General features: G+C 38.0%; 6 protein-coding genes, 6 long non-coding RNA genes and 1 pseudogene across 27 annotated transcripts; 7 read left to right on the forward strand and 6 right to left on the reverse strand.

Annotated features, from left to right (window-relative positions):
• The first annotated feature begins 1,658 nt into the window (after nucleotides 1-1,658).
• TMEM184C (transmembrane protein 184C) lies at nucleotides 1,659-26,137 on the forward strand. Its single transcript, XM_038558957.1, has 10 exons — nucleotides 1,659-2,414; nucleotides 10,198-10,328; nucleotides 10,427-10,463; nucleotides 11,186-11,391; nucleotides 19,740-19,814; nucleotides 20,931-21,024; nucleotides 22,500-22,612; nucleotides 24,372-24,471; nucleotides 24,970-25,141; nucleotides 25,362-26,137. Exons 1-10 carry the CDS (start codon nucleotides 2,196-2,198, stop codon nucleotides 25,625-25,627), a joined length of 1,413 nt encoding a protein of 470 aa, XP_038414885.1. The 5' UTR covers nucleotides 1,659-2,195; the 3' UTR covers nucleotides 25,628-26,137.
• A 1,577-nt stretch (nucleotides 26,138-27,714) lies between these two features.
• PRMT9 (protein arginine methyltransferase 9) lies at nucleotides 27,715-69,081 on the reverse strand. Of its 2 annotated transcripts, XM_038558958.1 has the most exons (12): nucleotides 68,760-69,081; nucleotides 66,343-66,491; nucleotides 62,191-62,427; nucleotides 61,464-61,631; nucleotides 59,052-59,154; nucleotides 56,871-56,977; nucleotides 50,720-50,912; nucleotides 48,625-48,808; nucleotides 44,769-45,486; nucleotides 33,261-33,414; nucleotides 28,595-28,717; nucleotides 27,715-28,306 (listed from the first exon to the last, which is right to left on the reverse strand). In XM_038558958.1, the coding sequence occupies exons 1-12, from the start codon at nucleotides 68,946-68,948 to the stop codon at nucleotides 28,091-28,093; spliced, it is 2,541 nt and encodes an 846-aa protein (XP_038414886.1). In that variant the 5' UTR covers nucleotides 68,949-69,081; the 3' UTR covers nucleotides 27,715-28,090. The 2 variants fall into 2 exon arrangements, with proteins under 2 accessions (XP_038414886.1, XP_038414887.1); XM_038558959.1 differs by lacking the exons at nucleotides 59,052-59,154; nucleotides 62,191-62,427; nucleotides 66,343-66,491; nucleotides 68,760-69,081 and having other exon boundaries at nucleotides 61,464-61,590.
• LOC102156154 lies at nucleotides 33,422-35,985 on the reverse strand (annotated as a pseudogene).
• Nucleotides 69,082-69,274: 193 nt separating the features above from the next.
• On the forward strand, nucleotides 69,275-106,994 carry LOC119869382. The gene is made up of 4 exons (XR_005370857.1): nucleotides 69,275-70,212; nucleotides 99,836-99,959; nucleotides 103,015-103,077; nucleotides 105,819-106,994. It is a non-coding gene; the product is annotated as an uncharacterized LOC119869382 (long non-coding RNA).
• A 2,811-nt stretch (nucleotides 106,995-109,805) lies between these two features.
• On the forward strand, nucleotides 109,806-428,134 carry ARHGAP10 (Rho GTPase activating protein 10). 6 transcript variants are annotated; one of them, XM_038558962.1, is made up of 24 exons: nucleotides 109,806-109,860; nucleotides 203,462-203,557; nucleotides 203,631-203,692; nucleotides 226,181-226,252; nucleotides 234,713-234,814; nucleotides 240,910-241,020; nucleotides 243,115-243,219; nucleotides 253,302-253,431; nucleotides 256,472-256,578; nucleotides 258,686-258,780; nucleotides 280,653-280,734; nucleotides 282,669-282,714; nucleotides 284,997-285,062; nucleotides 306,013-306,087; nucleotides 312,812-312,899; nucleotides 321,156-321,214; nucleotides 330,164-330,269; nucleotides 331,711-331,870; nucleotides 377,033-377,183; nucleotides 401,732-401,891; nucleotides 418,403-418,555; nucleotides 419,839-419,930; nucleotides 426,011-426,061; nucleotides 427,435-428,134. In XM_038558962.1, the coding sequence occupies exons 1-24, from the start codon at nucleotides 109,821-109,823 to the stop codon at nucleotides 427,521-427,523; spliced, it is 2,298 nt and encodes a 765-aa protein (XP_038414890.1). In that variant the 5' UTR covers nucleotides 109,806-109,820; the 3' UTR covers nucleotides 427,524-428,134. The 6 variants fall into 6 exon arrangements, with proteins under 6 accessions (XP_038414890.1, XP_038414888.1, XP_038414889.1 ...); XM_038558960.1 differs by lacking the exon at nucleotides 109,806-109,860 and adding an exon at nucleotides 115,590-115,900; XM_038558961.1 differs by lacking the exons at nucleotides 109,806-109,860; nucleotides 426,011-426,061 and adding an exon at nucleotides 115,590-115,900.
• LOC111090086 lies at nucleotides 426,333-435,945 on the reverse strand. Its single transcript, XM_038558966.1, has 3 exons — nucleotides 435,888-435,945; nucleotides 429,574-430,155; nucleotides 426,333-428,100 (listed from the first exon to the last, which is right to left on the reverse strand). The coding sequence occupies exons 1-3, from the start codon at nucleotides 435,889-435,891 to the stop codon at nucleotides 428,054-428,056; spliced, it is 633 nt and encodes a 210-aa protein (XP_038414894.1). The 5' UTR covers nucleotides 435,892-435,945; the 3' UTR covers nucleotides 426,333-428,053.
• A 161-nt stretch (nucleotides 435,946-436,106) lies between these two features.
• NR3C2 (nuclear receptor subfamily 3 group C member 2) lies at nucleotides 436,107-770,983 on the reverse strand. 6 transcript variants are annotated; one of them, XM_038558972.1, is made up of 9 exons: nucleotides 770,908-770,983; nucleotides 761,324-763,073; nucleotides 605,100-605,251; nucleotides 539,323-539,439; nucleotides 509,448-509,774; nucleotides 507,867-508,011; nucleotides 480,111-480,241; nucleotides 475,005-475,162; nucleotides 436,107-436,719 (listed from the first exon to the last, which is right to left on the reverse strand). In XM_038558972.1, exons 2-9 carry the CDS (start codon nucleotides 763,069-763,071, stop codon nucleotides 436,564-436,566), a joined length of 2,934 nt encoding a protein of 977 aa, XP_038414900.1. In that variant the 5' UTR covers nucleotides 763,072-763,073; nucleotides 770,908-770,983; the 3' UTR covers nucleotides 436,107-436,563. The 6 variants fall into 6 exon arrangements, with proteins under 6 accessions (XP_038414900.1, XP_038414898.1, XP_038414896.1 ...); XM_038558970.1 differs by lacking the exon at nucleotides 770,908-770,983 and adding an exon at nucleotides 769,495-769,516; XM_038558968.1 differs by lacking the exon at nucleotides 770,908-770,983 and adding an exon at nucleotides 769,243-769,376 and having other exon boundaries at nucleotides 605,112-605,251.
• Nucleotides 437,533-439,326, forward strand: LOC111090089. Its single transcript, XR_005370860.1, has 4 exons — nucleotides 437,533-437,852; nucleotides 438,065-438,548; nucleotides 438,642-438,752; nucleotides 438,994-439,326. It is a non-coding gene; the product is annotated as an uncharacterized LOC111090089 (long non-coding RNA).
• LOC119877044 (60S ribosomal protein L7a) lies at nucleotides 485,666-486,548 on the reverse strand. Its single transcript, XM_038558973.1, has one exon. The coding sequence runs from the start codon at nucleotides 486,526-486,528 to the stop codon at nucleotides 485,728-485,730; it is 801 nt and encodes a 266-aa protein (XP_038414901.1). The 5' UTR covers nucleotides 486,529-486,548; the 3' UTR covers nucleotides 485,666-485,727.
• LOC119867943 lies at nucleotides 621,828-626,996 on the forward strand. The gene is made up of 3 exons (XR_005370862.1): nucleotides 621,828-621,894; nucleotides 622,755-622,847; nucleotides 626,407-626,996. It is a non-coding gene; the product is annotated as an uncharacterized LOC119867943 (long non-coding RNA).
• On the forward strand, nucleotides 770,956-861,926 carry LOC111090088. Of its 2 annotated transcripts, XR_005370859.1 has the most exons (6): nucleotides 770,956-771,072; nucleotides 817,405-817,511; nucleotides 821,367-821,464; nucleotides 824,918-825,056; nucleotides 842,924-843,149; nucleotides 861,866-861,926. It is a non-coding gene; the product is annotated as an uncharacterized LOC111090088 (long non-coding RNA). The 2 variants fall into 2 exon arrangements; XR_005370858.1 differs by lacking the exon at nucleotides 861,866-861,926 and having other exon boundaries at nucleotides 842,924-843,632.
• Nucleotides 809,340-965,316, reverse strand: LOC119867941. The gene is made up of 4 exons (XR_005370861.1): nucleotides 965,101-965,316; nucleotides 833,300-833,450; nucleotides 811,068-811,161; nucleotides 809,340-810,198 (listed from the first exon to the last, which is right to left on the reverse strand). It is a non-coding gene; the product is annotated as an uncharacterized LOC119867941 (long non-coding RNA).
• A 28,688-nt stretch (nucleotides 965,317-994,004) lies between these two features.
• LOC102156590 lies at nucleotides 994,005-1,082,758 on the forward strand. Of its 4 annotated transcripts, XR_005370866.1 has the most exons (4): nucleotides 994,005-994,144; nucleotides 997,511-997,703; nucleotides 1,081,549-1,081,638; nucleotides 1,082,597-1,082,758. It is a non-coding gene; the product is annotated as an uncharacterized LOC102156590 (long non-coding RNA). The 4 variants fall into 4 exon arrangements; XR_005370864.1 differs by lacking the exons at nucleotides 1,081,549-1,081,638; nucleotides 1,082,597-1,082,758 and adding an exon at nucleotides 1,026,980-1,027,285; XR_005370865.1 differs by lacking the exons at nucleotides 1,081,549-1,081,638; nucleotides 1,082,597-1,082,758 and adding an exon at nucleotides 1,026,993-1,027,285.
• Nucleotides 1,082,759-1,153,433: the final 70,675 nt, after the last annotated feature.

The following is a 1,153,433-nucleotide window of genomic DNA, read 5'->3' on the forward strand; positions in this document are numbered from 1 at the left end:
CCACTTGTGCATCTGACATTCTGGTCTCTTCCATCTCTTGATTTATTCTAATAGTTCTAGAACTTTAGCTTGCTCCTAGGAACATGGGTCTAAAAGACATACAAATAAGTAATTATAATACAGCATGAATGCTGTAAGGATACAGGGGGAAATGTCACAGAAGGTTTCATCCACTGAGTGAAAAAAGTTTGCTCATGTGCAAGAATGAGGAAGACTATTAAAGGTGGCAACGACTATGGCTGAAAGCACAGAGGCCATCTGTGTGTGCGGTATATCCAAGGAAGATATATATACTGTGTCCCAAAAAAGTAAGTAGTGGTTATACTTGGTTGTAGAATAAGGGTTACTTTTCTTCATTCTTCTATTTTCTGAAATTTAACAATGGAATATGCATTAATTTAATGGCCAGGAAATAAACAACTATCGTAATTTTGTAGACTACCCTAGGAAGAAAAAACAAAAGGCCTATTTCCCTTTAAGAAAGCAGTTCATATTAAAAGAAGCCAGGTTGGAAAACGGAGATGTTAAGGACTTGGAAGATGGGTGCAGAAATCCAGCTCCAGGATCTGGCTAGGACAGATGACAAGGGGAAGATAACACTCCCTCAGTGCCTCTGTGAGAATTCTAAGCTGGCTGCACTCAATACTCAGGTCTTCTTGTCCACGGAGTCATTAGTCAGAAATTCTCAGGTGGCAGGTGCTGACAGGTCACTGCTTAGCAGTGCTTCTGGAGTCAAGGCACCAAGGTTAGAATTCCGGCTCTAGCACTAAGTAGCTCAAAGAGCAAAAGCAAATGACCAAACCACTTGAACCTGTTTCCTCATCTGTAACGTGGAAAACTGCCTGCCTTTCTGGATTTTGGTACAGATCAACTGATATAATGTAGGTAAAGAATTTAGTACAATGCCTGCCCCTAAGAAAATGAGAATTACAATGTAGGACACTTTTGTATATATATATATATATATATATATAATCGATCAGTTAGATATTTGTTTGCTTTAGTGGTTTTGAAAGGCTTTAAGATCCTACTTGCCATGTGTTCTATAGGTTTAGCTAACAGCTGTAAGTACACAAAAAGTCTGTCAGTTGGAATGTCAAAACCTTTTGAAACTTAGACACATGAGAGTGTTTAACACAAGTTCTGAATGCAGAAGGGATATTCATTATCTGCTGTTGCTTCTAAAATTAAGCTACCTTTAGAATGTTCTGCAGGATCCAGAAGTAACAGCCCTCCCCTAGATTCTAACAACTGATAGAAAACGAGGAGGACGCTTCGGATTCTTCACGGACTTCTTCCAGCGGGCTGCCCCATCCACCGCCAGAGAGAATCGGAGATGCGCGCAGATAAAAGGCTCAGTTCTAGGTCTTACCCAGGCTCTCTTAATGCTGGAATACAGTCAACAGAAGAATGTAGGAGGTCTTCCTCAAGTCTTTTCAAACAATCCCTACAGCTTCCAGAATTCTGTTCACGGGCCACTGGGCCCCCAGGTACCAACTCCAACAACTTCCGTCCCCCTCCTCTCTTTCCATCCTACTAACCTTGCTACGCCTCTCTGCAGCCCCGCCCCCTGCAAATGACCAATCAGAGAGGGCACAGTGAGCCGGATGGGGTGGGCCCAGTTTGGCGCTGTCGACGAATCAGCACCCTCAAACAGCGGGGGCGGAAGCGGAAGCCCTGGGTTGGCCTTGGGTTCCGCTGTGGGGGATGTCCCGTGGGAGCGAGTGAGGCGGTCCTGGGGCCGGCCGGTGTGAGTCCTCGCCTCCTTATCTGCCAGCCGACTCGGGCCAAGAGACGCCTGCAGGCGCGGGAGGGAGGAAGCTCGACCGCCCAAGAAAAGAGCAAGCGGGCGGGCAGCTGCGGGGCAGAACCAAACTGTATGCAGGGTCTTTAGAAGTCGGTCCCGGTCGGCGCCGCTGTCCTCGAGGCCATGGTGCAGGCGGAACTCTGGGCGATCCCCAGGTGAGGGCAGCGGCTCCGCCCGGGGATTCCACCGCCCAGGAGCGGGTAGATGAGGGGCGGGGAAGAAAGAATGCTGCCCGCGCTGCTCCCTGGTAGCACCCTGAGCGGCCGCGGTTGCGGCGGCGGCAGCAGCAGCAGCAGCAGCAGCAGCCTCAGCAGAAAGCACAGCGCGGGCCGAGGAGGCGGCTCGAGCTGCTGGTAGAGTCGCCCAAGAACAGCTGTTTCTCTGTAGTATGCGAGTTGACAAAACAGCCAAAGAACGGGGATCCCCAGTACAGTCTCCTTCGAGCTCTTTTTCCTTGCTACTTCGAGCTGATTTATGCGGAAACATGCCTTGCACTTGTACGTGGAGGAACTGGAGGCAGTGGATTCGACCTTTAGCGGTGGTCATCTACCTGGTGTCCATAGTGGTTGCGGTTCCTCTGTGCGTGTGGGAATTACAGAAGCTGGAGGTAAGAGGGTCCTTCACCGTCGGCCTCTACCCTTTCTTCCACCGTCCTGCCCATCTAAGGTTGCCCATTTTTACCCCAGATGCCCCAGACTTGATATCCTGAAAATCATGTCACGTAAATGAGCCCTTAGTTCATAAACCCGTCTGGTTTCTTGTTCACGGTTTTTCAAAGCATGCTGCAGGTGGAAGGAGGACTAGGTCGAGAAAATAGAATATATTAAGATTGCTGCTTAGAAGAGCAGTCGTTTGCAAGTATTCATCAATTCCCAGAAAGTAGGTAATTTTATTCCTGGAATCTGACCTGTTCAGATTTGAACTTAAATAAACTACTTTGAAAACCATGTATTGAATTTTATTAGCATTTAACTAGCTTCCTGAATTGGACTCTAGTTGGTTTAACTCTGTTGTTTGTTTGTACTTAGAAATTAGCTCTTAACCCACAAAGATTTTGCAAAAAGTCACATGTATATTTTTTTGATGTCATATTCTTATTGTGACATCAGTAAAGTACTACAGCTGGAAGATCCTAAGGTAAATACTCAACTAGAATGGGTACTTTATAAAACCTGTGTAATGAATTTTAAATTCTAAGTTAATAAAAACCAAAAAGTACTTTTATTTTGCAACACCTATTTTATAAGAGCTGTGGCAAGACTTTGGATCTTTTAGGCTCTTTATTATGGAAATGATTTTTACATAATTAATGCATTTTAATATACATTTGTTTTCTGTATGTTCACTAAATTGTATTTTGTTGACTTGCCCATATTGGCATAGCCTATGTAGTTATTTTTAATGTTAATGTAATATTCCACTACATTAAATATTCCCCATTTGTCACATATTTAGGTTATTTTCATAAGTTGTCTACCAGAATTCAAGTATAGACATTTTTTAAAATTTATTTATTATTCATGAGAGACACAGAGAGAGAGGGAGGCACAGACACAGGCAGAGGGAGAAGCAGGCTCCACGCAGGGAGCCTGACACAGGACTCGATCCCAGGTCTCCAGGATCACATCCTGGGCTGAAGGCGGCTCTAAACCACTGAGCCACCGGGGCTGCCCCAAGTATAGACATCTTAATACAAATAGATATCTCTTACTTGGAAATATTTTTGGGAGGTGTGGTATAGGAACTCCTTTTAGGCTAATATGTATAATATCAACTTAGTTTAAGGTTTATCTTAGTTGTTAGTTAACTATAGTTTTTAGTGCCGGCTTTTAAGGAAAATTTTAATCTGCAGTCTCTCCTGCAAAAACCCTGAACCAAATTCTCTTCATGTCTTGTCTTAGGACTTCTCAGTTCACCAGCCAAAGTGTCTAAATAAAACATAAGTCACATTACATGTGGCCTCTTTAAGTTTTGTCACTGAGAGTCCCAGATTAAAAGCCAGTATCCCTAACTGTGGCTATTATGGCCCAACATAATCTGACACCACCCCCTACTTCTTACCATCTGATTTTCCTCAATTCTGGGCTTCTACCACAGTGACTTTGCTCAAACATGTAGGGTGCATACATGTTTGAGGGTCTTTGCATTAAATGTTCCCCCTTTATGGTATGTTCTTACCCCAGATGGTATTCTTATTCCTTTATAATCCTTCAGGTCTTTACTCAAATGTCACCCAGCTACCCCGTTTAAAAATTGCAAGCTTTCCTTCATCCCAGGATAAATTAGGCTTGTGTTCTGTATGGTGAGAAATAAAAACCTGGCACCCTCCTGCATGGAACTTAGAAATATAACTAAAAAAAACAAAATCAATAAAATAAAATTGTACAAAATGCTATGTAAGAAACTAAAAAAAGATCCAAGAAAGGAACAAGCAAGCATCTTCAAAGAACCACTAACTACCAGCTATGGAAAATTAAGTGGAAGTAAAGGGAAGTTAGAAAGCACATTATGGGGCAGCCCCGGTGGCGTAGCGGTTTAGCGCCGCCTGCAGCCCAGGGCATAATCTGGAGACCCTGGATCGAGTCCCACGTCAGGCTCTCTGCATGGAGCCTGCTCCTCCCTCTGCCTGTGTCTCTGCCTCTCTCTCTCTTTCTCTGCATCTCTATGAATAAATAAATAAAAAAAAAATCTTTAAAAAAAAAAAAAAGAAAGCACATTATGGTAGTTAAGAGATCATTGGTGCCTGAGTTACAATGACTTATGGCCCAAATCAGCAGAAATAGAGATGGAAAATTGAATTTTAAGTATCTTTGGCAGTGAAGAAACAAGACTTGACATGGACTGGGTTGGGGAAGAGAGTCAATAAGAATGAATCAAGGACAACTGTGAGGTTTTTATCTTGAACAACAGGGTAAATGGTGTTGCCAGTTACTGAGATGGAAAATAGGGATGGGTTTGAGGGAAACTGACTTCTACTTTGAACATTTAGTTTGAGGTATAGGAGAGACCATCAGATGGGCATGTCAAATACGCAGTTGTACATGCAAATCTAGAGCTCAGAAAGGTTTGAGCTGCAGATATTAATATGGAAGTTGTCAAAATGGACAGTGTTTCAAGTCCTAAGGATATGAGATTATAAAGGTGAAGAAGAAGAAAAAGGCTGAGGACCTGGCACCGATATTTAGGAATCAGGCAAAGGAACAGGAACTTAAAAAGAAGCATCAGCCAGTGGAGAAATGGAATGCCAAAGAGTGTTATCATGGAAGCCAGAACAGGGCAGTGTTTCAGAACTAAATAGTGAACAATGTCCAGTGCTACTGAGATGTTTGTTGGTTTTCATAAAATAGAGTCATTGGTGGTCCCAGTAATGGTTTCAGTGGAATTGTAAGGGCTAAAACTAGAGGGAGTTGTTTGAAGAATATTCATTCTTCATGTGAGACAAAGAAGTGGTATCAGGATACAAAGATAAGTTTTTTGTTCATTTTTGGTTTTGTTTTGAGTATTTTGACTCTGAAAGGGACCTGAGAAATGAGTGGCATTATAGAAGGAAGAGTGTGGGATTAAGGAAGGGTTTGTTTTTTCTTGTTATGTTTTGTTTCTGAGGTTACATATAATAACTAGAACATGTCCCCAAGATTTTATTTATTCTTCTTAAAACCCCTAAAGCATAGGATTCTTTCTTATTCTGTAGACGTGAAAACTGAAACAGAGATAGTGGTTAACATGCCATTGTGCTAAGTGCTTTATATACAGTATATCCTTATTCTCTTCATCATTATTCACTAAATGAATTTATCTATGTAAAATACAGGGCCTGCCATGTAATGTAGTAGGTCCTCAATAAGCCCCAATTATCACTGTCATTTTTAAAATACCACTATTGCTTTGGAGCAGCCATTCTCTTTCTTGTGGAATAGCATTTTAGTTGGGATCACGTTCTCAAACACCTAAGGCAGGGTTACATACATCTCCTTGAGCACTACATGTTTAGAGACAGTTTTGCATGAAAAACATTTGTCTTTTTAAACACGAGAATCCCGGGCACCTGGGTGTCTCAGTGGTTGAGCATTGGCCTTCAGCTCAGGTCATGATCCCAGGATCGTGTTCGAGTTACCCATCAGGCTCCCCACAGGGAGCTTGCTTCTCCCTCTGCCTTTGTCTCTGCCTCTCTCCCTGTGTCTCTCATAAATAAATAAATAAAATCTTTAAGAAAAAGAAACACTAGAATCCCAGTGCTTACACTATGAGAAGTCATTGGGAACCGAAATTATAGAAAACAAGAGGTTCATATAGTCCATCCCAGGGATGCCTATCTGCACCACTTAAACTATTTCTCTTACTTGGCTGAGCGTGTATAATGGAAGTCAAGTAAGTTAAATGGACAGATAATGTCACACTATTCTGCAGTCATTTTACCCTACTCTGCCTGTACTTATGGCCCAAGTAGCTACTCTTTATGTAAGTGCTCCTCCCTTTCCCTGAGGAGGACTGGACCCAGAAAGCGTTCTCTTATTGCACTTTTCTCTCTGCTCTGAAAGCATTTGGCTTAGGTTCACTTAATTCACTCCTGGATGTTTGTCCTTAATGGTTTTATATTTCCTCAACTTTTCAAGTTACCTTGGGGAAAAAAAAATCTATGCTACTTGTGTTCTTGTTTTATAAACCAAAACAACCCTCCTTATGACTGATAAGTCTAATAATGTTAATAATATCCTCCTATCAGTGTCTCAAGTATGAATAATTTTAGAAATAAGTATGAATTAAAATAAAGGTAATAATTTCTACAGATATCTGACATTATATTAAATACGTATGCACACAAAATTTAAATTTTTTATGCATATAGCTTTTTTAGGTAGCTCAAAAATCAAAACAACTATAAAACCAATGATTCAAATTAATAGCATTAATGTGGACAGATGATGTGCTTCTGAAACTACCACTTGCAATGTAAAAATGGTACTGACTCTGTGATGCAAGATTTTTTTTAATTTGGCATCACTCTACGAAATGACTCAGTTCTTTAGTCACTTGTTTTATGATCATTTGAAAAGAACTTTCTTTTTTATAGCGCACTGAGGATGCTTGGCTTTCATTAGTCACAACCACATCATTTTTCTCTTAAGTCTACCAGCAAGTTGGTACTAGGGCAATTATAAAAACAAATGTGGGCATTAAAATTACTTGACGATACTGTTCTAATTATCACCTTATAACAGGGAAGATCTAGAATATGCTATTATTATTATTTTAGGTCATCATTAAAATGAACACAGGTCTTCTGTGACTTACAATGGGGTTATATTCTGATAACCCTATTGTAAGTGGAAAATATTGTCCATAAAATATTGTCCATATTTTAACATGCTCAGAACATTTACATTAGCTTACAGTTGGACAAAATCATCTAACACAGCCTATTTTATAAGAAAGTGTTGAGTATCTCATGGAATTCATTGGATACTGTACTAAAAGTGAAAAACAGAATGGCTGTATGGGTACAGAAGGTCCTCAAGTATGATGATTTGACTTATGATTTTTTTGACTTTACAATGGTGTGAAAGCAGTGTACATTCAGTAGAGACCATACTTATAATTCTGAATTTTGATCTTTTCCTGGGTTAGCGCTGTGTAGTACAATGTTCTTCTCATGATGCTGGGCATGGGCAGCAAGCTGTAGTAGCATTCAGTCAGCCAGGTAATCCTGAGGATAAACAACTAATACATTTAAAGTCATTCTGAAAATAAATAAATAGATAAATAAATAAATGAATGAATGAATAAATAAATAAATAAAGTCATTCTGTACCCATATAGCCGTTCTGTTTCAGTATTCATTAAATTAAAGGAGATACAAGATATTCAGCACTTTATTATAAAGTAGGCTCTGTGTTAGATGATTTTGCCCAACTTAGGCAAAACTGTAGGCCAACTGTAGAACACTCTTAAGTGTTCTGAGCATGTTTAAGGTAGGCTAGGCTAAGCTATGTTGTTTGGCAGATTAAGTGCATTAAATGCAGTTTCAACTTAGGGTACTTCAACCATGATGGGTTTATGGGTTTATGAGGATATAACCCCATCACAAGTAGAGGAAGTTTTAAGTGTATAGTTTGTTTACCTTAATGATCCCATGGCTGACTGGGAACTACAGCTCCCTGCCCAACATCAGAAGAATATCATCATATCACACAGTGAAAAACTTTGCATATCCTTTCATACCACTGTAAGGTCAAGAAATTGAAAGTTGAACCATGTTAAATCTGGGACCACCTGTACTCAATTTTAAATGAAACTGAGCCAAGCAGAAATCCTTGGAAAATAATTGCTCAGACATTCCCTTTAGAATCTTCACATCCATATACTTGGTTATCGCGTACTATTTTGATTAATCTCTAGCATTCAGCAAAACTTTTTGTATAGTTGACCATTGAACAGCATGGGTGTGAACTACTTTAGGTCCACATACACACAGATTTTTGTCTAGAAATAGAATAGTACTGTAAATATTTTCTCTTTCTTACAATTTTAAATAACATCTTTTCTCTAGCTTACCTTATTGTAAGAATACAGTATGTAATACATGTAACATACAAAATATGTTTTAAAAAACTATGTTATTGGTAAGGCTTCTGGTCAGCAGTAGGCTATTAGTTTTGGGGGAATCAAAAATTATATATATATACGGATTTTGGACTATGCAGACGCGGGGTGCAAAATCCCATATTGTTCAGGGGCTAAATGTATTTGCTTTTCAAGTTTTCCATACTGTTTAATGTAGAAGTTCATTATTATAAAAATACATTTGTTCCCTATACTTTTGTTTTTTTATACTCGTGTTGAAAAAAATATATATCTTGTTCAAATAGTAAAACTAGAAGTTGTAGACCTGAGCTCTTTTAATTAACTTTTCAAACCCCAGAGATATCAAAATTAAATGCCTATACCTTTTTTCCTTTAAAAAGTTAGCATTAACTTGTACTCCTGCCTTGAAGAGTAAATTCACAAATTAATATAAAATTCATTCCCTAGGGCCCCACAGATAGAACAAAGGTTCAGAGGTTTCTTTTTGTTTTTGTTTTGCCAGAAAGTGAGTGAAATACTTCAACTTTGCCTTAAGATGAGATAGTTCAGGGATGCCTGGGTGGTTCAGTTGGTTAAGTGTCTGCCTTCAGCTCAGGTCATGATCCCAGGTCCTGGGATCCAGCCTCAGATCAGCCTCCCTGCTCAGCGTGGAGTCTGCTCCTCCGCCTCCTGCTGCCCCTCCTCCCATTCATGCTCTCTTGCTCTCTCAAGTAAATAAAATCGTTATTTAAAAAAAAAAAAAAAGATAGTTCAAAGTATATTTTTAGAAATTGAGCTTGTAAAGGGTAAAATGTTGACCAGATACTGACCTAAAAAAAGAAATTAGAGCTTCTTAAAATGTCCTGAGTTGATATTGTTGTATTTAAGAGGAGTAGCATGTATTAACACAGTTCGCTTGGACAGTAGTTGTGGCAGTACTTATCAAGTGGGAGGATTAAAAGATATAACATGTAAAAAACTTAGCAAACTATTAGGCAATACTCATTTACTAACATGTTGGGTAAATGATAAAATTCACAGAAAATGTAGGTAGGATTTTAACTTTCCAAACAAAAATGAAGGAGTAGACCATAAAAGATTTTTAGGGGCACTTGGGTGGCTCACTCGGTTAACTGTCTGACTCTTGGTTTCAACTCAGGTCATAATCTCAGGTCATGAGATGAAGCTCCATGCTGGGCTCTGCATTGAACATGGAGCCTGCTTGAGATTCTGTCTCTCCCTTTCCCTTTGACCCTCCTCTCTCTCTCTCAAAATAAAAATAAAAAAAGATTTTTAGACTAGACTTGCTGAAAATTTAAAAACTTCTATACATCCCCAAACATAATAATCAAGTACAAAAGAAAACAAGCTGAAGGAGAAATGATATGATGTTAATATTCTTTTTTTTTTTTTTTTTAAGATTCTGTTTTATTCATGAGAGACACAGAGAGAGAGACAGAGACACAGGCAGAGACAGAAGCAGGCTCCATGCAGGAAGCCAAGCCCTACGTGGAACTCCATCCCAGGTCTCCGGGATCATGCCCTGGACTGAAGGTGGCGCTAAACCGCTGAGCCACCCACCCGGGCTGCCCCAATGTTAATATTCTTAATGTATATAGTGCTGTTACAAAAGGCCTCACAAGGAAAAATGCTCCCTCTCCCTCTGCAAAAGTACAAGTAGGCTGATTTTTGAAGAAGAAAAAATAAAGCCACTAGTCATTTGGAAATTGTTGGGCCTCGTTAATAATCAAATAAATATAAATTTAAGATATAAAAATATTTTATTTAGCTCTTTTTAGATTTATTTTAATATATTCTCTTTTTTTAAGGTTGGAATACACACCAAGGCTTGGTTTATTGCTGGAATCTTTTTGCTGTTGACTATACCTATATCTCTCTGGGTGATATTACAACATTTAGTACATTATACACAACCAGAACTACAGAAACCAATAATAAGGTAAATCTTAATATATTTTAATTCTTCCAGTGTTATGTTCACTTATTTCATAAATATGATTTAAAATGTTTTTAATTTATGCTTTGCTTTCTAAATAGGATTCTTTGGATGGTACCCATATACAGTTTAGATAGTGTAAGTATGTTTCATTTTATCTCATTAACTAAGAACTTGCTTGGTGATACAACTATATTTACAGAGTGCTTAAAGTAATGAAAGTTTATTATTTGGCAATAAGGAGTCAGATTAATACAAAAAGTGAAAAGATTCACTTGTTTTTAATGTTAATAAAAAAGACAACGTATGACAATAGAAAAGACAGGTGTTTTAAATTTTAAAAAACCTATAGCTATTTTCTTTGCTTAATCTTTTAAAATTTCTGATTACTAGTTCTTAGTTCTTTAAAGAATGTAATATTTAAAATTACATTATCATCCTTTTTATTTATTAAATATTTGGGGGGAATAAAGCCTTCCCCGGTGGATTCTAACATGCACTTATCACAAATGGCTGCTTTAATTTGATTAAATATAATGGAAATGTCTTTAATTGCATTTCCTATGATCCTCTCAAGAAAAATTCCAGATTATATTTAAAAACACAATAACAAAATAATTTAGCTTCTTTCTTCATATTCAGTATTTACCCCTAACACAAATTTTTGTTTATCAGTGTGCAAATCATTTATTGATTTTAAAAATTCATTTCACAGATTGTCTGGTAGCTCTCATAAATTTTAGAAAGTTTGATATAAATGTGACATCTCGTTTAAAAATTAGCATTGTGATTTCCATGATTTGGAATGGCAATTCATTTTATCTTAGCTGCAACTATTTTTAACATCTGTTTTTTCATAGTGGATAGCTTTGAAATATCCCAGCATTGCAATATATGTGGATACCTGCAGAGAATGTTATGAAGCTTATGTCATTTACAACTTCATGGGATTCCTTACCAATTATCTAACTAACCGGTATCCAAATCTGGTATTAATCCTTGAAGCCAAAGATCAGCAGAAACATTTCCCTCCTTTGTGTTGCTGTCCACCATGGACTATGGGAGAGTAAGTATGTTTGGTTTTAATCTTATGTACTTCAACAGAATTTTTAAGCATTAGTTCTCTGCAAAGTAGTGTATTAAGTACTATGAGCAGGACAAAGTTTAAGAAGAGTTCCTACCCTCAAATAGTTCCTAGTCAAGTTTGAAGAGTAAGAAAACACATTTTTATAATCCACACATACAGATTACTCTCTTAGACATTATTCATCCTAAATAGAAAACAAACATTGCAAGAAAAAAAACTTTAGAAATCATTTAATCAACATACTTTTACTATTTAGACCCAGGATCTACAGAGATTAACTTACTCAAGATTATATAGCTAGTTAATGACAAAATCAGGTGTAAGGCCCAGGGAGAAGACAGTCTAGGTGGAGAAGTAGCATATGATATAAAGTAGGAGAAACAAACAGTGTTTATTCTATATATAATGGGTTGTTGGCCTTATTATACATCCATAGAGGACAGTAAAGGAAAATAAAGCCTGAAAAGTTCAGTTGAAGCTAAGATTGCATTTTTTAAAAAAGATTTTTATTAGAGAGCAGAGCATGTGTGAACATGAACAGGAGGGAGGGGTTAGAGGGAGAAGGAGAAGCAGGGAGAGCAGGGAGCCTGATGCAGGGCTCTATCCCAGGACCCTGGGATCATGACCTGAGCCAAAGACAGACACTAAGCTGATTGAACCATCCGTAAGATTGCATTTTTTTATATGAATGAACCACTGGATATTTTTCAGCAAGGAAACATTTGAAGATACCTTTTTAGAAAGATTAATTTTGTAATACTATACAGAAAGCATTAGAGCAAGAATCCAGAGATGGGGAGATAAATTAGGTTATTATACTAGTCCATTTGTGAAATAAGCTGAAAAGGAGGGATTAAATTGGGACAGAAAGGAAAGAGACTGCAACTGAAGAACTGGTAGGACTTAATCACTGATAACGGGAAATAAGATGAAAGTTGCAAGTCAAGGTAACTGGAATGGTTTAATCAGTGTAGATCTATAACCTAGGGATACCTATATTGCCTGCCATGCAATATGGAAACATTTGTAGAACATTGGGACTAATTATGTCTCGAGTTTACACACTTGGCAATGACAAGGAACTACATAGCTATTTTAAATAAGCTCTTAATGTGTTTATTAACACACTTGATAGGTATTGAGCACCTAGTGTGTGCCAGTATATGGATATATCCTAGTGCATGTAACAGAATTCCAGAAACCTACATTTTGGTTCGGAGATTTAGAATTAAATGAACACACAAATGTAGAGTTACTTGGATCAGGAAATGCTATGAGGGAAAAGGAACAGGAAGCTATGAAAGAGGATAGTAAGGAAAACTATTTTAAGTTGGAGGTAGTGGAGAGATACTGTGCTCAGCAATGAGTAAATACAACATGGATAGAGATTTGTAGCTAATGAGCAGACTGCGGTGGTCACGGAATGAAAAATTACTCAGAAGAGAGATATCAAGTGTAGGGAGATTCTCTAAACTGGCATAATAGAATTCTTGCTAAGGGCAGGCCAGGCACCTTCACATCAAGAGTGGGGGATGAGAAGCTTATCAAATATCAGGGGTAGGAGGATGACTTTGCAGTATTCCTTTCTCAGTCTGACTTAGGCCAAGGACAAGGCCTAAGAATGATGCCTAGTTGAAAAGACAGCTCAGAGGAGTCCTGTTTAAAGTTTGGTCAGGGGGAGAGAGTTGTCAAATGAGAAGCCATTATAGAATGTTGAATAGAGGACCAGTGCCCAATTTCATTTTCAGATATTACTGTGCTTTTTGTAGACTGAATTGCAAATGGGCAAGGATAGAAGAGATTGCAGTGGTCCAGTAAATATGATGATGATGATGATGGCTTGGCATTGATCAGGATTCTTCTCCTAAAATTACAGAACCTAAAATGAGCCTCTAGTCCTATCTTCAGAATGGCTCATCACAATGAGCTAGTGGTCCACTAAAACCCCAAACCTTTTTCAAACAATACCACTGATAAAATCCTCATATTCTATGCTTGTGCAATTTTTTTGTTCATAACTACACAATTACATTTATTCTTGTTAAATCTCTTTGTGTTGGTTTTATTTTTTCCTGGGACTTGAATTCTGACAGCTGCTGCCTAAATAATGTCAACAGTGCATCCATAGCTATAGAGATATTGTTACCGAAGTCATGCAGTTTGGAACTGTGATTTTAGTAATAATAAAATGTCTCCTGTGTATTAATACATTGTAGATTACCAGTCTCTCTAGTAGGTAACTGGTGTTTACAAATCTGATAATTAATCAGGCTTCTGCTGTTTAGGATAATCCAGTACAGTGCTTTGGTTATAAAATGTAAATACCATGGCAAGTTTGTAGCTGTTAATTGATAAAAACTGGTTTTTATCCTTTGATTGCTGTAACATAAACAGTTTTCTTTTAATGAACCTTAAATTTTTGTATGTTGACGAGAGGAAGGGAAACTCTTTACCTACTGATTTAGTACACCGGTGAAACAATGGTTTCCATGAAATGGTACTCATCCGTTTTACATATTCCTTCCCTTCCTCTTGTTTCTAAATTTCAGGTTACCACCTACCAAGTTGAATTTGACAGTTTGAAAAAAATTGTTCTAGGGTCTATACCTTTATGTAGTAGCATGTAGTAGCATCTTTAGGTTTTGTTCAGCTTTTTTAGTGGTAAATTGTTTTCTGAAGTGGCAATACCATATTTCTCTCCTACCAACAGTATAAAACACTTCTAATTGCAGGGGATCCCTGGGTAGCTCAGTGGTTTGGCGCCTGCCTTTGGCCCAGGGCGCAATCCCGGAGTCCCAGGATCGAGTCCTGCGTCGGGCTGCCGGCATGGAGCCTGCTTCTCCCTCTGCCTGTGTCTCTGCCTCTCTCTCTCTCTCTCTCTCTCTCTCTCTCCCCCCGTCTCTATCATGAATAAATAAATAAAATCTTTATAAAAAAAAAAAACACTTCTAATTGAACCACATCCTCACTTACATTTGGAATTACCCAGACTTCTTTATATTTGCCTGTCAAGAGGGTGTAAAGTCGTGTTTCACTGTGGTCTTAATTTGGATTTCCCTGATTAATAGTGAGGTTGAGTAACTGTATATGTTTATTAACTATTTGTGTTTACTTTACCTAGAAATGCTTGTTTCTGTTTATTTTTTAATGGGTTGTCTGTCCTAGCTTTATCAGGAATCTTTATATATTTAGGTACTAATTCTTTATTTAGTGTGTATTGAAAGTATCTTTTTCAGGTTTTGGCATGCTTTGCCAGCTTTATTTAATATTTCCATTATTTTGAAAATGGAAGTTTTGAGTTTTAATTTTAAATATAGTTGAATTTATCTTATTTTAGTCAGTACTTACTGTGTCTTGTTCAAAAATTATTCCAGTTAGAGGATTATAGAAACATTGTCTTGTGCTTTTCTTCTGAACATTTCAAAAATTTTCCCATTAAGACTTATAAACACTTGATGTTTTGTGTATTTATTGTGTGAGGTAGGAAAGCAGTTTCATTTTATTCCATTAATTGTCCTCACTGATATTGCCATCTCTGTCATATCTCAAGTTTCAACACATATGGTCTCTTTGTGGCTTTTTGTTTTGGGTTTTTGTTTTGTTTTGTTTTATTGGTTAACTTTTCTATTCCTGGACCAATTCCATACATTAACCACTACAAGTTATTAATAAGCCTTAAAATGAGGGGCATGTACCCTGACCTTATTCTCTTGGCTATTTTTGGGTCTTGGCTCTTACATATAAACTTTAGAAACAGTTTGTCAAGTTGCTTGAAAACCTGTTGGTGTTTTTTCACTGTAATTGAATTCAATCTTTAGTTTATTGACATCTTTATGATTTTTTGAGTCTTACCCATGAATGTGATCTGGCTTTCTACTCACTTAGCTCTTCATTTACCTTTCAGTAAAGTACATTTTTCTTACACTTTGTACATCTTTTTGACTTTGTAAATGTGTTTTATTGCTATTATAAGTGGCATCTATCTTAAAAATCATTTTAATTGCTTCCAGTATGTAGAAAGGCCATTGGTTTTGGCATATTGATCCCATATCCAAAAATCCTGTTACATTTTCTTAGTCTGTAGATCTTTTAAGTTGTTGGTGAAGATAGTCCTCTTTAAGTAAAGGACTACTTTGCTCTCCAGTCTATACGATATATTTCTCTTTCTTCTCACTGTGCTGGTTAGTATCTCTAGATATTCTTCCATTATTCTTGATTTTAAAGGGAATTCTTATAAAATTAATTGAATTTTGTATCTAAAGATGTTTTGTAGGCATCCTTTGTCAGGTTAAATGAGCTCTCTCTTACTCCTAGCTTGTTTGAATTTTTAAGAATCATGAATAAATGATTAAATTTCTTCAAATGCTTTTTCTGTATCTCTTGAGATGGTTGAGTTTTGCCTTTAACCTGTTAATTAGTGAATTAAATTAATAGCTTTTCTAATGTTAAAGCCCTCTTGCATTTTGAGGATAAATTCAAAATGATTAAGATATATTATCTGCTTTTCTACATCACAGGTTTTGGTTTGCTAATATTTTGTTTAGAATTTTTACATCTATGTTCTTGAGTTAGATTAGACTATAATTTTCCTTTTTTATATCATTCTTGTCTGATTTTCATATCCAGGTTATACTGCCTGAATAGGCATTATTGCTTTTTATAATATGTATCACAGGAAGAGACTGTAGCTTGAAAGATTAGACCTAGACTTTGTGGGAGGACAGGTATAGAACTAGTTAGGTTTCCTGTTGTTTCCAAAATCTTTTTTTAAATATATTTTTTAGGTATTAGAATAAAGTTTTAAAATGTTTAGGCAGGGGCACCTGGATGGCTCAAGTCATTTAAGCATCCTACTCTTGATTTCAGCTCAGGTCATGATCTCAGGGTCATGAGATGGATGGATCCATGAGATGGATCCCGAGTTGGATTCCACTCTCAGGAGGGAATTCTCTCTCCCTCTCCCTCTGGCCAACCCCCTTTTTCTCTTCCCCCACACATTCTCTCTCTCAAATAAATGTTTATGGGCATGCATTTCTATTTTCTCAGCTCTTTTTTTTTTAAAAGATTTTATTTATTTATTCATGAGAGAGAGAGAGGCAGAGACACAGGCAGAGGGAGAAGCAGGCTCCATGCAGGGAACCCAACGTCTCGATCCTGGGTCTCCAGGATCAGGCTCTGGGCCAAACAAAGGCGACGCTAAACCACTGAGCCACTCGGGCTGCCCTTCTCAGCTCTTTTGAATCTGTTATGAATCCTTTTCCATTTCTAGTGCTATTAGCATCTTTATTTTTCCCTTGAACAATCTTGCCAAAAGTTTGCCTATTCTTACTAGACTTTTCAAGGACTGTTTGTGCTTTGTTGATTCTGTCTGTAATATATTGGTTTTTCTCTATCATTGATTTCTGCTGTTTTTACTTCCTTTCTCTCATTTCTTTTGGTTTACTATCTTTTCCTAACATGTTAGAGTCTTATTAGCTCATTAATTTACACAACCTTTTTTTTTTTTCTGAAGATTTTATTTTTAAGTAATCTTTACACCCAACATGGAGCTCAAACTTACAACCCCAAGATCACTTGAGTCACATGCTCTTCTCCAAGTGAGCTGCCTTCTTTTTACATCTACTGGGGTAGATTTTCATTTTATTTTCATTGCAGTCAGAGAATATACTCCCTCTGAGACAGTCTTTGGAATTGGTTAAGATTTGTTTCATGCCCTTTTTTAGCTGATCAGTTTTTATAAAGGTTTCCTGTGCACTACAAGACATTGTATATTCTGTATCAGTGAGTGTGCTCATTTAATATCCATGTGGCTATTTATGTTATTCAACTTTTCTGTATTTCTAATGATTTTGGCTAGTTGTACTGTCAGTTACTGAGAATCTGCCACTGATTATTTGTCACTTTCTTCCTGTACTTTTGTCAGTTTTTGTTTTATATATTTTGATGCTGCTTCTATTCCAAATAATCTTGTCTTAGGCGCCTGAGTGGCTCAGTCAGTTAAGTGTCCAACTCTCGATTTCAGCTGGGGTTATGATCTTAGGGTCATGAGATTAAGCCCTGAGTCAGGCTCTGCACTGGGCATGGAGTCTGCTTAAGATTCTCTCCCTCTTCCTCTGCCCCTCCTCTTGCCTTCCCCCATTTGTACACATGTTCTCTAATAAAAAAGTTATTTTTTTTTCTTAAAGTTATTTTGTCTGGTATTAACAGGTATCCCATCTTTCCTTTGTTTAGTATTTTCCTAGCATATCTTTCTCCACCTTTGACCTTCATCCTTTCCATTTCCTTATGTTTTAGATGTATCACTTTTTTTACTTTTAATGTTCTTTGCTTTCTAATCCAACAATCCATCCCTTAAATTAGGCAATTTATACTTAGTGATTATTTATATATTCATTTAAAATCTCACCATCTGTTTTCTTTTTGTCTCACTGTCTTCTATGCTTTTATCATTGATTCCATTTTTTAAGTAAGCCTTTGTTTTAGAATAATTTTAAATTTACAGAAAAGAAGTCTTTTGTAGATTTAGCTGCAAGTACTAACAGTTTACTTGCTCTGCACTCCTTGCATCTCTGAAATGATCCTGTGAGATCATTTCCTTTCTAAAGTATGGCCCTTAAAAGTTCCCTTTAGTGTGAATATATCAGTGGCAAATTTTCTCAGATATACTTATCCAAAGGTATCTTTATTTTGCTCTCATTCTTGAAAGATAGTTAACTGGATATAATTCTGTGTTGACAGGAATTTTCTCCAAGTATTTGGAAGATTTTATTCTACCTAATTCTGGCTCTATTACTGTTAAGCCTCTCCTGTCAGTCTAATTGTTATTCCAGAATAGATGATCTAACTGCATTGAAGACCCTATCTTTGATGTTTTGCCTATTCACCATGAAGTATTTAGGTTGTTTTGTTTCAGTTTTAGTCCTGCTTAATCTACAGGGTGCCTCAATCTGTAGATTCATACCTTTCATCAGTTCTGAAAACTCTGTAGGCATAACCTCTTCTGATTTTGCCTTTCTTCCACTCTGTCTTCTGTAACTATGAACATATGTTTGACCGTCTGATTCTATTCAGTTCTTTGCAACTCTCTTTTCACATTTGTCTTATCGTCCAGTTCACTAATTCCCCATAGCTTTCAAGGGTATCTATGGACTATTTAATCCATTTGTAAAGAGTATGGGGCAGGAAGCACAGCAGGTATGGCCAAGGCATTCTCTCAAGAGGTCTTGCAACAATCCCAAGTGCACCCTTTAGGTCTTCATAGGGAGTACACTTAGCTATAAGTGGGAGTGAACCACCTCACCACAGAGAAAGCTCTCACCACATAAAACCCCAACAGTTTCTTTATTCAGTCCTATTAACATAACACTTCAAGACTTTTATGCCAGATTCTCAATCTTCTCAATCTAGATGTAATTTTTTAAATTTACATATTCATTTGAGAGAGAGCATATGCTTTCAAAAAGGAGAAGGAGAAAAGGATGAGGGAGCAAGAGAATCTTAAGCAGGATCCCCACTGAGCACAGAGCCCAACTTGGGGCTCTATCCCAGGGACCCAGAGATCATGACCTGAGCCAAAATCAAGAGTCAGCTGCTTAACCGACTAAGCCACTGATATGCCCTAGATGTATTTTTTAAATTAGGGGGCTCAAAATACGTAACATTGATAATCAGTTCTCCTGATAGTAGTGCTAAATAAAGCATCTGCCATCAGAGCAACTTGGTCTTTTAAGGAGGCTTCGACGTGGCTGTCATGTAGAGAGCCTTTCTTGTTTGGGGACTTTTTGTTTTGTTTTTGTTACTCCTTATGAATTTTCCCCTATCTTGAATAAGCCCAGCAATAAAATAAAAATTGTTTATCTTTGTCCTTTCATAATATCTAATCAGTGATACTCTCTGGAATGGTATTTACATTCTAAACTTGAAACTGAACCTTAAATGTAAATCACACTTTCTGAATATGCTTTCACATAGACATGCACACAGTTCATTTGTTACTGGGTCTTTCTTCCAGAAACACAAGGACACACTTATTCTTTCTGTGCTGCAGTATTCGGGAATTTGAGACTGAACACAGAAAGGGAGATCTTTCAGAAGATGTAATTGTTAAATAATTAAAGAAACCGCATTTAAACAGTGTTTGCTACCATCCACATTCTTCCTCAACTGCCATTTAGAATGACTAAATTAAAAGAATAAAATATAAACGTGCCATCATTTGTCAGAGTGACTTTAATTTGGGGCGGCATTGGAGAAAATCTAAAATCTGATCCTATTTAAATAAGTAATTGAAATGCTAAGTTGCTTTTTTTTTTTTTTTCCTTTGGCAGAGTATTGCTGTTTAGGTGCAAACTGGGTGTACTGCAGTATACAGTGGTCAGACCATTCACCACCATTGTTGCTTTGTAAGTACAAAGAATTTATATTATCACTTTTTAAAAATACTCATGCTCTTCAGTGAGAACTGAATAGACATATGAAGAGTATTAATTTACTTTATGATATATATCTAGTCTGTTATAAAAAACATGGTATATAAAACCCTACTACATTAAAATAAATAAGGTGACCATTTATAAGCAAACAGCACCACAGAATTCTTCTAAATATTCTCTACAGCATTCTGGAAAACATTTTAAAAATTATGTTTGCAAATAATAATGTAAACATAGCTTTACAAAAACATCTATTACATGAAGTTAAAGTGTGCTACCTTCATTTCATTATGTGGTTTTATTTTCTATACGGTTAATTTAGAATATGAGTATTATATTCTAAGGATAAGATCCTATTTTTCTTTTGTAAGAATTCAGTCAAGGTTTAGGAGATGAAGTAAAATGGCATACCATTAAGCTATCTGGTAAAACTATGCCCTAAAAATTTAAGAATATCAGATAAAGTGAGTAGATTGCACGTTTTATCTGCTAATAATATTGTGCGTGTTCAGGGGAAGAATAGGAAGAAAGGTGAAAGAAGCATTTAGTTCTTTATTCTACCTTTAAGCTAGCAGTTCTTTAGCAGCATTTACCCCTGAGTTAAAATTAGTTTATTTATGAAGGCATGCTTTATTTGTCTGCAGTTTAGCAACTGGAGAATCATATAAGTTAATTTTAGATCTGGGTGTTCATAATAAAATTTACCTCCCAAGACAGTTTAGGGGAAAAATTAGAGTTGTATTTATAGACTTGTACTATATGCCTATAGCAATCAAACTTTGAAAATTAGCATAATTTTTTTTAAACATAACTTTTTTTAATCTGGTAACTGCCCTTTCTAGTTAAATGTGTATGTGTCTTATTTTGGATTTAAGATGGAGGAATAAGCATATGGTAGCATTACTAGAAAAATGTTTTAATTTTAAACCACCTCTGTGACCAAAATTCTCAAGTGATTATCTATAGGGTCTTTTAAATAAACTGACTTCTAAATTTAAGTAGTGATGTCAATGCAATGTTTTAAATATTGTTTTAAAATATATTTTGATTTAGTTAATCATAAATCTCATTTTTACCATTTTTTAGAATTTGTGAACTACTTGGTATATATGATGAAGGGAACTTTAGTTTTTCAAATGCTTGGACTTACTTAGTTATAATAAACAACATGTCACAACTGGTAAGTAAATGTTAATTTTAATTGTATTTAATTAGTACCTATGACTAAATTTTCTCAGAAGTTTCTTTGGGAATAAAGTTTGGGGTTTTTTTAAGTTATTTTTTAATTTTGAAATTTGATTTCTAGTAAAGAACTTATTAAACTTTTCCATTTTTTAAAAAGATTTTTACCTATTTATTTGAGAAAGAGAGAGGGTGAGCACAAGCAGGTGGAGTGGCAGGCAGAGGGAGAGGGAGAAGCACACTCCTCACTGAGCAGAAAGCCCAACTCAGGGCTTGATCCCAGGACCCCAGGATCATGACCTGAGCCGAAGGCAGACTCTTAACTGACTGAGCCACCCAGGCACCCCTTAAATTTTAGCATGTCTTTGGATAAAATAGATAGATAAATACATAAAATATCTTTGTTAATTATTTGGTGACTTTTACCGTGACCTGTTGATCATGTTTGTTCATTTGGTCCTAGTAGTCATTGCATAGTTGTGTAGATTGTGTAGATGTCGTAAATAAAAGCACAGTCCTCTCCCAAAGAAAACATAACCTAGGCATACTCAGTAAGAGAAAATGTCTTTTAAAAAAATGTCTTGTTGGAAAAAAGAAAAAAAAATGTCTTATTGGTATATGGTAGTCCCAGTTTTGAGTAAAAATGGGAAAATAAAATTCTCATGTATTTGGAATAAAGGAAAATTGCAAATGCCAAGTTAAAAGAAATGATGTTCTAAAAATTGAAATGCTCTAAAAAAAAAAACTGATCCTTTCAGCTTAGGAATATGCACTGTATTTAAAATCTTCAGTTTTAATACTTTCAACAAGGTAAGGTGCGGTAGCGTGTGTGGTATTAGATGTTTATAATAAAAATTATATGCCTTTGTATTCAAAGCTGTTCTATATGTTCATATTCTTTGGAACCAGTAATTCCATTTCTGAAATGTATCAAGAAATGGTTGTATTTTTTATTTTAATATCTTTGTGTATACAGGCTGTTATTTGTAATATCAAAGGCTAGAAACCATACAAAGCCCAGTGATAAGGACTGGTTAAATGTACCAAAATTTTAGGCAGTTAATTTAAAATAATCCTATGGGGCCACCTGTGTGGCACAGCTGGTTAAGCATCTGACTTTTGGTTTCGGCTCAGGGGTCATGAGATCCTCAGTGGGATGTCTGCTTAAGATTCTCCCTTTCCCCCTGCCCCTCCCCCTGTGCACACGTGTGCTCTCTCAAATAAATAAAATCTTTAAAAAAAATCCTCATGAAACAGGAAAAAGTAACGCACTTTAAGTGGGGGAAAAGTCAAGCAACAAAATTTATATTTAGTTGATAACTGTTAAAAAGCACCTTATGTGCTTTGGAATGGACCTAGAAAAATTTGTCTGAAACATTACTCTATGCCAAGTCTCTGCTTTATAATTGTATTATTTATTACTGTATTTACTTATTCTTATTAAAGAAGTTTAACTATTAATCTTATTTCTAGTTTGCCATGTATTGTCTACTCCTATTTTATAAAGTACTGAAGGAAGAACTGAGTCCAATCCAACCTGTTGGCAAATTTCTTTGTGTAAAACTGGTGGTTTTTGTTTCTTTTTGGTAAGTATTGCTTTCTCTTAAATATAAATTTTCTCATTTTCTACAGAGCAATAAAAACAGTAGATTAGGAAGGATTTTCAAAGAAGTCTTAATATAGAAGATAGCTTAAAATGTCTCTACTTAAAGTTCATCTTCTTAGCCCTTTTTGGTTTTTCATAATGAAATAATCAGATGGTCGCCATAACATATGTAAGAAGAAAATAATTTGAGACAACCTAACGGTCTCAACATTAGAGGAATCATTAAAATATATGATGGTCCTTTCATATAAGAGGATAGTCTGTAGTTTGGAAGATAAATATAATGTAGAATATTTAATGTGATGTAATGTTCATTTACTTGGTACAATATATTTTTTAAAGCAGAAGGCAAAACTTTACATGGTCCCAATTTAGTAAAAGGGTGGGTGATAGGGCACTAGAAAAAAATATATCACAGGACTCCTGGGTGGCTCAGAGGTTTAGCGCTGCCTTCGGCCCGGGGCTTGATCCTGGAGACCCAGGATCGGGTCCGGCGTGGGGCTCCCTGCATGGAGCCTGCTTCTCCCTCTGCCTGTGTCTCTGCCTCTCTCTCTCTCTCTCCTGTCTCTCATGAATAAATAAAATCTTTAAAATATATATGTATATATATACCATTTAACAGTATACAAATACAAAAAGGGGAAAAAGAATAATCCTTGAATTCTTACCACCCAAAAAGAATGATTAACATTGTGGTGCAGATAATGCAACGTATAAAATGCCACAGAAAGAGTTTCATACCATAAAAACTTGGTGGAACTCAATAGTGCATTCATTATGTTGTGGATATAGTTCTTTGTTAGTAAAGTGAGGATATAGTTTCCTTGTCATTTAAGGGTTTTTTTTTTGTTTTTACTAAGTATTCTGTTCAGTGGATCTAACTCTTTAACTACTCTATTGACATTTAGGTCATTCCTAATTTTTTCACCATTCCAAGCAATACGGAAATTAAATTCTTGTAAACAGAACTATGAACATTTGTCTCATTATTAGCTATTTCAGTTTAACCTAGGATCATATCCATAGATGTGGTTGAAATGTTCAGTATGACTCCATCTTGCAAATTCATTGCCTTCTGAGTTTGTCTCTAGTCCCAGCACTTCAAACAAGACTGGTTTCAAAATATTTTTAAAAATAATCTGAATAGGGAAACCAGGTGACTTGGCGATTGAGCATCTGCCTTGGGTTCAGGGCATGATCCCTGGATCTGGGGATCAAGTCCCACATCAGGCTCCCCATGAGGAGCCTGCTTCTCCCTCTGCCTGTGTCTCTTCCTCTTTCTCTGTCTCTCTCATGAATAAATAAAATCTTTTTTAAAAATCTGAATAGTTACATGTATAAATAACATTTAAGTGTCCTTTATTTTAAATACTTATCACTCAAGGTTGTAGGCATTGTCTATGTATAGGAAGAATTTAAAATTTAATTACTTGTGTATATACTTCCAAAACAAAGACAAATAAACCAAGTATTGAAATTCCATGTGCTTACAAGTATGCATAATCAAAATTCCTATGATGAAACTGTATACTAGAAGAATAAATTTGTAAAGCATATATATATTTAATATAAATATATAATATCTTCAGGAACATGTTATGAAGACAGGGTGGTGGTGGTGGTGGTGGTGTTCCACAAGTTGTGCTGGGATTTTAACTTTTTTAAATGGCATACTGTTAAAACAACTGCTCATTTTATGCTTGATATAGATATGGCGTTTACCTTTTCCTAACATATAGGCAAGCAGTAGTTATTGCTTTGTTGGTAAAAGTTGGCGTTATTTCTGAAAAGCATACATGGGAATGGCAAACTGTAGAAGCTGTGGCTACAGGACTCCAGGTTAGTGCTATCCATGAATTTAATAAAACTTTACTGTTTTGCCCATTTTTACATACTGTCTCCTAAACCTGACAACATGAGGCTGTGGGGGTATTACCCTTACTTTACAGATGAAGCAATGGAGGAACCCTAGAGAGACTAGCATCATCACTAATTTGTGGTAGAGCCAGGAATAGAACCTAGATTTTGTTTTTCCTAGTCAATTTCTCTGCATTTTTCCTTAGTCCTTGGGCAGTGGATTGAGGATGCATTGTACTTTGCTAAAACATACTTGGTTGAGGGTAGCATAAGATAGATTTAAATTTTTGCCATTTTGTCCTTTTAAGAAGTCAAAAATAGCTTGGAAAAATGAAAAAATGAGTGCAATCTTCTGGGGGGAATACAGCTGATTTCAGTATTTCAGTTGATATGGAAATACTTTTTGAAAAGAGAAAGCGCTTTCCTTTATCTACAAAACTAGATTTAAGCTAAAAGATGGCTGCTATTTTTTTTTCGTAGGACTTTATCATCTGTATTGAGATGTTCCTTGCTGCTATTGCTCATCACTACACTTTCTCATATAAACCATATGTCCAAGAAGCAGAAGAGGGTTCATGCTTTGATTCCTTTCTTGCCATGTGGGATGTTTCAGATATTAGGGATGATATTTCTGAACAAGTAAGGCATGTTGGTAAGTACCAGCCATTCCATTCATCCAAATAGATTATTGTACTTTTCCTACTAGGGCAATTTAGTAGCTATTTGAGAGATGAAAAAGCTTTGTTTAAAGCAGTACCAGTAAGGCTCTTCAAATCAGGAGACAGGAGGGGAACTTATTTTAGCATGGTAAGTTTATAGTGGTAAAAATAACTTTTGGCTAACCTGGAAACCTTTCTATTACTTTTGAAAAGGAAGGACAGTCATGGGACATCCTAGGAAAAAGTTTTTTCCTGAAGATCAAGATCAAAATGAACATACAAGCTTGTTATCCTCATCATCACAAGATGCAGTTTCTGTTGCCTCTTCTGTACCACCTTCACCCATGGGTCACTACCAAGGGTTTGGACACACTGTGACTCCCCAGACTACACCTACTACAGCTAATATAGCTGATGAAATATGTAATGACACTACAGAAGAGAAAAAAGAACTTATAGACAAATCTGTGGCCTCCTGAACAGTGTGCAAAAGCAAACTGCTCCTCCTACCATGTTATTTCATTACCTGGTATCCCATTGCTCAGGATTTTGTGCTTGGGACAAACCATAAATGATGGAAAATTTCAACACAGAAGGTGAAAGCCAGGTACAACTACTGGATTTATATAACTGGGTTTTGTAAATCACAAATAATCAGTCTAAATATCCTAGACTTAGACTTGATTTCTTAACATTAGAGTATCACATACTCAAATGGTAGAAAATGACTCTACTAAATTGTTCCTGACGTTACATTGCTTTATCAAGAGGATGGACATTAAAAAAAAAAAAAAAAAAAAAAAAAAAAATCCATGCTTCCTACCACTGATGCATGAATATAATGCTCTGGATTTAGCAGAAAGTGTAATTTGGAAATATGAATTAGTGGAACTTAATCATGTGCCATATATGCCTACCTAACAATTATTTCTCTATTTCTCAACTGGATGTCTTTCAATAAATAAGAATTTATCATTTATTTTCTGCAATTTTTTGTTTCTCATTCTTTAAACATAAACTCTTAATGTTTTTTATGAAAAATTCTTGATTAAAAACACAGCAAAAAAGAAGTCCAAAAAGATTAAAAGTTAAAAATTACATACCTACCATGAAAGATACCTATCTTATATTCCTTTTAGGAGAATTAGCTAGGACCTAATATTAATCTGAAAACAACTCTCTAAAGATCCTATTTGCAATACTGCTAATAGATTAAGAGATTATCCATGACTTTCAGATGAAAAGAATAAACTGGATAGAAGACTGGGAGAATAAGAAACTTGTGATGAGGGGCGCCTGGGTAGCTCAGTGGTTATGTCTGCATTTGGTTCAGGTCATGTTCCGGGGGTCCTAGGATTGAGTCCCACATCAGGCTCCCTACAGGAAGCCTGCTTCTCTCTCTACCTGTGTCTCTGCCTCTTTCTCTGTGTCTTTCATGAATGAATAAATAAAATTAAAAAAAAAAAAAAAACGTGATGAAAATGGAGTCTACTTTTCTTCAGTGATAATGAATGTCAGCAAACATAAAGGTAGGCTGAGTAGTCTTAATTATTCACTAAACCACAGTCAAAAGATGTGTAGGTGCTATGTGGGAAAAATTTATTACTTAAGATGGAGTTTCTCTAATTGCTAATCACAACCCACTGGGTTATATTTAACATATATTAAAAATCTAAAAAGTAAAAAAATTAGAAAGTGCCAGAGTAGTATGCTACAAATAGCAAAAATAAGTATTTTCTCAAAATTTTTGCTTCATATTTTTATGCACATACACATTCACATTTATATACTGGTTCACAATATTAGATGCAAAGTCTTTATTTCTGTCCACTATTACAAATATTTCTATTAGGGATCCCTGGGTGGCTCGGCGGTTTGGCGCCTGCCTTTGGCCCAGGGCGCGATCCTGGAGTCCCGGGATTGAGTCCCACATCAGGCTCCTGGCATGGAGCCTGCTTCTCCCTCTGCCTGTGTCTCTGCCTCTCTCTCTATCATAAATAAATAAAATCTTAAAAAAAAGATTAAAAAAATAAATATTTCTATTAAAAGGTAAGCTGGGTAGTATAATACTAGAGGCAGAGAATAGGCAATGTAGAGAGAAGGTACCTCTTATTTTGTGGCTTACTTCCAAAGAGCACAGAGTATATACAAGACATGACAATCGTCCTTATTAATCTCCCTGTTGCAAGTCTTTAAAAAACTGGACCAACTACTGTATAGTTCTTACTGGGCATCCAGATTGAATCTTTAAAAAATACTGGTTTAGGTGTAGCTCTTTCTTGAATTTACCAGCTTTTTAATATTCTTTGCCAAAGTAGATCAGGAAAAATGCTGCCTCCTACAGATTTAACTTCATCCCTTTTATTCTATTTAGCTTATACCTTAAATTCTTAATTCAAGTTTGCATTCTCAAAACACAAAACCCAACGAGTTTCAGAAGTATAGTGATTATTTAAAAGAAGCAAGCTTGGAATTTACAGGTAACCATAACCCTTAGTCTTCAGTGGAAGCCAAGTTTCTGATGTATCCCAGTAAGTTTGGACTTAAAAAAAAGTCAAGATGCCTAAAAAATTAAATGTTTTGCTTTACTTACACAGGACAATGAAGATGGGACTCAAATCCCTTACCTTTAAAGCTTTATAAAGTATTCAGCAAAACTGAAACCATTCTAAGTACAACCAAGTAATAAAAACAAACTACTAATTTGAAAAATTAGTGACAGCCTTTTTGAAAAAGGAAGTCTGCAGCAATATTTTTGTAATAATGCTCCTCTTAAGGTCTTTTTAAATATACTTTATTAATCAATTTTAAAAAATATTTGACCATTACAAGGAATTAAATCTTTATACCCCTATCTTATGATTACAAGTCCACTACTAATTCAGACCAGAATTGTGTACTTGCTGCTCTACTTGGACAGTTTTTCATTAGAAAAATACTTTTCATTGCTTTACTGTGATGCTGACATTGCTTTTGTGGTGCTGGACATTGAGTACTAATTCCTCTCCCATTTCCACCTGGATGGGATTATCTAAAACAACTGCAGCTTGTTTCCAGTGGGAGGCTTCACTTGAAGTATCCAACCTAATCTCGTCATCAAGGTACATATGATACCAAAAGGGAATGGCAGTCACTTGTCCAGATTTACAAATGTGCACCTATGAAAATTAAGAAATCATGAAAATTTCATCAGAGTAAATAGCCTTGGATAAGTAAGTCTGTCTTTTTTGTCAATTTAAGCTGCAAATTTTATAAAGATTTAATCACCCAATTCAAATTAATACCAATCTTTGTATTCATTAGTATTTGCCCAAGCTCATTTTTGGATATTGTTTAGAAAAAAACATAACATTTAAATCGTCAAAGAAAGTGGCCAATACAATTTTGTGTAAAGTACTTAGCTTAAGATAATTCTGCATATGATAACAATAATCATTTTGCATTACCTTTACTTCTCTGTTAGAGGTGTTCAAATACGGAGTCATTAAATCTAGTCTTAAGAGTTCCACTGGCTTGCTTAAAGGTACACAGGACAATGAGGATAGATCCAAAAATACACGTATAGGTACCTAGAGAAAGTACAAATTTTTCGCTTTTACTCCATTCTTTTTATGGCCCACTGCCATCAAGTGCTTACTTCCGTACTTGCATCAGTATGATACAATACTTTTTATATCTAATACCTCAACTTAATTCCCATGTCAACCTTAAGACATAAGGACTTTCATGATTCCAGTTTTATAAGAAGGATGAACAAACTAAGGTTTAGGTAGGTTAAATAATTTGCTATGATTTCAATTATCTACAAATTCTTTTCTTGGATGAACGCAGATTAAATTTTTACTTAAGCCTAAAAGCTTCAAAAAGTTTAAATTCAGGATATGCTTACGGGTGGGTGAAAGATGAACTAATAAGCAAATAGTACAATATTAATTATTGTTCTGTTTTGAGAAAATATGCCAAATTCAACCAAATAATACTGAATTTCATCTGGAAACTGAAGTTCATTTCTAGAGAGCAATGGTTCTCAATTTTGGCTGCAAGTTAAAATCACCTGGAGAGCTTTTTGAAAACCCCAACGGCTCAGGCCCCACCTCAGATCAATCTGGAGTTGGGAGCCTAGTATCAGTAGTTCTGAAAGTCTGGTCAAGTTTGAGAACCACCACTATAATGTGTTCCATCAATTTTAGTAGCAATGGAACCCACCTACTAGTTAACTTTTAGCCTTTTAATGTGACATAAAAAGGAAACTTGTTTTTTTTTTTTTTTTTTTTTTTTTATTTATGATAGTCACACACACAGAGAGAGAGAGGCAGAGACACAGGCAGAGGGAGAAGCAGGCTCCATGCACCGGGAGCCCGACGTGGGACTCGATCCCGGGTCTCCAGGATCGTGCCCTGGGCCAAAGGCAGGCACTAAACCGCTGCGCCACCCAGGGATCCCAGGAAACTTGTTTTTAAAGTGCCCTCTTTCCTTTGAGTAAAATATTAGAGCAAATATGGTGAGAGTGGACACAGACCTATCAACCTCTCCCTAGGCATCCTTAAAGACATCCAACCTTCCTTGCCATAAAAACAGCAGTTCCAGGGCACCTGGATGGCTCAGTGGTTGAGCATCTGCCTTTGGCTCAAGTCGTGATCTTAGGGTTTTGGGATCAAGTCACATGTCAGGCTCTTCGCAGAAGCCTACTTCTCTCTCTGCCTGTGTCTCTGCCTCTCTCTGTGTCTCTCATGAATAAATAAATAAAAATCTTAAAAGCAAAAAAAAAAAAAACCCAGCAGTTCCATGACATCTCCAGGACTCATTATGCCCTTTATCCTCATTTATATCAGTTACCAGAAGCCCTAGCTTCCGGTCACCTCTCACTACATGCCCTCTAATCCCTCATAGACTGTCTTCACTCCTGTTTTTCAACCCAGCCTTCTGGCTACTCCTGACATCTGTGCTAATTCTTCTTACATTTCCCATCTAGAGCTCATTATTTCATGAGTTCTCTAGAGTTCAATTCTTTCTCTATACCTTCAAGGTGATTTCACACAAAGCTTTAAATATCATCCACCAAATCTGAGTTCCAAATTTTATCTCTAGCCTCAATCTTTCTCTGGATTCTTATCCAACTGTTCAATGATCCCCCAAACACAAAGACAACCTGATCCTCCTGCTATTTTCCCCCATTTCAGTAGATAACTTTCCTTCCAGGTGCTCTAGTACCCCACATCCAATCTATCACAGCCTACCTGCAAATGTTATCTACAATCAGAGCACTCTGCACCACCTCCACACTGCTACCATTCACTCAGAGTCTAAGATGCTACCCTCCTCACCTGAGTTACTGCAATACACCTTTGCCTGCTCTCACAAGTGGTTTACTAACACAGCAACATTGTAACCCTTTCAAAACAAGATACACCAAGTCATTTCTCTGTTCAACATCTTCCAGGTGTTTTCTACTCCTTTCATAGTAAAAGTCTTCATATAACCAAAAGGCTCTACAAGATCCGGCTCCTAATACTTTCCAGACTGCATCTTTCATCTCTCATGGTTTCTTCCTCCTGTTTCTAAACACTCCAATCATGCTCTTGCCTCAGGCCACTGTACTTTATGATCCTTTCACTTGTTTATGGTTTGCTTCCTTATTTCTTCAGTTCCCTGCTTAAAGATCACTTACCCATGAGTCCTTTCCTTATTAGTCATCACCTATATGAAATAGTATATCACATACCCCCAGTTCCCTATATCTTAACCTGCTTTATGTCCACAGACTTCTAACCATCATCATTCTAATCTTTTTACTTATTATCTATCTCGTTTGTCAATTTGAATGTAGCTCCATGAGCGCAGGAACTTATCTCTTAGTTTCACAGCTATATTCCCAAAACCTAAAGTAGCATATATATATGTGGTAGACATTTGTTGAATGAATAAATTTCTGTTGTTTTCTGTACAGTAGTCCTGTGATTTCACTTTCCATGGTTTCAGTTACCAGCAGTCAACCAAAGTCAGGAAGCAGAAGATCCTCCTCCTGATAAACTGTCAGATCAACAGTAACCTAATGCCTATAGCATTCCATCCACATAATCCCATTATGTAGGCATTTTATCATCTCATGTATTCACAAGATGGGTGAATATGGTACAATAAGTTATTTTGAAAGAGAGACCATATCCACATAAATTTTATTATAGTACATTATAATTATTCTTAGTTCTCTTACTCTACCTTATTTATAAATTAAGCTTTATCATAGGTATATTTAGATAAAAACAGTACATAGAGATTAGAGATTCAGTACTATTGGTGTTTTTCGCTGCAAGTCTTAGAAAGTATCCCCCATAGATATGGGAGGATTCTTGTATAGTTTTGCTTTTTTTACAACCTCTCATTTTGATTCATTGGTTCATTCAGTTGTCTAACAGATAATTATCATATTAGAAGAGGGGAGACAATATCATCCTAAGAAAATGGCTAAGTGGACCAGGAAATGTAAAAGCTACCAGGCAAGTTGCCTCTTAAGATGAATAGTCACAAGCTGAAGTGAGACCAAAGTCTGCATATGCAGCTGTAGGAGTACTGGTGTAGAGAAGGAAGAGAGCTGGATTTAACCATGCTGGGATTTTCCAGGACCAGTAGAAAGACTGAAGAGAAGGGATATATGAAAAGTATACAGAGGCACCTGGGTGGCTCAGTCAGTTAAACATCTGCCTTGGGCTCAGGTCATGGTCCTGGGATGGAGCCCCCACTGGACTCCCTGCTCACTGGAGAGTCTGCTCTTCCCTCTGCCCTGTGCTCCACTACCCCAGCTCATGGTTGCTCTGTTCAATAAATAAATAAAATCTTTTTTAAAAAGAAAAGTATATGGACCATGGAATACAAACTATTTTAAGATTTTATTTATTCATTCATGAGAGACACAGAGAGAGAGGCAGAGACACAGACAGAGGGAGAAGCAGGACTCGATCCCAGGACTCCAGGATCACACCCTGAGCCAAAGGCAGATGCTCAACCGCTGAGTCACCCAGGCATACCTGGAATACAAACTATTAAGGAGGGGAGGATAGAAAATGGGAAATACAGTGAAAAGATGGCAGGATCAAAATATCATAAATTCTGATGGAATCAAAGAATTGCTGATGCCAAGATCAAGAGGGAAAAAACTAAAAAGAAGATGGTGGTATTTTTGAACCAAACAACTGAAACTTGTTCTTTTTTTTTAAGTTTATTTATTTTTTGGTAATCTCTACACCCAACATGCAGACTCTGAGATTAAGAGTCACACACTCCTCTGACTGACACAGCCAGGTGCCCTTAAAATTCTTTCTTCTGATGTGTATTCTCCTTATTAAACTCTCCAAAAATCTGAGATTAAACAGACCACAATCTCAGCCAGCCCCAAATTTATATTTGTTGAGCAAGTACTGTTCACAGATCTAACTGGATATTCAAGAGCTTACTATGCATGGCCTTTAGATAAAAGTTTTAGCTATCACTTCTTTAATTCTGTACCCAAATCCTACTTCCCAAAATTCTGCTTTGGCTTACACATCAGTACCCCACCTACTTCCTACCTCTGTCTTCAACCCCAAACCTCTTCCTTTAGACATTCCATCCACTCACAGAATTTTAAACTCACAAATTTGTATTATGCTGCTAATGCCTTTGCCAACAGTAAATCTTGAGTCCTTGTTTCCCAAATAGCAACATTATAACCTCTTTGCCTTGATCTCCAGTTTCCTAGGCTCCTGCATTCCTGCTCACAGCAATCTGTCTAGACATTAACTGCTATCACCTGCCAGTCTGAGGTTTCAATGTAATTTAAGGGTTCAAGTTTAGAACATAGGTCTTTTTCTGGATGCTTTTGTTTTAGACAAAACACTAAAGCTAGGACCCTATTTTTCACTTGTAACAATAGTTCAGAGGAATATCTATAGACTTTTGTCAGCAGGAACAGAATTCCTTGGCTATTCTAATCCCTAGATTGATTTTCATGCATAATTCCTTTGCTCTAGGAAACTGATTACCATCCTAATCAAGCTAAACACAGTGATAAAACTACAGAGAAAGATAAGGTAGATGGTGGGTAACAGCCACCTAGCTGAACTTGTAAACACTTACCTGAAACTGATTAATAAAAGGTGCTATATTTAATCCAAGAGTGCGCTCTGTTCCTTGAACAGCACTCTCTTCTACCAGTGTCTGTGATTCCACAAGCAACCCAAACATCAGCACATACTGAGGAAAGATCTTGCCTCCAGATTGTAGCAAACACCTAGAGAAGGAAAAATGTTTCATTTTTTTTTTAGTATTTTTTATTTTTTGGAGATTATGCTGTGCTCTTTATTGCCAAAAATAAAAAATTTTAAAAAGACAACTCCTGTTAATAAATATCCCTTCCTTTCTGTACCCGATCTCTGGTTTGCTCCTGGCTTCCTCCAACAGACTAATTAACTGCTTTAGGCTAAGGAGTCAAGGCCAGACCTTCAGTAAGGGCCTTGTTCCTCAGCCCTCAAACTTAAATCATTAGGCCACTGGCAGTGAAGTTCCTAACTGATGGGTAGAGAATGAAATACAGGGTTTATCTGGGGTGGGGGGCAGCCAGAGTCTAACGCTATTCTTTAAGGGTAAACGAGGGATACTCAGGGGTCTGAACGATGTATCAGTATGCTGGCTCTGGGCAAAGACTGGAAGGATTTGTAGGGAACCACTAGGTTCTATGACTCAATCCTAACACCAGAAGCCCAACACACAAATGTGAAAACTCCCAACATTTGGACAGAAAGGGTTTAAAGACCCCAAATGACCAAAAGAGGAGTCTAGCTCTGTGGTTCTCAGCAGAAGACCGCCCCATTAGGGCACATTAGGAAATGTGCTGGAAGGAATGTCTGGAGTGCTACTGGCAATTAGTGGGCAGAACCAGGGAAGCTAGATGTCTAGTAAAACCTATACTGCCTCAGATACCAGTGGCACCCCTGGCCATCTGTGCAAAGGCTGGGAGAGGACTCCTTTTCCCCTTGGCTACCTTTCTAGTGGGTACTGATGGCTTGCCAAGCAGCCTGAGCAACAGCTGTCCAGACTCCAGAAGCTAGGAGAATCTCTGGAGAGACCAGAGAACCAGCTACTGGCTTAGATCCCCCCTTTTTGCAGAAACAGGTGAGCTGCTGCTAGTTTATGGTTAGTACATCACTCTGGATCTCGTGGTTTAACTCGGCCTGTAGATCATCACTTAGTTTTTTCTTTAATCCAAAGAGGGCTGAGAAGACAACTGTTTTAGGACGCAGAGAGCCACAGGACTCCAGGTTGTAATAAAACCTTTCTGGCTTGCGGTTGGGGTCGTAGGGAGCCTGTGACTCATCTTCATCCAGCTCCGAGTATTCATTCTTGGGCCATTCCTCAGGCTTGGGGGTACAAGGCATTGTCAGGATCATATTCAAAAGCTACCCCTGCAGGAGGGTTCCACTTGGCATGCTCCTTGCCAAAGCTCTTTTTGGCATAGGCTCGAAGTCTTAGCTCTTGACCTTCCTCATCTTGACAATGAGGATGTCGTCCTGCTCCACATAGTCACTGGGGTCATTATCTCAGTTCCGGACGTCACCGGAATGACCCGCGGGCTGTTGGAGATGAGGTCTCAAGATGTGACACGCCAAGTCTGGTCTTCATTGCACCACACGTCAAGGGTGAACTCCACCGAGTACTTGGGGCAGAACTCCTCACACGTACAGTCCTGGGAATACTGCAGTTTATCCACAATGTCATCACTAGTGAGGGGGATTTAGTCCAAGTCTGTGAGCAATGAACTCATCATGAAGGACTGAGGAACTGGCATCAATTTGGACCCAGTCAATGGCTATTATGGGCACCTCAGTGATGAAGATCCTCTGTATAGAGTTGGCCACTGCCAGGTCTGTGTTCTCAATGATGAACCTGACATTCTCATCGGTAACTTCCGTGATCCACACAGTGGGCTGGTTGGCATACAGCATTGCACCCCACAGCCCACCATCTCCTGGGATTCAGCTCCGTGGTGCCACCGCCACCACCCAGGAAAAATGTTTTAAAAAGCATCTTGATTCCTTATGTTTTATAAATACCAATAACTAAATCATTATGCATTGGTGAGCTACAGATTGTACATAATCTAATAGACTTTATGTTATTGGCTGGTAGTTGAGAGTGGTAAACCCTGGAAATAATTTCCCAACAAATTAAAGTGGCCGCTGATCCATGAAAGAGAAAAATAAACAGTTGGCTTGGATGGATATGAGTCTTTAGATTTAGGAAGAATCATCAATGGATATTAAAACTAGTGGGTGAAAGTTCTATTAAGAAAAAGATATTTACACAGTCTCAAAATATTGATCCCACAAATGACTAACTCATTACAAAGGGAAACATAGCAATTTATTGTGGAAAAACCTGGTGGATACAATTTAAGCCAAATGATCTAAATTAACATCAACAAGAATGGGATACAGCAAAACTATGTGCTTCCTAATGTGACAAAACTTCGGTGAAGATTCCTCTCGAAAATGGGCGATCCAAATCTAATAAAAAAAAAAAAATAAGGAACATTCTACAAAATAAATGGCCTATACTCACCAAAACTATTAATGTCATGAAAGACTTAGGAACTATTCCAGAATAAAGGAGACTAAAAAGAAGGGATAATTAAATGCAATGTGTGACCCTCAATTGGATTCCAAACCAGGAATAAAAAAGCTATAAAGGATATTATTGCAGGGCAGCCTGGGTGGCTCAGCAGTTTAGCCCAGCCTTCAGCCCAGGGCGTGATCCTGGAGACCCAGGATCAAATCCCACATCAGGCTCCCTGCATGGAGCCTGCTTCTCCCTCTGCCTGTGTCTCTGCCTCTCTCTCTCTCACTCTCTCTGTGTGTTCTCATGAACAAATAAATAAAATCTTTTAAAAAAAAAAAAAAGGATATTATTTCAACAAATGGTGAGATCTGAGTAAGGCTGTACACTACATATAGGTATTGTAACCATCCTTCCTGATTTTGACAGCTCTATGACGGTTATATAAATGAATATCCTTGTTCTTAAATATATGAAAGTATTTAAGGGTAAAAGAACAAAGTAACTGGAACTTACTCTAAATGGTACAGAGATAATAATAAAGCAAATGTAGCAAAATATTAACAATTTGTGTATCTGGGTATAAGGTATATGTTAAAAGTTCTTTTTTTGTTGTTGTTAAAAGTTCTTTGTACTAGGGGCACCCGGATGGCTCAGTGGTTGAGCATCTCTGCCTTTGGCTCAGGTCCTGATCCCGGGGTCCTGGAATCAAGTCCCACATCAGGCTCCCCTCAAGCAGCCTGCTTCTTCTTCTGCCTATGTCTCTGCCTCTCTTTGTGTGTGTCTCATGAATAAATAAAATCCAAAAAAAAAAAAAAGTCTTTGTACTATTTAACTTCTATTTAAGACTGAAATTATTTCAAAATAAAAGTTACAGACACCTGGGTGGCTCAGTGGTTGAGCATCTGCCTTGGGCTCAGGGCATGTTCCCTGAGTCTATGAGGAGCCTGCTTCTCTCTCTGCCTATGTCTCTGCCTCTCTCTCTGTGTCTCTCATGAATGAATGAATGAATGAATGAATGAATGAATGAATAAATAAATAAATAAATAAAGACTTAAACACTGAAAGAAAAAATGTAATTAAAAATCCAATGTTCTAGTAAAGAATGTGAGGAAGAGTATATAAAGGGAACAAAACCTATTCTCCTCTTAAAACTGATCTTGGGGGAATGTCTGGGTGGCTCAGTGGTTGAGTATCTGTCTTTGGCTCAGGGCATAATCCTGGAGTCCCAGGATGGAGTCTCGACATCCAGCTCCCTGCAGGGAGCCTGCTTCTCCCGCTGCCTGTGTCTCTGCCTCTCTCTGTGTGTCTCTCATGAATAAATAAAATCTTAAGAAAAAAAAATGATCTTGGGTTCACCTTTTGTTTTTCTGGAAATCCCATAAAGGTGGAATGTCAGCTATCTTAGTGTGATCAGCAACACTGTTTAGGATGAACATTTTTTTTAAACTGCTTCTTAATAGGAAAAGTGCATCCAGACTGATGGAATTAGGAACAAACTATAAGCACTGGGAAATTATATCATCTTGGGCTTCCCTGAGTGTGGTGTCTCGTAACCAAGTGTTCCTGTTGCTACACCAATGGGAGATATTAGTTCCTATGTGAAATTTAGATCTTAAGCCAAGGCAACTCCCATGCCCACCACTACAGTCTTATTTCCTCACACCTCAGCTATGAGAATCATGAGGGGGTGAGTGGGTCATCTATTGCCATCACATGAAGCAGAATTGGAGAATATTTTAAGATACTTTAAACCAAGTCATTATTTTCATTTGCCGCATTTACAATCACACATTAAATCCCTTAATTTTACTTGAATATTCTAGGCTGGTTTCCATCTGAACTAGGACAGGCTATTTATAGACAATGGAGTTCATATTGTATCTTTCTTTTTTTTTTTTAAAGATTTTATTTATTTATTCATGAGAGACAGGGAGAGAGAGAGAGAGAGAGAGAGAGAGAGAGAGAGGCAGAGACACAGGCAGAGGGAGAAGCAGGCTCCATGCAGGGATCCTGATGTGGGACTCAATCCCGGTCTCCAGGATCACACCCTGGGCTGAAGGCGGCGCTAAACCGCTGAGCCACCAGGGCTGCTCAAATTACACAACTCTTAACAAAACTCCTATGTCTTTACCAAACCAGATAATTTATCTTCTAAAAAAAAACTGAAGAAATCTACCTTTTTCCTCAAATGGATCAGGTTTAATTCTGAAAATTTATGTTATTAAATTTTTCTGAACAAATGAATTTATCTGTTAATTGTGATCCATTTAAGTGGAATCAGATCTAATTTTCCTTAAGATCTCAAGCGACAGATTAGCCACAGAGCTTTATGCTACTTGACTAATTCCCTCCACCTCAATAACCACAAGAGGGTACTGTTCTATGAAATTTACAAGCTGAAAAAGCACATAAGTTAAAAGTCTTCCTTCTAACCATAAAAATCTATGGGAAAGAGGAAGAGAAGGCAATATATCCAATCATTTCAGAAAGTCAGACTAAACAAAATATCAAAATTTTATCTGCTGAACCTTAAGTCAGAAAAGGCTGAATCAAATACAAACAACCATGCCAGAGATAAATACTACACAAAGGCAGTATATGAAAATTGTTTTAAAAGGCCATGGTCATACTATTTTAATCTAAAATCTTTACAAATCCTTAATTCAATATTATTGTCACTAACAGGAATGCTTCTTAGTCATGTTTAGATAAAACAGTGATTGCCTTGAAACTTTGCTTAGCTTTACTGACATTGTTTTGTTGTCACTTATACCACTGGAGCTGCCAGACGACTCAATGGAATCCTCTGCAAAGCCAAATAATACTTCTGAACCATCTGTGCCTTCAGCAGTGAAAAAATACATTCCAACTCAAAAGTCTAACCATAAATGGCAAAAATTCTGATGAGAAGAAATTCTTCAGTTTCCTTGTGACCCAACACAAGATGTTTTTAAATGGGTTTAAATTTTTCAAAAAGTAACAAGCTTTTAAACTTTCTCCTTTATTTCAATTTAGTATAACTGAATAAAAGCCTAAGAATGAACATTTTAAAACAACTACAAAAGTAACTAGAAACGAAATATTTAAGTCTGTGAAATGACTCATTTTCCCACATTTGGGGGGGGGGGGTTCTGGGAGGAGTTCCACTGAGATAGAAGCCTTTATCCCAGATATAATCTATTCTCCCAATCACTAATTTCACCCTCTTTCACCAATCATGAGACCTCCCTTCTTTAGAGGCTAAAGATAGTAACAGGAGGCCTATGTGAGAGTATTTACATACCTCTGTCCCCAGAATCATGAGATACCTACCCATCCAGGCAAACAGATTGTACAATAGCTTGGGCTAAACGAAAGAACCACTGGTTCCCCATAGTAACTCAGGAGGTATTTGGAGAAGAAAGAATACTGGTTAAACAATAGTTACAGGCACTATTAGCATTTAGTGCCTAGAGATACCAAACATCCTGCAATCCATAGGACAATCCTATGTAAGAACTGTAAACAAACAAAAACAAAAAACAACAACAAAAAACTATCCCACTCAAACTGCCAATAGGACTCCTCCCCCTAAGAAACACAGGGAAGAAGAGTTGTAGCTTTACACAAGTTGTTTCTCACCAACTAACCCTTCATACAGAACACGTTTTCTGCTAAATTGTTTTTATAACCAAAAATGCTTTTAAAAAAATCCTTTATAGGTTCTATTTAAATAAAATGTGACTAAAAACTTCTCTACTAAAATTAGGAACAAGACAAGGACACCCATTTTCACTACCTCCATTAGACAGTCAGTGGAAATCCTACGTGAAGCAATCAGGAAAGAAAAATAAAGGGCATCGAAACTGGGAATGAAGTAAAAGTGCCTCTGTCCACAGAATAACATCATTATATATGTAGAAGCCCCTAAAGATTCCACATAAAAATGTTACAACTAATAAATTCAGCAAAGTTGCAGGATATAGAATCAATACACACAAATTAGCTGTATTTAAATAACATGAACAATCCAAAAAGAAAATAAGAAAACAATTCCACTTAACAATAGTATCAAAAATAATAAAATACTTAGGAATAAACTTAGCAGATGAAAAACTTGTAAACTGAAAACTACAAACATTGCTGAAAGAAATTTAAAAAGACACAAACTAAAAGACATCTGACATGCATGGACTAAAAGAAAAGGCTACTAAAATGTAAATGCTACCCAAAGTAAGCTATACACATTTAATGCAATCCCTATCAAATCCCAACAGCATTTTTTACCAAAATAGAAAAATCCATCCTAAAACTCATATGGAATTTCAAGGGATCCAGAATAGCCAAGACAATCTTTAAAAAAAAACAAAGCTGGAAGTCACACTTCTCAATTTCAAAACTTATTACAAAGTACGGGGAAAATGACCATCCAAGCAAAACGGTGGATGAGGAAGCCTCAAACTCACCTCTCCCCACAGAGACACATACTAAACTGTTTCTGTGAGATACTCGGAAACCAGGTAAGAAGTTCCTATACCCCAGGCCAATGCATGGCCAGAAAGAACTGCATGGAAAATGGTAGGCACAGGCACAACACAGCACAGATCAAAAAAGAACTTCCAATTCCCAGCTTCTTGTTGGAGATAAAAAGAGAAGAATGGTACATTTAACTTTCTGGCTTTTGAGGGTGCTGCCCAAAGGACTGGTTTCTGCCTTGCATGAGCCTAAGCAGTGACAGACCTCTCTGATAAAGGATGTGGTTGGTTAAGGACCAGAGTGTGCAGTACCACAGACAGACATTAGAGAGAGCTCTAGTACCATGACTTACCATAGCACCAAGGAAGCTGCAGCACTTGAGACAGAATTACCACAGGGCTCAGTAACTGCACCTCTGGATATATATCAAAAGAACTGAAAGCAGAATCTCAGAGTGACATATGCATACTCATGTTCACTGCAGCATTACTCACAGTAGCTAAAAGGCAGAATAACTAAAATGTCCATCAACAGATGAATAGCAAATGAAACCAGCATATTTACACAGCGGAATATTATGCAATTGAAAAAAGAAGGAAATCCTGCTACATGCTACAACATGGATGAACTTCAAGGACATTATGGCAAGTGAAATTTATCAGTCACATAAGACAAATACCACATGATTCCATGTATAAAGTAGCTAAAGTACTCAAAATAATAGAAACAAATTGGAAAGGTGGTTGCCAAGGGCTCCGGGCAATGGGAATTATTTTGTGGCTATAGTTTCAGTTCTGCAAGATGAAAGTTCTAGAGATCTATTGTGCAACAATGTGAATACACCTTAATATTACTAAACCGTATACTTAAAAATGGTTAAGATGAGGGGCACCTGGGTGACTCAGGTCATGATCTCAGGGTCCTGAGATGGAGCCCCACGTCTGGATCCCTGCTCGGCCAGATAGCCTACTTCTCCCTTTCCCTCCCCTTACTCCCCCACAACCTCCCCCCACTTCTGTTCTCTCTCTGTTGAATAAAATCTTTATTTAAAAAATGGTTAAGGTGGTAAATTTAATATTGTTTACCATAACAAAAAAAAAAGTAGTTGTTTAAAAATACTTAGGAAACTAGTAATCAAAATAGGATGGCAATGGCATAAAGACAGACATGTAGGTTAACAAAATAGAACTAAAGAGCTCAGAAATAAACTTTGACATATATGGTGAAATGATTTTTGCCAAGGGTGTCAAGACCATTCAATGTGGAATGGACAATCTTTTCTACTAACAGTTGGGAAAACTGGATATCCACATTCAGAAGACTGAAGCTGGGCCCTACCTGTATGCCATATACAAAAATTAAATCAAAATGGATCAAAGACCTAAATATATGATCTAAAATTATAAACACTCTTAAAAGAAAACATAAGAAAATAGCGTTAGGCCATAGAATCTGATAATGAGGAACGCCTGGGTGGCTCAGTGGTTGAGCATCTGCCTTTGGCTCAGGGCGTGATCCTGCAGTCCTGGGATCAAGTTCCACATTGGGCTTCCTGCATGGAGCCTGCTTCTCCCTCTGCCTGTGTCTCTGCCTCTTTCTCTGTGTCTCTCATGAATAAATAAATAAAATCTTAAAAAAAAAAATAAACTGACAATGATTTATTGGATAGGACACCAAAAGCACAGACAACAAAAGTAAAAACAAATAAAGTGGACTGTATCAAAAATTTAAATTTCTGCACATCAAAAGATACTATCAATAAAGTAAAAAGGTAACCAATGCACAGAATGAAAGAATATATTTATCAATTATCTAATAAAGAATTAATATCCAGATACATAGAGAATTCCTAAAACTCATTTAAAAAAACAATCTAACTCAAAAATTGGCAAAGAACTTGAAAAGACATTTTTCCAAAGAGGATATACAAATGGCCAGCAGGCACTTATTTTAAAAAGCTCAACAACACTAATTAATAGGGAAATGCAAATCAAAACCTTGAGATACGATCTCACACCAAGTAGGATAGCTATTACCAAAAAAAAAAAACCACAGAAAAACCATCCCAGGGGCGCCCAAGTGGCTAAGGCAGTTAAGGAGCCCACTCTTGATTTTTGATTCAGGTCAAGATCTCAGGTTCACAGCATCAGGCTCCACACTCAGGATGGAATCTATTTCTCTCCTTCTCCCTCTGCCTCTTCCTCTCCCCATCGTGCTCTCTCTCTAAAAAAAATAAATAAATCCTAAACAAAAACACAAAAACCAGAAAATAACAAGTGTTGGTGAGGATTTAGAGACCCTAGGATTCTTGTGTACTGCTAATGGGAATATAAAATGGTACAGCAACTGTGGAAAACAGGATGGTGGTTTCTCAAAAAATTAAAACTAAATTGCCATATGATCTAGCAATTCTACTTCTGGGCATATACTTAAAAGAACTGCAAGCAGGGTCTGAAAGAGATATTTGCATTCCCATGTTCATTATTAGTAGTATTCACAATAGCTAAAAGGTGGAAAGAACCCAAGTATCCATCAAGAAATGAATAATAAGATATGTAATATACATACAATGGAATATTATTCAACCTTAAAAAGAAGAGAAATTCTGAAATATGCCAAAATATGGAGGAACCTAGAGAACATTATGCCAAGCAAAATAGAGACAGTAACATATAACAAATACTGTATGATTCTGGTCATATGAGATACTTAGAGTAGTCAAATTCATATAAGCAGAGACCAGAACAGTGGTTGTTAGCAGCTAGGGACAGGATGGAGTGGGGACTTATTGTTTAATGGGTATAAGGTTTCAGTTTTACAAGATAAAAAGAATTATAGGGATAGTTAAAGGTGTTGGTTGTGTAACATCATGAAATATTTAATACCACCAAACTGTACATTTAAAGATGGTTAAAGATGGTAAATTTTGTAATGTGCATTTTACCACAATAAAAAAAAAAATAAATAAATAAATAAATAAAAAAATAAAAAAAATGAAAAAATCATTAAAACTAAAACTAAAACAAATCAATAGGTAAAAGTGTCTTTCCAAAGTGATTCTACCAAGTAAGTCAAACTTCATTTGTGTTAAAATTCATAGAGCTGAAATGCCTTCAAAGGCATTTAATGCAGTATCCCTCATTCACCGATAAGGAAAACGGAGGATGACAGATATTATGTGACTTACAGAAAATTTCACTACCTCAGGAATTCACTGACAAATCTAAGACTAGCTCTGAACCATTTACACTCCACTTCTACACTCTATCAAGTACATCTGCTTAAAATTTTATGTGTATGTATGTTTCTACTTACGTCACATCTCTGTGTCTCCATAATTTATGATATGTAAAGATTGTTTAAAAGAAAAAAAAAAACTAGTGGTGATTTCTATTTGTTACCCCTTAAGAAGAGTTCAGTTAACAAAGGAAAATGTATATAAAACCTAAAATGAGGATGCCTGGGTGGCTCATGGGACGCCTGGGTGGCTCAGTGGTTGAGCACCTGTCTTTGGCCCAAGGCATGATCCTGGAGTCCTGGGATCAAGTCCCACATCGGGCTCCCTGCATGGAGCCTGCTTCTCCCTCTGCCTGTGTCTCTACCTCTCTCTGTGTGTGTGTCTCTCATGAATAAATAAAATCTTTAAAAAAATAAAGTTGATTATAAAGAAGGAAAGGAAGGAAAGGAAAGGAAAGGAAAGGAAAGGAAAGGAAAGGAAAGGAAAGGAAAGGAAAGGAAAGGAAAGGAAAGGAAAGGAAGAAAAAGAAAGAAAGAAAGAAACTAAAATGTCATCAACCATATAATCCAACACTTTTCTTCCTGGTTTTGTAAAACTTTTTTCCTTCAATAGATAAAGTGCCTTTGCTGTTGCAATCTGGTCTGCATTCCCACCACTGTTCCTATGCTACAAAACAACCTGTTTGTATACCACAATATTCAAAATCTGTAACATTCACTTTACCCAAATATAGGTCCCCAAATGTTAAACACTGCCATCTTTTCAGATCTAAGCAGCACAACTCAAGGACTTTGAAGCTTAATCAAACTTACTTTCAATATTAAATACTAGGGTCAAGTTTGCCTCCAGCAACTAACACTGAGGAGAAAATACCTCAGGGAGAGAACTATGTTATAAAATAAAGATTTTAAGACCTAAAGGACTGGGACTTGTTTATAAGAAGTACTCTGCTCTCTCAATATACCATCAAATATGTACTATATGTTTCTTAAAGATATTTCTTATATCATAAAAATGAGATTTGATTTTTTCCTTATTTACCCTGAATATCTTATCTGTTCTTACAGACCTCTACTTAAGTCTCTCTATTATATATAGGCAGTCCAATTCCAAAGCAGGCTTTCTTCTTCACACCTTACAGAGCAGGGGTTCTTTTAGATGAAAAAAAATGAGTAATGACATGCACACCAAGAGAAAGAGATAAAGTCACATGTCCTGAAAAGCAATGTTTAAGGAACATACATGATCATGATTCATTTATACAGTTTTATCATTAAAGAATTAAGAGTTTACATTAATTTAAGCTTAAAAATCAAGAGTTGTATTTTGCATTTTACCTGGATATTGCTGCTTTTTCCATTATTTCCTGCTGAATGAGTCCAGATGGCTCAATGACATCCAATATAATTATACTCCACAACTTGTCTGATTTTGGCCTTTGCAACACAGCAGATTCATCTTCCACATGTCTCAACCAAAATTCAAGTGTTTCTTTAGGAAAGTGATTGGCTTCAGATATGAGGTCCAGAGTGATACGATGCTGGTCTTTCTCCACAGAACTATAAGGTTTAACCTGCCCAAGTGTGCCAGCAATTATGGGCAGAATAGAGAAGCCTTCAGACACATCTAACACATAGAAAGGTTCAGGGATGCTCTCTTCAGAAACATTCTCTCTACTTCCACAGCTCATCTCATTATTCTGACAGTGAGTATCCATGGCCTGACACAGTTTCTCTGGTGCCAATGAAGACAACACTTTTCTCATTGCCATTTTAAAGCCTTCATGATAGAGGTTGTTATTAAGCAAAGCAATTTCTGTGGATTCCAATATACATGTCTGCTCCACAGCATCTGGCTTACTGGTCTGAAGGTTAGCCAGGGCACTACAGAGTTCAGCCTCACTTCCTAAAGAGAGCAAGTCTTTATCCTTGGTAAAATTTTTTCCAGCATCAACTTCACACTCTGAACCAAAAACACTGATATTTTGGATTCTTAAGTAACAATCTTGACAAGACACTTCCATCATCACATGGTCCCCAGGTTTTATCCAGTAGTCTCCATAAAACAGTAAGAAAGAAAAACATTGTAATTGGTGAATGTGTCTGAGGATCATACAAACACCTTGACCATTTTGAAATCATTACAGAAAAGATTACACCTATTAATTGAATTAAGTAAATTAATTTATTCATTTCCATAAAAAACTGGGAAAGATTCAATTAACTCATGGCATAATAGAGTGACTGAAGAGCTCCATTACTGGACCCCAACTGTTCATATTATAGTGCTTCTAGTGTACTCACTAGGTATCAACCTCACTTAGGGAGTGAGGGAAGGGCTACAGGGGAATTTCAATCTTCTTCAGTAATGAAGCCAACAATAACAAAGATAAATGAAAGTTAGGAATCAATACCAAAGTTCACCTTAACTTAAAGGGACATTTTTTTTTTCTCTAAGAGAAATTTCCAAAAGAATAAGGCAGCATTCAATAGAATTTTACCAGTAATATTTCTAACTGTAAGTATTTAGACACTCTTGCATGTTTAGGAATTTGACAATGTAAGGAAAGATTAAGACCTACAATAAAGATTATATCATGCTCTTATCCATGAGCTTTCAAACTCCAAAAAACTTTAAAATGTAATGTATAATTACAATTCCTTATTAGCTTTAGAAGCAGTTAAAAAAAACAGGTTATTCTTGTGTTTACATATTTAAAATGTCCTTTCTCTAAGAAGGATTAAAAAAAAACCCATCTAACTATAAGAAAGTTAGAATAAACAAAATAACACATGAAAAGATATTCAACATCACTAATCATCAGGGAAAAGCAAATCAAACTACAGTGAGATATAATCACACATCTGTCAAAATGGCTAAAATCAAAAACACAAGAAACAACAAGTGTTGGCTACAATGTGGAAAAAAACGAACCCCTGTGCACTATTGGTAGTAATACTGTGGAAAATAGTATGGAGATCTTCAATAAATTAAAAATAGAACTACCACATGATCCAGTAATTCCACGATTGGGTATTTACCCAAAGAATATGAAAACACGAATTCAAAAGAATACATGTACCCCTATGCTTATAGCGTCATTATTTACAATAGGCAAGGTAAAGAAGCAGCCCAAATGTCCATTGATAGATGAATGAATAAAGATGTAGTACAGAAGGGAGGGATGAGTTAAACAGGTGATGGGGATTGAAGAGCACACTTGTGATAAACAACAGGTGATGTACAGAAGTGCTGAATCACTATACTGTACACCTGAAACTAATATTATACTATATGTTAACTAACTAGAACTTAAATAAAAAAAATTAAAGGGACGCCTGGGTGGTTCAGGCAGTTAAGTATCTGCCTTTGGCTCAGGTCATGATCCCAGGGTCCTGGGATGAAGCCTCATGTCAGGCTCCTGGCTCAGTGGGAAGCCTGCTTCTCCCTCTCCCTCTCTCTGCCCCTTCCTCTGCTTGTGTTCATGCTCTCTCAAATAAATATATAAAATCTTTTAAAAAGTCTTTTTAAAGATGCAGCATATAGATACAACAATAAAATACTACTTAATCATAAAAAAGAATGAAATCTTGGCAAGTACAACAGTATGGATGGATCTAGAGAGAGTACAATGCTAAGTGAAATAAGTCAGAGACTGACAAATAGCATATGATTTCATTCATATTTGGAATTTACAAACAAAATGAAAAGAGACTTAACTACAGACAACTGGTGGTTACTAGAGGGGAAGGGAGTAGACAGATGGGTAAAACAGGAGAAGGGGATTAAAAGTATATTTATGAGGAGCATTGAGTAATATAGAGAATTACTACAAGAATTATCTGAAACACTATGTTACCTATACTGTAATTAAAATATTAAAAATAAAATAAATAAACTGAATTAAAAATGCCACTTACTGAGTGCAAGTTGCTAGGATAGGCATTTTACATCCATTATCTCTTAAAATCCCTACAATCCTGCAAGGTAGGCAGCATCATCCCATTTTTGTACATCACATAATAAAAGCTCTGAGACAGCAAGACCAGCCAGGGAGTCAGTAAGTAGCAGTGCCAAGACCTGAACCCAAATCTACCTGACTGACTCTAAAAACATCACACTAGCCACAACACTACACTCTTAATGACTGTAGTCATTAAGTCAAGGTCATGACTTAATGACCTTGCCAAATTAGATCCTTGTCTAGGAAACTACACAGAGATAGAAAACTTAAGTCCCTGTTTAAAAAGGTAGAATTTTTCTGTGTAATACAACTTATGTGAACTATACTGAAACCCATCAAATTGCTGGTAAAAAAAAAATTCTATATAAAAAAAAATCTTTAATATAGAACTTACCTAGGGAAGTCCATGAATTTATAAGCCCTCTAAAACTGCAAACTTTTGTTTTATATGTGTGTGTGCATTTCTATGACCTAGGGCTCCACAGATACCATCAGACTCTGTAAGAAGTAAGAACTCTTGTACTAGTGCTTTTCCATTATGTTCTATAAAAAAAAAAATGGACTAGCATGTCTCTTATTACTGATAATTAATCAGAGCTGAAAAAATTATATTTTTCAAACGTATTTATTTTAAAGAAAGAAAGAGAGCAAGCAAGCACAAACAGGGAAAGAGGAGAGAATCCCAAGCAGACTCCTCAATGAATACAGAGCCCAACTCAGGGCTCAATCTCATGACCTCAAGACCATGACCCAAGCAGAAATTAAGAATAGGACACTCAACCAACTGAGCCACCCAGGCACCCCAATGATAGGTATTTTTGAGTGGATGTAGCAATTATGTTTTACTTTCTTAACTACATATATTAATTATTTAAGACTACTTTTTTTTTCTAAAGGTTTTATTTATTTACTCATGAGAGACACTCATGAGAGAGAGAGGCAGAGACACAGGCAGAGGGATAAGCAAGGTCTTTACAGGGAGCCCCATGTGGGACTTGATCCTAGGACCCTGGGATCACGACCTGAGCCAAAGGCAGACGCTCAACCACTGAGCCACCCAGGCGCCCCTTAAAACGACTTTTTAAACAACAAAGTTCTGAAAAATTTAACCAATTTTCCTTGACTAGAAACTTCATATTCAAAGTAAATTTTTTACACTAATTCAAATGTTTAAAGAACTAAAGCAACAAGAATAAAAAAACAAATAACAAAAATTAGACAAGATATACCTGCAAGGTCATGTACCGGGTAGATGGCCTGTTCCCAGCATGTTTCCTCACTAGGACTTGTGGATAAACTGTGTTCATCATCAAGCTGGAGTACAAACCAAACCACAACAGCATCTAGTATGCCTTCTTTAACAACAGGAATACCAATTTTATCGGGTTTTTTCTTTGCAAGACTTTTTAATTCCTGACAAAATGTAAAAGAAAGCATATTATGTATTTAATATATACACGCCCTAATATCACATCACTTTCCATTTTTTCCATTTCTGTAAGTTCTCAGATCTGCCCAGCATCTTGGGAAAATCAGTAACTTGACACACCTATAGCCATTTAAGGCATACTGGATGAGAAGCTTCCATTTATCTTAGTGAATCCCTGGGTGGCGCAGCGGTTTGGCGCCTGCCTTTGGCCCAGGGCGCGATCCTGGAGACCCGGGATCGAATCCCACATCAGGCTCCCGGTGCATGGAGCCTGCTTCTCCCTCGGCCTATGTCTCTGCCTCTCTCTCTCTCTCTCTCTCTCTCTCTCTCTGTGACTATCATAAATAAATAAAAATTAAAAAAAAAAACATAAAAACAAACAAAAACACATAAAACTATTGAAAACATTAAAAAAAAAAAACAACAACGAGACAGATACATAATAGTGATGTAGAAAGAAGTCCATGATATATTGTTGGATGAAGGCTGCGAGTGGCTAACAAATAGGGATTTTATTTTTTAAAAAGTGTGTGTGTGTGTACAGAACAGAAAAGCAAGTCTGAAAAGATATACTTCAAACTGATGATCTGGGGAAAGTAGGACCTAGGTTTTAAAAAGGAAGATATAGGGCAGCCCGGGTGGCTCAGCGGTTTAGTGCTGCCTTCGGCCGTGATCCTGGAAACCCAGGATGGAGTCCCACTTTGGGCTCCCTGCATGAAGCCTGCTTCTCCCTCTGCCTGTGCCCCCCCCCCCCGCCCTGTCTCTCTCATGAATAAATAAGTAGAATCTTTAAAAAATAATAAATAAATAAATAAATAAAGGAATATAATTTTTCTTTTCCATTATTACTTGAAAGTGTTAAGCAAGCAGATACTACTTCCAAATTAAAGCCTTATGATGGTGGGTTTTATTTTTAACTGTGGCAAAGATAAATTTACATAAGAAAAGCTCAAAATAAGAAAAGGACAGCTTTGGGGTTTTTAGCAACTATAACTGTGTTGTTCCTATGGCACTGTAATATCAGAAATGAATGTTCTTGAAACTCAGCCCTGGCAAGTAATGTCAAATGTAGTTCTAAACCACCTCAAAAAAATCCTAGTAACAATTAATAGGGGATTAAATTAAATTTATTACACTATAAAGAACTTAGGCTAAAATGACTCTCACAAAGTCTTCTGTCCGCAGGCACATCTCATCTAACCTTAAAGATCTTCAGAGCAGGACTCTATATAACCTTTCTCAATTTCCTTGGGCACTTTCTTTGTGCAGTACATTCCCCCACCACCCACCAATACACATACAGTTAGATACATAGGGTCATCAACTTGTCCTGGTTTGTTCAAGACTGTCCTAATTTAATATGAAAGTCCCATGTCCTGGGAGTCTCTCATTTCTGGGCAGACTCTAATACAGATACAATCTAGAGATCTGGATTACTGTTCATTTCAAAGAATACTGTTAACTTGAAATGGCAGCATGACATTGAGAAAGTCAGAAAGCTCTAGGTTATAACTCTCGCATTCATGTCTGCATAATTTGGGAAAAATTAAAGCAACAGTTCCCTCATCTATATAGCACAAAGATAATTATAATTGCAACACTGTTGTAAAAGCAATCTAAGAATACATGTGAGAGTACCTGGCACATTATACATTCCCAACAAAACTGAGGGTTTTTTTTTTTCTTATGTATTTAAAGTAAGTATATAATTTAAGAAAATACTGGTTACTATTTTTTTTTTTTTTTTACCATCTGGTTACTATTTAATCATTTTCCTTACATATAGTGAGTACTGTCCTATGCAAATCCATAAGATAAGACTATGTATTACTTTAAACAATGCTTGAAATTTAATGCTCAAAAATTGTAATTGAATTTTTTTTTTTCTTTTTTACCTGAAGATTGTTGAAATCCACTGTCATAATTTCAAAGCACTCTGTCAAAGCCAAATATCCCCCAGGAACTCGACTCATCTTTTCAGTTGTATATGGTTCAACTGTCTCTTCAGTATCTACAGAAGAACAAGCTGGACTCTGAAATTTCACATTTGCTGGTAAACAGATGCCAGCAACATCCTTAGTACCCACCCTGGTAGGAGGGAAAATGAGAAGGGAGAAAGACGCAGTTATTTTTTTTTTATCTTTATTGTTTTAAAGAATCAAGTAACACCATCTAATATTGAGTCCAGAAAAAATAAACATAAAAATGAAATAAAACTTCACTGACAAAGGTTTAAACACAATTACATACACAATCACTAACTATAAAGGAGAACAAATGACAAATAGGTCTACATTAAAATTAAAAACTCTTGGGTGTCTGGGTAGCTCAGTTAAGCATCTGCCTTCCACTCAGGTCATGATCTTGGGGTCCTGGGATCAAGCCCTGCATCCGGCTCCCTGCTCAGCAGGAATCTGCTTCTTCCTCTGCCTCTCTCCCCAGGTTATGCTCTCTCTCAAATAAATAAAATCTTAAAAAAAAATTTTAAAACTCTCTTCATCAAAAGATACTCAGGTTTAAGAAAGTAACAGAGCACAATGAGAATTTATAATACAACTATTCAAAAAAGGGCTCATATCCAATATGTATTTTTAAATTTCTATGAAGAAAAAAATGGGCAAAAGACATAAACAGACATTTCACAAAAGAGCATATCCAGATGGTCAATAAGCATACAAAAAGTTGCTCAGCTTCATTAGCCACCAGAGAAATGAAGTTAACATCTACACAACCACCAGAACTGGGAAAATGAAACAGTCAATAGAAGTGTTAGTGAAGACACAGTCTCATAGACCATTAGCAGGAATATAAAATAAGACTACTTTAGAAGACTTTTCGTAGTACCTACTCAAAAGCTGAACATACCCATTCTAGATTCACTCTTAATATGGGAACCTCAAAGTATTTGGCTTTTCTACTTCTGGGAATATACCCAACAGAAATTCATATACACAATCACCAAAAGAATGCTCAAGAATCTTTATAGTTGTACTATTTCCCATAAACAAAGAGCTGGATATAACAAATATCCATCATCAATAACATTGGTGAATGTATTGGTATATCTGTACACTGGCATACTATATATCAATCAGAATGAATAAACTACACACCAGTGAATGTGGATGTTGAAAAAAAGAAGCCAGGCACAAAAAAACTTTCAGTAATACCATTTTATGAAAAAGAAATACTCCAATCTTAATCATCTCAGAGGTATTCACTTATTAGTCTATCTGTCCTTATAGTGTTTTAGAAGTTGGAAGGGTCTACTTCTAGAAATTATTTTATTATACTCTCAAAAAATGAATCAACAAATGATCTTCATAACTGAAAAGTGGCAAGTTACAGAAACAAAGAGGATATGACAAGTTCCTTTTAATTTCTTATAAAATATACAAATATAAACTTATCAAAACTCCAAACTAGTAAAAAGTAAAAGTCCCTTTCACAGTGTACCTTATCTCCATTTCTCCACTGTTAAGTCTGATCCTTTCATATCTTTTTCTTTATGTAATAATATGTATGTACACTGTTCGGATATATTATACATATTTTCCTCTGCTCTTTTTATTTTGAAAATGATTACAAATTTGTAGAAAAATTTCTGGACAGTCTCAAGAACTCCACACATCCTTTATCCAGATTCATCAAACTTTTAAATACTATGCCACATTTGCTTTATCATATTCTACCTCTCTCCACATCTATCATTTAAGAGTAGGTTGCATTTATCATGCCTATTTAACCCTTAATAGATACTTTAGTGCATATTACAAATGAGGATAATTTCTTAACCACCATACAGTGACCAATTTCACTATTAACTAATTTTCAGTTCATATTCTGTATTTGTCAACTGAATCAATAAATCAAAGATGTCCTGTAGTCTTTCTCCCTGATACAACATCATGACTCAATTGACCTTTTTTTAATCTCCTTTAATCTACAACAGTTCCTCACCCTTTTTGCTTTGTCTCTCATGACACTGACACTTTTGAAGAAGGCAGGCTAGTTATTTCATAGAGTGGCTCCCAATGCATTTGTCTGACGCTTTTTCATAATAACATACACATTGTATACATTTTGGGTGTAATTTATGTAAGTGAGAGATTCCCCAAAGTATCATATTTGGAGGGATCTTACAATGCCATGTGGTTTCTTCCCTATACAATTAACATTTTTCCTTTTGTAATAAGTAATTTGTGAGAAGATACTTTTAAACTTACAAATACCTTGACCTTCATTAAATTTTTATTTAATCTATTCATTTGATTTGATCTATTCATAATTTTTGCTTCCATCTTTATATGGGGATTGCAAACAATAATTCTGCAACATTTGTTTTATGTTATTAGTCAACATTCTAGTGCTGGAAAGAACTGTCTTTTTATCCCCATTTATGAACTTATTTATTATAAGTAGGAACTCATGGATTCTTATTTTATTCAATGGATTTTAATCTATAACTCCCTTTAGTTATGTATTTGGTGCTTAAATGATCTCAAATTTGGCCAGTGGGAGACCCTTCCATGCATGCTTCTATGTTCTTTTAACAGTCTGTATTTTTTGAGCACTTCCTTAATTTCTGATGCAAAAGGTTTCAGAGATGGGGGATGGGGGTGACTGGGTGACAGGCACTGAGGGGGGCACTTGATGGGATGAACACTGGGTGTTATTCTATATGTTGGCAAATTGAACACTAATAAAAACTAAATTTATATTTAAAAAATGTTTTATGTACTTTAAAAAAAAAAATGTTTCAGAATTATCTTGAATCTGTCTATCCCAGTCCTGTTCTCCAAGTAGCTATAGTTCCTTTTGTTGAGGAATAGAATTTAGAAACCCAGACCTGAGTGCTAGATATGCTCATTGCTACTAAGATTATACTTTGTCTTTTTCACCTAATAGCGTATCATGAAATTCTTTCCATGTCAGGACACTTGCACATTACTGCACAGAGACGTTCTATCAAAAATTATTTTCTTATTAATAAACCGTCACGCAGTTTGTTTTTCCAATTATAGTATTATAGCAAACACCCCTGTACATAGATCACTGCACACGTTTGTGTACATTTATCAGAAAACATTACGAAAAGTGGAAATACCAGGTCAAGAACTATATACATCTTTAGTTTTATTAGATAATGCCAAATTGAGCTATAAAATGTTGTACCAACATAACAGTGTATAAATTTCCCCTACACCTATGAGAAGACAGAATATTATCAGTCATTTTTAATGCTTGCTAATATAAATATTCAAAAAATGTTATCCCATGGACTTAATTTCTATTTCTCTGATTAATAAACAATTGCAAGTATGTTAATGCTTTGCTGTAAAGGTTGCTAATTTTTATCTCAGTCTGCCAACTGTCCTTTAACTTTTTTATACCATCTCTCACGAGATATATTAAAATTTTTTCAATGTGGTCAAATTTGTCATTTTTTTTTTAAGATTTTATTTAAATAAATAATAAATAATTCATAAGAGACACAGAGAGAGAGAGAGGCAGAGACACAGGCAAACGGAGAAGCAGGCTCCACGCAAGGAGCCCAACGTGGGACTCAATCCCAGGTCTCCAGGATCACGCTCTGGGCTAAAGGTGGCGCTAAACCACTGAGCCACTGGGGCTGCCCAAATTTGTCTTTTTATAGCTTCTACACTCTACCCTGTGTTTTCCTTTGGCAAAATGGATCTTCTACACTTAGATATTTAATTCATCTTGAATTAAAATTAAATTAAAGTAAGAATCTAATGTTTTTCCCCAAATGAAAAATATCATCTCCATCACCATTCATCCTTTCTCTGATATGAAATACCATACTTGTATCATATGTTAAATCCAAAGTCTGTATCTAGATTCTTTATTGTGTTCCACTGATCTACTTTCCTATTTATGCATCAATGTTTATTTCTAGAGTTTTATATCTATTATTAGATAGAATATTATTTAATAGAATATACCTATTATTAGAAAAGTTTCTCACTTTTTTTTAGCTATTCTTAAAACATCTGCTTGGTCATATAAACATAAGATTCAACTAATTAGGCTCCAAACAGTAATTTTTATAATAATAGTTAAAATTGTTTCTACCAGGGTGCCTAGGCAGCTTAATCAATTGAACATCCAACTCTTGGTTTCAGCTCAGGTCATGGTCTCAGGATTGTGGGATCGAGCCCCACTCTGGGCTCCATACTCAGAGTAAAGTCATCTTGAGATTCTCTCTCCCTCTTCTTCTATCCCTACCACCAGGCTCACGATTGTCTAGTTCTCTCTCTCAAATGAATAAATAAAATCTTTTAAAAAAATTGTTTGTCCCAGATAAAACAGTAGCACTCATCTCTATATTTTTCAGCACCTTTCTTCATGGTTCTCAACCCACAACTGCAGCTTCATAAAAAATAAATACCAGGCCTCCCTCATTCAGATCTACTCAAACAAAACATGTCATTTTTAATTTTATAAAAGCTGCCCCGATGTTTCTATTGTATAGTTAGACCTTTATTTGCTATATAAATCAATGATGAAGGAATCCTTTCGATATGGTAGATACTGGGCCACCTGGATGGTTCAGTCAACTAAGCGTCCATCTTCAGCTCATGACATGATCCCAGGGTCCTGGGATTGAGTCTCCCCCAAGTCAGGCTCCCTGCTCAGCGGGGAGCCTCCTTCTCCCTCTTCCCCTACCCTCTGCTCGTGATCTCTCTCTCTCATTTTCTCTCTCTCAAATAAATAGAAGCTTAAAAAAAAAAAAAAAAGAAAATCAATGTTCTATTCTGAGTAGTGACTGATGACACAGAAGTTTGAAAAAAACAAGAACAAAAACAAAAATGGTTAAGATACCAATTTCTATTTTGTTTAGGCAAACAATTTAGTGATTTTCCTATAAAATATAAGAGAAACTACTAATGGCAAAGAATCTAGAATCGTGTTAGAGCAAGAAATCTCAGCAAGACACAACCCAGCTTTTCTGGTTGGCAATTCAGCAATATGTCTCCATAAACTGAAAAATGTACATACCTTTTAACTCAATTCTTTTTTAAAAGAATTCTATTTAATGCAATTCTTTATTAAGAAATTTATCCCAAGAAATAATAAAGACAAGTCCACACAGACCTAAGTACAAAGATATTTATCCTTGTTCCTAAAAGCAAAACAGTAGAAGCAAACTAAAAATTTTAAACACTGAGAACTATAAGAAATTGGTTTTAAAAAATCATGAAGCATATCTATTAACATGAAAAAGCTCACAAAGAAAAAGCAAATATATTTACCAATACTTTTGAAATACAATTCAATTTATACACACATTTACTTATATAGAGCTGACACTCAACCAGCATACTAATTCAGACAATCTATTAATTAAGGCCACTGTTTGGTTGGTGTCCTATGCCCTACCAATTACTAAATATTTTACTTATCACCCTGTAACATACATAGAATATACAACAAAGATCAACAGTAGCTACCTAATGGTGAGGAGTTTAGGATAATTTTTATATTCTTCTTTTACTCTTCACTACTTCTTAAAATATTTATATGTTACATTTACTACTATTAAGTTATTGAAGGGGGTCTCTTTATCACACACCAAAAAAATGCTAGGCTGTATCAAAATTAATTTTCCACTAAAAAACTTGAAGCTGGTTTTAATTCTAGAGTCCCACTTTATTAATTATTAAAAATTTTTTTATTTATTTATTTGAGAGAGAGTACAAGCAGGGGAGGGGCAGAGAGAGAGAGAGAGAAGCAGGCTCCTGGCTGAGTAGGGAGCTGGGCACAGGGCTTGATCCCAGGACCCTGGGATCATGACATACACTTAACCACCTGAGCCACCCAGGTGCCCCTAGAGTTTCACTTTAAAAGAAAGTAAAAAAAAGGTGAAAAGGGAATTAAGACTGAAATAAGCATCACGAACTTAAAAAGTCACAAAAACTACAAATTCTCATCCAAATAAATATTCATTAAATAACCTTTCAAGAACAGTCTAATCTTTAAAATTATTGTTTTCCAATATTTACTATTTAAATAATCACTTACCTATGATGTCTTCTTATCTCTGCACATTCTACTGCCATCCCAAATATAACAGCACTTGCTGGTATAACTTTCCCATACTTTTCACAATTACCATTTTCACCTCTGGTCTAAAATATAACAATAAAAATTATATTTAGTTTCATGTATGCAAAAATATGTGTGCATGATTACAAGAAAAAAAAAGTTTAATGGCAATAGGTAAGGACAAACAAATTAAGGTTTTTTTTTTTAAGTTTTTTTTTTTGGGGGGGGGAGGGCGGCACCTGGGTGGTTCAGTGAGTTAAGCATCTGACTCTTGGATCTCAGCTCAGGTCGTGATCTCAGGGTCATCAGATCAAGCCCGGTATCTGGCTCCAAATGATTACCTCCTTCTCCTTCTGCCTCTCCCTCCTACACACACATGCTATCTCTCTGACTCTCAAATAAGTAAACAAAATATTTAAAAAGTTTCTTTGGGGGCACACTTCCGTAGCTCAGTTAAGTGTCCGACTCTTGGTTTTGGTTTAGGTCATGATCTCAGGGTCATGAGATCGAGCCTTCCATTGGGCTCCATGCTGAGCATTAAGTCTGCTTAAAATTCTCTCTCCTCAAAAAAAAAAAAAAATTCTCTCTCCTCCCTCTGCCACTCCCCCCACACTTACTTCCCCCCTCCTCTCTAAAATAAAATAAATAAGATCTTGTTAAAAAAAATTTAAATAAAAAGTTTCTTTGTAGGGGCCTGACTGGCTCAGTTTAGTAAAGCATTCAACTCTTGATCTCAGGGTTGCTAAGTTCAAGCCCCATATTGGATGTAGAGATTGCTTAAAAATGAAATCTTTAAAAATATGCGATTGCTTAAAAATGAAATCTTTAAAAATATGCAATTGAGAAGTTTCTTTTGTTAACTAGACTTATTGTGGTTATCATTTCACAATATATACAAATTTTGAATCATTACATGCTTTGCCTGAAACTAACATAATGTTATATGGCAATCATACCTCAATAAAAAAATCTGAATATTACTCTGCCATAAAAGAGAATGAAATCTTGCCATTAACAACACCATGGATGGATCTAGGGTATCGTGCTAAGTGAAATAAGTCTGAAAAGATAAATACCATATGATTTCACTCATATGTGGAATTTAAGAAACAAATGAACAACAATAAAAAAGAGATAAACAAAAGACACTCTTAAATACAGAGAACAAACTGGTGATTGTGGGGGGATGGGTGTAATAGGTGATGGAGATTAAGAGTACACTTATCATGATGAACAGTGAGTAATGTACATTTATGTTATACACATGAAACTAATATACACTGTATGTTCATTATACTTGAATAAAAACATAATAAAAAATGAAAAAACAATGAATGTGATGCCATGTTAATACTAATTTTATTTTTTTAAAAGTTTATTTCACTTTCATTGCTCTATATGCATGTGTGTATATACATATTTTTTTTCAACAGTACAAACAGGAAGAGGAGGGTAGCTATAAGTCTGTATGCAACAAAAAACTGTTGGGTAAGACTCAACTGAGAAGCCAAAATCACTATTACCTACTTGAAAAACAAACTGCTCTTCTTTTCAGCCTTTAATTATGTATTTTAAGTTCAAGTATTTTCTGTAAATAGTAAGTTCTTATGACATATTAAAAGACTTTCAAAAAAAATCAAAAAAATTAAAAAAGGCTTTCATTCACATCACATATTAAAAAAAACTAAACCCATAGTTCATGAGCCATATTAGAGGACTTCATTACAAAACACAATCTGGCAATTTTAAGAGTTAGTTCTGTCCAATCAATCAGTACCTTAAAACCATACCAAGCCAGTTATCACTACACTCCTTTTTTGATAGTTTACCAAAAATCCAAGCAGTAAGGGCTACTGAGGCTCAAATTCCTTTCTCAACCCTACTCAAGAATTCCACAATATCCATCCCACAATGTAACCTCACTTACTATAAATTCCTTCCTGGAGTTATTTGGTCTCTATACCCCATAGATGAACACAAGTATACATATTACATGATTAAATGGTGTTTTGCATGTATTTCTTTCCAACTACACAGTATGTATACCCTGTCAGGAGGATGTATTTCATACTGCTTTGCAAATACACGAGGGGATCAATAAATACCTGCTGAAATAATGAATTCTTAATCAAATTTAAGTGTTTTCATGCTGCTTACCTTTGGCTGCAAAAGTAAATGCTCCCATGCATGAATTAAACTCTCCACAATTCCTTCTCCAAATAAACCTGCATCGACAGTTTCTGTTACAACTAGGGATACTCTATAGAATGATTTTTTAAAGATATATGTGAGTACGATATCATGCTATTTAATAAAGATGTTAAAGCTGAGAGAATAAAGGAAGAGTATATTATAGAAACATATAAAATTTTCTAAAACATTTCATTTTTTAAATATCTACCCTCAAATCTTAAGGAATTTGACTCTACTGTTCCACAGGCTCCTCTGTTCTCCACTGGCACCCTGTGGGGTAGGGAGACACAAAAACTTCACTTGACCCTGCTGCTTCTTCAGGCCATTCTTTCATTACCTAAATCCTTAAGAGTGCTTCATTCATAGCCATTACCTTTACCAGTCCCCTCCTTAATGCTGAGTAAATGAATTTCTGTCCCCAATGCTCTATAAAAATATTCTCTATCATAAATAACTCCCCTACTTATCAAGATCAATAATTGTTCTTAGTTCTCATTTTCTTTAACCTACAAATAACATATAATGGACTGGAGAAGGCCTCCCTCTCAAAATCCTTTCTTCTCCTTTCATTATCCAGGTTTACCTCTTACACATTCATCGTAGTTCTCTTGTTGCTCCTTACTTTACCTACTACCTGTGAGTTTTCACAAAAGCTTTGTCCACAGAGCTGTGATCTGCTGACCATTCTTTCTAGAAAATTTCATTCAAAGACCTACCAAAACAATTTCTCCCTTCTCTGAACTTCTTCAGCACTTATTACCAGTATCATTAATTTATGTAGTTAGAAGATAAAGTTTCAAAAAAAAAAAAAAAAGATAAAGTTCAATGAATACTCCTTATCTTCCTCTCTAGATTGCAGGTGCCTTGAAGACAGAAACAACTTTGATATGCTCCACAAGCAACCCAACACTATATAAATACACAAAATTTTCAGTATTTACGATTGTATACATTTAGAATGTATCATCTAGTCCAACATCTTGTAGTCTCTAGATTTGCTTAAGGTCAAAATAAATTAAAACAGTTAGTATGGAATCCTTATCTACTAATTCAAAATCCATAGGTCCTTCCTACAATACTATCTGTGAAAGAAATGAAGGTTAAGTTAAGGTAACTGATTCATGCCATGGACTGAATTTTGTACCACCAAAATTCATAAGTTGAAGCCCTAACTCCCAAAGTGACATTTGGAAGTAGGGTCTTTAGGAAGTAATTAAAGTTAAACGAGGTCACAAGGGAAGGGCAAGGCCTTAATCTGACCGGGCTGGTATCCTTATAAAAGTGGAAGAGACACAGGTGATCTCTCTTTCTCTTCACATGCACAAAAGAAAGGGAAGGAATTCAGCTATCTGTAAGTTAGGAAAAGAGCTCTCATCAGAAACCAAATTTGCCAGCACCCTCAGATCATGCACTTACAGCCTCCAGAACTGTGAGAAAATAAATGTCTGTTTTTTAAGCCACCTAGTCTGCGCTATTTTGTCATGACAGCCTGAGCAGATTAAGATAATTCAGGACACTGTTTATTTCTATAAAATGTGTCTATCTGCCTCAACAATCTAATAAGACTTCTTTCACAAAAATCAATGTAGAGCCTACTGAAAAGCGTAAGTATTATGTAAACATATATATCATTATACATATGGAAGAAAACTAAAAAATCACAGTCCAAATGACAAGAATATAAAAGTCCTCTTTCAATATAAACTGAATTTAAATAAGATGAGAAAAAAAACAGCCAAGTAGTGAAATAAGTGTGCTACATAAAGAAAGCTGTCTATAAAATGACCGTGTTGGACCAGATGATTCGTAAACCCATTCTAGCTCTAAAATGCCATCACCTTTGTGATACAGATTAAAGCCAGATGATATACTGAAAAGCCAACATTTATGAGATAATATTCAAAACATCTGAAGAACTCGGCCCAAAATACTTTGACAGCTGACATTTCCAAAGCTTTCATGCTAAGGATAACACAAAATATGACAAGTCCATTAAGCCTAATCTACTAATGTATTATTTCTTACTACAATTTTTAAATAGTTAGTGACCACACAGGAGGTAGTATTTATTTTCAATCCAGAATACTGAAAATAACAAAAGTAAAGTAACTTGCTAAAGGTCAAATTTATTTATTGAATCTCTTAGCACGAGTTTTTCTCAAGATCCTTAAATATTTATCAAGAATATGACCTTATTATGAAAATCCATCTTATGCTAAATGATCCTATATTCCTATCTTTACAGTATAAGGGTTGTGGCATTTTTATTTGGGCTAGAAGCTCTAAACATGAGTATCTTAATTTTAAAAAACTAGTGGATTATTAAAAACTAAAATTATAATTTATATATACATGTATATATACATTATATAGTACCTTTCAGGAATGTGTTTTGGAATTTCTATGTCAAATGACTTCATGTGTAAGAGTTTGATTCCTGCTTCCATCTTGTTTGCTGCCACTACATCACAGGCAAGTTCATACATGGTCTTGGATAACTCACAAGCATATACTGAGTGTGCTCCAGCTTTCTTAGCAAACATGCTGCAAGGTGAAAAAGCGATCCATCAAGAAAAAATAATCCACTGTAGTTATTCAAATTTTAGTGGAATTATGATGCTTAAACATGGGGTTTTTCCTTTTATTCTTTAACACAAACATTATTCATTCCACATAAAAAAGTGAACCAATATTCTTATTAAGAAACAAATCATACAATAAATCATGACATTCATGTCTTTAAGAAGACACAACTGGAATGAAAAATGTTGATAAGCTTTCACTTGGACAACTAGATTCAACCAGAATGTTAATATAAAAAGTACTCTTAAAAGGCATTATTCAAAATTTCAAGAGTAACCCCAAATTCTTAGTAATGTCCAGTTCTTGATAATGCTACAGTAAAAAATACAATAATAGTGGTTATATGAATAATCATAAGACTATGAGAAATAAACTTTATTTTTGAATCCCACTTAAATTTTCTATATTTGGTAAAAGCTTTAATTTACCTTAGTGTGTGTGTGTGTGTGTGTATATATATATATATATATACACACACACACACACACATATATATAATTAAAGCACAATTACAACAAACCTTAGTATTCCAGTTCCTGCTCCAATGTCCAAAACGCTCTTGGATCCCAAACAAACTGCATTTTGGATTGCTGCATTGTAAATCGTATTCCTTTTAGTATCATTAAGCATGATAAAGTGCCAGCGTTCCACCAACCAGTTTGCAACACGATAAAAATTCTCCTTTGCATCATTGAAATCAGGGTTTAGTTTCACTGCTTTATGAAAATATCCAGCTGCTTCATCTCTAAAGCCCATTCTATAGTAAAAAATGACAGACAAAATATTCAATTATTACATTATCAATTACTATGCCTTTGTTCATGCCACTCATCAGGCCTGAGAATCCCTCTCCAGCACCCAAATTCTCAACCCAAGCACCATCACCTTTGAAAAGCCTTTTGTGAGGATTACAATCTTTTATCATTTTTTCCCTTTCTGAACCCTTACTGTATTTATGCATTCTAGGAAACTGACTATAAATTACTATTGTACGAAAGTATAGTAGAAGCTCTCAGAGTCATCCTCCATTTAACCAACCCACTAGAACACCAGTGCTTTCTAAAAACCATTCCCTGTATATAACATACTAATGTCTAAGACTACTAGGCTTCTCTGTAGTATGCCTGTATACCTTTTCTTTCAGCCTTTGAGTGAATTATCCAGAGTCAATTGTGTTTGCTGCCAGACCAGCTTATAAAAGTTATACTTGTCATTATAATTACATATTTTAATTAATGTTATAGAAATTAAATAGGAGCACTTGGGTGGCTCACTCAGTTAAGTGTCTGCCTTTGGCTCAGGTCATGATCCACAATCCTGGGATCAAGTACCACATCAGGCTCCCTGCTCAGTGGGGAGCCTGCTTCTCCCTCTCCTCCTGTCCCTCCCTGCCCCCACCCCACTCACGCACATGTGCACACGCTCTCTCTCGCAAATAAATATTTTTGAAAAGAAAAAAATAAACTAAATAAATATAACTGCAAAAAGAGAGTCATTATTTCTGAGGACACTAAGCTAAATGCTTTGGAAAAAATCAAAGGCAAGTCACCCAAAAAATTGCTACTGAATAAGATGTGAGCAAATCAACAATAAAAGGGGGAAACTATCAAACTATCTAGAACAGTGCTTCTTGAAATTTCTGTGATGAAGAACTCATCTCCCCTTGTTAAAATATTTGTAGACCAATACAATTGTCACTAACTGATAATAAGTGGACTTGTACCAGGGTATGCTCCACAAATTAAAAAGAAGTAAGCTAGTAAAACCCTTTTACACTCCTACTTCTTCACAAGGACCTTTAAGCATTCTGTCAATTAAAAAAAAAAAAAAAATCAGACTATTCATTCTAGGTATGGTTAAAAAAAAAAAAAAAAAAAAAAAGACATTTTGGAATGCCAAACAGGGAACTACACTCGTTAACAAAAGGTGTTGGCCCTATCTCAAATGATAGGCACTCATGTTTAAGATTTGTATCCATTATTTTTAAATATCTTGAAGACAGGGTTATCTTTTCTTACTCTGCAACTGACACTGCACACAATACAAAATACATTTTATGTAATCATTACTTGATGAAACAAACCTAGCAACAGCTATTTTAAAATTTTTAACTATCAACAGTCTGCTGAATCAAAACCAAGCCTGTCCCTAATAATTTCCTGCAGTTTGTGCTTCCCTTAAGTTTGAATCTTATTATTCAGTTTTCTTAAACCGTAACTGAAAGATGTATGGTCCACTCAATTAAAGTACAATTCATATTGATAGACTCAACATGTGTGTCAGTATCAATAAACTATAAAACCACCTTTTTTCTTTTAAGTAGAAAAAAAAATTACCTTCCCAATTAGTAACTTAAAAAATATGTTTTGTTTAAGTCTGATACTATTGGACAAGATTGAGAAGTTAAGGCTTTCCAGACACAAATTATATTTCATAAATAAAAGGAAGGAAGAAGCTGAGTGAAGTCAATCGGAGAAGGACAAACATTATATGTTCTCATTCATTTGGGGAATATAAATAATAGTGAAAGGGAATATAAGGGAAGGGAGAAGAAATGTGTGGGAAATATCAGAAAGGGAGACAACGTAAAGACTACTAACTCTGGGAAACGAACTAGGGGTGGTAGAAGGGGAGGAGGGCGGGGGGTGGGAGTGAATGGGTGACGGGCACTGGGGTTTATTCTGTATGTTAGTAAATTGAACACCAATAAAAAATAAATTAAAAAAAAATCTTTACCTAAAAAAATAAAATTAAATAAAAATTAAAAAAAAAAAAAAGGAAGGAAGAAGGGGAAGCTATGGTTTACTCCGGAAACCTTTTTCTCCTGGAGCAGTGATTCTTTTAGTGGGAACTGAGTGACCCACTCTCTTTGATGAGGAAAGTAGAGGACAATAACTAAGAAACACTGTTGTAGAGAACAAAGACAAACTGTATAGCAAAAGTTACATTCACCCTATCACAAGTTCTGAATTCTCTTTGTCTAAAATAGAAATTTTGCATAATTAGAGCAGCCTGGGTGGCTCAGCAGTTAAGCGCCGCCTTTAGCCCAGGGCACGATCCTAGGAGCCCCGGATGGAGTCCCATGTCGGGCTCCCCGCATGGAGCCTGCTTTTCCCTCTACTTGTGTTCTGCCTCTCTCTTCTACGTCTCTCATGAATAAATAAATAAAATCTTAAAAAAAAAAAAAATTTTTTTTGCATAATTATATCTCCTTAAGCAAACAAGCATTTTTTTGTCTCAATAAATGGTAACTGCTCAAACTAATATCCTACAATAGGTCACCAAGTTACTATCCATCAAAAGTATGTAGAGCTCCAATTTTCTGTTAAATTGAGTATATCCTTAAACGTAAGTTTCAGAATGATATGATCGTTACATGCATATTATTTGGAAATATAATTGAATGCTATAGACTAAGTCCCCTTATGTGGACTGAAGAACTAAAGAAAACTTTGAAATTTAAATGTAGATTTTTAACTAATGTGACAAGTTATTTAAAAATCTTTTAAATTTAAATTTCCCTTTAAGGGAAAGTGGTTGCTGATTAGTAGGGATGGAATCTGTGTATCAGGATCAGGTTAGCTGCCAGGGTGAACAAGCAAGCCTTGGTTGACAATCTGCCTCATTTTCCTGTTTATTATCATACTCTACAATTAGAAATTATCAAATATTTGTCTCAAGGGAGTACTCACTGCACTCCCCAGGCCATGCTGATTAAGACTATTAAACTATATAGTGGGATCCCTGGGTGGCTCAGCGGTTTAGCCCCTGCCTTTGGCCCAGGGCATGATCCTGGAGACCCGGGATCAAGTCCCACATCGTGCTCCCTGCATGGAGCCTGCTTCTCCCTCTGCCTGTGTCTCTGCCTCTCTCCCTGTGTCTCTCATGAATAAATAAATAAAAATCTTTAAAAAAAAAAAAAAAAAAAGACTATTAAACCGTATAGTAGCTCCATCACTGAAACTAATACATTTTGATAAAGGTATTTCTTATATAGAATTTTTCATTGAATAAAACTTAGTATGACTGGATGAACAAAGCAATAATACTCAAGGGCAACTGCTGGAACAGGTAAAAGGATCTCACTATATAGAACAGGACATTATCACAGTGTTTCCTAAACAAGAAGGCTCCTTCTCCTTTGTACAAAGAAGTGAAACCAGATATAGTAAAACAAGTTTAAAACAAAAATTTGGGGTTTTCATGTTTTCCTAATTATATAGTTTCTGTGGAGAATAGACAGAAATTAATTTCCAATGGCAGGTTTCCAGCCAGATCCAGAGAAGAGATTTACAAATCCCTGGCAAGAACCACAGTGACTTACTTCACTGCCATCCTGCAATCCCACACCTATGTCCTCTCCAACAAGGTCTGGATCTTAGCCCAGTGAAGGGAACCCTTCCTTAGATGCTCTATCTCAGCTCTCGGGGCAGTGGCTATTACATAGTATACAATATAATACTAAAATTGATCTGTTATTACATATTATATCTCCTATTTTTATATTCTTTGGGTTCTTTTTTACTTCTTACTAGCCAATCCTTCACAGTTCCCCTTCACAGTTAATAATTCTTTATATTAAACTTGTCCTTTCAAATTACTGTGTGATTGATCCCTGATCAAGACTGATACAGAATAATTCTTAACAAGTAATACTGAAATCACTACAAACCTGAAGAGATGCTCCCCCATACTATTGCAAATTACTTCATCATCAGGAAACAGTTCCAAAGCTTGCTCATAACAACCAAGTAAGTCTTGTGTTCGACTGAGAGCATCAAGCTCTTCAGCCCATCTGAACAGTGTATACTGAAAAGTTTCCTGTGTGAAAGAGAAAACAGTAATTTAGTCAATAACATAAATGAAGAACATACAACAATGGTCGATGAATCCACAAAGAACAGAAGCTATTATTAACTGATCACCTTAGTAATTAGTGTGCAAAGAACTGGAGCTAAAACACAGCAATGAACAACATAAATCCTGTTCCTATCCTCACAGAAGACTTGTTGGGAGAAATTTAACATACAATTTTGAAAAATTTCAAAATGATCTAAAGTGAACCTATTACATTTCTCTCACACAGGATATAAGGTTAAGGTACCACTCAACCTCAAACCACTAAAGTCATTTTACTTTTTTTTAATTTTATTTATTTATTCAAGATAAACACAGAGAGAAAGAGAGAGACAGGCAGAGGGAGAAGCAGGCTCCATGTTGGGAGCCCCACGTGGGACTTGATCCCAGGACTCCAGGATCATGCCCTGGGCCAAAGGCAGGCGCCAAACTGTTGAGCCACCTGGGGATCCCCACTAAGTCATTTTATAATGCTACCTTAACTCCAATACAATTAGTTTATAACCCAGCCAATTCTGTGTCAGTATCTTTAAATCTGTCACTTCTTCATCCCCACTGTTACAACATAGTCTGGCCCTTGTAATACTTGCTGGACCATAATAACAGCATTCCCACTGTCACCCTAGCTCCAATCTCACTTCCCTGTAGCCAATCTCCAGACCACAGCACCATAGGAAGAGGGAAGGCTTTAGTCATTCCAGTCTCATCCTGAACACATTTTACATCATCTTCACAGATTTATACAGAGGAATTGATACTTGTAACTGAATCTTGATGGAGTTTACTACAGAGAAAAGAATACAGGGCAGCCCAGGGGGGCTCAGCGGTTTAGCACCGCCTTCAGCCCAGGGCCTGATCCTGGGGACCCGGGATCGAGTCCCACGTCGGGCTTCCTGCATGGAGCCTGCTTTTCCCTCTGCCTGTGTCTCTGCCTCGCTCTTTCTCTATCTTTCTGTGTGTCTCTCATGAATAAATAAAATCTTAAAAAATAAAAAGAATACAGAAGAAGATTCTACAATATTGGGGGGTAGGGGGAGGAAACACATATGATATGAAATAGGCCAGGAAATCTATAGGTAACCAGCTTGGTGTGGCTGAAGTGTGGGCATGGGGAACAGAGTAGCAGGAAATAAGACTAAAGAGATCGTTTGCTAAGGTCCACACAAAGATATATGGGCTTTGGATCCGCAGGAACCCTATTGAACAAGAGGAACAAAGAATTAAAGAAACCACACTTGGGTTGAACCATTATTCTGCGGCTGACTCCCTTTAAGAGCTAACTGTATCTCAACATAGCACCATCTCTTCCTTGAGGCCAGCTGCTCCCGAAATTTACACTGAATTTATATTAACTACAAACATCTATATGTTACACCTAGCAGGTAGAGACCGACAATGCTGCTAAACATTCCACAATGAGAAGAATCATCCCATCCAAAAAGTCAACAGCGCTAATGTTGAGAAATGCTGGGTGAAATAAAGCAAGTTGCTTAAGGATGAAAACTGAATGCAAAAAAAAAAAGAAAAGAAAAGAAAAGAAAAAAAAACTGAATGCAAAATTAAGTGAAATCATTTTTTTTAAATTTGGATTCTAAAATAACTTGAAAAAATTTAGAGCACTTAAATAGAATAACCATCACAGTCCAGTCACTGAAGCTTAAAGAACGCATCATTAAATGATTACTTTAGGCTAAATCCAAACTTTATTCAAATGCAGACACCCATAACATTCCTTCTGCATGTAAGTGGGACAAGTGCAAAGGTCCTGAGGCAGGGATATGCTAGAATTAGATATGGTGAAGAGAGAGAGAATCACCTGTGGCCTCATTTGCAATACAGCCTTTATAGGAAGATGTAAGTTTTGGAAAAAGAGAAGTGACATCGTTTCCCTTGTTATGAAACGCTCACGCAGGCGGCGGCGAGACAGGCTACAGGAGAAAGCCTAGTTAGGAGCCTACTGCAACAGCTAACAGATGCCTGAGGCTTTAACCAGGGTCGTAAAGGGCAAGGTGGCGAGGAGTGGTAAAATTGTGGATGTATTTCAAAGATGGAGCCGAAAGGATTTTCTGACGGGCTGACTGTGGGTGCGGACAAAAGCGAAGTCAAGAACGCGCGGTCAATATCAACAGCAACCGCCAGCCACTCCTCTTGACCCCCGTCTGCCCCAGGTATTCCTTCGACGCGAAGAACACAGGATCTGCCGGCAAGTGAACGAAGGGACGTCCTCCTCACCTTCACGTCGTCCTTCAGCTCCGGTGCCAGGCTGAGGACGAGGAGGTAGTGCGCGTAGGCGGTGCCGAAGTCCTGGGCGCTCAGGCAGTGCTCGGCGCTCCGCAGGGACCGCGACACCAGCTCGTCCCGCCCGGCGGCCCCCGCGCCGCTCCGGGCGCCCCGACGGGGCCTGGGCCGCGAGTTCGGCATGACAGAGCCACCGCCCTGACACCCCGTCCGTGGGACCAGAGGGAAGATGTCTGACTCAGAGGAACGACAAGACCGTCGCGCTGGCCACACTTCGGAGAGCCGGTACACGGAAGTCAGCCCTCCGCGGCGCGTGTGCGCGCGCACCCCCGCCAGGCGGAAGCCCCGCCCCTCCCTGCGAGCGGGCTCCGCGCGGCGCGACCCCCAGCCCCGCGGCTACCGACTCTGGCCGGCGGCGCACGCCGAGCGAGCGAGCGAGCGAGCGTCAGGGCGCCCGACGTGGGCACGTCGCGGCCCGCCCCGTCGCGTGGGGAGGGAGGTGCAGGGCGTCCCGTGCGCGTGCGCGTGCGCGTGCGCGGTGGGCGGCTTTGCCGCTGGTCTCTCCTAGTGTCGCCTGCGTCTCGGCGGTGCTCTCCGCCCTGAAACAGCTTTTCTGTCCGCCTGTCCTGGCCGTCAGGAGTGTGTGACTTCCACTGCGGCCCGCACGGTGCAGACCCCCTCAGCGCGAAGCTCCACCCGGCCGTGAGGGGCTGAGTGGCTGTGAGGAGAGGGCGGGTGCCTGTGGTGATGCTGAAGACTTGGATCGTGATTCACTAGAGCTCAAAATGGCGACACGGGAAAGAAGTCGGAGGTGACGAACGTACCTCAGATGTGGTAGAGCAGATGCTTTCACAGGCGTTGTTTCAAGTCACCCTCGCAAAACCCCGGGAGGCGGGCCTTTAAATCCCCATCCTAAAGACGGAAAAGACACCCTGACAAGAGGCTTGCCCAATATCACACAGCCGGTTGATGGAAGAGGCGTGACTCGAACCCAAGTTCCCTGTTCTTTTTTTAAAACGAGTTTAGGGTTTAGGGTTTATTTCTCTGATGGGTCACTACTATAGAGGAACCATGTTAATACGTAGGAAAAGCTTTTCTGCCTTCAAGAGTGGCCCCTGAAAAGATGGATTCAAAACTTTAAAAGTGGAGAGGGAAAGCAGTCATTTTTGTCCTCATTTTCAAACATGTCCATGGTGAATATTTAACTTAACAAATAAGAGCATTTGTATATCAAGCTAACAAACATTGAGGCCTCCTCCACTTCTCTGCCTACTCTGTTGACCCGATCATCTGGACCACCCTTACTCTTGAGCATCTACCAATGTAAGTCCTTCGGAGGCCGAATCACTAGATTGCTGACCTGCTTCCCTAGTCAGAAAGTTCTTCAAAGGCAGTGACTCTTCGTAACCATTTTTGTGACTTTGCCTCTAGCAGAGTCTAGCTCAAAGTAAGGACTCAAATTTTTAACGGAACGTACATTCCCCACTAGCAGGCTCTGCTTGTAGATTTTCCCAACCAATGAGGTCCTTCTGTCTCTCCCCTTCTGCATTGCTACTTTTTGTAGTAGACAATTTGAGATAGGACTATATGGTATTTCCCTACCAAGACTGCATTGCTAGGCCTAGTAGGATGTAGTAAAACATGAAAAGGCCACTGAACTTTAAAAAAAAAAAAAAAAAAATGCATTCTGGCCCAAACTCGACCTTTTCTGCATGTCCAATTACCTATCTTTAAGAAGCATTATTTATAAAAAGGCTTAACAAAGCTACATTTCCTACTTTGGACAGAAGATTGATATAACCATCAAGTGAGACAATGAGATGTATAAAAGCATTTTATATGTAAAATAAATTTAATGGTAGGCATGTATGTTACTATTATCTAGAGTTATTTAAAACTAATCTGGATGATTAAAAATTAGGTCCCTAACACCTTCAAGCACTTGATCAGAAACAATGCAACTCACATCATAGAAGAGCCTAAAGTAATTGGCTGGAATCTCCCTTCAGAAAGCAAAGGGAGACCTCCCAAGCTTTCTCTGCAGAGATTCAGGTTAATGGAGAATCGTTCTAGTCACTTCTGTGAGTCCCTGCTTCAGCTGAATTAACTTCACAGATTACGTAATAGTCCAGGACATCCTTTCCTATTCCACATGGGCAAGATTTCTTTTTTTTTTTTTTTTTTAAGATTTTGTTTATTTATTCATGAGAGACACAGAGAGACAGAGGGAGAAGCAGTCTCCCTGCAGGGATCCTGATGTGGGACTTGATCCCGGAACTGGGATCACTGGGATCACGCCCTGAGCCTAAGGCAGGCCCTCGACCACTGAGCTACCCAGGCATCCCACACAGGCAAGATTTCTTTTGTCTTGTTTTATTTTATTTTGTTATTTTTATCTGTTGGTTTATTGACGTAACCTACATCCTTCAACCCAAACACCTAGACCATACAAAGCTTAATTTGGGTGTATATTACCAGTATAGGCTAAGTGATAAAGGAGGGACTTGGCAGATAGTGGAGGGTAGGCAGAGAAGAAAGGAAAGGAGCCAACTTGCCTTGTTTCACCATCTACAGTCTCATCCTGTAGGCAGTGACTACTGCTAAAAAAGTGCAAGGGATGCCTCCTGCCATTTGTGAAATACATCAGGTACCATTGTGAGCTACCAAGTGTCACTGAATTAAAATGTGATTAGTCTTCATAGAGAAAGGGTAAGTTACCTGCATTTCTTTATAGCTTAGACACTACATAGAGTAAGCCATTTGGAAAAAAAAAAAAAAAAAAAACTGATACAAATAACATGGAACATCTGGTTACCTTAACAAAATGGAATAAAAATATATTTTGACTATTTTCCTTTATTACCTCATTCCAAATTAAGACTTAGAATTACTCAGATTGTTCATATTTATTGAAGGCTAACTGCATTTATTATAGTTCTCTTTCAGAACTTTTGAAAGAGTATTCCATTGCAAAGAACCCAAAAGCATGTTGCAAAACAAATGCAGAATGTAGGTTTTACTTCTTGATCCTTAATCAAAGTTTTCTTTAAAAACATCGAAAGCATCACTGCTTTATTCAGTCACCCTCCCACTCTACAACCAAAACTATAATTTTTAATTTCTTTGAGATGCTATTTGATTCCTTCACTTATGTGTTCTAGTTCACCGTCTTTTAGGGTTCCAAGAAAAACCACACTGATTAGAAAACCACTGCTGACTCAGAGGCAGGTTTAACTGTGGCTGTATTTTACCAGGTTCTGGGCAGCTTGTCAACAAACCACACATGTCAAACAAGGAAGCAAAACCAACTGAAAGGCTCTGAATCAATCAACTTTCCAATGTGCAAAAGTTGAGGGTTAACAGTAAAGAAAAAAAAAAAAGCTTAACATGAAGTTAGCAAGGGATAAATAGCTTGCTGGGCACAAGTATCTTGTGTTTATATTTCTGTGGAGATTCATACCTTTTTGTGTGATCTCTTTTGTTTTCTTTTGTGGTTTGGAGCCTTGTTCTGAACTCTGCATTTTAGGGTCATCTGGGAAGTTTTTAAGCGATATCAATGTCAGTCCTTATAGCTGGAGATACTGATTTAATTGGCTTGGATCAGGGGAAGGTCTAGACATGAATACTTTTAAAAAGCTCTTTGAGTTTAAAATGTGTGGAGGGGTGGGAAATATGATGCAGGCTTCTATTATATCTGATATATTTGAAGTATTTAGGGTATTGTAGTATAAAGTGTAAGGGCAATGTAGGGAGTAGAAACATAATTTGCTTATGGCTTAACAAAAATTGTGAAGATTGTCTGAACTAAATTCTTTAGAAGTGATTCGTATATGATAAAGAGTAGAATGTTCATCATATTATTTGTTGGAGAAAAAAATGATAACTGAATCAACAAAACCACCACCACCATGGACCAACTGCTTGGGCACTGAAATTTGCATTGATACATTCCCAATGCAAAGCATTTAATTTTCCCAGTTTCTTCAATATTTTTTATTTTACTACAGTTAGGATTATTTTTGTTGTTTTTTAATAGCCCTTTCTGATGTTCTGTGTGCATTTCAAAATCTGGAACTCAACGTTAAATACAAAATAATAGACCAGTGCTAAGTTCAGGATCTGTGTGTATAAAGGGCCTGTAATAATGTGACAATAGTTTCTGAGTTTCAGAGACCATATAAGAGGAGATTCATTTGTTGAGTACTACTGTGCACTAAGCACCATACTTGGTTCTGGAGAACCTGCCTGAATCCCCTGCTAGAGATGCATACCAAGGTGCTGGTGCTGGGACAGACTCCAAGTAGTCTGAACAGAGCATGTCCTAACAAAGCATTCAGGAAAATGCTAAAATCCATTAGGAAGCAAAAGAATCTAAACCCAGGAGTCACTTAAATTCTCTGACTAGTCAGGTCTCTGCAAGAAAAAGATTCAAAGGGCTTAACTGAAGAGAGTTTAACCAAAAGACATTTTATAGAGGTGAAGGAAGTTAAGGGATTAAATGTGGTTTGTGAGGTACCCAGAGAACAGCAATAGCTGGAAGGTATTACCATCACCTGTCCCTAGGAAGCAAAATAAGAGCCCCGTATTACTAGAACCCAGAAGGAACTGTAGCTATGGAAGAGGGGCCACTGAAATGAAGATGTACTGTAAGCAGAGGAGAGAATTCCTTGACCTTTTTATCCCACTGCTCTCCAGCCCTCAGTAAGATACCATCCATTAAGGGAGCTTGGATGATACGGCCCATAGAATCACGCCCTCCAGAGCACAGAACAAAGAAAAGAAAGGTCAAAAATGATTCAGTAGATCAAAGGGAAAGTAAGCATCATAATTCACCAAGTTTTACCTCTTTTACTCAGTAAAGTTTTTCCTAATCTGCCCTCTCCTCTCAATGCTTATTACCGTTCTCTGTGTCCATGTTATTTTCATCTTTCACCTCCTCTGTTATAAAGGCCTTTTCATCATCCAGCCTTCAGTTATACACTCCTTAAATTCATCTTTTGTGCTGTAACTAGAATGATCTAAAATGCAAATTTCCCATTCAGTGGCTCCCCAAAACCTATAGCTATGTTTTACAAACTGTTTTCTTAGTTTTTATCAAAAAATCCCTAAATCCGAATTAAAAATATAACAGTCTTTCCTTAGGAAAGGGCCATTGTTGAATTGTAGGTTTACACCCTGAGATGATTTGGCTTAGAATGTATTACTTGAGTAAATCAATTAAAGATCATCTGGTGTTCCTTAAAGACTAAAAGCCATAAGAATGTTTAGTTATATTGTCCTCCCGGGGCAAAATAAAATAGTTGAGCCACTTAGAATTGAGCCTTAGAGGTAAATGAACTCATAAGGACACAGCCAACTTCTTTTGTAGCAATCTTGGAGGAACTGGACCATCAAGGTGCAAGGCTTTCCTATCAAAGGTAGAAATAAAACAAATTGACTTTAAAAAAATCTAAGCCCTGGTATAGGCTACGCTTTTTGGGATTAGCCTTTTACATCCTCTGCCTTAAAAGAAGGACTCTCCTTAAGACCCACCTAAAAATACACTATAGCTCAGTGATTGTGAGATCAAATACTGAAGCCAGACTGTCTGGTTTTAAATTCTAGCCCTGCCACATACCATCTAGGTATTGTGAATAAGTTAAATTCCTTAATTTCTGTACCTCAACTTCCTCATACATAAAATGAGGATCACACAGTACCTGTATCTTAGCTTTATTGTAAGGATCAAGTAAGTTAACACATTTAAAGTGCCTGAAACATAGGAAGCCCTCAGTTAAGTATTATTAATTGTTGCTGTTATTACTCCAGCTTTCACTGGAGAACTCTAGTTGTTCTCAGAGGAGCCAGGTTTCCACTCAAGAGGAGCCAGTAACTATCTCTGGCCAGTCATGTAAGTCTTTACACAATGCTGGGATTTTGAGAACTTTAATGAGGGTAAGAAGACAAGTTCTTCCTCTTCTTCCTACTGCCTCTCAAATAAACTGATACATGTCTCAGAACTGAACAATAAGTACTTAATTTGATTTTTTTTCTCACAGTTAAGGAAAGGGAGCAAAAAGAGTGCTTTTCATGGTAAAATAGACCTTAAAGGATAGATCGTAAGCTGTGATCACAAGTCCTTTGAAGGTTCTTTGAACTTGATGGAAAGCAAGTGTTCACAGTAGATTCCTATGACCTATTTTTTTGTGCACAGTACCAATCAGATGTGAACCATGAAAAGGCCATAAAAAACAATACAGAAATAATAACAATGTCTTATCTTGTGCTTTCTCTTCAGAGCAAGTTCTTAAACTGTTCAGTCCTCATGCTTTCCAAAGCCAAAGATATCTTCTCTAACCTCTATTTGTGTGGTTTTGATAAGCAAACAATACCCATAGGTAAGGGAAGTATTTGCAAATGATGGTGTGAAAGTTAGCTGAGCTGCTCTAATTAAAAGTAGGTATCAGAATCAAAGCCATGAGGGGAAGCTGGCCTGCTCCTCCCTCCCCCAACCATTCACTGAATTCCGAGGGGCTTTGTTTATCCCAGTTTGAAACTGCTATCTTCTAAGATTGAGTCTAAGTTCCTTAATTAAGTCCAGCAAAATGATTCGGTTTCCACTTAACCTTTCTAGCTTCAATCTTTAACATTTCCTACATTACTACCACCATTCACACCTTTGCTAAGGCAGTTTTTTCTCCCTAAATGTTTTCCACCTTAGTTTTCTCTGTTACTCTATATCACCCTTACTCAGTTCAAGATTCTCCCTTCTAGAAATTGCTAGTTTAAGGAGCATTCTTTCTTTGATTTCTCATGGTCCTCTATATATAGCTCTATCTCAGCATTTATCCAATTATGTAAGTGAAATGATGTTTATCTTCCTGACTAGAAAGTGAGTTCTAAGCCTTAGGAGGTATACCTTTATTCATTTCTTATCTCCAGCATCCAGACTAGTGACTGGAACTTAAAAAGTAATGAAATGTGTGGTGACCTATGCTAAAGGCTGTAGCAGGAAGATCAGATAAAGGAAGATTTGGAAGATGCATAGAGAACAGAATCTACAAGACTTGAAAGAATTACATTATAGGAGTACCAGGGACATAAGCAAAGGGGAAAAAGTTAAGGTGATGACAAAACTTAGCTCTAGCAACTAGGTACATGGTAGTGCTGCTAACCAAGAGAGACAATTCAGGCAACAACAAAGATTTGAAAAGAAAGACAATGAGTTAAACAACGATGTTTGAGATATCAATGGGATTTCAAGTAAAGATGTCCAGTGAGAAGGTAAGAAAGTGTGCCTAGAGCTAACAAGCAAGATTTGGTCAAGAAATATATTTGGAAGTTTTCATTGTGTTGGTAGGTTGAGGTTGTGTAAATTGTTATTATCCTCCAGGGAAAGTATGCAGAGAGTGGAAATGCTCAAACAAAATGTAGAATGAGGGGGATCCCTGGGTGGCTCGGCGGGTTAAGGGCCTGCCTTCTGCCCGGGGCGTGATGCTGGAGACCTGGGATCAAGTCCCACGTCGGGCACACGGCTTGGAGCCTGCTTCTCTCTCTGCCTCTCTCTCTCTCTCTCTGTGTCTCTCGTGAATAAACAAATAAAACCTTAAAAGAAAATGTAGAATGAGGAGAGAACAACAAAGCCTCTGACTGGGAGAATCCTCTGAAATTAATAGTGGAGGAAAGTAAAATCCTGAATTAGATGGATCATTTTGTAGAAATGCACTATTCTAAGGAATGAATTGCCAGTTGGACCAGGGTCTTTCCCAAATCCAAACAGGGTAGAATAGAATAGATAGACTAGAATAGATAACTATAAGGAATATAAATGTTATCTTTTTCTCAATATACAAGTATAAATGCCTCTTCAAATTTCTTTTGGTGGGACGCCTGGGTGGCTCAGCAATTGAGCACCTGCCTTCGACCCAGAGTGTGATCCTGGAGACCTGGGACTGAGTACCGCATCAGGCTCCCCTCTGGGAGCCTGCTTCTCTCTCTGCCTGTGTCTCTGTCTCTCTCTCTCTCTCTCTGTCTCTCATGAATAAGTAAATAAAGTCTTTTTTAAAAAATTTCTTTTCGTTAGTGAAAACAGGTATTAATGTAGGGCTTTTGTAAAAGCAAAGTAATGGAAAATGGAGGATACTCTTCAGTTTATGCCATTTCAGCTTACAAAGGTTTCATAGGAACATTCTACTTTCAGAGAGGAGGAGGAAGCTATCTTATAACTCATCTTTATGAGGATTTTTTTTTGTGGCTTACTAAAAGTGACAGTTGGAAAGTTGGAGTTTATTGATATTTCTCCAGGGAAGTCTGTATTTTTTTAAAGATTATTTATTTATTTATTTATGATAGAGAGAGAGAGAGAGAGAGCGAGAGAGAGGCAGAGGCAGAGACACAGGCAGAGGAAGAGCAGGCTCCGTGCCGGGAGCCTGACGTGGGACTCAATCCCGGGACTCCAGGATTGCGCCCTGGGCCAAAGGCAGGCGATAAACCGCTGAGCCACCCAGGGATCCCCCAGGGAAGTCTATATTGAATGCATTAAGTATCTTAATGTTTAAGTAATTTAATATTTCACCAGCCAGCATCTCCCCTCTCTTTCTGAGAACTGCTTACACTTGTCAACTTTCACTGGGCTATGCTACATAACGAACAACTCTGAGAGTTCAGTGGCTTACAAAACAAAGTACTTTCTTGCTTATGTTACATATATACTTCACGTAGCCTACAATGGTGCTTCAGGCTTTGAGAAGGCTCTGCTGTGCACCGTGTCTTGTCTCATCCTGGATTCCAGATTTGAGAGGCAGGTCCTAATGTGAGACATGCCTTTCTCATGGTGGGGATGGGGTAAAACTGTTAGAAAAAAAATCATGATGTCCTTTTTATTTTTTTCTAAGCTAGCTAGCTTGCTTGCTTGCTTTTTTTCATCTCTACATCCAAGGTAGGACTCAACTTACAACCCCAAGGTCAAGAGTCATATATCCTTCTGACTGAGCCAGCCAAGTACCCCAAAAATCATGACATGTCTTAAAGCTTCTACAAAAGGGTATTGTATGTCATGGCCTTTCACTCCATTGGCTAAAACATGTCATATAACTAAGCTCAACCTTGATGGGCAGAGGATATATACTCTTCACAAGGAAAGGGACACTTCAAATCACATATACATGGAAAGGATGGAATAAGTTAATAATACAACTTAACACAGTATTCCTCTGTCAGCTCCATCGCTCTTGTGGGACAATTCCCATGTTCTTAAGTGTTCCCAATTTTTTGGCCACAATTGATTTCTTCAGGGTTGAGCACATAACTCAAACAGGCCTCTTGTATTTTCTAACAGGAATTGAAAGAGAGAGAAAAAAAAAAAAAAAGGACTCTCCAGTAGCCAAATTGAAAAATGTAGTGCCTGGGAGTTATCAGTGACCACATTCCTCAACATATAGAGGAACCAGGCTGTAGTGGTAGAGAACAGAACTGACACACAGAGTAAAGTCAAACAAGGACAGGAAGTTATGGCATTTCTGGTTTTTTATGGTTTGGTATTCAGCCATTCCTTGGATTCTGTGAATAATGAAGCTTTAATTTTTGTCTAAGCCAAAGTTGTATTGGTTTTTGTCTTTTGTGATGATATCAAGGTAATAGACGTGTAATTTCATTTAATCATAACACAAATACTTTTAGGCAGTCACTGTAATTGACGTTTCACAAATGAGGATTAGAACTAGAGATAGAAGTTCTCTCTGATATTCTGGCTAGAAGAAATATTTTACGAGAACACCCAGCTACATTATCTTCACTATACTCACCAGTGATTCTTTGTACTGATCCTTCCCAGGGCACTAACAAACTGGGAAACAGTGACCCCAAAAAATGGACTGATGTTGGTTTTCTTGCCAGAAATAGTTTGCATTATGAAATAACTAATTGATATTATGATTTATAAATTAGTTTTTTAGGGAGTTGGGTTAGTGTGAATCATTTCTGAGAATTTGAGTTAATTTAGAATATAAGAACCTGTAACTTGAGGATCATATTAGACGTAAAACCTATCCAGGGCTAACCTTGCATCAAGCACATGCACTACCTAATTTTGGGCATCTGCTTAGCTGAACAACTGTCATATACTTGGATTTTTCAAGATATAAAGATTTTATTATTCATGAGGGACAGAGAGAGGCAGAGAGAGAAGCAGGCTCCCTGTAGGGAGCCCTATGCAGGACTTGATCCCTGACCAGGGATCATGACCTGATCTAAAGGCAGACGCTCAACCACTGAGCCCCCCAGGCATCCCGGAAGATAGAATTTCTATAAAGAGCTGACTTCTGGGATCCCTGGGTGGCGCAGCGGTTTAGTGCCTGCCTTTGGCCCGGGCGCGATCCTGGAGACCCGGGATCGAATCCCACGTCAGGGCTCCCGGTGCATGGAGCCTGCTTCTCCCTCTGCCTGTGTCTCTGCCTCTCTCTCTCTGTGTGTGTGTGTGTGTGACTATCATAAATAAATAAAAATTAAAAAAAAAAAAAAAAGGAACTGACTTCTGCAGTCAAATGCTCTACCACTGAGCTATACCCCCAAGAACTGACTTCTGGACACAAAATTCAACATCCTGATCATTTATATCTCACAAAGATCTAAAAGATATATTAGTTACCTAGTGTTTTTAGCTCTAGACTAGCCAATATCAATGTTAAAAACAACCTAAGGTGATATCAGTGAAAATAGCAGAATAAAGTACTCCAAATTTCATCCCCCCTATAAAAGCAAATGAAAAATGGGTAAATGAAAAATTATCAGAATCAACTTTTTGTGACTTTGGAAACTAGTCAAAGGCCTGTAGCAAACCATCAAATACTTATTCAGGGGAAAGGGGCTGATTTTTAAAACAAACAGTAAAATGTGTGGTGTTTTAACCTACGCCAGCCCCATCCTCTGCTCCTCAGATCAATGGTGGTTGTAAAAATAACCTGCATTCCTTGTACCAAAGGGAGCAAAACATACTTCATAAGCAAAGAATTGTAATTAGTTGCAGTTGACCCTTAAATAGTATGGGTTGGAACTGCATGGGTCCACTTACAGATTTTTTTCAATAAATACAGTACTATAAATGTATTTTTGTTATGATTGTCTTGGTATTTTCTTTTCATTGTAAGAATACAGTATATAATACATATACAAAGTATGGGTTAATTGATTATGTTATTTGTAAGGCTTCTGATCAACAGTAGGTTATTAGTGTTTAAGTTTCTGGGAAACCAAAAGTTATAACTGGATTTTCAGCTGTATCAGGGGATAATGAGGGAGCTCACTACTCAAATCCCCTTGTTGGTCAAGGGTCAACTATATTTGTTCTAACTATGTCTAGTGGCTCCCTGGAATCTTGGGTCAAAGGTTTGTCTTTATTTTGCCTAACCCCAAACTAGCCTAGTGCTAAAGCTTCTTCCCACAGGGCATTTGTTGAAAACACTTAAAATATAACGTCTTGGGTTGCTGCTGCCTGCTATGATAGATAACAGCTGGAATAAACAATAGGCTAATTAGAAAGGCTGGGCTATAAGTGTCTTGTAAGGGTTTACAAAGCTCCTAACAATCTAGGCCAGATGCATGCTCAGGAAAGACCCAGGCAAGCCCTAAATTCTCACCCCCTGCTGACTTTGAGGCTCTAAAAAAAAAAAGGAAGTGAAGGAATATGGCAGAGTTGTAAAGTACCTGGTGAATGTGGAAAGGATGCCATAACGAACACCTAGGCTCTTTGCAAACACTGGAACATTTTTTTGGTTCCAAGTATTTAAGGAAATCTCTGACCAATCATTAGCTAATCACTATGCCACTGTAGCAGATACTTCAAGAGCTACATACAACAGAGAATAGACTGCAGAATTAGTTCAAGGAAGGTCATGAAACGGGCGCCTGGCTGGCTTAGTCAGTAAAGCATGCAACTCTTGATCTCAGGGTTGTGGATTTGAGCTCCCTGTTGGGTGTAGAGATTACTTAAAAATAAAATCTTTTCAAAAAGTCACTAAACAGGGCAGCCCAGGTGGCTCAGCGGTTTAGTGCTGCCTTCATCCCAGGGCGTGATCCTGGAGACCTGGGATCGAGTCCCACATCGGGCTCCCTGCATGGAGCCTGCTTCTCCCTCTGCCTGTGTCTCTGCCTCTCTCTCTTTCTCTCTGTGTCTCTCATGAATGGATGAATAAAGTCTTTAAAAAAAAAAGTCACTAAACAGTAAAAACTACAGTAAGCAGTTAACATCAATAATTCCTAGGGAATGGAGAGTTAATATAATCTTATCACCCAAAGTCTATATTTACATTAAGGTCCACTCCTAGTGTACATTCTATGACTTTTGACAAAAGTATAATGACATGTAGCTTCTATTATCATACAGAATAGCTCCACTGCCCTAAAAATTTTCCGTGCTCAAAAAAAAAAAAAAATTTTCTGTGCTCTGTCTATTCATCTCTTCTTCCCCCTCTAACCTATGATAACCACTCTTCTTTTTAATGTATCTGTAGTTTTGCCTTTTCCAGAATGTCATGTATGTGGAATCATATAGTATGTAGCCATTTCAGATTAACTTCTTCCACTTACAAATATGTATCAAAAGTTCCCCTATATCTTTTCATGGATTAATAACTCATTTCTTTTTAGCACTAAATAATATTCCATTTTCTGGATGTACCACAGTTTATTTATTCACCTCCTAAAGGAAATCTTGGTTGCTTCCAATTTTTGGCAATTATGAATAAAGCTGATATAAACATTTCTATGCAAATTCTTGTGTGAACATAGCTTTCCTTTTTCCTTTTTTAAAAGATTTATTTATTTTAGAGAGAGAGAAAATTGGGGAGGAGGGGCAGAGAGAGAGGGAAAAAGAGAATCCCAAGCAGATTCCCCACTGTGGAGGGAGCCCAATGCAAGGCTTGATTCCATGAACCTGAGATCATGACCTGAGCTAAAATCAAGAGTCCAACACTTAAATGACTGAGACAGCCAGGTGCCCCAACACAGGCTTTCGACTCATTTGGATAAAACCAAAGAGCATAATTGCTAGATTGTATGTTAAGACTGCATTGTGGGGGCAGCTGGGTGGCTCAGTTGGTTAAGCAGCTGACTCTTGGTTTCAGCTCAGGTCATGATCTCAGGGTCCTGGGATTGAGCCCCACATTGGAGTCTTTGGAGCTCTCTAAACTGTTCCATTGATCTATTTGTTATTTTGCCAATACCACCCTGTGTTGATTACTACAGTTTTATAGCAAGTCTTTATGTCAGACAATGTCAGTCTTTTGACTTTTTCTCCTCAATATTGTATTGGCTATTCTGAGTCACTTAACTTTCCATATGAACTTTACAATCAGTTCATTGATACTTACTCTCAAAATACCTCAGTAGGATTTTTATTGGGATTGCATTGCATCGATGCATCAAATTGTGAAGAACTGACATCTTGATGATATTGAGCCTTTCTATCCATAAATATGTAATATCTGTCCATTTATTTCATTTTTAAATTTCTTTCACCTGAGATTAGTTTTCTTCAAATAGGTCTTGTACATATTATGTTGGATTTATGCCTAATTATTTCATTTGGGGGGATGCTGATGTAAATGGTAATGCATTTAATTTCAAATTGTACTTGTACATTATTGTTATATAAGAAGGTGATTTACTTTTGTATATTAATGTTGTATTCCATAGCTTTGCTATAATTGCTTTTTCATTCCAGAAGGTGTTTTTGTCTGTTCTTTCTAATTTTCTACATAAGTAATCACATAGTCTGTGAACAAAGACAGTTTTATTTCTTTAATCTGTATACCTTTTACTTCCTTTTCTTGTCTTAATGCATTAGGTAGGCCTTTCATTATGGGGTTGAAAAGGAGTAGTGAGAAACAATATCTTTACCTTGTTCATGATCTTAGCAGGAAAGCTTCTAGTTTTTCACCATTAAATATGACATTAGCTTAGGTGTTCTGTAGATTTCTTAACCAAGTTGAAGGTGTTCCCCTTTATTCCTAGTTTGCTGAGAGTTTTTGTCATGAATGGATGTTGTATTTTGTCAAATGCTGTATCTATGATATGATCGTATGATTTTTCCTCTTAGCCTATTGACATGATAGATTACATTAATTGGTTTTCAAAGGTGAGTCAATCAGCCTTGCATATCTGGAGTAGATTTCACTTTAGTTGTGGCATATCATTTTTTGATACATTGTTGAATTTGATTTGCTAATATCTTATTGAAAATTTTTATATCTATGCTCATGAGATATTTTAGCCTGTAATTTTCTTTTCTTGTGATATCTTTGTCTGGTTTTGGTATTAGAGTAGTTCTGACCTCATAGAAGGATATAAGTATTCTCTCTGATTCTGTACTTTGAAAGAGATTGTAGAGAATTGGTATAACTTTTTTTCTTAGGTGTTAGGATTCACTACAAAGTCCATCTGGGCATGGGCAGGTAATGGTTTTTCAAAGATTATACCAAAAGCAAAATAATGAAAAAATAGACAAATTGGACTATTTTGTGTCAAAGGACACTATCAAGAATGAGATAAAATATTTATAAATCATATATTGGATAAGTATCTAATATGCAGAATATATAAAGGACTCTTATAACTCAGCTAAGAAAGATAAATAACCCAATTTTTTAAAAAGGCAAAAGATCTAAGTAGACATCTATCCAAAGAAGATATAAACAAATGACCAACAAGCAGGGAACCTGGGTGGCTCAGTGGTTGAGCATCTGCCTTTGGCTCAGGTCATGATCCTGGGGTCCTGGGATCGAGTCCCACATCAGGCTCCCCACAAGGAGTCTGCTTCTCCCTCTGCCTATGTCTCTGCCTCTCTCTGAGTGTCTCTCATGAATAAATAAATAAAATCTTTAAAAACATGACCAACAAGCATAAGAAAATTTGCTCAGCATCATTATTCATCAGGGAAATGCAAATCAAAACTATAATGAGATACTACTTTGTACCCACTAGGACAGCTATAAAAAAAAGTAACAAACTCAAAATTAAGAATGAAACTACCCTATGATCCAGAAAATGCACTCCTGAGTATTTACCTAAAGAATACCAGAACAGTCATTCAAAGGGATATATACACCCCTATATTTATTCCATATTATTTATAATAACCAGACTATGGAAGCAGCCCAAATATCCATCGACAGATAAATGGATAAAGAAGATGTGGTGTGTATATATGCAATGGAATATTATTCAGCTATAAAAAGAACAAATTCTTGCCATTTGTAACAACATGGCAGGATCTAGAGAGCAGAATTTTTTTTAAGATTGATTGATTGATTGATTTATGATAGAGAGAGGCAGAGACACAGGAGGAGGGAGAGGCAGGTTCTATGCCGGGAGCCCGACTCAGGACTCCAGGATCCCGCTCTGGGCCAAAGGCAGGCGCTAAACTGCTTGCTGAGCCACCCAGGGATCCCCTAGAGAGCTGAATGTTAAGCAAATTAAGGCAGAGAAAGACAATTACCCTATGATTTCACTCATGTGGAATTTAAGAAACAAAACAAATGAACAAAGGAAAAAAACAAATCAAAAAACAGATCCTTAAATATAGTGAACAGATGATTTTCAGAAGGGTAGGGGTGGGGGGGATGGGTAAAATTGGAGGGGATTGACTACACTTACCGTAATGAACACTGATAACTATATGGAACTGTTCTGTCAATGTTTGGAACCTGAAACTAATATAACACTGTATGTTAACTACACTAGAATTAAAATTAAAAATTAAAAAGACACTTTAACAAGTGTTGGTGAGGATATGGAGAAATTGGATATGTCATACATAGTTGGAATGCAAAATTGTGGTGCCTCTTTGAAAAACCATTTAGCAGTTCTTCAAAATGTTAAACAGAGACAATTACCATATGACCCAACAATTCCACACCTAGTATGTATCTGAGGGAACTGAAATGTTCACAGTAAAATTTGTACATGAATTTTCACAATGGCACTATTAATAATAGCCAAAAAATGGAAACAAACCATATGTACTTTAGCTGATGAATCAATAAGATGCAGTATAGCCATACAATGGAATATTATTCAGCCAAAAAAGGAATGAAGTACTACATACATGCTACTACTTGAATGAGCTTTGAAAACATATACTGAGTGAAGGAAGCCAGTAATGAAATTCCTCATATCGTATGATTCTATTTACATGAAATGTCCAGAATAGACAATAGAGAAAAAAGGAGATGAGTAGTTTCCTAATAATGGGGTAACTGTTAATGGGAATAGGATTTCTTTTTGGGATGATGAAAATGTTCAGAAATGAGATTGTGATGATGGTCCCACAACATAGTGAAAATACTAAAAACCATGAAAATGTATACTTTAAAAAGGTAAATTTGGGATGCCTGGGTAGCTTAGTCAGTTAAGCATCTGACTCTTGCTTTTTGGCTCAGGTCATGATCTCATGAGTTGTGGGATCAAGCCATGAATCAGGCTCCATGCTCAGTGGGGAGTCTGCTTAAAGATTCACTCCCTCTGTCTCTCCCCACCACTTTTTCTCTAAACTAAATAAATTTTAGGGCACTTGGATGGCAGAGTTGGTTAAGCATCGAACTCTTTGTTTTAGTTCTGCTCATGATCTCAGGGTCATGAGATTGAGCCCTGCATCAGGCTCTGCACTTGGAAGAGTCTGCTTAAGAGTTTCTCCCTCTCCCTCTGCCCCTCCTGATTGTGCTCTCTCTCTCTAAAAATAAATAAATCTTTAAAAATAAAATAAATAAATCTTTGAAAAAATCAAATAAAATGATGAATTTTATGTCACATGAAGTATATCTCAATTTTTTAAGTGTTGTAAGGGAGAAAAATAGCCTGGCAGGGGTTACAATTTCTGGAGAAGAAGCTAACATATGAAAAATTAGAAAGTATAAGCCTCTATTCAATTCTTGTTGTTTTCTTTAATATTTTGAAAACTTTGTAGTTGTTTCAGATATACAACATAGTGATTTGACATTTATATACATTACAGTGTCTTCACATGATTAGTTGTATTATCTGTCACCATAAAAAGTTATTACAATTTTATTGACTTTATTCCCTATGCTGTACTTCTTATTTCCATGATTTACTTATTTTATAATTGGAATTTTATAGATTTCATAACTGTAAATTTTGAAATTTTATAACTGGAATCCTCATCACCTATTTCACCCATCCTCCTCTATTATCTTCCCCTTTGGCAACCACCAGTTTGTTCTCTATGTTTATGAGTCTGCTTCTGTTTTTTTTTGTTGTTGTTGTTTCTTTATTCATTTGTTTGTTTTGTTTTTAGATTCCCTACATAATTGAAATCACACAGTATTGGTCTTTCTCTGACTTACTTCACTTAGCAGAATACTCTCTATGTCTTTCCATGTTGTTGTGAATGGCAACATTTCACTGTTTTTCATGGCTGAGTAATTCCACTGCATGTGTTTTGTGTGTGTGTGTGTGTGTGTGTGTGTGCATGCTCTAGGCTTTCTATTGTTTCTGTTGATCTCTCTGTCCGTTTTTGTGCCAGTACCATAGTGCTTTATTATAGTTTTGTAGTGTATCTTGAAATCTGGGATTATGATAACCCCAGCTTTGTTCTCTCTCAAGATTGCTTTGGCTTTTCAGGGTCTTTTGTGGTTCCATACAAATTGTAGGATTCTTTGCCTTGTTCTATGAAAAATGCTATTGGTATTTAATTAAGGACTCCACTGAATCTGTAGATTGCTTGTGGTAGTATGGACATTTTAACAATATTAGTTATTGCAATCCATGGCATGTATATCTTTCTATTTGTTTTTATTGCCTTCAATTTTTTTATCATTGTCTTCTAGTTTTCAGAGTACAGATCTTTTACCTCTTTGTTTAAATTTATTGCTAGGTATTTAATTCTTTTTGATGTAATTGCAAGTGTAAATAGTTTTTAATTTCTTTTTCTGCTGCTTTGTTAGTGTATACAGAAACATAACTAATTTCTGTATATTAATTTTGTGTCCTACAATTTTATTGAATTCATTTATTACTTCTAATAGTTTTTTGGTGGGGTGTTTAGGATTTTCTACACCAATAACACAAATCTTATTGTGCATGATGTTGCCCCAAAGGTCCCTTAACCCACCCTACTTTAAAATATATATGACATATGTAAATATAAATATAAATATATATTTAAGAAAGAGAGAGAGAGAGAGAACATCAGCACAAGCAGGGGGAGGCAGAGGGAGAAGCAGACTCCCCACTGAGTAGGAAGCCCAATGTGGGGTTCTATCCGAGGATCCTGGAATCATGACCTGAACTGAAGGCAGATGCCTAACTGACTAAGCCACCCAGGTGCCCCAACCTACCCTACATTTTAAATTCTTTTAAAATTATTTTTACTCCTTAGCTTGAGTGTTTCCACTTCTGTGTTTTCCAGATCGTATTCTTTTGCATCCTCTAATCTGCTATTGATTTTCTGTAGTGTATTTTTCATTTCAGTTATTGTATTATTCATCTCTGAATGTTTCTTTTTAATGTTTTCTATCTCTGTTGAACTTCTCACTGAGCTCATCTACTCTCAAATCCAGTGAGCATTTTTATGACCATTACTTTGAACTCTTTATCAAATAAATTGCTTATCTCCATTTTATTTAGTTGTTTTTCAGAGTCTTTTCTTGTTCTTTCATTTGGAACATATTCCTTCAATTCCTCATTTTCTCTGACTCTCTGTGATTTTTCTGTGTATTAAGTTGGTCAGCAATGTTTACTGGTTTTGAAAGTGGTGGCCTTCTGTAGAAGGCATTCTGTTGTGCCCAGTAGCTCAATCCCCCAGGTCACCAGAACCCAGGATTCCATGGGTATCCCCTCTGTGGGCTATGTGCACCCTCCTGTTGTGACTGGGCCATGAATACTGTGAGCACAGTGGTGGGCAGGGCTGCCCCAGCCCAGTTGACTGCAATGACCACTTGTGACTACTGTGGGTGCACTGGTGAGCAGGGCTGGCTCCTGGCATGGCTGGCTGAGAAGCCTGGCTGTAGCTGTTGCATTTGTGCTGGTGGGTAGGTCTGCTTCTCCAGCCCAGGGCGAGTAGTGCTTTGGAGGACCATTGGTCCTGGCCGGGGCTGTTTGCTAGGTATGGCAGGGGGGTAATTGCTTTTGGTGGACACCAGTTCTGACCAAAGCTGTCTGCCATGTGTAGTATGGTAGGAGCTGCTTTGGAGGGGAGGCTGCCAGGTTTGGATGTGACTAGTTCACAGGGAAACACCCAGGACAGGGTGAGTGGTGTTCTCAAGGTAAATGGAGAATGTCAGAACTGACCAGCTAGCTGAAGAAGAGTAGTAAAAATGGTGCCTACCAGCACTTCTTTCCTGGAAAGTTTGCACAGATTTCTGCCCCTTCACCACAAGCCTTAAAATTAGTCCATAAATCTCCTTCACATAAAACCCCAGTATTTTTAAAAGGATTTTATTTATTTATTTGAGAAAGAGAATGAGAGAAAGCACAAGTGTGGGAAAGGATAAAGGGAGAGAGAACCAGACTGCCTGCTGAGCAGGGAGTCCAATGTGGGGCTCAACCCCAGGACCCTGGGATCATGAAACCCAGGCAGTTTTCAAACTGCTGCCTTTGTGCTAGATCTCAGACCAAGCAATATAGTGTATTGGCCCTTTAATAAGAATAGAGTCTCAGCTTTCTGTAGCTCCCCAGGTCTCCTGGACATATGCCCTACTGATTTTCAAAGCCAGATACTGTGGGACCTTGTCTTCCCAGTGCAGATTCCCCAGGGTGGGGAGGTGCCCAATTTGGGGTTTGATCCCCTGGCTCCTCTTGGAGGACCTCTGTATCTATGATATCCCTCTCATTTGGGGGTCACTGGACTTCCAGGAGGTGTGGGTCCTGACCCCATCTCCACCCCTGCTACCTTTCTTGATGTGGCTTTTTCTTTATTTTTAGCTGTAAAAGAGCTGTTCTACCAATCTTAAGGTTGTTTTCAGAGTGAATTGCATTTTATGTAGTTGTAGCATCAATGTTTCTGTGGGAGGATATAAGCTCAGGATCCTCGTACTCTGCCATCTTCCTCATCCTCTGATTTCTATTCTTAATTGTGGTTTCCTCTAAAAATTGCATTTTAAGTTCATTTAAATGGCTACAATGAATGGGTAGATATTCAGAAGGTGATAAGACTTGAGCCAGGTCTTGAAGAATGGGTAGTATTTGGGATGTGCTGAGATAAGGGGAATGGTATTTTTCCAGGAAAAGACACTAGCAAAGCAGATGAAGCAAGTTGAGAATGGATGCTGGAGACAGTGAAGAAAGCTGTCTCTACAGAAAACTACTAATTGTTTGAGTAGCAGTGACAAAATCAAGAGTATAGAATGGGTCTAAATCATGGGAAACTGGAGAATAAGAGGGAAACTCTCTTGAGTCTGAAAGTAATAGAAAGTGTGTGTATTTATTTTCTAAAGAAAAAGACAGGTGTACCTGAGTAGAACAATTAATTAAGCCTCTGACTCTTAGTTTTGGCTCAGGTCCTGGTCTTGGGGTCTTGAGATCAGTGCAGAGTCTACTTGAGATTCTCTCTCCCTCTCCTGCCCCTCCCATTCTCTCTTTCGTAAGTAAATAAATCTTTTAAAAAAACAAAAAAACAATTCATATTTCTGGAACACTGGAAAATTAGTCTGACATCAGTTACAAGATAAATTTAAAAAGAATTCAGGCATGAGATAATTCAAGCCTGAACTAGAAAAACAGTCATAGGAATAGGAATAGGGAGATGTAAAAGCTTTTTGTTTCCAAGATAGAAAGAAAGAATATTTGGAAATAAATTGTTAGTGATGAAGAAAAGAACCAAGTGAAAATGAATCATCAGACAATTAGGTACATTGAGAGAAAAATGGAAATTGAAAAAAATGGCAACTTACAGACATAGGATGATATTGAGATAACCACAGTTAGTAAATAAAATTCCAGTTGGATAGTAGAGCTAGAGAAGCATAATCAGGAGATCTTCAGTTTAAAATTCTTCAGTACTGGGTGCCTGGGTGTCTCCTTAGGTTAAGTATCTGCCTTCAGATCAGATCATGATCCCACAGTCCTGGGATAGAGCCACGCCCACATAGAGCCTGAGCTGAACCCCCCCCATGTGGCTCACTGCCCGGTAGGGAGCCTGCTTCTCCCTCTCCCTCTGCCACTCCCCCTGCTTGTGCTCTCTCACTTTCTCTCTCATAAGTAAATAAATAAACAAACAAATATATATATATTTTTAAAGTCTTCAGTATTATTGGAGCAATGATTTTTTTTTTTCCCCAAAATGAACATATAATGCTATCAAAGGACTTTCATTAACCTGGGGACATTCTCCAATGTAAGAAAAGGAGGAATAGGGCAGCCCCGGTGCCTCAGCAGTTTAGCGCCACCTTCAGCCCAGGGCGTGATCCTGGAGACCCGGAATGGAGTCCCACGTCGGGCTCCCTGCATGGAGTCTGCTTCTCCCTCTGCCTGTGTCTCTGCCTCTCTCTCTCTCTCTCTCTCTCTCTCTCTTTCTAATAAATAAAAATATTTTTTAAAAAAGAAAGAAAGAAAAGGAGGAATAAATATGGTCTTTGGGAAAATTTGTCAATCTCTTCATGCTTCACTTTCTCATTTTATAAAATGGGGATAATAAAAGGGCTGATATAATAACAGCGCAATAGCTATTGATTTGGGGTGGGGAGGTTAAAGAACAAGTTTATTTTCTCACAGTTGTGGAGGCTAGCAGTCCAAAATCAAGGCATCATCTCATTTAATTTCTGGTGAAGGGTCTCTTTCTGGCTTGCAGGTGGCTACCTTGTGGCTATGTTTTCATATGTGCACATAGAGAGTTCTTTGTCACCTCATTCTGTCTCTCTTTTTTCCAAATATTTTTATTGTGTTAAAATACACACAACATAGGGTTGCCTGGGTGGCTCAGCAGTTGAGTAGATGTCTGCCTTTGGCTCAGGTCGTGATCCTGGAGTCCCAGCACGGAGTCCTGCACCAGGCTCCCTGAATGAATCCTGCTTCTCCCTCTGCTTATGTCTCTGCCTCTCTCTGTGTGTCTTTCATGAATAAATAAATAAAATCTTTAAAAATAATACACATAACATTAAATTTACCATCTTAACCATCTTTTAAGTTTACAGCTCAGCAATATTAAATACTTTTATAGTGTCACACAACCATCACTTCCATCTAACCCCATGATTCTTTTCATCTTATAAAACTGAAACTCTATGCACATTGTCTAGTAACTCCTCATTCCATCTTCTCCCCCTAGCTGCTGGCAACCACCATTCTACTTTGTTCTACTCTGCTGTTCTACTGTTTGTGTGTGCGTGTGTGTGTGTGTGACTGTCTTATTTTACTTAGTGTAATACCCTCCATGCTCATCCATGTGGTAGCATATGCCAGAATTTCCTTCCTGTTTAAGACTGAATAATATTCCACTGTATATATGTATCACATTTTGTTTATCCATTCATCTGTCATTAAACACAAGTTGCTTCCACATTTTGGCTGTTTTGAGTAATGCTACTATGAACATGGGTATGCAAATATCTGCTTGAGAACCTGTTTGCAATTATTTTGGGTATACACCTAGAAATGGAATTACTGGATCATATGATAATTCTAGTTTAATTTTTTGAGAAACCATCATACTGTTTTGCACAGTAGCTGTACTATTTTACATTTTTGCCAACAATACCCACGGGTCCCAGTTTCTCTAAATCTTTACCAGCACTTGTTTTCTCTCTTTCTCTTTTTTTATAGTAGCTGTCTTACTAGGTAGGAGGTGATATCTCATTGTCGTTTTGATTTGCATTTCCCTAAGGATTAGTGATGTTGAGCATCTTTTGATATGCTTATGACCATTGGTATATCTTCTTTGAAGAAATGTCTGTTCAAGTTCTTTGCTAATTTTTTTAATTTTTATTTATTCATGAGAGACACAGAGAGTCAGAGACACAGGCAGAGGGAGAAGCAGGCTCCCCACGGGAAGCCTGAGGCAGGACTTGATCCCAGGATCCTGGATCATGACCTGAGCTGAAAGCAGATGATCAACCACTGAGCCACCCAGGCGTCCCTCTGCCAATTTTTGAGCCAAGTACTTTTGGGTTTTTGTTATTGAGTTTTAGGAGTTTTCTACATACTCTGGATATTAATTCCTTATCAAATATATAACTTGCAAATATTTCCTCCCATTCTGCGAGGTGCCTTTTTTGTTGAAAGTGTCTTTTGATGTGGAGTTTTTAATTTTGAATATAGTCCAATTTCTATTTTTTCACATTTGTTGCCTTTGCTTTTGGTGTCATATCCAAGAAATCATGTGAAATCCTATGTCATAAAGCTTTTCTCCTGTGTTTGTTATATCATTATAACAAACTCTCTTTACAACCTTCTTTAGTGAACTATGATAATCAAGCATTCATTCAATATTTGCACAAGTCACAAAATATTTCACTAATTATTAGTAGTTACCCTTAGTAGTGGCTTTATCACAGATGTTATGTCAATGATCATACAAAGGCACATTAGGCTTAAGAGCTTTTCCTAGAACAGTAATTCTCAACTTTTTGGCCTCTGGATCCCTTTACACTCCCCCAAATTATTGAGGGCACCAAAGGGCTTTTGTTATGTGGATCATAGCTATCTTATTTACCTTATTAGAAGTTAAAACGTGTTTTTAAAATGCTTGTTTGGGGGCAGCTCAGGTGGCTCAGTGGTTTAGTGCCACCTTCAGCCCAGGGCCTGATCCTGGGGACCTGGGATCGATTGCCACATTGGGCTCCCTGCATGGAGCTTGCTTCTCCCTCTGCCTGTGTCTTTGCCCCCCCACCCCTCTCTCTCTCTCTCTCTCTCTCTCTCTCTCTCTCTCTCGTTTGTTTGGGATGCCTGGGTGACTCAGCGGTTGGGCATCTGCCTTCAGCTCAGGGAGTGATCCTGGGGTCCTGGGATCAAGTCCCACATCAGGCTCTCTCTGTGGAGCCTACTTATCCCTCTGCCTATGTCTCTGCCATTCTCTCTCTGTGTCTTTCATGAATAAATAAATAAAATCTCTTAAAAAATAAAATAAAATGTTTATTTAAAACAACAGTGATACATTCATTACATATTACCATACATAACATTTTATTAAAAATATTATATTTTCCAAAACACAAAAATGTAGTGAGAAGAGGGGCATTGTTTTATATTTTCAAGTCTCTTTAATATCTAACTTAATAAAAGATAGCTGGATCCCCATATCTGTTTCCCATTCTATCAGTGCAATATGTTGTTTAAGCTGAAGTTTATAAAGAAAATCCAGCCTGACATAGATATGTTGTTGTAAAAGTGAAGAGCATTTTAATAACATTTTGGGATAATTGAGGATATTTTTCTTTGTTACAATACTCAACAGTAATAGTTTTTTTTAAGGATTTTATTTATTTATTTATTTACTTATTTGAGAGAGAGAGAGAGAGAGAGAGAGAGAGAGAGAGTGTGTCTAGGGGCAGGGGAGGAGCACAGGAAGAGGGAAAAGCAGACTCCATGCCAAGTGTGCTCCATGTGGAGCTTAATTCCAAGATCCTGAGATCATAACCTGAGCTGAAATCAAGAGTCAGATGCTTAACTGACTGAGCCACCCAGGTGCCCAATAAGTGATAGTTTCTTAAAAGCTAGTTACAATATGGTATATATTTAGTGGTTTATCTTACCCTTTAATAGATCTTTAACCCAGGCATGATTTTGTAACATTATGCTTTAGGCATTTGGAAAGTAGTTCATTGAGTTATGTAGATCTTCCTAATGTTGGCACATTTCATCACACTTTATTTAAAATATCATATTTGTTAACATACCACCAATCTCATCAGAAATTCTCTATGTTTTGGGAAGCTTGCAGTCTGACAATGGTGGCTACAAATTTCCCAAAATTCTAATTTTTGTCTGAAAGTTGAATTTTATCATTGGTAACAAATACTGTAAATTATTTTCTTAGAAGTTGCAGGCTTACTTTACATTTTCAGAAAAATGTCTGCCAAATTTTCAAGTCTAAAAAACCATAGTTTGTTTTTAACTTGTTCTTTCAATGCAAGATGAGGTTTCATTTTTAAAAGTGGCTAGTTCACGGGCACCTGAGTGGCTCATTCATTTAGGCGTCTTTCTTAGGCTCAGGTCATGATACCAGGGTCCTGGGATCAAGCCCTGCATCAGGCTCCCTGCTTGCTGAGGAACCTGCTTCTCCCTTTCCCTCTGCCACTCCCACTGCTTGTACACGCGCATGCTCTCTCTCTCAAACAAAAATTTTTTTAAAAAGTGGCTTCTTCAGCATACAATTCTTTTTTTTAAGATTTTATTTACTTATTCATGAGATACACACACACACACACAGAGAGAGAGAGAGGGAGAGAGAGAGAGAGGGAGAGACACAGGCAGAGGGAGAAGCAGGCTCCATGCAGGGAACCCAATGCAGGACTTGATCCTAAGGTCTTCAGGATCGTGCTCTGGGCTGAAAGCGGCGCTAAACTGCTGAGCCACCCAGGCTGACCTCAGCATACAATTCAAACAATCACATATGCTTTTCCTCAATACAACCATTATAGTTCTGTATGCAGAAGTGCTTTATGTATATTTCCTATTTTTGTCACACAAAACATTAAAAATATGTGTATTCAAGGGATGAAATTTAATATAAAAGTTAATTTTTACTGTTTCATTAAAGACTTTTTAAAAAAGATTTTATTTATTTATTCATGAGAGACACAGAGAGAGAGAGAGAGAGAGGCAGAGACACAGGCAGAGGGAGAAGCAGGCTCCATGCAGGGAGCTGGATGTGGGACTCATCCCAGGTCTCCAGGATCACACCCTGGGCTGAAGGTGGCGCTAAACCACTGAGCCATCTGGGCTGCCCTCATCAAAGACTTCTTAAATAAAACTTTTTTTTTTTCCTGCAAATGTGTGGTGGTGGAGGATATAGTAACTACTAGCAATTTGGTACAACGGCCTTGATTCATGCTAAAGCACTTACAATTTAGCCCATCATTGATTTTGTATGATCAGTGCAAATGTGAACATACTGGGAAAGTCAGATAAGGCTATAATATTATTAAGAGAATGTTTTTGACTTCCTGGACCCTCTGAGGTATTTTGGGTGGATCTGAGGACCACACTTTGAGAACTGATGATCTAGAATGTGAGCAGTATAAAAGCAGTGTTTCTTTTGTTTACTCTTATATTTTCAACACTGTTCTATCTAGAACAGTGCCTAGCACACAGTAGGTAATTAACAAATATTTCCTAAATGGATTAATAAAACAAAAATAAATGGGAAATGCTTTATAGAAAGCAGAATAATAATTTAGGATGTATTGCTAACATGTGCCACAAAATAGTATAAAAATCTAGTTTCATTATTACCATTTTCTTTCATAAAGAGCCCATTGACTACTAAATTATGAGCAAAAAGACTAAAGGATGTATGTGAAGGAAGAGGTGTGAAATGTACCAGAATCAGAATAAATGCAAATTTTTTCCCTCAGAAACCCAGAGCCTTCCGAGATCTTCTAGCCTAATTCCTTCATTTTTGCAATGAGAAAACATAGCAGCCTGGGAGGCTCAATGACTAGCCCAAAGTCTTAGAGTTAGCGACAGGACTAAAATACAGGACTTTTACTTTTTTTCTTATGTATAGAAATGCTGGCCAAAATAATAGCTTCTGGTGGAGTACCTTGCTCCTCCTCCAAACAGCTCAGGCTGGAGACAGGCAAAGACTGCCTGGGGAGTCAGGCTAACCCCAGGTAACTGTGAAGAGGAAAAGATTCAGGCTCTGAGAAGTAAGCCAGGGGAGCCTGATCCCTAAACGGAGGGCCTTGGAGCCATACTGGATAGTAACATGGGTTGGGCCAGAGACTGAAAAGGCCCCAACAGAGAAGAATGGCTTTGGTATTTTCCAGCAGGGAGCTATTGGCGTTTTCTATGAACTGTCCTGCACTTTTCAAGCTGTTTACCATCCCTGCCCTCCACCCACCAAATGCCAGTGAATTCCAACTCACTGTGACAACTGAAAATGCCCTGCTCATTTTCAAATGCCCACTAGAGGGCTTGTATCACCCCTGATTACCCTGACTATCATTTATCACATATGTACTAATAAACACTTCCAGATGGATATGATGGGACACAGTTTAGAGATGTTTCTCTTCCTCACAGGCTTTTTGGTTCTCCTCCCCCACCACCAGTCCTCCCCCCTACACCCACTGAATCAATAGCATTCATGCCTCCAGGACGAAGGTAAACAGCTAAGAACAAACAAGACAACTAAATTTCTGAATGGGGATTTTTGTTGTTGTTTAGTTTTCAAAGTGAGTGACTTTTATTTTTCTCTGACATTATACAATCAGTTTCTACAAAATTTTAAGATCTCCAGAGAAAATTGGAATGGAATTTTAAAATCAAAGCTGAAACAGTAGGCTTTTTATTATAACAGAGGTTTCTTAAAGGAGGAAACATAGGATTTTTTTTTTTTTTTTTAAGTTTTAAATCAGTTTGAGGTTGGAGAACTCAGGGGAGATTGTTTACACCATAAGCCGATGAGTTAGGAGGTATGACGTTGTCCATGAGAAGAAAACAAAAGTTCAATCTGCTGGACGGAGCAGAGAATGTGAAGGTATGAGGCAGACGGTGCCTCAGAAAGGATCGTACCTCCCATTTGTTCTGAGTCAGCTGAGAGGACAGGAAATTTCCTAGAGGGAGACAGGAAGGACTTCAAAGCAGAGAGGATCTTCACCTTGCTTCCAGCAGGCCTCACCGAGAGGGCCCCTGCTCACCATCCAGCTGAGGCAGAGTGACCGAGGCACTCTATCCACCCTCCAGGATGCTGAGCATCCAACAGTTGTCTCCTGTTGGAGATACAGCACATGAGCAGCACATAAGTGGCAGGATGGGAGGGGCCTTGAGGCCAGGAAGGGGATGCAGACATGGGGTAGGGGAGAAAGGAGCTGACAACCAAAGACTAGAGGCCACTGCTTATCCTGGCAGATCCTGGTCCAGGTGACTCTGAGGTCAGTACAACAAACAAATTTCCAGAAAAGGAGAAAAGGAAGAGAGAGGGGCAAATTCCTGGACTGACCAAGTTTAAAAGTAAAAATTGCAAAGTTTATGGAAAAAGGTCAAGTTCTGGGCTCCTAAGTGAAAGAGGGCTTAGGAACTAAGTACAGTAATAAAGACTTCAAGATTGCAGGAAATTCATCCTTAATGCAATAGTGAATACTTACACCTTCTTTGCTTAAGCCCTTTAAATTTGCAGAAGGCACTTAGATGCCAAATATCAGCTATTTGTTTAGGGTTTGTTGTTTGTGTGGCTTTGATGACTTGGCAAACAAGTGCTCATTTTATTCTCTGTGATTGGAAATACCACTGAGGTAGCTCCTAACTATATAAAAGAGGCTGAAGATTGGTTAATTTTGTTGTTATCAATGGATGAGATATTTCAGCTGGAATCTGTCCTTTTTAAAAATCAGTGGAATATTTGCCCTCTTATACAAACTAGTTTTAAAATCAGCTGTCACTCAAAATAGACTTTAAAACAAAGACTAACAAGAGACAGAAAGGCATTACATAATGATAAAGGGATCAATTCAACACAAGTACAAGATACAGGGGCGCCTGGGTGTATCAGTGGGTTAAGCCTCTACCTAAATGTGTGATCTGAAGACATACAGCATCTAGAAGAAAACATATGTAGTAATCTCTTTGACATTAGCCTTAGCAACATTCTTCTAAAGATGTCTCTTTAGGCAAGGGAAACAAAAGCAAAAACAACAATAATAACAACAACAAACTATGGGGACTACACCAAAATAAAAAGCTTTAGCAGAGTAAGGAAACCATCAGAAAAATGAAAAGGTAACCTACTAAATGACAGAAGATACTCACAAATGAAATCTTTGATAAGGGGTTTATATACAAAGTATTTAAAGAACTTATATAGCTCAACACCAAAACAAAATAACCCCAAAATCAATCTAAAAAAATGGGCAAACGAGGGCACCTGAGCGGCTCAGTCTATTAAGTGACTGCCTTCAGCTCAGGTCATGATCTCAGAGTCCAGGGATCCAGCCTCGTGTTCAGCTCCCTGCTCAACAGAGTTTGTTTTCCTTTCTTCCTCCCCACCCCACCTTCCTCCCCTGCTTGTGCATACTCTCTCTCTCTCAAATAAATAAAATATTTTTTTAAATGGCAGAGGACCTGAATAGACTTTTCCCAAAGAAGACATATAGATGGTTACCAGGTACATAAAAAGATGCTCAATATCAGTAATCGTTAGGTAAATGCAGGGGAAAAAATGTGAGATATCACCTTACACCTGTCAGAATGGCTAGTATCAAAAAGAGAAAAAATAACAGTTTTGATGAGGATGTGGAAAAAAGAGAACTCTCATGCATTGTTGATGGGAATGTAAATACAGTGGTTTCACTGTAGAAAACAGTATGGAGGTTGCTTCATATAAAAAATAGAAATACCGGGCAGCCCCGGTGGCACAGCAGTTTAGCGCCGCCTGCAGCCCAGGGCGTCATCCTGGAGACCCTGGATCGAGTCCCACGTCAGGCTCTCTGCCTGGAGCCTGCTTCTCCCTCTGCCTGTGTCTCTGCCTCTCTCTCTCTCTCTCTCTCTCTCTCTCTGTGTCTCTATGAATAAATAAATAAAATCTTTAAAAAAATAGAAATACCATATGATCCAGTAATTCCACTACTGGCCACCTATCCAAAGAAACAAACACTAATTTGAGAAGATATATACATCCTTATGTTTATTGCAGCATTATTTACAATGGCCAAGATATGGAAGCAACCCAAGTGTCCAACAGTAGTTGAATGGATAAAGAAGAGGTGGTATATACACGCAATGGAATATTACTCAGTCATTAAAAAAAAAGAGTGAAATCTTGGGGCACCTGGGTGGTGTAGTTAGTTGAGCATCTGACTCTTGGTTTCAGGTCAGATCGTGATCTCAGGGTTATGAGATCAAGCCCTAAATCAGGCTCTGACTCAGCGTGGAGTCCCCTTGAGTTTCTCTGCCTCTCTCCCTCACAAGTGCATGTGCTCTCTCTCAAATAAATCTAAAAAAAGAGTGAAATCTTCCCATTCACAACAACATGAATGGGTCTAGAGGGTATGATGTTAAGTAAAGTAAATCAGTTAGAGAAAGACAAATACCACAAGATTTCATTATATGTGGAATCTAAAACACAAAACAAATGAATAAGCAAAGCAGAAAAGACCCATAAATGCAGAGATAAATTGGTTATTGCCAGAGGCGAGAAGGGTAGGAGGATAGGCAAAATCCTAGGTGAGGGGGATTTGGCAAAATCCTAGGTGAAGGGGATTTGGAAGTACAGGTTTCCAGTTATGGAGTAAATAAGTCACGGGAATGAAAAGTACAGCATAGAGAATATAGTCTCAATGGTATTGTAATAGTACTGTATGGTGACAGAGGGTAGTTGCCCTCGTAAGCATAGCAAATAGGGTTGTAGAATCAATATGTTGTACACCTGAAACTTATGTAATACTATATGTCAACAATACTTCAATAAAAAATAGAATTTAAAAATAAGAAAAATAAATATTAACTATCACTAAGAAAACAAGGTTTCACACCTTGTAGAGGTTTTTACATTTAGATGTCATTAACATTCAGATGTTAAATTTGGTATACATATCCAGTGTACAGACTCAGCTTGCCTGTGGAGATGACCAAAATGGGCATTTTTTAAAAAATTATTTATTTATTTATTTATTTATTTATTTATTTATTTATTTATGATAGTCACAGAGAGAGAGAGAGAAGCAGAGACATAGGCAGAGGGAGAAGCAGGCTCCATGCACCAGGAGCCCGATGTGGGATTCGATCCCGGGTCTCCAGGATCGCGCCCTAGGCCAAAGGTAGGCGCCAAACCAGTGCACCACCCAGGGATCCCCAAAATGGGCATTTTTATCTTACTGCATGCACTCATTCCAAGTAAACCTCAAGTTGATTTCCTTGTTTTGATACTGGTAAGAAGCTTATGTTTTACATTAGTAAATTTTGCCTTTCTCTCTTTCTCTCTCCAGAAAAGAAGAGAATTTCAGCTTGTTCTCAAAGAATACCAAAATAGTCTAAGAAAGAAAAAAAAAGTCTTAAGCTCTCATAAGCACATAATCAGATCTTACCATCTTTCATGGGGCCTATTGTTTGGTAAGTTGTATTTTATGTTCCAAAAGAGCAAAGTGGCAGTATTCTAATACACTTCAAGTTTTGCAACAAAGTCCTGTAAAATTTCATGTTCTCATCATTAAATACGTGTTTTTTTTAAGTGCAGCCTTATGTCTAAGTGATAAAACAAAGAAATGTGCTGAAGTTAGTCTATTTTATTACATACCTGACACCTTTTGTGGTTGAATTTGATTACTTGATTCATGAAAAAAATTTGCAAGCTTGGCTTTCTGGTCATTTTTGATAGCCTGTGGTTCATTCTGTTGCTTAGGAGCTTTGCATTCTGCTTTTTATTTGTTGATTTGTTTTACTTTTCAATGAAAAGAAGTTGGTATCTCTAATGCTATCTATGCTTTAGTTAAGCAAAGAATCAAGAGAACATTTCTTAGTCTTCTTAATCATATTAATGTTCTCTCTGGTGAAGATGACTGAGGCCTGAATGGAGAGAGAGTTGTGAATTTAGAATTTCTTTTCCTCTTTTGATCACTCCGTTCTGTAAGTAACATATGAAACATAAAAACAAAATTCTGAGAACTAACTTCTAAAGCTCAACCTTTAGAAACCAAGAAAAAACATGACTTAAAAACTGAATATTAGTCACTGAGCATGCCAAGCAACGTATTTCTTACTCTTGTAACTACTTTTTCAAACAGGTTAAAAACTGATAAGGAGCTCTTGGGAAACTCTCATCAGTCATTGCAAAAAATAGGTTAACCCATACTAATCTGGCAAAGACTTAAAAGGCCTAAATTCCTAAAAGCATTAGGGGATATATATATATTTTTCTATTTGCTAGTATTCTGAGTAAGAGTCTTTTTTGTTACAACAAATTCAGAGTTAAAATATCTTTTTATTCATGTGATATGTTCTGTGAGCATATTTGCAGCCTATAAAAGAGAAGGTTACTTAAGCTGACACTGCAGAACATTGCAGGAAGTGTTGATTAGAATTTGCACATTTGTTCTGAGTTTGTGAATTCCAAACAGGTTTGCTAAGAGAGAAGCAGTGGCTTTTTCACAACTGCTCAGCTCTAGATTATGGCTACCTTTGTGTGTTTCCTATGTAGTGAGAGCTGAAATATTTCACATAAGCTTTTTCTGCATAGGCTTTATCCATCATGTCTCAAAAATCTTAGTAGTTATACATTCCAGTTATACTTTAATGAATCAGCATGACTAATCTGTTCAAAGGTGCTTTTCTTTTCAGCTGACAACACATTCTAGAAAAAAATATTGAGGGGGTGCCTGGATGGCTCAGTCAGTTGTGCACGGGCTCTTGGTTCCGGCTCAGGTCATGATCTCAGGGTCATGATTTCAGGAGTGAGATCAAGTCCCAGGCCTGGGTCCACACTCAGTGGGGATTCCGAAGATTCTCTTCTTTTTGCCCCTGCTCACACATGCTTTCTCTCCTTCTCTCTCTCCAAATAAACAAATCTTTTTAAAAAAAAAAAAAAAAAGAAAAAGAATATTGAGGAGAGACTGAAAGAGGAAGACAGTTTATTTTAAAAAAGGAGATGGGGGGAGAAAAAAAGGAGATAGGGGATCCCTGGGTGGCTCAGTGGTTTAGCGCCTGCCTTCGGCCCAGGGCCTGATCCTGGAGTCCCAGGATTGAGTCCCACATCAGGCTCCCTGCTTCTCCCTCTGCCTGTGTTTCTGCTTCTGTCTCTGTGTCTCTTATTAATAAATAAATAAAATCTTTTTAAAAAATAAAATAAAATAATTAAAAAGGAGATAAAGAGCGCCATTTATAGGGTTCAGTGTTTCTTAAAGACCTTGAGTTTATTTGCTTTCATGAGTCTCTTCCTTAAGAACTGTGTATTCTTGGGCAGCCCCGGTGGCTTAGTGATTTAGTGTCGCCTTCAGCCCAGAGCATGATCCTGGAGACCCAGGATCGAGTCCCACATCAGGCTCCCTGCATGGGGCCTGCTTCTCCCTCTGTGTGTGTGTGTGTGTGTGTGTGTGTGTGTGTGTGTCTAATTTAAAAAAAAAAGAACTGTGTATTCTTTAGTTATATTTAAGGATGGGAGAGGCAAGTTAATAAAGGGAAATTGTCATCACTCCTACCAACTCACTCTATACCATATTCAGAATATCTCAGTGGGATGGTTTCTAAGGCTATACCTCACCTTTAACAGAAATATGCATAAGACAGGGAAAGACAAAAATCACTATGGTGGCTTAATCATTACAGAAGGCTTCCAGAAATAATATTTCAAATTGTCCCCTTGGTACCCTTGAGATTTTACATCTTGGGACAAGGTTGCAGATGACCCTTCCTTGAGAGAAGGGTCACTGTGAAAGGGGAGGTGGGTAGGAGAACTTGCAAAATGTTTTTTTGGATAGACCAGTTTTAGGAAAAAGGACAAATGAAAGTTGAGGATCTGGAAATAAAATTTCCCGTGACAACAGTGCTCTTTGGAAAGTATTCACATACTTGTGAGTGTTTCTATAACTCAGATTAAAGACTATTATCTTTTTTTTTTTTTTTTTTTTAGATTTTATTTATTTGAGAGTGAGAGAGAGCACGAGCAGGGGAGGGGCAGAGAGAGAAGGAGAAGCAGGCACCTCTCTGAGCAGGGAGCCTGATGTGGGACTCTATCCCAGGACCCTAGGATCATGACCTGAGCCGATGGCTGATGCTTAACCAATTGAAACCACCCAGGCACCTAAAGACTACTGTCCTAAATAATCCCAGTAGGGAAGAAAAAGGTATTTTAAAACACCAAGAGTGACTGCAGAGGCACTCCCTTACAGAGCCCAAAATATGAAATGATGGATAGATGTGTACATTTACATAAATACTAGAGAGCAGCATGACCCTTGAATAATAAAACTGGGAAAAGCAGAATCCATGATGAACTTAGAGATGTGAAAAATACTTTTAAAAAGAGGAGGGTGGGTGATGATGGAGGGCCCTTGTAAGGTCATGTTCATAGCAAGAACAAAACCATAAAGACTGAGGAAAGATGATGTAATGTTAAAAGATAATAGAGAAAGCAGAACTAACCAATGTCTCTTTTTCTCCATTCTTCTCTCAGTAATTATCTTCATATGAAAAGGGTAAAAAAGTAATGGTAGGAGGGACCATAAATGCAACAAAGGTAAGAAACAGTTAAGTTAATTGAATTATTTTAATGAGTTTGTTTTTATGCCCAGATAAATTGTGTCCTGAGATATTTAGAGAACTTGTAGTTGTAATCATGTAACCACATTTAACAATATTAGAAAATAATTTTAGAAATAGAAAGTCAGCATAGATTCACTAAGAATCAATGCTGTCAGGGACGCCTGGGTGGCTTAGTGGTTGTGCATCTGCCTTTGGCTGAGGACGTGATTCCAGAGTCCCAGGATTCAGTCTCACTTTGGGCTTCTCCTTCTGCCTGTGTCTCTGCCTCTCTCTCTCTCTGTGTCTCTCACGAATAAATAAATTGTAAAAAAAAATCAATACTGTCAAACTAATCTTACATCTAAGAACTTATTACTCAACTTAAGACCTAGTCTTTGTATCTTTTTCATTTAACATTATATTAGAGCATTTCTTTAAAATTTCTTATTAAATATTCTTCTATACTATAATTTTAGATAGCTACATACGTAGCTCAATTGTTTGAATATATCCTAAATTGCTTAACCAGCCCACCATGGTCAAGTTTTGACTATTTCACATTTTTGGCTTTTAAAACCCATGCTAGAATTAAGATCATTTAACATAAAGCTTTATAAATTACTATTTTTAAATTTTTAGGTAAAATTCCCAGAAGGGAAATAAATGAATCAATGGTATCATATTTCTTTTTTTTATATAAAATGGCATTATATTTCAAAGGCCATTTAATAAGTATCACCAAAATTGCTTCCAGAAAGAAGTACCTATTTATATTATCAACAACAATATATGAATAACTATTTTTCCAACCCTTATAATTACTGGGAGATTTTGGTAGAAAAACTTCATATTGGTGATTTTTTTTTATTGTGGTAAAATATACACACCATATAATTTACTATCTTAATCACTTTTTAAAAAAGATTTTATTTATTTATTCATGATAGACATAGAGAGAAAGAGAGAGAAAGAGGCAGAGACACAGGCACAGGGAGAAGCAGGCTCCATCCCTGGAGCCTGACGTGGGACTTAATCCAGGGACTCCAGGATCACGTCCTGGGCCAAAGGCAGGTGCTAAACCTCTGAGCCACCCAGGGATCCCCCCTTAATCACTTTTAAGTATATAATTCAGTAGCATTGAGTATATTCATAATATACAACCGATACCACTACTTCCGGAACTCTTTCATCATCCCAGACAGAAACTCAGTATCCATTAAACAAAGAAAAATTTAAAAGTAATATTAAAAAATATTGCCATTATCTTGCTCTGTTATTCAATCCCATCAGCAATACTCTTCCCCCTTCCTAATATCTTAGAATTCTTCTGTATTAGAATAGGACAGGCTGTACCATGGTAGCAAATCCAAAATCCTGTGGCTTACACAACAAGAATTTATTCTTCACTCAAGTTACATATTTGATGCCAGTCAGCAAGTATACCTGCTTCTCAGTCTTTCAGAGGTTCAGGCTAATGGAGACCCAATCATGTAATTGCTTAATAGTTTGCATGATTGCTGAGGCAGGGCAAGAAAGTGTGAGCTTTGAGGCAGCAGTCAAATGCTTAATGGCACATGCCACTTAATAAGAACTTGGTTACGACTAATAACACAGTGGAGGGTGACAATACATTCCTCCCATGCTACCTAAAAGAAAATTAGGTATGGGTGACCACTAGAAGTTCTACATCTTTCTTTGTACCCTTATTGATATATTTAAATTTTTGCACTTATTATCCCATAAGTGAAGCCCACACATTGATGTTTCATCTTATGTAATGCCATAAGAAATCCTAGAATAAGTAGGGACTCCTGGGTACCTCAGCGGTTGAGCATCTGCCTTTGGCTCAGGGTGTGATCCCAGAGTCCTGGGACTGAGTTCCACACATGGCTTCCTGCAGGGAGCCTGCTTCTCCCTCTGCCTGTGTCTCTGCCTCTCTCTCTGTGTCTCTCATGAATAAATAAATAAAATCTTTTAAAAATATCCTAGAATAAGTGAAACAATTAATTTAGAAGAATAGTAATTTGGTCTAAGGGAAAAGTCCATGTCATGGAGTAATATTTAAATGCTCTGCTATGGCTAACATATTAAATTACCATCTTTGGGCCCAGGTTTCTTCATAAATTCTAACTTTTGAAGTAGATGCTAAACTTTTTAGTGGCATTGGGCCCTCTGGTTTTCATGTGGTTAGGCATGTCACTGTGCATACCCCTTGGAAGATAAGAAATACTGACAAACATTTGACAAGTTCATTAGCAACGTTTTTGAGAAATGGGAAATCAGAATTTAATGTTTCACTAGACATGCACTCTTTTAGCTCATTTCTGCCAATTTTTTTTTATACAAAAAAATAGTTAGCAAACAGTAGAGTATTAGGTTATGTAACTATAGCCATAGAGTTCAGACCACTGTCTATATGCTCTAGGGCAGCTCTAGTAAATCCTCATTTCCTTATTTATTTATTTATTTAAAGATTTTATTTGTTCATTCATGAGAGACACAGAGAGAGGCAGAGACACAAGCAGAGGGAGAAGCAGGCTCCACAAAGGGAGCCCAGTGTGGGATCTGCAGGGCTTGATCCTGGGACTCTAGAATAATGCCCAGGCCGAAGGCAGATGCCAAACCACTGAACCATCCAGGAATCTCCCCTCATTTCCTTTTATATATTATATTTAACCTGAAGTTTTCATGCATCATGTTGACCCTGATGACCTGGCAACTTCATTTATCTTGTAGGTTCCCGCATTGGTCATTCTAAAATTGGCTGATACATCAAACAGCAAGAGTAGCAGTGTAAACTACTCTGATGGCCACTGGAAAGAGTAACTGTCCCTACCTGATCATATCCCAGGGAGCTTCATTGTCCTGATAAGTGCCCTTCTTGAAAGTGTGTTGGTTACATTGCTTCTGCAAAGGTCAAAGAGAGATAGGTTATCCTTGGTCACCTTTCAGATTTTCTACTTGTCAAAGTAAGAACTCTGTTCACTGTACGTGTGTCTCATGCACTTCTAGGTGAGACTATGGCAGGAGATCACATGCAGGGTAGATCCAGGAACTCATGTTGGCTTAATTTGAAAAAAATCTTTTCAGTTGTTAGGGTGCCTGAGTGGCTCATTTGGTTGAGCATCTGACTCTTGACTTCAGTTCAGGTCTTGATCTAGGGTTGTGTGAGTTCAAGCCCTCCACTGGGTTCTGCGCTGGGTGTGGAGCCTACAAAAACAAACAAACAAAAACTTTTGAATGCAATTATTTATCGTAAAATTCTATTTAAGAAGTGACACATCCAGGAGAAAATTGTGAAAGGACAACAGCTTGCATGCCAGCCTTGGAACAAGAAGCTGGATAGCCTGCCAGGCAGCAGGTCTCTTTTGACACTCTTGGCTGGAACAGATGAACTCTGTTTCTTCTGTCAGTGCTTTGCTATCCTTTAGAGTCAAAGTCCTGGGAAAAAGAGTCTGGTTAGCTGAGCTTAGGGCATGTGCCCTGCCCTTGGCAGTGGCAGATCTGAGAGGAAGGATTAGCAGAAGGAATCTCCAGGGATCTCTTTGGATTCCCTAGTGTGAGGCAGGCACATGAATTTTACCAAGACTTTGTGCTATGTGGGAAAATAATTACCCAGGTGAAAATCAGGGTGCTTTTGGGAAGTGGGAATGAAGGCCAAGCATCCAAAAATGCCATTATCTACCACTAAGAGCAAAAAAAGTGATCATGGGATGCCTGAGTGGCTCAGTGGTTGAGCATCTGACTTTGGCTCAGGGCGTGATCCCAGGGTCCAGGATCGAGTCCCACATCAGGCTCCCTGGAAGGAGCCCACTTCTCCCTCTGCTGTGTCTCTGCCTCCCTCTCTGTGTCTCTCATGAATAAATAAATAAATAAAGTATTTTAAAAAGTGATCATTTTAATGGCATTAAAACCCATGTACTCATGAATCTGTTGAGTTGATATGTACTGATTTATTTTACGATTTTCCAGTTGTTAGATTGCTTCCTTTTGTTTTCTATCCTTCAATAAATAGTCCTAAGCACATACATTAAAAACAAATATTTTCTTAGGACAAATTACCAGGTCTGGAATTATTGGGTCAAAAGATAACACATGAGTATTTAAATTTTTTCATTTTCTATTTTACTGAAGTGCTGATGGACTCAGAAAGTGTAGCTCTGATCATTGTAGATTGGCTTTCCAGTGACTGGATAATTGCCCAGTTGAGGTTCACCCTGTGAAACTTCTCTCTGGGTAGTAGCAGGGGCATTTGCAGTCCTGGGAAAAATACATTCTTTAGAGATCTCCTTTTTCCTTCTACTAACACTTTTAAAAAAATATTCATTGCTATCTGGATCAAATGAAGTACAAGGTCTCTACTTTGGTCAATTGATTCACATGTTATAGAAAGGAGGGCAGTGTTTGTCTGAGAGATCTGTGGGCAGTGGGGAGTGCCTACTGATATACGTCAGCATATAAAACATAATTATATATATTATAATTATAATGTTATTATATAATATATAATATACCTAGCTCCCTCTTCTCCATGCCAAGTCTCTCCGAATCTAGGGGCAGGAAAAGCAGTGGATTTCGCTGACAGGGCATTCTACCCAAGGAAGGTACTGGTTTTGTGTCTTGACCCACATCTTTTTGAGCCAGGTTCTTCTAACTCCAAAGCTAGAAGAGTCCTAGATTTCTTCAGAAGATTTTAACTTATATGTAAGGGAATTGGAAAAATCCCTCCTATAGCCCCCCTGCCATATTCATTTCCCATTTCTCCACCCTGACTTTCCTGGGGATGTCCACTTTTTAGCCAGGCTCCCAGGGTGCCTGGACCAGGCAGCAATGTGTTTTGTTTATAATTCTCCCTATGCCACTTATTCTCCATGGCTAGTGTACACCAGATTGTAGAGGCCTGGAGACTAGGAATGGTCTCACCTTGGTATTTCTTGCAGCACTTTCCACAGTGTCTTGCTCATTCCAGGTACTTAATATTTGCTCTTTTTTTTTTTTTTAGATTTTATTTATTTATATGAGAGAGAGAGAGAGAGCAAGTCAGCATGGGAGGGGCAGAGCGAGAGTAAGAGTGAGAGGGAGAGAGAGAGCGAGAGGGAGAGGGAGAGGGAGAAACAGATTCCCCGCTGAGGAGGGAGCCCAACACAAGGCAGGATCCCAGGACCCTGAGATCATGACCTGAGCCTAAGTCAGATGCTTTAAGTGAATGAGCCACCCAGGCATCCCAATATTTGTTGTCTTAAGTGGAATAGTTCTGGTACTTTCTTGAGGTCTAAATTCTTCCAAGTTGTGTCTCAAGGTGCTAGAAAACGTGAACATCCCCTAAAAACAATCAGGAAATCCTAGAGGGTTTCTGAACCCCATGCTGAGTGTTCTGGAAGAAAAGAGCTAAGCCTGGTGCAGTTGCAGATGGATGGGTACTTATTCCCTTTTCAGGGGTCAGCCCATGATGCTTGAGCCAGACAGCCTTTTTCAGTTTCTTTCTCTTTCTTCTCTTTCTTCTCTTTCTTTTCTTTTCTTTTCTTTCTTTCTTTCTTTCTTTCTTTCTTTCTTTCTTTCTTTCTTTCTTTCTTTCTTTCTTTCTTTTCTTCTTCTTCTTCTTCTTCTTCTTCTTCTTCTTCTTCTTCTTCTTCTTCTTTCTTTCTTTCTTTCTCTCTCTCTCTCTTTCTCTCTCTCTCTTTCTTTCTTTCTTTCTCTTTCTTTCTTTAAAGATTTTATTTATTGGGGCACCTGGATGGCTCAGTGGATGGGTGTCTGCCTTTGGCTTGGGTTGTGATCCCAGGATCCTGGGATTGAGTTCTGCATGGAGCTCCCCGCAGGGAGCCTGCTTCTCCCCCTGCCTATGTCTCTGCCTCTCTCATGAATAAAATAAAATATTTTTAAAAAGATTTTATTTATTTGCTCATAAGAAACACAGAGACATCCCAGCCTTTTTCAGTTTCTTGTACTGGGTCTCTGACCAAAGTTTCACTGGGCATGTTTCTCCCTTCTCTAGATCATATCCTCTTCACCTGTACCCATTAACTCCTCATCCATCAGCTGTCACTCAGCTCTATGGTTAATTCCTCACTTACATCTCAGAAAAGGCCAAATTCATTTTGTATATAGTATCATGTACAGCTCTTTCCTAACACTTATCAGTGATTTTGTTTAATATTTATATTTGTAATTATTTGATATGTTCTCTCTCTCTGACTGGAGAATATTAATCCATGAGGGCATGAATTATTTCCTTCACAAAAGTGCTTGTTTTGTTTACTGTTGTCTTCTTAGTTCTAGGGTCCTCCCTGGCATATAGTGGGTACTCTCAATATTAGAGGCATGAGTAATAGTTTCCCCACAGCACACACATGTATCCACAGCACCCCTGGAAAATACAGAGTATATTCAGGGTTGTCCAGAAAAACAGAACCAACCAATGGAATACATAAATATATATGTTTTTATTGTGGTATAAATATATGTATTATTTCTGTTGTAGTATATCACACATAATGTAAAGTCTACCATTTTAGCCATTCTAAGTGTACAGGTAAGTGGGATTAAGTATATTTACATTGTTGTACAACTTTTACCATTATATTTTATAGATCATTAGTTTGCATACTTATTGTATAGCATCTTCATATCTTGGATATGAAGCTTGAAGGATATATATACACAATACTGAGAAGTCCCACAGTCTTCTTCTTCTTGCAAGCTGAAGAACCAGGAAAGCTGGTGGTATAATCCCAGGCCATGTCTGAAGCAGGAGAACCAGGAGCACCAATATCTGAGGGTAGGAGAGGATGGACATGTCAACTCAAAAAGAAAGAAGGCATTTGCTCTTTCTCTGCCTTTTTCTTTATTTTGGCCCTCAATGGATTGTAAGATGCCTACCTGCATTGGTCACCCCCACTCAAAGGGTGGCCCACAACCTGGGCTACTTGGCATTTCCCCCACCTCTGCCTTAGTTGATCATTTGAGGGAGAAGCCTCTAGGTTTAACCGGGATAGAGCATGGCAGTCTCTTAAACTGGTTTGATGCCCAGATTGAAGTAGATGTGATAGGGGAGCATCTTTTAGTGCAGGAAGTGACATTGTTTATAGATAAATCTGGAAATGGTGAAGCCATTCAATTCTCACAAAGGAAGCTTCCAAGAAGCTAAAGTCAATACTTGGCTGATGCAGAGCTGAGAAAAATCACAGAAAAATGAAGTCGTAATAAGTCTACAGAAGACTGTCCTCTCTCTTCAGGGAGGATTTTAGTGATATGACCAATAATTTCTTGTTTACATTATTTTGGCATTTCCCCCCTTAATACTTGTGAGGAAAAGCAGCCTGATACAGTCTGAAAGACACCCAAAGATTTATCTTTGCTTTTCTTCTCTCTCTCTTTTTTTTTTTTTTTGCTTTTCTTCTCTTTATATCATTTACATTTTGCCATAGCTGTAACTTATATACCTCACTCATAAGGTGTCATCCTGCAGCAGAGATTGCTAAGTTCCTGCTCAAAATCTATATTGTCCTTTTTCTCTTTGTAAGAAAATTCAAGTTTCATTTAGGTGGCAGTGTCCTTGGATAAAATACCACATTTTCCATTTTCCCTTGCAGTGAAGTATGGCCATGTGACTAAGTTCTGGCTAATGAGATGAAAAGCAGAAATGTCTAAGACCTGCAGGAAGGCGAACAAAATGCTGACTCAGCTGGTGGGGGGCGGGGGAACAATGCACACTTTTATCCTTTCCGGTCCTCCTTCACAGAGGAAGCTCTGGGAGCCACCATGTATTATGAGGTGAAACTGAGGATGGAGCCCAGTGCTTCCCTGGCAACTGTAGAATCATATCAGACTATTTACTTCTGGACTTTTACATGAGAGAGTAATTTAAACTATGTTATTTTGGATTTTCTGTTACAGTGTGTCTGAACCTAATTCTAACTGACTCAGCCTGAAACATATCCAAAGATTGAGTAGAACCCACATTTGACTTTATAGGTGGCAACATTGTTACTCATCAGGGAAGACAACATTGTACATAGCAGAACCAACATAAAGAGGTTCATCTGTATTAACCTCTACTTTACCTAGACTGGAACCTGACCAATTTGCATTGTTTCAAATACTTAACTAATCCAAGCACTCAGCAAAGCATGACAATGCTTACCTGACATACATACTTGAATGTCTCCCAGGCACCTAAAACTTAATGAGTCTGAAACTGCAACTCATCTTGTCCATCCCAGTCAACATCAATTAGCACCACCACATCGACTTCTTATCCCATGTTTTCCTTTCCATTCCTTTGCTGAATGTTTAGTAAAGTTCATATCCACCCACATTACTTATCATGATAATAGCCTGGGGGGCCATCTTTGACACCTTCATCATTTCTAATATCCAGGCCATTGTCAACTCCCAGAATCTCCCTCTACAATATATTTTGATCTGTTTCTGTCTCCATTGCTGCTTAGAGGGTAAAGCTATACCATTTCTTGCCCAGATGACTCCAAAAGTTGTCCCTCTAGACTCCCATTCTCCACACACCAGCTAGAGAGAAAACACAAACCAGATCACATCACCATCATGCTGAATATTCTTCAAAGGCTCCCAATAGCATTACAATACAATCCAAAATCCTAAATATGGTCTATGAGGCTCTGTGCCATCTGGCCCCTGCCTGCCCTCTTACCACCCTGTGCTGCCTTGAGCCAGTTTCTCTCACCTAGGTATGCTTCAGTCACCTGACCTCTCTCTCTAACCCCCCCTTTTTTTAAAAAAAATATTTATTTATTTGTGAGACATGCAGAGAGGCAGAGATATAGGCAGAGGGAGAAGCAGGCTCCCTGTGCAGAGCCTGATGTGGGACTCAATTCTAGGACCCCAGGATGGCGACCTAAGCCAAAGGCAGATGCTCAACCCCTGAGCCACCCAGGTGCCCCACCCACCTGACCTCTTTTGTCTCTCGAATATACCAGACTCTCTCCCATTCCAGAGGCTTGCACAGGCTGCTTCTCTGCCTGGACTACTCTGCTCTCAAAGCCCCCTATGTAATGATTAATTCTTACTGATTCTTCTGGTCACTGATTAAATGACACTTCTCATTAAATCTTCCTGACTCTGCTCTAGATTTACATCAGGTCCTCAATTATAATTTCTCATGCACTCTTTAACTGTATGGCAATTTCACTTTAAATTAGATATATATTTGTGTGTATGTGTTTTTTTCCTTTTTGTTATTGTTGTTGTTTGCTTGTTTTTTTGGGGGGGAGGGGGGAGGGGTACTGTGTCAATTTCCCTCCAGAGAACAAAAGCACAGTAAGGATAGATACTGTTTGTTTAGTGTCTTGCTGTATCACCAACCTAGCATAGTACATAGTTCATATAGAAACTTTACAAATATTTGTGGGAAGAATGAATGAACAAAAATGAGACCTAGGAACTCAGTAGTATCTGCTTTTGTAATCATTTTCCTTGAATTCTGTCTTATGTGATTTTAGTAGAGTAGACCCCCCCTGCCTCCCCATCCCCCACTTTTCCAGTACTGATGGAATGTAATCTTCATCTCCTCTTCCTCCTCTCTCTTTTCAGCCTACCCTCCCAACCCCCTCCTTCTCCTGATCATCAGTATTACAACTTTCAGCAGTGACTTTACAAAAACAATTTTATTAAATCTTCTCAACCAACTTGCAGTTGCAAAGTCATCATCTATCTCCATGCTATGGATGGCAAGCCTGAGATTTAGAGAAAATTTACCTTTGCTAAGCTGGTACAACTACTAAGTAGTGAAGGTGACTAGGAGTCCCTAAATTTCTAACTTTCCATTTTACCATAAGGTTTCCCTTCACTTGGCCATACTTCTAATGCATTTCACAGTTACTGATAATCTCTACCAAGCATAGTACAAGATGTAATTGAATAAACTAAACTAGGCCCTTCCACGTTTGGTGATCACAGTAGACCTTTGAGTATTGAATTAAGCCTACTTCTCCCTCTGCGTGTGTCTCTGCCTCTCTCTCTCTGTGTCTCTATGAATAAATAAACAAAATCTTTAAAAAAAATTAAAATTCATATTCACTGGCTCTTTAACACCGTGTGTATAAGACAGAAATAACAATGTTTTTGTGATGTTGTAAAATTATTTTAAACAACTCATTTTGCTCCAAATATCTAAATATCTTCAGAACTGGCCACAGTGAATGAACCAGAGGTTTTTTTTTTTAAATTTTTTAAGACTTTATTTATTTATTCATGAGAGATAGAGAGAGAGAGAGGCAAAGACACAGGCAGAGGGAGAAGCAGGCTCCACACAGGGAGCCCGATGTGGGACTCCATCCCAGGTCTCCAGGATCACACCCTGGGCTGAAGACGGTGCTAAACCACTGAGCCACCTGGGCTGCCCTGAACCAGAGTTTTTGTGGCTGGGTGTAGAAAGTGGAAAGAGAGGCACTTCTGGAGCAGCCCCGCCCCCTTTTAAAATCTTTGTCATTGAGACGTTTCACATATCAAAAGAAAATCACCCATTTAAAGTGAACAGCTTCATAATTTTCAGTATAGAGTTGTGCAATCATTACCAAAATCTAAGTTTAAATTACTTTCACCATCCCCAAAGGAAACCCTTACTCTATCTCCCACACCAACCATCCAGCCTCTGGCAACAACTAATTACTTTCTGTCTCTATAGAGACAGATTTCTGGCCATCTGACATGAATTGAATAATATATGTGGTCTTTTGTGACTGTCTTCTTTCACTCAGCACAGTGTTTTCAAGGTTCCTTGTGTTGTAGGATGCATCAGTATTCAATTTTTTTCTATTAATATTCCATTAGTAGATTAATATTCTGCTGTATGGATACAGACATTGTCTTTAGCCACTCCTCACCACTTGATTGACATTAGGGTTGATTCCACTTTTTGGCTATTATGAACATTTGTGCATACCTATGATTTCCTTTGTCTTGGGGTACACCTAGGGAGTGGAGTTGCTGGCTCACATGTTAACTTTATGATTAACACATTTAGGTGTGTCAGCAGCCCCTCTTTAGGAGGATAACTTCAGGGTTTTGTCCAGAGGATTGCCTGTCGGTCTGTTTGTTTTGACAGGTCCTTACTGTTTGTTAACATCCCTTCTATTCTTGTGTCTTTCCGTCTTTATTTGCCTCTTCTGTTCTCTTCTCTGTAGAATCCAGCCCCCTGCTGATTTTAGCAGGAACACAAAGCCTCAAACTTTAGCCTCAAAGTTATCTGTAAAACATTTTGAACTGTCTGGCAGATGGACATTAAAGCAATAATGTTTATCTGTTTTTCTGTGGGTCCCCTGCACGCGGTGCTATTTTGTAACAAAAGAAGTCATTGAGTAGGAGGCTTATTTAACTTGTTCCTGAGGGTTACACTCCTACAACATGCTGTCCAAACAGACCTGTAATTACCCAGAGCTGAGTCTGAACGTTTTAAAGAGTCTGTTTGAAGTTTCTTGGTGTATATTAACATCTTTAGTAAACCTGTATATATAAACATACGTTGTGGGCTTGTAAAAAAAAATGCATGTAGAGTTCCTGGTGTGTGCCTGCCACATAAGAATTGCTTACTAAATTGTTAGTTGCCATTATAAAAAGTTACTGCAGTGAACTGATTTCTTTTAGGTATAAATTCAGTTACTTAAAAAGTCTTAACTTTTCTGGAGACCTATCTGAGTTCTGTTTCAGAACACACAGAATGCTTTTCCATGTGTGCTGACATAAATTCTCCTCTGATCGTCACCCCCACCTCGTGAAACCTGGCATTTGTTTTCCAGGGGTTATTTTGAGAACAGTAAGGATCCTCTCCACCTACCCAAGCAAATTTAATCTGAATACAACAGAGACAACTTTTTCAGTAGTTTATCCACCGTGTCCCTCCGTCCAAATTGATCGATGTGGATGCGCAGAAGTGTAATAAGAGCTCTCGGCCCCCAAACTCTTCCTGCCCGTGCAAAGCTTTCGATGAAAGCAGAGATTTAGCCCGCATTTTCCTTGACACGGGGAACCGGAATGGGGAAAAGCGAGCCCGGCGTGCGGAACGTTCGCAGCTCCCAGGATAAAGGAGATCAAGGAGTCAGTCGTTTCCCCGGGCAAGTCAGACCGGTGAGTTGCCGTCTCCCGGGGGCTACAGGGCGGCCCTTCCCGGTCCGGGTCGAGCTCCCGGCCTCGCGGAGCCGACCCCGAGTCACCCCAGGAGGGGAGCAGGGGGGCGCGCACCCCGGGGGTGGGGAGAGCCGCGGGACGGAGTTCTAGCCCGAGTCTGGCGCGAAAGGAAGAGGAGGGGCATCTGCGCCCGGGGGAGAGAAGGGAGGGAGGGAGGGAGGGAGGGAGGGAGGGAGAAGGAAGGCGGGGTGCGGGGGGGCGAGCGGGGGCCGCGGCGCGGGCGGGGCGGGGCGGGGCGGGGCGGCTCGCGCCTCGGGGAGGGTCTGCGGCGCGGGGGCGGGGCGGGGCGGGGCCGCGGGCGCCGGGGAGCGGCGGGGAGCGGCGGGGAGCGGCGGGGGCTGCCGGGATCGGGGCGCCGCCGTGCACGCTCGCTCGGGCTCCCTCGGACACGTCCGCGCCGCGCGCCTCCCCGGGTCTCCCTGCGCGCGCCCCGCACCTGCCCGCGGCCGCGGAGCCCGGCTCCGGCTGTGGCGCGCGGCGGGGGCGGCGGCGGAGCGCGGCCGTCATGGGGCTGCAGCCTCTGGAGTTCAGCGACTGCTACCTCGACAGCCCGTGGTTCAGGGAGAGGATCCGCGCCCACGAAGCGGAGCTGGAGAGGACCAACAAGTTCATAAAAGAGCTCATCAAGGACGGGAAGAACCTCATCGCCGCGACCAAAAGTAAGCGGGGACCCGGCGCGGGCAGCCTGCGGCGCGGCGAGGCCGCGAGGGACACGGGCGGGCGCGTGGCCGGGTCAGCCGCCCGCGGAGCCGGGGAGGCAGGACCGGAGCCCGGCCCCCCCCCAGCCCCGGCGGGGCCCCCTGCGCGACCCGCCCGCTCACGGCGGATTGCGCCCTAGAGCTGTTTCCCGGGTTCCCCGCCCCCCGCCCCCTTGGGAGCTCTCCCGAGGACTTTCCTGGGCATTCTTTGAAAACCTGCTGGGTGCTGAGTTAGTCAGAAGTCCCTTCGGCTGCACCCTTACCGTGTCACTTGCTGGTGATTTCGGATACCGCCGTCCCGGGCCCTTCCCGGTACCAGAGCCGAGGGTCCCCCGGCGCTGTGCTGCTTTCCCGCCCGGCTGCGGAGGGTTCAGAGACTGGGGCTTGGCAGCCCGGGCAGCCGCCTGCCTTCTGGCCGGAGCCGGCGTGGCCTGCACCTGGGGAATGCCACCCGGGCAGGCTCGGCGCCTTCCTCCCCGTTGGAAGTGGCCGCCGCAGAAAGAGGTCTGTCTAGACCTTTCTGCGTCCGAGGAGGGTCTCCGGGAGGCAAGGGCTAAAATACGGGCCGAACCACCGAGTCGGGGATGCTGTTGGGTACGGGAGGCCTTAGCTCCCGCGAGGGGCCGCGCTGCCCAGCGCACCTGTGGCCCCACCGCCCCTCAGAGGGCCCCTGTGAGTGTCCTGTTTTCTTCTCAAGAACACAGCAGGCAGGGGACAGGGCAGTCTCCAGCCTCTCGAGTCTGTGTTGTTAGCGTTTTTATCTTTTCTTGACTTTCTCAATTCAGTAATTCCCAGCTTTGGGAGTTAGTCCCTTGTACACTTGTCTGTAGACACCACCTCTGGGAAAAAATACCCCCGTCACTCTCCCCCACTACCACCATTTTGCATTGAGAGAGAGTAAAACATACTGAACAAACCGTCTCAGGAACCCAGCACAGTGCCTGGAACAATAAATATTCATTTAATGAATGAGTTGAAATAAGTTTTAGAGGGGAGAATTTCGTGAGCCATCCCCTGCAATTTTGGAAGCAAGTCACTCAACTTCTCTGGGGGATGTCCGAGGTTCCTTTTGGTTCTGTGATCTTGTTGGTGTTGCAAGATGAGGATTGGGAATCACTTTGGGATCTGGGACTAATGGGCTCATTTGGTTGACGGCTGTCCAGTGCCTTGGCATTAGGTATGTGTGTTGCGTGGGAATTAGGGAGGGATTATCCACATATGTAGGCAGAAGTGAGGAGAAGGCGGGAGAGAGAATGTGTGTGTGTGTGTGTGTGTGTGTGTGTGTGTGTGTAAGAGAGAGAGAACTTGAGGGAGAGGACTCCTTCCTTCTGCAGCTTGGTATTAACCAGTGTCACTGGCTGAGGGAGTGTACCTCCTCTCTCACTGATTGTAGCAGCTCCCTCTGGAGCTAGGATGATGAGGAGGGAGGCTTTGGTATGGGGAGAGGCAGATGGCAAAGCTAGTTTGGCCACTGGTAGAAAGCTATTTATGTGACTGCATGTTAGCTCTTCTGCCAACAGGACACATGCCTGGTGTCCCAGCAGCAGCTGGTACATCTGGGGGGCCAGCTGTCAGCTTTCCTCTCCAGAATGCAGACTTTCTTGAATTTGTGAACTGTTGTCTTATTCCTTTTGATTCTTGTCCTTTACCATAAGAAACATAATTTATGATCATGATTAAGAGACCAAGCAGAAAGTATCTTTTTACTTACTATGTTTGATGAACTTAACGTCTTTCCCACAAGGCAGCAAAAACACTTTAGCTTACATGCTTTAGGAAAGTTAAGGAGACCCTGTGTTTGCCCAGCTTGCCCCTTGAAGTTTTTAGCTCTAGTTCCTATCAAAAGACTATGAGCACCTAACTTAAGTCAGGGCGCCTGCATTTAATTTGCCCTTCCTGTTAGGGCCCATCCACACTACAGTTGGGTAGGTCACTTAATTCTTTTGTGTTAAATTTCTCTTGTCCTACTTCTTAGAGGCACTGGAACGATCCTGCCGTGTTTGGAAATTGCAGTGTAGGTCAGTTGTTCGCCCAACCAGTTGAGCCTTTCTATATGACATCTGCGAGTTAAGAAGTCAGAGAAGGACGTGAGGTGGGGGGAGGAGCTGCAGAAAGACTAGCAATCAACTAGGTCAGACTGCTTATATTTTCAGATGTTTGACACTTCATTGTGCAAAAATGGCACTTGGTGCACTTTCAGAATTGTGAGTTTAAGTGAGTTCTGTTTTTAATTGCCCTGTAAGATGCCCTCTTGCATGTACTACATACTTGTTGGACTTACGTAGTTTTGATGTCTTATGCTTTGAATATTCATAAATATTTAAAGAAGTTGGAGGCAGCTCTGTGGGACTTAAAGGCTTATTGCTAAGTTCAGTGATGCAGCAATCAGAAATGTTTAGCATCTATGACTCATTAAATATTGGGATTGAGATACAAAGAGGTAATAAGGCAGGGGTCCTTCTCCTGATTTTATTGTCCTGTAGTTGAATGTGGTCCAATCTAGGGAATGTGTTTGAAGAAACACATTGTGCTAAATTCTTGAAGAAACGAAGGAGACACAGACACATGCATATTAAAAGGTTAAGGGGCCCCTGGGTGGCTCAGTCAGTTAAGTGACTGACTCTTGGTTTTGACTCAGGTCATGGTCTCAGGATCCTGGGATCTAGCCCAGAGTTGGGCTCTGCTCTCAGTGCAGAGTTTCCTGGGGATTCTCTCCCTCTCCTCCCCAATCCCTGCATGTGTGTGCATTCACTCACTCTCTCTCTCTTTCAAATACATAAATTTAAAAAAAAATAAGTAAAAGTTAAAAAATTTAGTGATTCCCTCTCTGTGTCTCTCATGAATAAATAAATAAAATCTTAAAAAAAATAAAATAGAAAAAAAATTAGTGACAAGCAAGTATTTTAACTTTACCAGAAATGAGTTTGTCGTAGGTTAGAATGAGAACATGTGACTGGAAGTTCTGGAAATTGTTGTTTTAAGTAAGGAATAGAACCTTGTAGAACTTGTCAGATTGAAAACAGCTGAGAAGAAACCAGAACACCACAGTGTCTGAGAACCATGAGGAGACTAGTTAGGAATGGGATGAAGGGAGAGGTCAGTTTCAGATTATGGAGGGTCATAAAAGCGAGGTTAGGAATGTGGACTTTATCCTGTGGAGAATCAGTGAGGGTTTGTCAGCAGAAGGCTGACATAATGGGAAAGAGTTAGTTTTGAGACAGGATTTGACATCTGTGTGTAGGGTGGATTTGGACAGAGCAGTGGGGGTAGGCGGGAGCTCCAGAGAGAAGCCTGGGATCATTGACTTATGTGGTACATTTGGAGATCATTCACTCAATTCAATGGAGTCTTTGTTTAAATGGATTTTTTCGTCCTTTTTCTTTTTCATGTCTTTCTTTTCCTAGAATAACCAGTGTCCTCTTTTAATACAGTCTCTCCTTTTGTGAGCCTTTCATGTGCTGTCTGTATAGTTTCAGAAGCTTATGATTCATAGAAATGTTTAGCATATTTGCCAGAAACAGAAATAAGCCATATATGCTTTTCTCACAAATTTTACATTAGGCAATCTTGAGAGAATTTGTTCTGTTTTAGAAGAAAAAAAATTTTTTTAAACAAATTATTCTTAAAGTTACTAAGCACTTACACAGTTACATAATGCTCTTTAGTAAGCTTAGATTGTCTAGCTTTCTTGGTGTGTGTTAAGCTGGATAGCCCCTCATAAGAGAGCCTGCTCTTATCACGGACCTGAAGAAGGATGTTAGTGGCAGCCAGGACTAGAATTGGAGTCTTCCAAGTCTTGGAATTAGTACTTTTTTTTTTTTTAGGTCTTGCTATTTTAATATTTGCTTTGCTTTTTCCTTTAATATTTCCTTGATTTTTGCTTTGTTTTCTTCAGGACAACATAAATGTTCCTTTTTGCTTTCTTTATTTAATGTTTCAGAGAAATGGTTCATGTGAGAATTCCTTTTGGGGAAATTCCCCAAATTCCAATTGCATTGAAATATATGGAAGTCTGGAAGACTTAAAAGAATTTCACATTGTAAACTTGAGCCTCAGTTTCCTCATTTGTAAAATGGGCTGTTGCCAAAAGCCCAGTCTGGGGATTGAATAAAATGGGGTGAAAGTGTTTTTGCAAACATACAGGTACAGTGTATGGACTCTACTGTTTGCTGAGCTAACTTTATTTTTCTCTGACTCTCCAAATTTTGTTCAAGTGTCTATACTTTTTCCCAGGAGATTCGGGACAGGTGATTAGGGAGTAATTCTGATTAGTTTATTTTTATTTATTTATTTATTCATGATAGACAGAGAGAGAGAGAGAGGCGCAGAGACACAGGCAGAGGGAGAAGCAGGCTCCATGTCGGGAGCCCGACGCGGGACTCGATCCCGGGTCTCCAGGATCACGCCCTGGGCCGAAGGCAGGCGCTGAACTGCTGAGCCACCCAGGGATTCCCTATTTCTGATTAGTTTAACTTGGTTTTTCAAGCCTGGCTGACCTTTAGAATTACTTGGACAGTTAGAAAAAACATGAAGTCAGGGTCAAGAGTCCCAGAACTTGAACTCAGTTCTGGTGAACTTGTTTTCTGAGAACTGGTTCAAAAATGAGGATGTATCTCAGTTCTGGCCTGTGAGACATGATAGGAACACTGCTGGAGACTTTGGAAAAGATTTCCTTTTGTTTGAGGAGACTCAAAAAGGGTGTAGTCAGTTGAGTGTCCGACTCTTGGTTTCAGCTCAGGTCATTATCTTTGGGTTGTGGAATCGAGCCTCAAGTTGGACTCCGTGCTTAGCCCAGAGCCTGCTTTGGATTCCCTCTCCCTCTCCCATGGTCCCTCCCACTCGTGCTCTTTCAAATGAATGAATGAATGAATGAATGAATGAATGTTTTACTCTTCTGTGATATTTGATTATACTGCCTGGAGCTGCAGCCACCATCTTGAGACCGTTGAGTGGATAAGGACTGTGGAGCAGAGAGGGGACTGTATCTGGGTTTCTAGTATCGTTGTGGGAGCCACAGATTGTTCTATGCCAAAAGCCCAGCTCTGGGTAAATTGGTAAATAACCTAAGCCAGTTTGGGTTGTGTTTTCTGCCATTTCACACCCCTGTGTTGATGGAATAGTGTAATTGTAAATTTCATACTGATGCTATTATTTTATTTATTTATTTATTTATTTATTTATTTATTTATTTATTATAGTCACAGAGAGAGAGAGAGAGAGAGAGAGAGAGAGATATGCAGAGACATAGACAGAGGGAGAAGCAGGCTCCATGCACCGGGAGCCTGACGTGGGATTTGATCCCGGGTCTCCAGGATCGCGCCCTGGGCCAAAGGCAGGCGCTAAACCGCTGCGCCACCCAAGGATCCCTGATGCTGTTATTGAGTAGAATTTAGGGAGGTATAGAAATAAAATGTTACTTAAAAAGTTGATAAATTAAAAAAATATAATTTTTTCCCTGAATGGAAGGAACACTCATATGTATTTTTTTGTCCCAAAGGAATCACCATGGACCACCAACAATTCAGGGCATTGCCTGGGATAAGTCTTTTTTTTTTTTTTTTTTTTTTTTTTGCCTGGGATAAGTCTTAAACTCTCACTTTGGGGTTTTACTGCAGTGGGCTGGTCTCCAGTGTGAATGTAGACTTGCTGTAAAAATAACTACTATCAGACTGGAGCGAGGGTATAGACCCAGACAGGTTTTAAAACCTTGAAGTGCTTTACTAACTGCAGGTGGTCCTTGACTCCATATAGAATAGTTTCTGTTTAGAGCTCTCCACTGGCCAACCATGTTCATTTAGAATGTTTTATGAGTCAGTCATCTGGTATTCTCCGTTTCTTGCTGACACATTGCCTTTTCCCTGTCCTCCATCAGTTGGGGCCCTTTGACCACTTCCTTTCTACTTAATTTATTTGGTGGGGTCTAGGGAGCTTTTGTTGACTTTTGGAAGAGAAGACGACAGGAGGATATTTTTGTGTTTTAATTTTTTTTAAGATTTTATTTCTTTAGTCATGAGAGAGACAGAGAGAGAGAGAGAGAGAGAGAGAGAGAAGAGAGGCAGAGACACAGGCAGAGGTAGAAGTAGGCTCCATGCAGGGAGCCCGACGTGGGACTCGATCCCGGGACTCCAGGATCACGCCCCAGGCCAAAGGCAGGCGCCAAACCGCTGAGCCATCCAGGCATCCCATTTGTGTTAATTTTTAAAGTAGTTGATGATACAGTACAGTGTAGAAGATTAAGAGCACAGGTTGAGGGTACTGGTCTGTCTGGGTCCATATCCTAGCTCAACCACTCATTGGACCCCTGGTCAAGTTGCTTAGCTTTTCTCTGTGTTGTCATCTATACAATGGAGATTATAATACTATCCATGGGTAGGGTTGCTAGTTGGATTAAATGAGTTAATACTTGTAAAACGTTTAGAATAAGCATTCAGTTGTGAAGTATTAACACTTATGATGTATTACCTAAATTGCAGGTACATGTTTTAATATCAGGGTCCTTTTCTTGTCTGAAAAATGGCTGCTCTGGCTCAGTGACTAATACGTAATCTTTTGGTGCTTATTACCCTTAAGAATAGCAGTGACCAAGAAGAGAGACAAATTTGACAATCTGGGAAGGCTTCCAAAGTTTGAATGTAGTACAGGATGCTGAAAAATCTTGAAAATCTTGAAAGTAAGTTGATGAATCAAAGCTATATGGCGTCTTGGGAAAATATTCTCCAGAATTTATTGCTGGTTCACAAAGACTTGAAAATGAAGTAGAAGGTGTCAATAAGGCTGCTGTAAATCTAGCAAGCTCCCTGCAGCTGGGGCTCAAGCAGTCCACAGCAGGCCTCTGTCTAGAGGACCAATAAGGAGGGGTTGCAGGTGAGAGAGCTGTGTTCAGGGTACTGAGATAACATCAGTGACTGGAGCCTTCAGATACTTAAAAATTATAGTGATACTTTTATTTATTTATTTTATTTTTTAAAGATTTTGTATTCCTGAGAGACACGCACAGAGAGGCAGAGACACAGGCAGTGGGAGAAGCAGGCTCCTCATGGGGAACCCCATGCAAGACTCAATCCCAGGACTCCGGGATCACGCCCTGAGCCAAAGGCAGATGCTCAACCGCTGAGCCACCCAGACATCCCTATAGTGATATTTTTAGAGGATACTAATATTAGTGTATAATCTGCAGGAAACCCTAACTAAATGGGTGATGCTTGTGTCTGCTCTGGGAAATTCACAATGAGAAAAGGCAGCCAGAGACATCTCTAAGAGGGCTGTATCTAAGAGCTGGTAGGTAATCCTCCTCTCTATGAAAGAGTCCTCAAGAGTTCCCTTGACAAATTCCCAAAGAAGCTATTTTGAGTCTGTGACTCCAGTAGCTGTTTATCACCTTATTTTGTTTTTGGGGTCATAAGAGAAGCAAGATGAAGGATGTAAAAATGGTGGGTAGTCTGCTAGGTTACAATAAATCATGCTCTAAGTGATTGCTGACTGCATGGGGCATTGAATAGGTACAGTGTGAAAGCTTGCCCAAATCACACAATTTGTCAGTGGAGGAGCTGGAATGTGAACCCACTTTAGTCTGACTCTGAAATCCTTAACCGCAATCATTAGCTGTCTCCATACAGGGGTGTAACTGCGGTCTTGTGTTAAGGGAAATTATTCTGATAAATCTTGGTTATTTGGGATGTGTGTACACTTCATGATCTAGTTGGGAGACTGTTTTTATTAGCTCAGCACAATGACCAAGATTTAAAATGTAAGGTCCTCCAGGATGATTATTGTAAATACAACTGGCTGCTAGTTTGTATAAGTATAGACATTCAGAGATTGGTTGACTTGAAATCAATTAGATTCAGATCTCTACTTAAAACATTATCATTTCCTTCCCCTTAGTGTCTGTCTTTTAATCTCCATCTCCCCATCCTTCCTTTGCTTCCTATTCCTTGTCCCACCCATTAGTAGAATAATTTTTCATTTTGTTCTCCTATTTTGGCATTAGGCTTTTTGCTTACCAAAATTATGAGATAGTTTAGAAATATAAAAAGATACAGAGAATCTCATAATAACTACAGGTGTATATTGTGTCCTTCAGCTAACATCTTGTTTCATTAAGATGCAAGTTTTGGTAAACATATGTGTAGAAGCATATAGGAATAACTGTGTCCTTAACTCACTGAAAGCACATTGCATATAAATCGTCTTTCAAGTAACATCTTCTTTCATTAAGATATAAGTGGTTGTAAATGTTAGTGGAGAAGCATATGGCAATAACCCTGTTAACTCATTAAAACTATACTGTGTGTGTGTGTGTATGTCTATTTATAAAGAATCTCATAATAAACATTTCTGTATTTGCATCTCACTTTAGAAAAAAGCTTGCTGTCTGCCTCTCCCCGGTAGCAACTTCTTCTTCTCCCCAAGCAGTAGCAACTACCTCAAGTCTGGTGTTTATTATTTCTAGACATTTTAATATATCTGTACACATTCCTAGATAATAGCATGTTTTTAGACCTTATATAATGGTTCTCATACTATATGTGCAACTTCTTTTTTTCCCTCAATTTCCAATTCATGAAATTTATCCATATGGATACATGTAGTGGCTCTATTTCATTTAGTTCAACCTCTTTTTTCCCACAAGTGGTGTTTAAAAAGACTTTAATTGATGTTTTGTAGATGTTCTATAAAAACATAAGATGTTCTATGATGTATCATACATTCATTTATTCTTTTGATTGCCAAACAATTCCCTAGAGAATTTTTGCAGCATGAAAGCCTTATTGTAATTAATTTTATAAACTTTAGAACAGTAGCTTTGACAATAATCTGTAAATAATGTACCCATGAGTTTTGAAGTTCTTTAGTAAAAAAAAATTTTTTTTTTAAAGAGTTTATTTAGTCATGAGAGACAGAGAGGCAGACACATTCGCAAAGGGAGAAGCAGGCTCCTCCAGGTTGCCTTCAAGGAGCCTGATGTGGGACACGATCCCAGGACCCCAGGATCATGACCTGGTCCAAAGACAGATTCTCAACCACTGAGCCACTCAAGTGCCCCAGTAAAATTTCTTTTTGATAAATTATCAGCTCATTGTGGATAATCAGAGCAAACTAGTTTAAGTTTCAGTCACTGGTCTGAATCACAGGATTTAAAGCCTTATCACTTCATTGAATTTAGACTTCCGATGCTAGTATCTAGAGAAAAAAATGATACTTTTATTCATAAACACAGCATGCATTAAGAACTCTGGTAGCTGTCAATCTAGTTAGGTCAGATGAACATGATTTTTAGGCAGGGACTGGTTGGTATTTTGTGATAGGCCCCAAAGCAAACAGGAACCACAGCCTGCTTTATTTGATTATCCTAATATAGGAACATAATTTATAGACTTGCCAAGGGGATGCCTTTGTAATTAGGAAGCCTTGACATCCTTCTCTTTTAAACAAACACACACACACACTGAAAAACCCCTGACACTTTACATTCTAAGGGTAGGTATCTTTAGACCCAAGCTCCACAAATATCACACCCTTGTGGCTGCTGCTGGAGGCCTGCCTCCCTGGTTGAACTAGAATTTCCTCCCTGTGCTTCCTGAGGAAGATGTTAATCCTGTGCCACTTAATATTTCAATGGTGAGTGTGATTTCTCCTTCCTTGTTGACTTGCTCCCCCGTGGGCACTGTCTGCCATTGGATGTCAAGGTATGCGTTGTTCTATCACTATCTGGTAGCGAGCCATGGGGTGAGGTGTGTGGCTGGAGGAAATAAATTTGGCCAGAGTAATGTCACTTCAGGTCTGAGTACAGGATGTTTAATACTCTCTAAAAAGGTGAATTTTTTTTTTTTTTTAAATCTCTGACTATAAAGTTGGGTCTCCTACTTATTAGCAGTGTAGACTGCTAAGCTTTGGGCAAATGAGATTTTGGGCAAATTACTTAAACCTTCCGTGTCTCACTTTCTGTTTATTAGTGAAATGGAGATAATAAGAACTGTATCTAATGGGATGGTTTTGTTTAATCGTAATCTTATATAGTAAAGGATCTCAGAACTATGCCTGGCCCCTGGTAGGTATGTTCATCATTACTATCATCAAAAGAGCACCATTCTGACTTCCTTTGGTTGAAGTTGGACACAGTTGTGGCTTTACCAGTAGAGAGAGTAGAAATATTCTATGAATACATGTTGTTTTCTCTTTCAGGCTAACAGTATTTGGAAGCATAGGGCTGAATATAGGCCTTGCATTTATTAGAGAGAAGAAACCAGCTGTAATAGCATGTTGAAGTCCAGTGTATTACTGAAGGTCTTTGCTTGAAAGTTTCGGGGACAAAGCCAAAGAAGTACAAGGGAGTTGAGTGTCATTGACATGAACTTGCTTTTATTGCAGAATCTTGCAGATAGTACTTCTGTCACTGTGGCAGGTAGTTTTGTTTTTGTTTTGTGAAATGCAGGTCAAAGGCAGCACAGCAAAAATATTGAAGAGCATGGTCTTTGATGTCAGATTTACTTTTTTAAAAAATATTTTATTTATTTATTCAGGAGAGACACACAGAGAGAGAAAGAGGCAGAGACGCAGGCAGAGGGAGAAGCAGGCTCCATGCAGGGAGCCCGACGTGGGACTTGATCCGGGGTCTCCAGGATCAGGCCCTGGGCTGAAGGTGGTGCTAAGCCGCTGAGCCACCCAGGTTGCCCTCATGTCAGATTCACTATGTGAACTTGGGCAACTTGTTTAATTCCTCTGTTCCGTGATTTTGTCTCCTGTAGAATGTGGATAGTGGTTTTGTCTCCTTAAATGTTGCTGGAATTAAACGAGTGAATCATTTCCAAAGCACTTAGAAAACTGACTCATAGTGACCCTTGAATGTCACTTTTTTTTGCTAAGCATAGAAAAAAATTAAAAATCTGTTTACAGTCATCACTATCATAACCCCATATATGACAGTGAAGACAAAGTGTTATCCCAAGTCATGAAACTCTACCTATTGTGGGCAAGTTGCTAGAGGTTTAACAGTGAACAGAGACTCTGTTTCTGTGCAGAAGTCAGAGTTCTAGTGAGGGAGATGGAAGATTAATGAAATGTTGTCATTCACTTTGTTGAGTAAGATTGGGATGCTATGGCCCTAGGTAGCAGGATTAACCAGGGAGTCAATGAAGAATTCAAGAAATAGTGACTTCTAAGCTGAGGCCACAGGGAAGGCTGGGAGGAGCTTCCACGCTGAGGGTGGGGAAGAAGGATTCTCCAAGCATGGGCAATTGCACACAAGAGGAATGGAGGTCAGAGAAAGTGTATGCTACATGGCTGGAGGAACAGCTCTGGTGGGCTGGGAGTGAGGCAGGAGCTCTCGCAGAGTGAGAACAGTGGGGTTGAAGAGTGAACAGGTGTGGGGTGGGGAAGGGCCTGGTGAAGCAGGGTCAGGACTTCAGACTTCATCTGAAGCACAGTAGGAAGTGATGGAAACATTTCTAGCAGGGGACTGGTATCATCGGAATTACATTTTTAGGGCAGTTTCTCGGGCAGTTGTTGTGCGAATAAATTTGTGCAAGGGGGACCTGGAGGCTGGGAGGTCACTCATCTGGCCAGAGACTTTGGCAGCAGAAGAGGAGGATGCTTGAGGAGGAGTCTGGAGACAGAGACTGTGGTGGATGATGGGGTTTGGGGGTTGAGGAAAGAGGTATCCGGGATGATTCCTCAGTTCTTGCCCTGGGCAGTTGGGTGCTTTTCACCGAGGTATCCCAGCTAGAGGCACAGGTTTTGTGGGAGAGAGGACATGTTTTGGGAGTAGGTATGTTGAGGCTGAGGTGCTTCTGAGCTACCTAGGGGACACATTCAGTAGTTTGCTTCTTTTATAAGTCTGTATGTCAGGAACACAGAATAATGCTAGAGGTAAAGATTCTGGAGACACAGCATATATATAGGGAATGACACCATGTAACTGAGTAGCAAATCTGCCAGGAGGAGGAATGTAAAGGGAGAAGGCAGGGAGGCTGAGCAAATCCTGAGGAAGACAACTTTTAAAGGGTGGGTAGAAGAAGAGTTTGAGAAGGAGATTTGAAGTAACCATGGGAATTGGAGGTGGGGGCAAAGGGAGGGAGGAGATGGAAGATCTGGTGAGGGTTACACATGTCAAGGAGAAAATAAGAGGGAGGAGACAAGTTCATGTTACAAAGAGCACCAGTACCAGCAGTACAGGTGACATTGCATTAAGGCAGTCATTGGTCAAACAAAAGGACTCTTAATTATAGGGAACAAATTGATGGTCACTAGAGGGGAGGTTGATGGTGGGGGGGAAGGAGGAAATAGGTGATGGGGATGGAGAGTACATTTGTCCTTGAAAGGCAGTAATGTGTGGAAGTGGTGAGTCACTATATTGTACACCTGAACTAGTATGACACTGTATGTTATACTGGAGGTGTGGGGGAGAAAGAAGACAGAGAAAAACTGGTAAAAGCTGGGAAATTAGTTTATGGTACAACAGGGATGAGGCCCTGACTGCAGAGGGTTGCAAGGGAGGGTATAAGGGAAATAAATGAGCCTGTGATATAGATAGCTCTCCGGTACTATTGGTTAATGGGTGAGATTTGAACATGTTGATGATGATCTCTAACAGAGAGAAGGAGACTGAAGATTCCGGGAATATTCCAGAGTACAAAGTACTTCTGAGTATAGGAGATGGGATTCAGAGTCCAGGTGAAGGGGGGTGACACCTTCATCTACTTCAATACTAGAAGGGATGCAACAGATGGGTGCACACTCAGATCAATTTGTTGGTTTGAGTCAGAACTTTGAGGAAATTACCAGTAGATTTATTTTCTCTGTGAGGTAGATGGCAAGATAGTTTTTAGTAATTAATTGTGTTTTAATTTCTCCCCCACCACATTCTTTTTCTGGTTAATAAATAATACAGGACTTGTAAGACTTCCATTTCAGAGCTTGTTTGAAATGGGGGTGGTGGTGGATGGAATCTGGATGTTAAACTGGGAATAGGTAATAGGAAGTGGGTGGGGAGAAAAGGTAGGAATAAAATATCTGGATAACCAGTCATTAAGACATTGACACAATTCCAGAGTTTATTCTGCTGGCACTTAAAGTTGAATATTTATTCAAAGAGTCTTTAAACTTTTTTTTTTTTTTTAAAGTGTTAAATGAAAGAACCTTTTTCTTTTTCACAAGTGATGTTGCTGGTTTTTCTGTTTTATCTCTGTGGAATTATGCTGGTTCTCTTTGGATGCCTACAGAGCAGAAAATACCTCTGGTAACGTCTGGGAAGAGACTCTAGGACAGTAGATTTTTGCCTTTTTGTCCAAGAGAGGAGGAGGAATAGAACCTGTAAGAGTTTAAAATGTAGTAGTTATCAGCGATCTAAAAAGATATTTTCTTTATCTTTTTTGCTAATTACTTAGGTTCTAATAAATTTAAGTACTGATTTCTAGAAGAAAGAAATCTTTATGATGACTGTAACTCTCCAGATAGAGTGAAGGCGGCAACCCTCTTTCCTTTAGCCCTGGGTGCACTGACTGTAGACGTACCAAGCACTTAGATGGTGGGTACGGAAGCTTTCAGGCTCTTCAAAAGGAAGGACTCTAGGACTTCAGTGGAGAAATTCATTGCTTGTGTCCCTAGAACTAGAGTGCGTGGACTCTTTTTGTGGAAAGCTTAGGATAGAGTTCAGAATTAATCTGAATCCTTTTTCTTTTTTCTTTTTTAACATTTTATTTATTTGAGAGAGAGAGTGTGTGTGTGCACATGAGCTGAGGGGAGAGGGAGAGGGACAACCAGACTCCCCACTGAGTACAGAGCCCAACTTGGGACTCTATCAGAGGACCCTGAGATCATGACCTGAGCTGAAGTCAGATGCTTAACTGACTGAGCCACCCATGTGCCCCACGAACCCTTTTTCTCTCTTGACAGCTCAAATTTTTGACATAAAACATGCTGGATATCCTCATTTGTTTTCTTCAGTTGCAAGCAAGAGATACCCAACTGAAACTAGTGGAAGCAAAAAAAAGGTTTCTTGGCTCACATGAGTGGAGTCCGAGGAGTTGGGCTTGCTTTAGGTACACCTGAATCCAAGGGTTCCAACAATGTCGTCAGGTTACTGTATCTTGGGTCCTTTCCCCTCAGCTTGACCCTGATTGGCACTCTTGCATGGTAGTGACAGCTTAAAGCTTGCATCTTCCTTATTGCTCTGGGAATTCCAGAGAACAGTGACTCCTTTGCCTTAGAGGACTCATTCTCAAATGGATTAATTTGACCCCCTTGGAGACATGTTTGATTGTCATAATTGGGAGGTGCTACTGACATCTAGTGGGTGGGGGCCGATGATGTTGTGGTGCTGAATGTCCTGCAGTGCTCAAGGTAGCCCTCCTGCAAAGAATGATCCAGCTTAAATAAGTTAATTGTTCTGGGGCAGAGATATCCTGCCTGAGAGGTAAGGAGACCATATGGTCTATATCAAGATACTTCTGAGAGTAAAATTATGCCAAAAAAATAAAAATAAAAATAAAATAAAGTAAAATAAAATTATGCCAGACAACAGATAAACTGGGATCGTCCTGGGTAAACCTGGACATGTGGTTGCCTTCCCTAAAGGCCGTATCAGTTCTGTGTCACTTGCCTAGCCTGGACCAGTCGCTGTGTATGGCAGATGGTATACTTGGGCCAACTGAATCGTGTGCCCCTCACTTCAGTGAAGAAGTGGCAGTGAGTAATTGTGTGCTTTACCAGAGTGCTAAGGTTCACAGCAAAGGAATTTTGTAGAGTGTAGAAAAAGGAGTAGACAGCTAATATGTAAGAGAACTTACATTTTTGGAAGTGCCGTTTAGGCCTGTTTTGATCTGGGCCTAGGGGCTTCATGTGGCAAATGAAGACTGTGTGAAGATGGTAAGTCAGAATGAGGGCATCCTCAGGGCCCACTAAGGGTGGCTTAGTTGGTTAGGCATTCGACTCTTGGTTTCTTTCTTTCTTTCTTTCTTTCTTTCCTTTCTTTCCTTTCTTTCCTTTCTTTTTCCTTAAAGCTTTTATTTATTTACTCATGAGAGATACAGGCAGAGGGAGAACCAAGCTCCCTGTGGGGAACCTGATGCAGGACTCCATCCCAGGATCCCAGGATCACAGCCTGAGCTGAAGGCAGATGATCAATCACTGAGCCACCCAGGCATGGCATGATTTCTGTTTTCCATTTAGGTCATGATCTCAGGGTCCTGGGATCGAGTCCTACCTCAGGCTCTGCATTCAGGAATGGGATTGTCTCCATCTTCCTCTTGCCCCAACCCCTGCTCTCTCTCTCTCTCTGTCTCAAAAAAAAAAAAAAACTTTGCCCTTGATTTTCCCCATTGCTTGGTTGATTCCTTTTAACCAAAATTGAGAAGGGCTGGAGAGATGAGATGGTAGAAAGGAAATGTAACTTGCCTAGATACAAGATTAAGGTTGTTGATACAGTGAAGTAATAAGTGTCTGTGCCTTCCTAACCTCTAAAGTACTGAGTCACTGTGACACTTTTTCTGTTCATAGTGGAAAAAGCTTAGATTAACATAGCTAACTTTTCTAATATTTTAGCTTGTGATAGTCCAAGAGAGTATTTTAAAAATTAAATAGTGATTTGCTGGCTTAATTTAAATGTCTGATACTGATATAGCGCTTCTGTTTAGTTTTGGAGAAATAAGGTATCGTTAAGAAAAACTGATGTTTGTGAGTATAATTCATCTCAATGAGTGGATTGAGTGATTTTGCATTTATTTTTCCTTTTAAGGAAAGACATTTTTTCTTTGAACAGAAATTAGAGCAGGTCATTTTTCTTTCTGTTTTTATGTGTTCCTGCCTTAATTTTAAATTTTAAATCGATTGAGATGATCCTGTAGGCATCTGGAAAATTTGCCCAAATAAGTTTATCTTCTTCTGAATTGTATGATAGTCTCTGGAAGTATTTCCCTTGTCTCCATTTTATTGTGAATGCTGGATAGTATTTAAAACAAAGATTTGAAAGTAGGTAAGTGATCTATTTGGACAATTTTCTTTTCATTGCTAGTCTAGGAGAATTGTGATGGTTAAATTAAACATTTATGGTGTGAACTCTGAAATCTTTGAGAAATGACTGCTATGTCTTAATTGATATTGTCTAAAAGGCTTATATGGCTATGCAAAATTGTTGATGAACAGTCCTACATCCAGAAACCGGATGTATCACTTAACCACAGTTAACAGTTTTTTGTTTGCTGTAAGATGGTTCACTGCCTTTTGGCAGCGTCTACCAGAGTGTCTGCAGTACTGATTTATCTTGACAATCATGGAACAAAAGGGTTTAAAAAGTGCTTCTTTGTCCAGAGAACAAAGAGACAACTTTGTAGAGACCTTTAAGTTTTGGGACTTTGAGGTTTTCATTTTAAAAGCTTTAAAGCTGAATGTGTAGTTTTGAGTAAAGATACTTCCTCAGTTTAACATATGCAGCAAGAACAAAATAGAAAGGAACAGAGAAGGAGTAGGTCCATGGCGGAAGCCAGTGCACCAGTGAGCATCTAACCTCTGGAAGGTGTTGGAGGGCACCTTAGAATGGTGTGTGACAGATTGTGATGTGTTTAATGAATGTGTACCAAAACTCAGAATTTACATTAGGAGGAAATTTGGAAAGGAATGGAATTAATACGTAATCAGTTCTGTGGGCTTCCATTATGTGTGTGTATATAATCTAATCATAGTTTAGATGTCACTAAACCATGTTTATTATTTAGGAAGGATCGATGATGATTCCTTTAAAATGAATAGTCACCTCCCAACCTATTTTTGGTATGTGTATGTGAATATCCATTTTTATCTGTTGGGTTTGTTTAAATGAAGGTGCATATAAAATATCTTCAATTTAATACAGCAGTGAGTAGATTACTGTTGTTTTAAGTTGGAGAAACTAGATTTTGTTTTAATTTGCCTCATATTTTAAGTTGAGCTGTTAGAAAAACAATATCTGAAAAAAATAAAAAAACAATATCTGAGATGTACTAAAACATATAAGTTTACTAAGAGTAATTATAATGATGGTGGTTGTGGTAGTAGCAGATAATAGGTATGTATTTTTAGTACTTACTGTGTAAGTATGTAAGCCTTTCACATGAATTATTATATACTTTTCATTATTATTTGGTGCCCATTCTTATAGTGAATACCATTTTGCAACTTAGGAACCTGGGTTTAGATGGGTTGAGTTACTCACCCAAGGGCATTTACCCAGAAAGCTGTGAGGCCCCTGCCAATTACACAGTGTTTCTGAAGCCCTTAGTTTTCAGAACATGCATTATTGCCACTGATACAGGATTTCGCAAGTCTGATTTATAGTATCTTGTATATAGGCATGGCGGGGGAGGGGGGCGGCAGGGGCAGTTATGTCTGCAAAGCACACTTTAGGAAATTTAAAAGATTTCCATGAAAGTGATAGAAACTTCCTTTAAGCTATTAAAAGACAGGAAAGGAGATCATTTTCAGATGCTCTGGAATAGTGGCTGTACTATTCTACTTGTATTACAAAAAATGAAAGAGCTTGCTGTTGTTTGCTTTTTAACCAAAGCAGAATTGAAAAAGTAATGTTATGCTTAATGATCCAAAGGGTGTGTGGGTTTGATGTATACTGACAGCGTGATGCTGTTGACATTTTTATGTTCCCTGTCTTATCATGATAGGCCTGTAGGATTTCTTCCCTTAGAGGGAAAGAACTACTTTGTTTTGTGAAATGGATGCTTTACTGTTAATACTAGTCTAGACCCATGCTTAAAGTTTTTGCTATTTCATGCCCCAAATTGTATTGGCATCTTATTTTTTTCACAAGTAATGGCCATTTCTTTTCTTTCTGGATGTAGTTTCATTCTTTTTGGTGATGTACTTTGAATGTATTTACCCTGAAATAGGTTTCTCCTGGTTCATCTGTGAGGAACTTGCTACCTAAATGTTTAAGAATTTTGTCCAGAGTCATAGACAGTAATAAGAAGAAATTGTAGTTAATTTAAAAATATTTTGGAACTTTTTAATAAATCTTGAGTTTAGTATATTTCAATTTCCATATAGAAAACTAGAATTAAAGTCTTGGTCTTCTAGTACCTGCCACAGAGCTGGAAGGAATGCTTAACCCTTGTACTCTATAGAGGTGAAAACATGTTCTGAGTGGCCCCTTAGATATCTGCTTTGTCCATCTATTGGTTCCTTGAAGTTCACTTATAGTGTTGAGCTTTCATGGTAGTCATTTTTTATTTGCAGTATTAATGAATAAGTAAATGTGGAAATTATATTTAAAGGGTAATTTTTTCCCTTTTGAAACTATTTTCATGATGCTTACATCATATTCATGGATGTTGAAAATTTAGCTGTGGATGAGAGTGAGCAAATTCTGAGGCTTAACAATTTAATTTACATGAGTGAAAGCCCTTCCTCCTGATGCTTCATTTAAAATTGAAGTGGAGAAATTAATGAATTGAATAAAGATGATGTGACATTGTTTTGTGGCTGGGGTTTCCACTTATCTGCTACCGTTGGTCCTTATAAAGGCTGAACATTCCTAAAAACTTTGCCCCTCACCTTGCTCACATTCTAGATTCTAGTAGACTCTCAGCCTCTTGTGGGTGGTATCTCCTTTTGGTCCTTGACTAGTGCCTAGAACAGTGCCTGGTTCTTAGGTTTTGGATAAATACTTGCTTGAGTAAATATCTGTCTGGCTCCTGCCATGTTGGAAGTCTTGGAAGTCTGGAAAGGTTTGGTGGCACCAGTGAAGACACAGATAAGGATGTGAGAATCCAGGGCCTCTCATTCCTGTCTTGTTCCTGAACCACTGATGTGAGGCAGAAGTACATTTTTTAGCTGTGTTCTATATTGCTATCCCAGCTCCTTTACAAATTCCCATTGAGTACTTTGCATCTTAGGAGAACAGTAAAATCATAATGCTCAGGAGTGAAAGCTGTTACATTCTGGTTAGAAAATTGTTTTGGCTTTCAGTTGATAAATGTTTGAAGCATAAAGATGGACCTAGGAGGAGTTAGGGCACAGTTGGGATAGCATTCAAATCCTTCTGAGGGCCCAAACTGCTTCCAGATGCTGAGAAAGCTCAGGGTGGTTATTGCCAGAAGTGTATTTCTTTTGGTTGACTTTTCTCTTGTCACTTCTTAGCAATTGCTTCTATTTAATATGTTGAAAGTTGTCTACAATTTTTTTGTTGCTATTTTAGTCTGTTTCTATATATAGATATATAGTATGGGTGAATTTTCATTGTTATATGTGAGGGTATTAGTGTTTCATATAATGAAAAGTTACAGGAAAGAAACAATAGCAATTTTGCTGCACTGTAAAGTTTTCATCCTTTTATTAGATTTATAATAGACCCAGATTCCTGAAGAAATATTAAAATCCTTTCAAAATGATAGCTTTATGAAATTGCCAGGAAGTCCCACAATTATGTAGTCAATCAGTCTTTGACCAAGCAGAAAAGAATATCCAATGGGAGGGATGTCTGGGTGGTTCAGTTGGTTGAGCATCTGACTCTTGATTTCAGCTCAGGTCATGATATTAGGGTTGTGAGATCAAGTCCCCCCATCAGGCTCTGTGCTCATTGTGGAGTCTGCTTGTCCCTTTCTTCTTGGCTCCTCTCCCTACTCATGCTCTCTCTCAAATAAATCTTAAAAAAAAAAAAAAAGAAAGAAAGAATATCCAATGGGAAAAGACAATCTCTTCAGCAAATGGTGTTGGGAAAACTGACTGGACAGCCACATGCAGAAGAGTGAAATTGGACCAATTTCTTACCGTACACAAAAGTAAAATCAAAATGGATTAAAGACCTAAATGTGAGACCTGAAACCATAAAAACTCTAGAAGAGAGCACAGACAGTAATATCTCTGATATCAGTTGTAGCAACTTTTTTTTTTCCTAGCTATGTCCCCTGATGCAAGGGAAATAAAACCAAAAATAAACTACTGGGACTATATCAAAATAAAACGTTTCTGCACTGCAAAGGAAGCAATCCACAATCCACAAAAGTAAAAGGCAACCTGCTGAGTGAGAGAAGATATTTGCAAATAACATATCTGACAAAAGTATCCAAAATATATAAAGAACTTCTAAAACTCAACACCCCAGGGATCCCTGGGTGGCTCAGCGGTTTAGTGCCTGCCTGATCCTGGTGTCCTGGGATCGAGTCCCACATCAGGCTCCCTGCATGGAGCCTGCTTCTCCCTCTGCCTGTGTCTCTGCCTCTCTCTCTCTCTCTCTCTCTCTCTGTCTCTCATGAATAAATAAATAAAATCTTAAAAAAATAAAAATAAAACTCAACACCCCAAGCCAATCCAATTTAAAGAATTTGCAGAAGAAATGAAGAGATTTCTCCAAAGAAGATACCCAGATGGCCAACAGACACACAAAAAGATGTTCAGCATCACTGCTCATTAGGGAAATGCAAATCAAAACCACAATGAGATATCACCTCATACCTGTCAGAATGGCTAAAATAAAAAACACAAGAAACAACAAGTGTTGCAAGGCTGTGGAGAAAAAGGCACCTTAGTGCACCGTTGGTGGGAATGCAAACTGGTTGCAACAGGCCTGGAAAACTGTGGAGTTTCCTCAAAAAGTTAAAAATAGAGCTACCATACCACCGAGCAATCACACCACTTGGTATTTACCCAAAGAATACGAAAACACTCATTCAGTGGGATGCATGTTCCCTGATGTTCATAGCAGCATTATTTACAGTGGCCAAATTACGGAAGCAGCCCACGTGTCCATGATAGATGGGTAAAGAAGGTGTGTGTGTGTGTGTGTGTGTGTGTGTGTATATATATACAGACACACAATGTATATATTGTATATATCTATATTGTATAGATGTGGTGTATGTATATACATTGTATATACATTGTGTATGTATGTGTATGTGTGTATATATATATATACACACACACACACACAATGGAATATTAATCAGCCACAAAAAAGAATGAAATCTTGCCATTTGCAACGACATGGCTGGAGTGAGAAAGTATTATGCTAAGTGAAGTAAGTCAGAAAGACAAATACCATATGATTTGACTCACATGTGGAATTTAAGAAACAAAACAAATAAAGGGAAAAGAAAGAGGCAAACCAAAAAACAGACTCTTAATTATAGAGAACACACTGATGGGTACCAGAGGGGGAGGTGAAGAAGGGGGATGGGTGAAGTAGGTGATGGAGATTAAGGAGTGCACTTGTGATGAGTACTAAGCGATTAAAAGAAAATCTTAAAAAATTCCCAAACAGTAATAATAAAATGCAAGCAAACATATTAAGCAAAACCCAAACTGTGATATTAGAAGTACTTGTTATTTTAAGAAGAACAGACTGTCACATTTTTCCTAGTTAAAATATTTTCTTACATAACCAGTTCTTGTGAAACTTAGTCTGGACATTCTGTGTTCACAGTTATCACTTCTCATATAATTTCTTCTAGCGAATTGTAAGGCATTCTATACCATTTGACTGTAAACAAGAAGGGGCCCTGGCTCTAGGGAGATCACTGCCATGTTATCAAGAAAGAAGGAGATGGCTCTTTTTGAAGACATTAACAACATTGACCTTTTCTTTGGCAAGCTGCTGATAAGATACTTGAAGGAGTAGCTTTACTTTTGGTCTTATAAATACAGTAAATAGAAACTGTCCTCTTGGCCTTCTCTTGCCCTTATATAGTGTGGGTGATACTTTTCTGTTTGTTTCTTTTAGAAGCTAGACTATCACTAAAGAAGGTAGGGATGTGTGTGTAGTGCATTGTGAGTCAGCCTCTGTGGCTGTTTGCTGTGGATTTCTGTCTTTGGCTTATTTGACTGTATTTATTCTGCTTGTGTCTTGAGGAGCAATACATTAGTAACAACTGGTTGCATGTAACAGTAGGCAGACCTTGACCAAATTGGTGATTATTTTCCTCACATAGTAAGTCAATAGTAGGTGGTTGCTGGCTGATTGTCAAGGCTGAGGGCTCTATAGATTTCTTGACCTTTCCCTCATGGTTTTAATAGGGCGCAGCCATTACTCTTTCCTTCCTTCCTTCCTTCCTTCCTTCCTTCCTTCCTTCCTTCCTTCCTTCCTTCCTCCTCCTTCTCCTTCCCTCCCTCCCTCCCTCCCTCCCTTCCCTCCTTCCCTTTCCTCCCTCCCTTCCCTCCCTCTCTTCTTCCCTCCCTCCCTCCCAGACTGAGAGAGAGGCAGAGACACAGGCAGAGGGAGAAGTGCGGGGACTCCATCCCGGATCCTGGGATCACGACCTGAGCTGAAGGTAGGCGCCCAACTGCTGAGCCACCCAGGCGTCCCCATTACACTACACCCTCCTTCTAGGCGAACAGGAAGAGGAAAGAGTAGTAAGGAGGAAGTCTGTATCAAAGGCTTTTCCAGGAGTCTTCCATCAGCTTCTGCTTGTATCCCATTTGCCACAGTTTTCATGTGGCTTCCCCTCGCCGCAGGAGGTCTGGGAAAGAGTTGCTTATGGCCCAGCCATAAGAGGGACCTTCGTGGGTATGTGGTATGATTAAAAATGCTCCACAGAGAAGGTAGATTTGGCTGTGGATGGGTTGATGGGAGGGATAGGAATTTCTGGAAGGGTGAAAAGCTTGAGTACCCAAGGTTATTTAGGATATAGAGGAAAATATTAGGGCCTATAGGAAGGATGAGTGTGGAAATAAGTTCTGCCTTAAAATAGAACTGGGAAGTCGCTGTGGTTTGGGAATAGGAAATAGGAGATATGCTGTTTCAAGGGAAAATAATCAGGTACTCTTGTGGAGCAGGGTCAGCCTGAGGCCAGAGAAGCCTGTGGAGGGCTGTCCTGCTTACTTTGAGGACAGGGGCTGTGGTCCAGGTTGGTGGCAGAGCAATTGGAGGGAGAGAGAGAGCCAAAGGGAAATGAGTGATGCCTGAGGAAAGTTAGCAGGACTCCGTGGCTTCTTAGATATGCTGACAAAGCTAAATCAAAGATCAGGTTTTCAGCTTGGAACACGAGGAGAAAATCAGAGACCAGAACCATAAAGTCTGCTGGGAGCACAGGGCAGTCCAGTTTGAGCTAAAGGCTCTGTGACCCCACTGGTCTCTGCAGTCGAGGCTGCTCTGCCTCCCTTTACCAGCCTTCATGAGTGGAGCACCCACAGCTTTTGTGTCCTCATAGTTCCTGCTTCCTTCCAATTTTGGCCTACCCGTGGGCTGCTTCTCTGTGTTCAGCAGCCTTGCCGTCCTCGGCTATGCCTCTGGCTAATTTCCATATTCTTAAGTCAGCTTCCTAAGAGAAGCTGGTTGGCCCAGTTAATTACCACTGCCCTCATTTGGGGGGAGGTTGTCTGGCTCAGCTCTTGGGAGGTCACTGACCCACCTGTCGGTTGTCTGCTCTTGGATCTGGTGCCATCCCTGTCCAGGCAGCTGTAACCTGTGGCACAGGACAGGTTTGCCCAAGATTGCCGACCTCACCAGGGCCTGGAAGAGAAGGGGTGATTGAGGGGTAGCTGAGATTATTTAGTTACCTGTATGACTAGTACACGTGCTGCAGCTTGCTTTGTGTTTTATAATCATTTCTTTATGGACAGGAGCTATTTTCTGTTTCACTCTATAAAGGATGTGGTTGGAGTTACATATTCATAAACCTTTGGCTAATACTTTTTATTTAGTATTTTGTAGCCACTTTATTGAGATCTAATCTATATACCATGTGAGTCACGTATTTAAAGTGCACAATTCAGTGGCTTTTAAAATGTTCACATATAGGTGTAACCAACCTATCAGTTTTAGAACATTTCATCACCCCCAGAAAGAAGCCCTGGACCCCACAGGCTATGGTATTTTGTGGCTGATAATGTGTAACATGCCGGCACTTTAGAAGGTGAGACCTTTCTGACCATCTTTCATCCAGTACCACTTCCTCCTCCTTTCTCCTCCTTACCTATTACCTACCACTGCCCTTATCACCTGATGTTTTATATTTTTGTATCTCTGTCTTAAAGTCTGCTTTTTGCAGAATGTAAGTTTTGCAGCCCTGTCTTTTGTCTGACTTAAAATATCTAGGATGTAGTAGGTATTTAGATATTGGCTGAATGAATTTGTTAGGCTTCCAGATACCAGTGTGGTAGTATCAGCTCCTTAGTTTCACAAGAACCCGAGGAGGTGGGCAGCCCCGATGGTCCAGCGGTTTGGCACTGCCTTCAGTCCGGGGTATGATACTGGAGTCCCAGGATCGAGTCCCACGTCAGGCTCCCTGCATGGAGTGTGTGTCTGCCTCTCTCTCGCTCTGTGTGTCTGTCTTGAAAAAATAAATAAAATCTTAAAAAAAAAAGAACCTGAGGAGGTAATTATATATAATTCCTTGTATCTGTCCAGTTGGCACACAGAAGGTTTACAGACGATGGTATGGAGAGCTGGAGAGCCTGATAAACGTGTCCAAATTCACAGGCTTTCTACTTGGTAGGCTCAGGGGTAGAATCCAGCTCACTTGAGGGTCAGGCTAGTCCTTGAGCATAAAGGGTTTGTTTGTTTAGCTTCCTGGTCCATCTTTGGCCTTCTGAGGGACTCAGTGTGTCAGAGAAACCCAGAGGTTCTTTGTTGCTGATCTCAGTCTTGGCTCATTTTGACTCCTCCCACGATCCTCTTGTTTTGCGTGACTGGCCCTCCTTCCCTACCCTAATTCATTTGTATTCTCTCTCTCACTCTTTTTTTTTTCCCCCAGGCTGGGTTCTTTTTGAGACTTTCTTATTTTCCCTAAGTTCTCCCCTGGAAGTTCCTTGTTCTGTCCCTTTCATGAAAAAGGCCTTCAGAAGGCAAACAAATAATGTAAGAAAAAGATCTATTAATTTGCTGACTTGGTTAGATGGGGGCCAGTTAATTAATTGGTGGCACAGAACTAGGTGAAGAAAGATATTCTCATTCATGACTGGTTTCCCGAGGTCCCAGTTGAAGGGGGGCTGTGTTAGTCTCTTCCTAGGGTGATAGGAGCGCCCGCCCCACTGCTGTGCAAGTGGTGGGTAGGACTCAGGGCTGGGAGTTGGGACCCTTGGATACAAACCGTGGATAGAAACAAAAGCGTGGGCATAAAGTTGAGGACCTTCTCTGAGAACCGGAAAGGAGCTGTTAGTGGGCAATGATTTTTGAGAGGCAGTTTATTTGGTAAGGTTACCCTCTTTACAGGGGCCTGGGGTTAAAATTGTTTGAAACTGGCGAAGCCTTCTCTAGGGCTTCCACCTTGCCATAGTAATTTTTTCCCCCTGGCCACAAGTACGTCTCTTGTGTGTTTTGCATTTGTGGGTAGCTTCTTTGGAACTTTTTAGTTGGGTGTGGCAACAGCATTCAATTCAAACCACATGAGTCTGTCGCAATACCTAGTGGTTCCTCACTGATTAAAAACTTGGTGTTGGGATTTGTTCCCTCTCTTCCCAGAGGAATAGCAGCACATCTTTCATGAATGGATGGGAGGCTTTTATTGGGGACCTAGCCATTACATGAGGCCTTTACATTTATCTGCTGTAAAATGTCATGGATTCTGCCACCAAATAAGAGCAAACAGTATGAACTGGAAGATCCATCCATTCATAATATTTGGGCTAGTTAATCTTGCATGGTACTGGACTCTTTAAGGTTTTGTGCTGACTGGTACCAAGCAACTTTCAAGGTGATTTTTAAGAAAGCTTTGCTAGGACAAAAGAAAAAAAGGCTAAATGGATTGAATTATGAGTGACCCTTGGCTTTAGCTGTTTTGAGCAGCAGCAGTATGTTGTGCTCTTTCTCTTGACCCTGGTTTCATGCTCACACCTAGATCAGAAACAGATTCTCCACCATCAGAAACATTTCTTTTGAAATATGGATATGATACTAATCAATATGTTGTTATCTCCTAACAGATTACAGTCTTTAACATTGGTATTTTTTCTTTCGGCATAATTGACAAAATTGTAAGATACTTTATATATATATAAAGATTTTATTATTTATTCATGAGAAACAGAGAGAGAGAGAGAGAGAGAGAGAGAGGTAGAGACACAGGCAGAGGGAGAAGCAGGCTCCATGCAGGGACCCTGACGCGGGACTCGATCTCAGGTCTCCAGGATCATGCCCTGGGCCAAAGGCGGTGCTAAACTGCTGAGCCACCCAGACTGCCCCAATTGTAAGATATTTAAAGTGTACAGTGTGATTGGATATATGTGTACATTATTCCCCCCAGCGCTGATGTTCTTTATAAGGACTAGTTGAAGCAGATACAGGATGGTAGTCTGGTAGGGACATGGGAAAGGGAAATGAGTATTGATGGGGTTAGTGAGATAGCCAAACAAATGATTTATTTTTTCATGACCAAGTGGACTGGGGTAGGGCAGATTGTTACTAATCAAAGATTAGTTGTTGCTACTTACTCTCTGCCCTGTTTGCTGGGAATTATGAATATTAACAACAAATTTTAACAATTGAGACAAGACATAAACTGTGACTGTTCATTGGGAGTAATTAAAAAATATATTTTCAGTGACGGAAACCTTTGAATATCTAGTACAAGCAAGAGTTGTCTTTCCACAAAAATGTACAGATACATATAATCTTGCTTATAATTTAGGGCTTTTAAATGCTGTGAAGTCAGTTTATAACCCCTGGAGGTATTTACAGACTCCAAGTTAACATTTAGAATAGATTGGAATAACTTTGTCAAGTACATTTAGAGGGAGTGGGGAAATACAGGTGTTCATGAGGTTTTCTGTTCAAGGTTTCAAGTGTTTGCCATTAACACTTCATGATGTGTGAGTAATTCAGCATCTGTCTAGTAAATAGTTTTTTTTTTTTAATTTTTTTTTTAAATTTTTATTTGTTTATGATAGTCACAGAGAGAGAGAGAGAGGCAGAGACACAGGCAGAGGGAGAAGCAGGCTCCATGCACCGGGAGCCCGACGTGGGATTCGATCCCGGGTCTCCAGGATCGTGCCCCGGGCCAAAGGCAGGCGCCAAACTGCTGCGCCACCCAGGGATCCCTAGTAAATAGTTTTTGAATGAAATTTACCTGAATTATTACAGGTACAACCAAAGTATTCCCATATCTTAATACTATAAGTACACTTTGGTACGGGGGTTTGTGTATATGTGTGCGTGCATTTCAGTGTGCCACTTGCATTTGCACTTCTGACAGGCTGCAGAGTACTGGATATGTGTATTGTTGTTAGGTCTTCTGAAATAAAACACAAGATAGGATTTAATCCAGCAGTCCCCAGTGTGTTTTTTTGGGGAATGCTATTTCTGATAGAAAGAAGCTCCATGAAAACGGTCTCAAAAGACAAAGTCCTTCTGTAACGCATGACATGTTCTAGCCTGTCTTGGAGATATACTATACATGTGATTATATTAAAGGAAGTCTGGCATTAAAGGAACCTGTTTAGCTTTGCTTAAACCCATTGATTCTTAGGTTTATTTAGCCAGGAATTTTCTTCTCAAAACACTCTTTAACTTCTCAAAGAGAAGTATTGTGAAATTTTTTTTTTTTTAGTATTGTGAAATATTAATTTGATTTAACTATCATCAGAGTTGGCTGTGTGAAATATAAGCAAAGCCTTAATGTGTGGGAACTGCAGAATTTGCTTTTTTAGAAAACCCACGTGGAAAGAATTATGTCAGCACTCTGAGAATTCAGTCTTCCTGGAGATTTGGGGTCAGAATTTTTTTTGTAAGCTTTAATTTATTTACTCATGAGAGACACAGAGGGAGAGACAGAGACACAGGCAGAGGGAGAAGCAGGCTCCATGCAGGGAGCCCGACGTGGGACTTGATCCCAGGACTCCAGGATCAGGACCTTAAACCAAAGGGAGATGCTCAATTGCTGAGCCACCCAAGGATCCTGGGGTCAGAATTTTGAAAGGCATTCTGCCTAGACAGTACCTTTTAAAAATGGCCGTGTTTGCTTGGGTGATTTAGCTGGTTAGGTGTTTGCCTCTTGATTTCGGCTCAGGTCATGATGTCAGGGTTGTAAGATCAAGCTCTGTGTCAGGCTCCACACTCAGTGGGGAGTCTGCTTGAGATTCTTTCTCCCTCTCCCACTTCTCCTGCTTGTGTACACATGGTCTCTCTCTCAATAAATAAGATCTTTAAACAAAAAGAATGGTCATATTTATTCTTGTAAAAAGACAGAATTTATGAAGAGATAATTGAGAATCATGCTGAAAAGAAAACAGAAAACTTTTACAGTTTTCCTCCTAACCCATGCCTTTTGCTCAACTGAAGTCCTTTCCACAGTATAAATTGCAAATTTGAAAATAATAACTGATAGGGGTAGAGAATCAGGGAATACTGTATTTGAATGATCAGGGGAACAGTTATTAAATAACAGGGCAGGTAAATTAGAGTGTTTTATGTATGAAGGAGCAAAGATAAAAGATAATAGAATCCTGAAGGATATTATGTATGAGTATACTGGGGAGTAACCACCCCCACAAGCCCCTGGCTTAAGTCTTAAGGCATGAAAATTATAGTGTATTTAATGGATTGCTCCTTCTTCATGGTTTATTGATGAACTATTTTAGGATGATTTTCAAATATTTAATTGATTTAGATCATGTATCAAACACTAAATAAACAGCTGTAATTGACTAGCCAGTATCCTAGCTGTCAAATATTCAGGAATGATAAGGATATGGCTCCTGCCCTTAAGAAGCTCATAATTTTGGTGGGTATTGCTTACTCACCAATGTATTTTTCCTCTGGGTACCATCTTTTTTTTCTCTGGGCTTTCTCTCCTTTCCTCCCCCATTATTGCTACCTACTATTGCTAGTCTAATCTCAGGCTGAATGAATCACAGAACTGAGCATGGTAGTGCTTATGTTGCTTTATCATATTGTGAAACACTTCCTGATAAGAACATATAAGTGGTTTTGAGTGCCTGAAAACATTGTAAATCTACTGCCAAATAATCCTAAAGAATCCACTATTAATGTCAGTGCAAAGATTTGTTAGTGACTTATTTGCCAATTCCTTATTCCTATCGCAGCTGTCTCCTTAGTTAAGAAAAAGTCATCGAAGTTTTGGATTTAGTGAATTTTATTTAATTTTCTCAGGAATAAGAGACTGTAGCATATTCTTATAATATTACTCATTCTAAGACTCTTCTCTGCCAAAATTTTTCTCTTCTTTTCAAAACACATATTTGCCAACTACTAAGTAGAAACAAATGATAGAAACGTAGAAATTGTGAGAGTTTGATACCACCTTTGCTATTTTTGAAAGTTTTGATTTAAATACTTAGCTACCTAAAAATTGGGGAGGAGATGAATTACAAAGTGGTGATAGCCATATCTGTTTCTTCAGGTAGCACCAATCTGTTTCACTCATGAGGTGTTTTACCATGTATAGTAGAGTAGTTCTGGTCTTTAGGGAATATTTACTCAGTAAATATTCTTGAGGAAGGAGGGAAAAATGAAAGTTATCCATTCTGGCCATAATTTTAAACTTAAGATAAACCTCTAATTAGAAATAAGTGTAAATTTCATAGGCATTTAGGTTATACGTCCCTGTTCTGTATTATTTTCTTCATAATATGGACATTAAAAATAATGCATCAAAACTTTATTTCAAATAGGCGTCACAGTGCTTTTCTTTATGTACATCGCAAATTGTTTATCAGCCAACATTCTGCTACCTTGGAATTTCCATATATTAAGAGGTTCTTTCTATAGTGATGATTAGTACTTGTAATGATTACCCTGAGGATCCACAAAATTCTCTTGAGTCATCAAAAATTATATTCAGTATAACTTTAATATCATATACTTATTGTCTTCTAATTGTTTGAAAATTGAGAATCTATTTGTGATTCCCCCCCCTGCCCTGGTTGAATGTCCCATTTTATGATCATTTCACATAAGAAACTGTAGTATACTATCATGGAACCTGTTTTCTTTGCTACCCTTGTTTGAAAACCAGTGGCTGGAATTAAGAAATGTGTTGTGGAATTTTAGAGAAGAGCTTGAAGTGACTTCTACTTTCCCAAACTATGGAATATGGAATATAGCTTTGGGGTAAGAATAAATAAAAAGAGGGGTATTGAAGAGTCATCCTACCATTTATGCACGTTTTCCAGATAACAACAAAAGGGCCCAGGAAAGCAGGGGCAAAAGAGTGTTATGAACCCATACCCTTTGATCACAGAGAGGTAGGGTGCATTCATAGACCAGCTAGCTGCTCCTTCTTATCCTTGTTACCACTTCCTTGGTCCAGTCATTAGCAGGTATCACCTGTGTTACTTCATCAGTCATATAATTGGGGCATTTACCTCAATTCTGAACGTAACTCCTATCCACTGAATCGCTGATGTAGTAGTGTTTGTCTGTTATGGCACTTAGGAATTAACAGTCCTCATCATATTATATTACGGCTGTATCTGTGGATCCTGTATTCCAGTTAATAGTCACTTGGTGTAACTAAAGAGTAGTCAGTATGTATTGAGCACTTACTTTGTGCCAGTCTACGTATTCAACTTGTAGAAGGTAGTTTGTTTTGGCCTAGATTCAACATCTAACTATGCTACATGCTAACTGTGTGCCCTCAATCAAGTTAGCCTCTCTAGGCTTCAGTGTCTTTTTCTGCTATAGCAGTTATATTGATTTGCTAGGGTTGCTGCAGCAAAATATCATGGATTGGGTGGCTGAGACAACATAAGTTTATTTTCTCACCAGTCTGGAGGTAAGAAGTCTGAGATCAAGGTATCTGCATGTTTTCCTCTGATGCTGCCTTCTCCCTGTGTCTTCATGTGGTCCTCTTTTGTGAATGTCTGTCTGTCCTAATCTTCTAAGGACACCAGTCAAATTGGATTAGGGCCCACCCTAGGGACCTCATTTTAACCCAGTTACTTTTTAAAAGACCTTATCTCCAACCAAATACACATTCTGAAATACTGGGAAATAAGACATCAATGTACGAATTTTGGGGGACACGATTCAGCCTGTAATAGCAGTGAACATAATATGTGCTCAAATATTGTCATATTTCATATTGAAATGAAATAATATATACAAAGGCCTGGCATGAGCACGAGCTTAGTGCATGCTCAGTGTTAATTAACCTACTCTGTGCTAGAGGTGGGATAGAATCTTGTTTTATGTTCCTGCCAAGTGTGAAAGTAAACATTGGCGGAACTGTGCTTTGAACATCTGGGTGTCTCTTTTTGTAGGCTTCTTATCTTCTTTACCCCCCATTCATGCAACCAAGTGAGTGATTTGTGTTCTCCTCTGGGAAGTTCTCTCTGCTTCTACTCCCTGTCCATCAGGGCATCATCTCTGCTTTTAAAGTCAGTAGGACTTTTCCTTCCAGTTGGCAGGAATGTCAGGCTACTCTTGAGAACAGCAGTGCACTTTTGGCTTCCTTTCTCCCTTGATTCTTTCAGTGTTTCCACCCAGCAATACTGTGTTTCTGCCATTTGACACTAAAAATGTCATGGTTTATGTTAATTTAGACCTGCTCTTCCTCATCCTATCCCCTTCCCTTAGCAGTACCCCCTCCCCGCCGCAACCACATTTCAACACACAGACCAGAGGTTTAAGGTGGGGTGGGATAGGTAAATGAGGAAGCAGTGTGGAAGGAAGATGAGCACAGGCTTGGAATGACTTACTGTTTTTGTTCAGATTGGTACCATGTGGCCTGTGCCTCATGGTCAATGAGCGGTAATTCCTCTGAGAACGTTCTCTTGAAGGATCATGTTTGACAAGCATTAGCCAGCGTTTATCATCCAGAGAATTCCAAATAAACAGGAGTTTAAAATCCTAGGGTGTAATTGATCACAAAATCATTTCGCTTGTTAATTTGCAGGAGAAACTCACTTGTTAGGTGTTATTTAAAAATCTTTTACAGGCCTTGTCATTATGAACTATGGAGAAGTTTCCTCACAGCATTCTCTCAAGTTGAGAAGGTTTACTCAGTGTCATTTTCCAACTGGAGCTTGGTTTCCTGAAAGCTATTCTTGGTGTGGTGGATGAGTGCAGCTGTTCATATCTTAATATTTCAGTTTGAGTCACTGGGTGGGCGGAACTGATTAGAATTCCAAATGCAGTCCATACAGGCGGTTAGGTGCAACTCTTTTGGAATTTACTAGGAGAGGTTTTGACAGAAGTCCTACATTCTGGAGTTAAGTGGTAAAAAGAACACTTTAAGTACAAAGTATCTGAATAAATGTCTTCTACATTTCGTTTTAGTTTTCTTTTTTTGGTTGGTGGAAGGGACATTTTTCTTCATATTAAGAAACAGTTAAAATACGTTGTCAACACAAGATTGTTGAAATATTAAAAATATTAATTTTTTAATTAATAACTTTGAAATATTAAAAATAATGTGCTTCCCTTCCGAAGAGATGCTTATTTACTGTGGGTTAGCATGACCTTATTTTCATGGGTGTTCATTTATGTGTTCAAGACATCATTTTTTTCATTTAAACACTTTATGAATCTTTATCATAATTCCACTCAGTTTACCATAAGTTTGAATTTTGCTGTATCCCATACACCACTTGGGAAGAGAAATTACATTTATTGAATGGAAAGTGACTTTTGGGCTGGCTAATATAAACATCCCTTGGAATGTAACAAAGAGAGGCAGTGGAAAGCTTCATATTTTAGGATTCCAGCTGCCCAGTGACAGCTTGGGAAGTAGTGTTGATGGTTTAGAGTTTGTGTTAGGAATCAGCCCCAGTCCATATGTAGGCTTGAATGTTACATTCTGAGTTATGACATAAACTGACATTGTAATGTTTTCTAGGATATGATTTTCAGTGTTGTCATGATGTCATAAGTAAGGCTTGAAAAACAATGATTCATGGGTGAAGCTTAAAAGAGTGTATTAAAAATCATGTGCTCTATGTAAAACAAGCCATAAATCAAAGTGGAACGACAGGGAATCCCTACGGGGTAGAGAGGGAAAGAGGGTTCTTGGTTCTCCACCTCAGGTCTTCAGAATGTGAATCAACACAAGTAAGAAAGTGGACAGCTTTGAAGCGTAGGCACCTTTAAAGGGCCCTGGAGCCCATTTAAAGGGTTATTTCCTTTTTTTTAGCCATTGAGTCCTTGATCTATTCCAGAGTATAGCCTGAAATGTTTATTGAAGCTGCCTGTGAAGCAGAATATCAGGTGAGGTGCAGAGACATGAGAACCTGACTGCCTGGGTGGTGTACACCTCCTCCTGCCATTCAGGTTGTGTGATCTCGGGCGAGTTACATACCTCTCTGAGCCCGTTTCCTCGACTGTAGTATTCATAGGGTTGTTGTGAGAATGAAATGCATTACCATGTGTAAGGCCTTTAGGCTAGTGCCTGGCACCGAGCCAGCCATGTCTAAGCGTTGACTGCTGTGGTTAGCTTAGCGCATATTTAAAGCCTGTACATGACCCTGAGCACACCAGGTTGATACCTAGCGGCATTATTGTCACTTCCTGACCTAATTTGTCCTAAGTTCTCCAGCTAACCTCTACAATACCCAAGCTAGATAAGTACCAACTCTCATTCTTAGTGGAGTGTTCATGAAAGAATTTGTTTCTGCAGGTATTTGATGTTGCTTGACAGGTTTGGTTTGTGTGTAGGAGTGTAGGTGGTGCACATGATCTGGACTTGTGTCTGTAGGGTTTAAAGAATATCTTTAGGTGAGAGTTAGAAGGGCAGTTTTGAGATCAGAGTTTTCCTTATCTTTTTCTCTCGTTAGTGTTCTCCATTCTGTGACATATTTCATTTTTTTAAAGCCTTAAATCCTCTTTATTTCACGTGACTTTATTTTGTGGAACGGTGACCGCCCAGGAGTTCAAGAGTGTGTTGCTCGTATGTGTTGTGGGAGATTGTATAACATTGACATAATGCTTTTACTCAGGCGCCTGTGTGTGTTTTATTTTTTTTTCCTTGGGCTTGAAGAGGCAGAGATAAGATAAACATTTTGGTGTTTACTGAGTGCTGTGGGACTCAGAGTTGATGTAAGCAGCATTTGCTCTTTGTCTTCTCCATGCTAATACTTTGCTGGAGCTCTTTCCCTCTTGATGGTCCTTACCTGCTCTCCACATCCTCACCTGTGGAGTCTAGGTGTAAAGCTTGCATCCCACCTGCTGGCCAGTCTGGAGCCCTATAGAAATAAAGGGGGCTTTAGGTGGGCTCATGCTGTTTGCTGCTTCACCTTTGTCTCAGGTGGATGGAGGAGGCCTCTCTGCAAGGGCTGAGCTGTGGAGATAGGAGGCTGCTGGAGGAAGGCAGTGCCTGTTGTCCCAGGGGCTGGCCAGAAGGCCAAGTGATGGTGAAGGGTTTTTCTCCGAGTTGCATCAGGGTCCTGGTCTAAACCTCGTTCTCACATGCAGTTGTGGCCAACTGGTATATTGTAATAAGGCCTGGTCAGACAGAAATTGGTGATTATTGCTAGTACCCTTGGCTTTTGTCTTTTTTGGGTTTACTCAGAAGGCAGTGGGGATATGGAAAGAGCACAGACTTTGCAGTCAGGCTGGCCTGGGTTTGAGTTCTGCTCTATTGCTCACTGTGTTATTACAAATAAATAGCTCACACTGAACTTCAGTTTCCTCCTCTGGAGCATGGAGGTTCTCCTTCTTGCTTAGGGATATGGAGTAAAAAAAAAAAAAACAAAGTGCAGCCCACCAGGATAATGGCAGACAATGATGGTATTTGTTAACGTTGGTTGAGTGCTTGCTGTGCACCAGGTATTGTCCTAAGATGTGACAAATAATAAGTCCCTCAATCCTCACCATGGCAGGGTCTCCATTTTGTGTGCTAGGAAACTGAGGCACAGAAAGGCTAAGTATGTTGAACATGTGGTATTGAAATTTAGATTTGAATCTGGGAACTCAAAAGTTTGTTTCCACAGTTAATCCCGATGTATGACTTCCTGATAATTTCTAAGATTTGATATTACAAAATATAGTTCCTCCTAAATTTGTAGTCTCTGCATAGCAGTTTGTTGGCTGGTACTTATACTTTCTGTAGACCTACCAGTGGGCAACAGATACAACCTACTAAATGAGAAAATTATCGTTTTGCAGATGTTATGAAGTTAGAGTGGTTGTTCTGGTTCAGTGTGAAGCATATTTCTCCCCTCAGACACCACCTGTGGTACCAGCACAGACAGCAAGCAGGCTAGGTGGGTGTTATTGTTCTAGAACTTTTGATACATTTGTGAAAAGGAAGTCTCCCATCCCTAATTGCTTCCTTGTGCGTTGTTGCTTATGCCAGGTTGATGGGGAGTTATGCTGCTATTGAGGTAAGGTTTGATAGGGAGCAGCTGCCCTGGTCATTGGGTAGCAACAAAAGCTCATGCATTGGGACTTGGAGTGGAGCATAGACTGTCCCCTTAGCTGCTGTGAGGCTCAGATGACATAATGTGGCTCATTCTGATCCTGTTAGAGTTTTGGGGACTTTTGCCAGGGTATGATGAAAGCTTTAGGATAGGTCCTCTGCTATGGGAGAGCACGTCTGCTGTCTTCCCTAGTGGCCTGCAGTCACATGGAGGCTTTGGGGGTAGATGTTTGGCTATATTCGTCACTGACTAGTCCAGAAAAACTCTGGCTGGGCTTGACCTGGCAGTGGAAAGTATTGTGATGTGCTGGTAGCTGTCACGATCAGTTTTCTTCATTTGCACTTGAGTATATATTAATGTTAAGCTGTTTTAAGATGGATGTGCCAGATTGGAGTTTCCACTGCATATCTGTGGTCTGTTTACCATTAAGAGATTTGGTCTTCTTGCTTTGCCAACTGAATGATGGTCTGTGTGGCCGGATAGAATTGTCTGCTTAGGGTGTGTTTTTCGAACTTGGCCTCCTGTTGAACCTAAGTCTTGAAGATATAACCATTCTGTTAGGCAGATCTGTGAATCACACTGGGCTTCAAGGGTGATTCACGTGTGTGTCATTTCTGACTGTGTCTTTAGTATACCTCTGGTGGGGACACAATGTGTCTCTAAATAGTAACATGCAACACCGGAGTTTACCTTGCTTTTTATTACCTTGGGTAACACCCTTGAGATTATACATCTGGGCTCTGATTGTACTGTAAATGTTGTGTTTTTAATGATTTAAGTTTCTAAAAACTAGATTCTGTGTCCTATACATGGGGAGACATCTTGAGCAATTGGAGCCTTAAAACTAGAAAGGAGTTTGTAGGTCCCACCAGTGTGTGGTCACCTTTCATTATAACCTATGTGTGGCACTAAACTACATAGAGTAGGAATCAAAATAAGCCCTGCTTCCTGTTCTTAAGTTGCTTGCTGCTTAGGTGGAGATATAAGCGAGATTTAACGCTACATAGGTTTGCAAAAGGGAAGATCCTGTTAGAAATGTCTGTTCAGGGACACCTGGGTGGCTCAGTGGTTGAGCGGCTGCCTTTGGCTCAGGTCGTGACCCTGGGGTCCTGGGATCAAGTCCCACATAGGGTTCCCTGCATGGAGCCTGCTTCCTCCTCTGCCTGTGTCTGCCTCTCTCTGTGTCCCTCGTGAATAAATTAATAAAATCTTAAAAAAAAAAAAGAAAAAGAAATGTCTGTTCATATTGGCACCGAGGAGAACAAAATGATTTGAAATTGATGGATCCCTATTCTCTGGGTCTGGTTTAGATGTGATTTTTTTTTTTTTTTTTTTTTTTTGGTGAATTTCTTAATTAGAGATAGAGAAAAGTTGGTGTTGTCTGTCATATGGCAGATATTACCATTCTTTTTTTTTTTTAAGCTTTTATTTATTCATGAGAGATATACAGAGAGAGGCAGAGACACAGGCAGAGGAAGAAGAGGCGCCATGCAGGGAGCCCCGATGTGGGACTTGATCCCAGGACCCCAGGATCATGCTCTGAGCCAAAGGCAGATGCTCAACTGCTGAGCCACCCAGGCATCCCAGATATTACCATTATTTTTTTTAAGATTTTATTTATTTATTTATACATGAGGGAGAGAGAGAGAGGCAGAGACAGAGGCAGAGGGAGAAGCAGGCTCCATGCAGGGAGCCTGACTGGGACTAAATCCCAGGTCTCCAGGACCACGCCCTGGGCAGAAGATGGCGCTAAACCACTGAGCCACTGGGGCTGCCCAGATATTACCATTCTTGACAGGAGGTGGGTCCTTTTGTCTCTCGTGTCATCCACTATAGTGTAACTGTGGAATTCTGGAAAAACGTGAGATACACATTGTGTTTTAACCTGGGGCGTAGCACACTGCGGCCTGCCCTGCCCTGAGCAGCTCTCTCAGACATGTTGGAGACCTGCCTGCAGGTAAGATGGTGCTCAGAAAGTCATGCTTCCTGGGGTTTGTTTTGTCTATGGGACTTTGAGAGCCTTTTCCTTCTATTTCCTTTTGGGTTAAAACCCTAGAGCAGGAAAGAGACATTTATGGCAAGTGTGCTATGGCACTGTCCCCACTCTCCCAAGGAAACTGCTCAGAAGGGATATTGCTAATTGAAGTGCCCTTTTTTGGAACACCTGGTTGGCTCAGTTGGTTAAGCATCTTCCTTCAGCTCCCGTCATGATCCTGGGGTCCTGGGATCCTGGGATCAAGCCCTGAGTCGGGCTCCCTGCTCAGTGGGGGGTTGGTTTCTTCCTCTCCCTTTGCCCCATCTCAAGCTTGTGCTCCCACTCTTGCACTCTATCTCAAACAAACAAATAAATAAATAAAATCTTTTTAAAACATGAGATTTTCTTTTCCTACCTGGGTAAAGCTGTAGAATCTTTCTTCACCACATGGTTCCTGGCTGTCACTACTGTTTGCTCAAAGTTGGCACAGTTTATAAAGCTTGTAATTCCTGCCCAAAAACCCTGAGGTATTGTCATCATTCTCTGTTGCATTTTAATAGGAATTCAGTGAGTGGTAGAGACAGTAAGTTCTGTTGGCCTTCAAAAGGCAAGAACGCACTAGAGTAGTGATCTGTAAAGATTTTAGGGTAGAAGAAGGACTGGATCTGTGCTTTGAAGGGTGGCCAGGATTTAGATGGATGGAAGCTATCCTGTGAATAAGGGGCAGGAGGGGAGAGTACAAACATACCCTGGGGCTGGTGGCTTTGGAGGTTTCAGCGGGGCAATGGTTCTCAATTTTACTTTATCAGTCACCTGTTGGGCCCCATCCCTGAGTTCCTGGTTTAGTTGGTCTGCCATAGGTCCCTATAATTTGCATTTCTAACAAGTTCCCTGGGGATGTTGATGCTCCTGGGCTGCCCTTGAGAACACTGGCTGTAGGGGAATGGGTACAGTGCTGCTGATGGAGGTCTAGGAAAGTGGAGGTGATAGCTAGGGCACCCCTGTGTGCTCTTTTCTGAGGTGGTGCAGATCAACAGTCCTGCTAGGCCTGTAGCGCCAGCCTGAGGAGCTGGCGCTTTATCGTGTCTGCCGAGAAGCCATGGGGGAATTTTATCAGGATAGTATTATTGGCATCTTCCTTCACAGTTGATTGGGTAGCAGAGAGAGAAGTGGCCAGAGATGCTGAGACAAGTGTGAGGGTAGTGCAGTGTCCAGGGGATGGATTATTTTAGGAGTGGATTTTAGAGAAAGATCTGGAAGGAAAGAGGAAGAATACAAAAGTGACCCAACATTTCCTTCAGCTTGGGAGCCTGGGGAGTAGTGGTCACATTGTCATAAAGGGGAAATCAGAGCGGTGGCTGCTTTGGGGAAACTTCTCAGTTATTCTTAAACAGAGTTTAAATTGTTTATCTCTTCTTCCAAGAATATTATTGTCTGTCCTGTTTTCACTTTTTTTTTTTTTTACAGATTTTATTTATTTTTTAATGAGAGACACACAGAGAGAGAGGCAGGCAGAGACACAGGCAGAGGGAGAAGCAGGCTCCATGCAGGGAGCCTGATGTGGGACTCGATCCCGGGACTCCAGGATCACACCCTGGGCTGAAGGCAGGTGCTAAACCACTGAGCCACCCAGGGATCCCCTCTATCCTGTTTTCAAAGTGAAGAGTCTATGTAATTTTCCATGCCTCCCCATTGTAATTTTTTCTTTAATGTCTAAGCTTTTTGTGAGTCTAAACACGTGGTCACCCGTCTCTCAAAATTTCTTCTTATCCTCAAGTTTAAATGAAAAAATCTTATTTGAAATTCTCTTAGCCATCTCACTGTAATTTTCTCTAGACTCTTCCATCCTTATGGTCCTAAGTGAAATGGCATCGTTATCAGTCACTTGTGTTTTTTAGCAATATAACATTAATAATATTGGGTTGTGGTATATCTCTAATTTTTCTGTTACTTTTTTTTTTTTAATTTTTTACTTATTTATGATAGTCACAGAGAGAGAGAGAGAGGCAGAGACATAGGCAGAGGGAGAAGCAGGCTCCATGCAACGGAGCCTGATGTGGGATTCAGTCCCGGGTCTCCAGGATCGCGCCCTGGGCCAAAGGCAGGCGCCAAACCGCTGCGCCACCCAGGGATCCCTCTGTTACTTTTTATAGTCATTTGGTCATTATGAATACCCACAAATTGGTTTCTATTTCATTTCCCTCCCCCTCAATTTTTAAAGAAATACATTCTCATTATAGGAAATTTGGAAAAGGACCACCTGGCTAGCTCATTTGGTAGAACACATGACTCTTGATTTTGGGGTTGTGAGTTTGAGCCCCACATTGGGTGTAGAGATTACTTAAAAGTAAAAAATGAAGAATATAAGAAGTAGGACTCAGCTGTGAACTACTCACAAATTAGGTCCTTAACATTGCCATTTATTTTTTTTATTTTTACTTAGTTTTTCTTTTTTTTTTTAAGATTTTATTTGTTTATTCATGAGAGACACAGAGAGATAGGCAGAGACATAGGCAGAGGGAGAAGCAGGTTCCCTGTGGGGAGCCTGATGTGTGACTCCATCCCAGGACCCTGGGATCACACCCTGAGCCGAAGGCAGATGCACAACCACTGAGCAGTTGCCCCAACACTGTCATTTATTTCACTCCGTCTTTGCATGACTGCATGTGTATTAAGCAGTAGAGTTGGGCCTATCTGGGTCAGAGCTGAGGCTCAGTATGCCACTGTGTGGAGCTGAATGACAGATTTTCTCCTATCTCCCCTCTGCTTTAGTATTTGGTACCCCCCCCCCCAACCCCCGCCCCGGCCCGCCACATATTTTGGAAGTCAGATTACTGGGAGTGACAGCAGCTCCCCTGAGAATGAAACAAAATGCCAACATCGATGAAGGAGTCCGGCAAGCAGAGTCTGAGGTGAAGAGGGCAATGCTTGTATCTCTGATGAGATGATATTGTGCTCATCTCAGTTTCTTTTGGATCTGTTCTCCTGAGGCTTTGGGGGCCTTGGGAAGGAGACTGGGAACAACAGACTGAATTAACTATGTCACAGCAGGGACCACACAGCTCTGTTGTGGGATTTCCCTCGCCTCATCCTCAGAGAGGGACTGGAGAAGGGGAGTTCCTTGCTTATCATGCAGAGAGAGAAGGAAACGTTTGAGGTCAGTGATGGGTCAGCCTCATCCTGTGGGTGACCCAAGCAGGACAGTGACCACAGAGTGGGGGCAGTGCAGGTGACAACGAATGCAGGTAGTGACAGAATGTAAGGAACAGCCGGGCGAGGAGATGCCTCAGGGTGTGTGGCTAGAGTGTAATCCTCTGAGCTGGTGTCGGTCCAGTGACCATGGAATGGGCTAAGGGAAAAAGTACCTGGAGCCTAGAAAGGCAGAGGCACAGAGAGCCACCCGACTTTTGTGTGGGGGTTCGGCCCTTTCTCCTCCACCTCTCACCTTTGGGAACTCCAGAGAGAGGAAGAACGAAGAGAATGGGCTCAAGTCTGGACCTTGGCAGCTGGAGCCACTGATCCTGCAGACTTAGGAAGTGACTGTTAGTGACCTTACCTGGGACCTGGAAACCATGGGGGTGTAGGTGTGGTGCCATTTGGCTTGTTTACCAAACTGGATACTTGTTAATATTTGCATTGGGCCCGGACCTGGCAAACCTGGAGGTAGGGTCACCCTAGATAATGGAGATATGCAAGTTATATATATACATATTAAAAAATAAAATCTGGGAACTGCTTTTTATATCTTAAGTAGCTCCAGCCAAGGCTCTAAACTTTAGCATATTTTGACATTTTTATTCCTTAAAAAAAAAAAAAAGATAACAGTCCCTTTAGTATTAGGAATATGTTGGTATACTAAATATTGTACTGAAAATATTGCTAATGCATAGTTGTGTTTCATCTCATAAATGCACCACAATTTCATTAATTGCATAATGTTCCTAACGTAGGTTCCTTTCCAGCTATTTACTGACACAAATGATAGCAAAATAAACAAATCTCTGTGTATGTCTCAGTACTTTCATGAAAGTCAAATTCTTAGAAATAGCTGGACCAGACTGTATAGTTCCTAATATGTATTACCAAATTGTAGGCATTTGTTTTATTTAAAAAAAATTTTTTTTAAAGATTTCATTTATTTATTCATGAGTAAGAGACAGAGAGAGGCAGAGACACAGGCAGAGGGAGAAGCAGGCTCCATGCAGGGAGCCCAACGTGGGACTCCATCCCCGGTCTCCAGGATCACGCCCTGGGCTGCAGGCAGCGCTAAACTACTGCGCCACTGGGGCTGCCCTAGGCATTTGTTTTAAATCTGAATTTCTACATTGAAAAACTCTGATAATCGAGTTGGTCTGTTTTGGAAGCACTGTGAAATAAATGATTTTTTTTAAAGGCATTAAGTAGTTTTTACCACTATTTCTCTTCTGGCCTTGGACGACAAAATGCAATACAGTGAAGTAACACTTGAATAGAGAAACTACGTTTACTGCTAATGCAGTATGTTTCATGTTGCTGTAGAGGGAATGTCTTGTAGAGACTGGGTTTACTGAATTTAACTGTGGTGGGTGTGTGGGGTGTGGGCATAGAAATATTTGACCATGGGGATCCCTGGGTGGCGCAGCGGTTTGGCGCCTGCCTTTGGCCCAGGGCGCGATCCTGGAGACCCGGGATCGAGTCCCGCATCGGGCTCCCGGTGCATGGAGCCTGCTTCTCTCTCTGCCTGTGTCTCTGCCTCTCTCTCTCTCTCTCTCTGTGTGACTATCATAAATAAATAAAAAAAAACATTAAAAAAATATTTGACCATGAAAATCCTTAATGTATGTATGTATTTATTTATTTATTTATTTATTTATTTTTAAAAAGATTTTATTTGTTTATTCATGAGAGACACAGAGAGAGAGGCAGAGACACAGGCAGAGGGAGAAGCGGGCTCCCCTCGGGGAGTCCTGTCCCAGGACCCCAGGATCATGCCCTGAGCCAAAGGCAGATGCTCAACCACTGAGCCACCTATATGTCCCCTTAATGTTTTTATTGATAGTTCACATTGTATGGTTGAAAGATCAAATATTGGACATGTTTAGCTATTTGTAGTTTTCATGAGGAGCATGATTATGTTTGCGATGACAGTTGTGGGACATAATGCAGTGCCCATGGCATTTTTCACGTGGCTCATGCATTTTATCACCAGCATGAAACTAGCACATTTTCAGGAGTGGGTTCTTCTAGTGTGAGTCAGCTCTGCAGCTGACCAGTCAGCTACTAGTTATAGAATGCTACTTTGTTGAATGGTCGTCAGCAAAAAAGAAAAAGAAAATAGTCTTCCTTACCTCAGCAAGAATTAGAGCTGAGAAATCAGCTTTGAGAGAACTGCATGTGTACATCAGTGGGTCAAATGAAGTGAAGGTGTTTTGTTGTAAAGCCCGGGTGGTAATTGGCTCAGTCACTGCCAGTGTCTGAGATGCTGATTACTGGTTATGTTACAACTTGCTCAGAGGGGCCAGACCAGTTTGCAAACAGGAAAGAAGAAACTTCTGGAAAGTTAACATATAAGGACTTCCTGGTCAGAGAGCATTTCTCAATTGTTTCCAGTTCAACTTGTCTTTAAAGATTCAGAAGGCCTGGGAAGGATTTCCTGATATTTTAAATATGAGACTACAGTCAATGCTGAAGTATATGAGTGATTGATTATGTTCTAACAGGAGAATAAAAATGTTATTATGACTGCTCAGATAATAACACCTAAACTAAAAGGCAAGAGTAATTTTGGATATTGACTTGTTTGTTTATGCTTCAGACTTAACGATTGAGGCATGAGAGTTTATGCATTTGGGAGTATCATGAAACCTCACAATAAAATCACAGTGCTGGAGTTCTGCTTTCTGAGATTTCCCAGTTTTCTAATGATGGCTTGTGGTGTTTCGTATCTTTTCCTGTGTCTGTAATGCAGTGCCCTATTTTGCTTTTCTGCATTTTCTGGCCCCAGGTTTAATATTCATTGAGTCAGGTTCTCAGTTGTTTTTGAAAGATGACTTGACAGTGCTAGGCATAAGTGGAAACGGTTACGACCTTCACACTAATAACCTGTAAGTTTTAGAATGTGGGTATTGCAGAGATAGGGCTTTTGATATCTTAAGCACCTCCTTGAATTCCTTGGACGTCCCTGAAATCGATGTATGTGCGTGATATCCAGGACACACATAACATGCCGTTTATGCTTTAGAAAAAGTCACCCAGGAAGTCTCCCTTCCTCCTGCCACATTGTCGTATCGAAGCTCTTTATTGTTAAAATGCAATACTGAATCTGTTGAAGATAGTTACTAGGAGTGTTTTCCCTCTGTCATCGTTAGCCATGACTCTGGCCAGTTCTTGTGGATTTTCAGCATTTCATTTAAGGAAGGTTATCCTCTATGAGATTTTATTATTATAGTGGGTTTAAAAATAACTATAAAGGCTTGGCTCATAGATGACTCTTAAATGACACTCATTTTCTTAATCCTTTAGGTATGCAGACCACTCCCTCTTTTCATAATTTATCACTGAGTACATGTTACTTATATCCCAAGTTAGTAATGAAAGACTGAACCCATGAATGCCTTTTACAGGATAAACTTGTTTCTGTTTTTAGGAAAATTCAGATTGGTGTGTTCCTGTTTATGGACAAGAATTTTTCTGAGGTGGATCATTTATAAGCTCTTGGTTTCTTAGCTTTCCATGGGCAAGGTTGCTTTTTTGGCTAAAGATAGATGGAGATCCTAGGCTAAGGAGCTGTGAATGTTTTAAATGGAACCTGCAAGTCGGTTGCTCAGTGGAGCTGCTCTGCGACAAGGCAGCTGAAGAGCCTGCAAGCCTCTCTTAAGCAGCTGCATCATATCAAATAACTGATTTGCATTAACATTACAAGTCGTGTCACTGAATGTATTTGTTTTGTGGATCTGGCAATACCAGCATTCTAGTTGTGTGACCCCCTGAGTAATTCCCTGGGAATGGGGAGTGTATGACCATATAGAGGGATCTATTGTAATGAAGCCCAGTTCCTACCAATGTCAGGGAAAAGTAGTGACTTAAAATGTGTAGGAAGTACTTTCTTCTTCTTTCCCATTCATTCATTCCCTTAACCTAGATACTTTCCTATCTGTAGGAGCAAAAGAGGCAAAAAAAAAAAAAAAAAAAATCCATACAACATTTGATTTGCAGTGTGCAAGGAGAAAAGTTGTCATATGTCAAAGGATAACTGAGGATAAAATGGCAACTTAAAGTAATTATCGGTAGATAGAATGCAGGTCATGTATACTGAATGGCACAACTTGGTTTTTGTGTTTGATTTAATTTATTCGACAATAACAATTGCTATCTTGGACACATAAGACCTGTTAGTTATTTGGGGATATGGATGGAGGAAGAGTGGGTACAAACAGGAATCTGTGTTCAGTCTCCATTTCCTTATTTTCCACTCTTTCATGACTCAAATCATTGTCTTTTCTGTCTAGTGACAGCTGTTCTCACCAGGTTCACACTTCTATTCCCTTTCTATTCATTGTAGTGGATGCATTTTTTTTTTTTAATGTCCTAACTCCTTGGCAGCGTGTGACCATTGTAAGTCACTCCTTTGTTCTTGAAGCACTACCTTCCCCATCCTGAAGGGGCCTGCAATGCTCAGTTCTTAGGCTGAAGAAAGTTGGTCTCTTCTTCACTACTTTTATCTCCTCAGCAAATAACTAAGATGGAGGCTAGAAGATCTGGGTTGTAACACATGTAAGGTGCTGTGGGCCTCTAGAAGACAGGAGGGACACTGGGCGGTTGGGTGTGATTTCCTGGTAGACAGTGGTACCGAATTTTTTCTTTTGTTAAGTGGCATTTGAGATGCACTTGGCACAGTGGGGGCTCAGCGTTCGAATGAGTAAAGGCAGGTTTTAAGCAGAATTGAGGGGGGATGAATAGGTTTATTTATTTATTTTTATTATTATTACTATTTTTTTGGATGAATAGGTTTAATTTAGAAATCAGTACAGGCAAAACGTCAGCAGAGGGGGAAGGTGGAGCTCATGAAGGTAAAAATGAATCACTCTCTTGGCTGCAGTGGATTGATGGCAGGAGGTGGGGCAGGAGGACACCAAGCGTGTGTTCTTGCCAGACTCTGGAAGTCTGCGAATATCAGCCAAGGAATTTGGGGTTGTGTTTGTTAGGCAGTGAGTGGACTGAAAGGATTCTGAGCAGAAGCTTTTGGCATTGGGAAGACTGATTTCAGCAGCAGTTTGTCAGATGGGATTAGACTGAGAAACATTTCATTCTGGTCTCACTTCTGGACTCCTTGCAGCCATTTCACCCCCCCCCCCCCCGCTGGAGGGGCCAGTTACTAGCCTTCATGCTGCAATGGCTCATTCCTTGTGACCATTGCCCTAAAGTCCTTTGGTCACTTTACTTGAGCCACTTGGTCCCATGACCAGTGACCACTGAATTCCTATCAATTTGTGTGCACAGTGTATCAAGTAACAGCCGTAACTTTGGTCTCCTGATACGGTAACCTTAGCAGAAGTCATGGTACACGTGGACGCACAGCAGCAGTGTGGTCGGAGTTCATGTGAAGCACCAGGTCTGTAGGGGTGAGAAGGCTTGAAATTTAGAACATGAGTGAGGAGGGCATGGAGGGTGTGAAGTGAGTGCCTTGGATAAGTTCAGGAGTAAGGGCTTAGGGCAAAATCAGGGCTTAACTATTTGTCATAAAATCTAAATAGTTTCCAGATTAAAAAAATATCATGAGAATTAATTTCAAAGTTAATTTTAAAGTTAATCAAACTCTTCTTGTCTAGGCTTCCTTTTTCCCCCATATCCACAAACCAAACACTCCCAGGGCCCCATATTGACACGATAATAGCTTTCTTCCCCCCCCCCCCCTTTTTTTTTCTTTAAGAGTAAGTACTTCTGAAGTCAAGTGAAAGTATGAGGGAAAAATTCTGAAAGGGCTTCTCTTTGTATCTCTGTAAGCTTGGGGGTGAGGCCCAGGGTGGAGGGGCATTAGCACACTGGGCAGGGAAGGGTAGCACCCTCCATGTCACCTCTGCCAACCTACATACTTGGGAATGTTCTAAGAGTATGATTTGAGCAGTAGTAGTAGTCTGCATTATCACTAAGTGATTTCTTTTTTTTTTTTTTAATTTTTATTTATTTATGATAGTCACAGAGAGAGAGAGAGAGAGAGGCAGAGACACAGGCAGAGGGAGAAGCAGGCTCCATGCACTGGGAGCCCGACGTGGGATTCGATCCCAGGTCTCCAGGATCGCGCCCTGGGCCAAAGGCAGGCGCCAAACCGCTGCGCCACCCAGGGATCCCCACTAAGTGATTTCTATGCTAGGTCTTTCTTGTTGGTAAAAATGGGGAAAATAGTATTATGAAATATTTGTAGAGAATTCTAATTCTAAGGGCTTTGGTAGACTCCTGTGAAAGCTAGATAGTTTTGTATGCTTGAGAGCATATTCATGCTTCACTATTTATAAGCTGAAAACATCTATAAAGTCACTGAAATGGAATAAAAGGTCTAAGTTAGAATGTCAGTGATATTTATTAAATAATCATAAATGTGATGCTGGTGCCGTAAATCCATTCGGTTTTTGCCACAGCAAAATAAAAAGTGGCAGCTTCCTCAGCCAGTGCTATTTTCTCTGGACCGAGGATGTCACTGAAAACTGATGGCAAGGTGGTGGCTGCTTATTTGGAAAGTGGCCTCCCTTCTTAGCTGTTGCAACCACCTTTGGGAGGGAGAGCGGGAAAGAGGCTCTTACAAGCATTATTTGCTTTCCTTTCAATCTTGTGGAAGTCAGGTTTCAATCTTGTGGAAGTCAGTTTAACTATAATCTTAAATTCAGCTGGGCATGATCTGAGCAATATTTTGTCAAGGTATAATTCTGTGGAAGTGGGCTGAATCCATTGGGACTCAGTGTCCAGGGACTTTAAGTGAGAGGTGCAGAAATGGCCTAAGTAGTGTGATACTGAATTCTTTTTTTTAAAGATTTTATTTTTTTTATGACAGACACACACACACAGAGGCAGAGACACAGGCAGAGGGAGAAGCAGGCTCCATGCAGGGATGCCTAACATGGGACTTGATCCTGGGACTCCAGGATCACACCCCGGGCTGAAGGCAGCACTAAACCGCTGAGCCACCGGGGCTGCCCCTGATACCGAATTCTGAAGCTTAAGGGCCTTTGGTCCCCTGGAGCAGTCTCATGTTTTAGATAAGATTGTCCACTGACTAGAGATTAACTGGCCTGCCAGTGTCACACAGGTGTGTCAGACCTCAGACATTTTTAGTTAGGGCTTTCCTCAATAAACTACAAACAATGATGGAAGTCATTTAAAATCAGGGGAGTCTGCTTCTCCCTCTGCCTGTCACTCTGCCTACTTCAGCTTGTGCTCTCTCTCTGTCAAATGAATGAATGAATGAATGCTCTTAATTAGCAGAAATATTTTTTGTTTTGTTTTTAATTCTAGTGTCTTAGCTTGGGTTGCTGACAAAATACCACAGACTGAGTGCCTTAAACAACAGACACTTATTTCCCACAGTTCTGGAGGCTGAGAACTCAGTCCACGATCAAGGTGCCATCAGGTTCATTCCTGGTATGAGCCCTCTTCCTGGTGTGCACACCTTCTCGCTGTGTCCTGACATAGGGTAGGGAGGGGAGCTCTGGTCTTCCCCATCTTATAAGGGCACTGATCCCATAATGGGTCCTACCCTCACAAACATATCTGCCTCCCAAACACCATTACACTGGGGGGGGGGCGTAGAGCTTCAGCATATGAATTTTAGGGGGACGTAAATATTCAGTCCATAACACATAGTGATGCTGGGGTTTTTTTGTTGTTGTTGTTTCTTTTTTTAATAGGCTATTTGGTAGAAAGTATGTTTTCAATTTAAGAGATATTCCAGTGTATCAGTAGTTATTATTCATGTCACAAATACTCAGAGATGTGGTTAAATGTTTTTGAAAATATCCAGAGTTGGCTAGATTAATAATTTGACTTTTTTCCACCTACTTGTCCAGTTTATTCTGCAAATGCTTATTTGAGCACCTCTTATGAGTTGGGTGGGCCCTGTGCTGGGTTCTAGGCCAAAGGAATAATAAGATAAAGCTATTTATCTTTTTTTTTTTTAAGATTTTATTTATTTATTCATGAGACACACACAGAGAGAGGCAGAAACATAGGCAGAGGGAGAAGACAGCCTCCCTGCAGGGAGCCTGAAGTGGGACTCTATCCCAGGACGTGCTCGGGATCACACCCTGAGCCAAAGGCAGAGGCTCAACCACTGAGCCATCCAGGCGCCCCAAGGTTATTTATCTTATTTGAGCTATTTGGTAGCCAGTATTAAGGTATACAGTTATTTTCCTCCAGTCTTCTTTCAAATACATTTTATCAAGTTTTAGTCTTGTGCTGTTTACCTTTTACGTGAAATACTGTAAAAATACTTAATATATAAATAATATGAATTTTTTTTAATAATATGAATATTTAAGTACTCCTACCTGGCTTTATCAAATCTTAGTATTTGAAGGAAACACATCAAAATATTTTTTAGTATAAGAAGTAAACATCACATGGGAATGAAAGGTTCCTATATGCCCCTCCCTGTCCTGTGTCTCTCTCTCCGTTTCTAGAAGTAAATATTGTCTTGAATTTGAGGCAGATCATTGGCCATTGCATGTTTTTATATTTTATTATGTGTGTATGAGTTTATGAGCAATAGAGTAGATACCATTTTTAAAACTCTATGAAAAAAATAGCAAACTTTATGTTCTCCTGTATCTTGAGAGAAAAAAACAGCCATGTTATTTGAGATTTATTCCCCTTGATACATAGCTCTAGTTCTTTTTAAAAATCTGATGTATATAGTATTCTATTGCATGATTATTCTACATTATTAGTCTATTCTCTTGTCAGATAGTTTTGGAATGTTTCCAGATTTTCATTATTGTAAATAGCACTGCTGTGGACATTCCTGTACCTGTCTCTTGCATGTATGTGAATTTCTTTGGGGACATAGGTAAGTGTGTAATTGCTGGGTCATAGGATTTGAGTGTCTTCAAGCCCAGGCTTATCTCCAGCTTTATTAGATAGTGCCCTGTTATTCTGCACAGTAGACATTTTGCATTCCCCCTACAATATATCCGTGATCTCATTGATCTACATCTTTTACACTTGGTATATCAAACGTTTGAGGTTTTGTCCATCTGTTGGGTGTAAACTGATATGTTATTGTTTCTAGCTTTAATGCTGCATTTCCCTGATTACAGTGAGGTTGAATATCTTCTCACACAATCTCTTGGCCTTTTGGGCTGTTTCTTCTGTGAATTGCCTGTTTGTCATGTAGTCCCACTTCTTTACTGGTGGTGGCAGTGGGACTCCTGTGCAGAGAAGTAGATCAGTCATAATCCTTAATGCATTTAATGCATGACACACTATCATCATTTGGTTGTGTATGACCCTTTTCTTTTTTTTTTTAATTTTTTTTTAAAATTTTTATTTATTTATGATAGTCACAGAGAGAGAGAGAGGCGCAGAGACACAGGCAGAGGGAGAAGCAGGCTCCATGCACCGGGAGCCCGACGTGGGACTCGATCCCGGGTCTCCAGGATCGCGCCCTGGGCCAAAGGCAGGCGCCAAACCGCTGCGCCACCCAGGGATCCCGACCCTTTTCCTTTTTTTTTTTTTTTTTTTTTAATTTATTTTTTTATTGGTGTTCAATTTACTAACATACAGAATAACACCCAGTGCCCGTCACCCATTCACTCCCACCCCCCGCCCTCCTCCCCTTCTACCACCCCTAGTTCGTTTCCCAGAGTTAGCAGTCTTTATGTTCTGTCTCCCTTTCTGATATTTCCCACACATTTCTTCTCCCTTCCCTTATTTTCCCTTTCACTATTATTTATATTCCCCAAATGAATGAGAACATATAATGTTTGTCCTTCTCCGACTGACTTACTTCACTCAGCATAATACCCTCCAGTTCCATCCACGTTGAAGCAAATGGTGGGTATTTGTCATTTCTAATAGCTGAGTAATATTCCATTGTATACATAAACCACATCTTCTTTATCCATTCATCTTTCCTTGGACACCGAGGCTCCTTCCACAGTTTGGCTATCGTGGCCATTGCTGCTAGAAACATCGGGGTGCAGGTGTCCCGGCGTTTCATTGCATTTGTATATTTGGGGTAAATCCCCAACAGTGCAATTGCTGGGTCGTAGGGCAGGTATATTTTTAACTGTTTGAGGAACCTCCACACAGTTTTCCAGAGTGGCTGCACCAGTTCACATTCCCACCAACAGTGTAAGAGGGTTCCCTTTTCTCCGCATCCTCTCCAACATTTGTTGTTTCCTGCCTTGTTAATTTTCCCCATTCTCACTGGTGTGAGGTGGTATCTCATTGTAGTTTTCATTTGTATTTCCCTGATGGTAAGTGATGCAGAGCATTTTCTCATATGCATGTTGGCCATGTCTATGTCTTCCTCTGTGAGATTTCTGTTCATGTCTTTTGCCCATTTCATGATTGGATTGTTTGTTTCTTTGGTGTTGAGTTTAATAAGTTCTTTATAGATCTTGGAAACTAGCCCTTTATCTGATATGTCATTTGCAAATATCTTCTCCCATTCTGTAGGTTGTCTTTGAGTTTTGTTGACTGTATCCTTTGCTGTGCAAAAGCTTCTTATCTTGATGAAGTCCCAATAGTTCATTTTTGCTTTTGTTTCTTTTGCCTTCGTGGATGTATCTTGCAAGAAGTTACTATGGCCGAGTTCAAAAAGGGTGTTGCCTGTGTTCTTCTCTAGGATTTTGATGGAATCTTGTCTCACATTTAGATCTTTCATCCATTTTGAGTTTATCTTTGTGTATGGTGAAAGAGAGTGGTCTAGTTTCATTCTTCTGCATGTGGATGTCCAATTTTCCCAGCACCATTTATTGAAGAGACTGTCTTTCTTCCAATGGATAGTCTTTCCTCCTTTATCGAATATTAGTTGCCCATAAAGTTCAGGGTCCACTTCTGGATTCTCTATTCTGTTCCACTGATCTATGTCCGACCCTTTTCTTTATTCATATTTTTAATGTAATGTATACTGAGAACTCATAAGGGTCTGAAACACTGCCAACAGCTCACATCTGCCCATGCTTCTCTTTCTTCCATCCCTCTGCCTCTTGCCCCCATAATACTATCCTGAACTTCAACATTCCTTGTCATCTGGTTCTACATGTAGTCTTCCTTCTGGGCCTCGCTTTTCTCAGTTCCCCATTACTAGCCTGATTTTTATCCCAGTTGTTGCATTGGCTTTAGTCTGTTAATTTTCATTGATGTGTGACATTCTCCCATGTTATTATTTTTCTACTATTTCACCTTTGAATAGGCATTTGGATTGTTTTCAGTTTTTTGTAATTATGAATCATTCTTTTAGAAGCATTCGTATACATGAATCTTGCTGGCCATGGTCAAGATGGTCTCTTGAGTTTTACATGGGATTGAAAATGCTCAATTAGGTATTCTGATGTTTAAGTTCATTAGCTAATGCCATTTATATTCCCACACACAGTGAGTCTGGTTGCTCTAGAGCTTCTGCACAATTTGTGGTTCTTTTTGTGTCTGTGATTCTCATCAGTAAGCAGTTGTTGGTTTGGTGGAATTGGGTAGGAAAGTCTGATTTCCTTGTAATATGCCTGTTGGTTTGAAAGGAGTGCAAGAGGAACACATAAGCCTGCGCTGCCAGCTGTTGGAGGCTCTCAGCGCTTATGAGAACCCGACATTTGCTGGATCACTAAGTGGGTCAGTTTGCAACATTTCTCTTTTATGCCTATAATAATTTTAAATTTATAGTGTATCTCATAGGTCTGTTATTTAAAATTCATAGTGGATTTAATCCCTGCTCTTCTGTAGTGTCTACTCTGTTTTGTCCATAGTTTCCCCCTCACACCCCATGTGCTTTTTAGTTTTGGATTGTGTGCTCCTTTTCAATTGAGTATTATTTGTGGGAGTCCTGGTATATTAAAAAATACAGAGTAGGAGCTTCAGTTTACCAAATACTTAGCAGTGTTGGGTAAAATACAACAAATATCCTTTAAATGGAAAACTGTGATTATAAAAAGAAAGTATAGAAACTCCCCAGAGTTGGACAATGAAGAGTAGATGTAATTCCTGAGCAGTGCACTAGGAGTTGAGCGTTCTGCAGGGTCAGAAATGAGGGTCTTAACACCAAGGTAGGGAGAGAGAATGAAGCCTTGAACAAAAAGTTGGACCCAGGATTTTCCCTCATATCTAGTTAGCTAGAACCCTCCAAAGGCTGTACTCTTGGTGAAGGAGGAGATCAGAAAAAGTCTGCCCACCAGCACAGAAATACAAAGCTGGGCTCTGGGTAGAGGATAAAAGTTTTCTGATCACATCTTAAAATTAGAAAGCACAGGTGTTCTCTTAGTTCTTAGGGTTTAAATATATACTACCCAAATTTTCCAGGAGTCACCAAGTCAAGAAATGAGCTTAAAAACCAGTATAGAGTTAATGATACTTTTCTGCTGAGGATGTATGCTTTATAGAAACAAATCTGTGCTATTTGTCTTCTGTATTAGTAGTGAGCTTCTTGGAACATAGCAGTGTAGGTGATCTTATGCACCTTTGCATGTCAATGTATTTTTGGAATGAATGAACAAATAACAAGTAGAAACACCTGGGCATTTTTAATGGAATATAAAGTTCATCTACAAGATAGGTTTTCAACATGTTAAAAAATAAAGCTTAGAAGAGATATTATTTTGCAATTAATTTTTACCACAATTTTCTTTTTTTTTAAAATTTTTTTTAATTTTTATTTATTTATGATAGTCAGAGAGAGAGAGAGAGAGAGAGGCAGAGACATAGGCAGAGGGAGAAGCAGGCTCCATGCATCGGGAGCCCGACGTGGGATTCGATCCTGGGTCTCCAGGATTGCGCCCTGGGCCAAAGGCAGGCGCTAAACCGCTGCGCCATCCAGGGATCCCTCCACAATTTTCAAATTGTTCTTCTGTTAGCACTTTCTGCAAATTACAGAATGAGCAGATATTTACTGAGCATCTTTGCTGTTCCATATGTTGTGAAGGATACAAAGACTACCATGTGCTTTGTTCTTAGGGAATTGTAAGTGTAGGGGAGTGCCTGGCTTAAACACAAATAGTTATGGGTGAAAAGTGCACAGTAAGTGCTTTAGTAAATTTTCAAGGTAGTTTCGGGATTGTAGAGGTTGGCACTGATTCATTTTACCTGAGGAATTTATTCATTCAGTGAACTTTTAATAGAGCTTCTCATGTGGTCAGTATTGGGAAGATTACAAGAGAACCTAATATTTATTGTATGATCGCCCATGTATTAAGTGGCAAACATTTTATGTGCGGTTAATCTCTACAACATAATTTTAATTCTCGCATCATCCCTATGAAGAGGATCCTATAATTATCCTCATTCTTTAAACTATTTATTGGAATTTAGTATATATATAGAGAAGTATACTTTAGTATGTGTACAACTGGATGGACTTTCATGAATTGTACACACCTTTGTAACCAGCACCCAGAGCAAGGACAGACTGAACATTACAGGCATTCTGAAAGTCCCTCTTTTGCCCCCTTGACTTCCAGAAACAATGTTTCTTTTCCTGTTTCTATATTTTCTAGAAACAGAATCACATAATATGTGTATAGTTGTGGATTGCTTATTCTGGTTCTTGTCTAGTATTCCATTATCCCCATTTTACAGGATGAAGCAGCTGAGACTGACTGTTCAGAGTAACCCAACATCATGCAACTAGTAATGAACATAATACAATGCCACTAAGTGTTTTTGAAAAACATTATTTTTAATATTCTTTTTTTTTTTTTTTTAAATTTTTTTTAATTTTATTTATTTATGATAGTCACATAGAGAGAGAGAGAGAGGCAGAGACATAGGCAGAGGGAGAAGCAGGCTCCATGCACCGGGAGCCTGACGTGGGATTCGATCCGGGGTCTCCAGGATCGCACCCTGGGCCAAAGGCAGGCGCCAAACCGCTGCGCCACCCAGGGATCCCTATTTTTAATATTCTTATGTCATGTTCTGTCATGTACATATAGCACAGTTAATTTAACCAATCCTCTTCTTTTTATTTTATTTTTTATTTTTTAAAAATATTTTATTTATTTATTCATGAGAGACACAGAGAGAGAGAGGCAGACACACAGGCAGAGGGAGAAGTAGGCTCCATGCAGGGAGCCTGATGTGGGATTCAATCCCAGGACCCCAGGATCACGGCCCAAGCTGAAGGCAGATGCTCAACCGCTGAGCCACCCAGGTGCTCCTAACTAATCCCCTTCTGATGGATATTTGAGTTGTTTACAACAAGTAATAATTTATACTTTACCATAAAATAAAAACGTCACTTTTCAATATTTAAAGTGTGTTTCTAAGTTTCCAGCTACTTTGCCATTGACTATAATCAGTTCCATATAAGTATAGCAGCTCATGAACGTTAATTTCTCCTGTGGCAAAGATAGTGGCTGCTGGTCAAGGGTGACTTTTGTAGTTTCTATGTAGTCTACTTGCCTTTTGAAAGTACCTTGGAAGAGTGCAGTGTCCTTGCTGTTTTCCTCTTCCCGTGTGTATCCCTTCTTCCTCCTCCTTTTTTCCCCTTGAAAACTCTTTGTTGGATTATCCTTTGTTCTGCTGTAGTCTGGAATTGCATCCCTTTACCTGAGGGACAGCTCTCCCTCTGGCCTGCTCTTGAATTCTGCAGCAAGTTTTGTGTGATCAGTCCTTCAGAGGACTTCATGAAACGTTCTTCTCTAGTGCAGCGATTCACAAAGGGAACTTCCGGAGTGTGAACCTCTGGAAGGTAGGAGCTGTGTGTCCTTCACCATGTTACCTGACAGGTAGTTGGTACTCACTAAATGTGAGGTGGCCAAGTGAAGATCTGCTAAAGCCTCAGATTGTCTTCTTTTTTTTTTTTTTTAATTTTTATTTATTTATGATAGAGAGAGAGGCAGAGACACAGGCAGAGGGAGAAGCAGGCTCCATGCACCGGGAGCCCGATGTGGGACTCGATCCCGGGTCTCCAGGATCGCGCCCTGGGCCAAAGGCAGGCGCCAAACAGCTGCGCCACCCAGGGATCCCAGATTGTCTTCTTTTGATTGACCTATTATAATGTTATGATTTATGCTTTTGGGGATTATGGATTAATTTTCTTAGGCTCTTTAAACAGAACTAGGATACTTAGAGTTGTTTGTTTAAACTTTTTTCCCCTTGTTCTGATAGTAGAAGAAGAGTGATTTAGGAATGCAATAGAAAATAAGTTTGTGATGATTTTGTTACAGCATAAAGTTTCTTATATTTTCTCCATTTATTGAACATTTGTTAAAACCCTACTGAGTGTCATGCAGTAGAGATACAAGGATGAATATAATAATCCTTACCCTTGAGGAATCTAGTGGGAGAGATACATACATTTTGCCACAATGCATTATACTTAGACATGTATCTACATGGCTATGAGCTATTTTTTGTTTGTTGGTTTGTTTTGAACACAATGGAGAGGCTGCCAGGAGGGTCCTCTGGGAAGATCTGACACCAGCACTGAATCTTAAGGTGGGTGCATAAATCTCTACTCAATCTTCCATCCAAATACTGCTTCACTTCTCTTTCTCCTTATTTCTAGAATGGGAGTGCTGCCTATAGTTACACCATTTTACCCTAATCTAAAAACCCCACTCTTGTCTTTTTCAGAACACGACACAGCTGTTTTCTCAGAGTCCTATTGATTCTAGCTCTGAAATTTCTCTGTTTCCTCTTCATTTCCATCCTCATGTTGATAACCTCCTTGATTTGAGAGAACAGGCATAGAAATCATTCATCTTTCTGTTTTAAACATCTGACCCATGACACATAATAGGTTCAGATTTTTGTTGAATCAAAGTGAACTGAGTGATCTGTAACTGGCCTTCCTTCCTCTAATCCCTTTTAGTTTCCTTTGATTCTATATAGGGTTTTACTCCTCTGGTTAAAATTCTTCCATAATTGATTATTACTTTCAAGATGGAAATACAGCTTCTTAGCTCAGGTCCTTATCATTGACTTCAGTCTGCCTCAAGTGCTTCTCATCCATCCACTGCCCCCATGCTACTGTGTGTCAGAGTACATCTGGAGTTCTTTATGTCATTCTCACGGCCTTGTGTACCTTCCCCTTTGTTGATGTGCCACCTCTGTCTCATGTGTTAAGATCCACCGGCAGCTGTCACCAACCCTGTGAAACCTTCCCTACCTTTCCCAAGAAGAATTAGTGGTACCCTTCACGGGTTCCCTGAAGTCTGTCCATTTCATTCTCTGGTTGCATTTCTACATTCAGTTACAATCCTCTTTTCTTTTGCATTTCTCCCATTAAACTGAGGGCTAGAATTGTGTCTGATTCTCTTTGTCCCCTGGTCAGATGCTTGTTACCTGTCAGATGAATAGGTCCTATTTGCATGGTCCCTTAAATACACCTTCTGTTTTCACATCTTTTCAGTTTTGCTTGCATGATTTTCATAATGGACATGCCCTTTCAGCAGCTCTGTTTAAATGAGTGCATTCATTATTCAAGGGCCAATGCATGTCATGCCTTATTTATGACATTGTCTTTGATCATGGCAGCCCAAAATATTGGTACCTATCTCTAAACCATTTTTGTTAGCCCTTGGCTGTGGCACTTGCACAATATTTGCTATTATTATTTGTATTTTTGTTGTGTATGTATCATCTCTCCCTAGTTAGATTATAAACTCTGAAGTTAGAGGTTTCTCATAGACAATTGTGAATCTTCTCTGTTGAAATATATAATTCCTTACTTAATAGTCATCTGTGATTTAAAGGTAGGTCTGTTAGTGACATATTCTTTCAGATCCCTTTGTTTGAGGATGCCTATTTGCCATTCATTCCTGAAGGGTACTTTTGCTGGGTATAGAATTTGCAGTTGACAGTTCTTTCAGCACCTGAAGAATCTATTTCCTTTAGTCTCCATGGTTTCAGATGAGGAATACACTATCATTTTTCTCTTACTGATATCAAGTTGTTGTTGTTTTTTTTTTTGGTTTTCAAATGTTTAGTTATGTTTTGTTCCTTTACCATTGACCCCAGCCTTGGCATGCTTTTCTTTGAATTTATTCTGAGACCGGAATTTGCTCAGCTTCTTAAATCTGTTCGTGACCAAATTTGGGAAGTTTTCAGCCATTGTTCCTTTGAATACACTTCTAGCCTTACTCTATTTCTTCCCTCCCTCTCGGATTCTGAGGGTACAAATGTTGGATCTTTTGTTCTTAGGTCCTTGAAGCTCTGTTCACTTTTTCAGCCTGTTTTCTCTCTGTTGTTCTGATTGAGTGAATTCTCTTGTTCTTTCCCCAAGTTCACTGATTCTGTTCTCTGGCCTCTCCAGTCTATTATTGAGCCCATCAAGTGAGTTTCACTTTCTATTACTATACTTTTCAGTTGTAGAATTTTTGTGTGGTTCTTTTTTGTAACTTCTATTAATCTGCTAAGAATTTCTGTTTTTTTTCCTTTGTTCAGAATTTATACTTGATTATTGAAGTACTTCTCTTTTATGCTTTAAAGTCTTTTCTAAAAAATTTTATTTATTTATTTATTTATTTATTTATTTATTTATTTATTTATTTATGATAGTCACAGAGAGAGAGAGAGAGAGAGAGGCAGAGACACAGGCAGAGGGAGAAGCAGGCTCCATGCGCTGGGAGCCCGACGTGGGATTTGATCCCGGGTCTCCAGGATCGCGCCCTGGGCCAAAGGCAGGCGCCAAACCGCTGCGCCACCCAGGGATCCCTGCTTTAAAGTCTTTATCAGGGGGTGCCTGGGTGGCTCAGTGGTTAAGCCTTTGGCTCAGGGTGTGATCCTGGAGTCCCGGGATCTAGTGCCACTTCGGGCTCCCAGCATGGAGCCTACCTTCTCCCTCTACCTATGTCTCTGCCTCTCTCTCATGAATAAATAAATAAAATATATATTTTTTTTAAAAAGTCTTTATCCAGTAATTCCAGTATTTATGTCAGGGTTAGCATCAATTGATTGACTTTTCTTGTTCAAGCTGTAGTTTTCCTGGTTCTTGGTATGATGGATGCTTTTTTTTTTTTAGATTTCTTTTAGAATTAGAGTGTGAGCAAAGGGAGGGGCAAAGGGAGAGGGAAAGAATCTCAAACAGACTCCCCACTGAGCACAGAGCTGTTTTGAGGGTTGACCTCATAACCCTGAAATCATGACCTAAGCCAAAATCAAGAGTTGGACACTTAACTGAATGAGCCACCCCAGTGCCCCTGATGGATGATTTTTGATTATATCTGTTTTGCCTAGTCCTGTTAGGATATTCAGGGTCCCATTTAAATATTTTATTTTAGCAGTCAGCCGGTTTTAGTTTTAGCATTCAAGACCTGGCCTACATTTTTGGGGTCAGATTCTGATGGCATTTAATTTTTAGAGCCTCTGTGGTGGTATTTTATTTTTTTTTAAAGATTTTATTTATTTATTCATGAGAGACACAGAGAGAGAGAGAGTGGCAGAAACAGAGAGAGAAGCAGAGAAAGAAGCAGGCTCCATGCAGGGAGCCTGATGTGGGATTCAATCCTGGGTCTTCAGGATCACGTCCTGAGCCAAAGGCAGACGCTCAACCACTGAGCCACCCAGGTCACCCTGTGGTAGTGTTTTAATTTGCTTGATTGACCAGATGTTGTTAGAGTTACCATAGCCCCCTGCTCACACTGGCTATGGGGGCACAGGTTTTCCTGGGCTGGGGCACTATGTGTCCTGGGAGGGGGGTAGGTAGATGCAGTCTCCTGGGGACTTGGAGCTTCCCTGACTGTGGTAGAATTCCTGCTGCCTGTATGGGACAGAGGGTCACCTTGATCCTGTCACTTGTTGAAGTGAGATCTTTTTACTGGTGTCCCATGGCTTTCCCAAGGTTTTCTGGACAAGGGAAAGGAAGAAGTCTCAGGCTTGTGGGACCAAAGAGATTTCTTGGACCATGAGTAACTGGGTTCTGTTGGGTTGGCTTATCTTTGGGCTTATGTCTTGGTTCCCTTAGTTGCTTATTGTTGATTGGGCTTAAGATAGGTCTTTCTTTTGGGTGGTGTAGGGCTTGCCTTGTTTCCAGAGGGACTCTCCTTCCATTTGGGTAAGAATAGTCCACATGGTCTACCTGCTGTTGTTAGGACAGGGGCTGGAAATGGTGGGTCTTAGTGGCTGCCTTTTTTTGTGTGGCAGGAATGTGTGCTTTCTCAAGGTCTTCTGGACAAGGGAAAGGAGGGATTCCTTTCCTGTGCTGTGCTGCTTCTCTAGGCTTGTAGTCACAGACTAGTTTGTTTCTTTCTTACCAGCTTTCAGAGGTTTTTGGTTGTCTCATTATTATAGCAATGAGTGGAAAGGGTTTATAGTGCTTAGTCGAAAGGAGCAGGGAGAAACAAGTCTATGCTATCTTGTCTCTTGTCATTCATTCTTAAATGTTGGATTTTTAAAAACAATTGAAAATGTTAAGAATTTCAGCATTTATTTTCTACCTTTAGCAAATCATGTCATTGACCTCTCTTACTTTATAGGTAAGGAAACTTGAAACTCAGTCAGGTTCAGTGACTGGTCTAGGGCTCCCACTAGTAGTTAACTGCAGAATTCAAACTAGAACTAGGCTCCTGGTGAGGAATCCAGTATTTGTATTATTGTAGAAAACTAAGTCAGTTAACTAGAAGAGAAAACAAGAGAACCTTGCATTTCAGTAGTGTTTTGGGTTTTATAACATTAGCATACTGAAGAATTAATACCCCAAATGGAAAACTTACCAGAATATGAGAGTAAAACAATCCAGTTTTAAATTATATTGACTGAAATTGAATGACATGCTATTTGTCCCCATTTTAATACTAAACATTTTTTATAAAGTCTAAAATAACGTACCTTCTGTTCTTGCTATAAAATATCGAAGTGATCTTATAAAATGGTCCTCCTTAAAAAAAATAAAAAAATAAAATGGTCCTCCTTAGAAAAAAATTCTATCACTGATCATCATCACCATTCATGTTCTACTTCAAAGAGTGTAAAAAAAGTAATTAAGATTGGTGGTACTACCCAAACAAATTAATGTCATAGCTTAGCATTCCCTGTGGCTTTTTATCAGATACTCCATAGACTGTAGATGTTTCTCACAGTATTTCCCCATGAAGCTTTTTCCTGTATCTCAGAATTAGAGAAATGGAGAAACCCAGATGTTAACTATTTGGTTGTTTATAATTTTTTTGAAGTCTCCAGGGTTTTACAGAAAATAAAGTCAGAACTGAACTATTGCCAAAACTCTTTGGAGATCTGAGTTGGGAAGCATTTACTTCTTCCCCTGGGACCTTCCCTCAGGCACAGCAAGAACTAGGTACAATGAGGAGGACTAAACACTGTCTCTTTTCAATGTCATTTGAGTACTGATGACTGACCAAAGGGGCCTGGGGAGGTGTCACTGCCTCCCTTCCCCCTTTGTGTACTAGTTCCTCTCTTTCTGCTTTGTTTTTTTCTCCTCTTTCCTACTTATGTAGTCTTTCTGGAAAGTAGAGTCTCTGTACTGAAGAGATGGATTTACCATTAGGCTTTGGATTACTTTTCCTGTCATCTGTGATAAAACTCTAGCATAGGGAATTCCTATGCTAAAATCAGCTCTTTAGAATATGGTGTCAAGTTTCATAAAAATCCTGTCCAGTATGGTGGTTAAATTTTCAAACCTGTCTTATATAATCCATTATTTCTGTACTTGCACCAAGTGCTATAAAGGTAAGAAAGTATTAGTGCCAGTAATTCACCAGCTATTGGTGGGCAGGACCTTTGTGGACTATTGCTCTGAGGTCCCACCCTCAGCAGGGTGTCCCTAGCATACAAGTAGGGGGGATGTCTCATGATTGCCTGTCCAGTGAGACTGCCCATTGTATTACAGTTAGCAAGTTATGCTTTACTTTAAACCGAATTTGTTCCCTTTAGCGTCTACCTATATTGGCTTTTGGATGAGTCTGTTAAGACCATATGGGGTGAATCTAAGAACTGGTCTAATTAATGTCCCTCAAAATTCAGAAACCTTCCCAAAATTCTGTCTTCCTTGGTAGGGTTTTGGGAATCCTCACTATCCTGATGACTTTTCTTAGATGTTTGGTTTTGTCAGTATCCCTTTATAACATAGTCCAAACTAAACACCGTGCCCCCAAGCTTTCTTATTCATGCTGGAAATGTCATTTTTTATTTCTTAAAAGATTTTATCTATTTATTCTTGGCACACAGAGAGAGACAGAGACATAGAAGGGAGAAGCAGGCTCCTTGCAGGGAGCCCAATGTGGGGCTTGACCTGGGGATCACACCCTGAGCCAAAGGCAGATGCTAACCACTGAGCTACCCAGGAGTCCCTGGAAATTGTATTTCTTAAAAAAAAAAAAAAAAAAAGCCTAAAAAATAAAAACATAAAAGAAAGCTTGTAAAAAAAATAACTATTTCGTATGCTCCATATAATATCATACATGGAAAGGGGACATTTCTGAACTTGAATCTTCACTTACCCTTGCTGTGTCTGTTCCCTCACTTGTAGAGTAGAAAGCGCAACAACTGTCTTATGGAGCCGTTACTGTGGTAGAGCCCATGTGTGTCAGCGATCCAAAGTTGGATGCCTGGAGGAGCATGGAAGGTCAATCTATGGCCAGCTTGCTATAGGAAATGGAAGCTCCTAAATCACTGTACTATGTATCCATTTCCCTATTAACTCTGGGTATCTGTTTTTCCTTCTCAGGGATGTCTCTGATTGCCTAGATTCTATAGTTTGGGGCTTCTCCTTTGCTGTATGGAGACATGAATGTGATGAAGTTGGGTATCTCTAAACTCCATTTATCAACTTCTCTTCATTTTTATGAAAACCTAGTTCTTAGGGAATGCTTGGGTGGCTCATTTGGTTGGGCATCTGACTCTTGATTTTGGCTTGAGTCATGATCTTGAGGTTGTGGGATCAGGCTCTGCACTGGGCATGGAGCCTACTTGACACTTTCTCTCCCTCTCCTTGCTGCCCCTCCCTCTGCTCATCTGTCTCTCGCTCTTAAAAAAAAAAAGGCTAGTTCTTAAGAAACCAAAGAAAAGAGTAATCTGGAAGCTAGAATTAATGATCTTACTTATATGGTATTGCTTATAGAGTGGATAATAAGGCTGGTAAATCTTATGCTAATACAAAGTACCTATCTAAGAGTTATCCCAGTCCAGCTCAGTATGCTTAAAAATATGTACTTTTGTACATATACAATATTTTCCACTCAATGAGCTCTTATTATAATAAAATGTATATTTGCTTATTTTTTAAAGATTTTATTTATTCATGCGAGACAGAGACAGAGAGAGAGAGAGAGAGACAGAGACACGGGCAGAGGGAGAAGCAGGCTTTTCCCTCCTCTGTCCATGCAGGGAGCCCGACGTGGGAATCGATCCTGGGTCTCCAGATCATGCCCTGAGCTGAAGGCGGCACTGAACCACTGAGCCACCCGGGCTGCCCTGTATATTCACTTATAAAGTTGTACTTCCACCCAGTGAGCTTTTTATTTATATTTATCTCACAAGAGTTACCGTTTTGTTTAAAACAAAGATTCAGATTACAGTACCTGGTACAAATGCCTGTCTTCAACTCTTATACCAGAGGACTCTCTTTTCTTTTTCTATTATTAAAAAAAAATGCTGGTGTAGCTCAATGTACTGATTATATCACCCACTAAATCACAGATGGCTCACTGAAGAATGCTGCTCTGAGGACTTTGTAAAAGGTTGCTGTAGGTCAGTGCTACTCAAAGTGAAGGCTGTGGACCTGTGTCAGACTCTGCAGACTGCTGGTTACGATAAGTTGACTTCCTTTATCAAGAAGTCTTGCTGTAAAATAGTGTCAGCCAAACTAAACGGGTACTCAGTTAATTTACATCTTGTACAAATTCCTTGTCTTTCAGGGACCCTGTTACCAATCGTTCAGGGGCTGGCATCCTAAGTAGCATTGCCTGCGGGCACCACATACCTTCCTTTGCCACCTAGTTCTTAGCCGAGTGGCTCTCAGGTTTCCAAGCTTCTGGTAGATTTGAAAGGTGAGGCAATGCTACACTAATTTGGTATGTCAGTTAAACCCCCATTACCCAGTACTACTTAGTGTGTGAGCAAGTCATTCTACCAGAGTTGAGAAATGAACAGACCACAAGTTGGGAATCACAGTGACCTGGGCTTACTTCTGGTGTTACTCTGTAATCCATTTTACTTGTCTGTTTCCCCACCCGCCTCTGTCTATAAAATGACGACAAATATATTTACCTTTATAATATGATTCTAAGGATTAGGGGTAAAGTTTATATAACACACCGCACACAATAACAGATGCTTATTGCTTTTGGAGCTAATTCTGAAATGATAGATAAAGTTCTGAAAAAGAAGAATAATAGGGATGATTGATTGTATTAAGTAAAAAGTGTGGCATGAAGACCATTGTTTGATATGTGGTACAAAAAGAGAGACAAAGGAGCAGAGAACTCAGAATTAAGTTTTTTAAAAAAGAAGTTTAGGGCAGTTGGGAATATTCAGTTTAATTTTCTTCTAAAATGTTCAGGGTTGTAAAATGGTGGGTGCTTTTTAAGCATGCAAATGATGGAAGGGGAAAAATTTGACTACCTAAGAGGATACAAAATTCAAAATCATAATCCAAAAAAAAAAAAGGTCACACAAGTAAAAGGGGAAGAATATTTAAAACAAAATTATGTGTCAAATTCATTGGAGTAAAGAAAATACAGTTCATTAATGGCAATTTACACCATAGAAATACTTGCAGTCAAGGAAGTAAAGATTAAAATTAGAAAGTACAAAAAAATTAACTTTGAAAAAAGTTGGGCAAATGGAATGATGAACCCATGTACCTGCAACCTTCTTCCAGAAATTATGAAGTCATGGTCCAGTGCTGAGGTACAATTTAGGCTTGATTGGAAGATATCTATCAGTCAGTTTATAACTTAGAGATTTGATTCTTGGGTTTCTAGGTTGTTTGAATTTTTTTAGTTATATTATGTCTTTGCTTTATCAGTTTGTGGAAAATAAAATCCAATATTTCCTTTTAGAAGCTTTCCATTTCTTTTTTTTAATTATTATTATTTTTAAAATTTTTATTTATTTTATGATAGTCACACAGAGAGAGAGAGAGAGAGAGAGAGAGAGAGAGGCAGAGACATAGGCAGAGGGAGAAGCAGGCTCCACGCACCGGGAGCCCGACGTGGGATTCGATCCGGGGTCTGCAGGATTGCACCCTGGGCCAAAGGCAGGCGCTAAACCACTGCGCCACCCAGGGATCCCGAAGCTTTCCATTTCTAATTCCAACTTTTTCTTTGTGCTAACTATCCCTGTGACAAATTTACATTCTGTGATATAGCTTGGGAATAAAGGATGTTAGCTGATCTTCTGCTAAGAGTCCTTTGAACTGGAGCCTGGATGCCTGGATGTTATTAATGGACCAGAAGGGTTCATGAAGGTCTTTAGCCCTCTTTTGCTTGTATGTGTGTGTAGTTTTGATTGGGGAAGGGTGAATCAATAATGTAACTAAATTTAGAGTGATAACAATAAAAAACTTACCTGGAAGATATGCTTTAAGGGCCTGTGGATCTTTGATCAATAGGTAGCTGATTATTTCCCATACATTTTATTTTTTTAAATTTCTTACACATTTTAGTGTTTCCTTTTCAGTTATCTCCTGATAAAAACCATTTGAAATCAGAAGCTGTGGGTTACATATACTACAACTACATGCATCTAGTGTATATAGTTTGTCTGATAGCTGTGGAGCCTGGTTAGAAGATCAGGCAAATGTGGGCCCACTGGAGCTTTGGAGGAGTCCTGGGGGGGCGTGCGGGTGGCTTTGAATGTAGGTTGTACTTGAGTTTTGGAGGAAGTGGGAGAAGAGCATTCCAGATAGAAAGAAGGCAAGGCATGTTCAAAGACCCCCAGGAAGGAGAGAGCTGAGCAGAGACCAAATCACTCAGGGTATTTCATTTCATTTCATTTCATTTCATTTCATTTCATTTCATTTCATTTCATTTCATTTCATTTCATTTCATTATTTCATTTCTTTATTGGTTGGTTGATTGATTGTATATTCTTTTACTGGAGTTCAATTTGCCAACATATAGCATAGCACCCAGTGCTCATCCCGTCAAGTGGCCCCTTAGTGCCCATCACCCAGTCACCCCAACCCCCTCCTACCTCCCCTTCCACTACCCCTTGTTCTTTTCCCAGAGTTAGGAGTTTCTCATGTTCTGTCACCCTCACTGGTATTTCCCACTCTTTTTCTCTCCTTTCCCCTTTATTCCCTTTCACTATTTTTTGTATTCCCCAAATGAATGAGACCATATAATGTTTGTCCTTCTCCAATTGACTTACTTCACTCAGCATAATACCCTCCAGTTCCATCTACATAGAAGCAAATGGTGGGTATTTGTTGTTTCTAATCGTTGAGTAATATTCCATTGTATACATAGACCACAGCTTCTTTATCCATTCACCTTTCAATGGATGCCGAGGCTCCTTCCACAGTTTGGCTATTGTGGACATTGCTGCTAGAAACATCGGGGTGCAGGTGTCTCGGTGTTTCACTGTATGTTTCTTTGGGGCAAATCCCCAGCAGTGCAATTGCTGGGTCGTAGGGTAGCTCTATTTTTAACTCTTTGAGGAACCTCCACACAGTTTTCCAGAGTGGCTGCACCAGTTCACATTCCCACCAACAGTGCAAGAGGGTTCCCCTTTCTCCACATTCTCTCCAACATTTGTTGCTTCCTGTCTTGTTAATTTTCCCCATTCTCACTGGTGTGAGGTGGTATCTCATTGTAGTTTGATTTGTATTTCCTTGATGGCAAGGGATGCGGAACATTTTCTCATGTGCTTGTTGGCCATGTCTATGTCTTCCTCTGTGAAATTTCTGTTCATGTCTTTGCCCATTTCATGATTGGATTGTTTGTTTCTTGGGTGTTGAGTTTGAGAAGTTCTTTATAGATCTTAGAAACTAGCCCTTTATATGATAGGTCATTTGCAAATATCTTCTCCCATTCTGTAGGTTGTCTTTTAGTTTTGCTGACTGTTTCTTTTACTGTGCAGAAGCTTTGTATCTTGATAAAGTCTCAATAATTCATTTTTGCTTTTGTTTCCCTTGCCTTCATAGATGTATCTTGCAAGAAGTTGCTGTGGCCAGGTTCACAAAGGGTGTTGCCTGTGTTCTCCTCTAGGATTTTGATGGATTCTTGTCTCACATTTAGATCTTTCATCCATTTTGAGTTTATGTTTGTGTCTGGTATAAGAGAATGGTCTAGTTTCATTCTTCTGCACGTGGCTGTCCAATTTTCCCAGCACCATTTATTGAAGAGACTGTTCTTTTTCCAATGGATAGTCTTTCTTGCTTTGTCAAATATTAGTTGACCATAGAGTTGAGGGCCCATTTCTGGGTTCTCTATTCTGTTCCATTGATCTATGTGTTTGTTTTTGTGTCAGTACCACACTGTCTTGATGACCACAGCTTTGTAGTACAACCTAAAATCTGGCATTGTGATGCCCCCAGCTTTGGTTTTCTTTTTCAATATTCCCCTGGCTATTCAGGGTCTTTTCTGATTCCACACAAATCTTAAGATGATTTGTTCCAACTCTCTGAAGAAAGTCCATGGTATTTTGATAGGGATTGCATTAAATGTGTAAATTGCCCTGGGTAACATTGACATTTTCACAGTATTAATTCTTCCAATCCATGAGCATGGAGTATTTTTCCATCTCTTTATGTCTTCCTCAATTTGTTTCAGAAGTGTTCTCTAGTTTTTAGGGTATAGATTCTTACCTCTTTGGTTAGGTTTATTCATAGTTATCTTATGCTTTTGGGTGCAATTGTAAATGGGATTGACTCCTTAATTTCTCTTTCTTCAGTTTCATTGTTAGAGTATAGAAATGCCACTGATATCTGTGCTTTGATTTTGTGTCCTGCCACATCGCTGAATTGCTGTATGAGTTCTAGCAATCTTGGGGTGGAGTTTTTTCGGTTTTCTATGTACAGTATCATGTCATCTGCGAAGAAGGAGAGTTTGACTTCTTCTTTGCCAATTTGAATGCCTTTTATTTCTTTTGTTGCCTGATTGCTGAGGCTAAGACTTCTAGTACTATGTTGAATAGCAGTGGTGAGAGTGGACATCCCTGTCATGTTCCTGATCTTAGGGGAAAGGCTCCCAGTGTTTTGCCATTGAGAATGATATTTGCTGTGGGCTTTTGGTAGATGGCTTTTAAGATGCTGAGGAATGTTCCTTCTATCCCTACACTCTGAATGAGTTTTGATCGAGAATGGATGCTGTATTTTGTCAAATGCTTTCTCTGCATCTATTGAGAGGATCATATGGTTCTTGTTTTTTCTCTTGTTGGTATGATCTATCACATCGATTGCTTTACAAGTGCTGAACTAGCCTTGCATCCTGGCTAGGATGACCCACTTGGTCATGGTGAATAATCTTCTTAATGTACTGTTGGATCCTATTGGCTAGTATCTTGTTGAGAATTTTTGCATCTGTGTTCATCAGGGATATTGGTCTGTAATTCTCCTTTTTAGTGGGGTCTTTGTCTGGTTTTGGAATTAAGGTGATGCTGGCCTCATAGAACAAGTTTGGAAGTATTCCATCCCTTTCTATCTTTTGGAACAGCTTTAGTAGAATAGGTATTGTTTCTTCTTTAAACGTTTGATAGAATTCCCCTGGAAAGCCATCTGACCCTGGACTTTTGTGTTTTGGGAGGTTTTTGATGACTGCTTCAATGTCCTCCCTGGTTATTGGCCTGTTCAGGTTTTGTATTTCTTCCTGTTCCAGTTTTGGTAGTTTGTGTTTTTCCAGAAATGCGTCCATTTCTTCTAGATTGCTTAATTTATTGACGTATAACTGCTCATAATGTTTATTTTTCGTAATATGTCTTTTTTTCTTTTTCATAATATGTTTTTAAAATCGTTTGTATTTCCTTGGTATTGGTTGTGATCTCTCCTTTTTCATTTGTGATTTTATTAATTAGAGTCTTTTTTGTTTTTAATCAGGCTAACAAATGGTTTATCTGATTAATTCTTTCAAAGAACCAACTCCTGGTTTTGTTATGTGTTCTACAGTTTTCTGGTCTGTATTTCATTGAGTTCTTGAATCTTTATTAACTCTCTTCTTCTGCTTGGTGTAGATTTTATTTGCTGTTCTTTCTCCAGTTCCTTTATGTGCAAGGTTAGCTTGTGTATTTGAGTTTTTTCCAAATTTTGAGGGATGCTTGTATTGCGATGTATTTCCCTCTTAGGACTGCTTTTGCTATATCCCAAATATTTTGAACAGTTGTATCTTCATTCTCATTAGTTTCCATGACTCTTTTTAATTCTTCTCTAATTTCCTGGTTGACCCTTTCATCTTTTAGCAGGATGTTCTTTAACCTCCACGTGTTTGAGTTTCTTCCAAATTTCTTCTTGTGATTGAGTTCAAGTTTCAAAGTATTATGGTCTGAAAATATGCAAGGGACAATCCCAGTCTTTTGGTATCGCTTAAGACCTGATTTGTGACCCAGTATGTGGTCTGTTTTGGAGAAAGTTCCATGTGCACTTGAGAAGAATGTGTATTCAGTTGTGTTTGGATGTAAAGTTTTGTAAATATATGTGAAATCCATCTGGTCCAGTGTAACATTTAAAGCTCTTGTTTCTTTGGAGATGTTGTGCTTAGAAGATCTGTCATTTTGCAGAAAGTGCCGTGTTGAAGTCTCCCAGTATTAGTGTATTATTATCTAAGTATGTCTTAACTTTGGTTATTAATTGATTGATATACTTGGCAGCTCCCACATTAGGGGCATAAATATTCATGATTGTTAGATCCTCTTGTTGGATACTTCCTTTAAGTATAATATAGTGTCCCTCTTCATCTCTTAGTACAGTTTTTGGGATAAACTTTAATTTATCTGATATGAGGATTGCTACCCCTGCTTTCTTTTGAAGACCATTTGAATGGTAAATGGTTCTCCAGCCTTTCATTTTCAGGCTGTAGGTGTCCTTAGGTCTAAAATGAGTGTCCTGTAGACAGCAAATAGATGGGTCTTGCTTTTTTATCTAGTCTGAAACCCTGCATCTTTTGATGGGATCATTAAGCCTGTTCATGTTCAGAGTTACTATTGAAAGATAGTGGATTTAGTGTCATCATAATACCTATTCAGTCCCTGTTTTTGTGGCTTATTTCTTTGGGTGTCCTCTTTCTTTTACAGAGTCCCCCTTAGTATTTCTTGTAGAGCTGGTTTGGTGGTCACATATTCTTTCAGTTTCTGCCTATCTTGGAAGATCTTTATTTCTCTTTCTATTCTGAATGAGAGCCTTGCTGGATAGAGTAATCTTGGCTGCATGTTCTTCTCATTTAGGACCCACTCAAGGTATTTTAGACCTTTGGTGAGGAGTTTGGGTTTTATCCTAAATACAACAGAATGCTACTGAAGATTTAAGCTGGGGAGTAAAGAAATCCACTCATATTTTCACGTGGCTTTTGCTGCTGTGTAGGGATTGAGCTGAAGGAGAGTGAGTGGCAGCAGAGTGACCAGTGAGCATTTTGTTAACAGGATTAAATGTGTTAACATTGGAGACACAGACATGAGCAGATCCCGGGATATTTTGAATGTGAGTTGGATATGTAGTAGGTTAAGGGAAAGGGAGAAATCAGGATGATTTGTCAAAGAACTGCTTCTGGCCAAATCCCCAGCCTTGCAAAACATTTGGCACTTTCTGAGCATCCTCAGTTTTGTGTCTTCTCTGATTCTGCACACCCCTCGTACCTCATTTTGGCTCTATCTTTACTCTGTCTTGTCTTTTTCTGCCTCCCCCTGCTCCATTGTGAGTATCCTTCATGTTTTGCCTCTGTATTTTCAGCTCTACATTTTCTCTACTTTTTCCTTCTAACAAGGAAAATTCACTTCAATTACTTTTCTGCACGTAATTGACAGTTGGGATCTCTGGGCTTGACCTTTGTCTTCAGCTGCTTGCAGAATTTCTATGTAGTTCATCTGCTACTTCATGAAATATCTGAAATGCAGTTGTTTCCTTACCTTACTTGGCTTCCTCTCTTGACTTCCCCTGAAAAAACAACAACAACAACAACAACAAAACAAAACCGGTGCCACCATTCTGTCACCCAGACAGGACAACTTAGTAATCTTTTGATTCATTATTTTCCTTTACAACAATTTGTTATATAAAACCCTGTATTATTCCCAAGTTGTTGGAGCTTGGAAGGGCTGCCACCTGCTCAGGGCCACCCAGCTGGTCACCAGAGACGCTAGTGTGTGAGCCCCAGTGTGTCTGACGTGGTCAATCACTATGCTCTGTTACAGGCCAGGGAGCTTTGTGATGAGGCTTTTCTGAGGGACAACGAACCTTACTTTGTAAAGTAAGTCAAATATTCAGAGATTGGGACCTCAGTTATTAACAGTAGTTGTGCTCGCTATCTGAGTGTTTTCTCTGGAAATCTTGCACCTATATTGTCCATTTTTAGAGATAAAAAGGAAATTGGTTGGCTGCCATGGCAGGTTGTTTGCATTCTTCCCTCTTTTGAGGGTGAGGAGGAGTAACAATGAGCAGTGGTTGCAGATTCTTTATTTTTTTCTCCCTTACTGATACATGAAAGGGCTTATTTACCCATATGCTTGCAAATACTGAATTTCCTTAAAATAGTATTGCCCATCAGGTGAAAAACTACTTAAATTTTCTATAATTATTAGTGAATTTGAATTCTTTTTCAAGATTTTATTTATTTATTCGTGAGGGACATGCAGGGAGGCAGAGACATAGGCAGAGGGAGAAGCAGACTCCCTGTAAGGAGCCTGATGCGGGAACTCGATCCCAGGTTCACACCCTGAGCTAAAGGGAGATGCTCAACCACTGAGTCACTCAGGCATCCTGAGTTTGAATTTTTTATGTTTTTTAGTGGTTGGATGATGTCAGTTAACATTGGGAGAGCCATCTGCTTTGCTCAGTCTCCCAATTGAAATGCTAGTGTCTTCTGGAAACACCTCCCAGACACAGTTAGAAGTCATATTTGATATGACATCCAGGCATCCTGTGGCTCAGTCAAGTTCATACACAAAATTTACCGTTACAGCCACATTGTCCTATACCCTGCCAGTCTATCCTGATGATCACGTATCATCCATTCTTCTGTTTTGTTTTGGCTTTATTTTTCCCCCTGATTCTAAAAGTAATTTATGCTAAATGGGGAACATTTTGAAAATACAGAAAAATGAAACATAAAAACATTGGTTAAGATTGGGAGGGGAGTGCTTAGCTTTCAAACTGTTTTATGTGCACTTCTATGCTTTTCTCATGCTTTTAGTGAATTTATAAGTTGACCATGTGTCTTATTTATTTAAATAACACCTCTTTCCTCTTTGAACATGGCTAGTTTTCAGGAGGCCCATATTTGTGTCTGGCTGGCCGAAGAGGCTTGGATTGTGTTGATCTGCTGTCTGGGACCCTGGTGTTTGTTGACCTTGCCCTTAAGGAAGCATGAAACCAAGAAGCAGACCTCACAGTTCTCATCGCCCAGCTGGCGCTTGTTTTCTAGGAGCGGCTTTTCCAATTGCTCTTTCCTTCTTCCTGTTGGCTGTGAGTTCCCCTGCATAGCTTTCTTATCCTGCCCTCCTTCTTGGGCTACTTTCCTTTCCTAGGGGCTGTTCACAAAACTTTTGTTTTCCCCAGAACTAAAAAAAAGACAGAACTTTGGGAAATCCTAAAAATGATGTCATCACGATGGCAAAATTTCACAGTAATCATTGCACAGAGTGTGGGGACCAAATCCCGGGTCCCAACAAGCTCTGAAGGCTGCCTATCTGGGGAGAGGCATGAGGGGGTGGTGTTCTGGGTGGGCCAGGCACAGGTAGTGGCTATGCCCCTGTGATAAGCCCTGCTGGGTGCCCTGGTCCCAGGGCAGCCTCCAGCTACCACCACAGGACTGCAGTGGTGGACTCCCAGGGACTGGGAAGGATCGCCTTATCTTCAGGGTCCCTCCGTGCGGGAGCCTCTCCAGCTGCCTGTGCCCCACATTGCCAGCTTGCAGTGGTGTGGGTAGAAATTCTATAGTCAGAGCAGCTCCATTTCTAGCCCTGCTTGCAGGACAATGTCCAGGAGCTCCCAATTCTTGCCTCCCCACTCGTCACAGAGCTCCTCAGCGTTCAGGCCTCTGATGTGGTCAGAGTCTGACCTGTCAATCCCAGAGAGGTCAAAGTGGTTCACCTGCATGTAACCCTGCAGGTCCCCTGGGAGCTCCCGCAGTCTAGACTCCTGACTGCAGGCGCAAAGGCCAGCTCGGCCGTCACACAGTGCTTGCGGATGCCCACAAACCGTTTTAAAAAAAATTCGTGACCCCTCCTCCAACACTCCAGCAAAATCAAGACATTTGGATGATTTACATATGTCTCATAAGGGCATTGTAAGGAAAGGATCTTGTAGTTTTCCCTATGGGGAGGCAGCATATTGTGACTGTTTAGATGGAAAGCTGTCTCCAGTGTTCAAATTCTTGCTCTACCATCTAAGTCAGCGTGACCCCTTTGTGTCTGCTGGTGCTGGTCTCTAAAATACAGTGCAAGAAAAGCTTACCTAACTGGGCGTAGTGAGGATGAAATGAACTCTAATGTATGCAAAGTACTTCCCTGGAGCGACCAGCACGTAGGAGGTGCTACATAACTGTTAGAAGGTTGTTGCACACATTTAAGCTGTTTGGAAGCACTGGATTTGAACCCATTTTCTAGTCCATTAGGAGTGTTAAAACTGCTTTATATCGAACATAATTCCTTATGTTAAAATGGCCTATCTCAGGCTCCCACCCTGCTACTGCAGTTTTTCAGATGGACTGGTTTCTGCCTCTAGGGGCATTTTGTGGAATTTTATGGTTAACATAGTAAAGTCTTCAGAAGTAAGTTTGGCCTTTAAAGGATGTATTTTGTCCTCTTTGGCTTTGTATCCACATTGTCACTCTTGGCATTTGCTAACTACTTCACAGCTCCTATAGGGAAAAAATAGCTTTGCTCACAGCCGCTGGTGAGGACAAAGGTCCCTGAGGACTGTGTGACCTCCCTCCTTGTCCGTAAGCTGCTGACTTGGTTGGTGTGGGACACTACTTCTGTCATGGCCTTCTGTGGGGGAAAAATGAGCCAGACCTGTTTGATTCTCTTGAGAATTTTAGTTTGGGAAATAAGGGAAAAGCAGTTAAGAGTTCTAGTTCAAAGAATGCCATCTGCTAACGCAAAGGCAGTGAAGGCCCCCCCACCCCCACCCCTCCCCAGTCAGGGACATGGCAGCAGCAAACCTGAGGACGCAGCAGTTTCGACAGCAAGAATTTATATGAAATAAAAGAAAACAGAGCCATTGAAAGTGAGAGAGAGAACAGGTAAAACACTCAGAAGCCACATGGTGTTGATGGCAGCAGCCCCGAGAGGAGATCCCACGGCAGGCTGTGCTGCAAGTGCCGTCGGGATGTGTTGTTTACTTTTTTCCCTAGGTTCTTTTCTATTGTATTCTCATTATTTGAGTGTATTTCTTGTATTCAGAAGGCCCTAATGTACATAGGTTGTGCAGTCTAGATCCCCTTTCTCGTCCCCTTCTGAAGGAGTCCCCTCATTTTTTCCTACTCAAACGTCTCCTTTGTGGTTCACAGCGATATAATTTTTTTTTTTTTTACAGTGATATAAATTTAACCCACTTTCTTGGACCCTGTTCAAGCTGCCCATTCCATGCTGTGTTTTCCTGATGACTTTCACATTTTTTCAAGTGTGTTTTCCATTGAACTCTTGTAGGGTGTGTGACCTGGACTCCTCAGTGTCAGTGTGGTATGTGATGTCATGGCAGTCTCTCCCTGATGGAGGTCATGGACTCCCTAGGGCAACTATCACATCTTCTCGAAGTTTGTATGACATCTTGGGCTGTGCCAAGTGACTGCTGCAAGTCATGGGGCATTTCTTGTGGCATTCCTTTTAGATTTTGTGATCCTGGTTCATCCTGGGACACAATGGAAGAGATTTTAGCTGTCCCCCCTTATATTGAGTCTTATTTTACGTAAATATTATTTTAAAGCAAATAACTGGCTAAAGCATTTGAGAGAAATGAGAGTTACGTAGTAACACTGGGCTTTGGTTGGCAACTGAGTTTCTCTTTCGTGCTGTGACATGGTGATGCTCCAATGGCAGAAGGGCGGGAAAGCTCACGTTCATCAACCAGATCAACACCCAACACGTCGGTCCCTGCTAGTATTTACTTTGGGCCTTACTGTGGTTAACACGGTAGCGTGTCTTGACATTATCCCCATATGTGGTTTTGTTTTTCTTTTTGTCTCCCCTTTCTTAGGACATTTTGGAAGTCACTTTGTTTGCTGAGTTACTGTATTCAGTACCAGAATGTTTGAGTAATATTGTCTGTCACAGAGCTTAAGTCCCTGGTCTATAAAACAATACTTGCCAGTGATGTTCTTATGTCTATATTACTTTTAACCTCCAGGTTACCTTATTTTTCTAAAAAGAGAAAAAAATAATCTTGATGTATTAGTTTGCTAGGGCTGCCATAGCAAAGTACCCCCGACTGGGTGGCTGACATAACCAAAATTTCTTGTCTCACTGCCCTGAAGTCTGGAAGTCCCCAGCTGAGGTGTCAGCAGAGCTGGTTCTTTCTGAGGCCTGTGAGGGAAGCTTCTGATCCAGGCCACTCTCTTTAGCTTATAGATGGCCATCTTCCTTTGTCTCTCCACCTTGTCTTCCCTCTATGTGTGTTTCTGTGACCACATTTCCCCTTTTTATAAGGACACTAGTCCTTTTGGATGAGAGCCTACCCCAATGATCCCACTTCAACTTGATTATACCTAAGAACCTCTCCCCAAATAAGGTCACATTCGGAGATGCTGAGGGTTAGGACTCTATTACGGGAATGGGTGCAAGGGGCACAATTGAACCCATTATACAGGGGAACAAGAACATTTTACTAATTTTAAGCATTTAGAAAGCAGGCTATCTTGGCTTTGAAGCCAAGAGGTTTCAAAGATGATTGCTATCCTTGGGGAAGTTTTTGCTTGTAAACCCCTCAACTCATTAGGTTGAGATTCCAGAATCTTACCAGTTGTTGGCAGTTTCCAGAAATTCTTTAAAGAGGTACTGTCCTCTCTGGCCTGGATCAGGGCAGTAGCCTCCTAACTTGTTTTCCTGCTGTGCGCCTCTTGTTCTCAGCACAGCAACCAGAGTGATGCTGCTAATTGTTCGATCCTACCCCTCTTCCCTAACTCAGAACCTTCCAGAAGCTCCCCATCTTATAATAGAAGTTCAAGTCCTTTCTGAACTGGCTTCAATTGTCTTTCTCCTTCTTGCCTGTTGCATTCTTTGTCCCTCCCTCCATCGGCTTCAGCCACACCAGCCTTTTGCTGTCCTACAGCAGATCTCTGTGTGGAAAGTGATCTGTGTGGCTTGCTCCTTGCATCATTCAAGTCTTTGCTTTGGTACTATCTTTTCTATACCATCCACTGAGATCTGCCCAGCCTCCCTCCCCAAGCATTCCCATTTCCTTAACCATTCTTCAGTTTTCTCCATGGCACTTATCTGCTCCCAGTAATTTATGTTTTATTATCTGTCTTCTCTACTCCCTTTCTACTCCCCCATCTCACCTTGGCCTGTACCCACTCTCACCCAGGTTGGTGTGATTAATTTGTTGCAGTAACCTCTGTGTCTAGAATACTGCCTGGCAAATATTTGGATAAATAAACAACACGAGTAGAATGTGGATGCGTAGAATAAGGAATGAGATGCTGAGAAAAGAACACTGGAATTCTGGCTGCTTGGGTTCCTGCAAGTATAGGAATAAGATGAGGGCAGATGGGACAAAGGAGAACAAAATGGTTCATTGATTCAGGGATGTGTGTGGGTGTACTTGTTTCTTTCATTTTAATACATTATGATCATTGTATTCTTTTCTGCTAATTGTTTTATGAATATGTATTACAAAAGTTGCAAGGATAGACTAATGAGCATCCTACGTGTCCTTTCATCTTTCGTAGACCGACCAATTGTTTAACACTTTGTGGCTTTTACTTCATTTCTTTCTTTCTGTATATACACATTCCATGTGTCTGTGTCTCTGGCTGACCTATGGGGGTTGCTCTTGGGTCACCTCTCTGTCCCTATTAATTTAGCCCTGAAAAAGTTTGGGTTGGGTCACGTGCTACAACACCTGCCAGTGTAGGAAGCGAAGGCTCTGGCTCAAGCATATTGCTCTAGAAGGGAAAGTGAGAGGTCACGTGTTAGTTAGATGTGACATTCTGGGTATTTACAGTTTATAGACAGGAAGTCTGTTACATACTACGTGTCTTGCCCAGAGCCACACCGGGGGTACGGCAGAGCTAATATTTCAAGCCAGGCCTGCTTGTCTCCTTTTCATAAACCACACGGCCTCTAGCGTATTGTGCCTTTAGTTCCTCATCTGTAAAATAGGATCATTAGTCTAGATTGTCTCTAAAATTATGTTCCCTGCTGATGTTCTTTAATTTAGGCCAGGACTTGAAATCCCAATGGCTCCAGGGGCCAGGAAGATATTTTTTTATGTATGTGAGGCAAATGTAGGCAGTCGTGGGACCAATTATAACTGCAGGATTTGAGAGATTCGAATTAAAATTGTAACGAAAGGGGTGGCCAAATAAATAAGTTCATGGGGCCATTGGTTTCTGATGCTCAGATTTATGTACTTACCTGGAAATGTTAAGCTATCCAAACAGTAGCATGCAGCCCTGTCATTATGATGTTTGTCAGCCCATCAGCCGTTCTTATTTTCTATGAATTGTAATTAGAGAAGGTGGAGCTTGGGAGTGTGTTGGTCTTAGTATTCTTTTTCATACTTAAAAAGTATGAAAGTATCAAGGGGATCACCTTGATCCCCTTCCCCATGTATGCATGCATGCACTCCGCTTTGCAGCCTTTCTCAGTGGGCATACTGTCCAACTGCTGGACCATGTATTCCTCCCTAACAGGTGTGCCTACAGGTTATGCTAAAACTAGATTCTGTACTAACAGGTGTGCCTACAGGTTATGCTAAAACTAGATTCTGTACTAAAACTTGGATTCTAGTTAGTGTTCTCCTTGAACTAGGTGTGTGACATTGAGCTAGTTGTTTAGAGTCATGCTTTCATTTCCTGACAGTATAGTGAAGGTGAGAGACTCTGTCAGTGATTTTCACATTGGGTTTTCTGCAGGGTGCACTCTCACTGGACAGCATGCTGTGGGAGAGGGGGACCAGCTGAAAGGGATCTTCATCCTACCTTTACCTGAGCAGCTTTGATTATCTCTTGGTTCAACTACTTACCAGTTGTATAATCTTGGGCAAGTTGCTTAACCTCTCTGTGACTTAGTTTTCTCCTCTGCAAAGTGGCATGATAATAGTACCTGTCTCTCAGAGTGGTTGGGATACTTAAAGGAATCAATAAATGTAAAGTGGTTAGGAAAGTACCTGATATTATAAGGTATGGTAGGTAGAGTAATGGCCCTTTCTATTCCTGGAATCTGCGACTATGTTATTTAACTTGGCAAAGGGGCTTTGCAGATGGGATTAAGTTAAAGGGCTAGAGGTAGGGGGATTATTTTGGGTTTGGATTGTGAGCCCACTGTAATCACAGTAGTCATTAAAAGAGTCAGAGATGTATGACAGAGGTAGAGGTGATGTGACAGGGGGCTGAGGGCTCTGAGCCAAGGAATTTGGACATCCTCCAGAACCTGGAGAAGGCAAAGAAATGGATTTTCCCCTAGAGCCTCCAGAAGGAATGCATTCCAGTAACACCAGTCTTGGCCTTCTGACCTACAGGATTAGAAGAATCAATCTGTGTTGCTGTAAGCCACTAAATTTGTGGTGATTCGTTACAGCAGCAGTAGAAAACTAATACGTGAAGTGTCGGCTAATTTTTCTTTTCTCTCTGTAAATAAGATTTTCTTTGAATAGCTCAATCTGTGGCCAAAGACAGTTTGAAAGCTGGTAGGCTAGGTGATTGCCAGCATGTCCTGCTCATCTTATAGCCTGTAGTGACAGGTATTTTCTCTGTACACAGAACCTAGCCTGCGTAGACTCCTTGCATTGAGTGAATGTGTGCGGAACAGTTGAAGCTTGGAATAAGGCATAGCAAAAGTAAGGTAATGGTTTCCAGTGTGGACCTGCCTATGGGATTCTCTGTAGTGTTCAGATCACTCCCTTCTTAAGCGTTGTTCCTAATTATTTTGGTTAACAGAATCTGGTTGTCTGTTATGTGCCCTATTACATCTTGGGACTTGTACTCCAGGTTTATGCATTTGTTCTGAGGCATTGCATCTTTGTGGACTCGTCTTATTTTCTTCTACCCCGTTGATTTGTCAATTCAGGGCTAGAATACTCTAGGGCCTTTAGAAGCTGCTTTCTTCTATGATGAAGATGACCTTACTATAACAGACACTCCAGTTGGGGTGGAATTGGAGAGCTAGGGCCAGGAATGCCTTTAATGCAAGAGTTCCAGAGATGGGGCTGGCCCTAGAGCTATTCCTAGAACTGCCTGTGATTTGGCTTTCAGGCCTCAATTAGTCCAGTAATGCATTTTGGGCTCATAAGATGTTTGCATCGTTTAAACAATCTATAAAGTGAGTTATTTACTTTCTTCTTTAACTCGTACAGAGAGGCCATACTGCTGTTCTTGTATATAGTGCTGCTGCCAGTTTTGTGAATCTGGAAAACATGAAGGAAAATCTGAAGCCAGTTTATAGGCTGAGAGGAATTTTGTTTCATTTCCAAGTTAAGTTGGATTAACTTCAGCATTATTTCCTTGGCATGAATCTGGCATGAAAGATATTAAGTTCTTAGAATCTGTACCCTGTTCCCCTCTAAATAAAACACTGAAGAATTTTGCTACATGTTTTGATGTGCAGAATGGGTGGCAGAGCTTCCCTTGGCAGAACTTTTGCATACTTGATGAACTAGTTACTTGGGTCTCTACATGCAAAGGAATGTGAACACCTAGGTGCAATTTGCCTCTTTGAAAAAAGGTTTTAGAAGTCCATATGGTTTGTGCAGAGTCTTGTATTTCAAATTTAACAAGTAAGAAAGACACATTTATTTGTGATTTCATTTTTCTTCTCAAGCCCAGAATTATAGAACATGCCACATTTCCTCAAGCAGCCCCATTCGCGCTTTGATTGATGGTGCGAGGAGTTGCTGCAGACAGTAGTTGAACCTTGTTACCAGAGCCAGGCTTGAAACTTGAGCAGCTCCACTGCATGCAGAGGGCTGCCTTGAGGCACAGTCAGACTACAGCCACCCTAGCAGAGAGGCTTCCCATTCACTCCTTCCGAGTGCCTATATGTGACTCAGAGTTCATGGTCGGAACTGAAAACTCTTAATAGGTGGATATTCTGCAAACAATAATTTCCTCATCTGTGAAATCAGCAAGCGTGAGTTTGTCAATTTGGGCCCGTGTCTGGAGGCTCTCTGAACCTGGATTTAAACTGTGGTTACATCTCTCCACATGCTGCCCTACATCTTGAACTCACCAGGTCTCAAATAGAACTACTCTCTCACACTGCTCTTAACCCTGGGAAGGGTTATGTTGCCTGTGCTTTCTCCCATTTGTCTGCGGATTGAAGACCTGCAAATTCTAGTCTGGGTGACTCTGGAAGTGGCAAGTTCATTTGAAAGGATGCAAATCACATTAATTCTTTTAGGTTAGTTGTGCTTTCTTTGTGTACCTTGAAGGTACTTCATTCACGGTGGTCAGGAATTAGTCAGGAGGAGAAGGTGGGGGCATGGAGCCACATATATGTGATTTTTCTGTTTAGTTAGAAATCTTCATTAGAGGGAATCCCTGGGTGGCTCACCGGTTTTACGCCTGCCTTCGGCCCAGGGCATGATCCTGGAGTCTTGGGATTAAGTCCCACGTCGGGCTCCTTGCATGGAGCCTGCTTCTCTCTCTGTGTCTCTGCCTCTCTCTCTGTCTCTCACATGAATAAATAAATAAAATCTTTGAAAAAAAAATCTTCATTAGAGCCATTCGGATAACTGGGTGAGATCCTGGCAAGGGAAGAATGTTGTCTTCTGAAAGTTGGAATGCTGTAGTGGAAAGGACATTGACAGAAGCTTAAAAGACCAGAGAGTTGATATTTGCCTCTAGGACTTATTACCAGTACTCTGAAGAGGTCTGTGACTTTGATCAAGTCACTAATCTATCTCTGAACTTAACCCATTTGTAAAATAAGGTGACACCAATGCCTACTCTCCAGGCTAATTATAAGGAGTAAATGAAGTAGTATTTGTCAGTCAGCATAGAGTAGGTGCTCAATAAAGGTATTCCCATCCAGCGGCCACTCTTCCCTCCAGTAGAGGAATGTTGCCAGCTTTTGTAACTTGAGAACTAAAGACTGCTTGAGGTTCATATGTGGTAATATTGGAAAGAGAAAACATTATCCTTTCCACAGAGCATCTTTGTGCTTGATTGATGAACTGTATGAAATGTGGTGAACTGTCTTATGGGTTTTATGTTATGTTTGAAAAGGCAGAAGATAGCTATGAAAGTATAAACTACATGGGAGAAAAAAATTGAAATATACTAAATGATGGAAACATGATAAATTTGTGATTTTTTTTTTTTTACAGATTTTATTTATTTGACAGAGAGAGAAAGGAAGAGCACAAGCAGGTGGAACAGTAGACAGAGGGAGAGGGAGAAGAAGACTCCAGGGAGCCCGATGTGGGGCTCCATCCCAGGGACCTGGGATCATGACCTGAGCCAAAGGCAGACACTTAACCAACTGAGCTACCTAGGTGCCTCAACTTTGTGATTCCTAAAAGGAATGGGGTTTGGTGTGGCCAAATTTTTAAACAACAAAAATTTTGCATAATGAACTCCAGTAACACCAGAAGAAAGTCAATAGAAAGGAAGAATGATTTATTTTAAAGTGAAGTATTAATGTGACCATAATATTTGGTACTTAAGAGAGAAAAGGCTGAGTGAAGTAAGTCAGTCAGAGAAGGACAAACATTATATGTTCTCATTCATTTGGGGAATATAAATAATAGTGAAAGGGAAAAGAAGGGAAGGGGGAAGAAATGTGTGGGAAATATCAGAAAGGGAGACAGAACGTAAAGACTGCTAACTCTGGGAAACGAACTAGGGGTGGTAGAAGGGGAGGAGGGCGGGGGGTGGGAGTGAATGGGTGACGGGCACTGGGTGTTATTCTGTATGTTAGTAAATTGAATACCAATAAAAAAATAAAAAATAAAAAAAAAAAAAGAGAGAAAAGCATGCTATTTACATAGGGAGAAATATATTAGCTGTGCAAATAAACCCAAGTTTAATCTGCATTAAAAACATTTTAAACTGGGGTGCCTGGGTGGCTCAGTGGTTAAGCATCTGTGTTTAGCTCAGGTCATGATTCCGGAGTCCCAGGATCAAGTCCCTTGTCAGGCTCCCTCTGTGGAGCCTGCTTCTCCATCCGCCTATATCTCTGCCTCTCTCTCTGTGTCTCTCATGAATAAATAAATAAAATCTTTAACAGAAAAATAAGGAAACTATTAAATTTTAACTTTCTAGAGAGCATCCTGCCCAGCCATATGAAATATGGACTTTTTTCCCTTTTTTAAAAAAATTTTATTTATTTATTTATTTATTTATTTATTTATTTATTTATTTATTTTACTTTTTTTTTTAATATTTTATTTTTTATTCATGAGAGACACAGAGAGAGGCAGAGACATAGGTAGAGAGAGAAGCAGGCTCTCCGTGGGGAGCCCGATGCGAAACTCGATCCCAGGACCCCAGGATCATGCCCTGAGCCAAAGGCAGATGCTCAACCACTGAGTTACCCAGGCGTCCCAAAATATGGACTTTAAAGTATACTTCAATCTGGTGATTTGGATAAAATACTGCAGGAAATAGCTCCCGAGGGGAAAAGTATAATCTATGTCAGTGTTTATATATTATGTAAATATTATATATAAAATGTGTATAATATATATATAAGTAAATATACATATGTAAGCACATATGTACACATAAATGGAACCAATGTACCTGCCTCTCTTGAGAACCGAAAAGCAAACATTAGCAAAATGGAATAATATAAGTTACTAAAAATGATAAGCCCACACACTATTAATACCTTGAAATAGGTGCATGAAATGCAAAAGAAAAATCTTATTGTGGTCCCTGTTTTAGGGATATAATAAAGTACAAGACTATCAGTTGTTGCCTCAGGGACATGACATGATATTGTAGAGCGGGGAAAATAGATGACTCTGAGTAAGTTTTGGCTAAATAAGGTAGTTTCAGATAGTGCTATGAAGATAAATAAAGTGGCAAAGGCTAGAGAGAGACTTAGGGCTGCAGGGGACCTTGCTTTGGAGGGGATGGTAGGGAGGAGGACTGTATGGGCTAAGCCATCAGGATTAAGAAGGAGCAGCCCGGTGTGGGTGGGGAAAGAGTGTTTTAGGTGGAGGGAGCAGCAGGTTTAAGGGTGTGACATTGGAATGAGTGTGGCATTTGTGACCAAGAGCACACCAGTGTGGCTAAACCTTAAAGAATAATTATAAGTTTGCTTGGATTACAATAGAAACTAAGTTGCTTTGGAATTGTCTAAATAGCCAGGTTTTTACTCTTCTATGGTTTAAAAAATTTTATTTTTTGATTGTGAAATTATGGCAAAAAGTACAGAAGCATACACAACGAATGTACATTTTATTTTATAAAGTTTATCTATTTTTAAAGATTTTATTTACTTAATAGAGAGAGAGAACACACGGGAGAGCATGGGAGTGGGACAGAAGGGGAGGGGTAGAGGGAGAAGCAGACTTCTCGCTGAGCAAGGACCCTGATGCAGGATTCAATCCCCGAACCCTGTGATCATGGCCTGAGCTGAAGGCAGACACTTAAGTGATTAAGCCACCCAGGCACACAACAAATGTATATTTTAAACAACCATAAAGGAAATATTTACAGCCTCACCACTAGCTTACAAACTAAAATACTTTTAATCCCTTTGTCACCTTCTGTTTACTTTCCTCAGCCCCCAGCATTGTGTGGCCTTTGAGGTAATGATTCACTTGCTTTTCTATAATTTCATGACCTATATATGCAACCCCAAATATAGTGTAGCTTGGTTTGAACTTTATATGGGAGAACGATACAGTGTATTTTTTGTATGTGACTTGCTTCTTTCTGTCCAACTTGTGAAACTCATCTGTGTTGACATGTGAATTTATAGTTATTTTCACTCTACAGTGTATGAATGTATTGTAATTTTCAGTTCTCTTGTTGATTGGTATTTGTTTTTTTCCAGTGTTTGGCTATTATTGTGATTGTTCTGTTATGGGTTTTCTAGTATATGTTCTACAAGTGCACATGTGTAAGAGTTTATCTTGGGAATTTACTTAGAAGGTTGTAGGATGTCACCTAATTTATTAGAAAATACCAAAGTACATAAGTAAGTATACCAATTTTTACTCTTACCCGACAGTGTATGAAGATTTCTGTTGCTCCTCGTAAGGAATTATACTAACACCTGGGCTTGCCAGACTAATTTTTGCCAGTCTGGTGAGCATATTGATGTATGTTAAGATTTTGCATTTTCACTAATTACCACTAATGAGTTTGAGCATCTTTTTCATGTGGTTCTAGGCCATTTAGATTTCCTTTAGTTCCTTTTGTGAAGGGCCTATTCAAGTGTTTTGTTTGATTTTTAATTGGAATTTATGCCTCACTAATTTATAGCTGTTATTTATACCTCCCAGGTGTGTGCTTATCTTCACGTTTTTATGTCTTAAAATTTTTTTAAAATTTAACACAAATTCTGTTCATCTTTCTATTAATTTATCTATTGCTTTGTAACAAATCATCCTAAAACCTAACAGCTTGAACAGCAGCCATTTATTTATTTCAGTCTGGACTTCGCTTGTCTGGGTGAGCTTCTGCATAGAGGGCAGGAAAGCTCTGCTTCTGCCGGTGGCTATCTGACCAGTGGGGTGTGAGTTGGGGGACCGGGCCACAAGTCTTTGACCAACCAAGGGGTAGTTTGGGCTTGTACACATGGAAGCCAGAGAGTTCCAAGAGAGTTGAACAGAGGTGTACAAAGTTTCAGGAGATGGAGGCTCTTAATTAACACAGTGTCACTTTCACTACATCATGTGGCCATAAGACCTAGATTCAGGGGTTGGAAGAGAGACTCCACCAATTACTAGAGGAGCTACAGAGTCGCATGAAAAAGAGAGGCACCTATAAGAAGGGATGGAGAATTGTCACTGTGCTTGTAGTCCATCACATTTTACATTATGGCATGTAGTTTTGTTCTGTACGCCAAGGGTAAGAAATTACGATCCTCTGAAAGTCTTAATGATTTAGCTTTTCACATTTACATCTTTCAATTTTTTTTTAAAGATTTATTTATTTATTCATGAGAGACATACGCAGAGAGAGGCAGAGACACAGGCAGAGAGAGAAACAGGCTTCTCGCTGGGAGCCCGATATGGGACTCAATCCCAGACCCTGGGATCACACCCTGAGCCAAAGGCAGACGCTCAACCCCTGAGCCATTCAGAAGTCCCAATCTTTTCTTTATTTTAAAGAGAAAGAGGATTTGAGAAGAACAAGCTAAACATGAATTAGATAGAGGAAGAATGAAGTTTCAAAAACCATGATAGCAAGGGATGTTGATAATAGGGGGAGGTTATGCTGTGTGGGGGCAGGGGAATCTTTGTGCCTTCTGCCCTATTTTACTGGGAACTTAAAATTGTTCTAAAAATAGGGCAGCCGGGGTGGCTCAGTGGTTTAGCGCCGCCTTCCGCCCAAAGCCTGATCCTGGAGATCCGGGATCGAGTCCCACGTCAGGCTCCCTGCATGGAGCCTGCTTCTCTCCCTGCCTGTGTCTCTGCCTCTCTCTCTCTCTCTCTCTCTCTCTCTCTCTCTCTCCCCCTTCCTCTCTCTGTCTCTCATGAATAAATAAATAAAATCTTTAAAAAAAAAAGTTGTTCTAAAAATATAGTCTGTTAAGAAAAAAATTTAAGAGAGAAAACCAAGCCATGACAGTAGCTGAAAGAGCTGGTGAGCATTATTAGAGAGTTTGAGAAGTGAGAGAAAGCTTGTCCAGGAAGTCACTGGGGAGCCTTTGTACTTAATGATCTGAGGTAAAAAATTGGCAAAAGTAAAAAATAAATAAATAAAAAAAATCAGGTAGCGTTTTCTAATGTAAAAGTAAGAATCTTTTGCTTTTATTCCTTGTTTAGTCAATGACTAAAATAAAAAAGAGAGGTACCTGGGTTGTTCAGTGGTTGAATGTCTACCTTTGGCTCAGGTCATGATCCTGGGGTCTTGGGATGGAGTCCCACATTAGGCTCCCTGCAGGGAGCCTGCTTCTCCTTCTGCGTATGTCTCTGCCTCTCTCTCCATCTCTCATGAATAAATAAATAAGATCTTTAAAAAGTAAAAAAGAGAAAATTTCTTCTACTATCACATTAATAACAGCCCTCATTTTTTACATTGTTAGCCTCCCTTTCTTGTCCATATTTCTTTTTTGCATGAGTACTCTGACCAGCAGTTATGATTGCATTTTATTTTTTTCAACTTTTCAGTGTGCTTGACGTGGAACTTCAACATGGTCTGCCAGTATTCATGGTACTGAGACAAGTAGTGTGGGGAGTACAGGAGTCAGTGAGCAGCTTCTTAGAAAGTGCTTTAGACCAGTGGTAGGATTATATCTGGGCTGGGGCATGTCTTTGTGCAAATAGCATTGGAATAGAATCAAGCCTTTGCTGTTGTAGTAACTGTGCTACTATGTATAAATTATTTAACATCTCTGAGCTTTAGCACCCCATTGTAAAATGAAGATAATCTTTATTTATTGTATATATGAGTATTGAATGAGATAAACAAGAATCACCTAGCATGGTCTATGGCCCATAAGATAAATGTTGCCCTATTTTAGAAGTAGGGTTTTCCATTATTATTTTTTTCTTTCTATCTTTGTATATACTTCTCTTTAAATTTTTATTGAGGAATAATTGTATTAGTATCAACATAGTGATTCAATATTTATATACACTATGATATGATTGCCATGCCACAATAAGTCTAGTTACCATCTGTCACCAAAGTGATTACAATATTACTGACTATATTCCTTATGCTATACATTCCTGTGTCTATTTATTTTATAATTGGAAGATTGCATCTCTCAATTCCTTTCACCTATTTCATCCATCCTCCCTATCCCCTTACCCTCAGGCAACCATCAGTGGTTCTCTGTATCTGTGAGTCATTTTGTTTTGTTTTTTTGTTTGATTTCTTTTTAGATTCCACATATAAATAATATCATGTGGTGTTTGTCTTTCTCTGACTTACTTCACTTAACGTAATGCCCTCTAAGTCCCTCTCTTGCAAATGGCAAGATTTCATTTTTTTATGGCTGAGTAATATTCTTTTTTTAAAAAATTAATCAATTAATTAATTTTTTTGGCTGAGTAATATTCTATTGTACATATAAATCACATCTTTATTCACTCAGCTATCTATGTATCTATGTACATTAAGGCTGCTTCCATGTCTTGGCTATGGTAAATGAAACTATAATGTAGTTTTCTGCTATTTTCTATTAATCTGCAGTAAAAAAAAAAACGAGAACCTATAAGTCTTTTGCAGAATGAATTCTTTCTACCATTTAAGCTTGTCTTTTAGTTACCTCCATGCTGCTGTTTTCTATGAAAACTCTTTGATCCTTCTGGGTTTCTCTGGCTGGAGTTTGCCAGTCAGTTAAGGGCATCTGATTGGCTGACTTTGAGCTTTGATACTTTTATATTTGAAACCTTGGCATCTAGCCAGTTCTCATCCAGTCCTGGGAGATAACATCATGTGTGTGTGTTTCCTAATCATAGTGTGAACTTTTGAATTGGGCAAGTTCTGACCTGAGTGAGCAGAGAAAGGGAAAGATCTTTGGGGAATGGGAACAATGTGAGGTAGTCACATCTCTGAGGAAGATGGTGGGGGAGGGAGTAAACATTTCTTCAGCACCTGTTCTGTGCCAGAGTATAGAAGCGAAGACAGAAGCATCCCAGAGAGGGCCAAGTTGAGGGCAGTGGACCCCTTGGCAAAGGAGTTGGGTTGTGCTTTCTCATAAATTGAGTGGGGAGCACTACAGCTCTAGCAACCTTAGGAGGAATACATTTCTTCTAAGCCTGGACTTAAAGCATCAGGTAATCATTAAATCATTCTTTCTAGGTCTTTCAGCAGCCCAGAGGAAGTTTGCACATTCACTCAGAGATTTTAAATTTGAGTTTATCGGTGATGCAGAGACAGATGACGAACGCTGCATAGGTATGTAAAGGTGACGTTTTGATTTGCCTTCCTTCGCTTTGGCTACTAAGTAATCATACCTTTCTCTTTGTAGATGCTTCCTTACGTGAATTTTCTAATTTTTTGAAGAATCTGGAAGAACAGAGAGAAATTATGGTGAGTTGTGGAATGTAAATTAGTAAGTTCAACTTTAAGCAGGGAAAATCTGTGTTTTGAAGATGGTTTTGGTAGAGTTTTTTCTTTTTTAAAGATTTTATATATATATATATATATATTTTTTTTTTTTTTTTTTTTTTTTTTTGAGAGAGTAGTGGGGAGGGGCAAAGGGAGAAACAGAACTCCCTGCTGAGTGTGGAGCCTGATGTGGGGGCTCAATCCCAGGGCCCTGAGATTATGACCAGAGCTGAAGTCAAGTCAGATGCTTAATCGACTGAGCCACTCAGGCACCCCTCTGGTAGAAGTTTTGATGCATTTATCTGCAGATGAAGTAATGCTTAGTAGTGGATAAGGTTTCAGGAATCTAGGTGTCTAGTTCCACAGTGGTGCTGACTACGGTAAGATCTTGGACAAGTTGCTGGACCTCTGGACCAAGGCCCTGTTTCTTTTTTCTCCTTCTCCTTCTGTGTTTTTTTTTTTTTTTTTAAACATTTTAGTCATTTATTCATGAGAGACACACAGAGAGAGAGAGGCAGAGACACAGGCAGAGGGAGAAGCAGGCTCCTCGCAAGGAGCCTGATTGATGTAGGACTCAATCCCGGATCCCAGGATCACACCCTGAGCCAAAGGCAGATGCTCAACCACTGAGCCACCCAGGTGTCCCAAGGCCCTGTTTCTTTCACACAATAGTGGGTTGAACTATAGCAGTGCTTTCTAGATTTTTGTTAGCAGTAGAGCATTTTCGTTTAAATTGAGTCTCAGAACATTAATGTACCGAAGATAAAGGCAGAAAAGCTAATGTAGTGGTAGAGGGACAACAGAGCAATGTGAGAGCCTGACTCATACTTCTGAAGGTTTTGAGGTTGTGAAGGGGAGACTTTGGGCCTTGGAAGCCTTTAGAATCTCACTTTGCCTTGAGATTTGTGATCACAACAGTAATGGTAATGGCTGCTTTCCACATGCCTCATGCTATGCTGGGTGTATTGAGGGGATGATTTTATTTAACAAATACTCAGCAATGGATTTTGAGTGAATTGAGTAATATTTTCTCACCTTTCTTAAAAGCTTCCCTCTTAATGTCTGTTATTCATTCATTCAACAAAGATTTACAGTAGAATTGCCCCCAGGTTATTATATACTATCTATTCTCAGCAGTTTTTACAGGCTTTACAAAACTGACAAAACTATTTTTTCTATGTCCTTGAGAATGAGTACCACCTAGAATTATGCTAAAGTCTAAGTGTACAAGTAGGTTCAGATGTTGTTATACCAGTAATAATAATAATAATAATAATAATAATAATAACAATAATAATAATAATAGATCATGATAGCTAAGGTAGGTGTCACTCTGTGACTGGTACTATTTTAAGTTGTTAGTCTAATATTTCATCTAATTCTCGAGTCAACCGATATAGATTCTGTTACTGGCTCCCATTTTACAATTGAAACTGAGGGATAGTTCCTTGCCCAAGATCACATAGCAGTTGAGAGGTAGAGCCAGAACCGGGCACTCTGAAGCTCCAACCATTTTGGCCAGCTTCCTGGATGTTACTGTAATCTCTTGGGTGGTGGCAGTGGTGGGATTTCTGTTTCGTGGAGTTGCAGTAGAGGAAGAAGTAGTGGGAGAGCCCTGATTTTTATTTAAAAGTGCACTGTAACTTATTTCGTGAGATAATTTGTATATATTGTTAATATCGTAGCAGGCAGGTGAAGGTACTGTGGTCCCATTAGATTTTACTGGCATAGATGACACGTTCAATGATTATTTGTGTGATCCAAGTCACTGATTTTTCAGCAGTTTAGGAATGTCTAAATGTGATAAAAAATAGTGCTGTGACACTACCTTTCTACTATACAAAGTGGGTCTGAATGCTTTCTTAGTTTATGTTTATAGAATCAACTTTTTTGTTCTCAGACCTCTTTGATATTTAGTTGTGCTTCTGGGATCCTGAGCATTCAGCAAATACACATTTGATCTTATTGTGTGTTCTAGGTACTGTTTAGAATCTGAGCACACAGAGGCAAACCAAGCAAGGTCCCTCATGGAAGTTGTGTTCTAGGAAGGGGAGATGATAAATAAACATATGATATAGGTCAGGCAGTGATAGGTCCTACAAAATAAAATAAGGTATGTTTAGTAGCCAGAGTCAGAGAGTAGCGAAGGGTGCTATTGAGATGGTGAGTAGAGGTCTTTACTGCTGAGAACTATGTGAGACATCTTGGCATTTTGAGGAAGAGGGTTCTGGGCAGACTGGTGCTGGATTTTAGCTCCACTGAAATACTGTGTGACTACTTACTATCTTGATGTTCTGTTTGCATTCCATGTTCCTTGAGATGAACTGACTAGGTAAAAAAATGAACATGGTCTTAGCTCCAGGCTATCTGATGATAGAGATAGTGTGGTTCTCAGAGCTATTAGTAGCTGGCATCTTGACTTAATCTTCAGGGTCTTTTACCCTGAGGGTGGTGCTGAGTTTGGTGGGGCTGAGTTTCCAGTACAGGGTAGAAGTAGGAATAGGATGTTGTCTGTATAAGGTCATGAACCTCAGGGAGGAATGGGACAGTATGTTACAACCCATTTGTGGGAATAGCAACTCCTGCTGCATAGCAGGAAACTGTCCAAAGACAGAAAGCAGTTTGGGGTCGAAGTGGGAGGGAGTGGCTATGACCAACCATAGAATTAAAGGGATATCTAATGCTATTTTGTTTCTTAAACTTTTTAGTTTGAAAAATTTTGAGTGTGTATGAAGAGTAGAGAGAAAAATAATTAAACTATGTGTACTCAGTATCCAGCTTTAATTGGTTGCCACACAGCCAATCTTGTTTCTCTGTACTTCTCACTCCCTACTCCAATTAGTTTGACAGCCCATTCTCGTATTGTTTCATCTATAAATACCCTACTACAGAGCTGTAAAAGGTAACTCTCTTTTTGATCTGTAGCATCCTTGACATACTTAAAGACAAGCAATTAGTAATTTCTTTCTTTTAAAAGATTTTATTTATTTATTCATGAGAGAGGCAGAGGCATATAGACAAAGGCAGAGACACAGGCAGAGGGAAAAGGAAGCTCCCCACAAGGAGCCGGATGTGGGACTTGATCCTAGGACCCTCAGATCATGACCTAAGCCAAAGGCAGATACTCAACCACTGAGCCACTCAGGTGTCCCAAGTAGTACTGTTTCTTAATATTACAAAGAATTAGGCTATATTCAAAATAATCTGATACTCATTTAAACAGTTCTTTATTTGAATCTGTATCCAAACATGTTGCATTCAATTCTTTTTTAAAAGATTTTATTTATTGATTGATTTGAGAGAGAGAGACCATGTGTGAGTAGGGGGGGGAAGGGCAGAGGGAGAGGGGCTCGATTCCAGGACCCTCAGCTCATGACCTGAGCCAAAGGCAGATGCTTAACCACCCAGGTACCCCTTGATTGGTAAATTTCTAAGTCCTTTTTAACCTGTAGGTTTTTCTTTTTCCTTTTTTCCATCAATAAGAATTCCTGATACTTTCCTATTTGCTTTAAAGGACCTTTAAAATAGTACTTCTTGGTATGCTTGGGTGGCTCAGTGGTTGAGCATCTGCCTTTGGCCTGGGGCATGATCCTGGAGTCCTGGGATCAAGTCTCACATCGAGCTCCCTGTATGGAGCCTGCTTCTCCCTCTGCCTGTGTCTCTGCCTCTCTCTATGTGTCTCTCATGAATAAATAAATAAAATATTTTTTAAAAAATAGTACTTCTTCCTGAGTTATGAGTTATAATAATAAAATAACAAAATAATAGAAGTGAAAATGTTTGGTATTTAACCCATATTAATGTTTTTTCAGTGTTTCTGTCTAATCTTGATCAGGGGTTACTTATTTTAACTACGAAAATTGCATAGAATAATGGCTACCTTTGTTTTGTTTTAAATAGTTTAGAATACTTAATAAAGAAAACTTTGATGCTTTATTAGGCACTAACCTTAAACTTTTGAAGAAGAAAAGATACCTCTCTTAGGAAGTGCTCAGTATGGCCCTGGAGAATAAGTGGTAAAAAAGTGAATTAAAATGTATTCTGCTAAGGGGCACCTGGGTGATTCAGCAGGTTAAGCATCTGAGGACTCTTGGTTTCTGCTTAGGTTGTGGCCTCAGGGTCCTGAGATTGAGCCCTGCATCAGGTTCTGCTTTCAATGCGAAATCTGCTTAAGACTTTCTCTCCCTCCCTCTGTCCCTCTTTCCCATGCTTGCTCGCTCTCTCTCTCTTTCTAAAATAAATGCATCCTTAAAAATATATATATTCTACTAAGTGTAATAACACAGGTATAGGTGGAGTTGCATGAAGTGCGAAGCAGCTAAATCTTTACTTGTTAGGAAGGACTTTGTGGAAGGAGTTGTATTTGAGCTGGAGTTTGTGGAGCAGAGACACAGAGGAGGGCCTTTTATATGGCTTAACAAGTTCATACATCCCTAACACGTGACAAAGAGATGAAGGAGGTTTTAAGTAGCTAAAATGGGAGCCAGTGCATTCTGGGAACTTTTAAAAACTCTTGTTTTACTTGAAATTATTACACATTGGGGTGCCTGGGTGGCTCATTTGGTTAGGTGTCAGACCCTTGATATCAGCTCAGGTCTTAATCTCTGGGATCGTGAGTTTAAGCCCCATGTTAGGCTCCATGCTGGGTGTGGAGGCTACTTAAAAAAAATAAGAGTACTATGGTTATCAGTATTATCATTAAAGTAACCCCTTATCATCTTTATGTAACATAATGAAAAACATACATTGCAGAGCCACATACTAAAAAGGGAATGCAAAACGACAATTATAAAATAGAGGTAGAAATATTCTAAAGTTGGTTCCAGGAATTTAACAAAATCTTAGGAGTCGCTTAATCTTTAAAAGGTGTTATACTCAACTGATAAATTATTGAACACTATATCTGAAACTAAGTATGTACTATTGGCTAATTGAATTTAAATAAAAAAAAAAAAGCAATTGGGGCACCTGGATGGCTCAATTGGTTAAGTGTCTGACTCTTGATCTCAGCTCAGGTCTTGGTTTCAGGGTAGTGAGTTCAGGCCCCACATTGGGTTCCATGCTAGACATGGAGCCTACTTTAAAAACAAAACCAAAAACAATTAGTGTTTTCTGAAGTCCTAAATTAAATTATGTTGCGTCATATAGATATTCATCATTAAGACTCAGTCATTAAACTGTGAAAAAAATTTTAATCTGTTTCAGAAGGCAAAGACCAATGTCAAAAAACTTAAAAAGCTAAAAAAAAAAAAAAAACTTAAAAAGCTTTCCCTCCTCGAAGAAAGAAAAGGAAGAAAGGAAAGGAAAGGAAGGAAAGGAAAGGAAAGGAAAGGAAAGGAGAAAGAAAGGAAAGGAAGGAAGGGAAGGAAGGGAAGGGAAGGGAAGGGAAGGGAGGGAAGGGAAGGGAAGGGAAGGGAAGGGAAGGGAGGGAAGGGAAGGGGGAAGGGAAGGGGGGAAGGAAGGGGAAGGGAGGAAGTGAAGGGAGGGGGAGGGAAGGGAAGGGGAAGGGAGGGAAGGGGAGGGAAGGGAAGGGAAGGGAAGGGAAGGGAAGGGATGGAGGGAAGGTACGGCAGTGGCGGAATGGAAGGTAAGGGATACTGGAGTTACTCATTTACATTCCTTTTCCTTGCCTTTACCTGTTCCTTTCCTTTCCTTTCCTTTCCTTTCCTTTCCTTTCGATTTTATTTATTTACTTGAGAAAGAGAACAAGCTGGAGGCAGATCCTTAACTGACTGAGCCACTCAGGCACCCTGAAAGCTTTCCATTTCTTAAATGAATGTTAAAATAGGAAACTGGGCTTTAAGAATGTCTTCAGACTGGAAGCTCAACAATAAGGAACAAGTTCTTCTTTGGTTTTGAGCTCCAGGTGTATATATACACACACATGACTGATCTGTGTACTTCAACAGGCTTAGATATAAATAGTTCAGCAAATGCTGTGTGTGTGTCTATTACATGCCAAACACTATGCCAGGTGCTTTAAAGACAAAGGCATAGTTCCTGCCTTTGCATAATTAGCCGTCCATTGGGAGAAATTGCCCAAAGCATGCTTTGTGGTAACAGAGTTCTTAGGGAATTCAGGGAGGGCATGTTGAAATGATGTTGGAGACATCATTTCAGACCTGAGTTGACAGATGAATCAGAGTTATCCAAGTAAGGAAAGATAGAAGTGAAGCACTAGTTTCTTCCCTATGAGGAAAAATGATAGAATTTTGGAAAGAGGGAGGGATCTGTTTGCATATTTCCCATCAGTGTCTGTCTCAGTAGCTCTTAAAGCCAATTGTTGGGGAGGGAACTGGAAAGAAGGCTAGTCAGGAAGTCTCAAAGTGTTTCCCCCCCAACACCTGCACTGGAGTCCAATTTCTGTGCATGGATGTATCATGCCCTTTGAAAGGCCAATATTGACTTTTTCAGGGTAGTTCTCTTTTCTTTTTTCTTTTCTTCTCTTCTTTTTAAAAGATTTTATTTATTCATGAGAGACAGAGAGAGAGGCAGAGACATAGGCAGAGGGAGAAGCAGGCCCCCCGCAGAGAGCCCCATGTGGTACCATATCCCAGGACCCTGGGATCACGACCTGAGCCAAAGGCTAATACTTAACCACTGAGCCACCCAGGTGCCTCCAGGGGGTAGTTGTTTTCAAGTGAGCAGTTCTTACTGATTATTTTGCCAGCCTTGACTGTGAAAGTAAGTCGTGTTGGGGAGCTGGGTGCTGTTTGTGGCCAGAATTGCTGAGCTCACTTCTGTGTATCTTCTCCCAGGCAAGTACTATGTGATATTTCACTGCCAGAATTCTGGAGATGCTCTCTCTGGCATGGCAGGACATGGTGTTCTTCTCTGAGGTGGGCAGCTGTCCAAGAATTTAAGGACTTTTGAAATACTGCTGTTGCGTTTATAATGTTCTTTTAAAAGCCCTTCATATTGTATTTACTTGTCTACATGTGTTGTTTTATCGTAACTTTATGTTTCTGTACTTTTCCTAAATGTTACTGCTCAGTTTCTAGGGATTATAGGAAATCAGGACAGTTGTGTAAGGCCCAGGGGCTGAGGAAATCTTCAGGGAAGAGGGAATGTCTGGAGAGAGAAGGTAGAGCTTGCCAGATGGTACATAGTAGGCACTTGCCTCTCATGCCAAGGTGCTGGGGGCCCACTGGACTGCCGAGCAGGGCGAGATGCCAACAGCATCTTATCTACCAGCCACATCCCTTTCCCTGCTTGAGCAAGATGACCCTGTTCTGCTGTTAGGAATTCCAGTGTTTCTTAATTTGTGTTTAGCATTATTTATGAGTTCTTGAAATGTGATAAGTATCCAAGGCATTACATGCCATTGGGAAGATTGTGCCTTTAGTTTCATCTTACTGTAATAACATTTTTATGGTATATCAAATATATTTTAATCAGTTTTTTTTTTAACATACTCTTTAGGCTTTTGAGATCTTCTTTTTTTTTTATCTTCCATAGATTTTACTCTTGTGAAAACACTGGGGTAGGGAACACTTTCTGGGTGATTTCCCTTGAGCTCATGCCCCAAGAAAGAAGATACTGGGCTTTTCAGTACCAAAGGCTTTTTGTTAACAGTTTAGATGGTTCTGGGCCAGATAGGATGGGTGTTTTCTTAACACTTGCCTATTTGTTTCACTCCTTTCTCGTTATTTTTTCATTGTTTCAAGTATCTTACAGAATCATGTAGTTATTTATCTTTTGGGGTTTTTGATACTGATTTTTACTCCAAACTTCCTTTTTTTTTTCAAAAGTATTTCATAATGTTAAGATGATGTATGTTGCTTAAAATGAACTAAATATCCTTTATGTTTTGGGAGAAATTTTCTTGCAGTTCTTTCTTTAGTACACTCTAGGGCAGTGGTTCTCAAGGCTTGGTCTTTGGTCTGGTAGCATCAGCATCACCTGGGAACATGCTAGAAATGCTCTCTTGGGCTCTACCCTAGAGCTACTGAATCAGAAATTCTGGGGGTGCAGCCCATCAGTGTGTATTTTAATAAACCCTCCAGGTTATTGTGAAGCATGCTTAAATTGGAATCCTGGCCTAGGGTGCCAGTGAAACCTCCAGGTCCTAACCTTGGACCTAGAGATGTCTGAAAGTTGGAAACGCTGTAAATTGATTTTTAAGGACTTTATTTACCAGGAGGTTAAAATGGACTTTAAAAACTAAGCTTTCATCTGTCATTTCCAAAGGATTTTGAACTATACCTAGTTTATTTTCATAGAATGGGTTTCTGCTGTTAGGAATTTTAGTGTTACTTAATTTGTGCTTAGCATTACTGATGAGTTCTTGTAATGTGATAAGTACCTAAGGGATCACATGCCATTAGAAAGATTGTGCCTTTAGTTTCATCTTATTATAAATATTATATTATTATAATATAATATAATTATAATATTATAATATTATAAATATTATATTTTAGGGCAGCCTGGCTGGTTCAGCGGTTTAGCACCACCTTCGGCCCACAGTGTGATCCTAGAGAGTGGGGATTGAGTCCCACATCGGGCTCCCTACATGGAGCCTGCTTCTCCCTCTGCCTTTGTCTCTGTCTCTCTCTCTGTGTCTCTCATGAATAAATAAATAGAATCTTTAAAAAAATTATATTTTTATATATATGAAGCCTGTTTTAATCAGTTCTTTTACAATAAAGTGACATTATTTTGTGTGAAGTTCTCTTGGAAAGTGCATTCAGATGGGGAAAGACCCATCTTGAACTTATTTGTGAAAACAGTTTCTCAGTTTAGTTTAAAAGTTGTCAGTGACCTAACTTTATGAAGAATTTTCCTCCTTGGAACTGACTCTTACAATTTGACAACATCATTTTTTTCATATAAATCCCTTTTCCCCCTTGTAAACTCACTATAAGTCAGTCAGATGCAGAAGTCACTGTGAAACCTGTTTGCTAGGAGAGTATCTTTTGCAAGTTGGATTTTTACTGACCTAGAATCCAATAGAGGTTACAGTCTGGACTAACTCAAATCAGAATTCTAAAATGAGTGAGGGGCAGCCCTGGTGGCTCAGTGGTTTAGCGCCGCCTTCAGCCCAGGGTGTGATCCTGGAGACCCCAGATCGAGTCCCACGTCAGGCTCCTTGCATGGAGCCTGCTTGTCCCTCTGCCTGTGTCTCTGCCTCTCTCTCTCTGTGTGTCTCTCATGAATAAATTAAAAAAAAAAAAAAAGTGAGTTGAGGATATTTTAGGCGAGAGAATTGGGCTCCTTGGTGGGCCCTTCTGTGGAATGCTTGCTCATGACTCAGTGTCCTCCCTTGGTGACTCATAGTCATCTGTGGTCTTGAAGACTTGTCATCATCAGATTCTACTTCCCTGCTGAAACTGATGTTTCCTATATTTCATGTCCTTGGGCTTGTTCTCTGTTTCTGAGGAATCGACTCTTCTGATAAACCAGTTATTACTGTCATGAAAGAGCGGACAGACGGACTCCCTTTCACATCACCTCCAGAGGTGTGGTTCCATTAGTGGGAATTAAGTTTAGCTGAATCTACAGTTTCATGAGAAAAATATTTTTGTCTGATCCAGTCACGAAGTATTCAAAGATATGCCCTTGGCTCCTAAAACAAAGAACTGAGAGAGAACTTAGGGAAACTTTTAACAATTACTGAAACCAAAAAAAGAGGGGAAACTGGAACTCAGTGAGATGGAGTGATTTTGATCCACATCGCTTCACCAAGTAAGTTGGTGGTAGTAATGAAAAGACAATCTTCTGGGTAGCCCTGGTGGCTCAGTGGTTTAGTGCTGCCTTCAGCCCAGGGTGTGATCCTGGAGACCTGGGATTGAGTCCCATGTTGGGCTCCCTGCGTGGAGCCTGCTTCTCCCTCTGCCTGTGTCTCTGCCTCTCTTTCTCTCTCTGTGTCTCTCATGAATAAGTAAATAAAATCTCAAAAAAAAAAAAAAAAAAAAAGACAATCTTCTATCTCCTGGTAGCCTAAGGACATTATTCTTTGCCTTTAGCTCCTTGTAAGATTTTATCAACCTTTCTTCCACCTTTGAACATGGGTTAAATGGAAATGTATCCTTATAGCTGTCATCTACAAGGTGGCAGTCTTGAAGAAATGTGAATTTTTTTATTTCTCCGGGCCTGATTGGACATGTGTAGTCCCCCAACATTTCAGTCAACAAACCATTTACCCACCTAAGGAATGATATTCATATAATTCACTATATGAATACTGCTGGATGTTTGAAAACCTGTCTTTGAGGCCTTCTAGTAGATCCAAGAAGTGCCAGCATCAATAAATACCTAAAGAGTGGGTGTATCACCTTGGAAGAAGATCCTAGGTAACAAAGTGGAGCACCCCCTTTTAAAAATATTTTATTTATTTATTCATGAAAGACACAGGTAGAGAGAGAGGCAGAGACACAGGCAGAGCGAGAAGCAGGCTCCATGCAGGGAGCCCAATGTGGGACTTGATCCCAATCCCGGGTCTCCAGGATCACGCCCTGGGCTGAAGGCAGCGCTAAACCGCTGAGCCACCTGGGCTGCCCAGTGGAGCACCCCTTAAATATTGGTACATCTCCAATATTCTTGATGACACAGAGGAGGAAAAAAATATGTGGACAAAACTAGATACTGGTGGCTGAGATGAAAAGTGATTGATAAGAGCTGGACTCTGAAGAAGTTTTAGAAATATTTTCAATGTTATTTATGTATGCACAGGAGGGATACATAATAAAAATCTGTCAAAGAGCTTTTTAATAAGTGTGAAAGTTCTAAGTATTAAGTTTAAATCAAGATTTTATTAGCAATATATAAAAGAGTGAAATGTGTCTTCTTCTTGTTCTTGTTCTTGTTCTTGTTCTTGTTCTTCTTGTTCTTCTTCGAGAAAGTGTATGTGAGTGGGGGGAGGTGCAGAGGGACAAGAAAAGAGAGAATCTTAAGCAGACTCCATGCCCAATGTAGAGCCCAACATGGGGCTCAATTTCACAACCCTGAGATCATGACCTCAGCCAAAATCAAGAGTTGGACACTTAACCAGCTAGGTGCCAACTAGATGCCCCTGGAGTGTCTTATTATTAGTGGCATGTTAGATTGAATGAAATACAGAACTTTAGTGGTGGTGGGGATTACTAGAGGTCCAGAGGTATACCAGTGGCCATGATAGTAGTGGAAAGAATATGGACTTTGCTAGCAGTGGCAGTCAGGCACCTCTCAGATCTCCCACTGCAGGGAGTAGAATGGACCATTGGGCCCGGCTGCTATATGGTTCTATCACTGCATTAGAGTGAAGGCCATGCCTCCTACAGGCTGCCCCCAGCCAGTGACTGAGACAGCAGGGGTGCTAAAGCAGCTCATTCCTGGGGACTCTAGAGTCCTCTGACAGGCAGCCTTGGCTCACAGAGTCCCCGATGTCCTTGCTGAACTTTTCCTAGAACTGCCTTGTAGTCAAACGCGTGTCTACTCAACCTTCTCACCTTCCTTTCCTCCCTATCTCCTTCCCCGGGGGTTAGACCTGCATTGCTGTCTTACAGCTCTTCTAGCCTCCCCGGCTCCCTCTCCATGTCCTCATGGGCATTTTTCCTAATAAATTTCTGGCATTTCTGATCTTGTCATGGTGTCTGCTTCTTAGAGGACCCAGTATAATACAGAAAGAGACTGTTTTGAATGAAGATGATGTGTACAGGAGACTTCTCATAGGCATTCATGGTTACTATTACCACTATCAGCAGGGAATGTTGAATTTATATAGAAATTATATTTTTTACATTAGCTAACTTTGTAGGAGAATCCTACCTCATTCATAAAATAAGTATTTTTGAATGCCTGTTAGTTGCTGGGCAGTTTCTAGCACCTGAGGATGCAGTAAGGTCTTAGGCCCTTGTCAGGATGAGGTCCTCAAGCTGCTGGCTGTGTAGTCGAGAATGAGAGCCTTTCTGTCCCACACCCTCCTTTTCTCTCTCAGCCACTCAGATAAGCCAAGGCACAGAAGGGCTGGAGATTAGTGTCTTTGCCATCAACCAAAGGTATAGATGTTCTTTTCTGACCAGGTCTCTCCACCCCCCTCTCTCTGTCTCATATTTTCTTGATCAACCACTTATTGCCTGATTGATGAGGTTCCATTAGTAGCTATGCTACTGACTCACACCATTCACTTCAGAAATTAAAATTTTCAAAAAAAAATTAAAATTTTCTCTTATTTAAAGGTAAAAAGTAAAATTTCAGATTTTCTTGTGATACTTTTGCAGCTTTCTCTCAGGCTCCTCTTTCACCTTTGTGGAGTTTTATTCCTTCTCGTAATGTTTTGCCTGGGTGTTTACTTTAAAAAAAGTAGGAGCTAGATCCTTATTGTCCCTCATGCACAGAGGGAAAGAAGATCAAGGTTAAACCTCTTACTTAATATCCTTATTAGGTTAATTTATTCCTACTATATCCAATCTTTGTTTGAAGATTCTTTTTCCAGTTTTTCCAAAGAATAACTAAAAAAAATCTTTATTCGTAGAGTCTGATTTAAAAAATTGGAGTAAAATTACTACCTTTAACCAATGGCCTTCAAAATTGATGCAAGCTTCTTTTTTTCCCCCTTCAAATAAATGCTAAGATATCTGTTTGTAGAAAATAGACATTAAAGGAAGCTTAAACTTTTGTGAGTCAGGGACTTTTTAAAATTTTTTTTTTGAGAGCCAGTTTATGACCTAATATTTAGGGAATTAAACTAGAGAGAAGAAATTGTCAGAACTTCAGCTCAAATCCTCTTGTTTTGTTAGGCTCTGTTGAGAGTTCAGGAATGAAAGTTGACAAAAACTCCTCACTGGGGACGTTTTATTCTTGGACTTTCAGAAGAAAGCAAAAGTGTGGTGGCTATCTGGTGACATTAGGATGTATATTTTACTAATTATAATTTCTAGCCTGTTAAATGGGACTGCTGTGTTCTGAAAGAATCAGATATTCAAGAAACTGTTTCATATCAATTGGCTCTTAATTTTCAGGTTTAAACTCTATAGAATTAACAACACCTCTGTATCTATGTCCCAGTTAGACCTTTGTATATGAATTCATTAAGATTCTCACCAGTTTTTAGCTGGAAAGTTTGAGCTATTACTGCTCTAAAATTTAATTTTGTTTTTACAATAATTTTTTCTACCAGAAGGATTAGCTTAGCTTGAGCTGTGCTGACAAATAAAATAATATCCAGGGATTTATTTGGAAGTTAAAATTACTTCTAGTATGGCATTCCCTTCCTTTTTTTTTATTTGATTTGTGTTGAGTAGGTAGAGAGAGCAAGCATTATTCCTTTTTTTTTTTTTTAAGATTTAATTTATTTGAGAGAGAAAGGATAACAAGCAGTGGGAGTGGCAGAGGGAGAGGGAGAGGCAGCCTTCCCGCTGAGCAGAGTCCAGTGTGCTTATCATGACCTGAGCCAAAGGCAGACACTTAACCGACTGAGCCACCCAGGCGCCCCACATTATTCCTTTTTTAAGGTTGAAAATACTCAGATAACAAAAAATAATTGTTTTTTCTATAGTCTAAAAACAGAACTGGTTAGGGCTGAACGCAAAAGAGATAGTGTTGGCTTCTTACTTATCACTGTGGCAGGATGCTTTTAACATAACCAGTTAAATGTTTTCATGTATTCTCAGCATCAGTCTTTTGACTTCTTTCTCTCATTATTTTAGCTATTAAAAATGGGAGGACTTTAATTTTAAAATGGGTGCATTTTAATTTTCCTGTTAGGACCTGAGTCTAGGTTGATGGGGGAAGGGCACAGTCCAGGGAGAGTGGCTAGATTGGGGAAAAAGAGAGATTGTAAAGGATGAGTGTAGATGAGGAGTAATCTAATTAATCAAAAACCGATTTGATTTAATCAGGAGAAAAAAAAACTTGTTTAGGAATTGAGATGGATAGTACTGAAAGCATTTTGACAAGACTGTTTAAAGTTTTTTTTTTTTAAAGATTTTATTTTTTATTCATGACACACACACACACACACACAGAGGCAGAGACATAGGCAGAGGGAGAAGCAGGCTCCCTGCAGGGAGCCCAGTGCAGGACTCGATCCCAGGACTCTGGGATCAGGACCTGAGCCAAAGGCAGACAGACGCTCAACCACTGAGCCACCAAAGTGCCCCTAAAGTTCTGCAGTTTAAACAAAACTAGGAAGATATTTTAAAGTGTGTATCCCAAAGGGCAGATATGCTCTACCTGTAATGTTTATGCCTGATTGTATGGCAACACTGTTTTCGTATGAGAAAATTAAGCAAAGATATTTTGGGATGGCTTGAATGTACACACCTGTAGGTATGTGTGGGTATGTCTACTAGATAATCACATGCCTACTTTCATCTAGTTGATTAAATATGTGGCTGTATTGTAAAATCAAATTATTGATGTATACTTTAGAAATCCCCCCTCCACTTATTTCATAAAAAGTTATTCTAAGTCTTGACCCCTTTTATGTTAGTATATTTATCTCTGACACACTCTGAATTTTTCAGCACAGCTTTCCAGAGTATTTCATGGCCGCATCTGTCTGAGTTCTTTGAGATATGGCTCCTTTTAAAAATCTCTTTCTGATGCTTTCCTTGGATATCTTATCTTGAAGTACTGTATTCATTTGCAAACATTTGGACAGCCTCATACAAATTTTATAATACAGATACATTTTCATCACTTAATCAGTTACCTTGTTTCTTTCAAAGTGATATTTATAAAAGCACCAAACACAATTTGAGGTTTTCTCCAATTTCTTAGCTTCCTCTTGCTTTTGTAACCTAGACTTCTTTGTGATCTGCAGCATCTGAAACAAGTTGCGATTTGGGCCATTTCAGGCTAAGATGCCTCAAACAGTTCTATGTTGATCAAAATAATGGAAAGCACACTCCTTAAGGAGACTGTGAGAATTCTTACGTAGGATTAAGTCTTTTTTTTCCTGAGAGATAGTTTTGGGAAAAATATTTATGTTCGGATATATATAATAGTTCCTTTCTTGAGGTTCTGTTTCAAGAAAAAAAATAAGAAACATGTCTTTGATGCATGATTTCTTTGCTGTTATTCGTGATATTGGAGTTGAAAAGTAGAGTTTTCCCTTTAGTCTAATGAAATGGGAATTATCCAGAAGGTCATGGGAGAAAATAGTGGAAATTCTCCTTTGCTCTCAGATTATGCATTCCTCTGGGGTCAAGAACACTTGGAATCCAGGCTTAAAATAACAAGGGCCATGGGGAACAGACATAATTCCTTCTGTTTCATTAGGCTCAGTCTATCCTTGTTAGTACTGAGTGATTAGAAAGGCATGGTTTAGTACTCACATGTACTTATTCACTGTTTTATCTAGATTGAGACTTTAAAGAATAGTTATTAAAGATCTTAGAGGGTGTAGTTTTGGCTTTTACCTGAATATGGATTTCTAGCGCCATGCCAAATTCTGTTTAGATTTAGAACATCAGAACTTAGCCTTTGATCTAAATGGGGAAACTTAAAGTGGCAGCAGAGATTCGTCTCCAGAGTAGAGTCTGATTCTCTGCTGGTTAGCTGTTGTCAACAGATTTCTCAGTTACTGCTTGAGCTGCGGAGACAGGCAGAGATACCACCCTACTGGGTCTTTTCTTTGTAGACATTTAAGTTTTCACATCCAGGTATCTAACAAAAGGGATTTCAGACTTGCCCAGTTGGAATACTTTTAATCCCCCAGGCTGTTATAAAATAATCTTGTTCTTTAACCTTGAATTGTGAAGTTTAAATGGATTTTGTGATTTGCCATTTCAGCATTGAAATGTAGCCTACAGCGACACCTGGGTGGCTCAGCGGTTTAGCGTCTGCCTTCGGCCCAGGGCGTGATCCTGGAGTCCCGGGATCGAGTCCCACATCCGGCTCCTTGCATGGAACCTGCTTCCCTCTGCCTGTGTCTCTGCTTCTCTTCCTCTGTGTCTCTCATGAACAAATAAAAAAAATTAAAAAAAAAAAAAGAAATGTAGCCTATATTTCTGCTTCTCTCAACTCATGTAGAATCCTAGAGTTGGATAGGACTCCAGAGGTCTCCTGGGCCAGCTGTCTCTCAGTGCAGGCCTCTGGTAGAGTATCCCTAGATGTCAGTCATTTAGATTGTACTTGATGTGAAAAGTTAGAGGTCCTACTCCCTGGTCCATGCCTGGTCCATGCAGGTCTTCTTCTTCTTTTTTTTTTTTTTATATCAATCTTCTTTTTTAAAGATTTATTTATTCATGAGAGACACACAGAGAGAGAGGCAGAGACACAGGCAGAGGGAGAAGCAGGCTCCATGCAGGGAGCCTGATATGGGACTCAATCCTGGATCCTGGGATCACGCCCTGATCTGAAGGCAGATGCTCTACGGCTGAGCCACCCAGGCGTCCCAGTCCACGCGGGTCTTTTTTTTTTTTAATATTATATTATTATATTATATTATATTATATTATATTATATTATATTATATTATATTTATTTATTTATTTATTGGCAGAGACACAGGCAGAGGGAGAAGCAGACTCTATGCAGGGAGCCTGACATGGGACTTGATCCTGGGTCTCCTGGATCACACCCCGGGCTGCAGGCGGCGCTAAACCTCTGCGCCCCTGGAGCTGCACCCGTGCAGGTCTTATTGAGCTTTTCTTGATAGCGAACTCAGAATCTGCTCTTCAGCTTCTCACCATTAGACCTGGGTTTTCTCTTTTCTAAGCAAATCAGAATGATTTCTTCTTTCATGTAGCATCTATTTAAATATTTATGGACACCTTTCATGTTCCCTTTAAATGTTCTTTTCCTCTTCAATTCCATTGAATACCTCTGATTTTCTTACTCTTCCTAAACTGTTTTAGCATTCTGGGCATATTCCTGCTTTGCTCCAGTTAGAAAATGTCTCTCTTAAAGCTCAGTATCCATACTACTTAGATAGGTTCTGATCTTATAGGACACAGTTGAATGATTGTTTGGTTTGACCATAGCCAATATATGTGTTCATTCTTGTTTAGGGTATTCTTGTTCAGTGTTTATTGTTCACTCATGCCGAACCTTCATTTAACTCATTTTTAGAGACTAAAGCCCTTATTAAAGCATGCTATTAAATTCACGTAAATTGTCGTCAAGATAGTTTTATACTTGAACAATTGCCTTTCAGTGTTGAAACCTGAGTGATTGCTTATCCCAGCCAAATTCTACAGCATCACTTTTGAATCCCTCTTTTCAGCTGGACAGCTACATGAACTGTTTCTCTCATTCAGCATTCAACTTCTCATCCCAAACTTTGGTCTTCTGAAAATATGGTAAACAAATATTAAAAAATATATACAGTTGGTTAAGAGTAAGTAGAACGTCTTTGGCCATGATACTTGAGATTATCCTCTCAGGGTTCAGCCAGCTGTGGCCCAAGCCTACCTTGCCTCCTGTATTTGTAAATAAGATTTTATTGGAATCTAGCTATGCTTATTCACTTATCTACCATTTATGACTGCTTTTGTGCAAATGGCAGAGATGAGTAGTTGCCACCCAGCCTTTTATAGAAAAAGTTAGCTGACTCTTGCCCTACAGTGAAAGCAACTAGTAAATTAACACATTTTACGTTCATGTAGATGCATCCTGTTTCTAAGCAAGACTATCCAAAATCCTTTCCAAGGCTCATTAGTCATGGCTTTTTATGACTTCTTTTTGTGGCTGTTCAAGTGTTTTATGGGGAAAAATATGGTTATGCAATCTTATATGTGTATTCTAAAATCACATTCTATATTTGCTTTTTCTCTTTAAATTACCTGATTGATTTCTAATGTACTAGTATTTGAAAGCTTTTATCCGTATTATTACTTCAGCTGTCTCTTTCAAATTGAGGGACTGTTATCACCAGAAATTTACTTCAGGGTTTTAGGGGCAGTCCTTGATTTGATACTCATTTGTTACTGGAGAAGAAGAATCCTGTTTTGGCACTAGAACATTTTAGTAATACTTATTACTAACAAGTATTATATAATACTAATGTGAAATTTATAAAAGGAACTGAGAGATTCCATGGAGTCTCCAGTCTATTTTGAGAAAAAGAGGAAAACAATCCTCTTTGCTCAACCAACAATTGCCTTACTGAAGCATTTTGTAGCCACTCTGTTACTTTGTTTTAAATGCTTAAGGTTCAGTTCAGAAGTTACAAAACAGATTTTTTTAAAGAAAAAGATAATTTTAAATTAAAAAAAATTTTAATCAAAAAATTTTCTGAAAAAATTGGATGTAGTGGCATCATAACTACTCCTTTTCTCATTCTGGAAATTTGCTTGTTAACCTACAAACAGTAGGACAGAAATCCATTATATTCTTTTCTTATACTAGTGCTAGATCTTGGGAGTCAGAAAGATATTGCATCAGATTGGTTCTCCAAGTGAAGAACACTCTTAATAATGACCTAAAATTGTTCGTGTGTAATCTCTGTGGACTGGTCCTTTTGTAAAGAACAATGTTTACTCCACAGTGTGGTGTTTCAGGGCTCGCATTCTAAAGGATTTCATATGTCTGTGTTATGAATGCCTATATATTTAGCATTTATGGAGCATTTCCTAGGTCCCACTCTGGTGGCTAATGGAGCCCATTGGATCTCTTCAGCATCTTCTGCTTATTTTTGTTGTCTTCAGCTGTGTTAGTGACACTGAATTGCTTTTGTAGTTCTGTGCCTTGAAATTGCACCCCTCCCCACCCACCACTCCCTTACTCTTATTCTTTGCCTGAGGAGCTCTGATGCCCTGTTTCGGGCCAGGTCTATTTTATCCCCTTCCAGAAGTCTCCTCTTACCCATTCAGCTTCCTCTTCTGAGCAGAGAGCCTGATGTGGGTCTCCATCCAAGGACTCCGGGATCATGACCTGAGCCAAAGGCAGATGGTTACCTGACTGAGTGCCCCTCACCCCCACCCATGGCCAAACTCTCTCATAAGTAACCTTGCCTTGTACTTCACAGAAAAAATAACCATCAGGTAGCAAGTCCCCGTGGCCTCTCTTCATGAAAGCTGCACACCCTTTTGTACTGATCCTTGTGTTCTTACTTCCTGTTACAAGGGAGGAAAGGATGACTACTTCTGTGACAGGTCCAAACCCATGCATGGGCAGCAGATCATCTCCTCCCACATTAGAGATTTTGAACCATCTTTTATGGATACTTCATGTGGGCATTTAGATGTTTTACTATCTTCTGGGTGTCTTCTACAATCTCCGATTTAACACAGCCCCTTAGTGCTTGCTTCCAGCTGCTTTTCCTCAAAATTGTCCTACTTCAGTAAATAATATTCTTACGTATACATTTGCTCATGCCAGAAATCTGGGAGTGATCCTAGAAATGCCCCCTTTTCCCACATTCAGTCTCTCACCAGGTACTTTGAGTCTACCTGACAATATCTCTGAAAATGGTCCTCTTTCTATTTTTTGTTATCATGACCTTATTCCAACCTCCCCATCCTCTCTTGCATATGCCATTCTAGAAGCCTCCTAGCGAGTCTTTCTCTTTCCAATTTTCCTCACCTCTAATCTCTTTTTCTCAGAGAGGCCAGGGAAATCTTTAAAAGATATAAATAATCATTGTATTAGTGCCCTGCTTAAAACCCTCCTGTGGCTTTCATCATGCCCCAAATAAAAGAACTCTCCCTAGGTGCACAGGGCCTTGACTGTTCTGCTGGTTTTTACTCCTCCCTTTCCATTCACTTCTTTGTTCTTTATGCCCCCAGCCACATTGGACTTTTGCTAGTTACTGTCAAACACAAATTCCTTACCTTAGGCCTTTTCCTCTGCTGATTTCAGGCTGGAAACCATTTCCCTTGCTCTCTGCACCCCTGTTTTCTTCATAACTTTCAGATCTGAGCTTAAATGTCATTTCTTTGATGGAGGTCTCCCTAGAAGTTTTTTTCCTTATAAATCCTCCAATAAATTCTTCACCTTAGCCCTACTTTTCTCCACTTGATGGGATTACTAGAATTTGCAGTTACACATTTACTTACGTGTTCATGTGAGTATCCTATATCTCCCATGCTAGACAGTAGGTTCCAGGAGGGCAGGGACTGTACTAATTTTGTTCGTAATTATGTCTCCAGCCCCTGGTGCTGAATACTCAGCAAATATTTGTCTCGTGAAATAGAAGTTTATTGAGATGGCTGCTTGGAATGGGGAAGTCCCTGTTTGGTACATTTATTGCAGTGTTGTGTGTTGGTTAAAGTTGGGCTCATGCATAATTGTGAATCTCTGCTCTTGTCTTTTGTGAACAGTTATTAGCCTCTGTGTTCTCAGCATGTCATCCTGGGTTAACTTTTTGTCTTGAGTGGACCAGCCACTCAAGACAACATGGAGGGTGTGTGTGTGTGTGTATGTGTATTTATATGTAGGTGTATTCAGGACAGTGAGCAGGCTAATCCAGATGTGGAAGCCTGGGCAGTGACACTGATGCTAATAGAAGTATGCCTTAAATTATTTTGAGATGTTGTGTTGGGAGTTGGGATCACTTTAAAAATGTATGGTGGAACCCCTCCTATCTGCTGGAGGCATTCCAAATTGTTCTGAGTGATTGGGCTTCCTGGAATGTGCTTTGTCCTGGCTCTGTTCTTTAGCACAAAAAATTTTCTGGTTTGCCATTTTGGTAGGTCACATGGTCAACAATGTAGAGAGGATAAAATTAACACATTTTGAAAATGATCCCTTTCCCTTGACTAGTTGTTGCTCTTAATTCTTTTAGTTCCCTGTTGCCCCAGCATCTTGAAACTTAAGTGACAAATTGTCAGGGTGAGAGTGACTAAAACCTAGTTTCTGGTCCAGGGAGCAGAGTTCAACCTTTAGGCATCTCAAGTAGGTATAGTCACTTTTCTGAGGATTCCCTACCTCTCAGTATGAATGGTCTCTTTGTAAGAGACCATTGCAAAGGGGCCTTTGGTTAAATTCAGAATCCTTTCTTTTCCTTTTATTTTTTTTTAGAAATTTTTTAAAAGATTTTATTTGTTTGAGAGAGCTCTTTCCTCCTTTTTTCAAGAATTTTTAAAAAAGATTTTATTTACTTATATGAAAGAGAGCAAGAGAGCATGAGGGAGATGAGGGGCAGAGGGAGAGGGAGAAGCAGATGCCCTGAGCCAGACTCAGGAGGACCCTGAGATCTTGACCTGGGCTGAAGGCAGATGCTTAACCAACTGAGCCACCCAGGTGCCCCAGAGTCCTTTCCTTTTTTTTTTTTTTTTTTAATTTAAAAAAAATTGTTTTTATTTATTTATGATAGTCACAGAGAGAGAGAGAGAGAGAGGCAGAGATATAGGCAGAGGGAGAAGCAGGCTCCATGCACCAGGAGCCTGATGTGGGATTCGATCCCGGGTCTCCAGGATCGCGCCCTGGGCCAAAGGCAGGCGCCAAACCGCTACGCCACCCAGGGATCCCTCCTTTCCTTTTTTAAGTCACTTACTTTCTATAACTTAAAGCGGAATGACACATTGTTGTAAGGTATTTTGAAGTTTCCTTTTCCATTCTGGATATTTCTTTTTTTTTTTTTTTTTTTTATTTATTTTTTTTTTTATTTTTATTTATTTATTTTTTTTTTTTCATTCTGGATATTTCTGATCTCCTGGAAATAAACAGTGAGAAAACCATACTCACCTGCATATTAGTAAGTGCATTTTCCTTGGGTAATTGTTCCCTTTTGTTTGTATTTTCTTTTTTAAAGATTTTATATACTTATTCATGAGTGACACAGAGAAAGAGAGGCAGAGACACAGGCAGAGGGAGAAGCAGGCTCCATGCAGGGAGCCCGATGTGGGACTCCACCGATCCTGGTACTCCGGGATCATGCCCTGAGCCAAAGGCAGACTCTCAACCACTGAGCCACCCAGGCGTCCCTTGTTTGTATTTTCAACATTGTTTGTTGTATATTCTGTCTTAAAACGAAAAGCCCCAAATCAGCCGTTATAAGAATGAGTGCAGTTGTGGTTGAAGTCTGTGTGTGGCTCCTGTCCTGTTGACCTTCCCCATCTGTACTGTTTGCCAGCATGCCCAGTATTTACTTTCTTGTGAGCTCCAGTGACTCTGCTGATAGACCTTAAATCCTCACAAGGAATTTTCAGTAAGATTGAATGTATTTAAACTCGCAGCCACAAACCTAGCTCTTTGCATAATGTAGTCTGATAACTAATAAAGGAATGTAATTGACTTGTAAATTTCTGAGGAGGGGGAGGGAAAAAAATCTCAAACAGAAGTGTTCTGTTAATGAATATGATAGGACCGCTTTGTTGTTTAAAGACAACCCGCATGCTATTTCCCTGAAGAAAGAGCTGCACATTTCACTGGCAGTTTGCCCCACCTCCTCTTCCCTGAAAATATTTATGGAGATGTAGTGTGTTAATAAATTTAGAAGTGATTTAATGGTTGCATTGGCAGGGTGAGATAAGGTAGTTAAAATATGTTGTTTATTTTATTTCTGGGTGGGGTGGAAGAGGGAAATGAAATACTGGTTTTTTTTTTTTCCTTTTGGGAAACCTAATACCGTGTTCTTTTGTTATCATTCTTGATCTCTAGGCATTAAGTGTAACTGAAACCCTGATTAAACCCTTGGAAAAATTCAGAAAAGAACAACTTGGAGCCGTAAAGGTTTGTGCCTAATTTGCATGTCCTTGTAAATGGAAGATGGAGGTGCCTCTGCTACTTCAGTGTATACTGTGTTCACATTTGGCAGCTCTGTAGGAGATGCTGGAGTAAACCATCTGTTGTTTTATGTTTTAAATGTGCTTTTTTCCCCTTTTGGGCACTACGAAATTGTAAACAAAACAAAAAACACCTGGGCAGGTAGTAAAAGCTTTAGTAATCTTTGGCTATACCTTCCCACATAGAGTCTTGAAAATCTCCTTAACCAAACAGCCCATTCCCTCAAAAAAGACGAAAAAGGCACAGCTTACCTCTGTAGGGAGTACAGTTATGTCATTGTATGCCTCAATTTTGTGGAGGAGGGTAGTGTTATGTGAAGGGTTAAGATTAGAAACACTGCTACACCATGATGCCATTGAAACTAAGAAGAGAATATTGTGAGGTTTTTGGGACGAAATTTCCTTCAATTGAACACAAATTTATTGAGCTGCTGTCATGTGCCAGTATTGTTATAGGTGTTGAGGCGTCAAAGATGAGTGACCCACAACCTGCACTCAACGATCTGGGATATGGGAGTTAGCCAGGATTTCTGGGAATAATGTGGTGACTTGACCACAGGGAGCCTGGGATATATTTAACAACTTCTAAAGTTTGTGAATGGAGCTTTGAAATTATCCCAGAGAAATAATTTCCACCAACCTTTCCTGAATTTTGTGCATTCTCTTTAGGGACAAAAAGTAACATTCATGTGTTGACTATTTTTGGGTTGGCCCAGAAGAGAATAACAACAATTTTAGGTAGAGAAGAGAGTTTTTATATTTGTATTTTTCCCCCAACGTGGCTTGGGGAGATAATTTTTTTTTCCTTATCTTCCTAAACAAAATACTAAAATCCTTTTGTACAAATAAATATTGTGGCTTAAATGGCTATAGCTATACCGATGGACTCAAGGAATGCCAGCTTTTTAGTTGCTATTTATAGAATCATTTCTCCTTTAAGTGACTTGTTAAAATACTAGATGCTTCCTTTTGGCATAGTATTTTACCATTTTTAATGAAGGGCTGTGTTTTGAGATGGGTTACGGGGAGGGGGTAAACTCCAGGTCCTCTTCCTGGGATTGTTTGCTGACTGCATGAAGCTGACTGTGTCTTCTGGCTTTGCAGCAGGGCACTGAAGGTCTGCTTTCACACCTGTGACCCTGGGCAAGTAATTGGCTTTAGTTCCTTATCCGTAAAATGAGAGATTTGGGGATCTGGCTGCTTGACTTTGTAGTTTATGATTCTGTTTTAAATCTTGAACATCTTGCTTGGTTCTTTCTTTTTTTTTTTATACTTCATTGGCAGGTATGGAATTTAAACAGTGTCCATTACTTATTTTTCTTATTTTGATTGGATAAAGGTGTTGGGGGGGGGCCGGTGAGGATATATTATGGGAATGAAAAATGAATAAGAATTCATATATTGTATTTTTATTTGCCATCTGCCTTTTTTGTTTTTGTTTATTTATTTATTTACTTAAGTGGGCTCCATGCCCAACGTGGGGCTTGAATTCCAGACCCTTCAAGATTTTGCTCTACCAGTTGAGTAAGCCAGGAGGCCCCCTACTGGGTTTTTAAAAAATTTCTGACCTCGAATTTTCTATTGATTGACTCCTCCCTCTGAAACTTAATTTCTTTCTTTTTAAAGATTTTATTTATTTATTCATGAGAGACACAGAAAGAGAGAGGCAGAGACAGAGGCAGAGGGAGAACCAGGCTCCCTGAGAGGAGCCCCATGCGGAACTCGATCCGGGGCCCCGGGATCACACCCTGAGCCAAAGGCAGACGCTCAACCACTGAGCCACCCAGGCGTCCCTTTACTGACAGTTTTATGTATTCTGATAAAGAGTAGAGAAAGGTAATTTTCCAGGTGATCTAGTGCTACATAAGCACCTGTCTCTTTCATTAGATAATTCAGTGTTTCAGAGACAAGGCTGTGCTTTTCTTTATTTTTTGCTAGCCTCTACACTGTGTTAATATATAAGGGTATCTAATAAATAACCTATTCTACTGATAATTCTAGAAGAACCTAGGGAGGGTTTGTAACCTGGATACTTGATTTTCTATATCTGTGTTTCCTAAGTATGTAATAACGTTTTGACAAACATATTTTTGTTTCACTGGTTAACTGGGATACTTAAGAAGAAGTTTATTCTCTTAGGTTAAAGGTCTTTTAAAAAGAAAAAAAAAGAAGACAAAACCAGAATAAAATAGTTTTCATGTGGGGATTTTAAAAACAAATGCCCTTGAAAGTTGACCAAAGCAGACTGTTTAATACATCCTTGTCAGAATGTCGATCTTTTCTTTCTCTTGTTTTTCCCCACCTGGCAGGTCCTGCTGTCTACCTTTCCACTAGACCTCTTTCCGTTCTTTTCAGTTTTGGTTTCTCCGGTTTCCAGAATCCCAGCAACACATTTAAGTTGTTGTTTTCATGTGATCTGAACTGCGAGGTGGTTTTTGCAAGTTGGGCTTTTTAAAAGCCCTGAGGTATTCTTTTCTACTGTTTGCCTCTGGATTTGTTCTCCTTCCATCCTTATTTGTCTGGTTTGGGCTTATTCCTCTGTTCTTGGAGGTTCTGCTGATTTTTTCCATGCTTGCCAGCTTCTCCTCTGTATTGGAAAAATTCCATTTCCTGTGGCAGGACACCGATCCTTCTGTGCTGTGTCACATGAGGTGGCTACTCAGAGTTCCCTTCAGGGCCTAGCTCAGCTGTTACTTCCTCTGCACTCTTTCTCCTACCCTGGGGCTTGTCACTTATTCCCAGAGTGTGCACAACACTTTATCCATAGCCACTGCCCATTACATGTCGAAATAGCCACAGGAGACTAGTACAGGTCCCAAACAAAGTAGGAACTTAGTCTGTTGCATAAAATCTCCAAGAAATGCCACAACTTGCTAAGATGTACAGCAGGAGAATTTAAAATTGCCCTTTTAGATATATTTGAGCAATCCAGTAATGAAAATGTGGCTTCAAGCAGGTGGCAGCCTGCAGATACAAATAGAGGCAACTACACTATATTGATAATAGAGTCTATTCAAATGCTAGTTTAGAAAGAGCCAATTACCATTTTATTCCACAGAATAAAAAATTGAACCAGAAGGGTTGAAAAAGATGTTAGTTTCATGTATTACAATTTCGTGCCTCAGCCATTCGCTCAACCTCATGCCAAACATCTTTTATATTTCTAAGACTGTATCTGATGACTAAATATTTAATAAAACCTGATTTCCCAGGAATCCATAAATGACTACAAAATGTGGATAAAAAGCAAATCTTTTAAAATAATTTCTCAAATTATGTTTGATAAAGTAGAAAAAAATTATATTTCCTTCATTTTAGCTATAAAACATTTACTAGTGCCTGTCATATGGCAAGAGGTCCTGGGGTGCAACTGTGAATTAAAACACTGGCTGGTGGGCCTTCGAGAAGTCTGCAACTCTGGAGGAGGGGAGGATGTCAAGTAAAAAAAGCCATAAAAATACACTAGAAAGTGTATAATTGGGGGTAGGCTTAGGTGCTCTGGAACATTCCCTATTATCTCAATTCTGGACTATCAGGCAAGTCTTTCTGGAAGAACTGATTCTTTCTGGTTTGAATCCCAATTCTGCCCCTCAGCTAGCTCCGTGATTCAGGGCAAGTTACTTATGGCCTCTAGCTCTCAATTTCTTGGTCTTTAAAGTGAGACGAATGACCCCTGCCTCAGAAGGTTTTTGGGAGGAGTCAATGAGCTTGATGGTGTGTTTCCCATGTCTAGAGTAGGGCCCAACATACCTAGTTGCAATTTATTTTATTATCCCATTTATGGCTTGTGCTGCATCAACTTGCCAAATGAAAATTGTTCAGATTTTGGTCCACTCTCTGAATGTAAGCTTCAGAGATAATGTGCCACAGTACTGTGGCTTATGACCCTTCTGGCCAAGTAGTGCTGAGGCAGTAATGGATAGGTGACTCTGAATGAAGCAAGTGCACAGGACCCCAGGGTGCCTGTCACCTTTGTCCTTGTTGGTGGCATTGCAACCGTGGGCTTCTCCTTTCTCTCATCCTCTGATGGATGTCTCTTGGGTGTGGTGTCTGTTGCTAGATTCTGAGGGGAGAAAGCTGAATTCTCATGTCTTTGGATAAGCAGAAGGGACTTTATGGAAAGGGAGACAGTGGAGTTGAATAAGGCAAATGAATTGTCGGGCAGGGATAGGTGACACTTGGTGTGAGAATTAAGAGAGGGTGCTGCTTTTATGCCACCGAGTGGTAGGGGGTACTTCATGGAAGAGGTGGTGTTTCACCTGGACTTGTAGGATGTGTTGGTAGACAGGGGAGGGTAAGAACAGGGCTCTCAAAACCCTGATTGGCTTGGACAACAGGATTGCATTTGCTAGCAGGTGTCCTGCTAGCATTTTACACGTGTAGGCATCTTGTTTCTTGAATGTGTGAGATTACACTCTTCTTATTATTTAAATAAAGGAGGAAGATTTGGAATCTCCAAGAAAGTATCTAGTTCTCCAGACTTGTCATGCCTGTTATTTAATGTTTATAGTTGTAAAAGAAGCCTTTTCATTTCCTCATCCCAGGAGATTTGTAAAATAACCAAAACATTAAAAAAAATCATCTGGGAACTTTAAAAACTACTCCCCCAACTTCTTCCAAAACAAAACAAAAAAATTCTAGTATCCTAAAGAAATGTGGACAATTCACAGTAATGTTCAAGTTTTTGTGAATTCTGTATATGTTCCTTATCATTTTTAACAGAAATACTAATATGTCATTTTTAGCAAAAAAAAAATTGCTTAATCTTAAGAATGTTTTACGCATTAGGAATATTTCCTTTTTTCTTATACATTAACTCTATGTTCTCCCTGCTTTGTTTTTGGCCTTTTTGCTTATTTATTTATTTATTTATTTATTTATTTATTTATTTATTTATTTGATATCTAGATGTTCTTATGGTTTCTCTTGTTTCTTTTTTGCTCAAAAAGCATGCCTCTGTTCTGAGATCTGATGAAACTTTTTTTTTCTTAATGGCTTCATTTTTTACTGGTGACTTGTCAAATCCATCTCGAATTAATTTTGATATGAGCAATGGGTCTCTGTTTCCAAGTAGTTAACTAATTATATCAACACCATTGGCTGAATAATATTTTTTAACCCAGTGATTTATGGTAAGACCTTAAAAAATATATATGTATTATATGTAGAATATATATATTACTATATATTCTATATATGTTAGAATATATACATATATATACACACACATATATATATATACACACACATATTCTAATGTATTCAAAAGACCTCATTACTTAAGTTTTGTTTCTTAGGTTTCTGAACTTCCTTTATCATTTATATAGCATACATCTTATTTGGTTACAATATTTTATTTCATTTCATTTCTTTTATTTCTTTATTTATTTATTTTATTTTATTTCTTTTATTTAATTTTATTTATTTATTTTTTATTTTAAAGATTTTATTTATTTACTTATGCATGAAAGACAGAGAGAGAGAGAGAGAGAGAGAGAGAGAGGCAGAGACACAGGCAGAGGGAGAAGCAGGCTCCAGGCAGGAAGCCCGACGTGGGACTCGATCCCTGGGCTCCAGGATCATGCCCTGAACTGTAGGTGGCGCTAAACTGCTGAGCTACCGGTGCTGCCCTACACTATTTTAAATAGTAGCTATTCTTTACCTTTTTTGGGGGTGGGGTATGGGTGGTTTTGTAACAGATTAGGAGCTGACTTTCAGTGAATCATATGTAACCTATAAACATAGTTTTGTTTGGCTTCCATATAAAAATCATTGGATTTTTCAGCTGTTCTAGAAAAATCAGAGGACATGGCTTGTATACTGGCCTATATTACCACATAGTAAAAATCTGCGGGAGCCATGATGTGGCCACCTTACCCTCTAGAATAGATGGACTGTCTGGTTTACCATTGCCCCTATCTCTACTTAATGAGTTCTACTTCTCTCTTGCTTATTCATTATATTACTATCTGGCTCAGACTTATGTGAATTTGTACTGCTGTTTAATAAAAGAACTTTTCATTGTATTTAATTTGATGTTTCTTAGAACCTTTTGTTATAAGTCACTCAATTTGTGTGTGTGTGTGGATATATATATATGTATATATATGTATGTGTGTGTGTGTGTGTGTATATATATATATATATATATATATATATATATCCGATAGACCAGTGTTGGAGAAAAACCACTGTTCTTTATCGGATGCTACTTGAACACAGTCCGTTTTAAAATTCACATTATTTCTGCAAAAAAGCCATATGAGCACAAAGAAACAGAATTATATTCTATAATGGCATTGAGAACAAATGCAAGAAGAAATAATAATTTAAGTCTTCAGGTTTAAAAACAAAACAGCATTTGTATAATGCCATACCATGTGTAAACTAATGCATTTCCACTCTGTTGGTGGGTGGAATGTTGTTTCTTGGCTGAATTCCTTCTTCACAGAACCTTTTGGTACCCTGCTTTCTTTCATTCTCAACTTTACCCACATGTTAACTTACAAATCTCATGGAACTGCTGAGTGTGCTGGGTGTTTTGACTGCTGATTTTAGCATCACTGCTTCCTTTGTCCCATTCTGTGATTCAGATGAAATCAAATGAGTAAAAATATATTCAGTATTCCTGGTAAGTACGAATCTGCAAGGATAGGGAATGTTTTTTTACTATATTATCCTGCTTTGTGGTCTTGTGGTGAATGCAGCGGTGGGACTTCTCTTCCTGTATTGTTTGAACCCGAGATGCAGATGCTCAGAAAACCCTGTGATGCTGGTGCAGAGTCACAGTAGAAAGAAAGTGTGGCAGGGACCAAAACCTGTCTTCTCACACCTAACCCAGTATGCATGCCACCATACTGACTTTTTAAAATAGTGGAGATTCTGAAATGGTGGCTATATGTTTGTTTTATGTTATTTTTTTGTTAGCCACCAAAATAGTTGATGAAGAATGTAGTAGTAAAAACGGAAGAGAGAGTAATCACATATAAATGCCTTAAACTTTTTTTTTTAATAGTTGTAAATTAAGAGCATAAAGAAAAAGTGCTTCTGTTTCAACAAAAATGTGCCTGTTGTCACACGTAGGTGAACCATAGGATCATAGAATTTTAGGACTGGATCAAAGAAGGATCTAGTACAAAAAAAATCCCTGATCTTTTCTGTAATTGAACATACTTAGGTTGTGTTGTTAAATTTTTGTTTTTTTCTAAGTTGTGCAGCTAGTTTGTAATTAAACTTGGAATAGAAATGGGAAGAAATGTCCATTCCTGAGACTGCCTATCCTCCCTCACTGTGGGATGATTTCAGGGTCTTTAGAAGAGTCGATGAAGGCTCTGTCCTAGATTCCCATAAAGCAGCGGTTTATAGTCCCATGTTGTGAAAAAACTAATGATAAATGTGAAGAAAAGATTTTACATGCTCTGTTCAGTCTCTTTGCCTAATAGGAAAAAGATTGTATCAGAAAAGATTATTTTTGCTTTAGAAGGTAGAAGTTGAAAAATAGGGAAGAGAATGTTCCTTTCTAGGAGCCCTTGGAGAGTTAGGGAGAATTTGAAGTAAATGGAAACATTTTGACAGTATGAGGACATAGTGTGCTCTCATTGGTGCTCAGAAATGTTTATTAAAAATCCACTTAAATTGGCAGGCAGTGTTAGGGGAGATAGTCTGTCTTTTCTGTATTTAACAGTTAGGATACTTGTTTTCTCAAAAAGCTTCTATAGCAAAAGAAAAGCAAATGCTAGTGCTAGGCAGTACCTGAGAAATAAATGTTTGTAATGCTCACCAAAGAGTTTCAGTACAAAGATGTCAGTGGCTTTAGGCCCTGTTGACCTATTGAGAACTTATTTTCAATAGCATTACAGAAATCATGGTGAAGGTTTGGGAAAGGAGATGATGTTTCTGATCAGAGGGTCTTATTGTTAAATTCCCACTGGACAATTAAGGAAGATCATTCTCATTGTTTCTCCCGCCCTCCCAGTTGTGATGATGATGGTGATGATGATTTTTTTTTTATCTAGACCAAAATTTACTCAGTTTTAAAAGAATCCCGTTTCTTTGCCAAAATCTGCACAAGTTTGCTGTTTTAAGCCTGTGTTCTTTTTATTATTTCTTTCAATGAGGGACAAGTGACATGGCATTCCTTCTAAATACTAAGTGTAAGTATTGACAAATACTGTGCTTCATAAAAAGCCCATGAAAGGAAAAAAAGAAATATGACCTTTCTGTCCTGTTTTGATGATTAATACGCAGTGGCCTGGGTACAGATAGATTTTTCAGATAACTTTATTACACTTAGTAGTACTTTATTTTTACATATTAATCCTCTTTTGAGCTTCCCAGTAGATAAACTGTATAAATGCATCTTCCCCCTGTTTAATCATAGTTTTCTGTGTTTTTTTTTGTCTTGTAGGAAGAAAAAAAGAAGTTTGACAAAGAGACAGAAAAGAACTATAGTCTAATTGATAAACACTTGAATTTATCAGCCAAAAAGAAAGACTCCCATTTACAAGAGGTATTTTTACTTTTCTGTTTGTTTCTAAAATTCAATAAACAGTGCATGCGTTTTCTTTTTAAAATGTGCTTTCCTATTGTGAACTTTTCATCTAAGATTATTAGGGATGAAAAAAATGAACAGTATCATAATGAACAAGACACGAAATAATGAATTCATCTTATGGTGATTAATTCAGTATAGATTCATAGCATTAACATTTTTGGTTCTGAGTATATTTTCACAGGAACAGTTTTATCCAGTATTATCAAAGAACAGATATATTATTTTCAGGAAAAGATTCATTAATTGGCTTTCAAGATTTTTTTGAAGAAATGAATTGAATTTAATAAGCTCATCTACGATTTTGCTTTTATGTGAAGACAGCATTAATCTTATTTAACACTGAAGATTCAGGAGGTTCAGATTCATTGGAAAGAGATCTATTTTACTTGTGTTAATAGACTCATTTTTTTTTTTCTTTTTGAGGGAGCAGTGTGTTAGGAGAAAGGAATTTATATCTTATCTCTCATTTTGTCTTTTCTTTTCTAAATTCCCTAGTACTTGTGTTTTCTCACTCACACACTTGAGTGGAAATTCAGTGATTTCCAATTTGGAACATATGTTTTCATTAAAAACAATGCTGTTTTGCAGCTGTTGACTTGTTCCACAAAGTGTGATGTTTTTCTCATTTGTTTATCTTTAAACTGATAAAGGATCTGAGTGTAATATACCACTATAATATACATATACTAAAGTATCATCAAAATGACACTAACAACTTTGGCTCCAATATATTTAAATGCCGGATATGTAGTTGCACGCCCTGTTGTGTGTGGGGTCATTTTGACATTCCTCCCATGTCACATTTGCTTTTTCCTCTTTACAAAGTTTGACTGACATTTGGAAGGCATTTGACAGTTTATAAAAGAGAAGGGAGCTTTTATACCACTTAATCTTCAAGACAATACAGTAGGGGTCCCCTTTCTTCTTGTTCCATATTATGTAGAAAACCATCATTGTTCCATATTATGTAGAAAACCATCGTTGTTCCACATGCCCCCCATCTCCTCCCCTCTCTCCATTTTGAAATGACAGCTGTTGTTTTTACTCTTTCTTTATGCCAGCGGCTTTCTACCTGTCTTCTCCCCTTATCTCCCTTTTCAGGTATTCTGAAAAGAGTTTTCATGCTGCAAGTAAATTTCCATCTCCACTTGACTATCTAATTATGTTTTTTGTTCGAGCTGTTACTCAGGCAAAATCTTCACGGCCATCCTTGGCCCTTTTCCTGCCCCACACCTAGTTTGTCTGCATGTCTTCCTTAGCTTCAGAATATTCTCATGGTATCGCAACTTCTGACCCCCACCACCATCACCCTGGCCCATGCTGTGGGCCACTGTCAGACTGATTGCCATTAAGGACTCTTAATTGGTTTCCCTGCTCCCACCAATGTATTCCTGGTTTGTTTATTTATGTATTTATGTATTTATGTATGTATGTATGTATGTATGTATGTATGTATTTATTTATTTATTTAGTATTCCTGGTTTATATTCTGTACAGCAAGCAGAAGGAGCCTTTATGTTGCTTCTCTTCCCCAGACCCTCCCTAATAGCTGCATCCAGAGGCTCAGGGCCCACCCTCCTGTCCTCACACCCACACGGGCTGCTGCTGTGCTCTAACTGGCCTGGGACAGGCATACTCTGCTCTGAGCCTTTGCTTTTGTTGTCCTTCCTGCCTGGTACTTTTCCAGCCCAGACCCACATGCCTCACTCCTCCAAGTACCTCAGATACTCTCCACTCAGAGTTTACCTTACCATCTTATTTAAAGTGTCCCCCTTATGCTGCTTTGATTTTTTCATACTCTTACGAACATTTGACATACTATATATTTGGTTGTTACATGGCTTCTTGCACTAGCATGTGAGCTCCTTGAAGGCAACAACGTTATTTTATTCAGTATTCAGTCTTTTTTTACATCTAGAACAGAGCTAGTCAGGGAGTAGGCCCTTAATAACTGTTTACTGAATGAAGACGTGTGAAGATGCTTGCACAGTGAGCTAGGGCTTCATTAATTCATCATTCCCAGAGATAATCAAACTTTAGATCAAGGAATTTGAAGAGACCCTCGAGATGAATGATTTTAGTTTCATTTAAATTGTATATTCTGGCCTTCCTTGCTGTTTGCTCTTTACAAACATACACACTCCTGCTCGAAACCTCTTTCTTTTTTTAAAAAAATATTTTAGGGGATCCCTGGGTGGCTCAGCGGTTTGGTGCCTGCCTTCGGCCCAGGGCACGATCTGGGAGTCCCGGGATTGAGTCCCGCGTCGGGCTCCTGGCATGGAGCCTGCTTCTCCCTCCACCTGTGTCTCTGCCTCTCTCTTTCGCTCTGTGTCTATCATAAATAAAAATAAATAAATCTTTAAAAAATATTTTATTTATTCACAAGAGACACAGAGCGAGAGAGAGAGGCAGAGACACAGGCAGAGGGAGAAGCAGGCTCCATGCAGGGAGCCCTGACGTGGGACTCGATCCCAGGTCTCCAGGATCACGACTTGGGCCGAAGGCAGGTGCTCAACCCTGAGCCACCCGGGCGTCCCTTGAAACAGTTCTCTATTACAAGTGTGACGGCCTTCACTGGGGGGGGGGGGGGGGGGGGACACTCTAAAAGGAAAACGTTAGGTTTAGATCTTCATTGATGTTGGCATTGGCTTATGTATTTCTCATCTTCAGTAAACTGAATTGAAGTATTTAAGAGGTTTATAAAGGTTGCTGAGAAGGTGCTGAACAAAGGCATAGAAACTTGTATCATTCCTTTTCCTTGTTTCTAATGAAAATAGCAAGAAACGACTGTGGCAGACAACCAAGTTGGCTATTTGGTACTTCTGGTAGGACCATTAGATACAGCTCTACATTTATTGGGCACAATAGCTTCTACTTCCATCCACATCCCTAAGTTCTAATTAATATTTTCACTAGAACAAGTATTAGACCTTTGAGAAAAATCTATTTCTTTAATTTTTAAAGTATATTTTTGCTTTTTGAGTAATCGAATGATTATATTTTAGTACCTATGACTAGAGAAGTAGATTGTTTGAATAACTTTGCCTGAGAATTGTCTATTCTTATTTTACGTGTTTATAGCAAGAATGGCCAGAAATCAGATGATGATCAAATAGAAATTTGTTAAAAAAAAAAAGTCACTTTGTGGGCAGCCCAGATGGCTCAGTGGTTTAGCGCCACCTTCAGCCCAGGGCCTGATCCTGGAGGCCCGGGATCGAGTCCCACATCAGGCTCCCTGCATGGAGCCTGCTTCTCCCTCTGCCTGTGTCTCTGCCTCTCTCTCTGTGTCTCTCATGAATAAATAAATAAAATCTTTAAAAAACAAAAGAAGTCACTTTGGTATAGTATAAAAATACAGTCTTAATGTTATTTCACAGAACTGTGATAAAACATTTAGTTGTGTTTACTAATTTATCATAAAGAATAATATAAAAGATACAGATGAGTAGCCACATAGGGTGGGGTCTGGAAGGGTCCCAAGCACAGAAACTTCATCCCTGTGTCATTCTCTGGGCACTGGCATGTGGTCACCCATGTGGAAGTTCAAGAGTTTTTACAGAGCTTAGTTTGAAATGCCCCTCCCTCTACCCACTGCCAGAGGTCAGTGGGCAGTACAGAAAGTTCCAGCCCTCTAATCACTTGGGCTTTATGGTGCTATCTGGAGGCCCCACCCTAAATCCCTCAGTAACATAAACTCCAGTTTGCTCCAGGGGGGCTCTTTATGTAGATAAGAAAGATACTCCCCGTCACTCAGGAAATTCTGAGGGATTTAGAAACGTTGCACTTTATTCCATGTATCATACATTCACACTGTTGTGCAACCACCATGACATTTGGCATTCCATACCTAGACCTCTTTTCATTTCCAAATACTGAAACTCTGTATCCATTGAATACTCCTTCCCCAGCTCCCTACCCCCAGCTCGTGATAAACCCCACTTCTGCTTTATGTTTCTATGAATTTATTCTGGGAACCTTATAAAAGTGGAATCATACAGTATTTGTCCTTTTGTGACTTACTTATTTCCATTGAGTGTAATGTTCTCAGGGTTCATCCATGTTATAGCATGTGTTTGAATTTCCTTCCTTTTTGAGGCTATGTAATATTATTTATATATATCACATTTTGTTTATCCATTTATCTGTTAGTAGGCACTTTGGTTGCTGCTGTCTTTTAGCTGTTATAAATAATACGGCTATGAACATAGTTATATAAATCTTTTTGAGTCCCTGTTTTTAATTTTTAGGTGTATATATCCAGAAATGGAATTATTGTATCGTGATAATTCTGTTTTTAATTTTTTTGGAGAACTGCCATGCTGTTTCCCCTAGCAGCTGCATCATTTTGCATTCCCACCAACATTGCACAGGGTTCCAATTTCTTCACATCCTCAGCAACACTTATTTTCTGTTTTTTAAATAGTTTTGTTGTAATTTATTTATTTTTGATAGGTGCGAGATGGTATCTTGTATTTGGTTTTCCATAATGATTAGTGATTTTGAGCAGCTTTTCAGGTGCTTATTACCATTTATATATACTCTTTGGAGAAATGTCTGGATAAATACTTTTAAAAGTAAAATTGGCCGAGTTAAGAAATATGTGATGCCTTGTAAGAATGGTTTCTAGGATGACAGTTCTTTTTCTACCGTACCTCTTTGGAACCCTGCTTCTTCCCTAGTTCCCGTCTAGTTAGACAAGATAAACTGGAACCTATTTTTTTTGGAACAGTCTCCTGACCATCTGGTGCCTGTTTACTCTCAGCAGATGAGACATTTTCAGGGCTTAAGAGCATGATTACCTATAGATGGGCTTCAAGCCCTGGACCACCTTTTGAGAATCAGGTTCTTTTCTTCTCTTTTTTCTTTAATTGAAATATAGTTAACACACAGTGTTACATTACTTTCAAGTACAACATAGTGATTTGACAACTCTACACATTATGCTGTGCTCACCACAGGTGTAGTAGCTACCATCTGTTACTATACAACACTGTTATAATACTATCAACTATATTCCCTAGGCTGACCTTTCATCCCCATGGCTTATTCATTCCATAACCAGAAGCATACACCTCCTCTCCCCTTCACCCACTTTGCCCATCCCCCCACTCCAGCCCCTCTGGCAACCATCAGTTTTCTGTTTCAGTGGGTCTGTTTCTGCTTTTTTGTTTGTTTTGTTTTTTTTTTAGATTCTACATATATGTGAAATCATGTGGTATTTGTCTTTTACTTCACCTAGCAATAACAGCCTCTAAGTCCATCCATGTTGTTGCCAATGAACCCCCCCAAAAAAAATAATCTGATCTTTTTTATGGCTGAGTAATAATCCAATGTATGTATATGTACCACATCTTCTTTATCCATTGATCTATCAGTGGACACTTGGGGTGTTTCCAGACCCTGGCTACTGTAAATAATGCTGCAGTAGCATAGGGGTACATATGTCTTCGCAAAGCAGTGTTTTTTATTTCCTTTGGGTTAATACCCAGAAGTGGAATTACTGGATCATATGGTATTTGAGAGCCAAATTCTTGGGGTGGTACCATAACTGCCACTTCCTCACCTGCTGCTGTCAGTCATGAGTCCTGAGGTGACTAGATTTCCCAGGCCAGCTGCATTCTTAGAGGATTTGTCAATGGAAATAATATTTATGTGATTTTGATTCTATGTGTATGGTTCAACCTTGGGTGTCTGTTGTGGTTGGGGTGAGTTTTTCATGAAGAGCCATACAGTTTAATGCTCAAACCTCAGGGTCAAGGGTCAATCTCATCATAAAGTGCAGGGGTTGGCAGACTTTTTCTGCAGAGTCAAATAGTAAAACTTATGTTTTTATAGACTGTAAGGTCCCCAAACTAAGTTTGGCTGCTGTAGCAGGAAAGTGGCACAGAAGACACATAAACCAGTAGCCATGACTATGTTCCAGTACAACTTTATGTAGAGACAGGCTGGGGGCCATATATGGCATAGAGCTTGTAGTGTTGCCAACCTACGATCAAGAGTTTTTCTCCTCACCATATCTGATTTAACCAGCCTTTATTACTTTAACATAGGCAGATATCCAAGTGGAGCAAAACCGGCAGCACTTTTATGAACTGTCTCTTGAATATGTATGTAAGCTTCAGGAAATCCAGGAAAGAAAGAAGTTTGAATTTGTGGAACCTGTAAGTATCCTAGAAGGTCATTCTGCTATGAGATTTTTGTGGTGTAATAGAAATGCTTTTCCTTCTAGATCGAATTTACTATTGATGGGGGGCCATGGTGCATATATGTGAAACACAAGACATCATAAATTGTAAAGGGTGGACACATCACCACGAAGTCAAGGAATCACCTACAAATTAGTGGTTCTCAGCCTTCCTTGCACAGCAACATGTAGTGAATAGTATTTTTCAAGCACTCCACAATCACGTGCAATTTCTGCCACCCTATTGTAGGCCCACTCTTTAAGGAAAACCCCTGTGAAAGAAATGTTAGGATGGGAGAGACAGTGGTACTGTTGATAGATAATCTTACCTCTACTCGAGTTTGTTCTGCAGCAAGTATACCAATCCAAATTTTGATACTTTGAACAATTATTTGTAACAAATTATTTCTAACGCAACTCAGTGCTTATGACCACCAAAGTTAAGAACCAGCATGTGGAGCATTTGAAACTATTTTGTGAGTTACTCTGGCAGTTCTTTAAACTTATTTTAGAGACCTGTGATTTGTGTTGGTGTTTGTATAGATGTATTCTAACAGTTTTAGTTCTTTATATATTTTATATAAAGATATTATATATTATTATATATATAATATATTATATATTATATATAAATATATAAATATAAAAATATTATATATACATAAATACACACACACATATATATGTGCATATATATATAACATATACAGACACGTGAATATATGTAAAGGTAATTTATACTGTGGGTTTCAGTGAAAAAAAACAAGAAATACTGGAATTCATGATTCTCAAGATTAATTTTGATGTAGGTGTTTTTGCATGTGCTTTCTTAAGAAAACAGTTTTACTGAGATAGAATTTACATCCCATACCATTATCCATTCTATGTGTGATTGAGAAACAAAAAAAATACCCAAGTAATGATTAAATTAAAATCGGCATTCATAGAAGCAATGGTCTACTTAGAGTGATAGAATTAACCTAATTTAAACAATTAGAGAAAAATTCATCTCCATAAAGCTTTCTTTTATGTGAAATACTCATAATGACCTGCATTTACTGAGTATTTACAATGCTCATTGTTCAAGTCATTGTTTTAATATTTCACCATGCTCATGTGTTTATTCCACACACTAACTCCATAAGGAGATATTTTCAGTATCCCACTAAGCAAATAAGGAAATAGAAATACAGAAAGTTTCAGTAATTTGTCCAAGGTCTCGTAACATAGCTGAAGTTGGGGATTGACCCCTGCTGGCCACTTGATGTTAGAATCCCAGATTCCTAACCATTAAGCTGTGTTGACATAAAGAAAATGAATTTCAGGATTTCCATAATTCCTACCCCAAATCACTTTTACTCACTTTAAATTTATTCACATGTTGGGCAGAAGTAGGTGCCCTGTAATCAAGAGGGGCATGTTGAGATAGGCAGAGGGAGAAGCAGGCTTCTTGTGGGGAGCCCGATGTGGGATTCAGTCGGGACTCCACCCTGGGCTGAAAGCAGGTGCTCAATTGCTGAGCCACCCAAGAGTCCCAAGAATTCAGAGCTAATTTTCACCCTGTCTCAGCCCATCTCTGCCCCAGTCACTGAACATCTGTAGACAAAAGAGAGAAATTGTACTGTGTTGGGCGCCATTGGAGAGAGCTATTAGCTCTTTGATTCTGTGATTTCACTTTCATTATAGATTCTGTTGACCTATGGTGGTAAGATTTCAATAATAAATGAATATAGAGATTCTCTTGACTATAAAAAGAACAAATAGGTGATGTAGAATTCTATTTCTCCAGTGTAGTGTACTTTAAAACCTATTTAATGGCTCTGATATTTAAGGAAAAAATCACAAACCTTTCATCTTGTAAAAGGACAAATTAATAAATAATATGTAGTTAGATTTAGTTAAATTCTGATGACTTTTAATTATTTTACTTCAGTAGAATCACAGTGGGATGGGATGGGATGGGATGGGGGGGAATACATAGCTGTTTTTATTCTTTTTTTTCCTCCTACTTTTTTTTTTTTTTTTTGTGTGTGTGTGTATGCTAATGTCATTTTTTCCCCCTTTGTCTTAGATGCTGTCGTTTTTTCAGGGAATGTTTACTTTCTATCATCAGGGCCATGAACTTGCCAAAGACTTCAATCACTACAAAATGGAACTACAGATCAACATTCAGAATGTAAGGAAATGAAAGCTTTCTGATATAAGAAGATGTTTGAGATGTGTATTTTCATTTTGTTATATAAAAAGCCTTAAACCGGGGGGGTGCCTGGGTGGCTCAGTTGGTTAAGCATCTGCCTTCAGCTCAGGTCATGATCTCAGGGTCCTGGGATGGAGCCCCAGGTTGGGCTCCCTGCTCAGCGGGGAATCTGTTCCTCCCTCTGCCCCTCTGCCCCTCTCCATCCTCCTCCTTAAAAAAAAAGAAAAAAGAATAAAAGAAAAGGCTTAAACTGAGCTGTGGCTGAGCTGTTGGTGTTGAGAAACTGAGGCTACGTTGCCACCTTCTGGTCGGTTCTCAGTGTAACAAACTGCTCTTCAATTAGGTGAGGCTCAGGAACTCTGCCACCTGGTGGCTCTTTTTTTTGGATGACGAATATGTTTTAAGAACTTATTTTTCTTTCAGAAAAGTCACTAGGTATATGTTTCTAATCAAGAGTCACATGATTTATTTTTATTATTTTTTCCAGTTTTATTGAGATTTAATTGATACGCAGTCCTGTAGGAGTTTGAGCTGTACGGCGTATTGACTTGACACACATAGTGCAAAATGATTACTGCAGTGAGTTTAGTTAATGTCTGTCACTGCATATAGTTACAGAAAATGTTTTTTCTCACGATGAGAACTTTTAGGATATACTCTTAGTAACTTTTATATGTCCTATAGCAGTGTTAATTGGGACATATGCTGCACTTGTAGGGATGGTTGTGAGGAGAGACTTTGTCACATGACTTTCAGTTTTCATGTAGAGAACGAACAAAAGAACACTCTGCTTTAGATTTAAGCCATTTTGATTTTAACCTCAATTTCTTTTACATTTTACCTAAAAGTCTTACTTGATTTTTAATCCCAGCTAGGCTTATGGTTCAAGAGGAGTTTCTTCCCTGTGTTTATGCATACTTATTAATGTATTAATTTCACAGTTGCTGTGGGTCTATATTATTTTCCTGGAAAATTATGCTTTCAAAGAGGTCTTGGATAAAGAGATTTAGGAGAGCTTTATTAAATAGTGTAATGTAGATGATTTTGATCAGAAGGTGATGGATGTTTTTCCTCTCAACCCTTAAGTTGACTTTGGAAGTATACTCATTGAAACTCTTTTTATGTTTAGTATAATCTTAGGCCTTATTAGAAAAAGAGTGAGTGAGTTTTGAGACAAATGCATTCTAGCTCATACTGCAAGAAGTACAAAGGATGGGACTCTGTGCTGTTGGCTGCCTGACTTTCAATTTGATATCATCTTAGAGGTTGAGGAGAAATGGTTTTTGTGTAGATTTTATTTCTCCGTTTGTTGTATAGTTCCCTACATTTGGAAATGTAGGTAATGAAATCTCTCTCTCTCTCTCTCTCTCTCTCTCAGTGATTCAAGTGTCAATTTGTATTTGTAGGTTATTTGGATGTTGAGCTGGTTTAAATAACTAAAAGAGTAACTATCCCCACTCACATGTAACAATTTTTAAAAAATATTAATGTTTGTATATGTATAGATTTGTTCTAATTTAAAAAATGTCTCTGTAGGTAGTACAATAGTCTAATGTTGCTATGATTTTTCAGAATACTTTTGCAGATGGCAGAACAGGTTTGTAAAAAGAACACTATATAGTTAGTTTAGAAGATTAATTATACTCTTGATTTTTTCCTCTACCAACTGGCTGTATAACTTGTGGAAATTTACTTCTGTCTGGATATCATCTGTCAACTGCAGAGCTGGCCTGGATGAGAACTTTCAGGCAGAACTGGTTCCATAATTTGTGGGGCCAGTGTAAGATGGAGAGGCAGGGCCCTTATTTAAATATGAAGAATTTCAAGACCATGACAGTAGATCATTAAACCAAGTGCATGACCTTTTGAGCACAAGGTCCTTTGTGGTTGTGCAGGCTACGTGCCTGTGAAGCTGGCTGTGCCTCGGTGTTTGGGGTGAGGGTAGGGATTCATCAGAGTCTTCTGGGAGCTTAAGCGAAGCAATCCCTGCGTAGCTTGCTTGTGGATGGAAGTGCTTTTGTAACACACCTGTGTGATAAAAGGGATATAGTTACCGTATATACACCCAAATGATTCCGAGAGATTGAATATTTCAATGTAAATGAGCAGTGCTCAGTCATGAAATATTATAAGCAAAACCTAAAAACAAGCTATCGCTTAAAATGGTCCATAAAGTAACTTGGTTAATATCCTTACTGCATTCAGAAGTTAACCTATGCTTTTGCTAATAAGAGTCATTTCCCATAGAAAAATGGGCAAAGAACAGTTGGTGGAAAATTTTTCTGTATCCTATGGAACTCAAGGATTGTCACCAGTAAACTACCCTAAAATCTCTTCTCTAAATATTCATCTCTTCATTTTGTTGTTTCTGAGGTTGCTCCAGAACCTCCTCTTTCCACCCATCTGCAGTTTTGAGAACGCCTGATCAAGGTGTCTTTGCTATTCCTTTTTGCTCTTAGCTAATTCTTTTCCCTTCAAAAAATGCCAGCACCTTTGAAACACATGCCACTCACTCTGTGGTACCTGCTGTACTTGAGTGTTGCTGTACTTTGCTCATTTCTTGGCCATTTCTCTAATTCCCTGATATCAGCTTTTATAAGGGAAAATGCTGGCTATGTAAAACTACAAATTACAAAAATCCCAGTTATGTGTTATTTTTATGTGATGTATATTTATATATTTAAGGAAACAGACCCAAATATTAAAACCAAATCTTAGCGTTAACTATCTGTGTACTATAATGCTATGGATAATTTTGGTCAGCTTTTAAGTATTTGTAGTAAAAATCCCAGCAAGATCATTTTGTAATCAGAAAAAAGGTAAAAGTTATTTAAAAATAAAAACAACCTATTTTTCTCCATCTGGTTTCACCTTTTTTGTTGTAAAAATGGTAACACCTCTTTTCTTTTTTTGAAAGCAATTTATTCCTCATCTACTTTCCATAATCCAGAGTAATGCATGGAAAGCAAAACAGAGCAAGATGGCTTTTAGAAAATAGATTTTCAAGAAAAATATAAATTGCTTCAAAATTGAAGGATATTTTAAAAAACTAAATTTAAACTTTTGTTATCTTTATCCCCAGAGAAATGTGGGGAAAGAGAGACTAGAATAGAATTCTTCCTAGAAGGAAATATAATGTGAGAAATCTTAGAATTCATGAAGAATCCCCGAAAATCTTAAGAATAGTTAAAATTTTTTTTTTTAAATTTTTTTTCTTTTTTTTTTTAATTTATGATAGTCATACAGAGAGAGAGAGAGAGGCAGAGACACAGGCAGAGAGAGAAGCAGGCTCCATGCACCGGGAGCCTGACGTGGGATTCGATCCCGGGTCTCCAGGATCACGCCCTGGGCCAAAGGCAGGCGCCAAACCGCTGCGCCACCCAGGGATCCCGAATAGTTAAAATTTTAAGAATATGCCCAAATATTTTTGTTACAGTGTTGTGAGAAAAGTAGAACACTAAAACAATAAACTATGTTTTTTTTAAGGGATTGGAAGTGATTGTGTAAAAATGCATAAGTCCTTATTTATGAGGTATAGATTTAATGTCACTTTTCATCACTTTTAAACCTTTTCCTGGGACGCCTGGGTGGCTAAGCGGTTGAGCGTCTGCCTTCAGCTCAGGGCATGATCCCGTGGTCCCGGGATCGAGTTCCACGTTGGGCTCCCTGCATGGAGCCTGCTTCTCCTTCTGCCTATGTCTCTGCCAATCTCTCTCTGTGTCTCTCATAAGTAAATAAATAAAATCTTAAAAAAAAATAAACCTTTTCCTTCTGCCCCCAAAACAAGACTGTACTTTTCCCCCTTTCTGTTTTATAATGTTGTGGGTTAGTTTTTATATTCTGAAAAAAAAATTAAAAATATACTTTCTCTTCCAATCAGATTTAAGACAATGAGCTATTAGTTTGGTATTGAAGACTTTCCTTTATCCTTTGATACGGAATGACTGTGACTTTTCAGTGACTTAATTGTCATAGTAGTTGTAGTGGTAATGTCACCTAAATTTATTTTCTTATCATTTGTCAGGGATTACTTGTGTGCTTTATTTGGATTATGCACATGTAGTTTTCATAAGTCCTATGATGTAGATTTTTTATTCCTGTTTTACAGATGAGGTCAATGAGGAGAGTAACTTCTTTTTGTCATACTGCTTTAAGATCAGGGCCAGGATGGGAACTTGGGCAGACTCCCTCCAAAGGACCATGGTGTTGGTTTCAGATTCTGTGCTGGGATATAAGTGGGTCATCTACGGTGTGTCTGGGGTCAGTAAATATAGCAGCTGGAGAACATCTTGATAGGGCCATCTGCTTGCCTAGACCTTAGCTACATGTGGGTGACATGGGAGTCTCTTTAATGGTAAGAACTCAGATTGAGACCTTCAGTTCACCTCCACCTCTCAACAGTTCTAAACTTGAGTTTCCCTCATCCCCATGGAAAGTACCTGATACAGGATTTAGACTTACCATCTATTCACCTGGGGTCCGTTGCCTACCATTCCTTTTCCTGCCACCTTGCTCTGTGTGGGGCACTTGAAGGGCAATATAGGGATTATAGTGAGGGTGTGTGTGTGTGCGTGTGTGTGTCTAGGGCCTTACCCCTTTTCTGTTACATTATTTTTGCAAGGTTACTAAAGCAGGGCTGCATGGGGCCCACCCTGATGTTTTACAGCTGTTTTATAAAACCTTTTTCATATTTTTGATTATACTTTGCCTGTCTTTTCTCTCTGAATGACGTCATGGGGCCAGGATGGGAGAACTTAGAATGGCTATCTGTACTTGGAATCAGCCTTTGCCCTCTGCCTTTAAGGCTTTATTTCTGGCTATGACATTGTGAAAAGCTCCTTCTCTCTCTCTTCTTCCTTTTTCCCTTAATATGGGAGTGAGCCTGTGCTAATAATCCTGACCCACCGGTTTCCAGACAAAGTCAAATGTGTCTGAATTCCGGCTAAGTCCCCGAATTGAATCCTCCTTCTCCCAAATAGGTGATACAATAAAATATTTAATTTGTAAGGCTTAATTTAAAATTGGTTTATTTGGAAATTTATTTAGGAAAGCATGCAACTAAAGGAATTTCCTTTTCTTTCCTTTTTTTTTTTTTTTTTAAAACTGGTAATGGATGGCACTATACTATCTCAGAGGTTATTTTGAGGATTAAAGCACCAAAAATGTTTTCAGTAGTGCCAGCCACAGTGTAAACACTCTAATGGTCACTTATTGTAGCATTTACAGTCTAACATTATTATTAGTTGATGGTATCTTAATATACACCTGGAATTTAGAATTAGAGATTGCTAGGCTCTAGCCATTCTATTATTTATGTTCAAATTTAAAAATATGTGATTTTCACTTGTATTCATAATTTACCTAAAATGATAAAATCTTCCCCCTCCCTTCCAGGTGCAGAGTTAGACACATCTGAGGAAGTTAGACAGTGAGGGCAGGTGGTACTCCATGGAGGTGGTTGGTATTCCATGGAGGGGTCTGCAGCAGAAAAAGTAGGGGTGGGGGTGGGGGTGGGGAGGGTATAAAAGTAGCCTGCAGAAGAGGTGGCTGAGTATTTGGAAGGTTGGTTACATTGAGCAGATGCATTAATTTGAAGGAATAAGTAAATTGAGAATAACAGGAGCTATATTTCTCACTATATGGAAAGAAATGTACGATATTGGGAAAGGAGGAGTGCCCAGGGGGCTCATTTGGTTAGGTGACTGACTCCTGATTTTAGCTTAGGCCATGGTTTCAGGGTTGTGAGATTGAACACTGTGTCAGGCTCCCTGCTGAGTGAGGAGTCTGCATGAGATCTCTCTCTTCCTCTCCTTCTACCCCTCCTCCTGTTTGTGCTCTCTTGCTCTCTGTCTCTCTTAAATAAATCAATAAATCTTCAAAATCAGTAAGAAAGAAACTGAAAGTATAGAAAGAAACTGAAAGTATTGGATTGGGAATAGATTTACTGGTATGAACATGTGGATTTTTCAATATGGAGAGATATAGAAGTGTATATGTATGTGTGTTCAAAAATATGAATGTGAACATATACATACATCCATGTGGTTTTTCTGTCTCCCAAGAACACTCAAGAATATGCCCAAATATTTTTGTATGCTTCTGTATGTCAGAAGCAGTGGCATCCCTTTAACTGTGACACATTGTGTTCAGGTTTTGGTTTCTAAATACTACACTCCACTAGAAGGAATAAGGGCTTCTTAAGGGAGAATGGTTGATTCTAGTACTGGGACAGAGAAAGTATAAGATGAACCCAGGACTCCTTTTTATATCAGAAAGTAAGGGATTACTCAATTAGGGGGCATGTCAAAAGATACCAGATTCAGCCAGAAGGGGCCCCTGCTGCTCAAATAGGACAGTTTGAGCATTAATATAAATAATGAGAGTATTGAGTACAAGGCATCAGATTAACAGGAATATATTTGTGTGTGCAGGCATGTGTTCCTGTGCGTTGCTGGCATCTCTACATACAGGGCATGCACATATATATATATATGTGTGTGTGTGTGTGTGTATATGTACACATATACCTCGCTCTATTGTGCTTTGCTTTTTTGAGCTTTATGGATACTGTGTTTTTTACAAATTGAAGGTTTATGGCAATCTATGTCACAGAAGTCTCTTGGTATTATTTTTAGAATAGCAGTTACTTACTTTATGTCCCTGTCTCACATTTTGGTAATTCTTGTGATATTTCAAACTTTTTCTTATTGTTACATTTGCAATTGTGATCAGTGATCTTTGATGTTATATCATAATTGTTTCGGCGTGCCACAAACTGTGCCCATATGTGATAGTGAACTTAATCGGTAAATGTGTGTGTTCTGACTGCTTCACTGACCAGCTATCCCACACCCCCATCTTTGTCCCTCTCCTTGGGCCTCCCTAGTCTCTGAGACACAGCGGTACTGAGATTAGGGCAGTGAATAGCCCTATCATGGCCTTTAAGTGGTCATGTGAGAATAATAAGAGTCACACAGTAAATCAAAAGCTAGAAATGAATAAGCTTAATGAGGAAGACATACCAAAATCCAGATAGGCTGAAACCTAGGCCTTTTGCACAACAGTTGTGAGTGCAAAGAAAAAGTTCTTGAAGGAGATGAGAAGTGCTACTCCAGTGAATACACGAATTATAAGAAAGCAAAACAGCCTTATTGGTAATATGAGCAGAGTTTGAGTGATCTGCATAGAAGATCACACCAGCCACAACATTCCCTTAAGCCAAAGCCTAATCTAGAGCAAGGCCCTAAGGTCTCTTCAGTTCTGTGAAGGCTGAGAGAGGTGAAAAAGCTCCAGAAGAAGAGTTGGCAGCTGGTAGAGGTTGGTTTATGAGGTTTTAAGGAAGAATCTGTCTCCGTAAAAGAAGAGTGTAAGATAAAGTAGCACATGCTGATGGAGAAGCTGCAGCAAGTTCTCCAGAAGGCCCAGCTAAGATAATTCATGAAGGTGGCCTCAGTACAGAGCAGATTTCCAATGTGGATAATGTCTGGTTTCAAAGGACAGGCTGACTCTCTTGTTAGGGGCTAACACAGGAAGTGACTTGAAGTTGCAGCTAGTGCTCATCTACCATTCTAAAAATCTTAGGACCCTTAAGAATTAGGCTAAATCTACTTTACCTGTGCTCTGTAAATAGAACAACAAAGCCTGGATGGCAGCATATCTATATACAGCATGGTTTACTGAATATTTTAGGCCTGTTGAGACCTAGATGCCACTGAGAACATTTGTGATTCATGGGAAGAGGTGAAAATATCAACCTAAGCAGGAGATCAGAAGGAGCTGATTCTGCTCTCAAGGATGACTTTGAAGAGGTTCAAGACTTCAGTGGAGGAAATAATTGGAGATGGGGTGGAGATAGCGAAAGAACCAGAATTAGACATGGAGACTAAAGCTGGGCCTGAATTGCTGCAATCTCATGATAAAATTTGAATAGATGAGTTGCTTTTTATGCATGAGCAAAGAAAGTGGTTTCTTCAGAGAGAAACTACTCCTAGTGAAGATGCTGTGAAGATTGGTGAAAATGTCAACAAAGAAGTTAGAATATTCCATAAATTTATTTTTTTTTAATATTTTTTTAAATTTTTATTTATTTATGATAGTCACAGAGAGAGAGAGAGAGACGCAGAGACACAGGCAGAGGGAGAAGCAGGCTCCATGCACCGGGAGCCCGACGTGGGATTCGATCCCGGGTCTCCAGGATCGCGCCCTGGGCCAAAGGCAGGCGCCAAACCTCTGCGCCATCCAGGGATCCCATTATTCCATAAATTTAATTGATAAAACAGCAGCAGGGTTTGGGAAGATTGAGTCCAGTTTGAAAATAAGTGCTATTGTAAGTAAAATGCTACCAGATATCATTGTTGTCTTATTTCAAGTCGCTGCCGCAGCCACCTTGAGCAGTCAGCAGCTACTAGCATCAAATCAAGACCCTCTACCAGAAAGTGATTATGACTGGAAGCTCAGATGATGTTAGGATTTTTTTTTAGCAATATAATATTTCTTGAAGTATGTACATTTTTAAGACATAATTCTATTGTGCCTTTAATAGACCACAGTATAGTGTAGATGTAACTTTTTTAAAAAAGATTTTATTTATTTATTCATGAGAGACAGACGGGGTGGGTGCAGAGACACAGGCAGAGGGAGAAGCAGGCTCCATGTAGCCTGCTTGTGGGACTGATGCGGGACTCGATCCCAGGACTCCAGGATCATGCCCTGGGCTGAAGGCAGGCACTCAACCACTGAGCCACCCAGGGATCCCAGACATAACTTTTATGTACACTAGGAAGCCCAAAAATTCGCTTGACTTGCTTAATTGCAATATTTATTTTATTGCAGTGGCCTGGAACTGAACCCACACTCTCTCTGAAGTATTTGTAAAACTATTATACAGACACACACAGACACACATTCAGAAAGACGTGAGGGTTGGGAGGAATCTAAGCAAAGTGACAAAGGTGAATAAATAAAATCAGTATAATCAGTATTAAAATGGGGACAAGAAATCCTGGAGGCATGAGAAACAGGCAGGCAAAAGGGAACTGGCTATTAACAAATGAGTTCCATCCTCCTTGCAATCCTGCATTTTGTTCTAGTACATAAATTTTTTAACTCTCAGCATGTGCTTAAAATACGCTTCTGCAGTTAAGTTTTCCCCTTTGCAATCCACATTTATCAGACTCTCGTTCCCCTAAAAAATGTATACATTCTACCATTTTTCTGTTCTAGACCCTTGGTAACCCCTTTCATTGTAGGGAGGAGAGGAGAGGGATTTCAATAAAATTTTTTTTTATCTCCGCTTCTGCACAGTTTCACATCAGCAGTTTTTTGGTGTTAATACAATTATTTTAGAGTGTGGATAAGAGAAATGTCCAGAAGCTGGGTGGTGCTGACTCATCATGTTGGCCTTGGTAATTTCGTCACTTTACCTTACATATATGTTTCCAGGGTAGCCGTTTGACAGAGATACTGGCATGCTAAGTCTCCTGGGTTTCAGAAATGTGATTTGTTTCTTCAGTATCAAAGATATTATTTGTACATGAGATTCTTATTCCTCTCTTTATCTGAGAAGAAATGTCATTCCAAGTGCAATTGCCATGACCTGCACAAAATGACCTCATATTACTAGTTGGCAGAGAAGAATTAAGTTTTTCGGGTTCTGAGTACTTAATACTGCTGGTATAATAATACTGAGTCAGGTTTGTGCAAAAGAAAGACTTCCCAGATATTTTATGACCTACTTTTTTTTAAAATCTAAGATTTAGTATTATTGTGAGACGAGGTAGGAGTTCTTATGTTGATTAACACAAGCATTCTTGGTGTTCAAAAGCTTTGAGAGTAAATAATCTCCAGTTATCTAAGCTTAGACTCTTCTGTTAGCTATTTTACCACTATTTTTTTTCTTTGAACGGGAATCTTAAAGAGACAAACTGGAAAGGAGGGTATATTTCAAGAAGTTTATAGAAAAATGCTACAAATTTAATTATAGTTATCCAGAAACTTACAAATGGACATGAAAAAACTCATATGAGAACTTAAAACTTAGATGTGTTTATAATCTATTTCAGACACGAAATCGTTTTGAAGGAACGAGGTCAGAAGTGGAAGAGCTTATGAACAAAATCAGACAGAACCCCAAGGACCACAAACGAGCAAGTCAGTTCACGGCAGAAGGCTACCTGTATGTACAGGAAAAAAGTAAGAGGATCTCCAGCAGTGATGAATGACTAATGAAACGTCATTTTAAAACTCGTACTGTAATTACTCTATTTTCAGAATAATTATTTCTACCACTTCTTTTGCCCCCTCCTGTCCTAGAAGGTCAGTTTTGTATTGTGGGGGAAAACACATTCCTGCTCTAGGGAGGGGCCAGTGAAATTAGGAACTCAGGGAGCACCCTACTTTTCAGATGTACCTCGGAATTCTGCATCACACTTTGCTAAAACTTGTTTATGAGGATGCCAGAACTTGGTGTAAGGCTGAAAGTGAGGCAAAGTATTTTTCCTCCTTTCCCTTCATCCCTCCCATCCTTATCACCTACACACACACATATGCACATTCATATACATATGCACACCCTCCCCCTCCCACCGCCCTCCTTCCCATGTTAACGTCAGGAGGGCACATACTCCTCCTATTCCTTCATATCATTTCTTTCCACACCAATCTGAGATCATTTGTTCTTGCTAAAATTATCAGGGTGATTGCAGATGGCTATAAAAAATATTCCTAGGTGGCATTCTAACTTCTCTCAGAATTTTTAGTATTGCACTCAGTGAATACGTGGTGTATAGAGTGTCCTGGTTTTGAAAATTAAGGTACCTAAAGATTCTTTAAAACTTTTGACAATTTGTTATTATATTAACTGTTCAACTCTTAAACTTTAGTTCGTCAACTGTAGAACCTGAGTTACTATTTAGTAGAAAGGAGAATGTGAAAATGTTTATGTGTTTACTGTTTTCCTGCCTTGCCACCCTTGACTGTAGTCAGGGCACTTCACAATTTTTATTAGTGTGGCTGACTTACAGGATTTTCAAACTGACTACTTTAGTTGGAGAGAGTACTTGTGGAATAGCTGTGGGATATCTGTGCTTCAGAATGAAGTTAATGCATATACAGTTGGCAGAATGGTGGTTCTATTTCCATTTGCCATTATTCAGTCTGGGCTACCATAGTCTTCATGTCTCATGAAGAGGAATTACATGGCAAGCGGAACTCTGAATTTTTCCGATGCTTTAGCTTTTTTATCTCAGTTTGTTCATTGAACTTGAAAGAACTGAATTAACATGTAGGGTAGAGACATAGGAAGGATAGAATTTTTGTATTATATGCCCAGTGAAAATCAAAGGAAACTTTAATTTGTAGATTCATAACGTTTCTCAACTTACTGTCTTTGAAAGGAATTGGGCTGAAAGTAGTTGGAAAAATAGAATGAAAACAGTAGTGGCAAAATTCTCCTCTTGTTAACTGTATGCCAGACACTGTGCTAAGCTTTTTATACACCTTGCCTCATTTAATCCTTTAAAAAACTTTCTGAAGTGTATAGTACTATTATTACCCCATTTACCATTGAGAAAATGGAAGCACCATTGAGAAAATGGGGAGAAATAATGTCCTCTAGATCACGCAGGTCCTGAATGCTGAGATTGTCCATCTATGTCATGCTCTCTAGGCTATTATCTGGAGCATGGATGGCTGTGAAAAGCCTATGTATTTGGGTCAGGTGGGATCTGGGAAATGATGGTGGCTTAATGAGTGGGAAGACTTTGATATTTGGAACCAGAAACTCAAACTTGAGGTTAGGCTTTGTCATTTCTTGGGCATTTGGTCTAAGCTTAAGTTTTCTTAAACTGAAGAGATGGTAATGCACCATCCCCCCACCTCAAAGTTTTTTCTTAGTGTTGAATGAAATATCTGCACAATACATTTTGAACCATAGAATAGGATACAAGTGCTAGCTATTCATAACACACACACCAGTGGTCCCTGAATTCTGGTCTTCGCACTCCTGGTGGCCTGAGCTGAGATTTACTGTGGTCTAGTAACACCTTTCATCTCCCACTGGCCCCAAGACAATGTGCGAAGCTTTTCTTAAAGCTCGGTGGATCCTTTTGAATGAGCCCTTTTCTCCCTCCTAAGCTTGTCCTTCTTGAATTTTAGGTATAGAAGGTTTGTTTGTTTACAGGTAAAATGATGGTGATAAAAGATGCTAGTTGCTTTCTTCTTCTTCTTCTTCTTCTTCTTCTTCTTCTTCTTCTTCTTCTTCTTCTTCTTCTTCTTCTTCTTCTTTTTTAAGTCTTGGTAAAAGACAACATTGTCAGCCTCTGTTGGGAGTAACTTTTGTTATGATTGGATTTTACTGGCATATGAAACTAGATTGCTAGGTACTCCTGACATGGACCATTCTCTTCTAAGAGCTCTGGTGCTGACAATACTGACTTTATATGAAGTAAAAAGAAGTTCTTCTTCTTCTTTTTTTAAAGATTTATTTATTTATTTATTCATGATAGACATAGAGAGAGAGAGAGGCAAAGACACAGAAGAAGCAGGCTCCATGCTGGGAGCCTGACGCAGGACTCGATTCCGGGACTCCAGGATCATGCCCTGGGCTAAAGGCAGACGCTAAACCACTGAGCCACCCAGGAATCCCCCCGTAAAAAGAAGTTCTGAGAATGTTCTGGTCACTGTGAATAGCTCACCTCTCTATTCTTCATCTTGCATTTTAAAGTTCGGCTTTACCATCATTAGTAAGGGCAGCTGCCCACCAAAGTGCTATAGTGGACTTAATGCTCTCTTAGATGCTAGACTAGATGCTTTTTCTCAGCATTGTGATTCTATGATTGTATTGTTTTTGAGAGGCCAGAACTGAATCCAAAACCAACATATACATTGAATGGAATTCTTGAAACCCTTGTGAGCTCTTACTACCTGGAAATAAAAAATATAGCTCATAATTAAGAGATTTTTTTTAGGTGTGAGATAGCAGTCCAGCAAACCATTTGAAAAGTATGTCTTCAGCTCTTTGCTTTGCTGCTGAAAAGTATTGAATCTTCTCTGAAATGATCTCTCTGAGCCTACTTATTTTTTTTTTTAATTGGAATCAACAATGTTGGTCGTTTGTTTCCTTGAGCAGTATTAGTTGCTGTTTATTGGGCTTTTCCTCTTTAGTAATATATTTGAAACTCTGCATATCTGCTTATTTATGAGGAAAAACATAAAGTTCTATTTCTTGTTCAAGGGCCCGCTCCGTTTGGTTCCAGTTGGGTCAAACACTACTGCATGTATCGGAAAGCAGCCAAGAAGTTCAACATAATCCCATTTGAGCATAGATCTGGGGGAAAACTTGTAAGTATTTGATTATATATTATGTATTCTATGTGAGGCAGTTTTTGAGGCTGACATCTTAATGGTGTTTTTTATTCACTAATGATAAATACATTATATTTTGGTTTTAGGATTAAGGTCTTTGTTTTCTTTTATTTCTAAATAAAATAGGCCACTAAACAACAATGTTTGTGGTTTTTGAATTGTATGTATGGATTTTAATGGTCAGGACTAGAATCCTTTTATTTCACCATTATTGGAGGATAAAGTGAACCCCTACAATGAGCTCACAACTCAGTGTTCAGTCAGATCGATATTTGCGTGGATCTGATGTGCACACATGTGTTCACAGTCTGAAAACATGATACATGACAATCTGTAATGAATTTTACTGTTTTCCATTTAGACTTACAAAGTTCTCACTTAGGCAGTTGCTAGTTAGTTAACTACTCCTCCCACAGAAATAAATAGCAAAACAACACATGATAGCAAGAAGATTTCAGGAATTGGCTGTGTAGGAAAAATGATCGCTCTTTGGGTTTTAAATAGAAACTGTAGCTCATAGCAATAATCAGTAGTCTGGAGGAGGCAAAACTCTTCCACCAATATTGAACATAATGGGTAACACATTAAAAAAAAGCGGAAGTCATTGCTTGCTGGGTGGATGGGCATGATTTTGCCTAGGTGAGTACAGAATTAACTCAAGTTCACTTCTATTTATATATACTTTGCATCTTCCTGAAAAATATTTAAAGCAACTTATAATACAAACATAGATTTATAATGATGAAAATAGACATGGAAAATCAAGGCCATGGAAAAGAGGAGTAAGTGAGGAGGATATCAATCTTAAAGGCTGTTGGGGATAAGATTGAGCATGAGATTTGCATGTGAGATTCCTGTCAGGACTAACTCAAATGCTAAGACGTGTCTGCTTAGTGATGTCTCTCTATTTAACCACCGCATAATAAAAACATTTCAGAATATAATGACTGTGACATTTTGAATATTGGCATGTTTGAATGTTTGTTTAGTATTACTTGGAGATTCTCCTGTTTTAGTAAATATAAGAATGTTCTAAAAGTAGGTACTCAAAGTTCTTATAGTTCTTTACTCAGAACTATAACTATAACTATAACTATATTGCATCTATTTCCATTGGATGGTTTAGTGAGGTAAAATAGTACTGTATTAAAACAAATAAAGTAAATATAAATTCAGGGTGATCCACTCCAGAAACAAAATCCACATTGATTGACTGGTTCTAACTTTCGATGATCACAATAGCTACTCTAGGGCCTTATGATATACCTTTTAGGTAGATTCATATGGAATTAAAGTTTTTATAGGTAAAGAAGGTCACATATTGCCTTTTACATATGGTTTAACAATATGAATTAAACAAAACTATTCGTTCAAAAAGAGCGCAATAAGAGAATAACATGTTCTGGCATGTGGAAACTATATTGTTAATCTACCTTTTAAAATTAGTGCTTATGAGGTCTGGTTTAATGTTACTGTAATCAAAGCAAGATCCAGAAAACCTTAAGGAAAAGAACATGACAAAAATGATTAAGATTATAAATAGGGGTGCCTGGGTGCCTCAGTCAGTTAAGCATCGGCCTTTGGCTCAGGTCTTGATCTCAGGGTCCTGGGATGGTGCCCTGCATCAGGCTCCCTGATTAGTGAGGAGTCTGCTTCTCCTTTTGCCCCTCATCCTGCTCCTGCTTTCTCTTTCTTTCTCTCAAACAAATAAATAAAATCTTTTTTTTTTTAAAGATTTTATTTATTTATTCATGAAAGACACAAAGAGAGAGAGAGGTGGAGACACAGGCAGAGGAAGAAGCAGGCTCCATGCAGGGAGCCTGATGTGGGACTCGATCCCAGATCTCCAGGATCACGCCCTGGGCCGAAGGCGGTGCTAAACCACTGAGCCACCAGGGCTGCTGTAAATAAAATCTTTTAAAAAAAGATTGTAAGTAGTGTTTAAACAAACTTGTTTGAAAGAGAATAAAATAAGGGGACTTAAAATCTTGAACCTTGGCCCCACCCTCCCCAATATAGGGTTCTTTGGTGTGTCTATGCTTATATTGTAGTTTTTGAGAATAATTAAAATGATTGTTTGCAGGGGGATGGAGAGGTGTTCTTTTTGAAAGAATGTACCAAGAGGCATACTGACTCCATTGACAGAAGGTTCTGTTTTGATGTAGAAGCTGCTGACCGGTAAGTTATTAGAATTATTGTGCTTAATGAAAGAGTCTTATAAAAATTATTTTAAAAAGTGGAAGTTAATTGAAACTTGAAAAAGAGATTTCCTTGGCCTGAAAGAATGTTATCTTGTTACATTTCCAGGCTTTGTATTCACTTTGACCGGTTTAGGCTTTGTCTCTGTGTTTAGCTATAGAGTAATAGCTTGATCTTGGCTGGAGTTTGGAGTCCTTCTAATGAGTAATTAAAAAATTACCTTGGAGCATTTCATTGTTGACATAGGCCTAATTGTGGCATTGAAAGAATAATGAGTGAAAATGAGGAAGTAGGTGACAAAGCTGACAAGAGCTGGTGGGTTGTTAATACAGAACAATATTCGTTTTCATGTGTGGGAATTTTCTGTGTGTATTCTGTGTATGATGGAGGGCTATAGGCAAACTGTTTACTCAAAGACTGCTTATCTTTTGCCTTGTTGTATGACTTTCAGTAATTATAAAAGACTCTTTGCCAGAGAGGAGGAAGTTAAAAACAGAAAAAAGTTCGTCTGATAATACTACTACTTCTCTGGCATTTATTTCTAGGTCCTTCTGTCACACTAAGGAAAATCTTGGTACTCGTAGAATATTTCTTTTGTACTGTCTGACAGTATGGTGGTTCCTTGCCAGTTCTGGTTTTGGCAATACTGGTCTTTAGATAAGGCTGTTTCATAGTTATATAACAGAAGTTTACAGTATGAGATTTTTGTAACAGAAGTTCATTTCAGGTCAGGACCCACAAATACACATGAGTCTTTTTTTTTAATTTTTATTTATTTATGATAGTCACATCAGAGAGAGAGAGAGAGAGGCAGAGACACAGGCAGAGGGAGAAGCAGGCAGGCTCCATGCACCGGGAGCCCGACGTGGGATTCGATCCCGGGTCTCCAGGATCGCGCCCTGGGCCAAAGGCAGGCGCCAAACCGCTGCGCCACCCAGGGATCCCGGACCCACAAATACAAAAATAATTAATGCTTCCTCTTCCCTCAGATGATATAACCAAGGCTATGGGATGGATGCTGAGAGGGAAAAACTATGCTTTACTTTACAATAAATGAATTGAAGACCACATACCTAGAAGTGTGCCATTAGGCATCACGATAAATTTGGCACTACCATGAGAAAATTAGTTTAACGAGCATATTGCCAGGACTGGAAAAAAGTGACAGAGAATGTCATTGTAGAAGAGGCTAACTTTTAGGCCAGTGAGAACTGGTTCAGATACCTCAAGAAGAGATTCAGTCTGTGTAGTACAACTTGAGTATTTGCATGTGTCTACCTATAGTGGGTATCTACTGAATCCTAAGTGTCAGACAGTGCTAAGTGCTCTAAATTTTTCTGTGCTTTATCTTATTTAATCCTGTGAGGCAGGTATTATCCTTTCCATTTTATGATGGGAATCTGGGCCATAAATAGTTTAAGTGATTTTTCCAAGGGAATATAGCTGAGATTTAAACTCCTGCATTTTGCCTCTAGAGCCTATTCTGCCTCTTGGCCACTACATCATAAGTCTGAGTATTACCGTGTAGTTGTGACATTCCCTAAATAATTGACAAAGGTGAGCCAGCAGTGATGTATACCAGATAGTGTGCTTAATGTGGTTAATATGGTTTGCTAGACTTGATCATGCCAAATGCACTTGGTCAATGATGATCTTTATTATGATTGTAACCACTGTCCACCCCTCACAAAGATTGACCAGGGATTACCGTGGAATTATTTTCACCTATATAGAGTAACATTTTATAAATAGACTCTGAGGATGGGGAAAAACTTTAGAGGTGATCTATTCTAGTGGTTTTTAAATTGCTTTATAGGGAAACCCTCTTCTCAAATAAAATTTTACATTTATGCATATATGAAACAATAAAAAAGAGAGTTCCCATATTAAAGTAGGGTAAGGGGCCTGCATCCCTACTTTTTCAGTTTCCTTCTTCTTATAGACATCTTTAATCTACGTCTGCTGACACCAGAGCTGCTTTCTGGGAAATCATGACAGGGGGACCACTCATCTAGTCTAGATGGATGGTTGAAGAAAGGCATATGGAGGATTTGACATCTCGTTGATGATTGATGGGTTATTTGGAGTCAGCTGGGATTGAGACTCCTATTCCAGGTAGAGAAAATGGTATGTGTGAAGGCCTGGAGTCAAGGAGGATGTGGCCCATTTGAGGTCCCTAGAGATACCAGCAACTTTAGAGCAGTCAAGAAGAGGAGGAGAAAGGCTTGAGAAGGGGAGCAAGGGCCTGACATTGAGGTTTCTCAGCTTAATCCATTACATGGCTTTAAGTTAAGTAGTAGGTAATACAGTTATATTTTTCAAAACTCACTCTGGCAGAGTAGAGAAAGGTCTGCAGATGGCAAGAGTAGATGAAAAGGGTCCTGGATTAGTGTTGGTAGCAGTGGGAGTGGAAGCTAAGGGATCCATTTGAGGGAGATGTTTAGAACTAAATTTAGAGACCAATTGGATCTTGGAATATAGAATGAAGGAGGGGATTGTTTCTGGCTTAAGCAACTAGATAGTGCCATTTACTGAGAGGGACAGCCAAGGAGGCTCAAGGATGGAGGATGATGAATATAGCCATGGTCATGTTGAGTTAGATTGCTGTGGATCATTCAGTAAAAAACCCAGTGTGTGTGTGTGTGTGGGGGGGGGGTGGTGGTGGTGGAACAATAACAACAAAAAAACCAGTGGGAATTTGGATGCAGCACTTGGCAGCTTTGGCAGCATCCATCACTGAATCATGCTTGTTGCCACAAGATTTCTTGGACTTCTCTATTTTCAGCCATTGCTTTTTTAAATTTAATTTAATTTATTTTTTCATGAGAGAGAGACACACACACAGAGAGAGAGAGAGAGAGAGAGAGAGGCAGAGACACAGGCAGAGGGAGAAGCAGGCTCCATGCAGGGAGCCCAACGTGGGACTTGATCCCAGGTCTCCAGGATCAGGCCCTGGGCTGAAGGTGGTGCTAAACCACTGAGCCACCGGGACTGCCCTCAGCCATTGCTTTTTAAATGTCATTTCCTGTGGCTATCTTTTCTTTCTTTCTTTGTCCATTCACATGATTTCATCGCTCTGCAGTCTGTATTTTTCTTTTTTTCTGTGTTTTGAGCTGCTTTTAGAGTCTTTCCAATTCTAATGCTCCTATAATTTTTGGTGATTTCCATACTGCTTAAGATGAACCTTTTTAGCACCTTGCTTCCTGACTCCTTGAACTTCTCTCTTTTGGTCTTCTTGTTCTTTACTCTGCCTCAGCCATCCACTCTCACAGTTGTTGCTTAGATCTTGTCATTACAGGGACTGACAACTGCTCTAGAATCTCCACTGCAAGCCTTTCTCTTTCTGACATCACCTTCTATCCTTCTCTGCTTTTTTCCTGGTAAGTAACCTTAGATTCTCTCTAATCAGTTGAGCCTATTGTTACTCAATTTCTTACATCCTCGCTTCCTTCCTGATCTAGTTTAATTTCAATCATAATAGTCATTATTTTAAATATGCTCTTTTGTGTTTCTCTTCCTTTATTAGACTTGCTGGTACAACCTCAACTTAAGTAAGGTTCACCTCTGCCTCCTTTCTTTCTAGAGACATAGTTAGGCATGTTCACCAGGATCACTTCAGGTTCATGAGCACTAGCCTCAAGTAAGCCATTAATTCTAGCCACTAATTGTGTTGCATTTTCTAATTCTTTCATTCTCCTAATGATGAATATTTCATATTTTTCTCCTTATAAGCCTTTTTCCTAATAATTCTGTGTCCTGTTTTGCTATGAAAGTAGAAGCAATGAGAAGAGATCATCCACTGCCGTAAACACCCACTCCATCCTGGTACCCAGACACCTTGCTCTTCCTCCGTCTCTGTGTGAGCTGTGTTCCTGAGCCTCTCTGTTCACTTGTCTCTCATCCTGTCCGTGTTACTCTACAATATCACTTTCTTGTTAACATGAGGGTTGCCCTTTCTACTGGATTATTCTCATCAGCACACAAAATACTCTTTTTCCTCCATTTTGAAAAAAAAAATGCCACCAGTGTCACCAGTGAAACACCCGTGTCTTGACCAGCCTTCCCTTTTGTCTGCTGCCCATTTCTCTCCTCTAATAAACAACAAAACTTCTTCAAAAGCTGTTATATTAAGATCTCAAATGTTCTTCCTCTCATTCTCTTTTGAGCCTTCTCCTGTCTGGCCTTTGTCTCTCCTCTGCACTGAGGTTGTGTTTGTCAAGCTATCATGATCTCCATGTGCTACATCAAGTTGTCAACTCTCCTGTCCTTCCTCCTCTTTGCTGGCAGCAGCATCTGATATGGCCAGTCACACTCCCCTCCATGACATACTTGCTTTACTTCTAAAACAATACACCTGCCTGTTTGTTTTCTGATACCCCATTGACTTTTCGATTTCTAGACTCATTTACAACTTCTCATTTCCCAGACCTTTTGATGTTGAAGTCCTCTGATGTTCATCTTTGAGCTCTTCTCATCCTAACCCTCAAGAGCTTGTCCAGCCTCATGGCTTTAAGTGCCATCCTTACATTGGTAACTCTGAGACTTATTATCTCTACCTGGATCTTTTCCCTGAGCTTCAGGTTCTTACCCAGCTGCCTACTCAGTATTGCTTCTGTGATGCATTTTGAACAGTGCAGAGGTGGGAGATAGTTTGTTTTTTGTAAATTTCCCCAGAATTCTTGGAACAAAAATGATCCCTTTATAGGATTTAACATTTTATGTAAGTATATTCAATCTTATGTAAATACTAATATCACAGAAATAGTTTTTCAAAAGTGATACATGTTTATTGTGAGTCTTTTTCTAAAGGTTTTTGGTTAACTTGGAAAATAACTTTATGTTATGTGTCTTCTTGAGTCTTTAGGGTTATGTTACTTTTGCATTATTGATTCCTCTTATTTTGCTTATTTCTTCATTTCTAATCAGGGAAACATCTATTCAGGTTTGATATTACTGAAGGATAGTGTTTGTGGGGCTGTTAGATTCCTGCTACCAACCCCGTCGTCATTGTGTTTCCCACTTTTGGAGCAAAATCTGGAGGGAGCGTGAGTGTACTCTGAGGTACTTCTGGCATTTCAGAAAGCTTATTTAGTGGAGAGATTGAATGAGGTAGGTTCTTCTCTTGTCTATTTCTCCGATTCCTGGCCAAATGGATGACTGGGAATTGTAAGTAATTTGTTCCTTGTCTATTAGATTATGAATTCCACGAGGGTAGAAACCCTGGTTTAGGATTACTTGGTACTGCGATACTAAACGCAAGACTTTCTATATGGTGGGCATTCACCAAATTTGTATTGAATTAAATGAAATTGAATTGTTGCTTAGAAGTGACAGAACTGGGATTAGATTCAATCAAGCAACTGTCAGTTAGCTATCCTTTTCTTCTGTACCACACAGCAGTGCTGTGAACTCCAGTGGTTTTTTTGTTTTTTGTTATTTTGCTTAAAGAAAATAAACTTAACCCATTATGGAGCAGATGGGTATTGTAAGTGGGTTTCTGATGGAATTTGTAGAGCATTCCTATCGGTACCTTCATATAGTAATTTCACAGTTGATTGAATGTGCTTAACATATAAACATATTTTGTCTTCTTTTCTGGTATCAGTTTTTGCTATTTTTTTTATTCCTTGGGTTGGAAAAGCAGTCAGATAACATTGTGACAACAGGCAAAATACTTCATAAACAGCAGCATGGAGCCTGGGCTAGCATTTGATTTATGTAGATATAAATCAAGAGCTTTCACTTAATTGTTGCATGAGTTTAGGTCAGGTTTGATTGCATGTAACAGAAAAACTCAAAATAAGATTGCTTAAATAATGCAAAGTTTCTTTTTTTTCTCTGATTTGGGAGAGCCTAGAGGAGATCAGACCAGGGTGAGTATAAGTAGCATGCTTCTTGGTGCCAGGTCTTATTCCCCCTTGTGCATGGCTTACTTTCCCAATCACCTTAAGTGCACCATGCCCCATCCCACTTAAATAGCACTGTCTCTTGTTGTAGGCACACTTTCCAGAAGTTGAACATAACACTTCTGATCCCATAATGATGTGAATGGAATTATATGGTTATAACCAGCTGCAAGGGAGGCTGGGAAATGCCAAGGCAGGGCAGTTGCTGTCTTTTGTTTCAAGACATCCCTGTGCTATTCTGATTCTTCTGGAATCTGTCACTGATAATGAAAGAGAGAATGGTTGAGGGTAGGGGCCCAACTAGCCGTTACTACTTCGATTATCAATGTTAAATGGACCTGTGCTTCATTTTCCTCCTCTCAGTTCACCAGAAGTATACTTTGACTATTTCAGCTAAGAACATTTAGGAACACATGTGCTGAGAATACCATCCAAAAAGTGAAAGGACAGCCCACAGAATGGGAGAAAATACTTGCAAATGGTATATCTGTTAAGGGACTTGTATCCAGGATACATAAATGACTCTTATAACTCAATAATAAAAAGACAAATAATCCAATTAAAAATGGGTAGAAGATTTGAATTAGACATTTTTTTTCAATGAAAATATGCAAGTGGCTAGTAAGTACATCAAAAGATGTTTAACAACATTAGCCATTAGGGAAATCAAAACCACAATGAGGGACTCCTGGCTGGCTCCCTCAGTAGAGCATGTGACTCCTGATCTTGGGGTCATGAGTTCAAGCCCCACATTGGGCAAGGAACCTACTCAAAAAATTAAATAGGTTTTTAATTAAAAAATTAGATAAACAAACAAACAAACATATTTAAAATGAACCCACAATGTGATACCACTTCGTACTCACTAGGATGGCTGTAATTAAAAAATCATAATAACTAGTATTGGTGAGGATGTGGAGAAATTGGAACTTTCTCATATACTGATGATAGAAATTTAAAAAGGTATAACTGTTTTGGGAAGCAGTTTGGCAGTTCTTCAAAAACTTAAGCACAAAGGCATCTGGCTGGCTCATTTGGTAGGGCACGCAACTCTTCATCTCAGGGTTTTGAGTTTGAGCCCCATGTTGGGTGTAGACATTACTTAAAAATAAAATCTTTAAACAAAAAAAGTTAAGCATCAAGTTATCATGTGACCCAGAAATTCTGCTTCTAGTTATATATGCAAGAGAAATGAAAACCTACATCAGCATAAAAAGCTTGCACACGCCTGATCCCAGATTTCTGGGATCGAGTCCCACATCCAGCTCCTTGCATGGAGCCTGCTTCTCCCTCTGCCTGTGTCTCTGCCTCTCTCTCTCTGTGTGTCTCTCATGAATAAATAAATAAAATCTTTAAAAAAAAATCTTGCACACGTATGTCCACAGCAACATTATTCATAATGGCCAAAATGTAGAAACTACTGAAATGTCTGTCAGCTGATGAATGGATGGATAAAATGTGCTACATTCATACAAGGAAGTGTGACTTGGCAGTATAAAGGAATGAAGAGCTAATGTGTGCTATAATGTGGATGAATCTTGGAAACTGCATGCTTAGTGAAATAAGCGAGTCACAAGAGACTATGTATATGATTATATGACACATCCAGAGCAGGCAAATTGTTATAGGCAGAAAGGAGATTAGTGGCTGCCTAGGGCTGGGAGTTTCAAGGGAAATGGACACTAACTGCTAATTGATATGGAGTATTTTGGGGAGGTGATGAAAATGTTCTAAAATTGATTTTGGTTATGGTTCTACAACTCTTTGAATATATTAAAAGCTGTTGAATTATATACTCTGAGTAAATTTTATAGTGTGAATTTCAATAAAGCTTTAAAAAAATGCAGCTGCAAATAAGGAGCATAATTAAAATGACGTAAACATTCAGTACTTCATGCCAGCCACACACTGATACTGTGGGCTATGAAATGATCCTGTCACTCATTTCAAGTGGGGGAAGAGGATTTTGTGTGGTTAGTTGCTCCTTGGCAAGCTGTAGTATGTCAGAAGATGCAGCGTTATTCTCCAAAGGATTAAACATCATCTCCTTCCTCCTGTCCCAACCATTTTGTTATATAATGTGCTTTTAGCTTCCTTCGTATGCTTATCACATGCCACATTGTGCTGTGACCCCCACACATTTGCTTGATAAATAATTACCATTGTGTGAGGTTCTCCCACACATCACATTCAGGCACTGCTTAAAGAAAATGCTTCCCATTTTGCTCTCATTAATCTGACATTTCAGATGTTCTGTTTGGTTTGATTTTTGCCTGATTCCTGGTATATTAGTCTTGAAGGATGGCAAGATACTTCTTACTTTCATAATTCCCTCATTTATATTTTCACGATGACAGTGGGTGGAGGCAGTTGACTAGGTATCTGGAGCAGTAAACATTTTCAAGTACTGCGACACCAAAGACTTTATTTAGCAGCTATGTGCATGCTACTTTCTTGTTTGTCACTTGAAAAGTAAGTTAAGAACATGTTGCTTCCAGAAGCCCATGCAGTTAGGCTGAATAATAATGTTTCTGTAGCACATTAACTACGGTATATTTGTAAGTATCTTACAGAGCATGCCATTCAGGCACTTAAACAGTCATGGACTGTGTTTGGCACTAAGGATGCAAGAATGAGAAGCTAAAAGGTCTGGCTTTGAGGGGACTCACAGACTAAGAGTGTTTTCAGAGGTCTGAGGTGCTTTAGGAGCTGTGAAGCAATGAGTGGGGCTGGCTGGGAAAGCTCGCTAGAAAAATTGTTAAATTGGATCTTGAAGATTTGGTAACGGTTTGGAAACTCAGAGGCAGGGTTGCCTAAGGCAGAAAGAATGATAGGAAGTCTTGAGAAAACATATTGAGATAATCTTTTAAGTCTTGTTCTCAACTGTGAGTGATTGTGTCTGGAGACACTGTGATTGTCATACTAACCCGGCGTGGATGGAGACCAGCCCTGATGCTAAATATCCAGCACAAGACAGTCCTCTGCAACGAAGCATCATCTGGTTTAGTATAACAGCTTAATTGGTTATAGTTCAGGGGATGAATAAAACCAGAATGTGAAGGGATCTGTAAGGGCTGATGCATCATTCAAGAATTCTTAGATTCCAGAGTGGAGAGACTAGGAAAAAAATCATTTTAAAAGAGTTTAGGTGGAACTGGTAGAAAATGGATTACGCAGAATTAGAGACAGCATTTCTTGCATATAAGCTTCTGTGTTTTTCATAATATGTAAGATTTTGCCCTAAAGATGGTAGTTGATAGAGGCATACTGAAAGACACATTTTATTTTTTAAATTTTATTTAAAATTAAATTAACATATAGTATATTATTAGTTTCAAAGGTAGAGTTCAGTGAGTGACTCATCAGTCTTCTATAACACCCAATTCTCATTACACACATGCCCTCCTTAATGCCCATCACCCACATGCCCCATCCCTGCATCCCCATCCCCTCCAGCAACCCTCAGTTTGTTTCCTATATTAAGAGTTTCTTTGATTTGTCTCCTTCTCTGACTTTGTCTTGTTTTATTTTTCCTCCTTCCTCTACCCTACTGTTTTGTTTCTTAAATTCCACATATGAGTGAAATCATATAATTGTTGAAAGACACATTTTATATGGTTCCATTATTTAAATGGAAATCTAAATTGGCATTAATATGAATTTATTCTTAAAATGCATGTTGAAGGACATTGTAATGTGGATCATAGAACCATTCTTAGCTTTTGTGAATAAAGTTGTAATGAACAATTGTATAGAAGGGTTTTTGTGGACACATACTTTCATTTCTCTTGGATAAATACCTTGAGTGGGATTGCTGGTGTGTGCATGTGTGTGTGTGTGTGTGTGTGTATATATATATATATATATATACACACACACATATGTTTTTATATATATGTTTATGTATATTTGGCTTTTTATGAAATTGACAGTTTTCCAGAGTAGTTTTAATCCTCCTACCAGCAATATATGGGAGTTCCAGTTGCTCTACCCTCTTACCGATCTTTGATCATGGCAGTCTTTTTCTTTTTAGCCACTTATGGTTAGTGATGTTGAATAATTTTTCATGTGCTTTTTAGCCATTTATATTTCTTCTGTTGTGAAGTGTTTATTCAAATCCTTTGCTCATTTAAAAAAGTATGTTTTTTTTTGTTGTTGTTGTTGTTATTGGATTGTAGGAATTATTCTAAGTATTCTGGTTACAAATCTTTCATCCAATATATTAGTTGTAAATATTTAATTTGTGGCTTGGCTACTCATTTTTTTTTTAAGATTTTATTTATTTATTCATGAGAGAGATGGGGAGCGGGGGCAGAGACACAGGCAGAGAGAGAAGCAGGCTCCATGCAGGGAGCCTGACATGGGACTCGATCCCGGGTCTCCAGAATCAGGCCCTGGGCTGAAGGCAGCGCTAAACTGCTGAGCTACCCGGGCTGCCCGGCTACTCATTTTCTTAACAGTGTTTTTGATGAGAAGAACATCCTAATTTTGATAAAGTTGTATTTATCAATTATTTTTAAAGATTTAATTTATTTATTTGAGAGAGAGAGTGAGTGAGTGCATGCCACATGCAAGTTGAAGGTAGGAACAGATGGGGAAAGAGAGGGAGAATCTGAAGCAGACTCCTTGCTGAACAGGGAGCCTGTCTCTGGGCTCGATCTCACCTCTGCAAGATCATGACCTGAGCTGAAACCAAGAGTCGGAGACTGAACTGACTGAGCCACTCAGGCACCCCTCAATTTATCAGTTTTTAAAAATTTTATTGCTAGAGCTCTTTGCTTTAAGAAATCTTTATCCCAGTTTTGTTAAGATATTTTCCCATATTTTCTTATAAAAGTTTTATAATTGGTTTGTGACCTAAGAAGATTTTGGAGGATGAGGTGGGAGGGTATATGGTATGATGTGTAGAGATTGTTGTTTTTTTCTTATGTAGGTATCCAGTATTTCTAGCACCATTCATTGAAAAGAACTTTCCTGCTATTGAATTGTTTTGGCAAATTTGTTGTAAATTATTTGACTGTGTGTGTAGGTCTCTTTCTAGATTTCCTATTCTATTCCATTAATCTATTTGTCCTTTTGCCAGTTTTATACCACCATTATTGCTATAGCTGTATAGTAAGTCTTGAAGCCAGACGTGATTTCTCTGTTCTTTTTCAAAATTAGTTGTTTATTGTAGATCCTTTGCATTTTACTGCAAAGGATCTACAATAACCAACCAGTTTATTTCTACAAAAAACCTGCAGTCTAATATCGTCAATACAGAACTTTAATAATTCTTGAGTAATTACCATTTATTTAGTCTTTAATTTCTCTCAGTAATGTTTTATAGTGTTCAATATAGTGGTTATGGATAGCTTTCATTAAATTTCTCTAAGTATTTTACATTTCTAAATGTTATTTTTTTACATTTCATTTTCCAATAAACTGTTAATATACAGAAATGCACTTGGTTTTTGTGTCCTACAATATTGCTGAGTTGACTTCTTAAAATTTCCTTATGATTTTTTTATGTACATAATGGTATCATGTGTGAATATAAACAGATTTCTTTGAGTTTGAATATATAGGTCTTTTATTTCTTTTACCTGTCTTATTGCGGTGCCAAGACCTCTAATAAAATATTAAATAGAAGTGGGGATATTGGAAATCTTACCTTATTCCCGATCTCAGGGGAAAAGAATTTATTATTTCACTGTAAAGTATGATGATAGCTGAAGATTATAGATGCCTTTGACATGTTGAGGAAGCTTTTATCTATTCCCAGTTTTTTTTTTTTTTAAAGATTTTATTTATTTTTTCATGAGAGACACACAGAGGCAGGACACAGGCAGAGGGAGAAGCAGGCTCCCTGCAGGGAGCCTCATGTGGGACTTAATCCCTGGATCATGCCCTGAGCTTAACCACTGAGCCTTCCAGGAGTCCCTCTATTCCCAGTTTTAATGATGAAAGATACTGACTTTAACATAGTGTTATTATCTATCAAAATGGTCTTTAAATATTTTTATTAGATCTTTTATGGGTAAATTGTATTGAATTTTCTAAGTTAAACTAATATTACATTCCCGAGTTAATAACTCTACCTGGTCATGGTTTATTAACCTCTCTATCTGTTGTTATATTCATTTTGCTAATATTTGATTAAGGATACTTATATTTATGTTCATGAGAGAAATTGTGAGTTATCTTCTTTTTTTGTAATGTCTGTCTGATTTTGATATCAGGGTTATGGTGGCTTTAGGAAAGTTAGGAGGTTTTCCATTCTCCTCTGCTTTTTGAAAATGTCTGCATAATACTGGTATTATTTCTCCCTTAAGTGTTTCAGAGAATTCACCTTTGAAGTCCTCTTGGTCTGGTATTTTCTTGGTGGGGAATTTAAAATTATAGATTTAGTGAGTAATTTAGTGAGTAAAGAGAAATTCAGATTTTCTCTTTTTCTTGTTAGTTTTTATAAATTGAGTTTTCAAAGCATTTGTTTCCTTTAAACTGTTGTCTCTGTTAGCATACCTTTCTTCATAATATCCATTTCTTACTACTTCATGTCTGTAGGATCTGTAGTGATACTTCATTTTTTATTCCTGCTGTGGGAATTGTTGTTTCATTTTTTTGTGATATCTTGCCTAGAGCTTTATCAGTTAATTTTTTTTCAGATAACCCATATTGTTCATTTTATATTTTATTGGTTTCTGCTTTTATTTTTATTATTTCATTTTACTTACTTTGGATTTAATCTGTTTTTCTTTTAATTGCTTCTTAAGCAAGAAGTGTTGATTTTTCATTTTACTTTTGAATGTAGACTTTTTTTTTTGAGAGAGAGAGTGCATGTAGGGGGGATGGGTAGAGGAAGAGGGAGAGAATCTTAAGCATGCTTCATGCCTAGCATGGAGCCCAAAGTGGGGCTTGATCTCATGACCCTGAGATCATGACCTAAGCCAAAATCAAGAATTGGACACTTAACTGACTGAGCTGCCCAGGTTCCTCTGAATATAGACATTTAAATATATAATTTTCCTTAAAAGGACTACTTTAGTTTGTATCCTACAATTTTGTTTCCATCCTACAAATTTTTATGTATAATGTTTTCATTGTAATTCACTTCCAAATATCTTTATTTTTCATATGTGATTGGGACAAAAGTGTTGAATAATACTCAGGTATTATTTAGAAATATGTTTTGAAAGTTCCAAATGTGTTGGGGGTTTTTCTATGTGTATTATTATTATTTGTCTATTTTCTATTTTGTTTTTCTCTTTTCTAATTATTACCTTTTGCCCTCTGTGCCCCATTATATATTTAATTCTATGTACACTATGAACCCAATATACATTACTACTTTTATTTTATAAAATCAATAATTACTAATCTTTTAAAGAAATTTTGCTTTATTTATGTGATTTTCCTGTCTTTTAAAAATATCAATATGTTTATCCATTTTGGTTTTCTTCATTTTTTTTCTGCAGAACTGAATTTTTGTCTTGTGCCATTTCCCTTAAGTTCCTTTAGGCTAATTTAATCTTAGCATTTCATGTAATGCAGATATGCTGGAGAAGAATTCTTTCATGTTTCATCTGTCTGAAGATGTCTTTATTTTGCCTTCATTTTTGATAGATGTAGATTTCTATATTAATAGTTTTTCCCCCAAGGACTTCAAAGAAGTCATTCTATTTTCTATAGGCCTCCCATTTTTTTATAATGATAATAAGTCATCCATCTTTCTTATTATTACCCTGTATGTCATCTTTTTCTTTTGCTACTTTTCAGATTTTCTTTTCTTTTCTTTTTTTTTTTGATGTGTATAGGTGTGGCTTTCTTTGTTTTATCTTGCTTTGGGTTCATTGAAGTTCTTGGATATGTAAGTTGATATTTCATAGCAGGTTTAGAAAATCGAAGTCATTATTTCTTCAAATACTTCTTCTGTCCCATTTTCTCTTTCTTCACTTTCTGGGATTCCAGTTATGTTATGTCCGACCATTTGGTATTTGTTTTTGTTGTTCCTGGATTTTAATTTTAAGGATTTTAATTTATGGAAGTGACTGAGTGATGACATGGACAGACTAATGGGACTGGAAGACCATTTTATTAATTATAGTTTCCAAGAGAAGAGGGCATGCCATGCCACATAGGACCACATGTGGAATGCCAGGTTTTGGTCAAGAGTCAGGAAAGAGTGAGAGAAAATCCTAGACCAGTCTTTATTGGGGTTTCTGTAAAAAGAAAAAAAGGCAAGGCAGAGAAGGGAAGCAATTTAGGATTGGCTAGTTTGAATAGTTTTGGTGGTCTTTTTTTTGGTGGTCTATTTTTCCAAATAGATTTGGAAAAATCCTGTAGGGGTGGTTGTCCTGGGGTGCTTTAGGGCAGATGAAATACACCTTCCTAAGTGATGAGAGGTAGATAAAGGGGATGGTTGCCTGATACAGACTCCTGATTGGTTGGTTTGCATATAAAATGTGCTCTCCTCAATTCTTCATCATTGTTCTTTTATCTTTCATTTCTTGAATATCCATTTGTCTCTTTTTAAATAGTTTTTCATCTCTTTGCTGAAATTCCCATCAGTTTACACATATTGGCTACCTTTTGTACTGGATCCTTTCACATATGTATAGTTGTTCATAAGTGCTGTCTGATTTTTTTCCTCCTCTAGTATCTGGCCTATTTCTGAGTCTGGTTCTCCTAACTGCTTTGTCTCTGTATGTTGAGTGATATTTTCTTGCTTCTTTGCATACTTCATAATCTTTTGGTTGAAAGCCAAATATTGTGAGAGAGCAGTAGAAAGAAAGTAATATTTTTTTGCCTGGGAAAGGGCATGCCCTGTCTTCCACGAGGCTGCTAATATGTAGGGCTGTCACTTTAGTTGGCAGTTGAGCTGAGGTTCTGTGTTGTTGCTACTTTATTTAGATTCTATCAAGGGTCTATGTGATTTTGAGAACACCATCAGAACCTCTGGAGGTTCTCTTGCTTTGCCTCTCATACTTGGCACACACACCTTGATGGGGGGGCCCATGGATGGAGGGGTCTCAGCCCTGCTCTCACATTTCCTTTTGAGCACTTGGTGAGGTCCCAGGGGAAGGAGTTAGAGAATTGATTCAGACTCCCTTTGTGTCTTCATTTTTAGGGATTTGTACCCCCTCCCCCCAATACTATGCCTTTAAAAGTTCAATTCTACTGTTGTCCTCCTCTTTGTCCTGTTGCTTCTCAAGGTGAAAGTAGCTGTGTGTGCATGTGTTATTTGCTCTTTAAGAAAGGGCTTCTTTTCGTCTACATTTTAGTTCATTAGGGTTTTTGTTTGTTTTCTTGTTTTGCTTTTTGCATCTTCAGTTCTCCAGTTGTTATTTAAACAATGATTTTATAGGTTTTCCATCCTGTTGTGGTTAGGGTTGAACTCTGTTCTCTTAAAACTTTCTACATTCTAAAGTAGCAGTTCTCTAATGATTAATGGTTTGAATTCACTTTTATTAGGGGAAATAATCATACTTTGACTATATCAATGCTTACTTGCTCTATTTTATTTTATTTTGTTGTTGTTTAACAGAAGAAAGAAGTTATTATAAAGTCTTTATCCTTTACCCCTAGTAAAATCATGCACCTTGCTTTTGATCATTTCTGGAAAAATGTTAGATTCATAGATTTGTACTTAAAACTTTTTTCCAGCAATTCTTATGTGAATCTGATTATGACAACTACATTTATATAACTTTACAAAGTGTTTGGTTTGGCTTTGGCACTTTCCCCTTCTTATAGTAAAATTTAGTGCAGGACTTTACAACATGCTGGTTTGGTTTTTTCCTTTTTCCTTTTTCCTTTTCAACATCCCTCTTAGAAAAACATTAGAATATTCCTGATTGTTTGCATTGTAAGTTTTGATGGCTGGTTCTTAGTTTTCTTTTCTCTTAACTCTCTATTTATAAAATCTCATTAATTGGCATCTCACAAATGTGAATGTTTCTGTTTTTATATTTTCTTAATTTACAGGCTCATTGAACTATCGTGTAGGATATAAGGAAGACACAGGTCTTCCACATGCTTTGATCGAACTGTAAAATATGCAGTTGAAAGAGAATTAATAGATATGGGGTCAAATGTAGAGCACAGATAATAGCTCTCTAGACTGCTGCTCATGTGCAGGCCTTTGTGGTGCTTCATAATACGTATTTTCTTAATGAGTGAGTGAAAAAAGGTGAATTGCTGATTTAAGAACAAGAGCTTGCTTAACCCAAGTGTTTTTCTTCAGATTTCAATTCTCTACCTTTTGCTCTACAGTCAACAGTTATGGTTTTAACAAAAGAAAGATAGACTATCCGGGCAAATTGCTCTTTTCCCTTGTCCATTTTTTTCTTTAGGAAGTTCATACTGTCGCATTTGTATTTGCTAAGAATTAGTTTTACTTACTGTGTGTGGGAAATTAATCCGAGCTTAGCACGATGCCTGGCACGTATTAGGTACTTAGATGTTAGTTTGGTTGAAATGAATTATCAAAAAAAAAATCAATTATCAGATGGAGAAAAGGATGTTGTGTCCTCAGTGGACGAGTATAGTACCTGGCAGCGGTATTGGCTTCAAGTACCAAAAATTAGAACTTTGTCAACCTAGTTCCAGTTCCAGTGGAGTGACTGATGTTACTGTAGCTTCTTCATGAAATGAAGATGTGATTGTGAATAATCTAGCACACTGTTAAATCTTTTGTTTTTTTGCTATCCATATATTTACTCAGTCATTCTTTTTTTAAAAAATGTTATTTATTTATTCATGAGAGAAACAGAGATTGAGAGAGAGAGAGAGAGGCAGAGACACAGGCAGAGGGTGAAGCAGGCTCCATGCAGAGTCTGCTGTGGGACTCCATCCTGGGTCTCCAGGATCACACCCTGGGCTGAAGGCGGGGCTAAACCGCTGAGCCACCCGGGCTGCCCCTACTGAGTCATTCTGTATATCTTTTAAATTTCATGAGTAAAATGGCTTTGTTTCAAAAACTAAAGACTTTTTATGGTTTGGTTTAACAGTGAGATGCTGTTAATACTATAGTTTAAATTGTATCCACTGCTTCCTGAAGTCTCATATTTGCAAAATGATTTCCTAGCAATTTATTAAAAAAAGGAACTTGAGAAATTGAAAATACTTAAAACATGTTTTAATGCACAGTTTTTTTTACTTTTCCTGTACTAATGTTTTGGAAATGGGGGCTAAGCAAATGGGGGATGAATGTGAGCCATCTGTGTGATAGGATGGGAACTCAGCTTTATGTAATATTAGTGACTGACCCCTGTGTGTAATAAGTGTGAATTGTTCTGAAAATGTGTACCATGATGAATTAATTCTCAAAGGGGGAATTGTTTTGAGTCTCATGATATTATTCGTCAAAATGCAAACAAATAGAATCCTTTCCTTGTAGGTGATATATTTCTACTTAATCTCTCATCTTTCGATCAGTTTGTTTTTTCTCTGCTGTACTCCATAAAGGGCTATAGGTGGCTCAAATCTGAGTCATTGTGCTTGGAGACAAGGCATATAGTAATTCTTTAGTTTTTATGCCACATTGGAGTATTATCCAAGTGTGCTCTATTTCGTTGGAAGCCGGACAATTGTTTTTTTTCCCCCTACTGTGCTATCTTAATTCTAGTTCATAACTCTTTAGACTCTTCATTATTCAACACTTTTTTTCTTGTGTTTCAAGTTATCAGGACCAGTCATTGTTTCTCTTATCCACCATCTGTTTGCCACTCTATGTGAATATCCACCTATCTATATGTAGTAAATATTATTTCCCCTCACATATCAGTGGAGAACCTTAGGGGAAAGCAAAAAAAAAAAAAAAAAAAAAAAAAACCACTAGAAAGCGCAGGAATCTCATCAGGCTCAGTGGCTGACTTTTTGAATGTAAGCCTATTAAGTCCTTATTTACTGCAATCATTTTTGGCTTTCATGGAATCCCTTTACTAGTTATTGATGAAGCATTGTAATTGACCTTTCCTTTCCTTTTGATTCTTGGAGTGGCTACTTTCTTACTTATTGTTTTGTTGCCTATGGCACCAAGAAGCAAACTCCTATTTCCAAGTTCCTGCATTTTTTCCCCTTCATTTGGCCCTTTGATCTCATCCTCTCAGTCTGCTAACAAGTCTCTGCAGCCAGCTCTTGCCTGTCTCCAGTCCATTTCCACCCAGCAGCCAGGGTTCATGTACACCTTTAGTCATGTTATTCCCCTACTAAAAACCTAAAAACCTTCAGTGACGTTTAGGATAAATCAGTCTTCACACAGCCAAGGATCCCTTTCTGGCTGGATCCCTAGGCTGCCTCTGTAGCTTTCCATTGTATTGCTCTCTGGCTGGCTGGGAGGATGGTTGATGAGGTTGAGCCAGCCCCTCCTTTCTCTTCTGTGAGCCTTCTCGGTTTAGGGGGTAATCTCTGGCCCTGATGCTCTGACGTGGCTCCTGTATCCTGAAGGCCTTAGGTTAAATTTCCTTTCCCAAGGAAACCTAATTTCCTTGACTAGGTGAGATCTTTCTCTTTCTTACACCCCCTCCCGCCCCCCCCCCCCCCCCCCCCCCACGTAGCACCTTGAATGTTGAAATGTCTTCTGAGACTGGCAGCTGAATTAGCCACAGACAAGTCTTCCTGACAACAATTTAACATATTTGAAGTTGAATGCTTTTGTATTTAGCCATACATCTTCTGATGTCTTTATTATGCTTTCTCTCTTTGGTAGCTGACTTTTTGCAGGACTCTGTACGATTATAATTAATAGATTGTGTGATTTTTGTTTTTGTTTTTGTTCTTTACCTTCTTGTTTGATAGACAATAAGCCCTTTGTGGGTGGGATGCCTAGCTCAGTGCCTAGGACATGGTAGTAAAGTATTCGATAAATAATTCCTGGCCCTCTGGCACAAAATCTAAAGGAGAGTAAGCAATCACTCAATGTTTATTGAACTGAATGTTTGTAAACTCTGTTTGTCTTCTTGTGATAGAAGTTGCCGTGTTTGGCCTCCAGTCCCATTTTCTCTGCTAGTTTTTCCATTCCTGGATGAGAGAAGCTGTCAACTTTCTATTATGTATTTGCTACCACATCTTCTTTTACATTTTATACTTTTGTTCACTTAATTGCATACTAAATGTTTGAATAAATAGATGTCTAACTTAGGTATCCAGATATTTTTTTCTTCTCGACAAGAACGGAGCATTTTTGCAGAGACCCCCATATGTAAATATTGTTTTATCACTTAAAGAATGTAAAGAAAAACATTTGTGCCATCTGAAGTTTTCCCTCACAATTTTAATTAACTCCCTTGAGCCCAGTGTGGGTTACTAAGAATAAGGGCCAAAATCTTCACGTCCCAGTCAAGGAACTTCTTAAAACAGACTGGTTGTCTGGGCATCTTGCCTTGATTCTTGCTCCAAAAAGATGCTGTGTGTAGTAGAGCGGGAGGAGGTGGGACCTTGGGTCTGTACTGTGTAGTGCCAAGGTGATGCAACAGTGGAGCTAATACCCCCCCCCCCCAAAAAAAAAAGTAGGGTAGACAATAGAGAACCATTTTGCTATTTAAGGATGAGGGTTGGGGATTATTGGTGATTTATTCCACCCCTACAAGTTTCGTTCTGGAGAAAATGGTTGTAGGCTAGAGCCCATCAATTGTAACTATAGTTACTTTGTAGTGAACCTTAAACAACTTGTGCTTTATAACTATCATGTGGGGAGAAGACATAATGCCTGTAGGAGTGACTGTTCAGAGCACTACTTATTCACGTTTGGCTCTTGCTTTTGGAGGACTTTTTACTTTATAGTACTTTATTAAAATTGCAGTTATTATTGAATTATAGTTGAATATTACTGAGAAAGATTATCCATTAGTAAAAATGAGATGAAATACTACCACAGGAGTGATAACTTTAAAAAGTATGTTACTATTGAATAGGAATTAATATTTACTTTTCGTTACAGCCATCTACTTTCATTTCTAGTTTTCTGTGTTTTGCCTTTTAATTCCTTGCCAGAAAAGTTCTTTTTGAATGCTAATTTATAATATTTGGATCAAATGTTCAAAATTTGTTTCATTTGAGAAACTGCCCTCAGGTTAGAGGCATTATTAATGGCTTTTCTATCTAGTGTTCCTTCCTGGTGTAAAGAGTTTTCTGGCTGAATCTCTGAATATCTGAATAAACTGAACTGAGAAAGATTGTTTGGCCCAGAGGACCGACATAGGGCTCTAAGAAAATAAGAAGGAAACACCAAATGGTTAACAGTCTGCCTTCTTGAACACAGAATTGGGAACAGCTGGAAAATGATTTTCTGGTTTTACTCTGTCCATGCCTGGGTGATAATAAGCATGTATCTCTTTTATAAATAAAAATTTAATCATCACTAGCACCTTACACCCATTAAGATGGCTACTTTAATAAAAAAAAGAGAGATACTAATATAACAAGTTTTGGTGAGGATAAATTGGAACCCCTTTGCACTGTTGGTGGGAATACACAGCAGCTGCTGTGGGGAAGGTGTGGCAATTTCTCAAAAAATTAAAAATAGAATTACTATTGCCCCAGTGTGACACAGAACGACTTTTCCCTACTCACACAGTACTTCTGCACTCCAAGTGTATGGGTTTTTCCATACCCAGCAGGTCTCTAAATCTCTGCAGAGACTGAGTATCCTACAATTTAACCAAATTTTGACACTAACTAAAGTTAGTGGGGATGTTTCAGATTAACGGCTCACTCCCACGAGACTGCCCTCCACCACTTCAGATGCCAGTCACAAGTCCAGATTGTCACCTGTGCTATAAATTGGGGGTTCCTATGATCCTTTCCTTGGTTTGGTAATTTGCCAGAATAGCTCATAGAACTCAGGAAGCCTGTTTACCTACCATTGCCAATTTATGACAAAGGATATTTTGATGGAAATAAATGAACAGCCAGATGAAGAGATATCTAGGGCAGTGTACAGGGAAAGGGGCTTGGAGCTTGCATGTCCTCTCTGCTACCCTCCATGTTTTCACTAACCTGGAAGCTTTCTGATACCTAGGGTATTTTATAGAATCTTCATTGTGTAGGAATGACTGATTTCTCATTGGCCATTGGTGATTCAACTCCATCGCCCTTCCCCCTTCTGGAAGTGGTGTGAGGGGGTGGGAATGAAAGTTCCAATCTCTTCGTCACACATTTTCCCTGGCAACCAGCCCCATCTGGAGGCTATCCTGCAGTTCCCAGCCCTGTTATCTCATTAGTATATAAAATGACATTTCTTTCGGAGATTCCAAGGGTAATAGGAGCTTTGTGCCAGGAAACAGGGTCAGACACTGAATGCATTATTTCTTATTATGCCACATCCAGTATTTCCACTTCTGGCTATATACTTAAAATAATTGAAAGCCGCTGTTGAGATATTTGTACACCTATGTTAATAACAGCATTATTTAGAATAGCCAAAAGGTAGAAGCAACCCAGGTGTCCGTTGATAAATAGATAAGCAAAATGTAGTGCATAGACACAGTGGAATATCATTCAGCCTTAAAGAGGAAGGGAATTCTGACACATGGTACAACATGGATGAAAATGGAGGATATTCTGGTAAGTGAAATAAGCAAGTTACAAAAAGAAAAAAAATACTATATGATTCCACTTATAAGAGTTACCAAGGAGTAATTAAATTCATAGGGATAGAAAGTAGAAGGGAGATTGTCAGGGGCTGGGCAGGAAGGGATGGGGAGTTGTTTATAGGTACAGAGTTTTAGTTTTACAAGGTGAAGAGTTCTGGAGATTGCTTGCCTGAAAATGTGAACATATTCAACAGAGCTGAACTGTACAGTTAAAAATGGTTAAGATGGTAAATTTTATATTACATGTCTTTTGTCACAATTGAAAATTTAAAAACCCAATTTCAGCACCACACTATAACATTAGAAAGTAGAAAAGCAGGTTTGTCTTACCAGCCAAAGGATCACTTTATCCATTCCTGGTGTCTTTCAGGCCTGGCGTTGCCCTGACCATGCAGGCGTTCTCTGAAGAGGAAAGGAAGCAGTGGTTGGAAGCTCTGGGTGGAAAAGAAGCTGTAAGAATAATCACTGGTTTAGTTATATTTCAAGTCCTTTAGTGTTGACTTGTATTCCTTTTTATGTTATTTCAGCCACACATATAAGACTGGTGTCTCATTAGTTTTTATTCTTGATTTTTCTTGACTTTGCCACTCAAATTTGCTTTGCTTAAGGAAGTCATCTAAATTCTCAATTTTTTCTTTCCTACCTGACAGTTCTTTGGGTGATGAACACAATAAATGCTTGCAATTCATTTTGATCTCAGTGGAGATGGGACAGTATATATGAGGCAGTACAGGCAATATTATAAGCGACTGCTGTAGTTAGTTTGCTTGATTTAACAATTTATGATTTAGACTAATGGTTTATGGTACGCAGTATCAGGGAGCTGTAGTGAATGGGCCTCTGTATGATTGGTTTGAGGAATAAATTAAAGGTAGTGGTATAGATCCAGAGACACACGAACTCAGTCTGTTTGCTACTTTATTCAAGCACAGCTTTCATTTCAGTGGACTGGTGGCCTTTGGGAATTGAGCATTTTGCAGATCGTGTATTGAGCTAGGGACTTAGGATAATTATAGAAAACACCATAGAACCAATTTAAATAAACTCCGCTGAAAGTATCATGACTCTAAATAAACTGCCTGTGCAGCTACCAGGTGGGCTTAACTGGAAAGTATTTGTCATTTTAGTAGGGTTTAAAAAAAGGGAAAGAGAGTGGTTTGCAAAGGTGAAAGAGTGGTCATATATAGTAAAAGAGGTATCAGAATAGAGTTGTGAAACTAGCAAAAGGTAATGTTATCTTATGGTAGCATAGAAGACTAGAATATGAGAGCTGGGGAGCTGGGGCATAGTGTGCTTGGCAGTCTTGGTTCAGTGTTTGAAAAATGAAATCCTGAAGTATGTATGTTAAAAATAGATGCTTTGGAGGGGAATATATCCCACTTGGGGAAAAAAAAAAGAGTAGTAATCAGATTTGTGTATTATTTTATTGTATTTGACCTACATTGAGCCTCCATAGTTTTTATTTCTGTCTGTTCTTAATTTGTCCTTGAAATTTTTAGCTGGGAATCAGGAGTATTTACAGCATTTATGGTTACTGAGATCCAAAACATATACTAATCCTCTCTAGCAGAGGCAATGCAGTGACTAGGACTTCTCTTCCCAGGGATTCAAGAAGTGCTCTGGAAAGTGAGGTGGCGGAGTAAAAAAAAAAAAAAAAAAAAATCACATGACTAAGTCTTTGAGGAATAAATCTGTTGTCAAAGGCAATGTAACCTTGCAGACACATATAACCTCTCCTTTAGAACAAAGAGCCAAGTAATTAATTTGAGATACATAGACAAAGGCAAATCTGCACAAAGAAAATATTTAGCTGTATATTTACATGAAGACATTTAAGGTTGTGTATTTTTTTATTCAGGTGCTGTATATACCTTGCAAATAATGGGTCAGAGCTGAAGTTCTTAGAGGCAGCCAGGAATGATCATCTAGCTATTTCAGATGTCGTTATTTAAATTATGAGCAGGAGTCATCTCTTTCTTAAGTAAATACAAGATTTTAGAAACAGGTGAAAAAAAATGAGCTTCATCTTATTGCCTAGAATGCAGCAATTTCTTTGTCATTCTGTACTTACAAGGCTGAACATTGCATATTTACATAAACTTCCAGTGAGTTCCTAAAGAATCATAGCTCCTTCATCTTATTTTTGTTATACTGCAGCAGACCTCTCTTTAAGAGACAAAGTAGACTCAGAGATGCCCCTTATTGTTATTTTAGTATTTGAGCACGTTAGTATATAATAAACCAGTATCGATGTATTTTTTTTTTGCATAGTGCTAGGTATGCCTACTTGAGTCCTTTATTAAAAACATTGAGTGTATATATATATATATATTGAGTTATTGAGTCCTGTATTAAAAACATTGTTTTCCCTTTTTCTCTTTTACAGCTGCTACATAGTTTTAATAGAGCCATCATCCCAAGACCAGAAGGAAGTAAGTGTTAATTTCATAAAAAGGACTATTTCCCCCCGTTTTTCATGAGTTAGTTTAATTTCATTACTGATGTCAAATTGTTGCTGGGTGATCTGCACCCTCCTTAAGCTAGTCTTCCAAATAATGTATGTATTCTGTTTTATCTACTGGGGACCAACTCAGATTTTCCTGGACTACTGTAATCCTCATTCATCTTTTCCATCTCTGAGCTTTTTGTTTGTTTGTTTTTCTCTATAATTACTTTCTCTACAAATCCCAGAATGCTTCCTTTACAACTTATTTTGGTATTTATTCTTATAGCCTTAAATAAACACATAAGAGTTTAAGGATTGCATTTTTCAGCTTCCTAAATTGTAAGCTTCTGTGGGTATGAACTGTTTATCACTTTCCCTGTTTGCAACTCCCTCACCCCCACCCTTGATATTTTTTTATCCTTAAAGTCTGAGTATGGACTGTATAAGTAATAAATCATTGCACGTTAGAAAATAAAAACGATCAAATGTATTTGGATATTCTAGGACATTGATCTTCATGTGCATTGTATGCACTTGAGGAACATATAGCCTAGCTCTGTAATCTTGATTTTTACTGAGATAAAACAAAAATATGATCAGAGTTGCTAGATTCTGTGTAAATTTACTTTTGATATCTTTGGAGAAATCACGGCTATATTTATCAAATGTGTACAATTTGGAAACTTTATGTTCCCTAACATATGATTTCAAAATTATCATTATGTGTGTTTACCTTGAGCCAGTGCTTGAGTAAAAGACATTGCTACCTTCCCATTGAAAATTAGGAGTTGTTGGGACGCCTGGGTGGCTCAGCGGTTTGGTGCCTGCCTTCCGCCCAGGGCATGATCCTAGAGACCTGGGATCGAGTCCCATGTCAGGCTACCTGCATGGAGCCTGCTTCTGTCTCTCTGCCTCTCTCTCTGCCTGTGTCTCTGCCTCTCTCTCTATCTCTCATGATTAAATAAATAAAATCTTAAAAAAAAAAAGAGAAAATTATGGGTTGTAAACCTGCTTGAAGCACCTTCTTAGCCTCTTCTTGTCTCTCCTTCCTCCTTCTTCCCTTCCTTTCTCTTTTTATTTTAAAATTTTTATTATTTTTAAAATTTTATGTCTTTATTCATGAGAGACACACAGAGAGAGGCAGAGACATAGGCAGAGGGAGAAGCAGGCTCCATGCAGGAAGCCCAATGTGGAACTCGATCCCGGGAATCCAGGATCACAACCTGAGCCAGGGGCAGATGCTCAACCACTGAGCCACCCAGGCATCCCTCTCTTATTATTTTTATAGAGAAATAAAAACATGCCACTTTTTTGACAAACAGTTCTGCTCAACATTTTATAAGATGTTGTGAATAGTGGATCCTTAAACAGTAAACCTCCACCCGATTTTCTTCCTTAAAGTTCTCTTCAAGCTTAGCACTAAACCCACATGGTTTATATTCATGGATTGTCCATGCTGTCCCTTCTGAAGGACAAGTGTTAATATTAGTTTTCCCTCATTCTAAATACAAACTGAAGTATCCACTTCCCTGATTTCATTTTTGAAACAAGAATCATCTTTTAAGGTACTCAAATGTGCCAGCCTAATTGTAGGCAAGCATCTATATTAGGGGGAAAAAAAGAAAAATTTTGAAATAATCTTTTCTGCTACTTGAATCATCTGTCTTAAATTCATTATGAAAATACTAAAAAATTAAATACTTAGAGTATGGTATGAAATGTGAAATTCTTTTTCAAGCTCATGGCCCAAATAATGACACCCCCCCCCCCAACAATACTTTTAGAAATGTTTTAAAAACATTTTTCTATAGGTCATAAAAAAAGAAAAAAAAAGGTATGTGTTATTTCTCCAACTGTCAAATAATTTACTTCATTCATATACATAACTAAAAAAAATACCTGAGATGTTGTTAGAATTTTGGCAAAATGTATCTTAACTATTTTTAGATAGATTCCCCTAAAGATTTATATCACTTTCTTTTCCACTGTTTAAAATAAGTGACATTTATTAATATAAAAATTATATTTATAAATTATAAATTCATAAATTATTGGTAATAGATGTCCTAATATTCTAGTAAGTACTTTTCTAAATATATGAAATTCTCACTTATGTTATTTAAACAGGGAATACAGGGCCTTTAGCTTTCTTTTAATAGTGAAATAGAAACTAAATTGGATTTTAAGTAATTTTTTCTATTTTTGTAAAGAAGAGAAATGTAAATAATTCATTGTGCCCTTAATATTTTATAACTGTATTTCTTTTAGGTGCACAGTTGGATAAGATGGGATTCACAATTCTCAGAAAATGCATCAGTGCTGTTGAAACACGAGGTAACATGATTGAATCATTTTATTCATGAAAGACTATAGGTATGTAAAATCTAAGAGTCATTTAAAATACCTGTTGCATGGTTAAGTGTTGTAGAATGGAATATGTCAATGCAAAATGTACATTCTGGGTGTCAGAGATTGAGTTGTTCATTTATGATCACACGGTGGAATTTTCATTTCTGTTTACATTTATATTCCTCCCCCACCCTGCCCCACATTGAGACTTGAAGTAAGACCTGAAATGAGAAGGATTTGAAAAATCAGCAGTGTTGGACAGCCAATCTGAATCACTTTTTGTTCACTATTAAGATCTTCTCACCTTCTATTGTCTTGTTGGCCTTCCTTTAAAAAGTCCGTTTCATCGAGGTATCATTTACATACAAAGAATTCACTGACTTTGTAGAAATTGATGAGTTTTGACAAATGTGTACTGTTGTGTGACTGCCATAACAGAAGTAACAATCATGGAAGCTTTCTGGCTTTTCTCACCCCATTCCTTTTGAAGTCATCCCCTACTCCGTCTGGCCCTTGGCAACTACTTGAGCTGCTTTCTTTCACGTTGTTTCTTTCCTTCTAAAAAAGCATTTTATATAAGTGGAACCAGTGCATTATAGTCTTTTGAGTCTGGCTTCTTTTTTTTTTTTTTTCTTTTAAAGATTTTATTTATTTATTCATGAGAGACAGAGAGAGAGGGGTGGGGGGCAGAGACACAGGCAGAGGGAGAAGAGGCTCCATGCAAGGAGCCTGCTGTGGGACTCCATCCCGGGACTCCCGGATCACGCTCTGGCCGACTGTAGGCTCTAAACCACTGAACCACCTGGGCTGCCCTTGAGTCTGGCTTCTTGATGTATCATAATGCTTTTGAAATTGATCTCATTGGGTATAGCCCTAGCTCATTTCTTTTTAATGCTAGGCACTATTTCATTACATGGATAGATAAACCATAGTTTGTTTATTCATTCACCTATTCTTAAGTATTTGTGTTGTTTCCATTTTAAATTTAAGGAAAGCTAATCCCTCCCCTGACTGAAAGTTTTTCTTTATAGTCCCTAAAACAGACAAGGCCCTTGCACTTTGCAGCCATGCCCACAGACTCTGGAGAAACAAAATATTGAACGTTACAATATGGGCTCCTTGTGGAGGTCGAGATTCTCTTTGTTTAGAGACCCTAGTGGAGTATAGATACATGGATATTTAATTCACTCTCACATATTGCGGATCCTGGTCTCGCTTTGGATGACTTTGTGGATGAAGCGTTGCATTCATACTTTTCATCAAAATGAGGTCTTTTTTTTGTGGAGCCGGGTGCCTGCTGTGTCTGAAGTGAGAGTGTCAGATATCAGAGGAATACCGGCGTTTTGTCATTTGGGGATTTGCCCACTGACAGTAAAAACCCAAGCCACAGAAAGCCTTTTCTCCTGCACTCTCTTATAGTGGCAACCTGGGCTGTAACAGATTTTCCGTCGTTTCAGCCTGCCCTCAGTTGAGCTGACAAATTTCTTCATTTTCCTAGTGCTTCACACATTTCCAAAATTTCGAAAAAATACTGTGATTTTCATATCTCTCACTTCATCATTCATGTTTCTGTTTCTCATGAGCTCCGGAAGTGAAGTGCCTGAATTGTATCACTTGTGTGCTTATTATTTTGATAAATTATGTTCTTTCCCCAAAGGGTATGTTTTATACATAAATTTGCTTCTGCCTGAACAGATTAAAATCTATCTATAACATTTTCTGATTGGTATGTGTAGTTTTATGGAGTCTTATATACATTGAATGGAATATATATATACTAGAGTCTGCATGTATTGAATGTGTTTTTATTATAAATATATACTTATTGGATATTTTTAACAGAAGAATAAGTCTACACAATTTTTAAAAAATATTTTATTTATTTGAGAGGGGGGGGCACTTCAGCGCACAGTGAGGGGGAACAGGCAGAGAAGCCTGATTAGACTCGGGGCTGGATCCCAGGATCCTGAGATATGACCTGAGCCAAAGTCAGATGCTTAACCAACTGAGCCACCCAGGTGCCCCGAGTCTACACAGTTTAAGTTAGATTTTCTCATTTAAAAATAACAAAAAGCATGTTTTTCTTTTTCAAATCTTTTGTTCTTAAAGGTCTTCCATTACTGAATGGAGCCTTTTACTTTTGATGGAATAATAGACTAATAACAGTGTTAAAAGAATCAATGGTCATATTATATTTTTAAAAATGATGAGAAACATTATAGAATCTCTGAGGCTTTTATTCTAAATTTGTAAATTCCTTCAAGGAATATTACTCTTAATGGTTTCCTCTAAATCAGCTATCATGGCTCTTGATTTTTTTGTGTGTGTGTGTGTGTGCTATAGGTATGGTTGCCTTACTTTTTTATCCATCAGGATAAAGCAGCTGTCTCTGTCCTGTAATAAAAAATGCACAAGTCCCTGTGGCTTAAAACAACAAGACTTATTTCTCACTCAGGCACTGATAGGAGGGCTTTGCTTATTACCAGTACTTAGGCTTACAGGTTCCTTGTTGCCTTTGCAAACTAAATTAAAGGTTTCTGGTTGCCTTGTCAGAGGGAAACAGTTCTGGAGGGCTTTGGACCAGCAAGTAGAATGGTCTGGCCTTGAAGTGAGTTAACATTTGCTTACAACAAAATAGTCAATAGAAGCCTCATGGCCCATCTCGACCCCAAAGAGTATGGATTGAACAACATTTCCAGGAGACTGGAAAACACACAGAGAGCTGGAAATATTTGATGAAGAGCATTAGTGACTACTGTGTATTTTGTGGATCTATATGCCTAAAGACTAGGGGCATTTAATGACATCTGATTGAAAAATTATTTCTAATCACTACTTTTATTGTTTTAAACATGATTATCATTGTCTGAAAAACTATGATTCATGTCATGTGCTTGGATTAAAATCATTAGTATGCCTTGTCCCCTAGTATGTTCTTCTAAAAATGACTTATGGCATTTTTTATTATTATCAACCTTATTTATGACATCACTGGAATATTGGATAGCATCAGACAAATGTCTAAAATTTACTGTGGTCCTCAGTATCCTAAGAAAAGGTAACATATTTTTAGTGTACTAACATGTCTTTGACAGCATATATAATATATATTACATTAAGATAATATATATGATGTGAATATATGATACTAATATAGGATAGCAATATACTATATGACACTAATAAAATATATAATCTATGTTAACACATACAATGTATGTTGACATAGACAGACACTAACATCTTGACCTGAGTGGGACTATTTAGCAGTTACTCTACTTTTGAGATAAGAAATCTGTTTCACTATAATATCGGCATCAGTTAACAAATCATACTCATCATTTCCACAGAGTTGTTTGCTCTTGAAGTTAAAGGGTGTGTGGGAGTTAGATCAACTGATCTTTCAACCATTTACCAAATATTCATAAGTGCTATAGAGTGGCTCTTAATGGATTCAGGTCAACTGACTACCACTAGGAAATTATTGCTTATGTATACTGTATACAAAATATTGTTGAAGGCCTTCCCAAAGCCATTATTCTCAAATATTGCTGCACATTGGAATCATCTGGGATCCTCAAAAAAATATGACCCAGCCCCAACCCCCGCCCCACCAGTCAGTTTTTCATTGCTATTTGGTGTGAAATGGGAAGTGGGATTAAAAAAATAAATGTTCTCTAGGTGATTTTACTATGTAGCAAAGTTTGGGAACCACAGTCCTGATGGAAGGATTGCTTGTGTGTTGGAGAAATAGGGTGCACCAATTATTATCTTTATGATTATGGTATCCTATGTAGGGAGCTTTTCTTTTAACTTCTTTTAAAAAATAACCCAACCTAAACCCAAATAAACAAAACAAAACAGAGAAGTTCTGAAAAAATAGTGCAGTGTTTGTTCTTTTCCTTCCCTCAGTAACAGGTGACTTATCACAATGAAATCCTAATTCTAAGGTGAAGCCAGTCAGCTAGCCAGTATTTATTTATTGAGCAACCATAGTGTGTACGTAGTAGCTTTGTTCTAGTCCTTTGGGACACATATTAAAGCTTAGTTAACATATAATGCTGGATACATTAATAGCATATATAGAGATCTGTCATGTAAATATACCACATGATAAAATAAAAGTGTTATAAGTTTGAAAAATTAAGAGAATTTGAATGCATGTTGATAGATTGCAGTGTATGCGATGTTAATTGAAGATTATGTTTAGGAATAGGCTACTTTAGAGTTAAAGGATAGGAAGATAAATTTTGGCATTGAGAGACACCTCTGCAGATGTGGAGATAGATAGAGTGTGATAGAGGCAAATTTGAAAGAAAGTGTGAAGAAACAGCGTAAAAGCAGGTACTCGGGCAATTACATTTAATTGTGAAGGGACTGGCTAAGTACTAGAGGGTGGTGGAAAGCAGCCTGGGAGGCTTAGGAAGATAAATATGAAAACTAGTGTTGGTAGCCATGTGTGGCATGACTGAGTGCAAAAGAGCCCCATAATTCTGCCTAGGTTGGAGGATTTGGTGGGGAGGTAGGGATGGGAGATTTGGCAGTGGGGTCAGATAGTATGGATGCATCCAAGTGGTTGAGCAGATGAAGCAGTAGTCACGTTTAGCAGTTGGTAGTACATGGAGGATCAGAGTCCTGCAAGGAATTTCACCTTCAGATTTTAGTTTGGAAAACAAAGGTATAAAGGAAAGTTAAGGGTCTGTGGCAGACTTGTTGATATATCAGGATCACAGAGTGTGCTTCTTGTAAATGCAGATTACTGGGCTCGATCAGTTCTGTTAAACCAGAATCATTGGTAGCTGGGCCTCTGCTGTAGACAATGTGAGTTCCAATTAAGAATAGTCGGTGGAGACAGGAATTTTCTCATCTACTGCTTTTAGAGGGTAGAAGAAGCCATGATGGTTTCCTGAGAGTAAAGTTTAAGAGGGTCCTGGGTCATGGATCCATGTAGCTTTTGGGATTATAAATTCAGTGAATGTAGCAGATGTAGGATAGAACCTTTATTCTAAAAAGTACAGTTGAGAGAAGAAATAAGAAAATGGCTTAAAGTGGCCAGGTCTTAGAAGCCAAGGGCATTTCAGATTTCAGACACCTTGTAGATGGATCCAGGGCAAATTCTGAAGTGTTTATGGCACCTGTTATCCAATGGATCCTGTGCTTCACTTCCAGCCCCACTACCTGGTATTTCATATGACGCCTAGTTTCTGGTGCCCTGTAGTAGTTTGTTCCTTTGTGGGAAAACACCTGACTATTCTTAAGCAGTTTTACACAATCTTTCCTCCATTGCCTAGGCTGAAAACCATGCAGCTACCATGTCTCTCATTGTCTTATGATGGTGGATATGATGGGCTCGTTCTTCTCCTTTGTCTCTCCCAGGTCTCTTGAGTCACCACTGACTCAGAGCTTTCCTGAGGACCTGACATGCAAGCTATGTTCTGAAGGACAAGGAAGAATTGGCCAGGTGCACAAGTGTAGGTGTCAGGAATGATTTTGACAAAGGAAGGGATGCGATCAAAGAGTAGATGTTTGAGTGAGCATAATGCATCTGGGAGCTGGGAGTCACTGGTGAGGCTGGAAGAATAGAGGCCCTGGGATTACTCTACAGAAGGTACACCTCTCTGTTGGCTGATAGGAGTTGTCAGGTTTACACTCCGAAATGATTCACTAAGGTAGACATTTTGGAAAGATTCTTAATTCCTCGGAACCTTAGTTTCTAAAAGAATGTGACTAGGAGGTGCATTCATGCTGTCTACCTGCACCCATGTTTGTGAGGATTAGAGCTAATTTTTGTATATAGTAGATATTTGTTAAATGTGTGTGGTTTTTTTAAAGATTTTATTTATTAGAGAAAGTGAGAGAGCACAGGTAGGGGGAGGGGCAAAGGGAGAGGGAGAAGCAGACTCCCCCCTGAGCATGGAGCTCGGCATTGGGTTTGATGCCAGGATCTTGGGATCATGACCTGAGCTGAAAGCAGATGCTTTGAGCCACTCAGGTGCCACTCATTAAATGTATTTTTAAATCATTTTATTTATGATGTCACAGAGAGAGAGAGAGAGAGGCAGAGACATAGGCAGAAGGAGAAGCAGGCTCCATGCACCGGGAGCCTGATGTGGGATTTGATCCCGGGTCTCCAGGATCGTGCCCTGGGCCAAAGGCAGGCGCCAAACCACTGCGCCACCCAGGGATCCCTAAATGTATTTTTAAACTTCCTCTTTCCATCCTCCCTTGAAGTGCTTTCCTTGTGAAAAGGAAGTTCCTCATTTGGCAGTTATATTGTCTGATACTGTTAATTATATTTGATATATTTATTTTGTTTCTGGAACTTTATGGTTTCCTTGGAGTGAAGAAAATGTCTTATTTGTCCTCTGCTTGCCTCCTCTCATCTCTACATATAGTCTATGGTGTACATACATAGAACTCAGTAAGCAATTGTGTTTTCTTGTGTATTCAGAGACTTGACTATGTAAGATTGGCTTCATTCATTTATGAATTATGTCAGCATCTTCTGGAATTATGGGTAATAGTTTAGACATAAAAAGATACATCATGTTACATGTTGAAGCATTTTATGGTTTCAGAGCTTGGAGAGTAATTACACGATTTCCTTAAGTAAATTACTCCCATCCCTATAAAGGGACCGACTTCTATGACCAGTATGTTGATTTTCTCTGGAAGTGCGTGACATCTAGTTTTTCAGGTGCATGGACTATGAAATACACACAAACAAAGTAAGACCCTTGCTTAAAAACTTCTTCTGGTTGCTGTTTTTTAAATAGTCATCATGATTTAAGACTAAATTTGCAAGCCACTTTTGTTTATGAAGTTTCTTTTAAAAAATCTTCCATATGTGAATAATTTGAATATTCACTTTAATTTCTAGAGTGTGGCATTAAAATGTCGGTCTAGGCAAGCTGTCAGTTATCCAGTTCAGCACTCTAACAAGCTGTGAATTCATGGGATAGAAGTAGGAAGCCACATCTAAGATGTGTCAGTCTTTGATTTGTTGTATGTAAAAGTGAATTTCTCTTTCTTTGGAAAGCAGAGCTTTAAATTTTGGGGGAATTTTTTTGAAGTTGGCTTGAGGATTTTTCCACTTCTGGAGCACCTCTGGAATTGTATGGGGTCTCGAGATGGGCCTGGTGGAAGATGGTACTGTATAGCTTCAGTATTAGTCTTTGTGGGAGGGAAGATGCCCAAAGTGAACTTGCAACATATTTTACCATGATTGCACATTAATCTTAAATTGCCAAGGGCAAATTATATGCAAAATGAAGAAAATAAAGAACAGCTGTCCCCAGAAAATTTACAGCAAGTAAACTTGAGTTTCTCGCTCACTGTCTCTTTTTTAATCATAATGGGTGTGAGATGGGAGTGGGTGGATAACAGAGGACAGTCTTATGTGGGAGGGAATCAGAGTCTTGTGGTGTCTGCAGAAATGCAAATGCAAAACTGAAATACTAAATTCAGGCGAGTCAGGATTATTCATTTTCTTAATTAGTAATCTTATTTGTCTTAAGAACAAATAAGCATCCAAAGCTATTAGTTTCCAAATGAGTAGTTGAATAAAGTTAATAGGGAAAAATGGTAAGCTGTCTTGCTACAGAGTAGGTGGGCTAGGTTCTGTGTGTCTTGTTCAGATTCTGATGAGATCCGTGGCGTTTTGTTGTAAGGCTCTGTCGACACTTTTAGCGTAGTGGTGAAGTTCATGAGCTCAAAGGTCAGTCTTGATTGGAATCTCTTTTATCACTTATTAGCTCTGCAATTTTATCATGTGTTGTGTAGGATGATGGTGGCATCTCCTTTGTAGCAGGGTGTGAGAATGAAAAGAGAAGGCTTGGGATGTTGGCACATGTGGAGTGCTCAATAAATGTGAATCAGTCACTTAGAGATACATCTGTTAATTGAGGACAATCACGGTTAAGTAGTTCTGTTATTGATTCGAGGCTCTGGGAGCACTGAGAAACTTAGTTTAGTTTTTTTTTAAATAGTAATTCACATAGGGAAATAAATCCCTTGAGTTCACTTTAGTAATTTAATGTGGTGCTTGTAACAAGCTGCAATAGTAACTGCTTTGGCTTTCAATCTTCTGTTCCTCAGTGTCTTGTGGGCGCTTGAGCAGGAATGTGGCTGGCAGGTGGTGAAGAAAGGAAAGAGCCTTAGGAAGAAGACCATGGCTTTTAGATAACTTCAAGCTACCCCCACCCCTCTCGCCCCCCCCCAAAAAAAACAGAGATTGCCTAGAGTTGCCCAGAATTGGTTTAGTCTCTGATGCTGCAGCTGCTCTGAGGTAGAGAGGCAGGTGGCAGCAGTGAGACACCTTTAGGCCTTTCCTGATGTTCTGATCTCTGCAGAGAAGGGAGGAAAAGGAGTCTTACAAAAAACAGCAGCCAACTTCTACCTTGAGTTTGAGTCTCTTTTCTGATTTATGTAAGTAAAATTTTGTGACTAAAGCTTGAGCTGCATGGGTGAGTTTGAAAATGAAGTGTACTTTTATTTAAACTGTCCCATCCATTCCAGCTTATTTAATACCTACATATTCCTGGGCATGTACATGTTAGAAGGGCTTTAGTCAATTCTTTTTGAGTGTTTCCTACAGGAAAGATATTGGAGAAAAAAATGGTGGAGATATGGTTCCTTTTCTTGAAGATTAGCTTCAACCTAGTTTCAAGGCCTTCTAGTGAAGGGCCTGATTTTATGCTTTCATGTGACTGAGTTATTTTGTAGTTTCATAGATTCTAGTAGAAGACTTAAGGCTCCTGGATCAGAGATGAAGGACAGTTTATTACTCTCAGTAGCCAGAGTATTAGATTTTGTGTTGATCACTCATCCCTGTTTCCCAAGGGCACTGCAGAGAGGGTCAGGTGATATCTGCACACATAGTGGGCTATATTATAAGAGGAAAAACTCTGAACTTAGGAAACTTGAGTCTTTATTATGGCCAGCAAGCATGCCTACCTTTTTTTTTTTCTAGATGAAGATACTCTCTCTATATTCTAAGGCTGCAAGTAAACCTGTTCTTTGCTCCAGAGGGAGATACTGGAACAGATCTTGCCCTTGGGGTATTGCTCGCAGAGGGGGTGGGCATGTGACAAGATGCTCTGTGAGCAGTCGAGGCCCAGGTGTGGCCGATCCCAGGCACTGAGCTGCATGCACATTTGCTTCAGTTCAATAGGTAGTGGTGACATGTGGACAGATTTGAGCAGAAGTGTGTTCACATTTTTTAATGGGAGGAAGTAAATTTAATGGGATCAGGTGGGATGGGGGGATGGCAGGCAGGATGGCTGGTTAGATTTTAGAAATAATTCACTTAAGAGCTGATAGAGGTTTAAACTAGGGCATCGGCAATGGAAAGAAGGAGTTGATACGATGAGAAACTTGGCAGAAAACCAGAATCTGATGACATGTTGGATGTAGAAGGTGGGGAAAAGGGAAGGTAAACTGTAAGCTTTCCAGCCAAGGTAGATGAAGAAGACATCTTTAGTTAAGACAGAGAATGAAGGATGAACAGTAGGTTTGGGAGGAATATAGGCATTGGGATTGGTTTTTGATATGAATTCAAGGTGCCTATGACATTTCTGTCAGAAATAAAATGAAGGCAACATCCCTGTCTTGTTCCTGATCTTAGGGGAAAGGCTCCCAGTGCTTCCCCATTGAGAATGATATTTGCTGTGGGCTTTTCGTAGATGGCTTTTAAGATGTTGAGGAATGTTCCCTCTATCCCTACACTCTGAAGAGTTTTGATCAGGAATGGATGCTGTATTTTGTCAAATGCTTTCTCTGCATCTATTGAGAGGATCATATCGTTCTTGGTTTTTCTCTTGCTGATATGATGAATCACATTGATTGTTTTACGAGTGTTGAACCAGCCTTGTGTCCCGGGAATAAATCCTACTTGATCATGGTGAGTAATTTTCTTAATGTATTGTTGGATCCTATTGGCTAGTATCTTGTTGATAATTTTTGCATCCATGTTCATCAGGGATATTGGTCTTTCTTCAGTGAGTTAGAACAAATTATTTTAAGATTTGTGTGGAATCAGAAAAGACCCCAAATAGCCAGGGGAATTTAAAAAAAGAAAACCATAGCTGGGGGCATCACAATGCCAGATTTCAGATTGTACTACAAAGCTGTGGTCATCAAGACAGTGTGGTACTGGCACAAAAACAGACACATAGATCATTGGAACAGAATAGAGAACCCAGAAGTGGACCCTCAACTTTATGGTCAACTAATATTTGATAAAGGAGGAAAGACTATCCACTGGAAGAAAGACAATCTCTTCAATAAATGGTGCTGGGAAAATTGGACATCCACATGCAGAAGAATGAAACTAGACCACTCTCTTTCACCATACACAAAGATAAACTCAAAATGGATGAAAGATCTAAATGTGAGATAAGATTCCATCAAAATCCTAGAGGAGAACACAGGCAACACCCTTTTTGAACTTGGCCACATTAACTTCTTGCAAGATACATCCACGAAGGCAAAAGAAACAAAAGCAAAAATGAACTATTGAGACTTCATCAAGATAAGAAGCTTTTGCACAGCAAAGGATACAGTCAACAAAACTAAAAGACAACCTACAGAATGGGAGAAGATATTTGCAAATGACGTATCAGATTAAGGGCTAGTTTCCAAGATCTATAAAGAACTTATTAAACTCAACACCAAAGAAACAAACAATCCAATCATGAAATGGGCAAAAGACATGAAGAGAAATCTCACAGAGGAAGACATAGACATGGCCAACATGCACATGAGAAAATGCTCTGCATCACTTACCATCAGGGAAATACAAATCAAAACCACAATGAGATACCACCTCACACCAGTGAGAATGGGGAAAATTAACAAGGCAGGAAACCACAAATGTTGGAGAGGATGCAGAGGAAAGGGAACCCTCCTGCACTGTCGGTGGGAATGTGAACTGGTGCAGCCACTCTGGAAATCTGTGTGGAGGTTCCTCAAAGAGTTAAAAATAGACCTGCCCTACGACCTAGCAATTGCACTGTTGGGGATTTACCCCAAAGATACAGATGCAATGAAATGCTGGGACACCTGCACCCCGATGTTTCTAGCAGCAATGTCCACAATAGCCAAACTGTGGAAGTAGCCTCGGTGTCCATCGAAAGATGAATGGATAAAGAAGATGTGGTTTATGTATACAATGGAATATTACTCAGCTATTAGAAATGACAAATACCCACCATTTGCTTCAACGTGGATGGAACTGGAGGGTATTATGCTGAGTGAAGTAAGTCAATCGGAGAAGGACAAACATTATGTCTGTCCATTATGTTCTCATTCATTTGGGGAATATAAATAATAGTGAAAGGGAATAGAAGGGAAGGGAGAAGAAATGGGTAGGAAATATCAGAAAGGGAGACAGAACATAAAAACTCCATATCTGGGAAACAACTAGGGGTGGTGAAAGGGGAGGAGGGTGGGGGGTGGGAGTGAATGGGTGATGAGCACTGAAGGGGGCACTTGACGGGATGAGCACTGGGTGTTATTCTGTATGTTGGCAAATTGAACACCAATAAAAAATAAATTTATTATTAAAAAAATAAAATGAAGGTAACAGAAGAGATGGTGAGCATGATTTTTGGAGAGGCGAAGTTTTGAGTATCAGAAAGTCATGCCAGGTGGATGGTGAGGCAAGAATATAATGGGCAAAGGGCAGAATCTTCGGGGATCTTTGGGCTTAGAGAATATGAGGAAAAAGAATAATTAAAGAGACATAGCATAGTCATGGGGTTAGAGGAGAACCCAAGAGAATGTGGTATAAAGGAATCCAGAGGAGATGTGATTCCAAAGAGGAGAAAGTCATACCTGTGACAACTGCTCTAGCAAGTTCAGGCAGGAGGAGGACCAAGTAAAAAAGCATTGGGTTAAGAGTGGAAGCAAGAAGCTAGAGAATAGTCAGGCTGTACAGGTTGTACTTCTTCAAGAACCCTATGAGACAATATTTCTTCATTTTACATGAGCAACTGGAAGCCAAGAGACATGATTTGACATGTGTAAGTCCCAGCTAGAAAGCATTGGACTACAACACAAATTCAAGGCTAAGTTTTTAATGCTGGTGTTCTCAGCATCAGTGAACATGAAGAGATGGACACTCTGTAGGTTGATTTCCATTTTTTTTAAGATTTTATTTATTTATTTGAGAGAGAGCCAGAGAGAACATGAGTAGAGGGGAGGGGCCAAGGAAGGGGGAGAAGCAGACTCTCCACTGAACATGGAGCCTGATGAGGGGCTGTATCTCAGGACCTGGGATCATGACCTGAGCCAAAGGCAGACTCTTAACACATTGAGCTACCCAGGTGTCACCTGTAGGCTGATTTCCTAAGGATGCTGGAGATAAATGAAAGGATATAGACAAATTTTTAGTTTTGATTTTATTGATTTTTAAAAAAGATTTTATTTATTTGACAGAGAGAGCACAAGCAGGGGGAGTGGCAGGCAGAGGGAGGGGGAGAAGCTGGCTCCCTACTAAGGAGGGAGCCTAATGTGGAGCTCAATCCCAGGACTCTGGGATCATGACCTGAGCTGAAGGCAGATGCTTAACCAACTGAGCCACCCAGACACCCCAGGACAAATTTTTAAAGAATAGAGGAAGTTTGAAACTCTAGACAGTAGAAAAGGGAAGCAAGGAGGGAAGATTTAAGTGTCACTCTCTGAAGTGCTCATCCAGATTTGAGATGAAACCATTCTAAAGTCATACCTTCTTTTCTTACAAGCTCCGTCATGGACTTCTGAAGGGGCACCATCAGCCCCAAAAAGATTTATTCTCCTTGTTGAGAATCTCTGCAACACCTTGGAAAGTCTCTTAGTGGAAGATATAGTATCATTATGGAATCTGCATCTGAAAATATTTAAAACCCTAATAATAAATGGCATATGATTTTTATTGTTTTTTATTATTTTTGTTATTTTTTATTTCCAAATATTTTATGTACTCTAGCTCACTCAGTCCCTACAGAACTCAGTACATGGTTGAGGAGATTGATCTTGTTTATTAGGCTTAGGTACATATGAGGATCTGAGGCTTGGAACGAGTTAAGGGTAAACTTGCAACAGTTCACACAACTGGAAAGTGGCAGAGCTGGGATTTGGATCCTCATTTCCTTACTTGAGGGCAGAATTATCCCATGGCAGTAGAGTAAGGTGAGAGGAAGTGTTGGTTGACAACTCAGCTTAGTGGTAATAGGGGAGCTGAATTCTACTGGGAGCCCAGGGACTGTGAGATGCTTCTTTCCCCAGGGTATTTACACTATGAGGAGAAATAGAAGGGCCTGTTGAATGAGTTGTACCTAGATCTGTCAGATTTGGGACAGCAGGATATCAGACCTCTCTGGAGTTTGAGACCTCAAGTATTACTAGTGAGAGAGGAAACTTCTTGTTAGTTTGTAGTTTCTCACCAGCCCTGCTGGAGGCGCCCTGCCCACTGACTGGGTGTTTGTGCACAGAGTAGCCCCAAGTCTAGGGGTTGTCTGGTTGAAGCAAAAATGCTTTTTCTCCTGTGGGCGGGCTAGAAACTGGAAATGAGGACAGCCACATGGAATGAATGCTAGGAATATAGATTCTGTGCTGACCCTAATACCAAGGTAGCAGCTAATAAACCCTTTGTATTTGAGACTTGGATTTGAGAGGATGAGTCTTAGAGTCAAGCCTAGATGTGTCTGCGGAGTCCTGAAGTAATCAGTGCTTTCAAAAATAATTGGCTTAGACCTGAATTAGATATTTCCCTTGTGCTTTGTCCACATTGTTACACTGGGGTAGGATGCAGTAACAGAAGTGGATGTGACAGCCAGACTCAGTGGGCACAGCTGCCCTCGTGCACCAAGTTGTCGGGTTTCTGAGCTTAGACTCTGGTTTGTTTGGGCGTGGAAAGACCATGTAAATGGAGTCATGAGACCTTTCCTCAAAGTCCCTGCTTGTGGGGAGGCTATTCATCATAGTACAGAGCCTGCGGAGGCCAACTGAAAGTGAAACCAAGACTCCATAGGAAGGAAAAGTGCCGAGTAGTTCCTGGCAGATAGTAGCTGTCTATAATGGTTTTCTGTCTGCTTCCCAAATAATCCTCATTTAGGGAGGAATTCCAAATGTGATTGGTGAATAGGAATTTCATATTTTCCATGAGCCATTCATATTGAATAAACTTTGACTCTCTTCTTAACATGTGCTTTATGGTATAAAGGTAGGCTGTAGACTACACACCTCATTTAGGGCAACTTGTGTATGTGTTGTGTATTGTACCTAGCTGTTTTGATACTGATTTTGAATTTTGTGCTCAACTAAAGCTTGTAATGAATGCTTGGTATGTAAGGCTGCTCATGCACATGCTTTTCACATGTTGTCTCCTTTAATTTTTGTGACAACCCCATGCCATCATTAACCTCATTTTTCAGGTAAAGAAGCTGAGACACACACACACACACACAAAACAAAAAGAAAAAAAAAAAAAGAAGCTGAGACACAGAGAGATTGAGCAGCTTGCCAAGCTGTACACTGGGTGGTGGTAGAGTTGGAAGTTTCTAGGGTATCAGTAACCTTAATTCATAATAATTTTTATCTCACAAGCTTAAACTTAACAAACTTGTGTTTCCTGATTATACTTTTTTTTTTTTTAACTGAGACTAAGATCTAGAAAGATTAAAATATTGCCATCAGCTGTAGCTGTAGTTAATCTTCTGTTTCAGGACTGAAGATTTGTTTCTTACCTTTTTGGTAGTATTGAATTCATTGTAAGGGTTGAAAACAATGCATTCTTCTTCCAAAGTTTTAGAATTCTATATGTCTATAAACCTAGTATCTTAAATTTGTGATGTTGAATGTTGTGTCCCCTTGATGGACTAGAGCAAATGATTCTTGGTTCTGCCTACTTATACTTAAAAATAATTTAGTATAAATGTGTGTTTTTGACAGAAACCTTAAAGTATTATGAATTGTCCAGTATCTGGGAAGGGGTGTCTTTGTGTATGAACCTGTTTATTTTTAAAATGTGACTCAGCTCAATGAATAGCCTGGAAAGTGCTTATTGTATTTTCATAGACATGTAAATTGTGTGTTTATTGGGGATTAGTTATAAATAGATGTAAGGGACACATTATCAAATTTTTGTAATTTACTGATGACCTGAAGCAATATTCATGAGCCTCATCGTTGCTATTTTTGGAGTCACCTTTATAGCGTCATCCTTAGCCTTCTTGCTGGGTCATTTCTTCACAAGTTTTTTCTAATCATTTTACCTGTAGTGCTTTTTCCCTTTTATTTTCTAGACTCCTTCAAGTTTAGTTAATATTTATAATATATATATATAATTATAAAACATACTTTCAACAATGATTAATATTTATAGGTGCATAAAATTGTATGTTCATCACATGGCCAAAGGGAGAATTCATCTTTGCAGTGCTGGTGGAATATGTAAACCTGATTTGTTTTTGTGCATGTGTGTGTGTGTGTGCGTGAGTGTGTGTGTGTATGCCTTACTAATGATGACATGCAGCAGACTTTTGATGTAAATCTGTGAATGTGAACCTGAATACTAATGACCTTTCACCCCTGTTGTCAGCTTGCCCAAGTGCAAATAAATGATTCCATCCTTCCACACGTACTGATCAGTTACCTTATTCCATGCCAAGCACTCTGCTGGTTACAAGATGAGAAGTGAATGAATGGTAGTTGATGGTCCATAGCATATGGTCATTTATTTCTGTAGAATCATACACCTGGAAAATTCTTTTTAATAATTTTGTGCCTGTTATTATCAAAAACATTTACGTTCCTCTTTGAGTCTTACTCTTTTATATTGTTATATCTGTCTTTTCTACTAATAAATAATGCTTTCGTCTCTTTTTATTTTCTGTCCGTATCTCTATTAATCAGTCATCAACTTATTCATCATTTATTCAGTTTATCCATTAAATCATCCATTTCATTTGTTAAATGTATACCATGTACTGAGAATCATGCAAATTATTAAGAATCCTGAGTTATCAGGTATGAAATCTGCTCCTGAAGCCAGAAAGGAGAGAAAAGACAAGATTTTATGGCTGGGTTGGTCCCACGTTCTCTCTTTTAATTTTAATTCTCTTTAAAATTTTACCTTATCTTCACTATATTCTACTTCAGTGCTTAAAATATAGTAAGTACACAATATTTTATGAAGTTAATAGGAATTTAAATGTCATATAATTCCTAGTCCATAATCTTTTCATTTATTTCCAATTTCTCCTTCCTTTTATTCTGTTCTTTGTTGATCTTTCCTCTGTGTGCATATGTGTTTTCATTACCTGTCTTCTCTCTTCTGCTTCCTTTACTCTCAATGCCACTTCCTGTTTTCTTCTTACTCAACCCATTAATGTGCCCATTGTAGACACTCCAGCCTTTGCCCCCACCTCCGTTGTTTAACTGAAATTATCCACCCTTTTTTGACTTTCTTTTCCTTTTGCATCGGATTCTTCTTTGTCCCAGAGCATCTTATTTTCCCCTTTGCTTCTCCGGCCCACCTCTGAGGGCCTCTGAGGGTCTGCTGGTGTTCGTTACTTCTGTGCAAGTGTTTATGAAGTGGAAGAGACTCTGGTTGTGACACATCATCTGGGTTCTGAGAAGGAAGCAGAGATGGGCAGAGATGATGATGAAACTTGACTCATTCCCACTTTTTGACTTTCTCCTCAAGAAAGATGTGGCTAGTGCTCCATGACAGGACTGTGTGAGATTGGAGGAGACAAGTGGTAGGAAGTAAGACACATTTGATTTCACCTTGTTCACTTTGCCCAGGGACAGCTGTCAGCAGCTGCTCATCACGATAATGGAGAGCACTTACCTTTACCTTACTACTTAACAGAAACAATCTTATTTATTAAAAGAGAAAAAAATCTATAGCACTTTGATCAGATGACAAATTTTTGTTAAAAGTTAGAAAGTCTTATAATAACCTCAGGGAATGTTGATAACCTGAAAGAATTGTAATAACTTGGATATGTTAAGTTTTTAGTTCCTAATTGTAATGTTTGTTTTGGACCAGGTCCAATCTGTGTCTGTGGTTCCAAGTTCATTTCAAGTCAAATCACCCTGGCCATGCCTTCTGTACTTAACTATTCTACGCAAGGTACCATGAAAGCTATTAAAAACAGAAACCAAGATTGACCTAGTAATCTTTCCGTGTCTCTATGTATTTGGGGAGAGAAGGTAGGACACAGGTCTGAAAATCATGAGATTGGATGTGTTTTGGAAAGGTAAAATATACAATATAGGTTGTGTGTGGAAATTACTTTTAACATGGTTAATTAGGAATATTCACACTGGGGAAACATACAGACATAGATAATCTGATGTCAGGTCAAGCATTCAGCTTTTGATTTTGGGAATTGTGAATAAAAGACTCTTGGCTTGTTTTAAAATGTAGTCAAGTGTTAAGAGGAAATAATTATGAGTCACATTCAGAGAAAGGGAATGTCACTGTGGGCTGGTGGTAGAAAAGGTGGGATTTTATCTGGTTTTGTAGTCTGGATGAACTTCATTTTGCTCACTGTTGAATCTTGGGCAGCTAGAACAGTACCTGACACATGTTTGATGAATAAATATTTGACAGATGAGTAATTTGTGAGGAGAAAAGGAGGAATATTTCTGTCAGATGAGACCTCTGCCTCAGAATGAATTTGGTTACTTGCAGATGATAGTCTGGCGTCTGTTCTGATGCAAGTGAATACTCCACAATTAATGTGGGGAAGTGAGGTAGGGCTTACTGTGGATATTTAGGTATTTATGCCTTACCTACTTGTTCTGGAATCTAGACTTGATCTGATGGCTTATTCTTAAATGGGGATGGAAGAGAATTTAGATAATCCAAGTGATTTGGAAAATAAAAGGAACAAGTGATGATGTTCAGAATGATTTATGGTTGTGTGTGCTTCCCTGGAGGGATGCCTTAATAAATGTGAGTGTATAAAATTCAAGACTGTGTTGAAGGACAAGAGATTAGTCTGAAGTTTGAAGAAGCTATGCACATTGACCTATTGAATTTGGGAAATGACAGAGAGGAGGTCAAAGAAAATTTCAAAATTCTAATACTTGGCAATTAGAAACAGTGACTCCTTTGGCTGAAAGGGGAAAATGTGGAAGAGAAGCCAGAGAGACTGTGATAAGCCCACTCATGTGACTTGGCATATTGATTGGTTTATATTCTTCAAATGTATTTATTTGTTGTCCTTTATAGGACATGTGTGTGTTCATAAAGTATGTTCTAGTTTTCTTAATTCAGAGCTTTTAAGGACATTGTAACAAGAAACAAAATCCTACATGACGTGTGTGTGTGTGTGTGTGTGTGTGTGTGTGTGTGTATTACATGCTGTTTCCAACCTGCTTTTCTATGAGGTTTATTTAAATTTTATCTTGAAAAAGTAGAACCTGCATTGAGTAGCATCCATTCCCCCCTTGCACCTTCCATTATGCATTAGCAATTAACTCAGCTTCTCTCAGGTTGATGAATTTGAACTTGATCAATTATCTGATAGTAATTACCAGCACAGAGTGATGATTATTGCTGAAGTAACATTCTTATTTCATTTCTCTATGTATTTCAGGCCCTCCTCAAAGATGCACATTTGTTTGACTGCAGAATATGACTTGCTTTTTTGGCTTCTGGCACCGAGGTCAAACTATTTTAGATTTCTTAAATAGAGGAGTATTGAGAAAAAAATCCTCTGGTATTTTAAACTCTCCGTAAACTCTCCGGACATGGCCTTCTGGCCTTTAGGAGAAGGAAGAAATGGGGCCCAGTCTTTTCTCCTTGTAACAGGCTCAAACTCTGATTTTTGTGTTTCTTGACAATTTTCTTTTTATCAAGTCCTGGCAGGGCTGACCTGAATTTTTTTTCTCTCTCTTGGAGTCTGTGAGCTTCCCCATCAGGAAGGTGCCTCTCTGCTGCTTTGATTCTTTAGCATTCATAGAATGGTCTTTAGAACAGACGCGTGTAGACTGAAGGGCTAGCCTTTGCTCTTCTGGTTCTTTGAGCTCTTTGGAGGTAATTGAGAGAGAAGGTATGTGTTTGCTTGGACTGCAATAGTAAAATACCATAGACTGAGTGGATTAAACAATAGAAATTTGTTTTCTCAGAATTCTTGGGGTCAGAAATCTGAGGTCCATGTATCAGCAGGTTTCGTTTCTTCTGAGGGCCCCTCTCCTTGGTTTGTGGGTGATTGTCTTCTCTCTGTGCCTCTACATCATCTTCTCTGTGTGTGTGTCCCAACTTTTTATAAGAATATTAGTCGTATTGGCTTAGGGTCTACACTGATGACCTAATTTTAACTCAGTTACCTCTTTTAAAGACCTTATTTCTAAAGACAGTCAAATTCTGAGATAGGGTTATGGATTTTGGGGGGACACAATTTAGCATCTAATAGACAAATAGGACATTTGAAAAGCTTAAAAAATGATTAGGGAGAACCAAATGAAAGGCAAAATAGAGAAGAGGAAAGTAAATATTTATTTTTGCAAGGAAAAACAGGAGCTTTTATGTGTGCGGTGTGTTAGAATTGACAGTACATATGTTAATTTCATCTCCATGTCCTCCCACTGTAACACAAGGTGCAAGGTACTGTCCTTGATCTCAGATACCTCATCAAGGCTCAGAGAAGTCTCCTGTCCTGCCCAAGGTCTCAGAGCTCAAGAGTGACTGAGCCTGGACCTGAATCCAGCCCTTCTCAATCTGTCTGGTATTCTTTTCATCGCCCACACAGGGAGCAAAAAGACCGTAAACCCCCTTGGGCAAATTTCATAGCCTTTTTGGTGGTGTTTTGTTTTGGAAACTTTTGGGGTTTAGAGGCATCATCTTCCTTTCAGCCAGTTGTGTTCTTAATAGCTTTAACATTGGTAGTGCAGAAAAGAAGCATGGGCAGCAAGCTATAACTCTTTTGAGAAATAAAGATAAGCATGTTTTTTCAAAGGTCATCATTTTATTATAGAAGATTTCAAGCATGAAAAGAGTAGAGAGTGTGGTATTGTGAACTCTTGTATTCTTATTGCTCAGGCTCAACAATTATGAAGATGTTACTAAAATTGCTCCATCTATCCCTTCTTTGCTCTTAAAGCAAATCTCAGATAGGTTCCTTTCACTCTTTTCAGTATGTACCTTAAAAAAATAGAGACATTTTCTGACCTAATCTTAATGTCACTCAGAGTTTCCTGATTGCCTCAAAAATGCCCTTGTGCAGTTTGTTTATTCAAATCAGAATCCAAACTTGCCATGTATTCAATATGCTGGATTATATTCGACTATATTTTCTTGCCTTTTTTCTTGTCTGTTGTGCTCAGAGGTATTTTGTTTCCCCAGCTCTGCAGAGAGGGAATGCTATGATTTGGTTCATTTTGATGTATACTTTGTAGTAATGTTCCTTGGAAGTTTCAGAGCTCCTCACTGGACAGAGCATATAACAGCTTTTAAAAACAGAAACAAAAACAGTTCTGCCTTAGTTTTGAATGTATTTCTGTGGTCTTAAAGAATCATCCAAATAATGATTTCTTTCTGTGTACTAATTAACACCACGTTATTTTTTAAGAGGCTAAAACTTTTCAAGAAAAGCGTCAAGAATAAGTAAACATAACAAACATGAAAAAGTTATAATGCATCTCTACAGAATACATTGGTATACATGAGTACTACTTAAGGAACTTATTTCATTAACATTGACTCATTACATTTTGTCCACATGGAACATTGTTTTTATAGATTATTTTCCAACCATAACTCATGAATACCAAGCTGCTAAAACAAGTTGGTAAACACTTGCTTTTGTCGAACGTTATTTTTAAAGTCAACAGGAATGCTGCTAATGTGAGTTAGCAAAGATTCTGAATGCAATTGTTTGTTGCCAGCTTTTAAATATGACAGTCTTGTATTTTGCTAACTCTTTGTCTCTTCCAATAGGTATAAATGATCAAGGACTGTACAGAGTTGTGGGGGTGAGTTCAAAGGTCCAGAGACTTCTGAGTATGTTGCTGGGTATGCCTCTTTTCTAATCATTTTCCGTGCATTATTTGTTTATGTTCATTGACTTTACAACTTAATATTTCATAGTAATGTACAGCCTACTTGTAAATCCATTCTGTTCATCTACTGCCTAGATGAGCTTTCTCCTAACAGAGATAGTTGATGCAGAGAAGTAGATTAGTGTTTGCCTTAGCACAGATTATCCACTCCCTCTTTACTTAATAAGAAATGAGGGGAGACAAAAAAGAATGTGCAGGCTCATGGGCGAATGTCTTCTTGCGCTTGCTTCTCACAGGAAAGTAGCAGCCAGGCCTCTGTGATTTGCATGGCTTCCAAATTGCCTGTCCAGAGTCTTGACAGTACATTTGGTTGGACAAGACCACTGGGACTCACTCATTTTTATGTTGCTTCCAAAACTGTCACTTGACAGCAAGGATCTGATTCTCCAGGATTCATTGGTATTCACAGTGGCTTGTTTGTAGTTTGCACCAGGCTCTTCTCCAGAACCATGCATGCTCCATCTGTGCTGATAACACAGTGTTCTTTGGCATCGCAGACTGGAGGAAGTCAGAAAGTGAATTCATTTCATTACCCCAGACATTACATGAATGACAAAGCGCTTTTACATTACACACTGCTCTCAGGTTAGTGCCACCTGTAAGGCACCTCACTTCTCTCCCCACCCCAAAGCAGGCTGCCTCTTGAGGAGTGATGATAACTCATCAGGCTTGCAGGCCTATATGTCAAACCAATCTGTCATTTTGACCTTGCTAAATATTAATTAACTTGATATCTCACTTTAATTAATCAATATTAACAATGCCCTCAGGTATGCTGTTAATGCATTTAAACCTGCCTACATGTTAAAGTGTGGTGGGAAGAACTCATTTTTAGGAAGCATAAACCAAGATGAATAAAATCAACTGACGTGTTGCAGGTAGGATTGCTTGTTTGGCTGTATTTGAATTAAGGATTTAATAAGCAGTAACCTTTTTTTAGAGATTAACCGCAGGAAAATTTGCCCGTCATCAGTTGGAGAGCTGTCTTAGAATACATTCACTTTCATGAGATGTTTTCATTTTCAGCCTCTCTGGTTTAACTTGGGTGTGCAATTTTGGCAGTCAGATTTTCCTTTTTACCATTAGTGGTCTCCAAATTAAATAGACTCAGGTTGCCAGTGGTTCAGTAGCAGCTGGAAGAGTTTAATGGGACTACAGCATCTGCTTTTAGTTAATTTTAAAATTAGAAACACTTCTCTCATTTCCAAGATGGTGTAATAATGATTAGAATTGGAAGACGCTATTGGTATCAAAAGAGGATATTTTGGCTGAAAGGCACACTTTGGCAGTAAATTGGTCATAAGGATCTTAGCATTATTTTTATTATCTTCTTGTTCATGTTCAAGGGAAGTTCAAAAAAGGGTGTCTCTGGCCACACTGAAGTGTTAAGCTGTCTCAAAAGTTGTTTTTAATCTCATAAAATCCCACTTGATCTGCATCCCTGAACTAAAATGGTAGTTTCCTCTGCTCATGGGAAATGTCTCAAGATAATCTGAACTGGCAAGGTGTTTTAAAATACCCAAGCCCTCAAAAATTCATGACTTAGAAGATGGTTTTCACTTTCCATGAGACTCCGAGCAGAGAAGTCGGGGATACGAGTATGACAAAACCTGATTTCAGTTGTTGCCAAAAGAAATGCTGTGTTTTCCCAAGAAGTATTTCTTCAGGAAGTTGAAGAATTGATGAAAGGGAAATATACTGGTTTGTTATTTCCTTATTAAGGGGGTGGGTGCTATACAGTAGAAATGATTTTACTTAATCCACAATAATTCCTAGGATGAATTTAAGATTGCTAATCACAAACTTTGGGGTTTTTTTGGATTAATACCACTTTCTTGTTACTTTGTTACTCAGACTCTTAACAAAATAGATTTGTTCACTGTATCCTAATTTAAAATTCCCTTAATATACCTCTTTCCATCAAAGAAAAAGATATCTCATTCCATCTATCCTGATTCATGAAGCATTCAAAACAATTTATACCTCTTCCAAAAAAAGGATTTTAGAGTTTCTGTGTATTTGTATATACCCTCTCCCCTGGACATTTTTGTTTCCATTTTTTCTCACTTCCCTATGTTGTTGTTCCAGGGTTCTATATCTTTATTTACTCATGAGAGACACAGAGACATAGGTAGAGGGAGAAGCAGGCTCCCTGTAAGGAGCCTGATGCGGGACTTGATCCCAGGACTCCTGAGCCCAAGGCAGACGCTCAACCACTGAGCCATCTGAGCATCCCTAGAGTTCTATATCTTAAAGGGAAAAAAAAATTGGATGAATCTGCTGGATTTTTAGCTTTGTTCTTTTATTTTTTAAGGATTTTATTTATTTACTTGAGAGAGAGAGATAGCAAGAGAGAGAACATGAGCAGTGGGGAGAGGGAGAAGCAGGCTCCCCACTGAGCCCAGAGCCCAATGTGGGACTGGATCCCAGGACCCTGAGATCATGACCTGAGCTGAGGGCAGATGGTTAACCAACTGAACCACCCAGGTGCCCTAGCTTTACTCTTTTAAACCAATCCATGTTTTCTCCACTCTAGAGGAGTGAGTTCTGATGATTTTGCCCATTGTACTAGGCAGTTATTTTTTTTAAGTTACCATTTCTTTAGGTAATGTTTATTTCAAATTTCAATTCTTCAAAGTACAATTTGTGTGTAATGCTTTTTTTCTTTATAGAGATGAGAAATAATCTAAGCATTTAATATCTGAAGGAAAATTCCAAGGCATTTAATATTTTTTGACCAGAACTTCCATTTACTTGATTTCTTTAGTTCTTGAGGGTTGTTTACTTGGATGTTTTTCTATTATTGCCATTTTTATGTAACATATTTGTATATTGTTCGTTTGAAATGTCTTAAGTATTTGAGTACACTGTGTAAATGTGATAATTTCTAAAGAAAAGATGCATGCTTAGTATCTTGCATGTCTTTTTCTTCCCCCATCTCATTTTTTGGTGTGTTTTCACCCCTCGTATTTAAGATTAAAATAAAAATACTTCTTTCCATTCTTCCCCCCTTCCATCTTCTCCCTTTTCCTCTGCCAACAAGAAATACTAATGCCAGTTGACCTAAGAAAGTTCTCTAAATAGACGTGTCATCCCTACTCCTCCAGGTCAGGTCATGGTGATGGGAGTTGTCTTCTTAGTTGTCTTCCATCCTGGATGCAGAAGGTAGAGGTCTGCTAGCTTTTCCTGGACCGAGCTTCTTAAGTTTTTTTTTTTTTTTAAAGCCCAAGTGAGCAATTGTCTTCGTTCTCTTTTCAGGTGTTTTTCTTTCCTTCCCCTTTTGCTCTAACAGAGGGCATGCATTGACACATAGTTTTGTAAAAGTTGTTTATTTGTTTAAATAGAGACTTGGAGCACTTGGGGAAGGAAGGGAGAAATATCAGATGAGGTGTCTTTGGGTGAGTCATGGATTTTTAGTAAGTGGGGTGAGAATGTAACAGATTAATGACAACAATTATTGGTAGGTTAGAACTAAAATGAGTTAGACTTGTCGGTATTCTTCTTCTCCCTCCCCACCAAGAATGAAAACATCAGAGCAGGGAGGGGGAATTGTGAGAAAATGTGGTAGTAGCTTCTGTGTGTTGGTGAATTTGGTAGTTATTTCCAAATTTAACTTGTAAAACAGGCTGGGTGATTTTATTTTTAGACAGAAACATAGAAAACAAGAAATAAAACTGAGTTAGCAGTTTAACTTTAAAAAATAATTACCTTGTTTATTTGCAGGACAGCTTTTTAAATATAGATGGGGGAAAAGTAATGTAGGTGAAAAAATTCTGATTTTGGATTATAAAGCATATTCTCAAAATGCATTCAATCAGTGTTCTCTGGCAAGTATTTTTAGTCAATATTCAGAAGGGTGTCAGCACTTTGTGTTTAGGTGGGGCTGAAAATGTCCAGTTTCAAAAAAAAGAACACTGGTTACATAATTATGAAACATTAACCCAAATAAAAAGTCAGCTGTTTGTATCTGTGCTTGTTAGAGTGTTAACTAATCTGTAAGGGTGTTATCCCTTGGTCAGAAAGGAAGCAAAATTCCTTCCTCATTTACAGTAGAACCTATATTCTGATTGAACTCAGATATGTTTTTAAGTTTGAATCCCAAATAAGTTATTAGCAAATTTACCTGGTCCCAGTACATCCACTGATTGTAAAGAACTGCTAGGGATGATTGAGTTATTTGAAAACAGTGAAAAATTTAATAGAGGATTAGTACCATAGGCGCTATGTAGTCATTAGCTTCTGATATGACAGCTACTTTTTATTTCATGAATTCAAAGGATGGCTTATTTTTTTCCATAGAACGAATATTATTCTCAAAATATAGACTGATTATTTGGTAGAAAGATGAAAATAAAAGATTTCCTTCAGAAGCCTCCTGATTTTAAAATGCTGATTTGCCAGTAGCAAGTTGATTGAAAATGTTATCTGACTTGTATGTTAAAATGAGATTTAAATAATTGATTTAATGAGAGGGAGAATATTCAGTTACTGAAGTAATTGGTTGGCAAAGCCTTTAGAACAGAATTATTTAGTCCTAGTTATAAAGGATTGCACCTTTAATCAGGGTGCTTAATTTGATTTCTTGAATGTATCTGTGGCTTGTCTGACAAGCTCAGTAACAAATGAGTTCTGAATTGTAGGAACTGATCAAAATGTAATCAGTGTCAATTGCCATTGTTGTAGTTTATTGCATGTTGCTGTCAGTTGCTGTAATCAAGAACTGTTGAAGTGCTTTAAAAAGTCTCCAGACTTTTGAGTAATTGACTTCATATGTATGATGTTATGGCTGTGGAACATCACTTCCTGTTTTTCCTTTATTTTCAGAAAGTTTGAGAATAACATTGAGTTGCCATCTCTCCTTCCTCATGCCCAAGCCCAAAGCTTTTTAAGTGGCGTGCCTGACTGCATGCAGTGGTCCTGTGCTGACAGGCTTTTCTTTTTAGTGCCTTTCAAGAGAAAATACTAACAAGATGTTTCCTCCCCTGTATAGACAAATACAGTGTAAGGGAGGGGAAAAGTCTGAAATGAGTAGTTGTCTTGGGTCTTAGTTGAAACATCATTCTGGAGTGAGGAAGAAATAAGATCTCTTCCAGGGATGTCCGAGTTTTTTTTTTTTTCCCCCCTTTGGATGATGAGAGTACAGAAAACCAGGCAGGCTTCTATTGATTGTTTAATATCCTTCATCATAACCCATTTGCTACCTTTAAGTAGGAACCACGTCTGCACACTTATACTTTTAGTGACTGAGCAGTGGTAATTACCTACTCATTTAAACAACTTATGGGAATCTGAACACATTCCTGATTTGCTTTGATGCTCTTCAGGGTTCTGTGAGAGCCTCTACATGATCTTTATTGTACAGGTGAAAACCTGAAGTTCAGACAGATTTGGGATGGACTTGTTTTGGGTGGTGTAGCTGCTCAGGGTGGTGGTGGAAATCTAAGCCCAGGTTTGTGATAACACGCTGCCCTCCTCCTGGGTGCTGGTGCTGAGCCACAGTTGGCTACAGTAGCCCTGCCTTAGAAAGATTAAAGGTGCCACCATACCCAGAGTGCTTGACTTTTCCTTTCCCATCATCCTTTCCTTTGATTTCAACCAACACTCACTTTTCCCTTCTCAGAATTTGCTACCTCCCTTCTTCTCCAGTTTGTTTAACCACACATATTTTTCTTTCTTTTTTTAAAAAAGATTTTGTTTATTTATTTATTGAAGAGAGAGTGAGAGCATGAGCAGAAGAAGCAGAGAGAGAGGGACAAGCAGACTCCCCGCTGAGTGCAAAGCCCTACATGGGCTGGATGTGGGGCTTGATCTCATGACCCTGAGATCATGACCTGAGCCAACATCAAGAGTTGGGCACTCAACTGACTGAGCCACCCAGGCACCCCATATGTATTTTTCTGTAAAGCTTATTAGCTATCTGAAAGGACATTTGGAAGAAACACATCAGTAATACTTCCAGGACAAAGAAAACTAGTTTTATTTAGAAAGAATGTCAGAAGTGTTGCACAGAGGCTTCCAATAAATATTTATTAGATGAGTGTATAAATTGTGATGTTGATGTGAAAGTTGAATTTAAATTTATGTATCACCATATTATATTTTGGTTGATAATGCATTAATCTTCAGAAATATAATATGTTGAGTAGAGATCTTGGAAGTGTGGAAACATTTATCGTCCTTTCTTCCTACTGACTTGTTGCCATTTTGCCATTAACAGTGTTGACTATTTCCCTTGTCATAATGCAGTGTGATGACAGTAATGCCACCTGAGACATGGCAAAATATGTAGGCACTGCAAATGCCATATGCTCCAGGCCATAGCTCCTGAGTAGTGTCTTTAATAATAGTAATAAGTATCAGCATTATAGTCATCATGGCTGTATGTGCTCTGAGTTGTGAATATTGAAATGCTCTATTATGTCCAGAGCTTCCCTCCTCCCAGCCCCATCTTATCCTCTTCCTTTGATCTCTACTACAGATCTTCTGAAGTTGCTTAGGCATGTCTAATAATAGAAAACAGCTTATACTAGAAGAAACGGTGTATGTTTTTATAAGAAATCCTAGAATTAATTATTTGTGGTTTGGCCATTTAAAAATGGAAGCTTTGTGAGCCAGTCAAGAGGGACGTTGAGTGTTCTGGGTTTTAATCACTGTTTTCTTGCTTGCTTGCTCACTAGATGTAAAAACATGCAATGAGGTGGACCTGGAGAATTCCATAGAGTGGGAAGTGAAGACAATAACAAGTGCCCTGAAACAGTACTTGAGGTAAGCTCCTCTCAGTGATAGGAAGGAAGCATGGGCTCTTGGGCATCTAAGAAGTGAACACCAACTCTGCCCAGAGATCTCAATCATTGAGTTAAACCTTATGAAAAAGGGGACTTTTTACTTATTCTATGTTTTTTAAAGATATTTATTTATTCATGAGAGACACACAGAGAGAGGCAGAGACATAGGCAGGGGGAGAAGCAAGCTCCCTGTGGGGACCCTGATGGGGCACTCGATCCTAGGACCCTGGGATCACGACCTGAGCCGATGGCAGACCCTCAATTACTGAGCTACCCAGACGCCCCCAAAAGGTGGACGTTTATGAGGGATCTGAGTCTTCAAAAGTGTGGCAAGTAGTAGTTAAATGTGATTTGTTTGGTAAATTGCAAGGAATAGACTTGGTTTTTGAAATAGATGTCTATTGTTGATGTGAGTTTTAGGAATTAAGTGTTATGAAGCAGTGAGGAAGAAGGCTATTTGTTGACTTCATTGAATCTTGTTTATGTTTTGGGCTAAAATGAAGATTTTTGTTTTAGTTTAAATTTAAACCATTGAACCTAGCAGCTTATGATGATAACACATAAATACAAAGCTATTTGAAAAGAAGTTTACTTGATATTTTAAGATAAACTTAAGTTTTGCATTTATTATAGAAGATATTTAGGACCAGAGTTAGAATAGGGATCAGCATCTCTATGGGTCATTACCCTTTTTATAAAAAATAAAGGAGTTTAATGATAAAAAGCTTGAGGCTAGATGAAGAACAATAGAGAGTGAAAAAAGGAAAAAAAAAAAAGGAAAAAAATCATGACTGTAATTCTTATGCTGTGGTGCTCTGGAGGACTTTTGATTTTTGTATGGCAGACAAATGGCATTTGCTTCCCAGGATCGATTCTTTTTAACCAACACATAGGATTGTGTTTCAGGTATATATTATTTGGGTTTGAATGAGCACATAAAATGAACTGCTATTATATATTTTATATTTTAAGCAGTTCATCTCTTTGAAAAATTCCAAGTCTGTAAAACCAGAGAGCTTAGTATACTGACTCCTCTGGCCCCATTATCCTATTTCTACAGTCATCAACATTCTACTCTTCTTATTTCTTCAGTCCCCCTACCTGCTACTTGTCTTGGATAATATTTGAAAGATTTTCTAAAACATCATATTGCTGTACCCATAAATATTTAAGCATATGTTACAAAAAGGACTTTAAAGAAAGACAATATAGAAAGATGAAAAGAATATAATTATCATACCCAACAAAATTAATATCATCCAGGACTCAGTCTATGTTTTATTTTTTACTGATTTTTTTCAAAAGGTTTTTCATATTTATTTAAATTCCTACAGGGTTTGAATAATGTCAACACATTTCATTTGATTGATATGTTTTAAGACACTTTTAATCTGCACAGTACCCTGCCTCTGCAAAGCTTTCCTTTCCCTCGGCATTTTTATTTGTTTGTTTATGAACCTGAGTCATTTCTATTTATTTTTTATTTTTTAAAGATTTATTTATTTATGAAAGCGAGAGAGAGAGAGAGAGAGAGGAGGGAGGCAGAGGGAGAGGGAGAAAGAATCTTTTAAGCAGATTCTGCATTGAGCATGGAGCTCAGTGAGGGGCTTTAGCTTGATCTCATGACTCTGAGATCATGACCAGAGCCAAAACCAAGAGTTGGCCACTCAACCAACTGCGCCACCCACGTGCTCCAACCTGGGTCATTCTTACATAGAAATTTCTGTGTTTTAGATGTGGCAGATTGTGTCATGGTGTCGTTTAACATGTTTCTCTAGCCATCATATTTCCTTTAAACTAGCAGTTAAATCTGTAGACTTTATTATATTCAGGTTAGGTTTTTTTTTTTTAATTGACTTATTTGAAGAATACATTGTTGTGGTGTTATATTCTTTCTGTATTATGTAAGGAGGCCTGTGTTACCTGGTAGTCTCACTTTTTCATTTCTTTGTTTTTAAAGATTTATTTTAGAGAGTGTGTGCAAGTTGGGGGAGGGGCAGAGGGAGAAGGGGAATCTCAAACAGATTCCTTGCTGAATGTGAGCCCCACATGGGACTCAACCTCAACCCAGAGATCATGACCTGAGCTGAACTTCAGAGTCAGAAGCCTAACCAACTGAAGCACCCCAGTGCCCCTGGTTGTCCCACTTTTTTAATGAGATTAAAATTTATCAGTGAGTTTAGATGTGTATTACCTATTTTTGAGTATTTAAACAAGATAATTTTAATAAGTATTGAATATTTTATTTAAACAAACAATTTTAACCATTGTTTACATTTTTTATTAAACTACGAAGTACATTATTGTTGTCCCTAGTTGATAAGGGGATAAAATTAATGCTAAAGCTATATGTTAATGTCTATCTCCTTATCTGCCACTAATAGTGACTAATAGTGAATTATGGACAAAATGAATCTCCTTAGCTCGCACTTGGGGATTAGAATCTAAGCTTCCTGAAGATAGGTATCTTAAATGTCTTGTTCACTGTAGTATCTCTAACATTTAGAACTGTATGTCACTCAGATACAGGGAAATTTTGCATCCCCCAGGTGATATTTGGCAACATTTGGAAATATTGTTGGTTATCACAGTTGCTGGAAAGGAGGTGCTACTGGCATGTGATGAGTGGAGGCCAGTGATGGGCTGCTGAACATCCTACAGTGCAGGAGGCAACCTACCATTGCCCCCAAATGAATGGAATGTCAGTAGTGTTGAGATTGGGAAATCCTGTAATAGTGGATGAAGGAAAGAATGGCAGAGAGATGTAAAAAATATAATGACTTGCATATATTAACTTGATGAACAAGGGGTGCTGCCACTCCAGGAGGTAGCTTTAAACCCATTTTACTGTTTGGTAAACTCATGGCTAGTACAATTAAAGGGATTGATCAAGGTGGAAAACTAAAGGCAAAAATCCAATTCTTTTGTAACAGTCGCGGTTTTTTTCCCCACCCTGTTCTACATAGTCCTTTTTTTCCTGATGGGGTAAGTAGTTTAATAAACTTAGAGGATCTTTTTATTGACTACCATACATAAAATTTCTTTTTGGTTCTTGATACTTTTTGAAGCTAGTTCCTTATCACTACTGGTCTTGTGTGCTTTTTCTGCCTTTTTCTCTCATTACGTTGCTTTATCTTTTGAATTCTGCTTTTAAGCAAACATTGCCTACAGAACAACATTATGAGATGCTATTATTATATAACTTCACTCCTAACAATATACACAGTCTGCCTAAATGTGATAAAGTGATTATCATAAAATGGCAGATGCCTTGGGAGATTTTGAAAGTTAGGTTGCTGTTCTCTCCACTGTGTTATTTTTAGCAACAAAAATTCAGTAATTAGGGTTTTAAGTAATACTTTTTCTGGTGATGCACCAAATGAGAGAAAACTGAATTTTTATTTTGGCTATCTGGTTATGGCCTGAGCATGTGCATTTCTCTCAGTACAAGAAGTAATATGGTGTGATGGTCAAGAGCATGATTGGAGGAAGCCTGTGTGGGTTGGAATCCTAGCTTTGTCACTTAGGGTACCATAGCACAAAGTTGAATATAGTTTTTCTCACCCAAAAAGCTGTTGCTCTTGAATTCTTCTCACTGCAAATAATCCAGCCATCTTACTGGTTGGGAGGTTGGAGGTGTAAGAAGGGAAATAGCCAAATCCCTAAAACATTAAGAGAAAGATAAAGAAAAGATGCGCATCAAATACATGTATGGCCTCTTCCTTTTTTTTCTACTAACTTGAGGCAAAGATTCTTTACTTTAGTGTTTTAGAGGGCTGGATACCAACTCTCTGATTGATTGCCTATCGATTCAGACCATAATTTTGATGTCCAGCGATGTGTTCATTACGATGGTTTCGCATCATGAGGGGGCAAATGAGCTATTTTTGAGGTTTTTAGTAAACTGATTTTACCTAGAGGAAACTTTAAAGCCTGCAAATTGGAATGGAACTTTTCAGGAGGAAAATGCTAGCTTAGATAAATATTAGGATTTATATTCATAGACAGATCCCAAGGGGTGGCACAGAGAGGTAGCTCGAAACATGTTGGATGGCAAGTTAAGAGTCACAGTGACTCAGTATAATACATTTTGTGTGGGGAACTTGTCATGTTTATTACTGCTTCCCTATCATCAACAATATTTAATACTTATTGTTTATGCTGTATTGAGTAGCCGACATATGGCAATGGTAGAAGTAGCTTGTAGAAGGTATTTCGATGCAAATTCATTTTTACTAGAAAAGAAATGCTCTCTATGGCTTTTCTAGGTTGTTCTCTTCCACACACACACCCCCGCCTACCCCCCACCTTTTTTTCAGTACTGCTTAGTTTTCCTTCTGTGCTAAGTCCTCATTTTCCTTCCTTGCCATTTTCCATTTATCCATATTTTGAAACAAAAAACCCCGAAAGTTTACTTCTTTTTATTTAGGCTGTGGTATAATTGATTTTATTTTTCTTCTTTAAATGAGAGCGTAGGAGATGGAGGGGAGGGAGAGAGGAAATAAGGAACAGCTTTTCTTCACTAGGGCTTTAAGTTTTAGTTGATGTGTCTACGGTTGTCTTTGTGTCTGTGTGTGTGTGTTCTGTAGTATCCTAAGTTGTATGTACAGAATATGACCTGTAAATATATTTTTCCATCTGTTTTATTTTTTAAACAGCTTTATTGAAGTGAAATGGACCTGTAATAAACAACATATTTTTATAGTGTACATTGTGATAAGATTGACTTGTGCATACACACCTGTAAAGCAGTTACTGTAATCAAGATAGTGAACCTAACCACTACCCCCCAAAGTGTCCTCATGCCCCTTGGGAATCCCTCTCTCCTACCCTTCTCTTCCCACTCTCTTATTCCTAGGCAACCACTGGTCTGCTTTCTGTCCTTGTACATTGATTTTTGTTTCTTATAATTTCATATAAATGGAAGGAAAATTTTTTTTAAAATTAAAAAAAAACTGGGTGCTTTCATTTAGCATAATTAGAGGCTCGTTTGTTTTGTAGCATGTACAGTAGTTCACTCCTTGTTGCTAACCAGTGTTCCATTGTATGGATACACCACAGACTTTTTTTTTAAAGATTTATTTATGTGAGAGAGAGAGTACATGTAGTGGGGGGTGGGGGGACAAGAAAAGAGGGAGAGAATCTCAAGCTGACTCCCCACTGAACACTGAGCCTGATGTAGAGCTTGATCTCACGACTCTGAGATCATGACCTGAGCCCAAATCAAGAGTTGGATACTTAACTGAGTCAGTCACCCAAGTGCCTCTACACTACAGATTTTTTAAAGTATCTGTTCAGCTCTTGATGGATATTTGGGTTGTTTGTAGCTTCTGGCTATTACAGATAAAGCTACCAAAAATTCTTTGAGTGAACAAGCTCATATTTCTCTTGAGTCAAGCCCTAAGAGTGGAATGTCTGTTGAGATTGTATATTGGATATATGTTTAACATTTTGGGAAACTGATGAACTGTTTTTTTTTTTTTTAATATTTTATTTATTTATTCATAGAGACAGAGGCAGAGACACAGGCAGAGGGAGAAGCAGGCACCATACAGAGAGCCTGTCGTGGGACTCGATCCCGGGTCTCCAGGATCACGCCCTTGGCTGCAGGCAGCGCTAAACCGCTGCACCACCAGGGCTGCCCACGAAATGGTTTTTTTTTTTTTTTTTTCCCCAGAGTGGTTATATTTTTTTACATTCTCCCCAGAAATGTGCAAGAGTTTTTGTGAACTCTTGATATGGTCAGTTGTCTTCATCTTAGCCATTCAGACAGGTGTGTAGTGGTATCTCGTGCTTTTAATTTTCACTTCCATAAATACTGATAATCTTAAACTTTTTATGTGCATATTTGCTATCTGTGTGTCTTCTTGGGTGAAATGTCTGTGTCTTTCATGCAATTAAAAAAAATAACTATTTGTTTCCTTATTATATTTTGATAATTTTAAAATGTATTTTGGATACATCCTTTCTCAGATACGTGTTTTGCAAATGTTTTATTCAGTCTGTGGCTTGTCTTTTCCTTCTTTTACTAGTATCTTTTAAATAGCATCAATTTTGATGAAGTCCCAGTTTATCATTCTTTCTTTTTTTTAACTGTACTTTTGGTGATGTACCAAAAATCTTTGCCTAACCCAAAGTCACAAAGGTTTTCTTTTATATTTTCTTCTAGAAGTTTTATGGTTTTAGGTTATACTTTTAGATCTGTGATCTGTTTTGAATTCATTTTTATGTAAGATATGAGATTAGGATCCAAGTTTGCTTTGGAATATGAATGCCTAATTATTCGAGTACCACTTGTAGGAAAAAGGAAAAGCTCTCTTTTCTCCTCTAAATTGTCTATTGAGTGGACTATACAGTTTTTCTATTTTAGTTTTCTAGTGTGGCAAATTACATTGATTTTGTTTTAATATTAAGGCAGTACCACATTTCTGTGATAAACCCAGCTAGGGCATGATGTATTATTTGTTTATTTATCTTGTTGAATTTGAATCTTGTTGATTTTATTTCTGTTCCCTTGCTTATTTGGGGTTTAATTTATTCTTTTTTTCTCTGACTCTTCAATATAGAAAGTGAAGTCTTTGGTTTAAGGCCTGTCTTTTTATATAGGTGTTGAATGATACAAATTTACCACTGAATACTACTTTACTAGTAACATCCCTTAAAGTCTGTTGTGTTTTCCTTTTCATTTGGTTCAAAATACTTTCTAGTTTCTCTTTCTTTGGGGTTTTCCAGATATCTTTCTGTTATTGATTTTTACTTCAGTTTCTTTTAAAACATTTTATTTATTTATTCGTGAGAAATAAAGGGAGAGAAAGAGGCAGAGACACAGGAAGAGGGAGAAGCAGGCTCCATGCAGGGAGCCTGATGTGGGACTTGATCCCAAGACTCCAGGATCATGCCCTGGGCCGAAGGCAGGCACTAAACTGCTGAGCCACCCAGAGATTCCCCCTTCAGTTTTTATTGTAATAAGAGAAATAGCTGGTATACATTAAACCCTTTTAAATTGAGATTTGTTCAATGGCCTAAAATATGGCTTATCTTGATAAATGTTCCATATGCACTGGGAAAGAATATGTTTTCTATTCCTGTTGGATGGAGTGTCATTTAGGTGAGGGACATATCAATTAGGTAAAATTAGTTGATAGCTTTATTCAGATCCTCTGTATCCTGATTTTTTTGTTTACTTGTTCCATCAGTTACTCCAACAGAGAAGTATTTAAATCTCCAGCCATGGTTGTGGATTTGTCTGTTTCTTCTTATAGTTCCATCAATATTTGCTTCATGTATTTTGAAACTCCTGTTATTATTAAATACATTAACATTTAGGATTATTATGTCTTGTTGATTAATTGTCCTCTTTATGAATAGGAAATAAACTCCTTTATCCCCACATTTCTTCTTGGCTTTTATATATGCCTTAATTTTTTTGTGTCTTTGATTTTTTTTTTCTTAAGCATTTGAAGAGGAATTCTGGGTTACACAATATAAACCTCTTAACAATTTTTAATATCTTGCCAGATTGCCCTCCAGAAAGACTGTGCAGATTGATACTTGTCTAAGTGTTCTTTAAGTGTTTTTACAGAGATTGGAGATCTGGTCTTTTAAAATTTAAGATACGTATAAAGATTGACTGAAATGTAGTATTCTGTTGACCACAGGATAAAATACACTACCATTTGTGTAATCTGCTTGGTAGAAGATTAAAATTATGTGGATATTTTTTACATTATTATCAATTTTATTTCATATCTCTTTTAATGTTTCATAGGCATAAACCAAAAATGGATATCATATTTCTATAGTAGAGATATGTAAGCAGAGAGGATATTTGTTTAAAGTTTTTAATTTTTTTGTAGCATCTTCAATTAATATACTAGAGATGATTTTCAAAACTATATACTTATGTTTGGTTAGATAGAATGTTTGACTTTAAATAAGTTAGTATAGAAGGAAGTTTTATATATAAAATCAGATGTTTGTAAAGGTACTTTCCAAGATTATGAAATATGTGATTAGATCTGATAGGGATTTGTGGCTGCTTAAGCTTTGGTAGTGCCTGGTACAGATAGTAAAGTAATCCATTTGATTTATAGATCTTTTTGATATGTAAAAGATTTCCTAGGGAAAGTTTTACACATTAGCCTAGAATTGCACATTATATTTATAATCTCTTATAAAAATTGAGCGCAAAGAGCAGTGATGTGTTTGGTAATTCTGAACTGTCCTTTTCATACAGGAGTCTTCCAGAACCTCTTATGACCTATGAGTTACATGGAGATTTCATTGTTCCAGCCAGTAAGTATTATGTAGAGGCACAGAGACAGTTGGGTCATTGACAGTGTGTTTACACTAAAATTTCCTCTTGAAAAATCTAACTTAATGCTCTTGTAATCTGTGTTAAAGATAGAAGTCACTTTAGAAGATGTTTGATTTCTTTCCTCTTTTAGAGACTATTAATATATTCATTCATTCATTCACATTTTTTATTGCCTACTGTGTGCTAGTCACTGGTAGATTACTGGGTACATGGAGCTGTGAGGGATTTCTGCCCTCTGGAGTCCATTTTTCAGAAAGTATTGGGGCTCATACACCTCCCATTATCCCATAAAACATATAATAATGGCATGAGCAAGATGCTTTGGGAACACAGAAGTATTTAACTTGCCGAAGGTTGGGACGATTCACAGATTTGGAGAGATTAACAGGTTGGAAATGGCTTCACATAGATATTTAGTTGGAAATTACAGGCAGAAGGATGATATTGAGATAATGCCAGAAGCCCACACAGTATCTGATAGTGAATTATATGTGATAAAATATTAAATAAAAAAGGCCTTAAAAACAAAAGGCCTATAGTTGGTAGAATTTTAATTTGTGATTAAATTTTTCGTGAGTCCTACTCATTTGAAGCTGTCTGTTTTCTCTCTATTATTCATACACCTCAGTTTCTGTGTTTGACACATGGTGTTTGATCATCAGTCTTCTGAAATACATGGGTGTGAGGTATTTAATAGTTAAGGATATGAAAGTTGAGACATGTTAAGTAACTTGCCAGGTTATAGGGATCTTTATTTAAAATTCAAAACCCTAGCTCCACTGGCTAAAACCTGAGGGATTGGTTTTCACAGGTGCACTGACAGTAGCTATAATTGTATTTTCATTTCCTTTTTTTTTTTTTTTTAATTCTTCCCCCTTGGATGTATTCCATAGTTTAATCTCCTGAAAAATTTAGAGCAATCCCTTTGGGTCCTATGGTACTGCTGCCCGAACATTGCTTTAAATGTTATCTTCTTGTGAGGTCTTTGCTGCAGCCAGTGTGTTACAGAGAAAAGCAATGTGTAGGCCCAACTAGACTGTACCTATAAAATAGGCTTTTGGAAAAGGCAAAAAATATGGTTCTACTCACTCCTGTTTTTGTGTGGAAGAGGATTTTTTTTTTTTTTTTTTTGAGAGTTTATGTGATCAAGGAAGTGGGGGAAAATTTTCTTGGCAAAAACTCAAGCAAAGGCTTAGTTGTTTTGATTCCTTCCCTGTGGCATTTTTGGCAAACTAGGGAAAAGAGAAATTGAACTCTCTTTGGAGGACAGTTGTTTCATGTTGTTCGCCTTAGAGACTGGAAAAAGCAGAAGAATGCCAGTTTTAATCTAGAATCATTTGAGAGTTGGAGAAAGATAAAGTGATTATGGAGTGAGGTTTTAAGTGATCACAAGTTCGTGTCATTATGATTATCACGCCTTACAATGGAAGTCCTTGTGTTTGAAATTCTAACGTCAATGTTTTTTACCAGATAAAGTCTTTGTAAGAGGTAGGAACTTATTAATGAAGTCTGTGGTGGTAGGAAGTGAGTTTAAAGAGTTTGTTGTGGCTGTCCTTGCAATGTAGTAGAAGAGATTGCGTAAATATAAACAGTATCATCACCTGCTAGACTGGGGCCTTTTGTGTTTTGCCTCCCAGCTTTCTGGGGATGTTGTAATAGAGTCTCCAACAATGATTTGAATAACAGGCCTGTTCCAAAGAAATACTATAGCTACTGTAATCATTGGCATGTATTTGCACCCAAGTGGAGCTGCTGTTAGAACGGGACCTGTAGTTACCTTATTTAATGAGAAAAAGTACATCTGTTAAGCTGGTGTATCCAGTATTCCCAATGTGGACTTTAATTTTTTATTTGAATCTCTGTGAGCACCCCTCTCGGTACTCACTGTGCCTCTCTTAGGAAAGAGTGTAGAAGCAAATTCTCTAATCTCTTGCACATGTACTTGCAAGTATTGCATAAAAACAGTTACAGAAGTCAGGTGGCCAAAATTAGTCTTCCCTTTTCAATATTGTTGGGAAATTGGAATTGTGGTCAGGCTATCATTTTCCATTAACAGCGGCATAGATGGCCTTGTTGTGCGAAAATGTCTGTTAGCAGAACTGCCTGCTAAAATTATCAAGCATCGCCAATCTTTGTTACTGCCTCTCATATGAGCATGGATAAGAATTTTTGATTCCTTTTGGTCATGTTGCGAAGGTTTCCATCTGTTCTGGGCTGTTGAGATGGTCTCTTTTGCTCCCCCTGCTGAGAGTTCTGAAGGTTACTCCTGGGTCCCTTTATTTTCTCTCCTTGGTTTCTTCTCCAGTGGCTTCTGTTGAGAACCCATGGGTTAATTTCCGGACTGCCTAATATAAATATGAATTTTATTTTTTTGATACCACAAAAGACAAATATTTTTTGCTCTTAATTCTTAAAAAATACTGACTATTCAGTGTTAAATGCATTGGGAAATTATTATTATTATAATTTTTTTTTGAAAATTAAGAGAGTTAACTTAAACCCTCTCAGCTGAGAGAGTTAACTAAAATTGCTGAAGGGAAGTAGAGTCCATCTGTCTAGGAAAACCATTCCTTTGTTTCTCCTTTACTCTCACACACAATACTTGATTTCTGACACCTTTGGTCACCAGCTGTGTGGGTTTTTCCCCCCACACTAACCAATTCTGCGACGCCAGCCAGGTGTCATACAATTCAATTCAGTTCTGATTCTACCTGCGTGAAGTTAGCATCAGGTCCCGCAGGGCAAAAGCTCAGTCCTACAAGATGGCCCTCACTCCAGACACCAGTTGTGGGGTCCAGGTTGTCTTCAGGACTTCTGCCTAACCCACTAGAAATCAGTTTCACAACTCCCACCTTAGGTATGATAAATGGCTCACAGAACTCAGGGAAACACAAAGTTGTATTTCCCAGCTTATTCTATGATGAAGGATGTGATAGAGGATACAGATGAAGAGCCAGATAGAGAGATACATACATTAGGTGAGATCCAGAAGTGTCTTGAGTATAGAAGCTTCTGTCCCTGTGGAGTTGGGTGCCACCACCTTGGCATGTAGATGTGTTCACCCTCTTTGAAGTTCACCGGACTCTACTATTTTTATGGAGGTGTCATTATGAAGGCATGATGGATTATGAATTCTCTCTCCCTCTCTAGAGAATGGGAGGTGGGGCTGAAAATTCTGAACTTCTAATTATGGCTTGGTCTGTCTGGTGATCAGCCCCATTTAGGAGTCCACCAGAAATCACCTCATTAGAACAAAAGATGTTCAAGAAATTATCACCCAGGAAATTCCAAAGGACTTAGGAGATCAGTGTCAGACACTCTGACCACTCACAAAATTATGGAGGTTGTTGGAGCTTTGTGTCAGGATCTAGGATCAAAGACTAAATATTAGAATAGAAGATTCTCTGGCACTCCTATGGCTCTAAAGGCTTTTAGGTTCTCTCTGCCAAGAACCAGAAGCAGAGACCAATATATGTTTCTTATTACTTCACACCATCCATCTTGTGAGAAAATAAAATGAGCTTTTATTTAATTTTTAAAGACATTTTATTTATTTGAGAGAGCAAGAGTGCACAAGTGGGGGGGTGGGGCAGAGGGAGAGGGAAAAGCAAACTCCCCACTGAGCAGGGAGCTGGACATGGGGCTCGATCCAAGAACTCTGGGATCATGACCTGAGCTGAAGGCAGATGCTTAGCCCACTGAACCACCTATGTAACCCTATAATGATCTTTTAGTATAAAAATTCCTAAGATGAAAACACGGTTTACTTGGCCTGTGCAGGAATGCAAAAGATTGTGCCCATCTGGAGAAGGCTATTAGGTGTCTACCTGGATGTGTTTTTCTATGGCATTTATTACCTCTGAGAATGTTGCAGTTCAAGGTCAGAGCCCTTGATAGATCATATTGATAAAAATTGGACCCATTCAGGATTGGACTCCCATTAAGCTTAGTTTGAGAATGACTGCCAAAGCCTGGATGCCTCTTATGGCATCTTAAAAAATATTTTTCTTCTGAACAAGGACACTTGCTTGCTATGTTCTGTATGTTTCTTTCTGTAGTCAAGTTACCTGGGAAGCAAAATCATAATCACGACGTTCTTAAGTCATGATGAAAAATAAAACTATCAGGGGATACAGGGCACAGCTGGATATATTCATTTCCCATTGGGTAGGATCTCCCACAGAAGAACTTGAACTTGTGCTCCCGCAGAAGCACCTGAGTGGCTCAGTCAGTTAAGCGTCTGCCTTTAGCTGGGGTCAAGATCTCAGGATCCTGGGATTGAGTCCCACATCAGGCTCCCTGCTCTTTGGGGAGCCTACCTCTCCCTCTGCCTCTGCCGTCCTCTCTCTTTTCCTCTCATGAATAAATAAATAAAAAAAGAAGAAGAACTCGAATATTTAATGTCTGTTGGGTGAAGCACCTTGGGAAGTGTTTGGGTATTTATTGCTAATGCTTTTCTAAAATTAGAGTACTAATGGCTTATGACATTTAAATATTGAAATAATTTAATATTTATCTGTACAAGTATCTCTGATTAGCTCCAGTAAGCCACAATCATATCTTTTTCAGTCTCCGTTAGTTGGCGCAGCATCATAAGCACATACATTAAGCGTTGTGGTTGCTGATTTCTAGTTTCACAATAAAAAATGCTTTTTCTCTTTTATGGTAAACTCCTAATTCCCTAGTGTATGTTAGGAACTTGGCATCATGATTAATTCAGCATCCTAGATTTTAAGTTATGCTTTTAATTATATAATTTATATAAATTAAAACAATGAAATGCATATAGCAGAAGCAACTGAAGATAATTTATCTCATTATGTAATTTATCATTTAGAAAGTTTTTTTTTGAGTAACTTAAAGTTACTATTATGTTGCAGCTACATGGAAATGACTATTTAGTAGAGATTTATGATTAATGTCAAAACAAAATGGAGAAAAAAGTAGCTTTACTTTAAAAGCCTTACTTCCAGGGGTGCCTGGGTTGCTCATTGGTTACATGCCCGACTCTTGATTTGGGCTCAGATCATGATCTCAGGGTCCTGGGATCAAGCCCTGAGTCTGACTCTGTGCTAGGTGGGGAGCCTACTGGAGATTTTCTCTCTCTCCCTCCCTCTGACCATCTGCCCCTGCTCTCTCTCTTTCTCAAATAAATAAATAAATAAATAAATCTTAAAAAAGAAAAAAATCTTATTTCCAAATATTCTTCTTTTTGAAAGAGGGAAGAAGCAGGCTTCAAAAAAATGCCTGTGTGATTTCAAATGAAGATAGGTGTCGTAGGGGCACTCAGAGAAGGAAGTGGAAGGCTTTGACTCTGTTTTTCAAAACTGATTCTACTATTTTTAGAAATGAAGAACTTTAACCTTAGAGGGTGGGAAATGATTTCTCTGGCTTGTGTTTCTGAAAAATTAATAAATCCCCAAATATTAAAATTAGGTTTTCTTTGGAGAAAGATCCTACTAATGACAAGATAGATAACATGAGTTAGAACTAGCTTTTTAGTGCAAAGTTTTAGAAAATTTTCAGTTTTTGAATGTATGTAATTCTTATCATAGGCAGTTATCCTTTTATTCCTTTGGAATTTTTCAGAGTCCTGACTTTAATTTTTTCCTCTAATTTTATTTTTAAAATTAAAGCTGTGAATTGAAAATGTTAGTTTTTAAAAATTACTTTCGTTTTTCTCCAGCTTTGATATAATGAGGTATTATCTTGGTTTTAACTCCAGATAAAAAACTTGATTACAATTTATCACCTAATTTGTGAGACTTTTTGAAGTATTGTATTTGAAGTATTGACACACAATGTTACATTAGTTTCAAATTTACAACATAGTGATTTGACAAGTCTATTTGTTATGCTATATTCATCACAAGTGTAGCCACCGTCTATCACCATATAGTGTTATTATGATATCATGGCCTATATTCCTTATGCTGTGCCTTTCATCCCTGTGACTTACTCATTCTATAACGGAAAGCTTGTACCTTCCACACCCCTTCACCCACTAAACCCTACCCTCACCCTTCCCTCTATAACCACCTGCTTTTTTTCTGTATTTATGAGTCTGAGTTTTTTGTTTGTTTGTTTTTGTTTTTTAGATTACACATTTAAGTGAAATCATACAGTATTTGTTTTTTTCTGACTTCTTTCACCCCTCTAGGTCCATCTGTGTTCTTGCAAATGGCGGGATCTCATCTATTTTATGGCTGAGTGATATTCCTCACCTAACTCTTTAGATAGTTGTACTTTTGTTTTCAGTGACAAAATTAGTCTGTATCTAAGAGTTTTTTTTTAAAAAGATTTTGTTAGAGAGAGAGAACAAGCACGAGTTGGGGGAGAGGCAGAGAGGGAGAGGGAGAAGCAGGCTTCCTGCTGAGCAGGGAGTGCACTGTGGGGCTCAATCCCAGGACCTTGGGATCATGACCTGAGCTGAAAGCAGATGCTTAACCAACTGAGCCACCCAGGTGCCCCCAATCTAAGAATTTTTATTATGTAATATGATTTGATTATTTATATTCTGCTTTATCAGGTTCCTTTTCATTTCTTAGCCTTTTTGCTTTCTTTTTTCTTTAGCAACAGCTGTGTCCTGTGTTGTAAGATCTCATTCCTCACTCTAAAACATTACTATTGGAAGTGTAAACTGGAACAGATTTATCTGTACAGTCACTGAAAGCAACTTAAATGTTCATAGAATCGATGCTGTGGTGTTCCTTTTAATGACATGGAGAGATATCCATAGTATATTAAATGAGATAGTCTTGTTTGCACATTTCATTATGAAAAAAGGAAGCAAAATTCTGAAAAGATTAAATCTAAAATTTACTAGCCTCAGGGTGAGATTTATTATAGGTAACTTAATGTAAGTGAACTTTTTGTTGAAACATAATAGAAATGTGCACCAATAATAAGCATACAGCTTTATGAATATTCACAACTTAAAGATAACCTTGGAATCAAAAAATGTCAGATGTATCTTCCCCAAATTTAACTCTGTTCATATCTCTTCCCAGCCTTTTTTTACCATGACTGATTTCAAAGCCAACAGTAAGGACAGATTCTTCCATTTAGCTCTTACAAACTAGAGTTTGGCCTCGGACTTCCCATATGCTTGAGGTGTTCTCTCTGCCTAGGCCGTGCATTTTCTCCTACTGTTTGCAGAATCTGGAGTGTGCCCCTTCCTCCCCAGTTCTCCCTTTCTTCTTTGAATTATCTGTTCTTCAAGACCCAACTCAAATGCCCTCCCTTACATGAAACTCATCTTCAGCTTCTCCTTCCAGCTCTCCATGAGCCTCCAAGCAGTCTCTACCGTTCCTTCCACTGCCTTAACTGATCACAGGATTCTCATTAGTCGCTTCTTTGACACTACTGAAAACTTTAATGGAATTCTCAATAGCAAGCATTTTATTGATGTGTTTGATATTTTCTGTCGAGAACATGAGAAAGGGAATTTGGGCACATCGTTTGTTAATAAGAGCCATGGAGAATTTATTCCAGAGTCTAAGGGGGAAAGTGAATGTATTCATTCCCTAGGGTGGCTGGATGGCTTTCATCAATTAATCAATCTACCAATCAGTCAATAAATAAATAAGTAAATAAATTAGTAAATTCATTCCTTCATTTACTCACTCACAGTTCTAGAGAATGGAAGTCCAAAATCAAGGTGTAGGTTGGCAGGGCCGACCTCTAAGTTCCAGGGAAGGCTTTTCCATACTCCTTCCAGCATATGGTGGTTCCCGGCAGTCCTTGGCATTTCCTGGTTTGTAAACACACCACTCCGATCTCTGCCTCCATTGTCACATGATATATTCTCCTGTGTCTATATTCACATTCACATGGCCATTTTCTCTTTGTGTCTTTGTTTTCTTATAAGGGCACCAGACATACTAGATTAAGGGACCACCCTACTCCAGTATGATCTCATCTTAACTGATGGCTTCAGCAATGACCTTATTCCCAAGTAAGGTCATTATGTTAAGCATGGCTTTTTATTCTGATGTTTTGACATCTGGAGCCTTACTGACCCTGGGGAGACTGCCCTTCCTGGGGTTAACCAAGTCCTTGAGGTAGTAAACTGAATATACTTTCCATGTGCCAACCAATCCAGAGCCCATTTTCTCACTTTTACTCTGTCTTTTGGGCTCTTCCACTCCATGTCAATATTCATTCTTCTGCCCTGATCACCTCAGGGCCAGGTACCTGATGCCTGACACAGCCCCTGTGCCCCAGAGCCTGCTAAAATAATTCAAACCAACCAATCCTAAGCCGGCTTACTCTGCCTCGCCTGTTTTTTCACATGGAAGGCACAATAAAGCCTCTTGCCCACATTTTTCTCCTCTTTTCTCTGCCTCTTGACTGACCCTGGCATACCATGCCTCCTGTTTCTAAGGACTGTGAGTATAAACCTCTTCCTTCCACTCAGTCATTTCCATGTCTGCGTGTCTTACCATACCTGATTCAAACAAATCCTAGGTACATTTTAAAACAGTCATGTTCTGAGACACTCAGGGATTAGAACTTCAGTGTGTCCTTTTGGGGGAATAAAACTCAACCCTAAGAGGGAAGAACCTATTTGCCCATATTTTATTTGCATTCCATCATAGGGCAGTGACAGTGATGCGACTCTGCAAATGATGAGCAGACTTGAACTGTAGTGTGCAGGAAGGAGAAGCTGTAGTAGCCCTCTGTTGTTAAATATCATCCTAGGGGAAGGCACTTGTTGCATTCACACTGAAAGTATCTCATAGGAGAGGTACAGAGGACTAAGGAATACAGCAAAAGATAGGTCCCCCACCTTTTTTTTTGAAAAGTGACAAAATACATTTAAATTCTCTGTTTAAAGATATTGAACAGATGAACTGTTGTAATGGTTGATTTTTAGGACTGTATTTGATTCTGAGTAATCTATTTTTTTTCTTTTTTCTTTAAAGAAAGTGGAAGCCCAGAATCTCGTGTTAATGCTATCCATTTCTTGGTACACAAACTGCCAGAGAAAAATAAAGAAATGTTGGATATTTTGGTGAAACATTTAACAAAGTAAGCCTCTTTCTCTCCTACTTTCTTTGCTTCGCTCTGGGTGCCATGCAGGGTTCTTGGATTTGTAACGGTTGGAAGTGGGGCTCTCTACACAATACCAGGACCACGCCTGGAAAGCCAGGCTGGACAGTTGACTCACTGTGTATGTTTTGGACAAGAGCATTGAAATATGATGCTTTCGTGAAGTAGTATAATTATTTGCTTAACATCACTGCCAGCAACTTGGGGTTTGATTGGAAGTAAAAGAAGAGAATATTATCCACTTCCCTGTACACAGATTCTGGAAATGTGATTATAAGTCTGTTAGTGAATTTAGTCTAGTTTCACACCTACCTAACTCTAAATTTGAACATGGCCTTTAAATTAGTTTAATCCAGTAATAGGTAGTTATTTCATAGGATCCATTCTAGTCTTTTTACTCCTTTAAAAAGCAAGCAAAATGTAATCATTTCATGGAGAAATTAGCCCCCTCTTCAAATATAAATGACTCTTAAATCACTGTAATTGCAGAATTTTAGAGGTAAGAGGAAGCTGAGGAATGCTGTTTTAGAATGCTTTAAATTCAGTTATATTATTTATTATGTTTTTGTTTTACATAAAAAGAAACGGAAAGTCAGACGATATTACATCCTCCAAAATGTCCTACTGCTAGTGTAGCCATTCATTCATTTAGCCAACACATATTTACAGAATGCCTTTTTTAGGTGCTAGTGGATACATAGTCAAACAAGATAGATGAATTCCTTACTTTCATGAAGTCCCTTCTTTCTAAGAGAGAAAAGATCATAAACAGATTACAAATAAAAATACAAAATACTTTCAGGTAATAAGTGGTTAAAAAAAACAAGCTACAATGAGGGGTTAGAGAATGTATATCGGCTATGGGACTACGAAGAGGGTTATTATGGAAGGTATCTTAAGGGTGAGACCTTTGAACTGAGACCTGAATTAAGTGTCAGGGCTTCTGAGAACAGTTGTATAGGTTGATCACTGCACAGTGAATTGGGCCAAAGAGGTGAATATGGGTGCTCTGACCAAGTTCTATGTAGCTAATTCTAACAGAGGTACCATACAGTCTGGTCATTACTGGAAGCCAGGGATATAATAGTCTAGGGAAAAAGAGGATACTAAAAATAGAGGGAAATGGTAAAAGAAGATCTTCAAGGGGCACAAACCTAGCATAAACATGGAATTATTAAGGAAGCCATTGTGGTTACAGCCAAGCATCAAGAACAGAGGAATAGTAGGAAGGTAGGCAGGGGCTTCATCACTTCCTAGGGTCTTGTCAGATCCTATTATTTCAGAAGCAGACATTGAGGACAGTTGAATATCTTGACTCCTTGTTTTTAAGGAAATAAAGAGTTAGCAGAAGATTGTATATTCCCCAGCTATTGGCTCTCTTTTGACTGGAGACTTTCTCTCCCCACCTCTTCCATATCAGTGTTTCAAATCACTCCAAGCAGAACCTCATGACTGTGGCAAATCTAGGAGTGGTGTTTGGACCAACTCTGATGAGGCCACAGGAAGAAACTGTCGCTGCCATCATGGATTTGAAGTTTCAGAACATCGTGGTGGAAATCTTAATTGAAAACCATGAAAAGGTAAACTTCCTTTGTTTTTCCTTTCCCGTTTTTTGGCTTTATCTCCATACGAAACTATAAGATTCCCCACTACCTTTAAATGGTTTTGTTATTATTATAATAAAGAGTTTGGTTCTGAGATGTTCCCATTGAGCTTCAGTCTTCCACTGGATTTCCGTAAATCTGAAGTTTACCTGGTCGTCTGTTATCTCATTGGTTTAAGCATTTACCCAGATGCAAATGATTATCTACAATATAATATTGGACTGTTTAGATTCTTTGCAACCTTCAGTCCTATCCTTGGATTTCTCAAATTCTATTTTTGTAACACAGGGAAAATATTTTTGCCAATCTGTGTCACACTCTCCCTAGAAAAACACACTTGTAACTCCCCCTTATGTCCCATATGGTGCTAACAGTTTCCGGGGAGTCACATGCATCCCTGAATCTGGGAACCCCAGGTTAAGAATTTTGGTTTATAATGAATAATCTCTTTAGTGACACAGCTTTTTACTTGTTTCTCTATGATCTGGGGACTATAAGAGTCTTCAAAATACAATAGATTCTTTCAAGAACTTTTATGTAGTTTTTTTCTCATTATCATTATAGTTCAGGACCTTGCTTATAATTTTACTCACTTCTTTTAAGATAGGAAATTTGAGAACTGTTAAAATGCTTGGTTACTCATTTGTTTATTAGAGGTTTGTTTGTTTGTTTGTTTGCTTGTTTTCAACTGAGATTGCACTATATGCCAAGCGTGTATGAGGTACTAGGCTGCGAAGATGAACAATACAGTCCCCGATGGAAAGCAGCTCACAGTCTGGGAGGTGGAGCCCTATTTTGGGAGTTGCATCCCATAGTATTTGTCCCTGTCTAGCATGCTATATAACTTATTTATTGTCATAGTTATCTATTTTTCCCTGCCAGATACTTGAGGACAGAGATAGTTTTTTATACTTAGAATAATACCTGGTACATATTAAGCATTGAGTTAATGTTTATTGGATGAATTGATGAACTCAGTAAATTTTAAGGAGGGTCAGAGGAGTGGGAAAGAAAGAAACAACAGAGGTATAGTCTCTATGAGCAAGGCAGAGCAAGAGCCTTGTTGCATTTGCTGTTTGCTAGAGCAATTCTAGCTTGTGTGAAGAGTGGTTCCCACTGAAGAGTTCAGTATGAGATCTGGTCAGAGATTTTCTTGTCCATTATAGTGAAAGTAGCTTGCTCATTGTTATAAGAAGGTTTTTTTTTTTTTTTTTTTGCTTGTTTTTAGATAGGAAGTGGTGCCCTAAGCTATCCAGATAATTTTAAGGAAAGATGGCTAATAAACATTTTTAGATGAAGAAATAATTAGGGGCACCTGGGTGGCACAGCTGGTTAAGTGTCCAACCTTTGGTGTTGGCTCAGGTCATGATCTCAGGATCATGGGATCTAGCCCCACATTGTGCTCTGTGCTCAGTGTGGAGTCTGCTTCAGATTCTCTCTCCCTTTGCCCCCCACCCTCAACCTGCTCACTTGCTTTCTCTCTCTCTCTTTCTCCAATAAATAAAGAAATCTTTAAGAAGAAAAAAGTAAATAGACCCACAAGCTTTGGAACAATGTTTAGTGGTATGGCTATCATTAGATTAAATCCCAATTAGGGAACTTCTATGCAGTTTATTTGTGAAAATACTAGCTCTGGGTCTTGCTCTTGGATGAAAGGATTGCCATCAAATGCTGCAGCTTTCTGTTTTCTTATTTGAAGCTGAGAAGATAAGTCCATGATTTTTCTACTCGGGACGTAGATAGTGCTGCTTTCACCTTGTTAACAAATCCTATAGGAATTTCCAAGTGGCATTGCTGAGGCAATTATAATAGTGATGGCAGATGAAACCAAACCCTCTCTCACAGATGAAGCTTTATAGAGCTAAGGAGAGGGCTTTCTGTTTTCCCCTCTGCCTTTCTGTGACTATGCTAGATAATGCTGTGAATGCATAGCCAATGTGAATTAAAGCACTGACTTTCCTATCAAGGAGGAGGCAAGTGAGATATTGAGTTTCAGATTCTTCATTAAGTGCGTGGGTTTAGATTTGGAAGCACAGGGTTGCTGGGGGTGGGGAGCTGTTAGCTTGGATTAGTTCATATTTCTGAGAACTTAATTTCCCCATTTCCTCTTCTTTTCTCTCCAATTTCATCCTTGTCTACTTTCACTCCCAGCTCTTTATTCCTGCTCAGCTGGACTCCACTTCAGAGTCCAGGCTCTGCTATGAGGAAGGATATTTCTGCTGATGAGAGTGGTTGGGCAGAGAAACTTCACATGGATGCATGTACCCATAGGAGCCTCAAGTTTCCTTGGCAACTGATCCATGTTTACCACCCAAAGATCTCGTGTTTGACTTGAATGTGGTGAGGGAGGGATATGGTTCCTCTTAGGAAATGTTTGAGAACAAAATGAGAAAGAGAGGAAGGAGGATAGAAGGGCTAAAAAGAAGAGTCTTCTGGGGGAAGAAAGAATTATAAGAGATAGGGGAGCAAAAAGCAGGGGCAGTGAGAGAGGGAATGAAGAGGCCTAGATAGTATCTACAAAGGAGAGCTGACGGAAGGGAGAGTGACAATAGAAGGAAGGCCTTTTCTTTCCCTCAGTTACTTATTTTTTCATCCTAGGAATGTGAAAAATGTTGACTCTGACCAGGAAAGTCACTAAAGCAGAAGAGGAAACTTTCAGCATATAATTAAAGCAAGAAAGCTCTAGATTAATTTTAGAGTTAGAAAAAGACCCAAGTTAATCTGCCTTGGAGATCACATTTTATCCTAGCCTCTTTGCTGTTTACGTAAGACCCGTATGTACTCTATAGGAAACTTAATCCACATGTTTTGGCCTCATTCCCACACAATACATTAAGATGTTGTTTTAAAAGAAGTGTTCATGGGCCAAAAATATTATCAAGGTCTTTCTTCCCGTGCAAACCAGAAAATTGCATTTCCCAGGTGGAAAAGGGTGCTGAGAAATTCCCATGGATTTTCAAATTGGGATTGTACCTTAGAATTTATGTATGAATTTTTCATAAGTTTGTTCTTTTTTGCTTTTTAAAAAAGATTTTATTTATTTATTTGAGAGAGAGCACAAGTGAGCACGAGCTGCGGGGGAGGAGTTTAGGGAGATGGAGAAGCAGACTCCCCATTGAGCAGGGAGCCTAGTGCAGGGCTCAGTCCTACAACCCTGGGATCATGACCTGAGCGGAAGGCAGACGCTTAACCAACTGAGCTACCCAGGAGCCCCCATATGTTTTGTTCTTGACAAAATATACTTCTTATGGATTGATGCACTACATTTGTGATGAGCACCTGCATGGAGTCAGATGTGGTGTGAGATTTGAGGGAAGTGAAGGCAATGAGTGCAGCAGGGAAAAGATCTGTCCGGCAGTAACTGCAGGATGTCATGGAGAATAAGCTCTCTCAGATGCAGATAAAACTGCCAAGACTTTAGAGGAGAATTTATGTCTGACTGTGAGGAATCTGGAACGTTTCCTGACTATGTGGTTTGCATAGGTTTTAATGGAGTTTGAACAGGTGGAAATGTTTTAAGAGGACATTTCAGGTATGGGGAAATCATGTAATCAGAGAAGCACAGAGAGTAGGTGTGTGTTCTGGGAATGCAGCTTCGGTTGGAACACGGGCAAGTGACATGAGATGTGATTGGAAAGAGATTTGGGCCAGGTGTGGGGAAGTTGGGAATGTCACCATAGGACTTGTGGATATCATTTTATGGGTACCAGGGCCTCTCATGGTTTTTAGGTAAACTGCTTCAGGAAGGTTAATCTGGCAGCAGGTTAGCAAGTAGAAAGTAGAGGGATAACAGACCAGGTGAGAGGTCACACAGCACATAGTTGAGGATATGGTAGTGAGAATGGGAGTTCAAGGGGAGCAGGAGTCATCTCCTGAGGTACAGTGGACACAGTCCAGGGATTGGATCTGTGGGCCATCTCAGAGGGTTATGTTATAAATGATGGTCAGTAGGTCATGACTGAGGACCCAATCCTGGGAGAATCTTGGTGTCATTAATAAAAAGAAGGAAAAATGGGTTTCGGACAAGAGTTCAGTTTATAAAATGCTGAATTGAATTGTTTGGATGTGTAACAAACAGTTGGAGATGTGGGACTCAAATTTGTGAGAGAATTTAGTGGTAGAAAGTATAAGATAGAAAGGCATGAGATTGGCATAGATAAGTATGCTCATTGTTTTATTATGCACTTTTGGTCTACTACATGGGGCACTTGTCTCCTGTAACTCTGGTGTCTACATCTGTGAATGTAAAATAGGTATTAGATATTTAAAATAGATATTATAGATATAATTAGGTACTTAAAATAGACATAAAGTAAAATATACATTGCATGCATATGGAATAGTATCCCTGTATATATACAGAACTCTTAGTACATATACTATCCCTTTATATCATGTGAGAAAACTGAAGGGTGAGAAATTAGCTTGTTTATGGGCACACTGCTGGTGAGTGGCAGGCAACACTTGGGTTGAACTAAGTAAGGATTGTTTGACTCCCATACTTTTGCTTCTCATAACTAGGAGAAGGTTAAGAGCAATATCCTTGAGAAACACCAAGATTTTTTGGTTAGTGGTAAAACAGGAGCCAGAAGAAACGCAGCCAAGTTTCAGTGTTGGGTTGTGAAGGGGCATTGTCAGTGATGCCGGACACTGTCACTTTGGGTGAGTATGAGTACTTACTCCAAGGGTAGATGTCTCTTGGAAACAAGAGCTGAAGACTTAAATGAGTGAGTGTTCAGCCATGGGTAGTAGCAGATATGCTCTACCTTGTATTTTTCCTGCACAACAGAATACACAGGTGGAAAAAGTCAGCACAGACAGGACAGGGAAGGGAAGGAGGAGGGTAGGACTGCTAGCACCTGAATTATATACAGTTTGCTATTCAGTTTCAATTCTAATGTTCTGTTAGCTAATTTCTGGGGTTGGGGGCTCATTAGGGGAACTGTGAAAGGTATGTTAAAGAACCCTCTTGGGACTTAATAGAGTTTATTGAAATGGAGCTCATTCTGCTATTGTACACATTTTTAGTGTTATAAGAGAAATTTGTGTTTATAATGTGACCCTTGCCTAGTCTCTCCCCTAGTCCCTGAGGGGCCCTAGTCGATTATGAAGAGCCTTTGAGAATCATCAAAGAAAACATTAATATCAATGTGGTTTTCTTTTATTATCTGTCTTATTTCATGTTAATACTTATATTGGCAATTCATATGAAGTAAGATATGCAATGTGACTCTCAACTAAATCACTTTACACAATTTATATAATTTTAATCCAGGTTATAGGCATGCCTTATTTTATTGCTTTTCACTTTACTGCCCTTTACAGATATTGAGTTCTCTACAGATCAGAAGTTTGTGGCAACCCTGCAGGGAGCAACCATCTATCAGTGCCATTTCACTTTGTGTCTCTGTCACATTTCACTTTTTGGTCATTCTTGGAATATTTCAATCTTTTTCATTATTATATTTGTCATGGTGATCAGTGATTACAACTTGCCGAAAGCTCAGATAGTGGTTAGCATTTTTTAGCAATAAAGTATTTTTTATTGAATGTGCATTGTTTTAAAATTTTTTTTAGACACAATGCAACTACACACTTCATACCCTACAGTACAGTGTAAACATAGCACTGGGAAACCAGAAAATTCATTTGACTCGCTTTATTACAATATTCGCTTCATTGCAGTGGTTTGGAACCAAACCCGCAATATCTTTGAGGTATGCCCATATATTTATCTTGTTAAGGATTATAATTGAATCTTCAGTGTGATATGCCAGATGTGGTGCTCTAGTTGCCTTTAGCTTTGTGTGGTGCTTCAGGTTGCCGTGGTGTTCACGGATTCTGTGATACGCAGTAGGTCATGAAGGTTTTTTCTAGTGTCAGCCTTTATATACTTCAGTTTCTGTGGACCACAGGGTACCGAGAGATAATCACATTTACATAAGAATTTTCCTTGATAAGAATTCTTAAAACTTAAAAAAAATAAACAATGTAGTCTTTGAAACGGTATGCTGGCAGCCTTTGTCTCATTTTTTCCTGGTGAGAAAATGGAGGGCCATTTGTGGCTCATGCTTTGTGGAAAAGGCTGATGTTCTGTTCTTGTTCTGAGGTATCTTCAGTAACCCTGCCTGTAACGTATGTTACAAAATCCTTGCGAAGGGCCAGTGTACCTCCAGTCACAGAGGAGTCAAGATGAGAAGGGCATACATGTTTCCTATCAGGCATGCACCACAGTCAGAATATTAAATTACATGCACACGTGAAGTACACCAAATGGCATGTTGCATTCCTCTTGTTAACCTTGGGACCAACTTTCTGACCTACATCCTTGTCTTTGCCAAAAGCTAGAAGATCATGTCCTAAGTTCAGTGGTGGGATGGGTTCCCTAGTCGATCTCAACCTGCAGTCCAGCAACAGCCGCATGTAGACTGGTTTTGGTTTGGGGCATCCCACGCCTTGGCTCCTGTGGCTGCAAAGGCGAGGCACATCTAACCTTCCTCTGTTGAAGATGTGCCTCGCGTACTACTTGCATACTACTCACTTGGTCTCTGTCATCCTTGACTATGAAAGAGGCCCAAGTGAGTAGTATGCAAACCATTTTCCTTGAGGTGCAAGGAACCTTTTTAGTCTTAGAGTGTGCCTGTCATTCAGGGGAAAAAGAAATCTCTTTTTTAAAAAAATGCAGCCTAAAATGCTTCTTGATTTAGCTTTGCTGGCACTGGGTTGCTAGGCAGCACCAGTTTTCATGTGAGAGAAAAATAAATATCTTAAACAACAGCAATGGTAATAAAACTCCAAAGCTTCTAAAAGCTTTGTTTGCCTGAGTAGTGATGGTTCAGTTTAGAAGTCAAAATCCCGTGGCAAGAAGAGTTGACAAATTGCAGGAGGGGTGGTTTTTTCCCCTTCTCCCAATTTTTTGAATGTTGGCATCTTGACATAGCCATGGACACTTACTTTACTGTTAGTTTTTTTTTTTTTTTCCCCTCAGTAGGGCCTTGCATTCTCTGGATTGTTTAAGAAGCAGCTTTAAAACCACAGAAAACTTTCTCTGTGCCTTTCTCCTTCCTCAAAGGAGAGTCAGAAGATAATAATGACATTGTCTTCTCAGTTCTGCTCTCTGTTTAGCTATGCTGCAGGAAGTCCCTTCTCTGAGCCTAGGTGTGGATAGGAGGGGATAGGTAGTGTTTTCCCATGGTACTAGCATCGTGTGATAAGAGAAAATTTGGGAGACAAGGTTCTTTCATTCTGCAGCATTTTAGTGTCCAGTATAGACAAAGCACTGGGGCTGTCTCAAAAAAATCAAAGAGCTGCATATCAGAAGGTGAGGGGATAGATTTATTTTCTGTTATCTAAGAAAGCATAGTCAGTACAGGCGAGCGGAACTTGCTAGGAGGTGAATTTTTGATTCAATAGAAGGAAGGACTCTTAATATTTTTAATAATGAGAATGTGTTCATGTTAGAGATGAAGATTGAGAAGCTGGAGAAAGAAAGCATGCCTAGGAGAGCTGGCCCACTCAGAAATTCTCTGCCAAGGTCCTTGGAGACACAGAGCTGCAAAGACAGGTCGTTAGAGCCTAGCTCTGGGCTTGGAACTTGGTACTCAGTCAGTATTTGTAGAATTAAGGATGATGAGGAACAAGATTCTTTTGTTCATCTCTCTTTTTTGAACAACACCAAGAGTTCTTGGAAAGGAAAATAAGAAATCAGGAGTGAGGGATTGGTAGAGGATGGGTAGGTGAGCAATGGTGAAGGTACCATCAGATGCCTTTCCTTAGGGGACAGTGTGGGGTTGGGGTGCTTATGGGCTTGACCATTTGCATGGATGTGCCCACTTTTATTTTCTTTTATAAAACAAAAACCCCAGCTTTCAGAGCTGTCTCTTTCACTTCTCTCAATGTAAAATTAAGAACAATAATAATTATAATAGCCAATATTGGCAGAGGGATGACTGTGTGCTGGGCACTAGGCTTAGCTTTTTCTATGACATTTTATTGAAATACTCTATATAGGATCACATAATGTAGCACAGTGAGCTCTAAAGTGAGATTCCTTGGGTTGACAGCTCCACCAGGTATGTGACTTCTGTGTGATTTGGTCACCCTGTTGATTCTCACTGTCAGTTTCCTCCTCTGTGAAATAGAAATAACAAAAGTACCTCTTCAACAGAGCTGTTGCAGAGATGAGGTGAGCTGATCCACACGAGGTAGTCATCTCACTGCTGTTGCACAAGTGAGGAAGATGAGGCTCAGGGAGGCTTAATCACTTGCTCAAGGCCATCATCCTAGAAAGTGACCAAGCTGGGATTTGAGCCCAGTCTGTCTCCAAAGCCTATCCCTTAACCTTACACTGTCACTGTCTGATAATGTGTGTATAAATATACACATTTTTTATATTAAACAACTTTAATGACTTATGTGTATCTTTTAAAAGACTTCATGTTTATTGCTGTTTTTTTTTTTTTTTATAGCAGTGTTAGTTTACAACAAAATTGAGAAGGAATTGCAGAGGTGTCCCTTATATCCCCTGCTCTTCCTTCCCCGCCCACAGAGCCTCCCCATTCTCGGTATCCCGCACCAGAGTGTTATATTTGGTGCAGTTGATGAAACTATACTGACATATCATTATTGTCCCAAGTCCAGAGTTTCTTTGGTTCCCTCTTGGTGTTGTACATTCCATGGGTTTGGCCAAAGGTGTTAATATGTATTTATCACTAATGATGTTTCAGGCCTCCCCAGTTACCTTTGCCAACTCTAGCGAAGAAACTCTGCTTATCATCTCTTTCCTTGTGTTCATCAGCATAAGGATAATTAACAGATAATAAGAAAGCTTAATATTTATTAAGTGCTCATACTGTAAAGAATTTTACATTGGGGCACCTGGCTGGCTCAGCGGTTGAGCATCTGCCTTCAGCTCAGGTTGTGATCCTAGGGTCCTGGCATCAAGTCCTGCATCTGGCTCCTGATGGGAGCCTGCTTCTCCCTCTGCCTATGTCTCTGTCAATCTCTGTGTCTCTCATGAGTAAATAAATAAAATCTTAAAAAAAAAAGAATTCTACATCATAAATTCATTTAATACCCTGCTCAACAGCTCTGTGCGGTAGATATCCTCCTCATCTTACAAATGAAGAAACGGGCTTAGGGTAAGAATTTCCCCAAGTTCACACAGCTGGTAAATGGTGTGCTGGGATTTAAACCCAGGACTGTCTGGCTCTGGAGGTGGGACCATTAAACCCTAGACTATACTGCTGCTCTGTCCGTTCTAAGTGGCTGTAAATAGAAGGCTTTATTTATGTGATCACTGTCCAATAGACGGGACAGCTATGTTCTGATCCTTAGAAATAGCAGATCTAGAGTATATGTAGATTGAACTAAATCACTAAAAATAGAATGTTTCAAGGTCTCAATAAATTTTCAGAAATCCAAAAGTACACCAAATAGTGTCAGTGGGAAAATATAAAGTATCACTTCAATAATACATAAAGAACTGATTTTTCAAAACTTCAAATAAGGGAATTGAGAATAGGCTATATGTTTTTAGCAAAAACTTTGGGATGAACAGAAGTTTATATTAATAAAGTATGTATACTGTTGAAGCCTATGCAATGACAATATGGTCACTTGCATCAGATTAGGATGCTTGCAGAGGAAATGTTTTTATTTTCTTTCTTTCTTTTTTCTGGAAAGATGTCCTGCTACTATCTAGATAACCAGGGCAAGGAGAAGAGTATTTTTCTAGACTCTGAACTCTGTCTCATCCTCTTTTACCTCTCTCTGATCCCCCTCATCTGTACCGACCCCCAGCCACTTAGTACAAATATGTCCTGGCAGACAGCCCAGTGCCTCTGAGAGCTGCTTGCTGTGGAGCTCATCCCTCCTATAGGTTTATAAGACATGGTACCTCTCTAACCTAGATCTGCTGGTGAGAGCTGGCTAGATGTTCAAGAGGAGTTTCATTGGAGTCTGGGCTGAGTCAGGTTCTCTCCTCCAGAGATCTGGAATTGGGATGTGGAAACTCAGCCAGTTACTGTGAGATTACCCCTGGGCTCGAGGCTCAAGAGACCCTAGTGGTGGGTCAGGTGCCCAGGAGAAAAAGGCAGAGAGGGCTGGGAAGGATGGGAAATCTCATTAGAAGAGGGTGCAGAGCTGAGAAATGGAAAGTTGTTGGTTGACTCTTGATGGCCTCAGGTACTGATTCAGAGCAGTCTTGAGTTCCAGCTCTTTCCACTTCCTGCTGATTCCTTTTAATAAATCCCTCCTTACTTCTGTCAGTTTAGTACTGTTTTGGTTGCAATTAAATCATCTTTGGACAGTGTGAGAAAGTTTACAACACAATGTACTTGCAGTTTGATAAATTTATGGATACATGAATTATTCATCAACTTTGATTTAATTCAACTTAAATTTTGGTGCCATCAGGTAGCTCCAGCATGTCCTTAAAACCGGCTGCTAATTAGGCCTAGTCCTTAGGGAAACAGATCAAGTGAGTCTGGTCAACAGAGTTTTTGGTAGAAAGTGGCATTTTGAGGTCACCCAAATCTGAATTTGTTGTTCTGTTCCCATGATTTTGGCTAGAGCTTCTTTAACTTTCTTCTTAAGTGTTCTCAGACCAGTATTTAGACTATTTTCTCAACTCTAACATAATTTATTTTTTTTTCTAGGTAATTGTGTTCCCAGCTGTTGGTCTCCAACCTGATATCCCCATTCCATCCCCGACTGTGCTCTTACCCATTTCCTGGTGGGGTGGGCCTCTGGTCTGCCACTTAGTTATTTAGCATTTTAAATTCTACTTGGCACCTGACATACTCTTCCTCGGTCTAGAGCAATAGTTTTGATGTTTTATTATATTAGGACCCAGTCTAAAAATTTAATGGAAGCTTGGGGCCCTCTTCCCAGAGGATCCCAAAATGGCTAAATTAAGGGTTGACAGTTTTAGCTCACGCACAGTGGGGCATGGCTGTTCTGTTTCTGCTAGGCTTCTATGAATTCGCCAATTTCCTTTTCTCAAATAATGCTATTAGATATACACAGAAGAGGGCAGTCCGGGTAGCTCAGCGGTTTAGTGCCACCTTCAGCCCAGGGCCTGATCCTGGAGACCCGGGATCAAGTCCCATGTCAGGCTCCCTGCACGGAGCCTGCTTTTCCCTCTGCCTGTGTCTCTGCCTCTCTCTCTCTCTCTGTGTGTTTCATGAATAAATAAATAAAATCTTTAAAAAAAAGATATACACAGAAGAAATGTAGGTGCAATTTTAAGAATTTCTGGTCAAGAACCTAGAACCATAGGGAAACCAAGAGCTGCCATACATTCATGAGAAGTTAGGGTCTAGACCATGTCTTCAGGCTTAGCCTTTCTTGTTTTGCTGTTGACTTATTTTCCCTGTTTCTTCTCAGGGGGGAATAGATAAGGATATCACTCATCTCAGATTCCAACTTTATTTCATCAGTGACACTTCATTGTTTCTGTTGCCTACTTGGGGCCAGCCACCAAGGAAACCCTTTATTAAAATACTGATTGCTCAGTTTGGCCATGGAAAGAATGAGCCCACATTGAAAGGCATGGCCCTTAAACAATGAAAGGCAGCCATTTCCCATTTTTTTGAGATGTGTTAATATTCAGACTTCTGCCTGGGTGAGAAGCAGAAAGAAATTGACTTGAGGCAGACTGAAGAAGGCACCTCTGTCCTGGCCAGGTTTTCATGGTGCACCTTTGTTGTCTCATCTGAATTCTTCTGAATTTGCCTGAAATTAAAGCCATTGGGAAACACCATTGCTGCACTTAGTGATAACAGAGCTGACCATGTGCTAGTATTTTGGTTCCTGCATCCTTAGCATGGCAAACACTAGTGTCCTACCTAACTAAATGTTTTGACTAATGAATGGTAGCTGGAAAATGGCTAAATTAAGGGTTCGCAGTTTTAGCTCATACACAGTGGGGCATGGCAGTTCTATTTCTGTTAGGCTTCTACGAATTCTCCAATTTCCACTGTAGCTAAAAGAGTAGATTAAATGTTTACTTGATGAAGCAGGCCACTACATAGTATCCTCCAAATAGAAGTCTTCCCAGTAAGTGTAGTCTTGGGTCCTCAAGACCACTGCCATATTTGGGGATGTGCTGGGAGGGGCTTAGCCTATACTTGTACTCCTAGCTAGATTCATCACAGCAATGAAGTAAAGGCACACAGAGAGAAGGCAACCTGAGTAGAATGTGGAGGAATCCACATGTAGTTTTGCTCATGCTCTTCCTTCCCAGGAGAGGTCACACAGAGCGGACTTCCCACAGCACTGAAAATACAATAACATATGTTTGATACTTCTGTTCAGGAAAGCCCATTGGAGACCAGTGCCTATTGGAAGGTACTCACAGGGGCATCTTTTGCCCACCATATACCAGACTTCCAGACTCCCAGATGGAAAGCAGGTGTTCCACATAACCCCCAAATATGCATATTTATGTACAAACAGTTTAAGCATGGCGGGCCATCCTAACCTTAGAGGGGATGATTTATAACAGTTTAAAGAACTGTTTGCCAGCCTGGTTCCCGGACACCAACTGAGGGCCAGCTTTGCAAGCAGGCCTTCCTGCCAGGATGTTCTCTGTCTTTCGGATGTTTAACCTTTTCTCTTTTGCTTTGGAAGTGTCTTCTCCATTCTGTTGGGGAAGTTGGTGTTGCCAGCCCTATTAGGAAGTACAGGATTAACTTCACTGAGGAGCATGGGAATCTACATGAATGTGGTCAGTGCAGGTCAAGTGAGTTTCAAGCCATGCAGCCTTATGTTGCTGGACTAATTTGGCACAGGATGAAAAGTCCCTTAAAAGCCCTCCTTGTTTTAACTTTCCAGTTGGTTGATTTCTCCTTGAGAATGACCCCAGAGGGCAGGAATCAGTTTTGCCAGCTTTATTTCTGTTCTTCAGCTTTACCGAGTACTGTCACTGGGATCCCACATTTTCTCAAGGATCAAGGTGGTGCCATGTCTATCCCGCTCTCCCTTTTTGGCGTCTGGTCAAATCCCCCCTTTTCTTCTTGGCCTAAGCTTTGTAGTGTCTGGCTGACACTGACCCTCCTCAGACTGGCATCCTCCTCTGTTTAATCTTCTGGATTTTTCTCTAAAAAATATTTTTGTTAAAAAGGTAAAAAAGCTAAAAAACAAAACAAAACAAAAAAAAAACAAAACAACAACAACAACAAAAAAACCCTCCAGCCTTCAATGAGGATTTGTTAGGTGAATTAATACTGTCTTCCTCCTCCCAAGCCATTATTTTTTCTCATGCAGATATTTGTAGAATTGTTGTGTCTCTCTTTTTTTTCTTTTTACCACCAGTACCATCTCATCCATAGTGATTTGGGGGAAAGGTTTGGTTTCCTTTTATTTGTGTCCCCGCTCTTCTCTTGACCAAATGATGATGACTTCTATTGATCTGTATGTAGTATTGTGTGTTTCTTGTTACTATAGAGATACAAATATCTAGAATTTTAGAGTAAAATCTCATTACTTAAAGGTTCTTAAACCTGTACTAAGTCTTGAAACTGCTTCAGAATAATTGAAGAATATCAATGAATTAAGCTGGCCACCAGTTAGTGATTGATGTAGTTAGATGATATGCACATAGGAGTTTATTATATCATTTTTTACTTGTATATATATCTCAGATTATTCATGATAGAAATCAAATGATCTGATATTTGATGTTGGCATCATTTCTTTTATGCACTTATTAATTCATTCACCAAACATCTATTAAGCTGCTTCTTCATGCCTTATATTCTATGGACAGGCACAAAAGATTAAGAAAAAGAAAAAAAAAAAAGCAGATCTTGCCTTCTGGAAGTCCAGTGTGTAACAAACTGACACAATGGAGATCTAGTGACCTGGCCTGAGGATTGTGTGAGTTTGGATCTACAGGAAGCTGGTAGCTTTCTTTATCCAAAGCCAGGTTAAGATCATTTCTATACTTTGAAGACTTAGTGTACTAGGCATTCTTTTGTGAATCAACTCAGTTGTGTCTTCAGAAGGTATTTACCCATTCCACTCACAGCAGTGAGCTAGGCCTGCAGGAGATCTAGCAGACGTGATTATAAAATTCAGAATTCCTTTTCCTAAGCATTTTAGTCCACCTAGGGAAGAGGGTCGACATGAAGGGCTTCTTGAGTGCTAGGTGTTCCAGCCACCGGCTAGCTCTCATTTATATGACTCAAAAATCAACTAGCCAACCCAAGATGGTAGGCAGTATTGGTTGTGTGTCTTGTTTTTTTGTTTTCTTTTAGGTGATACTGTTTTCTTTGTAGTTGACAGACTAATGCAAGAAATGGAAGTTTGGAGAGTTGAAATTAACTTACCCAAGGTCACACAGCTCTGGTTTATTCATTTACAATCTGCCTTGTTCCAAAAAGGGTTTCAGGCAGTTAAACCACACAGTTAGAAAATTCCTTGTGGTCTTTCTACTGTCCCAAAAAAAACAAGACCATATTTTTTTTCTTTTTCAGCTTAAATGATGCATAGTGTTTCAGTTGATATTACCACTCAGATCGCTCCAAGTTTAAATTGTACAAAAGTGCTTACGTATGTCTCTGTTGGAATGTGTAGGAGTAAGAAAGGAAATCTCTGTATTTGATTTCATAAAGTCATGAGCTTTCTATAGTTACTTGGGCCACACATGCCAGTACTTGGTTCTATGCACAAGACAGTTCTTATAAATCATTGTACAGCTGGTGGGTTGTTTGTCATCATTATTACTTATTCTTAATTACCAAAAGTGCACATGAGCTGCAGACTGTAGATTGTGCCAAACCAAACCTCTAAAGTGGTTGGACTAATAGGTTTTGAGGAAGATTTGTAATCCTTTGTAAATGATAGCAGTGCCGTCTATATTCATATAAAGAAACAGTGTACATCAGAAACTCACACAAGATCAGGATCATAATCTCAAGTATATGATTCTGAGGATCTGCCTCCTGTTTTCTTATTTGTTGCTGAATCAATTTTGCTTGTTTTGTATATTGAGAATAGAACTTATTTATAGGCTGTGCCTTTTTTAAGGTAATTGTTTCTCTTTCCCTAACTCAGCAATAAGTAGAAGTGGAGACATTCTTTCTCTAGGAAAGCCTTTAGACCCTTGATTTCTCTAGAATGTCATTTCTGTTTAGATGGAAATGTGGGACATGTCCACTAAGAGGATTAGTCAGCCTTTTCAAAATTTAATGAAGGTATTAGGTCATTTGTGCTTAATGTGCTAATAAGCTCAGAGTAAGCTGTCCTTACTGATGGATTGATGTGGAAGGATCCTCAGAATGGTGATTGTTTAGTGTGTATACTCCTTTTATTCCATCTTTTCTGTTGGACTGTGTTACCTGCAATGCTCAGGGTCACAAACACCCATGGTTCAACTTTTTTGGAAGTCCTCTCAGCTTTTTCCAAATTCCATGTAATTTAAAAGAAAACTCTTTCACTTGACTTTATTATTCGAATGAATCCAAACTCTTGTAAATGGTTTCTAATTCTCCATTGTTCTCCATTCTTGGCAGCTTTCCTGCTCATTACTGTAGCCAGTTTTTATGTTTCATACCTCTTTGAGAATTTGATGAAAAATAACAGTCTCATTTTCAAAAGAAAAAATACAAATGCATATATACCATTTACGTACAATTTGAGGGTATACACTACTACTGAAGTCTATAAGAGACCTCAGGAACCCCTGCTTTGGTGAAATAAACTTAGGTGATATTAATACAAACAATGTGGCCCATTTATAGAGTGTGGCAGTGAAGGAAGTAGTGAAGTATAACAAATTTCCTTACTTATGTCTTTACCAATAGTATTTATTATCCATTTATTATCTAAAATAGATATCCCAAACACATGCTTTAAGATGGTAGGTAAACTCAGATCTCAAAATCTTAAAATATTAACCAAAGATAGGTTAAATGGAAAAAAATAACACCATAGTTTCAGTCAATTGGAGGAAAAGGCTAGAGATTAGCCAATGACATTTAAAAAAAATTGGCATGGGCCCTATCTGTTTTACTCCTAACTCAACCTTCCACAGATGTGATATGGAACAGATGCATATGTAATCCTCAAAATTCCTTTTTGGATGAAGATATAGAGATGGTTTGGGCAGCCTTGGGTAAGACTTAAAACTTCCACAAAGGTAGACACTCCTCCAGACCACCCTGTTCTCCTACCAGGGAGAGTGGGTAGGATGTGATGTACCATGGACTGACTCTCAGACATTCCAGAGGCAGTGATCTCCAGCAATAAACAAAGTCAGAAAGAAAACCTCAGAATCAAAACTAAGTAAAAAAAAAAAAAAAAAAAAAAGAACTTTGGTAAGAGAAGAAGATGGGAAAAATGAACCCCAAGAGCAGAGAGGGGAATGCCATTTCCTAGCCTGATAACTTGTAACATGAATGTCTAGAAGTCATGTCTCTTACCTGGTCCATCTTCTGCCTGGATAATGATAGGAAGTGGGGATAAACCAGCCACCAGGTCAGAGACTGCTGGGCAGGGGGTGAAGGGCCAGGGCCTCTGCTGGAATTGTGTACAGCCCAGGCAGGAGGAGTGAATGCAGACACAGGCATTTTGGCAAAAACCGCAGAGATGATGTGAAAGACCAGGTTGCTGCATCCTTGTCCTCCTCATCCCCATTAGTTATGGACTGATTGTGTCCTCTCAAAATGTTGAAGCCCTAACACCAATAGCATGGCCCTGATTGGAGATGGGGTCTCCACAAAAGGGAATTTAGATTAAAAGAGGTCATAAGGATGTGGTCTTCCAACAGGACTGCTGTCCTTATAAGAAGGGGAATAGACACCAGGGATATGCATGCACAGAGGAAAGGCCGTGTGAGGGCACAGCAAGAAGGCAGCCATCTGCAAGCCCAAGAGAGAGGCCTCAGGAGCAGCAACCCCTGCAACCCCTGCTGGCACCTTGATCTTAGATTCCCAGTCTCTAGAACTGTGAGAAAATTAGATTTTTGTTATATGAGCCATCCAGTTTGTGGTGTTTTGTTGTGGCAGCCCAAGCAGATGAACACACCATTCTCCAGCTACAGAACACTGGGCAGGCAAAACTGTAGTGTATAGAAGAAGAAAACAGACCTTCACAACATGGGAAGAGATTCAAGGACATGTCACCCATGGTGTAGTGATATGACTAAAGTGTTCACAAAGCTGCCCATTTAAAACACAAGTATAGTTGAAATCAACCAACCAAAAATATTCAGTGTGCAGTCTATGTGACTGTATTGCAGGAGGAGAGGAGAAAATGTACACTGTAGTAGAAGAATCTGTTTTGGAAGAAATACCAATCCAAGGAAGAGAAGAAATGAACTTACTAAAATTTATCTCTGTAGAAGAATATTTAATGAAATGGGAGTTGAAAATAAAATGATTAAGGAGGATTTCTTTAAAGGTACTGTCTGAGCTAAGGAAACAGACTGACGTGTATAAATTTAAAAAAATCAAAATACGTAGAATCAAAAATTAAATTATCCTCACTGATGACACTATCACAGTCAGTGGAAGGAGAGACAGATAAGAGAAGTCATAGAAACAGACATAGAGCAAAAATGGCCCATCACAAGTCACCACGGCAGTACAGAATGAAATGCGTGGAACAGAAATAATTTTAATGATAAAATAGATGAAAGCATTTTTCTGAATCAAGGTGAGACCCTAATCTGATGAAAACATTCACTGAATTTCAGGAAGCCTTCAATTTTGAATTTTAAGTCCTTCAGAATTATCCGTTATAGGTATGAAACTATGATTCAGTAATTAGATTTTTTTATTTTTATTTTTTTTAGATTTTGAAGAAAAAAATCCACTAGGAGAATACATCTGGTTGTCTCATATTTTCCTACAGCAACTCAGAAGACAATAAAGCAGTGTTTATAGGTTTTGAGTATTTATTTTTGGCCACAAACAAAAATTCCAAATTTCAAAAGACAGAAATAGTACAGATCATTTTTTTCCTGATCTGTAATACTCTAAATCTAGAAATTAAAAGCAAAAAAGAAAAAAAAAGTCCCTGGTCATCTGGAAGTTTAAAAACTTCCATGATTCATGGATTAAAATAGAAATTAAAAAATTTTATAATACCTAGAAAAATATTATGAAAACAAGAGTATCAATACTTAAAGAATCATGCAAAAATTATGTTCTGAGGAAAATGTATATATAATCAACCTAGAAAGAATGAAATAAGTTACACTTCCACCCACCTCCCCCCAGGTTTGAAGAAATTAAGAATTATGAAAGATGAAATTAATTAATTTAGGAAAGAAAAAAAGTGTTTTTTATAAAACCTCTTGCATTTTTGGTGGAGTGGGGAGCATAAAATAAAACAGATTTTCTTGGCTAAGCTCGTCAAGAAAAACGAGTGGGAGAGAAGGCTCACAAATATAAATAGAAACAAATGTAGAAATAACCATAGATACACGGTACACAGAATTTTGAAAATCTGAATAAAATTAGCGAACTAATAAAGAAACCAAAAACTTTAAAAGAGCTGTCATCTCCCCAAAAAGCACCAGGCACAGATATTTTCACAGGTGAATTTTAAACTGGGAAGAAGTCATTTAATCTGTTAATGTTTAAACTAGTCCACACCATAATACAGGAGAGTTTCAAATTCCTTTTATGATGCTGGTAGGGTACCAATGCCAAAGTCTGTCAAAGATAAAGTTGTAGATCAATTTTACTTAAGCATATTGTGCAGAGACCTTAAATAATACATCAGCAAATAATAGCGGTACTTTAACAGTATAATATTTCAAGCTAAGTTGATTTTATCCCTGAAATACAAGGGTGGCTCAATATTAGGAAATACATTAATATAATACACCATATTATTAAGTCAGAGGAGAAAAGCTTAAGCAGATGCCTAAAAGCATGTGATAAACTCTCCATAATTCCTAGTGAAATATTTTAATAAAGCAGAAATTGTGGATACTTAAAGATCATTTAAAATGTGTATTTTAACCCATAAGTTAATATTCTTTTTAATTATTGAAATGCTTAGAATATTGAAATTGTGACTTGGCTCACTGTTACTAAGTAACTGTTGTCCTAGAATTATTAGACAAGAAAATCAAGAAAGCAATAAGAGGTCGTTTGAAAACTGGAAGGGAGAAAGTTCGCATTATTTACGAGTGTGATTTAGCCCCAGAGCTCTTACATACACTAAAATGATTCACTGGGATTAAGGATTAAAAGTAATTACCACAATCGATAGCTTCCTTATAGACTGCAAGGCATCAAAAAATACAGTGGGAGAGTAAGCCCTATTATCAGTGTTTTCCAGAAAGATGAATTGCCTGCGTGTAAGCCCAAATCAAGAAGAGATAAATCACTGGTGTGTAAGCTTAAATGAAGAGATGAAGAACACCTATTTGAAGAAAGCTGTAAAGTTCCACTGAGAGTGGAGGAAAGTCTCCAGGAGGAAAGGAGTGTGTGTGAGCTGAAACAGACTCTCTGTGATGGTTTGCAGTATCCAGCAAGGCTTAGAAGGCCCCTCCTGCTTTGAAGCCATCTCTCTGTTACAAAGTACTCACAGATAACTGTCAAGATTTTGCAAAAATGTAGAGCATATGCCTTGCTACTGCAAGTCTACTGTATCTCAGAGCAAAAATCAGACACAGCCTTCAGTGGCAGGGAAGTGGGTTAAATAAATTATGTGGTGGCCATAAGAGAAAATACTTGGCAGCCTGTTAACAAAAATGAAGTAGACTTGTAAGCACTGGAACCAGGCGTGGTAGACATATGCTAAGGTGGCCCAGTGGTGTAGGCCCTTGGATGCCTGATGCCTGTGGGACCTGTGGCTTGATTCTCACCAGTAGAATCTAAGGTGATGGGATGTTTTACCCATGATGGTTTTGTTATACAAGGCTCCATGGGAGCAGACTGGAGACAGAGGTTTTCGTGGGCCTGGAAGAAGCAGATAGCCATGTTGTGAACTGCCTTCAGAGAGCACCACGTGGCAGGGAACTGGGGGAGGGGGGCTCCTGCCCATGCCAGTCAAAAAGTCAGAATCCTCAGTCCTGTGACTGCAAGGAAATGAATTCTGCCAACAACCCAGATGAACTGGAAAGCAGTTCAGCCTCTGTAATGCTGGCTGGCTGATACTTTGACTATGGCCTCATGAGCCAAGGACCCTAGCAGAGGGACCCAGTTAAGATGTGCCTGGACTCCTGATACTTGGAAACTATGAAATAAACAATAGCTTTCTTTTAAAAAAAAAATATTCATGAGAGACAGAGACAGAGAGAGAGAGAGGCAGAGACACAGGCAGATGGAGAAGCAGGCTTCATGCAGGGAGCCTGATGTGGGACTCAATCCCAGGACCCCAGGATCTCGCCCTGGACTGAAGGCAGGTGCTAAACCGCTGAGCCACCAAGGCGCCCCAAACAATAGCTGTTTTATATACAGCAAGAATCAGAAAGCATAGTAAATGTGTTGTTTTTAGGCTTTGAGTTTGTGGTAATTTGCTACACAGTGATAGTAAATGAACACACTGAAACTGAATGAGATCTAAAGCACACCAGTGCTTTCCATTCTAAGCACTGGTGTGCTTTAGATCTCATGCTACTTACTGACTCAACTTTTCTTTCATACCCTCATGACTGCAGTTCTCCTGGCCTCCTTGGCATTCCTGGAACATGCAAGGCACATTTCCTTCTCAGGGCCTTTGCACTTATTTACTTCCAGTGTCCAGAACGGTGCATGTTCCATAAAGGAACATTCAGTTAATAGTTGAATAATTAAAAATCGAGGCTTGGATCCTTTGTATGTGCCTAGAAATTATGTGTGTGTGTGTGTGTGTGTGTGGTGTGTGTGTGTGTGTGTGTATGCAGGCATTGGCAACTTTTAAAATTTTCTTAGAAGGAATCAAAGGAGCTATTGTCAGTGATGACCTTGGGGGGTAGAGGAGGGGACTTAGTATATTTCTGGTATTCCATGTGTCAGTACCCTCATCAACAGTGGTATTAAGATAGGGAGATTATGACTCATTTATAGTTTCCTTCTTTGACTTAAAGCCAACTACCACATGCTGAAATTTACATTACAGAATAAACAAATACTCTGCTTCTGTATCTCAGAGCGTAAAAATATCTGTCCATTGGACTCATCTATTGGATGAAACTGGGAATTGCTGGAGAGATCAGGCTTCAGTTTGAAGAAACTTAACAATGAGTCTGATTCTCTTTTGAGTTTGAGTTCCTTACATTCTTCTACGTCCTTCCTTTCTGATGAATGAGCCCTTGTATGGCCGTCTTGTCCTCAGATGACAAAAACTTGAAGCAGTGGTGAGAGAAGGATTGTGTGATCTGTTGAGCATATTTACTGTGAAGTGCTTACATTTTGAAGTCACTTTGGTACGATTACTTTGTTCATATCCAAACCATCATCTGGTTGTACGGATGGCAGATGAAGACATGGAATAAATGTGTCTCTTGGTGGCAGACTACATAAAGATGGTCACAGATTCTTTCACACTCCTTCTGTAGAGATAAGAGGATCTCTCTCCTTCCCTTAGATTTGGTGGACCAGATGGGCTTGCTTTGGTCTTTAGATTGTGGCAGAAGTCACTCTGAACTATGGTTTAAAGAGCTGACCATTTCCATCCCCTTCTTCTTGGAGTTCTCCTTTTGGGGGAAGTTGGCCGCTATGGAGAGGTCCAGCTACCCAGAGAATGCCAAGCTGTGAGGAAGCCTGTGCTTGCCGTGTAGGGAGGTTGTGGGGGAGAGAGGACAAGACATGCACAGCTAGTCTCAGTTCTCCCAGTCTCTCATCCCAGGCATCAGATATTGGTCGTCCATCTGACCAACCAAAGCAGGTTGGTCGTCCCAGACTCTAGTGGGCAAAACTGAGGAATCCATCTGACAGCCAAAAGTGGGATATCACTGTCCCTAGTGCCTGTCTCAGCCATCTCCAGCCATCTGAGTTGACTTTGGCTGAGGCTGATCATTCCTGCTTGCCATGCCCAAATACCTGAGCCAGAAAATTATGAGCGAAATAGAATGGTGGTGGTTTGAGATTACAATGCTTTGGAGACGTCTGTTGCAGCAGTCACCAGAAGGAACATTCCACCATTTCACTGAAAATGAATTTTGGTTTAGTGGAATCAGTGTTTCTTTGACTTCCAGAAGAATGTTCTTTTAGGTAGAAAAGGAAATATTTTTAAAGTTTACACATTTAAAGAGCAACATGTTATCTGCATATTTTCGTATAATAATAATTCATAAAATGAAAATACAGTGCAGGATTTGCAGGTAATGAGTTAATTTCTCATCTTATCCTCCCCAAGTTGATAGCAGTTTGAGAGATTAAGCAAGTTTTAGCCAGCTGCCTAAGATTTCCACCTACTGTGCCTTCCCCCTCCTCGGCCCCCATGTTTCTTCCCCAGCACACAGACTTTACTTATCAGTGGGACTCTCTGGTGTCTTTTGGAGCAGGGCTCAGTGTTACTACTACAGTACCTGTATAGTTTTTTTGTTCTGTTTTGTTTACATATTTTGACATAGTAGCATAAAGGAAAATAAGGCTAAAATGCATATAGGTGCTGTGACTCTTAGGAAACTCCAAGGGGCTTATTTGCTATACTCTTTGATGAACACTTCTCCATCCATGGCTGTGGGACTCTAAGATCACTATTTCAGGAGCCATATAAGGATGACTTTTATCTATAATGAACATATTTATGAAATGGCAACAGTTCACAAAGCTTTTTCGTATACTAATATCTGACATGTTCTTCCACTGGAATGGGAAAACCAGAATAGAAGGAATGGTAAGATGAGATTATTCTGTAACAGGGCCACCCCTGTGTCATGTTAACCGTGCATCTGTGAGGTAAGGAGAACTCAGAGCATGGCCAACTTGCAGCAGGAAATGAGGGAGCTCAGGCCTCAGCATGGTACAGTGTGTATTTATCAGGGGTTGGGGGAAGGCTACCTTGTCTTGCAGGAAAGGGTGACAGGTCAGCTTGACAGGCTTGTTTCTATATTGAGGTGTCGGTCACTTGGCTCAAATAGCTTGGCGAGTGAGACTGTCTTTGGGGAGGGGCAGATGTTTTCTCATTCTTAGATTTATAGGCCAACTATTCAAGCCCTGCCTACATGTAGTGTTGGAGCCTCTTTTGGAATGCTCCTTGCCTTACCTTTTTAAGACTTTGTGAAACTTTGGTGACATAGAACTCATGGTCTCCCAAATTAACTGCTCAAGAGTTGTGTAACTTCACTTGTTCAGAAGGTTTTTTTCCCTGTATCTTCAGTTGACATATGCCTTCTTATATTTTTAACCCATTAGCCCTGGTTTTAATCTCTGGGCCAAATACAAGGTGAACCCCTCTTTTACATGATAGTGTTTTTAGAATCAGATAATAGGTAAGTTGCATGACTTTGCTTTGAATTTCCCACCTTCCTGGTCACATTGTGCTGTGGTTTATAGTGAGAAATATATATTTGGTCTTTGTCCATAGTTCCTGGCCCCCATTTCCCAGAAACCTTGGGATTTCCTTAGCCATAAGAGTGATGGGAGTATCTTTGTTGTATTTGGTCTCTTGTCCTTCCTGAATTGCTTTGGGTGAAATGGAAGTCTTATTATTCATGAAAAGGTTTCTCTACTACAACTGGGCTTATGTAAGTGAAGTGATTTCTGGAAAGTACCTAAGGATGGGGGCTGGTTGCCAGAGGAACCAACAGTGAATAGAGGATTGAAACTTACAGTCCTTCCCCCTGCTTTAGGGGGAGAAGGGAGAGATTGGAGGTTGAATCAGTCACTAGTGGCTGCTAGTGGTCTAATCAAGGATACCCATGTCATGAAGCCTTCATAATGAACCCAAAAGCAGTGGTTTCAGAGAGCCGGTTTGGGGAACCAGAAAGATCGCCAGTCATGATGTGGTGGCCTCACGCTGGCCTTACTGTCCACATTGACTACTTGCTGTGGCTGAGGCATATGTTCTCATACTGTACTTGTGTGGTTCCTTTTTACACAGGTTCAAGTACTGCCCCAATTGTTTTTTCTTTTGAATCCTGTATTGCTAGTCTGCCTGTTTCCAACCTGCTAAAAGCTGCTTGAGCGCACTTCTTACTCAGGAAATTGTTCAATCTCTCTCCAATTTTGTATCCTCTGTCTACGAAGACCAAGTCGTTGCTAACAAATATTGAGCTCTGAGGCGTAACACTAGAAATATTTCTCTAGATTTATAGTGGTGAATCTCAGTCCCCAGGGACATTTGATAATCATAACTCTATGATAATGTATAACAACCAGTTTTGGTTGTTAGAACTGAGTGAGGTTGCTCTAGGTCTCTAGTGAGTAGAGGCCAGAGATGCTGCTAACCATGCACAGGATGGTGCCTCCAACCAGAATGATCAGACCCAAAATGTCAAGGGTGCTGAGGTTGAGAAGTCCTTGTCCATATTAATTTAGTTCTCCTAAACAGTGTCTGGTAAATATGATTTTTAAATTTTGTTAATCAGGTTTATTAGCACCCAAGACAGGGATTCTCAAAGTGTAAACGGAGGTCCCCTGAGACCGTTTTAGGTGTCTCCAAGGTCATAGCTGTTTTTATGATAATTACCTTTCCCACACTTTTTTTTTTTTTTTATAATTGTAGAGTGCAACTTTCCAGAGGTGATGTGATATCTAATATGGAAACACATTGAATGCAGAAGCAGATATGAGAATCCAGCTGCCTTCTTTTAAATCTGACATTAAAGAGATTTTCAAAATGGAAAACAATGCCATTTTTCTCATAAAATTATTTTTGTTTTAGAAAACCATTATTTTTTCATAACACATGTTAATATATAATTAATTTATCATTTTCAATAAACTAATAGTGCATTTAAACATTTTTTTTTTAATTTTGGGTTTTATTTCTGTCACTAAGAATGTCAGTAGACATAAGCCACACAAACATCCATGTTGTTCTTTGGGATCCAAATAATTTTTACTAGTATAAAAGATCCTGAGATGAATTTTAAGAACTTCTGACTAGGCTACATTTCTTCATTTTATATGCAAGGATATCATATCATGATTGACAATTTTAAAGGCCTTGTTAGAATCTGGCTGTATAGATTGTTGGTATTTTCCTGCTTGAAAGGAAATTGATTGGCAGGTTCCTAATTGACCTGCGGTAGCTTCTGGTTATCCTTTTCTGCTCTTCAAGTGATCGTGATTCTGTTAGTAATAAATCTGAGTGCAATTTGGGATCTCCCATTTGTTGGAAGGATTTCCTTTGCTTCAATTTCTTTCCTTCATTCACAGGTACCTTTTATTATTGTTGTTTCAGAGTTAAGATTAAATTTTTGAAAATGTCTTTGGCACATTGAGGAGGCTTTCTTTTCAGGACCTCAAACGATGTAAGTGTACATTGCTTTATGCAGAACATTTTGAAGTCTGCTTTCATGAAACCTTCGTCTGGTATCCAGATAAAGGACAGTGCTATTCCTTGGAGAGAATATGTGGCCTAACTCCTGAACTTTTTTAATTTTTGAAATTACATTTCATATGGTTAACCAATTCAAAACATTATAGATGTTCGTGATTGAGTGTTGGTCATATGGATACGTTATTTAAGTATGTTTGCTCTTTCATTCTGTCATGAAAATAGAAAATAAATATCTGTCCAGATGAAGTGTGTGAAAGATACAGTGATTGCAGAGTACATTGACTTATGGGAAGAGCATGGTGTTTGAGATGCTAGACATCATCTAGGTCTGAAGCAACCCTTCCAGCTGGGTCAGGAAACTGAGGCCTAGCCAGGCTGTTACTTTCCCAGGGTCACAGCATATTTAATAGCAAGGAACATTATTACTTTATGATCTTGTGGCCCTTTACTAGTAATATGATTGTGCACAAGTTATTTGGTCTCTTCAGGCATCTGTTTCCTCATCTGTATCAGTGAAATAAAAATAACAGTCTTGTAAGGTTGTTGATATTAATTTACATAATACCCTTTCCATTGAAAAATTTCAGATCCACAGAAAGATTGCAACATAATACAATAAATATTTGTATTTCCTGTACCCTATAAGTTACATTATTATAATTTTTGTTGAATCATTTGAGATGAAGTTCCATTTCTTCATGACCCACTTCATTTCTAAATACTGCAGCATGTGTCTTCTAAAACTAAGGACAAATTCAGGAAGCTTGACATTGACACTGTGTTGTTATTTAGTGTATTGCAACACTAAGTGTGACCCCTGGTCCAACACATTGACACTAAACTGGGAATTTGTTAGAATTGAGAAATTGGGGCCCCACTCCAGGCCTGCTGAATCAGAATCTGCATTATAACAAACCCCTGATTTGTATCTATATGGATATTTGAGAAGCTCTGGACTGAGTAGTCCATTTTCGTATTTCATTAGTTACGTGATACCTTTTTTAAAAAGTAATTTCTGTGTCCAGTGTGGGTCTTGAACTCATGATCTTGTGATCAAGAATCACATGCTCCATTGAATGAGCCAGCCAGGCACCCCACATGACATATTTTATAGAAAAATTTCCCCCATGCAGGATCCAGTTCAGTGTAATGAATTGTGTCTAATAATTGCATGTCTTTTTGATTTCCTTTAATTTAGAGTAGTTCTCTGTCTTTGTCTTTCATGACACTGATACTTTTGAAGACTATAGACCAGTTGTTTTTAAAATTTTAAAATTTCAATTCTAGAATAGCTAACTTCCAGTGTTATATTAGTTTTAGGTATACAAAATAGTGATCCAACAATCCTATACATTACTCAGTGCTCATCATGGTAAGTGTACTCTTTAATCCCCATCACCTATTTTACCCATCCCCTATCCACTTGCCCTCTGGCAACCACCACTTTGCTCTCTATAGTTAAAAATCTGATTTTTGGTTTGTCTCTATTGTTTTTTTTGTTCATTTGTTTGGTTTCTTAAATTCCACATGAGTGAAATCATATAATATTTGTCTTCCTCTGACTTATTTTGCTTAGCATTATACCTTCTAGATCCAGATGTTCTTTTTTATGGCTGATTAGTATTTCATTTTGTATATATAAACCACTGCTTTCTTATCCATTCATCTATTGATGGACACTTGGGTGGCTTCCATAATTTGGCTATTGTAAGTAATGCTGCAGTAAACATAGGGGTGTGTGTGTGTTTATGTTTGTATTTATTTATTTAATTTTAAAGATTTTATTTATTTATTTGAAAGAGTGAGAGAGAGTGAGCATGAGTGTGGGGCAGAGGGTAGCAGACTCTTTGCTGAGCAAGAAGCCTAATGCAGGGCTTGATGCCATGACCCCAAGATCATGACCTAAGCCAAAGGCAGACGCCACCAAAGGCTGACTGAGCCACCAAGGCACACCAGGGGTGCATATATTTTTTTCAAATTAATGTTTTCTTGTTCTTTGGGTAAATACCGAGTAATGAAATTATTGGCTCATATGATAGCTCTATTTTTAATCTTTTGATGAAACCTCCTTACTGTTTTCCACAGTAGCCCCACCAAATTGCATTCCCACCAGCAGTACACTAAGGTTCCTCACCAACACTTGTTATTTTTTGTTTTTTGATTTTAGCTCTTCTGACAGGTATGAAGTGATAGCTCATTGCAATTTCGGTTGACATTTCCCTGATAATTAGTGATGTTGAGCATCATTTCATGTGCCTGTTGGCTATCAGGATGTCTTTGGAGAAATGTCTGTTCATGTTTTCTGCACATTTTTAATTGGAATATTTTATGTTTGTATGTATTGAGTTGTATACATTAATTTTTTTCTTTTCTTTTTCTTTTTTTCTTTTTCTTTTCTTTTCTGTATATATTTATTTTTTATTGGTGTTCAATTTGCCAACATATAGAATAACACCCAGTGCTCATCCCATCAAGTGCCCCCCTGAGGGCCCGTCACCCAGTCACCCCCCCCCCCCGCCCACCTACCTTTCTACCACCCCTAGTTCGTTTCCCAGAGTTAGAAGTCTCTCATGTTCTGTCTCCCTTTCTGATATTTCCCACTCATTTTTTCTCCTTTCCCCTTTATTCCCTTTCACTATCTTTTATATTCCCCAAATGAATGAGACTGTATAATGTTTGTCCTTCTCCGATTGACTTATTGTATACATTCTTTATATATTTTGGATACTAACCCTTTATGATATATGTCATTTGCAAATATCTTCTCTCATTCAGTAGGTTTTCTTTTAGTTTTGTGGATTATTTCCTTTACTGTGCAGAAGCTTTTTATTTTGACATTCCAATAGTTAATTTTTTGCTTTTGTTTCTCTTGCCTTAGGATACATTTTTAGAAAAATATTGCTATGGGTGGTGTCAGAGAAATTCCTGCCTGTGCTCTCTTCTAGGATTTTTATATTTTCACGTCTCACATTTAGATATTCAATTTATTTTGAGTTTGTTTTTGTGTATGGTGTAAGAAAGTGGTCCATTTTCATTATTTTGCATGCAATTTTCCAGTTTTCCCAACATTATATGTTGAGGGGACTTTTAACCATTGCATATTCTTGCCTCTTTTGTCATATATTAATTGACCATATAAGTGTGAGTTTATTTCTGGGCTCTCTATCTGTTCCATTGATCTATGTGCCTAGCTTTGTAGTATATCTTGATATCTGGAATTGCCATATTTCCAGTTTTGTTCTCCTTTTTCAAGATTGCTTTGGCTACTTGGGGTCTTTTGTAGTTCCATACAAATTTTAGGATTACTTATCATAGTTCTGTGAAAAGTGCTGTTGGTATTTTAATATGGATTGTATTAAATGTGTAGTTTGCTTTGGGTGGTATAGACATTTTAACAATATTTGTCCTCCCAATCTGTAAGGATGGATATCTTTCCATTAGTATCATTTTCGTTTTCTTTCAACAGTGTTTTATAGTTTTCAGAGTACAGGTCTTTCACCTCCTTGGTGGAGTTTATTCCTAGATATTTTATTATTTTTGGAGCAATTATAAATGGAATTGTTCTCTTAATTTCTCTTTTTGTGGCTTCATTATCAGTGTATAGAAATGCAGTGAATTTCTGTGTATTGATTTTGTATCCCATGACTATACTGAATTCATTTATCAGTTCTAGTATCTTTTTGGTGGAATCTTTTGGGTTTTTTACATATAGTATCACATCATCTGCAAATAGTGAAAATTTTGCTTCTTCCTTACCATTTTGGATGCCTTTTATTTCTTTTTCTTCTCTGATTGCTATGGCTAGGACTTCCAATACTGTGTTGAATTAAAGAAGTGAGGATAGACATCCTTGTCTTGTTCTGATCTTAGGGGAAAAGCTCTCAGTTTTTCATCACTGAGGATGATGTTAACTGTGAGTTTTTCATATATGGTATATTCCCTCTAAACCTGCTTTTTGAGGGTCTTTATCAGGGAGGGATATTGTGCTTGTCAAATGCTTTTTTTTGTATCTATGGAAATGATGATATGGTTTTTATCCTTTCTCTTGTTGATGTGATGTATCATGTTGATTGATTTGTGATTATTGAACCACTCTAGCATCCTAGACATAAATCCTACTTGATCATGACAAATGACTTTTATTTTTTTGTGAATGATTTTTTCAATGTATTGTTGGATCAATTTACTAATATTTTGTTGAGGCTTTTTGCATCTGTATTCACCAGAGATACTATATAGTTCTCTTTTTTTAGTAATGTCTTTATTTGGTTTTGGTATCATGGTAATGCTGGCCTCAGAAAGAATTTGGAAGCTCTCCTTCATCGTCTATTGTTTGGAATAGTTTGAGAACAGTAAGTATTAACTTTTCTTTAAACGTGTGGTAGCATTCACCTGTGAAACTGTCATGTTCTGGACTTGTTTGTTGGAAGTTTTTTGATTACTGATTCAGTTTCATAGCTGCTAATCAGTCTGTTCAAATTTTCTTCTTCCTGATTCAGTTTTGAGAGGTTATTTGTTTCTAGGAATTTATCCACTTCTAGGTTATCCAATTTGTCGGCATATAATTTTTCATAATATTCTCTTGTAATCCTTTGTATTTTTGTGGCATCAGTAATTATTTCTTCTCTTTCATTTCTGATTTAATTTATTTTAATCTCCCCTCTCTCTCTCTCCGAATCTGGCTAAAGCTTGATAAGTTTTGCTGATTTTTTTCAAGAATCAGCTCCTGGTTTCATTGATCTGTTCTATTGTTTTTTCAGTTTCTGTTTTGCTTATTTTTGCTTTAGTATTTATTACTTCTTTCCTACTACTGGTTTTGGGTTTTGTTTGTTCTTTTTCTAGCTCCCTTAGGTGTAATGCTAGGTTTTTTTTTTTTATATTTGAGATTTTTCTTGCTTCTTGAGGTAGGCCTGTATTGCTATAAACTTCCCTCTTGAAGAGATTTTGTTGCATCCCAAAGATTTTGGCCTGCTGTTTTCATTTTCATTTGTCTCCTTGTGTTTTTTGATTTCCTCTTTGATTTCTTGGTTGATTTATTCATTGTTTAGTGGCATGTTATTTAACTTCCATATATTTGCTTTTTTCCCAGATTTTTTCTTATTAATTTCTAGTTTCATAGCATTGTGGTCAGACAAAAAAAAATGCATAGTGTGACTTTAGTCTTTGTGAATTTGTTAAGACTTGTTTTGTGGCCTAATATATGGTCTGTTCTGTAGAATGTTCTGTGTGCATTTGAAAAGAATGTGTATTCTGCTGTTTTAGGATGGGATGTTCTGAATATATCTGTTAGATCCATATGGCCCAACGTGTCATCTGAAGCTACTGTTTCCTTGTTGATTTTCTATCTGGATGATCAGTCTTTCCATTGAAATAAGTGGGGTGTTAAAGTCCCCTATGACTACTAATTACTATGGATTATTTCCTTTATGATTGTCATTAGGTGCTTTATGTATTTGGGTGCTCCCATTGTTATATTTGGATTGTTCACTTTATGATTATATAATGTCCTTTTTTCTCTCTTATTATACTCTTTGTTTTAAAGCCTATTTTGTCTGATACAAGTATTGCTACCCTGGCTTTCTTTTCACTTCCATTTGCATAACAACTGCTTTTCCATTCCTTACTTTTCAACCAACATGTGTTTTTAGGTCTGAAGTGAGTCTGTTGTAGACAGTATGGGTCTTGCTTTTTTTTTTTTTTTTTTTTTTTTTTTTTAAAGATTTTATTTATTTATTCATGATAGTCACAGAGAGAGAGAGAGAGAGAGATAGAGAGAGAGGCAGAGACACAGGCAGAGGGAGAAGAGGGAGAAGCGGGCTCCATGCAGGGAGCCCGATGTGGGATTCGATCCCGGGTCTCCAGGATCGCGCCCTAGGCCAAAGGCAGGCGCCAAACCGCTGCGCCACCCAGGGATCCCGGTCTTGCTTTTTTATTTATTCTATCAGTCTGTGTCTTTTGATTGGTACATTTAGTCCATTTACATTTAAAGTAATTATTGATAGGTATTTATTTATTGCCATTATGTTACTTGTTTTATGGTTGTTTTTGTAGTTCTTCTCTGTTACTTGGTTCTCTTGCTCTCTTCTCTCAGAGTTTGTTGGGTTTTTTAGTGATATACTTGGATTTCTTTGTCTTTGTTTTTTGCATATCACTGGTTTTTGATTTGTGGTTACCATTAGGTTTGTGTATAACCACTTCTGCATGTAGTAGTCTTTATTAAGTTCATGGTTGCTGGGATACCAGGGTGGCTCAGCAGTTGAGCGTCTGCCTTCAGCTCAGGGCATGATCCCAAGGTCTGTGATCAAGTCCCACATTGGGCTCCTTGCATGGAGCCTACTTCTCCCTCTGCCTGTGTCTCTGCCTCTCTCTCTCTGTGTCTCTCATGAATAAATAAATAAAATCTTAAAAAAAAATGTTCATGGTTGCTAAGTTTGAACCCATTCTTTACTCTTCTTCCCCCATGCTTTAGGTGCATGATCATTCTTTACATTTTCTTGTTTTGAGAATCCCATGACTAATTTTTATTTTATTTTTTTCTAAAGATTCATTTATTTGAGAGAGAGAGAGCATAAGCACATACTAGAGGGGAGGGGCAGAGGGAGAGAAGCAGACTTGCCATTGAGCATGGAGCCCAATGTGTGGCTCATTCCCATGACCCTGAGATCATCACTTGAGCTGAAATCAATAGTCAGATGCTCAACTGAATGAGCCACCCAAGTTCCCCAGCCTTGACTAATTTTTATAAATATATTTAATTTCACTGCTTTTGTGTATCCTACTTTTTTTACTCCTACTTATGGTGTTTCCTTTCCACTCAGAGAGTCCCCTAAAGGGGACATTTCTTGAAGAGCCTGGTTTAGTGGCCATAAATTCCTTTAACTTTTGTTTGGGAAACTTTCTCTCTCCTTCTATCTTTTTTTTTTTTTTTTAGATTTTTAAAAAATTTATTTATTCATGAGAGAGAGAGAGAGAGAGAGAGAGAGAGAGAGAGGGGCAGAGACACAGGCAGAGAGAGAAGCAGGCTTCATGCAGGGAGCCTGATGTGGGACTCAATCCCGGGTCTCCAGGACCAGGCCCTGGGCTGAAGGCGGCTCTAAACCGCTGAGCCACCTGGGCTACCCTCTCTCCTTCTATTCTGAATGATAACCTAGTTGGATAGAATATTCTTGGTTGCAGGTTTTTTCCTTTTAGTACTTTGAATATATTATGCCACTACCATTTGACCTGCAGAGTTTCTGCTGAAAAATCAACTAACAGCCTGTGTACATAACTAATTACTATATGTATTGGTGTAGATCTCCTTGGGCTGATTTTGTTGGGTGCTCTCTGTGTCTCCTGGATCTAGATTTCTATTTCCTTCCCCAGATTTGGGAAGTTTTCAGCTGTTATTTCTTCAAAAAAATTTTCTGTCCCCTTTTCCCTTTCTTTTTTTCTAGGATCCCTATTATATGAATGCTATTACCTTTGATGGTATTGCTGAGTTCCCTTGTCTATTTTCATTTTTATTATTTTTTCTCTCTGCTGTTCACCTGGATTGCTTTCTATTACCCTGTCCCCCAGGTTGCTGATCCATTCTTCTGCTTACTCTAGTTTACCATTTATTCTCTCTAGTGTGTTTTTAATTTCAGCTGTTGAGTTCTTCATCTCTGATTGATTCTTATATGTTTTCCGTCTCTTTGTTGATGATTTCACTGATATCCTCTACTATTTTTTCAAGTACTACGAGTATCTTTATTACCATTATTTTAATTTCTCAGGCATATTATCTCCATTTTGCTTAGGTCTCTTGCTATGATTTTCCTGTTCATTCATTTGGGACATATACCCTTGTCTCCTCATTTTTTCTAGCTCTCTATGTTAGTTTCTATGTGTTGGGCAATTCAGTTATATCTCTTGGTCTTAAAAATAGTGGCTTATGAATGAGAGGTCCTGTAGTGCCCTGCAGTGCAATGTCTCCTGTTCACTAGGACCTGGCATTTCATGGGTATCTTCTATGTGTTACTTACATGCTACTGTTGTTGCTGATCTGGCTTTGTTCAATCCAGTCATGTGCCATGGCTCTCTTTGCCTGTTGTTGGCCAGGTTTGGTCCCTGTGTTGTTAGGGAGCCAGTCTGGGGCCATTTTAGGCTTGAATTGAGTCAGAGCATGTATTTGCCAGAGAAACAGTAGCACAGAACTGTAGAGTGCTTTTTCTGAGTTGTCCCCTGTAAAGCTTTTTTGAGTGGGTATCTTCTGCAGTTAGACCTAATGTCTGCCCCTCAACCACTACTGGGGCTGCAGTTAGAATGATGTATCTGGTTATCCTCCCCTCTCCCTGGGGCAGGAGTCACTTTGGAGTGGTGCTGGCCACTGTTGGGGCTGTTTGCACAGTGTCAAAATCTTGGATGGGCTGTGGCCAATGATTTATTGGAGAGGGTAGGGGCCTGATGACAGCAAGGTCCACACTGGTGTGCTATGGGGGAGGATCTACAGCAGTTTGGGAAAATTCCTGCTGAGGCTGGCTGGGTTATGGGGGAACGTATCCACAGAAGTGTGGTGAGACAGGGGTGCTTTTAGCAAGCTAGGTAGAGAATGTTTGCCCTGCGCTGGTTCCTGCAGGTGTCTGTATAGCTAGGTTGGGAAGCAGGTTGGGTAAATGGTGCCATAAGCTCTTTTTTTTCTTGGAGATATCTTCCTAAGGATCCCTGCCCCCTCCAGCCTGTGCTCTGAGATTAGTAAATAAGTCACCTTCCTGTATACCCCAGGTGTTTTTCAGACTGCTGTTTCTATGCTGTATCTCAGCAGGGCTGTTTGTTGTGCTGTTTAATGATGGGAATTCGGTTTCCTCTCCCTCTTTAGCTCCCCAAGCCAAGCCCACTGATTTTTAAAGTGCCAGATGCTAAGCCCCATCAGGAACTTGTGAAGAAGCCCAGCCCTCTTCAAAGCCAAATGTTATAGAGAGTCCGCTTCCCAGTGTGTGTTTCCCATGCCTGAGGTGTCTGGTGTGGGGTCTGGTTCTCTCCCTTCTCTGTGCCCACTGTGTCTCTTCCTGCAGACAGTCCTACGGGTCCATTTGCTCTTCGTTCCCTCTTTTTTTTTTTTTTTTGGTGTAGCATCTTCTGTGCATTTAATTGTGGGGAGTCTACTCTGCCAGTCTTTTGAGAATTTTCTGGGTTATTTGCACTGATGGTGGGTGCTATTGAGTTGTAACCATGAGATGAAGTGAATTGATCCTATTACACCATCTTCCCTGGAAATTGAGACCAGTTGTTTTATAAAATTATCTTTATTTTAAATCTTTATTCATGATTAGATTCAGGTTATGTATCTTTGGGAGGTAAATGATGTTGATAATTGTAAGCAAATCAGCTGGGAAGTTTGAATGGCTGGGGGCTGGAATCCTCTGGAGGCTTCCATATTCACATCTGGTGCCTAGGCTGGGGTGATTCAGAGGCAGGGCTCCTCTGGGACTACTGAAGCATAGTTTCCTGCAGCACAGGGTTCATCACCTAGCTTGTGTTTTCTCACAGAGCATGGCAGCCTAAGGGAGTGTCCTAGCCACCAAGAAAGGGACTGTAGAGCCTTTCATAATCTAGCATCCACAATCCTATTACATCATTAATGCATATGCTATTGGTTGGCATGCTCAGGAACCTGCCCAGATTCAAGGGGAAGGGATATTGATGCCACTCTTGATAGAAGAGTGTCAACAAATTTATGATCATGTTTTATTTTATTTTTATTTTTATTTTTTTTATGATCATGTTTTAAAACTGTAGAGGGTGACATCTGTCAGATTTTTAAATCATAAAAACAGCTTTATTCCCTTTGTAATTAATGGTTATCCATTAGGAAATAGCCCAAGAATATTTAGAATCCTATTCCACAGTAGACTTTTATCCTTTAGTGATAGCATGTATTGATCGCTCTTCAACATTTATGATTTGGGATTTATTTATTTATTTCGCAAAGTTTATTGAGCCATAGTTATAGAGCAATAGTACAAAGCATCTGAAGAGGGAGGGGATCTGAGAGGTTTGCCTTCTGATATGGGATTTAAATTACATAAAAATCTTAAACATAATATGCTCATCTCCCAGTAAATAAACATATAATGATGATAGACCCTGTTGGATTCTTGAATAATTCCTGTAACAAAGATAAGCATGACCCAATTTGATGGGTACTAAACAATTTGTACAGATATAAGTTACAAGCACTCACTTATTAGAATGTCAACAGAAATACAGATGAAGAAGTTCTGCTGTGTGTGGTTCTGTGGCTATTTTATCCTGATTGTTCTTTCCTTTCACTTAAAGGAATGCGCTTAAGGCACAACTCATCATTCATCATATTTGGAAATATTTGTGTCAAAGCTGGTCCTAGGAGAAGTGAAATCAGTTGAGGGAGAGTCCTTTTGCACTTCAGACAGAGCTATAATAACTGACATGTAATCCAAGAATATAAGCATTAACCTTTTGAGCCTTATATTCAAAGGTGCAGGAACTAGGTAAAGATTATGCTTTCATCATATTTAAGTCTTATTAAAATGAATTGTGCAGTATATACTGAAGAAGACAGTAACAGGTGCCAGTATGTGTGACTTCCACAGAGACTTGAGTTGGCAGGGTGAAGGTCTAAACACAGGGCTTCTTGGAATATTCTTAAAATTATGCAGGAGTATTTTCTAAATTCCTAATTAGAAACATTTCAAGGAGGTGAAATCTAGCTATATCCTAATGTGTTTAGAAATCAAATGTCGCCCAAGGCTTATTCCTAACAAACGTGAATGGCAGAGGTCACCCCTCACATGTAATTAAGGACTGAATACTGAAAAATTTTAGAAGACTGAGATTTATACATTTTTATAGTCATGTATTGATTTCTTTAGAATGAGACAAATGTTACATGGGAGAAAATATCTCTGAAGAATTGTCATTAAAATTTTAACGGAAATGTTTCTGTGTTTGAGATGATAGGTGGGTTTTATCTTCTTTAAAGAGTTGTTTCTTTTTAATTTTGCAGAATTTCTATAAGGAATATGTGTTATCACTTTTGTAACATGAATAAATTGTACAGTTGACATTTGAGCAATAGGAGTTTGAACTGTACAGGTCCACTTACAGATTTTTTTTAAGCTAAATACAGTACTATAAATGTATTTTCTCAAAATTTTATTTAGCTTACTTTATTGTAAGAATACAGTGTATAACATGTACAACACACTAAATATGTGCTAATCAACTGTTTATGTTAGTAAAGACTCATGGTCAACAGTAGGCTATTAGCACTTAAGGATTTGGAAAGTCAAAAGTTTTATGTGGATTTTTGATTGCATGGGGAAGGGGAGGCCAAGCTTAAGGGTTGGCCTCCCCAGGGTGCCTCCCTAACCCTCAAATTATTCAAGGGCCAACTCTAATTTAAATTAAAAAATTACCAATAAATGAAACCAAACTATTCTTATAAATTTAAAAACTGATGATTTAATATGAAGGCTAGTAAACATCCCCTGACCATACCCTGCAGCTTCTCATAAAGGACCCCATTGGCCACCTTCAAAACATGGTTTTGTTTTAGGCATTTAATTTTTATGAAAGTTAAAGTGGAGGGAAAATAAAAAGTCTGTTGCACTATTTCCTAAATATGTAGGCCATGCCTGGGGGCATACATACTTGAAAAAGGTTTCAGATGATTCTGATAAATATAGTCATATATATGTGCCTTCAGGAGATATTTTCTTCACTGTGATTAAAATTCACACATTTCCTTTTAGGGAACAAATAGATCTATGGCTTATTTTCTCTTTCTAGGGAATGGTCATTGTGGCCTACTCAAGTGACTATGGGTCATGGCTTGTATTCCAAAAAAAGTTTCATTCACCTTGAAAATATCATAAAATGATGAGGCAGTCCATTCTGAATGTGTTTACTTGTATTCAGTTTAAAGTGTCATAACTATCATTGAAGGAGGGTCCTGCTTTTCATCATGGCTAGAGCTAGTGCTGGGTTAGGGAGGCCTCTTCTTGTGGATTCCCAGAATGACCTTTGGGGACTGCAAGTGGTATACTTCCTGTGTTCTGATCCTCTGTGCTGCTGTTCAGATCAAGTGATTTCTACGGGAGCATTGAGTCCTACAAAGGTAAGGGGTAAAAAGGAACAAAAAAATTGGGGGCGAAGTGGTACACCAGAATTGGAGGAGGAGGAGAAAGAGAAAAAAGAAAGGAATATCCTGTATAAAGTATGCTTCATTGTTGATGTGGAGTATCTCTATTTCTTTAATGTTATTCTAGGCTTTTATTGCTGAAATGAAAACTTTTTTATTTGTATATGAGCAAAGGATACATTGATTGCAAAAAATAAAATTCTAGGTAGGCATCGGGTTTTTATTTAGTGAAGAACATTTGTTGACACTTGGGTTTTGAAAGTCAAAGTTACAGCTGTGTTTGGGAAAGTGTATTCTTCTGACTTGGGAAGGTGTATGCTTACGTCTCCCAGATGTTTGCAGGTGCAAATTGATAAAACTGCACCTGGAGTGTTTTTAAAGGTTTGCAAACCAGAAAACAACATTTTATAACTGGGAATATATGTTCATACTGTAAGTGTAAGAGTAGTGTAGCTTTGGCTTAGCCAGGAAAAGTTTACCATTATGAATTGATAGGGGAGATAGTTATTTAGTGAACCTATGAACATTTTCTTAATGCCATTTAGTTCCCAATATATCAGAGTTGTTATTTTTCCCCCCCAGAGTTATCTCTGTCAGTTCTTGTTGAATGCTCAAAAAACCAGGGCACTGATGTTGCTTCACAGTTAATACCACTAAAAATACCCATGGTGTAGGATAGGTAGTTCTGGGGTATGTGGGTATGTTTCATGATATAAAGTCTGGTAAATAAAAGTTGTCATTTACTGAAATCTTTTTTTTTTTCTTCTCATTTACTGAAATCTTGAAGTTAAAAAACCAGTCAGTTATGTATTACTGTAGTGCATGGAGTGCTACCGACATCGAATGAGGTATTCTCCATTAGGACTTGGGAAGGGGTCTGAAAATGTCTCTAGAATCTAAAGCTAAAAGCTTAGAAAGAATGAAACACAGCAACACAGCAACTCTAGCAATTTGAAAAATTCCAAAAAGTACACTCTTTTTCTTCTTTCTTTCTTTCTTTCTTTCTTTCTTTCTTTCTTTCTTTCTTTCTTTCTTTCCTTCTTCCTTCCTTCCTTCCTTCCTTCCTTCCTTCCTTCCTTCCTTCCTTCCTTCCTTCCTTCCTTCCTTCCTTCCTTCATTGATTTAGAGTTTTAAATTTATTTTTTTTGAGAGAGAGAGGGAGAAAGAATCTGAAGTGGACTCCACAGTGAGCACAGAGCCCGACTCCGGGCCTAATCCCACAACCACGAGACCATGACCTGAGCCGAAACCAAGAGTCAGATGCTTAACCGACTGAGCCATCCAGATGCCCCAGTCTTTTTTTTTTTCTTTTTTGGGAGTGGGTGGGTGTTGTAAACCAAAATTGAAGTTGTTTTTCAAAAAGCTCATGGTAAGTCAGAGCCACAGTGAAAGCCTAGGGCTGCAGTGAAAGCTGGAGCCTATAGGATGAATGGACTGGGACTGGGAATGTCTCCTAACCCCCGCCCCCTCTTACCCTCTCATTCTTCCTGGCTGCCTTTCCCTCTCTCCTCTGAGACATAGTAGAAGGGGCCTCATGCTGACAGGTAGCTGTGGGACTGTAAACAAAATCGTACAACATGGTCCAATGTCAGCCTCACACATCTTCCTGTTGAGGCTTGCATCAGATAATGCATGTGAAAGCACTTGGAGGAACTGTGGCTATTATGGAAAATCTCCCCTGATGAGGAAGCACATGCATAAAGAGCAGTCTGTTGGAAAGAAAGGATAAGAGCCAGCAAGATGGCATTGCGGTCTTGGTCTGGGAATAAAGCTTGAGTTTACCACTAACTAGTGGTATAAATATGAGCAAATCTTTAACCACAGGGGCCTCAGTTTTTTCAACTGTGAGATAAAGGTCTTTGGCTAAGTGATAAGTAGGATACTTTTCAGCTCTGAAATTCTGGGTGTTATTGAACCAGAACAAATGTGAAGCCTTAGAATATTTCCAGCATCAAATCTAAACCCAACTGGTATTTCACTGTCAAGTCTCTATTGTCAATTCTAGTTACATTTTCTGTAAAAGACCTGTATTTAGTCATGGGGTCAAGCTGATTCAAGGACAGACTGCTGGAAAATTTTCAGAGTTCTCTGTGTATCGCTCACAGTAGCTAAATTCTGAAGTTATGTTGTAGACAAAAGATTTATGCTACCTTGGTGCCAACTTAGAGTCATACAACCTTAAGGTGATGAATGTTTGTCTCAACACACTATGGACTCTGAAGCTGAAAGCAATAGTTGGCCATTCTGTAGTTAAATATTGTGGAAAGAAGATTGGAAGTTTTATTTCTGTCCCTCTTTGTATGTTAAATGTTGACCAAGGGGAGTAGGCACTGATTTCCAACCTCCTTCTGGCTGTACCTCTCTGTTTATGAGTAGTATAGTTAGGTGAGATATGCCATCATCAAAGGGGACATAGTGTGAATGGGGCTTAATGTGATTGGCTAATACTGGAGACTGGGCAGCAGAGTGACTGACACATTCACACTGGAGTCAGGAAATCTGGGTTCAAATCATTGTAGGTCAGGCACTTATGTCAGACATATTTCAACTACCCAATCATTGCAACTATTATTATTCAAGATGATAGGAATATGCACACATATGGGTAATCTTCCTATTGCAGTTAAAGAATAGTGAATTCTTCTTTAGAAACATGTAAAAAAAAATGGTCTCATCCCCCTTAATTTCCTTTAACCATATTACTAATTAATTTAGTTGAATCAAATGCTTTGGGTTCAAGTTGGGTATTAAAGAAAAATTTTCAGAGACCATTTTGGTTTCCTGTTATCTTCAAAGCATTTCTAGCAGACATAGTCCGATCATTTCCATGTGTGGCCCCTGGTAGCAGAGCAGGAAGGACTTGGGGAGGTATTTATCTGTACGGCTAAGTCCCATGGGCATAAACACGCAGTTTGTTGAGTCTGAGGAATCTGTGGCTGAAAGATGGTGCTAGACTTGTGTTTGTGCTGACACCCAGGAGACCTGAATACTCACTTACTTACCTGACACACTTACGTGCAGAGTTTTGTTTTTTGTCGTTGGATTGTGTGGTTTGAGTTTTTCTGTGTTGTAAAATACGTAGGTGCAGTGAAGAAACTTTCTACCCTGAAAAACTTTTGAGTAAACTTGATCTTTTAGTATTGTCTCAGATGACTTCACCTGCCCTACAGTGAAGGTAGCCTGATGCCAGGGAAGTTAGAAGCATCCAAAGATTTTGGAAAGAGACCCAGGCAGTAAAGGAATTTGCCTCCATGCTGTGGTTCTAAATTGGGAAGTCAGTGTTACAGTTAAAGATGACACACAACTTGGCCACATAGAACAAGATAAGCAGAATTGTAACTTCTCAAAACAGATGGCCAGAAAACAGGTCAAAACTTTCAAAGTAAACAGTTTACTGTTTCTTCTTCTCCTAAGTTTAAAAAAGAATATTTTAAAAAAGTTGTTTCTGGTGTTTCAGAGAGAACCATGAAAGCATAGCTTTGTAGTTTAAAAAACAAAAAAACTTTGAGTACTTGAGGCTAGTGCCTTGGCAAACAAGATAGATACACATGAAAGGTAATGTGTTCTTGTAACATCTTGGAGGATGTAGCACTATGATAGTGAGTCTTAGGTAGATAACCTCTTATATAGGTAATCTGAGATTATACAATATCCTGTTTTACTCTTTTTAAACAGATATAGAACAGTATAGTTGGTGATTCCCCCCCCCCCAAATTAAATTTTGTTTGTTTTTTAAACTGATGACAGGGTCTTTGGAATCAGAGCTGAGAGGGGAGATACCAACTCTACCAGTTTCAAACTTGAGACTTGGATTAATTATTTAATCTTTGAGTGTTTATCATTTTAAAATGTGGGGAACAATGCTTCCCTCAAAAGTTGTGAGAATATTAAAGAGAAAGCCTACTACCTAGTAGGTGTTTTTTAAATGTGAAATGTATTCAATGAAAAAGGAAGTAATTTAAATCCCAGATTTTAGTGCTGAAGTGCACAAATAATTATGTGATTCTAGCTGACTTGGAAATTTTAATAATGGGCTCTATTTGTTTCTTCTGCCCATTGCTTGACGAGATTTTTCCATAAATATTTTAGAATCCTAGTGTTTAAGAATAACTAAACAGTGAATTTGAGGAATATTCAAGACCTGAAGAAATTAGTGCCATCTCAAAATGGTGGTTGAGCCCGGTAGTGAGGGTCTCAATCTATTTTTATTGTCATTACTTACTATATGTGATCGTATTACAAATATCATCAGCTCTCATTTATTTCTGATTACTATGGGCCAACTGCTGTAGTAAATGCTTATAAACATCTTCTCATTTAATCCCTGTAATGACATGAGATCTAGTTGTTATAGCCCTTATACAGATGAGAAAGTGAGGTACCTTGTTTTAAGGAATAGCTCTAAACTTCCACAGCTGAGAAGACTTAAAAGCTAGGGTAATGTCTTTGCAAGTTAGCAAATGTGCTTTGGTACTCCCTAATTCAGATAATAGGTTAATTCTTTGAATTGTTAATAATACAACATGGAGTTTATTGAGGGAGTGGATTGTATTTAGAATCTTTGAGATATTTTACTCTAATTAGGATTTGGGCAGGTCCAAGGAAATGATTGTATATGTTCAGTGCCAGTTTTTCTGAAATAATTTTTCTGGTATTTTGGTTTTGACTTGGTTTATCCAACAAAATTATAGAGTGCTGTATAATGATTGTCCGAACGGGCATTTTTCAGCCTTGGCTACACAGAAGAATCACCTGGAACCTTTAAAATGAATATCACGGCAGCCCAGGTGGTTCAGTGGTTTAGTTTAGTGTTGCCTTCGCCTTCAGCCCAGGGCATGATCCTGGAGACCCAGGATCAAGTCCCACGTCAGGCTCCCTGCATGGAGCCTGTATCTCTGCCTCTCTTTCTTTCTGTATCTCTCATGAATAAATAAATAAAATCTTAAAAAAATAAAATGCAAATCAAAGAAAAACAAAACAAACCTGAAGCCCAGTCCCCAGTCCCAGATGTAATTTCTCCCCAGTTTTATTCAGATTTAACTGGCATACACTATTTATATTAGTTTAAGGTGTATAGTATAATGATTTGGTATATATATATATATATATATGCATAGAAATGATTACCACGGTAAGCTTGGTTAACACCCATCACCTCCCATACTTAAAATTTTTTTGTTTCTTGTGATGAGAACTTTTAAGGATTACTCTCTTAATAGCTTTCAAATATGCAGTACAGTGTTGTTAACTATAGTTACTGTGCTGTACATTATATCCCCCGAACTTTATTTATCTTATACCTGGAAGAAATTTGTACCTTTTGATCACTTTCATCCATTTTCTCTCTATCCCCATTCCCCTGTCTCTGGCAACCACCAATCTGTTCTATTTCTAGGAGTTAGGTTTTTGTTTTTTTGTTTTTTTGTTTTTTTGTTTTGATTCCTCATATAAATGAGATCATAAAGTATTTGTGTTCTCTGTCAGATTTCACTTAGCATAATGCCTTCAGTGTCTATCCATGTTGCCACATGTGGCAAGATATCCTTGCCTTTTTATGGCTGAATAATATTCTCTCAGGTATTCTGATGTATACTAAACATTGTCATAAATTATTCTGGAGCCTTCTGGAGGCTCAGCCCTGGGATGTCTCAGCTCATTCCCCCGAGAGCATTGGAGTCACACTCCCAGGTCCCATCTTGCTTGGTGGTTGGGCTTTGTAGACTCCTGGCTGCTCCCACAACTCACCATCCCCCACACACCTACCCATCCTCTTACCCTGAGGTGTGTGGAGGGAACAACAGTGTGGCTCTCTCTTTTTTTTTTTTTTTTTTAATGTGGCTCTTAAAGAAAAATCTGTTCAGAAGGTTATCAGCTGTCCAGCATCAGTTCTGGGTATGTAACTTTACCATTGTTTATTTAGGCTTTGGAATATATTGGCCCTGTGTATTGTTTGGTTTCCTATTTCAGTACCGTCCCAGAGGCATTTCCTATATTTGTAAAGATCAAACATAGGTAAATCAAGAGGCTATTCCAAAAGTTGGTCACACACGTGTGCTCTTTTTTTTCAGTGGGAGAAAGTTTTCCATCTTTTCTTCTCTCCTTCACATTGCATTACTCTTCTCAGCCTAACTTCTCTCATGTTCCCACTGCCCCACAACCTTCTTTCATTTGTACAGCGACAGATGGTAATAAATCCAGCTGTGGACAGTAGTTTAGGCAGCAGAGGATTTTTTTTTTTTTTTTTGAGGCAGATAAGCAGTTTGCTATTTGCCAGAGTGTACTGTTTGGAACACAGAGTCTATGGAAATATGGTATTAGCAGGTTACCAGTTGGAGCACTAAATTAAATTTTCCCCAGCAAATATTTGTCCAGAGTAATTTAAATCATTTTGTATTCCATTTACACATGAGGGGGCAGTATGATACTATAAAGCAAAGGCTCTGTTGAAATTGTCTATTTTTATTGGTATATAATAGTTTTTTAGGTGACAACTTTTAGACTCTGTGATGATAACTCTGACATGGTTGTTAGTTGTTAATGTGATACGTGTATGTGATACCCTCACTCGTATACTCAGGTCACACGCCTGGTTTTATTTAAATGCGTAAATAGTCATTTCCTTGTGGCAGTGGGGCTTTCCCACAGTGCCTTTTACTGTGAATTGTATATTTATGTTTTGTTTAATGCTAGCTAGCTTTCTTCTTGTTTTCCTGCTTTTACTTGGGGCACATCAGCCCTCTTGGAGATGCAGTGTTTATTAGGTGGATGTGTTTAAATATTTTATTTTATGACCTCATCGAAGACTGAAGTGTCTGCTTCTGAACTCAGGCCTTGGCAGCTGTGGAAGGTCTATTTTAAATCACCTCTGCATGACATGCTTCCCTTTATGGCATAGATTACTTTTCTCAAAAGAAAAAATTGCTAAGCAAAGAAGCAGCACATTTTAATTAATGTTATTATTGTTGATGTATGAGCGACATGGTAGGTAATCAAGGTGCTAGTATTCTATGTCTCCTAAATGGAAGGGAAGGGAAATTATTAAAAGAAGTTGGAGGGTATTAATAGATAAAATCTATAAAGCAGATTTATGGAAAACGTACATGGGAATCTGAAAGGTAATAAGCATAAGCTATTTTTAAATGTGTAAAGAATATTTGCAGTCATATGTTTCTGTTTATGTAGTTTGAAAAAAATTGAGACCAGCATTTGGCATAAATATAACCCTGTACAAAATTTAATGGGATATTTACTTCTAATGTTTTATCCTGGCTACTTTCTTTGTGGAGGAATAGCTGTGGCATTGTTTACACCTGGTAAAGATAATTATATGTATTTAGTTTGGAAATGAATTTATTTTGAAATGTAATGATTGGATGTTGCTTTTACTTAATTTTAATGGGAAATTTTATTTTGAAATCTTCTGTTAAAAAAATAAATGAAAGGCTTATGACCTGTACCCAAAATTTGAAGGAATGGATTTTTGGCTCCAGCCTGTTTTGGATGAACTCCAAATCAAATGTTGTTTGATACTGGTTCACTATTGCAACACACAGGTTTCTGTTCATGGGAAATGATTAATGTCCTTTATGCTTTGATGGCAGATTTTTAGGACCCTGCCTGATGCCACATTCCCGGAGCCAATCCCCCTATCAACATCACCCCCAAATGCTCCACCAAGGCAATCGAAGAGACAAGGCCAGAGGACTAAGAGACCCGTGGCTGTATATAATCTTTGTCTTGAGCTAGAGGATGGTAAGATGTTAATTATGTTTTTCTGCTTCACAGCATGCCGAGAGTATGGTATATCATATGTCCGCAAGGGAGGGCCATGGTTTTCCTTTCCTTTGTGTTTCGATTTTTTTAAAGATGATAATTCTTAAAATTAACAAGGAGGGTAAAGCTTTCTTGTCAGAGAGAGAATGCAAGTTTCAGGTTTGTGTTTGTATCTGTTATGCATGTTTCTTTTTTTATTTTTAAAAGACAGCTTAAATTTCTTTTTTTGGGAGACTTGTGTGACCTCCTGTGAGGTTATATAACTCTGAGACAAATGGAAGGGGAACTAAAATTAAAGCAGATCTTTTGAGAGGAGCTGATAGTCTAATGTTAAATGCACCTAGATTAGAGGCATGGTTTTCTGTTGCACTAGAGTTTAGAGCTCCTGCATTTCACTTGGCCCATTTTTCTGACTTCTTTGTGAGGTCAGCATCACCTCATACAGCAGGGGTGGCAAAGCGGACCTGCCATTTTGGTGAGGGGCAGGCCACAGTGGAACTCTGGCAAATGGAAGATCTCCTCTCCCATGCTGGCTGCCATGTTCCAGTTACTTGTTGTCTTGCGGCCACATTGTCTCCATATTGCCAGATTGCCTCGTTTTTTAAAGAGAGCTTGGAAATTTGAAATTTAAACACTGATCTCTACAAAACAAGACTGTGCCTGTAGAAGTCACTGGTTGCCAGTTTGTAATCACATACTTATTGGTGTGAAGAGTAAGATGATCCTGGTCTCAGAATCTCCCTTTTTAGTAGGCATGTCTGAAATTTTGACTCTCTCACTGTTAGACTCATACTTGTTGAGGACATTTCCTGAATTTGAAATTCATCTTCATTCTTCTTATCCTTCCCCTGCTCCTTCTTTTTTTTTTTTTTTTTGTATCTTCCCTCTATTATCCTTTCAGACTACCAAAGTTATTTTGGTTTGAACTATGAGGCAATTGTCAGAGGGAGGAAGGGAATGCAGATAGAAACAAATATAGTACCTTCATCATAAGGAGCTATATAGTCAAATGTCCAGCTAGTTAATATCCAGAGATCCATTTAAGTGAGTGACAACTGACTTGGGAGTCTCTACAAGAAGACTCAGAATGCTTCCTGTAATAACATGGGGGTCTAAGGTGTGCTGGTATTCTTTTACATTGTTTAAGACATGCATCATATGACACAACTATTAGTTTTACAGTCAGATCCTTATTTTCCAGAGGAAGAGCATGAATCATTAAAATCAACATAATTTCAGAGCTTCCTTTTAGACATCAGTTTCAACTTTTGATCCCACCTAACTTTTTTGTTCTCTTTTTTTCTCACCTTCACTCTCTCAACAGAGTTGCTAATAAGGAGTAAAACTGACTGGTTTGAATTGCACCTTTTCTTGTATCTCACTTGTCCTCTGGTGGAAGTGTTAATAAATAGTGAAAGAGGCTAATGTTGGGAAGTAGGAAGAGAAAAAGAAGTCAGGGAGATACAGAATAATATCTACATTGGATCATTGGCCCTTGACAAAACTGAATTGGCTATATTTCATAAAGGAAATGACCAAAGAGGGACTGTTTGTCTCAGAATCACATCTACTTTTTTGGTATTTTTAAGGAATTAAATCATAATATCCAATCTATATACATGGCATACTGATCTTTTGATCATTGGGTTACTAAGTGATTATTAATGGGTAAGAAGTTGCTGAAGTGGTGTTTGGCACATCTTTTATGGGAATGCTCAAGATGATACATAATCATGGCTTTCCTCGTTTTTAGGTCATATAATAATTCTTAATTATTTGATTATAAGGGAAAAACATTGTGAAATATTCAATTCCTTTAGTCTGTTTTTATATTCATTATTTATATGAGGTTTTATTCTACCTTTTGTATTTTATAACTTTACATTAATCTTTCTTGATTGCAGCCTTGGAATTTGTTGTTGGTGTTGCAAGTTGTCAGAATCAGGAAAGTCCATGATTTTGTTGCAGAGTGATTTTATTTTATCCTAGAGGTCATAAGATAAAACAATTGAAAACTATTATTTATCCCTCCACCCCCCATTATTTGTAGCTAAGCTTTAGTGAAACTCAAGTCATGTTAAAAAGAATTATTTCAGAGAGAACAAAATTGGGTCTACGTACTGCATTTTCCCAAAAAAAATGTAAGTAGGAGATAAATAAAGAGAACATCTTTTGAAAGGAAGCATATAGGGAAGGGTTACTGAAAAACTGTGTTATTGACCATCACTTAGCATATTGAAAACTCTGCCCTCTTCCAGGAAAAAAAGTCTATTCTTGCCATTAAGACTTAAATGTTATTTTTTTTTTTCAGTAGCCTGAGTTCTGTAATTTTCAACTCAAGGATTTTTAAAAGTTTAGTCTTTTTTTTTTTTTTTTTTGTATTTTTCTTATCAATGTTAGTCGTCACCTGCTATGTTTCTCTAGGTTTAGTTAAGGTATGCATTACAGCCAACTTTGGTGGATTATTTTTCCCCATATTGTAGCTTATATGAATCTGATAGAAAATTTAAATGCAAAAACACTCTCTCTCCCATTTATGCACTGTAGTATATATTAATTTTGACTTAATGAAACCCAGGGCAGATAGTTTTTGTTTAAATTTAGGTGTATTATCTGCCAAGATTCAAGGAACTAGATTGGATAACTGGAGATTTTCTTCAGACCTATGATTTGGTCACAGATTTGGTGTTTGAGTTAAGTCATTTGTAGTATGTTATTTCTTCTTCTGCATTGAGTAGGGTATGAAACTGTGTGATATACCAAGTAGCCAACCCTGGAAAATGGCCAGAATTGGCTTCAATTTAACATCAGGCAGATCAAAAGGTCATTATTAACAAAGAGTCAGCAAGCCTGTTACATGAGCTGAAGTAGGATAGGTCTGGAAGCAGAGAATCCAAGCTGGCATAAAATGAGAGCGAAACCCTCTGCTATTAGACATGATTTTTATTATGGTATGTTCAACCCCACCCCCATCCCAATTGAGAGATGACCAGTTTAATTAAAGACGCCTAGTATCTTTGTTAAAGACTTTAATTGGCTTTGGCACATTTAGCCATACTGTATACACAATGCTCATTATTTTTCTTTGTAATATATGATTAAATGATATTAAACTTACTATTTGCAAAAGACTTTAAAATTCCAGCTAGTTGCTTAAGAATCTTTGTTGTTGGTTGATATGAACTGAAATGCATATAGTTTCTGGCTAGATTTCTTTAAATAGAGCAGCTATTAAATCTTTACTAGAATTCTTATCTTTATTTTGTAGAAACCATATTGTTCATTTTCATATAGCATTTAATAATCTCACAAACTTCAAAGTTGAGTAGATTTGGCTAAGTCTGTTGTGAAATAGCAAAATATGAGGTAGGCTGGAAAGTGCTAAAAGGAAAACTAAAAATCAGAGATCTGCGTTCATTCTCCAATTATCTGTGTGTTTTTATTTTCTTAGAATTAGTAATAAGGTAACTCCATACAAGTTCAGTATATAATGTATGTTCCTTTTCTCTTGCCAGCTCTGTATTTATGTTCTTACTTCCTCTTATATAAAGAGAGACTGTTGTCTTTTTTCTTTCTTTTCTTTTTCTTCTTCTTTTTCTTTCCTTTTTTTTTTTTTTTTTTTTTTTTGGTGAGAGAGAGAGAGAGAGAGAGAATCCCAGGCAGACCCCCTCTGAGTGCTGAGCCTGATGTGATGTGAGGCTTGATCTCACGACCCTGAGATCACTGCCTGAGCAGAAATCAGTAGTCAGACTTTCAACCAACTGAGCTACTGTTGTTTTTGTTGGAATTCTCCCCAATACAAGGAAGGTTCATGAAGCTATATGAGATATATTCTTTGTTATTTTTACTCAAGGCAAAAGACAAATTTTAAAGGTTTGGGGAGTGGGAGAGAAGATGATTGTCATTTAATTTTGACTAATCTCTCTCTTTATGTTACTTGTAAACAGAACTAGGCATTCACAGGACAAGTTTTTATTTGTATCTTCTTGGGTAGTTAGGTATGCTGTGCCCATCTTCTTTTGTATATGATATAGCAGTTGACTTGTTTAGGCAACTTAAAAAATACAATTTATAGCAAGTTGAAAACAGAATCATCTTGCAAGCCAGTTGGTAAGATTTAATATTATAGAGTAGGTCTTACTTGAGTATCGTTGGGTTGGCACTTTCACACTTGGATCCCGGATGTGCTAAGTGCAGCACATTTTGTTGAACATGTGTTATTGTAGTCCTACAGTGTGACAAGGATGCAGAGCCTTCTATGCAAAAAGTGAAAATGTAACTGTTGAAAGGGAGAAAGATAAACAGTGAAGCATGAATATTTCCCTTCTGTTCTAAGGAGGAACATACTGTGACATGGATCAGTCTCTAAAATCGGAGTAGACAAATATGTCATATATAGATGTCCTTTCAGCCTAAATGATACCAAGTTAGATTTTTAAATGATTACCTGACATTTAAATGTCCCCTATCAGAGTAATGCTGATGAGATAAATTAGCCACCTTAGTTAGGTATGTCAAAAAAATCTTATTGAATAATGGAGCAGAAGCAAGAGAATAGAACTAAAAAGTAGGCTAGTGTAGGGTCTTTTGAAATGTAGATTTTTAGACCTAAAATATGGAATGCTTCTGGCAGTTTGGAGTTTTTCTGCCTCTATCATTTATTTATTAGTGATTTTTCTCTTACTGGATACCAAAATCAGAATTATACTGCATATTTATTTTTTTAAGATTTTATTTATTTATTTGAGAGAGAGAGAGAGAGAGAGTGAGAGCACAAGAGTGTGCATGCATGAGTGGAGAGGAAAGGCAGAGAGTTTGGGAGAAGCAGGCTCCCCTGCTCATGATGTGGGGCTTGATCCCCTGGGATCATGACCTGAGCTAAAGACAGGTGCTTAACCAACTGAGTCACCCATGTGCCCCTATACTTTATATCTATTGAAGAGCTTTTATAGACTCCTCATGTCACACATGGTTTTTATTTCAAGGAGTTGATATTCTACTCTCCTTCTGTCACTAGTGAAATAATGAAACAGCATGTCAGAAAGTATCCATTGTTGGGCTGTTGGCTGTGCGGGCTCTGGGGATGGCAACTCCAGGGCTGCAGGAGGTGGGGAAGGTTTGTTGGTTTCCTTGAATGGAGCCATTTTGGCAGTTGGATGGGGAATGTTTTCAGGTGAGGGGAATGGCTTGAATGAAGGCATGGCAGCAAAACTGAGCAAAATCAAGGCAGGAGGTAAGGAGGAGGCTATCTTGATCAGAAGAGGGCACGAATGAGGGGCAGTGATAGGTGGCCCTGATGAGATGCTGCCAACCCTGGCAAAGTCAGCCTAAGGAATGAACAGGTAGTTAGAAGTCTGGGCTGAGGAATTTGTATTCTGACTCCACTCGTGGGCAAATAGCTTACCCTCTCTAAATCTGTTTTATTAACTACAAAATAGGAGTTATAATGTCTACTACTGAGGATGGTTGAGAAGGTTTAGGTGGTTAATATACTTAATATAGTGTCTGGCATATGGTAAACACTCAAATATTAGCTTCTGCTGTTCAGTGTTATTATTAAAGGCAGAGAAAGGTGCCTTATATTTAGAATGATAAGAGAAATTACTGTTTTTTCAGCAAGGGAGAAGAGTTGTAACATGGAAAATAATATTAAAAGAGGTTTAACATGACTTAATCTGTCTATAGGAATCAGGAAGGCCGTGGCAAAGGCTGGTTAAGTAGTTTAGGCTTAGGTTGATGTGGTCTTGAACCAGCACTAGGAATGAAGATAGATCTGGGAGAGATGTTCAAGCACCTTGTAGGAACTTCTTAACAGACTCCATGTGGAGAATGAAGGCAGATAATCAAAATGAGGTCTTCAGCCACATTTTAGGCTCATAGATAAATGTATCATTGCATTTATGTCTTAGTTTTTGCCTTGAGGGTCTTTTTATTTTTAATATTTAGGCCACCATTCTATCATGAGGAAGAAATATCTCATTTTGTTAGCGTCTTCAGTACACATTGCTGTATGTAACTGCTTTGGGAAGTAGGTTTGGTAAAAATAGTGTAAAATGTATTAGTATAAATAGTGTATATGTTAAATCAGTTTCCATATTGACTATGGAAAGTCATTATGAAGAAAATATTAAAATTTTCTTAAGATTTTCAGAAAAAATATATTTTAAAGATTTTATTTATTTGAGAGACAAAGCGAGCAAGAGAGCACAAGCAGGGGGAACAGCAGAGGGAGAGGGAGAAGCAGACTCTCCACCGAGCAGGGAGCTGGATATAGGGCTCCATCCCAGAACCTTGGGATCATGACCTGAGCCGAAGGCAGATGCTCAATCGACTGAGCCATCTAGGCACCCCAAGAAAAAATACTAAATAATACTCAGTATGATGTCTTCTTAGAGAAAGAATAATCTTTAATTGTGAATGATAGTTCATTTTCTCCCTACTTTACCTCACAGACAAATATCCCCATTCATTCATAGGCTCGGAGGGTAAAGAATGGGAGGCAACCACTCTACTAAAAGACACTCGTTTCAGTAGATGTCAAGGGGAGATAGCTGACAGTCATGGCAGCTATGTACTCTCTAATCTCAGTTCCTAAGGAACTGAGAAATTCCTTTATGAAAATCTTTAGAAATTGCGTTCATGAAAACATGCTTTTGTAAGTGATTTATAACTGCTCTGTCCTCCCCAAAATGTTAAGAAGAACCACTGTAAAACCATTGTTGATGTGAATTTTCAGTGACATTCTACAGCTATTGACGTTTTCTTGCAGAGTATCTGATCCGCTTGACACAGAATTATAACCAACCTTAGTAACTGAGCACAAACAGATCTTTGGCTCAAGCTTGGCAATCTTCTCCTGATTCTTATCATCTTTTGGGCATGACATTTCATGGATAGATTCTGGATAATAACTTCCTGAGTGCCAGGGCCTCTTGCCATCTCTCCAGAGCAATGTTATGATTCCCTGACATGGAATTACTATATTGTGAAGTTAAATCTAAGACCAGGCTCGAATCAGTGACAGTATATGTAGACAGATTATTTCTTAACTCACTTTTACAATGATGAGATCAATGGGTTGGAAAAGGGAGCCAGAAATTTCAGGGCTGTAATTGAGTTGTGGTGTGCCCATAAATCATGCAAGCTGCCTCCCCTGCATTGGCGTCTCCCCAGAAACCTCCCAGAAGCTCAGCCCCCCTAATGTTAGTGACAAAGCACACGGCAACTTCTTATATGACTTCCTATATAATCTTAACTATGCTTGTGTGTGGGATGAACATTTCCCCTTTTCTCTGGAGGGAAAAAGCTTATTTAATGCCTTCAAAAAATACATAGCTGCTTCTGTGGTGAAAATAAGTTCATGGCAGGTAACTAGAATTTATAGAAGGGAGAAAAATTCTTTAAAACTGTCTCCCCGTGGTATGGGGTTTTTTTTTTCCCACTTCTAATAGCTTTTATTTTAATTTCTAGTTCTGAATTCAAGCAGCTGTCATTCTCTTTATAGCCCTTTTTGAAACTCCTACAGCGTAGGAGGTAGCCGGGCTGTCTAAGAAACATCTTTTCAAACCAACCAAAGTATTGTTTATCCTGAATGAAATAGAATTTTTAAGGCTGTCAAGAGTGAGTGATTTGAAACGTTTTCTTTGATAGCCAGGAAGATGAGCATAAATCTTGAAGGGGGGAAGGTATTATCTCAATGTGGCCAATTCCAAGTAACTTCTCTTACTCAGAAAACTCTTTTGGACCATGATAAAAATTACCACCAAGTAAGGGCATTGTGTACAATTAATATAACAAAACAAACCTGTGACAGCTCAGTTTTACCTACTGAATCCTTACCAGCTATTGAGGAAAGAAAAAGAATGTGAGATTGAGTCAACAGTGGAGAATATTTCTATAACTAATCATCTCTAGTTGCCTTTCTGAACTTTGAGTTGCAGCTCTGCAGTGTTGTTTCCTCTGAGGGCTCATTCTGCTTTCCATGGCATTGCTGTGTACTTTCTGTGCAATATCTGGAAGGAGTCCAGTGTCACCCTTGGGTGAAAAAAAAAATCTTCAAACCTATTAAAATGAATTCTTGGGCTGACATTTTGCATATACTAATATTCGCTTTCTAAAATCAGCAGCATGACTTTTTGAGCTTCGAATGTGATTATGGTCATGATTTTATTTTTCTTTTCAGGTTAGAAGAGAATAGTGTTTATTTAAGTCCTTGTTTATTATCTTAGTTATTTTTAAGGTATGCTCTTTTTCTTAAAAATGTTAATAGTTAATTCAAGGACAAGAAACAGAATTTGGAGGATGATAATGGTGAAGTTACATAAACCATATTATATCCCAGACACTGTTTTTTGCGATGTTTCTTAGATAATAGATAACCCTCAGAACCATCTGAGGGGTAAGATTATTGTCCCTATTTTAAGGTCCAAGAAACTGAGGCCCAGAGGTTAGTAAGTCAACCAAGACTTACAGCTGGCCAGGTGCAAACCCAGGACTGAAGCAGTGAGATCCCAGTCTGGCCCCTTCGCATCCTGCTGGCATGCTGAACACAAGTGCCCAGGGTGAGCTTCTCTTCCCCTGAGTCAACACACATGGCCTTTTCCCCTTTGAGTCTTTTTAGAGATACTCTGTGCATTTCAAACAGTCAATTTATACTTTTTTTAATTTTAGGAATGATTCTTAGTTTTTCCATTAAAAAAAAAGTGCGTAGTTTTCTTGTACTGGATTTAGAGTAAAGGTCTTGATGAAGGAGATAAAGGAGAAGAAAGATCCAGAGATGTGTATGGTTTTATTTATTTATTTATTTATTTATTTATTTATTTATTTATTATTTATTTATGATTTTATTTATGAGAGAGAGAGAGAGAGAGAGAGAGAGGCAGAGACACAGGCAGAGGGAGAAGCAGGCTCCATGCAGGGAGCCCAATGTGGGACTCGATCTTGGTCTCCAGGATCATACTCTGGGCTGAAGGTGGCGCTAAACCACTGAGCCACCCAGGCTGCCCATGTGTATGGTTTTAAATCTTGCACAATGCACTGTGGCAGAAATGGGCTTTCCAAAAATTAAATGAAATAAAATGAAATGAAAGAGAGAAAAAGGTTGAGGAGGGGGACACCTAGGTGGTTCAGTTGGTTATGCATCTACTCTTGATTTCGGCTCAAGGGTTGTGAGATCAGGCCCTGTGTTGGGCTCTGCACTGGGTGTGGAGTCTACTTAAGATTTTCTGTCTCCCTCTGCCCCCTACCGCCAGCTTGCTTACTTGCTCACTCACTCTCTCCAAAAATAGGGGAAAGAATTAGGCTCTTGAAAGGAAAGGCGATGTTCTTTTTTTTTTTTTTTATGGGAAAGAGGGAGGGAGAAACACTTATTTTATTTCAGTGATATATTTGTTTTATTGTAGCTTATGCAACCATTTATGTAAATGGACAAACACCTGATCTTATGTTAGCTGTAATGCGGATATCTCAGGTACCCTATGCTTCAGCAGGTTGTCAGAGATGTGGAAAGGGAGTGTAATCAGCAATGTGATGTTGCCTGAATATACTGGATTTTGCTGGTATTTTTTTTCCTTCCTTTTATTAAAAAAATAAAAAATAAATAGATAATATGTTCCTTAGTTGGAAACATGAAAAAGTCTACAGTGATGTGTAGTGAGAAACCTCGATTCCGCCCTATCAGCTCGGTTCCCATACCCTGTAGCTTCTGCACAGTTGACCTGTAATCACTGATGGTAATGGCTTGAGTCATATGAAAGTGCCATCTTTTGGTTCCAAAGTTATCTAATATCAGCAATTTCAAAATAATTTTTTTCATTTAGTAGGTCAAAAATATGAAAGCCATCAGAAATTTCATGTAGTTCAACCTAGAGTTCTTAAATCATTTCAGAGTGAGATCCAAATTGGATTGCTAACCACTATTGTTAGAATGAGTCATACCATTTGAAACTGGTGTTTGTGTGCATCAAAAATGATCGAAGAGGGACACCTGGGTGGCTCAGCGGTTGAGGATCTGCCTTAGTCTCAGGGCGTGATCCCAGTCCAGGGATCAAGTCCCGTGTCGGGCTCCCTGCGAGAAGCCTGCTTCTCTCTCTGCCTGTGTCTCTGCCTCTCTCTGTGTGTCTCTCATGAATAAATAAATAAGTAAAATCTTAAAAAAATGATTGAGGAATAGCAGTTTCCTATAGTTTAACCTGTGGTTTCTCATTTATCTTTCCAGAATTCTTTATGTATTTATAAACAAATATGAATATAGATTCTTTCTTACCTCCTTAGGCACCCAACAGCCAGTTGTGCCTAATTAAAAACACATTTGTAATATACTCACTGTTGCTGCAGAGAGCTGTCCTTCCCTGTTTTTCACTGCTGTGTAGTATTCTTTGTGTTCTCTTGTAGGCATGTACTCCTAAGAGGGCCTTGTGTTCTACAGCCCAACCGAAGTGAATAGTGCAAGCCCCTTACTAACCATACACAGGCTTCTAGCCTTCCCATGACAATAAAAATGTTTCCACAGAAATAATATATATGATATCCTTTTGAGTGAATAAAGCAAGCTATAAACAGAATTTTCAGAATAATCTCACTTCTAAAGGAAAAACTGTATAAAGAAATGTATAAGGTGAGAAATAAATCTGGAAGGATATTTATCAGTCTGACACTGGTTATAGTTTTTCCTATATTGTTAAATACACACACATTATTTATTATACACAAGCATCATTTGTTAAATACGTATGTACATATTATTCTCATACACAGTATTGTTACATGGACACGTACTTACTTATGAACACAAATGAATACACGTACGTCACATGAATATCTGTGTATTTAAGTTACAAAAGTTTCAGCTTAACACAGATGCAAGCTGTGCTTGGTGTTTGGTGTGTTGAGTGTAAATTTAAGATTCAACATGGGAAGAATGAAGCAGATCCCTACCTAGCAAGAAGCGTCTTCAGCCCCTCGGGTGTGAGTTGGCTTGGACAGACTTCACTGGTGCCTTATTGAGAGTGGTTAGTGGTTTCCTGTTTGATTTAACATATCTTTCACCTTCTACCTGGGCTGGTCTCTCAGAGCCACGCTGTGAGCCAAGCATTTTGGGGATCACCATCACTGGGAAGACTTAGGTAGTGAAGAGTTTTATTGACTGGTGGAATTGTTTGTGGTCAAGTTTGGATTTAAAGTGATCTGAATTTTAAGCCTTGTGCTTTTCCTTTTATGATCATGGCAAGTTCTCCTCTAAGCCTAGAGTTTGGGGCAGTAAAATTTCATGATAAAATTTACCAAGAACAAATGAGTGAATAGTTGTAAATCACCCAATATTTTGTAAACACTCAACAGTTTTAGCTTATTTTTTTTTTGAGGGTCTGATGTATGAAGTAGAGAGGCTTCAAATATATTTTCATATAAGGCATACTTTCAAAGAAAGCGTAACTCAGTCTTTTATTTCTGTCAAGCTTAATACCTAGGCATATTGGTTTCTAGTATCTTAATCCGGCATTTGATGATAATTAACATTCCTTAGGTGAGAATGGCAGGGGAGGAGGACAGGTAAATAGCTAGGAGTCCAGAAGCCCTCATTGTCTCAGCTGGACTGGAGTTTGTGTTCTGAGCAGTGATCTAAATCTCCTGAGCTGTCAAAGTGTCAGCCTTCCTCAGAAGTTTATGGAAGACAGTTTGATTCAGTTTCTGATTACTTTTTGGTTCTAAGGATAATAGTACACGGTTGTTATATTTTTTATTTGTTTATGCAGGCAGAAAACTGAGTCTGTAAATAATACTTCAGGACTGTGATGATGGTGTAAAAATGCTCTTTGTTTTACAGAGTAAAGCAATTTGCTTTGACTTCTATTGACATTGCAACTGAACCGGTCTTACTCACTTTATAATTGAATTGCTACAGACTTCCATCGACCTTTGCAAGTAGTAGAGGTGGTTCCCGGAGTTGTAACCTAATGCCTATTAGCTGTGCTATAATGTTATAATGGGGTTTTATGTTTTATGTCGTGTGATATTAACACCACGGATTCCTTCATCAACTTCTCCTGGCATACACATCTAGGTACATCTAGGCTGTGTAGTAGGTTTTGGGGCAAGCATCATCCTTAAGTTTTTAAATCTTGAGGCAATAGAAAATAAAATTTGCTTAATAATTTTATGGCAACTTCATTACATCTTCTTGTGCCTAAATGTGATGCTTTAATTGGTAGTTGGGGAATTGCCTTTTTCCCTCTTATACAAGTGTTTTGGCAGATGCATATCTATATGTACTTTTGTTTTGTTGTGCTTTTGGGATTGGGAGTAGGAGGCTATTCTATTGAGATAACCTTTCGTAGACAGGATTTCAGATAAAGAAATTGTAATACCCAAGTGGATTATTCTCATTTAGCCACTGACTGTCATTAATCTGCATGTTATTTAGCTTCATTAAGGTTCCCATTATCGTTTGTCTTGTTAGATGAGGGCAAAATGAAATAGAGGAACTGGGACATCTTGCCCCCTACCCAGCATGACGTTGCTTTAACTTGTAGCAGAACTGAGAATTGAGTAAGTGGGACTTTAGGAACCTTTCCTTCCACTTGGTAATTATAACCTGTCTCACTGTACCTCCCACCGCTGAGAAACACAATTAGCTTTCTTTCCTTAATGGGCATTTGGCAGGGTTAATTTCTTATGCCTCCTTCCCTTTTTTTCCCTAATGTAAGACTAGGGAAGATTTTCTGATCAAAGAATCTAGACTGTTTTCCAACAGTAATCATTTACCACCTACTACTCTATGGACAGTTAAGAAGAAATCCCTTTGAGTGGTAGGGTTGGATTTGCTTTTTTAAAAAAAGATATCCAATTACCTTAGGAATTTTACAAGTTCAATTTGAAAGTCAAACTTTGAGTTTTCCTAGCCTATCTTGATTATTCTAATTTTTTAAAAAAGGAACTCTGTGTGTGTGTGTGTTTCTGTGTGTCTACTTTTCCAGTTAAGGAAAGCTAATGTATAAGATGGTATGATGTAATTATCCTGTCTGATGTTTCGAGGAGAGGATAAGAATAAATATCTGGCCTGAAAAAGATTATCAACTTTAATTTTTGTCTCGCTTAGTGCTTTTTCTTTCTGTAGCTCTTGCCTATTTAATGCCACTATTGATAGTGCTTCATAAAGCAAATTGTCTCAGTTCTTTGGCTGTTTTGGGTGCAGGAGACTGGCATATGGGAAGATGTGAAGGGAGTGCCAGGTTTTCTTTGGCTTGTTAGTTGTTAATTGGGTGTTGAATCTGACCATGACCCTTCCCAGCCATGCTTCTCACGGACTGCTCTGCTTTGCGTCAGTCCTGTTTGTATACCACAGCTTCCAGTTAGAGAAGGTCATAGAAATCCTTGAAGTTCTGGCCCAGCCAGGCATCTGAGTAGGTTGTGAAGAAACAAGGCTGTTCACTTTTCTTTGGCAACCAAAGTGTGGGCTACTTGGATGAAACCACCGTTAGGCAATCCACCTAGGCAAGACTGGCTGTTCTCTGTTGTTTGAGTGTAATGGCCTTTTTCCATTTTCTTCATTCTCATGGTAAATTTGGCTGTCTGGCCATTGTCACGTCAGTAAGTCAATAATTATGGGAATGCTAGTGCTGAGGATAAGAAATGCAAAAACGAAACACTGGATGAAACTGTAATCCTGCCTTTGGAAAAGTCACGAGTAGTCAGCTGTTCTGGAAGTCATGCTCCTTACTCAGAGGTGGAACTCTTGAGTATTTCACTGTCTGCAGTAATCTCACCCTATAGTCTGAAAGCAAATAGGCATTATGATGTACATCTAAGAATTGGAAAGTGTTAGGCCATGGACAACTGCGTTGTCCTTGGATGTCCTTGTGAAAAGTAGAATTCTATCCTAGATGGGTTATTGTTGTGATCCAGCATGATAATTCTAGGATGTCTCCTTTTCTCATGAGTTAAGTAGCAGAGTTTAAACCTGTATTAAACACATTTCCGGGAATAGCCCTGCTTAATGCACGTTACTATTCCTGTGCACTGGATCCTTAATGAATTCTTTGATCTCTGTTTGCCTTCAAATTCCATTGTTGGTCCCCTTCTCATCTTTATGGAAATCAGTGGAAAAATATTTTCTTCCTACTGTTTCATATATCTGAAGTTTGTCACCAGTTCCTGAACATATTTAGCTTTATTTAAACCAGTCACTTCCATATTTGTTGTCTGGTTTTTGATGTGGTAAAATATAGTGACTCAGACTTGACTTTCACGAAGTAGAAGTTATGTCAGAAACTATAGGAAATGAATTTGAGAGTACTGTATTTGATATGGGGCACCCCTCTCCTTTTCAGTACACTTGACGTCTTGGGTAACATGAGGAAAAATGGCTATGGCTCAGAAGAGATTTTATTGATGTCATAATATCTGCCACATGGTGGAAACTAGGGCAGCATGAGTATTTCCTGCTTTGTTCAAAGGTTGTGTTTTGAACAGGCTTATATAAGTTAGCAAAACAAACAAATGAAACTCTCTTCCTACTGCAGCATTTCATTATTTGCTCCGACTTGCAGTCTCACCCCATCTTCATTCCCAGAGCTCTCATCTGTCTGCTACTGTGACAGATGTTGATTCTTGAGGATAACCTTTCTCTCTTTCCCACCTGCCCAGCCCTCTGTGGCTTTAGTCAGGTCATTAAAGCCTCAGTGTTTGGTGCACAAGTCTTTCTTGGGTACAGTGTCATTAGAGAAGACACACCAGTTGGGCAAAGAAGTCAAAATACTCTCAGCAAGACTATAGTGGTGATTATTGGGTAGCCCTATTATAAAAGATGGAGAACACAGAAAGGCAGGAGGATGGACCCAGGGTAATCCTACAGCTTTGTTCACTCCCTGCTGCTGAAAGAATCCACCTAGTTTTCGTTGAAATCACCCTTTAAAAGTATAATAGATCATGTTTAGTCTTGAGACCTTTTTCCTCTGTACTTAGGGTGAGATTTTATTTGTCAAATCACATTTTCTCATGAGTTTCTACTGTGATTTCGGAGATCCCCCCGCCACCCTGACACACTTAATGCCAATAAATATTAATAATAATAGTTATGAATATTAACATTTTACTTTATGATGTAGTTTGTGTTTACTAATTATAATATACAAGCAGTTCCCCTTGAGTCATGTACCAAAATAAAAAAAATACATCAAATATATTTCAGTAAATTCTAGTTTTATTGAGAGTTTACCCTAACTAAATTTAATTTGATCATTTAAACAGTCATGGTGACTATTGTTTGACTATCAGTATTTTGGATAATTGTCTATTTAAATATGGCATAAAAATATTCATAACCTTTTTTGTTTTCCAATAAATATTTTAGAGCTGTAAAGTTCTCTTTGGTATTGTCTTGCTGAGTTTCACAAATTTTGACATGAAATATTTTTATTAATCTTTTAAAATTTCCATTATGATTTTCTTTTTAACCATATTTAGTGTGCCAGCATATGGAAATTGTAAAATCTGTACTTTTTAAATGAAGTTATAGTTTGTGATTTTGCTCTTAGTAGACAGTATGTATTCTTTGATATTCAAGATTTTAATCTTCCTTCAAGAATATTGTGTTCTTTTTTTTTTTATTGAAGTGTCATTGACACACAATATTACATTAGTTTCAGATGTATAACTTAGTAATTCCACAGGTCTCTACATTATGCTACTTACCACAAGTGTAGCTCCCATTTGTCACCATACAATGTTATCACAATATCATGGACTATATTCCCTATGCTGTGCCTTTCATCCTTGTGACTTATTCATTCCATAACCAGAAGCCTGAGCCCCCAACTCCCCTTCACTCATTTTGTCCTCTTACCCTTCTCTCTTCTGGCAACCATCAGTTTGTTCTCTGTATTCATGGGTCTGTTTCTGCCTTGTTGTTATTGTTTTTATTCTATGTGTTCTTTTTTTTTTTTATTCTATGTGTTCTTGAAAAATATGTATCTTATTGCAAAATTTGTGTGTGTGTGTGTGTGTGAGAGAGAGAGAGAGAGGGAGAGAGAGAGATCACCTTTGTATTGTTGACGATAGATATCTGTGTGTGTGTATGTGTGTTTTGGCCTGCCTGATAGTATCTGAGAGGAGTGTGTTTAAGTCTCCAATTACAGATGTTGATTTTTCTATTTTTTCCTTAACAGTTCTACTTGTTGCTTGAGGCTGTATCATTAGGTGCTTATCTTCTCATTAGATCATCTTTATCAGTATAAAATGACTGTCTCTCAGTTTGTTAAGATCATAATCTTAATTATCTGCTGATTTTCTTTTACCTTCAGCCTTTTTTAAAGCTTTTTTGGTAGTAAACATATTGTTGGATTTAAGAAATACATATGGAAAGTCACTGCCTTTTAACTGTTGAGTTTAAGACATTTATAATATTGTATTTATCATTATGTTAGGACATCTGTCATTTTATATTTTTTATTTAATAAACTTTGGTAGGTTTTGTTCTTGCTTTTTCTTCAAAAATCAAATGTTCTTGTGTTTCCAATATTCCATTTTTGTTCCTAAGGTGATTACTCTTATATTGGAATGTATAATCTTATTTATTTCTTGATTTCTTAAACTTAATTATATGTTTCTCTCCCCCCTTTAATAAGACAAATAATTTAATGCACTCTCCTCTGCCTCTGGGCTACCTTCCCCCACCATGTTGATATTTCCCAGAATTTTGGTTCTGGATCATTTTCATTATGTTTTTACCTTTCCTTTTGTTCTAGAGTTTTTAGAAGATAACAATAGACATTATAAAGTTTGTTGAACATTCCATGTTCTTTTATTTAAACACTTGATTATTTTCTTTGAGAGTGTTATCATTGTAGTTCTTTGTATGGCAAACCGCATGTATTTTTACGTCTAATAATATTAATATGGTTTCACATTTGAATGGCAGTTTGGAATTTTGAATATATAATTCTTTGCTCAAAATTCTTTAATACTTTAAAATATTACTTCATTATTATGCATTCAGAGTTGCTGTTGAGAACTCTGATGTCAGTCTAGTTTTTGTTTTTTTTTTTTTTGTATGGTCTGCTCTATCAGGAGGCTTTTTGTTTTTCTCTTTATATTGGATATTCTCAAATTTTGCATAATGTATTTTATATGCAATATTTTTTCTTTCTTTCTTACTATTTTTAAGTTCTTATTTTAATTCCAGTTAACATGCAGTGTTATATTAGTTTCAGGTGTACAGTACAGTGATTCAGGAATTCCATACATCACCAGGTGCTTATCATAGGTGCCCTCCTTAATCCCCATCACTTATTTCACCCATACCCCCATCTCCCACCTGGTAATTATCAGTTTGTTTGCTATAGTTAAGAGTCCATTTCTTGGTTTGTCCCTCCACCCCACCCCCCAGTGTAACCACTGTACACACACACACACACACACACACACACACCTCTTTATCCATTCATCAGTCCGTGGACCCTTGGACTGCTTCCATATCTTGCCTATTGTAAATACTGTTACTATGAATATAGGAATATACATGTATCCCTTTAAATTAGTGTTTTTGTGTTCTTTGGGTAACTACAGAGTAGTGTGATTGGTGGATCATGGGGCAGTTCAGTTTTTAACTTTTTGAGGAATCTCCATACTATTTTCCACAGCTACCCCAGTTTACATTCATACCAGCAGTTCAGGAGTATTCCCCCTTTCTTCACATCCTCACCAACACCTGTTGTTTTTTGTCTTGTTGAGTTTAGCCATTCTGACAAGTGTGAGGTGATATCTTATTGTAGCTTTGATTTGCATCTCCCTGATGAGTAGTGATGATGAACATCTATTCATGTATCTGTTGGCCATCTGGGTATCTTCTTTGGAGAAATGTCTGTTTAATGTTCTCTGCTCATTTTAAAATATATTATTTGTTTTTTGGGTGTTGAATTTTAAAAGTTCTTTATATATTTTAGATACTAAGCCTTTACTGGATATGTCATTTGCAAATATCTTCTCCCATTCTGTAGGGTGCCTTTTAGTTTTGTTGATTATTTCCTTCACTGTGCAGAAACTTTTTATTTTTATGTAGTCCCAATAGTTTATTTTTGCTTTTGTTTCCCTTGCCTCAGGAGACATAATTAGAAAAAAGTTGCTCTGACCAATGTCAAAAAAGTTACTGCCTGTGTTTTCTTCTAGGATTTTTATGTTTTCAGGTCTCACATTTAGGTCTTTAATCCATTTTGAATTTATTTTTGTGTATGGTGTAAGAAAGTGGTCTAGTTTCTTTCTTTTGCATGTTGCTGTCCAGGGTTCCAGCACCATTTGTTGAAGAGATTGTCTTTTACCCTTTGGATATTCTTTCCTGCTTTGTCAAAGATTAATTGACTATATAATTGTGGGCTTATTTCTGGCTTTTCTATATCATTGTATTGATCTATGTGCCTATTTCTGTGCCAGTACCGTACTTTTTGGTTATTACAGTTTTGTAATGTAACTTAAAGTCTGGAATTGTGATGCCTCCAGCTTTTTATTTTCCTTTTCAAGACTGCTTTGTCTATTTGGGATCTTTTATGGTTCCATACAAATTTTAGGATTGTTATAGTTCTGTGGTATTTTTTTAAAAAGATTTTATTTATTTATGGGGGGGGGTGGGGCAGAGATGCAGAGGGAGAAGCAGGCTCCATGCAGGAAGCCCGATGTGGGACTCAATCCTGGGACTTGATCCCGGGACTCCAGGATCACTCCCTGAGCTGAAGGCAGGCGCATAACCGCTAAGCCACCCAGGCATCCCAGTTTTGTGGTATTTTGATAGGGATTGCATTGAATCTATAGATTGGTTTGGTTAAGTATAGACATTTTAACAATATTTGTTCTTCCAATCCATAAGCATGTCTTTCCATTGTAGAATATTTCTTTATTCCCTTGTTTGGCACTCTGAGTTCTTTGGATTGAGGTCTCTGAAGTTCTTTAATTTTAAGAAGCTAGCTGTTATTTCTTTAAATTTTTCTCAGTTTATTTCTTCTTTTGGGACTTGGATATTGGCAATTTCACTTTCATTCTATCTTAAAAATCTCTAAATATATGAATTTTTTATTTGTTGAGTTTGCTATCTTAGTTTTCTTTGTGTTTAGAAATTGTTTAATTCTATCATGAAGGAGGGTTTTATGTGTGTACTCATGGCTATGGTGAGTTGGAACCTCCTCTCTCTACCTTTTTTCTACTGCCTCTTTGGCTCTTGCCTCAACCTAAGTGCTTTAGTTCAGACCCAGGTCTTATTATTCCGGCTCATAAATCACATACTGGGGATAGGAGGAGTAGGCATGTCAAATCTAGTTTCCCAGGCAATTGGGGAACTCAGTCATAGACTTTTAGCTTTCATTTCATGTGGAGAGCATCTCCCAACCCCCAGTTCCACATGGAGAGCCTAGCTCTAGCCCCCTGCTCTCCGCCTGGTATATTATAGATATGTTGTACTTGAGATACCACAGTATTTAAATGTCTGTCTGGTTCTGCTGATTTCTATAGGTCCTGGAGTTAGTAGTCCTTTGGCTTATGCTCCCACTGAGCTCTGAAACTATGTTCCCTTTCTGTTTCACAGATAGGTTTAACAAAATTTTGAGTGCAGCTGTATCTTTTTATTTTTAAAATGTCATTTTATCATTTTGTTGGTGGTACTGGTGGCAGCATATGTGGGATTGGACAGGTTTCCACTTAAAATTTCATTCCCCACTTAATTGGAAATCTTTGTCTGGCCTTTATTGTAAAAGTGTTACTATGGTGTTTTAAGTGTAGTTACATTATTGTCAGTAAATGCTTCTTTGATTCTATTGATGAACTGTTTGATATTTAGGAGTACCTATGATTATGCTGACCTGTGCCATAGGAGCTGCACTAGTGGTCTGCAGTTGCCTTCCAGTGAACCCAAATGAGCAACTGTGAGGCTCACTAGAATGAAGTTCAGTTAGTACAATGGATCTTTTAAAGAAGAGCATTCTTTATAAGCTCTTTTCTTTCCTTTTTTTGCCTCCTTTTCCTTTTCTTCTTTACTTCTGCTAATACATAAACCAGGATGTTTAAGAAAGAAAAACATGGAATCTTCTTGCTGCTGTAGAGACAGTTCATTTCTGAAGAATAACCGAAAACTTCTGTGGTTCCCTAATTGAATGCAAACATTTTAGGCTAATGTGGAAAACAGCAGGTAAGAAATTTAGAGGGGACTATCCCTGATGTCTTAACAATTAGGAAGTATATTCAATAGGAAGATGAGAGGAAATGAATGAAAGGGAAGGGCAAACTCAACGCCTGTTCCCTCCAACAATTAAGAAGCACTACTACTTATGTGAAATGACCAGAGATGAATAGAGTCATTTGTCATCATCAGAACAAGAAAGTTCAACTATTAGTGTAAAAGCCTATCTGTCTGTTAAAATTAAGGAGACGAACATCTTCAGATTATCAGATATGGTAGACCTATCAAGTTCTTGTTTCCTCTTCTTGCCCTAATTTTCTGCCAGCCTTTGAAGTTTTAGTCTATCATGAAAATAAAACACTTGTTCAGGTACTCAGTCATAAAAAAAAAAAGCATCAATCTAAATAGTGAATGTAGTAGTCATCATTGAAAGGCATGTCCTCCTGCATGGTATTTGCCCAATTTTTTTATGAAAATATGTGCCTTTGTGGGAATCCTAAATATTTGCAAAATTTACTTTTTCATATTTATCGTTAGTAACAAGAGCAACAATCCCCGCCCCCACCACCAAGAATCTTGCCTTAAGTAGAAGCCTGCTCCTTACATCTGAGGTTCCTCCAAGGTTCTTTTACATTTCTCTATCTTTTCCTTTGTTTTCTCCATCCAGTGCAATGATTTCTACCTACATGACTGTCAAACCAAAAAAACTGTTCCTGACTTCTTTCCTGAGCTCAGGGTTTGTATAACCAGCTCTCCTCTGGGTATTTTCACCAGACTTTCTTGACACCTGTAGCCTAAGATGTCTACCCTTGGTCTTATTATCTCCCATGCTCGATTTGTTCCTTGCTTTTTATTCCCTATTTCAATTAATAATTCTACCATTTGCCTAGTTGCCTGAGCCAAGAACTTAAGGGTCATCTTAGGTTCCTCTCTCACCGTTCATCTTTATTCACGGAGTTCTAGTGACTGTGTTAATGAATATCTCTTGAATTCATTCTCTGGATCATGTCACTTTAGTGCTTCATCCCTGCAATAATGTCCCAATGTCTGTCGAACAAAGTCAGATACCATAATGTTTTATATATCACCCCACTTTGTACTCTTATTTCCCACCTTATTTTCTAGCCACATCCAGCTACCCATGGCTCTGGAAACTGCCACATTCTCTCTTGTTTCTGTGTTTTCAACCATTATATTTACTCTATTGGGGTGCAAGTTTGACAATAATTTCTTCCTTTTCCTGTTGACTGACTCCCACATCTTTCTCCCTCCACCAGTGGCAGGTTTGAAAACTTCCTTCTCTGGGTCTCAAAGCTGCTTTATACTATCGTGGTATGGCTGACACCACCTTCTGCTGTGTTTGTCTTTATCTTCCTTATCCTCTGTGCTGTCCTGTGAGCACCTTCGAGTTAGGGACTAATTCTTCATCTTTAGAACTCAGCAGCTGTGATGTGCCTTGTTCATAAATAGAGTCTTAGTAAATCTTTGTTGATTGAATAAAGAGGGTGAAAGATACTTGTGGCTCGAAAGGGGAGAGGATGATAATCGGAAACTGCGTGCAGATTTTGTAACAATACTTTTGAGGTTTGTACATTTTTTTCCTCTGCCTTAGTTCCTAGAGGCAGTGGCTTTCCATATTCATATTTCACATGGCAGTTAGTCCACAGTACTTCTTGAAGATTCCTTGTTTGCCTGGCTCTGCATTATGTTCTCCAAGGATTACCAAGACGGAGGCCTGGTCTCCGCCCTCAAAAAATGCATAATGGAAACGAGGAAATTCAAACCAGGTCATGAAACCATTAGATGATAGTGAATACAATCTTGCTTGCTGCTTCTCGTTGTGGGAGAAAAGAGGAAGAACAGGCAGCTGGCAGGTACTTTGTGGAGAAGGTGGGAAATTAAGCTGGATGCTGTGAAGAAATCATTTTCTCTTCTAGGTGGTGGTAGTTCTATTTCTAGTGAGTTTCTTCTCTGGGAGTCTGTTCATAATGAAAGTCCTTCAGCACCATTTCTGCTCTCTTACCGGAACAGCCTTGTTACTCACAGGTGATCTTCTGTAGGTGCCTGTGAAAGGGTAGCGCCTACGGGGAGGTTGTGTGACGCTCTAAAGAAATGGAAGGTGAGAAATGGTGAGAGTATCCGACTTTAATTCTCAGGTACAAATCAGTTTCATAGGATTTAAAATCTTATGTCCAGAAATCACTGGACATAGAGTTTTTTTGGAAAAAGTTTTATTATTTTCATACTAGTTAAAACGTTTGATTTGGGGGAACCAACATTTCAGAAATGGTCATAAGTATTTAATGTTTATGTGCCTGAGATGTTCTGTGCCGGTTTCCTCGAATTCAGTGATTCTCAAGTAGATAAGCTCATTCCGGAACAGGGAAAGAGAAAGGAAATCTGTGTGCACAGAAAGTAGGGTGAGGTATCTCTCCATTTGATCAGTTTGTGTAAACTTGTTCCCTTCTGCCAATATTCTTTTCTCTTTTCACTTGAGGGTTCACATCGCTACTGTTTGGCAGGAGAGGAGAGAGTTGTTCTCGTAATAGAATGTGATTTAATATGCTGAATGACCGTTTGTGCTGTGTCAGTCTGCTTGGGAAAAGGATTTGAGGCAATGTGGATGAGCTAGTGTATCTGGTGGTAAAAACATTTCAAGCATCTTTTGGAAGTAACATTAGATCTTTGCTTTCCACTTCCCCAAAGTTGCTTCTCATTGAAAGGTTTCTCCTTGTAGGAATGAGTCAGGGAATAACTGGTCCCAGACTCTCATTTGCTGTTTTTGCTATGTCATGCCCTGCCCTAGAGACAGGGCATGAGGCCCAGAGAGCAGAGGGCTGGGATCCAGCCTCCTGAAGCCAGGAAGCTGCTTGCGTCTGACTCACTGTTGAGGTTCTGCTTCAGAGCTGATCATATTTTGCTACTTCTAGCCAAGCCCCAATTTGACAGCTGTTATACAGGTACATGTTCAGGAGTTCCTGGGGAAGCTGGAGCTCCAGCCTCCTATTCTTGAGCATATTTACAGAACAGAACTGGATGTATCTGAATTATCCAGACACAGGAGGAGAAGTAGCCTCAGTTTCAAAGTGGACTGTGTCCCGGATGAAAACAAATCAAAAGGAAATCATAGTGGTCTATCAATGGTTTATGGTTTATTTGTCTGAAACCTGGCCCAGGTATTTGAGGCTGAGTTACTCCAATTAGCTAAACACTTTTGTGGTGAAGGGCTGTGGAAAAAGTGACTTCACCAAAAGAGGAATCATACAGTATTCTAGATTGCACATTTGCAAATGGGCACCAAGCAGGGCTTTACAGGGACACTTAGATCAGCCCACAGAAGTTGCATTCATCTTTGTTCCAACTTATCTCTCACCTTCCCCAACGACACACTTAAGGAAAGAAAAAGCTCAGAAAACTCTCCTCTACCAGAATCTTCTGCCCACGATCATCCTGGTAGTTCCTCCTAACTATCCCCATAAAGAATTCCTTTTTCCAGCCATCACCACCATCTGTAACTCCTACTTTCCTGAATTGAACTTCTCTAGATCTCCATTTCTAAGATTCTCTCTTTTAGCCTGAATTGTAAGCTGGGTCAGAGTTAAATAAGAATTGTCTCATACAATCAATTTTCAAGGTTAGCATCTTGGGATCTAGCTTAATCAGAGCCCAGAATTCCTCTTGTGCTTCATTATTAGTAGAATTGAAATCCATCTCATATGGTTTTCTGAGAGCAAGTTTCTTGCTATTCCTGGCGTTCATGCATATCTTTTTCTAGGACCTTGGACTCAGAAAAAAATGAAGGTTTCATCAGCTAGAAGCTGTTTGTGGCTGGGGTATAGGGAAGTTTCTCTATGTCTGGGATTTTAATAAATTGGGCTATTATGTTATAATCCAAGACACTGGTTCAGAAGACAAGGTCCCTTTAGAGTTGTTGAATTTATTACGCACTAAGTGGTGACTGGCAATGTCTTAAAGAAGTGAGATGTTGATCACTTAGGGGGCTGGTGTACTGCTCTGAATTGTTCTTGGAGTTATCACTGATTTATAGCTGCACTCCTTAGAGATTAGGAAGTCATTGTGGCTGCCATTAAGGTTCTTATCTTCCATCAGATCTGATTTGGATTATTGTGTTTTCTTGTGGGGAAAACCACCCCTCACTGTGTATTATCTATTATTTAGTTTAAGCATCTTTGGTTCAAAACAAAAACAAAAGCTTTGGAGAGAAGACTCCCAAATAATCTCAGGGTGAATTATAAAGGTAATTTTGGATTTAATTTGATTTGAGTGATCAAATGATGCCATATAATTATTAGTGAAGTTGTTTTCACTCTTTTGAGTATGTGCTTGGAAGTTCATGCTGTTTTTTCCTCCCTAGGTGACAGTCCTAACCTTACTAAGGAGGACACCCCTACCAGTAATCTAGATTCACTTTCCTCCCCATCGCCCATGACTGCAGCTGTCCACAGGCCTCCTGGACCAGACAAAAACCACCTTCTCGCAGATGGGGGCAGTTTTGGCGACTGGGCATCCCCTGGGTAAGTAGCTGTGCTTCTGTTTGGTGCTGTGGAAAGGAGGGCCGTGGCCTTCATTTTGAAGTTCACATGGCGAGTGGCTACTAAAATGTGAGGTCTAAGGACGTCTGTTCCCTAATCAGTGGGATAGCTTCAGGGAGGATGGTCCGTAAGAAAGGTCTTTCTTGAAAGTGTCTCTTTGTTCCCAATGTGGCGATGTGGATGGGTGCTACTGTAAATCTGTTTTAAGTTTAATTTGTGGCAATTTTGTGTTGCACAAAGGAAATGCATTATTTTCCTACTCGGATACTCAGAGTGTTTTCTCACTGTAATGCAAACTTTTAGACATAGGAGAAGGCATGCGTTGTGATCCATGTGACTCTTGAAACTAGCTGTAGAATGAGATTTTAGTTGTTTGAATTTTCAAGAGCTTTATGCTAGTATTCTCTATCTTCTCCATAGCACCCTGCATACTTGACAACTGATGGACGAAATATCTGATTTTTATCTTCTCAGTTTGGTTTAGTGACAGGCATGTGTGGATCAGCTCAGGTATATCAGGACAAATAATCCTAATATAAACAATATCATGGATCTGGTCTGACTACATGGTTTGGCTTTCTGGGCTGACCAAGCTGTGGAATAAATGCAGATTGGTGGTGGTTTGGGACATCAAAAGAGCTCAAATTTCAAACAAATGCTCAGAAAACCAAAAAAAAAAAAAAACAACAAAAAACCCCTACTAATAATTACATGCCATTACTTGATTAGTCAATCAAATTATATCCAAAAATACATTTATAATTCAGCCTGCGAGTATTTGGGCGTCTTGTCTTCAAAGTTAAAAATATATAATTTTTAAATGAAAGTTGCCTAAAATAAGTCATAGATAATGATGTCATCTGACCCTAGCCGGGCATTCTTGGGACTTTAAATGGAATTGGAAAGTGTTCCTCACATTACTTGGCTTTTTATAGTTACTGCTGGATTCACATGAAATCATTATGAACTTATTAAGTATTAAAAGAGGCTGAGAGAAATTTGGTATTCTAAAATTTGGGGGTGACCTAAAGACTCTGAAAATCTAACTGAAACTCTAAATGAAACTGAAAATATGGAAACATTCTCCAGATGAGATTTTTTCCCCCCAAGATTGTCATATATGTATATTTCTATGCTGAAGACTGTGTATTATGGACTTAAATTGCATATTACTCAAACATGCTTGTCATTTTTACTGTTCTTTTTACAGAATAGAAATTCTCTTTTCACTTTAGTACTCCAAGCACCCGTGACAGTGGTCACATAGGAACCTAGAATCTAATCCTGTGCACTCTGGGGGTAAAATTTGCATGGGTGTGTGTGGGCACGTGTGCATGTGTTTAAGCAAAAACCAGATTTCTAATTATTTCTTTCAGTAAGCATGTATCAGAGTGGAGAGCAGCTTAGTTAGTCCTACTTCTTTTAGAGTGGTTCTGTAGGAAAGTGACATTATAGGCCATGATATAGCCACTGCTCAATTCATAGCACGTTCATGCCTGAAACATGAAGAGCTTGATATTTTTGGTCATAAATCAAATGAGGAGTGAATTCCCCAGTTTCCTATTCATACAAATTTTAAAATGTCATGAAGGCACTCCAACACTGAGAGGCCAAAAAGGGAGGGGAAAAAATAAGTAGTTGAAGCAAGTCTGGAAAGGAGATTTGTGTCATAATGTAGACTTTCTCCTACTTCAAGAATTTGTTTTTTTTCTTTGTGCAATGGGTAAAATGCATGTATATTTCTCTTAATTATATATAGAGTGTTTCTTGAGTATTCTTTGAAGGATTTCCTTGTAAGCATATTTCTGTCCAGGTTTATCATGTGAGTATATCTCAAGCTTGAGCATAGACCAAGATTGCTTGGTATATGATGGGCTTATGATGCCCCCCACTGCAGGGCCCTATCCTAGAGTGACCCTGAGGCTTGAGGAGCGGCCTCCAAGTACACATTTCTAACAGAAGGCTACTGATACAGACAAATGACCCTCTCATCCCCTGGTTCCAGGCATGTGTGGATGGATTGTAAACAGCTTCCCTGAGGAGTGTAATTAGAATAGATGATATCTCTTCTTGCTTTTTTTTTTTTTTAAACTCTTCTGAAATGCTATATTTGCTGTCTCGAAGTCCCCCTGTGTGACTCTTCTATACTTCGATTTACTCTGCCTGAAATTCTTCCCTCTTTCTTTGCTCAAGGCAATCTGACCTATCTTTAGGGTCTAATTTAGTTTCCACTTTCAGGAAGTTTTCTCTGGTGCTGTTGTCTGCAGGAAAATTCTAAATGTCTCTCTGTCTGTACCCAATGCTGGACATAGGGGAAATATTGCCTTCTACTATTAGGTAATATTTACCTTTTAGTGTTAGCTGATATTTAAGTGATATATGTGTATGTATATCTATCTGCCTGTCTGCCTATCTGTGTATTTTAGTCCATTCAGGCTGTGATAACAGAAATACTTTGAGTGGCATATAAATGACAGAAATTTATTTCCTACAGTTCTGGAGGTTAGATATGCAAGACCAAGGTGTCCTCATGCTGGGTTCTGGAGAGAGCCTGCTTCTGATATGTGGAGTGCTGACTTTGTGAGTCTTATAAGGACACCTAATTCCATTCATGAGGATTCTACTCTCATGACATCATTGAATCCTAATTACTTTCCAAAGGCCCCACTTCCTAATAGCATCACATGGGAGGAGGTAGGGTTTCAACTATAAATTTTGGAGGGACACAGACATTCAGTCCATAACACTATTTTTCCCTCTAAGATATATTATAAAATTATTAATGATAGAAATCGAGTTTTATAACTCTGAACTTTTTAGTGATCTTGGCATAGTTACTAAAATGGGAAATATTTGGCAGCTCCCACATTTGGGGCATATATATTGAGGATTGTTAAGTCCTCTTGTTGGATAGATCCTTTAAGTATGATATGGAATATTACTCAGCCATTAGAAATGACAAATACCCACCATTTGCTTCAACGTGGATGGAACTGGAGGGTATTATGCTGAGTGAAATAAGTCAATCGGAGAAGGACAAACATTATATGGTCTCATTTATTTGGGGAATATAAATAATAGTGAAAGGGAATAGAAGGGAAGGGAGAAGAAATGGGTAGGAAATATCAGAAAGGGAGACAGAACATAAAGACTCCTAACTCTGGGAAACGAACTAGGGGTGGTGGAAGGGGAGGAGGGCGGGGGGTGGGGTTGAATAGGTGACAGGCACTGAGGGGGGCACTTGATGGGATGAGCACTGGGTGTTACTCTGTATGTTGGCAAATTGAACACCAATAAAAAATAAATTTATTATTAAAAAAATGGGAAATAAAATATGTATTTATAAAAATGCTTTTCTTTTGGAAATCTCATTTATTTCTGTATGTCATTGAATGTCTGTTAAGCAACTGTGTTTTGTTTCTGGTCCATCTTAATCCTTATAAAGATTAACGACTCTTCCTCCAGGAATTTTACAGAATTAATCTCACCATTTTCTCTTTATAACATTTTTCTTTGTTTCCTTAACATTTGTAAATGTAGTTTTCATTGTGTGGTGTTTTTGTTTCTTTTTTTAACCCATGATCTCTGCACACAAGCTGTACGGTATTATTGTATGCTTTGCATAAAAACTGATTAAGATTTCTTTTAATGAAACCAAAATTGCTGTGGAGTCATTTAAACTCTACCTAGGGCTTTAAAAAAGTGCCTGGGCTGTCCTAATCTAGGGTAGTGATTCTTCATTTCAAAAGTTACACTTGCCTTATTTCATGTCCTGAAACATGGGTGAATGTGTGCGGATCACATAGGACCCCAGTGCTCTGCTGTACAGAAATGCCATGCCCAAGCCACTAGAAAGCAAATTTGCAGAAGAAACTATAGCAGCCGAGATTCTGATTCTGATATAGGCAGTGTGTAAATACAGCTGTAGTCTCTGACAGGTAGAAAACAATACAGCAGATTGGATTTCTTGGGTTTCTGCTGATGTTTATGACTTGTGAGTATTATTCATTGCAGTCAATCAATCTGGAGCTATTACTTACCTGTACACTCAGTAAGGTGATGGGTGACTTCATTGCCAGTGGAGAATTGCTAGCTCAATCTCCTTGGAGGACATTACATCATAGGTCAAGGTATTTCAGATGTTCCAAAGTCATTTTTTTTTTCAATAAAGTAGTTTTCTCTAAACAGATTTCTTCAATTGTAAATGATGGAGCAGGTTCTTGACAAGTAATCCTTTTAGGTTCCCTGCCACAAAAGGAAATATGTTTTAAGAAATATCTGCCATTGCTATCTGCTTCCCCTGTAGATTTCAAATGAAAAGAAACACCTCCTTTTCAGCCAGCACATTCCCACCTTCAAGGTGGCAGCATCATAGAATAGCTCTTCATAGTTGGGAATGTTGGTATCCCAAGGTACGACTCACTCTGTGCTCTGGCAGGCCAGGAGGGCAGTCAGCCTTGTGTCCCATTTGATGAGAAGCTTGGCTTAATTTATCCTGAATATTGAGAAAATCCTAACCTGTATCTTTCCCAGTTGCTGCCCAGAGCTGCTTTTGTGGAATAGATTGCTGCCTATCCAGACTTGATGCTAATTGCTTGAAATCGTTAGACAGTAGACTCGCACTCTCATTTACAGCCTTGTGCTGCATATAATCCATAGATGTTGTGTACACTCACTGGTAAACATGTGTATTCTCATCAATGAAAGAAATTGCTTCCTTTAAATTGTGTGAACAATTTGAGGTTTCCCATAGACAACTACTTGGCGTTTTAAATTACTCGACTGTTGATTCCATGATTGCTTTTTAGGAAGTTGATGAAAACATTTTGCTGGGGGTTATCACAGTACCCTTTAAGTTTGATTTGTGGCTTCGTATACCACAACAAACCATGAGTGATTTGTGTGAAGTTCAGAAAATTAATCATCTTAAAATTTTTAACAAATCTCTGTGAAATTTGGCACACACCTAGAAATTACAGGATAGCAGCCATAGGGAAGCTTTGTCTTCACCTCCTCCTTCATCTCATTTTCTTTACTTTTTGCCTCTTCACCACCACCCCTTCAGGGAGGGCTTCCTCAACCCTATCACTTCTTGATTTTACTGTTCCCATCTCTTCTTGGGCCATGGGCAATCAGTTCACCCTAGAAATTGGTATCTTACATCTCTTGTTATGATTGTTGTTTAAAAAGAAAAGGGAATTTATCTTTTAAAAGTTCTTTTTCCCCCCACACCTGTTTTTTTTTGGCTAACTTGACTAAAACCAACACCTCATGCCTTTGTAGCAAGGGGAGGAAAGCTACATAAATTTAAAAAGAGATCCCATCATAGGGATTTTCAGCATCTTTAGTGGCTTGTGGGGAGATTGTATCCTAACAAGTGTAGCACTTTTCTCTGCTTACCTGTAGGCTGGCCATGGTTACAGAATGTGGTGGATTTCATGGATTGAGGTCTCTAGTTGAGTTAGTGCCTTCATATGGAAGGATGTCCTTTCTGGTGATGGCTTCTATGAAGAGTGAGTTGGAAGCCATTCCTTGCCCTCCATCCCCATTACCAAGGTGAGCAGCAAAGTCCCCGGGTGGATTCAGAAAATTAAAGTCTAAGCCCAAGGGAAGGAAGAATAGGGCCAGTGACCAGGAAGAGCATGTTGCCTTGCTGTGAGCCCATAGCAGCCTTTTAAATCATGCTCAGAGGATGGCTCCTTTCTGGACCTTCTTTTGGGAGATTGGGGACTTATAAGGAATAGAACCTTTTGCTTTATCAGTGGCTGGTTTATTGGGGGCCACCAGGCTGTGTTTTAGCTGCTTTATAAATGCTATTTCTTCTTAATCCTTACAGGAACCCAGTGGGTAGCTATATCATGTAAGTAGTTATAGCTTCATTTTTAAAGATCAGGAAACCAAAGCACACAGAGGGTAGGAAAATTGCCCCAAACCTCAAGACTAATAAGGGACAGAGGTAGAGTTTGTCCCTGATCCGTCTGTTCCAGTGATCATGGGCCCTTAGAGGTACTGTACTTAGAAGGATTGACATTATCTAGCTGCATATGAGAACATTGTTTGAAGTGCACGTTTCCCTCAAATCTGAAACCCAGTGAGATAACAGTGGCTGTCAGCCACTCATTGCCCTAGTTCTGAAGAGGGAGCACTGCCCTTACCGTAGGTCATGTGGCTTGGGTTTATAATTATCTGTGTGGGTAAACACTTGAATCTGGTTGGTGTGTAGTCATCATCCAACACCTTTGGCTGAGATTTGAGGAGGAGGGCAACAACAGAGCCTCCCCAACAACACAGCTGAGAGACTTGGAAATTTGAAATTTTGCAACAGAGCAGCATACATAATTTTTTTAATGAGTAACATGATATCCGATCATCTCTCTGTAACTTTAGTAAAGCACTTGAAGCTAATCATAGGGCCCACAGACTTGGCCATTGACCATAAATGTCTACTCACATCCTTTTTTGGGGTACAGTTTTGGGTCCTGGCTGTTTCCTTGAATCTTTTCTCCAACTCCATATAGAAATTATGCTGTACTAGCTGCCTAGCATCCTCACAGCCTTGCGTACATGTCCCATGTGTCTTGCTAGGGCATTTTTGGTATTTGTATTGTGTACTCAGATTTGCATGTGGCCTGATTCATATCTTCCTTTGTGCTGTAACTATAAGTTCTGAAATTTGAAGGTTTTATTTTCAGTTCAGAATGTTGATTGCCCATGTAACTTTAAGTCCCATAATGAAAAGTTGACTTTCTAAAATAAAGACACAAGTCAGAATTTTGTTGTAGCTTTTCTACTGCTTAATTCAAAGAACCAATTACATCTTCTCATCTTTATTATGTTTCATTTGTTTTTGTTGTTGTAATTTATCATTTTCTATGGATGGAATGGTTGGCAGTGTCTTGATATCAAAACGATGGCAAGGACCTCCTGAGTTCTTTGTAAAGTGGGAGATAGTTTAGACTGGTAAAGCATTGATTTTAGAGTCAGACAGACTCAGCTTTGTATTCACATTCTGCTTCTTAAAACCTTGGAGACCTTATATAAATTATTTAAACAAACTAAGGCTTAGTAAGATTATCTGTAAAAGGGAAATAACATCTGACCTCTGGATTGGGAGGTTTCAAGGTAACACATATGATTAAACCCAGTTGCTGCTCTCCTGGTTGGTCTAGGAGGACTCAGCTGGAGCTCCTCCTTGCCTGTCTGTGTAGGAACCTCCTTTGTAGAATCCTCTGAGAATTGGGCCTTTGGATATTACATGACCAAGGCATTGGGTACCCACTGGGACCCAGCCACTCTCTAAATTGTTCTGAGCAGCATGGAGAGCTTACCTATTAGAACTGGTAACCCCAAAAATGAGCTTGGTAAGTAACTGGAGGATTTTTCTTAGAGTAATATTGTACCCTTTTTGAGCTGTGCTTGGTAGCCCTTGTTTTATATATTCAGGCCTTACATCAGGTGGCAGCTGTTTTCCACATAAGAATTGAGCTGGTAGAAACATTTCTTACAGTTATCCCACAGGACCTCAATGCTGACACCTCCAGTGCCCCATAATTTTCTGAAATGAAGCTTTAGTTCATTTTCTGTTCCACTAGCAAGCTAAAGTTCAACCCTCTTACCTGATTCCAGTGATCATCTGGAAGGAAGAAAAATGGGATTCACTCTTTGAGTGAAAGATGGGTCAGAGACATAATTCTAAGATAATTCTTTTATAGCAAAACACAGGAAAATAATCACCCTTGGAGTGAATGAATCTTGTAAGCTGTAGGATGACTAGGCGGTGGCATCCTTTCTCCTTAAGGAAGGCATGCCCAGGAGCCTCAAGGAGTGGGAGGGGAGAACCAAGTGTTGTTCACTGTGGCTGGGCCCCACTTGGAAAGGCTTTTTGTCTTAACTGTGCTTGAGTGGTTTCCTATAGGGCTCTTTCTGGCCACAACCCTAGACCCCTACACCCCTCTTGCAAAAGACTTTTTCCAAGAGTGACTGAGTTACTGCTTTTATGTTCTGGCTTGATAGATTCTTGTCTCCCTTGTACATGGAGGTGCTCCTAAGCAGCTGATGAGGAGTGCTTCTGCTGCAGACAGGCCCTAGGCATTTGCAGATGGGCTTCTGGCACATGGTGGGAGCCCCATGTCACAAACCCAGTGCAGATGTGACAGGGGTGGTGGTGGTGGTAGCAGGGACTTCTCAGACCCAGGGGAATTTGCCATTATTATCATCTCCCCCAGCTCTCCACTCTGAAATGGATTCTCATCTGGTCCCTCTGATGCAGGGTTAGCACACTGTGGCCCACCTCTGCCTATTGTCATACATAAAGTTTTATTGGAACACGGCTACCCAGTCATTCACATTCTGCCTGTGACTGCTCTTATGTAGCACTGATGGCACAGTGGAGTGGCTCTGTGGCTTGCAGACACTGAAGTATTTACTGTCTGGCCCTTTACAGACAAGGTTTGCTGGCCTCGGTCTAATCCATAAATAAAACAAATCTTTTTGGAAAAGGCAGCTTTCTTAAAACTCAGTTTCAATAAGGTTAGTTGCCTTAAGAGAGGCAATGTAGATGATTTTGAAATGTAGCCTTTATGAATCTTCTTGTCATTGAACCAGGCAAAAGGCTTCCTTGGGGCTTTTGGATGTCTCCAAGTGGTGTGATCCTAATTTCAAAAGGTCTTTAGTGTTTGAGTGAATAAATAGTTTATATGCAGCTGTTTTGTTTTTTTAATAAAGTTTTTATTTGAAATAGTTGAAGATTCACAGGAAAGCTACAAAGACACTACAAAGGGTTCCTCTAGACCCTTCATCTGGTTTTTCCTGCTATTAGCATCTTACACAGAACCATGGTAGTTTTGTTAAAAATAAGAAATTCACATTGGTACAATACTGTTAACTATAGACTTGATTTGGATTTTACTAGTTCTTCCACTCATGCCTTTTTCTTCCAGGACCATTCCAGGATACCATATGGCATTCAGCAACTTTTTTTTTAAGGATGACATCCACTTAATTTCTGGAGTTATTCTTCTTTGATATAGTTTATATGTTGTCTTTGGGTAAAGAAAATGATTTGGGGGCTCCTGGGTGGCTCAGCAGTTGAGTGTCTGCTTTCAGCTCAGTTTGTGATCCCCGGGGTCCTGGGATTAAGTCCCACACGGGCTCCCTGCAGGGAGCCTGCTTCTCCCTCTGCCTATGTCTCTGCCTCTCTCTCTTTGTGTCTCTCATGAATAAATAAATACAATCTTTAAAAAAAAAATATTTCTTCGTGATGATGTAACCCTTGAAAACAGAGATGATTTCTGGCTCCAGAGCACATACTGCTCATAACTGGGGCTTTGTTTATCGAGTGTTGAGTGTGCCCCGTCACTGCGAGGTGCCTCATACCTGGCACCCAACTGACATCGTACAGCCACTTTACCTGTTCATGATTCCTGTCATTTTCCTTAAGGAAACTGAGGGAGTTTGATACTCACGCAGGTGTCAGTTGTGGATGACCCTCAGCCAAGGCTAACCGGCATGGTGCACCAGCCTCCAGCGGGCTCTCTGAAGTCATTCTCTTACTCCTTACCCGGTCTCTAGCTAGTGAGAAGTGTCCTCTCTTTATAAAAAGGGCAAAAACAGGGAGGTTAGCTGTAGCTGGCTTTGGAGCTCACTCCTCAGAATGCGGAGCTTGTACTTGGTGTGGTCACAGTCCTTCAGTAGCCACCCGGCCCTCAGCACATGGCCCTGCCCCCTGGGTGGGTCCCACTGCCACCCCTCTCGGTTCCCCTCTGCGTGTTCTGCTCCAGCCACCCAGAGGGACGTGAGGCCGTGAGCTCCCGCATGGCCTTCAGTAGATAGATCCCAGCTTTCTGAGATGCTCTTGTCGTATGTCCTGTGAAATGGCAGCACAGCTGGCAGCTAGTGAATCGGCATCTGTAGGTTGTGTGTGGCCCGGTTGTGCCTAGGGGGAGCCAGGGTGTGGAGGCCTCATCTCCCAACCCTGGGTTGTGGCGACTCTCTTGTCACAGGCATTTGCCCTCTGCTGCTGCTGTCCTCCTCAGGATGTGCATTTGCAACCAACAGTGTGTTGGCTGTGGAATTCTCCCTCTCTGGCACTTAAGGAGTAACTGTGGCATTTATTTGAACAGAGATTTCCCATAATATACAGATCTACAATATTTCCTTCTGTCTTTATTAACATTTTCAAACACTTTAGCCCAGGACAGCTGTTCGAGACTTATGCTGTACGTTTCCCAGGCTGGAATGAAAGATCATTTCACTAATGTGTTAGCTTCTGCTCGGAGACCTTGCAAATGAGGTTTTAAAATCTTTCATTCCAACGCAAACTTCTGATGTGCTTCTGACATCATATAATCATAGTCAAATATCTTGGTAGTGGGGGGATTTAATCACTTCATATAAGCAGTCGTTTCTTTTCTTGGTATGTATCCTCCCTATGCTATGTCCTTTGAATTTTAAATTAAGCTCCTTGCTCCAAGAGCCCAGAATTGGGCACTTGGGTCGCCAGCACTGCCCAGAGCCTGACCCATCTATGTTATGCAAGAAATGTTCACTAGATGCAGAGGTTCTCTGGTGACTGGTGCAGCTGTTGTCGAATTTTAACAGTTAAGGCCCTAACTCCCCTCCCCCATCGCTGAAATGCTTGTGCTCTTCTGCTGCCAAAAAGTTTTTAATATGCATGGAGCGTAGAGTCTGGTATTGGAAAAGATTGGGTCACAGTTTGAATCAGAAGCAGCATATACTGCTGATTTGTTACATTTTATAAATATAAACTGTAAAATATATACATACACAGCTACTGTCACAGTTTTATGTGTCTGAGGGTTTATTCCTCCTCACCAGGAAAGCTACAGTCTTCCCTAAAATACAGACTCCAATGCAAGAGTGTGGATTTTTTTATTATTATTATTATTTATAGAATCTCTCAGCACTTTCAAAAATGCACATTCTATTCCCTGCTTCTGTATTCCCAACCCTCCATCTGCCCCGCTGGAGCACAGGAGACTTCTCTGTTGCCGTAGGAATAGCCAGATAGACTTTCAGTGTAAGTATTTTCGAGAATGAGTTTCTGAGTTAACAGTATAAAATCTTTATGTGTTTTTAGTGAAACCCTCTTGTTGCCATTCATTCCTTTTCTTTGAGAAGGAAACATTCCCTCCTCAGAGGAAGGCAGTGATACTGGCTCTTGTGCACTGAAAATGGAGAGGGGTCCATTCAAAAGAAGGTTCTTTCAGTTTAGTGTGTAAAACTGGGAAGATAGCAAACAAACAGATATTAGTACTTCTCTTTCATTTATTTCTGTTTTGGTAAATGTGGTTTCTGAGCTTTTCAGGAAGAGTGGACTTCTGCCTCCATTTTTGCAAACCACAAGTTGGCTTTCAGGAAATATGTGGCACTTGGGTACTTTGTTGTAATGGGTTGCAGCTCATCATTAAATAAAATTGGTGGTTTGTGATCATGCCAGTTCGACTCATCAAAAATTTGTAAAGGGGCAGCAGGAAGAAGGATATGATGTTTTTTTTTTTAATACTTAAATTTGGGAAGTGGTAGGAGAGGACACTCAAAATATTTCATTATGTTTTAGCAGGTAGTAAGCTTCTTATTCTTAGATTACCCATCATTTATGGTTTCCAAAGACTTTTTTTTTAAAATTAGGATTCTCCTCTGAACCACAGACCAAAAAAAAAAAAAAAAAAAGAAAGAAAGAAAGAAAAGAAAGAAAGAAAGAAAGGGCCTGAGTATTTTACCAAAGATGATCATGTCAAGAACTTTGAAGTCTGAAATCTTTCTCTACTTACAAGCTACCAAATTTGTCTGTTGTAGTTTCATGGGTACTGGTAGAAGATGCGGGAGTCCTGGTCAAAAGACTCCTAATCATAGCAGTAGTAGTCAGAGTATCAGTTCCCTGACACCTGGTTCCTACACGGTAATGCCCCATGGGCCAGACGATGCATGCATGTGAAGTGTTACAAGAGAGGAACCTGGAGTTTAGGAAACCCAGATCTTTTTTTAAAAAAATTATATATATATATATATACACACACACACACACACACATATATATGATATGTGTTATATATATAATATATGATATGTAAATGATATATATGATATATAAAATATATGATATATAAAAATAAAAGATTTTATTTATTTATTCATGAGAGACACAGAGAGAGGCAGAGACGCAGGCAGAGGGAGAAGCAGGCTCCATGCAGGGAGCCAGACATGGTACTAGATCCCGGGACTCCAGGATCACACCCTGAGCCGAAGGAGGATACTCAACCGCTGAGCCACCCAGGCATCCCAGGAAACCCAAATCTTGCATGATGGGCAGTAAAGCTTGCTTTTTTTCTCCAGGGGGAGACTCAGTCTCTATCTTCCCAAGGCTGTTTGCTTTACAGACATCCTTGGAAAGATAGTTTAGGACAAAGGCCTCTCTGCTCATTAGAAATGCGGAACCTGAGAAACCCATCACGAATTGTCTCCCACCACATAGATAGCTGCAACTATTGTAGATATATAGGCAAGATGTTAATTTTATGTACCTGGTTGCCTTAGGACTTACTTCTCCCCCAGGGCTCAGGCTAAGAAAACCTGAGATCTTTGCTGGGGGCTGCCATTTCCAAAATTCTCAGTGTTTTGAATCAAAGAAGAGAGAGAGACTATTAGAAATAATATTTTCCTTTGCTATTTTTTGGGGAAAATATAAGTAATATATTTGAAGCAGGGGCAGCCCAGGTGGCTCAGCGGTTTAGTACTGCCTTCAGCCTGGGGTGTGATCCTGGAGACCGGGATCGAGTCCCACATTGGGCTCCCTGCATGGAGCCTGCTCCTCCCTCTGCCTGTGTCTCTGCATCTCTCTCTCTCTCTCTCTGTGTCCCTGATGAATAAGTAAATAAAATCTTTAAAAAATTATATATATATATATATATATATATATATATATATATTTGAAGCAATAAATACAGTGGACCCTCAAACACTCAGGTTTGAACTGCAGAGGTCCACTTAGCTGTGGATTTTATCTATACAGTAGTGAAAGCGTGCTTTCTCTTCATTATGATTTTCTTAGAAACATCTTTTCTTTAGCTTACTTTATTGTTAAGGATACAGTATGTAAGAAGTAACCACTTCTTACATAATGTAAATGTAATATACAAAATATAGGTGAATTGACAGTTATAGATAAGGGTTCCAAAGATCAACAGTAGGAAATCAGCGAGGGCTAAATTTTTTTGGGGGGGAATCAGAGTTGTATGTGGATTTTTTACTGCATGGGGGACAGTGCCCCTAATCTGTGCATTGTTCAAGGGTCGGCTGTGGTTAAAAAAATTTCTGATCTTCATTACAAAAACAAAACAAAAACAAAAATAAAGAACCCTGCCAAATTCTGTAAAGGAGGAGGTGGTTTATGTAAAGAAGCTCACGCTTTCAATTTGTTGTCTTCAAAAAAAAAAAAAAAAATACGAGCAGTTTGCTTGTGGGAGACACCTATGAAACGTGTCATTACCTGACCTCTGTTGGTGGAGGTGAGAACTCATTTTGGGACTTTGTATTTCCTTAACCACTTCTTGCCTCACCCTCACTCCTTCCCAGTGGAGAAGCCTGTGAAAAGTTTCTAATATCCAACCAAGCAGCTGTTCTGTTAGTTCCCCAGACTTTGTTTTGCTATGAAGGTCTCTTCTTTCATAGGACTTTCGATTCTGCATGTGACTTCTGATGCCTCCTCTCCACAAAGACTGTTTCCAGACTTGTGTTTTGCTACCTCTTCTGAATATTCCACCTCACAAAGTTTGTGCCAGTGTGGGATTCTGAAACCAAGGAGAAGTAACTGGCTCAGGCTTCTGAGATACTATGGGGAAAACTCAGGAAACTGAATACAGAAATTGACATCTCAGGGGGAAGTCTGAATGGTTATTTTGGTGAACTGGTGAGTGCTAGATCACACAGCACATCTATCCATTGAAGGACATCAAAAAGGTCACAGAAAACAAACGAAAACGGCTAATGTTGAGAACTTGATCCTGGACAAGGATTGCTGATTCTGAGTCTGTGTTTTGGGACAGGATGGAGAAGGCCAAGCTAAGGGATAGGCCTATACCTATAGCACCTATTATTCCAACAGTTCTTTCACTTTCTGAAAGGAGTGTTTTTCTTTTACAAAAAAAGCAAACCACTTAAAAAGATGTGAGGATTAAGTAGATAATAGCTATAAAATTTATGGTCTTTATTTTTAAAGAGCCTTATAAACATAGTCATTGTTACTTTATCTTCATCCTGTAGCTGTCCTCCCTCTCTGCAGATGGATGGCCATCATCTAATCACTAGGCTATTTATGACCTGAAAGAGTTGAGGGGGGTGTGGTAAAACATCTCATCTGCCACCACCACCACCCTCTAAACACCTTGAATAATTGCTGGGAGATGAAATGGCAATTGTTTGACTAAGTGCAGTCTTAAATTCTCTGTCAGAGCTTCACTCACCCCTTCCTCTCCCGTCCTGATTAGACACCACGGTAAGGTTCATTTTCTGATAAGGCATTGAGTGACTTTTGCTGCTGGAAATACAGATCATTTAAGATTTATAGGTTTCTTTGCTTGGTGTGAAATAGGTTTTATGACTTCCAAATGAATTGGCTGGATAGAGAGATTGTAAATAAATTGTTCAAAAATAATGTTTTTTAAATGTGAGCCCCTCTCCTTTTCTGGTCAAAGGATAGGAAACCTTCTAGTGTACTAAATATCTATTAAGTCAGTAATGCAGTATTTCATGTATTCTATTAGTAAAAACCAATTTTCACTGTAGAATGGTTGTTCAGAAGCTCGTGCAAGACTTCACATGCCTTAGCACTGTGCCTGGCTCTGTGAGGTCTACAGAAAGAGTTCAAGACCTGATTATACCCTAAAGGCAAGAGGAATATCTAAAACCATCACAGAACAACTCCTGCCAACCTGCCCTCTGTTTCTTACTGGGATGGGCCTTCAGAGATCTGTGACTTAGACCAAAGGAGGAGCATTTGGGGAGGCAGGCCTGGAGCTGAGCCTAGGCAGGGAAGATTGGGGTGGGCAGAGGGGTTGGGGAGCCTGAGAGGTGAGGAGAGACCTGAGGCAGAGGGCAGGACCGTCAGGGAAACAGGCCCTGGTGACACAGGTCGGCGGGGAGCACACTTGTTCTTGGGGAGGCACATGGGGCAGACTGGGTCTCAGGTGGCTGAGGGTGGCTGGTGGAGCCAGCTGAGTCAGAGGAATTGGACTGGGGGCTGAGCCAGGAGACCAGAGTGGTGACACAGGCATAAGCAACATGATGAGAAGGTAGAGGAGGGAACAGCATGGGAGCTATTGGAAGTAAAAATGGACAGAATTTGATGTTTGTTCTGCTACAGAAGAAAGAACCAAAGGTAATGCTCAGGAATGTGGAAAGAGAACAAAGCTGCTAATGGAAACTGGTTTTAGCTGAAGAGGGTGAATTTGAGGCAAAGAGCATCTGGGCATCGCAGGGCGTTGAATGTATGTGTGTTGAAAATGTAATTGAAACGAACAACTTTCATCACTGTGCTTTTAAAGTAAGAATCATATACTATAGTCACAGGCCTCCAGTTTTGAGATAACTGACGAATAATTTAGTTCAGATCAACATATATTTATTGCATGTTTTTTCATGTTTAGAGGCTCCTCTGTGAGTCTGTTCACTGAACTTTTTATGCTAGGTTTTTTTTTTTTTTTTAATCTGCAAATATTAGGGAGTGTTAAGGTCACCAAAGATATTTGCTGTTCATAGGTTTCTTTGTTTGTTTGTTTTAAAGATTTTATTTATTTACTCATGAGAGATACAGAGAGAAGGGCAGAGACACAGGCAGAAAGAGAAGCAGGCTCCATGCAGGGAGCCTGATGTGGGACTCTATCCTAGGATCACCAGGATCACGACCTGAGCCAAAGGAAGATGTTCAACCACTGAGCCACCCAGGTGCCCCCGTTCATGGGTTTCTCTCCTAAATGCTGTGTTTAGTTTGCTCTAGAGGAATCTTGATTGCTAACTACATTTTTTTTTTTTTCTGAGTTGCCCCATGTATATGTCCAGATGAAAGGGCTTTAAACATTAAAAGGCCATGTGTTGAGTGTTTGGAGCTATTGAGCATGAGTTTGACTATAGATCTGACACTTTCCTTATAAGCAGAAAACATGAACATCTCAAAAAAGTCCAAGCAGCTGGTCATGGAATTTGGCTTCTGGTGTCCTAATTAGTGAACTGATGTGGTGCTAGTTTGGACAAGACTTGATCTTCTCCACAAATCTGGAGAACTACAAGGCATCTCTCCTTTGGATTGTGGCTCTTGGGGCTACAGACCAGGGAAGGATGCAGCAGGAACTCGGTCTTTCTCTCATCATCGGGAGAGATAAGGAAGCTGTCGTTTTAGCCACTTAAGAATGGGGTGTCATGCATTTGGTGTCCTGTGGCCTTTAGACTATTAATCCTGTCCTTCAAACTTCCACCCGCAGCCCCTGCCAGATGCGATCACCCATGGTCCAGTGGCTTAACATGCAGTCCCCAGCCAGCCCGAGCTGCAGCCCAGCTGTTACACCACCTTCACCCAAGCCACCGCCTTCTCCTCTCTCTCTATCTGCCACCGTAGTGGACAAGCCACCAGAAAGGTATGGGGGTGTGGAAAATGATGTCGAAGCTAGGGATTGCTCAACCTGAGGAGCATTTCCACCCTTGTCTTGGTATGTGTCTTAGCTCAAGAGCAAGTGCATTCTCAGGAGGAATTTGCCTTAGGTGAGAGCTGCTTGAACCTATCACCCTACTGTGTCTTTTTGGTGCCTGTTGTGCATTCCTGAAACTACTTCTATCAAAAGAACTTCTTACACATGAATATATAGCGCATACTTTTTTATTTTTTTGAAAAGATTTTATTTATTTATTCATGAGAAACAGAGAAAGGCAGAGGGAGAAACAGGCTCCTTGTAGGAAGCCCGATGCAAGACTCGATCCCAGGACCTAGGGATCATGACCTGAGCCGAAGGCTAACGCTCAACCCCTGAGCCTCCCAACTGGCCCACATGTTTGTTTGTTTGTTTATTTTTTTTGTAAAGGAAAGTGAACTGGAATTAACACGGGCATTTAATGAGCCCGTTGTTCAGAAGCTGGAGGTGCTGGCTAGCACAGCCTTGGTCCTGGGCAGTGGGCTGGAGTTCCTGTGGTCACTGGCTTCCCCCCTCCAGTGAGGTGGGACCCTTCCTTCTGCTTCCATCTGTCTGTCTGGCTGACAGCGTGGTTTCCATCATCCCCCAGCACACTCGTTCCCTAGAATAAGGCAGAGGGCGCTTTGACAAGTGATGAGAAGCTGAGCCTGAAATGCCTTTTGGAGGCAGGAGTGAGGGGATCAACTAGAGAAGACCCAACTCAGGGCACCAGACTCCTTCCAGAGAGGTGTGGGGAGCGGCTGGCAGTGAGGACAGGTGGATGTCCACCACGCCGCCCAAGTCACTGTGCGCGCCCCTGCCCTCACCGCCTTGCCTTCCATCTCATGACACTGGTGCTTTTCCTAGCAGATGAACACAGCACTTAGGAGTAAACATACCCTGTGGCTCCGATAAAGCTGAACGATGGGAAAGGGCATCCCACCAGGCAGAGAGGACAATTAGGTGATGAGGTTCAGTGGAAGCTCCCCCAAGAAGCTCCCTGAAGAAAGATTTAAATTTGAAACCCATCGTTTACTTGAGAATCAAGTACTGTAGATGTGCCTGATGTTCACTCCTCTGCTACTTGGCATGTGTGTGTTTTTTTGTTTTTTGTTTCTGTTTTTGTTTAGAAAGAGTTGTCCCACTGGTGATCTACAAATGAGATTTGGGAGGGGATCAGGGTCAGGGGGAGGTGAGGCCCCCCCTCTCCGTGTCTCATGTTTTAATCTGTGTCTTTCACGTTCCCTTCTCAGCATTGTCAATCGGAAGGCTCGAGCAGTGTATCCATGTGAAGCAGAACACAGCTCAGAATTATCTTTTGAAATAGGAGCGATTTTTGAGGATGGTAAGTGTTAGTGGGAGCTTTGTGGTAGCATATATTCTGTCCCCCTCTGGATGTCTACAGTCAGCAGTCTCTGGTTGTGGGGTTGTCAGGAGCACACGTCTGTCCCTTAACACTTTGGACAGGAGAGAGTGGCCCCATTGGCTGCCAGGCACTAAACACCAGGGGGCTATGGAATTCCACCTCTGCTTTCAAAGTGATTATTCTCCAAACCTATTAACTCTTATGAATCTTCGTTCAGGACGTCTCTCTGCTGATGTAAAGAGAAGCTAGTGCGACTTGGAATTAAGAAATACTTCTGATTTGCATCCTTTGTTTTTCTCTCCCCGAGTCCCCAGCCAAGCCTCCTAAATGTGTCAGTTTTGCCAAATCTGAGTTACAGAAGAGTACTCTTGTCAAGGAATTTTGCTTTCTAGTTCCCTTACCATGCCTAGGCTTTACATGATTTTTGCTTATCTGAATAGTGTGTGAATCTCTAGACCTGGGCATTGACTTTGCATATTGAAACAAGGGTGTGTATTTTATCTGAGTCTTTAATATTCACACACAGGCATCTAGGAGCTCTGCTTGGCTTAATATTTCGCAGATTTCTCCTATGGTTCATTGCTTATCTCTTTTCCCCCTCTCCTGATTTCTTCCTTAACAGTCTTGTTCATTATGAAATTCACTGGTTGCTATGGAAATGGTGATGCGTGTGGGTGGAGCTGCCCAAAAGAGTTCTGGGAAGGCCCTGAGGATCTTAGATGCCTGGAATGGAATGGTCAGTTAGCCCAGAATGTTTGGAATATATGGAGTATGTCAACACAACACCTAGTGGTATATTGTCAGTAATGCAGTGCTTGTTGTGTTTGTTTTTTAGAAAGTAAGTTGCCTGTTTATTTTTTTATCTATTTATTTGGAGGGGAGGGGTAGAGAGAGAGGGAGAATCTTAAGCAGGCTCTATGCCCAGTGCAGACCCTGAGGTGGGGCTTGATCTCACAACCCTGAAATCATGACCTGAGCCAAAAATCAAGAACTAAATTAAGCATCAGACACTTAACTGATTAAATAAAAAAAAAAGACACTTAACTGATTGAGCCACCTGGATGCCCTGCAATTTGCATCATTTAGAATAGATTTATATGTGTGTGATATGTACTGTCGAGAGCCAAGGACTCCTCATAGTGTCGGAAAACAAATAACACTCCCACCAAAACCCCCACATCTGAGACAATTGTACTTTATGGAGAAACTTTGTTCTTGGAGTAGAGGCAAGATCATTCCTTGTCACCGTAACATACATACATGTGATTTTTGCCAGGTGAGCATGGAAATTGCTGCCCTGCTCCAGGCCTGTCACATACTGGCCCACCACATGGCATGAGGGAACACTGAGACAGTAGTGTTGAAACCCACTCATTTGAGAAATGATGGTGAATTTTTGCATCATGTGATTAGATCTGATTGGGAGCCTCTGAAATCCCTTAGGCTGTGTTGTTTGTGAATTATTTACCTTGGTGGAAGGCTTCTCTATTAGAATGCCTTTGGCTGCAAGTAACAGAAACTGATACAGCTGGCTATCAATCATGAAAATGGATTAGCTCTTGCAATGATTAAGTCTGGAAGGGTTGGTTAATTCACATTCTCAGAGATAGTAGTAGATCCATCCCTGCTGAACTGTTTACAGCGGGCACAGTGGAATGCATTCAGAACCTCCACCCCGAGACTCGCTGTGTCTTAGGGCTAGGTCTTAAAGAGTACAGAAAATCAAAGACCCTTAAATAGGATTTATTCTTTTTCCTTTGCACCTTCATGTCTGTGCACAATTGATCTCTTAGCCGAAAATTTCATTAAAACTGTGCTTGCTTAGGAACCATCTAGTGAAGCTCTTCCTTGAATGGTTTAGGGTCTTGCCTGCTGAAGACTGACACAGAGTAGGACACACAGGTGGCTCGTCCGGCCTCCGCTTGTGCGAAGCCAGGCAGAGCTCTAGGTGGCCACCGTTACAGCACAGCCCTCAGGAATGTGACCAGGACCACATTCTTTTTGCACACCAGCAATATTTCGGCCTCTAAAGCATCCAGGACCTTTTTCCTGTGTTCACTTGTCCACTGGAGTCTTAGCAGCTATCATAAATGCTCTTGCAGTATAATCCCCTTTTGTACCACATATGGGCAGCAAAGGAAATTGGTTTATGGCATTCAGTGGCCTTTGGTAAAGACAAAATCCAGGTCAAAGAGGCCCCTGGGCCGCATTGTCAGTAGTTACATGTGGTTTGTAATATATACAACAGCGAGAAACCCTAAACCAGACTGTGGAAGAGATAGGGATCTTTAGTAATGAAGTAGCTTGATAGCTGTTCCTTGCTCGTTAGCTCTTACTGTGTGGACCTGGACTGAAGTTATGAGTTTACATTCCAGGCTGAAGATTGATCTGCATCGTAGATACATGACTGCTTAAACATCGTTCATGGGAAATGCCTCCCATAGCTCCCAGGGAGGGCAATGTATGTAAAGTCTCAGGGCGGCCTATATTCTTGTGACTGCCATATGGACCTTACCTTCTCTCTGGGCCTGGGGAATCCCAGAAACACATTTGTCTGGTGACCAGTCAGTCCTGATCTCTTACCAGATGGGCGGCTCTTCAGCTGGCAGACTTCCAGTCCAAGTGGAGAGTGTATAGACACTAATCCTTGCGAACAGTTTAGCATTATCTTGATAGGTTGGATGTGTACAGACCCCACAACCCAACAGTTGTACTCCTGGGTATATTCCTGACCTTTGGGAATCCTGACATCGTTGAGTTAAAAAGAAAAAGTGAGTGCCAGAAGACTCTATATAACATGGTTCTGGCTAAGCTCTGAAAGAAGCAAACTAAGTAGCATATTATTTGGAGACGTGTACATGTGCGATGAAACTGTGTTTTAACCACAGCTGGAGTAAGAGAATGAGAAATACAACATTCAAGCCTTGGGGTCGGGGTAGGGATCTAGGGGAGGGGCTGGCAGAGGAACAAACCCACGACGAGGCCTTCGTATCAGTCCTGCGTTGCATGGGTTGTTGGTGTTCACTGTGTTACGATGATGCTTCAGTGACTTAAATATTTGTCATATATATTGTTTTTATTATGCTAAAAAAAAATAACAAACTGCCACACCAGAACTGAGTCCATATTCTGTTCTGGAGAAAGTTTCTTGCAAATGATCCTTGTCACCAGCTCCAGTGTCCCTGTTGTTACGGGATGGTAAATGAGGACATGGAACAGCCACAGTGAGATTTCACCTCAGACCCATTAGGATGACTGTTATCAAAAACACAGAACATAACAAGCATCGGCAAGGATATGGAGAAACCAGAACCCTTGTGCGTTGCTGGTAGGAATGTAAGATGGTGCATGTAGTAGCTGCTAGAAAACAGTATGGAAGTTCCTTTAAAAAAATGAATCATAATTACCATCCAGTCCAACAATTCCACTTTTGGATATATACACACAAGAATTGAAAGCAGGGCCTCAAACAGGTGTTTGTACACTCATGTCCACAGCTGCATTTTCACAGTAGCCCAAAGGGGGAAATACCCAAATGTTCCTTCACGGATGAGTGGATAAACATATCATGGAATATTTAGCCATAAAACGAATGAAATTCTGAGACATGCTCCAACATGGGTGAACCTTGAAGATAGTATGTTAAGGGAAATGAGCCAGTCACAAAAGGACAAACTGTCTATAATTCCACTAATATGCAGTATCTATAATAGGCAAATTCATAGGGACAGTGGCATCGACGTTTCCAGGAGCCCAGGGAGGGGGATGGGGAGTTAGTGTTTAACGGACACAGAGCTTCAGTTTGGGAAGGTGTAAAAGTTCTGGGAATGGATGGTGCTGGTGTTTATACAGCATTGTGACTGTTCTTAATACCACTGAATTGCATACTTCAAAATTATTACAATGGTAAATTTTAGGTTATATATATTTTATAACAATGAAAAATCTGTGCTAGGGAGCAGCATCAGTATAATTGTCATTACATACTGATAGGGTTCTTAAGGATGTGTGCCTCGCCCAGGGCCATGTAGCTCATGAATAGCAGGATGGGGTGTGCAACTTAGGCCCTTTCAAGGCAACTGGCACATGGTTAGCGTCCCCCAGTGCTCGGTGACTGCCATGATGTCTACCTCTGGGTCGTGGGAGTCTTTAAGGAGCAGCTGCCTCTCCACAGCCTCTTGGGTGAATAGCGGAGCTATTGACCTGTCCCCCCAGTGGGAGATTATGGCTGATGGCAGCCCAATGTCAGGGAATTTGGAGGAACTATCTTTAGTCCACGTCCCCCATTCCATGGCCATGCCCACTTTCTTTGGGAGCAGTCTGAGGAAGGTATTTACTGCTCTTTAGTGCTAGCTGGGGTCCCTGGCCTCATACCCGTTGTCTTTGTTCAGGCTACTGTAACAGACACCATAGACTCGGTGGCTTAAGCAGCAAAAATTTATTTCCCACGGTTTTGGAGGCTGGGGATTCCAAGAGGGCATCCACAGGGTCAGGTCCTGGTGGGAGCTCTCTCCCTGGTTTCCTCACATGGTGGGAGGAGTGGTAAGTGGGTTGGGAGGAGAGGAAGTAATCACTCTCCAGTCCTTTCTCACAAGGATGCTAATCCTATCATGGGACCCCACCCTCATGACCTTATCTAACTTTCATTACCTCCCAAAGGCCCCACCTCCTACTACCATCCCCCTGGGAGTCAGGGTTTCAATGTATAGTTTGTGGGAGGACACAAATGTGCAGTTCATAACACCTGCCTTGCTGCATGCCCTGGCCTTCTCCCAGCGTGAGGCTGGCCAGGGTCCCATGGCTGAAGGAGGGCAAGGCTCTGGGCTGAGACTGACAGGCAGGGTACAGTCCACAGGGATGGAGACCTGTACACAGTTGCTTCCCTGCATCAGACAAGGTGTGGACATGGTGTGTGCCTGGCATCACACTTGATGTAAATGGTCTTACTTTAATCTTTCCAGCAACTTCAGGTGAGTTATTGCTTCCTCTCTTTTAGAAATGAGGAGCATGGAGGTCAGGGGAGATGAAGTCAATCATCCAGGGTCACCCAGTCATTAGGGAGTCAGAGTTCCAGCCAAGATCTCATTTCTCTTATACTCACTGCCTCTTGGAGTCCAAGTCTTCTCCCAAATGAGGCTCCTATTTCTGAAACTGCCTGTAGTTGGGTTCTCCAGAGACACAGAACACATAGAGCATGAGTGTGTCTGTGAATGTGTGAATTGCTTTCGATAGATAGGTGTTGACTCATGTAGTTGTGGAGAGGGTAGGCTAGAAGGCTGAGAACCAGGAGATGGATGCAGTCTTGTGTCCAAACTCTGAGGGCGGGGTCCTCTCTTCTTGGAGGGAGGCCAGTCTTTGTTCCATTAAGGCCTTCAGCTTATTAGGTGAGGCCCACTTGTATTATTTTAGGTGATCTGCTTTACTCACAGTCTACTGATTTCCCTGTTCATCACATCTCAACTTCTAGAATAACATGTAGGTACCCTGGCCTCTCCAAGTTGATAGGTGAAACCATCACACTGACATTGGAGGAAGTGGTTTGATCAACCAAGTATAGCAAGGAGCCCAGGATGGGTATTTTGGGATTTGATGTTCCCAGGAGAGGCTAGGTCTTCCTTCAAAGAGATGGTGAGACTCTCACAGGCCTCATCTGTAACCTCTGAGTCCCTTTCCCCATGACTGGGGAAGCAAGAACTCCTGCATCCCATTCCCAGGCCTTGGCCGTGTCCAAGCTCTTGGGTACTGCAGGGTCTTCTCAGTCCCCTAAGTTGGTGACATTTCTCTCCTGCCCTCTGGGGAGATGAGGGCTGCAGAGGAAGCTGATGAGGTGTGGATAAGCTGCCCAGTCTGTGGTAGGATTGGTGTGGGATTCCCGACCTAGCCTGGTTTCCCACATTCAGGCCTCCTTCACCCCCAGCTTTATGGGAAATTACCTTTCTTTCTCTCCTGTTCAGCCTGAGTCTATTAATTCCTTCTCTGGGTGAGATTGGGCGTTTGCGGTGTATAGGAGAAGAAACGATGAGCACGTCCAAGGCGTTCTTCCATAAACTATTTTCCAGACTCCTTGGAGCAGTCCTACAGGCTAAGTGCTGCTAAGCCCCGTCTTGCAGGTGAGGGGGCTGAGGGGTGCCTGAGGATTGAGTAGTTGCCCGGGTGCACCTGGCTGGCACTGTCAGCTGCGGGTCTCCCCTGCAGGCTCTGGTCCTGAGCCCGCAGCCCTTTCCACTGAGCGCCCCCCCCCACGTTGCACGACCCCTGGGGGCCTTTCCCATGGAGCTTAGTCCCCTCCCCTGACAGAGACTGTTCTGGGGGTATTGCCAGCTGGGGGGAGGGGTTGGAATAAGTGAGAGCCATTTTTTTTTTAAGATTTTATGTATTTATTCCTGAGAGACACAGGCAGAGGGAGAAGCAGGCTCCCTGCGGGGGGCTCGACGCGGGACTTGATCCCGGGACCCCGGGATCCTGCCCTGAGCTGAGGGCAGCCGCTCAGCCGCTGAGCCCCCTGGGCATCCCGAGTGAGAACCTTTAAAATCTGTGCCCTGAGGAACAGCTTCAGGCTGGAATCTGTGCGGGAGCCAAGGAGGTGGCTGGCTGCCGGGCCCCGGAAAGCCCGTACCCGTACCCAGTTCATTGGTTGTTGGTTCTTTAAACAAACCCTCGGCTCCGGGCAGGGAGCTGGGGATGCTGTCGCCGCCCCCATCGGGGAGTCGCAGGCGGGGAGCGAGGCCAGTGTGTCCCGGCGCTGCCCGGCCTGGAGTGCGCCAGCCGGGGGGGTCCACTGCGGGGCAGGTGGGGGGCGTTAGACGCTCTGTATTGGACTCCCAAGCCCCAGTGACAAGAGCTTGGACCCTGTGCATGTGCTGCCCAGCCAGCAGTCACTCTCTCAGGCATCTGGCCGGGTATTTGTGCCCAGGGGTGTGCGGCCTAGGCCCTGCCCTCAGGAGCACCCATCCTGTGGTAGACAGGAGCCCATATGACGCCCGAGGCCTGAGAATGCTGAGAATTCATGGAAGAGGGAGCATCCCCCGAGGACAGGGCATTTAGAGGCCCCTGAAGGGGAGGGGTCACCCCGTGAAGGGTTTGGGGAGGCACTGGAGGGGAGCATGAGGGGAGCCAGGAGGCCTGGGCAGGACCAGGTGCCTGGCACCAGACGGCGGAAGCCTGGGTCTGTTCCTGTACCTCGCTGCCTTTAAGCAGGGGAAAGTGATCAGCTCCATGTTCTAGAGAGTTCAGTGAGCTCCTTTGTGCACAGCAGATTGGAAGGAACCAGACTGGAAGCCGGGGGTTCGGTCAGGAGGCTGCTCAGGGCCACAGTGGCCGACGGGCAGATCCTGTAAAGAACCCAGATCTGCAACCTCACATCCCAGATGGGGGCCCCTTGGCTCCTGGTTGAGCTTTCAACACACACGGCCGTGCAGTGAGTTCCGCAGGAAGCAAGAACTTGGGGGCGTTCGGGTAGAAAGTGATTCCTCTTTCTTTTCAGTGCAAACCTCGAGGGAACCTGGCTGGCTGGAAGGGACCCTGAATGGCAAGAGGGGGCTGATTCCACAGAACTACGTCAAGCTGCTGTAGTGCCTGGCCGGGGAGGCCCCACGTAGACCTTGGCATCTGGGAACCTGCCTTCATCCTCCAGGGCGGAACCCACAGCCGCCGGACGTGGGAACTGCAGATCACGGCTTGGCACTCCAGGGGCAGGTGGGGGGACAGGACGGACCCCACAGAGCTGCCTAGGTCTGTGGAGCAGGAGGAGAGTAGCAGGATTAACGGGACGGACCTTTCATTTGTCACGCCTCTGGACTGAGAGTTAATAATGCAGTCAGGCCTCCCCGCTGGTGATCACTCCTCCAGGCGCCTCCCTGCACACCTGCTGCTGAGATTTTAAAGGGAACTGTCCTCACTCGTGGTGGTGTCCACAGGATGTGCTCTTGGCCTCGGTTGATGTGTGGAGAGGGCTGCTGCGGGCGGGGCGGGGGGGGGTTCCGTCCAAACCCAGAGAGAGGGCAGCACAGAGATGCTCCTTCCTAGATGGCCACCCCGGGACCCACATTCACTCCACTTAGAGCACACTGGCGTATTTATAACAGGCTTCTCGTTGGTGCTTCTCACCTGTGTGCTGTTTCCCAAACACCACCTTTTGGCCCCAAGTTCTCTGTAAATGAAATAAAATGTAATTTACTATTTGATTTGTGTGTCATAATGTGGGGAAGAGATCGTGGAATTCGTTCCCTTTGTGATGTTTCATGATTTGGCACCCAGGGCATAGAAATGCATCTTCCTCTGAGGTTGGTGCACGCTCCGAGGTAGGATTTATTAACAAGGAGCCTTGCTTATTCACAGCATGGCATGTTCCTGGGGACAGCAGCCTTCTCTGATGTGTGACATCCTGGAGGGCCACCCCCAGCCACCTGAACAGGCTGTCCCGGTGGTCTGTGTGACTCCTGAGGGGGGTGGGGCTGGGGTGGTGCCCCCGAGCAGTGTGTGCATGAGCAACGTCAGCGCTGTGGGGCCCCACTCCCTCCCCTGACTAACTTCACTGGACTACTCTGTCCCCACCCCACCCCCATATTCCCTCTGTTTTCCAGGAGGAGCCTCGTCTGTGACCCTGCACATCACGGCACCCTAGCTGTGGGCCGGCCCCACTGTGATGCTTCCTCATTCTTCCTGGGCACAGACTAAACCAACCTCTCCTTTGTCCCCTGAGCTGGAGTCCTTGAAGTATGGAGCTCGTTTTTAGGAGCCTCATGATTCTGAAGCCAGCCCCACACAGGGCCTGCTCCGGAGGCCTGGCGTGTCTCCTTCCCCACGGGATGGAGGCTCCTCAGGCCTGTCAGACTTTGCTCCTAAGAATTTGTCATAGGAAAGATGTGTCTGCTGCCTCTTCCCCAGATGAGTCGGTTCAAGAGCTTGCTGGTTATCAAGTTTGAAGTCACCTATGTGGACCATGTAGGGTGTCAAGTTTGTGGGTATACGGGGGAATGGGCCTGTTGGAAAGGATCTTTGTTTTACTGACAAATACAGCCTGAGTGCAAATCCTGCCCTGTGGGCGCAGCAGAGAGACCGGGACTGCGGGCGGCCCGGCGGCCTGTGTTCTGAGTTACCACTTCTGCTCATGCCCACTGCTTAAGGACGTGGAAGGGGAACTTGGTTTATGAGAGTAACTGATGTTTCCCACTTTAAGCCCTCTGCGGGGAAAATGCATATGTATGGGCCCCTCGGGTGGGCTCACGATAGCCCGGGGAGTGATCTCCTGGCAGTCATCCTAATAGGTGTATGCCCATGGGGCGTTTCAAGGAAGCCCTGCGGCACCAAGACCTGACTTATTTGCTTGCTTATGGAAGCCTGCCATCATCCACAGTGAGGTGCGCCCTACCTGCTGGTCCCCGCCAAAGTGCTGAAACTCCCGAAGCGTGTTTACCGCCACTTACTCGGTCAAGGAAATTGCTCCTGTGTCTGACTACCTGTGTGATTAGGGCTAAATTAAATTGACTCAGTGATGCCGTTTCTGCCTCCTAAAAAGAAAATGATAGCCAGAGGTTTGGACTGAAATGATGTAATACAAGTGGCATGCCCAGAATGTAGTATAGGGTTAGATAATGCGGCCTGCTGTTCCCTGTATTCTTACCACTAAGAAAGCCACTGGCACCTTCGTCATCAGGGCCATCTGTGTTCTGTAGGACGGGACGACGATGTGGTGGGCGCAAAGCCTCAGAACACGTGGGGCGCGAGGACTCCAACAGCCTCCAGCCCCGCAGGCCACTCCTGTGGCTGGCTGGGGAGGAGTGCCAGAGGGGACCCAGGGGGTGTTTGCCTCTGCGAACAGGACCTGTGTGGCCAGGCTTGCCAAGGCCTCTGGGGAGGGAGCGTCCCTCGGTCTGCCCCACAGTATACTTAGGATCGTGAGACATTCTCTTATGTTGGTAGATCATCTTCATTTCCCCAGCTGCGAAATAGGGTCTATTTGTTTCTGCTGCGTGGGTGTGGCCATCCCCTGAGCATCTGCCGGCCGCTGGCCTCTCAGCCCACTTCATTCTGCACCAGTTGCAGCTGGGCTCAGACCAGGGCTCCAGCCTGTGTTCATTCAAAGTCACCAAGGGCGTTTTGGCAAAAGCAGACACTCGGATTCTGTTTCTGCTTGCTATGGGGCTGGCTGTGGGGCTTGCATCTGATTGCATCACCCGAGGGTCTGCTCTGGAGACCTCCGTGCCTATAAAGAAGATACCACGTGAGATTAGAACCAGAGAGTTTGCGGGGCTTTCCTCCCCTCTTCTTTGTAGTAGCAGAAACATCTGCAGTTGGGGGTGGGGAGTGGAGGGTGGGGGTGGGGAAAGCAGTGGGTTGTCTGCCAGAGATAGATGTTTAACTCCTTCTTTCCACAGAGTGACTGAATGAGCCAGGAGAATTTATCCCATTTTATAGGTGGGCAGATGGAGGCCCTCAAGGACCAAGAGCCTCACTCAGGTTCAGTCCTCTACTCTATGTTCTTTCTGCCGTACCATCTTGCCTCTGGGGGCCAGTAGGGGATGTTGGCTGTTTTGGGTTGATTTGAGCTCCTCCCAAATTCATATGCTGAAACCCTATGGCCCATTATCTCAGAATGTGACCTCATTTGGAAATAGGATTGTTACAGGTGTATGTAGTTAAGATGAGGTCAGTACCATGGGGCCCTAATCCGATAGGACTGGTGTCCTTATAAAAGGGAAATTTGAAAAAAATAAAAAATAAAAGGGAAATTTGGAGACAGAGACAGATGCACATAGAGGGAAGACAATGTGAAGAGACACAGGGAGAAGACAGCCATCCGTGATGAGGCAAAAAGGGAAGTCTGGAAGAGATCCCTCCCTCACGGCCTCAGAAGGAACCAGCTCTGCCAAGACCTCGATCTCAGACTTCCAGCCAACTGGTGGTAGGTTGTTACAGCTGTCCTAGGGAACGAATACAGTGGCTACAGGATGAGTTAAAAACAACATATTTGGAGTCTTTTTTCACGATTTTATACCTTGGTGACCTTGGGCAAGTGAACTTGACCTCTTTATACTTCTGTGGAGAGAGCACTGCCAACCTCACTGGGATGTTGTGACCAATGGTAGCATTGAGGGCCTGACGGGTGCGTGGTGGGAAGCACAGTTTGATAAGTGGAGATGGGAGAAGGCAGCTGGCAGGGTGCCCCGGTGGTGGGGATCCGTCTCTGTCCCCCTCCTCATCTCCCGGCCAGCCGTTGCTTTTCTCCAGGTCCTTCTCCAAAGGCCACTTCTTGGTCTTTCCCTCTACATTGGCCTTTCCCCGCCTTCCCCGAGGGCATACTCGGCCTCTGTAATCCTGGCCTCGTCTTTGTTCCCTGTTCAGCTCGGTGCTGGGCCCCTTCTCACCTTCTTATGTGCTCCCCTCCAATATGTCCAAGCCAGGGTGGTGACTTCTTTTCTCAGCCAGATGTTTTCTGTGACTTTTTGAGTCGCCTTGAGCCACGCAACTTCCCTTCCTCCCTCTTGTCCAAAGATGTTTTCCCAAGAGCGTGTCCTCTACTGGCTTTCCCGTGCTTAGCACTGGGCTGTCTTCTCAGAAGCTCGTCAGCACTCCTCCTTCACTGGCCTGGGCACTAATTCATCGGTACCCGACCTGGGTAGCCTGGCGTAATCTCCTAATGTTCACGTCTGCAAAAAAGCTTCTCAAGCTACTGGTTAGAGGAATGAATACCTTGGAGAATTCTTTGCTATCAGAAGATCGACGTGATCGGAGAGCAGACCTCTGCATTTCGTCCAACGAGAGACCTGCGCTCTGGACTTTGGCAGTTAATGCACCAGATTCATGTAGGCGGCTCAGTGCCGTGTGCTGGCGTCTCGATTTCTCCCTCCTTGGGGGATTCAGCAAATGAGGAAACACTGCAGACGAATAACTCATAACTCAAAGAGTAGGAGGAACGTGATCCAACACAGCTCAGGAAGTCTTTATAGGACCTGTGACCCTCTCTGGGCCAGGCTGGCCCAGAGCGTGAAGAGCCGAAGAAATGGGTTTTTCAGACTACGGATAAGCCTGAGAACTGCTGTCCTGGCCACAGGAATCCAATGAAAGAGCATCAGAGTCATTGCTAGTGATAGATTGATTTAATGATCCTAAATTTCACTGCTCTCTGAATCCATGTCTTTTCTGTGGCGCCTTCCTGTGCTGCCTTGAGGCTAGACCTTGTAACCGGTTTTGGCCGATGGAACAGGAGCAAGCTTGAGGCAGTCAGAGGCTTGGAAAGGGTTACAGCTTTTCACTGTCCTTATTAGAGCCTAGCCTTGCCTTCACCATGAAAATGTGCCTGGGCTAGCCTGCTGGAGGGTGGGAGCCACACGAAGCAAAACCATCCGAGACCACTGGACCGCTGGCTGGCTGGCCTGACTCTGCCCAGCCGGGTCTGGCTCAGCAGGACCTCCCAGCTGATTCATAAACTCATGAGAAATAATAAAAGGTGGTGGATTTAAACCGCTACATTTTGGGGTGCTTTGCACCTAACTGCCTGCTACTCTGCCCCATAGTTCCCTTGGTTTTGGGTATAGTCTTGGATATAGTCTCGGTCGGTGCTGACCATTCAGATCACATTCTAATCTTCTTGAATGTTCCACGGGAAGCCACCATTTGATTTCCAAGAAAGCTGCTGCACTAACAATTGGATGACTTGAAATTAAAGTGCCAGAGATACTCGTAATCAAGTCATTTTAGTCTGTGTACACTTACAGTTTATAAAAAGTATGTTAGAGCTGACTTTAACATAAAGGGACAATGTTTTCTATTTGCTTGAGGGGCATTCAACATACAGAAGCAAACAAACCCCTAATTATATATGCATCACCATGCATAATTTCTACTGCTCTGCCGTACAGTGGCTGGCTGTCTCAGTGGCAGAGACTTCGTTCTTAGCTAATGATTCCTAAATGTGCAGCTGGATTCTTTGGGTCTGAGAGCACTTTTAGAAATTCTTAGAAATAGAGTCACCCTTGTCCCAAGAATGAGTCTGCTCTGATCAGAAAGGACACCCACTTTAATTAAGGGTGCACATCGGTGTGGCCTCCTGCTAGCCTCAGATAGCTCACAGCCTGAGATGGCTTTTATTTAAAGTTAGGGGCTTATCGGTGAAAAGCCTTGGCCCTTAGTAGGTCAAATTCCATAAACTTTAAGAGAAAAAATTAACCACAGTTATGGATGTTTTATAAGCAAATTTGTGCACGTGATTCCAATGTTTGAAACGTTTTTTTTTTTTTTCCTGTACTGTGTTTAATGGCCATGTTGTGTTCTAGAAATCTATCATGTTAAAGAGAAGTTGAATTTGTTTAATGCTCAGATAGTCGTCTCTTTCTGGAAGCAAATAGTTTGAATGATCATCAGTTAAATGACATGTTAAAAATGTACTTGAGTTTATCTTTACATGTCTTCTAGTTTTAAGATGAGCTGATAATTGCTTCCTGCTCTTCTGTGGTCCATATTAATGAGTGAGATCAAGGGGACCAGCCTATAGGGAGCATGAGAAGCATTACAGCCAATGGGGAGCTGAGTCTCTCATCGGCCCAAGAGGACAGGGTGGAGGAGCAAGAGAACACTGCATGGAGGGAGAATGCTAGAGTCAGATGGGGCGTCTGGTCTACCCAGGTCAGTCTCAAAGCCTGAAAACTGATCAAGCTTTTCTGTGGCCGTGGAGAGAAAGGGGGCAATGCGCACAGACGGTCTGGCAGCTACATGGCAGGCAGTTCTTGTTGTGAAACTGTTACAGGTTGTTTTAGTGACCCACATATTAGCAGGAAGAAACAAGGCATCGAATTGGTCCCAGAAGAGTATAATTAACATGTAGCTAAGGGGGCGGGAGGTGGAGTTTTAACATAGGAGGAAAATGTTATTCTAACTCAGATGTAGGCAGAAGTGCAGGTTCTCAAGATGTAGAGGGACACAAAATCCAGGTGTTCCCACAGACATTCAAATGAAATGTTTCCAAAACAACAGGTGATTAAAGTAAAGGATTTATTGTAATCTGCTTACAGTCCTTTGCAAAGACAGACATATGTTTTTGCATAAAGATATAAATTGCTTCATTTTAAACTAATTTAGTGTTTTTTAATTATATGAAGAAGTTTTGGTGAAATATGAATTGTACCAAACCAAGATTTTTAAGAGCAATATGGTACAAAAATAAGAGCAGACAGACAATTTGGACTGGGACAGGCATTCAACAGTGAATTTAGAATATGGCTTTGCTGTTTAATCAAGCAAAGTTACCTGGAGACACATAAAGAGCCAGTAACTTTGTTAATACAAAAAAGCTGATGCAGACTGTCTCCATCCCAAACCTGGTTACACTGAAATTCCAATTTCAAAAAACGTAAGTCTGAGCTAAAAGCTGCTCTTGTAAGCCATTTCTTTTCTAGAAGCTCCCAGTCTGCATGCTGTGTATTTATCACCTTCCTAGTGTGGCTTTCATATTGCTGTGCATGTAAGTTGACTGTATTTAAAGATCTGCCTATAAATTAAATTACTGAAATTGCAAATTATGTAAGAAAAACTCCTCCCTCTGAATGCAGCTTTCACAGGTTCGCCCTTGCATAAGGCAGGTGTCTTCTGAGAGACAAGGTAATGTTGCCTGCATGGTGAACCCTGGAGAAAAGTGTGGATCCCAACGCTGCCTTCTCTTGGCCTTGGGCTTCTCCAGCTACAGCTTTTAGGTTCTGGAAAATAATATGATTTCACTGAGTACCTGATGATTATCATCACTTTTAAAAGATTAATTTGGCCTCTATTCAAAGTAGTTTATTTAGTGCAATCATATCGTTAAGTTTCCCCAAAGATATATAGGTTTGTGATCTGGGGCAAGAGAAAAGCCATAAATTGCATCAGTGCCAAACAGATTAATGAATTAAAAATTTTAGTGCCACTGTCTTGCTTATATGATCTGTAGTTTTTTTTTTCTCCAAAACTGTTTATGTATAAAATTTTTAAAACCTACCTTTTAAAAATCTAAAAACCCTCTAATTATCGTGCGGTCTCCACGCCCTTCTGACCGAACAGTGCCACAAGGCATCTTCCCAGTGCGTCCTGCAATGGCCTACGTGTCCCCACGACCGGTTACAGGAGTGCAGAACTCCTTTCCCAGACCAGCCTCTTACAGGTGTAGAAAGTGCACGGAGTTTCTTTCCCAAAGGAGGAAATGTGATTTTTCTAAGAAGGGAGGAGACTATGCTCTCTGGCCCATCGCATTCCAGCCTTGCGCTCCGGGAGCGGATTCTCTGCTCCGGGAGGAAAGGGGCGGGGGGGCAGCTTTCCTAAAGCCGCAGCACTCCTGGGACACTGTCTCACATGCGTGTTGTCACGTGACACCTGCGAGATGCTGCAGACACCACAGCATGTCGATCCCGACGACGGAAGCAGGATGGAGCAGGAGCCGGAGGCGGGCCCTCGTCCCACGAACACCCCGGCGGGAGACCAAAGACAAAACAGAAGTACAGAAAAAGTAGAAAGGCTTAGAGACAACCAAAGAGGTTTAAGTGTGGTTATTTACAACAGAGACTGTAAAATGGTAAATCAGATATGAAGCTAAAAAAGGCACAGCTTTCCCTTTCTTAAATACACTGTAAACGGTTCATTATGCATGCAGAACATTTCACTTTACAAAAAAAAGTTTTACCTTGTTTAGACAAAGATAGTACTTAAATAGTCTCCAGCAAAATAGAATTCTTTCAAAAATACTTTCCCCTTCATCCTATCAACCATTAAAGTTTTTTTTTTTTGTTTTGTTTTGTTTTTTTTTTTGTTTTTGTGTCTCATTTACAAAAGTTCCTTACACCTATGTCAGGTCCTTCACAATTTATACATACAGTAATGTACAGCACAGCAAAAGACTGCAAAAAATTATTGGTAAAGCCAACACAATAGATACTAGAAATTGGAACCAAGGCATTTTGTTTAACATCTTACCCATTCTAGTTAAATAATAAACGGATGCTAAGGGCGTGTCTACCGGTGATGCAGCAGCACGTGGGCGGCGGGGGCGGGGCCTCGGCGGGGCGGGGCCTCAGGGCGGGGCCGGGGCGGGGCCGGGGAGGGGCGGGGCGGGGCCGGGGAGGGGCGGGGGCGGGGCTACTCCGCGCCACGGGCTCTGTTATTACACAACAGGAATCTAGGTTTTTTTCTTTTTGTGTGTTTTTTTTTAAATAAGAAAAGAATATTAATGCCCCATATTGATTATACGTTTTATGTGCAACCAAGGGTAAGCTCTAAAAAGTCCGTTAGTCCTTGAACCCTTTTAAAACAAGCTAACGATACCAGAAACTACATGGCGTAGGTAAAACTTCCATCTGTTAAAATATCAAAATCAGAGTTATTGACTAGATATGGCTTTTCATCCAGAGGAACAGGAACGCGTTTCCAAGCGCGGGGATCGGAGGGGGAGACGCCTTCCGACTGCTCGGCTCTCGCCAAACCCACGTCGCGCTGCTTTCCCGGCTCCAAACCCTTGGCGTGATTTCTAAACTCGAGAAACTGCTCGGGTGGGAATCAACCAGCACGTGCTAAAAACCGGATTGCTCGGGTCCTTCGTGGGGTGTGGACGAGCAGGGGAAACTTAAGGCAAAGCTCTCCGGGCCGTGGCCCGTCACTTCCTGTGGAAGTACAGGGGCTTGGCGTTGCCGGACTCCACCTTCGGCAGCTGGTCGCTGATGATCTCCACCAGCATGGCGGGGAACTCCACCTTCAGGGCCTGCGACTCCCGGAAGGTGTAGAAGCAGAACTCCAGCAGGTCGCTCACCAGCTGCAACACAGAGCCCGCACGTGAGCCGCCGCCCCGCGCCCCGCCCACACCCCGCTGGCCCCGCCCACACCACAACCCACTGGCCCCGCCCCGACCACACCCAGATGGCCCCGCCCCGCGCCCCGCCCACCCCCGCTAGCCACGCCCCGACCACACCCCCTGCTGGCCACGCCCCATACCAGGCCCCGCCCCGCGCCCCGCCCACCCCGCTAGCCACGCCCGACCACACCCCTGCTGCCACGCCCCATACCAGGCCCCGCCCTCCGCTGGCCGCGCCCGTGCCCCAGCTACACCCCCATTGGCCCCGCCCCATGCCCCGGCCACACCCCCGCTGGCCCCGCCCCACGCCCCGGCCGCACCCATTGGCCCCGCCCCTGGCCCCGCCCCACGCCCTGGCCACACCCCCGCTGGCCCCGCCCCACGTCCCGGCCACACCCCATTGGCCCCGCCCCACGCCCCGGCCACACACCTGCCTCCCCACCCCCCACCCCGCGCCCCGGCCACACCCCCGCTGGCCCCGCCCCACGCCCCGGCCGCACCCATTGGCCCCGCCCCACGCCCTGGCCACACCCCCGCTGGCCCCGCCCCACGCCCCGGCCACACACCCGCCTCCCCACCCCCCACCCCGCGCCCCGGCCACACCCCCGCTGGCCCCGCCCCGGGAGGTCGGGGACCCGGCCCCGCAGGGTCACGGAGCGCCCTGTCCCCGCAAGAGCCAGAGCGCGACCGGGCGGCGGCAGCGTGGGTTCGGCGGGGCAGCTGCTGGCCCCGCGTGCAGGGCGCGCCCCGGACGGGCAGGGGTCCAGCCCCGCAGCCGCTGCGCCGCGGGCTCCCCTCCGCCCTCAGGGGACTCTCCAGGGCCCGCCCGGAGCTCTACTACCCTGAAGGGTCCGCAGCCCGGTGTGCCGTTAAGGTGTGCCCAGTCGGTGGATTTGGTAACGTCCGCAGGGCCCGGCGACTAACATCCTCCCGTGTCACAGCGTTCCTCGGCAGCTTCCATCGCCCGGCCGTGGCCGTGATCACTGCCCCGCCTTCCCCACCCGCTCCGCAGGGCCGGAGCTCTGTGCCCCTCCATCAGCATCTCCTAACGTCCCTGTCTCCTCTCCCCTGGTGACCACCGTTCTACTGTTTCTGTGAGTCTGGGCTTCTTTTTTTTTTTTTTTTTTTTGTTTTAAGACTTGTGAAATGCACAGTGTTATAGTCTTTCTCTGACTTCACGTAGCAAAACACCGGCAAGTCCCAGCCGTGTTACTGCAAACAGCGGGACTTCCACCCTTCTCGTGGCTGACTGCTGTCCCAGCCCGCTGTGTGTTTCTTACCCATTCTCAAGCACTTTCTATTTCAGGCTGACGGTGAGAGTGTGTGCAGGCAGCAGGGACAACCTCCAGGTCTACTTGCCTGTCCGGTCACTTCCCCTACTCGGTGGCCCACGGACCTGACCCACTCCCCATTCTGTAAGTGAGAAAACCAACCCTCCACCAAGCACTATACCCATTAATTCCACACCCCGTTGTGGGAAAAATGAGTCTTGGCCATTCCCCACTGTATTAAAGCAGGCAATATGACATGCTATAAAATCACCGTAGTCTTAATAAAATGATTCTGATGAAAATACATCGGTGACTTTCCCTCAAGGTCGTTTTCTTTTTTAAACTTAATTAAGCAACCCTAAGGACAGTAAATAACTGCATGGTAAAGGTCTTTAATGCAAACCAGAAGTCAAAAAGTGTCACCAGGAAAAATACCGAGTGCTTCTGCGTGTGCCTGTGTGTGCCCTCCGTCTGAAGAGGGACAATGCCCTGTGCGTTCCCAGGACTACGAGAACTTTGGTAAGTGGTTTTCGCTCAGGGAAGGTTGGGGCCGCCCAAGCGACTGTCCACTCTGGGCACGCTCACACCTCTGTGCGTGCTTTGTGAATGCAGAGTCTCGGCTTCCACATCTGTACAACGGGGTACCTGCCTCACAGGGCTCTCTAAGAGGACTCAGCGAGTGAGCTGGCACACAGGCTGCCAGTTCTTAATCAGGACTGAGAGGTATTGCTGGTAAAACCTTCTGATTCTGTCCTCCCAAGTGGTCCCAAACTCCTTCAAACATAAAACATCATTTTCCTCTGTGGAACACAGTTTGCAAAATCTGCTCTGGGTTGTCCTTGTGTCATTTGGTGTTCTTGGGTCCCCTTCTATAAATTGAGAGACAGGAGAATTCTTGTGTTTCACCTTTCCAGGAGTGAGATTCTTAGAACTGGGGCAGCAAATATCTTAATTTCTTTTTTAGGAGGTGTGCTAGCGGCTATGAAAGCTAAAAGCCATGCTGGGCCCCACTCTCCAGATGTGGTGCCACAAAAGAGTTGGCAGTTTCAATTACAGGGCACATCTTTCAGTGGGCAACCGCAGAGCTCTGTGTACCAGCCGTGAGCACAAAGAACCAAGTTTAAGTTCACTCCAATCTCCCCCTCTCTGTCCCCAAGGTCCCTCTCTGCGAGGTGTCTGCAGGGCTGTGGAGGAGGTTGGCTCCCCTTAAAAAATGTTAACCTCAGGATGCCTGGGGGGCTCAGTAGGTGAGTGTCTGCCTTCAGCTCAGGGTGTGATCCTAGGGTCCTGGGATCGAGTCCTGCATCGGGTTCCCCGCAGGGATCCTGCATCTCCCTCTGCCTGTGTTTCTGCCTGTCTCTTGGTGTGTCTCATGAATAAATAAAATATTTAAAAAAAAGAGCAGCCTGGGTGGCTCAGCAGTTTAGCGCCGCCTTCAGCCCAGGGCATGATCCTGGAGACCCGGGATTGAGTCCCACATGGGGCTCCCTGCATGGAGCCTGCTTCTCCCTCTGCCTGTGTCTCTGCCTCTCTCTCTCTCTCTCTCTCTCTGTGTGTCTCTGTCTCTCACAAATAAATAAATAAAATCTTAAAAAATATTTAAAAAAATTTTAACCTCTATTTAAAATTGGACCAAAAAAATAAAGTACCTAGAGATCAAGTTAACCAAGGAGGCAAAAGACCTATACTGTGAAAACTATACAACACTGATGAAAAAAAGTAAAAATGACACAAACAAATGGAAAGATATTCCCTGCTCATGGACTGGAATAACAAATACTGTCAAAATGTCTATACCACACAAAGCGATCTACAGAGTTAATGCAATCCCTATCAAAATACCATCAGCATTTTCCGCAGAACTATAATAATCCCAGAATTCTATGGAACCACAAAAGACACCAAGTAGCCAAGCAATCTTGAAAAAGAACAAAGCTGGAGGCATAACAATTCTGAATTTTAAGATATCCTACAAAGCTGTAACAATCCAAACAGTATGCTACTGGCACAAAAATAGACACACACCTCAATGTAATAGAATAAAGAGCCAATAAACCACGTTTCTATGGTCAATTAACCTGTAATGAAGGAGGCAAAAATATACAGCAGGGAAAGAGTCTGCTTAGTAAGTAGTGCTGGGAAAACTGGACCACCTTCTTATACTATACAGAAAAATGAACTCCAAATGGATTTAAGACTTAAAGGTAAGACCTGAAAACCTAAAACTCCTAGAAGAAAACAGTAGTTACTTTGTCACTGGCCTTCACAACATTTTCCTACATATGTCTCCCAAGGCAAGGAAAATAAAAGCAAAAATAAACTCTTGGGACATCAAAATAAAAAGCTTTTGGACACAGAAGAAAACAATCAACAAAACTGAAAGTCAACCTATAATTTGCAATGATAGATTGGATAATGGGTTAATATCCAAAATATATAAAGAACTCCTACAACCCCCTCCCTAAACCAAATAACTCAATTTAAAAGGGGGCACCAAACCTGAATAAACATTTCTCCAAAGAAGACCTACAGATGGCCAACAGACATGAGAAGATGCTCAACGACACTCATCATCCGGGAGATACAAATCAAAACCACAGTGAGAGATCGATCACCTTACACCTGTCAGAATGGCTAGAATCAAGAAGACAAGAAATAACAAGTGTTGCGGAGGATGTAGAAAAGGAGGAACCCTCTTGCACTATCGGTGGGAAGCAAACTGGTACAGCCACTGTGGAAAACCATGTGGAGTTTCCTCAAAAACAATTCAAAGATAAGAATGCCATAAGATCCAGTAGTTCCATTTCTCGGTATTCATCTTCCCCGAATGAAAACACTAATTTGAAAAGATATGTGCACCCCTGTGTTTACTGCAGCGTTATTTACAGTAGCCAGGATATGGAAGCAGCCCAAGTGTCCACGGACTGATGAGTGGATGAAGATGGGATGTGTGTGTGAACACACACACACACACACACACACACTCACACACATGAATATTAGCCATAGAGGATAAGATCTGGCCTTTTGCAACAACACGGATGGACCTAGAGGGTCTTATGCCGAGTGAAATACCAGTCAGCGGAAGACAAATACCATATGATTTCACTCATATGTGGATTCTAAAAAACAAAACAAATGAATAAGCAAAGAGCAGAAACAGAACCATAAATACGGGGAACTAACGACTGCCGGCGGGGAGAGGGGCAACACGCGGGGGGGGGGGGGGGGAGCTACAGGCACCCCGGGAAGGCGGGCGACGGAAGCGAAGAGCGGAGCGAAGGCAGCAGTGGCGCGGTCACCAGCGCGGGCGCTCGGCCTTGCTGACTCACCTGCTGCACCCCCGAGACCGCAGCTACCACTGTGGCAACGACCTCAATACAGTTCTAAGCTGGGGGGGGTCTCCCCTCGGCTCAGTTTCTAGGCGATGTCAACCGCGAGGCCAACTCTTCGTGGCTGCCCCGTCTTTTACTTCTCTGGGGTCGGCCCAGTTCATGTCCAGAGACGAAGGCTCCCTGTCCTTGGGCCACAGGCTGCTGGGGGAGGGCAGAGGACCTCATGCGCAATCGTCCTCCGCGCCCACCCATCCAGGTCCCGGAGCACTTGCTCTGAGCCAGGAACTGGGACACGGTGACAAACACGACAAGGCCTGCTCTCAGGGCATCCACATTCTGCTCTGCCGAGAGGACACGAACGTGGTCAGGGGCTGACAGAGCGAGGAGGGACAGAGGAGGTGCTGTCTTCGTGACAAGGTGGCTCCCGGCTTTGACCCGCCGGAGATGCAGTGCAGCTGTTCAGCTGTCAGGGCGGGTGTGGGGTCACTCAGAGGGTTCAGAGCGGCACGGAGCTCGGGAAGGGGCCCCTGTTAACCGACCAGCCGACGTCTGAAACAAGTTACCTGGCAGGGCCAGGGCCACTTAGGGTTCACGTGTTGTGTGTGATAAGAGGTAAGGAGCAGAGTAAGTCAGCTCTTGAGCATGAGGCGGCCTACACAGGAGCACCCCGTGAGCCTGGTGATGGGGACGGGTCCAGGCCTTCTCACGGCTCTGCGCCTACCTGTAACACCTCCATGAGCATCACCTAGGAGATGCTCAGGAGACAGACCAGAGCCAAGGGCTCAGCTGTTTTCCCTGGCAGGTTGGCTGAGGACAGGTGTCCTCAGACTCTACTCACTCATGCATATTAACCTGCGGTTGGCGTTTCACACCGGCCTCTGTTCCATGTCCCACAGACTGAGAAAGCAGTTCCTTTCAGGTCACGAGCAGACACCCGGGGCTTCTGTTGACAGTAAATACCCTGGCCGGCTGCAGAGGCACCAGGGCTTTCCCGGGGCATGTACCTAGGGAGGCCTGGCAGCTTGGGACTGGACACGTGACCCTGCAAACACCTGGGGGTTAGGGCACTCCATCCCCAGCAACCACACTCAGGAAAGGGCTCGCCCCTGGGAGGTGGCTGGGACGCCAATAGTCTGGGAGCCCAAAGGGCCTCAGCAGCTACCAGAAAGTGCTGGCAGCTTCGGGAGTGTGCCTGGCCCATGCTTCCCTGGGACAAGGCTGTGAAAACCTCCCCAGGCCCTAACCCAGCAGGACCTGAGCCAGTGACTGTGGCTGGTGAGGTGAAGGATCATTTGAGAGAATCGAACCAGGTGCCCCTGGCCACTGGGCAGGGAGAACATGGGCCACTTGGGTCCGGGCTGCAGGTTCTGCTTGCCCAGAGCCCTTGCACCACCCTCATCGGCCTTGGCTTGCTGCAACCAGTGGGTCGGGGCTCCAGGACAGGACCCTCGCATCCCTGGCTCTTGGTGGACGTCTGGGAGGGGCTGCTGCAGGACCAGGGCGCCCAAGGTGCGGGAAGGGCAGAGCTGCAGGTGCTCAGAGCCTGAGGAGCAGGGACCAGGCTTTGGCAGCTTAGCCAGAGTCACGTATCGAAAAACCAGGTGGGCAGGGGTTCCGACCGGTCAGAACAGACACCAGCTCACGAGCCAAACTGCTGCGTCATGGCAAAGCGTGTGCTGTCATGCCGCTCACCTGCACAGCATCTCGTAGGTGTCGCCCTGGTGCGCCGCAGGGTGCACACCGAGGAGCACAGCAGGCTGGGCCCCTGCCTAGGCCTAGAGGACGCAGGAAACAAGGGTACAGACAAGTACACTGCACATGCCCTCCCCAGGCACCGTCCACTGTCCCAGGTAGGGGACAGGCCACAGTCATTCTTTACAAAACCTATCTGTTGGGGTCACAGAGGTTTAGCGAGATGACCGGCATGATTTATCAGCCTGAGGAGCCACAGCCAGAGCGGCGGCAGATGGGCCTGGTGAGGTCTTCAGCCTGATGGCACTTGAACCCAACATGAAGCCATCAGGGTCCGTGAGTGCCCTCCTCCCACTGAGTCATCACCAGTGGCATGGCCGCTCCGACCACGAGCAACAGAACGGTCTCCCGGGCACCATGTGGGGAGGGTCTGGGGAGGGCCTGGCACCTCTGTTCTAAGATTACACAGTCACTAAGTGGTGACAGAGCACTTGAGTGAAAAAAGCCTCTCAGAAACTGGGTCCCACATATTTTCAACAGCATGTTCATTTCCTGTAAGTTATATGCTGACTCCAGAACTTTCCCCAGTTAGGATCAAAATTTTATCCTGAAACGAGCACTGGGCGAGGGAGGCAGGGGTAGGCTTAAAGGGTTTTTTTCAAAGATCAGAATTTTAGCCAGCTATGTTACTAGGGTTAGAGGCCGAGGATACATGGCTTCAACTCTAAATACCGTGACACTAATAGAAATGGCCAGCAACCATTTACTTCAGGTGTTCCTGCCGCAGCTTCGTGAATACTGGAAAATGTTGCTCAGTGATTGTATAAGGAGTGTGGCTTTCAAAGCCCCAGGCTCCACCCAGCACAAGCCAGGGTGGACAATGGGTGCACGTGTGCAGCTGGGCACCCTATGGCCACGCAGGGCTAGTGATGCCTCAGTGAAATACGATGGTAACATGGTACAAGAGTAACAACAGCCACCCAAATTTGGGAGCATTGGCTTCTATACCCAGAAGACAATTTTAGCAACACAGACCACTATTTACTCATAGATTTCCTTAGAAAACCCAAGCCCCACAGTGCCACTGCTTGGTTGAGTGCTCCTGGCAGGTCTGCCGTCAGGATACATTTCAAGAAGATACCATGAGGGAGTGATGTTAGCACCACGGTGGTGAAAGGCATTCCTCCTTTTTGTCCCTCTTTTTCAATGAAGCATTAGTCATCTGTCCATGAACAAAAGCGTCTTTGTGGGAGCTGCAGGATCTGGCACCATATGCCAGGAACCTGAGAGGAGTGTTGCTCACTTGTGCATCTGGTTATGGGCCTGCCCCAACCTCTCTTGCCATAGTAAGAAAAAACCTAAAGGGTGCTGAGCTGGGCTAATGCCCATGGACAACAGACAAATTGCCTAAGCCTAGGCACAAGGCGAGATTCCAGCATGCAAATGGAGCAACAAGTCTGGACACAGCAGGGATGATAAAAAGAACTTTATCAGTGTTGTCCTCACCACCACCAAGTCAATACTGCACTGGGCTGAACTATCAAGTGGCAGTGATCTCTCTCACAGAGGAAAAGAAGAGCAGCAGTGAGCATCCAGCTACCTCAGTGGTGTGGAATGCTGCTGGAGAAACCCGTTTCTCTCCACCAGCACCTCCAGTACTTAGGCAGGATCTACATGACTGGGAGGAAAGAGGAGATAAGAATGCCAAAGGGGGGGGGGAGGAGCAAGATGGCGGAGGAGTAGGGTCTCCAAATCACCTGTCTCCACCAAACTACCTAGAAAACCTTCAAATTATCCTGAAAATCTATGAATTCGGCCTGAGATTCAAAGAGAGACCAGCTGGAATGCTACAGTGAGAAGAGTTCGCGCATCTATCAAGGTAGGAAGACGGGGGAAAAAGAAATAAAGGAACAAAGGCCTCCAAGGGGGAGGGGCCCCGCGAGGACCGGGCTGAGGCCGGGGCGAGTGTCCCCAGGACAGGAGAGCCCCGTCCCGGAGACGCAGGAGCTGCACCGACCTTCCCGGGCGGAAAGGGGCTCGCGGGGAGGTGGAGCAGGACCCAGGAGGGCGGGGATGCCCTCGGGCTCCCTGGGACAGTAACAGCAACTGCGCGCCCAGGAGAGTGCGCCGAGCTCCCTAAGGGCTGCAGCGCGCACGGCGGGACCCGGCGGGACCCGGAGCAGCTGAAGGGGCTCGGGCGGCGGCTCCGCGGAGGGGGCTGCGCGGCCCCGGGAGCAGCTCGGAGGGGCTCGGGCAGAAGAAGAGGCTCCGTGCGGTGGGGGCTGCGCGGTTCCAGGAGCAGCTCGGGGGGCTCGGGCGGCAGCTCCGCGGAGGGGGCTGCGCGGCCCGGGAGCGCGAATCCACCAGCGCAGGCGCCGGAGCACAGGGCGCCGGGACACAGCCCAGGATCCCGCCTCCCCCGGGACAGGCAGAGGCCGGGAGGGCCCAGGACAGCAAGGACGCTCCTGCCCCAGCTGAGCACATCAGCGGCCCCGCCCCGGAGCCTCCAGGCCCTGCAGACGGAGTTCCTGCCGGAGCTGAATCCAGGTTTCCAGAGCTGCCCCGACACTGGGGCTGTTCCTCCTGCGGCCTCACGGGGTAAACAACCCCCACTGAGCCCTGCACCAGGCAGGGGCACAGCAGCTCCCCCAACTGCTAACACCTGAAAATCAGCACAACAGGCCCCTCCCCCAGAACACCAGCTAGACTGACAACTTCCAGGAGAAGCCAAGGGACTTAAAGAACACAGAATCAGAAGATACTCCCCTGTGGTTCTTTTTTTTTTTTTTTTTTTGGTTTTTTTTTGTTTTGTTTTGTTTTGTTTTGTTTTGCTATTTGATTTGTTTCCTCCCCCACCCCCTTTTTTTCTCCTTTCTTTTTCTCTTTTTCTTCTTTTTTTTTTTTTTTCGTTTTTTTTTCTTTTTCTTCCCTTTTTTTTTCTCTTTCTCTTTTCTTTCCTTCTTTCTCTCCTCTCTTTTTCTCTTTTTCCCAATACAACTTGCTTTTGGCCACTCTGCACTGAGCAAAATGACTAGAAGGAAAACCTCACCTCAAAAGAAAGAATCAGAAACAGTCCTCTCTCCCACAGAGTTACAAAATCTGGATTACAATTCAATGTCAGAAAGCCAATTCAGAAGCACTATTATACAGCTACTGGTGGCTCTAGAAAAAGTATAAAGGACTCAAGAGACTTCATGACTGCAGAATTTAGAGCTAATCAGGCAGAAATTAAAAACCAATTGAATGAGATGCAATCCAAACTAGAAGTCCTAACGACGAGGGTTAACGAGGTGGAAGAACGAGTGAGTGACCTAGAAGACAAGTTGACAGCAAAGAGGGAAACTGAGGAAAAAAGAGACAAACAATTAAAAGACCATGAAGATAGATTAAGGGAAATAAACGACAGCCTGAGGAAGAAAAACCTACGTTTAATTGGGGTTCCCGAGGGCGCCGAAAGGGACAGAGGGCCAGAATATGTATTTGAACAAATTCTAGCTGAAAACTTTCCTAATCTGGGAAGGGAAACAGGCATTCAGATCCAGGAAATAGAGAGATCCCCCCCTAAAATCAATAAAAACCGTTCAACACCTCGACATTTAATTGTGAAGCTTGCAAATTCCAAAGATAAGGAGAAGATCCTTAAAGCAGCAAGAGACAAGAAATCCCTGACTTTTATGGGGAGGAGTATTAGGGTAACAGCAGACCTCTCCACAGAGACCTGGCAGGCCAGAAAGGGCTGGCAGGATATATTCAGGGTCCTAAATGAAAAGAACATGCAACCAAGAATACTTTATCCAGCAAGGCTCTCATTCAAAATGGAAGGAGAGATAAAGAGCTTCCAAGACAGGCAGCAACTAAAAGAATATGTGACCTCCAAACCAGCTCTGCAAGAAATTTTAAGGGGGCCTCTTAAAATTCCCCTTTAAGAAGAAGTTCAGTGGAACAGTCCACAAAAACAAAGACTGAATAGATATCATGATGACACTAAACTCATATCTCTCAATAGTAACTCTGAATGTGAACGGGCTTAATGACCCCATCAAAAGGCGCAGGGTTTCAGACTGGATAAAAAAGCAGGACCCATCTATTTGCTGTCTACAAGAGACTCATTTTAGACAGAAGGACACCTACAGCCTGAAAATAAAAGGTTGGAGAACCATTTACCATTCGAATGGTCCTCAAAAGAAAGCAGGGGTAGCCATCCTTATATCAGATAAACTAAAATTTACCCCAAAGACTGTAGTGAGAGATGAAGAGGGACACTATATCATACTTAAAGGATCTATTCAACAAGAGGACTTAACAATCCTCAATATATATGCTCCGAATGTGGGAGCTGCCAAATATATAAATCAATTATTAACCAAAGTGAAGAAATACTTAGATAATAATACACTTATACTTGGTGACTTCAATCTAGCTCTTTCTATACTTGATAGGTCTTCTAAGCAAAACATCTCCAAAGAAACGAGAGCTTTAAATGATACACTGGACCAGATGGATTTCACAGATATCTACAGAACTTTACATCCAAACTCAACTGAATACACATTCTTCTCAAGCGCACATGGAACTTTCTCCAGAATAGACCACATATTGGGTCACAAATCGGGTCTGAACCGATACCAAAAGATTGGGATTGTCCCCTGCATATTCTCGGACCATAATGCCTTGAAATTAGAACTAAATCACAACAAGAAGTTTGGAAGGACCTCAAACACATGGAGGTTAAGGACCATCCTGCTAAAAGATAAAAGGGTCAACCAGGAAATTAAGGAAGAATTAAAAAGATTCATGGAAACTAATGAGAATGAAGATACAACCGTTCAAAATCTTTGGGATGCAGCAAAAGCAGTCCTAAGGGGGAAATACATCGCAATACAAGCATCCATTCAAAAACTGGAAAGAACTCAAATACAAAAGCTAACCTTACACATAAAGGAGCTAGAGAAAAAACAGCAAATAGATCCTACACCCAAGAGAAGAAGGGAGCTAATAAAGATTCGAGCAGAACTCAACGAAATCGAGACCAGAAGAACTGTGGAACAGATCAACAGAACCAGGAGTTGGTTCTTTGAAAGAATTAATAAGATAGATAAACCATTAGCCAGCCTTATTAAAAAGAAGAGAGAGAAGACTCAAATTAATAAAATCATGAATGAGAAAGGAGAGATCACTACCAACACCAAGGAAATACAAACGATTTTAAAAACATATTATGAACAGCTATACGCCAATAAATTAGGCAATCTAGAAGAAATGGACGCATTCCTGGAAAGCCACAAACTACCAAAACTGGAACAGGAAGAAATAGAAAACCTGAACAGGCCAATAACCAGGGAGGAAATTGAAGCAGTCATCAAAAACCTCCCAAGACACAAGAGTCCAGGGCCAGATGGCTTCCCAGGAGAATTTTATCAAACGTTTAAAGAAGAAATCATACCTATTCTCCTAAAGCTGTTTGGAAAGATAGAAAGAGATGGAGTACTTCCAAATTCGTTCTATGAAGCCAGCATCACCTTAATTCCAAAGCCAGACAAAGACCCCGCCAAAAAGGAGAATTACAGACCAATATCCCTGATGAACATGGATGCAAAAATTCTCAACAAGATACTGGCCAATAGGATCCAACAGTACATTAAGAAAATTATTCACCATGACCAAGTAGGATTTATCCCTGGGACACAAGGCTGGTTCAACACCCGTAAAACAATCAATGTGATTCATCATATCAGCAAGAGAAAAACCAAGAACCATATGATCCTCTCATTGGATGCAGAGAAAGCATTTGACAAAATACAGCATCCATTCCTGATCAAAACTCTTCAGAGTGTAGGGATAGAGGGAACATTCCTCGACATCTTAAAAGCCATCTATGAAAAGCCCACAGCAAATATCATTCTCAATGGGGAAGCACTGGGAGCCTTTCCCCTAAGATCAGGAACAAGACAGGGATGTCCACTCTCACCACTGCTATTCAACATAGTACTGGAAGTCCTAGCCTCAGCAATCAGACAACAAAAAGACATTAAAGGCATTCAAATTGGCAAAGAAGAAGTCAAACTCTCCCTCTTCGCCGATGACATGATACTCTACATAGAAAACCCAAAAGTCTCCACCCCAAGATTGCTAGAACTCATACAGCAATTCGGTAGCGTGGCAGGATACAAAATCAATGCCCAGAAGTCAGTGGCATTTCTATACACTAACAATGAGACTGAAGAAAGAGAAATTAAGGAGTCAATCCCATTTACAATTGCACCCAAAAGCATAAGATACCTAGGAATAAACCTCACCAAAGATGTAAAGGATCTATACCCTCAAAACTATAGAACACTTCTGAAAGAAATTGAGGAAGACACAAAGAGATGGAAAAATATTCCATGCTCATGGATTGGCAGAATTAATATTGTGAAAATGTCAATGTTACCCAGGGCAATATACACGTTTAATGCAATCCCTATCAAAATACCATGGACTTTCTTCAGAGAGTTAGAACAAATTATTTTAAGATTTGTGTGGAATCAGAAAAGACCCCGAATAGCCAGGGGAATTTTAAAAAAGAAAACCATATCTGGGGGCATCACAATGCCAGATTTCAGGTTGTACTACAAAGCTGTGGTCATCAAGACAGTGTGGTACTGGCACAAAAACAGACGCATAGATCAGTGGAACAGAATAGAGAATCCAGAAGTGGACCCTGAACTTTATGGGCAACTAATATTCGATAAAGGAGGAAAGACTATCCATTGGAAGAAAGACAGTCTCTTCAATAAATGGTGCTGGGAAAATTGGACATCCACATGCAGAAGAATGAAACTAGACCACTCTCTTTCACCATACACAAAGATAAACTCAAAATGGATGAAAGATCTAAATGTGAGACAAGATTCCATCAAAATCCTAGAGAAGAACACAGGCAACACCCTTTTTGAACTCGGCCATAGTAACTTCTTGCAAGATACATCCACGAAGGCAAAAGAAACAAAAGCAAAAATGAACTATTGGGACTTCATCAAGATAAGAAGCTTTTGCACAGCAAAGGATACAGTCAACAAAACTCAAAGACAACCTACAGAATGGGAGAAGATATTTGCAAATGACATATCAGATAAAGGGCTAGTTTCCAAGATCTATAAAGAACTTTTTAAACTCAACACCAAAGAAACAAACAATCCAATCATGAAATGGGCAAAAGACATGAACAGAAATCTCACAGAAGAAGACATAGACATGGCCAACATGCACATGAGAAAATGCTCTGCATCACTTGCCATCAGGGAAATACAAATCAAAACCACAATGAGATACCACCTCACACCAGTGAGAATGGGAAAAATTAACAAGGCAGGAAACAACAAATGTTGGAGAGGATGTGGAGAAAAGGGAACCCTCCTACACTGTTGGTGGGAATGTGAACTGGTGCAGCCACTGTGGAAAACTGTGTGGAGGTTCCTCAAACAGTTAAAAATATACCTGCCCTACGACCCAGCAATTGCACTGTTGGGGATTTACCCCAAAGATACAAATGCAATGAAACGCTGGGACACCTGCACCCCGATGTTTCTAGCAGCAATGGCCACGATAGCCAAACTGTGGAAGGAGCCTCGGTGTCCAACGAAAGATGAATGGATAAAGAAGATGTGGTTTATGTATACAATGGAATATTACTCAGCTATTAGAAATGACAAATACCCACCATTTGCTTCAATGTGGATGGAACTGGAGGGTATTATGCTGAGTGAAGTAAGTCAGTCAGAGAAGGACAAACATTATATGTTCTCATTCATTTGGGGAATATAAATAATAGTGAAAGGGAAAATAAGGGAAGGGAGAAGAAATGTGTGGGAAATATCAGAAAGGGAGACAGAACATAAAGACTGCTAACTCTGGGAAACGAACTAGGGGTGGTAGAAGGGGAGGAGGGCGGGGGGTGGGAGTGAATGGGTGACGGGCACTGGGTGTTATTCTGTATGTTAGTAAATTGAACACCAATAAAAAAAAAAATAAAAAAAAATAAAAAATAAAAAAAAAAAAAAAAAAAAAAAAAAAAAAAAAAAAGAATGCCAAAGGGAATTAAAGAGACTCGGGGCCTACTGACTGCACTCAGCAGGAAGTCCAATCATGAGCCGCTGGGAGTACTACCCTTGAGGATCTCCCTATGGGGCCTCTGGGCAACTCTAACGCCCCAAGGGCTAAATCTATACCTCCTCCCTCCACTCTGTGGATGGCTCCTTGTGCACACTCCTGAGTGTGGTGGCAAGTGCAAGCTCCTTGAGAGTGTGCTCAAAAAAACAGGCCAGGGTCTGTGGGCAAGGGAGAAACCACAATCTTGAGCTGTCTTCTGGAAAACAAAAGAAAGGTTTCCAATAGCCAGCCTGGTGAGTTTTAAGAACCAAAGATGTAAAAGCTTAAGAATTTTGCCACAAGAGGGAGCAAGAACAGTGGAACAGGTACCCATACAAAGACAGAGAAAATCCTAGATGGTAAAGGCATTAATGAACCAAATACCCAACCTGAAGGCAACAAGCCAAGATTTAAGGAGGTGGCTGCTAGTTCAAGGGTGAAAGCAGCAATGCAAAACTACAAACAAACAAACATGAAAAATCAAGGAAACCTGTCATTACCCAAAAATGATAATTCTTCAATAACAGAGCTGGGAGGCATGGGATTTTGGATAAAGAATTCAAAAATCAGTACTGAAGAAACTCAATGAGCTACCAAAAAACACTAACAATAGGTTTAGACCTGTCTTTTCACACACACACACACACACACACACACACACACACACACACACACACATGTTCAAGATGAGATAATTACCAAGGAAATGGAAATCATAAAAAGGAAACAAGCAGACATTCTGGAGCTGAAGAACTCAAATAAATGAAATGTAGAGCAAATAGAAGATGGTATAAGTGAATTAGAAGATAGGAATTTTGAAGTAACCAAGTTAGGGGAAAACAAAGACAAAAGAATGAAAAACTGTGAAGAAAGCCTACATGATGTATGGGGTTTCATCAAAAGAACATATATAAAAATAATCAGGACTCCAAAAAGAAAACAGAGGAGAAAGGGACAGAAATTTTACTTAAAGAAATAATAGCTGAGAAATTCCCAAACATGCAGAGAGAACTGGACATCCAAGTTCACAGAGCTATGGAAGGCCAACCTATTATCTCAATGCAAAAAGACCTTCTGTAAGACATGGTATAATGTAACTAAAAAAAATAAAGATTAAAGAATTTAAAAAGTGTCCAGGGAAAAATAATGTAACTTACAAAGCAACCACCATTTAGCTGTCAGCAGATTTCTCAATAGAAATGCAACAGGCTAGGTGAGAGTGGAATGACATATTCAAAGTATTGAAAGAAAAGAAAATTGTCAGCCAACAGTACTATGTCCAGCACAGTTATCCTTCAGGTATGAAGGAGAAGTAAAGACTTTCCTAGACAAACAAAAGCTTAAGGAGTTCTTTACCACTAAACTTGTTTTGTAAGAAATGCTGAAAGTTCTTCAGGCTAAAATAAACTGATACTAATCAGTAATATGAAAATACACAAAAGTATCCAACACACTGGTAAAGGTAAATAGACTTCGGATGGTATGTTAATCACTTAACTATAGTATAAATGTCAAAGGAAAAAAATATTAAAAATAATTATAGCTACTATCATTTAACAATATAAAAAGAGGTAAGAAATGACATCAGAAATATATAAGGGAGGGGGTAAAGGGTGAAGCATTTATAGACAACTGAAGTTAAGTTGCTGTCAGTTTAACATGGCCCGTTTTATCTATGAGATGGCTTATGTAAGCCTCATGGTAATCACAAAGCAAAAACTTAGAGTAGATGCACAAAAGATAGAAAAGGGGGAAACAGAGCATACTACCACAGAAAATCATGAATTTACAAAGGTAGGCAGAAATAGAAGGAGACAATGCAAAAACAAAATAATCAGAAAACAGTGAGATGGTACTCTAAGATCTTACACAGCAATAACAACTCTAAATGTAAATGGATTGAATGAACCAATCAGAAGGTATAGTGGCTGGATGAATAAAAAATGACACAACTATCTGCTACCCATAAGAGATGCATTTCAGTTATCAAGGACACACATAGGCTCAGAGTAAAGAGACAGAAAAAGATATTCCATGACAGTGAACATCAAAGGAAACTGACGTTAGCTATCTTACATTGGACAAAACAGTCTTGAAGCCAAAACGGTAACAAGAGACAGAGGTCAATATACAATGATAAAGGGGTCAATCCATCATGAAGATATAACAATCATACATACATACACACCCAATATTAGAACACCTAAATATATTAAGCAAATATTAATAGATCTGAAGGAAGAAACAGACAATAATACGGCACTTCCAATACTCTAATTTCAGCAATAGATAGATCATCCAGACAGAAAACCAACAAGTAAACATTGAGCTTGAGCCACACATTAGGCCAAATGTAGAACATTCCATCCAACAGAAGAATACACATTCTTTTCATGTGCACTTGGAACATTTTCCAGGATAGGCCACATGACAGAACACAAGTCAAGTCTTTTGAATTTAAGATGACTAAAATCATACCAAATATTCTTTCTGACTACAATGGTATAAAGTCATAATAACAAGATGAAAGCTAAACTATGTGAAAAGAAGCTACAACTACCTGAAAATTAAATAACACACTCTTGAAAAACCAATGGGTCAAAGAAGGAATCAAAAGGAAATAAAATATCTCAAAACAAATGAAAATGAAACACAATATACCAAAACTTATGGGATGCTGCCAAAGCAATTCTGAGAGGGAAGTTTATAGTAATAAATGCATACATTAAAATAAATTTTAAACAACCTCACTTTATATCAAGTCAGCAAAAGGAAATAAATAACAAAGATTAGAATGGAAATAAATAAAATAGAGACCAGAAAAATAATAGGAAAAATATCAGTGAAACCAAGAGCTGGTTTTTCAAAAGATAAAATTGACAAACCTCTAGCTGGTTTGTCAGAAAGAAAAAAAGAAGACTCAAAAAAAAAAATCAGGAATGGAAGAGGTGACATTACAAATGATACTACAGCAATACAAAGGATCATAAACTATGAACAGACAATATGCTAGCAAATTGGATAATCTGGAAGAAATAATAAATTATTGGAAACCTACAATCTGCCAAGAATGAATGAGGAAGAAATAGAAAATATGAACAGACCAATAATACACAAAGTGATTTAATCAGTAATTAAAAAGCTCTAAACACTGGAAACTCTAGGACCCAATGTCTTTACTGGAGAATTTTGCCCAACATTTAAAGAAGATTTAATGTCAACCTGTCTCAAACCTTCTCAAACTCTTCTCAAATTGAAGAAGGAACACTTCTAAACTCATTTTATGAGAGCATTACCCTGATAAATATAGATACAAAATTCTCAACAAAATAAAAGCAAGCCAAATTCAGCAATGCAGTAAGAGGACTGCACACCATGACCAAGTGAGATTTATTCTAGGAATGCAAGGATGGTTCAGAAATACATAAATCAATAAATGTGATATGCTACATTAATAGAATGAAAGATGAACATCATAATCACTTAAATAGCTCCAGAATAAACAATTGACAAAATACAACATACTTTCATGATAAAAAGCCCTTAACAAATTGGTTATACAAAGAATACACCTCAACATAATGAAGTCCACATATGACAAATTCACAGCTAACCTACTTAGTAGGAAAAACTTGAAAGCTTTTTCTCTAAGATAAGAAATAAGACAAGGGTGCTCTCTTTTATTCAAGACAGTACTGGAGGTCCTAGCTATAGAAATAAAGAAATAAAAGGCATCCAAACATAGAGGAAGAAGTAAAATTGTTATTTGCAGATGATATGATCTTATACAGAGAAAACCCCAAAGACTCACATCCAAACCGAATCAATGGATTTAGCAAAGTTGCAGGAGATAAAATCAACATATAGAAGTTAGTTGCATATCTATATACTAAACAACAAAACATTTGAAAAAAATAAAACTATCCCATTCACAATAGCATTCCAACAATAGAATAATTAAGACTAAATTTAACCAAAGAAATGAGAGATCTGTACAATGAAAACTATAAGACATTGATGAAAATAACTGAAGAAAATACAAACAAATGGAAAGATGTCCTGTGTTCATGGATTGGAAGATTTAACATTATTAAAATGTCCTTGCTACTCAAAGCCATTTTCTAGATTCAACACAACTCCTATAAAAATTTTAACAGCGTTTTTCACAGAAATTTAAAAAAACCCTAAAATTTGTATGAAACCATAAAAGACGCAGACTACCCAAAGCAATCATGAGAAAAAAAGAAATCTGGAAGCATTATGCTTCCTGATTTCAAACTATACAATAGAGCTACATAGTATTTTAAATACATGGTTGTTATAAAAACAGACACACAGAGCAATGGAACAAGGAAGCGCAGAAGTAAACCCCAACAGTAAACTAGTATTTGACAAGAAGGCCAAAGACACTCAATAGGGAAAGGATGGTCTCTATAATAGATGGTGTTGAGAAAATGGAACCGCTATCTTACACCATACACAAAAGTTAACTTGAAATGGGCTGAGGACTTAAACATACAACCTGATACCATAAAACTCCAAAAACAGGAAAAAAAAAAAAAAACAGGAAAGAACCTCCATTGCAGATGGGAAAAGGGACCAGGTCCTCTAGCCAGCCCACTGCCTCAGTAAGCCATGAACTGCCAGCCCACACCAGCTCCAGCTACTCCATCAAGTAACATGGCACACACTGGGAAACCTGTGGCCTATCTCTGCTTCAGCTCCAACCATCCCACCAGGGCAGCTCTGGCACCCTGGCAGATGACTCCCTGTGCAAAATGCCCTGGTCCATGCCCACCCCAGCTGAAGCCATCCACCAGGGTGACCCTGGCATGGAGCAACCTGGGACCTCCTGGTCCATGTCCTCTTCATCCACATCCCAGTTGTCCAGTGCCAGCTCTGGCATGAAGTACTCACTTCATCTCCAGCTATCCCTCCAGTGTGCCCTCTGTGCAGAGCACCCTGGCCCACACTCACTTCAGCTCCAGCCATTCTGCTCACATGGCTCTGGTGTGGATCATCCTAGGATCCCCTGGCCTGCACTGACTATAGCTCCAGCTGTCTCACCAAGGTAGCCCAGGCACAAAGCAGCCTGGGACACCCCCTGTACAGAGTGCCTTGGTCTGTGTCCACTCCAGCTCAAACCATCAAAGCAGGGTGGCTCCAGCATGGAGCACCCTTGGACTTACCAGCCTGTGCCTGCTTCAGCTACAGTCTAAGCCACCAGGATACATCCCCCTATGTGGATAGGGGACATCCCTATACAAGGCCAGTCCATCAAGACTGGGAGAGATAGCTGTTTCACCTAATAAACACAGAAAGTCACAAAAAAAAAAAAAAAAAAAAAGAGGAGACAGAGGAATATGCTCCAAACAGAAGAATAAGACAAAACTTCAAAAAAAGAACGAAATGAAATAGAGATAAACAATCTACCTAATGAACAGATCAAAGTAATGGTCATAAAGATGCTCATCGGACTTGAGATAAGAGTGGATGAATTTAGTGAGAACTTCAATCGAGATAGAAAAAAAAAAACAACAAGCAGAGTTGAATAATACAATTAACTTTTAAAAAAAGATTTTATTTATTTATTTATGAGAGATACACACACACAGAGAGAGAGAGGCAGAGACACACAGGCAGAGGGAGAAGCAGGCTCCATGCAGGGATCCCAATGTGGGACTCAATCCCAGATCCCGGGATTACTCCCTGAGCCAAAGGCAGATGCTCAACCACTGAGCCACCCAGGCATCCCAAAGAATACAATAACTGAAGTGAAAAATACATCAGAGGGAATCAACAGCAAATTAGCTGATGTAGAAGATTAGCATGTGGAAGAAAGGGTAATGGAGAGCACCCAAGTCAAACAGCAAAAAGAAAAAAAAAGTGAGGATAGGTTATGGGACCTCTAAAACAACATCAAGCATACTAACATTTGCATTATAGGGATCCCAGAAGGAAGAAAGAGAGAGAAAGGGGTAGAAAACATATTTGAAGAAATAATAGCTGAGACCCTTCTTAATCTGGAGAAGGAAATAGATATCCAGGTCTAGGAAGCACAGAGAGCACCGAACAAGATGAACCCAAAGAGGTCAATACCAAGATATAGAATTAAAATAGCAAAAACTTGGGGCACTTTGGTGGCTCAGTTAGTTGAATGCCTGACTCCTGATTTCAGCTCAGAAGTGGTCTTAAGGTCCTTAGGATCAAGCCTGTGTTGAGCTCTGCACTCAGTGAAGTCTACTTGAGGATTCTCTCTCTTCTTCTCCCTCTACCCCTCCCCCTGCTTGCATGCTCTCTCTAAAATAAATAAATAAATCTTTTAAAAGGTAAAATAGCAAAAATTAAAGAGGGAATCTTAAAAGGAACAAGAGATAAGCACTAGTTACATACTAGGGAAACCCCAAAAGCCATCAGTGGATTTACTAGCAGAAACTTGACAGGTCAGAAGAGAGTGGCCTTGAAGTGCTGGAGTGTATTTGAAGTGCTGAAAGGAAAAAGCCAAAAATTCTCTACCCAGCAAGATTATCCTTCAGAGTTGATGGAGAGAAAAAGAGTTTCTCGAAAAAAACACAGGTTAAAGGAGTTCTTCACCACTAACTGATGTTAAAAGGACTTCTTAAAGCAGAAAAGGAAAGCATGTAAGTAGAAGAAAATTATGGAAGGAAAATATTTCCCTGGTAAAAGCAAATATGTTAAAAGTAGTAGATCAATCACTTACAAAGCTAGTATGAAGGTATAAAAAATAGTAAATCAATTATATTTAAAAATTCAGTGAAGGGATTCACAAGAAAAAGATGTAAGATATGACATACATAAAACATGGAGGGCAGGAGTGAAAATGTAGTGCTCAACTGTGTTCAAATTAAAGCAACCATCAACTTAACACAGACTGCTTTATAACCGGGAGGTTATATATGAACCTCATGGCAACCACAAACCTATAATAGATACACAAAAATAAAGAAAAAGGAATATAAGCTTAACATTAAGGGAAGTCCTCAATCACAAGGGAAGGGAGCAAGAGAAGAAAAAAGGAGCAGAGAACTATAAAAACAAAACCACAAGAAAAGCCCGACTCATAAAACCAGAGCCTAGAATGGTTACCAGGGGGTGGGAGAGTTGAGATGTTTGAGGGCGCCAAATTGCAACCCGTAAATAAGTCCTAGAGATCCAATGCATGGGATCCATGTGTGTCCCTGAAGCAGGAGACGAGGCTCATGGGGCTGTTTACTCTCATGTGAGCTCTGCCTGCAAATTCTAGGTAACAGACAACACCACCCCCCCTCGCCTCCCAGAGGGTGGCCAAAGCCAGGGCTCCGGGCTCCGCCTCTAGGGAGGTCTGGCTGCCTCAAGAAGTGGGGGAGGAAGTGGCCTCACAGAGATAGTTCCAGAGTCTAGGCTCCTGCAGGCTTGGGCATTCTGGGCCAGACCAAGTACCCAGGAGGGATGGGCTGGCTTCTGGGGTGGGAAGCAGAAGCTGCTCCACATCTTATGAAAAATGAAGAGCATTTCTGAAACTCTATTATCAGAGGCTACTTTTTAATTTGTCTTCATTACCATTTTTATATTAAATTCAGTAGTAGTCCTTGATCTCTGGTCAGTGATGAATATTAAATCTTCCAAATATGTTGTTTGGATGCTGTGGTAAGCAAGATGGGTTCAATTTCCTTTCCTTCCATTTTTTTTTTTTTTTGTACTTAGATTTATTTAATTTCCACCCTGTTTAAGTTTCCTTGTGTTACAAGCCTCGTTCTGGATCGCAGCTCCGCCTTCTCGTGAATAAGGTCTATTGTACATGTGAAAAACACAAAGAAAAATGACACAATGGAAAGAGAAAGTAGAGCTTAACGATAAAGGGGTAATTAGAACATTGCCGAACAAAGGGAATCTAAAGGGAAGGGTTGTGTTTGAAATGCACTGGCATGTTACTGTATATAGAAGTATGAACTTCTCTTAATTTTGTCTGCAATATTTCCTAGATTCTTCTTGCCAGTGTACCCTGTTCTGAGCAATGTAAAATCCTAAACCGATTCATGCTGGTAAGTTACCAACTTTAATATCATGTTAACTCAAGATAGAAGCTGTTAAAATCCTTGTATTATTTCTGAAGGAAAAGGAACACTGTTCAAAGCAGCAAGGGCCAGACCCCATTGGTCAGGGGCAGCCTCTTTTGATCCAACTAAGGACACTTGAGACCAAGGGTCTATTCCTTTGTTTCTATTATGCCACTGAATGGATCAGGGGTTGGCAAACTATGGCCTGCAGGCCAAATCTGGCCTTATAAGTGTTTTCACATGTTTTTGTTTTTTTCCTTTTCATTTGGTTTTTTATACTTTTAAAAGATTGGACAAAAAAATCAAAAGAAGAGTATTTTCTGTCATACGAAAATTATATAAATAGCAACTTCACTATTTTTACTAGAACACAGCCGGGCTTATTCGTTTATGTAATATCTATGGCTACTCTCCTGTTACAGTGGCAGAGCCAGGTAGTTATAGCAGGACTCTGGGGCCTGCAGAACCTACAGTATTTACTATCTGGCCCTTTATGGAAAAAGTCTCCCGGCCCTGGACTGGAAGGCATGCTAGGGATTTAGTAACAGTTTATGGGAGAACAGGTTTTGGTTGGTTGTTAAAATATATAAATCAAGTATAAGATGTCTCCTGATTTCAGAAATACTAAAATGTGAAAAAAAAAAAAAAAGTCTGTGCACCAAGCAATCCGGTTGGTAGCTAGAGCTGGCTTTCCAAACATTATACAGATTCTCTGAGCCTTTAGGAAATGCTTTCCAAAGAGTCCTTGAACATCATCATCCAGCTTAAGGGCTCCGGAATTTGTCATTCGAATGGAGAACCACTGTCACCCTTGTCTTCCATTTCTGGCTGTTCTTTCAGGAGTTATTTCCCTTTGGGCCTATAGTCCCTGTAGGTTACATACATTTACAGTTGTCATTGTTCATACATTTACAGTTGTCATTGTTCATGGTAGTTACATCCTATTGTGTCATGGAGAACAGGATTAGCAAATACTGCACCCTTGTTCTGGGGTAAAATACACCGTTCGGTTTCCATGAACTGCTGGTCACACTGTCAGCAATCAATACACAACCTTGTTTTATGTGTTTCTGTTTCAAGATGCCTTATTTAATGTATATTGTTGACTCTTTAACATTGAACTCAGCCAACAGCACTATAACTCATGCCTGCATGAGGTTGACTGAACTCAATTATTTTCTCCATAAGGCACATCACAGCCTTTTTTCCGCCTGGGAACATGAGATAGTGTGTGAGCACATTTGGGGACCATTTTAAACAGAAGAATCACCAACAAAAATGCAAAGAACTGAGTCACTAAACAGATCATGAAAAGGACACTTATTTACTACACGAGAGCTGAAACAAGAAAGCAGAATGGCACCCAGTTTGACCTTAGCTGGGAACCTGCACATTTTTACTGCTTGTGCATGTCTGTGAATGGCTGCAAAAGGGCCACATTGATTCTGGGGTTACAAATACATTTTAACCAATGCGAGAATTTGTAAAAACAGAATCTGCAAATAATGAGAATCAACTGTGTGTGAAACCATATTCACTTTCCAGTTCCTTTAACCATGACCTTGATAAACACAATTGATCAACCGGCATCTTCTGGGTCTCTGCATTCACAGTCATTTAAAATGATCTTCTCGAGTCTAAAACGGCCCTGATAATAACATTCCTCTCTTCTGCTTTGCGGCATCTCTCTCCCTTATGAAATTTCTTCACTCGTTCTTCTCATGTCAAGTTAGGCCTTAGTTTTCAAGGCTCCTTTCCAGTGTAGTGATGAGTCTCTTATTTCCTTCAATTCTCCTACCCTGCTTGACTTAGCTTTCTGCCTTTCATAACCTCCACTGCGCCCTTTTTTCTTTCTTTTTTTTTTTTTTTAAGATTTTATTTATTTATTCATAAGAGACACAGGCAGAGGGAGAAGCAGGCTCCATGCTGGGAGCCCCATGTGGGACTCAATCTCGGGACTCCAGGATCACACCCTGGGCCAAAGGTGGGCACCAAACCGCTGAGCCACCCAGGGTTCCCCCACTTCGCTGCACCCCTTCAAACACGCATGTGCCCGGTGCCCTGCAAGCTGCAAAGTGCTCCCCACACTCATCATCTCTGACCAACACCATCTTAGATGGGTAATATTGAGCCCAGGACAGGTGGCATTAGTTGTGGGGCTTCTTGTTCAATGTTTGCTACAGACTTTAAGATGGTGAGAGCAAAATATGAAGCCAAGAGTGGGACCCTCCTATGTGTGGGGTCCAGAGGGGACCCCCAACCTACCAGAGGCAACAGAATTTAACCGGGTACAGGGATGGCTCTGCATTGATGTGTCTCACAGGTGCTTCCTTCCCTGTGCCCTTGCCTTCTGGTCCTGCCTCACTTAGGAACCTGGGAAAGTGTACTTAATCAGTCTCAGCTTTAATTTTTTTTCTCTGTAAAAAGGTAAAAAAAAAAAAAAAGTAAATATTACTTTTATTCCCTTTCTATAGAGAAAGGAATCAAGATGAGGTGATTAAATGTAAACAGTAGTATTTACTTATCCTTGCCTCACAGAGTTATTAGAAGGATTTAATGACAGGACTTAAGGAAGAAAGGCAGTAGGTAAATCCCAGGTATTATATAGTTATTTTACATTATAAGGAGAGGGATTTAGGCTGCATAAGAGGGGGTTTTTATTGACACAGGTGTTAGACAATGAGATAGTTTTCCAAAATCTTCCCTAGATATATTTTCGATTAAGTAAAGATTCCTACGTGTCTGGTTAGATCCTAATGTGATTTTCTCTGAGCATGGCTTCAGGACCCTCAGTGGTTCTTTCTACCTGATATTTTGTTTCTGTTTTTTTTTTTTTTTAATTTTTTTTTTCCCAGAAAGCCCATCCTATAGCATCATAACTCTTGAAGAGTCGGGTGGGAATGGAATGCATAATTCTTTTATACCTCCCCCACAAAGGCAAGGTCCAAGTTTCCCCGAAGCATCCTTTCAAAACGAGCTGTGAACAATGGTGTGTATTCTGTGGGTATGCAATGTTTAAAATGCTAATGAAGCCAAAGAAGTAGTTATTACAAGAAAATATGCCTTTGCCTTTTTCTTTAAATAAATTAGGATCAGATACAACTTTTAATTTTTCCAGTTAAGGATTAAAAGAAACAAGCTACTGTCCATTATCATTATAAGTTCAGAAAGGAAAGATTCTGACACCAAGACAAATAAACAAAACCCATGGAATAAGAGAAAATACTTGCAAGTCATGTATCTGATAGGGGGCTATTATACAGAATGTATAAAGAACTTGTACAACCCAACGACTAGAACAAAACAACTGGTTAAAAAATGGGCAAAAGGAGGCGCCCGGGTGGCTCAGTCGGTGAAGCATTTGACTTGATTTTGGCTCAGGTCATGATCTCAGGGTTGAGCCCCGTGTCGGGGCTCTGCACTCATCAGGGAGTCTGCTTGCATTCTCTCTGTTCCTCTCCTTCTCCCTCTGCCCCTTCCCTCTCTTTCTCTCTAAAATAAATAGATAAATCTTTTAAAAAAATGGGCAAAGGACTTGAATAGATAATTCTCCAAGGAAGAAATACAAATGACCAATAAACGTATGAAAGATGCTCAGCATCACTGATTATTAGGGAAATGCAAATCAAAACCACAGTATACTACCGTCACACCAGTTAGAAGGGCCACTGTCCAAGTCAAACTAAACCAAACCAAACAAAAACTCAGTAACAGCAAATAGCAAGTGTTGGTGAGGATGCAGAAAAACTGGAACCCTGGTGCTCTGTGGGTGGGAATGTAAAAAACTGTGAAAAATAGTGTGGTGGTTCCTCAATAAATTAAACATAGAATTATCACATGATCTAGCAATTCTACTTCTAGGAACATACCCAAAGAATTGAAAGTAGGGTCCTGAAGAGAGGTCTGCACACTCATGTCCATAGTAGCCTTATCTACAATAGCAACTCAAGTGTCCATCCGCAGATGGAGAGATACAGAAAACGTGGTATACACATACAATGGGATATTACCCAGCCTCAAAATGCCAGGACATTCTGACACATGCTACAACATGGATAAACCTGGAGGATAATGTGCTGAGTGAAATGCATCAGTCACGAAAAGACAAATACGGTGAGTCCATATATTTGAGGTACTTAGAGAAGTCAAATTCAGAGACAGAAAGAAGAATGGTGGTTGCCAGGGCTGGGGAAGAGGTAATGAGTTGTTTAATAGCATATACAGAGTTTTGGTTTTATAAGCTGAAGAGTTCTGAAGATTGTATGACAATGTGAATATACTTAACACAAGTGAGCTTGTACAGTTAAAAATGGAGGAAGTGGCAACTTTCATGTTTGTATATGTCATTGCAATTAAAATAAGGGAATGACAAACTCCTATATCGAAGTTTCTTCCTCATTTCTCAGAATATGACCTAGGTACCGACCAGCAGTTGGTAAGCACTGTCACAGTCTACACATTAGCCACTGAAAATATCCAATGCTTTAAATTAATCTTTTGCGAAGAGGTAAGGAAGTAACCCAGATTTGGCATCAAGTCACCCACAGAAAACCATGACCAGCCTCAAAAGACTGAAGGAGATAAAGTTCTGGGCTGCATGTGGAAATTAACTGTTAACTGTCAGGGTTTCATATGAACCTGATGGGTGAGAAAGAACTCAGGACCAGTTTTATCGATAAAATCGTGACTTGAAATGTGCGATCAGCCCTGATACACCCCAGCTTGCCTTCTGCACCCGCCTTCTGTCTCTGTCTAGATTGACAGATGCATGCAGTGCATACACATGTATTTAGTATATGGAACACACAGATATGTATAGAGCATATAATAAAGCTTTCACTAATTCAAAATTACTCATACGTGACTGGACTGAGGTCTGTAATAGTTTGTTTTGGGGTTATTCACAAAGACAGAGTTTGCTAAGCCACTGTGATTTCTCAGCTGTACTCAAACACAAAAACTGCAGGTATTTTCATCCACGTATAAAATACTCATTTATATACATGCCCTCACTTGACAGAAAGATTCATACTTCTATTTATTAAAGCAATTTTTTCAAGGAGCTTTACTGGAAAACACCTCAATGTTTTTTGTTTGTTTGTTTGTTTGTTTTTTTAAAAAACCTCTTTACCCAGTTTGCTTTGTGGCTTCTGATACAGTTATCGGAAACTACTGAACATTCACACAATTTGAATCAGTCAGTGATTTTTCACAATAACCTTTTCCGTTGCTATGGCTGTAGAAGTTTTCAGACTGTTTGCTGATTGACCTTTCTGCAGCTTCTGTCCCTCTGACCCCTCATTTGCACAGTGGGAGACACTCTCTTTTCTAGCTTGTCCCCTATGTCCCTGCTTTTTTTTTTTTTTAAAGCTCAGCAGCAGCTCCTTTGTAGCCTCCTAGGAATCTTCCTGTTCGGGATCCACTGGCCGTTTCTCCCTCTGGGTTTGGTTTTAGGCCCTCTGCTCCACACCAATGCCTGGGCAGTTCCATCTGACAGGCTTCATGACCACCATGTGCCACCACCTCCCCTATTGGCATCAGCACTTCATGCTTCTCACCTTCTTCTCCACAGAGCCTCATGCCTGCCTGACATTTCTCCTGGGATGTCCCAAGGGCTCCTTAGATCAGTACATCCAAAACCTGCTCATCATATCCCCTCCCAAAGCTCCTCCCCTCAGCCCCCTTGTCAGTGCTGGTTCCACCCCATCCAGCCATTTAAGTCCAAATCCCAGGGGTCATCTTTGACCTCTTCCCTCCTCCCTCCTCCTTCAATCTCCATGCTCTATTCATCACACCAAGAGACATCCATTCTACTACATGAGTGTCTCCTCAGTCCTGTCTTTCCCTACCTGTGACTTAGTCTCCCATCTCTTACCTGGATCATCATGCCAGCACCCCAACTGGCCCTCTGTTTCTCTTGCCCCTCCCCTAAAAGGTTCTCTAGATCAGCACTCTCCAATAACAGACAATTGTCAGACTTTCTGCATTGCCCGAAATGCTGACAACTAATTACATGTGGCCACTGAGCACTTGAAATGTGGCTACTATGATTGAAGAACTCAACTTAAAACTTTACTAAATTTTAATTAACTTCCATGTGAATAGCTGCATGTGGCTAATGGTTACTGTACCACACAGAGCAAGTCTAGATTCTCCACAGATGTGCTCAAAATCCCTTAATAGCTCCCTTGAGGTGGTTCACAGATTCCTTCATTGTCTCCATTCTCATTTCTCTCAGTTCCTCCCCGACACCCTTGGATGCAATGAAATTCTCCATTTCTCAAAATCACCATGTTTTCTCTCTCTCTTGGGATATTAACTCCTTTGGCTTGGAACAGTTTCCCTCCATCTGTCTGGCAAACTCCAACTTTGCCTTTGGGGCTCAGCTTAGCGATTGCTTCCCCACCTCATGCCATGGGCCATCTCTACCCCATCTCTTTCTCTTCCAGATACACTACCTATGGGCCTTACAGCCGATAATGAGCACCTGTCACACTGGATTTTAATCCCTGGTTTGCTTGTCTATATGCCTGATCAGACTTCACTGTGAGGTCAAGGACCGAGTCTCCTTTGCTGCTGCTGTATCCTCAGTACCAGCACGGTACCCAGCCTGGTGAAGGTGTGCCTATCCTGCCAGGAGCTCGGGTCCCAGCAGCAGAGTCCCTCAGCAGCACTTCCTCTGCACACCCCTGGTTAACAGAAAATGTAACTGACATAGGGGTGTCTCATCCTACACGCCCTAAAACAATGAGGCACAGAAAGGTATCATCTCTTATGTAGTATCCTGGTTACTCAGATCCTCTTTCCAACAGGTTTAGGAAGGCAGTAATTCAGCTCTTCTCCTGCCTCTCACAGTATGAACTGATTACAGACCCTAGGGGAGCTTGGAGAGTCACAATCTCGACCACTGCCTGACACTGCCCTTAAATTCACATGGGAACAAAGAAGGAACAACAGGTAAGGATGTCCTTTATGACTGTGGGGAGTTACATCTACCTGGGTTTCATGGCCAAACCTTGAACAGCCCAGACCTCTCCAAAAACCACACCCAAGGTCATGAATTCCCTATTTATCCACAATATGAAAATACTAGAACATTCTTATTTCTCTCCATTTCCCCGATCCTATTTTTTTTTAAATCTGACGCATCTTTTTCAGCTATACAAAGATAAAAATATTTTGAATGGAAATAAACACTCATTGGCACAATTTACCCAGGGCAATGCATTCAGAACTATTCTATACCCTTGGGATGAGAAATCTGTAAGGGCAAATGTCAGTGCTTAGGTATTATACAGAAATGCTGTGAACCATAGTAACTGTTCCACTGGTTTCATCAACTAGACAAAAAATAAAAATCTGCCATGTCAATTGTTAATGTAATTTAATGAATTTTAGTTAATTTAATTTTCAAAAGGAGAGGGTCTTTTGTGTAATTTGTGTCCTCCCCTCCACTGGGTCCCTGGAAGATAAGGCTCTGCTCCCTTAGCTAACTCTGGAACAAACAACTCTTCCTTTATTTAGAATGGTTCTAGCCATGGTCTTGTCAAAGAAGAAGGCAGTATAATGCTGCTAATAACTATACTGAATAGTTGCTTTGCTCAGTGAAGTAGAACGTGGCTTTGAACTTGATCACTCTTAAACACACACACACACTCACATACACACACACAGGTGTGCTACTGCCGGTGCTGTATTACAAATAGAGAATCAAATAGTGTCATTTCCTTGTCACTTGAGCAACGAGACGAGAGGGAGATTTCTCTCCTCGTGCTGAAGCAGCATGGCCAGCCTTTTCATTGTTAGCAGTGATCTGATAACACCTGGGGCAAGGGTTTATGGTTCGCCAGCATCAGTCCTCCTGATGGTCACCTCATGGCAATCTGCCATCATTGCATCATCAATCACCTTTAATTCAGCAAATTAGAAAGTGGCTCAAGCACACCCCAACATGTTTGTAACAACACCGATCTCCCCTGGTAAATATGTTCAGCTGACTTGGTGTGCACTGGGACCTGAAGCATCATGGAAATGCTTTAGGATTGATTTAATTCTGGTGACTCACTCCCAGACAACGTATTATGCTTCCTGCCTTACTCTGTGGAATGGTCCTTACAGCCTTTTATTTTTTTTTTGAAACTTTCTTCATGTATATTTGAAGAAATTTTCAAGGAAGTGCTTATACATATCTCATTAAAAATCTTAAAAATAAAAATAACATTCTCCAATAAACATAATAAAAAGGAAAATATAAAGCATTTTTAATTAAGGTAAAATTAAAACCCTTTAAATATCAGTGAACTCATCCAATCAGTTTTAAATTCATTCTCACACACACACATGCACATACACACACACCATGCATCACTGGCTAATAAAATTCTTACAGTGAAATGAAGGGTTGATTTCACATTAGAAAATACATTAATGTAAGGTAGCATGTTATTAAAGGAGGAAACTATATGAGCACATGAATAAACATCTGTATATTTGAAGCAAAATGGCTATCAAGGCTGAGTGAAGTAAGTCAGTCGGAGAAGGACAAACATTGTATATTGTATGTTCTCATTCATTTGGGGAATATAAATAATAGTGAAAGGGAATATAAGGGAAGGGAGAAGAAATGTGTGGGAAATATCAGAAAGGGAGACAGAACGTAAAGACTGCTAACTCTGGGATACGAACTAGGGGTGGTAGAAGGGGAGGAGGGCGGGGGTGGGAGTGAATGGGTGACGGGCACTGGGGGTTATTCTGTATGTTGGTAAATTGAACATCAATTTAAAAAATTAAAATAAATAAATAAATAAATAAATAAATAAATAAATAAATAAATAAATAAAAAAAAGTGGCTATCAAGGATATATTTGACTTATTCCCAAGCTTGGAGGTAAACTTTTCAATTCTTCAGAGCTATTTGTTGGCCCTTACAGCCTATCTTGTCAAATGTAGACTGTCGTTTCCTTGAAGGTCCATGCTATGCCTCAAGGGTTTGGGGGTCTCTGTATTTATTTATTATTATCTTTAAAAATATTTATTTATTTACGTATTTATTTATTTATATATTTATATTTATATTTATTTATTTATTTATTTGACTGAGCGAACATGAGCAGGGAGGAAAGGCAGAAGCAGGCTCCCCACTAAGCAGAGAACATGATGGGTGGCTCAATCCCAGGCCCCTGGGATGGTGACCTGAGCCGAAGGCAGATGCCTAACTGACTGAGCCACCCAGGTGCCCCTTGGGGGTCTCTGTATTTAAAAGCAAATTAAAACTGCTTGATAGGAGTTTTTTGGTGGTATGGAGATACAGTTTTGGGGAAACTCTAACATGGTCTGGGAAAAGGGGATGTAGAGAAGTGAGTATCTGTTCTGTGCTCTGTGGCAGAGGCCTCACTCAGGACTCATGTTATTTCATTCGCTCCTAAAAATTCCCTAAGATGGACATTATTCCCATTCTATAGGTGAAGAGACTGAGAGTGGAAAATTTAAGTGAAATGCCCAAGTTTACTGGGACAAATGGTGGTACAGCACCGCAGGCCATTCTCTGGGGTAACGTTTCTGCAGTGGGCTCCTATTTTGGTCTCACAATGTTTTCTAAGGAGAAGCTGACTGGGAAGACATAAACCAGAATCAAATGTGAAAGAAAGCGGGCTGCCCAAACAGTGGACGGAGCCAAACTTGTGGTTTGCATTCTTCAGTGTGTGGTGAGAAATGCTGAAAATAGGTTTGCATCGATCTCAAAGCCACCGATAGTGTAACCACGATGGAAATTACACTACCACGGCCCAGATGCAAAAGCACCCACTGATTAAATGATCAATAAGAATCTCAAAATAATTTGCTAATAGTCTCGACTGCTTGCAGCAATACCTCTTTTGTTGGTGATCGTGTCACTGAAACTTAACGCCCTCTTCACGCAGAGAATGAAATCTCCCGAGTGTGCACGTGGAGCACTTACTGTCCCAGCAGATGTTCTGCTCCCCCCTGCCCCAGCTCATGGAAGGAAGACCTTGGCTCTGAGAGAAGAGCCACTTCAGTTGTGAACATTCCCTCTGGAACCACAGAAAGCAATTCTTCAGCAACATGACCCTTAGAGTGTTTCCTTTTGTCACGCGGAGAACAGCATACAAGCGACACACCAGTGCCTGCCCAGGCAACACGTAGGTTCTTACCTGGGTTTAATGATCAGATGCAAAGACAAAAGCCTCTGCACCAAAGCCTGCTCAGTTTATGCTGAGGGAGACCTAACATTTTGTTTTGGGAACTTCCCAACGTGTATGACATTTTACTATAACGCCAGGTTCGTTGCCTTCAAGATGTAACCCCGTGCCTCACAAAAACAATGCATTCCAGAAGATGCCAGGGAAGATCTAAATGAGTCTGGAGAGCTGGAGAGCAGCGCAGCTGTTTTTAATGTTCCTAGATGCTAGTTTTCTGATCTGCAAAGATGCAGACCAGCCTAAAACTGAACAGCTGCTATTTGCCTGAAGCTCTCCTCATCGTGACAGTGGTTCAGGAGCACTAGACAGCGAGTCAAGAGGGTTCAGCTGCCATTGGCTACACATGGACCCTGCAAAATCACTCTCTGGGCCTCTGTCTCTTTTCCTATTAAATAAAGATTCTCTGAAACCCTCCTGGAAGCCTTCCAGGACCCCTGCCCAGCACAGCTGGCTCCTATGCCTTTTCAATCAGGCTTTCTATCAATTCAGAATAAACATCAGTGAGCCCGCAACTCATGGCATGCTCACCTGGTCAGAACTCCCAAGCCCCCTGCCTGTACAGTGGTGTATGTGGGGGGGGGGGGCCTGAGCAGACTACAAGCTTCTGGAGGCCAGGCTTTGGGTTTCTTCTCCCCCAGACACTGCCTTGCGCCTTCAGACATTAAAGCATCTGCTAAATGAGATGAACATCTTCCTCCAACAGACAAGCAGGATCCCCTAAGGACAGGTATTCTATTCACACTTGCACCTTTGGTCCAGAACATGGTGGGGGCATGTTGGCACGAGAAAGAATGAGACCCATGTGCTCTCAAACGTTCTACTGCCCCAGTAGCCACCCGATTCTCTTCTGCTGTGCGTTGTTCTCCAGCCACCTATCTAGAATTCAAGCTATTTGAGGACTGGGTTGGTGTCATACACTTATTTTGTATCCTATGTAGCCTTGTCAATAGTGCTATGCACGAGGCACATTTCTTGCTAGAGTGTATGAAATAAAGATGATTATAAAAGTATGACCTTGAAACCAATTAATAGAAAAAGGGCAATTTTTCTCTAAAAAGTATTATTAATATCATTTAATATTTACTAACAGTTCTACACAGTGATCATAACATAATCCTTGATCTCTATGAATGAACAGAAGTTACCAATAACTTCATTAGAAATGTGCTTTTTACATGTGGAAAATTAGTTGCCTGCCTTAGCAATAGCTAGAGAATGACTATTAAATTATCAATTTTCTTTAGAAGAATAAGAACTCTATCTGCTCTGCATATAATACTCAAACATTTACAATGCAAAAATACATCTATTCCTAGCAGCCTGACCACAGCTGCTTTCTTTGAAACATTCTTTGGGGGAAAGATTGATGTTCAGGGGGATTATGATTCATTAAAGTTGCTGACCGATTCAAATACTTAACTGGCCAATCTATTTTTTCAGAGAATGTTCCTTTCACACACCTTGGCAGCATTCTGCCAACACATGTGTGCACCATGTGGGAGAAATCCACATGTCCTGAGATCTATGGACATGTGTCCCGAGGGGTGGCATACTACGAATGCTATTTAAGCAGAACTTTGATTTGACTCATAGGGTTCGTATTTGTGTGAACCTTAGGAACAAATGCTCTTTTTCCACAAGGTGACCAAACTAGGCTTGAGGATAGAGCCAGCCATTGTGGAGTTCTTTGTTCCCTGGAAGAAAATTCCACAAATGTTGATTCACTAATTTACTCTAATGAAAAAGCTGTAAGCAGTCTCGAGTCTGAGTAAGTGCGGATGTTAGAAAGGTCCCTCTAGACTTACGATGCATTTTTCAATATTCTGTCTACAATAGAAATATAAATAGAGCATTCAAGATGCTTCTGTTAGGCTACTTCGAAGCACAAACATTTTTGATAATTTAAAACAAGGGTTTCAGAATTAAAATGACTTTAGTGATTCCCCCAAAGAATGTTCTCCTTCTAGCCTTCTACTCTGGTGAAGTAAGGCGGATTGGATTTACCCTCCCATAAGGAAAAACCAAAAATGCCCTAAAAAAAAACCAATAACAAAACAACGCATAGAAAGTGTTTTTCAATATACTCCATAGCGGTCAATGAAGGACAGTGATCTCTAGAAGAAAAGAGGACAAAAGATTTGTGACATTGGCTTCAGCAAGGATTTCTTAGATACAACTCTAAAAACAGGATTCATAAAAGGAAAAAACAATTGGATTTTATAAAATAATAAAAACTATTGCTTTTCAAAAGACATTGTTAAGAAAATGAAGATAATCCACAGACTGGGAGGAAATACTTGCAAATCATAAATCTGATAGAGGCTCTGTATCTAGAATATCTGAAGAACTTTTAAAATTCAACAATCAGAAAATCAAACTTTTAAGAATGAAATAGTTGAATAGACACTTCATAGAAGATGACATAAAGATAGCAAATAAGCACACAAAAAGATTAGGGAAATGTAAATGAAAACCACTATGAGACACCAGAACATAGCTGTTAGAATGGCTAAAACTAGAAAGACTAGCCATAACCAAGAGCTAGCAAGGATGTGGAGCAATCTGAACTCATACACGCTTCTCAAGGGAAGGTACAACTGGACAACCACTTTGGACAAGAGTTTGGCAATATCACAAAAAATGAAAACACACCTACCATGTGACCCAGGCATGCCACTACTGGCTAGCTATGCACCCAAGGAAAAGAAAGTGATGTCCATACGAAGACTGGTATACAAACTTTAGTGCAGCTTTATCTGTATTAGTCCCTACTCTGGAAACAACCCAACTGTCCATTAGCATGTGTGTGGACTACCAAGTTGTGGAATATCCACATGTGTAGGATTCTACTCAGCAAAGGGCAGGGATGAACCAGTGATCCATGCAGTAGCATGGATAAATCTCAAAATAATTATGCTAAGTGAAGAAAGCTGGACAAAAGTACTACATACTGCATGATTCCATGTATATGAGACACTGGGATATATTAACAAAACTCTATTGCTAGAAAGTAACTGGGGAGCAGGAGGTAGCAGGAAAGGTTAAAAAAGGGGGACAAGGAAACATTTTGGGTCATAAATATGTCTGTCATCTCAATGGTGATGATAGTTTCACAGGTATATACGTGTATCAAACTTCCTAAAGGTACGCTTAAGGAATGTTCAATTTACTGTGTGTCAATTATACTTGGATTACAAAAAATACTAAAAAGACTGATTTGCCTGGGGGAATTTTGCAGAACATCACCACCTATGATCTAGCCATATGGGTCAATGACTCAGTGAGTCCCAATCTTGTGCTAAGTATGGCACTAAAAAACAGGCTGGCTGAGGACAGAGACATTGACCACTGGCGTGGACTCCGAGTGTTTCCCAGCTTAAGGCACCAAGATTCTGAGAGGCTGTGGAAAAACAAGTCTTCACTTCTGCTGCCAGTCTCATTACACACAAATTGCCTCAAAGTGTTATCATCTATTATCACATGTTGCAGTGATGACAATCACATACTAATTCTGACATTGCACTTAAGCCTGTCCAGATCTTTGAACCAATAAGAAAACCCATCAAGAAAGAAACCAAGAGTCTGTTCTGAGTCCACAATAAAGGGTTTTCAACAAAGTTGACAGAAGAAAGTACATCTACTACCTGTTCTCCTATAGGTGGCCTATGCTCCAGGCTCTGGTTTCTTTTGTTCTCTGTGTGAGTTGTGCAAAACAGAGTTGCGGTCTCTCTACAGCTGCATTTGCCATCATCTTAGTCCTAAGATTTTCCATTAAATCATACTCTTTAGGCCACTAATAATTAGCAAAATTATCAATGAATTCACCTTGTGGGAATATGACTTAACAATGTATGAAAAGTTGAGAGAAAGCAAAATCAATGTGGTATGTTCAGAGTCCTCAGTGTAAAACACTGGAAAGTGACGTTCTTTATCAATCAGACCACAGAGACATCATATCATTTCACTGGCATAAACAAAATTTTAAAGGATGACTCATGATTTCAATAGGAGTACTATTATAATACTAGCCATGGAGCCTGGCAACATTTTTCTGAAAAGCAGGGAAGTATTTGAGAAAGAATTTCTTAAACAAATCATATGGGCTGAAACTGGTGCAGCCACTCTGGAAAACTGTGTGGAGGCTCCTCAAAGAGTTAAAAATAGACCTGCCCTACGACCCAGCAATTGCACTGCTGGGGATTTACCCCAAAGATACAGATGCAGTGAAACGTTGGGACACCTGCACCCCAATGTTTCTAGCAGCAATGTCCACAATAGCCAAACTGTGGAAGGAGCCTTGGTGTCCATCGAAAGATGAATGGATAAAGAAGATGTGGTCTATGTACACAATGGAATATTCCTCAGCCATTAGAAACGACAAATACCCACTATTTGCTTTGATGTGGAGGGACTTGGAGGGTATTATGCTGAGTGAAATAAGTCAATCGGGAAGGACAAACATTATATGGTCTCATTCATTTGAGGAATATAAAAATTAGTGAAAGGGAATAAAATAAAGGGAAAGGAGAGAAAATGAGTGAAAATATCAGTGAGGGTGACAAAACATGAGAGACACCTAACTCTGGGAAATGAACAAGGGGTAGTGGAAGGGGAAGTGGGCAGGGGGTTGGGGTGACTGGGTGATGGGCAATGAGGGGGGCACTTGGCAGGATGAGCACTGGGTGTTATGCTATATGTTGGCAAATTGAACTCCAATTAAAAAAAATTTTTAAATAAAAAAAAAAAACCAAAAAATCCAAATTATATGGCAATAAATTTTCCAAAAGAAAGTATGAAAACCTCACAAACATAAGAAACTAAAGCAGCATGATTGCGTACAACTTTTTTTTTTGAGCCAGAACTACAGAAAACTGCTTGCAAAGTGAAAAAAGCATATTTCAAATAACATAACAAAGCAAATTAACCAAATCAATATTTTGTAGAAACTAACAAACACCTAGACTACATCTAAAATTGATTAATTTAGAAACAAGCTCAAAATTTACTTTCTATATTTACAGAAGGCAAGAAAGGTGTCTCCTGTGAAGAATGAATATAGGATTCAAAATTTGGCAAAGACTGAGATGATCCAAGTTGGCCCTGGACCACTAATAATATTTTGGAAAGATTGTGTTATTAGATTAACAGTTGTAGAAGATGAACACTATTTATGCAATGTTAAAGCAAACATTTTTAGTAACCAAACATCTCCTAAATTGTAAGCAGAAATGTGAAACTTGATCTGACACCTGTAGCAAATATGAGGGCCTTCCCTGGCCCAGGACCCTGGGGTTTAGCCATTATGGTACCCGGCACCTCTCATCCTGCTCAGAATGGAAGAGAGTCACACCCTTTACTCCACATGAGGTGATCTGAAGAAAATCTCCTTCCTAATCAATTCTCAAGTCTTGCTGCCTCCTACTGGATAATCTGTCCCTATTTTTCTTGAATCCCTTAGAACTCTCTCTCACCTCTCCAGTTTTGTTGGGTCAATACGGTGTGACTGTTGATCCTTCATTTAACAGGCATGAAGGCTCTACTTACATCATGCATGGAGTCCAGAAGCTTGGTCAGTTGGTAGAACCTTTGCCAGCTCTGCCCAGAGTTGCTGGGACACTTAGTTACCATCTTCCTCAGTTCTTTGATGTAATTTGTCCTCATTTCTTCAAATGCAGCCTGGCTTTTGAGGCCGTCCTTTGGAACTGTGTTTAAGGAATACAGACATGTAAGTCCCCAGAATGGAAAACAGCAGCATTGCAGCAGTTAAATGGTGTAGAATATTTTGAGGTTTTTAGGCTCACACTTTTAGATTGATACTGAATCTCAATTAGTTACATTTGTGAACAAATATGGCAGTTATCTATTGGTAAATTCTTGTGCCCATCCATATACAAAAGAACAATAACTGCTATTTATTGGGTGTATATTAACCTTGCATATAGTAACTTGATCTTTACCTCAGTTTTATGACATAATCGTTATGGTATCCTCATTTTACAGATGACAAAAGTGAAGACTGGAGGTTTAATCCTGCCCAAAGACACAATAAATGTGTGGCAGAGAAGGGGGTAGAAACCTAGGTCTATTTCCAAAGCCTGTCTCTCAGTCACAATGCTACAATGCCTTGTGGCCTGCCATTGAAGTGTTTTATGATCCTAACTTGCCAATACTTCAGAGGTAAGAAAATATACTTTGATTTTCCAGGACAACTAGAAGAGCCACAGATGATCTAAACTGGGGCTAGAATTAGCAAGCGACATCTCTATATTCAAAGTCAGATATCAAAGACACTTGGGGAGACTGGCCATCTACCAGGGGGGAAGGAAGGCATGCTGAGAAGCACTTTGCATTTTCTTTGGGCCCGGATCACATGATCAGTGGGGTTGCTGTCATGTGGCCTCCCAGGAGACCAAGGGGTGGGTGTGCACACTGGTTTGTGTGTGCAAAGGAGTAACATCACAGTGGCTGTGCATGTAAGGCAAAATCTATAACTTTCAAAGAGAATAAACCATGTTCCTCCTTTTCTTTGAGAAAGTAAAAAATCAAGGATCATGTTTTCTTTTATGTAGTGGTTGGCTTTTAATTTTAAATAAGAAAAAGTCTCACTTAGAAACAGTATTTTGGAATTTAGAGCTTGGAAACATATCAAGTGTTTCTGTGACCTGCTGAAAGGAGATGCTTTTTCCCAGGATACATGTGAAAGCAGTTATGGACAGAAGGTGCTCCTGTGCTGGGAATCGTTCTGGAAAGAAGTATAGGGCAGAGTGTAAACTAAGGTATCCCCTCAGAAAATCTACCTTACATGTTTGCTTTTATCTACTAGAGCTAATAAATAGTTATGTGATAGTTATGTGCATGCTTTAACTTTGAAAAATAAAATCACTTAAGAACTTTATTTTTAGGAGATGAAGACCTCAAGAAAATTCATCTTGTGAAATTAATGTTCAGAGTTTGAAACTGCTTTTACTTTCACTTCTTAATTATACAGCATGTTGCTAATTTGTCATAGGTGGGATAGATAATAATTTACTTGGGTTGTCAGCCTTTTAGAATGGCTAAGTACATTTTTGACTATTATGAGAATCCTGGAAGCTGAGAATACCACTGTTTCCAAATTAAACCCTGTTGTCTTGTATAAAAATATGGATTATCTAAGGACTATATTACAAATTAAATTCACATATTATGGTAATAGTCTCCTTGAATTTAATTGTTGAGGCTTTTGATTTGTGGTTTATCTAAGTCTATTTCTGTGGGGAAAAAATAAACCCCTAATAGCAACTGCACGCATTCCTGAGGCTGCCACAATATTAGCTGTGGTTTCAAATATTTGACATTCACATTAAAAGTTAAATGCCATCCATTATATAACAAATAGTTTGTTTTCTTTAAAAATAAAGCCATGTTTTTAAAGTATAAAAAATATGAAGGATGGTAATAACCAGGATGTTAATAGTAAAACTATAGCTCTACCTTCTACCAAGATTTTAATGTTAACTTAAAACTTTCTGAAAGAAACTGCAAGTTTGCAAATACTTTGCAAATAGTGTCTACACACAGGTTAATATTTATTTCTGTTAAGTTATAAAATATCATGGAGTACATCTTTTGGTTTTCAATATGGATATTTAGGGATATCATCCTATACATTAAAAAATTACCTAAAATTAGACTGGGGTGAATAAATTTCACTACTATAGTTCACTACTATTTGATATATCTACTAAGAATAATCAAAGATCTTCATATGGATAGTTCTGTATCAGAAATTCTCAAGATTACAATTTGTGTCAAATATTACTTATATATTATTGCTGTAACTGAAAATATATTATACCAATTTCCAAGCCAGATTTTTTAGAAGTTGAAACAAACCCACAAATAAAGAGAATTTAAGCAAAACCTCAAATTCTGGAGGTTTGCCCAGATTTTCTGAATTTACTTATTAAATGCAGCAGGGCTGCTGGAAACTATCCAAAATCTATCGGCTGGAGAAGAGCAAAGAGACAACTAGGGTAGAGGTTTGTCTGTTTTCCTCCATAAGCATTAAGAACATGAGATTCTCTCAGTGTCATTGCTAAAAACTTTCTTGATACACTGGAATCAGATGTGCCATTTAACATCCTAAAGAAAAATCTTAACACATTCTCTCATAGATCAGCAAAATAAGCTTACTAAAGCCTGCAGCTCTATAACTCATACAATTCTTATGTTTTCCTGCCTTTTTATTTTGCTTTTCCTGCATTTACAAAAATCAGAATTGAAAATACCGAGCTATTTGGAAGCTAATAAATTAAATCGGGTAGCTTCAAAACGGTATCAGGATTGATTACAGGCTGATTAAATGGCATAAAAGGATAAGACACCAATTAAGATTGAGTAGTCAAAATGTATAGAGAATCAGTATCACACGCATTTTTCATTTCAATTCTATCATCCATCTGATCTATCTACGTCTAGATCTATACTTTACACATTTTTCAAGGCAGTGATGGGTAATGACATAGCTTGGACAGGGGAATAAAATCACTGTCACCGAATTTAAAGATTCTATTTCCAAGGTTATATTCCACAAAGGACAAATCAGGAGCATCAGAGACCCTGAGGAAGAGCTGAGTAGGGAGAAAGAGCCTGGCTCCGGGCCTGTAGATGAGGGGCTGCGAACACAACCCTACCGGACCTCGGACCTCGGCTGAGTGTGATTAGTGAGGAATGGCAGGGCCTGTGGCAAACTGGAGAGAACATGCCCTGCCTTGGGCAGTCGAAGTCAATGAAAATAAAACAAGACAAAAGGCCAAAAGCAACCTAAAATACCTGTGCTGGCCAAACAAAACACAGCTGCGAGTGGGCCGCACCTGGCCCAGGCTGCCCGCTGCCCCCTGCTGGCCTCCTGCGGGGGGAGCCGGGACCACGCTGGCGGGAAGGGTCCGAGTTCGAACTCACACAGGCCACTGAACGCACACACTCTAGTAGGCTTCTTTCTGCGCTCTCAACTTTTCCTCGGGAAGCTCTGCTGTTGGTCATGCCCCTTTTGGAAAACAGCCCTTGGCTCCCAGTTTCCCTGCCTCTCTGGAGTCCCATCTCTGCCTCTTCAGCCCTGCCATCCTCCACTCATGTACTCGACTGGACCGTTCCTTGTCTTTCTGTGCCCTGGCAACCCCACTCACCATTTTAGTTTTGATGACAGTTTGCCATAGGCATAATTTCATGATTATTTCTCAATACTCAGATCTGTCTTCTGAGTGCCAGTCCCAAATTCTCCCCATCTTCTGGCCTATCAGGATGCATCTGAAAATTAACCCATCTAAAATGGAACTCATTCTGTAAAACTCCCACCAAATCTTCTCCAAGTCGCAACATTAACATATTCCTTTTAATGGTAACACTGCCATCCTAGTCATTTCTCTGTGCTCAAAAACCTATTACCTCTGACCCCAACCCGTTTTCTCATCAGTTGCCAGTCTTGGCATGTTCCTTGAATGCATTTGTTCCTGTCCATCATACCACTGACCACCATCATTATGGCCATTATTTCAAAAGCCTCATAGCAGTTCTCTGGGCTTCTAATCCAGCTAAATTCTCCATCTTTGCCTCTCTGCCTCTCCCTCTCTTTCCCATATAATCCAGTCTACTACCAGGTACATTTTCATAGAGGCACAAAACACAGCTTCGGTCATGTCACCCCACTGCTCAAAGCCTGCCGTGCTGCAATCCTCTGCCCACCCAGTGAAGGTCAAGTGTTTTAACAGACATTGAATATCCTGGCCCACCCAACCTCCATCCCAACCTTATTCCCCACTCCTCTCCAACCCAACATCACCTTGTGCACCTTGAAAAATTAAATGAATACATACATAAGAAAAAAAAATTAAAGGGCAAAACACTTCTCCCAGAAACAAATTCTAATGTCTGGATATGCTTTCCCGCACTCCCTCACATCGCCGCGTCCCTTGATAGGAATGCCATCTCAGACCTCATATCCCATCTATAACCCTTGCAAAGCTCCCCCAAGATTCAGCTTCACTGTGAATCCCTTCCTGACTCCCAGAACCAAACATGCTCTTCCCTTTTTTGAGCCACCAGGACACTCTTTATCTTCTATCATGACTGGATAATCCCTTTCAACAACATATTAAAAGTATCTTTGAATTTATCTTATAGTGAAACTCCATGAGGGCAGAACCTGCACCTCATTCACCCTTGTAGTAGATGAATTGCCTAATCCTACCGTATGTATAAGATGCTTAACAAATATTTAGTGGTCAGATGGATGAAGAAATAAAGGAATATGCCCTTTCTTTGCCCAAAGCCTCATGTTCTCCAAGTAACTTAGTTCACCAAAGACCAAAGCCTCTCTCCCATCTCCTGAATTTTTTTTAAAAGATTTTATTTATTTACTCATGAGAGACATAGAGAGAGAGAGGCAGAGACATAGGCAGAGGGAGAAGCAGGCTCCCTGCAGGAAGCCCGATGTGAGACTCGATCCCAGAATTGAAACTAGTGAGCTACTAGGATCACACCCTGAGCCACCCAAGCATCCTATCTCCTCAATTTTTTTTTATACCAACAACCCAACACTGTAAATAGGCTAATCTCCTAAGAGGTAAGATTATCTGACAATAAAAAGTACCCAAGTGGACATCATCTTACTTGTGCTTAGCAGCAGCAGAACTTTCATTATAGTGTACTCTTCAAAGGTGAGCTGCAGTCGAACGAACTGAAGGCTGATTTGGTGCATCCCCTGGCATAGTTCATACATGGCAGACTGATGCATCTTCTCTCTGCAAAGGAAATGAAAAAAAAAATCTGAGAATACAGGGCTCATTATCAAACCCAGACTGGTGGCCCAAGGCACCTTAATAAGGGATCTGAGTCAGAGTTTCCCTTTTGCTTCAACATGGAGCAAATAGGTATCCAAAGACAAGTTAAATGCCTTTTACACTGACTGGTAAATTGCTTCTAGACCAACACTGCCATGCTATTTCCTAGTACCCTGCAACACTGTGTCAGAAGCACAGAAATCAAACTTTTTCAAAGGGTGCCATTATTTCATTTTATGTCAAGAGTAATGATGTCTGATCTTGTTGTGTTATATAGTGAGATCATTCACGGAGCAGAGAGGCTGCCATGATGTGGGGGAAGCCCGCAAACGTCTATTCCTTTTCCGCTAGAGATACCAAGCCTTTACTATTCTTTTCTTTTCTAAGATTTTATTTACTTATTCATGAGAAACAGAGAGAGAGAGAGAGAGGCAGAGACACAGGCAGAGGGAGAAGCAGGCTCCTTGTGGGAAGCCTAATGTGGGACTCGATCCTGGAACCCCGGGATCACGCCCAGAGCCAAAGGCAGACACTCAACCACTGAGCCATCCCAGGTGTCCCCAAGCCCTTAGTATTCTGACAAACTGTACTAGATGCTGTGAACACAGGATAGTGATGCCACTTTTATTTCCATAGGGACCCCCCTTAGAGAGGTCATAAAACATGAACAACTATTTGCAGCAGCACATTTAAAAAGGAAATTGAACAAAATTTTGCAATTGGAGAACCTTGAATAGAATATTTCTGATAAAGGGAAAAAGCAGTGTGGGAAACAAAGGCAAAAGAAAAAATTAAATTTCCTTATTACCTACAGCCCACTGACAAGTCCTTGAAACAGGCAAAGTGACATTCCTCTAGGGAGTCAACTGCCTCGATGTTAATACTTTGTTAAGGGCAAAAGGCAATCTTAGCTTAACATTATCCTGAAGCCCCAGGATCCTGTAAGTCTATTTTAATATAAAAAATTCCTTTGGAAACTTCCTTTATCTCTACCCACCCCAAGATACATGTTGGCAATCATCCCCCAAGCACATGGCCCACTGATATACATCTGAAGGATCTCACAATGAAGGTTTTACTAGACGGTAATAAATGACATTTTCCCAACAATAGTTAGCCCCCTCAAGGTTCTGGAAACCTCCCCTCCAAAATTCCTTAGAGACTTATGCTATGCCTAACCCCCTCCCAACTTGAAAGTATGTAACGGGCCACTCCTCATGACCACGGTGCAACTCTTTCTGCCCACAGATCCTGTCCCTATGCTTTAATAAAACCACCTTTTTGTACTGAAGATGTCTCAAGGATTCCTTCTTGGCTCTCAGCTTTGAACCCCAACATTTCCACTGTCAGGAGTTTGGGGCAATATAAGCATGTTTCCACTTGGACAATCAACTAATCCTTTCCTCCCACCAAATCCAAATTTGGTTTCTTTTTCTTTTGTTTTTAAAGATTTATTTATTTGAGAGAGAGAGAGAGTGCAAACGAGCATGCATATTAGTGGGGGATAGGGGTCAGAGGGAGAGAATCTTCCAGCAGACCCCCCCACTGAGCACAAAGCCCAACCCAGGGCTCGATCCCACAACCCATGAGCTCATGACCTGTGCCAAAACCAAGATTCAGACGCTCAACCGATTGAGCCACCCAGGTGCCCCCAAATGTTTCCATAAAAACTACATTATATAACAGAAGTCATCGTCTCTTTCCATGAGAAGTAAGCAAAACATCAGTCAGTTTTTAAGATTTTCTTTCTCAAAGTAATAAATCTTTTGGGAGGTCTTGGGTAACTACTGCTTTATGATGGCCAGAATTTAGTAAGTGAAATGGACTTTGGACTTGATAAAGGCCAAAGAAACAGAAAAAGAAGTCATGACGGTTGATATATTTCCAAGGGTGACTGATAGCAGGTGGGAGTCTGTAGGACAGCAGTACTGGGCCTCTCTCAGGATGCATTTTCGGGTTCCCCTCATTGTCAGAAATCCCTTTCATCTCAGCTCTGAAAGCCACCTGTATAAAGCCCATTAACAGAACACGGAACATTTTCTCTGCATTATTATTGTATGTCTTTTGTCTTCCATAACTGAGAAGATACTTTTAATTATGTAAATGTTTTAAACACATATACACACAGAATAATAGCAGGAGTGTCTGCATCTGAAATGTAAATAAATGCCTAGTATTTTTGTTATATTTATTTCAGATCTTCAAAAATTAAACATGGCAGAGATACGCTCTGCTCTCTCTTCCTCCCGGTTCCCATCCATCTTCATTCAAGAAGGGAACCGCCCACTTTGGGGAAACTACCATTTCCTCTCAGGTGTATGTATTTTACTACCACATCTATGTATCTATAAAACCAGCATATAGTACCTGCTTTATGTAAATTTAAAATAAGATATGCACATCCTCCTGCAATTTACTTTTATTCAATGTTGTAATTCTGAGATGTAACCATTTTAGTACAAGTAACTGTAAATTAATTCATTTTCACTGATGCAAGTTTCATTTGTTTGAATATATCACCACCTACTTATCCATCCCACTACCGATGGCCACTTGGATTGTTTTCTCTTATCGTTATTACGAATGATGCCCAAGGAACATCCTAGTGCATTAATCTAGGATACAGAATGAGAGCGGAATTGCTGAGTCACCGATCAGTGCACATCTGCTGCTTTCATTCCAACCAGTAAGAAATAAGAATTTCCTTTTTATTCCACACCCCTACCAGTACTTGTCATTATCCAATTTAAAATTTGTTGCCAGCTGATGGGGGTTGAAAGGATAGCTCCACTGGTGCTTTTATTTGCATTTCCATTCACACCAGTAGGCTGAACATTTTTCAAATGTTTTAGGACCATTTGGGTTTCTTCTTTGGTGATTTGTCTCTTCATATCTTTACAACCAATTTACTGTAAGCCTTCCATCACTAAGTTAACACCATCTTTAATCCTAGTATTTTTTTGCCTTCAAAATTTTGTCTGATATTATTTTTTTCTTCCTTTCTTCCTTCCTGTCTTACTTTCTTCTGCTCTTTCCTTAGAATTTGCCTGGTATGCCTTTTTTAAAAAAATCCTTTATTTTCAAATTTCCCAAATAATTATATTTCACACATCTCTTATAAGCAGCAAAAAATTGGATTTAAAAAATAGGAGTCTGTGTATTTTAAAAACTGTTTAATCTGTTTTCCTTGATCATGATTACTGAGGGTAATGAATTTTTCTACCATTTTAACTTTCTTTTCTTTCTTTTCTCTTCTTTCTTTCTTTCTTTCTTTCTTTCTTTCTTTCTTTCTTTCTTTCTTTCTTTCTTTCTTTCTTTTCTTTCTTCTTTCCTTCCTTTCCCTTCCTTCCTTCCTTCCTTCCTTCCTTCCTTCCTTCCTTCCTTCCTTCCTTCCTTCCTTTTCTTTCTTTCCAGCTTCCTTCCTTTTACTGGCTTAATTCAGCTTTTAAAAAATCCCCTTCTTTGCTCCAGTTCTGGATTACATTTTTACTCTTTAAATAATTATCAAGTTGTAAATTTGCATATTTAAAAGTCAAAAGTTAATCAAAAGCTTTTCCATGAGAAACAAGCAAACAAAAAAATAGAATGTCTTTGGTCTACTGCTTCTAGTTCTCCTTGTTAGAGCTCTTTAGAATTTAAATATCTGTTTTCACATCTTCCCTGAAATCAGCCCTTCTCTCTTCATACCCATACATCTCATCTGTCACAGTATCCATGTGTTTCTTCAGTCCCCATTGTTTCTTGTATTTTACTCCATACTTCTGGGTTCGATGTCTTACATATTAAAGAATATGTTTACATAATTCTTTCAACAGTGGTCAGTCATTGAAAGCTCAAGTCTTTCAGTCTTGATTTGTCTGAAAATCTTTTTACCTTCATTCTTTACAAAGTTATCGATTTGCAGCTTGATAGATAATTGCCTTCAGTACTTTGAAGAGACTGTTCCAGTACAGTGGGCCTTCATAGCTGCTTATGGAAAAGTTCTTGTTAGTCTAGTTGTCATTCTTTTACAGGTAACCCGCAGTTTTCTCTTCGGTAGCTTACCCCAAATTCCCTGTTTATTTGATGTCTGCAGTTTCATTCTGAAGTACCTGAGTGCAGAATAATCTTTTTCTCCTGCTCAGGACCTAATATCCCTATTTGATTTGAAGGCACAGGTATTTGTTCGGTTCTGAAATGTCCTTACACATTGTTTCTTCAAGTATCACCCCCATCCCATCCCTGTTATTCTTTCTTTTTGAACTCCTGTCAGCAGCACATTGTACCTTCTTGCTAGGTCTTTCACATCAACCTTCCTTTCAAAGTTCTATCATTTATCTCTCTGGACTATATTCTAGGTGATTTTCTCAGATCTCTAACTATATATATATATATATATTTCTGTGTCTAATATGTTTAATGTCTACAGTGTTTTAATGACAATATTTTTCATGTCTAGGTGCCTAGAAATATTCTATTTAGTTTTATTCTCAGATACCTCTTATTTTCCATAAGGTATTCCTTACTTTCTAGCTATTGTATCTTTGTTTTCTAAATTATGTCTTTACTTATTATATCTCTAAGTACTTTTAACATGTTTATTTCCAAGTTTCTTTCAGATTCTTTTGTTTGTTTAACTTTTTGGGATGCTAATCTGCATGCCTAACATGTACTGTTTGGCCTGGCTGAGTCCCAGGGGCACTGCCCTATGGAAGGGACTCTATAGGAAGTTTCAGCATTCATAACTGTCAGGGGTATAAGCACTTCACTTGTTTCGGACCAGTTTTTATGCTAATTTCTAAGCTTAAATGCTTTTTGCAAGACTTGTGTAGTTTAAATTTAGACTCCACATTTGATGTGATATAGGCTTGTTTCTTATTTCTTTCAGCTTCCCTGTCATGTCCCTGGGCTGGCTGGCACGTTGAGTTTTACTGTCCGTGTTAGGAGAAAATGAAATCATTGCAGAGCCATGGTTTTATGCAAGAGGCTCCATTTCAGGCCCAGCCTTGCTGGAGTTACGTTCTTGGTTCTTATCTCTTGTTGCCATTTGTGTTCTAATATCCATCCCTAAGGTATTTACCTACATTCACTAGTCAATGGGCCAACTATATAGCTTTAGCTCCAAGTTAAACCACTCTGGCTGTGAATTCCCTCTTCTTGCACCTGTTTTTTTATTTTATTTATTTATTTTTTTTGTTTTTCGTTTTTTTTTCGTTCCCTCCTTTTAGGCTTCCCTATATATTTAAGCCTTTCTTTTTTAAATGCAGAATTTCTATGTGCTTAGAGGGGAAAAAAGGGCTCAGTTCATTTTTACCTCTCTGATTGCTAACTATACACTTCTTAAGGATAGGATCCATGTCTGGGTAACCTTTTTGTTTTTTTTTTTTTGTTTTTTTTGTTTTTTTGTTTTTTTTTTTGAAAGAGAACCTTTTATTACTTTTATGTACAGAAAATTCAACAGCGTCCACTTAGCCCAGCTTGGTGGCCAGTTCTTTAGCCTTTGCTTTTTCCAGCTTGGCGATGCGAGCCACTGACTTCGGACCCAGGACATTGCCTCCCCAGTGGCGGCGGATCTCATCGTATCTGTCATTGTAATTGGTCCGGATGGCTTCTACCAGCTTAGCCAGAGCTCCCTTGTCTTCCGAGTTAACCTGTGTGAAGGCGACAGTGGTGCAGGTCTTCCTGTGGACCAGACGCCCCAGCCTGGCCTTCCCCTTGATAATGCAGTAAGGAACCCCCATCTTACGACACAGGGCAGGCAGGAAGACAACCAGCTCAATGGGATCCACGTCGTGGGCTATCACTACCAGCTGAGCCTTCTTGTTTTCCACCAAGGTGGTGACAGTGTTAACCCCAGCTCGAAGGACAGGCGGCCTCTTAGTGGGGACATCCCCTTTGCCGGCAGCTTTCTTCTCGGCCCGGGCCAACAGCCTCTGCTTCTTCTCTTGCTTGGTCTCTGGTCTGTACTTGTGGGCCAGCTTAAGCAGTTGTGTAGCTGTTTGGCGGTCCAAGGCCTGGGTGAACTGGTTAATGGCAGGAGGCACCTTGAGACGTTTATACAGGATGGCCCTCTGGCGCTGCAGCCGGATGTAGCGCGGCCACTTGACAAAGCGGGTGAGGTCCCTCTTGGGCTGGATGTCCTGTCCGATGCCGAAGTTCTTGGGCCTCTTCTCGAACAGGGGGTTGACCACCTTCTTGGCCTCCTGCTTCTTCACCACGGCAGGGGCCGGGGCCACCTTCTTCCCCTTCGCCTTCTTCCCTTTCGGCATCTTGGCTTGCCGGAGAAGAGAGCTGGGTAACCTTTTTGAATGGTCAATAAGAATATGATAGCCAAGAATCATGTGTCAATCTTTGCTCAATAAATATTTCATGAATGAATGAGAAGAAAAAAGTGAAGACAACAAAATGAAGGTTTGCATATGATGATGATAATGATTAGAGCAAGAGAATATTGTAAAGTTATGTAAGATCAAATGTCTAATAAAATAGATATGGCATTTGTTAATTTCTTCAAAACTTATCAAAAAAAGGAGAGATTTAGGTTGTAAAGTGGGGTGGGGCAGATTACAAATCAGAGTATATCGTGGCATATATCACAACATGCATTTCACACTAGACAAGTTAAAAAGTGGACTCCTATGCCTTTGATTCCTTAGATCACTTGGTGCTGGAGCAGCATATGCACACTTGGCTTCACCCCAGCACGGTCTGGAGATGCACAGGGTGCTGGCTTTGTGAGTCTGTTGATCGTGCTGCTTCTGAGACCCAGACTTCCTGCATGTAAAAGTGGTATACTAATAATAATTCCAACCTTGCAGAAATGTAGGAACCAATTCTATAGAAATCTTAAATTATAAAGTACTATTATCTTTTTGGGTTAAATACTTGGTATTTACTTTGGGTAAAATACTTCTTGTGAGACCATTAATCATTTTGGTTAAAACAAAGCAAGGAATAATCAAATTCTGAAGATGACTTTGTAGGAAAACAGTATTATATTATCACTATTATTTCTATACGTCAGCTGATAAGGCAGGAGAAAAACCAGAGACAGCATGGATTTTCAGTGGAAGGAACTTGCCTGGAGTAGAACATAAATAAGGACTAAGCATCTCTGTGTCAAAGTGTTTCTGTTCTCAGATGTGTTGACAAAACATCCACACACAGATTAAAAGGTGACTTAAAGAAGAGACCTCAGATTCTACTTGAAGACAAATGAGCATGATAGTGTGTGACAACATGCCCAAAGGAAGCATGTTTTACCCCTTCAGTATGAACAGCATCTCTTGACCTCTTTCTTGAGGTATTATTACCTGAGTAACCTCCATGGTCTTCAGAGTTATCACTTACGGGATGCCTACCATCCACCAACGCTAAATTTAGTCTTGCTAATAAAAATGCTTTGTGAAGTATTATCCTCATGGTCACAGTAAGGAAATGAGGGTGCATTTCCTTCAGCTGGGAGCAGACCTCAGGTTCTCCACTTTGTACCTCATGCTGTTTCCTCTCTCCATGCCTGCCAGTGGCCCAGCACTTTCTACCTGTTTTCTCCAGAGTATCTCTTTACAACTATGAAGAGATGTTTGGTATCTCATATGTTTTGTTATTATATTCACTCATTTGTTTATCCTTTGCTCCCCATTACGTGGTAAGATTTTATGTTTTCAAGTTCTACTCTTGTTTCTACTGCAGGAAAGTGAGTTCCCCAAATGAAGAATACTGGATACTTAATATAGCTTGAGTTCTCAAGAAAATAGGCCATCTTAAAAACACATTTTACATCACATCATTTTTGCACAATTGGATTAAATGCACGGAAATGTACATCCATAGAAGTTGAAACAAGGACAATCTTTTTGGCATGATACTGGTATTAATTTTGTAATATTACTTCACAGAAATACTCTTTGCTACATGCTTTTATTCATTTTATAATTCTTACCTCATTTTCAGTAGAATAATGTAAAATCAGTAGAATAATGTAAAAATACATGAACAATTTTAGGGAAAAAGACGAAATTTGTATAATGCTTCTAAAAAAAAAAAGTAAATGCAGAAGTCATCCTTGAATGCTAAACTAATATAAAGGCAGTAGGAGATTACTGAAGTAGGAAATACCCCCTCTATTAAAGTGAACAGCAGACCTGAAGAACTGATGGCCTTCTGAACAGTGGGCACATGTCATCCATTTGTAAACATCTCGTTTGCAAGAACAGAATGAACTCTATTTTTGGATAAGTGCAACAATCAAAATGGGCATAGAGACCCAGTTCTAATTCCAAAGGCCTTGGGATAAAATCTACAAGAATGATAGTTCTAAATTTTTTTTTAAAGAAAAAAATAAATGTTTCAATAGTTTTGCAAACTTGTCATTTTTCCACACTAAGAAACAAATTTTATTCATAGCTATAAAACTTCATCTGTTTCTCTCTTAGAACACCTATTATACTAAACTACAATCATATGGTCATTTGGAAATAGTTTTAAAATATTAAAATAATCTAATGTCTCCAGGCCTGATTAACTTGGAACAAAAGTGAATAATTGAAGAGTTGGAAAATATATTTTTCCTGGCTTTTGAGAGAATTTGGGGTTGAAAATGGAATTCACTTTCATGACAACTGTGGGAATTAGAAAAAGCCCCTTCATAATCAGAGTAGGAAGGATGTTCAGTTTAATTTCTACTTTTTTTAAAAAGATTTTATTTATTAGAGAGAGAGAGATAGAACGCACATGCACAGGGGAAGGGGAAGAGGCAGAGGGAAAGAGAATCTCAAGTAGATTCCCTGCTGAATGTGGGGCTCCATCTCACAAGCCTGAGATCATGACCGGAGCCGAAATCAAGAAATGAAAATATTTGACTGAGCCATCCAAGAGCTTTATGAGGTTCACAATTTAAATGACTTGTATACTAACTGCTTGCTTTTAATTTATCTAAATAGCTGAACTTTTGTATCTGTAAGGCCCATGTCATCTTGCCTTTATTACATTAACAGTGTTGCCCTACTTTACATTTGGAGGACAGTCCTTTGAACCTATGAGTCAATGGCTGTCAGAAGGAACACTTCTGTTTTGGCATTCAAATACTAGCTTACCAAGACACTACTAAAAAGTATTTGAAAAGCTTAATCATTCAGTTATCTGGAGGTTCATCTCGAAGCAGCTGATTTGGGAAATTACCCAAACTAAATGCAATCCAGGAATATTTATGTTCTATTCTGTTAGAAGTAAATATTCGATAAGCCCAAACAATAAAACATTCCAACTATGGGTAGCTGCCGAACTCAAGAGCTCTAAGTATTGGTATTAGTATCATATGAACCTTGATGATAGTCTGTCAGGTAAATAAACCAGTCACAAAAAGCCAAATATTACATGATTCCACTTCTCTGAGGTGCGTGGTCCTCAATTCCTGCTGACAGAAAGTAGAGCTGCTACCCCTGGGGGCTGGGGAAGGGGAGGAATGAGCACTTATCTACATAACACTGTGAATGCACTTAGCATTATTGAACTGCATGGTTAAAAATGGTCAAGTTGGTAAATTTTATGTTATGGGTATTTTATCACAATTGAAAAATAAATTAATTAGAAATAAAGAAGAATCTCTGTAACTCATGATCATACCTGCTATACTTTGATAGAGATTAGGAGACTAGGATTTATGTTTAATTAAGTAACTTCTCTTAAGAGTTCAGGCTTTCTATTCATTCTTCTTCTTTTATAATATATAAACTATTTCTTTTCTGTTTTTACTACTAGCTTTTTGCCTTTTTGTGTCTTGATGCATTTTTAGTCTTCACTGTATGTACTTTTACTGCAGGCTGTGCTAAATGCCTTTTAAAAGCAGGAAGAGTAAAAATTCTTTAATAACTATAATTTCAAAAAGGCAGTCAGAAACACTTCCTCAAAGGCTTGTCTGTTGTAGTTCTGGTACCCTAAAGGAGAAGGGAAAATAGAACTACCTTTATCACTCTTTTCTCTAAGAATTCACATTTAAGAAACATAATCCTTTCACATTGGCTGATTTTATAAATGCCAAAGCACAAAAGGTTCCTGGCTCTTCCACTTACGGAAGCCCATGAAAGGTACCGTGACATTTTTTTTTCAACTGAGGATATTTTAGCCATATTGCACTAAACTGTACCTTGGTCACCTACACACCTTTTAGAAGTGGAAGACATCACTTTACTTAGGAAGAACTACAAAAATAAATTTTTGAAACATTTCTCATTAACTCATGGATTAAACAATAGGCAACTCCCATACTTTGAAGGTCTGTGTCCGCCTTCTGGAGAATCATCTGTGGTTGATTTTTTTGTGTGCAGAGGTCCCAAATTAGACTAGTACTAAATAAATATCTGGTAGCCACTGAGAACGGGTAAATCCAGTGGATTTCAAAGACGCTGAGTTGCTCTGAAAAAATATATATTTATAGAGAGAGGCACCTGGATGGTTGAGTTGGTGGAGCATGTGATTTTTGATTTCGGGGTTGTGAGTTTAAGTCCCACATTGGTTGTAGAGATTACTTTAAAATACAATCTTCAAATAGTAATAATAAAAGAACATATAAACAAAACACAGCAAAACTCATTCAGGGCTGGAATCCTTGAAGTCCCTGTCATCTGAGGAAGACCCTTCAAAAACACATTTGCTAACATGCCACTACTTTCATAAATCACCCTAGGAATGTGCATGTGTATTACATTGTTGGAATGCATACAGCAGTAGTATCAATCTTACAACAGAGAAAATAACTTGAGTGGTATGGTGCACACGCAATCACAGCTGATCTCCAAGACCAAACCTTACCTCTGATGCTGCAAACCACATCATTATGTCCGAATAAATGTAACATCTTGTTAAGTGGTCAGTAGTATAACAGATGGTCCCTGTCTTAGGCTTGTTATTTTTCTAAAAAATAATATGCAGAAACAGTTTTTTTTTCCTAAACCTTATTTAGAATAAAAATGACCTCAGTGTGAACATTCAAATTATTCCAGTGTATGGTATACATTTTTTCTCATAATCTTACCAGATTTTTCCTTATCTGACAAGCAAAATCTCTCTGTAGTTGGGCCATTATGCTAGCTATAGTTTTGATTTTGTTATAGCATTTACATCCTTTTTTTATAGCCAGAGCAGAACTCAGCCACTTTGGTCTAGGAATTGCTGGACAACGTTTGTGGTTGCTTTACTGGACTACCATACCAGAGGGTTGTATCCCAATGGTCTCTATGACATTCCTCAATTCCCTGTTAATTTTACATGGTCAGCTTTAGTAAGAGTTAAACGCTAATTCAGTGTTTTGTCACCTTAATTGATGTTCCAAAAGGGATGTGTTTTTGTAGAAGTGCCTTTGAACCTAAGCATCACAGTTGCCACTGACTTTAGAAGATGTTACACATATCAAAATGCTATCTGATAATTTAAAAATGTAGAAGGAGCTTGACTACCTGGCAGCCATAATGTGCCACTGACAGTCCTAAGAAGTTATGAAAAAAAATTCTTTTAACCATATATTTTATATATAGTTTTTTGTGAAACATTCTTTCATACCTTAGATTTTTAAATATTTATTACAGTTAGCATAATTTCTCTTGGATATAAGGACAGATGTTTCTGGTAGAGGGGAGAAAACATGAAGTCATAATCCACTGTGAAAATTTCCTCTTAACTGCTATACTAAGGTTAAAATACACATCAGCATGCTTAGAACTTCATGAGCACTTAATAAAATGCAAGCCATGTTAAGACTTAACACCTGAATTGCTCTACACATAGAAAGGATACAAAAAAACCAACATCCTCTGGTGAAAGAATTTAAAACAAAAATCAAAGCCTCATTTTTGTAGGATGGAGACTTTACTACTAAATTTCTGCAGATTTAATGGTATGCAGACCACAGATGTTTCAATAGGAGACAGAAAACCTTCAGTGAGCTATTATCACTTCAAATGGGGACTTTTTGGGTATATACTTAAAGACATTGCTTAATTTCAATAAATGACCACAGTTTCCTCACTTGTAAAAAAGCAGCCATATAAAGGTAAGATTCCTACTTGATAACTACTGAATTTCAGGAGTGCAAAGGTAATCACTGAATTCAGGAGTGTGGCTAGACTACTGTGTGGGTAAAGGGTGACAGCAAATCACTTTTCCTAGTACAATAAAAGATTTGTATTAGATTGCAATTTATGGAGTCATAGTCTTGAAGCAAAAGTCACATTAGCTTAGCAACAGACCTGACACAGGTTATAAAGGACATTTATTCTGATAAAGCCCAGGTGTACAGTTATGCTTCTAAGGCAACAGCAGAGCATGGCTGACCCTTGCAGAGGTGCCTTTACCAGTGTGTGCACAGGTTCAGGTGGGGATGTGGAAGTAGAAAGCAGGCAAGTTTACTTTACATGGTCACCGACTTCTACCTGCAACATCTTGCTTTGGAAGAAGAAAACAGCGAAACCCCTAGAGACTATTATCACAGACACTATTTCATTCATTAATCGGACTCGGTCCTAGACAACATTTTCAGGTGCCATAGTTTTGGATGAAAGCTAGTTTATTTTGTTTGTTTGAATCATTCTAAAAGCTGATAAATCATCTGCCTAAATAATAAGATGATGTTCAACTCAATTAATTTATTAGAGATTAGCCACATGTCCTTTCTTATTATTCTGAACATCTGTCACAAAGCAGATTTTGTTCAGGACATTATGAACAACTGCATCATTCATGACTAGATGAAGCAAGTATAATACTACCAGGTCACTACACTTGTAGTGACATCTGTTTCCCGTAAAACAGCAGCACTGAAACACATACTCCACATGCACATGGACATGAACACATTCCTTATTACTTCTCACCTTCTTTATCCACTTGTAGAAAATCGCTAGTCAATAGTGCTGAGGAGTTTAGCTGATGCTCCTAACCTTCTCTTCTACTTGGAAATGCTGTGAGCTTCTGAACGTTCTTAATCAGAACAGAATGGCCATGTGATCTTTAATGACAAACAAATGATTCCTTCAGTTTTTGTTTCATCCACTAGAAGCAATGCACAGTTGGAAGGCCAATGCTTCAAAAGAATTAGCTCCCCTGGCGCCTGGGTGGCTCAGTTGGTTAAGTGCCCGACTCTTGATTTCAGCTCAGGTCATGATCTAGGGCTTGTGGGATGGAGCCCTGCATCTGTCTGGCTCTGTGCTAGGCGTAGTCTGCTTGTCCTTCTCCCTCTGCTCGTCCTCTCACTTGCACTCTCACTCAGAATAGAATAGAATAGAATAGAATAGAATAGAATAGAATAGAACAAATAAAATATTGAAAAAAAAGTGTCAGCTCCCTGCACTTTCTCAAGCATACAAGACCCCAGGCCCAGCCAGACACTGGGTCTGGGACCCTGGTAAGAGAATGTGATTTGAGCTGCTCCCTCATGGTGTTGCTTAGCACTAAGAACTGGGGAGTGGGTTGGGCAGCCAGATGATAGCAGTGCTTTTCTGCAACAAGTACAAAGAACAGCAGTCAGGAAAGATAGAAAATATAATAAAGAGCAAAGAAGCAAAATCCCTCCTCTGAGTAGCTTCTGGAACAGAATCTCAGTAATTGTAAGACTAAGAGCAAGATGGGTGGGCTGTGAGTGAAAAGGTTTCCCACTTCGGATTGCTGTGAGTGAAAAGGTTTCCCACTTCGGATTGCCACCTCAAAGAAAAGAGTACAATCGGTCATACTACAGTGAAATAGCAACTTTGTGTTTTCTGTTTTTCTTCCCCCTGCAAAGGTATATGACAGCCCTAACACAATTTCAAAACTAAGACAATATGTACAGCATGGTGACGGTGGTTAATAACACTGTATTTCCTATTTGGAAGTTGCTCAGATTTTAAAAACTCTCATCATGAGAAAAGATTTCGTAACTATGATGATAGATGTTAACTACGCTTACCATGGCAATCATTCTGCAATATGTGCAAATATCTGAATCAGCAGGCTGTACCCCTGAAACTCATACAACGTTATAGGACAATTCTGTCTCAATTTACAAGCTCAGCTGATAATGGGATGTAACATTTTTGTTTGATAAATGAGAGATGGTGAAGGCCTGTGGATCATCCACAGAGGGAAGAGGATGGAGGAGAAAAAAAGGGAAAAGAGAAACTCAGAAAATGGAGGGAAGGAGAAAGGGTCAAGCAGAAGTGGAGGGATGAGACAAGAAAGAAAAAAAAAAGTCAGTTGTGGAGAGAAGGAGGTTAGGGAAAGGAGAACTAGTGAGAGGAAAAGGAGGGTAGGAAAGAAACAGTCACTTCCATTCTGAGGTTTGAGCCCACAGTTTTTCATGCTTCACGTACAGTTGGGTAACTTCAACTCTGAATTTCAGAGACTCATCCCTTTGCCTGCTCAGGTACAATTCCGCATGCCTGGACCATACAGCATCGTGTTCACTGTGCCCATCCAAATTCTAACCCTCCTTTGGAGGCTAACACAATTTTCTTTCTTTCTTTCTTTATTTTATTTTATTTTATTTTTTAACACAAGTTTTCAAGCTAGATAATTCCTTCCAAGCAGTTTTCTTTGATCACTTCAGCCCAGGGGAATCACCTTCTCTTTAAACTTCTGAAAGACTCATCTTAAATAAAACTTATTCGTCACACTGGTCATGTGGACTTTATCCTGTTGGGTCACCACTCTTGGGTCTAGGTCTTAATTTACCAAGCACATGATAGAATTCTGGAGGATGGAAATTGTGTCTACACAACTTTGGGTTCCTTACAACAGCCACCATGTAAATGTTCTCAATATTTATTAATGATCAGTGAAATGCTAGTCATTGTTTACAGTTTTTCTATCTAATTAATAAAGGATTTAAATTTCACTTTAGGTGGTGCCTAGATGGCTCAGTGGTTGAGTGTCTGCCTTTGGCTTGGATCATGATCCCAGGGTTCTTGGATTCGAGTCTCGCATTGGGATCCTCGCAGGGAGCCTACTTATCCCTCTGTCTATGTCTCTGCTTCTCTCCCTGTGTCTCTCATGAATAAATAAATGGGATCTTTGAAAAAAAATTTCATGTTAGGGGAAGTGATTAGGATATTTAGTTATGATACTGTCCTCCCTTTTAATTGGCCTCATTTTAGTCACAGATTCTCATAGCTATAAGAATTAGTCAACTTGTTGGTTAAATAAAATCATAAATTATAGATGGTTGGAAGGGACCTGAAGACCCTTCCATTTCCATTGATTTGTAGATGCATGGAGACATATGATATAATGAGAACACCATAAGCTCCAGGGAAATCCTGGACTCAACCTGAGATCCACCTCTCAACAGCTACGCCAGCTTGAATAACCCTCTTGAACTTCTCTGTCTGAGGCAACCAAATCATTTATAAAGTAGTGCCTGAAAACATGACTGTCTATAAACAAGACAGTTCATATAAAAGCAGCAACTTTAGAAAATGGCACAGAGTAGGCTCCATTACGTGTTCTGCTACTAGACTGAGAAGCCTTTAAGTACGGGGACCACATTGTATTTAGGTGTGATTCTCTGATATCTTAAATAGAGACTAAGTCTTTCCTGAATGAGGAAACAGAGATCTGGATCACAAGTGAGGCTTCCCCAAAGCCTTGCAGAATGACAAGTCTGGGTTGGGTTTTATTGATCATCTCATCTAGTGTTTCTCAAAGTGTGGTCTGGGGACTCTGGAATATCCCCAAGACCCTTTCCTGGAGTCTGTGAAGTACTCCTTTTTCCAACTACCTGGATGAAACTGAATTTTTTTCATATACTTCAACTGAAACAACCTATCACCACAGACTGAATATAAGAAGCAGACAAGGGAATCGAACTGTCTTTATTTAAGTCACATTGAAAGGATTTACAATAAAAGTAAAAGAGTAGCATAGCACTCTTTTAATACTTTTCTTTTGTTAAAAAAGTTTTTTTCATAAAATATTTATGCTATGCTGTTTATGTTTTTATATACCATGTAATTGCTATTTTAAAGCAAATGATAAATCCATATTTTAAAAATTTGTTTTAATTTCTAAAATGGGCAAATACCAATGGATACAACTTAGATAACCAACAGCTCTAAAAGCTCATCATCCTTTAAATTCCTCCTCTAAACCACTTGATTGTATCCTATTATCCAAGTAAATGGAGATACTACAGACTGAATGTGTGTCCCCCAAAAGTCATATGTTGAAGCCCTAACTCCCAAGGTGATAACAGCAGGAAGTGAGGCTTTTGGAAGTAAATAGGTTTAGATGAGCACAACCTCCATGATGGGCTTAAAGAAAAAAGAAGTAGAGACACCAGAGTTTTTTCTCTTCCCCATAGGAGGGTAGAGTGAGAAGGCAGCTGCTTGCAAGCCAGATGAGGGCCCTTACTGAACATGGCCATACGGACACGGACCTCAGACTTTCAGCCCCCAGAACTGTGAGAAATGAATGTTGCTGTTTAAGCCACTCAGCCTGTGGTATTTTATTATAGCAGCCCAAGGTGACTGCAAAAGGGAAATTAGGAGTATATAAACTAGCAATTCCATTGAGGCAATGGTTATTTCAAGGTGGAGGAGCACAGACAAAGGGTCATTAGACAAAGGTTGTCACATCGGTGAATATGGACCCTGGCTGGGGCAGTACTCATACTGTAGATATACAGATAAGCTTTTTTTTTTTTAAGATAAAGAGAGCGCACAACGGGTAGTGGGGAAGATGGAATCTTAAGAAGACTTTGCGTGGAGTGTAGAGCCCGATGTCGGGCTTAATCCCAAGGATCCTGAGATCATGACCTAAGAGTGGATGCTTAACCAACGGAGCTACTCAGGCGCCCACAGATGAGCTTTAATAAGTAGGCTGAAGGTCACTTTTTTCCTTCTCCTTCTCTACTTATTTCTTTCAGAAAAATATTAATACCAGAACCCCCATTCAAAAATTAACCTGTACAGAGCTCTCCAGATATACAACTCTATTAATTTAAGTTTCATGGCTGGAAGTGAGGGATTAAAATCCAAATAATCTCACGTATGATACAATAAAAGTGTGTAACAATGTGGTTTTGGTTCTAGCAATGTTTAGAGATGCAAGTTCACTGAATATTTTATATATCAAGACATATAAAGTGTGTTCTCTTCCTTCAATCTATAGGAGCATGACCAAAGACATCATCTATGTGTCTGATGATGACCTGTGTCAAGGGAGGAAGCCTAGCACTTTCCTTAGTTCTGTAACTGACTAATCCATTCCTCAACCACCTGCCCCAATTTTGCAATATAATCACTGCACCAAAATTAATTTGTCTGTTTATAAATTTTTCAAAAAAACATTAATTCCAGTAATTTTATTTTGTATTGAAAAAAAGAGTATTTTTAGCTCAAGAGACCAAAGTCTCTGGGCATGCTAATTGAAATAAAAAGCAACATGCTAATATTAGCCACACTAAGGCTTTTAGAGGTAACATGTGACCTTAAACAGGTTTTGACTTCTATTCAAAATAAAAAATAGCTCCCTCTAGTTATTCAGAGTAGAGCTTGGACCTATTTCTTGGATCATTATGACTTGATACAATCTTCGGGCACCTGGGTGGCTCACTCTGTTAAGTATCTGACTTTTAGTTTTGGCTCAGGTCATGATCTCTGGGTCATGAGATAGAGCCCTGGGTGGGGCTCCGCACTCAGTGGGGAGTCTGCCTAAGGATTCTCTCTCCCTTTGCTCCTTCCCCCACTCAAGTTCTCTCTCTCTCTCTCTCAAATATATAAATCAGTCTTAAAAAAAAAAAAAAAAGAATGCCAGTGTCTTCAACAGAGGACTGGTTATAAAAAAACAAAACAAAAACAACAGCAATAACAACAACAACAACAAAAAACTCAAAAAACCTCCCAAGACCCACCCCTCCCCAAAACTGTGCAATCTCTATATAGTTCTATATAGCTAAAACAGGGCATTTCATTTGCAGTCTTCTATTTGTTTTAATTTCATACTATACTGGCAATTATCCAGCTTCATTAACTACTTAGGAAATTTCTCAAGTATGCTACAAGAAGCAATATGTAAGAAATATTAACATATAGCAATGTTCCTGAACTAAAATTTAAAAGAACCCTACAAAAAATGAATCCTTTTCATTAAGGTCACATGCCATACCCTAAAAGCACTTTGAGCAAACTCATAGCAGGAATCTTGCATCTGACCCTTGTACTAGAAAGAGCACTCATCAACAGACCAAAAACAGCCACTGAGTACCAATTATGTAAAAAGCATTTTGCTAAACATTAAGGAAAATTTTTTCAGGTATATTTTCTGTGCTCTAAAGTTTACTGTATATCTGGAGTGAAAACATATATAAAACACAAAAAGCAGCAAATAATTGATATAGAAAAAAGAGTTTTGGGGGCAAAAAATTCCTCTTGATTTTGAAGGTAATGGGAGTCACCAGAGAGGAGGCATCTTTTGGTTTGGGTGAGGGAGAGAAAAGGAAAATGTTAGGAGCAAAGGCACAGCAGTGGAAAGATAGGGCTAAGGGAAGAGAAAGGTTAATTTGACTTGCACAAAGTTTATGCAGAGAAGCAGCAGGAAATAATGCCGAAAATAGCATTTTAAAATTAATTAGTTCATCAAGCACTTACTAATGCCAGACAGTATTCTAGGTTCTGGGTATGCAAAGATAAAACAAGCCAGGTTTTTGCCCTCTCTGAGACTATGTTATGACAGCAAGAGACCCACCGCAAAGAAAATAAACGTGATATAATGAGGAGGGACTGAACAGAGTGGTCTCTCTAGATCTGGTGGTCAGGCTTCTAAATAAGGATTAGTTTCAACTGAGACAAGGGGATGAGAAAGGACCATCTCCTGCACAAAGCAAATAGCAGGTATAAAATGTCTGAGAAAAGGATGAGCTTAGATCCTTCAAAGCACCACGAGGACGTCAATGTGGTTAATCAAGGGCGCTAGTAAATCCCCTGAGAGGATCCACACTGCACCTTATTATTTTATTTTTTAAATATTTTATTTATTTATTCATGAGAGACACACACACAGAGGCAGAGACACAGGCAGAGGGAGAAGTAGGCTCTATGCAGGGAGCCCGATGTGGGACTTGATCCTGGGACCCCAGGATCACGCCCTGAGCCGAAAGCAGATGCTCAACTGCAGAGCCACCCAGGCATCCCTGCACCTTATCGTGTTAAATACCACTTTTTCATGGCTGTACACAAGGATGATGTTATGTTCCCTGTGCCAGAGTCCTTGGAGACACAGGAGGTGGGATTTCTTCACCACCTGCCTCCACCTTTCCTGCTCTCCTGTTCTCATGCCGCTGGAGTGTGAACTCCATTTTTCCCCTGTCGTATTCCCAGGTCCTAGAACAGTGCCAGGTATATTGAACAGTGTTCAATATTTTGTTGAATGAGTGGACTGAATAAATACCACTTATCTCCTTCTTCTAAGAACAGTTCAAAATGAGAAGGCAGGGTTTGGTGAACAAGAAGACAAGTGGAGGAATGAGTTAAAAAGTCGACCTACAATTCTAGTCTTAATACTACTCTCTTCAGGGTTCTCACCTTTCTCAGGTCCAAGGGCAGCCCCCGACCCTAACATGATCATTTCAAGAACTTTCCTTAATGTGAGCAGTAACCCAGAAGCATCCTCCACAGCCAAGTTACTCATTTATTTTAGAACTTCTCTCAACTATTTTGCTGGAAATGTCTAGAAGTAACTTTTTGCTCTGACTCTACTTATCACTATGCTAGCTGGTTAAGGGGAAGAACAATGTTTTCAAAGAATAGGAGGAAAAAGAAGGGAAGAAATACTTTTTGTGTTGAGTTCTGTACCTATCTTTCCTCTGCCCCTATATGTGATGGAGTGATTAGTTCTCATTTGTAGCTTATAAAAATCCCCTCAGGTTTCACTGCGCCTACCCTGCAACTCCCTCCACCTCATCTCCCTCAGGGGGCAAGGTGTCTTCCACACCCCATCTCTATGCAAAAGAAAGGTAATTCCATTCTGCAATGTTTCTGCTACTTTCAGGCAAGGACTGACCATTTTCTACCCTGTGACATTGTTTTCCTTTATTCGGGAGTGTCAAACTCCACAGTCTGGGGGCATAAGGGGTAGAAGAGGGCCAGGTGCAAACAGCAGGCAGCGGTGGGAACCATGGGGAGCAGGGCAGCAGATGCACCATCTAAAGGGCGAGCTGTGGCTCCTGTCCAATGCACAGAATGGCCACACCATTCTGCTGCAGCCTGTGGCCCTCCAGCTGGTAGAACAGGGCCTGGGTTTCCATAGGGTCTCATGGAAAGATAAGGCACAAACGGGCGATTTTTTTTTGTTGTTGTTCTTTCTTATCTCTTCATACTGACCCAGAAGAAAAAAACACAGAAGAAATCTCAGAAGGCTGCTGGTTTTCAGACAGGAGGTAGGTGTAGGTGTGTGTGTGTGTGTGTAAGACACAGAGACCGAAAGGGACGGAGATGGAGAGGGAGGAAGGAAGGAGGGGGAGCAGAAGGAGGAGGAGGGAAAGGAGGAAAGGGTGGAGGCCAGATACTTGAAACTACACAGAACAGTGTCCCAGTGAGCAGAGGGGAAGTAAGAAACCCTGTTTGAGTGCTGCAGAGAGCGAACTGAGGAGGAGAGAGCAGTTGGGGACAAAGAAGAAAAAGTAAATGAAGCCAGTGAAGGGGAAGCTGACCCAGGCTCAGCCTACTTCCTTGGCTCCTCTCCTCAGAACTCCTGCTGCCCATCCATCACTGGCTCTTACCCTGCTGCAGCGAGGGTCCAGGCACAGAAGGCACCTCTAGTGGCTCAGGAATAGCAAGCACGCGGCCTTGGGAAGGGAGGTTGAGGCATGCCAGGTTCTGACTCCATCCCCTCCTGGCCTTCATGGGGACACCCTGATTCTGGCCAGAACAACAGTGACACGGCCTTGGGACACACAGCCTGAGGATGAGCCAGGCCTACTAGAGCTTGAGGCCCTTAGGTGCAGAGGGTCCTTACAGGCACTGCCCTATTTGCAGAGTGGCCGAGGGAGGGCCCCCCACTAAGACAAGTGGCCTCTGGCAGCAGTGATCCCCCACTGGGGACACAGCAGGGACAGGTAGCACTCCATGAAATAGGAAATGACCAATAACTGTGTAGACTTCTCTCCTGGTGCTGCCATCACACAGCCAATGGTGGCAGGGCAGGCACGGGGTGGGGCAGGGGGAGGGCTCACCTTCCACCATGAGGAGTGGAGCCTAACGAGTCTGGGTCAGACACACTCACAGCGCTCACCCAGAGGGGCTCAGAAAGTGACACCAAGACTTAAACTCTTGCTCCTACCGTCTCTGAACCAAAATCAATCAATCAATCAGTCAAAGGTTCAGAACTACAAAGACCATGAAAGGTCATTCAAAAAACATTTTTTGTTGGGTTACCACCTGAGACAACATAAGCATGCTTTAAAATACAGAAGAGAATTAAAATAGTTTTAATTCTAAAATACTGGCCAAGACTTAAAAAGAGAGTGTTAACACTGAACCTGCCTTTCAGAAATTAAAAAAAAAAAAAAAATGGAAGAAATTTCATTACAGGCTTAAATGGGAGTTTTAATATGTGTACTGAATTGATAAGAAATTTGAATACTTGCAGCGATCTGTAGCAATATACGATAAGCTGTTTCAAGGTACAATTGAATAATTAATCATTTAATACATATTTGAAAAGTTTCACATTTATAATAAGAAAAGTTCTATGCTAATTTAAAGTATTAACTCATATCTTCACCCCAATGTTTAATAAAAAAAGATTGGAAAGAATGTTTTCCTTACTTATTACCTGCTCCCCACCTTTCCTCCAACTCCAATAAAGCCAGTACACAGTGGAAGGATAAGATCTTTGGAAACTTCCAGATCTGTTTCACAGGAGAAGGCAAACCCAAAGGATCAACTATGGAAGTTTTGGTCACGGTTTTAAATATAGCAAAGGTTCAGTGCATGAAAATTGCATCCTCTATCACACTTCTTTATCAGAAATGTCATCCTCATAATTAGCAGTGATCACTTAGAAAGCATCTTTTAGACTAGTTAATAGATTGGTTCCTTTGTTCAACAATTCGTATATTCGGCAAATATTTATAGAGTTCCTACTTTACCTTGGATACCATGCCAGGTGCTGGAAATTAAAAACTGATGAAGACAGAACTCATGATTTCAATGAGGAGGTGTCGGGGAAACAAAGGAAGGCTACAGACATGGGAGAAAGAGCTGGGTGCAGGTGAGAGGGCCTGAGCCAGGGGAGGGTTAGTGGGAGATCCAGGGGGGAACCCATGAGAGCTGATCTACCTCTAGCTGGATGGCATGTGCTATTCCCTTGCACAAAATGCCAACCCTTCCTTGACCTGGTAGAAGGGTATGGAGGTTCAGGCACTGGCCGAAGGAAAGTACAGGGACATGGTCAACAGATAAGAATGTGCAAGGTGTTGGCAGGCTGGTGGTGAGGCGTGCTTCCGGTTTTCCAGTTCACTGCTCACTGGGATCCCATGGTGTTTAATGTCGGTACTGTATTTTCTTTCTGGAAGCCCTCTTTTTCCTTGGGACCTGTGATGTAGCACTCTCCTGTCTTGTGTCCTTTACCACCTCCAAAATCAGTCCAAAATTTATATCTTCACTAGGACCTCTCTTTAAGCTTCAGATGTGTATAACTGCTTATTTAATTATCTTTCCTTGAATGATATTTGAAAGGCAATTCAATCTTATGTTTAAAACTGGCCTCACACTCTCCCTTCCTCTTCCCTTTCAAACTCTGGTCCTCTACCCTCGTTCCCTCATCCCAAGTCCTACCTGGCATTTAAGGCAGAGGCCTGGAAGTCATCTGAGGCACCCACTTTCCCTCTGCTCTATTCTCTACCTGAATCTGACCACAATAATTCCTGCCGATTTTGCCTTTTGACACCTTTGCACTTCTCTCCGTGTCCCATCACTGTACAGTTCTGCATGGAGTTCCTTCCTTGTCACTGGGTTTGCACATGCTGGGCCCTCAGCCTAGATCAACTTCCCTCCTCCTGTACTCCTTCCACCCGGTTGACACTAGTTTTATCAATACCAGGGAAGCTTTCCTGACTAGATTAGTCCCTCCCATTAACTGCCCCCAAAGTACTTTTCCCGTTCAATACTTAGAATAAAAATTTTAGGATTCTCTGATCAATATTTGTCTCCCTGATTATATGTTCCATGAAACAGGTACTATATATACATTTTCCCCCGTTCCAAAAGCACTGTTCAGAACACTGACAATAGTTAGTAAAAATTCCTTGAATAAATGCAGGATGAATCACGCATAGGAGTTCAGAGTCTAGTTGCAGGCCATCCTCCCTAACTTAGTAGTTTCCCTAAAAAGTACAGAGTCTATGATAGCATCCTGTGATAGAGCTACTACTGGTCAAGCTCTCCTCATTGGTGTGATGTCATCAAAAGGCTTTATGTTATTTCCAAATGTTTTCTGGAAGTAGGTTCTCCCATTTCTCAACTTTGAAAAATAAAGCTCTGCCCTATTCTTTCTAGTTGAGAGAAACCTACACAATTATAGGATGGGGCTAAGGTCAATGTTTTAAGAAGAGAGACAAAATTTTCATTCTAATAATTATATAATATCATAACATTGAACTATATTTATAATATTAGAAAGCAATTTTTGTGTTTGCATTTTATCTCTATTAGTATTTTTTACAACAGGCAAATGCACATGAAGTATATACGGCCTTTTCTATTTTTGGTTTCTTATTTATTTCTCAAGCCTTTCAATTACATTAATTTAGACTTCAAATATAAGCTGCTTTCCCCCAAATCTCATTTTTAAAAGGATTCTTGAAATTTTGTCTTTTTCAGAAAGTGTATAGATATGTGTATACCATTAAAAATTAATAGAGTACACCAAAAGCACAGGCAACACAAGAAAAAAATAGATAAACAGCACTTCATTAAAATTATAAGCTAATTTTAAATGCCTCCCGGGATACTATCAAGAGTGAATAGAAAACCCGCAAAATGGGAAAAATATACAAATCCACATCTCTGATAAGGTTTAATATCCAGAGTATATAAAGAACTCCTATAACTCACGAACATAAAGACAAACCATCAAATTAAAAATGATCAAAGGACTTGAACAGATACTTCTCTGAAGAAGATCTACAAAATGACCAATAAACTTACGAACAGAGGCCCAACATCATTAGTCATTAGAATAATGCAAATCAAAACCACAATGAGATAGGACTTCACAACTGCTAAAAGATAAGTCAGACAGAGAAACACAAATGCTGTAAGATATCACTTATAGGTGGAATCTAAAAAAAGGCTGACTTGTAAAAGCTCAGCACAATAGTGGTTACTAGGGGGTGGAAGAAGGGGGATAGAAGAGATGTTGTTTTAAGGATACAAACTAGCAACTAGTAGACAAGGTTCTGCAGATTTAATGTACAGTATAGTAAATGTATAAAATACAGTATCATCAACCTTGCTAATGGACTAGATCTTAATTACTCTTACCAAAACAAAGAAATGACAATATATATAAATGACATTATTTAATTATATCAAATATATTTCAAATCCCAGACCTCCTCAAAAAAATCCCATCCCCAAACATTCTATATACCGCTAGTTACCTGGGTGGCTCAGTTGGTTAAGCGTCCAACTCTTGATTTCAGTTCAGGTCAAGATCTCAGGGTGCTAGGATCGAGCTCATGGCAAGCTCTGTACCCAGCAGGGAGTCTGCTTGAGATTGTCTCTCTCCCCCTCCCTCTATCCCTCCCCTCATTCTTGTTCTCTCTCTCTCTCTCTCTCTCTCTCAAATAAATAGAAATAAATCTTAAAAAAAAAAAAAAAGCCCCAAACAGAAAATAAGTGTTAGCAAGGATGTGGTGAAATTGGAACTCTTGTAACTATCCTTACTTTTTTAGATTCCTGGGATCAGGTCCCTTACTTTGCTGGTGGGAACATAATATGGTACAACTATGTGTGGAAAACAGTATGGTGGTTTCTCAAAAGTTTAACACAGAATTACAATATGTTCCAGAGATTCCACTCCTAGATACATATCAAAAAGAAATGAAAGCAGGGACTCAAGCAGACACTAATGTACAAATGCTTTTCACTTGGCAAAATAAATAAGGCAGTTATATTTTATAAAGTTGCAGCAAATACTGAATCAGTGAATACTGATTTCCTAAGGGAAATACAGGGTTAGGTTCTGGAGAGCCATTGGTCACTTCCACCAACTGATCTATACATAAACCTATTTTACGTGTATTTCTGTTTAAGGGCACCTTATTAATAGATATGTAGCTGATTCTGTAACGTTGAACTTACAGCCAACAATACTTAACTCATGCCCAAAAGAAGCTTATCTAAGACCTATATTTTTTTCCCCTAAGGAACATCAGAATTCTTGCTTTAGGAACATCAGAAAGCACTCAGAACCACGCTTAGAGGTCATTTTAAATGGTGAAATCCCCCAGAAAAAGCACAAAAATGCAAAAAACATGGTACTAAATAGGCCATGAAAAGGCCACTTGTTCACAGTATGAGAGCTGAAACAAAAAAGCAGAGAGTCTCAGCTGAAATGTACACACTGGGCGATGCAAATATATTGCTGCTCTGGGTACATCTGTGAAGAACTGTGGAAGTGCTGTGAGTATTGACTCTGGGGTTAGAGATAGATGCAGCCAGAAGGTCAATTCACAAAATAGAATCTGCAAACAATGAGGATCGATCCTATGTACATACATTAGAATATCACTCAGCCATAAAATGAAATCCTGATACAGGGTACAATAAGGATGAGCCTTGAAAACATTATGCTTAAGTGAAATAAGCCAAACACAAAAGGATTCATATTGCATGATTCTACTTGTATGAATTACCTAGAATAGGCAAAGTCATAGACTAGGGGGTATCAGACGTTTGCAGGAGGAGTCTGTAGAGTTATTAAGGAGTTCAAAGTTTCTGTCTGGAATGATGAAAAAGTCCCGAAGATGGACGGTGGTGATGGTTGCACAGCAATGTGAATGCAATTAACGCCACTGAATTGTACACTTACAAACGGCCAAAAAGGGAAATTTTTATGTTATATGTATTTTATGGGGAAAAGTTAATAGATGTACTAAACAAGATTGAACTTATCTTTTAAATCTCCTGTTAAAATCAGATGGAGGGGGGATCCCTGGGTGGCTTAGCAGTTTAGTGTCTGCCTTTGGCCCAGGGCATGATCCCAGAGTCCTGGGAGCTCCCTGCATGGAGCCTGCTTCTCCCTCTGCCTGTGTCTCTGCCTTTCTCTCTCTCTCTCTGTGTGTGTCTCTCATGAATAAATAAATAAAATCTTTAAAAAAATATCAAATCAAATCAAATGGAGACATGCTAGATGGCACGGAGTAGAGATTTTTATTTACCCACACTTGTAAAACACGGAATGTTTTTTCTTTTGGTTTATAGACCAGGTTTGAAAACAGGCTTACTACTTAATAACATCAGCGATTAATGAGGAAAATAAGTAAATGAAAGTGGGCATGTCAGTTGTTTGGCCTCATTGAGTGCTTTTGGTGAAAAATTATGCAGTAGAATTATTCTTTCTGACTACTAGCCAAAAGAAGGGTCACCTTGAGAACCAACATCTGATGTTCCTAATTTATATTGGAATAAAGTGGCCTTTGTGGCACACCATTTTGGGGTGACCCGGCTGTGTAGGTAAACTGCTATGGTACCATATAGGTATCTTGGCACTATGGATCCACTTTTAACCTTCTGCACTGCTTTTCTTTCTTTTATCACCAATCTATTTCTTATCTGCTTCCTTCCTTACTTGAAAACCCCTATTTTCATATCTAGGGAGAGCCATCTGTTAGAATATGGCTGTGGTTACTATCATAATTCAAATGTTCCTTTTTTATTTTAGGTATTTCTTGACCCCACAATTACAAAGAAGCCCTGCTGGAAATAAACATAAATGAAATGTGCTAATGTGGAATGCAAATGGTACTGAAATGTAAACTTAACATAGGAAGGAATTCATGGCCAACGAAACATCTCTTACAATTCTTTTGATCTTTTAAAATGCATCATAAAACCAAAGTTGTTTCACTACAGAGAAAGATTTTGGCTTTTTTTTTTTATGATTGCAAAGAAGGGTAATTATGAGTGTCATGAAAACACATTGAGCAGCTGTATACTGTTAACAATAGAACCACTATATGAAAGCGTGCAAAAACTGGCACTTCATGCATTCGCATTTCCTAGAAATTAGTCTTCTCAACCGGAGTAGATACCAAACGAGACTGTTTTCTATTAATCGTGGCTTTGTACCAGTCAAGTTTTTAGAGCCAACTGGATCATCTTTCTGTTGGGACAATTCCCACATACTATTCTGTGAGATCCATATATACTGATTTATATATACTCAGACATGTGCATTATAAATCTGTAGAAAGTAATTTTTAAATTCTTAAATGATAGGATTTTTTTACTCTTAAAATGCTAGTGTCAGTGGATTCTTTCACAAATATACATATGATTTATGTTTAGAAATGCTAAAAAAGCTTAACAAATAACTCTGCAGTTTATTTTATGAAGGCTAATTAATAGGTACTTACTCATTAAAGACTAGGTCTGGCGCAAAATAGAGAAATTGGCTGTTTGTATGTTTGTACGATCTCCAGCTCAAGGCAAATGATGATAGACACATCCAAGAATACTGGATTAGGGTAATTTGGTCCTCAAGAGGCAAGTTTCGAAATCCTGAGGAACAGAACAATTAATCACAGAAATACACTTAGCATTTAAGTACATTCCAGGAAGAAGCTTCTTAAGGCAACCCCAAACAGTCACCTGTCTCTAAGAGACTCAAATTAATTCAACAGTCATTTAAGGAGCACCCACTGTGGGCATGGCCCCGTTCAACTTACCCTTTTAAATTCACCCTAAATTTTCAATGAGGGTGAACTGCCAGGACAAATAAAAGCAGGGAGTTCGGGCAGTTTCATCGTGGATTTTACTTTTTGTGTTATAAAGTGTCATTCTTGTCTTATACAATACTTATTTGTCCTGAATCCAACTTGTCTGAAATTAAGGTCAAACTCCTGGTTTTTTTTTTTTTTTATTATTATTATTTCTTTATGTTTGTGTGTGTGTGGATGGGGCATTAATTATTCAGCTAAGACTTTGATTTTCTCTTTTGTTATCAACCATTCTGAATCTTTTTAACATATCTGTCTAGAGTATAAAGTTTTTAGAGTATCTACAGTTTACAACCCTTGGTTAGACTGAAATAATTCATTATCAACCTATAAAACTTGCTTCATCCTACTCACGATAACGTTAAAGAAAGAATATTTTAATAACTCATTGCCAACTCCTGCACATCTGCAATAATGTGGAAGGTCTTAATTTTCATGAATTCGTGGTGGTTGAAAAAGTATTATTCCTTGTTTCCTTTCTTCTGGGCTAATACTGGACTCCAACAAAATTGTGAAGCCGAATAAGCGTCCTTGGCACCCGTCCTCCCCTCTCCCGCAGTCTTCCCGTCTGGGCCCAAGTTAGCCCTTCTTTTGTTCCTCTTCTCATCCCCTGTGTCCCCAGGGGCACCACGGTGTTCTTCGCTTGTAGGGTTCACCTGGGCAAGCTCGTCTTCAAAGAAGCCAGCAAAGGAGCCTTCCCCAGTGTTCTGTATTAGGGCCCCGGCTGACCGCAATCCAAGACAGTGCTCTGATTAATGGACTGGGACATTGGGCTGCCCATCCCTAGTGAGGTTTCTGTAGATTAACAGGGGCCTTGTTAATAAAATTCTATAGCATAAAAAAAATGACTAAAGTAGGAACTTCCAGGGACAGCTTAAAGGGTGCTGGAGGTAACGACGCTGTTTTCAGAAAGAACAGGCTTTCAGGGTCTCCTGCAACTTACTTGCTAGGTCGTGGTGGCCTTGGCGCTTCCACCGGCCCCGGTTTGCAGGCCGCTGCCACCCGGGCTCGTGTTCTGGCAAACAGGGCAGTTCGCCTTACTAGTATTTTGGGTCTGAGATGTCCCCTCTCAATCCGCAGCACAAGAAGGGGGTATTCACATGGAACCCTCGGCCCTAGCATCCGCGGGGACATGAGCTTCCCTGCACCGCGCCCTTCCTGGGGTACCGCCGGGAGGACGCGGGGCGGGGCGGGGAGGGGCGGGGCGGGGCGTCCTACCTGGAAGTACCTTCGCCCACTTCACCACTTGGATCATCTGCTTGCCCGCCAGGCGGTTCAGCGTGGAGAGGAGGTTTTCGGCCGTGTCGGGCTTGGAGCTGTCGTAGCCCGCGTACACGACCTCGGGCTCGATGCTCTCCAGGATGGTGACCGGGGAGGGCGCGAGCGCGCGGGACACGGCGGCGAGCTGCGGCACCAGCGCGGCGGGCACGGGCGGCTCCTGCGCGGGCGCGAGGTACGGCGCCCCCTCCTCGGGGCTCTGCGGCGGCGCGGGCGGCGGCTCCTCGTGCGCGCCCTTGAGCTTGCCCAGCTTCTTGGACTTGCGGGCTGTGAAGAGGCACAGACGGGAGGGTTGGGCGGGGGGGCGGGCGGGCGGCCGGGGCCACGCGCCTGCCACCAGGGGACCACGCCGACGACCTCGCGAGCAGGTGCCCCGAAGGCCCCACTGTGTGACGAGGCGGCGGGCCGGAGCGGCCACGAGCCTGTGGCAGGAGAGAGGGGAGTTCGGAGGCCAGCGGGTGGCGGACGCGGCGGGGACATCCCTAAGGAGCCGGGGATGCCCCCCCCCCCTGCCCCGGGCACCGCTCACAGGTGCGCACGGCCCGGCTGCTGGTGCATCCGCAGCATCCGCGGCCACGAGACCCGAGACCCGAGACCCGGCTGCTCCTCACTTGCAGCCCCCGCGGCGCCTCCGTCAGTGCGATGCCTGGACAAACTGACGTGTGGATTTCCGCCGCGTTATGGGGAGAGCGATCGACCCCAGAGCAAAGGCAACAAAAGGGAATAAATTAAATATCTAGGGGATTTCAAACTGCAGAGCTAAGTACTACATGTACAGGAATCAACGCTACAAAAAAATCAGGCGCAAGTTCCACCAGGACACACATATGAAATCTTTAAACATCTGCCTCGCTCTCTGTTTTTAATATGAACGAACAATACACGTATCATATAATCTAGAGCTAAAAATGTACTGATGCTATATCAGAATCCCACCCTAGATTTTTAGGACAACATACCCTGTACGAGTGACCCGATGTTCTCACTTACCCAGAACAGTCCTGGTTTATGCCGGTTTTCCCAGGATGATCACCAATAAGGCCCTGTTTACTCTTAGAAGTGCCACATTTTCGATAATAAACATAATACAGTCATTTAAGTGAAAACCAAAGGGTCAGTATTAAGGTTGATAGCAACTGTTTTTCTTTCTCATTTCTCTCAAGGGCTCTTGAAATAGAAAATGAGAAATCAAAGACTGGGGAGGTAGAAGAGAGACCGGAAGGTGGATAGGAGGACTGGGTGGGGGTGGGAAGCACATGCATGGGGTGGACAAGTAGACAGACAGATAACTGGGAGGATGGATGGATGGATGGATGGATGGGTGGATGGATGGATGGATGGAAGGACGACTGAATGGATAAAAAGGAAAGAAAGCTTAGAAATGCCAAACTGAGCTTCGAGCTATGATAATAACTTCCTTAGCAAATGCAAGGTTTTCAATTTTACTGAAGATTTTATTTTAAAATCTTGAAGGACCTTCTCCTTAGTTCTAACATGTAAGGGACTTCTAGAACACAAATTTCACGTCAAGTCAAAATATGCCACACCAATAACCTTGATTTTTAAAAACAACCATTCATGATTACAATTATGGGCATCAATATTTACCACATTCATCACAGAAACACCAATTCAGATACAAGGCAAGCCACTAGCCAACAATAGATCTATCTGCCACACATCCCTTAAATATTGGAATTGGGCTTAAAAGATATAAGTTCTGTCTTTCAGGAGTTTGACCTTAGCAGAAAAATTTTAAAAGTCATTTCAAATCATTTCATTTCTTTATAGGCTACCTCCTTCAAGAAAAGATTTGTGGCAGAAAAACCTGATTTCTGGGGTTGTTTCAATGAAAAGCAAATGTATCATATTCATATATGCTAACAGGAAGCTGAGAACAAATCCTGGCCAGGAGTGCTGAGCTTACAGTAGAGAACTAAGGTGTTTCTGATGAATTGGATGAGTGAGCAAACCACCAAGGAGAAAAAAAATCAGCAAAGTGCCTCACAAATAGCATCTACTGATTATTTGGGGAATCAGATACTTGGAACTGCCTGTGTCACATAAACTTTTCTCTAAGCCTCAAATGATTTGTCTGAAAAATGGAGATGACAGGGCTTCCCTCTCCTATCTCACAGTGGGCTAACTGGGTAAGAAAGATAAAAACATTTTGAAAATCATTAGTAACATCTGAAATAATATTTCAGTAAGTGCTACTGAAAGTGCTACCAGTCTTTCCATAATTTTGCAAATATTTAAAATATTCCAGTTCATTAAAATGTCCCTATTCATTGTAAGACTACATCTGATGATAACCATAATTTGATTGACTAGAAGTAGCCAAGGGTTATATTTTCAAATTTTATTAAAAGTGGTATTTGCTTGCAAATTAATTATAAAATTCATATTTGTTTTAGGCCTTAGGTCTATAATGCTGTGTTTATTCTCATGGCTGATTTAAGGTCAATGCTATGAAATATCTTGAAGAAGAAAGCTTAACGTTTTCTCTAGCACTTATCCACAAGGCTACGGCCTGTAGCATAGCCTATTGAGCAGCTTATCAACATTATGTTTAGTGTTTCAGTTACATTTAACTTTACCCTGTGATTTTGTGAATATATGTGGGACACACTTGGAATTGAGTAATAATCTGTATTTATTTAAATAGCTCAAGGTAATATTTTCAGTGTGCAGATTCTGCAGCCATGTGTATTCACCCAGTATCTTTTCTAAAAGCACAGGGAGTTACATAATTAATTTACTTTTATTACTCAAAGTAGCCTTTCTAAACCGCTTGAAAATTTTATGCCGCTCTTCTAATACATGCTGTATTATAAAATGAAAGCTCCTAGAAGTTGGTAATAGTGTCTTATGTGTTCCTATAACATCCTTTCCATGAGGCTTATGGGTACTCAATAAGTGTTGAATTTATTTCAAATTCCAATTTTAATAAACTTTAATAAATTATCATACTCTATTAATGAAGTTATACTATGGGGCTTCCCTTCTAATCTTTTTGTCTTTATCTAATTTGTATCATTTTTTATACTTTAACTCAAGCTTCAAATCCAGGTGTGTAATTAAGATGCTTGCTAATTACACAGGAAAATCTTTGGCCAAAGATCCTTAATAAGCATGATTCCACTATCCAAAGCATCAGTTAACATATATTTGGGGTCTTATCGCTGCCTACTCACCACCTTACTAAATAAACATGGAGTTAATAGGCATTGGGCTTGGGAACTCATGCTCCCAGATGGCCAGAGCCACACTTCATTTCTTAAGTGCCAACAACACCTGTGTGTGCACACGCACGGTTGGGGGTGTGTGTGTGTACATTAATGTTACTGGAAACATGTCCCAGTCCCACTCAAACCTAAAGGAGTTTCACTTGTTCTATCTGGATGTTATGGTTAACTAGTACGTGCTTCCTGGCTGCCCTCAGCTGCCAAATCCTTAATTACTAGCAGCATCTTGGCAGCCACTTTTTCCTGGCACCACTAGGAGATAGAACTCTATAGATTCTCCAAGAATTGTTTCCCCCCAGGAGCTGTGCAACGGGGAGACCCTGCTTCCCATCCTGACCAATATGCAGAAGCAAGCAGGGAGCATCAGGTTGGACCTTAGGGAAAGTGTGAAAAATTCTCAGTGAGCTCTCACGATTTGCAAAGGCCTTGAACGTAGCATGGCAAGACTTCCCTTTTTGGTTTACTCCTTCTTCTGAGGTGGATAGTCCTTTCTGACAAACTACTGGTGGGCAAGAACGATGGCTGGCTAGGCCTTACATCACTCTTGCATCTTGCAGTAAAACGATGGGATAAACAAGATTCTCATAGTACTTTCATCGTGATCTTTCTCAAGTATGTCCAATGAAAGATATTTTAGCTCTAGAAATGGGTAATTAGGACAGCTTTTTTTTTCTTCTTCTCCTGGAGTAGAAGAAAAGGCTGGTATGGATTCTTTTTCAATCATGATGTCTCACTGTAAAGTGAGAATTCTTTCATTTCATTTCAGAGATGTCTCATACCATGTCTTGAAATGTTAAGTGTGGGCAGGATATATTCAGGTCATGCGAAAACATGTATTTTCTGTTCACAGGCCAAATATAATTTCTGGCTTGAATCCACCGGATAAGAACAGTACCCACCCCACCATCCTTATTCTAACAGACCATTTTTTTTTTTTTTTTGCCACCCTCGACTTGCTTATGTTTTCCTAGCCTCCTCATCCTCGTCATTTGCATGACTGCTCTTTGTCTTTCTACTGCCCAGAGAAGACACACTCAGAGAGCTGGGGGCGGGGGGGGGGGGGGGGGGGGGGGGAGGACAGCCACGTATTTTTGTGTCGTAAAACCAAAAGAAGAAATGTCATCTTTCTACAGGTTTAATTGGTTTTGTAGCGAAACTTCTCTCTTTGGTACTAATATGTAAAAGAGCATCTGTAGTTCCCAAGGCAATACACACCCCTGGAACTGGGGTGAGCATCCCTTGGCACACTGCTTTATGAATAAATGATTAGCTTCTCAAATGATAATTAAAAGTGGCATTTCAATTGTTTATAAATACTCCTTGAGTGGTTACAGAACTTGAAAACAGGGTATTTTAAAAAATATCCCTAAACATTCTCACATTAATGTACATAATTTAATAAATTAATAGGCATTATTGATGTTAGTAGTACAGAAAATATGCTAAGGCAAACTCAAACTCAACTTCTGACTACTTTAAAAGACATTACAGGGATCCCTGGGTGGCGCAGCGGTTTGGCGCCTGCCTTTGGCCCAGGGTGCGATCCTGGAGACCCGGGATCGAATCCCACATCGGGCTCCCGGTGCATGGAGCCTGCTTCTCCCTCTGCCTGTGTCTCTGCCCCTCTCTCTCTCTGTAACTATCATAAATAAATAAAAAAATTAAAAAAAAAAGACATTACACACACACACACACACACACACAATGGTAACTGTATGGGGTGATGAATATATTAGCTTGTGGTAATAATTACACAGGTATATTTATATCACAATACCACACAGTACATGTTAAATATACATAATCTTTTATTTTTTAATCATAACCTCAGTAAACCTGGGGGGAAAAGACATTCCAAATTAGTGAATCACCATATATTAAATTTTAATGTGTATACAAATATGTCCATAGACATCATCACATCTATAATAAATATAATTTTGTTGCTATTGCGGAATACGTTTCTTCACGACTTAACCAATAACCAATATCTACCCCTGTGTAGAAGGTGTCCTGTGCAATGTTGAATAACAAGATCTGAGCCTGAACGAGAGATTACAATCTTGGGAAAATTGGATAAAAAAATAAGAGAGTGATTAGGTTTGTAAAGCAGGCTACGGTAAGTGTGGGATCAGTGGTACTGACAAATATGTAGAGAGTCAGACAATGGGAGGGAGACGTTGAGAGGTCACATTTTCCTGTATCCCTCTGCATTATTCCCACCATGCTCTGGGATTTGCTTCTGGTGTGATTCAGATTACACTGAAGACCCACATGGACCAGGCCACCTTCCTATGTGGGGATCCACCCAAAGTTAAGCACCACTGACCCCTCTAACAGGAGACCAGAAGCCAAATCTCATCAGACCAGATGCCAAATCTCATCAGAGATACGCAAGGGAATCTGAGGCAGTCAGAATAGAAGTCTTCTAATTTCGTGGAGATAATAACAAGGTTCTGGAAGATAACCCCTGATGACATTCTGATGCTTTTGCTGCTAGGGATAGGGCAGAAAGGTGCAGAGTGAGCATCTACCTACAAGGTATTTCTGAGGCTAGACAGATGATTAATATGGTGGTTCTTTTTTATAGCATTTATATTTTTTGTAGTCACATATATTATTTTTTCCTCTAATACTTTGCAACACTTTTTTCCTCTCTTTTTTCTTTTAATGCCAGTCAGACTCAGGAATGTGTGTACAATGAGGATGTGTGTGGAGAGGGTTCCATCTTGGGCCAGAGTTTTGAAGGTGAAGCAGCAGGTCTAGGTCTGGCCAGGCTGGGACTGCCTTAAACTAATTTTATTAGTGGGGAAACAGTGGTAGTAAAGAGCTGCCATTCATTGAGAATCTGTATGTTAAGTGCTAGGACAGTGTCCTGGAAAAATATCCCATTTAATCCTCATAAGCACCTTGTGAGGTAGGTATACCTTGTCATCACCATCATATAGACCGGTGCAGTGATTTGCACAGGGTCACAAGGATGGCACTGATGACGGGGGCAGAGTGATTAGGTGCTGAGCTATTGAATGACAATGGAAAAACAGAAGACAGAAGCCTCATTACATGTACAGATGACATCAAATCAGGAGGTCAAAGGGAGGTGAGAAGGGCCTAGCCCTCCAGTGACTTTCTACATGGTCACTAAGGTTACCATTAGGTCGCTTTGATTGCAGATATTGGTCTTTTCAGTAGGAGGCATATTATGACCTGTACCGGCACACAAGATATTTCCTCTCCCCATTCCTTGGGCAGAATGGTCACTTTCTGTGTATTCAGGGGCTGCTGCTGCTACAGCAGGTATCCCAGGCTTTATGCTTTTTTGCTCATATGAGAATACCTTCATTCTGATGGAAGGAGATATCAAAAGATGCAAATTCAAACTAGTCTGTATAAAAAATAGTATTCAATGGGGGGGGGGAGAACTACTTCTGAGCAAAATAAAGTTCCTAAGATCTGTTGCAATTGAGACTTGAGTTCTTTGGACAAATCGATCTTTGAAATCAGATGAAAATTCTTGATAAAATACATATTATTTATTAGCTTTTATAAATTTGTATTCTTTAGGAACAGCTATGCTACACTCAAGATCGATATATCTGTGTACACAAAACAAAATACAAACAAAGGAAAAAAGGAGAGAAAACTTCCATCCAGCTTTATAATGCACTTCAAATAAGAAAACCAGTGCCACAATAGCTGTGGCTGCCAAGCGAGAGGCCCCTCCCTCAGTTAAAAAGTTAATTCTTTAACAGCTGCAAGGGTTGCCTTCTTGGCATATGTTTGAGTACAGAATTTATTACACGAAGCCTGATCTCATTGGGCATGCAAGGTAAATAGTCTCATTAAGAATGTTTTATGAAGAAACATTACTGTTCTAACAAGGTCAAAGGGTGAACAAGGTATAAGAAAGAGGCAGAAGGCAGTGACCTGGAAACAGACTACAGTGCCCAGCTTAATTTACTGTGCCTTCCTGCACCCTAGCATGATCCTCCATTGGCTCAGGCCAAAAAGAAATAGTCACATGCTAGAACACATGTCGGGGAGAAAACCCACAGAAAGGGCCCCACGCATACCTTCTCAAACCAGCAAGTCTGCTCAGTGGGATCTACCTCAAGCAATATTATACACACAGATGCAAAAATGTTTACTTATTTATATTTATAAATATATAAACAAAAGTTTACCCATAGATATATTAGAGGTTATTTACCTTAGGTTAATGGCATTTTTCTTTTATAACATTTTCAGCAAAAGACTCTGTAAATAAGCTCTAAGAGAATGTATAAAATATAATGCTTTAACATTTGTCTGCACATCACTTTTTAGGCATGGTTCAATTATTCTGTTTTTCCCTCTTAGCATTTGTTCCTACTTTGCTGCAATGGCTTCTTCATCCTGGTCCCTTAGATTGTACCCAGTGACCTTACAACTTGCAAGTATTCAAGAATTCTAATGCCATGAGGAAAGTTGCCTAAATTCACTTTCAGATTTTTTTTTTAAGACTACTATTTATGTACCTAAGAAACAAAAACTATGGAGAACAGAAAAATATGCAAACTAGAATAGTTTTATCTCCAATATCAGTTTCCTTCAAAATATTTTATCCTGAGCTCAATATTCTTTCTGTCAAATAATTACTTAGAGCCACATCATTATAGTTTTAATGATCTTTTAAGAAATATTACTTAACAGCATATTTAATATAAAATCATCTCATTTTTGATCAAATTATAAGTAATAACTTATACATTACTTACATGAAAAATAAACTGACTAGGTTTTAGTTGAGACTACCAATGTTGAAATTATAATTGAATGATTAAAAATTATTAGAATTCTTAGCAAGAAAAAGAATTGGTGATCTAGATAACCAAACAGAATAATAACCCAATGAAATGATATAAATGTGTATTTTTCAAAATTGGCATAATACAGAAAACAATTCTGCACTTCTGAGTACTATCACTCTAGTATTTCAACATTTAAAAAATGCAAGACAGAGAAGCCGAGCAGGATTTTAAAAAATCTTCACATTAGAAGCTAACACTAATATAAAAAAAAAAGAATGAGTATAGTAAGTACATGTTAATGGGTTAACAGGACGCCACTCAAGTTGGGGGAGGGGAGAAATTAAACAGGCCTGAGGAAAGAGAAAACAAATGTCAATGTTTGTAGCTTTTATACATTTTAAATAAATATTACTCTACATTTTATTCCACTGACATTATCAGAATAAGTCTAAATTAAGAATTAATAGTAGCCAATGATGCATGTACTTGAAAAAAAATTATTTTTCTAGGCTGGGATCTCTTCAGGATACAGGCTGAATTGGTCTGGAAACTCCCAGATAAAGCTGAGCCAAACCAAATGGTCTTTTCTGAATAAGTGATTCTCTTGAATTTGCTTCTCATGTTTTCCTTCCAGCTTTTTCTCTGAAACACAGGGTTAGCACTAAAACATTCTGAGGCCCTCTGATGATGTCTTGTGTTGGCAGGTCTCAGGTCACTGCTGAGGTGGAGTCTTCTCAGCTGCCTGGTGGTGAGCAGAGCTGTGCCAGGGGTGGGGGTGGGGGTGCGGACACACACGCCTGACCTCTCTGCTCTGTTTAGAAGACGAACAGCTATTTTTTTTCATCTGGTATACTGCCACAGTGTAAATTCCAGAGCTTTGGTGGCTCTCTCAGAACCTAATTCGGCACAGCAGGCTGGGCGAAAGCATCTTTAAAAGAATATGCTTTCCATTTAAGTTTCAAAAGTATTCTTCAAATTTAGCTACTTTAAAAAAAAAAAAAGGTCTAAGAAAGAATTTATGAATTTTTTTTTTTTCGGTGCAAAAAAGGTGGTTTTATTAAAGCACAGGGACAAGACCCGTGGGCAGAAAGAACTCAAGAAAGTTCTTAATAAATGCGATGCTAACCCATAAAAAGAAACTTTTAGGAGAAGTAGACATTAAATCCCTTTTTATATTCAGTGATTCCTTATAATCTATTTTTCCTTCACATAGGAGATTGAACCATAGATTTAGATAAAAACAAGTCAGCCCTTCTCCATCAAAGCTGGAAGATGAGCTGCCCTGAGGAGGTCTTCTGGAGACTCTTTAAGTAGTTCAGGAAGGATAATTGGGCCATTCGGAAAGTTTTTCTTTCAGGCTGTAATTCAGATTTATGTCACTGTTAGTAATTTTAAAAGTAATGTCACATTTATAATAAGGAGATTAAACAAAAACAGTTATGGTTTCTTATCACAAATTGCCTACCATTTTCCTGTTAGATTCTGCTTATATTCCAAAGATAGGGTTCCCTTCATTTAAAACATAGTCTGCTAGCATATTCTAATTTTTAACAGCCCTCTACATAGCTCTGAAGAATGGATGGTACTTTTGATGATAAATATCACTGATGGCTTTGCTAGTGTTAGAACGAGCCTCTTCTAAGTGTCACAGGGTGGCCCATGGCTGTCATACCAGGGCAGGGGTCTTGGCTAGGAGTCAGTTCTTTGTTGCTGATTTGGGTTAGGGCCAATTGCGTGCTATAATTTTCAAATGGACAATGTGGTTCTAAGTCACATACCACGGAAAACACCATTTTTAGCACCCATAATAGTTTTTAACTTCCATAATTGAATTGGGGATGCTACAAGCCTTCTCTAACGGTTTTCCTATTAGAGAATTTGTATGCTTTCATGGGAATTTCCTTGGGCTCAGAGTTAGGATTTGAAATGTTTTTTTAGATTCAACTATTCTCCCTTTACAGATATGATCATAGAGAATAATGATCACAAGACATGCCCAATATACAGATGTACTCAATATTCATTTATTGGATTTCTGTATTCTAATACTTAGAACTTATTGGAGCATTTTATTGCACAGCACACAGTAGGCGTTAAATAAGTACTTACTGAACAAAGAGGAAAAAAGTACAAATAAATGAGTGAATGTTTTGGTGACATCCTACAACTGGTCGCATTTCTTAATGTGATGACTAGTCACCATTCTGTAACAAAGCTGTTGAGGAAAATAGGAAGTATGTTAAGTCTCACCCCAAACCCCAATGAGCTAGGCCAGTCTATCCAGAAAACAGCTCCAGCCAAGGCTCAAGTTAGCCTTAGTGTGATAATAAGGACAGGTCAGGTGTCCTCCAGAAAGAAGCCAAGTATAGTAGTAGAGGGCAGGCAGCCCTACCATTTCTGTGAGAGAGTCTAATGAGAGAAGAAAAGGGAAAAGCCAAAAATAAGTTTTTTTTCTTTTCTTTTTTTTTTCTTTTACCTCTTTAACCTCATAGAAGAACTTATTCTATCTAGAGATAGAAACCAGGAAAGAGGTACTCTACATCCCTAATCTTAGGGCCCACTTAGTATCAGTGAGTTAGCAGCATGGATTCCTTTTTTGTGGGTGCAGTGATAGGAAACGGTTCTGCCCTTAACACTGACCCATTGTTGGGGTAGAGGCGGAGATACAGAGAAAAGCTATGATCTTCTCCTGCCCAAATGGCCCTCATTAATTCAGTATCTGATATCCAAACTGTGAGCACTCTAACAGAATCATAACCTTCTAGAACTAGAAGGGGCATCACAAAACAGCCAGTTTAATATCTGCATTTTAAATCAGAGGAAATAAAGTGCCTTAAGGATGAATTTGCTGAGATTCCAGCTGGTTAAGGTGACATATACACTCAGCCTCATCATTTCAAGTTCAGTGGCCTGTTAGCAGTGTTGGCATCAGAATTTTTATAGAGGAGGGGCTTAGACAAAACTGTGAAAACCCATTTGCTCAGTGAGACATTATCTGTATTTATTTATAGTAGGTGGGAAGACATTTGATGAAAATTATGAGGGAGTATCTAAAGACCTCTCCCCAGGCCATCTGATAACTACTTCAATATCTGCTAATTTGGCATGAACACAAAGCCATCCAAACAGAATTCTGGCTTTCTTAAAAATAGTTTCTTCATGATTACCATGAGAAAGTGACCAAAGTTGGATCACAAAGTTACTCCTAACTCTGGTGGAAAGCTGGTTAGTAGACCAACACTGTTTGCATGATTGTAAGCTGTCTTATCTGTGTAGAAGGACATCTGTTTTGGTAATGACATCCCAGAGGATATGCCTTATTAATGACCCAATAATTGCCATATATAATTCTAATGATAAATTTCAAGACACTGAATAATTGCTGTGGACCTATCAAAGCCCTGTGATTTGAACTGAACTGTTATAATACGCAGAATGCCAAACATGAGTTGAAGCTCCGGAAGGCAGGTGCCTAAATAAGCCTGCAGCTTTCCTAAGTGTCAGGCAGCATTGGGAGAAATAGCTCTTATGTAGTTACTGCTGCCCTCACCTTTTTGCTTCCATGGAACAAGTGCATGGCATAAACTACAATCCTCAGGGGGTCAATTTTTTGTAACATTTCATATGCATCAGTTTGGTTAAGGAATCACTTACATGGATTATTCCCAATATTTTCAGCTGTTACAGTCCATGCTTTTTTTTTTTTTTTTTTTTTTGATTGGTTCATACATTTAAAAGACAAGTTTTAAATCTTGTATTTTCAGGGACCCTCTATCAACCAGTGAGAAGACATACAGTATATTACCAAAAAAAAAAAAAAAAAAAAAAAAAAAAGTAGGGACAAGAGACCAGAAATTTTGGGAAGAAACTCTGTAAGATGTATTATCCAGCTACTTGGTTGATGTGCCCATAAATACATTTATTTCCCAAAGTATAAATAATTATTAAAAGCTATGTATATTTTAAAGGCTTAATCAAGATAACAACATAATTGATTAGTTCAACTAATAAAGGATCTAAACAAATGAAGAAAAGCAAACGTTATGAAAACAAAGATTATCCTACCACTCTAACTGCGGTCTATGCATGGTCTTCCTCAGGATCACCTGGAGCCCTTTCAAGATGTAATCTTGGGCCACTCCAGATCTATGGGTCAGAATACCTACAAGGGCAGGCTGAGAGTCTTCATTTTTCAAGAACTCCTGTGTGATTTTTTTCCCTGTATTTTGAAATTAAGAACCACCAACCTAAAGGTTCTAAGTGAGATGACAGAGAGGAGAAACAGAGGGGACCTAGGAAAAGAGTCTAAAGACAGGAAGGAAGGGAAGGGATATACAGGAAGAAAAATAGATTCTATAACAGGGTTTCTCAATCTTATCACTATTGATATTTTAGGCCAGGTAATTCTTATTGTTGGGTTCTGTCCTATGCAATGTAAAGTATTTAGCAGCATTCCTGGCCCTCTACTCCCTAAAAGCCAGTAGTATCCTCCTACTCCAAGTTGTAACAACCAAAAATATTTCCAGATTTTGCCAAAAATCCCCCTGGGGATTATTATATTATATTATATTATATTATATTATATTATATTATATTATATTATATTATATTATATCCCCCCTGGGGATATAAGTACCCCTGACTGAGAACCACTGCTTTACACCACAGAAATTGATAAAAACAGCAATAAAAAAAAAAGCCAGAAAGATAATTAATTTCTTAGACTATATAAAAAACAATCAAATGAGAACTGAAATAAGCAGCATACTAATTTATTATGATCCTAAAATTAGTTTCCTTGATCGTAGAAGTCATAAATTGGAAGTGAGCTTAAGTAATATTTAAAACTTTCATTTTCAGAATTTGGCATATTTCACAAAAAATTTTATAATTCTGGTATCTCAAAAAGAAATCTTAAATTCTGGCAAGATCTGCCTATTTTCCCCCGTGGCAACAAATGCCTGGAGCTGAGAGCTGGCCATTTCCCTCCAATGGAGCACTGAAGGTATTCCCTTGTGCTTTATAGAGAGGTGAATTCTATACAAAATATCCTGTATGCATCACTTGTGCTGTAAAAAATTAGAACCCACCCGTATTTTAAAAATTTACATTTAGTCTTCAAACTAAATCCAAATCTTATTATCTGTGCCACACTACAATTTACAAGCACACTAGAGAATTACACACTAGTGTAATCACAGCATCAGGTTTACAGTTCAAAAGCCATGGCCAAGGACCTACCATGCCCAAAGGGTGTGTGTACTGAGTGACAAGTGCATATCCTGTATGTCATTACACTCATAAAGAAAAATGAGTAATGACTGGCTGACTTCGACATTTTCACATTAAAATTCAAGCTGGGCTTGATAAAATAGGCTTCCTTACTAACCGTCCATTAAAAGAGTATTTGTTCCTGCAATGAAACAAAACATAATCTTCCTTCAGTTGTGTTGCTGGCACTGCTCCCCATGGTCAACTTCCTGCTGACACCACCTGGAGGTAAAAAGGTCCACACCCCTAGGTTTATAGGTTTCTCATCTTCGGAAGTTGTGCCTTTCCCCCATTCTATGAATGGCACCCCTGCATGCAGCCGAATTAAGTGTACAATTAAACGTGACGACAACGTTAAGGAATTTCCGACTATGAGCTGCACAGAGTTGCTTCAATCACGAGTCTAGTTTCACGCTGTTCATGTAGGTAGGCACGTTTTTCTTGTGGCTGAAGGCCTTATAGATCCTCCCTGATAACATTCTCCTCCTTTAGCTGGCAGGCTTCTCTATTTCCCAGAAATAGGACTAGAAGACTGTCTTCATGTTCATGGTCACGGACACAGCACTGCTTATTTCTGCTTCACTCATCTGGCCACCCAAACACGTGCTGGGCGCTTCTGTCAATCTTGGTGAAGTTCTTGGGAAGACAGGTTCTTCCCTCACTTGAAATCAGCACACACACCTGACTTTGACCTTGACTTACAACTGTTCTGGAGACCATAGATTCCACTGATTTACTTAACGATCCTTGGGATTGGGATCCAACTAAGCTGCTCCACCAACCCTTCCATCCTAAGCTACTCATCTGATTTACTTAATGATCCTTGGGATTGGGATCCAACTAAGCTGCTCCACCAACCCTTCATCCTAACCTACTCATGCCTCACTCCTGTATTTTCTTTCCTTTCCATTACTTCCTCCCCTGTCTTTTTGCACTTATTTTGGAGGCTCCTTTCTCCAGCACTTTCACTCTAGGCCAACTCACACTAGCCTTGCTTGAACTTGAACTTAAAGCTTCACTACCAATCATCAGACCAGGGCTAAATGACAGCTACCCCAAAATGCCATTCTCCCATGCTGGTGACAAAAAATGCAGTTACATAAGCATAATTAAGACGTTCAAACATCACATAAAATTCCTCATTGACGAACAAAGAAATACATAAAAGCTTTTTTGCAATATGTTATCATTTAAGAAGTTGCCAAATTATACTATATAAGTCAACATTATGATCAAGACTTATCATATGTTTTTTGGAAACTGCACCTTCCTGGTAAAAGGATGGAAACAATAATATTTATAGTAGAACTTTCTTAAAATATCATCCTTGGAATCTTTGTTATGGGACTGGTTTCAAAATGAGAATACTGTGCCTTAAATAACTGTATAACCAAACTCATAGTTTTTTGCTAAGGTCAGCTTAGTTATATTTGTGCAAGGTTTAACTGCATGTTCACTCACTCATTCATTCACTCATTCATTCATTCATTCATTCATTCATTTATTCCATAAGCATTTATTAAACACTGACTCAGTTCTAAGTGCTCTAAATATAAAGACAAAGAGACAACTCTGTTCCTGAGAAATTCAAAGACTATTTGGCAAGAAATACCTATAAACAAATAATTGTAATAAAATCTGGTAAGTGTTCCAACAGAGGCTTTGGAAGTACAGAGGAGGTACTAATTAACTTCATCTAAGGAAGTCATAAAAGCTTTCTGCAAGAAGTCTTAATAAATTATATACATACATAACATCCTGGAACTGTCTAAAAAGGAATGAAAGTTCTCCCCACTGGGTAAAAGACTGATCTGTGAGGGGTGCACTTAATGTGGAGGTGATGAGTTTTTTGAAGGAGGTTTGGAGTGGGTAAGAGAGACTTATTAGCATAGGGGAGGAATATGTAAGCCTTTTAAGAACTGTGTGTACAAAGGCACGACCAGAAGCCTGTGAACAAGAAATCAAGGTGGCTTTAGGAAAAGAAGGGGTGGTGCCAGAAGGTAAGGAGACAGGGGGATGAGCTGGGCGAGTGTGTAGAAGGCCAAAATCAGGAAGCCATCTGGAAACCCCACAGTGGCAACTGTGTTTTATCAGATATAGGTTGTTAATAGTGTGATGGCAAAATAATGGTTCCCCAAAGAGTTCTACCTCCCAATCCCCAGAACCTGTGGAGGCGTTACCTTACAGGGCAAAAGGTACTCTGCAGATTTAATTACATTAAGGTAGGGAAGATGCATTCAATTTGGGTCTGAAGATGGAAGGAGGTCATGAGCCAAGGAATGCAGGCAGCCTCCAGAAGCTAGAAAAGGCAAGGAAATGAATTGTCTCCTTGAGCCTCTATGAAGGAACACAGTCTGTGGACACGCTGATTGTATTTTAGGTTGGTGAGACCCCTCTGGGATTTCTGACCTCTAGAACTATAAGATGACAAATCTGTGTTGTTCTAATCTTGTGGGACTTTGTTACAGCACCAACAGAAGCTCCTAGGCCTGGGAATACAGGGGGCTCCCTTGGCCTACCTACCTCTGTTGCCAGTGAGAGGCTTTTGCTGTGTCTGACAAGGGGTCCTGTCACTCAGACCAGTGAGGCTGACGTGGCCGGAACTTTCCCACAGCCGTGGGCAGGGGACAGCCCTGATTGTGTGGAGGGCACGCAGGAGCGCTGGCAGGACTAGTTACACCACCTGCGCCTAGGGGTGGAGCAGAACTGTCCCGGGGGCAGGGTGAGCAGGTGAAGGTGAAGGGCTGCGTGTGTGAACACAAACCAGCACTGTGTTCACTGCTTTATGTTCAGTCACAGGATCCCATTTATTTCAGATAACCTAAGGGGAGGCTTCAGATTTTGTTTCTTAAGGAAGAAAATGAATCAAATATTTTGGAAAAAAAACCCCAACCTGTCGGATAGGAAAGCCTGCTGGGAACAGGGCAGTTAGTGGACCTTAGGGTAAATAAATCAAATAGAGCTAAGTCTTTTAAGTTTTATTTTGAATCTGTTTTTGACTCCAGAGTATTTTAATCAAATCTCTTATATAATATTTAAAGTCTGATAAGGGTTTTTGTTTAACCATGAAACAACTGGAAAGCCAGCAATAAATATGTCATCACCATTATCTGAAAAAAGTTTAATGATGTGACCCAAACCATCTCTCTTGGGCAAGGGTGGAGAAGCAGGGCAGGAGGTCCTTTACGCTAAAGAAAAAACAGTCCGGAGAATAGACTCACTTGAGGGCTTGGAGACAGTGCTCATATGGACACCTTCGGACCCAGTGATGACCAGCTGGAAGGAGGGCCGCCGTGGAGGGGCCTGGGGCACTGTGAGTGCGGGGGGGCCCGGAACTCTGCTCCCTCTGCTCTCCTCGGGGTTGCAAATGTCTACACATGTCCAGGGTATGAGGTGGGAGCAAAGGAACAAAAGCGACCCGAAACCATTTTTAAATCTGCTTCCTCTCTTACAACAGATCACAATCCTTTCCACCATCTCCTCTTTCCCCACTCAACTTTTCTTCCTGAGATCATTCTCTGCCTTCTCCTCTCTTTCTCCACCCATGGCTCCTCAGAAGAGAACTGTAGGGCCATTCTTTCAGACTTGTCCTCTCTTAGGATAAGAAACCGACCTTCATTTTTGCATTTTGAACACTCTCCCTCAATATTTGTAGCATTTAAATGTATAATTTATAAAGTTAGTGCTTTGAAAAGCACAAATCAGTAAAGTCAGTGGACTAAAGGCTAACAGGGCCCTTAATAAGGCTATGTGGAGGGTTAACAAGGAAAATACAAATACATTAACTTAAAATATCATTTTTAGGGGACTTCTGATAAAGAAATATTTTCCAAATGCTTAATGATTTCCTTGTGGAAAAAAAAAGTAACACTATATAGAAAAAAAATGAAAACTACTGTGCTTTAAACAAATAATAAAAGGGTTTTATCCTAAGAAAATTGCTACCAAAGTTCTAGTAATCCCTAGAACAGTTGTTCTCAGCTCTATGAACTGATGCAGAATGCATAGTTTTGTTTTTAAAGTAAAAACGCCCATGCTTGGGACACCTTCAGCTCAGGGTATGATCCCAGGTCCTGGGATCGAGTTTTGCATTGGGTTCCCTGCGGGGAGCCTGCTTCTCCTCCCTGTGTCTCTGCCTCTCTGTCTCTCTCATGAATAAATAAAATCTTAAAAAAAAAAAAAAAAAGATGCTCATGCTTCTCTAGATGTATTCCATGAGGGCCTCTGGGAGCAGGGAGTGGGTAAGTGTGCTTAAAAGATCTGATGGCTGAATCTGATATGCAGGCAGAACCAAGAATGAGTGTCCTAAAGTATTACTTAATTGAGTGTCCTCCTGGGTTCCTTTCTTTTGCATGGTCTTTTGAATTTTATTTTATTATCTAAAAATATGAACATATACAGCATGGAAAGATGTTTTTATTCTACAGGATTTAAGTTTCTGATTTAAAACAAACAAACAAAAAACAACCTGGGGCACCTGGGTGGCTTAGGTGGTTAAGTGTCTGATTTTTGGCTCAGGTCATGATCTCAGGGTTGTGAGATTCAGCCCTGCACTGGGCTCCATGGCGGGTATGAAGCCTGCTTAAGATTCTCTCTCCTGGGATGCCTGAGTGGCTCAGCACTTGAGCATCTGCCTTCGGCTCAGGGCGTGATTCTGGGGTCCCGAGATCGAGTTCTGTGTCGGGCTCCCTGCATGGAGCCTGCTTCTCCCTCTGCATGTGTCTCTGCCTCTCTCTCTCTCTCTCTGTGTCTCTCGTGAATAAATAAATAAAATCTTAAAAAAAAAAAAAAGATTTTCTTTCCCTCTGGCCCCCTCACCCCTCCCTTAAGAAACAAGTGAGCTAATTAACATATGTAAATGTTTTAAACTAATTATCATGAGCTGCCAAATAAACATGAAGCTGAATTTTCACTGGTGAACTACTCTAATTTCAGAATCAAGAGTGGCTAGGGGCACCTGGGTAGCTCAATCAGTTAAGTGGCCTACTCTTGGTTTTTGCTCAGGTCACGATGTAGAGGATCTTGGGGTTGTGGGATCTAGCCCCATGTCAGGCTCTGCACTCTGCAGAGTCTCCTTCAGATTCTCTTGCCCTCTTTCTCCAGCTCATGCTCTCTCCTCCTCTCAAATAAATAAAATCTTTAAAAAGAGGAATGATTTGGTTTGACTATTTCCAGATTAAGAAAACTGTGTGTGGAAAGACATCTTCGAGAATTAAAAACATTAAAAAAAACTCTTCATAAAAGTTTGTTTCCTGGCTTCTCTGGCAGTTGTTGAAGGTGAGTTCTGAAGTTTCTGGGGGAATCAGTAACATGCTGGGGTGGTTCAAGACCTGAAGGGAGCGGAAAGTCGGTGGCTAGGAAGTGGCTCCCAAAGTTCCAGCCTTTCTTTACAGATGTTTCCTCTTATCCATTACAAGAGCTACAAGACAGACGTGGCATGTGTGCCCAGGAGACTAATCAGAGATGCCTCAGTTGTCCTCAGACTAGAAATGACTTAAAAACTTCTGAGATGGCTAGAAGTCTTCATAGGAAAGTTAGTTTATTTTTATTTTTGGCAAGAATGTGAAGAGCCTAGTCCCATTTCAGGGAGCAACACCAAGTGAAGATAGATGCTGAAGTTTGAACTGGGGTGGTCTGTGGTTGGGAAGGAGCTGGGTCTGTCTTTACGACTTCACGATGCAGAGCTGCACCTTTCCAGACAATGTTTCACACAAGTATGGGAAGATGCTATACGGCTATTTGGTTGGGATTGATGCACAAAGGAAGCAACCAGGATGAACGAACCAAATATCAAGGGACAGAGTCAAGGGAAGCCATCCTGAGGTGCCACCACCTTGATCAATAAATACAAATCAAGATGTTATGGATACCACTCTAAGACAAAGACAAAGAAGTCTAGGGATTTGAGCCACCATCAACACTAATGGTGCTCTTAAGTGCTCTGCTGCAATTTTTAATGCTTATCTGGTCCATAATAAATTTCTTCATTCTTAAAGATTAGGTCTTTGAAAGCAAGGCCAGTGCCTGCCTTCTCATGCTATCCTGGCAACATCGCATGGGATATACAGAATTTTAGAGGCATGTGATACTTATTTGCTGAACAAATCAATGAATAGATTCAGCAGAGATGCATTTTTTAAATAGTATGATCCCCTCCTATATAAACTAATCTTAATATAAAAAATTATATTGTAACAGAACAGAGTAGTAACCGCTTATCTTTACCACTGTTTAAACATATTTCACATTATTATCCTCTCAAAACAAATACTGTACAAAACACTGAGGGAGAAATATAGAACAATTACATTTTGGAGTGTCTTATTTTTATGACAGATCTTCTTTTCAAAATAAAGAAGCAGCACATTCTGAAGAAACCATTTTTATTAGCTCTGCTAGTTCAGCTTTTAAGAGCCTCTCTGTCAAAATGTAAATCATTATTTTTTAATCAGTAAATAAAGTGCTCGGCAAACAACTTGACTTTTCTTCCACCTTTATTCTCTCAATATATTACAGAGAATTATTACTTTCCCTTATTAATCACTATAGTGAGTATGTATTTTATAATTCCATAAATCAATAAAAATATTTTAAAAATCTGTTAAAATTGGGTTAGCCTTTAAAAGGTATATTATCTGCCCCCAAAAATCATCTTAAGAGATACTAATGATATCAAATATCATACTATTTACTAGCAAAGGCTGAAAAACTGTTAGCAAGTTAGCTGGATGGTTTTTTGTACATTCTAGAAGTGAGGACAGAAGACTTTATTGTAACATAAAAAGCTTCCTCTCCCCATCTTCCCAATCACAACATTTTCCTGTGAAAATGGGGAGAAGGTGTTTATGCAGAAAGCCAATGAGCAGATGATCATTAGTCTCTAGGTTTTCAAATGAAAAAAAGATTAAGTTATATGCCTTTAGTGGACATACTGGTTAATTGAAAGTAAATGAATTCAATAATTTTTAACTTTGTGAAATCAGAATTTGAGGTAGATGGAAAAATGAATCCCAGAGAACAGGCAGGGACTTTATCTAGAAACACTGATCACCCCTTTCTAAGTTGACTAAGTATGGTAAACCTATGATGCTTGGTTTTAAAAGCAGTTTGATCCTCTCTAATATTTCTTTAGTCCTCATTCCCTACCTCCCCTAACCCCAGAGCTCATTCTCTCTCCTAGAACCTGGCATTTAGGATGAGAGAACATTTTGAGTACAGAGAGATGTTTTACAAGAGAATGTCCACCTTACACATTGTTTTTTTAAAATTAAAATTTGCTTTATTCATGTTTGTGTGTGTGATTTTTGGTCTGTTTTCAAAGTAGCTATATCAAAAAGTCTTGAATTCCAAAATAAAGCCTTAGCAGTTCTGCTCCAAGAAGCATGAAAAGTTACTTTCCTTTGTTAATTTGTTTACTGAAAACAAATGATTTTTAATTCTAAATATATGGATAACTTATATAACATGTGAACAAAAATCTGGGTGTTGAAAAATTACTATGATTTAAGGGATGCTCTACAATTAACAGATGATTGTAATTGTTACGAGTCTGTATTGAATCTATTACACTCTGATTGCTATCTATACTTACAGTTCCTTTCTGAAAAATGAGATCAAAATGTTTCTTGTCAGAGATTATCAAGCTTTGTGCCCCAGGGATCTATAACCTGCCACACCAGCCTGGGTAAGGAAGGGGCAGTAGAGGCAAGGGCAGCCATTTGTCTATATCCTCTGGAGGACTCCAACCAACCAGAAGCTCCATTCTGATAGTCAACCCAGGCCCTCTCTTGGTAAGTTTGAGTACAGGATACTCAGCTGATGATGAGCCTAAGAGACCGAGAAGGCAATGCATAGAGACAAGTGTACTGAAAACCATGAGTAAGCAAAACACCAAGGGAGGGAAGGGAGAGATTGTTGCTTGAAAAGAAATAAAATCAAAGAGAAAGTCCTAGAAATTGAAAACCTGATGTGTCCCAAATAACATTCCAGTATTTTCCAGAGACTAAAAGTGAAATTATCAATTTTCTTAAAATTAAACTCTATCTATCGCCATGAGGTAACTTCAAAGAATATAACAATATGAAGCACCATAAACAAAACAATCTCCCCCCTCCCAAAAAAAAACCCTCCCCATAGTGTACCCAAGAGTTAGAAAACAATTGTGTATTACAGAAAACATCACTGAGTGTGTGGAACTGGAAGGCTGCTGTGGTCCAGCCAAAGGAGAAACTGTATCTGTGAGGTGCTTCTCAGAAAGACAAAGGGCGGCTCTGATGCCAGGTCTCTGGAGATCACCAGGGCCCATGACAAGCTATCCTGGCCGCAAAGGTCAGAAAGGCTAAGCTCTCCAGCCCCTTAAATAAAGAAGGGATGACAGTCTACCAGGACAGACTGCAAATGAAAAAGTTAAAGGAAACATGGAAGTAATGGGCCTCTGCATACCAAGCAGAATTTTTCCAACACCTCTGGGTTATATATCTAAAAAGACCCAAGGGGGATGCCTGGATGGCTCAGCGGTTAAGCGCCTGCCTTCAGATCAAGGCATGATCCTGGAGACCTGGGATGGAGTCCCACATCAGGCTGCCTGCATGGAGCCTGCTTGTCCCTCTGCCTGTGTCTTTGCCTCTCTCTCTCTCTCTGTGCCTCTTATGAGAGACATGAATAAATAAATAAAATCTTTAAAAAAAAAAGAGTTTAAAAAGACCCAAGGGAAGCATCATAGTTTAGTAAGCTCACCAAGGCCTGAGTATGTGCCTAGAAATGTGTCTATTTTTGGGATGGACTGAACCTTTGAATTGAATGCTTCCACTGCTTCCGTTCTGTCATCAGTCAAAAGTAAGACCCCAAAAAGAGTTTTAGAGGAAACCAATACAATTACATGTATATACTAATCGCAAATTATATAATCATAATAGCTAAAATTTGAAAGAAAAAAATGCCTTGGGATTGAGGAAATATAGTAAACCTTTAAATTCTGTTGGCTTTGGGACCAATGCTGAACTTTCCTCTATGAAATTTTGCAGGATAAAAATACCAGTTGTTTAATTCAAGTTATGTTCCTAGGCAATTAATATGGCTTAACTTATACGTGAAGATTGAAAAAAAAAACCCATACTTTCACTGATTCATAAAAATGTGTTATTTCCCCCTTCACTTTACTGTTCAACAGTCCTACTGAAATTCTTATTGTCTAAAAGCAAGAGGAATTAGACAGAAAAAAAATCCAAGGAATGGTATTTCTTCATAAAACTCAGTACACAAGGGCTTTCTAAACTTCTACAGACTACTGCATATCCTCCCTCAGGGGACCCTTAAAGATATAAAAATTGTTTTTCTTATTGGATTTCAGATATTAAACCTACTCTTCACTGGCATTGATCCTGTAATTTCTCTCACCGGACCTTTGCTGCATGGGAGTTATGCAGGTGACCATGCCAACTTGTTGCAGTAAGTTGCTGGCAGGTACAGCCAATTTTCCTCAAGTAAGGAGATCCCTCTCCTTGGGCTTGGTGTGTCAGTTATGATTCTATCATTCTCTGATCTTTGGGTCTTTTGTTTTTCACTCACTTCTCTGTTTTGGTTTTTAAAACATTTCACAGCAGGAGATTGGTTTACTGAGGTCTCTAACCTCCTCTTTTGTCCTCCGTCCTGTCAAGCAAAAACTCCTTTGGTTATCTGTAGGTCTCGTTCTTTACCTCTTCTGCTCAACAGCAGTATTATTTTTAGGTTTCCCTTCTTAGTTCAAGACCACGAACTCTATTTTCTTTAAGTTTTATTATAAAACATGTTCATGTTACTAAAAAAAACTAGAAAAGGTAAAAGAAAAACTTTGTCTATATCCCTACCCCACTGACACAGCCATTTGGGGTATTATAAAACTTCCTCCTTGTCTGACTCCTGCAAGTCTTGTCCCATATAGCTGTAATCATAGAATAAGTAACCTAAATAATTTTGCATACTAATTTTTCATTATTCCTTTTTTTAGAAAGTTTCTATGTTGCTATGAATTTTCATCGCCATAATGTTATTGGCTGATTAATACTGCATTATGTGGATGAATTTTAATTTACAGATTTTCCTCTCTGGTTCCATTCTCATCAGTAACGTACAAGAGTATCTGTTTCTTTGAACACTGCTAGCTTAGTGTTGTGTTTCATTCCTTTTCCACCGACCTGCCTTTCTGTCTCCAGAAAGCAACCATGATGTCTACTGTTGCTGCTGCTTCCTGTGTCTGACATCCTTCTCTCTCATCATATGACATGTTCTATTCCAAGAAGAGAAGATAGACCTGCCTGGTATGGCCACTGGTTAAAGAAGGCTCCTGCTAAACTGAGTGAAAGTGACTGCTGGCATTAAGGAAAGCTGCAGATACGCAGTGGAAGTAAATTGGAACCCAAATTAGGAATATCCTGTGGTTTGTAAAGTCTACATTTCTAAAGCTACAGGAAGCAAGTTTTAATATTTTAGAGTCCTCATTAAAGGAATGTGAAAGTGGACTAAGCCTATATAATGAAAAATGAAATGGGGGGGGGTGTGCTTTGTCAAAGAAGAAAGACAACGGAATTAGAATCCTTACGTTGCATTTTTTAAGTCTCTAATGATATGATCTTGGATTCCAAGTTCCTCATCTGTAAACGGGAGGACTGGAATAGAAAAATCTTGATGATCCCCTCTATCTTCTATGGCCAGAGCACAGTCAATAGGAAATACACCCCCCCACCAAACTCATTCTTGGTCTGAGGGCAACTTGGCTTTAATGCTATGTTTTATATATTTTAGGAGAAGCTCTAAAAGGCATGTATAGATCATCCTCTTCAGAACACTGGCATGTAAAAGTGATTAATTCCTCTGGAGAAAGCTATGCAAAGCAGTAAATTCTCATGCATATGGAACCACGACTTTTTTAGATCTACTGATAGGGGCTAGAGCAAGAGTGGCAGGCCCAGCTTGGGGCCAGGAAAGCTGTTATTTTCCTTTCAATTTCTCTGTTGACATTCTCACATCTTCTGCTATATTTTCCTTTGCATGCAGCCTAAAGCTCAGCAGGATTTTAAAGAAAAGGAATAGTACTTGTGGTAGGAAGGAGGGAGTGGGTCTAGAGAAAAGGAAAGAGGCACATTTTACGGCTCTAATTTTTAAGAAGTAAAAATCTACTTGCTCTTCTCTCTCCCTCCACTTTCTAAGGTAGAGGCTAGCATGGGGACAACAGTTAGAATGACATGCTGGCCAGCTGATAAGATAGGAAAAAAATTATTCTGAAGTATTTTGGATTCCTGAAGTCTTTAGAATGGGAAGGCTAATTTTGTTCCCAGAGTCATGATCACTCATCAACAGAAAATGCCTTCCAAATATTACATTGGGTTGGCAGCTGCCTTATCCCCCAAGAGAGGCAGCAGGGAAGAGAAGTGGATCAAAAGAAACTGGACAGCCCTGCTCTGTTAAGAAAATTTGGGGGGTGATCGCAACATGTATAGATAGGCTTTAATATGACTCGTTGTAAAACTGCTTCACACTAAAAGGTTAAAATTCATGTTATCATTTTTGAATATAATAGAACTGCTTGCGTTTCTTATTGCCCAAACTGAAACTAAAAGCGAGGCTTCGGGGCAGTCCCAGTGGCTCAGTGGTTTAGCGCTGCCTTCGGCCCAGGGCGTGATCCTGGAGACCCGGGATCTCTCCTTCTCCCTCTGCCTGTGTCTCTGCTCCTCTCTCTCCTCTCTGTGCTTCTCATGAATAAATAAATAAAATCTTAAAAAAAAAAAAAAGCGAGGCTTCAAAATAAATTACAAAAGAAAAAGAAAAACTTACAAAGTACATGGCTGCAACTGGATAATTAGTAAAAGTTAAGGATTTATTTTATTTTATTTTTTAAAGATTTTATTTATTTATTTATTCGAGAGAGAGAGAGAGAGAGAGAGACAGGGAGGGAGAGGCAGAGACACAGGCAGAGGGAGAAGCAGGCTCCACGCAGGGAGCCCGACATGGGACTCGATTCTGGGACTCCAGGATCACGCCCTAGGCCGAAGGCAGGTGCTAAAAACCACTGAGCCACCCAAGGATCCCCAAAACTTAAGGATTTAATAATCTATGAGCCAGAAGTGGTTAAATTATAACTTGTGCCTGAAGAAAATAGTATTTTCATAAATATTATTTTCCACTCTGCCTGTTTTTGACTCAGTGCTTCAAAACTCACAGCATGCCTTCGCTCTAGGTAAAATGTTTCACCCAAACCCACAGGACCTGTGTTGCATATGCAGAAACCAATGACAGACTATGTGAACTGTATTGGGTCCTGTGCCAAATCTCACTTACAGGTCATTATAGACACAAATGAAAAAGCAGGCTGTCGTGGCTGCCATTAATGGACAGTCTGGATTATTTTAAAAACGCCAATCTACAAATAGCAGACCTATGTCATACTGCAGAGTGACGTTGGACACAGGGTCTAGTGCCAGGGCCAAGGTCTGAGTTTTGGCTCCGCCGTCCCTTGGCTCTGTGGCCTTAGGCTACTTCTTTAACCTCTCTGCATCTCCGTGAACTCACTTCCAAGATCGACAGATTTAACAGTATGTATCGCATATTGTTACATGAGGTTTGCCAAGGATGACACATCTAAAGGCCTAGCAAAATGCTTAGAATGCAGAAGCCCTCAAAAATGCCAGTTAGTCATTCATTCATCCAACGAATAGCTACTGAACACCTACTTTGTGCCAGCCACTGTTCTAGTCACTGGGGAAAAAAAGCAATGAACAAAACAGACAAAAATTCTTACCCTGATGGAATTTATATCGTAGCAGAAAATATCTCACTGAAAAGTGCTTATAATGATTTAGTATTATAGCTAAGCCAGTGGGTTTGATGCCACCCAGGGTCCATTTAGCAGAGCCTGGGAACATCTTTAGTTGTCACAACCTGGGGAGAAGGGCTTGCTATCAGCATTTTAAGTAGAGACCAGGGATGCTGATACACAAACTACACTGCATGCAATGGTCCCCTGGAACAAAGAACTATCTGGCCCAAAATGTCAACAATGCAAATGTTAAGAAATCCCATTTTAAGGGTTATGTAAGGGCTTGGGTACTCCTTAACAAAACCCAATGAGGTAGGAATTATACGTATGGTTACTTTGTTATTTTATAATAACCAATAGTACTTATATTTATAGAATATAATAATGTAACATTTATAGTAATATTTATGTATTCAAATTTTACAGTATTTGTAAAGTTAAATAAAATTTACATATAGACGCTTTAAAAGGTACCTCCAGTAGTGTGTATGTATACTTAAATTCAGGTTTTGGATTTTACAAAACTGATTTAGGGTTTATTTCACAATCAATGGCAGTACCCTTGTGCCATCTAGATTTTAAATGATTTCTCCTGACCCTCCCTCACATATTTAAGAAGATGATCTTTGTGCCACATTTGCACTGATTCAGATAACAGAACAAGAGAACAGTGTGCTATACTAGAAACACCAGACCAAGAGTCTTGAGCCCTAACACCTAGCATTGTTATTTCGCTGGCTGTGGCATCTCTGGGCAAGTCAGCCTCTCTAGGCTGAGGTTCACCATCATCAAAACATAGAGCAATAATGTCTTTCAGATCGCGTGTGAAAGGGCTATGGAAATCACAGTGAGCATTGCAACCACCCACCAAACCACTGACATGTACTGAGTGATCACTTTCTTCTCACTGCACAGGGACTCATTCAATCCTCATCCCAGCCCCTGTGGTAAGCATCTGATTACTGCAAGCTGAAGGTAAGGGAATGCGGCACGGAAAGGTGGTAACTTGCTTGAGGTTACAGGGTCAGGAAGTGCAGGAACAAGGGTTCCCACCTGGGCAGTCTGGCTCTGGAGTCCATCCTCTTAACCAGCACCAGCCTCTCTGGCTGAGCTATAATGTGACATCTTCCGGCCACACTCTGACAAGAGCAGGCTCAGCTGGCGACAGCCCACTCCTGATTTCATGCAGATGCTCTGCTCTGCATGCTGCCTTGTTTACCTCCTCATCCTGACTAGCCAGCCAGTTGGTACATTTATCAAAGCAAAGAAGGATGAAGTCTCATTTCTTTTTCAAATTACTTTATTTCTTTTAAATATTAGGTAACATGTATACACAATACATGCACTAAACACAATACAAAATTCAAAGGCATGGCAGAGAACACAGTGACAATAATTCTCCTGCCTGTCCTTGTCTCCCAGCCACCTCAGTCCTTTCTACTGAGACAACCAACATTACTAGTTCCTTGTAAACTATTCCAGAAATGTTCTATACAATATAAATTCTTTTCCTAAAACAGGTCACTTGTAGGAGACAAAACACCCTATTTTGCAACCTGCTTTTTTTTTTCACTAAATAATATTTTGAAGATCGGTCCATATACAGCTTCCCTTATTGTCTGAAAATTATCTGTAATTTATTGAACCAATCCTGAACATATGAATACTGAATGTATTTCTGATAGTCAACAATGTTATAATGACTATCTTATTATTGTATCATTTCTTACATTGCAAAAATAGACTTAGGATAAATTCTTAGAAGTGGAATCATTGAGTCAAAGGGTATGTGCCCCTTACCATTTTACTGAAATAGCTACATTGCTCTCTATAGGGCAACTAAATCACCTTATCCTTTCACCTAAAATGCACGAGATCACCATTGACTTTTACTTTACTTCTATATAATCAAACAATATATCATAAAAATGTTTTATTTTTGCCATTTGTAAAAAATATATATCATATTTTTAATTTGCATTTCTCTTATGATTAGATTGAAAATCTTTTCATGTGTTTCAAGAACCAACTGTATCTCTTTTGTCTATAAAAGTTCTGTTCAATTTTTTTTTGGGGGCGGGGGAGAGAGAGAGAGAGAGAGAGAGAGAGAGAGAGAGAGAGAGAGAGAGAATTTTAAGCAGGCTCCATGCCTAGTGTGGAGCCTTATGGAGGGCTCAATCTCACTACCCTGAGATCATGACCTGAGCCGAAATCAAGAGCTGGATGCTTAACCAACTGAGCCACCCAGGTGCCCCTCAATCTCATTTTTATAGTAAGCTGGTTTCTTTTTCTATGGAATTACAGGAGCTTTTTATGGAAGAAATAAACCCGTTGTCTATAAGTGGCAAGTACTTTTCCCCAGTTTCTTATTTGCCTTTGCAGTATTATTTGATTTGTAAATACTGTTAATTTCCTCAGTTCTTTTCTTTCAAAGCTTCTGAGTTTTATACCTAAAAAGGTCTTCTCCACTTGGAGAGTGTTAAAAAAATCCATGTTTTCTTTTAGTGCGTCTGTGGTTTTATTTCCAAGTTTAAAACTTTGAAAGACTACAATTTATTTGGGTGGATAGTATGAATTTGGATTCAATTTTTGTGTTTTCCAGATGGCTTCCCAGTTGTCACAACAATTTCTGTTGAATAATCTATCCTTTTACTACTGATCTGGAATGAAAACTTTATCACATAAAAAATTCTCATATTATTTTTATTTATTTCTTTAATTTCTGTTGGTCTCACAATCAATAAACAAACAGATCTGTAAATTTACTGTAGTTGTATTATATGTTTTGCTATCTGGTAGAGCTAGTTGCCCTCATTATTTGTCTTTTCCAGAAGTTTGCTGGCTGCTCTTTAGGAACTTTGAATCACCCACTGGTATTTTTTTTTTCTTTTAGATTTTATTTATTTATTCATGACAGAGAGAGATAGAGAGAGAGAGAGAAAAAGAAAGAGAGAGAGAGAGAGAGAGAGAGGGGCAGGCAGAGGGAGAAGCAGGCTCCATGCAGAGAGCCAGAGATGGGACACGATCCTAAGTCTCCAGGATCACACCCTGGGCTGAAGGTGGTGCTAAACTGCTGAGCCACCGGGCTGCCCTCCATTGGTAATTTTGTAGGATTGTGTTATATTTATAAATTAATTCAGGGAAAACTAATACTTTTAGTATGCTGAATCCTCCCATCCATAGATATTGTATACTTCTGTGTTTGGTTCAATGCTTCTAACCACCACTCACCTCCACCCCACCTTCCCTCACAACCCCTTGTCTTTTGGTGGGCTCCTATGACATTTTTAAGTGTTTTTCATATAGGTCTTCCTTTAGTACATTTATTCCTAGAGTTAGGAATGTATTCCTATCTGGTTAATGTTATCACATGTAGGGCTTATTTCTAAACAGACATTACAATAAAAACTGTTAGTTACAGCTTTATATAAAAAGTCATTCATTTTTATTTTGGTTTTGGATATGTTCCCAGTTCTCAAAACCTTAGCAAACTCAAGGTTGAAAAATTTTCCTAGGACCATAGTCACGTAACATACTTCTTTTAAACTCCTGCTAAGAAAGAAATACTGAAATGTTTTAGAACAAGTATAGAACTTATGAGATTTTCAGAAATCTGCTCCATGTTAGCTTCATCTTAAATTTTGGGAGTATAGAGAACTTAGTGGTGTTATGTGACATATTAACAATTTTTATTGAACTAAAAACCCAAAACTTACCTCCTAAATTCATTCCAGCTTGAAGACATTTCTGAAGTCTGCAGGCAGGACAATTCTTCCGTCGAATCTTATCAATGATGCAATCATTTCTTCCAGCACATAAATAGTTATGTTGCCCTGAATAATAATTTAAAAAAAACTGTTAAAGACTATTACAATAATATAAAGTATTAATAAGTACAATCAGATTATGAGACTTCATCTTTCCTGCCCTGAAATTTCTTCTACAAAAAAATAGAAGACAAAAAAGATTTACCAATAACATAGGCACAGGAATAGTCAGTTTAACGTATGTGGGATTTTAGATTACAGATAAGATTAATACTGCATATATTGACTTTCTTATACATAGAGCCACATTCCTCTAAACTGAAAGTTTTGGTAGCTACCCAAGCCCTCTCAGGCAATGGCCCAACATTCATTTAGACATCACAGCAGCAACAAAGTGGATTGTTCAAAGGCTTTCCTGCAGTTGTTTAAGCTGCTATGCCTGTTCACCATCTATACACGTGATTTTAGTGGGAAGACTTTCAATTATACAAATGTTAATGTTTAACTATTTCACATTGTAGACCAAACTGTAACTTAAAATATTCAGATGTGGGAATATGCTTAGAGAGAGGCATCTACTGGCAAAATGTGAAATTGTAGCCTAGCTCTATTATTCATTTATTTAAAAAATTTACAGAACATCCACTAGGTACCAGGCACTGTGGATATAGCAATGAATGAGATAGTCAAAAGTCCAGGCTATCATTAATTTTCATTCAATTGGGAGGAAACAGTTAACAGACAAGGTAATTAGGTAAAATATACAAATGCTGGACAGTAGTAAGTGCTAGGGAAGGAGCATATAACATGGTGAAGGTGTGGGAGGATGTTGACATTTTAAAAAGAGTACAGAAGATGCTTACTCAAAGATACTTTAACTAATGGTCTGAAGGAAATGAAGGCACTGTGTTGATATCTTGGGGAGAAAATACACTACATAGAAGGAAAAGCAAATGAGATAGGGACAGGGTTGGGGAGGTTACTTGGCAGGTTTAAGGAATAGCCAAGTATGAAAGAACAGAAAGAATGAGTAGAAAATAGGAGATAATGAAAAAGAGTTAATATGAGTCAGATCATACTGGGCCTTAGTAAAGATTGTATTTAAGACTTGGACTTTAAGTGCGATGGAAAGCTTTGAGAAGAGAAATGACTTGATGTGATTTACATTTAGCGAGATCACCCTGGCTGCTATGTTGACAACCGACTCAACAGACTAAGACAGATGCAGGGAGGCCAGGTCACTGTGGCAGCAAGTGGCAGTGGTGAGAAGTGGTCAGAGTCTAGATGCATTTTAAAGGTAGAACTGCTAGCATTTGCTGATAGATCAAAGAGAAAGGGGAGTTAGAGGCATTAAAATTCTTGGGTTGAACCCTTAAGAAAAATGGAACTGCCATAAATTGAAATGACAAAGACAGTAGGAGCATGTGGTTTATGGAAAACTACCCCAGTTCAGTTTTGGACATGTTAAGTTTGAGATGCCTGAGAAGCATCTAAGGCATTAGATACACAGGTCTGGAGTCAGGGAGAGGTCTGGGCTGGAGATGTAATCAGCTTGTAGTCATTATTTTAAGCCATGAGACTGGATGAGATCATACGGAGTGAACAGAGACTGGAATGAGAAGAGGTCTGAGGACTGGGTCATGGGTCACTGAAAACATGTAGACAAAGGAGAGAGGGAGTTTCATCGATTACTGTAAAGCAGTGAACAGGCTCTAAAGCACTCCCTTCAGCTTAGGACTATCATGCTCCCTTGGTTGAGGCTTACTAAGTAAATTACAGTAAATACTCAATAAAAATAATGTGTTGCTTAATGTAATTAAAATAATTTAATCTAGAGCACATTCTCAGGAACATTATGGTAAATCTTAGTAATAATAACAATAAACAGTACTAGAATAGGGAAATCTATCAAAGTAAAGAAATGAAAACCCATCATTATAATAATCTAATGATTTTTTTAAAAAAAATTGGAGCTCTTAGTGAATATAAGTAGGTACAGATAATTACACAAAGGCAATCAATACCCTTGGTAAAGACTGTAACCGATTCATATAACATTTCATGATGCTGCATGGTATCTTAAATAGTTGGTTATCACTTTTAAAATAAAAATTTAAGGCCCTACTACAGAACTATCTTATTTAAGCCTTATTAACAGCCCTATGATATAGAAGGCAATTATTGTTATTATTGTTATTAGCTTACAAGAAAAACCTCATGCTAGCACTGGTAAAATGGGTTCCCAAAATGGTGGAATTGGAAGAATTCAGGAAGGCTGACAGTATCCGTGTGCCTTAAGGCCAGAGTCTTTCAAACATCAATTTGCAATATAATTTACTGGTGGTCCAACAGGATGCTAAAAGTGCTCTTTGGAACCAATAAGCAAAGGAACATTATTTGAATGAGGAACATTCTACTTTAACAGCCAGTATTTCCATTGGCAACCAGCATTCTGTGCCTTTTGCATGGTGTGAAACTGAACACAAAACTATAGATTTATCTATAACTCACACTGAATTGAACATACTTGAAAGTCCAACAAGAAAACTAAATGTAATTTTAATTGGTTTTAATTCAGCAAGTATTCATTGGGAACCTACTATGTGTACAAGGCTGCCAAACAATTGCATAAGGAGTTGGGGTAATCTAAGGTTCTTTCCACTTCTGTGAATGTGCAGTAAAATGTGACTAAGTCTCTTAGATTGCAGGCATACGGGAATGCATAAGAAATGACCACTGCCTTACATACACACTAGAGGATTTTCTTCTTTGGGTGTTCAAAAACAGAAACTTCCAAAGGCTGGGATATTTCCATATGGATTTTAAAAAATGAACACATCTTAAAAATCCATGTTACTGTAATAGCTACAGGATAACTTCCTTCCTACAGCAATATTTGAAATTGTGTACCTGATTTCTACCAACCAGTGTGGTCGCTGCCCCCAATTCATCTTCCAAAAATAGGATGGGAGCATTGTAAAAGACTGCTGCAGGAATGGCCTTAAGAGTTTTCAGATAGTTCCTCATCATTTATATTTTTAATTGTGCAAACATTAAAGATTTTAAATTGTACGTACAAAAATATATAATGTGTGTCCCATTCCTCAATCTATATTAAAACATCAAAGTAACAACAACAAACCCACAATGAAAACAGGAGAATGGGGATCCCTGGGTGGCGCAGCGGTTTAGCGCCTGCCTTTGGCCCAGGGCGCGATCCTGGAGACCCGGGATCGAATCCCACGTCGGGCTCCCGGTGCATGGAGCCTGCTTCTCCCTCTGCCTGTGTCTCTACCTCTCTCTTTCTCTCTCTGTGACTATCATAAATTTAAAAAAAAATTAGAAAACAGGAGAATGCATCTAAAAGATCTAAAAACTTTAATCATGTCTTATTTAAACTCTGTGTTGTCCTAGTATTAAGACTGCTAATCCTGAGTAAGTCACATCCCAGGCATTTTTAGGTAAATGATTTTCTATGATGCTAACTTAGGGAAGACAACCAGAATGTTGGGGACCAGATAGTGGAAGCTTTGGATGATAAGCTAAGGAACTCAGATTTTATTCAGCAGGTGATGGGGTGTCACTGAAGATTCTATTTTACATTATGTTGAGTACAGAGCTATGTTTTAGAAACATTAATCTGAAGGTGATACTAAGTAGATAGAAAGGAAGTAGGACTCCATTAATAGTCCTCTTGAAATTTCTCAAAAATGATCTCTGGGCAAATTAGTAGCTATATATTTGTCAGACTATATAGCAATAGGAATAATCCCATGGTTAAAAAAAAATCTTGGTGATAAAGGAACAAAGATTTCTCATTTAAATTATATGTCCATTATGGGGAGAATTCCAGTTCTGGTAGTGGCAGAGCAGCTGGATTCAGATAGATCTCTCACAGATAACAATGATAAACTGTCCACAAAAGGAGTGAAAGATTTGAAGGCACTGGGGAGCAATCAAAAGCAGCCAGAAACTGGAAGAAAATGGACTCTTGAAAAAAGAAAAAAATCACCCTAGACAAGATTCACCTTTGAACAGCTCTTTCCTTGAGGGCCTTATACACCACTCAGTGTAGGATAAATAGAAACCAAGTAAAATTCTCAGTCTCATTAGTTTCAGAAGCAGAGAACAGACTTGGGGGCTGCCGGAGTAGCTAGGACTTGAAGAAGGATATTCTGGAAAGGGTGTCATGGGGGATGGAGGTAGATAAAATGTACATATTAAAACCCCCTCAACTTTTTGGCTGAGCCCTAAACTGAATATGAAACTCCATAGAGTCCAGGGGTGAAACAATTTAATGTTGAAAGGGCTGAGCAGATTATTTCAGCTGCTGGCCATCACAAAAAGTTTGAATCCCACTTAATCAGAAGGACTCATTAAATATCTCTAGCTTTCCATTGTAATACTAGAAGGTCCCTGCCTAGGAGGAAATATGGTATTCTGGAACTGAGACATTTACTCTAGGGTTAAAGGCACAATCGAAATAGACCTATCCTAAAAAAGTTTGAAGCAAAGGCTCGACAAGTTCACGGTGATTTGTCAGATGATTTTAATGCACTACGAAAACAAAACTCAATACTCTTTGGAAAAATGTAACAGGATCTGGATTCTCCAGAGTTTAGAATACAATAATGATCAATAGAAATATTTAAAAACAGAAAAATATAAACCAAAGACAATTGAAAAATTTATCAGTAGTAATAGACCCAGAAGTTGGAATTAACAGATAAGGGTTTAAAAATTGATATGTTAGGTTGTATAACAAAATATGATTAATAGGAATTAAGAACTACCAAAAGAGGTTTAGAAACTATAAAAACAAACAAAACCAAATGGATATCCAAGAACTGAAAAATATAGTATCTAAAATAAAATATTTATTGGTTAGAATTAACAATATATTGGGCACTAAACAAAAATGGATTATTGAAATTAAATAAATATAAGTAGAAATCATCCAAACTGAAGCACAGAGAAAATAAATCATAGTACAAATGAACAAGGCACTAATAGTCTGTAGTACGGCATTAAGTAATTTAATATGTGTGCAGTTGGAATTCCAGAAGCAGAGAGAAAATAGGGCAGAAAACTATGAAAATTTTAAAATTTGATTAAAGCAACAACTTGAAAATCTAGAAAGCTTAGCAAATGCCCCCTTTAAAAGATAAATTCAAAGAAAAGCACTATAGCACAATATAGTAAGGTTGCTGAAAAACAAATATAAAAATAATTTATAAGCAGCCAGAGCCAAAAAATTACACTACATTAAAGAGAACAAGGAAAAGAATATCTGATTTCATATCAAAGCAATTGTGGCCAGAAGACAACATGCAATATCTTTAAAGGTCAAAAATCCAGAATAACCAATGAAAATATTTCTCAAAATGAAGGTGAAATAAAGAAATTTTTGGATAAACTAAAGCTAAGGCAATTTGTTGCTTGTAGAATCACATTATAAGATATGAAAAAGGAAGTTCTCTTTGCTGAAAGAAAATGATACCAGATAAAAATCTGGATGTACTGAGAGAAAGGCAAGGACTGGAAATGATAGATGGTAAAATGTAAAAAAAAAATTTTCTTTCCCTCTAAAAATTCTTTAAAAGTCAAATGATTGTTTAAAGAAAGAAAAGAATAAAAATGTATTATGGGATTTATTAAATATGTACGAATGAAACACCCAAGAACATAGCACAGAGAAGAAGGGATATAAATGAAATTCTACTGCTGTAAGTTTCTTACATTAACTTAAAATGGTATACTTGGAATTAATTCAAGGTAGACAGTGAGAAATTAAGAGTACATCCTAAAATCCCTAGAGCAATAGTTCTCAAAGTATGGTCCTTGGACAAGCAACATCAACATAATGTAAGAATTAATCAGAAATTTAAATTCACAGGTCCACTCCAGACCTACTAACTCAGGAACTCTAGGGTGAGACCTAGAAATCCGTGTTTTATATAATCCTGCAGGTGATTCTGATGCACATTAACGTTTGAGAGACTGCCATGAAGCAGCCACTAGAATAGTAACACTATGAAGCATAGCTCAAGAGACAATAGAGGTATAAAAATGGCATACTAAAAAGTACTTAACCCAAAAAAATAGAAAAAGGAAAAACAAGTGAACAATTAAGAGGGAACAAAAGGAAAATAAACACCAAGATAACAGATAAAAATCTAATATAGCAATAATTACATTAAATGTAAATGGTCTAAACACTTTGATTAGAAGTCAAAGATGGTAGACTAGATAAAAAGAAGACCGATGTATGGGTTAAGGTGCATTTTAAATATAAGACACAGACAGGCTGAAGATTAAAAGATGGGAAAATATACACAATGTAAAATGTAACACAAGAAAGCTGGTGCAGCTATATTAAAATCAGACAAAGTAGACTTCAAGACAAAGAGTATCACCAAAGAAACAATGTCATTTCATGATGATTAAATTGACATATAATAATCCTAAATATAAGATGCATCTAATAGGACTTCAAAATTCATCAAGCAAAAATTGACAGAACTAAAAGGAAAAAAAAAGATAAATCCAAAATCACAGTTGGAGATTTAAGAACCCTTCTCTCCATAACAATTTCTCAGAACAATCATTATCTATCTAGAGAGACACTAAAGATATAGAAGGTTTGAACAGTAGTAGCAAACACTTTGACTCAATTAACACGTAGGTCATGCAATTACACAATATACATGTTCAAGTGCTCGTGGAATGTTCACTGAAATAGAGCATATCCTGAGCTATGAAACAAGTGTCAAACTCTAAAAGGCTTAAATTAATGCACAGTATAGTTTCTCACCACAAAGGAACTAAATTAGAAATCAATAACAAAATATCTAAAAAAAACACATATATGTGAAAATTAAGCAACATCCATCTAAATAATTTATGGATCAAAAAAGATCAAAATGGAAACACTGAATATTTCAAACTGAATAATGAAAATTCAACATATCAAAATTTGTTGGATACAGCTAAAGCAGTACTCCCAAAAGAACTTTTGGCTTTATATACTTATATTAGAAAAAAAACGGTTTAAAATTGATGATCTAGGATTCTAATTTAAGATGCTAGAAAAAAGTAGAAACTAAACCCAAAGCAAATAGAAGGAATGAAATATGGTGCAGAAATCAACGACAAAGAAAAATACAAGCAATAAAGAAAAATCAACAAAGCCAAAAGGTAGTTCTTTGTAAAGCCTAATTAATCAGGCAACAGCAGATAGGCTGGGAATTCTGCCCACATCTTCTCACTTTGGGCCCCAGGCTGATGCAGTGAATACTTCAGTCTCATGGCACAGGGGCTGGTGAATCTACTTAGGAAATCTAAAACTCCAGCCCAGAAAGGACAATTCACTATTCATTGCTCAGATCTAGCCCAATGATCCCACTCAAGCACAAGGAAGGCAGGAATTGGAATCCTACCTTGTGCCCAGAAGGCAAAGATCTAGAAATATATGGAGAACCTCACTGAAGACTATCTCCATGAAGGGGAAAGGAGAACATAAAATTCGGCCTCTATATTAGTTCTTCCTGAAGTATTAGAAGACTTACATTATTGCTTTTTTTTTTGGAAAAATGAATTTTAATAGATACTGTTGAGACCTCTCTTTCCATAAATAGCCGAACTTTTAGAAATGTTAGTAAGAAGCTACTGATGTGTAACACATTTCCTTTTAAATGAAAATAAGCCTCTATGGACTGTTTTAATAAAGAACGTAATTCAGTGACCACCCCCAAGTCCCCAAACCCCCAGCTATTTTATCAATGGTGGTACACTAATATACACATGTATTCAAGAATTTGTACTGAAAGAAAAAAGAAACTAAATTAAAAGCTTATAGGGGAAATGCAAATGTCCCACAACTTTCAAAGAGATTATAATTATTTTTCCTCATAAAAATTTAGAGAAAGTTCCATCTGGCTAGTTGGTAGCAAGCATGGTAATAGATACTCCAAAGGAAAAAAAAAAGTACAGTTCCACAACATGAAAGGAAATAAAAGCTTAAAGTAAATAGGATATGCTTTGGAGATTCCAAAAGATTTCTTTAGATGAAAACTTTTGTACAAAATTGCTGAACATCCATCCATTAGGCACTATGAAAAACAACACAGCACAAACAGCATACTTTCCGGCCCACGGTTGCTACTGAATAGAAGAATGAAGAAATGAATGTAAGCATAGTGATACATTCAATCATATACAACATACAGAACTTAAATGTTCATACAGTACGCTGTATATAGACAAACCGACAGGAACGGATGTTCACAGAAGGCCTTCTGACTCCCAGGTAATTGACTTACAAAAGATCCATGCATACAAATCTTTTCTGCTCATCTCCAGCATTGTACCTTTCAGACTCTCCTACACACACTGACACATACACACAACAATGGAAAAGAAGAGCTCTCCGAATTGGCTAGTTCCTTGAGAGGCAAAGCTTAAACCAGGGTCAGAATCCCACGGGGGATGAGTGTACCTTCCTAAGTAATTCTAAGTAATTCCCTGATGCAGCCCACATCATGCTCCACTGAAGTGGGTTAGGTAGCCATTCCAGAGTCACTTGCATTTAAAAGCATCTTGTTTTAAGAATGAAAATCTGTTCAGTAGAGCTCAGGGAACTTTAGTCACTCATCCATCTGTGTGTACTAGTTCAATGTACCTCCCGCCTGAGGAAGTGGCAGCTTTTGGGAGAAAAGGCAGTAATTCTAGAAAACAGAAAGCCACCACGGTTAGAGTAAATCTGGATGGGATACCAGGAAACTTAGTTAGTACATGTGTAATATAAATTCACCGGCTTGCGGACAAACCAGAAGTACTTCAATCAAAGAGAAAATGTCCATGGACTTTAAAAAACTTTAAAACTGAGTTCAAAAATTTAAAAAACAAATCAACAATATCATTTTTTCCTTACTGTTCTCAACTATATATAGCATTGCTTTTTAACTGTAGAATAATTCAGAGAATGACTAAAAATTAACATCATTGTTTTAAAAGTTACTGAACTAAAAAAATGCCTTTTAAAATTTTCAATTACTTTGAAATCAAGAACCAAGTTTTTGTTGTACTTGGGCTGGTCCCAAATGAGAAAATACAGATTGGATGACATATGGGTCTTGCCTTAAAGCATCAATAATGCTAGAACGGAAAGAGTGGAAACATGGAAGGCAGCGGGGAGGAGATACAGTGGGAAGGGCACAGCTTTGTCACCAGAACCGCACCTGGGTCCCAACTCTACCTCAGTCAATAGGGAGCTGTGAGATTCTTGGCCAATTTGCTTAACTTGTTCTGAGCCTCAGCTTTCTGATCTATAAAACGGACACAGTAATGCCTGCTTTGTAGGTTGTCAGATGGATTCAAATTAATATATATAAAGCAAGAAGCACAAAGCCAGGCCGGAGGAAAGAACTAAAAAAAAAAAAAAAAATGATGATAGTGATGTTACCCATCTTTTTCTTTTTTTTATTACTAGCTCGGTCTGAAAAAAAAAAAAAGTAAAATGAGAAAATCCAAGGAACAAACATAGCCAAACTCTTAATGAAATATGTCAGTGAGGAACTTCCTGTGGGAAGAGACTATCACCACTGAGTGAGCAACACCCACTTGAGATGATACAAATACCATTCAGCTCCGATCTCATCTTCAAACCTTAACTTCTTCAACAAGATGGCAAGGGTGTAAGAGTGGAAAGCGATATCCTTGGGGTAAACACAGGACAAATTGCCAGGATTTGGATCTGTCTTTAGTTCACCTAAGAATCCTAGACAAGGACCCAGGATCCTGAGTGGTAGGACTCTGGAAAGTTAAACCTTCCTGGTCCCGTTGCTCCTCATACATTTTATCTGTTTTCTAGTGTTACTTAACATCAAAATTCTTAAAAGTAAGTAGGCACATGTTTTAAAGGCAAAACATGGTCCAATCCCTCCACAACCTTTCTAGAGGGTGGACGAGGCTGGGGAAATGACTAACATAATAACATGTTAAATGACTAACATAAATCATGTGGGATTGAAGTTGTATGACTTTAAAGGAAGTGATTATATTGGGAAGAGAGGGAAGAGGAAGGCTTTGTGCAGAAAGCAAGCATCTGAAGTAAGCCTCAAAAAATGCTGTGGATTTGAGACAGGGAGAAGATAGGCACACAGGCATCCCAGGCAAAGGATGGGGGCAGGGAACAGCAGAGACATAGTTAGATGGGGTGGTGAGCAACTGGTCTGGTCAGTTGAGGGCCAAGGAAGACACAAGCACAGAGCAGGAACATGTTACATCTATACATCCTGCTGGCCAGAGGACCTCCAGGGAGCTGTTAACACTGGGGTGGCTGCTGAGCCCTCTCTTTCATGTTGTAGACGCACTCATCCACCTAACTCAGTGGACATCCCCACCTGAAGGTCTCTGACATGTCAAATCCTCCACGTTTACAAATCAGGCATAATGTGCCCACCCCACAGACAACCCTCTTCCAGGTGCTTACATTCCCCTACCCTTAAAGCTATAAGCAGTTATTGGAACTAGAAGCTTCAGCCTTACTCTTGATTTACACCTCACCTATCTCCCTGCAAACTCCTGCAATTGTCAATATTTAACTGGCCATCAGGTCCTGATGATTCTCTGCCCCGAGTTTCTCTTGAATCCTACCTATGTCCGCCAGTGTTTTCTCCCGATTTCAGACTCTGTTGGTTACATTTCTGAATTACAGTGTTTGAATCCCTGCTCACTATCTGTGTGACCTGAGACAAGTACACTGGTTTCCTCATTTGTTAAATAGGAATTATCAAAGTGCCTAGCTCATGAGTTACTGGGAAGACGAATATGCCATATAAAGTACTCAGAATACTCCCGGGCATCTGGAAAGGACCCTGTGAATGGTAGCTGTTATTATGGTATCATTGCTATTAGCATGCATTATTGCATATTATTATTATCGTAACTAGTTGACCTTGCCTCTACCATGTCCTCACTTCTAAATCAGATGATCCTTAAACTTTAATTTGAAAGCTTAGTCTAAAAGAAATGAACTCTAACCTAGACTTCACTATCTTAGAACACAAAGAGAAGAGCTCCTCTGGTTGAAATGGCCCAGAGGGCCCTCCCTAGTGTTGCTCCCCATTCGGCACCTGCCAGTGACCCGGAGGCTGCGAACCCAGCACTCCCGTGAGCACACACGCAGAGCCATGAGCCTCCGTCTTCCGGACAGCTGTGCAGTGATCCTGCAGAATCACACATCTGATCGTTTCATCCTTCCGATTAAAGGCCTTCTCGGGTCTTTCACTACCTAAACTTCCAAGTCCAAACTCTTCTGCATCTTATTCAAAGTGACATGGAGCCACTGGGGCACAGAGAGAGGAGGCGGGCTGGCTGGCAGAGCTCAAAGACCTGCTCAGTGCAACTTACTGCTATTTCAGGAAAAGTAAGCAAAGCTGGGGTCAGAGGCATCTGATACTGTAACACTGGACTGTTATTTCTACTGGTGTTTTAGTTCTGGTGTTTTTTTTTTTATTGTCATTTGATTGATATTATGATCGGTATGAAAGGCATTGTATCTGGTGGCTTATTTTAAGAAAATGGGAAAATGCAGAGGATTGGTCACCTTGTAGATTTCCTCTCTCTTCACAGGTACAGGCATGTAGGTCAGTCTGGAATTACAAACCATCCTTAAGAGACATCCTAAAAAACTGCAGATGGGTAGCTTGGGGTGCAGCAAGCATCCTCTGCCTGTCTGCCCCTGGCTGTGTCCAGCCCTAGGCTGTGGCCACACCTGTGGTACATCTTCCCCTTTACCTCTTTGTTTTGACCTTAGGAAGGAGTGCTTTTTCTGCTTCTCTCTGGCTCGACTACCTTCATATTCAGTGATATCTAAGGACAAATAAAAATACTTATTTTTCCAGATGTAGTTAGAGGAGAACAAGAACTCCTCTCTTGTTCCACCTGGAAGGTAGGCCATAAGCATGACTGATACCGAATCAAACACCAAAGTTCTCAGGTAAAATTAGACATAGAAAGAATCGGGTTCTAGAAGCCCCAGTAACATGCTGAACATCTACAAATACTTATCTGAATTTTTTTTAAAAGGATGCACAAAGGAGAAGAGGTAGTTGAACTCAATCTGATGAGCAGGCATTTAATGTGACGGGATTAAAGTGATTCTAGACTGAACAGAATACCCCAAGTTCTGCATTTTGAAAAACTGACTTATCCTAACACTTTGGGAGCACGTCCCTTTACAAATGGGGGACAGACTGAAGAAAGTAAGGACACACCAAACAGGACATTTGCCCCTGCCCAGGCATCTAGATCTTTCCACCTCCCTAAAGAAGCTGTGCCTAGGGCCTCAGGTTGGGCCTTCCAGACAAGAACACTTCGCCCACCCCCTAGCTCCTCCATTACTATTTTCCCCTGGGGGAGACAGCTCCATGGATGCCACACTTCAGGTCTATATTGCCTTTACTTACTCCGCCTTGATTAGGAAGTCTGACAAGAATAAAGCTGACTTGTTTGGCTAAGCATCTTCCTCTTGGGGGGAAAGTGCAGCCTCCAGTATCAGGAGGCCTGTCCTGCTCGAGCACTGCCTGTACCTGTACATCTAATTCTGGGGCTCAGGTGGCAGCACCCCCTTTTTGCTCTTACCGCTCAGCCACATCTAACAACTTATTTAACCCCTCCCTCCAAAAGCTGATATTTCATCTACCACCAGCTACTGCTTTATTTCTTAATTTGTTCACCACCCAGGTGGGGAAATGTGGTGCTAGTTCACAGGTTTTTTAGAGATAAAGGGAGAACCCAACACCAGAGTCCCTGAGACTCAGACCTCAACAACAGAGACTCAGTACCTAGTGGGTTTCCCCTACGTGAATTCTGCGACTAGGTCCTATGGTCCTTCTCCATCTTCTTCCATGGAATCCTGCTCCCTGATTCCTGACTCCTCAGATCTGCAGCATGGTACAAGGCAGGATGCCCAGAGCATATGGACACGTGAGAATCCAAATGTTGGGGTGCAAACCTCTTGATGACAGTTAAGACATATTTTATATCCTTTTCTTTTATTGTTTTCATTTTCCTTTTAAAAAACAACCTGTCAAAGAGATTTCACCAAAGGATTTCATTTTCCTTTAAAATTTTATTTCACACTTACCATGCTACGTGAAATGCAATTTTCTTTTTCATGCCTTGAAACTACAAATTTTAACTAAAAGGGGGCAGAAACAAATGACAGTTTAATATTTATCACTATTTGAAACATATTTCTTAATAATTTGCTATATGCCCAAAACCATGAACAAATCTAATGGTTTTGTTGTTGTTGCTGTTATTAAAACCTGGGAATTCTGTGCTTCAGCAGAAAACCAAACTTTCTGAGTCCTCTTTATGTACCTACCCCTGATGGGTAGTCTAGAGTATCTAGACTTCATGTATAATGCAGTTTCCCTTTTTCTGAAAAAGGCATTCATTTTCAGAAAGATAATTTCACTTTTTAGAATTAACTTTTTACTTAAATTTCCTTCTCATTTTTAAAGGTCCATTTGTTATCCTGCTAGAGGATTTTTTTTTTAAAGGCAGTTGACAACTGCCCAGCAACAGCAGCCTGTGTTTGCAGTCACTATTTTGGGCTACATCACATGTCACTTACATAACCTTGTTTAACTGCTCTTGAACTGGTTTGAACAACCTGGGAAACAGATTAGGGCAGTCCCTGCAAATTCCCTCGTTGCAGATCCTGATGGGTGATTTCCCATCCCCCTGCCCCCATCTTATAATGCTGCACAGTGAATAAGACGGTGTCCTACAAGAACTGGTTATTCATTGTTAGAGCCAGCTAAAACATTTGATAATTAACTTCCTCTGCTCAGTTTAAACCAGTCTGGTCTGCCCATAATAAACCAATGAACAATGATCCCCTGCTGCTGGCATTTATGAGTGAGCCTGGATTAACATGCTTTAAAATGCCAGGGTTGGGGGGGGGGAACTCACTTGAGAAGTAAGTATAGGTTGCCTCTGCCACCTTTAAACACAAATCTTTTGAAGTTATATTTTGAGGATTTTAATATTTTAGTTTAGAAGTCAGATTGGACTTATTTTTTTTTCCCTGAAGTGTTTCAAGAGTTCTTCCCATGTGGGTAAGCATGAAATTCCCAGATAAACATTCTTCTTGGTGTGAAAGGTGTTAGTTTTTCACTTAAACAAATATAACTTCTAATTATCATGACTTACATTTTAAGGCACTCTGTATATTTTGGTGAAAGATAATCAAAGAAAATACATGACAAAAGCCAAGTGCAATAAGCTTTTAACCTTGAGAAACATTTATTACGATGTGCAATAAGAAAAGACAAGTACATTATTGACAAGGAACAAGGAACATTTCTTTTAGGAGTGACTTACATCCTATACACATTCAGCAGTAGGAATTTAACATAGTTGTACTTCACTATGCAAAAACATCTGTTATCTACATAAACTTTCTTTTAAATAAGTTATTCAGGGCACTGGGCAGGGAATTAACATCTGTTGAATTCCTATTATGTGACAGGTGCTTTACCAATCATATAATTTAATCCTTGATTTAAAAATGCTATGGGATTTGGGAATGAATCCTATGAGATTTTCTCCACTTTGTCAATGAAGCCACACAAGGAGGTTAAATCACGCACTGGCTTAGCTGGGCTTTTCTACTTGGTGCTCTTTCATGACAGCATTTACTCTTTCTATGGCTCCATACATATTAGAAGTATCCATAAGATATTTGCACCTAGGGGGTAAAATGGAACAGAAAGAATCTTTGCACCAAAAGACATTTGGGCTACCATATAAAGGATAACTTGGATACTAAAATATTAACTACTCTGACACCTGGGAAGGGAAATGGCATGAATTCAGGAATATCTACAAGCCTAAGCCTCAAGTGATATTATATAGGGTGGCAAACTTACATACTGTCCAATCCACCATTTTTTCCTAGTCCAAATGTATCTGTAAACCCCCAGATCCTTAGGCCAACATGTTCACAGTTGTGCAGAATTGAATCCTGTATGCTGGGTTCTTAATGATCAGATTTCATTTACTTTTGCCCAAACAGCAAATTCCCTAAGATCTTAAAAGTAGAAATGAGGTCTGGCAGAAAGAAGGGGTCTTGTTCAGCCACCCTGGCCTCAAACTATTTGTTAAGATTTGAAGGTCTCAACACAGCTCAGTGGGTCCTTATTTGCCATCTGAGGCATAGCCTGGTTTCTAAACACCCTTCCAGCTCTAAAACCAAATGAAATGCAGATGAGAACTGTCTTGGTAACAGAGAACAACTGGATCATAAACTTATACTGACTGTCTAAAGGTTTGCTTAAAAAGAAATTATGAAACTATTTGATAAGAAGTGTTTTTGCTCACACACATTAGACTAATTTGTGTATATAGTGATGTAATGGCATGTGCGTGGTACAGAATTCAAGCAACATCATGGATCATATGATGTAAGGTTCCGTCACCACTATCCTCTGGCCACCCAGTTCCCTTCCCCAGAGGCAATCACTATTATCAATGCCTTTGTAGCATTCCAAAGGCTCTCTAGGACATGTGTTTTTTAAGCACAGTGAGCATGTTCTGTTTGTTAAGCACTATTAATTCAATATGTCTGCTTGTTATTTTACTAATTGACACAACAAAATAGTTATTGGATGGCTATTATATGCCAGTTATTGTGATGAGCACAGGGGCTGAGACATAAATAAGGCAAGGCCCCTGTCCTCAAGGGACTCATACATGGTCCAGTGTGCGAGACAGGGTGCTGAGCAAATCAAACTCCGGAACAAGACTAGCATGTGGGCAGAGTGCTATAGGGACATGGAAGAAGAATGGCTGTGGTTTCAGAAGTCAGAGAGGGCTTCCAAAAAAAACACCACCAGGCCAACTTCCTGAGGAATATTCCTTGGATGGAAAGAGAGAGTTTTCTAACAGAGAAACAACATATTTCAAAGTGAACACTGTCAAAGGGTATCAGGTATCATATATAGGGGTGGTTAAGCTTGGTGTGGCTGGAGCACAGAGAGTGTGTGTGGAGGTGGTAAAAAATAAGACTGTGAGGATGTGCCATGCCATGTTATGTTGTCTGGATATGGATCTTTAGGCAATGGGGAAGCCAGTCCAGGTCTAATTTGTGTTTTAGGAAGTTCACAGGACAGCTCAGCGGGAAATATCCAGAGTAATGGCAAAGGGATTGGCTAAGCTCAGAATTCACATGACTTTTTAAGAGGGTCGTCAGGGGGTATAATTTCCAATTAGTCATCCTCATCTCTGTTACTCCCTAGCTCCAAATGTGTTTTTCTTTATCTTAATTGCTTCAACATCCACTCAATATCCAGTGAGAACAGTTGAAACCATCCTAAATTATTTCTTCCTGGTCCTCCATGCAAATATTCCACACCTTTCTGATTTTATAACCCAAAGTCATTGACTTCTGCCTCCTGGGTCTCATCATTGTCTCAAAGCAGCAGATAATGTGTATGCTTGAGATAAAAAAGGTAGCCTATGAGTTATCTTCTTACCTTGCCAAAGCAGAGTAGATATTTTCTTTTTTAGCATTCTAAATTGGGAAGTCCTCCTTTATCCAATTATTCCCAATAGAAATTACTCACAAATTTTAGGATGTTTGAAGCAAAATTTTTGTGCTTATGAGGAAAAAGTGGTACGGGATGTGGATCTGCATACACTAGGACTTTATGTAAGATTGTTTTTACTACTCGGAGCTGAAGATTAGAATTAGAGGAGAGAGGGCAGAGGAACTGCGGGAAACTGTCCTGTGAAATAAGACAAGCTGTTCGCTAAGAAAGAGAAGGGCAAGGACGAATGAGAGAGCAGACTGTAAGTACGTGGAACCGTCATGAGAATACGACAGACAGCATGAGCTGGGAATGCAGAGGACTAATGTTTGGTGAGTAGCTACTAGGCTCTCAGCTACCAGGCTGGAAAAGTTATATTCTCATCATCTTCAATGTTCATAGGTAATATGATCCTTATGTCCTGGACAAGAAACATAAGTTAAGCAGCTGTCCATGGTGCTTCTCATGGCCAGTGGTGATGTGAGGATTTGAACCTAGATCTGATAAAGCCCATGCTTGCCTGGTGAGTCACTCACAAGCAGTCCTGAAATCTTAATACGCACGACAATATCTCATTCTTGCTTTGTACTCACACATTTTAACCTTGCACATTTGATCATTTGACTAAACTGCTTAAAATCAAAGGGCTTCCCTTTTAGAAAATAGCTTAGCTCTTATTCGCAGCTGAAACTCAGGACAAGAAAAGTTGCTAATGTGGTTCATAATGTAGTGATGGGTTTTGGATCAGACACGTGTGGGTGATATCCAGACTCTTATCACTTCTCAGCTATGTAATACCAAGCAAAACTTACATTATATTCTCTTGTCCATAGAGTAACCAAACTTATCTCATAGGGGATTATAAAGAATAAATGCAATAGTATGCTTAAAATTCCTAGCTCCATGACTGGAACACATGGATGCTCCATTAACCTTCTCCCCGCAAGGTCATACCATTGGGGTTCGGATCAGGGAGTGGAACACTGTTCCTGGACCAAATGCCTGTCTCCCACCATGTTTCACCAAGCCCCGACTGTGACAGTTAGTTACTTGGCCTCATGAAGCCTTCATAGCTCCATCTGTAAAATGGGGAGAGTAATAGTACCTCTCCCTCAGGGCAGCCCTGTCCAGCCCAATCCTGACTTTGAGCAGGAAGGAATGAGATTCTCTATTCTAAACCTGGAATCTCTGCATTAAGACTAATATAATCTCTAATTATGCTTGTATTCTGGGTTCACTTTCTGTTCACTGGGCTTGTGCCCCATTGTCTATTCTGCAGCTTGTATAGCACCCCTAATTCTCAGAGGACAAAGTTCCTAACACCCTGGTTCCCTCTGAAGTCCAGCTCCAAGATGGTTTGACACTTGTTTCTTGAGAGCCCACCTGGCTCCTCTTGCACTCAAAGACTCTCCTGATGCCCTGTGCAGACCACAGGGGTTTCAGGGATCTGCCTTCTGAACTCTTTTTTCCTTCAGCACAAATGTCCATGCTCCAGTTATTGTCCCATTTTGGTGAGCAGGTCTGGTTTCATACACCAGGCCTTTCTAGCTTATCCCATCATTATTTATTCTACAAAGGTAAGTTTTCTTTCCCTAATTCTTGTCACCATTTCTTTTACACAGAAGAGATAAGACACATAGAGAAATAAACATTTAGCTTGTTGTGAACTGTATTGTACTTTTTATCCTCTCTCGAAAAAAAAAGTCTGTCATGAGGAACATATAAAACTTATGTTACTGGATTATTAAGTACACAGGTTTACAGATTGATTGCCTAATGATTATTGTGGTCACTTTTAAATCAGAGATAACACATTTACGTTAGTGGCCTATGGAACTGGAAAACGGCCAGTTGATTTTTAGCTCATCTGGAAATCTACTTAGACCTGGGATGGTTGTTCCTAGCCCTTAGAGATCTGGGCCCTTCCTGCTCTTCCAAGTCTCCCATCTTAAGGCCCCATCTAGCCATAGGTCCGGGGTTGATACTGCTTCAGGCTAGCTGTTCACAGAACATTCCAGCCCTTCTCTACTCCTGCTCTCCTTCATGATGCTGGCCTCTCACGTTTGCTCAGAGCTGCACTGCTGCATAATGTTCTCTCACTGGGTAAGAGCTTCCCAGGCCTAAATTTCCCTACTGGACCCCAGGTCACAAGTCACAAGAACTTCTGTGCAGTGTCCTCTTCTCCTTGAAGGGTCAGCTTCTAGAGGATGACTCCTTTTTGGTAACAGAAAATGAAAGTGGACAGAGGCCTGTTTTAGTGTGATACTTGACTGAGCTTCTAATATCCTCTCTTGTGGGGTCTAGACCAAGCCCACTGCACTATTGCAAGGCAGGTCGCTTCCCTACTTTCCAGTGTTCCTTACGCACACTCCTCAAGAGAGAAAAAAACCTGGGATTCGAGGCATGGTTGGGCCTTGGTCTTGGCCTCCCTTCTAAGTCGCTTCACCAGGCACCTGTCAGACATTGCTGGTGTGCCCTTACCCGTCCCCATCCTTTGTCCTTATACTCTACCACATGGTTTAAACTCCACGAACCACGGGTAAAACTCTGACATGCCAACTGTCTACCTGGATTCTTATTCTCATGCCCCATCATCTGCTACATGATCCTGGAGACCCCATACCAACCATATGCCCGGACTGTGGCTGGGAATGGCTGTGCCCCTTCAACTGTAGGCACAGTACCATGCTATGAGGATGAAGAATTCCTGAGACATAGCACAAGCAAACAATCATAATGTGGTTTTTAAGTCTCATGTAGCCACAAGTGCCAATAAATTACTTAATTTTAAAAAAATATATTTTATTTATTTATTCATGAGAGACACACAGAGAGAGGGGCAGAGACATAGGCAGAGGAAGAAGCAGGCTCCATACAGGGAGCTCGATGTAGGACTTGATCCTGGGACTCTGGAATCACGCTCTGAGCGAGAGGCAGATGCTCAACTGCTGAGTCACCCGGCATCCAAAATTATTACTTTAATAAGTTAAACAATTTTATATAGAAGTACCTCAGTAATGTTTAAAAATCCCTAATTGGCTGGTCATCCTGGTCAAGTCATAGCCTTTCTAAATCCTTTCTCTTATCTACAAAATGTAGAGATGGGGCTAGGTTGTCTCCCCTATCTCTGTGGCTCTATCTCTTTGCTTCTATGGTCCTGAAAAGGAGAATGATTGAGGGAAAGTTACAAAGTCATCATTAGAATGAGCAGGCAGTAAATAGGGCAATGTAGCCTTACCCTGTGGCCTATGTAAATACACAGTGTAATTGGCAAAGCCAAACTAAGAGCAAATTGTTAAAGACAGGAGAGGGAGCTGTAATCAATGTCCTTATCCCACACAAGAGTCTTAGAATTGCAAATTAGTTAAAAGAATTTAAAAGTAGTCACTATGGCCTTTGATGAGAAAGGAAAAGATAACGGAAATTACTTTTTTGAAATACTTCTAAAGAAAGTGCTCCAGGATAGAAAAAACAAAATCATAAGACTGTATATATGTGTATAGATACCTATCCATACAGACATTTTTTTTAATTTTTATTTATTTATGATAGTCACACACACACACACAGAGAGAGAGAGAGAGGCAGAGACACAGGCAGAGGGAGAAGCAGGCTCCATGCACTGGGAGCCCGACGTGGGATTCGATCCCGGGTCTCCAGGATCGCGCCCTGGGCCAAAGGCAGGCACCAAACCGCTGCGCCACCCAGGGATCCCCATACAGACATTTTAAAGAACCGTAACGCTGATGAAAGTTAAAAAGCAATCACATTACAATCTTGAAGCTACGGTAAAAAAAAAAAATCTAGATTTTTTTGCTGGTATTCCAAGATTAAAAAATGCAGAAACCTAAGGTTCGATCCTCCCCTCCCCATTTTCCATGCTCACTCCTACAAGTTTCTAAGGAGGCTACTTGTTTATATATTTACCTTTATGTTGCAATTATAAAATTGGGAAAAATCTAGAAGTAATATTGTAGTCAAAGAAAAATCAGAGATTATTATAATTGAGAAGCTGTGGCTTCCCTGGAAGAGTATTAAAGAAAGAGGTACTCTGTGGTTAACACCTAAGACCAAGTAATGTGAGATAATATGCCTGTATGAAGCAGGATGGTGATAAACAAAATACAGCTTGTAGGCCAAAAATAGCCTAGTTTTTCCCAGCTCTGAATTCCATCTGTCAGAATAAGGTGGATGGCATTCATCAGATACCAGCATTGCATATATAGCTGGACTGATTTAATCCTCTGGGGGACTTAAATTTTATTACCCATAAAAATAATCAACCATCAATTAATAGAATTTGTGTAAATTCTTATGTAATGGAGGCTTTGGACATTATCCATTATCATCAGCCCATTCTTTCTCCTTTTTTTTTTTTACCCTTTTTATTTTTATTTTTTTATTTTTTATTTTTTCTTTCTCCCTTTTTAGAGACTAAGGTCAGAACACGTTCAAGTCCTTTCTATACTGGTCCAACTAAGGTCTTGACTAAACCTCAAAGTTCTCTGCAAACTTAACTGATTTTGGACACACACATCTCTCTAACACCCTCACACTTCATTTGAACCTCAGGGATCTAGCTTAAGAACTATTATGAGCTGTGCCCCATAGTGCTGCATTATTTTAATTAAGATTTGTAAGAATAGCATACACTATTAAAATTACTCCCATTTCATGTTGTTCTTATTGCTCTGGCAAATTCTCCTTGGCAATTACTCCTTTCTTCCCTGTGTGAAGGGTGGGTGTTTGTGAGCCATTTTTTTTTCATATCTGTATCAGAACACCTTCAAGTGAGGGAGCATGTCTTACATATCAATAGAACCCCATGGCACATATCACATGGTAAGTGTGAGATATGCATTTATACCATTCTCAGAAGCAAAGAGCACAGTCTTCTTGTTTAGCACCAGGCTACTGCCTGGGGCAGGGAGGCTTTGTCTTCTCAGCTGGTGCACCAGCCTTATGCTAATGGCAGTTTCCTCCCAAACTTCTCAATGCCATGGCTGGCAGAGTCATAGGAGTTAACATTTAAAGTCTTGTACCAGAGGAGTCAATAGCTATGGTATCATCATATCATAAAACAAATATACACGGGGGGCAAGCAAGAAAATATCTGAAAGTCAATGAGTTCATTTGAATGAAATGAAAATGTAAACCAAAAGTACGTTTTGGAGATTTTGAGTGGTCAGCAACAAGATTTTGAAAAATAGATTCTTGTTTAGTCAAACTTTAATCTTATGATACAAAATGATTTGTGATAAAATGAAAGTATTTTCTGATTATATGGTTTCAACCTCTGTCCCTTTATAATCACTTACTGTGTGACAGGCCTTGTGTTTATTGACATGATGAGTGTAAGAAAAGAAGCTTACAAAGTTCTTCACAGAGCTACACAGAAAACTACATACAGGTATAAAAAGTGTTACAAGCCACTATGGAAAACAGTTCTACAAGAGATTAAATAAAACTACTATGTGATCTAAAAATAAAAAATAAAAAATAAATAAAAAAAAAACTACTATGTGATCTAGCAATCCTATTTCTGACTATATATCCAAGGGAAGTAAGATCAGTAACTCAAAGAGTTATCTATACTTCCATGTTCACTACAGCATTATTCACAAACCAAGGTACAGACACAATCTAAGTGCCTGCTGATGGGTGAATGGATAAAGGTAGCACACACACACACACACACACTGTTAATATTATTCATCCTTAAAAAAAAGTCTCTTTCAACAACATGGATGAAACTGTTGGGCATTATGCTAAGTAAAACAAGCCAGAGAGAGAAAGACAAATACTGCATGGTATCACTTAGATGTAGAATCTTAAAAAAAAAAGAAAAGAAAAAAGTCAGACTCACAGAAAGAAAGTAGAATGGTTGTTGGCAGAGGCTAGGAAGTGGGAAAATAGGGAGCAACTGATAAAAGGGCACAACCTTCCAGTTACAAAGATTAATCAGGTCTGAAGATCTAATACATAATATGGTGACCGTAGTTGATAATATTGTATTGGACAGAAGAAATTTGCTAAGAGAGTAAAACTTAAGTGTTCTCACCAAAAAGAAAAAAAAATTTTAAAGATAAATATATGAGGTAGTGTATTTGTTAATTCGACAATGGGTATTCTTTCATGAGATATACACACATCAAATCATCTTTAGAATATTATAAGTTTATCTGTCAGTTATACCTCAATAAATCGGAGGGGGAGGGGGAAGTATTACAAAATCATACAAAAAAAAAAAGAAGATTAATGAAGGAAGGGGGACAGATAGTCAGTGGTGATTAGTGAGGCTTGATGAAGAGGTCATCTTGATCTGGATCTCAAAAGAAAAATGCAATTTCTCCAAGCTGAGTTGGAAGGTGGAAGGATGCTGATACTTTCTTTCAGACAAAACCACACCTGCCCATGTGGGGCCAACAGCTGCCATAACATGGTCCCACAGCACACTCAGTGCCTTCCACACAGGACTCAAGGGAGCGGTTGAATCGCTGTATGGTAAAATTCAATGAAGTAACAGAATTAATTTTAAAATCAGTATAATAAAGATAGTAAAAAAATTAATAAAGACAATCATATTGCCAAACTCAAGGAAAAACAGAAATCAACAGCCATGATTCTAAAACCCATGAAATGCCAGATAAGAGGTGAGAAACTGCCCCCCAAAACTGACGGAATGCTAATGCAGGTTTGGAGTTACACGATAACTTACTAAATCAGTTTTCTGACATGATAACTTACTAAAGAATCAGTTTTCTGCGTTAATATTTATAGCATTCTGAACTGAGTATGTTCATCTTGTATGAAATTAAAGCTGAGTATTATTAGGCAGCATTTCCAAAGGATATGGTCTTCCACATGTACTCAACCCTTAAGTCAATATGATCTGATTGCTTAAGAAACAGAGACATTACATCTCAGTCTTTCTGCCTAAAAACACTCTAAATTATTTAAATTGAATTCTGATTAAAGTTAAAATAAAATCTTCTTCAATAGGGCATGCAAGGTCTTTAGAACTTTTGTAAATGAGATCTTTGTAATCTGATTCTGTTTCATCCAGTAAAACCATATAATGAAAATGCCATGGAACTGCAGTCACTGTGGCTGTCTACAGAGTACTTTTCAACTTACACAGCCCTCTCGTTCTGCTTGAGCTCTAAAAAGGCAGGGGGACGCGGTACGAATGCTCCTCCTGAAGTCTGAACACGAGGCACTACCTCCGGTGACTGAGTTGAGAATTTTCTTCTAGAGGACAGTAGTCTTTTGTTTTAGAAAATTATATAATTTTAGAGCTGGAGGGAAAGAGTTCATTCCCACCCAGGGGTTAACCAAGGTCACAGAGATAATAGAGAGACGCCAGACTTTAACTCAGAAGAGACGGGCTTGAAATCAAACACTTTTAGTCACTAGCTGTGGGGCAGGTTACTTTACTTCCTAGGGGTCAGTTTCTTCATCTGTACACCTGTAAAAACATAACCTGCCCTGCTAGATGGTTGTACAGGATGGGGGAGGGGCGGATCCTGAAGGTGTGAAGTATAGTGCTTAGCAGAATCAGTGCGTAACCAGCTTAGTTTCTAATATGGATTACAAAGTTGAGCCCTGCATGCAGACAGGTCTCCTGGTTGCCAGTCCACCATACCCTCTGGGCTGTTTGTATTTTGCTCTGCTTTAAACACACACACACACACACACACACACAGAGAAAACTACAGAGCAATATAATAACCATGTACCCACTTTCTATAATTTGAGTTGTTTTTCAACCATGAAACAAAATAAGACAAAACAGAAAGATCTCCCAAATCACAGGCTAGGTCAAAAAATGAATGCATTTGGTTTTGTGACCACTTAGCGTTTTGGGTGGACAACTGGAAATCGCCTGTAACTCAGGAAGCAGGAAGAGTGGACGGTACCCCGCAGAACTACCTGAGCCACGCCGAGGATGAGGGGGCCGGCGGGGGCCTGAGGCTGAGGCGAGACCCTGCACTGCGGGCGGCAGCGGGAGGCAGCAGGCCCGGCTCAAGGCGAGAGCAGCTGCTACAGCTGCTACAGCTGCTTCGCGGGGCTTGCCAAACGCTGGCATGTGGGAGCGCAGGGGCTGCCGTGCCAGATCTTCCCCTGCTTCAAGGGAAGCTGGGCATCCAGATTTTATGTGAAACCTCCTGATTCCTAAATGCTGGCAACTAATGCACAAATTCAAAAAGAAAAATTGCACAGGCCAAATACAACCCTTCAGCAGCAAGCTGGATTCCAATCTTGGGCAACGAGTGGAAGACCCTTAGGAGCACAGGAGCACCCAGGTGTGGGGGCTGTGGTTGCACGCGGCCTTCTATAACCTGCTGGGGCTTGGAGTGGGGAGCACATGGAGCGCTGCTAGGGAGGAACCTGGCCTTCCACATTTGAATTTTTATGTTGATGTCTAAGAATTCACAACAAATCCTGGAAACATCAGAACAGATAATATCAACCCGATTCAGGGCAGGAGAAGGAAAACAGGGTATCTAGAATAAGAGGCATGCCCCTGAATTTCGTTACCCTTATTGTCCTTGGGATTCACTGCTATATGCCTCTGGTGTTTCACAGAGTATTGGGAAAAACATTCACATCGACTCGCAGTTCTCTGGAAAACCATTCCAGTTCACTAAGCTGCAAATGTTATTAAATGCCCTTGAGGCGTTTATCCACGAACTGCTGTATGCTGGTGGAGACTGTGCTCAGCAAGCTTACAGAAGCTGATCCAGGCCTTCCTTGTGAGGAAGCAAATGCTGTGGATAAACAATATGGAGAAAGTGGAGGTCATTTATTAACTCAAATTACAGTAAGGCCACACATGACCAAAGATATGCATTTGTAGCATCAGGATTAAAACAGCTATTAAGTTTATTTATGCTTCCTTCGAATACCCTGGGAGGTCATACTGGGCATCAGGAACAAGAATATCAAGGCAAAAAGGTTTCCTCATTCTATATCCCATTGGAGAAAAGGTATGATTATCCTGCCAAGCTCTGAGTACTGCAAGGATCCATCTAGAGCACGGGTAAACAAATTTTCTGTAAATGGGCTGAACTGTAAGTATTTTAGGCTTTGTGAGACATATAGTTTCTGTCCCAACTATGCCATTGTAGTGTGACTGCAACCACAGAAGATATGTAAATGAATGAGTATGGCTAGTATTCCAATAAAATTTTATTTGTGAACACCGATGTGTAAATTTCTTATATTTTTAATGTACCATAGATTTTTATTATCCTTTTGATTTTTTTCTCATCCATTCTTAGCTCAAAGACCATACAAAACCAGTCAGTGGGCTAGATCTGTCCCCTGATCCAGACAAATAGTCAAACAAGAGGAAACAGTATTTCCTAATCAATTACCATAATCCATTTAAACTGGGACAACAACCCTATGAAATATTTTTATCTCCATTTTAAATATGAAGATGCTAAGGCTTGCCTAAGTATATACAGGCAGGCAGTGAGAAGCCAAGATTTGAACCCAAGCATACAGACTGTGAGCTCCATGCTGGGGGCCACATATACACATAGTGGTTCTCAACCCTGACTATGCATCAGGACCTTATAGGAGAGTTTTCAAAACTATAGATACCTAGATCCGCCCCCCACTTCAGTTGACCACATCCGAATCACTGGACATAGGACCCAGGCATCTGGAGGTAAAAAACAAAACAAAACAAAACACCCCCCAAACTACACACACACAGTTTCCCACTAGCTCTGGAGTATAATGGGGACCTACTTACTATATACATAGACCCATTGCAGAAACAAAGCCTATCAGACATGGTTCTCCTAATAAAGGGCCTACATATCCTGAACGTAAACCACTCTGCTATTTGGACTTGTTACTTAGCTCATAATCATAGGCAAATTCTTTAAAAGCATCAAATTACAGATGAGGCTTAAAAGAAGCTAAGTCCCAGTTGGTGCCCAGAGTCTTATTACCAAAGCCATATTTGCTCAAAAGTACTGCCACACACTGGGGATGAGCCAAAGTTGAACTGAAACTGCATGCCTAAATCATATCAAGAGCAAAAAGTGGCAAGACTGCTAGAAAAGGCAATACGAGTCACATAAGAACTTTACATTTAAACAGCATAAGCATCAGTAAGTCAATCTGATTTGGGACAAACCATTTACTTGCTGATTGCAATGGGTTCCCAGGGGTCAGACTTCTCCCTTAGAGCTCTGAGAAGTCAGTCAGTCTCTGCCTTAGTGAAAAACAGCCTAGGAAGCTCCTGTGATCTCCCCTGCTAGATTTAACCCAATGGCAAATATGCAAGGCGGCAACCTGCCCAGGGAATGTGCTTCTACTTTAGGACAAAAATTATGGAATGCTCCTAGGACATGCGCAGGACAAATTCTCATGGTGCTCCGGGTTCAACCTTTACGCCTCGAAGATTTTCAACCTGGGGACAGGGCCAGTCATGTCTTCCTGAATTTCCTCTTGTCAGAGGTCATCAGTGCAACAGATTATATGGAACTCGCTTGAATGATGTGACTGTCCCTACTAATGTCATCTTGGGTAGTTTCATTCTCCTCCTATGACTTTGCCCTTGCAATAGGGTTTCTCCCTCCTTCCATCTTTTCTTTTTGATGACCCATGCTGATACACTTGCCACTATATCCTGACACTAGCCATCTTCTTTTATCTACTTGCCTGTGACACCAAAAGTGGGTCAGGGTCCTGGAATCCAGGCTACTCTATAGGTTTTCCCTCGTTCACTGGGATTGAGTGCTTGCTGCTTATCAAGCACTCACGAAGCTTAGAGCTATAAACAGAGAAGACAGAGAAAGAGAAGAACTGTATTATCTAAAGGGGCACACAGAATGTGTATGTAATGAACGGTAGCCCTTGTAACAATGTCTGTTGCCACTGGCAGGAAACTTCAACAATGCCACCTTTGAATATAAAGGACAATGAAAACCTCTTAAAACCTGGGCAAATCTACTGCAGCTACATGCCTTTTACTTGCTGAGAGGTTTACTCAATCAAATGAATAGTTTTGTTGTCTTGTTTTAATTTTTTTACGGGGTATGCTATAACTTCAGCAGAGAAGTACAAAAGAAAAAGTTACCAACATTTGATCTTAATGTTTTAGGACACGTGAAGCCAGTGTCTGGAGTATGTTAAGACTTAGGAATTTGCTATAAGCTTAAGCTGTGTTTCTCATGAATGAATAAAATAGAATCTTAAAAAAAAAAAAAAGGCTTTAGTAATAAGAATGCAGGGATACCATTGAAAATATATCTAAAAAATAGAATGGCAAAAACAGAGTAATACTTTGAGAGGGGGCCCCAGAGAGAGACTTAGGCAAAAAAATTATGTCACAGTTGAGTAGTCCTCATACAAATGAGGCAGGATTCTGCAGAATCCTAGGGAAGTGCTATGTTCTGCTCACGCTCTCATAGGTAACAAGACTTCAATATTAGTCTCGTGGTTTTGTTTTGTTTTGGTTGATATTTTGATGTATTTCCCTTATTTTTCAGGTATACAATCTTTAAAATACAAAAATATATATTTTTCTCACCCATTTTAAGTGTACAACTCAGCGATTATTAGTTGTTTTATAGACTTGTGTGACTGTCATCACAGTCCAGTGTTAGGGCATTCCCACCACCCCAAATCCATCTGCATTAAGCTCCAGGTGCAGATACTTCTCATCTTCACCCTGATCAACCATTCATCTAGTTTCTGTCTCTTTTGATTTGTCTTACTGGACATTTTATATAAACGGAAAAATGACATGAGAATTTGCTTCTGGTGTATTCCAGCCAGCACAATGCTTTTGAGGCTCATCCATGTCGTGGCATATACTTGGTATATCAAGTATATCAGTTCTTGTTTATTGCTGAAGAATGCTCCATTAGGTGGATATACCACATTGTTTATTCCTTCACCAAAGGATTGGCATTGGATGCTTTCTCTATTTTTGTTATACTGAATAATATTCACGTGGACATTTGTATATAAATCTTTGGGTGGGCATATATTTTCATTTTTCCTGGGTGGATACCTAGGAGTGGAATTCCTGGATCTTAAGGTAAATTTATTTTTATTTTTTTTAAGATTTTATTTATTTATTCATGAGAGACAGAGATAGATAGATAGATAGAGAGAGAGAGAGAGAGAGAGAGAGAGGCAGAGACACAGGCAGAGGGAGAAGCAGGCTCCATGCAGGGAGCCCGACGTGGGACTTGATCCCAGGTCTCCAGGATCATGCCCTGGGCTAAAGGCAGCACTAAACCACTGAGCCACCCGGGCTGCCCAGTAAATTTCTTTTTAAAAGATTTATTTATTTAAGACAGATTGAGCGAGCATGTGGTGAGGAGAGAGGGGCAAAGGGAGAGGGAATCTTAAGCAGACTCCCCAGTGAGCTCAGAATCCGACTTGAGGTTCAATGCCATGACCCTGAGGATCATGACCTGAGCCAAAATCAAGGGTCAGACACTTGGCCGACTGAGCCACTCAGGAACCCCTGAGTTCTTCCACATCCTAACACTTAATATTATCTCTTTTATTTTATGTTTTCAATAAAGCCATTATAGTGAGTTTGAGGTGGAATCTCTCTACGGCTTCAACTTTCATTTCCTTAATGATTAATGGTGTGAAACATATTTTCATGTAATTATTAGCTATTCATATATCTTTTTTGGTGAATGTCTACTCACATTTTTTGTTCATTTTTCAAAGAGTTGTCATCGTATTATTGGGTCCTATAGGTTCTTTATATATTCTGGATACAAGTGCCCAACTAGTCTTTAACTTTGCATGGAACTCTAAACTTTCATTTGATGAGCTAGAACAGGGGATCTCAAATTGTAGACCAGGATTTCTAGAACTGTTTTAGAGATTCCAAGAGGTCAAAATTATCACCATAATTATACCAAGACAATTTTGCTTTTTTCATTCTCATTGTTTCATGAGTATACAATGAGTCTTCCAGAGACTAGAACTATACACAATTATCTGAGAAGGCTCCTAAAATGCTCTTCCCCCTTTTCAATTATTTATCTATGAAAAGCCAGATTTTCTTCACACACCTCAAACAAAACATGAGAATCTAGCTGTTTTCCATTAAACCAGATATTAAAGAGATTTGCAAAAAATATACACCAGTGCCATTCTTGTTTAATTCAGAAAACAGTTATTTTTCTAAAAGTATGTAATTTAGGTTAATATGTAATCAGTTTGTTATTCTTAATGAAATAAATTGAAATGTCTATTCTAATTTCTAACATGAAAAATAGAGATATAACACATAAAGAAAAGGTTTGAGAGATCTTTAATATTTTTAAGTGTATCAAGGAATCCTGCAACAAAGTCTTGAAACCACTGAGATAGAGAAACCATAAATTAAGAAAATACTGGAGTGACTTGTGATTATAGAGGTCACTAGAAAGCATCTTCATATGCCAGAGTCCAGCAAACAAAAATCTATAATTAAAAGAAAACTTCCTCATGGAAACCAGCTCAAGGTGCAACAAACAAGAAAGTGGTTGAGTGGGCTCCTGGGTGGGGTCTGGTGGCAGGATCTCTGCTCCTCATTAGAACTGGGGTAGAAGGAACTGAGAGCATGGGGAGAGAGCATGGTGTTGATGTAAAAGAATATACAGAGTGAACTCTGATTAATCCCAGGTTTTTAACATCTGCTTATTCACTTCAGATCCAACAAACATTTCTGAAGGCTTTGAGGCCTTTGCCATCATGTGCTGAAAGCAAAATAAAGATGCTAGCAAATAAGAAAATGTGTGCAAAGAATATCTGAAGGTGAGACCAAATTTCTGATGAGATTATTGCTGAAACCTGCTAAACTCTATGCATTATCTGAGTCTAAAACAGATGGCCTCTGGGATGATATTAATGCAATGGTAAACTGACCATCTACCTCCTGGGATACTTGTGAGAAGAGAGTGGCTGAGAGTTTGCAAGGTAAATCCTAAATCCTTATTATGTAAACCTACCAATCATTTTCATTGGAATATATATGCTAAATCTCAAACAAGATTTCCAGAGTCGTCACACTAAAAAGTCAAATGAAGAAGATGTTCAATTCATGGAATAATTTTTTCTTGATCACTGTATTTCTTTCAGACATCCTGCAGTATGAAGGGGGGCTATTGGTTTAATTACTAGTCATAATATGTCATGAAATGCTACAAACGAAAAAGAAGATGGATGAAAAAAATTAGAAGAGAGAATAATCAAGTTAGATAAGCTTCTTCAAAACAAATCAAAATTTGCTTATGTTTTTCCTATTTTATTGAGACTAGACATGAATGAAACCTTCAATAACTGGAAGATTTAAATCAAAAGTAAAACATATCTTTATTACATTTCAAAGTCAGTTTAGAAATAGCACTATGATCTTAATATTTTAGTATGGAATAATTATAAAAATGTAACAGATTTATGTGTATGTGTGTGTATTAAATGAATTAATATAATCTATAAAGAGCTAAAACTGTGTCTATCAATCACTCAGCTTATTTGCTTACTTGATCACTAGTTGAGAAAGCAATCAGTAAGGGTTAGCTATTATTATGATCGTTACTGATGCAAAAGAACACTCACTGGTACCAAAAAGGACTTCTGTCTATTTAATCCATGGAACATCATCATTATATTATCTTGGGACTAATTGAAATATCCTTGGAATGAGAACATACCTTAGGAAAAGTCATAATACATCATCTAAAATGGTGAGTTTCCCATTATTTGCAATTACAGGAATAAGGAGGCATAACAATTAAAATTCCTCAATGGATTCTGATTTCTTAGGGGTCAGGTGCTAAGTACACAAAAGCTTGCTGATCTAGTAGATGAGCCCAAAGCCCATTTTATCCTACAATGTTTGCCTGAAAGAAATTCCTCTTGGTTACCCAATACTACTCAGGAAAAGCTGGATGAATTCATATATATTTTACAACACCAATTCTGCCACTCGACAACTGAAAATTTTCAGTATACTTTGTTACAAATGGTAGCATCTAGGAAATTAATGAAATATAATAAAAATGACATAATTTAAAATACAGGTTATATACTGTTTAAGATTCCTTAATTAATTCAGCTAAATTTTATAGTTTGTCATGTGAAATGTTCACTAGGAAGAGCAGAGATACATAAAAAAAAAAAAGGAAGAGCAGAGAATATAGAAGTTTGCCATTTATTTTACTGCAATTCAGTAAGAGGAGTTTTTATTGGTCATATACTATGCACCCACTAGCTTCTTAGATGCTAGGGGAAAACAAAGACATTTCAGGTAACATTTTTTGTCCTTGGGACTTCACGACATAGATGGAATGTGATGGGATCTAATACATAGATGTGTGGGAGAGGAAGGAGAAAGTATCAAGGGTAAAAATGTGTAGAAAAGATAAATGTAGGCAATTGGGTAAAGGAAATTGTGAACTATAATTCTTTAGAAATACTTCAGGAAGAATATTAAATAGAAGCTAGAAATTGAGTAGCTAGAGAAGTAAAAGGTATTTTGGTTCCCTCCCCACTTTTCAACCTCATCCATCCACTCTGCCCTACACTGGCACTCCCTTTCAGCAATATTTATTTTTATTTTTTTTTTTAAATGATTTTACTTATTTGAGAGAGAGAGAGTGGGTGAGAGGCAAAGGGGGAAGGAGAGGAACAAGCAGACTCCCTACCAAGCAGGGAGCCCAACACAAAGCTCATTCTCACAACTCTGAGATCATGACCTGGGCCGAAATCAAGAGTTCAATTCTTAACCCACTGAGCCACCCAAGCTATATTTTTGAACTATGCATTAAGCTCCAAATATTCCCTATGTCTCCTTCAAATCTCCACTTATTCCTTCTCCCCAGTCTCAAATGTATTCCTACTCCCTGACTCTGTAACTCTTGGTATTCTCCAAGATTCAGCTTAAGACCCATAAGGAAGCACTCATTTGGTCCTCATTAAGCATTACCATGTATTGTTAGTGTTGTTTTCACACATATGCTTTAATTTTCTAACTAGACCATAAACTGCTTGAGCACATGGACTGTGTGTTATACAAATCTGCATATTCTCCACAGTGCCTGGCAGGCTTTCAATAAATATTTGGTAGTTGATTAAGGTAGAATCTGATTTAAGAACAAAGTCAGACTGTTATTGAGTTATGATAAGCTCTTATTAAAGAAAGGCACAAAAAATAAGCACCAGAGAAATACCAGCTGAGCAGTAGTATGGTTAGTTTAGGGAAAGGAAAGAGCCCACTGACAGAAAATCAAGAGAGGACTGAAGAGGAGAGAAAGCATAGATACTTTGAAGAAAGAGTTAATAAGAATTAGAGACTGATTTTACAAAAGGAAGAAAGACAAGAAATAAATCTAAATGACTTTAGGGTTATAAACAGTGCCTGAAATAATAATGGTGTCATCATTAATAGTAATGCAGACGTTAGAAAGAACTGCCAAGTTTGCAGGAGGCTGGGAAGTTAAAGTTTCATCTTGTTATGTCTTAGGTGTCTACAAAATCTATGCATAGAAAGATCCTATAGGCAAATGAACAGATAGAACATGACTAAGAAAGCTGAATTTGGGAGTTGTTCACAAAGGTATGTTGATTGAATATATCAAAGGGATTAAGCCAAGAAAGGAAAAGACCAGAGAGTCAAGGACCTCAAGTGACATAGGAAGAATACAAATGAAAGAAAGGACAAAAAAAACAAAACAAAACAAAACAAAACAAAAAACAAATGGAGGAACTGCCTAATCTTAGGAAGAAGTAGATTATCTTGCAATAAATTTAATGAGCTGGATAGTCAAGAATTTCTGATTAAGGGACACACTGAATTTTAGTCTAAGGATTTTATTTTTATTTTTATTTATTTATTTATTTTTATTTATGATAGGCACACAGTGAGAGAGAGAGGCAGAGACACAGGCAGAGGGAGAAGCAGGCTCCATGCACCGGGAGCCCAACGTGGGATTCGATCCCGGGTCTCCAGGATCGCGCCCTGGGCCAAAGGCAGGTGCTAAACCGCTGCGCCACCCAGGGATCCCTAAGGATTTTATAAAAGACTATACACACACATAGACACACACAAGTCAAAATGGAATGTATTAGCATGACATTCAAAGCACAATGATTTTATCTCTCACCTCCTCAGCCCTCACAGTACATACAGCTCAAAGCAAACAGTGAAAAAATGCTTGTCATATAAACGTCTAACTTAAAAACTGTGAGGTAGCATTACGTTGTGGATTACAAAGGCAATGGAAAATGAGATTCAACCCTATGGTGAGTCTTGTAAACAGTGAGTCCATTCCGTAGCTGGCAATTATTCCAAAGTTTTATGCTTTTTATGGATTTCAACAGATTCTAAATTTCAAGAGATTATGTGACATGTGGGACAATGTTTGGGCTTTGGAGGTGAACAAAATGGGTTAGAATCCCAACTTGGCCACTTATTTTAAAACTCTGAAGCTTCTCGAAGTAAGAACTTCCATGTGCTTCTTAAAAACGCTAGTGAGGATATCTAATACAATGGTTATGAGGTGTAAGGGATACATTGAGAGTTCATTTTCCCTCTTATTTCGGGGGAACTACCTTCAGAAAAAAGCTCTTACTGTTAAGTTTCCAGGACCTTGTTTCCATTTTTTTTTTCTTTTTTTCCCCTTGTTTCCATTTTAATCAAGCCTTTGCTCTTTTTGCTGAATCAAGGCAAAACTGATAAACAGAGGGACATCTTACTAGGAATTAAGCATTAAAAACTCTAACTTAAGTAAGGGCATTGTCTAGAAAACTGGAAACTTAAATCTTCATTGGGCTGACTAGAAGCCATAAAAATGTACACTGCTGATGAAACACTGATGATTTTTCTCTTCTAACTGGACTCTCCTCAAGCCCCACCCCAGCTGACACAAGATTCTAGAGAATCCTGTCACCAAATCCAGAGAGTTCTGGCGAGGCTTGAAACCTGACAGAAATCTTCTGCTGAAGATCAGTAAAACTAGAGTCTAAAAACTGCTCTGTGAGCTTCTAGAAAAGTTTACCTGCCCATGTATCAGAAAACATGAGTTGTTTGCCAGAACAATTCATTATGAAACAACATAAAATAATGCCTCAAAAAGACAGACATAAAAACATAAATTCCCTTATCTCTAGAACTTTGTTTTCAAAAGTTTATACATAATAATTTTATGAATTCTGTAGTTTAGTTTTTTCTTTGCTGAAACGGACACAAATACTCATTTAGAAATTGTTCATTACCAACATTTCCTAATGAATTACATATAATTTGTGAATACTAAAGCTTGACTAATTTTGAAATAAATTAGAGGACTTTTGAAAAGAATATTTCAGTATAATTTCTATACCCCTAACAGATTACTCAGCTCCAAAAAAAAGTCACTAAAACAAAAAATGAGAAACATTTTTATTAACAAAAACCAGTGTTCTGAGGAAATAAATGCAAGGTATTTAATAGTCGACTAATCCAGAAGACTATAATCCTAATATTTTTACACTCTGACTTAAGCTGCACTCAAACATCTGGCATTTTCTAACTCTATTACTCATTGGGTAATTTTCTCCCTTTCAAAAAGGATGTTTATGGCTTACTAATAAATGTCCTAGCTTTATACAGAAGTTTACCAAAGTAAGAGTAGATATTTTCAGGTGTTTGTAAGCCACAGTATAAAATATATTAATTAAATTTAGATAAAATATAAATATGCTTTCCTAAGATACATCTAGTGAAATATAATACATTGAAAAAATATATTATAAAAATTTCCTTAAGGCACCTACCACAGACTGTTACTGAAAGCTTTATATACATAAATATTAACCTAAGGTTCCAGTTTTACACATGCCATTATTGGTTAAGCTATAAATCCTTCAAAATTTTACTCAGAGCTTATTCAATGCCAGGCAGTCTGCTCCCTTCTGGGCCTTGTGTTTAAAATGAGACAAAGTCTACTGTCTAATTTGATATGTTCGGATAAATATACTCACCCATCAAATCCAGATACAGATACTATTTCTATCACCCGCCTTCCAGCCAATCCCCACATGCCACTGGGCAATCACTACTCTGATTTCAATTTCTATAGCTTGGTTTTTGCTCTTCATGAAGTTCATACAAGTGGAATGGCACAGGCAGTTCTCTTTTGTATCTAACTTCTTCTGTTCAACATTGATTTTTAAGGTTCACCCATGTTGCATATATCAGTAGTTCATTCTTTTTCTCATTGCTCAGTACTGTCCTAGTGTATGAATACACATAGTTTGTATTATGAATTCAGATCCTATTAATATTCATGTGCACATTTTTGTGTGGATATATGTTTTTATCTTTATGGATAAATAACCAGGAAATAGAATTTCTGGGTTGGAGGGTAAATATATATTAGGTAGACATAAGGCATATACAAACATCATAGGAAACTGAAATTGTTTTTCAAGGTGGCTGTACCATTTTGTACTTCCACCAGTAAATTATTAGAGTACCAGCTAATACACATACTTGCTATTTGGTGATGTCCATCTGTTTTTCTTAATATTTTATTTATTTATTTATTTATTTATTTATTTATTTATTCATTCATTCATTCATTCATTCATTCATTCATTCATTCATGAGAGACCCACACAGAGAGAGGCAGAGACATGGGCAGAGGGAGAAACAGGCTCCCTGCAAGGAGCCCATTGAGGGACTTGATCCTGGATCTCGGGATCAAGCCCTAGGCCGAAGTCAGATAGATGCTCAACTGCTGAGCCACCCAGGCGTCCTGGTGATGTCCATCTTTATCATCAAATTTTGTAGGTGTAAAATAGTCTCACTGCAGTTTTAATTTGCAATTTGTATTCTTTCTGATTACTGGTGTTCTTAACATCTTTTCATATGCTTATTGGTCAGCATCTTTTGTGAAATGTGTGTTCAAGTCTTTCTGCTAACATTTTTAACTTTTAATTTTGAAATAATTTCAGAATTAGGAAAAGCTGAAAAAAAGTCCCAAGAATTCCTATACATCCTTCACTTAGCTTCTTCAAATGTTGCCATCTCACATAACCCTAGTACAATGACCAACTAAATTATGCTATGGTGGTGGTATTAACTAATATCAATAGACCTTATTTCTACTTCACTATTTCCATCCCACTAATGTCCTTTTCTTTGGGATCCCATCCAGGGTTTCACATTGCATTTAATTGTCATGTCCACTCAGTTTCCTTCTTCCAATCTGAGATAGCCACTCAGTTTTTGTCTTCATGGCCTTGACACTTTTGAAGAGTACTGGTCAGTTATTTCATAGAATGTCTCAGTCTGAGCTGTCTGATACTGCCTTATGTTTAAACTCATGTTACGCATTTTTGGCAAGGGAATAAAAAATAGCAATGTTGTACCCTTCTCAGGGCATCACTCCAGGTGGTATATAATGTTGATATTTCTCTCTATTGGGTATATTAACTTTGACCTCTTGGTTTCTCATAGGTTTCTCCACTATACTGCTATTATTTTTTCTTTGTTATTAATAAATCTCTTATGAAGAGATACTTTGATACAAAGCAAATATCCAGATTCTTATATTTTCGCTCACTAATTTAGCATCCATTAATCATTCTTACTTGTAACAATTAGTACTATGGTGTTGGCCAAGTAGTGGTTTCTATTTCCCTCATTTCTTCTACATTCATTAATGGAATTGTACTATAAGGAAGAATTATTCCTTTTACCCTCACTTGTATATTTATTGTATATGTAATTATGGATGTTTAATTTATAATATGGGTTATAAACCATTACTATTATTCATTTATTTTGTTGTTTAAGCTGTCCCAGATTTGCTATTGGGAGCTCCTCAGCATGGCTCTTGTGCTCTTGTGACAACCTCGCATCATTTATTTTTTGAAGACTACATTATTTTCTGGTACCATAAGATGTTCCAGGATCATTGTATATGTTCCTTGTCCCAGAAGAGAATGGAACCATTCTCTGACCTTTTCTTTGGATAATGGTATTACTAGAAATCAAGATCTAGATGTTAGTTGTGCTTACATCTACTGGATAACACTGTTTTTGGGCATTCTCAGGAAACAGAAGAAGAAATGTATGTACACACACACACACACACACATATAAACAAACATATAAATCTATTTTGTATCTATATATCTGTACACCTAATAATAACCATGAGTTGATACCACTATTTCCCTATGCCAATGCAATATAAGAGTTCATTCCTTATTTATAATCAATCTCATTGGTTTCTGGTTTATTCTTCCTGAAGAAATAAACAAAAATATGCATATATATATGTATATTAGATCTTGTATTTTCATCTGTCTCAAATTACCATTATATAGACACATTTTTGTAGTCTGCTTTTTCCACATAATAAAATGTCCTCCATATCAATTCTGAGACCTTTCTCATGCTTTCATAAAGCTGAGTTGTCCTCCATTTCATAGATATACCCATGGTTGATTTAATCACTTTCCTATATATGGATATTTAGGTTGTTTCCAAAATTCTGTAATAACAACAACAACAACAAAAAGATACAGCTAATTTTTGTATTTTTTATTGGGTGGTCTGTGTTTTTAAAAAGCTATCTATGTGTATTATATGTATTCATTCTATATTATATAATTAAGCCATTTGTCAGGTATATATGATCCATCTTATAAATATTTTCTTCATTCTATACTTTCCTTCTGCATTTTCTTCATGGTATCATCTGATGAACAGAGTTTAAAATGTTGATGAAATTCAAACTTTTGATGAAAAGATAGTAAGGTAAAAAAGGGTTTTTAAAAGTCTTAAGAGTAACTGAAATTTGAATACTTACTTTTTAAAAATAGGTCACATAAGCAAACTGTAAATATGCAGCTTAGGCAACCTTGTATTCAAGCCTATATAATAACGGCATCAGAGAAACAGAAAGTATCTATTCACTGCAGCCAGACTGCTGGCAGGAGAGAAGGGCAAGGACCTAGTCCAAACTTCTGTATCATGTGGAGCTGAGAGGTATGAAGAGATTAACAATTATGGTGAAACATGGAAGGACTAAGAGAAACACTTAGTCCTGATGGCACGAGAAAGACTACTGAACAAAGAGACCAGGTATAAGCTGAGAGGCTCTCTCAGCTTTTTTGCTGAAAGCAGACCAAAGCAAGTAAGACCAGTGTAACATGGCCAATTCTGGAACTGGAAAGGATCTCAAGGGCCTGACTAAAGAAACCAATGCTATCTGGCTGTGGTTTTCCTGGCAGAAAGAGACGAGACATGGCTGCAGTGTAATGACGTCCGCAGCTCACAGATGCGTGTCACAACAGGTCACAGGAACTCCTGTGACACTTGGGTCCTCCAGTTCTAAGATGTGCCACAGCAAAGAAAAGAGATACCAAAATGGAACTCACTAGGGCAAACGTTGGCCCAAGATGCCAATTTAAAGTCAGAAGAAAGTTTACTTTTTCATGAGCTGCTTAAAATTAAAGAGACTTCGTAGTGGTCTTATTGGTGGGTCTTACCATAGCTTAGCTGCCACCCATTTCCTTCCTCCTTCTCCCTTTCCCAAAGAATTCGAAATGCGCCCCTTTTCCACCTCTTCCCACACAGCTGATCTACTTCAAGAGAGCTACTCCAATTTAGGCCCAAGGGAAGTTCTTAATCCTACAGAGTAACACCATTCCCCATCAACAACTGCTCACAAGTGACCACGTAACTCTTAAGGCCAAAGGTTTGTTAAGGACATGTAGAAAAACAAAGCTCTCTTATTTATTTTTTTAATGAGAATTCTCTCTCTTTCCCTGTGCATAAATGAGAAAACATAGCTCTAGTCACTTCTGGAAGCCAGCCTTGGAGTAAAATAGGCACTTAGAGGAGAGATCAGAGAGAAGAAAACAACCTGGATCTTGAGATTGTTATTCTCCTGTATTAGCTAATCTTGAAACCTGTCTTCCCTCTGGATTTGTGATATGTAAGCCAGTAATATTTTTTATTATTGAAGTCCATTTGCATTGGATTTCTGAAAGTTAATTACAGCCAAAAGCATCTGAAGTGATGGAATATCTTACTTAACATCCAATAACTTTGCCTTGGCTAACTAATTTCTTCCTACATTGCATTTAAGCTTGATGTTCAGTTATAATCATGTAGTAGGAAGAAGTAATAGTAAGCATGGTTAAAGTTCCACATGAAAGATGGGAGAATGTAATTATGCTTTAAGCCTCAATCCTGAATTCAGCAGACCGTTTGGTTTCCTAGTATCACACCGAAGTTTAGCAATAGCCAAAGAATGAGAAAGATGTGCTCAGCAAATTTTCAAAATTTAAATAACAGTTGCTGAAAATAAGCTCTTGTAATATAAACTCAAAATGAATTCTAAGAGGTGCCTAGGTAGCTCAGTCCATTAAGCATCTGCCTTCAACTCAGGTCATGATCCCAGGGTCCTGGGATGGAGCCCCACAATGGGCTCCTTGCTCAGTGGGGAATCTGCTTCTCCCTTTCCCTCTGCCTGCCATCCCCCCTGCTTGTGCTCTCTGTCAAAAAAATAAATAAAATCTTTTAAAAAATGAATTCTAAGATGTGAAATTCATAAATGTGCATAGTAGTCACACAGCCTAACAAGTAAGATGGATTTTTATTCTTAGTACCATCTAAAGGATGTCTTAGATCCTATTTGTCAAGGTAATTTTCACCCCTTAGTGAGTATTCCAATTCCCATGACAAATTAATCATCTCAAATAGTATTCGGTTAAAAGCATAGTGCTCTAATGTGACAACTGGAAGTACCATGTTCTAGAAGACATAATTCTCTACTGTGAGTAAAGAGCTAGATTCTAGGTCCAGATAAACAATTAATGATTTTGCACAACCAACTGAAACTTTAAAAATTCAGCTCTTTTGCTCTAAAAAGCAAAATGTAAACAAGACTTGCCACAACTACCAACAAATACTCATATATTCATTGTAAAGACAAAAATAACCTACCTATAAATCACTTGAAATAAATGGCTCATACTTACTGAATAATTATGATGCTGACCGTCACCCACATATAATCTTCAAAAAGTAATCTCTATATGCAAGTTTGGTTTCTGCCATGTTCAGTCAAGGTCTTTAAAGTATTCTGCTACTGAATATGCTGTACCAAAGCATACAACTTTCCACCTTAGATTTTGGGAAGGTGACATGATCATCAATGACTTTTAAAACAAACTAGAAAGATTTTCTCTGCATAAAAATATTTTCACAGGATATTTGGGCTAAAGCACATCTGCTGTTTTAGGATATCATGAAAATATTTATAAGACCTTTGGTATGGTTAATAAATCACATTTAAAATTACAATTCCAAGCCCCCAAGATCCTAGTTATATGCTATTTAAGAACACTAAGCTCTGCAGAGCTTGCTTGGTTCCTAATTTGAACAATTTTAAAAAGATATTTATAATATCAATGAAAATGTCAATGATTATTCTTTTTTAATATGCTAATGATTATTTTAGTAATAATTATATTTAATAGTTTGAAGTGGCAATTTCAGTTACTTTTTTTTTAAACAGACCTATCTCTTAAAGATATATGTTAAAGAATTTATGGATGCCAGACATACTTGAAAATAACCAGTAAGGCAGAAAAGGGGATATACTGATATTTGTTGAGCCTGGGTGATGAATACATGAGGGTTCATTACACAATTTTATGGTTTTTTTTTTTTTTTGGTAAAATTCTCCATAATAAAGTTAAAAGTATTTATTTTAAAATATAAGGAATTTAAAGTAGAGTGATTCAGCTCGTTTTCTTTTTTAGTTTAAGGATAAAACAAAACCATTCTGAAATAAGATTTTATTTTTTTTAAACTTCAGCTGCTTTCCTGAAATATAATTTATACCCATAAAATTCACCCACTGTGAATACACAGTATATTGATTTTTAGTTAGTTTATTCCATTGCACAACCATCAGAACAATGATTTAATTTTAAGCCAGGGGAATATTTTTTTTTCAGGTCAGAGTATTTTTAATTTTTTGTTGTGAGGGCAGCCCCAGTGGCGCAGCGGTTTAGCGCCGCCTGCAGCCCGGGGTGTGATCCTAGAGACCCGGGATCGAGTCCCATGTCGGGCTCCCTGCGTGGTGCCTGCTTCTCCCTCTGCCTGTGTCTCTGCCTCTCTCTCTCTAGCTGTGTCTCTATGAATAAATAAATAAAAAATCTTTAAAAAAAATATGTCTAATTTTTTGTTGTGAAACAAAGTTCTACTTAAACAGTGGTTATCATAACAGCTTAGTTACGCTTTAGAAATATGCCTATTTTTCACTTATCAGTAATCCTAAAACAAAAACTAGTATTTATCAGCAACTAGATTTTGAGACTAAAGCCATCTTTTTTCCCCTCTATCTTTATTGACATATTTTCTCCTTGCCAAGTTATGAGGAAGAAACACACCCCCCCCCTTTTCCATATAACTTCTCCATTGGCAGCCTGCCACATGAGCGGCAGCAGGCAAACACAAGATCTGAATCGGCTCTTCTGTGTTTTTATGGCTAACTCAGGGCAGCCCCAGGGAGGGTCCCCACCCCCATTCCTGGTCCCCTCGGGAGGTGAAGAATATAATTTATCTTTCCCACTTCTCAGGAAATGAAAAAAAAAGTTGAATACACTAAAGTAAGCCTGCACAGAACTATACTATCAGGTAAACCAATTTTGTTGCTACTCCACCATCATCTTTAGCCAGGCCTTAGAGGTTTGAGGTAAGTTACCATCCAGCTAACAATGGCTCCCGATATTTGTTTCTATAAAAATCTTCTATGTAACTTCAGTGGCAGACCTAAAAGTTGGCATGAGTGGCTTAATTTTAAAATTTCCAGTCTCAACTGAAAAATAATTTTTTTCCCTAATGAAATCCTATAAGGCTTTTTATATGGGCGAAAAACAATGTTAGAATAATTCATTTTGGACATTCGCCATTAATATATACAATTTCCAAGTGAATACCCTTTATGCTAAAAAAGGAAAGCTTAGAAAATTTTTGTTTGAAGGTTTATAGATATCGTAAAAAATATATGATTTTACAATCAGTCATAACACTCAAATTTCACTGTTTTGAATATTTAGAAAAGAATCAATGCTTCTGGGGAAAGTGTTGCATATACCTGGGCACTTATGGTCACAATTAATCATCCAAACACTTATGGGTGTGAAAGGAGGTGCTATTAAAGATTGCACAGGGAAAAACAGGCATAAACCAAAACTATCCCAGGCAAACTGGGTCACATGATCGCTCTAGTTATAAGTCAATGTAAAAACATTAAAGACCAATGGGACTTGGCTATAATTCCCAATTCTTTGGGGCCTATAGTGAATTCTCTACAATAGTTATTCTCAAACTTCTACCTTTGGAAAGCTGCAGCCACCAGTAGGGGAGAAGCTAAAAGGCATCTCTTTTTAAGTCTCATCCTTGACTGTGATATTTTACCTTTATACCATTAACATCTTTACCTTTACATTTATAATATATGTCAATGAACTATGGCACTTGAAAGAACAATACTGAGAACAGTAAAACAGATTATAATTTATCAAATGAGAATTATGAAAATCGCCCAAAAGCACCCAAGAATTTTTTTTCACCCACTTGTAAAATTATGAAAACTATATCCAATTCTAGGGAAGACACTTTCATTTCCCAATTAGATCATTTAATTGTTTAAGAAATATATATTGCCAAAAACCACTAGCACTATAAAATATCAATGACAATTTTGAGACCTACAGTGTGCGCTTAAATTAGAAATCCAAAATAGAAAATGAATGACCCTGGTGGTGCTCCCCGCAACTATTTATATCATTCGGACAGTCCTAGAATTTGAATAGCTTTTCACTTTCTTTTAATGTCCCTTCTCACAAAAAATGCCATAATTAACATTCTCAACAGCATTTATGTCCCTGAACGTTAAAACCCAAATCAAACTAAAAAAATTAAAAACAGCTGGAATTTATAAACCAAAAGGATTTTCTCCTCTGGTAAAGAGATTATAATGAAGTGTGGCACAATTTTATGAACTTATTAGTCCGACTAAATTAATTTACATTCTGCAGCACTTCAATAACTTTAGAAGTTGGAGCACTGCCCAAAAACAAAATGGGGATTTTTTTTCCTGTTGCTTTTTATGCAGAAGTCAAAATGATTTACATTTAAAAATTAAACTACAGAATAAAATACATGGCATTAAGAAATCAAGTCAAGAATACTAATGAATAAAGTTGAAATATGATATAGGGTTAATAGCGTGATATCCTTCTTTTGTGAAGCTAAAATGGTTATAATGGGTGAGTAATAACAATGTGGGTTTCCCCTCTCAAGAAACAGGCAAAGTACGTGCTAAAACTATTTCTCAGTGAACTTCCCAAACCATTAGTATCATTTATTTAAACACCCTGATATTAAGATGATACCAGCTTCAATATGGGTTCTGACAGCTTATTCTATTTATACAAGATATCACAGGGAGAATTCAGACACATTCTGATGATATCAAATGGGAAACCAGACACATTCTGATAATACCAAATGGGAAACCTCAGTAAAATTTTTCTAATATTTATTTATTTAAGATTTATTTATTTATTTGAGGGAGAGGGAGAGATGCGAGCACACAAGCAGGGAGAGAGGCAGAGAGAGAGAGGATCTCAAGCAGACTCCTTACTGAGTGTGGAGCCTGATGTAAGGCTCCATTCCAGGACCCCGAGATCATGACCTGAGCTGAAATCACGTGTCAGTGGCTCAACCAACTGAGCCAACCAGGCGTCACTCTACTAGCATTTAGAGCAAACCATCCGAGGACAGCATCTGAGGACATCTGAGGACACCATCAAATACGCTTCCCTTTCCCTAACCAATCACTACAATATCTGCTTGTGCTATTTTGCATTTTTATTTAAAATTACAAACTGCTATTTGCAAAAGTATCTATTTTCAGGCATGGCCACTTGGCATGTTCAGTATATGAATCTAGAGGCAAGAGGAGGTAACATATAGCCACTTGAGAAGTGCCTCAACAGGAAAGACTATGCAGTTACACATGGAAATAAAGGACATTCAAATTTATCTTTGATATCTGTTTCCCAAGGCCAAAATGATGTTTTCCCTCAGCTGAATTTTACTATTGTATGTCAAAAATGACTTGAGTTTCTTAATGTCATCTGTAAGAATGTGAGAAATTTGAACAAATCACTCACTATGACTAACACCCGTAACAAAGAAAGTCATTTTAGCAAAGGAGAGGTCAGAGAAACCAATACAGAAATGGAGCTGAAGCAAGCTATCAAAAGAGGGAGAACAATTTAAAAATAGTAATAGATTATAAATTGCATCAAAAGACCATCATTAAGTGTTGAATTACAGTGCACTGCAGAAACCCAATTCAAAAGATAATAATCTTCCATCTTTCTCCTCTAGTTAAAATTTTAAATATTGTATTTTCCAACATGTGATACAAGACAGACATGCAACAGCTACCTGCTACAGGTAGCATTGTTCATTCATTCATTTCCCTACCATTTACTAGGTACCACGTTACTTGTAGGAATAAAAGACTAAACAAGGTACTGTCTCTGTTCCTAGCAGTCCCGAGGGAAGACATAAAGAATTCATTTTAAACAGAGCTTGTTAAGACATGCGGTGGCGTGAGCTCAGGGGCCACAGGACATGCAGGAGTCAAGGAAGCTTCCCAGAGGCAGCTACCTCTAAACTGAGAACTGGAGCTCTAGAGGGAGCTGGCCTGCACAGCTCAGAGGGGAGGATGGGAGGGCGATCAAACGGGGAACTGCAATATGCAAAGCCATGGCTGGGATGGGCAGCCAGACAGACACCTGGGAGGGATTCACCATTTCATCCTCGCGGTGCAGCTGGAGAATGGATTGTGAGGCATGAGTGGAAAGCAATAAAGCTAGAGAGGTAGGCAAGTTCCAGAGCTCATACATGATGCTGAGGAACCTTGAAAAGCAAAGCCAAGGAGAACGAATGCCGGGTGGCTCACTTGCCCTCCATCATGTGCTCTGCTGCCACCCTTGCCACCCAGGGATTCAGGGCGGTGCCTCAGCAACATCATTACATGGGGCGCATCTTTGGATGAAGGCCAGGCTTGCAGATGGCAAGATGAGTTTTGTCGGCATGGTTCATGATGTGGTACCTGCAGACCTTATGGGAGGCGGAGGCACGGGGTCTTCAGTTCAGCCCTGGGTCCCATCCTTCCCTTTCCCTGGCTACCCTCTCTGGACCCCCTGAAGGTATCCGGAGTCTGCCTCTGGCAGAAATGACAGAGAGTGATGCCACAGTGAAGGCGGAATGCGGAGTGTCTTCCACGCTTTCCAGTTTCCCCATGTGACAGGTACTAAGACAACTACAAAGATGCAGAGGACGTGCATCTGGCTAGTTGTCACAAGCACCGGAAGTTCTTAACACCTGCTAGTAAGTCTAACAGACCTGGCTGTAAAAAGCTGCACAGGGCCTATAGTTTATCTAAAGACATTTTACCAGCTTTTACATACACACACACACACACACACACACACACACACACACACTGGGAAGCAAAAAAGGTAAAAACTCAGGTATAAGAAGAGCCTCTCCACTGTTTGGGAGAATGTGAGACCTTTCAAAGTTCTGTGGGCAGACTTTCAAGGTTGTTTGTTTTCTATTTCCTCTGTGGTTAAATCCCAAGAAGTTCCAGAGATACCTTATGTGAGCTGTGGTGCTGTCCCCCTCTTCTCTCACTAGGATCATGTTTAGTTCATACGCACGGGGCAGTCTGATGGTAGGAGCGCTGCATGACGTCCCTCGTGCGTGTGCGCGTGTATGAGGGGGGAGGAGGAGGCAAGTAACGGTTTGAAGAGAAGGGCACTGAGGTAAATATTTGAAATGCCCTGGTAGCCATATTAAAAAAGTAAAAATAAGCAGGTGAAATTAATTTTAGTACTTTTATTTAATCCAATTTCACCAAAATATTGATTCAACATACAGTCAGTATAAAAACTGTGAAAGGTATTTCGTATCCTTTTCATACTAAGTTTTCAAAATCCAGTATGTATTTTATATTTACACCACCATCTCAATTAGGACCAGCCGTGTTTCGAGTGTTCGAAAACCACACGTGGCTGGTGTCTACCATATCGGACAGCGCGGGTTCAGAGTATTTTACTAAACATTTCACCTGCCACAAACGATAAGGCCAACAGAATACAGAGACATTTTTCTCATGGTAGAAGTAGCTAGCCTAGGAGTAGGGGGAGGCGCTCACTGCTTGGAGATGGTAGTTCACTGGGCTCATGCCAAAATGCCCAGGGGCAGTGGAGGCAAAGCACGGTGACAGAGGCTGCCTTAGGGGTGCAGTGAGTGGGCACAGGTGGCAGACCTGAAGAAGTAAAATCTACAACTCCCTCTTACAGCAACAGAGCTATTCCGGAGGTAGATCTGTTAAGCTCTCTTTTCCAAAACACCTCTTCCATTCACTTCTATTATTTATGACTAAATAATAGTCATATAGCTCGGTACAGCTTTTTACATGTCGACTGGGTCTTAAAATGGTTTTTAAAGATGAATGGTCTGGGAGCAAAGGAATGTGGCTCTTTGCTGCAGGGAGACACTGGGAAACAAGTCTTAGGCTTTCTTTAGCTTACCTATAAAATAGGAAAAAATGCAAAAATAATAAAATGAAGTAGGAAAGAATTCTAGATGCTAAGTGTTATGACAGAGTGAGTCTTTTATAATTTCTCTCACCTTCTCCTGGACTTACTGTTAAGAACAAAACGATGGACTTCTCTGGAACTATGAAGGGTGATAACCATTTCATATCTTGCTTCCAATTACTTTACAAAAATAAAATCCAACTTCCTAACAATGGTCTTTGAGGTCCTACATGATCTCATCTCACCTCTGTGCCCTCATTCAAGCACTCCTCTCATTTCATTTCCTTCTTGCCCACCTTCCAGCCACATGGGCCACTGTATACTCTTCTATCATTCCAGTCTCCCTCCTGCTTTGGGGCCTTTGCACCATGCCAAGGGCACATTTAGGGCTCCGATTTCCACTTCGAACTCTAAGACCCATTTACCTCTCCAGGGAGCTTTCAGAGACCACACTATCTAACATAACCATTCCCCTGCATCCCAGATACTCTATCTTAGAATTCTTTACCCTCCTTTTATTTTACTCATTTGTTTATTTGCAAATTGCCAATCTTTCCCATTAAACCATATTGCCTATGAGGGCAGTGGTGTTGCTCTGCCCCTCATATCTAGAATAGCATCTGGCACCCAAAAGATGCTCAAATTCTTCATAACTACAGGAATAAATGAATGTCATTCAAATACAGACTTCTATCAGTAACTACTAGGGCAAAGCCTTTCTTTCTTTTTTTTTTTTATGATAGTCACAGAGAGAGAAAGAGAGAGAGGCAGAGACATAGGCAGAGGGAGAAGCAGGCTCCATGTACCGGGAGCCCGAAGTGGGATTCGATCCCGGGTCTCCAGGATCGCGCCCGGGGCCAAAGGCAGGCGCCAAACCGCTGCGCCACCCAGGGATCCTGGGCAAAGCCTTTTTTGGGGAGTTCTCTTTCATCATAAAAAATGTCTTCTCATTGACATGATGTTGAGTGACAAAAAGCCAGTCACAAAAAGACAAATACCATCAAGACAGAAAGTAGAGGCTACTAAGGGCAAGAGAGGGGGGCAAAGGGGAGTCATTACTTAATGAACACTGAGTTTTGGCTGAGGAATGAATGGAGGAAGACAGTGGTGATGGCAACATGACAATGTGAATGCACTTAATGTCACTGAACTGTACCCAGCAGTGGTTAAGGTGGTATACTGTATGTTAGGTGTATTTTCCCACAGCTTTTAAAAGGTCACAATGATACAGATACCTATCAAACTAGCATCAAGTAAAAAGTGTGGTAGTATCTGTTGCAGGTGAGGCTGGTAATATGCTACCGGTCAAAATGTAAATTACTGCAATCTTTGGAAAGCAACCTGGCAACACTTCTTAAAATCAAAAATCCTCATGTGATTCAGAAATTTTAGTCTGGAAACCTATAAGGTGTAATAAATATAAGGACACATACAGGAAAAATCTTGGAAGCATTCTCTCTCCATGTGGGAAGAACCCATGGCACATATATTTTTGTATTCCTGTGGGCTCTGCATTTACTGGACGAGTAAAGTAAACATCACAACACCAACTGGCTCTCATATAATTCTCTGCTATGCTCAAAGGACAGATATTTATTCTTTCTTCATTCTTTTCTAAAATTTCACAGAAAAATATTTTCGTGTATAAGCAGGGGAAAAGACTACTTTTAAAAAGCTGGTCAACTGATGCAATTTTATCATCAAATCAACTATCCCCTGGGATTGGAAGTTTAAAAGTCGATTACAAAGTAAAGAGAACTGGTTCTTATGTAGAAGAAGCTGAGGCATATGAATGAATCACATTATGCCTTTAATATTTAATTTCCCAAAACATACTGCAAATCAAAAATTTTACATCTCCTCAGTGAGACAAAGTTAAGGCATAAAGGAAACACTGTCACAATGATTCTAACAGAAGTAGGAACACTAATTGGTTGTAAGAACGTTACCATTTTAGGTAGAAGGATTTCTTCAGATCTTTTTTCCCATTTTAAATAAGATGGGTATTGGCTATAAAGGCATGGTCCCATGATAAACAGGGACTAATCTGATTACTGTTATGAAAAACAACTCAGAGAAAAAAAGCTAATTTTCTTTCATTTAACTGCCCCAATGATTCATTTTAAAAAGGATTTTCAATATCCCCCAAGTTTCCTTTCTGAGTTCTGTTTAACACCAGACCTGCTTTTCTGGATTTCAGAGGGTTCCATGGCACCTCCTGATACACGAGTAAGATATAACATGGGAAGATTCATTTTTATTTTCATTTCAACAAATACAGACTTCCATACAGTGGGCCTCCTTTAAATGTGGTACACTTGAACAACTCTCAACAGTGCTCATGACTAGCTCCCTGCGCCCTAAATATGTCAAAGAGAATCTAAATGACATATTCGCAGATCGAAAACATGAAGCCATTCCAATGTCTTACGAAGGTGTAGAGCATTTGGAAGTCTTGGAAAGCAAATCATCTGTTGACTTTAACTATGTGCCAAGTTTGACTTTGGGATCAGTTTTATTGAAGAAAAGTGCTGTATGATTACTGCTGTAATTTCTGTGACAGACAAGTTTCCTGTAGTTAGATCATTTACAATTGGCACTGTGCAAAGTTATTAAACTGGGTAGGCTTAAGGGACAGTCATTTATGTAAGAGAATGAGTTTATATTATAGTAAGTTCTGGCTATTATGTACCAACAAGGTCAGCCACATGTATAGGTGGAACTGGCAGTTAACTACTGACAAAAATGCCAGCTTGACAGATGGAGCCTGTAGTCCTAGCCTGTGACATTTATTGATTCCCTTGGTTTAAAAGACCAGTGACACAACAGCCATCCTCAGGAAACAGTATTCTCTTAATCTAATCTATGTACTTGCTTCTATAGGTTTTGGGATGAGAGAGGTGGAGATCCCAGGTATTTCCAGGGAAAATCACTAGAAGTTAAAATATATATATATTTGGACACTGGAAATCAGTTCCATATTAAAATTTTTAACCAAGGGCACGCCTTCTCTCCAATTTTCTCCAAAAGGTTTCCTCCAAGGGTTAGCTTCTTTGTCAGGACAGTGCACAGCTTGAGTCAGGTTCAGACTGAGTCTAGGCTTTGACACTTACCAGCTGTATAAGCCTGCCTAAGTCACTCAACTGCGAGTGTTTACTAGTATGAAGACACATGCAAACATAAACTGTTAACGATCACAACTGCACATGAAGATATGGAAGTGAGATTTGCTTTGTATTTCTTCTTAGGAGTGAGCCCACAGCATCTTAACTTAAGCTGTCAGCGTATTTTGGTTTCTGTAGAATTGGTCTTGAAGGGAGAGAAACTGCCTGATAATTACATTTTTTTTAAATCAATTATTGCGTCCCCTGCTCTCATCTAAAAGTTTTTATTTTTTAAAAGATTTTATTTATTTATTTATTTATTTATTTATTTATTTATTTATTTATTTATTTATTTATTTGAGGGGGCGGGGGCAGAGACACAGGCAGAGGGAAAAGCAGGCTCCATGCAGGGAGCCCGACTCGGGACTCGATCCCAGGACTCCAGTATCACACCCTGGGTTGAAGGCGGCGCTAAACCGCTGAGCCACCTGGGCTGCCCATCATCTAAACATTTTTAAAAGAGTACTTTCACATTAGGACTATGTGGGCAAAATTTTAATAAAATTTTGTTTCAAGGTAGAATTTAAATTATTCCTTCTAGAAAAATTACAGTTTAGGACTTTTGACCTGAACCCATACTCAATATCATGCAGTGAATCTCTTCTACAAAATAGTACTAAATAGTATTATAGTCTTTAATGTCATCCATCACCCTAGTTGATAATAAAACACAACTATTTTAACAACCGAGAAAGCTGCTTATCCTAGGCCTACATCTGAGTTCAACGGTATTTATTCTCACCAGTATTCAAAGAAGTCCTTTACTGGTTTCAAATACACATTTTATATTTAATACGTGTGTGTGTGTGTGGGGGGGTTAGAATCTGATATACAGAATTACCGTTCCCCTGACATTTTATATACTATCCCATCAGGTGACAATTTAAAGAGCTTTGCATAATCTGTGGAGTATGTCCAGTCTGACAAGTAATAGGAGCTCTGTGAACAGCTATCATTTATTTAACATCTACAACATGCCAGCTAATTGGCATACATCATCTCCAATTGCCAAAACACGACGCTAAACTACGTATTACCTGATCTTCATTGTACAGGTAGGAATCAGGGAGAGGCTAATAATATGCCCCAGTAGTGCAGCATGGTAAAACCAAACAAAAGTGAGCTTGGTATGAGAGAGAGAGAGAGAAAGAGAGAGAGAGACAGGTCTACCATAGGCAACATAATGCATCACAGGTATACACCTCTCTCCATGATGATGTTTCCTCTAAATATTGTTTTTCCCAAAACAAATCACCCATAATGCATAGTAGAATGATGTTATAATGCAATCATTACAGGAAAAACTACACAGTGAAAGAGATTTGCTAATGTTTCAACTTAAATCTTTTAACATATTCTTTTTTTTTAAGATAGTCACACACACACACACACACACACACACACAGAGGCAGAGACACAGGCAGAGGGAGAAGCAGGATGCACCGGGAGCCCGACATGGGATTCGATCTCGGGTCTCCAGGATCGCGCCCTGGGCCAAAGGCAGGTGCTAAACCGCTGCGCCACCCAGGGATTCCTCAACTTAAATCTTAAACATATTTCAGTAACTGAAAAAATATTTCATACGGGGTTGATTTAGAAAAAACTTCTTTACACACAATGAGATGAGCATTGGGTGTTACGCTTTATGTTGGCAAATTGAATTTAAATAAAATTAAAAAAAATTCTTTATTGAAAGTACCAAAGTCATAACTATCTGAAATGATATTCTTGCAGTCTAGTCAACAATTGGGGTTCTTCAAAAAACTATAATCGGATATGTTGAGTACATTTAATTTAAAAACTTTAAAGGGAAAGTTACAGTAATTTTATATCTAAAATCACTTAATAATGGTATTTCTATAATTATCCTCTTTAAAAACAGTGATTCTTATTAATGCCTTTTAAAATTATTATTCCTTTTGTAAATTATAAAATCAAGTCATATTAGATAGTAAAAAAAAGAAAAAGCACAGTTATTACTTATGTAATGGTAAGTTATGGTAAAGACAAAACAGGAAAGCCTACTCCATTTTTCTACCTAATTGAAAACCCATATCTTATGTTATACTTCTTCTGACTTGCTCCCCTGACTATAAGGGAGATAATGTGCTTGATTTTTTAAATAATTTAAAAATTGCTTTAATTTTGTTTGTTTTTACACAAGTGTTAATGACTCAGGAGAGGTTAATTTTTGATACAAAGATATTTTTTTTTGTTCTCATCCCTTCCCCATGGGTCACGATCATAAATGACAACTTACTCAGTCTCATAAATGGCTACTAGGACTTGAAAACTGCAATTTTTTGTTTGGTAAAGGGAGTTCAACAGTGAGAATCTTCATTCAAAAAAAAAAGTGGGGGGAATCTTTTCTGGTTCCATTTGATTTTTACACAATTTGTACTGCTTCATTTGAACACTGGTAAGACAAAGTTAATTCCTAAGGCTCGATATTATTATTTTGCTTTATAGGTAATTTTCAAAATGCACTAGATGGTAAAAAAAAAAAAAAAAAACCCACAAAAAAACAAAAAAACAAAAACAAAACAAAATACCACTGCTTAGAATGAAGTCAGGGGTCATGTCTGCAATTCTTGTGCCTTTTCCTTAATGGGAATGGGTTAGAGCACACTCCCAGGGCCCAGTGTGTACTAAGCATTCAGCAATATTCACTGAAATGAATGAGTGTGCCTGGGTTGCTATGTGGTTCTACACCGTAGCACACGTGGGGCATTTTCCTTTCCATGTTCAATGACAGCTTTATCCCTAACCGGCCCTGGCCCTGTTGTGTCCCTGCTTCTTTACTTGTCCTCTCATCTCTGGCTTTCCAGGTTCTGGACTTGGCTTAGCATGTTTCAATGAGATCTGCTCCTTAGTCACTCACTATTACAGCCCTGTTCTTTGAGATGTTGGTTAAATGAATTAGGGAAAGGTCAGCTATTTCAGTATTTGGGAGATGTCATACAAATATTTTGAATTTTAAGTATCACCAATTAGAGGAACTAAAGCTCTTCAAATAAATATAAATCCTAATCAGATGTGTCAGAAGCATATTTAATTTTAAAAACTGAAAGAGGGGATGCCTGGGTGGGTCAGTGGTTGAGCATCTGCCTTCGGCTCAGGGCGTGACCCCATCCAGGGATGGAGTCCTGCATCAGGCTCCCCGTGAGGAGCCTGCTTCTCCCTCTGTCTACCTCTCAGGCTCTCTGTGTCTCTCATGAATAAATATATAAATAAAATCTTTTTAAAAAAAAGCTGGAAGAGAAGGTTGTCTGAAGGAATTTTTTTGTCTAGTATTATTTACTAATAGCATTTCTGTAACAACTTCATCTATTCTTCTTTAAAAAAAAACAGTAATTTTTAAAAGATTTCTAATTAATGGCTACCAGTACTCCACTCTGATTCTTTTTTTGAATGTCACCCTAGTTCATATTAGATAGCAAAAAACAAAACAAAGCAAAAACAATTAGTACTTATGTAATGCTAGCAATATCAAATTGCTGAGCCTGGTCCAACTGGGAAAATGCTATGGTGTAGCCAGATGAAAAATAATCAACTTAAACTAATTCTGCACTCAGTTTTCCAATTAAGTCGTTCAACAAGAGTGGGAGGATAAGAGAATGCAGTATGTTTTAGAAATCTTGGTAGAGTTAATTTAAAAAAAAGGATGGTAAAAAGTAATTGTGATCTTGCAAATAATAAGATGTTGAAAGTGTGAAAAATGGTCTTTGTTCTTTGTCTGATTCTCTATTTAGGTGGATTAAATTTAAATCCTGACCTTAAATGCAAAGGTTTCCCCACCGTGGCCCTTTGGCCCAACACTCAAGAACAATACAGATCTGCCTAAACTAGTGACAAAGAAGCCAAAACTCCAAGTTTTGCCTAAAGTAACAGATGCTTTAAGTTTTACTAGTTTTTCCTTCAAACTAAATATTTAACATGTATATAAAATAGCTTCAGTTTAAATGTTCCACATTTTATTGAGAACTAAGGTATACCGATTAAATTACTTCCCAAGAAGGGGAAAGTTCTTTTTTAAATGCAATGTTTGCAAAGAAAATCATTATTGTTTCTAAAGCAGTTTAAACATATATGTACTAGTTTTTATCTTCCTAACTCTGAGGGATGGGTAGGGCTGATATTTCAAGATTTAATTTCTCTTGTTTCTAGAAGAGGAAACAGATGTTCCATTATTTGCTCAAAGTATCGGAGTCAGTAGCACTATGGACTGAAGTCCATGTTGTCTGACCCAAGGCCAATTCTCTTTCTACTCTACTATCATTCTACATAAAAAGGACTTTATATTATTTTTTAAAGATTTATTTATTTGAGAGAGAGCACCGGGGAGAGAGAGAAGCAGACTCCCTGCCGAGCAGGGAGCCCCAACATGGGGCTCAATCCCAAGACCTTGGGATCATGAGCTGAGCTGAGCTGAGCTGAGCTGAAGGCAGACACTTAACTGACTGAGCCACCCACGTGCCCCTAAAAAGGATTTAAAAGCTCATTTTGGAAATGTTTTATCATATGGCTTCTTACTGGAGGACTCTCACAGTAAGTGTGCAAACTGCTGGATAATTTCCAAGTAGCATTTCACTAAAAATATTAGTAAGTGATCAGTATGGCTTATAAGAGTGTGGTTGAATCTATAAACTTAAGCCCTGGTTCTTCCTCCCAAATTGGAGAATAAAATAAAAAAGGGATTGGGGGGGAGGGGAGGAGGAGGTATCTTCCTTTTAGTTTTCAAATTATATAGTTTTGATTCCATTGAAATAAAATATAATTTAATGAGCCTGAGCTATACTATAGTGATATATGTAATTTGAAATGTATGTTAAACTTCCTAAAAACCTCACCCTGTCTACTCCTCCACTAATTTTCTATAAGTGATTCTACACAGTTCTTGTTGACAATTATGATGCCCTTCTAGATTTAGATCCTTTATTCTGTTGTTTTATTTCGTTTGCTTTTTTTCATGTGCTAACATTAGAAAAGTAAACAAACACTTTTGTAACGATATATTAGGCTGTCAAATGCCAGCAATTTAATGGAGCCTTTGGTCTCCTACCTGTAAAGAGAAAATATATTTCTCACTCTTCCTTAGGGATTGTTCTTTGCTCTGTTGAGGTATAAAAGTTCACCGTTAATTAGCAACACAGCACATACAGGAAGGTGCTGCTTTCGTAAATGTAACGTTATAGTTAACAAATTCCAAGAGCTAGCATTTATTAAAGAGCTCCAAATAGGGACAACCTGAGGGCAAAATGGAAACAATCTATGTTGCTTATGAGAGTTGTGAGCTTCATTCCTTGCTGTTGATCTGTTCTGCTCTGGATGTGGATTTGGTCTATGATGTTGGAGGGAGGTGTGTGAATGTGAGAGAATGGGCACATGTGCACAGAGGGTTTTATACAGTAACTGTCTTGCCGACGACTTTCGAGCTTCTCCTCACTCCTTAGCTCCAGAGCAGCCATCCCTGGGTGGTCGAGCGAGGTGGGGCAAAGCTCTGGAAGTGTGTGTGTGCTACACGTATCTGCCTATCTCTTAAAACATTATTACCAGCCTCTCTGTTTCCTATCTAAAAAGTCAGGATGGGTAGTGAACACAGATACCAAGAAATAAGGTTAAAAGGGAAAAAAAAAAAATCACTACGCTAGTTATGTCTGTCCTTAAAAACCAAAAAATTACAGGAAAAATTTTAGGGACTTGAAACACTGGCATCTTTTTATTTGCTACAGAATTTTTCTGCCTTCTCAACTATAAATAGCTTCATGTTGTGGCTCCCTACGGGGTTATAAGCTGCTGAAATCATCATTTAGACCCTCTAATATGAGAAGTAACAACAGCACAAGTCCCCCCAATGATAACTACAGCCAGCAGGCCTGTTCCATCGGTGCTGTGGGCCCAACTCCTTCAGCAGGCTTTCAATCTCATTGTGTGGCTTCCCGCACACGGCACCAAACAGCCAAAACAGCCACTCGTATCTATTGCCTAAAGCTCAGCCAATCTGCCAAATGCTGAATACTTAACTGTGCAGTTTATTTTAAAGTTTTCAAGAAACTATTTCTAGGTAGAAAGTGAACTTTTTTCAGAATTTTGTCTCTGCTTTTCCTTTCCTATTTACCTGGGCTGCTTTATCCCTTTTGGAGAACAGATTGCCACAGCCTCACTGGTTCCAACCCTCCACTTTTCCATCATCTCTATTCTTAGCATGTTTCCTTCCCCGGTCTCTGTCAGAGACCTCCTTCTCCCAAATGAATCCACCATCGGGTCCTGCCAATTCCTCTCTCTCACCACTCAAATCAGGCCTTCCACTCAACAGCACCAATGCCATCCCAAGTTAGGTCCTTTCTACTCTCTGTCATCCACAATCCCATCTCAGTTGTCATCTCCTCCTCTAGGTGGCACCTGCCATGAGCCACTCACTGCTGCACACTAGAGACAGAATTGTCTAAGCCACTATGTTGACTTTTTCCACTGTAAAAAGTTTTATAAAAAGACTGGATATATTTAAGAGAATGGCTGTGATTTCTCATTCCAATATGAGGGCTTTACATAATCCAGCCCTAGTGTCTTTGTTCCGTTGCCAGCTCCACATCTGAGCATGGGCCTACTCTGGCCAGGCTGCTGCTGAACTGGGCCTGCTCAAGCCAGTGGGCTCAGGTTCAGGCTCCTTCTTTCCACTCCTCCTCCTACCGTTCCTCCTCAATGCCTAAATGCCTCCGCATCCTCTCTGCCCTTCCAGGACCCTATTTTGGCATTTGACTGCAGTCAATTTAGCAATTTTCATTTTCAGTGTCAAAGTATCAAATCATGTAAGTTGTATGATCCTGATAACACCATGAGTGCAAGTTCTGTGAGAGCAGCTTTGTGCCCTCTGGCTCTCAGGTCCCTTTCTGAGCCACAAGGCATAAAGCAGACAACAAAGAGCTGAGGAGTTAGCAGCTTCCAGGTTTGTATGAGGTAGGCCATTCTCACAGTGGTTCTCTGAACCTGATAGGTTATATCGAATTTGTATCACACACAGGAAATGAAACGCAGGAAGATAAAAAGTTTTAAATAAAGCTTTAGATTAATACCAAAGATGTTAAATAGGTACTTCAGGACGGTAATGGTAATTTTTTTAAAATATGGAGATCATTCCTTAAGAAAAAATAGAGACTACCCAATTCTCTCCCATTAGGGCAACAGAAATTCACATTAGAATTTCAACTTGGAATGGCTAAGAGTTAATTATTTAGCGTATAGAGAGATAACTGTTAAATTATAATGTGCTCTTCATAAGTGTTCTGAAGCTAGAGAGGTTGCCCTACTTTTTAGCGGGTAAAAATAGTTGGGATCTTTGTAACTCTGTGAGAGGCAGTGTTAAGTACACAGAGTCAGAATGCCTGGGCTTCCTGAGTTCAAATCCCACGTCCTTCAGTCTCAGTGATCTTGAACTACTTGCCTCTCACATGCCTCAAATGACAGATCTCTAACAAGAGGACAGATAATAATCATACCTACTTCACAGGATTATTATGAGGATTAAAATGAGAATATACAATAAAGTTCTTAGCATCATGAGCATGAAATAAGTACTTAGATATTTACTATTATTGCTATTAAATTCAAGAGTTGAAGGATCATAGCATAAAGGCTCGTTAAAACACAGGCAACGTTTTCCTTGTTCCGAGAGTTTAGATTTAAAGATACTACCTTTGAAAGATCACAAAACTTTCAGATTTAAGAAGGCTGTTGTGAGGAGTAAGTGAAAACATGGAGGACTGGACACAGTGTCTGGCATCTAGTAACTGTTTGATAATGGCAGCTACTATTATAGGAGCAGGTGGTTGACAAAATAAAGCATTTTTTAAAGCACTGCTCCTTATTATAAACCAAACTATTCCATTAACAGCAAAAAAAAAGTGTTATTTTTTAAATTTCCAATTACGGTTCACGTAAAAGGAACAGACACATTAAAACCAATGCTCATGAAAATTTTCTTACCAACAGGCAATCCTTTACACTAGTTTTTAAGAACATCATAGGTTAGGTGACTCACTCTTGTCTTTGGGTTGGCTACTAGAAAGACGAGAGCCAGATGAGTGAGTGGCCAGTCTCTACAAAAGTCTCAGGGCATATATTCTCTATGTCACCCCCAGTCCTGGCTCTATTCTTCTCTATTTTGCTTTCATCTTCCCTTTGTCCCATTTTTCATTTCACTAATTTTAAATTTCATGTTAACTTACATAAAGTTGTTTCTTTGGATGTTCTTCTGGAATGAGATGGGTGCCAAACAAATACATGTAAACATTTGAAAATCACTGGGCTTCTAATTTATATTTTACAAATTTGTGAAGTGAAGTGCACCTTAACTTAAAATTTTAACTTACAAAAAGCTCTCCTTGGATAATGTTAATTTACTTTTGACCCACCTGTCCCTTCTTCAAATTATTTTCTAGTAAGCCACTTCAATGTATTTTTTATTTCAGAGAAACAATGACAGAAACAAGAGTGACTTCCATATATAAATAATTATCGAACAATCAAGCAACAATGTTGCTTGAGCACCTGCTATGTGTTTGGCATTATCTCTGCATTGGTCAGCAAATCAAATCTCCTTTATATCATGTTTAGTTGTGGGCCCTGGATTAAGGATTTAATAATAATCAAGGCTTAATGATGAATAAAAACAAAAACTGGGATAGAAAATTCCACATATACAATAACGTCCGAAGTCTAGCTAACCTTAAAATAACCACAGACCAAGTTAATTAGGACTTTCTGTGTACAACTTGGAGAAGAGAGAAGAGAGAAAAATCATTCACAGATGCCTAACACACACACACACACACACACACACACACACTCTTACGCACGATGTCCCAGATTTATGTTCTCTAAGGTTCTAACAATGGCACATTCTTTGTCTAAGTACCCATTTCCTGGGCAAATCCATCTGTTTTCATGGATGATAATTCCAAAATCTTTGTTTTCAATCTTGCCTTAGTCCCCAAGCTTCAGAATCTCACATCCAACTTTCTGTTAAGCACACCTGAATGTCCTATAGACATTTCAAACTCATTGCACTAAATCAAACCTCATTCCTGAGGTTATTCATCCTGACAATGGCCCCCCTTTTTTCATATGCTACATAAATTACTCCTTATTATGTCTACTGTCTCTACCACCCCTTACTAGAATGTACACTCTCCACCAGGGCAGGGATCTTTGTGTATCTGATCTTAATGTAAGATATCCCTAGGTATACTTAGAATGGTGACTGGCATTTAGTATATATTAAATAAATGTTTGCTGAATGAATGAACCTTTTTTCTCATGTCCCCAAAGCTGTTTCCTCTCCAATGCTCCTAACTAATATCAGCAGATGAGCCTGGAGAATCATCTTTCTTTACCTCTAATATAGAACTACCAATGTTCCTCCCCAGATAGTCTCCTTAACTACCCCTCCTCTCAACACTGATGATCTAGTTCTTTCCCCGGACATCTCTTACCAAAATGATTTAAAACAGACACCAGAATTGTCCCTGTTTAAACAAGCATACCTCTGTGAAGCCAGATATTAAATGTAAAACTGAGCTTGCCATTCTGCTACATAAAGACATTCAGACCTTCTGTTTCGCCCAAGGGTAAGTTCAGGCCCCTACTTATGGACCAAGACCCGGACCCAATCTGCACATTCAGCTTCATCTTCTATTACCTCACACCTCAAATTTTCAAAGTGCTTAATGTGAAATTGCTTCTGGTGTCCTGGGCAGTCTATCCTTTTCTTTCTTCACCACTGCCAATTCTAATCTTTCAAGATTCAGTTTGGGGGTCAATTCTTCAAGAAGCCTTCCCTTACCTTCCGGGTTGGCCTAAATGTCATGGCTTTGCATGTTTCCATAGCAACAAACTGAAGGGATATAAAAAATCTAGGCAAATATTTGCAATTAGCACTAAGGCCTTATGTTTATATAAGGAAGAAAGGAGTGTTCGTAAAAACCATAGATATGATCTACTGGGTAGGTATTTATTTAAGCTCTTAAAATAAGTAATTAGAAAAAATCAGGTTACTTGGTTCCCAATATCAGGTGAAGGAAAGAAATAATCTTTAAAGAATTTTATGAGAAAACTGTAAGCCAGAACAGTCGTTGGCTTCCTATCAGCAGTTCTGGAAGAATCATAATGGATTTTAATGCTTTTTAGCTTCCTATACATGCCTTATGGGGACACTGAAGGCTATATCATATCATATCATGAACTGAAGACAACTAATAAGTATAAATTATTTCCTTGCATTATCATTTCTTTAATTTTGTATTGCCAGTTAAAAAAGAATGGCTATATTTCAATTATTATATAATACCATCCTAATTAGTTTGTGTCTACTAAATTCAAGTTCTCTATTTTGGGGCACAATGGTATTGTGCCCATCCCCTATTCCCCTACACCTCCCACTTGCTCATATAGCATTGATAAGGCAAATGTGGGTTTGACATAGCAAGACACGCTTTCCTCTGGACCTGTTCAGTTTAATCATTAATTTCAGAAAAGGAAAGGAAATTAACTGTTAACCAACCATCACATTTAAGAATAGTTTCCCACAAAGAATAATCTATAAATGTAAAGATTCTATAATCTATATGCTGCGAACTACATTTGGAAGGACTGAGGTACATATTCACAGGCCTGGTTGCCTTAAAATTCTGTGTATTTGAAGAATCCTTTGATTAATCTATAACCATATCTCCTAAAGTGATTATCATTTCAGGAAATAAATTTGTAAGTCTCTTACTTGAACGGAAATGTTTGAGTATGGAAACTGACATCATACGATTTGGCTGACCTTTACCAAGATATGGACTCTTTAGCCTAACAGGTCTGCTTACAAAAATATAAATCCAGTTGACTTTACATAATAATGAACTCTCTCTCTTCCTTTTTACAGCCTTGTAACTCTTCAGTGGTTTGTGGTAGTTGTGTCTACCAGACTTTGCTTGTATACTGAATATCCAAAAAAGAAATTGGGTTATAAAATAGTATACAGAATGTAGTTGGCTCTGTTCATTGAGGAATCACAAAATAAAATACACATGAGATGAAACTCAGGGTAATTTATAGTTGGAAAAAGACTGAGATAGTAAAAACTCAGACTAGAATTAGGGCTGCAGATTAGAAGGCCGGAGGCCTGCATGTGAACTCTTTGGCTGGTTTTATTGCTAATTTACTGATTTGGCGGGAAGTCATTTAACCTCAGTTGCTCTGATGCCACATGTATACACTCACATGTACCTTCAAACATTTATTTGGTGGTGACTAAATATCTAGAGTCTTGCTGAATAGACTCTGGCAAGACCCTGTCCTGCCCTAAAGATACCTAACAGAGAAGCTGAAAGTCCAGTTGATGTTCTTAATATTTTCTCTACTATGCAACTTCCAAAGGTGAGACTGCCAGAGGGTCATTATGAGGGGAAATCTCAACAGTCCAGGCCACAATGGAATGTGTAGGACAGCCTCTACAGAAAATTTTGGCAGACCCTCTGTTATCCCCACTTCCCCCACATGCCTTTTGAGAACTTTTGAGAACTGCTAGTCTAGAAGGATCTTACAGCTTCCAAGGGCAGCACTATAAAGAAAATACTGTATTATAGAAAAAATGAAGATCTAATGAAGAAACCTAACAGCACCACATTATTCTATATGTCTCTCTGTAAAGACATTAGAGAACTGTAGCATTTGATCCTAAGGAATCTAATATTAAAATAAATATCTAATATTTTGATGTACTTTGATTTATAAAATCTGCAAAAACATTTTGTTTTCATTTAATTTTTCTTAGAAGTACATAGGGCAATACTACTTTTCCTATTGAGATATAAAGAAACTGAAACCCAGGCAAATTAAATAACTCACCTAATGAGCGGCAGAGCCAGAAATTAAAACTAAATCTTCTGACCCTAAAATCAGTCCAGTATCCACCCAAGGGCAAACCCTACTTAAAAAATATAAATACATAAATGCTTATTCTTTTTAAGATAGAAAGGTCCTAACAAATCTTCAAGGCAAATAAGCAACTCAAATTTAAAAAAAAATATATAAACTTCCATTTTTAAGGTACAATGATATGACTCTTAACAGACATTATTGGAAAATAAGGTGTTCTGAATGAAACTTCTAAGGATTTTTATATTAAATGTTTAAAATGAAAAAATAAACACATATATACATCACATTAAACAGAACACAAAGATTATAATTTACACTTTAAAAAAACAATTTTCAGTCTCCCTACAGTTATTATACCACTATACCAATCTTTAGAGTAAAGTGCTCTGGGGCATAAAGCCTTAAACCTGGAAACTCAGAGCTCAAATTGCTATGTTTTTCCTCCTGTCTCCACTCTAGCAGACACTTCCAGTTCTGTCTTTGGTGTGGTTAGCTCTTTTCAGCTTAACTGGCTCCCTTCATCCCAGCTCCTTCTCCTTCTATCCACTTCCACTTGGAATTCTCTGCTTTTGTGATCTAAGGAGAAGTTTACAGTTATCAGGGAAAGCTAGAAAACAAACTTGGTAAGTATTCAAATTTAAAAACACATGCGTGTTTGCATACGTGTATGTACAACCATAGTCACACATAAGTATGCACACATACTAACAGTGCCAAATTATGTCTTCTCAGTGCTTACATCACTCCCTTTGTTATCACCAAGTAGGCATGAGCGAATGACATATAGGGTCGAATGTCCATAAACTTGAAAATTAAGAAAAATGAAAGAAATAGATCGTGGGATTTGGGGCCATGAGGTGTTAGGCTGGGTCTGTGTGGAGTCCTAAAGACTTTAATACAGGTCTGAGTTTTTGGCTTCATGATTTTGAATAGACTAGTTAGTAGACTGGGTCTAATCCTAATTGTCTTCATCTGTAAAAGGGGAATAAAAAAGAATCTACACACCATAATTTTATAACCACCACCTCAAACTATATAAAGTATTAGAAAAATAATTTATTAAATCAGAAAGTTCTGATACAAAGACAAATTTCTCATATATTCTATCACACAATAAAACAATAAAGAAGTAACAAATACAAAATAAAAACAAGTCCTGACTCTCATGAAGTTTATATTCAAAATTTATAGTCTTGTTTCATGCAGGTGAACTCTAAAATCATAATTCCCCTCCAAAATAGGGACTAAGGTATATTAATAGAAGTTTTAAAAAGTGTTAATCAAGTTTCACTGTTTCACTGTTATTGATCAGCTCTTCAATGAAGATTATAGATATCAAAGCTTTCCTTATTTATTTATACCTTAAGTCTACAAAAATAATTATTTCCTCAGTTACTTTCATAGAACCTACTTAAAACAGGGAAAACTATGCAAAAACATTGGGAAAACCTTTTGCTTCTGAAGCAGAGAAGTGCAGGTTCTATAGAGTTGAAACTTGGGTCCTGATAAGAAGGCTGACCCACCTGCGGGGCAACACAGAGGGTCCTGCTCCAAATGCCCTTCTCCACACTGCTTTATTTTTAAAAGCACCTTACTTTGTTCACTAATTAGTGAGCCTGGAGCGAGCAGGAGGTGGGGGGTGGGGGGAGTCTTTATATTGGAAGATACAAAGTGGCATTAGGAAGGTACCGGAGGCAATTTTACCTATTTATCTACTACTGAGACAATCATATAGTTAAGAAAAGAGAGAAGGGGGTGACAGGGGAGGAAAGTCTGAAAAAAATAAATTGACTTCACTATCATACAAATTTATTTTCCAAGACTCAGTCTCCTGGTAACAGGATCCATTTTTTTTTTCCTGTAGGAAATGCTATTCCCCACTGTTGGTCTAGGTAGCATAGGTTAGCAGACTCCAGCCAGAAGTAGCCTGTCAAATCCCTGCATTCCCAGGTCACTGTGATTGGTTCAGAGGGGAATATGGGGGCCAAGTGTAGTCTTAGATTTAACTGGGGACTTATAAGAACTGCTGGCAACAGAGAACCTCTTTTTCACGAGGTCCTGGTGGCTGTCTAATCACCATGAGACAATATGGACAAGAACAGAGCCAGAGCAAAGTCAAGGGGGGCAGGTCATGGAACTGAGCTCTAACCACCTGGCTTAAGACCATGACTTATGGGAAGCCAAGCCTATACCAGGGCTTTAGAGTTACGTGAGCCAATGAATTTCCATTGGTGCTTAAGCCAGTTTGTGTTCAATTTTCTGTCACCTATAACCAAGAGCCCATATTCTGCGAAAGAAATACAGAATGCCTATTACTGATTCAGTGCTGGGTTTGGGGACTATTAAATAATTAATGGTGTAAATAATGTAAAATCATGTAATATTAATTAAATAATGTGAAATCAAACCCAGAAGCACAGAAGTGACTACTTGGTCAGCTTTTTCATCTGGAACTGAAGACATTTACTCATGGTTACCAGCAAAACAAAGATTAATCATTCAAGTCCCTTACCCTTAGGTCTCTGAAACATCCCAGAAAACTGCCCTGAGAAATAAACCTATGGGCGTTTTCATGTCCCGCTCCTTTTTGAAATCAACGTCAATTATGCCGGTGACACTGCTAACTAATAGCAAAACTTCTACACTTCAACCAGTCATGTAGTCAACATTTAATAAAACCATTTGGACTAAGTCTGATGTTAATTAATTGCTTATAAGTGAGGATGGAGGGAGGCAAAAAAGAAACTAAAAGATAGTACTTCTCCTTAGGAAGTACAATTACTCGGACAGAAGCAAAAGCTAGCCTAAATACACCTAGAGAATTGCAGTCAGATGTTTAACATCCTGATTTGTAAACCTTCAGTTAGAACAAAGGTAAGACTTTAGCTGGGACCTGGAATCCGAAGCAGCTGCTCAACGGAGTCATTCTGTATGGAACACAATTTAAATTACAGACATGACTCTGATATTAATGTTTTAATTTGCCACACATATATTTGCACAGAAACACAGAAAAGACATGATGCATCCTATGTGGGCCTAGTAAAAATGCTCCTGCACTCATGCAAATTAAATTTACGTAGAATTATCTTTCTAAGGTTCACTGAAAAACCAAGACCAACAAAAACAAAAAGTTATTTTTCGCTGATCTCAGTTCCCAATGTTAAATTTTGCCCATTAAATAGTGCTCAGTGGAAAATCACCAGGTGGTTTTAGGTAAAGACATCATTACTATTTATCACTGACAGATTGCATCAGAAATGTTTTTGAATTATTTCCCAATAATGACTTAGAGTCAACTATACCAGTAAACTACACACTAGGAAAGAAAAGGTGTAAAAGGAACACCCACATGAACATTTACCTTCCACTGCTCTTTTGAAGAACACTTTGCAGCTGCCACAGGTTACTACCCCATAATGACATCCTGAAGCCTCATCCCCACACACCAAACATATTTTGGAAGGTCTTGAAGATCCAGTAGAAACACTTCGTAAGGTAGAGCTGAGGAAAGAAATCAAGATTTAAATAAATACACTGTAGTAGCACATTTGATATGCTGTATAGTTTAGCTCAAAATCTGTCAATACTCGTGGTTGCCTAAATGAATTCAGTATTTATGGGTCACGAGTGTGACTTAGAAAATGAAAACTCTATCAGTGGAGGAATGCTATCCAGAATTCTGTATAGCAAAGCACAGCCTTTTTCAAAAGCACCAAAAAATAATATTCACATATATACTTTTCTCCATATTTTTGAGAAAGTTGACCAGAAAATCTTATTTGCATTCTAGGTGGGTAGGGAGGAGAAGAATCTTGAGTCAAGTCATCAGGGAAATATTTTTGGTATCAAAGAACTATTACAATACTTCTCCACTCTCTTTACGCAGATTATAAATCTCAAATTATGCTAGATAAACTCCCATTTCCAACACAATCCACTAACTAAAATGCAAAACTTCTTCCTTTACTGTCAGCAATTTTAACCCTCCAAGCTTCTACATTTTTTTCCTCTTACCTTACTTAGATAGGTATGTTCAAATCACTTCAATTTGCTTAATAATTTGAGGGGACATAGTCAATACTTAAAAAAAAAAAAAAGCTATGTATAGTAAATATTTCAGTATCTTTTTGGTAAGAAACTGAAGGGTTCTGGGCATTGGTTTTTAGGGACAAATTTAACCCTTTAAGCAAAAATCTATATGAATACTTTTATTTCATTTTTTAAAGAAAAAATTTAGTTATTTATTCACGAGAGACAGAGACAGAGAGAAAGCACGCATGCGAGAGAGGCATATGCAGAGGGAGAAGCAGGCTCCCCGCGGGGAGCCTAATGCAGGACTCGATCCCAAGACCCCAAGATCATACACTGAGCCGAAGGCAGATGCTCAATGAATGAGCCACCCAGGTGCCCTTATATGAATACTTTTAAAGGGGCATCTTTGCATATATATTGTGGTATATTATATATTCCACTGCTAGTTAATGGCACAGTTTAAACAAAACTGTTTTAAATTCTAATAAGGACTCATAGTTTAGTGACAGATGTGTTTTGAGCAGGCAAAGAAGGTGATGTTATTCATTCTTCGTCCTCATGCATTTATTATCTATATGCAGGTCCTGTGCAAGGTACTGAGGAAATAAATACCCAAACCTAGTATCTGTCCTCCAGTTAGTGGGAACATGAATTATTACGGTGAGTGCTACGCTGCAGGGCCGTATGGTGCACATACTGGGACAGCTGGGGCAATGTCACTCAAGAAGCACTTCTCAAAAGGTGACCACTGAACTGAATTTGGAAACACAACTGGATGAGAGTTGGGCCAAGAAAAGGGGCAGGGGAAGCAGAAAGTACAGTGGCTCAGGGAAATGCCAGCTAGACATATTCAGAAACTTTGAGTAGGTTTATTGTATGTCACCACCATCACCTTGCTGTCACGACATCGGTCTCCATGTGAAATAGCAAGAATGTGGGGAAAAGACTCAAAGAAAACACAGTAAAAGGTTAGAATGGTTAGATTACAGGGATGCTTTCTTTTTCTGTCTTCCCAATTAGCTAAAATGTAATAATAATTCTGTCCTGGTAATTTTTTTTTAAAGATTTGAACTATTTTACCTATGCTCTCACCAGAAGAAGAAGAAGGGTCAAAATATTTAGCTGCTGGAGCACTGCAGCATGACCGACTTTCGAGAAAATGACTTCTTAAATCAAGGACTGAAACAATGTTCTCCAAAGTTGTTTCTCCTTCTGAGAAAAGTGCTCTTTATTATTTTTATTAGTGTCCTTTGACTTCTTTATGGCATTCAAAACATTCCATTTCAGCACCAGTAACTTCTTCAGCATATCAGCCAGGGGAACTCAATCCATGCTCTGTCCGACTGGCTTAGGCTTCACAGGGAAATACCTCGACTTCGTAAACAGAATGTAACTTATGATCTTCATCAACATGTAACTGCTTTTCCACAACCACTAGCCTGCATGAGACTTGTATTTCACATTTTTGAGAGCCCCAGGCTTGGTCCCCAAACTTAATAATCTCGTAACCTCTGTCTTCGCAACTCTCTTCTATCCAAACTCACTTCCTCTGTGATCTCGCCTAGTTTCTTGGCTTTGAATATCATCAATATGCCCCGGACTTCCAAATGTTCACCTGCGGCCCATACACCTCTCTGGAATTTCTGCCCCATTCATCTGACGGCCTGACGTGTCCAGTTGAATGTCTGAGTGTTGAATGTATGTTTGCGGATCATCCTCCTGCTCCTCCAACAGACTTTGTCATCTCAGTTAATGGTAACTGTTTGGGCTCAACTGTGTTCTCTCCAAAATTTGTGTGTTGAAGTCCTAGCCCTGAGGAAGTCAGCTTGGGCCTTTCCTTGGGAGTGGGCTTGAAGCCCATATGATCAGTTAAGACGAGCGCGTCCTGGCGTGGGGTGGGCCCCTTCCCCAGCTTGGCTGGCATGCTTACTCAAAAGTGGGGATTAGGGGGGACACACACACACACACACACACACACACACAAATGCCGTGTGAAACACACACACACACACAAATGCCGTGTGAAGGTAAAGGCGGTGGTGCTTTTACGAGCCAAATAACACTGAGGATTGCCAGGAGACTACCAGGAGCTAGGAGTCAGGCAGGATCAGGTTCTCCCTCACAGCCTTCAAAAGGAACCAACCCTGCTGTCACCTTAATCGCAGACATCAGGTCTTCAGACCCCGGGGACAACATATTTCTGCTGTTTCAGCCACCCAGATTGGGATGCTTTGTGGCCACAGGCCTGGAAAACTAAAACAGCAAATTGGACTCATCCCTGACTCTACTCACACCACACACACAATCTGTTAAAGTCTACTCACTTTGTCTTCAGAATACATCCAGATTCTGCTCACCTCCCACTGTTCCTGTGGTACCACTAGCCCAAGCCATCAACATTTCTTCCCTGGAATCTGCAAAAGCCTTGTAGCTGATCTTCCAGTTTCTCCCTGTGCCCCTCCTTCCCCTGTAGTCAGAATGATTCTGACTCACTCCTCTGCTCAAAGACCATCCAGGGGCTTTCTTTTACACTCAGAGGAAAAGTCGCTGTTACCCATGTAACCATAGGGCCAGAATCTGGCTTCCCAGACTTCTCTAACCTCTTTGACTTGCCTACACCGCTTCAGCAACACTGGCCTCCCCACTAGCCCCTGAACCCACCAGGCACGCTCTGACCTCAGGGCCTTTGCACTTGCTATCCCCTCTTCACCTAGGTATCTAGAGAGTCCTCTCTCCTTCACCTCCTTCATCCAAATGTCACCTTCTCAGTCAACCCTTCTCTGACTATGCTACTGAAAATGCTCCCATCCTCAGGATCCTCTTTCTTCTTCTGGCTTTATTTTTCTTCCTAGAACATATCAGCATCTAAAACACCATCCACTTTACTTCTGTACTCTGTTTATTGTCTTCCTCATCTCCGCAAGAAAGTAAATTTAATAGGAACGGGGGTTTCTTCTGCTATTTACCACGGTGTCCCCAGAGACAGGTCCCCACTCAGTACTTGAGTAAATGAGTGATTTCAAATAACTGGCACTGTCACAACAGATAACATAAAACCTACTGCATCAACAACTTTCAAGTGCTACTACACTCCTTATATAAAGGAATGAGATTTGTTTTTAACCATCTAGAGAGTGAAAAGTATGCAGTGGAACCAAATTAAGAGAATTCGAAGAGAGAGGAAGTATGAAAAAGACACACGGTGAAGTCCAAATTAAAACAATTTTCTTTAATTATAAAATTAAAGCAAACATGAATGATGTTTCCCTCTTGTTCACTGCCATCTTTCAATGACACAGAGCAAATCTGCCTCATGTGCAGCCCTCTGCCTCCTGGGTTTCCGTTACCCTGTACTGAGCTCGTTCTTCTTACCACGCCTCCTCTATTTTTCAGACTCCTCATTTTCTAGATCATCAATGTAGTTTTTCTTCAGAGCTCGACCCATGACCATCTTTTTTCTTATTTCTGTACTTTATCCCTTCATGATCTCATTCCCTGTCCCAGCTCCAACAGCTCTCTTGGTGAATGACTTCCCAAATCTTCATATCTGGCTCCAACCACTCCCCCATGTCCAACTGCCTGTTTTCACTTCCTTTACATAACATCTCTGCCTCTGCATTCTATGAGCTTCTAGAAGGGTCCGGCTATCTGCGAGCTTCCCAGGGTCAAACCCTGGACTCTCCCCCTAACTGCCAAATCTAACAGTTATTGCTGCTATGAACACGGTACCAGGCCCTCGTCACTCACTTTCGAAAGGTTCCTCCCTGACACCAGCCTCTCCTCCCTTCCAGCATCTCTTCCAGGAGCTGAGAAATGAATTTTCCTGTTTAAGAGCTCTGCCTGAATGATCTCCATCACCCCCCACCCTGTCACGAACGATGACCTCAGTAGGACAGCTAAGTGCCCTCCCCCCACAACCTCCCTTCAGGTCCTCCCGTGTGCCCAGCCTTGCGCACCCTCCCTGCAGGGCACACCTGCACTTGCACAACCCAGCTTCCCCTGCTCCCACTCCTGGCAATGCATCCATCCTTGCAGGGGCCGCATCCATCCTTGCATGGGGCCCCATGTTCTCCTGCCCTCCTCCTGATTCACCCCAGTGCTCGGCTCCCCCCCTTTCAGCAGTCCTCTCTCAGGGCCTTATGGGCCTTACATTAGAGACCCGCGTACTCATCCTAGTCCCTTCAGGGCAAAACCCTGTCCTGTGCAGCTCTGTGCTCTCTGATGCCATTAGTGTGGGGTTGCTACTATTTATTGGATGAACTAAATCTCACTCCTAATCTCATTACAGTAGAACATAAATTTCCAAAAGGCGATTGGACAGAAGGTAAATTAACGAGGCCAAGGTTATCGGCTCAATTCCCATACGGTTCGTTTAGCTTTTCACAGAGGAAACGGGCGGGGGGAGGGGGGAACCCATCCGGGGACATAGACTGCTCTCCAAAGCCCAGCCAGCAGTCTCACAAACACATGCATTAGGAGCCCAGAAGACAGGCCACAAAGAATGGATGGGTCGGGAAGCACCAGTCCCTACTGACACTTACTCATGTGGTTACCTTTGAAACTGAAATATGGGACGTGTTGGGAAATTATATGTTCAGTCTTAAGCAACACATCAGTCCATTTTAGAAGAGAGTGGGTAGAGAGAAGGGAGAGTAGAAGGGAAGCAGGAAGAGAATGACAGGGTGCCAGATGTTGGACTCACTTCTTAGGCACCGAGTGCTATCAAAGCACAAAGCTTATTCAGTGATTCTGTATGTCAGAATTCAACTCTATAGCATGGTCTATTTACTAGGCATCTGCAGACAATGTGAGGGCTAGACTGCAGGGTCAGCTATGCAGGGGCAAAAGCAGGAAGAGAGGTTCAGGCTCCAGTTCTAGCTCAGCTATTTCCTGGTGAGACCTCAGCAAAACCACCTCTCCTCTTTGGACCATAATTCTCATTATAACAAGGTTAAATGGGAAATCTCCAAGATTCTTTTCAAGATGTCCTTTTAAGACAAAGATGGATACAAAAGATAAATGGGGCAGCCTGTGCTGATCAAGTTTTATACAAACCAAACCATCAAGCTCAAATTAAAGACAATGAATCTACACCACAAATAACCATCATTTGATCTAGAACAGGCGTAAGAACATCTAAATGTAAAATCATATTCTTTCAACAACATCTAATCGTGTAGCACTTAAGACTCTATTACATCTACTTGATTGCATCTATGTTGATTTTGGTTAAAATTTCTTAATAAACGTATGCATTAAAAGGGTACTCTACCCCCTAAAAACCATTTTTATATTGGGAAAAACTATCCAAACTGATGATTTTTGGTCTTGGTTATCAAAGAAACATTGCTCACTAAAAGAAGTTTGTAACCTATAGAAAAGGAAGTTAGTTCATAGGGTTTCATACAAATGTTAAAATACTATGAAGCAAAAGTCTGTGAACATTGTATTTCTGCTTATAAAGACAGTATTTGTTAGGAAAAAACAAGAAAGATGCAGCTATTTTTAGTGCTAAATATAACAATTCTAATGACCCAGTGAGAAGACTGAAGACATTAATCAAGGTTCTAGGTGCATGCTGATTTTGGTGACATTTGGAAAGGGATACACTAGCCAATCACTAAAAACATCCCTGAAGGGACGCTTGGTGACTCAGTGGTTGAGTGTCTGACTTCAGCTCAGAGCGTGATCCCAGGTCCCGGGATCAAGTCCCATGTCGGGCTCTCTGCATGGAGCCTGCTTCTCCGTCTGCCTATGTCTCTGCCTCTCTGTGTATGTCTCTCATGAATAAATATATAAAATCTTTGGGAAAAAAAAATCTCTGAAATGGCAGGATGTTTAGGAAGAAGCAGTAAGAAGCTATATGAGAAAAAAAATGGTTTTTAGTGATCAAAACATGACTGGAAAACAAAACAAAACGAAACGAAACATGACTGGAGAAACCAGCTCACCGAGAAACTGTAATGTGCCATGTTGTTCCAGGAGAGACCATATGAAAAACTATCTTTCCACATCATTATAACAATTACAGAATAACACAGTAGTGACTGACGCGCTATTCAATGAGCTGAAATTCTTCATATGAAAATACTGTCTCATTTCTTAAACTCACTCAACGTGAATTAAATGAACCTATCTTTTGTACTATCACTTAATCAGATATATGCTTCTACCATCTCCACCAGCTGCTAAAAAGGATCTTTTCCCCATGTAATCAACTCCAGTGTTCAGTCAGCTATCTAGAGCAGGGTGAGAATTCTGAGGAATATACAACAATACTTCAATAAGCGTCATTGTCTCTGAGCACATGGGTGTGTTTTAAATCATTTGTTAATTAAGCAATTCATGGAAGGCCTATTATAGGCACCACTGTGACGAATAAGAGAGAAAGTCCCTATTCCTGTGGAGTTTCTACCGTAGTAAGAGAGATAGACAATACAGAAGTAAGCGAACAATTTCAGCTAGTGAGAAGTGCTATCATATTTTACAATCTCAGTTGTACAAATGAGATTACAAGGCTACCCACCACTGAAAATTCAAAAATATAACTAGCATGGAAATTGAAAATTTAAAGCACAGCTATAGCTGATCAGTCTTTTCCAATTGACTTTTTTGTTTGTTTTCACGATAGTTTATATCATAAATAATGTTAGACTGGCTTTGTTTATCCTGCCCTGGGTGGCTCAGCAGTTAAGCACATCTGCTTTGGCTCAGGGTGTGATCTTGGAGTACTGGGTCCGAGTCCCACATCAGGTTCCCTGCATGGAGCCTGCTTCCCCCTCTGCCTATGTCTCTGTCTCTCTCTTTCTGTGTCCCTCATGAATAAATAAATAAAATCTTAAAAAAAAAAAAAAAAAGAGAAAGAAAGAAAACAACAGACTGAGACTGGATGGGGTGGTGGAGCACAGGACTCTTTAGAAAGGTAGCCTGAGAAAACATCTCTGGGGAAACTGAAATAACAAAGTAGCCAGCTATGTGAAGATGCCAAAACAAGGGACAAATAAGGACAAAGTCTCTGAGATAGGAATGAATGTGACATGTTTCCGAGACAGAAAGGAGGGCATTGAGGCCAAGCTGCAGGTAACAAGGTAGAAGGGGAGACAGGAGATAGGACTTAAGGCCCAAAAAGAGGGTAGAGATGGACTGCATGGGCCTCCAAGGCTATGGTAAGGAGTAGGAATACTATTTTTTTTTTTTGAGATTTTATTTATTTATTTGAGAGAGAGAAAGAACGTGCTAGCACAAGCAGGGGGAGGGGCAGAGGAAGAGAGAAAGGGAGAAGCAGACTCCCCGCTGAGCAGGGAGCCCAATATGGGACTTGATCCCAGTACCCTGGGATCATGACCCAAGCTAAAGGCTGATACTTAACTGACTGAGCCACCCAAGTGCCCCAGAATACTATTCTAAGTGCCATCAGGAGTGATGTGAATACTGATATGTTTTAAGCAAGAGGGTAATATGATCTGATGGACACTTAAAACACCTTACCGTGGCTGTTGTGCGGAGAATGGACTGGAGGCATGGGCGGTGTTGGAGTGAGGGCGAACAGCAAAGGAGAATTCAGTAATGTCCTAGCCAGGATGGGATAATGGCTTCTACAGGTTAAGCTTACAGTAGTAAAGACAGTGAGAAGTGACTGTTTTTTTTCTTTAGATAGTACCAACAGGATTTGCAAAACTGGATGGCAGTGCTATTAATATATAAAATTGAGATGAAGAGCTGGTGGGCAGGGTAGGAGAGTGTGTTTTGGATCCAACAGTGGTAGGACAGTATTGATACATTGTGTTCTATCTTTGTAAATAATGTAATAACAATTAATTATATGATAGTTTATCCACTGGGAAAATGGGGAGTGATTTATATTAGGTTTACATAACCTTTCTGGACCAGTTTCCTCAACCATAAAGTAGTGATAACAAAGCTCCGACCTTATATTACTCAATATATGTAAGAGCTCTAAGAACAGTGACATATCTTCCATGTTATTTAAATTCTGGTGATAATTAATCAGTGTTACTATAAGATCTATAATCCTTAACAGTGACTGCCACAGTAGTAAAACTACAGATAATTCCACTTTATTATTTTTTATGTTATTGCTTTTAATTTATATAAACAGGTATAAGATGGGTAAGCAGCAAAAGAAAACGTTTTTAAATATACTATAAAATACTAGTACTACCATATTAGCCATATTGTGTATTTACTGCACTGGCAGTGTTTTGTGTGCATATGGATTTAAGTATTTTATTTATTTATTTATTTATTTATTTATTTATTTATTTATTATTTTTGGATTTAAGTATTTCTTGTAAGTATTCTAGTTCCTCTCATGTCTAGGATGTGCAAGGTGGGAACAGCCACATTACATCATTAGGATAAACAATCAGATTCAAATATATTTTTATATAAAGAACACTGAATCTAAGAAACATAAGAATCTCGAGAACACTAAAAAAAAAGCCTTTCAAGAACATAAATCAACCTTTAAGAATTGGTTTACTAAAATCCTATTTTCACCCACACATAAAACATGCCAAAAAATAAAAAGAACAAAAGCCAATACCACAAAACTTTTTTTGCTATTTCCCTTTGTTTTGATAAGCACATATTGTGAAGCACAATATTTAATGTGAGGTATCTTATTCTAGTTTCCTCATTATATTTTGGAGTGATTTTTATGGTATATTTTCTTTTATGGTGTCATCTTTGATGATAAATGAATCATTAATGTTTGGGGGTATAATTCATCACCAAATAGGGTTCATCCTCTTAAGTCACAATTCATGATGTGCCACAGACAGAAATTTAAAAAATTTAAAAAATTTAAAATTTTAAAAATTTAAAAATTGGTATCGTATTTTACAATCTCAGTTGTACAAATGAGATTACAAGGCTACCCACCGCTGAAAATTCAAAAATATAACTAGCATGGAAATTGAAAATTTAAAGCACAGCTATAGCTGATCAGTCTTTTCCAATTGACTTTTTTGTTTGTTTTCACGATAGTTTATATCATAAATAATGTTAGACTGGCTTTGTTTAATAAGATATGTATTTTCCTACACTCTGAATTTCATTTAAATGAAGGAAATTTGCCCATAAAAGACTTAAAATCATAATCAAGAAAGCACAGCCTCAGTATAATAGAAAAATATCTCGATGTAGATCTAAAAGAAAAAAAGGTAGAAATATTTTGGATCACAACAAACTAAAGTCCACACTACTATGTACAGAATTTCATTTTAAAAATAAGGATCTATGTTAGGAGTGCATTTGAGTAACTTTTCCTCCTTAAACTATAGCTAGACAAATTAGCATTTGATCAAAATATGCAAAACCTATTTTTAGAAAATAGGCAAAAATATTTAAATCTAGATTAAAACATATTTTCTAACAAAACAAAGAAAACAGTCAAATGTAATTATAGGTGACTGAATTATTAATGAATTATTTTAATCAAATTATTTTTACTAAATACAAGCTTTGTGAAAGTCCTGAGAATACAGAGATAATAAATGGCTTCTATTCTCAATAAGTTTAAAATTGAGTAGGGTAGATAAGACCTGGAGTCTGGTAAATATTAAAATCACTGCATGATAAGAGTTATCCATGGCTTAAAAATAAATGAAAATTAAAAAATGAGCTACACCAAAAAAAAAAAAATCCAGAAAATGGCAAAATGTACTAGAACCCAAATTCAAGGAACACATTCTAGAGATAAACGTGAAAAGTGGCCCAAATCATGGAGGGTCTCTAACACTAGATTAAGTAGTCAGATGACTGTGGAACATTGAGTTAAAACATCTGGTAGACAACTGAAAATGTAGCATGGAAAATGAATGGGAACAAAAATCTACCAAGTCATAATAAAAGTGACTTGATTATGATTTTTTAATGCATACAATACAGACAATGAGAGCAAAAAAGATCTGATGAACTGGAAGAAAAATAAGAGCCACTAGATAGTACAAGCACAAAAATTGCATTCAACAAAAGCAAGGGTAGAACATAACTTAAAAGATAGGTAATTCTTAGAGAGCAAGGACTCTACATTTTATCCACAGAAAAATGAATGAATGCACCCAGAGAGAAATTGAAATGAGGAGAAAAGGTCACAAATGGAAATCAATAGAAAACAAACATTTCTGGTTAGACAGGAAAAAGGAACAAACAAATCTAAGGGGGCTAAAAAACCCAGAGGCAAGATAATGCAGTCTTAGACTCAAAGGGAGGGGCACATCAATGGAAGATCAACAGTGTCAAATGCCACCAAGAGAACAAGACTTAAGGTTGGCCATTGGGAAATTGTCATGGTGGACACACCATTGACCTTCGGGATGGTTACTTTTATGCATATATAAAATGCATATATAAGCCACATTTAAGTGAGAAGCATTCTACATCTTTCTATTAAGGAGTTGCCATATTCAGAGATGTCCTTGACATAAAACCATACCTGGTAGTATAATACACTTGAGCATATGCAGAGTCTCTAAGAAGATCTAACATCAAATCATCTCCAGAAGTATTTATTAAGCATGTGTATATTAATCACTGGTTGCTAAGACAATGACCAAATATATGTGCTAAAAAAAATGCCTCCATATTTTATTTTGCCTCTGAAATCACTGGCATATGTGTATTTATATACATCATAAATTATTAATCTAAAATCCTCTAGAAATGAATCATAAACTTATCATCTGTGGGTCAGTACTTTAAAAGTATGTTTTAAGGAGATTACCTCTAAATGCTTGCTTGAGTGTATAAAGTGTGTTTTAAGGAGATTACTACAAAATGCTTGCTTGAGTGTTTTTAATTACAGTAACTTTGCTTTTGAAATATACTATATATAGTACACAGGATTTAACTTTTTCCCCTGAATGTTAACTATCCTTATGTTAAGATGCAGACTTAGATGCTGATACAGATGGCATGAGACACTGAGCACTAATGGGTACTGAACCTAGCTGTGGACTTTGAACCCGAGTTATTTGGAAATTACTGATCAAAGTGTAGATCTGTTTACCACATTTTCAAAAAGTTGATGTAAAACATGCTTCATCATGGCCTTTCTGTGCAGCAGAATATGGCTTCTTTCTATAAATTTAATTAATGAGTCAAAGTGCCAAATTGCTTTTTCCCTGAGTGGTTTCTCTTACATTCTAAAAATGATCATTTTCCTTGTCGCCGGTATTACCCTCTGATTCACCAACTCAATTCCACTAGCACTGCTGCTATGCAAGACTCGTTCATGAGCTTACAGGGGCTTTTGTCTGCACTCTCATCCTCCTGTTCTACCTGCCTTAATACTAAGTTTTTTCACGTAGGATAAAGGGATATCCTTCACTATTTCATAAATGTACATGTGATAGGTTTAGAGCAGCTCACTCAAAAATCTATAAATTACTGACAGTGTGACAGTACTTTCGCTGACACGACATTCTGTCATAGTTACTTCAAACCTATTCAATACCTGACTTTGAGTAGAGTTAGCGCCCCTCAAAAGACTAAAATAAGCACCTAATATGACATCAAAAGTCCTAAAGAATTGTTTTAATTAATGGGATTAAATAAATTCATTAACATTTCAGTTTTCAAAGTTATCACTTGAGAGTTAGAAAAAAACTAGAAACAAAGTTCTCAAGTAACAAACTTATTTTCTAAGGGTTCATTCTATAATTTGAAAATGGCATTACTGTTTCCAGGTCAGCTTAATACTCTGAGATGATCTTTCAGTAAAGATATAAGGACTCTATCAGGAAAAAAAATATCTTTCTTATTCACACATTAGCTTCTAACATGTAAAAAAAAAAATGTATCCCTTTCCAAAACATGAATGATTTTTTTCTAGTCGTCAGGGGTTTTCTTTATGGAAGCCTACAAGCATAACCACACACACAAAAAGAGCAACCTTGTCCTTATTGTCACTTGTACCTGGATCCTGTTGGCAGGCATCACCAAGATGAATGATTTGGTCAGCACCACAAAATGCTACTCGGGGGACAGACCCCCTCACTGGTAAGCTCTGAAAATAAGGTGTGCACACACACACCAAAGAGGAGACCCATATACACACGCACACAAAAATCTTCTGCAGTGTCACGATGTGCTGCCCTTCAGGTATTTTTCATTGAGAATTTTCTGGGAAGAAAACAGCAGAGGCTTTCAATGGGAGCAACAACAGGGCACTAGTCAGTAGGTTGAGATGACTGAGTCTGCAGAGTGATGCAGAGGCATCTCTTCTCCCTCATACCCACACCCTTCAGGATTGACAAGTCAGTGCTGTTCTCGTCCATCAGTTGGTCCATGGTTATCCTCAAGTTTCCCTTAACACTAACTCCCTTTTAAAATTGTCCTGCTCAAGCACAATTTGTAGGACTCAACCATATGAAATAGCTATTTTTAGCTGTTTTTGACCTGAAAAATTAGAAATTTGTTATGGCTCCACGTAACTCATATCTGGCCTCTGGCTTTATTATTATTTTTTTAAGATTTTATTTATTTATTCATGAGAGACACAGAGAGAGGCAGAGACAGAGGCAGAAGGAGAAGCAGGCTCCATATGGGGAGCCCGACGTGGGACTCAATCCCGGGACCATGTGTTCATGCCCTGAGCCGAAGGCGGATGCTCAACCACTGAGCCACCCAGGGGCCCCTGGCCTCTGGCTTTAATGATAAAACCATAATTCCAACTCAATAAAGTGATCATTTCCTATTATGTGGGAATGAGTCCTTTCCTAGGTATGGTGGTCCTGGGCCTTCAAAGTAACACACTGATGTTCCAGGGTGAAGTTAAAAATTGGTTATCCTCAGCCCCAGACCAAGTTCCCTTCTATTACCACACTTCCCATTCCACCAATTCTCCCTAAGAATTAAAAATCTGTTATCTGTTTTTAATTTTTTCTGATCAATTTCATTACTTTTACTTTTAAGTGAAATGGTGTTTGTTGTCTTTTTGTTTTTGGGTTTTTTTTTAATAATTTTAATAAACCAAACTGTATGCTCATTTCCTAACTTGGTGTGAACAGAACAATGATAGAATCCTGAGTACTTTCTCCGGGTCTTTGTTTTTCTTAGGGTTTGAAGTTTGGAGCTGTTTGATTTCCTCTCTCTAAAAATATGTGAGGCCTAAGGTTGCAGGAAGGCTGGTCTTTGGTTAGCTAAGATCGTTTGTGCATATATGTGCTAACACACAGTCACTGAATTAGTGCCATTCTATGTAGCTAACAACAGGGTACATAAAAATGCTGTATTTATACCATTAGCTACCATCTTTCCCAGGTATCTTGCACCCTACCCTACACTTAAGGTAAAATCAAGGGAAAAAATCCCCCCAATACTCTGCTTCTGTCTCCTTTTCTCTACTTCTTTCTCTTCCCATCTGTCCCCCTTCCTCTTGCCCCAACTCTACTCATATATATTTTGTTTTTGAGAAAAAAGCTACCACTAAAATCAGAGATGTGGGTATATTTGGTTCTCATTAGAGCAGACATTAAAATTATTTAAATATCTAATTTAAATTTAGGGCCATTTAGGTATGTGCCAGTAGTTGGGAGTGGAAGAAGGAAGAACTAGTTAGAGCCCACTGTTCTAGCTAGGCTCACTTATACCTCCTTCCTCACTCTACTTCTGATGTTATTCTGGTGCTAAGGAATAGGGATGGTTACCTCCAAGCATCTCTCCAAGACTATGGTTGTGTGGTAAGAACAACGGTCTTGCCTGTCTTTTCATTTATTCAACACCATTACTGATTACCTAGCATATGCCAGATCCTGTTCTGCCTTTGACACATATCAGCAAACAAAATATACTAAAATCTCTGCTACTTGGAGGTGATATTCTAATGTCAGAATGGAGATGAAGTAGGCCCAGTGGTACAGACAAATCTCTACTGGAAAATAAATATAAATATATATACTAACTTCCGAAATGCTTTCATACTATTTTCCTCTTAAAACATATCAAGTCTGCTTAAAACAACCCCTTCTAAGGCAAGAAAAACTAAATGACAGTTCTAGATCTAGTCAACTCAATGTGACTTCTGTTTCTTATAAATGAGATAGGAATCACAGAGATTCAAGAAAGTACTCCTAAGATTACTGAAGCACAACCAGGACTAGATACAGACTTGTATTGCTCAGTCCAGGGCGTGTGTGTGTAAATAGTCACAGCATTATTTAAGTAAACATGCCAGTCTCTCCTTGCTCCCAGTGAGATATGGCAGTCCTTCAAATGAAAAGGTACTCATATTTACCACTGGCTTTATGCTCGATTTCATGATCTTCCAAGGTTGTAAAAATCTGTCCTTATTAAAGACAGCTGTTAACATCAAAATTTCCCTGATGGTCTTAGAAGCAATTACAGAAGCTTTTCTCAAAAGTTTTATAAGTTAGGCTTTTTCCTTTTGGAAACGATCTGAGAAGAGATGAAAAAGGTTTTTAAAACAAGGCAAATGGCATTGGTATCAAAGCAAATAGGACATTGTTTCGTAGTTAGAAGTAGTTCCAGTGGAGTTTGTGGGGGAAAAAAAAAAGATTACAGTGTACCCATATATAGTGATGAAAGATGAAGAAGTGGAGGAAGGAAGGGCATTCCTTCAGTGGTAACTGCACAAGGCAAGAGTGCTTTAGAAGCTACTTAGATCTACCTTGCTTCAAAAATGTGTTCCTGCCTTATGCTGCTGCCAGATGAGGACAGTCAACTGATATCAACCTGATAGCCTACCACTAAAGATATGAAGGAGATCAGCCTTTCTCTGTTTTGTTATATGCAAAGATGTATTAAACTCCCTATATTTAATTTCAGTGTCTCAGAAGTAAGACCATTAGATATCCTGACTTGATTTCAAGGACACTGTGTATGTCCTCTTATTAAGATTGTACCATCAACACCTGCTTTCAATATTTATATTTAAAAAGATTCTATTTGAGAGAGAGATAGAGAGAGAGAGAGAGAGAGAGAGAACGCACGCAGGGGCAGAAGGAAAAGTAGACTCCTGCTGAGCAGGGAGCCCAATGCTCGACCCCAGAACCCTGAGATCATGACCTGAGCTGAAGGCAGACACTTAACTGACTGAGCCACCCAAGGGTCACTACAATATAAATTTTGAAATCTATACCAATATTCTCTATTGTTTGAAACAAATGCATATACTATATGCATTCTCTGGGAGAGAGAGATTAATATAAAATATTTCCCCACACAGGAAACATAATACAAATGTGTGTACACACACGTACTTCTCTCTAGGCAAATTTTCACCATGCTTTAAAGAATATGGTAAGCAGTGTCATTTTTTTAAATATAGAAAAATAATGCTCAGGAATCAGATGGCATCTTGGCCTTTCCCCTTGCCCCTTAATTTAGTAAAACTTATCCAAACTGATAATTTTTAAAGACCCAGAAAAGAAAAATAGTTGGCTTCAGAGGCCCTGTGATCCCAAAACACTGAGCAACAGGGCAAGGAGGCAACTTACAGGAACCAACGTGGCCACCTGAAAAGAGACATGAAGCTGAAGCTGGGAGGTGGTCAGGAAGCCACAGGAGAAGAATGAGAGGCAGGGAAGGCACACTGGGAAATGCTGGGCAGCCAGCTAGGCCAGTAAGGGCAGGGATGCCCAAAGGTTCCAGATCGGAGAAGCCCTTGGAAACCAGGTAAAAGAATCCCGGCCGTCCAGGCAGAGGCACAGGGTTGAGCTCCAAAGCAAGACACAGGTGTTCGGCATAGGCTGCGTAGGGTTGAGGGGGAGACAAGGTAACAGAGTTGGGGGCAGGTAAACCTGGGCATCTCTCCGGCTGGCCCAGGGGCATGACACGGCACGCTGGGCTTTGGGTGTTGCGCAGCCTAGACCACGTCACATGCAAAGAAGCACCAGCCAGCATGTTCAATATAGATAACAGAGAGCCAGTCGTGGGAAAAAAGTAAAGTTAATGCAGGTGAGAAAGGAAAGGGAGAAAAATAAACCTTTCAAAAAAAAAAAAAAAAAAAACTAGGTAGCTGGAAGCTGCATAAACTTTCCGAATATGGTAAGTGTTTTAAGGGAACTGCTGCTGGGAACAGATGGTGTTCAAGGAGACAAACGGCAATTTATTGGAGTCCTAGAAAGGTGGGTATATACAAGCTTAGTCAGAAAAGTTGTCTAAAAATGGCAGGCATTTCCAAGAAAGAATCAGGAAAATAATGGTAGATATAAATTTGCGACAGAGGGAATATAATTCTGAAGTATATGCATCTAGGTTCACGGTTTGTCTCCTGAGCAGAGAAGACTATTTATTAGTTGAAATAATTGCAGTCATGCTAAATGAAAAGATCATTAGAAAATGGTTAAGTGTAAGCAATGAAAGGTAGGGAAAGGATTTGTTAGGATAGGAGAAGGAATTTTTTACTGTACACTTGCAGGGTTGGAAAATAATTTGTTGAGGTCTAAAATTAAACTAGGAAGTTTTGCTTATTTTTATTTTCAAAATTTATATAAAATAGAGGAGTTGACATTCTATTTTTTAATAAAGTAAAGCTAATGTTTTTAAAGCCATATAAAAATATGAACTATAGTGAAAATAATGGCTACTGCCATATACCATTCACACAACTAAGAAGAAGGAAATCCGGAGTTTCCAAGAGTCAACAGATACCAAACAACTCCGGACAAATTTCTAACTCAATCTGTAATTCATGAGTAGGGAAAAATATTTCAATATAGGCTTATTTAAAATGAGCATATTAAGTATGATTAAAATGTGACTGCAATAAAAATGGGATAATTTGTTTTATGAAATTTTATGATACTACTTGAATATTACTCACAAATCCCCTTTCTTCCTTAAAACTAGCATTAAAATCATTCTAAAATATACAGAATAAGGTGAATCTAATGGAAGATTTTCACTCCAGAGCTTTAGATTCGTCGCTGTGAACATTTTATGGAAGCCTTAATATGTTTGACCTAAGAATATCTCTCTTGAGTAGGGGGCAACATGCACTGGGCAGGGGCATCACAGGAGTGAGGTGCTATTTTGCTGACAACTCCCTATTGACTACTTGAATTCTGCACACAAATTGGTAAGTGCAGGTTCTGATTAATTTCGATATATTTAACTGTGGGTTTTTGTAGTGTTTTTTAGATAGAAGTTTGATGTAGTGGGTCTTGGGTGTATTTTATAGATCTTGAAGTAGACCCATAGTCATGAAAGACCAAAGACAGACGAGTTTACTCTTATTAATCAGTTGCACAAAGTTAAAAGACCGGGCACCTGGGTGGCTCAGTGGTTGAGCGTCTGCCTTCGGCTCAGGGCGTGATCCTGGAGTCCCAGGATCAAGTCCCACATCGGGCTCCCTGCAGGGAGCCTGCTTCTCCCTCTGTCTGTGTCTCTGCTTCTCTGTGTCTCTCATGAATAAATAAATCTTTTTTAAAAAAGTTAAAAGACCATGTGTAGGAGTTAAATTAATAATAGCATTACTGGGGCAGGGATTTCTTCTTCCTAACGATAGGCAGAGTCCCAGCAGCCTTACCCAAAACTACACAAAGGATCCCAGTCTGGTAACAATGGTTCCGTTAAGGTGTATGTTTCTCAAGCAGAGCTGAATGAAAACAGATGAGTATGGACACCCTCCCTTTCCTACAATTGGTAATAGTAATAGGCTGTTCCTGAGAAACACATTTCAATCATTCAGTAGTGTACCACAATTTCCTGCTGTTTGTTCAAGAGAAACTTAGGGTAATACTTCACAGTGTTAGGGAAGGCAATAGTTTTACAATTTCTCTTTTATACTATTGAAACAATTTATAACACTAATATCATAACAAAGTGATAAATTTCTCTTTTATATAAACAGTTTCAAGAGTATTGACAGTGGTCTTTTACTTTAGTTAAAATAACTGATTACATTTGTTGGCATACTGTTTCCAGCATGGTTGAGACTCAACCTACTGTGTGTTCAGTGACTTGATAATACCCTTTAATAGTGTTTCTCTCACTTGATCTTTGGAAGCAAAGTTTCATTTATAAAAGGAATCAAAATATTATAAATGATATCTTCTGTAATATACATTAAAAGTCAAACACTTTAGGGGAATCAAATATATAGTAGCAACTTTAAGATCAACATCATGTAATTTTTTGATAAATATTAGCATAAAATCCTACAAAATAGGATATTCTAATAAAAGATTAATTTCAGCTCTAAAAAATTTCAATTCTGTTACTTTGTAACATTAAGCAAGATAATGAGTATCCAAAGAGGACATTTAAGGATTATTAAAACAATATGAATCACCACTGTATAGAAAATAATATGCCTTGGAATCCTCATGGCTATGGGTCATCCTCACAAGCATATAAAGTACTACATGATTTTAAATATTATAATAAAGTATCCAAATCTCTAAAAAATTAATCTACATCAAAATTATATGTGTTCTTTTATTTGTGCTGTGAAGTTCAAGTGAATAACAGGAAATAAGTTTTACAAATGGTGCCCGAATTTAAAATAACCCACACCTCCGGAAGGCTGTTCCCATTACCTCTACCCCACCCCAGCACTCATGCCAGAAATCCTGCTAGCTTTGTGGCAGCAGCTACACTAGGCTTCGGCACTGAAGGCCAACCGTCAAGGCCAGGACTTGGCCAGGCAGGAGACAGACAGTTCTACACCTATAGGACCAAGGAAAACCCATAGTTTTGGTCTCTGTATGAATTACCTTCCTGGGAGCCAGAGTATGTTTTCTAAAAGGAAATAAAGACAGATTCCTAGCATTCAGAAGATGCAACCCTGCTATGAATAACATTATTTAGCTAAGAAACTATCTTTCAGGAAATGTTTCAAAGAAGTTACAGAATCAAGTTCTGAAATCTTATTGAGGACAGCTTGCATTCAGATTTGCTAAAGGATGTGTAAGACTTTCAGAGGACCCTAGTTTGATTAAAAAATATGCTGTTATATTTATGGTTATCTGTTCATATTTAGTTTTCCCAAGTTATCTGTAAAGTTTTGTATAATGCCTGCTTCTCCCTACCTACACCCCAAATCTTTTACCTCTCAAAAAAGCTCAACTTTTCCTATGACTTTGTCAGGGAAATAACTCCTTAAGAAAATTTATCTGGTGGGACACCTGGGTGGCTCAGTGGTTGAGTATCTGCCTTCGGCCCAGGGCATGATCTCAGAGTCCCAGGATTGAGTCCCACATTGGGCTCCCTTCAGGGAGCCTGCTTCTCCCTCTGCCTCTGTCTGTCTGTCTCTCTGTGTGTCTCTCATGAATAAATAAATAAAATCTTAAAAAAAGAAACTTTATCTAGTAAGAAATGCACTGAATTTTTAAATTTAAAATACATGTATACACTAGTACATAACATAGGGAGACTACTATATCTCACCTCACACTGCTACTTAAAGAGGCAAAGTATATATTCTTTAAAATAAGAGCTATTCTTTTTTTTTTTTTTTTTAACATTCTGGTTTAAGGGATCCCTGGGTGGCGCAGCGGTTCGGCGCCTGCCTTTGGCCCAGGGAGCGATCCTGGAGACCCGGGATCGAATCCCACGTCGGGCTCCCAGTGCATGGAGCCTGCTTCTCCCTCTGCCTGTGTTTCTGCCTCTCTCTCTCTCTCTCTGTGTGTGTGACTATCATAAATAAATAAAAATTAAAAAAAAAAAAACATTCTGGTTTAAGAAACCAATCTTGAATTTTGAACCCAAGAACTGTCAAAGGGAAAATAAAATTCAAGACTGATTTCTTGCCTTGTGAAATAGCTAGATCTCACCCTAATATATTGGAGAAACTTTTCAGAAATGGTTATTCTAAAGCAAAGTAAGTGATAAATTAGACCAATTTGATGGAGAGCAAAACATTAATTGAGCATAATATTTAATTCCTTTTCTTCCTGTTATTAAAGTACTGTATAAAATATGCATTTTATGCAAGATTTATGTAAAGAGGAAATATACTCTAAAAATTCATGACTAACAATTCAAAAATAAAATATGAGCAAAGCTAAGCTCTAAGTCTTCCAGCTCTTTAACCAGAAAGGTTCAGAGTCTTTTCAGAAAAGCAATGCATATGTTGACAAATTTGTATATAATATGTACCTGTTATCCTTAATGTAGGACTAAGATTTTAACTTGAATCAAATCAAATATTGCATTCATTCTTTACCACACTTTGTAAAGGAGTAATGTTAGCTGGCTTCAAGCTGATAAAAATATCTTATTTTTATCTTAAAATAATCTGTTTACATTAGGGAAAATAAAAACTTAATAACAGTAGATACACTTATCCTTTAACAGAATTCCACTGAATTCCTGTGGGAGAATAAATCTAGTTTTCAACAACTGTTCAAAGAAATTTTAAAGCATAATATAGCCTCACAATTTTTCTGAATGCACTTTTTGCTAACTACTATCAGGGTTAACATGATCCTAGTCCCTGGAGAAATAAAAACAACTTGTTCCGCAATTTTTCGGTTTATAAATACAGTCACCTGGTTCACTTAGAAGAGTTAACATGGAAAGAAAGTTATGAGTAAGACCAAAAAGGATGTCAATTATAGCAAAGAAAACTCGAATGTACTTAGAAATACAGGCATACCTTGTTTTAGTGCACTCTGTTGTATTGCACTTTGCAGATATTGCATTTCTTACAAATTGAAGGTTCAAGATTTCAGATGTGGTGGGAATAGCAAGAGAACTAGAATTAGAAGTGAAGCCTGAAGCTGTGACTGAATTTCTGCAATCTCATGATAAAACTAAGAGATGAAGAGTTGCTTCTGATGGATGAGCAATGAAAATGGTTTTTTGAGATGAAATCTGCTATGAAGATTATTGAAATGACAACAAAGGATTTAGAATATTCCATAAACTTAGTTGATAAAGCAGCAGTAGGATTTGAGAGGATGGACTCCAATTTTGAATGAGGTTCTACTGTGAGTAAAATGACATCAAACAACACTGCATGCTACCAAGAAATCATTTGTGAAAGGAAGAGCCAATGAATGCGGCAAATTTCACGCCTTATTTTAAGAAACTGTCACAGCCACCCCAACCTTCAGCAGCTACCACCCTGATCAGTCAACAGGCATCAATGTGGAGGCAAGACCTTCCACCAGCAAAAAGATTACGACTCCCTGAAAGCTCGGATGATGGTTAGCATTTTTTTTCCTACCAAGAAAGCATTTTTAAATTAAGGTATGTATTTTTTTTCTAAGACATATTGCTATTGAACACTTAATAGACTGAAGTATAGTGTAAACATAACTTTTATATGCACTGGGAAACCAAAAATCCATTTGACTTGCTTTATGGCAATATTCGCTTTATTGCAGTGGTCTGGAAATAAACCAGCACAGTACTGATGTGCTATGCCTGTAACAAACGTGGGACAAGGCTTTCAGATATACTAGGTTGAAAAGCCTCATATACCAAGTCATAGAATTAATTGTGTTTTAGAGCATGAATATATATTTAATATTTCCTTTGGTAAACTCATATTAAGGTAAGAGAAACAGATTCATATTTGCATTAGTTCCCCCTTTTATGTTAATCTCTGATTGTTTAAATGTGTTTGAGAGAAGGGATGAAGGCTAGTTGGAAAAAACAATGAGCAAAAGGAGAAACTGAGTTCCAGGCCACCTGAGCTCCCTGGGTCAGAGCTGCAGGTACCTGCTTGAACCATTCTCTTGAGAATTCTACTATGAGTCTGTCACTCCCTTCATCTCCCACTGACACTTCATTCTTTCTTGTTCCCCAGATCTCTAAAATCAAGCTGTTGTGGCTTTGACCTCACCTCTGTTTTTTCTTTTATCCCCTGTTTAATTACAATCCCAAAATGAAAAGAAACAGTCTGTGACACTAGCCAGTTAGCCCCATGAGAAAAAAGCATATGAAAGATGAAAGAAGGTTTTTTTAAATTTTCCTCTGTAAAACTAGTGCCTGTGGTTATATGCAAATGCAGGAATAACTATTTGAACTGTAGTAAATTATATTTAATTGAAACAAAAGTTTCAATTCATTCAAACATAATTAAGCACATTCTATGGTTTTACATATTATTTTAATTACTCTGTGCCCTTTCTTAATTAAAAATAATGAGTACTTTATGTACACTTGCACCCTTTCAGTCATTACCAAATATTTTTATTTACATTTTCTCTTTCACAGTTATGAAAATTCAACTGCAAAACATTCAAATGCTCATTACTTATTTTAAGGCTTTAAAAATCACTGTTTTCTGAGATATGTCCTATATCTTGTACTTTCTCACTTTAAGCTCCAATCTTTGCCCTAGGTTTTACTGTTTCTTATGCCTTATGAAGAGATGTGTTCAGTATCAACATTCTTGGAATTTTCATTTTTTATAGTCTTTCCACCTCTCAATTCAGTATAATAAACATTGAACAAGTATCTGTGCTACATGGGGCATCACGCTAAATGCTTTGGGAAATGTAAAGATGATTCCTGTCCTTTCAGGGAACTAATAGGGAAGCACGAATATATGTAGACACAGCCATATATAATACCTATTAATGCAGTAACATAGAAAAATAGTAACATGAATATAAAATAGGAAGAGATTAATTTATTTTAGAGGCAGTAATACTCAAGGTGGCCTTAAAGTATGGATAACATCTTAACACCTAAAAGTTTTCATTAACTTTTCTGAATATACCTTTTAGATTATCTTTTTTTTTTTTTTTTTTAAGAGAGACAGAGCAAGCATGGGAGCTGCAGGGGAGGGGAGGGTACAGAGGGAGAGGGAGACATAGAATCTTAAACAGGCTCTAGGCCCAGTGCAGAGCCTGACGCAGGGCTCGATCTCACAGCTCTGAGATCATGACTTGAGCCAAAATCAAGCATCAGACACTTAACCGACCGAGTCACCCAGGTGCGCCACAGATTATTTCTTTACAATATGATAGGCTTGGACAACAGTTAAAAATAGAACCATTTTATATAATAGCACAATTAAAAGGAAATTTGCTGAAAATAAATACTGCAGGCAAGCCTAATGTATGCTACAGTGTAAGAGTATGTTCAGTAGGGACAGAAGTAAAATAAGTCGAGTAGGTTATTTCTCCCACAAAGGTTCACTGTGCAAGTCAGGAGAATGCAGAGAGGAGGGTGACAAAGTCCTTGCTGGGTAGGAGACAGGAAACAAAGAAGAAAGCCCCCGATTAAACCCACTATGTTCCTGTGTGGGTATAGATATCCAAAGGGAGGAAATACCAGGAAACTGCCTAAAACTCATTTGGCAAGAGCCATCTAAAGAATTCAAGGGTGGTAATGAGGGAGGGAAGATAAAAGTCAAGGAAAGATGGGTAGGTAAAAAGAAAAGCAAGAGAGGGATACAAGATGGACACAGGTGGAACATGGCACCTAAGAAGAGGACAGAGGAGAGAAACAAAGGGGATGGCCTGGAAGGGCAAGAGCTGAGGGACTTTATAGGGGAGATGAGGAAAAGGAAAAGGAAGGAGACACATAGTTGAGGGGAAAAACCACCATACCTAGCAAACCATAAGGAAAAATTATTGTTTTTTAAAGATTTTATTTATTTATGATAGACACACAGAGAGAGGCAGAGACATAGGCAGAGGGAGAAGCGGCTCCCTGTGAAGAGCCTGATGTGGGACTCGATCCCAGAACCCTAAGATCAAGACCTGAGCCAAAGGCAGACAGATGATCAACCAATGAGCCACCCAGGTGCCCCAAGAAAAATTATTTTAAATGTCCTATGATCTACGAGTAAAAACATCTAGCACTTGAAAGAAGTAAACAGTAAGAAGAATAATTGGATCATTTTAAAGATAAAAAGCAGCATGTGAAGGACGAAGATAACTGTTAGCAATTAAAAATTAAATAACTTTGCTTAAAACTATGATCAGGTAAGCCAGTTTTAGTCATTACACACACAACTGAAAGGATCAGAAAAACAAAAGCACCATGGGTGACAGTCTTACTTACAAAGAAACTATAACATTGCAAAATTGATGTATTTTTTTCAGAAGAATATTAAATGTTTAAATAAATGATACCAGGCATATAACACTTAGAGTTTATAAATAGCATTTCCTTCATGCCAAGGGATATTTTCGTAGAGAACCCATTGATAAGAGAAATCCAAGAGTGACACTGACTACAAGAATTCTCTGTGTTTTTCCCATTGTGATTGCTTCTGACGAGTGTCTGAAAAATCTTAAAGACTATCAAGAAATTTAAGCATTAACTACCTCAAATTCAGATGATTGCTGCTTTTCAGTCGAATTGCATTTACAGTTTTATATTCAGTTCCTACCTACCTCTTTCCAAAGGCAGTTGGTAAAAGACACTTAAAATGTTTTGCTCCATTTTCAGAATACAGCAAGAAAATGCTAAAAATTATGCAATCTATACAATCAAAACAACTTAGAATTCAGTTCTTGGTTAATTCATAACTGCTGCTTAGACAACAAATAACTTAGTTCATTAATTCATATTTGATTAAATCAGTTTCTGGTAAATCATTATTCAATCTTTAACATAGTAAGGATAGAAATTCAAAAGGACATGAACCCTTTTGTGTCACACACAAGACACTGGAGGATGAGGATAGTTACCAGCCCATCTCTACCCACGGGAGTAATTACTACTTCCAAGGTGTTCCCATATCAATTAAATTCACTTTAGGAAATATTTCATTGACCTTCTACCATGTGAGAGAGGAGCCTGTAAAGAAGCCATGCGATACTGCAGTAATGAAGAGCCAGGGCACTTAAGGAGCACCAAGAAGATCTCTTGTGGATGTACGTCTACTAGCATTTACTCCTCTAGGCTACTCTTTGTATACATATGTATTGCCCATAAGCCTACTGACTCCCGAGAGCAGACATTGGCCTTCTAAGTTTTGGGTCCCCAGCAAAAGATGGGACATGAGTTAATACTCAATACATATCTGCAGACATAAATACATGAATAAATGATCCAAAGGACAGAGGAAGGTGTCTGAGTTTTCATAGATAGCTCAAGGCAGAATCCAATCTAGGTATGGATCAGTGATCTTTACTTCTATCTGGTGGAAAAACAGAGTTGTTTCCTTATGCAACAAATCAGGTGAGTGAATACATACATTCAAGTTGTTTACTATAAGGATTGCTGCTAGTCTATCTTATGGTCAAGAATATTTACTGGTACAGTCTTCTGACCAGCAAGGAAGGTGAAAGGATCCGTGACTTTCTACCTTGTGAGCCAAGATTTTATACTAACATGCAGGGCTTCAATTAGTAGTGCTTTCTGCCATCAGATGGCACACTGGCCCATAGCACTGTAATCCCAGGCCACAGTCCAAACCTTCTGACCTTCAAGGGCAGGAAGAAGGAAATTTAATATGTGCTGAACCCAAAAGTAGTGAGGGGCCACTTTACATGCATTCTATTATCTAATTCAACAGACAAGTCCTCCTGCTATCAGTTATTGTTCTCATTTCATAGTTGAGAAGCTCAGGCCCAGGAAAAGTGAAATACAACTACCCTCTGGTTACAGAGCAGGGACCTGGCAGAGGCAGACATGAACTTGGGTTAGTAAGACTCAGAAGCCAATTCTCTTTCTAGCTCTCAGGATTATACAACATGTGGTTCATTTCCAGAGCCCATCTTCCATGATGTGAGCTGCAGCAGCTCCGAGAGTCCTACTCTAGAATTGTCATTTTTTGTCATGCCAAAAAATGAACTGAGGATGTCAGAAGAGATCAAGGCCCCGAAAGTCTTCTGCCTCAAGAAAGAAGTGATTTCCCCTTTGTTGCAGCCTTTATCATGGAATGAATGCATTAAGAAATGCTCAGGGCCTTCTAATCTGTAACTTGTATTATGGAAGACAAAGAAAAACCAACTCTTCTGAAGAATGAGGATGAAGCTGTGCAGAGTCTAGTGGTACCAACAACAGAAACAAAAAGGCAAGAAGGAAGTATATTTCATCTTTTGAAATTAAAACCCTCCTCCCTCCACGCACAAATACTGCAGCTGCTTTTCTGTCCCTCACATGCGGAGACCGGACAAGTCAACCTTAAAAAGTCTGGTGGTTTCTTGTATAATTCCTATCAATCTACTTAAAACACAGTATGTTACAAAATATATTTATCTTTCACAGAATTTATTCTGGATGAAATTATTAACATGTTATTTTTATTCAAAGAATGATTTCACAATGTGTGTTTAAAAGGTGATTAAAAACAAAAGATATTTTATACATTATTTGTTTTATAATTAACATGTGACTAGGAGAGTTGGGAAGCAATGTGTTAAATAAGAATAATTGGAGAAATTTTGCTTCATCTAAAAAGTGACACTCGGGATCCCTGGGTGGCTCAGCGGTTTAGCGCCTGCCTTTGGCCCAGGGCGTGATCCTGGAGTCCTGGGATCGAGTCCCACGTCAGGCTCCTGGCATGGAGCCTGCTTCTCCCTCCTCCTGTGTTCTCTGCCTCTCTCTCGCTCTCTCTATGTCTATCATAAATAAATAAATAAATCTTTAAAATAAATAAATAAATAAATAAATAAATAAATAAATAAATAAATAAATAAAAAGTGACACTGCAGGACAAGCAAGCCTACATGTGTGGCACAAAGAATTCTGTTGAATTTCTGCCAGCAGTTCAAAATCTATAAACGACCACAATGAACAGAAATAAAAAAAAAAAATTTTTTTTTTGGGGGGGAGATGCTGAACTGTGAAGATTATAGTATTTTAAAGCCAGTTGATAATAGTAACAGAGTAAACCAGCAATCACTTTAAAAGACTCAGCTACTATGAATGGCTTTTAAGTGTCTCTGTTGTCTTCTGGGGTATTTTCATTCAACTGCTCTTGAATGTATAGGTCAGTAAAAATCAGGTTGCACAGAGCTGAGGGAAAATAATCTGATTATATGAATCAACTATTTGGATTCTAGAGCAACAGAAATTCTCTGTGATTCACTTCTACAAATAATGGCATGGATCTTCACAATGACCATATGGTTACTGAAAAAGGAAAGTCAAATTTGTAATTTCATAAAATGAAATAATAGCCTGAATAGTCATTCTTGGCTCATCCAATGGAATGTGGATGAAGGAAGGATGAACCTCATTCCTGAATAAATCCAAGAAACGACCACAGATTGTTCAAGATAAGGAAACCATGCAACTGTCCAGTGCAAAGATGTTTTCTCAAGTGTTGTGCGCAGCCTTTTGTAGGCATGTAATGGAATATAGGGTTAAAGAAATCTATGTCTAGGTGCAGATCCATTTTAAGAAATTCAGCTCATTTAACAGACAGCAACACAAATACACCCACTGAACTCAGTTATAGCAAAAATCTCCTAACATAACTTCTGCCCATTATTACTTTACAATCATGTACAAAGGGAATCATGATTCTTCTCTGAATGGGGAAGTGGTTAGGGAGTCAAGTGCTCTAAACTCTCCTGCCCACACTACATTCTTATTCTGCATCTGTATTTCCTGCTTGCTTGTGGCAGAATGCTAATTTCAACTAATTTAAATGAAAGCCTCACATAATGCGGCACTCTCATTCTATTTAAACAAAAACTAGCGATAAGGAGCAAGTAAGGGATGGCCCACCAGGCTGCTCAACCCAGCTTTCCATTATTTAACAGAGAATTATTAGCTATGCATGGTAACCATTTTTTTCCTCTGATGTTTCTGAATTCTGATCAGAGCCATTACTACTGTTTCTAACTTTGTACCCTCTTTTGCAAGCTTTCACAAGCCCCTTATTAAAGCGCTGGGAAGGCTTCCTATCTGATGCACTGCCAGGCACTGTCCTTTTGGACACAATGCATTCAGGTTATTAGCTTGATGTGCATCATTCAGCAAGCTGTCTTACAATTTCACTGATCATCATCTAGTAAGACTGAATTGCTGCCTTGCCTATGGCTTTTAGATTTATATAATTAACCAAAATTAGCTTGATGTTTAAAACACAATGCCAGCCTACTCATTTATTTTTGGAAGAACACTTTAGTGAACACAATGAGTGGGCTGATTTGGAATTGCCAACTTAAACTGTCAAAGTTTTCCTATAAAATTACTATGCTTAAAAAATTCAAATTCTATTAAGGCCAGTACCATTAAAAACTATGTGATAAAATAATCAGGTATCATATTATTTTCATTTAGGTTCACTATTATAGTCAACTAAGTTCTAGTATAAAATATTCCACATAGTTCCTTGGGTGTGTATTGTAAATATTAATTATACATAGAACCTTCTGGAAAAGTACAAAATAGTTTTAGTTATAAAGCCCTACAAATACACAGCATGCACAAAATGACATATACAAACTATCATTCAGAAGTTATTAATGTCAGACAGAAAATTAAAAATAGCCAATCACATGCTAAACATTATAGTAGATAGTAGGTAAAACCTTTGGGTATTGAGTTTGAGCCTAAGGTTTTCCCAATACACTTTTGCTTCCTTACGTCAAATTTACCTTCATAAGTGACCCATGAAAACATATTTAATTACTAACAATTTTCATACAGGGGATTGAAGAACAGAAAAACCAAAATGATTTCCATAAAATGAAGCAGTACGGTCTGTAAATAGCACGTACAAAAACTGAAATTAAAATTCAGCTCTCATGGCTATTTCTAGTTCCACTAAAGCCAGTAATATGTATTTTAGAGTTTGCTGGACCTTGGTTTGAATAATTTTAGGCAAATTCAAACTTCTCTGTAGCTCAGTGTCTTTGTAAGATGGTGTCAGTAATAACATACCTCATAAGGATCTACTAGTACATGAATATTTACACATTATATGAACTGCACAAAACATAACACATAAAATAGAAAATAATAGTCCATTCATTATCCATTCATACCTAACTGTATTCAGCCAATATTAATTGAGCATGTAAGTGCCAGGCATAGTCCTAGGCCATGGACCATGGAACTATCATTCCAGTAGGAATAATCAGGAAGAGGTTGGCTTGTGGCATAAATGCCAATGAATAGCCCCTCAGCCAACTTTTCCTCACCCCCTCCCTTCAGCACATGGTTCCTGGATACCAGCCAGTTGCTCTGTCATACAAAAGGTTTTAAGATTTGAATCCTGCCCAGCTACTTCACTTTTTCTCTCTTACTCATTCTGCTGATCCTTTATCTTCTTTCTACTCTTTCAGTCCCAACCATCTACAATTTAAAACAGTAGCACCGAATTGTGCCAAACACAGTTCAGCCAGGAAGGTGACTGGGAGCTGGGAGAGGCGTGGTTTGGGGAGACAGGTCTCTCAGCCCTGTCGAAATCTGAACAGATGTCTCTATTTTATCTGTTTAATGCCTCCTACATAACACACTAGGCTTTCAGAACAAGGTTCTGATGCAAATAAATAACTTAAGTGCTAAAGGAATGTTGCAGGAAAAGAAAAAGCACCAATTTAAGATATATTACATTTCTTAACATTTGTTAACAAGCTGATACACAGGAAAAAGAAATAGGGTGGAGTACGGAAATCTAGTATAGTAAAAGAAACTTATAAGACATAAAAATCAAGTGGGATATATGATTCTTGATAGGATCTTGGGTTGAACAAGTCAACTATAAACAGGCATTTTTGAGACAACCAAGGGAAATTTAAATATGAACTGGGTATACAATAGTTGATTTTTATTATATATTACTATGACAGTATGTTATGTGGCAAAATATACCTTTTAAAGAAAAGAGTAATGAGATAGTTAGGGATTAAAAACCATGATGTCTATAATTACACTTTAAATACTTACAGCCACAAAAAAAGATGATATAAATATGACAGTCAACAACTGTTAAACTTTAGTGAGGAATGTGCATTATACACTTCTCTTGACTTTCAATACTTTGGATATTCTTCATTAAAAAGTTTTTATTTTTTTATTTTTTAATAATAAATTTATTTTTATTGGTGTTCAATTTGCCAACACACAGAATAACACCCAGTGCTCATCCCATCAAGTGCCCCCCTCAGTGCCCGAAATCCAGTCACCCCCATCCCCCGCCCTCCTCCCCTTCCACCACCCCTAGTTCATTTCCCAGAGTTCAGAGTCTTCCATGTTCTGTCTCCCTTTCTGATATTTCCTACCCATTTCTTCTCCCTTCCTCTATTCCCTTTCACTATTATTTATATTCCCCAAATGAATGAGACCATATAATGTCTGTCCTTCTCCGATTGACTTATTTCACTCAGCATAATACTCTCCAGTTCCATCCACGTCGAAGCAAATGGTGGGTATTTGTCATTTCTAATGGCTGAGTAATATTCCATTGTATACATAAACCACATCTTCTTGGTGTCCTCGGTGTCCATAGAAAGATGAATGGATAAAGAAGATGTGGTTTAAAAAGTTTTTAAATGCTAAATGCCTATTGGCATTTATTGGCCTTAATATACCTCAAACTTCTTTTAGCTGCACAAATTAAAACTGTATACAGGTTGTTTGTTTTGTACTTTAAAAGTTACATAGTTCTATTACAGCATTTAAAACATATCAAAATTACTCACTAACCACCATAAAGAAAAGAGATGGTTTACAAATTACATGTAATCATTACTGCATGAGGAGCCTCTACCCATGCTCTGGTATTTTTGTTATACAGATAACCTTCACACCAAGCATATACTTACAAAGCTTTTAAGATGACCCCCAATAAGCCCCACTTCCTGGAATTCAACCCTTATTTAATCTTCTCCCTTTGAGCACTAGGCTGGATCTAGAGACTCAGTTCTAACAATGGAATGCAGCAAAAGTGATGAGCGGTCACTTTGGAGGTTAGCTTGTACACATACGACCGAGACTTCCAGACCTGCTTCCTCCTTTCAGTCTCTTCTTTCTTGATTGCTTGCTCTGATGAAGTGAGCTGCCATGTTACAAGCACACTGCTCTATGGAGAGCCCTACATGGCCTCAGAAGAGCAGTGAATGGAGGAACTGAGGCCTCCAGTTCAAAAGCCAGCAAAGCATTGAATCCTGCCAACAACCACCTGAGTGTGCTTGGACCAAATCCTTCCCTAGTTGAACCTTAGATGTCTATGGCCTATGAGACCCTGTATTACCTTGCTATGGCTGCCATTACAAAATACCACAGATGGGATGGCTTGAACAACAGAGATTTATTTTCTCACAATTTCTGGAGGCTAGAAATCTGCTATCAAGATGTGGCCAGGTTTGGTTTCTTCTAAGCCTCTTTCCTTGGCTTGCAAATGGCTACCTTATCTCCGCCTTTTCACATGGTCTTTCCTCAGTCCACATACATTGTATGTGTGCAAATTATCTCTTCTTAAAAGGACATCAGTCACATTGTATTAGGACCCACCCTCACTGCTTCATTTCATTTTAATTATCTCTTTAAAAGTTTCATCTTCAAATATAGTCACATTTTAAGGTATGGAGTTAGGGCTTCCACATATGAATGTAGAGCAGGATACAATTCAGCTTATAGCAAACTCTAAATCCCAGTTACTACTGGATTCCTGATCTACAAAAAAAATGTGAGATAATAAGTGCTGCTTCAAGCCACTAAGTTTGAGATAATTTATTATGCAGCAACAGATAATATACCAGATCAAATAGTTATACCATTGACCATCTGTGCCTAGTGAAAAACAATTTTATTTTTCTTTAGTTTGTTTATTTACTGATTTGAGAGAGAGAGCACGCAAGCATGACCAGAGGGGAGGAGCAGAGGGAGAGGCAGAAGCAGTCTCCCTGCAGAGCAGGGGGCCTGATGCGGGACTTGATCCCAGAACCCTCAGATCATGACCCGAGCCCAAGACAGACACCTAACTGACTGAGCCACTCAAGTACCCTAAAAAACAACTTTATTAAAACTTTTTATATGAACTTGAACATAATATAAACCCAAATTTTTATTTCATATTTTCCTGGTTTTAAAGGTATATTCCTGAAATGGTCAATGTCCTTTTAAGGCGAATAATTGCTCAGCTATTGTCATTCATTCATTCATTTATTTATTTTTAAGATTTATTTATTTACGTATGATAGACATAGAGAGAGAGAGAGAGAGAGAGGCAGAGACACAGGAGGAGGGAGAAGCAGGCTCCATGCTGGGAGCCCGACGTGGGACTCGATCCCGGGACACCAGGATGGCGCCCTGGGCCAAAGGCAGGCGCTAAACCGCTGAGCCACCCAGGGATCCCCAGCTATTGTCATTTATGAATTTGGAACATACCCTGTAAACATCGATTCCTGATTTCAAATCTCTTTGACAAGTTCTAGTTTATCTTTCTTGCACTTATACTGTCAAAGCACAATATTTTGAAAACTTGAGGTCTGTCAGGTTCAAGACAGGATAGGATGGTCATCTTTTCTGCCCTATATATGCACAATATTTTCATTTTTGATTTATAATAACCCATTAGAATGAGCAGTACAATGACTTTTTCACCTCTATATTATTTCCTTTCCTTCAACCTTGTATACAAGCTTCCCTTTAGCATTTTTCTACTTACAAACCATATCAAGTAAATCAGCATTTAACTGCAAGGTTGGTACATATAACAAATCAGTTTTTTAGATTGGCTTCTATTTATTCTATTTTTTAATGAATTTCAATGATCATATTATATAAAGACAAAAAACATCATGATCTCCTCGATTTTGGTTTTATTTCTCCCCTACTAATTATACACCTATAACTAGATTATGACTTCAAAAAAAATTTTTTTAGCAACTGTAAGCAAGATTTACCACTAAGTCTTTATGTCAGGAATTTCTATTTCGCCCTATAGGAAAAAAATATAGACAATATCTTGAGTTCAGCCTTATGACATACTATTTTCCAAATATGTCTCTGTGCATATGTTTTAGGAGATGAAATCTATCTTAGATTTAGCAGAGGACTGTTCTGTATTCTATTTTTTGTATGTATTATTGATCTTACTTTGGGGGTTTGACAAAGCTTTTGTATCTTTTCCTGTTACTATCAATATTTCAGTGTGCTACTGAACACTAGTCAATGAAACCCAATTCTTATCTACAAACATTACCTTTTATTCAGTTCTTAACTGTATTTACATATAAAGTGATTGTGCTCACTTTTTTGACCTTTGACCTTCATTATCAATGATGTTTAGTTACTTTTTCTTTTGTTTCTTAACATTTTTCAAAACATCAAGTTTCCCACTGAAAAAACACTACAGTTGCTTAGCTATAGTATTTATTCCTAGTAACATATTTTTGTTCGGAGTAACTGAAGTCGGTCTTCTTTAGGTCCTTTTTACACTCTATTACCACTCTCTAGATGTCATTTATAGCATACAAAGGGTAAACCACTTTATGCATGTAATACCAGCAGTCATCCTGATATTCTCTGTAAGAAACTATTATTCTGGTCCTAGATTAACCTCTCATGGTTTCTTAACTGAAATGCTATCTGGCATGTAGAATGCCCTGTAAATATTTGCTGCTTTTATGTAATCATACTTTAAGAAGACAAAATACCATGGTAATATTGCTAAAACCCTTATGATACACATTTTTAAAAGATCTAAAAGTAAAAATTCAAATATTTTAGACATTTTGCTATGCCGACTTATAAAGTTGGAAAGTAAAGAGCTACATATAAAAAACATACTTAGTTCCCTGTCCAACCACCATGAGAGTCCATAGTAACCCATTCCAGGTTGGTGGCCAAGGTATACGGTTTCTCTCAGATTGTGGTTTGAATAAGGCTAAAGTATCAGAATATAGAGAATTTTGGTAAGGCCTTTTAAAAAGTCAAACAATTGAGTTCTTGACTGTTCCCTAAATATAGCTCTCCAAGGTCTCTGGACTACTCAGGGCTATTGCCAGACACTAATCATAATACCCATAGGACAGGTTAAAGACTATAGAAAAACACAATTTGATAGCCTTTTAGAATGTATTTATTTTATATACTCTTTTAAATGTGCAATTCAAAGTATATTCACTGGCTTCTAGGCATCTGGGCTAGAAGTTAACAATTAACTTCATGGTTAGAAAACCTTGAAAAATCTCAAAATAAGAGCACTTGAACTCACGGAGAGCATATTTTTCTCTGTTTTTTATAACAGAATTATAATGAGTAAAAATTTAAATCCTTGTTCAATAAATACAATATATATTATTCATATGTAATATCAATAGTATTAGAACGTTGAGCATGGAGAAGATCAAACTAGATAAAAACACTTCTCAAAAAAAAAAAAAAAGCTGAGTCAATTTATAATCATTCATTTAGAAGATCAAATTTCCTCACTAGAAAAATAATTTTGTTATGGTAGTCCTTAGCCCAATCTCTGCATCAGAATTTAATGAATAAAACGGCATTTTCATCAGATCATGATGTGAACATTTTGGAAATCAAGAGACAGATACTGCTTAGGAACTCTGTCTCTGCTGTCCCTTGGGTAGGTTTACAGAGTGTGGGTGTGTGGTTCCCCCCTCCAATTCATTACTGACCAGAAATGCCTTAATGACAGCATATTTACCTAAAGTGCTGACATTTAAGTTACTTTCTTATAATCACAATTGATACTATTCTTCATTCTGAGACACTGGTGTTCCACATGAGAGTTTTCTGTCTGTCATAAACTAGTCTGAGTCTAGCCTATGCACTCAATCCATTTCAGAAGCAAGGAGAAAAGGAAGACGTCATGCTCTCTTACTGCCTCTAACGGGTGTAAGAGGTCAGTTTGGTGATCTACTTGTTAGAGATCATCATTTCAGAGTTTTCAGAGGTAATCATGATAAAAGCCCTCCTACTAACGTTATGACCCTGGCTTGCTGTGCCCCTAACTTGGTCTCTGTGTCAGAGCACAACCCTCTCTAGGCAACAGGGGCCATCTTCCATGCCAGGTCATGAAGGCAGCCTTTAGTACTCAAAGCCCCTCTTCTCCATGTACCCTTCCCCCAAATGGAGGGTTTTGTTGTCTTGGGTGTTCTAGGAACCTGCAGATTCCTTCAAAAACTAATCCAGTGAAATTACTGGTGGTTACAAGCACCAGCTCTGTGGGCAAACAGAGCTTGGATCAAACCATAGTGCCTTACTAAGTCATGAGTGATTCTGAATTAAATATGTATTGCCTTGAGTCACTGTTTCCTCACCTATAATATGGGGATGGTAACTGCTTTGTAGTTCTAGGGTTAATGGAGACAGATACTTAGCACAGTACTAGGGACCTGGTCAGCACTCAGTATTAATCTTCATGCCATAAATGTGGTTAAATCCTGAGCAGTGGTCCCAAGTGATTTCAGCTATATTATATATACAACCACTTCGTGATTTCCATATACAGACAACTTGTGCATTGCTGTTTCGGACAATACAGTATTTAAAATGTCTGAAAACATTTTAAGCACATCATCACCCACTCCCTCACAGAATAGCCCTTTATCCTGTGTTCTATTGCAATTTAATCTAAGTACCTTAACTGGTGATAATCTAAATTATAACCTATACCTTCATTCTAGGTCAAGAATTCCTTTCAGAGTTCCTCATTGAAAAAAAAATGTCATTTTGTAATACTGTTAATCAAATGACTATGAAATAAGCATTCTCATATTATTTAAATACTGACAAAACTATGAAACATTTTAAAATCTATTTAGATATATTAATATAGATATAAAATAAATAGAAATATTCATAAAAATAAAAATTAATATAAAACAGAGGAAGATGATCACTGAATTATACCTGGTTTTAGATATTCCACAAAAATGGAAGTTTCCCTTTAAGATACAATGTAAGAGCATCTTCTCTGCAACCCAATTTGTATTTAAGATATAGTGGTATAATAAGAGAAGAAAAACTTCGAAGAAAAATTCTGTAGAAAAACTAAGAAAACTGAATGTACTGACGAGTACATTTAAGTATGAAAATAAGCACTGTCCCCCGCCAAAGTCCAAGTCTTAGCTCTGACTGAGACCATCACAATAAGACTCCAGCTATAGCACCTAATTCCCCTCTATCCCCATGCTAATTCCCTGTATGTACCTTCTACTCTGGAGACTAAACATATGGACATTTGTGGTCTATGACCCATTATCTATGTCATCCCCTCCATCTAGAATGCCTACTCTTACATCTTTGTTCACCACAAATCCTGATGACCTTCTAAGGCCATGCCCAAATGGCAGCCCCCCAATGCACCAAGATAGAAGGGCTCTCTCTTATAGCCTTACTGTTGGAACTAACATTGAATTCACCTGACACATGTCTACCCTCCTCTATTAGAACCTAAGCTCAATAAGGACAAGAAATAGTCCCATTTACTAATTCATCTTCACTACACCACATCTCCCAGCAGAGGCATGTGTATAAAGCACTGACAGATGCATCCTGATGGGGATTTAACAGTGGCAGTAGCTGCTGTCCTGCCTTCTCAACTCCATAGAACTCAGGACACACATAAACTACAGCATGAAAGGAGCTAGAAAAGTTGCATTTTTACTTAAGAATCAACCCATTTTGGGCAGCCCCAGTGGCCCAGTGGTTTAGTACCGCCTTCAGCCTGGGGTGTGATCCTGGAGACCAGGATCGAGTCCCACGTCAGGCTACCTGCATGGAGCCTGCTTCTCCCTCTGCCTGTGTCTCTGCCTCTGCCTTTCCCTCTCCCTCCCCCCCCCCCTCTCTCTCTCTCTCTCTCTGTGTATGTGTGTCTGTCATGAATAAATAAATAAAATCTTAAAAAAAAAAGAACCCATTTCATCCAGAAATACAGCAAACACAGAAAACATAGAGGATAATTTTGCTCCAGTTAATATTTTGCTTGAAACAGAAGCTCTTAATATGAGCTAAGAGAGGGGGTAAAAGAGAAGAAGACTGTAGTTGGGTCATCAGACCATACCAGACAGATCTAGAATGAACTTGGGGAGGTCACAAAATCTCTCATTGGACTTGCATCCTTTATCAAAATCAATGATTCAAACACCTATTTACTTAACATTGATTATTTTATAAGATTATTTTGAAGGACAACAGTAATATTTTAATGTCAATTTACTTAACTGTGCTCCACATCACTTACAATGTTACCACATTTCTGGGAATTGACCCAAAAAAAGCAGTATTCACAGTTATTCCTTAAGAATGCCTTGTATTCCTATAAAAGATTCTAGACTGGAAAAAAACAGAAACAAGTAATATTTTATTTCCTCCCATTATGTTCAGTAGTAAAATAGAATGCTGCCTAATTGGAATCTTTTATTTGTTTTCTTTCTTCTCACCAAGACATTATACCTTTCATAATCACATAATCATTGAAACCAAATGACTTTATTCTTAAGAAAACTGGATTGTTTTTAATGATTCATTGTCTTTATGACTTCAATCTGCTCAGTAACAATCTAACCAATTAAAAAAGCACATGTGTCTATAACATAAATGGAACAGATGAGGAAGTTTCTAGCGCCATAAATGGAAGGTGGTCTGAATCAGCTGCCTGTTTCATTTTGTGCATAGAAATAAGTGACCAGGGATCTCTGGGTGGTTTAGTGGTTTAGCGCCTGCCTTCAGCTCCAGGTGTGATCCTGGAGTCCCAGGATTGAGTCCCACATCGGGCTCCCTCCAGGGAGCCTGCTTCTCTCTCTGTGTGTGTCTCTGCCTGCCCCTCTCTCTCTCTCTCTTAAATCTTTAAAAAAAAAAAAAAGAAACTGACCAGTATAATGACTTTATTAACTCTAAATCTAAGCATTAGACCAAATATACAGAAAAATATAACTTCACATCCTGAGAATTTTGTATCTGTGTCTATATCAATGTTCTGGTTATGATATTATACTACAGTTTTACAAAATGTTGCCAATGGGGAAACTGGGTAAAGGGCCACAAGATCTTTATTAAGTCTTATCACTGCATACATATCTAAAATTATCTCAAAAACTTCAACTAAAAGGTAATAAAAATATGAAATAAAATTCCAAATATCAAAAATTTAAGTGAATTAAAGGCAATGATTATAGTCAGACTTGCACTTTCTAGTATGTAAAGGAGACAGACATTTTCGTTATTTTGCAGTATAAATACAAGACCAGACAACACCTGAATATATTTATCTGTCCATTCACTCTCCAATACAGTGACTACTAGCCATAATTAAGATAAAATATAAAAATCCATTGCTGAGTAGCACTAGCCACATTTCAAGTGCTCAACAGCCATATGTTGTAGTGGCTAGTCATACAAAATAGCACAGATTGACCATGTCTATCAACACAGAAAATTCTACTGGATAGCACTTAGATAATTCCAATAAAAAGGTGTGGGTGAATTAGTGAATCAATGAATAAATGACCTTAGCTAGTGAACAAACCAACCTATTAAAAACATAAATTTTCACATTAGATGTGATGAATGCTCATAATTACCTGGTTAGCTTTCATTATCTTTTACCTTATCCTCAATCATTAGCTATTATCTTTAATTGTTAAATTTCTCAATTCAAACCAATTGACAAAAATATCTGTGGATTCTGAAAAAGAGTTCATATTTTCTAATTAAAATATGTAGGCATAACTTAGAATAATTCATAGCATTTAAATTAACCTTAGAATTCTGAAAATTTGCCTGTATATTAAAAAGTTACACGATATACATCCATCAGAATAGATAAAGTTAAAAACACGGATAACAAAAAGCAGTGGTGAGGAGGTAAAGGAAAAAATCTTCACATATTGTTGGAAGTAGATAATGCTTAACTAATGTAGAAAAGTGTCTGGCAGCTTATTGGAAGTTAAACACATCTCCTCTGTGGCCCAATTCCCTTCCTAAATATGTTCCCCCCAAAATAAAACATGTCTGTGGAAAGACTTGTAGTAGAACATGCATAGAAGCTTTATTCTTAATAGCCAAAAACTAGAAAAAGGCCTAGGTGTCTATCAGAAGAGATAAACTAGCATATTCTGACAATGGCATATTATGTAGCAATTAGAAAAAGTTTATAACACCACGAATAAATCTCAAAAACATAAAGTGGATGAAGAATGTGCTACATGATTCCATTTATGTGAAGTTCTAGAACACACAAAACTAACCTATGGTGAAACAAAACCCAGAACAGTGATTGTCTCTGGGAGAGAGCAAGAACAGATGAATGGTGGGGGTGACGGAATGCGGTATATCTTGACCGCTACTTTCAGAATGTATAGATTTTGTTTTTTAACTGAAATAAGGAGCTAGAAGCAAAGTAGAATAAATTATTGGCTAACTTCGTTTCCTCTTTACTAGCAAAGGCACAACTATTTTAAAAATCAGAGATGACAAACTGGGGCACTGATATAGGACATGCTGATCAAATGACTTAGATGGAGGTCTTAGAAAAGATAGCAAATTTGAGGAGTTATTTTCTGCAGAACTCCGATTCCCTGTTAGTCTCTTATCCACTGCTGGTCAACACAGGCTGATCAGAGTTCAACAAGCACAGAAATTCTGGCTATGCTGTTGCAGGGAAATTACAAATGCCATTGCATATGTGCTATGTCTCCCATAACCCACGGCTTTCATATTGAAAATTTATCCTTAATGAATAAACAATATATATTTAGTTTTACATATAATTTACCATTTATTGCAGCTCTTGAGTGGTCAATGAAATAAAATATAAAAATTTCCTCATTTACAAAATAATGAACAAAGTGTGAAGTATTTTTGGTGTCATTGGAATACTTTAAAAATCTGTTGTATACACTGAAAGGCGGAGTATAAAACTGTTCCTTTTCCATCTAATTAATTTGGATTCTTGCTTAATTTCTTTTCTCAAGTTTTGTTCTACAGTCTTCATTTAGGGCTGTGCACATGAAAGCTTATCTGAGCAAAGCAGCGCTTTGTACAGGAGTAAAAATGTATGACTTAGAGCTAGAAAAAAGTTGGGGCTTGCAGACAGATAACTCAGTTTGGGGATGTGGAATTAAAGAAATGTTACTAATATTAAAACAGGTGAACATTCTCTTAGGAGTATGAATTTTATAAAAATTCAGAGAATTTATATACTCAATATGTGTCCTGGGCTATTCCAGTTGCTTTTATTTTGCATACCAAGCCAAATAAGCAGCTGCTCCTAGAGTTCTCAGAAAGGAAAGACTTGCAGGAGATAGAGTGCCATGGAAGGGATTCTGAGGACAGACTGATGAAAGGACAAGAGCTGATTCTACTTTAAAATGAAACCATCAACGACAGCCACCTGCCCAACATTATGCATCGTACCATAGCCTTGTATTTTCTGCATAGCATGTTACAGTTTAAGGCATATTTTCACAAACTGAACAATCCTTCTGCTGCATATCATGCTCTATTGTATGCCATCTTTCCTACATTTTCTTAAAAAGGAAAAAAAAAATAACTATCCAAGAAGCAAGAGGTAGAATCTAAGAGGTTTAGACGTGGAGACTTTTTCTGGATTGAAATAAAATATCTTTTCTTCTGTCACACATCTCTGAAGTTACTCTTGGTGGCATGCTGGGACCTTGCAAAAAATTATGACCTCTTTTGTTGAAAATAAGATGGACACCCAGCGCACTTCTACTTTTTTCTGCCAAGAGTTGTAATTGAGGGTACAAGATGTCACGGGTATTAGAAAGCCTAGATCACAAAGAAATGTGTGGGAATCATAAACAACTCATATTTCGTCTTTGCTCTCCCCAACGTTTTACTTTGGAGATATTCACAACTACAGAAAAGCTGAATAATGTGTAAACATGGGTATACCCTTTACCTAGATTAACCAATTGCTAAAATTTTCCCACATTTATATACATACATAGGATAGAAATAGTATGCTAGTTGATTTTATTGTCAACTTGACAGGGCCATGGTCCCCAGATATTTGATCAAATATTATTCCAGAAATTTCTGTGAGGGTGTTTTTCAATAAAATTTAAATTGGGGGACTTTGAGTAAAGTCAATTGCCCTTTATAATGTGGATGCTCCTTACCCAGTCATTTGAAAGCTCAAATATAATGAGACTAACCTCCTCCAAGCAAGAGGGAATTGTGACAGCCAAAGGCCTCCAGACTTAAATTATAACATCAGGTCCTCCCTGAGCCTCCAGCCTGGTGGTCCACCCTGCTAATTTTGGACTTGACAACTTTCATAATTTTAAGAGCCAATTCCTTAAAATAAATCTTTCAACAGATAGAGATAAATATAAATACAGATATAGATTCACCCTATTGGTTCTATTTCTTTGGAAAGCCCTAACATATATATTTTTCTTTCTATTGCAACATGTGAAAATACATGTAGACATCACACAATCTTGCACCATCTATCATCAATATATATCCCCTAACAGTAAGACAATATTCTCCTACATAAACTTAATTCCATTATCACATCTAAGAAAGCTAGCATTCATTCAATAGTATCTATCATATAGACAACATTAAAATTTTCCCAGCTGACCCAAAAATGTGTTTTATATCTTGTTTTCATAAGGATCCAATCAAGGTCTACTCATTGCATTTGGAAAAATCTTTTTTTTTTAAGAATCAGACATTTTAAATGAGGTCTACATTCTAAATTTGTCTTATTTTCTCATATTTAGACCTACAATAAACTGTTTTAGCAAGAATACTACATAGATGATACTGTTTATTTTTTACTATGTCATATCAGGAGACACATCAGAGTATCCATCCCATCACTGATGATATGCATTAGCAATTTAAAACAAAAAATTTGGGATCCCTGGGTGGCGCAGCGGTTTGGCGCCTGCCTTTGGCCCAGGGTGCGATCCTGGAGACCCGGGATCAAATCCCACTTCGGGCTCCCCGTGCATGGAGCCTGCTTCTCCCTCTGCCTGTGTCTCTGCCTCTCTCTCTCTCTCTCTCTGTGACTATCATAAGTAAATAAAAAATTAAAAACAATTAAAAAAATTATGATAAAGTGTATACCCCTTGCTTTCTAGTCCAGATTCTGCTACAATTATTCACTAAATACTTTTAAGTAGATTGCATTAAAATCTACACCATACAGAAGCACAGGGCCATGACTCCATGCTTAAGGTCTGCAGGTTTTAAGTAAAAACTTGCAAATGACAAAATTGGCTTTAATGAAATAAACAGCAAGGTAATTTCTCAAAGGACTTATTTATACAAATAATTGCTGTGGAAGGACCAGCAATGATGTTAGCCTGTCAACCTCCTACTCACTGTATGAGGATCAAATCCTGGTTGCTTCCCTTCTTTAGTTTTCTGTATATTCCTTACTTTTTTTGTGGGGTTTTGTTGTTGTTGTTTAGCTTTTCTTTCTCTCTTTATTCTAAAGAACATGTTTATATTTCCTAATCCATGGAGAAACACAATTCTGAGATGAAGCCTGCTTAAAAAGAGAATTCTTCTAAACTCTCTTGTGGAACCTAAAACCCAACCACCTCTTTCTTAAGATGTTCAGGTTTTGTGGTTGTTTGACAACTTGGCTGTTTTATGCTACAGTGCAAGCAAAATGAAATTCTGTAATTTACCTTCCTTTCTCTACTAATAAATCATACTTGAAAATTCAGGAGAAATACAGGATGGATACTACTCAAAGAGGAAATGGAGTGACTGCTGAATGGAAACATCTGGGATATAGGATTCCTGATTTTAGTGAGCTCAGGAAAATACATTTCACTTTAAACTATATGCTGAAGATCTGTTGACCCAGGTGTATTTTATCACTTTCTTCGTAGCATCTCGAAATAAGCATTTCGCTTACAAAAATGTAAATACGAATTTGAAAAAACAGTGCCAACACAGATTTGGAATCCACAGTTCTCTTTGTGTCTATCTTTCGTTCTTTTGTTGACTCTATTAGAGAAGGCAGAGGCAGCATTGCCAGTTCTTGCACCAGGACAGCCTCTTCACCTTTCACAGGAAGGCAATGAGATATTTGCACCTGAAGCAACACTTCTACAACTTGGAAGGAAGGGTTTAATACCTGTTTTTAAAAGGTAAAATGTCTTAGATAATAAGAAAGAAAAACTGAGAAGAGAGAGAACAAACGGGATAATGCTCTTTCATTTGTAAAGGGATAAAAGAGAGAAATAAAAGAACTTTCTTAAGGCGGTTACCTATAAATTGATTATGTGAAACAAAATGTGATCAATTTGTACAAACCTCTTGCAGACTCGTCATATCCCTTGATTATGAATTATTATGCATATTTCACTACTCTGTTAAGCTTCCTTGAAATCTGAGACTCGTGTATTCATTTTCAAATCCATCGCAGACGTCACCTTCTCCAACTGCCCAAGTAAAATTTCAGATAAATAGACTTGTCATTCCTATATGAGAGGATAAGTCTATTATGAATATTCCTTGAACATACCCCAAAGTTGAAAATACTACTAACTGGACACACTTTACAATTCTAAAACATGACAGAATAAAGCAGTAAAGTTTGGATCTCCCTGAGGGAACAAATAAGACTTTTTTCAATAATGCTTCTCATTCTTTAAAGCTGTGAACTAGGAAGGATAATATTAAATATTTAGGTTCCCCAAATAAGGGAGCACATTAATGAAGAAAGGTTCTGTTTTCCAGTAGGTTCTAACAGATGGTTTCCAAACACATACCATAGATTTAAATGCATAATTTCACCCTATAAATATGCTGCAAAACATTAAAAATAGATTATAGCACATATGCCTTATGGGGCAAATGAAATGATAAAAGGAATTTTGTAGTGGATAAGCTCATAATTAAGAGATCATGCTAGCTTACAACTGTGTCCCTTTTAATAGAATTAATGGATTAAATGGAACAGCTTTATAAATAACACTTATGATTATTTCCTTAATTTACATCTTAATATCCTAACAGTATAAGAGGAAAGGTCTTCCCTTTAACATAAATATTTTTTTTTGACAGATTAGGGTTTTGGGATTTAATTTTTTTCTATTTCTACCTCACTAATAATAAACCAAGCTACATTCAAATACTAAGATGGTTATTATACTACATCACACTAGGTAAAAAATGCAAGAAGATAAAACTGGGCAGAGAGAAAGAGCAACCACCTTTGAGGGAGTTTTCCTAGTTAAGATAGTTTTCTCTGTTGAATTCTCTCTCAGAGGAATCAGTTTTGATGATTTCAGATGTAACTTAATGCTGCAATTAAAATGCGTTGTGTACTAGAAGGTGAAAATAAAAGGGCGAGCTAAGGAATTAATCAGTTATTCTGAACTACATTTCTTTTGCACTTTAGAATTTCCAACATAATTGCCTGAAATATTAACTTACATATTCACATAAGGATGAAATGAGACTGGTAGACAACATTTGACAAGTGAAGACACATCTTAGAAAACATGAGTTGTGTGCATGACACAGCGTGACTACTAAAACATCCTTTATAGCACAATCACCACGGACCTCTACCTTGCAAATGCCCTTCTAGACAAAGCACAAACCCAGACATGGCTGAATCTTTACTTAAGGAGCTCATATTTATACTTAATTAATGTGGATAAGGATCTGGGGACGGTACCAGTGCTGCTTTGGCGGGGAGGCCCAGCTTGGCTGTGAAACACTTAGAACAAGCCTCTTCCCCAAAGAGAAGAATAAGTGACAAAAGATGACAACAAACATGCTTTCTACGTACAGTGGGTCCTACTGAATGAAAGAAAGCTGTTTGTTTTAATAAGCTTCTGTAGGGGAGAAGAGCTAGTGTAAAGCTAAATTCTGCATCAGAGAGGGAAAGGGCATTGGGAGATACTTTAAAAGAAAAAAAAAATCTAGCATGTGAGAATACTGTTGTTATTTTATTTTCCTAAAGAAAGAGAAACACTTTGACTCCAATTCTCAGACAGCTCTCCCCAGCTTCTCTATCCTTTGCAGCAAAACTATGGAGAGAATGCCCCATGCTCCCTGTCTCCAACTGTCTCTCCCCCTTACACCCATGAACCCAGGCTCTGGACATAGCCAGTCCCAGCAGCAGCACACTCACCGCGGTCAAAAAGGACCTTCATGTTCTAAGTCCAAAGGACGACTCTCAGTTCTCACCTTATCTTACCTATAACCTGCAACATCTGACATATTGGATCACTCTCTCCTTGAAACATGCACTTCATTTGTTTTCCAGACACCATGTGCTTTTCATTTCCCTCCTAACACCCAGGCCATCATGCTTGGGCTCATTCACCAGCTCATCCTTGTCCTCCCGCTGGGTTGGATAACTCTTGGCCTTTTCTCTTCTCCACCCTCTTGGTGACCTCACCCACCTCTATTGTGATGACTCTCCAGTTTATATTTCCAACCCAAACCCCTCCCAGATTCCTAAACCCGACTGCCCATCCAGTATGTCTACGTCATGTCTATGTCACAGTCACCTCGAACGTAGCATATTACGCAAACAATGATACTTCTCCCCCCGAGTCTGCAGTGGCCTCCCCCATCTCAGTTTATGATAACTCTGTATCTCCAGCTGCTCAGGCCCAAGCCTTGGAGTCACCCTCCTCTCCCATGCCTCATGCTACAGGACCCCATCAGCATTACTAGTAACTTAGAAGCAGCATTTGGTCATATCTCACTACCTCCAGCACTACCGCCAGGTCCAAGTGACCATCAAATGCATGACTGCGGTAGTGTCCTGACAGGTTTCCATACCTCAGACCTCATCCCCTAAGGTCATACAGCAGCCAGAGTCATCCCATGGCATCTGAAGCAGAGATTACTGATGTGTTCAAAAGTTCCGAATGGCTTCCTACCTCGTGCAAAGAACTGCTTAGCTCCCAGCCATGGTCTACAAGGGCCTACACAATAAGACTCCAGTAGACACCGTCACCACCACCCCCCCACCCCCTGCCATGCCACCCTCTTCCTTAGTTTGTACCAGCCTCCCTGAGAATTCTGGAAATGTGTCACATTACTCCTGCCTGGGGCTTTTGCATCTGCTAGTCACTTTGCCTGAAATGCCCTTCCCTGGAGGTTTCTTTTCTTTCTTTTTTAGGTTTATTTATTTGAGGAAGAGAGAAAGAGCGAGAGTGAGCACACATGTGAATAGGGGAAGGGATAAAGGGGGGAGAGGGAGAGTGGGGGGTGGGGAAGACATGTGCACCATCCATGTCTATATCTGGAACCACCAGTCCCCATTGAGCATGGAACCTGATGGGGGGGTCTCCACCCTGTGACCCCGAGATCATGACACAAGGTTTAATCAAGAGTCAGACCCTTAATTCCCTTAATTGACTGAGCCACCAGGTACCCCTCCTCCCGCAAGTGGTTTCATGACTGTCTCCTTTACATTCTTCAGGAGGTTTCTCAAATGTCAACTTCTCAACGAGGCCTCTAGTGACCAGGCTTTCTAAAACAGCATAGGTGCACGCATGTGTACACACACAGAGCAATTCCTCGGTCCCAGTTTTGCTTTAGTTTTTGGCCACTTAATCATCTTTTAACACATCATGTTTTACTTTTAAATTTTGTTTATCCCTTAGCACTGCACTGGAAATAGCTTGAATCGGCTCATGAAAGCCAAAGCTTAAATTTTCAGGAATTCTGCAAATTGGTCATTAAGCTACAGCTAATTATTAAAAATTACTTTCTATAAACTTATAATTAATTACATTAAAAGGGTAATAAGTACTCAAAATTTATTGTTTCCTTTTTACTCCATGTTCTTTAGGTATTTAGTATTTATATTTACTCTATCAGCAGGAAATACTGTTACTGTGTACTACTTAGCACCTTTTACCAACTTCTCATTCAGTAACATCACATTTGTAGATTGAAATCAGTAGTGGTAAGAGCATTTATACTACAAAAAGCAGCAAACACTAAAAGTCAAGGTCTTTCCTCCCAGACGGAGGCCAGTCATTAAACCTTTACCATTACCAGCACAGCACTGATTGTCTGACTCTGCTGTGATGTAGCCGTGCACCTTGTACAGTGCCTGGCATATGGGTAACACTAAAATATTGAAGGGATGAGAGAATAAATTTCTCCGTAAGTCACTTGCAAAAGTATAATGAGAAGAAAGAAACTGCAATATTATAATGTATTCTCATTTGACAAGTCATATACAGTTTTATATGGTACTCTATTAAATACTGTCACATTAATTCAAATAAACGTCTCATAAAATGATGATTCAACTTAGCTACATGCAGCTGGCATTTTTCCAAACAAATAATCATAACTTTAAAATTAATACAGTCTTGCCTCAGAGTTTCATTTAGTATTGCATTTCAGCAAATTTATAAAAGTTTGTTTTTTTTTTTGAAAAAGCGTTATGTCTTTAAAGATCTGTAATGCAATGAATTGTTACTTTTTTCTTTCTTTCTTTTTTTTTTTTTTTTAACTGTTGGAATGATTCACCTTTGAACTACTAGAAGCTGTAAGGATAGACAATAAATGCATCATTAACCCACAACAAATAAAATTAACACTTTTCAAAGGCAAGAAATAGTAAATGGTCCTCTTAATTACTTGTTTAAATGACCCAGGACTCTCTTTTATTACCAACTGCAAGGAATAAGCCATACCAAAGTAAGATAAAACATGATGGATAATTTACCAGAGAAAGGAAACGTTACAGTCTTTAGAAAGTCCTTGGGCTGTAGTCCAGTAACGTTTATCTTGTGGGTAGTAAGCAGATTTATTACAATCCATTAAAAAAAACAACAACCATAAAACATGATCACTTAACATACTTAGTCCTGAAAAACTTCAAATTTGTAACAAGTCCCTTTCACTCACTGCAAATTTTGATGTATAAATATTTTTAAGTCACCAAATTTGCCATATTTAGAGAAAACTTGGCTGATGGATGACATAATACACTTTGGTAGGGCTCCTACTAGATTTTATATTGACTGAAGAATCTTTGAATTTACATTTTGTAAACTAAAAAGAACAAGTAAAACATTGTTATCATAAATTTAGCAAAATGCTAAAATCCCTTTAAATCCGAGGACAAAATCATGAGGTACACAGCACTGTCCCATTTAAAAGTGACAGAAAACTGAACTTCAGTGGCTTACCCTGTCCTCCACAGTCGGTCAGGTGGGAAAATGAGCTCCACGTTTTGGTTCTGAATTCTCTGTTCTTTCCATCACACTATGCAGTGTTTTCAAATGTTCTTCATTTGAAAGTTTTTAAATTTTGTTTGCTTTCACCCTGTGTCCTGCAGCCTGACTTGCCCTTCCTGCATGTATCCTGTCTTGCAAAGGTGGCAAAAGCAGCCCCATGTGAGGTAATTTTCTTGCTAAGCTCAACAGTAAAAATTAGGATCCTCAAATCCTGTGGCCTTGCTTGCTAGCACACACTTGCAGGCTTTATGAAAATGGCTAATATACCTGTTCCTTCTACTTTTTCCAGGAGGAAAACAGGTAATGGAAGGGTCTCATTTACAGAGGCTGCAAATATTCCAACTTCTGTCTGAAAGAGGTGTATTTTATTGTAAGAACAAGTGCATGCCCCTGCAGTTCCAAACCTCATCAAGGAATCACAAACTCTAGTAAGAGCTACTAAACATGAATTCCATGAAAAGACACAACAAAAGGATATGGAGGGGTGGCAGGGATTTTCAAAGGAGGTGACATGATCACATAGTTTGAGGTGGAAATGAAAAGGAAGAGTGAGTGGGACATGAGGGAGATGAAGCATCCACCTTTCCACACTTCTCCAGAAACCAACACTGTGGGATGGAAGTATGCTATTTTTAGCATAGTATTAAACTTGGCCATTTTTTAGTTCTGTGAAAAAAATTATCATTCTTTTGGATCTATAACCATGTTTAAAATATGAGGTCTTATGTGTAAGAGCTTTATTTCATCTCAGTCATGGAAAATATGCTGCGAGTTTACTATGCACACAGTTTTATAGATATTTCCTCCATTAATGTTCTGATTCATATAAAATTACATTTTATGTTTATATTTACAATTTACACAGTAATGAAAATTGAGTACCTAAAGGGCCTTCATTCAATACAGTATTTTAATGAAACACCATAAAACTACCTGCATGTCCATATTTTAAACATGATCTAAGGTTACTCATAATGATTTACAAATCATTAGGAGTTTTATAATTTCCTAAAAAGGATAATTCATTGTGAAAGTTATCTTAATGTCTATTTCAGTTCTAAAGTGAAAAATAATTAAATCCAGAGGATTTTCAAAGAAAAGTTAAAATCTAAAGCCTTCCTTTACAACTTATTTGTAAAAACAATGAGCAAATGCTATGCTATTGCTTTCATTTTTTGTTTCCCAAGTTTTTATTTAAACACTAGTTAACATACTAGTTGTAGTCTTGGTTTCCGGAATAAACTATTTCTGATATCAAAATAAATTACCATAATGTTCTCATAACTACGAATACAGCCAATAATTACATAGGATCTTTAATTAACGTTGTAAACAATTTGAGTGTTTTGTACAATGAAAATGATGTAAAAATCTCTACTATGCAAAATTCTAACACTGAAAACAGCATTCTGCAAACATCATACAATAAATGACAATTATGTACTTTTAACGTTGAAAACTCTTGATTATCTATAATTCAGGCAAACAGAAGTTTTAAATAACCAATGTTTTGACAGTATCAAAGTTGCTATGAGAATTTATTTTTAAAAAACAGCTTTTGCTATATGTCATGGGACGAGAATAGTTAGGGCCAGCACTTGACTGCCTCCTACATCACAGCTCCCTGTTCAGTCACTTTGATCTGCCAGTTATTTCCAAAGTCCAATAGGGTCTTCCAGGGTGGGCTGTCCCCAGCTTTCATTTCATGGCAAACCACAAGCACTTTTGGTGCTTTGAAGCTGCCACTGTGCCTGAGCTCACCGTCATGCAAATAAAAGATCAGCAGTGTCACCTCCAAGCTACCATGTTTGTTATCCCCAACTATCCAATACCTAAATACAAATCGAGCAAGTAAAAATAAACTCTTCTGGGGAAGCCTAGGTGGCTCAGCAGTTGGGTGGCTGCCTTCAGCTCAGGTCATGATCCCGGGATCCGGGATCCAGGATCGAGTCCCACATCGGGTTCCTGCAAAGAGCCTGCTTCTCCTTCTGCCTGTGTCTCTGCCTCTCTCTCTCTCTCTCTCTCTCTCTCTCTCTTTCTGTCTCTCATGAATAAATAAATAAATCTTTAAAAACAAAGAAATAAACTCTTCTGGAAAACTCTGAACCCCTTACTGTCTATCCAACCAATAGGTAACGCTGCTTTACAATGATGCTTTCAGACCATATATATATATATATATGTGTGTGAGTGTATCCCAGGTATCCAGGTATCCCATGATACCTTCTGAAAAATTTTTTTGATGTAGCTTTTAAGGATATTTTGCTTTCATAGAACTGAAAAATTAATGCTGATAGTAATTTTTACTACATTTAGAAACAGTTATATGACCTAAACTTTTAAAAATTCTTACTCTTAAAAATAAATAAGTAAGTAAATAAATAAATAAATATTCTTACTCTTTGATGATATAATCCTCCTTTTAGGAATTCATCTTAAAGTGTCAGAATTTAAATGAACATTTAAGTACAAATATGCACATTACAGGATTTATGAGAAAAAACTCAACATAAACTTGAATGGGTCAAAAAAAGAAAACATAAACATAAGATATGTGATACAGGCTATAAGTTTTTCAAGCACTAAAAGTATTTTCCATGCTAAAAATGGTTATTATATGCTAAATGAAAAACAGCAAAAAAACACTTGGCAGACTTGATCTCATTTGCACTCAATATATGTGAAATAGCACACACAAAAAACAGAACAGATTAGGAGGGAATATATAAAATATTCATAGTGATTATCTTTGGTGTGATTAGGAATATTAATTTTACTATTTAGTGTTATATAGTTAGCATAATAATTTTAAATAAAATCTCTTTATGTTTTTTATAGTAAACACATTATTTTTAAGCCCTCTTTTAAGGGGGAAAATTAGATTATTTACTTTCTGGGATGCCACAACCTTACTATGTAAATGTAGTTTTAATTTGCTGTACACAAATTTCTGTAAGGCACTGACTTAATATAAGCACCAATTTTCATGAACATTAGGGGCAAATATTACCTTATGCATTTCTACAAAAAGGAGGGGATAAAGAAATTGGTATAATTTAACATGTAAAGTGTCACTTAGAATTATAAGACATAATCAATAGGTATTTGTGAAATTGTCTCTTTTAATTTGCTTAAAGAAGGAAATTTTTATAATCAGCCAAAATTATGTTTAGTTATATAGATTTTTGACTTATGGATGACTTCAATTAGATACTATGTATTTGTGTTTCACGTTATTTTAGGAAAACATGCAATTGGGTTCCAATATTCCATTTAAAAATTAAGTGTTCTTTGTTAGTATTTTTAAAGGGAAATCATAGTCCTAACAATGATTAGGAATTTATTGACTTAAGACACTAGAAATTCAGTATTTATATTTAAAAGAGTTTCATAAAAGATAGTTATTTGAGTAGCAAAAAGAGTATTTTAAAATTTTCCAGTTATATAAATGAAGACATTATCATTTTATCAGTTTCTTCATAACTGCCATTACCTAGTGAAATATAACTAAACCAGGTTGCTTTGTACCTATTTTGAACAGTCATAAAAAGATTAGAAGCTTCATAAAAGAAAACACAACTGACATGGTTATAATGAAGATGTAGAGAGGAAGTATGGGGACTGGATGATGCCAAAAACTGATCTCAAAGAGAAAGATATTTCATTTTAATTTTCCTTGAGAGATGCATCTTAAACCATTTAGTCATTATTTTACATATATGTAAAAATGAAGGAGAGGAATTATGGTAAAAAATAAAAACCTGATGGATCTGTAGGAAAAACAAAAATTACATCTATCTCATTTTTTAAAGTCTTCCATCTCAAGGTTCTTCTAAACCTTATAAAATTCAAAATGTCTGAATTTGTTTCCATTCTACAAGTTACTCACTTCCAAAGACTACACAGCTCTGACAAGAACAAATCTAAATCTCAGTGCAAAAAGACAACCAGCTGGTGAGACCAGCATCTACTACCAGTCATTATCTTCCTATATACACCAGTACTAGCCAGAGAAAACAGCATAAACTCTGAGAAAGATTAGCTAATCTTTAATTGGATAAAGAATCATCCTACCTGCCTTAACAACTACTGTGCAAGTCTTTTGTTATTTTGTAATAGCCACAGGCCAGCAATGAAAGATAAGTAGATTATTAGAAGCCAAAGACAGAAGCCAAATGTTACTTCAAATACTACATGCACATGAGAAATAAAATCAGTAGCACATTGCAAGGCCATCTCCAGATTACAGAACCATTAATTTAAGCACAAATTTACCAAGATAATTCTCTAAGCATCACAAGGTCTGCTGTTGTGCCTAAGCAAAGAGTACAGAAGTGTGTATGCATATATGGGGGGGGGGGGGATACAGTCATGCACACAAGATTTCATCCTGCAAAAAAACGACTCAGCTCTTCTACCAAATAGCTTTGTAACCTTGAGCAAGACATCTTGGGTCTTGCTATCTTTATCCATAAAACGATGTCTTCCCTATATACTACAATTCACTACAATTACAGGTGAGAGGAGAAAAATAAGCAAACTAAGTAACAAAAGTTGCAAAGCAACCTCTGTGTAGATGCCTTATTTAACTTCTTTTTTATCTCTAGTATATTGTGCCTATTGTTTGCCTCCTCTCTAACAACAGAGGTGTTACAACAAATAGGTGTGCTACAGATCAATGAGAAAGAGAGTGGACTTAGAACAAGCAGGAAGTCGTGACATGTGAAGTACAGTAACTCTACATGAAATCTAGGTATTCTCTCATGATAGCAGATATGGATTTTTCACACATGTGATTGTCATCTATCAAGTGTGCTAAACATGAAAAGGGTAAGATCAAAACAGATTTAAACAAGGGATAATTAATTCACCAGGGAGAGACAACCCAGACTTGCACTACTGCTGTTAAGTAAGCAAGCTGCTAGCAAATGGTAAAGGAAGTTTTTCCTCAATGGCTGTGTCAACAAAACCAAACACTTCCCCCTCCCTATAATAATTAGAGCAAATGATTGATTATCCTGTAATATATTCAAAGATGAAGCCTAACAGTAATAGAGGATATCTAAAATCTTGTTTCATTTTGTATGTAACTAGGAGATGCATATATACATGCATGTACTTACTAGTTTAGCTGCATTTTATCAAGATTCTGTTTCAGTTTTAAAATTTAAGATTCAAGATTTTAGTTTTGTTTTATTTTGTTCAGTGAATCATACCACTGTTAACAAGTTTGTGGGCAAGTAAGTTTGATCCTCAAAAATATACTAGCTTTCTACCTTGTAACTCACTCTAGATGTGAACTTCAACTAGCAAGAGGTATGATCACTGGACCCAGCCTGTCATCAGAACTAGATGTTTTGTTTTTAAAATATATCTTTTTCAAAGTACCTTTGAAAGCTTCACGTTTTCCAACATTACAAACCAAGATGAGAGACTAAAGAAGAGAAGGTTACACACAGCTAGAGTTGGAAAGGGCTTTATTACTACCCATTAGGTCTACCATCCGAGTATACAAGCATCAATCTTTCAAAGACTTTTTAGATTCTCCAGGTTTTTTTGTTTTTCTTCAGGGCTTTAAGGATTTTGACCCCAACTGCTTATGGAACAGATTTAAACAGTGCATTTAGAACAAGGTCTGACAAAAAGTTTAACCTCCATGACAATGAAGCTGCACCACTACTAACAACATTCACTTTTCAAGAAGGGCATCTGAGCCAGTGCTGAGAAATCCCATTGGCTAATGCTTAAACTAAATAGAAATATTTTAAATCTTTAAATATTCTAAAAGAACATCTGCTTTATAAATTAATACAAGAGCAAAAATGACTGGAAGAAGGAAAAACTCAGTAATAAAATACCACTAAAAACGTTATATTCCTAAAGTTATCACTTAAATGGATCTAAAACACTACTTTACTTCCTTACAGATACAATAAGTCCATTGTTGAGTAAGAATTATTTTCGTCTGGTAATTCAGTTCTATGTTTTCAGGTCTGCATAAGAAGCAACTACATTAATGAGAAGAAATTAAAATTAAACTAGAAGATGTCAGTTGGGTGAGGGCATTAATCTTCCACCTGTGTCTTTTAAGTACATCCTAGTATTTTTGTCTCCTCTCCCACAATCAGTGCAGTTAAACAGGATTATAAATAAAAATACCTGATTTCCACAATTCTTAGTCATGACTGATGGTTTATGATGAACACTGATTGATGCAGAAAGAAGTCTATATTATATACTCTTACTGATTGAAAAAAACATCTCAATTTCTGGATGTTCAAAAAGTAGAAGAGAGAGATGAAGTACATTTAAAATTAAGGATATGGAGCTAACCTAGTTGAAAATATGTGAATCTTTATATTGAAATTTAACCTTGTACAGCCCCAATCTAAAAGCAAAAATAAAAACAAAAAAACAGAAAACACCCAAATCACAGACATTCCCACGCACCCATCAAACTCACTACAGTGATCCCTTAGAGTACTGAGGGATCCTGGGGGCCATTATTGTGGCAAAAATGTGTCTACAGTCTGGGGCACCTCCAAACATACTGTACTGATGGTTTCCAGAGCTCCTGTTCTTCCCCACAGTCTGTAATTAGCTGATAATTCTGGGGCACTGGAGCTCCCAAAGTCTGTTATATGACATCCTCCTGATGCTGATTTCACCAAAAGGAATAGAAAAGGTAAGGCACAGGATTGTATCCGCCTGCACAAGGGGCAGCGTGGGTGTGCTGTGTTACAGTTCAAGTATTTATGTATCAGTCTTGTCAAAATGGTCTTATTCCCAGCACAGACAACGGGCTAGACCTCACTCTCTTCTCTCCATTTCCTTTACATTTTTCTCTCCAATATATGCTCTCACCTGCATGCAGAGCTATGCAGAAGCATGTGAACCAAATATTAATGGCCAAGTGTTTTCCCAGCTCCAGCCCCTAAAGCCTCTTCCTTCTTGTGAGGGGATTTTGGTCTTTGCAGGTTTTCCTTTCTTGCTTTAATATTATGCCCCAGCTTGTCCTTTGCCAGAGGCAACAGTGGGCCCCAACAGCTATGGGTATTTATTTCAACGCTGGCTTCCTGCCAGGGCTCTGCCACTTGTAGCCAGGGCTGCATTTGCTATAGAAGAGACTGCATGATGGGGAAAGAGGTGGCAGCTGTGGGAGGAGAGCACTGTTATACTTCCCCTTCTGCCTATAGCAACCTAAGCCTGCACAGGGCCAGTGGCTTTGAGGGGCTACACATGGAGTATTCTACTTCCCGCTGTAGACAGAGGAGAGAAGTTGAAGGCAGAAGAATCACCACAGGGAGGAAGATACACTTAAGAGCAAGAGAGGCATTCATTCTTGGGGCACAAGACAGACCTGCTCACCACCTGAATGCTCTACAAATTCTATTTCTTGCAAGGCAGACATGTACTACCCTCCCAAGGAAGAAAAGACCTGTGTCTTTTAAGTACATCCTAGTATTTTTGTCTCCTCTGCCAAAGAAACAGAAATGACAACTTTGGACAGTGTAAAGGGAATAGGAGCACCCCCATCTCCTCAGTACTAGCAACCAAGCTACCTGTCCCAGGTTTTCAGGAATTATTTACCCAGCCAATCCAGATTTTTAAATTTATATCCATTAGTTTGAAGAGTAGAAAGGACATCATTAATACAAAACTCTAATTCTCAATTAGCAGAGGGAAGAAGCTAACAACTGGTTAACCACCACCAATGACACAGGCACTGTGCTGGCTCAAAGAATTTATCCGAGGCCTCACAGCCAATAAATGGTGGAGCACGAATTATAACCCTGGGTTTTCTAACACCAAAAGAATTATATTTCAAATGTAACATTCACACACAGTCTCAACCAATCACCAACCGCAGTTCAACAGACTGCTTGATGATACAATTAGTTTTTATGTTCTCCCCTTTCATTCTCTATTCCTGAGGAAATGTAAAAACTTTAAATTTATAAGAGATTAGAAAATAAGATAATGTGATGAAGGTCTATCAGGAGTCAAATATGCAAACATCTTCAGGGGGGCCTGGTAACCAGGCACAAAAATAGGGAATTGAGAGACTATACTTACTGGAAGAGCCCCAGCCCTAGGTCCCACCCAACATGCATGGATTAAAATCGCTTTCATCCTAAGGACCTATTAGGATTTCCTTCACTTATACTGCTTACAGATTCTACACTTTCGGTTCCTTCTTCTACCACTTCATGTCCCTTCCTTCCACAATACTAATTTGGCATCACAAGAGATTTCTTCGTAAGATGGTAATCTTCTAAGTATAATAAAAAGAAGGAGGTAGAAAGACAACCTCTGCTGAACACCAACCATGTACTAAGTAGCACATGAGCAGATTTACAGACACCAATGTCAATCAACTACTAGAAAAATTATAAAAACTTCTATATTTTACAAGCAAAGAAGCTGAGGTTGAAAAAGTTTAAGTAACTTGTCCAAGGTGGAGAAGACTGGATTTGAATTCTGACCAATTCTAAAGTCAGCAACTCATGCAACTGACAAAGAGAAGAGTAATATTAACTTAAATTTTAAAGATTACATTTAAAATACCTAGTGATTCTTTGTGAATTTTAATCTGATAATTGGCTTTAATCTTAGGTTTTATTTAACTCAGTCTAACCTGATACGGAAGTCACTAGGTGGTGCTTAATGGCTTTTCATTCTGTAATCACCTCCTACTTTTACATGCTTGGTCACTGATCATCTCTTATCTATTTCTGACTAGCCAGGGAGTCCATGTTTCAACAATGCAAACATTTCTGCAATTCTAATTTGAGGGCATGTTTTAAAAATAAAATGGATGATTGAGTTGAAAACTGAACTTTGAATTTCTAAGGTTAATCTCTCATTATCTAAAAAATACTTTGGCATTAAGTGGAAAAACTTAATATGCCTCCAAGCACCTATATGTGCTTTTTATCTTCATAAAACTCGGCAAGTATTAGCTAATTAATCCTAGTGAAAGCCCCACAATACGCATAAGATCCAATTCATTCTCAATAGGCATTTATAAACTAGACACTTATGGTTTCAAAATTTATGAGTCTTCAGCTCACAAACATTATGAAATACAGCCTAGATTCACAACTGGCCCATCTAAAGTTCCAATGAAATAACAAGCTCTCCCTCATCAATTTATAATCCAGTGTTTCACAGAGGTTCCTTTGGACTCTTCCACCACCTCTAATCTCATGGCATCACAGAAAACAATGCCCTTCATGTCACAGGCAGAGGCAACCCAACTTAGCCACTAAACCATAATTTTTTATTGCATATGAAATTTTTACATATTGTTAATAATATTTTTCTTCCTCTGATTTTGGCAAATAAGGACTGAAAAAAAAAGAAAGCTACCAGCCTTTAAAAAAATAAAATCTTCAAGTTTTAGGAATAGGTACATATTCATGAAAAATACTAACACTTCTCCTATTTCACTTTATATTCAAGAGTTCACTAGTGGCATATAAACGAGGTACATATATTCTCCAAAATTGGCCAATAGAAAGTAGATCTAAGTAATCCTAATCTTTGTCATCATTAGGTTTCTCAATAGGAGCAGGAGAAGAAAAAGATCATTTTGCTACTTGCAAAAAGTTATATCCAGCAGTCTTTAGAATTTACTTATGACAAAAAAGATGAGTTAAGAGAAAAACTAAAATGACTGTGCCGAAAGATTGCCCCAAACATGAAAAGAATTGCTAGAATCAGGGTTTGGGAAAGTCCTCTCAGGGGACCACACACAATCAACATAAGGGGCAGCAGCACAGAGGTGATAATCTTTCAGGTGGAAATACTACATTTAAGGGCCAAGGAAACTCTCCTAATTCAAAAAAATAAATACATGACAATTAGAAAGCTTTTACATATTAAAGACATTCCCAAGATGAAAGTCATATAATGACATATCTACAAGGTTTCTAAGTAACAACTTAAACCAAAGTTTTTCTTCCACACTTACATAAAACTTCCATAAATCCTACGAAAAACTGCCTTTTTCATAAATATATAAAGATAGCCCCTTTGACTTTAAGAACAAAAGAAGATAGGTAGCTTCCTAGTACAAGAACAGCAGTGGTGCTACAAAGACAGAGAACAATGTGGATGTGCTCTGATATTCTGCATCCAGGTGAACAAAGGGTGTGAGAAAATGAAACACGACATCTTGCAGAGGACATCCAACCTTGTCACATATAAAATACCATCTTTGCTGACCCTGTTGGATAGAAAACACATTTTTTATTTCTAAATAGTAAGTGCAACTGTCAACTCTCACCTTGGGGCTCATTCATTCTTCCTTAGAGCTCTACTTCATGAGACTGGAGAACTGGGTAGGAATATCGGCTTTGCATGTTACTTGGCAAAGATAAACCTGAAAGCTTGATGGTTTATAAGAATGTCAGAAGAAATTTAGGACAACTGTCCTATGAACGTTGGGTTGGAAAGAACTTCCCAAGTCTGTCACTAAAACCAGAAATCATAAAGGCTGATTGCTATCACTACTTTAGAAAAAAGCACTTAAAAATATTGACAATTTACAAACATGAAAATGGCATAAATGTGACAAATTATGATGACTAAATTCCAAGTTCCTTCAAATCAGATTGAACAAGAAATCCAAAATTAAAAAAAAAAAGAAACACAAAACTACAAGAAATGTGCTAGTGATCACTATACACTTTGGTGAACACATAGAAAATTACTGAACTATAGCCCTTAAATGGGGAAATTGTATGGTATGTGAATTATCTTTCAAACTCTACAGAGAAAAAGAAAAAAAAAAAAGAAAGAGGAAAGAGAACAAAGGAAAAAGGGAAGGAAAGAATGAATGTCTTTAAAAAGTCTATGTAAGTCAATAATCATGGCAAGAAAAAACTGCAAATAAAAATAACCTTTTTGCCCAAGATTAGAATACTTAACCCCTTGCCACTGATCCTGCTATAAATAAATGAGAGGGTATGATTCAATCTTTTAGGAAGCCATGTAAAAAATGTTTTAATATTTAAACCATTATAACCTTTGAGGCAAAATTTCACTGGAATATCTTTTCCTTAACACTTAGGTGATACCTCTATGAATATACATACCCTCTCATTTATCAAATATGGAAGACTATACATCAAAATTGGTTAGCAGTGGTTAACTGTGACACGTGGCTTGTTTTGATTTGTATTAAAATACCCTGTTTTAAAATATCTATCAAACTGTTCTTAGAATGGTAATACCTATGGCAAAATATCAAAGTCAAAACATCACATATCTATAGCAGGACCAGGGCAATGCTGCCATGTGACCTGAAAGCCTTTCTTCGCACACTAGGAACTGCGTCCCAAAGGGCACGCAGTACAGTATGTTAGACAGCCATGGGATATGGAGATACATCTTCATGGAATACTAATTTTATTCAATTTTGGAAACAGTTTTAGTTCTTTTCCAAAGAACTGCTTTTGTGTGTGGATTTTTTGTTTGTTCTGTCTTGTTTTGGACATAACAGTACAAGTAAAATCTACAGAAATGTACTTTTCCAAATGTACTTATTTTGTGTATATTTCATTTTAAAAAAACCTTCAGAGTTAAAAAAAATATATATATATATGGTGAGAACAGGAATAAAAATTGGCCTTTCTGTATCATCAGTGGATAATAGTAAAATAAGTCTGATTTAAAAAAAAAATATATATATATATATTTATGTATTCATGAGAGACACACACAGAGAGAGAAGCAGAGACACAGGCAGAGGGAGAAGCAGGCTCCATGCAGGGAGCCCGATGTGGGACTCGATCCTGGGACTCCAGGATCATGCCCTGAGCGGAAGGCAGATGCTCAACCGCTGAACCACCCTGGTGTCCCAAATAACTGATCTGATCTTAAACTGTGCACACTACTGCCTACCCAAAAGACACTTCCAAATCTCTTTTGCTGCTGGATGCAACCATGTGACCAAATTGTAGTCAACGAGACATGAGAGGAACTATTGCTGGGTAATTCCAGAAAGTCTCCTTAAAATCTCCCTAATGATAGGAGAATGAAAAGTTGGTAGGACCCAGAATTTCCACAGGAGTCTCTGAACCTAAGAGCCACTGTTAGCCCCAGCCACTTCCTAGGCTCTTTTACATGAAAGGGAAATCTTATTTAAGCCACTATATTTTGTGTATATATGTAGCTAACCCTAAACCCAGAGGGATGCTGGAGGGGAGGTGGGCAGGGGCATGGGCCAAATGGGTGATGGGGATTAAGGAAGGCACTTGCTGTGATGAACATTAGGTGTTGTAAGTAACTGATGAATCACTAAATTCTACTCCTGAAACCAGTATTACATTATATGTTCACTAACTAAAATTTAAATTTATAAAAAGCCACCCAGTTGATATAAATAAAATTGAGAAAAGCAAGTCAGTATTAGTGTGAAGGTTATTTCAAAGTGAAACAGACATGTCTTTGTGGCAAGAACAGACTGTGCCCAGCACCCAGGTCCCTGCCCCAGTGGACCAGTCCTAGCCCAAAGGAATCCGAAAGCTAGAATTAATGATTTCAGGGGCAGTCCCCTAAGATGCTCACACATAGCTAACTTTCTTTGAAACTAATTTACAAAAACTTGAAAAAAAAACATTGTTTTGCTTCTGTTTTTGATTGTATGCTTCAAAAATCAAAATGATTTTAAATTTATTTTCTACTGAGAATATGCCTTGATCATGAGAAAACAGAAATGTGAAATTGAAACAAGGGAGAACACACAAAACAACAAGGTGGGTTTGCAACAACAGAAGTCATCACTGCTCTGATCACAAAGGTCATACATGCTATCAGGAAAATTATGAAGAATACTAGAAACATCTCTGGCTAAAATAAGAGGTTTTTTGATTTAGAGAAAGCATAAAGCACATAAAAAATTGCATTAGGCAACTTTCAAAGATAGTAACAGAATGAACATAAATGGGGAATAGCACATAGCAGTAACTTTGGCATTGGCATGACCATAATTTGTTCTAAATGACAAAGAAAGAGAGCAACCAAACTAAAAGGCGGGAACACCCACAGTTATCAAATAGATTATTGTAAAAGTTTCTTGACCTGATGTATTAGTTTGCTGGAAATGCCATAACAAAGTACCATGAACTGGTGACTTAAGGGATCCCTGGTGACTTAAAAAACAGAAATGTATTGCCTCATAGTTGAGGAGACCAGAAGTCCAAGACCAGAAGTCCAAGACCAAGGTTGTCATCAAGGCTGGCTCCTCTGAGTGTTGAGAAAGAGAGAGGGCTCCAGGTCTCTGGCCTAACCTCTGGTGGCTTACCGGCAACCCTTGGCAATCCTTGGCTTCTGCTCTATCACTCTGATCTGCTTCCACGTCCACACGGCATTCTCTTCATGCACATGTGTCTGTGTCCCAATTTTCCCATTTTTAAGGACGCCAGTCTTAGTGGATTAGGGACCTACCCTACTCCAACAGGAATTCACATTAACTAATTACATCTGTGATGACTATTTCTAAATACAGTCACATCTGAGGTATTGAGGGGTTCAGGCTTCAACATATCAATTTTCGGCAGGGTGCAACTCAACAGGTTAACAACTGGTGAGGGGCTAAGGTCGTTCTGATTTTTCCCCATTACAGCTGGTTGAAAGTAAGAGGATGTTAACAACTGTGCCATTTAATATTGATTTTTATTTGTATTTATTTATACATGTCCATGAAACATGTTAATTTACAAAGTATTTGATCACAAATAACTAATAATGTCAAGCCAGCTAAGAGCTTTTGGTGGGAATGATTAGAGAAAAATGTGCAGAGATGTGCACAAATGGGGTCACATCTAAAACAGGCAAAACCAAAGGACTGATTGCCCACAGAACGGCTACTATTCAGCCCAAACACAACAGCAGCCACTGAATCATCCACTGAACACACACCGGCTCCTCTCAAGTATCTTTCACTGTGCTCATGGAGATTGGCAAAAATAAAAAAAAAAAATTTATTAAAAGCATTAGGAATGCTCCAGTACTCACCATTTTAGAAAAACTTGAAACGAAAAGAGGAATGACTCTGAAAACCGGCTCTACTCACTACATGGCTGTACCCCTCAGAATGCTCTTCCTCAGTTTTCATTTTCAGTGCTGACAAGCATTTTGGCTATATAGTATAAGTCATTAAAAATAACAACAACAAACCTTTTATAACCAATAATGCTACTTTGGAGAATTTCCCCCTAAGGAAATCATACACAGAGAAAAAAATTCATGGATAAAAATATTCACTGCAGTGTTACTTATAACACTGAAAAAGGAATGAACAACTGTGGGAGAAAGGGAGACGGTTAGCCAGCTACCGCGTAACCAGGGTAATACTATGCAACTGGGGCTGAATAACATACGACGTTATGGATTTGTTTTCTGTCCCTTCCCTACCTGCTTTCCTGGAGTGGCCAGGCACTGTATGCCCCTTGGCTGCCTCCAGTAATGGTGTCTCAGAGGGCCGGAGGCAGATAATCCTCACAGACAATCTGATTTCCTCACATTTCTGGAAGCCTGAGCTCCTAAATGGGATTAGACCAAGAGTTCCTATGGGTGGGAATGGAAGAGAGAAGCATGCCTTTGAGACTGAGAGATGCTGGTAGCATAAGGGAGACCTATCCTAGCCAGGGCTAAGGCAGGCCTATGGGAGTGGGTGGCATGCTAGGATAAAAGGGTTATTTGGTGGATCTATGCTGAGATCCAAAGGCCACAGACCTGAGAGGATCCCCATGCTCCACAACACAGTGAGAGAGAGATCCATCAAACACTGCAGGATCGTGGTGGTTTGATAACAAGCTATTAGTGGTGAAGACACAAGAACACATAACTGGGGGCAGTCCCGGTGGCTCAGAGGTTTAGCGCCACCTTCAGCCCAGGGCGTGATCCTGGGGACCCGGGATTGAGTCTCACATCAGGCTCCCTGCATGGAACCTGCTTCTCCCTCTGCCTGTGTCTCTGCCTCTCTCTCTCTCTCCTCTCTGTGTATTTAAATAAATAATTTTAAAAATCTTTTTAAAAATTTTAAAAAAAGAACACATAACTGGGGGACCTCTATAGTGCTATGTAAACCATCCCCCTCCCAACACTCACACACTACAGGATCCTTACCAGGCCTTGGAAAGAGAAAGCTACAGGTGGGAAACTGAATAATGTCCCTTTCCCTAGCCTGTCAGAGCAGTCTCTTACATTTAGAAGGAAAAAAAGTACAAGTCTCTTGCATACCCTAGGTTGTAGATTAAGAATTATATGCATTACTTAGCCACCAGAATGGTATAAAAACATTAGAATTATGCCAAGAAATCTGTAAGGTTATGGGAAAAAAAAAGCAGAGTACAAAAATATATAAAAGTCTGATGGCACATATATGTTGTTGTCGTTTTAAAGCATGGAGGAAAAACACCTGTAAGGAAGTGTATATCAAAATGCCAGTAGCTGTTGCTTCCTCTTTTTCAGGGGGATGGGAGGAGGGGATATTGTTTTTCTTTTTCCTATAATACGGTTTTAGTACCATTAAAATGGAAAAATATGGGGAGCCTGGGTGGCTCAATCGGTTAAGCTTCTGCCTTCAGCTCAAGGTCATGATCCCAGGGTCTTGGGATGGATGGAGCCTCACATTGGGCTCTCTGCTTAGTGGGGAGTCTGCTTCCCCTTCTTCCTCTGCAGGTCCCCCTGCTTGTGCTCGCACTCTGTCAAATCAAATCAAATCAAATCAAATCAAATACCAATGGATGGATGGATGGGAAAACAATTCAAAGTAAACACATGAAACTAAAACATTCTTTCCTTTCAGTATATGTGCTGCTGAAGTGAGCACATCATTCATTTCAAATCTACATTTAGTCAATTTGGGGTTCATGTAGCCTTCTGCTGATTATTTTTATGACTGTTGACTTTCACAATAATTCTTGTTGATGCAGAAGTTATAGTGGTGGCCTTACTGGATTTTAAGCACCACAAAGTAGAAACTTTAGGAAGAAAAGGTCTTTTTTATTAATATTATTTGAATCTTCAAGTATATTTAAGAATTAAGATTTGCTACTGCTAACAGGTCAAAACATAATTTACCTGTTTTTATAAAAGATTTAATTTGGTCTAGAAACATTGATTTCAGTATTGGGTAAATATTCAGACTTGACAGTCTTTTAACAACTGAAAAGAAAATCAATGTTTAAAATGCCCCTTCAGGGTGGCCCTGGTGGCTCAGCGGTTTAGCATCGCCTTCAGCCCAGGGTGTGATCCTGGAGACCCTGGATCGAGTCCCACCGTCGGGCTCCCTGCATGGAGCCTGCTTCTCCCTCTGCCTGTGTCTCTGCCTCTCTCTCTCTCTGATGAATAAATAAATAAAATCTTTTAAAAAGGTAAAACAAAATGCCCCTTCAGAAAAGCAGAAATATATGGTATATTACCCAAATTAAGCTAACATTTCAGGCAAAAATAATCAGTATTTTCATTAACACACTTAAAAATACAATGATTTCAATATGCAAAATGGGAATTCATTTTCTATTCTTTGTTTTTTTGAGGAAAGGATGTTTTCCCTTTTAATTTTGGGAAATAGCATGGTGGTTAGTGCTTATGAAGATAGAAAACCTGGATTTGTATCTTGTATTTCTCACCAGATTTGTGACCAGCTCTATATTTTCTAAACTTTACATACCTCATTCCCCCCCACCCCCATCTGTAGCATGGGGATAATATAAGAACTGGCCTCACTGAGATACTGTGAGGATTAAATATTATATGTAAAGTATGCAAGTACAAAATGAACACCAATATACGACTCTACTATGATTATTACTTTTAGGAACAAAACTTTGTCTCAAAAAGGAAGGCTTCCCTTCATTAAGGGGAACAGCAAAACTATTAAAAAAACAAACAAACAATTAACTCACAAAAGTCACTGTCCCTTTGGAAATTCCAGTTGTTTCTTACAGTATTAATAACTACCTTAGAAGAAAATATACTCAGTTTTAAACCTGTTTTTCTTTACTGGACTACATATTTAATATCCATTTAACTAAGAAAGAAATGTTAGATACAAATGAAGCAGATCCAATGCTCCATAAATTAAGGCATCAGACAATGCATGCATAGACTAATATTCAAAACCAGGGTATCTAAGTGCTAAATGTGATTGTAATGTGATTTTTAAAACAGTATGTCTTTTTTAAGAGGCAAAATCAAAATGTTTTTCTTTTTAAGGAGTAGAGATGAAGGAATCTTATCAGTACATTTTACTTTGCTTGTGGTTAGGGCTGATTTATTTATGTAGAAGTCAGGGGTCAAAATTCAAATGGTTTACAGGAGTTAAGGAGGTAAAATAAAGGAGCAAAGTTGCCAGGGTGGGGATGGTAAGTCTGATGTTAAAGGGCAACCAACCAATGCTGGGTCTTAGCCTGAGGGAGCAACAGGGAACGGTGGCAAGTCCTGTGACCCAGGGATGTGTCCCATTGAAGGAAGGCAGCTGTTCTGGCCAAGGGAGAACTCAAATCCAGTAGGGCCAGTTTGGTCTCTCCCTTCCCCCAATAAAGAACCAGAAATAACTCTATTTTAAAAGTTAGGGACTAATTTAATAAAAAACAAAAACAAAATGTAGAGGCCAAACAAAGCACATCACAGGGCCAAATCTGGCATAGACGCCAGTCTGTGACCCATGATGTAAGTGTTCCCAATCACCTAAAATGTTTTCGTGTTTTTTTGATTTAAGAATTGCATCACATTGTCCAAATCTATTTTGATACAGCTACTTATTTTTTAAGTTTAAAAAATACCTGAAAACTGGAGTCAAACTCACATATCTGTAATCAGGATACCCCTAAATGCTGTCCACCCACATACAGTCAAAAGCCTACCCACAAGCAAAACAGCTTCTGAGCAGAAAACACTGTTGTCACAAATTCACGCACTGGATTTGCATGAAAATCTCTGGTGCCCCCATCTAACTTTCTTACTCTTGTTTTATAATCAGTCTGCCAGAGGGAGGAGTATTGCTGAGGACAGTCCCATGGATAACAACAGATTTCAGGGTGCAAATGGAGATAACTGGGAACCTCAAATCAGAGGCTGACAGCTACAAGCAGTCAAATGTCGGAGCCTAAAATCTTTGGGGAAGGGTCATTTTGCCCAATGGAGCAGCATTACATTTCAGAAAGACCACCTGTCTAATTCGACAAACATTTATAGGAAATGTATTATGTGCAGGGCCCTGAGCTACTGCAAATACTTGATAAGAATTATTTTAAGGGCTGATATTTCCTTGTAGGTTAGTCTCCATCCCCAAAGTGCCTTACAATTCTAAAACCAGTCCATGCCTTTTCTGTAAAGGGTTAAACACTCAAGCTATGGAGAAAATCAGATTTGAACATTGAAGAGTTCCTAATGGTAGAGATAAGAGTTTAGTTTGGTTTTGCTTTAAATCAGAACTGTGACCACAGATAACAAGTTACAAAAGACCAAACTCTGATGTTTAAGGACTTCAGCTATCAAAGAACTGATCAAAAATAAGCTTGCTTCAATAAACAATCACTCAAATAAAGCTCGGCCAGTAACTGATCAAAACATTTGTGCAGATGGGGTAGATTTTAATACAGACTCTGCCATTGCTGACAGCACATTCTGATGAAAATAGAAGATGCTCTCCTCTCCCTCTTTAGCTAAGTGTCTAGGAAGTAAGAAGCGGCAATTAACCTTCAACTCAATGCACACAAAGTATTGTAGCAATCAGATTTGCCTAGTTTTTGTTCTGTTATACTTGTCAGCATTTAAGAACTGATGCTGTACATTTTTGCTGTTATTAAGTTGTGGTTGTTTATTTCTCTAAGATATACAATCCCTAAGACTGGAGAAAACAAATCTACTGAAAATTTTACGTTAAAAAAAAACACTTGTAGGTGACTTTTTACATAAGTTATTTCTACATCTCCACTGACTCAATTTTATACAGAGTTCTGCTTCATTTTAAAATTTTTGGTGTTTTTACTTTACTTCAAAGATTTAGATTTCAAAGAGATTAAACATTAAGGTGAGGAAAGCTGCACTTAGAATGATTCTAGGTTTGGCTTTGAGAAGAAGCACAAGGACAAGACTATAGTACACACCAAATAAAACTCTTCCCAGAGTCAACCTCTGTAACATGTGCAAGGAGTCATCAATAGCAATCAAGAGTACAGGTCAAATCAAGACAGACCAGAACTGTCAATGAAACAGAGAAAACACAGCTGAAAAAATGAGGAAATCCATCACATCATTTCTTTAATGTCATGGCTACCTCTCAAAGCATCAACTAGCAAGATACTGAACACAGAAAAGTCCTGCAGAAAGTTCTCTGTTAGGGTGCTCCATACAACCATTGTGATAGGTATCAATGGCACAAAATAAAACAACTCTGAGAAAACACCTGTATTTCACATCTGATGAGGCCCTGGTTTGCTGATCCATAATAAGCCCCTTATGAGCTAAGCTGTGCTTTCTCTATAATCCTTTCCCACATATCTGAACCTGCTGTGGGATTTTTTTAAACTGCTATTAGCAGTGACTAAAACTTCTAATCCCCTGCTATGCCTTTATTATTAACACATACAATTATCATGCTGTAGCATTAAAGAACTGTGAAAAACCTTATCTTATTTCTAAATCTCACTATTTCTAAGAGAATAACAGGATTTTCACAGAAATACTATTTCAGTCATTTTGTCTGTATTTTTACTGTAAATTACTTCAGCTATAAGGTTAATTGGCATCTCTTATAGGCTATGAGAAACTTCAAAGTACCTGGAATGAATCCATTACTAATGCAGCTACTTCAGATATAAAGTAATCTTTCTTTAGTTTACTAAAGACAAGGGCAGATTTTCGGGCCATTCCTGGAAAGAAAAACAGAAACCATTTTTGGAGATTAATATGGTAGTCGGACTCAGAAAGGAGTTCCTGACTCCATGGTAATTATTAAATCAAACACCACAGCTCTTTCCTTAGTCAAACTTAGGAAAGACCATGAAGCAGCCCAAATTCTGGAGGCTGCAAAGCAAAGACATATATCCACTACCCCAGAACTTACAGGGCTCTGAGGCAAAACTGGTATCACTATACCCTTACTGCCATAGGTAACTTATCCCCAGCCCCCTTTCTTCCATTCCTTCAGTCCTGATTATTTTATCATGGGGTCAATTATTTTGCTTTTATCAGTTTCTGTGTCACTGAACAAGAACTGCTATGCCATAAGGAAGTTTGAACCCTTTGGCCCAAATTCAGGGTCTCTGTGGCTCACTGAGTCAAGCACAGAGGCAGCAGGGGTACATCCCTATTTTTTGACCTACTGGACCTTCAATGTTAGGGAGGGAGGAGTACTGGCTGCCTTCTCCCCACTGACACCTGCCCTGCTGGGCATGCTTTTGGTCCCCAGAATTTCACTAGGTTTATTATCTGTAATCCTCAGGGTTTGGGGTGGAGTTGGATGGTATGAAGCCCTGTTTCCTCAGTGTGTTTGCAGACAATTCCAACCTAAGCTTTTAGAAACCAGGACTAAAACTTCCTATAAATGAGGAGTAAAATTCTCCCAACAAAACACTTCAAAGGTATATGATGAGAGTGACAGTTGGGACAAAAGTCACTGAATGACAAACCCATGAACGTATACACACATGGGCCAACATAATAGCGAAGGAAAAAAGAAAATGCAAAAAAAAAAACAAGGACTAGTCTAGTCTTCTTCTGAGGTTGGGACATTCAAATTTGAGGGTTAAATCTGAGCAGGATGCAGAGTGGAACCTGGTTCAGCTATAAAAATTACAAGGCCAGTTGCATTCCTGTTTGCTGAGCCGCAGGAATGATAAACAGGACTAAAGTTGTGAACAATTCTTGAGAGAGCTTTAAATTAATTGCTGAATGCCAACTAAGCCATAAGCTCCATCTAGGGAAAGGATGACAGACCATGTTTTCTTGAAAACTTCACAAAGAACAGTTTTAAAACTCTTAATCTTTCCTATAGGATTGACTTTCACTCTAACAGGTAGAGAAACATCCATTCAACTCTTCTCTGAAAGTAACACAAAGGGCTACTTGCAGGTTTGCATCTTTACAAGTACTAATAACTAGAGCTTTTAAACTTCCTAAAAATACTCAAATGACTTTCTTATATTCAATTTGATCAAAATATTGTTTAAATTATATGTAATATAGTGCAACAGTGGAATTTTAAGTAACATCAAAGATAGTAACTCAAGAAACCTAAACAACACAGAGGTAGTATGGCTGGAAAAGGCCTTAAGCTTTGAAGCCAGATATCAGGATTGGAGTTCAAACTTCAGTGGGAGCTATGTAGACTTGGCAAGTTACTCAACTCTGTAACTTATAAAATGGAAATACCACTATATTCTCAATAACAGAACAAACCTAAGGCACCTAGCACTAGCACTGGGCTTAAGGCTTTGTCAGCACTCAGTATGTGCTAGCTGCTCTCAGCAGGAGCTGGACAACAGAACATGGCCAGCCAGGATTTGAGTCCATCTCTGTCTACCTCCAAAACCCAAGTTTTTTTTCACTCCTTCTCTGGTATTAGTCTGAGGTCAATGCTGCTACTATTGCTCAACATGCTTAATATAATTAAGAGGTTTAGAAATTCTAAAACAGATGATGAAATCTGAATTCTCTTGAGGAAGAAGTGGGATAATACACAGGATCAAGATTTGCTTCCCTGCCGGACAGGAATCGGACTCTAAGAGTGGAAAGAATACTTAACCCATTAAAGGATCTGGCTCCTTTTAACATCATTCCAAGGCCATATAAGATTAGCAATTCTGGCAGTTTACTTTCCGCTGATTAGCAAAGGATTAAAGACAAACAAATTCAAGTTGGTTTTCAGATGCACAAAATTAAAGATTGAGAAAACTTGGTATTTTCAAAGCATACACCAGTGAAGGATTTCTTTTAATTTTAATTGTTCTTTCCAAAACTTTTAAAGATTCAGTGAAATAATCTCAATTTGCTCTGCTTTGTTCTTTGCTTTCAAATACTGTAAATGGCTGGATTCCAGATAGAGTAGTTATCCTCAAATGCCTTCCAATGAGGCCTGCCAGATTCTGTGGTTCAGAAGTAATTTAAAAGCAGAAATGTGTAACAAATGAGACCTAATGGAAAACACTGGATGCTTTATAGTTAGAAAGATCACTTCTTTTTTTCTAGTGAGAAACAGACAATACATATACACACATGTGCATATACATATACATGTACAGATTCATGTAAACAAGACAGAAAATGAATTGACGTGTTTTCTCTCTTCATTGTGGACACTAATTCGCAAGACTAAAAAAATACATATATACTATTGTTTTTGAAAAGAAAATGAAATCATGATGCCACTATTAACCAAACTCAACAGTAACACTAAATCAAAACAATATTTGGGATAATACAACCTTTATCTTATGGGTTTTTTGGGGAGAGTGGGAAAGCATATTGCTTGAAAAATCACAAACCATTTCTTACGTAAGACAAATTCTTCCTCCATATAATGAAACAGTTTTTTTTTTTTAATAATAACTTGTTCACAAGAAGAAATGCCCATCTAGTTAGTGTTACTTCTTCTTTTTTTAAAGATTTTATTTATTTATTCATGAGAAACAGAGAAACAGAGAGGTAGAGACACAGGCAGAGGGAGAAGTAGGCTCCATGTAGGGAGCCCAATGTGGGACTCGATCCTGGGTCTCCAGGATCATGCCCTGGGCCGAAGGTGGTGCTAAACCACTGAACCACCCAGGCTGCCCCGATAGTGTGACTTCCTAGTGAGATCACTAGTATTCAAGCAGAAATTGGGATGTTCCAAAGGTAATTCATGTACTAGGATAAGGGTTAATTAAACTTGGGGACCACTCCACTGTGTTCTCCTGGATTTGTTCATTTGTTCATCTTTCCTAATATTCATGAAATACTCACCAAATGTCAGGTACCTGACTAGATATTGCATGTATAGCAGAGCATAGGGCAGACCCAGTTCCTGCCTTCCTGGATCTTAAGAGTCCACTAGGAAAGATGAACTACAAAGATTTACAAATATGATGAATGCCATGGGGAAGGTCAGGAGAGAAAGCTAGGCTGGAGGCAGTGAGAGACTTCTCTACTAAAACCACCCGAGGGACGAACTGAAGTTAGCTGCATGAGAGGAGACAGTAGAAATGCTCCAAGCCAGGCAAAGTGTGAGTGAGAAGTGAAGGAAAGCCAAGATGGCTGAATCAGAGGAAGAGAAGGGTGAAGCCGGCAAAAGAAGACAAGGAAATAACCTTAACGAACGCAATTAGGCATGAGTGGATTTTATCATGAGAGCAATGGAGAAACTACTGAAAGATCTTAAACTGTGGAGTGACACTTAAAATGGCTCAGGAAATGTGGGTAACACTGTAATGGCAAGAATGGAGGCAGGAAGACCAGATGGGAAGCTAATACCCATAGCCCATAGAGGAAAGGATGGTAATATGGCCCAAGGAAATGGCAACGATGATGGCGATTCAAAGATATCTGGTTGTTACATATGCTAATACTGGATGTGAGGGTGAGCAGTATCAAAGGAAATGTACAGGATTCTGGAACAGACAACTTGTTGGGTGAAGGTGTCTTCATGGGATGTGAATACTGGAGGCAGAGCAGATTGGCGGTAGGAAGGGAAGATGTGATGCTTTGTTTTATACAGGTTAAGTCCTAAGGTGCCTCCTAGGCAAATGGATAATGGCTCTAGAGCCCTGAGAAAGTTGAGGGCTAAAGAGGAGGATCTGGTCTTTGTGACCATACAGACCTTCAGGGACCAATACAAGAGCCACTAGCCACGTGTGTCTACGAAGCACCTGGGATGTTGCTAGATCAAATCCAGTGTGCTATATTAAAAAGAGAAATACATCCTAGATTTCAAATAAATCTGTATGAAGATAAAACGTAGGATCTCATTGATAACTTTTATATTTATTATATGCTGAATCGATATTATTTTTGATTTATCAGTCGAAATAATATTAAAATGATTCTTTTTTTTTTAAACATAGTCATATGCAGGCTTTTTTAAAAATTTTTATTTATTTACGATAGTCACACACAGAGAGAGAGAGAGAGAGAAACAGAGACACAGGCAGAGGGAGAAGCAGGCTCCATGCATCGGGAGCCTGACATGGAATTCGATCCCGGGTCTCCAGGATCGCGCCCTGGGCCAAAGGCAGGTGCCAAACCACTGCGCCACCCAGGGATCCCAATGATTCTTTTTTTGAAGTATAGTTGACATACAATATTATATTAGTTTCAGGTATGTTAGTTTCAACATAGTGAGTCAACATTTATGTACATTATAAAATGATCACTATCTTTTGTTTCTTTTTACTTTTATAATGGGGTTCTACTAAACAATTTAAAGTTACATGGGAGTTTTGCATTATGACTCACATTCTATTTCTATGAGTGGCACTGATATAAACAGTAACTGAAGTTTAGAAGAGTAAAGAAGACCCATTAATGAAAGCTTGGTCTCTAATGAAGCTGCAGGATTCAACACAGGTAGGAGGATAGTGAAGGGGAAAGGGGGCTAAAAAAAAATGATATAAGCTGATAAATCTGGATAACGTGATACAACAGAAGAAAGACAAGCACAGGCTCTGACCAGCAGAGAGTGGACAACAGGGTTAAAATCTGCTATGTAGTCAAGGACTGATTAGCACATTTAAACTAAAACACCGAAGAATAAACAGGGTTCCTAAAATATTAATTTATTTTAAAAAACCGTAATTGTATTACTAGAATTCAATTTTCCTGAATTAATGTATATTTTACTACAGAGTTCCAAATTTTTATTGTACTGACTTCCAAATGGCATATTATTTTCAAAGTTTTGCACCTTTTATTAACCCATACTTCTCAGCACTACTGCCAAAATACTTCTTCAGTATGATCTGACAATCCCTGATATGACTAAAAACAAATCAAAGAACAGAAGAGAAAAAAACCTCCACTGTTTTCAAACTGTATCTCCCTTTGCCCCATGATTCACATAATCCCTCTACTGAGTCATTCTTACTCACCACTATATAATCACTGATAATCTCCAAAATTTTTCAAATTCTAAAATTATACGTATCTATTGTTAATATCCAAAAAATTCTTCATTCCATTCTTAATAAAACTGGTGTTGTTATAAGATATGGTGACCTCACTAAAAGCACCCATTGTGAAAAAGTAGACATCTGCACATTTTTTTGCTATTTAATTTTCCCAAAAGCATTTATTCAACACATATTTCTTGTTGCCTACTATGTGCCTCCAGTGGCACAGAAATAAATATCACTGTTTCATAGCAATAATAACAAATAACAACCATCATAGCAGCAGCGGTTTATATGATTTACAACCTCCGGAAATTGCATCATCCTACCCTTTACACCTATTACCTAGATGTGTTCACAATAACACGTGTTAGGTCACTCCTTAGGCCTATTTTACAGATAAAAAGACTCAAGACCCAACAGTCAGTCCCTCAAGCCACACTCTGCCTACGTAAATCTAACTGTCTGGTTAGGCTTTAACTGACATTCCTCTGCCAGCTGTATCAAGCCATAAACTTGATGTTTATGGGCAATAAGCTCTGTCTTCCTAGAGCAGCACCTACCATGGTGGTAACTTACACTATATGATTTATGTTTGAGTCATCTAATGTTCTATACACTCCATGAAGGCAGGGATCGCATGTTTTTAGGTCCTAAGCACCTAGAGAAATACCTGCAACATATGAGGTACTCATAAAATATTAATTAGTTAAATGAATGAAAGTAAACTTTCTGAATCTAAGAAATTTATTCATGTTCAGGCCTAAACTTTTATCTTTACCATTCAAAGAAAAATCTTTTTATCCTTGTCTGCCTTCTTATATAGGGTGGAATAAACGTAACAGTAACTTCCCAGGGTCATCATTGTAAACTCTCATCTTTGTACATGGTTGTAAATGCAGTGATGCCATAGGGGAGAGCTAATGAGTTTATAGGGTCGTTTGCCTAAATAACAGATAGCTCCCTAATTGCTGTGCTAAGTGTCTGTATGGGTTTTAATGTCCTACCCTACCACTTTCAATATGTTTGTTCTTATCCTCTAATTTGCTGGTAATATATGATAACCCAAGAAACCCGATACTTGTTTACTGACCTTATCAAAAGGGCATGGATTTTAGCACAGAGATTTTGTTATATCTATTTTAAGGACTAGAATGTCTTTTCTGCTTTCTTCCTTCTGACTTTTCAACCGTTTTCAAGCCTGAGGATTAACTTGCCACTCTATTTTTGCTGCATTAAAAGGAATAATACCAAGCACAAGGAAAATAACTAGAAAGAGAATGAAATAGCTGAACATATACTAAATTAATTTATCCAACTGTTAGAACACAGAAGTGCAAACAGCTTCCAAAAGCCTGGAGGGGACATTACCTTACTATTAACTGCTATTAACAAGGAACCTGACATGGATAAAACAATGGTTTCAGAATGTGTCACCTTTTGATATAGAAAGTTCCACTACATACTACGCAAAATTATCCTTCATAACTCTGGTATTAAAATATTCTCCCTCACAAGGGTCCTTCCTTTTTGTTGCTCACCATTTTATTTGGCTTTCTCTACACTTTTTTTTTTTTTCTGGTTTCATTATGTCTCTCTTGTACTATAACTTGAATCTGAAATACAGCAACTTTCTGGGGACCACTCATGATTTTGCTTGGTGGAAATGTTAAGGTCAGCCTAGAATACAAGCTTAAAATAACAAATTATACTCAGAGAAGGAAGATTGTATAATGAATGTTGGTCATCTTCTTTAGTGTAGCCCCATAGGGTTCGTGAAAAAAGGGATCACAAGTGCCTACAGAGATGCGCCCTGGTCTAGGGCTGACCAAACCTGTTTAATGAGAAACACCTCCCATCTCTGAAGGCTCTGTCGGTTGCTTGGGAAAGGAGTTCATAATGACCACTTTCCTTAGTGTTTACAACATATTTGATTTTTTTTTTGTTGTCGATGTTAATGTATGACAAGCAAATTCTAGTTAATTTCATGGCTTCCATTTCCCATTAGACAATTTTCCATTATTTGCTAAATTTCTTTGAGTCCCCAGAAAAGTGTAAAAGAAACGTTTATGGTATATATTGTTGGTATCAACTAACACTACAGTATACTGCTCCCAATGTAATGTTATGAGGCGGAGGGAAAATATCTGGAAGAAGAAGAACAGATATATAAACATAAAATTGACGAAATCTGCAAACAAGGGTCCCATTATAAAAGTGGCAAAATAAACCAAGAAGCCCCAAATTACAATATTTTCTTTCCTGAAAGACGAGTACCTTATTATATATAAAAACAAGAAACATTTACTTATTGTTTAGAATGTGAGCTAATATTGTGCTAGTTGTGTTATGTTCATCATTTCCTTGATCCTCAACTAACTCTATAGGCCAGTAAATTGGGCATAATGCCCATTTTACAAGTTAGTATATTGAGGCTGAGAGAGATTAAATTGTCCGTGAATTACAAAGTAAAGAAGGTGATCTGTTTGACTCCAAAGTTAGTCCCTTTGCATGCTGACCCTTTTTAAACCGTCTGTTCTCTGACCTCCCATAACTGAATATGAGAATTTCCAAATTTCAGATGGTAGGATAGAAACCCTAGGTTTATATCATAACATATGAGTAAGACTTCATCTGGCTGGGCCACACAGAAAAAAAAACTAACTCATACTCTAACTTTTCAAATAACTGGTCCTAATATATTAAGGAAAGAAACTCAAAGGTTTAGGAATATCTCAAAAAGGCTGTTTTTTAAATTCTTAAACACAATTTTCCACATTATACTCTCATTCAAGTTATGCCATTTTCTCTGATAGAGAAAATGGATTACTCTCCTAACTGATCCCCCTCAAATATTTCTTTTACATAGCTACCACAGTAAGAGATCTAAAACAATTTTAAAACTGCCTCTCCTCTGCTTAAAAGCCTTCAAGATCCCCATCATCTACAGAAACACTCTAATCTCCTTGGCATAGAGTGCAGGGAGTTCAGGGGCTGGTGCTCATTGCTCACCTGTCTTAAAATGGCTTTGAACTCAAGAGCAAGAAACTACAAAGTTTATGAGCTCAATAAGTGTTTACTGAGATGAATTAATAGCCATAAGCTTGGTACAAAATATTGTTCTATCCTTCTATTGTTCTTTTCCTTTTTTTTATTCCTTTTTCTCCATCCTGAAAGAAACTATCTCTGATGTGTCAAAGTATCTGGTGTGCTACAGTAGGTATTCAATAAAAAAATTATAAAAATAAAATCCTTACCAGGCTCATGTTTTTATGTTAGTATTCTCAGGTAACACTTAAAAGGTATTGTATAAGAGATCTGAGTCTTCTGTTTTAACATCCATTTCATGTTCCAGGCTAACTTGTCTTTTCTAATATGTAAATTTGCCTCTCTCTTCTTCCTGGTCAGGAACATCTAGTACCTCATATTCAGGAAACACCCTACCCTTCCGCCTTTCTCATCAAAGGCATCATGGCCAGAGCCCTGCAGTGGACTCCTTTTCTAATGACAACCTTGGGAGGCCATCAACCACATGAGGGCAGGGACAGCTTCTTGGTCACTATGTATCCCCAGTATCTTCCCTAAGCAGTTGGCAGGTGATCAGCAAGTGCCTGTTGACTAAATGAGTGAATAAAAGAGTAAATAAACTGACTCACAATGACCAAATGAGTATAGATCTCCTCACTCATAAAAAAGTAATAACTGTTTACTGAAAAAGTGACATAGATATTGCAGGTAATATTACTGCCTCAGAGGAGGCATTCGCAAAATTGTCTCCATTCTTTCTTTTCTTTTTCCTTTTTTTGGATATCATTGCCAAATACACTGTATTAGTTTTAAGTGTACACCGTAATGATTTGATATATGTATAGATTGCAAAATGACTACCAGAGTAAGTTTAATTATATTCTCACTTCACACAATTACATTTTTTTTCTCATGATGAAAACTCTTAAGATCTACTCCCTTAGCAACTTTGAAATATATGATAAGGGATCAACTACAGTCATCATGTTCTACATTCCATCCCTGGGACTTATTAATCTTTAACTGGACATTTGTGCCTTTTGACCACCTTCAACCATTTTGCCCACTGCCCACGTTCACCTCTCCCGCACCTCTGGTAACCACCAAGGTGTTGTCTCTATCTATTTCAGGCTCCATTCTCTTTTTAAAGCTTTGGCTAACACCAGGTACAGAAACTCAGGCCACTGAAATGGTGGATAATCTGTGGTTAACAAAGAAATGAGTTTTGGAATTCTTAAATAACCAATGGAAATACGGGTTACTCAAGCTTCCCGACTTGCCGGAGGAAGGATGGCTGATAAATCAGAACTGCTTCTTTGGAAGCTTCCTTAAACCATGAGGATGGATTTTACAACATTAGTTCTAGAAGAATACTGTCGTACTCATTTTCCAGCTAAGAGATACTTGAAAATATTTTTCTGGATTTCTCCCTCAGTTTTCAGAAGTCATTCTGAGAAAAAGTAACCGGTGTAATGATACTTATGGTACTTTATACTTTGAGGTCACTCAAGAGTATTTGTTTTCCAAAAAAAAAGAAAAAAGAGTATTTGTTTTCTCTTTTCTGTGCTAATTAAAATAATAAATCCTATCTCTACATAGAACTATGACAGTATATATCCTTGTTCATCTAGCCAAAATGCTGCTTGGCATCTTCTGAGATTCTCTTCAGCCAGAGGTGCAAACTACACAGTGACTCACTACAGGCTGCTGCTCAGATGGAATTGAAAGGTTCTTCCTCCTAATATCGTATCATATATTTTCTCCTACTGGCATAAGCAGGTCATTAGAAAAGGAGGAGAAATTGTGGTCACTGATCTCTATTAATCTTGGTCCTAAAATCATTCAGCAACAAGCCTCTTCCACAATGAAATCCAGTAAAAGCAAATTATCGAGTCTTCGTATTTTTAAAATGGTATCTTACTAAAAGTTTTGGAAATGCTAAAGAACTAGATTGTTTTTATTTTTTGAAGTACAGATATGTAAATAGTAGGAATGCTAATTCACACAGAAAAACCCTTGAAAAATAAAGATTGTTAGATAACATGGTTGAAAAATGTAGGGTAGCTAACAAGTTACTTAGCACATTTTCTGAAATAATGTATAACAAAATTCAAATACTGAATGAATAAACATTAATGGGAAAACAAGTGGTAACAAAGCAGGTCTTGACACTTTTAAAAAATGCCTCAAAACAGTTTGCGTAGATTATAGATGACAAAAAAGTGAAATACTCACTTTAGGACAATGTAGCAGTTTCTATAAAACTAGAAAGATCTTATATTTTTGACTAAATAGGTAGACTCAATCTCAACATGCTCCTAAGATATGATTAATCCAGATACCATATTATAAATTTATCTATATTCTGCTTTATTCTAAAAAAAAAAAAAATAAGGCAGCTTACAGTAAAAACACTAAATTCCAAAACCCTGATAAATATACAATTGAAGCACCAATATATTTTCATTAATGCAAATCTATTTTAATTTTTGAATTATAAAAACCCAAAAGAGTCAAAGCTAAATTTGTGGTTTGTCAAAACCACAATAAGAAATAGTTGTCTAATAATAGAGAATTGCTTATATACACTAACAAAAATTATATATAAATTTTCTATATATCTCCTTAAATATTCATTATATATAACAACACCGGAAAGTTTTCATGAGCTATGAAAGTGCAAGTAGTTGCAAAAAGAAAGCTTACACAAAATTGTATTACCAGGCAAAGAAGAGTGGAAATAAAACATGGATTTCCAAGTTTTCTACAAAATGAATGTGTTTTAAAAAGTAGAAAATTATACTTTTTAGAAAAATGCATTATGTTTCTATGATTATTTCCCTATATGAAAAGACCATCACTGCTATTCAAAACAACTCCCTGTAAGAGGAGGAGAGGATCTATGCTCACTCTTCTTACTGACTTCACATGTTTTATCAAGGTTTTATTGTTTTACAGGACAGTTTCACCCTAACTCAACCCATGCAGTGTAAATAAGGAACCACATCCTAATGATGTTTCAACTGTATATGAAATGGGTTGTACCTAATGGTATTCTTCATTCACTACTCCTTAAAAATAGCTTAAAAATTATTACATCACAAGTCCTAAGCTATAATATCTAGACATGAAAAAATGATTTTAAACCTACACAACCTTGCAAATACCCACTTAATCAACAAAGAAAAATAATTGAATACAAGAAAAAGCAAAATACATTTTCTGAAGAAGTATATTATAAAATAAATTACATTACTCTGTAGGATAAACAGCTATAAAGGCATTTTTTAAGCTTGTGCAAGGTATCTTAAAAGATCCTACTACAAAACAATGATGTAATATAAACAATAATACTGAAACACAGATTTTTTTTTCTATGTTACTGGTGCATAAAGTATCTCCAAAAGGACACAGTTCATAAATTTATTTTTATGAAAAATATCATAAAACTGTACCACACCCAGTTATTAATTATATAGATTCATCCTGTATCTAGGAAAAACATGAAATGAGAACAAAAATCTTAGACTCTGAATTAACAATGGAAATTAAGAAATTTGATTATTTTTTTGCCAAGATTCTGTTATTTTTGTAAGTAAAAACCTGTATTTTATAATATCACTAAATTATTTCAATGAAGGGAAGAGTAAAATAGTTTTTAATGGAATTGTGCAAAATTAAACCACCACTTATTTAAACAATGAAAAGTTTAAGATGAGCTCTTCTGACGGTCAGAAATTGCCTTAGATGTAAATGTTCTACACATATTAAAGATTCTTCTTGCTCCTCCCACTCCCTTCACAATTTATCAGTAAGATATCAATACCAAACTTCTCAAAGTGAAGTCCACATACCTCCTGGGGGAAGTGGGGTATGCCAGAGATTAGAAATCCTAACAAAACTATAGCATGTCACCTTAAGTTTTTTACTTTATGAGTAGAATGCTTGGAAGAAAAGTATCTTAGACAAAAGCAGCAGCATGCTTACACGTTTCTTTCTCCTGGTCTTTGCAATTTCTATCTTTTCCTCCAAACACCCTACTCTACTCCCTCCCCAATTCTTTTCCAGATTAATCACTAACTTCAGTGTTGGTGTAACAGCCAGAAGAAAGCTGTCCTGAATTTTCAAGGAGGGCAGGGATGCTCCCTCAGTTGTTTACTGTTAGCACCTCACTGGGAAACAACAGATGGACAAGCTGACCTAAAGCTTGGAGGTCCACCATGATCACTGGAAGATCCTGGTAAGCTACCTGCTAATAAAGCTCAACGCAAAGTTAAGAATAACACTTGGAATAAAAAGGTTTCTTGTCTGAAATCTGTAAAGGAAAGATAAAGTTTAGGTTTTGGAGATCCAATTCTTGTCCTGCCACCTGAGCCTAGTCAAATTAAACTTTCTGTATTTCTTTGTTTTAGAATGGGGGCAAGACTAAAACCACAGTAGGTTAGAGTGTGCATTAAATAAGCCATGTGCATAACATTCCTAGCAATAGGACCCAACAAATACCTAGTGTTTTCTGAGTGTTGCTATGCATCAAGATCTTGAAAGTGAAAACTACGTAATGTTCACGTGTATACCTCAGATACACAGAATTATCATTATTCAATTCAAAGAAAAGGGGCCTATTAAAAACATTTTATAGGTTATACTTATTAAACAAAAGCTATTGTTACTGTAATAATGAAAGCATGTTCTCCATATATCTGAGAAAATCTTTTATAGTACTTAAAATATTGATGAAAATGAAAATCTGTAAATGTACAAATGATTTTGCTAATTCCATTAAAATGTGTATACTTACGTATATATGTACACTATAGAATTTTGAAGAAAATGATATGAATATGTAGAAACAGTAAATTCTCATTTAAAGAAAAACATCTATAAAACACACATTCAGAATAAAAAGGAATATTTTTTCATAGTTGACCCCATAAAGGCTGTATATCTAGGCTGTAGCTTACTGAGCCATAATTTTGTACATGTGAATTACTGGAGCTTAACATAAAGCTATGCTGTAACTTGAAATTTGCTAAAGGGATACTTAAGATCCGTATATTACTATGACATTATTTCACAAACAAAAAGACAACTTCTTGGGGATCCCTGGGTGGCTCAGCGGTTGGTTTAGCGCCTGCCCTTGGCCCAGGGCGCGATCCTGGAGTCCCGGGATTGAGTCCCATGTCAGGCTCCCGGCATGGAGCCTGCTTCTCCCTCCTCCTGTGTCTCTGCCTCTTTCTCTCTCTCTCTCTCTCTCTCTCTCTCTCTCTCATGAATAAATAAATAAATAAATCTTAAAAAAAAAAGACAACTTCTTAAAGTAACCTTATGGCACATATCCGAGAGCAAACGCATTTACAAAAACACTGTCACCAGAACATAAGTATTTGTATGTAAAAATAAAGTCTTGTTACCAGAATAAAAGTTTCACTTTCCTATAGCTCTCTGGTCATAATTTTATAACTCTGTTCAAGTCTTTTTTTTTTTTATTACAGTTGGCAATGTTATATTAGCTTCAGGTGTACAGCACATGATTCAACAATTCTATACATTACTCAAGGCTCACCAAGATAAGTGTAATCACCATCTGTCATCATACAAAGTTATTACATTATTATTGACTATAACCCCTATGCTGTACTTTTCATCTCATGACTTATTTACTTCATAACTGAAGTTTAAACCCCTGAATCCCCTTTTTCTATTTCCCCCACTCCCCTGCTACCTCCCCTCTGGCAATCACCAGTTTGTTCCCTGTATTTATGAATCTGTTTCTGTTTGTTCATTTGTTTTTTAGATTCATATATAAGTAAAATCATATGGTATTTGTCTTTCTCTGACTTATTTCACTTAGCAAAACACCCTTTAGGTTCATCTTATTGTTGCAAATGGCAAGATCTCATTCTTTGTTACGGTTGAGTAATATTTCATTCTATATACATACCATAATTTCTTTATCCATTCACCTACTGATGGACATTTAGGTTGCTTCTGTATCTTGGCTATTGTAAATAATGCTGCAAATAAACACAGGAGTGTACATATCTTTTCAAATTGATGTTTTCATTTTGGGGGAAGGTTAATACCCAGCAGTGGAATTACTGGATCTACGGTATTTCTAATTTTAGTTTTTTGAGGAACCTCCATACTATTTTCCATAGTGGCTCCACATCCTTGCAGTACTTGTTTTTTTCTTGTCTCTTTGATACTAGCCATTTTGACTGGTGTGACATGTTATCTCTGGTTTCGATCTGCATTTCCCTAATGATTAATGATTCTGAGCATCTTTTCATGTGTCTGTTGGCCATCTGTATTGTCTTCTATGAAAAATTATAAATTCAATAAAGTTGCAGCACACAAAATTAATAGACAGCAATATATTGCATTTCCATAAACTAATAATGAAGTAGGAGATACAGAAGTTAACAAAACAATTACATTTATAATTGCATCAAAAAGATTAAAATACCTAAGAATAAATTTTGCCAAGGAGGTAAAAGACTTGTACTCTAAAAACTAAAGGATCCTGATGAAGAAAACTGAAAATGATACAAACAAGTAGAAAGATAATCCATGCTTGAGGGCTGGAAAAATTAATATTGTCATAATGTCCATACTAAAGCAATCTACAGATTAAATGCAATCACTATCAAAATACCAATAGTTTTTTTCACAGAAATAGAAAAATAATCCTCAAAGTTGTATAGAATCACAGAAGACCCTGAATAGTCAGAGCAATACTGAGAAGGAAGTGAGACACCTGGGTGGCTCAGCGGTTAAGCATCTGCCTTCGGCTCAGGGCGAAGTCCCACATCGGGCTTCCTGTGAGGAGCCTGCTTTTCCCTCTGTGTAAGTCTGCCCCCACCTCTGTCTCTCATGAATAAATAAAATCTTAAAAAAAATACTGAGAAGAAAGAACAAAACTGGAGTTATCACAATCCCAGATTTCAAGAAATGCAACAAAGCTATATAATTAAAACAGACACATAGATCAATGAAACAGAATAGAGAGTCCAGAAGTAAACCCATGTATGGTCAATCTAGGACAATGGAGGCAAGAACATACAATGGGAAAAGATAAATCTTTTCAGTTAAATGGTGTTGGAAAAACTGGACAGCCACATGAGAAAGAATGAATCTAGACCACTTTCTTATGACGTACCAAAAAACAAAATGAAAACAAAAAACAATCACCACCTCAAAATGGATTAAAGATCTAAATGCAAGATCTGAAGCCATAAAACTCCTTAAAAGAAAACAGAGGCAGTAATCTCTTGGACATTGGTCTTAGCAACATTTTCCTGGGCAGATCTCCTCACACCAGAAAAACAAAAGCAAAAGCAGACAATTGGGACTACATCAAATGAAAAAGCTTCTTCTGCACAGGGAAAGAAACCACCAACAAAATTAAAAGACAACCTACTGAATGGAAGAAGATATTTGCAAATGATATATCCAATGAGATTATCCAAAATATGTTAAGAAAACTCATACAACTCAACATCAAAGAAAAAAATAATCTGGCCTAATCTTCACTTGTAAAACTGGGATCCATTCATTTCTGTTATTTCTGTTATTGAAAGCATGAAAGACAAGCCCATTTATCTATCAAAACAAGACCTATGCTTTTAAATGTCAAAAATATCATCATCCTCTGTAGTGAGAGCATTCATATACTTTTAAATGACTAGACTTTAAGTATCTTTTTACCGGGTAGCTCTAACATGGAAGTCTCCCAAATCATAACTTTATCAAGGTAAAGCAAATATAATGCACACACATATTGCTCCAAAGATAAAACAGTTCTGTGGGCAAATATTAGCATATTAACATGTATTAACATATTAACACAAGCTTTGGTGTTAAATACAAAGAAATTCATTCATCTTTCGATGGACACCGAGGCTCCTTCCACAGTTTGGCTACTGTGGATGAATGGATAAAGAAGATGTGGTCTATGTATACAGTGGAATATTACTCAGCCATTAGAAACGACAAATACCCACCATTTGCTTCAACGTGGATGGAACTGGAGGGTATTATGCTGAGTGAAGTAAGTCAATCGGAGAAGGACAAACAGTGTATGTTCTCATTCATTTGGGGAATATAAATAATAGTGAAAGCGAATATAAGGGAAGGGAGAAGAAATGTGTGGGAAATATCAGAAAGGGAGACAGAACATGAAGACTCCTAACTTTGGGAAACGAACTAGGGGTGGTGGAAGGGGAGGAGGGCAGAGGGTGGGGGTGAATGGGTGACGGGCACTGAGGGGGACACTTGACGGGATGAGCACTGGGTATTATTCTGTATGTTGGTAAATTGAACACCAATGAAAAGTTAACTTATTTAAAAAAATACAAAGAAATTTCCATCAAAGGCTCGTTATTTATTTAGCATTAATGATTTCTGCTAAATTGTACCATATTATATTGCTTTTTCTCTGTTTATCAATCTCCATTATATCTTCTTTCCAATCATCATTTAAAAAACGTAAGAGAAGTGTAAGCCACCTTAGTTCCTGGCATGTTAAAATTAAAAGTATGACACAGACTACAAAGATGAGGCACAGGTAAAGAAAAAAAGGGGGGGGGGGGTAAACACACTGAGATCAGAAATTTTTACATCTCAATTTATATAGTACTATTATACAAGAAAACCACAAATATCTTTAAATTATAAAAATGCACTAAAAGTGTCCTCTTTCCAAAGGGCTGTATTTATTCAACTACGTGTTCCCAATACAAGGTAAACCCCTTATTAAAATGCCATGCCTTAGTTCTTTGTTTGCTAAATTTAAATTATATGAAACTGCTTAATCCCTGAGGTTCTAAAAGCAGTAGGTCTTAGAATCTCAAGAAAAAAATAAAGATTCCATTTTCAAGACACTCATATCTTTGATCATAATGACCCATTGGAGTACTTGGCTAAGAAGTTGATCTTTAATTGGCAATTTCCTTAAATCACAGTAATAGCATATCAATAATAGTATTTCCATAAGACAAATTTGATCTTGAAAAAGAGAAAGCACCTACAAAAATATGAATATGATAATATAAATTAAGCTAAACTACAATTCACAAAAACAACAAAGTGCCAAAAAATATTCCAAAATGCTACATACCTAATTTACTTGCTAGGTCATAAAAGATACCTAATTTTTCAAGCATTGCTTTCTTTGGATCACCATGGCACAAGAGAGCTGTTTAAAGGAAAATTCATGCTAGAATTGATAAGTGAATTATGTTTGCTAATCTGTAATTTTGGTCCAACTTCCTTTTATAGTTCTATTAATTTTTCTTTTCTGGATCATTCACCTTGAATATTATACCAAAAATTCATAGGCAGTTTTGATCAAATGTGTTTAGTTTTCTCTGCCCTGCATTCACAATAGCTATTTTTCAAAAAGTAATACTTTGAACATCTTATAACCTGAATAAAATTTTTAGAATTTACTGCACCACAGGGTTCCTACAGTTTCCCAACAGAAGTTACTTCTCACATCCACTTGGGTTATATGTAGGATCTGTAGCTTCACCAAACAAAGGGATTCCAGTTACCTCTGGTTTCACCACTACCACTGGCAGATCTAGCTATATATAAAACTTATAGGAGAAACAAATGATTATCAATAAATTTTGCACATGCCAAAATAAAGTAGCCACCACTCTATTTTTCACTTCTGTTTACAAATCAGAATTAAGCTAAAAAAAGAGGGCGGGAGGAGATATGGTAATGGTAATGGTGGAAATCTAAGAGTCAGCTCCCATTTTCTCCATTTTTGGTGTCCCAACCCCCTTTGAAAAACAGCTATGTGCCCACAGCTTTTCTATATGTATGTGTATACACACCAATTTTAGGTATAACTTCAAGCAGCCCAGAGAAGCTCCCAAATTAAGGCTTTATAAACCTTAAAAATGCCAATATTGTGTATGGGGGAGCTCTATCTTTACACACAAACAATGATTAGATGATCTTGTGTAACTGATTATGTGGGCTAGAGACAGTGAGTGTTCAAGATGAGACAATGAGGCAAGTGGGTATGAATGAGGAACTTATGGCCAGTGCTATGGAACAGTCCCCCTGGATGTGCTCTGTTCACTTTTAAGAAGGAAGCAAAGGTAGAGAAATAAAAGAGAAGTTCTTGGTGATAATAGCCCACAAGAAATGGAGTTTTCAAAGTAGCCTGTTCAAACACAAAATACAGAAGAGAAGAGATACCATAAGTTGTTGAGTAAAATCTTGGCAAAACAGAGGCATGTTTTCATCTCACCTTGCTTCACACTTGGTTATCATTTGGCTTATTTAACATCAAGCACTGTAGAGAACTTTATAAAAATAAAAATTATATAATTAACACTATTAATTTATACATACATACACATAAGTATACTGTATATATGTTCTTTCTCCACTTAATAATGTGTGTTTTCCTCTGGAAACAAAACCAAAAACAAGTTTCAACTGAAACTGGATCTTGGCCTATGGTAATAGAGGCCAAGATCCATACACTATGTAACTGCAGTAAGTATGCTCCTTAATTTCTTCTCTGTGCTATGGGTATTAAAGGGTCTCACTATGAAGCTAAGTTACTCATAGAAAAGGCAACAAAGTCAGCCAAAAGCATTACAAAACTGTATTATAATTAGAATTACATTTTATTCAGTAACAAATCCACTTTACCCTAAAAAAAATTTTAAAAAAACTTTTCAAAAAAAAAACTTAAAGCACCTGACATATTAACTAAAGATTAATCATTTCTATTTAGATTTAGGAGGTATTTGGGTTATAAACAGAATCATGCTATTGCAATTGCTGCTAGAAACATGATTTCTCACATTCTGGAATATTCTAAGTCACGTAGTAATGGACTAGGTTCATAAAAAAGACTCTTCACATGCTATGTGCCAGGTATTTTAATAGAAGATTTCATGTAAGTTTTAACCTTAATTATATAATGCTGAAATCTTTTATAACACAATCCTAAATACGGATTGGCAAGAAACAGTAATGTTCAATTATATATCTGACTCATGAAGTCTGGGTTTCCAAGTCTGGAGTGTATGACTGCAGCCACAAGTTATACATCAAGGGATCAATTTATACATGAGAACTCTCAATAACAAAATTAAAGTGTTAAACCTTTAATCGCTTTGAATAAAAATCTTTAGACTACGATATTCTTTTCTCTCTTAAATGTAATATAACTTACATTCTTCCAATGACACAGTAATTACTGTGAACACCAGTTATTATAGAGAACTTTGCAGGTAGCCGTAAGTGCTGATGGCATAAACCAAAGAACAAGAGAACCACCTTGAAACCTGCCCCAGCAGTGGCCCTGCAAGTGGATGCCCTGAGATGCTTCTGACATCGTCCTTTCCCACCCTCTTCAAACATGATGCAATTAATGGAAAATTATGACGTCTGGTTTCAATCTTAGCTTTGACATCTTATCATCTGAATCTTGGGCAAGTTAAATTTCTCTCATTTACCATGTTTTCAGCTGCTGATTTGGTGTTAACACCACTTACAGAAGATTATTATAGAGGTAGAATAAACACCCACCACCTTCATGGCCTTTCCTTCCCCTTCTTACAAGGCATTATCTTACCTTTAATGGTTACTGACCATAAAGGTGACCATATTTTCAGAACCAAAAATTGACAGACATAACCACATAACTAGATTGATATTTAAAAATATATATTTCCTGGAAAGTTCAGGATACACAGCATTCCCCAAGATTGTAAGCTGTCTGCACTATATCCCCTTATTAAAAGTTCCTTGGAGTCTTTATTGGTCATTATTTCCATCCATGTATAGGACAGTATATAACCATTCCTGCTTTCACCTGCTCAAAAGCTACAGAGTACCAGCCATTAGGAGCCGAGACTCAAGCAGGGAAGAGATGGGCAGAGTTCCCATTGCAATGGAACCTACAATCTGGAGGCTTAAGGAAGCAACAGCCATTTAACAAAACAAACCTTATGCAAATAAATAATCAACCATTGTGATAACTGCTGTGGAACACAAGAGAGTGAATCCTACCCTGGGAAAACCAGATTTGGCAGAGAACTGGGTAGGCTGTGAGGGAGGCTGGGCAGGGACTCTGAGGAATGTACATTTAAGCACAGCACTGATGGCTCTCACAGTTTTCTACTTTTTTTTTTTTTGCAGCTTTTCATTTTCTCCCCAAAAAGGTGCCCCAACACTGAATCCGAAACTCTAGCTCTGATTCTCATCTGTAAAGGTGATGGTTACATCATCTCCCCAGGCTCAACCTGTAAGAGGGAGGACATTGGCCCAGGTACCTCAGAGTCCCTGTAAATGAGGACTCTATGTCAAGTGAAAGACATCGTGACTACAGAACTACTTAAGAGTGCAAACTTCTTTTTCTCATTCCATTTTTCTTTTTTTCTCATCATTTCTGTTTTCTTACATTTAATGACCTCTTTACTGCTGTTAGTGCTCTCTGAAAAGAATGGACATTCTAGATATCCCAAATCAACCTTCTGTTTCCTTCTAGTCAGAATTTGGCCTACCAAAACATGCCTTCCTTGTGTTTTTCAGTCACTCATTCACTTAACAGACCTTCAGAATGTGTTTGTTATGTATCCAAGTCACAGGCATTAAGGGATAGGATTTTAAAAATGAAAATATGCCACTACTCATAACAACTAAAATGGGCTTTCCATGTATCACTATACCAAGTCTCACTTATGATTTTGAAGGGGTAAAAATACTCTCCTGCCCAAACCATATATTTGAATCTCAAGCATCAACGAAAACATGAATGATGCATTAGAGATAAAAACTCTAAAAAGAGATTTCACATTTCAAAATTAATTCCTAATTGATTTTGCTCAGTAATTATATTTTAATTCAATCATATGGCTTTACAATGAGTCTCAAATATGAATCCAAGTTTTATAACTTCTGAGTAATGTGGCCATTTCATAAATTGATACCTATTTCAATTTACTCATCTGTTAAATTGCATAATATTTATGAGCTACAGAAGGCTGTCATAAAAACAATACTCCTTTAAAAATCCAACACAATACTTAATATCTTCGTTTTGCCCTCTTCCTATTTATTTCTTGATTAATTATACTAGATAGAGAGGCTTCACCATGCTGTTACACTTTGGTTTGCTGGAAATGAACCATGTGGTTTTTCCCCATGTTTTGCCTGACTGACATATTGCTTTGGGGAGCATTGAAGCCCATCAGTTTGGATTAGAGGACTGGAGAATACAGGAATCAATTTTAAAAGAAATATTTATGGGAAAGTAATCCTCTTTTCTTCCATGAATGGTAATGTTTTGGAGCCATACTGAAATTGGCATGTTCCCGTAGCAGTTCATTGTGAAGTGTAATGACACTGAGCCACAGTGAAACTGGAGAATGAAAGCACAATTTATATTAGATCTAGATGCCCTGCTTATACTCTTAAAACTTATTAACATATGCCGTGTTCTTAGGAAGGCAAAAATACTTTTAGTAACATCTTCTGTAGGCACAATACTAAAATTTTTCAAAACTATTTCCATTGTTTTATCTCTACAATTAATTTCCCAAGTCAATGGGTGGCATCATTATATGGCACACATGTGCCAGATGGCCTAACTACCCGAGGTCACACAGTGAGGTACTGGTAAAACCAGCTCCAGAGTATCCATCTGCTTAGGTCCCCTGCCTAGGGACCCTTTTTTATGTCACGGATACTTTTGGCAGTCTGGTGAAGTCTACGGACCCGTTCTCAGAATGATGTTTTCTTAAGTGTGTTATTAGATTACATAGAAAATCATCAGATTGACAGTTATCAAAATATTTAAAATGTGATATAATAATGTACCGCTTTACTAACGTATTGAATAACAAATTCTAACTGTGGGTCTAATAACTGGTGTAATTTTAAAGTAGTGATGAGCTTCAATATTTTGAGTTATCTGTAACAACTATAATATAAGATGAGAATATCTGTGATTTCTATCAGTGGTAAGGTCACAGGCTGCCAATACTCCTAGGGTTGATTGCCTGCATTCATAAATAAGAGACAGGCCAAATTTCAGTTAGATACTGATGAAAATAAAAAGAGTAATTTTTTTCTCCATCCAGGCTCACGAACTCCTGGAAATTCTGGCCACTGATCCCAGGTGGGTCCCCTGACAATTCTCACAACAAAGTTCACCAACTTTAAGATAGCCACAGGAATGCTAAAGTTTCAATATATGACAAAAAGTTATCCTTAATATCAATGTCAAAATCTAAAAATCAAACCAAAAAAATGCCAGAAAATTCTGTTTCAGAAAGTCAAAGCTATTATTTCCCAACCTTCACCAATGTTAATATTCCAAGTCTTAAGATAAGTCTCTAAAAAGATTTCAGGAAATATGGAATTCTTAAAAACCTGACCTGCTGAGAACATATATGTTAGATAAATACTTTGGCTTCCAAATCAAAGGAAACAAAAACACAGCAGGTATAACCATGCACAAGGATGTTAAAAATCAAGAGTAGGGACCATTTGCTTCCACCTCTTTTTGAAAGCCCCCCCCACCCACCCACCCACCCACACACACACCAAGTGCTCTTCCCCACTGTGCCTTTCCCGGAGAGTTTAGTGTACCTGTTGCCTGCTCCCTGACTTCAGTCATATGTAGAGCTCTACCTATTACCAAAGTACTCCATGTAGGAAGACCTCAAAGTAGCCCCAAGTTTAGTGTTTGTAGATCTAAAGACCACAGTTTCTGAAGAACCCCAGACATGGTTTGACTAGTGTGTTTGTGGAAACTAGACAAAATACTTGATATCAGAAGGTTCCTGGAAAACCAATAAAGAATAACTTAAGGAACATTTAGGGAAGTTCTTTCTCCTCCTAAAGACAGGTTGACTTTCCTGTACTATAACTGGCACACATGTCTACTCTACACACTTCAAGCCAAAGGAGATTTAGGAAGACTTTGGCAATTACAAGACTGAGTGTTTAGGAATTTTTGAAGTGATTTCAGCTGCTTTCTTAGACACTTTTTTTAAAATAGCAATATTCTAGAAGATATAAGAGAACAAGTTACTGGTTCTTGAATTCAGTTATACATTTCAAGACACAGGTAATAATTTAGAGAAATCTAAAATAACAAACTCACAACAAATCAATGTCTGTTCACAAGCCTTCTCACATATGAAGCAAAGACCATATTAAATCATCATAAAAATTCTGATTTCCCCTTCCTCCCACATATTTAAATCTTGAGTGATTACATTCCATTCTGAATATCAAAAGCTAAAATTACAAAAAAGAAAAAAACCTCTATAAGAACTATAATAGAAAGGAATTTTCCAGAATAGCAAATCATCAAACAGTGAAAAATGACCTTCAATTAGCTACGTTTAGATTTTATTAACAATAGCTAGATGTACAATTACACTGGCAATGTGATTTCAATAACACCAATTTATAAGAAAAATACTTCACCCTTAGGTTTTATGTATGGTGATTTATTTTCTATGGAGACATGCTAACACTTTACAATCTATTCATAAGTAAAAAAACAGCCCTTATAAAGTTCAGAATGAAGCATGTTACACTCTATGAAATCAGTCTTGAATTTTGTCATCTCAAAAGTTACACATTTTAAAAAGAGTTCACATTACTTAAAAATGCAAAAAGGTTCCAATATCTCCATATTTGAGACTCAGTGTTCAAAAATATATATATAATAAAACGGAACTAAAAAAATTTAAAAAATAAAAATAAAATGGAACTGTCATGAGATTGTGTGCTTCACTTCATTTGAGAAGTTGCTGAAAAATTAGAAGGCAGTTTCAATGAATGCAAATGCTGGAGCAACTCAATATTAGACGTAAACGTTCAATATAGACATACCTCAGCAATACCGTGGATCTGGTTTCAGACTGTCATAATAAGAAGATATCACAATAAAACAAGTCATATGAATCTTTTATTTCCCATGGAGTATAAAAGTTATGTTCATACTCTATTAAATGTGCAATAGCATGTCTAAAAAGAGGGCACATATCTTAATTTTAAAAAATATTGCATTGCTAAAAATAATGCTAACCATATCTGAGCTTTCAGTGAGTCATAATCTTTTTGTTGGTGGAAGGTTCTTGCCACCATGCTGATGGTTGGTGACTGAACAGGGTGAAGGCCACTGAAGATTGGGGTGGCTGTGATGATTTCTTAAAATAAGACAACAAGGAAGTCTACCAGGTAGACTGACTCTTCCTCTCACAAATGATTTCTCAGGAGCATGTGATGCTGTTTGATAGCATTTTACCCACAGGAGAACTTCTTTCAAAATTGGAACCAATCCTCTCAAACTCTGCTGCTGTTCTATCAACCAAGTTTATGGAATATTCTAAACCACTTGTTGTCATTTCAATAATCTTCACAGCGGTAGATTTTATCTCAAAAAGCCATTTTCCTTGCACATCCATCAGATGCAATTCCTCATTGGTTTTATGAGATCACAGTAATTCAGTTCCACCTTCAGGCTCTATTTCTAAATCTAGTTCTCTTGCTCTTCCCACCACATCTGTAGTTACTTCCTCACTGAAGTCTTGGATCCCTCAAGGTCGTCCATGGGAGTTGGAATCAACTTCTTCCAAACTCCTATTAATCCCAGGAACCATGAATGTTCATAATGGCATCTAGAACAGTGAATACTTTCCAGAAAAAATTTAATTTATGTTGCCCAGATCCATCAGAGGAATTGCTACCTATGGCAGCTGCAGCCTTGCAAAATGTATTTCCTAAATAATAAGACTTGAAAGACAAAATGACTCCTTGATCCACAGGTCACAGAATGGATGCTGTGTTAGCAGGCCTGACAACACCACTCATCCTGCTATCCATCTCCATCGAGGCTCTTAGGTGACCAGGTACACTATCAAAGAGCAGTCGTATTTTGAAAGAAATATTTTTTTCTGAGCAGTAGATCTCCACAGTGGGCTTAAAATATTCAGTAAACCAGGCTGCAAACAGATGTGCTATACTCTAGGCTTTGTTGTTATATTTATAGAGCACAGGCAAAGTAAGTTTAGCGTAATTCCAAAGGCACTAGGATTTCTGGAATGGTGGATGAACATGGGCTTCAGCTGAAAATCACCAGCTGCACTGGCCCCCAACAAGAGAGTCAGCGCCTGCTCTTTGAAGCCCTGGAGCCAGCACTGACTTCTCTGCAGCTGGGAAAGTCTGAGACAGCATCTTCTTCCAAACGAAGGCTAATTCACCTACATGGAAAATCTGTTAGTGTGGCCACACCTTCATGAATTATCCTCGCTAAGTCTTCTGGAGAACTTGCTGCAGCTTCTCCATCAGCACCGGCTGCTTCACCTCATAACTTTATGTTATGGAAATGGCTTCTCTCTTTAAACCTCATGCACCAGCTGCTGACTTTTCTTCTGGAGCTTCCTCACCTCTCTCAGCCTTCACAGAACTGAAGAGACTTAGGGCCTTGCTCTGGATTAGACTTTGGCTTAGGGGAATGTTGTGGCTGGTGTGATCTTCTATCCAGACCACTCAGACTCTCCATATCAGCAATAAGGTTGTTTCACTTTCTTATCATTTGCGTGTTCAGTGGAGCAGCACTTTTCACCGTCTTCAGGAACTTTTCCTGTGCACTCACGACTTGGCTGTGTGGTGCAAGAGGTCTAGGTTTCAGCCTATCTGGACTTTCAACATGTCTTCCTCACCAAGCTTAATCATTTCCAGTTTTTGATTCAAAGTGAGAGATGTGCAATCTTTCCTTTCACTTGAACACTTAGAGGCCATTGTAGGGTTATTAATTTCAATAACACTGTGTCTCAGGGAGTATGGAGGCCCGAGGTGGGGGAGAGATTGGGGAACAGCCAGTCGGTAGGGCAATCAGAACAAACACAATGTGTATCATTCAAGTTAACTGTCTTATATGGGTACAGGTCATGGCACCCCAATACAATTATAATAGTTACATCAAAGATCACTGATCACAGTCACCGTAACAAATATAATAATGAAAAAGTTTAAATTATTGCAAGAATTACCACAATGTGACATCAAGAAAATGAAATGAACAAATGCTATTGGAAAAAATGGTGCCAATCGACTTGTTCAATGCAGGGTTGCCACAAACCTTCAATTTGTAAATATAAAACAAAATGAAACAACAAACCCTATAGAACTCATCTGTGAAGCACAATAAAGTGTAATAAAAGAAAGGCATGCCTATATAGTATAATTGTTTTTTTTGGTCTGTATCATATTACATAAATATTATCATAATGTTAAATCAGCAAGGCCAACATTTAAATGGAAGGTATCAAATACTAAAAAGTTTAAAGATACTCTCAAATAAACTGAAAAAATGTCGATTAAAATTCAGCTTGGGTTTAATATGAAAAATGTTAACGTACCAAAAAAATTTTAGCTAAGCAATCATGTATAAACATAGATATTAGCCTGAAATTCAAGACAAGCTGCTGGATTGAATGATGAGACCATCAACTTGAGTTCTTCAGTTCATTAGCTTAACCACAATCCCAACCTAATATCCATAAAGTCACAAAGGCAAATGTAATATACCTCCTAAGTTTAAAGAACCACACAAATTTTTCATTATTCATATCATGAAGGATTTATGTTCAGCATTACTTTAGTGACAGTAGAGAGAGAACTAGAACAGTCCTTGAGGAAGAACTTTTTAAAAAGCACTAAAACCTGTTTTTCTTAAGTTCCATACCAACATACTGAAAAGCAGAAATACATCTCTTAAAAAACAAAACCAAGAAACTCTGCAAATTACTCAGTATGCTTCCACTCAGAGATACACCAAAGCAATACTCAATCTTCCTCCACAGATCTGCCCTCCTGCTCTATTTCCTCTATCTTCTACCTAGATGCCCAAACCGGGTCCCTGGCATCATCTTGAACTCTCCCTCCTCCCCAAATCCTCACTCAACAATCACTCACCATTGATTCCCCCTACATGTCCATCTCTCTCCTTCTCCCCAACTCAGATCAGGATCCTGATCCCCTTGCTGGGGTAGTAGGGTCCTCCTCTCCCCATATGCCAGTTACCTGTCCTCCTCTCCTTCACTTCCTCAGACATCATGCACCTGCTGAAACTCTTGCAGAGTTGTGGCCTCTGAGACCTGTACTTCTGATTTCACCTACAAGTCACTTCCTGCGGGAGGAGGAAGAGCTCTCACAATAGGTACTCACTTCTCTGGATTTGTTCTAAAACAAAAGAATGTGTTTCAGTTGAGTCAGTACCTCCTCAAAGAAGAGAACCAAGAGAACAGAATTCTTTGCTGTGCAGTGGCACTTTAAGTGTCAGGGTTGATTTCTCGCTCCCCACTAAAGCCCTCACTTCTAGCCTCTGCTACTGTTAGTATTATTTCATTACTATGAATAAATAGCCAATATTGGTATTTTGTTATTAATAAAATGACAGGGTACTTTAACATACACAATTATGTATTTGATCCTTCTCTGGTCCTAGCTACATGGAGTGTGAGAGGCGTCCTACACATTTTATCAGTACATAATGATTCAATGATTTCTAAATGTGGCTAAGAAAGGAAGCAGCAGAAAGGGATCTAAAGACTGGATCCGTATATAAAGTAGCACTGGAAGGGAGAGAGTGAGTGAAAGAGATAGGGCAATATAAAAGGCACAAACGGATATTCTGGAAATATCCACAGAGAGACCCCAGAAAGTGGGGTTCAATTCATATGAAATCGCAATTCCTAAGTCTGCTCCACTTTGTCCAGCATGATTTCCCCAAAGACGCAGCCCTGTGGAGATAGAGCTTGTTTACACCATACGGGGCATATTTTCTCTGGTACGCACTAACTTTCCTTCTTGGCCTTTTCTAAACTTGCCTTTAGCTCTTTTCTGTTTCTACCCTTGTACAGCTTGTTGCCATTAACTACCTTCTGTAAAAATGCAGTCTGCACTTCAGAATTCTTTGCGAGCAGTGGGGCGGGTCATACTTGGCAATTACCTGTTAGCGAAGGAAAAACATCATTTCCCTTAATAGACTTTATGCAAAAATGATCCAGAATGGATTACAAGGGCAAGTGTCTAAATTGTGATTTCATACATAGCATGGCATTAGTAATTTTATGTGGTTTGAAATGTTTGCTATCGATGAATAAAATGAAGAGCTCTTTAGAAATTTTCATTTAAGATGCCCATAACATGGATTAAGAATATATCAGAATACAATTCCAAGTGATGTATATAAGCCACCTTCTCATTTGCACTTTTCCCACACTGTAGCGTTGCCCTAGAAGTTTAAAGGCCCCAAATGGCAGCATTAGCAGAGACATATACTTCACTTGAAATAGAAAAAATTTAGTTGGATTAAAAAAAATAACTGACAGAACTTAAATGATCACAGATCTGAAAACCGACATTTAAATACTTCTTCAATGGGGGGGTGAGGGGGGCGGGAAATCCCTGGGTGGCTCAGTGGTTTAGCGCCTGCCTTCAGCCCAGGGCATGATCCAGGAGTCCCCGGATCAAGTCCCACATCGGGCTCCCTGCATGGAGCCTACTTCTCCCTCTGCCTATGTCTCTGCCTCTCTCTTTCCCTGTGTCTCTCATGAATAAATAAATAAAATCTTTAAAAATAAATAAATACATAACATACATACACACACACATACATACTTCTTCGGTACTTTGTGTATAATCTTCATGCTCAGTGTTTCTCTTAAATACTTCACGGTTTCTCTGAATTTTTTTTTCGGTTTCTCTAAATTTTAAAGCATAATCTACTGTTTCTGTATGGCAAAAGGATTTAGCCCACTCTGACGTCATTATATAAATCCTTATCCAGTGATACCTACTCCCTTGATAGGTTCTTAATGAGGACAACAAGACAAAACAAACACAATAATTTTGTATAACAAAAAGCAGGAGAGATGAGCTACACCACAAAAAGCAAGAAGACTTGCCTCTGAGCTCATGGTTAGCTGTCCTGGCTGCCTCAGCCTCACCATACACCACACAGAATCTCACAAAATTAGACATCACTAATGGGCACCAAGGAGTTAGAACCAGAGACTTACCTTTCTCAGAAGCAGTAACTTTTAAAATTAATCGCAATATACTTTCTTGTATACCAAGATGATGCAGCCAGCCCATCTACTGGGAGGCATGCATTTTGAAGTATTTTTCCAGCAGGGGTGATGGATGTAAGATTTGTCCTGTGGGGATAGATGGCTGGTGATAGGTGCAAGACAACTGGCCAGAGTCAACCATGTGATTTAACTACAGAACTAAGCAGACTTCCTGCTTCTTCTGGAAGGAAACCTTCACCTTGGGCCCCATGAACCCCATGACTGACCTGGTTGGATAGGCTAAAGCACAAAAACCAATACAAGAGTTTGGAGGGCAATTTTTCCACCTAATGAATGCCTATCTTCCTATGGCTCAGCATTGGAAGAACCTCACTACAGACCTGTTAAAATAATTCAACAGTTAAAAAAACAAAACACTCTACTAGGCAATGAAAACATTGCTATTCAATTCATTTTGCTAAAGTCTTTCTCGTGAATGTAATCATGAAAGTGGAATGGTTAGAAGAATCATATAATTAGCCTTCCTAACTTTTTCTTTCAATACTGTATTTGTGTGTCAGTATGTCTGCACATAAAAGAAACATGTTTATTATTCTGGATAAAATCACATGGAATGCTGTCAAAATCAAGAGGTTTAAATAGGAGTTTCCCTAACTATGCACTTTTTTAAAAGATTTTATTTATTTGAGAGAGAGTGAGAGAGAGAGAGAGAGAGAATACAAGCAGGGACAGGCAGGGGGAGAGGGAGACGCAGACCCCCTGCTGAGCAGACACAAGGCTTGATCATGAACTCCAATCCAGGATTCGAGGATCATGATCTGAGCTGAAGGCAGACACTTAACTGACTGAGCCACCTAGGCGCCCCGCTAACTATGCAATTTATATGAAATTTTCAGACAGATGAACGGAAGAGGGTGCTGAAATTTAAGTATCTGGAAAAAGAAAGCACTCTCTCTGTCTGGTTTAAAAGTAAATCAGAAGACTCATTCTTACCAATAGGCATTTATTCAGAGGAGAAGTTATGAACATTAAGTTCCCTTCATTACTTTTAATTCTTATAATCATAGGTTAAGACCAGATAGTTGGTAAAAATGTCTCTGGATCTGTCTGCAGAGGAAACTAGATAAATGCCCAAGGACCCCTTTGCCCGATGATTTTACAATTTTACAGTTCTGTAAATGTTCAGAGACAAAAGAGGCTCCCAGAGACAATACTACACCACAGAAATAAACAGGCATACTCCCCTTATAGAAAGTAAACACAATTTATACCTAATAACTTTGTGTATAAGCAGTCCCTTTCAAAATAGTTTCTAATTCTTTGGCGGGCGCGGGGCGGGGGGGAGATGAAGTAAAAGACATTCAAAAGCACCAAGAATTTAGGAGGGATACTTAACAAATTTACCCTAAACACTTCCTGGAAAATCTTGCTAATACAAAAACATTATCAATGCTCATTAATCTGAGATAGGTACTACTTACTGTGTAGAGATTTTGAAATGGAGGATCTAAAGATTAGATGCACTAAATGAGGTCACTGCTTATGATTATAAGCTACTAAGCACCCAAAGCACAAGATTAAAAGGACAAGGTGGAGAAACTCAACTTTTCAACTTCTTCCCAAAGAAATGATTATTTCTAGGTCCTTAATTTTTCATTTATTCATTCTGCAAACATCTGTTACGACCTTATACCAACTCCTCTTGGCCCTGTAGTCAGAAAAGAAATAACATCGGATGGATATTGCTCATATATAAAAAGCTCATGGTCATAATTTTAGTAGACTAGACCTAAAAGTAGAAGTAAAATTTATTTACATGTTTTAGTGAATAAAGACTATTTAAATTAAGATATATTTTCTGATAAAACATAACATTAAATACCATAACTCCACCTTAAAATGTGTCCAATGGGTAAATAAACAAAAGCAGAAAGCTATCTCACTTCCTGCAAACCTCCTACTGAACTAATGACAATGGCAGAAATAGAATTCTAGATACTATACCATGATCTCCTGTTTTAAAAATATGCTATATTCCATCTCATTTATATTGTGCTACTAATATTTTCTGCAAACAAAAGCCCTACTATTGACCACTACTCATTATTTTGTTTATCTCCCTGAAGGTGATGTGACTGATGATCTCGGTGTACCCAAAAGCTGAACAGATACCAAACACTAAAGAAGCTTTCTTAACATGGAAGAATATACTTGGCTCAAGGTTTGAGAAAAACATTTCCTATTGGCAATCAGAAATACAAGGTGCCTACAAGCAATCTTATTCACTGTAGATTATTTTAAATAATCTATCATGAAACAGTATTTCAAACTTTATGTTGCCTAATGAAAGGTATATGAAAGGAAAAAGCCAATAGCTTCTTTATTTTTCCAAGTTATTAACACTTAAACTCAGATATTTACTGGAACAATTCCAGAGAAAAGGTATTCAGTTGTAGCATGATTTTAAGGGATAATAACTAAAATTAAATATGCCAATCCTTCCACTGATTTATGAATACACTTCAGACAGTTTAATCTCTTTAGAGAATCTCTGCTCTTAAGTTGTTCAAAAATTCAAAACTAGAATACAACACTCTTCTACTAAAGCAATTTATATGTCACTTGTAATGGAAAGATTTTTCAGCAGCATCTGATTTTATACACACACACACACACACACACACACACACACACACACACATACCTACTAGGTATGTGATCTAGAAAAAGCCTGTAAAGAAGGTAGATGTCTCTGATAAGACATTAGGGTAAACCAGCACTTTAATGTGAGTTTCCAATATGTTTTCAGGTGAGACATTATTTCTTACTATAAAAAACGATGCTATACTTCAATTGCCTTCTAAAGTCACTTCTATTTTTCTTTCCAAGAGAAACCAAGTTCCATTAATGCATCAAGTCCTCCAACCCTGATGGCTCTCTTTGTCCTGACTGGAAGCCCCTCCCGGTTATCTCCCTTCTCCCAGTGGTGAAATCCTACCCCCACCTTTCAGGCCCAGCTCTAATCTATCTTCTTATATAGTCTTACAAATATTACCAGTTGAAATTCATTGCTCCATCTATATTATTACATTCTCATTCACTTTTTTACAACTAACTTTCCATTATGCCTTCCATTCTTGTTATCCAGGTATGTACACACTCTCCCCGAGCACAATACTTTAGATATCCAACAAAAGGTCTCCCAACTTGAACTGAAAAATGATGTTTTAAAATGCTAAAATTGAAATTAAGAATAGATCTGTAAAAGCGACACACATTATCCTCATTTTAGAAATAAGGAAACAGAATCAGAGCATTTTAATGAATTGTATCAGGGATCAAAACTTTTGGGTAATATAACCAAGATTGAAACCCAGGGTCTGAGACTCAAAGTCTTTCAGCATGGTGCCTGGCAGCTGCCTCTCAAGATAGGAAATGGAATTCTCTCCCTAGAAGGTTTTATCTTCACTGGAACCACTTAAAATCACAAATGCCCTAATTTGTAAGCCATTTTTACTCACAATCTCCCTATGAATATCAGATTATAATAGCCTATTATAAATAAAAGAAAAAGGAACCAAGTGAGAATTAAGAAGGTAAAAATTTCTTCAAATTATACAACATTACAAAATTAAACACCTACCTACATTCTATCAATGTAAATGAAATACGCTCTATGTTACCTTATCCTGTTCTCATTATTCATTAAATTTTAGTCTATAAAAAAGACAAAATAATCCTAGAATTTTGTCTAAACTCTTCAAGCTGAAAGGATCTCATTCTACTCACTATTTTACAGATGAGGAGACTGGGCCGAGAATGAGTAACAGCCTTAGAAGCTGGCCTTCTAATGCTCAGCCTAACTGCTTTTCCACTATACTGGAGGAATTATATACTATATTTCTAGAGAAATACTGAAAGTAAGAACTATTAATTACAAATGTGCCTAAAACAACCTCATAGATACTTAGGCTTTAGTTTAACAGCCTAAATTTTATGAGGAAACGGAGGCAAAAGGAGCCGATATATTTCGCCCAACTTTTTTTTTTTCTTTTAAAATATTTATTTATTTAAGAGAAAGAGAGAGAGAGAGAGAGAGAGCCTGCACATGCCCATATGTGAGCAGAGGCAAGGGCAGACAGAGAGGGAGAGAGAGAATCTCAAGCAGACTCCCTGCTGAGCACAGAGCCCAGGCCTGGGCTCCATCTCACAACTTGGAGATGACTACACAAGCCCAAATCAAGTCACTTAACCAACTATGCTACCCAGGCGCTCCAATTTTGCCCACCTTTTAAAATTATTTTCAATCAGTTCAATGAAAATTCCCCCTCAAAAAATTAAACATATATGAGGTATAAAGAAAATTCATCACAGTAACTGACAGGGCATCTCTGTCGAAGCAGACTCCCTTTCTTTTGCTAATCATCTATGCTTAGATTCTCCACATATCCTTAAAAGACTGTCATAAAACCTATCTGATTATAAATATAATATCCTCCACCTTTAACTGTATCTGAAAACAAGACAAATATGCCCTAATTACATCCTAGTGAAGTCGTCTTTTTATAAGAAACAGAGATTAATGAGCCAAATGAAAAAGTAAGTATGTTGACACGTGTCTATTATATAAATTAATTTTAATGTCAGTGAAGTAGGGAAGAACAGTACGTTCAATCTTAGCTGGGTTTTCTCATAAATACAATACACGTTTAATTTCTACTCGGGTCTAGAAGTTCCCATGTGCAGGATTAATCAATAAAACAGCAAAACTTAAAAATTTTGACGAGGTGTTTCCAACGAGAAAATATCTACTCCTTTCTGTCATCTCTATTTTACTAACATGAGCAAATAATTCTTTCAAAAAATATAACATTTCCAAGGCTTTTCTTGCTTTAAAAAGTTTCAAAAGGGACACACCCTGTAGTTGAAAGGCAGACCTCCACACCCTTCATTTCCCTCTACCTCTTTTCAATTTAGCGGCAGCCACACAGATTCCAACACAAGGGGAGGGCAACTTGGTAATGTCAGAAAGTAAAGCAGGCGCATTAAAACTAGAATCTGAAACCAAAAATATTCTAGGACAACAGGAAGTAAAAATCATGATAACAAAGAAAAGTAGGAAAACACCAACACAGAATTAATTTTTTAAAGTAACATGGCATTAAGTGTTCTGAATGCAACTCTGTTCACACTTCTCTACTCGAGTTCTTTTCCTCACCATGAGAGGACATTGTCCTCTTAAAAATCATAAGTAATAAAGTTATCCTGCTTAGTTCAGCAGAAACCTACCCAGGCCGAGGAGGAAGGCAGAAAAGAATGGACTGTTGGGGCACTTTCTCCCCAGACCACAACAACTGTTTTTCTATCTTGAGAGAGAGGAAACCTTCAGTATGGAGGGAGAAAGCAAATAAAAGGAAGAACTGTAATTCTTGAGCCTGTGCCAGTTTACAGTATTTAAAAAAAAGAATGTGCGCCACAGCTTGGCGGGCGGCCATATTTACAGTAAGCTATCTCGAGCTCTGCCCGACAGGAAGAACAAAGGGCTCAGTGTGGTGCTGCTGGTTCTGTGCGCCTCAAATATTGGACAGAGCAGGAATGCAGCCCCACACGCAACAGACTCTTTGCTTTCTGCAGCTCTCTCTCCTCAAGGACTCTCGAAATATGGTCAGAGTCTATAAAAGGGCAAGAGAACGCTTACTGCCCTCAGAGTCTCAGCTTAAACTTTAAATAACCATTTCTTTTGCTTTAAAAAAAAAAAAATGCAACTCATCTATTAATTTGGCTTGAACTTTAAAATTGCCGAAGTTTAAAAGCTCATGATGTTTAACGACATAGGTAATTCTATCTTCCAAGAATAGCTAAACCTGAAAAAGAGCCCGAACTACAATTTTCTTGGTGAGATTTAATATATGTTCCTTCCATTATACTATTAGAAGTATTTAGCAAATAAGTGGAGTAACACCAGGACAATTATGTTAGGGACTCAATTGCTGTTTTAATATAATACATTTCTAGTCTATTTCCAGAAATAAATAAAATTTGAAGGTACAGTTTTGTGACCACAGCATTAAAATCAACAAAACTCTTTTCCCTCGAAGTTTACTTCTTTTGAAACTTTGCCCAAATATAGAGTAAATTCAAATTTAAGTTTGTTGAGATCTTTTTTAATATTTTATTTATTTATTCATGAGAGACACAGAGTGAGGCAGAGACACAGGCAGAGGGAGAAGCAGGCTCCATGCAGGGAGCCCGACGCAGGATTCGATCCTGGATCTCCAGGATCACACCCTGGGCTGAAGGCGGTGCTAAACCACTGAGCCACCCAGGCTGCCCAAAGTTTGTTGAAATTTCTATTTCATTACGTATACCTGGGTTTACATATTTGCCACGGTCAAAACTTTTTTTTATCCTAAACCAATGCAAAGGACAATACATCTGTGATTTTTTAGTTTTTCTGACATTTTGTTCTAGTGGGGAAGAAAGAGAAAAAAAGAGGTACACAAGTTCAATACACAGACTATCAGAGAGTGAAATCTGCTAAAAAGAGAAACTAAAGAAGGCATGAGGGGATAAAAGTTGGTGGGTCAGGAAGAAGACTATAAAATTGGGGGTAAGAAGTCAGGGAAGCTCTTTGGAAAACTGAATTTGGAGCCCATACCTGCACTGGAGAAGGATAACCAGCCCGTGAATATCATACAGAGCATTTTGGCCACTGTGACCAGCAAATGATGGAGTTTCTGAAGGAATAAGGATTCTCAACTACTGTGAAGCTCTTCTCAAAGGTGGGGGGACAATGAAGACAGTTTCATTTAAACATAGATACTATCCACAAAATGAGAAAAGGAGCTAGCTCTGGGTCAGAAGATATAGCAGCAGCTAGAAAGAATTTAAAAGGAGAAAAAGGAAAGAGCAGATGAATAGGGGAGAAGCAAAGCAAGAGACAGATGAGAATGATGTTGAGAGAAAAAGTCGAACCCTAAATATTAGTAATCATTTTAATAGGTGGACATTCAACACTTAATAAAGAGTTTGTAAAGCTGCTGCCACCTGGAAAAGGTTTCTAATGAGAGTCTGGGTAGTAAAGCAGAAGAATCACCAAGACAATGCCAGACGCTTCTACAGCAGGGTAGTTTACTGAGATTTTATTTTTGTGGTTTCCATTATTTTGTTTTGTTTCCTTCCTTGTGGAGAAAAATGGAGGAGAGAACTTCTCTGGGCTATAGGCTATAGAGCCACCCAGTGCCCAGGAGACAGCAGCAAGGAGGAATGGGTACACGGTGCAAATACAGACCACGTAGGTGTGGCACGGCATCTAATGCCACTTCATAGCGCTACAGGACTTGGCGGCGGCTAAGACACAACAGCTGTATGGGGGAAAGTATAGACTGACAACTAGAGGAACTCCTCAAATGTTCTGCTGTGTGTATAACTGCTGGGTCCTTCCCATTGGTCACGGAGGTAGTCAGAAGAAAAATCATGAGTGTGAGCTAGAAAGACACAATTTCCCTCCAATCTGGGTACTTGGGGGCTCTTTTGAAAAAAAAAAAAAAAGTAATTGAAAGACATCAGTAAGAAACCACTCATACCTATTAGAGCAGCAAAAAGTTTTAACTCATGAATACAGTGTTGGCAAGAATGTGAAACAAGGGCTCACAGACTCTTGGTAGGACTGTAAATTGCAGAAGAACTCGCAAATAACCAGAAAAAAATAAAGATATGCATACTCCACGCCCTGTCAATTTCATTTACAGGAATATACTCAGAAAAATTGTTGTGCCATCGTACTTTTGCACAAGGAAACACCTAAAAGTATTCAGGGTGCTATGCTCTGAAGTAAAGAAAAATTACAAAGAATTTTCATCCAAAGGAAACAAATTACATTCATTATAATAGAATATTATGTAGCAATGAAAATAAATTCAGGGAATCAACCTGTATCATCAAAAACTACAAAAAAGATGAAAAGAAAGCTACAAAAGAATTCACAGTACATTACATGAAAATTAAAAGCTAGAAAACAATACTAGACAGATTAAGCAGCTAATAAGATAAATGAAAAAAGGATTAAATTCTCTCAATTTAACCATGTATCTAAATTTAACTCTATAGAAAATCTAGATACCTCTTTCAGAGCATGCGAGTTATTTTAAAATAATTCTTACTTAAAATTTCAATTTAAGGAGGTAAGCCAAGTATTCTTTATGACAAATTCTCAAATAGGAGAGGCTGGGAATTCATCAGTGAATCTAGGCAGGGATCTACCTACTCCCCACCTCCCTTGAGGAAGAGACCAAAGGATTGGAAAGGTGGTATGCAAGTGTCAGAGCAGAAGCACGGAGCAGCAGCAACATGCGCAGCAAGCTCACCCTCCCTCCGGAAGTTGCACAGCTGACAGGCCAGGCTGTCTCTGCTTTGAGAGAGGAGATCTGGGACAGGCACCAAGAAGGTGCCAGGAGAGCTGCTAAGTGGGATTTTTTCAGAGTCTGAGAAACCATCACTTTATAAGAACTAGTCAAGTTTCTATTTAGAAACAAGAGTTGGTAGGAGATACCAGGACGATTTTGAAATAAAAATTTTATAGCATTCTCCCATAGCATTTACTAAATAAGCAACTTTGATTTTCTAATGACGTCAGTGATAGAAAGAAGAAGCAGGATGACCTCAAATCTGGTCTGTGTACTTATTCTCCCTCATGGTTGCTGACTTATTAAGTCCATATTTCAGTATGAATATTCTTTGATACCAACTAATACTCTATTTTCACCTAATTTAGAAAACTAAAATTAAGAATTACTTGAAAAAGTTCACAAAAATAGATTTAAATGACGTTTTATGTTATTCAAAAAGGCATACCGGAAAGGTAGATGTAGTGATTTAGGGTAAATATGCCAGTGGCACTATACATCCACCGTCTTTTTTTCAAGATTTTATTTATTTACTTAACAGAGAGAGAACACACAAGCAGGGAGAGCAGCAGGCAGAGGGAGAGGGAGAGGGAGAAGCAAGCCTCTCACCAACCAGAGAGCCTAACACAGGGCTTGATCCCAGGACCCCAGGATCATGATCTGAGCCAAAGGCAGATGCTTAACTGACTGAGCCACTCAGGTGCCCCTTCTTTTTTTTAATTGAAATATAATTCATATACCATGCAATGTATATTTTTAAAATACGTGCTTCAGTGATTTTTAATACACTAAAATGTGCAACCGTCACTTCTAATTCCAAAGTATTTCTATTCCCCTCAAAAGAAGCTGTACCCATTAGCAGCCATGTCCCATTCTTCCCCACCCCCTCATCTCCAGCCCCTAACAACCACTAATCTCAGTTCTATGTCTGTAAATTTGCCTATACCGGACCCTTCAAATAAATGGAATCAGACAGACAGTATGTGACCTTTGTTGTCTAGCCTCTTTCATTTGGCATAATGTTTTCAAGCTTCATATATGTTGTAGCATGTGTCAGCTCATTTCTTTTTTGGCTCAATAGTATTCCACCAGATAGCTATAGCACATTTTGATTACCCACTCATCAGTTGACGGTCATTTAGGTTGACTTCTTTGGCTATTATAAATTAATGCTTCCGTGAACCTTCACATACAAGTTTTTGTGTGAACCTATTTTTTCAGTTCTCTTGGAATTTCTGGTCATATGATAATTCTGTTTAAGCTTTTGAGAAACTGCCAGAGTACTTTCCAGAGCAGCTATATTATTTTACATTCTTACCAGCAACGCATGAGAGTTCCAATTTTACCACATCCTCACCAACACTTGGTATTGTCTGTCTGATTATAGCCATCTTGGTAGGCAAAAGGGGTACCTCACTTTGTCCTGATTTGCATTTCCCTCACTAATAATGATACTGAACATCTTTTCAGCACACAGACTTTCATAATAATAGTTTTCCATATAGTTTAGATTGATGTAACAAATGCTTTAACAATAACAATGACTAATGTTTAAGTTCTTATATAATTTTTCTATTAGACTTCACTAAGGAGACTTACATACAACCAGTGAATGTTCACTCTATGAATGAAAAAACTATTAAAAGATAATAAAAAGTAAATCTTTAAAGATTACATACGCTGACATAAGATTTTATACATTAATATACTCATAATATACACACTTTGTCCTTATTTAGCAAGAATAGTTGATCAAAGTAAAGTTAGGGTAAGAATGAAGTTTGTAAAAAGCAGCTCAGTATCTTCTAGCAAAGCAGTAAGTGGTGGTAGATGAGCTAGCCCAGTTGTTCAAATGTCATTTATTATTTCTCTAGAAAAATGTAATGATTCTAAATAATCACAGCTGCCAAGTTTCATCACTTACATCAGGTTAAAGTTTCTAAATTACTTTAAAGTTTACTTCTGTGACCTTTCCATTTGCAAGACCAAAATAAAATAGTAACTTCAATTATATTCAGAAACATTTTATTACTAAGTGCTCATACTCATGACATATAAGACCACTGTACGATAAAAGCAGGGAAACTGATGTTTGAAACACGGAAAATTCAATCAAGATGTTCCTATTTTTAAAAACATAAAAGAAGGAACCAAGAGCTCAAAGTACAGCTGATAGCAACAGTTAACTCACTCCGGTTACAATCACTTTTTAACTCATTCACGAAATGCCCACATTATCACTTAGTAAATGACACCATAATGTTTTCTGTCGAAAGTACTGAACCCAATGACCTCCGTGAATATTTTGTACGTGTGTTTTAAATGTGCTGGTCTAACCACTATGCCCCCTGCCACTATGCTTTCCACTTCTAGCCTCTGTTAATGCAAGCCCCCTCTCTGGCAATCGTCCCCTCTCCAGTCTTCTTTCCCTCACCCCTGCAATCTACTCCAACCCACTACGTGCCCTGTATGTGATAAAATGCTATTCCTGACTATTCCTTCCACTGAGCAGCTACTTCAACTATTGGGGGGTGGGGGTAGATCCACAGGTAGATAAAAGAAGCTTAATTCTGAAGGATCAAAGATGGCTCCCAGGTTTCTAATTAGGCTGTGTAGACGGTCACATCCCATCACATAAGCTTTTATGAAGGTATGAGTCAAGTCAATGAGAACAATCTTCAAATTACAAGGCACAAAAGTAGTTGCAACCCTTTCTAGGACATCTAAATGAGTTGGGTGATTACCTATTCTACCTCTTCCTAACTGGACTCTGACCTACGTGCTAAGGATAAAAAATAAGATGAACTTAATAAATGCCTAATACTCATCAAGCACTTATAATGTAATAGTTGTTCCACTTCTACATCATTACTTGTAATCTTCACCAAAGACCCTACTATTGTGCCCACTTTATAGACTTGGGACTTAAGTGGTTTCCTCAAGCTCACTAACCAACCGATACATAGGCCAAGATCCAAAGATAGATATATCCAACCTCAAAGCCACCCAGCCTCAATGCCTCAAGCAGCTCAGTGAGGAGTATATGAAAGGTACAAAATATGTATTATACAGATGCAATCATTATGCATTTATAGCACATAAAATAATGTCTATAGTTTCCAGAGCATTATACATTAAATAAGCTAATCTGGTTGTCTTATTTCTAAATTGTAATATCATCTTTTATAAATATGCTATGAATGGCACTCATCAACTTAGTAGAGTTTTTACAACATAACCCATTTACAGGTAACTAACTTCCTACTGCCAACCAAGAGATCTACCATGGAAAAAAGAGTAAAAGTCACTCTAGGTAATATTAAAAGAACCAAAAACCCCTGCTCCTTACTCATATTCTTTAAAAAATGTAAATGGTTAAAGTCTCAATTTACTCAGAGACAGTATTTTCAAATCCAGTTTGTAACCACAAGTTCATTTACCCAAACTGTAAATAGGACAACCTATAAATTAGACAGTAAGTAAACATACCCAGAATATTCCAAAATATAAGCTGTAACAAGGGTTAAAATATTCACAATCTGATTATTTTAATATATAATAATTTATAGGGTAGCATGAAATATTATCAGGCTGCATGATTTCATTATATTGTATAAAAGTGGCCATTATAATAAGAACTAAAGCAGTAATTCTGAATGATTTTCTAGAATTTCTTTTCTGAGCTGAGAAAAACCAAGCCTTAGGCAATAAGGCTGGAGATAAATCAACTATAGTAAAAGGCATGTTAACTTCATGTAAATCAAGACAATTTAGTTATAATTTTCTTATACTTCAGTTTGTAGTGGCCTAGAAATTGCAGCAGATCTTTGTTTCTTTTAGACTCATTTCACACCTTTGCCTTTGGTTAACAATTATGGGTTTTCTGTATTTTGAATGTACCTGAAATTAAACATGACAGCTTTGCCACAATTTTATGAAGTTTTATAAATGTTAAACAACAGCTGTTTGACTAGGGATTTACCATACCAAAATGTAAACTAACATCGCCAGTGCAAAGGGCCTAAGTTTACAACTTTAACACCATAAGCCAAGGACAGTTTGCCTTCAAAAGGTTTATAAATAAGCACCTTTTAAAGCTGAATGACACCAATAAGGAAATAGATGCTCAGTAAAATGATAGGAGTTTTTGTTGGTTTTTCATGAACCAATATTCACTGACAATTTCTGGAAAGGAAAAACAATTTACTTTTTATTTTCTTCTGAAAGAAAAAAATTTTATGTAGACAACACTTGGTATCTACTGTTGTACCACATTCAAAAGAGAATTCAAATGATCACGTATGATAATTCAGCTTTTCTATTACCAAAAATATTTTTTTATTACCAAAAATATTAAAAATGTAAAAACAAGTATCTTCCACATGTAATAATGGAAACTAAGACTTCTTACATCAATATGTGAATACTTGGTAGTACTTTTATTTCTTATTCTTACACGTAAGTTTCACATATAGTGTAAATATTTATATTTATTTAAAAGCATACTTGGGGAACCTGGGTGGCTTATTCAGTTGAGCGTCCTACTCTTGATTTTGGCTCAGGTCATGAGATTGAGCCCAGCATCAGGTTCCATGATCAGCAGAGTGCTCAGATTCAGTCCCTCTGCCCCTCCTCCCCCACTGCTGCTCACACTCTTTTCTCTAAAATAAATAAATAAACAAACAAACACACACTGGATTTTCTTTGTGAGAAAAGATAAGAATTGCAGTACTAACATATTTTTTTTCTAAATGTTACTGACAAAGAAAAAAGGCATACCATATGGTTAAATTAACTGATTTTTTAAATTCAAATTGTATACACAGAATCTACTAATATTATGCACATCCATACCATGTGGTTTCGAACTTATTACTCAAGTCCAAAATTCAGTACACACTCTAAAGAAGCAACAGTATCTGCTGAATTCCCCAATCGGGCAGAACAAGTTTTCCTATTTGGTGAAAACTACAGATTTTTCCTATGCTTTTACCAATTCTGTAGCCATAATGTTCTATTATCCGTTCTTCATAAGATATAATGTAAATGGAGAACTGCAAATTAACTTAATGAAACATTTCATTGCCTTTTATGGTTTCTTTTTGAAATCTGTCATAAAAACACCAGTAATGAGGCATATTGGTAACCAGTCTGCAATTACAAGTCCTATAATAACTATGAGGAAAGACCAAATAGTGACAAAAGCCATGTGGGTAAATTCTGTATAACTTTATTCAGGAAGCTTCATTTCCCTGGATACCATTTTCCTGAGGGCAGAAGGGAGAGCCTAGATCTTCCCATGTTCATTTCATCGGGGCACAGTCCCCTGGTATTCATTTCAAACGGAGGCACATTCCCCTGGTGTCCGTGGGCCTTCAGAGGTTAGCCAACACCTAAGTATGAATATGGCATGGATTCAGGGGCCTGAATAATAACCCCAGAGATCCTTCTACGGGACAGCAACACTGAGGTTGCCAAAGGCAGGAGCTGAGAAATAAGCTACCACCTAAATGAAGAACAAATTCCCGGGAAAACAGACTTATCACATCACCATTATATAATAGGAAGAAACTCTTATGCATCATGCGGCTTGTGCTAAAATGCTTAGTGATCTCATTCTTACCATAACAAATTATCTGCCAGAAAAGAACTTCAAGGTCAACCCTGGCAACAATTAAAAAATAATGAAAAGCATTCATCCCTAAGGCAGAGTTAGAATGTTTTAGTTTGAAGCAATGTGCTGTATATTTTATTAGCTATAACTTGTTTAATTATTCATTGCAACTCTTCTTATATTCCATACAGAAACCTCAGGTTGCTCAGATTTCTATCTGAAATCCTTCTTTTTTCCCCTTATACAAGGGCAAATGCCTTAAGAACCCAAATTTCCATCCACTATTTTCAACTAACACAAAGATATATTTGTTTAGAATAAAGTACTAAATTAAAGCCAGAAAGATACGGGGGAGGGGGGGAGGAAGGGGCAGAGAGAAAGAGAAAAGAGAGATACAGACACACTATTTCATCATTCTGAATCACATAAACCTCAGACAAGCCTTTCCACAGGGATCCTCCTTCTGCACTTTGGCTGCACATACCCCCCCACACACACAACACACACACACAAAAAAAAAAATTCCACCTGAGTTCTACATACTCCTGTGGCATTCTTGGTGGACAACCAAAAGGAGGGCCAAACAGAAGGTAGAAAGATCCTCAGATCTGATGACGTTGTAAAGCTACCCATCTACCTGGCTGCTCTCCTCAGAGGAAAAAAAAAGACCGGTTTGACTAAGCCACTGTGGCTTGAGTTTTCTGTTATATGCAGCTGAAATTATTGCTGATTCATGTATCAGGGGTCAATGGACGTTACCATGAACAAGAAAAAGAAAACCACAATTGTATATTTTTAATTGTATGCTTCAATTTTTAAAATTACAGTAGCATGTTTAGTCCAACCACTGACAGCTAATTTATTTGGAGTAACATGTGACAGCACTGCTGGGGCTGGTGGGGGGGGTGGGGCGGGGAGATGGCTCTTTGAAGACGTATCAATATGTCTCACTGTCAAAAAACATACTCATCTGATGTGTTAAGTGTTAAAAATGGTTGTATCCTGAGAAAAGTTGGTGTAAATTGTATCAGTAACTTGTGGTAAGGTCTACAAATTTAACAGTGACAGCAACATCTCCTATATGAATTCCTCATCCTCAGAAGAATGTTTTTATTCTAAATAGCTGATATCTCAATGTCTTAATTCTAAAATTTAGAGCAAGCCGTATTTTACAGGTGGTACAAAGAACATCTAGGTAACTGGTTACCCATTTCCTATCAAATACTTCACAGCCAGAAACAGTCAGCATATGAACACTCTTCTGAAAATCCTGCCACGTCCACTGCATTTCTGATAAGTCATGTTACTTTCTATGTCCAGATTAATTCCTGAGACCACCCAAGAATTCTGAACTGCTACTACCTCTGCCTCTGCCAGACACACTCATTTTTATTCCTGTCTCATTTGCAAATTCTAATAAGCTGAAATGAGAAAATGGCTTCAGAAAATAATTTATATGCTACAGTTTTCTTTACTTTTTCTCTAAATATTAGGCAAGTAAATAAAATGTCCAATATATTAGAACAAAACAAAGCATTGTGAGGCTGCATCAACCTCTCCTAAATTTTAAATTCACCAATTTTACTGTTCAAAAGTATATCACATCACAACTACACATAAAACCCTATCAACCATCAACACCAATTTCAACGTATAAAAACAGACAGAAAATGACAAAATGCTTAGATATAAATATGAAAACATGAAACAGTCACTTATTTAGAACCAAATAAACCCATTTAAAAAAAAAGATTTTATTTATTTATTTATTTGAGAGGGAGTGAGCAAGCCACAAATGGGGAGAGGCGCAGAGGGAGAAGGATAAGCAAACTCTGCACTGAGTCTGGAGTCTTACAAGGGGCTCCATCTCATAACCTCAAGATCATGACCTGAGCCAAAATCAAGAGTCATCTGCTTAATGACTGGGCCACCCAGGTGCCCCTAAAGAAACCCCTTTCTTAAAAATGCTTATCATTTAGCCTCCATCTTGCCCAAATACTAAAAAAGGTGTAATAAGTGGAAGAACCAGGAGGGATAGTTGTGAACTGAAAGGTACTCTTCAGTCACAGGGCTACAGAAGACCCAGACAAGAAAGAGAAGTTTCTCTGACTCCCCCGCGGATCAGCCAACATCAGTCAGGGAACCTGGGTGGCACACATCTGTGGCAACCAGGTTGGAAAGAGGCACGTGCAGTCATAGACACTGCATCTGTAGCCCACCCTACAACATGCTGGTTTACAAGAGAGGGCTTTGCCTGGCTGCTAGATCATAATTAAGTTGAGCTACATGCCAAGATTTTAAAGACCTATGTTATACTTCAACTGATTCAACATTCAACATCAAGGTCTTTCATCTAAGATTTCCACCTTCATTTACCAAAGCATTATACGAGGCTCTTCCTAAGACCTGAGAAAGGCCTGTCTCGGCCACACCTCCAGGTCTCTGAAGCATTTCAATCTGCAGTCAACAGCAATAGGGGCCTGGCCACATCTTGCAGAAAAAGCAAAGCACCAGGTAAAAAAAAAAAAGAGCTCACTGCAGAGAGATTTTGGTCTACATGAATATGAAGATCATGCTCCACCATGATCCTATAGTGCACAGATAAAAGGTGGTTCAGCTGCAGGACTTAACAGATAAGTTTCAAATGTAAATGCACTATTGACTAATTTGGTAAATGTCCCCATCTCTCCTCTTTACAGTATATTTTAAAAATAAATAGCTTTGTAGTTTTAGAAGTCTTCTTGTCCCATGCTCTTTTCTTTCGTCATTTGTGTTCTAGTATTACTTTTGTAAAATAGGAGACTTTGCTCTCTTTATAATTACAGGAAAAACCCCACATTTAGAGAGGGTGCCAGTGTAGCTTTTAATAAGATAGTCTTTGTAGAGAAGAATTAAAAAAACTAAACTGCACAAAAATACTTTCTTTGGACTGACAGATATATCTTGCATCTTCAATGCATTTCATAATGACTGTACTGAGATAATCAAGTCTTGCATGCATATTATCTCATTTAAATATACGGAAGCATTCTGTTGGTTATTAACTATAACAAAACATTGAGGACAAAAATACTAAAGGATAAAGGATATTGCTGAGGCAAAAAGCCTAGATTCACAAGCTACTTCATATTAAAAATGAATTAAGAAATTAAATTGTAAAGAATATATTATTACTGAAAAAGTTTCACCTGCATATCTTATGCCATCAGTAAAATGCAAGTTAAAACGTCAAGATACCACAACATACATATTAGAATGGCCAAAATCCAGAACACTGACAACACTAAATGCTGGTGAGAACACAGAGAAACGAACTTTCATTCACTGCTGATGGGAATGCAAAATGGTGCAGCCACTTTGGAAGACAGTTTGGCAGTTCCTTACAAAACTAAACACACTCTCAGCATGTAATCGTGCTCTTTAAGATTTACTCAAATGAACTTAAAACTTGTATACACACACACACAAAAAAAAAACCTTGTATCCACACAAAAACCTGCACACAGATGTTTATAAGCAGATTTATTCATAACTGCCAAAACTTGGAATGGACCAAGATGTCCTTCAGTAGGTGGACAAACTGGTATTCTCGGACAGCAGATTATTCTCTGCCAGAAGAAATGAGCTATCAAGCCATGAAAAGACATGGAGGAATCTTAAATGCACATTAATAAGAGAGGGAAGACAATCTTGAAAAGGCTATGTACTGTATAACTGTAACTCTATGACACTCTGGAAAAGGCAAAACTACAGAGACAGTGAAAGGATCAGTGGTTGCTAGGGGCTGATAGAAGTGACGAAGGGATGAATAAGCAGAGCAGAGCAAATGTTGGTGGCAGTGAAAATGCTCTGAATGCCTCTATAATGACAGATGCATGTTATTATACATTTGTCCAATCTCAAAGAATGTATAACACCAAGAGTGAACTCTGATGCAGACTATGGACTCTAGAAATAATGTGTGTCAATGCAGGTTCATCCCTGCTAACATATGTACCATTCTGATGAATGATGTCGATAATAGGTAAGATTATGCATGTACAGGGCAGGGGGCATATGAGAAATCTCTGTACCTTCCCTTTAATTTTGCTGTGAACCTAAAACTATTCTAAAAAAAAGTCCTCAAAAAATTCACTTGTGCCTTCACACTATGCCTCAATTTTGAAAAATCATTATCTTTTACATATGCAAATTTAAGAATATATAATGCAATATATATTTGCATTGTTTATTGGTAAGTTCAATTATTTTCTAGTCTTTTCTATATGAAAAAAAAATCTTGGGGGATCCCTGGGTGGCGCAGCGGTTTAGCGCCTGCCTTTGGCCCAGGGCGCGATCCTGGAGACCCGGGATCGAATCCCACGTCAGGCTCCCGGTGCATGGAGCCTGCTTCTCCCTCTGCCTGTGTCTCTGCCTCTCTCTCTCTCTCTCTCTCTCTCTCTCTCTGTGCCTATCATAAATAAATAAAAATTAAAAAAAAAAAAAAAAAGAAAAAAAAATCTTGGGGTGGAATTACAACATTCTCACATAAAAACATGACCAAATGGGATGTGGGGTTAGGTAAGAAGAGTTAGGCTGTAGTAAGAATTGGAGAGAGCGCAGGAAGTGTACACAGAAGGGTCAAAGACTAGCTCCAGAATCACCTGAAAAGAGGACAAGGTAGGATTGTCTGGGGAGACAGTACACTGTAGGCACTGTGTGAATGGAAAACACAACAAGGTCTTATTCAAGTAGATACTGTTTACTTTGTGATGTGTGACCCCAGAATTCAGTGCTGTATCGATCAGCTTACTATGAACCAAATAAAAAAGATGCTTGATTTGTTACATAAAACAAAACCTTAAATACAGAGGAAACCACTAAAATAATGTTAGGAACAACAATCTTGAACTAAGATTTTGGCAGCACACATACACAAATTGTTATGAAATACGTGCTTACCTATGAAAGTAAAAAATTATGTCTGCTCATAATATGACTTTTAAGAGTGAAATCAGGAATTTATTTTATCTGGTACACCACAGTAATTTGCTATAAAGCTTTATGAAACAGCAAAAATAATGTTACAGCTAGAAACCAATTGTTGCTAAAATGCATTCAGTTAAAATGGAAAATATAGGGAAATAAAACACTGTAATTGTCTCTCAACCCACATTATATATTATGTTGCTAAATTATATACTATTATATTCTCTACATTTTAATATGCTTTCCCATGGAGGAATTGATAACATAAGGAAATGATTCTCTGCTTTTATTTCTGAAGACCTAAAAAATATCTCACACATATTTATAAACCAAACAGGGCCTCAGCCTCTTATTAGATCCCAAGGCTTATAAAATCTTTTTCACAAAACCACAACATGAAACAATGTATGAAATAGCTAACACAAATGGTTTTCTGTTCTACTTCTTACTCTGATTCACAACTGGGGAGTTATATATTTAAAGTGAACTATTACATAAGAAAAAAAATCAAGGTTTTCTTAATTTTAGAAAATCTTTTAATACTATATTGTATAATTTGTACAAATATTGTCTTTGGCCTTGATGATATTTATTTTAACCTTGTCCATCCACTGAATTGTTGGTGTAATAAGTAAAGCAGAGATTTCTACCCAAAGGGATGAAAGAATTCCATAGGCCTGGTCCAAATGTAGCAGGATGCTGACAAACCATACACTAGTGAGGAATAGGAATATTACTTAAACAAAAGAGCAAAGGTCTCCTTTACTAGAGACCATGTGAGAATTTATGTAATAAACCATCACAATTAATACAATAGTAGAAGTATAAGAAGCATACATACCTCAAGAAAGTGAGTAATTTTCCAAATAAGATGCATTTACCACATATGAACAGACAGACTTGACTCAAAAGAGGCAGACCTTGGCAGAAGTTTTAAAAAAACCACTTCATAACTCCTTCTAGGTTATGTTATCAATTCAGATTTTCTATGAATACCTTAAGGTCTGAAATAGGAAAGACAATAATGTGCATACCCCTCTATCAAGGTTCAGCCCTTACTGAATTCATTCTGAGGAACTACTGTGTTTCTGAAATGTTTGCCCAAAACAAGATTTAATCTATGTGTTTCTTGCAGACTTCCAGAGTAGCCGGCAGGAACACTCTCTTCCCCACTTGGCCTTGTGCTCACTGAGGGCAGGCCTGACGGGCATCCCCCAGATCAAGCCCAGCCCCTGCTTCTGACTCCTTGAATCTGTGCTTTACAGAGAAGATAGGGCTAACAAAATTGAGAAGCCAGCTCAAGGAAAACAAAGGTTGACCTTAAAACATGGTTTTGGTTTTTAAAAAAACAATCTCAAATACGCATTGACCATACCTAAAAAACGATGACTTTATTATTGTAAAGTCGAAGTGTTTTGCTAACATAAAATACTATAAAAGAAGCTGCTTTCTGAGACACAGAGATGAGGAAAATACATTTTGTGGGCTTTTAAGTCCCTTTAATAATTTAAGGTTTTACCCTAATTTCAAGGAAAATGGTACCATCTCTGTGGTAGCTTCTACAGGTAATCAGAGCCATTAATGTTCACAATCCTCTCCCATCTTAATAAAAGACATCTTTCAATAGGTAGAGTTTCAAGTGCTAATAAAAGGATCGCTACTAAAATATATTCCTTCTATTTGAGTTTCCTAGAAGTAGAATATCCCTAAAGCTGTAATAAATGCTGACTTCTTTTCAAATATGGAGAAGGGAGAGTTTTGGGAGCCAAAATTAAATTCCCCAACAGTTCAAAAATTAATTTCCCTATCTTATTTCATCACGTATTCTCTTCATGGAGAACCTAGGAGGAAAAATTAAATAAATGTGAAAGCATAGGACAATTTTTAAGGTAGAGAAATAAGTAAAGTCAAAGTACAGTCATTTCTCAATTATTCAATATTATTCAATTATCTGGGAACCTTATCTTGAGTCAGTGGTTCTTAAAGATGGGAGTATAGAACCACCTCTGGAGCTATGGGATGATGCACATGCCCAGGCTCTGCCTCCCAGCGAATCCCATTTAACGGGTGTTAGGTAGTGCTCTGGACCTTCCTGTTCTAAAAGCTTCACAGGTGTTCTGAGACACAGCCCTGGTTGACCATGAGCTGCCACAGGTTCCAAATGCCTTGGGAGCTGCACAGGTAATCTGAACTAGTGAATGGGCAGTGGTGGGACCGCAACAAACCAGAAAAAAACACCCCTGACCTAAAGGGACAGTCTACTTAGCTCCAGCTCTGTGGGCAGTTGTGGATGCAAGTCTCATATACCAAGGCTTCTGAAAGAGAAAAAGAAATTCAGATTTAGTTTATTGTCAAATCTCTTCAGTTTTAAATGTTTAAACATGCTGATGATCACATGGAGGCCTCAGCCATCAGTTCTGATCCTTGGTTTATGAGATCAACGGTACTGAATAATTGTTGCTTCATAACTGGAATACTCTGAAGGGCATACAATACTGAGGTGGCTGTTTGAAAAAACACAGCGACAGTATTTTGCAGCCCTTTCCATCAAGCGGCGGGGCCTATTTCCCCACCTCTTGAGTCTAGCTGGCCTTGTGACTTATTTTCAGCAACACAGGAGTGATACTGTGTGTTCCATAGCCAGGGCTTCAAGGGGCTTTGCAGCTTTCACCCTCTTTGGAGATCCCTGCTGCCATGTAAGCAGGTGTGAGGTAAGTCACTGAACAATAAGAGACTACATGGAGTGAAGGGCCTGCCCAGCACATAGCACCAAGGCCCCAGTGCAGGAGTGAAGAGAACACTTTAAACTCTCCAGTCCCCATTGGTCAAGCCATCAAATGACCACAGCCGCCTGAGCAGACCTATCTCAGCCCACCCAAAATGCAGAATCATGTTCAAATAAAGAGTTACTGTTTTTGACTCTAAGACTGGGCAGGTGGAGTAAGCAGAAATGGAGAACTGCTACAGAAATACTGAAAGTAAAGTGCTGCCACCATAAAAATAATAAAAACCCGAACCATGTGGCATCAGTTTTGGGAGTGGATGTAGACAGAAGCAGGGAAAATTATAAAGTAGTAATTAAAGACTGGAGGAACAGCAGCCTGTTGGGGTGAAATAACAAATCATATTTTTGCCCGTGATAATTTGAGAAATAGAAAATGTACCTAATGAACTTGCTGATGTGTCTAAGAAGATCCTAGAAAGAAGGCTGAAAATATAATTTGATTTCCTTAAGCTGCCTATGATAAAGGCACAGGGAGACAGGGTGGGGAGCTAAAAAAGAAACTTTCCAGTTTGCAAGCAGAATGTAGGGGAAAAGAGAGTCCAGAATTTGGTGGGTTGGAAGTAAAACTGTCTCATGCTCAAAGTTATAGATAACCAATGTGACTGTTGGGGGTAGGGAGTGGGGAGAGGGGAAGAGAGGTAATACTTGAGAAGAAACAATATAAACTTAAACAGAATATATACTTCAACAGACATGCATGTGTGTATAGACATACTATTTTTCTATTAGTTATTCAAAATATTGTTATACATTAAAATAAATATAAATATACTACAGATAGATTTTAAATTGGCATTAATTTTTCAATGTAAGACTTCAAAGAAATTGTATTCTTTGTGGTTGAGGATATATCCCTAAATCATCTGGGATAGGCATTTATTCCTTTCCACCACATCAGGGTAACTTGGTGGAAAAGCTGAAGCTGCAGTGAGACAAGTCACCAGGTGAGCCTGACTTCATAAGGTTTGGAAACCAGGCATCCAATTAAAGTCCCAACGGGGTGGGGAGCAGGGCAACAATGAGTTGTGGATCACAACTGTACCATAAGGATTATCCCAACTCCCACAGATCCAAATATCAAAAGAAAAGAACTGAACCAAATGGCAGAAAAATTAAGAAACACAGACCCCTGTAATTAAAACAGATGACCCAGAATCCATGTGCCAAAAGCGCTCCTGTATAGTTATAGGCAGTCAGGCTCTTACTTAAAGCTTATTTGCTCTCACTGTACATAATATTGAACCATACTCAATTAAATTTTCCAGACTCATGACAAAGGGAATAAGGTATTTAGGATGAGCTCTACAAGCTAGACAAGATTATAGCCCCAAAGCAGGAAGCAGCGACAGCAGTCTGAGGTCATTTATTTTGATGGCAAAGGACACTAAAAATATCAGTTGGCAGAATGGTTCATTGATTCAACTAAAATAATTGACCATGTGCCCAGTTAGGTACCAGGGGTTAAAAATGTGAATCTTGCCCTGGTTGGAGTTTCAGGAAGGTAGAAGTGGTAGTCATATGAGGGCAGGGATAGGGAATTCTACTACGCTTACAAAAGCCACTAAGCTCCGAAGGAGCTTAAAATAAACCATAGTTTGATCATTCATCAAGGAAAGGTTTTTGCTCAGTACAATCTATTTAAGACAGGAAAACGGGCAATTTATTTTAGACAGACTTCTATTCCAAATGTCTAAAACAAAACAGTCTTGAATTTTAAGCAAACTCTCAGCTCTGGAACAATCCCAACGCCAAAGTTGTACTGAACATATCATATGCAATATTTCACGATACATCCTATAAATATAAAGCAGAACATAAAATAAATTACATATATAAACAGAGACTAAAAATTCATATGTTAGTACTTATGAGTAATAAGACTTGAAATAGTTATATTTCCCCAGGGGCAAAGTTTCTTCATTTTATCCATTAAAAGTTCAAGGCAATTTGAGAAAAATTTATATCCAACCATTCTGTATACATCTAAATTACCTCAATGTTGTATAACTGAAGCACTTCTAACGAAGACTAGAGAAATAAGACTAACTTGAATTTTTTTAATTGCAAAAAAAAAAAAAATTATTTTCCTTCCATCATTAACAGAATAAGTTGGTAGAAAGTCTCATTAAACTATAAAAAAGCAAAACTCCCATACCATGAATTTGACATTTTTTCAACCTAAATGATAAAATGAGGACAAAAATGTGTAAGTCCCTGGAAACAGGTTCCCATAAAACTGCCTTAGAAAACATTACAGGCACATTTCTAATTCACTTAGAAATCATACAATAGTTCATTTGAATGTACTCCATAAAGTAAAATTTACTCTTGATTAGCTGAAAACTTAATATACTCTAATAAACTTTGAATAATTTTAAAGCAGTTTTTAATCTTTTCATTAAGTTTCTCAACTTTTTCTTACAACATTACATTACAAAAGAGAACATGGTTTTCTCCAATCCCTACAATTCAATTTACAGAAGTTGGTGTGTTCATTTCTACCCTGTTAGAAATCTAAGAACCCTTCTTTTTGAAGAATTCAAAGGTTTTAATAAACATTCAGTATAAACTACCATTTACAAATGTTCTCTACAAGTCCCAGTATCAAAATTTGCCACATGAACCTCACTGAGATTTATAGTTTGAATAGCTACTTTGGCATATTACTTCATCGATCACATACCAAGTTACAAAGCAGCTGCTTTCACTGAACATCCCTCCAGGGTCCTATAGTGGAAAATTCCAGTGAGGACCAGCTTCCTCCTTTTCCCACTATTCCTGACTGGCTACCTGACCACCAGCCTGGGCCCTGTAGTCCTTCTCCTGAGCCTGGGGAGCCATGGACTTTCATTATGATCCCATTTCTGACAGCTCTGGGCAGTGAAAATAGGAAAGCTTTTGGAGTCATAGACCTAGAGTCTAATCCTGGCTTATAGCCTAAGAACTATAGAGCCTGGATCAGTTAGATAATCACTCTACAGGTGATATATAGTGACCAATCTATATGCTACCAAAATGTATTGTTACATTCTTAACTACATTATGTAATCTGAGGCAAGAACGTAAGCTATAAGTATTCCAAACTCATGAATGAGAAAAACAGACTAAAAAAGTTAAAGAATTTGCAGACAAGACTCTAAATCGCCTCTTGATCATCTCTCCTGGCTTGTTGCTTGTCACTGTACCCAGCTCAAACTCTATGCTTTGTCATCCATTCAGAAACATTTTCAGTCCTTAAAACCTGCCTGCCCACTCTTGCCCCTTACCTTCGTGTAAATGTCTTGGTATACCTTCTTGCACTCAGAATACATAGAAGACTATTCTGCTTTTAAATTACAGTGCACATTCTCCATACTCTTACGAGCTTCATGATGATGTTAAAATGGCAACATAATATTCCACCAAATGTCATACCATAATTTATCACCTTATTGTTCACTTACTTTAAGATTTATTTATTTATTTATTTATTTATTTATTTATTTATTTATTTATTTGAGAGAGCGAGAGGGAGCAGAGCGAGTAAGAACATGAGTAGGCAGAGAAGAAGCAGGCTCCCCGATGAGCCAGGAGCCTGATGAGGGGCTCTATCCCAGGACCCTGAGATCATGACCTGAGCCGAAGACAGACACTTAGCCGACCAAGCCACCCAGGCACCCCATTATTCACTTATTTTAACACCTAACACAGTATTTTTCAAGCATGGAAGTTCCAGACTATAGGTTCCAAAATGCAACACTGGTGTCAGGCTATGTGCAGGTTTTTAATCTTAACCCAGGGGAGTGGTCAGTAATACGTATGAACAGTAATATATATATGTACAGTAATAAGCCTCGTGAAGTGTAGACAGACACAGCAATTACCTTCTGGGCTTTGAATTCTTAAAAACAAATTGCCAGACTAAATTATATTTCAGTAATTATTCTGAACTAGGAATAATGGGAGACAGGAGGAGGAGGAGCTAATCAAGATGAAGCTCTTAATACCAAAGGCATCCAATATTTAATAAAGAAACATCATCAGAAACCATATATGCATTGTAGCAGATGATCTCTGAACATGAAATATCTGGCCAAGATACTGTTTGTCATATTCAAATCAATAAGCTGGTATTTACTGAGTTTCAGGTTTTGTGGGAAACATAAAATTCACATGATGTATCTGAGAGCAGAGCATCTCAGAGATGGATGTAAAGACCCTGCAGTTACTGGACTCCTCTTTAGTAAGACTTGCTAAATTTGCAGTTAGAAAGTATCTTTGATGTTTATATTATTTTTTGTGTACAGAAACAATAAAAATCACTATATAAGTGCTTGAGGTCAGGAGCTCCCTCTTCATTTCAATATTCCCCTGTGGTAAATGATAGCAATTCAATAAATGCTTATTTTATGAAAAAAAAATAAACACCTCAAGTTTCTTTAAAAGTTTTAAGATTAAAACATATCCATGAAAAAAATTAAATAAATAAAATAAAACATATCCATGCCATGGAAAACAGGCTTAAAAAGCCTTTCTGACTGACATGGAAATAAGTCCAAAATGTACTGTTAAATTAAAAATGGCAAGTTGAAAACAATGAGTAGCTTGTAAATATATTAAAGAAAACCTCTAAAAGGACATACATCAAATAGTGGCTTCTTTGGCTTTGATGGTGGGTTTTTGGTCTTGTGGTGGTAAGCAACAGGGAACCTTTTGCTCTATATAATTCTGTATTTTCTCACATATATGTATTTGTATTTTTATATGTATATAACACATACTTTTACAGAAGCATGCATACTTTTAAAACATTCTGTAAAAAAAAAGTTAAAATGATTTTTCAAAATATCTGAGTAATCTAAATGAAAAGTATTATCCAAATAGTTTCATTCACAAAACTGAAATTACAAAAATATAAAAAAAGTTTGGTATGAAATGCACATATTTCCCTTCTCATATTCCAATAAAGCTTCAATTGTATATTTCAATACATCACTAGTTGAGATCCCAATCATATACTGGATGCTGAAAAGGAAGAGTTTTCTCTATTCCACCAGAGCTTAATTTTTATACTTTGTTACAGTCTGCTTTCCATTTACTGGTAACAATATCTTTACTACAGAGGAAATACCCCTGGCTTCAAGAGAAAGTCTTCCATTAGAAAGTAGTTGAGTGCTGAAAGAAGGAGATCAAGCCCAAAGGAAAACAGAAATTTAGGAAGAGGTTCTGTTTTATAATGACTGATTGGAAGGAAAACATCTACTTTTAGCAGATTTCAATGCCTGCCCTCTCTATTTAATCTCACCCAATCTTATTTCAGAATATTTTTTACAAATTATCTCATGCTTCAGAAAAAATATTTTTATATAGAGCCAGATAATGACTGAAAAATGAAGCTATAAAAATTAAGACAAACTTTTTACTACACAAGATTTGATCACAGTAATTTGCAAATTTAAGCATTCTAAATAATACAGCGTAGGAAATAAGGATCAGTGTAGTAGTTCAAGATTCTAACAATCATGAGCACTTTTTATACTCCCTCCCGATAACTGGTTTATGTTTTAAATGAAGGTATATTTTCTGAAATCTTTTCAAATGCCAAAAAACTTCATGTTCTGTTTTATATACTATTTTATTTTTTTAATTTAATTTTTGAAGATTTATTTTAATATTTTAAATAAATTTTTAATAAATATTTATTTATTTATTAGAGACAGAGAAAAAGAGAGAGAGGCAGAGACACAGGCAGAGGATAGAAGCAGGCTCCATGCAGGGAGCCAGACTCAGGACTCCTCCAGGACCAGCCCTGGGCTGAAGGCAGCGTTAAACTGCTGAGCCACCTGGGCTGCCCTATACTTTCTATTTTAAATGTACCTGGGGAACTGTTTACTGAGAGGAGGCCAATGATAATTTCTTGAATATATAAAGTTTCATATTCCACTACAAACTTTACCTGTCTACTCTTTTTGGTATCATTTCCATTTCTTGTATAGGAAACCAAGAGTGAAAACAGTTACATCTTTTCTCAGACTCAGAGAGCTACGTCAAATTTTAAACTTAAAATTGGATTTCAAAAATCTGTGCTTCTGATGCTTTCTACTTGGAACTATTTTGTACAGTATACATTCATGTCCAATTCATCTTCATTTCATTTTATAGATCATGCTTAAAGTCAGGTACACCTGCACAGAATAATTGAAAGCTCTAGTTTATAAAAGTTTACATTTCAAGGCAGAAATGATTGATTACTTACATTAAATATTTTTCATTTGAATAAGACTCATTTAAAATTAAAGTTCTTCTGAGTAAGCTTCAAATATGACATATGAAACTTAAATTCACAAAAAAGGAATAAGAACACATTTATTAAATGAAGTATACTAATATTTAACAGTCAAAACTTTGGTTTTGGCCAAAGACCATTTCATGGTTCTCAGAGCTTTTGTTTTATTTTTGTTTGATGGCTGGGAGACAAGTATCTGCATGCAAAAATGCAAACAGAAAATATTTTGAATCTCCTGCTATAAGCATAAGTATGATGCTAGTATAATGTTCTGTTAATTTCAAGGAATCATTTTTGAACACTTATGATCTACCATCTCATCTAGAAATTCAAATTCAAAGTAATATACATGGATCTTGATGAATTTTTTGGAAGGAAAATGATAAAATGACTTTAAAACATAATATCAAAGCATAAGAAAACATAATAAAAATGGAGGAAATGTACTTAGGGGCATACTTTCAGAAATGATGAAAGTCTATGTAATGTTTTTCATTTACATTCACGATTTATTTGTAATATTTGCTTCTCAGAATGTTACCTGAAGGAAAAAATCATAATCAAATTTAACTGACTTAAAATAACCAGAAATAAAAGCATATATTTAGCAGAATTTCCTAAGCCTATAAACTAAAATGCATGTAAGGAATTAAATGGCTCCAAATTCATATACTGGATTTTTTAGCAAACTATTTAAGCATACAAGCAGTGGACTGTTAAATTTCAAATATTTTACATTCTTGAAGATTAATTTCTAATAAGACATCAGTGTTTTAGAAATGTCTTCTGCTCGTATAATATTCAAAATCCAGAATGGACTTATTTTGCTTAAAGAAATTTAGTAGATGGAAATTACAAATCATGGCAATGATAATTTGATATACAACATGTCTCTATACAGAAAGATACATTATTCTCACCAAAAGTCTGTATGGAAAGAAAAAAAAGTCTGTATGAAACATTATATTTAGCTATCATCTTTCTCCAACTCTCAAGAGCAAAAACATCTTGCAAATCTTCACCAACATACATGTGCAGGGCATGTGTGTGCATGTGCCCACATGTGCACACACACACACACACACACACACCCCTTCTGGGTCCCAGTTTCTCAAGATGGCACTAGGAAAGGGGGGATAGGTTCAAGCTAATACCTGTCAACCCCCAGAACCACATCACCTCTTTTTACAGGTAACATTCATAGCACAGGTGCAAAGACTTCATTTACTTCTCCCAGGGAAAGAATTTTACTTTTGGGAGTTACTAAATTAAGCAAAATTCCATCACAACAAAATACTGACTGGTTCCTGAACTGGTCATAACTGGGCTTCACCTAGAACAAGAGGAATTAGCCGCTTTCTAGCAAAGTTTGAATGATCTATATTGATCAAAATTGAGAGATCCTTAGATTTATAAAGCACTTCACAAATGCAAGATCTCTACTGGGAAGTTAGAGGTCTCTAAAGGGAAGTTCCTGCTAGATACTCAAAGGGCAGGAAGCGGGACACCTGTGTGCACACTTGCACACAAAACAGCTAACAGAAGCTGAGGCTCCCCAGCAGCTCTCGCTGGCCTTGACACTATTTGCCAACTCTGGGGCTTTCCAACTTTCAAATGTTAACCTCTGTAAAAATAGTGAGCAAGAGAGACACAGTCCTGTCCTAATGGGGCATGCATTCTAGAAGGGAAGAATTTAAGGGAGAACTTAAGGTCACAGAGTTTGGAATGCCTTCCTGACCAAGAAATGTTTAAGCTCAGCCCTGCAGTACTAACAAGCAGGACACACATGTGGGACACAGCAGTTGAGGTGGTTGCAGAGGTATGCAAAGAGAACTGCCCTGGGTATAGAAAACTACCCACAGATGAGAGTATATACTGTTGGAAAACTTGGAAGAAATTCAGCACAGTAAATACTAAGCTGATCCTTAGTTCAAGGTTTGATAAGCTCCTAAATAATGAATGACATTTAGGACTTTTCAAATACTAAACTTTTAGAATTTTAAACTAGGACAATTCATTATCATGCAAAATATTGTTGAGAAAAGACTTTTTTTCCGATTCCTTGAACACCAGGCTGTGTCATCTACAAAACACAAAATAATGTTAGAATCTGACAGTTGACTGTCTCAGGGAGATGTGAATTTAAGTTGCAAGTTTTAACTAAGAAAATGTAATACCAAGCAGTTTTATACATACATATACATATATATACACACACACAGTATACATTTTTATATAAATATAGAAAATTAAGATACATGTATATTATATATGTGTGTGTGTGTGTGTGTGTATTAATTAAACAATGGCAACCATTGGCCTAAAGTTAACATTTATGTAAGTACCAACCAAGTATTATGGGAAGGGCTTTGTGTGTATTCTTGGGTCCTCACAAATTCCCAATGAGTTAAATAGATTATCACAGATGGAGAAACTGAGGTTTACAGAAAGGAATGACTTTCCTGAAGGCACAACAGAAACAGCAGAACCAGAATACAAATGCAAGTCAATGCAATTTGAATTCCTGCCACTACGCAGTAATCAGTCATAGATATGTTAGGAAGATGATATCGTTAACACTAGACAAATACGGCCTATGAACAACAAAAACTCTATTATATGTAGAATTCACTTGATTGTATTTTCTTCAACTAAAGAAAGTCTTAAAATCAGAGTCTATAGCTATAAACTGCATGGTCCTAAAAATGTATCTCTTTTGAGATAATTTCCCATGTTAAAATGATTTTATCATGACTCTCAAACATATAATTAGTTTTGATTGAATGGTTTACTTTTGTGAAATTGTATTGATCCATTCATTTAACAGCTTATTCTTCAAAGAAAACAGTGTTAAAGTCTGCATAAATTACTACTGATAGACAGGATTTCACTAGACTTCCAAGTATGCCAATACCTTTTTTCATAGTTCTAGAATATGATTTGCAAGCATATGCACATAATGAGTCTAAATGAATGTAAATCATTCAAATCTATCAGAGGTCCCACTTCATTAGGAATACATTCTTCTAAAAAAATTAGTTCACCATCCCATTTTTACATTAGTTGGCAGCTTTAACTACTTTAGTATTACTGTAGTATTATAAAATGGCACACTTATTTTTATAAAACATCAGTATTTGCCCTATTTACTATTTGCTACTAGAATAGTGTTCAAACTAAAATGTGAACACAAATACTAAAGAGTATTTCCTTCTAAATAATTCATATTAGCAAACTGATGTAATGAGAATACCAACAACCTGGTGACAGGCCCTGAGTAATACCTTTCTGGAAATTAAAAAGCAACAATTTTTAGATTAAAAAAAAAAAAAAAAAAAAAACTTGAGAATCCTCCCTCCCACCGCCCTCCTTCTGCTATTATGTGGTAGCAGGAGTCAACCCAACATGTGGCCAAATTAATATCCTTAGCTAAAAAATTAAAAGGTTCCTTTACTACCTGTCACATATGAAGTACCAGGGACCCAACACCTGCAAGTAAATGTTTTCTTAAGTTTTAATCTAAATGTGGAAAAGGTAGGGGGCAAGGAGTGACATAGCACAGATGGGCCAAACCAAACCTTAATGATTTAAAGTAATCAAAATCATTAATTCTGTTAATCACTGCCAGTTACCTGGTAGCTATAAGGACATAAACTAGATTTCCATCCTCCATTATAATATACCTGTAGAGATAAGTTTCTGAAACCTCAGAGAATTTATTTGTAGGACTTACTGGAGTTTTATTTTGCCTCTCCCATTAAGTTTTATACTTCTGGAAAGCAGAAATCATACCATATATATTTTTTAAGAGTTTATTTATTGCAGAGAGAGAGAGAGAGCTTGTGCAATGAGCAGGTAGGAAGGAGAGGGAAAGGGAGAAGTAGGCTCCCTGCTGAGCAAGGATCCTGACAGAGGGGTGAATCCCAAAACCCCAAGATCATTACCTGAGCCAAAGCAGACACTTGACTGACTGAGCAGTCCAAGTGCCCTATACCTTATTTCTTTATACTCCACAATATCAAACTCAACAATTATACTCAGTTGAAATATTCAAATTACCAATAAAAACAATTCAAAAGAGGATAACTTTTTTTAAAATGCTAGGTGGTATCTGCTTATAAAAGGGCAGCTGCTTTAACTATTTAATTTTCTGCTTATAATAACAATAGACTAATTTTAGGAAACAGAATAAAAAGTGTTAAGAAAAATGAAATCAGCCATAGTATCAGACTATCACCCAGAGAAACAAATTAGCATATTTCATCTATGAAACTATTTCATCTGTATGTCTAAGAAAGTATATTTTTGCATATATGGATATATGAAAAGATCATGCTGAATATGTTTTTGTACACTGCTTTTTCAGTCAGTATTTTCCTATGTCTTGCAAGTTAGAAAATACTTAAAATATTTACAGCTATAAAGGTCCCCCAAATAGGACTATACCAAACCTTGTTGCACATTTCACCTATTAGCAGTTGTTTTCTAGGTCCTGCTAACACTGTGATGAATCTTTGTAAATGTCCACATTTCTCATTATTCCCTTAGGCTAGCTTCCTAGAAGTAGAGATAGCTGGTCAAAGAATAAAGGAAGGTTCTCACATAGAGCGCAACTGTCCTCCAGAAAAGACCCCCACCAATCTGTGCTCTTGATAGAAGCACACATGCATCTCTCATTTAAAAAATGTACTTTAAAATTTTTGTCAATATGGAAAGCAAGCAATAGATCCTTTCTTTTTAAGTTAGGGGCCATTTTTTATAATTTTTTAAAAGATTTTATTTATTTATTCATGAGAGACACACAAAGAGAGGCAGAGACACAGGCAGGGGGACAGCAGGTTCCATGCAGAGAGCCCTACATGGGACTCGATCCCAGGACTCCAGCATCACTCCCCAAGCTGAAGGCAGGCGCTAAACCACTGAGCCACCCAGGCATCCCAGCAATAAATTCTTATTGTCTTAATTTATATTGCTTTGATACTAAGTGAGGTAAAACATCCTTTTATATGAGTATTAGCCATTTATATTTTCTCTTCTTTCTATACAAAAATTCTTTGTGTTTGTCCTTATCATGAGTCATGAACTATTCAGAACCAGATTTCAGAAACCCATGAGTTGCCATCTTGAGGGAGGGTTGTACACTCTCCCAAGTGTTTACCCACTAGACTTAGGCCATAACTTTATTAATATAATATTGTCTTTGTCAATACTTATAAACCTAGACTTCATCATTTTTTTTTTAGATTTTATTTATGTATTCAGTAGAGACACACAGAGAGAGGCAGAGAGACTTAGGCAGAGGGAGAAGCAGGGTCTCCGCAGCCCTGAGCCAAAGGCAGACGCTCAACCACTGAGCCACCCATGCATCCCAAAGACTTCATCATTCTGAGGGAACTTTTCTCTAGTTAAAATAAGTATAATTTTTTCTTTATTTATTATTTTCTTTATTACCTATGAAATTATCCTTAATTAAGGCAAGAAGTCACTTTCCAGGTTAGCATTTTGTAAACTGAGAATATTTAATAAGATGTTGAAAATTGAAAATATTAAAATTGAAATCTTTGCATGTAAACACCATGTAAAAATATTTGATTATCTAGGTAGTCTTCTTAACTATCATATCTTACACATAAATTCATGGTATAATGTACCAAGGAAAGTAATTTATATAGTCTTAAATGCTGGGTTGTTTGTTTTAAGATTTTATTTATTGATATTAGAGAAAGAGAGTGAGTGTGGGTGTGGAGGAGAATGAGAGGCACAGAGGAGGAGGGAAAGGGAAAGAATCCCAAGCAGAGTCCCCACTGAGCAGAGTCTGATCTGGGGCTCCATCTCTTGACCCTGAGGATCATGACCTGAGCCAAAACCAATAGCCAGACACTTAACCAACTAAGCCTCCCAGGCTTCCCCTAAATGCTGTTTATTTAATTGAAGTATAATTGACATACATCATATTTGTTTCAGGTATACAACATAACAATTCGATATTTGTATACATTGTGAAATGATCATTGCAGTAAGTCTAGTTGGCCATCACCTTACATAGTTATAAAATTGTTCCTGTAATGAGAACTTTTAAGATCTACTCTCTTAGCAACTTTCAAATATGCAATACAGTATCATTAACTATAGTCACTATGCTGTACATTCCATCCCCATGACTGATTTATTTGAAAACAGGAATTTTGTATCTTTTGACCCTTTGCTCCCACTCTCACACTCCCTAAATTCTGTTTTAACCAGTGCTTTCCCTCAGGACTCTAGAGGAAACAAACTTTCTCTTGACTAAAACATCTCCCTATATATAATGGAAGGCTTAAGAATGTCCCTATCATCATATGAGAAAGATATTATGAGGCTAAATGTCAAATGTTTCTAAAGTCCTTTAAACCATCTTATATTTAAAAAAACTTCTACATTAATTCCAAAAACTACCATTACACAGAGTGCTTTCTTAAAAAAAAAAAAAAGCCATTATGTAATAGTCACATCAAAATTCAGGTACTTATATATATATTATAAATATATATAAATATATATTTTAAAGATTTTATTTGACACCGAGAGAGCAAGCACACAAGTAGGCAGAGGGGCAGGCAGAGAGAGAGAGAGAGAGAGAAGCAGACTCCCTGTTCAGCAGGGCTCCACCCAGGTGTCCCAGAAATTTAGGTACTTTTAAAGGGCTATCTCATTTTTAACACAGAAGAAAGCTCTTTAAAGAACAACTGATAGTCATTCATTTCTCACTTTATATATAGACTGTCATTCAAAACTGTCTCAAGTTTTAGAAAGTATGCTAATAATTTTATGTATGTGTGAATATCTCATTATTATGAAACCGTAAGTAGTAACTAAATGGCTTTCTGAACTAAGCTCATCTCAAACCAGCTGCTGCTTTTTGCCCATACTAATCCAAATGGGGTCATCTGTACTTCCAATAAATGAAACAGTGCTTAAGTTATTAATAAAGTTTTTTTATATTAATAAAGTTTTAAAGAAAAATCCATTCTTAAAATGAACCAATAGACAGAAAAGACTCCAAAAACCAGACCATCCTCCAAAAGATAACAAATCAGCTTCTTTCAAATCCTCAGTTCATAGCATATTCCCCTTTAATTGAGCAATAACAGGAGTTTATGGGCTTCAAATTTATAGAGACTTAATTCAGGGAACTGTTAACACCACATTTTAGTTTAATTGCAAAAGCTTAAATCAAAGTTTAAGATACAGAAATAAAATTAAAATACAAGTTAGCGTCTTGTGATCCACCAAACGTGGGACCTTTCACTATATTTCAAAGAAGCAGGGTCTCTCAAAGAAATTATTTTTCTTACCTGTCTGTTAGTTTCCTTAAACATCCTGGCCTATAAGGAGAAAAAAGCATCTCCAAGCAGTGAGTACTTGTAGACTGGCCATTCATATTTCTCTTTTATCTACAATAACTGAGGTTGCACTTCTATCATTCATGTGCCCACAGAGCACAATAGAGTCACACACCATTTGGCCAGAAGTGACAAGGCATGCTTTATAGATGGATGTGAATTCACAGATAGACAGAACACATACAGCCACCAAAGATACAAACCAAACCCAAGCATGCAAAGAAGCCTCAGAGAATCCAACTTTCAATTCAGTGTTACTTTACACAGTTTGGAGGTCCTAACACTGCAGTTTCTTGCTATATCCCAACAACATATTTTTATTTTTAGCAAGAAGAGCTTAATGGCAAGAAAAGCTCCTATTGGCTGGTTGCACCAGGCTTCTTCTCTTTTCAGTGGCCCAAACAAAGAATTAAACTATTTAGTTCTAGGTTCCAAAATATTTTTGTTTGGAAGCACAGTAATTAGCAGCAAATCCTCCTGGCTTATGACCACTTTCTGTTGTGGTGGCTAGTTGAATGGAAAAAAAAAAAAGTCAAATACAGAAAACTGGAAGCAGGTTTGGTTGATATCTTTGTTCCATATTTTTATACTTCCATTATACACACATAAACAATAAATGGGCATACTCTATGTGGTTTTAAATTTTTATATGAATGGCACTACATGATACATATTGTTCTACAATCTGCTTTTTTTTCCCTTTTTTCCTTTGTAACCCAACATAGTGCTAATAAGACCCATCCTCAAATATTCCAGACAGTGTGGCCCCACTTTATGTTGTCTTCAGACAATGTCACATCACAAGACATTTACGCAGGGTACCATCTGCATATAGATCCAGGACAAGCTCTAAGATTAACCACTAGGCAAGCAAACTTTAGCCTTCAGTGTTGCTAAAATAAATATTCTCTTCTCCCTCATCTTACCTCCTCTGCAAGTTCAGAGCAAGACAGAGGAGCTCCACAACACTTCTTCTCGAGAATGTAAAGATCCACTTGTGCCAAGGCACAAAGTCATACAATTATAAAACCACTGTCATTTTAATTAAGATGACAATATTGATAAGAAAAGGGTTCTCAGAGTCTATCATAGCTGGGCTGTAAGCCCAGTTCTAGCATTTACTAACCCTGAGATCTAGAACAACTTACTCAGCCAGTTAAAAGCATCCGTTTCCTCATCAGCAAAGCAGGGGTTAGCACACCTGTCTCCTATAGTTGCCAAAAAACCTGATGCTTGGAAAGCACAGGGCCTCTACGACTGGCATATGGTTGCACTGAAGCCAGGATTGACCACTGCTGCAAACAGCTGCCTGTATATCCAATGGGCTACCTTCTTTGCAGGGAGGGGTAGGAGCAGTGATGCCTTGCTTATGGTTAAGAAAGCAGCGAATCCTTTATACCTAATAACTTATTTTCTAGGGACTAACATTCCTAAAAGTATAGTTTAAATTAGTTAAATTTCAGAAGATTGAAATTGTGCTAGAATACGTAAGTGAAATAAAAAAAGATCAAGCTGGAATTGTAACTCGTTTCTTGGCTAAGTAGTCACAGTTTTGGGATTCAGATTTAGCCTTTCAATGATAAAATGCAGGCAGCTTCTATTGGTAATTTAAATTGAAGAGAGAGGCAGAAGAGAGAGAAGTAGGGAAAGGGTAAAAAATGTTCCTTCCTTTCTTAGGAAGAAAAAATAGGGTTTGTCTGAGAGCCTTATAATGGCAACACCAACTGTAGCTTCAAAAACTCAACTGCCAGCACTTTCCAGTCTTATGAGCATTCTTTTTTCTTACTTACAGTTTCTAAAAATGTGCAATTTTTATCTTTTAATCTGTGACGGAGCCTCCCTCTCTGCCCCAGACCACACCACTGTGAATATCAATGTGCTATCCAGGGATCATCCCCAAAGGACCACTGAGTGCTTCTATCACACTTCAGACGACAAATTCTGTTGAGAGTACAGAGCAAAAAATTCATGTCATTTGAGCTTTTCCCAGTCTGTGTGGCCTTATATTTATTTCCAAAGAAGTTTAAGATAATAATCTAAATCTACACTGAATAACTGGGATCATCAAAATGAGACGTTTCCTCTCTTTTATCTTCTCAAATCAGCATATTATTTTCACAAATATTTGAACCTCCAAATCAAATAAGAAATAAACAACCCTGACTACTATGTTTTATCTTGTTTTTACTGAAAGCTTCTGAATAGCTGAATAGCAGTCACTTTTGGTAAGTCAACGTATAACTGGTTTTGATTCTTTGCTCCTTAAATATCATAAGAAATTGTCCCTATTGCTGTGAAGATCACTTCTGAGGATAATAATGACAGTGCATCATTTCCTAGGGTAACCTCATTTCTGAAAACTAAATTCTTTTATCAACGACTACATGAAAGTGTTCAGACTTAAAGAAAAGCGAATCCTATGAAAGTACATATTGGAAAATATCTTTGTGAATATAATGTAGGGAAGGATTTCATGGGTAAATCATATAAAGAACAAACCTAATGAAAGATAAATTGAAATTTTACATCAAAATTTGAATCATTAAAAAAATACCATAACAAGGTATTTCCCATAGATTGGGAAATCATATTTTCAACTCACACAACCAAAGGCTTAACGTATGGATTTTTTTTTATAAATCAATAAATAGAACACAAGCCAAAAGAAATCATAAATAGGATATGAATAGCAATTTACAGAAAGAGGAACTCAGTCTGATATACCTATGAAAATATGTCCAACTTCACTGGTAAAGAGGAGATTCACATTTAAACTACAAACCAACCGCTATTTCCTACTCAATACAAAATGTCAGCAAGTACATGAAGACACCAGTAACTTACACATGCTTTTGACAATATAAATCAGTACAAATACACTGCCCTGCACCATGCAAAACTTGTAAAATTTGAGATACACATTCTCAAATACCCAGAAATCCTATTTCCAATTATATATCCTAGAGAAATCTCTGCTTGTGTGTATAAGGAGACATTTATAAAATTGGTCTTTGCAGCACTATTTTTATTAGTAATAAAATTGGAAACAATCTCAATGCCCACTAGCAGGGAACCAGACAAGCAACAAAATTCTATAAAGTAATTAAAGTAGCATAAACTAGATCTAAATGCATCACACATAGAGCTCAAAATTCCTTGAAGTTTTGCAAGGGTAAATTTTCATTTATGTAAAATTGTTAAATATGTGCATATACATATATACGTATAGGATAAAAACATAGGCAGAGGATACACATGACATTCTTGACTTTGCCTCTGTAAAGACAGAGGAAGAAAAAGGCCAAGAAGGGATTCAAACAGGACTTGAAATTCATCTGTAATATTTTCTCTCAAGTTTAAATAAAGATCTGAAACAAATGATGAATTAACATGTGTTAACTCTGGGTGACAAAATATGGATATTATTATCACCTTTGGCAACTTGATTTTAAAAATAATAACGAGGGGATCCCTGGGTGGCTCAGCAGTTTAGCGCCTGCCTTTGGCCCAGGGCACGATCCTGGAGTCCCGGGATCGAGTCCCACGTCGGGCTACCGGCATGGAGCCTGCTTCTCCCTCCTCCTGTGTCTCTGCCTCTCTCTCTCTCTATCATAAATAAATAAATAAATAAATAAATAAATAAATAAATAAATAAATAAATAAATAAATAAATCTTAAAAAAATAAAAATAAAAAAAATAAAAATAAAAATAAAAATAAAAATAAAAATAAAAATAAAAATAAAAATAAAAATGAAAGGGGGCAGCCCCGGTGGCTCAGCTGTTTAGAGCCACCTTCAGCCCAGGGCGTGATCCTGGAGACCTGGGATCGAGTCCAATGTCAGGCTCCCTGCATGGAGCCTGCTTCTCCCTCTGTGTCTCTGTGTCTCTGCCTCTCTCTCTCTCTCTCTCTCTCATGAATAAATAAAATCTTTAAATAATAATAATAAAAAAAATTAAAAAAATTTAAAAAAAAAATAATAATAATAACAATGAAAGGGACAAATAAGGCATCAAGTGAAAATACCTAACCCCTGTTTAGAGATTCAACTTCCTGAAAAATAGTGGTAATCTACCTTGATTGTTATCTACCTTAAGTAATTCTTTTTTGAGCTTCATACCACTTTCGAAAAATACATCCAATAAAATTATTAGCAATAGGTCAAACTTATATACATGAATGTCTTTGGGGAGATAATTTGTCATATATACTGGTGTTAAACATAAGAACTTCTGAAAAAAATACGTTTAAACTATTTTCCTTAATTTGCTTAATGAAAATTTTTTTACTACGAAGAAGTATTACTTAGCAAAAACAACAGAATATTATAAATATAAATCTAGACAAGACACAATATCCATGGTCATCACATTCTCAGTGAATATGATGTCTAGTCAGCAGACCAATTCCAAACCATAGCACTATTAACAATATTAGGGTTGTTTTTTTAAATAATAAGAATTTTATATTGCACATAAAAGCCAGTCTAAAATATCTGGCAACTGATTAGCTCCCCCACACACAAAAATCTATTAGGCTTACAAAGTTTCCAGTGATTCACCTAATATCAAATAATAAAACTCTTCCTGTTTATTCACATTTAACTTCTCTTCATATCACTGAGCTAACGTATCATTATGTGAGAACACAGCACATCTTAAAAAGTTTAAAAAAAAAAAATCAAAGGATTGTCAATATAAGTACCTGAAAGAACCATTCTTACACAATCACAGAAAAAGTCAGATTTTAGGCCTGATAAAACAGGGCCCCCATAACGGAACAGGAGGAAAGATCATTAAGGTAGAGGAGAAATAAATGTGAGGATAATGGATTTTTTTATGCAGTATTTTTATTCTGCCCAAATAGCTCCTAAGTTCCTTTATTAGCTTAGGAAATAAACTAAATTATAAAAACTTTGCTTTATTCATCATGCTTGCTTATTTAATTATAAACATAACAATTTAATTTACTCTCAAGTAGTTTTAATAGATATTAGAACAAATGGTCCTACAACCTAAGGAATCTGGAAACAGCAGAACCTGCTGGAGGCAAAGTAACATTCTGAGAGGCAAGGGCAAGGTCTACACAGTCCTCCCTCCTCACCTATCTAGATCTTCTAGAACTGGTCTGGAGAGCAAGGCAAACAAAACCTTCAAGCACAGATCCTAAGGAAGCAAAATGCCTATTAGCCCAGAATTCTTTACTTCTCTTTGAAAATGGTAGTGCCACCTGGAGGCAAAGATGATCTTGTTCTTCTATGTGAGATTTACTATACTTTCAAATGAGATCATTATGGATACTCTTTTAATAATTTATTGTAGACATGACACATTCTCATTGTAAAAACTTTGATAAATACGAGAAAGAAAAATTAACAAAGCAGTAATCCTATTACTTGGAGATAACCACTAATGATTTTAAGGCAATTTCCATTCCATTGAGAATGAAATACACACATTCATTTCCACTGAGAACAAAACACTCACACACATAAATATGTCCACATAAATTCTGTAAATACAGTTGCATATATAATGTTAAAGGGAAAATATTAGATTTTAATGATTTCCCGTGCTATTAAATTTTCTCTATAGAAATGACTGCACATTTTACATAGTAATATTAAAAATAAATTTATCAATCCATTGGGGGAAAAACTATTTAAAATGTTACAACTCATGCTAAAACAAATGCCATTATATACAAATCTTTGTCCATATGTATAAAAATTCCCTTATGATACAGTCCTAGAAACTGGACCTTTTGAAGTACATACAGGAAATGATAATAACAATAAAGGAAATATACTTATGTAGAGATTATCCTAGGCCAAGAACTTCTCTAAGCAGTTCATATATACTGACTCAATGTGCCCTTTTAAGAGTTTGTAAATTCTATCACTGTATTCATTTTACAGAGGCAGAGAGAGGTTAAGTAACATGCCCAAGGTCACACAGCCAGTAAATGGTAAAGCTCAGATCCATCTGGCTGGGGAGTTCATGCTCCAGAATTAAATTACATTAGTTCTGATGGTATGTGCTGTCAAATCACTTGTCTCTATTTAGACTCTCCACTGACATCTTTCCACAGTGGCATGCATCCATCCATCCATCCATTCTCCTCTCTGAGAATCTGATAGATGAAAAATGCTATCTAACTGTCGCTTATATTCGTCTCTATTTACTAGCATGACTAAACAGTTTATAAGTTCATACACCCCATATGTACTAGCTTTCCAATGAGCTGTCTATCCATGTTCTTTGCCTATTTTTTTTCCCAACCTTACTTCAGATTTCGTGGTTTTCTCATTAATTTTATCATTTCTTAATATAGGTAACCTAGTCACCATTTCCCATCTTTGTCTTAATTCTCTTTGGCATATAGCCATCTAGAATTTTTACAGTCAAAATTTTTGGTTTATGTATGTACTTTCTTCCTCTGCTCTAGTCTTACAAAGCATTTGTCTATTCTAGAGTCAGATACACATTCAACTAAATGTTTTCCTTGACTGAGGTTCTCTTTAATCCACCTGGAAATTATCTGGTGTATGGTGTTGGCATTAAATTTTAAGCAGAATGGAATTGTAAAGATATGATACTATAGATGGTTTTACATAACATGTTTTTTATCCTTATGTAGTTTTTAAGCCAGACAGCAACATATGCTGACTTATTACAACAGAATTACTCAATCTGAGGAAAAGCCATAATCTAAGACATTTCTATTCTGGTTATAGCCACATCAAAAACATCTCAAACATGAAAATCATTCTCACCTTTAAAAACCCACAGAGTGAAAGCTGTCACGGGCCTTCCCTGAACATTAATTCTAGCCCAATGTTCAATATAAAGTCAGCAGATTTTTCATAGCTGATCTAAATCCCTAACAGGGCTTCTTCTTATTTTATTCTGTAGTCCAAAGGAAAGAACAACTAAATATTTGGTATCATCATCTTAACAGTTCTTATATTTGAACAGCAGTGTTATACTCAGAGATTTTTAACTGTGAAGGAGGAGGAAGGGTCTGGACATTTTTACTTATGTCTCAGGCTCTATTCTAAATGAGTACTATATAAAAGGGCATGATCAGTTGTGACCTATGTGCCAAATAATTTGTTAATAATAATGATACTGATGTTGGTAAATTACTTCCAAAACAGAAACACAAACCAGGTTCATGATTCTTCCCATGATAAAGCCAACTTACTTCTCTGCATTCTCATGTCTTCACAAGGAGAAGAGGTGGAAATTAAAACCATTACTGTATATTACCATGCAGCCCACATTACCTATTCAACAGCCCATAATAAGCAATTCTTAGTGAAAAATACTTTTATGCCGAGTATTGATTTTTTATGAATACCACAAAAACAAAAAGCTCATGGTGCTATTTGCTTTACTACCCACACACACATACCCACACAAGGCTTTTAAATCAAATCTGCCATTGAGTATGCGATATATGCGAATATTAATTCTTCATTTGTATTGCTCTAAAACAGAATTGAGAATTCCTAGTCTAAACTATCTTCATAATCATCTCTATTTTTGGAATTCAGAAAAGAATACAGTTCTCAATTAAGGATCTCATAAGAGCACAAAGAATTGGAAGGATTTCCTCTCTCAAAAATAATGTTAGTTTTGTGGTTGAATCTATTAAATCTACATTGCTAATTCTTCTCACAATGGAATCTCTTAGGTCATACTTTCTTATGAGCAATTATCTACCCATGTAACTCCTATGTGTTCTTATTCCTCTATTTCAATTCTAATCGAAACTAATAATAAAAATCAATAATAAGAAGAACTAAGATTTTATTTTCACTGAGCAGTCACTATTATTAGCAGTCACTATTGCTAGCACTTTATAAGGATTAGCTCAGATAAATTTCCCTTCCCCATAAGGGAAGGACTATTATTGTCACTATTTTACAGATGTGGAAACTCATTATTAGAGAGGTTAGATAACTTGCCCAAAGACATACAATAAGCAAGTAGAAGTGTAATCTTAACATGGGCCTTATTATCTGCCACCACTCCTACATCTTCTTTTCTTAACGTTTTTTCCAACTTACCAGGACCACTATGACTTCTGATTATACCCTTCCTCAATGATGTTATCTGTATCTGCAATATCTGCAAGCTTATTGATCCTTATATTTTTCAACTTATTAAATATCAACTAATCAGATTAATTTATATCAATTTATATGGGCCTCTCAGCACTCCCTATTTAATAGAATTTTTGCCCAAATAGCCATCTTACATAAATATTCACCACATGTTAGATGTTATAACTGACCATACAACCCAGTACTACTGTCAAACAATTCAAATTGCATTTTCAAAGATAAATATTCTCTTGGTAGTTGATCACCATGGTCCTCTTTCTGCTATTGTATAATATTTTAACAATGACCAAGGGGTAACCTGGAGCCTAGAGGCTCATGAACTGGTCTGTGGACCTTCTGAGCCATTTGCAAAATTATGTGTGTAAATATACACGTATTTGAACTTAGGTATAAGTTAATTTTGTCAATAATCCTTCCAAACTAGGAAAACATCATTTGCACCAAGAATGGCAGAGACTCTCAATCAACAGGCCAAAGAAAATAACATTTAATATAGACATTTTTTTTTAAGATTTTTTATTTACTTAATCATGATAGAGAGAGAGAGAGGAAGGTAGAAGGAGAAGCAGGCTCCATGCAAGAAGCCTGATGCAGGACTCGATCCTGGGTCTCCAGGATCACGCCCTGGGCCAAAGGCAGGTGCTGAACCTCTGAGCCACCCAGGGATCCCAATAGAGACACTTCTTAAGTAACAATGATAACTAGTTCTAGATGGCCTAGGGCCATATTTACAAATGGGGTGAATTCAATAAGCCTTTTAGAGTTCTATTAATACTGATTTTCCCTATATAGCAGAGATAAGACTGAGTCTTGAGCCTACTGCTCTTGGAACACATTCTGGTTACTACTAAATTTTCTCATCATTAAGGCATCTGTAAATGTCTCCACAAAAGAGACTATCAGATCTCTCCCTCTAAAAAAAAAAATAATAATAATAATAAGCCACATTGGCCTTTTTAATCATCAATTTTCTGTCCTCTACAAGTTCTCAATACTACTATTTACTTCAATAACAGTAAAATCTTATTAATGAAAGTACTTAGAGTCAAGCATTGTGGTTAACACTTCTAATTAAAGGCTAATAAACAGTGGGTATGTGTGTGTGGATAGTATGATCAGTTATGAAACTATTAACATAGAGTACAGTTTTTGTTTGCCCAGACCACTAGGGAACCATCTTCTGTGTTCTTAGCCCACTGGGCTGGGTGCAGCCAAGCACCACTACTCACATGCATACATGCACGCACCCATCTATCTCTACTCGAGGCCAGTTGTGAGACCCAAGCTAGGCCAACAGAATCCATCAAGGAAAGGGCTGATCCTTTGACCAGGATCAAAAACTAATGAAAATGCAAGCCCAGAGGGATGCTGGCCATAGCCTCCCAAAAAAAAAAGTTGAATGAAAAGAGAAAAGCTGCAATAGATGGAGAAACAAACTTATGACACCACTACTTGAAGCCTGGAATCTAGCCAAGCCTGAGGTGTACCCTTTGAACTTCTCCCATTTTGTGAGCCAAGAGATTCTGTTTTATTTAGACTAGGAGGAGATGGTTTCCTGTGCTGTTCGCAAACCAAAAGTCCTGACCAATTACATTAAATTCACTTATGACTGTCATATAATTTTATTAATTAAGTTAATATTTAACTTCTAAATATTCTCTCCCTGTGTTCTCCAAAGATTATTTGGTACCTCCAAAGAAACATCTACCACAGTCTACTTTGTAATGGGATCTTGGATGTATTTTGACTGCGTGTCCTAAAGGATGAAGAATCTCTCATTTTTGCTCTGACCACACACCCAGGATTATGCTTTGACAGAATCAAGAGCTTAATAAATGTTTGTTAAATGAAAATCAGTACAGAACAGTACACATATGACACTGTACCTACTAAACAGTGCAGAAGAGACAAAGCTAAGAATGACCTGATCTCTGCTTACTTAGTCTCTGCTCTCATGGGCTCACACAGTGGACTTCCAGTATACCTCAGTATCTTTCACCAACACAGGGCACCCCCATTTTTGTCAAGACAAAGTGCTATTTTCTTTGTTATAAATTTATACATACATAAAATTTACTATTTTCACCATTTTTAAGTATAGAGTTCAGGGCATTAAGCACATTCCCACTGTTGAGCAACCACCACCATCATCCATCTCCAAAACTTTTTTGGGTTAAGTGCCTTTAATGTGCATTGTTGTTTGTTATAGACCCCAGAGAGTTCAGTAAACAAATTGGTATCAGTTATTTATAGGTGGCAGTGCATTCCTCTTTGAAAAATCTCCCTGTCTTGTAATAGTCTCTTTCTTCCCTCACTTGCATTAACAACCAGAGAAGAACATCCCCCTTTTAAAGCCAAGCAACTGAAAATAGTATGACAAACTTTGATCATTCTTCATTGATTAAAGGCCTTGAATAACTCAGGTTAGGATGCACAGTATCAGTTACATGTGTGGAAGAGACAGACTGTATACAGACTCTGACACATTGATAGAAATTTAGTCCCTTTCCCCATTAAAACAACATTCATTTTTTAAAACTTGCTTTGGGTCAATTCTCCTTAAAACCTTCATAATACCAGATCTGATTATTTCTACCACAGTAAATTGGCAAGAGCTAATTTTTTTTAAAAAAAGCATATTTCATCAGTGTTATGAAATCATTGAGGCTAAGCCATGTTCACAGTTAAGATTTTTGGTCTTTATTTCTTTCATTCTCTGGCAACAAATTCATCCTTCAACAAATGCACAGTTCACAAAAAGCCAAAATCTTTGGCTTTTTAAAATGAACATTAGCTTAAAATTAAAGAGTACCTGCTAATAGACACCTAAGACCCTCTCATGGAGTAGTTTCAAAAGTTACATAAGAGCTCTCAGGTCTAGATTTTCACTATGAAAGGTTACTGTGCTTATACCTCTCTTTCCCCACTCTACCCATCTGTCAGTCTCTTCAGTTTGTTTAAAAAACAGTACTTACGAGGTGGGGAAAGTGCTGTTTTCACCTGAATCATAGCAACCAAGTCCAAAATACAGGGTATATGTCAACAAAATTATCATATTTCTACCACATACAGAAAACTCAAATGCTTCCAGAAGTCTCAAAGTCTCATATGTACATTTACCTCAGTTGGGTCTGAAAATGATGGAGAAATAGAGAAAAAAAAAATACTTTGTACTGTGTGACCATATATTCTTTCACAATACCTTAGTTTCAAGAACAAAAGCTGCTCTGGACCTAATTTCCATTTCAGAAATACAGGCAGACTCTAAATTGGAGTAAATTAAAGAATATCTGCTCCCATTTAAACCCCTACACTCCCAAACTTTGCACTTGGAATCTCTTCTCAAACTTATCAGAAAAATATTTATTAAGTAAATACAAACTCTACCATGTGATGGAAGAAAATGAGCACATTTCCAGTTGTGGAAAGAGCACTATTAATTCAAACACCAGTTACTTGAGGACACAATGGACTTCCAAACAAGCTAGGACTGTGCCTATTTATATATGTGTGCGTGTGTATGTCTGAATTCCATACATCAACATTTCTGATTCATATATATCATCTTTTGCTTTTCAACTCTGTAAAGCCAGGAGCAGCTCTTCCTGTTTCCATTCCCACAGGTATTTTTCCCCCTAGTTTAATAAAAAGTACTCTATTTTGGTATCAAAATTATCAGGTTTTACCTTCATCCAAATAAAATCATTTCACTCCTTTTCTCTTAGAGTCATAATTATGTTCAAATTTTCTCCTTATTACTATTTTTATTCCTTATACCCTGTGGCAATCTACTTTTCATGGGGCTGTTAGCACATATGGCTTAGTGGTATAGTGGAAAGGAACAGGCTTTGGGTCAGATAATCTGGCATTCAATTATTTCTTCCTTCAAATTCTAACTTCTCTCCCTTGCCCACCATTCTGACCACTAAAGCACTTACCCTCTCAGGTTGAATTACCAATAGGATAGCCTTTCAACTGTCTGTTTCTTTTCTTTTCTTTTTTTAATTTCAGTCACTATTTCTTATCTCCCCTACCATATTTACCTTTCTACTGTTTTATGTCATTTCAGGTTAAGAGAATGTTTAATAATGCTATATTTAAAATGCCAAACACTTCTTTTAGGCATTCAAAGATTTCTATAATCTAGTTTTCTCTAAAAAACATTAAGCCAAACTACCCAGGCTTCATTTGTCCTCTGTCCCAACACCTGGCCTGTGCTGTTGCTTATTCCTTTAATACATCTCCCCACCAAATACCACCAAACTTCCAATGTCAACTGTAATTCACCTCCTTTATGAAGCTTTCCTTGGCTATTCCAGCCCACATAGAACTCTTTCTTTTCTAGTCTTTGGAAACAGTTCTTATCTGCATCATACAATCAAACACATAATTACAGAACCACCAAAAAAAAAAAAAAAACTGTATAAATTCATATGAGTCATCTCCCCTACTAGAGGGGAATACAGTGAAGGCATGTGGTTCGTTCACCCACATTTGGAATAAGGTGGGCACTAAATAATTTGAAAATTGTCTATTATTTTTCCCAGAAAATCCAGAAATTTAAATCGCTACTTTTCTCTTAGTTCTAGGTCTTCTTTCAAAAAGTTGACTTCAATATCCACAGATAACAGAACTCAAGAAGAAAGCAACTCAATAAAAATGAGCAATAGAGTTAACAAGCATGAGGAGACATATGGGTGGCAAGGAAGCACATGAAAAAATGTTCAGTATCAGGGATCAGAGAAATGCCAACTTAAATGACAATGAGTCACCACTACACACCTATCATAATGTCTAAAATTAAAAAGATGAACTCTCTCAAGTGCTGGCAAGGATGTAATGGAACCAGAGCTCTCACACACTGCTGGGGGGAATGTAAAATGGTACAGCCACATTTGGAAAACAGCTGGATAGTTTCTTAAAAATTAAACCTACACCCACCATATGATCTAGCCATCGTACCTGCAGGTATTTACTAAAGAAAAAAATCAAGCATATGTCCATACAGAGATTCGTATGTGAATATTTATAGCAGCTTTATTTGTAACAGCAAAAACTGGAAACAACCCAACAGGTGAATGGATGCACAAATGGTGGCATAGCCACAAATGGAATACTACTGGGCACTAAAAAGAAACTAATAATATGCACACGACAACATGGAGGAATGTCAAGGGTGTTATGCTAAATAAAAGAAGCCAGAATCAGAAGGCTATAAAAAGTATAATTCCATTTAGATGACAACCTAGAAAAAACAAATCTACAACGATGGAGAACATATGAATGGTTGCTAGGGTTTGGGAATGAAGAGTTGGGTTGACTGAGAAAGGACAATACAAGAGAATTTTAGTGGGTGACAACTATTCTTATCTTGAATGGGTGGTGGTTACAGGACTAGACACTTGGCAAAATTTCTAGAATTGCACACCAAAAGGAGTTAATTTTACTGTTTGCAAATTAAAAATAAATGACCTCAAAAACTCAGAATATGTCGCCATATAGCTTGTAATACATCATTACTGACTACTTTATTATGTTGAGATTAGAAAAAACAAGAAGAGAAACTGTTAATTTTGTGAAAATCTTTAAAAATATGCTGATAGAGGTCACCACATTTTTTTTGCTAATCTCCACAGAACTCGGTTATTTGACAATAAGGGTATTAGTTTTCCACAACCACCAACACATACCAGTCATCCTCAAGTTCCTCTGCTAACCAATCCATTCAATCAGGATTTATTGAACATCAACAATACACCTGGCACTGTTTGAGGTCTGGCCAAACGTACTTGTAAACAGGACAGCCAAGGTCCCTGCTCTCAGGAAATTTACATTCTAATTGGAGGAAGCCAAGTAAACAAATTTCTGATAGGTATGTGCTATAAGACCACAAAAGTAGGTGATGTGTTTTTAGAAGGTCGGGGGGGGGGGCACCACTTTAAATAGGATGTCTGGGAAGGCCTCTTTAAGAGGGTGACATTTGAGCTAATGCCAAGTGACAAGAAGGGGCAGATGACCAAAATCTGGAAGCAGAGCCTTCTTGGCAGGGAGAACAGTCAGTATAGAACTATACCACACCCCCGAGGGAAGGGGGCTTGGTTGGTCTGAGCCACAGAAAGGTCAGCGTGGGGACTGAGCAAGGAAGAAAACCAGATACTAAATAAAATAGAGGTCTTATATTTTTGTGTTTTTCAGGCCCTTGATGAGTTTACTTTATGCTGCTTGCAATGAGAAGTAGCCAGAGGGGCTTTACATCAGCCACATAATTTAATTTAATTTTTAAAAGATCCATGTGTCTATTGTTGTTGTTAGGACATTCAGTTTTCTTCTTCTCTGTCTCAAGTATTTGTTTCCTCATTTACCTTAGCTATGTGCCTTTGGCAAATCACATATACCTTCTGGGCCTCAGTTTCTATATCTATAAAAACTGCAACATTAGCTGCCAGTAACCGCTTACATAGACTGGTTCAATGGGGCAGTGAAACATCTGACCCTGTGGCTAACTCAAGTCTCCCTTTCATTCTCAGCATCTCAGGACACTGACCCATCAAAAATCTGCCCTCCTTACACCCTGCAGCTCAGGCATGGCACAGTCTCCTCCACCACCCTCTTCACAGCTTACGTGTCCGTCACAATCTTGACTCTGATCTTACAGTTCACAGCTCCTCTGTGCTACGATCTCCTCTCTCACCCTTTCTTTTTACCACTGAACGATGCCTCCGGTGAATAAACACTGTGCAGGCATCCCTCAAGTCTTTCCTCTTCCTTGCTAACTTAATCCTTAGCCAATCACAGTCTGATTCCCATTCCCACCACGAAACAGAATTCCTTCTGGAAAAATCACCAGCACCAACTATTCAGTCCAATTTCTGGTCCACTTCACCCCATCATCAGGTTTTAAACCACCATCTCCTGCTGAAGAAAAGGATAATAGACAAAAGGGCAGGATCTAACCTCCGGCTCTGTTACCAACTACTTTGTATGATCCCAGAAAAGGCATGTAATCTCTCTGGACCTTAGTGTCAGGGCTGGATTTATAGATAGCCTTAGGGCCCTCCTAATTTGAAAATCTAAAACTACGTGATTCTTCCCTTTGGCATCCATGACTCGGCACTATCTTGATTCTCTAAACAACTCCCTGTCTCCTTTATTAGGATGCGTTGCTCATCTCCTAAATGGGGTTCTGTTCCTCAAATTCCTAACAGAATGCACTTTAAACTACACTTGGGTCATACATACATTCTCTCCATGGGCAACAGCACCCACACGGACACTGTCTACCACCACTTCTATGAAGAGGCCTCCTAGACCTCCAGATCAACATTTCCACCTACAGAGAGAACTCTCTTAGTCTAAAGTAGTCCATAACTTAATCTTCTTCTCCCCGCCTATTCTTCTTGATCTCTCCATTATCCACGACAGTCAAACTTACATGTTGAGATTCCACTGATTTTCCACACACCTGACCCTCCTTCCATTTTCATATGAGTATCAAGTGCTCTCCTTTCTCTTCCTTCACAGTAGTAGGATGTGGATAGCTGTGATGGTCCACAGTGGGGCACCAAGCCAAGGGCAGTTCTGATGCCCAATGCAAGGTGGGGAGGAGTACCCATGTTGTCCATGTGTTCTCATGGTCTAGTGCAGAGAATCAGAACCCAAGACAGACTAGCAGGGGGAAATCAGTGCTGGAATGTAGTAAGGAGGGCATTTCTGGGGAAGTGTGGCCCTGTGACCCAGAACTAGAGCTATACCCCAATCACAGGCAGGAGACTATCTGTGGGAATGGAAGCAGTCCTTGGAAAAATAGCTGACCCCAGAACTGGGGCAGAAAAAGTACAAGATGGGTCTAAAGCAAGTAACTTAATGTTAATTTCTTGATTTTGATGGCTATACTGTGGCTATGTGAGAGAATGTCCTTCTTTAGAGTTCTCTGTGATGGACTTAATTTTTTTTAGGTTTGTGATTATTTTAAAATAAAAAAATTATACAAAAATCAACTCCTACAAGGGCATCTTCTGTAATATCTCACATCTGTCCCCTTTTTTCCATTACTCTGGACAGAGAGTCAAGTTCCCAACCCCTTGTGCTGTTGCAATAACTTAACAAGGCTCCACCCTACAACCACTGCCTAATTAAGGTTTTTCCAAAGTGCACTTTAGCTCATGCTACTTTCTTGCTCCAACATTTCAATAGTTCCTCATTACCTACCAAATTAAGTACAAATTTCTTAGTGTGACTTTCAAGTTCCATTGCCTTCTACTTCCAACTAACTAACCTCTTCCAGGCTTTCTTCCCCGCAATTTCCTGTGTCACAGTCAGCCATACAACCTGACCACATTCAGTGTTTTCTGCCGATCTCCATGTTTTGCTCATGTAACTCCCTCCATCATGAAATGACCACTCCTACTTTCTGCAAAAGGATAAATATCAACTCTGACCAGCACCACCCCATTTCCCCATTTTCCAAAACTTGCCTATATAATTTTATACTGTCAGAAAATCCAAAGTTGACTTTGCCCATTATAAACCTTATTCCACTTTATTTTTAGACTATAATTTTTGTTTATATGTCTCAACAACTCCTAATCTACCTATAAGGTGAGGACACATACCAGTGAAAGAGTCATAATTAATAAAAGTGCAGCCACAGTTAGGAATTCAGATAATCAGTTATTAGCTCACTCTCTCTCCCTAGGGAATTAGCTTTTTAGGTATTCAAATTACTCTGTGTATGTCCTCTTTCCTTCCTTATACTAGAGTTTTCTATTTCTTGCATAAATACAAGGAATTTTTACCTCATTTCTACAAAGAAATTTCAGCCTTGGCCTGAACACTGACAATCATAAATGCAGAGGCTTCCAGGCATCAATTAAGTAACAGGTGCTTACATGTAATTACATTTTAACTTCATCATTACTTTACTATATAAAGAATGAAAATAAAACTCTTAAAACAAAATAAAGCCTACACTTTACAAGTTTAAAACTAGAAGTTCTAAAGTTTAAGATGAAGACCTATACATTTAACATACTTATATTTCCTAGGTTTTCACCAATAAACTTTGGAATACAGTCCAAAAACACACAATTTAAGGGCTATATTTAAATTTTATAATGAAGCAAATATTTTTCTCTTGATTTGAATTTAATAAATGAAAGAAAATGATACATTATTTGGCAGGAGAGGTGAAATTTTATCAGTAGATGAGGAGTATGAAACTGAAGCAACAGTTGAAAGCCTGGAAAAAAATATTATTTTGGAGGGAAAAAAAAAAGTTAGTAACATCAAAGCATTAAGGGAAGTGAAGTATTACTCCTAAATTACTTGTGATCAACATAACATCGGGGGCAGCCCTGGTGGCACAGCGGTTTAGTGCTGCCTTCAGCCCGGGGTGTGATCCTGGAGACCCAGGATCGAGTCCCATGTCAGGCTCCCTGCATGGAGCCTGCTTCTCCCTCTGCCTGTCTCTCTCTGCCTCTCTCTCTCTCTCTCTCTGTCTGTCGTGAATAAATAAAAAGTCTTAAAAAAAAATAACATTGGGCATTACTCTAACATTACAAGTATAGAAAAGCTCAGACACACCCAGAATTTCAATAGTGCTAAAGGCATCAAATCCATAAATGCCACACCTCCAGGTCCTAGTTTTAGCACAACACTGCTGTGCATGCAAACAGCCTGAAGTTGAATAATTTGAGTTTATTTAACTGAAACCAAGGCTTTTATCTCCATTTTTTAAAGTATGACGTAAACAGTTCTAAGTATACTAATACTTTAGATGTTAAAAGGTGGACATACTGACATATAAACCTAGGACACTTGTGATGTTAAAAGCAAAATGTATCAAAGTGCACTGTACATAGTGATTTATTTGTTAAAAAGTACTAAGGGTTTTTTTTCAATAAAATTATCACTACTCTCACCAGAAATACCATAAATGAATGGAAGTGAATGAATCATCAGGAGAAGCAAGTCTCATTGTGAAATCATTTCTAAAAATATTATTTAGAATACTGAGTGGGGAAAATTCTAGGTACACTAACAATTTCAAAATGAAAATATTGTGAGACAAATAATAAGAAAAAGAAAGTCCCATGTTTTCACTTGTAAATGACCGCAGTAATTCTTAATGGATTTATTATAGTAAGCACAAATAATCAATCTGATTCCACCCTCTCCTAAAATCATCATTCTTTCATACTTTGCATTATACAAGGATATTTAAATCCCAATGATTTACTCAGAAAGTTTATTAAGAAACAGGGCAACTTTGGTAACTCCTTGAATTCTGAACCTTTTGCTTTATTACAGAAGATAAGTTTTAAAAGATTCTAGGGACAATTGAAAAAAAAAACTGTAGTTTTTTTACTAAATTGTTTCATTCTATCATAGAAAAAGAATGCAGCACAGATTAAGATAAACACCTGATTATCTGTCTTGAAGCCTACTAGAATATGCCCTTTGAAACAGTGAACTTTATATTCAAAGGTCTAAGTCAATGTTAGTGCTGTTATGATGCTATCAAAGTGACTATGACCATCGCCATAAACATCGATGTTGTATCAACACAGAAACACTGTTTTCAAAGGAATAGTGTAAATTAAAAGGAAGAGAAATTCGTTGTATCAAATTTTATAAAAGATCTGATAAAAAAAAAAAAACCTCTGCTTTTCAAAGTAAAATAAATAAGTTTCCCATACTCACTTTTAAATGGTAAATGGCAATGACATTTTTCTATCCAGAACACCCTGGAAACAAAAGAGCTACACCTGTGATTAAAATATACTTGAAACCAGATAAACAAATATGTTAAAGGATACTCAATTTTGATTTTTAACATACAACTCCAAGGAAACGTCACAGCCACTTAATGGTTTTGCAGGCTGACCTTGGAGAGCACCGAGTTCAACACGTTCACCTTAAAGGAAGAAACTGAGGCCCAGAGAAGCTGTGACTCACCGAGGTCACAGTTTTGTTTGTGTCCTGGCTGACAGGGAAACTCCAATCTACATGACACAACCAGGTCCAGTGTCCATCCTCAAAGCTTTACATTCTGCCTCTGTCATAATTTACTTTACACTTTGGTGGTCAGGCAATCCACTCACCAGCAATGATTAACAGACAGATGGCTTTCGTCACCGCTCTCACAGGATGCCCCCAGACGGAGATGAGGACAACACACACTTCGCAGCCATTACTCACTTCTATCGGCTTAAAAAATTAACTAGACAAGAATCATTTTTCTTATTTGAAGAGGGCACTCCTTCCTCAGCATAATATTCAGTAAGGCTAACAAAATAAAGTAATACCCTCTTTTTTCATTAACCGCCAAAGGGTGTCCAGAATAAAAGAGACCGGCAATTCTCAGTTTTGGGGTCTTCAGACATCTTTCCACCCTCAAAATGTACTGAGGACACCAAAAAACTTTTGTTTATGGAAATTAGATCTACTGGCATTTGCTGCATTAGAATTAAAACTAATATTCATTTTAAATCATTTAAAACTAAGAAGTCACTGTGTTAACATAAGCATATGTTCATGAAAAAATAACTATGTTTCCCAAAACAAAAACTTGAGTGAGGAGATTGGCACTGTTTTACATTTTCGCAAGTCTATTGTCTCAACAGAAGACAGCTGGATTTTCGTATCTACTTCTGCATTCAGTGGGTAGTGACAGGTTTCGGTTCAGGTATATGAATAAGATCTGGGTTCACATGGATAGGTTGGTGGAAAAAGGACAAGCATTTTATTTTTTTTTTTAAGATTTTATTTATTTACTCACAGACACAGAGAGAGAGAGGCAGAGACACAGGCAGAGGGAGAAGCAGGCTCCATGCAGGGAGCCCGACGCGGGACTCGATCTCGGGTCTCCAGGATCACACCCCGGGCTGCAGGCGGCGCCAAACCGCTGCGCCACCGGGGCTGCCCAGGACAAGCATTTTAATGGTCATTAGCAATAACTGCACATGTGATTCTTTGACACTATGTTGAAAACTGCCAGTCAGTAGTATCTTAAAGGTTAGTAGCAATGTGGAATCTGAAATCACATTAGTGAACTTTCCATACACGATTACATTAAAAACCATGGTCCACCCTCCCTTTTGAATGGATCTTTTACTGATGCATGATCTTTCACTCCACAAACCTCCTTGAAAGGGTCTCAAGAATCCCAAACAACAATTTAGAGTTCAATCAAAAGATGGAGGTTATCATGAAACCTCGTAACAGACACACACTGCCTTGATCCTCCACAACCTATAATTCTTTCATTTATTCCACATCCCCCTGAATGGGGTATCCTCATCCCACATTAAGATATAGACAAAAAGGCTGGATTTTGATCCAAAGGACACTAAAATACGAGACCAGTGATGAAGCATGGACGAGGTTAAATGAAATATTATAACATGTGGATTGAAATCTAGAAAAAAGATGTAAATATCTCCTGCTCCTTGAGCCTTTATTCTGAGAATGATCAAAATAAATAGGTTTGGACAATACTCACCAGAAAAAGCTGTCAATAATCGGTAAGCTACAAGAGACTTCATAACACAAAAGCTTTTGTTAGTAAAGTTTTGGGAAAACTTATACTAACTAGCACAATACAACATGTATGTAAACAAAATGAACCCCCTTTGACTATATTAACACGTATGTGAGGAATTTTGGAATACTCCAGAGGAGACACTGAACAACCCCCTGGGGCCCACAAATGCAGAGGAGACTCAAGGTCACTGATTCACATTAATATGTTTGAGGCGATGCATCACTAGAACATTGGGAGGGACTTCAGGAGTTGAGTGTAAAACCTACAATTAAAATGGGAGAAATAGGATGCAGAACAAAACAAAGCAGAGAACTAATGATTTCATCTACTATGGCTACCAGAAATATCATTACCCAAAGTAATAGCCTTCAAATCCATAAAAGCAAATAAATATGTTGTGGCAAATGTATGATGCCTAATCATGAAAAATAATAGAGTAGAATTTAATAAGAATTATCAACAAATATTTCTTCCAACTATGTATAAAATATTTCTTTAAACTATTTTGTGTAATTTCATATAATGAAAACAGAAAACTACAGATTGTGTAAACTAATCAAATGTTAACAGTAATAGCTAAAATGTATACAATACCTATCGCATACCAGATAATGTGCAAAGTGCTTCTCATAAACTAACTCAATTATCTTAACTCCTTTTGAGACAGGTACTATTGAATTCTTTTTTTCTTTTTTCTTTTTCCTCCAGATGAGAAAACTAAAAGCCCAGAGGTGAAGTGTTATACGCAAGGACACAAAGCAATTAAGTGGCAGATCAGGGATTTCAATCAGGACAGCAGTGCTCATAACTACCAGGCCATACCCCCTCATACTAACTCACTAAAAAGTCACTTACAAAAATATTGACATCATGTGCAAAATTTCCTTCTCTAAAAGTAAAACACAGCAGTAGCAGGAGACCACATGCTATGTTTGTTTCTAACGAAAGCCATGCTAAAATGCACTATCTTGCGTTACGGTTTAGAATAGAAGAGATAGAGGGGGTATCAGAATATGATCATTCATGCTATCAAGAGCTGTAATAACCTATCCTTCAATGGAATGTTTGCTTCCATAAAGGCAAGAGGAGCAAAGTTTGAATCAATGATAAGGAAAAAGAACGTATGAACTAAAGTTTTAGCCTTTGGCTCATAACAAAACAGAAGGAGAAAAAGAAATACATGTAAACGTAATTGTTTACATAACTGTTAATGGAATGAACATAAGTTTTTAAGGAAAACATCCACATATTCCCAAATGCTGAAGGTATGAACCATATCTAGGACATCTATTCTATGTTCAATAAAGGGATCATTTATCACAACCATATAATAAAAACAGTACTGAAACAAAGTCCAATGCAAGTATTCATTGTATAATTTAGAACCACCCTTTACAGTCATATCAAAAACCTCTTCCTTGTTTTTTCTAAATATATAGAATATGCTATCTGCAAAGAGGAAAGTCAAGAGATATTTTACAGTTAGTAAAGTATGTCTTCTTGTAGATCTTAAAAGTTAAAAATATACCAACTCAAAACTGCAGTGACATATTTCACTTCCAATATGAGTAAGAAAGCAAGACTGTCCACTTAGTAATTTTAGATGTGCTGAGTCTTTAAAAGCCCTCAACAGTTAAGGAAATGATTTATTTGTATGGAAAACCATGACTTATATACAAATTAAGCTACCCAGAAAAGGACGAAGAGGGTGTAGAGCTTGTGGGTAACCGATTTGGGGTTCAACTTCATACTTCACAATCAATGAAGTGGTTAATAAAAAAAAAAAAAGCTAAGAAAAAAGACAAAGACCACAAAGAAACAAACTTAAAACAATTCTAGTGAACCAGAGTACCACTAAAGAAAAAAATAATCTAGCACTAGTCCGCTAAAACATATATAGTCCCAGACAGTAGAAAACGGACTTTTCCCGAACACCTACAACAGGCAACATGCTATAAGGGAGAGGGAATATCCATACGTATTCCTTCAAAATCAACACAAGTATTTTCTTAATTTTAAGAACTTTTTGTTTCCTATTTCAAAACACCAGTATACCAAAAAGGAAAGAGGGGACACTAAGTGACCATCCTGAAAATAAAAATAAAATGAACTGTGAACTGAACAGTTCATTTCAGTGAACTGAAATGTGTTTAAATTTATCAACTGTAAATACTAGTTTTTTTTCAACATTTTATAAAGCCGCGATTTTCAGAAAAGAAGAAAAAAAACAACTTACCTTGTTACGTTTTCTGGAATGTATTCTAGAACTGGATATCCATCACTTCTTCTAGATGACAGGTCACCATGTGATTTCCATGACTCCACTAAAGTATTAACAGGAGGAAAGGAACTCAGGTGTTGGAAAGATTGGTCTCTAGCTGATCGTGATAAAGATATTGTACCTTGAGCACCAATCCTGTAGTGAAAGGACTGTCCACCCGAATTCACACCAACAATAGCAGATGACGGGATGCTGGCCTCTGGGTAATAGCTCCCATCATCTGGTTCCTGTTTAATACCCATTGGGAATCCGCTGCCTTCACAGTTACCATCAAAGCCGGGCACAGGTGGTCCTAAAATTCCTGATAGAGAATAATAGTCTTTATCATCCATAAAGGAAAAATATGAGCCATCCATAAATGGAAATGGATTTACTGTTGGATTCCCTTTAAAAGAGGTGCCTGAACATGAATGCTTGGTTGATTCTTGTTTTATTGGTACTGAGAATGGGGAATCAGAATTTATTTTGTTATTTCCTCCTAGACATGAGCTACTAAAAGCTCCATCTGGCTCCGGTTTTATGTACTGGACAATGTTAAGCTGGCCAGTCACACCATTGGAGATGGCATTCTCCACTTCCTCACTCTTAGGAAAGGGGACCTCTTGAGCACCTTTCTCCTGTGTGTCTGGACTAGGAACCACATCCCGGGCCACACTGGATCCAGCAGGAGTGCCAGAAGCAGTGTAGCTGAAGGCATTGTTTACAGGGCTACAGATAGATCCCACAGTACTAGCAGTTGGACTGGAAAGCGTGGATCTGTTATTTGTGTTGGAAGGGCTGGAAACGGAGCACCTTGAGTTGTTGATGTTTGCAGGGCTAGACACAGAGGATCGCAGAGTGACATTGTTAGGACTGGAGACTGGAGATTTTACACTGCAGTGACTCGGAGGGCTGGATATTGGGGATTTCATGCTACTTAATGGACTTGAGAGAGGAGAGCCCACGTGTGCTGGGCTGTGCGATCTGGAGCCTCGATTCTCAACGTTAGGGGAGCATGTCAAAGGAGTCCCCTGGGTGATAGGGCTGTGCACTGTGAAACTGCCAAAGCTGGCAGAGGTGGAGGACACAGAGCTGATTCCAGCAGGGCTGCAAACTGAAGATGTCATGTTCAGAGGGCTGCAAACAGATGGGCTCTTCTCATGACACATGATAGGGCTTTTAACAATGGCACGCATGACCCCACCGTTCACAGAGCTCCCAGAGTCAGACATGAAGGATCTCAAGGGCCTGTTCACACCACCTAGAGTGGAAGGATGATGGCCATTTTCTTTGTAAAATTTCACCAGCTGTTCAACATTTTGATAAATCTTTGCTGGACTCATGCTTCCTTGTTGGTTCTGCTGGTCATAGGTATAGTCAGCATCTCTTACAGAATCCATGTATAAACCCATGGACTCAGCCACAGTCGCCGAAAGTTCCTTAGACTCCAGCTCAGTTTTAATATCAGATGTTAAAATCCCAGACCGATTATTGTCTTGCTGAAGGCAAGGGAGTAGTTCGTGTTTTTCTTTGCTGCTTCCTTGAGTACTGTTGTTTGGAATAGCACCGGAAACACAGCTTACGTTGACAATCTCCATGTAGTTATTCTCATCGGTCCTCTCTGTAGGTCCCAGGGAAGAATGTTCCACAGCCTGAGAAACTTGACCCCACCGTCTTTCCATATCTAGACCTTCAGGGAGACTGTGGTAGCCTTTGGTCTCCATAGCTAACGAATAAATTTATATTAAAAAATTGAATTAGAGTCATTTATAGCAATATTACTCTAGAAGACATTCTAAAATTGTACTTGCTGAGCTATACATACATATCCTACTTATTATAAGCAATATTTCTACTTATATTAAAATTGTTGCCTTTTTTATGTGCTGTTATAACAGAGTACTGACTATAACTTGTCCAGAAGCTAGACTATAAGCAGCAATCATATAAAATTATTTTGCATCTAAATAAAAGTAACATGTTTGCTATAATACAGCCTTTAGATTTGCAAAGAATATCTACAAATGTTAACTTATTTAATATTCAGAGTAATCACGGGGACTGATGAAGCAGGCAAGGATGAAACGAAGGGCTTACTGATGTGGGTGACTTGTCCAAGGTCAAAGGCGTGATAAGTGACAAGTTGGGTTTAAAACTAAATCTTCTAACTCTAAAACCTTTGGTGTCTCTCAAGCATACGGAAGCTGCTTTCCATATTGAATACGAGGCTTTATGAAAACAATACAGTAATGCAACCAATGTTACCATTTATTAATATGAAATTAAAGTTATCAAGTGGATTATCACAGGAAAACTAACTTATAAGAATGATTTTTTTAAAAAAATAAGGTTTTCTTAAAATGGATTACTTATGAGGATACTGTAATGTCAATTCCAAAAAGTAAAGATTCATGTATCCTGATTACTTCAGGCAGTCCATATAGCTCCATAGAGAGGCAGTATGACAACTCGGGAATGTCAGCACTAGATTCTCCGTATTTCAATGCTGGCAGGGACTTTGACACGCATCCCTACTTAGTGGTACCTCTGCTATAAAGACTTCTAGCAGAAACAGTTTTATTTTCAACGGTAAATGGAGGAAGTTGAGATGAGTCTTGACAATTTATGTGTTCATTCATTGAACAAATATTTACCAAGTGCGTGCTACATCCTGGGCCTACAACCAGTCACTGAATCTATAGTGACAGACAAAACAGGCACAGTTCTCATCCAAGGAGCCCACAGGTTTTTTTCATCTACACAATCACATCCATTGACTCTCTATAAAATTATTTCATAGACAATATAATTATAATAGGTTATATTTACATAATCTTATAATTATACAATTCAATGCAACAGTATACGCCTCTTATTTACCCTAATAACCGTATAAGATTAGTAAAAGTATTATCTAAATGATATATTGGGGAAACTGAGGCACAGGCTATACAGCTATGTGGCAGAGCTGGAATTTGACCCCAGGTCTCTCTCTAAACCAAGGCATCTCAACCTTGGCATTACTAACATTTCGGGCCTGATAATTCTTTGTGGTGAAGGTCTGTCCTATGCATTGTAATATGTTTAGCAATAACCCTGACACCTACCCACTAGATTCAACTAGCACTCCCCATATTCAGCTGTGACAATCAAAGACATCTCCAGACATTGCCAAATGCCCCCTGCTTTGATATGTTTCTATAGAAACATATCTTAAAGGAAATTAACTCATTCTTTGTAAAACTTTCATTTATATATTCTAATATACAAAACTGCTAAAATCATTACATATTCATTTGTATTGTATTATGTATGCATTTTTTCAAATCCTTTCAGGTGTGTAGATAATCCATGCCCCAAATAAAAGTCTGATGTCTCTGCAGTTCTGTACACCAATATTACCTTAGGCCTCTCATTCTTTTTTTATTTTTTAAGATTTTATTTATTTATTCATGAGAGACACAGAGAGAGAGAGACAGAGACAGAGACAGAGAGAGAGGCAGAGACATCTGCAGAGGGAGAAGCAGGCTCCATGCAGGAAGCCCGATGTGGGACTCCATCCCAGGGAGCCAGGATCAGGACCTGAGCGGGAATCAGATGTTTAACTGCTGAGCCACCCAGGCATCCCAAGCCTCTCATTCTTTTCCTCCTTCAGCCACTCACTACTCCCATCTCCCTTAGCTTCCCCTCATGAAATGAGACTAGGAAGTCCTTCTGCTACATAACTTATATTAACTTACACAGGAAAATAATAGAATGGCTCTGCTAAATAAACTGGCAATAGATTATCACAAGGCTCTCTAAGGACATTTAATGCCTAAATTGTCTAAGTATTGTAATTATCTCTTCACTCTATTCTATACTAGATTTTAAGTCCCCAAGAGGCAGAAATTTTATCAATTTCACTACTGCATCCCAAGCAGATAGCCTAGTACAAATAAAAAATGTTAACTCTTATAATCAATACTCAATTTGTGAACATTAAAATCTAGCCTATAACCTTTTACTTAAAGAACATTATTCTATGAATTCCTAATCACAAGTCAATCACAAAGCAGGGGAAAATAAATCAAATTACAACAATTTAGGTGTTTATCTGATAATTCTACCCAAAAAATTGAGTGTGGATAAAAGACAAGTTGAAATAAATATACGGTGAAATGGGACTTAAGCTGCTAATACTGACCTTTTCTTCTTTACTGAAAAACCAGTTAGCTGTAACCATAGGATGAAAAATAGTATTCTATGCTTCTACTTCTATCTAAGAATATTCGATCCTCCCCATAACAAAGCTGAACAGATGCATATCTAAGGTATAGATGTTTCAGGTCCAAATTCATCAAACACCACAAGAAACATGTCTATTCATGCTCAAAACTGAACATCTTCTGTGTTCCATTCCCCCCCTCCAAACCTGTCTGTAAACCCACATTCCCTGCCTTGGTGAACTGCACCCCTCTCTCCCCTAATGCCTGCAAATCACCCTTGCCTAGGAACTCTTGCCAAAGGCCTCCAAAGGCTCCAGCTTCCCCACCTTCCAACTACAGCTCCATTCCTCATCTCCACTCCCCCCCCACCAACCCAAGCAGAGTCTAAAAAGAGAATCTACCCCAAGCAGAGTCTAAAAAGAGAATCCCATCTCCAGATCCCTCCCCAAAAATCCATCCTCCAAACGTCCTTTTGGGAAGGATGATCACTTACTGCTTTTTTGAAGTTTCACAGTGTAAATCTGCATGCTAAACTCCTGAGAAGTTTTACAGTGCGGAAACCGGTTTCCTTTTTATTCCAGTGTCCTCTACATAATTTGGCCACGGCCCCCTTTTTCCACAACACCTACTAATATTCTAAGGGATGACTTTCATCACTCTGCCTTAAAGCAGGAGCCAAATCTCAAACCTGTGAGACTATATGACGATTCTAGGAGAATCTACATGGGAAATAGCAGACAAGTATAATATTAAAGCACTCTACAAGGAAGCACCTTTATCAGCTAACATCACACAGCTGATCACAACTTTCCAAGTCCTGTTTGGCTAGCCTTGAATTCTTAACAATAGCATAAAACAGCCTGCATTTCACCACATTATTGACAGGGCTATCATTAAAGAATTTGCAAAAGGCTTTGCTGAAATCTAAATTAGTTCTGTGTAAGGTACTGTCTTCATCTACCAACTTAATGCACCTCTCAACAAAGAAAATAAAGGTTGGCAACAGTCAGGCACAAAAGAATAGATATCTAGCGTCTTCATGGCTTCCACTGCCAACATTTTTTAAGATCGTTTTTAAAAACTTAGGAGTATTAAAATATTTTATGCTGAATGCCCCCCCATTACTTTCATCAGTCTTCTCTGTAAACAAATAGATTATGTTAGGCATTTATTTCCTAAATAGTCCAGGAAACTCAGATTGTCTTTTTGGAAGTGGCATAGCCATGGCTTGAGCAGAATTTCAGTTAGCCTGAACTTACTAATAAATACTGAAAATATTAGTTGATGAATATACTCCTTATAGAACTTAACACCCCCATAGTAAAGGAAAAGTTGTTACTAAAGTATAAGATGAAGCAGACACCGGTATACATATCCAGCTTATATAAAATCAGATTTGTCTCCCTTACAGCAGAAATGTTAACAGAGGCTCTCTAGGGACAGGGACAAAAACCATTATGACCCTTTAATTTTCATGCAAATGGCCTCCCCCAAAACATAAAGGAAATTTCCAAAAGTAAGGAAGAGCTATTCATATGCTCTTAAAAACTTTTTGCAAAGGAAAAACCTGACTTTAAAATTTTAGGTTTTATAGTCAGTGTTAAACTGCGCTCTTCCATAAGGAAATAGGTTTGCTTTTTTTTTTTTTTTAGGAATATTAACAAAGATTCTTGTGAAATGACATTTGGTCTGAAAACACTTTCACTTTTAAGCCCCCCCCCCACAGTCTCATTTAAAACATACCATTTTCTATAGTTATTTCACTTTAATATGGCATCTTAAAGACAGAACCTTAAGAATTTCACAATTTTCACTAGTTGCACGGCCGTCAAAGTTTGCCGTACGTAACTATTTTTCTGTCATCCTCACTACGGAACTATTATTATGTCCTCTTCTTTTATACATGGGGTAAATGATAGAAACCTGCCCAAGGTCACCTAAGAGAGCGGGAGAACCAGTTAGAACTGAGCACACCTGATTTCTATTCACTCACCTAATTCACTGAGCCACCTGATCTTTCCAAAATCCCCAAGCCAAACTATGTCCCTCTTAAAGGAAAAAGCTCCCCTTTATCTTTTTTTGTAACTTCTATCCTCAGGCATTTCAATGATAGTGTGCCTTGAACCCAAACATACAATTAAAACTTCACAGAACTTCACAGATGGGCATGCTGTTATCATTATTATGTAAATATCATCAATAACAGCACCTAGAGAAATGGTGATACAAATGTTAAAAAGCAATTTAAGTGCATTAGGAATTCAGCGCTCCCAAAAACTTGTCTGGTATCAAACAAAAGTTTTGCTGACTTCTAGGTCATAATAAATAGTCAAAACTGATGGTGCCATAAACCATTTTGATTTAAGCCTGGTCTTTTAAAATTTAGTAGGGAAAAACCATGCACTTAAGTTCAATAGTAGGGTACTGATGACACCAAAAGAAGCTTCATCCTTTCTCCCCTGCCTTTGGAATTACAACTGATGCCACAGAAAGCATTAGCCTCTCTCAAGAGTTTTTATAAATACTAGGGAACGGGAAATGCACGAATTTCCAGAGCCCCCTTCAGACAGGCTACATCAGGATCTGTATCTCCTTCAACTGCCCTTATCCGCTACACCTCTAGCTAAGATTTGGGTGCTTCCGCAATTGATAGAGGAAACAAATATTATTCAAACGCCCCTTAAAAATCGTATAAGGAAGAGACGATCCGAAACTCATCCTTGGGGAAAGGGAAGGGTGGTAGACCTCCCACTGCCAAAGGCGGTTGAAAGCTGCTCGTTAGAGGGCATTTATCCAAAGTGGCCAAACTTTCCCAAAATAGTCCTCTGGCGGCCAAAGGGGGTAAAAAGTGGAAAACCAAAACAAAACAACAAGCACACAGCACCATACTGACTGTGCCTCCGGATTACGCAGCCACTTCTCCCTGCAAAGTGCACGCTCCCGCGCCGCGGCCGCCAGCCGAGTCCGGCGAGCGGCGCCCCGCGGCGCACCCCTACACACCTGCCTCGGCCGGGGTCCGTCTCTCGGCGTCTACCTGTTGCAGCGCTCGCCAACGCCACGACACCCCTGCTGCGGAGCCCCCCTAAATCCAACCACATCCAGGCCAGCGAGTGCCGCTCTCCCTGCAGCGAGAGAGCCCGAGGCTGCAACGCTCCTGCACCCAGGTGACTGCACGGGCTTCCTCCGAGCAGCCTGAAGTTGGCTCGCGTCTCCCCAGTCCAATGACACCCCGGGCGCGGAGGGGCGGAGAGGCGGGGGCAGGGCCAGGGCCAGGGCCAGGGCCAGGGCGGGCGAAGTGGGAAGGGAGAGAGGGAGAGAGGGCGGGCGAAAGCCCGGAGGGGGAGTGGGCCAGCTCCAGGGCCGGGGTGGTCACATGTCCAGATAAAGTTCAGGTTGCTATCCCGCCCCCCTGAGCCCTTCCTATTGGCCCGGAGGGAAGCAAGGCTCCACGCTGCACAGGCCAGGCGGGCTTCTCATTGGACAACCCCGGCTGTCAGTCACCGGGAGGGCGACATGACTGATACAAAGTTGCTGCGACACAGCCTAGACTCGGCAGCTCCCTTAAAGCCGCAGCCACGGCGGGCGCCTGGGGTGCCGGGCAGCAGCTGCGACGCCGAGCGCCGGGCACCGTCCACGCGCCGCCCCCCGCCCCTCTCGCTCGACTGCTCCAAACTTGCTCGCTCCCACCTGACTCTCCTCCTGGCTGACCTCGGGCTAACTGGAAAGACGTGAAAAGTGTGGTGACGCGGAAGAAGTCGGTTTTTCCGAGATCCAGCCAAGGTGTCGTTCCCTCATGCTGTCCACCTGCAGCGCCAGGTGAGCGGCAGCCCTGGCCCAGGCACCGCCCACGGCGTCCGCGCGCAGGGGAGGGCTCCGAGTGGGCTCTCCCCGACCCCCGGGGCTCCTCTCCCCGCCCCTTCCCTCGGTCCTGCGAGTTACCTCTCGGCAGAGCGGCCGCAGCGTCGCTGCCCGCGAGCAAGAGGATCACGTTCCCACTCGATTTGAATTTCCTTGTTTTAACCGTGCAGGAAAAGCGGGTGATTTCAGCGCAGCCAAAGCCCTTTAAACGCAGCCTCATTCCCACCCCCACCAAAAAAAAAAAAAAAAAAGAAGAAGAAGAAAGAAAAAAGAAAAAAAAAAGTGCCAGGGTCAAGAGCTACTGCTGTCCTTCTTTATGATTTTGTCGGTTCATTTATTAGTTTAGTACTGGATTTTTCCACTAGCTCAATTTGAAAGCCATCGAGGATATTCACTTCTTTATAATTGGGAGGGGGGGGGGTTGCACACAATTGGGAGAAACACACAGGGGGGAAAAGGAACCAAAGTGTTTTCTGAAGATCGAGTGCCTGCAATAAATTTGTTTCCCTGCAGCCGCCCCCACCTCGACTTTCCTCTCGCCCACCCAAACGCTGTAGCTACTAGGCAAAAGGAAGGGCTTCTTAACTTTGATTTCTAAAGACTTTGAGGCTCCGCGTCCGAGGCTCCGTTTTAGGCTCCCGGCTGGCCCAGAGTCAGCACCAGTGACGTACACACCTAAATCCGGGCCCCCGGCCCTCGGCGACCCGCAGCCCGGTGGTGGCAGCTGTGCAGCCGGCCTCCCGCCTCACCCCTGCCTCGCCCCCGCCAAAGTCGGAGGGCCAGGGGGAGGGGGTCACTCCGTCTGTGCCCAAAGCCCCCCCGCCCCCCCCCCCCCGTCCTCTCTTTACTGTAATCAAGCTTCGGGATTCCAGACCCCGAACCCTGGAAGACTCGAACTCTCCGCCGCTCCAGGTAGGGAACTCCCTGGCGGCGGGGCGACTCCGGTGCTCAGCAGTCCCCTGTGCGCAGCGGCCCCCGGGACCCCGCAGCCGGGAGTCCCCGCCAAGTGTCCCAACTTTCCCGCGGGGCCCGCCGTCACGCGCGCTCTCCGGGCCAGGCGAGCAGTCTGGCATCGATCGCACCCGGGCCGAGCGCGGGCGGCGGGCGGGAGCGAGGGGAGTCCCGGACCTAGCGCCGGGGCAGGCGAGGGGGGCGGCGGCTCAGCCTGCGCCGGCAAATTTATTATTAAAGGAACGGACGTGTCTCTTTTACTAAGTTTTTACCTCCTTTTCGGAGGGCCGGTCTTGCCCTGGATCGCAGCTGCTTACAGAATCTAGGTTAGATTTTGCAGGGACAGCCGCCGCGACCGCTCGCCTGCCTCCCGGCACCCCTGCCCCGCGGCGGCCCGGCGGGCACCTGGTCTGCTGCCCGCAGCCCACCTCGGCTCGCCCACCCGCGCCCTCTACGCGGCCCCTGCCCTCCCCCGGGCCGCCTCTGCGCTCCCCGGGCCCCCTCCCGCCGCTGTCAGCGCGAAGTGACTGTCGCCGCACTCACCTTTTCTAGGACATGGTGGGGAAGCTGGGGCGCGGGGCGGGGGGGTGGGGCGGGGGTGAGGGCGGCGAGACTCCCGCCGCCGCCGCCGCGGGCAAGTCCAGTATAGCGAGCAGATCGGCGGCAAGGATGGAGAGGACGAGAATCCCGGCGGTCGCGCTACTGACGGTGGGTAGAGCAGCGGACCAGTAGTGTTGTTACCCCGCAGGGGGCGGCGAGGCGGCGGCGCCAAATCGCGCAGAAGGGGACGCGAGCGCCCGCCCGCCCCCAGCAGCGGCGGCCCGGCCCCGAGCGGGCCCCTCTCCCGGGGCTGCGGGTCTCCCGGGCGGTGCCGGCGGCCGCCCTGGAGGCCGGGAAGCGCGGCGGCTGGTTCCGCGCCCGAGCCCCGCGGCGCGGCTCTCCGCGCCCCCTCTCCGGGCCTGGGGTGGCCGGTGACAGCTCAGGCGGCGGAGCGTGTGTGCCTGTGCGTTGGCGAGGGGGCGGCCGCAGGGGGAGCCCGCGGCGCCGCGGCCCCCTCCCCGGGTCACACCCTCCGCCGCGGGAGGAGGCTGCAGGGCGGCCGGGCCCCGGCTGGTGGGCAGTGGGGCGGGGGCGCCCGTGGCTGCGCGCCCTCTCGCCCCGGCCCCCGGCAGCCGGAGGCCCCGGGAAGACGCGCGGAACCCTCCCGCCGCCACTTCGCGCGTCCCCCAAAGTCTGGGCCCGAGCCCGCGCCCCGGCCTCAGGTGCACTTCCCACCCGCGGGGGGCGGCGCGGGCTGGGGACCGCGCGGGGGGCGGGAGTGAAAAGTTTCTTTTCCTGCTCGCCCGCCGCCCACCCGGGAGGCCGCTGCTCTGCCCTCTCCCGAGCTCGCGGCGCCGTCGCCCCACCCCCACCCCCACCGTGGGGGGGACGCCGAGGAAGGACCGGGGTCTGCGCGCGGGGGCGCGGGGGCAGGTCGCTGAGGAGCGGCGGCCGCGACCGGCCCCCGGGCTGTGCCTGTGACAGCGGCCGACGAGCGGCGGGCGGTGCCTGCGCGGGGCGAGCCGAGGCAGGGGCTCCGCGCCGGGCCCCCTCCCCCTCCCCCTCCCCCTCCCCTCCGTCTCCCTCTCCCTCTCCCCCTCCCCCTCCGCGCGCCCCCGCGCCGCCCCGCGCGCCCCCGCGCCCCGCGCCCCGCGCCCCCGCGCCCGCCGGGGCAGCACCTACGCAGACGCGAAAGTGAAAGGGGGGGCGGGCGCACGGCGGGGGGCAGAGGACCGAGCCGGGACCCGCGAGCCCGGGGCTCTCCCGCTGCCGCTGCCCTGCGGAGCCGTCGGCCGCCTGCGGGCTCCGGAGCCTCCCCGGAGTCCCACGTCCGTCACTCTCTGCCACGCAGATCACCCTTATCAGGGGATGTGTGTGCCTGTGTGTGCGCGCGCGTGTTCACGTGCACTCGCGTGTGTGAGATGTACGTTCAGCCCGACTCTTCCACTGCACCGTTACACTTAGCCTTGGTGGAAATTTTTTTTTGGGGGGGGGGAATGGGGGCGCATCGTAAATGTCACCATCACTCACAGGCTTCCGTGCCTGTTGTCCTTTATGATATAGAGTTTAAAAAACCCCGCGAACTGACCCCCCCCATACACACACACACACACACACACACACACACACACACACCCCTTTGCCGGCTTAGCACTTCTTTTCCTACAGGATCTGTTGACCACCACCCTAAACCACCACCAGCACCCCGCCCTTTGCAGGATTCTTTCCCATTTTGTTCCCAAATAGCTGTGAAAGTTGCTAATCTCTTCCCACACAAAACCGTGTTCAACACGGAGCTGCCCTGTTAAAACAATCGCTGCCTTTCTTCCACCGCATTCCCACTGTCCCAATACCGAGCTCCCCTTTGCGTCCATCACCTACATGTACAGTATTGGCACTGCTCAGTTCTCAGATGGCTGAAGGGGGCATTTTGGCCTCTAGGAAAACGACCTTTTGCCTCAGTTCCCTTCTTTGTAGGGGATGTAGAGTTCTTAAAGTATTAGGTTTTAAGCGAAAGCAAGGACATAATAATACATTTTCAAATGAACGTATCGACAATTAATTACAAGTGTCTACTGCAAAAACTGAATCTTGAAATGCATAAAAGAGTAAGATGGATTGACATTGGTGCCTTGCTAAGGTGTACAGAAGGACGGGTGGATATATGGTGAAGCATGTATATATTGAAGTACAACATTAATGGTGGGATCTAGTGGTGGGTATACAGGTGTCTGCTGTAAACTTCTAACTTTTTTGTATGCTTGAAATTTTTCATAATGAAATGCTAGAGAAAACTCTTATTAGAGAAAACTCTTATTTAAGGTAACCTATATAATGTAAATTCTGTTTACAAAATTTGCAAATTAGGTATTGATTATTCCTTCCCACTTTAAAAAATGATTTACCGTAAACATTCTTTACTTAGATACCCTACCATGATTCTAATCAATAATTTCCATTACAGACAACTTGTCAAGGGATCAGACTATGGCATAAAGTAGGTTATTATAAGTGCAACATCTTGGAAATTTAGATTTTTACGTGCCTTTTCTTGCCCATTCTCAAATTTGTATCTTCCCTGCCTTAAAAACCATTTGGTATTATACAACTAAGATTGAGTTTTAAGCATATGTAAATATTCTTTGAAATTTTTTCACACCAAAATAGCTAGGAGTGGGGGGCATATGCCCATATATATAGCAGCTTCTCTTGTTCTTTGGGAGGGATGTTAGGGGATCTAGCAATTATTAATAGGCAAATCTTTGGGAGATATCTGGGTATTTAAATTAATTTGCCAAACATTTGAACAATTAAGTTTCCCTCTTCGCTTTATTTTGTTGTGCTGTCCATAAGACAAGAGGTGGTCCTGTGCCATGAAGGGAGAACAGCTCCAGGATAAGATCTGTGGGTCCCTCATCTGAAAAGAAGGAGACATTTATTTTGGTTGGAATCACCCCACAAGTGGTATCTCTGAGACACTCCATCAAAGATGGGGGTGCAGGGTTTTCTGTTTGGAATATTCTTTGTGCCAATGCTTGTTAATAAGGAGCCCTATCACCTTAAAAAAGTGTATGCCTAGAAATGTCATTACTTGCTTGTTTTTTAAGCTGTCTCAACAAAGATTGTTCTTTTCAGCCTTTTGGATAAGCATATTTTTCTCTCTGCAAAAGGATGAAATGTGTTTTTTTAAATAAAAATTAAGAAAGGAAAAGAACAGAAAAGGAATTTAACTTTATCTCCAAATAGAGACAATTTACAGCTGCCAAAGAGTTTTAAATCCTGAAGCAGCAACAATAGTTATCTCCCTTTTGACAATAGATCACCCTCAGTCCACAGTCGCTGTGTCTTAAGACACCACCCTCCCTCATCCCATTAATGTCAAACTCTCTGAGGTTTGCCACCATAAAATGCAAGACTCAGCGTTTGCAATTTACATGTGTGACATCACATCCTCTATTATATAACTTCAGATACAAAGCCTAATATCATCTAACTTTGTGTTGGAAAAAATTCTCCTTTGCTCTTTATTTTAGCTTTAGCAGAGCAACCCCTTAGTTCCCTGATGCTAATCCCATTTCTTCAAACAGCTGACTGAGGGAAGAAAAAAAGAGCATGGAGTTGTTTAAACCATGAAATCATTACCCACCCCCCAAAGAATCTTTTCAAATTTATTTTGAAACGTATTAAATACCTCTCCTTTATATCTTTACTTACTAACAAGAAAGTGAAAACCATTAGGTATCATATAATTTAATTGTATTCAATAATTTTTAAAAGTTAAAGGCTAAGCGTTTGGTCATAGTTAACTTCATTAATAAAGCCTAGCCATGCTGGCGGGTTTTTTTTTTTTTTTCTTTCTAAAAAGCTAGGCTTTCTTCACACACACACACACACACACACACACACACACACACACACACCCGTCTCTTACCAGCTGTTGGAAAGAGTTGAGAAAGACAGAATGGGGGGGGGGGGATATTGGGGAGAGAAGATAAATAGGGGAATAATATAAGATAGAACTTTTTCTTTGTTTATTGCAAAACACACATGTTACAGTTTATAAACATTACAAGCAAATAAGAAATTGTGGACCAGAAGATAAATACAAAACATATCAGGGTTTTTGTAATATCCAAAATAGACCAAACTCAATTTTCTAGACTACTTGGAATATTTTTATTAGCCTTGGTTATTCACTCATTTCTATATTTGTTTTCCCAAGTATTTATTCATCTATCTACCTTAATTTCATTTGTAGTCATTTTAAATAAAAGTACATAAACCTAATACATTTCTATGGCCAGATTTTGAGACGACAGAGCACCCAACAGCACATGCATCACAATTAGTATGCCATATTATTAGAAGCAAATCAGATTTCACTGTGCCTACACTGAAGTTCTAAATTTAGAAATAATGTACAGTAGTTGAAAAGGGGGAGAGGAACTTAGAGCAGTATATTTTAATAAAAATAAAGATATTTTCAATTTCTTGTCTTCTCTTTTTCTTGGTTTAGTACAGGAAATTCATCACCTTTAAATAACTGTGCTAATCTTGCATAAATAAATTCATGGTTTGTTTGCACATTAGGACTATGCATTGGGGCTGTTTCTTTGATATTATGTGCTATAACAACCACAGAAAAGTGAAACAATCCAGTGGGTCAGGTGTGAGAAACATGAGTCTCTGTTGAACTTGATGAAAAACTCATTTAGAATTTCTCATTAGGACTTCACAGGAGCAGTTAGCTTTTCAGTAGTTGGCATTATATTTTTAGCAGCATTTTAACAGCTGTCAGTAACAACTAAGACAACATTTTGATCAACACTATTTTTTTTATTCCAACAAAGATGATTGCAAAGAAACAAAATGCTTCAGGATTTCAATGTTTAACTATGAAAATCACAATAAAAATATTTTTTGTAATATAAAATGTTGATAATACCTCGAGGGCAGGCAATAAGGTATCCACATAAAATGAGGCCAAGTAGATTTTTAAATTTTAATTTTCTGATGCCTAGGTACACATGATAAAGATAATTTTATTCTTAAAAGGTGTGTTCAATGTCAGAAATAGAAACGTCAGAATAAGAGAATGTTCAGTGTATCCTGTCATATATTTGCAAGTAGGTCAAGAATAGCCATATGGGCACCCAAAATGAATAAAATCTCTTCCCTAACATTACAGTTTATAATGGGAGGTTATCATATGTCAGATACATGACACTGGAAATAGCAGACAGAAAAATGTAAGAAGCTTCATGGTGGATGTCATCTTTATTCCTGAAGATGGAGGTAAATTTGCTATGGGTAATGCATTACAAAGCAAATGAAAACTAAATGTCTGCAAGTGTCAAATGTGCCTTTCACCCATAGTCTCCCAAAATTGAGTAATTTCTGTTCCAAGGCAAGTAGGAGTAATGGTATATTATTAAAGCAGCCTACTGAATCATCTTATTCAGAGGTCATCTACTCATTTGGAGGATCTAATCCAAGTTTTGAGTTTGTCCCAACAAAGGCAGCTGAGTATTTCCCACTTCAATCTAGTTACCACAGTGAGGGAATTAGTGCATTCTTATGTCAAATGATATTTTTATTATATTGCATTTTTTTTCTAACCTTTTCGGGGCACTTATCTATCAACTCTTTCAATATGAAGCATTTTTAACTGCTTGGTAGGACTTTCTTTCAACAGATCTATGCATCTTTAGTAAAAACTTTGATTAGATATCCTTTCCTCTTTCCCAGCACCAACTCCTGCCAGATGCAAATCTTTTGGTGTTGACAGTTTCTCACGGAGCATTATATAGTATTCTTGATACATGAATTTTGGACATTAAATGTCCATGTATAAAAATGAAACACATATAAACACTTTCTCTGTGGAAAGTATATGCCATATCAATTATTAATATTTAAACAATAATCTATTTTGAAGTGCTTAGTGCTAATTATAGCTAGACCTTAATATTTTATCAAAACAAGTAGACATGTTTCTATTTAAACTAGTTCATTACTTTAAAAAAAAAAAAAAGCTTTTTAATGGCCTCTCCCATGAATGTAGTAGAACCATGTCCTCTAAGTAGAAGTTAAGTAGACTTACAGTGCCTCTGTACAATGACAGTAGAGATTGCTTTCTTGTGTAAGGACCAAATGAGCACCTAAAGTCTTGAGACTTTTCTAATACATTTATAAATTTGACTTTTAATCTGTTGTTTAATATAATACAAAAGCATATATTATAATTGTGTATAATAATTGTATATCTCAAAAAAGAAAAAATTCCAAGAAAATTATTTTAACTACAGCACTTCAATATATACTACTGCCCCATTCATTTATAAATTACTCCTTTTATTTCCAATTTGTGTATCACATGAACTGAAATTTTGTTTGAAATATAATTAGTTTTTAGATTATCTTTATTTGTGAAAATATATATATTATTGTTATAATTCAGTAAAAACTTCCCAGAAATAAAATGCAATATCATATGTACATATCTTTATATTCACTGTAAGTTATTTCCATGGCACTGTGAGATTACAATACTAAAATACAACTACTAGTACGTTAACAAACTATGGACCCAGTACCTAAATCAAGAATATTAATCATAGTGAGTGAACTCACTGAGAAATTTAAACAAACACTAACTTTTGCAGATAATTAAAAAACCCAAGGTATAAGAGAGAGCCAAGGTTCAATCTTCTTAAATGAAAAAACCAAGCAAAAATTTTTAGCCTAGAGCTATATTTCACTACCCCTTTTCATAGAACCAGCAAATCAAGCTGTACTGTAGAGTAGAGCCAGCTTACATGGCTTAGAATTCTGGCTTCAACACCTACTAACCTTATAACCCAGTGCAAATTACTTAATCTTTCTAAATTTAGGTTTCCTTACTTGTAAAATGAGATTATTGATACCATAACAGGATATGTACTTAACATTACAGTACTTGGATCTAGTAAATGCTCTCAAAAATGCTAAATATCTACCTCTGGAGGTTTATTAGAGAAAATCAAAAGTGATTCTTTGGAGGATTAAAGATCTTGCTTCCAATTCAAAGAATTTTCAAGATCCATTGAGAATCAGTGATTTACCTGAGGTCCTCAAGCATTTCATGCTTCTAAGAATTCTCTTTCCTAAAACTGAGATTCTCAAATTTAGCATGCATCAGAATTACCTGGAAAGCACGTTAAAAGAGATTACTAGGCCCCACCCCTAGAGTTTCTCATTTAGTAGGTATGGGTTGGAGCCTAATAATTTGCATTTCTAATAAGTTTCCAGGTTGCTGTTGCTGATGATGATCTGGAAATTACTCTTTGAGAATCACTGCCCTAGATACAGTGGATGAAACAAATGGCCCCAGGCTGCTCATTTTGAGGAACTTAAGTTATTGTGGGCAGCTGCTGCTGGGGTGGGGATGAGAAACAGGAAGTAGGGGAAAGAAGAAAGGAAGTGTTAGATAGTGATAAAAAGGAGTAAGGGTAGGAGGTGGCCTTCATAATCACATAATTATTGAAATAATAAGACTGGCTAGTTGCTGTTGAGGACCTTCTCTTTCAATACACATCCCTTGGACTTTATGTTGATTTTTTAGACCTGGATTCCTCCTCTCGATTAGTATTTGGGAAGTATTTTTATCATTTTCCATCTCTTAAAATATCTATTAGTTTATTGTTGTATTATCTTAAGGCACTAACTTTGGTTTATTTGGGGGAGGTAAGAATTGATAACCCAATTCCTTTAATTATCCTGGCACACAGTTTACTGTAGTTAAGTCTAGATCACTTTATCTGTCTTGAGTGTATCATAAAGATAGGTCCATTACTCTTGAGTAAGATTTTAATTGATTTCTTTTTCAGCTTTCATCCTATCAGAAAGGAACATAGAGCTATTGGCTGTAATGAGATTTTGACAAATCCATAGTGGTCATTCCTAGTTTTTAACGAATTATCATAAGAACAAATTTCTAATTTTTTCCTCTGGAACTCAGGCCTACTGTTTACACCTATAGTAACTTCATGACTTTGTTAAGAAATGATCTTACCATCGTGGGATTTTCCTTCCTTAAGAAGTTAAAAAATAAAATTCAGTCAAGATAGATGAAATTCCTGGAGATGAAGCTAAAGAACAATCAAGTAAAGCCAAAAGAAATAAAATAATGCTACATTCCTAGTGTTATTTAAATCAAACTTGACCTGGATTGAGCCAGATAAAAAGGGGAGAGCAGAATATGTACTTTGAGGAGACTTGTTATAGTTAGCAGTAGATTCCAACTGAAGCATTATGTCATTCATAAGTTGTGGAAACAATTCAGAAAGAAAACCCAATGTTCTTAGCAGTTTTTAAAAGCAAGATATACATGAAAAAATTAAAGTGATTAGATTTCCGTAACCAAGTAGATAGTGACATCATATAAAACTATTCATAAGAAATTAGGTAAACCACTGAGTTCATTTTATTTTTTGCTACTATAAAAATCACTTAGAGTTTTGACTGCTTCTTTTTAATGTTGCTATATTAATATTTAATTATAATATTATAAAGCATAACATATTTCACAAGTTTATAAATGTTTCATAAAATGTTTCAAGCATACCAAAAAAGTAATCACAGGCTCCAAAGTAGTCACCACCTTTATATTATGAGGTGGGAACATTTTGTCATATTTGCTGCAGAAGTATAAAAACCTGCATGGGAGTGATATATTACTATTTCCTGATGGGGTTACTGTTGGAGAGGGAGAGAGCCAAAAAGTATATGGGATAGACTTTCATCACCAGGGGGTTTCACTCCAACTGTTACAAACCCTGGGTATTGCACTCTCTGCCCAAGAGTTTAAGAGGGAATTAGTTCTTAATATATGCAAATAACACTCAAAGTGGGACTGGTGGATAATCCCAGCTCATGGTTTCAGTTGAGGGAAGGGATTTAAAAGTCAAACTATTCTCTCTGAGACCCTCAGGAATGAAGATGACTTCAAGGCAATGAGAACTGCCCACCTAGGAGACTACCGATTCTTGCAACAGAGCAATTAAAAATCAGTTCATTTCAATGGTACTGCTTATTGGGTCACTTTCTAATCATCATTTTCTTACCCAATTAATTCCAATCACCTTTTTCTTAATGAAATACAGGACTCCTATACACCATTGCATGTTGATTTAAGTCCTTACTAGAACTATTCTGATTCATTGGCCTATGTTGTATGATTTGCTAAATATTTTGACTCTAATCCTAGAGAAAAGTGTTCAAATTGGACAGGTAAGTATCTTAGTTTGTTTGGGCTTCTATAACAAAATATCACAGACTGTGTAATTTAAAAACAGCAGAAAAAAAATAAAAATAAAAACAGCAGAAATTTATATCTCACAGTTCTGGAGGCTGAAAAATCCAAGATCAGGATGCTAAAATGGTCAAGTGTGGACATTCTTTTCGGTCACAGCCTTCTTGTTTTATCTTCACATGCTGGAATATGTCAGAACACCTCTTTTATAAGGGAACTAATCCCATTCATGAGGTTCTCAGCCCATATAACCTAATCACTTCCCAAAGGTCCACTTCCTATACCAACACCTTAGGGATTAGGGTTTCAACATATACATTTTGGAGAGGCACAAACATTCAGACCACAGCAAAGGGCTTAGGAAGTCAGTGAGTTTAACCACTTTCAGCTCATTTTGTTTGGCAATATTTTGCCCTTTAGGTTAGAAATAATCTTCAGTCAGTTCTTTCATATTCTGATTTATTAGTTAGGTACAGATGAAGTTCCTATACAAAGATAAAAGGGTGGCTCAAATAGGAAAGAAGTTTAATTCTATCTCACATAAAGGCAAGTAAAATGGGCTTTGTTCAGAGTAGATAGGTAGATTTGCTACATGAGGTCTTCAGGAACCCCTGTAGGGTAGCAAATTTTACTACCCCAAAATATGCCTCTTTAGCATATTGATTATTTTAAGCTGGTTATTTTTAAGAAACTGTGGATATAAAGAAGCTCTGAAAACCAAATAGAAGTTATCCTTTTATAGGAGATATTTACATGCATAAGGGAAATCTCCATTTGTAAAAGTGTTTTCTTGGCTATACCAAGATCACTCTAAAATCTCTAAAAACTGTTATCGATAGAGAAGGCATGGACTTAAGTCCAGGTAACAACATTACCCTTCTCTACTATGCTTTTCCTGGTAACCTCCCTTAATTAACTCTCCACCCCCAACATCTTTTGTCTTTAGCTGGAGCTATTTACAGTGATGGCTTTGGCCATTTTGGAGATTTAGTTTTCATAGGTCTTTCCCATATAAATAGGAGGTATATCTTTTATTGAGGTTTTGTTTGATTTTTCTCCCGTTTATCTGTCTCATGTCAATTTAACTCTTAGACTATCCAGGAGACATTTGAAAGATAAAGAAAATATTTTTCTCCCCAACAGCCCCATTCCATACAGTGTTGTCCTCATCTGTATGGTGAACTGTGTCACCAGCATCATATCCACAGTTCTCTATTAAAAAACAAAAGTTTGGGATCCCTGGATGGCACAGCAGTTTAGCGTCTGTCTTTGGCCCAGGGCGCGATCCTGGAGACCCACATCGGGCTCCCGGTGCATGGAGCCTGCTCCTCCCTCTGCCTGTGTCTCTGCCTCTCTCTCTCTCTCTCTCTCTCTCTCTCTGTGACTATCATAAATAAATAAAAATTAAAAAAAAAAGTTTTGCCCAAGTAATTTGTACTTATCACTTCTGCTTACATCCCATTAGCCAGAGCAATTTTCATGAGGTTTATTGGCCATGTGCCCTACCAACGCTGTAATTCTACTGCTAAAAGGAAGAAGGAGAGAATTAAGTACAGGGGACAATCAATGGCCTTTATCACATGATGATCAACTCCCCTGAGCAGAGAAAAAATGAGACAGACAAACTGTGACACAGAAATCTAAAGTTATAACTGAGGGTATAAGTAATGATGGGTAGAAGGGTGGGTGAGGTCAGGGGCCAGGATGTAGATGCTGGGATCAGGATTTATACTTTCATAATCAAAGGAGCCATCTTTTACAATATACTTGGGTAGTGGAAACATTGGTAACTAAATATTCTAGCGAAGATGAGCTAATTTTTCACTAAGCCACATGGAAAGTTTACAGAACAAGCCAGATTTGATTAATGATTTTTTTTAATGAGAAGAAGCATATCCAATACAAACCAATCTCAAATGAAATCATTGAATATAACAAGAATATCAGCTATTTGAGATAAATCAGCAGAGTTTGAAATACAAGTAATACTATCCCATAGAAAGCCAAAAAAGCTCAGATTTTAACCTGTACCTGACACAGAGACAGCTAGTATGACCCTCAGTGTGCATGTTACCACTGCAGGAATATGCAGGAGATTACAATTTTCTTTAGCATGTCTGCCAGAACCACCACAGGACAAGGTTAAGAGCAGCCTGATGTCCAGTTGGTTAGTACTAGGACAACTGGACTTCTTGCTTACAGCCTGTGGCCCTCCTGATTGGCTGATATGCATGCCTGATTGACCAGTACCACCATATAGGTCATTAAATATTAGCAACATTACCACTACTTTCAGGGTCTATTCAAAATTTCCTTGAGAGATGATCAGACCCCAATGGGCCAAGGAAGAAGATTCTTAAGGAAAAAGTAGTAATTTCTTCTCCTCCAATCTGCAAAACACTGCACATAGGATAGATAGAATGCAGAAAAAAAGAAACAACACTCGGGTTGATTGATCAATCCATCTTTGAGACAGCAGTGTAGAGGGTCTGTGGAAAGCATATATTTTGCTAGTGTTGACTTATATGCTATTCAGAATTTACTGGCCTTCCTGGAATTTTTATGAAGAATTCCAGATTTCCCATGCATTCCAGATGCCATATATTTACTCTATTTGCAGAGTATGAATGTTGAGACAGATTACAAAGGAAGTTGTGAACTTCCTACTCCAGAGAAATTTAGAAGTAGCATTTCCTCTGATCTGAAATGGCAAAGGCAGGGGTCTGTAAGCAGGGTGATGGATAAGGCATCTATCAGTTTGTTTAGTCTTTTAAATAATTACTTTGCAAAGAGGAAATGAGATCAGGAAGAAAGGCCCAATATAGTCTGATGAATCAGTGGGTGAGAAAGTACATTGGAACTTTGACATCCAGCCTTTTACATTTTCTTTTGAAAAGCTGCCTCTATGTCATAAACTAAGTATCACTTAAAAGAGGAAATCCAGCAGGGTTTGTCTTTTAACGTGGCAATAAAGTATAAAGGTTAAAGCATAGACTTGAGCCAGATTTAGCTTGGGTTTATATCCTTTGCCTCTTAGTAGCTGTATGGTTCTGGGCCTTAGTTTCATCATCTATAAAATGAGATACTACAACTTACCTCATAAGGTTGTTATGGGGATTAACAACCTGTAAACTGACTTACATGCAATAAACACTAACTATGATATTTTTTATACCGTTAATCCTAAACCATTTGCTCCTACCCATTTCTCTACCCATATTCTTTCCTGCTCTCTATGCACTTGACATCTATTCTTCTTGGATCACTTCTCCCTTTTTTTGTATTTTCCTTACCTGGGTCATTTGATATTCAGGGCTGTCTGCCTGGCTTACTCCAACTAACATTCCTCCTATTACCATAACAGGTAGACTTTCTTCTGATATCTCAAGCCTCCTGTCACGAAACAGGCAATTCTTCTGGCACAGTTTCACTCCTTCTGCGTAACCTCGTGTTCCGTGGCATAAACTGGATCTCGACCTTTACATAATATTCATAGGGTCTTTTTGCTATATGAAGAAGTAAATCTCCTTAAATAGTATAAAAGAGATAATGCTAAGGGCTCTCCAGATTTGATCTCTTATTCCCTCTCTCCCTCTCTCTTTCTTTCTTTTCTTCTGAGCACACAGAAAGGCTACATATCTCAGCATCTCTTGCATTTAGCCTGGGTCCATATGACTGATAGATTGGTAGAAGTGATGTGCTCCACTGGTGGTAAGATCCCTACAGTGATTGTCTGACCTCTCTCTTCCCTTACTGTGAATGCCTGAAAGGGCTGAAGTTTAGGATGGCAGTATCATAGTATAGAAGGAGATTGGATCTCTGGGTCACCACTTGGAGGAAAGCTACCAAGGAGAGTTGCCTGAATTGCATTGGACTGTGATGAGAATGACAAATCTTTATTGTATGCATTCCATGAAATCCGGGTGCATTGCCCTGATTAATTTAAATAGGACAGTATATAAATCTATTGTGAGTTTTATAGTGAGGCTTGAATGTATTTATACTAGGATGTTTCCTCTATTCAGTATTACTGAATTCATTATGGAGTTTAGGTAGCAGAATATTGTAGAGAAAAGGATACAGATTGCAGAACCCCTAGAACCAGATTTGAATTTTGTCTCAAACATTTATAACTTTGACTTTAATGTGTTCTTTCTCTGGAATCCAAATAATACTTCTTTTCTAATGGTGTTATTTGGTAAGTCAACTAAAACCTATTAGGTAATAATCTTCCATTCCTATACCCTTTCCAGTATTCCAGTATTTCCAATTGAGTATTTAATTTCTGTAATTCTCTCCTCTAAACTGTTTTTCATAAATTGTACTTTATAGCAGCACTGGACTAAAATCTTGACAATAAAAGGTAATAATTTGGTCTGGAGATAGTATCCATATCTTTAATTTATGCCAAAATAGAAGAAAATCATTACAAAATTTTATGTGTTGAAAATAGTACTTAGTAGAGAACAATTTTCCCTTTATTTAGGGCATTATTCAGGAAGTTCCCAACTTAGAAAGCCTATGCCATGCATCATAGCACAATTTTGAAAATATTGTATTTAATTAAAATGGGAATTTCTGAAATGATTGCTATAGAGTTTATCTTTCCAAACCTCACATAAAATTTTTGACCCATGCAATATTTATGAGTTAATTTTCCTTTTCCCCATCTCATCTTAACAATCAGAAGAATAGCCTCCATTTCAAATTGCCAAGGATGGCCCATTGGCAGAATGTGCACCAGCAAAGACAGAGATAAGTAGTGACCACCTATTTTTCAACTTCACTGTTTACACACCCCAAAAGCCATTTGCACACCTAATATAAATACAGACTTCAAAGGCACACCTGCAAGAGCTGCCTTGTTACTTGTTTATTATTTAAACAAACTTTAGAATTTATGACATCTACTTGCTGGCTTTTTAAATTAAAAAGCAAGCTAACACATAACTTATTAAATTGCATGACAAATATGACAAAATTGTACATTAAGCGTACAAGAAAAGAGAGTTAACAATTCAATAGGCATTACATTAGTTTACAGACCGTGATCCTACATTGCACAGTAATGTCTTTAAAAGATCAATATTGCAACAAACTAAGCTCTCTGTGGCAAAGCTTCTCTTTTATAACATCTGTAAACTTCCTTTCAATTATCAAATAGATGTGCCTGAAAATTGATAGAGTAGCTATGTGCTCTCTCCATCTTCTTTGCCTTTCTGATCTTCATTCATTCACCATCTCTTCTTTTCTTTTCTCTTTTTTCACCATCCCAAACTCTAATCTCGCCCCCGAGCTCTCACCCAAGACCTCCAACTTCCCATCACCTCTCCTCAAATGTGGAATTGCATTTTATGTAGAGTTTGGTTCTTAAGTCAGTAAGCAAGGTGAAAAATCATATCAAGTAAAAAATACCCTTTGGGAAAAAAATCCCTTAAAGCATCATTTACATGGCCATTTTTGTGCATGTTTGAGGCTGATATAGCATCCAACTCAGCCAGTTTTTCCTCCAGCATTGGAACAGATTGCTGTTTTTCTCAGCTAAACACCTGATGAAGTAGTTGGCTTGCATTTAGGGGCCATGTTCTACAAAAAATTTTAAAAAAATTAAAAAAAAAAAACCCACACCACACACACACACACAAAATCACGTATCTTAAAACACTTGAATCACACTCAGCATGGTAAGATGCTCATTCTATGAGAGCAATTCAGGAACTGAGACCAACCGAAGGAACATCAGATTCGCATCTCCCATCCTGCGCTCCTCAGGGCATATGCTCTAGTGGAACGTGGAACAGAATCACCCACACTATTTACATTCCTCTCTTTCTCTCTTTCTCTTTCTGGCAGAGTAAGTCGAGTTGAGTATGGATAAAAACTTTATTCTCTACATATTAAGAAAAGATTATATTCAAAACCACACATTTCTCTAAGAAGGACAGCTTGTGTTAGAGGACATTTCAGGGTCTCTGTTGCTCTTGTGTGCCATAACAGGCCCCTTCAGTTTAGTGGAGTGAACCACCTGATGGGTTATGGACGACATAGGATCGAAAGACATGGAGTCTGAGAGTATGGAGACTGGAGAGAACAGACTCTATGCCACATTCTCTCAACCTTGGCTCTACTGACATTTTGGATTGACTAGTTCTTTGTTGTGGCAGGCTGTCCTGTGAATGTAGGTGCTTAACAGCATCTCCAGCCTCATCACACTAGGTGCCTATAGTAAACATGCCCTCAAGTTGTGAAAAACAAAAATGTCTCCAGACATTGCCAAATCACACCAAGGGATCAAATCACCCTTGATTGAGAAACTCTGCTCTGTATAATACAGTAGAAAGGGTTTGAAAATCTTGGTAAATTCTGAATGGAAGAAGTAAAATTGAAATAGGGAGTGGGAGAGAAGGAACTTTCTAGATAGTGCAAGGCTGAGCACAATAAGAGGGGAAGTGGCTTCTGAAAAATCCTTAGTCATAGGATGGTGGGAGGCTTTTAAAAGACAGATATATCAAAAATCCCATTCGAAGCTATATTTTTGCTATGTGAACCCCCTTCCATTTCTCCAAATCCTCAAAAAGTCTATTGTCAACAACATTACGTGAGAACAGCTAGTTTGTGGCCACCAAGAAAGGGAATGAGTTCCCTAGCTGGGCTGACATGGAATGGGGATAGCCAATGAGGAAAGGTCACTTAATTCGGAGGAAATGGCACCTTAAAAGAGAAGTAAACATTCACAACATGAATTATGCAAAAATCTTTGGATTTCCACAAGGACTGGATTGTGGGTTTGAACCACTGTTTTCTGGATCTTAGGGGGCAAGGACTTCCCAGTGGTGCCATTAATTAGTGGCACTCTGAGGTTTTACAACGTGTAGGTACCATAGGCCACAAAGAGGCACCACCAACTCTGGCAAGCATTAATGTGGAAGACAAAGAGACTCATCTACATGTCTCTCAGTGGGTTAGGAATCTGGGGCCTCCTGAAATGGGAGGGGATTTCTTATTGTGAGGATGGTCTTTATTAGGTACATAAATCTGTCTAGGATACTGCATATTCCCTGATTCTATCATCCTCAAAATCTGTCTCTTCCTCTTCTCCTTCTCAGCTGCTTCTCTACTACCCTGTCACAAAGTTCCATACATTTTGCTATATACAAAATTCTTTCTGTCACCTTTCCAAAGCTACTTTGCATTGAGTACAGATTTGGAAGGGCTCCACTTTTGGTGGCCCACCCCCCTTTTAGGATCAGGTCCATCCTGTCAGATATAAACAATTTACTCAATATTTTACTCTTTATTACTTCCATGCCATTCTGGTCTCAAGCCATTCCTCTCCATGAAGCCTTTCATTGCCGTATCTTCGGGTCTCAATTTGATCTATTCTAATTAAAAACATTGGCTCAATAATACTATTTCTTATGTAGGATAAACTCTGAACTCAGAATTTATCCATTCTTTTTAGTGGTCTTTATCATTTTCTATCCACTGTAAAAATTATTTGCATCCATGATATATTTACTTTTAGACTAAGAGCTCCTTGAAAACAGGAACTATGTCTTAACATAATAATTGGTTCAGAACAGCTGTTAAGCGGTTGATTTTATTACTTTTTTTTCCTATTTTTCCCCAAAAGAATTTAAGATGCCTTAGAAGGACACAAAATAGTGGCCTAAGAATAGTAGGTTATCAGTAAATGCTTGCTGAAAAATAAATTTATTTTCCTTTTGTAAATATTGGCAGTAGGTCCAATCATAGACACAAGCTGCATTTGCTTCCTCACTCACAACTATTTCATGATGATGACATCTATATGTCATCCCTCTTCTTTACTCCCTATTTTTTCCCTCTCTCAAATCTGGCCATGCTGTATTATGTGGTCCATTAGAAACTACCCTCTTCTTCCACAACCTTTACCTTCCAGACTGCAATGCTCATTCTCGGCTTAGGCACTTGATTTAAGCCAAGCCAAATAGAATCCTTCTCTTGGGTTTTTGGAGCTGGAGCAAGAGGTAAGAGTCTTTTCTCCATGGATGGTAAGCCAGGAATCTGCTGAATCACTATACTCCCTGGGTAGAGAAAACTGATTTTCAGGAGAAAAAATGGAAGCCAACCTACAGAAAGAAGCAGAAATCAGAAACAAAGAGAGAATTCTGGTGGCATTTGTACCCCTGGTTCTTATTTTTGAGGACCTACTCCCAACCCCCACTCCAGAGCTTCACTTATCCCTTGCCTTTCAAAGCATGTCTGTTAGAGCTTCTTTTGATTTTTATTGGATTAAGACCAAGCCCTTGAGTCTGACAATCCAACATTTCCAGCACCCAGTCAGCCTTATCTTGCTTCTAAATTCTCAGTTGAGAGCTGCCGTCTCACAGATGCCAGGCTCATTCTTTCCTCTGTGGTTTTCTTAGTTATTTCCTTACCTTGAATGACCTCTTGCCTCCTCTCTCTGCAATACTAATTCTAGCCTTTCTTCAAGGTCCAATTCAAGATCTATTTCCTCCATTAAAACCCTTCTTGATTGATCTTTTCCTTCTCTGAACTATGGTACCCCTTATTTCCCTAGTTTTTACCATGCTGTCTGAAACACATTTATTTTTCTGACTTAGATTGTTCTACGTGTTTTGTGTGTAAGAGAATGTTTTGGTTTATTACAAACTTAACTACCTTTAAGAAATGGTTTCTCCCTTTTTGTTTGTTGGCACTTTAATTTCTTTGGATATGTGAGTTTGGGGTGAAGATTCAGGGAGCACTACACTGGTCTACCTTAGAAACAGAGATAAGAATATGAGGCTCTTGCAAGCAATTCAGAAAAGGAGAAATGAGGAGCAGAGGGGGAGACTAAGAGGGAGGGGAAAGTAAAACAGTGAAGCAGGAGAAAGTTGTACATAACCCAATAAGATCATTTCCCACGATCCTCAATTGCTCATGAAATTAAAATAAACTCAAATGCTTGGAGAGCATGCATATTTTATGGAAATTGGTGAAGGGATAGAGTTTCGGGTGAAGGCTATCAAGGGGGATAACAGAAGCAATACACATGAATTCAGGTGCTATAGACACAGTGACCCCGAAAGATATGAGCCCTGAGCATTTGCAGAAAGCAGGAAAAATTTTTTGAAATGTAATCAGGTGTGGATTTGGGGGTTGAGAGGTAAAGGGCAAGAGGTTACATCTAGGGCAAACAACTGAGTTATAAGTGTTTATTAGTTTAGTGATAGACACATTAGCCTTTCCTTCCCAAGTTGATTGTAAGTTTCATGATATAGGGACCATCCTGTCTTCTGTTTCAGAGCCTCTCATACTGTGTCAAGCTCAAGATAACAGTTTCCACATTTTGTGGAATATTATTAATATTATTAATATTAATAATATAAATATTATTTTTCCATATTTTATCTCTTCACTTTCCAATGCTTCCTGCATATCAATGTGGGCGAATAAATCTTATAATTTTGCTTTTATCACATCAGTTCTCTGCTGTATGGAAAAAAGAGGAGGAAGAGAAGGAGGAAAGGGTCGGAGGATAGTCTGTAATTGGCCTCTGCAGCCATGTTATACTCCACTACTGGTGGTCAAACTCCTTTGCTATCTAGCCTCATCTGATTTATCCAAACCCACCTCTTCTTACCCAGCGTGAATCCCTTTTCTAGGAAGGCTGAGTTCCTCTCTGTCTACTCACATGGCACAAAGAGTTTCATCTCAGTGTCTTTTTTATGCAATTGTCTTCATCTAAAGCACTCCCAGTTTCGCTCTACCTATCAAATCCTATCTATCCTCAAATTCCAGCACAAAACACAGTTTCGCCAGGAAACCTATTATGTCTCTCAACCAATCTCTAAATATCTTTCTGCTCAGAACTTTAATTGCATTTGTAGTTTGGACCATGCAACATAGCACTGATTATTGCTCTAGTGATTTGGATGGTTAATCTTCTTATAAGCACCTTGAGGACTGAAAGAATGATTTATATTTTTTATACAGTCAGTGCTCACTACCTTTGAGTATTTAAGAAGTCCCTCCCCTAAGTGGAATCACAAAAATCAGGAGCTTTACTTGTTTTTCTATTCTTTCCCCGGTACCAGAACATTGCCTGGAAAATAGTGGTTACTCAATGAATATTTGTTTGATGAATGAATTAATTAATTAATTAATAATTATTGGTCTGCCAACCTTTATGACTCCCAGTAGTAGGAAAGACCAATCTTTTTACTTTTCCACTATGAGTATAAGACCTTCACATAACTCTCTTGACTCTTATACTGTACTTCTGTTGTCAGATTTCTCAGCCTTTCAAACGGTGCTATGCAGCTCCTTCACTAAGGGCATCTGTCATTCTTTTAAAAAAAATTTTATTTAAATTCAATTATTTAATATATAATGTATTATTGGTTTCAGAGGTAGAGGCAATAATTCATCAGTCTTATATAATACCCAGTGCTCATTGCATCATGTTCCCTCCTTAATGCCCATCCCCCAGTTACCCTCTCCCGCAACTTCTCCCCTCCAGCAATCCTCAATTTGTTTCCTATGATTAAGAGTCTCTTATGATTTGTTTCCTTCTCTGATTTCATCATGTTTTATTTTTTTCTTCTTACTCTATGATCCTCTGTTTTGTTTCTCAAATCCCACATATGAGTGAGATCATATGATACTTGTCTTTCTCTGATTGACTTATTTTGATTAGGATAATGTCCTTTAGTTCCATACATGCCATTGCAAATGGCAAGATTTCATTCTTTTTGATAGCTGAGTAGTATTCCATTGTGTATGTGTGTGTGTGTGTGTGTGTGTGTGTGTGTGTGTATACCATTTCTTCTTTATCCATTCATCTGTCAATGGACATTTGGGCTCTTTCCATAGTTTGGTTTAGTGGACATTGCTGCTATAAACACTGGAGTGCAGGTGGCCCTTCAGATCACTACATTTGCATTTTGGGGGTAAATCTCTAGTAGTGCAATTGCTGGGTCATAGAGTAGATCTATTTTTAACTTCTTGAGGAACCTCTATACTTTTTCCAGGTGGCTGCACCAGCTTGTATTCCCATCAACAGTGTAAAAGAGTTCCCCTTTTTCTGCATCCTCACCAATATCTGTCATTTCCTGACTTGTTAATTTTAGCAATTCTGACTGGTGTGTGGTGGCATCCCATTGTGGTTTGATGCATCTGTCATTCTTAAAGTGCTGCACTTATTTCAAATCACATTTGTGACAAATTTAATCTATTTATACTGAAAGAGAAAACAGGAAAGCAGCATATGCATAGCCTGCTTTCACTTCCATGCTTCCTTGGGTACATCACAATATTGAAAAAATGGGACTTGAGCATGTATATAGTAAAAAAGAATCTCTTTATAGATATATCATTTTCATAAATGGAAATGTCCAGTGTCATAAATATACCAATTATTTCCAAATTAATATATAAAAATATGATGCAATTCCAATCAAATGCCAACAGAGAATTTCATTTGGTGAAAGTTAACATATACATTCTAAAACTAACTTGGAATAAAAAATTGAGAATGGCCAAGGTAATTTTAAAGAAAAATGAAAGGGACTTGACTTTTCAGACACCAAAAGTTATCGTAAGGCTATGGTAATTAAATTAGAATGATGTTAGGGCAGAAATAGACAAAAAGACTAATTAAACAGGACAGAGGGCCCAACACACATGTGCACATATGTGCATACATATATATGGAAGTGGCATTACAAATTAGGGATATCAGGCTGGAAAAAATAATAGTGGGACAATTGATTAACCATATGAAAAAGAAGTATATCTCTACATCATATACAAAAATAAAATAAATTCCAGTTGGATTAACAGCTCAAACGTGGAAGCAAAAATCATAATACCTTCAAGAAAAATACAGAATATTTTTGAAGCCTTGGAGTAGGGAAGTTTTTTGTACATAATCAAAATGCATAGGCCATAAAGGAAAAAAAGATGAATAAATTTGGCTGCATTAAAATTTGAGGCTTACTTATAAAAAAAAAGACATCATAAAGAAAGCTAAACAGGCAAGACACAGAGTTGAAAAAATATTTCAAACCATATATCTGACAAAGAATGGTATGCATATTTAAAGCTCAGTTTAAAAAAATCAAGAATCCAACAGAAAAAAATGGGCAAGGAGATGAATAGGAAATTCCCAGAAAAAAAATAATTGGCCATTTATTCAGGGAAATAGAATATCTACTAAAATTGAGACTGTACATATCCTATTTATTGCAATTTTTATTTTAGGTATATATATATATTTTAGGTATATAATATATATTAGAAATTTATATATACATATATTGTAATCTATGTTATATTTTTACATAATGGTATATGTAAATCATCAGATATGTACAAAGAATCTCAGCAAAATTATAATTGTAAAACTATAGGTAAAACCTAAATTCTCATTAATAGGGGAATAAGTTGTGCTATTTTCAAAAAATCAGTTAAAATAAATGAATTAGAACTGCATGAATCAACATGAATAAACTTAAAAAAACATAATTTGGAGGAAAAGGCAAACTGTAGCATATGTATTACACAATAGAGTTTACATAAAGCTTAAAAACATACAAAACAATATTTCATGCTATTACTATAGTTCAGTAGACTGGGATCCCCACAAAACAGTTTCTGAGATAGAGATTACCAAGAAGAAGTTTCTTTAGGGGGTGCTTTTGGGAACAACATCTTGCGGAAAGGACAGGAAGGAAGCAGGACAGGGCTGAGGGAGCGTTTGAGTCATGACACAGTTTAACAATGCCCTCAGTCAACCCCTCTAAAACCTGTGAAACTATGATTGCCCTTCAGAATTGTCCTGGGTTGAGATGAGGACTCTAGCCTTTACATGCCTGCAATCCCACTGGATATGGGAAGATACATGATCTTGGGGGAGACAGCTCTCCTCAGATTTTGGGTAGGCATTAGGAACCTTCATATAAATATTCTGACTTCTTGTAGGCATATGATAACATTATATTTCCCTGTGTCCTTTGAGTTAGGTATGGACATGTAACATGTTTTGGCCAAATGGAATGGAAGCATAAGTCGTACAGGTCACTTCTAGGTAGAAACTTTAAAAAATATATATATTTTATTTATTTTAGAGAAAGCAAAAGAGAGAGAGAGAATGAGAGAGAGAGAGAGAGCACACTTGAGTGTTGGACAGAAGGGCAGAGGGAAAGAATCTTGAAAGCCAACTCTGTGCTGAGTGCAGAGCTCACTTGGGGCTTGATCTTACAACTCCGAGCTCATGACCTGATCTGAAATCAAGAGTTGGTCTCCTAACCAATCGAGCCACCCAGACACCCCTATGTAGAAACTTCTTACAGTCCATATGTGATCCTCCATATTCCCTTTCCAATGCCATGATGATCTGTGACTTTGTAGATCCATGGAAGTTCTTCCACCTGCATGTCTGAATGAAGACAATGTAGAGAGCAGTGCACTCAGCCAAACAGTGATCAACATTAGGTGTGAACAAGAAATAAACACTATTTGTTTTAAATCACTAATATATTGTTGTTTTGTATTGTTTTGCTTTGATTTTGGTCACTGCCGCATAATAACCTAGGTATCCTAACTGATACCACTTCTTGATTCCAAAGATCATTTTTGCCATTTTGACCTCTTTTTCTTGCCATATATATTTACTTAATAATATTTTTGTCTTGTTTCCTGGATCAGGGTCTCACAAAATGTGTCTGCAGAAACCTAGTCATGTGAGCTGCTCTCCAATATCATAGTTTTTATGGTCAACTAGGTAAGAAACTCATATTTTATCACTATTTCAGGGATTAGAATTGTTCATTAGCATATTAAATTTCCAGAGCAGTATTTTTCATAAAGAAACCTGCTTAACCAATTTTAATCTTCCATTTCACAAACTCATTTGACTATGGAACCCTATAAATAACGTCTATTAACATCTGACAGAGGAACACGTTTTTGGAAACTATGCCCTAAGCAATCTTCCTCTTTCCATTCCAAATTAAACACATCCAGCAGGTTTACTTGGAAGTGAAAAGAATGGAACTGAGACTTATTTATGATGGGTTCAAGAACTAAAAGCCTTTTAATAAATATAAAATTTCAGTAGAATTGACTTGTAAAAAAAAAAGCAAAACATTAAATCAGTAGCAAGATCAATCAACACACACATAGGACATACAGACTAGAAACATGTATTGGATGTACAGTCCTTAATCACCGAAGGGTGGCAACATGTTTGCAATATAATATGTAGGCACATAGAAAGCAAAACAATTAAAGTCCATAATCATTGTCAAATGCTGTAGACAGAACCTTGAGGATATTTAAGATCACACAATGAGTGAGGGCAAGAGTGGTGTCGAGATTCCATGTATTGGATTAGAGACTCAAGGATTCACTGAATCACAGAACACTCACTCTTTGAAACTATCCTGAATCTCTTACCAGAAGTATGATGCACAAGAACTGAAATCTTAAGCATAAACAATGAGGGTGATTAGCATTTCTGTATATTTCTGTCATGGCATCAGAAAACAAAAAAATAACTTGCCAGTTTTCCAGTCTGGCAGTCAAGAAAAGCCTGCTTACGTACCTTATCAATGTAGCAAATTATAGCACTGCTTGTTGGCTGAAAAAAATGGCCCACTGCAAATGAGGAGGCAGGGCAGATGGCTGCCTGTACGTTTATAATTTTTCTCCCTTACAGAATTTAGAGTTAAGGAATTATGTTGTTTTGGATGAAAACTCCATTTTTTAATAAATTACATGGTCGACAACCTGGAATGGATGGAGCAAAATGTTTTAAATAATTTCTAACCTCCGCCTTTTCTTTTTGTGTGTTATGAATGAAGGGGGAACTATTGTAGATGACAGGAAGAAAAAACAAAACTTTAAAAGAAATACAAAACTACCAAAGTCTTGCTTATGCCTACATACATAGGAGTTTGAAATAGAAATAAAATTCACAGTGTAATGTATTAGAGACTCAGAATCCAGATATTTTAAGAGTAGATGGCTCAGCAAAAACACAAATTACTTTTAGACCCAATCTATTATTTATTATTTCAATTTATAAAAAATGCACCCAATGCATCTTTGGGATGAAGAGTTCAAAGTCATTGTGATTGTTTAGTTGGCTTATCTCTGGCATTCAGAAATCTGCATATTTTATGTTGACTTGAAGTTGTATTCCATATGAATTGTCTTGCCATCAAAAAGCTAGTTTTAAAGAATAAAATTCACAATGTTATCATACATGCATTAATTACTTTAAGGTTACATATCACATAATATCCTGCCAATAAGAGGTTGTAATTAGATTATGAGAAATGGATGCTGAGATGTTGAGTGGGGCATTATTTTTATCACTATAGTTAATCAGTCCTATTGCCTTAAAGCCAGAATAAAAAGTCCTCAGAATTAAAAGTGTGAACTTCATTATGTGTGAATTGAAGTAATTAGTTTCTTTAGTTAGATTATCAATGCTTACATTAAATCACCATTTCTAACACCCTCCTTCTTTCTACCTCCAATGCTTCACCGAGCCTTCCAACTTCCAGAAGAAGTTTCTGGTCCACTTAGTAGACTCAGGTTTCCAATTTGAAAAAGAGGAAGTGATTAAGCTGAACTCAAAAATTTCCCTTGTCATTTAAGTTTGAGATTAGTAACAATATTTAGAAGGTTCTAATTTGGATTCTGAGACTCTTCATAAAAAAATAATGATGAAAATATTTCTTATATTAAAATTAATTTTAAGTGGAACATTTAACTGAAAAAACATTACTTTGAAATCAATTCCTTGCTTTTTTCTTAAAATATACCATATGTAAGCAGATAAGAAATATTAAACTGCCTTATAAGAAACATTAAATTGTCCTTTAAAAGCTGAATTGTATATATTTCCATACATAAATATTCAATTCTTGAGTGTAGGTTCTGTTTTCTACTTGATTTTCCAGTCTTTCTTTCTTGTGTAATATTACATACCTGATGTGTATGTGCAGCCACTTTCAAGAAAATAGTGCAACTATTTTCAAATGCAGTAAAAGTAGTCAACGTTTAGCTATATATAATAAGTATAGTTTATTACTCTCTTCATTAAAGATGAAAGACTGTAATACATTCATAAATTCACAAATAAGTAGCCAGTTTGGCAAACTTCTTATATTAAATTAGATGGCACTTAATTATTAAGACAAGTAGGCAATGAATGTGATGCTAATTTTAATTAGCCCTAGCAAAACAGCCTACTCTCCATTCCTGATTTCTAATTCCGTGTCCATCAAAAAATCAAAGGCCACCATATCTACACGAATATCTAGAAATCTGGCTGTTGAGTCCAGCATCATTAGATATAAATCTGAATTTGAAAAAACAAGCATGTAAAACAATCATCCAAACAAATAAGGTAAAAAAAAAAAACTCCATAGCGTTAGATTTCAAAAATGACAAGGCTATATATAAGACAAGCTACTTAGAAAAGTACATTTTGCATTTTTGTGTGAAAAGTGAGAGCAATCCATCATTTTCAAGCAGCAGGTAAATAGACATTTGTGTTGTTGCATCACAAGCTCAACATCTCCGTAATAGGCTGAATGAAACTGCATGGTATGGAAATAGATTGTTAAAAATTGAGTTCAAGTTTTATCTTGTTCATCATATGAATGTGAATGAAAATAATTCAGAAGCTTAATTTGAACAGACTACTTATCATAGTGCTTTTAATGAGACACTTGTTTCAAACAGCATTTAGGATATAAACCATAACATGAGGAATCAGAGATCCCATTCCCTGGTACAATGAAGTGTTTTTGAAGCTATTTTAATTCTTCCAACCTCCAGTTGACAAGATGATTAGAGGCATCTTATAGGAGGAGGCTGGGTGAGTCCTTCTGAGGAGGTCTACCTAGGAGTTTCTAGGGACAAACTCAGATCACATTAAAAGCTTTTGCTGCTTTCTCTGCACTGCCTTCAGAAGAGCACAAAACAACCCACATGCTATTAGGAAATGCCCAATTACCCAAAGACCAAGGAAATGGGAAATGTACATTTTCTCTAGGATTTCAACTCTGTGTTTATAAAATAGATTTAATAGGAATGAAGAATTTACTTAGTTTGGTTCACCTGATTAATTATGGTAACCCTAGGGTGGTAGGGTCATTTACATTTTTTGGATTCATTAGCTAGTCAAACACTATTTTTTAGTGAAGCTAAGCACTTTGTAGGGCATTTACAGAAGCCTACCTGTAACATTGTCTCCCCCGCCCCACTCCCTATCCACTGTGTCTATGCTCTTAGCCAAGTTATTTCACAGATCTGTTCACCAAGAGGCGATGTCCATAACCCTGCTCTCTTGGGACCTCTTCCTTTGTGATGTAATCAAACCCTGGCTGTATAGCTTGGGGATGAGAGACCACTGGGACCAGAATTATGTTAGCTCAGTTGTCCTAACAGAGGTCCCAGAAATGCGAGGGAACCCAGCCAAGACCAAGACCTGACCTGATGCTTTAGATCTGACCTGATGCTTTTGATCTACAGCTGATTGAGGAATGAAGGAGCCCAGCTGTGATCAGAACAACTGCCCAGCTGAACTCAGCCTAAATAAATAGATAGCTGATAAAAATGTATTGTAAACTGATGATAACCCCATTGTCCTCAATTAGTGATGTGACACCTAAGAACTGAATCGATAAATTCAGAATCTAAGGACAAAACCATTCTGTCACATTTCTGTATGGATTATCATTTTTAAACTATCTGTTGACATAGTTTACTTTGCAAGGCAGTACATAGATGGATAGTCACTGCCTGTCGGTAACTTAAACAATTATTTACCATATAAATCACATATTCCTTACATTGTGTAGAACTATCCAAAGAATAGTGTATTCATGCTGATTAATTGGATTTATATAATTTTATAATTTAATATAAATGTAATATTAATATATTAATATTTAATATAAATTTATAATTTAATATAAAATTTATATAATTTTATAATTATATATAATAATATATTTCATATATTAAATAATTTAACACTTAAAAAAGAGGGCACCTGAGTGGCTCAGGGGTTGAGTGTCTGCCTTTGACTCAGGTCATGATCCCAGGGTCCTGGGTTTGAGTCCTACTTCAGGCTCCCTGGGGGAGCCTGCTTCTCCCTCTGTCTATGTCTCTGCTTCTCTCTCTGTATCTCTCATGAATAAATAAATAAAATCTTAAAAAAAAAGAAAAAAGAAAACCAAAAAGAGTTGAACCTAAGAAGCCCCACATAGCTACTCAAAAACATTCAATAAAGTATTTTTATGTGGTTAACAATGTGTATGTACATGTATATGATATTATGAAAGCTCATCAATTCTCCCCTGTTTCTGGGCATTTCACATCAGTCAAGGACCATTGTATCATGAACTCCCTCTTCCCCATCCCAAACCTTTCACATTATTATGATCATATTTAGGCTATTATAGCTCAATCCCCAAATTCGTCATGAACCACAGAGGAGGCTAGTGATAGAATTTTAAAGTTAAAAGGAACTTCAGAGATCACTGAATGTACTGGTGAAAAAAAGCAACAGTATATACAGAATCCAATTTTATTCCTACTTGTCACACATACCTTTTTTAGTGGGTAGGTTTTTTTAAATTTTTTTTAAAGATTTTATTTATTCATGAGACACACACACACACAGAGAGAGAGAGAGAGGCAGGCAGAGAGGCAGAGACACAGGCAGAGGGAGAAGCCGACTCCATGCAGGGAGCCCGATGCGGGACTCGATCCCGGGTCTCCAGGATCAGGTCCTGGGCTGAAGGCGGCGCTAAACCGCTAAGCCACCCGGTCTGCCCTTTAGTGGATAGTTTTGATCCATCTGATAGTAAAATGAGTTTTGGTACTTAAGACTTCTGTGTGTGAGAGAGCAACTAAAAAGATTAATTCCTCTCCGTGTTCTAAAAGATGGTCAAGAAATGCTGAATTGCTGTGGACAATAGAGAGGGTTTTCAAGAGGCCAAGAGAGGAAAAAGAGAGAAAGACAGGAGGTGTCACCAGACAAAATAAGTCTAATGGATGAATTTGAGGATGTTTCTTTCACATGGTATGTGAGTTTCCCCATACACCCTGCCTATGCTTTTGGAGTTGGAATATTGGAGCAGGTTGGGGAGGCAGGGGAAACAGACTGAGGAATGTAGCTAAGCACACCTGGGGACCCTGCCATGGGATAGTAGTGAGAAAAGAAGCTGCCCCCAAAAGCCCAGTCGTACTTGAGTTACATAAGATTCCTTGCATGTCTAAAAATCTCTGGCTGTGAAGGCTGCCTATGCAGCATCTATACTAAATAACAGTTCTCTATATTCTAAATTCCCTAACTCAGAATTTTTGATGAGCCATTTGGGACCTGGCTGATGTATATCTCTCTGCTATATATAAAGAAAGGATTTGTCAAGGAAATAAATGGCACAAACAAGACCATAAAAATGACACTCAAAATGCTTGAAAGAGCAATTTTCAAACATCCTAAATACTTTAGGGTCATGATTTAATCAATTGTCCTCCATGAAATACATTAAAATTATGACCGATGATCAAAAAGGATGTATATATATGTTTTCTCTAATGCTGCAGAAGGATAATCGGAAGACATTGCCTTCTTAATGTGTGAATTATAACAAGATTTACAGAAATTGGCTAATAATATGGCAGGCTGATGAGATGAATTAGTAAATTAACCCAAGCTGTTACTGTACATACGGAACTCCTCTGAGATGGGAATTTTTAATTGATTCCTCAAGGGTGCTTGTTAAAGTGGCAAGATGGCTGCTTGACTGTTCATGTCAATTAAAAAAAAAACAAACAGTCAGTTAACTAGTAGCAATGGACTTCATACAGACACCACAACCACTGAATGTCAAAGTTGCAGTTGAAACTCAAGTCTTAGTTGTAACTCAATAGTTAGTTTTATTCTCCCACCTTTCAACTTCCTACATCCCCAGTGCCATTGATCAGTAATGGCGGGCCTCTCTTGCCAGCTACCCTTGCTCATACTCTGATCTCCTCTAGCTCATTTTTTCTCATTTTTGCCTCTGTCATCTACTCATTTTTTGTGCATTATCCCAATGTTTTATATTCTCATTTCCCCTATAAAACCCTGGTTTAATGTAATGAAGTGGAGTGGAAAGGGAATGAGATTTTATCTGAGTTGGGTTCAAATCCCAACTACTCTGTTTAATAACTGTGCAGTCTTGGGAAAGTTACTTAACCACATTCCCTGTTTCCTCACCTGTGATCTGAAGGGAATAATAGTCACCTTGCATGGCTGCTATGGACATTTGAGATAATATAGATAAAGCTCCCAGAACTTAGCACATAATTAGTAGCTAAATGATTTTCTCTTCCTGTTTCTTTTTCCTGAAACTCAGACTTATTCCTAGTGACACTGCTTCCCCCTCAACACTCTAGGTGTTGCTCCTATATTTTAGCTTCTGGAAGAGGACTCGGCATTATCCTGGCTCCCTGCAACTTCTGGCAATTTTCTGTAGCTTTCAGTTAGCAATCTATCTTCCTTAGAAGGACATGGTGGCTCTTTGTATCGCTTACTTCCCAATAAGAACATGTATAATTACTTTTTATTTGATCCTAATAAGAAGGTTGGCTGATATGGAGAGCCAACACTGGCCTGATGAAATATATAAGTTCTTGTTCCTGTTATCTCTGGGTCATTTTTTTTCTTAATCTTCAGGGACTTTGGAAGTTGGCTCACACATCTGCTATCATCTTAAGTGACTTCTCACAGTCTGCTCCTACTCTGACATTCACCTCCATTCCACTTACCAATCCCATGTACAGAAGCACACTTTGGATCTTTTACTCACTTGGAACTGCTCCTTGAAAATTGGAATTTTGAAACAACTCTCTCTGCCCACAACTTTGTAGTCTTTTCCCAAACTCTCTCCCACAAAACCTGTTCTTCAGCCTCATCACATGCTGCTGCTTCTCCAATACTTCCTAGTCTCTCAGTTTATGAACATCCTTCTGCTTCACCTCCCACATGACCACCCTGAATTCCAAGTATGAGCTCCTTCATACGTTCATTCATTCCATATCTCTCGAGCACCTTCTGTATATCAGACCCTGTGGTAGAAATCATGATAGGCCATTACCTCAGTCCTGAAGCAGCTCAGGATGGACTTGGTCTTTTTCTTCATGTACCCATCAACACTTGGATTCTCCATCCCCTTTTCTTTCCTTTGTTTCCACCAAGGAAAATGTCGGTTTTAGTTAATTATTTTCCCCGTTTAGACCTGACTCTAATCACTGCTAGAGAACATCCTATCTCCTTATGATTCCTTACCTGAGCTGGGTCTTCAGTGCAAATCTCATTTCTCAGAAACCCCAGACAGAGCTCTCTTTCTGTACAGCTGTCGTTCCAAAACTTTTGACTCTTTTCTCAAGCCCTTACCTGCTCTCTCACTGAGTGACCCAGCCTGGCTTCAGAAAGAAAATAAAGGCTGTCAGTTATGAAATATCTCAATATCTCTCACCATTCATCCACACTATCCATATTTTTCTTCTTTTTTTTAAAGAGCAAGGACAAGATCAAGCAAGACAAGACATAATTTGCATAGCTAGCTTCTCTATAGGTACTTTAGTTCATCTCCCCTGACTTCCTCCTTAATTCCTTAAATTATGTGCTCTTTTAATCTTCCACTTCTTCTCTAATAGATTCTTACCTTCAGTATCACAAACGCCCTCAAGAAGCTCTCTCTTAACTCGACCACTAAACTTCCATCACACAATTCCATTTAACATCAGCAATCTTGAGAAAGATATCTTCACTCGCTGCCTTCACTCATGAACCTCTCCTTCATTCCAGTGCAATATGGCATCTACCTCCAAAACTAACAACATTGCTTCAGCACTTAATTGCAAATTTCCAGAGATCCTTCAGGCCTCTTATTACTGGAAATGAATGACTATCTCTTGTGTTTAACCATATCCAGTCTACATCTGGCCAGAACTTGACAAGGAGCTCTGGCAAAATTCCTGGACCTTTTCGCCATTTTGCAGTCTCATTCCTCTATCTCTCTAGTTGTGCATTTACTTGGTGCTTTACCTCTTGCTCCATCTCTGATTTCCAGCCAGCATTTATCACTTGTCTTTAATGACAGATTGGCATTCTTTGGCAAATCTTTGGAACATGCCCACAGTGTCTGATGTAAGTCCAGAATCTATAATCCTACTCTATGACTAGTTATCATATTGGTTTCCCTGCTGGGTTTGGTCTGAGCTCTTCTGCGTGGGTGGGACTCTTAAAGTCTGTCCTTCCTTGGTTTTCATGATACTCTTCTCTCCTGATGCTTTTTATACTCCTCTAACCATTCTTTCAAGTATCCTGTGAAATCTCTTCTTCCTTCGCTTCTCACTCTATACACTTTTCTTGGCAGATTTCATCCACTCCCATGGCTTAACCATCATCTCTATGTTGCCAACTCCCAAATTTATAATTCCAATCTTGAATTTTTTTTTCTGAGTTCTATATATGTAACGCAAACTGCACACTGGATAGTTCCTCTAATTTGGACTCCAAATTCAACATATTTAAAAACAAATTCATCATCTTTTTCTTCTAACCTGTACCTTCTCTTGTGTTCTCTACCTCAGTTAATGTTACTTTAACTTATTCCTAACAGCTGCTTGAACATTAAGCTTTTGGAATGCCTTCTCCAAATGGTCTCTTATATCTGTTTCTTTTATCAGTTTCTTCTGATGTAGCCTAAATTAGCCTCTGCATTGTTTCTTGCCTAGATTTTTCCAGTTGTTCTGGTAACTTGTGTCTCTCTCATATTTGCTTCCTTTTTCAGGCTGTTTTTCACACTGCATCCGACTTTACTTTCTAATGGAAGATTTTGCTTATATCACTCCACAGCTTTAAAACGTTTTAATGTACCTGGATCTACATTAGACAACTTGCTGTTCCTGCAACTTAACCCGAGATTTTCACATCTGAAACTTCCTCCTCTATCCAAGGTGAATTACATTTCTTTTCTTCCAATTTAAACCTTATTTCAATGTTCATCTCTCATACAACAACTTCTGAGAGCCTTTCCTAAGACTTTCTGATGTGTTCCCATCCATAGCACTTATTTCTTTCCTCCAAATGGTGACTCCAGGACGCAGGCTCTTATTTTGTGGCTCTTTTGTCTCCTGGGACTCAAAGTACTCCACTAGTTCCACTGCATATCATTGGAAGATAAGAAAAATAAATGGAGGATCACATGTGGGAGGGTTCTATGGCATATGCAACTGGGGTTGACAACCCAGTGGCCAGAACTCACTCACATGGCTGCTGCTAATTGCAATGGTGGCTGAGAATCGTAGTCTTGCTTTGTCCAGGAGGAAAAGGCATATCCTTTGGTGAAAAACTAGTCAATGTCTTCTACACTGAAACATGGGAGGTGGTTAGTATATATGTTTGAAAAGTGAGAATGAATTACCTTATAGAAAGAGCATTACTGAGGTAATTCTATATCAGTGTTCTTCCCTTTCAAATTCCTTATTGCTTCTAACATTGTAATTTAAGAAAAATAAACACTATATCATATAGTCTTATAAGTAGCTATACTATTGGTCAGGAATTTGATTTTATTGCTTAGCCAAATACTTTTATTAATAATATTTATAATGTATAACACTTACTGGCATAATTTTCAGAGATAGACCCCTATCCAAACAACACTCAAAGTGTAATGAAAATAATTTAATCTATATTCCCCATAATAATTTACAACTTGCTCAAAATTACTTTGCAATATTGCCATGCTTCAAGGCCATTAATTTCAGAATCCATCCATTAACTGTTTGGGAATGGCAGACCTTGTGCACATTGCCATCTGACTGTGTATAGGAGAAAGCATGCTGGAGATTCAAATTCTCACTGCACTGCTTCCTGGCTGGATATGACTGACAAGACAATGTAGCCAAAATATCTTCGCCTTTAAAATGAATACTTTTTATTTTTTTTAAAGATTTTTTTTTTTATTCAGGAGAGACAGAGATAGAGAGAGAGAGAGAGAGAGAGAGAGGCAGAGATAGGAGAAACAGGCTCCATGCAAGGTGCCTGATGTGGAACTCAATTCCACGCCCTGATCACGCCCTGAGCCAAAGGCAGACACTGAACCGCTGAGCTACCCAGGCATCCCTAAAATGAAGGTTTTTAATGTATGAGCTCTCAGTCCTCTTAGAAAGTAAACACTCACTTCTAAAATTTGTTTGAAAGTGCCAGTTAATCGCGGCTAGAATGGCAGTCAATAGAGAGTTTACCATTTCTAAGTGAGTTAAGTTAAATCAAGTTGTGTTTAGTATTGATGTCCTCTAGTGATCCTTAAAAGCCAGGGGAAAGTACTATCTAAAATTAGGTAAGGTCCTCCTTATTGCTATGTTTATAATCAGACCAAAGCAGTGCAATTATAGGGTCCATTTGCAAAGGCTGCGTCCCTCTCCAGTGCTCATGCGATAGCACATACCTGTCGCACTACTAAATCGTCTACTGCTGAGACTAGTCAGGAGTTTTTGTTATCTTAATAGCATCATCTCTCAAGATGATATTATTGTAGCAGAAATAACTATTTGCTTATTCACAAAGAGTAGTTTGGAGTTGTTCGCAAAGGGTTTATTCAGGGACCGTGTAAGATTGACACCCAAGAAATGTGCATCAGTTCTCAGTGTGGTATAGACTGCTCTGTCTACACCACAGATGAGAAATGTTCTTATCATCCTATCTAATACTAGTAAATTGACCTGCTTTAATTTTATTTTGTTTTGCCCCAGAAAACACAAAATTGTGAGAGAAAATCCCAGATCTCACACTATTTTAGAAATTAATGCCACTGAAGTTAATAGTGTTGATCAAGTTGAAGTTAATAGTGTTGATCAAGTTAGCACAATGTCTCTATAGTGGTCTTGAAAATCTAGCAGGACTTGAAATTTAGACCTGTGATCCAAAGCTGAGCTACCACTGATTTAGATGTGCTGTGTTGGCCAAATCTTATGAGCCTGCTGTTCCTGGCTCATTATTTACAAAATGGAACTAATGCATTCATTCATTTATTTACTGAGCGTCTACTATGTGGGAGGCATTGTTTTAAGACTGGGGAAATAGTAATAAACAAAATTAATTCCCACTCACATGGAGCTTACATTCAAGTACAGAAAGACAAAGACTACATTTTGTCGGATGGCAAAAGTGCTATTGGAGAGGGAGATACTATTGTGTTTGGGTAGTCAAGGAAGGGTTCTGAATAGGTAACGTTTATGTGAAACTCAAGAGAAGTGAGAGTGAAAGCCATGTGTATATCAGGGCAAAGTATGTTTCAGGAAGAAGGGAGAGCACATGTAAAAAGCCTGAGAAAAGTAATCTCCTTTTTCACCTTCATTATGAAATTGCTGTGAGGATCAGATGAAATAATATATGTGACTTGTATATTGTTGAATATTTTTTTTATATTGTTGAATATTATGCTAATTTTCACTGCTGTTGTAGTCCATGTTTTTGCATAAAGCTTATTTTTGCAAGATAACTATTTTATGTTTTATTAAAAGGGAACAATTCTTAGAGGACATGCAGCAAATACCATAATCTTGAAGTTCACTGGTGAAAATACACTTCATTTCTATATTCAAAGAATTTATAAACTACTAGATGAAATCTGTATGAAAAAAGCAGAGTGTAAAAAATATTGCAAGACAAGTGTCAGGCTGATGCAGCAGTCTGCTGAACAACGTCTGAGATTCAAGAATTCAGATTCTATGACATAAGAGATAGATTTCGCTATTTAGGAACTCTCTTCTCTACATCATGTTTCCCTTTTCCCCTCTCCTTCGCTCTCTCTCTCTCTCTCTCTGTTTTTATTTCTTTCCTTCCTTGTTTTCCTGCCTTTTGCACACAGATCTTGAGGTGGCTTACAAGAAGAACACAAACAATAAATAGTGGTTAAGAAAGAGGAACTTACAACATTCACATGAATATAACTATGAACACATTTCTTAATGTTAAATTTAAACACTGTTAAATATTCCCATGACAAGCTAAGCAGCAGGGAAATTTTATAATTTCCTCAGATAAACAGGAGAAAAGATCACTCCTTGCTTCTGGTCCTCTGATATTGGAGGGGAACAGTTGGCTTGGGTATGGAAATACTCTTGACAAATATTTGTATTTGTTTCTATATACACACAGAACAAATATCCAAAAATTTTTGTGACATGAGGCAGGTTATATACAAACATGTAAACAACTAATTTTGAAAACGGAAAAACAGAATTCAAAGAATGTGCATAAAAGTGCACAATGAGATAGAATTCCATTGAGGGGCTGTTTAACTTTAGTTGAAATGCCCATTTCCAGAGTAAGTCACATAATATTTAGTCATGCATGTTTATAGATAGAGCAATTATTTATTTTAAATATCATTGAAAATTTTAAATATATTTCCCAGCTTCGACACCAACCCCTATCATGATGTGAAAGTCAGAAGCTTTTTTATAATGAGCTGTAGACAAAAGGTTCCATATTCTTTCATTTCTTCATTTATTTAGCCACCTTAAGCTCAAGATTTGCCATGCTTGAGCATCTGCTACATAGCTTTGGGGTCATTGCTTCATAGAGCCTGGGAAAAGAAGCAGGTTCTAGAGGTACAGAACACTGGGGCTTTAATTACTTTCGTTGGCAAAGAGAAAAGGATTTCTGCCTGAGTTCTCCCAGATTGCTTTTCTCAAGTTTACACCAAGTGCTACTTCCCATCCCCCCCAACCCACCAAATCTTTCCCAGGAGAATCATGATTGTTAAACGTGAACGTCTTAATAAGGCACACCTGGAGTGTTGCTACAAATCTAGAGATCCCAATTCAGGATGTCTGGGGAGCAGCCCAGAATCTGTATTTTCAATAAGGACCCAGGTGCTTCTAATGCAGATGGTCTGTGGACCACACTGTGAGAAACACTGTTTAGACAAATTTACTCAAAGGTAAGGAAATCTTTAAAGAAGCTGAATGTTATAATGAGAGACAAACGGTTGGCAGGTGGTTCTTCTTGAGCAGGAGGCTGGGGGCCCTGTAAAATTGGTGGGGGCAGGGAGAAATTATTTCAGCAGATAATTTAAAAATTCACTTTTAAATTTTTTTCCATCATAATAAATGTACATTTTAATTCCCATCACCTGTTTCACCCATCCTCTCTCACCCACCTCACCTCTGGTAACCATCAGTTTATTCTCTATAGTTAAGAGTCTGTTTCTTGGTTTGGCTCTCTCTTTTTTCTTTGCTCATTTGTTTTGTTTCTTAATTTCCACATAAGGGGGAAATCATATGGTATTTGTCTTTCTCTGACTGACTTATTTCACTTAGTGTTATGCTCTAGCTCCATCCATGTTGTTGCAAATGGCAAGATTTCACTCATTTTTATGGCTGAATAACATTCCACTGTATACATATACCACATCTTCTTTATCCATTCATCTATTTATGAACAACTGAACTGCTTGAGTTTGGCTATAGTAAATAATGCTGCAATAAACATAGGGGTGCACGTAGCCCTTTGAATTAATGTTTTTGTATTTTTCAGATAAATACCCAGTAGTATGATTCCTGGATTGTAGTATAGTTCTATTTTTAATTTTTTGATGAACCTCCATGCTGTCCTCCCTAGTGGCTGCACCAATTTGCATTCCCACCAACAGTGCAAGAGGATTTTTCTCCATGTCCTCACCAAAAGTTGTTATTCTTATGTTTTTGATTTTAGTCTTTCTGACAGGTGTGAGGTGATAGCTCATTGCAGTTTGGACTTGCATTTTCCTGATGATGAGTGAAGTTGAGCATCTTTTCATGTGTCTGTTGGCCATCTGGATGTCTTCTTCAGAGAAAAATGTCTGTTCATATCTTGTGCCCATTTTTAAAGCTGTATTTTTTGTGGGTTTTTTGGTGTTGACTTTTATACAGTTCTTTAAATGTTTTGGTTACTAACACTTTATCAGACATGTCATTTGCAAATATCTTCTTCCATTCCACAGGTTGCTTTTTTTGTTTTATTGATTATTTCCTTTGCTGTGTAGAAATCTTTTATTTTGATGTAGTCCCAATAGTTTATTTTTGCTTTTATTTCTTTTGCTTCAGGAGACATATTCAGAAAAATGTTGCTATGATCAGAGAACTTATTGCTTATATTCTCTTGTAGGGTTTTTATGGTTTCAGGTCTCACATTTAGGTTTCTAATCCACTTTGAGCTTGTCTTTGTGTTTGGTGTAAGAAAGTGGTCCAGTTTCATTCTTTTGCATGTAGCTGTCTGGTTTTCCCAACACTTTGTTGAAAAGACTATCTTTTCCCCTAAAGTCAGGAACAAGACAAGGATGGCCACTCTCACCACTTTTATTCAATTTAACACTGGAAATCCTAGTTACAGCAATCAGACAACATCATGAAATAAAAGGCATCCAAATTGGTAAGGAAGAAGTCAAACTTTCACTATTTGTAGATGACATGATACTGTATACAGAAAACCCCAAAACACTCCATCAGAAAGCTACTAGAACTGAGAAGTGCATTCAGTAAAGTCACAGGATACAAAAACCAATGTACAGAAATATGTTGTATTCTTTACACTAATAATGAAGTGGCAGAAACTGAAATTAAGGAAAAATCCCATTTACAGCACCCAAAACAATAGCATATCTATGAATAAACTTAACCAAAGAGGGGAAAGACCTGTACTCCAAAAACTGTAAAACACTGATGAAAGAAATGAAAGATGATGCAAAGAAAGACATTCCATGCTCATGGGTTGGAAGAAGAAATACTGTTAAAATGTCTATGCTACCCAAAACAATCTACTGATTTAATGCAATTTCCATCAAAAATACTAACAGCATTTTTTGCAGAACTAGAACAAACAGTCCTAAAATTTTTTTGGGAACCACGGAAGATCTTGAAGAGCCAAAGCAATCTTGAAAAACAAAAACAAAACCAGAAGTATCACAGTTTCAGATATCAAGTTATATTACAGAGTGGTATTAATTAAAACAATATGGACTGGCATAAAATTAGACACATAGATCAAAGGGATAGAACAGAAAACTCAGAAATAAACCCACGATTATATGGTCAATTAATCTTCAACAAAGGAAGAATGAATATTCAATGGGAAAAAGTCTTTTTAACAGATATTTTTAATAAAATCTTAAAGAATTATGAGTTGACTTAGTTAGCAGAAGCTACATGGGTATCAGAAAAAAAGGGTATTGATTGATCAGAATTAGAAGAGACTTGAAGGCAAGAGGGAGATTTTTTTTCCCAGGCAGATATGGGGTCCAGAGAAGGGACAATTACTAAGGAGGTTGTTCCAGTTACTATAGTTATAATACAACAACTATCTCAAAATTTAGTTTTTTTTAAAAAACAGCATCCATTTTATTGTGATCATGGATTAGGAATTTGGATAGGGTGCATGGGGACTAGCTTGTCTCTGTTTCAGGATGCCTGGGAGTTCAACTGGCAAGACTCAAAGGGTTAACTCAGCGGTTCGGTCTGGAATCATTGGCCGGGTCCTTCACTCCTGTGTGGCACTTGGTTTGCACCAATTTTAGGACTAAGACCACTAACCAGAATTCCCACATGTGGCTTTTCCTTGTAGCTGGGCTTCCTTTCAATATGGTGATCTCAGGGTATTTGGACTTCTTACATGGTGGTTCAGAGCTCCAAGTATGAATGCTCTAGTAAATAGGGTGGAAGTTGCATCATCATAAGGCTGTGAGCCAGTCTCAGAAGTCACACAGTGTCACTTCCACCATACTCCATTAGTTGAAGCAGTCAGAAACCCACGTTGATTCAAGAAGAGAATTAAACTTCATTTCCTCATGAGTTAGTGACAAAGAAATACAGTAAAAGAGCACATGGTATGAGGAATATCATACTATCTTTGGAGAATAAAATCTGGCAGGACCTAGGGAACTGGGTAGCTGGAAGAATGGGAACAAAAATGGATAGATTAATAGTAGTAAGTTTATTCAGTGCAATACCAAATAGTAAAAATGAGTGAACCACAACTACACATATTAACACGGATGAAGCTTAGAAATACCGTGTGTTATTGAAAGTGCAAGTTGCAGTATACTTAATGGTATGCTACCATTTTTATAAAGTTCAAAATAGTTAAAGATAAGCAAGACATTTTTTATTATTTTAGGTTTACCTACATATGTGATATGACCCTAAAGAAAAAGCGAACCGATGAGAAAAGGGAAAATTTGGTGATAGTGGTGACTCTGAGGGTGATAGCTGGCAAGATAAAGGAATGGAACAGAATATACAGGCGGGGGATGCCTGGGTGGCTCAGCTGCTGAGTGTCTGCCTTCGGCCCAGGGCATGATCCTGGAGTCCCGGGATTGAGTCCCACATCAGGCTCCTGCATGGAGCCTGCTTCTCCTTCTGCCTGTGCCTGTGCCTTGTTCTCTCTCTCTCTGTCTCTGTCTCTCTTTCTCTCTCTCTCTGTCTCTCATGAATAATAAAATCTTTAAAAAGCCCCCAAAAGAATATACAGGCGGTTTCTAGGTCCTAATACTGCTCTACTTTTGAGATAGGGAGTGGTTTTGGGTGTTTGGCCCACCTTTTATTAATTTACTGTTAGTTTGTCCATGTTGGCTAGGTGGTTAATTTACATATTCATTCAAGAAATACATATTAAGAGCCTAATATGTGCCTGACATGTGTTAAACTATGAGAATAGAATGATAAAGAAGACAGTCATGCATGGTCCCTACATTTTCAGCAGGGGCTTGTGGTGAAAAAATACATAGTAGGGGAAGAAAGTAAACAGGACATGACTTACAGTAAAATAAGTCATCTCACGGGAGGACAGCAGCCGTGAGGGGCATATGAGTCAGGATAAATCTCTGTAAGGAAAGAACCATCTTCATGCAGACCTGAAAGATAAATAGACAGAAGCAAGAGCATGTGCAAGGAAGGGTTCAGCAGGGACAAGGACCTAACAAGTTTGTGGTATTGAATGAACATTAAGGATGAAGCAGGAAATAGGCAGAGATGAGCTTGGACAGTTAAGTAGGGCCTAGATCATGGAAGGTCTTGCAAACCATTCGCATTCTAAAAGACTCTTGGTTGCAGGGGCCTGGAGCATACCTTGACCAACTCAAATGGGAAGGTGATTTTTATCATAAATATGTCATACCATCTATGGAGCCCAAGGATAAGGGTGGGACCAGTTTACAGGGACATCTCAGACCAGGAACTGGAATGCACTCAAGGCATCAACACTCTCTTGTCTTAGTGCATCTTTTTGTATCTAACTTCTCTCTGCTGACACCTCTGATTCTAAGGGTCACGTAACAAAAAACATGACCACTGACTTTCTCAGTTCCAAGTCTTAAAACCCAGACAAAGAGACCTAGTAACTATGGCTAGTGTAATAATAATGCAGCTCTCATGGAAGCCATATAGACAGATGGGAGCAATTACTTGAGAAAGGATCCTCCAATGTCCTTAACCTCTGTTAAAAACTGATAATTTTCCTAAAGGTAAAAGCCATTTTAATAGGATGGCAATATAACATGATTTGCATATTAGGGAGATGAATTTGTCCAAAATTTGGAGAACTGTTTTGGATGGTGGTGATAAGGTCAAAGAGAGAATAATGAGTTGGTAGCTTGCCTCAGGTGAGAAAGAACGTGGTGTGGGTGGTGGCAGTGGGATTTTGAACATGTGGTGAATTTCTGTATACTTTATACTAGGCTTGAGAGTTTCAAACTGTCATTACAGCACTCTTCCAGAAAGTCTAGCACCCAAAGAGGGGTGGTAAATGTTTTAATGGCCAATAAAAGAATCTTCTCAAGGAGGGGAGTAAGTTCTTTTTCTCTTTGTGATTCCTACAGAATGGATATGATTCACTGAAGCTCACTGTTTTGAGCCCCCTTAATGTCTGCATCTATCCTTTTTGTTTTATTCTCATTGCCATAATGAGGGGATAGATCTAGGTTTAGGAAGTCCCATTTTGGAAAAAAAAATCAAACATTATACATACAAAATTAGACCAGGAAGTTAATTTGTATTTAGACTGGTAAAAGGAATCATAACTGATAAACACCACAAGCATTACAAAATCCATAAAAGTAACAGAACATTTTTATTAATTCACTACTTCCATACCTCCCCACAATTTTTTCCTCGTATATATATATTTTTTTGGCTACACACTTGCTGATCACCTCTTTAAAAGCTAAGGATTGTGTAATAATTTTTTAGAGAGACTAGAAAGACAATTCAGTCTTTTTCCAGCTTAGTGGATTGAAATTTTAAAAATTAATAATAGTTTAGTAAAGTTTCTGTCAGCATCACAGATCATTATTATAATGCCATGTAAATTGCTCTCAACTATAAACTAGTCTCAAACTTAATTGTTTTTAAATGAGTTGCTTTAGACTCTCTGTGAAGTGAGGCTACAAGTATATATGTGTTTTATAAACCTAAATGCTCTAAAAAATTTTACTTTGTACAATTCCATTTTATAAAGAAAAAAGTATAGAGTGTTTATAACACAGTTAAACAGTTATAATGCATATATTGCATTGTCGAATATATTCCCACAGGAGAAGACATCCCTTTTGATTAGTCATCAATAACCAAATCTTCCATGTCCAACTTTACATATCTGATAGTTGGTAGAATTTTCCACAGACTTGGCTTCTGGCTCCATACATTTCAAAATGTGTTTCTCCTCTACCACCCACACCTTTGGGGCGTAAGGTCTGAGGGCATATTATGTTGCAATACAAACTGTGGCCCTGCACCTTCATGTCAAGACTCTAGGTAAGATGGCACTGGGGCACAGGAGCATTTCTGAAACCATATCTGGGCAGGGAAAGATAGTAGTACACGGAAGTGAATGAAAACCACATAAATATACCTTATTAAACCCGAACTAAATCTCTCTCCAACTAAAATTCTTCTTAGTCCATTCCCATAATGCCCCATAGCCTCTCTAGAGCACAAGGAAAGGAAAGTGATATGGAAGGAAAGTAGAGGTGTGCTCTAGACTGAATGTTGGTAGCCCTGCCAATACATGCATGGGGGCCTGAAACTCTGATGGAATGGTATTAGGAGGGAGGGTCCTTGAGAGGTGATCAGCGTTAGTTGAGGTCATGAAGATAGTGATCTCATAATGAGGTCCTTATAAGTGTCTTTATAAGAAGAGGAAGAGACCTCTCTCTCCTCCCATGAGGACAAAGAAAGGCTATGTGTGTATAGAGCACCTCACATGGCTATGGGCAAACCAGGAAGAGGGCTCTCATTAAATTTGACCATGCTGGCACCCTGATCTCAGACTTCCAGCCTCCAGAACGGAGAAAAAAAAAATGCTTGTTATTTAAGCCACCTTGTCTGTAGTGTTTTCTTATAGCAGCCCATGGTGACTAAGGGTGGAAAGAGACAGTGATCTTAACCAATTAATATCTCATTTTTGCAAAGTTCACAAAACCATCTGACTGTGTGAGGTATTGTTAGGGTCTTTTCTGAGGCCTTAGATGAGGCTCAAGCAAGTGTGGTACCAAAAATTGAGCTTCATTAGCTTCAGGTAAATTCATCTTTGGCCACAATCCTAATTCTAGCCCTTAACACTTCATGCTCAGATCATCACATTAACCTTCCAATGAATTTCTCTGGATCAAGTCTCACCTGCTCCTCAAGCAGGTTCCATAACTACTGCAGTAATCTCTCCCAAATACCTTCTCTGCTTAAAGGCATCAGACATTCATGGAATAAAGACATTCATGGAATAAAGTCTAAATCCCTTAGACTGATAGTTGAGGTCTCTACAATAGGATTGCAATTTTTGTTTACAAATTTTTATCCTGTGGCTTTCTACACACACACACAGGCAATTATTAGGGGGTCTACTTAACAATAGGCATTTCCCCAAATGTCAATATTATATAAATGTTTATAACAACCCTGCACAATGTGTAAATGAAAGAACAGACCTCAGAGACAACAGCTGGAGTTGGAAGATAGCTCGGACTGACTCAGTTCTCCTGCTCTTTCTACTGTACTATGCGCCTCTAACTCAGTCCTTGACTCTCTGGGTGAATTTGGATATGATTAAACCTCCATTTAATCCATTCTCTCAGAAAACCTTTTCCAATTTACTCCCTCAAGGGCCCTTTCCTACTTTGAACCGCTACAGTATTTGGAATCTATATTATTCAGTGGGCATGTACACTCTATATGGCCTTGCATTTTTAACTTAATCCCCCTATATGTCCCAACTGCAGCTTGGCTGTAAGATCTTTGAAGGAGGAGAGAATAGTTGATGCTTTTGTGTATCCCTTGCAACACATGGCAAGACTCCCTACACCATTTAATAGATAATTCTAGAATGAATATATTTGTTCATCAGTGGGACCCACAAAATTAAGGTAAAAAAAGGGGAACAGCCAGCCATTGCCTCTCACTATTAATATCTCTACCCCATTATTAGATTATTAGGGGAAGGACAGTTGCCACTGGTGCTCAGTTTTAAACTCTTCTCAGGAGTACAGCTGCTGATTGACAAGACCTCAGAGAATATTAAAACAGCACAAGCACCAGTTGGCACTAGCTGACATAGCGATGCTATTCCCCAAAGCACTACTCTCAGAGGTGACTGGCACACCCATCAGCTTTCACAATGATGACAGAAAATAAAAGGGTTTGGTTCCCTAGGGATCTGAACACTTTAACTGGAGAAAAAGTTGACATTTCCTGAATCACCCTGACGCTTGTCTACTGTTCTCCAGTATAGTTATATTTACCTTTCTATCATATTTATTGTTGGTCTTTATTTTTTGTAAGAACTACAACATTTGATTTTTAAGTTTTACTTACTATTTTCAACTTTGTGTCATAGAACATTTAAAATATATATGGGGGTACCAGGTGGTTCAGTAGGTTGAGCCTCCAGTTCCTGGTTTTGGCTCAGGTTGTGATCTCAAGGTTGTGAGGTTAAGCCTTATGTCAGGCTCTGTGCTCAGCAAGGAGTCTGCTTGAGTTTCTTTCTCTCTCTACCTCTGCCCCTCCCCTGCTAAAATAAATAAATAAACCTCTAAAAAATAAAATATATACAAAAGTAGACAAAATAATTGGACTGATCCCCATATAAGCATCACAAAGCTCCTAAAATTAACATTCCAGGGCCAACCTTGTTTCATTTCTCCTTCAACTCAGGATTTTTTTTGAAGCACATCCCAGAAATCATATTATTTCATCCTTTACTCTTTTTAAAAATATGACAAAGTAAGTGTCTTGACAAAAGAAGCTCAATATGGGAAAATTTAGTGATAACACTTTTAACATGACAAATTTTTAGAATCAGGATATTTGATTTATATTTTATTTAATTTTACAAAAAATGCTTATGTAAAATATCTCTTTATTTAAAAAATCCTGAATATAGAAATCCCGAGTAATAGCAAAAAGATAAAAATTAATCTTGTTCATCTTGTTCAAATTTTGGGAGCTAGCTAGCAGGAATAAGTAAAATGTCCAACCAGTATAAATGTTAATCTGTTGTTTCAGCTGGAAAATGTTTTGAACCTGTTTACCTCATTCATATATTTCTTTCATGAGAAAGAAATTCATGAGAGAGAGAGAGAGAGAGAGAGGCAGAGACACAGGCAGAGGGAGAAGCAGGCTCCATGCAGGGAGACTGACGTGGGACTCAATCCCGGGTCTCCAGGAGCACGACCCGGGCTGAAGGCAGGTGCTCAACCACTGAGCCACCCAGGGATCCCCCTCATTCATATATTTCTATTCTGCCAATCCAATTCCTTAACAAAACATCTATAAAATTTGTTTGACTTCTGAGTGGTCACTGAGTCATTGAGGCTTCCTCAGGGGGGCGTTTTGCAGCACTGATTGGAAACAATAGTCATACAAAATGGGGAAGAGTGTGTTGGTGGCAAAAGTCCCATCTCTTCCCTCTTCAGCTCTCTTGATGTTAGTTTTCCTCTTGCCATGAAAGAGAGTGGAGGCTTGTTTGGACACTCCCAATAAAGTTAGAATGCAGGGCAGGTGAAAAAAGTAAAACAGACAATTTAAAAGACATTTAAAGAGCCTATAATGAAATTCATTCAACTTCTTAATCTTTTTAGTTTCTGATGTCTCTCATTGTCTCTTAGAAAGGATTCATGCTCTCCTCCTGGTTGCTATGATGAGACACATGTGGAACTTTTCATTTTCCTGGATTGTGTAGACTTTAGCTGTCATCTTTACTGAATAAGCCAGCCTACAAGACAGCTAAGTTCAGGCCTTTTGTTATTTTTATTTTTTGTAATAGTAAGAAAAAAAATGACTGATGTAAAAAGAGGAATGCATTTCTAAACTCTGCTGAGGGGAGAGTCTCTGTAGAAGGGGTAAATGATGAGGGAACTAGAAATGCTAGTCTGGGGGAAGGTGTAGAGGTCTCTAAATCTGAGAAGGGGGACAAATGGATAGTTTAGAGGCTTAAAGGTAGTAGAAATCTCTGCACTGTTCCCTTTCTGTCATTACTCTTAAGAGGCAGGACCCCAGGTGTCAGGCTTTCAATCTCAGCAAATCCCTACCCTGCATCTCAGCGCTGGAGCCACTGTGTGATTTGGACAATAAACAGAGACAATGACCAGTGTGGGCTGAAAAAGAGTGCATTTCTCAACCACCTAAGACCTTCAGAATTTACACTGAATCTGGACAAAGGGGGGTAATAGTGCCCAAATAGTAGCCCAAATCAATTTTCCTATAGCCTGTTGATTAAACATTATTTACAAAAATAACAAATGTGCCATTTCTTAAACGTGAGATGTGAAGTAAAATTCATGACAGCTGTGTTTTATATTTTGCCTAATTTTGTTTTAAATTTGTATTTATTTATGATAGTCACAGAGAGAGAGAGAGGCAGAGACAAAGGCAGAGGGAGAAGCAGGCTCCATGCACCGGGAGCCCTACGTGGGATTCGATCCCAGGTCTCCAGGATCGCGCCCTGGGCCAAAGGCAGGCGCTAAACCGCTACGCCACCCAGGGATCCCTATATTTTGTCTAATTTACTTTCTCAGAGGACTTGAAAGAATCCTCAGAAAAATTTTGGGAAGTTTCTTTTAATGGGATTATTATATTTATGATTTTGAAGTTTTTCTTTCATGTTATAGACTGAACTGTGTCCTGTCTCCCACCCACACTCAAATCCATATGTTGAAGCTCCAGAGTCCCAATGTGATTGTACTTGGAGACAGAACCTTTAAAGAGAAAATTAAAGGTAAGTGAGGTCATAAGGGTGAGGTCCTATTTCAGTAGGACTGATGTCTTTATGAGAAGAGAGAAAGACACCAGGACTATGCACAGAGAAAAGGCCATATGAGGACACAGCATGAAGGCAGCCATCTACAAGCCAAGGAAAGAGGCCTCAGGAGAACCAACCCTGCTGACACTTTGGTCTTGGACTTCAGCCACCAGAATTATGAGACAATACATTTCTGTTATTTAAGCCAATTTTAAGTTTGTGGTATTTTGTTACAGCAGCCCATAGTTAATAGTTTCATATATAGGTCCTTATTCTCAGAGAAAATCTATGATATTTTACCCTAGTAGAAATCCTACTGTCAGGTGGCATTGGTTTACACTCTACTGGAAAAAATGCTTCACTTTCTGAAAAAAGTGCTGCAAGGGGCTACAGAACATACTGTATTTTCCATTGAGCAAATACACAGAAAGTGAATGCTCCCCACACAGTGACTAAAACAAGAAGACAATATGTGCAGGTGCCAAGGAAGGTACCACTATGTTAAATTTCACTATAAATACTTGCCTCAGATACTGTGGTAATGCTAACAGCACGTTAACCTTTGTCAGGGTGAAGTTGTTGAATACATGTTAGTTAACTGATGAGATGATATTAACTGATAAAAATTACTTTCTTACTCCCATATTTGCCTGTACACCACCATTACAATTCCTCTTAAAATCTTTAAAGATTGAGAGTCAATCTACTTATGATTTTATAGGCCTATAAAATTGCTAGTTAAATTTCATATGTACTATCCAAAAAGAGAGGGAACAGGAAAAATACAAGGATAAGGAATACCTATTGCTAAACTACCATAAGTTTCTAGAAGTCAAGGATATATCATTGTAACCTTGAGATCCTCAAACATGCCATTTTACATATGGCTGGCATTTATTACCGGTTTAGTGCATGTGACTTTGAGAGAAAAGCGTACAACTAATATGGCTGTAGAATAAAGAATAAATCTTGCATATAACATGCAAAATTCTCTTCCTTACTTTACAATTATATACTGCATGCACGTGAAAATATGCAAGTAGGTTTTAACTGGGTCAATAAACTGACACAAATGTAGGTATTCCTGAATTTTTAGATATTTCCAAATACCTATGGTATTAAGTATTATTAAAAACAAACAAATAGACTGTCTTAACTGGTCACTTTTTATTTGGTTGGCTTCTCCCTCCATCACTTTCTTGAGGTATAACTGACAAATAAAATTGCAGGATATTTAGTGTACATGAAGATTTGATATACACATACACTGTGAAAGGATTTCCACAATTGTGTTAATTATCACATCCCATCACCTCACATATTTACTTTTTTGGGGGGGGGGTTTCTTTTTTGTAAAAAAATAAAAACATTTTTCTAAAGGGAAACTTTCTTACACTGTTGGTGGGAAATGCGAACTGATGCAGGCACCTTGGAAGATAGTATGGAAGGTCCTCAAAAAAGTTAAAAATAGAGCTACCCTACAACCCAGGAATTGCACTAGTAGGTATTTATCCAAAGGATACAAACATAGTGTTTCGAAGGGGTACCTTGCACCCCAATGTTAGAGCAGCAATGTCCACCTTAGCCAAAATATAGAAAGAGCCCGGATGTCCATCAACAGATGAAGATGTGGTATGTATATACAAAAGAATATTAGTCAGCCATCAGAAAGAATGAAATCTTGCCATGTTCAGTGGCATGGATGGAACTAGAGGTTATTATGCTAAGTGAAGTCAGTCAGAGAAAGACAAATATCATATTATTTCATTCATCTGTGGCATTTAAGAAACAAAACAAATAAACACAGTGGAAGAGAAGAAAAAATAAAATAAGATGAATATCGAGAGGGAGGCAAACCATAAAAGATGCTAGACTGTAGAAAACAAACTGAGGGTTGCTGGAGGGGAGATGAGTGGCAGGATGGGGTAATTGGGTGATGGGCATTAAGGAAGGCACTTGATGTAATGAATCACTAAATTCTACCTCTGAAATTAATACAAAAAAGTAAAGAAAAAACTTCCCCCCTTATTTAAGAACAAATACTAGCAAAGATAAATAGTGTCTAAATTCTCTAAATATATCAACTCAGTAATATGACCATTTGATTTGCAATTTGTCATACATTAGTATGTATCATTACATTAGTAGCACATATCATATATTAAAACAACAAGGAAACCATTATTTCTAGATCCCAGGTAAACCCAGGATTCTCCCAGGAGTCAGTGGGAGAAGTACAAAAGTACAAAATCAGGTACAAAAGTACCTGATTCTATGTCTGCAAAACCAAATGCAGGATAAAGTTCCCTTCGTTGATCTATCACTTCACCTCTAAGTATTCCCTGTGACAATTAGAAGACAGGAGAGGGAGAGAAGGACCTGAGTGACCAGGGATGTGGGAGTGACCTACCTGTGCTGCTACATGCATAAGCCCAGTGTGACTGTGTTGGCTGCAGTTTAGCTGCCCTCTCTGCAGGCCCTGCAGCCTAATCATAACAATAGCAGTGACATCAGAAAGCATTTACTCAGTGTAGACAAAACATATAAGTTTGTGCTAGGTGGTTCCATTTGTTATGTTTAATCTTACCAAAAACTCATGGCAAAAACAAAGTTTAACTTGGTTTCTACTCACAGGGAGAAGTCTAATGTCACAAGCAGTGCTAGAATAGAACTGTGCCCATGCTATGGATCAATTTAACCAGTATCTAAAAAGGCTTTCTTGAGGTGGTTCTTTGGAACTGGACATTAAATGATGGATCTAAATTTGCCAGGAGAAGAAGGTGCTGGGCGCTCAAGACAGAGAGAACCAACCTTGAAAAGCATTTGGACATGATACAGCATGACACATTTGGGGAACACTTCAAACAAACCTCAGAGTTTACCAGAACCCCAGAACATTTCTCTTTCTCTTTGAAAAGAGAAAACAAAAGTAAACAAACACCCCAGTGGCATAGTGGTTGTTTTTTATTGAGCCTTTTCTGTTGGCTATTTGACTTGGTATTATCTTTGCAAGAGCCCTACTAGACCTTCTATTTTATAGAACTGTTGGTGGGTGTAATTTTCATATTCTACCCTAGAAAATCTCAATTAAGGTTTTTATAAACTTGGAGGCCTTATTCAAAAGGCTATTGTATTTTATATTTTCAAAATAAATATTTATACTTGAAACTAAATTAGAGATGTTTTTATATTTACATAAAGCTATTTTATTTTCATTTTGTAATTTGCTTAAGCTCTAAAGGATAGTGAACATTGGTCTCTAATCAACTTTCTCATTTTTAAGACAACATGCAAAATGAGGCAATAATTTGAGTTTGGACAATGAAAGGAAAATTTGCCATAGATGTAGTCATGAATTACTGGTTTTCTTTTCTACATTTAACAGAGATAGCAGCATCCAGCTTTAAACTTCTAAATAATATTAGGACACCCTAAGTAATGAATTGCATTTAAGAGAGAATGTGACCTATGACTCATAAATGAAATCAATAATTTTACTATTGTTTATTAGAAAAAAGTCCACCTTCCTCTTAACTTTCAACATGAAGAAGACAAGTCTGAAAATTTTTATGTGAAGCCTTAATGTCCCAAACAAAGGTATAGGCTGGCAATGGACTAAACAGAGAAGTAGTAGAGAATTTTGGTTTCTTCTGCATGCAATGTGAGCATATTTACTTGTCTTAGACTGAAGCAATGTGGTGCATTTTTTTCTGAAATAGCTGGTGTTGGGGGGCACATGTCCCCTTAAGAGGTTGCAGTTTTAATTAATTGCATGGATGATATTTTGCCCACAGGATGCTGCATTTTTGAATCTTTCTCTCTGTCCCTTAGTGTATTTCTCATCCCTGGAAGACTGCCTGCAAAGAAGGGCATCATAGGAACTACAGCAGCCTATACTTCCACAGTTCTGTTTCATGAAAAGGGTCAAGGTCAGTTTCTGGCTATAAAATGTAGAAGCTCACCTCTAAACCAAGAGGAAATACCAGCTTTATAATTTGTCAAGGAATTCTAATCTTAATATTTCAGAGATGTACATGCTCGATAAACTATTAAACATCAACTAGGTCATCCTAGGTAACCACTTTGCATATTTCTACAGTGCAATGTACTTTAGAAGTTTTGGAATCAATGGAAAGAAAAGATTAGAATCAAGTAGAATTTCATATTGCATCTCAGAACTCAAAATTCATGTTGTTCAGTAGTAGGTAAACTTGGCACATATCTTCTAGTTTAATAAAGGCTTAAAAATGTAGCAAGACTATTAGTTTAAATAAACTTTTACATAAATACGGTTACCTAGGAATGCTCAAAAGATCAATGTTTAATTTTCTTGGCTCCCTCAGTGTCTGCCTTTGCACAGTTTATTTGCTCCTCCAACTATACAAGTTGCAGAATGTATAAATCATGCTATGGCTTTTTTTTTCTGGGGAAACTAAGTCATTTCCAGGCTCACAACATGAGTTGAATTATATAGATTCTCTGGTTTCAAGCACCAGAATACTCTCCCTGTTATATGTGGTCACGTGATTCATTATTACAGAGCTTCCCAAACACTTTTGGTCATGACACACCAAAAATTGTCTTAGTCACATGGCAAACTGGAGTAAATGGAAGAGGGTACTCCCAGTGATGGGGCCAGGGGTTCCAGCTTCCCCTGTCTCCTCTCCACAAGCCTGAGAGAGAAGTGTCTTAACATCTTGGTACACTTACAATCTATTCACAGGCACACAAATCAATTTATTTAGAGCTATTTTAATAGCTCATCTAAGAAGTCCAAATACTCATCACCGTCGATTATCACATTTTAGATTTGAATGGGGCCTAAGAAAATTTTTAGACTGACCATTCAACTCACATAGAAGACAACCACAGAGGAAAGCAATAGCATGATAGAGTCAGGGAAGAAGGGATTTTAGAAAGAGAACTAGGTCTGAATCTTAGAGGGGCTACTGTTGAGTATGTTTGTAATCTTAGGCATGCTACTAAGCCACTCAGAGTCTCCATGTCTTCATCTGCAAAGTAAGGATAATTTTAATTACCTTGCTATAATATTTTAAGATTAGAAATAGCGTATGTGAATTACATACCTAACATGGTACGTGACACATAATTAATTGCTAATTTCCTAAGTGACTTTTCTAGTTTATGGGGCAAGATATAGAGCCTGAATTGAAATTCCATACCTCACTTCCAGCTTGGTGCATTGTTCATACATTGTGGTGTCCCAGATATTTCAAAATATTTTGACCCCTTATGGTAAGGACTGGAGGTGTGCCCCCCAAATTCACATGTTGAAACCTTAACCCCCAATGTGATGGTATTAGGAGGCAGGGCTTTTAGGAAGCAATTAAGTTAGGTAAGGTCACAAGGGTAGAGCCCACATAGTAGGATTAGTGTCCTGACAAGAAGAGCTCTCTCTTCATGTGCAAAGATGCAGCAAGGAAGTGGCCAACTGCAAACCGGGAAGGGGGCTCTCACCAGACAGCAGATCTGCTTGTACCCTGATCTTGGACTTCATAGCCTCCAGAACTGTGAGAAATAAATGTTTGCTGTTCAAGTTGCCCAGTGTATGATATTTTGCTCTAGCAGCCCAAACCGATTAAAATACTTTACTTTCATTACTTGGGCTCACTAATGTAGCTCATCAGTTTGGTGTTACCAACCCCCACTTTATCCTACAAAGTAAGCCTGGGGGGAAAGAGATCCTTTGGTAATAATCCTAAAAGCAACCAATATTTGGGGAGCATTTACAGTTTTCAGTGCTTTTTTCAGACTTGGAGCTTCTGAATAACCTTGGGAAACTGTAACAGTCCATGTTTTCACTACCCTTGATGTACAGATGAGGCAACCTCAGTCAAAGAAACTAAATATGGTTGAGGCCTATCACCCCCGTATGACAGGACATGAACAGAGTCTGTCCTGGACCATTGTATTTCCACTGCTTTGCTTCACTGCTGGATTTGTAGCAAACTGCAGATGAATGTGTTGATGGTTCAGACCCCTAACCACATAACAGTGGATCAGTACATAGTGATGAGAGAGGGGGGAATAAGATATGCACTGGGGGTGGAGAAGGCAGGTCTGAAGGAGGAAGGGGACACAAGAGGACACTTCTAGCTTTGCTAGAAGCTAAGAAGTGGGTGAGGCTAAGGCTTCTCCAGATGTCTTCAAGCCATTAGGATAATTTCAATTTGCTAAAAGAGTACATTATTTGAGGCCTCTGTACAGTGGCAAGATGCCACCTAATGGTACCACACCTTGCCTTAGGCACAGACTGAGTTTTTCTGGTATTCTGATAAGATGAGGGAGTATTTTACCAAGCATTATTTTACTCTTTTAAAAAAGATTTATTTATTTAGGAGAGGGAGAGAGAGAGAGCCAAGTGAGTGGAGGGGACTAGCAAAGAGAGAGGGAAGGATCTCAAGCAGACTCCCTGCTGAGCATGAAGTTCACAGACCCTGAGATCATGACCTAAGCCAAAATCAACAGTCAGATGCTTAACCAGCTCAGCCTCCCAGATGCTCCTATTTTACTCTTAATTAAACTTTAAAAAATTGAAGCGATACATCAAAAACAAATTGAAATAATTTAATTCAACCAATATTCATGACAATATAAATTGGTATATACTGCAGTCACTTGGAGAACTGATTCATCATGCACAATTTCTAAGTTTATTTACCTGGTTTCAAAGACAGAGAAGGTATAAAAATATAAGAAGTTAAGATTAATATTAAGAGATAGTAACTTATCCATATATATTTAACTTTGTGGGGAATAGAAAAAGATATGCTGAATTGTGCCAAATGTATGTGCAGTTAAAAATAGAGGACAGATCCAGTGAAATCTGATCTTAAATCCTTCAGCAGGAATTGGTACAGATCCTCATTTCTCTGAAGAGCACTAATTTTTGACTCTTCAGCAAACCACTTGCTCTTTCTAGACTAATTTTTCTCATTTATGAGAGGTTGCACTAGGCATTGGCTAAGCTTTTCATTTTAAACTTACTTTAATAGATGATCTGGGTATTAAATAGTAAAGATAACTTCAATTTATGGAACATATAATAAATATCAGATATTCTGCTGGACTTTGTGCATGTGTGTGTGTGTGTGTGTGTGCAATATCTGTAATCTGTACTACAGTCAAGCAAAGTGAGCATAAGTCTCATTTTATATAAAGGGAAACTGAGGCTCATTTCATTTGGTGATTAGCTTAAATTAGAATCCAACCTTGTTTACCTATAAAGCCTACACTCCTTCTTCACCATATACATTCTGAAGATGTGTAGAGATGTTTGATATTCAAGAAGCCGGTTTGAATATACAGTCTAATCACTCACTTGTTCTACAAATCTTTATTGGACTTTTATTATGTTCCAGGTACTCTGATAAGAGCTGAGTCTACATTGATGAATACAACCAATAAGGGACCCCTACCCATGAGGAGTTTCACTGTCTTATAGAAGAGTCTGTTACTTAACTATTCCAGCAAGGAGAAAAACATAAATGGTTGTTATTGGTAGGTGCTATTTTAAGTCTCCAAATGCTTTAAGAAAAAGAAAAATAATAATTATAAAAAGAATATAATGCAGCCATTTTGATTCTTGCATTTTGTCTCTAAGGTAACAAAGGTTTTTTTTGTGTGTTTTTAAATTTTATGCATTTACATATTAATTTTTGTTTTAGGTTTTTTATTTAAATTTTATTTAGTTAACATGTAGTCTCACCTTAGTTTCAGGAGTAGAGTTTAGTGATTCATCACTAACAGAAAATAACCAGTGCTTATCACAAGTGCCCTCCTCAATACCCATCACCCACTTAACCCATCCTTCAGCCCACCTTCCCTCCAGCAATGTTCAGTGTATTCTCTATGGATAAGAGTTTGTTTTATGGTTTGCTTCTCTCCCCCACCCCGTTCATCCTTTTGTTTCTTTTTCTTTTTTTTTTTTAATTTTTATTTATTTATGATAGTCACAGAGAGAGAGAGAGAGAGAGAGAGAGGCAGAGGGAGAAGCAGGCTCCATGCACCAGGAGCCCGACGTGGGATTCATTCCCGGGTCTCCAGGATCGCGCCCTGGGCCAAAGGCAGGCGCCAAACTGCTGCACCACCCAGGGATCCCTTGTTTCTTAAATTCCACATTTGAGTGAAATCATATGGTATTTGTATTTCCATAATTGATTTATTTTGCTTAGCATTATACTCTCTAGCTCCATCCATGTTGTTGCAAATGGCAAGATTTAATTCTTTTTTATGGCTGAGTAATATTCCACCACACACACACACATGCACACACAAATACGTATATATATATCATAACTTCTTTATCCACATATCAGTCAATGTACATTTGGACTCTTTCCATAATTTGGCTATTGATAATGCTATCATAAATATCAGGGTGCATGTGTCCTTTCGAATCAGTATTTTTGTATCCTTTGGGTAAATAAATACCTAGTAGTGCTCAACTCTTTTGAAAGACAGTGATAAAGTCATCCCTCCTTAGGCAAATATATACACTAAATTTTTCTGAAGGCTCATCATAGGTAGTCTCTCTAACTCCACTTCTTAAGAAACAGAGTCTCTGACTACATCTAGAGTTAAAAATAATTAAGAGTATTTCCACTTGTGCAAGAAGCCATTTAAAACATACAGATAGCATGAAAGGCACATGCACACTATTTCTAGAAATTGACTTTTTTCTTAACATTTCTAACGTTAATATTAATTAGCAGAGAATTAAACATAATCTCTGAGTGTTTATTAGCTTTGGGAAATACAAACTAATTAAGAGTAACTAATGTATATCTAATTAATTAAAACTTACGGTCCCTTCTCAATGTGTTTTCTTTTGTTTCAAAATGTAACAGAATCTACTGTTCATTGTATTAGGTATGGACTAATGAGATTTGTGGTATTTAATCTATTCTTGATTTCATCTCCCTGTCAACCTCTCTGCCTTACTCCTGCTAAATTTGGTTGTATATTGAATCTAATAGTCTCTGCACTTTCTCCCCATTCATTACTAACCCCAATCTGGCTTCAATGCACCTGTTCCTATTATAAGTGAATCTCAAAGTGAAAGATAATCATATTCAATTTCCACTCTTCCTGAGAGTGAAAATCTTTCAGTCAAGTGGAGAGAACTTCATTGTGGAATTTTTGGTATCCTTTAAATGGGGCTTAGTGTAACTAGACTTGCCCAGATGTGCCTGAGAAAGAGTGTCAAAAGGAAAAGATCAAAATAAAGGCACTAATGAAGCCAAGAATAGTTGTCTATTGTTCTTGACTCAGATCATTTTTTAAAAATGAAATGCTTGACTGACACAGATTCAAATGCTTGCCTTTCTTGACAAAGGCTAACTCAATGTGTTGACATAATTGTGCAAAAGTGCCTCACTAAAGTGCCAAATAAAACAAGACATAAGCTCCAATAGATGTTGCATTGACAAATACAATTAAATATTTCTTAAGATTTTGCAGATAATACAAATTATTCCTAAGAGATTTAGAAATTCAAACACCCAAGAGAAATCTTGCCTTCACTTCTTTTGATATTTTCCAGTTTTAACTGTCTTTGGATATCATCTATTGTGGTATTATCAATGTTTTTATTATTTACTCAATTCTTATTGACATCTTTATTCCTGCAACACCCTGTTTTCCTTATACCCTGAGGCCTGCAGGAATGGAAGGAAGCTTTGTTATGTTCAGACTTTGTTAAAGGGAAAGGTCATTTAAATAAAACTTTCAATAGCCCAAGTTCCTGACTTGTAAGTTGGGGGTTATTCTGCCAACTTTCTCCGAGTATATAAAGTAACTTCAGGGCATAGAGACTATTGTCGTTACATTAAAATAGATGACTCATGCTGTGTGTATTTCCAGGATGAAGAGTTAGTTCCTCCTGCATTTCTTTCCATGTGGCCAGAGCAGAGGGTCCTCCTCCCAATCCTCCCAGACTTCAAAGGAAATATTATATTCCTGTTTCCTTCTAGTGTTGATATAGGGATGGAATTAGAGAGTTTAGGCAGACAACATCTCTCCTTTCTAGAAATATCTATATGTAAGTAGTATATACAGAAATTTATCTAGATGTCTGTGCATAGAAACATATGGAGAAATTTATCTCGAAATATATATATTTTGAAAAAAATACAGCAGTGATCCAGTTTAGTTTACACTGTAGAGGAAAGAATGCTGAACTCTGAGTTAGAAAATCTGCATAGTTACTAGTCATGGGCCCTTAAGCAACACATGAAACATCTCTAGATCCAGATTAGTTTACTCAATGGTACACAAATGATAACTCTTGCCCTATTTCCTAGGCTATTGTGAGTGTGAAATAAAGTCATGTATGTGAAAGTGACTTAAAACCTGTGAAGCTCTATGCAACTACAGAGGGCTGTTATTGCATGACACCTTCTACTTACCTGTAGTGGTCTACACCAACTTAGCTTGTGTGTCTGTGGACCTCATCTGTAAAATTTATATTGGAAGCCAAAGGAAAATGGTTTGATCTATACAAATATTGGTTTTACCTATGACATTTACATCTTAAGGGGCAAAAAGTGCATTTGTGTGAATAATTGTGCACAAAAGAATGTTAATAAATGAAGTAGAAGGAAGGGTTAGCATTGTGCCCTAGTCAAGGGAGTAATTATACATTTCAGGGTGAAAAGTGCAAGTTGCAGGAGCTGCCTGTTCGCTGGTGCCAAGACAGCTGTGTGTTTAATCTCAGTAGCCCAGCCAACTGGTATCAGCTCTGTTATCGCTCATCACCTGCTCCTACCTCTGCTGTTGTGTGAGAACCAGTGAGACTCATGGCTTGTACTACAGCAAACTTTAGTTTGGATTTTTTTCCTGTCAATATGTTGAATTGGCAATCTGAAATGACCTCAATTAAACTGAACACTCGGGTAGAGTAACTTATCTGAACTGATTTGCTTTCACCTCCTAAACATGAGGATTAGTATCTATTTTCATGCCTGTGTTAGCACATGCCATCCTCGATGCACTAGTAGACATACAGAGGCTCTATCCTCTCAAATAACCAGTGTTCTTTCAGTGTGTTCGGCTTTGGTCTGAGATTCAACTTAGTTTTCTTTCTTTCCCTTCTTTGGCCAAAGACACTCAGGTATGTTTTTTGGCACATCTACATTTCTATAATTAGTTTGTGCAAGTGTGCATAACCCGCAGGCTACACTCTTACCCCTGATGTTTTGCAGATGCACCCAAACACCTACAAAAGTGAGTTACATGCTCTTCCTCAAAGCCCAGTTCAGAATGGCCAGGTGCCACCGTGCCTCTTAGTTTCTCCTATGCAAGCATGGGTGCTGGTTGGCTCTACGGTTACATGCTGGCATGAGTTTGCTAAACCACTGCCCTTATGGAGGTTGTGTTTTCTCAACCATGACTTCTGAGTCTTATAATACGTGTACGTTTAGGGCTTGGAGTAGAGAAAAATTGTAGCTGTTTTTATAGATTTGAACTACTTCCTCCCAAATCCAGCTGCATGTTAATATTATTGTCACCATGGATCCTAGCTGGTGGCACTCTTTTTTTCTAAATATTTTGGTATCTTTTTTTTGAAAGGAGATAGTTAAACATTTCTGCAATAGCTAAGTGTGCACAGACCACAGGAATACATTTGTGACATTTTCCTGCCAAACAAGTACCAAGATGTGGAATATTAAAAGTTTGATTCAGATTAAATGAAGTCATTTTAAAATTAGCAGAACAGCAAGAAGTAATAAAATTATGGTAGCATTTTGGCACATGTTCTGGCATTCATATATTCACAAGTCCACCTTTCACTTGCTGAAATAGCAAATGGTTACTATATCTGTGATATATTAATCATGTTTCTGTTTCCTAGATCACAAATCCAGGTTCAATTAAGCTTGGTTAAGTCTAACACCTCTCAGATAAATAATTGATATTTTCAAAAATTCCCAGGTCAGATATTCTGCATAACTTTAAAAAATGAATCTCTCTCTATTTCATCTGTGACTAAAATGCAGTGGAGATTTTCAGAAAGGTTACATTTCACCTTAATGTTCATAGGTAGAATTCCTGGAATGCTGCTACATACCTTAAGAAGCATTTTTTACAAACATCTTTAACATGTATATGTTTATAAGCATTAAGCTTAGTAGCAGCATTAGATATTAAGAGAAAAAATATTCATAGCTGTTGACAAAGCTACCTTTATACAGTATTTGCATTCTTGAAGATTTGCATGTCCGTATTTCTAGAAATGTGATATTTTACATTGACTTAATAGCAATTGCAGAAATATGTTTTCATAGACTTATCTTTCAAACGCCATGCAAATAATTTTTCAGAGTATGATAAATCTCTTTTCTTCTTTGTGCATTTTCCTTGCAAAAGTCTTCAGTTAATATGAATTGCTTTTATTGTGAGAAAACATATTTATTTAAAAATTTTATAAATTTCAAACAATATCCAACACAAGATTAGCTAAACTTGTGTTATCTTCACACAGTGAATTAATTTCTATTCACTAAAACTCATATTATAAAAGAATACTTGTGATATGAGAAAATAAATAATATATCACATAAAAAGCCTATTATAAAATAGTAAATATTAAGTTTTGGTAAGAAAACTGTAAGTGTATACATGGATAGAGAAAAGTACAGTATGGCATATTAACTGTGGTTGTCTCTCAGTGGTAAGAATGTAGATGCTTTTGTTCTTCTTAAAACTTTTCTACATTTTTCAAATTACTCTGAGAATTGTATACTACTTCATAAGCAGGAAATACATATATATAAAAATAATAGTGTATATAGTGCTTATATTCATCTTTTAAAATTCTATATTTAGCAGGCATGATAAGGAGAGTACAGGAAATCTGGATTGAGAGACCAGAACAATAAAATTCACAGAAGTGTAATAGGACACTACATTTGGTGAATGGCAAGTAGACCTACAGAGCTGAAAAGGTAGACAGGGTTAGATTATTTAAGAGCTCAGAAATTTAGATTCTATAAAAGATGACCATACATACTGGTTTACCTGAGAGGGTCCACTTTAGTCCTATTGTAGCAGCATAATTATTAATAGCATCCTCCATTATTAGCAAAATTATCTAGTTTAGATGATATATCATGTGGTCAACTTATATAAATACTAGGAAACCACTGAAACTTGTTACTAGGAACTTAACCAGATTTACATTTTGGAAGGAGGTCCTTGGATGCATTGTGCAAAAATGAATTTTGGTGGGGAGAGGATGTGCAGGAACATGGGCAGGGAGATCAACTGGGAGACTATTGTAAAGTTTATGAGAATGATGTCAGTAGCAATAGGGTTATTGTAGACGAGACAGAAAGGACATTTATATAGAAGAGCAGGTTTAAACATTCATATAGGAGGCATTGAGATATTTTAATGTAGAAATGGGGGTATCTTGATACCATTTGTGAAAAGTTCTTAATTTAAATTTGAATTTGAATAGCTTCATATATCAGGGCTTCTGTACTGGACAGAGAAACTCGAGATTTTGGTCTGTGAGCTGTGAGAGAGACATCTGGCCTGTAGATGTAGCTTTGTGAGGGATCAGTTAGGTGCTGGCTGAGTAAATGCATTTGGTCAGCAGAGCTTGTATATTGAGGAGAGGGGAGGGTACCATATTTAAGAGATTAGCAGAGGAAGAGGAGTCTGCAAAGAAGGGTAAAGATTAGTCAGAGGGTTGGGGAAGTCCCAGGAAACGGAGTTGGTTTTGTAGTCAAAGAAATTGAGAGTATCAAGAGGGGAGCAATTAATGGTAATCAAAAGCCTTATGCTGGGGATCCCTGGGTGGCTCAGTGGTTTAGTGCCTGCCTTCGGCCCAGGGCATGATCCTGGAGTCCCGGGATTGAGTCCCACATTGGGCTCCCTGCATGGAGCCTGCTTCTCCATCTGCCTGTGTCTCTGCCGCTCTCTCTCTCTCTGTCTCTGTGTCTCTCATGAATAAATAAATAAAATCTTTTTTTTTTTAAAGCCTATGCTGTAAGACATCCAAATAAAATGGACACATTTTGGAAGGATTGAGGCTAGAAGATTATAGAGGTAGAGAACCATTTGGAGTAGAAGAGTCTAGGTCTCAAAAGAGTTGAACTGCTGTTGAAACTCCACTCTCAAAGGGAGTGATAAGGGAGAGAGTTCAGGAATAAAAGCAATGGAATTTGATGACTGATTCAGTGTTCTAGGAGTTGTGAGGGTGGGATTCAGAGTTGACCAACAGAAATCAGTATTTGTGAAAGGCAACAGTGAGAATGAAGGATGAAATACAAAACCTCACTATGCCCCAATTCTTAAGGAATTATAGTATAGATTTCTTGATGTAGCTACTTTCGTAAGCAATGATGGCTGTGCCAACCAGGAAGGAAACCTGTTTCATAAGTGCAAGGAACTGCTTTTTTCCCCCTTCTTTGATGATATCAGACAAGAACCTGGAGCTTTGTTTACCGTTTCAGCAGGGCAATGGCAGCAAAGGCCCACAGATGAAAGAAAGGTGGAATCCAAGAAAGGAAGACAGAATCAAAACATCCTTTCAATAAAAAGAATGATCACTGAAGAAAAGCTCAAAATTTTAGGAACATTAGGATGGGAAACATGCAAATAGTTGTATTCATCTGTAAGCTGCTTTTGGGAAGGCAACGTGGTATAGTGGAATAAACAATTGAACTGGTAGACCATACAGTAGATTTAGGTTCTAATATTGGTTCCATTGTTAATTAACTATGATCTTGGGACAAATGTGATTTAACTCTTCTGGGTATCAGCTACTCATATGTAAGAAGATTATTGTTAAAGTTTATGTTTTTTAACTTTAAAGTTCTATTAGTATAAAGGCCAACATAAAATTACATCTAGTGTGCTATGATAAATCTGGATCCATGAAACTATGCTAAATTTTGTTGACTTGTGTCACAAAATTTCACTCACTGATATTTAGTGGCTGCGTTGGCCATAGAAAACTAATGCTAAAACAGATAATACGGGAATAAGCCAAGTTTTGCAAAGTTAAAAAATCATAAAATACGTAAAGAGTTATTTTCCAAGTTACAAAGAAAAACGAAAGAAAACAAAACAAATAATGAGGTTGTGTCTAACCTGAGAACCTGTAGGACAAGTTTCAGTTCAAAGAAACTGTTGAAGGCCTCTTAATGGTGCCTGGAGGGGTAGACAGTGTGGTGGGTTAGAGAATAGAATACTTTTAATCTTTGGTTTCAATACTTACTCAATTCAAAAAAAGAAAGAAGGAATGAAAGAAAGAAGAAAGGGGAAGGAAGAAGGGAAGGAGGAAGGAAGGTAAGAAAAAAAAGAAAGGAGAGAAAGAGAGAAAAGGAGGGAGGATGGGAAAAAAAAAGAGAAAATGCTATCTGTTGTTTATTGTTGTAAGAAAAGTTTAGTGTGGTAGAGCATAACTATAGTTTCAATCCTTAATCTTCCAGTAAGTGTGTTGCCTTGGGCAAGTAATTACCCATTTCTGGGTCTCCATTTCTTCATCAGTAAAATGAGAGGTTTGGGCCAGATCATTTTGAAAGTTCCTTCTTACTCTATGGTGTTACAACATTGACAATGTAACTCACATGGCTTGTGAGTTTGTGATTGTGGGTTTGTGTTGCTCAGAAAGGAGTAAAGCATAGTGTTGGGGAAAAGTTATCTATTCATTATTTCACTTTAATGCATATATTGAGTTTTAGGAAATCGTTTTCAGCAGACCAAAGTAAGAAAATAAAAAGCAGTCTTACCAATTAATGAGCCCTACTATTCCAGCTGTGATAGAGGGGGTGCCTGGAATCACTAAATCTGCCCTTCAATGGAGTCCGGAGGATTCACCTCTTCTGTTCTCTCTGCCATCCTTCTTCCAATGTTAGTCCTAGGAAGATGTGCTTGTCTCTCCTGCAGAAGAAAAAGGCAAGCTTCTGTCCTAGAGAAGGAATGTGGAGGAGAGCTATAAAATATCCTTAGCTACTCGAACTGTGGAAATTCATGTATTTTATGCAACTAATAAGTATTTAGCAAAGATGGTTTATAAATTGTTAGCTTTTCTGCACTCATGTACTTTGATTACTCCTTTGAATTGCTGAAGTTACTCTGCAAAAACATGAGAAATATCTTTGTTGAAGAGATGGCTTGCCCTGTTTTTTCATGTGCCAAGCTCCCTCCTTGTACAAAAACAAAAGAAGATTTTCTTTGAAGATACTGCAAGTTTCCAAGAGGCAGAATTGTCCCCCACATTCTCCCCGAAAGTAAGGGTCTTCTTTTAAAAATCGTTTTTTTTTTTTTTTTTGGAGCAGGGTTGGGCAATACTTTCATTGTCAGATTCTTTACACTTAATGGAAGTGCTAGCTGAAATTCTGGAATTAGGCGGGTCCTACATGTTTAAGATTTCCAGAAAGCACTTGAGTTTGGACTGTCCTTAAAGCCGGGTAAGGGTAAAAGAGTTCACTCTGTTTGGATTCCCAGGGTGCACCGGACTTCCCTGCTTCATGTAAACAGCTAAAATGACAGTGTGATGACTTCTCTCAGGATTGCTGTATTTTTTTCTTTTATTATAGAGATTGGTAAAACACTTTACCTGATACAAAGGGACAGAAGAAAGCAGTGCTTTTTAAAAAATATTAAACTTTGTGGGACTTTAAATACCAGGTTTTGGGAAAAAAAGGGTTGTTCTTTTGGTTATAATATTCTTGATCTTAGGGAGTTAGACCTGGCTCACTATCAACTGTTTTTTATCCTTTTTGCATCTCAACTTGTGAGGCTATGGTATAGAACTCCGCGCCCCCCCCTTCCTTTTTTTTCACATGGAAACATTTTAAAATCTTAACTACCAGGCACCATAGCTCTTCAGTAGGGGCATTTGTTAGAAATCCGAGAAATGATGCATTATCCATATTTCTAATTACTAATATTTACTACTTTACTATTTTCTCAAATGTCATTCAAAAGCAAAGGACCTTAGTCCTTATTCTCTAATATCGGGCTTGGCTAACCAATTCTTTGCTCTTGAAATTCTCCTTCTTTGACATGTCCACCACCACCACTCTGGTTCTTCTCCTTACTTTTCACCTTTCCTAATTAATTTTTGTTGTAAGTTTCCTTCCACTTTACTTCTTCTTCAAACCTGGCACTTTTCTCTCTCCAAACTTTTCTGGAATATGAGCTCTTTCTTATGGCTTCATCTAGTATTTCTAATTGTTAACTCAAAATCTAAATCTCTTGCTTTGATTTGGTATCAGAGTTGCACTCTTGAGTCTCCAGGTGCTTCTTATATGTTTATAACTTGTGTAATTAGTGCTAGGTGAGGTAAAAGTTAATTGTGTTTCCTGTGAGTAAACTGCATTGAAAAATTATTAGTACCTTTATCTGTGGAAGCAGACATTCACTATGTACAGATCTTTGCTTTCTTAAGTTACACAAATATAGGGCTTTCTGTTTAAGAAGATAAAAGTATTCTCTTGCATCAATTTGGGTACTACAGATAAAAGTTCATGACAATACATTTGACAATTCAGAATAAATATGCACCTTTAAAACTATAACTTATTGGGGCATCTGGGTGGCTCAGTTAATTGTCTCCCTTCAGCTCAGGTCATGATCCCAGGGTTGTAGGATTGAGCCCCATGTCCAGTTCCCCACTCAGTGGGGAGTCTGCTCCTCCTTCTGCCCTCCCCCTTCTTGTGCTTTCACTCTCAAATAAATAAAATCTTAAAAAAGCAAAAAAAGATAACTTATTAAAACTGATGCAAATGCTCCGGATATTTAAAAAAAGAAGTATTGACAATGACAAATTACCAGGTGATTACAAAAAGAGGATCAAGAGGTCAATGTCACTTATAAACATAAAAACAAAAATCTCAAACATAATATTAGCAGAGAGAATCCCACAGTATGTTAAAGGGATGGTCTTTCACTAGTGTTGCTGATGTGGCCTCTGGGAGGGTTAGTGTTATCTTCCAATATACTCATTTCTTGTCTGAAGGCTTTCTCTGGAACATATGCATGGAGGTCACAGATACCAGAGAATTAACACTTTCCAGAAACAGTGATTGATTGGCAGGAAGGAGTTGGGTTATAAATATTCCAATTCCCTTATGTCTCAGGTGGGATAGCTCTGAGACATGTGCCTATACCATTTCCCAGTGTTTCTTGGTAGGCTTAAGCTCCAGTCACTGACCATGGCCACTGGCTTGATAATTCATCCTTTCTTGTCTTCCTTTTCTCCCTTGTCTCACTTCTCCACTCCCTTATCAGAGTTTTCTCCTCAATAAACTACTTGCAATGAAATCTTTTTCTCTGGGCTAGCTATGTATGTGTGTGGCAGGGGTGTGGGGGAAGAGGGAGGACCCAAGCTAAGAAAATAACCAAGTTGGAAGCTGGATTATTCCAGAAATGGAAAATGCTTTTAGCTTTCAAAAATCAGTCAATTTCATCCATCACATTTACTGAATAAAGGAGGAAAAAGATACCATAGGATTATCTCAATAGATGCAGTAAAAGTATTGTTTTAAAAGTCAATACTTATGGTAAAAATTCCTACCATAAAAGGGAATTCCTCAGTCTGAAAAATAGTAGGTATAGAAAAAGGAATTGCTCAATATGAAAATTCTGTATATGTACAGAAAAATCCTACAGGAAACATAATAGTTATGAAATATTTAAATTTATGTCTTTAAGATAGGAAACAAAATATTTGAATTCACTACTTCTATTCAACATTGCACCAGAGGTCCTAGACAGAGAAACAAGGCAAGAAAAAATCATACACTTTGTAAAAAAAGAAACAAACTGCCATCATTCATAGACAAAATAATCATTGGTATAGAAAATTCAAAAGAAGGTACCTACAAATTATTGGAACTGATAAGTGAATTTAGTGAAGTAACTGGACATAATAGGGTTGATATAAAAATAAATTTTATTTCTATATACTATCAAATAACAATTAGAAAATGAAATTCAGGGGTGCCTGGCTGGCACAGTCAGTAGAGCATATGGCTCTTGATCTCTGGGTCATGAGTTCAAGCCACATGTTGGGGATAGAGATTGCTTAAATAAAGTTTTTTTAAAAAGAAAAGACAGGCACTGGGTGACTTAGTCTGGTAAGCGTCTGCCTTTAGCTCAGGTCATGATCCCAGGGTCCTGAGATTGAGCCTTGCAATCCCCTGTGGCGGGGAGTCTGCTTCTCCCTCTCTCTCTGCCCCTCCTCCCACTCATGTGCATGATTTTTCTCTCTGTCAAAGAAATACATAAAATCGTTTAAAAAATTAAAACAACAACAACAACAACAATGGATAATAGCATCAAACACAACAAATAGCCAAGAATAAATCTAACCAAAGATGAAAATAAGTCTCCATATGACACAATAAAACATCATTAAGATGAGCTAAAGAACTAAATAAATGGAGAGATTTGGTAAATTTTCATTAATTGGAAGGCTCAGTATTATAAAGATGTCATTTCTTTCCAAGTTTGTCTGTATCAGATATTATGCAAGTACAATGTACTTTCAATCAAAAATTTAATTTTTTTTTGTTTATTTGCCCTAGAAACTCTGACAAGGTGATTTTCTATTTATGTGGAAGTGTAAGAGGCCAAGAATAGCCAGGATAATCTGAAAAGAACTATGGAGGACTTACATGAGGTTTCAAGACTCACTATAAAGCCACAGTAATTAAAATAGTGAGATATTGATGCTAGGATACATACAAGGTGAAGAATAGATTTAAGAGTACAAAACTTACCACAAATATATGATAATTTATATTAAAGGTGCTCCTGGGGCAGCAGGAGAGGCAGAAATGGAAAGAAAAGCCTTTTTAGCATATGGTACAAGATGTATTGGTTATCCAAATGAAAAAAAGGTAAACATTTATTTTTACTTACTATCGATACAAGAAAAGGAAGAGTGAATAGTTCTAGTCAAGAAATAGAATCTCTAATTTAAGACCTTCTTGGAAAGAAATATCCAGGCCAACTGAATGCTCCAGATATTTAAGGAAGAAATATTACCAATAGCCAATTATTAGGCCATTGCAAGATATCAACAGGCTACTCTCACTATGAACATAAAGGCAAAAGTCCTAAAAACAATATTAGCCATGAAAATGCCACAATATGTTAACCATAGAAAGCACACTATATAAAAAATAAATTCCAAATAACTGTAGACCTAAATGAGAAAGGTAACCCAATATTCTAGAAAATAACATGGAGCGTATTTTAATGACTAAGATATTCTTAAATAGGCAAAGATTCCCCCTTCAGCTTTATTGAGATATAATTGGCATATAATATGTATAAGTTTAGGGTATTGATTTGATATACTTCTATATTGCTACATGATTACCGGTGTAGTGTTAGCTAACACCTCTATCACTTCACATGCTTATCATTTCTTTTTTTTTTGTGGTAAGACTATTGGAAGATTCGCTCTTAGTAACTTTCAATTATATAATACAGTATTATTAACTATAACCACCATGCTGTACATTCCACTGGGATGAACTTATTCATCTCAAAACTGCAATTTTGTACCCTTTGGCCAACATCTTCCCATTTTCACCTCTACACCCCAGCCTCTGGTAATCCCATTCTACTTTCTATTCTATAAATTTTTATTTATGGATAGCTTATATAATTGTTTTTATTTGTAGGGAGAACAGGGGCCAGAATTTTCTATGTTGACATTTTGACAAAGATTTCTTAAATAGGATGTAAAAATTCCTAAACATAAAAGAAAAGCTTGATAAATCAAATTATATTAAAATTAAGATTTTTATTCACTGAAATATATCCTTAAGAGAGTGAAGAATTGTTGTTAAACTATGGACTTTTACATAAAAATCATAAAGAATGCTATAGAAAACATTCATGACCTCATGACCCAGCTTAAGAATAAGCTTTTATATGATATACATTACACATATAGTTGCTATTTTTATTTCTCCTGATCACCAAACCTCAATGTAATTACTTTCCCTCTCTTCCCATCCCCTGGGGTTAACCACTTTCTGGAATGTTGTGTTTCTCCTTTCCCTGCAGGTCTTTATAGTTCTATAGGAGATGTACCCCCAAATAATATATATTACTTTATTAGTCAGGGTCCCAGCAGAAAAATGATAGTACAATCCATTGGGTAAATGAAAGAAAGTTTGTAGAGTCTTTTTGCAAAGGTGTGATAAACTTCAGGAAACTGAAGTAGTATCTTGAGACTAGTGGCTTTGGAGTTCCACTCCTATCTCTGAATTTCAAGAGCTAAGGAAAACTATCAAAGAAAGGATATGGGGAGAATAAGGCTGCCTGAACAGAACCCAGCCCTTTGGTCAAAGTAGGCTTCAGTCCATGAAACCTTGCATAGAGGGAGCCAGGAGGATGGACTTCTCTGATCTCACACTCCTGCCTCATGATGCTCCTCAGTGAACCCAACTGAAATCCAGAAAGTATGTGTGTTGTGTGTGTGTGTGTGGGAGGGCAATGATGCAGAGGACAAAAGTCAGGGCACAAAGAAGTGTAGAGAAAGGAGAAGAGTGCAGCCAGGCACAGGGGAATGTACCTCCCTGTCAAATATGCATTAGCACCTTCAGCATATTACACTATTATAGTAAATTTATTGTGTTCTCTGTGTATCCTTTTGCCACTTGCTTTCCTCTCTAGCTTTCTAAAACTTGATCTGAACTTAGTGTATATATATATATATATATATATATGCATATATATTATATACATTATATATATAATGTTATTTCTAGACAGATATTGATTCAAGAAGCAAGCATATTGTGCTTTCACCAGTTTGGTCTTTGTTAAAGTTTGTAGTTGCAAACAACAAAATCCACCTATATTATTTCAAGCAGAATAATAATTTTTTTTTTTTTTTTTTTTTTTTTTTTTTACAAAAGGATGTTTTACATCATGGAGTCTCTGCAATGGCCGGAGAGTCAAGCTTGATGGCCTTGTATTCCTAAACAATCTTCAAACTGCAATGCTGTACCACTCCACTGGGGCAACTTGCTGTGGGCTTTGAATGTTGCAGGGGACACTAGGAAGTAGGACTATTGCTACCACAGCATCTGAAGGCTGGCTGTCTTTACCCCTTTGCCAGCAACGATTTAATACTGTATTTTTTCATTCACTCCATTCTCTTCCAAACTCCTATTTCATCTGAGGTGCACTGGAGAGGCACAGGTCATGAGCTCATACTCTAGCTTTGAGGGAAATTGGGAAAGCAATTTTCTAGGCTCTGCTTTGGGGAGGTGAAGACTTTCTTGTCTTTATCCTTTAGTGCTAATTAGTGGCATTATTCAAAATAACTATTGACTGCCTTTTTAATGATATTTGTGATTTTTCTAAAATAGTATGAAATGCCATTTTATTGTTGGTGATGTATCTCATTATTTGGTTTTCTTTCTTCATTAAAATTTTAGGGATCCTTGGGGGAGGATAATAATCTTTAACTTTTCACAGGAACTAGCATATTACTATGAACATAGGAAGTGTAAAAGAAATGCTTGTTTTATGATTGTTCCATGGTTTGAGTGTTGAGGGACTAGAGACCATGGTCAAGTAATAAAAAGAAAACATATTTATGTGCATTCTACTGTCCAGATCATGATACAAGGCAATTCACACAATCCCTATTGCTAGTTATCCAGGAGTATACTTGTCATTTATTAACATGTTTTTGATTTTTCTTTCCCTATCACTCCAACTTTTAGATTGAAAAGAGGGCAAAGGCTGGGAAATAACATGGTATTTATAAAAGTCCAAAGGGAGATGAAACTTGGATAATAAAATAAAATAATCAACAAGACTGTTTTGGGGGAGAATTTTTACGAAGAAATAGGAAGTTGATTAGAGGTTGGATTTGTCAAACAACTTTTATAGTAGGAGTATGTCAGTAGCCCTTTGGGGGCTTCCTAAAACATGTCTTGGGCATAAATAACCAACTGGCCAATAAACTTCTAAAATGCTTGAGACCATAGGGCACAGAAAGAAGTTAAGTGAATGCTAGACTTGTGTTTGTGTTTACTACTCACTTATTATATGTCTTATCTCCATCTGATGTGGGTGTGCTGATGAATATTGGAGTTTGAAAAACATGGAGGAGAGATGAGGCAATGTGTTAATCCCCATACATGAATGAATCCATGGTTGAATGGATGAATCCATGATGAATCTATGTCATAAGCCCATACTTGCCCACCTAGAATACAGTTGAGGCACTCAGGAAAAATGCTAATAAAATACATGGAAATCTTGGCAGAATAAATATAGGACCACAGACTTAGTATAAATCTGGGAAGATCAAAATCATGTTCCAGTTTAAAGAGAGAGAACAGTGGTAGCCAATTATTTATTTTGATTAGCAAAGGATATCTAAAAGCCATCATAGTTTTTGTTACCTAGGCAGTATGGAGATCCATGAGATCCAGGAAGCAGGAGTGAAAAGTGGAATCAATCCGAGGTCCAGTGTTCTCTGACGTTTACTGGCAGATAAGGTGTGTGTTTGTGTTCTCTGTGTGTATGTGTGTATTCATATGCTAGCATAGAATAAGGTTTTCTGACCTGTCTTATCAGCACATATTAAGCACTTACTAGGTGTAAAAGAGTTGTCTAAGTGATACTAAAGAAGAGAGGGTGCTCTCTGCTCTGTGGTGGGAAGAGCAACGTGCATCACTGTGATAGAAGCTCCATTGTGGAAATGGGCTCTGTTTATTGCTGTATTCTTAGCACTCAAAACAGCCTGGTGCTTCAATAAAGAAGCACTAAGTAAATTAATAAATTATTTCTTGAATAGATTCATCAGTTCCTCTGATGTGAGTGATGTTTAACTTTAAGTAGGCAAGTCAGATAGCGAAGACCTAAACTTAGATAGTGTATGTAATTCTCACGGAAGCATGAGGCTCTGAGACTGGGCAGGTGTGAAGAATGTATGACAATAGGAGACGCACATAGATGCTGTTTGCCAAGCTGGAGGGTGGCAAGCAAAAACAGAGCGAGCAGAAGAAAAACTGTAAAGATCCCACAAAGTAAAACCTCATATGACTCGGTGTAATTCTGGAATTCCAAGTGATAAGAGGCAGAGCATCTTTACTTGCGCCAGTTAGAAGTATAGCTATATATGAATAATGGTAATGGGTAGAGTAAGATTTTAAATTGTGAAGTCAGAAATAGCTGTGGGCTCTGCAAATAGGGCTACAGCTGCCAACCATAGAATAGCCTTTATGTACAGTGTGGAAAGAACAGTTGGTCAGGCAAAGGTTTTTTCAGCCACACCTGTTCACTCAGATAGCAATTGCCAGCACTGGTATCTCTTTATAAAGATAAATATATATTTTATATAACTATGTCTATGGTTATATACACATCTTATAAAGTTACATTGGTTAATTATGCTCTTTTAAACGAAGAATACAATCTATTATGGCACTGGGTCAAAATTGGTATATCTAACGTCATGTAGAGGGATCTCTTAGTTGAGATGATTCTTTCAGAGTTATTAGTGTGGTTTCATTTATGAGTACAATACCAGTAGAACCTTGTTATGAATAACTCATTAATTATACCAAGCCAGGTATATCATGGGTCAAATCACTTCTCCTGAAGTATAACAACCACATATAATAAAGCCTGAAACAGTGCAATTGGCCTATTCGCCTTTCATTCGCTCACTTCACAAATGCATATCAAGTAACCTCCTAAACTAGAGGGATTATGGGTGATAAATTCATAAACTTTGTCCATAATTATCGTAAGGAAACTAGGTTTACCTTGTGAGGTGGGCACTTTAAAAGAATTCTTTCAATGTTCTGTGGCAATATTAATATCTGTTATGAAAACTTTTCATCCTAGATTTTTTGAGAAATGTCCATAGCATCTTTCTCAAAGTGGTTTTTTAGAACATCTATTGAATTTTAAACAAAAATAAAATAAAAGGTAAGTAGTAAGTGCTATTTGAAAAACCTGATTGTGTGTCATTACAATTATGAAGTTTAAAAACATAGCTACAGGGTAAAAACTTGTTGGAGCTGCTTGTCCCTCAACTCAGACTTAATCCATGCTATTAACTATGATTAAAATTCAAGATACTTAATTGTCATGATTTAGAATAAGTCTATGCACCCTACAACATGTTTACGTGGAGTATGTTTTTCTGGTTAAAGTCATAGAGGAGGAATTATTTGCCTGTTATGAGATTCTCTTCCTATATCAGAGATTATAATTTACAAATTGTTTAAAAGAAGTTAAATGATTTCTTATTTATCTATGGAAGGTGGTAATGTCAGGTATCCATTGCTACATGACAGATCATGCCAAAACTTTGTGACTGAAAATAATAATCATTTTATTTGCTCCCAATTTTCCAGGTCAGCTGGGAGACTCTTCAATTCTGAACCAGCTTTGTTCATCTCTATGGGCAACAGGCAGCTCATCTGAAGCTGGGTGGTCTGGGATCATTTCAATTGCCTATCTGTCAGCTGGAAGGTCAGATCATCTAAAGCCCTTCAGCTGGTCTCTCATTTTCCAGTTAACCTGGGTGTCTTCATATGGTGGTGGAAAGTTTTCCAGATGCAAGAGAGGGCAAGTTCCAAGGTACAAGTCCTTTTCAAGTTTCTGCTTACATTCATGTTTGGCTTTTTGACCAAACCAGGTGAAAAACCCCAAGCCCCCAAGCAACTGAAGATTCAAGTAGTAAAGATTCTCCCCTTTGTTGGGAAGAACAAAAAAGTAACATTGTATGGCAGGAATTTTCTTATAGAAATGGCAGGAATTTCTAATAATTCATTTGTAATCTACCATTGTGTGTTCTACAGTAAATTTTACTCTTCTTGGTCAATGAATGTCAATGAGCATAATATTATGTAAATGCTAGTTTATTTGTAGGTTGATTCAGGTTCTTGAATTTTAAAAAAAGTCAATATTAATTCAGAAGCTGTTTTTGGAAAGTAACATTTACTTATAAGTAGAGATTAGGAAACATACTTTATCAAGAAAAAAGCCAAACATTTAAGAATTATTTGAGTACAATAATCAAAGCAAGTTGGTTAGGATAAAGAAAGGCTGACCTCAAAAAAATAAAAAATAAAATAAAATAAAATAAAATAAAAAAAAAGAAAGGCTGACATCTGCTTTGACTCTAAGGTGAAGCCTTTTCAGCTCCACTAGTAGGATACTCAGTCTTTTAGTTGGTATAATGTGTATAGGTCTCTATGGTTTTTTCTTTGCTTTTCTCTGTTCCACTCTCAATGGCCTATACTTTCATCCACACATCATCACCTATATTATAATGACTCCCAGTCCATATCTTCAGCTTTGACCTGTCTTTTGAGTGACAGATCTATTTAATTAATTGACTCCTTGATTATCTCTGGAAGGCTTTGCCCATAGGTAGTCCAACCTAGGCATGTCTAAATCTGAACTCATTGCTATCTGCCCAAACTTTTTTCTCCTACTGCAATCTCTAACTTAGTGAGCGGTAATGCCAAAATCTATTTCATGTCCAAACTGGTGACTGTAGAATTAGCTGAGGCTCTTTCCTCCTATTATTGCCTCCTTTTTGCCCCTTTAATATTTCTGGGTTTTAGCTCCTCCAGTTCCACTGCATCTATCCCAATCAGACTCCTCAGCTCATCTCTCTGCTTTCAAGTTTTCCCCAAATGCTTGCAATCCCTTGAATTCCTAGAGCTTTCAAACTAATTTTAATATTTGCCTAAATGAGGTAAATTAAGAATGCAAATTTAATGTAAATAATTATGTTTTCAAAACTCAATTTCTAGAAAAAGTGTTTTAAGATGTGAATTTCATCATGTCATTCCAAAGCTTCCATCAAGAAACTCCTGAAATCTCCAAGATATGATCCACTTCTTATCCTGGAAAACAAATCTCTCTAGGATCTGACCTCTGGGTTCCATCAGGGGAAACTGCCAAGATGCTTTATGATATCTCTTGCTTCCTTGTCCAAGCTGATCCCTTGCCTTTATTATCCTTCTTGATCTCTTTCCTTCTCCACATGATTAACTCTTGCTCATTCTTTAAGAAATCTAAGGCCGTCTTCCTTGGGAAGTGCTCATAAGTTAACAACCAGACCTAGGTGGGTGGTCCACTGCTTTCCCTTATATGGTGTACAGCCATCATAAATCACATCCCATAGTTTTTAACTGGTAATTTACTTTGGTCTTCTCTGTTGTTGATCTGTGTGATCTTAGCAGTTAACACAGTCCCTGACACAGAGCAAGTTCTCAGTACTTGTATTACTGAGATTGAATGAATTGATCGAATGAACGAGTGAATGGATGAAGGATGTGAGGAGAGTATGATTAGATTGGAGCTGTCCATGTGCCCTGGCTAGATCTCCACCATACATGCATGGTGGGACTACTTATTATTCAGAGGTAATTTATATAAGCCTGGGTGTTGGAAGGAATGCAAGTAGAGTTTAAGTTAAAATTCAACTGAGGGTATGAGTGGGATCAGGTTGAGAATGGGAACAGCTCTGCTTCTGAAAATTTAGAAGTCATTTATAAGTTATTTTATCATTGAAAAAGGAGGTCTGTTAGACATTTCTCTCAATACAATTGGGGGGATTCATTTTCTTTATTATTTGTTGCTAACTCTTAGTCTCTGCTGGGATTCTCTCTAAACTCTAATATTCTTCTAACCCTGATATCGCTGAGTGTTTTCCTAGAGAATTTAAACTAATTTTAATACTTGCCTAAGAGGCAAATTGGGAATGTAAATTTAATGTAAATAATTGTGTTTTTCAAAACCCAATTTAAATAGTTTTGGAATATCTGCTGTTTTAGATTATTCAGATCAATGCTTCTAGCATCTAACCATGGATAATGGAGTTGTAGATGATTAGTAAATTGAACCTGATTTTCTGTATTTATAAGTAAGTTTGGTGGTAACAATAGATTTTCCTGCACTTTCATTTTGGTGTATTCTGCTTTGAAAGAGAGATTATCTTCTATAAATGGAGTTCTTTTGATTTGCATCTTTATAATACATCAGGAGTGGTGTTAAGAAGACATTTCTATCATTGGTATAAATATCTATCTACTCAGTGAAAAGAAGAGTTTTATCACTAACTTTTTGTCCCACTATCTTTCTTTCCCAGGTACAGTGGGTTCTTAGTCAATATCTTTATTTTTCCCAGCAGTGCATTTCTCGACCATTTACCTGCAACCACTGACTGCTCCATTTTTTTTTGTTTTGTTTTGTTTTGTTTTTTTGCTTATGCTCCGGCTATTATTTTCCCTTCTATTTTTTGAGAAAAGAAAGCTATCAGATAAAACACTTTTTAACTGCCTGCCATGAAACTTGGTAGGAATTATACCCTTTTTTGTCTTTCCTCTTTCTCTCACAAAGTAGGAGGACTCATTCTCTAAGGCTTGACCTGGCATCTTTGCCTAGAATCCATCTTTCTCCAGACCTCAGTGTTTCCCCATTAATATTTGAACACCCTCAAGACTCTCCCATCTTGTAACTTCACATTCCAGTCCAGGGTTTGCATTAACTCTCTTTTGTTTTAGAGCCAAATATCTTGAAAGGGTTGTATATTTCACTTGTCCCCTTTTCCCTCCTCTTGACTTACTTCCTACTTAGTCTACAACTCATTTTATTCTGAATTCTGATCCGTCTCTTCATTTAAACTTGTCAAGTTTATCATTGTTCTTGTCTCTAAATGCAATAGGTATCTTGAAGTTTTTATTTTATTGTCTTGAACATTCAATACTAACTGTCCCCTGTCAACAGAATAAGATTATCCAACAAGTAGACTAAACATATGCTTGAGGCTCTTGCAGAATCAAAGAAAAATTGAAGAAAATTAGCTTCAGTAAATTTACCTAAATTCTTCCATCAGAAGTTTAGAAAGAAACTATTTGGGATCCCTGGGTGGCGCAGCAGTTTGGCGCCTGGCTTTGGCCCAGGGCGCGATCCTGGAGACCCGGAATCGAATCCCACATCAGGCTCCCGGTGCATGGAGCCTGCTTCTCCCTCTGCCTGTGTCTCTGCCTCTCTCTCTCTCTCTCTCTGTGACTATCATAAATAAATAAAAAATAAATAAAAAATAAATAAAAAAAAGAAACTATTTTAATTTCAGCATATTTGTTGGTTTCATGCTTCATGAATGGACAGATATATGATAGTTTTAATATACATATATAAAATCTATACTTAGGTTTTAAATTCCTATGTCAGAATATTACAATCTTCTAATGTCTTTAAAAGCTTTAAACTAGCTCCCACTTTCTGGAACTCTCTTCCATTACTTTTGTGCTACTATCAATTCCTGGTTTCTCATGAACATCTCTTACTGCTGTTACTTCCTCTGCAGGATCTTTAAATGTTGATGTTCTTTGGGGTTTTGTCCTGACCTGTCTCCTTTTCTCACTCTAACCAAAGTCACTGGATGAGCTCATCTACATCCAAGCTTCAGTTTTTTTCTCTGTGATGATACCTGCCCAAACTACATCTGTGTGTTAGACCTCCTTTCTGAGTTCTTCATTAATATACCAAATACTGGACATTGCCCCTCACATACATATATTGGAGATGATTCAAGTTTACCATGCTCCCAAATGATTTCAATGTGTTTCTCCATAAGTTTCTCCTTTCTCCTCAGTGTTCATCACTTCGATGAATGATACTACAGTCCAAACCAGAAACCTGAGATTTTTACATAAGTCCTCCCAGTCCTTTGTCATTATAACCAATCAATCACCAAGTCCTAGGATTCTGCTCCCTGTTATGCCTTGATTATGCTTACTTCTTTCCCGAGCCACTAACACAATATTATAGGCCACCATCATTTCTTTTTTTAATTACTATGATAATCTTCTAATGGATACTTTCCAGTCTATTCTCCAATTTAGAACCCAAGTGATTAAAAAAATAATAAACAATGTCATCTTGTTTCTCTCCTGTATAAAGTCAGTACTTTTAAGATAACTTAAAAATCTTTCTGGGGTACATCCAGACAATGGAACACCATTCAGCACTCAAAAGAAATATGCTATTAAGCCATGAAAAGATATGGAAGAAACTTACCTTTTTAGCATAATACTAAGTGAAAGAAGGCAATCTGAAAAAGCTATATACTGTATGATTCCAACCGTGTAACATTCTGAAAGAGGCAAAATGATGGACAGGGAAAAAAAAAAAGATAGGTGGTTTCCAGGGGTGAAGGGAGAGGGAAGAATAAATAGGCAGAGCACAGAGGATTTTTTGGGTAGTGAAAGATTCTGTTTGATACCAAAATGGTGGGTACATGGTGTTATACATATGTTAAAATCCATAGAATGTAACACAAAGAGTGAACTGTGGACTTGGGGTGATGTGTCAATATATGTGGACTATTTTGGACTATGTGTCAATATATGTTCATCCATTAATAAATCTACCACTTTGGTGCAGGGTGTTGATAGTGGCAGAGGCTGTGCATGTATAAGGACAGGGGTATATGGGGACTCTCTGTACTTGGTGCTCAGTCTTATTGTGAACCTAAAATTGCTTTAAAAAATAAAATATTAAAAAAAAAACCCACAACGCTCCATGGTGTGGCTTCTTTATTTCTCTTTAAAAGAATCTCTTCTCTACTCTGCCCTTGCTGTATTTGTTTTCATAGGGAACTTCTTTGTTTCCTATTGAGCTAGCCATTGTCTTACTCATCCCTGAGCCTTTGCCCATTTCATCTTACTTTTCCTCTTTGCTTGCTGTCTGCTTGTCATCCTTGATCATTTATCATACTACTTTGTTACTGTGTTTTCACTTTTCTGTCTTCTTTTGCCAGACTTTACATTCTGAGTCCATTTTGTTCACTATAGTATCCCTAGAACTGAGCATGCAAAACATTGAATAAATGAATAGGTGGCATAGGGTTTGAAGAATTTACTCCCATTCTTATCTAGAACTACCCTGGTTTTGTTTTCAACTGCTCTGAGCTTTTGGTAAGAAAGCACTCTAAGAAAAATTACCAGCCTAGGTTGCCAGATTTAATAAGAACAACAACAATTACAGGACACGCAGATAAATTTGATTTTCAAGCAGACAATGGACAGTATATTACTATAAGTATGTCCCCTGATATGTAATCTTTGTATAATATTTAATTTAATATTTATATAATATTTGGGATCATTTATACTAAAAAATCTATTCATTGTCTGGAATTCAAATTTAACTGAGCTTCCTATATTTTATCTGGCAACATTACTCAGGCCCCAAGATCTGTTTCCTGGCTACTGGAATCATTTGGTTAAACACAGATAACAGAATTGAGTAACTGCCTCCATCTTAAGCTCTCTGTAGTCAATTTCTGTTGAGGACTCCCCTTTCCTTTGCAAATTTTCATTTTTTAGTGCTTGCAGCAGGGCATTTCCATTTCCATGGAGAGAGATTTTGCCATTTACTAGGAGAAAAAAGTTTTGACTTTGAGCTATTGTGTTATTTATATATAATTCACACACCATACAACTCACCCATTTAAGGTGTACAGTGCACAATTCAGTATATGCAGAGTTGTGCAACTGTCATCACAATCTAATTTTAGAACATTTTCATCACTCCAAAAAGGAATCCAGTACCTATGAACAGTCACTCCCTATCTGTCACCTAACCCCAGCCCTAGGCAACCACTAACCTACTCTCTGTCTCTATGGATTTGGACATTTAATTTAAATGGGATCATATAATATGTTTTTTTTTTTTTTTGTGACTGGCTTCTTTCCCTTAACAAAATATTTTCAGGGTTCAATTATGTTGTAGCGTGTATTCTACTTCATTTCTTTTTTTTTTCTTTGCTGAATATTATTGCACTGCAGGAATACCATATTATGTTTATCCATCAGTTGATGGACATTTGGGCTGTTTCCACTGTCTTTTGTAAAGGAAATATTCTAAAATAGATTTTGTATTTTGTATTTGTTGTCTATGGTCAAGCTTTAGAGGAAAGTAAAAACACTATACTTGTTTTAATAGTTAAAGGCTTTTATTTTTATTCTGCTTTTGAAATTTCTTTGGATTCATTGACCTATCCCTGCTTTTATCCAAATCTTTTCTTTCACATAAGAATTGTTTAATACAAGAGGTATATTGGTTGTTGTGATAAGCAATGAAGATTTTTGTCAGACTTTATCATTCTGAGACCTCAGAAAGTTTAAATTTGAGAATCTGTGGTATTACAGGTCTGTCCAGTGTGGTATTTTCCATGACTACAGAGAATATTATAGACTAGAGCATCTGGAATTGATTGTTGTCTTTGGCACAAATGTGTGAAATTGTGGTGTGAGGCTGGAGTTTTTATGTTATATGTTTTTACATAATGTATTCTGGTGTGATCTGTGGATAACTGCACCTAAGATGGCAAGTCAAAATATAAAACCAAACCACATCAAGGTAATAAGGATTTTTGAGACTTCACAGATGTAGAAATGTCATTTTAAGAACAAGTAATTTCTTAGAGAATATGAGTACATGAGAGTCAACACTGACCATCGCACTATACAAGAATATTAATTAGAGCCCCATGGGGGCTCACTAGGCAATGTTTACATTAACCCACAGTAATGGAAGATTTGTAAAATTAAATATCTACTTACTGTGCTTACATTATCAATGTATGACTTCCTTTCTTCCCTCTCCAATCCCTCCTTCTTTTTCTTTCACCCTTCCTGTCTTCTTTCCTTCCTTCCTTCCTTCCTTCCTTCCTTCCTTCCTTCCTTCCTTCCTTCCTTCCTTCCTCTCTCTCTCTCTCTCTCTCTTCTCTTCCTTTTATGATTTCCCTCAAATCATCCAGGTAGAATAAATAGTCAGAAATTGCTTAAAGGAATCATAATACTTTGGGCATTTTAACATAAATATTGATGAATAAGGGGTAGAGATTTTTAAACTCAGGTTTTGTGATGACCTACGGAATATAGTTATTTCAAGCAGTATGAGCAAATCTCAAAATAATATGAATATATGTATTCACTTTAGTTTTTATAAGTATCTATCTTATTTAAAAATAAAAACATGTGAAACAAAAAAAAACTCCTAGGATGTAATTCTTTATAAAACTTGAATGAAGTCTTAATCTATTGGAGGTTGTGCATTAAGCAGTTTAAAGTGTACTCTGTTTTACAAATGTAACTTATTAAAAATTGTCTTTTTCAATATTCCTAAAATTGATGCTCAGAGACTAAATATTCAAGAAATAAAACAGATCACTCTGATCCATTAAACTGCATATTTGGTGTTTGACTTTCAATCAGGATTTATCGAGTGTTCATCGTCTGGAATTTTATGTTAACATTGTAGTGAATCTGGATTCATCAAATATCTACCACCAAGAAAGAAGAAAGAGACTAATGAATTTCAATGAATTGTAAGCAATATCCTGATTTCAGAGATGTAAAAATGAAAAAAAATATATTGTACAATTAATAAAAAGTACTAGCACTATTGAAAGTATACAAATATACTCAAAAGGCAACTGCACTCTAAAATATATAAGTCATTGGTCAATTTCATTCAGTTACAAATTAATTAAGCACTCTAAATATGTTTAGCTCTAGCCTCAATCCTAGTCCATAATTGGGCTGGAACTATTTAATTATCTAGAAGTTTCTGTTTTTTAATCATCTTCTCTGTGTACCACATTATACCATTGGAATGGGTGGAGTAGGTAGCTGCCCATGAAGTGTGGGTTAAAGTTCTCTGGGAAAGTCTTTATCCCTACTATTCCTTTACTGATGCCAGAAAATTTCCTGTAAGCATTTTCTTCCTTTGACCTTCTGTCCTTTGAACATACGAATATTTCTGGAAGGATGCATTGAATATTTTAATCATTAACTCTCCAATGTGGAATCATTGGTTACATTTTCCCAATGGGATAGCAACTAGGACTTTTCTTTTTTTTTTCTTTTAAAAGCACGCTATCATAGCTGATGAGGAATCAGAGCTTCAGAGACCCTGTGTAACTTGTCCAAGACTGTGCAGCATGTAGGTGATTGAATTGGGCTTTCAGCTCTGCTCTTTACTGGGTCAGACTGTCTTTCATGAACATCTCAAATACACAGAACCAAAGCCTCCAATCTAGCTGACCTGCTGGAAGAGAAGAGCATAAAGAGAAAAGTAGAGAACTTGGGGTATTGACTGAAAGGATCAACACTAAGTGGAGAAAGATAGGGGGGTTGTTGGCTTTGCAGTGAGAAGGCAAAGTTTCTGAAGGGGAAAATGGAAAGATGCTAGAAGTGGACTGGTTGCTTCACAATTTCCGCTGTACTTGCATCAGAATTACTGATTCCCAGAATGGAGCTCGTGTCACCTTTTATGTTAGGTTTACTTCAATTCAATATTTTACTGTCGTTCCTCAGAAAGACTTCAGGACTCACTTGGGAACCCTGGCAAAATTTTATCTTGATTCTACAGCTGAAATTATTGGATTTTTAACCCACATGGAATGCAAATTTTTCTGACCAGTATTTAAGACATTGGTGCTTCCTTTTCTGCATTTTTTCTATGATTGCGACAGAAAGACAGCTGAAAAACTGCACTAAATATTAGTGTACAAACGTTTGAACACACCCACAGCCCTATCTGTATGTGAATCTTAATGGCAGTGTATAAGGCTCATCGAAAGATAAGAGATATTAGTATCATTTTTTTCTTAACAAGGGTAGTTAATATTGTCTGTCCTTTAATAGCAATGAAAAGTAAGCTATAGATTTTGATATGAAAACGAGGATATCATGTACCATTATTTGTGCAGGAGATGTGTGACCTGCATGAATGATACTGCTGCAAACTCTCAAGTCTAATCATCCCATTGAACTAACCAGAGTTCCTCGTTGGAAGCTGGAAAGCAGAAATAATGAACGAATTTATTCATTCATTCCACAAATACTTATCGAGCTCCTACTATATATATATCACCATGTATGTACTTTTCTGGGAGGTGGATATATAGCAGTGCACTAGTCAGACAAATCTGCCTTGACTCTAGTGGAGGGATACAGGAGTACAGTGAGGACAATTAGGTGCTTACGGTCATTAATAGATACAGTGATTTTCACACTTGCTATTCTCTTTGCTTCACAAACTTCTCACCCAGACTTTCATTAATCCCTATTTACCCTTTAGGTTTCTATTTAGATGGCTCTTCCTCTGGAAGCCTTTTCTGACCCCTGAGTTCAGGATCCCTGCCCTTCCCATCAACTCTCACGAAACTTTGCATTCTTCATTTCTCAGCTCTTACGCTGTATTGCTTTATTTGTGTGTTTTCTCTACCAGATTATAAATGTCGAGACAATAAGAACCATGATTTTTTTTGGTCTATATTTGTACCATCAGCAACTTGCTTTGTGTTTGGCACAGAATGGGAACTACTGTTTACTTAGTGAATAAGTGATCTAATGAAATGACTTCTCACACATTAGTCCCAGAGTAGAGTTCAAATTCATATCTTCCCTTATTACAGATCATTACATGGTTGTTTTGGTAGAATCTTCCAAGGGTGTGAGATCCCAGTTTACAAAGCATCCAGTCACTGAATTCCTAGTCCATCAGGGTGGCAGAGTGACTGACAAGATTTTAAAATGTTCTTATCTAGGCGGCATTTGAGTGGCTTAGTTGGTTAAGCATCTGCTTTTGGCTCAGGTCATGACTCCAGGGTTCTGGATCGAGCCCTGCATCGGGCTCGCTGCTTATCAGGGAGCCTGCTTCTCCCTCTCCTCCCCGCTTGTGCTCTCTCTTTCAATATCTCTGTCACTGTCTTGTCTCTCCCAAGTAAATAAAATATTTTAAAAAATAAATAACGCCATTTATGCCATATAATTGTTGCCTAATAAATATTCCTTAAAAAAAATGTTCTTATCTAGGATGTACGGTGTGTGTATATGTGTGTATGTGTGTGTGTGTGTGTGTGTGTGTGTGTGTGTGTGTGTTTGAAGATGTTAACTTTGATTTGTCCCATCTTGGTACATGAATCCTAAAGTATACTTCATATCTCAATTCCTGCAAATATATAGTATAAGACCATCAAGGGATGACATAGCATAAAGGAGTGATACAGGAAGATAGTAGTCGTAGTGATAGCACTATACACTTATTTAGTCTAACTCTGTGCCAGGCAATGTTATAAGCACCTCATCCATGCTTATTTAAATATACCCATAACTCTGTGAGGAAACTGAGGCCTGGGAGGCAGGGCAGTAAATAACTTGATTGCATAGTGAAATAGGTGGACTCCAAAACTAGGCTCTAGAGTTCATATTTTTCTATATTCTACTCCTTCCATTTGAATACAAAATAAAACAAAACTATTTCTCTGAAAAAGCTAAAGAAAACCTAAAGTAAAAGAATAAAACAGCTCAAGAAATGCCATTTGAATTGGACCTAAACATTCTCTTAATATATTAAAAACTGATATATTAAAAGCTACCACTGATGCTTTTTTTTTTTTTTTTTTGCCAAGGGAATTAATTGCTTATTAGACAGATGGAAAAGTTCAGTTGAGGGGGAAAGCGCTAAAGTATGTAGCCAACGTGAGAGAAAGGGCAAGCTTGGCACACAGTGATATGCCAAAAATACTTGCAAAAATATGTCAGAAAGATAGCAGGCAGGTGACTAGCATCCCAAAGTCCACATGACTGAGGCCAACACGGGAAACAAAGAGAAAGCAATGAAAAGAAAGATGACAGGTGAACAAAAACCTTTTATCTTTTGAAAGAAATCTTGTGCAATGAAACAGAAGAGATGAGTCACAGTGCTGTAATTAGATAGGTAGAACATTGTACCTCACAGATTATTGGTAGAGTAAAAAATCTTAATGACTTAACCGATTAACATCAAATAATATTTTTGAGAAACATAATTTTTGACAATCCTCATTTTGATGAGGACTTTACAGCACCAAGGTAGATTTATTAATAACTTACCTATCAATGTTGAAGGTTTTTCCACAGTCCAGGGCTGGATCAGGTTGTGAGAAAAAGGAATGGAAATTTGGAAGGGCCTTTAAGAGATCTTACAAACAAATAGGCATGATGAATTAAAACTTGAACATAGGTAATATGGGTTTTAGGGTAGGGATGAGATACTTCATTGAGAAATTCTAAAACGGAATACAGACTTCTATTCTATAGTACAATACACACTTTTCTGAAAAGTCTCAAGTTTGGCAAAACCATCTCTAAAAGATAACAAAGCTCAGTGGAAAAATAGAATTGGAGTAGGTCATTCCAAACCTGTATAATTTGTAACCTGTGCCTGGCAAAAAAAAAATAACAATCCTAATTACTAACTCTAATTCAGTTAAAAAGACACGCAATACTCTTTAAAAAATAACACTACAGTACATTTTAGATTTCACCCTTGGGGGAAAAGCAACGGAGTTGAGGTGAATGTAAGATAGGGTGAATGTAAGAGAGAAACATCTGAATTCTGGAAATGACGGAAGGATGTGTGCAGGTTGAGGAACAGTTTCAGGTTTTGCCCAAAAGTAGAGGAAAGCCTCCCACTGAGCGCCTCCAAGACAGTGCTCATTGCACTGGGTTTCGTGCTGTGTCTGTTTGCAGCCTGCTCCAGTTAGCTGTGTTACTGTGTTGTGTTCAGCTGCTGTTACTCAGTGATACAAAGCATTAGGGGCTGGGAAAGTTTACGTATGAACCAAGATGGCTTTTGTGTAGAGAATCTATGAATTTAACTATGTTTCCATCCATCCATCCATCTGTCCGTCCATCCATCCCTCTGTCTGTCCACTCACCCATCTATCATCTACCTACCTATCTACCTACCTACCTATCTGTGTACTTAGTTAGCATGAGGGACTGAGGATGTTCTTAAAATGAGTCGCCCCCTCTCAATACCCAGAAAACTGTGATTCCTTTTGTCACCATAGTACCTTAGAACTCCTTAGAACTCCCATTTGGATCTTTCACTGCTTGAAGCTGTTTCTCAAGTCTGTGACTCTTTGCCTTCTACTGTTGACTTTGGAGCTCAGCAATTATATTGATATATTTTTTGATTCAAATAAATTCAAAATTGAAATTCTTGATTCAGAAATTTTAAAATCTCCAAATATTTTTGATTATAATAAAGTTGGTCTCTAAAATCCCCCAAATTCCTTAAGAAAATATGACAAATCTGAATTATATATTTATCCTATGAAATTAAAGTAAACACCGGCAATTTTCTCCTTTGTATTGAACTAAATTGCTGTTAATGCTTTCCTAGTTCTATTTTTGTACTGAATGACTAGGTTATATGAATTTTTATTGCATGCTGCTTCCTTTGCATTGGTAAAAAATCATTTTGAGTGAAGAATTACTTCTCTCAATATAGTTTAATTATTTCTGAGGAGTTGGCAGATGAAAAAATGACAGGAATATTATTGCTTGTGTTTAGCTTTTAGCATATTTAACATGTGTAGCTAAGATAATTAGAATTAAAAGAATGCTCTTTTTATTTAATGAATTAATGGAATGGGCATCCAGAAGTTGCACTGTGAAAGTTCAACCGAAGCTGCTTAAACCTTCTTCCATAAATCAACTGAGTTGGTTCAGTAATTTCATAGCCAATAAGATAATAGTCTCTTCCTTTGCCTTACTTTTATCTTCTGCATTCAAGTTACATGCACACACTCGTTTGATATACAACTTTACTTTTAAGTTTATATGAAAGATGCAACATAATTTTATTCTAAATATGAACTTGACAATATGGATTCAAATTTGATTCACTGATGTGCAACCTTGCGTGTGATATCTGAGACCAGAAATTGTCAAATGATATATCAAAAAGGTAAATTAGCATTTTCTCAGTGCAACCTGACATGACAGATGGGTAGGAGGAGTGCTGTTATCTCTGAGAAGAGACTAAATATATTATAATTTGGATGTATACACAGACTGGATAAAGACTTTCATAAAAGAATTTTCAATGCAAAATCTATTTTCCACACTCATAATAATTAGTTAAACCCCCTCCATCACTCACTTCTTTCTATGCTTCTATGGATTGCTTTGCAAAGCATCCGTGCATAAAAATTACTTCATGGGATTTATGTTTATTGAACACATATTAATTTCAAGACACTATGCTAGACTCTAGAATACACTGGTAAGTCATTTCCATGTCAATAATATTAGTGGTAGTAATAATAAGAATACTCGTACTGATAATTGCTAGTAGTGATTGAATACTTACCGTTTGGCAGGAACCACTCTAAGCCCTTTACATGTATTCTGACTTTCACACACAGATATACACGCCACATAGTCAACTAACAATAAATGACAGGTGAGTGATGTGGGCAATATTTTTTTAAAAAATCAGAAGGGGTGTAACACCTGAAGAGTCACGTAGAAAAGGTGAAATCAGAAATGAGCCAGGGTTGGGTAGATAGCATGAAGAGATAAGGCATTTCTGGGCAAAGGGATGGAGAGCACAAACTTAGTGGTGGGAAAGTGCAGTCTGAAGGAACAAAATTTATATTAGGAAGGATGTTATGGCAGAGAAAGGGGGACCAATGTTAAGAATAAGGCTCGTGAGTGCAAAGCTGAGGGTTTTAGATTGATTACTGCATAAATCATGGGGATCCACTGATGTTTTTGGGTAAGGGGAGTGATTTGAAAGCAATAAATTTGGAAGATGTAAATGGTGGGAGTGCAAGTTGTGTTGAAGGGAGGAAAGGTGGAGTTAGAGCCTAATGAGAAGGCTATGTTTGTCTAAGAACTGACACAAAGTGGTGATGATAGGAAGCTTTACCTGCTATTTATCATAAATGAGGAAAGATGAATTGAGGATGACTGCTTTTCTTGGTCAGATGATTGTCGGGATGAGGACCTGTTTATGGGAGGGATGTGATGAGTTGAGTTCTAGAACTGGTGTAGCACCGAGGTCTCTATGCACAGAAGGGTGCAGAACATACTCTGAAATTTGCAAGAGGGTCTCAGTGTTGGGAATCATCAGCTTGTAGCTGAGAGCCAGTCTGGAGACGAGGACAAATTCTGTTCTGCTGAGATAGAGAGTGAGAAGTGTGGGAGGCTAAGGAGAAAACCTGACAGTCAGTGGAGGCAGAAGAAAACCCAAACAGACTAGGACTGAAACAAAGATAACATGGCCATGGGAAGGTAGGGGAGGAGATGGTCCAAGACTGAGGGTGTCTTCCATACTATCTGATGTCACAAGGGTTCATGGAGAAAAGGGGCTGCATGCACACGAGTGTACTGCCGTTGCAAAGTCACTTGGCACCTGAAAGTACAGCGTTAGTGAATTGGACAGATTAAGACTTTAATTTAGATTGGATATTATTTTTATTGATCACAACAAGCTGCTTGATGTTATCAGTTGCCTGCATTCTAATAGTTCCCGGGCAGGCTAGGTTGTCTAGAAAAAATACCATTTATGTTTAGGTTTTCAACAATGATATGGGCCATAGATAAAGAAACACTGTTGGAGATTCCTGATATCACCAAATTAGAGGAGCAAAATAACATGAGAGTTATTTAGAGTTATTTAATCGTCTGCTTTAAACTATTCTTCCTAAGGGAGGCAGAGAGTAGGTGAAGGTTGCTATCAAACCTTTAGTTTTTGAGGAAAGTCTGCTTGTTCAAGAGGCCTTTAGCTTTTGTTTATGCTTTTAAAACTTTTTTTTTTAATTATTATTTATTTTAGAGAGAGAGCGCGTTCACACCTGAGAGCTCTCTCAGGTAGGGTTTAGAGGGAGAGGGAGAAAGAGGATACCCAAGCAGACTCCCAGTTGAGTGTGGAGTTGGATGTGGGGCTCCATCTCAGGACCCTGAGATCATAACCTGAGCCAAAGTCAAGAGTTGGACACTCAACTGACTGAGCCACCCAGCTGCTCCTGTTCTCAAAATGTTTGATTTTTAAAAATATTTTTATTTATTTATTCATGAGACACACAGAGAGAGGGAGAGACGCAGGCAGAGGAGAAACAGGCTCCCTGCAGAGAGCCCGATGTGGGACTCAATCCCAGGACTCTGGCATCACATCCTGAGCCGAAGGCAGATGCTCAGCCGCTGAGCCACCCAGGCGCCCCACTCTCAAAATGTTTTAAAAAGATAGATGGCTTGCTGATGACTCTTGGAATGTTGATAGATTTAAAAGCATGAAAGTTTTTCTATATAATAATAATTACACTCAGTGGGATTAAAATTCAAATGCCAGCATTCCCCAGAAAAATCATATTCTGCTAACCCCAACCAAATAACAAAAGAAAAAAAAAACAACAAAAAATAATTCTCTTAGGAGTTAGAAGTTTAATTTCTGTGATAATTGGTGATGAATGATAGGCCTGTTCAATACTGTATTCCAGAGTGGCCAAATGTGGCTATTAAATTAAACTTAATTAAAGTTAAATAAAGTTATACATCCAGTGCCTCAGTTTCACTAGCCACAGTTTAAATGCTCAATGGCTAGTGCAGATGAAGAAACTCTCTGCCACTGCTGTGGGTTCTGGTATAAGCTATAAAAACCACAAGCACAGCCTGGTATCACAACCAGATGTGGAGTGCCATATATAGATAACAATTTCATTTTAAAAGATACAACAATATTTCAAGACTGCTTTTGTCTTTGTTAAATCTCGTTACAATGGGGGTTATTTGCTACACTGCCTTGGGTTAAAATTTCTTTCATTAAGTAGCGTTTGCACATGGTAACAAGCTGTTTTCCAAATAACTATGAATGGGAGTTTGAGGTAGAGGAAACAACAGAAGATGTTTGGAGAACCTCGAAGCATTGATTTCTTGGGATGGGGCAGGGTGTCGCTCTATCTGTGTTTATTTTCCCAGTCGTTTCTGTTTGAGTTCTCCCAAGTTCAGATCTGTATGGGTAGTGAAATTTCCTTGAGTGCTGAAGCTAAGTCTGTGTCTGGAGGAGCCCATTTTATGAAGTAGCTCAATCATGCAATGGTGTCGTGAATGGGGAGGAGCTAGACATGGGAGGAGAGGAAGTGGGGGTCAGAGATGCAAGAACTGAAGCACCCCTCCTTTCTGAGCAGGGATTTTCTGTTGGGTGACAAAGGGTGGAGGAGCCCAAAGGTAAAGAGAACTGTGACGGGAAGCCACAGGCAGCATCTGTAGGTTCTACACTCAACAGCTGGGGAAGATGGCAGAGTGGGATAGCATGGTTACATGTTACAAATCACAGCATAAATAGCACTTGTTGAGGATACAATCAGGTTGGGAGCATGAGGAATGGCCATTTCATTAAGTCATTGCATCAGATGATTGAAGAATGCAGCCTTCTGGGGACAGCATGTGTGTCACTTTGGGATCTCTTGAAAGCAGAAGCTGAAGTGGGCAGTGGGAGAGACAGTTGACTTGAGAGGTGGTCTCAGGAGGCTGGAGAGAGGGAGTAACAAGTATGAGATGGGGAAGAGGAAGACAATATGCCGATACTGTATTATGGTCACTGTTGGGTGACCATAATATATGGGTGGGCAAGGGGCCTCTGTTCTGCTAGAACCTCCACGGTTCTGCTGAAAGACAAGAAACTGCTATCTGCTCTTGGTCGAGGGTTGTTTTGGGGGCCTGAACTCCCCTACATTCCTGGGCTGCGCTTTCAGCTGGCCCAGCGGTGTTCCCAGGGGCTGGGACAAAATGCAGAAAGATCCGAAGCATCTTCCTGCTATGGAAGGCTGCTGGTGCATCATGAGCCAGGGGTACACAAATCTGTCCACCTCGTCTGTAGCTGTAATCAGAGGGTGGCCGGGGGGTATGATGCTGAGCACCAGAGGTGTCCTCTACAGCTACCATTTCCTCAGAATAATCATTATGTGTCAAACACTGCGCTGAGACATAGCATGTACATTTTCTCATTTAGCCATACAGCTCCCCATGAAGCGATGTCATGAGCCTGCATTTCATAGCAGATATGGAGCAAATAATGTGCTCAAGAAACAATATGCCCAAAGCCCAGGATTACATACGGCTGACAGGATTCTTACCCTGGCTTTTGTGGCCTGTGTACCTAGTTCTATTATTCTTCATGCTCCCTCAGTGGCTCTAAACTTGGCCTTCCATCTTGCTGTTTCTTGGAATACCTCACCTCACCCCCCCCCCCCCCTTTGCTCTTTGTACTGCAGCATGTCTGCAAGTTTTGGCAAATATATACATCCTTGTAACTCCCATCAACACCATGATCAATATATAGAATAATTCTATCATCCTCAAAACTCCCCTTTTGCAGTAAACCCTTTCCCCATTTCTAGCTTCTGGCAATCACTAATTTCTTTTGTTTCCCTGTAGTTCGGACTTGGCAAGGATGTCATGTAAGTGGGAACATACCATTTATAGCCTTTTAAGTCTGGTTTCTTTCGTTTAACATGATGCATTTGAGAATCAGTCCATTGTGGTGTCGGTAGCTCATTCCCATTACTGAGTAGTATTCCATTGTTTGGCTATACCATAGTTTGTTTCTCCATCCTTAGTTGAGGGAAATTTGAGTTATTTCCAGTGTTTGGTGATTACAGAGAAGCTGCTATAAGCATTTGCATAGAGGTATTTGTATGAACAAAGGGTTTTCATTTCACTTGGGTAAATATCTAGCAGTCAGATCACTGACTCTTATTTTAAGTGTATGTTTAACTTTTTAAGAAGTTGCCAAACTATTTTAAATACTGACTTTACTTCTTTGCATTCTCACTGTTAATCGCTCCATATTCTCACTAGTACTTGATATTAAAAGTATTTTTTAGCCATCCTAATAGGTTTTTAGTGTTATATCACTGTAGTTTTTAATGCATTTCCCTAGTTACAAATGATGCTGAACATCTTTTCATGTTTTTACTTGTATCTATATATCTTCCTTGGTGAAATGTCTGTTCAAGTCTTTTGCCCATATGTTTTATTGGGTTATTTGCTTTCTTCTTATTGAATTTTGAGAGATCTTTCTATATTATGTATGTTTTCTATATTATGTATTTTTTTAAAAAAATCAGCTGTGTGTATTGCAAATATTTTCTTACAATATATGGCTAGTCTTTTCATTCTCTTAATAGTTTGAAATACTTTGTAAAGTAGTTCTTAATATTTCTGGAGTCCAATTTGTCATTTTTAAATTCTTAAAAATTTTTATTTTTAATTTAAATTCCATTTTATTAACATATAGTGTATTATTAGTTTCAGAAGTAGAATTTAGTGATTTGTCTGTTGCATATAATGGTGCTCATCACATCATGTGTCCTCCTTAATGCTCATCACCCAGTTACCCCATTTCCCACCTACTTCCTCTCCAGCAGCCATCAGTTTGTTTCCTAGCATTAAGAGCTTCTAATGGTTTGTCTCCCTCTGTTTTCATAGGCAACCTACTGATTGGGAGAAGATATTTGCAAATGACTTATCAGATAAAGAGCTAGTGTCCAAAATCTATAAAGAACTTATCAAACTCAACACCCAAAGAACAAAAAATCCAGTCATGCAATGGGCAGAAGACATGAATAGACATTTCTCCAAAGAAGACATACAAATGGCCAATAGACACATGAAAAAATGTTCAACATCAGTTGGCATCAAGGAGATACAAATCAAAATCACAATGAGATATCACCTCACACCAACAGGATGACTAAAAATAACAAGTCAAGAAACAACAGATGTTGTCATGGATGTGGAGAAGGGGGAGCCCTCTTACACTGTTGGTGGGAATGCAAACTAGTGCAGCCACTCTGGAAAACCGTGTGGAGTTTCTTCAAAAAGTTGAAAATTGAGCTACCCTATGACCCAGTAATTGTACTACTAGGGATTTATCTGAAGGATACAAACATAGTGATTCATAGGGGCACATGAACCACAGTGTTTATAGTTGCGATGTCCACAATAGCCAAACTGTGGAAGGAGCCACGATGTCTATTGACAGATGAATAGATGAAGAAGATGTGGTATACAGATTCAATGGAATATTACTCAAACATGAAAAGGAATACAATCTTGCCATTTGCAATGATGTAGATGGAACTAGAGGGTATTATGCTAAGTGAAATAAGTCAGAGAAAGATAAATACCATATGATTTCAATCACATATATAATTTAAGAAACAAAACAGATGAACATAGGAAAAGGGAAGGGAAATAAAATAAGACAATTTGTCATTTTTAAAAATTGTTTGTCCTCTTGCTGTCATGCCTAAAAGTCTTTGGTTATTCCCGGTCAGAAAGATTTTCTCCTCATTTCGTCTATAAGTTTTGTGATTTTAGGTTTTATTGAAGGTATATGATCCATTTGAGTTAATTTTTATGAGGTACAAGGTGTAGATCAAGATACTTTAAAAAAAAAAAAAAAAGGATAGCTCAGTGTTCCAGCTCATCTGTTGAAAAGATTATCCTTTCACTATTGAATAGCTTTAATACCTTTATTGAAAATCAATTGACCGTGTCAGTGTGAGTCTGTTTCATGCATTCTACTGTATTCCCTTGATTTACATGCTTATTATTTCTCCAATACATTGTCTTAATTACTATAGCTTTATAAAAAAAATCTGGAAATAATGTAGTGCTATTCCTCCAACTTTTCTTTTTTAAAGATTATTTTTGCTATTATAATGCTATTTTATTTTGCCCTTTCTTTCTTTCTTTCTTTCTTTCTTTCTTTCTTTCTTTCTTTCTTTCTTTTTTTTTTTAAAGATTTTATCCATTTATTCATGAGACACAGAGAGAGGCAGAGACACACGCAGAGGGAGAAGCAGGCTCCTTGCAGGGAGCCCAATGTGGGACTTGATCCCAGAACCCCGGGGTCACACCCTGAGCCGACGGCAGACTTTCAACCACTGAGCCACGAGCTGCCCCTTATCTTGGTTTTTCATATACGTCTTAGAATCAGCTTAATTATTTCCAAAACAACAACAACAACAACCCAATTCTGCTGGACTTCGATTTAAATTCTAGTGAATCTATAGGACATTTTTTTGGGAAAACCGACATCTTAACAATTTTCCCCTTATTTTATTACTTATTGGTCATTACATAGAGGTACTGAACAAAAGCAACATAGTGAAAGGAAGACATGTTTATATAAGTGTGACTGCTAGATTGTTAGAAAATTGTGAACACTTCTATTTTCCAGGTTTACATATAACATAAGTATCCACAAAATAATTCAACCTTGTGTTGCTGGCTAGGAGAAGGAAATAGTGTCTGTTGCTCAGGAGAAAACGATTATATTTGAGTTTTGCTATTGCCCCCTCTAACTTTGCTAGTTTCCCCTCCAGTGTGACTGAGATATCCGTATCTGCCGAATATAAGTTCTATATTGTCTGTAAGTCTTTATGGAAACCAGTGAGTGGTTAAAAAAACCATTACTTCTTAAAATATGTTTTCAAAGTGAAACATTCCCTACTGCTAAAACCACAAATTGGGACACTTATAGGAAGCAAATGTAGTTTATTGTTAATTCAGAAAAGGTACAACAGGCAAATAGAGAGACGATCTTTAATGTAGGTCTCTGGCATTGAATATTTCAGAATTACTTAAATCTTTGTGTTTTTCAGTGGTAATTCTAATTTTGGAAATTTTCTAAATGTCTGTGCATAGTGTTTAATTGATAACTGAAAAAAGTCTAGATGTTTCTGATACAGGAGGAGAGGCTCTCTTCAACATGGGTAACTTAGATTCTGTTACCTTCACCTCTGGGTGTTAGGCCTCCTTCCTGTTGTTCATGCCCCAAATTCAACTTTCAAACATTGCTGCTTGCCTCCTCAGTGTTTTAATCTTCCCCAGCCTATTGCTGGCTTCTTGGCAGAATGTCAGCCCTGTCCAGGCAGGACGTCAGACCAGTCCAGATTCAACTAGCTTGATCGAAGAAACAAGCCAGTGCAAAACAGCAAGATCCTCGTTAATCTTAATTAACAGTTCCAAACAGAGTTGCACAACAAGGTCATTTTCCCTAAATGAATTATTAGAGATAATATAAGAAGTAGGCTTCTCCAAGCAGTATTTTTCAACCCCAGGAGTTGGCAAAAACTATCCCAGAGAATTTCTCTCTTTCTGAGAATGGTTCACTCTTAAAAAGTTGAGGTGAATATTCCCTTGAAAACATTGCAGTCATGGTCTGTACCTGTTCCTCCTCTCTTTTCCCTAAGATTCAAGTGGCAAAGTTCAAAGCTTTTCAAAGAACGCTATACAGTGATATTTCCTCACCTGGGAAAAAATGGTTAGAAAAATCCAGACCAGAAAACCATATCTCCTTATAAATTGAGAATACCAATGTCTTCCAAAGAACTCTAAAAAAACTTCTCTAGATGTCCACTTGCTGTTCCATTTTATTGACTCCTTTGCTTATTAAAAATTAATTGGACACATTTTTCATAAATTAGAGCCTGTATTTTCTTTCATTTATTTTGTCTTTTGCTTGCTCATATGTGATTATCTTATTATCTCCAAAAGCAAACAATATTGTTTCCATGAAAAGACTTTAATTTATGATGAAATGTATAGAGAATGGTGTTTTTCTAAGCATCTGAGATCCTACCTTTATCAAGTTGTTATCTAAACACCCAAATAAAATTATTGATTAAAATATGCTAAAAAGTTTAACTTGGACGCATAAATATAAATGTCAGAGTACACTGACAGTTTTTCAAACTTCTCGACAAACTCTTGAAGTATTTGTAAGTAAATATAAGCATGCATGTAAGTATTTGTAAGTAAATACAAATATGCATGAACATTGTCAGTTTCCTTGGCAAGTCTTACATCCTAGTGTCTTACATCCTAGTGAAGAGATAAAAGCACTTAGCTTTAAAGTTTATCTAAGAAACTCAGTTAGATTCAAAGTTACTGTAACAATTCTTGTGAAAAATCAAAACACTGCCAAAAGCAGCTGAAGCCGCTGACCTGGCAGCCTGAATCTGAATGAGGCATGCACTAAAAGCTGTAGGGGTTGAACTAAACATATGGTATCGGATTACTATTAATCTGGAGAAACAGACCATCAGCAAATTGAGAAAAGAATCTCTTATTGCAGTGATTTGTCAAGGCTTTGAGTTTTCATCCTCATTCTTCCTTTCTGATTTGTCTTTTGGAGCTTGGTGTATTGTCATGTAGGGGTAATGGTTTTCATAATGAATAGATTTCCCCTGCAATACTTGTACACATGTCCTCACCAATAAACTGTCGATTTCAAATCGACACTGACATATATGCACATTCATGTATACATATTTGCATTGGTAGATGCTACTATAGCTATATATTTACAATATTATATATATAAAATATATGTATGTATGTGTGATGTATTGAAGACATTATGTATTTAAAACCAAGTATTCTTTCTAAATTTTTAACTTCATGTGTAACTTATTAAATAATTTGCTCAAGGTGACACAATATGCAAACAATAAGATGGTGTGTAGGCTTAGACATAGTTTGGTGATAATGGGTGTTTCATTGTGCAGATCGCTTCACCAATCAATGCATGAGTAGAACAAGTTGATTGTTTTGTCTTTGGCCTTTCAGAGACATTAGTTGCAACTATTTGAATAAGTTTTTGAGATATATGAATATATAAAGATATGAGGAGAAAAATAACAGTTTCTTATCCTGATTTTGGCATAAGATGTCTTAGAAAAGGAGAAAAGTGGCTACATTTTGTTAGGAACAAAATAATCTGATAGCTAATGACATAAAAAAAAAAAAACAAACCAAACTAAACCAGCAAATAAATTTGTCTCAACACATTCAAAGATTAATTCAACCAAAGTGAGTTCAATTAGTAGCTCTACAGAAATAGTTTTATTTACATGTGCTATATTAACTTGATAATATGTGTGCATTCACTAAGCTGTCAAAGTGCCCAATATTTAAATATTATATACCTTGTCATGTTATGTTGACACACATCGTCTTGTGCATGTATTCTTCATTAGTTCCTTAAGAGTGGGAAAAGTCTGTTCTCTCCCATCATACTAGTGATTAGCTCAGTGCTCAGCAAATTATAGGACGATCTTGCAGAAGTGGCTGGTGAGCAAGATGGCAAGTAGAACAAACAGTGAGCTGTTGGAAGTGACTGAGATAAGACATGTTTCAGAAACCAGAAGCTGCAACCCTTGAAAAATTTGGTGATGTGAAACCCTGCTCTTCCAGAAGGGCATCATTGAAATGAAGTTATTTGCTATAATCTATGTCTCTAGTTCCCTCTCCTGTTCCTCTAGATTTATGAATCTCTGAACCTACTTAATAAATTTACTGTGAATATAATTTCTCCTTTATTTTAAAATTTCTTCTGCCTTAAACTATGGTCTTTAAAAATGTAAAAGCTCTAAGCAGGGAACCATATACATTCTATCAGTCTTCTATTTTGTTATAAGACACTACTTAGCAAGAATAGATTCTTCTCTGTGGGATGAGCAATTAGAAAAACCATCAGACTTATGAAAAATCATTGAAGATGAAAGAGAGAGAGAGAATATGAAATATAGATGTAGGGGCTATTATGGAAAAATAAAACAAACAACCTATATTCTGGAAATATTGCATATATATGGGAAATTTAATTGTAATGAATAGATAAAATGAAATTAGTAGAAGCAAAATGATGAAAGTTGAATTGAAGTAAAAAATAAGTTAAATGTAATAACACATAATTAAGAACTTAAAAGGAGAAAAATGAAACATAGAAGACCCATCAAAAGGTCAACTTATATAAAATAGAATTCAATACAACCAGACAATCTGATTAAAAATAACCAGAGGACCCAAAAAGAAATTTTTCCAAAGGAGATATACAAATGGCTGACAGACACATAAAAAGATGCTCAACATCACTAATTCTCAGGGAGTTGCAAATAAAAACCACAATGAGATCACCTTACACTACTTTTAATGGCATTTTCAAAAAGACAAGAAATAACAAGTGTTGGGTCAAAGATGTGGAGAAAAGGGGATTCCCTTTTATCCACATGTGGGTGGAATGTTGGTGTAACTACTGTGGGAAACAGTATGGAGGTTCCTCAAAAACTTAAAAATAGAACTGTCGTATGGTCCAGCAATCCCACTACTGGGTATTTACCCAAAGGAAAAGAAAACACTAATCTGAAAACGTATGCATACCCATGTGTAATATAGCAATTTTTATAATAGCAAAAGCATGGAAGCAACCTAAGTGTTCACCAGTGGATGAATGGATAAAGAAAATGTGGTATATATATACAATGGAATATTATTCACCATAAAAAAGAAGGAAATCCTGCTATTTGTGACAACATAGATGGATTTTGAGGGCATTGTGCTAAGTGAAATAAGTAAAACAGAAAAACAAACACCATATGATCTCACTTATTTGTGGAATCTTAAAAAAATGAAATAGATACAAAGAACAGATTGGTAGTTGCCAGGGGTAGATGAAATAGGTAAGGTGATCAAAATGAACAAACTTGCTGTTATAAAATAAATAAGTCATGGGGATGTAACATATAGCACCGTGACTATAGTTAATAGTACTATATTATGTGTCTGAAATCAGAAGAAAGCAGTAGTAGTATTACATGAGGGAGAGTTTATTTTTTTATTTTTTTAAAAAAGATTTTATTTATTTATTCATGAGAGACACAGATAGAGAGAGAGGCAGAGACACAGGCAGAGGAGAAGCAGGCTCCGTGCAGGAAGCCTGATGTGGGACTGGATCCCAGGTCTCCAGGATCATGCCCTGGGCAGAAGGCAGGTGCCAAACCCCTGAGCCACCCAGGCAGGGATCCTCCCATAAGGTAGAATTTAAAGCAAAAACATTAAATGCTATAAAGACATTCATTTTAATCAAGAGATGGTAAAATTAGTAATAAAGATAAAAACATTAAAAAATCCTCATGGATGGAAAGGTATCACTAATAGTGAAGGTAAAACCTTTTAGAAATTCACAGTAGTTTTAATACAATTTTATTATTGTGAGAGATTTTCACTACCCTGATAGATCAATTAGAAAATAAATTGAGAACATTAATAGTATTAATGTATTAATCTCAACATCATTAGAAACAAAATAAAATAAAATGGGAAACCTTTTTCTAGCTATCAATGAGCAAATATTTTTTGAAAATGTAACAGCCAATGTTAACAAGTGTTTGTTGAAATGGACCCTCTCGTGGCTGGTGGATGTGTAAATACATACCAACTGATGAGAGAAACAGCTTGGTCATATCTTTCAACAGCCTTAAAAAAGCTCATATTCTCTGTCAGAGTATTTTCACCTCTTGGAGACAGATTGCACAAAGATTTATATTTGTGCATGTTAATTTTACAAAAATCTTTGATAGAAAGATACTGTAAATAAATATCCAGTAGTGGAAAAATGGCTAGGGAAATTGTGTCATACATTAAAAATATACTCAAATTGGACAGAGACATACAGAAGAATGAAACTGGACTATTTCCTTACACCATACACAAAAATAGACTCAAAAATGGATGACACGTGAGACAGGAATCCATCAAAATCCAAGAGAAGAACACAGGCAGCAACTTCTTACTAGACACATCTCCAAAAGCAAGGGAAATAAAGGCAAAAATGGGCTATTGAGACTTAATCAAGATACAAAGCTTCTGCACAGCAAAGGAAACAGTTGACAAAACCAAAAGACAACCAACAGAATGGGATAAGATATTTGCAAATGGCACATCAGATAAAGGGTTAGTATCCAAAGTCTATAAAGAACTTATCAAATTCAACATCCAAAGAACAATCCAATCAATAAATGGACATAAGACATGAACAGACATTTATCCAAAGAAGACACGCAAATGGCCAACAGACACATGGAAAAATGCTTAACATCACTAGGAATCAGGGAAATACAAATCAAAGCCACAATGAGATACCACCTCACACCAATCAAAATGGCTAAAATTAACCACTCAGGAAATGATAGGTTTTGGTGAGGATGTGAAGAAAGGAGAACGCTTTGACACTGTTGGAAGGAACACAAGCTGGAGCAGCCACTCTGGAAAACAGTATGGAGTTTCCTCAAAAAGCTGAAAATAGAGTTACCCTATGACCCAGCAATTGTACTACTAGGTATATACCTCGAAGATACAAATGTAGTGACCTGAAGGGGCACCTGCACCCCATTATACCAGCAATGTCCACAATAGCCAAACTATTGGAAGACCCCAGATTTCCATCAACAGATGAATGGATAAAGAAGATGTAATATATATATATATATAATATTATATATTATTATATATAATATGTTATATATGTAATATAATATATTACATTAATATATTATATATACACATATATTGTTACATTATACATTATTATATATTATATACATATATATAATGGATAGTGGTCTACTACTTAGCCATCAAAAAAATGAAATCTTGCCATTTGCAACAATGTGGATGGAATTAGAAAGTATCAGGCTGAGTGAAATAAGTCAATCAGAGAAAGACAATTATCACATGATCTCACTCATATGTGGAACTTAAGAAACAAAACAGAGGATCATAGGGGAAGAGAGGAAAAAATAAAACAAGGATGAAATCAGAGAGGGAGACAAACCATGAGAGACTCTTAATCATAGGAAACAAACTGAGGGCTGTTGGAGGAGAGAGGGGTGGAGGGACAGGGTAACTGGGTGATGAGCATTAAGGAAGGCACGTGATGTAATGAGCACTGGGTATTATATGAGACTGATGAATCTCTGACCTCTACCTCTGAAACTAATAATATATGTCAATTAATTGAATTTAAATAAAAAATACACTTGAGATTCTCTATTCTCAAAAATAGTATTTTTGAAGAATATTGTTTGGCACAAGGAAAAGGAAGAATAATTCTATTACTATTGTAAATAAAACTTATTACACAAGATTCAATAAGAGGGAGAGAGAGTGAGCAATCAGAGGGAGAAGCAGAGAGAGAGAGACAAGCAGACTCCAAACTGGGCACAGAGCCAAATATGGGGCTTGATACCACAACCTTGAGAGTCGAAACCAAGAGTCAGATGCCCAACCGACTGCGTCACTCAGGCACCCCCCCTTAAGTTTTTATTAGAATTATGTTTTTCTTATTTATTAGGATACACATGATAGTGCTATCATGTAGACCCACTTAATAAAGATGAAGAGACATTTTATTCCTAGAAGTGATATTCTATAAAAAAGTTAATGATACAAAAAAAAAAGAAAGTTAATGATACAAACTTTCTTGGTTACCAAGAAAAATTCATATTCATTTTGTTTTACTTTTCATTTGGTAACCAGTTTTGAGGCACATAGAATCAACCTACAGTTGTCGATTATACCTGTTTTTTTTAAAGATGATTTTTTTAATGGAAGTTTTAGATTCACAGAAAAATTGTAAAATAGGTAATACCCCCGTTATCTCGATATCTCTGCACATGCTGCAAGTCACATTCGATTGTGTGCACTTTTGTGACTGAATCTAATGCCACATTTATTAGGGACTTTGGTCTACATGTAAAGCTCAGCCAGGGATTAATGGAAGAGCCACTGGGTATTGAAAGTGAGTATATTCAGCATTTTGTCTGGGCTAGAAGTCAATCAGAATGCAATCATTCATTAAGGCTCCTGCAAGCAATAGCTACTGCGCTGTGCCAACATTCATCAAGTTAAGGGCCAGGAAATGTGAGTGCCAGGGCAGATCTCACAGAAACAGCACAAAAGTCAGCTCGTCTCAATTACAACGCAGCCATGGCTGCCTTCCTCAGAACTACACTCTCGGAAGGGCATCTGGGAGGCAATTCAGTCCTTTTCCACTGGGTTCATTCCCAGCAGGGATCCTCTATAAGATTCTAAACAACCTAGGATACTTCTTTTCCTGTTCTCGATTTTCACAAGAATGGTTGGAATACAGTGCCTGTGTCTTGCTGACTCAAGAAATCGAAGGAGGAAGAATATAGAGGAGCAGTGAATATTTGGTGTCATGTTGAGGGAGAATATTGAAGTGGGAACACTCAACAGCCTTTTAGGAAGACAGTTAAAATCTTAGCTCTACGTCTTGCTGACCATGCATCCCTAGGCAAATTCTGTAATTCTTCTGGATTTTAGTATTCTTACCTATAAACTATCTGATCCATAGGAATGCTATAATAAATATATAAAATATTGTGAACAAAGCACCTGAAAAAAGCGCACAGTATGTGGTGGCTATTATGGTGAAGGCAAAATATCACCAAGATTAGAAAATTCTCTTTCTTTAGAAATTTGGATGTGGATAGCTATGTTTTTGATAGTTAGTTAAAGAGTTAAACTTTGGAAGCAAATGATAGTGATCAGGGACGTAAAATAAGTCCTAAGAATTCCTTAGAGAATCTTCAACTCCCAGGGGTCTCTTTATGAAATAAGATCCACGTATGCTTCTCACCTACACCTAAAAAGATGTTTGAAGTTCACCTGTCAGCATGGAGACCTCCACAACCTTTACTGAAAACAAATAGAGCTTTTATAAGTCCAAGGTGTTTTGACAGTGGAGGAAATGACTAGAAGCAGGCTTCCCTCTTGGTGACACTCACTCATCTTCAGTTTCTTTGTGTCCCTGTGAATGGGTATGTGTGTTTTTTGAGGAGGTTGAATTATAAAAACTCAACAGTTCAACGTTCTTCAGAATTAAACGTAAATATGATGTAGTGTCCTATATCAAAATGATATAAATATAATGATTTAAATGCGACTGTCAACATGGTAGTGTGCTCTGTCCCTGTTCTCACTGCGATTTACCACGTAGCAGTAGGCCCTGCATGGTTCCTGCGACAGCCATGTAGCCATGAGAATTCTGCTTGTGCTCATGGTCAGTCTCTACTACTGTATGTGAGGAAAGCCCATGGTCCAATTCACAATCAGAGTTTCCTCTTTCACTCAGAAGCCTATGGCATGCAAGCCTGTAATTCTGGTATGCATGACTCCATGGACGAGGAATTGGAGTCCTGCTTCAAGGGCTGGGCTCGATGTTACTGTACGGCACAAGGCCACAGAGTTGCCCGGCAACGGGGTTTGTTTTCCTGCTGCTGGGATTCCCACTTCTGCTTTCATAGACGCGTGCTGCATAGTTTATCTGTGTGGTGTGTTCTAATTCTGTGCAAGGAGGGTGGCTGCCAGCAACCCAGGCTTGGCAAGGGGTGGGGGGGGGGGACTCTGGTTATATAACATCTGTCTCTTTTGCTATAAGGTTAAGGAACAATAAGAATCTTCCATTATAAAGATGGGCTGTACTGTCACACTCTGGCAGGCCACACCACCTGTTCAAAAATCTCCAACCACTGGCCCCTGTCCCATTCTTCTGTTGGTGTACCAAGTTTTAATTTCTGAGGAGCCCATGTAAAAGTAGCTGAGGATGGATAAAGGAAAGACGTATGTGGCAGCAAGGATGGAGTTCACGGAACCATATTTCAAACTAGCCTGACAGAGGAAGTCGCTCACTGGTTTGACATGGATGCGACCAGGTTCCTTAGAATATTGATCACCTTAGCCAAAAATACACAAATCTAGAACTACTTTCATAGCCATCCTGAGAGAGAACTGGAGCTATTTCTACTGGATGGGATTAGCATTAGTTGCAGTTGGAGAAAAAAAATAATGAAAACTTTATACCAGCTAAGAAAAGCAGTATCATATAAACATAAAATTTTAAAATGATCTCCTTCTGCTGCTACTTTGCAAATATTAGAGATGCTTTGTTCTACTCTCAGATTTCTATACTTCTACGGCAACATTGCAGGAGATACTTTTCTACTTCGCTTCAACTTCTACTCTTCCCCAACATTCTTTTTAGTGTTTTAAAACTTTTTTTATGGATACATTTTAGTGTGCTGGGAGTAATACAATTTTGATTTGATTTGATGGATTATAAGTGAAGAATATAACAAATTTAAAATCATTGAGGACAACCAGATTCCAATAAAACAAAATAATGTAAAGCAGAATTTTCTGCGTCCTATAACATGTTGAGTCTGCTAGCATGGTATGCTGAAAACTGCACAGCTTTGGGGGTAGGTGGAGTCTTGATTTGTATTATTTGCTAATTTTCATGGTGTAAATATTCTCACTATAGCCAATTTCATGCTATCAACTCAATGTCACTGAAGGAAGAGCTGGGAAGAGAGGAGCACAACTGGATCTCCATACAAGATGGCTCCAACACACAGTGGCTGCTAGATGTTAATAGGAATCTGGGGAAGAAAGCATTCATGGTTTTTTTTTTTTTTTAATGGGAAATACTGAGTAAAACTAAATATGTGGGAAGTCTTGTAACATTTAAAATACTAATTTCTTTTTTGAAATTCTAAGATATTCTTTATACTTAGACTACTGAACATTTTAGTTTGAAGACCTATTAACATCAGGTAGGATACTAGCATTCTAGGAAACACAATTTAGAAAATGCGTAAGTTAGAGTTGTAGCTTTTATATTTTTAATCTTTAAATCTTTTAATTAAGCTTATAATTATAATTCTTTTAAATTATGAAAGTGACATCCAAGGCAAATTAATAAATAAGCAATAGAAATTTAAAGATGTTAAATTATCTGTTTTAATTCCATTTCCCTGCATTAATCAATGCTAAGAATTTGATGTATGTTCTTTTGTATTCTTATCATATCAACATATAAAACTTGTAACTACATATATAGCAGAAGTTCCCCCCTTGAATTTCTAAAAAACACTTTACAATTAAAAAAAAAATCTTTCAACCTTCCTACTGTAAGATAAGATGTACAATCAGCAAACTACACAGAAAAATGTAGGACTCAGTGCAATGATTCTCAAACGTTAGCATGCGTCTGAAAACCTGGAAAGACCTTCAAAAAACAGATTGGTTTTACCTCAAGTGTTTCTGATTCCGTAGGCCTGGGCAGGGTCTGTAAATGCGCATTTCTAACAAGTTTCCAGGTGAAGCTGATAATGTATATCTGGCACCAAACTTGGAGAACCTCAAGATTAGTGAACTATTTATAAGATGAATATTTTATAAACCCAAGACAGGTGAGAGAATAGAACTTTACTGCCACTGAAAAGACTCTCTGTATAATCCATTCTAACAAGAGTTCTTCTCTCCCTTTCAAAGTAACCACTATTCTGATTCTTAATCACTTTCTTGCACTGCTTTGTTGTTTGTTGTTGTTGATCTTTACTTATGATGAACATATTTTATTAAACAAATTAGGATCATCCTGGACACAGTGTTTGTACATGCCACCACATAGTATGTTTCCATGTCAATAAAATAGTAATATATGTTATTTGTTAAATTAATAAACGTAATTTTTAGAGAAGTTTTCAATTTATGTCAAAATTGAGTGGAAGTTCAAGGGAATTGTCATATAACCCCTGTTCCTGCCTCCCTCTTCACCCCTAAAACTCACTCATTACTAACATCCTGTACTGCAGTAATACATTAGTTATACCTGACATCCAAAGTTTACATTTGGGCTCCCTCTTGCTGTTGTACCTTCTATGGGTTTGGAGGAATGTATAATGATATGTATCCACCATTATAGTATATATAGAGTATTTTCTCTGTGCCCTAAAAATCCTCTGTACTCTGTCTATTCATTCCCCTCTGGCCCGTTATTCCTGGCAACCACCCATCTTTTTACTGTCTCTCTGGTCCTTTTCCAGGATATCATATAGTTGGAATCATACAGTATATAGTCCTTTCAGATTGGCTTCTTTCACATAGTAATAGGTTAAAAATGTGAAAATCCTCATGTCTTTTCATGACCACAAAGCCCATTTCTCTTTAGTGCTGAATAATATTCTATTGTCTGGGTATAGTACAGTTTAGTTATCCATTCACCTGCTGGAGGACATCTTGGTTACCTCCAAGTTTTGGCAATTATAAATAAAGCTGCTACAAATATCTATGTGCAGGTTTTTGTGTGGACATAAGTTTTCAATTCACTTGGCTAATTGCCAAGGAGAACAATTTCTGCATTGTGCATGCTAAGAAATGTTGAGTTTTTAAGAAACAGCAAACTTGTTTTCCAAAATGGCTCTACCATTATGTATTTCATACCAGCAATGAATGAGAGTTCCCACTACTCTACATACTCACCAGTATTTGGTGTTGTTAGTGTTTAGTGTTTTGGATTTTGGTCGTTCTAATAGGTGTGTAATGGAATTTCATTCTGATTTGTAATTCCTTAATGACATAGGATGTTGAACATTTTTAAATATGTTTATTGAACATCTGTGTGTCTTCTGTGGTGAGATATTTTGTCTGTTTTTAAAATTTTTTTTTTTAATTTTTATTTATTTATGATAGTCACAGAGAGAGAGAGAGGCGCAGAGACACAGGCAGAGGGAGAAGCAGGCTCCATGCACCGGGAGCCCGATGTGGGATTCGATCCCGGGTCTCCAGGATCGCGCCCTGGGCCAAAGGCAGGCGCCAAACCGCTGCGCCACCCAGGGATCCCCATTTTGTCTGTTTTTAAATTGGATTGTTCATTTTCTTACTGCTGAATTTAGAGTTCTTTGTATATTTTAGACAGTAGTCCTTCACTGATGTGTCTTGTCCAAATATGTTTTCCTAGTTTGTGGCTTGTCTCTGCATTCTCTTAACATTGTTTTTTACAGAGCAGAAGTATTACATTTTAATCAAGTGCGACTTATCAATTATTTCTTTCATGCATTTGTTGTTGTATTTTAAAAAGTGTCTCTATACCCAAGGCCACATGGGTTTTTTTCTCTATTATTTTGTAGGAGTTCTGTAGTTCTGCCTTTTACATTTAGATCTATGATGTATTTTGAGTTAAGTTTTGTGAAGGTTGTAAGGTCTGTGTTTGGATTCTTTTATCTTTTTCTTTTCCTTTCTTTTTTCTTTTCTTTTTTTCTCTTCTTTTCTTTTCTTTCTTTTCTTTTCTTTTCTTTTCTCTTCTCTTCTCTTCTTTTCTTTCTCCTTCTCCTTCTCCTTCTCCTTCTCCTTCTCCTTCTCCTTCTCCTTCTCCTTCTCCTTCTCCTTCTCCTTCTTCTTCTTCTTCTCCTTTCCTTTTTTTGCATGGGGATGTTCCACTCATTCCAGCATTTGTTGAAAAGACTATCTTTGCTTCATTCTATTGCCTCTGCTCCTTTTTCAAAAATTAGTTGACTATATTTATGTGGGTCTATTTCTAGGCTTTCTATCTTGTTCCATTGATCCATTTGTCTATTTTCAAAATGAAGCCATAATTCAGTCTAAAGCACCTTCACTTATTCCTTCTTCAATTCTCTTACTTTCTTTATGTAGATCCAAGTTTCTGACTTATATCATTTTCCTTGTCTTGGAAGAGATTCACTTTAACATTTTTTGCAAGGCAGATTTATTGGCAACTAATTCAATTTTTATTTGAGAAAGTCTTTATTTCTCTTTTATTTTTGAAGGACGATTTCACAGGGTACAGAGTTCTAGGTTAGTGTTTTTTATTCTCTCAACACTAATTCACTTCACTCTCTACCCCTTTTCTCTTTCTTTCTTTCTTCTTTCTTTCTTTCTTTCTTTCTTTCTTTCTTTCTTTCTTTCTTTCGCTTTCATGGTTTCTAAGAAGTCAAGTGTAATTCTTATCTTTGCTTCTCTGTAAAGAAGATTTTTTTCCTCTGACTTCCTTCAAAATTTTTTCTTGATCATTGATTTTCTGTGTATTACGATATGACTAAGTGTAGGTTTTTGTTGTTGTTGTTGTTGGGTTTTGTTTTGTTTTGCTTTGGAATTTATCCTGCTTAGTATCTCCCAGCTTCCTGGATTTGTGGTTTAGTGTCTGAGATTCATTTGGAGAAATTCTCAGTTATTGCCATTTTATTTTTATTTTTGCTTTAATATTTTATTTATTTATTCATGAGAAACACACACAGAGAGAGGCAGAGACATAGGCAGAGGGGGAAGCAGGATCCATGCAGGAAGCTCGATGTGGGACTTGATCCTGGGACTATGGGATCATGCCCTGAGCCAAAGGTGGACACTCAGCCACCTTAGTCTTCACCGACTTCCAGCTAGAAGAAGGGTATGATTTCTTAGAGATCAGTGGGACAGAAGCCCCATCCATATGGATTCATCCTCCTGGTACATGATGCAAGCCTGATGAGCCCTCTTAACGAGGCTCACTTCCCATCTTTTGACTTTAATAAGTTAAAGCACCCAAGTTCATGTGAAAAAAAAAAAAAAAGCTCACCTGCTGCCGAGTCACCCAGGCATCCCAGTCATTACCATTTTAAATATTGTTTCTTTCCTTCTTTTCTTCTGGGATCCCCATTTTGCATTTGCTACACATTTTGTAGCTATCCCACAGTTCTTGGAAACTCTGTGTTCTTTTTTCAGCCTTTTTTTCTCTTTGCTTTTTAGTTTATGAAGTTTATATTGTCATATCCTCAAGTTCAGAGATTCTTTCCTTAGTCCTATTCAGTCTACTAATAAGCCCACTTAAAGGTATTATTCATTTATGTTATTCTTTATTTTTTTAATTCTAGCATTTTTTAGGGGTCTTTTGTAGGATTTCCATCTCTCTCTTTACATTATCTGTTATTGCATGTTGTCTAATTCTCCCATTAAAATCCTTATCATATTAGTGATGTTTTTAAAAAATTAATGGTCTGGAAATCTCACCATTCCTGGCTTATCTGATTTTGGCTCTCTTGCTTATTCAGTCTCTTAAACTGTGCTTCTTGCTTTTTAGTATGTCCTGTAATTTTTTTGTTGTTGTTGAAAATGAATGTGATGTACTGAGTAAAAAGAACTATATAATAGGCCTTTACAATGTAGTATTAAGTTATGGGGGAAAGGAAAACATTCTATAGTCTTGTGATTAAGTCTCAGCCTTTTGATGAGTAGGCCTCTGGAATGTGAACTTCACCAGTGATCTTTAGTTCTTTTTCTCCCCTCAAGACAGGATGGCTAGAGGGAGCTAGAATTGGGTACTTCCTTTCTTCCAGGTTGGTTAAGTTCTGTTCAATTCTAGCAGGTTGTGCTTTAGTAGTAGTTTTTCCGGAGAGTAGACCTTGTTAAAAGGAAAAGAACGCTCTGTGTATTTCAAGATGGCTACCTTTCCCCTCTTCATAATGAAACCATAGAGCAGATTCTTCTATGATATTAACTGTGAGGACCTTACAGAACTCTTGGAGGTGAAACTCAGCAAAGTGTGAAGGCCGACTTGTGACTGGGTCCCCTTGGAGTTTTTAACTCTCAGACTTGTCCACACTAAGCCTCCAGTGATTTGTCATTTACAGTCTAAATTTTCTTGCCTCAGTACTGGTTCCCCTGGATGTTTCTGCTCATGGGTTTCTGCTCCAGTAACTTGTGATTCTCTGTATTTCCTAGTCTTTTTCTCCAATTTTGGGGGCAACAGTTTGCTCTGTGACCTCACTTCTCTGACAGATATAAGATGAATTGCTTATTTTCTATTTGGTACAGCTTTTTACTTGCTGTTATGATGGAGTGGTGATTTCTAAGCTTCTTACATGCTGGGCCGGATTCTAGGACACTGTATTGTGTTTTTATTACCTAAGTGTGAATCTCTATACACTATTGACCAAGCTTGCCTCCTCCCACCCGTTTGATATGCCTTAAGTCTATAAAAAGTGCCTCTCAAAGAATCCTGGCCATTTGACCTGTAGAGTTTTCATAATCTGGATCTTGTTGTATTTATAATGTTGATACTATTTAACAGTCATTTGTCTTTTATATTTCTTTCAAATTAACAGGTGGATTCAGAGGCTTACTCAGATCAATATCCAAGAACTTTGGCAAATGTGTAAGTGGTTTGAATTTCTTTGGCAAGAGAAGTCTGGCTTTTCCTCTATTTTTAAATCAGTTGTATTGTGGTGTAATTTATATACAATAAAATTTACCAATTTTATTTTATTTTATTTTATTTTTTTAAAGATTTTATGTATTTATTCATTATAGACACAGAGAAAGAGAGGCAGAGACATAGGCAGAGAGAGAAACAGACTCCTTACAGGGAGCCTGATGTAGGACTTGATCCCTGCACTGGGATCATGCCCTGAGCCAAAGGCAGACGTCCAACCACTAAGCCACACAGGCATTCCAAATTCACCAATTTTAAATGTGATATTTGCGGAGTTTGATAAATAGGGATAGTCAAGAAACTGTAATAATGATGATACTGAATATTTCCGTCACCTTTAAAAGTTCTCTTATCCATCAAACTCTTTTGCTTATCCACTATCTCCAGAGCCACTAATCTTTCTATCTTATAATATTTGCCTTCTCTATAAATTTATTTTATTTTCTTTAAAAGATTTTATTTATTTATTTATGAGAGACTTAGAGAGAGAGGCAGAGACACAGACAGACGGAGAAGCAGGCTCCATGCAGGGAGCCCGATGTGGGACTCGATTCCGGGAATCATGCCCCGGGCGGAAGGCAGGCACTCAACCATTGAGCCACCCAGGCATCCCTTTTGCATGTGCCTTATCTCAAATTGCATAATGCTTTTGAGATTCACCTCTGCTTCTATGTGGGATTATTAGTTATAATTATTATTATACAATAGTAATTCCATCATTATTTTATTATTACACAATAGTATTATTTTAGTATTTATTATTATTAAATATTATTATTTTATTATTTTTATTACACGATAGTATTCCATTGTGTGGATTTAACAATTTGTTAATCTGTTTACCATTTGATGGACATTTGAGTTTTTTCTTGCTTTTGGCTTTTAAGAATAAAACTGTGCTGAACCCAGTACATATAACTCTTCTCCTTTGAGCATGGTCTCCTCACCAGGATATGTCAGTTTTTGTTCACTCAGCAGTACTTTCAAGTAGCCTGCTTTCTGTATTTTTATGTTATGTATCTGTATTATAGTTGATTTTGATCCATTAGGAAATGAGTTTGCCATTACTCAAAGTATTTATTCTCAAAATGATGATATTCTTATCCTATGATTTCATGTTCATTTATTGTTTTATTTGTTTAAAATATAATATTTACCAAAGAGTCAATGCCCACATCTACTATTTAATTATCTATGGATATAGTTTATATTGGTACAACAGGAATAATTCTGTCTTTTCATTTACCCAGTTTTCAAGATAATGGGGAGTCTAGTCATACTCAGAATATGACTAATTAGTTTCAAAAAATATAACTATGATAAATAACTAATGACTTTCAAAAACAGAAAGTACCAGGTCCAAATAGGTTCACAGACATGTAGGAAAGATATTATACCAATTCTCTGCAATCTCTTCTAACCTATTGAAGCAGAGGAATACTTCCTAACACTATATGAGGCTAGCATTGCCCAAACACAAAAACTAAGGGCAATAGAAGAAAAAAAAAAAGACTGCAGACGAATGACTCTCATGAACACACATGCAAAATCCTCAACAAAATATTAGCAAATTGCATTCAGCTATGTATAAAAAGAATTTGTATCATGACCAACTGGAATTTATCCCAGGGATGCAAGGCTGGATCAATATTTGAAAATTGATTAATGTAATCCATCAATGAAGAAAAATCTCGTGACATATTAATAGGTGATGAAAAAGCATTTGACAAAATCCAATACTTATTCATGATAAAAACTCTCAGCAAACCTAAGAATAGAGACAAATTTCCTCAACTTGTTAAGGAGTATCTACAAAAAACCCCTAGAGCAACTTGAAGGTTTCTCACCAAGATCAGGAGCAAGGCATGGAGGATGTTCCCTTTCACCACACCTTTTAAACACCTAGCTAATGAAAACCAGAAATGGAAAATGTTGTTATGAAATCACATATTTAAGCATATTTGTTGAGTTTTAATACAGTACAATTCTTACTCTTACTGAAGTTCAAATTTTCTATCTTTGGATAGTGGACTCTTCTTAAGATGGTTCCTATAGATATATAATAATCCTAATTGTTTTTAGTAGTTCCATGCTATCTGGTATACTAAGATATTACATGCTTTTTTTGTTTATCTCCTCTTCTGGTCCAGAATCAGTTATGTTTCCAGGAAGTACCATCCCTCCCTGCTTTTAACTGGGAAGTAGCATTTCAAGGCCACGTTTCTGAGGCCCTATTGATGCTTCTTGCTGCTGGATTGATCATTGTTTTCTAGACTTTTTTCAGAATGGCTAGGACACACACACACACACACACACTCTAAAAATACCTCATATGTTTTTAATGATATTTCTAATTAAAATTCAGAGCGACCTTGTTTTTACTTAAACTGGTCTGTATTACACTGCTCTATATTTTTTCTTACATTCTGAGAATCCTGCAGAGTCATAGGAAATGTTACAATTAAAATAATTCCATAATTATTCATTTGTTTTACTCTACACGTATGAGTTTTAACAAAATACTCCTACTACTAATTATGATTATTGGAAATAGTTAAAACCTTTTTTTTTAGTTAAAACTTTTTAAATATGCCATCTTACTCTTTTTCTTTTTATAGTTATAATGCATCTACATGTGAGATTTTATAATGTTTTAATCCTTATTTAGAATTACTTCTGTATGTATTTATATGTTTACTCCACACCATCAGTCTTTGGGTAAATGATGTCTCTTTGGTCATTTTGGTTGGTTTAAGTTACTTTTTAAAATAGATATCTAAAGAAGGTCTCATGGGGACAATAGTCCTTAACATCTTGGCTATTGATAACAATTAGTGCCTTTTAATTTTAAAGATCCATTTCACTGGGTAGAAATTACTTGGCTCACATTTACTTCCTTGGATACATTAAATATATTACTTTATTTCCTTTTGGCTTAAAGATAAGATGACAAAAAGTCTGATAATATACTTTTATACTTTTTATAAGTCATGTGCTTTTCACTCTTGAACACCATAGGTTTTCAATTTTCTATTATAAGCCTAATAATTTCACTAGACTGTCTTGGTTTGGTTGCTCTGATTCTATATACTCAAGTACACATTGTGCTCTTTCAATATATAGTTGCAAAATTTTTTATTATTGTTTTAGGGAAGTTTTTATGATCTTTTAAGTTATGTTGATTTTCCCAGTTAGGATTCCTCTTATCCATATACTGGATCTTTTTTTGCCTATCTTTAAACATGTTACTATCTGAAATCCTTTTCTTACTCCCTTTTGATTTGAAAAATCCTTTCTCTTTTCCATCATTTATATTTAAAGATAATTTTGGGGTGCCTGTGTGGCTCAGTTGGTTAAATAGCTGACTCCTGATTTTGGCTTAGGTCATAATCTCATGGTTCTGGGATCAAGCCCTACATCAGGGCTCAGCTGGGAGTCTGCTTGAGGATTCTCTCTCTCCCTGTCCTTTGCCCTTTCCCCGACTTGTATGCTCTTTCTCTAAAATAAATAATCTTTAAAAAAGAATAAAGATAATTTTTGTTGTGTTAATCCACTCCTGTTTCATTCTAGGTTAGTCTTCATTTCTAAAATGATTTTGCATCTCCTTTCCAATTCATGTATTCTCTCATCTCAATTTTATATTTTCATAATATTGAATTATACTGTTTTTTCATATTTTGTACATTTTTTAATGTCTTTCAGCTTGTTTTGAAATAGTACTTTGCAATTTTTTACTGTCTTTTGAATACATCTTTCTGGCAAGTTTTTATTGCTTATAGAGATGTCATTCTGGTTCTTATTCTTTTTTATGTAGTATTTTGAATGGGATTTGATTTCAATAATTTATATTGCTCATTTTAATATTATTAATTCCACTTCTTCTGAATTTTTATAAGGAGTCTGGCTCATATAGCTTTCTGCCTTCACAAAATTTCCTTTTCTACTTTTGTTTAGTGTTAAAAATATGACATAATGCTTTCTAAGATTTCCTGGCTTTTTCATTTTGCTGAATTTTTTTTTGACTCTTCTCTTTTCTTTGTCCCTCTTATCCCAGTGGGATCAGTTTTCATTTTGTTCTCATCCATTTTCCCTCAGTTTATGGCCCTGTACTACAAAGGAGCCCTGCAAACTCAGTTTCAAGAATTCACAGAGGCTAGACTGATCCAAACTCTTTAGTCCTTACCATGGCTCTTTGCATTTATACACTATTATAGGGTGCAAAACCCTTCCTAGATGCAGTGACTCTTCTTGAATTGGCCTCCAAGTGTTTAAGGTGAGTATTCTGTGTTATACATATTATTCTTAGGTCAGTCAGGCACACCCTTGTTTCCCTCTGCTTTCTTTCATACAAATGTCAATAACATTTATATCTTTAGTTATTGGTGGTTTGTATTTTGGGGTTCACGTGTTACTGAGTTTGTTGTAAATATTTTGTTTTTGCTCACTAGGTACTTTGACTATTTTTACTTAAGAGCTAAGAAATATCCAAAAGCTGTGCTACTGCCACAATTTTCTCAGAATGTACATTTTTTCCTTCTTAAAAGACATGACCATTTTCCAGGTCAATGCATATAGATCTAATACATCCTTTTTAATAGTTGAGTAACATTTAGTTTTTAAAACACAATTTATTCAGCCATTTTCTCTTGTTATAAGCTTTGTCATATATATTGCAAGTATATTTTCCTAGTCTATCTTTGAATTTTGACAGAAAGTTTCTATTTTATGTACTCAAATCTATTGATAATTTTCTTTATGGCTTCTGAGCTTTACAATATTCTTAAGTCACCTTCCATTTCAAAGTTACACAAATGTGATTTTAAATGTTCTACTACTATACTTATTTTTTTAACATTTAAATTTCATGTGTGATTTAGTTTCACATGGTATCTAATAGAGTATAATTTTATTTTCCTAGATGGATTGTCATTGAAAAAAGTGCATTTTATCCAATATATTGTAAAACCATTTTTATTATATGTAAAATTCATATATATTGGGATACGTTTATAGACTCTGCATTCTCCTATTTGACTATTCCTGTGCCAACATATTCTATTAAGATTATGGTACCTTGAGACAATGCATTGTGTTTAGGACAAGCATCTCTTTACTATTTTATTTTTAATTTTTAGTTATTAGCAATTTTTTATAATTGGTTTTGTGCATGAAATTACAAATATAATTTCTACATCACAAAAATCCCTTATTGTAATTTATTTGGAAATGTGTTACATTTATATATTTGTTTGGGGGAAGACTGACATTTGCATGATATTGTATCTAGGAATATGCTACTTTTCCAAAGTTATTCAGGTCTCAATTTTATTTTATTAATTAATTAATTTATTTTAAAGATTTTATTTATTTATTTATTCATGAGAGACACACAGAGAGAAGCAGAGACATAGGCAGAGAGAGAAGCAGGCTCCATGCAGGAGCCCGATGTGGGACTCAGTCCTGGGACTCCAGGATCATGCCCTGGGCTGAAGGCAGACGTTCAACCGCTGAGCCACTCAGGTGTCTCAGGTCTCAATTTTATGAACACGTACGTATAAACAAATATAGATTTTACATTTTTTTCTTTTATGTCCTTAGAATATTTTAAATAGTTGTTCATGTATTTGGTCACAAAAAGATTTATCTTCTGAAATGTAGACATTTTCAGAGTATATTCTCTGAATATAATCAAAAAAATAAAGATAGAAAGCAATAATACAAAGTTGTCTAGGATAATTTTCACATCCTTCTGGTGATGGTATAAACTGGTTTAACAACTCTGAAAACCATTTGATGGATTATAGCTTAACACTGAATATACACATACCCAACAATTTCACAAATAAGTATAAACCCTGTGGAGAGTTGTGTACCAAAATGTGAATGTACATAGTATTACTATTTGTAATAGCCCCAAACTGGAAACAGCCCAAATATCCTTCAATAGTAGACTTCACAAATAAATTTTGGTATCTACAAACAATGGAATACTATATAGTAGCAATGAGAAAGAACAAAGAATTGTTGCATAGAAAAACATCAATGATTTTCATAAATAAAATGTACATAAAGGAATCAATAAAGAGTACATACTGTATAATATCATTTTTATAATGTTCCAAAGTAGACAAAACTTATTTTGGATAGGAGTGCCCTCGGGGACATAATGATTGGGAAGGAATAGGATAATCATGGCAGAACTGATGATATTGTCTGCTGATCCCTTTGTGAAAAGTTATTATGCTGTATGTTTATGATTTATGAATCTTTTATACATGTGTTACACTCTAGCAACAAATATACTTAAGAATGTGTTCAGGATATATTGTTAATTGTACTTATTTTCTAAACAAGTAAGTGAAAAGCCACTCCCAAACCACACAACCAAATAAACACATACATCAATTTCAGTACACAAATAAACATTTTTTTTTTCAGATGGAACAGACGGTTTTTGTTGCTGTTCATCAATTATTTTTTTACCTCGTTTTTTACCAAAAGAGGTTTTGACAAATGACTCTGGAAGAATTACAATGTTGAGAAAAGATGAAAAAGATGAATTTTAATGCAGAAGAAGAAAGTATCTGGCCCTACCTGCTTCTTTTAAAGTTATCAGGCTGACCCAATGCTATCTAAACAGTATTCATAAAAACAGAATTTCCAATGACCGTATCTCATTTAAGGTTTTAAACCTGAAATTTTTCCCGAATCCATTTCAAATCTCGCTTCCCAATTTCCGGCAAATCTGAGTGGCTTCTGACTCTATGATTCTTCTCACATTCAGGGCTTTACACATCTCTTGTACTTCTCTTTTCTGACCATGAGTATACCCTCCTAATCAACTGCCATGGTCACTCTGAGTAGATAGGTGCTCACTTTTCAACATCCTGCTCTCCGTTTAGCCTCTCTTTCCCTTTTGCAGTGTCTCTACATTATTCTTAGCCCTGAAAAAGGGTTCTAGAACAAGTACAGGTTTAAAAAAAAATTTTTTTTAAATTTATTCATGAGAGACAGAGGTGGGGGGCGGGGACCAGAGGCAGAGAGAGAAGCAGGCTCCATGCAGGGAGCCTGATGTGGGACTTGATCCTGAGACTCCGGGATCACACCCTGAGCCGAAGGCAGATGCTCAACCACTGAACCCCCCAGGTGTCCCAGGGTTGTTGTTTTTTTAAACATCATTTAAAAATTCAGACTTAAACCGAAAAGTTGCAAAAAAAATAATAGAAAAAATTCCTGTTTAGTCTTCCTTCAGATTCTGCAAATTAACATTTTACCACTTTTGTTCTATCATTCACTCTCATTTGTGTTCTTTCTCTATTGTTATTATTCGTGGTAGGTTTGTTCTATAAAGTCACAGCAAACCCTGAATTAGCAAATACTGAGCTCCTGGGGGAAATACAGGATTAAATTCCCATGAGCCTCTGCTCACATTTCCCTCAACTGATCAATACAAAATCTTGTTTAATGTGTGTTTCTACTTAAGACACTTTTAAAAACATGTACTGTTGATTCATTAACATTGAACTCAAGGCCAACAACACTATCACCCATGCCTGAAGGGAGCTTATCTTAACACGGTCTTTTCTCTATAAGGCACATAGCAGACTTCCTGCACTTACGAACACTCAACAGCAGCTCAGTGCTATGTTGGGGGCCATTTTAAACAGTAAAGAACCAACAGAAAACAAAAAATGCAGAAAAGCATGGCACTAAATTAATTGTGAAAAGGACACTTGTTTACAGTATGTGAGTTGAAACAAGAAAGCAGAACATCACTTGTTTGACATCAGCTGGGAAGGGCACGTTGTGTGGCTTGCAGTGCATGTAGGTGAATGACTGCAAAAGTGGTTACAAATAAATTTTAGTGAGTAAATAAATTTGCAAATATGGAACCCATGAATAATGAGAATTGACTATGTGTAGGCGTATGCATTTACACATATTACTGAAACATTTGAGAGTAAGTTGCACATATAATACTTTTTTAGTCTTAAATATTTTAGTATGCATTTACTAAAAACAAGAACATTATCCTATATAACTACATTATAATGATCACACCAAGAAATTAACCTTGATGAAGTACTATTACAGCTACAGATTTAATTTTATTTCACCAAATATTTCACTATTATCTATTATATTTCAGTATGCAATCCAGAATCACATGTTGCGTTTAACTGTCAAGTCTCTTTAGGTTCCTTTAATTCATAATGGTTTCTTAGTCTTTATTTGCCTTTCATTGATGCTATCTTTTTAGCGGTATTGGGGCTTGGAAATAACAAGGAGAAAATTATAAAAGATATAAATGAAGGGAGGGGATGAGAGAATATTATTTATTAAACATTGTTTGAGTCTCATGATGATAATACAGAAATATAGCAATGGAAAGCAGGAACTAACATTGTGCCACCTACGACACTATTTTCACTTTATTCTTTCTGAATTAATTGCCTGTGATTCCATCTTTATGCAAATGAGGACACTGAAGATCAGAGAAGGTAAGCCTTTGTGGAAGGTCACTTAGCTAGTACTGGTGGGATTAGAATTCAAACCAGGTTAATAAGATATTAAAAAGCAGTGCTCTTCAAAATACGCATTCTAGAGTTACTAGGATGGCACCCAATGAAATATCAAGTAATCTCTGGTGCAACATAATTGCTATACTGCCCTGATATTTTTTATTTCCTATCTTCATTACAAAAACAAAAAACAAAACAAAACAAAAAAAAACCAACACAAAAACAATATAAGAGAGACAGAAAAGGCTTTAACAAAACAATTGTAAATCCAAACAGAACCATTAAAAACTTTCCATCGGAGGTGGCCTAGAGGCAATCTCATTATCATTTTTCCCATCAGCATCTCCCAAGAGTTTGCATTTAATTTTATTGTTAAACCTGACTTTTAAGATTTGTATAAAGCAGTATTTACAAAGTTGTTAGCAAAGTCTCCCTTAAGGTAGGAGATATATGGATTTGATTAGTCTGTGTTCTCAGGCATGTTGGAGAGGGATACATCCTGGGAGTTAAGTTTGAATTTAGGGACTGTAATTCCAATCCAGGAAGTCTGCCTTTTTAACTAGAATACTTGTTCTTGTCCCAGTGGTCTAGTAAATACACTACATGGTCAAATTGCTCTGTATAAACTGAAACCAACAGTATGTAAGAGCACTATGGTGTAGATGGGATGTATGGTGGTGGCATTCGAATATCTACATAAGAGCCAAGAGTTAATTGTTTCCCTGATTCTTGAGTCTTTCTTTGGAATCATAGAATCAGAAACAGAATTTAGGGGATTGAAGAAATCATCTTGACTAACCCTCTAATTTGCGGGATTTTTTCCTATTAAAATAGATTTCTGTAAACCAACCAACCAACCAACCAACAAATCTCTCTGACATTCAATGAGCCCTTATGATGTGCTAGCTATTGCGTGTTTCATTACTTAATTTTCACAATTTTCGGAGGTAGGTATTACTATTCGCAGTTTGCAAATGGTGAAACAAAAGCTCAATAGCTTGTCCTAGGTTACACAGTTAACAAGAGATAGATTGAAGTCTGGAGTCAGAGCTTCAACAAGTGTGTGCTCATTTCATCACATCACTGATTTCCTGGATGTAATATTTCCATCTCTCTGAGGGACTTGTTATACGAATAGTTATTGATAACTACCAATAGTCTAAAAAAACCCGTGAATTAGGTGAAATCTTTTTCGGTATTTTCCTAGTCATCATCTTAAACAATGTATTCATAAGTCTGGCTCATATGTCTTGGCCTGTGTCTCTAAAGATTTATTTTCATTACCTATCACTCTGATTTTCTTAGATCCAAAGGTGTTACCGAGATAGATAAATTATACCTATAAATGTGAAAATGGGAAATAATTATATGAGTAACTTTTGGAGAAAATATGCACTTTTTTCCCTTAACACTGACTTAATATTGGTGTTTAATTCATTGAGATGAAGTTTTTCAGATCAATCCATAGAAAGTTATATGGGATTCAGTCTGCTAATGAAGTAAAGAGAAGCACATCTGTGAAAATGTATTATTAGTGCTCAGCTCTTCCATGTTATCTGTTTCGTAACTCCTGACAGGTTAACAAAATAGGCAGAGGAAATAAAATGGTACATCAGGGAGGTAAAAGAAACTTGAGTTCTGAGTTCAAACAAGCAGATTATTATTATGAAGTTAGCCATAGAATTAAGTATGCTTTGCTAAAAGGTTTTCATTATCTTTCAGCACTGATATTTGTAAAGAATATAAAATACAGTAACAGAAATATCATAGTCTGAATAAAGTAGTAATGAAAGCTTCAACTGTATGTTGAAATCAACTAGCAACCTCTAAACCCACAGCATTTCACTCATTTCATTGTGCATAAGAGCTTCAAATGACTGGGGAGTTTTATAATGCCCTTACTTTATGAAATGGAAACATGAAAAAGTTTTTGTTACAATCATAATATCTGAAGATTATTACATGTCAAAGGAAAATTCACATCTGAACGCCATGTGTTTAACATCTGCAGAAGAAGGGAAAAGAAAAGGAAGACTTGACCAATTTATTACAAAGCTCTAGATACAATCAGCCTACCCATGTGTAGAAGCATGGAAACTTAGGAAATAAAATGGGAAATCAGTTACCAAATACAGTTGATCCTTGCACAAAATGGGTTTGAAACTGCATGGGTTCACTTATATGTTAATGGTTTTCAATAAACATATTGGAAATATTTTGGAGATTTGTGACAATTTGAAAAAACTCACAGATGAACTGCATGGTCTAGAAATATCAAAAAAATAAGAAAAAGTTATGTATGTCATGAATGCATAAATATATGTGGATATTAGTCTATTTTCTCACTTTCATAAAATACACATAAATCTGTTACAAAAAAAGTTAAAATTTTTCAAAACTTATGCACATAAATACTTGCAGACCATACATTACACCATTCTCAGTTGAAAAAAAAGTAAAGAAATGTGAAGATACCCTATCAGAACTGCATAGAATTAGCTATTACACATGCTATGGTCCTCTAATAATTTCCTGGGCACCTCCTGTTGCTATTGTGGTGAGCCCAGGTGTTGCAGGTATCTGCTTAGAATGCCGAGTGATGCCAACTGTCTTCACATCAACAGTTTATCTCAAGTAAATTGTGTATTGCAGTAAAAAGTGACCTCACATTTCTCACATATTTTTCATCATGTTCAGTATGATACTGTAAACTTTGAATGCACCATGGGACCTATACAAAATGACACTAGTGTTGCTTGAAGTTCTCCCAAGAGGCAGAGAAAAGGCATAACATTATAAGAAAAAGTTGAATTGCTTGATATGTATGATAAATTGAGGTCTGTAACTGTGACTGCCCACTATTTCAAGATAAATGAATCCATTGTAAGGAGCATTGTAAGAAAGGAGAAGAAAATTCACGAAGCCGTCACTGTAGCTATGCCAACAGGCATGAATTTCTTGCACTTTTTGTGAAATACTTTTTTTTTTTCTAAATCTCATATTGAAAATGCAGCCTTTATGTGGGTATGGGGTTGCTTTAAGAAAGGCCTACTTATATACTATAATGTAATTTGACAAAAAGCAAAGTCATTATATATCAACTTAAAGCAAAAAGAAGATGAAGGATCTAAAGCTGGAGAATTTAATGTCAGCAAAGGATGGTTTGATACTTTTAGAAAGAGGTTTGGCTTAAAAAATGTCAAAATAACAGGAGAAGCATCTTCTGCCAACCAAGAGGCAGCAGATGATTCCCAGGTACTATTAAGAAAGTCATTTAGAAGGAAAAATATCTGCCTGAATAGATTTTTCATGCATACAAAAGTACCCCATTCTGAAAAAAAAAAAAGAGCTATATAGGATATTTATTAGTAAGAAAGAGCAGTAAGCACCAGGATTTAAGGCAGGAGGGGATAGGCTAACTCTACTATTTTGTGCAAATGCCTTGGGTTTATAATCAGGATTGCCTTACTTATAAAGATGCTAAACTCTGAGTCCTGAAGGGGACAGATAAGCATTAACTGCCAGTCTTTTGGTTGTACAACAAGAAGTCCTGAACAATAATACCTCTTTTTCTGGATTGGTTCCATTGAAGCTTTTTCTCTGAAGTCAAGAAGCACCTTGCCAGTAAGGAACTACCTTTTAAAGTTCCTGTTGATATTGGACAATGCCCCTAGCCACCCAGAACCCCATGAGTACAGCACCAAAGGTATTGAAGTGGTCTACTTGCCCCCAAACACAACATCTCTAATTCAGCCTACAGATCAGGTGCATCATAAGTACTTTTAATTCTCATTGCACATGGTACTCTATGGAAAGGATTGCCAATGCTATGGAAGAGAACCTTCATAGAATATTATGAAAGCCTGGCAGGACTATACCATTAAAGATGCCATCATTGTTATAGAAAAAAGCTGTGAAAACCATCAAATCTAAAACAACAAATTCCTGCTGGAGAAAACTGTGTCCAGATGTTGTGCATGACTTCATAGGATTTATGACAGAGTCAATCAAGGAAATCATGAAAGAGATTGTGAATATGGTAAAAGAGGTGCGGTGTGAAGGGTTTCAAGATATGGATCTTCTAGAAATTCAAGAGCTAATAGACACCACACCAGAGTAATTAACAGAAGACGACATGATGGAGATGAGTGCCACATAATGAAGAGGAAGACATAAAAGAAACAGTGCCAGAAAACAAATTAACATTAGATAATCTGACAGAAAGGTTCTGATTATTTCAAACTGCTATTCACTTCTTTTAGGACATGGATCCTTCTATGATATGGGCACTGGAAATACAGTAAATGGTGGAGGAAGGATTCGTACTGTATAGAAACATCTTTAGAGAAATGAAAAAGCAAAAAAGTAAGACAGAAATTATGATGTACTTCTATAAAATTTATACAGAGTGTGTTTGCCTCTCCTGCCTCCCCTATCACCTCCTCTACATCTGCCACTCTTGAGACAGCAAGACCAACCCCTTCTCTTTGTCCTCCTTGTCACTCTTCAATGTGAGGATAACATGAAGACCTTTATAATGATCATTTTTCACTTAATGAGTAGTAAATCATCATCATAGTTAATAAACTTACATGTTGTTTGTGTGTGTGTGTCTTCATATGAAAATCTGATAACTATATGGCAAGAGCTATATGAAGCATTTTTGTGTCATTATCATCATCATCACCTAAGTATTCATCCTATAGAACACTGGGTACTAGACTGGTATGGAAGTGAATAGTCTTATCTTTACATAGGCATAAAGTGAGTGGCACTTAATATAAAATTAGTAATGTGTTAGTTTTCTTACTGTTCTATAATTTTGCTTTCAAAGAATTACATTACCACACAGTATGTGTCTCTCATAATTGGAGAAACTGTGTATCAGCCTATCACCACAGGTAAGTATTTTTTTTAAAGGTAACAATTTTTCCAATATTGTATTATAAATATGACTGCAGTACTGAATATCATAAAAATTTTACAATGATTCATTCATTAATGTATAGGTTAGACTACAATAAAGCAATCTTATTACTGTTTCTTTATTATCAATGGATGAATCCTCATGCCTACAAACAAATATTAATTTTTCACATTGTATTTTCATTTCTGATGTCTAGTTTAGTAATATATATTCCATCTACAGTGTTTTGTATCATATAGGACAATATTTAAATAGATACTGACAGATAATTCATCTTATAAACAGATGATGTAAACTAATGGCATCAAGAAATACAGTAAAGTAATGTAATTTTTTCTTTTTTTATGATTTTCTTAACATTTCTTTCCTCTAGCTTACTTTATTGTAAGAATCCAGTGTATAATACATATAATATACAAAATATGTGTTAGTCAACTCTATGTTATTGGTGAGGCTTCCAGTAAATAGTAGGTTATTAGTAATTAAGTTTTTGGGGAGTCAAAAGTCCACATGTCTTTTGACTAATAGGGGGCTGGTGCCCCAATCTTGCATTATTCAAGGATCAACTGTATATTTCCTAGTCAGTAGTATCAAAGAAAAAAAACCATACACACACACTATATATATATATATATATTTTTTTTTTCCTATTATTTCATGCCAAATTGAGTGATAAACTATGGTGAGGAGTGCTAAGAGTTAACTAGCTTCATGGCAGGACAGTGAAAGTAAACTGCTGTCCTTGCAAAGAAAAGGTAAACAGCATCTAATCCTTTATAGTTATGGAAATTTTATTTCATAAATAAATTCCAGAAGTTGCACTGATCTGCTCCAGTAAAGAGATTATATTGTACATAGTAACTGTGACTTTGTTAAGTTTACAGAGGTTCATCTTCATCTGCCATGATCCATTCTGTGTTTATGAAGGCATAGATAAATTGATAGAAATTTGATACATCACCACTGCATCCTTCAGTTCTTTGACTGTGGTAGATATCTCTGCAATTCGTTATGACATCTGGCATTTCTTCTGATTTGTTTACTTTGATTACTTCTGATTATTTACCTTAGCTGGGATGTAAATCTCAGGAACTTCCTTCCATAATGTTTCTCACCCCAACTTAATGTGAGCTGCTACATATATCTGCATCAATTATATATTTTGAACCTGAGGAAAATACTAAAGAGTAGGCTCTAGGACTTGCTGGACCCACTATCAGATGATCCAGAGCTATAATTGCATTGGTTACCTGGCTTCCATAAGCTCTCACTCAACTGAAGGATTGTGATAGTATTTTGCATCTCCTCAGAAGGTCTGGGTATTACTTGTTCCCTAGTGGCCATTCTCCTGGCATATGACTCCAGGTTTCTATAAAGCAAGAAAGAAGGTATATTATAGTTATTATAATATACAACCTGTGGCAGCATTGCAGGGCCATTCTTCAAAGGGATCTATCCTTCCCTTCAAATGAAGTTGATAAATATAGATCTGAAGACTGGGTAGAAGCGATGACTTTCCATTACAGCACTGACATCAATCTTCTCCCTATCAGATCTCAATTTTTTTTCATACAAAAATCAAACAGTACCTTGGCCAACTTTTCTTATATTTCAACTCTACAGATATCATGATCTATTCAACTATCATCAGAGATCCCCATGTATCAGGCACACTCAATACTTCTCTGGTCTTGATGTCATGATGTTAATGACACTCACCTTGTTTCTGATGGTTAGGTGTATCCACCAGAATTTTGCCCAGTTCAAAGATAGATGGTCCCTTTGCTTCTCAAGAATTCAAGTGTTCCCCAGCAATAAAGCATTGATCTCTGAGGTTAATTTGGGGATGAACAATGGCAAGATCCCAGAAGTAGATGTATTTGGATAAAACAGAAATAGATACATATTGGAGGATATGGTATAAATTGGTAGAAAGTCACTGAGGAAAGGATTTAATAAATGGTACTTTAAAGGCTGATTTACCTTAAGAAGAAAATAATTATATCCCTAGATTGTAACTCTATCTTACATCATTCTAAAATAAATTCTAGCTGAATGTGTCTTGAATGGGAATAGCAAAACTGAAAACATTTTTATAAGAAAATATAGGACAATAACTTCATGATTTCAAGGTAGGAAAAGACTTCTTAACCAAGAACACAAGAATACAAGAACAAACAGCATCTACTATAAGTGAAATATTGATAAATTTGACAACATAGAAAACTATAATCTAAAAGATGGCAGAGAGATTCAGAGAAGATATTCACAGGATATTCACAATATTTTAGCACTGGATTCATATCCTAAATAATTCGAAGGCCATCTACCAATAGGTAAGAAAAACTCTTGTGATATAAACAATATGAATAATCAATTCATAGAAGAGGTCATCTGAATGTCAAGTAATAATTAAAAGTAAAGACACAATGAGTAATAATTCAAAGTAAAGACAAGGTATCCCTGGGTGGCTCAGCGGTTAGGTGCCTGCCTTTGGCCCACGGCGCGATCCTGGAGTCCCAGATGGAGTCCCACGTCGGGCTCCGGGCATGGAGCCTGCTTCTCCCTCCTCCTGTGTCTCTGCCTCTCTCTCTCTCTCTCTGTGTCTATCATAAATAAAAATAAATAAATAAATCTTTAAAAAAATAAAAGTAAAGACACAATGAATTACAGTTTTACACCCTCAGACTTCCACAACCCTAAAAATCTTGCAATCCCAAGTGTTGGAGAAGTTGTGGAGCAACAACAGTTTTATACACTACTACTGGTAAAATATTCAGTAAAACTGAATACATTCATATCTTACAATGTAGCAATTCCATTTTTAGGATGATTATAGTTGGAATCACACCGAAAAAGTTTTCTTCCCAGCTTGTCATTATATTTAAAAGTCCTACAAATACATGCTTTTAGATTAAGTTACTGTTTATAAAAGGTCATAATTGAAATGCAGATAGATGTCATTGGATGAAATTAAACAGCAACATGGATTATTTCACAAACTTAGCTTTTCTCTCTTGGACAAAAGTACTGAGGAAGGACACATGGGAAGGACAAATAGAAATGTCTTAAAAGTGAAAGTTACTGTTGAGAGGGTATTCAAGAAAATGGCAATAGGCACAGTGTCATCTCTTCTTCCTTATCCAATTTTGATTTAATTGCATATTCTCAGTTAAAAGCCTAGTGAGGCCTAGAGTCTTCTGGGTTCAGTGAAGCCTTTGGTTTTGTGGGAACATTAGTAAAGAACACTAATGAAGGGTTTTTTTTTTTTTTTCCTCAGTGAGCTCAATGAGGAATTTGCATAGGGACACTGGGATAAAGATCACAAAGTAAGCAACCCTGGAAATAGCTTGTTTACAGGCACTGGCCTCCAGTTGAGAAGTGACTAAGTCATCCCAGTCCTGTGCTTGAGAGAGTGAGGAAAATGGAGGCTTTCTCTAGGTTTCTTAGCAGGATTCTAGAGGCCATAGTAAGAGGTACTATTTAACTCTATCATTTTGGGGAATGCAACCTCTCAGAGGTACTTGAGAACTAGATCATGTGCCCAATGAATTAGAACTACTGAAATAGACAGATGACAACATGAATATAAAACTAATAAGCATGCTTAAAGAAATTAAAGGTGAGCAACATATATTTGAGTCCTGACTAGCCAAACTGGAGTATCTTGAATTCTCAGGGCATCCCAGGGCATCCATATACTACCATGACCTAGTATAAGAACAAATCTAACTCCAGCAAAAAGACTACCCTAGGTTTGCCTTAAGCATGTTTAAAACCGATCTTTGGGGAACCAATTATGCTAATAATTTCACTAAGTGCAAGTCCAGAACAAAGTCCAACACTCTTTGAAGAAAGAAAAACACAATCAAGTATTTAATAGTGTGAATTTTATAATATTCAGTATCCAATAAAATTACTAGATATGATGAGGAAGGACAATATAATAACAAAGAAAGAATAAATCAGTAGAAATAGATTTGAAAATAACAGGGATGGTGGAGGGATCCCTGGGTGGCGCAGTGGTTTGGCGCCTGCCTTTGGCCCAGGGCGCGATCCTGGAGACCCAGGATCGAATCCCACATCGGGCTCCCGGTGCATGGAGCCTACTTCTCCTTCTGCCTGTGTCTCTGCCTCTCTCTCTCTCTCTCTGTGACTATCATAAATAAATAAAAAAAAATAAAAAAAAAGAATATTAAACAGGGATGGTGGAAACAACAGAAACAGTCTTTAGAAGAGCTATAGAATTTAAGGAGAAATGTGAATATAATGAGAAGAGAAATAGAAGATATAAAAACAACAAATGATACTTCTAAAAGTGAAAAATACAATATCTGAAATGTAAAATATAATGGATAGGATTAATAGCAGTGTAAATTCTGTAGAAGAAAGATCAGTGTATTAGAAGACATGGTAATAGAAACAATTCCAACAGTGGAGAGAAAAAAGAGGTTGAAAAAAGTTAATAGAGCAGAAATTAAATAGAAAATGAACAAATGATAAATAAATAACTGAAACCAACAGCTAGATCTTCGAAAAGATCAGCAAAATCAATAAACTGTAGCTAGATAGATCAAGTGAAAAAGAAAAAAGACACCAAATACTAACATCTTGATTATAAGCAGGAAAATTACTACAGATTCTCCAAAGAATAATAAAGGATTATTATGATGAACTGTAGTTTAAACAAAATAGAGAAACTGAATTCATCTATTAAACAAATTGAAATCACCCTGTAATTGAATCACATGTACTTTGTTTCCCACTCATTCCCTCCCTACCTCAGATCCAGATATAGGAGATTTCAATGATTAATTTGATCAAATTTCTAAGGAAGAAAGAATATCAATACTCTTCAAACTTTCAGAAAACAAAGAGGAGGGAATACTTCCTATTTTGAGTCTAGCATTATCCTGATACCAAAGTAGATGAGACATGACAAGAAAAAAAAAAAAGCTACAGATCAATATTCCTCATGAACATAGATGCAAAAATCCTTTTAAATATATTAGCAAATAAAGTCATGAATACAGAAAAAGGATACTATATCATCGTCAAATGTGTTTATTCCCAAGAATAAAGTAAAGTAAAAATGCTCTCACGCAAAGAAAGCTGAGAATATTTATTGACAGCACACATTAAGATATAGTAAGTGAAGTAATTTGAGTTGAATAAAAATAATCCCGCGTAGAAGCAAAGAAATGCAAAGCAGAATGAAGAGTAATAGAATGGTGAATGTGCAGATAGATATAAAAGAATATTGATTGTTTAACACAAACATTACAATAGTGTCTTGTGGGGTTTTTAGCACATCTAAAATATAATAATAGCATGAAGGACGGGAGGAAGTAACTTGTTAAATTTCTTCAATGTTCGTACACTAGTTGGGAAATTCTAAAAATATTAATTTGACTATAATAAGTTAAGCATCCATATTTTAATCTCTAGGATAACCACTGGCCCCCTCCCCCAAAAATACAGACTATTATAACTATACTGCTAGTAAATTAGGTAAAGTAGAATTTTTTAAAGTACTTGATTAATTTAAAATAATGCAGAAAAAAAATAAAAGAATGCAGGAAAGAAGAAATAAAAGAAAGAAGAACAGGTAGGATAAATAGAAAATAAATAATGAAATAATACCCCGAATTACATGAATTATAAATTTTCTGAAAACTAATGAAAAGACAAAATTATTAGACTATATCTGAGAAAAACAAGACTCAATTGTATTCTATTTACAGGAGACTAAATATAAGCACATAGGTAGTTGGAAGATTAAAGGATAAAAAAGTATATAACCTAAAACACTAAGCTGGGGCCACTGTCAGTATCAGACAAAATAGACTTTAAGGCAAGAAGCATATTTCATACTGAAAAGTGTTGTGCCCAAGATTGGGAATCTGAGAAACCACCAAGGAGCCGACACCGATCCAATCACACGAGGGTTTATTTACAAGCTGGAGCTTGGGTCCAAGTATACCCGACACAGCGGAGCAGGGACTTGGATCCCGAGGTGGGTTTCAGCTTATTTTTAAGGGCTGGTCTGGGGGACCTCCAGAAGGGGTGGAGCAATTTCTCAAGTTCTGTTTACATTTTGATATGGGGCCTTCAAGGGCATTGAGCTCTGTTCTTATTCTAATAGGGGCTTCCTGCCCTTGGCTTGGGCTCTGTTTTTATTCTAATATGGGGCTTTCTATCTATAATATCTTCTCCCATTTCTAAGCTGTAAGCTGTTTTCTTCCTGTAACTGAAGTAAGGTAAAGTTCAGCTCTTATTCACAGGTGCCTGGGATGGCTGCACTTGTGCTAACACTGAACTTAAGGTGGAATGGCCTTAATTTTCTCGGCCTCCACAAAAAGAAGAAAAACATAGTTCTAAAATTGTTTGAAGATAGTAACATAGTTTCAACTTGTATTAACAAAAACTTGGCAGAAATGGAAGAAAAAATAAACATATCCATAATTAGAGTTTGAGGTAAGACAAGCAGAGAAAAAAAAATAATGGAGATATATTAAATTTGAGCAGCATAATTAACGAATTTGACTTAATTGACATAAGAAAGAATACACAAACTTTTCATGTGACCATGGTACACTGAACAAAAGAGAGCCTATGCTGAGCCAGAAAAAAATCTTAAGAAATATCAAAGGATTGAACGTATACAGAGAATGTTCTCCTGCCTGATTGGAAGTAGGCTAGAGATTAATAGAGAGACACAGCTAGAAAATCTGCAAAAAATTTGAATTTCAATTTTCAAAGCAGTATCTTTCAAAATAGCTCATTGAGTCAAATAGAAAAGCCTGATTGAAATTATGAAATATTTTGAACTGAATAATAATACAAATATGACATATTGACATTTACAGGATGTAGATAAAGTAGTGCTTAAAGGGAAAATTTAAACTTTAAGCACACACATTAGAGAAGAAGGAAGGTTGAGAAGCTATGATTAAAGCCTTTATCCCAAGAGGCTGGAAAAGGAACTACAAATTAAACACAAAGAAAGTGAGGAGAAGGACATGTTTATATAAAAACAAAAATAAGTAAAGTAGAAAGCAAAGGGGTCCTAAGAATATTGACAAAGCCGAAAGTTGTGTGATGACTAATGTGTCAACTTGATTGGCCATGGGTGCCAGACATTTGGTTTAACATTATCTGGGTGTGTTTGTGAGGGTTTTTTGGATGAGATTAACATTTGAATCGGTAGACTGAATAAAGTAGATGCTCTTCCCAAAGGAGGTGGGCCTTTCATGAATTCAAGGCCTGAACAGAACAGAAAGGCTGAGTAAAGGGAGCATTCTTTTCTCTCTGATTGACTGTCCTCAAGCTGAGACATCCTGCCTCAGAACTGGAGGCGGTCAGGAAATTACTCCTCCATCAGCTCTCTGTTGGGCTGGCTGAGAGACCCAAGATGGCGGACATCTCAAATTGGGTCAAAATGGCTGATCTTCCCGCCAAAGCAGCCATGACCACCACATCATCTCCAGTAAATGGAAGCCTAGATGGAAACCGAAACTTTCCATCCAGGACTTTCCAGCCAGGGACCACCCCCCATCTGCTGTACTATCCCCAACCCAGCCAGTCACCTAGGGACACGGTGTTCCCTTGCCTAATTTGGCAAGAGACCCACCCGGATCCGACCCGGAACCGGAACCAATAAGGCTTAAAAACCTCCACACTCCCCAACCCCAGCGCGACTTCCCTGACTCGGGCCACCTCTCTGACCAGGAGCGCTCCCCATTAAAGCACTCTCGAACCTACTACCTGGCTCTGCCGGTTTTTTTTTGTTTTTTTTTTTGTTTTTTTAATTTTATTTCTCCGCCCTTCATTTTGGAAAAAACCTAACACTCTCCTGCTTCTTAGGCCTTCAGACTCAGAGGGGAGCTACTCCATCAATTCTCCTTGGTCTCCAGACTGTTGCCTGCAGATATTGGGACTTCTTAGCCTCAACAATCATGGAAATCAATCCCTATCGGTTCTTTTTCTCTGGAGAACCCAAACTGGATTTTAGTACCAAAAGTGGTTCTTCTTGGATTTTCTCAGCTTCCATAATCATATAAGCCAATTCCTTATGTTAAATCTCTTTATATATAGTAGTTCCATTATCTGCTGCTTCACTTTCCATGATTTCAGTTACCTGTGGGTAACTGCAGCCTGAAAACAGATGCTCCTCCTTCTGACATATCTTCAATAGCCTTATACTATGTCACAATGACTGTCTTCTCACTTTACCTCAGCATGTAGATGTTTTATCATCTTACACCATTATAAGAAGAGTAAGATATTTTGAGGAAAGGATGAGACCACATTCATAGCTTTTATTACAGTATATTCTTACAATTATTCTATATTTTATTACTAGTTATTATTATTAATCTCTTACTGTGTCCAATGTAACTTTATCATCAGTAAATACATTTGTAAGAAAAAACAGTATATATATATTGGTCAGTACTATCCATGGTTTCAGGCATCCACTGGGGGTCTTAGAACATATTCCCCACGGATGAGAGGGAACTATTTTATTTCTTTTTGGATCTGTTTCTCTGGAGAAATCTAATACCAGTAGCATCTTTGAATATTTTAATAAAATTTTATCAATACTTAGCAAGACTGATCCAGAAACAAAAGAAAAAGAAAACAATTACTATTAGGGATGAAAAGTTTTTATCATTGTACATCTAGGAGGTATGAAATTAAATTGAAAATATAATAAAGCATATTTTGTACAATTCTATGACAATAAATTTAACATTGGAAATGAAATGGAAAATATCTTAAAAACAACTTATCAAAAGTGACATGAGAAGTGATTGAAAAATCTCAATAGTTTTTATCTGTTAAAGAAATTAAATATTTAGATAAAAATCTTCCCACAAAGGAAACTCCAGGAAGGAATGGCCTCCCTAGCTAATTTTCCCAAGCATTTGGAGAAGAAAATATATCAATCTAACATAAACTCTGAAAGGTGAACACTTCTTGTTTTACTGGACCAACACCAAATCCAACACCAAAATCAGAAAATAACATTAGAAGAAGGGAAAATCAGAGGCTAATCTCTTATAACAATGGATGTGAATTTTTATTTTTTAAAGGTTTTATTTTATTTTTTATTTTTTTAATTTTTATTTATTTATGATAGTCACAGAGAGAAAGAGGCAGAGACACAGGCAGAGGGAGAAGCAGGCTCCATGCACCGGGAGCCTGACGTGGGATTCGATCCCGGGTCTCCAGGATCGCGCCCTGGGCCAAAGGCAGGCGCCAAACTGCTGCGCCACCCAGGGATCCCCTGGATGTGAATTTTTAAATATAAGGTTAGCAAATTTAACCTGGTAAAATGCAAAAAGGATAATAAATCATAACTGAATGAAATTTATCTAAGGAATGCAAGGTCGTCTTAACATTATGCTTATATTAACCATTAAGTCAACCAATAAATACATCAATCTAGTTCATCAGATTTAACCATTAAGTCAACCAATAAATACATCAATCTAGTTCATCACATTAACAGAATAAGTGATAAAAAATTTTGTGTTCATCTCAATCCATATTCATGATAAGAACTCTCAGAAAACTGAGAGTACAATAGAGCATCCTTAACCTGATAAAGAATATGTATAAAAAGTATAGTTTCATAACTAGTATTAAATATTGAATGTTTCCCCCTCCATTCCGAGTTTAGAAAGATCAGAAGTCCACTATCACTATTTCTACTCAATATTATCCTGGAGATCATATCCAGGACAAAAAAAAAAAAAAAAAAAAAAAGGCAAGAGAAAGAAACTGAAATGTAAATACCAGAAAGAAAGAAATGAAATTATTTTTTTTTCAGTAGAAATGATTATATATGCAAAAAATCCAAAAGAATCTATAAACAGTTATATTACATGAGTTTAGCGAGGTCTTTGGATGTAATGTCAATATAAAGTTATTTGTACGTCTAATGCATTTTTAGTAATAAATAATTAACACTCACAATAGCACCAAAATCATTAAAATTTCTAGTGATAAGTTAACAACATGAAATATGTATAAGAGATCTACAAAATACAAATATCATTATGAGAAATTAAGGAAGATCTAAATAAGTGGAATGATATACCATTTTCAAGGAATAGAGGACTCAGTGTTTTTAAGATGTCAATTGTCCCCATATTGGTCTTCATCACTTTCATTGGTTCATCACTTTCCCAATCAAAATCACCACAGGGTGTGTGTGTGTGTGTGTGTGTGTGTATGCACACATATGAGTATGTGTAACTTGTATGTTATATGGAATAGTCAAGGCGTTTTAAATAAACAAAACAGAGTTTAAGAACTTATACTCTACCAGATGTTAAGATTTACTAAAAGACTATAATAATTAAGACAGTGTGGTATTAACCTAAGGATAGAACCTTGCCAATTGAAAAGAATAGAAAATTGAGAAATAATCCTACTTGTATCTGATCGCCTGATTTACTACAAGAGTGCCTCTGTATCCAGGGGGGAAACGGTGGTCTTTTCAGCAAATTATAGTGGAATAATTGGATATCTCTATGGGAAAAATAAACTCTGACCCCTTTCAAAAATTTTATTCAAGGTAGATCAAAAGTCTAAATATAAATGTCAAAATAATAAAACTTCTAGAAGAAAACAATATTATCTTCATTATCTTGAGGCATGTAATTTTGTTAAATAGGATAAAAAACACAAACTATAAAATAAAAGACTGACAAGTTGAACTTCATTAAAATTAAGAGCTTCTGTTTTTCTAAAGATGCCATTGAAGGAGTGGAAAGGGAAGACAAACTGGGAGAAGAGATTTGTAACACATATATCCAACAAAGCCTTGAATCCAGAACATATAAGAGCCTTCAAAATCATTAATTAAAATACAAATAACCTGATTACAAGTGGATAAAAGATTTGGATAGGCACTTCATAAAATTGGCTTCATAAAAACCAAAAAGAGCATGAAGAAAAGCTCAACATCATTACTCATCAAGGAAATGCCAGCTAAAAGCAAGTAAGATCCCATTTCACACCAGAATGGCCAAATTTAAAAGACTGCCAATCAATACCACATGTGAACTAGGATATGGGGCAATTGGAACTTACATGTATTCTTTATGAGAATGGAAGTTAGTACAAAGTCTTTGAAAAACTATTTTGCAGTATCTAAACATATACCTACCCTATGAGCCAGTAGTTCTTGTCATAGGTATATACCCAAGAGAAATGGTTGTATATATCTGCTAAAAGATACATAAAATAATACTTTCAGTAGTCCTTTTCCTAATAGCCTCAAAGTAAGAAGATCCAAATTTTTAGTATGTAGAAAATGCATAAATAAAAAGCAAAAAAAAACTGAAATACTTCCAGGCTCTACAATATGATTGAATCTCATACATGTTATACTGAGTAACAAAAGTTGATGATAATTAGCTCACTATATGAACGATTTATATGAAATTCAGGACCAATCAAAGTTAATCTGAGGAGACAGAAGTCAGAGCAGTGATTCCCTTTGAAGATGGACTGACATAACAGTATATAAGAGTTTATAAAGGGGTACTACCAAGACTTCTGGGATGTTAATATTTCGTATCTTGATCTGGGAGATATATGCTTATGCAAAAATTCATCCAGCTGTACACATAAGATTTATACACCTTAATATATATATATATATATATATATATATATATATATATATATATATATATGTTATTCCTCAGTTTAAGGTAAAAATAAAAAGTAAACTGGAAACTCTTAGAAAAACCAATCCAAATGGCCAACAAAGGAAAATATACTTAAATTTACAATAAACAAATGCAAGTTAATATAACTGTGAAACAGCACTTTACACATATGAGGCTGCCCAAGAACTAAAAAGCAGGTAACTCATTGCTGGTAGAAATGTGAATTATTATAATAGCTTGGAATGCAATCTGGGAGATCTATTAAAACACATAATACTTTTGTCCAAAGATATCAGATCTGATAATCTCTCTGAAAAACAAAAGTTTTGGTACTTAATTGGTATTTATAAAAGTTGCTCACTGAAGCCTTGTTTGTAGGGGAAAAATAGAAACAATGTACAAGTAAAATTACTGATTTCAAAGTGTTTGATACATATACATTATTCCATAGCAAACAACAACTAAACAGGGTGAATTAGAGCTATATAAATTGACTTGGTGAGATATAAGTGAGAAATGGAAGATATAGAGACATGGATATATTTTTATTATAGTGTGGTTAAAAAATGAGAAAAAGGAGGAGGAAGCAAGATGGCGGAAGAGTAGGGTCCCCAAATCACCTGTCTCCACCAAACTACCTAGAAAACCTTCAAATTATCCTGAAAATCTATGAATTCGGCCTGAGATTTAAAGAGAGACCAGCTGGAATGCTACAGTGAGAAGAGTTCGCGCTTCTATCAAGGTAGGAAGACGGGGAAAAAGAAGTAAAGAAACAAAGGCCTCCAAGGGGGAGGGGGCCCGCGAGGAGCCGGGCTGAGGCCGGGGCGAGTGTCCCCAGGACAGGAGAGCCCCGTCCCGGAGACGCAGGAGCTGCACCGACCTTCCCGGGCGGAAAGGGGCTCGCAGGGAGTTGGAGCAGGACCCAGGAGGGCGGGGATGCCCTCGGGCTCCCTGGGACACTAACAGGGACCTGCACCCGGGAGAGTGCGCCGAGCTCCCTAAGGGCTGCAGCGCACGGCGGGACCCGGAGCAGCTCGGAGGGGCTCGGGCGGCGGCTCCGCGGAGGGGGCTACACCGCCCCGGGAGCGCGAATCCACCAGCGCAGGCTCCGGAGCCCAGGGCGCCGGGACACAGCCCAGGATCCGGCCTCCCCCGGGACAGGTAGAGGCCGGGAGGGCCCAGGACAGCGAGGACGCTCCTGCCCCAGCTGAGCAGATCAGCGGCCCCGCCCCGGAGCCTCCAGGCCCTGCAGACGGAGAGCTCCGGAGCTACTGCGGGGGCTGACTCCAGGGCTCCAGAGCTGCCCCGCCACTAGGGCTGTTCCTCCTGCGGCCTCACGGGGTAAACAACCCCCACTGAGCCCTGCACCAGGCAGGGGCACAGCAGCTCCCCCAACTGCTAACACCTGAAAATCAGCACAGCAGGCCCCTCCCCCAGAAGACCAGCTAGACGGACAACTTCCAGGAGAAGCCAAGGGACTTAAAGTACACAATCAGAAGATACTCCCCCGTGGTTCTTTTTTTTTGTTTGTTTGTTTTGTTTTGTTTTGTTTTGCTTTTTGATTTGTTTCCTTCCCCCACCCCCTTTATTTCTCCTTTCTTTTTCTTTCTCTTTTTCTTCTTTTTTTTTTTTTTTCGTTTTTTTTCTTCCTTTTTTTCTCTTTTCTTTCCTTCTTTCTCTCCTCTCTTTTTCTCCTTTTCCCAATACAACTTGCTTTTGGCCACTCTGCACTGAGCAAAATGACTAGAAGGAAAACCTCACCTCAAAAGAAAGAATCAGAAACAGTCCTCTCTCCCACAGAGTTACAAAATCTGGATTACAATTCAATGTCAGAAAGCCAATTCAGAAGCACTATTATACAGCTACTGGTGGCTCTAGAAAGAAGCATAAAGGACTCAAGAGACGTCATGACTGCAGAATTTAGAGCTAATCAGGCAGAAATTAAAAATCAATTGAATGAGATGCAATCCAAACTAGAAGTCCTAACGGCGAGGGTTAACGAGGTGGAAGAACGAGTGAGTGACATAGAAGACAAGTTGATAGCAAAGAGGGAAACTGAGGAAAAAAGAGACAAACAATTAAAAGACCATGAAGATAGATTAAGGGAAATAAACGACAGCCTGAGGAAGAAAAACCTACGTTTAATTGGTGTTCCCGAGGGCGCCGAAAGGGCCAGAGGGCCAGAATATGTATTGAACAAATTCTATCTGAAAACTTTCCTAATCTGGGAAGGGAAACAGGCATTCAGATACAGGAAATAGAGAGATCCCCCCCTAAAATCAATAAAAACCGTTCAACACCTCGACATTTAATAGTGAAGCTTGCAAATTCCAAAGACAAAGAGAAGATCCTTAAAGCAGCAAGAGACAAGAAATCCCTGACTTTTATGGGGAGGAGTATTAGGGCAACAGCAGACCTCTCCACAGAGACCTGGCAGGCCAGAAAGGGCTGGCAGGATATATTCAGGGTCCTAAATGAGAAGAACATGCAACCAAGAATACTTTATCCAGCAAGGCTCTCATTCAAAATGGAAGGAGAGATAAAGAGCTTCCAAGACAGGCAGCAACTAAAAGAATATGTGACCTCCAAAACCAGCTCTGCAAGAAATTTTAAGGGGGACTCTTAAAATTCCCCTTTAAGAAGAAGTTCAGTGGAACATTCCACAAAAACAAGGACTGAATAGATATCATGATGACACTAAACTCATATCTCTCAATAGTAACTCTGAATGTGAATGGGCTTAATGACCCCATCAAAAGGCGCAGGGTTTCAGACTGGATAAAAAAGCAGGACCCATCTATTTGCTGTCTACAAGAGACTCATTTTAGACAGAAGGACACCTACAGCCTGAAAATAAAAGGTTGGAGAACCATTTACCATTCGAATGGTCCTCAAAAGAAAGCGGGGGTAGCCATCCTTATATCAGATAAACTAAAATTTACCCCAAAGACTGTAGTGAGAGATGAAGAGGGACACTATATCATACTTAAAGGATCTATTCAACAAGAGGACTTAACAATCCTCAATATATATGCCCCGAATGTGGGAGCTGCCAAATATATAAATCAATTATTAACCAAAGTGAAGAAATACTTAGATAATAATACACTTATACTTGGTGACTTCAATCTAGCTCTTTCTATACTCAATAGGTCTTCTAAGCACAACATCTCCAAAGAAACGAGAGCTTTAAATGATACACTGGACCAGATGGATTTCACAGATATCTACAGAACTTTACATCCAAACTCAACTGAATACACATTCTTCTCAAGCGCACATGGAACTTTCTCCAGAATAGACCACATATTGGGTCACAAATCGGGTCTGAACCGATACCAAAAGATTGGGATTGTTCCCTGCATATTCTCAGACCATAATGCCTTGAAATTAGAACTAAATCACAACAAGAAGTTTGGAAGGACCTCAAACACGTGGAGGTTAAGGACCATCCTGCTAAAAGATGAAAGGGTCAACCAGGAAATTAAGGAAGAATTAAAAAGATTCATGGAAACTAATGAGAATGAAGATACAACCGTTCAAAATCTTTGGGATGCAGCAAAAGCAGTCCTAAGGGGGAAATACATTGCAATACAAGCATCCATTCAAAAACTGGAAAGAACTCAAATACAAAAGCTAACCTTACACATAAAGGAGCTAGAGAAAAAACAGCAAATAGATCCTACACCCAAGAGAAGAAGGGAGTTAATAAAGATTCGAGCAGAACTCAACGAAATCGAGACCAGAAGAACTGTGGAACAGATCAACAGAACCAGGAGTTGGTTCTTTGAAAGAATTAATAAGATAGATAAACCATTAGCCAGCCTTATTAAAAAGAAGAGAGAGAAGACTCAAATTAATAAAATCATGAATGAGAAAGGAGAGATCACTACCAACACCAAGGAAATACAAACGATTTTAAAAACATATTATGAACAGCTATACACCAATAAATTAGGCAATCTAGAAGAAATGGACGCATTCCTGGAAAGCCACAAACTACCAAAACTGGAACAGGAAGAAATAGAAAACCTGAACAGGCCAATAACCAGGGAGGAAATTGAAGCAGTCATCAAAAACCTCCCAAGACACAAGAGTCCAGGGCCAGATGGCTTCCCAGGGGAATTTTATCAAACGTTTAAAGAAGAAACCATACCTATTCTCCTAAAGCTGTTTGGAAAGATAGAAAGAGATGGAGTACTTCCAAATTCGTTCTATGAGGCCAGCATCACCTTAATTCCAAAACCAGACAAAGATCCCACCAAAAAGGAGAATTACAGACCAATATCCCTGATGAACATGGATGCAAAAATTCTCAACAAGATACTAGCCAATAGGATCCAACAGTACATTAAGAAAATTATTCACCATGACCAAGTAGGATTTATCCCTGGGACACAAGGCTGGTTCAACACCCGTAAAACAATCAATGTAATTCATCATATCAGCAAGAGAAAAACCAAGAACCATATGATCCTCTCATTAGATGCAGAGAAAGCATTTGACAAAATACAGCATCCATTTCTGATCAAAACTCTTCAGAGTGTAGGGATAGAGGGAACATTCCTCAACATCTTAAAAGCCATCTACGAAAAGCCCACAGCAAATATCATTCTCAATGGGGAAGCACTGGGAGCCTTTCCCCTAAGATCAGGAACAAGACAGGGATGTCCACTCTCACCACTGCTATTCAACATAGTACTGGAAGTCCTAGCCTCAGCAATCAGACAACAAAAAGACATTAAAGGCATTCAAATTGGCAAAGAAGAAGTCAAACTCTCCCTCTTCGCCGGTGACATGATTCTCTACATAGAAAACCCAAAAGTCTCCACCCCAAGATTGCTAGAACTCATATAGCAATTCGGTAGCGTGGCAGGATACAAAATCAATGCCCAGAAATCAGTGGCATTTCTATACACTAACAATGAGACTGAAGAAAGAGAAATTAAGGAGTCAATCCCATTTACAATTGCACCCAAAAGCATAAGATACCTAGGAATAAACCTAACCAAAGAGGTAAAGGATCTATACCTTAAAAACTATAGAACACTTCTGAAAGAAATTGAGGAAGACACAAAGAGATGGAAAAATATTCCATGCTCATGGATTGTAGAATTAATATTGTGAAAATGTCAATGTTACCCAGGGCAATATACACGTTTAATGCAATCCCTATCAAAATACCATGGACTTTCTTCAGAGAGTTAGAACAAATTATTTTAAGATTTGTGTGGAATCAGAAAAGACCCCGAATAGCCAGGGGAATTTTAAAAAAGAAAACCATATCTGGGGGCATCACAATGCCAGATTTCAGGTTGTACTACAAAGCTGTGGTCATCAAGACAGTGTGGTACTGACACAAAAACAGACACATAGATCAGTGGAACAGAATAGAGAACCCAGAAGTGGACCCTGAACTTTATGGTGAACTAATATTCGATAAAGGAGGAAAGACTATCCATTGGAAGAAAGACAGTCTCTTCAATAAATGGTGCTGGGAAAATTGGACATCCACATGCAGAAGAATGAAACTAGACCACTCCCTTTCACCATACACAAAGATAAACTCAAAATGGATGAAAGATCTAAATGTGAGACAAGATTCCATCAAAATCCTAGAGAAGAACACAGGCAACACCCTTTTTGAACTCGGCCATAGTAACTTCTTGCAAGATACATCCACGAAGGCAAAAGAAACAAAAGCAAAAATGAACTATTGGGACTTCATCAAGATAAGAAGCTTTTGCACAGCAAAGGATACAGTCAACAAAACTCAAAGACAACCTACAGGATGGGAGAAGATATTTGCAAATGACATATCAGATAAAGGGCTAGTTTCCAAGATCTATAAAGAACTTATTAAACTCAACACCAAAGAAACAAACAATCCAATCATGAAATGGGCAAAAGACATGAACAGAAATCTCACAGAGGACGACATAGACATGGCCAACACGCATATGAGAAAATGCTCTGCATCACTTGCCATCAGGGAAATACAAATCAAAACTACAATGACATACTACCTCACACCGGTGAGAATGGGACAAATTAACAAGGCAGGAAACAACAAATGTTGGAGGGGATGCGGAGAAAAGGGAACCCTCTTGCACTGTTGGTGGGAATGTGAACTGGTGCAGCCACTCTGGAAAACTGTGTGGAGGTTCCTCAAAGAGTTAAAAATAGATCTGCCCTACGACCCAGCAATTGCACTGTTGGGGATTTACCCCAAAGATACAGATGCAGTGAAACGCTGGCACACCTGCACCCCGATGTTTCTAGCAGCAATGGCCACGATAGCCAAACTGTGGAAGGAGCCTCGGTGTCCAACGAAAGATGAATGGATAAAGAAGATGTGGTTTATGTATACAATGGAATATTACTCAGCTATTAGAAATGACAAATACCCACCATTTGCTTCAACGTGGATGGAACTGGAGGGTATTATGCTGAGTGAAGTAAGTCAGTCGGAGAAGGACAAACATTATATGTTCTCATTCATTTGGGGAATATAAATAATAGTGAAAGGGAATAGAAGGGAAGGGAGAAGAAATGTGTGGGAAATATCAGAAAGGGAGACAGAACGTAAAGACTGCTAACTCTGGGAAACGAACTAGGGGTGGTAGAAGGGGAGGAGGGTGGGGGGTGGGAGTGAATGGGTGACGGGCACTGGGGGTTATTCTGTATGTTAGTAAATTGAACACCAATAAAAAATAAATTAAAAAAAAAGAAAAATGCTACATGCATATATATTTGTTTTTTTTTTTAATATTTTACTTATTCATGAGAGATACAGAGAAAGAGGGGCGGGGGGAGACACTGGCAGAGGGAGAAGCAGCTTCCACATAGGGAGCCTGATGCAGGACTCAATCCTGGGTCTCCAGGATCACGCCCGGGGCTGAAGGCAGCTCTAAACTGCTGAGCCACCGGGGCTGCCCATAAACATATATATTTGTATAAAATTATCTGTATATTATTCTACATGTCTCTGTGTGTTATAAGGATATAGGAAAAAATAAGGAATAATATACTAAAATTTTAAATATGATACATGGTGGAATGGATGCTAAGGTTTGAAGGATAGAGACATTGATTAGGGGAGCTAAGTAAAACAGGAAAATTAAGAGTGCTCAAAAATTTCCATTGTATAGGTAGGACATAAGTTAGGCATTTAATTCAGATTATGTATATATGTATATGTAAACAGGAATTTAAAACAGGCATTTATTTATAAAAATTACCAAAAATTAAGCATAATTATTTCCCTTGATGCATAATAATTATTTTTATTTATTTAGTAAATCTCTTGCCATCTTTAAATTATATAATTATATATTTTCCTCTCAATTTCATTTGTAGATACTCTTTTTGTATCTCTATGACCTTCATGTTCCTACATTTAAGTGGCTTCAGATTTCCTTCTAGATAATATTTCATAATTTACTCATTTTCTGGATGCTGAATCATTTTATTTTTAAAATCAGAATTATATTAACATCCCTGCCATAATCAATTTTGCTTATAAAACATTCTTCCCTTTGTTTTATAAAAATCATTTCATTAATTTAAATTCCTGGGAATGTGGTTATTGGGTCAAAAGTCATGAATATTTTTATGATTCTTGCAATGTATTGCCAGATTTTTATCCCAAAAGAAAGAAACAATGCATACTAATATCAGAAATGCATGTCCCTGATTCTTCAAATTTTACCTGTTTTTATTTTTGCTAATTAAATAGATGTGAAAGGCATATATTTTTTTTTTTGCTTTAAAGACTGATTTTTCTTTAATTTTGAGGCAATCACTGTCATTTTATTTTTAAAAAATATTTATTTTTTAGAGAGATGGACAGAGAAAAAGAGAGAGAGAGAGAGAGAAAGTAGGGGGAAGGGCAGAGGGACAAGGAGAGAACCCTAAGCAGATTCCACAATGAACATGGAACCCAACCTGGGGCCCAATCTCAGGACCCCAAGATTCATGACCCCAGTCGAAACCAAGAGTTGGAGACTCAACCAACTGAGCCACTAGGGCACCCTTGTCATTTCATTTTTGTTGATGCTTTCAAACGACATTTCCCCTTGGGCTTTGGTATTGCTCTTTATAAACTGCTCTTTGTTTGTTTGTTTTTAGAGAGGGGGGAAAGGCAGAGGGAGGAAGAGAGAGGAAAAAAAGAGAGAATCTTAAGCAGGGTTCTCTGCCCAGCATGGAGCCCAGTGCTGAGATCATGATCTGAGTCAAAATCAGGAGTCAGATGCATAACCAACTGAACCACCCAGACACCCCTATAAATTAATATTTAAAATGCATTTTGTATATTTACTGTCTTGAAAGCATACGGGAATTTTATGAGAAACAACGGTGTACTGCAAATGTAGTATTGCCTGGACATTCACAGCTGGGGACATAACAGGGACACAGGGCAAATTAAGGGACAAAGGAAATCTGCAAGAGAAGTGAAGTATGTGCTAGTTGAGTAGCTGTTTTTGAAGATAATTATTATACAATGCATTATCCCTGGACTATCCAGTGCTTATTCATCCTGTCTCAGTTTTGAAGTTACTCCCTCAACAAGGCTGCCTTGATACTTAAACTTCCATGATAACATAGCATCTAGAAGAGTCCCTGCTATTTTAACACCCTGTTTTATAATATTTTGGTTACTTGTTTATCTCCCCATTGAACTTGAGAGGTGTAAAGACTTAAAACATCACCCAGTAGAGTACCTAGCACATAGTAGGCTGTCAATAAATAATGAATGAAACAATGTATCTTAAGCAGGAAATAAGTGTCTTATTTAGTATTGTTGATAATTAAGGTCATTATAATCATGATTAAAACTCTTAGGAGGAATGAACACGCTTATTCTTTTATCATTTAAGAAAGCTACAAATTTGGGAGGAATCTCAAGTTAAACATCTACATAGACAAATAATTGTATATAAGTGTTCAGTGAAGGGGTATCCTAAACTTGTTATGATAGTTCATTCCATTGTCTAACCAGTAAAAAATTATGAGTACTTCCTAAAAAGGTCTGTTATAGTTGACTATGTGATTCCATGGGAAAATTACATAGAATAAGAAATATTCCATAAAGTGATATATGCCACTAGTTTGTTCTCCATGTTTTTATGGCTTTCAGACTTATATTTACTATGGCAATATGTCTGATATCCTGGGCCTTGAAAAGGTTATGAATAGAATATTATAACTAAGAGATAGCACCTAGAATGAATTGACTCTATCATTGCAGAAGATTTAAAGATTAAATACGGACTGTTCACATATAGAACATGTAACAGAGATAGGAGTAATAACTAACACTTTTATTGTGTATACACAGTGTATGCTAGGCATTGTCTAAATGCTTTATTTTTAAACGCATTTAATTTTCACAAGAACGCTATGAGATATTATAATTACGTATTGGCACTCCGAGATACTCTCATGTTAACTTCATTCAGTGAGGACATTGCCACAGAGAGCTTAAGTGATTACATCACATAGCCAGTGTGATCAGTAGGCCAATGCTTGGCCACAGATTTCCTGAGTAGGATTCTTCAGATCTACTTTCCCTCCATTAGTCATTTCTGGAAGTTTGGATATCATTTATGTTTGTTATTTTTTATGTTTATTTTTAAACAAAGAAGAAAGTGCTAGCATAATGTTGCAAACTTTTTTCTTATTTGAAGTTAAGTTATTGAAAAGTAATATTTTTAGTTAGAAAACAGCAACAGTAATTAAAAAACAAAATCAAGAAGAATTAATGAATAGTAACAATAATAATGATCATACTTAACATTTTTTTAATAATTTGCCATTAGCCAGGCACTATGTCAAGTTTTACAAGGATTATCCTGCTTAATCCTCATACAATCCCTTAGAGTACTATTATTTCAATTTTGTCATTATCATTTCACAGTAAGTATATTTTATTGAAAAAATAAGTAGAAAGGACATAACTTTAGAATAATAGCTAGTCTTTTAAATTGAATAAAACTTAGTTTTTTGAAACACAATTTTGTATGTGTAGATTTTTGGTTATCTTGTTTGATTTTCTATAAACTATAAACCTAATCCATGGTACAATGCCATAATGGTGGGTACATGTCATTATACCTTGTCTAAACCCACAGAATGTACAAAACTGAGAATGAACCTTAATGTACACTAGGGATTTCGGATAAAAATGATATGTCAGTGTAGATTCATTAGTCCTAACAAATATACCCTTTCTGGTAGAGGGTGTTGATAGTGGAGGAGGCTATCCATATGTGGGTGCAGGAAATCTCTGTCCTTTCCACTCAACTTTGCTGTGAAGGTAATGCTGCTTTAAAAAAAAGTCTTAAAATACAAAAAAAAAAAAAAACACCCCAAAAACAAAAACCCAAAACCCTCACAAAACCTCTTAACCATGGACAAGTATTTGCTAATGCTGACACCATATTTCTTTCTTACCAAAAGACAGAAAAAGTTGAGCAGCTGTTTGGAAAACTGAAGCCGGGGACTGCAGGTTCCAGAAGAAATGTTAACTTGACATCCTGAAATATAATGTAAAGCTTTGCTATATAGTTAAGATATTCTGGGTATAGCAGCAGCCAAAAGACCCACTTGGCAGTGAGCAAACCTATGTAGCTCTTTTAGAGCAAAGACATCAGTAACCCATTGAGCAAAGAGACAGAGTCATAAGAAATAATGTGTTCTAAAATGGTCTCTAGAGCTACAAAAATAGGACAGTCCTCCTATGCATCTGCCCATGTGGCAAGACTGTTAGTCTCCCTCTGAGATTTTTAACCTTATCCATACATACGGCAAACAACTCCATTAGTAGTGTTATCTGTGAATGCAAACTACAACAATACATTATATATGTGCACTAGCATATTTGCTGAATTTTAAAGTATGCAGCAATGTGAGAGTTGGAGTGAGGCTGTTGTTTATAATGTATATCATGAAATGAAGAACAGATGATCTAAGAATGAACATTTGTTGGAATGATCTCTCTGGGCTTAAATATTTATTTTACTTCCTCCATGCCCCCCTCCCTTTTTGACAAAGTACTATGTTTTCCAAAATCTACAATATGAAACCACGGAAAGTTTATGACAAAATCACCTCAAATTGCTACCATAAATTATTACCTCCCACATAGTCTTTTTTTCTGCTATGTGCAATTAATCAAGGAAACAACTTATTCTTTCTCATTAAGGAATTGGTTCTAACAGTTTTATTTTATGGATAGAAGGAGTATTGAATTCTGGGAAAAAAATACCGATTGTCCTATAAAACACTGTGCTTTCATTTCTGTCTTCAGGGTTTTGTGAATGATCCCAAGGAGAGGATATCCCTTGTCCTATTTCCTCAGAGAAAACGGGAAACTGTAGCTGTAAAAGGTCAAGCTTTGGAAGATAGTTTTGAAGGAAACAGTATCTCAATAGGTAGTTCACATGGCTGATTTTGGGGAGCAAAACTGAAAACAGTGTTGAGGACCAAGATGTAGAGCTCATTAGAGACAAGAAGATTTATTTTCTCTTTGAGCTCCTGCGACGCGTGATGAGAGTCTCATTGCCTGTTTTATAGGGTTCTTAGATTTTCTACTTGTTCCTAGATTTTTTACCTGTTCTGATAAATTATTTCACCTAAAGCTCATTTATCCCTGAGGTATAATGATTTATCTATTTATTCATCCACCTATCCATTCATCCAATCATCTTCTAACCAACCAACCAATAAATATTTATTGAGCACCTGCCAAATGTATATGGTGTAAGGTCCAAAAAAAATGAATGAGAGATGATCTCTGCCTTTGAAAAACTCACAGATCAATACAGTCATCCAAAAGAACGTTTGCTTCACTCCTTGAATTATTCTAAAACGGGATCATGCCAAGACTCTTCAAAGGAGTCTGCATATCTATCAGAATAGAACCAGTGTGCAATCTGAGGTCTGAATTCATCCTCAGTTACTCTTCTGTGGCCTCGCAGTGCATCACAGTCTTTCTCAAGGCTTCCATTTTGGCCAGTTGTTTGCTTTCTGCTCCTTATATATTTGATTCTTGTATTTTCCTGACTTTTTGGCTTTTTTCATGTTGTTCTATCTGTTCTTTATAGCCTTTTTCCAATTCTAGGCCCAGCTCAAATTCTTCCTATTTTTTTACAATCCAACATTATGTTGTATCTTTCCTGAGGGGCTCTAGCCTCACTCATCTACAACCAATTTTCAGAATGATGTCTAAAGCACTAACTGGATTGTGTTAACCTCTCTGTTTAAAACCAGTTCATGACTTTCTGTAGCCCCTTTAAGATAAAGTTCCAGTTCTTCAGCATGGCGACCAAGATCCTTTATGATCTACCTCCTGCTCACCCCTCTAGTGATGTCTCGCTGCTCTCTTGCCCCTGCCGTACAGAATCATGTAATGTTCTTTGAGCCCAACATGGTCTTCTGTGTGTACAATCCTTTGCACAAGCTATTTTCTTTGGCCAAAATGTACCTGTTTCTTTTTTCTACCTGATAATTTCCTGATCTTCTTTCAGGTCTCAATTTTGATGTTGCTTCCTCTAGAAAACCTTCCTAATCCCTGAAGATTGAGTTAACCATCTCCTATGTGTTCCCACAACGTCTTGTATGTCCCCTAGCAAAGCAAAGCACAGCAGGTATCTTGTCATGTTCACATGCAATAGGTACTAGCAATGGGTATTCAGTGAATGTTTAATTATGAATTTTGAATTGAACCACTATAATTTCCCTCAGGAAATGTATAAGCTGGTTATTTATGGTAATGGTTTGCCACGTGGCCAAGTAGCATGTGGGAACTACAGGGAAGCCAGTGAGCCTAAATAGTTCCACCCCAATATATGCAGACTAAAGTCTCTTATGCAACTTGATTTGAAGCTTAGTGTTTTCCTGGGATAAGAATAACAATACTCTGTCCAGAAATAAAGATTCAAAGAGCCAAATCACTAAGAGTTATAAAGCCAATTAATGTTTGAGACCCAAGCAGTTCTTTTTTGATTTCATTTGTCCTTGGGGGAAGGCAACCACTAAACTCTAGGTTAATCGACAGAACTCTTCCATAGTAACCATGCAAACAGTGAACATGGCTTTGGGGATAGAGCCATTTCTATAGTGTATTGAGGTTCTAGCAGTTACTGTTAAAGGAATCCAAGAGAACCAAGTTCAGCAGGTCAGTCTCTCTGGAACTCACCAGTTGTGGAGATCTGCACAGAATGTGTCTGATTCACAAACCAGCATAAACCAACCTGGAAATCCTTTATAATTTGTGTATGTGTATGGGGCTTGGAGATACTATTACTATCCTGTGGATGGGGAGATTAGGGTCACTGTACATTGAATTTTAAAGGTAACACAATCCATTTGTGTAATCGCAGTTTGGGGACAATTGGAGACTGTTGAATTGTGTATCATTAATTAATCCAAGTCAAATTTTCCCTTTTCAAATACTCCATAGTTTGTACATTTAAAAAGCAAGAGAATATAAAACAATGGAGCATAGGGTGTTATTGAAATACAATTTACTTTCTCTGTCTCCAAGGAGGTCTTCACTGAAGGAGTTGTTCACTTGACTCTTGAAAATCTTCAAAGAGGAAGATTCAGTAACTTCTTCAGATAACTAGTTCTTTTGGCTTCCTTGAAATAATTTAGTTTACTTCTGTAATAGTTCCTCCTGTAGTAATTTAAAATCTTGTTTTCTTTCTGTGGTCTGTGGTCTTGACTTAAAATGACAGCATTGCCTAGTGTGCTATGATAAATGAAGAAAACTTTCAATTATCTACGCTAATGGGTAAGCAAGGAAGAGCATGAATAAAGAACATCTAACATATTCTCTAAACCTCAGCTTAGCTATTAGTTTTGACTTTTTCTCCAACAAAACTTTCTAAGGGTCTACTAAAAAGCAACATACTGATTTGAATTTCATGCCTTCACTTTTTCACTTGCATATTCTCTGGTGGAGGTGATAATGATCATTGAGATCCTCAAAGAAGAGGGAGAGAGTGGAAGATGGAGAGGTCTGGGATGCACATAAATTGGAGACTACATTCATGCATTTATAAAAGCTTTAGATTTCTGGCTTACCAATCTGCTTTCTCCAATTGCTCTATAACTTCATTTAGCATTGTAAGTTGTGAAATCATTGTGCATGCATGTCATTTTGGATGTGCAAAATGTACACTCTTTTAAACAGTATTCTGCATTGAGCAATGGTAATGTAGCTAGTCTGAGCTCAAAATCCATGAACTACATGACAATTAGGTGCTACAAAGGAAACGGAACGTGCTATTTTGTAAAAATGGGACAGTAAAATAATAATTGCTCCTTACTAATTAAAAATGCAGCCAATTAAAGGCATGCAAATTTACATAAATGGAAGAACCTTAAATTTTGCATTTCCTGACTGATAGGATTAAACTTCCAAAGAAAGTGTGAATTAATGCAAATGTTAACATGGCATCTCCTAAATCCTTTTCTACTTTTACCACCAAGAACAGAATATAGAGTAGTGAAAATTCATAATGAGAGGCCAGTCTCCACTTGTTTTGTCATTTGCCCAAAAAATACTGAACATCCTTAGAAACCATGGAGAACTCAGTGAGATTTCAGGTAGCAAACATCTATGCAGACCTATCTACATATCTGTATCTATATGACAGAGACCTGATTTCATGTGACATAATCATGGATTTCAAACTCCCTAATAGGAAATGTCTGACTTTCTTTTTCAAAGGCTGTCATATTTGGTGGTCCCATTTGTTTAATGAGAACTTCTTATTCCTTATCTTTCTAAGATGACTACCTGGTTCCCCACTCTCTAGCAAAAGGATTCTTTCTTTCCTTCTTTTTCTCTCTGCTTGTTTCCTTTCCAGTGGGATCAAGGTTCTGTGATGGCAGTCCATCTTCAATCCTACATCTCTTCTTTCCAAATGGACTCCCAAACTGATTGCCCTGGGTTGGAGAGGTGCAGGTCTCTACAGGGCTGCCTTTGTGTACCTGTCATCCTGTAAGGTCTCAAGTGTTCTAAAAAAAAGTCATCCCAATTGGACCATGAGCCCCACAATGCTAGGTTTATGGTTACAACTATGGTTATGTTGACTGTAAACTGCTTAGGACATTTGGACATTTGGATTCTTGGATTGATTTACCAGACTTTCTTTGGAGATGTGTAAAGGAACAACATTCCAGAGGGTCTCTACTTTTCTCTGCTTTGCATGTTTGACACTGCTTAATAAACATTCATATATATATAGTTCTTCTCAATTTTACCTGCTCATTTATTGAATATCTCACTGACATTAAATATTTTCTAACCGACAAATGCAAAAGCTTATGCTTATTTTATGAAGATTCATTTAAGATACAATTTTCAGAAGTGTTCTGCATTGTAAAAGCTGGAGTTATCTGTCAAAAATAAATGCCTGCTAAACCAAAGATATAGAAAAATACAGTGTTTAAGAAATGAGTTTCCATAAGAACACAAGTTATAATGACCCATAAAACATTGTTCTTTGCACACCACCATGTGCAAAGTCTTCATTCAGTTTCAAATAACTTTTAAATAGTTTCTGCAGCTCACCCTCTCCTGACAATAAGTATATTTAAGTTTTATTTCTTACAGATGAAAATCACTTCTGAAATTTAAACGTTTATGGTTTTAGTACTTTGAGGTGACTCATTGCTAAAAATAGTCATGGTTAATGGCCTATTGGTTCATAGTTTCACTCGCCAGTAAGGCACTTCAGTGTGTGAAGGGTGTGTCCCTAGGCTGTGACCCTCCTTAACTTGAATTCCCACCAGAGTTTCTGAGCCTACCACCAATCAAAGCAAGGACCTCTGGTTGTACTCTCTCCTTTTAGAATGTGGATTTGTCATCAGAGATGTCTCAGTCTGGGTGGAGGAAGGTAAAGAAGGGCAGCCCAGAACTTCAGGGTGCTGGGATTCTCAATTCCTTCCTACTGGACCACTCCTATCTTTCTTTTTCACTGACGCAATACTACATTATTTTGTTTTTACATCTCACAATTCACTTCAGAGGAAGTCTTTTGTTGGTGTCCAGAAGGTTTTTAGAGTTGTAACAATTATATCAATTTTATTTTTTAATTTGAACAAGTGAACTTCAATGTCTCAGGAGCATTTTCAACTTGCTACTTTAGCACAGTTCTTTATGCTTTAAGCTGGAGCCCATGTCCACTGTCTTTCTCCCTTGGCACTCTTCTCAAAGGGTTTTGGGGGCTCCACAAACCCCTTCTGGGTATACCCTACATGGAGTCCTAGGGAAATGTATTTGTTTCCACCAAATGCCTTTTCTTAAGTTCTATCTTGTCTCAGGTTGGGTTCTCCAGAAGCAGATGCGGAGTCAGAGAATGGAGTGAAGGATACATTGAGTGAAGTATATCCTGGGTCAACACCTTTGGCAGGAAATGGCACTGGGTAGAGGGAAACATTGAACTATATCCTGGCCAGACATCCTGTTGGAGCTCTGGAATTTATCTATCCTATCAGAATTGTCCCATGGGATGTTGAAATGGCCAAGCCTTTATATGCTTGCTGTAATCCGTCATCGAATGTAGACCATCCTAGAAGGGCATTGCTTTGCTGAGGAGGATCTACAGCTGAGGCAAACCTTGAAAAGCTAGCAACTAGAGGCCCTTTGGTGACTATATTCTCAGTAGCTGGGACAACAGTTTCTTCCTTAAGGGGGATTTGGACATCAAATCTCCATGTTTACTGCAAAGTATTTTTATGAATGTGGGTCTTAGGGTGTGCTCTAGATAACCCACACTTACCTTAGGTAGATATATCAATGGAAAAAAAAGTCGCCCAATAATTCTTTTTTGAGATAGGGGCAGAAGGGGGCTACCCTGTACATTGGAGGGTATTTAGCAGCACTCTTGGTCCCCACTCACCAGATGCCAGTAGCAGTCCTCCCCCTTCCCCCAAGTTGTAACAACCCAAAATAACTTCAGACATTGCCAAATGTCTCTTGGGAGACAAAATTGTCTCTGGTTGACAACCACTCTGTGACCTGGACAAAAAGCAAAAGCATGATTTTGCTTTCATTTATTAAATTAGCTGATATGTTTTCGTAGAAAGAAAAAATATCCTTGATAATATGAAGAAATATTTGTTCATAATTATTATGCCAAAAGAATGATTGCTAAAGTAGTTAGAGAAAAAGGAATTCTGTGCTTCCGGGTGGAGATTACCAGGCATTAAATAATTTTGCATATGAATAGAACACTACATTTTCTTTTTTCCCAAGTATTCTATAAATTTGTCTGGGTACTCTTTTCTTCTCTTTCTCCCTTTTGCTCTAATATACTAGATTGCAGATTTCATCTTTCCCCTTGCTTTTCCAATCTGGCTTTGGTATATAATTCTCACCTGGGTAAATTTTGTTCTGGGTGAGGATATTAGGTGGAGGTGGCTTCTAACAAATAGTGTGGTTATGACTGAAGTAAAAAAGAAAGAGAAAGCAAGCAAACAAGCTCAAGAAATTGAAATAAGACATTTTTATTTCTCCCTTTTTCTCACCTTCAGATGTGGATGACTTCAATTTATGACTAGGCATCATTTAAAGAACTGATCTAAAACTAATGTTGATTTCTTATATATTTTTCCAAGGTTGCGCTGGGAGAGCAGTTGATGCTTTCTCCTTGTCAAATGTAGAAGAATGAAGTAGAAGAAGATAGGAACTTAGGTAAATCTAAATGCTGGACATGAAGTTTTTGTGAATGTTTCTTTCATGACTGCTGAGGAACTGGTGACTAACATGACAGAATGTTTTAGGTATGTTTCAAATAATGGCATAAACTGGATGCTGAGATATTCTCCCAAAAAGGAAGGACAAGATTTTGTCTGAATGGAAAAATTCACATTTGAAATGTCTATGTGAAATCTAGAATCTACAATATTTTCATATATAAAATAACTACAAAGAACTCTTATATAGTAGAGAATAATAGATTTTAATTTTTATTTTTTTCTATATTTTTTTATTGGAGTTCGATTTGCCAACATATAGTGTAACACCCAGTGCTTATCCCGTCAAGTGCCCCCTCAGTGCCCGTCACCCAGTCACCCCATCCCCCCGCCCACCTCCCCTTCCACTACCCCTTGTTAATTTCCCAGAGTTCGTTTCTCCTAACTCCCAGAGTTAGGAGTCTCTCATGTTCTGTCTCCCTCTCTGATATTTCCCACTCATTTTTTCTCCTTTCCCCTGTAATCCCTTTCAGTGTTTTTTTATTCACCGTATGAATGAAACCATATAATGATTGTCCTTCTCCGATTGACTTAATGCACTCAGCATAAGATTTTAATTTTAGAAAACAAACACATAAGGTGAATTTTGAAGTCTTATGTATCTATAAATGTTTAAAATTGCTTTTCAGTATGTGTCCCTCTATAATTGTTGGCAGATATTTCTCTCCATTAGTGATTCTTTCTTGGAATTATCAAATCCTATTAAATCGACAGGTATTATGAAATATGTTTAGTGCCAATGGATATAAGACTAATACATAACACCTGCTCAAATTCTTGAGCTTAAAGTACTGCCAGAGTAGTGATTGTTCAAGTGATTTGAAGTTTATAACAAATCTCTTTGAAGACTTCTCTGAGAATGCACAAAAAAGATCATTCTGTACCTTTTGATTCCTTTCACCAATTTTGCCCAGCCCCACACTCCCTATCTCTGGCAACCATCAATCTGTTCTCTGTATTGATGGGCTTGTTTTGCTTTATCTTAGATTCCACATACAATTGAGATCATATGGTATTTCTTTCTCTGTCTGACTTATTTCATTTAGCATAATGCCCTCAAGATCCACCCATATTTTTGCAGATGGTAAGATATTATTCTTTTTTATGGCTGAATAATATTCATATATATCCACAATTTCTTTCATTTATTCATCCATCATTGGACACTTAAATTGTTTCCATATCTTAGCTGTTAATAATGCTCTAAGATTTGAACATGGGCATGCATATATCTTTTTGAGTTCATGGATTTTTTTTTGTGAAATTTTATGTATTAATGAAGATTTGACCCATCTGAATCTATTTATTATGAGTATCAGTATATTTGGAATTACTTCTGTTGTGTCATTTTTGTTTTTATTTACCATTCTTTGCTTCTTTTTTGAGTGTTTCAATGAAGTGACTTATTCATCATTTTCTTTTTATCAGTTTTTTAAAAAGTTGACTTAGAGCTGACACACAGTGTTACATTAGTTTCAGGTGTATAACAAAGTGATTCAACAAGTTTATATGTTATGCTATGCTAACCCCAAGCGTAGCTACCATCGGTCACCATACAATGAATGCTATTACAATACCATTGACTATATTCCCTGTGCTGTGCCTTTTATTCCTGTGACTTATTCATTCCACAACTGGAAGCCTGTATCTTCCCCCTTCACCCATTTTGCCCACCTCCTACCCACCTCCTCTCTGGCAACCACCAGTTTCTCTATTTATGGGTCTCTTTCTTCTTTTGTATGTTTACTCATTTGTTTTTTAGATTTCATATATAAGTGAAATCATATAGTATTTTGCCTTTCTCTGTCAGACTCATTATTTCACTTAACATAATACCATCTAGGCCCATCCATATTGTTGCAAATGACAATCTCTCATTCTTTTTTATGACTGAGTAATGTTCCATTATGTATGTGGATGTATGTGTGTGTGTATTACATCCTTTTTATCCATTCATCTGTCGATGGACATTTGCCTTGTTTCAATACCTTGGCTATTGTAAATAATGCTACAATAAACATAAGGGTGTATAAAGCTTTTTGGATTAGTGTCTTCATCTTCTTTGGGTAAATGCCCAGCCATATAATTACCAGGTTGCATGGTATTTCTATTTTTATTTTTTTGAGGATACTCCTTACTGTCTTCCATAGTGACTACATCAGTTTACATCCTCATCAACAGTACACCAGGGTTCTTTCTTTTGTACATCCTTGCCAACATTTGTCTTTTTGGTAATAGCCATTCTAACAAGACTGAGGTGATATGTACAACATGATGACTATAGTTAATACTGTACTTGAAAGTTACTAAGAATGTCTTAAAAGTTCTCATTAGAAGAAAAATTCTGTAACTAGGTGTGGTGATAGATATTAACTAGACTTACCGTGGTGATTATTTCTCAATATATGTAAACATTGCATCATTATGTTATACAACCAAAACTAATATGTTTTACGTCAATTATACCTTAATTTAAAAAATAAACACTGTATGCCTAGGTGGCTCGGTAGTTGAGTATTTGTCTTTGGCTCAGGGCATGATCCTGAGGTCCCACATCAGGGTCCCCTCAGGGAGCCTGCTTCTCCCTCTGCCTATGTCTCTGCCTCTCTCTGTGTCTCTCACGAGTAAATAAATAAAATCTTTAAAAAAACCCCACTGTTACAGAAATAACACTTTGTTCCTTGCATCAATACAACCCACTTTTTCTTTAAAAAAAAAAAAGATTTTATTTATTGGCAGTGGCAATAAGTACAATTTTTTGCTCCGTGTCAGATGCTCAACCACTGAGCCACCCAGGTGCCCCAACCCTGTTTATTGTAGTTAACACACAGGAGTTGCATACATTATTATTCATGGATAAAGCAGGCAATGGTCCACAGAGTCTGGTTGGATTGGCCTAGAGAAAAGGATCCCTGTGAGGGGGCATGTTCCAGTGCTAGACAATGTTTTGCTAGAAGTACTTTTGTGGAAGTATTAGTTTGTGCCCTAGCCTGGGGGCCACAACCGGTTGTGAGGTTATTGCAAATACTGTTTGCATAGTTACTATTATATGAGAGTTGGATAAATATTTTTAGATTAGCAAGGGTCTTCATACTGAAAAAAGGTTAGGACTCCACAGAGATTTATGTAAAATTGGAACATTATTAATTTAGAGCAATACACCTAAAGTCCTTCTCTCTCTGTAGCTGACTTGTTATAGGAATCTGAACAAGAACAAGAATTCGTTGGATAATCCAATTAACCAGTGATTTCCAACTATGATGCCTGATTCAACAATACTTGCCCTCTTCTAAGGACACTGCTAGAGATATTCTTTAGCTCCTTTGTTACAATTATCTTGCAGATTATAACTTTGAAAAGCCAATGTTGGCCTGGGGGGAATCTTCAAAAGATGATTCCTAGCAAGGGAAAATATATTTTGTAAAATATTTGTAAAAATACTACAAGAGATTTGTATTGATAATATTGGCAGATGTCATTCTATTTTTGGGGGGAATAACTTTTCTTAAAATATCCAGGCTATGTTGATTACGTTTTGCACTCTCCTGAAAATCTTCAATCTCTTGCACTGCGACATTTTCTTGATATGTTACACACATAGAAAAATATATAAATGTAAGTGTATAGCTCAGTGGGTTTTCACAAACTGAACACACTCACGGAAATAATCTTTAACTGTTAAAGATAAACACTATTGTGACTTCTGCAGTCTAGAATAGCTTTGTTGAAGCAAGGATAGTTTGCATTATCAGAATTTTGTTTCCAGACAGTTGTGCCGATTTCGACCTTGCTGTTGCCCCATACCCTGTATGTAGCCAGGACACTGCCTGAGGATGGTCCAAAGTGTGTATGTCCTCTAGGCAATCAGGATATAAGTAGAAGAATGGAGTATGGCAGGAGTAGGCATCATGGGAAGAGGGCTTAGACAAAGTGAGATGGGCAAAGGCCAACCAAAGAAAAAGTTTCCCTGTTTACATACTTCTACTTAGGAAACTCTGGGGAGCAGAGTTCTCATTTCTTTTTGCAATTTTCCTCTTGAGACCTCTGTATGGTTCTTACTGTTGACTTTGCCATATGTGGTTGTAGAGGAAGATCAAGTGTTGGTTTCGGTACAAAATAACTTGGTGAGTATTAAAGACATAAATACTAAGATTTATAAGAACATTGTGTGTACATGAGTATTTTTATTTTAGTGCATTTCCAGGGAATGTCTCTTTCAGGGCTGAATAGGACCCATATTTTTAATTCATCAACAGAGCATTAGTCACTAACAAGAGGTACAAAGATCAGTCAAAGCATAGGATTATATCTTAATGAGAAGGTGGAGGGTTAGAAGAAACCGATGGCCTCAGGTGTGGATTCCTACTGGCCAGAAGAACTGCTGAGAAAAACCACTCATATTTTACAGGAACACCCACCAGCTCTCACTTGCCAAGGGCTGAGGTAATTCTTTAATGTATTTTTCTTTCTCTCTTTGAGAAACATAGGCCTAGAAAGCCTCTTACTAGAGAATGGAGTAGTCAGTAGCAGTATGACATCTAATTTAAGCCTAGGCTGAGTGCAGCACCTTCTTTTCTTACTCACAGCATAATTCTTGGAAGGTCCACTTCATAGAAGAGCATGACTCCAGGAAACTTAATAGCCCTGAATGCTTCCTCTCTTTTATTTGAGGCAGACCCCACCCTCCTGAATGCAACAATGGTTTCATGCACTTAGAACATGTGACTTATTAAAACAACTTATGGGAGTTGTTTCTTCTATCAGGTCCACATTTACATGGTCTCTTGTATGCTTCCCAGCAGAGCTAGGGCTTTAGACTAGAGCCAGGGGAGATGGAGAGGTACACAAAGCTGGAGACCCACTGCACTGCTCAGTTCCTCCACATGTGCAGGAAAATGGCTATACCTGCCAGCTGGAAGTAGGTTTGCATATCCTGTCTTGATATTCCCTAGGCTGGGAATAGAAGACGCTTTAAGTGCTAGGTCTGGATTTTCCTTTCAGGTTCATTCTGAGCCCTTCAAATCACACTGAGACTCACATAAGAAGAATGTTCTGGAATGCATCCATATTTATGTCTTGCTATATGTCATGTTTTCTATTCTTGAGTCTCAGTTCTCTTTGCTTTCTCAATTTTGATCTCTTTTTTCCCCCTATTTTTGTCCCTATTCAAATTTCTCTAACTGTACTAATGGCTAGTACATTTTTTTTTTGCTTCTGATTTTATTCATCTAGCAGTCAATTTAGCTCCCACTTCATGAAGTTGGATCTACCAAGGCAAAACTTCGGTGGATGAATCCCAGTTTCTTCTATATCCTAGTTTTTCCCAAGGATAGTTAAAGCTGTGGTTTAGCACTGGGCTCTCTCCCTTCTCCACGCTTCCTCATCTCTTTCTTTATCCACCAGTGCCAATTTATTAATTTAAAATGAGAAATACAAATGTCAAGTTATTATTTATTTTGTTAGCCTGTTTTTTTCCCTTATACATAAAAGAAAACTTGCTTAGTGAACATGGGAAAAGACATATGGTAGTAAATTATTATTAGATTGTTTAAGCCTACATCTCTGAATAGGAAAGTACTTTCTACCTGGGTCATATGCTTGAGCTTAGAAATCCTTCTGCCATGTTGGATGGTACTGGTGCTATGTATGTTCTATGGAGCTCAAGGACCCTTCTTTTTCATGTACAAATGTAAGCAGCTTATACGGCTAAAACTGGTTTTCTTCCACCTTCTCCAAGTCTCCTTATTTCTCTGCTTTCTTTTTCTGCTGCTTTAATGATGCATTTCTGCACTTCTCTCCTTTTCCCTCATCTTTCTATATCTTATTTCTTTTCTGGAAACACTCTTGCTGCACATCATATGTCTTTCTGTATACTCTTAGCACTGTACTTCCATCTCTGTCTTCCTGTCCTTGGTTTTCTTTTTTTCCTCTAGTGAAGGGACAATTTACCACAGTAAACAAGATCATCATTGGTGTCTAAAGACAGATATCCTGCAGAATCTGTGTTTATTTAGCATTTCCTAGGAATAGGGAAGTGCAATCACCATTACTTCTTAATTTCCCTAGCTTACTGATATGGTAGAGACTAAGGTCCAGCAAAGCTTTTGGACAACCTTACTTGTTTGACAGCCATGGTAGTAGCCCATAAGAATGCCAGCTTGGAACTTATAAGGAATTATTATTTGTATTGAGTTTTATACAATAACATCTGTCTTTTAAAAATCTTATCTGCTTATCTTACCAAGGGTGGGAGTAGAGGGCGGGGGAAGCATATTTTAGGATCTGTTCTTAATTAATCTCTTCAGGACTTGTTCTCAGCAGCATTTTTTTCCATGTGTGTGTGTGTGTGTGTGTGTGTGTATGTGTGTGTGTGTGTGCTGTCTGAGTAACTGAGGAAGTAAGTAAATGGGGGAGATCTCATGATGGGAAAGTGAATCCATGAAGAATTAAAGATGGATAATGATATTATTTTGTTTAGATTTTAGTTGGTTAATTTACTAAAATGAAGGCACTATAAATGAATGAAACTAGAATGAAAAATTGGCAAGGTAAAGTATTTTTAAAGAAATCATTATTTTTTGTTTTTTAACAATGTGAATTAACTCCAATTAGCTGTTTACGATATGTTGCCAAGTAGAACTCCTACCTCAAATCTTTTAATGAACAACAAAGGTTCATTTGTAAGTAATCATTTATTCCCCCAAGGATATTGTGAAAGTGTGTTTTTGGTTTATTTATCATTCCCCCTGCAACCTGGCTTATATTGATTTTCTCAGATCCTTGCAACTCGAAGTATGTTGTGCCCTCCTAGCATAAGCATCAACAGAGAACTTGCTAGAACTGCAGAATCTCAGGTTCCCATCCAAAGCTACTGCATCAGAACCCGCATTTAACATCTCCAAGTGATTCCTATGAACATTGAAGTTTGAAAACCACTGACCTAGAAGATCTTTCACCCCAAATTATCAAAAAAGGTAAGCTTTAGTCTATTCTTCATGAAATTATCTCAGATTCTGAACTAGTAGAGAACTAATCAGCTTTTATTAAATTTCATTCATAATGTAGATTAAATTTCACTGTTTTGATTTTATTATCTACTAACTTATTTCATAGACTTGAGTTCTCTACTTCAGAGAAAAATATCTATTAAAAATTGGAATCATACACCAATCCTATTTCAATCTCCTCAGCATAGCTGGGCTGTGTCCATAAGATTCTATTTCAGGGAGGTTTTGACATTGTGACATTTCCTTTTCCCTGGAGTATTGTATTCTTTCCTTTAATTGTGTGTTGGATAATTTCCTCTAGTCTCAGTAGAAACTATGTATAATGTTTTTATTTCCTGAATTAAGAATTCCCAATAGATTTAGAGAAGTCTTTTTTATATATGTTCAACTGGCAATATTTGGAACCTATTTGATGAGGTTAAGATACTTTATGTATTGCAAAAACACATTCAAAGACAAGTTTCATCTTTTGGTTCAAATAGGAGTGAATTTGTAAAGCACCAAGAATCTGCTTCTCATGATATACACCTTATGTCTCTTACATCCACTTTACCTTTTATCTTTGTACTTCAAACAATAGCTTTAAGTGGTTTGAACATGTATAAGCCAAAAATTATAAGGCAAAATAAAAATAGTACAAGTCACATTTGCCTGACATCTTTTTAAAAGGAAAATGTATTGATCAATCTGAGAATCCATATTTTCTCTTTAAAGATGCATAATATTGTAACTATCTGGATGGCATCCTTAATCCTACTTGTATATAAATAGTTCTTGCCGTAAAATGATATAAAAAGAAACTTCTTGGATATTAATTTATTTGCATATGAATCTCAAATTATTGTAAAACTGGAATATAAACTCTCTGAAGGTCAACATATTTGTCTTTTTTTCATTGTTGTGCCCTCCACCACCTGAGGCCATGCCACATACACAGTGTATGATAAACACGTGCTGACAGAATGAATAAAAAATGAAATTACAAATGTAAGTACTCTTCCAAATTAAACAGTTGAGATTCATTTCTTATTGGTTTCATTTTGCTAAAAGTGTCTTTAGGTAATAAGATCCTCCCTGGACACAAGATCTTATCTAAACAATTAATAACAGAAGCCAAAGATAATTGTGATTCTTGAAGGTATTATGGAGGAATGGCCACAACAATATGCCTAATTTACTTATTACTCTTCTATTTCATGGGTTTTGTCTATAATGATGTCACAGCTGAAATGCTTTTCTTTTGAAGTCCTGCTTCTTCCTGTTCCTTGATCTAACCCCATCACATAGATTTCTGGTAACAAAAATATTCAGAGGTATTTCCCACCTATCAGTTTCCTGGCCCTAAGGTAGATGGAGCCTATTTTCCCTTTCAATGTTGAGTCTGATGCCTATCTATTTGGTCGGCTGATAGTATGACTCTTCAGTAGATTTATCTAATAGACTCATTACTCCTTTTCCTTCTGGAAGAACATACTCTCTGCAGATGGTGATGAAGGTGATGTAGTATTGGCAATCTGAAGATGCATGGACACATTTTTTTATAAGCTAAGGATCTACTGGTTATAGTTGTTGCTTGCTAAAAACAGAGGCTGCTAAATTAAAACTGCAATGAGATATCACTCTACACTGGTCAGAATGGCAAAAAAACAAAACAAAACAAAACAAAACACAAGAAACAAGAAGCATTGTTGAGGATATAGAGAGAAAGGAACCCTTGTGCATTATTGCTGGGAATACAAACTGGTGCAGCCACTGTGGAAAACGGTATGGAAGTCCCTCAAAAAATTAAAAATAGAATTACCATATGATCCAGTAATCCCATTACTGGATATTTAAAGAAAATGAAAATACTAACTCAAAAAGATATATGCATTCCTACATTTATTGCAGCATTATTTATAATAGTCAAGATGGGAAAGCATCCCAAGTGTCTATTGATAAATGAATAAAGAAGATATGATACACACACTACACACACACATATACACACACTAGAATACTACTCAGCCATAAATAATGAAATCTTGACATTTACAACACATGGATGGATCTAGAGAGTATAATGCTAAGTGAAGCCAGTAAGAAAAAGACAGATACCATATGATTTCACTCATGTGTGGATTTTAAAAAACAAAACAAAGAAAAAAGAGATTAACAAAGAAATAGACTCAAAACAGAAAACAAACTAGTGGTTGCCAGAAGGGAGGTGAGTAAGGGGAAAGCTGAAGTAGATAAAGCTGTTTAGGAGTACAGTAATCTTGATGAACACTCAAAAATGTATAAAATTGTTGAATCTTTATATTGTACACCTGAAACTAATATAACACTCTGTTAATTATACTTTAATAAAAGAAAAAAGTAAGCATCTAATATCATTATTATTTTGCAAATAAACAAAAGTTAAATAGTCCATGGCTTGTGGCTATAGTACATCAGCGGTGGATCAAGTATTACAATTCAAGCATTTTTGTTCATTGTAGAGGCAGACTCCTATGAAAACAGCAAGAGCGTCAGAGCACAGAATGAGTTGAGACATAATTCAGGCAAACATTGCTTTCAGAGCCAGGCCTAGAAATAATAGGGTGCAATCAAAAGAAAGAACCACACTGGCTATTTTAATAGTGAGAATTTAACATATAGAATTGTTAATTACTGAAGAACTGAAAAGGGCTAAAAGGGAACCCAAAGGTATCTCCCAGGAAAATAACTGCAGGGAGCAGCTCTCATCCCTGGAACTGGGAGTGACTGAGAGAATAGCGGAGCAGGGTGGAGTTATTAAAACTCCAAAGCTTGGTGGAGGGGGCTGATGGGGCTTAAACTCAGACCTCTGAGAAGGGGAAGGGCTGCTGCCTGACTGGTGCTGGTGTTCCAGTGGATGGTCGAGGAGGGACCCCATGGACCTGGGACCCAGATTCCTGAGGAGAGGGTACTGGCTGTGGCTGGCCGGTGTCTCTGAGAGGGTACAATAAAGTTGGGAAAAACTGCAAACTGGACTTGACAGCTGTTTTGATATTAAACACCACGGCCAGGGTAAAGATGAGGCACTTCTGATTGGTGCTGTTAGGAACAGAAAGCCCACAGAAAGTGAACGGGAAGAAACAGTCACTTTCCCCCTCTGGCCCCATAGTCCACCTCTGGCAGTCCTATTCAGAGTCTAACGGAGTCAGCCAGCAGGGCTGGAGCGCAGTTTGTGGAGCTCTGATCTCAGCAACACAGAGCAGAGGCTGGATTTGAAGCTGAGTGACCATAGGATAATATCTTGATGCATATGTGCTATATGGTGGTGGTTGCGGGGGGGAGGACAACGCAGAATCAGTGTTCCATGAGATCTGTCTGTCCTCGGGCAAGTGGGATCAAGGTGCTGCCTCACAGACAGAGCCGCTAGGCGACTACCCAGGGCAACTACCTCGTCAGGGAAGCATGAACCATGGCAGTTACAGGATTCAGAAGAAGTCTTAAAGGCATGTCATTTGAACTTTATGTTCTGGCTGCCAGCTTTATGAGTGCCAGAGCCTGCTAAGTGTTAGGCTGAAGATGTTGTAATTATTGTTGTTCCTGTAAAAAATGACCCAGAAATTAAGGGGGGTTTGAGGCTTTGAGGGTCAGCCAAATTTGTGAACCATGTGCTATGAGAATCCTGTGTCCCAAGTAATCTATTTTTCAATTCAATTTAATTCTATTTAAGATTTTAGATATTTACTAGAATACTCGGCATGATGCTTGGTGCAGGAGATATAAATATTTTTGTCTCATGATTCAATAGAAGAGACCAAGACATACATATATAATTTAACCTGGCAAGTGTTAGATTATGAATACTTAGATATTTAGAAGGGAGGTAATTGATTCTACCTGGCTGTCTCTGGGGAGAAAACATGGGAAAACCTTAATAGAACAAATGAAAATGTGCATCTAAAGTGCCTAGATTAAGTTGATTCTTGGAAGGTGAATAGGATTTTAACACAGAGCCTAATGCTTGAAAGGACATGATATGTTTGGTCGTGATGAATAGTTTATATGACTAGAAAATTAGTGGAACTGGAGGAAAGGCTAGAGATGAGAAAGAACAAGAAACTGAGAACCACAGTGTAAAGAGTTTCAAATCCAACATTAATTGAACTTCCATGAGAATCTAAGCACATGGCTATGTTTTGATGGTACAAAAATGAATAAAAGTCAGTATCTATTTTTGGGATGTTCTCAGTTATATGTATGAGTCAGATATGAAGTAGTGTAGGGAAGAGTTGTAGGTACAGAGAACTACACAGATAAAAACAGAGGCCTGATGATGTCTGTAATTTCAGGAAACCATACTAGCCCAGCACTGCTGGATGTGTGATAAGGATGGGTGGAGATAAATCTTAAAAAGAAGATTGAGAGGAGATTGGAAGCTCATTGTGTATTGTAATTAGAGGTTTGGATTTTATGCTATTATTAACAAGCAGGTGTAAGATTTTTAAAGTGAAGATTAATATGGTTTTTATCTGATTTATAACATAATTTTGGTGGCAGTACATGAATTATAACTTGACAGAAGGTGGGAAGAGAGATTGGAGACCAAAAGGCCAGGTAAAGAATATTAAAGTGGTCCAGGCAACAGGTTTTCTGATCTAAGGAAGGTAGGTTTTGTCATAAATAATACAGTATTTTATGGGGCTTGGGAAGACAAGGGAAAGATAATTTTCCTTTGCTTGTTTTTTTTGGTGAGAGGAAGAAGGCCACCTTAAGTTTGAGGTATCTGGGGTGTCCAAGTGAAGCAGTGAGGTGGATGGTTGAAAATATGCAACCAGAGTATAGATTAGTCTAGATTAGAAATGTCTACCTGGTGCCAGCAGCTTGCAGGGGATAGATGAAGCCCAGTAAACAGCCAGAGATTAACTCACTCTTGGGGAAAATCAATAATTTGGTGTTGAACAAAAGAAAGGTACAGGACACTAGAAAAACCAGAGGAAATCAGAAGGGATTTTAGAGGTTCAGATTCTCTCTATATTTTAGAGAGAAGATAATTTTAAGGGGAATATATTGGTCAACAGTGTGAACCACTGCAAAGTCAAGGAGAATAAAGAACTGAGAAGAAACACTTCTAGACTAAGTTCCATGGGGCAGGAACCACATATGTGTCTGACATACATTAGGCGCTCAGTCAGTATTTGTGGAATGAATGGATGGATGTACCTTCTCAATTTACCTTAAGGGACACATGTGCTTCTTTTCTCTGGTTTACTCTTGCCTATACACAGGACCATTTACATTTCAATGCGTAATCCATATTAGATGTGAATATTTCTCTGGTTTTCAAAACCTGGAGTCAAAATTAATCTAAAAGGAACATGATCATATTTTTCTAGTTAAGGCACTATTCTGCAAGAAAAGGTTTTCTCCCTCATCATTTTCAAATAAACGAAATATTATGCATTAAACAATGGAAGATGAAATAGCACACATTTAATTTCCTATGTCATCAGAAGTATGTTCCTTTTGACCTTTACAAGTTAAATTCAAAAGTTAATTCAATTTTCCCACTAAAGTCTATTAAGGCTCTGAGGCAAGGGTTTCGGCTGGATTCAGAAAGATTTTAATGAGTTGGAAGTCAGTCAAAAACCATTTACTACTTATTTTAAAAAATGCTCCTGAGTTATCATGACTTTCTCCCCAACATTTTCATAGTTTATCCTCTAACAAAATTAAGTCCTATTAGCTATATTAATTTGAAAGTGGCAAATTTCTTTCAAGGGCCTAAATAACTTACAAGCATTTAAAAATATATATCACTTGAAAGGAATTTGACAAGTTTTTTTTTTTTTTTTTTTAGTAAAAGATCTTCAAAACTGCTATAAATCTAAATATGATTTTTAAATCTCTGCTAATTTGCACTCTTCTAATTTTCAATGTGATATCCATGTTCAACAGTACGGTGTTTCTTGTGTTCTCTTTAAAGGAGAGGCTTATGCAGGTAATCAGCAGACTATGGAATTCTAATTGATTAATATAAACTAATTCAGAGAAAATTCTGTTTTTGAATATTACATATACACACACAGTACTAATTACAGATGAATATGAAATGGAGACGCTGTTGTTTAGTTAGTGGTTTGAGCTACTGTCTTGGGTTAATTTCTCCAGAACCAGGCTCAGAGAGGATTTGTAGCCAACTGATTTTTTTAAGGTGGTACTTTTTGGGAGAATCTGGCAAGGGAGTGGGAAGCTGAGCGAGCCATGCAAACGTAGGATTTCAAAGTGATGTCGTTCTTGGCCTCAGTTTGAGCCCAAGACGCTTGCTCTGGAGTATTAGGTACACCTCCTGAGTTTCTTACCATCAGCAAAACCCAAGATAAGAAGCTTTTGCACAGCAAAGGATACAGTCAACAAAACTCAAAGACAACCTACAGAATGGGAGAAGATATTTGCAAATGACATATCAGATAAAGGGCTAGTTTCCAAGATCTATAAAGAACTTCTTAAACTCAACACCAAAGAAACAAACAATCCAATCATGAAATGGGCAAAAGACATGAACAGAAATCTCACAGAGGAAGACATAGACATGGCCAACATGCATATGAGAAAATGTTCTGCATCACTTGCCATCAGGGAAATACAAATCAAAACTACAATGAGATACCACCTCACACCAGTGAGAATGGGGAAAATTAACAAGGCAGGAAACAACAAATGTTGGAGAGGATGTGGAGAAAAGGGAACCCTCTTACACTGTTGGTGGGAATGTGAACTGGTGCAGCCACTCTGGGAAACTGTGTGGAGGTTCCTCAAACAGTTAAAAATATACCTGCCCTACGACCCAGCAATTGCACTGTTGGGGATTTACCCCAAAGATACAAATGCAATGAAACGCCGGGACACCTGCACCCCGATGTTTATAGCAGCAATGGCCACGATAGCCAAACTGTGGAAGGAGCCTCGGTGTCCAACGAAAGATGATGGATAAAGATGTGGTTTATGTATACAATGGAATATTACTCAGCTATTAGAAATGACAAATACCCACCATTTGCTTCAACGTGGATGGAACTGGAGGATATTATGCTGAGTGAAGTAAGTCAGTCGGAGAAGGACAAACATTATATGTTCTCATTCATTTGGGGAATATAAATAATAGTGAAAGGGAAAATAAGGGAAGGGAGAAGAAATGTGTGGGAAATATCAGAAAGGGAGACAGAACGTAAAGACTGCTAACTCTGGGAAACGAACTAGGGGTGGTAGAAGGGGAGGAGGGCGGGGGGTGGGAGTGAATGGGTGACGGGCACTGGGTGTTATTCTGTATGTTAGTAAATTGAACACCAATAAAAAATAAATTAAAAAAAATAATTCACACTTAAAAAAAAAAACCCAGACTGTCTTGTTCACTATCAGCTAGTCATTCGCTAAGGGCCGTGGAGAGTGAGTGAAAAGAGGAATATGTTTCTGGAACTTCCTTCTAATTATATAGATAAAGCAGGCCTCTGAGGAGAGTTTGACCTTGGCCATGAGACTCCAAAGAAGTAGGTGTACAGTGTGAGGGTGGGGTGATAGAAATAGTAGAAGGGATCTGAAGAGATCTGAGTGGAGCAATATATGTGTGTATATATATGTATATATATATATATATATGTTCTATATTGTCAAAACCTAATTTCCCTGAAAATATAACAATTTACAAATTTGTCTAATTTGTCTAATTTCAGTTGCTGTTCCAAAAGCCCACACAAACAAGGTTTTATGTAACTAGTTATAGTATATTTGTTACTTGGTTGCAAAGTTAAAAATGTCCTCTTTTCTCTATAGACAAAACCAGGTAAGAAATGCATTTAGAGACATACTAAGTGGCTAGAAGGAAATGTTCTTTAGTGCTCCATTTTTATTTAGAGAGGTTCCCTTCCAATCCTAGCACAAACTATTCCACATAATGTGTTTCGGTAGTAGAAATAGGTATGTGATTCACCAAATAACTTCCATATCACATTGACAAGTGCCTATTTTTCTCATTCAAGAGTTTTTCCAGATACACTCAAAGTTTGTTTTGCTTGTGTTATGGGCAGTTCCTTTTCTTTCTTTCTTTTTCTTTCTTTCTTTCTTTCTTTCTTTCTTTCTTTCTTTCTTTCTTTCTTTCTTTCTTTCTTTCCTTTCTTTCTTCTTTCTTTCTTCTTTCTTTTAAATCTCTGCCTTGCTATTTGTTGGTACAGGGAAAAACAAACCATGTAAATGCATATGGTGACATTCTGTCTCAAAAGGTGACATTCTGTCTCAAAAGTACTTCATAGAAATATCTAAGTCATTAGTTTCTTTTTATTAAATGGGTGTGAAGCTAGTTAATGCAAAAGTCACTTCATTATTTGGAGTAACTGCTTGAAAGATTAAGAGAAGTTGTTTAAAAGATGTGTTAGCTTTGTTTTTTTGAAAAGAGTGATATCTGAGCTCCATTTTCTCTATGAAAAGAAATTCAAATTTTGATACAAGAAAATGTCTTGACAGAGATCTTACAATAAAAGCTAATATTTATTGCTATTATTTACAGCCAATATGTTGCTCCAGCTGAGGGCACTTGGTTTTAAATATTTCACTTCTACATTGATAAACTACAGTCAACAGGGAGACCGTAGCGGGGATTGACACTTCCATCACAGAAAGGCATGGTCATCTTCTCCTGCCTTTCATTAAAACACAACAAACCTAAAATCAGGACTGATTTACCTTTCAGGTCAATTGCACAATCTATCTGGCATTCTTCACTTCCCTCACCCTCCCTCCTTCTTATACTTATCCAGTGTGAGGAGAAATAAAGGAAAGGAGGTCAAATGGTTTCACATCTGGAAACATGACCTTATCTTAGCTTTCTAAGATGATTTTTGTTTGTTCTATGAAGGTAGTTCAATCACTTACTTGCAGCAATAAAGTTATCTTTTTGTTTGTGTTGACTATAATTATATTCCCTTGCCCTCAAATGTTAGCAAAAATGACTTTAAAAAGCACCCAAACCCATACCCTTCTTATTGCCAAAAATGTAGTAGGTACACAAAGTAAGATATGTAAGGGTAGAGCAGATTGGAGACAATTGTAAAGAAGCAGAGGAAGTAGAGGGAAAATGCTTCCAGATATTTGATATGGGTGGTTTACTACACCTGGACAATTCACTTAACTTCAAACTTCTTGTCATTTAAGGTGAAAGAAAACATATTTTGGTTTCTTGACTCATTTGTCATCAATGATCAGATCATTTTGACACAGAGAAATGGTCCACAAGCTGGAAGGAAGTTGGCCCAGTTTATCCCCATCAATCTGTCTTTCTTTCCAAATTCTAGACAGATATCACAAATTTTAGAGGAAGTCTTTCATGTGAAATAAATATCATCTAAATGGTGAAAAACAAGATCCAGAAGTCATGTGGCTGCTAAAGAATGTGTGGGATAATAGAAATGGACTTAGATATCACCCCCACCCAGATCTTGGACCACTGTATTTATCAACATTTCACTTTCACAGTGGAGTGAAAATTATGTTAGGAACGACAGTGGCTACTCTGTACTCTGAAACTATGGGTGGAAGGACTATGATGGCAGAGTGGTGGGAAGCCAGGCTGAGGTTACTATCCCTTTCCTCCTCTGTTCTGTCTCACTTTTTGTTCCTTTTGATCTAAGCATCTTATGTTTCATTTCCTTGTGGTGAGTTTTATAATATCTGCTTCTGTGGTCAAATTATAGTTTGACAGAAGACAAATCATTGTCCTTCTTTAATATCTGTTTTCATCCCTATAAAGCAAAGAGGCTAGTTCTTGTCTTCTTGCTCCCTCATAAGAGTTTAAGAAGGAAGGAGAAAGAGTGCACAGAATGTTTTAGATATCCAGGGAAAAGGCGCTGCATACCAAAGGTTATCTACCTATCTCATGGGGCTCTTATGAACTGAGATAGTATGTGAAATATTTTGAGTTCCATGAAACATATGGATTTGAGCCCTTATGATTAATGTTCTGTGAAGTTATAGCAACATTTTACTTAATATGTTTATTCACTACTTTCATTCATTCTATGGCAGATTCCACATGGGTAGTGATTCAATAGTGGAAAAATGAGACTGTGTTTCAAAAATATTCCAAAGGAAATATACAGTTGTCCAATAAATATTGTATCCCTTGTCTGCACATCACCACCAGGCTGTCTACTGTGATTTATATTTTCCTTCCAATGAGGAGGTGGGTGGGAGAGGTGATAATGAAAGGAGAGAGTGAAGAAAGATCAGTGTCAGAGAGGTTTATATTCAAGTGATTCCAGGTCTCACAACACTCAGCAGGCTGAAAGTGCCTCTAAACATTAAAACCTAAAACGTCTCTTTTGGAATGACTCATCAGTGGAATGGATTTGAATTTCTCTGTTTGCTACAGAATGACAAGCTTTAAAAAAAATTTTCTGGAAATCTATTTTAAGGAACATGGGCCATACAGAACCCCCTTCATGGCCCATTCAATTCCAGAGCATCATGAAAATGTTTATTAAATGTTTAAAATTTATTGCAATTAACATATTACTTTTAGACAAGCTAACAGAAAACAACACAGACTAATTTTGTCAACAAAAATATTTTGGGGGAAGCTGAGCAGCCCACACAATTTAAGAAAGAGCTGAACCAGCAGCCTTTGAGAAAGACCAGAACATCTGCTTCTGCCATCTGAAGAGCAGGAATTCAAGGTTCTCTCTTCTTTGGGTGGACCATCACCCAATTAGTCCCTGTGCTCTGCTTAAGATACAACTTCTTCGGAGAAGGTACAGTTGGATTAGTTTGGATAAAGTACTCATCTTGGTGTTGATGATTATGAAGGGGTTCCAGGGATTGACAACCCACCAGAAACACATGGAGCAGGGGAGGTACAAATCTCCAAAGGAAAATAGATTGGCAGAAAAACCCAAGACATCTACTATCTCAAAATGATATTCTATGCTATAGTTAAGTTGATTTCTTAAAGTATGTAGTAAGTAAATTTTATAGTATATTGGGCAACTGACAACTTTTTTTTTTTTTTTAATTTTTATTTATTTATGATAGTCACACAGGGAGAGAGAGAGAGAGGCAGAGACACAGGCAGAGGGAGAAGCAGGCTCCATGCACCGGGAGCCCGACGTGGGATTCCATCCCGGGTCTCCAGGATCGCGCCCTGGGCCAAAGGCAGGCACCAAACCGCTGCGCCACCCAGGGATCCCGCAACTGACAACTTTTATGCTCTGGTTATACATATTGCTTAAAACTTATATAAAGGATGCAATGAGGTGAAGTGGTCTATATATCTGGGTTTGCCTTGGAATGGCCATTAATTAGCTGTAAGACATGGGCAGGAACCTTAATCTCTCAGGGTTTCAGTTTGCAGAGTTGAAAAATGAAGGGATTTTTAGACTTATCTTCTTTTCATTTGTCTTTTGTTATTGATATGAGATACAGAACTGAGTAACGATACAATTTACTGTATGGTACACCATCACATTCTTCTATGCAAGATGCTTCTTTTGTTTTACTTAATTTTCTAACTTTATCCTCAATCTCCATTCTTTTTACTCCATGGACAACCAATCTAATATTTTCAATATATGTTCTTATATATGTAGAATGGATATTATTTTTGTCATATGGTTGTGAATACATACTATATATATATATATATATACATATATATATATTACTAGTCTCATACAATTTTTAAAAATTGTTTCCATGCAACATTTTACTTTTTAAGGACTATCCACATTGGCTCCTATATATCTAGTACATTATTTCTAATTCTTTATAGCATTCCATTATATGTACCCACTATTACTGTATTTATCTATCTTTCTAGTGATACATAAAGCAGCACCAACTTGCTTGCTTGTAGGTGTTTGTTTTTTTGTCTGTTTATAGGACTTGCAAGGGTTTCTTTGGGATATTCCTAATTTAGTAAGGTTGAAATACCTATACCATACTGCTTCAAATTACTTTAGCGTGTACCATACCTTAATATATGAGAGATTAAGTCCCTGCTCTTTTTCTTTTTTCAAAATTGGCCTACTGGCCAACTAGTGATTCACGTGGAAAGAAAAAAAAAATATACCATTTTATAAAAAAATAAGTTCCAGATGAATAAGAGCATAGGAATAATTAAAAAATAAATCTTTGAAAATCTATGAGAAGTAAATGCAAACATATGCATTACTGAGATCTTCCTAGCAAAACTGGAAATCTAGAAGCTATAAAATAGGAGATAGAAATTACTGACTATATAAAAATTTAAAGCCTTTGTATTGCAAAACATTCCGTTAAAGATCAATAGGCAATAATGAAACGAGAAAACATATTTGTAACTCAAAGTATTAATTTCTGTATTATTCAGAGATGAACAAGTCAGTTAAAAATGGATATAAGATATAAATAGGTAATTCAGAAAAGGACAAATTTAAATAGCTTATTAGATGCCGAAATTTAAAAATAAATTCACATTAAAGAAACATTGAAATATAACTTTATAGTCATTGGACAGAGAGAAAAGAGTAATGTGATGCACATTAGTGGCAGGGAAGTTAAAATATATAGCATTTTGGGAAGAGAATATGGCAATATCTATGGATATTAAAAATACATATTCTTCTCTATTCAATACTTCTATTCCCAGAAATCTCTCAATTGCAGAAATGTAAGAATAAGTCTTGCCCATAAAAATTAAAGTACAAGTTTACGAATATTTGACTCACAAGGACCTTTATTACAGCATTCTATATATTTGCCAAAAATGGGAAGTAAAGATGTACTAATGAGATGAGTATAACTGAATTATGGTTCAAACACTATGTAATATTCTACAGTCCTGAGAATGAATTAGAACACATGTATGTATATGTACAGAATATATGATTATGGAGAAAAGCAAAATGTTAGCATGGCTACATGGAATTAGGGATGAAAGTAGAGAAAAGATATCCGTGAGAGAGAATGTATCTTATCTCTATAAAATTATACATATATGTTTTATATGTATGAATGAGGAAGGCAACAATAGATAGTTAGAATGTTAAATGTGATTATTATAGGGTAGTGAAATTCCATGTGATTTCATTATGTTTTTATATATTGTTATGACTTTTTAGCGAACATGTTTTATTTAGTCATTTTCATTGTGTGAAAAAATTTATAAAAATAGAAAAACAAACATATAAAACTAAAATTGATGATTATTTATGAACCTTTATTCTGTGTAGGATTAGAAAGTTTGTAAAGTGTACAAAAGAATTCTACTGGTATCTTTATTAGCATTGCATTGAATTCAAGAAAAATTCATTGCAGATTTGATATCTTTATAATGTCACATGTATTTTATATTTATTTAGTTCTGCTCATTTTTTTATCCCTAAAAGGGTTTAAACATTTTCTCTCTAAAGGTCTTTTTCATGCCATATTAGGATAATTCTTAAATATGTTGTTTTCTTGTTATTTATTAAAAGGTTTTCTTATTTTCTTATTTTATTGTGTGGCTTGTTTTGAGGGATAGAACCTTTTTCACATTTATAAGTTGATCATTATCTTGTAATTGTGCTGAATTATTAGTTCATGTGGTATTTTATTAGTTTATATTTATTTTATAATTAAAAAATTATTGTGGTAAAATATAACATAAAATTCACTATCAACCATTTTTTTTTTTTTTTTTTTTTACTATCAACCATTTTTAAGCGCACAGCTCAGTGTTGTTAAATATGTTCACGTTATCGTTTAATGATCACCACCATTTGAATACTTCCATCTTGTAAAATTGAAACTCTGTACTCCATGAAATAGTAACTCCCCTTCTCCCCGCTTCTCCCCCCTGGCAACCAGCATTCTATTTTCTGTCTCTATTAATTTGATTGTTCTGGGTATCTCATATAAATGGAATCATACAGTGCTCATTCTTTTGTGACTGATTTATTTACTTAGCATAGTGTCCTCGTTATCTGTGTTAACATTCCATTATATATCTCACGTTTTTTATTCATTTAAGAATAATGTTGTTATGAACATGAGTATAAAAGTCTCTTTAAGACTCTATTTTCAATTCTTTTGGGTATATACCCAGAAGTAGAATTGCTGGATCATATACTAATACTATTTTTAATTTTTTGAGACACTGCCATACTGTTTTCCATAGGAGCTGTACCATCTTACATTCCCAACAACAGTGTACAAGGGTTCTAATACCTCCACATCTTGGCCAACGTGTGTGTGTGTGTGTGTGTGTGTGTGTGTGTGTGTGTGTGTTTTATAATAGCCATTTTAAAGGGTGTGAGGTAGTGTCTCATTATCCTTTTGGTGATCAAGGCTCTCATCTAAGATTTGGTCACCATGTCCCCTTAAGCTCCTCTTGGTTGTGACAGTTTCTTAGGTTTTTCTTATTTTTGATGACCTTGACAGTTTTGATGATTACTGGTTATATATTACACAGAGTGCTCCTCAGTTGGGATTCATCTGATGTTTTGAAAGATTAGACTTGAGTAATGTCTTTTTGAGTGGAAGACACAAAGGTGCCATTCTTATCACATTATATCAAGGGTACATACTATCAATATAATTTATCAGTATTGATTTTATCCTTCATCACCTGGCTGGAAGTAGTGGTTTTCAAGTTTCTCCACTGTAAAGTTCCTCTTTTTCTCTTTTCCTTTCCATACCATAATCTTTGGAAGAAAGTTGTCATGCACAACCTACATTTAAGGAGTAGAGAGTTATGCTCTACTTCCTTCAGTGTGGAGTATCAACATAAATTTGGGGTTCTTCTGTGTGTAAGGCTTATCTATTGTCCCCATTTATTTCTTCAATTATTTACTTATAATAATAGAGTATCCTTGAGTGTGAACTTGAGGATATTCATGCTGTGGATTATAATCCAATATTACTTTATGTTGTTACTAAAATTGGTCTAACTTTGACTATTGTACCCTTTCAGTCAGTTCCTGTATATCTTAGACATATCTTTTCATTGAAGGTAAGGTTTCTTTTTTTTTTTTTTTAAGCATTTTCTTAACTTCCTAGTGCTATAAGATACTTCAGGCTCATCTTGTCTATTTTGTGCTATAGTCCTAGAATCAGTTATTTCTCCATGAAACTCTAGTTTCTTTTATTGGAGAATGATATAGAAACCAAAGTTTTGGTGCTAGACATTCTTATTTGTAATAAGAATTTGCACTTTCAGGGGACAGAACAAGGAAGTATATGTGTGTATACTAACCACGTACACATATATCTATAAATGTTCCATTTATATGTTATTATCTGTATCTTTTTTTTTAAATTGAGGTATAATTGACATGAAACATTATATTAGTTTTAGGTGTACAATGTAATGATTTGACATCTGTATATATTGTGAAATAATCACCACTATAAGTAGTTAACATCTGCCATCATACATAGTTACAATATTTTTTCTTGTTCTTTCTTACAATATTTTTTCTAAGATCTACTCTCTTAGCAACTTCCAAAAAAGAAAGCATCATTCTTTTTAATTGTGGTTTCATTATAATAAAGATATTATTGATAGGTTGGAAATATCTGCTAACTTTGTCAGTTGTAATACATTTACCTTTGAAATAAAGTATGCTTTCTAGTGTTATATTGCAGAAGAGCTATATAAAGTGATTAAAAGTATATTAAGAAAATATATGTAAGATAAAATAAAGATAAAATACTTTTTATTTTATTTTTTTTAATGTTTATTTATTTATGATAGTCACAGAGAGAGAAAGAGAGAGGCAGAGACATAGGCAGAGGGAGAAGCAGGCTCCATGCACCGGAAGCCCGATGTGGGATTCGATCCCGGGTCTCCAGGATCGCGCCCTGGGCCAAAGGCAGGCGCCAAACCGCTGCGCCACCCAAGGATCCCGATAAAATACTTTTTAATATTTCATATAACCATTTAGACTCTTGAATTTTAGTTTATGTACTAAAAAATGAAAAAAATGTTAACAGAGAAAGATGATGTGAGTAAAGGAATAGGGCATCACATTAGTATTTTTTTTAAATATTTAAATTAATTAACATACAGTGTATTATTGACATGAGAGGTAGAGGTCAGTGATTCATCAGTCTTATATAATATGCATTGCTCATGACATCACATACCCTCCTTAAAGTTCATCACCCAGTTACCCTGTCCCTCTACTCTCCTCCCCTCTAGCAACCTTGTTTGTTTCCCATGATTAAGAATCTCTTATGGTTTGTTTCCCTCTATGATTTTGTCTTGTTCTATTTTTTCCTCTCTTCCCTTATGACCCTCTGTTTTGTTTCTTAAATGTCTTTCTTAATTGTCTTTCTCTGATTGACTTACTTTGCTTTACATAATATCCTCTAATTCCATCCATGTTGTTGCAAATGGCAAGATTTCATTTTTCTGATGCCTGAGTAGTAGTTCACTGTATATATACATGTATATATATACACATGTATATGGTATATATATACGTGTGTGTGTGTGTGTGTGTGTGTGTGTGTGTATATATATATATATATATACACATACCATATCTTCATTATCCATTCATTGATGGACTTCTGGTCTCTTCCAATAGTTTGGCTATTGTGGACATTGCTGCTATAAACATTGAGGTGCAGGTGCCCCTTCAGATCACTACATTTGTATCTTTGGGGTAAATACCCAGTAGTGCAATTGCTGGGTCGTAGGGTAGCTCTATTTTCAACTCTTTTTGAGGAACCTCCATACTGTTTTCCAGAGTGGCTGCACCAGCTTGTGTTCCTTCTAACAGAGTAAGGGGTTCCCTTTCTCTGCACCCTTGCCAACATCTGTTGTTTCCTGACTTGGTCATCTGACCCATTCTGACCAATGTGAGGTGGTATCTCATTGTCGTTTTGATTTGTATTTCCCTGATGTTGAATGATGTTGAGCATTTTTTAATGTGTCTGTTGGCCATTTGTATGTCTTCTTTGGAGAAATGTCTGTTCATGTCTTACGCCCATTTTTTTGATTGGTTATTTGTTCTTTGGGTGTTGAGTTTGATAAGTCCTTTATAGACTTTGGATACTAGCCCTTTATCTGATGTGCCATTTGCAAATATCTTCTTCCATTCTGTCAGTTGCCTTATTTGTTTTGTTGACTGTTTCCTTTGCTGTACAAAAGTTTTTTCTCTTGATGAAGTCCCAATAGCTCATTTTTGCCTTTGTTTCCCTTGCCTTTGGAGACATGTCTAGCAAAGGGTTGCTGTGGCTGAGGTCAAAGAGGTTGTGTTCTGCCTGTGTTCTCCCCTCTAAGATTTTGATGGATTTCTGTCCCATTTAGGTCTTTCATCCATTTTGAGTCTATTTTTGTGTATGGTGTGAGGAAATGGTCCAGTTTCCTGGTGTGAGAAAATGGTCCATTTTCTGCATGTGGCTGTCCAATTTTCTCAACACCATTTGTTGAAGAGACTGTCTTTTCTCATTGGATATTCTTTCCCACTTTGTCAAAGAGTAGCTGACCATAGAGCTGCGGGTCCATTTCTGGGTTCTCTATTCTGTTCCATTGATCTCTGTGTCTGTTTTTGTGACAGTACTATACTGTCTTGATGATCACAGCTTTGTAATAGAGCTTGAAGTCTGGAGTTGTTATGCCACCAGCTTTGGTTTTCTTTTTCAACAATCCTTTGGCTATTTGGGGTCTTTTCTGGTTCCATACAAATTTTAGGACTATTTGTTCCAACTCTGTGAAAGAAGTTGATGGTATTTTGATAGGGATTGCATTGAATGTATAGATTGCTCCAGGTAGCATAGACATTTTAACAATATTTATTCTTCCAATCCATGAGCATGTAATGTTTTCCCATTTCTTTGTGTCTTCATTAATATCATGACTATTCTATAATCTTTTGAGTACAGATCTTTTGCCTCTTGGGTTAGGTTTATTCCTAGGTATCTTAGTTACCACCTATATCTCTATTTAGCTAAATATGAGAGCCATTGATGTCTTCAATTCTAATGCATTACCAGATGATGAATCTAGAATCCTCCCATGCTTATTTGTAGCCTCTCACTTTCACAGTGAGAAACCTGGTTCTCACCATTTGCCAGTCTTTGTCTTGCCTTGTAAACTTTAGAATTCGTTTGTATATTTTTTAGAAAATAGCTTATGAGGGGATCCCTGGGTGGCTCAGTGGTTTGGCACCTGCCTTTGGCCTGGGGCGCGATCCTGGAGTCCCCCTGGAGTCCCTGCATGGAGCCTGCTTCTCGTCTCTGCCTCTCTCTCTTTCTCTCTCTCTGTCTATCACGAATAAATAAATAAATCTTTTTAAAAAAAGAAAATAGCTTATGAGATTTTGGTGAGCATTTTATTTTATTTTATTTTATTTTATTTTATTTTATTTTATTTTATTTTTTTTTATGATAGGCACACAGTGAGAGAGAGAGGCAGAGACACAGGCAGAGGGAGAAGCAGGCTCCATGCACCGGGAGCCCGATGTGGGATTCGATCCCGGGTCTCCAGGATCGCGCCCTGGGCCAAAGGCAGGCGCCAAACCGCTGCGCCACCCAGGGATCCCCTTGGTGAGCATTTTAATTGGGATTGTACTAAATCAAGTTGTGAAGATTTGACATCTTAATAATGAGTCTTCAAATCCATGAACACAGAATATATCGTCCTTTAAAAAGTCTTATTTGATTACTTTTTATTGGCAGTTTTTTATTTTCTAGTCTTCCACATTTTCCATACATAATTCCTACACATGTTAGATTTATACCTAAGTATTTCAATTTGTTGAGTGCTATTGTAAAATAATATATTTAAAAAATCCCAAATCCCGGGTGTTCATTGATAGTATATAGGAAAACAGTTGACTTTTATGTATTAATCATGTATCCTGTGACTTTGCTATACTCTCTTATTTATTTCAGGAGATTTTTCTTCTTGGAATTTTCTATATAGACAATCACATCATCTATGAATAGAGACAGTTTTATTTCTTCCATTTACGATTAAATAATGGCTCCCCACCCCTTTATTTTGTCATTTTAGATTCCTTGTTTCTTTTTTTTTTAAGATTTTATTTATTTATTTATTTATTTATTTATTTATTTATTTATTTGAGAAACAGAAAGAGAGAGGCAGAGACATCGGTAGAGGGAGAAGCAGGCTTCCCCCAGAGAACCTCCCCAACCCCAGGATCACACCCTGAGCTGAAAGCACAGTCAACCCGTGAGCCATCCAGGTATCTCTAATGCCTTGTTTCTTATTTCAGTAAGAAAGGATTCTGTTTCCCATTATCATGTATAATGTTAGCTGTAAGTGTTTTAGAGATTATCCTTATCAAATTGAGGAAATTTTCTTCTATTCTCACTTTGCCCAAAAATTTTTGTCATGGTATAGTTGTTGGATTTCTGATATGATCATCATATACCGGTTTTTCTTTAATCTGTTGATGTAGCAGATTACATTGATTGATTTTTAATGTGGAAATAGCCTTACATGCCAGGAATAAATACTATTTGTTTGTGGTGTGTACGGTTTTGTATATATTGTTCGGTTCAGTTTGGTAATATTTTGTTAAGGATTTTTGAATCCATATTTACAAAAGATATTGGTCTGTTGTTTGCCTTTCTTTTAATATATACATCTGTTTTTGGTAGGGTAATGCTGGTCTCATAAAATGAATTAAAAACTATTCCCTCTGCTTCTATCTTCTGGAAAAGACTGTGGAGAAATGATATCACTTCTTCCTTAAATGTTTAATTAAATTTACCAGTGGAATCACCTGGGCCAAGTATTTTATTCTTTGGAAGATTATTAAATATCAATTAAACATATTTAATGTGTATGGGGTTATTCAGGCTATTTTTCCTTTTGTGGGTTTTGGTTATTTGTGTCTTTGCAGAAATTGGTCCATTTCATGTAAATCATCAAATTGGTGGTCATGGAATAATATTAATAATAATATTCCCTATTATCCTTTCCATGATGATGGGATCAGTAATGATGATCCTTCTTTCATTTTGGGTATTGGTAATTTATATCTTCTCTCTTTTCTTCGTTAGCCTGGCCAAAGAATCAGTTTTTGAATTCATTTATTTTCTCCATTGTTTTCTTGTTTTCAATTTTATAGAATTTTGCTCCAGTTTTTGTAATTTCTTTTCTTCTGTTTGCTTTAGACTTAGATGTTCTTTCTCTATTTTCCTATGATGAAAGCTTAGGTTAATGATTTTAAATTTTTCGTTATTAAAAAATTTCTTCAATGCTATACATTTCTTTAAGCACTACCCTTATTGCATTCCACGTATTTTTTATAAAAGTTGTGTTTTCATTTTCATTTAGTTTGAAATATTTAAAACTTTCTCATGAGATGTTTGTTTTTTACCCGAGTGCTATTTTGAAGTATGCTGTTTAATTTCCATGTATTTGGGGCTCCTCCGGTTATCTTTCCTTGATTTTTAGTTTAATTCCATCGTGCACTGACAATGTATCCTATATGATTTCTATTCTTTAAATTTGTTAAAGTGTATTTTATGACCAGAATGTGGTTTATCTTGGTGAGTGTTTCACGGAAACTTGAGAGGAATGTGTAATCTGCTGATGTTGGTTGGAGTGAACTATAAATGTCAGTTAGATCAACTTGATTGATAGTGCTGTTCAAGTCAACTATATCTTTATTGATTTTCTGCCTGCTTGATCAATTATTGAAAGGGAGGTGTTGACCTCTCCAACTATAATTGTGCACTGTCTATTTTTCCTTTCAGTTCCATCAATTTTTATCTCACATATTTTGACATTTTGTGTTTAGATGCATGCATGTTTTGGATTATTATGTCTTTCTGGAGTATTAATTTTTTTATTATGTAGTTCTGTTCTCTATCTCTAATAAGTCTCCTTGTTTTGAAGTCTGCCTTGTCTGAAATTGATATAGATACTCCAGCTTTCTTTTGATTGGTTTTCCTTCTCTCTTTGCTATTAATTTACTTGTACATTTAAAGTGGGCTTTTTTGTAAACAATATAGTTGGGTCTTATTTTTTTTACCCACTCTGATAGTCTCTGTCATTTAATTGGTAACTAATAATTAGACCATGCATATTTAAAGTGATTAGTGATAATATTTAATATAAACTGTTTGTCAGACTTTTATATTTGTTGTCAGAGTTTTTCTTTTCTAGTTTTAATTGAGCATTTTATACGGTTCCATTTTATCTTCTTTCAGCTTAAATATTATACTTAAAAGTTGTATTTAGTGGTTGCCTAGCATTTATAACATACATTTTTAACTAATGTAAATCTACCTTCAAATAAAATTATTTTGTTCCACATGTAACACAAGTGTCTCAGAATATTTCTATACCTCTTGTTGTCCTGTGACATTGCAATTCACTTTTATATATGTTGTATCACTCAACATATTCATGTTATTATTACTTTAAACAGTTACTTTCAGATTAATAGGAAAAATAAAAAAATATATTATTGTTTATTTCTTCCCTGATGATCTTTATTTTTATAAATCTAGGCTTTCTTCAGCTTGAAAAAATCTTTGAACATTTCTTGCAGGACAGCTATGCTGGCAATGAAGCCCCTCAATCTTTGAAAAAATTTTTAATTCTCCTTAGCTTCTGAAGCACAAATTTACTGACTATACACTCCTAGGTTGGTGGATATATCTTTTTCAACACTTTAAATGCTTTGCTCCAACCTCTTCTTACTTGCATGATTTCAGCAAAAAGTATGTTGTAATTCTTATCCTTATTGCTCCATAAACAATGTGTTTTTTTTTTTTTCAATCTGGCTTCTTTCAAGTTTTTTTTTCTGTCTTCGTTTTTCTGTAATTGAATATGCTTTGTATAGGTATGTAATTTTTATTTTTTGGTCTTATTTTACTTTGTGTTTTCTGCACATCTTAGGTATACAGTTTGATGTCTGTCATCAATTTTAGAAAGTTCTCAACCATTAATCCTTCAAATATTTCTTATACTCTGTTCTTTTTCTCATAATGCAATTTCTATCAAACAATTCCCAAAGTTCTTGGATATATTATTTGTTTTTTAAAAAATATAGTTTTTGTATTTCAGTTTGTTGAGTTTCTATTGGTATATATTTAAGCTCACTGATTCTCACCTTAGCTGTTTCCAGTCTATTGATGGGTCCGTTAAAGGCATTCTTCATTTCTTTTATATAAAGTTTTCAACCTCCAGCATTTACTTCTGATGTTTTTCTGAGAGTTTTCATCTCTCTACTTGTATTATCCATCTGCTTTTGTACATTGTTTACTTTTTCCATTAGGGCCCTTTACATATTAAATATAGATATTTTAAATGCTCTTCAGATAATTCTAAAATCTGTGTCATATTTCAGTGTTGTTCTAAAAATTGTTTGTCTCTTTACTCTTTTTGTTTTGTTTGGTATGCCTTGTAATTTTATTTTATTTTATTTATTTTATTTTATTTTTGTTGGAAACTAGATGTATTGTAAGCAGTTACAGAAACTGGAGAAAATAGGCCTCCAGTTTAAGAATTTATGCTCATTTGGCTAAGAGTTGGGCTTTGTTTAATGTTTTCTGTATCTATAGGTGTCAGAGGCTTCAAGTCCCTTTAGTATCTTGTTGTTTTTTGTTTTTTTTTTTGGTCTCCTTTCTTTCCTTTCTTTAATTTGGGCTTACCTGAGTATTCTCCCTCAGAAAGAGTCTGTTTTTTGGGACAGTCTATTTTTATATTGGGACCAGATTGGTATGAAATTATTTTCATGGGTGTGAGAGAGTGTTTTATAATATTCCCACTAAGTTTTAGTTTTAGTCTTTTGGTAAGCCAGTGTCTTTTATTTGTGACCTTCACAGCATGTCTTCTTGTATAGCTCTGCAACCCTCTCTTTAAGTGAGACAGAAAGACTTAGAGGGGATTGGAATGAGAGAGACATTCTTCAGAGAGACATCCTTCTCCCCACAACTATTGAATAAGCTCTGGTAAAGTATTTCTTTCTAAAGAGTAGGCTTTTGTTTTAAATAGAGAAGTTCTGTGCATATTTACTAAGGATTACTCTTCTCCTCTTCCAGCTAGAGCCACGAGGGGATCTTTCTTGGGTCTTTATCTTAAGAAACTGTCAGGGTTCCTGGAGATAAAGACCATGTGGTCCTAATATTTTTTTATTCTTAAGCTAGCATACACGGAGCCTCCAGCAATTCATAAAAATCACCATGTATGTGTCTAGCTAATTTGAGGTCTCAGCAACTTCTATCCCAGGTTAGTGGATCTTGGTTTTGACTCTCTGGGTTTACCTATCTCTCTAGATTTTGAGAACAATTTGCCCTGCAAATTCAGATCTCTGATTTGTTCAAGAAAAATAATTCATTTTCTGTTTGTTCAACTTTTTGTTTTTGTGAGGACAGAACTTTGCATGTTGGAGCTGAAACAAAGTCTAGCTTATATCTTGCATTTTTATTTTATGTATTCCTTACCTCCATAACCATTCTATTATTTTCAACCTTTTCAAATTCCCCCTGCTGAGTATGCCTCCTATATTGGGTGTATTACTGGATCTTATTTTTTTAGTCAAACCTAAAAGTCTTTCTTTTGATCTATGAAAATAAACAATTTGTATTTATTATAGTTACTGCTAAAATATAAATTCCTCCATATTACTTTGTATTATTTATGTTTGCTTCTTTTTTAACTTCCTTTCTTCTATCTATTGCATTTTTTTTTTTACTTTAAGGTTATACTTTTTATTCTTAGGAGATGACTCCTACTAGGGCTCATCCCTAAATTTTTATTCATTTTTTAAGTTTCTGTATCCCATCTCTTCCTGAACTTAATGACTACTTGAATACCTATAACTACTGTTTTATCATTACCAACTGTCTATGCTCCACCCCATTCATATGGTATGTTGGTATCTCTCTAGGTTTAAGTTCAGATGGGAGAGCCATCAACCATGCTACTTGCCATCTTATCAGCTAAGGAAAATCTTTACTCTAGCATTCAGTTTATAAAAACTCTAATTTGTACCTCATGTGTCACTTGTTAGGGACAGCAACAATGAAACCAGTCTATTTGGAATTAGAATACAATTTTGAGCAGAAAGTGATCTTAGAGATCATGTAGTAAAGTAGTCCTTATTTAATAGACCATTTTTCATTTTCTTGTGGTTCTCCAGGCAGGTTGCTCCTACAATGTCCATGTTATAGAAAATGAATACAGTTAATTAAAAATCTTAGCTACTCTACATAATATATGTAATGTCACCTCCATCTCAGAATAAGCTTCCAGAAAAATTCAGAAAAAAAAGACAAATATCACTCTAATGTCCAAAAGCACAAATGATTTAGTTTAGTAACATGTTTTTCTAAGAAATAAGCATAGAACTAGGTGGATTAAGTAACTATGGTCTAGGTCATGTAGCATGTTAGAAGCAGAGCCAAGCCTGAATCCTTGGTTGTGACTCCTGTTCCTGTGCTCAGTCCCTGGAACCATAATGGCTCCTATTTAGAGTCTATTTTGTGTAGGAGTATATGAGGAAATAGCTGCATTTGAGTACATAAGAATTCCATATTACAATACAATGCTGTGTAAGAAGGAGAAAGTAATTTTCATTATAAGCCATTCCTTTCAGTTGTTCAAAGCCTTCTGAAATAATCTCTTTTAGACTTAAATTATCCATGCTTGAATAAAGCATGGTTGAAGACCAGAGGTAATTTTATTTTAAAAAATTTGGGAAGACTCTTTTTGAGATTCATTAGATTAGTAGAAATTAAAGAAGGAAAAAATAGTAAAAACTCACGAACTTTTTAGCTTTTATTTAACTCTCAGCTTGCTGAATTCGTAACTTTATTTAAGTTAAATTCTTCATTTTATCGGAATAAAATCATAAAATAGTTGAATAATTTAAAAATATTAGGCATTTAATTTTTAATGTATTAAAGTACCAGTAAACATTATTGCTCCAATTTTCTCATTTCAGCTAGTACCATTTTTTTCTTTTAAAAACATCACAAATACATACAATAACAGAACCACACAAGCAACCTTATATTTGGGTGGATCATTTGAACACTGTAAAGTCAGAAATTTTCAAATTAGAATTTTTTTCTGAAACAAAACACAAATTCAATATTTTCTATTTCCTTTTTCTCACTGAATATTTAGTTAGGCATTTTTGCTTTGATTGAGAGGAACAGAGAACTGCTCTAACAACCCAAGCAATGGAGGCTTATTGGAAGAACACATGTGGTCTGGAACCAGAAGAGGAAACTCATTGAGTACTGAACTGCTCCTTCTTGATCTTACTCATAGAGTCTTAGCTTCTTTCTGGGTGTCTGTTTTGGCTTCTTTCTTCCTTCTAACATATTCTTTTATTTAGGTAAAGCCTCTGCTCCTTCCTGACTTCAATGTGTACTAGATTATTTCAATCTCTTGACCTTGCTGTGTACATCATGACTATTCATTTCCACCTTATCCATGGGGAACAGAACATCACTGCAGTGATGTCCACTTTGATGCACCTGGTTTTAGGTAGGTGCCAGGGAGGACATGTAATACCAGCTATGGCTACCTAGGTTTTAAGAGCTGATAGAGGACATGCAGAATTTGTTATGTCTCTAGCACAAATATTTACTATGTGCGTACTTAACCAGGAATGACAAATAGATACATATACATTACCATGTCCAACTTGTCATCATAAATTACAGTTTTTGGTGACCTCACTGGAATTCTCCATAGTGTTAAAAGTGACAATATATATAGGTACAACTGTCTAAAATACTTTCCAAATGTATTTATTATGAATCTTTTAGGTGGATATTATTACAGTATTTTTATGTAATCCAGACATATGGCATGAATCTCAACACATACAGTTGCTATGCATGACGACATCTAAGGAATTTCTCCTTACAGTTTCATTGGGGTTGGGGTAGGGTAGACAATGCATGCTTTTTTCCTTTTTAAGGAAAAAGAAATTCAAAATGTCAAAGGCTTGTTCTATTTGATCAATGCATATATACAAAGATAGAAATATTTGGTAGGGCTTATCAGATGATACTTGAAGCCAAAGTTTCCTCCATTCACTGACTACTAGCAGATATTTCCCTGGGACCTCCTCCTCCTCGCTAACTATTTTCAATTGCCTAGATTTGAAGCCCTAGGAAGCAGTAGCTTGAATGCTGTACTTGTCCCTGGTGTAATTGTGACTGTGCAACTGGAACTCATGGATCATGTTGTTCCAAACAGACTGTAGGAAATTAATACAGGAGATTAAGAAGAAAAGGTCCCGCACCATCCACTTTGTGCTTTCAAAGACTTAGAGTGTCAAGAGAAGCAAGACATGTGGAGAGATACAGAAGGCCAAGCTCTTTCTGGAATAGGGGGCTTCCATCAGTGGAGCAGTGGAGATCAAGTCTCTAGTTTACCTGCTTTCTAGTTCCTATAGTCTCCTTGATTAACCAAGTGGTTCATGTAGAAACCATAATATTGTAGTTTGAGAAAAGCTCCATTGAACTGCTAATTTTGTGTTTATATGAATGAATCTGGTATTTGTAAATCTTCTTCTGCAATAGCAGTGGCTCTGACCCTTGAACATTTCTATAGCAGGAAGATTCACTGTGGTATAATGGAAAAATCCCTGGAACAGGCATTAAATGTCAGAACCTAGTTTTGTCCTGACAAGCTGTTTGACCTTGGGCCTTTGTGGGCCTGGATTCTTCATCTGAAAAATACAGGTGCTTTTTTTTTTTTTTTTTTTTTAAACAGTGGAACACTCATTCCATTTTCCTTCAAATGAAATTGTAAATAGAATCCTATTACATATAAGACTTAAGGCAGAGTTGGAATACTCATTAAGCTTTCTCTTCACTCCTACAGCAATCTCTGAACTGTCTCTGCAGAATTCTAGGACTGAGAAAACTTTTTTCTTTTTTTTTTTTTTTTTTTACTGAAGTTCGATTTGCCAACATATAGTATAACACCCAGTGCTCATCTCGTCAAGTGCCCTCCTCAGTGTCCGTCACCCAGTTACTCCAACCCTCTCACCCACCTCCCTTTCTGTAACCTGTTGTTTGTTTCCCAGAGTTAGGAGTCTCTCATGGTTTGTCTCCCTCTCTAATTTTTCCCACTCAGTTCCCCTTCTTTCCCTTATAGTCCCTTTCACTATCTGAGAAAAACATTTTGAAAATGATTAGATTATCAGAGTGGTTCCTGGGATCTGCTCCTAGAAATTCTGATTCAGAAGTATTGGGGACAGTGCCTAGGAATCTGAATTTAATTCTCTTCCCTTAAGTAATTCTGAGTAGACATTGATTATATATTCATTTCTGAAAGTCTCTCTAAGTTACATTAGCTTTGTGAAGCTCCAGTTTGTTCATCTGCAAATATGAAGATTAAAATATCATCCTACTTCAAAGATTCTTTTTGTGTATTTAGGGATCAGATGAGATAATGTATATAAAATTACGACTTTTAAAATGACATCTGTTGAAAGATGACTTAAATACCTGACAGACTATAGAATACTATGCTATTCTAAAAATAGTGTTACGTAAAAATGCAATCCAAATAGTATAAAAAAGAGTTCAACTCCAAAACTTCTATATTAAGATCTTCTAGAAAGAAAATTCTAATTGGGTGTTTTTCTTCTGTTAGGAAAAAGAAAGTGATAAATGTATAATCTGATTGATTAAAGTAATATAGTTTTTAAAAGAATAGGACTTACTTTTTCAAGTGTCTCTAGAACTCTATTCCCTCATCTATAAAATGAGCATATAGATGATCTCTAGGTCTGCCAACTTAAGTATAAGCTCCTAAATTTATAAACAGAACTCTAGAGGGGATAAGTTACCTTGAAACATCCACATAGTCAGGAAAAGAATGAGGCTATTGTTTGACTCATAGTCATGTTAAACTTTATTTTTGTAGCAGCTGATATTTTCTGATGATTCTATATAATTTCCTGATTTAACAGGGCTGCTATTAATTAGCCCACAGCCAGAAGGTACTCTGGGCCAGTAGTCCCTAACCAGGCTCCTCTCAGACCTATTGAGTATAATTCTGATCACTCACATTTGGAAACCATTGCACAAGAGAGCCACTTATTGAAAACAGGATTTCTCCTGATGTGTCTCAATTAATCCTAGTCAATCAAATTCAAACAGCTGTGGATGGTGAACTTTTCAATAGTTGTGCTGAATGTACTGTGTGCCTGTGCATGACCTGTTAATGGTGCATCTACTGTTTTAAATATAAATAGTTCTAGTAACTATCAACATGGGTGTTTACAAGTAAAATACAATATATCTTGCTGCAATGTATATGTAGTATGCCATTTTATGGTTATGGGGAATATTAAATAGAAGTATATGAATAAGTAGGGTCATATTCTATTCCCAAAAGAAGCAAAATGAAAACCCTTTTGGGACTTTAGTAAATATGCCTAAATTTCTGGAGCATATACTTCTTTATGCATATGGATATTTGTGTAAACTCTCTATTGGCACCACATGACAAGTGCTGAGGGCTTGGTTACTCTACCTTGACTCTAGAATTTCTTTGTAGATAAAGGGTAGGGGTGCCTGGGTGGCTCAGTCAGTTAGAATTTCTTTGTAGATAAAGGAGAAAAAGATTATAAGAAGAGTAAAACAAAAAAAATGTGGAGAAGAAAAGCTCCTGTTGAATTCACTATAAATTAGTAATATTAGTATATATTAAACATATTTATAATTATTATAAATAGCTCTCATTAAGCCCTGGTATATTGGAGAAAAACTATATAATGTAGGGCTTCTTAGATTTTTTTAAATTGTCCTTGAATATCTCCTACTTTTCTTCCTTCAGCTTGGACATCTTCCTTGCACCTGTGTTTTCTCTTATAACTGGCTTAGAGGAGGATTTTTTTTTGGTTGTGAGACAGCTCATAACCTTAACTTTTACCTCATTATGTTCTTCTGAGCTCATTGTTTTGATTGCATCCAATGTCCAAGCTCCATTATTCTGTATCCAGTACAAATATGTACCATGGGCACTCTGAGAGTTTCTTTGGGTGTATTCAATACTAAATCATAATAAAATGTTCTTTTCATGTATTTCATATATGTTATCACAGGAATCCTAAAGGAAATACTTCAATCTGAAAGTTTGAAATACCACTTTTATAGCTGATGATCTGAGGGCTGGTTTGTGTTAGCAAAAGTGGACACCCATTCAAGCTAGCATGAATGAAAGGGTGCATCTCATGATCTTTCGCTGGAAGCCAGAAAGTCAGAAATCTCATGTCCCTTCTCCTTATTGTAGATCTAAGGTCTTCAGCTTGTCTCTCTGGTTGCCATTTCCCAGGAAAGAGAATCTGGTTGGCTCAGGTGTCATGTAATAAAGTTATTCTTCCTAGGGCAGGGGTTGGTGGGGAGCAGATAATACAAGAAACATCATGGGAACTGGGCAGAAGTGATGGTCTTTCAAGTAAATGACTATTGCTATTTTTAAAATTTTGGTCATAATATCTATTTTATGTCTATCTTCTTCTTATAATGTGCTTTCAAGGTTAATGTATTTTAAAAACAAAGTTAATTCACTTCACTAGCAACTTTATTATGATTATCATAATTATTATTTTTTCTTTTCTGATGGTATGCTGGTTTTGGGCCAGAGTGCTCCAGACCTCTTCCTTCTTCCCTCTGGTCTGTTACAGGGCAGCAGACCCTGCTATCCCATTGCTCACCTCCCATGATAGTTTAGTTGACTAATAAACAGCACTCATAAGAGACTTTCATGAGTGGAAGGGAGAAACGTGGTCTTCCTTCCTCAGGTATCATTTATGTCAGTGTCAGTGTCTTCTCTGGCACCTCAGGTCCCATGAGCCATTGGGGTCCAGCTTTTTCTATGCCCCAGCCTCTGGCTGTCATAACATGTCTTGTTCCCTTTGCCTTTTCAGCTTAGGGGTAGGAGCTGCTTCTTGCTATTGCAAATCACTGAGCTCCCCCTACATCCTCTTTGGTGTTTTATCTCATACCTCACCAATGTAACCAATAGGTGATTGATAGATTGCTAACAGTTTAAAGTAGTGTTTGGACAAAGTGTGATATAGCAGAAAACTTATTCTGCTTGTCTTTTTTTTTTTTTAATATACCTTATTTTTTAGAGCAGTTTTAGGTTTACAGAAAAATAAGCAGAGAGTTTTTATGTATCCTGTCTACCCTCACAGTTTCCTCTATTATTGACATTTTATATTAATGTGATAAAGTTATGAGCGAATAGTGACACATTATTAACTAAAGTCCATAGCTTCCATTAGAGTTCACTCTGTGTTCCACATTTTATGTATTTTGACAAATATATACTACCGTGTATACACCATTGTAGTATCATAGAGAACTGTCTTACTGTTTTAAAAATTCATTCCCCCCCCAAAAAAAAAATTCATTCCCATGTCCCACCTATTTATCCTTCCCTCCTCCTGGCAACTCCTGGTCTTTTAGTGTCTTCATAGTTTGCCTTATCAGAGTGCCATATAGTTGGAATCATACAAACTTTTCAGATTAGCTTCTTTTACTTAATAATGTACATTTAAGTTTACTCCATATTTTTTTTGTGGCTTAAAGTCAATTTTTCAAATTGCTGAATAATATTCCCTTGTATAGATATACCACAGCTTGTCTATTCATTTACACATTGAAGGACTCCTTGGTTTCTTTCAAGTTTTGGCACTTAAGAATAAAGCTGCTGTAAACATTTGTGTGGACATACAATTTTTAATCATTTGCATAAATACCAAGGAATGCAATTGTTGGATGATATGATAAGAGTCTGTTGTTTTGAAGAAACTGTCAGACTGTCTTCCAAAGTTGCTGTGCCATTTTGCATTCTCACTAGCAATAGAGGAGAGTTCCCGTTGCTTCACATCCTCATCAGCATTTCAATGTGTTGGATTTTAGCCATTCTAATAGCATTTTCCCACTACTGATAATAACCAGTCTTTTCTGGTGGTGAAGAGATTATGTCAGTGACTATATTACAACTATCTGTAAGCATGTTTTATTAATTGTTACTATTTCTTAAGGACTTACTGTTTTGAAAAACTTGTTATACATGTGCTTCTTTTGGCTCCCATTGTTTGTCTGTCTGTCTTTTGGTCTGTTGTTCTTGTATTTCTTAATTGGCAGTAAAACCAGAATTAAGAGTGTGTGTGTGTGTGTGTGTGTGTGTACATACTATGTGTGCAGTGTGTATCTAAGTATCCATACACAAGGAAAGTGAATAAAAGGTTTCCTGTATTGGCTACAAGCATTATCCCTATCCATGTTTTCTTTGTTAGATACACAGACTAGTAAGTTTAAATTATTATTTACTATGGTGGCCTGTAATTTAGGAAGAAGGAACAAGATTGTGCCCTTTCATGATCATTCTGGAAAATGTTCGAGGACTTAATCTATTTCTGCAATGTCTTTTCTGTCCATTCCCAAAGCTACAACCTCAATTCCAGCCTTCCTGTCTCAGTTGATTTATTGCAACAATCCGCTGAATGGTGTTCTTGACTGCATACTCTCATTCATTTACTCCATGGATAAAATGTCATGAAGAATCTATTGTGTGTCAATATTGTGCGGACAGGGATATACAGACAAGTGAGATATGATCTCTGCCATCAACATGTTACATTATAATATTATGTTACAGTATAATTATTTCAATATCATAGTAGAGAAAATTAGGCAGTGACATGCTCAGAACAGAGTTTTGTAGGTCAAACAATAGATAGCATACAATAATCATGTTTCTTCATGAATACTTCTAGGGTCATTAGTTTTGGGTGGGAGACTATGCTATGTACTATGGCTATAGCATGATCTCAATAAATATGTGTTGAATCTGTGAAAGGATGGATTCTCCCTCTCTGAATGTCAGCCAGGTTTTCTTATTTGCAATTTGAGGATGTATAATTCTTAGGAAAGCATCTCACTATTCTTCCCACCCAAAGGCCCAGATTTACCTGAACAATAATAAAACATACTTTCTCTGTTTCTACAGAAAGCAGCAAGTCACTGTTTAGAATATCACTTGTTCTTCCCTTGAGTTTTGATTCAGGCATATATAATACTCTATAAATATCCTACAATCTTGACCTACCATTTAGCTACAGTTGTTTTCTACTCTGGCTCAGGGTAGCCTGTGTCTAGAGATTTTTGTACTGTGTAGAAGTCAGAAGTCTTCCCTGCAAAGAGAGCTCCTTCTTGGGACCTCTGTGGGAAGGAAGTGGTAAACATATGGAGTTACCATATGAAAATGGCAAAAACTGACCCACACACATGTATGATAATTCAACTGACAAAACTTCACCTTGTAGTCTCTAACAATCAAGCTGGCTTGATACATGAGTTGTTATTGGCCACTTTTTATGTGGCTAATCAGGTGCGAGGCACTATTACATGTGTTATTACCCTTGGAATAAACATGCTACTGAATTTGTCAGCAAGGAGATGGTGTGATGAGAATAGCTTTGGGGAGGTGGCTGAGTACACAGAAGTGGCCTCTGCAGAGAAGCTTGTATTTGAGTTATAAGGTAATAGGGAAACCTTGTTGTGGGAACAAAACCTAATAAAAGCAGTGCTTCAGGAAGACTTCCATGACATAACTCCCCCCAAGCCCAGGGAGGATGACATGTGAGGTAGACCTTGGCAAAAAAGGCCTGTACTTGAGATGAGCTCAAAAGTTCTCTTTTGATCCCAGCACCTTGTTCCCTGGAGCATCTTATAACCCTTGCTGTGTCTGGTTCTTGTGTGCTCTGCCCTTCTAGTTTGGAAGTACACTCAGCTCCAAAGGGAGAGATGAGAGGGTCAGCAGCACAGATGTGGCAGTTGACCCATGAAAGGGAATAAGGTCAAGCCAAGAGAGTCAGGACTCAAACCTGGGGAGGGTGGGGCGGGGGGAGAAGAGTCAGTGGAAAAACCAGAGGGCTTTGCAGCAAGAGCGAGACATAAACAATGAATCAGGCTACGGAAATATCAGCAAAAGCAAGTTTTAGAAGGAAGGAGTGCTTTTTGGTATGAAGGGCAGTAGTGTCTGTTAAGAACCTAGGAAGTCTATACCACAATCCCAGTTAAAATGGATTACTCCTTCCTCTCTCATCACTTCATACAGCTATAACTTTTTAAAAGATCAAATATCAGCCTCATGACCTTTTTTTTTAAAAAAGATTTTATTTATTTATTCATAAGACACACACACACACACACAGAGAGAGAGAGAGAGAGAGAGAGAGAGAGAGAGAGAGGCAGAGACACAGGCAGAGGGAGAAACAGGCTCCATGCAGGAAGCCTGACATGGGACTTGATCCCAGGACTCCAGGATCACACCCTGGGCTAAAGGCAGTGCTATACTGCTGAGCCACCCATGCTGCCCAGCCTCATGACTTTTTTTTTTTTTTTTTACACATATCATCTCAGTCATTATAGCAAGTTTATTAGGTAGCTATCATCAACATCATCATTTATTTATTACAGATGGAAGAACACTAACTCAGAGACATTAAATGCCTTGCCCAGGTTTGCACAGCTAGGAAAGCTGGAATTACAAGTCAGGTTTGTCTGTTTCCCAAGTCTCAGGTTTTAGTATCAGCATTATTTTATGGCACTTGAGATTTTATATGTGTGTCCTCCTCCTCAAAAAAAAAAAAGTTAAATCCCCTTTCTATTGCTTTTTTCCCTACACCACCTTACACTAATAGTAGGAACACAACACAGAGTAACTGAAAGGCTGAGAGAAGTGGACTGATAAAGAACAGACTATAATAGATTAGGTGATAGAGAAGTACTTGCTACCTCTTGAAACCAGATTGCAAAGGAGTTACCGCCTTTGGTTTGGTATTCTAAGTTTGGTTTACTAGTCTCTCTCTTAGGTAGTATGTAGGCATCTTCAGATTTGCATTTCAATTTATCTGACTGGTCTAAGAATTATCTGGGAAGCCTGTGTGTCTCAACTGGTTAGGCATCCAACTCTTGGTTTCAGCTCAGGTCATGATCACAGACTTGTGAGACTGAGCCCCCATCATGCTCCACACTCAGCAAGGAGTCTGCATGACAGTCTCTCCCTCTGCCTCTCCTCCTCCTTTCTCTCTCTCTCTCTCAAAATAAATAATTTTTTTAAAAAAAGAATTATGGCCCCATGGCAATAACTGTTACAGGTAACATTCTAAATCTAGAATAATTTTTGACTCACTGTTCCTTCCCATCTCCTGAACATGCTGTCTATCCAACAGAGCTCCTATTTGCATAGTTTTCTACAGTTTTCTAAATGCTATTCAGGCTGATCTTGGCAAAAGAAGACTCAAGGAGTGTTGAGTGAAATGGAATTATTTTGCTCATTCTGAATATAATATTTGATTTGTCCCTCCTCGTCATCTGAAAGGGAGACTACCTACAGACTAAAGATAAATAGAGTGCAGAGGGCTGCAGATCCTTGAATAAATATGATATGCTAAAGGCCTGAATAGTTAACTCCACTTACAGACACTCCTGTGCAAATTAGATAGTTGGATTTTCCCCTAGGTAAGTGAATGTTGGAGGATATTTAAAATCAGGATGGTAGATGGCCTTTTTATTAAAATTTTTAAAAAGGAGTGTGTGCAATAGAAGTTTGCATTTGAATGAACCAAATGGATCATTGGATTCACACTGGCTCTCACAGATAAAGAAATTGAGATGAGCTAATTGGCCTTAAACATCACAAAATTAAGAAGGTGGGGAGTTCACCAGACTCTGTCTTGGCCTGTTCTCTGGTTACCATGGGTATCTGCCACCCGACCGCGTTGCAAATCCTCCCCTCAACTCCCCTGAAATAAAATAATGACTTTTTAAGTGTTCTCAATCTTAAGTTATAAAATTTGTTTTGGGATATTATACCAAGGTTCATTTCTTGATGCATATATAATAAAATAATTGGAGGTATACAGAACATGGTTCTAGAGCTAGTTTGATTCACTGACTTAAGAAATGTTTACTGAACTCCTGCTCTATGCCAGGTACTGTACTAGACATGCTAGACCAAAGGGGTGCAATGGCAAGGAAGACTGGGCCCTAAATAAACTCTAGTTACTTCAAGGATAGTGAAACTGGCTTCTTGTTCTGCCACTTAGGAGCTTAATACTGGGTTAGTTACCTGACCTCTTGGAGTCTCAATTGCCTCATTTATATAATGGGATAAAAATAGCTCATAGAGTTACTGTATAAAGAAAAGCATACACAAAAGTGCTAATATACAAGAGCTTACTAAATGGAGCTATTATTACCAGCTTTTACAAGCAAGGAAACCAGAGTCCAGAAAGGCTGAGCAAAATGCTGAAGGTCACACAGTAGTAGGCCATCTGATTCATCCACAGGTCCAGATTTCTGGCTTGGGGAATCTCTGAACATGCTCAAGGATGCCCCCTTCACTTAAATTTTGATGACTTTATCTTGTGTCATAGTTGCTTTCTGTAGTATATTTTATACTGCAATCTCTTGGAATGTAGAAGCAGATGATCCAATATCAAGGGCGATTTAGTAGGTGTTAAGGGGAAAAACCTCTGATGTTCCCGAATTGAATTCTTCATTTCTCATAATGAAAGAAACTTCACAGTCCATTTAATACACTCTCCCTGTTTGGTCTTTCAAATTAAGTCCTGTACTACTGGCTCTCTTAAAAGCTAGCTAGTGTTAATTTTAAAGGATGCTTGAGTATCAGATAAACATCATATGAAAGCACACTCATGGTTACAGAGCTCTCCTGTTCAAACAGTATGTTCTTTTCACACCGATGTGGTGGGTTTGCTACTGTGTAAGGGGAGGTGAAGACATAACTGGAGCTCATTCAGTAAAACTCAAATTACTTTCAGAAAGATTTAAATTTAAAGGTGAATGAAATTTGAATAAGTATGAGTATTTTCTGTTATCCTATACCAAACTTTATTTTAGAGAAAAAAAATCTGTTACCTCTTTCAGGACTCAGTTTTAGTGCACTCACTCTGGAGAAAGGTGAGGAAGAGGTCCTCATCATCGGCTCCACCTCTCTGCTCCTTCGTCCTCATCAGCCATTTCTTCCCCAGGGCTTCTCCTGCCTTGGGATCACTGGGAGCTTGTTACAAAGGTGGATTCCTAGTGTTCATCAGACCAACTGAATCTGGTCTTCTGGGGGTGGTGTGGAGTGGGTTTGAGAGAATCTACAATTTAAACAAGCTCTCCAGGTGACATTTTCCCCATAATAAAATTTGAGAACAACTGCAGGTGTGTCTGTTTATTGTTTCACTCTGGTCCTTGCTTTTAACCAGTGGTTCTCAAACCTGGTTGCATGTGAGAACCACCTGGCAAGTTCTGAAAAAATACTGATGCCAGAACCCCACCCACAGTGATCCTGAAATAACTGGTCTGGGATTGAGCTAGCCACCAGTATTTTCTCCAAGTGATCTTCATTTGAAGCCAGAGTTGAGAGCCACAACAATGCTTCTGAGATCCCCACCTGATGCTTTCACATATCCACCCTCTTATCTCTGTGTTCTGCCCCCTTTCTATTACTTTCCAATTTGCTGCTTCTCTTCCTTGCTTTGTACATCCCTAACTCCTGACAGATGGAATTCACAGACCATTTGGCATATGAAAAGGGATACTGTAAAGCACAAAAAGCAGGAAGTCACTCGGTATTTAACGTCTGTATTGCTGGCTTTTAATATCCAGGAAGGTTGTGTTCCAGTCATCGTCCTATAATTTAAATGCTGCCCTTTGCTCCTGGCTCTGTGATTCTGATTATGGAGGTGACACACCTTAAAAATCAAGCAAAAGAAAAAGAGTGATTGGTCCTATTGCTGCTGATGTTTCAATTTACTATTAGAGATGGGGGAGGATGGTGGGACACACTGAACCAAATGGTATATATTTTGTGATCTTAGGAGACTCAGGTTGAAGACTTGGGTCAGTCCATTTCCTTCATTACACAACATGGAGAGATTTATTTCATCTCTTGGATTTTTGTGACTACTGTTTCATTCATTATCTTCATTTAATAAATATTTATTGGGCACTATTGTAATGAGAATGAATGATCTATAATCATATGTAACACTGTGGGTGAATCTTACTAATATAATGTTGAACAAAAGAATCCACACACAGAAGTAATGTACTGTATAATTTACATAAAGTAAAAGCAAATTCAAAATTAATCTACGCTATTATAAACCAGGATTGTGATTACCCATAGGGATGTATGGACTGGAAGGGGAGAGTTGGGGACTTCTGGTGAGCATGCAATGTTCTTTCTTAATCTGGGTGCTGCATGAAGAATATGTTCAATTTGTGAAACTTTACCGAGGTTTTTACGTATGATTTGGACATGTTTTGTAACTATTTTATATTTTCATAGAAGTTAAAACTACATAAAGAAAAAAAAATTCATGGGCACTGCAAGACCCTAGGGTTTCAGAAGTGAATAAGTCAAACGTGTACCTGCCCTCACAGTAAATGCAGTCAGGTGGGGAACATAGGCAAGTGCCAGCACATACACTTTGACAAGGTTTCCCAGGGAAAAAGACAGCTAAGAGATTTAAAGTGTAAATAGATTAGTATAAGTGATGAGGAAGGGGAGAGTGCTCATAGTTGCAAGAACTTCATGGACCAAGATCTGAAAGATGAAGGCATGGTGGGACAGAAAGGAATGCCCTTACAAAGTTGTGTTTTCTTTCGGTGCCTGCAATCCTCCCTAACAACAAGGGCTATTTTCCAAGGGCTATTTGCCAAACAACCGCAATAACGGTGAACTGAAAAGAAGCGATTAGGTCCATTCATTGGGAAGTTTGAGGCATGTCTCTCAACCACTAGGTTTCTCAGTTTCTTTTTCTGTAAAATGATGACAAGTAAGAAGCCCCACCTCTCCACAGGGAAGTAAAGAAGATAAGATGGAATCCCAATTGGAAACATGCTCCCTAAATTCAAGGAGCTACTATTACTATTCCATCATATTTAGTCTTGGAGAGGATTTCCCTGTACTTTCTTTTGCACCTGATGTTAGATGATATAAAATGTCTGTTCCCTCTAACGTTACATTCATAGGAGAGGCATTTCTGATATCTAGAAAAAGGACTAGAATCAGACCATCCTTCACTGTCATCTTTGGGATGGGGTCTTTCTGTGTCTATCTTTGCCATTTTAGTTCATTCTATGTGTCCCAAAAGTTCCTCTCGAAGGGTACGCTTCTCTTGGAGTTGCTCTCAGCATGTTTTAGTTAGAGAACTGGTACCACCATCCACAGATTGTGTACACAGCTTTGGTCTGCAGCCAGGAAGTTAGTCTGGAACCTCGACTTTCTACGTGGAAAGACCCAATGACTACCCACAGACTCTCTCTCCTGCTCACTAATGAAGAAAATCACAGATGTCACTTTATGATTACTCCCCAGTTTTATTAGTTGCCTAAGAAGATAAATGAAAATCCTTCCTTTAGCACGTGTGTGTTTGAAAATTGCTCTAGTAGGAAAGGCCAGGTTTATGTGTAATCGTTATTTAACTATTAATGAAACTATAAAACTATAATCACAGTTTAAACCATAAATCACAAAGTTAGAGATGACTTGTATGGCTGCCTAAAATTTCTGTATTATGTTGAGTGTATGGTATTTTGAGGGGTGACTCTGCCTCAACCATGAACCCTCCCTTGACTCTGAAATAATTTCTGTAATCATTATATATAACTATGGTAGGTATTACTTTTAATATTAGGCAAATTATGGAGAACTGTCTCATAGAAAATGCCATGAGAATCATTCAAATAGTTCTGTCCAAGATAAAATAACTTGGTAGCTGCTGAATATATAGTAGTACATAGTGTTAGGAACAGTGTGACTGAGGAATTTATTACGTATTTATTTGCTTTCAGTATCTTGGGTATCCAAGTGCCTTCTATGTATTGAATTTGTGCCATGGTCTTTGAGTTCAGGGATCCTGGGTATGAGTTAGGCCATTCTCTTTCTCATATCTACCCTGTAATTCTTTCCTTGCCTGTGCCCAGACTGTTCTTAAATCCATCCGCTAAGATTTTTTTTGCACTGATTACACATATTACACTGATGTTTAGCTGCCTTTAAATCTGCTTTCCTTATATTTGCTTTTAGAGATTAAATCTCATTTAGAGATTATATACTTTCCTTTGTTTCTTTTAACATTTAAAATGATCTCGGGTTGCTTTTTACCGCAACTATAGTTATGCTCTTTGTTGCATCAGCAGATTCTTCTGTGATGGTTTGTTCCCTTCTGCTTATAAATTTTGACCCTGACCTCCTTTTCCATTCACACTCTCCCACATGCCCTGGCTGAGGGACTCAACATTCAGTGAGACTCAGTCTCCTAAGACAGACCCTCTCTTGTACCTTCCTTGTACCTTCTCTTGTACCTTTCTATATATGCTTCACTATTTTCAGAACTGCCTTCACCTCTACTTCAGAAATAATGGGTAACACTGATTTCTGAGCCACTGTGCTATGGAACTATACTCTTCTATTTTAATTTTATCCATATATAAGAGCCACATTTGAAAGGCTCCACTGAGAATGTTTCAAAACCTACTATAAAGCACATTAAATATGACCAATGGGTGGTTAATTGCTTTACTGTTCATATATTAATAAAGCATACAAATATTGATCACATACTATGCGTCAGGCCCCTTCTGGTCACTGGACACCCAAAGCTGAGCAGAGCATATCTAGCTGAGGAGATTGACAAGTGAACAATTATGTGATCTGATAAACAGTATTATTGAATTATGACAGAGTTCTGAAAAATCAGGTGATATTATCACAGCAGTGTATGGATATTTACTTTGTGTCAGGCACTGTGTCAAAGTTTTGATTTTAGTAATAACCTTAAGAGGCAGCTGACACTGAAAAACATATGTTAATATTCTCATTTTACAAATGAGAAAACAGGGGTCATCCCATGAGCAGGAGTTATATCCCTAATAAGTAGCAACACTGGCTTTTTCAAGCATCTCTCTCCTACTCTAAACCATTTCTTATAGGTACAAACTGGTGTGTGTGGGGGCACTTCATGGAGGGGATGGCAGCTGAACTGGGACTTGGCTGAGTGGATATTAGCCAGTCAGGGTTGCTCTTGGAAGAGAGCAGTCACATAAGCATGGGGAGGATCTAGGAATGGGAGCAGTCTACTGTGACAGGCACAAGGAACACTGGCCATGCAAGAGAGCCTAGAAAGGGAGAAGGGACTGGATCCTGAAGACTTCACAGCCACCATCTTCTCTCATATGAGCCAGCTCTAGCACATCACTGGGATTGGGGAGAAAAGTAAAGGGGTTGAGAGTCAGATTGAGAGCTGGGATAAGTATATTATTGACATGTATTAAAACAAGGAAAATATAAAGTTAAGATATTAGCAGTTGTGTGTGAATTCTCTGCTCCATTTGCCTCACGTATAATGGTACCACAGAGCTACCGTCAAATGAGCAGGTAGGGTGTACCTACCATCCCAATGCGGTGTTTACCCTGTAAACAGTTACTGCTTCACTGCACCCTCCTTCCCTCACTGCACAGCATCTGTTTCAGTTGATTACTGGACTCCACCTCAAAGGTTTCAACCAGCAACTTCTTAAAAAAAAAATGATTTGCGGTGGCTGAACTTTGTGAGGAAGAAAATCACTTCCCCCTCCCCGCAAGCTCCCTGTGTTCCAGGGAGTATGTGTTCTATTTAATGAATTCAGTCAACTAAGCTAAATAATAATAGTAATAATAATAATAATAATAATAATAATAATAATAATAATTGTGATAACATTTAGAGGAATGCCAATGATCTTTGATGTTTTGCCCTTTGGCTGACATAGGCACATTTGATTATCACCTAGGTAGAAATATCTTCCTATAATGTACATCACTCAGGTGGTGTGCTGCATAGTGGTTTTTTTTCCTTTCTTTTTTCCTTTTATTTTTCAATGCAACAGTGACAGATTTTCAATTTGTATGACAAATAATGTTTTGAGGCATTTTTCTACATTCACAAAGAGATTCCTATGTTTACTAGTGTGTATTTTAGAGGAAATGAAGTCATAAAAAATTGCTACTTGCTGTGGCCCTTTGTTGAAACAGATATTTTCCTCTCAGGTACATGTGTACAGGGATTAAACACAGGCCATCTGAGCATATTATTTCACTTGAAATCACGATTAAAGTGTCTCATAACTATTACAAGTTTAGTTGAACTTGTGTTCTTGGATTGTGTTCACTGTCAGCCACTCTTTTTATCTCAGTGCTGGATAATCACTAAATTCTTGTATTTATTTCCATTTCCCCAATTAGCTTAAGTTGTTAGTGCAAATTTATATGTCCTGGTTCTTCTAAGTTCTTGCCAATTACTTTGCAACATTGAACACTTTAACTGTGCTTGCTCTGGGGTACTCGCAATGAAATAGTAATTAACTGAGATACTTGCCTTGTTTCCTTGAAAGTTAAGAGAATAGGATTATACTCCAATAAACAGGCTTAAAGCAAAATCATGACAACTCTTTTGATAACAAATTTTTAATCATAATGTACATGTAATTCATTTTTTTACATGCATAAAACTACAGAAATGAAAACAAACCAAATTAGGTTTTGTCAGATATAATGAAATGCTAACAGATCAAGTCTGGCTTGGCTCAGAGGTACTCTGCAATGTACGTGACGTTTTAAATGAATTGTAAAATGTTAATAAAGTAGAAATCTTGACCAAATCTAAGTAATCTGATGAGTTCTGCTATAGATATAAAGCAAATATAATTTTCTCCTTACTGAGTTTGTATCTTTTAAAAATTCACTTATGGTTATTGAAGAACAGACTTAGAAATAATTTTTAAAATATTCTAAAATTATTCTCTTCTGAATACCTTCAGTATTTTGGTTATTCTCCTGTAGAGAAAAGTGATATGGGGATTAATTATCCCAAATGTCTCAATAGTTAAATTGAATTTCAGACACACTTAGGGGCAATCTTTATTTTAGCAACATTTCCTGAGTTTCTAATAATGCGTCTGGATAAAGATACTAAGGAACCAAAAAGATACTAGGGAATAAATCTCTGTGTGTGTATATATACAGTTGATCCTTAAACAACATGAGTCTGAACTGCATGGGTTCACTTACACACAGATTTTTTTCAGTAAATACAATACTGTGCTATAAATGTATTTTCTCTTAAGATTTTCTTTTTTTTTTGAGATTTTCTTAATAGCATTTTCTTTTCTCTAGCTTACTTTATTATAAGAATACAGTATAATACATATACAAAATATGTTTGACTTGACTATTCTTGTTATCAGTAAGGCTTCTGATCAACAGTAGGCTATTAGTAGTTAACTTTGGGGGAAGTCAAAAGTTATATTTAGATTTGTGACTGTGCAGGAGTCCATGCTCCTAATTCCTGTGTTGTTCAAGGATCAACTGCATATATACATGGAATATATGTATATATATATAAAATATATATTATATATATATAAAAATGTGTGTATGCATGTGTGTGTGTGTGTGTGTGTGTGTGTGTGTGTGTGTATACTTTCCAATCCATTCTGATTTTATAAGCTGTTTTATTGAGCACTCTAGAAGCCTAAAATCTAGAGATCTTGTGAGAGGATTTTTTGTGTTGTGGGACTGTCAGATACTCGGTTTGGGATAGACTGAGATGGAGATGAGGGACATCTGAGTTGGGAAGTTCTGCAGGGGACACCAGAGGAAGAGAGTCTGTCGCTGTATGAAGGCATAGTGTCTTCAGTAGAAGCAGCAACACTTACTCCTTTGCTTCTTTAAAGTCTTCAACTTCAGCTTACTGGGAGATCATTTCTTTTTTAATGTCAATATGTCAATCCAGTATTCCTAAACTTCCTACCCTGCCCTGTTTTTATCCATTTGGATTTATCATGATCTAGCATTCCCCTATATATTGTATTTATAAGTTATTGCTCATCTCCTCTTCCTATGTTCCATGAGGGAAGAGACTGTCGTCTATTCTCTTTGTTTTTGTTTCCCAAAAGTGCCTAGAATTTAAGAAATATTGAGTAAATAAGTGTTGTCTAAATCGTTGGGTAACCTAGTTTAATATCTTGGTTAGTTCCATATATTTTATGGTTATGTTATTCTCCTTCTCTTGCAAGTAGAGCTACAAAGCCAGATATTTAAATCAGCATAGTCTTCCTTCCTTTCTCTATGATTTAGGAGCAAGTCATTGGCCTGAAAGGGAAAAAAGAACATAAACTGACACGGGGCTGATCTGGGACCTGGAAAAACTAAAGCACCATGAAGAGGCCTTTATGCTCTAGTCTATACTAATTCAAAGAGGCCCAGAATTTGGCTCAGTGTCTCAGGCTTATAGATAGGAAACATTGATTTTTATTCTTTTTTGTCACTAATTTACTATGTGACATCGAACAAATCACTGTCCTGGTTTCATTGTTTATAACATGGGGATAATAGTTTTAAATGTGTAAGATGCTGTGCATTTGTGAACACGTTATTCTTTTTATTGCTTTTTTAAAGGTATTTTCATAAGACACTATATCTTTAGGTGTAGAATAAGATGTTGAGGCATAATGAATACTTTCTTTAGGTGGTATATTTGCTTAATGTGCATGTGAAATGTTTCCTGGTTTAGAATATCAATGATTTCTGTAAAGTAGGACTTTGAGGGCTATCTTTTTAATTCAAATACGAATATCAGTTACTCTGTCGGCAAGCAGAAAACGCAGTTTGGGTATCTGTGATCAGTGCTTTTGGCTGCGAGGATACTGGATCTGAAGTGAGATCCTGCGTGGCGGTTGCATGGAGGGCCCGTGGGGAAGGCTTGGGCAGGTAATGGGCACTGACGAGGAATGAGCTTGTCATGAACCAGCCCATCAGGTACAAGCGCCATAAAATGAGGCCGTGAGGGACATGGTGTTCCTGATGGCAGTAGTAAATCCGCTTCAAATAAAGTGAACTGTTTGCTTAAACTTTCCTATGTACTGTCAGACCTTTGGCTCTGAGAACCAACTCCATATAGAAATGAGCTCACCCAGAGGCTGTAGGACACAAAGACTCAAAGTACAATTTGCCACATCAAAATTATGTTTAATAACACAAAGCTCTCCTGAAATATTTGGCATGTTGCTTTTTAGAACTTTCTAGCTTGGACAGAATTGTCCCTTCTTCTCTTATTTTTCTTTTAGCAGAACAGTGAAACTAAGTTCTCACCTGATAAAATACATATATATCCAGCTCTCTGACAAATCTACAGGTTTTAATTTTAATTTCATATTAAAATCATACAAGGAAAATTATTTAGCATCCCAAGTAAGCATTGACTGCACTTATTCTCATGGACATTTCATGTTTTATTTTTATTTTTACATGGACATTTTTCTACTTCCTTTTCTCCAGTGAAGATTGTTTCAAATAAAGCTGTCTGATATAGAAAGACATGGTTGCTAGGGAGCCAGAGTCACAACGGCTGATGTTACTAAGGAGGATACAGAGGTGAGTCCCTGATTATAGAAGAGAACCATTTTTCATTCTCCTTGAAAGTGAGTCTTTATATACCGATGACAGGTTCACTAACTCGGTTAGGAATAAGACTTCAGAAAGAAATATGAAATTTTAATATGTTTCCTCGGAGTGATATAAATCTAAATATATTTCTCCCAGATGAATGAATGGGGTTTATGCCCACTTCTAGCTTACTATATGGTGAAAATGCTTTTAGAAAATCCCACAAGCTGCAAATCCTTTGGTTTATAAAACTGGGCAAGCTCTCTTAGACTTTGGGCTCATCACCTAGGTGGGATGATAAATCTCCGCCTAGTATTTCTTTCTTCTTCGCATTCGGTTAAGTCAATAAACATTCACTGAGATCTACTATGTGCTAGGCATTTTACTAAGGGCTTTTCATACATTTCTCACTTAATTTTATAATCCTGATGCAAGGTATTATCATTTTAATAAACACTAGCAAATATTAGAGCCAGTGGAGAAGGCAGGAGTTGATTCCCATTTAGTATCACAAACTTATATCTATTAAAACATTTTCTAAAGATAAATAGAATAAATCCATAAACACATCAATTTCATATAAACCACACCACCAGTACTTTTTCTGCTAGTTTTATTAATGCTTCTGAAAAATCCATAAATGGTAAATTTAGTGAAATACTTTCAGGAGATTATTCTGGCTTTTGAAAACAGAATGTGTTGCTTAGTTTTACCATTACATAGTTTAATTTTAAGGTGTCTTATTGTTTGGGTTCCCTGTAGGATGTTATTAATGCCGACAATTAAATTTAATTAAAACTTACTGAGTAGATATCTTGTATACAATATTGTGCTAGAATAGGTAAGACAGTCATTGTGAAGCTTTCTACACAACGTGGTGGGGATATTGCCAGATGGTAAAAGGAACGCATTTTGAGTAGAAATCTTTTTTTTAAAATAATCTCTATGCCCAATGTGGGGCTCAAACAACACCGAGATCAAGAGTCACATGCTACACTGACTCAGCCAGCCAGGCACCTTCTGAGTAGAAATATTTTTTTAAGGTTTATATATTTATTTGAGAGAAACAGAGCATGATGGGGGAGGGAAAGAGAGAGAGAGAGAGAGAGAGGAAGAGAGAGAGAGAGAGACTCTCCAGCAGACTCTCTGCTAAGCATGGAGCCCAGCATGGGGCTTGATCCCAGGACCCTGAGATCATGACCTGAGCAGAAAATCAAGAGTTGGACATTTAACTGATTGAGCCACCTAGGTGCCCTGAGCAGACATCTCAAATGTCTCTTCAGTATTTGAAATTGGCAAATAGTAAACTTTATCTTCTTCAAATTTAGATAACTTCAGTCACCTGTAACCTAGAACACTTTACTGGAGTTCCAAGGTCAAAGCCAAAGAGTAACTACCCACAACTTCTTCTGAGATTATGGCGTTTTCATCGTTGCCAGCATGCACTCACAGAATGTGAATAAGAGCAGATGGAATCGACTAATATCCTTTAAGAAAAGGTTGTGAATGTTGGGGTTCACATGTGAAGAAGACATGAACCATACTGAAGAATATTGGCACCCTATTAACCTGAGAAACCACATCCTGCAGCTCAGAATATCTTTTAGAAAGCAAAAGTGGATTAGAAGAGAGAGAGAATTGTTCTTGGAGAGCAAACGATATGACTTGAGTGAGATTTATTGAGGCAATTATTGTGTCTGGGTTTTCAAAAGTGCTGGAAAATCTTATGATCACCACTAGGCACTTGTAGTCTGGTCAGTGGAGATATAAGAGAAAGATTATATAATGCTTCTGAATATAGATTTATTGGCCATGGGAATTAGGATTGAGTCTTCTCCATGTAGTACTTTTTCCCATGTTAGTTTTTTTTTTTTTTTTTAAAGAAAGTTTGATCTCTTCCTCTGAAATACTTGTTTGTTGATTAATGTTAGGGGCAGGACATTTGATTAGGCAGATTGGATTAAATATAGCAAATGCCACCCAGCTTTAATAGAGGTTGGTTAGAAATGTGGGGTTTTGGGATTACTACCTTAACGGTTATCTGTGAACCTGACACCGTCAGTCTCTTATCTCAGAGGGTGTGGGCAAACCTTTACATGACTCCAGTTTTAGAGATGGTGGCACTGTGCATTAGACATCAGCCTTTGCAGCAGACCTGAGCCTTGAACACAAACCAGGATAAGAGATTTATGGGAAAGACAAGACATGTTGCTCAAACCACTGGCTGCTCATAAAACATGATGATTAGACAGGGCTGCATGAGTTTTAGACATAGCAAGAAAGTGTAGGTATTTTTCCACATGCTTGGTGACTTTATCTGAAAGCAAACTTTCTAAGAGAAATCTTATAAATAGTTGCAGTAAGATACAAGTTGTTAAGGGAAATGGCAATATTAAAATCATCTGTAAAGCTGCATTGTTTATAAATGAGCCAGTTTGTTTGGAAGGGTTTGATTCATCTCGTGAGTCAAACAGCTGAAGTATTTGTATAAATTACCTATGCTGATAAGGCCTAGGGGTTATTAATTGTACAATTATATGTTCAATTTACAAAGCATCCAGAAACTGGTAGGAAGCTTTGGACATGGTTTATGTTTATTTTTTTAAGAATTGATTTATTTATTTATTTCTGAGACAGAGAGAGAGGGAGATAGTAAGAGAGAGTACAAGCTATGAGGAGAGGGATAAGCAGGCTCCCCACTGAGCAGGGAGCCTGACACAGGGCTTGATCCCAGGGATCATGACCCAAGTGGAAGGCAGATGCTTAACTGACTGAGCCACTCAGGCACCCCTGTAGGCATGGTTTAATGTGGGCCCCCAACAGTTTGAAAAGGAAACACTCAATTCTTCCAAAGATATCTACTGAGCCCCTATTTTATGTCAGGCATTGCAAAAGTTACTATGGATCAGACATAGGGAAATACAATCCTAACATTAAAAAAAGAATATTTACTAAACACAACATTGCTATTGAGACAGATTGTGTGAAACAAAAGAGTATTGTTTGACCTTGAGTGCCAAATCAGGTATCATTGCCTATTCTGGAAGATATGGGTCCATCATAGCAAAGACCCGAGGGACCTTCATGTTTTTAGATTATAACCACACGAAATCAAAAAACTGTTTCACAAACATTTAAAGTCCTCTTTATTCTCCAGATACATATAAATAGTTGCTGCTATGTTTTTTTCTTTTTGTTTTTTCTCATTTAACAGGCAGTGGCTACAATTGATTCAGCGCTACTTTACCAGAATAAGTTAAAGGTCTATTTGCCTTGCGTGATATTAAATTAAATCTGTCTGAGAGATAAACAACTTAAATTTTAATGCTTCACATTCAAGAGTGCATCTGTGCTAATATTTAAATAATACAATTCATCTATCTTTCAGACTCTGATTTAATGTTTTGGTCTTCTTTGGTTTTAGGCTTTTGTAGAAAGCTCTAAATTTATTTAATCTCCTATTTTTCCAGAAAAGGTGAGGGTATTGCTCTAAACCTTGCTTGACTAAAAAGAAAAAAAAATGCAAATCTTACTTCAGATTCATCACTGAGTTATTTATTTTACCAGTTTACATCAGAGCTTAGTCATAAAAGCAAATGATATAAAGCAGTGTTACCCGTAATATTCTTTTACTATATGATAGAAATATAGAATGACCACATTATCAAATATATGCCTATAAAGAAATTTGTTTTATGTTTTTCCTCACCAATTTGAATTACTCTATTCCCCAAATCACTGAAGGCAAAGCAATCTTTCGAGGATTTCTATATGAATATAGGTATTTCTTTTTCACTTTTCATCTGTAAGACAACCCAGTGGAGTGTAAATATATTTTCAACTTTTTTCCTCCTTTATATAGGTATATATTGTAGCTGAACTACCTCATTTATGGAGAGAGTTTGTAATATACACACACTCACTTTGTCTCATGAAGCAAGACAGCATAAGAAAAAATTTCAGGACCCTAACACTATTCCTTCCATTAACTTGGATAGGGTGCTAAACCTTGAAGGACTTCAGTTGCCTTATTTGCAAAATGCAGTCAATCATATCTACCTTTTTTGGGTGTTATGAAAATTAAATTAAGATGCAAAACAAATACATTTTGATAAATTGTGGGCAATAAAAAAGTGTCAGCCCTTTTCTCCTTATCGCTAATTGTTGAATATATTAGCGGGACAAAGCAAGCCATTCTTTACTTTTTCTTCCCACTAAGATCCAGGACAAATGGCAAGACTTTATTTTACTTTTCATATTGTATAAGTTTGTCGTTCAGAAGACACAAAGTTCAGTACGAGGAGATAATCATGGCATGGTTTCATGCGTTTTCTTAGAAGTAACTAAAATATACTCATTTGAAATTTTATTAACCATAGAAACTATTGTATAGTTTGGCAAATTATTTAAATAAATTGAGTTGGCTTGAAATTTTGTGTTTTATTGGAAAGCTGTGTAGAGCTGAAACACATCGTTTTTACCTTGCAAATATTTAGTTTACAATTATGTCTGAAGGACTTCTTAATGAGTTTTAATACAATATAACTCCCAGATGAAGCAGTTCACATCTAACCTTTTGAAAATTATGTCTTAGGCATTTGTGTTGGATAGTCTCTGTGATGACCACCACCAGGTTTCTCCTTCTCTGCACCTGAGCACTGTGCCTCATATCAAGGGATGGAATCTAATTTCCATCTCCTTGAATCTGGGCTAGCCTGTGTGAGCAATAAAATGGAGCAGGAGTGATGCTCTGTAGCATCAAGCAACCAAGACTAGGTTATAAGAGGTTTCGTATCTTCTTTGTTGATCTTTTAGGATGTTTCCTCTCAGAATCAATTTGCCTTATTGTGAGAACTCCCAGGCATATGGAGAAGCCATGTATAGGTGCTCTGGTTCACAGTTCCAGCTGAGCTCCAGTTGGTGGCCATTATCCACAGTCAGCCATGAGAATGAGCCACCTTGGATGTCCAGCCCAGTTAAGGCCTCAAATGACTACTTAAGATGTCCTGAGTTTGTATGAGTCAACCTACAGAGCCATGAGGGAAAATGAGAAACTATTGTTTTAAGCCTCTAAGTTCTGTGCAGTTTATTATGTAACAGAATTTGGATAACAGGAATGGCATTTATAAGCAAACTGCATGTCCACATAAGTATGTGGTATTTGTTGTGTTAAACCTCAAAGTATTAAGCACTTTGTGTCCTTAATAGGCCCAAATCCTGTTTTTTATTTCATTGTGATCAGATTTTAAAAAAATATAGTGGATGTATGGTGTTAGCTTTGAGAGGGAGAATTAAAATATAGAATTTTGGAACTCGGAGCTTCATATGCATCCATCCATTCATTTAAATATTGATTATGTACATATGCAAAGCAATATGCCAGGTGCTGTGGGGGATAAAGGGATGAGTCAGAAAGCTGTACCAATATTAGCATTTTGGAAGACCCTCCCTCTTCCCTCAGAAGACAATAAGACACAGTGTTCATGTTCCCTGCTGGGTTTTCATTTGGTGTTCTCTTCAGTTTTCTTTCTTCCATTCTTTTGATCTTTTTAAAAAATTTTTTTTAGGTTGTTTTTCTTTTAGTGCTTGGGAAATGTAAAAAAGAAAAAAAAAACTAGTGTGAAGGAAAAACAGTCACATGCATAATGACCTAATAATTTAAAAAAATCACACAAACTAGTAATGCTAGTAAGCCATCTAAAATTTTGGTGAAGATTTTTATTCTTTTACCAGTTTATTTTTTGACACCATAATATTGTCTTTCAGTGAGATTTATGTTCATGATCTGATATAAAAGACAAGATAGATAATACAATTTTTCTATAGCCCAGATGCTTCAAGTGCGATAAATCAACTACTAATTACTTTCAAATACTGTGACTTTCTTAAGAACATAAACTTTGAAGGGAGAGAAGCTGGACCATATTTATGATTGACATTTACTATTTTTTTTTGCCGTAGATGATTTTCAAAATACTCTTAGCCTAAGTTTTATTATCTATGAAGTGAATATAAAAATGGTACCAATACCCAAAGACTATTATGAGTACTGGTTGCAAGCACGCATATAAAAAACTTGCAAGGGCTCTAGAGCATCATAAGAGAATTGACATTTTTCAGATATCATGGTCGTGGGGGATTACATTTTTGAGAGTCTTAAACAATGTTGGTGCTGAGGGTTTAATGCAATGTTATTTAGATTCCACAGTCAGTGGGGCAATTAAAAAATGACCTGGACCTATTTACTTTTTACAAGTGGTTTTAAAATTTAAAAAACTCATTTAAAAGGCAGTGCAAGCTTTCGTTAAATGAAATCCCATAAAAATGGGCCATTTGTCTGGTTGGAATGGGAGTAAGGATGTATCTCACTTTCTGCAGTGGTCCTTTAGGAAAGTGGGTCCACTTTCCTAAGTGGTCTTAGAATGGAAACCTAATGGCTTATGAAAGTCCAGGTTCAAAATGATGGCATTAGGGTGGCTTAGTTGGTTAAATGTCCGGCTCTTGGATTCAGCTCAGATCCTGGTCTCATGGTTCCTGGGATGGAGTTCTGCATGGAGTTCTTCTGTGGGAGGTTGCTTAGATATTCTCTCCCTCTGCCCCTCCCCCGACACGCCGCTCAAATAAATAAATAAATAAATCTTTTAAAAAAATGATGGTAGTAGGCTATTATTTCTATGTTTGTGGCTCTATTTCTTTCTAGTTCTGATGGCCATGTGTTGGAAGCCTTTGAAACTACATATTACCCTAAATGTCCTTCTTTTGTCCTCTCTTGCCTCCCTACCAGAGTAGAGTTCCTGCTCCTTACTCTGCTTGCAGAATCCTAACCTGTGCTTTTGCCTTTTAGAGATCAATTGTTCCAGCGTGGAGGTAAAAGTAGGTAAGGGAAATATGTTTTAACGGGAAAAAACTTGAAATGCATTAAATTTACTATTGGAAACATTTAATCCCGATTACAAATGAAATCAAACATGTTTCACCTGAATTGCTAAAGCAGCTTGAGCTACATTTTCATTCTATAGTTTAAATTTTATAATTTGGGATTTCTCCAAATACATTCTAGGGAAGTTGGTGAAGATACTACCAGCTGGTGAGCACAGATGTTATTTCATTAACATATTTAGCCAAACCTTGATGAATCCTAATATATATTTCCTTAAATCAAGACATTTCTTTCCTTGAGTTCCTTTTCTCAAAGACTTCCAAAAATTTCCAGGGATGTCAACACATATTCATGAGATTTGTCTGGTTGTAGGTCTTACTTCAGTGAGTTCACTCCAAACTCCACAGACCTTAGACCTGCTCTCTAATTCTGTGCACCTCAAGGCTTTGCCACTGCTGTCATTCATGAAGTTGGGTGTGGTGTACATCTGGCAAAGGGGGTCTTAGAGCTTACTCCTTCACTTAAAAAGCATGAATGAGAGCATCCCTTTTGACTCCTAACTCTGGGAAACGAACAAGGGGTGATAGAAAGGGAGGTGGGCAGGGGGTGGGGGTGACTGGGTGACGGGCACTGAGGGGGGGCACTTGATGGGATGAGCACTGGGTATTATTCTATATGTTGGCAAATTGAACACCAATAAAAAATAAATAAAAAAAAAGAGAGAGCATCTCTTGCTCTTTGTTAGAGGAAAGAGCTAAAAGTCTCCTGGAAAAAGTAAGTCCTAGAGTAGTTAGTGACAGCTCTTTCAATTAAACAAAAATAAAACTTTAAGAATAAAATACGCTTATTTTAAAATTTGAAGTAGTATAAATGCATATAGGTAAATAGAGGAGTCCTCTATTTTTGTCCATTTTGTTCAAATCTTCTATATATTTCTTTTTGTTTCTCTATCATTTACATATACTTATACTTATACTTTTATACTTATACTTATACTTATACTTATACTTATACTTACTTATACATATATATGTACTTTTAAACCAGAGCTTTTAGGACAAAGGAGAAAGACAAAGAGGCAGATGCAATATTTAGGAAAATAATAGATAAAAATGTACCAACTTTGCTCTGATTAGTATTTTTGAAACATTTTTACCCATGCTTTCATTTTTAACTTTTCTGTTTTTTCCATGTTTTTATATGTCTTATAGTTAATATGCAAATTATAATTAAAAAATGTAGCCTAAATTTTTTTGCCCTTTAACTGGAACCTATGGTACATTCAGATTTAATGTAATTACTAACATTGCAAATTGTCATGTCTTTTTCCTTGTTTCTTGCCTTTTTAGGGTTGATTATTTTTTATTATTCCAGTATTCCCTTCTACTACTTTGGAAATTGTATATTATATTTTTTCTTTTAGTTGTTTCCTTAGAAATTATAATGTGAATATTTAACACATCATATAATGTCATATAATACCTTTACCTTTCTCCTAGACAGTAGAAATCTTAAAGAATTTTGATGTCATTTATTCTTTTGATATTTATTATTTTGTTAGATATTTTAATTCTATTACACAATATATTGTTACTAATTTTTATTTACTGTTGTCAAAATTCATTTAGATTTAATCAAATATTAATTTCTTTGCACTATATTCTTTCATGTATCTCAAACTTTCCATTTGGGATCACTTTCCTTATAATTGAAGAATATCCCTTAGGATTTTATTAATGAAAATCTCTTAGTGGAAAACTTTCTCAATTTTTGCTTATAAGAAAAATGTCATTATTTTCCCTTTTAAAAGTTATATTTTCCCCGGATATAGAAATCTAGTATGACAGTCACTTCTGTCATTCTACTATCTTTTGGTTTCATCGAAGCTGTTGAAAAGTCAGATGACAGTCTGTTGTTCCATTAAGAGAAATCTGTTTTCTGGCTTCTTTTAACATCATCTCTTTGTCTTTGGTGGTGTACTGCTTTACTGTAATGTGACATTTCTTCTGTGGGAGATGTATTTTTTTTAAAGATTTTATTTATTTATTCATGAGAAACGCAGAGACATATGCGGAGGGAGAAAGCAGGCTCCCTGTGGGGACCCCTTATGCAGGACTCGATTTCTGGACTCTGGGATCACGCCCTGAGCCAAAGGCAGGTGCTCAACCACTGAGCCACCCAGGCGTCCCCTATGGGGGATGTATTAAGCTTCTGCAATCTAGGGATTGATGTTTCTTATCATTTCAAGAATATTTTCTGCCACTGTCTTTCCAAATATTTTTCTTGCCTTATTCTCTTTCTCTTCTCCATCTAGGCTTTGATAAAAATATGTGAGGTGTGTTAACTCTATTCTCAATCTTTTCACCCCATTTCTTTATTTCTTCATATTGCAGTGTAGGTAGTCTTTTCTGATCAATCTTTCAGTTAGTTTTCTTTTCAGCTGTTTTTGATCTGCTCACAGTCACATCATTGAGTTCTTAAATTTGAATTTATTTGTTTATTTCTAGAGTATCTCTTTTATTCTTTCTCATATCTACTGGATCACTTTTTATGGTGTCCACAGATATGTTATATGTTAATTCTTCTCTGTAATAGGCATCTTAAAATTTAGAACTCATGAATCAAATATCTGAAATCTCTGTTTTGGCTTTTTGTTATTGTTTTTGTTGTTCTAATAACACCTTCATTTGATGTGTACATTGTAAATATTAACTCTTAGTTGCTTATTTTCTTTGAGGTATTATTTGTGGGAATTGTTGAGTCTCTGGATGAAGATAAATTCCGCTAAAAATCTGGAGAGTATTTTTATTTGTTTCTGCTGTGTACTTAAGGGAACTATGTCTGGGACCATCTTAAACTAAAATTATAGTCTGAGGTCTTTTGGACCACACAAGTGATATGAATATGAGCTACAAATATATTTTTTAAATATTTAATTTATTTATTCATGAGAGACAGAGAGAGGCAGAGACACAGGCAGAGGGAGAAGCAGTCTCCTCAGAGGGAGCCTGATGCAGGATTCAATCTTAGGACCCTGGGATCATAACCCGAACCAAAGGCAGACATTCAACCTCTGAGCCACCCAGATCTTGGAGCTATAAATCTATAGAAAGGCTGGATTACAACTTCTCAGTGAAGATTTATCCTTTTTGCTTTCTTTAATACCAAAGTATACTTCCTTGTAGCCTCCTGGAGGTGGAGAAAGGGGGATGGGCTCACTTCTGATTCATTCTCATTAAACTTGTGGCCACCTGGAGTCCCACATTATTGGTTGGGAAGTGTCTCTTGTCAATTTCGTAACTTGGGTTAACCTGGTCCTTTTTTATTTTAAAATTTTAAAAATTTACTTGAGAGACAGAGACAGAGACAGAGAGGAAGGGTCGGAGGGAGAAGCAGATTCCTTGCAGAGCAGGGAGTCCAACTCAAGACTGTAGGATCATGACCTGAGCTGAAGGCAGACGCTTAATGGACTGAGCCACCCAGGCACACATCCTGATACTTTACTTTTAATCCCCAATATCATGAAAATGATATTCAAGTTTCTAGATTTAGAAAATGCCCTCATGTAAAAGCTACATTAATCCTCTCCTTACTATTTGAATTCATTTTTTTCATTATGTTTTCGAGTGGCAATAAGTTACTATTTTGTCACATCACAGCTGCTTTTAATATGACATTTTTATGTTTAATTTTGTACTTTTAGTTGTTTTCAGAAAGATAATCAGTCCCTCTAAATTCCTAGCCACCATAATATCTAAAGCAGAAGTCCCCATTCTTGCCTATACCATTAGCATATTACTTAATCTTATGGAGACCTGTCACATGTCTTTGTTATGAATAATTATTAGGTTGTGTAACATTTTATTGTATGTGTCGGTTTCTAATTCTATTATAAATACCTAAAACAACTTTGATGTAACAGACATGGTTCCTAAACAGCATCATATTACTGGTGCCCAGAATATAGTGGCTGGTTGAAAGACTAGGGTTCAATTTCTCCATTCAGAGAATATTCTGTTTTTTATCTATCAGTATAGCACCACTGACCCACTGGCGGTAAGTCATGCTCTTTAGGTTGTTTTCTCCATCAGCACTGATTAATTTGTACTGATCTATCTTTTCTCTTTGGGCAGAACCATTCATTACCAGGGGCTTGCATTTTTAAGAGAGAGGAGATCAGGAAATGCAAGAGCAGACTACTTGGGTATGTGAAATGGTAATAGCAGAAGTGGTTGGTTTTCTCCTAATATCTGCTCTCCTTTTCTCCTATTACAATAAGATTTTCAACTAGATACATGCCTTCCTAGAACAATAAAGTAAACTGGCTAGTTGCCTTCGTAATGAGGTATGAAATATAACTATATTCAATGGGATCTAAGTGGAAATGCCTTCTGACAGCTTCCAGGACCCTTCAATATGAGACAAATGGCATGTACCTATTGAGCGCACTTAACTCCTTCCACTAACTTGTTGCTTAGAGTATATGTAATGGCTGCAATTCCACCTCAGACCATGATGGCACAGTGGAAAGTTAGAAAGAGTCAGAGTCCCTGAAGACATTTTGGAGTAGGGCTGTATATTGTGTCTCTGTAATGTTTAGTTCTGAAATCTTGAGAGACAAACTTCTGACTTAAGCCATTGTCATTTTATGTTTCTGTTATTCACATCTGAACATTATTCTAACTAATCTAATGAGTAAAGAGTTAATTTCAGAAATTACACAGCCAGGGTTTTTTTTTATAAATATCTGGGATCTAAGACATAACATTTAATCACCTCTGATTAATGATTTTTTGTCACTCCTTACATGGAATTTGATAGTAAATAGCATTAAGTAACTAATATCTGTTTTATGTGCTTAAATGCAGAGTAAACATTACAATTTCCAGTATACGTTTTGTTTTGAGTTCCATTATTCTACAATTTATTTTGTTATCTTTTAAAAATCTCCAGGTTAAATACCTTCCCTGTATATTGTTGATAATTATATGAATTGGATAAAACCCCATCGAAAATGTTGTCAAGGTTGTGCTTCATGTCATAATGTACTGGGCGGCCCTGGAAGCATGAGACATTTTTGTAAACATAACATCACTGGGTGTTTGTGCTTTACATTGATGTATATAAATTTCCCCACTGAAAACAAAATAAATTGATGAGAGCAATTTCTACGACATTGATTTTTTGTTGTTGTTGTTGCACCACTGAAGTAATAATATGATTCTCATTTCTGCAACTGGTTAATTTTATGGAAATAAGAAAGGAAATGTAAAAGTTTACCAAATCTTTCAGGAACAGATAATTACTATGTAAGATATGCATTTCATGGCTTAGGATCAGTTAGCTTTTGAACTAATTCTGTAAAAGAGCAAAAATACTGCTATTTATTCCAGAAAAAGATCAATAAAAAATGATAACTAAAGAAGTTTCATCTATGGGTATAGATGCAAAAGTCTCAAATAAAATAACAGCAAATTGAAACAGCAGTGTATAAATCACCATACATCCTGACCAAATACATTTGCAAGTAGGGGTCAACATTAGGAAAGATACTAGCGTGACTCATTTTACCAATAAATTATAAGCAGAGGGGAAGATCCCTCAATAGATACTGAAAAATTCCTTTTTTTTAAATCAGAGATTCCAATAAAATCTCTTAGAAAGATAGAAATAAAGAGAAAATCCCTTAACTAAACATAATGTATTTATAGAAGACCTTAAGGACAGATCTTACTTAATGGAAAAAATATTAGAAATGTTCATGGTATAGACAAGCACAAGACAAAAATTTCCACTACAACTGGTAGTACCCCATTTTGGATGAAAAATCCTGTTCAGTGTAATAAAATAAAAAAAAATTATATATATACCATATATAAAGTGCATAAGGTTTATCTTTTATAATATTATTTATATTATATAATATATAATACAATTTATACGATTATATAAATAATATACAAATATCTTTCTATATTTTATATATAAAGTACCACTGATGCAAAAAGAGGTGAATAGACTAATGGGACTCTAATAAAGTCTTGAAATAGATTCATGTATATATAAGAATTTAATATATAATAAAGGCACCATTCTCATTTGCTTGAGGAATACCATCCTAAAAGAGGCAGAAAATCTAGAATATAAGAAGGAAGAAAGATCAAGATATTTGATTATTATAAACCAATAAAACAAAAATAAGAAAACCCCAAGTATATTAGAAGATAAATTTAAAAGGCAAGCAGTAGGTTTACTTAGGATTCTGGAACAAAGCCTTATCTTTGTGGCAGAGAACAATTCCTTATTTGGAAAAATAGTGTGATGCTGGTAACAAATAAAAATTTAGTCCTTATCATGGAACACAAGTGACTGTGAAAAAAAGCTGATCATCATGAGCTATTATCAGACCTACCAAGTCACAAGGCCAGGTGGGTATCAGAGCAGTACATTACATAATGGAAGGGATACATTCAGGATTGGACTGAAGTCAGTCTAGAACACCTGAGTAAATTACATAAAGATGGCCTAGGCTCATTTGTCTTCTCTGTAGGACCTTTCCTACAATCCACATCTATGGCATCACTGGGGACTCCGGACAGAGAAAAAGAACTTGGGCCTGGTTCACAAAAAAGTTTCCTAGAGTATGTTGGTGCAAGCCACAAGGAAACTGCAGGAGTTAAGAGCAATACATTTGATTATCCATTCCATGTTGATAAAGAAGTGGCCTGAGGAGAGGATATATACCAACTCTTGAGCAGCGGGAAATAATATGATCAAATAGTCAGTACTTAGAAGGAACATGCAAAGACAAAGGATGTCTAGCAGAAATGTATATACACAGACTAAGGAGAGCAGACATGATACATGCGGATCTTTCATTACATATCAATACCTACCAGAGAATAGCAATCTCATACGAAGCTCTTAACAACCAAGCGGGCAATGAATTTCAGTTAGTTTCTTACTGAGTCATCCCACTGCTTATACGATGGGGCTATGAAGGCATGGTGGCAAGGATGGAAAGTAAGCATGGATCAAAAAGCATATATGTTCCTTTTCACTAAGGCTGACCTTATTATTCCCACAGTCTTAGTCTTTGCTGGATTAGAGATCCTAGCTCCCAGAATGGGAACTCTTCTGTCATAGATCCTAATTAAGGGGGGGCGGGGGAGGGCAACAACTATCACCTTGCCACTTTGGGTTTCCTATACAAGTGAACAAAACCAAAATAAAACAAAAACAACACACAAAAAGGCAAGAAGTTGACTAGAGGGACGCCTGGATGGGTCAGCGGTTTAGCACCTGCCTTCGGGCCCAGGGCGTGATCCTGGAGTCCCAAGATCAAGTCCCATATCGGGATCCCTACGTGGAGCCTGCTTCTCACTCTGTGTCTCTGCCTCTCTCTCTCCTCTCTCTCTCTGTGTCTCTCATGAATAAATAAATAAAATCTTAAAAAAAGAATAGAGTAAAAAGATGTATATATGTATAAAAATTATCCTTTTAACAAAAATATGTATATGTGTGTGTGTAACAAAGAATATACAAAAGCCATCTACAAGTCAATAAGAAATGAATCATTCAATAAGGAGAAGGGAAAAGCATATGAAATACAAATAAATGCATAAAGTTTTGAAATGATACTAAGTCTGCTGTGAAAGTCAGGGAAATAAAATGAAGGCAATTGTAATTGTGAGACAGATAATTTAGAAAAAAAGCAAAAAGACTGATGATTGATAATATCCCGTTTTGGTGAATTTGTGGGGAAATGGTAACTCTGAATATACTCTTTGTGAGAAAAGAAATTTGTTAAGCTTCTTTGGTGGGCCCTTGGAAATCTTTATCAAATTTTTAAAATGAGCTTAACACTTTTTTTTTTTAAACAATTTATTTTATTTTTATTTTTTTTATTTTATTTTTTTTAATTTTTATTTATTTATGATAGTCACAGAGAGAGAGAGAGGCAGAGACACAGGCAGAGGGAGAAGCAGGCTCCATGCACCAGGAGCCCGATGTGGGATTCGATCCCGGGTCTCCAGGATTGCGCCCTGGGCCAAAGGCAGGCGCCAAACCGCTGCGCCACCCAGGGATCCCAAAAAATGAGCTTAACACTTGAGCCAAATTTCAACTTCTATGTATAGGGATATTGAGATGTTCACTGAAGCAGATTTTGTAATCAAGAATAATTGAGATAACCCTAAATATAATCAATAATTAAATGGTTAAATACCACCTATATATAAATATTCTGCCACAGTTTTAAAAAGTAGGAAATACCCATAAGACATGTTTGACATATTTTAAGTAAAAAAAGATTTTTTAAAGATAATGTGCACGGTGTGATTTTATTTATAAATTAAAATATATATTTGTCATTCACCTATGTATTTTGTGTATAAATGCACACACTAAGCATGGAAAAAATTTACATTGATGTCGTTTCAGGAAGAGTCTATTGGAGAGTCATTGGGAAGATGCAGAAGGAAACATGCTTTGTAACCTACATACTTTTGTATTACTTGAGTGTATTTAAAAATTATAGTGTATTTAAAAATTATAGCCTATGCAATTTTAAAATGGTTACAAAGACCCAAGATTCTTTATTTCTAGTTCAGAGCTATTCCTGCCCAAATGTTGTTGTCTCTATTCTTGCTTGTATTGTGAATAAGTCATACAGCACTCAACTTAATCCATTTTGAAGGAAAGCCTAACTGATCATTAGGAATTAAGTATATATGTGACATAATTTTTCAGGATAAAATCAATATAAAATGATAGCTATTGCTACAATAAGTGTATATTTATATTATGTGTACAGTGGTTTCACTCATTATAGATACACAGGTTCTCACAAAGCCATTTCTTTAGGTGTGGATACAGTTCTCTCAGATGGTGAGGTTAGAGAATAGGAGTGTGAATTTCTATTTCATTTGAGGTAATATTAAAGAGCTTGAAAATTAGAGGAGAAAAAACAGGTAAAGATGAATGCAGGAGCCTTTTCTAGAATGTTTCATATTCTGCTAGCTCTAAAGATCCTCTTTAAGGGACAAATGCTCTTCACTTATTATGTTTTGATCAGGTTATGTTTTCATCAGGTTAGGAATAAGAAACTTCAATAATCCCTTCTCAAGGAATCTGCAATTTACTTGTAGCCATTGAAATTACTCTTATGCTTTTACTACTTGGTGGAAACAAATGTTTGTCATGTGAATAGGAATGCTGGCTTTCATTTTTGAACACCATTAATGTCCCAGAAAGTCAAGGTTCTCATCTGAGAGAAAATGCAAACTTAAATTGGGGAATAATAATGCCCTGTAAAACTGTCTAATTTACATTGAAAGAGAGGTAAAGGAATTTTAATATGATATCTCTTGAAGGAAAAGGTGACATGATATTACAGAAGGTCAAAACATTTCTTCTTTCATGTTTGAAGAAAACAAACTGATGAAACATGTGTACCAATTACATTTTTACTAGTCACTGCTGAGAGATTGAACTTCATATTGATTCTATTTATGAAACCTGGCCTGATATCCTCTTTTGTGACCCAATGAAGAGCTCTTCCAGTGTGCAGTGGGTCTAACAATGTGTTGGGGGCACAGTTGAGTATACGGAATGAAGACAATGACCAGAGGGAAAAGTCTACTGACTCAAGAAGACCTAAATTTTCTGTCTTTTTTTTTTTAAGATTTTATTTATTTATGAAAGTGGGAGAGAGAGAGAGAGAGAGAGAGAGAGAGAAGCAGAGACATAGGCAGAAGGAGGAGCAGGGATTGGAGCCCGATGGGACTCAATCCTGGATCCTGGGATCATGCCCTGAGCCAAAGGTAGACACTCAACCACTGAGCCACCCATGTGTCCCAGGAAGACCTAAATTTTCAACTGGCTATGGAAATTACAGCATCTGTGGAAATTAGAGCCAGAAAGGCAGCACTGAATTTTACTGCAAAAGCCTTAAAAAGAAGGGGGTTCAACCAAGGAAGGGCCTCAATGAAATGGAGGCAATTGAAAGCTTAGCAAGTAGAAATGCATGTCTGGGTAATTCTCCTAGTACAGGATTTCAAGGGAGTAGTGTGTGAAAGAATGAAACAGGACTCAGATAAAGAAACTGAGAATAAGGGAGGTCAAACATTTAGCTCTTGTTTCATTTCTGATATATCAAGGGCAACTTCCTGACTCTCAGTCTATAGCTCTTCTACTACATTTTCCCCCCTCTTCCCCTTAAAGAGAAAGCCTTTTCTCAGAAGCAACACAAAGCAGGTCAAAGAGGGAATCTCTATGGACAGAACATGAAGGGGGTGAATATGGTAATTAAATATGTTGACTATCACAAGAGTGATCAAAGTAAATTTGGCGATAGAAAGTGGTTAGCAAGCTTTTTTTTTCTCCTGGAACTAAATGAGTTAGAACTTTAAAAGTCAAATCAGCCAATATCCGAATAAAGTGGGAATATTAAATAAATTGAGATGAAAATATTTATGATGCAGATTCTATATTTGCAAAAACAATTTTTCTTATTGAGAATGATGGCTGTTTAAATAATTATCCGTGCTTCTGTACAGATAGTTTAACCATTAGGAAGCATTTAAAATACTTCTGGCCTGTGTTAAATGTACTGTTTAGATTCAGATTATATTTGGCATCTTTTTTTTTTTTTTGACAGTCTTTGTCAAAAACACTTCTACTTTCAGTCTAGTAAACTTTAGTAGAACAGTACAATGCCCCCTAATCAGAATTTTTTAGATAACCTTTTATTCTGTATATAAAATTCATACATAGTATTAATGTAAAATACAGGAAAAGACAAGCATGGACAGGATGATGAAGAATGGTATCTCTCATTCCTATCTCTTGGAGAGAATCATTTTTAAAGTTTTGACATATTGCTTTCAAATTACTATTTTGAAGGTATGGAGATCTATGTGTCAATGCCTGTATACCTTTACCTGTTTTTCTTTTTTTTTTTTTTTAATTTTTATTTATTTACTTATGATAGTCACAGAGAGAGAGAGAGAGAGGCAGAGACACAGGCAGAGGGAGAAGCAGGCTCCATGCATCGGGAGCCTGATATGGGATTCGATCCCGGGTCTCCAGGATCGCGCCCTGGGCCAAAGGCAGGCGCCAAACCGCTGCGCCACCCAGGGATCCCTTTACCTGTTTTTCTATTTGTCATCTATCCATCTATCTATTCCTCAATACACATACACATGTGTACACACAAACACACACATATACACACACCTCATTTTGTTAAAAAATTAAAATAATGCAAAGAGTATTTTTGCTAGACCGTGTATTTATGTAGAGTTTTAATTATCATAATGTATTTCTGTTTGGAAACTAAGATTCACTTTCAGATATTACTAAAAGGCTAGTAATATCTAAATCAAAACTTTAAGTTTCTGGGGCACCTTGGTGGCTCAGTCTGTTAAGCAGTTGACTCTTGGTTTTGGCTCAGGTCATTATCTCAGGGTTTGAGATTGAGCCCCAAAGTGGGCTCTACAGGCTGCGCTGAGTGCATGAGATTTTTTTCCCCTTCCCTCCCCCTCTTCCTCCCGTTTACGCATGTGCACTCTCTCTCAAATAAACAAATAAAATCTTAAAAACAAAATGAAAAAAATTTAATTTCTCATCTAAATCAAAGTTTCTCCCTTCTACTCAGCATTATTTCTGACCCATTGTGGCTGAAGGACCTGCAATGAAGAAGGTGAGCATGATATTATCAATCCTCACCCTGCTGTTGGACCCTAGTGTTCAAACAAGGAAAGGAAAATTAGAGGAAAAGAAAACTCTTAGATGACGAGTACTATTTTAGTTCTCTATTGAATAATACTCTTTGTTAGCCATGTCCTCTGTTTTGGAAAGTGTCCAAATATTTACACAAAATTTCTAGTTCTTTAGGGTCAGTTTGCACGTGCAAATGCACATACACACACTCAGAGTTTTGTGCTATGCTACTCCCTCATATAGACATTTCTCTGACCTTTAACATGTTTTTCAACTGTCTCCTAGTTTTCCTTTTGGGTCAATTCCATCGTACCACTTAGTTCTCAGGAATGTTAGGCATCCTCACCTTGCTATGGGGTTGAAGGACAAGTTGCTCCTTATGACTATCTTTTGTCCTTATTTTGCTAACTCAAATGAATCCATCTTACTGCCTGCTTTTAGATTGAGAAGCAATTTCCAGGGTCCTAAAATTCCAAGAGACACACATCAGGCTCTATCAAAATTCTCACTTTACTTCAGTCTTTTGCAGCAACAGGGTTACAGCTAATGAATGATGCCAGTCTTTCTTTCTTGTAGATACCCTACCCCTCCATGGATGTTTCTTTTTAGAACATTTGAGGCAGGGCTTGAAGGGAAGAGAAAATACTGTGCACTCCCTGTAAGTTTGACTGCTCTTCTCTCTTAAGGGTGCTCTTGAATCCATTTTTGAACTTTAGACTTCACTTAAATAGGTTAGAGGTGGTAGTAAGGGTTGAGAGTTGCCAGACCAGTTCTTTTCTCTTCACTGAATCCTCCATGGATGTGTCTAGCATCTCTCTTTAGAATGTACAGCTATTTATAACTCATTGTTCTCAGTGTTGGGCTTCAGCCAAAATTCTTAGACAACAGGAAGAGTCCTATTCAAATTCATGTTTTAAATATATATACACACACACACACACACACACACACACACACACAGATACAGAGTTGATTTCATATTCCCTATGTTGTGCTTTTTAACTTTTTTTTTTAAATTGACAATTATATCATGTGTATTTATCATGTCATTACATTTCTTTGGAAATGAAATACTGATAATTAATATCATTGCATCTTATGAAATGTCATGATTTATTTCCCTTTTTAATTGTTTAAAATGTTAGTATTTTTTTCTATTTGATTGTAACAATAATGTATACTCATTAAAGAATTTTGGAAAATACAGAGAAGTTCCAGGAAGATGACATTATCATTTGCAATCCCATGAGTAACTACCTACTTTTTGGTATGTTTCCTGCTAGGTTTTCTCCAACTGAATAGTTATCGGTAGGTATATGGATATAGAGATAGTTATGTCAATGTATGTGTGCATATATGCATATATGCATATGCAGGCATATTTAATCTTATTAATACTTTGTATTACCATACATCTGTATTTAAAAATGAATGGGATCCCTACTGTATACCATTTTGTACCCTATTTTCACTTTCTATTATATTTTGATCTTTCTTCATATCTGAAGAAGTGTTTTAAAAACCTGTTTTTTATTACTAGCAAACATGTTAACTGTAGAAAAGTTAGAAGAGACAGATTAGCAAAAAGAAAGTCAAAATAATATTAACTTTTTGGTATTTATCCAGTCTGAGCCTACCAAACAGCCTTTAGATAGAAATGAAGTCATAATAATATGAATATGCAAATCTCACTAGCTATAGAACACATCAGTCTTCTGCTGCAAAGTTCTGTCTTCTATGCCCACCCTCTCCAGTTATTTATGGGCATTCCTCACATTAGAATGCTAATTGTTTCACTTCTGCTGCTCACTCATCTACTGGTAGCAGCTGTATTGGGACAGGAGGACCCGAGAGGCCATAGCCCTCTAGAGAACCTGGTGGGTAGATGCAGTGAAAGCTGCCATGCTCTAGTACCTAGAACCACTACTTTTTGTCCTCTGGGAGCCAGCTCAGTTTGCTTTACTGAGCTCCTTTTCTTCCTTAGTATTCTTTCTAAGGACCCTCTAGCTCCTGCCTGAAATCTGTCCTTCCTACCATCCTCTCTCCATCTCCCATAGTCTGAGAGTTATGGCTGTCTATGTGTGCAACTCAATTGTAGAGACAGTTAAAAAAAATACCCCTTCCCTGGAGGGTGTTTGAGCCTTGTTGTAATTCGTTAGACGTTGTCAGGCAGGAAGTTAGCACTGGAAGTCCTTGTGCGCACACACACACACACACACACACATACATACACACATAATTACGGACTGATTTTTAGAATATACGTGATATTATATGATATTTTATACTGTGTAATTTTCTGGGTGTATTTATTATGAAACATTTTATGTATTTAAGTATTTACATCTGTATGTGCATGTGTACATGGTGGTTTTAGAGAAGTATCTATAGATTCTTTGACTCTCCTCCACTAAGAAGCAGCTTAATTAACCTTCCTTTGAATGTGAGCTGGACTTGGTGACTTGCTTCTAGTGATAAAACATCACTTTTAATGTTAGATTGTAAAAGACTAAGGCATTGGACTAAGACTATTACCAAAGTAATAGACCCAAAATCAAAAGTAAACAACAACAACAAAAAACCTTGAAAACCCCCAAAAAGAGGCTATGAGGAAATGGAAAAATAGCATACTATATAGCTCTTTGGAGTCTAAACAGCTGCAGAAAACATCCAAATAATATTTTAGAAACGGTCCCATGAAGAAATGAAGCCATCTCAAAACCTTAAATGCTGAGGGCTCACTGGTCCTGCTGGCACTGCTGCCCCAAGTGCCCTGCAAACTAAACTCTTCTTGTTTCATGACTTCCATGGAAGATTCTCAATCTCTGCTGCTCTCTGATCCTGCCTCTTAGTCTGGAATTAGTGAATATGAGTGATGGAACCTTTGTTGTAGGCATATACTCTCCAAATGGAAGGGACAACTCAGAATTTGGCCATTTTAGTTTCTACCTTGGAAAATAGGCTGGGTCTTTCACTGGGAACAGTGCAACTAACTTAATGCAACTAACAACCTTCACACGTCCAAAATGCATCCACACAAAGGGGAACAACACAAAGTTTCATTCATTACTGCATCCTGAAAAATCCATTTTTCATCTAGTTGCTTTACCATTTGGCTCCAATCCTAACAGCCAAACTGAAAAGTTGTTTAATACCAACATATCCTATACAAAATGGTGGAAGGAAAGATAAATGAGAAAAGAGAAGTGAAATATATAAGCCTGAGAAATTAAAGCACAAGAAGTTGCTATGTTCTCTCTTTGTAATTGGTCATGAGGCTAGTGTTAGTAATTATGACTCTTCTACTACTTATTTTATGTATCTTTTTAAAAAATGTAGCCAATGTCTCAAGTGTCAAGGTGTCTTACCTAATGTAGTGTCCCAAACGGTCATTCTTGAGGAATCTAAGGCTTTGGTTATCTTTCCTGCATGAATGCTGTGGCCTCCCAATGAGCTTTATCAATGGATAAGTCAGAACCAGGAAGCACCCCAGGACCTTCTTTTAGAACCTTCAATATTTCTTACTTTCCTAATTGTGTAGCAGCAATTCTAATTCCCCTTGACAGAATCAATCTCGAAAGTCAACACCATAATCCCCTTTATTGGCTATTCATTTAGTGCCCTGAAGAGCCTGATTTGTTCAGGTAGTATTGCCAATTTACCAATGAATGATTCCATTGTTTTATATTCTGATATAATCACTACTGCTTTGGTTACTGAGACAACCAAATCAACAGCACCCAGAATTTCATGAGCGGAAAGTTGCATTTTGAGAATGATGACATTTTGTGTAGGGTCTTCTGAAATCTAGGATTTCCCACTCCACCCTCTTTCAGGCCATTGATCATTGGCAGCTTTGCATGGTACTTTAGACAAGAGTAGAGGAAGGGATAAAGGTGTAGCACCCAAACTCACTCAAACTTTATCAGATCCTGTTCTGTATATCCAATCCTACTTGATGTTGGAGCACATTGGTGTACACCTGTCGTTATAGACAAGTGGGTTAAGATGTCAAATTTATAATGTGAAATTTCAGGTCTCATGGTCACATGTGTTATTGTAAATAGATACTAGAGACAAACCAGGATCTATTATTCGAAACAAGAAAGACAGTTTAGAAAAGGGTAATGGCTTTAACCACAAATCTTAAGAATCTCTTCTGTGATTCTTCTAGGGACTAGCCAAAAACTTAACCATTGGATTTCATGAGTAAAGTAGTGAAGCTCCTTCCAGTAGAGTCTGGTCAGCTGAAAAGCCTTCTTTTCCCCTGAGACATTCCTTGAAATTATCACCTTTTAATGTACCTCATAAAGGCTCAGATGGCATATTTAAAAGCAGTCATATTTTCTCTCCCAAAACTAAAATGGTTCAAATATAATTCCCTTTTGCAGTGGACACAGATTACTGAATCTTATCATTCACTTTGTTTGAGAGAGCCCATATTGCCCTGGAAACATATTTTAGAGAAGTTAATATTTGGGTTCTCTGTTTTTGTATTTTTATCTCCTATTATTTGGAAAATGTATATTTTATGTTTGGCTCCCCATTTCCCATGAACTAGGATAATGTAGGATGGTGAGACAATCCACTTCTCTAAAGGGAATCAGGCTTATCTCTATTCTAGACTCATAAGATGTAGACTTTTTGAGATGTAGGAGTCTCAGGAGAATGACTAATGTCTAATATTATAATGAATGATTCCTGTTAGGTCTGAACTTGCAGGCAAGAAGATTAACAACTCAAACTACTTACTGATTTGAATGAGGCTGAGCAATATGAATGCATTTGACAACCAGGTTCTTAAAAAAGAAGACCATTAAGCGCATAATTCAAATATAAAACCGAGTGTACTTCTCCTAGTCACTTTTACCATACCTTGACCCTGTGGACAAGATATATTTCAAAAATTTTAGTTTGTGTTGTTTTGACGTGGAAAATGTGTTTTTTTTTTTTTTTTCTTGGATAGATTCAAACTTTCTGAACAACACTATGTTCCCATAATTATTTGTCATGTGGGAGATATGGATAAATGGCTTTAGACCAGGGCAAGAGACACTCACTACATTGAACCTATCATGATTCTCGCTAATTATTAATGGCAGAGAAAAGGGACAGTTCTAATATGCAGAGGTGGAGAAATACTACCAGATTTGTTGCTTTGTCTATTCTTTATTAAAAACTCTCTGCCTACTTTTTCTTGTTTACTTAGCAAATCCTCCATCTTTTTTCTTTGCCAAACCCAGGTATTTGAAGTTTCTTTGTCTCTCTTCATGTGCATACCCCTGAAGACATTTCAAGGGTGCTTTCATAAGCATAGCTTTTAATGGCTAACAAATAACATGTGTGGAATGCCATATTTAAGACATTTATAATTCCAGCTTAAGCGAATATTGCTACAGCGCACAGGTATTTGAAGTTGCAAGGAATATCTGATGGGTAAGTGTTAGATCATTTTATATTTTGCTTATATAACTTTCACACATCTATGAGTATTTTAGGATTACTTCTTATGGTAAAATTTCTGGATCAAAGGGGTATATGTTTATAAGGTACAGGGAGCAAACTTGGCCCCAGAAAAGATAAATTAATTTATAATTCTACCAGTAGTGTACAAAGAGTTTATTTCTTCACAACTTTGTTAATTTGAGATGTTATAAATAAACACAATCTTTACAATCTGTTAGGTAAAAGGTATTATCTTATTTTTTAAATGTACAAATGACATATTTTAATAGGTTACTTATGTTTTTTCCATTTTTCCATTGCTGTTTTTGTCTTATTGATTTCTAAGAACTTTTTATATATAAAGAATATTTAACATTTACTTATCACTTATGTTTAAAATATTTTCTCCAATTTTTAATATGGATTTAATTAAAAGAAATAAATATTTTAAATATATATGTGATAAATATATCAATATTTTCCTTAATTTTTTTTTAACTGGATGCATTGATCGCATGCCTAGAAAGCTTTATCTGCACTAAATCTGTGTAAATATTCCCCTAGAGTTTTTTTTTTAAGACTTTATTTATTTATTTGACAGAGAGTAAGAGAACACAAGCAGGGGGAGCAGCAGAGGGAGAGGGAGAAGTAAGCTCTCCGCTCAGACAGCCAAACTCGGGGCTTGATCCTAAGACCCAGGGATCATGACCTGAGCCAAAGGAGACACTTCACTGAGCCACCCAAGCACTCCTCCCCTAGAGATTTTTATAAAACATTTTGCTTCATTACTTCAATATAAGTCTTTATTCAATCTGTAATGCGTTCTAGGGTATATCTTGGGGGAAGTGATCCATTTTTTCCCCAAATGATAAATTCCCTGCTTTATTTATTAAATAAATTGTTCTTCCTCTCCTGATTTAAAGCACTATCTTATCCCAAACTGAATTCTTAAGTTTGCTAGCACTTAACCTATTTGTGGGCATTTTTTCCCCTATTTCCTTTGTTTGGTTTGATTCTGTGACTCTACACTGTTTTGATTATTACAGATTTTTAAACATTTTAAACATGATATTTAGTTCTTAATTTGACTCTGGTTGGTGAGAACATATTGTTTTTGAACAACATTATTTTCCAAATGACTCAATTTGTCGAAACTATTTAATCTGGGTTTTATTACTAGAATACTTCTATAATGTTGTTTTGAATTGGCATTATATTCTTATTTTAAATATTTATGGCATTTGTATTCATCTCCATAGCTATATTAGCGACAGTTATTTAGTTTTAACAATGTTCAACGGGTTTCAAGACACTATCTTGCCCTAGTAGATAACATACTCTATATTCTAGAGTTCTCTTTTGAATATTCTCTTGGTTGGATTAAAATTAGACTTGAAATAATATTTTGTTTTGCAAGAGTCCATGAGTAATATTCTTTATTAGCTCTTACACAGATGCATAAATGAACATAAACACAAATACATATATATATATATATATATATATATATATATATATATATATATGTAAAGCTCTCTTTTTGTTTTTTGTATACAAGCTTGCATCTTAGCTTGGGTTAGCTCTTCAGGGAGATATAAATTGTTTTCCTTAAAAATATCTATAGATGTTAATTTTCAGTATAACTCTTAATTTTGACTTCTTATTCAGATGCCTCTAGAATACTGCTTATCTTATCCTGATGAATCACACTTTGGTATTAGACCTATTGGGTATCTTAGATTGTCATTTTATTATTCTTATGTAAAACAACTATTTTGATGCATATACATCTATTAATTACTCCATTGTTTTTGACATTTTGTGTCCCTAAGAATATATCTGAGACTTTCTTATTTTTTTTTTTATTTTAGGTAGCATACTTTTTTCTACCTATATATTGTTTTTCATTTTGGTTATGCAAAATTTTCAAGAGAGCTTAGGTAATTTATACCTTTTCAGTAAAATTTCCTGCAGCATGTAGAGCAACAGCAATCCCACCTACTATGGGTTTGCACTGCAGTTTCAAAAGGTTTTCTACAAGTATGTTCTTGACTTTTCCTTGTGTTTTAATGTGCTCTTTTTCCCTTGGAGTTTTTGTTTTGAATTCACTGCATTGTAGCTCATCTTTTCAGGTTATACACCATATCACTGATTTGGTTTTTCTGTATTCTGTACTCTATACTGATTGTACTATAAATTTTAATTCAATTGAAATTCTATTGTCGCATTATTACCTTATTTCATACTACTCAAGGCTTAGTTAGCCTTGGACTTCCTCTTTATTTTAATTTTTTTAAAAATATTTTACTTATTTACTTATGAGAGAGAGAGAGAGAGAGAGGCAGAGACACAGGCAGAGGGAGAAGCAGGCTCCATGCAGGGAGCCTGATGTGGGACTCGATCCCAGGACTCCAAGATCATGCTCTGGGCTGAAGGCAGGCACTAAACTGCTGAGCCGCACAGGGATCCCCTGGACTTCTTGTTTATTATGCATTTTAGTCATGCTCAGTTTTATTTCAATTTCACATCATTATCTCACTTGTTTCTTTAAATTTAATAGAGTGCAAGATTGTAGGAGATTTCTGAATCTTCTAACTAATTCTTCTGCACTTGGAATATGTCTTTTCTTCTAGCGTATGCATCTAGCTTATGTACCCACTCTAAGGGTGCCTGGGTGTCCATTTGGTTAAATGGTCACCTCTTGATCTCAGCTCAGGTCTTGATCTTAGGCTTGTGAGTTCAAGCCCTGCTTTGGGCTCCATGCTGGGTGTGGAGCCTACTTTATAACTAACTAAATATTAGTTAATTTATAGTTACCCATTCTTGAATAAAAGATTAATTTAAGCCCAGTGTTTGTCATTAAACCATTTAGCTCATTGTGTTTAGGTGTCTCTTGTTAGATCTTAAGCTAGCATTCAAATGATGTGCACACTATGAAAATGATTTTGGAGTATTGTGCTAATTCAGGTAGCATCAACTCTACTGGAATATAGAAGAATCTCCTCCCACTTTTGCCAGGCTTCTGGATGATTATTTTTTCCTGAATAACTTGAGACATTATGTATATATATATACATGATATATATAAATACATATATATCCTTCTTTTGGATACACTGTGTCTAATACTTAGATCCTCCCCCCTTTTTAAAATATTTTATTTATTTATTCATGAGAGGCACAGAGAGAGAGAGAGGCAGAGACATAGGCAGAGGAAGAAGCAGGCTCCCCTCAGGGAGATCCCTGAACTCCAGGATCACATCCTGAGCCGAAAGCAGTTTACCTGCTGAACCAACCAGGGGTCCCTAAAACTTCAATTCCTTAATTGCCCTTAGAGTTTGTATTAACTCTGTCCCTCCTAGTTCTGACCTCATATCGCAGTGTGACATTGCCTGTTCACTTTTAATCTGAAAACTGTTATACATTACTGAAATTGTTCATTAGTAGAAGAAAAGTAGGAAGGACCAGTGTAACAGAGAGGTGAGCAGAACAGGGGATTCTCTTAAATACTAGTGAAAAAACCTGATAAGAGCATTGATTAATATTCAAACTATTACTGTTGCAATGACACATTTTTTTCCTGTGTTGAGGGTGAGGACTGTGTTTTCAGAACAGAGAACATGTGTGTAGGTCAATAGACAAGAGACCCTGTGAATGGTAACAGGTTGTATAATGGACGGTGTAGAGAAAAGGGTGGGAGAAGATGAGGCTAAGGAGGTCAGAGTACATCACTACATATACCTGCCTGTGGGATTTAACTTTATCCTGAAGAAGGTGTTGAAATTTTCAAAGCTGGTGTGTAATAGTGGGACAGAAAGATCCCTTTGGCAATAATTTGATTGGAGCAGGAGGAGGATCTTGATGAGAAGAGCACATAGGAAGCCATGGCAATCACCCAGGCAAGAAAAAGGTAACATCCTGGAGGGAAAATGAAAGATTTTTTGATTGGAATAGAGGGCAAGAGAATGGAAGGAATCCAGGGTGACTCTCATGCATTTGGCTAATGTTACAGAGTCAATGAGTGTGACATTCACTGGAATAAGCTGGCTTGTTGAGACTGTGGTATTGAGTGATAATGAGTTCAGTTTTGGAATTTTATTAGTGATCTCATACATACAGTTTTTCTACATTTCTAAAGCAATGATCACTTTAACTTTAGTGGAACAACAGGAACAAAATGTTTCCAAGGATAATATATGGTGAATGTTTAGTATGCATATATTGCCTAAACTAGTTGGATTGTGGTATGTTGTTGCTAAGGCCAAGAAAGGGAGAGAAATTAACCAGCAAGATCAGTATTTAAATCAGAGTTGCATTGGCAGCATAAGGGAGTGAGAAAGAGCTTAGCTTTGGAAGGCAGGAAATTAATATCCTTGAACGGATTTTACTCATTAACAGTAGGATTTGGGGCAAGGCACTTAGTCACTTAGTCATAGGCTCATAGATAGTATCATCTTTCAAATTATTTCAGAGTCTTAAGATTTGAACTAGATAGTTGATATGAAATTGCTTCCATATGCCGGTTTCATATCTAGAATGAGGAGAAACAAAATATTAGATATTTATTGGAAACTGCATTGGGGCAGAAGTGTTCTGGTGCACTACCTTAAGATATAAATAAGACTAGCCTTTTGTGCATTTTAATGATACCTTTGATAAAAGAACATATTTAATTCAATTTTTTAAACATAATAGTTTGGAGACTAGAACATTGCAAATGTAAATTCTGACACATTACAAATAAAATAAAGCTAAATGGCAGTACTTAGTGCCAGAGAAGATTTTTTTTGCTATCAATTTTTTAATTAGCATTTTCCTTTATTAAAAATACAAGAAGAGAGAAAAAAAAAGAGTTTTGCATTCAGTATTAATGTAGTTTTCAACTCCTGGCTATGATTACATCATAAATATCATAGCCAAACTTCTTACAGAACTAAATACAGAGCATTTCATATTCTTTCAAACAAGTTCACATAATTAAGAAAGTGTTTTTCAAATGAAATAGAATTATCTCGTTTACTCTGCTGTATTTACATATGTCTTTCATGAAGAGCTATTTGGCAGTAAATCTAGCTGTTCTTTAAATAAGCATACTAAAATACTTCTTCAGAGTCTAAAGTTCTACTAAGAGGAAAAAAAAATCCACACCAATTTTGCCTCCGAAAAGATATTATCACTGCTCTTTTTGTTGGTCTAGAGACAAAATATTGGAGAAAATGGAATTTTACCAAAAGCAAGTTATGAATTCTCTTTCATAGAATCTTATCCTACAGTTTTTTAAATAAACCAATAAAAATTAATGGATTAGAAAAAAAAAAAAACCCTACTTATTTCCCTCAAAGTATTTTGGAATAAAGAAACTGATAATTATTTACCCAGAGGCAATCCTAGGTAAGCTCCCCTGAGGCAGAAGTCCAAATGAAAAACTTAAACACTGCAAATTGTGTTCGTCACATGAAGTCCTACACATTTAAAACTGAAAACAAGCCAGCCCCACGTCTGATTGGTAGATATTATTAACTAGTGTCCATTCAGCACCTCAGTTTGAATGGGTTTCATTGCCAAGTTTAAATTTTAGGTGTGTTAATATCTGACAGAGATTCCATTTTAACTCTGTTGGTTGAAAAAGCATATATTTTAACAGTTGAATGGGTTTGAGAATAACAACTTCTCAGCTTGTGCCTGAGTGTCAGATCATTCTTATTGATACCAGGGGATTAGACTAGTGGTTCAGAGGCACTCTTTGCGGTCAGGCTGCTTGAGTTTGAATCCTGGCTTGGCTGTCTACTTAGTAACCATGTGACTTGAAACATATTACTGTCCTTCTTTGTCCTCAGTTTCCCTAATTGTAAAATGGGGAAAATAAGAGTACCTCTTTCATGGTTGTTGAGAGCATTATATGAGTAAATATATAAAGCAGTTAGAACAGTTCCTGACACACTAAGTGTTCAGTACTTGTAAGCTCTTGTTACTATTATCAGCTCAGAGAATAGTTAACACTATATAAAGCTGATAAGCAATGAGAAAGAAGAGTAGACTCTGTGATGGTGTCCTAGACATTGCAGGGATTTGGGGGAAGGAATGCATCATTCATGGGGACTCTACCAGTCCCCAATAGAAGCCAATAGGCCTCTTCTTCTTATTCCTTGGGATCAATCTTGAAAAACCAAAAGGAAGAGTATATCACTATATTCATCATTGAATGCTGGCGACCTAATCAGAACCTTCAGTTATTTTTTTGCTGGTAACATTCATTCCCAAATGAATCCCTCCTCTCCCCCTCCCTATCCCCGCAAACTTGCAAAACCCACATGCCTCACTTGAGAAATACATGTGCCAAGTTTGAAATTTTAAAATTCAAACTCCTTTAATTTTTTGCATACACATAAATTCTGGCAAATTTCGATGCTGGTTAAAAAAAAAAAAAAAAAAAAAAAAACACGTTTTGCTTGTTGGAATGCTATTATCGCTCCAAACGAATGAACAGATTTCTTCAGCCTTTCTAAATGTAATTCATTTCTGAGAAGACAATAAGGATGAAGAATTTCTTCTTTAAGGGTCATGCTGAAGGAGACATAGAAAGTACTGAGTTTGTGCACACAATGTGCAAAATAAGTTTGCTCTCACCTATAACCGGATTATTTTATAAAGTTTCTTTGCAAAACTCCTGATGAGAAAACATAGCCTTGACAAAATGAAGAAGGAGTTTTAACTGGAACCTATACTCCTCATGTAACTCATTACAATGGATAGCTTTATGTGTCAAATTGGGTAAGCTATATTACCCACATTTTCAGTCACATACTTATCTAGGTACTTCTGTGAAGTTATTTTGTGAAAGTGGTTAACATATGAAACCAGTTCACTTTAGGTAAAGAGGACTAGCCTAGATAATGTGTATAGGCTTCATCCAATTGTTAGAAAGGTCTATGCGCAAAACAGAAATTTCTTCCTTACGTGTGGGGTCTACAGTCCCAGCTTCTACTTGAGAATTCCAGCCTGTAGGCTTGCTCTACAAATTTTGAACTCTGACCAACCAAACCCCACAATTTCATGAGACAACTCCTTGATATAAATCTCTCATATATATATATATATGATATATATATATCATATATATATATCATATATATATCTCACTGATTCTGTCTCTTTGGTAGAACTCTGATAGACATTTTGTCTTAACTGTGATATAAAATGCGAAGTGCGAGTTTCAGTGGCATAAGACTTTTTACTTAAACTGCAACAACACTACTGATTTTCAGAATTTAAGCATCTATAGTTGGTTTTTAATTTTTTATTGAAACATTGCATACACACACATACACACAGAGGGATAACACATATCAAATTGAATAAACCTGTAGAATCAATACCCAAATCAAAAAACATAATATAATCTGTATGCCAGAAGTCACCTTGGTGCTCCTTGTCATCATGTCTCCCCTTCTCCCAGGGTAACCAGTGTCTTGGCCTCTAAATGCATAGATTAGTAAGCAGACAAGATTTTCAGTGTTGATAAGTAAATGTGATTTGAGAATAGATATCATTATCTTTAGACCTGGGTTGAGGTGTTGAAGCAAAGAGTGTCTCATTACTCAGAGGTTGTTATAAACCCACTAAGATTTAGAGCAAATGATGAGTTTTTCTTACTATTGTAAAGTCTTAGTCACTAGAGAGGTTTTCTTAAGTGTATATTATAAACTCTATTCCAATTAATAAGGAAAGCTAAGTCCATAGAGTAGGGAATTTAGTAGGCAGATTTCTGCCCTCACGTTATTTAATAATTAATTGCAAAAAATAATTAATTCTGTAAAATGGAAATTTGTTTCTTTCCAAACTTCAAGCCGGTGGTACTGTAGTGGTCTTCCTGAGTATTCCAGATTTTTAAAAAAGATTTTACTTAAATATTTGAGAGAGAGAGCGCAAGTGCACAAACCAGAGGCAGTGGTGGTGCTGGTGGTGGTGTAGGGGCCAAAGGGAGAAGCTGACTCTCGACTGAGCAGGGGAACCTGACTCTGGGTTCAATCTGATCCCAGGATTCCAGGATCATGATCTGAGCCAAAAGCAGATGCTTGATCAACTTTGCACAGATGCACCCTTCAGCTTTTTCATAAGGATACATAGACCAGCTTCTTTGCTGAAAAGAGACTTTCTATGTACGATATATACCATGTGAAAATATCCCTTTTGTTGGTATTTATAAGATCTCTCACTGATAGCACTTTACTGACTTTGTGAAGCTCTCTAGCCATCTGCAGCTATTTCCTGGTATCACATATGCAATCAGTCCATAATTCCTTACAGGAAAGTTAAGTCAGTAATATCCAACTTGATGTACATTTTAAAATTAAATAAATATCAGAAGATTATTGGTGTAAGTAACACCACTTCAGAACTTGCATTATAAAAACTCTACTTCGGTGGTGGAAACTAGGACTTCTGCACCCAGAAAGGTTTATGGAAAGATGGATGGTTGGGAAATGAAACCAGGAACGGACTTCAAAGTTCCTGTGTACACTCAAGTTCTGTCTCCTCTGGCCAGTAACCTCCCAGGTACCTTTTACAACATTGACCAATGTTGGTCATTGTGAACCCTCTATTTTCATCCACGTGAGCCCTCTCTCTTGGTCAATGTGAGCCCTCAATCCTATTCCTTGGGAAGGCATTACTCAGTTCTGAATATACACCACTCCCCAAATCCCTTAGGTCATAAAAAATTTCAGGGCATTTGATTTACTGGGGTGAAAACAGGAAAAAAGAGATCTGGGGAATGAAAAGCCCTGTTAAATAGCTTGGCCATTCTAGCTCTCATTGTGGTGATGAGAACAAAACCAGATTAACATGGCTGTTGGGGATTTCCATGTTGACAAAGTTTTTGTATTTATATCATAGTCATATAGGTGCATGTCTTATCTCCACTAATATACCATGGGCTTTTTAAGGAAAAGATATCTTCCCAATAAAGCTTTGCGTTGCCTCCATAGTGTCTAAAAAATCAGTATTTGTCATATAGATTAAAAAATAACCATCATTTAGTTTTTAATATTAACCCATCAAAATTAGGAAAAAATTATGCAATTTTGGGGATGAAGGTTATTTATCCTCCAAAAGAGATTTAGATGATCTAACCATTGCCTAATCTTTTAAAGGAAGAATAAGCAGAACGAATCTAAATAAAGCCTTAATGTATCAACACTTGGGATGCTGCACATTATTCTGGTTATTTCATCTTGAGGGACAGAAGAGCAACAGAAATAATAGGAAAAGAATAAGGAGACCATGAAAGAACTGTGATAAGGACATGAGCAAATCCTATTAAATTATTGATCTTATTGTGTCCTTTAGTTACAAACATTTACAGCAAAACTTCTTGAAAGCTTATCCATTCACTTGGATCTGATTTCTCTACTCCAATCTCCCTCAAGTCCTCCCTAACCCACCTTTCAACACCAAATCCACTCTACCAACACTGACTCCAGGGACACACATTCCAGGCCTTCCTTAAAGGGCTTGACTTCCCATTTGACAAAAGTGACCACTCTCTCCTTTTTTGAAGTTCGTGGCTTAGCTTCTAGGATGTGCTCTTCAGGATGTCCCTCTCCCTGCCTCTTCGCGGGGGTCTGTGCCAATCCCCTCCTCGTCAGATGCCTTCATGTTGGAGTGCTGGGAGCTCCCTTGCGTCTTTCTCTGGTACATTCACCCTGTTGGTCATGAGCTCAGTCTCATTGAGAGTTATCCTCTGTATGGAGATGCCTCTCAAATGTATCATCTCGGGCTCACTTCTCCGAAGATGCCCGGTTCCAGCTGCCCACTCAACATCCTGATGGATACCCAGTAGGGTATCTAATGGGTCCAATCTGACTTCTGTTTTCTAGCAAACTCCTCCCAATCTTACACTGAAAACCCGTTGCTCAGATAATCTTCCTCATCTCAGACTCCGGCCAAAATCTCATCTTCACCCCTTCATCTCATTCAAGCCATTCAGTAAATCCTGGTGGCTCCATCTGAAAAATGCTCTCAGAACTTCACCATGTCTCACCAGTTCCCCTGCTGCCATCATCTTTCACTTGGATCGTTGCAATTGTTTCTTGATGATAGCCTCTCTGCTTCATTCTTGCCTTCCCATGGTCTGTTCTCAAAATAGCAGCCAGAGTGATAGCAGTTAAAAAGTAAGTTGGATCACCTTACTTCCTCTGCTGAAAACTGTCTGTTGGCTCTCCAACATACTTTTTAAAAAAATATTTTATTTATTTATTCATGACAGACAGAGAGAGAGAGAGAGGCAGAGACACAGGCAGAGGGAGAAGCAAGCTCCATGCAGGGAGCCCAATGTGGGGACTTGATTCCGGGACCCTGGGAGCATGACCCGAGCCAAAGGCAGATGCTCAACCACTGAGCCGCCCAGGCATCCCTCTCCAACATACTTAAGCAAAATCCAAAGTCCTTGTATTGGCCTGCAAGAGCCAACATGATCTGGCAACCTCATTTTTTACTACTCTTTTTTTCTCCCTCTAGTCATATTGGCCTTCTTGCTGCAGGCTCATGGTTTCTGCAGTCCCTGTTTCCTCTGCCTGGCCCACTTTTTCCCCAGTCATCACTTCGTCACTTCCATCAAATGAGCTCCTCAGATAGACGTTCTTTATCATGTCTGAAATCACAACGACCTCCACATTCCCTAGCTTACTTTCCTGTGTTTAATTTTTCTCCAAAGCAGAACATACTTTTTCTCCAAGTTATGAACATACTACATATTTTGCTTATATAGAGACAGAATGAAAGTTCCCAGGAGGCAGGGAATGTTTTATTTTCCTCTGATAAATATATTCCATCACCTAGAATTTTAAGGCTCAATTATATGTTGCATGATTGTGCCTCTTCCCTTCTCATTCCCTTCCCCTCCTTTCTTCTTTTCCTGTCTTCTCCATTCCCTTCCTTTATCTTGTCTTCTCTACTTATATTTATTCCTTTGATGATCTCCTTGCCAATATGGCTTTAATTATCACAAAAAAGTGAAATCCCAGGTGTGCCTGGGTGATTCAATCAGTTAAGACTCTGACTCTTGATTTCAGCTCAGGTCATGACCTCCAGATCCTGAGATGGAGACCCGGGTCCACACTTAGGGGAGAGTCTGCTTGGGATTCTCTTTCTCTGCTCCTCACCCCTCTCACGCATATGCACTCGTTCTTTCTCTCTCTCAAAATAAATCTTAATAAAAAGAAGGTAATACCAAACTTGTTTAATAAATACTGTAATATAAAATATATTTAGAGACACCTATTCCTTTTGAGAAAAGGAGCTAGGCAATATAGAAATAAGATGCTTTTTTAAATAATTGGTAATTACCATGTGAGATATATTTCTCCTACTAACAGTTTCATTCAGTCTCTCATGATTTTTCCTTGGATTCTTAGAATAATATCTCCATTGTTATTTGTAACTTGTATGCAACTATCTCTGATCTTTTCTTCACATAGTTGCCAAAGTAATCATATCACACATGTGAATATATTTCATTGGTTTTCTATAAATGAGGAGGAGGGTGAAAATGATAATGATGATAAAGGTGTAGAATCAAGTATTTTGAAGCTGGAATGATACGTGTTCTTTTCCTCAAAGTCAAATACATGTTTTCTATATGAGTTAAGCATATCAAGGAGAAATTCTGGAGAATGCCTGTATTATACATGTATATATTTTCACTGCAAGAAAAATACTTCTTAGATGAATTAAAGGCCTATATTGCCAATAGAACTTTTAAACACTTCATGCTTTTAAATAAAGTAGAAATAAAATTGAAACCATCTTGAGGATCATGATGTATTTCTATAACTGTGTGGACCGTTGCTTGTCATTAGGCTCAAGTTTTAGCTTGGTCAGCATTTTCTTTGCTAAGGTCATCCATGAAACCCATTTTAGATTGATTCATTTCTTTGTTAAGTTACATGGTATTTTAGTGGTGCATAACAGGATAGATTCTCTTGCAGGAAACACAAAAGTAGAAGTGTTTTCCAAATCTTTCTATACTTGAGTGACATTCTTCACTGGCCCAAACTTCTTTGGCTAATTGATTCTCTAAACAAGACCTCAGCCAACCTTCAGAGCAGCTGTTTCTGGAAAAACGGAGACTGGCAAGTGAGGGAATACCTGTGGCTTTAACAGGCAGGCATTTGCTTTCCACCACATTCTAAATTGCCCTCTCTGAAAGGGTTGCTTTTGATGACCAAATGTATCTTGTTTTCTCTTGGTTAAAAAAAAAAAAAGAAAGAAAATACAGTCCTATTTTTTAGACCATGATAACACAAAGCAGTCACTGGAAAAATTGGCAAGAGTGAGTAAAGTTCCTAATAGGCTGGCCACTGTGACTTGGGATATTTTTCTGAGAAACCCAGTAATGCCTATTTCATTTTGGAATAGATTCCTTTCCCCCAGTGGCACTCCAGAAGCCTTGCTGTCTGTTTCAATTATAAATCCCCAGTCTTCTCATCACAGACTCAGGGCTATAACTGACTTCTGGCAATTTATGATCAGACCTAAAGCATTTAGCTAGTGAATTGTACCATTTGTTGAGCATGTAAAAATTTCTGACACTTGGAGCCAAAATTAAAATGTCATTTGGTAAATGAGTGTGTTAATAGCTAGGGAATCTTAACAAGAGAGATAACCAATGCCTTACTTAAAATCCTAGAATTTTAGAGCTGGAAGGGAACTTAGTGATCATTTACACTCTAACCCTTGATTTTACACATAAGGAGACTGCAGTCAAGGGAGATTATATACCTGGCTCAAAGACACACCTGGCTTACAAAGACCAGTCACCTCATTCCCTCCAAGATCCTGTTTTGTGTCCCGTGATTCTCTTTTCATTCTAATATGCTTTTGTGAAAGAGCAAAATCAGAAGCCTAAGATATTAGGCGTTTACTTTCCCTTACTGGTAGTTCTCTTTTCCCTAGTGGGATCGGGCAGGGTGGGTAGGTGGAGGAAGACTGCACAAGTCGAGAAGCCCCTGAGGTAAAATTTCATGGCTTCTATGTATTTAGGAATGTTAGTGTTGTAGGCCGAGTAAAAAAGGAGGGGGATAAAACTATCTCTCTTGGAAACAACTACCAAAGATAAGAAACTTTTGGTGTCTATTTAATAGTAGAAGGCATGAGGCCATCTTTGATAACTTTTCAGTCAGTGTGTTTGTATACATTGGGTTGGTGTCAACAGGTCCTGAGTGTGTCATGATTTCCTGGATTTTCCATTACTTTAGTTTGTAGGACAACTACTATCAAATAAAGCATACATTTGAAAAACAAACTTAGAAGAAACTTTGGAAAGACCACAGAGACTGAATTTTTGGAATTAAGAGCCATTTAACATTTATGGTTGTGACACTGGAGTTTTGTAGATGAACTTGATAAGAAATTAGGAGAAGATTATTTTTGTAGTCTTATATCTTCAGAGTTGTTAGAGGTAGAATCAATCTATTAAAATGATGTTCCATAGTACTGTTGCAGAATGATGTCGAGAGTCTTAGGGACCCTAGAAATGTATCAGGGTTTGAGTTTTCCAACAGTTGACAGTGAATGGCTCTTCATTTGGACTGAGGTTGCCTTTCTGATAAACCTTTTTCCCCTGTAAGGAATCCTGAACATTCACATTTGATGGTGTTATATCCAGGTCTTAATTATTAGGATATCAGAGAATGTCTGCTGCATGGTAGATACTTACATCTTTTTGAAGAAAATGTAAAAGGTTTATAAATTTGGATTTATTTCAGAGAGAGACAGAGACTGAAGGAAAGGCTTAAGTATTGGATGTGGCCATGTTCAGAGCCAGACAACCTCTTCTAGCCCATTGGATCTTATCACCTGGAGGTTTGGGGGAGGGGGGGATCACTTGTCATTACATTTTCTTCTATCCACTTTGGAACAAAAAGAATAGATAACCCATCAAGCTACAGCATAATAGCCAACAATTTTCTGTGGTGGCCTGAGACTAATGTTTTGATGTATGAAAATGAAAAAGGAATATTTTAAAAAGATAAAATTGTTATGGATATCCAAACCCCAATTTCTAATAATTCATCTACTAGGTTAATAAATTCAGTTTTTCTCAGCCAGCATTTAATGATATTCTATTTGTGAAATATTTGGCTTGTATAGAAATGGAAGACCCAGATAGTCCATGTGAGAAAGTCCAAGTTAGAATTTCCATTAAATTTTATTTTAACCATGAGATTTATTTGAAATAAGACAAGAGAATCTGAGTTCTTGGTACTCTTATAAACTGTATATAGAATAGCAAATTGATTCCCTTTTTACTACTTCCAGCAGTACTTCTGATGTGACTAATTATACTAATTATTTGGAAATACTCTGGCTTCAGTATGTTAGTTTTGGTGATTATAAAGGATTTCATATATCTACATGTAAATGTAGGAGACAATATTCATAATTTATGTCACATCATGTAAGTGAATTCAGCACTTGAGGTTGATTTGTTGAAACATCTGATCTCACTGGAAGGAAGTGCTGATAAAGGCTGAAAGATTTTCAAAGCAGAGAGGTATCAAGTTCAGTAACACCTCATTAGGTGCAAGTGCTTTGTCTGCAGGGAAGAAAAATTAATGATATCTCCATATTTTGTAACATTTGTCTTCATACTTTAGCAGTGCAAAGACCCTGTTTCTATATTAAAGTTCTCTGTAAAGCTATCTTTTTCCTGGGCCATGGTCTTTGACCTTCTTACAGTGGGACTCATTTTAAAAGTTCAAAATTGGTGAGGAGTCACATGGAAAAATAATGACTATTATTTCCCTAGAAATAAAGCAAGCTATAAAACTACAGATAGAAAGGGTACAGGGAATACTAAATGGGATAGAAGAGAGAGAAAAAAAAAAAAAAGCCCTACATACTTTATTGATCTTTTATACCAGAAAATGTAAAGAAAAATTTCTAAAAATTTCTGGAGAAACACGGAAGATTATTTATAAAGTAATAAGAATCATTGATATTAGACTTCTCAACAGGAATATTGGAAACAGGTAAACAATAGAGCAATATTTTGAAGGAAAAATATTTTAAATATTAGACTTCTATAGCCAAATAAGCTATTGTTTAAATATTAAGATGAAATAAACAAATAAACATATCCTTAGACATATAAGGATGTCACCTAGTTCACCTCATAGGGATATTTTTTAAAAGAACGCCTAGAAAGTGTACCCTAAAATGAAGTAAAATGAATCTGGAATTGATAAGATATGGAAAATAAGGACAAGTTCATTGCTATAAAAATAACATTAAAATGTATAGCCACAATGATCTAAAAATAAAGGTCTAGATAGCATCAATGACAGCAGGGAAGTAAGTATGATATGAAGGATAGGTCACAGGGAGGTGTGAACTTATAGAAATTTTTACCCTGTTCATAGATAAGACACAGATATTTATAAACTTTAGAACTAGAGGAACTAAAACTTCATGAGTTTTATGTAATCTGTGCTTGCCAAAAGTATAAAACTTGGATATAACTATTAAACTAGCAGAAGAAAATTTTATTTAGCCAATGGAAAGAGGTAAAATAGAAAAAAAAATGAAGTAAAATTATTGTAAAATAAGATATAAACTAAGATGGCACAAATAAGATCTAATATAACAATAATTACAATAAGTATACATGGGTTAAAATCACTACAAAAATAAAAGCAATAACTAAGGGAAGCAATCAGTAAAATGAAAACAGCAAAAACAATAACAAAAGCTATTAAAAGGAAACACAATTCTTTAAAAAGATTGATCAAATATGTTGTGAAAACCAGTCAAGAGAAATGGGGATAACTTCTAAATTTTAAAAAATGAAAAATAACTAGTAGAAACAGAAATTAAAATTGAGAAATAGTGTTCAGAACAACTATATTCTAATAATTCCAAAAGCCTAGATAAAATATATAAAATATATATGAATTTGTTATGACTTCCACATGTAATTTAAGCTTTTTAATACCTTTTGTTTGAATTTGGAGGAAGTTTACATTGGTTGGACATGCCAAAGAAATCTTTCACTTTGATTTAAGACCATGGTAATTTGCCAAGCCTGCTTGGGAACCTTGTAGTCATATCACTAATCTCCTAGGGTTTACAAGAGAAGACAGATGGCCTTAGTATGTGAAAACTAAGATGAAAACATCTCCCAGTAAAATACTGTGTCCAGAGAATGCTAACCAACGCTGGTAAATGAGAAAGTGAATTGTATAATTATGGAACAAAACACAAACAAAAGCCCCCATTATCTTTAGGGCCAAGAACTCATCATCAATGCTAATTTAGAGTAACCCAATTAGATATGCTTATCTCTTGCTTGGGGGGCTCTAGGTGTTTTATTTTTTACTAATTGGACAGTAGAACAAGACCAGGCACTTTGAGCTTGAAAAGGGTTCTCTGATTTTCTGTGGAATTCAATGAACCACACTCCCCTGGATCCATCTTAGCTTTTGGGTAAGCTGTTTATGCATTTGTTTCAAGCTCTCAAATTTGATACTCAGAAAGAGTTCTGAGTGACTTTCTGCTGCTGTTAGTAACTTGGATTGACTACTAAAGGATTCAATTTCTCTGTGAAGGCAGAAAAATTTATAATTTTGGGGGTACTTTTTTATACTTCAGAGATCTGAAGGGGCTATCTTACCAGAAAAGTGGTAACATTTTTAAGAAAGACTGGAAAATAATACTTAAAAATAATTGGGGCCCGTAGACAGAATTCCTAAGGGAGGAAAAAAGGTATCTGTTCTCTTCAAAAGCTTAAGTGAGAATATCTACCTTTCACTTAATAGGGTGTTTGCCAGGACTGTATCATTATTTTACATTTAGATAATATGACCTCAGGCACATCATAAAGCTAGCCACAAAATCAACAAAAATAAGACCATTTGTATCTGAATACGCAAAAGTAGCTAGAGATGATAAAGGAAGTTCTCATGATAACTAGCTTTTTTAGCTGACTGGTACTGGCTTCAAAACAGCATGTTACTCCCAAGAAGGAGATTCTTTTGATTCTGATCTGGTTGTCTTCTGGGTTGATTCTAGTCCAGATTCAGTATTTCTAGAGGGCAGTTATGAATATCATGCTCATTTGGCTTCAGGCTTTAGTACGGCTGTTAGAAAAAAGCTAGATGATAAATGAGTTCAGAGTTTGAGTGGCCAGTTATCTTTAAGTCATAACTGTATTTGTTAAATCCTGATTTATGTACAAGGAATGAAGGAGAGTCCGTTTTATGTCATACCCTGAACTTCATCTTCCAAAACATATGCCTTGGAATTTGAAACCTAAAGAATTTGTTAATTTTCTTCCCAAACTTGGTAGCTTATGTAGTGCTCCTCTATTTCATATTTTACTATTACAGAACCTCTGGCAGAGTCATTTTATTTTAGATTAATGGACCTGGCTATTAGATTGATGAAAATATGGAGTACTTTTCTGTTAGATAAAGACATGTATTTTTCACCTCTCATGCTGGGAATGAATATTGTCTTTTTATAGTACAGGAAAACAAATAGAAAACAATTTTTTAAAAATGGGGAAAAGGATATCTAGAAATTATTAAGGCTTAAAAACCATCATATAAAACAATAGTTTGTACAGTGTTTTAAAGTTTACAGTGATTTCCATATATTTTCTCATTCATTTATTCTTCATTTAATACACAGCACCAATAATATCAGCAACACTGGATTGCCTTATAATCTCTCAAATAATTCTGTGAATTGGGTGTTGTCCATATTTGAAAGATACTGTGTATGCTTCTATGTGAATCCCTTGCATCATTTTGTGATGGGGTTGATCTTATTGATATTTCTGTTTATTCGGTCTTTCTTAGGGTTTCTATGAATTATGATGCCCATGAGGCCAAAAGCTTTAAACAATGCCAAAGCTTTCATGGATAACTGCACACTCTCCAGGTACCCACTATGTCCAGGGCAATCAATGTTTCACTGGATTTAGCAGATGTCTGCTAAAAGTTGGCCTAGAAACACTTTGTGCACCAGACAACTATGAATGCCATATACACTAATACTTATATGAGGAAATAAAAGAGGTAACTAGAAAAGATCACTTCAACATATTTAAGAACTAATAAACTTTCCTCTGTGCTCTATTTAAAATTAAGTGCTTATGCTAGGCACTCTAGTACAAACTCAAGTTGTAGCGAATATCATTTGCTTATTACTTAGCTTTCCATCATACCAAAAGTCCCACTGACTGGTAATAACTGGGTTTATTTTACCATCTCTTTCTCTAAACTGAGCTCCTTAGAGCATTTGTGATTTTTCATTTGCTCCTTTCCATCACTAAGCACAGTACTTGACACCTAATAGGCATTCAATGTCAGTTTTTTTCTAATGGATGAATGACTAAGTCATAGATCCAAAAACTTAAAATTCTCAAACATTATTTTTCTGCTGGTGGGCAGTGCCATTAAGAAGTCATTATCTAATAGGGTACATTTTGATACCTACACTGAGAAAACCTCTATTCACCTAATTGAACTTTAGTGGAGAACATGAATTGACTTTTTTCAGTATTTACATCGTACTGAAATAAGACAAATTCTACTTATACCAATAAGTTGTCACAAAAACTTAGTGAAGAATATGCAACTCCAAACAAAATACGGCTGTGATAAGTGCACCATCTGACTACTAAGTCGGTGCTCACCATCTCCTTTTTTTTCCCCCATAAGAACATTTAAGATTTAGTCTATTGGCTGATTTCAATTATATAATATAATTATATTTCAAATTTCAAATATATGACATAGTTATATAGCATAATATATAATTGTACCTCATTTTTTGGTAAATTTTAGAAATTTATGCCAAATGACCAAATTTAGACAGCCTGTGACATTTCATTCTGAAACAGTTTTCTATAAAAAGACTTTATTTTGGTGTGATTGAGTGGAATAAGAGTGGAGTAGCCAGAAAGAGAAAGACTTGTTGAAAAGTACCATTCCTCCTCACTCCCCCAAAAGCTCAATGTCACAGATGCATAAGTGTAAGATTATCTCACCTTGATAGAATGCAAAGGAAGCAGCATTTTGATGTTTCAAAGACTGAACCAAGAGAAGGTCTAAAATAATGTACAAATAATACAAGTAATAGTATCATACAAATGTATAAATAATATTCTCTTTTATCCTTCAGTTAGATGGGTGCACTTGCTTGGGCAAGCAAGGATATTGTCTATTGCTAAATGCAATATGCTTCTACAAAAATATTTCAAATCTGATATTAATCACAAACTTTTTTTGATGCTTGGGTTGAGGTTGAAGACTTGTAATATAAAGAGTGGGTCAGTTGTGAATCTTGTCAACATTGTGCTAGTGACAGACTTTGTTACATGTAAAAAGAAAAATCAGCTTCAGAACATTTCAAATGTGTTGGCTGAACAGATATAAACAAAAAAAGATTGGCATCCTCATAGCTATATTTTATGTATTCAAAAGCCCCTTTCCATTCATGGGGAAAAAACCCAGAGTTCATTATGTATTTATGAAAAACAAAATTACCTATTCATAAAAATCAAAAGCAATATGTTTTGCTTATATCAACGGGTAAAATTAATACAACTTTTCCTATAATAGCTCATTTGCTCTGACATGATTTTGAATATCAGAACAAAATGTCAAGAAGAGTTATAAATTGGAATAAGAGATAAAATTCTTCAAGTAAATTGTTTTCTCTATAGAGTCATAGGAATCAATTATTTATTATTCATGGAAATGTTAGCACTTCTAATTTATACACGGGCTTTCATTTTTACTTATTGATTCACCTACAGGGCATGCCCCTACTGTAAACATAAAGGTACATTATTATTATTGCTGGCACTACCTATTAATAACTTGATATTGGAGCTGTGCTTCCAGTGACATGTTTAATCTGCTTTTGATTAAAACAAGCATTCAGTTATTCTTGGATACTATTTCCTTGAATCATAGTTTTAAATATTAGGAGCAACAACCTGATTCTTCTTTCTCTTATATGCTTTTGTATTTGTCCCTGTCATAAAAATAACTGGAGGCGTATTAACTTCATGGTGGTCAGTCTTCCAGGTATCAGTCCTCCCTTGCTAGAACAGCAAAAGGATGGGAAAGGTAACTACCTACCAATGAGATAGCCCTTGATAGGATTATTCAATTTCTGAACTTGCTGCTGCTACCAAGGCTGTTAATTAGTACCAACTATGACAGCTTGTGGCATGATTGGACTCTTGTTCAACACAAATAATCATTAGCTGCTAATGACTTTAAATCATTGTGAACAAGGCAGAGACTGACCTTATAACCTAAATGTTCCAAGGGATGCTTAAAAGTTATGAGGTCTCTGGGATCCTTGGGTGGCTCAGTGGTTTAGCGCCTGCCTTCGGCCCAGGGCGTGATCCTGGAGTCCCAGAATCGAGTCCCACGTTGAGCTCCCTAGATGGAGCCTGCTTCTCCTTCTGCCTGTGTCTCTGTCTCTCTCTCTGTCTGTGCCTCTCATGAATAAATTCATAAAAATCTTAAAAAAAAAAAGTTATGAGGTCTCTTGTAATGGGTGGAGCTAGGTGTCTGTACTGGAGAGCTGGGATTTTTTTCTTAGCCACAGAAATGATTTCTTTGAACAAATATATAAGATATTGGAGTCTCGATTTATTCAATTTAAAAATAAATGTTTTACCTGATGTAGGATATTTTGTGTACAGAATTGGTGCCATACAAAAAAGCCAAGTAGGAAATGCATGAAGTATTTCCTATGGATTCTGTGTGCACCTTTGTGAGTTTTTGGAAATGTTACTTTTATTTTTCTTTCCATACAGAGTAGCATGGTTAGTTCTTTCCCATTATCTGTAGATAACGAGTGACTTAAGACTAGTTTGGCTGAAAGTTGAATGAATCAGGGGAAAATGAAAAATGCCTCCTTCAAAGCATTATGGAAATTATTTATTTACTCATTTATTTATTTGAAAATTTTTAAGAAGAATGATTTGGAGATGTAGTTCTTTATATATTTTACATGTATTTAATATTTTATATAACAGTTATTGAATCTATATACATCGCAATATCCAGAGACAGACCTATAAGAATGACTCTAAAACACACCAGAATTAAAAAGAGCAGAGATTTGATTTATCAAGACAAAATTTCCAAGGTAGCATAAGGAATAAAAAAAATAATAATGTAAGAAATATAAAAATATACAATAAATAAAATATCCGAGGCTTCTAAATGGCATTGCTAAATAACCTTATTATAGCATTGCTAGATGCTTTAGTTGTTAAATTCTTAGAGCATATAACTCATGCTGAGCCAGGAATAAGAGTCTTAGGTTCCATTTTTATATATATAAAATGGATATAATACAAATATAAAAATATACAATAAATAAAATATCCCAGGCCTCTCGATGGCATTGCTAAATAACCTTATTATAGCATTACTAGATGCTTTAGTTGTTAAATTCTTAGAGCATATGACTCAGCATGGGCCAGGAATAAGACTCCTAGGTTTCATTTTTATTGTATTTGCCACTTGCTTGTTGCTTACAGTATTGCAAATAGTTGCTGCCCAGAACCTCTCAAAGATGGGTGATTATTGCCATTATACCAATGGTGACACCAGAGACACAGTGTTGTCCCTGACATGTCAGTAGCCAATGGATGGTATATACATCACTGAACAATACACATGTATCTTCCCAAATGCAATTTTGTTTCCAGGCAAGCATAATTGCTACTCTGGCTTTGCTAAGATTCCTTATAAATTTGTACTTAGCGAGAAATTATAATTTATGGGATTAATTTAGCAATTATTAGTTTCAACTGGAAGATAACATGGGACAAATAAAAGTGGAATAATTTGGAAATTTGCCTAGCTTCTTTTGGAATGACAGCTTAGGAAGAGTTAGAGATGGGAAATGAGTCCTAGGTTTTTCAGAATTGGAGTCAATGATTTTGATATTTTTGAATGAAAGTCAGGCTTAGGATTTTGGTAACATCAAATGTGTGTTCTCAGCTTCGAGTGTGTCATCCTAATTGGCTCAACTGAGCTGTAGCTTTTCTTTACTGGGTAAATTCTGCTTATGACAAGAAGATGCATAATATAGTAGTAAAAACTTATATTTATTGGGTGTCTTCCATGTCCCGAGAATTTGGCTAGGTATTTTCACATATATTATCTCATTTTCACAAAAACACAGTTTGCATTGGAGAAATTAAAAGCAAAATGTCAATTTGTCTCAAATCTCATGAAGCATGGGGCTGATCTTTGGCAAAACTGTCACTGTTGATTTTTGGTCTTCCTGGGCTCCCTTTTTCTGGATCTTTTCCTAAATTCTTGCCCCATGAATACCAGTTCTAAAGCAAGTATATGGTACTGGCCATTTGCATGCTATGAATATATAAACAATATCAAAAAAGAAAAATCCGAGAAGTTTTAATGTTAATGTATAAATAAGAGCAATATCTTATTTTAGGATAAAGCCCTGAGTGCTCCCAAATGCACAAGGATCTGGAATTCTCTGAGATATTGAGACGGAGAATCACGGGGACTGACAAAAACTGAAGGTTATTATTGGGCCTGGGGTAAAAAATGCAGTTTCCTTGGTTATGGGTAAAATGATGGAATCACAGTCCCAGAAATATTCTGTAGAGTTACTTTATTATTGTTACAATCCCCAGGATGAAAGTTATAATAGTGGACGTCTAAATTAGTGGCAAATCAAAGAGCAAAAACATTTTTTGCATTTCTTCTTCTTTCATGAAGCAACCCTAATATATATGTTCTTGTGTGTGTGAATGTGTGTCCCCATGTCTGTATGCCTGTGTCCGTGAGCTTTTATCTGTACACCGGTGTGCATGTGTGAGTTAGAAAGCAAAAGTACAAATAATACAGAAGATCACGATGGTTGTCACTGAGTGATAATTCTCCAGTAAAAGAGAAATTTTATTATGCTTCCACCTGCCTGAGGATAAATCCACATCAAGTAGGATTCGTAGAAGAAAAACAAAGCAGTCAAATGAAGTTATGGGTGTGAAAGACAGGGAAGGAAAATGAAGAAAAAAAATCATCCTGAAACTGTCAGTTTCAGGCCAGGGAAATGTGATCAGAGTCATAAAAAAGTCGAAGATGTAACCAAGCCACAGGTCTAACGTGATAACTGGATGCTTGATAAATCTAGCTGGAGCCTATTTCTATCTGTGAATTGAGGATAATCTTTGAGGAGAAAGATGGGCCTTCTGACTGCTTAGATTCTTCTTCTAGGATCGGCACTATAATCCAGGTCAATTAAAGGAAATTGGCAGAGCTTCCCTGGTGAAAACAAAAGCAGGTTTTCATGCAACAATGTGCTGTAGGTTAAGTAATGGACTCTTGGTTCCTTGGGACAGGATGTACTACTGGATACGTGCTAGGGTCATTACAGAGAGAGCTTGAAGCATCCACCAGGGTTATAGGCAACAGTTATTAAATCCATTTCCTAGGTTAGGTTCTCCAAGGTTCATCACAGGCCTCCTTTCCTGAGGTGACCTGATTCTTCTGCCGTGAATGTATGGTGTGACTTGCAAAGCCTCTCGGTATAACAGTACACTCTTTTCACTATTGTCTTTTTCTCTGGTGCTGGGCATTTTTCCCAGCTGGCTCTTATTTGGCTCTTGAGAAATCAAATCCTGTCCTGGCTTTGTGTGTATCAACTCTACTGCTTTAGTGTTTTATTATTATTATTTAATATTTATGGATGTGACATCATAGTCATCGTGTGTCCATTGCCAACTTCCTTAACTTCATTTTGACAGTCTCTACCCACAGGGCTACGTCTACTCTGAGAAAAAAAGGTGCAGCTTTCAGAGAGCACTTCCGCGAGATATCCTTAGTAGGTTGCTAATTAGCATGTTTTCTCTGCATCATTTTGGATGGTCTCAGCTTGTTTTCAGCTTTTCTGCAGCATGCATTATTTTTGCCTCTCTTAAAACATACCATTAAATTTCACTTCATGTAACTACATCTGGAAAGAAAATATCAATCATTTCCCAGTAATTAAATGTGGCTACTTCACTGCTGATTTACTATCTGATAAAATCTCAGAATTTCCTTGAGCATTATTCTAGAATCTAGCCGGTGAGAAGTGTTATCACAGATACTCAAAAGTTTTGTGGTAAATCTAATGAGATCTCATGATAATTTTGGTGATACCTTATTAAAACTCCCTGTAGTATAATTAGGCCCCACTATCCCACATTTAATTGAGGGGAGGAAATTCTGAACTGTAACGTCAACAGCTGCAACCACTTTATGAAAATGTTAAGACAGTTAGTAAAGCCAAAACAGATACAGATTACTATTATGTAAATCATAAATTTACATACAGCCCCACATACACATACATATACACAGACATATACACATCTGCAGCAGATCAGTTTGCCTTCAAACAGAGATGTGTCTGGGTGACACCTCCATCTACCTTACCATCAAGTCTCACATATATATCAACATTTTCTCCCCTCCCATGTCCTCTGTTGTACTGGTCTGTGGAGAGCTGACCCATCCCCAGCATTCTCACCTCAGATTGACTTGTCTGTCCATTATGATTTTCTTCATTGGAAAGTTCTGTCCTGTTCCCACCATAACTCCTAGAATGACTTTCCCCTACATTTGAAGTCACAAGGCTATAAAACTTGCTCCAGAGAGTGCTAGGGGCAGCAGAAACCTCACCTATTCTGAAGTCCAAACCACTAGGCACGGAACCAGCTTCTGAAAGCCAATTTACTCTCCACCCTTGCGCAAGAAATATATATTCCATGACACCTGGCAATCATAGAATTCACTGGGATGCACTGAAGACTGAGCGCATCCCAGTGAATTGTGTATAGAGTTTTTCACCTGTTGATGAAATAAGGAAAATGCTAAAAATCTCTGATATTAATTTTTAAAGATTTATTTATTTATTTTAAAGAGCATGAGTGCAGGGAGGGGCAGAGGGAGAGGGAGGGAGGGAGGGAGGGAGGGAGGGAGGAATGGAAAGGGGGAGAGAGAGAAAGAAGCAGACTCCCACTGAGTGTGGAGACCAATGCAAGCCTTGATCCCATAACACTGAGATCATGCCCTGAGCTAAAACCAAGAGTCCAATGCGTGACTGACTGAACCACCAGGTGCCCCTCTAGATATCATTTTCAACTGAAAATTTTATGGAGATAAATTATAAATGCAATTGGAAGAAATAATACAGAGAGATCTTTTGCACACTTTGCCCAACTTCCTCCAGGGTTGACATTTTGTAAAACTTAAAGTATAATATCACAATCGAGATTCTAATATTGATTCGATCCACTCAATCTTATTCAGATTTCCTTTTATTTGCATTTGTGTGTATGTAAGTTCTATACAGTTTTATCACCTGTGTAAGTTTGTGTATAAACCACTACAGTCAAGATACCGACTCTTGCTGCTTTAATTAGTGTATCCACCTCCCACTTTCCTCTTCATGCCCCATCCCTAACTCTTGGGAACCATTAATCTATCCTCCACTTTTAAATTTCTGTTATTTCCAAAAATGTTATAGAAATGAAATAAGACCTTTTGGGATTTGTTTTTTTTTTTTTTTTTTCCACTCAGTATAATTCCCTGGAGAGCCATCTCAATTGTTATATATCAAAAATTCATTCCTTTTCTTTTCTAAGTAGATTCCATAGTATATTATGCAAAAAAGCTTGGTTAGCTATTCACTTATTGAAGAATGTCTGGGCTGATGCTAGTTTTGGCTATGATCAAATAAAGCTGCTATGATCATTTACATACAGGGCTTTTGTGAACATAAGTTTACATTTTCTCTGATTAATTAATTAATTAATTATGAGTTGAATTTATTATTAATGTCTGAGTTGAGAGCTGAAGGGTAGAATAAAAACCTGGTAGTTCAATTACTGTGTTATATGGTAAGATGCACGTTCAGTTTTTATAGAAACTGCCAAAGTGTTTTCCAGAATGACCATATCATTTTTACACTCCCTCCAGCCATGTATGAATGATCCCATGTCTCCAGTTTCTCCATATCCTTGCCAACATTTAGTTTTGTTAACTATTTATTTTAGCTATTTTTGTAAGTGTATGGTGATACCTTGTGGCATTAATTTGCATTTCCCTAGTGGCTCATGATATTGAACATCTTTACTTTTGCTTATTTGCCATCTGTGTACCATTTTCAGGGAAATATCTGTTCATGTTTTTTGTCCACTTTCTAACTGATTTTTTTTACTGTTGAATTCTGAGACACTTTGTATATTCTAGATATAGTCCTTTGTCAGATTTGTTGTTTGTAAATATTTTATCCCAGTCTGTAGCTTGCCATTTCATCCTCTTCACAAGCACTTTCTCAGAGCAACAGTTTTGATTTCTGGATGTCATTTTAACAATGTTGTGAGTGAGGCCAGAAGGAAAACATTAGTGTCTATTATTTAAAGATGATCATCAAGATATGGGTTAAAATGCAAAGTCTACAGAAATCATAGTCCTATATCTAGTTTAGTTTACAGATAATAACAGTAGTTGGAAAATAAGGTATGTGAGGGTATGTTGTAATACATAGTTATCTATGAATTCATTATTCATCCAATGAATAATTACTGAGTGAGAATTATGTGTCAGGGCCTATGATGGTGATGCAATAGGATTTAAATCATAAGAATGTATAATTAAAACTTAGATAAGAACTCTGAAGTAATGGAATATTGTACAGTAAGAACATTTAACAGAGAAACTAAAATTCCTCTTAGGAAATAATGCCTGAGTTGAGAGCTGAAGGATGAGTAAGGGCCAACTGGATAAGGAGTAGGGGAGGATGATAGAAGTGGAGGTGACAGATGGGGAGATATGCTGTTCTCAAAGGAGGTGCCACAGTGCAGAGACCCTACAGTAGGGGGGAACATGGGCAGCAGCGGAATGAAAAAAATGGCAGCCATAAGGTACGTAGTTGATGGCCAAATGATGCAAGAATGGGTTGGAACTTGATCTTTATTCTGACAACTATTCTAAGACTTGGTAAGTTTTATGAGGAAGAAGCGAATTAAGTGATCAAACTTGCATTCTGAAAAACATACTCTAACTGCTATATAGAATGAGGAATGGAAGCAGCGGGAGAGGCATGGGCTCACAGCTAAGAAGCTTCTGTGGTTGTACAGGTAAATGTTAGTGGTGATTTGAACTGAGATGCTTATGATATGTTCTTCATAAGGTTTTTAAAGGGCTGATAGTCAACCTCAGACAAAGAAATTAAAGTTTGGGCTGCATTTTGTAGAATTGAGTGTTTATAGAATTGGGTGGACCTCCCTTTAGATACATACCTAATGGAAAGACTACTGTAGGAGCAGTTTCTTCTCTGGAAAGGGACAAGGACAACTATTTATCTGCCTTTAGGGCTGAATCTAGAAGCTCCTGTACTTTGTCTTGCTACTTAGAGCTGAGTGGCACTCTATTCCAATAAGTTTTATGAAGCTTATTTTCCCCCTCCTACCTAAACCATTTGTAGATCTAGGACCCAAAACCAAAATGGCCTGAGTATTTCTTTTAAGACCTAAGTCATAAGAAAGGAAGTATGTTAAAAAAAAAATAAAAGATGAGAAGAGAAAAGGTAAGAAAATCTAAGGGAGTAAGAGACAAAAAAGGGAGAGAGGGGAATATAATCAAAGTTTGTGAGAAATAAGAATGAAGAAAAAAGGTTGCATATGGCAGGGCGTGCCATCCATTATTAGTTGGTGTTTCCTTACTGACAGAGTTTCCCATGTGAGTATAGCTCCCTTTCTCTAGCCATAATTGGTAGCAAGGCTACTATTTGTGTGGAGGAAGAGTGTAGCAACCCAAATTGCAAAATTGGAGCCAACTACCAGGGAGCCTTGGAAGCTAGAAAGGGTCCATGATAAAAAAAACAGCAATTATGTTTTAAAAGCCAATGGACGGATGGGGCATGGGTGGATGAAAGCACACCTTTAACATGAACCAAGAAGGAAATTTTACTCTAAATTCACAGAGTCATATTTCCAAGTGTACTCAAAACATTTGGTGCCTGTGCTTGTTTGTACTTGGAATATCATATTTTTTTGTTTGTATGTTTTAATAAAGAGCTTGAAGAGAAAAGAATCACCTCTAAAGCTTTGGGATGGCAAATAGATCTTATAAAACATTCTTCAATAATCTAAATATAAATGATATCCAAAAGCACATAGATCAAATTTTTCAAACTATCAAGTAAAATAAAAATGAAACAAATATGTAATGAACAGGAATATGTTATTCTTATTAAATATTTCAAAATTTCTCTCAATATACAGAAAGTCCCCAACCCCAGTTGTGTTTGTTGTGTTTACCTGTCTGTCTCAAGGTTAAAAGGAAATAAAAGGACTGCTCCATGGATCTAAGTGACAAATTAAATCTGATTTGTTTTGGATATATATTAATAAATATGTATCCAAGAGGTCAATTTAGCTCTAGTGGCTTAGGCTGCTAAGTGTAGTCACTTTGCTCACAGAGAAACTATCTAGTTTACTTGGCAAGTTCAGAACGATTCATTTTTTATATTGTTGGCTTTTAGAAAATTTTGGTCACCATACTCACATTCTAATTCTAGCTATGGGAGAGATTGGCAGTGCTTTAGGGCAGTAGGGGCAGCTGGCATCAAGAGAAAACATGCTGAAATGCTCAGGATGGCATTTAAGGAGTAATTGCAGTTATGAATGGCTCTCGCAGGTAGTGTCAATGCAGATTTGCCTCTATGAATATGACCACTTTTTTATGCTTGGAAAATTCAGGAAGATGTTTTCATCTCAGATAAACACATTTTGCATGATTCCTTTTTATATTCTATTGCGGCAGATTCTTTTGGAAATTGTACCCTAAAAGATACCCACAGACTGGCATTGATCAAGTGGTTGCACATATTAGCTATTCCCTCTACAAAGTGTTATAGGACCAGATTCTCTCTCTTATACTATTAAATGGAAGAAAGAGGAAAACGTCTGAAGAGAGGAAAATCACAGAAAGAAAAGTATAAACTAATTATATTTTTTCTCCTTCATCTCATCCATCTCTTTGAGATGGTATTAGATTTATAAATGATGAATCCTTTGCTCACAATACTATTTTACCTTGAAAATTCTACTCTATTTTATAAACAGTTATCTAATTTTGGGGAATTTTCTGATAGCACAGTGTCCTGTTTCTTGGTTGCTCCCCAATTTTCTAAAATGTAACCAGTTTGTTTTCCAAGGACAGGTGAAAAATTGTCCAAGGAAGAATTTATCAATATGGGAAACTCTCCCAAGATAAAGGACCCTGAGAGTTGATGCCATCATACAGTTGGAAGTTGCTGTTAAAAGCTTGAGGAAAATGATGGTTCACATTAAGTGAAGTGGAATGCCAAATGCTGTGTGACAGACAACGAAGAAGGGATCAAAGGCTGATGAAGTAGATGTACTACATAAGGCTAGAAAGCCCACCTGATGACTACATTCTAAAGGAAGTCCCAGACTTAAAAAATAAATAAATAAAGTTGCTTGGCTGGCTCAGTTAGTAAAGCATGACTCTTGAGTTATGAGTTCGAGTCCCAGGTTGGGAATAGAAATTACCTAAAAATAAAATCTTCAGAGGCACCTGGGTGACTCAGTCAAGTGTCCAACTCTCAATTTTGGCTTCAGTCATGATCTCAGGGTCATGAGAGTGAGCCCTGCGTGCAGGCTCTGTCCTGGGTGAGGAGCCTGCTTAAGATTCTCTCTTTCTTCCTCCCTCTGCCCCTCCCCACCGCCTTCGCAATCTCTGTCTCTTTCACTTAAAAAAAAGTCCCAGGGGACACTGCATTTATTAAAGCAGCTTTGGCAGGAAGCAGCAACATTATAGAAAAGCTTCATGGTGGTTGTGCTTCATAGACCAGAGTTGATGGTAGAAGTTGCCTTAATCACCAGGGATTGATAGGATCCCAAAATAACAAAGGCTAATTATTAAGCGCCAAATGCTAGTTGGGCCTACTTACTGTAAAGAGCAGCAGGGCTAGGGTGGTAGCTGGGAGACCTAAGATGCGGAGGGCTCTGGAGATTTTAAATAGAACATGGCATCTCTAGGGACAAGATAGATAGGAATTTAGCAGAAGTGTTGCTCAATCTACACAATTAAAATAAAGAGTAGATTCTTAATATGCTAGGCAAGTTCCCAGTTTACCAATCCATAATCCATTTACTATAGGAGAGACCAGATCCTCAGAAGGAAGGACACTACAAAATCATGGCAAGTGAATATGGTAATAATTCCCCCAGCACTTCTGCAAGGGAACCTATGGGCACTTACTTAACTATATTTTGAGATAGGGAAAGATCCAAACATTTTGAGGAACATTGAACACAGAGGTTATGGCTCAGGTTCGACTCCAGAAGTCCAGAGTCCCACCCACTGATTATTTACCCAGTCTCACAAAATAAAATTGAATGTAGCAAGAAGAAACTCCACATTGGGACTGAAGCCTATGCCTGTGGGTAAGAGCAATCATAATGAGGAATGCCAAATAAAGTCTCAGAAATAGTTTCCTTCCCATCTTCCCTTCCTCAATTTATTTCTCCAGTTTCTGGAAGTATAGAAATATAAAACTTGAAGCATATGAACTAAAACTTACAAAACTAAGTTACCATTTCCTCAATAATTGGGTCGTACTTTCTTCCCAGGGAAGTTTGAATCTAATGGTTAATGTGAAAGATACAAAGGTTGGCTCCTTTGCCTGATTTCCTTCAAGTTGGTTGTGCAAATTCCTAGCTTCAGAGCTCCTCCTGAGATTGGCTAAGGACATTGTGGGGCTTACCTTTTCTCTACCCAGTGGTACTTCTTTTACCATCCCATAGGTGGTAATGCCAATGACACTCTCCAGTAAACTTTGTGCATGCAAACCTCAGTCCTCTGAATCTGCTTCACAGGGACCTGATCCGCAGCAGCAGCCTTTCATTTATCAAGATAAGATAGTTGTGGGACTTGCCCAGCAAAATGAACTAAATGGCTAAAATTTATTTAGCCAACTCTTCCAAAGTGTTAGATATACTAAGGGATCATTTATCTGTGACTTTCTTAATATGAAAATTATGTTGGTTTGATGAAAGGTAACTTGGGAAATAAATCAATGAGTTGATTCTGTTATTTGAGCTCAGCCCAGCATTCCCATAAGCATTTCATATTAAAAAATTCAAGGAGATATTTGGGGAGATCTTTGGGGAGAAATCTGCCTTCCATTGTTGGGGAATTCAGACCTACCTTGAGCTACACCACCAAATAAAAAGGAGCCCCCTTATTCTATCTGGTCATTATACGCAAAATGGTGGGATCCTTTGTTAAAATCCTCCAAACCTGAAATGAATGTGCTTCCCCCCCTTCTCTACCCTCATTTAATTATTATTATTTTTTAATTATTGTTTTTATAGTAATAAATCTGGGACAATTTCACCTCCCTTTTTGATATTTTGAAATTAACTTCTATTTTAAATCTTGGGTGTAGACTGGCTTTTATTTATTGCTTTTAGAAGACTTTCAACCTTTACAATCTAAAAGGTATAAAACCTCAGAGAAATGGGGAAAGGTACTACTACTATTTACTGAGTATCTGTTGTGTGCCTGCCATTTTGCTTGGCTTATTCATATGCATTATTTCATTCAATCTTCACAATCATCATGTATTATAATTATTATTCCCATTATGTAAAAAGTTGAGAGGTAAAATAGCTTGATTAAAAAGTCAGACAGCTCATAAACTGAAAATGCGAAGTTAGAACCCAAGTCCTAGTCCCAGAATCCAAGTTCGAAGCTCTTTCCACAGCTAATTTGACTGTGTAACTAAAATCCATATCCTCTTCATGGCAGTTTTTAAAGGTATTAAAAAGTTATATCTTACCTGAAATATTGTGATTTCATAGGTAATTAAACTCCATTGAAATTTTAATTCCTTTTTCAAAAATCACAGGGAAATTTGTACTATTAACAAGAGAAATATTTTGGTCCTTGAAAATAGAGTATATTATCCTACTTTTGAGTTCTTTACTTTGAACTTGGAAATTTTCACTTGTACAAAATGGGAATTTAGTAGTTAAAATATAGTTAATTGTGGCTAGTGTGTGTATTAAATATATTGTACATGTGAGTTTGTGTTTGTGTATGTGTTTAATTTATATGACACATTATTGCCTAGTAGAAGTGAGTTAATAGGCCATTAAAGTGGTTTAAAAATATTTAATGTATTTGGGATATGATTCTCTACCTACCTCACCACTGGTTTTAGAAGATACCAGGGTAATGAGGTGAAACAATGGTTTCCGTAAATGGATTTGAAACAAGTGACAATGGATCTTCCAGATAATGACTGCACAGAAGGAAGGGCAGCACCCTTCTTCTTTCTGTTTTCTCCATATCTTATTCATGATTGACATCTACTGCTGACTGAGTGGTAAACAAAGGAATAATTTTAGGAAGTAAGTCTTTCCATATCATCATTTTAGTTATAGAAACCCTCTGAGAGAGTGAGCTGAGTATAATAGTCTAGCAGAATCTAGATAGGGGTGCTCCTTTTAGTAAAATAAATAGCTGGAAGGAGATAAATAAATGATTGCAGACAGTATTAAGAAGTAATTGCTTGTGTATCCTAAGTCAGAAGTAGAATTTTATGATCAACATACATCTATTCTGGAGAAGAAAACCAGAGAGTGCAACATATTCATGTCAGTACATCTAGAGCAACTCTCTCTCATTGCTTCCAGGTTTGGAGCAGGGATTCAAGGTTCCATTGGACTGTTGTTTATCAGAGAGTGTTTTATGCTTGTTGCTACTAATGCTTCATTTTAGTATCTTGGACTCAATGTGTCTCCGTGTGGGAAAACTTTAGGCTACTCAAGAAAGCCTATTTGACACTGACTCAAGAGGGTTATACAAGAATCCAATTCAGTGCTTTAACAAATAATTAATAGTATGTAACAATGAAGTTTTGTAAGTGCAAAACCTTTGGTTTAGTTACTAAAACAAACACTGCATATTATATCTAAAGAAAGCTCCGATGTCTTGCATCTATTGGAGTGATAAGAATTCATTCTTGTATGTTTACTTTATACTTTCTAGAGTGTTCTGTTTCATTCCATGTCTTGAATGTTTAATATGACTAATTGCTTCTTGCTCTGGAAATGAGCATATTCTTTGATAAATTGTTCAAGTGTTTAGACATATAAATTGAAAAAATTTAGATACTTGACACTGTGTATAGCATACAAGTTGATGAAGGGAACCTCAATACCACATGCCAAACAGGTTCTTCAACATTATGTATTTACAAAGAGATTGATGAAAAATAACATAGGCTTTTGAAAGTTAGCTTCCTTTCATTTCAAGATTTTATTTTGTTTATTTGTTTGATATTTTAAGCTAGAAACAATTGAGTCATCATTGAACAGGTGAAAAAAATCATACAGGTTTACTTTACATACAACACACACACAGAGTCACTAAATAATATGTATTTTCTGAAACATTTGTGAAGGCTAAGGGAAGACATTGAAATAAATATAGATGGGGGGGCAGATAGAGCAATAATGCCACCAATTACCTTTATCAGCCATAACATTCCATTATACAATTCATAGAGACACGTAGATATATCTTTATAGATTGGTTTTGGCTTATCTATCAAGACAGATGTTATCATTTGAGTTGAACCCAGTACATCATACATTCATAAAAGCCAGATGGATGACACTGCTTATAGGAAGTTTAGTGCCTGTCCATAAAGGCCAGATGGGTGCCGCTTCACAAAAAGTTTTATATTGGCCAGCTGTGACTGCACTCTAGAGAGTAATGAAATATTTTCAATTCTCCAAAGAATTTCTCTACTCTTTGTTTTCCATTGTAATCATCTGTAGAACCTTTCAGAATGGAGACATACCATTTGTATAATCATATACAACCTATATCTAAAGACAGTTGTTCTTTGGTAGTATATAAAAAATATAAGACACTCAGTAGCCATTTCAGCCAAAGAAAACAAATGAGTCAGATTGTGAAATGATTTTATGCTGGCTATTTCTTTCACTTGTAAATGGTTCTGAGTCCTATAAATGTATCTAAAAATATGTCAAAATGTACAAGAGAATTCTTTGATGGAAAACACCCAAAATCTATTCTCTTCACCTGTATTAACACACAAGATTCCAAAACCTTGTGGTGAGTGAAAATCAAGCCAATGCTGAATGAAGGCTAAATTGATATTCCATCTCTATGTGGTTTCCTCATAAAATATTTATTTTTGTGACTTATTCTCTTTGCTGACTTGGTGACTGAATTGGTTATGCTTGGTTTCTTAAATTTTCAGTCGCATAAATAGTTTGCTTGTAATTTAATATTATGATTACTTAAAAATCCTAAATTTACAACAGACTATAAATTCAAGATAGAGCCATCTTAAGGCTTTGTAAATATTCAAATTTATGAATATCACAATTACAAATTATTTTCCCCATGAAACTTTTTACATCCTAAGACCTATTACTTTCTTAGAGTTTCACATTTCGTTCATTAGATCAGTAGCAATTCCCTCTTGTTTAAGAACTATTTTTTCATGAAAGATTTATATTATCTCATGAGTTTTACTGTGTACATGGCAAAAGTAAAGAATAACCTATCTTAGTTAGCTGTGAATAAGAAGTTAGTAAGCCTCTAGCATGTTTGATTCAAATTCTTCAAGGTTAGTCACTGTTGGTGAAATCATGGATGTTAAATGTGTGAATGCTGACAATTTACCATGTTTCTAACCTAATACACCTATCATGATAAATCTCTTAAGGCTTTGGAGTATTTAGTGTTTAATATGCCTAAGCAAAGAAAAAAGCATCTTTTTAAGATTTTATTTATTTATTTGTGTGTGTGTGAGAGAGAGAGAGAGAAAGAGAGAGAGAGAGAGAGAACACAAGAAGAGTGTCAGACAGAGGGAGAGGGAGAAGCAAGCTCCCCACAGAGCAGAGAGCCTAATGTGGGACTCGATTCCAGGACCCTAGGATCATGACCTGAGCCAAAGGCAGATGCTTAACAGACTTAGCCACCCAAGTACCCTAAAAGAAGCATTTCAATGAAGAAGAGGGAGAGCATGAATCTCTCCCCATCACTAGGGTCTTTGTCTGCCTTCTTCAGATATTTCAATATAGCTTCTTTCTACACAAAGTTTGAGAAACTCTGAACTAAACAACCTATGAGAGATTCCTTTATATTTTAGGTATCTGGATCAAGAGTTCAAATTGGACACCACTTGGATTATTTGGTGATGAAGTTTAAAGAAAAAAAGAGCAGCAATGCATACTCATGAGCCAGCAACTCAAAAACATGGTTAGTCAAATATGCCAACCACACTTGACTTTCTAATTTCCAAAGTAGAAGGGTTCCTTCACAGATTGCAGCACAATATCATGTTATGGTTGAGAGTGAATGTGGTTCCACTGCTGTTCTCCAGCAAGAAGGAAGCAGAATCTATGTCCTGAACAGAAACACTTTAGTAGTTTAGACCTTTGAAATAGGATTTAAGGAGTGAAGCACTTGGGCTCCAGCATTACCATGTTGACAAGACACAGCTTATCCTCATGTACAGGGTAGAATAATAGCATGGGACCAGATCTCTGTGATTCTGGGAATCCGATCTCCTTAAAGAGCTCTCACACTTGAAATAAAGCATGGTAAAATACTAGAAATTGCCACAGATGGCAGAGTAGGGAGATACTGAGCTTACCTTTTCCTACAGAGAATCTACATCTACATATATAATATCTCTGAGAACAAACTAAAGACTAGCAAAACAGATCATACACAGCTAAGGATACAAAGAAAAAGGCATATTGAGATGGGGAGAAGAGGCAGAGATGTGGTTTGATCAGGATTCACAGCCAGAAGGATATAACCATACAAACCATCCCTGAAGAATGAAGGCTTGAGCCCCATATTAGGCTCTATAGCCTGTGGGACCTGTACTAGGAAAAGGAGCCCCCCAGTGTCTGGCTTTAAAAACTGGAGGAGCTTATGTCTAGGAGAGCAGAAAAGTGGTAGGAAACCAAGATTCTGCTCTTAAAAATCATGTATACAATCTCCCTTGCTCAGAGTCTCAGTGCAGAGGCAGGCATAATTAACTAATTTAGTCAATGTATCCTGGAGGGGCAGGGGTCTGTTGGAATCTTCTCTGGAGACAAAAAAGCACTGGCGGGCACCATTTCTTTGCCACCTCCCTTCTACCTAGCTGGTCTGGTGTTGGTGGGTGCCATTTTTGACACTCTCTTTCCAGCTACTATGCTAGCACCACTTGTCCATCATGACTTTCTCCTATGGATTTGCCCACTGAACTCATCTGCCCCACCAGGAGCTCCTCCAAAGTGGCCTGCTACCCCAACCTTCCCAGTAGGTTGCATTGGCCAGCACCAGAGCCCTTTCTAAATAGCTTTCCTAGCTCTGCCATTTTTAATGGGCACACTTGGCTGGCACTGAAACTTCTCCCAAATGGCCCTGCCTTGTGGCCAGGCCCCCATATTAGAATGTCCATAATAGTGATATCTGGACCTCACAACAAGCCACGCTGGAGGCCTGCCCTGCCCTGCCCACCAGTAAGCCAGGTTCTGTAGCCAGCTGTGCTGGGGGCCAACCTTTACACCAGTGCCCCCAACAGTCATGTCCAGCTCTCTCCCTCAGACAGGCCATAGACCAGTCCTGCTCACCAGCATAACCATAAAATTCATGGCCCAACTTCACAGACAACCATACAGGAGATAGCCCTTCACATCAGCAAGTCTACACCAATCATGACTCAGACACGACAGAAGGATACATGCAGCCCATACAAGAGTTACTTACTCCTAGGGTAAGTGGCTCAAGTGACCAGGAAGAGTTTGCAGTACAAAGCTCCACAGAACACCTTTTTCATAAAGTCATTACGTCAAGACTAGGAGCCATAATTGATCCAAATGGAGATTAGCAGTCTACCAGATAAAGAGCATCATAAAGATGCTCATCAAATTCAGAATAATGGATGAACAGAGTGGGAACTTCAACAAAGAGAAAATACAAAAATAAAAAACAAAGCAATTAGAGATGTTAAAAAATATGGTAGGAGGAATCAAGCAGATTAGAGGAAGCAGAACAGATCTGCAATTTGGAGGACAGAGTAGTACAAATCATCCAAATGAACAGGAAAAAGAGAATAAAAAATGAAGGTAGGTTAAGGAACCTGTGGGACAACATCAAGTGTATTAAAAATCACATTATAGTGGGCCGACAAGAGAGAGAGATAGAGAGAGAAAAAAAAAATTATTTGAATAAATAATACCTGAAAACTTCCCTCACCTGGGGAAAAAAAAGGGACATCCAGGTCCAGGAGGCATAGTGGACACCAAGAAACTTGAACTCAAAGAGGTCCACACAAAGACACATAATAATTAAAATATCAAACACTAAAGAGGCAATTTTAAAACACTAAGAAAAATACAAATTGTTATGAACAAGAACAACTACCTAAGGCTATCAGCAGATTCCTCACCAGAAACTTTGCTGGCCAGGAGGGAGTGGAAGGATATATTCAAAGTGCTGAAAGGGGAAAACAAAAACAAAAACCCGTGAATACTCTACCTGGCAAGGTTATTATTCAGAATTGAAGAATAGATAGAGTTTTCTGGACAAAAGTTAAAGGACTTCATCACCATTAAACCAGCATTACCAGGAGCGTTAAAGGGACTTATTTAAGCAGAAAAAACTATAACTAGAAATAAGTAAATTATGAAAAAAAACCCACCAATAGCAAAACTAAAGTAAAGGTAGTTAATTAATCACATATAAAACTAGTATGAAAGGAATCCCTGGGTGGCGCAGCGGTTTGGCGCCTGCCTTTGACCCAGGGCGCGATCCTGGAGACCCGGGATCGAATCCCACGTCGGGCTCCCGGTGCATGGAGCCTGCTTCTCCCTCTGCCTGTGTCTCTGCCTCTCTCTCTCTCACTGTGTGCCTATCATAAATAAATTTAAAAAAAAAAATTAAAAAAAAAAAAACTAGTATGAAAGTTAAAAGAGGAAAGTAGTAAGGTCAACTATATCTAAAATTAATTAAGGGATACACAAAATAAAAAAGATGAAAAATACAACATCAAATACATAAAATGTGGAGGGGGTAGAGCAAAATTGTTGTGCTTTAGAATGTGTGCAAACTTATGTGACCATTAACTTCAAATTGACTGCTCTATATATAGAGTATTATATATGAACACCATAGTCATCACAAACAAAAAATAGTATCTATTATGTTAATTGATACACACAAAATAAACAGAAAGGGATACAAACACAACACTAAGGAGAGCAACCAAATCATACAGGAAGGGTATAAGAGAAGAAGAAAGGAACAGAGAATAAATACAAAAACAACCAGAAAACAACCATTAAAATGGCAATAATTCCTTTAAATGTGAATGGACTAAATGTTCTAATCAGAAGACATAGGCAGCTTGAATGTGTTGAACAAAACAAAACATATATGTGCTGCCTACAAGAGACCGACTCCAGATTTAAAGACACACACAGACTTGAAGGTTGGAAAAAGTTATTCCATACAAATAGAAAAAAAAGAAAACAGGAATGACAATACATCATACAAATTAGTCTTTAAAACAAAAACTATAACAAGAGAAAAAGAAGTGATTTACATAATGATAAAGGGATCAATCCAACAAGAGGATATAATTCTTTTAAATATCTATGCACACAACATGAGGCACCTAAGTACATAAATCAAATATTAGCAGACATAGGGGAGAAAATGACAGTGATACAATAATAGTAGGGGACTTTAACACCCCATTTACATATAGGTCACCTGGATAGAAAACATTGACCTTAAATGATACATTGAACTAGATGGACTTAATAGATATATACAAAGCATTTCATTGAAATGCAGTAGAATTTGCATTCTTTTCAAGCGCACGTGGAACACTCTTTAGTATTGATACCATGTTAGGCCACAAAAGAAGCCTCAATCAATTTAAGAAAACTGAAATTATATTAAGTATCTTTTCAACCACAAAAGTTTGAAACTACAAATTAATTACAAGAAAAAAAAAACCCTAAAAAATACCACAAATACATAGAGGCTAAAAACATGCTACTAAATAACCATGGGGTCAAAGAAGAACTCACAGAAGAAAAAAAAAAAACAAAAACAAAAACAAAAACCTGAGACAAATGAAAATAGAAACACAATGTCCCCAAATCTATGAGATGCAGAAAAAATAGTTCCAAGAGGGAAGTTTTTTAACAATACAGGCCTACCTCAGGAAACCAGAAAAATCTCAAATAAACAATCTAACCTTATACTTACAGGAATGAGAAAAAGAACAAAGTCCAAAGTTAGTAGAAAGAAGGAAATAATAAATTGAGTAGAAACTCAAACAAAACTGGAAAGATCAATGAAACTAAAATTATTTATTTCAAAAAAGAAACAAAATTAAATTAATAAACTTTTAGCCAGACTCATCAAGAAAAAAAAGAGAAAGCGTCCAAATAAATAAAATCAGAAATGAAAGAAGAGAAGTTATAATGGATACCACAGAATACAAAAGATACTAAGAATGTAACAAACAATTGGGACACCATGGAAGAAACAGATAAACTCCTAGAAATACAATCTTCCAAGAAAAGTCAGGAAAAATCAATTATGAAGTGAATCAGAAATTTAAAAACTCCTGAAGTACCCTGGTGGCTCAGTTAGTTAAGCATCTGATTCTTAATTTTGGCTCTGGTTATGATCTTCCAAGTCATGAGATTGAGCCCTGCATTGGCTCCATACTCAGTGGGAGTTCTGCTTGGGATTCTCACCCTCTGCCCTTCCCCTATTCATGCTCGCTCTCTCTCTCTCTAAAATAAATAAATAAATCGTTTAAAAAATAAGAAATTTTTAAAAATCTCAACAAACAAATATGCAGAACCAGGCAGCTTCATTTGTGAATTCCAACAAACATTTAAATAAGAGTTCATACCTATCTTTCTCAAACTGTTCCAAAAAATTGAACAGAAAAGAAATCCTCTAAACTCATTCTATGATACCATAATTACATAATACCCAAACCAAAGACACCACACACACAATAATTACTAGCCAATATCCCTGATAAACCTTGATGCAAAAATGCTCAATAAAATATTAACAAATTTAACAATACATTAAAAATACATGGTGTACATATCATACACCATGATAGAGTGGGATTTAATCAGGAGATACAAGAATGGTTGAATATCTACAAATCAATCATGTAATATACACCACATTGTGATATATACCACAATAACAAAAAGAAAGGTAATAACCATAAGAGCATTTTAATAGATGTAGAAAAAGCATTTGACAAAATTCACAATTAATCATGATAAAAACGCTTGACAAAGTGGATATTGAGGGAATATACCTCAACCTAATAAAGGCCATATATGAAAACCCACATGTAACATCATACTCAAAGGTGAAAAGCTAAAAGTTTCCTTTAAGATCAATAACAAGACAAGCATGCCCACTTTCATCACTTTTATTCAACACAGTATTGGATACTCTAGCCAGAGCAATCAGGCAAGGAAAAGAAATAAAAATTATTCAAGTTGAAAAGAAGAAGTAAAACTGTCGCTATTTGAAGACGGCATAGTACTATGATAGATAACCCTAAACACTCCACCAAAAAAACTACTAGAAATAATAAGGAATTCAATAAAGTTTCAGGACACATAAATCTATTGCATTTCTATACACTAATAATGAACTATCAGAGAGAGAAATTAGGAAAATAATTCCATTCACAATTGCATTAAAAATAAAATACCTAGGAATAAATTTAATCCAGGAGATGACAGACCTATTCTCTGAAAACTATATAGCACTGAGGAAAGAAACTGAAGATACATTGTGCTCCTGGATTTGAAGAATATTGTTAACATGTCCATACTCTTCAAAACAATCCATGAATTCAAAGTATCCCTATCAAAATATCAATGGCATTTTTCACATAATTAGAGAAATCTTAAAATTTATATGGAATTACAAGGCCCTGAAAAACTAAAGCAATATAGAGAATGAAGAACACAGCAGGAGGTATAGTACTCCCTGACTTCAAACTGTACTATAAAGCTATAATAATCAAAACAGTATGGTACTGTCACCAACATAGATACATAGATCAATGAAACAGAATAGAAAGTTCAGAAGTAACCCCATCAATCAACCTCAACAAAAAGGCAAGAATATACAATAGGGCAAAATCTGTTTCTTCAGTAAAAGGTGTTGGGAAAACTGGACAACTACATGCAAAAAAATGAAACTGGATCACTTTCTTACACCATATACAAAAAAAATTCAAAATGTATTGAGGACTAAATGTAGACAGGAAACCATAAAACTCCTAGAATATAACAGGTGGTAAGCTCTTGGACATTGGTCTGAACAATAGTTTTTGTTTTTGTTTTTGTTTTTTATTTGTCTCCTGAGACAAGAGCAACAAAAGCAAAATGAATAAATGGGACTACATCAAACTAAAAACAATATCTGCACAGCGAATAAAACCATCAACAAAAAGAAAAGGCAACCTACTGAGTGGGAGAAGATTTTTGCAAATGATATAACCAATAAGAGGTTAATAAACAAAATATACATGGAACCTCCACAACTCAATATAAAATAAAACCCAACAATACAATTTTAAAAATGGGCAGATTGGGCACCTGTGTGGATCAGTTGGTTGAGTATCTCCCTTCGGCTCAGGTCATGATTCTGGGATCCTGGAATCAGGCTCCCTGCTCAGCTGGAGTCTGCTTTTCCTTCTCCTTCTGTGCTCTCTCTCTCTCTCTCAAAAAATAAGTAAGTCCTTAAAAAATGGGCAGAGAATGTGAAAGACATTTCTCCAAAGAAAATATATAGATGACCAACAGGAACACAAAAAGATGCTCAACATCACTAATCATCAGAAAAATGTGTATCAGAACCACAGTGAGATATCTCCTTACATCTGTCAGAATGGCTATTTATCAAAAAGACAAGAAATAACAGGCACTAGGGAGGATGGGAGAAAACAGGAACCCTTGTGCACTATTGGTGGGAATGCAAAATGGTGCAGCTGCTGTGGAAAACAATGTGGAGGTTCCTCAAAAAAACTAAAAACAGAGCTGAAACTAATATAATATTGTATGTCAGCTATACTTCATTAAAAAAAAAAAAAGGATCCTGTGGCCCAATAATATGGATATTGTTTTTTCCAAATAAAAAGAGTTAGCATTACACATAAAACAATGTCTTTTAAGACACTGTCTTTTATAGAGTGTCCTTTCTAATTGCATAAGTATCTGTAGCTATTACAATCCAGTTGCTTTGGGAAATTTGAAAATTAATAATAAGTTCTTAATTGGAATAAAATTTTCCCTGATACATTTAATACTTATTTTAGTGAGGGTACTATTTATAAAACTTACAACACATTTGGATACACTGGAAAGGGTTTAGAGTCATGTAAATAAGTGGGTTTATGATGAAGTCCAGGAGGATTTTGTAACTAGGGTTTTTGTTTATTTGTTTTAGTTTCGTATGTTTGTTTTAGCTTGAAGAAGATAGCTATAATTATGTTAATATTTATTGAAATATTTTGATAAAAATAATTCTGTTTGGAAACCATAAGAATATAAGAATATTTTGTCTGTAATAGCCTGGGTACTCATGTCCTAAAGTAGACTTCTAAAGTTGAAGAACCAAAAAGGTAGGTAAATTTTACAATAGTAGAATTAAAATAAGCATCAGATTTTTCTTGCTTGATCTGTATGAGTGTTTATTTCTTTAGATTTTACACAAACATGAAGAAAGTAAATTGTAAATATTATATATGTATATTTTGGAAAATCTTATTTGATCTTTACTAGATTTTAATTACAGGGAACAAAGCTAATGGAATTTTAAGGGCTTACATTTGGTTCCAAATGCATCATACATTTAGACTTTTTTAATGTTTTAAATAATCATTGCTAGTTTGCTTTTGTAACTGAAGCAGATGTATAGCATTGATAGCAATACCAAAGGAAAGTTTTAATTTATTAACTAAAATGTTATAGCTCCTATAAGGTTAGTACTTTCATGTAAGCAAAAGCAGTGATCTGTGAATTAGCTTCTCTTCTCAGAAGTAGAGTTGCTATGGATATTTAAATAGGATTTAACTGAAAGAGAGAGTTCTGTGGCTAAATCAAAGCATTAAAACATTTCAGTGAAGTTTAGATTTCATTTCACTTTCCCAACTTGCAAATGACTTTCCCTAAGCATGAAAGGCAGAAGTTGAGAAGGCTGGGAAGAATGTGGTTTCTGTAAAGCAAAGCACAGTCCCCGATTTCTGTTTAACTACCACCATTCCATTTCAGTGTTGATTTCCAAAGTCTGATCATGATTCCTTCTGGGGTCATCTACAGCTTAAAATGTTGAACTGATAACAAAGTGGCATAGCTTTTGAGTTGTTCTCCCAACGTTGGATGGCAGACCATTCATTTGGCTTAAGACTTTGGAAGAGAACCTCAGGAAGGAACCGAGGCAATTCCCTCTCCACAACTGTGTTTCAAGATGATCTCTCAAGATCAGACTTCACTGAGAAAGGTCCAGACAACATTGGCACTCTGCAAGGGGGACTCAGCAAATGGTTCTTGACAGAGTCAGTCACTATTCCCTGACTAGATCTGGTCTAGATCATCTTAACCAGAGATGCAGAGAGGGGCTGACAGAAGAGGTAGGCTAAATCTCTGGTATACATATGGCATTGATCTCTTTCATCTTTGGTTTTAAGAAGACTGACAGCTCTGATCAAATTCAAATTTATGTTATTTTTCATACTATTCCTTCTTTAAGGGATGCTCCTTAGTAAGCAGGGGAAACACGGTGCCAGCTACCATATGCATTTTTGAAGGCTTCTTGACCCTACACCTGCTGTAACATGTGTTCCATTTCTTATCAGTCTCAGTATCTAATGCTTTTCTTTAGGCTTAAAATAAGTGTTGTCTTTATGGTTTAATAGGACTCAAGTTAAATCTTTACAATTGGCTGAAAAAATATAACAGTTAAAGGTAGAATAGCTTACTGTAGAGGGTAAATTTAGTTACTGGGAATCAAATACAAAGGGGAAATGAGGACATTAAGCCATGACAGATGCAGGTTGCTGTCCATTATACTTATTAAATGTGACCTTAGAAAACACTAATGATTCTTAATCGAGTACTGCCAACTAAAATAACACTATAGTCAAGAGGAATCCTGGGGGCACCTGGTGGTCAGTCGATTAAGCATCTGACTCTTGGTTTCCACTCAGGTCATGATCTCATGGGTCATGAGACCAAGCCTACCTCAGGCTCCACACTCAGTGGAGAGTTTGCTTGAAAATTCTTTCCCTTTCCCCCTCCTGTGACTCTCTCTCTCTCTCTTTGGAATAAATAAATCTTAAAGAAAAAGAGGAATACTAGATTGCAAAACCACACTTAAAGATACACATTATGAGTAAAATTGGTCTAAAGTTTCAGTATATCCTCACCAGAGGTCTTACAAGTATAATGGCTTTGTAAAACTACTTCAAACTAACATAGAAGAACAGAAGTTGATTATATTCTCTTTGATGGATTGATGCAGTTTATGAGGGAATCAGTACATCTAAGAAGAACAAAATTTATGAATTTTGTCTTAGGTATGTACCTCTCTTTACCATTGGTTATTTAGCAAATGGAGTCTGTGACCAAGCTCACTTGCTCAGATTTTATTGACAGGTGGAATCTCAGAGCAGCAGGTCTGAGGCAAGGAAAGTGAGACAGGGAAAGAGGGAGTAAGCATTCAAAAGGATATATAACCAAGCTGGCCATTGCTTTACAAGAAATACAGAGGATTGCCTGTTTCTGCATACTAAGCAGGCTCTGCCTCAGAATTGCTCCTTTAGTGCAGGGGTCCACAGAATTTATCTGTAAAAGGCCAAACAGTAAATATTTAACTACACATGGCATATAGCCTTGTTCACAATTATCCACTTCCATTGTTAGAGCATGAAAGTTGTCATAGACAATAAGTAAATAAATGAGCATGTCTATGCTTCAATAAAACTTTCCCAAAATAGGAAGGAGGTCAGAATGGCCCTTTGTCTGACAAACCCCATCTTAGAGGGGAAAGGGGAAGGGATTTACATGCCCTTTCTTTCCTGTCTCCCCTCTCTCATTGGTCAAAGTTCATGCCATGGGGCGTTAATACTTGTGGACTTTGTCCCACCCCTCCCTATAATCACCGAGTAAACTGTTTCTACATACCAAAGCATGGTGCATGATTTGAACTTGGAAATGTTGGAGGAGTCATAACCTTCATAGGTCCACTCAGGTTAAACCTGATCCCAAGAACCACTGTGGCTACCACCATGGTAGCAGGGATGAGATGCTGGGATGAAGCAACAATGGTGGTGACTGGGCTGTCTACATGGACTGTAGCCTGGGACACTCACGGGGCCAATCCAATCTGGGGAAATACTGAAGCTGAGTCTGATAATGTTGCATACTCAAATAAGGATTCAAACTTTCCATTAAGAAAATAAAATGAGAAGGGCTGATGGACACATATATGACCTATGTTCTTTGCTCTAAAGTTTGTTAAATTACCACCACTGTAAAACAGCTAATGGAATGGAATTTTGCTGAAGCTATTTCTTTATTAATACCTGAGCCTTAAACGTCTACATAGAACATTGGGATAAAAGCAGCATTTGAAGATAATATCCAAGAAGATGCAGTTGTCCTCTGAAATGTCTCTGGAGCTGCTATCATAGGTGGAATAGTTGATTAGATGGCCATCAGAGATCTTGTCCTATTTTTTATATAGCCAACCCAGGCATTGGTGTCAGAGAGTCTGGGTTGAAATCCTAGCTTTGTTTCATGGAACAGTGTGACTGTGGGCAAATTTAACCTTCACTGAGCCCATTTCCCTGATTATAGAGTAAGAAAATGATACCTATTGCTGTGAAGATTAAATAGGATAGTAAGTAAACTGAGAAACACAGTGCCTGATACACTGGGCATTCAATAAATGGAAATTATTAGCTACTTTGTATGTATGCTTGATAAAGCTACTCTCACACTCATGGAGTCTCTTGAGAGAAAGATATTTGTGGATTACAAAGCTGGTCTCCATTCTCACCTTTATTATGTACTATTGTTGTAAACTAAATATGCATCATGGGTGACTCATTTTTGTGGGCCTCAGTTTTTTCATCTGTCAAATGAGCATATTTAACACCTACCTATAAGATATTATTGGGAGCATACATGATTTAATATGTGTATAAAGTACCTAGTACTTTCTAGAAATTAACTCAATGGAAGCTACTATAATTATATAATTATTATAATTCATAATTAATCTCATATAGAAGTATAATCTAACAAATAAAGTCAATCACTAGGGTGCATCTTTCTCAACTGCCTTTTCCTATTAAGATATAATGGATCATGAACAAAATAGCTCAATCTGTGAATTTGTGATTTTTCTATTTCAATCCTTATGAGAATTGTCTGATAACATCAGTACTCTCATTAGCACTGTACTGTGTAGTGAGCTAAAGAGCAAACTGAAACAACACAAGGTTGACCTCTAGTAGCTTTTGCACGAAAATGCTGTGATGGTGGGAAAGAAGATGAAACTCCCCTATTTTGAATACAAACTATCCACAAACACTATTATTTTCCTTTAAATATAATTAACCACCACAAAGATCTTATGAGTAGGCACTCTTATTTTCAGTGTACTGATGCTTGAAAAGTTTATGTAACTTCCCCAAAGCTGTAGAGTTATATTATGATCCAGCTAAAACCCTGCATTGTCTGGCACCAAAGCCCTTACCTTTCAACTATTCCACACTAAGTCCCTGTGTGAGAATAGAAGTCACAGAATTTCTAATTCTACCTGGGCCATACACTTGGTTTATGACCTTGAACAAAATGTATCAATTTCTAGGCCTCAGTTTGCTAATCTCTAGACTGAGATGATTGTGTTATCTTGACTTGGTTCACTTCAAATCTGTGATTCTGTGCACACTTATTAGAAGAAACAATAATAATAAGTGCATCTATGGCTGGGAAGGGGTAGTGATCAAGATGTTTCTGGAGAGGGGGGATAGACAAGGTATGCTTTGTAGTTGTCTTTTCCATATAGTTGAAGGTACACATGCCCTCAGCCAGCTGACAGGCTGATGCTTTTCAAACATTACATCACCCCAATATCTTTCCATTTTACTCCAATGGTTTATCTGACCCTACTTGATTCTCCTGTCACCCCATCACCTGTCTAACGTCATCTCCTACTCTGGTTCTTGCTCACTCCACCATGTTGACCTCCTTAGTGGTCCTGGAATACATCAGGCACACTCCTGGCTCAAACCACCCCACTTGTTATTCCCTTGCTTGATATTCTCAAGAAAACAGAGACACTCAAACCCAGCACAGCCCATATCCACTTCAGCTCCAGCTATCCTATCACAACCTAAAATAAAGAACAAGACAAAAGCCTCAGAAAAAGAACTACATGAAACAAAGATAATCAATATGGCTGATAAATAATTTTAAGATCATCATAAGGATGCTTACTAAGCTGGAGAGAAGAATGAAAGAACTCAGTACAACTTTCAATAAAAAGATAGAAAATATAAAAAAGAACCTAGCAGAGTTGAAAACTTTAATAACTGAAATGAAAAATACACCAGAGGGAATTAACAGATTAGTGGATATAGAAAAATATATCAGTGATCTGGGAGACAAAGTAATAGAAGACATCTAAGCTGAACAGCAAAAGAGAAAAGAGTAAAAACAATTGGAGGATAGATTAAGCGATCTCTTGGATGACATCAAGAAAATAAACATTTATATTATAGGGATCCTAGAAAAAGAAGAAGAAAAAGTGGCAGAAAACTTATTTTAAGAAACAATAGCTGAAAACTTTCTGAACCTAGGAAAGGAAATAGACATCTAGTTTCAAGAAGCACACAGTGTTTAAAACAGGATCAACCCTAGTGGCTCCACATCACAACACATAATAATTAAAATGTCAAGTGTTAAAGAGAATTTTAAAAGCATCAAGAGAGAAGCAAAAAGTTATGTACAAGGAAAACACTATAAGGCTATCAGCTGATTTTTTCAACAGAAACTGCAGGCCAGAAGAAAGCAGCATGAAATATTCAAAGTGCAGAAAGGAAAAAAAAAAAAAAAAAAAAACAACTACAACCCAAAATACTCTACCTAGCAAGGTTTTCTTTCAGGATTGAAGGAGAGATAAAGAATTTCCTAGATAAATAAAAGCTAAAAGTGTTAATCATCACTAAAGCCTTATGAGAAATGTTAAAGAGAAAGGGAATGAAAGGCCATAATTAGACATAAGAAAATTATTAATAAAAAATGTAAAATATGACAGCATTTACATATAAGGTGGAGGAGGGAGATTAAAGAAATGGAGTTTTTTAAGAATGTGTTTGAACTTAAATGACCACTAACTTAATATAGACTTTTATGTACTTAGGATGTTATATACAAACCTCATGATTTATAGCCCAAACTCAAAATCTATAATAGATACATAAAAAATAAAGACAATGAAATCTAATACAGAAACACATCAATCATGTTGAAAGAGAGCTATATCCTGCCCACAAAAAGACTTACTTCACATCTAAGGATATCTACAATCCTAAAGTGAAGGGATGGAAAAACATTCACCATGCAAATGGAAGTGAAAAAAACAGCCAGGGTAGCAATACTTATATCAGACAAAATAGACTTAAAGCAAAGACTGTAACAAGAGACAAAGAAAGGCATTACATAATGATAAAAAGATCAATCCAACAAGAGTATATAAGAATATAAATAACTACACATCCAACATTTGAGCACCTAAATACATAAAATAAATATTAAAGGACATAAAGGCGGAAATTTACAGTGATTCAATAGTTATAGGAGACTTTAACATTCCACTTACAACAATGGATAGATAATCCAGACAGAAAATCAATAAGGAAACTGTCTTTGAATGACACATTAGACCAGATGGATATAACAGATATATACAGAACATTCCATTCAAAAACAACAGAATACATATTCTTTCCAAGTGCACTTGGAACATTCTTCAGAATAGATCATGTGTTAGGCCACAAAACAAGTCTCAAGAAATTTAAGTATATTAAAATTATATCATGTACCTTTCCGACCAAAATGGTGTGAAACTAGAAATTAATCACAATGAAAAAAAAAATTGGAAAAAACACAAGCATGTAGATACTAAACAACATGATACTAACAAACAATGAAGATATCAGAGAAGAAATAAAAATTACATGGAGACAATTGAAAATGAAAATACAGTGGTACAAAATCTTTGGGACAGAGCAAAAGCAGTTCTAAGAGGGAAATATATAGCAATATAGACTTACCTCAAGAAACAAGAAAAACTCAAATAAGCAATGTAACTTTACAGCTAGGGGGAACTAGAAAGAGAAGAACAAATAAAGCTTAAGGTGAGTACAAGAAAGGAAATAAAAAGGATCAGACTAGAAATAAATGACATAGAGACTAAAAAAACAATAGAAGGTCAGTGAATCAAAGAGCTGATTCTTTGAAAAAAATAAAATTCATAAACCTTTAGCTGGACTCATCAAGGAAAAAAGAGGGAAAATAAGAGAAAGGAGGCAAATGAATAAAATCAGATATGAGAGAGAAGTAACAACTGACACCACCTAAATACAAAAGATTAAAAGATAATAAAGTGAAAAACTTTATGCCAACAGATTGGACAACTTAGAAGAGATGGATAAATTCCTAGAAACATAAAATCTTCTAAAACTATACAGGAATAAGTAGAAAATCTGAAGAGACCCATACTAGTAATGAATATGAATTAGTAATGAAAGAAACTACCCCAAAGTAAAAAGTCCAGGACCAAAAGGATTCACAGGTGGATTCAGTCAAACACTAAAAGAAGACTTAATACCTATTCTCTTCAAACTATACCAAAAAATAGAATAGGAAAGTAAGCTTTCAAATATATTCTATAATACCAGCATTACCCTATGATCAAAACCAAAGACACGACAAGAAAAGAAAACTACAAGCCAATATTCTTGATGAACATAGATGAAAAAAATTCCTCAAAAAATATGAGCAAATCATAGTCAGCAATATATTAAAATGATCATTCACCATGATCAAGTGTGATTTGTTTTGGGAATGCAAGGATGGTTCAATATTAGCAGATTAGTCAATGTGATATACCACACCAACAAAACAAAAGATAAAAACCATATAATAATATCAATATTTGACAAAAATTTAATATTCATTCACAATTAAAATACTCAAGAAAGTGGGTTTAGAGGGAACATACATAAACATAATAAAGATCATATATGAAAACCCACAGCTAACTTCATACTCAATGATGGAAAACTGAGAGTTTTTCCTCTAAGATCAGGAATAAGACAAAGATGCCTACTCTAACTGCTTTTATTCAACACTATATTGAAAGTCCTAGCCATAGCAATAAGACAACAAAAAGGAAAAAATGGAATCCATACTGGCAAAGAAGTTAAACTATCACTATTTGCAGATGACATGATCCTATACATAGAAAACTCTAACAACTCCACCAAAAATCTACAAAAATTGATAGTGAATTCAGTAAAGTTGTAGGATAAAAAATTTATTCCTAGAAATATATAGCATTCTATACACTAATAACAAAATAGTAGAAAGGAAAATTAAGAAACAATTCAATTTCCTATTGCACCAGAAAGAATAAAATACTTAGGAATACATATAACCAAGGAGGTAAAAGACTGACTGTGGAATCTATGAAACACTGATGAAAGAAACTGAAGATGACACTAACAAATGGAGAAATATTCCATGTCATGGATTAAAAGAATTAATATTATTAAGTGTCCATATTACCTCAAGCAATCTATGGATTGAATGCAACACTTATCAAAACAGCAACAGCTTTTTTTTTTTCAGAACTAGAACAAAGAATCTTAAAATTTATATGGAACCACAAAGCACTTCGAATAGTCAAAGCAATTCTGAGAACAAAACTGGGGTATCACAATTCTAGATTTCAAGCTATCCTACAAACCTATAGTAATTAAAACAGTATGGTACTGGCACAAAAATAGACACATAAATCAATGGAACAGAATAGAGAGCTCAGAAATATGGGCTATTATATGGTCAGTTAATATATGACAAAGGATGCAATAATATACAATGAGGAAAAGATAGTCTCTTCAACAAATGGCACTGGGAAAACTGGACAGCTACATGCAAAAGAATGAAACAGGACCACTTTGTAATACAATACACAAAAATAAACTCAAAGTGGGTTAAAGGCACAAGTGGGAAACCTGAAACCATAAAATCCTAAAAGAGAACAAAGGCGGTAATTTCTCTGACTTTGGCCATAGCAACATTTTTTTAGATACATCTCCTAAGGCAAGGGAAACAAAAGCAAAAACAAACTATTGGGACTACACCAAAATAAAAAGCTTTTGCCCAAGGAAGGAAACTATCAACAAAACAAAAAGGCAACCTATGGAACTAGAGAAGATGTTTGCAAATGAAGTATCTGATAGGGGGTTAGGACCCAAAATATATAAAGAACTTACATGATTCAACATCAAAGGAAGCAAACAATCCAATTAAAAAATGAGCAGAGGACCTGAATAGACATTTCATTGAAGAAGACATATAGATGGCCAAAAGACACCTGAAAAGATGCTCAACATCACTAATTATAAGGGAAATGCAAATCAAAACCACAATGAGAAATCATCTTACATCTGTAAGAATGGCTGGAATTAGAAAGACAAGAACTAACAACTGTTGGCAAGGATGTGGAAAAAAGGAACCCTGATGTTCTGTTGGTGGAAATGTAAATAGGTACAGCCACAGTGGAAAACAGTATGAAGGTTCCTTAAATAGTTAAAAAAAATTTAGAAATACCATATGATCCAATAATTCAACTACTGAGTATTGATTAAAAAAATGAAAACACTAATTTGAAAAAAAGTATATGCACCCCCGTGTTTACTGCAGCAATATTAACAATAGTGAAGATATGGAGGCAACCTAAGTGTTCACTGATAGATGAATAGATAAAAAAGATGTAGTTGATATATAGAATAGAATATTGTAAATATTAATAGCCATAAAAAAGGATGAGATTGTGCCATTTGTGACTATAATGGATGGACCTAGAGGATCTTATGCTAAATGAAATAAGTCAGACTGAGATAGACAATGATATGAAATCATCTGACTTCAGTCATGTATGGAATCTAAAAAATAAAACAAATGAATAAAGAAAAAGCAGAATCATACCTATAAATACAGAGAACAAGCTGATGGTTGCCAGAGTGAAGGGGTTCAGGAAATGGGCAAAATGGGTTAAGAGCAGTGGGAGATACAGGCTTCCAGTTATAGAACGAATAAATCATGGGAACAAAAGGCACAGAATAGAGAATATAGTCAATGGTATTTTAATAGCATTATATGGTGACAGATGGTAGTCACACTTGGGGTGAGCATAGCATAATGTATAGAGATGTTGCTTTTGCTCAGCATGGCTCATTGAACCTAATGGTTCACATACACGCTCAGTTTTATAGGTGGAGTGTCCTGTAGTGCAGCCGTATTTCTGTAAGATAAACATCTACTATTGGTCTCCTTCCTGGAAGGAGTTCTGTTTGAAATGGGCATACCAAAACTTCTGGTGGTTACTGACAGCACCCAGAAACCTATTTCTGGTTTGGATAGACAGGACTCTGAATTGATAGGGAAATATGAGAGGATAGCAGGGTAAGATTTATCTTTCTGTGCCCTGGAAACTCCATTGCTAGCAGTGGAGAATGAAAGGGATAATCAATTAACCTAACCCTAACCCTAATCCTAACCCCTAAGCCTAAGCCTAAACCTAAACCTAAGCCTAACCCTAACGCTAACCCTGCTACTCTGCAACTTGTGAAAAGAAGAGGGTTTTAATGTAGTGGGAACATTTTACTTGGAATATTTGGATCTTGCCTTCCTCCTGACTACTGGGACATGCTTTTGAGCCATTCAAAAGCATGTACCAGATCAAACCATTAGGGTAAAGAGAGAGGTTAGATATAATCCCTCTACCTGCTTCTACGTTGGGTGGTACCAAAATCGTCCTGAATTCACTCAATTGAGGAGTCTTTGAGTCCTCCCTTCTCCATTCCCAGAGAAGGAAGGGTAGTGGTCTCCATTTTTTAGCGTTAACTATATGCTATTCAAAACCTGGGGATAGAAGAACTTCAGCCTTTCTCTTCTCTCCTGTCATGAAACCTAAGCTTTTTATTGTTGTTGTTGTTTTGGAGAGGAAGGGCAGAGGGAGGAGAGAGAATCTTAAGCAGGCTCCCTGTCCAGCATGGAGCCCCACAAAGGGCTCAATCTCATGACCCTGAGATCACCCCCCAAGCCAAAAATCAAGAGTCAGATGCTTAACCAACTGAATCACTCCGGTGCCAAGATCTTAATTTTTTTCTACTCCTATAAGCAACGTAATAAATGAAGACAAATCAGTTCCTCTTTATTTTTATATGTAACACACATGTGATATTATATTATTTTCTTCAGTAGAAGCAATTACAAGTCAGTGTTAAACATCGCACAATTTGGTATATTTCTTCAAGTAGTTTTATTACAGTCATAACAAATAAGCCAATATTGCCTTTGTTCTCATGCTTTTCCTCCCAAGTACGTAGGATTTCTATTTGTAAAAAACAAAAACAAAAAACAAAAAACAGGATTAGAGGTGATATTTGATTTTGATACACTAAGTAATGGTACTTCTTTCCTACAGAAATTTTCTTTTGAATTTGGTCTCATGATCACCCTCATCATCATCACAGCTAACACTTACATAGCACTTATGATGTACTAGGCATTGAAAGGATTTTTCATTTATTAACTCATTTAAGCTGTAAGACCTCCCTGCAATAGTTCACTTGCTAGAGCTAGGATTTGAACCAGGCAACCTAACACCTTATAGCTCTTATCCTCTGAGATATAACTTTTGCCAGCAACTAAAACAAATACATGCACTTCAACTGCTATTTTCCATTAAACCACTTGTTTTCTTTTTGGAAATTTCATTATGTGAAATTTCATTATGTGAAATTCTATGATTAAGTGATAATTAAGGGATTTTTCAGACACAGCAATGGCCCTGTCTGTTTGATAAAACTCTGGTGTTTATGTTGTCTTAGATCTTCACCCTAATTCTTAATTTTTTATGTCTCAGGGAAAACAATTATGTTTCTTACTTGCTGATAGATACCATGACTAAATGAAAAATCCAGTAATTTTAAAGACAACCATAGAAAATGTATTCAGGTATGCTTCAGCATTTGAAAATAGCCAAATAATTAAAAAATCAGTAAGATGTGAATTGAAGACCATATATTTTAGGAAGGAATATGTGTATCAGAAATACTATTTCCCTTTTACAGGTGGCAATGAGCAAGGAAGCCTCGTGTGACACAGGAATATGTTTGCTTAATGACTTACCAGATCCAGCGCCAGTTCTGGTTTATGAGAATGGCCCTGTCTGTTGCTATGTAGATGAGGAATTGTAATAAATGTGTTCAAGGACATTAGATAACATTAGCAGAAACACTCAGAGAATATCTACCATACAGTGTAAAAGAAAGTTGCAAACATTTCTAGTTAATAAAAAGATATTTTTTGTGGAGCTCTTTCTTCATCTTTCTGCCTTTTAATCTTTAACTATTTGAAAACTAGACAATTCTTTTGTTATTAGGTTAGCTTTCAAATCTATCAAAATACATCTTAGTATATAAGTGGCTACAGTTTAGATGATAGCTGTATTTGATTTCACTTCATTGCCTTTGCTTTCAATTCATATTCATCAAGCAGCATATTTTTTAAAAGATTTTATTTATCTATTCAGGAGAGACAGAGAGAGAGAGAGAGAGAGGCAGAGACGTAGGCAGAGGGAGAAGCAGGCTCCCTGTGGAGAGTCTGATGCAGGACTCAATCCCATGACCCCAGGATCAGGCCCTTAGCCAAAGGCAGACGCTCAACCGCTGAGCCACCCAGGTGCCCCAAGCAGCATATTGAATGAATGCATTTTACCAAACAGTAGCTGCTGAATGCTGTATGTGTGTGTGTGTGTGTTTGCATGTGTGAAACACATCTAGGAACAAACTTGTATTTCAGGGTGGAAACTTGGCATTCCAAGTTTCAGTCAGAATTATTTTTTTATGACTTAGTCAAAGACCCACAAAAACATGGCTTTATAATGTAAATGCTGATATAACCTTTACATATACTCAGCAGTAAATCAAGGTGCTATAAAATATCACATTTAAAAAGTCAAACTAGGTAAAAATACTGACTTAATGTTTGTTGAGAGAAAGAGAAGTTAACACTTCCAGTTTCAGTTTTGAATGAAATACAGACTCTTTTGTGTATCTTCCGTAACAAAATAAAATGCAAAGTGACCATCATGCATGAGTGAAATTAATGCAAAAATACTCTCTATGAGAAATAAAAGATATTTCAATCAGGGGTTTACTATTTTCTAATCCAAAAGCAAATTTATGAATGCCACTGGGAGTTACTTCCTTAAGGGATTAAATTTCAGTCACGTATATTCTGCTGGACATTGAAAAGATACTCAGTTCTCACTGAGTGCTGCGGAAGACTAAGGAGTTTGTGGAGTCAAATGGAATATCATGCCAACAGATTTCTCACTGAACACTTGATGTCATGCATCATCTGACACTGGCTTTTCCATCAGGTCATTTCAGGATAAGGTACTACTGAAAAAGCATAACCAACTTAGCTAGTGAAGTGCTGACAAGTTTCAGGGGCTTGGCTGGCGTTCCAAAGTTTATTTGAATTAATTTTCATTCTCACTGGCCTGCAAAGCTCAGTGAAAACTGCGTTTTCAGGGAACACTTTCATTACTTCCTGATTGTACTGGTATCAGAAACACCACAATAAAAGTACTTGAGAGATGGGTTTTTATAGGAATAATTTTCTCAGGTAAGGAAGAACTTTCTGTTAGAAGGTACAAAGAGTCTCTGGTTTGTGTTTGTTTGTAACACATGGCAACTGCAGGCAGCAGTATTTACCAAAGCGAGTGTAATTGGTGTGCTGATGGCTTGTTCCTGGATATTATTTGGAATTTACACATTCTACAGTAGGTTCCAAAGAATTCCCATTGATTGGTTAAATAGGGAGAAGGCACCAACAGATAAAATCAATTCAACAACAGCACTGTGAATCTGCAGAAATTCTAGTTGTGTTTTTAAATTTAATAGATGATGATTGAACTGAGAGGGTGTTGGGCTAAGTAGAAAATTACACATTTTACTGACTCGTAGGACCCTAGGGCTAAAGGACATTATAAATGATACAATGATTCTCAAATTTCCACATATTCTATCTCATGATTTGCAATGAAAAAGCCTACATTATCTTCTGAGGATAAAATGTATATACTTAAAAGATTTTGTTTCTGCTTTAGTAATAGTTATGGAAAACTCCTGTTCTGCTTAGATCAATGATAGTAGTATACCATTGTACCTGTGAGTTTGGTTGGGTTTTAGGGGGAGAGTTTGATAGTACACATAAAAATAATAGCTAAGTGGAAAAGAACCAACTTGGTTAATGGCTGGGCAAACAGAAACATCCCTATTATTGGATTTTGTCAAAAGATTTGAGAACACGCTTTAATTCTGGAAACCTAGATGAGGTCTCTGACTGTTAAGGAAATTTTAAATCCCAAGGATCTTCTCCCTGTAATGTGACAGAGGCCAATCTGTTGCACTTACCTGCACTAGGAGAAAAGTGGAAAGATAGTGAGAGTCCCCTATCCACTGATGGCTCATTTCAAGCTGGCCTAGGCTGTTTACCACTCTGGTAGGCCTGTGCCAAGAGAAGAAGGGGACCAATGTCCTTTGACATATAAAGCAAAAATTTATAGAGCAAGTGGGAAAGACTTGCTTTCAGGGGATACAGGAAGTGAAAGAAGGAAGTGAGACATGCCCATTCCTTCTCAAGACACAATAATACTACACTCTGTTAAATGTGGTGCCAAAGATGATAACTTTCGTCCAATCAAATTGGAATGTACTCCTTCCACAGGGCAGTGGGAGGGGCTAAAGCCCAGAGAGACATTCCCTTCTCTAAGGGCAGAGTTAGAAATGCAGCAAGAGAGAGAGAAATGCTCTTCTCCTTCAATGCCACACTTCCTTCCGCCCATGGAATCCTCTGCATAATTTTTACACTGAGTGACTATCCAGAACTTGCTTGAATATCTGCAGAGGCTGGACATTACTCCTGGTGGTTCAGTGCAATTTAGGTTACTGATAGCAAGTTCTTATATGGAAGCCAACTAGCCCCATGATTTCTGTCATGTATATTGGTGCTGTCTTTGGAGCAGCAAAGAGTTGGTCTAATTATGTAACTCATTTCTAGATATTTGAGACAGTTATCTCTTTCACATAGCCCTCTCGACTTTCAAACACCATGATATCCAAGAGAGAAGTAGAAAGAATTTTTATAAATATAAGGATACTTAAAATCAGTTTCCTCTTAAAAGCACTTTCCCTTCAATCATGTCATGGAGGGGAAGTCCAGCTTAGAGACCCTGGGAGAAGCAGCATTGATTGGCAGGGTCCCCCGGGGCACTGTGGGGAATGTGTAGTGCATTTTCTTTCCTCTCATTACATGGCAGTGAAGGCTCCTGTCCCTTTCCATGTGTCTTCTTTTGCCTCTGCTCTTAAAAGTGAAATTCTGCATAGTTGGGAGGACTGGTGCAGAGTTAAGACTCGTAGAGCCAAGAAAATAAAGAGTCAGATGTCCCAGCAGCTTTCATTGCGTCCTGATTCTCACCACCCCCAGAGCAACCATGAAAGTAGGAGGGACCAGATGAAGACATTTAAAAATTGGTTCTGCTCCACAGTGATCCAGAGCAAGCTGGGGCTCGGCTGCTTTGAGGTGGTTTGAGAAGCTTCTCTCTGGGGTTGGGACATTAATATGGCAGTTCTGTTCCCCCTTTGAAACCTCCCTGACTCACTCCAAAAAATAAAACTTTCTATTTTTTAAGAAACATATTTAACTTAACACACAATCTAATGAAACCAAATTCCATGGAAATCCAACAGAAGTATATATTCAGCATAGCCATGGCCAACTTCTGGTCTTTAGCGCAGATCTGTAACGAGGGAAGTGTGTGGGTGTTTGTGTCGGATCTGTGCCATTCATTGGGTCTACAGTAAGATCTGTGTGAGTTAAGAATTCCATTTATCCCATACGTTACAAGGGGAGAAAGGAAGTTCACTTATGTGCAGTGTTAAGAAACAAACAAAACAAAACAAAACCCCCTACAATGTAAAGGCCCACATTTTAAAAACTGTGTACCAGCTGCTGGAGAGTGGATTATATAAACTTGGGATCTGAGGTGGATCTGAGATGACATATACATTGCTACAATGGTCACTTACTTAAGAACCATTGTGGTGGAGAATTACCTACTGAAGGCTTTGCATAACTATTAAAGAAACATCTATAGAAAATTCCAAGTGTGACATAAAATACAGATAAAGTAAACTTACTCTATAGTCACCTGCATATGACTTGGCAAAGTGTGAACCCCTGTAATCACCAGGTAGGAATCTAAGATCTTCCACGTTCTTTAGCAACCTTGCAGATTCATGAAGACTGTCAGGGTCTGTCACGAGGTAAGCATTGAGTGGATAAGGTTGAAAGAGCAGTAGATTAAACTTCCTTTATTTTTTTCTCATTACATCACACAAATATCTGTGTTCTTGGCCAAATATATTATGAAAAAAAAAATAAAAGAGGAAACTCTAAATAATGATTGATAAAATGCCAAGCAACTTCAGAACTTTGTTGACATTTGCTTCTTGAAGCAATTATATCCTAATTATAACTCTAAAGTAACGTAACCTAAAAAAAAAAAAAAAAAAAAAAAAACACCTCAAAACATACCAGAACAATATGCGTTATTTCCTTTGGAGCAAGAATGGTAGTAATTAATGGAATGATGGCACTTAACCCAGTAATTCCAAAATTATTCAAAACCATTGCTATACTGCCTCTTTGCAAGTGTCTACAGTTACACACACATTGCTTCGAATGTCAGTGTGTCTGGGTCTTACAATCTGGCATATACATCTTCTCTAGCATCCTCATTATAGAGAAACTTGATCTAGAAAGTTCAAGTGATTTGTCCAAAGTCACAGAAAGCTAAGACCAGAACCAAGATCTGTTTTCCAGGATAATAATTTTGCCACAACATCCTTCTGCCTCTTTCTTTCGTGGGTGGACTTAATTTTGAAAAAAAAAAAAACAAAAAACAAAGCATGAGTTATTCAGAGACAAGTCTAGTGAATAAGATGGATGATCAGCTCAGTGCAATGTGGCAAACATTCATTGGGCACCGACTATATACAAGGTATTCTGACAAGTGCTGCACAGGCTACAAGAGATTTTACAGCATGGGGCAGGACCTCAAATTAACTCTAATAGATGGATCCGAAGAATGAGCTGTGATTACAGTATAATTGAGAGCCGTTTCCTTGAGTTCCCAATTCTGTATTATATCCTTTCAATCAATAGGTTTGAATTTATAAAACCAACAGAGAAAGCACCTACTTTTGTTAAGTACCTGTTTGTTGTGCCCTTCTTTCAAATTCACCATGACAGGATTGGAATGAACAAAATTATTAGCTTATGAAAAGCATTATGAGTCTTCAAAATGAAAATGGGTCCCAACATTTTAGGTAAGAGTACAATTATTATTTTCTGTAAAAACTGTTAGAATTTTTAGAATATTTATGTACTGCCAAGTTGCTATGTGGATACCTTTGGGGAAATGAAATCAACACATCCAATCTGTGGTGACAGACCTTTACTCAATTCTGTGCTATTCTAGAGTCTTTCAAATATGGTTAGCTCCTAAACTCACTGCTTTTTAAAATCCTGAAATAAAGATAATAAATACTCTGTTAATCTAATCTGTTTCAATTAATTTATATTATGGTAACTGGCCTAGAAAAACAAAGTTCATTGTCTACACCTTTTCCTGTGGTTTATGTAACAAAACTCTATCATCAATAGAGTTTTGAGTTAGTTTTCTAGTAAAAATGTTCACTTGGGAGATTAACAGTTGTTGAACATATATTAGATGTCTGGTGCATTTTATAAACTATTAATTGTATCATTTATACATTTAATCCTCATAATAACTTCCTGAAGTGTTATTAAGTAAGGAGTAAGGACACTGAGGCTCAGAGAGGCTAATAGATTACCTAAATTCACAGAATGAGAAAGTAGGTATGCTGAGATTCAAGCTCAGATCGGTGGGTTGCTAAGCTATGTTCTTCTCGCTGAATTATCTGTACATACTTCTTGAAATCAAAGTGCTATGCAACCTTTCCCTTTGATAATCAAGGGTGTACATGCATGATGCCTGGCCTTCGGGGAGGAGACAGTTAAGCATAAGTGGTGGAGAAACAGTAATTAGGTGGTCTAGGACTTCCAAAGCCATCCTTGCCTCCCACACTGCCCTGAAAGAATGCTGAGGGATATGTATGCATAGAAGAACACGTCCAGCAAACAGGAATACTTTATTAACGTGTCTTTCACCACACAGTTTTGCGCATTTTCTCAGGGATCTAAGCTGGGCCTTACTAGAAACCTCCAAACTCTTGCTGAGGCCAGAAGCCATCCAAATTTTCTCCTCTTTTCTTCTGCCTCTTTCTGGTTCCCACTTGGCTTCTGGGGGAAATGGAGTAGAGAAGAGGGCACTTATTCTACATGGAGGACAGGGCCCAAGATTCTATTTTACCATGCAGGGAGGAAGCAATCTGGAGACAAGTGTTTGTGTTCTTTCCAAAAGAGCAAATCCTAGAGCCCTGTACTCCTCAGCCCTTGACTTCTGGCAGACTCAAATTTTGACTCCTATCCAACCTTGTGAAAATTTTTAGCCCAGGAACCAAAAAATGTTGTTGTCTCTCAAAACATCCATAGCAGATGGATTAAGGATAGTAGAAATAGAAATAGGCTAGTACAGAGGCTATTAGTTTCTCTTAGCTATTAAGAAACAGTATGCATTGATTTGAAGGATATCCAGCTCATGATGCTGTCTTTATTTATGCAGTGTCCTAATCTTCTGAGTTAATCAGCCTAGATCTATCTTAAGGTTAGGTGAAATCATTTCAGTAAAGAGAAGGATGTGCACCTCTGGCCATATACTTTATGTGATTGGTAGAAATACTTGACATGAAACTTGAGAGCAAATATCTTCAAAGAGAATTGCTCACAAAATGCCTGAAACAAATATTTTCTAAATCTGTAGCTGATGAATACAATAATAATAGTAGTTCTCTTTTTTCTCAAACCTATTACTACTTTATGCCAAACTTCCAAACACATATCAAATCAAACTGATTAGCCCATAAGGATAGTTTCCAACTATATTGTATCAACAGGGCTTTATATGCATGTGGTTCTATGAAGCTAGGCCCATCTTTTCCAGGTATAAGGATGAAGCTTCACTTGTTGTCCTAGTCAGAATAAACAAATAAGCATAAGTAAAGAGTTTGAAAGATGTCTGGAGCACCTGGGTGGCTCAGTGATTGAGCGTCTGCGTTTGGCTCAGATTGTGATCCTGCGGTCCTGGGATCGAGTCCTGCATCAAGCTCTCTGCAGGGAGCCTGCTTCTCACTCTGCCTATGTCTGTGCTTCTTATGAATAAATAAAATCTTTAAAAAAAAAAGATGTCTTGATGACTTGAGGTAATTCTGGAATAAAACACCTTTTTGAGCCCTAACAAATAAATATAACTATTTTATCACCACCAAAAGCCAGTTTACCTTGCTCCTTATATTTTACTTCTATATTTTCCAAGAAGGTGCTTAATATTTTTTATTTTGTCAAATCTAAGCATGGCAAATACTATTACTTTGCTGTTCAAAAGCTATAGTCTCTTCCTGGCTAACCAAATTCCAAGTTTGTTTAGCTAGGCTAAGTACCAGCTCCAGGAAATGAATCATAATTAGATCAATTTGGACAATTCTTTCTGCTTTATCAGATACTTGCTCTTCTGGGCTTCCTTTCAGTGAGGGATGCCACAGGACAAGTTCTGGCCAATGAGGCTTAACAGGAGTTCTAAGGGGGCATTGATTTCCCTCTTCTCTAATTAAAAAAAAAAAAATAGTAGCCTCCTTTTACCTGATGCCTTCTTCCTCCGTGCTTGACACTGAAATAAGGATGTGATTCATGATTTCTCAAAGTACAGCAATTATCATGCTATCATAGAGTATGAAGCCTGAGGATGAAGGTCTACGCATGGTGGCAGTGCAGAAGCACAGCTGGGCTGCTACACTCAAAATAAAACCATGAGTTTCCAAAGTAAGAGATGGTCCTAGTAGTTAGATTATAGATGTAGACAATAGCAATGCATTTATGCATGTCATGTAGAGGAAGTTTATGGGGCTAGGATAGTATGAATGAGGAATAACCATGTCAGGATTCCAAAATATGGTGTAGGCAGATCCAGTGTTATCCAGACCAAGTTAGGTGGAAAAATCCTCTAAGGAAAGGAATCCAAGCAGAGATACTAGTGTATGCAAAGGCAAGGTGATGAGCAAGAGCATTGCTGAATGTCTGGTCTGTTGTTTAGGAGTGTTAAGTGTCAAGGGGTCTTAAGACCCAGAGATCATGATGTGAGCCGAAACCAAGAGTCAGAAGCTCAACCTACTGAGCCACCCAGGCACCCCAGCTATGCTTATTCAAAGCTAGTGAGGTCCTAGGAAATGATCCTTCTAGTATCAATGGGAAATTTTCACGCATAAAGCCTAGGGGATCATTTCTCTGGGTATGAAATCCATGAAGCAGAATCTTAAACTAGAGCAGCCTTAGGAGCTGCAAGCACCAGGCATTTCTGAGGAATGACACTTCCCCAGGCAAGCTTTCAGGCATCGAACAAAGAGGCTTTTCCGGGTCCATTTGGATGCTGATTATGTGTTCTCAAGGGCCATTGATAAGTAGAAACAGTAAAACCACAAGAATACCTTTCGATAACAGTAGAGTAGGCTGTTGCATTCCTGAGCCAAAGCTGATGTTCCCTCATCCACTGCAAAGCTATAGAAAGAGACCAATTATTCAAACCTAGTCTTACCTATTTGGGCTGGCCGCTTTCAGGAAATGAGCAGCAGCGTGTGTGTGTGTGTGTGTGTGTGTGTGTGTGTGTGATAGATCGATAGATCGATGGATCGATCGAACATATCAGAGTTTAGGCCCAGATCCTGGCCATGTCTGTGGTGCTGCAGTGCCTGGTTTCCCTATTCTAGAGGCTGGGGGTCAGGGTAGGGTGCCACTTGACTGGTCCATCGCCCCAGTGTCAGAGGTGGAGCCTGCCCCTGCCAGAAGCCTGCCTTTGCCTTTTGGTACTTTGGCTCTAGCAGCCGGAGAGAGCAAAGGCCAAGCTGCTCACCATGCCTCTGCCCACCACTCCACCCTCCTTCCTGCCAATTCTCGAAAACCAAACTACTAATGATGAGCACAGATGTGCTTTGCACATGCTGTCCACTTTTCCTGGGATCTCCTGCCTTCCTTATCTGCTTGGCGGAATCCTACTCATCCTTCAAACCAGCTCGTGAGTCACGTTGTAGGAAGGAGACTCTCTTTCTTCCTGATACCATGGCTGAAAAATTGCTGTGCCTCCTTCAGGTTCGTTTTGTCCCTTAAACAGTTTCCCTTAATCCCCTATATGCGTGTGTATAAATTTATATATATGTGTATATATATATATATATATTAATTATGGCAAATAATGCATAATGAAATTTACCGTCTTAACCATTTAAAAATATGCAGTCTAGTAGTGTTACGTACTGTCATGTTATTGGACAACAAATCTTCAGACATTTTCATCTCACAAGTCTGATATTTTGTACCCATCAATCAATGCTCATTTCCTCCTCCTCCCTGGCCTCACGACCACCATTCTTCTTTTTGTTTCTAATGCATTCGACTACTTTTAATGCATCACATGAGTGGAGTCATATAGTTCTTTTGTGTGTGACTGGCTTATGCTACTGAGCATAATGTCTCCAAGGCTCATGGATGACATAGCATATGGCAGGATCTCCTTCTTTTTCAAGGCTGAATAATATACTGTTGTATGTATATATCACATTTTATTTATCCGTTCACTCATGGCTTAACACTTGGGTTGCTTCTACCTCTTGGCTATTGTGAAAAATGCTACTGTGATCATGGGTAGAGAAATACCTTTTTGAGTTCTTGCTTTCAATTTTTTTGGACATATATCCAGAAATGAATTGCTAAATCATATGGTAATTCTTTTTTTAATATATTGCTTTCCATAGAGGTTGCACCTTTTTACATTCCTACCAACAGTGCACAAGTTTTCTGATTTCACCACATCCTCACCAACACTTGTTATTTTCGGGTTTTCTTTTTAATTATAGCCATTCTAATGACTGTGAGTGATGTCATTTTTGTTGCTTTGATTTGTATTTCTCTGATAGTTATGTTGGGCACATTCTTAAGCTTGTTGTCCATTTTTATATCATCTTTGGGTACATATCTATTCAAATCCTTTTTTCATTTTTGAATCAGGTTTTTTGTTGTTAACTTGTAAAAGTTCTTTATATAATCTGAATAATAACTCATTATCAGATTTATGATTTGCAAATATTTTCTCCCATTCAATAGATTGCCTACTCTTATTATTGATTGTATCCTCTGGTCCACGGAAGTTTTAATTTAGATGTAGTTCCATTTGTCTACTATTTGTTGTCTGTGCTTCTGGTAAAACGTCCAAGAGATGACTTGCCAAATACAATGTTATGAAGCTTTTCCTCTATGTTTTCTTTTAGGGATTTTTATAGTATTAGGTCTTAAGTTGAGGTCCTTAATTCATTGTGAGTTATTTTTTGTATATGGAGTAAGGTAAGGGTCCAACTTCATTCTTTGGCATATGGATATGCAGTTTTCCTAAAAAGAAAATGTATTTGTTGAAGATACTGTCCTTTCCCATTGAGTTGCCTTGGCATCTTTGTCAAAGATCATTTGATCATATATATGATGGTTCTCCCCCCTGAGATTTATATTCTATTCCGTTGGTTTATATGTCTATCTTTATGCCAGTACTACTTTGATTATTGTAGCTTTGTATTATGTTTTGAAATAAAAAAACTGTGAAATCTAAAACTGTTTTTTTTTTAACAATGTTTGGCTATTTGGGGATTGCATATGAGATTGCATATGAATTTTAAGATGGATTTTTCTATTTCTGCAAGAAATACCAGTGGGATTTAGTTAGGATTGCATTGAATGTGTAAATCACTTTGGATAGTATAATGGACTGAAGCATGTCTCCCCAAAATTCATATACAGAAGCTCTACTACATTTAAAGAGGTAATTACGAGTAAATGAGGTCATAAGAGTGGAGCCCTATTCCGTGTGACTACTGTCCCTGTAAGAAGAAGAGACCCCAGGAATGCATGCACATAAAAGAAAGGTCATTTGAGGACACAGCAAAAAGGTGACCATCTACAAGCCAAGGAGAGAGGCCTCAGGAGAAACCAAACCTGCCCACACCTTGATCTTGGACTTCCAGTCCCCAGAACTATAACAAAATTAGTTTTTATTGCCTTAGTCACTCAGTCTGCGGTATTTTATTATGGTAGCCATACCAGACTGATACAGGAAGGTACTGATATCTTGACAGTATTAAGTCTTCTAGTCTATGAACAAGGTATATCTTTCCATTTATGTGTGTCTTCTTTAATTTTTTCAGCAATTCTTTGTAGTTTTCAGTGTAAAGTCTTTTGCCTCCTTGGTTAAGTTTAATCCAGAATATTTTTGATACTGTTATAAAAGGAATTATTTTATTACTTTCCTATTGGGGTTGTTCTTTGTAAGTATAAAGAATACAAATGAATTTTGAGTGTTCATTTTGTATTCTGCAAATTTTCTGAATTGGTTTACTATTTCTAACATTTTGTGTAGAATCTTTAAGGTTTTTAAGATCATGTCATCTGTGAACGGAGATAATTTCAACTTCTTCCTTTCCAATATGGATATCTTTTATTTCTTTTGTTTTTCCAAATTGCTCTGGCAAAGACTTCCTGTACTGTGAATAGAAGTGGTAAGAGCAGGCATTATTTGTGGTTTTATATTCCAATCCATGGTTCAAAATACCTGATGATTGTTCCTCTCAAAAATGTCAAGATCATCAAAATCAATGAAAATCCAAGAAACTATCATAGCCAAAGAGTCTAAAGAGACATATGAACAGAATATAATGAGATCCTGGAATAGAAAAAGGATACTGGGAAAAACAGAAAATCTGAATGAAGTATGGACTTTGTGTATTAATATTGATTCACTAATTGTAATAAATGTGCCATATAAATATACGATATTGATAGGGAAACTGGGTGTGGGACACATGGGAACTCTACCATCTTCACAAATTTGCCGTAGATCTTATTCTAAAAAGATAATCTCTTTAGAGGGTATACCTCATGTTGTGTTCTTACCCCAATAAATTTTTTAAAAGGGGGAGTTAGGTATTGACATGAGCTATTGGAACACAAGATAAGAAAAAAATGAATATATAAGATTCTGAATATAAATATATTGGAAAAATGGATTTCAACCATTATTCTCACAGGTTCCCACCCATATTCATACCTCTCTTCCTCTTTCCCCTCCCTCTCTTCCCTCATATACACAGACATACACATACGTACCCAACGCAGAAACTGAGTGCTCATATTTGTCTATACAAATGCATGTGGAAGAAGGGAATACCAATGACATACAAGGACAAATGACAACCAAACCAAACCAAACCAAACAAAAACAATTGAGAAAGAGTAAAGAACAGTATGAGAGATGAGGTCAGCTAAATCGATTGTGAAGGTACCAACTCATCTTTCCTCCAGCAGGAATGAAAGGGAATATTTATATTAGGTATTAGCTTGATTTAATCTACTTTTTAGAAATTCAAAAGGACACATATTTATTTTTATAAGATCTTTTAGAATGGCACAGGGCAACGGACATATCTTTGGCCTGGTTGATTCCACTGTAATACAAGCATGATGAAATAGCCTATCTTTCTTGTCTACTGCTGTATCCCTACTACTTGGGACAATCATGACATATAATAGGTACTCAAAAAATCTTTTCTCCTGAATGAATATACAACAAACATCTGTGTGGCACTGTGTTTATGGCAAGGAGTTCAATGTACATTGTCATACTCATTCCTCTTGAGAATTCTCAGGATCATAGATATAGTAATGGGCAGGACCAGAGCTTCAACCCAGCTCTGAGTGCAAATTTCATGTTCTTTCAGGGATGATCTGCTGTTTTAATCCTTTTTGTGTCCTTAGTGCTTTATAAGAAAAATAAGTATTCTATAAGTATTTGTTAAAATGAATACCTTCTTTGCATAAATGTTATTTCTGAGCATTTAGTAGATAATTTGTTCTAGACTTTGTCAATCCAGAACAGCAAGTGTTTGTAGCTGCTATATTCTTAAGCATTTGCTCATAACCATAGATGCTGGCCTTACTCAGTTACTTGGTTAAAGGCAACCGTGAGCCTAATTAACAATTTTGGCCATGAGTATATTTTTATCTGAAGCTACTCATTTTAAAGTTACCATACTCAGTCACTGCTCTGTTATATATAGGACTTAGCATAAATAATGTGAGCCTATATATAATATATATGCCTAAGGTATATATGCACATGTGTACCCATACATGTATTTATATATATGCATATGTAGTTTACACACACACACACACACACATACACATACACATCAACTGGCCATTTGTGTCTGTCTTTGAAGGACTGGTGGGCTGGGATCCCTTTAGGAGATACTGTAAGAATATAGTCCTACTTCAGTCTCTATGATTAGAAATGAGTAGGAGACACTTGCCAAAGGCTCTGGTACTCCAAAGACTGTGACTCTGGAAACCAGGCATATTCTTGGCATGGATCTTGCAGTTTCTGTAGACAGCATCAAGAACAGCCTATGTCAAGGTACCTGAAGGAGAGAGTGGGAACACAAGAACAGGAGCAAACATATTCCTGGGTATTCAGGAGAAATCAACATAAGATGCCTAGAAATATCTGGAAGGTAAGTTCAGTGAGTGCTACAGTCCAACAGTTATGAAAATGGGAGCAAAGAGCTGCTGTAGTTTGGACAGAAACGTTACTAAGACTTCACATGGGAAGGAGGCCTGGAAGTATTCAGGTTACAGAGATATCTCTTAAGCATTGATTAGCATATACAAACTTGGACATTAAAATAATTACCACCAGCAAATGCCTCATAGGAAAAAACAAGTTTCTTTGACACAGGGAAAATCACTTGTGGATTAGCAAATGAGTAATAGTCCTGGATGGTTTGGGTTTACTGAAAGTTAAAGGGATTGATGTGAATGTCATCACTTAATTTTCTTGATAAGAAGTTGATAAGCTCTATTAGCAAGAAAGTTGTACAATAGTAAAATTCAGCTTTAAAAATAGCCGCCAGTCCTTTACACATAATTATTTAAAAATAGTGATGGTTTCTCATGGTTAGGAGTTCAATAAATCTTAGCTGGCTCTAATTGTTTCCCTGAAATCTCTCTCTTCTGTTCAGGTGGTCATGGGACAAAATTATCCTGAATCTGTTTTCTTCCAAGACCTTACAAACCAGGCAACCAGGATTGGCTGGTTGTCAGTTACAGACTGGGACAAGAAATTTGAAAAAAGAAATTTTAGTTGGAGGCAGGAGGCCAAAAGAAAATTAAATAAAAAACAAAAACCACACATTAGGTACATTTAAGAAATTATTTCTCATCGTTTTCAAATCCTCTCTGAATTAAAATGATCGATGAGTAGAGCTTTAGGAAATGAAGTAGTTTTCAAATTATACCTTTACGGAGCTTCAAATTCTGCAATGAAAATCTTAGACAATTGAAATCAAATTCATTCAATTACCACTAAGCTAGAAGTAGCAACTTATATAATTTTCTCATTAAAAGGGTTATTTCCAAAGTCTTTGTTTTGATAAAATATTTCTTTCATAGTTCTCGTTGGCTTTTCTTCTTCTAGACTGAAAGGTTTTGAAATTGAGATTTTTATGTCATCATTATAGGTTTCTCATTGCTTTATCCATAGTAGAAACTTGGGGTACCCCTCTGCAAGTCTTTCCATCTCACATGGTTTTGCACATGGTAGGAGCACCATAAGTAACTGAAGGCTGAGAAAGTGGCAATGCTTGCCTTGTAGATGGAGAAATGTTGTTGTCATTTCCTTTCCTCTTCCCAGTGTTTGATATCTGTATAGTTTTGAAATACATTAATTGAATTTTATCTATGGAAATACCAGGATGCAATGAGCCAACTTTGGAATTGCTGAAGTTTAGTTTAATTAATGAGTCACAAATAATTGCCTTAAGAATCAAGACTATTTTTGCTCTAACTCTTCTAAGATAGGGTAGAGCTGCCTCCGTAAGATTTTTTTTTTTGTTATTATTCCAGGTATGTAAAGAGGCTAAAACAGGGAGAAGAAGCAATAAATCTGGAGCACATCCATTATTACTTAACCAAGGAAAGTTGGACAGCTCTGAAAAAACTTGCATCAAAAGCTTAAAAAAAAAAAAAGATATGCACTGACATTGTTTTATGGTCCTCCACTGGTTATTTCAGCTCTCTTGTACACAGCACATTGCTGAGGATATGTTTTCCCAAATTTTTATTTCATTCTCAAGATAGTCCTAGAAAAAATTTAATCATTATTTTTGGAAGAAATTAAAATTAATATTACTCTTGAGGATCGGGAGAGAGCAGGTGAAACCCGGAAAGCATATTGTGCTTCTTATGGTTGGGAATTGAGTACCAAACTAATCATGTTGTGGCATCTGAAACTAAATCTTATTGTTCCTATTTGTAATAGTGTTTCCTCTCCTATACTGCCTCTGTGCCTTGAATAAGTGAGGGTGTTCACAGCTGAACTGATTGCTATGGTTACAGGCAATCTGTGTTACATCTCAAGGAAGTGAAAAAAAGGGTAGTTTGAGGTAAACATTACCCCTCTTTTACAGAAGACAGTTCTCTCACAACTGCGCTCCTGACTCAGGGTTCTGTTGAAAATATAGGAGGAACGCACTGAGGCTCGAGTTCCCACGCACCCTCCTTGCCCCACTCACAAAAGCATACCTTTGATGCCCAATCTTATTATCATCTCCAGAGGACGAGCTAACTTGGTTTCTGCAGTTTAGGGGTTTGGGGCAGGTGTAGAGTTGCAGACACAAAGAAATCTGTGAGACCTGTAAAGTTATATTTATTAGTATAACCTATTTGGTAAGCACTGGTATTGTTATTGGCACCAGCCAACTGAGCCCTAATACTTCCGATGTTGCAAGAGCTAGCTCTGACAGCTCTGGTCCTAAAAGAGGTGTGTGCGTTTCCTCTGCTGTGGCTCTGATCCCAGTGCTGGATGGGGACTGGACTGTTAGATTCTATGGTTAAAAGGCTGGTGTCCATGTCTGTTCACCTCCCAAGCACGTATTGAGAGCCTACTCTTGAGCAGGTGCTCTCCTATGTTCTGGAAATGGGAAACTGAATAGGTCTTTTCCTTCTTGGAGAGTTGTCAGATAGTCAGTATCTTCCCAAGGATGAAGAGTGGGCTATGAAACAGGGTTTTGTTGTTGTTGTTGTTGTTGTTGTTTTTAGATTTTCCAAAGAGCTTAACTGTGGCTGAGAGATGTTTTCTGTTAAGAGAAAGGTTTCAGGTGTGAGACCATGACAGACACTAATGTTTCAAAGATCCCACCGGCTCAGGCTAGAATCCTATTTCTTACTTGATACATTTTTCTACATATTAGCCCATATTTCATTTCCCTGTGTCTCTGCTTTTAGTTTATTTTTTCCTTTGTTCTCTTTTTGCCCTCTTGATACTATATTTATGGATGATTTTAAGCCCCCTTTTCTTAGTTTAGATAATTTCTTAGTAATTGTAGCTCTGTTGAAATTGGAATTGAAATAGGGAAGTTAATGTTGTAATTCATTACTAATGAGTTCATACTTTTTTGTTTTTTGCATAAGAAAGATATTAATGGCATGAAATAAGCTGACTGGCTTTGCTCTCTGGAAGGAAGAGGTTTTATTTCTTGGTTACAAATCCAGCTTTGGGCAAGGGTTTCTGTTTTGTACCAAGCATATTTTAAGCCTGATTCTGTTGTTGTACAGGAGGTGATCCAAGGAAAACTCAGTGTTTGAGGTAAATTGGTCAGTACCAGATCTTGATGGAAATGTATTCATTCTCTTTCTGTTGGTTGAGAGTGGTCTGGTCTGTCCTCTAGCAAAACGTCAGTATTCAAATTCGAATATGAGCAGAGCATCTTCCTGTTCTGACAGTGAAAGAAGAGAAGCCATCAAGAACTGGACACATATTCCAGCAATTTAGCTTCTGTATCAGAAACCAAAGCTTTTTAAAGAGCTATCTAAGAGAATTTTAATATTGATTTAACAATTTCAGCACATTTAACATTCATGCTAGTTACTTTCCTCTGCCAAAGTGTTTTAACTTCTTCTTCTTCTTCTTCTTCTCCTTTTTCTTTTTTCTTTTTTTTCCTGGCCTGAAATAGCACATTGTTTAGCATTTAGGGTGTTTAGATAAATTTATCTTTTAAATTTCAGAAAGGTATTAATCAAGTTTCAGAAATGGAAATATTTGGAAACCGAGTAAGCCTCTCACGGTTTTATGCAGCAGTGAGTTGTGCTTTAGAGGCCCTACCTTCTCTCTCTTTCTCTCTCTCCCTCTCTCTGTCTCACACACACACATACACACACACACACACACACAGAAAATCAAGCATCTTAGAAGGAAACCTGATATGAAATTTACTCTTGACAGTTCAAATGAACAGAAAATAATTGGCAAGGATTCACCTCCAAGGAAGCTTTATAGAGATGTTTGGCTTTTGGGGACAGAATTTTCAGGGAGGCCTGTGGAAATGATCGAAGATTAGGCATAATGGTTTGGTGGGTATTGAAGTAATTATGAGAAAACATTTCATATAAAATGAATAAAATGCAGCATTTAACAGGCCCCAGACATCAACACAAGAGTAATATATCTTAAGATCCTGGAGTTAAACATTACAGCTTCCCAAAATGAGTTCTTGAGATGTGCCCTAGCTATATTTTAAAATTAAAACAGAAATAGTTCATCTCTTCTTCGTTATTTCATTGCTTAGGCCAGGAGGACTTAGATGCCTTCCTTGAATATGGAATTCTTTCCAACACTCCAACAAACAAATTGAAGGAGATTATGGGTTTGCTGTGCATGCTGGTCAACCAGCCGCATCCTCTACAGGTTCTTTTAAATATTTTGTTTTTCTCTGGAGATTTTATTTCTGACTCTAAGTTTGTAATGTGGACATTGGCTAGGTATTCCAAAATTGAGAGTAGGTAGCTAAAATATTCCCAAACAGGCAAACAAAAAAAGAAGCCTGAGCTGTTTTGTTTGTTGATTGGAAAGGGGATTGTTTTATGTTTTCCACCAAACACTTTACATTTACTCCCTGTTTTCCACACCCCCTGAGTCACCATAAAGGGTGACTTTCTCTTTATAGATTTAAATGCTTGTCTTAATACTTAATAAAATGTCCATGCAAACTAGGATTTTTCTTCCTGGTTTTATGTTTGTACTATTTCTTTATTCTTTACTTTTTTGGTTTCACTTGCCTCTATGATCACATATAAAAACAGAATCCCAATCAATTTTTGATGGTGTCATCTTGACAAAAGGACAGAGCTCTACTTTTCAGGTAGCTATTCTTAAGAGCTATGTCTTCAAGTAATCACATTCATAGAAGAAACATGATTATGTTAAAATGGTACTGAGAGACTATTCGATAGATACAAATTTTAGAAGTGAAACTTCCATTAGATGTCAGACAAGATGGTAAAATTTCTAGGTCTCTGTTTCCTCATACTGACAAATGAGAATGTTGTGCTAGATGTTTTCCCATTTTTTTTGACCCTATTCTATGGTTTGGATATTTATAACCCCCAGATGGTAATTAAAGTAATTAAAATTCTCTATTCCTACCCAAAGTACTATCATTAGATTAACTAAGATGTTAGAAGTATACCTCTATAAAAGGAATATTCATAAGTCAGTTAAACTAAGGCTTCCAAGAATTCCAATTTAATAGTTCAAATTGAAAAAAGCCATTCACTTCAAACTAAAAGAAAACTTTTTCTAACAGGGCTGTGGTGAGTAGTATTTGGAATTTGTGGACATCTGGAATGAATCCTCTTCCACCTTTTCATTGCTCTTCTTCTCACCCCAGGAATCCCAAAGCCAGCAGTGCTCTCAAACATCTTATTTCTGGATTGTAAATACATAGGTAATGGAGTTAGAGTATTCACTAAACTCCCCTGGTCACAAGAGTCTTAAAGTAGTGTTTATAACAATAATAAAAACCCATCTCTATCAAAAAATAATATTTTAAAAGAGCACTAGAATTTTTAAATGGATATCTTAAATCAGAAATCATTGCTAAAGGGACTCTAAAAGGCTGATAGTAAAAGACATTTTCTATATTTGCCAGAACAAAATTTCTTAAGTTATTATAATATTTGGAAAATAATTGATTTATTTCATATTCAAAAAGTGTTAATTTGGAACCTACCGTGGTCCAGGCACTTTGGCAGATGCTTGATTTTCATCTGGTTTAATCCTCACAAGTCTACTGTATAAAATATAGTATTATATATTTTTTCAGATTATGAAAGTGAGCATCAGTAAATGTTGTTGTCCAAGGATTTAAACTGAGTCTTTTGTCTCTAATTATCACAAACAACCATCATCTGAATTATTTTTTCCCCAAGAAATTAAATTATTCAAATTCCCACAATTACTAATGGTGTGCTAACCAACTGTTATCTAAAGGAAGCTTTACACTGAAAAGACAAATGATTTGGAAGTAATATATCAAAACATCCAGCTGATCTGTTGCAATTATAGAAGTTGTATATAAATGGATTCACTTAGGTAATCACTCTCCTTATGGGTTTGCCTATGCTGCTCTAATTTGCTTAGCTAGCTCTTTTTTCAAAAGATAGTGTAAAGATAAACATCAACCCATATCTCAGCAATTACTGGATTAATTAAATCCATATCAGTCTGGATTTATCTTTATGCCAATATGGAAAATACCACAATTATTATACAGCTGACCCTTGCACAATGTGCTTACCCCCATGCAGTAAAAAAATCTGTGTATAACTTTTGACACCCCCCAAATTTAACTACTAATATATTGATAACATAAATAGTTGGTTAACACATATTTTGTATGTGATACGTATTATAAACTATATCCTTATAATAAAGTAAGCTATAGAAAAGAAAATGTTATTAAGAAAATCACGATGATGAGAAAATAAATTTACAGTACTATACTGTATTTATTGGGAAACAGTCTGGTTTTATTATTATTATTATTATTATTTTTTGGACCAGCACAGTTCGCATCCATGTTGTTCAAAGGGTCAGCTGCAGTTATGTACTAAGAGATCAATTTGCCTTGGATGTTGAAGGTTGTACGATATTAAATTTATGTCTTGGAACATGGTGAAGTTGTTATAGAAAACACGTTTGTCCACTTTTGAAAGTTCAAAATAAGGAAGCATTTTTCTGATTTATATGAAAAAGCTAATAAATCTTTACCATTTTAAAATATCTTTTAACACTCAGAGAACTCAAAAATCAGTGCCAAAGTTCCTATTTTAACATCCACAAATGTCCAAAAAAAGTAGGTGCTAGATTGATTTGCTTCTTTTTAAGCCTGTCTGATTGATTAATGAAACATTTTCAAAGAGAGAAATGTCTTGCTGCGTGGCTTTTCCGGGCCCTGCCTGGAGGAAGTAAACCTGGGAGGGAGCGGTTTATCAGGAAGAAGAATGAAGCTTTTCACTAGCATTGTGTCTACTATTCAGCACCTTCTTGATTTCTGGAACTGAGGTGCTGGGAAGACCCAGATACTCTGATGTGGACATGCAAGGTCATATGCTCACTGTCCAGTCAGAAGGGAATAGTCCTTTTTCCTTTATCCCCATGCAGAAATGCACGGACCAACAGTGTGATGAGAAATACTAATTTACAACTTAAAAAGCAAAACAAAAAAAGATACCTTAATTACATGTGATTTAATAGAAACAAATTCATATTCATCAGCACACCATAATTGTAGTTTCTTTTCCTGTCAGCAAGAAAAGTGATCTTAAGCAAAGTCTACCCATTGAAGAAGACTGGGTGTGCTTTTATTCTGGACTGACTCTGCAGCCTGGATTGAGATGAAGCATATTCATTAAAAAACTCAGCTAAAAGGGTTATCTTTCCATCTTTTCAAAGATCTGTCTGATGCTTCACGGAGTGACTTCATAAAAGTTTGATCCTCTACATACACATTTCTCTCTCCCAAAGGACTGTAGGAAACAAGAATGAACCAAGATATCTCTTACTTTCATTGAAAGCTGAATAGGAAAGATTTGAAGGAATACCATTCTTTCTGAGTCTCTTCAGTGAATAAAAGAAAGAATAAACAAAAACAAAAACAAAAACACATACTTCTAGATTCAGTCATCCTCCTGTTTAAATCTCAGAATGCCCTCACTGATTTATCTTATTCCCCAGGGAACACCTGCCTCTCCAGTGGGCCCTTTGTTGGTTAACAACAGTGTGTCAAGGGGAAATAGCACTTCTTCTGTGTTACATATTTCTTTTTTAGAGCTGTGTCACATTAAGCCATTTTTCTTTCCTTTTTTGATGGAGGAAAAATGAGGATGATGAGAAAGCACTGATTGACATCATCAGATTACCTTTGAGTTATAAAGCCATTCTAGTTGGATCACTAAGGCTTGAATATGCCTTAGGCTCAGAGACTTAATTGGAGTTTTCTCTTACAGTTCCATTTCCTTCTTGAAGGTTTACAGAATTAGAGTTAATAGAGAAGGGATATTCCAGAATATTACATTTAATTTGGCAAGATTGTCCATTTTGTAATATTCATGTCTCTTCATCCCCTTCACATGCACTTCTTCTGTTGATGCTTCAATTGCCTTTTTTTGGGGGGAGGTGGTGCATATATTTCCATTATCAAATTTACTCTCCTCTGCAATGACTTTTCCATTTCAGAGTTGTAGGGGATTGTGCTCATTTTTGTTTTTAAACTCCATAATCATTGGCTTTTGGGTAATAATGCTTACAAGGATTTTTTAGTATGGTAAAACTTTGATAGTATATCCCAAAAACTTCTGGAGAACTGTGACTGAAGATTTACACCCAATAGGTACCCTTTCATGCCTTTATTTCCAGTGACATTTGACCCTCTCTTGCTTATAGTTAATAATCAGATTGCTGATGGGTTTTCCTTTCAACTGCTCTCTCTCTATTAGGGAGTCTGTGGTCATCTTTATTCCATACCCAGGAAACAGGAATTTTTTGTGATGTGAAGCAGTAACTTGAAGAAGTTCTGAGGGGGTTGAAAAATACAAAGGGGGTATTAATGTATTAATGTATCTAGGGTGACACAGTATAATGAATAGTTTGTGGTTATTGTAATGAGGCAAAATTAAATAACTTGCCTCTAAATAAATTGGGGAAAAATGACAAAAGAGTAAAATACAGAATTCATGAGTTGGCCTGGAAAACACAAAGACAGATCAATATAAATAACAGACCTGATCCTTGTCCTCATGGAACTTTCAAATAATTGCAAAAAAAACCCCATTATTTATCTATAAACATGATAAGTGTTACAAAGGAAATCATGAATTAAAAATGGTTTTTATATTTTTAAATGACTGAGAAAAATCAAAGAAGAATGTTCTGTGACATATAAAAATTATATAATTTTTCAAATGTCAGTGTCCATAATTATAGTTTAATTTAAAGGCAGTCAAGCTACTACCTTATGATCTAGCAATTGCGGTACTAAATATTTACCCAAAGGATATGCAAATACAGATTTGAAGGGATACATTCACCCTGATGTTTGTAACAGCATCATCAACAATAGCCAAATTATGGGAAGACCCCAAATATCCATTGATAAATGGATAAAATTGTGGTACAAATACATGCATGCATGCATGCGTGCACACACACACAAACACACACACAGGAATATTACTCAGCCATCAAAAAGAATGAAATCTTGCCATTTGCAGTGACACAGATGGAGTTAGAGTGTATTATGCTAAGTGAAATAAGTCAGAAAGACAAATATTGTATGATTATACTCATATGTGGAATTTAAGAAACAAAACAGATGAACATATAGTAAGGGATAAAAAAGAGAGAGTCAGGGAAACAAACCATAAGAGACTCTTAATGATAGAGGACTGAAGATTGAGGTGGGAGGTTAGCAGGAGATGGGCTAGATAGTTGATGGGTATTAAGGAGGACACTTGTTATGATGAGTACTGCATGTTATATATAAGTGATGAATCACTAAATTCTACTCCTGAAGTCAATATTATACTATATGTTAACTACTAGAATTTAAATAAAAATTTGAAAAAAATACATCCAGTCCTGCTCATTTGCTTATGTACTGTCTATGGCTCCTTTTGCACTATAGTGGCAGAGTTAAGTAGCTGTGACAAAGACCAAATGGTTCACAATGTCTAAGATATTTATTATCTGGTCTCTTACAGAGAAAGTTTATAGACCCCTATTCTGAGGGAATGAATTTAAAAGTTGGTTTTGTTCCCTTGGTAAAGGAAAACATTGGTTGCTCTGCTTATAAGTTCCCTAGAGGTCATAGACCTTACTTTTATAGAAATTGCAAGTACTACTAGAATGGAATAAATGGAAACAGAAGAAAATTGAGAGTTTTTTTGGGGAAAGCTGATTTGAACAGCAGAGAAACCTAGGCTATATATTTGTATTATTTTAATAAATGTTCACTGTTTTTCCTCCTAAACCATTTATCTCTCTATAAACATATATATAAGCATATATATATAAATTTGACTCCATATATATAATGAAGTCTAATTTTGATTTTTATTTCTCAGTTATCAGGTTCAACCTATAATAAATAAAATTGGTTGGCAACTGTTAGATATTACCAGTCTCATTGAATCATTATTTTATTTAAATACAATTGTATTTATGTCATATGTTGTTTTAACCTTAGTGGAAGGAAACTATGACAAGTTAGAGAAAATGATGTAGCCATAGATTTTGGAATCCTGGGTCTAAATAACCTTGAGCAAGTTACTTAACCTCTTTTAGCTTTTGTTTCTTTACTCTAAAATCAGTATATCATTACCTATTTTGTATTGTTATGAAGATTAGATTCAATAACACATTTACACTGTGTAGCATAGTGCCTATTACCTAGACATGCACCTTAAATGTATTAGTTTTATTATCATTATCATCACCTTTATTCTAAGTTCCTTGAAGTTGAGAACATGTTTCATTTGTCTTTAAATTCCCATTGCTTATCATATAGTAGGGACTCAAATTTGATTGGTAAATGGATAAGATGTTTTTATCTTTTACATTTCAAAACTTCTGTAAGACGAAATATTTCTTTAGAATTCGAATAAGAGTATTTTAAAATAAAAGAACAAAAGCAGTATTTATATTTTGGCAACGTTTGCAGAGAAATAATACATTAAATAAGTCATTAGAACATAACAACTGAATTAAAATCCACTGGAGTCTAGTAAATGGAGAATTGATGCTGAGGAAATCAAACCAGTGAGATGCAGAGAAAATTGTGAGAAGTTCCCCCAGTGCATATTTTTATGCAAAGAAATCACAATGATGAGATCAAAATAATAAATAAGAAAGCCAAACTTCAGCTAATGGATAATACCTGGAGGAGAGAACAAAACAATTGGGAATGAAACAGTTATCAAAGATATACTGGAAGAAAAATGTTCTGAGTTGAAGAAGTACTCATATAGTGGACTTTTTTCTATTCTCTAGTTCTTCCTGTAGCCATAAGATCTTACCACCTTGCTTATCTCACTTGTATAATCACATTAAAGTCTCTGAGATTTCATAGATTATTGGTTATGCAAGAAGAGTACAGCTTTCATAATTTTGGAAGAATTGGGATGCTTTTAAACTTCATTTGTGTAAAAACCAATCGACGTTTAAACACAAATGACTAAAATTTAAGTTGATTTATAAATTTGAGTTAAATTTGAATTAAATTTGAATTATATCAATAGATAAAGAATTGATTTCTTAAACATGGATAGTAGTGATCAAAGTATGTGTCCCATTTAGGAGTCCAAAATATTAGCCATGAAAGTTATTAGTTAAGTTTGATAACACATAGGAGTTTAATAACATATATGTTTAACAATAGTCTTTCTAGCTTGGGACAAGATAGTCTATAAAGGTCAGTAACACAAAATTCTTGCCATCAAAGAAATGATGAACTGATTGGAAAGAAAAATGTGTGCAGGAACAATAAAGAAATGAACAAAGAAAGAATTATTAAAGTGTAAACATGGTTTGAAAAAGAAATCAAGAAGATGCAAAATCGCATACTAGATTGTTGGTTATATGAAAGGGGCCATTTTAAAGCATGTGTCAGGATTATGATTGATTTGAAAAAAATTCTCCAAGCTCTGGAGACCTGAAATGATTTTAATAGGGAGAGCTGTTTTAAACCTTGTCACAGTGGCAATGTTGTTTTTGGATCATTATTATCTATCTTGGCATGAAACCATTTGATCTGTTTCTCCTCTCATTCTACATCTTCTGGATTCCCTCTTTCTTTTCATCATCATCACAATAACTATCATTTATTAGATTGTTTTAAAGTAGCAGCTAATATTTGTATAGTCTCTACTCTGTGTTGGGCACTATTTCAAGTGTATAATTTAATAATCAACATGGATTATTCAATAATCCTCACAACAGCCGATTGAGGTGGGTACTCTGTGTTACCATTTTTCAGGTGAGGAAACTGAAGCAAAGAGAATTCGAGGTTACAACTTAATAGTGGCATGGCTGGGATTTGAACCCTGGGCAGTCTGTTTCTAGACTTTGTGATCTTAATTGTTATGCTGCACTGCCTGTGACCAAGCTGTGCATTTGATATTAGAGTAATCTTAAGAACCTGCCAAATAGGGATCCCTGGGTGGCGCAGCGGTTTGGCGCCTGCCTTTGGCCCAGGGCACGATCCTGGATACCTGGGATCGAATCCCACGTCAGGCTCCCGGTTCATGGAGCCTGCTTCTCCCTCTGCCTGTGTCTCTGCCTCTCTCTCTCTCTGTGTGTGACTATCATAAATAAATAAAAATTAAAAAAAAAAGAACCTGCCAAATAGAGATTATTATCTTTATTTTCATAAGATAAAACAGAAGATTAATTGAATCTCTTAAAGTCATAGCATTAGTAAATGACAAGATGGGACTCAAACCCAGGTTTGGATAAATCCAGTGCCTATTTTCATTATTTAGTATTATCTTTTATTGAATTTTAAATAAGGTATCCTTTAAGCAAGAATTTCAATCTAGGGCACCTGGATGGCTCCGTGGTTGAGCATCTGCCTTTGGCTGAGGTCATGATCCCAGGGTTTGGGGGTTGAGTCCGCATCAGGCTCCCTATAGGGAACCTACTTCTTGCTCTGCCTATGTCTCTGCCTCTCTCTGTGTATCTCATGAATAAATAGATAAAAATCCTTAAAAAAAGAATTTCAAACTAAAAATTCAGTAATATGAATATGTAATGTAGATAGGTGATTTTAGGTAGATGATTTTCTTTTAGGAGATCTATTTTTAGACAGATTTTCTTTTTTTTTTTTTAATATTTTTTTTCAATTTTTATTTATTTTATGATAGTCACAGAGAGAGAGAGAGAGAGAGGCAGAGACACAGGCCGAGGGAGAAGCAGGCTCCATGCACCGGGAGCCCGATGTGGGATTCGATCCCGGGTCTCCAGGATCGCGCCCTGGGCCAAAGGCAGGCGCCAAACCGCTGTGCCACCCAGGGATCCCTAGACAGATTTTCAAAAACAGATTTTTTTTTTATAGAAATACTTAGCAGTTGATAGCAAAGACTTGTTTATAAATACAGGATTGAAAATGGTACAGGTTTTTTACCTTTGCCCAGAGAGGACTATTAAGGACAACAACAATAAAATTCATCATAGTGTTTTAAACCACACTCATCTTAAGCTACACTAATTTTAGAGCAAATGAACCATTAGATTTGTTATTATACTATGTTATCTAATATTAGAAAACTATCTTGTATAAGTGACATATACAAATAAAGGAAATTAGCATTTAAAATACCATATGAAGTCTAACAAAGTCTGTATATATTAGTAAGACGGTTTCCATGAAGAATAGAGTTTTGGATCCGAAAGATAATTGGACCAGTGTTTCTGAATCTTGTGTAGATGATATTGAGAAGAAACCTTCATGTAGACTTGAAGCTAATGACCTAGTAATATGTGTGCTTTGAGTTTTTCCAGAGAAAATGAAGGGGTTTGTAAGCTGTCATTATTTTCACATGAAGGCTACTGGTGTCATGGGCTACCCATTTGTATGACAGCTACCTGACATTAAGTTATCTGCGGTGGAGTAGATGAAACCAATTGGTCTGCCATATGGAGTGATATTCTAGTTTCACATTTTGGTCATCATTTTTCTGACGGATCTATTTAATTAATCTCCCAATTTGGCTTATTCACCTTGGCTATTTCGTGATATTATAAATTTTTCAATTGCAAACTTTCTTTACATAAAGAAAGCAACATACTATTTTTGCTTAATTTGTGTCTTTGAATAGTAATTTGAATTAACACTTTCTTTGAAGTGTCAGGAAAAAGTGTTACAAAAAAACAATTTTTTTAAAAAAACCACAGTTTGTTCAAGTTTGAGCCAATTTAAGATCTTTGGGTAAAAGCCAACTCAAAAGAGATCTCCAGTTCCTGACATGAAAGCAACATAGAAAAGCAGGAAATTTAAGACCACCTAGTGATTGTTAATATCACAGGGAAAAGTTTCGTTGATTTTTGGTATCTTTTTTCCTTTAGAAAAATAGATTTAAAATGCTAATAAAGCCCAGTCCAGTCTTCCTTTGAAAATGAAAAAGGAAATGGGGGCACGATACTCATTTAATGATGGATATATGAAAATGACAGCATCCTAGGGAGCAAGAGCAATGATGTAAATCTTTTAAAATGAGGATATTAAAGACTTTTTCTTGACATGTTAATGGCAATGTGTACAGGGAATAATTATAATGCCTACAGGAAGGTAAAAAGCTAAATTGGTTTGGTGGAATAAGTATTATCTTCTTTTTTTCTGATGGGACTCAAATAAATGATTAAATGTGAAATATTGATTTTGAAAAAATATATACATTTTTATTTATCAGATGGTTCTTTTTTTGAAGAGAATATGTGCCTACTGTTCTTGGAAAATTTTGTCTTATCCTATGTTTTCCTTCCTAGTTTCACAACTATGCTATTGGTTTATTCTTACTCTTTAGCCATCTTACATGTTCCCAGTACAGAGAATACAGAGTATTGTGATGCCTCTCATTAAATACAACACACAGATATCTAGATTGGAGGTTCAGTTGTTCTTAATTCCTTTTTTATAGCATTATGGATTTTGCTAAATCATCTTTTGCGTGGGGTCTCTGAGATCTGTGCTTGTCTGAGCTTATGGGCAATCTGTCATGATCCGAAAGACGTTAAAACAAGAAATGATTTGAATTCAATTTCATCTGTCTATAAGTAAATGCCTTCCATGTCCTTAACTTCTATCTGAAAATTTTTCCTTTTAAAACTTGCCTTTAATTTCATAGGACCTAAAAATTCCCTTAAGACCAACTGGCAGTTGTAGAATTTAAAAAAATAATAACACAATAACAACATAATCACTCTTTTAAAAAAAGCAGAGGTTATTGAAAATATTTGGTGTACTCTCTACGCAAGACTGTAGTCTCACTTTGTCCTATAATATGTGCCACATCTATCATTGGGTTTGCATATTCAGTTTCAGATGGTGAATAACACCGACATGTGAAGAGGTAACATTGATGAATGAGCTTGAAATCACACTCCAAAATTAGACGAAGTGTTCTATAAAACCATTTATGCTGGAGGAAACAGCGAATGAGGAGAAACTGCACCAGGGGCAGTGCCAACTACATATTCTTGTGTGCATTGACAATTTGTGAGTGGTGGAGTGGCCAGATCAGGAGAGGGCTGTCAACTGATCTTCCATCCTCCGCTCACAGCAGGTTATTTTGTAGGTTTGACCTTGGATTATATCAAAGCTTCGCTGATTGTTAATTCTACTTGAATAAACCTCTGCTTAACCCAGCTGTAAGCACATTAGAGCAGAAATGTGGCAGGGTGTAAGAGAAGAACATCACTCTTTTAATTTGTGTGGGTGTAATAATTACACACTTTGGGGGGAGAATTGGGAGGAATATTATTATATTCCTTTGTGAGTGCTTCTCAATTTTCTTAGCTCTATAATATGTATACTCTTTTACCTTTGGAAAATTCAGCATGCCATCGCTTTCTATCCTTAGATTTCCTTTGGGATGCAATTATTGGCAATTGAGAAAACTTTCACATCAGACTCCAAGTTGAAGAAAGTCATTTAAGTAAGCTTAAGCAATGTAAGTACTCATTTTCACTAAATATTTTAAAAATTAGTTATTTCGATAAAAAGGCCTGTGTTTAGAATATTATCAATGAATGGTCATACATTAGCAGGAGCGATTCTTCCTGGCATGAGTCCAGGCTTGTCTTTACAAGTGAAAAGAGAACATTTTGTGTTCTACCTGCCAGGTGAGAATCTGAGTCATACCTCCCAAACCGGTGTTTTTGAAGGCAGAGAGCCAAAGAGAAATTTAAAATGTAGCAGTTCCTACTTCTTAATATAATGCATAAAATATTGACAGAGTGTATAATATGGATGGTTTTTAATTTCAAGTTCTGGTTATAAAGTTTTAATAAACGATTGAGGTGAACACTAGCTAATTTAGAACATAATTCTTGGAGGAGTGTGTTATGCCCCAGGGCTTTGGCTTTGGAGAAACCTTTGATGATATTTAGCATTTCTTCATTGAGAATCTTGAGTAGCACAATCTGGGTAGTTTGGTGTTAGGATATTTCATTTCGTTAAAACATTCCTTATTAGTATTCCCAAGCTTTTCTAGTGGTTATAGGATGTGACTGGATTAATAAAACGTTTTCTAGGAGATTGCTTAATTCATTAATAGATTTTTATCATCAAAATTAGTATTTAAAATATATTTTGAAACAATTTAATGTAATGAATGAGAATGAGTTAGTGTATGTATTTTTAAACTAACATTTTGGTTATTGGTTTTGAAATTTGATACTTTGCTTTTTTGAAGTAATAATGCAATTGGTGATTTTGTTGCTTAAATTATTTCTTATCCTTATCCATTCTATAATCAAACTTTAGCAGTTAAAAATATTATCATCATTATTATGGGAATCTCAAATTCTGTAACTGTATAAATACCCAATTCTTCCTGTTTTCATTGTGGTGCTGCAAATCTGACTCTAGTCATAATGTGTGTGTGTTTTTTTTCCAATAACATCAAGCAACTAACTGAATTCTGACACTGTCTACTTGGAGATGGCATCAGATCCCACAGGTTAAGAGTCCCATAAGATGCGCAGTCCCATAAGATGCTCCAGCCCCCCATGTTCAGACACAATTGTAAGTTCTGGTAGTCACGTGTGCTCTTGAACAACTGGCTATAGGTCGGAATTTCAACAACCCCCTCCTTGCGTTCGGCTAGTTTGCTAGAGGGGTTTGCGAAACTCAAACATCTTACGCAGTAGATTGTAATTACTGGTTTATTATAAAAGGATGTAACTCAGGAATAGCTAGATGGAAGAGATGCATAGGCCAAGGTGTAGGGAAAGGGTGGGGTTTCTATGCTTTCCTAGCACACTGCTCTCTCAACACCTCTGTGAGTCACAAACTTGGAAGCCTTCTCAACTCTGTCCTTTTGGGTTTTTATGGAAGCATCAATACATAGGCATGATTGATTAAATCACTGGCCACTGGTGATTGGACCTTTCTTCTAAGGGAAGGGTTGGGTAGGGCTGAAAGTTTTAACCCTCTAATCACAAGGTTGGTTTCACTGGCAACAAACCTCCATTCTTGGATGCTTCCTAAAAGTCACCTCATTAATACAACAGAAGACACTTTTATCATTCTCATCTCAGGAAATTCCTAGTTTTAGGAGCCATGTGCCAGGAACTGGACAAAGACAAAATATATATATTTTTACAAACTACAATATCACAGATACTTTGGCCCACAATTATTTACTCTTCGTTAGAAACCTTATTTCAGCTCAAACATCATAGTTCAGTAAGGAAGCAAGTTTTGCTTTCCACTGCCTACATCAATGACAGACAATTCTTCTTAGGTTCTCTTCTGTATTTCTTGCCTTCCTTAAATTATAGACTCCTATGCCTATAGCTTTAGATGAAGAATTAGTCTGCCTTTCAAAGTCTTCTATTACATGATCCTACTCTACGGTTCCAAACTTAACTCTCAACATACCTTCAACAAAGCAAGCTATTCATTGCTTCATTATTCATCTGTACATGTGTACTTCTGTTCTACATTTCTCCCAGTCTTCATCAATCCTTCCTTTCCTTTTACATATTCTCATCACCTTATTAAATTCAATTCAAAAACTACTTTTCCCCTTACATATTTCTTTTTTTTTCCCTTACATATTTCTACATGAATTCTGCTCATAGCAATCCTGCTCCTCACTTTGGAATTCAGTAGCATTCACTGTTTACCCAATAACATTCACTAGGCAAATAAATGAAACTTTAAATGTATCTTTTCTGGGGCACTTGGGTGGCTCAGTTGGTTAACCATCTGCCTTTGGCTTAGGTCATGATCCAGGTCCTACTCAGTGGTGGGCTTTCTTCTCCCTCCTGCTCTGCCTCTCCTTCCTGCTCATTCTCTCTCTCTCTCTCTCAAATAAATAAAATCTTTGAAAAAAATTAAAAGTATTTTTGCTTTTCTTGGAGTATAATAAGCTTCTTAGGGGAAAACTCTGTCTTACCTGTCTTAATCACATACCACAAAAAATATCTGCTCCATAAAAATCATTCATGGTTTGCTGAAAAAGGGGGTGGAAGGAAAGAAAGGGAGGAAGGGTGAGAGGGAGGGGAAAGATGATAGATAAATATATATTGACTTATCTCTCGTATTATCAGCAGAAACATAAGTTTTTGAAAGATAAGGGCTATACCTTTGTGTAAAAAGAAACCCTATGACTCAGCAATTACACTACTGTTTATCCTAAAGATACTGATGTAGTACACGCCAGGACACCTGCACCCCAATCTTCATAGCAGCAATGTCCACAATAGCCAAACTGGAAGGAGCTGAGATGTCCTTCTACAGACGAATGGATAAAGAAAATGTGGCCTATATATACAATGGAATATTACTCTGCTATCAGAAAGGATGAATCCCCACTTTTTGCTTTGACGTGGATGGAACTGGAGGGTATCATGTTGAGTGAAAGAAGTCAATTGGAGGACAATCATCATATGGTTTTCACTCACACATGGAATATAAGAAATAGTGAAAGAGATTATAAGGGAAAGGAGGGAAAATGAGTGAGAAAAATTAGAGAGGGAGACAAAACATGAGAGACTCCTAACTCTGGGAAACAAACAAAGGATTGTGGAAGGGGAGGTGGCTGGGGTGATAGGGTACTTGGATGATGGGCACTGAGGAGGGCACTTGATGGGATGAGCACCGGGTGTTTTACTATATGTTGGCAAATTGAACTTAAATAAATACATAAATAAAAAGAAACCATAAATATACATCATAGTACTGTGGGTGCTCAAATATTCATTCATTCAATAATTATCTATTAAGTTACTCCTTTTCTGTCTCCATGACAGAATTTTTGCTTCTGTAATCATGGAAGGCACATCCCTGCTTTTAGCCTTTTTACCTCAATGTTTTAGAAAATAATATAGTTCCATCTCACCAGTTTTTGGAAATACCTGTTAGCTATGTTGTCCATGTCTTTATTTGTATAAAAAAGAATGCTTCCCCTCATTTAATATTCCCATGATTAAATAATTTTAATTAAGATTTCAAATTAGAATTTCCAAACATCTGCTAAAGATTAAGTATGCATTGCATAGCTAGATAGATTATGATTATGGATGAGTCGTAGTTACAATAAGAACATGGATAAGCAAAGACTCAAAAATACCCTTTATCTTTCTGTGATAATAAATACTCATTCTTCCAGTGCCAGACAACAGCAATCTAGAGCTATACCGAAGCATATTTACAAGGGATGTATATTCTTCTCTTAGTGGGCTGGTTGCCTGTGTGTTTACATTCTATATATTTTTTTCTTCTTCCATGGCCAATGCACAAGGAAAATGGAGCATAGATTCATTTTTTTGTTTAATGTCATCTATTACCAGGGAGGTGATGAATTTCCTAGTCAATTCTACCTGTAAAAAATGGTCAGAGATCAGGTATATTGCTGAAATCTTTTCTACCAAATCTGTATACCATATCATATCAGTTGGAATACACTCAACAGAATGTAACAAAAAACTCAAATACAAGTAAGTGGTTTAAACATTATGGTAGCCAGGTTGATTAGTTTAGCAGCTCAGTAATGGTTCTTCCCATTTTTCTGCATTGCTATCCTAGCTAGCTATTGGCTAGCTCCTCTTCATATTGCTAAAGCTCTAAGCATCACATCCTATTCATCAATGTCAGAGAAAGTTAAAGAACAATTTCTTCCCTTGGCTTTAAAAATACATATTAAAAGTGAAGGATCTTTTCCCCAAAACATTTTTTATTAATTTTGTCTCTTCTCTAAATAAAACCTGGGACCTGTGTAGGCTTTCTGCTTTGTTCATTGCTATTTCCCTGAGATCTAGTGTCTGCCATGTAGTGGGTAAATATTTGTGGAGTGAATGGATGAATGTATTCAGGTCTTATTGGCCCAAACGAGATTGCATGCCCTTTACCCAAACCAATCATTGCCAAGGAAGATGAAACTCTATAATTGACCATGGGCCCTTCATAGTTTATCTGAGTTAAATGGGGAAGGATAGATCCCAGGGCAATTTGGGTACCAACAGCATTAAAATGGGGGATATGGCTATTAGGTTGACATGCACACTGTCTGCTCCAAACATCATAGCTAGCAATTTTGTGTGAGAGCAGAAGTCAGTATTTGCAGTAGGTTTTCCATAAAGTAGGTTAATGAAGAAAGAAGAAACTATGAGCTAAAAAGTATAGAAGACTTTTTTCTATCCTAGAAAGAAATGAAATATTGGATGCAGGGAGGTGACTGAGTCATGCAGCTTGAGATTGCCCAACTGTTCTGTATCTTTATGTACTATCTACCTAAGGCTTAATACATGCCCAAAGTAGTGTTAGCTATTTAATTAAATTTCATGGTAGAACTTTTCTTTGTTTGTCCTGTTTTTCAGGTATCAGAAATGCTCAATCATGTCATTAGGAGGTATTATCCAAAATTACTTAGGAAATAAACTGTCTCAGATATTTTGCTTTTATTATCTATATTGAATTTTATCTTTCTAGATTTGGGCCAGGACATCCTGCTTAAATTGTTTAAATCCTGAATCTTCTATCTACTTCTACCTACTGTATTTGCTACGACTTATTATTAGAAATTTAATTTTGGACATATTTGGAAACTTAACCAACAATCTTTGGTTTACTGGTTGAAATGATTAGACTTTTAGCAAACTGCATATGATTGGCCTTGTAGTTTTCTGTCTCATATACCTCCATCATGAAAGCTTTTACTAAAGACTTTTCTGCTAAATGGTAGGGATTTCAGCAATATCCAGGTAAATTGGTCCATCACAAACAAACACATACAGAAAAAAAAAAAGAAACAGAATTTTCCCCTTTTAAATCTGTAGATCTGTCTAGAGATTTTTGCTTCATCTTCATGTGAGAAATGCTTTTGATAATCAGCCCTGGAATTCTGCTCATTTTTGCTAAATACACCTAGATAGAAATTTTCAAAATCCACCTTCTCCTCTTTGAATATCAAATCTTTGTCTGTTTTCTATTATCATGTATTTATTTCATTCTTTATGATTTCTCAAAGGTTTCAAATTTGACTCAATAGTCGTATTCGGTATTCCTTTAAAACTTTTGGAAAGACCTCAAACACATTTTGAAGGGTTAATTCTTCTCTTTACTTTGGACTTTCAGGCCTCTGCTGACAATCTGAGAATTAGTTTCCCTGACGACTAAGAAAAAGGCCAGTGGAAGTGCAGTAGTTCTACTCTCATTGCCATATATATTAACAGGGTTCTATCACTCCTATCTGAAGATTTCTTCCTTGAACATTCAGAAAAAAATAGATGATATTCTGTAGTGATTAGACACAGGGGCTTTATAGTGTGTCCACTGGATTGAAGCCCTGGTTCTGCCACTTATTAGCACTGATTTCTTTGAGTCTGCATAATGAGACTAATAATTGCATTGATTTCATGGTACTGTGAAGGTTCAATGAGATAATGTCTGACAGATACTTAGCATAGTATTGGGCACATTACAGTTGCTCAAAAATTATATCTGAACTGTCATGTTAAAGAAGAGATATGGGGTTGGAGAGAGGAGAAACAAAGTTTGGTGGGATGTTTCCAACATAGGTCAGAAATGCAGTGAGGCTAGGAGATTGAGTTTTCTGCCTGTGATCAAAATGTTACTTGCCTGGGACATTTCACATGGCTACTTTTGTTTTTTTGTTTTTTTTTTCATTCTTTTTTTTTAAGTTTTATTTATTTATGATAGTCACAGAGAGAGAAAGAGAGAGAGGCAGAGACATAGGCAGAGGATGAAGCAGGCTCCATGCACCGGGAGCCCGACGTGGGATTCGATCCCGGGTCTCCAGGATCGCGCCCTGGGCCAAAGGCAGGCGCCAAACTGCTGCGCCACCCAGGGATCCCCACATGGCTACTTTTGTATATGGCACTAACTATTAGAGTCTGTTGCAGTAGTTGAATACTCATGACAAGGGATGACTACAGCAATTTTGAGGGTGTGTAACCCCTAAGAAGCCCATATACTTAATATGAGCTTTGACCTTTGCTTCCTGTAAGTACTTGGCAAGTGTCAGAGTTTGTTTTCTTTTCCTTTAATTTTTTTCCCCCTGAATCTTACCTCAGATGCCCTTTGGAGTGTTTGATATTTCAGGCATTACCCTTTGAGTTCTTCATTTTTCTCCTCCCATTTATTCCCTTCCTTTATAAACATCAACTGTGGATCCCAGCCTGTATCTAAATGGGTTCTTTCCTTGTTGAGAGCATATTAAGATCCATTGATCTTCAAGGTCTTCAAATCATCTGTAGCTCACTGTATTAAGGTGCAAGCTGTGTGCTTTGTTCCTCTGTAGGATGTTGCCCAACTGTGTACTCTGCAGTTCAAACTTGGAAATAGACACTGAAGTGTTTGTTTAGTTTGAGATTGTGGGTTTGTCAGATTTTTTAGGGGGAATGGTAAAAATAAACATGTCATAATAATTTATGTACAAGGATGTTTATTGCAACATTATTTGTAATGGTGAAAAATTGAAAACAGACTAAATGTTTATCAACCAGAGAATGGTTAAATAAATTATGGCACATCTATAAGATGGAATACTAGCTAGACATTGAAATAAATGAGGCAGATTTATATGTAGTTGTATAAAAAGTTTCCAGTACTGTTGAGTGGATAAAAGCAAAATGAAAAATATTATGTATAGGATCCTCTTTCTGTATAGGATCCTTTTTCTGTGTGTATATGTGTGTGTGTGCGCATAAAGCCAAAAATGCCTAGAAGTGTAGCAATTATACTGTTAATAGTGGTACCCTTGAGCAGTGGGGGTTAGGGGCATATAAGGAGAGGAAACTTTTGCTTTTCTTTAATATACTTCTATTATGTTTGGATGATTCACAGTGAGCATGAAATCCCATGATAATTTAAAAAATAAAACTATTTAAATAAAAGCTGATTTTTACTTCACCTGTATTAATTAGCAGTGTCTTATTGATTAAAATTAAAGAGAAAATATTTTACATTTTTCCACCTCCCACCCATAACCCTGGATCTGAGGATGAAAATTAATATAATATTCCTAGAATCATCTATTCAATTTGATAATAACTTACACTTTATGATACAAAATTAAAATAGTAACTTATCAATTTATATTAAAGAAAAAAAATTTTAAAGGAAAAATAGGGGAAAATATTTTCTTACACTATTTGTGTATTTAAGTTTTAAAGGGATTTGTTTGAAGGGAAATAGGTCAGAGACCAATTGTATAAAACAAAAGACTCTGTGTACAAGAAGTAAATTGAATATTGGGATAGGATATGGGAAAACCTAGTGCCTAGCATATCACTAGCATATTAGGCTTACAACTTTTTTCTATTATTTTTATAAACTTAATCATGGATTGCCTAAGGACAAAGACCCAGGGTATTTTAACTCTGTGTGTGTGTGTGTGTGTGTGTGTGTGTGTGTGTGTGTGTGTGTATGAGATAAGGGAAAGAGGAAGGCAAGGAAGACTTAGAGGGAGAAGGATAAGAGAGTGGGAGAAAGAGAATGGGAGAGGAAAGACAACTAGCGAGAGACATATCGAGAGTAAACTTTCCTTACCTTTCAGAGTTGACCCTATATTCTGTTGTAAGGTTAGGGATGGTGAGCTCTGAGGAAATCTTGAACACAAACAATTATAAAAATTATCAAAAATTAAAATTCTGAGACTTCAGTTTCTGGTGCAGCATATGAAAAGCTTGGAAATTGCCACTCTGTCCTAACAATAAGTAAAAAGTTGAACAAACTGAAAAATCAGCATTCCTTCCTAGATCCATAAGAGAAGTGAGAACACAGGGCAAACTGCTGCTCCCCAAAATTGGTGTGACTAATAGGAAAATACAAAGAATTACAATTTACTAGAGCAGAAACTCATGAGCTAAAACCTCTCAAGAACCAGTTCCAGGGTAGAGAGATCTGTACTGTGTTGATGAATTGTTAAATGTTCAGTGTGAACCCTGAATATTAGAAACCCCAGGGGGACATAGTCATGGTGGTAGGGAGAGGTCTGTCCACTCTTGAGTTCTACCTCCTAGGTATCCCTGCCAGTTTCTCAGAATAAATACTGGAGATAAATCTCTTGTGCTTCTGGTAGGGAGTGGAGAAAGGAGCGATTTTGAAGTATGCCAGAGAATTGTATTCTTCTTAAGAAGGTCTGCCCCAGGAGAAACTAGCTAATGAGAACCTAACCTGATGGAGTTTTATCAGAGCCTGATTAACCTGGCGAAAGGGGCACTTGGCGGGATGAGCACTGGGTGTTATGCTAAATGTTGGCAAATTGAACTCCAATAATAATAATAATAATGAAAAAAACCTGGGGAAAGGGACATATTCAATTCCTGCTGACTCTAGTTTCCTTGTCAAGAAAAGGAATTACTCTAGCCCTCTCTACCCTTCTATGTGGGAGAAGGGAAATATCCAACTCCCATCTAAGGGGAATGAGAAGATGGGGGGGACAAAGAAACATGCGAACTTCACACTATGGAAGCACTGGCTCACTAAAAGACTGACACCTAGTCATAAGAGTAGAAAACACTTCCCTTTCACTCATACCTTACCACTACATTACTAAAGAACTGTTTATATCAGTTCTTTTATCCAATACATCATGCCCAGTTATCAAGAAAGAAAATTACAAGATGCAAGGCAAAAAACACAGTTGAGAGACAAAGAGCAAACATCAGAATTGGACTCAGATGTGGCAAAGATGTTGGAATTACCATGAATTCTGCAATATAAGCAGAGACATAACATCTCTTCCATTTCTGATTTTATTTGAGTTCCCTCTTTTTTTTTCTTGTTAAGTCTAGCTAAAAACTTGTCAATTTCATTTATCTTTTCAAGAATCAGTTCTTAGTTTTATTGATCTGTAGTCTTTTTAGTCTCTGTTAAATTTATTTCTGCTGTAATCTGTTACTTTTTCTTCTACATTTTGTGGGCCTTATTTGTTCTTCTTTTGCAAATCCTTGAGGTGTAAAGTTAGATTGTTTGAGACTTTTCTCATTTTCTGAGGTAGACATTTATTGCTACGAACCTCCCTCCTAGAACTGCTTTTGCTGTATTCCACAAATTTTGGTGCACTATATTTCCATTTAGTCATTTATTTTAATTGGAGAGAAGATAATGGAAAAGTATCTTTAATTATATAGCCTTAAAGAATTAGAGAGATGGAAGGAAGCTTTCAGGTCTTCAAATCCAAACTTCCTTCCCTTAAAAAAATGCTTTTATATAATCATCACATTTCTATTTAAGTGTTTTCTATAGCAGGGAATTCATTCCTTTATTTTTATTATTTTTATTCCTTTATTTTTAGACAGAATGTTCCAGAACATAGACTTGTCTTAGAGAGAGAGAGAGAAAAAAAAAAAAGGTATCTGCTCAAATCTCTGACCTCAACTAGCAGAATGAATTCTAGCAAGTCATTTAAACTCTCCAGGCCTTTTTTCTTCATTCATAAGATAAGGTAGTTAGGCTCAGGGGCCAATAGAGTCTCATGTATCTTTAAAGGGCTATTTGAACTTCTGTGATTTTTCTGTGATTTTTGTTTGGGGTAGAAATATGTAATAGCAGAAATAGCATGGGCTTTGGAGTGAGGGAAACAGGGTATGAATATTGACTGACATTTTCTGGGTGGGTGACCTTGGGCAGATCGCCTGATCTCTCAGTCTGACTTCCCATATCCTTCAACAAGAGTTCACAAAACCTACTTTGGAGAGTTGTTCTGACTGTTGATTGAAATGATGCTTTCAAAGCTCTTCGCATTATACTGAGTGTGCAATAGGTGTTCAACAAATGTTAATTCATTCTTCCTTTCTCTGCATTTAAAACAGGAAATCTATGGATTAACATGAGAGACCAAAGTGAATACTTATTACAGAAAAAATAATTTTTTAAAGATATAGATATAATAACTGGCATTAATTTGGTAAAATCCATTTGATGTTGTTTGGATTATTCTGCTTGGATCCAGAAAGACTAGATTATATTGGAAATTTATTTCTCCTCTCTAATTTACCATTATTTCAATACAGAACATTAAAAAATAACATAGTGATACAAAAACATATTTAACACTGTTGAAATGCTTCCTATGCCCAAGATGGAGCCATTCCTGCCTGGGGGTGTCACATGAGCAAACTAAAACTTAGATAACTTTTCTGTCCCCAGAAATGTTACTCTTGATCAGAACTGCAGTTAAGTAGTCAGCCAATCTCCCCAAACACTAAGCCAACTCTAGACCTTCTCACCCCAAACAAGGTTGACTTGTGGGCCTGCCCAATCAGATATTGTCTACTTTTTCTCGTTCCTTATTCTTAATCTTGTAAAAGCTTTCTTGCCTTCCACCCCATTTTGCAGTTCTCTGAATGGAGACTGTCTGTTTTATGAAATAGTAAATGAATTTTGTATCACCTAAACTGTCTTCTTTAATCATTTTTGACAATAATTACTAGTAAAGAGATACTTGTAATGTAAAGCCTTTTCTGTGTTCTCTTGAAACTATTCTTCTATATAAGCTTGTCTTTCAAAATGGTCCCTGAGAAAGGAGTCCTAATTCATCTTTCTTCCCCCACCATGCATCATGGTGCGAGCCATGTGGTAGGGATCATTAAATATTTGTTATTCTACACTAGTAAGTACTCAATACAAATTACACCTTCAAATAGCTTAGAAGAAATAACTAATTAATTACTCCATACTGAACCAGTTGATAGGATATATAGTTTATTATTTCAAATCAAGAATCTGAGGTCCAAAAAGATTACTAAACTAGATTACTAAAGTTCAAAAATTGCCTTCCTAACAAAATGGAAATTTGGTGACTCAGCAACCAATTAACCAATTGGACCATTCAGCTTTTCCTCTCCTTTCGAGGTCCTCATGATTCAATAGAGAACACTAAAACCAACACAAAGAAAATAAAGGAACTCAAATGTAAGCCACAGAGGGAAATAATATAGCTCTATGTGTACTATTAATAAAAGAGAATAAAAAGACCAAACAAACAAATAAAACAAAAATGCTCAGATATAGCAGGAGAGGAATGGAAGAAAGAAAAGAATTTGAGATTAATTAATATTTTGCCAACTAAACTATAAAAAAAAACCAGAGTTGACTAAAAGAATAAAGAACCAACACTTAAGAAGACATAAAAGGAGAAAAAATATAGAAAGAATTGGGAGTAAAGGACTCCTACTGCTTTCTACAAAGCAAAGAAGTATTACAGAATAAAATGTCAAAGCTATATTCATATTCTATGTAACTTACTGGAAATTCTCCTCCAAAGTTATGTGCACTATGGTGAGCATGGCATTCACCCAAAGATTCCAGACCTCTGAGATATACTTTTGTACCCATGTCACATTTGTACATTGCTTGTCAAAATTCTTCCATAGGGTAGTGATGAATGAGAATGCAGAGCTAAATATAAACAACTATGTAATACTACTCACTACAGTAAAAAGTCATTTCAGTTCAACATACAAAGCTAAAGGAAACTGTGTTGGCAAATTAAAAAAAAAAAGAGAAAAGAACATCTGTAAAATTAGGAAATTTGGCTGCCTTGAAGAAAAATGGCAAAAATTAATTTTCTATGAATTTTCGTGGGATGAGGCTGAGAACTGTGTCCTTTGTGGGGACACATCACAAAATTAATTCCTTCATAACTAATCTTTAAATCCACAGTGAGAAAGAAAGACATTTCTAATCATTGAAAAAAGAGGAAATAAATGTGGGAAGTACTAAGTTTGGGGGTAATTACAACTCTTTCATATTAAAAGATTTCAAGATTATCCAGATGTTTGCACAGTTCCCCAGAGAAAATTGAAGGCCATTTCCTGCCAGGATGGAATGAATTATATAATGTATATGTAACAGTTATTCTGTCATTAAAAAAAAATCCCACAAATTTATTCAATAACAATGAAACGTTGTTAATTCTTGGAAGATAGGAGAAGCCACCTGGGGGCCTTTTATAGTTAATTTATTTCACACAGAAGACTCTATTCACAGTTTACCCGATTCTCTGTAATGCCCTTTTGTGCTCCTCAGGGCAACTTTATCTTGATGGGACTTCAGTTTACCTAATCCAACCAGTCTGCACAGACTGAGTGGAGGGTTGGATTCAGATGAAACCGGAGCCTTTGGTAAAATCAGAAGGAAAATATAATTACATACAAGGAATGAAACTCAAATTTTACTCCAAGAAGCCCTCCCTATTCTTTAAAGAAGTTTAGAAAATAACTATATTGAAGCCCGTCTTCATATTAGTTTTAAAACACTGTTTCCACAGTATATATGGAATAGATTTGGAAGCTAATACATGACCTTTTTTTCCCTTTTCACCTCATTTGACTTTAATGAGGTGAGAAAAGGAGGGAAAGCTTGTCCTACATTTTGAGGCAGAGTCAGTTCTTCAAAAGCCCCGTACAGAGTAAGAATTGGAATTTGAATAGAAGGGTGCAATTAAAGAATCATGGACTGCATATTCCTCTAGAAAGGATAAAATTTTCCCAGATTTATCACAGTTGAGATTCATTTTTACGTTTATGCCAAACACTTCATAGCTTACTTATTATAGCTTGAAAATCTATTCTCATAATGTATGTAGTCTGATTTATGTAATTATTAGATGAAATAGTCAGAAAAGATAATGTTAAAACAAAGATGGTGTTAACATCCATGTAAACATGTGGAGTCAGTCTCAGGAAATGAAGACTTGCTGACATTCAGCTAGCATGTGGTCTGAGAGTTGGCAGAGGTAGGCTTACTCTTGATTATTTAGAGAAAGTTTCCATACATAGCTGAGTTTCCTGAAGTTCTCTAAATGATGCCTTGTACATCATAGTATTTGACCCAATATATGTTGAAGGAGCAATGCAAAGGAGACTTGTAAGGGAAGAGAACTTTCGTGAGGGAAAGCAGATAGCTCAGGTGGGGTGAGAGGACGGGTCGGGGTGTGGGTGAGACTAATGGCCATGGACCAATTGACAACTGCATCTTTGAAGTTCTTACTATGAATGCAGACTGGGTTTGTTTGTTTCTGTTTTGATGTTCAGCTATGATATTTAGTGCATTTAGTGCTTGTAAGAGTGCTGTGAAAGAAATATATATATTTTTAAAGATTTATTTTAGAGAGGAGGGAAGGGGCAGAGGGAGAGGGAGAGAGAGTCTTAAGAAGATGTCACCCCAAATGCCAGCCCAACCCAGGGCTCAATTTGAAGACCCTGAGATCATGAACTGGGCTAAAACCAAGAGTCTGATGCTTAACCGTGCCACTCAGGCTCCCCATAATATATTACTACATTTGTTGTAAAGATGAGGAAAAAGGTCAATGGGTGGCTCTGAGTCTCTGGGGTAATCTCTTCAGTGGGAAAACCTAGGCTTTTCATCCTGAGCCTCAAAGAGATTTGCGTCAGCAGAGTAAAAGAAAGGACATGGGAAACTAGAGAGAGAGAAATTACTGGACATGCCCATATGCCCAATGTATCCACTTTCCATTAGCATAACTTCTACCTCTAAGCTAATAGCATGTTTACCCTCCTGTATTCCACTTTGAAGTTTAATGGGAGTGCAAAAGGTGCAAGAAAGATAAGAATAGAAGAGTGTCCAATTCACTAATGGGAATTAGAGAGAAAAGGAAGAAACCTGAAAATGACTGAAGACTTTCCCCATGTTAGTGACAGAGTAGAGGGATGGAAGGAAAGATTCCTGGTCTCTTTGGCTGCCACTGGCTCACTTGACAGCAGTGAATACTTCACCTCAGTTTCTGTCACCTTTAAAACAATGGAAACAATATCCTTTACATCTACAAATAATATCAACCAGGTGTGACATTAGACAAATTATATTAGTGACATTTTAAGAAATAATATTTCATAATTATGTAAAGTAAGCTCAGTGCCTTCAGCTATGTAAATGTCCATATGTGAACTTGAAAAAAAATGGAGTAAATGGTGTGTAGAGCCAACAAAAGTTATGGATGTATGAAAAGTTTTAATCTATTTTTGTGCTCTCCTATAAATTTTGGGAGGAGGTTTGCTTGAAGAAAACAAAAAAAGCAAACCAAAATACTCAGGGGTTTGCCTGATATTGACCTACTTCACAAAATGGTAGCCTCTAAATATAGTACATTGAAGTTAAACATTTTTCAGATCAAATAAAATTATAGAATGTTTCCACCAGCATTTAAACCCATAAATCTTAATTTCCTGTGAAGTTTGCTTTCCATACTTCCAATTTCTCTTATATTACCTCTGGACGCTCCCAGCCCCTCCTCTGATTCAGGAGGAATCATATCATTGTGCAGTGGAGGCAAATTGGGACCAAAATTCAGGGAATCCAACCCAATATGAATAAAGTATGATGCCATCATATCAGCACAAACCCAGTTACAATATCATTGAAATGTGAAGATACTTTTTGCATATTTATGGAATCAAGCAATACACAGCATCGTGCTAGTTTTGTTTTTTATTTCTTTTTTTGCTAGTTCTATTTTTATTACTTATTTTTGAGTCCCATGATCTGAAGCCATCAATGCAAATATTAATTTATATGCTTACTCTAAAACAGACCTGGAGAATATACTTATAGATTTTAAAATTATTTTCTAGAAAAGCATTCAATCATAGGAAGAGGGAATAATATTTTGTTCACTATTTCAGTGTCTTTTCTCATAGAAATGCATGGTAAATTTGGTACTCAATGTTTGCTATGTAGATTACAAGACCAAATGGTATTTTTAACCAAATATAACTTTGGAATAACACTATAGTACTACACGATCACATATTACATCAATGAATTTTAGTTACTAATTCTTTGTTTCCCTAAAATTGAAAGATAGGTATGAATGATTGAAGATATATAAAAACATTCTATCTTTAATTTAATCTTAAGTCATTTAAAAATAAATACTTTATAGGACCTAAATCAATATTGTCACTACACTATTTGGTATGTAAAACTACTTATTCTACTATCTACTATCTATGATGCCATAAAATCCTTGTGATATTACTCATATTACTCATTGGAAGTTGATTTCATGCAACTGAATACTTTATAGGGTGGAAATTCATACATAGTTTCCTCGGTAGCCATTCTAATAGATTTAATAATGGTGACTCATTTTGGCACTGTGTGGCTATAACAAGCAATTCCATGGAATTCTAATATAATTCAGTAATAATTAAAGTCCACTAAGCAGAAAAACATTCTGGCAACATCAGAATACAGAGTTTGCTTGTCCATCATGGGTTTAAAAAAATGTGAGGTAAAAATGTAGAGAAAGCATGTGCGTAGAAGACTTTGCAATAAGGACACAGGGAACAGGTTTATCTTAAATCTCCTTTGAGAACTTTAATTAGCAATTTCCACACTGATAATAATAGTGATAACAGCTACCATTTATTGGCCAGTTATGTGTCTAGGTGTTTTATATAATCATCTTACTGAATTTTGGGAGCAACTATGAGACAAAAGTATTATAGTGTTCATTTTACAAAGAGGAAAATGATGCTTGGAGAGGTTAATCAATCTGCCCATGATCCCACTCAATTAGAAGGAAGTACTAGGAAGTCATGGTCATCAGTGGAAGTATAGCTGCTGAGACCTAGGAAGATTTCGGATTCAGAAAAGCTAGTTTTGAATGTCAATTCTGCTTCTCACCAAGGAGAATCATGATGCTGTGGGGATTGGGAGAGGTGGGATCAGTTCTTTAGGCCTGATTTATTACTTGTGAATCATTTGAAGGTAGGATCTATGTTTTAGTCTTATCTCTCCAGCTTTTAACCCAGGGCCAGGCACATTGCTTTGGTCCCATTATTAGTTGCTAGGTTGAATAAGGGAGATTTTCATGTGTTTATTTTTTTATTTAATTTTTTTTTTTTAAATCAGAGTAGATTTGGGAAGAGAAAGAAAAAGAATCTGAAAATCCTGAGTGCCTAGGTGAGGGGTAAGAATCACCTGGCAGGATTCTCAGAATTAGAGGAGAATAAAGAGACTAGAAGTGTAGGATACAAGTAACAGTATAATATAATAATAGGACAATTCAGAGCAAAGATTTTAGAGTCAGACAGAATCCTGGCCTCCCTCCAATAATCATAAGGCCTGAAAATTATTTAATGTAGGTCTCAGTTTCTCATCTTTAAGTGGGAACTGATAATTCCATCCATCCATCCATCCATCCATCCAATTATTTAGGGTGTAGTTGTAGACAATGAATGTGATAATACATGTAAAATAATTAGTATCCTACCTGAAACATATAGTAAGCATTTCACAAATAATCAATATTTTTTCACATTTTTGAAAATCTCTTCAATGTCTCTCTACATAGATAGGTTTTTATACCTATCAAAATAGCCATTATTTCCTATATATGTCTTTTTTATTTTTAAAATTTTTTTCCCATTTCCTTAATCTCACTTTAAAAAATATTATTTATATATTTATTTTTAAATTTAAATTTAATTAATTAACATATAATGCATTTTTGGTTTCAGTCTTATATAATACCCAGTGCTCATTACATCACATGCCTTCCTTAATGCCCATCACCCAGTTACCCTGTTCCCCAATCCCCCTCCCCTCCAGCATCCCTCAGTTTGTTTCCTATGATTAAGAGTCTCTTATGGTTTGTCTTCTTCTCTGATTTCTTTTTGTTTTATTTTTTCCTCTCTTCCCTATGATCCTCTGTTTTGTTTCTTAAATTCCACATATGAATGAGATATAATTGTCTTTCTCTGACTTATTTTCGCTCAGCGTAATACCCTCTAGTTCCATCCACACCAATGCAAATGGCAGGATTTCATTTTTTGATGGCTTATTAGTATTCCATTATATATATATATATACCATTTCTTCTTTATCCATTCATCTGTTGATGGACATCTGGGGATCTTTCCATAGTTTGGCTATTGTGTGGATGGATACTGCTGCTATAAACATTGAGATGCAGGTGCCCCTTCAAGTCACTACATTTGTATCTTTGGGATAAATATTCAGATTGCAATTGCTAGGTTATAGGGTAGCTCAATTCTCAACTTTTTGAGGAAACTCCATACTGTTTTCCAGAATGGCTATACCAACTTGCATTCCCCCCAACAGTCTAAGAGGATTTCCCTTTCTCTGCATCCTCCAACATCTGTCATTTTCTGACTTGTTAATTTTAGCCATTCTGACTGGTGTGAGGTGGTATCTCATTGTGATTTTGATTTGTATTTCCCTGATGCCAAGTGATGTGGAACATTTTTTCATGTGTCCATTGGCCATTTGTATGTTTCTTTGGAGAAATGTCTGTTCATGTCTTCTGCCCGTTTCTTGATTGGATTATTTCTTCTTTGAGTGTTGAGTTTGGTAAGTTCTTTATATATTTTGAATACTAGCCCTTTATCTGGGTCAGAATAGAGAACCGAGAAATGGACCCTCATGTCTATACTCAACTAACCTTTGACAAAGCAGGAAAGAATATCCAATGGAAAAAGGATAGTCTCTTCAACAAATGGTGTTGGGAAATTGGACAGCCACATGCAGAAGAATGAAACTGCATCATTTCCTTATACTGTACACAAAAATAGACTAAAAATGGATGAAAAACCTAAGTTTGAGACAGAAATCCATCAAAATCCTAGAGGAGAACACAGACAGCAACCTCTGTGACCTCAGCTGCAGCAACTTCTTGCTAGATATGTCTCCAAAAGTAAGGGATACAAAAGCAAAAATAAACTATTGGAACTTCAAGATAAAAAACTTCTGCACAACAAAGTAAACAGTTGACAAAACCAAAAGACAATCGACAGCATGGGAGAATATATTTGCAAATGACATTAAATAAAGGGCTAATAACCATTTTTAAAATCTTAATCTTCATCTCATGTCTATGATGTGGGTATTATTCTTTCCACTAAACAAACTAATGCTCAGAGAGAATGACTAACCTTCCCAAGGTCACATAACCAACACATAATTTTTCTTCCCCCCACCCCAGGCTCTTAACTAACATACTATATTGATTATTTGAAAAAGACAAACTTCAAAGACCTCGCAAAGGGAATAGGCTGGCTTTGTAGTCTACTGCGCTATGGGTTATCATTCCTATATTACATCCTATTCATTTAGGTTTATTTGGTAGAAGTTACAATAAATTTCAAATTTAGAAATAATACTTGTACTCAGGCTTCTGTTTTCTGATTTTATGTGTTATGATGACATGGCTGTAAATGTCCCCTTGGATTTCCTTAGCACATGCCAGGCAGACAGAAGCTTAGGCATTGGAAGGAAGCTGTGTCATTACCAGTCTCATGTTATACAAATTTCTCTCCTTCCTCACAAAGGCATTGGTTGCTCTTTTGCTTTATCTGAGGCAGTTTAGTTTAAATTTTCATTATGACATTTTTTGTCTTTGCTTCCTTATTTAGAGAATGGTTCTCAAAAAGTTTTCATTCTGTAATCCCTTTGAGGGTTTTCACAACCCTCAAACATATCTTGAACCACTTTGCTATCAAAATAAAAGCATGGAGGAATAATTCAGCTGTTGGGAGGGGAAACAGGTTACTGTCTATACTTTTCTTGACACTGAAGAAGGGGAGGAAAGAGCTCAGAAGAAGGTGGGAAAGGCACCAAATGTAGGATGGATAGGAAATCAGCTTTATGGTTTCAGTAAAAGAGAAGAAGGGGGTTATACAAAAGAAGATGTTGCAAATCTAAAACTCTCCTTCTTAACAGATGTTAGGGAGTTTGCAGCTTTGGTCCTGGGCCTCCCTTAGAATATCCCTGGGGAAATGACATCCTCTTTGAGAAGTAGTGATTTGAAACAAGCAGCTTTTTCTCCTTTTGTTCCCATTCCTTGCCTTTCTTCTCAAAATCCCCTCCCTTTCCTTGCTTTCTCTCCTTCCCTTCCAAGTCTGGCCTCCCTCCTCTTCCTCAGTCACCTACTCCTATTTGGAGAAATGCAGGGATTCTATCTATTTTCCTTGCATTTTTCAACCGATCTCACACTTATGACCCCATTGACTCCTAGAGCTAACTTTGCCCTCTGACACAGAAAGCCTCAATTCCTATGGGGATCCCTGGGTGGCTCAGCAGTTTGGCTCCTGCCTTCATCCCAGGGTAGGATCCTGGAGTCCTAGAGTTGAGTCCCGCATCCGGCTCTCTGCATGGAGCCTGCTTCTCCCTCTGCCTGTGTCTCTGCCTCTCTTTCTCTCTGCATCTCTCATGAATAAATAAATACAATCTTAAAAAAAAGTATTAAAAAGAAAGCCTCGGGGGATCCCTGGGTGGCGCAGTGGTTTGGCGCCTGCCTTTGGCCCAGGGCACGATCCTGGAGACCCGGGATCAAATCCCACGTCGGGCTCCCGGTGCATGGAGCCTGCTTCTCCCTCTGCCTGTGTTTATGCCTCTCTCTCTCTCTCACTGTGTGCCTATCATAAATAAATTTAAAAAAAAAAAAAAAAAAAAAAAAAGAAAGCCTCAATTCCCAATTCAGCTTTTGTCTTTCATACCAAATATAGATGAGTATTACTGGGATTTCTGTTTGTGTGTGTGTGTGTGTGTGTGTGTGTGTGTGTGAGCGCGCGCGCGTAAAATTTAGCTTGCAGCACATCTGAGCTGGCTTTCTCTTTCACTGGCTCTCTACTCATACCTACTTTTCTTGAATTGATCAAGTTGCAGCTGTTTTTCTCTCTAACTTCCCCTTCAGTTCCAGCAAAAATAAACTACTTCCTGACTTCAGTGCCTGGCCATAGAGTGATGTTATCCTGAGTGGGTAGCTTAACTATAGAGTTGGAGGAAATGAACTCTCAGCATTGTTTGCCTATTGGGTAACATTTGTTTTTTCCTTTGGTACAAAGAACTTAATCGACTTTTGAGGGCATCAGGCTTATGTTATGCCCCCATGGAAAGATCGTGTGTGGTCACTGAAGGTTCAAAATGCCACCCAGACTATACATGTTTGCGCTGGCCCTCCGCCACTTGTTAGTTCCAGCATCCTCTCTGATGTCTGGTTCTCATCTGGTCCTTCCTAAGGCCATTTGCTTTGTGATAAATCACTGTGATTTCTGTCATCACTTGCAATGTGATTCCCTATTCTAGCTGCAGCCACCACCTCATGCTCAGTGACAAATCTACATGACATCAGCGTTACTGCCTTTCTATGTCTTTATACAATTTGAAACTGTTCTCCATGCTTATTTCAAAACTGTGGACCAGCCACACCTTCAGCTTCTGTCTAGTTAAATTGACCTGACCTCTTAAATATTCTGATTTTCTGTACCTTCTTTTTCCTCTCCTTGTACAGCTCAAGCTGACTGTGCCTCTTGGTCTATCATGCAGGCCGTCTGGCCTCCTTTTCCCTCCTGGGAACAAGACTCAAGGTATTTCCTCTTTACCTATACCTTTGATCTTTCTGGGATAAAGGGAATGTGTAATGGAGAAACTTCTTATTCCTTGCTCCACAGGTAATCTCTTTTTCATTCCTCTTCCTTTCTCATGTATCCTTTTGTCCCTTCTTCCTTCAAAAGAATTCTGTCTGGCCATCTCTGTCCTTCTGTGTACACATTACTCTTACAATGCAATCTAAGGGGCAGCCCGGGGGGCTCAGCGGTTTAGCACCGCCTTCAGCCCAGGGCGTGATCCTGGAGACCTGGAATGGAGTCCCACATCGGGCTCCCTGCATGGGACCTGCTTTTCCCTCTGCCTGTGTCTCTGCCTCTCTCTCTCTCTCTCTCTGTGTGTGTGTGTGTCTATCATGAATAAAAATAAAACCTAAAAAAAAAAAAAAAAACAATGTAATCTAACACCCAAATGTGGTTCATCTTATGTCATCATATTCAATTTTAAAGTCTAATATTTTAGCAACAGGTATCAAGTGTCCAAATACAAAACTCTAAATCAGCCTTAAAAAATAAGAACACATTTTACCATCTTACAAATTATTTCCACTCATTTTCCACTCACTGGGTTATCCTTAAAAATGATCAATATGCCAAGATTCTAGCTGACTTGTTTGGCATAAACCATTACCTGGGTGGATGGATGATATTTTCTCTCAAATACCAAACCAATCCATTATCAAGTGTACCTGGATGTTCTTTTACAGATTGGCTTAGATATAGAATGTACAAATCACTCATTTCCCTTTTTATTCCTGAGATAAAAGGAATAAAGGGCTTCTGCCCTTGGAAGATGACCTTGAGTGTGACACTTACTATGTCACCACACAGGATTTTCCTGACAAGGGTAGTTTATAGGGACTTACTGGTGTCCCCACAACATTTGGACTGATAGCAGAAACAGAGGAGATTGAACAAGCCAATAAACATTTTTGGATTAATACTGTTTGCATTTCCCCATGATAGTTGGCTATAAAATATACAAAAAGATAAGCTCTAAGCTTCTGCAGGGTTTATCAACCCCCCTAACATGTTTTTTCTCTTTTGTTCTGAATTCACTTTTTTGTGGCCTTAATCACTTCTCAAAGCAATAATCACCTCTGGGGAAGAAGCACAAAAAAATGGAAAAGAGCTGGTGTTTTAAAGTCAGGTTGAAGGGACAAAACCTTATCTCTGTCTGCAGGAGTGACTTCACCTCTCTGGCATCATTTTCTTTTAAGCAAAATGGGGATAACAATTAGTAACTTTCCATCAGGGTTATGGGATTGAAGGTACTATGTGAAAGCACTGAACACTGCCTGAGAAATAAAAGTTATGAACCAAATGTTACATTATTTTTATTGAGTTATACTATCTGCTTTATTCATGAACTGATACCTACATCAATGTTACAGGCTTAAGTACAGGCAGATAGAGTACCACATTCTTGATATGATTTCTGGAATGCTGGAAAGCTCCAGATAATGTTCAGAAATCACTTCCTGACATACTGGCCTAATGTTCCTATTCCCACCCTCACTGTATTCTTTACCTTAAAGTTCATTGTTGAAATGTAAACATCATTAGGAAGATAAATCAATGGCTATCTTTTGATGTGAGTGGATTTATCAGAGACCTTTTCAGTGAGATTTGATTAGAAAAAATGTAAAGACAAAGAGAAGTTTAAGGCACTGGGATTCAAGACTTGGCAGGTTAGAGAAAAGTATGTGGAGGAGGATTAAAACAGCTATGTCTTGAAGGATATACAGGTGAAAGTGCTTGGAGGTGTCTCTTTCTGTATCTGGCCACTGAACTGGGGCACCAACCCCGTTGCCTATCAGAATCATTGGAATATCTTACAAAATACTTACACCTAGGCCCCATACCTCAGAGATTAGGATTTAAACATTTGGGGGGAAGGCATCTTTGGTGCTTAAGAACTCAGATAATTCAAATGCTTAGTTGAATCGAAAACCACGGGGTTGGAACAAATAGAGGCACAGGGAAGTACTTTTATCTAGTCCTCCTTAACCTAGCCATAGGTTCTGACTGAATTAACTACTTAAAAACCAACCTCTTAAAAAAGGATTTATTTGTTATTGGTTTAATTATTGTTAAGACCAGCTGTTTTTTTTTTTTTTTTTTTAGATTTTATTTATTTATTCATGAGAGACACAGAGAGAGAGGCAGATACATAGGTAGAGGGAAAATCAGGCTCCACATGGAGAGCCTGATGTAGGACTGAATCCCAGGACCCCGGGATAAATGCTCTGAGCCAAAGGCAGATGGTCAATGCCTGAGCTACCCAGGCACCCCAAGACTGTTTTAAAAACAAAATGTGAAGCCGTAATATCAGAAATCAGATCTCCAGGTTGTGAGACCTGTGTCAGATTCCTTGCTCAGTGCAAGTCTGCTTGGGATTCTCTCTCTTCCTCTTTCCCTTCCCTCTCCAAAATAACTAAGATTCTAGGATCAATTCAGCAATCATCAGTGCAAGGTAGAGAATTTTGCATTGTTATTTTCCTTATAGTTCTTGAATTTAGTGAGCAAGCTTCCTGCTCTCGCTTCATTTTTTAAAGGAAGAGAATCATGATAGAATCTTCAAGAAATTCCCAAAATTCAATTAACTAACTGTTGTTTGTTGCTTTATAATGTATAATGTGACTGTTAATGTATCACAGTGATCGGGTAGATATTATTATTATTGTTATTATCATTTTTCCTACTTGCAGAAGAGTAAACAAAGGCTTAGAGATTCTGATTTGCCCAGTTACATGCAGATTTAAATGCAGAGGTAGAAATTGACTCTGGTTTTGATGTTAAAATTTGCATCTTTTCCACAAGTTCATTATCTTGAATTTCATTCTGCGTTTCTAGATGTTTAGCAGTATCTTGTTAATTTTTTTGGCTTCAAAGATTTTTTTCTGTAATTAGGATTGTGAGGATTTATGGCATAGAAATCTCAGAGCTGTAGGGTTAGGTTTTTTTCTCTGTCTCTTTCATTTTAGAATCTCAGAAATCAGAATGTACTAACAAAAGGGTGACCCTAAATCCTGACTCAGCTTGGAATGGTCTTTGTTTATGCTTTTGTCCTAGAGTAATTACTAATCATGCCCCCTTCACTCTCCAAAGGTCTCAATTAGGATGATAAATTATATAGTCACCCTACCAAATAGGCATGTATCAAGCTTCCTGTCTTTATTTTGCTGAAATAAGTTATTTATTTGGTTGGGTTTTCTTTCAACACAATAGTCAAGTTTTCATAGTGCCTTAATGGTCCCCCAACCCCTGCCACATTTTACTTAGAACTTCACTGAGATTTGACTGTGTAGTACATATACTATAATGGTGGTGATAATAATAACAGTAATTTGCATTACCAATCATTGATTTATCTAAGCACCGAATTCTATGTGCATTATCTCATTATCTCATTTAATATTTACAAAACTTGGTTAGGTAGGTACTAATGTTGTCCTCATTTAACAGATGAGCAAACTGAAGTATAGAGATGCTAAGTAACTTACCCTGGGCTCAGGGCTGATTGACAATCAAGACTTTAAACCCATATGTGACTTCAAAGTCTAAACTCTAAATCAATGGCCCTCTTATCCATTCTACAAGACTACAGGAACCATCTTCCTCAATAGCCACAGAGCAAAATTTCTTATCCCTGATTATTTGCCAGATGAAATAGGAAATAAAGGAGTGTAAGAAAAGGAAATTGTTACATTCAATATGCTATTGGAAACCTTAAATCTCCACATATAGTTGTGTCTATAGCCACAGGAATATCTGTAAAGAATATTAATTTTTTTTGCTTAAATTGTCGATCTTTTTTTTCTAGTATAAACTAAATATGTCCTAATTTTCATCCATATGTGTTAAAGTAGCCTGAACATTTTAAAGTCAGTAACTTGGCCACAGCAGTTTTATAAGTTACAATGTTTTGAGTTGAGACTATACCTACCTTTGATTATTCAAATGAACTAACTATAAGAAAGGAACAAAAGGACTGAGTCTAAACATAATAGGCAGCATGGATAGCCAAAGATTTGTCACAGGTGGAAATATTGTAGGTATGCAAATATACAGCAGAGAGATGGAATTTTCACCAAGCTATTTGCTACTGAGCAGAAGTGCTAGAAAATGGTAGAATATTGAATTATGGAAATGGTGTGTGTGTGGGGGGGAAATCTCTGAAATTCTCTCAATAGTACTCCTATATGAAAAAGAAAATCAAAACAGTATGACCAAATTCATATTGTAAATACAAGTAGTTATTTAGGACTCAGGATGATAGACCCTTATTAGATATTACCAATTTAAGAATTACTACGTGTGAACCTTGCCCTTGGAGAGACCAGAGTAGTAGTGAATAGGAAAGACAAAATCAAATAAATGTATTATTGATGATTTTGAAAAGTTTGAGGCCATATTTTGGGGGGAAGGAGTTGAGTTATCTTTCTGAATGTGTAGGACTAAATAGCAATTACAGAGATGAAGGGTATTTGCTTTGCAGATTGAAGGAATGTGGCCATATTACAAAGTGATAAAGGGTTATTAATGTGTCAGTGGCCAAAAGAAGCCAGTGTTTGGATTTGTGCAGGAGACTAGCCTAATGACAGTGTAGTGTTTGGAGAGCACACATAGGCAGTCTCAATAGTAAAATTATTTGAGACCAGCACTGAAGACTAAGTAATACAGCAGGAAATGGTGGTGACAAGATCCATATGGTGAATGTGAAATGTTCCTGTTGTAGATATTGAAGACTCTGGAGGGATTGAAAGACAATCTGAAGGTATAATTTGAACAGATCTAGATCAAGAAATTTTATAGAGGGTGCTACAGAGGGAGAATGTAGAAGAAAGGTGAATATGGAAGTGCCTAAGATTAGGAACAAAGCGGATGTACAGCCTTTATGTAGGTTAGCACAAATCTAACTCTTCTTTTTACAGAGGTGAAATAGAAAGCAGATTTTCTTTTATTCAGCCAAGCTAAACACTAATAAAATTGGCCAGCATGAATGCAGAAATAAATCATCCCAAACATGATTAATGTGCACATGTTACACAGTTTCTGAAAGCAGGTACAAAGTATATTTTTTCCACCATCACATAAACTTTATAACATTTCCATAATTTGAGGTTTCAAGAATAAGAAAAAAAAAGCTCTAAATGTTGAATTCTCTAAAGAGCAGTCATTATAAACATATTTGGCAAGAAAAAAATTTGAAAAGATTAATTGAAAGTGAAAAAAGTAAGTTTTGAAATTTATTTTTCTTTTAAAAAATTATAATTACAGCTTTACTTTTTGAGCAGTTTTAGGTTTACAGCAAAATTAAGAGGAAAGTACAGAATTTCCCATATACATTTTGCCCCCATGCATGCATAGCCTCCTTCATTATCAACAGTCCCTACCAGAGTGGTACATTTGCTACAAGTGATGAACCTACAGTGACACATCACAATCACCCAAATTCATAGATTACAGTAAGATTCACTCTTGGTGTTATGCATTTTATGGGTTTGGGCAACTGTATATACAAGTGCATGTATCCACCACTATAATATCATACAGAGTAGTTCCACTACTTCAAAAATCCTTTTCTCCATCTATTCATCCTTCTTCCCCTCTCCCAACCAATGATTTTTTTTAAAGATTTTATTTACTTATTCATGAGAGACACACACAGAAAGAGATGCAGAGAGAGAGGCAGAGGGAGAAGCAGGCTCCATACAGGGACCCCTATATGGGACTCAATTCTGGGACCATGGAATCACACCCTGAGCTGAAGGCAGATGCTCAACCACTGAGCCACCCAGGCACCCCCCAACCAATGATCTTTTTACTGTCTCCATAGTTTTTGGGTTTCCAGATTGGAAATATAGCTGACATTTATAGAATGTAGCCTTTTTGGTTTGCTTTTTTCACCTGGCAATATGCAGGTGTTTGTCTTTTCATGGTTTAACTCATTTTTTTAGCACTAAATAATATTCCATTGTCTAGATGTACCACAGTTGTTTTTTTGAAAGAGATTTTATTTATTTGTTTGAGAGACAGCACACAAGTATGCAGAGCAGTAGGCAGAGGGAGAGGGAGAAGCAGGTTCCCTGCTGAGCACAGAGCCTCATGCAGGACTCCATCCCAGGACCCTAGGATTATGACCTGAGCTGAAGGCAGAAGCTTAACCAACTGAGCCACCTAAGCAACCCTGGATATACCATGGTTTATTAATCCATTCACCTACTGAAGGATATCTTGGTTGCTTTCAAGTTTTGTGGATTATGAGTAAAGCTGCTATGAACATCTATGTGCAAGTTTTTGTGTGGATATTAATTTTCAACTTTTCTGAGTAAATTCCAAGGAGCATGATTGCTGGATCACATGATAAGAGTATATTTAGTTTATAGAAAACTGCCAAACTGTCTTCAAAGTGGCTGTGCATTTTGCATTGCCACCAGTAATGAATGGGAGTTCCTATTGCTCCACACCCTCACCAGCATTTGTTGTCAGTGTTCTGGGTTTTGGCTATTCCAATAGGTACCTCGTTGTTTTAATTTGCATTTCCCCAATGACATACCATGTGGAGTATCTTTTCATGTGCTTGTTTGCCATCTGCATATCTTCATTGGTGAGGGTCTATTAAAGCCTTTGGCCTGTTTTTTTTAAGTGTTGTTTACCTTTTTATTGGTGTTTTTAAAAAGATTTTGTATATTTTGGACAACAATCTGTTATCAGATGTGTCTTGCAAATAATTTCTCTTAGACTGTGCCTTTTCTCATTCTTTTACATAAGAACAGAATATTTTAATTTTTTAGAGATTTATTTACTTATTGGTGTGTGTGAGAAAGAGAGTGAGCATGGGTGGAGGGGCAGAGGGAGAAGGAGAGGGAGAATTGTAAGCAGACTTCCCACTGAGCACAAAGCCTGATGTAGGGCTCTATCCCAGAACCCTGAGATCATGACCTGAGCCAAAATCAAGAGTTGGATGCTTAACTGGTTCCCATCCAGATGCCCCTAGAAGTGTTTAATTAAAAAAAATTTATTTATTTATTTATTTATTTATTTATTTATTTATTTATTTATTTATTTAACAGAGTGAGAGACAGAGTGAGAGAGAGCTTGATGGGGTGGGATGGACAGAGGTAGAGGGACAAGCAGACTCCCTGCTGAACAGGGAGCTCAACTTGGGGCTTAATCTCAAGACCCCAGGATCATGACCTTAGCAGAAGGCAGAAGCTTAACTGACTGAGTCACCCAGGTGCCCCACAAGTTTTTAATTTTAATGAAGTCCAACTTATCAATTATTTCTCTAATGGATTGTTTCTTTGGTGTTTTAACTAGAAAGTCACCATCATACCCAAGATCATCTAAATTTTCTCAATGTTATCTTCTAGAATTTTTATAATTTTGCATTTTATATTAAGGTCTGTGATCCATTTTGAGTTAATTTTTCTGAAGGGTATACAGACTGTGTTTGGATTCACTCTTTTGCCTATGGATGCCCAGTTGTTCTACTGTCATTTGTTGAAAAGAGTAACTTTGCTCCATTGTATTGTCTTTACTCCTTTGCCAAAACCAGGTAACTATATTTATGTGGGTCTATCTCTGGACTCTCTCTTCTGTGATTTTTCTTTACCATTAGAATTTAGTAGGCTTATAAAATTTTAAAATGTGCCTTTATTAAAATAAAACCTACAGTGTTTCTTCTGTATATAAAAGGCCAGATTAGTAGTTACAATGATAATAAAAAGCCCATGGGTGTGAATAGTAACTCTCCTTGGAAGGTTGCTAAGATATTAGAAAATCTATCCACTGACAGAGAACCACAGAAGACTTAGTCACATTGTGGTGTTCTCTGAACTCATATGCTCTTTCTTCTGTTGCTTCCACTCCCACCTTTGTTCCCTTCCCAACGTAAGAATGGTCCTTAGGACCCTTGCCTAAACGTCCTTAAGCCTTGCTTAAGCTATGACTGACTTCCTGTTTCTTCTTCCTGCTTTCAACAGAAATTCCTAGCTCATTTCCCTTTCCCTAGGGCCTTATGTTCTTTCTGGCAGAGATAGTGGATGAATAGTCTCAATGTGTGTGCAGATAATATTGGTACTCTGTCCAGGTCCCCTTCAATCCTTTATTCCTATTTTGGGGGCCCTCCTGGCCTGTGTGTTTAACTTTGAATAACCAGTGTCCGTTACTTTGGGAACCACTTTACCCACAAGAACCTAGGGATTTAATCCTTCTGGAGTATGCTTTAAAGAAAGCTGAGGAGTATAGGATTGTGAAAGTCCGAATTTGTCACTTTGAATCAGAGACAATACTGTGGCAAGCCTATTTTCCAGGGTTTCCCTGTTGAATCAGGCTAGAGCATTTTTAGCTTCCTCCCTGTACTGATATCCCCTGGAAATATATACAACTCTTCCACATGAATCCTCGTCAGAGTCTGCTTCTGGCATATTTGACCTGAGATACTATGTTACCTACTTTAGAATTATTTATATTTTAGCGATGATCATTAAGACATGATGCTTCAGCTCAAAGGACTTACTTTCTAATGATGGAATAGCATGACCATGTAAGGCAGAGTGTGTGTGAGCATGTGCCTGTAAATTGTGACCTTAAAGTCTGTAGGTGACCACCTGTTTGTCTAGGCATAAGGCAAGATTTAGCTATAGGTATAGACTAAATTGTATCTTTAAATCCAAGTTCCTGCTTTTCTCACCTATAAAGTGGGAAAAATCTAATAACTTCTTCATGGAATTGTTATGAAATCACAATAAGATAGTGAAATTACTTAGAGCTTAGGCTGGGCTTAACATATAGTAATCGTTCATTAACATTTGCTAATCTCTTGTGAAGTAAATTGTATATGGGCTAAAATTAAAAACTTTAAATTAAATCATACTGAAATGTATTTAAATTATAGCTTACCACTTTATTAAAGTATGATTTTGAGTAAGTACTTTACCTTCTCTAAATATTTAGTTACCATTGTCTATAGAGTGAAAATCCTCAAATCAGGGAAATTCAGCTTGATATAGACCAATGAGTAGAATTATAAGTATAAATATATAAGATTTGTAATAAAATATAAATTAATTTGTTTAAAGATAGAGGTCTTAAAATTAATGATTCATAAACTATAGTAATTGTTGGTAAATCACAATGTGTATTTTATGGTACTGCTTGTAAAGTCAAGATCTACTAGTTAGATATTGTTAAGTGTTGAGTTTACCTTTCATTGGATTTCCTAGGACAACTGGTTATCTTTATTAATAAGGACATTAATGAGACTAAGTTTATTCATTTGATCTCAGTGTGAGCCAGTGAGCTTTGTTCTCTTCATGATCACAGACTGACTCTTAATCCTTAACAGTCATTGTGGATTTGTAATGCTCAAAATGAAAACACTAATGAATCTGGTCAGTATGAACACATGGGTACAAATCCCTAAGGGCCATTTCTATATGTGTATATGTATATATGTACATATATACTATAGCACGTCAGATTAGATTCAAAGAATCCGAAGAGGATTAGGTAAGGCTGAGGGTGTTAATATAGCTATTAATTTCACCATAAACTCACTGTAAAGTCATAACAATGACTAAGGAAGATACTAAAAGTGCATATAGAGCTTTAAATGAGAAGATTAATTTTCTGAAAGGAAGGATGGCATGATTTTTATTTGATATCCTTGGGGTTTCGTTCTACTTTTATAAAATAGAGTAATAAAACTTTTCCTCATATATTAAATTCTATCATTTGTTTAAAGAGAAATGGGGAGGAAATCCTCTGGGTTCTTAGGAACCCAGCTAAGTGATTCTATTAATTTCATAACTTTCTTCAGAAAACTCTTAAATATACATTAATTGTAAGAATAGGGAGAGCACATTTTGCTTAGAGATAGCAAATCATAGAGATAATCAAAGTTGACTTGAAAGTTACCAAACATGGCTGAAAAAGAGCCATATAACTCCTTGGTGCCTAAGTAGGTTGAGACTAGAGGAACTCAAAGGACTATTCTAGTGCCACAATTCACTATTCTATGATCCACACAAGGAGTGCCATGTCTCAAGTGGCTTCTTTTGTAAATGATTATTTTTTCTACCTACCTCCTAATTAAACTAACTCTTGATCTTAAAAAAATTAAAAATAATCCATAAATTAACAAACAAACTAGTTCTTTATCTCTATTTTTGGCCCCTTCTATATGTTCTTTCATATAGAATGACTTCTATATCCTGAAACCTTATCAAACCAAAATGGTCCACTTGCTAGTAACTATGAGATTATAATTATTTTTAGAAAATATTCCACCATCAGATTTACCTGGTATATTTCTTCAGTGTGCAACTTTACTTGCCAGGGGATACTGATACTATGCCCAGTTAGAAATTTTATTATCCTAAATGCAGTTGATAAGGACAAGATCATAAACAGAGAACAACTTTATTGGTCTTTGAACTTTCAAAATTATGGACCCAAGAAACTGGAAAAAATCAAACACTAGTTGATGTTGCTCTTGGCCAGGCCAAGAAGCCAAAAATGGAGCAAATATGTCAGATGAAGTAAGAGACTGATAGTTTACACGCTGCAGAAATCCTCTTGCACTTTTCTTCCTCATCTAAGTAAATGACACTTGGTCTTATGGAATGGCTAGGTCTTATGGGAGAATTTTCAGGTGAATCTGACCTCAAGATAGCTGTCACTTTCAGATAGTTGATCTTATGTTGGCCATGGTCACAGCCCTGAGAGAGATCATTTTGAAAGAGAATCTGATAGCTTTCTCCATTGCTTGCTTCTTTCTAAAATCAAGTATAGCATCTGAGTAGAAATAAGTTAGCCCATGAAACATTGCCAGTACTCTAGATAGTATTGTGAACAATGAAAAACTTCAGCAGAATATAGAAAGAAAAAAAAAGTTTTGGATTTTTAATTTCTATTATCTTTGTTTCTGGGTTAAAGGGGGGGCTTTTTGCTTTTTGTGTTTTTGTTTTTGTTTGTTTGTTTGTTTGTTTTTTCGAATTTTAATTTAGAGATAGAAACATACTTTCTTAGTTTAGCGGTGTTTCACTGGACACAGCAGCAACCACAATTGCCAAGTGGCTGGAAGAAATGGCTTCTCAAATAGAAGGGAATGTTATTAATTCCCAAGATAGAAGTGTGGTAAATTCAATGGAATTAGTTTGTAAATTTGACTTGGTAATGAACCACTAAGGGAAAAAAAACATGCCAGAAATTTTCCCTAAATCAATAGTTAACATTGGATACTTGAAATGCCATGACACTTTCACAAAACATCTTAAGTAGATGGTGGAAATAATAGTCAATTGTATCATAGGACTTGACAAAGAGAACTACAACTATTGGGTCTTGAAAATATAGACTTAGAATATAAATTCAGGGAGAAGTCCTTATAAAGTTTGGGAAATAAAGACCTTTTGTGTTTTGCCTGGAGAGCTTAGATTTTACAGAGGAAAAACCACGAGTTCCCAGTGTATAGCCCATACTTTCCCAGTCCAAATCTTATTTCTCATCTGGTTACCCAGTAACCAGAAAAGGACAATTCCGTTTTCCAAATAAGAAAGAAAAATGAAGTAGAAAATAGAAAACAGAAGTGAGTTTAGAACAGAATAAGAACCAATAGAGAAAGAAAAAAAGCATAAAAGGTATTTGTCACATTACATCAACAGGGCTGCATAGAGAAGAGAACTACAAGAGTGGGGAAAGTATCCACCAATGCCTATTTGGGAATACTTAGTACTTGAACTTACACAATAAAATAATGATCAAGATAATTTTTAAAGAAATAAAAATATTAAATTACAAACTTATAAAATACACTTAAAATGTAATTGAGGTTTTATGGGATGAAATTAAACAACAGACTATAAGTTATTATAGTTGAAAAGCTATGACCTATGTACATATATATGTATTATTATATGCATATTATGTATCACCTCTCCCATTTTTAAAGGTTTTTTAATTTATTTTAGAGAAAGAGAGAGAGACAGAAAGTGAGTGTAACAAGGAGGGGCAGAGGGATAGAGAGTCTTACGCAGACTCACCACTGATCACAGACCCCGACTGACACCTCCATCTCATGATCCTAAGATCACGACCTGAGCCAAAACCAAGAGTTGGATGCCTAAGACACTGCACCACCTGCACCACCCCAGCGGTATCCCACTTCTCCCATTTTTAATAAATATAAAATATATCCAATCCCCCCCCCCCATCTAGTTTTCCTTTCTAATTCCAATTACCAAATGAAATATAACATTACCATCTGGTGTCAAGGGTTCTTTGGTGCTGTAATACCTTCTTTGTAGAGTTGGGAGAAAAATGTAGCCTCTGTCCTCCTGGTAGACAAACAAATATACAATAGTAATTTCTCCTGTGGGTCATCTTTTTGGTGATGACAGGTAAAAGTTCCTGCCTTTGTTAGCTTGTTTGAAATATGTATGTCATTGCCATTCAATTATATAAGGAGAGTTGTAGAGGAAATGAAATTGAAGCTGCACTTTGCAGCTGGAAGGGAAGCTGGGTGGGAAGCACTGTGTACTCCGAAATCATGGCTAAGGTAGAAGTATAAACCTAGGAATGGAAGCAGCGCCAGTGATATACGTAGACCTGGAAGACAAAGTGAAGAGGGAGTGCTCTCAGGCGATGCATAGATCACTGCCAATTTATACACTTAAAGCGTTTTAATACAAGGGAACATTTGATTTCAAAGGCTCAGAGAACACTTCCACTTTGGTCCCTTGCCCATTTAGCAGTTTAGGATTACCATTTGTGTACTAGATAGATTGTGAAGTTGAAAGTTCCTATTATATTTGACTGTTTTATGTGTGGTTGCTAAGGTAAATGTTTAATAAGCAATCACAGGTCAGTTATGGGTACTTTTTTTTTATACTCGTGGTTGTGAGCTGCTCTGTGAGAAAAATAAAACATATGTAAGAGGTTTCAAAATGAGTTTCATTGCTTCATTAAAGTTTTTACAGGATTGTCCTCCAATGCTACTCACTGAATGAAATAAAAGGAGAAGCTGCCATCAAAAAAGGATATAGTCACTTCCTTTCCCCACATCTTTGTCTAATTCCTGCTATCCATATTCTCTTCAAAAGATAAAGCCTCTTCTCTTGTATATGTATTGCTTGGAATCTGTCAGCTGAACTACATTAAATTAAGAGGTGACTTTGCCCTGGATTAAAACAAAACAAAACAAAACAAAACAAAACAAAACAAAACAAAACAAAAGAACAAGTGAGGTTTTGGGATTTTTCTATGCCCATTCCCAACCCCTTTTTCTTTTTTCTTTTTTTAAGGTTTTATTTATTTATTTATGAGAGGCAGAGGGAGAAGCAGGCTCCATGCAGGGAGCCCGATGGGGGGCTCCATCTAGAGGCCAGGATCATGCCCTGAGCCAAAGGCTCAATCACTGAGCCACCCAGATGTCCCCCAATCCCTTTTCCTAATAACAAAGGATGACATCTTCTCTTGAACATGTTTGTGTATTTTTCATTAAGCTTTTTCTCCTTCTTTTCAACAATTAACCACTTTGGTTGGACCTTATTTACTGTGATCAGTTACTGAGTGATTTAGATATTATCTTTACATCTTTCTGCTAATGGAGTATCTTTATTTCTGTTTTTATTGAAGTATAATTGACATACAATATCCTATTAGTTTTAGGCATATATCATAGTGAGTTGATATTTTTATACATTTAGAATGATCTCCGTGATAAGTCTAGTTACCATCTGTCACCATACAAAGTTAATACAATATTATTGACTATATTCCCTACATTACATTACAACCTCATGACTTATTTACTTTATAACTGAAGTTTGTGCCTCTTAATCTCCTTCACTCATTTTGCCTTTCCCTCCCTCCTTTCCCACTTTGGTAACCAACAGTTTGTTTCTGATATCTATGAGTCTGTTCTTGTTTTTTTGTTTGTTTGTTTGTTTATTTGTTTTTTAAATTCCCCATATAAATACAATTATGTGATATTTGTCTTTCTCTGTAGGACTTATTTCACTTAGCAATAATACCATTTAGGTCCATCCATGTTGTTGCAAATAACAAGATTTCATTTTTTTTTTGGCTGAGTAATATTTTAGAGTGTGTGTGTGTACACCATTTTTTCTTATCCATGCATCTATCAGTGAACAGTTAGGTTGTTCTATATCTTAGCTATTATAAATAATGCTGCAATGAACATAGGGGTTCTTATATATCTTCAGTTTAGTGTTTTTATTTTCTTCAAATAAATACTGAGAAGTGGAGTTGTTTTATAGTACAGTAGTTTTAACTTTTTGAGGAAATCTCATAACTTTCTATAGTGGCTGCACCAATTTACATTCCCACCAACAGTTTTCTTCACATCATCAACACTTGTTTTTTTTTTTCTTTTCATTAATAGCTAATCTGACCAGTGTGAGGTGATATCCCATTGTGGTTTTAATTTGCATTTCCCTGATGATTAGTGATGTTGATTGTTTTTTCATGTGCCTGTTGGTCATCTGTATGTACTCTTTGGAAAGATGTATATTCAAGTCCTCTGTCCATTTTTAAATTGGGTGTTTGAGTTTTCTTTTATATTAAGTTATATAAGTTCCTTGAGATGATCATAGGATTTTTATCCTTTGTTTTTTTTTTTTTTTTTTTTATCCTTTGTTTTGTTAATGTGGTGTATCGCACTGACTGATTTGTGGATGTTGAGCCATCGTTGCATTCCTGGAATAAATCCCACTTGATCATGGTGTATAATACTTATACTGTATTGTTGAATTTAATTTGCTGATTTTTTTTGAGGGTTTTGCATCTATGTCCATCAGGGATATTGGCCTGTAGTTTTCTTTTTTTGTGGTGCCTTTGTGCGGTTTTGGTATCAGGGAGATGGTGGCCCATAAAAAGAGTATGGAGTTCCTTCTTCAAGTTCTTGGAATAATTTGAGAAGAATAGGTCCTAAATCTTCTTTAAATGATAGACAAAATTAATCTGTGAAGCCATATGGTCCTGAACGTTCAGTTTTTGGGTGTTTCTAAATTACTGATTCAATTTCATTGCTTTTGTTTAGCTGATTCAGATTTTCTATTTCATCATGTTTCAATATTAGAGGATTGTGTTTTTATTTGTTTGGATTCTATATTTTTAGGAATTTATCCATTTTTCTATACTTTCCAATTTGTTGTCATATAATTGTTCATAATATTCTTTTATGATATTTTGTATTTCTGTAGTGTCAGTTGTAATTTCTCTTTCATATCTGATTTTATTTATTTGAGTCCGTTTTCTCTTGTTTCTTGATGAGTCTGCCTATGGGTCTATTGATTATATTTATCTTTTCAAAGAATGAACATTTAGCTTTATCGATCTCTCCTAAAATTTTTAGTCTGTATTTTATTTGTTTCTGCCTTGATTTTTATTATTTTCATCATTCTACTAACTTTGGGTTTTGTTCTTTTTCTAGTTCATTTAGGCATAAAGTTAGACTGTTAAGACTTTTCTTGCTTCTTGAGTTAAGTCTGTATTGCCATAAACTTCCCTCATAGACCTGCTTTTGCTGCATCCCACAGATTTTGGAATGTTGTGTTTCCATTTTCATATGTCTCTATATATTTTTAAATTTTTCTCTTTGTCTTTTTAAATAAAACTTTGGTTGTTTAGTAATATGTTGTTTAGTCTCTATGTGTATTTTTTTCCATTTTTAATCTTGTAATTGATTTCTAGTTTCATACCATTGTGGTCAGAAAAAGTGAATGGTATGATTTCAATCTTCTTAGGTTTATTGAACTTGTTTTGTGGTCTAACACATGATCTATATTGTGCACTTGAATCCTACTGGCTTTGGATGAAATATTCTGTATATATCTGTTATGTCTGTCTGATGTAATATGTCACTTAAAGGCACTATTTCCTTACTAGTTTTCCATCTGAATGATCTATTCATTGACATAAGTCAGGTGTTAAGGTCCCCTACTATTACTGTAATACTGTCAATTTCTCCCTTTATGTCTACTAATATTTGCTTTATATATTTAGGTGCCATCATGTTATGTGCATAAATATTTACAATTTTGTATTTTCTTGGTGGATCAATCCCTTTATCATTATGTAAATCCCTCAATTTTCTCTTTGTTTAAAAGTCTGTTTTCTCTAATATAAATATTGCTACCCTAGATTTTTTTTAATCTTCAATTTGCATGAATATCCTTTTCTATCCCTTCACTTTTAGCTTATATGTATTTTTAGGTCTGAAGTAAGTATTCTATAGGTAGCATTTAGATTGGTCTTTTATTTTAATCCATTCAGTCACCCTATGTCTTGATTGAAGTATTTAGACCATTTACATTTAAAGTAATTTGAGATATATATATATATATATAATTTGATATATATATATATATATACTGATTGACATTTTGTTCATTATTTTCTGGTTGCTTTTGTAGTTCTTCTCTATTTTTCTTCTTCTTTTTAAATATTTTTGTTTATTTATTCGTGAGAGACACAGAGAGAGAGAGAGGCAGAGACACAGGCAGAGGAAGAGCAGGCTCCATGCAGGAAGCCCACTGTGGGACTTGATCCTGGGACTCCAGGGCTGAAGGCGGTGCTAAACAGCTGAGCCACCCAGGCCACCCTCTATTTTTTCTTCTTATCTTGCTCTCTTCTCTTGTGATTGATGATTTTTTTCAGGGTTATGCTTGGGTTTCTTTCTTTTTATATTTTGTGTATCTATTATAGGTTTTGGTTTGGTTTATCATTGCCATGAGGTTAAAATAGAACATTCTGTGTATCTATATTAAGTTGATGGTCACTTAAGTTTGAATATATTCTAAAAGCACTATGTTTTTTCTTAGCCTCCTTTATATTTTATGTATATGATATCATATATACATTCTTTTATTTTGTGTATCCTAATTTCTGAAATATAATTGATTTACTATTTTTGTCTTTTAACCTTCGTACTAATTTCTTTAAAACAAAGATTTATTTATTTATTTTAGAGAGAATGAGAGAGAGCATGTGAGTGGGAGGGAGAAACAGAGGGAAGGAAAGAATCTCAAGCAGACTCTGCTGAGCACAGATCTGACACCAGGCTTGATCTCATGACCCTGAGATCATGACCTGATCCAAAATCAACAGGCAGATGCTCAACTGACTGAGCAACCCAACCTTCATACTAGCTTTGCAAGTGATTGATCTATTACTTTCACTATAGATTTGCTTTTATCAGTGAAATTCTTTCCTTTCATAATTTTCTTACTTTTATAGTCTATTCTTGTTTTTATTTTTATTTATTTATTATTTATTTAGTTATTTAGTTATCATTATTTTTTTAATTTTTATTTATTTATTTATGATAGTCACACAGAGAGAGAGAGAGAGGCAGAGACACAGGCAGAGGGAGAAGCAGGCTCCATGCACCGGGAGCCCGACGTGGGATTCGATCCCGGGTCTCCAGGATCGCGCCCTGGGCCAAAGGTAGGCGCTAAACCCCTGCACCACCCCGGGATCCCCTCTATTCTTTTTTTTAAAAGAAATCCCTTTAACATTTCTTAAAAGGCTGCTTTAGTGATGATGAACTCCTTTAACTTTTGTTCCTCTAGGAAAATTTATTTAACCTTCAGTTCTGAATGATCTTGCCAGATAGAGTATTCTTGTTTGTTGGTTTTTTCTTTCAGCACTTTGAATATATCATGCCACTTGCTCTGATCTGCAAAATTTCTGTGGTAAAATCAGTTGAGAGTCTTTTGGGTTTTCCCTAGTATGTAACTAGTTGCTTTTATCTTGCTTCTTTTAAGGTTCTCCCTTTATCTTTAATTTTTGACATTTTAATTGTTATGTTTCTTAGTGTGGACCTCTTTGAATTCATCTTGTTTGGAACTCTCTGTGATTCCTGTATAGATATGTTTCCTTCTCCAGTTGAGGAAAATTTTTGGCTGTTACTTTTCAAATAAGTTTTCTGCCCCCTTCTCTTCTTCTGGCATCACTATATGCAAATATTAGTATGCTCAATGTTAGCTTTCAGATCCCTTAACCTATCCTCACATTTTAGGTTTTTTTTTTCTTTACACTATTCAGCTTGGATACTTTCCATTAGTCTGTATTCCAGATCACTGATCTTTTATTCTGCATCCACTAATTGGCTGTTGATTTCCTCCAGTGTATTTTTTCATTTCAGTTATTATATTCTTAAGTTCTGATTGGTTCTTTTTTTATATATCCTATCTCTTTGTTGAGGTTTTTACTGAGTTCATCCACTCTTCTCTCAAATTCAGTGAGACTAGTTATGACTATTACTTTGAACTTTCTCAGTTAGCTCTTTTTTTAAAGTTTTGTGATATTTCATTTGGATCACATTCCTCTTTCTCCTCGTTTTGTCTGACTTCCAGTGTTTGTTTCTATGAATTACACAAATCATCTATCTCTTCCAGTCTTGAAGGAATGGTCTTACATAGGAAGTCCCCCGTGTAGACTAGTATGTCTGGAAGCTTTGGCTAGCTGGCTGGAGTCGGAGTAGTTGTAGGCCAAGGGTCCCTGAGCACTCTGCTACATCCTGATGGGATGGATGGAGCTAGAATATGGAGTAGGTGATACTGAGGTGCTCTGCAGTGGGGCCACCCAGATTGGATGAACAGTGCTGAGGCAGGCATGCTCCAGGGTATTCCATGCATGGGGCACTCTGGTGGGATGGCTAGAGATGGATTTGGGATGGTCTGGGGTGTACTGGGGTACTTTACACCTGGAACACCTTATCAAAATAGCTGAAGCTGTACTGGGTGGAGGCTGTGTGTGTTTTGGTGTGTGCCATGCCAGGAGAGCCATGGAGGGACAGCTAGAGCTGAGACAGTCACAGGTGTGGGGTATACTGGGAGGCTGGCTAAAGCCAGTATGGGCTAGGGACTCTGCTCCTGTCTGTGCTATCAAGGTGGAGGGGAAATGTAAATGATGGCATTCTACAGCACCTATGACCTTGTAGAGAGTTTCAGCTGTTCCCTCACTGTTAAGTGGATGCTCTAGGATTAATAAATGGGTTTTGTTTATTTATGGTCTAGTTTGCCTTTAAACTGCTAGGTTATTTTGTTTGTTTGTTTCTGCTGTGTTCTAGGTCAGGTAAATATGTATGTGGGCCTCTCGGGGCTATCCCTTCCTACTGCAGTTTGTAGAGTCAGAGGTGGGCTTCCAATTGTTATTATGTCTCCATCTCTTTTGTTGTTCTCTATGTAGTCCCTCTATCCTTGGTGTTCAAAAGCTGTTCATTTGACCTTCAATTCTTCTTCAGGAATATTTACTCTATATGAAGATTGAGTATGTCTGTGGGAGGAGGTGAGTTCAAGGCTTTTTTATGCTGCCATTTTGGACCTACCTTCAAAACTCAAGTTTCTTGAGTTAAGGAATGACTAGCCTGTGCTTTGTGTCAGTGGTGGGCTAGGATTTTAAGTTTTTTTCAGGTAGAGCTAGATCTTTACAGGACCTTCACCAAGTCTGCCATGCCTTTTGGTGATAGTTTCCAGGGTGCTAGGCATGGACTGTGCACTTTAAATATATTGGTTCATTTAATCTTTAAAATACACTTGAGATAGATTCTGTAATTATCCCTTTTTTTTCAGATGAGAAAGCCAGGGCATAGAGAGAATAAATAACTACCTCAAAGTCACTGAGGAAGTAAATAGCAGAGGTAGCTTTTGAAGTCAGGCATTCTGACTGCAGGTATTGTGCCCTTAACTACTTTGAGAGATGAAGCATATGAGGGGCAGGATGATTCTGGGAAATTTCTTCTCTGGACATTTTAAAAATAGTTGTCTAGAATAAGAATGGGCTTCCAAAGTGACTTTGTGAAGTCTTGAGGACATCCCATGGATAAGTGTTGAGGCTGCTCCAACACATTAAATGTAGTATATTAGCCTAAGGAGTTAATTTGTTCCTGGGTCACTGGATATATACCAAGTGATTTAAGGGACTAGTGCATGACCATGGAAAACTTTGAGCAGAATACTTTTCCCAAGTGTGCATAGCTTCTCTGAGTACAGATAGTCATGGTTAAAAATTGAGATGAGATTTTTGAGGATAGTAGCACAATCTTACTTCAGGGAGACTGTATCCATGTTGTCATGTGTTTAATGTGTTACTAGCTTTTGGAAAGTTGTATAATATATTTCGTGGGACAAAAACAGACTGATATTTTGAGGGAATAATTGCACATGTACAAATATGTATAAATATGAATAATTACTGTATTATGATTTATTCAAAAGGAAAATACTAAGAGAAGTGAGATAATACCACACTTCTGCAAGTGAATTTTACATTGTCTCACTTAATCTTGTTTACAGACAAGGAAGCTAAACCTTACAGATATTAAGTAACTTTCTCAAGGTCACAGATATGATAAAGACGGAACTAGATTTGAAATCAAGTTTGTCTGATACCAAAGTCCGTGATCTTTACACATCACTCTGTGTGTGTGTGTGTGTGTGTGTTTGAGAGGTAGAAAGAGTATGCTGAGTAGAATATAATGAAATGGTTTCCTTTTGTAGTTCTAGTAAAAGCTGAGTGGTGCCACTTCTATACCTACATTATAGAAGTCATTTAGTTAAGAAATTATATTGAGAATATGTGTTATTGAGATTATATAAAAGATTCTGCTAAAAACATTACAGGATATAAAGAGCCAATGGTCAGTTCTACCTTTTGTCACTTGTGGTTGGAAATGTCTGACTGTATCTTCATGTTACCTATTGATATCATATTCAATGTTCTTCCTGCTTTTTCTTTCTTTTTTTAAAAATATTTTATTTATTTATTCATGAGAGATATATATAGAGAGAGACGCAGAGACACAGGCAGAGGGAGAAGCAGGGTCCATGCAGGGAGCCCGATGTGGGATTCGATCCCAGGACTTCAGAGCCACTCCCTCAGCCAAAGACAGGCGCTAAACTGCTGAGCCACCCAGGGATGCCCTGTTCCTACTTTTTCTTTGAATATCAGCTCATTCAATTACATTAAGGCCATTTTCTTCTTCCAAGTTCAAATGATAGTAGGCCTACACCAAAAAGCTCTCAGTGGGAACTAAATGTTAGAGGAAATTGTAAGAAACATTTAAAAAATAGCAAAATAGCAAAAAGGCATATTTACTGATGATATGGGACTGGCAGGAGTGAGGGATGTATGAGTGGTGCAATATTTTTGAAAAAAAGAAAGCCTCCTTATTCCCAGGCCCCTTTGTGTCTGGGTGACTACAATGATGCCGAGTCATTGTTTAGGAGACAGATATTAATCTTATATACAATGCACTAGGAAAATGCTGCTGTTATTAGGACTAATAGTCAAAGTAATGATTACATCTTTGGCCAAACTGTCTTAACATAAGAAGAAGAGATTATTAGGCCTCCAGTAAGATCATTGGTATAAAATATTTTTCTAGGGAAGGTGGAATTTCTGTTGATTTTTATTATGATATGGCTAGGAGGCTCAAGACTTACCCTGTGGCCATAGAGTATAACCCACTCAGCTATAGGTCAACATAGGATTTGAATTCCAAAATTCTGCTTTATTACTTGGTGCATCCATCAGAAGAGTCACATATTCACATATTACTGAATGCCTTTCTTGGAAAAGGAAGTGCTAACTTTCCCTACTCCTCTCCATACATGCACCACAACCTTATTTATTTCAAGAGTGCTTAATTAGGGAATAACTAAATTGAGAGCATGGTAGTCCCCCCTCATCTGCAGTTTCACTTTCCATAGTTTCAGTTACGTGGAGTCAGTTGTGTTTCAGAAGCAGATGATCCTCCTTTGGACATATTATCAGACAGTCTGTAGTAGCCTAATGCCATGTCACTATGCCTGCATCATTTACCTCAGTCTCATCACATAGTTATTTTATCATTTCACATCATCACAAAAAGGTGAATGCAGTACAATAAGATATTTTGTGAGAGAGGCCACATTCACATAACTTTTCTTACAGCATATTTTTATAATTGTTACATTTTATTATTATTGTTAATTTCTTGTGTGCCTAATTTATAAATTAAGCTTTATCATAGATATGCATGTGTAGGAAAAACATAGTATGTATAGGGTTTGGCACTATCCTCCATATCAAACACTTACTGGGGGTCTTGGAACATGTTCCCCAGGGAAAAGGGAGGACTATTGTAATAAGTCATTATCAATGTGATAGGGTAGTAATGAGTAAACACTGAGTGTTCAATAAATCTTAATAGCCAGTCAATAAAAATAGGAGGGACAGTAATTAAAATGGATCTCCACTTGGAAGAGATAATCAGAGATAGAAGAAAAAGTGATAAAGAGTTATGCTGCCCCCAGGAGTCAGCAAAGCCCTCATATTCCTTGGAACTCCTCATGAAATGTGGGCCTCCCTTCATAAGAAAGACTATGACATTAAGCAAATCCATATCTCAGGTATGACAAATTGTGATGATTGCCCAGACTAACAGCGAAAGATTTGAGTGGCTAAAAGACAAAGAAACTGTGGCAATGCTGCTGGAAAAGCTTTAAAATTTTTGAGAAGGTAACATAATGAATGAATAAAGAATGAATGGAGAAATGAAGACTGAGAATTAAAAGGCTTGTGTCTTTTTCAGTGGAGTTCGGGCTCCACATCTAACTTTAGTTACCTTGTCTGTAAGAGATGAGGGGTCAGCTACAGTAGTGCCAAGATTCCTGTCTTAAAGTCCCATAGTCCTAAGCTTGAGTTATTTCAGAATCTGAACAGAATTGACACATTACCCTTGTATCCCAGTGAAATGTTAGGTTGCTTGCCTGACCACAATATCTCCCATCCGCTCTACAACTTCTCAAGGAGCATAGTGCAGTCTGGCAGTATCATTTCTTTTTAAGGATGTTCTTTGGGGGTAACTTAGAATTTTGATATAATTTCAAGCATATGGAAAGGATCTACAATGACATTTTCCCCAAATTCACCAATTATTTACTTTTTGTTTCACTTAGTTATTCTCTGCATGGGCATATACATGTAGGTATCATATATTATATATACTTAAGGGCAGAGTGCCATTTGAGAGTAAATTTTAAACACTGTCACCCTTGATCCTCAGTTTATTACATATTTCCTAAAAACACAGGCATTTTCCTACACAACCATAATCCAACAAAACCAGAAAAGTTAGCATTGATGTATGTTATCATCTAATACACGGTCCATATTAATTTCAATTAATTTTATCAATTATGTCCTTTATAGATATTTTTCCTTGTCCAGAATCCAATCCAGAACCACTTATTGCATTTACTCGTAATGTTTCTTTGAATATAGAATGGCTTCTCAGCCTTTCTTTACCTTTCTTGATCTTAAAATTTTTGAAGAGTAGATGTGACTTGTGTAATAGAATGTCTTTCACCTTCACCTTGTGTAATGTTTCCTTATAATTAGATTCAGATTATGCAGTTTGGGGGGATAGATGTATCATTGAAGTTGTAGTGTATCCTTCTCAGAATATCATTTCAGTTGGCACATGACCCAATATTGATAATGCTGACACTGATCATTTGATTAAGCTTCTAGCTTTCTTTACTATAATATTATGTTTTTCCTTTTATAATTAGTAAAATTTTAGTTCACATTATAGGATTCAAGTCACACATGCTTTAACCTATTAAATATTGCTACTTCATTGTTTCACTTTTTTGTGCTAAATATCTAGATGATTTCTGTTGACCTGCTGTCAAGTTTATTTATTCTTTTCACTGATATTTCCAGTCTGTGGATAAGCCAATGTACGAATTTTTCATCTCAGATATTATATATTTCATTTCTAGCAATTTCATTTGGCTCTTTTTTTGTAATATTTTATATTTATTTGTTAAAATTACCGATCTGTTTACTTCTGTTATGTACCTTTTCCAATATATTCTTTTAATAAAGAGTATAACCTCTGAGCCATCTCTGAGACTGCTTGCATTTCCCTTACAGTTTTTTTCTTTGGGTGTTTTATAATTTTTGGTGTGTGCAAACATTGTGTGTACTAAAACAAACAATAGCAACAACAACACCCCAGACCAAACAAGCAAACAAGACACAGTAGAGACTGAAGTAAATAATATTCCTGCTCAGGAAAGGGAACACCCTTTTTTTCTGATGGAAGTCCATCTAAGCCATAGTTGAGCTGACAGTGGAATTTACTGTTTTAATTAGATTTAATATATCTTTAGGTTAATGATTCAGGGGTGAGTCAGTACTTCACCTTTGGCAGAGCAAGCACTCTTCGTACAAACAAACTTCAGCTTTCTAAACCAATTGGACTCTCATCCTGCTTTATAAATTGGTTTCCATCTTTTTATGTTGTGAAGGGATTCCCTTTGTCATCATGTGTTTCCTCCTGGCTTTCTGTGTTTGAAGTGATCTCTTTCTGCTCTGCTGTCTTGCCTTTATCTTTGGAATGCTGAGAAGTGCAGTCAGTGAATGCTCAGAGTACCTGTAAGAGATTTAGTGTAGTGTGTCTGACAGACAGGGAAGAAGAGCTGAAAGAGACTCTCGGGTTCTAGGCACCTACTCCTCAGTGATGTCTCTCTTAGCAACCCTGTTCTTCCTCCAGCTGTGGAAAGCCTCTGAGAAGTATGTAATAAGAGTCTGCAGTGCTTTGGAAGGTCTTTCTCAGTTCTTCTCTCCTACTCCCAGCATTCAGCAAGTGCTTGTATTTTAGGGTTCTATCTTAACTCTCTTGCTCTACTCAGAATCTTTTGAGGGCCTATGGGAAAGATCGAATGAACTTTATGCATAACACTAATCTGAACATCACAACTGTCATTTAGTCTTTAAAATTCTTACAAAGTTCAGTTAGTTTCTTCTGAAACCTATTAATGGTGGCTTCTTATTCCCACTTTCCTATGAAAGATGATAGAGGCTATAGGACATTTTTAAACAAGCAGTTTGTCACTTTTTAGATTTTACTTCATTTTGGTTTATTTAATCCTCAGCTATCTGATAAGTTTACAAAAAAAAAACCCTATGACTTTGTAGGTTATTTGGCTTATTTTTAATATAAGAGTGAAATTAGAAGCAGAAATTAAAATTTGGTGTCCTTTCAACACATTCCCATCATTCTATGACTGCTTTCTGGATTTTTGTATAAGATGTTCCAGGATCATATTATACTTTCCCTGCTCCGGCTCTGTAATCAACCTTTTCTCATGGATCCCCGGCCCTTTTTAGCGCAGATGTCACTATCAATTAGAAGCCAAGTATAAGTACAGATATGCTCATTGCTACTGGTGTCATTGGTCCTAGTTCCTTTTAAGTAGACAGAGTTGAAAAATTATCTATCTATCTATCTATCTATCTATCTATCTATCTATCTATCATCTATCTAGCCTTCTATTTATCATCATCACTATTTGTCCATTCAGTATGACTGAGGTCATACTGATATCTCCTATTCCAATCTAACAACATAGTATACAGTATAATCTTCATTTTTTCATGTTTGTAACTTTCTTCTATCACAATGTTAAACTTGAACCTCATTATCCTTAATACATTTACTTCTATCTTCAAGATTAGAATACGTAGAATTTAGTTTAAGAATTGCTAACCCTGGGACACCTGGGTGGCTCAGCAGTTGAGCATCTATCTGCCTTTGGCTAAGTAAGGTTGTGATCCTGGGGTCTGGGAGCCTGCTTCTCCTTCTGCCTGTGTTTCTGTCTCTCTCTGTGTCTCTCATGAATAAATAAAATCTTTAAAGAAATGTGCTAGCCCAAACCATGGAGTGTGTGTGTGTGCAAAACAAATCTACTAACTAAACTTCAATATTTATTTACCATTTTAAGGTAAAATTTGCTTAAAGTAAAGAAATATTAACTATACAATTCAATGAGTTTTGATAAATGCATATCTAGTATAATCCACACCCTTTTAAAGATACTGAACATTTCCATCATCCCAGAAAAGATCCCCTTCCTAATCAATTCTCTCTCTCCCTTGAGCAAATGCAGTTCTAATTTTTTTCATTATATATTAGTTTTGCCTGTTCTACATATTCACAGAATGAATAACACAGTATGTAGTCTTTTGTGTTGGGCTTATTTTGTTCAGCATAATGTCTGTGAGATTCCTATGTGCTGCATGTATCAATAGTTCATATTTTTTGAGAATTATACTATATATATATTTCATAATTTGTTTATCCATTTTCATATTGATGCACATTTGGGATTTTCCAGCTTTTTCTATTATGAATAAAGCTGCTGTGAACATTCTTGTACAAGTCTTTGTGTGAACATATACTTTCATTTCTCTTGGATATGCAAGAATGAAACTGCTGTGGCATGGTGGGTATATATATAACTTTATAAGAAATTGCTAAACTTTTGGCCCAAATGCTTGTATTGCAAGTCTGTTTTTTTTTTTTTTAATTTAATTTTGATACCTTTCTTTTGGAACTAGTATGGGGCTTTATAGCCCCTTCCCCACACTATATGTTTTTCCCCTCCATAGAAAAAATTCTAGTGCTGTATCGGTTTAAAGGCACACAGGGAGCTCTGAATTGCCTGGAGTAGACAAGCTAGTTAAGCTTCTAGTTGGGCTTCAATGATCTAGCAACAAACCTACATTCTCATTCAAAGAGTTCCTGGTCTTCCCCCAATTTCCCTCCCTTTCCTCAACCATGCAGCTAGCTATTCAATTCTCAACATCTAGTAGAGTTATCATAGTTCAACTATAGCTAGATTTACAAGATTCCCTGAGACTGTAATTTGGGAGCTTACTTTATCCTCTACAAACCATGAGATGTTGTGGGGCTGAGGAGAGGGTTGGTGGGCAGGGCCTCTGTTTTGGCTGACTTGACCCCTTTGCTCTTCTAGTCATCTTGTGACAGAGTAATTGGAGCCTACTTCATGGCTGAACTTGGCCCTAGTCTTTGTGATGTTTGGACTCCATGAGCTCTGTGTTTAGCTAAGAATTGTCAGAAACAAAATGACTAAGGTGTTTGAAACTCTGCAGTGTTCTGAATTACAGTAAAGCATCTATACTCCAAAATAGCACTCATACAACACTAAGAGTGTGCATTCCTTCTCTCTCTCTCTGGACACTGTTGTTGCATTTTCTTTACCCATACCAGTTCGTCCTATTACCTCAGCTCTTCCTTTAGGTATGTGCTACAGTTTTCTTATCAGATTCGGACACTTCTTCTTCCTAGCAAACTCTTTTACTTTAGATTCATTCCTATTCTTCCTTTTCACGTTTATTGGTGTCAAAGGGCACTATTACATATTATTGCCTGGCTGCGTCTACTTAAGTGGAGGAGACACAAAACCCTGGTAATTACAGTGCTAGCCTTTTGAAGGAGTTTTGTGATTAAAATGTTTTATCATCAGTGGTTGTTGTGCATGATTTTTTAAATCTGTCTGCTGTCATGAACATTTATACTGTAAACAGAGCTGTGATACTCAGCTAAAAAGAGCAGTAAAAATACATTTCCTGGTGAGTCAGTTCATTTTAGGTAACAAACCAGACCCTGGGTTATAGTGTATGTAGCAGAGATGGCAGATTCAGAGAATACATGTCAGAAGAAAACTTCTGTTGATGATGAGAGCAGCCAGGCACTTTTCCTTTGGGCAATGGAGAATGTGTCAGGAGCCCTGGTTCTCTTCAAATAGATAAACTGTTTCCACTACTAATTTGGACTCCACCTTTTACTTCCTGAAATAGGACCATCATTTTCAGGGAAATCTGGAGTCCTGTGTTGGTTCCTACAGCTTTACCCAACATATTCTTTATCCCTTCTTGCCTTAGGAGTGATTTCTTAAGTGAACTTTCTTGGAAATCCAACTAGGAACAAGTTTAAAGGGCATTTTGAATCACAACATACCTTCCTGTTCACTCATCTAGCCTTCATTCATCCTTCTACCATGCACTTATTGAACAACCAAGGATTAATATGCTCAATAAACATATTAATCACAGTGGACAATTAAATATGATTAAGATAAGATATCCTTGTCCCCCAAGATATTATAATTTAAAAGAAAATGGGGATCCAAAAGTGCCTACTTATAAGTGGCTATAATGAAAGGAAGAAAGCAATGAATTCCACAAAAGAGGTAGGAGCAGTGCTGTTAGCTCAGAAAAGTGGTCCCCACAATTTTTCATTTCATGCGGTCTATTTATAAAATTTTTGCATGCCTATATATGATATATATTTTTAGGTAAATAATCTATATACATTTAGTACATACATTTTACATATAGTCATATATAAAACTGGAAATTAAAGAGGAAATCAATGTAAAGATGAAACAGGCAATATTCTACTTTTTTAAATATACTATACATAATTTTTTGGTGACAGTAATGTGATTATATGTCAGATCTGACTCAACAGTAATTGTTTTTGCATCTAGAGTGTTTGATGTAATGCTCATATTTGGGAGAAGGGAAAATTATACTTGTTATTTAATTATTGTTTGTTGGTGCTTACATTATAATATTGTTTTGAATTTGTGAGTTCTTTTAGAAAAATTATTAAGCAGGTTGTGAGACTTATTTCAATTAAAAAATAGATAAGAAAAAATACCTACACAAATTGCATTATGTCATAATGTGCTAAAAAAAACATGATAGATATGTGCCATAGTAACTACTTCCTTATTGTGGAATTCCAGACATTTCAAAGACTACTTTGCATGGTATCCAAATCTGATGTATAGAACCAGTGTGGGTTCCAGTGTCAATTTGTATATTAAGTAACAGTTACTCAAATTCTTATTTATTTCTTAAACTAACTAAAAATATATTTTAAATATTTTCTTTCTGTAGTCCAATAGATCATTTACTCTTCCTTTATGTGTATACTAGTTTAGAGACCTATTGGTTAGAGGATGGATTGGATATGAATCCCTCATATCTCAACACATTGGGGAAAACTCCACATAAATACTTAACTTTGAATGATGAGTAGAAACTGGAAAGTATGCATCAGGGGAGAGTGAGTGGCATGAGTATTGCCATGGAAGCACGGGGTACATGACAGGAATAACGAAATGTCCATTATTTTCAAGCATCAAAGAAGATTTGTAGGTAAATTAGAGCCAGAATATGAAAGGCATGGAATACCTTACCTAGGGTAAAAATTTGAACTTGATTCAGTAGGTGCTGAAAGGCATTTTACATATATATATTCTTTGAACTGGGAGGTATTTAAGGAAAGCGACTTTTCGTTTAACATCTCTCTTAATTTCTAAGAAACTGGCCATTTTCATATCTACATCCCCTTCGCTACACAATTTGTTATTGGAAATGTCATTCTAGAGTAGATAGGGTCTGGGATGCATTGGTGGTGGTGGTGGTGGTGGTGGTGGTGGTGAGGGAGGAAGTCAACAAATGAAGACGCTTGTTACATGAGTAGTGACTGGTTTAAGTCAGAGGCAATAAAGCCTTAAAAAAAGCTGGTGGTGACAGAAATGAAGGCAAAAATAAAAGATTGTTTAGTGAAGGAAGAGAAGAATCATGTTCCTATGATAAAGTTTCCAGTCTGAGTAAGTGGGAAAGTGAAGATCAGGAGAAATGGAGATATCTGGAGGATTAGATTTGAACGAAGTCATAATTATTGGAGGCAATATTTACCTAGAGCTGTCCCAAATAAAGCTGAAAGCATGAGTATGTAAAGATAGGACTGGAAATAATCTATACAAAGGGAGCATTAAAATAATTAATATGATTCACGAGGGGAACTAGTTAAAAGGAGAAGGTGATCAAAGACAATATTGGGAAGATATTCCTCATATTTTAACCTGGCAGTACCAGTTGAAGCTGATACTGGAGAATCTGGGCTTAGTTGTTTAATTCAATTATTCATGTCTTTGGTGATTGTAGCTAGTTCACAAATTCTTTTCTATCAGTGAAATATAATTAAAATCAGACTTCAATAATCTTAGGGAGTTAGTTTGAAGGAAAGTCTCTACACTAAGAGGGCTTAAAGAGAAAAGCAATCCAAAAGAAATAAGCATACTTTGAGAAAATAACATAAAACATAATGAAAGGTGAAAAAATATAAGTTTATGAACACAGAACTACATTTTAAATGGAAATATTTTTGAATACTATCAAAGATATATTTAAGGCATCTGCCTTAAATGATACAGACACACTGATGATATAGACCAATCAATTCCACTAAGCGTGAAGTTTTTTTTTTTTTCCTCAATGAGTTGCTCGGCTTGACTCATTTGATAAACTGCTTTGCTGTCTAAAAAAAGCAACACCAAAAGGATGTTTAAAAGAAATATAGAGGGGATGCCTGGGTGGCTCAGTGGTTGAGCATCTGCCTTAGGCTGAGGTCGTGATCCCTGGGTCCTGGGATCAAGTCCCACATTGGGCTCCCCACAAGGAGCCTGCTTTTCCCTCTGCCTATTTCTCTGCCTCTCTCTGTGTGTCTCTCATGAATAAATAAATAAAATCTAAAAAATATAGAGAATTAGCGAAACCATTAGGACAACAAAAAAATCTTAGGCTGGGAAGTAATTTAGGGGAGAAAAAAGTAGAGCATAGCAAAGAACTATTTCTGGCAAATTATAATATTATACCTAGTAGAAGAAGGAAGACTGTTAAGGATAAGTATGTATTTTGTTATTAGCTAAACTATGTTGCTCCAAAATTCATATGTCAAAGTCTTAACAGTATCTTAGAATGTAACTGGATTTGAAGAGGGTCTTCGAAGAGATTATTAAGATTAGATAAGGTCATTGGGGTTGGACCTAATTTCATATGACTTGTGTCCTCATAAGACTTGAGAACACAGATTTGCATAGATGGATGACCATGGAAATACACAGGGAAATGAGGATTATCTACAAGCTAAAGAGAGAGGCCTCAGAAGAAATCTACCCTGCCAACACCTTGATCTTGAACTCCTGCCTTCCAGAACTATGAGAAAATAAATTTTTGTTTAAACCATCCGGTATGTGGTACTTTGTTAGGACAGCTCTAGCAGACTAATATGATTTTTAAAGTTATAAGAGGCTGACTTAATTAAAGATTAAAAAGAGAACTTGAACAGATTATTGAGTACTTCAAAAAACAAATTTTGTTTTGTTCTTGTCAGACTCATTCATTACAACCTAGAGATGTGGGTCCGAGAAAGATTTGATGCAGTCTATTTTGACCTTACATGTTTAAAATTATATTCTATAGGAAACACACATCATTTTATTAGGGAATCAGATTACAACCAACCTATGGAGTCTCACTGGACAGGGAACCGAACTCAAGAGCATGGTTATGAAGATACATACCAGCTTGGAATGGGGTGGTCAGGACAAAGTGGCCAGTAATCTAGGAAGAAAAAAAAAAAAAGATACATTAAAATTTGCTGCTAAAATAGTGTCAGTCTTGGAGGACAGGACCAGTATTATTGACGTAGATTCCTTACTAATGTGGACAAATGGTAAGAGATTCACAGAGAATTCTGACTGACAGTGTAAGAATGTAAAGTACTTGGGGCAGAACGACAATTACCAAAAGGGAATCCTTGATCTGTAATCTTCCTTAGTCTAGCTGATGACTATTTCAGGGATGATCATCAAGCAATGGAACAAAAAAGTAGCCCTATAAGAGGTGGAGTCACCATAATGAGAGTCAGGAATAGAAGTGCAGAAATCAGGAACCATGATGTCATCTTCCAACTATGCCTATCACTAGCCAGACAGTCCCGGGCCCCATTTTTAAGCTCTAGATTTTGCACAAAAGAATGTAGAGGTCTTAGAGAAAGTTTAGTAGTGAAGATAAAAATAATTAGAAAGTAAGATCTATGAGTATAGCTTAAAATTACTATGATTATTAAAATGAACAAGATAGGCCTCAGTTATTTAATAGTACTTTTATTTTTTTTAAGGAATGTTTAGTCATAATTGATGATAATCAACCATTACCCATTTACACAGCAGAGGTCAAAACAAGAGGAAATGGGACCCAACTGCAATGTGTGGGATTTAGATTAAAAATAGGGAAGAGCTGGCTTAGTGGGATGAATTACTATGGAAGGATATGGAATTTCCTATGTGAGAGATCTTTAAAAATAGTTTCTCAAGTGTCAAGGCTAATTTAAAAATTAAATCCTGTCTGAATAATGGGGCTGGAGATTTGGTGAACTGGAAGGTGAAAGAAAAAAACATAAACACTGAAGAGACCTTCTAATCTTAAAATGTAATGATTATCTTGAAAATAATACTAGTTATGAAGTAGGATATTAGAAAATAAGTGAGTGCTAATATATGTGTTGTAATTTATTCTTATTACTTTATCTTTCTTCCTCCATTAATCTGGACAGCAGTTTGGGCATTTGCCAAGGAGGTTATAATTATCTATTGTTGAGATTTAAATCTCTTGATTATGCAAAAAGCACCCAGAAAGACCAGATAGAGGGGTTGGGAAATTTTTGCTTTAAGGAATAGCAATAACAACAGATTCCACTGTTACTAAAGCTTGTCAATTTACCAGTTTTTATTTATTTATTTATTTATTTATTTATTTATTTATTTATTTATTTATTTTTAAGTTTTTTTTTTCTAATTTCTTTTTTTTTAAATTTATTTTTTATTGGTGTTCAATTTACTAACATACAGAATAACCCCCAGTGCCTGTCACCCATTCACTCCCACCCCCCGCCCTCCTCCCCTTCTACCACCCCTAGTTCGTTTCCCAGAGTTAGCAGTCTTTACGTTCTGTCTCCCTTTCTGATATTTCTCAGCTATTAGAAATGACAAATACCCACCATTTGCTTCAACGTGGATGGAACTGTAGGGTATTATGCTGAGTGAAGTAAGTCAGTCGGAGAAGGACAAACATTATATGTTCTCATTCATTTGGGGAATATAAATAATAGTGAAAGGGAATATAAGGGAAGGGAGAAGAAATGTGTGGGAAATTTACCAGTTTTTATTCTAGAGTAAGTTTTCTTCTATGAGTAACTTCTAGATGCTCAATAACTGAATTAAATGCTGCGGAAACATAGAAGAGGGATAGGACATGCCTTTAAATGTGTGTGTGTGTGTGTGCGCGTGTGTGTGTGTCTGTGATCTATATGCGGAGATTAAATAAATACATGTGAAGAATTAGTGCACGATATCAGGTAGGAGGATTGAATTATATGATATGAACTATTTGTGCTGGAAGAGTGGGACAGTGGGGCTTATAGGCTGGAAATGTCACAGAGTAGATTTTAAAGGATGGGAAAGAATTTTTAAAAAGCAGGGGTACGTAAAAGACATTTCGGATAGCAATGTAAACAAAGGGATAGAAGTGAGAAAGTATGTACTTGAGTTATACTTTTGAGACCCCGAAGAACTTTGCATAATTATAGCCTTTGGGATAAGTCTTAGTCGTTCATATGTCACACAAAGCCTTTATGATTTGCTATTGCTAACATCTGTGACCTTAACTCATCCTATCTTTTGGTTCACCCTCACTCACCCTCACTCCCTTTTCATTGCCACCACCTTGAGTCTGTTTGAGTTCAAATGTAAGTTCTGCCACTTTGTAACTCTGTGACCTTGAATCTTCGTTGTGTCATGTATAAAACAGGGATAATAATAGGACCTACCTCAAAGGGTTGTTGTACGGATTAAATAAATTAATAGATGTAAGAGGTTTAGAATAGCACCTGGCATATTATCGGTGTTGTTATTATTAATCCTGTAAACCATTAAATCTAGGTGTTATCTCTTCCTAGAAGCTTGTCCTTTTCTAGCAGCCTGCATTAACATCATGCATGTGCTTGCCATTCCCTACTCTCATCTCGCTCACAGCACAGTACTCTGTGCTTTAATGCTAGGCTCGCATGTCTGTATCATCCTGGATTGTGGGGTCTGGAGGCCATCATGTCTTGTTTATTTCTGTATTTCAGAGTCTATGGGCAGTCAGTCAATGTGTACTGAATAATTAGGTAAATCAATGAATAAATAATTCATTGAAATATAAACATCTACAAATTTACACATTATACACTCCACCCACCTCCACTATACTTGCTCATTCCATCTTGTTTAGTTATTAATACTAAAAAGTTATATGAAGATCAACAAAAAACAAACAAATAAGACTGTGAAATATGTAATGAAGGTGTATGGATCAAAATTTAATGATTTGTTACAGTTGATCTCACTCAAGGAAGCTTTACAAAATGGATTCATATTCATCTTTCAATACTTAAAAGGCTACCACTGTTATGTAATCTTAACAACCATACTGTACTTTGAAGAGTTGTCCAAAGCAATCAAGACATGAGATATTTCCATTATATAACTAAATATAAAATGTACTTTCTATTTTTAAAGTCGTTCATTGTAAATTCTTAGACTGCAGAGGTGGAGAGATCCAGTGGTAGGAATCAAGAGATACGGCAATAAACTTCTCTGGGTTTCAGATCCTCACCTTTGAGGGTTTGAACTAAATAGTCTCAAAAATATTTTCCCCTTGACTATAGATTCTCTGAATTTGGTGAATCTATGATGTGGCTGTGGTTATAATCTGGGTTTCTTGAATGTAGACTACTGTTCCTTCCATTAAAGTCATATAGTTTTGTTAGTCACACAATTAGTCACTTTTTTAAATTATTTTATTTGCACAGAATCTCTAATAGATAGAATTATGGCCATGGAGAATTATTAATGTCTTAATAAAAATAAAATGGTAAAACTAGAAAATTTCATCTAAAACAACAAGTCCTACAAACTATTAGTTAATAATAACCAATAATACTTGTAAGTTATCAGCATGACAATTCAAAGGGCTCCAGTGTACAAAGTAATCACTTTTAAAAGCAATTTGTTGTATTGTTACACATCTTTCATACTTAGAGATAAAAGATAAAGAACATATTTATTCAGCTACAGAATCTATTATTAAAAAATGTATCTATTTAAAAAATTAGACAGGCAGTTATACCTGCTTTCATCCCAGGGCTGATTCTTTCTGAGAAAGAGGCATTCAAATGTCATAATTATATTATTGAAGTAGCTGGAACATCACACACAGTATTCTAGGCATCTTAAAAACCAAGTGGGTCAGGTGCATGATGGATCAGATCAATTACTAAAAAGTCAACAGGCAGGGATGAAATTAGCCATGGCACATTCAGGCTGCTTCTTACTCTCATCTATTAATTGGATTGTTTAGTGACTGAACTGACCCACCGTTTAGCATTTGGAGTTAATTAACATAGCCAGCCTGACTACATTATGTTCTGGTTAACTGAGACATAGATAGAGTTCCTGCTTTCTTGGTTCATGAGATGATGAAGGCACTCATCTAGTTAGATTATCAAATTCCCAAATATCCATTTCAGTTTTGCCATCAATACTCTAAGGAAAAATATTCTAGTCTCAATCTTTTCTATAGTCACTTTTACTTAACTAATTAATTTCAAGATTTTATTTTTAAGTATACTCAATATGGGGCTTGAACTCAGAACCCTGAAATCAAGAGTCATACGCTCTACCAATGGAGCCAGCCAGGCACCCCTTTACAGTCATTTTAAGGTTAGAATTATTTATTCTAGAAGTCTATAAAACATACTTTTCCCCATCTTTTACAATAATATTTTGCTTTCTGTTGATGAGGCAGGACAAAATACTGCCCATATTCTATGGGTATAATATAGTGGCCAAAAGCTTCAGAGTTACATGGACCTTGACTGATGTCCCTTCTCTCACAACAGAAGGTACAATATCCACTTTCTAAGGTAGTAAGGATGAAAGGTTCATAATAAACATGAAGCCTTAGCACGTGATGAGTGATACATAGTAAATAATTAATTAATGTTATCTCTTGTTTCTGAGTGGTGACACGAGAAATCAATAACCATTTTTTCCTCCCATCATCATTTGATGGAAATTTTTACTTAACTTTTATGGGATTCACTATTGCCTGAACTGGAAAATGATATCCCTAGATAAGAGACAACCTGGGAAATGGGGATGTACAGTATTATTTGGAATAAACTTATTTTTCCTCTTTCATTTTCTAATTATCGGTGCTATTAGTAAAAGCAAAAACAGCCAGAATAATAGGTAGTGGAATAAAGCACTGGTCATACATTTTCTATGTGTCATTACTTAAAAGCTTGTTTATTTAAAAACATGAATTAAATCATGAATTAAATTGTTCTAAACTTTGATATCCTCCCTCATTGTACAGTAGAGAGTGGTAAGTAGAAGGTAAAATCTACTTGAAAGATTTCACCCAGCTCTGGCTCCTACAGAGGGAATAAAGACTCCATGTGGAAGGTTCAGAGAGAAGGTACAAAGATGCCAAGATGCTGGAGAGTGAAGACAAGGGAGAAATGCTAATGGGGTTGGGATTATAAAGGAGGTAAGCGTGATAATCCTGAAGTTATAAAAAGTGTGAGACACAGCAATGCAGCACGGTTATCTGTGCAGAGGCTAGGACAGACTAAGGAGAGGTGAGCCATGAAAACCCTCCCTTCCCTTTAGGTCTTTAATTCTGCTCCCCTGAAGGGACTTCCTCCCTTCCTCATAAATCCATCTTTCCCTTTCTTTCATTTCTGTCTTACTCTTTCTCCTCCCTTGCTGCTTCTTCTCTTTAACGTGTCTTGGTGAAAATAATAATCCGATTTGAAGCTAAAAAGCTCTGATTGTGAGGTTTCAACAGGTAATTACTAGATGTATGAGGTTGAGCCATTTCTGAGTTTCATTTTAGAAACAAAAAAGAACACATGTTTCCTTACTTGTAAAAGAAAGATAATTTCTGCCTCATAGGGTTGCTGAGAGAAGAAAAAAAATTACAGGCACAAAAGTTACTTTGTAATATGTAGAGTAATATGGATGTGGGGTTTTAGTATTACCAATGTATTTCTTCAGTCTACATCTTTCCTCTCCTCCCCCTTTAAATTCCAAGTAACAGGAAATAGAGAAGAGAGAGAGAAAATTGTCTTCTTACTCTTCCTTATAAGGTAGCTTCTTCTTTTTAAGAAAAGGTTTAGTGATAGAGGGATGGATCTTAGGCTCTATTAGGCTTTATTCCAGTCTCATGATTTCATGACAAACCATATATTTCCTCTGTGGGGTTGCTTATTGCATTTTTTCAAGGCCCAGAGCAATCACTATCATCTTCTAAATCTATACTTTGAGACCCTGGACATTTTTAAAAGAGAAAACTGAGGAAAGGAACAATTTCAGAGGCATGATTATATTGGTATGGATTGTGCAGTGAGCTTTTCCTGGTTTACCACCACCAAACTTGTTCAACGCACCCCGCAGACAGTGTGGATTTAATCCTGCAGTGTTTTGCCTTGCGGAAGGAGACCAAAGACAGACCTAACCCCTCTACTTTGGCCATGGCTGCGTTTCCATGGTGATCCCAACAGAGGCCAGACCTCTGCTTCCTGCTGTTTGCACTGTGCTACCTAAGAGACCCAGGGCAGAGTCCTAATAACACTCTCATTTCTGTCGCTTCTCTGAAATCACAGTGAACACTGCTTTTGCTGAAACAGTGCAACATGCTGGCCTGCCCTGGACCACATTCCTTTATAGCAAGACCTGGGATCTGCTGAGCAGAGGGGGCAAGTTTCTGTAGTTTCCTCATAGTCAAATTCAGAGTTTCACAGGAAGGCGAGAATCACATTTATCTTGTCCTTCATCTATTTCTGTCATTAGGGACCATGTTAGTTTGTTTGGGCTGCCATAACGAAGTACCACAACTAGATAGCTTGAACAACAGAACTTTATTGTCTCACGGTTCTGAAGGCCAGAATTCTGAGATCGAAGTGTCCCAGGGTTGGTTCCCTCTGAAAGATATGAGAGAGAATCTGTTTCAGGTCTCTTTTCTAGCTTCTGTGGTTTGCTAGCAAGTTTTGGTGTTTCTTTAGCTTCCACTGCATCACCCCAAACCCTGTCTTCATTTTCATGTGGTGTTCTCTCTGTGTGCATATCTGTATTTTAATTTTCCCTTTTTATAAAGACATCAGCCATCTTGGATTAAGGGCTTGTCTTACTCCAGTATGATCTCATCTTAACTATTTGCCTCTGCAAAAACTCTTTTCCAAATAAAATTATATCCTGAGATACTGAGGATTAGGGTTTCAACATATACAATTTTAGGGACACAATTTAACCCATAACAATGAAAAGCTCTTAAATATATTTTGATTAAAATTTTTGTTGAGTGCTCATACGTGTAAAACATTATCTGGGTAGTGTAGACATTGTTTAAATGTATAAATTATGAATGATCCCTGCCTACTAAGAACATACCTTTTAGTTAGAAGTCAACCCTGTAGCTGGGAAAAGTTAAATAAATATATGGAAATAATCTGACCAAAATTAATTTCCAACTTTTTTTTTTAAGCCGGAGAAAAAGCTTTGAGGCTGGGAATCAAAAGTAAATATTAGAAAAAAACATATTTTCTCTGATTCAAATAAGCATTTAGAATTCCTGCTACCCATTTTTTTTTTTCATAGCAGCCATTGAGGCTTCATGAAAGAAATACAACTGAATTAGAACTCCAAAGATTAGTTTGATCTAGAAAGGCAGAAGTGAAGAGAGGGAGTATTCTAGAATAAAATACATAGCATATGAGTAAAAGTTTGGAGATAGGTATATGGAAGGAGTCTTAAGAAATTAGAGATTTGAGTTTCAGAGTTTCAATGGAAGCAAGTATAGAAAAGTAGATTGGCTTCAGAAGGTGGAGGATCCCATTGTGGCTTGACTGACTTCAGATTTTTGAAAGAAACTCCAGAGAATTGGAAGCTTTGCTGTCTCCCAGTGACCTCCATATACCTAAATCATCTTATTTGCATGCCTGTACCTTATCCTTATTTTGATGGTTCCTAATCTCTAGATTACCTTTTTTTTCTTAGAAAAACACCATTGAAACAATTTGGGAATTGCGTTTTATGGATTTGTTTCTTTACTTTTGTGCTAGATACAGCATAATTTTAAAAATATTTACTATCCATTTCATATATGTAATGGATTTATAGCTTTGACTAGAATCATATGACAAAATTATGAAATGAAAAGAACTATTTATTAGGTACTGTCCTAGGAACTTAGGTACAATGTTGTATTTCATCTTTACAGAATTCTAAGAAAGATTTAACTATTTCTAATTTACAGATGAACTATTTGAAGTAAAGTATTTTTCCCAGTTTCACAGTGAGTAAGTGTAAAAGTTGGAATCTGAACATAGATCTGCTTGACTATGAAGTCTATGATTTTTGTTTCCCCTAAAATTTTATCCTGGAGAGCAGGAAATACTGAAATGTAAAGGTATCAACACAAAGTCAAAGCCTGTAGTCAAATCCTAGATCAGAAATAACAAAAGAATGAGATCTGGGAAGGCCTGAATCCAGACTTTTCAGTATTGATTGGACTTTCTTTAAAGACCAAGGCACAATTACATCTTTACTTAAAGATGTAAACTCAGTCTCCCATGTTCATTTTGAGTCAATGGAAGAATTTTCCTACTCTGAAATGCACATGGAGTAAGTAAGAGTCACTTCCATGTTGTCTCCATCCTATGATATGGATGGTCTTCATGTGCTTCCATCTCTGTTTGCCTACACATTGTCTCATTCATGTCCTTGTGTGCTTCCATCCCTGCTCCTCCCTATATGTTGTCTCATTCATGCTAACCTTCATTAAATATATTGTATTTTCTTTCAGTTTTGTGCACATTATTTTTGTATGTGCATATATAATCTACACTTTATATAGGAGAAAATAATTTAATAGAAATACAGGTCAGGGGATCCCTGGGTGGCGCAGCGGTTTGGCGCCTGCCTTTGGCCCAGGGCGCGATTCTGGAGACCCGGGATCGAATCCCACATCGGGCTCCCGGTGCATGGAGCCTGCTTCTCCCTCTGCCTGTGTCTCTGCCTCTCTCTCTCTCTCTCTGACTATCATAAATAAATAAATAAAATTAAAAAAAAAAAAAAAGAAATACAGGTCAACTGTTGCCTCTAGGATAATGCCCAGTGATGTCAGGAGGAAGTGAGGAAGTAGGTCATGGAGTTATGCAATGGACTTCAAAGAAGAGCTGGCTTTTACTTCCAAAGGGAGTTTAAAATGACCTGCCATTGTCAAAACTTGCCAAATACTGACCTAACAAGGAGAATGGAGCCACGATATAAAAACTAAACAGAAAAAGTCAGGCATGAGAGAGCCACAATATCACATGCTATTTATGTGAAATATTAAGACAGGACACTAGCATTTTACAAGGCATGTTGGAAAAGTCTGTCATAGAACTAAGTCAATACATTCCCCCCCCACTCACTGGTTTCAGCAAATCCACCAGCAAAGAATAGACAGACACTCAGGGAAAATATAGAGTTATAAAGAAAAGTAACTATAGACAGAACTCAAAAAAAAAAAAGAAAAAGAAAAAAGAAAAAATAGAGAACTTGTTTCTAGAACAGCCGGAACTGCTATATATTCTCATTCAGACAGGCTCTATCTTATAGACTTAAGCAAAATACTAAACTTGCAAAGTTCTGAACCTAGTATATCTGACTATTAAAGGGAAATTGAGTTGTGGATACATTTAGTTTGGGTTTAGTGGAATATATTTATGTAATTCTCTGTAATTTCCATGAATATTTATGTTACTGCTAGCTGTCCTAGTATGGGTCTATCAGAAATTCAATGACCATCTTTTGTGTTGACCCACCCAGCACCATGACACAGAGCAGCAAGTGTATCAGGATATTAATGTCTTCTCCAGTGGTGGGTATGTACAATCAATAGTGGAGCAAAGTTTGCAAGTGTGTGGAGCTAGGAGACTGAGCTATGGAAATTTCTTCAATATCTTATAGTTTATATAAAAAAATTAACTTGTTAGAATTTTTCCCATGTTTGATAACAACGTAAAAATGTACATGGTAATAACTTGTAAGCTGAATGAAACCTTCTAAAACATCATTAAGTAAACAAATTTTGATCAGTCGATATTAGAGAAAATACTGAATTATTTTTCCATACTCAATAATAATTATACTATAAAATTGTCCTTAAAGTAGTGATTAAAAAGTGTGCAGTCAAAAGTGTTTGGTAAAAAAAAAAAACTTATATAATTATGTTGCTCAATTAATAAAAATACCATTCTTCTTCTGAGTTTTGTGATGTTTGTGTTGTCAGACTTTTAAAACTTTTAAATTTTATATTGTTATTCCCCACTTTAAATAATTAATCATTTAGTACTTAATTTCATATTCATGATTTAGAAGAAGACTCTCTTAAAGAGTCTTCCTTGTACATCAGTCTCAAGCCCCCCAAAACCTGAATTCTCTCCTGAATCTGAACAATAAATATAATGGTTGATAATAGCCAAGATATCTAAAAAGAAATGAATAGACCCTTAAATGTGGTCCTTGTAAATCTTAACTCAATGTCATCAAAAGAACCTCAAAAAAAGAATTCTCTGAATTTCCAATTTAAGCCTCACTTTTTCAGAAGCTTATCTTACATTCTAAGAATGCATCAATTTGTGTCAAAGTATTTTCCAGGCTTCTTTGGATTACTTCCTGATGCAGTTTCTCTTAGCCTACATATGGAAAAGTGGAAAATCACACAACAATACTAAAAAGTAGATGTAAATTCCAATCTATGGCCATAATTTGTGAAAAATTTCCACAAGTTATGAAGCCATTAGAATCCCCACTCTGGATGAGTAGTCTATACACTGTTTACTTTTTCTTTTTTTTTTTTTTTGTTTACTTTTTCTAATAGAGCTCATCTAAGGGTCCCCAGGAATATGAAATTATTTCAGTCTTATGAATGTCAAACTCTTGGCTCCGAGTCCCTGGGCTCTGTTCTAGATGTTAAAATTGGCAGCTGTCACCTACACAGGTATTTTCTTAGAAGTTTGCTGAGGCATCAACCCATCTTACTCCCACCATCAATAGCTCTTTTTATACATATTTTAGAACTAAAAAGCAAAGTGATAAAAGAGCACAAGATAGGGAGGTATAAAAAGAAAATAAGACTGGCTTATTATGTCACAGAGGCAAAAGTTATAAATGGAGGAAGATCAGGAAAAGCCCTGATAGGAGGACAGACTGCAAATTAGTTATTCCTTATATTCCAATTACTCTAAGTGATATAGGATTAGGGAGAAGATGAAGACATTCATACTGCATAATGGCTAGGAATTGAGCTAGAAGTGGTATATATAATCTTGTTCTTCAGATGGACATATTAACCTGAGAGTCTACTCAACCAAAAATGGATAAGAAACAGGGCTGGAGAAATTTTGATAATGAGGGACTCATTAGGGCATTTTTTTTTTAAAGTAAGACAGTATATAGAAGTGAAATACCATCTTGAAGATCTGTTATTAAAAGAACATGATGCAGAAAGTGATTTATAGCAGGGAACAGAAGAAAATTTAATATAAATTTAATAAAAAACACCCTGTCTGAATACTTTCATTTTACTGGGTAAACATCCAGTTTACAAGAAGATAAAATTCTTATGAAACAAGAGCCAAAATCATCTAGAAAAGTAGTGTTATGAAAATAAATATTGGGGGTAGGATTGATTAAAAAAAACAGCAAATAATAATGAATAACAGAATAAAAGTATGCTGGTAAAGGGAAGAATTGGTGTTGCAGAAAACCAAATGGGTAATGTCGAGGGCAAATGTATCAGGTGTGCCTCAGCATGCAGAAGCATGGGACAAAGAAATGATGGGGGATCCCTGGGTGGCGCAGCGGTTTACCGCCTGCCTTTGGCCCAGGGCCCAATCCTGGAGACCCGGGATCGAATCCCACGTCAGGCTCCCAGTGCATGGAGCCTACTTCTCCCTCTGCCTGTGTCTCTGCCTCTCTCTCTCTCTGTGTGACTATCATAAATAAATTAAAAACAAAAACAAAAACAAAAACAAAAAAAAAACAAAGAAATGATGGCCATCAGAGAGAAAATGGCCTTTAGAAAAGATAGAGGGCGAGGATCCAACCTAATAATTACATGTGACTTAAGGAAAATGCCAGTTGGGATGGATACAATAAACATAGGCAAATTGAACTAGAATGTCTGGTCTGAAAAAAAACAAATGAACAAGTCCCCCTTAGACTTAGTTAGACTAATTGCAAAGGGGTGGATGAGATGTAGGAGAACTAAAAGAGAGAAGGTAGGAATCCAGAGCTAGTAACAGCAGACTGTTCTACTCGTAGGCCTGAGGGGAAAAGATGGTGAGAGGTTATCAAATCAAAAATGTAAGTATATTATGTAGAGAGGCCACCTTAAGATAATCAGTGGCTTTCCATTAAGGAGCAAATCAACTTAAAGCCACCTCACAAAGAGAAATGATACACTAATCTCTCTCCTTTTACTTCCAAACTTTTGGCCCCGTAGGCCAACAGAAAACCACTGGGCAGGTATCCTAATGCTGTAAATTATTCAGGCTAATCCTTCAGGACAGAGAACAGGAGGGAGAAGGACATGAAGCATAGATGGAAAATACATGACACAGCACATAGAAAAAAGTCCTTCCACATTTGATAATGGAGGGAATAAAGTGAATAAATAAGAAAGGAATGTTAGACTTAATAAATATTTACATATATTTATGATTGTTATTAATGTATTTGAAAACAAAATGCATGATTCTTAATAAACAATATATATTATTAAATAATTTGAATTATGATAATAGCTCATGTCTCAAAACAGATTAGAGTAAGATAGGATGAGTAAATTGATTAATTTCTGATCTCATAAAGTATATGGAAAAGATAAAAGGCATTAGTTCATTTTTCACCCTGCTATTTAGATAAAAGCTATATGCGTGTGTTTGAAAAACTTAAAGGTTGGGATACCTGGATGGCTCAGCAGTTGAGCATCTGCCTTTGGCTCAGGGCCTGATCCTGGGATCCGGGATCAAGTCTCACATAGGGCTCCTCACAGAGATCCTGCTTCTCCCTCTGCCTATGTCTCCACCTCTTTCTCTCTGTGTCTCTCATGAATAAATAAATAAAATCTTAAAAAAAAAAAAAAACTTAAGGGTTCATTCAAATAGGCCCAAAGTATTCTTTTAAATGACTGGAGAAAGTTAAAATTGCACATAGCAAAAGATAGTGTTTGAAAAAGGTAAAATAAAAAGACTGTATTGAGTAGTTAAAAAATACTTTTAATAAATTTAACTTTAATAAAGGCTGAAGATATTCAGGCTAATCTAAAAAAATCTAATAACATGCAGCTTTATTTAGCAAAATACAATAAACAAAATGAAAAGAGAAAAATTATTTTATCATGACCTTATAATAATGGTTCTCAAACTTTTTGATCTCAGGATCTCTTTACCCTCAAAAAAATTACTGAGGATCCAAAAAAATTTATTGAGGATCCAAAGAACTTTTATTTACGTGGATTATATCATACCTATCATTATAGCTTGTAATACAAATTAACACTGAAAATTTTTTTAAGTCAAGTAGATTGCTGTATACATAGTAAAATTCATTACACTTTTCATATGCAATTCTATGAGTTTTGACAAATCTCTACAGTTGTATAACCACCATCACAATCAAGATACAGGATATTTCCATGTTCTTTTGAGGTCAAATGCTTCTTTCCACTCCCAGTCCTGGAATGATCTATTTTCTGGACCTATATTTTTACTTTTACAAATATCAGGCAAATTGAATCATTCTTTATGTAGCCTATTTGCTTGGCATAATGCTTTTGAGATTCATCCATGTTGTTAAATGTATTCATAGTTTAGTCCTTTTTGTTATTGAATACTATTCCCTTGTATAGCTACACCATTTTTTTTTTTTTTGTTGTTGTTGTTTTTATCCATTAAGCAGTCAATAGATGTTTGAGGTTTTCTAGTTTGGGGCTATTACAAATAGAGATGCTATGAACAGTTGTGTATGGAGTTTTGTGTGGGTATATATATTTCTCTGAGTAAAGACCCAGGAGTGAGATTGTTGTATTGTATGGTAAGTGTATATGCTTAACTCTATAAGAAACAATAACTTAATAAAAACAATTCCAAATGGTTGAATAGTTTTGCATTTCCACGAATAAGATATGGAGAGTTCTATTTACTCAATACTCTCACCAGGACTTGATCTTGTTAATTAAAATATTATTTTAATAGATCTGTAGTATTATGTGACTGTATTTTTAATTTCCATTTCTCTAATGGATAATGATGTGCAGCATGTTTTCAGTGCTTATTTGCTATCTGTGACTCTTTAATAACATCTATTCAAATCTTCTGCCCATTGGGTTGTTTTCTTATTATTGAATATTAAAAGGTGTTTTTATATCTTGTGGATACTAGTTTTTTATCTGTTATGTTTTGCAAATATTTTCTACTTTGTGGCTTCTCTTTTCCTTTTCCTTTAAGTGTCTTTCAAAGAGCCGAAGTTTTAAATTTTGATGAACTCCAATTTATCAATTTTTCATTTAAGGTTCATGCTTCTGTATTCTATCTAAGAAATCTTTGCCTAACCCAAGGTCAAGGACTTTTCCCCATGTTTCCTTGTAGTAGTTTCATAAAACTGAGAAATTTTTATAACAGAAAAATACACAAGCACACAAACTATTACCTATCAGAGTGTTGATGTATGTCTGTATCAGAGCCATACATCACGTAGACTGGAAGCCATTTTAGAGAACAGGAAGAGATGGTTTAATTTTGTAAAACTAGCTAAAAATTTATGCCAAATACTGAACAAAAGAAAACTCTACCCTTTTCAAAATGTTAAATGAAACTACTGTACACTCCTAAGAGAATGCGAGTGAAGAAGGCAAATAGTATCTTAGAATTATTCTGAAAATATTGACCACATAAACTTCCTGCTTTCCTTTTAGATTGAGAATGGTCAATCTAAAATGTAAAGGCAAACACAAATTATGAATGGCAATATTGAATTTTAGATGGAGTAAAGTTCAGGCAATACTTTAAAGAAGACAAAGGGTATTTTCATATATTAACAAACCCTTTTTTATCCAATGACATTATAAGAGCTCTAAGTTTTATATATCAAATAACACAGCTTTAGAATTTATGTTAGAAGTCTAGAAAATAAGGATACATTAAAATCATTGCAATTGTACTTGTTTTAAAAAGATTTTTATTCATTTATTCATGAGAGACAGAAAGAGACAGGCAGAGACATGGGCAGAGGGAGAAGTGGGAGCCCAATGTGGGACTCGATCCCGGGACTTCAGGATCACACACTGAGCCCAAGGCAGGCGTTTAACCGCTGAGCCACCCAGAGGTCCCTGCAATTGTACTTGAAGAACTTTTACCTCTTTATTTAGAAGATAAAAGATATCAATAATACATATATAAAAATTTTAAAGAGATGTATACTGTATGGTATATAGAACAGTTGTTGGGAGAATAGATCCTAAGAGTTCTTATCATAGGGGAATTTTGTTTCTTTTTATTTTATTGATATGATATAATGAATGCTAACTAAACTTACTGCAGTAATCATTACACTCTATAGTAAGTCAAACCATCGTGCTGTACCCCTCAACTCATATAGTGATGCATGCTAATTGCATCTCAGTAGAATAGGAAGAAAAGCACTTTGGAAAATCTGATGAAGAAAGCAGGAGAGAAAATGAAATAAAATATTGTAAATAAAAGTGAATATAGTGAGAAATGACAAAGGTTTTTAAAAATATTAAGGATGTAGGGACGCCTGGGTGGCTCAGTGGTTGAGTGTCTGCCTTCAGCTCAGGGCAGGATCCCGGGTCTGGGATCGAGTCCCACATTGGGCTCCCTGCATGGAGCCTGCTTCTCCCTCTCCCTGTGTCTCTGCCCCTCTGTGTGTGTGTCTCTCATGAATAAATAAATACAGTCTTTAAAAAATAATAAAAAATATTAAGGATGTAAATAAAAATGTTCTATTACTTTGAAAATATTAGTTATATAGATAATGTTTTGAAAAAAAGTATTTCCAAAAGTTCCTGTGAAGAATGTAAAACCAAAACATATCAATGACCATAAAAAGAATTGAAAAATAAATAAAATGATCGTCAACAAAAATCACCAGGACTAGTTAATTTCATAGGAGCATTCTTTCAGACTTTCAAGGAATAAATTATATGTTTTCCTTTTAAGCCATTTTAGAGAACAGGAAGAGATGGTTTAATTTTGTAAAACTAGCTAAAAATTTATGCCAAATACTGAACGAAAGAAAACTATACCCTTTTCAAAATGTTAAATGAAACACTTGAATGTCCTGTCAGAAGTTAATAGTTATACCATACAGAAAGCATTTCATGTATTTAGTCAAATAAATTTAATAAACCATGGATAAAACAGATCTTAACAGAGTTCTTTAGTACAGGGCATCCTGTACAGAGATCCTAAGATCTCAAATATACGAAAATGCATGGTAAACCTTTATAATTTATTTAACTATAAGGAACCCCTACCCTTACTCTTTCTTCATTGCCCAATATGCCTAATACTGGTTTACAATGTTTAGCCCCCAAGTGTTCCGGGCACTGGTGTGTGCTAGCATTCTCAGTTACTGGACAGACTGTCAAAGATCAATCTCCCCGATTAACATAGGTGTTGAAATCCTAAATCACCAGTATCAAACTGACACTGGCAGGGTATTCACAGAATCATTCATCATCTTGTAGATTTTATCCCAAGAATGAATGCAAGATTGATTTACTATTGTGAAACACATTAATACAAACACTTTATTTATTTTTTAATACAAACACTTTAAAAGGTTAGATTTCCAAATATGATCGTTTAAACCAATGGCAACACAGGCTATAATATAACAAGAGAGAGGAATACATTCCATTATAAAATTGGCAACGATGGAGAAAGCTTGGTTACAAAGCTGGCGAGATTGCTGGGAGGTGTCCTGCTGGTGGGAGCGTCACTGGGACAATCTTTCGGGGGGACAGTTTGGTGACCTGGGTTCAATATGTAGTAAATTCTTTAGAAATTAAAACTTCTTAGAAGCCTTAGATTTGAAAGAGGAGAACTGATGAGAGAAATAGAGAGATTGACTGACAGTGTTGTCAATAGCGTCTTTATTTTTATAAATTTGCTCCTGTCCTTTGGAACCAGCCATCATCCTCTGTCCTCCTTTCCTGACTTTCACCCCCATAGCCAGGAGGCTTTTGTGTTAAGGGAGATGAAAGTAAGTGTCCAAACTGATCCCCAAGTAAGTGACAGGTAAATGGTTATCTGCATTCGTGGATGAAAATATTACTGGTTCTTCAGCTGTATCAGGAAGACAATCTTTGGCCTGGCCAGCTGGGCTGCATACAGTAGCCAGGATTTCCCCAAACAGTAATAACTTGAATTGCTCTATCACCCAGGTTCCTGAGAACTGAAAGTGCTCACAGGAGAGGTCAGTTTACCTGCTGCTTCCTCCAAAATCCACAGACACAAGTGAAAGGGACAACTGTGGTTCTCCAGTCAGAACTTTGTTCCTTTGGGATTCTTAACGCTAATGCAATTTTGGAAGTTTAAAAACATATTTTGTTACCTCTTGGATACCTGACTGCAGAATGCCAGTCAAAGCTTTAATGCTATAATATCCAGCAGGTGAGTTTTTGGCTCCCCTGTCGTCGGATAGCCACAGTGTCATGCTAATGCATCTCCTGCACTATCACACAGAACTCATAATGCTGGCAGTGGAGGGGCCTGGATGTCTTTGACACCTATTTGTTACCTTCAAGGTCAGCAAGGACACACCTGGAAAACACAGATGCTGTAACCTAAATCCCACCTACTCACCAAGACTTGTCTCTGATTAGGTTATTTGAATAAAACATTATTTGGAATCTCACATTATGTATTCACACATGCTTACTTTAAAATTCTGGGTTTTGTGGAATATGCTGTATTTTAAAAGATTCACAATGCTTTACCAGTTACATGTTTTACTTCGCTTTTTACAGACTTCTGATAGCAGCAGCAATAACTACTGAGTAGTAGCATTTCATTTGTATTGAATACAAGCATGTGGATAAATGTATTAGTACATAGAATACTGAGTTGTGAGTGCCTGTGTGTGTGCAAACACATGTGTATGTGTTTTAACTATGTATGTATTTCCATGGCAATAACTGGAGATGAAATAAAGCAATTAGCAAGATTTGACAAATTATTTTAACCAACTCTTTGCCATTTTGAAAGTTACAGGATATGTGCTTACTTAGATTCCTCCTATACCTACTACACTTTTAGGACTTGACACTTATAACAAAGGATAGTCAATTATATTTTAAAAAACATTCTAAAGCTACTGTGTCACTGCTATAGCAATTGTGATTACTTTTTTCACTTGGCCCTCACTTAAGAGGCTAGAGCAAAATTTTTGTTGCTATTGTCTTGTGAGAAAGAATAAGTGAATCATGGAAGATATTTCTACTGCAAAAACTTTATTAAAATAAAACATTCTGAAACACATGATTTAAAGAATGTAATTTTATGCTGCCAGTACAATTTAGTAATGTCATTTATACTAATCTTGATAGAATGGCAGCATCCGAATAGTGGCACACACTAGAAAGTCATTAAGCTAAATATTAAAAATGTTGTTTTATACTTTCAGATCTTTCGATAATTTATAGTACATAACTCACAATCTGGATGAGAGGCAGGGAATGGCTATGAAAAATCTCTGGCCAGTGCAGATGTAGGGTCTGACTCCTGTTAACATATAGTCCTGGAGTTCACTTGTGGCACATTGAAGCAAAAAATGCTAAAGGAGTAAAAAAATGTAAGTTCTAATTGAAGGGTCACTAAATATCACTTGGTGCATCAGTTTCATAATCTATAAAATGAGCTCATTTGGACAATGGAATGAGAAGAGTGATGCAAAGATGCTTTGAGAGCATTGCTATCATAATATTAGGAGAAACAAGGGTGGTGAAGTGAACCATGACCAGCTGAACCATATAGCCTTACATCAATGTTATGAGTGTAAAGATGTGGGATATATCTTTTAAAAATAAAATTGTATTGTAAATAAGGTCTTAGAGGAGTACGCTATGTCGCATATCTGTTCTGCATAGCTTAATGACTTTCTAAATTAAATCCAAATTTTAATATCTACCTCTTATGTAATCTCCAGCAACTTTTTCTATTCATGTATTCATTCATCCACCAGATGCAAAAATGAGTGTTTATCGTGTGCCCACAGTTATACGAGATGCTAAAGCAGTGATGAACAAAACAGGTGAACTCATGTCTTCTTGATGTCACATCTGGAGACTACTGTCCACTTGTATTTTAAATATGAATATTTCTCATTTTTTCAGATTGGAGAGATATATAATTAAGTAGTTTAACTCTTTTACCCAAATTTAAAGGGTTATTGTGAAAACTAAACACTTTATAAAGTGCTTAGTATAAGTGTTTAATACATTATAAATATTCATAGTAAGTGGCATTTATTATTTCCACAGTGTCTTCTAAAATGTTTAGTATGGGATTATAATGTTACTGGTAATAAAAAATTGGTATTAAAATATAATTAACTGAAATTTTTATGTTGCTTAAGTCAGAGTGATAAGTATAGTAAGTTGTGTGATACAATCTGTGTCGTATATAAGAAGAATAATTTTTTTCCCAGATGACTATATATGCCGTAATTCTTTTTTGGAAGCCATTGGGGAAAAAAATCTATAAATAAATAATATTAATTGCTTTAGAAAGGGCTTTATAGAAAAAATAGGCTTTTATGAGCATTTAAATAAGGAGAGGGAGAGCAGTGGATGAGTTTAGACAGGGGGGGATGTGCTGAGTTTAGTGCTGCTTGGAAGAAGGTTTGGCTGTGGGTGGGAGACGAATGCAAATAGGAAGAAGGCTGTTTGCACATGTGCTCACAGAAGCAGGGAAGCTCCACAGAGAAATAAAGGAATCTAAAGGGAATGGAGGATAAAGGAGCAG

The sequence above is a fragment of the Canis lupus genome, chromosome 15, assembly GCF_011100685.1.
Source record: "Canis lupus familiaris isolate Mischka breed German Shepherd chromosome 15, alternate assembly UU_Cfam_GSD_1.0, whole genome shotgun sequence".
NCBI classification, from domain to species: domain Eukaryota; kingdom Metazoa; phylum Chordata; class Mammalia; order Carnivora; family Canidae; genus Canis; species Canis lupus.

Excerpts from the sequence above, each read along its gene's own strand:
- TMEM184C (XM_038558957.1), top strand. The coding sequence starts at position 2,196 with ATGCGAGTTGACAAAACAGCCAAAGAACGGGGATCCCCAGTACAGTCT. Across the intron at positions 10,329-10,426 it reads CTACAGAAACCAATAATAAG|GATTCTTTGGATGGTACCCA; the intron begins GTAAATCTTAAT and ends CTTTCTAAATAG. Across the intron at positions 21,025-22,499 it reads TAAACAACATGTCACAACTG|TTTGCCATGTATTGTCTACT; the intron begins GTAAGTAAATGT and ends TCTTATTTCTAG.
- PRMT9 (XM_038558958.1), bottom strand. The coding sequence starts at position 68,948 with ATGCCGAACTCGCGGCCCAGGCCCCGTCGGGGCGCCCGGAGCGGCGCG. Across the intron at positions 61,632-62,190 it reads GCAGGAACTGGAATACTAAG|CATGTTTGCTAAGAAAGCTG; the intron begins GTTTGTTGTAAT and ends TTCACCTTGCAG. Across the intron at positions 28,307-28,594 it reads CCTCTAACAGAGAAGTAAAG|GTGCACATTTGTAAATCTGG; the intron begins GTAATGCAAAAT and ends TAATTTTCATAG.
- ARHGAP10 (XM_038558960.1), top strand. The coding sequence starts at position 115,747 with ATGGGGCTGCAGCCTCTGGAGTTCAGCGACTGCTACCTCGACAGCCCG. Across the intron at positions 282,715-284,996 it reads CATCCCAAGACCAGAAGGAA|GTGCACAGTTGGATAAGATG; the intron begins GTAAGTGTTAAT and ends TATTTCTTTTAG. Across the intron at positions 426,062-427,434 it reads TGCTAAGCCCCGTCTTGCAG|TGCAAACCTCGAGGGAACCT; the intron begins GTGAGGGGGCTG and ends CTTTCTTTTCAG.
- LOC111090086 (XM_038558966.1), bottom strand. Across the intron at positions 428,101-429,573 it reads TGCCAGTGGCTTTCTTAGTG|AGAACTTGGGGCCAAAAGGT; the intron begins GTAAGAATACAG and ends TTTCATTTACAG.
- LOC119877044 (XM_038558973.1), bottom strand. The coding sequence starts at position 486,528 with ATGCCGAAAGGGAAGAAGGCGAAGGGGAAGAAGGTGGCCCCGGCCCCT.
- NR3C2 (XM_038558972.1), bottom strand. The coding sequence starts at position 763,071 with ATGGAGACCAAAGGCTACCACAGTCTCCCTGAAGGTCTAGATATGGAA. Across the intron at positions 605,252-761,323 it reads ATTCCAGAAAACGTAACAAG|CTCTACCTTACGAAGTGTTT; the intron begins GTAAGTTGTTTT and ends TTCTTTCCTCAG. Across the intron at positions 480,242-507,866 it reads CCAGACCTAGTCTTTAATGA|AGAGAAGATGCATCAGTCTG; the intron begins GTAAGTACCTAT and ends TTTCCTTTGCAG.